Source organism: Pholcus phalangioides, unplaced genomic scaffold (assembly GCF_987345545.1).
Source record: "Pholcus phalangioides strain wild (caught in Gottingen) unplaced genomic scaffold, Ppha-v1.0 ptg000005l_1, whole genome shotgun sequence".
Taxonomy (NCBI): domain Eukaryota; kingdom Metazoa; phylum Arthropoda; class Arachnida; order Araneae; family Pholcidae; genus Pholcus; species Pholcus phalangioides.
In genome coordinates, this window is record NW_028301598.1 from 7,395,215 (window position 1) to 8,536,085 (window position 1,140,871).

At 37.4% G+C, this 1,140,871-nt stretch overlaps 15 protein-coding genes and 416 non-coding genes across 437 annotated transcripts; 424 read left to right on the plus strand and 7 right to left on the minus strand.

Annotated features, from left to right (window-relative positions):
* Positions 1-7,777: 7,777 nt before the first annotated feature.
* On the minus strand, positions 7,778-83,171 carry Chc (clathrin heavy chain). Its single transcript, XM_089232257.1, has 30 exons — positions 82,701-83,171; positions 68,927-69,134; positions 63,240-63,389; positions 61,919-62,037; positions 61,388-61,549; positions 61,108-61,221; positions 57,912-58,085; positions 48,219-48,416; positions 47,928-48,128; positions 45,956-46,048; positions 45,654-45,836; positions 45,399-45,536; positions 42,424-42,516; positions 42,264-42,335; positions 38,502-38,682; positions 33,619-33,689; positions 33,305-33,523; positions 32,128-32,393; positions 29,285-29,665; positions 28,994-29,177; positions 27,253-27,445; positions 25,178-25,335; positions 24,897-25,061; positions 19,190-19,346; positions 18,149-18,267; positions 15,678-15,959; positions 15,282-15,563; positions 14,826-15,047; positions 13,653-13,728; positions 7,778-9,034 (listed from the first exon to the last, which is right to left on the minus strand). The coding sequence occupies exons 1-30, from the start codon at positions 82,755-82,757 to the stop codon at positions 8,931-8,933; spliced, it is 5,022 nt and encodes a 1,673-aa protein (XP_089088383.1). The 5' UTR covers positions 82,758-83,171; the 3' UTR covers positions 7,778-8,930.
* Positions 83,172-92,636: 9,465 nt separating this feature from the next.
* On the plus strand, positions 92,637-97,866 carry RpLP2 (ribosomal protein LP2). Its single transcript, XM_089232259.1, has 4 exons — positions 92,637-92,765; positions 95,239-95,411; positions 95,751-95,843; positions 97,769-97,866. Exons 2-4 carry the CDS (start codon positions 95,240-95,242, stop codon positions 97,843-97,845), a joined length of 342 nt encoding a protein of 113 aa, XP_089088385.1. The 5' UTR covers positions 92,637-92,765; position 95,239; the 3' UTR covers positions 97,846-97,866.
* Positions 97,867-106,556: 8,690 nt separating this feature from the next.
* LOC149085823 (ubiquitin-protein ligase E3B) lies at positions 106,557-210,479 on the minus strand. 2 transcript variants are annotated; one of them, XM_089232260.1, is made up of 29 exons: positions 210,365-210,447; positions 207,426-207,614; positions 205,408-205,513; positions 204,577-204,644; positions 183,516-183,572; positions 181,758-181,862; positions 180,180-180,279; positions 178,041-178,209; positions 176,598-176,703; positions 173,421-173,541; positions 170,369-170,403; positions 166,056-166,085; positions 163,738-163,850; positions 157,893-158,065; positions 148,874-149,035; positions 142,322-142,493; positions 141,921-142,039; positions 140,159-140,273; positions 137,395-137,494; positions 133,277-133,396; positions 132,957-133,034; positions 131,370-131,468; positions 131,126-131,233; positions 127,949-128,086; positions 119,688-119,812; positions 117,699-117,881; positions 116,578-116,689; positions 110,361-110,453; positions 106,557-106,947 (listed from the first exon to the last, which is right to left on the minus strand). In XM_089232260.1, the coding sequence occupies exons 2-29, from the start codon at positions 207,537-207,539 to the stop codon at positions 106,756-106,758; spliced, it is 3,213 nt and encodes a 1,070-aa protein (XP_089088386.1). In that variant the 5' UTR covers positions 207,540-207,614; positions 210,365-210,447; the 3' UTR covers positions 106,557-106,755. The 2 variants fall into 2 exon arrangements, with proteins under 2 accessions (XP_089088386.1, XP_089088387.1); XM_089232261.1 differs by having other exon boundaries at positions 106,611-106,947; positions 210,382-210,479.
* A 242-nt stretch (positions 210,480-210,721) lies between these two features.
* On the plus strand, positions 210,722-211,959 carry LOC149085824 (ribosomal RNA-processing protein 7 homolog A). Its single transcript, XM_089232262.1, has one exon. The coding sequence runs from the start codon at positions 210,743-210,745 to the stop codon at positions 211,562-211,564; it is 822 nt and encodes a 273-aa protein (XP_089088388.1). The 5' UTR covers positions 210,722-210,742; the 3' UTR covers positions 211,565-211,959.
* Positions 211,960-227,763: 15,804 nt separating this feature from the next.
* Positions 227,764-315,393, plus strand: LOC149085825 (ATP-binding cassette sub-family C member 9-like). 2 transcript variants are annotated; one of them, XM_089232263.1, is made up of 32 exons: positions 227,764-228,579; positions 230,742-230,924; positions 234,653-234,709; positions 235,949-236,149; positions 244,929-245,078; positions 247,793-247,936; positions 249,136-249,270; positions 249,373-249,535; positions 252,430-252,470; positions 255,808-255,945; positions 258,565-258,690; positions 265,160-265,358; positions 270,573-270,678; positions 271,783-271,878; positions 272,911-273,076; positions 274,127-274,264; positions 278,043-278,246; positions 280,230-280,548; positions 283,304-283,548; positions 285,694-285,854; positions 287,072-287,141; positions 287,569-287,726; positions 287,811-287,903; positions 288,113-288,215; positions 288,326-288,439; positions 292,413-292,542; positions 296,818-296,942; positions 298,417-298,604; positions 301,557-301,660; positions 309,453-309,502; positions 310,868-311,014; positions 314,719-315,393. In XM_089232263.1, the coding sequence occupies exons 1-32, from the start codon at positions 227,974-227,976 to the stop codon at positions 314,863-314,865; spliced, it is 5,007 nt and encodes a 1,668-aa protein (XP_089088389.1). In that variant the 5' UTR covers positions 227,764-227,973; the 3' UTR covers positions 314,866-315,393. The 2 variants fall into 2 exon arrangements, 1 of the variants encoding a protein (XP_089088389.1); XR_016192685.1 differs by lacking the exons at positions 310,868-311,014; positions 314,719-315,393 and having other exon boundaries at positions 227,848-228,579; positions 298,417-298,594; positions 309,453-309,485.
* A 5,035-nt stretch (positions 315,394-320,428) lies between these two features.
* On the plus strand, positions 320,429-378,848 carry Ssrp (structure specific recognition protein). The gene is made up of 16 exons (XM_089232264.1): positions 320,429-320,752; positions 336,223-336,408; positions 338,294-338,399; positions 338,549-338,739; positions 340,255-340,349; positions 344,575-344,710; positions 345,333-345,436; positions 349,005-349,133; positions 349,228-349,449; positions 350,567-350,639; positions 355,970-356,157; positions 356,289-356,436; positions 357,238-357,429; positions 362,778-362,872; positions 368,926-369,118; positions 377,876-378,848. Exons 1-16 carry the CDS (start codon positions 320,702-320,704, stop codon positions 377,936-377,938), a joined length of 2,172 nt encoding a protein of 723 aa, XP_089088390.1. The 5' UTR covers positions 320,429-320,701; the 3' UTR covers positions 377,939-378,848.
* Positions 378,849-389,630: 10,782 nt separating this feature from the next.
* LOC149085827 (sodium/potassium/calcium exchanger 3-like) lies at positions 389,631-554,085 on the minus strand. The gene is made up of 18 exons (XM_089232265.1): positions 553,393-554,085; positions 453,817-454,026; positions 451,248-451,496; positions 441,419-441,570; positions 431,858-431,942; positions 421,904-422,007; positions 421,742-421,816; positions 416,866-416,945; positions 415,745-415,860; positions 412,212-412,311; positions 411,990-412,086; positions 405,332-405,447; positions 404,348-404,400; positions 404,068-404,237; positions 402,497-402,611; positions 398,220-398,332; positions 397,630-397,695; positions 389,631-394,762 (listed from the first exon to the last, which is right to left on the minus strand). Exons 1-18 carry the CDS (start codon positions 553,511-553,513, stop codon positions 394,616-394,618), a joined length of 2,169 nt encoding a protein of 722 aa, XP_089088391.1. The 5' UTR covers positions 553,514-554,085; the 3' UTR covers positions 389,631-394,615.
* Positions 477,761-477,833, plus strand: TRNAR-UCG (transfer RNA arginine (anticodon UCG)). Its single transcript has one exon. It is a non-coding gene; the product is annotated as a tRNA-Arg (tRNA).
* TRNAR-UCG (transfer RNA arginine (anticodon UCG)) lies at positions 488,138-488,210 on the plus strand. Its single transcript has one exon. It is a non-coding gene; the product is annotated as a tRNA-Arg (tRNA).
* Positions 488,395-488,467, plus strand: TRNAR-UCG (transfer RNA arginine (anticodon UCG)). The gene has a single exon. It is a non-coding gene; the product is annotated as a tRNA-Arg (tRNA).
* Positions 488,923-488,995, plus strand: TRNAR-UCG (transfer RNA arginine (anticodon UCG)). Its single transcript has one exon. It is a non-coding gene; the product is annotated as a tRNA-Arg (tRNA).
* Positions 489,191-489,263, plus strand: TRNAR-UCG (transfer RNA arginine (anticodon UCG)). Its single transcript has one exon. It is a non-coding gene; the product is annotated as a tRNA-Arg (tRNA).
* TRNAR-UCG (transfer RNA arginine (anticodon UCG)) lies at positions 489,459-489,531 on the plus strand. Its single transcript has one exon. It is a non-coding gene; the product is annotated as a tRNA-Arg (tRNA).
* TRNAR-UCG (transfer RNA arginine (anticodon UCG)) lies at positions 489,988-490,060 on the plus strand. Its single transcript has one exon. It is a non-coding gene; the product is annotated as a tRNA-Arg (tRNA).
* On the plus strand, positions 490,512-490,584 carry TRNAR-UCG (transfer RNA arginine (anticodon UCG)). The gene has a single exon. It is a non-coding gene; the product is annotated as a tRNA-Arg (tRNA).
* TRNAR-UCG (transfer RNA arginine (anticodon UCG)) lies at positions 490,769-490,841 on the plus strand. Its single transcript has one exon. It is a non-coding gene; the product is annotated as a tRNA-Arg (tRNA).
* Positions 491,040-491,112, plus strand: TRNAR-UCG (transfer RNA arginine (anticodon UCG)). Its single transcript has one exon. It is a non-coding gene; the product is annotated as a tRNA-Arg (tRNA).
* Positions 491,835-491,907, plus strand: TRNAR-UCG (transfer RNA arginine (anticodon UCG)). Its single transcript has one exon. It is a non-coding gene; the product is annotated as a tRNA-Arg (tRNA).
* On the plus strand, positions 492,374-492,446 carry TRNAR-UCG (transfer RNA arginine (anticodon UCG)). The gene has a single exon. It is a non-coding gene; the product is annotated as a tRNA-Arg (tRNA).
* Positions 492,903-492,975, plus strand: TRNAR-UCG (transfer RNA arginine (anticodon UCG)). The gene has a single exon. It is a non-coding gene; the product is annotated as a tRNA-Arg (tRNA).
* On the plus strand, positions 493,427-493,499 carry TRNAR-UCG (transfer RNA arginine (anticodon UCG)). Its single transcript has one exon. It is a non-coding gene; the product is annotated as a tRNA-Arg (tRNA).
* On the plus strand, positions 493,684-493,756 carry TRNAR-UCG (transfer RNA arginine (anticodon UCG)). Its single transcript has one exon. It is a non-coding gene; the product is annotated as a tRNA-Arg (tRNA).
* TRNAR-UCG (transfer RNA arginine (anticodon UCG)) lies at positions 493,941-494,013 on the plus strand. Its single transcript has one exon. It is a non-coding gene; the product is annotated as a tRNA-Arg (tRNA).
* On the plus strand, positions 494,212-494,284 carry TRNAR-UCG (transfer RNA arginine (anticodon UCG)). Its single transcript has one exon. It is a non-coding gene; the product is annotated as a tRNA-Arg (tRNA).
* Positions 494,739-494,811, plus strand: TRNAR-UCG (transfer RNA arginine (anticodon UCG)). Its single transcript has one exon. It is a non-coding gene; the product is annotated as a tRNA-Arg (tRNA).
* TRNAR-UCG (transfer RNA arginine (anticodon UCG)) lies at positions 495,007-495,079 on the plus strand. The gene has a single exon. It is a non-coding gene; the product is annotated as a tRNA-Arg (tRNA).
* Positions 495,546-495,618, plus strand: TRNAR-UCG (transfer RNA arginine (anticodon UCG)). The gene has a single exon. It is a non-coding gene; the product is annotated as a tRNA-Arg (tRNA).
* Positions 496,342-496,414, plus strand: TRNAR-UCG (transfer RNA arginine (anticodon UCG)). Its single transcript has one exon. It is a non-coding gene; the product is annotated as a tRNA-Arg (tRNA).
* TRNAR-UCG (transfer RNA arginine (anticodon UCG)) lies at positions 496,610-496,682 on the plus strand. Its single transcript has one exon. It is a non-coding gene; the product is annotated as a tRNA-Arg (tRNA).
* TRNAR-UCG (transfer RNA arginine (anticodon UCG)) lies at positions 496,867-496,939 on the plus strand. The gene has a single exon. It is a non-coding gene; the product is annotated as a tRNA-Arg (tRNA).
* TRNAR-UCG (transfer RNA arginine (anticodon UCG)) lies at positions 497,403-497,475 on the plus strand. The gene has a single exon. It is a non-coding gene; the product is annotated as a tRNA-Arg (tRNA).
* Positions 497,942-498,014, plus strand: TRNAR-UCG (transfer RNA arginine (anticodon UCG)). The gene has a single exon. It is a non-coding gene; the product is annotated as a tRNA-Arg (tRNA).
* Positions 498,210-498,282, plus strand: TRNAR-UCG (transfer RNA arginine (anticodon UCG)). The gene has a single exon. It is a non-coding gene; the product is annotated as a tRNA-Arg (tRNA).
* TRNAR-UCG (transfer RNA arginine (anticodon UCG)) lies at positions 498,467-498,539 on the plus strand. Its single transcript has one exon. It is a non-coding gene; the product is annotated as a tRNA-Arg (tRNA).
* On the plus strand, positions 499,263-499,336 carry TRNAR-UCG (transfer RNA arginine (anticodon UCG)). The gene has a single exon. It is a non-coding gene; the product is annotated as a tRNA-Arg (tRNA).
* Positions 499,803-499,875, plus strand: TRNAR-UCG (transfer RNA arginine (anticodon UCG)). The gene has a single exon. It is a non-coding gene; the product is annotated as a tRNA-Arg (tRNA).
* Positions 500,071-500,143, plus strand: TRNAR-UCG (transfer RNA arginine (anticodon UCG)). Its single transcript has one exon. It is a non-coding gene; the product is annotated as a tRNA-Arg (tRNA).
* Positions 500,328-500,400, plus strand: TRNAR-UCG (transfer RNA arginine (anticodon UCG)). The gene has a single exon. It is a non-coding gene; the product is annotated as a tRNA-Arg (tRNA).
* Positions 500,576-500,648, plus strand: TRNAR-UCG (transfer RNA arginine (anticodon UCG)). The gene has a single exon. It is a non-coding gene; the product is annotated as a tRNA-Arg (tRNA).
* On the plus strand, positions 500,844-500,916 carry TRNAR-UCG (transfer RNA arginine (anticodon UCG)). The gene has a single exon. It is a non-coding gene; the product is annotated as a tRNA-Arg (tRNA).
* Positions 501,101-501,173, plus strand: TRNAR-UCG (transfer RNA arginine (anticodon UCG)). Its single transcript has one exon. It is a non-coding gene; the product is annotated as a tRNA-Arg (tRNA).
* TRNAR-UCG (transfer RNA arginine (anticodon UCG)) lies at positions 501,908-501,980 on the plus strand. Its single transcript has one exon. It is a non-coding gene; the product is annotated as a tRNA-Arg (tRNA).
* TRNAR-UCG (transfer RNA arginine (anticodon UCG)) lies at positions 502,165-502,237 on the plus strand. The gene has a single exon. It is a non-coding gene; the product is annotated as a tRNA-Arg (tRNA).
* TRNAR-UCG (transfer RNA arginine (anticodon UCG)) lies at positions 502,413-502,485 on the plus strand. Its single transcript has one exon. It is a non-coding gene; the product is annotated as a tRNA-Arg (tRNA).
* TRNAR-UCG (transfer RNA arginine (anticodon UCG)) lies at positions 502,681-502,753 on the plus strand. Its single transcript has one exon. It is a non-coding gene; the product is annotated as a tRNA-Arg (tRNA).
* Positions 502,938-503,010, plus strand: TRNAR-UCG (transfer RNA arginine (anticodon UCG)). The gene has a single exon. It is a non-coding gene; the product is annotated as a tRNA-Arg (tRNA).
* On the plus strand, positions 503,734-503,807 carry TRNAR-UCG (transfer RNA arginine (anticodon UCG)). Its single transcript has one exon. It is a non-coding gene; the product is annotated as a tRNA-Arg (tRNA).
* On the plus strand, positions 504,274-504,346 carry TRNAR-UCG (transfer RNA arginine (anticodon UCG)). Its single transcript has one exon. It is a non-coding gene; the product is annotated as a tRNA-Arg (tRNA).
* On the plus strand, positions 504,542-504,614 carry TRNAR-UCG (transfer RNA arginine (anticodon UCG)). Its single transcript has one exon. It is a non-coding gene; the product is annotated as a tRNA-Arg (tRNA).
* TRNAR-UCG (transfer RNA arginine (anticodon UCG)) lies at positions 504,799-504,871 on the plus strand. Its single transcript has one exon. It is a non-coding gene; the product is annotated as a tRNA-Arg (tRNA).
* TRNAR-UCG (transfer RNA arginine (anticodon UCG)) lies at positions 505,047-505,119 on the plus strand. The gene has a single exon. It is a non-coding gene; the product is annotated as a tRNA-Arg (tRNA).
* TRNAR-UCG (transfer RNA arginine (anticodon UCG)) lies at positions 505,304-505,376 on the plus strand. Its single transcript has one exon. It is a non-coding gene; the product is annotated as a tRNA-Arg (tRNA).
* On the plus strand, positions 505,572-505,644 carry TRNAR-UCG (transfer RNA arginine (anticodon UCG)). Its single transcript has one exon. It is a non-coding gene; the product is annotated as a tRNA-Arg (tRNA).
* On the plus strand, positions 505,829-505,901 carry TRNAR-UCG (transfer RNA arginine (anticodon UCG)). Its single transcript has one exon. It is a non-coding gene; the product is annotated as a tRNA-Arg (tRNA).
* On the plus strand, positions 506,086-506,158 carry TRNAR-UCG (transfer RNA arginine (anticodon UCG)). The gene has a single exon. It is a non-coding gene; the product is annotated as a tRNA-Arg (tRNA).
* On the plus strand, positions 506,603-506,675 carry TRNAR-UCG (transfer RNA arginine (anticodon UCG)). The gene has a single exon. It is a non-coding gene; the product is annotated as a tRNA-Arg (tRNA).
* On the plus strand, positions 506,860-506,932 carry TRNAR-UCG (transfer RNA arginine (anticodon UCG)). The gene has a single exon. It is a non-coding gene; the product is annotated as a tRNA-Arg (tRNA).
* TRNAR-UCG (transfer RNA arginine (anticodon UCG)) lies at positions 507,117-507,189 on the plus strand. The gene has a single exon. It is a non-coding gene; the product is annotated as a tRNA-Arg (tRNA).
* TRNAR-UCG (transfer RNA arginine (anticodon UCG)) lies at positions 507,374-507,446 on the plus strand. The gene has a single exon. It is a non-coding gene; the product is annotated as a tRNA-Arg (tRNA).
* On the plus strand, positions 507,645-507,717 carry TRNAR-UCG (transfer RNA arginine (anticodon UCG)). Its single transcript has one exon. It is a non-coding gene; the product is annotated as a tRNA-Arg (tRNA).
* Positions 507,913-507,985, plus strand: TRNAR-UCG (transfer RNA arginine (anticodon UCG)). Its single transcript has one exon. It is a non-coding gene; the product is annotated as a tRNA-Arg (tRNA).
* Positions 508,452-508,524, plus strand: TRNAR-UCG (transfer RNA arginine (anticodon UCG)). The gene has a single exon. It is a non-coding gene; the product is annotated as a tRNA-Arg (tRNA).
* On the plus strand, positions 508,976-509,048 carry TRNAR-UCG (transfer RNA arginine (anticodon UCG)). The gene has a single exon. It is a non-coding gene; the product is annotated as a tRNA-Arg (tRNA).
* TRNAR-UCG (transfer RNA arginine (anticodon UCG)) lies at positions 509,233-509,305 on the plus strand. The gene has a single exon. It is a non-coding gene; the product is annotated as a tRNA-Arg (tRNA).
* TRNAR-UCG (transfer RNA arginine (anticodon UCG)) lies at positions 509,490-509,562 on the plus strand. The gene has a single exon. It is a non-coding gene; the product is annotated as a tRNA-Arg (tRNA).
* TRNAR-UCG (transfer RNA arginine (anticodon UCG)) lies at positions 509,761-509,833 on the plus strand. The gene has a single exon. It is a non-coding gene; the product is annotated as a tRNA-Arg (tRNA).
* Positions 510,032-510,104, plus strand: TRNAR-UCG (transfer RNA arginine (anticodon UCG)). Its single transcript has one exon. It is a non-coding gene; the product is annotated as a tRNA-Arg (tRNA).
* TRNAR-UCG (transfer RNA arginine (anticodon UCG)) lies at positions 510,300-510,372 on the plus strand. The gene has a single exon. It is a non-coding gene; the product is annotated as a tRNA-Arg (tRNA).
* On the plus strand, positions 510,828-510,900 carry TRNAR-UCG (transfer RNA arginine (anticodon UCG)). The gene has a single exon. It is a non-coding gene; the product is annotated as a tRNA-Arg (tRNA).
* TRNAR-UCG (transfer RNA arginine (anticodon UCG)) lies at positions 511,085-511,157 on the plus strand. The gene has a single exon. It is a non-coding gene; the product is annotated as a tRNA-Arg (tRNA).
* Positions 511,353-511,425, plus strand: TRNAR-UCG (transfer RNA arginine (anticodon UCG)). The gene has a single exon. It is a non-coding gene; the product is annotated as a tRNA-Arg (tRNA).
* Positions 511,610-511,682, plus strand: TRNAR-UCG (transfer RNA arginine (anticodon UCG)). The gene has a single exon. It is a non-coding gene; the product is annotated as a tRNA-Arg (tRNA).
* TRNAR-UCG (transfer RNA arginine (anticodon UCG)) lies at positions 511,867-511,939 on the plus strand. Its single transcript has one exon. It is a non-coding gene; the product is annotated as a tRNA-Arg (tRNA).
* TRNAR-UCG (transfer RNA arginine (anticodon UCG)) lies at positions 512,138-512,210 on the plus strand. Its single transcript has one exon. It is a non-coding gene; the product is annotated as a tRNA-Arg (tRNA).
* On the plus strand, positions 512,406-512,478 carry TRNAR-UCG (transfer RNA arginine (anticodon UCG)). Its single transcript has one exon. It is a non-coding gene; the product is annotated as a tRNA-Arg (tRNA).
* Positions 512,934-513,006, plus strand: TRNAR-UCG (transfer RNA arginine (anticodon UCG)). The gene has a single exon. It is a non-coding gene; the product is annotated as a tRNA-Arg (tRNA).
* TRNAR-UCG (transfer RNA arginine (anticodon UCG)) lies at positions 513,191-513,263 on the plus strand. The gene has a single exon. It is a non-coding gene; the product is annotated as a tRNA-Arg (tRNA).
* Positions 513,448-513,520, plus strand: TRNAR-UCG (transfer RNA arginine (anticodon UCG)). The gene has a single exon. It is a non-coding gene; the product is annotated as a tRNA-Arg (tRNA).
* Positions 513,705-513,777, plus strand: TRNAR-UCG (transfer RNA arginine (anticodon UCG)). The gene has a single exon. It is a non-coding gene; the product is annotated as a tRNA-Arg (tRNA).
* TRNAR-UCG (transfer RNA arginine (anticodon UCG)) lies at positions 513,976-514,048 on the plus strand. The gene has a single exon. It is a non-coding gene; the product is annotated as a tRNA-Arg (tRNA).
* Positions 514,244-514,316, plus strand: TRNAR-UCG (transfer RNA arginine (anticodon UCG)). Its single transcript has one exon. It is a non-coding gene; the product is annotated as a tRNA-Arg (tRNA).
* Positions 514,772-514,844, plus strand: TRNAR-UCG (transfer RNA arginine (anticodon UCG)). Its single transcript has one exon. It is a non-coding gene; the product is annotated as a tRNA-Arg (tRNA).
* On the plus strand, positions 515,029-515,101 carry TRNAR-UCG (transfer RNA arginine (anticodon UCG)). The gene has a single exon. It is a non-coding gene; the product is annotated as a tRNA-Arg (tRNA).
* Positions 515,286-515,358, plus strand: TRNAR-UCG (transfer RNA arginine (anticodon UCG)). Its single transcript has one exon. It is a non-coding gene; the product is annotated as a tRNA-Arg (tRNA).
* TRNAR-UCG (transfer RNA arginine (anticodon UCG)) lies at positions 515,816-515,907 on the plus strand. The gene is given in 2 exon segments: positions 515,816-515,852; positions 515,872-515,907. It is a non-coding gene; the product is annotated as a tRNA-Arg (tRNA).
* On the plus strand, positions 516,092-516,164 carry TRNAR-UCG (transfer RNA arginine (anticodon UCG)). The gene has a single exon. It is a non-coding gene; the product is annotated as a tRNA-Arg (tRNA).
* TRNAR-UCG (transfer RNA arginine (anticodon UCG)) lies at positions 516,360-516,432 on the plus strand. Its single transcript has one exon. It is a non-coding gene; the product is annotated as a tRNA-Arg (tRNA).
* Positions 516,888-516,960, plus strand: TRNAR-UCG (transfer RNA arginine (anticodon UCG)). Its single transcript has one exon. It is a non-coding gene; the product is annotated as a tRNA-Arg (tRNA).
* On the plus strand, positions 517,145-517,217 carry TRNAR-UCG (transfer RNA arginine (anticodon UCG)). Its single transcript has one exon. It is a non-coding gene; the product is annotated as a tRNA-Arg (tRNA).
* On the plus strand, positions 517,673-517,745 carry TRNAR-UCG (transfer RNA arginine (anticodon UCG)). Its single transcript has one exon. It is a non-coding gene; the product is annotated as a tRNA-Arg (tRNA).
* On the plus strand, positions 517,930-518,002 carry TRNAR-UCG (transfer RNA arginine (anticodon UCG)). Its single transcript has one exon. It is a non-coding gene; the product is annotated as a tRNA-Arg (tRNA).
* TRNAR-UCG (transfer RNA arginine (anticodon UCG)) lies at positions 518,201-518,273 on the plus strand. Its single transcript has one exon. It is a non-coding gene; the product is annotated as a tRNA-Arg (tRNA).
* TRNAR-UCG (transfer RNA arginine (anticodon UCG)) lies at positions 518,729-518,801 on the plus strand. The gene has a single exon. It is a non-coding gene; the product is annotated as a tRNA-Arg (tRNA).
* On the plus strand, positions 518,986-519,058 carry TRNAR-UCG (transfer RNA arginine (anticodon UCG)). Its single transcript has one exon. It is a non-coding gene; the product is annotated as a tRNA-Arg (tRNA).
* Positions 519,243-519,315, plus strand: TRNAR-UCG (transfer RNA arginine (anticodon UCG)). Its single transcript has one exon. It is a non-coding gene; the product is annotated as a tRNA-Arg (tRNA).
* Positions 519,503-519,575, plus strand: TRNAR-UCG (transfer RNA arginine (anticodon UCG)). Its single transcript has one exon. It is a non-coding gene; the product is annotated as a tRNA-Arg (tRNA).
* TRNAR-UCG (transfer RNA arginine (anticodon UCG)) lies at positions 519,763-519,835 on the plus strand. The gene has a single exon. It is a non-coding gene; the product is annotated as a tRNA-Arg (tRNA).
* On the plus strand, positions 520,031-520,103 carry TRNAR-UCG (transfer RNA arginine (anticodon UCG)). Its single transcript has one exon. It is a non-coding gene; the product is annotated as a tRNA-Arg (tRNA).
* TRNAR-UCG (transfer RNA arginine (anticodon UCG)) lies at positions 520,559-520,631 on the plus strand. Its single transcript has one exon. It is a non-coding gene; the product is annotated as a tRNA-Arg (tRNA).
* On the plus strand, positions 520,816-520,888 carry TRNAR-UCG (transfer RNA arginine (anticodon UCG)). The gene has a single exon. It is a non-coding gene; the product is annotated as a tRNA-Arg (tRNA).
* Positions 521,073-521,145, plus strand: TRNAR-UCG (transfer RNA arginine (anticodon UCG)). Its single transcript has one exon. It is a non-coding gene; the product is annotated as a tRNA-Arg (tRNA).
* Positions 521,330-521,402, plus strand: TRNAR-UCG (transfer RNA arginine (anticodon UCG)). Its single transcript has one exon. It is a non-coding gene; the product is annotated as a tRNA-Arg (tRNA).
* On the plus strand, positions 521,601-521,673 carry TRNAR-UCG (transfer RNA arginine (anticodon UCG)). The gene has a single exon. It is a non-coding gene; the product is annotated as a tRNA-Arg (tRNA).
* On the plus strand, positions 522,118-522,190 carry TRNAR-UCG (transfer RNA arginine (anticodon UCG)). The gene has a single exon. It is a non-coding gene; the product is annotated as a tRNA-Arg (tRNA).
* TRNAR-UCG (transfer RNA arginine (anticodon UCG)) lies at positions 522,375-522,447 on the plus strand. The gene has a single exon. It is a non-coding gene; the product is annotated as a tRNA-Arg (tRNA).
* TRNAR-UCG (transfer RNA arginine (anticodon UCG)) lies at positions 522,632-522,704 on the plus strand. Its single transcript has one exon. It is a non-coding gene; the product is annotated as a tRNA-Arg (tRNA).
* TRNAR-UCG (transfer RNA arginine (anticodon UCG)) lies at positions 522,889-522,961 on the plus strand. The gene has a single exon. It is a non-coding gene; the product is annotated as a tRNA-Arg (tRNA).
* Positions 523,674-523,746, plus strand: TRNAR-UCG (transfer RNA arginine (anticodon UCG)). Its single transcript has one exon. It is a non-coding gene; the product is annotated as a tRNA-Arg (tRNA).
* TRNAR-UCG (transfer RNA arginine (anticodon UCG)) lies at positions 523,941-524,013 on the plus strand. The gene has a single exon. It is a non-coding gene; the product is annotated as a tRNA-Arg (tRNA).
* Positions 524,469-524,541, plus strand: TRNAR-UCG (transfer RNA arginine (anticodon UCG)). The gene has a single exon. It is a non-coding gene; the product is annotated as a tRNA-Arg (tRNA).
* On the plus strand, positions 524,726-524,798 carry TRNAR-UCG (transfer RNA arginine (anticodon UCG)). Its single transcript has one exon. It is a non-coding gene; the product is annotated as a tRNA-Arg (tRNA).
* On the plus strand, positions 525,254-525,326 carry TRNAR-UCG (transfer RNA arginine (anticodon UCG)). The gene has a single exon. It is a non-coding gene; the product is annotated as a tRNA-Arg (tRNA).
* On the plus strand, positions 525,511-525,583 carry TRNAR-UCG (transfer RNA arginine (anticodon UCG)). Its single transcript has one exon. It is a non-coding gene; the product is annotated as a tRNA-Arg (tRNA).
* On the plus strand, positions 525,782-525,854 carry TRNAR-UCG (transfer RNA arginine (anticodon UCG)). The gene has a single exon. It is a non-coding gene; the product is annotated as a tRNA-Arg (tRNA).
* TRNAR-UCG (transfer RNA arginine (anticodon UCG)) lies at positions 526,310-526,382 on the plus strand. Its single transcript has one exon. It is a non-coding gene; the product is annotated as a tRNA-Arg (tRNA).
* On the plus strand, positions 526,567-526,639 carry TRNAR-UCG (transfer RNA arginine (anticodon UCG)). The gene has a single exon. It is a non-coding gene; the product is annotated as a tRNA-Arg (tRNA).
* Positions 526,824-526,896, plus strand: TRNAR-UCG (transfer RNA arginine (anticodon UCG)). The gene has a single exon. It is a non-coding gene; the product is annotated as a tRNA-Arg (tRNA).
* On the plus strand, positions 527,084-527,156 carry TRNAR-UCG (transfer RNA arginine (anticodon UCG)). The gene has a single exon. It is a non-coding gene; the product is annotated as a tRNA-Arg (tRNA).
* Positions 527,344-527,416, plus strand: TRNAR-UCG (transfer RNA arginine (anticodon UCG)). Its single transcript has one exon. It is a non-coding gene; the product is annotated as a tRNA-Arg (tRNA).
* TRNAR-UCG (transfer RNA arginine (anticodon UCG)) lies at positions 527,612-527,684 on the plus strand. Its single transcript has one exon. It is a non-coding gene; the product is annotated as a tRNA-Arg (tRNA).
* TRNAR-UCG (transfer RNA arginine (anticodon UCG)) lies at positions 528,140-528,212 on the plus strand. Its single transcript has one exon. It is a non-coding gene; the product is annotated as a tRNA-Arg (tRNA).
* TRNAR-UCG (transfer RNA arginine (anticodon UCG)) lies at positions 528,397-528,469 on the plus strand. Its single transcript has one exon. It is a non-coding gene; the product is annotated as a tRNA-Arg (tRNA).
* Positions 528,654-528,726, plus strand: TRNAR-UCG (transfer RNA arginine (anticodon UCG)). Its single transcript has one exon. It is a non-coding gene; the product is annotated as a tRNA-Arg (tRNA).
* TRNAR-UCG (transfer RNA arginine (anticodon UCG)) lies at positions 528,911-528,983 on the plus strand. The gene has a single exon. It is a non-coding gene; the product is annotated as a tRNA-Arg (tRNA).
* TRNAR-UCG (transfer RNA arginine (anticodon UCG)) lies at positions 529,182-529,254 on the plus strand. The gene has a single exon. It is a non-coding gene; the product is annotated as a tRNA-Arg (tRNA).
* Positions 529,699-529,771, plus strand: TRNAR-UCG (transfer RNA arginine (anticodon UCG)). The gene has a single exon. It is a non-coding gene; the product is annotated as a tRNA-Arg (tRNA).
* Positions 529,956-530,028, plus strand: TRNAR-UCG (transfer RNA arginine (anticodon UCG)). The gene has a single exon. It is a non-coding gene; the product is annotated as a tRNA-Arg (tRNA).
* TRNAR-UCG (transfer RNA arginine (anticodon UCG)) lies at positions 530,213-530,285 on the plus strand. Its single transcript has one exon. It is a non-coding gene; the product is annotated as a tRNA-Arg (tRNA).
* On the plus strand, positions 530,470-530,542 carry TRNAR-UCG (transfer RNA arginine (anticodon UCG)). Its single transcript has one exon. It is a non-coding gene; the product is annotated as a tRNA-Arg (tRNA).
* On the plus strand, positions 531,255-531,327 carry TRNAR-UCG (transfer RNA arginine (anticodon UCG)). The gene has a single exon. It is a non-coding gene; the product is annotated as a tRNA-Arg (tRNA).
* TRNAR-UCG (transfer RNA arginine (anticodon UCG)) lies at positions 531,522-531,594 on the plus strand. The gene has a single exon. It is a non-coding gene; the product is annotated as a tRNA-Arg (tRNA).
* On the plus strand, positions 532,050-532,122 carry TRNAR-UCG (transfer RNA arginine (anticodon UCG)). Its single transcript has one exon. It is a non-coding gene; the product is annotated as a tRNA-Arg (tRNA).
* Positions 532,307-532,379, plus strand: TRNAR-UCG (transfer RNA arginine (anticodon UCG)). Its single transcript has one exon. It is a non-coding gene; the product is annotated as a tRNA-Arg (tRNA).
* TRNAR-UCG (transfer RNA arginine (anticodon UCG)) lies at positions 532,835-532,907 on the plus strand. Its single transcript has one exon. It is a non-coding gene; the product is annotated as a tRNA-Arg (tRNA).
* On the plus strand, positions 533,092-533,164 carry TRNAR-UCG (transfer RNA arginine (anticodon UCG)). The gene has a single exon. It is a non-coding gene; the product is annotated as a tRNA-Arg (tRNA).
* Positions 533,363-533,435, plus strand: TRNAR-UCG (transfer RNA arginine (anticodon UCG)). The gene has a single exon. It is a non-coding gene; the product is annotated as a tRNA-Arg (tRNA).
* On the plus strand, positions 533,891-533,963 carry TRNAR-UCG (transfer RNA arginine (anticodon UCG)). The gene has a single exon. It is a non-coding gene; the product is annotated as a tRNA-Arg (tRNA).
* On the plus strand, positions 534,148-534,220 carry TRNAR-UCG (transfer RNA arginine (anticodon UCG)). The gene has a single exon. It is a non-coding gene; the product is annotated as a tRNA-Arg (tRNA).
* TRNAR-UCG (transfer RNA arginine (anticodon UCG)) lies at positions 534,405-534,477 on the plus strand. Its single transcript has one exon. It is a non-coding gene; the product is annotated as a tRNA-Arg (tRNA).
* On the plus strand, positions 534,665-534,737 carry TRNAR-UCG (transfer RNA arginine (anticodon UCG)). The gene has a single exon. It is a non-coding gene; the product is annotated as a tRNA-Arg (tRNA).
* Positions 534,925-534,997, plus strand: TRNAR-UCG (transfer RNA arginine (anticodon UCG)). Its single transcript has one exon. It is a non-coding gene; the product is annotated as a tRNA-Arg (tRNA).
* On the plus strand, positions 535,453-535,525 carry TRNAR-UCG (transfer RNA arginine (anticodon UCG)). Its single transcript has one exon. It is a non-coding gene; the product is annotated as a tRNA-Arg (tRNA).
* On the plus strand, positions 535,710-535,782 carry TRNAR-UCG (transfer RNA arginine (anticodon UCG)). Its single transcript has one exon. It is a non-coding gene; the product is annotated as a tRNA-Arg (tRNA).
* Positions 535,967-536,039, plus strand: TRNAR-UCG (transfer RNA arginine (anticodon UCG)). The gene has a single exon. It is a non-coding gene; the product is annotated as a tRNA-Arg (tRNA).
* On the plus strand, positions 536,224-536,296 carry TRNAR-UCG (transfer RNA arginine (anticodon UCG)). The gene has a single exon. It is a non-coding gene; the product is annotated as a tRNA-Arg (tRNA).
* TRNAR-UCG (transfer RNA arginine (anticodon UCG)) lies at positions 536,481-536,553 on the plus strand. The gene has a single exon. It is a non-coding gene; the product is annotated as a tRNA-Arg (tRNA).
* Positions 537,266-537,338, plus strand: TRNAR-UCG (transfer RNA arginine (anticodon UCG)). Its single transcript has one exon. It is a non-coding gene; the product is annotated as a tRNA-Arg (tRNA).
* On the plus strand, positions 537,523-537,595 carry TRNAR-UCG (transfer RNA arginine (anticodon UCG)). The gene has a single exon. It is a non-coding gene; the product is annotated as a tRNA-Arg (tRNA).
* On the plus strand, positions 538,558-538,630 carry TRNAR-UCG (transfer RNA arginine (anticodon UCG)). The gene has a single exon. It is a non-coding gene; the product is annotated as a tRNA-Arg (tRNA).
* TRNAR-UCG (transfer RNA arginine (anticodon UCG)) lies at positions 539,082-539,154 on the plus strand. Its single transcript has one exon. It is a non-coding gene; the product is annotated as a tRNA-Arg (tRNA).
* Positions 554,086-564,303: 10,218 nt separating the features above from the next.
* Positions 564,304-581,856, minus strand: LOC149085971 (EKC/KEOPS complex subunit TPRKB-like). Of its 2 annotated transcripts, XM_089232268.1 has the most exons (3): positions 581,660-581,845; positions 575,793-575,946; positions 564,304-564,899 (listed from the first exon to the last, which is right to left on the minus strand). In XM_089232268.1, exon 3 carries the CDS (start codon positions 564,886-564,888, stop codon positions 564,325-564,327), a length of 564 nt encoding a protein of 187 aa, XP_089088394.1. In that variant the 5' UTR covers positions 564,889-564,899; positions 575,793-575,946; positions 581,660-581,845; the 3' UTR covers positions 564,304-564,324. The 2 variants fall into 2 exon arrangements, with proteins under 2 accessions (XP_089088394.1, XP_089088393.1); XM_089232267.1 differs by lacking the exon at positions 575,793-575,946 and having other exon boundaries at positions 581,660-581,856.
* Positions 576,218-581,606, minus strand: LOC149085972 (neprilysin-11-like). The gene has a single exon (XM_089232266.1). The coding sequence runs from the start codon at positions 581,473-581,475 to the stop codon at positions 579,232-579,234; it is 2,244 nt and encodes a 747-aa protein (XP_089088392.1). The 5' UTR covers positions 581,476-581,606; the 3' UTR covers positions 576,218-579,231.
* A 6,748-nt stretch (positions 581,857-588,604) lies between the features above and the next one.
* On the plus strand, positions 588,605-603,725 carry ND-B14.7 (NADH dehydrogenase (ubiquinone) B14.7 subunit). The gene is made up of 4 exons (XM_089232270.1): positions 588,605-588,819; positions 594,534-594,629; positions 598,008-598,127; positions 603,375-603,725. The coding sequence occupies exons 1-4, from the start codon at positions 588,732-588,734 to the stop codon at positions 603,575-603,577; spliced, it is 507 nt and encodes a 168-aa protein (XP_089088396.1). The 5' UTR covers positions 588,605-588,731; the 3' UTR covers positions 603,578-603,725.
* Positions 603,726-607,309: 3,584 nt separating this feature from the next.
* Positions 607,310-819,979, plus strand: LOC149085974 (ubiquitin carboxyl-terminal hydrolase 24-like). 2 transcript variants are annotated; one of them, XM_089232271.1, is made up of 59 exons: positions 607,310-607,766; positions 609,946-610,114; positions 614,485-614,552; positions 614,657-614,800; positions 617,897-618,010; positions 619,378-619,413; positions 620,624-620,689; positions 620,856-620,996; positions 629,624-629,782; positions 632,718-632,832; positions 633,068-633,171; positions 640,201-640,308; positions 641,019-641,114; positions 645,904-646,062; positions 646,290-646,373; positions 650,153-650,302; positions 653,450-653,581; positions 655,921-656,032; positions 659,547-659,623; positions 661,767-661,904; positions 664,893-664,946; positions 666,506-666,621; positions 667,234-667,411; positions 667,550-667,648; positions 671,772-671,885; positions 674,933-675,025; positions 682,383-682,468; positions 685,632-685,716; positions 687,007-687,183; positions 687,482-687,675; positions 687,780-687,939; positions 689,751-689,904; positions 690,850-691,008; positions 693,981-694,200; positions 694,881-694,942; positions 697,620-697,805; positions 702,137-702,248; positions 709,624-709,768; positions 710,886-711,046; positions 724,202-724,465; positions 724,637-724,775; positions 731,091-731,210; positions 734,134-734,348; positions 742,410-742,543; positions 748,593-748,752; positions 749,831-750,065; positions 751,820-751,926; positions 753,326-753,439; positions 759,138-759,237; positions 770,691-770,810; positions 772,699-772,794; positions 781,605-781,716; positions 787,231-787,352; positions 791,419-791,532; positions 794,968-795,033; positions 796,538-796,628; positions 796,861-796,939; positions 813,564-813,738; positions 814,046-819,979. In XM_089232271.1, the coding sequence occupies exons 1-59, from the start codon at positions 607,479-607,481 to the stop codon at positions 814,370-814,372; spliced, it is 7,905 nt and encodes a 2,634-aa protein (XP_089088397.1). In that variant the 5' UTR covers positions 607,310-607,478; the 3' UTR covers positions 814,373-819,979. The 2 variants fall into 2 exon arrangements, with proteins under 2 accessions (XP_089088397.1, XP_089088398.1); XM_089232272.1 differs by lacking the exon at positions 607,310-607,766 and adding an exon at positions 608,732-608,754.
* A 25,379-nt stretch (positions 819,980-845,358) lies between these two features.
* Positions 845,359-845,430, plus strand: TRNAP-UGG (transfer RNA proline (anticodon UGG)). The gene has a single exon. It is a non-coding gene; the product is annotated as a tRNA-Pro (tRNA).
* Positions 845,431-845,530: 100 nt separating this feature from the next.
* TRNAP-UGG (transfer RNA proline (anticodon UGG)) lies at positions 845,531-845,602 on the plus strand. The gene has a single exon. It is a non-coding gene; the product is annotated as a tRNA-Pro (tRNA).
* A 100-nt stretch (positions 845,603-845,702) lies between these two features.
* Positions 845,703-845,774, plus strand: TRNAP-UGG (transfer RNA proline (anticodon UGG)). The gene has a single exon. It is a non-coding gene; the product is annotated as a tRNA-Pro (tRNA).
* Positions 845,775-845,874: 100 nt separating this feature from the next.
* On the plus strand, positions 845,875-845,946 carry TRNAP-UGG (transfer RNA proline (anticodon UGG)). Its single transcript has one exon. It is a non-coding gene; the product is annotated as a tRNA-Pro (tRNA).
* Positions 845,947-846,046: 100 nt separating this feature from the next.
* TRNAP-UGG (transfer RNA proline (anticodon UGG)) lies at positions 846,047-846,118 on the plus strand. The gene has a single exon. It is a non-coding gene; the product is annotated as a tRNA-Pro (tRNA).
* A 100-nt stretch (positions 846,119-846,218) lies between these two features.
* Positions 846,219-846,290, plus strand: TRNAP-UGG (transfer RNA proline (anticodon UGG)). Its single transcript has one exon. It is a non-coding gene; the product is annotated as a tRNA-Pro (tRNA).
* A 100-nt stretch (positions 846,291-846,390) lies between these two features.
* On the plus strand, positions 846,391-846,462 carry TRNAP-UGG (transfer RNA proline (anticodon UGG)). The gene has a single exon. It is a non-coding gene; the product is annotated as a tRNA-Pro (tRNA).
* A 100-nt stretch (positions 846,463-846,562) lies between these two features.
* Positions 846,563-846,634, plus strand: TRNAP-UGG (transfer RNA proline (anticodon UGG)). The gene has a single exon. It is a non-coding gene; the product is annotated as a tRNA-Pro (tRNA).
* A 100-nt stretch (positions 846,635-846,734) lies between these two features.
* On the plus strand, positions 846,735-846,806 carry TRNAP-UGG (transfer RNA proline (anticodon UGG)). Its single transcript has one exon. It is a non-coding gene; the product is annotated as a tRNA-Pro (tRNA).
* A 100-nt stretch (positions 846,807-846,906) lies between these two features.
* TRNAP-UGG (transfer RNA proline (anticodon UGG)) lies at positions 846,907-846,978 on the plus strand. Its single transcript has one exon. It is a non-coding gene; the product is annotated as a tRNA-Pro (tRNA).
* A 100-nt stretch (positions 846,979-847,078) lies between these two features.
* On the plus strand, positions 847,079-847,150 carry TRNAP-UGG (transfer RNA proline (anticodon UGG)). Its single transcript has one exon. It is a non-coding gene; the product is annotated as a tRNA-Pro (tRNA).
* A 100-nt stretch (positions 847,151-847,250) lies between these two features.
* TRNAP-UGG (transfer RNA proline (anticodon UGG)) lies at positions 847,251-847,322 on the plus strand. Its single transcript has one exon. It is a non-coding gene; the product is annotated as a tRNA-Pro (tRNA).
* A 100-nt stretch (positions 847,323-847,422) lies between these two features.
* Positions 847,423-847,494, plus strand: TRNAP-UGG (transfer RNA proline (anticodon UGG)). Its single transcript has one exon. It is a non-coding gene; the product is annotated as a tRNA-Pro (tRNA).
* Positions 847,495-847,594: 100 nt separating this feature from the next.
* On the plus strand, positions 847,595-847,666 carry TRNAP-UGG (transfer RNA proline (anticodon UGG)). Its single transcript has one exon. It is a non-coding gene; the product is annotated as a tRNA-Pro (tRNA).
* Positions 847,667-847,766: 100 nt separating this feature from the next.
* TRNAP-UGG (transfer RNA proline (anticodon UGG)) lies at positions 847,767-847,838 on the plus strand. Its single transcript has one exon. It is a non-coding gene; the product is annotated as a tRNA-Pro (tRNA).
* A 100-nt stretch (positions 847,839-847,938) lies between these two features.
* TRNAP-UGG (transfer RNA proline (anticodon UGG)) lies at positions 847,939-848,010 on the plus strand. The gene has a single exon. It is a non-coding gene; the product is annotated as a tRNA-Pro (tRNA).
* Positions 848,011-848,110: 100 nt separating this feature from the next.
* On the plus strand, positions 848,111-848,182 carry TRNAP-UGG (transfer RNA proline (anticodon UGG)). The gene has a single exon. It is a non-coding gene; the product is annotated as a tRNA-Pro (tRNA).
* A 100-nt stretch (positions 848,183-848,282) lies between these two features.
* On the plus strand, positions 848,283-848,354 carry TRNAP-UGG (transfer RNA proline (anticodon UGG)). Its single transcript has one exon. It is a non-coding gene; the product is annotated as a tRNA-Pro (tRNA).
* A 100-nt stretch (positions 848,355-848,454) lies between these two features.
* Positions 848,455-848,526, plus strand: TRNAP-UGG (transfer RNA proline (anticodon UGG)). The gene has a single exon. It is a non-coding gene; the product is annotated as a tRNA-Pro (tRNA).
* Positions 848,527-848,626: 100 nt separating this feature from the next.
* Positions 848,627-848,698, plus strand: TRNAP-UGG (transfer RNA proline (anticodon UGG)). Its single transcript has one exon. It is a non-coding gene; the product is annotated as a tRNA-Pro (tRNA).
* A 100-nt stretch (positions 848,699-848,798) lies between these two features.
* TRNAP-UGG (transfer RNA proline (anticodon UGG)) lies at positions 848,799-848,870 on the plus strand. Its single transcript has one exon. It is a non-coding gene; the product is annotated as a tRNA-Pro (tRNA).
* A 100-nt stretch (positions 848,871-848,970) lies between these two features.
* Positions 848,971-849,042, plus strand: TRNAP-UGG (transfer RNA proline (anticodon UGG)). Its single transcript has one exon. It is a non-coding gene; the product is annotated as a tRNA-Pro (tRNA).
* Positions 849,043-849,142: 100 nt separating this feature from the next.
* TRNAT-UGU (transfer RNA threonine (anticodon UGU)) lies at positions 849,143-849,214 on the plus strand. The gene has a single exon. It is a non-coding gene; the product is annotated as a tRNA-Thr (tRNA).
* A 272-nt stretch (positions 849,215-849,486) lies between these two features.
* TRNAP-UGG (transfer RNA proline (anticodon UGG)) lies at positions 849,487-849,558 on the plus strand. The gene has a single exon. It is a non-coding gene; the product is annotated as a tRNA-Pro (tRNA).
* A 100-nt stretch (positions 849,559-849,658) lies between these two features.
* On the plus strand, positions 849,659-849,730 carry TRNAP-UGG (transfer RNA proline (anticodon UGG)). Its single transcript has one exon. It is a non-coding gene; the product is annotated as a tRNA-Pro (tRNA).
* A 100-nt stretch (positions 849,731-849,830) lies between these two features.
* TRNAP-UGG (transfer RNA proline (anticodon UGG)) lies at positions 849,831-849,902 on the plus strand. Its single transcript has one exon. It is a non-coding gene; the product is annotated as a tRNA-Pro (tRNA).
* A 100-nt stretch (positions 849,903-850,002) lies between these two features.
* On the plus strand, positions 850,003-850,074 carry TRNAP-UGG (transfer RNA proline (anticodon UGG)). Its single transcript has one exon. It is a non-coding gene; the product is annotated as a tRNA-Pro (tRNA).
* Positions 850,075-850,174: 100 nt separating this feature from the next.
* TRNAP-UGG (transfer RNA proline (anticodon UGG)) lies at positions 850,175-850,246 on the plus strand. Its single transcript has one exon. It is a non-coding gene; the product is annotated as a tRNA-Pro (tRNA).
* Positions 850,247-850,346: 100 nt separating this feature from the next.
* Positions 850,347-850,418, plus strand: TRNAP-UGG (transfer RNA proline (anticodon UGG)). The gene has a single exon. It is a non-coding gene; the product is annotated as a tRNA-Pro (tRNA).
* Positions 850,419-850,518: 100 nt separating this feature from the next.
* TRNAP-UGG (transfer RNA proline (anticodon UGG)) lies at positions 850,519-850,590 on the plus strand. Its single transcript has one exon. It is a non-coding gene; the product is annotated as a tRNA-Pro (tRNA).
* Positions 850,591-850,690: 100 nt separating this feature from the next.
* TRNAP-UGG (transfer RNA proline (anticodon UGG)) lies at positions 850,691-850,762 on the plus strand. The gene has a single exon. It is a non-coding gene; the product is annotated as a tRNA-Pro (tRNA).
* Positions 850,763-850,867: 105 nt separating this feature from the next.
* Positions 850,868-850,939, plus strand: TRNAP-UGG (transfer RNA proline (anticodon UGG)). Its single transcript has one exon. It is a non-coding gene; the product is annotated as a tRNA-Pro (tRNA).
* Positions 850,940-851,039: 100 nt separating this feature from the next.
* Positions 851,040-851,111, plus strand: TRNAP-UGG (transfer RNA proline (anticodon UGG)). Its single transcript has one exon. It is a non-coding gene; the product is annotated as a tRNA-Pro (tRNA).
* A 100-nt stretch (positions 851,112-851,211) lies between these two features.
* Positions 851,212-851,283, plus strand: TRNAP-UGG (transfer RNA proline (anticodon UGG)). Its single transcript has one exon. It is a non-coding gene; the product is annotated as a tRNA-Pro (tRNA).
* Positions 851,284-851,383: 100 nt separating this feature from the next.
* On the plus strand, positions 851,384-851,455 carry TRNAP-UGG (transfer RNA proline (anticodon UGG)). Its single transcript has one exon. It is a non-coding gene; the product is annotated as a tRNA-Pro (tRNA).
* Positions 851,456-851,555: 100 nt separating this feature from the next.
* On the plus strand, positions 851,556-851,627 carry TRNAP-UGG (transfer RNA proline (anticodon UGG)). Its single transcript has one exon. It is a non-coding gene; the product is annotated as a tRNA-Pro (tRNA).
* Positions 851,628-851,727: 100 nt separating this feature from the next.
* TRNAP-UGG (transfer RNA proline (anticodon UGG)) lies at positions 851,728-851,799 on the plus strand. The gene has a single exon. It is a non-coding gene; the product is annotated as a tRNA-Pro (tRNA).
* Positions 851,800-851,899: 100 nt separating this feature from the next.
* On the plus strand, positions 851,900-851,971 carry TRNAP-UGG (transfer RNA proline (anticodon UGG)). The gene has a single exon. It is a non-coding gene; the product is annotated as a tRNA-Pro (tRNA).
* Positions 851,972-852,243: 272 nt separating this feature from the next.
* TRNAP-UGG (transfer RNA proline (anticodon UGG)) lies at positions 852,244-852,315 on the plus strand. The gene has a single exon. It is a non-coding gene; the product is annotated as a tRNA-Pro (tRNA).
* A 100-nt stretch (positions 852,316-852,415) lies between these two features.
* On the plus strand, positions 852,416-852,490 carry TRNAP-UGG (transfer RNA proline (anticodon UGG)). The gene has a single exon. It is a non-coding gene; the product is annotated as a tRNA-Pro (tRNA).
* A 102-nt stretch (positions 852,491-852,592) lies between these two features.
* On the plus strand, positions 852,593-852,664 carry TRNAP-UGG (transfer RNA proline (anticodon UGG)). The gene has a single exon. It is a non-coding gene; the product is annotated as a tRNA-Pro (tRNA).
* A 272-nt stretch (positions 852,665-852,936) lies between these two features.
* TRNAP-UGG (transfer RNA proline (anticodon UGG)) lies at positions 852,937-853,008 on the plus strand. Its single transcript has one exon. It is a non-coding gene; the product is annotated as a tRNA-Pro (tRNA).
* Positions 853,009-853,280: 272 nt separating this feature from the next.
* Positions 853,281-853,352, plus strand: TRNAP-UGG (transfer RNA proline (anticodon UGG)). The gene has a single exon. It is a non-coding gene; the product is annotated as a tRNA-Pro (tRNA).
* Positions 853,353-853,452: 100 nt separating this feature from the next.
* TRNAP-UGG (transfer RNA proline (anticodon UGG)) lies at positions 853,453-853,527 on the plus strand. The gene has a single exon. It is a non-coding gene; the product is annotated as a tRNA-Pro (tRNA).
* A 102-nt stretch (positions 853,528-853,629) lies between these two features.
* Positions 853,630-853,701, plus strand: TRNAP-UGG (transfer RNA proline (anticodon UGG)). Its single transcript has one exon. It is a non-coding gene; the product is annotated as a tRNA-Pro (tRNA).
* A 272-nt stretch (positions 853,702-853,973) lies between these two features.
* TRNAP-UGG (transfer RNA proline (anticodon UGG)) lies at positions 853,974-854,045 on the plus strand. Its single transcript has one exon. It is a non-coding gene; the product is annotated as a tRNA-Pro (tRNA).
* Positions 854,046-854,316: 271 nt separating this feature from the next.
* On the plus strand, positions 854,317-854,388 carry TRNAP-UGG (transfer RNA proline (anticodon UGG)). The gene has a single exon. It is a non-coding gene; the product is annotated as a tRNA-Pro (tRNA).
* A 277-nt stretch (positions 854,389-854,665) lies between these two features.
* On the plus strand, positions 854,666-854,737 carry TRNAP-UGG (transfer RNA proline (anticodon UGG)). Its single transcript has one exon. It is a non-coding gene; the product is annotated as a tRNA-Pro (tRNA).
* A 100-nt stretch (positions 854,738-854,837) lies between these two features.
* Positions 854,838-854,909, plus strand: TRNAP-UGG (transfer RNA proline (anticodon UGG)). Its single transcript has one exon. It is a non-coding gene; the product is annotated as a tRNA-Pro (tRNA).
* A 100-nt stretch (positions 854,910-855,009) lies between these two features.
* On the plus strand, positions 855,010-855,081 carry TRNAP-UGG (transfer RNA proline (anticodon UGG)). The gene has a single exon. It is a non-coding gene; the product is annotated as a tRNA-Pro (tRNA).
* Positions 855,082-855,181: 100 nt separating this feature from the next.
* Positions 855,182-855,253, plus strand: TRNAP-UGG (transfer RNA proline (anticodon UGG)). Its single transcript has one exon. It is a non-coding gene; the product is annotated as a tRNA-Pro (tRNA).
* Positions 855,254-855,353: 100 nt separating this feature from the next.
* On the plus strand, positions 855,354-855,425 carry TRNAP-UGG (transfer RNA proline (anticodon UGG)). The gene has a single exon. It is a non-coding gene; the product is annotated as a tRNA-Pro (tRNA).
* A 271-nt stretch (positions 855,426-855,696) lies between these two features.
* TRNAP-UGG (transfer RNA proline (anticodon UGG)) lies at positions 855,697-855,768 on the plus strand. The gene has a single exon. It is a non-coding gene; the product is annotated as a tRNA-Pro (tRNA).
* Positions 855,769-855,868: 100 nt separating this feature from the next.
* Positions 855,869-855,940, plus strand: TRNAP-UGG (transfer RNA proline (anticodon UGG)). The gene has a single exon. It is a non-coding gene; the product is annotated as a tRNA-Pro (tRNA).
* A 100-nt stretch (positions 855,941-856,040) lies between these two features.
* TRNAP-UGG (transfer RNA proline (anticodon UGG)) lies at positions 856,041-856,112 on the plus strand. The gene has a single exon. It is a non-coding gene; the product is annotated as a tRNA-Pro (tRNA).
* Positions 856,113-856,212: 100 nt separating this feature from the next.
* On the plus strand, positions 856,213-856,284 carry TRNAP-UGG (transfer RNA proline (anticodon UGG)). Its single transcript has one exon. It is a non-coding gene; the product is annotated as a tRNA-Pro (tRNA).
* Positions 856,285-856,384: 100 nt separating this feature from the next.
* TRNAP-UGG (transfer RNA proline (anticodon UGG)) lies at positions 856,385-856,456 on the plus strand. Its single transcript has one exon. It is a non-coding gene; the product is annotated as a tRNA-Pro (tRNA).
* Positions 856,457-856,556: 100 nt separating this feature from the next.
* TRNAP-UGG (transfer RNA proline (anticodon UGG)) lies at positions 856,557-856,628 on the plus strand. The gene has a single exon. It is a non-coding gene; the product is annotated as a tRNA-Pro (tRNA).
* A 100-nt stretch (positions 856,629-856,728) lies between these two features.
* TRNAP-UGG (transfer RNA proline (anticodon UGG)) lies at positions 856,729-856,800 on the plus strand. Its single transcript has one exon. It is a non-coding gene; the product is annotated as a tRNA-Pro (tRNA).
* Positions 856,801-856,900: 100 nt separating this feature from the next.
* On the plus strand, positions 856,901-856,972 carry TRNAP-UGG (transfer RNA proline (anticodon UGG)). The gene has a single exon. It is a non-coding gene; the product is annotated as a tRNA-Pro (tRNA).
* Positions 856,973-857,072: 100 nt separating this feature from the next.
* Positions 857,073-857,144, plus strand: TRNAP-UGG (transfer RNA proline (anticodon UGG)). The gene has a single exon. It is a non-coding gene; the product is annotated as a tRNA-Pro (tRNA).
* A 105-nt stretch (positions 857,145-857,249) lies between these two features.
* Positions 857,250-857,321, plus strand: TRNAP-UGG (transfer RNA proline (anticodon UGG)). The gene has a single exon. It is a non-coding gene; the product is annotated as a tRNA-Pro (tRNA).
* Positions 857,322-857,421: 100 nt separating this feature from the next.
* On the plus strand, positions 857,422-857,493 carry TRNAP-UGG (transfer RNA proline (anticodon UGG)). The gene has a single exon. It is a non-coding gene; the product is annotated as a tRNA-Pro (tRNA).
* A 100-nt stretch (positions 857,494-857,593) lies between these two features.
* On the plus strand, positions 857,594-857,665 carry TRNAP-UGG (transfer RNA proline (anticodon UGG)). Its single transcript has one exon. It is a non-coding gene; the product is annotated as a tRNA-Pro (tRNA).
* A 455-nt stretch (positions 857,666-858,120) lies between these two features.
* TRNAP-UGG (transfer RNA proline (anticodon UGG)) lies at positions 858,121-858,192 on the plus strand. Its single transcript has one exon. It is a non-coding gene; the product is annotated as a tRNA-Pro (tRNA).
* Positions 858,193-858,292: 100 nt separating this feature from the next.
* On the plus strand, positions 858,293-858,364 carry TRNAP-UGG (transfer RNA proline (anticodon UGG)). The gene has a single exon. It is a non-coding gene; the product is annotated as a tRNA-Pro (tRNA).
* Positions 858,365-858,464: 100 nt separating this feature from the next.
* Positions 858,465-858,536, plus strand: TRNAP-UGG (transfer RNA proline (anticodon UGG)). Its single transcript has one exon. It is a non-coding gene; the product is annotated as a tRNA-Pro (tRNA).
* Positions 858,537-858,813: 277 nt separating this feature from the next.
* On the plus strand, positions 858,814-858,885 carry TRNAP-UGG (transfer RNA proline (anticodon UGG)). Its single transcript has one exon. It is a non-coding gene; the product is annotated as a tRNA-Pro (tRNA).
* A 277-nt stretch (positions 858,886-859,162) lies between these two features.
* TRNAP-UGG (transfer RNA proline (anticodon UGG)) lies at positions 859,163-859,234 on the plus strand. The gene has a single exon. It is a non-coding gene; the product is annotated as a tRNA-Pro (tRNA).
* Positions 859,235-859,334: 100 nt separating this feature from the next.
* Positions 859,335-859,406, plus strand: TRNAP-UGG (transfer RNA proline (anticodon UGG)). The gene has a single exon. It is a non-coding gene; the product is annotated as a tRNA-Pro (tRNA).
* Positions 859,407-859,678: 272 nt separating this feature from the next.
* TRNAP-AGG (transfer RNA proline (anticodon AGG)) lies at positions 859,679-859,750 on the plus strand. Its single transcript has one exon. It is a non-coding gene; the product is annotated as a tRNA-Pro (tRNA).
* A 100-nt stretch (positions 859,751-859,850) lies between these two features.
* Positions 859,851-859,922, plus strand: TRNAP-UGG (transfer RNA proline (anticodon UGG)). Its single transcript has one exon. It is a non-coding gene; the product is annotated as a tRNA-Pro (tRNA).
* A 273-nt stretch (positions 859,923-860,195) lies between these two features.
* On the plus strand, positions 860,196-860,267 carry TRNAA-UGC (transfer RNA alanine (anticodon UGC)). The gene has a single exon. It is a non-coding gene; the product is annotated as a tRNA-Ala (tRNA).
* A 100-nt stretch (positions 860,268-860,367) lies between these two features.
* On the plus strand, positions 860,368-860,439 carry TRNAP-UGG (transfer RNA proline (anticodon UGG)). Its single transcript has one exon. It is a non-coding gene; the product is annotated as a tRNA-Pro (tRNA).
* Positions 860,440-861,060: 621 nt separating this feature from the next.
* Positions 861,061-861,132, plus strand: TRNAP-UGG (transfer RNA proline (anticodon UGG)). The gene has a single exon. It is a non-coding gene; the product is annotated as a tRNA-Pro (tRNA).
* A 100-nt stretch (positions 861,133-861,232) lies between these two features.
* On the plus strand, positions 861,233-861,304 carry TRNAP-UGG (transfer RNA proline (anticodon UGG)). Its single transcript has one exon. It is a non-coding gene; the product is annotated as a tRNA-Pro (tRNA).
* Positions 861,305-861,576: 272 nt separating this feature from the next.
* Positions 861,577-861,648, plus strand: TRNAP-UGG (transfer RNA proline (anticodon UGG)). Its single transcript has one exon. It is a non-coding gene; the product is annotated as a tRNA-Pro (tRNA).
* Positions 861,649-861,748: 100 nt separating this feature from the next.
* TRNAP-UGG (transfer RNA proline (anticodon UGG)) lies at positions 861,749-861,820 on the plus strand. Its single transcript has one exon. It is a non-coding gene; the product is annotated as a tRNA-Pro (tRNA).
* A 100-nt stretch (positions 861,821-861,920) lies between these two features.
* On the plus strand, positions 861,921-861,992 carry TRNAP-UGG (transfer RNA proline (anticodon UGG)). The gene has a single exon. It is a non-coding gene; the product is annotated as a tRNA-Pro (tRNA).
* Positions 861,993-862,092: 100 nt separating this feature from the next.
* Positions 862,093-862,164, plus strand: TRNAP-UGG (transfer RNA proline (anticodon UGG)). The gene has a single exon. It is a non-coding gene; the product is annotated as a tRNA-Pro (tRNA).
* Positions 862,165-862,264: 100 nt separating this feature from the next.
* Positions 862,265-862,336, plus strand: TRNAS-UGA (transfer RNA serine (anticodon UGA)). The gene has a single exon. It is a non-coding gene; the product is annotated as a tRNA-Ser (tRNA).
* A 100-nt stretch (positions 862,337-862,436) lies between these two features.
* Positions 862,437-862,508, plus strand: TRNAP-UGG (transfer RNA proline (anticodon UGG)). The gene has a single exon. It is a non-coding gene; the product is annotated as a tRNA-Pro (tRNA).
* A 100-nt stretch (positions 862,509-862,608) lies between these two features.
* TRNAP-UGG (transfer RNA proline (anticodon UGG)) lies at positions 862,609-862,680 on the plus strand. Its single transcript has one exon. It is a non-coding gene; the product is annotated as a tRNA-Pro (tRNA).
* Positions 862,681-862,780: 100 nt separating this feature from the next.
* Positions 862,781-862,852, plus strand: TRNAP-UGG (transfer RNA proline (anticodon UGG)). The gene has a single exon. It is a non-coding gene; the product is annotated as a tRNA-Pro (tRNA).
* Positions 862,853-862,952: 100 nt separating this feature from the next.
* TRNAP-UGG (transfer RNA proline (anticodon UGG)) lies at positions 862,953-863,024 on the plus strand. Its single transcript has one exon. It is a non-coding gene; the product is annotated as a tRNA-Pro (tRNA).
* A 100-nt stretch (positions 863,025-863,124) lies between these two features.
* On the plus strand, positions 863,125-863,196 carry TRNAP-UGG (transfer RNA proline (anticodon UGG)). The gene has a single exon. It is a non-coding gene; the product is annotated as a tRNA-Pro (tRNA).
* Positions 863,197-863,296: 100 nt separating this feature from the next.
* Positions 863,297-863,368, plus strand: TRNAP-UGG (transfer RNA proline (anticodon UGG)). Its single transcript has one exon. It is a non-coding gene; the product is annotated as a tRNA-Pro (tRNA).
* Positions 863,369-863,468: 100 nt separating this feature from the next.
* On the plus strand, positions 863,469-863,540 carry TRNAP-UGG (transfer RNA proline (anticodon UGG)). Its single transcript has one exon. It is a non-coding gene; the product is annotated as a tRNA-Pro (tRNA).
* A 100-nt stretch (positions 863,541-863,640) lies between these two features.
* TRNAP-UGG (transfer RNA proline (anticodon UGG)) lies at positions 863,641-863,712 on the plus strand. Its single transcript has one exon. It is a non-coding gene; the product is annotated as a tRNA-Pro (tRNA).
* Positions 863,713-863,812: 100 nt separating this feature from the next.
* Positions 863,813-863,884, plus strand: TRNAP-UGG (transfer RNA proline (anticodon UGG)). Its single transcript has one exon. It is a non-coding gene; the product is annotated as a tRNA-Pro (tRNA).
* Positions 863,885-863,984: 100 nt separating this feature from the next.
* Positions 863,985-864,056, plus strand: TRNAP-UGG (transfer RNA proline (anticodon UGG)). Its single transcript has one exon. It is a non-coding gene; the product is annotated as a tRNA-Pro (tRNA).
* Positions 864,057-864,156: 100 nt separating this feature from the next.
* TRNAP-UGG (transfer RNA proline (anticodon UGG)) lies at positions 864,157-864,228 on the plus strand. The gene has a single exon. It is a non-coding gene; the product is annotated as a tRNA-Pro (tRNA).
* Positions 864,229-864,333: 105 nt separating this feature from the next.
* TRNAP-UGG (transfer RNA proline (anticodon UGG)) lies at positions 864,334-864,405 on the plus strand. Its single transcript has one exon. It is a non-coding gene; the product is annotated as a tRNA-Pro (tRNA).
* A 100-nt stretch (positions 864,406-864,505) lies between these two features.
* On the plus strand, positions 864,506-864,577 carry TRNAP-UGG (transfer RNA proline (anticodon UGG)). Its single transcript has one exon. It is a non-coding gene; the product is annotated as a tRNA-Pro (tRNA).
* Positions 864,578-864,677: 100 nt separating this feature from the next.
* Positions 864,678-864,749, plus strand: TRNAP-UGG (transfer RNA proline (anticodon UGG)). The gene has a single exon. It is a non-coding gene; the product is annotated as a tRNA-Pro (tRNA).
* Positions 864,750-865,026: 277 nt separating this feature from the next.
* On the plus strand, positions 865,027-865,098 carry TRNAP-UGG (transfer RNA proline (anticodon UGG)). The gene has a single exon. It is a non-coding gene; the product is annotated as a tRNA-Pro (tRNA).
* A 455-nt stretch (positions 865,099-865,553) lies between these two features.
* Positions 865,554-865,625, plus strand: TRNAP-UGG (transfer RNA proline (anticodon UGG)). Its single transcript has one exon. It is a non-coding gene; the product is annotated as a tRNA-Pro (tRNA).
* A 100-nt stretch (positions 865,626-865,725) lies between these two features.
* TRNAP-UGG (transfer RNA proline (anticodon UGG)) lies at positions 865,726-865,797 on the plus strand. Its single transcript has one exon. It is a non-coding gene; the product is annotated as a tRNA-Pro (tRNA).
* A 277-nt stretch (positions 865,798-866,074) lies between these two features.
* TRNAP-UGG (transfer RNA proline (anticodon UGG)) lies at positions 866,075-866,146 on the plus strand. Its single transcript has one exon. It is a non-coding gene; the product is annotated as a tRNA-Pro (tRNA).
* A 277-nt stretch (positions 866,147-866,423) lies between these two features.
* TRNAP-UGG (transfer RNA proline (anticodon UGG)) lies at positions 866,424-866,495 on the plus strand. The gene has a single exon. It is a non-coding gene; the product is annotated as a tRNA-Pro (tRNA).
* A 100-nt stretch (positions 866,496-866,595) lies between these two features.
* On the plus strand, positions 866,596-866,667 carry TRNAP-UGG (transfer RNA proline (anticodon UGG)). The gene has a single exon. It is a non-coding gene; the product is annotated as a tRNA-Pro (tRNA).
* A 444-nt stretch (positions 866,668-867,111) lies between these two features.
* TRNAP-AGG (transfer RNA proline (anticodon AGG)) lies at positions 867,112-867,183 on the plus strand. The gene has a single exon. It is a non-coding gene; the product is annotated as a tRNA-Pro (tRNA).
* Positions 867,184-867,283: 100 nt separating this feature from the next.
* On the plus strand, positions 867,284-867,355 carry TRNAP-UGG (transfer RNA proline (anticodon UGG)). Its single transcript has one exon. It is a non-coding gene; the product is annotated as a tRNA-Pro (tRNA).
* Positions 867,356-867,628: 273 nt separating this feature from the next.
* On the plus strand, positions 867,629-867,700 carry TRNAA-UGC (transfer RNA alanine (anticodon UGC)). Its single transcript has one exon. It is a non-coding gene; the product is annotated as a tRNA-Ala (tRNA).
* A 100-nt stretch (positions 867,701-867,800) lies between these two features.
* TRNAP-UGG (transfer RNA proline (anticodon UGG)) lies at positions 867,801-867,872 on the plus strand. Its single transcript has one exon. It is a non-coding gene; the product is annotated as a tRNA-Pro (tRNA).
* A 272-nt stretch (positions 867,873-868,144) lies between these two features.
* Positions 868,145-868,216, plus strand: TRNAP-AGG (transfer RNA proline (anticodon AGG)). Its single transcript has one exon. It is a non-coding gene; the product is annotated as a tRNA-Pro (tRNA).
* A 100-nt stretch (positions 868,217-868,316) lies between these two features.
* TRNAP-AGG (transfer RNA proline (anticodon AGG)) lies at positions 868,317-868,388 on the plus strand. The gene has a single exon. It is a non-coding gene; the product is annotated as a tRNA-Pro (tRNA).
* Positions 868,389-868,488: 100 nt separating this feature from the next.
* On the plus strand, positions 868,489-868,560 carry TRNAP-UGG (transfer RNA proline (anticodon UGG)). Its single transcript has one exon. It is a non-coding gene; the product is annotated as a tRNA-Pro (tRNA).
* Positions 868,561-868,660: 100 nt separating this feature from the next.
* On the plus strand, positions 868,661-868,732 carry TRNAP-UGG (transfer RNA proline (anticodon UGG)). The gene has a single exon. It is a non-coding gene; the product is annotated as a tRNA-Pro (tRNA).
* A 444-nt stretch (positions 868,733-869,176) lies between these two features.
* On the plus strand, positions 869,177-869,248 carry TRNAP-UGG (transfer RNA proline (anticodon UGG)). Its single transcript has one exon. It is a non-coding gene; the product is annotated as a tRNA-Pro (tRNA).
* Positions 869,249-869,518: 270 nt separating this feature from the next.
* Positions 869,519-869,590, plus strand: TRNAP-AGG (transfer RNA proline (anticodon AGG)). The gene has a single exon. It is a non-coding gene; the product is annotated as a tRNA-Pro (tRNA).
* A 784-nt stretch (positions 869,591-870,374) lies between these two features.
* TRNAP-AGG (transfer RNA proline (anticodon AGG)) lies at positions 870,375-870,447 on the plus strand. The gene has a single exon. It is a non-coding gene; the product is annotated as a tRNA-Pro (tRNA).
* A 269-nt stretch (positions 870,448-870,716) lies between these two features.
* TRNAP-AGG (transfer RNA proline (anticodon AGG)) lies at positions 870,717-870,788 on the plus strand. The gene has a single exon. It is a non-coding gene; the product is annotated as a tRNA-Pro (tRNA).
* A 99-nt stretch (positions 870,789-870,887) lies between these two features.
* On the plus strand, positions 870,888-870,959 carry TRNAL-UAG (transfer RNA leucine (anticodon UAG)). Its single transcript has one exon. It is a non-coding gene; the product is annotated as a tRNA-Leu (tRNA).
* Positions 870,960-871,058: 99 nt separating this feature from the next.
* On the plus strand, positions 871,059-871,130 carry TRNAP-AGG (transfer RNA proline (anticodon AGG)). Its single transcript has one exon. It is a non-coding gene; the product is annotated as a tRNA-Pro (tRNA).
* Positions 871,131-871,229: 99 nt separating this feature from the next.
* Positions 871,230-871,301, plus strand: TRNAP-AGG (transfer RNA proline (anticodon AGG)). Its single transcript has one exon. It is a non-coding gene; the product is annotated as a tRNA-Pro (tRNA).
* A 270-nt stretch (positions 871,302-871,571) lies between these two features.
* On the plus strand, positions 871,572-871,643 carry TRNAP-UGG (transfer RNA proline (anticodon UGG)). The gene has a single exon. It is a non-coding gene; the product is annotated as a tRNA-Pro (tRNA).
* A 100-nt stretch (positions 871,644-871,743) lies between these two features.
* Positions 871,744-871,815, plus strand: TRNAP-UGG (transfer RNA proline (anticodon UGG)). Its single transcript has one exon. It is a non-coding gene; the product is annotated as a tRNA-Pro (tRNA).
* Positions 871,816-871,915: 100 nt separating this feature from the next.
* On the plus strand, positions 871,916-871,987 carry TRNAP-UGG (transfer RNA proline (anticodon UGG)). Its single transcript has one exon. It is a non-coding gene; the product is annotated as a tRNA-Pro (tRNA).
* A 443-nt stretch (positions 871,988-872,430) lies between these two features.
* TRNAP-UGG (transfer RNA proline (anticodon UGG)) lies at positions 872,431-872,502 on the plus strand. The gene has a single exon. It is a non-coding gene; the product is annotated as a tRNA-Pro (tRNA).
* A 443-nt stretch (positions 872,503-872,945) lies between these two features.
* Positions 872,946-873,017, plus strand: TRNAP-UGG (transfer RNA proline (anticodon UGG)). Its single transcript has one exon. It is a non-coding gene; the product is annotated as a tRNA-Pro (tRNA).
* A 442-nt stretch (positions 873,018-873,459) lies between these two features.
* Positions 873,460-873,531, plus strand: TRNAP-UGG (transfer RNA proline (anticodon UGG)). Its single transcript has one exon. It is a non-coding gene; the product is annotated as a tRNA-Pro (tRNA).
* Positions 873,532-873,802: 271 nt separating this feature from the next.
* On the plus strand, positions 873,803-873,874 carry TRNAP-UGG (transfer RNA proline (anticodon UGG)). Its single transcript has one exon. It is a non-coding gene; the product is annotated as a tRNA-Pro (tRNA).
* A 99-nt stretch (positions 873,875-873,973) lies between these two features.
* Positions 873,974-874,045, plus strand: TRNAP-UGG (transfer RNA proline (anticodon UGG)). Its single transcript has one exon. It is a non-coding gene; the product is annotated as a tRNA-Pro (tRNA).
* A 99-nt stretch (positions 874,046-874,144) lies between these two features.
* On the plus strand, positions 874,145-874,217 carry TRNAP-AGG (transfer RNA proline (anticodon AGG)). The gene has a single exon. It is a non-coding gene; the product is annotated as a tRNA-Pro (tRNA).
* Positions 874,218-874,315: 98 nt separating this feature from the next.
* Positions 874,316-874,387, plus strand: TRNAA-UGC (transfer RNA alanine (anticodon UGC)). Its single transcript has one exon. It is a non-coding gene; the product is annotated as a tRNA-Ala (tRNA).
* Positions 874,388-874,657: 270 nt separating this feature from the next.
* On the plus strand, positions 874,658-874,729 carry TRNAP-UGG (transfer RNA proline (anticodon UGG)). The gene has a single exon. It is a non-coding gene; the product is annotated as a tRNA-Pro (tRNA).
* Positions 874,730-875,170: 441 nt separating this feature from the next.
* On the plus strand, positions 875,171-875,242 carry TRNAP-UGG (transfer RNA proline (anticodon UGG)). The gene has a single exon. It is a non-coding gene; the product is annotated as a tRNA-Pro (tRNA).
* Positions 875,243-875,513: 271 nt separating this feature from the next.
* On the plus strand, positions 875,514-875,585 carry TRNAP-UGG (transfer RNA proline (anticodon UGG)). Its single transcript has one exon. It is a non-coding gene; the product is annotated as a tRNA-Pro (tRNA).
* A 99-nt stretch (positions 875,586-875,684) lies between these two features.
* On the plus strand, positions 875,685-875,756 carry TRNAP-UGG (transfer RNA proline (anticodon UGG)). Its single transcript has one exon. It is a non-coding gene; the product is annotated as a tRNA-Pro (tRNA).
* A 99-nt stretch (positions 875,757-875,855) lies between these two features.
* On the plus strand, positions 875,856-875,928 carry TRNAP-AGG (transfer RNA proline (anticodon AGG)). Its single transcript has one exon. It is a non-coding gene; the product is annotated as a tRNA-Pro (tRNA).
* A 98-nt stretch (positions 875,929-876,026) lies between these two features.
* On the plus strand, positions 876,027-876,098 carry TRNAA-UGC (transfer RNA alanine (anticodon UGC)). The gene has a single exon. It is a non-coding gene; the product is annotated as a tRNA-Ala (tRNA).
* A 270-nt stretch (positions 876,099-876,368) lies between these two features.
* Positions 876,369-876,440, plus strand: TRNAP-UGG (transfer RNA proline (anticodon UGG)). The gene has a single exon. It is a non-coding gene; the product is annotated as a tRNA-Pro (tRNA).
* A 441-nt stretch (positions 876,441-876,881) lies between these two features.
* On the plus strand, positions 876,882-876,953 carry TRNAP-UGG (transfer RNA proline (anticodon UGG)). The gene has a single exon. It is a non-coding gene; the product is annotated as a tRNA-Pro (tRNA).
* A 272-nt stretch (positions 876,954-877,225) lies between these two features.
* TRNAR-UCG (transfer RNA arginine (anticodon UCG)) lies at positions 877,226-877,297 on the plus strand. Its single transcript has one exon. It is a non-coding gene; the product is annotated as a tRNA-Arg (tRNA).
* A 98-nt stretch (positions 877,298-877,395) lies between these two features.
* On the plus strand, positions 877,396-877,467 carry TRNAP-UGG (transfer RNA proline (anticodon UGG)). Its single transcript has one exon. It is a non-coding gene; the product is annotated as a tRNA-Pro (tRNA).
* Positions 877,468-877,566: 99 nt separating this feature from the next.
* TRNAR-UCG (transfer RNA arginine (anticodon UCG)) lies at positions 877,567-877,638 on the plus strand. The gene has a single exon. It is a non-coding gene; the product is annotated as a tRNA-Arg (tRNA).
* A 99-nt stretch (positions 877,639-877,737) lies between these two features.
* On the plus strand, positions 877,738-877,809 carry TRNAP-AGG (transfer RNA proline (anticodon AGG)). Its single transcript has one exon. It is a non-coding gene; the product is annotated as a tRNA-Pro (tRNA).
* A 99-nt stretch (positions 877,810-877,908) lies between these two features.
* TRNAP-AGG (transfer RNA proline (anticodon AGG)) lies at positions 877,909-877,980 on the plus strand. Its single transcript has one exon. It is a non-coding gene; the product is annotated as a tRNA-Pro (tRNA).
* Positions 877,981-878,079: 99 nt separating this feature from the next.
* TRNAP-AGG (transfer RNA proline (anticodon AGG)) lies at positions 878,080-878,151 on the plus strand. The gene has a single exon. It is a non-coding gene; the product is annotated as a tRNA-Pro (tRNA).
* Positions 878,152-878,250: 99 nt separating this feature from the next.
* On the plus strand, positions 878,251-878,322 carry TRNAP-AGG (transfer RNA proline (anticodon AGG)). The gene has a single exon. It is a non-coding gene; the product is annotated as a tRNA-Pro (tRNA).
* A 270-nt stretch (positions 878,323-878,592) lies between these two features.
* TRNAP-AGG (transfer RNA proline (anticodon AGG)) lies at positions 878,593-878,664 on the plus strand. The gene has a single exon. It is a non-coding gene; the product is annotated as a tRNA-Pro (tRNA).
* Positions 878,665-878,763: 99 nt separating this feature from the next.
* Positions 878,764-878,835, plus strand: TRNAP-AGG (transfer RNA proline (anticodon AGG)). Its single transcript has one exon. It is a non-coding gene; the product is annotated as a tRNA-Pro (tRNA).
* Positions 878,836-878,934: 99 nt separating this feature from the next.
* On the plus strand, positions 878,935-879,006 carry TRNAP-AGG (transfer RNA proline (anticodon AGG)). The gene has a single exon. It is a non-coding gene; the product is annotated as a tRNA-Pro (tRNA).
* Positions 879,007-879,276: 270 nt separating this feature from the next.
* On the plus strand, positions 879,277-879,348 carry TRNAP-AGG (transfer RNA proline (anticodon AGG)). The gene has a single exon. It is a non-coding gene; the product is annotated as a tRNA-Pro (tRNA).
* Positions 879,349-879,789: 441 nt separating this feature from the next.
* TRNAP-AGG (transfer RNA proline (anticodon AGG)) lies at positions 879,790-879,861 on the plus strand. The gene has a single exon. It is a non-coding gene; the product is annotated as a tRNA-Pro (tRNA).
* Positions 879,862-879,959: 98 nt separating this feature from the next.
* On the plus strand, positions 879,960-880,031 carry TRNAP-AGG (transfer RNA proline (anticodon AGG)). Its single transcript has one exon. It is a non-coding gene; the product is annotated as a tRNA-Pro (tRNA).
* Positions 880,032-880,643: 612 nt separating this feature from the next.
* Positions 880,644-880,715, plus strand: TRNAP-UGG (transfer RNA proline (anticodon UGG)). The gene has a single exon. It is a non-coding gene; the product is annotated as a tRNA-Pro (tRNA).
* A 269-nt stretch (positions 880,716-880,984) lies between these two features.
* On the plus strand, positions 880,985-881,056 carry TRNAP-AGG (transfer RNA proline (anticodon AGG)). The gene has a single exon. It is a non-coding gene; the product is annotated as a tRNA-Pro (tRNA).
* A 99-nt stretch (positions 881,057-881,155) lies between these two features.
* TRNAP-AGG (transfer RNA proline (anticodon AGG)) lies at positions 881,156-881,227 on the plus strand. Its single transcript has one exon. It is a non-coding gene; the product is annotated as a tRNA-Pro (tRNA).
* A 442-nt stretch (positions 881,228-881,669) lies between these two features.
* TRNAP-AGG (transfer RNA proline (anticodon AGG)) lies at positions 881,670-881,741 on the plus strand. Its single transcript has one exon. It is a non-coding gene; the product is annotated as a tRNA-Pro (tRNA).
* Positions 881,742-882,011: 270 nt separating this feature from the next.
* Positions 882,012-882,083, plus strand: TRNAP-AGG (transfer RNA proline (anticodon AGG)). The gene has a single exon. It is a non-coding gene; the product is annotated as a tRNA-Pro (tRNA).
* A 270-nt stretch (positions 882,084-882,353) lies between these two features.
* On the plus strand, positions 882,354-882,425 carry TRNAP-AGG (transfer RNA proline (anticodon AGG)). The gene has a single exon. It is a non-coding gene; the product is annotated as a tRNA-Pro (tRNA).
* A 98-nt stretch (positions 882,426-882,523) lies between these two features.
* On the plus strand, positions 882,524-882,595 carry TRNAP-AGG (transfer RNA proline (anticodon AGG)). The gene has a single exon. It is a non-coding gene; the product is annotated as a tRNA-Pro (tRNA).
* A 99-nt stretch (positions 882,596-882,694) lies between these two features.
* TRNAP-AGG (transfer RNA proline (anticodon AGG)) lies at positions 882,695-882,766 on the plus strand. Its single transcript has one exon. It is a non-coding gene; the product is annotated as a tRNA-Pro (tRNA).
* A 270-nt stretch (positions 882,767-883,036) lies between these two features.
* Positions 883,037-883,108, plus strand: TRNAP-AGG (transfer RNA proline (anticodon AGG)). Its single transcript has one exon. It is a non-coding gene; the product is annotated as a tRNA-Pro (tRNA).
* Positions 883,109-883,378: 270 nt separating this feature from the next.
* On the plus strand, positions 883,379-883,450 carry TRNAP-UGG (transfer RNA proline (anticodon UGG)). The gene has a single exon. It is a non-coding gene; the product is annotated as a tRNA-Pro (tRNA).
* A 269-nt stretch (positions 883,451-883,719) lies between these two features.
* On the plus strand, positions 883,720-883,791 carry TRNAP-AGG (transfer RNA proline (anticodon AGG)). The gene has a single exon. It is a non-coding gene; the product is annotated as a tRNA-Pro (tRNA).
* A 99-nt stretch (positions 883,792-883,890) lies between these two features.
* Positions 883,891-883,962, plus strand: TRNAP-AGG (transfer RNA proline (anticodon AGG)). The gene has a single exon. It is a non-coding gene; the product is annotated as a tRNA-Pro (tRNA).
* Positions 883,963-884,404: 442 nt separating this feature from the next.
* Positions 884,405-884,476, plus strand: TRNAP-AGG (transfer RNA proline (anticodon AGG)). The gene has a single exon. It is a non-coding gene; the product is annotated as a tRNA-Pro (tRNA).
* Positions 884,477-884,918: 442 nt separating this feature from the next.
* On the plus strand, positions 884,919-884,990 carry TRNAP-AGG (transfer RNA proline (anticodon AGG)). The gene has a single exon. It is a non-coding gene; the product is annotated as a tRNA-Pro (tRNA).
* Positions 884,991-885,260: 270 nt separating this feature from the next.
* Positions 885,261-885,332, plus strand: TRNAP-AGG (transfer RNA proline (anticodon AGG)). Its single transcript has one exon. It is a non-coding gene; the product is annotated as a tRNA-Pro (tRNA).
* Positions 885,333-885,430: 98 nt separating this feature from the next.
* Positions 885,431-885,502, plus strand: TRNAP-AGG (transfer RNA proline (anticodon AGG)). The gene has a single exon. It is a non-coding gene; the product is annotated as a tRNA-Pro (tRNA).
* Positions 885,503-885,772: 270 nt separating this feature from the next.
* On the plus strand, positions 885,773-885,844 carry TRNAP-UGG (transfer RNA proline (anticodon UGG)). Its single transcript has one exon. It is a non-coding gene; the product is annotated as a tRNA-Pro (tRNA).
* A 269-nt stretch (positions 885,845-886,113) lies between these two features.
* On the plus strand, positions 886,114-886,185 carry TRNAP-AGG (transfer RNA proline (anticodon AGG)). The gene has a single exon. It is a non-coding gene; the product is annotated as a tRNA-Pro (tRNA).
* A 442-nt stretch (positions 886,186-886,627) lies between these two features.
* Positions 886,628-886,699, plus strand: TRNAP-UGG (transfer RNA proline (anticodon UGG)). Its single transcript has one exon. It is a non-coding gene; the product is annotated as a tRNA-Pro (tRNA).
* Positions 886,700-886,798: 99 nt separating this feature from the next.
* TRNAP-AGG (transfer RNA proline (anticodon AGG)) lies at positions 886,799-886,870 on the plus strand. The gene has a single exon. It is a non-coding gene; the product is annotated as a tRNA-Pro (tRNA).
* Positions 886,871-887,311: 441 nt separating this feature from the next.
* TRNAP-UGG (transfer RNA proline (anticodon UGG)) lies at positions 887,312-887,383 on the plus strand. The gene has a single exon. It is a non-coding gene; the product is annotated as a tRNA-Pro (tRNA).
* Positions 887,384-887,653: 270 nt separating this feature from the next.
* Positions 887,654-887,725, plus strand: TRNAP-UGG (transfer RNA proline (anticodon UGG)). The gene has a single exon. It is a non-coding gene; the product is annotated as a tRNA-Pro (tRNA).
* A 99-nt stretch (positions 887,726-887,824) lies between these two features.
* On the plus strand, positions 887,825-887,896 carry TRNAR-UCG (transfer RNA arginine (anticodon UCG)). The gene has a single exon. It is a non-coding gene; the product is annotated as a tRNA-Arg (tRNA).
* Positions 887,897-888,166: 270 nt separating this feature from the next.
* Positions 888,167-888,238, plus strand: TRNAP-AGG (transfer RNA proline (anticodon AGG)). The gene has a single exon. It is a non-coding gene; the product is annotated as a tRNA-Pro (tRNA).
* Positions 888,239-888,509: 271 nt separating this feature from the next.
* On the plus strand, positions 888,510-888,581 carry TRNAP-AGG (transfer RNA proline (anticodon AGG)). Its single transcript has one exon. It is a non-coding gene; the product is annotated as a tRNA-Pro (tRNA).
* A 270-nt stretch (positions 888,582-888,851) lies between these two features.
* TRNAP-AGG (transfer RNA proline (anticodon AGG)) lies at positions 888,852-888,923 on the plus strand. The gene has a single exon. It is a non-coding gene; the product is annotated as a tRNA-Pro (tRNA).
* Positions 888,924-890,561: 1,638 nt separating this feature from the next.
* Positions 890,562-890,633, plus strand: TRNAP-AGG (transfer RNA proline (anticodon AGG)). The gene has a single exon. It is a non-coding gene; the product is annotated as a tRNA-Pro (tRNA).
* A 98-nt stretch (positions 890,634-890,731) lies between these two features.
* On the plus strand, positions 890,732-890,803 carry TRNAP-AGG (transfer RNA proline (anticodon AGG)). The gene has a single exon. It is a non-coding gene; the product is annotated as a tRNA-Pro (tRNA).
* A 1,983-nt stretch (positions 890,804-892,786) lies between these two features.
* On the plus strand, positions 892,787-892,858 carry TRNAP-UGG (transfer RNA proline (anticodon UGG)). Its single transcript has one exon. It is a non-coding gene; the product is annotated as a tRNA-Pro (tRNA).
* Positions 892,859-893,127: 269 nt separating this feature from the next.
* Positions 893,128-893,199, plus strand: TRNAP-UGG (transfer RNA proline (anticodon UGG)). The gene has a single exon. It is a non-coding gene; the product is annotated as a tRNA-Pro (tRNA).
* Positions 893,200-893,298: 99 nt separating this feature from the next.
* Positions 893,299-893,370, plus strand: TRNAP-AGG (transfer RNA proline (anticodon AGG)). Its single transcript has one exon. It is a non-coding gene; the product is annotated as a tRNA-Pro (tRNA).
* A 271-nt stretch (positions 893,371-893,641) lies between these two features.
* TRNAP-AGG (transfer RNA proline (anticodon AGG)) lies at positions 893,642-893,713 on the plus strand. The gene has a single exon. It is a non-coding gene; the product is annotated as a tRNA-Pro (tRNA).
* A 99-nt stretch (positions 893,714-893,812) lies between these two features.
* On the plus strand, positions 893,813-893,884 carry TRNAP-UGG (transfer RNA proline (anticodon UGG)). Its single transcript has one exon. It is a non-coding gene; the product is annotated as a tRNA-Pro (tRNA).
* A 99-nt stretch (positions 893,885-893,983) lies between these two features.
* Positions 893,984-894,055, plus strand: TRNAP-UGG (transfer RNA proline (anticodon UGG)). The gene has a single exon. It is a non-coding gene; the product is annotated as a tRNA-Pro (tRNA).
* A 99-nt stretch (positions 894,056-894,154) lies between these two features.
* TRNAP-UGG (transfer RNA proline (anticodon UGG)) lies at positions 894,155-894,226 on the plus strand. The gene has a single exon. It is a non-coding gene; the product is annotated as a tRNA-Pro (tRNA).
* Positions 894,227-894,325: 99 nt separating this feature from the next.
* On the plus strand, positions 894,326-894,397 carry TRNAP-AGG (transfer RNA proline (anticodon AGG)). The gene has a single exon. It is a non-coding gene; the product is annotated as a tRNA-Pro (tRNA).
* A 99-nt stretch (positions 894,398-894,496) lies between these two features.
* On the plus strand, positions 894,497-894,568 carry TRNAP-UGG (transfer RNA proline (anticodon UGG)). The gene has a single exon. It is a non-coding gene; the product is annotated as a tRNA-Pro (tRNA).
* A 95-nt stretch (positions 894,569-894,663) lies between these two features.
* TRNAP-UGG (transfer RNA proline (anticodon UGG)) lies at positions 894,664-894,735 on the plus strand. Its single transcript has one exon. It is a non-coding gene; the product is annotated as a tRNA-Pro (tRNA).
* A 99-nt stretch (positions 894,736-894,834) lies between these two features.
* On the plus strand, positions 894,835-894,906 carry TRNAP-AGG (transfer RNA proline (anticodon AGG)). Its single transcript has one exon. It is a non-coding gene; the product is annotated as a tRNA-Pro (tRNA).
* A 98-nt stretch (positions 894,907-895,004) lies between these two features.
* Positions 895,005-895,076, plus strand: TRNAL-UAG (transfer RNA leucine (anticodon UAG)). The gene has a single exon. It is a non-coding gene; the product is annotated as a tRNA-Leu (tRNA).
* Positions 895,077-895,175: 99 nt separating this feature from the next.
* TRNAP-AGG (transfer RNA proline (anticodon AGG)) lies at positions 895,176-895,247 on the plus strand. The gene has a single exon. It is a non-coding gene; the product is annotated as a tRNA-Pro (tRNA).
* A 269-nt stretch (positions 895,248-895,516) lies between these two features.
* Positions 895,517-895,588, plus strand: TRNAP-UGG (transfer RNA proline (anticodon UGG)). Its single transcript has one exon. It is a non-coding gene; the product is annotated as a tRNA-Pro (tRNA).
* Positions 895,589-895,835: 247 nt separating this feature from the next.
* On the plus strand, positions 895,836-895,907 carry TRNAP-AGG (transfer RNA proline (anticodon AGG)). Its single transcript has one exon. It is a non-coding gene; the product is annotated as a tRNA-Pro (tRNA).
* Positions 895,908-896,006: 99 nt separating this feature from the next.
* On the plus strand, positions 896,007-896,078 carry TRNAP-AGG (transfer RNA proline (anticodon AGG)). The gene has a single exon. It is a non-coding gene; the product is annotated as a tRNA-Pro (tRNA).
* Positions 896,079-896,177: 99 nt separating this feature from the next.
* Positions 896,178-896,249, plus strand: TRNAP-UGG (transfer RNA proline (anticodon UGG)). The gene has a single exon. It is a non-coding gene; the product is annotated as a tRNA-Pro (tRNA).
* A 1,126-nt stretch (positions 896,250-897,375) lies between these two features.
* Positions 897,376-897,447, plus strand: TRNAP-AGG (transfer RNA proline (anticodon AGG)). Its single transcript has one exon. It is a non-coding gene; the product is annotated as a tRNA-Pro (tRNA).
* Positions 897,448-897,546: 99 nt separating this feature from the next.
* On the plus strand, positions 897,547-897,620 carry TRNAP-UGG (transfer RNA proline (anticodon UGG)). Its single transcript has one exon. It is a non-coding gene; the product is annotated as a tRNA-Pro (tRNA).
* A 97-nt stretch (positions 897,621-897,717) lies between these two features.
* TRNAP-AGG (transfer RNA proline (anticodon AGG)) lies at positions 897,718-897,789 on the plus strand. Its single transcript has one exon. It is a non-coding gene; the product is annotated as a tRNA-Pro (tRNA).
* Positions 897,790-898,742: 953 nt separating this feature from the next.
* TRNAP-UGG (transfer RNA proline (anticodon UGG)) lies at positions 898,743-898,814 on the plus strand. Its single transcript has one exon. It is a non-coding gene; the product is annotated as a tRNA-Pro (tRNA).
* Positions 898,815-899,426: 612 nt separating this feature from the next.
* Positions 899,427-899,498, plus strand: TRNAP-AGG (transfer RNA proline (anticodon AGG)). Its single transcript has one exon. It is a non-coding gene; the product is annotated as a tRNA-Pro (tRNA).
* A 99-nt stretch (positions 899,499-899,597) lies between these two features.
* On the plus strand, positions 899,598-899,669 carry TRNAP-AGG (transfer RNA proline (anticodon AGG)). Its single transcript has one exon. It is a non-coding gene; the product is annotated as a tRNA-Pro (tRNA).
* A 99-nt stretch (positions 899,670-899,768) lies between these two features.
* TRNAP-UGG (transfer RNA proline (anticodon UGG)) lies at positions 899,769-899,842 on the plus strand. Its single transcript has one exon. It is a non-coding gene; the product is annotated as a tRNA-Pro (tRNA).
* A 439-nt stretch (positions 899,843-900,281) lies between these two features.
* TRNAP-UGG (transfer RNA proline (anticodon UGG)) lies at positions 900,282-900,353 on the plus strand. The gene has a single exon. It is a non-coding gene; the product is annotated as a tRNA-Pro (tRNA).
* A 99-nt stretch (positions 900,354-900,452) lies between these two features.
* Positions 900,453-900,524, plus strand: TRNAP-AGG (transfer RNA proline (anticodon AGG)). Its single transcript has one exon. It is a non-coding gene; the product is annotated as a tRNA-Pro (tRNA).
* Positions 900,525-901,307: 783 nt separating this feature from the next.
* Positions 901,308-901,379, plus strand: TRNAP-UGG (transfer RNA proline (anticodon UGG)). Its single transcript has one exon. It is a non-coding gene; the product is annotated as a tRNA-Pro (tRNA).
* A 440-nt stretch (positions 901,380-901,819) lies between these two features.
* Positions 901,820-901,891, plus strand: TRNAP-UGG (transfer RNA proline (anticodon UGG)). The gene has a single exon. It is a non-coding gene; the product is annotated as a tRNA-Pro (tRNA).
* A 440-nt stretch (positions 901,892-902,331) lies between these two features.
* Positions 902,332-902,403, plus strand: TRNAP-UGG (transfer RNA proline (anticodon UGG)). The gene has a single exon. It is a non-coding gene; the product is annotated as a tRNA-Pro (tRNA).
* Positions 902,404-902,671: 268 nt separating this feature from the next.
* TRNAP-AGG (transfer RNA proline (anticodon AGG)) lies at positions 902,672-902,743 on the plus strand. The gene has a single exon. It is a non-coding gene; the product is annotated as a tRNA-Pro (tRNA).
* A 270-nt stretch (positions 902,744-903,013) lies between these two features.
* Positions 903,014-903,087, plus strand: TRNAP-UGG (transfer RNA proline (anticodon UGG)). Its single transcript has one exon. It is a non-coding gene; the product is annotated as a tRNA-Pro (tRNA).
* Positions 903,088-903,184: 97 nt separating this feature from the next.
* On the plus strand, positions 903,185-903,256 carry TRNAP-UGG (transfer RNA proline (anticodon UGG)). The gene has a single exon. It is a non-coding gene; the product is annotated as a tRNA-Pro (tRNA).
* Positions 903,257-903,355: 99 nt separating this feature from the next.
* On the plus strand, positions 903,356-903,427 carry TRNAP-UGG (transfer RNA proline (anticodon UGG)). Its single transcript has one exon. It is a non-coding gene; the product is annotated as a tRNA-Pro (tRNA).
* A 99-nt stretch (positions 903,428-903,526) lies between these two features.
* On the plus strand, positions 903,527-903,598 carry TRNAP-UGG (transfer RNA proline (anticodon UGG)). The gene has a single exon. It is a non-coding gene; the product is annotated as a tRNA-Pro (tRNA).
* Positions 903,599-903,697: 99 nt separating this feature from the next.
* Positions 903,698-903,769, plus strand: TRNAP-AGG (transfer RNA proline (anticodon AGG)). The gene has a single exon. It is a non-coding gene; the product is annotated as a tRNA-Pro (tRNA).
* A 99-nt stretch (positions 903,770-903,868) lies between these two features.
* On the plus strand, positions 903,869-903,940 carry TRNAP-UGG (transfer RNA proline (anticodon UGG)). The gene has a single exon. It is a non-coding gene; the product is annotated as a tRNA-Pro (tRNA).
* Positions 903,941-904,039: 99 nt separating this feature from the next.
* On the plus strand, positions 904,040-904,111 carry TRNAP-UGG (transfer RNA proline (anticodon UGG)). The gene has a single exon. It is a non-coding gene; the product is annotated as a tRNA-Pro (tRNA).
* Positions 904,112-904,210: 99 nt separating this feature from the next.
* TRNAP-UGG (transfer RNA proline (anticodon UGG)) lies at positions 904,211-904,282 on the plus strand. The gene has a single exon. It is a non-coding gene; the product is annotated as a tRNA-Pro (tRNA).
* A 99-nt stretch (positions 904,283-904,381) lies between these two features.
* On the plus strand, positions 904,382-904,453 carry TRNAP-UGG (transfer RNA proline (anticodon UGG)). Its single transcript has one exon. It is a non-coding gene; the product is annotated as a tRNA-Pro (tRNA).
* Positions 904,454-904,552: 99 nt separating this feature from the next.
* Positions 904,553-904,624, plus strand: TRNAP-UGG (transfer RNA proline (anticodon UGG)). The gene has a single exon. It is a non-coding gene; the product is annotated as a tRNA-Pro (tRNA).
* A 99-nt stretch (positions 904,625-904,723) lies between these two features.
* On the plus strand, positions 904,724-904,795 carry TRNAP-UGG (transfer RNA proline (anticodon UGG)). Its single transcript has one exon. It is a non-coding gene; the product is annotated as a tRNA-Pro (tRNA).
* A 99-nt stretch (positions 904,796-904,894) lies between these two features.
* TRNAP-UGG (transfer RNA proline (anticodon UGG)) lies at positions 904,895-904,966 on the plus strand. Its single transcript has one exon. It is a non-coding gene; the product is annotated as a tRNA-Pro (tRNA).
* A 99-nt stretch (positions 904,967-905,065) lies between these two features.
* TRNAP-UGG (transfer RNA proline (anticodon UGG)) lies at positions 905,066-905,137 on the plus strand. The gene has a single exon. It is a non-coding gene; the product is annotated as a tRNA-Pro (tRNA).
* A 99-nt stretch (positions 905,138-905,236) lies between these two features.
* Positions 905,237-905,308, plus strand: TRNAP-AGG (transfer RNA proline (anticodon AGG)). Its single transcript has one exon. It is a non-coding gene; the product is annotated as a tRNA-Pro (tRNA).
* Positions 905,309-905,407: 99 nt separating this feature from the next.
* On the plus strand, positions 905,408-905,479 carry TRNAP-AGG (transfer RNA proline (anticodon AGG)). Its single transcript has one exon. It is a non-coding gene; the product is annotated as a tRNA-Pro (tRNA).
* Positions 905,480-905,578: 99 nt separating this feature from the next.
* On the plus strand, positions 905,579-905,650 carry TRNAP-AGG (transfer RNA proline (anticodon AGG)). The gene has a single exon. It is a non-coding gene; the product is annotated as a tRNA-Pro (tRNA).
* Positions 905,651-905,748: 98 nt separating this feature from the next.
* Positions 905,749-905,820, plus strand: TRNAP-UGG (transfer RNA proline (anticodon UGG)). The gene has a single exon. It is a non-coding gene; the product is annotated as a tRNA-Pro (tRNA).
* Positions 905,821-905,919: 99 nt separating this feature from the next.
* On the plus strand, positions 905,920-905,991 carry TRNAP-AGG (transfer RNA proline (anticodon AGG)). The gene has a single exon. It is a non-coding gene; the product is annotated as a tRNA-Pro (tRNA).
* A 99-nt stretch (positions 905,992-906,090) lies between these two features.
* TRNAP-AGG (transfer RNA proline (anticodon AGG)) lies at positions 906,091-906,162 on the plus strand. Its single transcript has one exon. It is a non-coding gene; the product is annotated as a tRNA-Pro (tRNA).
* Positions 906,163-906,261: 99 nt separating this feature from the next.
* On the plus strand, positions 906,262-906,333 carry TRNAP-AGG (transfer RNA proline (anticodon AGG)). Its single transcript has one exon. It is a non-coding gene; the product is annotated as a tRNA-Pro (tRNA).
* Positions 906,334-906,432: 99 nt separating this feature from the next.
* On the plus strand, positions 906,433-906,504 carry TRNAP-AGG (transfer RNA proline (anticodon AGG)). The gene has a single exon. It is a non-coding gene; the product is annotated as a tRNA-Pro (tRNA).
* Positions 906,505-906,943: 439 nt separating this feature from the next.
* TRNAP-UGG (transfer RNA proline (anticodon UGG)) lies at positions 906,944-907,015 on the plus strand. The gene has a single exon. It is a non-coding gene; the product is annotated as a tRNA-Pro (tRNA).
* Positions 907,016-907,114: 99 nt separating this feature from the next.
* On the plus strand, positions 907,115-907,186 carry TRNAP-UGG (transfer RNA proline (anticodon UGG)). Its single transcript has one exon. It is a non-coding gene; the product is annotated as a tRNA-Pro (tRNA).
* A 99-nt stretch (positions 907,187-907,285) lies between these two features.
* On the plus strand, positions 907,286-907,357 carry TRNAP-UGG (transfer RNA proline (anticodon UGG)). Its single transcript has one exon. It is a non-coding gene; the product is annotated as a tRNA-Pro (tRNA).
* Positions 907,358-907,456: 99 nt separating this feature from the next.
* Positions 907,457-907,528, plus strand: TRNAP-AGG (transfer RNA proline (anticodon AGG)). Its single transcript has one exon. It is a non-coding gene; the product is annotated as a tRNA-Pro (tRNA).
* Positions 907,529-907,627: 99 nt separating this feature from the next.
* On the plus strand, positions 907,628-907,699 carry TRNAP-UGG (transfer RNA proline (anticodon UGG)). Its single transcript has one exon. It is a non-coding gene; the product is annotated as a tRNA-Pro (tRNA).
* A 99-nt stretch (positions 907,700-907,798) lies between these two features.
* TRNAP-UGG (transfer RNA proline (anticodon UGG)) lies at positions 907,799-907,870 on the plus strand. The gene has a single exon. It is a non-coding gene; the product is annotated as a tRNA-Pro (tRNA).
* A 783-nt stretch (positions 907,871-908,653) lies between these two features.
* TRNAP-AGG (transfer RNA proline (anticodon AGG)) lies at positions 908,654-908,725 on the plus strand. The gene has a single exon. It is a non-coding gene; the product is annotated as a tRNA-Pro (tRNA).
* Positions 908,726-909,166: 441 nt separating this feature from the next.
* Positions 909,167-909,238, plus strand: TRNAP-AGG (transfer RNA proline (anticodon AGG)). Its single transcript has one exon. It is a non-coding gene; the product is annotated as a tRNA-Pro (tRNA).
* A 99-nt stretch (positions 909,239-909,337) lies between these two features.
* On the plus strand, positions 909,338-909,409 carry TRNAP-UGG (transfer RNA proline (anticodon UGG)). Its single transcript has one exon. It is a non-coding gene; the product is annotated as a tRNA-Pro (tRNA).
* Positions 909,410-909,508: 99 nt separating this feature from the next.
* On the plus strand, positions 909,509-909,580 carry TRNAP-UGG (transfer RNA proline (anticodon UGG)). Its single transcript has one exon. It is a non-coding gene; the product is annotated as a tRNA-Pro (tRNA).
* A 99-nt stretch (positions 909,581-909,679) lies between these two features.
* TRNAP-UGG (transfer RNA proline (anticodon UGG)) lies at positions 909,680-909,751 on the plus strand. The gene has a single exon. It is a non-coding gene; the product is annotated as a tRNA-Pro (tRNA).
* Positions 909,752-909,850: 99 nt separating this feature from the next.
* Positions 909,851-909,922, plus strand: TRNAP-UGG (transfer RNA proline (anticodon UGG)). The gene has a single exon. It is a non-coding gene; the product is annotated as a tRNA-Pro (tRNA).
* Positions 909,923-910,534: 612 nt separating this feature from the next.
* TRNAA-UGC (transfer RNA alanine (anticodon UGC)) lies at positions 910,535-910,606 on the plus strand. The gene has a single exon. It is a non-coding gene; the product is annotated as a tRNA-Ala (tRNA).
* A 99-nt stretch (positions 910,607-910,705) lies between these two features.
* Positions 910,706-910,777, plus strand: TRNAP-UGG (transfer RNA proline (anticodon UGG)). Its single transcript has one exon. It is a non-coding gene; the product is annotated as a tRNA-Pro (tRNA).
* Positions 910,778-910,876: 99 nt separating this feature from the next.
* TRNAP-UGG (transfer RNA proline (anticodon UGG)) lies at positions 910,877-910,948 on the plus strand. The gene has a single exon. It is a non-coding gene; the product is annotated as a tRNA-Pro (tRNA).
* A 99-nt stretch (positions 910,949-911,047) lies between these two features.
* Positions 911,048-911,119, plus strand: TRNAP-UGG (transfer RNA proline (anticodon UGG)). Its single transcript has one exon. It is a non-coding gene; the product is annotated as a tRNA-Pro (tRNA).
* Positions 911,120-911,218: 99 nt separating this feature from the next.
* Positions 911,219-911,290, plus strand: TRNAP-UGG (transfer RNA proline (anticodon UGG)). The gene has a single exon. It is a non-coding gene; the product is annotated as a tRNA-Pro (tRNA).
* A 98-nt stretch (positions 911,291-911,388) lies between these two features.
* TRNAP-UGG (transfer RNA proline (anticodon UGG)) lies at positions 911,389-911,460 on the plus strand. The gene has a single exon. It is a non-coding gene; the product is annotated as a tRNA-Pro (tRNA).
* Positions 911,461-911,558: 98 nt separating this feature from the next.
* On the plus strand, positions 911,559-911,630 carry TRNAP-UGG (transfer RNA proline (anticodon UGG)). The gene has a single exon. It is a non-coding gene; the product is annotated as a tRNA-Pro (tRNA).
* Positions 911,631-911,728: 98 nt separating this feature from the next.
* TRNAP-AGG (transfer RNA proline (anticodon AGG)) lies at positions 911,729-911,800 on the plus strand. The gene has a single exon. It is a non-coding gene; the product is annotated as a tRNA-Pro (tRNA).
* Positions 911,801-911,898: 98 nt separating this feature from the next.
* TRNAP-UGG (transfer RNA proline (anticodon UGG)) lies at positions 911,899-911,970 on the plus strand. Its single transcript has one exon. It is a non-coding gene; the product is annotated as a tRNA-Pro (tRNA).
* A 99-nt stretch (positions 911,971-912,069) lies between these two features.
* TRNAP-UGG (transfer RNA proline (anticodon UGG)) lies at positions 912,070-912,141 on the plus strand. The gene has a single exon. It is a non-coding gene; the product is annotated as a tRNA-Pro (tRNA).
* Positions 912,142-912,240: 99 nt separating this feature from the next.
* On the plus strand, positions 912,241-912,312 carry TRNAP-UGG (transfer RNA proline (anticodon UGG)). Its single transcript has one exon. It is a non-coding gene; the product is annotated as a tRNA-Pro (tRNA).
* Positions 912,313-912,411: 99 nt separating this feature from the next.
* Positions 912,412-912,483, plus strand: TRNAP-UGG (transfer RNA proline (anticodon UGG)). The gene has a single exon. It is a non-coding gene; the product is annotated as a tRNA-Pro (tRNA).
* A 99-nt stretch (positions 912,484-912,582) lies between these two features.
* Positions 912,583-912,654, plus strand: TRNAP-UGG (transfer RNA proline (anticodon UGG)). The gene has a single exon. It is a non-coding gene; the product is annotated as a tRNA-Pro (tRNA).
* A 98-nt stretch (positions 912,655-912,752) lies between these two features.
* Positions 912,753-912,824, plus strand: TRNAP-UGG (transfer RNA proline (anticodon UGG)). Its single transcript has one exon. It is a non-coding gene; the product is annotated as a tRNA-Pro (tRNA).
* Positions 912,825-912,923: 99 nt separating this feature from the next.
* Positions 912,924-912,995, plus strand: TRNAP-AGG (transfer RNA proline (anticodon AGG)). Its single transcript has one exon. It is a non-coding gene; the product is annotated as a tRNA-Pro (tRNA).
* A 98-nt stretch (positions 912,996-913,093) lies between these two features.
* Positions 913,094-913,165, plus strand: TRNAP-UGG (transfer RNA proline (anticodon UGG)). Its single transcript has one exon. It is a non-coding gene; the product is annotated as a tRNA-Pro (tRNA).
* Positions 913,166-913,263: 98 nt separating this feature from the next.
* On the plus strand, positions 913,264-913,335 carry TRNAP-AGG (transfer RNA proline (anticodon AGG)). Its single transcript has one exon. It is a non-coding gene; the product is annotated as a tRNA-Pro (tRNA).
* Positions 913,336-913,433: 98 nt separating this feature from the next.
* On the plus strand, positions 913,434-913,505 carry TRNAP-UGG (transfer RNA proline (anticodon UGG)). Its single transcript has one exon. It is a non-coding gene; the product is annotated as a tRNA-Pro (tRNA).
* Positions 913,506-913,604: 99 nt separating this feature from the next.
* TRNAP-UGG (transfer RNA proline (anticodon UGG)) lies at positions 913,605-913,676 on the plus strand. The gene has a single exon. It is a non-coding gene; the product is annotated as a tRNA-Pro (tRNA).
* Positions 913,677-913,775: 99 nt separating this feature from the next.
* On the plus strand, positions 913,776-913,847 carry TRNAP-UGG (transfer RNA proline (anticodon UGG)). Its single transcript has one exon. It is a non-coding gene; the product is annotated as a tRNA-Pro (tRNA).
* Positions 913,848-913,945: 98 nt separating this feature from the next.
* TRNAP-AGG (transfer RNA proline (anticodon AGG)) lies at positions 913,946-914,017 on the plus strand. Its single transcript has one exon. It is a non-coding gene; the product is annotated as a tRNA-Pro (tRNA).
* A 98-nt stretch (positions 914,018-914,115) lies between these two features.
* TRNAP-UGG (transfer RNA proline (anticodon UGG)) lies at positions 914,116-914,187 on the plus strand. The gene has a single exon. It is a non-coding gene; the product is annotated as a tRNA-Pro (tRNA).
* A 99-nt stretch (positions 914,188-914,286) lies between these two features.
* On the plus strand, positions 914,287-914,358 carry TRNAP-UGG (transfer RNA proline (anticodon UGG)). Its single transcript has one exon. It is a non-coding gene; the product is annotated as a tRNA-Pro (tRNA).
* Positions 914,359-914,457: 99 nt separating this feature from the next.
* TRNAP-UGG (transfer RNA proline (anticodon UGG)) lies at positions 914,458-914,529 on the plus strand. Its single transcript has one exon. It is a non-coding gene; the product is annotated as a tRNA-Pro (tRNA).
* Positions 914,530-914,628: 99 nt separating this feature from the next.
* On the plus strand, positions 914,629-914,700 carry TRNAP-UGG (transfer RNA proline (anticodon UGG)). Its single transcript has one exon. It is a non-coding gene; the product is annotated as a tRNA-Pro (tRNA).
* A 98-nt stretch (positions 914,701-914,798) lies between these two features.
* Positions 914,799-914,870, plus strand: TRNAP-UGG (transfer RNA proline (anticodon UGG)). Its single transcript has one exon. It is a non-coding gene; the product is annotated as a tRNA-Pro (tRNA).
* A 99-nt stretch (positions 914,871-914,969) lies between these two features.
* TRNAP-AGG (transfer RNA proline (anticodon AGG)) lies at positions 914,970-915,041 on the plus strand. The gene has a single exon. It is a non-coding gene; the product is annotated as a tRNA-Pro (tRNA).
* A 98-nt stretch (positions 915,042-915,139) lies between these two features.
* On the plus strand, positions 915,140-915,211 carry TRNAP-UGG (transfer RNA proline (anticodon UGG)). Its single transcript has one exon. It is a non-coding gene; the product is annotated as a tRNA-Pro (tRNA).
* Positions 915,212-915,309: 98 nt separating this feature from the next.
* Positions 915,310-915,381, plus strand: TRNAP-AGG (transfer RNA proline (anticodon AGG)). The gene has a single exon. It is a non-coding gene; the product is annotated as a tRNA-Pro (tRNA).
* Positions 915,382-915,479: 98 nt separating this feature from the next.
* TRNAP-UGG (transfer RNA proline (anticodon UGG)) lies at positions 915,480-915,551 on the plus strand. The gene has a single exon. It is a non-coding gene; the product is annotated as a tRNA-Pro (tRNA).
* A 99-nt stretch (positions 915,552-915,650) lies between these two features.
* On the plus strand, positions 915,651-915,722 carry TRNAP-AGG (transfer RNA proline (anticodon AGG)). Its single transcript has one exon. It is a non-coding gene; the product is annotated as a tRNA-Pro (tRNA).
* A 98-nt stretch (positions 915,723-915,820) lies between these two features.
* TRNAP-UGG (transfer RNA proline (anticodon UGG)) lies at positions 915,821-915,892 on the plus strand. Its single transcript has one exon. It is a non-coding gene; the product is annotated as a tRNA-Pro (tRNA).
* A 99-nt stretch (positions 915,893-915,991) lies between these two features.
* TRNAP-AGG (transfer RNA proline (anticodon AGG)) lies at positions 915,992-916,063 on the plus strand. Its single transcript has one exon. It is a non-coding gene; the product is annotated as a tRNA-Pro (tRNA).
* A 98-nt stretch (positions 916,064-916,161) lies between these two features.
* TRNAP-AGG (transfer RNA proline (anticodon AGG)) lies at positions 916,162-916,233 on the plus strand. Its single transcript has one exon. It is a non-coding gene; the product is annotated as a tRNA-Pro (tRNA).
* A 99-nt stretch (positions 916,234-916,332) lies between these two features.
* On the plus strand, positions 916,333-916,404 carry TRNAP-AGG (transfer RNA proline (anticodon AGG)). Its single transcript has one exon. It is a non-coding gene; the product is annotated as a tRNA-Pro (tRNA).
* Positions 916,405-922,460: 6,056 nt separating this feature from the next.
* On the plus strand, positions 922,461-935,008 carry Reg-5 (Rhythmically expressed gene 5). Its single transcript, XM_089232273.1, has 5 exons — positions 922,461-922,960; positions 925,354-925,420; positions 929,641-929,745; positions 931,276-931,350; positions 934,748-935,008. Exons 1-5 carry the CDS (start codon positions 922,853-922,855, stop codon positions 934,840-934,842), a joined length of 450 nt encoding a protein of 149 aa, XP_089088399.1. The 5' UTR covers positions 922,461-922,852; the 3' UTR covers positions 934,843-935,008.
* Positions 935,009-945,324: 10,316 nt separating this feature from the next.
* On the minus strand, positions 945,325-976,875 carry LOC149086249 (SAP30-binding protein). 2 transcript variants are annotated; one of them, XM_089232274.1, is made up of 11 exons: positions 976,792-976,875; positions 975,315-975,484; positions 973,788-973,918; positions 973,066-973,117; positions 971,233-971,321; positions 963,547-963,635; positions 962,107-962,167; positions 959,228-959,279; positions 954,832-954,890; positions 950,439-950,496; positions 945,325-945,859 (listed from the first exon to the last, which is right to left on the minus strand). In XM_089232274.1, exons 2-11 carry the CDS (start codon positions 975,454-975,456, stop codon positions 945,696-945,698), a joined length of 897 nt encoding a protein of 298 aa, XP_089088400.1. In that variant the 5' UTR covers positions 975,457-975,484; positions 976,792-976,875; the 3' UTR covers positions 945,325-945,695. The 2 variants fall into 2 exon arrangements, with proteins under 2 accessions (XP_089088400.1, XP_089088401.1); XM_089232275.1 differs by having other exon boundaries at positions 976,786-976,859.
* A 9,106-nt stretch (positions 976,876-985,981) lies between these two features.
* Taf8 (TBP-associated factor 8) lies at positions 985,982-1,106,401 on the minus strand. Its single transcript, XM_089232279.1, has 7 exons — positions 1,106,128-1,106,401; positions 999,542-999,640; positions 992,445-992,507; positions 992,173-992,297; positions 990,377-990,524; positions 990,162-990,275; positions 985,982-986,162 (listed from the first exon to the last, which is right to left on the minus strand). The coding sequence occupies exons 1-7, from the start codon at positions 1,106,267-1,106,269 to the stop codon at positions 986,059-986,061; spliced, it is 795 nt and encodes a 264-aa protein (XP_089088405.1). The 5' UTR covers positions 1,106,270-1,106,401; the 3' UTR covers positions 985,982-986,058.
* On the plus strand, positions 1,087,569-1,135,278 carry Idh (isocitrate dehydrogenase [NADP] cytoplasmic). 2 transcript variants are annotated; one of them, XM_089232277.1, is made up of 12 exons: positions 1,087,569-1,087,787; positions 1,108,246-1,108,285; positions 1,108,428-1,108,534; positions 1,110,715-1,110,801; positions 1,111,052-1,111,212; positions 1,111,486-1,111,632; positions 1,113,923-1,113,990; positions 1,116,032-1,116,100; positions 1,124,799-1,124,950; positions 1,127,183-1,127,323; positions 1,132,068-1,132,230; positions 1,134,894-1,135,278. In XM_089232277.1, exons 2-12 carry the CDS (start codon positions 1,108,278-1,108,280, stop codon positions 1,134,973-1,134,975), a joined length of 1,185 nt encoding a protein of 394 aa, XP_089088403.1. In that variant the 5' UTR covers positions 1,087,569-1,087,787; positions 1,108,246-1,108,277; the 3' UTR covers positions 1,134,976-1,135,278. The 2 variants fall into 2 exon arrangements, with proteins under 2 accessions (XP_089088403.1, XP_089088402.1); XM_089232276.1 differs by lacking the exon at positions 1,087,569-1,087,787 and adding an exon at positions 1,106,126-1,106,985.
* The last annotated feature ends 5,593 nt before the right edge of the window (positions 1,135,279-1,140,871 follow it).

A 1,140,871-nucleotide genomic window follows, 5' to 3' on the forward strand; every position in this document is an offset into this window, starting at 1 on the left:
ACCGCCAAGAGGGTCCAAATGTTATTTGGGGGAAATCATTGCAGAAGAATTTTCAGATTACCAAATCCACGCGAGCGAAGCCGCGGGGAACAACAGCTAGTATATTTACACAGTGTTACAAAAAGAAATTTTTTTTTTTGGTGCCTGAAATTTTTAAACTGATTTTGACTACATTTGGTGTACAGGTTTCAAATATGAAAACAGTTTTTCTCTTATCAGCTCTAGTTTTTGAGATTCAGCATACCTGAATTGTGCAATATTTTAAAATTGAGTAGTAGTTAAGTTTTTTACGTGGGGATTAGTGTTTTCCTCCACTTTTTTCTTTCTCCTCTATAGTGCTATCAGCTGATTGTATGAAGCCCTATTTATTGACATAACTTGCTGTGTTTACATCTAACGTAACTACTGTTTATAGTTGGAAGGGTGTGGATACATGGCAGTCCGTGTTCGTTTTCTCTTTTATATTTTGTGTTAATTTCTATTCGTATATCTCGTTGCTCCGTGTGTGCAAGTTAACTGTGTGTCGTCCGGCTTTCGTAAAGCATGGTCGTGGGATATGATCCGAATCTAAATGAAGTTCTAAGTATATTTTCTTTAATCTGTTTCAGGAATCTCATTTCGCAAATCGCGAACAACTACATAATAACTTATAAAGTTCTTTATTTTGAAGGCTGATGAAAAGAAAGAATGACATCCAGTCGAAGAAGTTGCAATAATCATCCTGATATATTTTGCTACATACGTGTTTAGTACACCCTGAGAGAGAACGGAAAAGCATTTCTGATTTTGTTAAAAGAGCTTATTTTAGGTACTTAGGCGTTAGGGTCGATGACCAAGATAAAATTTGGACTTCACACGCATATACTGTGTAAAAACTCTACAGAACATCTATGACAGTGGACTAATGGGAAGAAAAGGGGTCCAAACAGGTTAATACCCATTGCTCACCAACCAAAATGAAAGAGGAACACGATACTATCACTTTGGTCATGGAGAAGATTAAGTCTTACGTACATCAGTGAGTAATTTGTGTGGATTTGAAAATAGGTAACTTTCTCCTTGGTCAAGCAAGGAGGCTGCACGAAATATCCTTGCTTCTCGTGCCTAAGGGATAGCGGAGCCAAACAAACCTCTGGATAGGAAAAGAGTTGCCTACGAAAGAGAACACGATTGTTGTTGAAAAAATGTCATTCGTGAAGATTCGTCTTGTCGCCAGACAAGACAGAATCATCTTGCCTACGCTGTATGTAAAGCTAGGGTTAATGAAACAGTTCATAAAAGCTCTTGATCAGGATAGCCCTTGCTTTGCATACATATGACAAAAAAAAAATCATGGAATAAATACAGAAAAATTTAAAGCTGGAATTTTTGATGGTCCTCAAACCAGACACAGCTCATTTTGTAGATTCCATGAATGAAACAGAGCGAAAGGCATGGATCTCACTTGTCCTTGTTGTCAAGAAATTTCTTGGCAACCACGGGGCTAGAGACCTTGGTTGAAATATGAGCATAAAGGTTCATTACTTGCACAACCACTTAGACCATTTCCCCGAAAATCTGGGTTATACTAGTGAGGAACAAGGTGAACGATCTCACCCCAGCACATAAAAACAATGGAGGACCGATATTAAGGCAGATGGGATGCTCACATGATGGCAGGTTACTGTTGGAATCTGTAAAGAGACCTCGTGTAAACAAAGTTCACTTAAGAATTCCAAACAAAAGAAACACTTTCGGAGTGGAAAAAAATAACTTCCCAGTGTTGTTTGTATCTGATTTTTAATTAAGCTAATGTAGATTTACACGAGGGTATTGCTGTGTTTTTTTCAATCAATTCAAATGATAAAAACTTCAGTTTAACGTCTATACCCTAAGCCTAATTTCATGTGTTAACGTGTGAATTACGCTATTTTCATATTTCACAAAGAGCTGATGGGCGAAAAATGTCATATACGTTTTCAGCACATGTAATACACATAAAAAATCAGTATTGTGTGTGTGCGCGCGCAAATGTTATCATGTAGAAGTTCCGAAAATTTCATGAACTATCATATTTCGCTCGTGGGGTGGGGGTGATCATCCCCCATAGTCAAGTGTACATTGCTTTTCGATAGTGCTCGACGAAATTTCTGGTGTTCATGGACGTGGCTCAAATGATTGTTTCTTCGGGCTAATATGAACATATCTCTGAAGAATTTTTAGAAATGATTTCCATTTTCACGAAGCCACAACAAGGGAACATATTTCTGACATCGTGGCAAACTATCAAATTATGCACTTAGGAAAAATATCAACCTCCTATGAACAAACTCGTAGCAGTGAGAAAGAGTAGAGTACCAAAGCCTCCTAGATACTACTACCTAGGTACTTTATTCAGATATTCTTAAAATGCAATTTTTCCTTCGCGTCATTTATCCGTAAGTCCTTATAAATTTTAATTTTTTAAAAAGAAAAATAATTTTTATTGACAAAAGAAAAAGACGTTCACTTTTCGGTTCAGCAAAAAGGGAGTAGGCTGACCATATTCCATATCGAGGCAAATACGGGAACTTTGGATCCTTAAATACCTTTCTTTCTTTCTTTTAAGCGGCCTATCACCTAGGCAATTTACTACCAATGGAGTTGAGGCGGATGTATGTGTGCGCATTCAGACTGTTAACTACAGTCTCAGTGGGTATCTAGTGACGTGCGTCTACAGCCTGCGGTGAGGAAGGGAAGTGGATCTCCACTTTTGGTGACGTCATAAATGCTGCTTTTTGATTGGTTGCTGGTTTTGGGTCTGCTGTAAGACGCCTTCATATTAAGGTGTATTAAGGAGTTCTAGTCTGCTGCAGACGCACGTTATCTAGTGTAGTATGTGAATGTTTGGTGTGCTGCCATCATTTTTTTTCAAATTGTGACTGAAGTGTTATGACTAAATATTTGTCCCGTTGTATGTCCGTCGCTCTCTGTTTCGAGGCATTTTTGACGGGTAGATCGGCTCTCGTATTCGTGCCTCGAAGATGGATCCTAAATACTGCCAATTGTAACCAAAACAAATGGAACTGTCGCTAAAAAATATGCCAAAGGTATCCTTTTTTGCACACACTTTACACTTTACTTGTGTACGTCTTTGACAATTTTTTGGCTGTAACTGGCAATTTTACTCGCCTCTGACAAATTTTTCGGCTTTAGATAGCAACTTTATTCGCAGTCGACAGTGTTTTTTTTTTTTGGTTGTAACAGGCAACCTTGCCTGCCTTTCACAGTTTTATGCATATTTGAATGCCTGTTTATTCAGAAATTCATCTACATTCATTTGGGGCCGTTCAAGTATTACGTCATCATCGATGGGAGGGGAGGGGGTTTCCGATTTGCTGACTTTTGATGCCAAGGGGGGGGGGTTTGAATAATGCTTACGTCAGCAACCACCCTTTATGAAAATATGAGTTAGGATTCAGAGGGGCAAAGCTGATGACGACGTTTTGCTGACAAGAGGGGGGGGGTCAAAAATGGCGAAAAATTTGCTTACGTAATACTTGAACGGCCCCTTTGACTATGATTATTTTCTCTCTCTCATCTGTATAAATAAAAAAAATTCTTCTTCCTCCGATTTTTTTTTTAACTTAACGATGACGAACTTATTTCGCTTGGAAAGAACCGCAGACAATATTCGACCGACCGATAATAATCGGTGCCGATATTTGTTTCTTGTCCTTTATTCACACGGGACGGACAAGAAAATGGCAACCGCCGTCGGAGCGTGTCGGGCCACCAAAAAAGAAAAAAAAAAAATTATCAGCTCGAGCTACTGTCTCAGTCGTGAAGCACCAGCGATCAAGCGTCTGGTCGAATTTTATGAGCATTACCATGTAAAGATTGGGTGCATCTTTTGAGAACGCTTCGATTCCCGAAAGAAACCAAAAAGTTTACAATATAAGGTTATATGCATACAAGGTTCATGGAAATCGATAAAATACTGCTGCTGCCATCTTTTGGTGAGGGGAAAAAAAAATACCTATTTTGTGAAAAGCTTGAAAATTTCAAGGTGCGACTACACATGCTCCCTCGCTTTAATCGTGGGGGTATCCTAAAGAAATGTGTGTGTCAGACTTTTGCTTTCTTTTCTTCCTTTCCCGGCCACGCTGGTTGTGGCGACATAGCCTTTGCTGTACAAAATCCAAAAAGTGTAACTAGTCTCTTTGACGTACCGACCGCATCCGTGGGTTCTTCCAAGTTTGACGTTCGTCTAGCGCGCGTTGCTCTAGTGGTTCTGACTTTTCTGTGAGTCATAACACATTGCCGCCAACTTCGTAGACAATAACTATGCAATTGTGAGATGACGAAATAATTTTTACAGAAGATTAGGTTGTACGTCAGATATTATTTCAACGTCCTCACTTGCAACCGCAGACGACCACTGTCTAAAGAAACAAAAAGGACAGCGATGCCCTTCATCCGTCCTCCTGGATTGTATTACATCGCGCCCTTCGAGCAGGTTGGCCGCTCACGGGGAGAAAAATACAACGCCCGCATGTGCGGTAGCAGACGACTGCTGTCTGAACAATAAGCGGACGGCAGCGATGCCCTTCATCCGTCCTCCAAATTGTATACATCGTGTCCTTTCAAGACGACGTCCGCTCGTGGAGAAAATAATTCCAACGTCCCCATGTGCGGCAACAGACCACCACTGTCTAAAGAAGAAACGGACGACAACGATGCCTGTCATCCGTCCTCCTGGATTGTATTACATCGCGCCCTTCGAGCAGGTTGGCCGCTCACGGGGAGAAAAATACAACGCCCGCACGTGCGGTAGCAGACGACTGCTGTCTGAACAATAAGCGGACGGCAGCGATGCCCTTCATCCGCCCTCCAAATTGTATACATCGTGTCCTTTCAAGACGACGTCCGCTCGTGGAGAAAATAATTCCAACGTCCCCATGTGCGGCAACAGACCACCACTGTCTAAAGAAGAAACGGACGACAACGATGCCTGTCATCCGTCCTCCTGGATTGTATTACATCGCGCCCTTCGAGCAGGTTGGCCGCTCACGGGGAGAAAAATACAACGCCCGCACGTGCGGTAGCAGACGACTGCTGTCTGAACAATAAGCGGACGGCAGCGATGCCCTTCATCCGCCCTCCAAATTGTATACATCGTGCCCTTTCAAGACGACGTCCGCTCGTGGAGAAAATAATTCCAACGTCCCCACGTGCAGCAACTGACGACCACTGAAGAATAAGCGGACGACAGCAATGCCAGATATAATACTATAAAATATACAGCAACCCAAAATAAGCGTAATAATCATGAGAAATTAGTACACGCTAACCCAAAACTAATATAATTAAATACACCGCCCATAAAACGTTATGGTTGTCATATTCCAACTATGGACAGCTTCTCGATTCATCCCATATTATAAACATCGTATTTCTCTTTGAACAAGTCAAATTTGGTAGAATTCACGACTATCGGGGGTAAGCAATCCATTCATTCACACAATCCTGTTAGAAAAAAATTTCCTTTTTTAAACACTACAACCTTTTTTTTTTGGAGATGTCCTTTACAAAATAATATTATATTCCTTCATCGACGCAATCGATTGATGGTGTATCAATCTCGTGATCTATCCTGTTAAAAATTTTAGGCGGTGATAGACTTGGAAGTCTGGGGGCACGATGATGTCAATTCATCTGTACAATGCATTAGGCCGGGATTATACTATAAAAGTCTGATAAAAGATCTTTTATAAAACTTCAACCAATAGGTGCATCGGTTGTATTTGCTCGAATGCAACCAATTATTCGAGTAAATACAACCGGTGATCTTATTGGTTGAATTTTCCAAGTTTTATCAAAGAGATTTTACAAAACTTTTATAGTGTAATCCCGGCCTTAGATCAGTCGACTTCACCTTTGATGCTGGGGGGGGGGGGGAATCTCCGCCGATGTCTCCCTCCGACACCTGTGTTCCTCAGGTTAACATTCAAGGAAATAAATCTTCATAGCTCAAGACTTGTCAAGAGAGGAGACGACTCAACATGAGCACCCCCAACCAAGTCCATGTTCTTCCGTAGTCATACTCTAGTCAAGGACAAAATTGAGCCATTTGAAGATGGAAGGCCATGAAAAATGGATCACTTTAGACAGGTATAGAGGAAATCTTTCAAAGTCAATCACTTTAAAACACGATGGGTATTGGTCGAGTGGCAGTGACGAACCCAGTCGTGGTGGTCGGCTGAAGTTGGTTTTCTATGGTTCCCAACTTTTAGGCGCGAATGCGAGCCGATCTCCCTTTAAAAAGTCTCTCCACAGATCTACAAATGTAATTCAATCATTACGCTTCACTTCTGAATTATAAATGCCAGCATTGAAAAATCAGACACCACGAGATACTGAGACTGTTTAGGTACACACACTACCGGCACAACTCACAAGGTAGTAAATTGCCCATAGATGGCGATAAACCTGATTTGCGCTTGGTTTGAAAAGGCTATCTCGTGGTGCATTCCTGTCAATACTATCTAGCTCTTGCTTTTGTGTGTGGTGAGTGTATTCTACACAATCTTCAAATATTTTGCTACCACCATGTTATTTACCTATTTTATGAATTTATATTCAGTATTGTTTAGAGAATAATTAGTCAATTATTCAAGGAGTGGCCTACTTTATCCAAGGCTTTAAATGAAAAACACTAAATTTTTAAAAAATTGAAACATTATTCTAAGCATTTATTTTTTACCACCATGTAATAGTGTTCTAAAAACCTAAACCGTTCGTCAATGAGCATTCTCAAATTTTATCCTATTCAAACAATACAGTTGAATCTCGTTTTAACAAATACTGTTATAGCAAAAAAATTGTTTTATAATGAACACTTTTCTAATCCCCAGATAAGTTTAAATAGGAACAATGCAAAAAACTGAATTCTTTTATAATGAGAAATTTTGTTACAGCGAAGTAATTTCTCCAGTCTTTTGGAGTTTGTTGTAACGGGAATCGACTGTACTATACTTGCAAGCACACTCTCACGTTCAGAGACTTATTACAGAAAAATGAATTCAGATAGAACCTGTTTGTTTCCTTCGAATTAACTACCCTGTGCGATTACATATCTGCATGAAAAGCAAAAATGCATAAAGGCAGATTGGAACCTTTTTCATCGCATCCTCCAGTGCCTTCATTGCTGCTCGCCTTCAGGAACCTGAGCATTGTTGCCCCCTTAAATTCTTCATCCAAGGAAAGTAACATGGGGCAAGATCAGTGGAATAAGCTGGCTGTAGAAGTATTGGAATCTGATGTTTCGACAGAAAATCTGACACCAGAAAGGACCCTTGAGCAGGCACATTGTCGTGATGGACGATGGAGTACCCACAACTTAACCTTCCAAAGATCTGGTTGCGCGAGTCTCAAAAATCGTGCAGACGTTTAAGGCCTCGCAAGTCTGTAGTTACTCCGAAGGGAATGCCAATGAAACAGGTTCTGTGTGTTCAATCAATTTTCAATTTATACGTGCACATATCGTACACATTTCAAAGAATGACTAAACTACCTAAAGATTACCCGATCAATACTAGTGATCATAGATATTATGCAAGAAATTATGAATTAATAAATTTCAGAACTTTTTATATACTACTACGTTTAAAGACTAGAATAATCTTTTTCCTCGTTTCCACTTTTAAGGATTTTTTGCATGGGCAGGAGAAAACATTGGAAGGGTTAAGCATTCAGTCTGCTTTCATAGGACTTCCCACAATTTCATGAAACAAAGAAAAAAAACACTAAATCAATCTCAAAGAAAAACATTTTTTATTTACTTGAACCTGTTCTGAACAAACTGCCTTTTTGTTTATAACGATTGCATTCTACATTAATCCGGTCAACTAGAATCGGTATAACGCTCACAATAATTACATCTCCATCGAGACATCTTTTTTTATATATATATATCGTCTAAAGATCAAAATACAGATTCTAGCCAATGTTACACCCAAATGTTTTTTTAATATTTGTTTTCTTACCAAAAAGAATATTGAAATGATGTGCAAGTGAAAAAACAAGAACGAGATAACGATGTCCACATACCGATAGATTTACAATAATATACTTTTAAAACAAAAAAAAGGAGCGAAATCTGGAGACAGAATCGTATAAAATATAACGAAGAACTTTTTAAAAAATAACACCGTCTAGTCAGCACTAGGTATCATTCAATGAAGATGAGAAAGATCAACATCTAAAAATGTAATTATGACTATTCGATTTTCATATTATAAACACGTTAAGACCAAAAAATCGGGAGAAAAGAAAAAACAAAAAGAAACATACATATATATATAATATTATATGAGTTACGGTTAAATAAACTGTCGCACAAACCGACCGTCCAAAACTTTATATCTACATGCTCGCTCGACATATACATCTGGAATTAAGTTATATTACAATAACACAAAAACACCAACGGAGAAAAAAAAAGAGGGGCGAAAGTATTTCCATCAAATACCGGGAGGGGGAAAATAAGTCCAAATGAATACTATGTATACATAATGGCAGAAAAATCAAGTCTAGTCATCAATTAATAGGGAAAATCAATAACGGAGGAGGGGGGGGGGGAAGAGAAAACCCTGGCGATTTTAGAAGCATTTTCACAGGCAAATTTTATATGATGCTCAAACATTGTTTCGAAAATCAAAAGAAAAATTCCCATTTACACACAGGTAATACATATATATTGTGAAGCACAAACGATAACTTTTGTAGACGAAAAAAATCCACACATAACTTCTGTTGTTTTGGCTTTTATCTTTGTAAAACGGGGAGAGATTGCCCTGATCCTGCAGGCTTTTTTCCGCACTCAGCCACTATGTAACATTACTTTTTTTAAATGATCAGTTCTTATTTTTGCATATTTTTTTAAAAAATAAACCAGGGTTTGACTTTTTTTACATTCCGTAACCTTGATAACCGGGCATTTGTGGAGCGTAAGGTGTATATCCCGGGGCAATCATTCCGGGACCAGCTGTCAGCATCAGCTGCGGTTCTGGAGCTGTAACACAGAATAACAGAAAGAAAACAAATCAATAACTTTAGGAAACAATTATACAAACTCAGGCCAATGAAACTAAAACAATGTCTGTTTAAAGAAAAAAAAAATGTATCAACTTTGTCAAAGCAACCAAATAAAAATGTCCTATGAATATGTAAAAGGACATTTACATTATTACAGGTATGCTAATACTACCAACATATTGACTATTGAAATATGTGCCACAATTATTAGTTTTCAAAAAAAAAGCTGGATATAGAAATGTATTAAATAATTACCACCCTATTTAAATAGAAATGAGACGAGGCTATAAAATAAATTGAAACTGCAGCAAAAAATAGATTACTGTTTTTAAATAGCAAAATTTCCACCTCTAATCAGATTTCTTGGGAAGTCATATGGTACAAAAAATACTTCATTAGAGTTGTGTAGGTTTATCTATGAAAGTATTCAGAGAAATTAAAAAAACAGTGTTTCCCTTTCTCAATATCTAGAAAGCATTTGAAAATGTCAATCACACGAGATCTTGCTATATAAACTATCGAACGATATTAGAGGTGAAATGTCAAGTTCTTTTTTAAATGTAACAAAACCGAGTGAAGACAAATAATTGAAACGTCGGGGGAAATAGTTTGTCCATAAAACAAATTTTCAGGAGATGAAAACAAAGGTTTTATTAAAAATCTGATTTAATTAACTACAATGTTAAACTTTAATTTTATATCAGGTACATGTTATATAAAACTTGAACCAAAATATTTTGAAAAAGCAAATAAAAATAGTTTTATATAAAAAAATTTCTGCTTCACCCCCCCCCCTTAAAAAAAAAACGTAGTTTGGGCAGGATTCTGAAACCGGACATATACACATTGTGTAAGATTTGAATAATTATAATATTTTATCATGGTATGACGAATTAAGTTGAAAGTAGATAAAAAAATTATTGGTAGTTGGTGCAGAAAAATATTGTGAAAAAAAATGTTCATCATTGTCCCAAGTACACATCATGCTGCTCATCTCTCTCACGTCCATCCTGCATCAAGTTGTAAAAGCTTTGTAAAATCTCACGGATTGATTGAAAAGAAACTTTGTTAAAGATTGCAGATCACTGCACTTCATATGAGAGAAAATAATGGAGCCTTGTACAAAACTAATTCTTCGATAAGCATGTCCTCGTATTGATGGCCCTTTCCCCCTTTTGCTCGTTTTCAACAGTAATTTCATGGCTGGTTTTACTAATAAAGGTGGTGTAGAACTATCTACATGAAGGCATCTGACTGGCCTTGTCTGCAGTGGGCATTTTTTCTGGTACATAGGCTTTAATTTGTACAAACTTGAAAAAAAATGGCAATTTTTTTTACAATGGAAGTTTATTACAACTTCCATCCATTCCTCTAGAATCTTGACAAAGGATGTTTGTTTAGGACAACAAATCTATATTTTCATACTTTTATGCATGAAAAACCTCAAATTCATAAGCACAAAGGATGAATTACACATCAGTAAAAAAAAAATACATTCAAATATCGCTTTTTTCACATCACAAACTTGTTTCTACTGCCCATGTGCTGGACTGAGTATTTTTTCATCTGCATGCACTGACTAAAATCGTTAATTCCTGTTATGTTGTAGCTTTCTTCCTTTATTACAGCGGAGTGAAAGAATTTTTGCCTCTAGTGTTTTTACGTGGTTGAAAGAGATGGTACCGAGCTATACAAAACACAGCAGAAACATTAATTTAGATCTCTTTGGACTGAAAAAGTTCAACCCTTCAATTCTTTCAGTGAATATACAACTACAGTCGAATCCCGTTATAACAAACTCCAAGAGACTGGAAAAGTCACTTCATTATAACTAGAGCCCGGATTATATGCACTAAAAAGCGATGAAATACGCTCTGAAAATATGCACTTAAAATGCCAAAATATACACAAAAAAAATCATGAAAAAGTTGAAAATTAAATCAAAAATGAGAAAATATGCATTTAAAAAATTACCATGCAAAAAAGCAGATATGCCTTTAAAATGAATATTTTCTATTCCTTAGTGCATATTAGTTTACAAAAAATTTCCCCACATATACTTGCATATATGCAAAAAACTTCTACATATTTTTTATTCAGGAATTTTTAATTTCTCGTTCGTTGTAACTGCTCAGTAACAAAATACCAGTAAAAAAAGAATATCAACACTATTTCTAAAAAAATTGAACGCTTTTGACATATCACTAGAAATAGCCTTAACAATAAAACACCTTTTACCGCCAAATAATATTTTTTCCTTGTATAACAGAAGTATTCATTTCAAATCCCTGATCAACGGCCCTCTTTTACAAACAAATTTTTTATCCCGCCGGTGAACGCAAAAGAGGTTTTACTGTATTATTAGCAATATTTGAAAGATCATAAAAAAGTGATTACGCTTAAATGAACTTTCAAAAATATGCACTCTTATTCTGAAAATTCTTCAATTTTACACATTTATATGCATTAATGCTAAAAAAGGCCAAAATATGCAAATGCATATAATCCAGGCTGTAGTTATAACGAAATTTTGTTATAAAGGAATTCGAGGTATTTGCATTTCTCCTACGTAAACTTATTTGGTGGATTAGAAAAGTGTTTGTTAAAACTAGATTTTTGCTATAACGGTATTCATTAAAACAGGATTCGACTGTATAAGAGTCCCTCAGGACTATTTCAGGTCCTATTATTTTCATTATCTTTATTAATGATTTTTCTTCAAAACTCTTTGGTAAAATAACATACGCCGATGACTAGTTATTCTCTATATACTCTTGTTAAAAAAAATTCATTTCTTCAAGGAGACCTGCTGAAATCCCTATATAAGAAATATTTAAAAAAACACTTCTATTTAGCTCCCAAAATTTACGATACTAATGAATTAACAAATATAGCTACATATTATAAATATGAAAATAATTATTTCATTGCAACAATTTCCAACATTGAAGCAGTTGATATACTTTTAGCAGTTGATATGTGGATTATGTGCAAAAACCATATATAACTTTCATAATTCTTATTCACCTTTTTAAAATTAAATTCCTAGTTCGACATAACAAATTTGTGTATCATAACACTTATTTGCTTAACTGCATTCAATTATTTTTAATATAATGCATCTATATGATAAAAATTTTTTTCAACTATGGTCCTAAATTACATTGATTGGTTGCCAGTATGGGTTAAATTACCCCTAGGCAACTCTTTTTTTTTTTTTAAAGAACAAGTACATAAATTAAAATTTGTGTATGTAAAAATGTTTTATAGTTTTTAATTTCCAATAAAATTAACAGTAGCTGAAATGGTTTTTTATTTGAATATGAAGGAAATTCTGACAATATGAGATGTGTTTTAAGTCATGAAAATACATAACTATTGGATTGATACAAAATTAAAATTACAAAAGAAATATCACACAATTTTTTTATGCTGAATTAACATCTTTTGGAAAAACTGATCAATCAATTTTTGGTGGGATTTGCCGATTATTTCAACTCCAAAATGTATTTTAAGCTGAAAGACTAAATCCAATGACTTTCCATCATTGCGTTTACAGGAAAATGTATTTAACCAATACAATTGGATTCATTTGTAAACAAACACATGAATTCCAATTTTAAGTTTTTCACTGTATTTTTTCTCTTAGCGACAGAGAGTAACGATTATACTAGAGCTGGCCGAAATAAACAGTGGGGAATATAGGAGCACAATCAGCAACACATGTCAGATTCTAAATGGACATCAGGTGCCAAACATGAACTTCAAGCCAAAATTTCATTCAAAAGTAGCCAAATATAAAAAATTTGTTTGAAGATTTGATCTTTGGCTGTTATCTAATTAAAACTAAATTGCAACTATTGGTGTTTGTACAGGGGTTTTAGTCTAATGGGATGAATGATGAAAATGTCTGCGACTGCACCTGGGGGTGACCATTAAATAGGGGTTTGAAATACATTAAATAAGCTTTTTGCCAGGATATTTTCATTTGGCTATAAAACAGAGGGACTGCATCTGAGGTTGGGAGGGGGGTGGGGTGACCATTAAGAGGGGGTTATACATTATTGATTTGTATGTATTTATGCTTTGAAAAAGGTTCTTTTATACATGGAGAGTATCTACCAAACTACTCTAGTGAAACCATGAATTAGGCAAGGGAAACAAGTTCGAGTACCACTGTGATTTAGACTAATCCAAAATTTTATGAAAGTATTTCTATATATCAAAAATTCCCCCATCATTTTTTATCACTTGAACTGGGTATGAAATGATTTATTTTTAAGAACTCCAGAAATGTTACGCACCGTGAACAAAAAAGTTAAAAAGTTTTCAATAAGCAACCATGGACTCTTGAATCTTCTCCCCCCAGTTCACGATGCTTTGTTTCATCAAAAATTGTAAAGCATCAAAAATTTAAATCTTTCAACTTAAGAAATTATGGAAATGACTACTGTCAATATATTCGGCAATGTGAACTTTAAAATATTCTTTGTCTGTGCACAATGTAAACACCTATACAATTTTTTTACTCAGCATGGCGACCCGGGATTTGCCAATCCCTGCTATAAACAATAAATACTGAAGAGAGTCGTTACCATAAACAATCGGTTTCTGTTCATTCTGAGCAGATTCTTCCAGTCTTTGATTTTCTAGTTCTTCCAGCTTGTCCACCTACAGGAAGAAAAAAAAATTTAGAGAAATAGTCTTTCGTTAATCACCATATTCACTTTATAATTATTATAATATGTAACAAGAAGCTTTGCAAAACATGTTCAATGATACCAAAATTATACAAAAATTATTTGCAAACAATTTTTCAGTGAATTTCTACAAGCAATTTAGCTACGAAATCACATTTTCAAGCACTAACTCAAGCATAATTAAATTAGCTTTTCCACATCACATCTTCTATTAATTTTTCTTGTTTATCCATAACCGTATAAAATTTTCTAATGGATTAATGAAGCTTTTTCCAATTCCCATGACAAAAAAGGTTTTTATTTAGTTTTCATCATTAGTTTCCATGTTTTCATCTGCCAAATCAGTGTGCTTTGATGGTTGAAGTGCTTGCTGTTACTCAACAGAAATGCCTGTGCTAATTTTCTTCCATTATTCTCAGGGTATGTTGTCTTGCAATCTATAAGCAAAGTAGAGATTTAAGACATGGTTCACACAGGTGTCTCCACTAAATCAAATGCTAAAACAAGCTTTCACCAAATTTAAATGATTTGGCTGTCCCCTTTATTGTGTTCTTGAGCTAGTTTCGATAGATCCAATTTCATGTGGGAGTTTCATGACAAAAATTAACATAAATGACAAATTTCTTTTTAAGGAGACAAAACATTCTTACCTGGCCAAATGTTTTCTATTTGAACATTTTCCTGCTAAAAGTACACCAAAAACGAGACTTCAAATTCCCCGATAATGTTTAACAGCTTTTACACAATTATAATTATTTAACCAGGGATGTAACTAGGATTTTTCTGAGGAAAGGACAAACATGATTTTGTCGCCCTACCAAAATTCTATGATTTTTCAAGTGAAACTTGCCCCCCAAAGTTTGCTGTCTAGGACAGTTGCCCCTTTGCAACCCTCTAGTTCCCCGGCCCCAATTTAATTAATTTTTTCATCTAAGCTCAGACATCCTGAACCTTTCCAAAGTCACCTTAAAGATTTTATACATTAGTATTATACTACCATTTGAGACAAAGTACATGTCATTTTTGAAAACAAATGAAATACTTTTGAGTTGCGCAATGAATTCTTACTTTTGTGATGTACTCCCTCATGACCTGGATAAGGTAGGGCATGGCAAAGTCTGTTATGTTATGCCGCCATGATAACTCCAAGATAACATCTGGGTGAAGAAGGTCGTAGCACTGAAACAAGCAAGCTGCAAAACACTCGTAGTTCTTCTCTGATAGAAACCAACTCAAAAGTTCCTCTGCAACTTCTGCCATCTTGGATTCAGCAGCATAGTCCATTGCGTCCTGACAAAATAAACTAACATGATTAATACAGTATCTATAATAAGACCTTTACTTATACTGGAGTTTTCGATTTAGTTGTTAGGTTGGATCATATTTTGATATAAAACTTACAGAAAAGTTAAATATGTAACATTGTCCTATTATATCGATAGTGAGACTGCTTTTGTGTGGAAACAAATCATTACTTTTTTTTAGTCAGACAGTCAGGATAAACAATGAAGAATCAAATCTAACCTTGAAAAGTCTGTCTTTCTTGCAAAGTTCAACAGACTGCTTCCAGCGATTGTTACCCTTATACAAATAGGCAGCAATACGGCGGAACTCTATAAGCTCATGCTTCTCCAGTCGCTGAGCCAGTGCTATGTTGTCAAAGTTGTCAAATGCATCTATCGATGTGCGAAGACCCTGGAAGTCCTCCTCTTCAATAAGCAAACCATTCAGGGCTTCATTAATGGCCTTGTTATTGAGACTTTGGACAGACCTCAGGTAAGCTTTCACAAGAGGCAAATGTTTGACCTGCGCATACACAAAAAAAGTCACATATATAACATTTTCTTATTAAAAAAAACTAACATGCATGTGAAATAATATAACCCAAAAACCAAAATTTTTGAAATAGAAAATAATTACCTTCGTGAAATAGTTGACAGAACGAGTGTGATCCATACGTGGCGCTAGAACTAACAGCAAGTCATTCAAAAGCATAGGCTTATGGTCAACATAGAACTGAATAGCCTTGTAGTAAAGCTCCACATTGGCAACTTTTGTTATGATCTCTTTGAAATGACCCTCTCGCCAGGCCTCTGTTGGGTGATTCATCATAGTAACAACTGCATTATCATATTCTTCATATTTGTCATATAAGAACACTAGCTCAGCCCATAAGTGAGCTTGCTCAGCAGCTCTCAAAACCTAAAAACAGCAGACACTTTTTATATTAATACAGGCAAACTCAGTAAATACAAGCAATGAAAAAAAACATTGTGTCGCTAACTGTCACCCATTACATTATGCCACAAAATTAAGGAACACCTTGCATATTAGAATAATTTAATAAACACTTGAATATAGAAATGTGACTAAATTTCAAGTACCGTATATACTCATATAAGCTGAGTTTTTTCGTGGAAAGTTTTCTGTTCAAGTGGGGGGTTGGCTTATACTCTGGCCAGTTTTTGATGAGGAAAATATCGTCCCTTGCAATCAGTAGTCATTTTTGTAGCAGTGTTCGAAAAACCAGCATTATTGGTAAGGGATATGTTCAAATCACACAGAACCAATAATGTCAAAGCTGAGGCAAAGAAATTGAAGACATTGGCTTTGATACCAGGTGAGCTAACACGTCGATTGTACAGCCTTCAGGTGTGAGCATCAACAAGACTATTTCAGGAATTTGTAGATCGGATGGATGAATTCCAATAATAAAGAAACTACAAAAAAAAATGGTGCTTTGAAGAAACCTGATATTGGCCTAGTGTGCTAATGGGTACATGAGGCTTGGAATTCTGTTTCCGCCAATCCTTCAAAAAGTGTTGCATCAGCAATGCGATGGACGGAACTGAAGATGATATCCTCTTTGAAAGGTGACAATGGCGATGACATCCGAGATGAGGGTAAAAACGAAGATGCCACACCCTACGATGATCTGATGGATTACAATGAGCTTGGAAACTCAGAACAGATTAAAAAGTTTGAATCGTTTTCTATTGTAAATTTCCGTAAGCTATTCATTTTGCATGAAAATATAAGAATTTTTTTCCTCTGAAATGCACAGATTTTTTGGGATCGGCTTATACACTGGTTTTCAATTTATTGCAGTTTTGGTGGTCCTGAAGTGGGAGGGTCGGCTTATACATGAATATATACAGTACTTATAATACAGTTAGCAAAAGACTTGGCTCTTGGTTATACGAGGGCATTGAGGATCCCTGGACTATACGAGGGAATTGAGGATCCCTGGACTATACGATATCATTTTGCCAGAAGAAAAACTAGGGATTTTATGGGATTGCATAAGGTGACTATGCAATGACCTGTTTTTTTTCGCAGGATATTCTCATATTTTAAACCATCTCAATTTTTTAAAATAAAAATGGCCGATTTTCCCCATAAATTTTCAATGAAGCCTATTTGAATTTATCCTTCACTGAAATCAACTATTAAAATTATTTTTCCAACTTAAAAAAAATAACTATAAACATGTGAATATTGTATCTCACATATTTGACATAATTAATGCTTTTTGCAGAATTGGTTTTAATTCACTGTGATTTGTAGCAGCACTTCATATCCCGCAATTGGCTTTTTTAAAAATACAATTTCCAACAATTAACAACTGGTCACTCTTGGAATCGTATTGGAAAAAACTACTAATTTCCTCTGTACTTGAAATCTAATTTCCCATATTTTACCTGATAAAATGTGGTCAGCCTGGAACTGCAAGGACTAACAGTATTTTTTTTAATGATTTTTCATTTAAGTGAAGCACAACTGAAGATTTTTCAAGAATTTTTCTGTAAAAACATGAAAAATCTGAAGAATCTGGTACCCGGCCGAAAAATTTTAATAAAGCTAAAAGAAATCTGAAGCATTGGCACCAATGTTCAAGAAATATGGTGGTCTCCTATAAATGCTTCCCCATTCTAAGAAAACTGGTTTACCCTCAAAAATATTTAAGGAACAAACTTTCATGCTACATAAGCATTCATTTGATCTTTGTATCAAACATTATAAGTGTAAGATGCAATACAATTAAATAGCCAACCAAACATTATTTTATACTCAAATTTGGGGTGATTTAGTATCAACTGTGCTCACATGATATACAGCCGAATACATTCAATATTTCTGTATACAACTAATAATATGAAAATTTGGGATAAGGGCAGGATCATCCCCCTCCCCAATGCAAGTCAATTGTGATTATATACTTTTAACAAGCAACCCTTCATATAAAATTTTTAAATATAAAATAGTGAATTTTAATTTAAAGTTCGTTGATTCTCTTTAAGGTTTCAATACAGTTTCTGTTACATAGCCGCAATGTTCAACATGCGAAATAATAAAATAGATTAAAACTTGGACAACTGATTGTAACTTGCCTTAGGAATGTTTACACGTGACCAGAATAGTTCTAAATGTTCCTTCATTTTTGATGGCTTGTACTTTGAGTAAAGTATGGCCAATTCTGTGAACATGCCCATATGCGCTCTCTCTAAACCTAGAAAGTAAAGAGTCAATTAAACTAAATCTTTTCCTTCCGTTATTTGACCTGTGTTCACATACCTATCTTACTTGTTCATTGTATCAATTAACTTATTACAACCACAGCTTCAAAATACGATACAATCGAGAATTTCTTTTATATGAAATATACAAGGTCACCATTAAATACTTTGTACTAACAAAAGAGCAAATTGAATCATAAAAGACTTGAAACGTCATGCGTAATTTATCTTATGGTCTTAATGTATAAATATTTAGCAGAGTACCACAATAACCTTCAAACTACTCCTTCCGCAAATAACCTATTTGCCCATTGGGCTGCTTGATAGTTTATAGACTTATGATTGATGGGGAAAAAACTACATTTTCCTCTTGGGTTACATCCAAATATATTTCAGTCTATTTACACAATTTGGAAAGGATTAATAAACACTTAAAAGATATCACTCTGCTATTACTATGAAGGTTTCGGTTAGTTAGGTCTGGCTGTTCGTGTACAGCCCCATTCAGTGCACACAAGCCCTAGGGAAAAAAATTTGTTGCCTTTGTAGTCTCATGGAATAGAGTACTCACCCGGCAAGTGAGAAGACACTGGTTTGATTCCCCCAAAAAGGCAGTTTAATTTTCTTTCCTGAATTTATTTTTGCATCAACCAGCTGTCAAAATCTTTGTAATAAACATAACATTGCCTCTTCATGGTGGATGTGTATTTTTCCGAGATCTATTGCATTTTTCCATATAAAACGAATAAATTGATTCAATTAACAGAAAAAGTCTAACTCATGAATATTCACTTGAAACTAGATAAGAAAAATGTTAGGTATGTCGAGGCTTCTCCCGCTTAACAACACCCCTCCCAATTTGAAAAAAAATATGCTTCCACAAGAACGAAGGATGTAAAAGAAGAATCAACTTACCTAATGCTGCTTCCAATAGGCTTATCAACTCTTCAAAGTAACCTCTGTCTTGGTAATAGTTAATCAAGTCTTCCAATTCATCAGCATGGACCACTATATGTAAGCCACACATCTGAGCCAACCTGAACTCTTCATTATCCACACAAGCAAAACAAACCTGGCGAGAAAAAGAAAACCCAATTAATCTCTACTCAATCAGGAACAAGAGATTTGAATCCAATTTTGCTGCGAGGATCAGCAATAATTTCAAAATCAATCGCAACAACCGCGACACTTTTCAGGACTTATGTGCTCCCGAAACTAGAGTACTGCACTATTATATGGAGTCCTCGCAACGATCTAGACTCACTGATTCTAGAAACAATCCAGAACAGATTTCTACGTTACATGTTTTACAGGCAATTTCACGTCTACATTAATGACGTAAGTATAACTGAACTGCAACATTTTTTCCATTTCCAATCATTGGAATGTCGAAGAAACTACCTTTGCTTTTTGTATAAAATTGTCAATAATATAATTGATGACTGCTACCTTTTTCAACTTGATTTTTCTGTGCCAATTGGAAATATGCCTGTTTGGCGAACTTTTTGCTTTCCTAAACCCTGAAAAAATATTTTACGACAGTCCCCTATTTTTAAGATGTGCAATATATATAATCAGTGCGATGTGAAACCCGATATGTTCAATTCAACTATAAGAGAATTTCTTAAAAGTTATACGAGAGTATTGAATATTCATGTTATGTTTTTCCGTATGTATTTCTACTGTCCCACTCAGTTTTTTTTTCTGTAGTTTGTTGTATTTGTGTTTTTGTATTTCTCTTCTCTTGTCCATCTCTGTAATTGGGCATGGAGTTATTCTATTAAAAATCATGTGTTCGACATATGATCCACGGATACGATACATTTTATGAAAGCTGCAGGAAAAACAGGGTTACATGAAACACTAATATTAAGTTTAGCATATAAAATTTAATGAAGTAGCATTCATGTTTTTTCGTAATTTTGTCAAAATTAAAATGCAATGGGCTCACACTTCCTCACTCATCTGCAGTCTGTCAGCGATTGACAGCTTCTGCAGCAGGTAAAAATTGGTGCACACACAAGCATCTCCCTAGCTTCATTCACAAAAAATTAGAGTCCGATACTTTTTAAACAAACCTTCTACATCGCATATCAGCACCACAAAAGTTCAATTATAATGTGCAGGGATTCGCCGCACCAGGTAGCAAGAGAACCATTTCGGTGCAGTTTGACACAGCTCTTGCACCCCTACTACTAAACCATACATGTACCTCGTCCATATTCCTTCTCCGGAACCTCTAATAAATTGGTACATGTTGGAATGTACGTGTAGTGAAACCTGACGTGAAGTTTGTTTCTGTGTAATGCTTGTTATGTGTAGTGCTGCTGTCTTCCACCAGTTTTTTATAACTATGAGTGAAGTGTAATGATTGAATAATTAATCGTTGTAGACCTGCTGCTCTCTGTGGCGAGACTTTTTAATGGGGAGATCGGCTCGCATTTCCGACTCGAAGTTGGGAACCACAGGAAACCAACTTCAGCCGATCACCACTGCGGTCGGTTTTTTTTAACTATGAGTGAAGTGTAATGATTGAATAATTGTATCATTGTAGGCCTGTTGCTCTCTGTGGCAAGACTTTTCAATGGGGAGATCTGCCTGGATAATTTGGGTGACTCGGCAGCTATGAGAGAAATTTTCTACATCATATCAACCACCACTTTTGTATCTGCAAATCGCTCATCAAGAAAGTCTTTATTTGAGATAACAAAACAGTCACAGGTCTAAACTAGGGTAGGTTAGAAATGAATTACCTTTTGGGTTAAATAAGACAATTGAATGAAAGACGTTATTTGAACCCAAAATTACAAAAAGAACCTTTTTTGCAGTCTTTTTGCAATTTTGGGTTCAAATAATGTCATTCATTCAATTGTCTTAAGGTAGGTTATGTAGCCATTCAACAAACTAGCTAAAAGTATAATTTTGAAAATATTGCCGTAAAACAAATAAAACTGAAAAAACCTGCTCTCTATTTGTCTAGAATTTGATAGCAGTTTCTGGAAACAAAGCAAAGGTTGTCCACCAATTGCATTTAACAATTATTTCGCAGGGTTCACAAACATTTTTTTCCAAATAAGTTAAATTTTCAGGAGAAATGGCAACCATTTGCTTTACAGGACAGGTCTGATCATTTTGACTGGGAGAGTTTCCTATAGAAGGCATACGGATACACACATCCATAAAAAAATTTAAGGTAATTAATTCTTGTTAATTTAATGTCCTTGAATTATTAATCCACTGATTTTTTATTTTAAAAATTTACACATTTGAATAAGCATAAAAAATTATTCAAAAATTGATAATTTTCAACAAAATTGCCATGTAAAATAGGATCGTATGGTCATTACACATTTAGCACATCACATTAAATGGAAAGTGAACCTTTCATATCCTTCAGTTCTGTTAAATTTTATTGCTTGAGAAACTATCAAAAAAGAAAACCTATGTTAAGAACATAGCAAGAGAAAAGAGATTCTTACATTTTTTTAAGACTAAACTATATGCCGTACGACCACCTGCTGTAGTTTTACAAATTTCTTTCATGTGAATAAGTTTAATGTAAATTTAAAATTAAATACTATCAATTGTAAAATGTCAAATGAATCTTTTTAGCAAGGAGAAACATCAAATCGCCTGTTTCTTTCATAAGGAGAATTACTATTTTGGTTATGGTAAGATGTAAGTATTTTATGTTTCTTACGAGATTGTAGTTTTTTTCAAAATAAATTCTTCACAAACACTATGCCACCACTAGTTTAAGATACTGTAATTCGAATTCCAATGAGTGGTTCAAACCACTCATCTTTTTCTATACACACAGACCGAAAACGATACTTATTCATGGAGCTTTAACGAAGCTGGTACAAAAACTTTCCTTTTCTCTACTATAAGGAATGTCTCTTGCATTAGTTTTTATAAACATTACAAGATGGTAGGCCTTCAGCATGCCAGGAAATTTTAGGCACAGATTCTGGAAAATTCTTAAATATCTGGACTCAAAATATCGAATGGACTGGTTGATGTGAATCTCATCTGTTCTTTGCCTTTTAGGATCCCTTGTGCTCACAAACTACATTAGGGAAATCATTCAAATTTCGTGTTTGCTACCATAAATCTGCATTTACAAATGTTAAATACAAAGCATATACATTCTGGTAAAATAGATTGGGAACAATTTTTCAATTCTTTTAATTATGCATTCAAGATTTGACTAAAAAATTAAATTGTGCTGCGAAACATTGTACAGGACTCCCACTCAAAAAATTAGAAAAAGTAGGACTAAAAAGTATGGGGGAGGGTAACTTCCTTAGACAACATAAAAAATTCCTTAATGAAATTTCTTTTAAATTTGGAATTAACTTTTTTTTCATAGCACTATTTCAGTATCCAGTAAGATTGACTGAAGCCAAAACAAAATGACAAATGACTTGGTGACAAAGACAATTTTTAGCCAAAATAAGATACTTAGCAACCACAGATAATTCTTCTGGCTCTCCTCATATATATTATTCTTTTTTTAAAGTCTTCCAAAGTGCAGAGTTTGTCAACTCTCTTCGACAATGAACAGCAAATTTTTAAGATGTACGTTTTTTTAAGAATGATGCTCCTTCGAGACCCCTTTCAAAAGCACAGTGCAAAATGTGTAAATTACAAGATCAGATGTAAATAAGGCAAGGTGAACCAGATAGTTTTACTGCGTTCTCCATCCTTTCTTAAAGGGATTTGTTCACATTTTACTGTTCAATGCCAGTGTAATCATTTTTGACAAACGAAGCACTTTCATTTCTAGCTCTTTGCTGAGCATTGCAAATATTGTTTATGCCTATTCATGCCTTAAAAATACAGAAGACAACTGAATGCTATTGGGTAGCATCAGAATCACCAAACCTAAAATAGGCATACGTATTCAACTGCTTTGTAATGCAAACTAGTGTTTCCCTTATTTGCACCATAATTTTGAATGATGAATGTTAGTTACTGTCCAAGACCATGAAGTAATAAATACAAAATTATTTTTTCCATCCAGTTTTTAATGACTACTATACTTGTTGAACCCTCAAACTAAGCAAATGAAAAATTAATAAACCAAATGGTCCACATACACCCCCTCCCAAATAACCTTGAAAACTATACAATTTCTGCTTTGGTAAGATAATTAATTGCAATCTCCAACATTTGTAATATTTGGCAATATATCAATGATTCCCTGCTCAATTAAAATCAATTACACAAATTTTGTCGATAGGATTTGGGCTTGGAGTTGGCTTTCTTGTATTACAATGCAGGGCTCCCACTCATCCTATTTTTTTTACCAATTTTGTTGATAGGATTTGGTAAAAAAAATAGGATGAGTGGGAGCCCTGCATTGTAATACAAGAAGGCCACAATATTTCCTCAACATCTAAATGTATACACAAAATTGTGAAAAACAATATCTATTTCATATTAGACTAAGCGTATCAGAAATAACAATGAAAATTAAACATTTATTTATTGAATCCCTGATCACAACACGTTTACTAGAGTATAACTATTATTTTACTCCGATTAGTGTATTCGTTGAGTATCCCGGCATGCCAGAAATGGACCAGACTTTTTTTTGTTACAAGTTCCCCAATTTTTATGGCATGCCAGCCAATGGGAGAAGGGAAAATACTGTATATGGCAGCATCACAACCATGGGTAAGTACCATCTTAAAAATTAAAATTTCAAGTTTAAAAAAAAGTTGTTACCACTTCTAATAAATGATTGTCAATATCAACTATTGAACTTACTGCATAAGCTAGCTGTTAAAAACCTTCATATGGAAAGTGATATTTTATCCTTGGATAAGTCATCATCTGGTGGCAGTGTCTGCAATTGTAAGCTTTAGCCCGAGTTAGATCTGACCATCCATGTAAGGTCTCATTTAGTACTGATAGAGGGAAATAATTTGTGATAATTTCCCTGCTCAATTTAACCGTAACTGCAAGTTGTAATGCGGGAATACTACGCTGTTTTGGCGCACAAGAGGTAGTCAGTTGGAACACAAGATGGTGTTTGGTGAGATAGAATGAGACCTTCAGGAAGAAGCCGTAACAGAGACAGAGTGACAAGAAACACAGACGTGCGCGGACACCTCTGCCTGGCGGCGGCAAGTTAATTACTGACTCTTCCCTCTTCATTACTTGCCACCTCGCGTAATTAAATGAGTATGTAAATTCTAAGAAGTGCGATGAATGATGGATTAAATAACGATGGTAAATGAAACTGGAGTTGAGTACTTTATTTTTATCTTAATCTTGTCTAATTTTAATTGATACAACCGGCCTTCGTATCAGTACACATGAGCTCTAAGGAAAGATTTAAATTCATTGGTTTTTAGTCTAGTGTGCTCACCCGGAATTTTTTTCATCTTCGCACCAGTCAGCTGTCAAAAATTTTCATTCATCAAGAAAAAAAAAAAAAATCAACTGGTAATTCATACATGGGATTCTCTTACATGTCCAGTAAAAAGTGAAATGTTAGTTTAAAGACCCGCTTCTTTCTCAAAAACTATTTCATGATACTGAGGTTTGCTAATATAGATTATATATATACAAGATAGAGTATTTTACACTTGTTGCAATGCAAAAATGTTACCTCCTTCCAAGTTCTTGTTGAATTGGCCTTCCTTGCACTGTCCACTGCACCCTGGAACTCTTTCAGGTGTACAAGAGTTATGGCCAAACGAGCAAAATTAGAAACATTATTATATAACAGCTTCGCTGGTTCATAGAGTCCATCTTCAAAACACCTATCTCCAATCTATGAAAATAAATATTACGCGTATTTATTAATTCAAAATAGGGGAAAAAAAGATCACGAGTCGATACTTTTACTGTTGATGCTTCAATGAAACTAGAAAATATTTTTGCATTTACTTTTTGAATATCTGCATGGTTAGGCCCAGAAATAAATTCTTCCAAATCAGCAAGGCGATTGGTCTTCGCATAAGCATATATTAGTTCAGATTCCACATACGATTCCCTGGCTTTTTTGCGTGCCATCTGTAAGTAACGCACCAAATCTTCCCAGCTACCTGAATAATTGAAAATACAATAAAAATAAAATTTTACTTGCACACATATAGTGGAACTTTGGTTTACAAGCATATCTCATTTTGTAAATGTGATCTTAACCAAAAATATTTATGTATCAAATGTAACTTCTGTACAGGGAAATAATGGAAACTCAAATTCATTCTATGACAGTATCTTTTGAACAAACTAAGATTCTTTTTAAAGTGAAAGTGTGTTATTTTATATTTTACTCACTATTATTGATGTTCATTTCATGACCCCCTCCACAGAGAAAATGAATATATTGAGAGGTAGTTATATCCGTTTGAACAAAAAAAGCTTTAAGGGAATTCATATTTGGACAAAATTATAAATTATGTTTATTTCATTTATATAAATAACATAAGCAATTACAATAAAAATTCATTCATTTGGTTAGAAAATAATAAAAAGGTAATTACATGCATGCATCTATGCATTGAATTCTCCAATATCAAGGGCTTAAGGTCATACACAACTTCAACACGAAAGATAAGATTTCATACATTTCTTTGCAAAAAAAATAGGGACACAGCCGAGTTCAGATGCTGTATTGGATTGGATGGTTTTGTGGATCATTATATTGGATAAAAAATAACATTGGATGAATAGGGAAACAAAAACTGGAACTTATTATCAGTTGTTATAAAGAAACAGTCACAATAACTTGGGGTCATTATAATGAATGTTGACTGTATTTTGTATTAAAAGCACATGGATTTTATTGAGTGATACTAAAGAGCCAGGGCTTCACTTTGGAATCTCAACTTCCATTAATACACAGAGCTTGTGCTAAGAATATCATTGAGTAGGGAAGTGGCATTTTAACAAAGGGGATCTTATAAAAGGCCCTATTCACTAACTGACCTCTGGACTAAACTATTGAAGTTTTTATTAATACACAATATTATTTTGTTTAGTATTTCATTGAAATAAAAGCAGTACCAAAGAATGCTTGTCAGTCTGGTCCTAAACTCATTAAGACAGTTTTGATAACATGTTTGATAGACTATCTATATATATAAAGTTGTGTTCTCTATACAAATCTATAATTTTAGATAGATTTGTTGCCAAATTTTACATATATACAATATGGGACCCGACTTCAATGATAGGCTATTTCAAAATTTCGTCAGAGCAGGGCAAGAAACTGTCGGGCTACAATGTTTCTGGGCCTCAACAATCACTTTCGGAACGTTTACTTTGGTCACCGTGGTTCCCTAGCAATACGTTTTCAATGTGTATATGTCATAATGCTTTGCCACTTTTTCAATCCTCCCAGACGAGTTGAAATCAATGTTATTGCATGGATATCCAACTTTTTATTTATATCTTATCAAGCATGAAAATTAATGTCTTTGTATTGTCTTTTAATATTCAACTGCATAAATTCATATAGTTTAGGTTGCTTTAAAATTAATTACGGGCCTATAAAGTACATCAAAGATAACTTGAAGTTCAAGGAAGGGGGGGGGAAGAATCTAAATACCCAGTGTCCCTTGAAAAAGGAAAAAAAATAATATTTTCATTTCTACCTTTTTTAAATCTAGATATGTTTAACCAATGAGTCGCGCAGGAAGTCTCCATATTGGCTAAAATGGACACAGTTTGTATATCCCTTAAAAAAAAAAGAGGGAGATATCACATGATCCAAAAACCCGGGCAGCACCGGGTATTATAGCTAGTACTATACTATAGTCTCAGACTAGTGCTCTTTTAAGAGGCTTAGGTATACCCACTACTCACATTAACTTTTAATAAATTAAAAACTTTTATTGCAAGAAATCTCTAGTTTATCATATCAAAAGCAGTTAAAAATTTATGCCTATCTCGTGAAACAAACAAGTAAAGTTACGTAAAATCAAAAGTTCTGAATACCATCAATCAATGAGAAATACCTGTTTTGTGAGCTGTTTGCACAACATCCATGTATGCAGATGGATCACCAGCTTTGATGTAAGAATCAATGGCTTCTTTGACCATGCCTTGAACGAGCTGTGCCTGAGCAAGCTGACTCCACACTGCAGGCTCATTGCATCTTTCAGCAAATTCATATGCTCTGTCCAAGTTTTGAATGTGTTCAATCAACACCTACAGTTGAAATAAATACACATAAAAAAGAAAAACCAATGGTGAAAGCTAAAACTTTAATTATTCATATCTTTTTTAAAAAGTCTGATAAATTTCCAGTAAAAGTCTGATGTAACAAATATGGCTTATAACAAGAATCTCACTATAGCAAGTGATTGTCAAATAGCTAATGTTAAAAAGATACAAAAATATTTAGTTACTACAGGTTGAAAATTAAGAATTCCCTATATCAAAGAAATTCTCAAAAAAAAAAAAAAAAAAAAAAATACTCATTTCCCTTTTTTACAACTTAAGGATGACACCATGGCATATGCTCTTTGTAAAAATTACAGAGGTATTTTCGAGAGAGAGAAAATGGACAATGGTAATTTTTTTAACCCCTGCCTCCTTTTTATTTTTGAGCTTCCTCATTATACACATGGGCTATGTGTGATGAATTTATTTTACTTTTATCACTTCCAGTGACATAGAAAACAAAAGAACAGAAGTTCAAAGTCATTTCCAAATGACTGAACAAGTCATGCTAAAAATTTCCCAATTAGTAAAAAAATGTCACGTCCATACAGCAATAAAAGTAATCAGCAATATAATTGAGAATTTTAATTGTTTGGTTAAGTCTGATAAATCGCTTTGATATTACAAACTGCTTTGTATAAATATCTTTGAGACTAAACTGCCGAGAGACCAAAAATCAACTTTATGACTAGAATTTTGTTCATTCATTAATACATTTGCATCAGGGAATGAGAAAATTGTTATTTTACACATATGGTGAAGCATCTTTATATCATTAAAATACCCCGATTTATATGAAAGTTTTAAAAATATATCTGATGCGAATGTGCTAATATTAGAATGAAATAATTTAAAAGATGTTTTAATGCAGATAAAGCAGAAAAGTTTAGTTTTATAGCCTGACACAGCAAAGAATCAAAATTCGCTTGTAACGAGAAGTCCATAACAATTTCCTTGTGTTTGTGAACTGTTCTAACAGTCATTGCATTTCCTAATGGCATGTGAAAATAGTCTATGAAAAGGTATGCAATTTAAAAAAAGCTCTTGTGAAATGATTTTACAAGTAAATCAAATGAAAACATGAACGTCGTAACACAATCTTGTATAACAATTTACTTTTCCATTACTTCAAAAGGCAGAAAACTAGAGAAATTCTTCAGAATGGCTAAATTTGATGTTTCATACATCCACAGAAGTTTCAGTATAACAAAAAATAACCATTAAAAGAGAAGGAATACCTTGAGAATAAGACATCTACAACATACTTTATACTATTTCATGTTTTCTTTAGCAGCAAGGCTAGATTTTGAAAGACATTAGTGTTTAATGACCACTGTGTGTACTTGGGTTTTTCTCACATGTATTTGTAGCCATTCTTCAAGAAGCAACAGCTACCATATTTTGACTTATTAAAACCTGTCCGTTTGCAAAATCAGGGATGTTGAATTTAAAGTCTAAAATAAATGAATTCGAACAGCTTATTTAAAAGATGAGCTTTTTATAGAATCAGCCTTTTAGAAAAAAGAAAAGCACCTGAATTGCGGAAGTGTTGACATCAAATTTCTTGAAAATAGCGAAAGCTTCTTCATAAAGTTCGCTCTCGATAGCTATGTTGGCAATGTCTGGAGCATCATAATTGTCCAGCCTGTTGATGTACTCCATTACTCTGCTTCGGTCAGCTTTAATTGCAGTAAGGATAAGAAGGTTTTGTAAATTCCTAAAGAGAAATAATTGAATGCTTATTAAATAACACACAAACCCCAAAAGAATAACATTTGACAGATTTAATGTACATTAAGATTAAAATAGACAGTAAAGTTATACCTCAGGTCACTGAAGACCGAATTCTCTAAAACTATCTTCTCCAGCAATTCAATCAGTTCATTAGGTAGGTTTGCGGCCATGAAAGCTTTTACAGTAACTGAGATGTCGTCTGGATCCTGGGTCTCTGACAACGCTGTCTGAACAACTTGATCAATAAGGGAACGTCTGTACTGGTTTTCCTCATTAAGAACTTCAAGCCAAAGTTCTTGGTCTCTGCGTTTCACCAAATATCGCGCTTCGCTTTTGAAGAGAGAATTCTCATTGCAGACTTTGATAAGTTCTCTGTCGCACTGACCCCGCTCATAGGCTACACATGCAAGGTGGGGATCCCTCTTCTCACAATATTTACCGACTACTCTACTATCATAAAACTGGTTCTCTCTGGAAAAAAAACAAAACTTAGTTATCTCTTAGCATGATTATTTTTTACTTACACATAAGTAATTTACAAATATAAACTATAAAATAAATTTTCATTTTAATGATTCTTTAAAAAGTATAGATAAAACATTACAGGGACTCAAAAATATAATTCAACACTAGAATGACGGAAACGGTTATTTTGACCACAAAGCTATTTTGACATGCGATTACACCCAAATGGTTTAACTGAAATTGTTGAAATATCATGAATTTTCTCATCCTGTTAAAGACTAATAAAAATGTGACATGTTTCTTAGTTTAGTGGCAAAATAAAATTCTACCTAGAAGACTTTTTTTACCCATGGACAGGGCTACATCCCGGGAGCTGAGACAATTGCCATTTTGTTCCTTCACTGTAAATTCACCTGGGCCCCACCAAAGATCACAACCTAGGGGTCTTGTGGATGATGTGGAAAGCTATTTTACAGTTTGACTAAGCAAGGATGATATGGGGAGCTATATTTCACGTTTTGACTAAGAAAATAATTCTACAGTCAGTAAACAGAAAATCTATGTCCTGAGTACCATGCACACAGGAAACTGAAATCATGGACATAAGAAATTTGTCAGAAATTATAAAATTAATCTACCAATGGGTGTCATTCATGTTTGACAAAAATAATTCATTCAGTGCACAATGCAATTGGCACCAAAAAGCTGTCTAGTGTATTTTACATTGCTCAAGATTTGGCGGCTATTCAGTTTTTATTCCGTACATGCAATCTCTTCTCAAATTTTCCAAGTATATTATACGTCAAACAGGACTCCCACTCAAAAAATTAGAAAAAGAAAAACTAAATAATAGGATGGGTGAAGAATACCCCCTTAGAGAACAATCAAAGCATAATAACTCAAAAAAGTTTTTTAATTAAAAAAAATTCTAAAACTATTTCAGTATTTCATAAGATTGACTCAGGCCAAAGCAAAATGACAAATGACTTGGTTACAAAAACAATTTTTGCCAAAACAGCACTAGCAACCACAGATAATTCTTTTGTCTCTCTTCACAACAATATAAATTACATTCTTTTTTGCAGTCTTGCACAGTCTACTCTGTCAACTCTTCGACAATGCACAGCAAATCATGAAGACATAAGAATGACGCTCCTTTGAGACCACTTTCAAAAGCATAGTGAAAAATGTGTAAATTACAAGGTATCAATGTAAATAAGTCAAGGTGAACTGGATGGTTTTACTGCATTGTCCGTCCTTTTTTTAAAAGGGATTTGGGTACATTTTACAGTTCAATGCCAGTGATTTTGACAAATTAAGCACTTTCATTTCTGGCTCTTTTCAGAGCTTTGTGAACATTGTTGCATGCCCTAAAAATACAGAAGACAATTGAATGCTATTGGATAGCATCAGAATCACTAAACCTAGAATAGACCTATGTATCCAACTGCTTTGTTATGCAAATTGTTTCGCCTATACACAAAAATGTACACTATAATTTTGAATGACGAATATTAGTTACTGTCCAAGACCTTGAAGTAGTAATTAATTCCTTCCTCAATTAAAATTATTTTTTCCATCCAGACAGAAGTTTTTAATGGATAGTCTACTTGTTGAACCTGCAAACGAAAAATTAAAACTAAAAATGGTCCACATATGCCCCAAATAACCCAAAAAATAATATTTCTGCTTTGGCAGAACCCTTAATTGCAATCTACTGCACTTGTATTATTTGGCAATATATAGATGATTCCCCCCCCCCAATTTAAAATCAAATTTTTGATAGGATTTGGTAAAAAAGCAAGAAGAGTAAGACAAAAACAAGAAAGTAGGACATTTTATAAAAAGTAGGACATGTGGGAGCCCTGTTCAAACTTTATCAGTAGCCTGCTAAGTGAAAATAAAGCCACAAATTTTATGAGGTATAAAAATCATAGTCAAGCCTCTTTTTAAAGCAGTGATTCCCAATGTGGGCGTTAACTACCACTAGGGGTAATGGAATGTTCCAGGGGGACAGTAAAAGCTATGGGTATAACATAGGATCCTATGGGTCGGATTACGTTGGGAGAAAAAAAATTTCTGAAGGGGGCGATGAGACAAAAAGGTTGGGAAACTGTTTTAAAGTAACAAAACACTGAATTAGTCTTCATCATAACAAGTCTATTTGTCCAAAATTGAAAAATATTGGTAAGTTATGTTTCTTGCAAAAATAAGTAAAAAAGACCAAATCTATACTGTTTTGAGAAGTTTCAGTAAAGAAAAATTAGATTTTTCCCTATTGTGGTCAAAATGACTGCTACAGTCATTCTAGGTAGTTGAAAATTCCTGTCATTCTACTGTTAATGAATACTATGTAATTAACACAAAATTTTAAGTGCGTGGAATTATAGATTAGTTCATTTCAAAACAAATTTAAGAAAAATTGTCTCAAACATTTTGTAATGGAACAAACAAGTTTAATAAAATACCTCAAGAAACGCTCAGGATTGTTATTGGAATCAATGTAGATTTTCGCAAGGGCATTATGAGTAGCTGGTTCGGTGCATCCCTCATGAACCCTCGTCTCCAACCACGGAAGCAGTAGCTTCAACCTGTTACGTTTCTCGACTTCTTCCACCAGCTCATCCGTGGAGAACTGCCCTCTTACAACGAGAATTAGTGACTTGATCACATCTTCAGAGCAGTCTACATCTAATAAGCCACCTATAACTACTGGCAAACGAGAAGGATTGACCTAAAATGAAGGTGATATTACAGTAAATAACATTAAATAAGGTTGAAACCTGGTACACTGTCATATTACAGTAAAACTTTGAATTTTAAATGAGCTACAGTTAATAAGTTTGTTATCCAACATTGTCAAAAAGAAAAATATGAAAAAAACCACCACAGGTTTTAAAGTTCAAAAAGATCGGATTACTGCTATTGTTCGTTGAAATGGCACCGACAATCATAGATTACTAATCCAAAAACCCATACACTTTCAAAAATTTTAATATAAAAGCATTGCTTGTGCACTATTATGCACAATAAAAAGTGTTTGGATACAGCAATTTTTTTCAGAATGGTTTCACATTTTTGTACCTCAAGTTACGAGTCCACATAGACGAAAAGTAGTTAGTGCAGGAAGAATTGTTTTTATGTATAAACCTCTCAAGAACTCAAAAGTGATGATGGCAAAATAACATACCTCTTTTTCCCAGTGAACACAACTCAACTTATCCAGCCTATGGACCGGGACATAATTGAAAATATAAAGTGGCTTTGCAGAAAAGCTTTTATTAAAGGCTCGCTTTTATCTGATGATGCCATGACTGCCAAAGAATTTTGGCAGAGATAAAATATAAAGGACGTATTTTCAATATCACCACTGCATGGGCTGACCTCATATTGAAGGTTCTATTGATCATTTTGCAAAATTGAATAGAATATGTATGTATTATTCACTTTTAAAAGATTTTATTTTCATCTTAAGCCCGCAGTGAAATCACATTACTGTATAAAGAGATGTTATCTGTCATAGTCCTGGTCCGGAAAGTGACGGTTAATCAAAGTTTCACTGTATGATCAAAATCTTGAAATATTAGAAGAAATATTTGGATTCATTCAAGTTCATAATTAAAAAAATAAGTTCCAAACTAATACCTTCTGCACATAGATTTCGATATATTTCTGCAGATTGTTTCTGTACAAGTAGAGCACCAGGTCATGAACAAAATCAAACCTGTCGCATACAATAATCAATGGAAGCTGGTCTGTCAACTTGGCTTCCTTCAAGAAGTTCTTCACTCGTTCTGGATTATAACAGTTGCTTTCCCTACAGATTCGTTCCACTTCCTTAATTTGACCTGTTTTGCAAGCAGACTGAGAAGAGAGAAAAAAAATCTCTCTCAATATAAAAAAAGACAGTCCAAAACAGTCAAGTAATTTTTTTTACATTTCACTGATTAGCTACATACCTGAATGTACTTGAAATGAACTTCAGGATCTTGACTGAAGTTGACAATTGATCCCAGAAAGTAAAATAAACCTAAAAATTAAAAATACTTAGCATTTACAAACTGCAGCCCCTCAAGTCTGCACAAAACATTACAACATTAAATATACCTTGGGTCAAAATCATGCTAGAAAATTTTTATGAAGATTTTTTTTGTAAAACTTGAAAACTAACCAGTAAGCTTATCAGTTACATTTGAGCAAATGAAACATAATCGAATTTGGCTTATTTTGAAAAAGAATTTTCATAAAACTTTCGTAGTGTAATCCCGGCCTAACAGGAATAAATTTCATTTTTATTATTTATGGACCTAAATAAAGTTAAAAATAAAGTTTCCACATTTTTTCTACAATCGGAATATCATCACATGCCTGGGGCCACCATGACTTTTTCATACTGTGTAGTTTTTTAACTTTTCTGCATACAACATGCTCTGTATATTCATTTGTTTTTTTTCTTTATTTACTAATATGATTCATACCAAATTGTAACTTGTGGTTGCCAGTAAGGGCTATTTGGGGAACTTTTTTTTCCTTTGTCTACTTCAATAACTCACTAACAAAGTGTTGTAAAGAAATTGACAATTTTTCATTACAGCATTCATTACATTATTGCAATCTGATTATGTGTTCAATAACTTAACACAATACTATTTTGAAATAACTCTGAATACCTTGGACAATAACAGATCTTTTGTTTCTTAGGCCAGGATTATGCAGGGTCTTTATAATTGAAGTTCCACTTTGAAATGGCCATAAAAGGGAAACTCTTGGACTGAATGTTATCAAACTTGGTATAGTTTACAAGAGGGGTCATGGGATTCCGTTTTCCGCAAAAAGAAAAAGTTCAAAAAGTCACCAACAGCAGGGGGAAATGGCACTACTACAAAAATTTTAGAAAAGTTTATATAAAACTTGAAAAATGCAACCAACTAGTATGTTGCATTCGAGTGAATGTAACCAATAGGCTTGTTGGTTTTTTTTAAGTTTTGTAAAAGATCTGTTATCAAACTTTTATAGTGTAATCCCATGTAGATGTGCTTGTGGCAAATTGATTTATTGTTAGTTTGACTGTGTTAAATGAGTTTAGATGGTGTATTCAACAGTGAACATGGCTTGCATAATACACAAGTCTTTTCGAAACATTGAAGCCCTGTTCGCATGTGCGAGATTAGGGGTTGTTTGCTGAATATAATCATCTGCTTAGCAACTCTCCTTTATGGGGAAAAAGATTTACACTCTTTGGTGAATTTTTGCAGTTTGCCTTTTTTTCCCTTAATCCTTTGCGATTTTCCCCCTACCGTAGAGTGAAAGAAACCAGTCTTTTAATTTTCCATGTGTAAACAGGTCTTGAAAGACAGTCATCAGCTTACAAAAATGTTTGAAACCCATTAAAGTCAACAATTCTTCTGACTTTAAATAAGAAATTTGAAACAATTCTTCCAAGGCTATGTTGGAAAACGAGTTTAACCCCAGAAATTAACAATCCAAGATTAGGCAGATTTCTAAATAATGCAAGATTGTGCTCTTCCGCAAGACTCACCATGGTTGTTTATGGCCTTAAACATCCTGTTTCATGAACTTTTTATCAATTACCCAATCATTACCTTGAAACCATTGAATAACATGCTTGTTCTCGAAAGTGCAAACTAATGACTTCTTATATCAAAGACTGTCTACAAATCAATTTAAAGTTGTCTACATCGAGTAATACATTGTCCTCGAGTGATTTACTGAACTTCTAGGTAATGTGTTAGGGTGGATCGAAAAAAGTGTAGGAAAAAAGTTTTCAAAATTACTTTTGGCATGGGGTGGGAAATTTGTCTTGGATATATATATGTTACATAATTTTTTTTATTGAAATCCATTCATATCTTCTGGTGGCCCAAGAGCTCCAAAAATAGTTACAAATTCACTTATGGAAATGTATTAAACATTAATTTACAATGAAAAATATTTATAAATTTCGCAGAGTATTCAGGTATTAAAATATAAACTTAAAAAATCAAAGCAATAGATCAAAAAACTTATAAAAATTGAACTTATATAACAGCTTTTTAACTGTATTAATTTGGAGATTTACATATTTATAAATGCTGTAATGCTTTTTAATATAAAAATGATTGATATGGCTTCGTAATTTTATCCTATTCAATATGAAGCTGTGTCTCTTCTCCATACACACTTTCTGACACCTCAGACACTAGGTGAGAATGTATCTTTTAACTGCTAGGGTATGGCATGAATATTTTCATTATTCCTTCCAACTTTTACATTTTAACGTAACTTCTAACTTCTAAATTTTATACATTTAATAATGAACAACTTTTTATTCTCTGCCTATGCTATTTCCCCTGTAAAATTGATTATTTAACTCATTTTTTATCCAAAATTTACATAAAAATCGATTTTTGGCAAATATTTTAAGTGTCTTGGGACACCAGAAGAAATTAATTGAAGTTGAAAAATTTTTACGTTTATGCTAGTATGCTTAAAAGACAACTTTTGTATCCCATGCGATTCTTTTATCTACATTGATTTTTCGGTCCACCCTATAATGTGTACAGGATATTGTAATGTAATTTGTTATGACAAACTACGTAAACCAGACTAATGTAAAGTTTTTCGGGAGAGATAAACACGAGGATAAAGGCTTGTGCAACACCCAAATCTTGAATACCAGAAAACTGCCACTATGTGGTTGCAACCTGTTAGCACATAAGTGGAAAATAAAAGCCGGACATATTTTTTCTTTTGCGCAGAAAAATTCCGGACTGTTAGACACCACAAACTCAAGATTGTAATAGGAGAGACTATTGATAAGGTTTTATTTAGAACAGTGTCTATGGGTGCATTTTCGAGAGGGTGATGGGTACAAATGTTCAAATCTTTTGTCAAAAATAGCTACTCCTTTGACTATTACACAATTGTTATCTTAACATTAACTTGTTAATCATTTTCTAGGTGCCATGGAAATGACTAACAGATCCTATAACACCCTATAATATTGACTACTATAATTGACTACTTTTAGAATTGGTAGTATTACTCTTAGAACTAGCAAGTGCTAAGAGTAATACTACCAATTCTAAAAGTAGTCAATTTCCCCTTCCACCATCACATTTCACAGAAACCTTCAATTTTTCCACAGCTCTCTTTTACACGATTTTCACCATAGGTGAAAATCGTGTAAAAGAAAGTATCCCCTTACAGTACCCCAGAACTGCAAACACCCCCCCCCCCCAGGTCAAGAGAGAATTTCAGGTGCTTAGAATATCTACAGTTAGTATGGGAAAAAAAATTGAGAATCTTTAATATGCCATCTTTTAAAAATAACAGGAGAGAGATGTCAGCCTACCAACAAAAAATTTACCAACTGATCACTTTTCAAACCCAATAATAAAAATTCATAGAAAAATTTTATTGACATTCAAGCAATCAAACCACAGCAGTAACCACATTAACCCCATTATTTAGCCATATTAGTTGGTATATATACAATCTACCTTTTTCAAGGCTATCTGAAAGCATAATCACTTATACAAGGACCCCCCCCCCCCATACAATTAAAAAAATAAAATAATTTTAAATACAATTGTTTCAAATTTCATATGACTGACTTGCACTGCATCCAAGTTGTATCACTTAACATGACAAAAATATAAAAATAAATCCTCTGCCAGACACAAACATAATAAAGACTAAGGTAAAAACGTTGAATTTTCTAATCTGTTTAGACATACTGTAGATGCTGTTTTCAGAGGATATGTAACTATTACGCTGACTGGAAAGAATGATTATACAGCATGTATAGCAAACAGGGGTATGGCATTTAACTGGGAAACCATTGATCCCTTCCGATGAGGGAAAAAGTTTTCTAATAACGTGTAATATTCAGATATGTCATTCATGTTTGAAGGGATTGTATAGTTAAGATAAATTTGCTTTTTATACAGTTCCAGCATGCCCCAAACCCCAATTAGAAAAATTTTGCAGTCTCTCCTGATAACAAAAAAAAATTAATGTTTTTAGGTGCAATACTCCCAGAGCTATTCTAATTCGAAACTAGAGGAAATGGAAAAAAGACATTGAATACGAGTAAAACTGTTTTTCAGCATTTAAAAAAAGCTGTCTCATCCCCCAAACCTTCCTCAGATTTTCGAATTTGAATATCTCCATATATCACTTAAAAACATAGAATTTTTGTTGGCATCAAGAGACAGGGCAACAACTTTTTAATTGGGTTTGTGCACATGGGGACTGTATAAAACGTTACTTTATTTTACTAATTATTCAACACTTTGAAACATGAATGACATATCCGAGTACTACACATTATTTGGAAACTATTTCTAATTGGAAGTATACACCTCTAGGATCAACAGTTCGCCAGTGAAACGCCATACATTGTTTGTCTTCAAAGGGTATATACAGGATACATGGCAAACTGCCAATGCATTAGAACAGTGGTTCTCAACCTTTTTTTTCACTCGCAGAGCCCTTTCTGGTGTATAATTTCTATGGCCAAGCTCTGTAAGGCTATTTTTTATTTATATATCAATGTTACTGATTTATATATATTATTTAAAAATATATATATTTTTTCAAATTTACTGGGTTTTTTGTTTTCCTCAAGTGGCCGTGGAGCACCTGGGGAGTACACACGGAGCCCTAAGGGCTACACGGAACACCGGTTGAGAACCACTGCATTAGAAAATTCAAGGCTTTTCCTTGTTATCAGCCTTCACCGTTGGTTTCTAATTGCATTTCACAAAAATATCTGAATTTTATTTCACTAGTCACATTTAAATAACTGCCTTAAGTTTTTAAGAAAGGAAAAATTTACCTTCATAGCTTTTGAACGATTCAAAGAGGTCAATCAGTGCTGTTGTAGTTAACTGCTCGTGATACTTAGTAGCCACTTGAACAGATATCTGCAAATTCTGGCGAATGTTGTGACTTAGCATAGCTTTGAGACATTCGATTGAATCCTCTACTGACAGTGAGCCAAAATAGTTGACCAGCCACTGTAATAAAGAAAAATTGCTACAACAAACTGGAATTCAGAAAGTCTATAACATGCAATAATATGCCAGAATTCAATAGTTCAATATGAAAGGGTTTAAATTGAAAAAATATAAACTACTTTCGTTGAAAGAAAAAAAAAAAAAAAGACACTCATAGAACCCTTTGTTTTTCAATAATATTAACAATAGTACAAGCACAATCTGATCCTGACTCTTTTCAGATTAGATTCAAGTTCATCAAGTTCTTATAAACCAAGCACCCAGAAATCGTTCTGGACTATATAAAAATAGTGGGTGCATGCTAGCTATGCTTTACATTCTTATACAGTAAAACTTCCCAACAACAGCCATTAATGGGACTGTAAAAATGTGGCCGCTATTCGGAGGTGGCTGTTATTTGGGGAGTTTATTTCTGAACAAAAAACTAAAATTTGCAAATCAATATAACATGCAAAATAATATCCAATCTGTAATTGATTATGATAATTATATAATTAAAAATTTAAATTAATTAACTTTTGGGTTAGATAACACCAGGGAACAACCGACGTATGTTGACCAAGAATTGCAAAAAGGAACCATGGCGTAACGTGTTTCGGAACTATATGAAATTCCATCAGTAGCAAAGAAAGAATAGTGAAAAATACTCCTTATAGTGGGAGTTACTCACAGTTGTAGACAAATTCAAATTTAAAATGAACTGGCAATGGAGGAGGAAAAATAAAAATGGTCGAGCCAATCACAAACGAGAACACGATAGTGATACTGATTGAGAAGAATTACTGTACAAACTATTGCCAGATTTTTGAGAAGGGTGGTGTGTTAGTTAGGTCAAAGTCAAATTTATGGTCAAAGGACCAGAAATGTTTGGCTATGGATGAGCGGTTAAAGTCTTGGTTGGTTACGTATCTTCTATGCTCGTTTAAACTGTGTATTTCAGGTCACGTTTATAGTTTGACCTATACATGATATAATCTTTATTGGCATTTCATGCCAATAAAGATTGCCTCAGAGTGGGTCAATGGATCTCTTAGTTTAGAGAAGCTCAATTTATTGACAGAGTGAAAAAGAAAGAAAAAAAAATCACAGAAAAATATTTTTGAAAGATTTTAATGTTTTGGCTGGTTTTTGGGTAGAAAGGCAAAATGATCAAGTTTTTGTGTTCAGGTATAGGCTTGGTTGCGGAAGTGTTTTTAATGAGTTTGCTGTGTAGATTATCAATTAGAGAGCTGCGGTAGCCACAATCGACTGCTATTGCTTTTAGGATATTTAATTCAGCTAAAAGTAGCGTCTGAAAAGCAGATATTAATGGCTCGCTTCATACATGTGTAGAACGAGGCATACTTTTGTGCCAGAGGACGAGCAGAGAAGTTGTGTGGGAGTAGAGAAATCCTAATACCCTCAATTCCATTGGCCCCTGCATTCAATTCACTGTAGTGGGAGAAAAAACCAAATTACATTTCTGGACATATTGATCAATTGCCACAAACAAAATTTCTCTACCACTGACTTTCGTAAACCGCTTGCTAATTCTTTACCCCCACAAAACTTCTCTCCGGCACACAAGTATACCTCATTCTACACATATATGAAATGAGCCATTAATATCTACTTCTCACAGATGCTACTTGTAGCTGAACTCTATATCGTAAAAGCAATAGCAGTCTATCGTGGCTGCCGTAGCTCTCATTGATAATCTGCACAGTAAACTCATTAAAAACACTTCCACAACCAAGCCTATACCTGAACACAAAAACTTGATCATTTTGCCTTTCTACCCAAAAACTAGCCAACGCATTGCTAAAATCCTTCGGAAATATAATTTTTCTGTGATTTTCACCCCCATCAATAAACTTGGCTTCTCTAAACTAAAAGATCCCATTCATCCACTCAACAACTGGAGCATCTACAGCATTTCATGACAATGCGGATCATATATAGGTCAAACTATAAACGTGACCTGAAACACTCACATCACAAACAAGCATAGAAGATATGTAACCACCCATCCATAACCCAACATTGCTGGTCCTTTGACAAAAAATGTGACTTTTCTACCAAAATAATTCAAAAAATGCCCCCTCACCATCTGACTTGGACTTCAAATCATTTCACATCAACAAAAATTCAAACCAGTTGGTCAATGACCTAACTAACACTACCCTTCTCAAAAATCTGGCAACAGTTTTTACAATAATTTTTTCTCCATCAGCGTGTATCGTGTTCTCATTTGTGATTGACTCCGCCATTTTTCTTTTCTATCCTCCTCCTCTGCTCTCGCTGCCAGTTCATTTTGAATTTGACTGTCTACAACAGCGAGTAACTCCCGTTATAAGGAGTATTTTTCACCATTTCTTGCTGCTGATGAAAGAACTTAATATAATTCCAAAACGTGTTTAGCCGTGGTTCCTTCTTGCACAATTTTGTGTCAACATACGGTCATTCCTTGTTATTATATAATTGAATATATTCTAATATATACTATGTGATTATATTGATATAATAATTGATTAATCCATCTACTGTGCTAATTTGGCAACACAACAGAAACTTAGCACGAAAAAATGATATGAACCAAGATAGTGTTTTTTTTGCAACCCCTAATAGTTTTTGTTCCCACCCGAAGATCAACTAGAGCTAGACCATATATACTATACTCCTGATGTGCGGGCCAAATGTGGCTTTTGAAGTCATCTAATGTGGTTCAAGATCTCAAACCAAAATCTGTAAGAATTAAACGGCACATTCTCAGATCACTTCAATCACCCACAGCACATTTACAAATGATAGACATGACCTGGGTGCTGTTCCAGATTACTTACGTGACCCGTGGCACATTCTCACTTCAATTCAGTGGACAGCAGCACATTTTCAGATTTAGGTGATCTTTAAATGCAACTATAGGGCACTTGGTGGCCGCTTTTCCTTCTCCACTGCTTCAAATATACTCATCTAGCATTTGTACCCCGGAAAAGAAAGCATATATAATTTTTTTCCCCACATGGAGTTTGGGGGAAGGAAAAAAACTCCCTTGAAAATTATTTTTCTCATAGTGATATGTATTCTTTTTCAACTCCATGTTCAAAGTGGTCGTTGTTCAGAGGTTAAGTCTATGGAACACATTCAGTTCCGACAAAATGTGACTGTTATTCGGAGGTGGCCATTAGATTTTACTGTACATCAATTACGTTTTCCTCAATGAGTTACAAGTTATAGAAGAAATAAGGAATTTAGTATTCCTCACATTTTTGAGACCTCTATTTTACTTTGGGATATGTAACTACCTAGGACATAATGCTTTTTAGTTCTTTTGTATCACTTTGTGATGCTTTTCTGATAAGAGCTTAATTTATTGCCAAAATATTTATCAGCAGGTGAGTATTCAATATTCAGACACAATTAATACAGGATATGATAAGATTCATTACATGGTTTAAAATCAGAATTAGACTGCTTCATGAAGTTTTCAAAATTCAGGAAGAAAATAAATGACAATTATATACTTATATAAATCATACTTATATATTTCATACAATATATGTTTCTCATATGCATCATGTAATTGTTCAAAATTTACTCACCTCTGCATTCAAAAGGTGGGTATGTACGATAGCTCTTTTTATATCATATAAATCAGTGTAGTGTTCCAATGCCTAAATTAAATAAGTAATTTTAAGTTAAACAGGAAACAATATTTGGTTCAGTTATTTCAACTTGCCAACTACATTTTATCTTACTTACACGTTGAAGAAGGCCAGCTTTTTCACATAGCTGGGCCACATGGGCTCTGTCATAATGGGTAAACATTTGATTTCCAAGGATTGCATCAGCAACCTAAAAAATCACACAATTGAAAGATAAGAATCAAATATAATAGAATAACATGGGTATTACCAATGTTCCACAGAATACACAAGTAAAATTTCAACATTTCAATGCCAGCAGAATCCTGTACATTACTCCAGATGCATGGAAATTTAAATGCCACAGTATTTTCTATAAGACCACAAATTTTAAATATCTACACAAAACACCATATTTATTTTGTCACAAGTCATTTGATACACATGAGAATACCAGTTTCAGAATTTGATCTAGCCCACAAAAGCAATTGGTCTACTGTTTTTCCCTTTATATTTGGCCCTCATAATTAAAAATTTCAGCTCTTAATAAATCTCCAAATAATTGGATGAAATTTAGATTAAAAAAATTTTGCACCAGAGATTATATACCTATTCAAAACTGTTAATCCTAAAATAACTACGTCTCAGAAACAGACATGCAGGCAGTTTTTATTTTAGTATTCTAGGGTTAAATAAGAAAATGACTTTTTTGCACGCCCAAAGACATTCCCCTGCTCTATTACTGGGGGACAACCGGTATTTAATATATCTTGTATTAAATAAGAAAAAATTAAATACAAATACAACGCCACAACAGGCAAAATGCCCAACGAGGTGGCTGAGAAAAAGATGTCCATAAAAATATGGATGTCATATGTTTCAAAAATACAGCAACCCAATTAAAAATGCAATTAACAAAAATTGTAAACAATATATACACATGATAAAATATTATACAATGCCCATAAAGGTTACTTATGGTTGTCGTATTCTAATTATGGATAGCTTCTCAATTCACCCCCAACATTTTTATCGTATTTCTTTTTAAACATGTCAATTGTGTTACATTTTACTACCTCCAGGGGTAAGCTACTCCATTTATTAACAACCCTAATAGAGAAAAATTCCCTGCGACACCATAGCCTTGCATTGTCCCTCACCAATCGATACTGATGTCCCCTTGTAAAAGCAGTTGATTGGCGGTGTACTAAAAGTTCATGGTCCATCCTATTCATCCCATTGAAAATTTTGAACACTTCGATCATATCTCCTCGACACCTGCGTTCATCCAATGTAAACATTCAAAAAAATGAAGTCTCTCTTCATAACTCAAGCCCTGTGTGCCAATAAGGGCATGCGTAGCTCTTCTCTGCACCCCTTCAACCAAGTCAATGTCCCTCTGTAGGTATGGTCTCCCAAACCTTACAGCATACTCCAGTCCAGGACGAACTAAGCCTCGAAAAAGCAGAAGAATGACTTTAGGAGAATGCGAAGAGACCTTTTTGAAAATAAGACCAAGCATTCTATTTGCTTTTTTGACCACCACTGCACAATGTTCAGAAAACCTAAGCCGCTCGTCAATGAGAATTCCGAAATCGGTGACCCTAGTTGAAAAGTTTAATTTTCTGGAGGTGGATGGGTTTGAACCCATGTACCCTGAACTCTTCCCATCTTTAACCCTGTATCTTACCAACCCACCACTACAGCACAAAAATTAAAGATTAATAATCCCTACAAATATTTCCAAAAGTTCATATATGTGTTATATTTATTCTTACATTGTTTATCCCATGCTTGATAAAATAGAAATGCAAATTTGGGTTAAGAGTATAAAAAAATTTCAACACTTTAAATCTGCAGTTTCTTATCACCAGACATCAATAAGCAGGTTTCCAAGTATTATATTAATGGATTATACCAGCGTTTCTCAACCTTTCTGAACCCAAGGACCAGTAAAATGTCTCACAAAATATTGAACCATTTCTGTCCTGTATTACGGGACATTCCTGTAATTTTAGTCCTTTCAATTTTTATTCATTTGCCCTGTTTTTGAAGTTTCTCTTCGGAATATAAGTGTTTTCATAATATATATATAATTCACTGTATGATAATTATGGCAAAAAATATAAATATTCATCTCATATTTGTCAAGTTACTTTTTTTCGGCAATTTTTCAACAATTAACAATTGTTTCTACTTTTGGCAACATATTTGATCACAATTGGCAATGTCCCATATTTTATCCTATTTAAGATTCCAGTTCATCGTATTTTTCTCAATAAAATATAGCCATCTAATCATTTGAACATATTTTTCATGAAATATATATTTTTTTTTTATTGTGATATGTAACAGTCATTTATTTTCCCCACTCTTCAGCAACACAGTAGTACTTACTGAATTGAATTTTTTAGCTAAACTTAGTGATATCCCATATTTAAGATCGTTTTTGCCTAGATGATGTGGGTGAAGCTAAGTATAAAAGTAATTTTATCTGAACCCATAACCATTATTACTAATATCAATTGCAACTGTTTAATAATTTTCCATTCAATTAGAATTAAATTATCAAGACTGCCTACGGTGGTTCTCAAACTTTCATCATCCACAGCTCCATAGCTAAATCCAGGGTTCATCAACAGCTCTCCAGAATAGTTTAGTAGATATTTTCCTCATGTGAAAGAATTATTTCAAAGCATAAATAGACATAAAAAAATCTATCTCTAGCTTGCTGAGACACCCCTGGAAGCCAAGACACAGACTTCGAGGAAACAGTCTAAAAGTTGCTTAAAAATTCACAGGATGTGTTCCAGAACATACCAGAGAGAAAAATCAAAGTGAAAATATAACAAGTAGCAATGGTACATTCCAGGACATTCTTATTCCCTGTATTTGTTGAGTTCTCAGGAAAAATAAATAAAAAAAACTGGTTTATAACTGTACAACAGCTCAATTTATAATTAAAAATACCCATTTTCATAAACATACTCAATTCTAATACAATTCATAGATCAAATTTGTATTTATCAATTATAAATTAATATCCCCTTACTGTTCATAAGAATTAAGAAAAAAATAGAAAACTCATTTTACCTGAGGCGCAGTGACCAGGTTCATTTCTAGAAGTCTTGTTTGAAGGGTTCCTTCAGTCGGTCGATTATTTTTTAGTGCATCAAGCAAGAAAGCTGTACATTGTTGCACAAGATTTTGCTCCATGAATATATCAACGATCTGAAAAATTGCAATGTGCTTTGTGACCATAAATAAAAATTACAAGAACTTTCAAATGAAGATAACGTTACCAAATTGTTACCGAAATCTAGAAGTTTCAAAAGAAAAAAGGATAACCTGATTAATGTCTGCCAGTGGTTCTTCATCTTGAACAAGCATTTGGGAGAACGAAGCACCTTGGTCTGGATTGATGCGCATCACCTGTCTTAACAGGCCTATGTAGTCCGGGGTAAAGCCAACTTTCTTTGCGTAAAGTACTATCTTCTGAAACTGTCCTGTTTCGGCAAAACACTGGATTACCTATAAAAAAACAATTTCAAAAATGAAAGTGAATTACTATCAACATAATTTATCTAATTAAAATTACATAAGTGCCTAGTTCAAAACAACTATTCTCTTACAGTAATAATTTTAATTACCTTGTTTGGCACATTGGCCCTCAAGTAAACTGACAGGGCAAGTGTGGGATCTACTTGCTTAACCAAGTCACCCAATTCTTCGCTGCATTCCAACTGCGATAAAAAAAAAACAAATAGAGTTAAAATCCTCACAAATGGTGAAAAAATAAAATATAAAAAACGTAAGAATTTAACAGAACCCAATTTATTAAATTTGACTAGATCAGACCACTGAAGATATTGACAATCCGCACAGACAAAAGTCTACACTGACACAAGAATAAGATTTTGTTATGGTGTGGGTTGGATTCAGACTAGTTAGGTAATGAGACTACCGTATCGTTTCCCTATATATAGTTTGAATGCTATTGGATATCAATAAATACTAGTAAGCGAGCCCATCAATTAGAGATGCATTGTATGAAAAGAATGAAAGAAGTTCATGCTTTAAATACTGTACAAGTACAGCCAGGTACCACGGTATTTGACAATTCAGGAAATAATCAGAAAGCACAAGATTCCTCGAAAGACTGGTTACATTTTTAGAGATTACAAGGAAGAAAATTCATCTGTGCCTCCACAGAGACCAATTTTTTTCCTTGTAATTATCTCCAAAAAGATAACCAATCTTGTATTAGCAAGTAGAGAGTACATTTCTACATGCAATAAAAGAAGTCTCTGCATTCAAAGTGTTTCAAATTGTTAAAACTTGTAATATCATTTACAATAATATAACCTACCTCCAGAGGACTTATATAACAATGCTGTTCACTGCTTTTTGGATGTATTGTATAATTTGACAGTATTAAACAATACACCAGTGTTGAAGAAGTTCAATGAGCCTGGTAGAAAGCTCTGCTATCATGGATATTCAGTACACCAATTAACATGATTCAAATGAATCATTATACAAGTGTTAATATTTTAATCGATTGCCATCTTGCATAATTTTGAAAAATTTCTTAGATTTGAATATTCATTGGATAAAAGATGTTCTAGAGGTAGGTACTCCTATCCTAAAGGGCAATAGCAGATAGCTGAAGCATGATTTTGTAATAGGTTTTTCCATGGGAAAATAATTTAATTTGTTCTAGAAGCTACCCAAAATTTACTACCCAAAGTTACTTTCATAAAACACCAAAAACTACAAAAAAAGAATACTGACAGAAGGCTGAAATAAATAACTTCACAATTGGGTGAAGAATTTGAAAGATGAAAACTGAACATCTATTTTACACTATATATGCTACGCAATTGGGTTCATGAGTCGAAAGGGGAAAAAAAAAGTGTTTGAAATGGTGTAATATATGTGGTATAGTCAGTTCATTTCTCACATGCAGATAGAAAAGTTCATAGAATGTCCAGACTCAAGTTTGATTTTTAAGAGTTGTCATATCTATCGAAACCATTCAAGCTAGAGGTTTTTAATCCTTTTAGCTTAATCATTTATCTTACAACATGATATCGCTAAAAATCTTTCAAAGAAGTATCTGGAAAGAGATTCTGAGGTGGAGATAAATCAATCTAGCTCAAGTGACGGTTACTTATTCAATTTATTTTGATTGGTATGAAAATTTAGCTAATAAGGTAATTATATATTAGCCCAAGGATTATGTAATCCCTTGGGCCAATACATAAATGGTAATATATGTTTTGCATATTGTGTTTGTATTGTATGTGTTTGTTTTTGTGTGTACTATTTATGGTATTTTGTGTGTGTGTAATAAATTTCAATTTTAAATTATTGAAAAAAAATATAAGTAAAATAAATATTTCTAAATTAGTGAAATTAGTGACACGGCTGTTTACCACATGCATCTATATCAATAAAATATTAGCCCAATCTGTATTCATTAGCTGAGACAGAAAAATGTTGGAAAAAATCTTTATTAGCGGAAAAATTCATAAGCCAAGATATCGCTACATATTTATTTAAATAATGGTAAACAACGATTATAGTGAGAAAAGATTTCGTACAAAGTTTGTATCCTACCTTGTCATCTTTGAGCCATTTCTCCAATAACTGTTTACGTCCTTGCTGTAAGACTGGTCGGCACAACTCCAATGATTCAAACTTATTCAACTGACCTTGATCTAACAATATACTAAAATACTGTAGCAGAGGTGCTGTTTGACCTGCCTGAGCAGGGACTTGTTGGAATCTCTGGATAGTCTGAGGAGTCCGTAAAATTCCCTATAAGAAAACACGAAAACAAATTATAAACACATTCTGCCAACCTATCTACTCGAATGTATACATCTCGTACTTTAAACCAATAAGCACCTTTGGAGCATTAGCAGCAACTTTCGCAGCCTCAGCATATTGACCATTAGTAAACAACGTATTGAATTTTCTGACAAAAAGATCTTCAGCACCAGAGAGATTATTCCGAACAGCCATTCGCAAAGCCAAGTCTGGATTTTGCAGCACATTGTTGATGTACGGGATGAAATTCTCTTCTTCAACGCTAACTGACAAGACCTAAGAAAAAATAAAAATTTAAAATGCAAATTAATATTGAAAACACATTTTTACATTATAATTATTAAGGTCATGATATTGATTGGATTTTAATACATCTGTTAAAACTTTTATATGTATAATCTCGCAGCCAGAAAGCTTCAATGATAAAAGAATTTAAAATAATTATCTTATTTATTACTGCTTTTTATCAATTTTAATCAAATCTTCATGGAGATCAATTTCATTTGTCTACTATTGAAATTCACAAAAATAACTCTGCTTGAAGTGTTATCAACTGCTTAGTGGCTTAATTAAACTTACTTACTGGTTTTCATAAACAGTTTGAACTTTAAAGAATGGCGCTCCTTTGAGAGCGCTTCAAAAAGCACAGTAAATTTTGTAAGTGCTTGCCACCCTCTTCAAAAGGAATTTGGTTACATTTTACTTTTCAATGCCCGTATCATTTTTGACAAATGCAGCATTTTCCTTTCTAGCTCTTAGCATAGTTCTAAACATTATTTATGCCTCTGCACAAACACGCCCTAAAAATACAGAAGATAATTGAATGCTAGTAAGCAATCACAAAACCTAGAATAGGCCTATGTATCCAACTGCTTTGTTACATGCAAACTATTGCTTCATCTATACGTAAAATGTACACCATAATTCTGAATGATGAATGTTACTGTACAATAAATAGTCCAAGACTATAAAGTGGTAAATACAAAATTATTTTTTCTATCCAGATCGTTTTTAATTACTCAAAACATTTATACAAAATCAGTTTCTGAACCCCCAAACTAAAAAAAAAATTCAGTAAACCACATGGTCTACATACACCCCCGAAATAACCTAAAAAAGTTACAACTTTTGCTTTGATGGAACCATTAATTACAATCTATTATATTTGTATTATCTGGCAACATTTTTTAAATAAAAAAGGAATTTTAAAAGTTGAATTTTTCAACAAGATTTGATAGAAAAGATAACTTAAAAAGCAAGGCATACCAAAAACTAAGAAATAATAGTATAATGATAATATCCATATGTCACTTTAACCATAAGCAGATACAGGCTTTTCAAATGGGAAGTGGTATCTCCCCCCGCCCCCATCCTCCTATGATGCTCAAGCAAATTCTACATTAATGAAGCTATTTTTAACTTCCATTATACACATTCATACATTCGGCTTTCTATAATGGATCAGAAATTGATTATTTTCATTTACAGAGAAGAAAAAACATGCTGATTATTTTTTATTTGAGAAAAGGTAAATGAAATAAAATTTTAAAAAATTCTTAGTTGAGCAAGAAAAACTTGCAGTTCCGTATTTTTTGGCAATAATGAAGCTTTGTTCTTTGCAATTACATTCCCTCCTGTACTGAACATTCATTCAGAGGGTGCACTAGTGCCTTGAATGGCCGAAAATTTCTTTGGAAATTTTTTCTTAAATGTAGAAAAGCTGTTCGTGGGATTTCCACCAATCAAGGGAATTTTCATTTAACTCAATCTTAGGCATAGCCACATAGTTCTCAAGTTTAGTCTCTTTCTCTTTTTTTGAAGGGAGCATAACAGTAAACTCTTCATTTCATTATCTTCATCCTCTAGTATTCTTTCAAGACAGCTTTTTGGCTTGTGCTGGCAGTTAACTTACTACCACGAGCATTCAATGTTTCCATGTCAGTGTTTACCATCTTATTCATGTAAGATCAAGCCAGGGCCATTCTCATTTCTGGAGCTGACAAAATTGAATCTGAATTGAGGATCACAAAACGAAGTCATCTGTAATAGTTTCAAGAGTTCTCTCATAATAATCCTCCAGAACAGAACAAAATTCAGCTTTTATCTTCTTAAGTAAAGTACTTTCTTTTCATTTGATTGAAATGTTTATTTTTCTGAGCAAAGGAAGAATTATCAAGACCGTCGAATACTGTTTTCCAGAAGGGTTCTTTGTGATGTTATCCATTAGTTTAGTGGACGATACGAAAACCTCTAATGAGGAAACTTCATTTCCATTCAACACTTTTTTTAATGGATTCTCTTGCAGCAGAGTTTCAAAATACTCTTTTGCGTTGGACAGGCACTTGGAAAGTATATTGCTTCCATTTGAAAGAACTCTTGTTCCTTTGCCAAATCTCCATTCATTTTCCACATGTGTGCAACCACATTTTGGTTTTTTTTCCCAGTCGGTATACAACATCCCTCAAAGTTGAAAGTTTCAATTCTTTGTTTGCTACATTTTTGGTATGGCCAAAAAAAACACACACAAACTATTTTCAATTAGGGCACTGCCTTTATAATATTGGCACCATTATATGTCGCATATGCACCAACATTTTGTATATTGAAGTTGATAAAATATCAGCACATCACATTTTGAGAAGTATGATCATTATAGAAGTGTTGCAGCTTAGACATGCAAATTTCAAATTCTATGCTGCATCTATGAAGTGGGTTGTTATTGCAATGTATGGAGTAGCAACAGAAGTCCAGCAGCCAGTGGTGATAGCAACATCTCCATAGTTCACAACAGAAAGCAATTATAAAAATAGAGCATCATTATATAACTTGGGAACTGCAGTTTTCGAAAAAAAACTTCCGACCTGGTAACTCGTATCCGAAATTCAAAGTTCTTACCATATTGATGTATGGTTGAGATTCTACCAGATTGTATGGCTGCATTGTACCAGTCAGGAATCTGGCTACAGCTTGAGTGCATTGTTTGGAGGATTTCATTAGGGGGAATTAGTATCGGGAAGCTCTGAATTATCATTGCTTCAGTAATTCCCAACTGATTACTGGAGTAAGTTCAGTACAATGCTTTGAATTCATCTCTATATGCTAGTGGATGGTATAATTTCAAATGAGTTATCAAATTTGTGGTACTTTCTCCTTTGGCAGAAATTGGTTTTGCACATTTTACAAAAATCTACATTTTCTTAAACTAAGTGGCTGTTATCATCAGCTGGCAAACCAAAATGCACCCAAACAGAACTTTTCCCTTTCTTCTTTGGTATCAGCTGAACATAGCGAGAACATTCCATACCTCTGCTACATCTTTCCAGCCATTGTTTCCTCTATAATGTGAAAAAATATGCAATAAGGTGTTTTAAAAAAATGACTGCAATTATTAAAAATGAATTTTTCATTCAAAATTTATTAACAATTCCAAGAAGCAATTCAGATACTTCAGCAATATAAGCATAACAAACTGGCAACAGCATGTGGGTCATTCCAGATAGAAGTGTACAAAACTTATCAGACACTTAATTTTTCTTTACTAAATTTTAGACTATTCGGGGAGTAATTATGTAATGTTTCAGATGATATTTAATCATTTTTAAAAGCGCTATTTTTTAACGAAACTTAAACTATAGCAACAAACTATTTTCAACTTGTCCCAGCTTGAAATAAGGGATAGATAAGCAATGTTTTTCAGTCTCCTTGAGATTTACACCAAAACTTACAAATTATGTTTCATATATGCCAAAGGTGAATAAAATGACAATAGGCCTATAATTTAACAAATTTTTTCTCATGAAAACCCATTTGTTCATGTCCCAATATTTTCCCCTCCATCTTAAAATGCCCACTTTGTTATGGTCATTTTATACTAAATTAGATCAGCTACTTTTGATCCAAATGAAAAGTATACTTCTCATGTTTGATCAACAATTTTCAATTTGACTTTCAGAAAACAAGTAAGATTCATGTTACATCTTCAGTACAAGATTTTTCATTTTTGAATGTCCACTCTATTACATCGTTATCATAAATAATTAATTTTTTTTCACCTTTATCAGTGCATAGATATTCCTTTCAAAATACAAGTAAGATTCATGTTACATCTTTAGTACAAGATTTTTCATTTTTGAATGTCCACTCTGTTACATCGTTATCATAAATAATTAAGTTTTTTTTCACCTTTATCAGTGCATAGATATTCCTTTCAAAATACTAGTTTTTTTATCAGTCATTTGAATTTTTAATAAAAAAATAATTTAGACTTATTTTTCCACTACGTTACATGTTCCAAAAACACAACAGAATAGACAATTATGACGTAAAATTCCATCGGCTAAAAGATTTAAATTTAAAGTTATTCAATTTAAGCTCTAATAAGCTAATCTAATGAGCTCTTTACTTTGGTATTTAACCGAAAAATGTTGTAAATTGGTACAAATCCAGAGAGATGTATCATAAGGCCTTTTAGTGGTATATAAAGATCATTCAAAGACCATACTCAATAGTTCGTCCTGGACTGGAGTATGCTGTAAGGTTTTGGAGACCATACCTACAGAGGGACATAGACTTGGTTGAAGGGGTGCAGAGAAGAGCTACGCGTGTCCTTATTGGCACACAGGGCTTGAGTTATGAAGAAAGACTTCATTTTTTGAATATGTTTACATTGGATGAACGCAGGTGTCGAGGAGATATGATCGAAGTGTTCAAAATTTTCAATGGGATGGACCATGAACTTTTAGTACACCGCCAATCGACTGCTTTTACAAGGGGACACCAGTATCGATTGGTGAGGGACAATGCAAGGTTATGGTGTCGCAGGGAATTTTTCTCCAATAGGGTTGTTAATAAATGGAATAGCTTACCCCCGGAGGTAGTAAATTGTAACACAATTGACACGTTTAAAAAGAAATACGATAAACATGTTGGGGTAAATCGAGAAGCTATCCATTCTTAGAATAAGACAACCATAAGTATTCTTTATGGGCATTGTATAATATTTTATCATGTGTATATATTGTTTGTAATTTGTGTTAATTGCATTTTTAATTGGGTTGCTATATTTTTGAAACATATGACATCCATATTTTTATGGGCATCTTTGTATCAGCCACCTCGTTGGGCATTTTGCCTGTTGTGGCGTTGTATTTGTATTTGTACATACATTCTGTATTTTAATTGACAAAACCATTTTAATTGACAAAACCATTTTATTTTCATATATTTTCTTCCAGGCTCTACACCCTCCACCCTGGTCCACTCTTGATCACCAATGTGAGAGGCATAAAACAAGATATACGAACATCAATTTACTGTTCAAAATCAAAAGCATTTGAAGAAAAATAGAAAAATCAACCTAAGCATAAATGCTATAACAGGGTTCATATGCATTTTCGTAAAAAAATTTCCCTGACTTTTCCAGGTTTTCCAGTCAAATTTTCAAAAAATTCTAGGTTTTTTTTTTTAAAATCAAAAAATTGATATAAATTAATAAAAATTTAGAAAAAATTAATTATAAAATTATTTATATTAATTATAAAATTATTTATATTAATTATAAAATTATTTATATTAATTATAAAATTATTTATATTAATTATAAAATTATTTATATTAATTATAAAATTATTTATATTAATTATAATATAATGACATCATAATCGTAGATTATTTTTACACGCATTTATGCTTTTCAAATACACCCGATGAAGAAAAATAGAACACAATTAAGAAATGAAAGATTTCCCTTTTCGGTAATCAATGCCCACAAGATTTAAGCCTTTACAGTTGTTTCCTTTGTGACATAATTAATCAAAGATGTAGTTGGTTTCACTGCATCAAAATTCTTTACAGTTGACTTGCACTCGCGTAAGCGCTAGAACCGAGAAGTTACGCAATCGGGGGTTGTTCACTGAACCTGATTTCACGTGCTTGGCATAGTTCTGGATAACTTCTCTGCCCATGTTGCAAGTTTTACCGCAAAGCTGCCACCATGCTTTATACGCGTCATTTTTGACTGCTTCGATCCAATCAGCCTATTGATGATCCGCTCAGACAAGTTTTCTTACAATACATTGTTTTCAAATAAAATACCCACGTGGAAAATCAAAACATACTCGTGTGTCATCCGTCATTCCTAACTGAAGTCAACTTACAAAATTATCACAACTGAGCTTTGCACCCATGGCTTTCTACGATGCATAGTTATGTTTCTGGTAACACTAGAAAAAAATTACGATCAAGTCGTAGCAATACGCTTTTCCAAGCGGACTTAGGAAATCCTTGTTCCTCCTTGGCAGTATCTAACGTTTTTTTGCGATATATTGCAATATTTTACGGATTATCAATATTTACGATGTTATCGGAATTCCCTATTTCATCCCGACAGATTTTTTTTCCTCATTATTTTTGATCGATCTTTTTTCCCAATAAGATGACAATTGTGACGATTTTCCAGGTCATTGTCTGAAATTTCCAGGTTTTAAAGCAAAAATGAGCCATTTTCCCTGACTTTTTTTAGTGAAATTTTTTCCCCCTGACTTTTCCAAGTTTTCCCGGTTTTCCCTGACCCGTACGAACCCTGTATAATATACAGTTGGGCAAGTACAGTAAATGATTGTAAATAAGAATAGGCTAATACAATACAAATGCATCTTTATTTTGTAAATGAAAAAGTGGGACTAAGTATGCATGAAAAAAAAGTTAACCTTGTCAAAAGAAAGAAAAACTCAAGTTACAGAATCTATCTTTTAGAGTCATTTTCTAAAAGATACTTTCAGGAAACAGTGAACTGATTGTGACTTAAGGAAATAATGGCAAAAGATGGACATAAATCAAATCTGGCATTCATATATCAGTGAAATCAAATTCAGTTGGTACAAAAAAAGTTATCATTCAAAATGACATTGACAAGAATGAAGTTTTGTGTCTCAAGAGCACAAATTATGTTCTAGGAAGAGTTATTCAAAGCAGAATATAGCTTAATTTCATCAAATTTTAAAAATTTTCAAACCAAGCTATGAGTAAGGTTGAATTTTTAGATTTTTTTTCATTGCATGTATGTCTTATATAAACTTATTAATGTTTATAAAATTCCATTAAAAACAAATGTTAGAATATTAGAGTTCACTTCAAAACATTTCTGTTCATTCTGTTTTTTTACACTTTGCAGGAAAAAAAATAGAAATATAAAGCAAATTGAGATGCTAATTTATGAACCTACTGTTTGCTTGAAATAAAAATTTGATTAAAACTAGTTCAATATTTGAGAAAAAAACTTTTCTGTGTAGCATTGAGAAATAATTGGAGAAAAACACTGAAGTTGAAAGAAAAAAAGATTGGAGAAAAAACTGAAAAAAGTCAAAACTAAAAATTTTAAAATTTAATTTTTTGATGCGTGAAAAATATGTTTTTACCAACCCCTTGACACCTGAGCCAAAACTGACTAAAATATTTTTGGTTGATTTGTGTTTATGAATGTCAAAATTCCCTTTAAAATGAAAAAAATTTAAATAACTAATAAAAAAATTTGTGCTGGTATCTTTACTAGGACCATTTGAGTTAGGTATACATGTGTACCTCAGGTCTTCAGAAAAAAAAAAATCATTAAAACAATTCAAAACCGTTTAAATTAAGGTAAACACATGTACCTCTGGAATGAAAAGGTTAATTTGATCAATTCTTGATCAATCTTTGATCATTCTTATTTTGAAATTTAATTTTTGAATTTCTTAAAAAGTGAAATGTAGGCATACATTTTTTTTGGGAATGGAAATTTATATGTTCTGCACCTTTAAACTTTTTTCTGTCACCATCAACCTCATTCTCATGTTTAGGCCTCTGCCAACATTATGGTATAAACAAATATTAGGTGAATGTGCTTTGAATGCGCAACCAGTTCATAGTGCAAGTTCACAAATTAAATTGTAATAGACATTGAAACACTGCAAAATCATGCATAAACTACAGCAAAGTGTAGACAATATTTACATGCTGTAAATATAAATTACTCCTCATACAAGACCGTCTTAAGAGCATCGTGGAACCCCAGGCAAGAAAAGTTGAATCCTCCCCTTGGCTAGAAATGCATGCCAACTAATTCGCATGCTTACCCTTGAAACTTTTAATCAGATCTTTTTCTTGAAGAGCCTAGGACAGCACCTAGATACTCTAACACCCAGAACAAGTCAGAATTTCAGTGTGCACCCTCTTGCATGTAAAAGCAATTAATGGGTGAATTTGGCACCCCTTCTGGTCCAGTACCTGGGCACCAGACCTGCCTGCTCCCTCCCCTAGTTGTGGCCCTAGGAGGGCATGCATCAAGAGACTGCACTGTCAGCTTATTTTCTAACTATGCATCTCTATATTTCAACATTTTTCACACTATAAATTCATTATGGGGGACGGCCGTGAAAAGTCTGACCTGGGGGCCCACCAGAGCTCTGCTCTAGGGAGGAAGACATGATAACTTTCATAAAACATAAGCATAATAACTTTTTAAAAAAATTACTGCAAGTTTTACTTACCAAGATTAAAAACATTAAGCCGCTTCTTCAACTGGATGAACAACAGGGCCTTAAATAATTCAACATCAGAAGCACGGAAGAAAAAAAAGACAAATCGGTAATCATTTGACAACGATCTGGGTATCGAAAATACACGGTGTTAAATTGCGATATCTGAACTGCACCAACACTACGGAATCGAATATAGAAAGTAATGTCAGCATCAATGCCTATGTACTTTGTCACAAAATCGGGCAATGCCTACCGATGTCCTATCCATCCTATTCTATTGTAGAAAACTTCTGGATAAGAATATGCATTTGGAAACAAACAAAATGTAACAAACAATATATGTTAGTAGATTGGGTGTTGCATTGAAATAGTGCCTAGACAGTTGGTGCTACATTTCCGAGCGGATTCTAGAAAAGTGTTATCATTTTTGGGGCTCCTACTCAGACGTTATAACATGTTTAAAGTACCTAAATGTTCAAAAGAGGATCTTTGATCAATCCCAAACCATCTGAACAACTATAGTAACAGAAGATGCTATATATTCTGGGCATTAAAATTTATGAACAATAATTATATAGTAGGACCAATTCTAGGCACCCCAGGGTAGGAATGGCCATATTGCTACATTGCAATTTACTGCCATTAATAATGGTTGGAAGGCGCTGTTTATCATTGGTTGCTTCAATCTTGTTAGGGAAAATATCTTATCCTCCCTCGAGTTTGAATCTGGGACCATGACAGCAACCTTCACAGTGGTAGACTAGCATCTTACCACACCACGCCACTCGGGAGTTACATCTTTATATACTGTAACCTCTATAAAAAAATGTTTCATTATATATGCATCATATTCCGATAGAATAAAACAATTCTTTACTTGGTTATCACTTAATCTGTAATGCTTTAATAATCCTGTAAATATACTTGTTTCTGAAATGTGTATTTAAGACAATTGTGCAACTCCAAAATCACCCAACTCTTCATAAGTCTGTAATTGCACTGTATTTAGATATTTCTGGCATAGGATAAGCAATCAGTTAAAGTTTAATAAGTTAAATTGCTTATCTAGTTATCGATATTTTTATTCATTCACTTTAATGCATAAAAAAACCCTATCCGCTCGACCAGAATCTGCTCTCTTTAGAGTACATTCATACAGAGTATTTCACCATCACTTTTAAGTAAGCTTTAAAACCCTGTAAGTATAAGAATTCTTTTGCATACATGTATTGTAGTTGAAAAATTCAATATTTACTTGTCCTTTTCTGTTTACTCCAATAATGCCAGCAGTAGCATCATGAGGAGCTGTCACGAAAATTGTATCGCTGCTTATTCTGTTCATGTAGATGCATGTGGCTGTTTCTATGTCATACAGGTGTATATATCCATACTTGGTGATAAGGTAAATAACGTCATACTTTGTACTGACCTAAGTAATAAAAAATTACATATATGTTCTTAGAAATATCAATTTCACAAATCTAGGTTCCACTATATACGCAACAATAAACACAAATTCACAACAGCCTTTTCTAATCTTAAGAAAGCTACATCTGGCAACAGCATACCCATAACCTTCAAGGACATTTCTGTAAATTTCAAACAGTCCCCCCCCCCCCCCACAAAGTATACACTCTGTAATTTAGAAGTCTTCACTGAATTTTTGTAAATTTTATGTAATTGTTATTTTTCCATACAACGTGAACATATCTTTAAAATATCATTGTTTTATTGATAATCCAACGTCTTAGTTCTCTTGCTTCATTATGTACAGTGGAACTTGGTTAATACAAATTGAATAATTCAAACTTTTACAAGCTCCTCTTGAGTTCTTTAATTTAATGTTGAAATTTCATGTTTTAAAAAAAAATTCTCCAATATTTTGGATAGTTCGAAGTTCGGGGGAGACCATAAATTTAGTATGAACAAATGTAGACAGGAAAAATCCACAAGCAGTTCAGAAGTTGCTTCTTTCATCCAAATTGTTCAATCTTCTTTGTCCAGGGTTGTTGGCTGCCAATCAATTTACTGAACAGTTAAATCTTTAAAATAAAAGCTAAAAAAATTGGCGTTTCTGGATTTAAGCACACTTATGTAAGCACACAATCAGCGTGCAAGGAATTAGTAGATCAGTCTTAAAGGTAACCTCTGGTTTTACAAATTGTTATAAAAAAAAGTATTGTTTCCTTTGAAAACGGTACGCTAAGTACATCAGAAATTAATTTGAAATTTTTGCACTGGATTTATTGTTCAGCAACTAAGTCTGAAAAAATTGAGTTTTGATCAGAAACCAGCAAAACCACACGATTCAAATTCGCAAAAAGATTATCTCTGTTGAATTGATGTGCCATTTTGGAAGACTAGCAAGCAATTTTAGAAACTGTCTGCATAGAAAGAAATCAAAATATTCATTATAAATTATTTGTTCCTTCATAACTTAATGCCCATATTAACACATTGTTCGGCAAGAATATATCAAATAGTGTACCACTTGATATAAATTGTGTTGTTCAACCTCTGGAAAAATATTTCTTCAGAACTGCCTCAACTAGCAAATTCTAATGAAAATAGATTTCTCTAGTACCAAACAAACGATTATCAAAATTTGGGAAACAGTTTCATAACTAATAATCAGTAGCTGTATCTGTACATCAAGCTTTGGGCAATGGACAGATTCCAGAACAGTAAAATAATACAGCAGCTGAGATCAATTATTAGTCCTATGTGAATATTAATGATCAAGTTACAATTTGTAGTTTTACCGATCTTTTATTGATCTAGAATATATTAATTCAATGATTCAAATTTTGGATAATTTAAACATTTTTGCTGTCTCGTTGAGCTTTGAATTGACCAAGTTTGACTGTATTTGAAAGCCTGAAGCTCTGTAAAGAAATATATACACACACACACCAAAAAATAAGAAAAAAATGAAAGAAAAAACATTCACATATCAACCATTTTCAATGCACTACTGGATGAACGTCTCCTAAATTTTTCCCATTTTGCTCTGTCTGATGCTTTAGTCATCCAGTTGAACCAAGCACTTTTCTGATCTCGTCCCTCCTTCTTGCGTGGGGAAACCTTCACCACGGGGGTACCAATCTAGAATACTTGTAGTCCATCTGTTGACTTGTCTTCTCAATATGTCCAGCCCACAATTCCATTTTAGACATTAATTCTTTCCATGATATCGTATACCTTTGTGTGGTTCCTTATCCTTTGATGAGTGACTTTTTTCTGTCTCTTCTTGTGATGCCTAGCACACATCATTCCATGCTCCTTTGTGTTGTCTGTAGCCTTTGTATCGTCTTGCTTGTGAGGGTCCATTTTAAGTCAGTGCTGGTAGCATACAATGGTTAGACACTTTTCTTTTCAGGCATAATGGCATGTGGCTGTTCAGAATTAGTTTTTGCCAAAAGTGCTACATCTAATCCTGATCCTTTTGTTTTTCATTAGTGATTCTACTGTCCATGGTAATATTTTGCCCCAGGTATACATAGCTTCCAACTTCTATCTCTGTGTTGAGCAAGATTGTCCTCTTCAACGCGAAGGAGGTGAACATAACTTTAGTCTTCAGCACATTCCTTTTCAAGCACACCTGAATACTTGCCTTCACTAGTTCTTGTATCATTTCTTCTAGTTTTCTGGCTGATAATGTCATCTGCAACACACAAATGGTTGAGAAATTCTCCATTTATATTCTTTCCTCATTCCAATCCAGTTTTCTGAGTACTTCTAAAACAGCAGAAAAGTTTTGGTGCGATAGTATCACCCTGTCAGACTCCTTTTCCAAGTTTAATCAATTTTTCTTTATCCAAACGAATCGTTGCAGTTGCTTTATATATATTCATATATAATCATATTTTTTTGGTGATAGATGCAAGTCTTCTCTACCCCAATTGCATCTAGAGCTTTAACAACAGTAGATGAAGACAGTCAAATGCTTTCTCAAAATCAATGAAGGTCGTGCACAATGGTAATTCGTATTGCTTGTGTCTTTCTACAAGTTCCCTGATTGTTTGGATATGATCCATTGTACTAAATCCACTTGAAAAACCTGCTTGTTCTTTTGGTTGGGCTTCATCCAATTTGAATTCAAGCCTGTATGCCAGCACCTTGAAGATTTTATAAATTACTGATAAGAGACTGATTGGTCGATACTTCTTGATATCCTCTTTTCTACCCTTTTTGTAAAGAACATGAGTGTGTGTGTTTTTCTTTCACTTTATTTTCATATTTTTGACATTTACTTATGAAGAATGTTTTTGAGGAACACAGGTTGGTAATTAGGTGCAATTAGGCCTAGTCATCCTTCAGAAATGTCTTTTTTCGAACCTCCCACATCTACCCTTGATAGGTTTTACACTATTGCAATACTTCCCATATAACATTTATTATTCCCACTAAACATAAATTCCCACACAAGATTTTATATCTGAGATACATACTTGCATTGCAACTGGAAAATCATTCTGTGCTTCGGCAGGAAAGAATACATCCACAGCTTTCTTCGGGTATGCTTGGTTACCAGTAGGTGGAGCTCCAACTTCTATGATGTGTAACTGGAATCAAAATTTAAAAAAAAGATTAAGCTGAGCAAGATACTTTAGAAATTCTCAAACAGTTGCAATATCGCCAGCATCAAAATTTCGAAATTGATAGATATCAAAATGTTTGCAAGTTATACTTTTTTCTCATTGAGGTTGATGGGATATAGGAATCACTTACTTTTCCCCCTTGCGGTGTTCTCACGGCGAAGCAAAATAAAGTCGACTGCTCTGGGTTACCTTCCATCTTGAACTGAGAGAAAGCTGCAGCATGGCCTTCGATTGGCTGACTAACTCGCCTCTCTACCGAGTAAAGCTGCATGGCGCCAACAACACGATTTTGCTGGAACAAAGTAACATACATTACACACAGATATGGTGCTATATATATAACAAAAATATTTAAGTTTACACAATAATGATTTATGCTTCTTGAAATTAATAACTATTTTTGTAATGAAACATTTTTTTCAACATTTCTATACAACAAAAAACTGGAACAAAATTTTCACACTCAATTGAACCGATTGTAAGCTAAGCTCTACACGATTAAAAATATAAAAATATATAAATCGTACTTTCTAATCTCAAATATATTTTGATTTTAACAAGGCTCAACTCTAAACCAATTAGTAGCTATGCTTTTAAATAAAACATTCATATGCATGTGTACATAATTAAATATTTTATATAAGCATCAAAACTCACTTACCTGAGCTGAAATGCCAATCAGAAGTAGCCACTGTAGCTTGTGATCAGTTCTGTAATTGATGATTTGACAACCACTTAAGCTTGTATGTCTATCAAACATTTTCTGTGGCTGAGACTCTCCTAAAATTAAATGCAGCAAAATCAATAAAAATTGATCCTCTACTTTAAACAGAATAAGCATTGAATTTAAAAGAAAACAAAAACAGAACACTTTCACTAACGTTAAAAAGACCTTATCTGCAATCTGAGCGAAGATTTTGATGACATTCATACAAGTTAAATAAAATATTAGACCCAGATACTCTTAATGGTTCAAATTGTAAGAGTTCTTTCGGTTCAGACACTGTTGAGAAATTAAAAGGCCAAAAGTAGGTTATAGAAGGAACAATACAACTTGTTTCAAGACAATATGGTGCCATCTTGAAAAGATAAATGACCACTATCACACTGACTGGGGATCCCACTCAGGTTGGTTACCAAATCTGAATTCCAGTTAATCAGCAGGGGAAAAAATACATCTGTTTGACGTTGTGGTCAGAATGTAGAATCTTGTTGAGAATTAGTAGTTTTCTCATGTGATCAGGCAAAAGATTGTCAATCTTCTAAGAGTAAGTTTATAATTAGTGTTTTTCTAGGGGATCCATAGAATCTAAGGCAGTCCGATTTTTCCTCAGTATAACAATTAAAATATAGGAAAATTAAATTTGTTTTGGTTACTTAAAAAACTAACCATCAGAGGTTTCGTGCGAATCAAATTGTGGGAAAAATCTGGTAATCGGGCAGGATTCAAATATCAATAGAGGAGATCCTGTGCAAAGAAAACATTTGAGAACTCTTAACAGAAGTCAAAAGAATTTGGTTAGTCTGGACACCTGTTTAAATTAAGACCTTAAATTATAAGAATCCAGAAAGACTGTAGAGATGCCAAACTTATAGTGGCTACTAGACCGTCTCTTTCTCATGATTTAAAAAGAAATACGACCGCATCTCGATTTATCCCACTATATCTATATTTAGATGAGAACCATAATTTTTTTTATGGGCAGTATATATTTTATCAGAATTAGTTTTTTTACTGTTCTTACTGGGTTGCTGTATTTTTGATATAGTGTAGATGTGTTCGACATCCATATTTTATTATATGGCCATTTTTTCAGCCACCTTGCTTGACATTTGTCTGTTGTGGCCTTTGTATTTTTTTAATAAGTTGGCTGCACTTCAATTACCTAATGTGCATCTTAATCTTTGAAATATTTTTAAGTTGAAAAGATCAGACCAATGCTCTAATAAATTGAACATTCAAATAGACACTGAACATTTACCTTCCATACTCCAATGGAATACTGCTGTTTCTGTGACGAGAGCGATTGTATTGAGATTTATCCATTTCCAGAATACGACATCTTCATTCATTGTGTGAGCTTTCATCTTGCTTTTCATCTCTATATTGAATATCTGTAAAGTTCTCATAGCTACAAGTAAGCAAACAAAATATATTAATCAAACGGTTTTGAAATATTATGAGATTCAGAGCACATCTTAGTGTTCTCTTAACTTTAAAATATCAAGCACCACAATGAGATAAATTTAATTTAACAAAACAACCCTAATAAAGGTTGATTTTAAAAAAGCATACTAATTTCTCATAGGTCAAATAACTTAATTTTGAAAATGCCTTGGGATATAATTATAACCACAATTCTAATGAACATAGCCACAAAAACCCTCCTGCATGGCAAATTGTAAAGACATGTTCTATTTAAAGATTAAGCTTCACCAAATATTGAGTGTCTAATGCGCTATTGTCACTGAACAAAGCATCACAATTTGACTAGCCTTTCCTCCTGTTTGTCTAAAACTTTTTTTTGATTAGGTGAATTGTTTAAATTAATACACAAATAACCCAAGAGACAACCAAATATTTTAACACCACATTACAAGCCCCAAAGAAGATTATGCCAAAATCTGCAATGTACACTGGTGAAATAAATTTGGAGAATTTGCATATTTTATCGAATTTCATGAAAACTGAACTGAATGTAAAACCACTGCTTCTAGACAAAAATGCAAATCTTGTACATCAAATACGTAAGCGGAGCCAGTAGAGAAACAAGCTTTATAAGCGCACGTAAGTTAAGACTCATTTCATTTGCTAGCACACCTTGGCGAATTTCTTGGTGTTATTTTGCAACAATAGATTAATTTCAAATTGTAACAGTAAAAATAAGTAACCACCACCATTTAGATGATGGAATGAGGTGGCGAATTGTGGGGAGGCTAGAAGCAGGCCAATCTAAAATCCAGATTTGTAGAGAGTTCAATTTAACGCCCAGCGTCGTGTGTAACTTATGGAAAAAGTTCAAGGATACCGGATCCATCCAGAGAAAGCCTGGGCAAGGTCGTCCAAGAGCCACGGCGGCCAGAGAATATCGCCATTTGTTGATTATAGCGAGGCGTAACAGGAGTGCTACAGCTTCTCAGCTCTCTCGTGACTTGTATGCAGCCACAGGAACCTGTGTATCTAGGGTGACTGTTCCCAAAAGACTTCATGAGAGAGGGTTGTTTGCAAGAAGACCTGCTGTTTGCGTCCCGCTCACTTCTACAGACAGGAGAACCCGCTTACAAGGTGCAGAGAGCATAGAGATTAGAGTATGGATCAATGGGCGACCGTTCTCTTCACTGATGAGTCCTGGTTCAGCCTAAGCACTGATTCTCGCCGTACGTTCATATGGAGAGAGCCAGGGACCTACTACCTACCCTCCAATGTCTGCGAAATCAGCCATTATGGTGGAGGAGGTTTAATGGTCTGGGCAGGCATTATGTTGGATGGCTGCACACCTCTCCATGTCTTTGAAAAAGGCACTGTGACTGGTGTGAGGTATAGGGATGAGGTCTTGGAGCCCTGTGTTTGCCTTTTCAGGGGTGCAGTTGGCCCAGAGTTCATTTTAATGGATAACGCGAGGCCATATAGAGCTCTTCTGCTCGCCAATTTTCTAGAGAGTGAGGATATTCGCCGGATGGATTGGCCAGCCAGATCTCCAGACCTTAACCCTATAGAGCATGTCTGGTGTAACGTTACCATTTAGACCCCACTGGAAATGGTCCTTTTCTAGTCATTTTTATATTTTTACTACCTTTAACATTGATTTTGGGATCGATCGGTGAGATCATGTGCCGCCGATTGTCAGGCAATATTTTTTTAGGTCATGTGAATATGTAAATTTCTCAAATGTTACGTTGATTCTAGCACCACCGAGTCTCGATACGGATTGGTTCCGGTAAGGCGAGATGGGGAAATTTTCCCGTATATGCTGGTAGTGTGCAACGAACAGTCACGTTGGTTGTTGGTCCTTACACGTTGAACGTTACATTTCATTCCATCCCGCCTCGCTCCAGCCATGAGTTGATAATCTAGCAGGGTACCTCGGCACCGATCAATCTGTTGATCGTCCTCTTCATCCAGTCAAAAGTCGCTCATCCCGTGTTGAAGTGTCTACGAAATGTCAGCTCTCATCTGTTAAGGGTTATTCGTCGGGTTCATCTCTTCGGACGCCTGATGCTGTTGCAATGGAGCCTCCCCCCTCTCCAAGAGACCTCAGGGATAAATCAAGAAGTGAACTGTTTGCGTTCTTGTGGCAGTGACATCTAGAAGGCTGTAATCGATGGACAGATCGGGTGAGAACGTTTGAAATCTGTGATATGTTAACGCTAAAACTCTGAAGCAAATTTATATTTTAAAACATTTTAAGCTAACAGTAAAGATTAACGCCAAATTAAAAGACTTAAGAAAACAAAATAGTTGTTGAATCATTGATGTCATCTGTCTAGCAAAATTATTTTGGAAGATAAAAATAGAATCCGGGAAGTAACGTTACAACGTTACACTGGGACACTCTGGGGATGGCAATAACAACTCGCAACCCCGCTCCTGGAACCATCCAGGGAATGAACGAGTGGGACCAATTGCCACAGGAAATGATAAACTGCCTTATTTCAAGTATGAAATCCCGCTGTGAGACCTGTATATCTGTAAGAGGGGAACCATACTCCCTATTAACTCATTATTTTGTTTATTCTGCAGCCGCTGTTTCATACCTTCCAACTCCGAGTGTTACGCACGATCATGCGCGTGTATTACAATTATTGAATTGAAATGTTTTGTATTGTATCAATGTATGTACATATCGAATTTCATTAAAATCGGTACAGTAGTTCTATAGATAATCAACCAAGTCTGCAAATTCTCTTAATTTCTTACACCAGTGTACAACACAAAGCAATCTGAAAGAATTCAAAGAAAAGTGTTGAAAATACTATTATAGAGATTTTTACTGCAGAACATTCCCATTCAACTGAAGGCTCGTTGCAGAACAATGCAAAATTATTCTGCTTTAGGGTTTAAGAGAAATATTGAATGCAGAGAAAAAAAATTACTACGACAACAAATGAGCTTATTTTCAGAAGGGAATATTTCCATCTTTTTTCTGAAACACTTTTTAACAGCTTATGAATCTTTGGGATAAAGCTGTCAAATTATACAATCAGGATTGTTCAAACGGGAATATTTTTGAAAGAAATTGTAAAATATAGTTAATTGTTTCTATCAAAAGGGGGAACATATCTACCTTCTCAGGGTTCATACTCATTCTCCTAAAAAAATTTCCCTGACTTTTCCAGGTTTTCCAGTCAATTTTTCTAAAAATTCCAGGTTTTTTTTAATCAAAAAGTTGATATAAATTAATAAAAATTTACAAAAAAATTATAAAATTATTTATATTAATTATGAAATTAATAATTTTAATTACAATATCATAATGACATCATAATCGTAGATTTTTTTACACGCATTTATGCTTTTTCAAATACGCCTGATGGAGAAGAAAAATGGAACAAAATTAAGAAATGATTTTTCCTTTTTCTGCAATTTCAGTGCCCACAATATTTAAGCCTTTACAGTTGTTTCCTTTGTGACATAATTAGTCAAAGATGTAGTTGGTTTCACTGCAACAAAATTCTTTACAGTTGGCTTGCACTCACGTAAGCGCTGGAACTGAGAAGTTTATCAATCGGGGGTTGTTCACTGAACTCCTCTGATTTCACATGCTTATAATGGTTCGGGATAACTTATCTGCCTATGTTACGAGTTTTGCCGCAAAGCTCTGCCACCATACATTATACGGGTCGTTTTTGACTGCTTCGATCTCAGCCTACTGACAATCCGCCCACACAAGTTTTCTTACGACACAAAAAATTGTTTTCAAATAAAAATACGGAAGCGTGTGTGTGTATGGAAATCAAAATATACACGTGCGTCATCCCGTTCCTAACTGAAGTCAACTTGCGATAATTTCGTAACTCAGCTTTGTAATCATCGCTTTCTACAATACATAGTTATGATGTTTCTGGAAACACTAGAGTTACGATAAAGGTCGTAGCAATACGCTTTTCCAAGCAGACTTACAAAATCCTCGTTCCTCCTCGGCAGTATCTCTACTGTATAGTTTTTGCGATATACTGAGATATTTTACAGATTATAAATATTTACGATGTTATCGGAATTCTCTTTTTTATCCAGACGGAATTTTTTCCCCTCTTTATTTTTATTTTTTGATCGATTTTTTTTCCGATCATGACGATTTTCCAGGTCGTTGTCTGAAATTTCCAGGTTTTAAAACAAAAATGGGTCATTTTCCCTGACTTTTTTGAGTAAAACAATTTTTTCCTGACTTTTCCAGGTTTTCCCTGCCCGTACGAACCCCGCTTTTTCATACACTTTGGTATTTTTCATCTCTTGATAATGGACACCCATGATATAAAAAAATTTTGTTCACTAACAAGGAGTGACCATTAATGGCTAGCAAGACATATCTACTTCACCAAACACCAACTCTGACCTTATCGCTATATTGCAATTTACTGCCATTAATGAGATGAGTTGGAAATGAAGGCGCTGTCTAATGGTGGTTACCTCAAGCTCGTTAGGAAAAATATCTATATACTCCCTCGGGTTCGAACCCAGAACCGTGACAGCAACCTTCATGATGGTAGAATAGCATCTTGCCACCACGTCACCTGGGCGCACAGCAAAACATATCTAGTCCCATCGATATAATTCAAAATTGTGTCCATAATGGAGGTGTCGGCAAACACAAACGTCCATTATGGGAGTTTCCACTATAGAATGATTGCTTTCTTTATGCTAAGGATGAAATGACAGTAAGGGTATTCCTGGGTTAATTAAAAACCTTTTGGAGTAACCAGGTGATGTGTAACTTTCCAGTCATAAGTTAACAATGTAGTCACTACCCCAAGCAGTAGAGTAGTTGAACCATAGAGTAGTTATGAGTGAAAAAATGAGTTGTACAAAACTAAAAATATTGTATCAATTTTTTACTTCAAATTTTATGTCAACAAAAAAGGAGGGTTTATAATACAAGAATTCCATTCAAGGTTAGAGTCAACAAATAAAAGATATTTGACGGAATTCACTTGTACAAAAAAAAACTACTAATACAATCGTTAAGGGAACATTTAGAGTTATAAAAAGTATTATGTAGAGGTTATGTAATGAAAAATTTATAAACTTAAATATATATATTAATAGATAAATAGATAATTTATTAGCAGAAAACTAATTATACAATTTAATTAAGCCATGGTTAATTGTGTTAATGAAATTTTGGTGGTCTTTTGCACTATTAATTGCACCACAGTTATGGATGCATCATCAGCAAATGTTATGTTCCCCATAGCAGAATATGCAGAAATCTGTGATGGACATCGCAGATTTCAAATCAGTGCTACTACAGAACAATTTTGAAGAATTCTAAATGTAGAAACACTGTTATGGGAATTTTTACCACAGAACATTTCTAGGCAGCCGAAGGCTCACTGCAGAACAATGTAAAACATTCTGCTTTGGGAAGTTATGTTACCAACAATGTTAAGGTTGCAAAAAAGTCATTAATGAAAATGAGGGAATAATATAAGGAGTTCAAATAAGAAATACCTTTCAATGCAATAACTTTTGATGCTGGGTTCATAATAGCTGAATCTGCAGATATTGGCCGTCTAATTGGATTTGTGGGATTGCTCATGTCGATGATGACAACTTGGGCAGAATCTCCCACTTTTTCTCTGACGCAAATGAACTTATCCGATTCCATAGTAAGGGTGTTGAAAGTAATATTTGCTGCATTGATGCCAACATTTGTGAGCTAAAGAAAAAAAAAAGAACATTGATCATTCATGAAATTGGACAAAAAGTTTTTATGGGCACGACATTGACGCAGCAGTAAACTAATTCAGAAACCTGAGATTTTAAAATAATGTTTATTATCTATTTCCTACTCATAATTAGGGATGGGGGAAATCGATTGAAATTTTTAACTGATAAACCAAAAACTTTCATGCAATTATATCGAATTTCAATAAAAAAAAATAGAATACCAGGTTAAAAAATTATTTCTTTATTTTGTCTTTCCATCCCGATGGTAATAGCTTTGTTACCTTACATATATGGCCAAATTTCTATTTTGCCAAGATTTTACTATCTCTTTATCATCCTCGGAAATAGTCCTTAAATTATTAGATGTTAAAATGACAAGTGTTACAATGTTTGCTTATTAACTTGGATTTTTAAAAAAAAAAATTGAAAAAATCTTCGCAACCAGATGTTTAAAACCTTCGTATTAACCCACTTACTAAACACTTATACAATAAAAGACAATCGAATATATTCTGTACAGGAATTTAAAACCCCAAATTGAAATCACCCGACCCCAACACCATTTAAAGGACAATTTTGGAAGAACACTAGGGATGGAACAAATAGCGATCTGGCCGAATGAATATTGAGCTGAAGTTTTGGCCAAATATACCAAATATAGATTTCCCTTAAAATTCATCACAATTATGAATAAAACTGGCGTTTTTAATTAAAAATAAAATTATTGGTAATTTTAAATGATTGAATTTTAATTATGCAATTCATTATTTAAATAAATATTTAAAAAAATGGCAGTTGAAAGACTTTCATTGGCACAATACCGACAATAAAATTTAACGATCATGTTGTATTTTAATATTCACTTACACAGAATTAATTTATTTTTCTATTTTACCAATTATACATCCATTTAAGAAAATGCCAACCATTATTCACTCTCAACTAGTAATGCATCATAAGATTTACTACTTATTTTCATATTTTTCCCCCTTTACATACTCTGTCCTTTTCAGTAACTCAATACATATCTTGTAAAAGTACATCCTTGAGTTAGTAGACCTGTATAATTCATGCTCACTTCCACTTTATTGAAGAAGGATTATACTTTGTTTCATGTTTCCCTTTTATCCTAAAAATTCACCCAAACATAACTTCTTTCACAGAAATGCATATACACCACTCAATAAAATATAATCAGTAAATTTTTAATTTATGGGAAAAATCCCAATTAATATAATTTTTTTTAATTAGTTTGTTGTGCTTAGATTTACACTGATATTCAGCCGAATACCTCAGCATTATTCAGCCGAATCAAATATTCCGCAAAACGGCCGAATACCGAAAAGTGGCTGAATATTTGTCCCATCTTTACATTTTACTCATCCATATACATGGAACTTATTAAACAACTGAATAGAAAAAAGTGCAATGTAATAAGTGATTAATTTTATTGCAACTAGGATTGTTTAAATAGAAAAAAAACATTTGCGAACGTAGGTAATCAGAAACCAGTCGAGTGTAACAGTCATAATTTTATTGTATTCAATAATGTATAAACAAGCCTCAGTTTAAAAAGGGGTGAATTTCCACATCGGTGTCCTTTTACATAACTATTAGCACTGAATAATGGACACCTCTATTTGAGGTGCAAAGTCTGGTCTCCCCTTATTGACTCCAATGCGATTGAATAATGTGTGTGCAAATGTAATTTTCACCATTTATAACCCAATTTATTTTACTTAACCTGAAAATCTAATACAGTCTGTGTTATACGAGTTAGAACAAGTCCAAATTAACTTGGATAATCAGGTTTCTGAATAACTTGTATTGAAACTAGGGATGGGACGAACAGTGATTTAGCCGAATATCAATTTCCTTGAAATTCATCGAAATTATAAATAAAATTTGTTTAATTAAAAATAAAATTATTGGTAATTTTGAATGATAATGAATTTTAATTATGCAATTCATTATTTAAATATATTGAAAAAAACTCAACTCAAAGATTTTATTTCCATGATTACTGACAATAAAACATGAAATATATTTTAACATTAATTTATACAGAATCAATTTATTTTTCAACACTTATGCTCACTTCCACCTCTCACTACAGTAAGATTCAATTTTCAGTTTCATGTTCTACTAATCCAAGAAATTCACCCTCACATAATCTCTTTCACGGAAAGAGATATGCATCACACAAAATATAATCAGTAAATTAATTTATGTGAAAAATTCCAATTAATGTAATTTTTTTAATTAGTTTGTTGTACTTAGATTTACAGATATTCAGCCGAATACCGAAGCATTATTCAGCCGAATAAGCCTACAATAGGAATAATACCAAATAGCAGCCAAATATTTGTTTTATCTCTAATTTAAACTTTTTAATAAAGGAAGACCTAACTTTGTCTCTTAAATAGGAGTCCCTTATTCAAAAGAGACACAGATCAGTACATCGGTTGCTTAAATCCATTGTTTTTACATACAACCTAATGCCCTATATGTCCCCTTGTGGTCCTGAGATATTATAAGGAAGTTCACTATTACCACTAAACCAGAAATGCACTTCGTCTACATTCCTCTGCAGAACTTCTAACGAATTGGTACATGTTGGAATGTGTGTATGCATAGACGTAAGCAGAATTTTCTCAAGGGGGGTTAATTTTTTTTCTTCTCAATGAGGGTTTTTAAAGTTTTTTCCTGCAAAATAACACTATAATCTTGGCTCGAGGGGGGTTAGAAACCTAAAAACGCTCATTAAAAAACGCTGCTATACCTACACCAATGTGCGTATGTATAGCGAACCTTCCATGAAGTTTGTTTCTGTAATGCTTGTTATGTGTAGTGCTGCCACCTGCAATCAATTTTTTAAACTACAAGTAGAAGTTTTTCACCAACTCATAGCGAGTGAACAATAATGATTGAATAATTGTAACGCTGCTCTCTGCGGCGAGACTTTGAGAGGGAGATCAGCTTGCATTCGCACCTTGAAGTTGGGAACCCCAGAAAAAAGTTCACTGGAAATTTCCCACTTCAGCAAAGTCAGCTCATCCCATGCTACTGCGGTGGTCGAGTGGTCATAGTCACGAATTCGCATCGCAAGATCCCGGGTTTGAACCATGAATGCAAGCTGATCTCCCCATTAAAAAAGGCTCACTACAGAGCAACAGGACTGTAAATGGTACAAATAGTCAATCATTATATTTCACTTCTGAAATATAGATGGCAACACTAAAAAAAAAAAGACAGTAGATACGCACCCAGACTGTTAGGTATACACTTTTCCAGCACAACTCACTAGGTAGTAAATTGCCCATGCCAATAGAACTGGTTGTTCTCGATTTGAAAAAAAACCCACTCCCATGATGTTGAGACAGCTTAAGCATAGAATCAAAATAATAGACGCTAACTATTCTAACGGGTCTGTACAGACATAACATTCTCAGTATAAATTTATTTTTAAATTTATACTGAAAATCTTATCTTGCTCTAGAATTAGGGTTGAGTGGCCCTGGATGAGACCAGAGGTAGAAAATATAGTGTGAAAGGAAGGGCCATAATTAGAAACAAACATTTGGCCCTGCTAAAACAGGACCAGGATGGGACCATGAAAGAAAAGTTAACAGTGCTATAAATAGAGATGTCCTTTATACCTCCTTTTTTTTTTAATAATCCATATTAACCCACTTTCTAAAATAAAATTCAATACTCATATAATACATTAGCTTATGTTATACAACAACTTTCCTTGGAAAAACAAATTGGAAAAAAAAAAAAAATCGCCCGCCGACACGATTTAAAAAATAATTTGGGAAGAGATGTTTCACCAATAAACGCGGAGCTTCTTACTAGAAGATTCTTATGAAATAGAATGCAATCTAATGATAGATTAATCATATTATAATTGTCACTTAAAATAATAAAAAAAGAAAACATTAATTTTAATTAGAAATCTGAATTATAACAGTCACAATTTTATTGCAGAATCAGAACTGTACAGTCAAACCTTAATTCAAGGGACACTGGGCAGACGCCCTCATCCCATCCTTTTGAATAAGAGAGAACTTGCCTTTATGTAATACACAAAAAGTCAGGTCTCGTACCCTAAAGCCGAATATGGCAAAATCTGTGATTAAGTCACAGAACTATCAGTACAAAACAATCAGGAAGAATTTTAAGGGAAAAAATTTAGAAAACACCATCATATACTGTAATTTTTACTACTACTACTTGACCGTACATGCACCTTGTACCAGGGTTGTAGTGATTTAAATCAACTGATTTAAATCAATTTTTTTCAGATATGAAAAATTATCTGTTGTCATTGAATAAAATTATTTATGCAGCACTAAAGTGATTTGAATGTTTATTAAATTATTTTAAATATCAATTCAATTATATTTTCAAATACAGTAAAACCTCGATAACTCGTCACCTCAAGTTATCGGAAAACTATGACGGCTTAAGCGGAGTGACGACTGATGACTTAAGCGGAGTTCCATCAGTTTTAATGTGCGATGTTATGAAAATCTTAAAAATTTAAAGTAATATGACATTTATTAAGTATGAATCAAAATAACAATATTAATAATTATCGCCCGATATCGTTAACCGATATATCCTGAAAAATTTGAGAGATGCATCGTCAATCAGTTACTTCCATTTGCCGACGAGATGGGCTTAATCCCCTCAGTTCAGTTTCATTCCTGGCCGCTCCTTACCAGTGTCGCAGTTGATTTGTCCTGATATATGGGAGAGTGCTATAGACTCTGGACAAGAGATTGATGTAATTTACGTCGATTTCCAAAAGGCATTTGATAAAGTAGACAGATTGCTACTACTGAGGAAGCTAGCTTGCATGGGGGTTCCGGATAAAGTTGTGAGGATAATTCAAGAACTGCTGTCAGACAGAGTTCATCAGGTTCGCGTAGCCAGCGTGATGTCTAGAGAATGTCAGGTGCCAAGCGGAGTTGTCCAGCGATCAGTGTTAGGCCCGATCTTATTTACTTTGTACACTTACGATATTACTCAGGCTGTGTCACCCATCTCTCTATTGCAATTCGCTGATGACGTGAAGTTATTCTCTCCAGTGGAAAACACTAGGGGCCTAAGAATTGCATGCCAACAACTTTTCTAGTGGAGTTGTCAGTATAAGCTACCTATTTCATCATCAAAAAGTGGATCAATGCATTTAGGTAGACGCACTGATCCTGAATATTACCAACTAGGTAATGAAACGTTACAGCAATTGGATACATGCACGGATTTAGGTATTGCAATGAGCCGCATTCTGGATTTCACTGATCATTATCATGGCATAGTCTGCAAAGCTAATAGAATTTCATATATGTTACTTACGGCATACCGTAAGTGTGATGCGCATACGTTGTCATATGCTTTCTGTGTGTACGTTCACCCAACTATGGAGTTCTGTTTGCAAGTATGGAGCCCTTACAAAATCAAGGACATACAGCTCCTCGAAAAGCCACAGAGGTCGTTTACTAAACGAATATCTGGCATGAGCGGTCTATCTTATTGCCAGAGACTTCAATTTCTGGGTTTACACTCACTGGAATGGCGTAGAATCGCTGCAGATCTGAAGATGTGTTACAAACTAGTCCACCAAATTGTTTATCTACCATCGAGAGAGCCTTTCTTTGAGATCATAGACAGACGAGTTAACCTACGTAGGCATCGCTTCCAAATAAGAATACCAACGGCTAGAAGGGATTGCTTTTTCCACGGATATAGATGCCGTGTGGCAAGAATATGGAACAGTCTTCCATCAGAACTTGTATGTGCCTCCTACGCAAGATTTGCTTCCACTATTGGGGATGTCGACCTGACTCCGTATGCAAAGTGCTTCCCGTACTGATTATTATTATTATTATTTTCTTCCAGTATAAGTGCATTTCATGCCTTCTGGGGTTATTGTAAATAAATAAAACTTATAGATTGCAAAAGAAAAAATAATAGCAATTTTTTATCTTTTTATCTCTTATTACTTAAATTATTGTGGTGAAATGTACTGTACACTTTGATTTATACTAGTAATTTTTAATTTATAGACTAACAGAGTAACTGTTTGAATAAGTAGCTTTTCTTCATCACAGAAAACTATTGCACATTAATTTTACATATACATCAAATTTAATTTTAATGTTTGAATTCTTCATCAGTAGTTCATGATGCAACTACAAAGTAATCTCGAACACTTTTAACTTGGTGGAGGGACCCTGGACAGGAAAAAGTAAACAGAAGACCATAACTTGGGAAAGAATATCTAATTTTTTTCAACAAAGATATTTTGTTTAAATTTCAAGCCCTAAATTAATAGAGTCCATGCTTTCTATGATTATTTATTATCTGTGCCCGCGTTGCACTTTGACTTGATTAATTCGATTTACATAATTTTTGATTTCCTTGCAGTATATGTAATCTTTGACATATCAATAAATTTTGGTTTTGCCGGAGATGCCCTGGGGAGCCGAAGTGCTTACGATGCATCTTGCAACAGAGGCTGGATGTCTCGTAGTTTCTCCAATAGAGCCCATGCAGAAATGAGATCTAGCTTGAACAGTCCCTAACGTTCCAAAAACCTTAGTCTGCAAATGAACTTCCCGAGCGTAACTTTCGTTACTTAAACTGTTGCGTTTGAGTATATAGGATTTTATGGTGACTTTTACGCATATAGCAATGCTGTTAACAAGCTTTTTTTTTTAAATGGGAGCCATAAAAATAATCTGTTCCACTTTCTCAAATTTTTTCATCGTGACGGGTTAACCGAAATTAGCGATGAGTAAACGAGGGTTTAATAACACTGTGGTCTATGAGAGCTGGAAGGGTCTGAAGAAAAATGATGACTTATTAGGGTGATGACTTAACAAGGTTTTACTGTATTTTTATAATATTATATATTTATATATATCAAATATCGGAGATACCATAGTCATACCAATTTAACTGATAAATGGTTACCCAAGATTTATAATGATGAAGTTAGAAGATGTAAAGTTGACTTAGAAAATCGAAAATTGGCGATGGATGGATATGCATAATGAATAAATTCTGTGTGTTATCAAACAGTGTGGTAAAGCCATCCATGTTGATACTATTGATACATCCGGCTTATCACATGCTGGAAATTATTTAGCAAATGTGGTTTTTAGTTCAGTGAAGTCAACAGAAGAAAACTTCAAATGTAACAAAGTTTTTTTTACAAAGTTTTGTTACTGCAAATATGGTTTCTTCCAGAAAGACTGGATGAAAAGGTTGGCTTTTTGGGACTTACATATTGGTACAGTGCCCACATTTTAAACTTGTTAGACGAAGATTTGGTTAAAACTGATGTAACAAAGTATGTTACAAGTATATTTAGATACTTCCACAATCATCTCTCAAAAGCATGGTATCATGTGTAAGGTGGAAGTGCATTGGTCTTCCTGCAAAGGTATGATGGAATACTTATTGTGATTCTCTTTAATCTTATGTTAAAAATTTGTCAGTTGTTACCAAAGTATGCGAAGACCAGATCTCAGTAACATCTCTAGTGAAAATATTGATTCAAAAAGAAATGTCAAGGACATAATTGCAATTCTGAAACCAATAGCCAAAATTAACGATTTTGTACAAAGGAACACACACAACTGCTCCATAGCTGAATGTGTATTGGCATGGAAAAAACTACAATTGAAGATAAAAAAAGCATCAACATCAAAAAATAAATGCACACTTTGCTGCATTTATTCTAAGCTCATCAGTGTTAACTTCAAATAGGGAATTAATGTCACAAAAGAGAGAAATAAGGGTATTGAATTTATCAAACAAAAACGTGGTTCTGGTTTCTTGGCAATTACATTAAAGTTTTTGGGAAAGTTGGAACAATTTTTTCATACTAAAAAAAAACTTTTTCACCCTAAGGTTGATACAATGTCAGATTTTTTAAGTGATGGAATAGTTTTTATAATGTTTTGGGTAAAGATACAATTACAGAGAGCAATATGATTTGTAAACATGCTAACTACAGCCAAATCATTGATGCCTGTGTTAAAAGGATTTTTCCAAGGTGCAGTTCATTCCGAATAACGAAAAATTAAGGATAGACAAAGCATTCAAACTAGTGTTTCTAATGAAACAAATGAATTTTTATATATATACACACACACACACATATATATACACACACATACATACATACACACACACACACACACACACACACACACACACACACACATATTCACTCAGAGTTAAATTATTTAATACTTGATGTGCAAGATATCTATACAAATGTTTTTCCCCCTTTTCTTAGTAAAATGTTCTGAAATATTTCACAAGTATGATTCTTTATCTTCAGTTTACAAATATTTTTTAAACAGTCATTGTTTTTGTAAGTTTAAATTTAAAAGAGAGCATAGTTTAATGACTAATATGTGTTAGTAATATATATTTTATATAAAATTTTTTTAAAAATCAACAACCCTGCCTTGTACGCATTCCTCTGCCGAATTCCTAACGAATTGGTGCATGCTGGAGATGATTTTTACTGCAGAACATTTCCAGTCAGCCAAGGGCTTGTTGCAGAACAATGGAAAATATTCTGCTTTTTCGGGTCTTATAGGTGTCCCTTATCAAAAGATTTAATTGTTAATGAAATTGACTTTTCTGCAAATCTAATTTTCACTGTGATTGACCCCATTTATTTAATTTAATGTCAAAATCTCGTAAGGTTTTATCTGAGTTGGATCAAATCCAAAAGTTGCTTTGATAATCGAAGTCCTACAACAGGCATCTTTAAACTGGTGCTCTCTTAAATACCCAGAGTGTTAGATACTCATGTCGATTTCATGCTCGTGAGCACTTGAATCAATGTTCCAATTAAACACTTTGTACAAATTGTATTAAAAGGATTGAAATCATCTCTACTTCATAAATTAATATGCCAAATTTTCCATACGGGTGGGAAATATCTTTTGATGATAGGTACAGGCAGTATTTGTAATTGCAAAAATTCTAAAGACCTCTATCCTACAACATATTGAAAAATCTCAAAAAGGAGAGAAATAAACTTTGATTTAAAAAGGGAAACAGATTAGAACATCTGTTGCTTAAATCAGTGGTTCACAACCTGGCGTGCCCCCCCCCCCATTGTCCCTTGTGGTCCTAGGATAGTCCAAGGTGGCCACAGAGCTAGGTCTGACCATCCCTCCTATAATGGTAAGATAGCAGCTCGGCATAGAACCAGGAAGCATACAATTTTAACGGGTCTGTACACAGGCATACGATTTTCAATATAAATTTACAAAAAAAAATTTCCTCGCTCCTGGATTACAATATGAGTGGTCCTAGATGAGACTGGTAAGAAAAGGAGGGATTCAGATAAAAATATTGTAATGAAGGTCAGGGTACAATCAAACAAATTTACTGTCACCCAGGCTAGTATGCATTTCAGTGTCCCCACCCTGTTATTTTGAACAGGGAAAAAAACGACCCCCTTGTTGGTCCAGCGTCGGAGCCTCAAACTCTATGCCCTCCTTGCTGGGACCTTGCTAAAAGAGGCACGAGAGAGTAAAAGTTGAGAAACACTGCTTTACATACAGATATCTTTTAAATAAAGATTTGCATATCCAAATTGTTTACTAACCCTTACAGCAGCATATGGTGAGAAATTTAAAAAAATCAAAGACATTCGTATCATTGGTAATAAAAGTGGCATTTTTAAAAAATGAAATTAATTTGATTTTTTAAATTTATATTCAACATTTACTACACATTATTTCAAGTTTGAAATGGTAATTTGAGAAAGATACATATTGATATTATATATACATAAAGATATTAATGAAAGATACATATTTTATTTTAAAAAAATTATAGTTCACATTTATATATATCAAATTTATATATATCACTAACTTTTATTTTAATTTGAATAATTTTGATTTTTTTTTTTTAGTTGACTATTCTGTTTTCCATACTAATCTTTACTAGCATTTACCAGAATGGGTCATTTTTTGATTGACTCCTTGGTAAATTTTTTCTTTTTGTACTGTTATATAACAATAAATTTGATTTATATATATTAAAAAAAAAAAAAAATTCTAAAGGTATAAATTGTAAAGTTAGTAGTGTGTCCCAACTAAAAAATACCCATGAACTACATGAAGTGTTTGTCACTCGTGGAATTCCGGATTCTAGTGTTGGATAACTGACTACCGTTTTTATCTCTCAAGTATCGAAAATTTCTTGAATCCAACTCCATCCGCATTGTTCTCGTTACACCTCACAGAGACAGAGCTGCGGGAAATAGGCAAGCTGAACGTTTTGTTCAAACTACCAAAGATGTATTAAAACGCAACATATCCAACTCGAGGCAAAAGCGACTCTCCTAGTTAGTATTTACATTAGTATATTATGCCATGCAGTTCTACAGGAATGAGTCCGGCAGAACTGTTGATGGAAAGTAGATTACGCACCACCGCTTGCATCCTGATTTCATGAGAAATCAACGTTAAAAGCAAGAGCTCAAATTCAAATGTGATAATCGGAAGGTGCGCCAATTCTTCGTGAAAGATCCAATATATGTGAAAAACTATACGCAAGGACCATGTTGGGTCCCAGCTACTATCGTGAACCGACTAGTCCGGTTTCGTATCAAACGATGAAAGCATCGAGAGATTTTGTGAAATGTCACGTAGATCAGATGAGAAATCATGTGGCGAAGTCACTGAGTGAAGATCAAACGGTTCCTGAACCTGCAAAAGAACTTGAAGCTTCAGACAAACAGCAAACTCTTGTGGTCCCTGTCTCCGAACCCTTACAAAACCCTCCCAGGTTCCTATGCAGTCATCTCCAGTTTAACCATCTATAATTTCTTCTCGAGCTAGACGAGTGGTGTCCAAGCTGAAAAGTTATCGTAAACTTTGCATAATATTTCGGCAAAGGGGAAAGGAATGTTGAGATCTGATCCGAACTAAACTGATTGCAAATGGTGTTGCTGTTACGTTCCTAAACACTAACGATGAGCATGATATAAATTAAGTATACACCGTTGTGAGCTCGCTCTTATTACCTGTTCATAAACTAACATGTGGTCGTTCAGTTATTAAGTTATACATTCACGTTCTCTTGCCTGTGCATTCTTGGCCCAATCTCAACAAATTTTATTTTTTATTTGCAAAATTGTCACAATCTCACAACGACAATCGCCAGCCTGAAACCTGTAATGAATAAAGTCCCCTGGAACCGAAATTTATCTCGTATAGAGACAATAAACTTTTTCCCCTCTTAACTATTATGTATCTAAATGTATATCAATTACTATACATACATATTTTTAGATAAAACATTTGAAAATTATGATAAATATATTGTCATTTAAAACAAAAAGTTAGACTTGGGGAAGTGTTTAAGCTGTCTTAACCCAGAAATAACCAGAATATTTTTTACTTATATTTTTTCACATATTTAGTCTAGAAAATGATACTATTATTGTTATGCTTGAGTACAGAATATTTTATTATAGTTATGCTCATTGATTTCCATTGTTTTGTACGCTGGAAATTTTTTCCACATCAGTTACGGCCTCCACGGAGGGCCGTGGGATATGTTTGGCGAAGAAAAAAATTTCCAAAATATCAACAATCTTAGGATTATACTAAAAATTAGAAATATTCTCTAAAAGAAAGGATTTCTGTTTGGTCAACTAATTAAATGTTTTGAGTAAAATAACAAATCCTTTCTTTTATGATATATATGCCTTTCAATCCCATACATATATATGCAGAGACAGGCTTAAGTATTTCATGGCAAGATACAAGAAAAAGCTTCATGGCTATCTAAAAAGATTTTCCAATCCCCTAGTGTCCATAAGCGCCCTCATGCACGCCAGCTTTTACATTGGCACTCAAGAACTACCAAATTACTACCACCATTGTCATAAAAGTCATGTCAAAAAATTTTGATTATAGTGCCTGTTGCAGAGTGAATAAATTATAAGTGCATCCCCATGCACTAAAAGGTAGAATTTTTCAAGGCTAAAAGAGAACCCATTATCTACCCAGTGTCGCAACTATACTTTTTCAGCCGGGTAAGCATGCATTCATGTCTCCCTTGTTTAATTTTTAATAAGTTAAAAATAGAATTAAATACCCACCCAACTATGGTTCAGCGCCCGAGAATCAGATCCACGTATACCACCTTTATGGCTAGGATGGGAGGGACCTGTGAAATGGGGGCAGGGGTAAAATGTAAGGCATGGGGCATGACCTCTGAATGCTGGAAGTCCTCTAGTTGCCTTAGAATTTTAAGCTATTGCTATAAGTTGAACTCAAAAATAGTCGGTATTTTTTACCCATTTTTACAGCCCCTAAAATTTAATGGCCCCAGTACGGTTGCACCTGCCCAGTATATATGAAAAGCCTGACATCCATAGCTGATGTTTTATTGATATATTTGTGTAAAAGCCGGTGTGATAATATTTTCATAATACACATTGAAAATTTGTAGATTAATACTGTAATGCTCACCCCCCCCCCAAAAGAAAGTTTCTAAAATGTCCATTTTTATTGATAGATCCCATGTTTTGTCTGTTTACAATTAGGAATTCTGGGCGTCCCAGTTTCTCACCTCAAACTGACCACCCTATCCAGAAATATTCTATAGTGATCACAGAGCTAAGTCTGGGGTCTCCAGAACATTACTTTGCCCCAGACCTCCGCCCCATGTTGTTGAAGCAGCACTGCATAATAGAACCAAGACAAGGGTAAGGTTAACTATTCTAGCCCGAAAGTCTGGAGAGATGAAATTTTCATTACAAATTTACTTACTGAAAAAAACAATCAAAAAAGGATCTCACTCTTGGATTAGAGTGCGAGTGGCCCTAGATGGAACTGAGGGTGGGAGGTCAGGGGTGGAAATTAGGGTCTGCAGGGCAGGGCCGCAATCGGAAACGAAAATTTACTCAGTCCAGGGGGGGGGGTCAGCACCCATTTCGCCGCTCCCTCCTTTATCTTTAACGATAAAAGATTAAAGTCGGCGCCCTTCTTGGGTCAGCGCCCGGAGCCTAAGACCCTCATGCCCCCTGTAGTTGCGGTACTACTAAAGGGAGAAATAGGAAAGAAAAAAGGTCAATGCTTTAAATACAGATGTCCCTCAAACGGAAGTTTGTGTATATCCCGTCTATTGTTTATTAATCTTCATTAAACCCATATCATTATACAAGTATTTAATTTTTTTCACTTTCAAAGAGGAGCTTGTCGAATATACAAGAATACTTGAAAAAAAAAAAAAATACAAATTGAAATCGTCCGACCGACACTATTTAAAGGACAATTCGGGAAGGGGCGTTTCACTCATTCATATACGTGGAGCTCCCTAATAAAACAACTCAAATTAAATAGAGCGCAATAGGGATCAATTATAATGCTACGATTATCATTTAAATGCAAAATTATAATAATCGCGGACATGCATTTATAATCCGAAACCGATCAATCATAATACACTCGTCCTTATAAGTTATAATACGTAGGCTTAAATGGAAGAATACCTGTAAATGCTCCTGAAACTGTATGGGTAAGGCTGGTACGTTTGTCATGGTGGCCATGTTTGACCTCCTAATTCCTTTAAATTAATAACCAACAAAAGCGAAGACAGAGTCCGAAGTTATTAATTTCCTTCGCGATTAAGATAACACACTCCACCTCTAATATTGACAGGGGGGGGAACCGACGATGACCACCTACACTGACTAACAACCACCTTCGGTTGCAACAAAATGGCGTCTCGAAACAACAGACGACAGACCGGCTTCTCCTTCGCGCAAAGATATAGTTCCCCCCGGGCCTTATATAATTTACCTTGAATTTATTTGCGTAATTATTCCGACTCGATGGTTCCGAGAAAAGAAATTTAAAATTTTTTTTAATTAAATTAAAATTTTTTAATGAAGGAATGCATCAGGTCGCCGAGTTTCATGATTTTTTTCTTGTTGGCGGAAGCTTACAATTTTGATTTTTTTATTTTTATTATTGATGTGATGGCATTTTTAGCGCATTCATTTTGTGCTGCTTTGGGCTTTAAATTCGTAATTTTTTATTTTGCAATTTTCTGGGAAATTTTCATTATAATTTTTCATTTTCATTATTAAAATCGTTTTATAAAATTTTTCGACAGTAAATTTTGTTTTTATCTTGAAGTAAAAAAAAATCTGAATTATGCACATGACGTAACATTTTAATTTGCATACATGAAAGAAGACGCAGGGAAAAAAGACAACGAAACCGGCAATAAATCCAAAGTTTCCACGTAATTGATGATCATTTCCATACGTTGCTGAAATGTGGGTTCCCATTCCAGCCGTGCATGGTTTTCCCGAGCGTGGGCCACAGCTAAGAGAAGGGATCTAGAACCCCCGGCGCTGGATTATAAAGGACACTGAGTTTACTCATTCCGTTCAAAGTTACGGGAAAGGGCTCTTCAAAAGTGAATTTATAGTATGAAAAAAAAGGATGGTTATTGTCTCCAGGGTCACAACTGGGGAGGGACACCCCCCCCCTCCCCGTCAGGATCTAGTCCCCCGGCGCTTTATTAAAGAGGCCGTTAAATTCACCCTTTAACTCCACTACATAGGGACGCAAAAATGCAGGGCGGTAATTTGTTTTCTCGGGGCCCCTGGTGGTAAAGGAGAGACCGGAACCCGGGGGGCAAGGCCGCATCGAGAGGGGAGACTTCGGGTTCCCCCCCGAAATGTGAGAAAATGACGAAAAAAGGGAAAAAAATGGCCAAAATCTATTGTTCTGTCACTGGTTTCCTCGCCGAAATGAAAGTGGTCCCCCTCCGAACGAAATTTCTGGCTATGGGCCTGGGGGCCGGGTTGTGTTAAGAGCATCGTGGGCCCCCGGACCAAGTGTTTTTTCAGAGGATGCAAATTCTTGCAATATCTTGCAAATTCTAGAAAATTTCAATCGGATCGCATTTTTGTGTGGCCCTTCTATTGAGGACCCCATAGGTGGAGATTGACGTGGAAGTCTGGGGGGGGGGCACGGTCATTATTGCTGGGGGACGCGATGATGATGATGTCGTCAATTCATATATACATTAGATCAGTCGACTCTACCTTTGACTCTTCCCCCCGCCCCCAGGGCCGTCTTAAGAGCATCATGGGCTCCCGGGCCAAGTAGTTTTTCTGAGGCCCTACCAGGTAAATTCTAGAAAATTTCAACCAAATCTCATTTTTGTGAGGCCCCTTTTCTCTTGAGGCCCCCGGGCCGTGCGTTAAGACGGCCCTGCCCGCCCCGTATCGCCACCCATGGTGCACCCCCGAGTGGACCTATGCGTTAAGACGGCACTGCCTGGGGGAAGGGCAACTGCTCCGAGCCACAAATTTTCGGAGGGACAATGTTCTCAAATTATTTGTTCCAGTTGAACTTTACTTGGGGGTAGACTTGAAAGAGATTCCACCCATTCAGCTATAGGGCCTTAGGAAAGTGCCCCGGTTGGCCCGGTCTAGTTAGGGGCCTGCGAAAATTGCGCGCTTGCCCCGACTGACGATGTTCTAGTTGCTTCCCTGCAGGAGCAGATTTATGGGGGAAGGGTGTGGTCGGGGTGATCACCCTTCCCAAACCGAAATGCAATAATTCATGAAATTTTTGAAACTTATGTATGATAATACTGCAACAACAAATTCAAGAAAATTTCGACTGCAAATGACGAAAGGACGTAAATGACGACGTAAAAGACTAACGAAACTCCCAAAATCAGAAAGTATTTGTTATCCAATTTCACACACGATTTAAAAATTCAGTGATGATTTATTCCGCTACGTGAAAGAAAAAAAAACAATTTATAAAAACCATAGCATTTTAAAGTTTGGAAACAGGACAGCAAAATCCACACACATGCATAGTCCCCCTCCCCCAGATACAGATAGATTAACGTCCTCTATGCCTGCTTAGGACTCAGCTCCTCCCACAAAATCTTAGTTCCAGCCCTGCAGTGGTTGTCGGCTGAAGTTGGTTATCTACGGTATTCCAACTTCGAGGTGCAGAAATGCTACACTGTCTCCCGTTTAAAAAAAGCTGGCAGATCTACACTATGATACTTATACATCAGGTCCATAACTACGAAGGGGGTGTCAAGGGAGACCAGGCAGCAAAATGTAGAAGGCTGAAAATTCTAGATGTGAACAAAAAAGCCGTTATGAAATTATCGAATTTTTAAGTATCGGATCTGCATGCCCCCCCCCCCACACATCCTGGAAAAGTGCTTACAGGCCGGGATCTTTTTTGCTCCCCCCTCGGTCAGACCTTTCACGGACCCTTCTATAGCTTATTTATAGCGTGAAAAAGCAAAAACTGGCAAGAATTGTCCCAGGGCTACAGCCCTGTCAGGCCCCCCCTCCTTTGTGGTGGCCATGGGTGGGGCGGCAAAGTCACGTTTTTCCCGGGAGACGAACATCTTAGTTACGGCTCTAGAGTAAGGGTGCGAACATAGTGCGCGCTGGTTTCCGATTCCGCGAGTCGGTGCCGTTATGGATTGGTTACAGATTATTTTCAACCGATCTGTAACGGTGCAGATTCGGAAACCAGCGTGCACCATGTCCATACCCTTGGGTATGGAAATTGGCAGGAAAATATTAATTTTTTTCTACTTGTAACTATAGGATCCACACCAATACTTTTCGTGAGAGAGCTTGCATTTAACGCATGGAGCCTCAAGTGCAGAAGTGGGGGTCCCATGATCCTGGTTAAAATCTTTGAGGTTAAGTATGTAAATTAATAGGTAGGCATTTCCGACCATGTTGGCCCTACCCTGCCCTTAGACAGTTGTGAGACACGTTAGTTTTACCCTACTGTTGACAGGCCGGGGTTCTCCGTATGCATACAGTAGGGTGAGGCTTCAGCTTCGTGCACGTTCACTAAGTCCTGGGGTCAGCGACTTTGGCTCTGTAGACATAGTCAAAAACCACGCGACGGATAGTAAGAGGGTTGGCACCATCCCTCGAATCAAACTCTCACCGACTCTCGAATAGGGGAATTATTTCCCGTCTTCCCCGTCGGTCTTACTGCGTGCTGAGCGGGATGGCGATGTTCGATTTACGAATTATCCTGTATGGATGAAAGGCCGTGTCAGGGGGGGTGTGAAGCATTACCTCGCCAGCACCACCGGACCACCGCATATCTTGCAGCAGGGTCTCTAGACTTCTTTTTCAAACCGAGCACAACTCAGGTCTACTGCCATGGGTAATTTAATACCTAGAGAGTTGTGGATGTGTAAGTGTGCGTACCTAACAGTTTGAGTGCATAATTAATGTTGTTCCTGATTTTTTAGTGCTGCCATCTATATTCCAGAAGTCAAGTGAGTGAAGTGCAATGACTTAATAGTTGTACTGTTTGTAGGCCTGGTGCTCTCTGTGACGAGACTTTTTAACGGGGACATCGGCTCGCATTTGCGCTTTGAACTTGGGAAACCACAGAAAACCAACTTCAGTCGACCACCACTGTGGCGACGGTGGGGTGGGTCTCTAGACTGAGATCTTTGTCAACCCCTCTTCTAAAGTGACTTCATAGGGTTCAAAAAATGAAAAGAGAATCATTCCAAAAAGCGCCCCCCCCCCCAGACGAAAAAAAAATATTTTTTTAATGCAAAACATTTAGAGATCATTAAAGTGGCTCTGTAGGGGACTTATCAATAGCTAGAATGTTACATCAGGTGCCCAATAACCAGTGGCGGATCATGATTTTGGGAGGCCCCAGGCGCAACCTGATCTGGAGGCCCCCCTATCAGGGGCGGATTAAAGGTAGGGACTGTCAACCCCCCCCCTCCCCCCCCCCCCCCCCCGAGAGCAGAAAAATTAAATGGAAAAAAAAATGTTTTCTACGTTTTTGACTGAGTAACAAACCAAGAAAATAAATTTGCTTAAAAAAGGGGGGAAATTCAGAATTTTTTCCAAAAAAAATCAGAACCGTCCTGAAAAATTGAACACATTGTCACAACCACCGCCCCCACCCACAAATTTGCGTTTATCCACCACTGCACCCTTTTGGCCCTAATAAGAACGAGATGGTTCACTAAAATGAACAATATTATGAAAATCATAACTTTTTTTTTATTTTTGCATCACCAAAACCATAAACACAAAAATAAGATAAGGAAATATAATGATATTCTCTGGTACTAGATGAAAAATAATCACACTCCCATTAAAAAAAAAAGTCACAGTAAAATTCTGCATCATATTTTTAGTAATCTAAGATGTCCGCCCTGGTGCCTTCAGCCACACGGCAAAAATGGAGATCCGTCATAGTTTTAGTAATTTAATATTACTGATTAATAAAGATTTGATAATATCTCAAATATAATATATTTGATTTGATATAAAGATACTGATAATATTTAATAGAAAAACATTTCTTCAATAGAGGGAAGAAATTATATCAGAGTAAATATAAGAATTATATTTTTAATGGAAGAAATTAGTTCAGAATGAATTAAAATTATTGTCAATGAAAGAAATTATTTAAAATTTTTTTTTTAGAAATTATTATTTTTTATTTGTTTATTCTATTTTATTTTTACTATTATTATATTATTATTATTTTCTCTTTCAGCCACCTCGTTGGGCACTCTGCCTGTTGTGGCCTTTGCCTTTGTATTATTTGTATTCAGAGTGAATAAAAATCTTCTATATTATGCCCCCCCCCCGTTTCGTTTAATAACGAAAAATGCCACAGTATAACATTGTGGCCCGCGTACTTTATAAAATGTTTCAATATGGCCTGCTATGCCTCAAAGGTTGAAGACCCCTGCAGTACACTCTCGCTAATCCGGTACGTATTAGACCACGGTGTGCCAGATTTTACCGAAATTGCTGGATTAACTTTGAAGAAACCCATTGAAATAATATATGAAATTTCGTGCAAAGACATAGTCAGGACTTGATCAGCAATTAAGAAATATTAGAACGTGTTAAGGGGTTAGGGCATCAGGAGAAAAGTGACACCACACCACCTAAATATCCTGGACTACTGGACGTGCTGGATTAGAGCACGACCGAATTCTCGAGAGACTACTGTAGTTGAATTGAAATGCTCAAGTAAAAATTTATCAGATAATTTATATATTTTTAGTTTTGCTTACCGTTATTTTTGAAGACTCTGCAATCTATATCCTAAAGGAAATCTTGAGGATCGGCATGGAAATTTTTTTCATTACAATAACACACATTACAATTACATTAACAATAAACACTTTTCGGTCTGACACAAAGATGTTGTCTACCCAAGCCTCCAATCCAAAAATGTAGCTCTTTTTTTTAGAAAGAAGGAAAAGAAACCCCCTTGATTTTTTTCAGCCGGGGAGGGAGTGTTAAAAGAGAAACAGAAAAATCACGTGATTCAGAATGCATGTCATTCAGCATTCATTTCAAACCCCACTTTTTTTTGTCATATGGTCGTATGGTTCCAGTCATAGATTGCAAATGTATATGTTGTTTGAACCAGCTTATAGTATTTCATTCAAACAAGTGGGAGACAAAATCACAATAAGAGCTCTACTACATTCATTTTAATTAGTACGAGTGTCTCTTCCTGTCGATGTCGCCGCTTGCCGATAGCCATCTTGTCATCCATTATACTGTATACAAAAGCTCACACCAAAGCTGTCGTATTATCGGCGCCTATAAAAGCATTTAATACTGTGGAATGAGACATCTGTTTATGCCTTCACTCCAATTTTCATTTCGGACAGACATTAGGACCTGCTGTTCTCACCCCTCCTCCTGCTTGTGCCCTTAGGGAAATACTGTTTGAAAATTACAAATACAAATACAAATACAAATACAACGCCACAACAGGCAAAATGCCCAACGAGGTGGCTGATAAAAAGATGCCCATAAAAATATGGTTGTCATATGTTTCAAAAATACAGCAACCCAATTAAAAATGCAATTAACACAAATTACAAACAATATATACACATGATAAAATATTATACGATGCCCATAAAGATTACTTATGGTTGTCTTATTCTAAGAATGGATAGCTTCTCGATTTACCCCAACATGTTTATCGTATTTCTTTTTAAACGTGTCAATTGTGTTACAATTTACTACCTCCGGGGGTAAGCTATTCCATTTATTAACAACCCTATTGGAGAAAAATTCCCTGCGACACCATAACCTTGCATTGTCCCTCACCAATCGATACTGGTGTCCCCTTGTAAAAGCAGTCGATTGGCGGTGTACTAAAAGTTCATGGTCCATCCTATCCATCCCATTGAAGATTTTGAACACTTCGATCATATCTCCTCGACACCTGCGTTCATCCAATGTAAACATATTCAAAAAATGAAGTCTTTCTTCATAACTCAAGCCCTGTGTGCCAATAAGGACACGCGTAGCTCTTCTCTGCACCCCTTCAACCAAGTCTATGTCCCTCTGTAGGTATGGTCTCCAAAACCTTACAGCATACTCCAGTCCAGGACGAACTAAGCCTCGAAAAAGAGGAAGAATGACTTTAGGAGAACGCGAAGAGACCTTTTTGAAAATGAGACCAAGCATTCTATTCGATTTTTTGACAACCGCTGAACAATGTTCAGAAAACTTAAGTCGCTCGTCAATGAGAATTCCCAAATCGGTGACTCTAGTTGCATCCGGGATAGTGACACCATTCAACTCGTAAGAGAACCGTGGGTTGTTCGAACCAAAATGAGCGACCATGCACTTATCTACGCTAAACGTCATGCTCCATTCATTTGCCCATGCTGCAATCTTGTTTAAGTTGGTCTGGAGCAACTCCCTATCGCTTTCATTCCCGATTACCCCCATTAGCTTCACATCATCTGCGAATTTGCTAGTAATTCCATCGATACCCTGATCGAGTTTATCGATAAAAAGTGAAAAAAGTATGGGGCCAAGGACACTTCCCTGAGGAACTCCACTTGTGACGTCTGTCCAACCAGAGAATTCCCCGTTCACCATAACTCGTTGCGACCTATCTCTTAACCACGATTCTATCCAATTCAGCAAGTTGCCCCCTATTCCAATCTCGTGTAAACGCTTCAAGAGTTTGCCATGTTGGACCCGATCGAATGCCTTCTGGAAATCAAGGTAAACAACGTCGACATTTTTGCTCTTACCCAAAGCCTTAGTCACGTAATCATAGAAGCAAAGGAGGTTAGTTACACATGACTTCCCCTTCCTGAACCCATGCTGATTATCCGACAATACATTATTCTCGTCTATCCACTTCACAAACTGCCTTTTGATGATAATTTCCAAAATTTTCGAGAGGGAGCTCGTCAAACTCACTGGACGATAATTAGACACCACTTCTCTACTACCCTTCTTAAATATCGGAACAACGTTAGCCAGTTTCCAATCTCTCGGGACGATACCCTCAGCAACACTACTCCTGTATATCTGTGCGACTAGCCCCAACAATTCATTAGCACCTTCCCTGAGAACCCTGGGATAGATATCATCTGGTCCTGGTGCTTTGCTTGCACATACATTTCTTAGAAGATTTAGGACCTCCACGTCTTCCACTTGAATATCGTTGAGCGTTTTATTACCCCATGCAACACCCGTATATCGAATATCATTATCTCCATTAAAAACCGACGCGAAAAAGTCATTGAAAGCACTACACATGCCTACATTGCTCTCTACTTTTGAGCCTCCTATCGAGAGGGGGCCAACTGTCCCCTTACATCCATTATTGACGTATCGAAAAAATGATTTTGGGTCAGAGCCAATGTTATCTGCCAACCTAGATTCAACTTGCTTTTTACTATCCCTTATCGCTTTCTTCAACAGTCTTCTTTTATCAGTAAACAATGATAGGTCACCTCGTCCACTTTTATACTCTCTGAATGCTCTTTTCTTTTCAAGATAAAGGTTCCGCACGCTATCCGTGAACCATAGAGGGTGTGATGTACAAACACGCTTTTTTCGAACAAAGGGTATGACGTCGTGCAAAACAGAGGACAGCTTCGTACTAAATTCTTCCCATTGACTTACCACCCCTACTGATTCCAACCGGTCTTTGAAAACTTCCGCTAACCTTCTTCGCAAAACATCAAAGTTAGTTCTCCGAAAACTAACCCCTCCCTGAATGATCGCTTTACAATGCCTCTTCTTTCTTTGTCGGGGAAGAACTGGCCCTTGAGAGCTGCGTCTTGTAAATTGTTCTTTTCTTTCAGTTCCCGTTTTTCTTCCATAACTCTTATACGTACAGTATACATTAAAAAAAAAAAAAAATTGCGGTTAAAAAAAAAAAAGATAGAGCAGATACTGTACTTAGTTCAAGAGATTTGTTGATGCGCATGTAAATTCATATGTAGGATGAAGCACACAACTATTTGGAGGCCCCCCGCTCTGCCGAGGCCCCAGGCGCGCGCCTCATGCGCCTGTGCGGTAATCCGCCACTGCCAATAACTATCGAAAGGTTTTCCGTTTTTGTGCGCACCGAATAAGATGCCATTAAGAATATCTCATATTTTCATAAAGGGTGGTTGATGACGTAGGCATGATCCAAACCTCCCCCCTCCCCCTTGTCACCAAAAGTCAGTAAATCGGAAACCCCCATCGATGCTGACGCAATACTTGAATGACCCCTAACGGGATTCGACTGTATTAAAAAAAAAACCAGAAAGGAAGGGGAAGAAAAAGCACGACAAGAAAGTGAAGCCAGATTTTCCTAGGAGCAGGTTTCTACAGCGTGAAAACGCTGATTCGTGAAAAAAACCTGAATTTCAAGTTTTTAACCAATCAGCGTTTTCACGCTGCACACGGCGCAAAAATTCTACTCCTAGAAAAACCCGGCTTAAAACGAAGATCGGCGAAACGCGCGGCATGAGACGCATTTGACTCTTTTTCAGAAGCAGTCTGCTAATAGGAGAGTAGTCGTTCCGCTTTTCCCATTGGTGAGTATACTGTGCGGCGAGCTGGGCGATTGACCTTTCACGCGGCGCAGAAAAGCCTGCTCCTAGGAAAAACCATTGAAAAGAAATATAAAGCCGGATTTTCCTAGGAGTAGGACTTTTGCGCTGCGCGCGGTGTAGAAACCTGCTCCTAGGAAAACCTGGCTAAAGGGATCCTCCTCTAAAGAAAAGCAGTTCACTTTTCTTGCCGAATTATTTAGTATTAGTAATACTAACCTAGGACATGTTGAGTTTGTAAAGCCTATAATAATTAATTTTTAAAAATTAATTATGGATTCCCGACTTAGACCAATTCCTGATTTTGACCGACATACATGCATTCTCACATTACACATACTCTCTTGTCTTTTTTCCTTGACATGGTTCCCCAAGGGACCCGCTTTGAGGGCGGCTGATGTCTGTAAACAAATAGGTCCCGCCATAAATCTTCACTTCACTTGACTTCTCTAAGGGAAAAACCTCGCTGTAGTTCGTGTTTTGTTTCCTAGATAGCAGCAGCAGGAGTGTAAGTATTTTGGGCTACTTTTTTTTGAGGATGATTTCTGAGGATCTGTGGCAACTCTGGCTGAAATTCAAGTCAGGCGTTATAAAGTCAAATCGATCAGCATTTTCGTTGAGACACACGTTTTTTGTAAGTGAGTGCGTTTCGTGTCGGATCAAAGACTTAAAAGTACGTTATTATTACATGTTTTTACATCATTATTAGAGATAATTAAAGATTAATAGTGTTTTGAATACTTGTATGTACAGTGTGTCGCAAATCGAAGTAATGACGGTGGTTCTTTTAAATCAATGTGAACACGTGGCGGTACATTAGGCATAGGTCCATTAGGGCATTAAATCGTTATATGTATTTCGATAGAGTGCACATTATTAAGTTTAAAGTTAAAATTAATTTGTAAAATCTCTTTCTCGATGAATGTTAGAAGATTTTGTTGAAAAATCTGATTGTAGGGCCCGAACTAGGGGAGCGGCAAATTTTATATGAAATAAAACCTTCGTTATGAATTAAATCGATTATATAATCGAGATGGCGCCAAATTTACGTTTGTTTCCTCCCGAAAATGAAACCAAAACTACAATGATCTCTATTAATATAGGGTGTTGCCCCCACCTCAGCTAGAGCAAACACATAAGATCCCACGTTACACCCAAGGCAGGAACCAGAGTTGGGGAGGGTGGCAGTTATAGGTGGGAATTTTGTTGTGGCGGCGAAAATCCCAGTTATGGCTCTCGGTACACATAGCCAGTAGCGTATTTACAAGAGAGCTTAGAAGGCCTTAGTTCAGGTTGGCAAAACAATAAATTCTCTGGGAGTGAGGGACCAAGTCTGTGAGTGACCTAGAGCAGTGTTTCCTCAACCGCCGAGCAGTGAATGATTCACTGTTTTATTTTGCCCCATTTGTTGCTTATTAGCCACGTGTATGATGGCCTTCCACCCACTAGAAAGGAATTAACGGGGCTGCAACCTTCCAGAGTTTGAGAACCATTTATATGTGTAATAATGTGGGAACAGATGCAGTATGGTCCGCCACGACTTTGGCGACTTTTTTCTCGCGATAAGTCGCCAAGACCGTCATAATGCTTCTCTGGGTTGCTGTATTTTTTAACACTTTTCCGGTTTCGTTGGGTGATACTAGATGGCGCTAGCTTCAACAAACAGGATTTTTCTTTTGTTCACCGCGTTTTTTCAAAAATTCTAAGCAGCCGTTGTTCCATTTCCAGCGCGTGTCTCTCTCTCTCTCTCTCTCTCTCATTATTATTCCTCCCTTCTGTAGCTCTAGTTATTTGGATTATCTACTGCTCAGGTTGTATCATACCATTTTATTATTTCGTTGTATTTATTAGTTATTCATCCATTGCCATGCCTTCTGTTTTATCGGTTTATTATTTAAAATGAACCTACAGAATTTTTCATGCCCGGATCCGTTTATTTAAAAAAAAGGGTCCGGGTTTTAGTTTTAATGCATAGAATATTTATTTATTTATTCAACATGCCCGGATCCGTTTATTTAAAAAAAAGGGTCCGGGTTTTAGTTTTAATGCATGGAATATTTATGCCCGGAATTCCTTATGCCCCGATCTTTTTATTATTAAAAAAATGGGCCAGGTGTAATTTTTTTTTAACTGATATTTTTTTATATTTTTATGCTTGGTGGTTTCTATTATGTTTTGCACGCTTTTTTTTCGGCGTCCGTAGTGTCTGACGGCCTTGGCGACTCTTCGTCGGGCCATCAGACATGTGTGGCGCCAAATAATCGCCAAGTGGCGGACCATACGACAGCTGTTCCATAATGTGAATTATCAAAAGAAAAGCCTAGAAAGGAAGGACGAGGTCAATGAGCAGCTGAATGAGTGATCTGGAGTGTGTGAGCATGGGAGTGGCAGCTAAGATTTGAGACTTAGAGAGCAGTGGATCTGGTTCGTGAGTGAAAAAGAGTGGGCTGGAGCATGTGTAAGTCTAGAGTATGTGGGAACAGCTATAGTATAGTCCCTGTTGGGAAGAAAAATATCTGAAAACATATAGCAAATTTCTAAAGGTGATGTTGCATGACTGGAAAGGAAATGGCCAAAGAAATTTGATTGTACTATGACTTTTCCGAAATGGATATTGGGAGTCAGAAGAAGGATAACCAGCGGGGGGGGGGGGGAAGAGAACGTTAGCGGAGGAAAATAGTATAGGAACAATAATAGACGGCAAGGAAGCTGTCAAAGAAATGGTCGGAGAAATTATGCTGTGGCTGTTCCTAAATGTATAACCTGATAAAACAAATCCGTAATGACATTTCAACACAAACAATTTAACGTGCTGGGAAAACGGCATATATGATACATATTTAAAAGTGCTCTCAAATTCTCTAACAGAATTAAAATTATCATTCTTAGTTACATGGTCAACTTAAATACTTGTTGCTTAATGTAGAGAGACATCTAAAAGGCTTTATTATCGAATTACTTTACTCATGTAAATGGGTCTTGGTCTTTTATTATTCTCAAATTGCACAACAAGAAACATCTTATTTCTCTGGGGTTTTTGGTTATGAGCATTGTTTCGTTAATCATTCATTCATTAACATCTTTGGAATAGTATTTGATGGGTTTTCCGTTTTTGTCTGATTTATGTCATTTGATTTCTTTGGCAGCATGCGTTACGTAGCCGCTTACCTGTTGGCTTCCCTTGGGGGAAACAAGAGTCCATCTAAGAACGATTTGGAGAAGATCTTGGGGAGCGTTGGCATTGAAGTAGATGATGAGAGAGCGAAGAAAGTTATATCTGAGCTGAATGGCAAAGATATCAATGAAGTTATCGAGGCAGGTCAGTATTGTTCTTTTTAAGTGTATCGTGCATGTTATTTGTGGATAAACTGTCTGAGGTACCCAAGTAAAAGAATTTTGTACATTATTTAAAACATTTTTTTCAGTGGCATAAATTATGATTATATTGTGTGGGATTTTTTGCATGCAGTGTGATATCGTATCTGAAATCGGTTCGTAATATTCATTTGGGTTGAAAACATTACATGTATTCCTGCTGCCTATTGTCATTGAAACAAAATATATTTTTTGGGGGAATGCGAAAAATACTGTCAATATGTGGGTCTATTTGGTTTTTCTTGCTGTGGCATGTCAAGTTTGAAAAAAAATATTATTGCAGGAAAATCCAAGTTAGCATCTATGCCTGCTGGAGGTGGAGTGGCAGTTAGTGCCGGTGGAGGTGCTGCTGCAGGTGGTGGAGAAGCACCCAAAGGTAACTATGAAAACTTTCTATTCCTAATATACTTTATAGTTGTAGCTCATTCCTTTCCCCCACACACACACATACTAGTGTTCTGGTACTGGATAAAATTTAATTTCTTTGAACATCTTTCCCATTTGTGAACTCATTTTTTATTGAGTGTCTGCACTCGTAAGTAATTGAGGTTTATTCCCAATATATAGTTTATTCTATGTCACCAAGTTTTTGACTGTCAAAACAGTGCCGCCGCCGACATTTCCCCTTGGCGCGTTTTCAAACATCAGTTGTTCCTATCGTCCTACTGGTAACTTTAGCAAATCTAGCCTGTCTGTGAAGAATAGTTGCCAGCTGGCAACTATACATACAGCAGGGCTGTGCAAATCCCAGGTTGATGTGGTGACTAGAAAAAATTGGAATTGTGCCTAATATTTTTTATGCACGAGAAATTAATTGTTATTGGTAAGTCTTGAACAAGCAAAAAAATACACAATTTTAGGTCTATCTTGTTGGGGGGTTGTATGGCTCCTATCAAATTTTTCTGTCTTGAGATTCACAATGTGATACTCGAGATTCTTTGCTTGGGATTCATGATATGACAGAAAACTTTGTTTATTCTGTTGTAGGAAGTAAGTAGAACTTTTTATTAATGCATCAATATCTTTGTACGTGATATTGTTTATTCATTCTCTCACAGAAGGTAGATTAGAAAAAAAAGGTTTGGGAGTAATTTTTCCAACTTCTCCCAGAGAATGTAATGGATCAAAAGTTATTTTTGATTTATAGGATATAGGCAATATTCCCTATCCCAGTCATATTAAAAGCTGTTATTGCAAATCAGGAAGCAGGTCAAACCTGCTGTGAATCTTGATGGCATCATGGGTGATAGCTTTCCAAATGAGCTGACTGTGAATCTTGCAAACATGTACCACAGTATAATATGGATTTATCTGGTGCAGGAACTGACATAGGTTTTAAAATAAGAAAAGTCTGAATTTTTTAACGAATCAATTTTCTGATATTTTCCAGCCAGTTCCTGTGTTCAACCGAGCCCCTTATTGGGTTTCTCCATTCTGAAATCCTGGAAGTTTTTTATTGTGTTATGATTATGTTGTCTATCTTTGTCATTTTACTTTTTCTAATTTTTGAGTGGGTGTGCTCTGGGATTGTCTTATCCATAAGGTGCTAATGCTTCCGATTTACCAGGAAGCCTTTCAATTTTTTAAGCCTTATTTACTTTTGGTGGAAACCAGATTTTTTTTTCAAATTTTGATATCTGTTTGGAAAAAATCCCTTACTGAGTCTTCTTGCAATGTCAGGATGACCACATTTTCTCCAGAAGTGGTATATGGTAAATTAGGATTTAAGGTTTGGGAAATCTGGGAATTGTCGCCAAATATGGTGTTATAAGTTGTGAATTATTTTGTTAAAATTTCCGAAAAATCAGTCATAATTTTTTTCAATAAAATGGCAAAATAATTGCAATCCTTAATTTCATGAAGGGTAAAAAATTCAAGTAGACTTCATTGAAAAAACTTATCATTTTTTATTTTAAAATATCAAGACAGTGAAGAATAAGGAAATGTCCCAGGATAAAGGGGCATATGGTCACACTATCCAATACTATAAAAACCAATTACCCCTTTTATTTGTATGACATTTTTCTTCTGTGCGAAACATTTCATCATGTGTTAAACCAGATTTTTCAAGTCTGGAAATGTCATCTATTCGCAATTGGTTTTCTTCCATTTATTACTTATTTGTTGTGTGTACAACCAAATGGTCCACCCACATAAAGAAATAGACCGGGTTATTAAACTGCCTTAAGGAGTGGATCTTAATTGTTTGTGATTATGGCATATGTTAATAATAATTTTCATCTAATGTTAGAAATGAAAAGTTTGGAATTTTTTGTTCAATGTTGAATTGTTGTTTTGCAGAAGAGGCAAAGAAAGAAGCGAAGAAGGAAGAGAGCGAAGAGTCTGAGGACGATATGGGATTCGGTTTATTCGATTAAGAATAAAACTATTTTTTTTTACGTCTTGAAATGGTGTTTTTCTTTACTTTTGCTTCATTGCATTTTTAAAAGTCCACATTATTATTAAGTGGGCATGATTTCCAAAGCATATTCCAAAATCTCTGCAGTGTACATTGCAGAATTTAAAAAAAAAAAAAAAAAAGGTGTTGAGAAAACTTGTGATTTTTACTGCACACGGAACATTTCCAGTTGAGGGATGTTAATGCAAAACATTCTGCTTCAGGGTTATGATCTGCATCGTACTTGTGTTGTGGAAGAAAAACTTTCAATATGTTATGTCTTCGATCAAACTAATTGATCATAATGACAACTCTATAATAAAAACACCGGATATGCTTTTCTTTTTTTTTTCACTGTAGACCGTTAAATAGTCAATATGTACTCATGAGTGTTGCTTTCTTCTGTTATGGATGCGGTGCAATGAATGTTTTAGATTAAGAAAATATCTCGTCTATTGCAGCTTGTGAAAAATCTGCAACAGTTGTAGTTGCTTTTCTATCTATGGGGGGGGGGGGGGATTAACCCCTCTTGTTATTCAATGGGATGTCCCCTCTCCTGTAAAGTTGGTACGATTGAATGATTTATCACTTTCACACAATATTTAAGCATTGGTTGTTGGATGAAAATTTGTATAGTGCTTGTTACACTAAACTCTGATTAGAATCAGTGAAATATGGGTTACTTATATCGATCTATAGTTCGATTAGATTGTTAAATTGAGGTTGGATTTTATATAATCTCGTATTAAAAAATATTGAATGGGAGTTTATTTTAGGTGTGATTGTGTAAAATTTTGAAAATTGGAAAGGGATTCATATCAAGGTATTTTTAGGGGGTGTTTAAAAAAATTTGCTGAATCAGAATTTATTATATTGGGTCTAAGGCTGACAAGTATGGGCTAAATAACTTACCCTGCAACGGGACTAATTGATAGTTTACCAGTATGAACTGGCATGTGATGAATTTTTAGGTCTGTCTACACTTTGTTTGCTCTAGTGGTGAACATTTTCAAGAATTACGTAACAGCAGGCAAAAGGCAATTACTTATGGCATCGCAGTGCCTCGTCAGCATTGGTCTGGATTCCCCATTGGCTGGAGTTGTCCCTAAAGGGCTCTGGATAATGCTTGGGTTTCACTCATTTTTAGTATGTTTATCAACTATGCTTTGGTATGTATAATTGCTGGTAAATTTACCAGCAATGCTTGGGCTGGAATATATAATCACTGATAGGAGTGATAACTTACCCAAAGTTGTCAGCAATTATGTACGAAAAATAACTGGATTGATCATATTTACCGCAACATTTCTGAATGTGGTTTATAAAACTAAGTTGCATACATTCTTTGCCGTTGTATTTATGGTTGAGGTCCTGCAAAACCCATTTTTCATTGAATTGCAGAATGCTTCAGAGTATATGAAATATTTGAAACCAAATACCATATCTATAGTTTATTGACAAAAATAACTGCATCAGCACGACATACAAATGACACGATTTGCACACAAACAGCAGTTATATCTGTAATACTGTATATACAGGGTGATTTAAAATTCAACGTACAAACTTAGGGGAGGTAGAAAATAATCACATAAGAATGTATGACCGGAAAGCCCAATCTTACCAGCTGGGGGATAAATGAAGATGCAGAAATGACAAGCCAATGAATAATGAGTGGAAAAACTGTGGGTGCGATACTTTACATCTTCTGAGGGATGCTGAAAGCCATGGTGTATGACTGCTAACAGCAACATCGCAAATGCTCGTGAAATGCCAGGCACTTTTGTGAAAGGGTTTGACAATTAATGTGCAACTGTGGATATATGTGTATATATATATGTGTATGTGTATGGTTAGAACTTTGAGCACTTGCCAAACTTAACATGTAAACGTACTGTCCTTGTGTAAAGTATCGCTAAATAATGAGTTTTTCCCACTCATTATTTATTGGCTTCATTTATCCTCCAGCTGATGAGGTTGGGGTTTCCGGCCATACATTCCTATGTGATTCTGTTTTGTTTTTCCTACCTCCCCTAAAAGTTTGTACATTGAGTTTTGAATCACCCTCTATATAATACACTTAATTACATTTGACGAAGAAAATAATACACAGACATTAAAGCCAAATCCAAGGTGGCCAAAATATGTTTCCTTTGAAATTTGTGATGTTAATGAAGAGAAAAGGAGATGATTGTGACACTATGAACTGTTCTTGGTCCGCGTTAGTGGGTGTGCATAGTGATATGATTAGGCACAGCCTGTACAGGGCCTTATTCATTAGTAGGGCTCAGATCTTTATGACCTAGAAATTTTCCCATTATTTCATCTCTTCCTTATCTTTTCATAAAATTATTAGTATTATATTATAGTTTTCATAAAAGCAATGGGTTTTTCTCACACTACTCGAATTCGTGACTAAAAGTTTTTAAATTATACATTAAATTTTTTGAATGTACTTATCACAATTAAGAAATGGACATGATTAAAATACATTCAGAAAATGAAATGTACAAATTCACAAATGATATTTAGCATATTTTTTGCAAACACCAAAATCAGCCATTCGAAGCCGGAAACCACAGTCCTTGCAAACAGCAAAACCACATATTAATCACACAGATCTTGCACACGATTCACTTACAGCTCTATCCTCATGCTCAACCTTGGATATCCAATGCTTAATGATTAATTTTAAGCCATTATCGAGAAAACTGACTCTTCAGAGATGCCATTTTGATCTTAACACTCTGGCCATCAGACAAAAAAAACCGTATGCAAGTAGTGGGTTCATTTTGACCCCATGGAAATTTCGATCAAAAATATAGAGGGTGGGGAAAAAAAATTATGAATTTTTGTCAAACATGTTTACAACTTGATATGCACTGAAAATAGGATGGTCAAGATTCATTTCTTTCTCAAATGGTAAGATGAGCAATGTGTGAGGGGTCAAGATGACCCCACAATGCCAGTTGAAAAATAAATATAAAAAATACATCAATTTATCATTTTAATTAAAAATTCTTCACCAGATTCAAATTAAAATCTCGCCTAATTTATACACAATAACCATTCTTTAGTTCGTTGTAGAATTATACTAAATTTTATGAAATGTTTTCATGTGTTTATTTTTTGAAAATTTGATAAAAATTACCAGATGCTGCAATATTTGAAAAAGGTTTTAAAGCCGACATCTCTCTAATTTCTGCAATCTTGTTGATTGTCTCTCAAGTTTGATTTCAATGTTGCTGCGCATCAAATCGGTTTTGTGTGCTGGAATTTTTTACATATTTAACAAAATACAATAGAGCATAAATTATCCAAATACGATCGACCGAAAGCAAATCAGTCGGCAAATTCAAATTTGAATGCCACATAGAAGTCTTGTTAATGCTTTGCCCCTCCTGGAATAAGCTCCTCCCACCAGATGAGTCTAGCACTGCATATAAAAAGCCATCGAAAAGACAATTTGTGTCATAATTGCCTGGACTGATGAAAGAATTTTTAAAATTTGATGCTAGAATGTGATGTCGATGGCCCTGGGGCTATCAAGTATTGACAGACAATGAAATCATTACCAGTCTCATCGACAACGAGGAAGAGCCTAGCAACAACAACCGTGCTGAAAAAGTACCATACAGTGCGGAATCGTTTCACTGCCTTGAAGGACAATAACAAGAATGTGATGTCTTAAAACTCCTATGGCACTAATACAATTTTTTCTGTGAATTATCGGTTATCTGAACACCCTCAGTCCCCAATTGTTTTGGATAGTCGATGCTCTACTGTACAGTCATACCACCGGTCCCTTTAAATCGAGCACGACTCTGGTATACCATTATTGGGAAATTGACTGCAATAGATGTGAGTTGAGCCGAAAGTGTGAGAGTATGTTCCTTTCTTAACTCGTAACCGTCTTCATGCATATCTAGTATTGTGTGTGAAGTTAGTGCTGCTATCTGTGTTTCGAATTGCGAGTGAAGTGTAATGCTTGAATACTTGTACAGTTGTAAGCAGGGCCATAACTAGGGGGGACCAGCAAGGGTATCAAATTTGCCTTTTGTTTGTTCAAAATTACAAGGAAGGATGCCAAAATAGGTACCTACTCGCAACAATGCCAATAATTTTTGTTTTTGGTTGCGAGACTTTACAATGTGGAGATTGACTCACACATGCCTAAATCTGGAAAATGACCGAAAACCAACTTCATCCAACCACCGCTGCGCTACTGGTGGGATTTGAACCAGGTCTTCGTAAAACAAATCCCTTACGATGACCACACAGCGGCTACAATTAGCGCTAAAAATATTCTGTAACATATTCTTAATGCTTCACTTCAGGCAGTGCCAGAACTGAAGAACAGGACAAAAGACTTAAGGGTGCGGAAATTTCATGGAGGGAAAAATATTTTATTTTACTTAATGCCAAAAACCTTGTTATAGAGTCTTAAAAGTGATGCTGGGCAGTAGCAAAACCAAGTCTGCCCAGCCTGACAAAAATCCTTGTGTTTAGGCATGATGAAAATGTGTTGGAAGCGAAGATTTCATTTGTCCAAATGAATGATCTTCCAATCGAAAACAAAAGACAAGAATTCACTGTAATAACATACATCTCTGAAGAAATGCCAACAGATTAAAATTTTTGGTGATAACAAAATGACCAAAATATATGACAATTCCTAAAATATGACGTCATTAGAAATTGACATGCCATAAAAATCTGAGCCCTATTCGCCAGTATTTTCAAAGTGGATGAATTACTTGCGAAATGTTCAAAAGGAGCTTCGGGGTCCACAACTGTCCCCTTATATATATGCAAACACTAGTTAAAAAATATATTATTACTTTTCAAACAAAAATATGTCAATTTCTTAAAGATGGAATAGTACTTTTTTGATATAACCATCCACTTGACATAACTTTTTGTCTCGGCAACCACTTCTAGGACCAATTGGCGCTTTTTTTGTCTCGACGAAATTTGTACTGCCAGTTTGGGAGATATTGATCTATATGCTCGTGCTAGTTTGGGAGATATAGGCCTGTCAGATGTGTTCCGCTCATGGCAACTCACTGTCGGCAGCGATTAGCCTTGAGTAGAGAACATGCAATGTGGACATCATCACAGTGGGCTTGTGTGATGTTTTGCGACGAGTCCAGGTTTAGCTTGCAGTCTGATTCACGTCAGACTTTCATATGGAGAACGCCAGGTACCCATTACCACCAAGACGACATCATTGAATGACACTGTTACGGTGGTGCAGCATTGCTCGTTTGGGTTGGAATTATACCGGGTTCCAGAACAGATCTGCATGTTCAAACCGGAACCATGAAAGCCCAAATTTATCAGGACATCATTCTGGAACAACATGTACGTTTGTTTAGGGGTGCCATGGGCGCAGAATTTGTGTTTATGGATGACCGCCCGTCCTCACCGAGCAAATATCATAAACGAATGCCTTGAATCTGAGGATATAACCCGTATGGAATGGCCAGCATTCTCACCTGACTTGAATCCGATAGAGCATGTGTGGGACATGCTTGGCCGACGAGTTGCAGCCCGTCGACCACCTCCTACATGTGTACCGGAACTTCGGAGAGCATTGCTTGCTGAGTGGAGTGATCTTCCCCAAGATCAGATCGATAATTTGATACTCAGCATGCCTAGGCGTTGTACGGACTGTATTTCATCGCATGGGAGACATACAATGTATTAACCATCATACCAACCATGTAATAGTAAGTTTTTGTAAAGGAGATATTTTTTACAATTGCTCCAGGGAGCAAAAATCGTAGTTTTTATGAATGGTATCATACATACACCATCGTTTTTGTTCTTTATCTTTTGTTTAATAAATGGGCTTTATGAATAAGTAACGTTTGTTTTGTTTCTGAACCTTTAATTTGCCGGAGCTGGCATTATCCTTAATTTATGGACATGAGTGTATATCGTAAATATCGTGCTAAAAAACCTAAATATTGTTAACAAGCCAAGTATTGTGGGGAAGGCGTGCAGAAAGAATCAAGCATTAATGTACCAATGTGGTGTTGAAAATATGTAGATGGTGAAAATGAAAAAGCACTGATGGAATATCTACAAGTTCCATTAGAGCTGTGGTCTCCAGCATAAAACCTGTAGCAAAGAATTTATGATAAAATAAAGCTAAGATAATAGATCTATCTGGTCAGCCATAGACATACGCAGGATTTTCTCAAAGGAGGGGAGTTCCGTTTTTTCTCCTGAAAAGTGACCACAATTTTTTGGCTGGGAGTGGTTAGAACCCCAAACTCTCCCCCCCCCCCCATTTGCGTACATTAATGTGGTCAGCCAAACTTGTGATCTTGTCAAATTAAAAGGAAATAGATTTGTAAGAGACAACTCAGATAAAGACCACTATTTGCCAAAAGTCTCCCAGATTTGTAAAAAATTCTTACGAAGGTATTTTAACAGCTGGTTGATCTTGTTGTTTTTGAGAAAGAGAATTTCGTATGGATAGCGGAGAATGACGTCATCGTTTGATAAGTCTATATCTGGTGGAGGTCAATAATTGTGATCTTGGACTGAGTTAGGTCAGACCGTCCCATTCAAAGCACACAAGCTCTAAGGAAAGATTAAGATATTTGTAGTCTCACCCTGCAAGTGAGAGGACGTGGGTTCAATTCCTCACAAGGGCAGTTGAATTTTCTCTTTCCCAAAAATTCATCTTTGCATCAGCCAGCTGTTAAAAAACCTTCGTATGGATAGCGGAGAGTGACATCATCCTTCGACAAAAAATTCTTGTATCTTCTGCATTTCAACTGTGATTATAGACAGTCCTTACTTTTGGGGGGGGGGGGAAGAATTTACTCAGAAAAAAGGCTTGCTTTAGTTGTTAAATTGTCACAATTGCATCAAATCCTGAAAAATATTTCATTTTCGCGGGGACAGAAAATTTACCAAATATCCAGCGCCAATTTCGACATCCAAAATTTGCATGATGATTTGTATCAGCTTTGACAATATGTGGCGATTTGTTTGCCCAATGAGTTTTTTTATTGGCGAGATTTGATTTGAAAGTAATAATGACAGGTAGTTTAACCTGCTGGTTGGCACTGATCGGTAATGGCTCATTTTTACAGAGAGGTAAAATCCCTACAATTTTACTTTTATTAATGAAAAGTATCTATAGTGTTTGTCCCTTTATACAATGTATAAATCCCCTTTATACCCCTGTATTTGTTTTCATATGGAATTGGGATTTGTGTGAATTTTTTTGTGTTCCCGAATTCTCCAAAGTTGGCGGCTGTGTATTCTGCCAAGCCATCATTTGAAGTAAATTCTTTGCATAAATAAAAAGATGCTTACACGACTTGTGTCAAAATGAGAAGATTCTGTCTAAGTTTTTGCCATCATCCAATAGAATTACTTCAAAGCATCTATATCTGCAGCAGATATCATCAGTGGAGATGAGGGCAGAGTCAATGTGATCTCGAACCAACATTGTGCTGAGAATATGATTTCACTGGGGATTCCTGACGCATATGTGGGCAGAACGAAACCATTTTTGACAAAAATGGCAGAAAAAAATTTAACAACGCTACCGCATTAAATTTTGTGTGAAGCTCGATAATTCCCAATTGGAAACAATCCACAAGATTCAACAGGCCTCCAGAGGTGAAACAATGGGCACCACACAAATAAAGGAGTGGTATAAAAAAACGATCACGCTAACAATCTTCCCATGTGACCACAGAAAGATGGCCTCTGACTTTGTACAACGTTCATCATGAAAATAGAGGGTTCATTCTTCAATGGGGGAAAAATAAACATCCCCTCCGAGGTTGCTGCTGGGGGTTCTCTCCCCCTCCATTTATCACTACTGAAGAATAAATCCTCTCTTTTCGTGATAAAGGTCACACAAAATCAGAGGCCATCTTTCTGTGGTCACACTACAATACAACCGTTTCAAAGATAGCTGCACACCAGTGGAGAGTGAAGCATGTTCTGGTAGGCCCTCAACATCCAGAAATGAGATCGTTATTGACTAAGTGAGGACTCTGGTGGTGCAGGATCGTCGAATCATGATCAGAGAACTGATAGACAAGGTGAGCATCAGAATTGGATCCGTTCATTCTATTCTGACTGACAATTTGGACCTTAGGAGAATCTTGTTTGTGTCAAAGCTGCTAACGATCGAGCAGAAGTAACTCCGTCTAAAGATTGCACAGGATAAGCTAAATTGCATACCATACAGCACATCCATCACCGAGTAGTACTACTAAGAAGGTTCTGCGTCACAATTGGCAGCTCCATCACGATTAATGCAGTAGCATTGTTCAAGTTTTTCTGCTATTTTGTGATGAACCACAAAAATGCGATGGTGCTTGCATTTACTCTACCAGACTGTGACTGGCAGCTTCTTCAAGAAAGAAAAAAATTCAAGAATGCGTACTAGCATCACTTACATATGTGCACCATGCTTCCCTAGCGTGAAAAATTATGGTTGGATACTTTTCGAACAAATCTCGTATACACATTTCGTTCAATCTCTAGGTTAATTTCAGTTGGAACAATGAGGCTGATCCATATAAACCCCACATTAAGCTTCAAAATCCTCACACACCTCCCACAAAATTCTAAAATACTTTGTACCTTTCTATGCACTATTTCTGTCAATGCTAAGTGCCCCCCCCCCCAAAAATCGTTCCACGAAATTCTGCAATAAAAAATACAGTTATATCATCTACGTGCTCATAGGTCACACACATTAATGACTATACAGTAGTATTGCACTATGATTCCCACGTCTCTTTACACAAAATATCACAAATGTTGACACTTTCTTTACAGCAATGTTCGTTAAAATAAAAAACGACACAGATAAAACTGTCTCAATTTGATGTTGGAAAGTTTGAGATCATGACAATTCAAATCCAGTGTTGCTTCTGATGGCATAACGCAGCTTTTCTCTGAGGGTACTTTTCTTTTGGTAGTTCGGTAATTTCAAGAGATTAAAGCAAGTGGATGATGTAGGTAGGCGATTGACAGGATCTTTCTTGCGAATAGTGAAGAAACCTCTGAGGACACTGCCCACTGTATCACCGGTATCCTGTTATAAAGTGTGGAAAATATATCACTCTCTCAAAAACATTTTGAAACATTAATTTAAAAAAAAATTTCAGTTTCATGAAACAAAGTGACACTTTTAAAGCCTCGTCCAGACAATGTTGAAAAGTGTTGCTGCAATGCTTCAGCGATGTTTTTCAGTAAAATGGGAAACATTTGCTCCCAAGAACAAGGTTCAACTATGAAGATTTTTGACAGCTGGCTGATGCAAAGATGAATTTAGGAAATAGAGAAAATTCAACTGCCCTTGAAGGCAATCAAAAGATTGAGATATTCATTGCCTTTGTAGTCTAGTGCGCTCACCCAGCAAGTGAAAGAATGTGGGTTCAATTCCCTGCAAAGGGCAGATGAATTTTCTCTTTCCTAAATCCATCTTTGCATCAGCCAGCTGTTAAACACCTTGATATGGATAGCAGAGATTGACACATGATTCGACTAGTCTGGACGTATTTAAAAACACAGTTCCATCAACTACACAGGAACAATTGAATTGAACAAAAAGAAATTTTAGAAGAGAATTTTTTTGAAGTTCTCAATGCTTAAAATAGGCCTCTAAAAAAACCAGAAAATGCCCTCTAAAGTTCATGAATAAACATCTCGGAAAATATAAAAAAAAGGCATTTTTACAAAATGAGTTTGAAAATAGGCAAAAAAAGGCATTTTGCCTGAATTTCCGGGCTCTGGTGATAACATTCAGTAATTTTAAAATCATTTTAACACATCATCTATTGTCTTGCAATTATCAACATTTTGAAGCTGCAATTACTTTTTCCAACTAATCTTTTCAGCTATTACTGGCATTGGCTATTTCTTTGATTTTTTGCACTCAAAATAATAATATAATAACTGATTTTCTGTGCATATGTGTATGTTCTCTGTACAAATCTGGAATTTTAGACCAATCTCCGCCTAATTTTGCAAATATACTAAACACGACCTGACTCGAATGACAGGCAAATTCCCGAAATTCGCAAAAAAACTGTCAGACAACAATGGTTTATAAGCATTAACAATGACTTTTCGAATGTTCACTTATAAGTTGTAGTCATTTCTAAACGATGTGTTTCAGACATGTTTATTCTTTTACAATGGTTTGTAACTTCTTCAATGCACCCAGTATATGGAGAAAACCCAGGCGGAGCTAGGTATTACAGCCAGCTCTTCATGTTCAGAATAAATAATATTGAAACAAATAATGATACAAGTGTATTTTAAAGAAAATAATGAGTGAGAAAAAATATTTCTAAAAAAAAGAATAAATTTTGTTTTCTATAGTACAAACGCTTCAAATATAAACTGTGTACAATAGCAAAAAACGTATTTATGAGTACTTTTGGTGTGGATTAGGATCAGATATTTGCATTGATTGAATTTCAAACCGAAAAAGAGAGAAAACTCCATTGATTATTGAAAAATTAGGAATATATACCCATACTGCTACAAACACTAGGAACTACATTAATTGCTTCTTAAAATTAACTTACATGTATGCGGAAACACTCAAACACTGTCAGTAATCTGGACGAATAACAATTTTTACCGAACGTTGCAGAATCACGTTTCACAACAAGCTCAGAAGAATTGCTCGGTAACATTATATACAGTCTGGACTAGGCTTAATATTTTATTTGAACATCTAAAAAGATCATTTTCCACATCAAACGTAAACCCTATATAATATAAATTTGTTCAAAAAAGCTTTTAGATGTGGCTAAACTATTAATATAGTTCAAATTTTATTGCCAAATGTGACAGTCGGGGTCCACACTGGACAGATACAAATAAAAATGAAATTGACACAAATTAGTTAGAAACCATGAAATCTAAATCAATACCGGTTTCAATTTTGTTAGTGTCGCGGATCGTATTGCTTGTTGTATAGGCAGTAGCAGCAGGGTCAGGTGTGCTTGAGCACCCTATCTTAATTTGTGGCATTGAATTGATTCAGAAATTAAAATTTCTCCATAAAGCTCAAGATGAGCACTTACAGGTTTGAAAAATGTCCGACCCTCCTGTGTATAGGTCCAGTGTGCACCCTGCCTTAAATTTTCTATACATACCAGAAACCAACACAATCTCGAACCCCTATACTTTCCTTCCACAAGTCACGAAAGTGAAGTGGCGATTCCATGGATTGACTTTTTAACATGGAATTTTCTGGATGCAATGAGGATGAGATGGATTTCTCAGCCCAAGAACAAAGAATTTTTCTCACCAAAGTGAACTTCAAAGGAAAAGTCTGCTGGTCTTCACTGGCAATTGTTACCGGGGCCCCTCTTGCAATCTGGGCAAATATAATTTACATCATGGAAGACACAATGTCCCAATTGAAGAGGACCAGGCTTCAATTTCCAATGAAGACCAGTAGACCTTTTTTTTTGAGTTCACCTCCTCATAATACCCAGAAAGAAATTTGCAGCCTGGCAGTCTAGTGGTTAAGGAGCTAGCCTCTGACTGTGCAGGTCTGGGTTCAAATCTTGGTTCGGGCATGGATGTCTACTTACGCTAACAAATTCCCTGGACAGATCATAGAGATCTACACAAGGATGGCATCACTCTCCGCTATCATACAAAGGTTTTAACAACTGGATGTTGCGAAGATATATTTTTGAAAGAGAGAAAATTCAACTGCTCCTGCGGGGAATCGGACCCACCTCCTTTCACTTTCCGGGTGAACGCCCTAGACCACTAGACTACAGAGGCACCAAATCTTTCAATCTTTCCTTGGAGCTCGTGTACACTGAAAGGGATCGTACATGGACGGCCGGACCAGACTCAGGCCAAGCTCACAACTGCTGATGCTGCCACCAGATGGCGACTTACACAAGGATGACGTCACTCTCCGCTATCATACGAAGGTTTTAACAACTGGATGTTGCATCTGGTCTAGGGCGTTCACCCGGAAAGTGAAAGGACGTGGGTTCAATTCCCCGCAGGGGCAGTTGAATTTTCTCTCTTTCCAAAATATATCTTCGCAACATCCAGTTGTTAAAACCTTCCTACAGATCTCTTGGAAATATGTGAGGATCACATTATTATTTTTAAAAAAATCTCTTTCCTTACTGCAAGGCCGTAGTGGGGGGGGGGGGGAACTTGGGGCCTGCCCCCCCCCCCAAAATGTGAGAAAATGACAGAAGAAAGGGAAAAGGATGGCCAAATCTATTGTTCTATCACTTTGGTCCTCCCCTGAAATGAAAGTTGTCCTCCCGAACGAAATTTCTGGCTACGCCCGCCCCTTTCTGGATAACTCGTGTGACAATTATTCAAGACTCTAAACATGCAGCAGTTTCAAATGGTAAGCAGAACTTAAACGATGGAAATTTTCTTAAGAACATAATCTTGGTTCTGTTTGACGCTAAGCATGAATGACTACCGGAAAATCAGACTACTACTCACCTGATCATCACTGACTTCCACACATCTTATAGAGAAGGCAGGTTCCAAGTGAGCAAAACCCAGAAGAGGAGGCTTCGAACAACTAGTAACAAACTGTAAATTATATGAAGGCCATTAGGGGTTATCTCGATATGAAGGTACATTTCAATTCATTTTACGCACGTAAAAAAATTTTCCACAATTTCTTTTTTTCCTTTTAAAGAACAAAAATAACAAGCATTACAAAATGAAATAATAAAAAAATTATAAACACCATTTTCTCCACAGTTTGTCAAGCACACAACTTGGAACAACGGTCTTAGTTTACTTCAAATAATGGATTTATATTACAGTGGAACGTTGATTAGCGAGCATAATTCCCTTCATGAATATGTTTGTTATCCACACACAAATCGCTCATATATATATCGAATCAAACTTCCCATCGGAAATAATGAAAACTCAGAGGATCCGTTCCACAATTATTCATTCACATAAAAATGACTAATAAAAATGGCATTTAATCAATAATGCAATGCAATAATACTGTAATTTAATAAATAATGCGATAAAGCCATGGTGCTCAACCTTTAGGAGAGTGTGGGCTTCATTGATTTGAAAATAAATTCAGGTTGCGGGCCGATTAATTAAGAAATCTGTAAATGTGTCACAGGCTGCTTGAGTGATTTGGAACTGTGCCACATGTCACTATAAAGTGATCTGTAAACATGCAGCAGGTGAATCAAGTGATCTGAGAATGTGTTGCAGGCCACTTAAAAGCTTCCCATCTCATAGAGATATCGAAACGTTATTTCGATATCTCTATGAGATGGGAAGCAGGGTGTGTCCAGTCTTCAAAGGTCAAAGGCCACTTAAATGATCTGTAAATGTGTCGCAGGTTCAACCAGTGCTGTTCCTAGGCAGATGCAACAGGTGCAACCACACAGGGCCCACTTGGAAGGAGCCTAATGCAAATTCTTGCACAGGAATGGCTAGTTACGGCACTGGATTCAACAATCTTGAAAAACAAGGACATTGCTCATGCAAGACAAGTGACCTGTAAATATACCACAGGTCACTCAAGCGATACAGGAATGTGCCGCAGGCCACTTAAGTTACATGCAGGGGTCAGCACGGATCATGGCCTCAAAACTAGTGAAAATAGTGACCAAATTGTTTAAAAAAGTGAGCAAATAGTGACCAAAATGTTTAAAAAGTGACCAAATAGTGACCAAAATATTTTTAGAAAGAGACCAAATGGACAATGAATTTTGATTATTACCAAATTGAATGAATTGAAATTGAATTTAGTTTTAACTTTGCATTTCAATAGAACTCATTGAAATTGCTTTTTTTTTTTTTTACATAATAGTGTGAAATAATTAAATGAAACTCAAACGCATTCTGCTAACCAGAAAAGTTTTGAATAACTTATCAAATTTATCAACAACTATGTGTGAGAGAATAACTTCAAAATGGGAAAAAGTTTTCATATTCAAAGAAGGGGAAAAAATGAAATAACACAAAATTTGATGAGAGAATTTGTCCCATCTACATTCCAGTGGATTTTTCATTCATGTTATGCTATGAATGACAGTATACAAAATGTACTCAAACTTTTTTAACTAGTACAAATTTGATTTACATACCTAGGTTTGTATAATACGTTCCAACAAATTTTAAGAAATTTACTATAATGATTAAAAACCATAAAATTAAATTTTTAACATTATTTTAAATTATTAAATTAAAAAATTACTTAAATTACTGAATTACAAATTATTTAAATTATTAAATTGAATAAAGTATTTAAATTATGAAATTAACTAAATTGTTTTAATTATTATACATTGAGGGAGGGGCAATCCACCCTCCCCCCAGCGTCAATGGCCTACTGATGTATACATCATATACGTATATGATGTATATCAATTATCATCATGCCACACCCCTAAGACCTTCAAGTCTATCTCCACCTATGGCTGGACTGGGAAAAGTGGGTGAGTCTACTATTTTACAGGCGGGGGGGGGGGGGGCACCAAAATAATACTGCCCTTGGGTGAGGGAGAAAATAAACCAGTTTTGAAATTGTTTGGTTTTTGAGAGAAAAATTTGTAAAAATATATATTTTTCTTTTTTTACACACAACATACACCCCTGCAAAAAAACACATTTACTCCTTTACCCAGAAACACAGGGGTGGGAAGTGACAAAGTCCATTTCGGAGCAGCTTTGAAGCAGCAAAATTCAGGATTCTGAGCAGTTTTGGAGCCGCAAATTCAGGATCCAAGCAGTTTTGGGGCAGCAAAATATAGGATTCGGAACAGATATTTATAAATTGGAGCAGGGAAATTAACAAGAATATTTTTGTTAACCCCCCCCCCCCCCCGCTCCCAGTTTTAGATCTGATCACGGTATGTAGCAACCCGGGTCGCAAGTACGAACGGAAATTTACTATCGCCCGGGGTCGGTATACATTCTTTTTAACAGAAAAAGAGTAAACTTGGAACCTTTCCTCGTTCGATATCCGTGGAACCAGACCCCCCGCCCTCTCCTACTGCGGTCATAATAGCGACTCGAGACAAAAAAGTTTTAATAACTTCCGAGGTCTAAAAATGGGATTTTTTACACAACACCAAGAATGGAGAGCAAGATGTCAATATTAAGTCAACAATCAGTATCGTGAAGATGCTCTCAATTAAGTTTCGGCCAGAAGCGGATAAAGGTCAGTTGACGGCCCAGGCATAAAAAAAATTAATATTAGGCCCTTTAAATTAAGAAAAAAGTGTAAAGTAGGGGCCAAAGGCGCGCTCGGTGTGCCCACCGTTAAATCCGCCTCTATTTACGGCTCGAATGCATTAACTGAGTTTTTATCAGATTGATGACCAATTTTCATCTGATTTGGAAACTCTTGTGTTAAACTAAATGTTGAATTGCAGGATTCTGTGATTTTTTCATAAATAGTTCTCGTCTCGATCAAATTTGGGGCAACGGTTTCTTGCTGAGATTTAAATCCAGTTAGAAAAATAGTACGAATTTTATTTGTAGATAGAGATCGCGATTTTGAATCGGATAATTTTTTTTATTGTAAGTAAATTCAAAATACCTGCGAGCTTCTTTAACCTTGGCCAGCTACAAGAGTGTTCTCCAAAGTGCATTAATAATACGCGCTTTGGTATTCTCCCGCTGCGTGTAAGTTAGCTTTTGTACAGGCTCTATCTCTTAAATCGTCATTTCAAATAACATTAAAAAAAATTAACAAAAGTAATGATAGAACAAACAACAAATGTAACTTGCTCGATGCTCCAAGAAAGGAATTCGGTCCTTAGGACTAAAACTTTTCAAAACAAATAAAATAAAGGATCAATTTTAAAATAAGATGAAAATGAAAGAATGAGTGAGCACGTGGGGAAATAAGAATGAATGGTAGTAGGGGGGAAATTCTTTGTTGTAAGTATACGCCTTTTATGTTAGTTTTTTTTCCGACCGGGTTTTCCATAAAATGACTATTCTTTAACCAAGGAGCTTTCTTTCCAAGTGCCTTGAAATCAAGTTATGCTGACGTCACACGGTATGCTCCCGGGAAGATAAGACGCCTTTGATCGTAGTTCAATGAAGGGAGGGAGGAAATTAGCGATATTGAACCGGTAAAGTGTTCCTCCTTGAAGAAAAGAAAAACATTGACAATAAAAAAGTGCGCGAGACTGAGGTTTCTTTGCTAAAAAAGTGGAAAAAGTGACCTGGGCCTGAAAATATGTAATAAAAGTGACCAGTTTCTAAAAAAGTGACTTTTAGGGAAAAAAGTGACCCGTGCCGAGCCCTGTTACATGGAACTGCACTGCAGGTCACAACCAATCTAGGAATATGCCACGGGCCCACTCAAATGATGTGGAACCACACTGTGGGTCACTTAAGTGATCGGGATATGTGCAGCTAAGTTCATTTTTACAAAATTAGGTTAGAGTTCGTAGGTGACATTAGATGACGCTGAGGGTCCCATTCAGCCCGCTGGCGATGGGTTGAGCTTGTATGCCTAACGACCTTGTATGCCTACTCTAAACGACCAGAAAGAAGAAGACTATATTTTTAGATTGATTGTAATCAGCTGGCTCATTTTTCTTTTTGTGCAACTTTGAAAAGAAACCAACACAATAATGCTTGCTTTTCATTCCATTTGAAGACTTTGCGGAAAAGAAAAATTTAATTTTTGTGGGACAGATTCATTGCTCTCACACTGCTACAACTTTACTTGGATGGTTCTTTTCTACAAGATTTTGCTCTGTTTCTCTGATCTCTCTAATCTCATTTGAAGTGAGGGACCCCTCCTCATTTCTCTCTTCCTCAGACGAGAACCCGTCCATAAGCTCTGACACATAATGGAGATCCATTGGTTTAAATAGTCTATAAGGTTTTCGCGGCCATCATTTGATAAAAATTGTTTTTTCGGGTTCGAAGACCGTCGTCCGTTTGAGTTTGTTGGTGTGAGTAGCCTACTCACACCAACAGATATGTGCATAAGCTCTCCAATCATCATCCTCACCAAAAACGAGGCGTACTGAAAACCTTGATCGAGAGGGCAAGAAGACTATGTGAAGGAAAAGATCTAGGTAAAGAGATTGAGCACTTAAAATCAGTTTTCCGCTCTAATGGGTACACGAAAGACGACATCAAGAAAGCCTTACGCTCCATCAAGGAATCACCAACGGAAAATGAGCAGTCACAATCAATTGGAAAAGCTGTGCTGCCTTTTATCCCCGGAGTGACGGCAAGAATCAGCAAGGTCATGAAAAAACATCGTATAAAGACCATTTTCAAACCAACCAGAAAAATATGTGAAATGCTGCGATCAGCAAAAGACCACCGTGACCCTCTATCAACACCGGGGATCTACCGAATACCGTGCACCTGTGGTCAGGTATATATTGGAACCACAAAAAGATCTGTGGCCACGAGAATAAAAGAGCACGAACGATGCTGCAGAATGGGCCAAACAGAAAAGTCGGCGGTGGCAGAGCATGCGCTTTACGACAACCACAGTGTACAGTTCAGCAAAACACAGGTAATAGCTAATGTTGACCACTTCTTCCCACGAATCTACAGAGAGGCTATTGAAATATACAAGCACAAAAACAGCTATAATAGAAGAGAAGAAACTTTGAAATTGAGCAGATCCTGGACACCAGCTCTCAGAAGAACAAGAACCTTCCCCTTCAAGGTCCAGCAACAGAATGATGACAACAGCCAATCAGATAACTCCACATCTCTCGGCCAATCAGGTTCTACCAGCATAACAACTGTTTACAATACGCTGCCAGCCATAGAATCAACTGACCAATCGCAAAACAATAGTGTAGTTCAAGCCACTTATGTGCATAAATACAACCTGAGACTCCGGAAAACTTGACTTTGATCCAGTTTATCAATTCTCCTGATGATGCCAACCACTAGTGTTGGGGAAACGTTGAGAACAAACTCAAACGGACGACGGTCTTCGAACCCGAAAAAACAATTTTTATCCATTGGTTTGTTTGTAGTCAACTCATGGCTATCTTCCTCCACTATTTCTTGAATATCCTCATTCATCTCTAGTTCCATGGTATTTCCTAAGGCTGGTATACCAAGTACTACATGGTATTTCCTCTTTCATGCAAGTCCATGAAGCGTCCCACCTCTGACACCAGATTTGTCAAACTTTTATTACCAGATTGTCCTGTCACATCGATGTCTTGGGTTCTTTGCTGGGACTTAAAAATGGGTAAAAACTTACAGGAACGATTATTTGAGAACAAAGAAACACTTTTATTTTCATCAACTAGAAGTCTTGCAAAAACTAAAGCAGCCTTCCAAACATATACGTCTTCTCACCTAAAATTCTACTGTTCGAATCCTTTAGTATCTCGCTCTTCTACTCAAACAATCATAAGCCACAAGTACCTTACATGCACTCACCAGCCTTTCTGAATTTCTACCCTTTGTAATAATATATACAGATGACAGCACTAATAAAACATGAAACAAGCACAACTCTGACATTATAAATATGTTAGGAATACACATATACTCAGAACACACAAGGTATATTTTTTCTGGTCTTTATCCCCTTCTATATTTGATTACGCTATTCATATAGATTTGAAAATAATCAACTGGCACCTGCACCCTTGAATGCCATCATAAACATGTTAATCTTAAATCCATGCAGAAGTAGGGGAGGAGCAAACATTGAAAACTGAATTACCTTTAAAAACAGTCTATGTTCATCAGCATTGAAGTCTTTCTCTAGGATATCCCATAGCCAAGTGATGACTCTGTGACTGTTGTGGAAACCTCCGAAGTATTTAGTATGCCTCCTGCAAAGAAAAAAGATGGAGGGGGACACACACCACAACTTCAATATTACATTTTCCAGGTTGTCTTCCACACAAAAAAAAATGCTGGGTATTTTAAAAATCTATCAATTATCAACACATAATTTGCTTTTTTCAACTTCGAAGCACGAATGCAAACTGTTTCGTATTTCAAAAAGTCTCTCTGCAGAGAGCATAGGCAAACCTTAAATATAATACTTACACATGAAAATTCGTACATTTGCTAATTCTACTTCAAAATATGGAAGACAGGTGGCGGTACTCCGTATATTTAAAATTGTGAATGAAGTGCAATTAATGAATACTGTACCATTATAGGTCTGTCATTCTTTCTTTGGCGAGACTTTTTAACAGGGTTTTTAGTGACACAGTGGTGGAATGGTACAATGATAGGAAACAGCCATTCTAGTCACTATCGACGTCCACTGTTGATATGCAATTCACCAAGATTTATGATTGTAACACAACAACTGAGGTTTAATCATCGACAACAAAACTTCATTAATTTAACCAAGGCCCGTCAACCACCGTACTAGCAAGTATGTGTCTGTACAGATGCACCAATATGCATACAAGTGAGTAAGTAAGCGATCATAGTGATCACAGCTCGCTACTTAAATACAGGTTCTTAGGGTTGATGTCAAACTTGCTTTGGCTTTATGTACATGTTACGCCATAGGTAATCAGCTTGCACACAAAAGCAAAGTTGGGACCCATAGAAAACCAAATTCAGTCAACCACCACTGTCCACTGTGCTGCCTGCAAAAACCAAAATTTCAAACTACAAGAAAGCAACTAAGAACAGGCATCTATTTAACGAAGGTAAAATTTGTTGCCCCACAAGCTTGAAATACTAGCATTCAACCTGGCTGGAAAAATGTTCTGAAGAAACGCCGATTCTATTTCTAACCATCCAAAAAATGTTCCGAAACATTCCAAAAAATATAGCAAACAACTTATTACATACAATGATATTAACAGATTGACTTGCCTCAAGTCTTGAATATCGATGGGATTATTATCGCCCGAAATAAGCCTCTGTAGTTCTGGAGCAGAAAACATGGTCAGCCATTCTGGGTTCACAATTGTCCTGAAACCCCGAATGAAGGCAGTCGACTGTTCATGAATCTGGACATGCATCCGAAAGTGAGCCATCAAGTGCACGTAACTAATTCTGTAAGGGAGAAAAACATAAATATTTATATGTACAGGGGAAAGGTAATTAAAAGACATAAATAAAAACTCATCAATTTATAAACAAAGGACAAAGTAATTAGCATACACAGTGAAATCGATGAAGTGGACCGGCAAAGAATTCAAATTAATTTTCTGTTTTAGACACAGGTCTCAGTTTTAAAAAGGTGAGCATCAAAACAATAATTATCAATGGGGAACTATCTTTCGATTCTGTTCCAGACAAATTTCCATCTTAGACTGGTTCTACTGTATATACAGTGCCTCAGCAGCAGGTTTATCAACTTCTGGGAGGAGAAATTAACACGTTTAATAAGAAATAGGATGTTTATGTAGGGAGAAATCAAGAAGATATTGACTTTTAATTAATGACCACCTATTCATATTTGCTATGGGCATATATACATTTCTATCTGCCACCTGGTTGGGTGACTTGCCTGTTGTGGTCATGAATCTGTATTTATGCAAGCCTCCCACACATTTCCTGTAGATATGATTAATTCACAGTACAGTGCCTTGGCTAACAAATGCCTCAGCTTACAAATTTTTTGGCTAATGAAGAATTTTTTGTGATTTTTCTGCCTCTGCTAACGAACATTGATATGGATGCATGTGCTAATATAAAAAAGCTGCGTTGTGAGCTTGTGCCAATCATCATCATAATTACAAATACAAGGCCACAACAGGCAAAATGCCCAACGAGAGATGAGAAAAAGATGCCCATAACAAAAATGTATGTCATATATTACTGTCAAGAGCTTGATTAACTGTGATGTCCATCTCGGAATTTTTTTCAACGTGTACCTACATTTCTGTTTCTGAAATTTTGGGTTTTCCATTTCATGTAAGATAAAGAATTGAGCAGATAGGAAATGCATTGAAAAAAAGAAGCCTATGTCTTCAGCATGTGTTCTTTCAGTGCAACTCTTAGTATCAAACTGAACAGCCAGAATATTCTGGGAGCTTATCTTTTACACCTGCATGTATCAGACACAGAAATAAGTTGACCAAAACACAAATGGATGAAGACACCTACAAAATCGACTGGGTTGTGGCAACAAAAGCTTTAGTAAGCTAAAGCTGGTGTTCGTTGTGTACATACTGGAAAATAAAAAGATCTTCAGCATCTCTCATCTTCCTGTAGATTCTCATTTATCAAATTTTGAAGCTGTTCATTTTAGCCTTAAATCAGTTTTTGTATTTGTTATGGTGTTCCTCGGTGATTTAAAAAATGTATGTCTAAAATTTGGCAGAACCTGGAATGAATCAAAAGATTTTCTATAGAAACCTATGAGTTTAACAGCATCCCATTGTACAAATTTATATGAATATACAGTCAATGCTGTTATAACAATCCCATGTTATAGTGACCATTCCATTACAACGACTAAAAGTCCCAAAAGTTTCCAAAGAACAACTATCATATATAGAAATGAATTACCTTTTGGGTTAGATAATACCAGGGAAGACCAACGTATGTCGACTCAAAATTGCAATTTTGGGTTGACATACATGGGTCTTACCTGGTATTAACTATCATATATATTTTACTTTCCATATAAAAACCCTCCCAATATAACATCCATTTTCGACGAGACAAAGAGGGTCATTGTATCAAACGTTGACTGTATATTTAGAGAACAAATATTTTAACTTCTACTTTTTCAAAATTTTCTTTGAAACGTAAACAAACATTGCCAGTTTACATTTTGAGAATTTTTCAAGACAATTAAAAAAATAATAAGAGCAGACATCACACATCACAAGATTTAAAGAAGTCATTCACTTGTTTTCATTAGTTACAGGAACTGCTTTGCCACCAGGAATGAGCTCGTGAGTGACTATCTGTCCCATACAGTCTTCATCACATGAAAAAGTCAAATCCAAGTCGCGAATGTCACTTTTATAGTGCTGGAAAAAAAAAACATGAACAGATTGTACAAAAAGAAAAAATTGCGCTTGCATCATGAACATACATAAACATTATCAGATACATGAAGGTAATTTTGGAAATTTTTAGTCACTCTTATCAATGTTCCTGAAGAAAAATGTGCAATTTCTTCATGTCCTGCACTTACTTCCATATAGCTAAAATATTCCTTGGTCTATGTTTGTAAACCTCTGTGCTGAGGCTATCACCATAGAAAAAAAAGTGTAATGGTGAAAAGAAATGCAAACCAATTCCGATTTAATTATAATTTTAAAATAGAATCCAAATCTAATTGGATCTCTCACATATTTGTGATGCCCCCCCCCCCCAGAATGCATTTAAATCTACTGCTTCAATGCAATGGTACTTCATTTTCTGCCTTAGGTGATGTTTGGCAATTTTAGCAATAATTGGCAACTTTGTTATAACATTTGGCATTATTTGTAGTGACAAATGTCAATTTTATTGTATTTTCATTTTCATCAAGGAAACATGGTTAGCCTACTGACATTCACCAATTCAATAGTTTAATATTTTGAAGCAATATCTTGAACGCCATGTTTTGCTGTCAGATTTTGGGCAACATCTTTTTAAGAACAAAATACCTCACGTATGGGTGACCATATGAACATTGTCAAAACTCATTGAACTCGTGAATTTGTTTCACTACTCATTTTCGTCCCAGCAGAACATGGTTTAGGGAGGATTTAGTTGATGGGGGACAAAAATTGATAAAAGAAATTCACACACAAAAAAAAATTTCAAGCACTTGAAAAAAAAAAGATTATTTTTATTTTCCAATACTGCAATGTTTTTACAAGGAATTTTAAGTACTTGAAAATGAATTTTTTCCCCCAAGAATTTCCAAGGACTGTATGAACACTGATGTCATAAGAAATTTCCTGTCTGCTTTCCGGGTTTGATTAATTTTTTATTTTAAACTCCAAGGGATTTCTTTGTATAAACATCAATATTTCGATATTTTAACCATATGTAATTTTCTAAGATTCAAACGATAATGAGCTCTATTTGAATGGAACATTGCACATATTTAAAAGAAAGTCGTAATGTAAAGAAGTTGAGCTCCCTTGGAACAGTTATGTCAACACTATAAGCGATCTTTTACAGATGTACGGTATGGGCCCCATAAGTTGAAACTACAGATTTCTAATTTCAACTGATTGAACCTGCAATCATTGTCTGGGCTTGCACTGCTTTAGGGCATTAGGCTAGTTGACCCTGGGATAAACCTGATTTTCGTTCAATACAGTGCCACACACCATTGTTTACCGAGCAAAATTTATGTGACCAAACGTCCCACTTTTAAAGAAACTGCCTTGCATTTTGATCCAAGATTATGTTATCAATAACTTAATATACATACAGCTCTTATTGGTAAGCCATCATTACCATGTCTCCCACAACCTCAAGCAGAGTCCCTAGACTGGGATCTCGGGCGGGCCCCTCTACAGTGAATTTATAGTTTATTAAACCAAATGTGCCACCACATTAATATTCCTGAGGAACATATAGGGGACGAACTAGAACAGTGAATTTATAGTGTGAAACAACAAAAACTGATGAAAATCGATTCGGAGCAGTTTTGGAGCAGCAAATTCTGGATTTGGAGCAATTTTGGAGCAGCAAAATGTGGGATTCGGAGCAGATATTTATAAAGTGGAGCAGTGAAATTAAGAATATTTTCGTTAACCCTCAACCCTTTTCAAAATAAAACTGCACTATCTTTTGCTATGAAACATCTCTTCATCAGCTTGATTTTTGTTTTTGGTGTTTTAGGCTTTTGAAACCTTGTTTGAAAGAGCGGCTATCATAAAAAATTTTGCACCCGTCTATTTAAGATGATTTTTGCTTACTGAGGGCACTATTTGCTGCCTTGAACAGCAGCACTTCAAATGGGCTAAAAAAATTTTATAAGTTTTTAATTTTTTTATACTTGGAAAGAAATTGTTGCAAAATGGGAGAAAATTTCGGAAGTATCAACTCGATGTTTGGCGATTCAGCACTCATTATCTGGCGAGATTGTCGATTTAACGCTCGTTATTCGGCGGACATGCGCTTTTTACTCCCGGAATGACAATTTTTTTTCACGAAACATCGGGATTTAACACAATGACAATCGACTACAGTAATTTCTGCTGCTTCCAGTGACAACTTTTTTCTTAAACGGAAACACTCGAATTTGCCCTTTAAAGCTGAAAGGCATTGCAAACCATCTTCAGTTCCACGATCATGGACAATATCGGGGGTTTCGCAATGGAAAGCCCGATCAGGGGCCGATAGTTAGTGGATAAGTATAGTGGAATAAAACCGATAAGTATAGTGGAATAAAACACGCTCTTTTCGTAATGAAACGTTTCGTGGCTAGCAGGAACAAAAAAAACTTTTGGCGTCCTTTCCGAAATTCCGGGCATACTGAAGCGAAATTCGCTATTTGGCGCAGAAAAATGCGAAAATACGCTATTGGAGCAGGATGGCGCAAGATATTAGTTTTGGCGCAGTGCGGCGCAATTGGCGCAGAGTTCCCACCCCTGAGCACTGTCACCCTCACCCTTGTGGAGGGTCATGATCATTACCAGGACCGCAACCAGCAAAAAAAAATTTACTCTGTCCCCCCCAGGGCTAGTATAAATTTAGACACCTCCTTCCCGTAATTTTTAACAGGAAAAGAGTTAATTCTGCACTCTTTGTGGTTTCAGTTCCGGGGCACCAGATTCTTTTGCCCTCCCCTAGTTGAGGCTCTGATCATTACTTTCACTTACACCGTAAAGAAGAAGCACAACTAGGCAACTTTTATTAAGAAATTCATTTGAAATTTGTTTCTGACTCTCCAGAGTGCGTTCTTGTTTATAGTATAAAAATTTTCAAAAACTTTGGTGAGTGTCTAACTGAAACCTAAGCTGCTGCCCCTTACAACCTGTCACCCAAGTGCACCGCATCCCCTTATACCCTCGCTCAAGCTGCCCTTGTACATGAGAGTTATATTTGTCAAGTTTCAGTCCTAGTTTTCATCAAAGTAATTTGTATACGTTTTTAAATCCTGATTTCATCTCTGAAAAATCTAAGAGGAATAACTGTTATTCATGTATGAAATCTGGGTGTAAATGGCTGAATAAAACTTTGTGGTCATAGGCAGGGTTGGAAGGTTTTTGACGCATGTCTGTTTTTGATGGTTTAAACAGCCACACCAAAAACCGCAATATATAAACCTCATATATTGCTTTGAAATATAAAAATTGGATGTATGATTGATATGATATACATAATTGTAAAATAATTTTCTACTCTCTACAGAATTCTTTTGGACAATACATGTGTATTTTTTTTTTTGTAAAACATACAATTTGAATAGAGCTTAACACAAAAGTTGAAGGAAATACTATCATGTTCTTCAATATAAGATTATTCTCAACCTTCCAAAATTTCTTCAACTGCTTATATAAGTGTATCGATATAAACCATCTGCTGCACTCTTATCATGACAGATAGGTGTTTGAAAAGTTCTTTTACACCATATATGTAATGTTTATTTTTATTATTAAACTTTCTAGATAATCACTGATACTTAAAACAATATCTTTATTGTACATTAGAATATATCTAGCAATCAAAATAGTCAATTGTAGGACTAAAATGTCCTTTAATTTGGCAGTACTGTCTTGTATATATATGATGCTTAAAAAACTCCAGTAACTTATTCTTAGTGCAAAAGTAAGAATAACCAAGTTTAACTATGATATAGTATATTTACTAGAATTTATTTATTTACTTACATCTACATGAGGCTGGTTGCACTTACATTGCAGGGGGAAAGAAAAAAGAAAAAACACAATAAAAATCAAAAGAAAAGGAGCAAATAATGACATACTGCGCATACATGGGGGGCATTATATTAAGATGGGTATCTGATCAAGAAACTTGAAACGTCAAAGCTTGATAGTCTTTTACAAAATAATGCATACGTCATGTACAAATGAGATCGGATGGAAGTCTATTCCAAGCTCTGCCAGTCTGACATAAAAATGAATACTCTATTTTGGTTTTTTCTCACAAATGGAATACATATGCACAGCTGGTGACTTCTGGTGCGAGAGTTCATGAACTTTATGTTTGATGAAAGAGTCTATGTATAGGTTAGACAATTTTATACAGCAGTCTCACGTCATTGATCAGTCTACACCATTTTAAGGAACATTGCCCCAAGAGTTGCAGTCGTTTAGGACATGAAAGGTCCCGGAGATTCGGCAGGAATTTCATCAAACGCTTTTGGGTTTTTTCAATTTGTTCGATGTCACTAATTAAATAAGGATTCCACACAGACAATGCTCGAGAATTGGTCAAAAGTGTAAGGCACACATCAGAGTCACTCTTCAAATAGCACCTTCTCATCATGAAAGCAACAGAGTTGCTTTTGCTCAAGATTATTCTTATATAGTTAGAGATTGAAAGGTTCTGGTCAGTATCGATGCCTAGATCAGAGTGCATGGCTACTGCTTTTATTACACAATTATTTAGAAAATATAGAAATTCAGGATTGTTGATCACTATTGTTTAACACAAAAGTTTCATCCATTTAAGGGTTTCCAGGTGAGAATTTTTGCCCTCCCGTTCTCAGAAATTATTTACGATTTCGTGTGCCAAAAATCCTGAGAATTCAGGAAAAATGTTGTTACAACATAGGAATACTTACAACAGAATATAAAAAATTTTCAAAAAAATCAATGGGGAATAATCATTGAAAAATTAATTTTCTCCAGCATTGCTTGGAAAAGAGCCTGAAGCAAAAAAAAGTCCCTTTCATCTTCCATTTTATGAGCCTGTTTGGGGACCACCACAGATCAACACAAGATATGATCTGCAAAGAAGAATTGCGTTTTAAGAAGAAAGAGTTTTGTAGATACTCTCTTAGACAGCACCCTGCCTTTTGGTGTGATTTTGATTAATTTTACTTTCCCGACCACATCACAATGATAGGCTATTTCACAATTGTAAGTAGAGGCCAAAAATGTGAAGAAAACAGGAGGATTCCCAGGAGCTATTGATATAACAACACCCTGTTTTTTAAGCAATCATCAAGACAGATAAAGATCAGCATAGGATGAAAATGCACAGTTGTACAAGGGGCCCGAAACAACATCCCCACTTTAAGGGAGAAAGAGTGATTCCAATATTTTTAATTTACTTTTTTTTTTAAGTGAGGTGACCCTTGTCCACTTTTAAATGCTGAAAATACTATTATGAAAGTGAGAGAATAATTTATTCACGGTTGTACTACTCTGTTAACTGTACCGTTGTTAACTCTCAAACTGTGCTGGGAGGGTGCTGTCTTCTTTGAGGGGATAGTTTGGAGAGAGTTACACTTTTTAAGGAGGTGAGAGCCAATGGTCTTTAATGGTCACAAATCAACACTGTCAAAATGTTTTATCATGACTTGTGATTGCATGGAAAAATAAGTCAATGCCTTTGAGGTGAGGCTTAGATTAGAGCCTAAATTAGAGTCGTATAAACGGGTTCCACTGTAAATAAGTGATTTTCCCCAATTCTCTGGAAATACGATTCTATGTTCCAGATTCTTAAAGGCTCCAAAATGTCAGGAATTCAGAAACCATATATCCATTGATATAGGCAGTGAATTTTATTCACTCCATATCAAAAGGTAATCACATGCCAACTGAAGGTTGTAGACAGACTGAAAATCTTCTATGATCTGGAAATATTTCAAATCATCAGCATATACATAGCAAGGGAGCAGGGAAAGTGGGATGTCGTATGTGAATGCGAGAAACATCAACAGACTTAACACAGCCCTGAATGATTCTGCTAGTTACAATCCTCCTCCTCGATTGTGTATGACCTACTTTGACTTGCTGGTATCTGGTTGAAAATAAGGCAGCTAATACACATATTTCTTTATCAGGAAGTCCTAAGTAACTCCATTTCGCAAACAGAGCTGATCTTTTTAGTTTATCAAATGCTCTCTCGAAGTCAAAGTAAATCACATGTATTGACTTGTTAAGCTCCATAGTGGTGGACCAATCATTCAAGCACTTAATCATTTGGATAGTTGATCTTCCTGGAATGAAGCCGAACTGTTATTTTGGGATGATATTCTTATTTCGGAAGAACTTTCAGGTAGGTAAATACAGGCACCTTTCGAACGTTTTTGTAAACCACACTCATCAAAGATATCGGAAGGTAGTTGCATGGGTCAGACGAGCAGTCTTTCTCCTCGAAGATAGGAATTATATGAGCGTGTCACCAGACATTGAGAACTAGACTGCTGTCATAACAGCATTGGAGGAACTTGGATAGGAAGCCGCTCCCTGAACTTGCGGTGTGTTTTAAAAAGTAAGTAGTGATATCATGGGGGGGGGGGGGCAGAAGCTGAGCTTGGTCAAAGACTCTATATGATCTGACATACCTTGTGCTGGTGGAACTTGTTCAAGAATAAGGGGTGGTAGAGAAATATTGGGCAGTGAAAATGTGATATCATCGACGTAGTATCTGAGGAAAGTATCAGACAGTAAGTTGGCTTTGTCACTGTCATCAAGAGCAAAGCCATTCTCAGTTTTCAAGCGAGGAATTCTGGTGTGGGCATGCAATTTAGGTGAAATATCTTTGTATAATGCATTGTGATTAGCAAAAGTGCAAAAAATGGAAAGACTTCGATTTTCCATTTATTTTAAGCACATATTGTGTTCTACGAAAATGGCATTACAAATTCTCTTTGTTTCATTAAAGCGAATACAATGGTGAATTATCCACGATTTCAATTTCTTATTAGTGAGCTATCTAAGATTACCGTCAAAATTAATAGACCGTCGATTCCTTACTGGAAACTTTTCTAAACAGACTGCTTATAATGCAATGGTTTCTTAATTGAAGCTATATCTCATTGTGTAAAACAATTCTTTGGGTATCAAGTCTTGCCAGTTCTGCTTTGATTGAAAATACTCTTTAAAACTAAGGATTTATGCAACCTGAGCTTAGAAATTTTTAGGGGAGAATAAATGAGTTTAATTAGTGTATATATTAACAGATGCTGAGCAACAGAACTTTTATATGGAATAAAATTTTGGAGAGATCAGAAAATTTAAACTATCAAAATAGACAATTTTTCTTCGTAATTATAATTCAAAATATAAAAACTTTAATTTACATATATAAAAGTAAGTTTTTTGTTATTTACTTTAACAACATTGACAATAAGTTTTTGACTGTTTTAATACTGAGCTAATTTCTGAAGTCAAAAACCTAACCCTCCTATCACACACGCTTTGAATAAACAGCTCTATTTTGCGTAGCAAATCGAACATAGGTAACAAGTAGTTTAGATAAATAAAACAAAATTTTTGAATGACAAAAGACCTTTTAATTTATTTGACATTTTTCATAATCTTTGTTAAATATTTCCTGTAATTAGTGTATTCCTGTAACTTTGTATATATTTTTCTCATTGCTTCTTTGAGCTTATAATTTGAAGCTCTGCATATATTTTTCAAATATTGTATTTTTAAAAATTTTTTCAGTCTTTTTCATCCAACATGTTTTTGAGAAGGCAGACGTCAGGAACAAGGGTTAGCACTTTTAATGAAATTAGGCGCATAGCCACCCTTCAGAAACACTTACACTTTTCAAACCATGCATGGGGGGTTCCCCCTGATGATGACACACTGCACATAGGTTCTATTTCACTCTCATAAAAAATTCAATTTTGTTTTCCTTTTTCTTAAAAGAATTTATATATATATGTTCGAAACTTTTGTGCATAAAAATTCAAAATTGCAAATTATAATTATTATTTGTTTTAAATTATTGCTATAAATAAATGTTTGAAAATAAAACACTGTAAAAAACATTTGCAAAAAAGTAAGTTTTCATCATGTTATGTACCTATTATGTTCAAAACATTATCCAAAGGCTTTCATTTAGGTTACTGATAGTTTAAACCAGTTTGACATCAAAAACCCAACCCTGGTCATAGGTGAACACAGCTCCCCCAATGATGATTTAGTGCTCTATCTCAGTCTACAGTTCTTTCAGGAAAAAAGCTCTTAATTAATTTAGATTTGGTTGCACTAAAGAGAAATATAAGATACCTTTATGTATGTGAGACTTTTATACAACTCTGGGTCAAGAGAAGGAAGCTCATCAATAGAACTGTACAATGCACTGTGCTGATGACCCAAGACTTGACTCAGAAAAAAAGAAGCAAATGGCACATCAACCACAATACCCTGCAATTAGAGATATGAACAAACTATAGAGAGATGATGTTACTCTGTACTATTCATGCAAATTGTAGAAGAAATGGATACAAAGTGGAAATAATTTTTGGATGGAAATTTTACAGGCCTCTACGAAGAATCAAATCACTGTCCCTTGCAATATAGGCGAGTGTGCTAACCACTATCTTACAGAAGCACTGATCCTTTTCTTCCTTGAAGTTAAAAACTGCTTAACATTAAAAAATCGCAAAAAACCAACTTCAGCTGACCACCACTGTGCCGTCAACAAGGTTCAAACCTGAATCTCCACAATGAGAGAGTCCAACACGATGCCTGCAAAGCAGTCGTATACAGAGTGATTCAGAAAAGATAGGAAAAACTTTAAGAGGTGATAGTACATAACAATACAAACATTTGTCATCACAGAATGCATGGTTTAACATGAAACACAAACGTTAAAACGACATTCCTGTTGAAATTTGTCGGGAGAAAAAGAACACCATGCATGCAAATGTAACCTGGGGTAGAAGAAGAAACCGTATGTAAATCTGTGTCACAGTGAATAAAAAGCGCAGATGCCAGCTCTGTGAAGTTATTCCAGTGTGCAACTGTTCTAACAAAATAATGTATGGGATAACTTTACAAGACCTTATCCACACCTTTTACTCACTGTGATGCAGATTTGCATACAGTTTATTTTTCTTCCCCAGGTTACATCTGCATACATGGTGTTCTTTTTCTCCCCATAAATTTCAACAGGAATGCAGTTTTAACTTTTTCGGAGTGGGCATTTTGAAACATGCTAGTGCGTTTGCGTTTCATGTTAGACCATGCATTCTTTGATGACAATCGTTTGTATTGGTGCGTACTATCACCTCTTAAAGAGTTTTTTCCATCTTTCCTGAATCACCCTATATATATATATATATATACTGAACAGGACCATGCACAGGCGGAGATAGAGATTGGAAATCTGGGGGGGGGGGCACATTCATTATTGCTGGGGGTGCATGATGATGATGATGATTATACCAATTCATATATACGTTAGATCAGTCGACTCCACCTTTGATGATGGGGGGGGGGGGAGATGATGCCCCCCACGCCCCCCGTATCTCCGCCCATGGGATCACGCAATGGACAGTCTGACATGATTCTGCTAACAGCTGATGATGACAATGACTCCAGATGGTGATTATATACTGCCAACATTGTGATTAGCACACTCACATAGGTCACGATGGGATGGTGGTTTGATTCCCCGCCAGGGTTTAAGCTAGATAAAAAATTCCTTTCGCAAAAAAGCGAAAATGGGGAGAAAAGCTTTAGCAAAATGTTACAATGCTAATGTAATGATTGATGGTTGGATGTCTACTTGTTCCGTACCTCCTGTATGCATTTTTGCGAAAGTGGCTACCACTTCTTTTGCATTCTAAGATTTTCTTTCGCATTTTGCGAAAAATGCGACCATAGCTTAAACCCTGTTCCCCGCAGAGGGTTTAATTTTTCGGAAGAGAAATTTATATCTCCACACTTTGTATGGATAAACTTTGCCACTCTGATAGGATACGAGAGGGGTTAAAGTCAGAGTGGTGTAAGTCACACTTTCAAAATTCTGACTTGAGACTGGAAATGCAATCTAGAAATACTAAACTATTGAAAGAAAAAAAAATGAACTAATTCTTAGCTTCAATAGTCTGCCACTAGATTGAAATCACAAAATTTTTAACATGGGAATACATGAAAACAATTCTTGTAAGACTTTTTTTAATGAGAACTGATCAACTTACACCACTCTGACTTTGTACTGAATACTGTACAGCTGATATGTACTGAAAGCATTCAGCATCATTCAGTTATACTCATTTAGTAATATCAAACATGAAGTAATAATCTTTTGCCTGATACTCACACAATAAAAATGAAAATTAAATACAAATACAAGGCCCCAACATGCAAAATGCCTAACAAGGTGACTGAGAAAAAGATGCCCATAACAAATATTGATGTCATATGTTTCTAAAATACAGCAACCCAATTAAAAATGCAATTATAAAAACTACATATACATGATAAAGCATAGTACAATGCCCATAAAAAATATTTATGGTTGTCTTATTCTAAGTATTGATAGCTTTTCGATCCCCCCAACATGTTCACCTATTTATTTTTAAATGTGTCAATTGTGTTAGAATTTACTACCCGGGGGGGGGGGGGGGGGTAAGCTATTCCATTTATTCACAACCCTATTCCAGCACAAACCAATAATATATCAACCAACCCCCCCCCCCTCATAGAATGTGCTAACAAGTTTATAATGGTTAACACAGAGAAGAAATTTTAACCACATAATTTTTACGAATTAAATTCAACCTTCTAGTAGAGCAACAAAAACTTCAAAGACACAACATAATTTTTTTTTAAATTCATTTCATAAAACAGTTTTTTCCTCTATTCGTCCATCTCCATGAATAGATCCCTGCTTCCACAAGTTTATAGATCCCTGTACAACTACTACTAAGCAACAAAAGCACCTCGTCCACATTCCTCTGTGTAATTTCTAACGAATTGGTATATGCTGGAATTTAAGTGTAGTGAACCTGAAGTCAAGTTTATTTCTGCATAATGATTGCTATGTGTAGTGCTGCCATCTGCCATTATTTTTCTAACTATTTTTAACGTCTAATGATTGAATAATTGTATCATTTTAGGCCTGCTATTCTCTATGGCGAGAGTTTTTAATGGGAAGATCGGCCGGCATTTGTGCCTTGAAGTTGGGAACCACAGAAACTTTAGCTGACCACCATTCTGGCGACAGTGGGGTTCATACAACTACATGACTTAATTTATAATTTTCTCATTTTATTTGAATAACAATTAAATATAAAGAATTATCTGCAAACACTTTAAATCCATCTGAAACAGAGAAGGAATGTGAATTTTTACAGCGTATTAATAAAAAATAGCTCTCGAGTAATTCCTTCCTTAAAAAATCTTTAAACCAGTTTCTGCAAATAAGAAAAAAAAAGACAGAAACTCATGATTTACCTCATAAATTGCTTTAGCAAGCATTTTCCCGACGAATTCGAAAAGGGAGAGGTGATTTTCATGAATACTTGATGTTGGCGACGGGAATAATCTCTCTTCACTTGTGACCTAGGGTTAAAAATTGATTTTAAAAGAAACTTAATCTCACTGTCATCATTATCGCTTAAATCTGATTATCACTGATAAATCTGTGTGACGGAAACATGGTTTGATAAGAAAAACATGGAGATAGAAAAATACTCACTCTGAATAAATTGAGTGATGGATCAAATACTTTTTTGATTGTCTCTTCTAAGAATTCTTTGAAAACACCATCTTGGTCTATGCCTGCTTCATCTAGTCCCTAAGAAAAAGTTCAATGGCAATATAATGCAGATACAGTGAAACCTTGATACAACGATACTTGATATAACAAGAAATTCTTCTCCAACAATATTTTTTCAAATCTTGTTTGGATTTGCTATTCCCTTCTATAAGGACCTTAGGTATCAAGGCACTTTGTGGGGCACTGTCCGAGTTCACTTCAATTCAGACAAAAAATTTTTGACCCTAGACTTGTCCGAACTTCCATATGCGCCGTGCCTAGTAACATTGTGTATGCCAGTACACCTTTCGAATTTTTTGAACCAGCCTCTGCTGGCCTTAAAATGAGTAAGTACATTAGCACTTGTCCTAGGAATTTTCTTAATGAGATCGCATACAACAGTTTGACCTTTTCACATATGATGGACTCCGAAACAGAATTACCATCTAACTGTTTTTGACTGATCCAGTAATAGCTGTTTCACATCTTCAATTGCTTGCAATCTTTATTTCGTAAGCACATTCAAACCTTTCGCTACATTAGCCTTCTTTATAGCTTCCTTTTTCGCCACAATGGAACATATCATGGATGGCGACATCCCATACATGCTTCAGATTGCAGCAACCTTGATGTGCCACTCTCATATTTTTCAGTTATTCCCTTCTTGAACTCGATCATGTTTTTGGTCTTTTTCTTCGAAGGGCCGCTGGCTCTGGAAATTTTCTTTGGTTTCATGGAATTGTTTGGCTAGATGCGTAAGGTGATGCTCACACAATGAGAAACAACGTCACGCTGAGCAAGATGATGAAAATTAGCAGCGAGGTACAGTGGGCACATCGACGAAATCCGAGGCAACCGATGAAAACCACAGAAAAAATCTACAAAACCCAAAACCGACAATAACCAAAGTCAACGAAAACCGAGGTATCACTGTACTTTGAAGTGCATTTTGTAATGGTGCAAACAACGCAGATTTAGAAAAAATGCAAACAACAGCATAAATTTAGAGGCAGGTGATTACAATGTTTACTCTCGATATAATGATAATCCCTCTAAAATGATGTTTTTTCTTGGTCCACAGAGTATCCTTATATCAGGGTTTTCACTGCATTATCTCCCTTAAAAACTGATACAAAAAATTACAGAGAAAGCTCACTGTAAGCAACACTATAGAAAAAAGTTTCCTGTCTTTCTAAATCACTCTGTGCTGAGCCAAATAGCTGAAGAAGCTAACAATGTCTTTCTAAATCACCCCACACGGGTAAAGGGCTGATATCCCAGAACGGACAGAGCCCAGGTCTTGTCTGGTCTCTGTCTTTCTAAATATGGACATGCTACCTTCACACAGACAAGTACTTACTAAATATTTTCACTTTGCTAAATATGTCTGCCTATGTGTATTTAAGGTTTTTCAGGAAAGCATTTGATTCTCACAAACTCATCTCAGGTTTCCCCCCCCCCTTCACCACACACCCTCTAATTTGAAGGAAGGCTTAATCAATTCAAAACAACAGTCAAAGGACAAACCTGCTCATTGATGAACTTTACTCTGATGACTCCTTTAAGAGATGGAGATGGCAACATAGACAGCTGCTGATAACCATCCTGAAAAGAAGAAAAAAGAAATCAATGAATATTACCAAAAACAAAGAGCACAGCGAATTTTGCGAATAAGAAATAAACACAATGAGAATAAAGGATATTAAATTTCACATTACTGAAATTTGGACCACCTGATTTCTGTATCATGTAATATCAGATTAATAAAATCTCTTCGAATTGAGACGTTCATTACTTTGATGGAGAAAAAAAGAAATTTAAGCAATATGGCTCTTATATGCTCTCACCTCTACAATTCTGGATCGATGAACTGTGATCAAGGTTGACTGTGGAGAACTGCAAGCTGATTCTGTGAGCCCCAAGATTGCTTTCTCATTTGTCACATATTTACGAAATAGAACAACTCTCTGCAATCACAAAAACTTGATTCATCAGAAAACAACATGATCCTCATACATCTGAGACTTCAACTGCATGCACATTACTTTATACATAATTAATGTACAAAACTGCTCATAAACCACTCCTTATATACTAGAAACGTTAAAATGTTATACAGAGTACCTTAAAAGTATCAACTATGTTTGACATGTAGTTTTGGAAGAAAATATTGATTATTATTTTTCATGAAACCAGGCGTAGATAATGTCATAGTAGAAATGTCAAAGTTGGTGTGGTGAAATGTCGATGTAGCTAAACCTGTTACTATATAGCATACATGTCTCTCGTGTACAAAGTGCTGTTTTTATGTGGGTGGGATAAAAAAGGTATCAAAGTTATGTATTGCATAACTTGCCCACTCCATAGCTCCATCATTATTTAATCTGCAAATTCTGAGAATTTTAGAAGACAAGTTCATTATGACCAACATAGCAAAGGCTTCATAAATTTAAATCAGCAATGGATTGTTTCCATGAAATAGACCCATTTTCGGTACCTTTTTTTTCACATGTAGAATAATTGAGAAGCCTCGTTACCACACTCTAACAAATCAACTGAAACTTAGAAGAAATGACTAAGGAGGGATGACTGTACTTCTAATTAGAAAAAATATTCAAATAACATGTAGAAGATATATACATCATTCATGTTGCAAGGGGTTATATAGCTATTAAAATTTAAAAAAATAACTCTTGATGCAGACACTGTTCTGAAAAGCTCAATTAGAAAGTTTTTGTCACTCTCCCAAGCAAAAAAAACCATGTTTCTAACAAAGAAAATGTCCCAACGTGTCGTACTCTAAAAATTATGAAAAAAATTAAGTACATTCATCCCACCCAGAAAGAAACACATAAAAACAAAAAAAATTAGTGTTGGAATGCAATTATATATCAAAGCCCCAAAAGATCATTAAAGATGATAATAGTTGGATATTCATCACACCTCTCGTGCTTCTTGGTGCTATGTGCTATCTATAAAAAACTTATTTTCATTTTTTGTACTTGATCATGTGTTATTCAAATGATATCATCTCAATACTCTAGGGCAGTGGTTTTCAAAGAATGATTCTCCAAAATAAAAATATGCAAACAAGAAATTTACTTCCATTTTTTGCAACGTAAATAAAAATATATCAAAACAAAAGAAAAATACCTTTACTCGCAACTGAACCATTTACCATGTATTATATAATGTAATTTTATCAAATTCTATTTGTAATCAATATATTAAGTTAATACTTACACAGGGTTGACTTAGAAAGAATCATTCTATTTAAAAATTATATAGATATTTTTCAAAATTAAAAAAAAAAAACAATGTGTGATAAGTAGAGCCCGGATTATATGCACTAAAAAAGTGGCAAAATATGCTCTAAAAATATGCAAATATGCACTTAAAAATGCAAAAATATGCACTTATAAATGCAAAAATAAGCACTTAAAATTTAAAATGTGCACTGAAAATTCCAAAATATGCATTAAACACCCCAGAATATGCATTAGAAATCTTGCAAAAGTCAAAAATTCCGAAATATGTATAAAAAAAGGGAAAATATGCATTAAAAAAGAGAAAATATGCATTAAAAAAGAGAAAATATGCATTAAAAAAGAGAAAATATGCATTAAAAAAGAGAAAATATGCATTAAAAAAGAGAAAATATGCATTAAAAAATACACCATGCAAAAAAAAGCGAATGTGTTTTTAAAATACACGTTTTCTATTAGTGCATATGTATTTCATTTTTACCAAAAAATATCCCCTCATATATATGTATACAGCATATGCAAATAACTTCTACATATTTTTTATTCAGGCATTTTTTTAGTTTTCAGTTTGTTGTAGCTGCTCAATAACGAAAATAGCAGTAATAAAAGAATTTCGACACTATTTCTAAAAACAAAATTAACATTTTGACACATCTCTAGAAATAGCCTTACAATAAAACAGTTAGTAGTCGTAAAATACTTTATATCGGCGTCCCAACGCCCCTCGCCGAGAGAAATTCAAATCCCGACAGAAATCGCGAAATGCGGCTTATACATGGAAATTGAATTTTTAAATTCGACCGTGTCTGGATTTTGACCATGTCGGGATTTCGACTTGTCGGGATTTTGACCTGTCGGGATTTTGACCCTGTCAGGATTTCGACTTGTCAGGATTTTGACCTGTCAGGATTTCGACCCTGTCGGGATTCTGACCGTGTCGGGATTTTGACCATGTCGGGATTTTGACCCTGTCGGGATTGTGACTTGTCTGGATTTCGTCTGTCGGGATTATGACCCACACCCTTTATAAATATGTATTAATTCACTAAATTTCACATACGGGGAAAAAAAAATCGATGTTATGAAAATACTATGAACAATATTTATTTGGAAAATTATAAAAAAAAAAGTGAGCTTAAGTAAACCTTCAAAAATATGCACTTATACTGGAAATTCTTTGATTTTATGCATTTATATGCATTAATGCTAAAAAAGGCCAAAATATTCAAATGCATATGCACATATGCATTTGCATATAATCCGGGCTCTAGTGATAAGTAATACACTAATCTTTTCATGGAAATGTCTACATATTATGAGTAATATTATTAATGCTCAATTGCAAGCAAAGAATCATTTTGAAATTAGATGATTCTTTCTGAATCACACTGCATATGGAAATCAAGGAACTAAACCTCTATACACTTCCAATCTCATGATAAAACAGCACTGCCAACTAAATATTGAAAAATAATTTAATTTCATTCACCACTAATTACGCAAATTAAAACCTTTCTTTCTTTCAAACCGAGTACAATTCAGGTCTATCACCATTTATGGGCGATTTACTACCTAGTGAGTTGTGCCGGAGGTGTAACTGTGTGTGTGTACCTAACAGTCTGAGTGCATATGTAGTGTTGTTTTGATTTTTCAGTGCTGCCATCTATATTTCAGAAGGGAAGCGAGTGATGTGTTATGACTGAATTACATTTGTGCTGTTTGTAGGTCTGTTGCTCTCTGTGGCGAGACTTTTTAACGGGGAGATTGACTCGCATTCGTGACTTGAAGTTGGGAACCACAGAAAACCAACTTTAGCCGACCACCATTATGGCAAATTGAAACCAAGAGGAAAAAAGCGTTCCAAAAAATGCTTTAAAATCTGGAATATCCCAGAAAACCGGGATATACGGTACCCTTAAAAGGGGTAGCCGATAAATTTTTTGTCAAAAAAGTGCCACGGTTCATGAGGTTTGGGAACCACTACTTTAGGGTACCAGGCTTTTTAAACTCATTCTTGGCCTCTATTGGCATTCAAAATATGAATTTTTAAATTTTTTTGAGTGACTCATAATAACTCTGTCGGACATTTTTTTATATTTTTGTGCATATTCACATGAGTGGAATCAGTGGTAATTTTTTCAAAACTTTTTGAAGTTACTTTTGAAGGACTTTTTGGGTCCCTTTCCTTGTAAGTGCAATATTCACTCAGATATTTGAATTTAAAAATTGGAGAAAAGCTAGAAAAGAACAGCATAAACTAATGGACATTCCTGCTTTTCCCCATTTATGCTGTTCTTTACAACTGTTCTCCAATTTGGAATTCAAATATTTCACCTAGAAATGTGGATTTGTTTTTGTTGCTTCAGAAAAGACAGGGCAACAACTTTCTAATTGGGTATTTGAGCACAGGGTGTCCGCTAAAAAACTATTTTTTTTATTTTAATAACTATACAACCCCTTGCAACATGAATGATGTATCTGAGTTCTACACATTTTTCGGATACTTTTTCTAAGTGAAAGTATGCCTCTAGGATCAATGGTTCACCAGTAAAATGCAGCAAGAATTTAAAATAAAAAACAGTAATATGGAAGTGAAGTGTTAAAAATGATATCTTCAATAATAGCATCTGGATTTTCATTGGGTTAACTAAGAAAAATTCAATGTCATAAAATATTTTGAAGGATTCAGAACAACTTGCCTCCTTGTGTGGTATTATATGGGGAACCTTCTGCATCAAAATCTGAGCTGTCTTCTTACCTTTCTCCAGGTCACTCATAAAGCTACTGACTTTGACGTCCCTTTAAAAAATAAACAAATTGTAATTCAGTTAACCTTCAGATACATCTATACAGGGTGGTAACTATAGACTGCCCAATAATTACACACGATTCCTTGTGAAAAACTAATATGGAAAAGTGTTTTCCATTTTTGGATCAGACAAATATTAAGTGAGTTATAAGGTTCTGAAATTTTGTCATTTTTTTAACGGTCAATTATGTGCCAAACTCCAAAGGAAAGTACATTTCTCCGCCAGCAGGTGGGTTGTCACTTCTTGAAAATTAACTGAAATATTCAATCCCATTAGAAGCCAAGTTCTGCCTTCTTCCTTCATGATTGGCGCTTTTTCTCCCTATGTAGTGTGATATTATAACCTTGTTACTAGGTATAACTTACGTATTAGCTTATGCCCCTATGTTGGAAGATTTATAACCAGATTTGTTAAGTGTTAGCCAAATGAGATTGAAATTTTTTTTAGCCAAATCAACATTTTTTTGCCAAAATGTGGCAATTTCTTTATCTTCAATATCAAGTCAAATTTTTTGAGGGAAGGTGCATACAGTGCGTATGCGTTTACTGCTCGATCGCTATTTTATGTTGTTTTAATCCGGTTACATGTTGATTAATAAAACTGCAATATATTTCTTTGGTTTTTTTTTTAACTTTCATCGAAACTGTAACTGTTACGCGTAAAAGGCTTCAATGAAGAATGTAAAAATTATAGCTAGACGAATGAATGTGACTGGCAGAAACAATAAAATAACAATGATTCAATCGGAAACTTTTAATCAAACTTATTATGTTATGAATTGACCTATTCAAAACAATTTTTGGTTTCAGATTTTTTCTATATATTACACTACTCAACATTGATTTTTTTTCTAAACAAAAATTAGAGATTTTAGGGCACTGATTATTCCGAATCTGACATTGGTTTCATCAGATCGGCTATAGTTTTTGGGATGAAGTGAAAGTTGAATTTCAATGGTAATACCATAAGCCAGGTGTGGATCTATGGGGGGGGGGGGTGAATCACCAATTCTAGCGAAACACGATAATTCATGAAATATTCAGAATTTTTATATGATAATACTACATTCAATAAATCCATTGAAAGTTACCTGTATAAACGTTTTTGATTAAATAACAGATTCAAGAAAACTTCGACTAAAAAATAGGAAAAACAACCAGTACATTTTTTCAAAAATACGGGACAGTGAAAAAACAGAAAAAATTGGAACTATTCACGAAAATATGAGACGAAATGAAGGATGTATGGTCACCCTATTCAGTGTATAACTCATTTTATTTATTTATTATTATTTTGAAAAATCACCCCTCCCAACAACAAGCTCTGGATCGGCCATGTCACAAGCAGCATACATATTACATTGAAACTGTGTGAAATGTAAATCATTAATAAACTTAGTATCAATACATAAAGATCACTGATGTCTGCTAATGATGTGTTGAATAAATAGGAAAGTAAATAAAAAGTTGAAAGAAAAATTTCCATGCAAAAATTAATGGCTGCAAACTATATTGAAATATTGATATTATGCATTATCTCAAAAACTAGAGCCGATTCGGCAAAACCAACACCAGTTTTGAAATCAGCAACCCCAATATACCCTGAAACCATTAAAATTTCCTTTGGGGACATGAAAATGCTTTTTTCCCCCTAAAATTTGGCTATTTTAACCTACTCACAAATGTTTAGTTTTATGGTAGTTATTAAAGCCAGTGTATTATCCAAAAAAATAATAATTTTCAAGAATTACTTCATCCTTCTCAAAAGTTTTTAAGGGTAGTTCAGCATACAATATTCTTGTACAATGAATGCCACAAATTAGAAATTATAACCAAAAATGAAATAAAATAAAATAGACTCAGTTCTTTCTGAAGAACAAAACAAAATGACTAACGCTTATCTGTAATCTATGTAAAGCTGGCGTTGTGAGATGCAAAGAACATATTCTGATTGACTTGTAAAAAAAGATTTTCTCTTTCCTGAAAATTATGAGGAAAAACTTGTTTTTTTACCTCTTCGTTTTCTGGATTTCTGTTGGGGGGTTAATATATTTTTTAGCATTTCGAAAAACGCCAAGTTTGGTGAATTTGGCAGGATTTTGAAGTAACGTCATCAATTTTTAAACTGTAGCGACCTCTACTTGAACTTTTACCGATTGCGGAAAAATAATGACTTCGCACTTCGCAATTTTCTGGTGCGAATGACTGTTACCTAGCAACGCTAGTTGCGATATAAAATCGAATGTTTTTCTTCGCAGTCGGCAAGCAACCATTGTTATGTGATGTCCTTCGTTTTTATGTGTCCGTACCAAATTAAACATGTATTTGTTTAAAACCTTCCGATTGTTATTATCATTAATAATGGAGCTCAACAATCGGTCCTATAAATAGGCGCCTACACTGGTGCCTAAAAAACCATTATAGCTCATTAATTATGGGTTAGATAAAAAAACTGAACCAAAATCAAACAGGGGAGACCCCTAAATTATTTAAATTGTTATATCAAAACTTTGCAGTAGTTGTTTTGGTAAAAACATTCAAAAGTCACCATATAAATGTTTTATTTTGAGAAACCAAATATGATGATAACTTCAATCATGTGTTAACTTATAAGCAAGTTTTATTTTAAAATGATAAGAATGACCAAACATTACTTGATAAGCCAATGATCTGAAGGTGTATATGATTGCCTACAGTCTCTTTTGTATAGTAACATGAGCAACATATGGACAGATGTCAGCAAAGGGTCTGTATTAGCCACCCTTGTCTCTAAAAACAATAAAGATTAGTTAAAATAAATTCCAAGATAATTTATAAACGATATAACGCTAAAACATACTTGATGGTATACACTTATTAGATACACTTAAATTCTGTTAAAACGAGTACAACTTATGGTACTCGGGTTTCTGAACATTGTTCAGCAGTGATCAAAAAAGCTTACAGAATACTCAATTTCATTCTCAATAGGCTTTTTTTGCATTCTCCTAAAGCAATGATTCTCAAACTTTTGTTACCTGTGGCTCCCCAGACTGGCTTAGAAGATATTGTAAAAGAATAAAAGAACCATATCAAAGCAAATAAGCACACACATCAATATTTCTATCTCATCGCAATGTTCCTAGGAGCTGTGATGAACACTTTGAGGAACAGTCCTAAAGTGATCCTTCAACTTTTCTGGGGCTTAGTTTATCCTGAATTGGAGTATGCCATAAGGTTTTGGAGACCATACCTACAGAGAGACATACTCTTGGTTGAGGGGTGCAGAGAAGAGATACATGTGCTCTTGTTGGCATGCGAGGCTTGAGCTATGAAGAAAGTCTTTCTTCAAAGCTCTAAATTTCAAGTTTAGAAAAATTTTTCTAAACTTGATTTCTTAAGTATATTTACATTTGAGGAACGCAGGTGTCGGGGATACAATCGAAGTGTTTTCATGGATTTTCATGAGATGGATAAGATGGACCTAGAGTAATTAATACATTATCAAACAACTGCTTCGACAAGGGGACCCCATTATCATTTAGTAAGGGACAATTCCAGATTGTAGTGTCGCATCAAAACCATAGTTTTTTTTATGGACAGTGTGTTGTATTTTATAATAATTATTAGTTTTTTATTACTCTTATTGGGTTGCTGTGTTTGTGATATAGTTTTGATACATTTCACATCCATATTTTTTTATGGACATCTTTTTTTAGCAAAATCATTGAACATTTTGTTTGTTGTGGTCTTTATCTTTATATTTGTATATGTAATGAGAATCTCACTGTAACAAGTAATTTGCGGGTGATTGTAAAAAAAAGAAAACTAATGTTAAATACACAAAAATGTTTAGCTATAGTGAGTTGAAAATTAGAAATTTTTTGCTATAATGTCAAAAAAAACTCTTGAGAAAGCGTCAGTTTTTCTTTCTCTTACTTCAAGCATTAAACCAAAGGTAACACATCAAAATTTCTCCTCATAAACAAGGACACAGAAAAGCTAAATTGAACAATGGCATTGAGAATTCTAATTGTTCAATTGATCAGATAATCGCTTTGATAATAGGAAATTCAATGCAGAAACCTTGTAGAGATCCTCAACTGATGCAAGAACGAAATTCAATTTCACGAATGGAGTTCTATGCATTTACTAATATTGAAACAAAATAATCTAAAAGGCATTTCAATGAAGATGAAGCAAATATCGATCTCTTTACCACAAAAGCTTTGAGGGAAATAAGCAAGTTTGAGGGAGAATAATCATTATTATCATAATTATTCGGCTAAGCAAACATAGAAGGAAGTAACAGCTTCTACCCAGGAACAAAGTAAACGACTTTTTTTGTTACATAATGTTATATGACATTAAACATATAAAAAAGATTAAACTTTTTGCAAAATATGAAGAGATAACTAAGCAAAAAAAAAGTAATACCAATAAGGTTGTTCCAGATCAATTTAAACATCAAACTATTCAAGAAGAAAGAAATAGAAACTAGCTCTTCGATGCTGAATGGTTTCTGTTGCTCGTACATTTCAATGTCATCTAAAATTCTAAAATTGGAATAAAAAAGGAAAAAATTAGAACAAGTAATGAAAACATAAAACTTAAAAACGAAACTAAAATAACAATGTGATCGCTACATATTCCCAAGAGATCCAGGGAATTTGCTAGTGTTAGTAGACATCCACATCGAACCAGGATTCAAACCCAGCCCTGCACAGCCAAAGGATAGCACACTAACCACCTGACTGCCAAGCAGTGAAATAAAATAATTAGTTAAAATATTTTGAAAATGTTTTAAGAAAATCAAATGAAATAACCAAAACACATACGTTATTAAATGCGTTGCACAATCACAGAATAAAATGAGAATTTGGAATTCGGGACTGCACGTCTTTGTGTTGATGGTGATATGATCCAAAAACGCTTTCAGTCCGTTTCCAGGACCAAGGCTACAGATGAACTTCCACAGATTGGGTAGAACCATGTCTTGGTAGCAGAGACCTTGAAAACAAGTTTGATATAAAATGAATTCATGAACTGATCCAAAAGCACAAAAATGCTTACTGTGTTTTCTGTATCATAGAACAGAACTTTATTAGAACTTATGCTTGCAAAAATGAAATCCTCTTATTTTAAGAAATATCGAGAAAAACTCTTTTCACAGATCACAAATTAATGTGTAAGGGAAGAAATAAGCATTTCTATCAGTTAAGTGTCAATTAATGTTCATGTACAGTAAAGCCTCATTAATCTGAGGTAAACAGAACTGAGAACTCCTCCGATTACTCAAAACTCAGATCATCCAAAAAAAAAAAGAAAAAAAGAAACCCAATAAAAAGAGATTTTTAGGGGGTTGGGCCTCAGCCTCATGTATTTGTATTTCCTCTTTACTCTCACCCATTTTGCTCTTAATTCAATGGATTAGTTCAGTGGGTCGCAAACTTTTCCCACTCATGTCTCCTTAGAAAAGTCTAGAAAAGAATCACTTGAAAGATTGAACAGACACAAAATCACTATGCTGGGGGTGGGGTCTTCAAAGCATGGCAAGGGATACTTGTGCCCACTCCCCAAGCTCGTTGATAACATATGTGTAGCAAAGCCTAGTGACCTGCGGGCATGGCTGAAATTGAAAATGTGGCCCACAGGGTGTCAGCGGTTGAACACCCCTGCACTACGCCACCTCTTTGCTTTGCCCCTTGGAGCCGTAATGCACACTTTGAGAACCAAGCTTAGTTTATGAGGAGCAATGGCCTCTTTATAAGAGAGCCTGACAAAGGCCAGATATGAATGCTATTTTTTCTACATTACAAATTTATTATAGAAGCGGCTGCAGGAAATTCTGGCATGTGGGGGGGGGGGTCCACTGAAGATCCCAGCCTAGGGATGAAAACCCCTTAGAAATTAATTGCATTCATTGTAAGAATCAAACAAAATACAAATACAACGCCACAACAGGCAAAATGCCCAACGAGGTGGCTGAGAACTAAAGTGTTTTGAGAGGAAATTTCGAATAATTCCAGCACCTTTGACAGGATTGTTTGGTTTAAACCACGTTGGCTTAAACCATGGTTTAAACCTTGGTTTTAACCAAGTGGTTTTTTTAAAAAAACCAGTTTGTTTTTTTCCAAAACATCAAATAAAAGTTGCCTAAATATAATTTTTTCCCTTGAAAAATATCATATTGGTTCATTATTAGCCAAAATGTTTCATTTTTACCACATTTTATATCCTTGGGGTACATTCTGATGGTGTATCTTTAAATGACATAAGATTTTATAAGTGGTTTTTTCAAAAAGTCTCATAAAAGTGGCCAGAATATATATATATATATATATATATATATATATATATATATATATATATATATATATATATATATATATATATATATATATATATATATATATATATATATATATATATATATATATATATATATATATATATATATATATATATATATATATATATATATATATATATATATATATATATATATATATATATATATATATATATATTTTATATGAAGTATCTTAGTTATTTAAAGTTATATACAAAAGCCAAAATTTCTCATTCTTGCAACATTTTCTAACCTTTGGCTACATTCTGATGCTCTATATATCTTTAGCGAATTCATGAATAAGGATTGCATCACACATCTAAATGTAGTGGTGTATTATCTCCCAGGGTTTCTTTTTCCCTTCACAAAGAAGCAGCTACAGTAGTGACACCATCATGCTAGCGGCAGGTGGTCCTATAATCCAATAAAGACACCAGCTGTCCTTAAAGGACAAAGACCAGTGTACTAGTAGTTACATTACCTCACACACATTTTCATTTTCTTTCCCATAAGAAGTAGCACATTTCCTACTGTATATCTCCCAGTCTTAATATTCAATAGTTGTTTTTTCTATGCTTTCACACTGTTAAGCCCAGTTAATCAAGGTTCTACCAAGGGCGTATAGCCGGGGGGGGGGGGGGGACTTGGGGGTCTGGTCCCCCCCCCCCGAAATGTGAGAAAATGACCGAAAAAAGGGAAAAAGATGGCCAAATCTATTGTTCTGTCACTTTGGTCCCCCCCGAAATGAAAGTGGTCCCCCCCCCGAACGAAATTTCTGGCTACGCCCCTGGGTTCTACTGTATAGTAGTAACAGATTTATGAAAAATAATCAGCTATACACAGGGTGATTATAATTTAAGTTTTGATTCCAAAACTATACAATAAGTACTGATCAGAATGACTTGAAAATTTGCATGGATACTCATGAAGCAATGGAAGTTTCTTTCGCAAAAGGAAAAAAAGTGGAAGTAGATGATGCTGTACGTAACTTTTACTAACATATGATTAACTTTTACTTACGTACATTTACTAACAGTAGTAAAATGTATTTTGTGCAACCACATCATTTCAGCTCTTCCACAGCATCAGTGTGTGGATAGAACTTCTATCAAGATGCACATTGCAATACCAGCAAAGCAGCTGCTGCAGACCCATTTTGACAGGATGCACCTTAACCCTTGCAACATCTGGCTGTGAGTGTAGCTCAAAATGTTATAAACAGTGGTCAGATTGCAAACCTTGGTGAAACGCAATCTCCAGCACATTTTCTATATGTGGGGGGGAAGACATTTGGTTTAATAAAGCTGAATTGCAAGCACATCCACATCATGACCATGGCATACTCCGATTCTGTTGTTGAACAACAATTTTTGTGCTTTCAACCTCAGGTTGGACAACATATTTAACATTTATTAAGTTGTAGTTATTTGTTTAATTACTTCGTTTTTTGTGATGTTTCCATGAATTATGAAATCGTGAAATGCTATAATTAAGGTATCATTCTGCCATGACTGGCTATCGTTTCCATTCTGCGAGCAAATTTCCCACATGTTGGATGATGTCATTAATTTTACATTTTTAAGTATTTTTTCCCCCTTTACCAAATAAAATTGCATTTTTTCAGGAATATTCATGTCAATTTTCAAGTCATTTTGACAATCGTTTTTTTTTTTACAGTGTTTTGAAATCAGAACCTTAGTTATAATCACCCTGTATATCGTAAATAATTGCTAATTAATCTGCATTATTTATGCTTCATTAAATACATTATATTCACCTAATTTTTATTGCTTTTTGCAAAATAGCTTCATAATTAAGTATACTGAAAGTAACTGGAGAAAAACCTTTATATACTATATGATTAATAATAACATTGAAAGAATTTTCAAACACACAGTAATCCATTGAGTTAAGCAAAAAATAATTAAATTGCAAAAGTTGGTTTTTGTTAAAATGTAAGAAATATTTATTGATTAATTAGCAGGGGAATAGTGTTAATTACATTAATAACCATTTTATTTTAGTTAATTATTAGAAGTTTGAATGATTTTTCAGAAATTTCATTGTTTTTAATGTCAATACTATTTAAAACAAAAAAACCGGTTTAAACCAAAAAACCCGGTTTTTTGGTTTTTTTACCAACCCTGACCTTTGATTATCTGGAACCTAGAATTATCTAGACTTATGTTTTTAATAGAAAGGAGGAAAATTTTATTTGGTATTCACCTTACATATACAAATACTACGCCACAACAGGTGAAATGCCCAACGAGGTGGATGAGAAAAAGATGCCCATAAAAATATGGATGTCATATATTTCAAAAATACAGCAACCCAATTAAAAATGCAATTAATAAAAATTATAAACAATATATACACGTGACAAAATATTATACAATGTTCATAAAGAATACTTATGGTTGTCTTATTCTAAGTAGTATGGATAGCTTCTCGATTTACCCCAACATGTTTATCGCATTTCTTTTTAAACGTGTCAATTGTGTTACAATTTACTACCTCCGGGGGTAAGCTATTCTATTTATTAACAACCCTATTAGAGAAAAATTCCCTGTGACACCATAACCTTTCATTGTCCCTCACCAATCGATACTGGTGTCCCCTTGTAAAAGCAGTTGATTGGTGGTGTACTAACAGTTCATGGTCCATCCTATTCATCCCATTGAAAATTTTGAACACTTCGATCATATCTCCTCGACACCTGCGTTGATCCAATGTAAACATATTCAAAAAATGAAGTCTCTCTTCATGACTCAAGCCCTGTGTGCCAATAAGGACATGCGTAGCTCTTCTCTGCATCCGTTCAGCCAAGTCTATGTCCCTCTGTAGGTATGGTCTCCAAAACCTTACAGCATACTCCAGTCCAGGACAAACTAAGCCTCCAAAAAGCGGAAGAATGACTTTAGGAGAACGTGAAGAGACCTTTTAGAAAATGAAACCAAGCATTATATTCGCTTTTTGATCACCGCTGAACAATGTTCAGAAAACTTAAGCCGCTCGTCAATGAGAATTCCCAAATCGGTGACCCTAGTTGCATCCGGGATAGTGACACCATTCAACTCGTAAGAGAACCGTGGGTTGCTCGAACCAAAATGAGCGACCATGCACTTATCAACGCTAAACGTCTTGCTCCATTCTTTTGCCCATGTTGCAATCCGGTTTAAGTTGGTCTGCAGCAACTCCCTATCGCTTTGATTCCCGATTATCCCCATCAGCTTCACATCATCTGCGAATTTGCTAGTGATCTCATCAATACCCTGATCGAGTTTATCGATAAAAAGTGAAAAAGGTATGGGGCCAAGGATACTTCCTTGAGGAACTCCACTTGTGATGCGTGTCCAACCAGAGAATTCCCCGTTCACCATAACTCGTTGCGACCTATCTCTTAACCACGATTCAATCCAATTCAGCCAGCAAGTTGCCCCTAATTCCAATCTCGTGTATACACTTCAAGAGTTTACCATGTTGGACCCGATCAAATCCCTTCTGGAAATCAAGGTAAACAACATCTACATTTTTGCTCTTACCCAAAGCCTTAGTCACGTGATCATAGAAGCAAAGGAAGTTAGTTACACATGACTTCCCCTTCCTGAACCCATGCTGATTATCCGACAATACATTATTCTTGTGTATCAACTTCACAAACTGCTTTTTGATGATAATTTCCAAAATTTTTGAGAGGGAGCTGTTCAAACTCACTGAACGATAATTGGACACAGCTTCTCTACTACCCTTCTTAAATATCGGAACAACATTAGCAAGTTAAGTGAAAAAGATTATAATAGTGAAAAATATAGTGAATAATAGTGAAAATATAATAACTAAAATATAATTCACATAATAGTGAAAAAGATTTCTACAGTTCTGACCAATCTTTACCAGCAAAATTAAAAAGTCATTAATTTCAATAGACTACAGTAGCACCTTGGCTAATGAAGGTAATTCGTTTTAGAATTCAGCAGCATCTTAATACATGGGTCCTACCGGCGTGGCTCGGGAGACCCAGTTGAAGGAAGGGAATTCGGTCAAATTTTTGACCGTGAGTATGTAAATCCGCAGGTAGGGAGCTTCCGAAAAAAATCACTTTGCCTGAAGGCTTGTGCATGCCCCCACTACCACATTCTGCCATAGGGTTCCTAAGATAAGATATTTGGCGGGACCCTTTCGTAGTGAATTTATAGAGTGAAAAGACAAAAAACCAATGAGAATCACTGTGTCATCCCCACCCTCGTGGAGCTATGGGTTTGTGATGAAGAGGGACCTGGCAGAATAGCAGTTGTTGGCCAAAATATGATTTCCGAGAGGTTTTTAGTGCGTGTGAACTATGACTCTAATTCAATTAATTAACTTCCAGGTTCTGCCTAAAATTTTAAGGATAGGTTTTATCGAACACCAAGAAGCACAATAAATAAGACAAAAACTGGCCAAATGCTGGAATGAACAGCTTCACAATTAGAGATTAATGAAAATTTACAGGAAGCTGAACAACTGAAGATCTTTTTATTTTATCCTACATGCGTAACCCAGTCAAGTTTATAGGTGTCCCTGTAGTGTGATGTCCCTTATGTAGTGTGATCAGTTCATTTCTCTGTCTTCATACATGCATATGGAAAAGATAAGTTTCTAGAATGTCCAGACCGGTCAGTTTGTTGCAAAGAGCTTTGCATTGAAAGCATGTGTGCACTGAGAAAATCCAATTCTATGTATACCCCCTTTTTAAGCACTTTTTCTCAGCTCAACCATTCATAAAAATTTCTGAAAGGTGCAAGTACGTGTTGGAAGAGCTTCCAAGGCACTAAACTAATCAAGACCGATTAACAATAATTCTAATGATAATTGACATAAAAACTCAGCTCACAACATGGCTGTGTCATGTGTATCCATGTCAACTAAAATGTTCGTTAGCCAAGGTAGAAATATCTCTAAAAAAATCATTAATCAAAAATTCTGAATGAAAAGGCATTCATTAGTTGAGGCATCATTGTATTCACTAGGCACATTTGTGAATAAGCATCGATACCTGTTAGTATATCAAGTTTCATTTGTGTTAACGTGGCAAGTGCAGTTTCATAAAGATTACACGTAAGTGCAACTAAGGTGGTCTCTGGACTTCCAAGTTTCTTGTAACGAATGTTCACATTTCTGCTAGATGAGGCTTTTTCTAAAGCTTTTCTGAAAATGTCTAAAATAACAAAGAAAAAATATGATTTTTCAGTTTATATCAATAATGTAATACCTCCACTATAAACACAATCTAGATCAGAGGAAGATTTACGATTTTGCCATCTGCTGACTTAAAATTTTTCCACCCTATTCCAATTCCAGTCTTAAATTTTCTTGATTAGTCCTAGCCCACATGTACCAATTTGTTAGAAGTTCCGCAGAGGAATTTGGATGAGATACATGTGTAGTTTAGTTGTAGTTAAAATTGTCAGCCTGACGGACACATTTTTACATGCATTGCTACATTCGATGGATTCATCGAATTATAAAATAATATCGATAACATAAATTTTATTACTTGGTGCTACCATCTGTTTATTAAATTTATACTTAAAATAAATAATATAAATAAAATTATAATTGTAAATACTCAAATAGGTGCCTTAGACAAGAGGTAAATGTCTCCAGAGTAAGGACTCACACAAGAATGACTATATTACTCCTCTACCAACATTGAGCCAACATTGAGTAAAATCATTGAAAAAGCGATGTACAATAGAATTTCGAATTTTCTAGAAAACAATTGCTCTATATATGAAAAACAATTTGGATTTCGCAAAAATATGTCAACTAAAACTGCACTTATATGGTTCATTGACACAGTGCGATGCGCTATAGATGATGGTAATTTCACGTACAGAATATTCTTAGACTTTAAGAAAGCATTTGATTTCATAAACCACGAAATTTTACTAAAAAAACTCGCTCTCTATGGAATTCATGGTGTAGCATTAAAGTTGTTTAAGAGTTACCTCTCAAACAGGAAACATTTTGTAAATATCGGAGCGTACAACTTTAGTGTCAACAACGTCACTTGCGGGGTGCCTCAGGGTTCTTGCCTCGGACCACTTTTATTTCTGATCTATGTCAATGACATCTATAAAATATTGCAAACTACACTGCTGGCCACCGTAAATGCAACACTCTGAAAGAAGCATGCAAATAATATGAAATTTACAACATGCATTAGCGGAGGTGAGATATGCAAATGATTAGAATTTCAGCGCAGACACACATCACGCGCGCCTATGGCGCCACTTCAAAGCGCTATTTAAGGCTTGGAGATTTCGACGATTTGAAGTACGGCAATTGTGTTTTTCTTGTGGTTTTTCAAAAAAACGATTAATTATGCCTCGTAGAAAACAGCGATCATCTTTTGATCAAGTATCCGAGTTCGACAGAGGAAGGATAGTGGCCTACCGAGATTGTATGTAATGTAACTGTAATGCGGATATGTGATCGTTGGATGCAGGAGGGTACGACGGACCGACGTGTTCGATCGCATCCACCTCAATGCACCACTTCACGTGATGACAGGTGTATTGTGCGTATGGCAGTGACGGATCGCTCAGCCTCATCACGAACCATAGCACAGCACATTCAGTCTGTACCACATCATCCAGTGTCTGCGCGTACCATTCGACGCCGTTTACAGCAGAGTGGTCTGTCCGCAAGACGTCCATTGCTTCGTCTACCCTTGACGCAGAACCACAGACGTCTCCGCCGCCAATGGTGCGATGAAAGAAGGATGTGGACGGCACAATGGAATGAAATTGTCTTTACTGACGAGTCACGCTTCTGTCTGCAACACCACGATGGTCGGATTCGAGTCTGGAGACACCGTGGAGAGAGGATGCTGAACAGCTGCGTTATGCACCGCCACACTGGTCCTGCACCGGGTATTATGGTATGGGGCGGTATTGGATATCACTCTCGCACTCCTCTAGTACGCATTGCCGGTACTTTAAAAAGCCAGCGCTACATCTCCTAGGTGTTGGAGCCAGTTATCCTTCCTTACCTTCAGGGCTTTCCCACAGCCATATTTCAACAGGATAATGCGCGACCACACGTGGCACGCATTGTCCAAAGGTTCTTCGTCAATCGCCAGATTGAATTGCTTCCCTGGCCAGCTCGTTCTCCGGATCTTTCGCCGATAGAAAGCATGTGGTCCATGGTTGCTCAACGATCGACCCAGATTACATCCCCAGCTGCCACACCAGATCAACTTTGGCAACGCGTGGAAGCTGCTTGGTCTGTTGTACCCCAAGAACACATCCAAAGTCTCTTTGAATCCATGCCGAGGCGTGTGGCAGCGGTGATCTCCAACAATGGCGGCTACTCTGGCTACTGATTTTGGCAGGAACCACACTTCACAGAAGTCTATAAATTTAATCATTTGATGCTTGGTCAACATGTTATCTACAAAATAAATATTGTTGCGATATCTCTTGTCTTTCTTGGTGTTGCAATTTGGGTGGCCAGCAGTGTATTTATGTATGCAGATGACACAGCCCTTTTACATTCAGGAAATCAAAATCCTCAAATCATAGATGAAATCAACTATGATATGAACATATTAAGCACCTGGCTATCAGTGAATAAACTACAACTCAATACTTCTAAATCAGTTTGCATACTTTTCAGACCTTGGCAAAAGCTGTTGGATACTGTGCCATTGCCAATAAAATTTAAACAGGATGAGTTAAACTTTGTCGATTCGGTTAAATACCTTGGAGTTTTAATTGATGAGCATCTTTCATGGTCTAACCATATACTTGAAGTCAGCAAATCATTAAACTCCTATATATACATATTTTCTATAGCAAGGCATTTCGTACCTTTTTATGTAATACGCATGCTATATTTTTCACTTTTTTTCTCTAAATTAACTTATTGCTTGGAAGTAGAATGAAATTCTCTTATATCAGCTTTGGGTTGCCATAATTAATTTTTTTAATTTAATAAATAAATATATTTGCACCTATTTGGCCAATATACTTCGTTCTTTTCATCTTTCTTTCAGGTCAAAAGAAATAAGAAGATTTACGTGTATCGCAAGAGCAAAGATGTCATAGGGTCGAGAGCATTTTACTAGCTTTTAGCTATTGCTCTCTTCCCTGTCCCAGCTTTCTTCACCATATTATGAATTAACTATTTTCTACCATGTCCATTCAAACATTTTTTCTTTCTCTTTGCATTTTCTGTCAAATATTGTAAAATACGTAATTTAATTGTAAACTCTAATTTGTATAGTATTATTGAAATTGACTGGGGACAAATAAATTATGTTATGTTATGTCTACATGCACCTCATACACATTTCTCTATGGAATTTCTAATGAACTGGTCCATGTAGCAATAGGCATGTTGTGAAACTAACATGAAGATTGTTTCTGGGTAGTGTTATGTGTAGTGCTGCCATCAATTCTTCTAACTATAAGTGAAGTGTAAAGACTGCTACTAAACCATACATGTACCTCATCCATATTCCTCTGCGGAACCGCTAACGAATTGGTACATGTTGAAATGTGTGTGTAGTGAAATCTGACATGAAGTTCATGTCTGCGTAATGCTTTTTTTTTTCTTTTTAATTTCACAAAAAAGAACACGTTATAAAATACAAAAGAAAGACAGATGATAAGACAAAAATACATAATAAATCAACAAAAATACATAATAAATCAACAAAAATACATAATAAATCAACAAAAATACATAAAAAATAAACAAAAATACATAAAAAATAAACAAAAATGGACATACATATACATCCACTCTGTGACCCTCAAGGGACTACTTGTCGTACCAGGAGGTCGAATAATTTGTAATACTATACTTCTATTTTCCAAGCAACCTTCATTATTGTTCTATTATCATAAACAATAAACAGTAATAATTTATGTTCGTGTGCATGCACAATGATTGGATTTTTATAATGTCACAAAAATATGTCGAAAAAAATTTCAAATAAAAACAATAATTATATCTTGTGTTCATAGTATTATTTCTTCGAATTTTGATTAGTGTTCATGCAAACTGTTGAAAGTATTGATATTTATTATAGATATCTCTATGCACAAAAATTAAACACATGTATTGTAAAAGTTAGAAAAAAATATTTTTCAATGTAAATATTTCTATTGTATTAGTGTTTCAAATACAATGCTCTTCGCAAAATCAAAAATATTATAATTCAATCTTTTATTAGTATGATTAGCAGTTTGGTATTTATTTAGAATCTTTGGAGCAGTGTAACTAAAACTTTTTTTGAATAGAGCTTTATTTGTTTTTGGCACTTGATATTCCATACTTAATCTACTTGATGATCTGTTTCGATTCTTTATTAACCATTCTTCATTTGCTATAACAAATTTTATTATTCTGTATATATAGTTTTGTCTTATGGATAATGCATGGCACTCAGTTTTGTTTTGGTTAGTGGGATTAGTTTTTATTGTGAGTCTGATTTTATTATGCATATTATCTAATTTATTTATGTTAGTATAATATGCACCTCCCCAAGAACAGATTCCATATGCTACAATTGAGTATATCCATGCATAAAATATATCTTTAAAAAATTTTTCATCTATTGCATTTTTAAGTCTATATAATACTGCTGCAAAAGTTCGAATTCTTTTAGTTATTTTTCCACAATGCAAATTCCATTTTAGGTTGTTCTGTATTATTATGCCCAGATAATTGTAGTCGAAAATTCTGTTTATTTCTTGGCAGTCACAGTATGATATGCTATGACTAGGGGAATGGTTATGAATTTTTATATGTATATTATATATCAAATTTATTTATGTTTTTTGTCTTTGAGCAAATGTATTTATGTTTTTTGTCTTTGAGCAAATGTATTTAGTTTTTTGAATATTTATTTGCAATTTGTTTTTACTTAGCCAACTATTTATTTTGAAAAGGTCTCTCTCTTCTTCTACTTTTTTAATAAATTTTCCATTTCCGTCTCTTCTACATACAGTACTGTATCATCTGCAAAAGATATTAAGTTTCCATTTAGTTCTAGTTTACAAAATTCGTTTATGTAAACAATATGAGGAAAAGTACAGGTCCAATTACCGTCAATTAACAGGTAATTTTATCATATCCACTTGATTTGTTTTCTTTTATTTCTTTGATTACATCCTTTATTATTGCATCAGTGGTTTCAAAATAAAACATGGAATTACTTGAGTTATTATTATTTGAGTTATTATATGCTTGTTATGTGTAGTGCTGTTATCTGCCACCAGTCGTTTCTAACTAAGAGTGAAGTGTAATGATTGAATAATTGTATTGTTGTAGGCCCCAAAGCAGAATGTTTTGTGATGTTCTGCTACGAGCCCTCAGCTGACTGAAAATGTTCTGAGGTAAAATTTTGCATATACATAATAGCGTTTTTCTACACTATTCTTAAAATTCTTCCAGATTGTTCTGCAAGACCTCTGGTTGTTCTGCGATGTACGTCGAACATTTTGGCATATTCTACTTTTGGGGTTGTAGGCCTGTTGCTCTCTGTGGTGAGACTTTTCAATGGGGAGATCGGTTTGCATTTAAGCCTTGAAGTTGGGAACCACAGGAAACCACCTTCAGCCGACCACCACAGCAGCAAAATGTAAAGGCTGTCTCTCTCAAGATTTGTAATATTGTAGACATATTAATCAAGTTATTGAAAGCAGGGCCATCTCTATGCATGAAGCCTACAAAAAGATCAAATAAGTAACAGCTGTATTGCCAATGCACTAGGAAAAAGCCCCATAGACAAGAAATGCTCTTTGTCAGGAGAGCTCTCTTGCTGGACATACAAGATTAAAGGCCCGTTTACACGAGGCAAGCGGTTTAGTTGGTAACTTAATTTTTAGTTGCCAAGTACGATACAATGTATGCAGACGATAAGGGCCGTTTACACGGCTTTAGTTGGCAAGTGCGCAAGTGCAGAAGTGATTTAGTTGGTAAGTGAGATAAGAACGGTTCTATTTTTTCCGGTTAAGTAGACCTATGCGCATGCGCCAGTGGGCGTGACCTGCCGCTCTGGAGGGGTCTTTTTGCTCTCTCACGGAGGGGTTTATTTTGATCTCAAGTGTGAACCTGTTCATACTCCGTCATCTCCTGAAGTTTCGCTAGAATTCCGCCGAAATATTGGATGGTGAGGTGGCCAGAGGACACAATCTTCAAGTTTATTGAAAAATATCTTCACCATGAATGTTTGTTGAACTATAGAAATGGAAATTACCTTGTTCAAACAAGCTAAAAATTATTCGATGTTGGGAAAAGCTATGGAATATTCTGTCGACGTGATGTCAGGAGTTATATATTTTTGAATCTTCAATTTTTTTTATCTGGTGGGGAGGATTTATATATTAAAAACTGGAGAGGGGGGTTTCGAATATTTCTCTCGTCCAGAACGAATTTGCTGCCATCTGTTGTAAAAATACATGATCAAATATTTAACATAAAGATATCATCTCTATAGATCAAATTAAAAAATAATGATTTCGAAAATTTGGAAATAATTTTTGTTTAATGAATTTTTATTATTTAATTTTTAACCCTTAGAATTTCCTACGAATGCCAAGAATCTTCTCCTGTATTTTCGGCTTACATAATTCATAATTATCTCCTCTTTAACATCGATTAAAATATCATATAATCGGTATTTACAACTTAGAGGAGAAATAGAGAAATCTTATATTTCTTCTCGATGACTTACTTAAGTTTATAATATGTTGTGTGTTCTTTTTTCCCCTGTGGTGTCATCTCTCGCCCCCTTGCATGGGTGGCAGAGGCGAAAAAAGGGGACAAGCAAACTGTTTCCCTTGCGTGACCTACTTCTTGCTCAGTGTGTTGCTCTCGCGCAAGTGATATAGTTTCTCCTTTTTTATTATGTGGAATTAATATTGTTAACCTATGTAAATAGTTTTTTAAAATTAAATTAACTTAAATATTATCAACCGTTTCTTCAATTGGAGTCAGAATATACATCGTCCTCAATGTGTATCATATAACTATACCCCCCTTGAGTAAGTGAAAATGAATAAATTTATATTCTTTAAAAAAAATATCATATAATGTGGCTCTGATCACAGTAATCATAAGTTCTACCTGATCATCTTCATCCATCGTTACGAAAGCTATGAGCTTTAAAAAAAGCACCTCTCTGAATGCCAGATAAATAAAAAATTATTACTATTATTCTCCCGCGCGTTGTGCGTCTGTCTCTCTCCGTGTATTTGAGTAGACTGAAGCGCGCATGCGCTAACTGCGCTCACGTCCGTAAAAATTATCCAATGAGCGTTTACTTACCACTTATCGTGTGGACAGTTTCAAGAAGAATCGGTAAGTTGAAATTAAGTTACCAACTAAAGCGCTTGCCTCGTGTAAACGGGCCTTTAGGCTAATGGTTCTCGGTTAATGGAGTCATAAGAAATTCAAGCAAAAATATGGATATTTGCAGATAAATGTAGATTTTTGTAAATCAGAAAAATAGAACATAAACCGAAAATAATCCCTAATGCATCTTTTGCAGCTAAAATTAACATAAAACCGGTCTTATTCCCCAGGGAAACACAGTACTTTCCCTATATTAATAAACTCGCAAAAATACCTGGCGCTGCCAGCCGGGCTTCCTCTATATACTGGAAACATTGAAGAAGTGATAAACCATTGCAAAAGAATAAATGTGTCCGCAACACATTTTTAGGAAAACAGGATAAGGAAAGTAAAAACTCCAAGTCATTTTTGAAGCCCATGAGAAATTGTTGCCTGGTGATTTTTTACTCATTTCAGTCATTCGCCCAGCTCCGACGAACTTTTAAAGTAGCCTATCGTGCAAACCCAGTACTGTTTCATATATGTGAAACATCTTACAGAGATTGGTCTAAACTTGTAGATTTGTATAGAGAACACACACACACAAAAAATCAATTTTATACATATAGACTAGGTATAATACCTGTAGACCAGACATGCCCCAAGCTCTGTCCCATTAGGGGTGTAAGCCCATTACCCCAAGGGGTTGGGCCACGCTAGCTATAATACCTGGCACTGCCAGGGGTTTTCCCCCATATACTGGCAGCATTAAAGTAGTAACACACCATTGTAAAGGCATACATGTCTAAAATGCATTGTTAGGGAACCACAGTAATCAAAGTAAACATTCTAAAAGTCAATTTTTTGAGGCCTACAAACCATTGTTACTTAAGGTTTTTTGCCAATTTCAGGCATTTGCCCTGCTCTGGCAAACTTGTAAAGTGGTCTATCGTTCAAGTCGGGCCCTGTTTTTTGGTAAATATGCAAAATTTGGCAATGATCAATCTAAAATTGTAGATTGGTATAGAGAACACACAATCAATTTTATATATGTAGACAGATAAATGAAATTAAAATCAATGTTCAAGATAAATTTTCACAGAAAAAATCTTAGAACTCAAAACATTTTGGCATTCCTCAGCAATGTTGTGAAAGATGAAAACAAAAGTAATGCACCAGTTAACTTTCATGATGAAACTAAATAAATGTGGAAAAACGAAGAATTTCAATTAGTTTAAAATCAGTACCAACAATTCCGTCAAGAAACGTCTGCACAAACTAAACAGAGGCCAATTGTGAAGCTAAATTCAGGTGGACCGATCAGATGATCAAATCAAAACAGCCAAACACAATGCAAAATACAAATTGCATCAGAAATTTTATTGTAGCAACTTGTGATCAACATACACACCATTTTTATTTTTATTTTTGACGATAAAAAAAAAGATTCATTTAACTTTCTTTTATGCTACTTTCTTTGGTTTTCAAATAAATTATACAGTGGAACCTGTACAAAACAGAGCGTCAAGAGACAAACAGTATTCTATTTTTGAACAGGTCTTCATTTCAAAATGCACATCCAAACATTAATAATCCAAGGGACTATCTTTTGATCCTGTTCAAGACAGGTTTCTGCCTTATACAGAGCCTGTTTTAGACTCATTTAACTGTGCAACATATTACAGAATGAGAATTCATATATATGGAATGGGAACTGATTTTACTTGATGCTTTTGATGGTGATGGCTGGATGGAATTTCTTGATGATGAATCAGTCTGAAGTGTTCCAGAAGGAGATGATACAGAATCGACCAGATGCACAAACATTGCTTTGATCATTGAAGCACTCCACAGGAGCTGTAGCTGTTTTTTTACATGATTTAGTGACTCGTGTAAACTAAAATTTGAGAAAAAAATTTAAGCTGATCAAAACTTGAAAAAAAACACACAGGTAATATATAGTTTGTCAGTAGAAGTTATATCTTTATCAATGCATCAGAGAGAGGGAGAAAAGAAATAAAGCTTATCAGTGATGATGGGTAATGATGATAAAGGGTATCAATGAGAAAAATGAGAAATTAAAAACAGTTTCCAGTACAGAAGGTACAAAAAGGATCGTAAATCAAGAAATCAAGTTTGAGATTTGAGTTATAGGCCCATCAGAGTGCAAAAAATGAATGTGCAACAAAACCAGGCAAATTTAAATAAATTCTACAATAGGCAGTATTATTGATAACTTATCAAAAATGGTTATTTTATATGGCACTGTTAAAATTATTGTCATTGTCAACCTCATTTGTCATGTCAGTCACTTGTGAATAGCAACATTAACAAGATGTAAAAAGAAAGATAAAAAAAAAATGGCAGAGGATGGGTCATGACACAGCAACAAGTTTAAACATGAATATGTCTATTAGACCTTGATAAAGTGCAATACGACACACATTTAGTCTAATGCAACACATTTAGTCAGGTAACTAAACCTGAAGAAGTAGTCTTCATATACAAATAAAGTCTTCTGTGATTTGCCCCAAGTATATCTGTGTGTTCTTCTTGCACATCCCGACATATAGTGCAAAACAATTTAATTATAAAAAAGGGTAGCAAGCATGGTGCCCAGACTGGCACAGATATCAATGCCAGTGGGCAGGGCACTGTCATGAAGAAAATATTAAGAGGGGGATGAAAATTGCCATTCATTCTGTATATACGGGGACTCAAACCTATACTTAGGATGGGGAATAGTGCATTGTATATTCGTGAATTATCTGGGGGGGGGGGGGGGCTCAAATAGCCTCAACCCCCAGGTTCTGGCACATATGCCAGTGTGATATCATTGAATATGTCTTTTTGATTATCTGAACAAACTAATAATGAACATATTAGTTTCAATTGTGATGCAAGCTTTTTGAGATATAGCTTAAAACAATTCCATTACTAATACAGGAAGTGAGCCTGGTGCCCAGAACAGAAGAGGAATTAAAACTAGTGAGGTATCATTACATTGGTCTCCACAATATCTATCAGATGATATCATTGGCTTTGATTTACATTGCATACTTCCTGAGATATGAGTATTTGAAACATTTTGTTAAAATATTTTCTGGTGTTGCATTAATTATCCCCAGATGATTTGAAAGACATATTTACATCAAATATTGTTTGCATGCTAAAACTTCTTACAGTGATACATTACTTTATATAATTAAGAGAAAGATGTCCCCTTTTCACTTATTAATACAAGATTTTCGGAAGACTGGTTATATCTGGAGATGATGACTTTAGAAAGAAAATTCATCTCTGCCTCCACGGGGACTTTTGGACTCTGGTCTCTCATTTGCCAGATGAGTGCTCTATATATACCCTAAGATATGGAAACAGAAGAATATTTCCTTCTTGTTGCATGTATATCCAAAAATTTTATATTATCATGTGGAGAGGACATCTTTCTCTGCATATATGTTGCCATCTGATGGCCCTGATGTCATTTAAGAGCTGCTAATTGATTGTTGTCTACATCCAGGTAGAGATGAATATTCTTCCTAAAATCATCATCATCTCCAGATATAACCAGTCTTCCAAAAATCTTGTCTATATAATGATCTGCTGTCATCTGAAGTCTAGATGAAATTGCAGTGAACTAATTACTGCAGCCATCCAAGGGATGTTTTTCAGCCATTTTGATGACATACCAGAGTATAACATAGAAATGATTATGAGTCACAGGAATATTCTTTCTGTTAATTTACCACACTGTATATGTCATATACGTCATTTGTAGCTGATATGCAAAAATCCATTAATAAAACAGGGCATTATTTACCACTGATTGTAAAGAAAACAACACAATGCCATTCTTTTAAATCAATCAAGCTATTTTTCACAGTGAGAAAACCTGTGTTTTTTCCTCATGAAAAATCTGTTTTATATGGAAATTTTATCATTATCTGACAAGATTTACACATACAGTTGAATCCTGTTTTAACAAATACCATTATAATGAAAAAATCTCACTTTAATGAAAACTTTTCTAATCCTCTAGATAATATTACATAGGAACAATGTAAAAACCTGGAATTCCTTTATAACAAAATTTAAATGTAACAAACTTTCAGCTATCTCCAGTCTCTTGGAGTTTGTTATAATGAGATTCGACTGTGTTAAGCTATGTTTCCAACATTAATGGTTCATAGAAGGAGGAAAATAATAGTCCTTCTATTGGTTCAAAAAACGCATACGAGACAGAGCCACAATACTAAGCGTTGTCAATGCACCAACACAGCTGGGTGGATTGGTACCTCATCACAATTTGAATGAACTGTTTACACTCATGATTCATATGATAGTCATGTCATGTGCCTGTAAAGTTGACTTAGAAGTGAAGAGAAAACTGCTCTGTTGAATGAAGGGTGAATGATCAGTGAGAAGCCACTGGTACATGTTGGAATGTGCGTGTCTGTGTTGTGAACCTAACGTGAAGCTTGTTTCTGTGTAATGCTTGTTATAGTGCTGTCATCTACCAAATATTTTTCGAACTATGAGTGAAGTGTAATGTTTGAAGATTTTACCGTTGTAGGCCTGTTGCTCTCTGTGGTGAGACTTTTTAATGGGGAGATCGGCTTGCATTTGCACCTTGAAGTTGGGAACCACAGAAAACCAACTTCAGCCGACCACCACTGCGATGACGGTGGGGTTCTGTAACATTACCATTTAGGCCCCACTGGAAATGGTCCTCTTCAAGTCATTTTTATATTTTTATTACCTTTACATTGATTCTGGGATCGATCGGCGAGATCATGTGCCACTTATCGACTGCCATGTTTACGATCTTTTGTGCTAACTAACTAACAGTGTGATGGCTCGGTCCATATCCTACGGGACTTCTAACCGAAAAGCCATCACCAGGAAGCATATTTTCAGTATGGTTAATATGCGAAATGACAAATACATATGCTCGTCCTATAAACATTCCACAATTTCCAAACATTCTAGTTGCCGCTGTGGTGGTCGAGTGGTCATAGTGACGGACTCGAATCGCGGGGACCCGGGTTCGAGCCCCACCGTCGCCACAGTGGTGGTCGGCTGACGTTGGTTTTCTGTGGTTCCCAACTTTGCAAATGCGCAAATGCGAGCCGATCTTCCCGTTAAAAGGTCTCGCCACAGAGAGCAACAGTCCTACGAACAGTACAAATATTCAGTCACTACACATCACTCACTTCACTTCTGAGATATAGATGGCAGCACTGAAAAATCATACACAACACTAGATACGCACTCAGACTATTAGGTACACATACTTACACTTCCGGCACAACTCACTAGGTAGTAAATTGCCTATGGCGATAGATCTGAGTTGTGCTCGGTTTCAAAAAAAAAAAAAAAAACCCATTCTAGAAACAGTTATACATACAAGCACAGTGAAATAGCAAGCAAATAAAACTGTACATATGTGTATCTCATACACATTCCACAATTTCTAAACATTTCAGAGACAGAAATACAAACAAAAATGTGTACATCAAATAACCCAATCACATATGGCTAGTCATCAGAGATGCAATACGCTACAAGAGCGTATTCTATAATATAGAGATTATCGAATTCTGATCACATTGTTAGTCTATTCCGTAGCAGGGATTAGCTTTGAGTAATAGGCGGCAATTAATGTGATAGGATTGAAGTTGTGGATGTGTCCGAGTCTGGAGGTAGGCTAGCAGAAGGCCTAGTCTTGGAGTGTCATATATGCATATCGGTCTCCATGGAATTTATAAGGTTTTCCATCTTTTTAGTGAGGACTTGCGACCTAATGATTTGTTTCTTCCATATGTTTATGTAAGATGGATTTACTTGTGGAAAATGAGCATCACTGGTATACGGGCACTGCGTGAAATAGTGCAGTAGGTCCCCTTTACCGCCACAGTTACAGAATTTGTTATTGGAGAGTCCGAAGCGTTTTAAATAAGTTGGCAAAGGGCCGTGTTCTGAAAGAAAAATTGTCTTCTGACGTGACCAGACTTTATTCATAGTCTGAACTTGTGGAACTACCTTTTGAACCTCTGCTCGAGTGTCTGAATTATTCCATTCCCTTTGCCATCTGTTCCTAAGCCAATCCTTTAATATTTTTTGGCGAAGGATTTCGATAATGGAAAGTCTGTTAGAAATGGGTGCTTAGTCGCATCCTTAGCTGCAGCGTTGGCAGCATCATTTCCAAAGTTGTTCTGATGAGATTTTATCCAGGCAACATGAAGGTGAGAGTTGTTAATCAACAGGTTTCGGATGGATCCAAAATGGACACTGGTACAGCGGCAGCATTCGTCGTTGCTCAGATCAACAAGATCCTCTACACTTGGAGCATCAGACTGAATGATAATAATTCTGTTTTTCAAGCAGAACTCATTGCCATCTTGCATGCTCTCAACAGATCTTTTGTGCTGCCAGATGCTGAATACCATAGTTCTACAATATTATTTTAAGTTAATGTGAATATGCAAATTTATTTGTCAAAGTGTTCTAGCGCCACCGAATCTTGATACGAATATAATGTGGATATTCTGGTAATAATGTGAGATGGGGAGTTTTTTCTTATACATGCCGGGTTACATCCCACCTCGTTCCGGAAGCCATGAGTTAATAATTTAGCTGGGTGTCTCAACGTTACTCGATCCGTTGATCGAACTCTTCATCTTCTAGTCAAAAATCGCTCTGCCTGTGTTGAAGTCTCTTTGAGATGTCTGCTCTCGATTATGATGGGATACTCGTCGGGTTCGTCGTCTCTTCGGATGCGTGATGCTGTTCCTATGGAGCTTTCCTTTCACCTGGGGATCGGATAGATCAATCAAGAAGTGACTTGTTCATTCTTGTGACAGTGACATCCTGAAGGGTGTAATCAATGGACCGATTGGGTGAGAACGTTTTGAATCTGTGATATATTAATGCTAAAACTCTAAAGAAAATTTATTGACGCATGTTGTGCAGGCTTAAAATGTTTTGTTGTAAAATATAAAGATTAAAGCTGAAATAAAAAACTTAAGTAAATGAAATAGTCGTCATATCATTATTGTCATCTGTCTGACGAAATTATTTTGGGGAAGATAAAAATGGAATCCGGGATGCAATGAGTGCTTAATAATTTGTTGCAGTTAGAACTTCGCGATGCGAGTCCGTCACTATGACAATTTCATCACCCAATTTTTTTTTTGTAAATTTTTTTCAATGAAAAATACCCAAAACTTTACTTGCAGCAATACCACTAAAGCTGTAGCCATGGCTCTGTCTCCATAGGAGATATAAGATTATTGTTCTTAAAGAAGGTGGGCTACGTTGGTATCAGTAGGTGAAGAGTAGGAAAAATTTATGGACATGCTCAGCCAGGGCCGAAAACGAGATACTTTGTCATCCAGGAAAACCACACATTTTAGAGCTCCAGTGCAATGTAGGAGCAGCAGCTAAAGGACAAATTTGGTGGCCCTCCCCCCCCCCCCCGGTTCAGCGCCTAAGGCACTAGAACTGCCTGCTGCCTCCTGGTTTTGTCCTTGGGTTCAGCTTTTGTTTGTCAAAGTACATATTTACCTATGGTCAAGCTGCTGAGCAAACCATCCTAAAACTGGATGCCAATGAGTCAGATTAGACTGTTTATCACCAACATACTTCTGACAGTACTCCAGTAATCTTGTGATTACATTCTGTTGAAAAACATTACAAAAAGAAAGAATGAGTTGAGAAAATATATTTTCTGAAAAGACAGAAAAGGCATGATACTTTATCTGACAGAAAATACTGAGCATACAAATTACATACTGATGTAAACCACATGTGTATATTCATCCTATCACTTTAATAAAAGGGTTTTCAATCTAGAATCAAATTCAATGCGCAAGTATCAAAGCCCCTTGTTACTTTTGTGGCGGAAATGATTGTTGTTGTTTTGGTAGCTGATGTTAGTATGCAGCACATGGCTTTTGAGACCTAGTCAGTTTTTGAATGGTGCATCTACAAATTTTAATCAATGTTTCTAAGAAACTGAACGAAAAGCAAGTAACAATTTAATTCACACTAAATGCCCCACTTATAAGCATGACGGGTCTTGACAAGTTTTCGCATAAGTTTGGCAAGTGCTTTAGTGAATGCACAAAATTTTCAAGCTTCCTGTCACACTCTGCATGAGCATCAAGGCATCAAACTAAAATTTGGTAATACAGGGAAATACCTATGTAACAATACTCTGGGGACTTTCAAATAGAGCACAACTCTGTTCCATCCCCATGTGCAATTTACTACAGAATGAGTTATGCCGGAAAAATGCATGTATACCTAATAGTCTGAGTGCCTGTATATTTGGTGCCGATTGGTTAATGATTTTAATACTGACATCTATTTTCAAAACTATGAGTTAAAGGTAATGAATGAATATTTGTAGATCTGTTGCTCTCTGTGGCAAGACTTTCTAACAGGGAGATCAACTTGCATTCATGTCTCAGAGAACTCAAGGGATTGGAGAAATGCATCTTTATAAAGGAGCTACCCTTATAGGTGGAATATACTAATACTATGAAAAGTACACCAGGACCAGACAGTAATATTGTTGTATAGTCTATACTCGTTATAACGACCCCACGTTATGGCGACCAACGTTTACTTTCGATATAATGACCCTCCCAGTATAATGTCCGTTTTTGATGGAACAAAGGGGGTCGTTACATCGAGTAGTGAGTGTATAAGTAATAATGGTTATAAAACGTATCATTATAAAGGATTTTCACTGAAATTAATTGAAATGGAGCTTTTTCTAACAGGATGTGAATACATAGAATAGTTTATTTTTAGCTGTCATAAATTCTACTGCAAATGAAACCTGAAACCGTAGTTCGTGATTTAGGGTTTCAATAGGTAGTATTAACCCATCAAACCTCCCTTCATTGTTACTCTGTCGATTCCTATAGTAATATGTATAGTGTATACACGTATGTATTATGTATATGTCCTGTAATACAGTGTTCTCCCATAAATGACACTTTCGAAAAGAAACAGGATATTCATTCATGTTGAGAAAAATCAAGAAGCTATCTAATACAATTGAAGGCAGCCATTTTTTCATGTACAGTGTATATTATTTATCCTTAAGTTTTGTTTTAGTTCATTTTTTATTATTCCTTTACTTTTAGTTTACAGTGTTACAAATAGCTGACATCTATATATTTGTTATAGGCATTTTTTTTTCAGCCACTGGATTTATTAATTTGCCTATTGTGGCTTTTAAATTTGTATTTAACAACCATTACCAAGACTTACACCTTTACATGCACCTTATAAACATTCCCTCTTGGGAATTTCTAACGAAGCGGAACAAGCAGAAATGTGTGTGGGGTGTGTGTATGCGTGACCCTAATGTCTTTATGTTATCAGAATCATGCTTGTTTCGTGTTATACTGATGCTGCCATCTGTCTCTCATATTTTGAAGTGAAAATGACAAATGCTGAAACCTTCACATTATGGGAACAGATGCAGTATAATCCAGATCGCTCATTATACTGCAATTATATCTGGAAAAAAAAGTCAACAAGGGGATCTGGATTATACTGCATCTGTTCCATATCATGCAAGTATCAAGTTGAAAGTCCACCCGTGTCCTGAGGAGAGACTTGTATTTGACGACTATTAACCTTCATTTAATAACTTGGAGAATGAGGAGTGTATGAGAACAACCCAAAATAAGTGGTGCACATGGTGAGTAAATTTGTGTCACATTGATATAATCAACAATACTTGTAATCATACAACTTGCATGATGGGATAGCAGAAAAATTGTTCACGAAGGAAAAAATGTCTATAGTGAAGATGGTCTATGAAAATTATTTAATTTTGAAGAAACCAAGAATATTCGACTTACTATAAAATCCAACATGTTTCCGTGAAACTCCTGAAACAATTAAAAAACAAACAAACAAATACTGTAATAAGTAGGTAGATAGATTTATTTGCACAACAAACATGTTAATACAGAATATGAGAGAGAAAAATACCTTACATTCACATATTATCATACATGCAATATTAAAAAAATTCATTTTAAAAAAAAGGCAAAAGAAAAAAAAAATTCTAATTCATGGAGGCAAACGGGTAATTCACATAGTAATAGAGAAAAAGTAACTTATTCATGATTGTAATTAAAAATATTAAAAGATTCAAAATACATATTGTGATCATATTTGTATTATATTTACATTAATTTGTAAGTTTATTTCCATCTCGAGTAACCAATGTTTACCAATTTAAATGTTTCCTGAAAATAAACAAACTATTGACACCTGTAAGATTGACAAAATAGAAATTTTCTGGAGTTGAGCTTGAGAACAAAAGACGTCATAAACTTATTGTTGGGGTTTGTTACAATCCACGGAATAGGGATCAAAACTACATCGCCAAATTGCATGATGAAATTTCCTACACGTGTAAGTGAAAGAGGGTTCTCATACTAGGGGATATCAATTACCCAGGTATTGATTGGGAGAACCTTTCATCTAGAGATCAGTATGAAAGAGACTTTCTTAAGTTGGTGCTCGAACATTTTTTGTATCAGCATGTATCAGAAGCCACTAGGGGTACTGCTATTTTGGATTTAGTTCTTACTAGTTCTGAGGATCTAGTTGAACACGTTTCAGTGCGGGAAGAGTTTTCTTCCAGTGATCATTGATCGTCAGATTTCACTGTAACTTTTCCTCGGGTAAGGTTGATAACAAAAGACTGGTTCCTTGTTTTCGGAGAACTAACTTTGATGTTCTGAGAGGAAGGGTAGCGGAAGTTTTCAAAGACTGGTTGGAGTGGTAAGTAGGGGTGGTAAGTCAATGGGTAGAATTTAGTACGAAGCTGTCCTGTTTTGCACGACGTCATACCCTTTGTTCGAAAAAAGCGTGTTTGTACATTGCACCCTCTATGGTTCACGGATAGCGTGCGGAACCTTTATCTTGAAAATAAAAGAGCATTCAGAGAGTATAAAAGTGGACGAGGTGACCTATCATTGTTTACTGATAAAAGAAGACTGTTGAAGAAAGCGATAAGGGATAGTAAAAAGGAAGTTGAATCTAGGTTGGCAGATAACATTGGCTCTGACCCAAAATCATTTTTTCAATACGTCAATAATGGATGTAAGGGAACGGTTGGCCCCCTCTCGATAGGAGGCTCTAGGTTAGAGAGCAATGTAGGCATGTGTAATGCTTTCAATGACTTTTCCGCGTCGGTTTTTAATGGAGATAATGATATTCGATATACCAGTGTTGCATGGGGTGATAAAACCCTCAACGATATTCAAGTAGAAGACGTTTAGGTCCTAAATCTTTCTAAGAAATGTATGTGCAAGCAAAGCACCAGGACCATGCTACGATGCGTGAAATAAGGAAGCCAGGGTCGTGTCTCTAGTGGTGTATATGGTAGCGTGCTTGCCCGGTTTGCAAGAGGACTGGGTTTGAGTACCGGCAGCGACCAGATGCATTTTTTTTTCGAGTTCACTTTGGAATAATATCTAGAAAAAATCTATTTCCTTGAGAAAAAGAAAAAGATTAAGAAATGAAGGCCACCTGCCTAAAGCTATCAAACATACTAAACATACTCGTCATAATATCCAGAAACTATATCATTTGATATATCCCCCCCCCCCATGGCTTTAAAAATACAATATAAATGAACAAACAAGATAAAATATGTATATATACAAATACAAATACAACGCCACAACAGGCAAATTGCCCAACGAGGTGGCTGACTTAAGAACATCATGGATCCCCGAGCCATTTTTTGGAGGCCCTACCTACTACTGTGCTACACCACACATGCACCCCCCCCCCGCGGAACCCCCCAACGAACCCCCAATGAATCGGTACATGCGGGAATGTGCGTGTACGTGTAGTGCAACCTGACGTAAAGTTTGTTTCTGTGTAATGCTTGTTATGTGTAGTGCTGTCATCTGCCCCCAGTTTTTCTAACTATGAGTGAAGTGTTATGGTTGAATGATTTACCGTTGTAGGACTGTTGCTCTCTGTGGCGAGACTTTTTAACGGGGAGATCGGCTCGCATTTGCGCCTTGAAGTTGGGAACCACAGAAAACCAACTTCAGCCGACCACCACTGTGGGGTTCGAACCCGGATCCTCGCATCACGAGTCCGGCACTATAACCACTCGACCACCACAGCGGCATATATACATATATTTATATGTCCTTTGCACCCCCTCCCCAGAAAAAATTGAAATGACTGGCGTGCTGAAAACCAGAAAATGTTTATCCTCAATGTATTGGGCTGAGAAAAAGCTGTCTCGTTCTTTTTAAGCTTCATAGCTTAAAAATATGCACTTTAGTGTGTGTGATGAAACAATGAGAAGGAATAATAAGTAATTTGCCATACTGTACTAACAAACAAATGATCACAGTCTGGGCAGATCATCTAGTGATTCATACAGCCAGCAACCTCTTAGAGAGATTGAATAGAAAATGAAAAGTACAAAAATTCAGAGAAGAGTGAAGATGAGAAAAATGTTGAACATATTAGTCGAGAAACTGGTCTGCAATAAAAAAGCAGAATAGCAGCAGACTGCAACAAACTTTGCGAATGTTTTGGACTTTAACAAACAAGGCATTCATGCTATTATGTAATGCAAAATTCATTGTGTTTGGGTTTTTAAGTAGACACGATTGAAAGTTTTACCTTTTATTCACATGGGTGACAAACATTTTCAAGAAAGTCTTATTTGGTAAAGAGAAGACTTAAACAGTGGCTTCTTTCCCACAAAATAAGACTTTCTTGAAAATGTTCACCACCTGTGCAAATGTTGTGAATGCCATTTTCCCCAACAAAATATTTAACCTTCTAAAATTACATAGGCAGAATTATTCCCATTTTAATCATAAAAAAAAAAACACACACACACACACACACATATTACACTCACTTATTATGTCTCATATTATCGCACTCAGATCCCATGACTTGGTTTATACTAAATGATGCCCAAACATCAAAACATAGGTGTAAATATCATTCCATTTCCACGCTTCAATTCATTTCCATGCAACCAAATCAAATTAGAGGCTTTTGTAATGTAGAAGTATCTCTTAGTTACACTCACTTTTCTTTGTGGCTTTTCGTGTGTAAGGTTCACACATTAAGTAGTTCCCCAGGGTGCTCATAATTCTTGAGTAGGGGACCTCAACTCCCTTTCAAAATGTTGAAAATGTAGTATTTTGTGCTGGCCTGTTGGCCGCCCCTGGCTGCAAGGAGGATGGTGATGAACAGTCTTTGCCAAGTCTATTTTTCGTATGTCTGTGGCATTTTGAAAAACCAATTTTTATTTTTGTGAAGCATTTTTTATTAATTGAATTAATTGATTGAATTTAAATACGGCAAAGCGCATATAAATATCTCTTCAATATGTTTAATATTATGTTTGTTTTCAAGGTTAGTTTTCTATGACTGATAAATTATCAGATAAAAATGTCTGAAGTTCAAGAGAAATTGAATTAAAAGTTTTAAATGTGGCACAACACTTATGCATCTTGAGTATTTAATTGTATGTGCTTTTTTTTATTTAATTTAAAATATGTAATGTGACCCATGACATGAATGAAGTGTCGAAAGGTAAAAATTTTCTACAATGGCCTAAAAAACCCAAAAACTATGTATTTTGTTTTGGGTTTTTGTCTTTTAATGATGAAAGGGCATCTATATGTTTGGCGTTGGTTATCATGCTAGATAACCCTAAAAAAACATTTGTGCCAGTTTTGTTTACTGCGTGACACCTAATGGCTCTACTTGTGTAAACTAACACATTCTTTTGCCATTTGACTAGAAATCTGAACTAATGACAAAGCGTGATATGCTTCAACATAATTCATTGATTCAAGAAATATCTGAAAATCCATCTCAAGCTAATATAACAACCAATCAGCACGCAGAAGTGTTTTAAAACTCTTTCAAAAATATATTTTTTAAATACTTTTTTGCAGAAATATAATATTTATTTATAAACATATTGGTTTGATTTCTTTCCAACACAAAATTTCTATATCAAAAATTAAAAATGAAGAATTATTAATACCTAACACATATAATTTTAAATCCACATTGTCTTTTGATGCAGTCATCAAAATTCAAAGATATCTGAAAGGAACCATGGAGTAAATAAAAGGCAAAATATATACATACAGCAACCTACCTCAGGATTTGCATTTGCCATCTGAATCAAGTTCCCTGAAAAAAATAAATGAATACGTAAATTTATTGTATTCACATGCAAATTATTGAAGTAAATCCATTTAATTAGACATACAAGTTTCTTGTTCACAAATTTGAAAAATTTAACCCATTCGCATCACCACTCTAGATACGCTGCTCACTTCATGAATATGATATGCTCAGCATCATTATTCATCAATAATGAAACTGGCTTTTACCATGAAACTGGCTGATACAAAAATTGCATAGCCGAATCACCAGTTTAACCCTCTAAGTGGCAATGACAATATATCTTGCGTCCATCAAAGCCTTTTATTTCAGCATTGACAAGCCCAGATGTTTTATAAAGTTGATTTTTCAATGAAAAACTTATCTCTATACCCCTTAGTTTGCACCAACTGAAAATCGGAAGAAAGCCTACTTCATTAAAAAGGATATGGCCTTCTTTTGAAGAGGGGGTTTAGTGATTTCTAATTGCCTCTTAAAGGGTTAAAAAAAGAAGCAAATACTCTTGAAAACATGTGAATTAATTAACACTAACCGATATTGATAACAAATCAAATTATACTGCCTGATTAACTGATACTAACAACCTACTAATATTGTACAAGCAAAACCATTTTATTGTTCCTACTAATATGACAAATTTTAGATATAATTTGTTCCTCATAAAAAATTGAATTCAAAAATGTAGAAAAGCTTGTTTGTTTTTCAATTTCTCAAAAATAAAGTTTTTAAATGTCGCTTAACCCCTTTATGTCCAGTGGGTTGTTTTCAACACATTTATGAATGCATACTTTGAGATGAGCTAATGAGCCCAATGAGTCCTTTACAAGACCTGCTAGATTTCTACGTAAAATATATCTAGTTTTTATGAAAAAAATCCAAATTTGTCATGTTCTTGACATAAATACAACAAACATATGAATTAATTTGATTTTGCTGGAAAAAATTTTGGACACAATTGTACAAAAAACATAACTATTTTATTTAATATATATTTAATAAATATTTTGATGAAAATTGTTTGTTCGGGTTCAAAGACCATTGTCCGTTTGAGTTAGTTCTCAACGTTTCCCCAACACTAGTGGTTGGCATCAGCAGGAGAATTAATAAAACTAGATCAAAAGTCAAGTTTCCCAGAGTCTCAGGTTGTGTTTACGTACATGAGTGGCTTGACATACACTATTGTTTTGTGATTGGTCAGTTGATCCTATGACTTGCAGCAAATTGAAAACAGTTCTTATGCTGGGAATCAGGTTCTCCATCCAACGCTGAGAACTAACTCAAACGGACGACAGTCTTCGAACGCGAACAAACAATTTTCCTCAAATGATAGCAGCGAAAACCTTATCAACTATAAATATTTTATTCCTAAATTTAATAATTATAAATATTAATAAAATAATTTTATTTTCTAAATTTTTGATTGTCAAAATTTGAAGTGAAATTTTAATCCCCACCTCGCAGACATTTATACCACTAATTAGGGTTAGAAAGGTCTTAGCACAAACTAGTGCATCTAGAAAAGTCCAACAGCGATTAAACTTCTGAGCTTATTTGAATTAATTGAATCAAATTTTAAGAACCAAATATTTTTCCCTTACCTCCAAAAACACTCGTATATATTGTTTCATATTTGCTGCAAAGTGACCATTGGCCAGAACGGATTATTTTACTCTTGGTGGTAAGGCACAATAAATATATGCAGATTATTCTGCTTGGGGGTATGAATGGACTAATTATTATCATTGATGTTTCAAGTCCCCAGACAGAAATTGGATTGGATTCTGATTTCTCTCTAGGTGGTATTTCTGCACATCTGTGAGAGCCAGTGAATTGAAACTACACAGTTTACTGAGGAAATATAACTTCATAAGTGATGCTCATTCACTACAGCAAGACTACAGACTAAAGATTGAAGACAGTGTACTGAAGCATACCCAACAGGTTAATGCAGTGATTTTTAACTTATTTTCCATCTCACACCTCCAATGCATTTTGATTAACCTTCCAACACCACCTTGAATAATGTGTTGTCTATTTGTTCAAAATTTAGATTTTGGAAACTAATTGCATTAATTGTCCACTAATTAATTGTTATTAAAATTTGTATCTTAAAACAGGGGTTCTCAAACCGTGCACTACCAACTTTTGTCAGAGGTGCCAGAGTGGCAACCTGATCCTGAGGTTATCCAAGCCATTCTTGTTCTTTCTCTAAAGGGGGGGGAGCTAAATATTATCCTTTTAAATTCTAGTGATTTCTGATTTTTGTTTTCATCAGGAAAATTGATGAATCAAAATTGATTGATTTCACAAAAGTATGTGGTAGTGAAAGATAGAGGTGTTTGCAAAGCTGTTTTCCATACTTTTGGAAATTATTCCAACTGAGCACATAAAAACTGTTCTAAATCAGAATTTTGCAATTCCCTTTGAATACGTGAACTGGCTACCATTTCACAATGAAATAATCTTTTACTAAATTATCATCTTTTATAGAATTAAGATAGAGAATAAATGAATCTAGTATCACAAACAGAAAAAGAAAGTTTGCAAAAGAATATCAAACAGCATATCAGAATATGCTCTTAAAAAATCTCTTCAAGCTGGGAACATTCATATTTCACACGGTGTGATACATTTCTACGAGAAAAGCTAAAGAAGAGATCTCAAAATGTAGGTATGATTTACTTTTCTGAACTGAAAAATTTAATTTTTTGAATGATTTGAATTTTCCTGAATAATCAGTCAGCCTGTTACATTTTTCTCTCCATCTCATGCAACAAAAATGCTTTCCTGCACTCTAAGACAAATACTTTGAAATTATTAGATAATTTTCAAAAAACACAGGGGAGGAAAAGACATCATTTGTCATTTTCATGCTAGGATATGAACAGAAAAAATATCAAGCAATAAATAGTCTTACAATGACTAAAAAATTAAGTACTCAACACAATAACAGCCACATAATTCTAATGAACCTAAGCTGAGAATTATAAACTAATGAATTATATTAAGAAAAATAGAATTACCTATTAAGCATAGAGCATAGTTGCCTTCCAGTGCATTGAAAAGTGTCCTCGTGTTTTGTTCAGTAGCTAAAAGCTCCATGGTATGTTTAAATATATCATGGCTAATGAAGATACCCAGGCACTATCAGGAAGAGCGAAAAAGTGAATATATTTCACAATAAAAAATGCCATAAAACACAAAAGGCATGTTCATCAAACAATGAAAAAGCAATTTTCAGATCAAAAAAAAGACACTGCATGTAGCTTATGAGAAAAATGTTTTAACAAGATAGCCAGTGTGTGCAATCTATAGTCAATTTGTGATAAGTTGAACTTCAATAACTCAAATGTCTGTTTAAATCAAAGTTTTCACTCGCCACCTAATTTTTTCTATATTTAAGTGTTAAAATTTTCCCTTAACTCGAAGTTTACTTAGTTTAAGTCAAAGTTTTCAGAATGAGAGAAATTTAAAAAAATAACATTTAGTAATAGAATTTGGTATTAGCTTTTAGAAATAGAATTTAGCTTTTAGCAATGGAATTTATCTTTTAGCAATAGAATTTATCTTTTAGCAATAGAATTTAGCTGATTCAATTAGCGAGTCCACTTTATCTACTTACAAAAAGTGAATGACTTCCTCACAAAAGAAAGACAATAAATAGACGGTCAAAAATTGTGTATACACTTTATTTATACTATTTGTTTCATTGATACAAGTACCATGTATGCGGCCATTTCCATAATAGATTATGTACGTCTAATTTACTTCTAAATATTCACATTTGATAATTAAATATGATTAAATTAGAATAATTTATCTTTTTGAATTTCTTCATATCCACTAGTTTGACATGTTTTATTGAAATGATACGTATAATTAACGCTGTTATTTTAACAAAACTTTCTTTTACCACTCTGAAATCGAAATTTCCGATAAGTTGAACTAACAATAACTCAAAGTTTTTTGTCGGCTGCTGCACATTCGACTCATGGAGATTTGATTGCACTTCTTATATAAAACAAAACAGATAACATTGCTATAAAGGAGGAGGAAAAGCAATGCACAACAGACAATACTCACTTTCGAACCTTATGATCATTTTGTACTCATGGACACCATTTTCAAAGTAAAATGACAATTTATAAAAAGATTTTAAAAAAAGAGCACCAAGCAGAAAACTCAGTCATAGAAGTTTCTCTAGCTGGTACAGAAGACCTTTAGGTAAATTGTCAATATCTTTTAAAGACAGCACCATGATTGCCAAATCTAGTATTTGCCATTCTGTATTGCTTTTACACCATTTCTACAGGATGGTTATAATTGAACTGACCACGCTAAGACAATTATGGTAGAGTCTGTTGTGTGGTTAACATATTTCTTTAAAACTTTGGTATATGGGGGGAACTGTTGTTCCTTGACCATAGTTAACCTTGAAACAGCTTTGACAGTATTGCTTTTGCCAGATGATGTTTTTGAAGTGCAAGAGATTAGTAATACATAACCTTACAAGTGAACATGGTTTCAGCTCTTTGTCTATGGAATTGACAGAGATATTGCAAGTAGGCACATAAAGTAAAAAAATTGTGTTCTTATTTTTGCTGTGTTTCTTTTCAACATTTCAAGTTTAGTAAACTATATTTAGTTATCTAAGCATTCACCTGATAAATCATACTAAGTGCTCAATCATGTCAATCATGAATCATGAAAAAAGTTATTAATGTTTTTCCCAAATAATAGAGCATCGTGTACTTTGGAACAGTATAAAACTTGAAATTTTTCTAGTTTACCTTGGAATACTCAACTTACACTAACTTTTATTACTTCTTTTTTGCCCTTTAAATACAATTTATATATTTTAAATTTTATAGTTCTATACTATTTTCCCACAAAAACTTCAGCTACCCTCATTTCTTCTCTTCCATTCACTTTTGGTTATTTCCTAGGCTAATTTGTTGGAAAAAAATTTAAAGTTTACAGTGCGGGATGAATCCAATAAAAACTTTTACTAAATGAACTTCCTTAGGAGGAGAGATGAGAAAATATTTTATTGTTCATCAGTGAGAGATATAGCAAATGTTGACAAGACGGATAATATATCTCTATCATCATTTACCTAGCATCAAAGGAACTAGCAGAACCAAAGATTTAGAGATATAATTTTCCTGTCTACAAGTATAATAAAGAATAATTATGAATTTTAATTATTTAATGAATGAATTTTTAAATACATTCCTACCTCCATTATTGTTACTTTTGTTTTTACATTAATAATCATATTTTTGTCATTATTTTGATATTTTATATTTCAATATATAATTTATATTAAAAGAATACTTATTATACTATTTTTCCTGTAACACACAACATTTGTATTTTTTTATCTTTGTAATTTTACTCTGTTTCAAGATACAAGACCCATTGTTGTACTTTGTAGTATTTTTGCCTTTTCGAAATCCATATTTCATGATTACAGTAAGAAAAAAGGTAATTTAAAATTTATATGATGTTTCATACAGTGTACAGTTACTACAGATGAATTCAGTGAGATTTTACAGTAAAATGGACTGAGGAAAAAAGTTTGAAAATAATGTGTCAAGGTGTAAGTCTCCACTATATAATGTGGACCATGAAGGAAAAAAACTGCAAGTGAAAATAATAGTACAAATTTTTACCATAACAAAATTATTGAAACTGCGTGGCAGAAGGCAAAATTCTAAAGATATTTAACAAAGGAAAATTGTTTGAGATAAACTACTATGTATCTGTTGTGTGACTATTTTGAAAATGCACTTTTGACACATGATGCTTACCTATTACCAGAAAGGCAAAATATCACTCTTACAAACAACAAATACGCAACAAGATACAAACACAAGGCCATAACAGGCAAAATGCCCAATGAGGTGAGGAAAAAGATGCCCATAACAAATGTGGATGTCATTTATGTCTAAAATACAGCAACCGTATTAAAAATTCAATTATGAAAACTACAATCTAGATACACATGACGAAATAAACAATTTCAGCTTTGTATGAGAGGGAATCGAACCCTCAACCTTCGTTATGTGTCTCATGCTTTAATGACTGTACCAACTGCGGATACACACACTGATTGCAGAATCTTCCACTGCTTTGGAAAAAATATATGAAGCAAATGCACTTATAAAGTTTCTCAGTAATAACTGATCCATTCTTACCTCGGGTGCAAGGACAGATAAATGCTGCACAACAGCAGGCACAGACAGAATATGAGTCAAAAACAAGTTCATCATATTATTTGCATATTGTGTGGATACCAGTGGCCTGCAAATAAAAAAACAAAATGTTTCCCTGTTCGGCAGACATACACAAAAAACAAAAATATCAATTAATAGAATATATAGCATAGGTTACATGCAAAATAGCTAATGATGCCAAAAAAGGGCATTTTTAGTTTTTTTAAGTGATGTACAAGATAATAATACATAATAATTACCAATTTCATTATGTTTTGCAAAACTGAATGCATGGACAAAAACTTAAGAGTATATAATGCTTTAAGTTCCAACAGTGTCTACTTAGAAAAGGTACGACTACTACTACTAAACCAGACATGCATCTTGTCAATATTTCTCTGCTGAACTTCTAACAAATTGGTACATGTTGGAATGTATGCATGTGAGTGTAGGGAACCTTCCATGAAGTTTTTTGCTGTGTAATGTTTGTTATGTGCAGTGCTGCCATCTACCATCAATTTTTCGAACTATGCGTGAAGTGTAATAATTGAATAGTATACCGTTGTAGGCCTATTGCTCTCTGCAGCGAGACTTTTTAACAGGGAGATCAGCTCAATTTGTGCCTTGAAGTTGGGAACCACAGAAAACCAACTTCAGCCAACCAGAAAAGATTTGACTGCATATTAATACATAAAAGTAGTCTGTAAGTCTAGTCTTGTGAGAAGTACGAAACATGAACAAGGCTTGACAAATCCCAGGTGACAGGTCACTATGGAAGCTAAAAAATTAATACAAGTGCTTGAAATAAAAACTGCTTTGTGTTGTAGAAAAATACAAAAACTTTGGAATTTATATCATCTGTTAACATGGAAGGGGTTCACTATATTCTGGTATAGTGAAAAGAAACATTATTTTGGACAGAGTTTTTTGTTTGGGGGTGATTTTTTTCCTTCAGAAAAGAAAGGACGAAATTTGTATCGAGCAAAAAGGTTTTTTTATATTCGTCAAAAGCTCTGGATATGAATAATGAAATTCCCGGCTATGTATGTAGATCGCAAATTTTAGTTATTGTTTTTTTCCTAGAAATAAAATTACCACTCCCAACAATGGCCACATTTTCACAGTCCCGTTAGTGGTCATTGTTTTGAGGTTTTACTGTACACATGTTAGACTCTCTAGAAATATGCTTATATCCATTAGTGGTCAAAATAAGATGCTGTGCAACATAAAGAAAAGACAGAAAATATTTGAAAGAATACTGTCAAACTTCTTAAAAAAATTAATTTTACTTAACCTCTTGAGTAATATCAAGGGTTATTGTCATATTTAATTGATATAAGCATTTCTATAAATGAGCGTGTTTAAATGTGCCATCGAGGTATGAAATCATGAAAAGTTCATCAAGTGTAAAAATATAAGCCTTACCGAACTGCAAGATTGGTTATTGCCAGCAAAGCTGCATGCTTCAAACATGGCTTCACCCTGACTAAGCCTTTGAGAAGAATGGATTGCAAAATGCTGTACAGACCTTTGTTCACCAAGTGATTCATGATGTTGCTGCACAACTGGTTCATAGCTGGTCTCAAAGACTCACCTAGAGAGAAAATAATATAGTTTAAACACCACACTTCATTTAAAAACATTTAATTTCTATTACGACAATTATGACTATGCAATTTCACAAAAGAACTAGCATCACATTGTTCAATATGAATTCAGTCGGTCACTGCTCAACTCGAGCAACCGTAGTATTTTATAGAACAGAGCAATATGTTCTGATCGAACACATAGCATAAGTGTATGCATGGGCATAAGCAAAATTTTCTCAAGGCAAAGGGGGTTCAAATTTTTTTCTTCTGAAAGGGAGGGTTTTTAAGTTTTTTCCCCTGCAAAATAACACTGCAATTTCAACATTTATAAGTTTACACTATTGAATTTAATTTGAATTATTGTTTAAATTTTGTGAAGTGGTACTAATCCCTTTCTCATGGATTGTGGGAATAGAAGTATAGGGACATTAAGTACATGCCCCCCCCCCCCCACAACACCACTAGACATTCCTCAGATGGATGATATGAGGTCCAATTTTACCCTGAAGAGGGGTTAAGAAGTCTATGTTTCAAAAAACTTCGAGTGATGTTACAATCATCCACCAAATTGATTATCCGGAAGTCTAGCTAAGGGAGAATTAACGTTTGTATTTCGCTTTTCTAGAGACACATTCTGAATGAAGATCTTAGTTCAGATATGAAATTACAGTTAGACAGAAACCACTGAGTCCTTAATTATATACGTGGATTGGTGTGTGTATGTTTTAGATCACTGGTTCCCAAACCTTGGAAGCTTGCGACCTGGTTGTTTTTTTCCAGTTATTGGAATGCCCAGTCATACATATGATTAATGGGTAAAAATAAAACAATGAAGAACTTAAGGCCTGGTACCAGACCACAGCACAGTGGTTAATAAACACTGTTTTGGATGGTATGTGAATTTTTCGGCTGGCACCTCAATGCCACTTATTCCAGATTGTGGTATTTTAAAAATATTTTTACCCTTTTCTATTATTATTATTATGTAGACCAGTGTTGCTCAACCACCGGCCGTGAGTGGTTCATTGTTTCATTTTTACCCATTTATTTCAAATGAATAATGTGTATAGCTAGGCCTTCCAATCACGAAAAATAGATCAACCATGCCACGGGCTTCCAAAGGTTGAGAACCACTAATGTAGACCATACCTACAGAGGGACATAGCCTTGATTGAAGCAGTGCAGAGAAGAGCTATGCATGCTCTTGTTAGCACACAAGGCTTGAGCTATACAAAAAGGCTTGACTTCTTGAATATGTTTACATTGGGGGAACGCAGGTGTCTTGGGGGCATATGATTAAAGTGTTCAAAATTTTCAAAGGGATAGATAAGATGGACCATGAATTATTAATACACCATCAATAAACTGCTTCAACAAGGGGACACCGGTATTGATTGGTAAGGGACAATTCAAGGTTGTGTTGTCGCAGGGAGTTTTTCTCTAATAAGGTTGTGAATAAATGGAATAGCTTACCTCCCTTGGTAGTGAATTCTAACACAATTTGAAAAGTATGATAACATTAACAGACAAATCGAGAAACTACCCAGACAAACAATGTTTTTATGGGCAGTGCATTATATAACCCTAGTATTAGTTTTTTCTTTCGTGATACATGCTTTATATTGAATTGTTGTAGTTTAATTATATTTGACATCCATATTCTTTAATGAACATCTATTTTCAGCACTCTCGTTCAGCAATTTGTCTGTTATGGCCTTTGGGTTTGTAAAAACATGAAAATTCTTTAAAAATGAACAGATAAAAAAAAAATGCACAGTGAAAAAATCCTGTATAATAATACCCCCATAATGATAATTGCTTATGCAACAATATTCCTCCCTGGTCCCAATTCACTTTTCATAGTGTTAATATATTCCAACTATAGCAATAACTCCTTCATTAAAGTATGTTTCTCAAATCCTTTGAATATCCTTATATAGGTGTTTCACTGTATCTCAAAAGCAAAATAACTCACTTTGTTTGTTACCGAGCGCTTTCCAAGTACCCGCACTGGTAAACGTCACTAACAAATGAAGGTATAACATCAAAAGTTTGATATCTGGATTGCATTCAAGCTATGATCATGAGTGGGGAGGGAAAGGAAAAAATGTTATTTCTTGATTTATCAAGACTACACACAATTTTACTCTCCTAATAATGAAAAATCAACCATAAAAAATCAAACAGATCAAATTTTTCATAGTCAAGTGTATACAGGTGCATAGGTAACAAGGGTATAACACTTCCAGTTAGAAAAAGTATCATAATAACATATAATACTCAGATATGTCATTCATGTTGTAAGTTTCGCATATTTATTAAAATAAAAAAATAACTTTTTATACTATCCCCATATGCCCATAAACCCAATTCAAAAGTTGTTTCCTTGTCTCTCGTGATGCCAACTAAAAAATTCCTCATTTTTAAGTGCAATATTTGCTGAGATATTCAAATTTGAGAAATAGAGGAAAGTTGAAAAAAATAGCATTAAATGCGTGAAAACCATTACAGCATTTAATGTTGTTTTTCCCCAATTTTCCTCTTATTATTTTAATAACTATACAAGCCCTCGCAACATGAATAACATATCTGAGTACGACACATTATTTGGATAATTTGTCTAATTAGAAGTATGCCTCTAGGATCAATGCTGGTAAAGTGCCATATGCCGTTACCTATACTTACATACCAAGATCTGTCCAGACCTTTTTTTGCAGGATCCCATGGATCCTATTTTTGTAAAAATTTGCCTTATTTTTGTGAAAATGGTCATTAATTTTGTGAAAAGTAAGTAATTTTTCAGAACGTGTTAATTTATCCCAAAAGAAATGTAAAGAAAAGACATTTATGGTTTTGTTAATTTGTAAATGGTCCAAATGAATGGTGTGAATGATTCATCCCCCCCCCCCATGTACTTTTGTCAAAGGTCCAGAACCCAGAAATTTTGGCTGGACAGACCTCTGAATATGGTATACTGGTTTGGTGGAATGATACCGAATTTTTTGTCAAGTTTGGTCAACCAGTTGTTAAAATAGCACCTGCACCCAGAGTTCATGAGTTTCTAAATAAAAAAATTTGACATCCAGTTGGTTGTTTGATGTAAACCAGTTGTTAAATTAATCAAGAAAAGAGATGGATATTGATGCCAAGACGAACTTTGGAAATAAAAATATGTAGGAAGAGATTACCTCTTGGGTGAGATAATAGACATAACAACAATAATATAATTACACCCAAAATGTGATGAAAAAAATTTTGGTACTATTTGGTAAATTTTTCAAAATTATTTTAATCATGCCAATGGATACATTCATCTCATTCTCAAAACTCATGTTTATAATTATAACATATCATTTCATCGAAGCTATTTTTAGATTGACAGGTAATGCAACCTTAGAACAAATTTAATTTTTTGTACTGGGTAATAAGTGCTTTTTCACACATATTTTGCTATAATGTTGAAAAAACACACGTATACTCGACAATTAAGGCATTTTCTTTTAATAATTGAACTTTTAAACATTACAGTGAAAGTATCTTTATTCCCACTCACTTTTAAACTCTTCAGGTTGATACAGCATTGCCACAACAGTCCTTTCAAATGATGTATCCACTGAACAGCAAGCTCTTTCGAAAGTGCAACAGATATATAACTTTTCTACAGTGAAAACATCTCCATTAAATACTGATAAAACTGGTTAAAAAAAAATTCACATAAAATACAGAAAAATTCTATGAATTTTCATTAAAAATTTACTAACGTGAATCTTTTATGCACAGTGAAATGCCCATATAATGGCACTCAAAGGAAAGGACAAACATATCCATGTAAAGGAGTTATCGTTATAGTAAATGAAATACATTAACACTGTATGAAAAGTACATCAGAACCAAAGAGTAATATCATTATATGGGTGATTATAGTTATAGAGGGTACTGTCATACAGGATTTTGTGTTCCGATAATTTGAAAACTCAAAATTCAACCTTAAATAATTAATAATTGAACTGTTATGAAATGCATGTTTCTTTCTTCTAAGCCTATTTTATGCGAAAGAAAAAACTATTCTATGATACAAAAACTATGAAAAATTCATTGTGAAGTTAATTAAGAATATAAAAGTTGAGGCGTTATCCCTACACAATTATTACCAAATACCTCTAGCCCATATTTATATGTTTCATACTTTATATGTTTAACATATTTATATGTGTTTCATTCAATTTCATACTTTGAAAATAAGTCAGTAGTTTCTCCTGAACGATAATCAGAGAATTCCATAGTTACCATCATCAAACATGAAATAAAAATTCTAATTTAAAAAAGTTGCAAAACAAGAAATACCTATTTCTTAAAGTAGGGGGGAAGAACACCTTGAATACTGGTAGTAAGTTATTTTTGCATTCGTACAAATCTCTCTCATGCACTTATAATTTCATCATACTTAAGGCATTAAAACAACCTTTTTATATTACCGTATATACTTGTGTATAAGCTGAGTTTTTTGTGTAAAAATTCGTTCCTGAAGTGGGGGAGGGGGTCGGCATATACTCGGGTCAGTTTTTGATGAGAAAATATTGACACCCCCCCCCCCACAATCAGTAGTCATTTTTTTTGTAGCAGTGTTCGAGAAACCCATATTATTGGTATGGGATATGTTCAAAACCCAGATAATGTCAACGACAATGCAAAGAAATCAAAACCATTGGCTTTGATACCAGGTGGGCTAACTCAGATTGTATAGTCTTAAGTGAGCATTAACAAGTTTTTCAAAGACTATTTGAGGAATTTGTGGATCGAATGGATGAGTTCAGATGATAAAGAAACTACAAAAAGTGGTGTTTTGAAGAAACATGACATTGGTTTAGTGTGCCAATAGGTACATGAGGTGTGGAATTCTGTTTCCACCAAAATTATCATCCGATCCTTCAAAAAGTGTTGCATCAACAATGTGATGGACGGAACTGAAGATGATATCCTCTTTGAAAGTGACAATAGCGATGACAGCCCAGATGAAAATGAAAGCAAAGATGCTGCACCCTATGATGATCTGGTGGATTACTTCAGCTTGGGAAAGAAACGAGTTTAAAAGTTTGAATAGTTTTCTATTGTAAATTTCCGAAAGCTATTAATTTTGCATGAAAATGTAAGAATTTTTTTTTCTCTGAAATGCACAGATTTTTTGGGGTCGATTTATACACAGGTTTTCAATTTATTGTAGTTTTGGTGGTCCTGAAGTGGGGGGTCGGTTTATATACAAGTCGGCTTATAACGAGTATATACGGTATTTTAGTATTCCCAACATGCTCACCTTCAGGTTTTCACTCTCCATGCTCACTATCACATATCTGCACAGCTTTTCAAATCTCTGAGGTACAAAAAGAAAAGATAATTAGTCACCAACTTGTAATGAATTGCTTGTAAAACAATTAAATTAAGCTTTAAAATTTGATCAGAATGCTTTACATCACAGAGGCTTGTAATCTGTTCTGTGTTTTTTTTTTTTTTTTTTTTTTTTTTTTTTAAGAAAACAGTTTGAAAATTTTCAAATTCTTTTTCTTTTTTTATCATTAAATTGGAACTTTGTTGTTCAATATGAAAATTGCAACCATACAGAAGAAAAACTTTACAACTAGTAATTATCTTTACACTAAACATCTTCGTGGATGATTAGTAGTGTGTACGATTCTCGTCAGGATATCCAGGGTTCGAATCCAGACAGGCCACCATAAAAAGTTTTGGGGACAAGTTTTCTTTTAGTAATCTTCGTGTCGTTGGTTTCTTCTGTAAATTTTCATCGAGTAAAGTTGATAACAAGACTGGTTCCTTGCTTTCGGAGAACTAACTCTGATGTTTTGAGAGAATGGTTAGAGGAAGTTTTCAAAGTCCGGTTGGAATCAGTTGGGGTGATAAGTCAGTGGGAAGAATTTAGTATGAAGCTGTCTTCTGTTTTGCACGACGTCATACCCTCTGTTAGAAAAAAGCGTGTTTGTACATCACGCCCCCTATGGTTCACGGATAGCGTGCAAAACCTTTATCTTGAAAAGAAAAGAGCGCGTTGAGAGAGAATAAAAGTGGACGAGCTGACCTGTCATTATTTCCTGATAAAAGAAGAGCATTGAAGAAAGTTATAAGGGATAGTAAAAAGGAAGTTGAATCTAGGTTGGCAGATGACATTGGATCTGACTCAAAATCATTTTTTAGATATGTCAATAATGGATGTAAGGGGACAGTTGGCCCCCCTCTCGATAGGAGGGTGTAGGTTAGAGAGCAATGTAAGTGTGTAGTGCTTTCAATGACTTTTCGCATTGGTTTTTAATGGAGATAATTATATTCAATATATGGGTGTTGCATGGGGCAATAAAATCCTCAACGATATTCAAGTGGAAGATGTGGAGGTCCTAAATCTTCTAAAAAATGTATGTGCAAGCAAAGCACTAGGACCAGATGATATCTATCCGAGGGTCCTCAGGGAATGTGCTAATGAATTGTTGGGGCCAGTCGCATAGATATACAAGAGTAGTGTTTCTGAGAGTATCGTCCCAAGGGATTGGAAACTGGCAAATGTTACTCTGATATTTAAAAAGGGTAGTAGAGAAGCTGTGTGCAATTATCGTCCCGTGAGTTTGACGAGCTTCCTCTAAAAAATTTTGGAAATCATTATCAAAAGACAGTTTGTGAAGTGGATAGACGAGAATATTGTATTGTCGGATAATCATCATGGGTTCAGGAAGGGAAAGTCATGTGTGACTAACCTCCTTTGCTTCTATGATCACGTGACTGAGGCTTTGGGTAAAGGCAAAAATGTAGATGTTGTCTACCTTGATTTCCAGAAGGCATTTGATTGGTTCCACCGTGGTAAACCAGGTAAAAAACCGGTTTAAAACTGTTTTTTGGTTTAAATAGCATTAACATTAAAAACAATAACATTTCTGAAAAATCATTCTAACTTATAATAATTAAAATAAATGTTTATTAATGTAATTAACACAATTCCCAAAAATAATTAATCTATAAATATTTCTTACATTTCAACAAAAACCAACTTTTGCAATTTAATTATTTTTTTGCCTAATGAATTACTTTGTGTTTGAAAATTCTTAATGTTACTATTAACCATATAATATATAAAGGGGTGATTTCTCCAGTTACTTTCATTATACTTAATTAAGAAGCTTTTACAAAAACTGTGAGAAAAATTAGGTGAATATAATGTATTTAATGAAGCATAAATAATGTTGATTAACTAGTGATGATTTATGATATACAGGGTGATTATAACCAAAGCTCTGACTTAAAACACTGTAGAAGAAGAGCCATTGTCAGAATGACTTGAAAATTTACAAGAATATTCCTGAAGCAATGGAATTTTATATGGCAAAGAGGAAAAAAAACACTTAAAAATGGAAAATTAACGACACTGTACTCATCCAACTCAAATTTGCTTGCAGAATGAGAACAATGGCCATTCAGGGCAAAATGATAACTTAATTAGCATTGCACGATTTTATAATTCATGGAAACATCACAAAAATGAAGTAATTGAACAAATAACTACAACTTACTCAAGAAATGTTAAATATATTTTCCTCCATAAAATGGCAATGAGGTGAAAGCATAAAAATGCTTGTTCAACAACAGATCAGACTATGTCATGGTCATGAAGTGGATATGCTTGCAATCAGACCTCTGTTCATAACATTTTGAAGCATTCCCCCCCCCCCCAAAGCCAGAAATTGCAAGAGTTAAGGTCAGGTGAACTGACGGCCGGCCAGGTGTCATGCTGTCCTGTTATTGTCAAAATGGTTCTTCAGCAACTGCTTTGCTGGTATTGAGATGTGCATCTTCATAAAAATTGTGCTATCCACACACTGATGCTGTTGAACTGTCGAAATGATGTGATTGCACAAAATAAATTATACTGCTGGCCACGTACAACATCATCTACTTGTATATTTTGCACTACTTCACTTTTTCTTTTCTTTTGTCAAAGAAATTTCCATTGCTTCAGGAGTACCCATGGAAATTTTCAAGTCATTCTGACCAGTAGCTCTTATTGTATAGTTTTGGAATCTAAACTTTAATTACAATACCTCTGCATATATATCATTATACTTAATTAAGAAGCTTTTACAAAAACTGTGAGAAAAATTAGGTGAATATAATGTATTTAATGAAGCATAAATAATGTTGATTAACTAGTGATGATTTATGATATACAGGGTGATTATAACCAAAGCTCTGACTTAAAACACTGTAGAAGAAGAGCCATTGTCAGAATGACTTGAAAATTTACAAGAATATTCCTGAAGCAATGGAATTTTATATGGCAAAGAGGAAAAAAAACACTTAAAAATGGAAAATTAACGACACTGTACTCATCCAACTCAAATTTGCTTGCAGAATGAGAACAATGGCCATTCAGGGCAAAATGATAACTTAATTAGCATTGCACGATTTTATAATTCATGGAAACATCACAAAAATGAAGTAATTGAACAAATAACTACAACTTACTCAAGAAATGTTAAATATATTTTCCTCCATAAAATGGCAATGAGGTGAAAGCATAAAAATGCTTGTTCAACAACAGATCAGACTATGTCATGGTCATGAAGTGGATATGCTTGCAATCAGACCTCTGTTCATAACATTTTGAAGCATTCCCCCCCCCCCCCCAAAGCCAGAAATTGCAAGAGTTAAGGTCAGGTGAACTGACGGCCGGCCAGGTGTCATGCTGTCCTGTTATTGTCAAAATGGTTCTTCAGCAACTGCTTTGCTGGTATTGAGATGTGCATCTTCATAAAAATTGTGCTATCCACACACTGATGCTGTTGAACTGTCGAAATGATGTGATTGCACAAAATAAATTATACTGCTGGCCACGTACAACATCATCTACTTGTATATTTTGCACTACTTCACTTTTTCTTTTCTTTTGTCAAAGAAATTTCCATTGCTTCAGGAGTACCCATGGAAATTTTCAAGTCATTCTGACCAGTAGCTCTTATTGTATAGTTTTGGAATCTAAACTTTAATTACAATACCTCTGCATATATATCATTATACTTAATTAAGAAGCTTTTACAAAAACTGTGAGAAAAATTAGGTGAATATAATGTATTTAATGAAGCATAAATAATGTTGATTAACTAGTGATGATTTATGATATACAGGGTGATTATAACCAAAGCTCTGACTTAAAACACTGTAGAAGAAGAGCCATTGTCAGAATGACTTGAAAATTTACAAGAATATTCCTGAAGCAATGGAATTTTATATGGCAAAGAGGAAAAAAAACACTTAAAAATGGAAAATTAACGACACTGTACTCATCCAACTCAAATTTGCTTGCAGAATGAGAACAATGGCCATTCAGGGCAAAATGATAACTTAATTAGCATTGCACGATTTTATAATTCATGGAAACATCACAAAAATGAAGTAATTGAACAAATAACTACAACTTACTCAAGAAATGTTAAATATATTTTCCTCCATAAAATGGCAATGAGGTGAAAGCATAAAAATGCTTGTTCAACAACAGATCAGACTATGTCATGGTCATGAAGTGGATATGCTTGCAATCAGACCTCTGTTCATAACATTTTGAAGCATTCCCCCCCCCCCCCAAAGCCAGAAATTGCAAGAGTTAAGGTCAGGTGAACTGACGGCCGGCCAGGTGTCATGCTGTCCTGTTATTGTCAAAATGGTTCTTCAGCAACTGCTTTGCTGGTATTGAGATGTGCATCTTCATAAAAATTGTGCTATCCACACACTGATGCTGTTGAACTGTCGAAATGATGTGATTGCACAAAATAAATTATACTGCTGGCCACGTACAACATCATCTACTTGTATATTTTGCACTACTTCACTTTTTCTTTTCTTTTGTCAAAGAAATTTCCATTGCTTCAGGAGTACCCATGGAAATTTTCAAGTCATTCTGACCAGTAGCTCTTATTGTATAGTTTTGGAATCTAAACTTTAATTACAATACCTCTGCATATATATCATTATACTTAATTAAGAAGCTTTTACAAAAACTGTGAGAAAAATTAGGTGAATATAATGTATTTAATGAAGCATAAATAATGTTGATTAACTAGTGATGATTTATGATATACAGGGTGATTATAACCAAAGCTCTGACTTAAAACACTGTAGAAGAAGAGCCATTGTCAGAATGACTTGAAAATTTACAAGAATATTCCTGAAGCAATGGAATTTTATATGGCAAAGAGGAAAAAAAACACTTAAAAATGGAAAATTAACGACACTGTACTCATCCAACTCAAATTTGCTTGCAGAATGAGAACAATGGCCATTCAGGGCAAAATGATAACTTAATTAGCATTGCACGATTTTATAATTCATGGAAACATCACAAAAATGAAGTAATTGAACAAATAACTACAACTTACTCAAGAAATGTTAAATATATTTTCCTCCATAAAATGGCAATGAGGTGAAAGCATAAAAATGCTTGTTCAACAACAGATCAGACTATGTCATGGTCATGAAGTGGATATGCTTGCAATCAGACCTCTGTTCATAACATTTTGAAGCATTCCCCCCCCCCCCCAAAGCCAGAAATTGCAAGAGTTAAGGTCAGGTGAACTGACGGCCGGCCAGGTGTCATGCTGTCCTGTTATTGTCAAAATGGTTCTTCAGCAACTGCTTTGCTGGTATTGAGATGTGCATCTTCATAAAAATTGTGCTATCCACACACTGATGCTGTTGAACTGTCGAAATGATGTGATTGCACAAAATAAATTATACTGCTGGCCACGTACAACATCATCTACTTGTATATTTTGCACTACTTCACTTTTTCTTTTCTTTTGTCAAAGAAATTTCCATTGCTTCAGGAGTACCCATGGAAATTTTCAAGTCATTCTGACCAGTAGCTCTTATTGTATAGTTTTGGAATCTAAACTTTAATTACAATACCTCTGCATATATATCATTATACTTAATTAAGAAGCTTTTACAAAAACTGTGAGAAAAATTAGGTGAATATAATGTATTTAATGAAGCATAAATAATGTTGATTAACTAGTGATGATTTATGATATACAGGGTGATTATAACCAAAGCTCTGACTTAAAACACTGTAGAAGAAGAGCCATTGTCAGAATGACTTGAAAATTTACAAGAATATTCCTGAAGCAATGGAATTTTATATGGCAAAGAGGAAAAAAAACACTTAAAAATGGAAAATTAACGACACTGTACTCATCCAACTCAAATTTGCTTGCAGAATGAGAACAATGGCCATTCAGGGCAAAATGATAACTTAATTAGCATTGCACGATTTTATAATTCATGGAAACATCACAAAAATGAAGTAATTGAACAAATAACTACAACTTACTCAAGAAATGTTAAATATATTTTCCTCCATAAAATGGCAATGAGGTGAAAGCATAAAAATGCTTGTTCAACAACAGATCAGACTATGTCATGGTCATGAAGTGGATATGCTTGCAATCAGACCTCTGTTCATAACATTTTGAAGCATTCCCCCCCCCCCCAAAGCCAGAAATTGCAAGAGTTAAGGTCAGGTGAACTGACGGCCGGCCAGGTGTCATGCTGTCCTGTTATTGTCAAAATGGTTCTTCAGCAACTGCTTTGCTGGTATTGAGATGTGCATCTTCATAAAAATTGTGCTATCCACACACTGATGCTGTTGAACTGTCGAAATGATGTGATTGCACAAAATAAATTATACTGCTGGCCACGTACAACATCATCTACTTGTATATTTTGCACTACTTCACTTTTTCTTTTCTTTTGTCAAAGAAATTTCCATTGCTTCAGGAGTACCCATGGAAATTTTCAAGTCATTCTGACCAGTAGCTCTTATTGTATAGTTTTGGAATCTAAACTTTAATTACAATACCTCTGCATATATATCATTATACTTAATTAAGAAGCTTTTACAAAAACTGTGAGAAAAATTAGGTGAATATAATGTATTTAATGAAGCATAAATAATGTTGATTAACTAGTGATGATTTATGATATACAGGGTGATTATAACCAAAGCTCTGACTTAAAACACTGTAGAAGAAGAGCCATTGTCAGAATGACTTGAAAATTTACAAGAATATTCCTGAAGCAATGGAATTTTATATGGCAAAGAGGAAAAAAAACACTTAAAAATGGAAAATTAACGACACTGTACTCATCCAACTCAAATTTGCTTGCAGAATGAGAACAATGGCCATTCAGGGCAAAATGATAACTTAATTAGCATTGCACGATTTTATAATTCATGGAAACATCACAAAAATGAAGTAATTGAACAAATAACTACAACTTACTCAAGAAATGTTAAATATATTTTCCTCCATAAAATGGCAATGAGGTGAAAGCATAAAAATGCTTGTTCAACAACAGATCAGACTATGTCATGGTCATGAAGTGGATATGCTTGCAATCAGACCTCTGTTCATAACATTTTGAAGCATTCCCCCCCCCCCCCCAAAGCCAGAAATTGCAAGAGTTAAGGTCAGGTGAACTGACGGCCGGCCAGGTGTCATGCTGTCCTGTTATTGTCAAAATGGTTCTTCAGCAACTGCTTTGCTGGTATTGAGATGTGCATCTTCATAAAAATTGTGCTATCCACACACTGATGCTGTTGAACTGTCGAAATGATGTGATTGCACAAAATAAATTATACTGCTGGCCACGTACAACATCATCTACTTGTATATTTTGCACTACTTCACTTTTTCTTTTCTTTTGTCAAAGAAATTTCCATTGCTTCAGGAGTACCCATGGAAATTTTCAAGTCATTCTGACCAGTAGCTCTTATTGTATAGTTTTGGAATCTAAACTTTAATTACAATACCTCTGCATATATATCATTATACTTAATTAAGAAGCTTTTACAAAAACTGTGAGAAAAATTAGGTGAATATAATGTATTTAATGAAGCATAAATAATGTTGATTAACTAGTGATGATTTATGATATACAGGGTGATTATAACCAAAGCTCTGACTTAAAACACTGTAGAAGAAGAGCCATTGTCAGAATGACTTGAAAATTTACAAGAATATTCCTGAAGCAATGGAATTTTATATGGCAAAGAGGAAAAAAAACACTTAAAAATGGAAAATTAACGACACTGTACTCATCCAACTCAAATTTGCTTGCAGAATGAGAACAATGGCCATTCAGGGCAAAATGATAACTTAATTAGCATTGCACGATTTTATAATTCATGGAAACATCACAAAAATGAAGTAATTGAACAAATAACTACAACTTACTCAAGAAATGTTAAATATATTTTCCTCCATAAAATGGCAATGAGGTGAAAGCATAAAAATGCTTGTTCAACAACAGATCAGACTATGTCATGGTCATGAAGTGGATATGCTTGCAATCAGACCTCTGTTCATAACATTTTGAAGCATTCCCCCCCCCCCAAAGCCAGAAATTGCAAGAGTTAAGGTCAGGTGAACTGACGGCCGGCCAGGTGTCATGCTGTCCTGTTATTGTCAAAATGGTTCTTCAGCAACTGCTTTGCTGGTATTGAGATGTGCATCTTCATAAAAATTGTGCTATCCACACACTGATGCTGTTGAACTGTCGAAATGATGTGATTGCACAAAATAAATTATACTGCTGGCCACGTACAACATCATCTACTTGTATATTTTGCACTACTTCACTTTTTCTTTTCTTTTGTCAAAGAAATTTCCATTGCTTCAGGAGTACCCATGGAAATTTTCAAGTCATTCTGACCAGTAGCTCTTATTGTATAGTTTTGGAATCTAAACTTTAATTACAATACCTCTGCATATATATCATTATACTTAATTAAGAAGCTTTTACAAAAACTGTGAGAAAAATTAGGTGAATATAATGTATTTAATGAAGCATAAATAATGTTGATTAACTAGTGATGATTTATGATATACAGGGTGATTATAACCAAAGCTCTGACTTAAAACACTGTAGAAGAAGAGCCATTGTCAGAATGACTTGAAAATTTACAAGAATATTCCTGAAGCAATGGAATTTTATATGGCAAAGAGGAAAAAAAACACTTAAAAATGGAAAATTATGATTATTGTGCCGATTATTTTTCATAAAGCTGTTACTACTATACAGTAGAACCTTGATTAACTGGGCTTAATGGTGAAAGTAAAAAAAACCACTATTGATACTGATCCGATGCTTGTAGTGACGACATAAAACGTAATGAAAACTTAACGATTTAATATACGAAAGAAACATAATGAGAAGGATGACACATGTATACAAATCGGTGGTACAATTCCAACTGACATTTTTTCTTTTTTTTACAATCACCAGGAGCATGAGGAGGGTGCGCCATCTATACAGATAAGAACGCACTACAGCACTCCCCCTCCAGTCGAAGACGAAACATTTAAGAGAAGAAAATTTGAATAATAATCATACAAATAATAAAAAAAAATTGCCTGATTTTTGAACGTGTCACATAAATTATTATTTAACATAAAACATGGCTTAAGGCGATCTATGGATACATCTTTATGATTGCCATTAATGTTCAACATAAAATACTTATCAGTTCAAATGGTCCAGTGTATGGTTGTTGTAGAGGTTTGCGTACACAGTCTTGTCGGACGAATACTGATGGAGAAGTTAGCAAGTCTGTCGAGATGAAGGGCTTAGACGAATTGTGATGAGAGGTTGGTACTGGTCTCACACGGGAGAAATGATCTCTCAGTCTCTGCAAGAAGTCATATCGAGGTAGGACGTCTCGCTCATCTGAGTGCCGGAAGAGTTCACCAGGAAGGCGTAGGGCTGTGCCGTATACCAACTCAGCGGTTGATAATTGGAGGTCTTCTTTGATGCTGGAACGTAACCCCAACAGGACTGTAGGTAGAACCTCTGTCCAGTGCTCGTTACCTTTGAGGACACACATCAGAGAGGCTTTGAGATCGCGGTGGAATCTCTCAACCTGGCCGTTACACTTTGGATTGTAGGCAGTGGTGCGGGATTTTTCGATGCTGCACAGCCGTGCAAGAGAGCGAAATAGATCACTCTCAAACTGACGACCTTGATCTGTGGTCAACTTTTCAGGAACGCCAAACCGACACACCCAGGTAGAAAAGAATGTCTCAGCTGTAGTTTCAGCGGTTTGGTTAGACATTGGTACCGCTTCGGGCCACCGTGTGTACCCATCAACGCATGTCAAGAGATACGTGTATCCTTTAGAGGGAGGCAAGGGTCCAGATGAACATGTGCAAAACGAGAATCAGGAACCGGGAAAGAGCCTAAAGGAGACTTGGTATGTTTGATAACCTTCGACTTCTGGCAAGCAATGCAAGTACGACACCAATCTTTGCAGTCTCTCGCAATCGATTTACAAATAAATCGTTTGCGTACCATACCTTGAGTGGCTTTTATCCCAGGATGGGACAGATTATGCACAGAGTTGAACGCTAGACGTCGCATTGAAACGGGTACATACGGGCGTATATCGTCAGTAGACACATCGCAGTAGATATTAACACCAGAGATATCGAAGCGTTTTAGCTGAAGCCCAGTTTCACTTTGAAGCAAGGTATGCAATTCATCATCATCTGCCTGCGCCTGTGCCAATTCTGCATAATCTATTGTACAAGGAGTGTGGATTTCACAAATTCTTGAGAAAGCATCAGCATGACGTTACTATCCCCAGGCAAATATCGTAAATCTGTTGGAAACTGACTAATATATTCAAGATGTCTAAGTTGCCGGGGAGAACATTTATCGTTACGTTGTTTGAAGGCATACATGAGAGGACGATGATCACTGAAAATTATGAAGTTGCGTCTCTCCAAAATGTGCTTGAAATGCTTAACAGCTGAATATATTGCTAAGAGCTCTCTGTCATATGTACTGTACTTTTTTTCAGTCGAACTGAGCTTGAGTGAAAAAAATGACAATGGTTGGGTTTTGTTTCCTATTTGCTGTTGAAGGACTGCACCCAATGAAGTATCGGAAGCATCGGCAGTCAGAAACAATTTTGCATTCGGAACAGGATGGGCCAGAAGTGCGGCGTTGGCAATTGATTGCTTGCATGACAAAAAAGCGGATTTGGCCTCCTCAGACCAAACTATTTCAGTTTTATCTTTTTTTATCTTGCTTTTTGCTAATTCATGCAAAGGAGCTTGCACCCTGGCGGCATCTTTAAGGAATCTGTGATAGAAATTTACAATTGCCAAAAAACGCTTCAATTCAGTCACTGTTGATGGCAATGGATAATCGAGCAATGTTTGTACTCGATCTGGTAAAGGTGCAATCCCATCGGGAGAAACAAGAAAACCCAGAAAATTAATTTGACGTTGACCGAATACACATTTAGATGGATTGATCATGATACCATAGTCATTTAGTCTTTGAAAAACACGTTTTAAGTCAGCTTTATGAGATTTTTCGTCAATGGAAGTGATTAACAAATCATCGAGATATGCGTAACAACAATCTAAGTCACGAAATGCTTCGTCAATAAAACGCTGAAACGTTTGAGCTGCATTTTTCAGGCTGAAGCACATATAAACATATTCGTATAGCCCAATGGGCGTAATTATGGCGGTTTTGGGAATGTCTTTAGGATTGATTGGTATTTGGTCGATTTTTGGAAAAAATTTTTTACCACTCAAGTTGATGGAAAAATCCTGTATATTTGGAAGCGGGTATCTATCTGGGATGATTATTGCATTGAGTCCGCGGAAGTCCCCACAAATTCTCCATTCGTAGCTTTTTTTTGGTACAAGATGGATGGGACTCGATCAAGGGCTTTTTGAGGGCTGAATTATACCTTGTTGCAACAGTTCATTGAATTGTTTTTTAACAGCTGCAAGTTTTTCAGAAGACAATCTTCTAGCTTTTGCGAAAACCGGTGGTCCCGTAGTTTCGATGAAGTGCATGACAGAGTGTTTCTTTGGAACTGCATTTAAAACTGAGCTGGTAAGCTGAGGAAATTTGGCTAATATGCGGTGGTATGGAGAATCACAAGAGATCGGCGTTAAACCAAAAGAGCCGTTTTGGGATTCTAAACCATTCACTGATAGCGATGTTTCGTTATCGATCAAACGAGAATTTTTAACATCTATAAGCAAACCAAATCTTTCCAAAAAGTCGGCTTTAATAATGGGATGTGAAACATCTGCCACAGTGAAAACGAAAGGAAAGTCCCTCCTTAGTCCAAGATTCAGAATTTTTGTTGCCAAACGTTTGGATTTCGGATCCATTTGCAGCATACAGTGAGAGTTTGTGAGGTTTTGTCAAGTTAGTCAGGCGTTTCGGAAAACAACTGATTGATGCGCCAGTGTCAATTAGAAATCAGAAACCCGTATTAACGTCGATGACAAATAGGCGACTATGGAGAAGGCTTTCGTCAGCTGTCGCCGAAACAGACGAGCCCACTAGTTTTCCTGAAACTGACATGGAGGAATACATTTATGAGCTTTTTCCCCAAACTGCTCATGGTACCAGCAAAGCCTTCCGTTTTTCAGAGCATCGCCGAATTTATTTCGGCTACGAGATTGAGATCGTTTGCGATAACCGCGAGATGGTCTAGGAGATCGCGAAAGCCTTTCAAATGATTGCCGTAGCGAAGCAATTTCGTTTTTCAAATCATCAAACTCTGAAGTGTGAGACACAGCTGAAGTATTAGATGACACATTAGAAACCTGACATATTTTGTCGGCTATTTTCGCTAACCCAATTAACGGTTCACTAGAAGCTTGTAATATTTGTTGGGAGTGCAAAGGTAATCTCTGCATCCAGAGATTTCTCAAAATGTCACTTTCCATTTTACCCTCAGCTAACGTTTGCATTTCATGCAAAAGTTGGGACGGGCATTTGTCGCCTAGTTGAAGCTCCTGGAGTAACATTTGCAATTTGGAAGATTCTGATTGTTGAAACTGCTCCAGCACGCAAGTTTTGAGAGTCTCGTACATGTGCTGTTGGGGAGGATTGCGAACGATATTAGAAACATAGTTCAAAACTTTGCAATCAAGAGCTCGTACAACGCCGTGAAATTTAGTTTCATCGGCGGTTATGCCTGCCGTTTTGAATTGTGACTCAATTTGAAGAAACCAAATCTCTGGATTTGCTTCCCAGAACGGAGGGGCTCGAAAGGCAACACGTGAAACTTCAGCTGATGCAATAGGTGGAGCCATGACAAATGCAAGTATGGAGACCGGCAAATCGAGAGTAGAAAGTTTATTCCTCACCTTGAATTTCCAGGAACGTCTCTATATTGGGTAGAAACGAGTAGACTTGGCTTGAAAAAAAAAAATATAGTATATCCAAAAGACTAGGAGATTAGAAAAGTTTCATCTTTGAAGAGCATACGAACGGAAAGCACAAGGCACGAAAATGAAATTTAAACAATGGAGAAATTAACTTCAATGTCCAAAATCAGATGCGTCCTATAGGTCACCAATGATCCGATGCTTGTAGTGACGACATACAACGTAATGAAAACTTAACGATTTAATATACAAAAGAAACATAACGAGAAGGATGACACGTGTATACAAATCGGTGGTACAATTCCAACTGACATTTTTTCTTTTTTTTACAATCACCAGGAGCGTGAGGAGGGTGCGCCATCTATACAGATAAGAACGCACTACAATACTATTGATTATTGAAACTGTGTGATATACAGTACGAGATGTACTACTTCTTATGGGAAAGAGAATGAAAATGTCTGTGAGGTAATGTAACTACTTGTACACTAGTCTCTGTGTCCCTTAGGGGCAGCTGGTGTCTTTCTTGGATTGTAAGACCACCTGTCCCTAGCATGATGATGTCGCTAGTGTTGTTGCTTTTTTGTGAAGGTAAAAAAACAATCCTGTGAGATACCATTACATATCGCATAATACACCATTACATAAAGATGTGTAATGCAATCCTTATTCATGAATTTGCTAACGATAAAGCATCAGAATGTAGCCAATCAATTAGAAAATTTTGGCTTCTATTTATAACCTAAGCAACAAAGATACTTAATATAAAAAAAATTATATTCAAGCCACTTTTATGAGATTTTTTTGAAAAAAAAAACAACATACATCATCTTACACCATTTAAAGATATACATCAGAATATACCCCAAGAATATAAAATGTAGTAAGAATAAAACATATTGGCTAATAATGAACTAATATGATATTTTTCAAGGGAAAAAATTACATTTAGGTCACTTTTATGTGATTTTTAAAGAAAAAACCACTTGGTTTAAACCAAACAACCCTGTGGTAAACACTTGAGGCATTTACACAAGATTGGGATTGGGAGAAACTTGCTGAATTGGATAGAATTGTGGCTAAGAGATAGGTCACAACGAGTTATGGTGAACTAGGAATTTTCTAATTCGACAAGCGTCACAAGTGGAGTTTACAGGGCTCAGCACGGATCATGGCCTCAAAACTAGTGAAAATAGTGACCAAAATGTTTAAAAAGTGACCAAATAGTGACCAAAATAATTTTAGAAAGAGACCAAATGAACAATGAATTTTGATTATTACCAAATTGAATGAATTGAAATTGAATTTAGTTTTTACTAAACTTTGTATTTCAATGGAGCTAATCGAAATTGCTTTTTTCACATAATAGTGTGAAATAAATCAAACTCAAATGCATTCTGCTAACCAAAAAAGTTTTGAATAACTTTGAAATCAAATTTATCAACAACTATGTGTGAGAGAGTAACATTACATCCTTTCTAAGTAACAGTAGCAATGCCTTTCCCCCATAGGGGTCGTTCAAGTATTACGTCATGGTCGGTGGGGGGGGGGGAAAGGGGTTTTCCGATTTGCTGACTTTTGATGACAAGGGGGGAGGTTGGATAACGCTTACGTCATCAACCACCCTTTATGAAAATATGAGTTAGGATTCAGAGGGGCAGAGCTGATGATGAAATTTTGCTGACCGGAGGTTCAAAAATGGCTAAAAATTTGCTTAAGTAATACTTGAATGGCCCCATATTGCTTTCTACAACCCATCTTAAAATCAATTTAAGCAGGAAAAACTTCAAAACGGGAAAAAGTTTTCACATTCAAAGGAAAAAAACTGAAACAACACAAAATTTGATGAGAGAATTTGTCCCATCTACATTCTAGTGGATTTTTCATTCATGTTATGCTATGGATGACAGTATACAAAATGTACTCAAACTTTTTTTAACTAGTACAAATTCATTTACATACCTAAGTTTGTATAATACGTTCCAACAAATTTTAAGAAATTTACTATAATGATTTTAAAAAAAACTGAAATTACATTTTTAACAATATTATTTTAAATAATTAAATTAAAATATTACTTAAATTACTGAATTTAAAAAATTATTAAATTAACTAAATTATTTTAATTGTTATACGGTGAGGGAGGGCAATCCACCCTTCCCCCAGTGTCAATGGCAGAGCCTACTGATGTATATCAATTGTCATCTGCCGCACCCCTAAGACTTCAAGTCTATCTCCTACTATGGCTGGACTGGGAAGGGTGGGTGGGTCTACTCTTTTACAGGTGGGGCCATCAAAATAATACTGCCCTTGAGTGAGGGAAAAAATAAACAAGTTTTGAAATTGTTTGGTTTTTGAGGGAAAAATTTGTAAATATATATTGTTTTTTGTTATTGTTTTGTTTATATATTGTTAAAACTTTTTTTTTTACACACAACATACACCCCTGCAAAATAGAAACATTTACTACTTTACCCAGAAACAATATAATTTTGCCCCCCCCCCCCCGTAATTTTTAACAGAAAAAGACTCGGCGGCCTTCCCCGGTAAATTTCCCACGATCCTTGTAAGCACCAATGTGGCGAATTTTTTCCGCGCCAATCAATCGCCGTTTAGCGGTGGTCAATTCAAGATGGCTGACAAAGGGCACATAAAATTACAAAAAAATATATAATTGATAACACGAATCAACCAAATATGCTGCAATATGCAAAAATCGATAGAAATATATTGGGAAATACGGAAAATTAGAATAAAATGAACACAAAGATTGAATCAACGACATACAGGGTTTATAAATGCGGTTGATAGAGTTTATTGATGCTGCTGTCAGGGCTACCTATTTCAGCGCCACGTTAGCTCTGACTCCTCCCGTAATTTTCAACGAAAAAGAACAGTGAATTCGCCCCCCCATTTCGGGTGCCCCACCCGGGGCACCCGATTTGCCATGGCCGTAATACAATATTTTTTCTGGAGGGGAAACGTAATTTTACTGCCCCTTGACTGTGAAATTCGATAATTTTGCAAAGGAATTTATTGCCTTTTTTCAAATATACCATTCCATCAAAAACTCCGTTCGAGGCATTGCCCCCCCCCCCAAGTTTTGGATTTGATCACGGTATGTAGCAACCCGGGCCGCAAGTACGAACGAAAATTTACTATCGCTCGGGCCCGGTAACCGTTTTTTTTAACGGAAAAAGAGTAAACTCGGCACCCTTCCTCGTTCAACACATGTGGAACCAGACCCCGCCCTCTCCTATTGCGGTCATAACAACGACTCGAGACAAAAACGTTTTAATAACTTCCGAGGTCTAAAAAGGGGATTTTTTACACAACACCAAGAATGTAGCGCAATATGTCGATATTAAGTCAACAATCAGCATCGTGAAGATGCTCTAAATTAAGTTACGGCTAGAAGCGGATTAAGGTTAGTTGTTGACGGCCCCGGGCATAAAAAAAAAATTAATATTAGGCCCCTTAAATTAGGAAAAAAGTATAAAGTAGGGGCCAAAGGCGCGGTCGGTGTGCCCACCGTTAAATCCGCCTCTATGCACGGCTCCCATGCACGTTAACTGAGTTTTCATCAGCCTGATGACCAATTTTCATCTAATTTCGAAACCCCTGTGTTAAACTAAACGTTGAATCCGAAGGTTTTTAACAACTGGCTGTTGCGAAGATATATTTCGGAAAGAGAGAAAATTCAACTGCCCCTACGGGGAATCGAACGCACGTCCTTTCACTTTCCGGGTGAACGCCCTAGACCAGTAGACTACAGAGGCAACGAATCTCTCAATCTTTCCTTGGAGCTCGTGTATACTGAAAGGGACCATACATGGACGGCCGGACCAGACTCAGGCCAAGCTCAAAACTGCTGACGCTGCCACCAGATGGCGACTTATGGAAGGATGACGTCACTCTCCGCTACCACACGAAGGTTTTTAACAACTGGATGTTGCAAAGATATATTTTGGAAAGAGAAAATTCAACTGGAAAGTGAAAGGACGTGGGTTCAATTCCCAGCAGGGGAAGTTGAATTTTCTCTCTTTCCAAAATATATCTTTGCAACAGCCAGTTGTTAAAAACCTTCGTATGGTAGCAGAGAGTGACGTAATCCTTTCCATAAACGTTGAATTGCAGGATTCTGTGATCTTTTCATAAATAGTTTTCCTTTCGATCATATCTGGGGCTACGGTTTCTTGCTGAGATTTAAATCCAGTTAGAAAAATAGTACGAATGTTATTTCTAGATAGATCACGATTTTCAGTCGGATGGTTTTTTTTTTTATTGTAAGTAAATTCAAAATACTTGCGAGCTTCTTTAACGTTGGCCAGCTACAAGAGTATTCTCCAAAGCATATTAATAATACGCTTAATACGTATTAATAGTACGCATCTTTAATACGAGCGCTTTGGTATTCTCCCGCTGCACGCAAGTTAGTTTCTGCACGGGCTCTCTTAAATCGTCATTTCAAATATTAAAAATAAATAAATAAAAGTAACGATAGAACAAACAACAAATGTAACTTGCTCGATGCTCCACGAAAGGAATTCAGCCCTTGGGACTAAAACTTTTTAAAACAAATAAAATAAAGGATCAATTTTAAAATAAGATGAAAATGAAAGAACGAGTGAGCACACGTGAGGAAATAAGAAGGAATGGTAGAGGAGAAAAAAATTTCTAGTTGTAAGTACGCCTTTTACGCTATTTTTTTCCGACCGGCTTTTCCATAAAATGACGACTCTTTAACTAAGGAGCTTTCTTTCCAAGCGCATTGAAATCAAGTTATGCTGACGTCACACGGTATGCTCCCAGGAAGATAAAGACGCCTTCATATATATAGGGGTTCCTTGTACGATCGTAGTTCAATGAAGGGAGGGAGAAAATTAGCGACCTTGAACCAGTAAAGTTCCTCCTTGAAGAAAGGAAAAACACTGACAGCAGAAAAGCGTGCGAGGCCGAGGTTTTTTTGCTAAAAAAAAGTGACCTGGGCCCGAAAATACGTAATAAGAGTGACCAGCTTCTAAAAAAAGTGACCCGTGCCGAGCCCTGAGTTTGTCAAGCAAGTGTCCTTGGCCCTATACTTTTTTCACTTTTTAGTGATAAATTTGATCAGGGTATAGATTGCTAGCAGTGAAGCTAATGGGGGTAATCAGGAATCAAAGCGATAGGGAGTCGCTCCAGACCAACTTAAACCAGATTGCAACATGGGCAAAAGAATGGAGCAAGACGTTTAGCGTTGATAAGTGCATGGTCGCTCATTTCGGTTCGAGCAACCCACGGTTCTCTTACGAGTTGAATGGTGTCACTATCCCAGATGCAACTAGGGTGACTGATTTGAGAATTTTCATTGACGAGAGACTTAGGTTTTCTGAACATTGTTCAGCGGTGGTTAAAAAATCGAATAGAATGCTTGGTTTTATTTTCAAAAAGGTATCTTCACGTTCTTCTAAAGTCATTCTTCTGCTTTTCTGAGGCTTAGTTCGTCCTGGACTGGAGTATGCTGTAAGGTTTTGGAGACCATACCTACAGAGGGACATAGACTTGGTTCAAAGGGTGCAGAGAAGAGCTACGCACGTTCTTATTCTGTATCGTTCCAATTTTAGTATATGTACTGCCGAAGCAAGTACATCACGTTCTTATTGGCACACAGGGCTTGAGTTATGAAGAGAGACTTCTTTTTTTCAATATGTTCACACTGAATGAACGCAGGTGTCAGGGAGACATAATCGAAGTGTTCGACATTTTTAATAACTGTTTTGTTTTTGTGCTTCAAGGCCATGGCCCCCACAAGGGCTCTAGCTCTGGGCGATTCTCACCATTGTTTTGTTTTTTTCACACAATAAATCTTATATATAAATGTGAAAGTATGTCTGTCTGTATGTATGTATGTATGTCTGTTCTTTATACAAATCTACAGTTTTAGGCAGATCGTCGCCAGATTTTGCATATATACAAAACAGGACCAGGATTGAACCGTAGGTTACTTTAAAAGTTCGTCAGAGCTGGGCAGTGTTTTCCTGACTTTTGCTGACAACTGGTGACACAGGTGGTCAAAAATGGCTGAAAATCTGCTTACGTAATACTTGGATTGCCCCATCCCAATTATCACTGAAGAAATGCCATTCACTTTAAAGCTATTACAGTTCTTAATTCATTTAACTTTTGCCATGACAATCAACAAAGTGCAAGGCCAGTCGTTAGCAGTGACAGGTATCAACCTACTTGAGGCCTGTTTCTCACATGGACAGCTTTACGTCGCCTGTTCGCGTGTTGGTAATCCCAAACATTTGTACATCTACACACCAGATGGGAAAACAAAAAATATTGTGTATCCACAAGCGATTGCCTCAAGTTTTTAATTAAAATATTTAAAAATAAAAGTAATTTTTTCTTACTTGATGCAGAAATTTTTTCGATTAAGAAATAATTAATAAGCTATATGTATACAAATTTTTTACGGGATGGGCAACGTCGCCGGGTATCAGCTAGTAAACTATAAAGGAGCCTGTGAAATGTCTGGTTTGGGGGTCCCACTCTAGGATGTGGGGGCCATAGTCAAGCTTTGGATAATTTATGTTTCTTCAAATATTCAAGGATCGTCTCTATTAAACGAGGTTTCTGGTATCCGAGTTAGCTCAGAATTAATTTCCTCTGGCTGACCAAGATCATTATTTTATTCACATTATTTTGCCTAATCGTTATCAAAGTGTCACAAAGAGAGACGTTTAATACTTTCACAGGGATAAAAAAATTAAATTTATACGAAAAGTATCTACCTACTACCACTGACTTGAAAAGCTGAAAAAAAAATCTTTTCGAATACATACAGATGAATTTTTATTTGTGTTCATTGTTTTGTCCGGTTAACTGTGAGCCTTAATTTTTATCAAGCGAAGGAGAAGGAAGTAGGATTCTAAGAGCATTTTAAAATAATTCTTCGTATGCTTTTGATATTCTGCTTTTTTTTCATCTGCAAAGTTTTCATTTATTTGTACAATTGCACATATGATACTGTTAATAAAAACATTTTTAGCTGGTAATGTGTGTGTGTGTGTGCATCAGAATTCCTTACAATGTTTATAAATATAACATATATTATTCAGTCTGCCCCTCAAACTTTTTTGCGTACAGTATTTTTGTGAGGATAGCCGGCACTAATGTCCAAATTTATTGTCAAAAACTGCTAATTCATTAAATGTAATATTAGTCGTTGTAAGCAATTTTTTAAATAAGTGTGTTACTTATTGAAAAAATAAAATTTTTATAAATATAAATTTTAATTTAGTTTTAATTTTTAACTACCTTAAATTTTTAATTAAATTGGATTTTAATTACAAGTTAAATTTAATTAATTTTAATGTTTAATTACAAGTTAAATTTAATTAATTTTAATGTTTAATTACAAGTTAAATTTAATTAATTTTAATGTTTAATTACAAGTTAAATTTAATTAATTTTAATGTTTAATTAATTTTAAACTAATTTTAATGTTTAATTAATTTTAAACTAATTTTAATGTTTAATTAATTTTAAACTAATTTTAATGTTTAATTAATTTTAAACTAATTTAAACTCTTAATTTTTAAAATATTAATTTTCATATTTTAATTATGTTTTACGCCTGCGGACACTAGGTTGGGTTTCACTGATCGACATCTTCCACTTCAAAAAAATATCCCCCTCTGCAATACATCACCCTGGATCCAAGCCTGATTGTGATACTTGTGATATGAAGCTGTAGGGCATGCTATAGGGTTATAAGTGAGTTTTTTGAAGAATGCGATAAAACATTCAACCAATTTACTTATGAAACACTGGAAAAAACTCTTTATCAGACATCCATTTTACAGAAATACAAGACAAAGAAAGCACCAATTGTGATTGTGGACAAAACCTCTCATTGTGCTTCATGTTTTAACCCCTTGATTACCACATAATAGCCCCTCAAAGAAACACTTTGATGTCATAACAAAATAAGCCATGGAAGCTTATATAACTCATTCATCAGAATCAAGACAGGTTTGCAAAATTGATTTTTATCACTTGGAACAAGTATTTCAAATGAAAGATTATTCAGAATAAATGAATGAAACAAATGAAACGAAATGAATCACTCACTTCTTTATCTTCCTCTTCTGCGGTGATGATAAAAAGCAGGCGCTGAATGACTCCGTACACCTGTAATGCTTTAAAAAAAGACACAGATATGAAAAATGAAACTATCCAAGAAGAAAACATTCATCAATGATAAGTAAAAATATTGTCTTATTCAACGTCTTTCATATTTTTGCTAGTCAGTTCCATTTAATATATTAAAGAAGATTCATCCCAATAAAACAGGCAATTGCACATGATTTCCATGAAGGAAAAAAAGCTCAAAGGAAATATAAAACTACTATAAAAAGTTGATATGCAGTCGTTTATGGCTTTGCGCTATGAAAGCCAAGTGTCAAATCCTGTTACCAGCACAGTGATGGCTTTCTACAGAGAGCAGGTAGGCCCAACAACAGTAAAATTATTACAAAACAAAATCACTATAAATTCATAGACCTGCCACTTTCACTTCTAATTTGGAAGATAGATAAAGTAAAAAACGGTTCTGGTTGTCCCTGATATCAGAGGGTTCACTATATTTTCATCATCAAAAGCAAGAGTAAAAAAAAAACCTTTTTCAGAAATTGCGTATTTTTACATTAGGAAAATACATAAAATTAATATTTGTGTTATTATAATATTTTATTAAATAAAAACACAAAGGCCTCCCCTTGTTGAAGCAGTTAATTTACGATGTATTATTAACTCATGGTCCCTTCTATCCCTCCCATTGAAAATTTTAAACACTTCAATCATATCCCCCTCCCCTGACATGTAAAGTGCAGTTCATTTACATCCTCTGCTATGACAATGGTCTGAAAATGTTCATTTGTACAAAAAGTGTAGAAAAAATACCTGGTGGCAAATTGCCAGATTCAAATGGCTTCTCAAATGCTTGATCAAATTCATCTTTGATCTGCTTCCTCAAATTTCTTCGTAAAAGGAAACCTCTGACTAAAGCCTTGAGAACACAATAGAAAAATGGGAGGGGGGGGGATATTATATATATAATGCATGCATAAATAAAAGTCATAATACTTTTTGTAAATATTAACACATATATTCAGTAAAAGTCCTAAAAAACGCAATACACACCAGCCTTAATAATTCATTGATTTAATTATCAAGAATAGTGTATTAATAAAGGCAGTAATCAATGATTAACCAATCATTAATATTTTTATTTTTCAAGAATAATCATGCATAGTATACAGGATGTCTACAAACGACTGGAGCAGTTGAATGGCTTTTAATATAGCAGACACAGCTTTATATGATCACATCGGAACACTCAGGGTTTCTGCTAATAATAATCAAAAAATTCTAGCTGTAAGTGCAGTCGCATTTGTCCCCATATAACTGAAAGCAACTCGTCTATTTTGTCTTTCCTACATAACTGGTTTCAAAATGTAAAATCTCTCATGCTGTTTTTTTATTTATTAATTTTCTGGTCATATTTGTTGTGAAAAAGGATTTTTTCCTCCCATTTAAGCTGAAATCCTGTTTTTTTTCTATTATTCACCATTGTAAGAAGGTATAATAGAGCTGTTTAATTATATCGCAAAGTATAACACTTTTTATAATGTACATTACATTCCTTACATGCCTTGAAAAAAGTATTTGGCTGAGGAAGCGTCCATCTGGGCACCTAACTAACCATGTGGTGGTTTGATCCATATCCTACAGGATTTCTAACTGTAACAGCCACCCCCAAGAAAAAGTCAATCAGATCTCCATGGAATGGGGGGGGGGGGGTGTCAGGAAAATTTAATAAAAAAATAAAGCAAAAACCTCTCTTTTGCAGATACCAATGAGACAAACAAATTTGTCCTTAAAAAAAAGGGGTGGCCATTAATCAGTTTAAAAAGCATACTTCTATTATACACTGGGAAATTATTATTTGGCCATAAAAGAGAGGTGATAACATGTGAGAGAAGGTATATTCCCAACATGCCTTCCTTGATGTTTGACTAATGCAGGGGAATAATTTTGTACACAAACAGTGTAATATCAAATTCATGGTTTCATTAATTTGTATTTTGGGGTCCTGAAACTTTTGTCCTCCATAGCTTCCTACCCTTGGTAATCTGTTCATTCATGCTCTCCAGAGTGGTCTAAAAAAGAACTCTCTGACGCACCAAACAGACGCACATCAATAATGCTAGCTCACTACGATGCACATTTTTGAGAACCACTGGCCTAGATTTATAATGAAGTCATTCTCCAGTTTTGGCACATTCCCCCATAGCATTAACCCTTTAAGCGGTTTTTAAAATTTCCCTGGTCCACATTATAAGTGCCATAGTGGAAATCGCTAAACCCCTCCTAAAAATTGCCACCTATTTCCACGAGTCATATTTTTTTCCGATCTCATGCAGTGTGATAAATGCTCCTCCCACCCACAAAAATTGAGAATAATAATAACATGGAAGATAAATACTCCATCTCTTTTTTTATCACTTATTCTATACGCATATTTCTATCTATGAAAAAATAGGTGAAAAACATCCCTCTCCTGTTATTTAGTTGATTCACGGAGGGGTGGGGTAAACATGTTATCAAGCAAAGATCTCTGTATATAGCTAGCTGGACCTCTGGTTTCCGAATTGAGAGTGCTTTAAGAAAACAAGATATTCTGGGATTGCTGCTGCTGTAAGGGTTAACATATATAAAAACTATAGTCACAAATCCTGAAAAACAATACTTTTCCCTAGTTCATTGAGTATCACTATGAAATCATTATTTCACTATAAATTAAAAAAAACATTGGTCTATGCAATTTTAATATTTGATGATTAAATATTATGTGATATGCTTACAATAAAAATTGAAACCCCTCCAATCATTGGCAGGTAATTTACGCTAAACTATACCTGTATCACAGTAGCAGCTTGTTCCCGTCTTTTCTCGTTTGCTCTTTCTTCGCGTGCAGCTTTTGCTTGCTCCAAAAAGCTTTCTTTTTCCTTCAGAGCTATTTTGCCAAACATATTGCATCCGTTTAGAAATAATTCTACTTCAGGGAGGAATGAGGTGCGATTTCCATTTCAAATTGGTATTCAAGCCTGAAAATGTTTCGGAAAAATAAAATAAATGATATAACAGTTTTGTTCTTTATCAAGTCAATTCATTGTATTTGCTCGCGTCTAGGATGAGGTTTTCATTAAATTTTCACCGCTTCAAAAACCTAGGTCATCCTGTATGAATGAGCAAATATCTAAACAAAAAATGTCACTAAAAGACAAAAGTTAGAATAGGGAAGTAAAACCATTAAAAATTGATCAATAAAAATCGCAAACCAATCTGTATGACAGGGTTACTTGAAACTTATCACATTTTCTCACTATATTTGAGGTTTGAAAATTGTTTCCTTATGAACTAAGAATGAACTTGTTTATACTTGTTTACACTTAAGAATGAAATTGTTTCCTATGAACTTAGAATATAGTTCATAATTGGTATTAAAACCAATTATGAACTATATTCTAAGGGCCATTCAAGTATTACGTCAATAGATTTTCAGCCATACCTTTATATATTGATACAAACAATTTCTGTTAATTTCAACGCTATTTAAAGGCTAAGAACTCAAAATTTCTCTTTAGAGAAATTCATTGCGACCAACCCTCTATAAGCAATACATGCTAAACCCATGAGTGGACAAAATGTGATCCTCAGGATTATCTGATGTGGCCTGTCACCTTAAACATAATTTTGTAAAAATGAACTAAGCGGCACATTTACAGATAGCTTAAGTGACCTGCGACACAATTCCAGAGCATTTAAGTGGCCCATGGCATATTTTCAGATCACTTGAAGGATCAGTGGAATATTTAGAGATCACTAAAGTGACTCTTTAGAGGATTTATCAATAGGGACAATGTTAGTTCAGGCACCCAGAAATTAGCAAAGGTTTTTCTCGTTTTCGGCACACCAAGGAAGAAAGATGCCATTAAGAATATTTCATACTTTCATAAAGGGTGGTTGATGACGTGTCATTCACCCCCTCCCATCGATGGCATAATACGTGAATGACCCCTAATGTAGTGATGTCTAAAAATGATTTAAAAATCATCATTAAATCAAAATGAATGTTTAATTTTAATGCCTACTTTAAGTATTCTTGGATGATTTGTGGATCAGTGTTTCTGAACTTCTTTTTGCCTGTGCCCCCCCCCCATGTACAATATTTTGTTTACATATGGTGCCTTTCTGTTACAAATGGAAATGAAAGAAAATTGTTTTGGCATCTTCGTCTTATTCATGGCCCTCCAGCCCTTCCCTCATTCATGAGCGAGACTCTTTCTACTTATAAAATTAATTAATTTTTTTTTTTTTTTAATTTTTTAATAACGTGATCCTCACGTATTCCCAAGGGATCAGCATGATCTGTCCAGGGAATTTGTTAGTATTAGTAAACATCCATGCCCGAACCGGGATTCGAACCCAGACCTGCACAGTGAGAAGCTAGTTCCCTAACCACTCGACTGCCAGGCAGCAGTCGAGTGGTTAGGGTTAGAGTGGTTAAGTTTTCAGCAAACTTAAGGGCCTAGGAGCTAGACATCAGTAAGCATTCCCCCTTGTCCTGGTTCTATTCAACCAGGGCCCCACAGGCTGTACTGTATAACGTTCTGGGGCCCTGAACCTAAAAGGAAAGGTATAAGCAGTTTATATATTTACATAGTTACTCCTTAAAATCATATTACCAGATCTCATCATATGAGAGCTCTGCCCTCTATGGCAACGCGCCTCTGAAGTTGTACTTTTTCATGTCTGAGCTTTTTAGAGCACTCTGCGGCTTCCCCCCCTTAGCTATCTGCCGTGGCTCCGTCTATTTAATTTTCACTCAAGCCTACGCCCCCTCTCCCAGGTGCGGATCCAGGAAGATGTGTTGAGAGTGGAGAATCATTCATGTTCTTTGAATCATCCCTCTTAGGAGTCACAATCGTTCCTATTCCCCCACTCTGAATCCACACCTGTGCAATCTTAAACTGTGAATGGAACAGAAGCAGAGGCATCCTCAGCTACGAATGAAGCATAGACAGATATCTTCAGCTGCGAATGAAGCAGAGACAGATATCTTCAGCTGCAAATGAAGCCTAGACAGAAATTTCCAGCTTCGACTGGAGCGAAGGCAGACATCTTCAGCTGTGAATGAAGCGGAGGCAAGCGGATCCAGGGTGATGTGTCTGAGAAGCGAGTTAGTGTATTGGTACATTGGATCATCCCGTATTTCAAGGGACAACCAAATTTACCCCATTTTATTCGGCTCTTGAGAGAAGTGATTGCCTTCCTCTGGCTCTGTGCTTGAATCCACCCCAATATTCCAGGGCCACAAGAGAGCTAGTTTGAGAAACACTGATCTAGGCAATCAAGAACTTTATAGAATCTCTGTCTATTATAGAATCTCTGTCTATTATAGAATTTCTATTCTATTATAGAATTTCTATTCTATTATAGAATTTCTATTCTATTATAGAATTTCTATTCTATTATAGAATTTCTATTCTATTATAGAATTTCTATTCTATTATAGAATTTCTATCAGCATCTTGGATTACCCCCCCCCCAAGGCATGTATTTTTCGAGGGCTCCTTTCTAGTAAATTTATAGTACTGTATAGGGAAAATAAAATATATTTTTTTCATATATAAATGACCAGAGCTGTAATATTAGAGCCCCTTCAGCCTCCCCATGTAGGAATGGGGAAATACTTTTATGCAACATTTTACCTTTAAACTGGAATTAAAATAATAACAATTAATTTTTTTTTAAATAACTTCGTTGCATTAAAGTTTACAGATGAGTTACATACACATAATTTTCACTAACATGACTTTTTGAATCCTCCATAATAAACAGAAGTAAACAGGAAGTGACGCAACAGAGAAGAAACGGAACCACTGATCTCTGAATGGTCATCAAAGATCGACTTTAGTTTTCATTATTATACGGGGTGTTAGCTGCAAGGGGTCATTTTCTGTTTCTGTCCTTAGACAAACTTTCTTCGTTGTTAAAACTCAAAAAATGAGAATTTGATGAGATTAAATATCAAGATAGATTTAATAAATTATTATTTTTTTGGATCGTAGATTTTTTTTTAAAAGTCGAAAATTTCAAATATAAGTAATTTTTTCTGGAAAATATAAGAACTAGCTACTTGTTTATTACGTTTGAAACCACAACAACAAACATGTCGCCGCCGTCGAAACGTGAGCGTGTTGAGTTTACTCCCTTTTCAGTCGCGTTAAACAGCGAATTCGTGACCCATTACTTATTCGTTAAACAGCATAAAACTAGAGAATTGTGCGAATTGAAACCCCAAGAGAAGACAGCTTTCGTGATCAATGTCCCACCATATTTCAACGAGGAATGCATGAGGACATTGTTTAAGGGTTATGGACACATCACAAACGTCTATTTCCACGACAAGCCAACTTCCAGTGTCCCCGATGACGCTGCCGGCTCTTCTAAATACTTTCCGGACCTCGAGAAAACCGGAGGGCCTAGTTACAAAATAGCCTTCGTGGTATTCAAGAAAAAAATGTACTTGAAGAAGTTATTGGCCAGGGACGTCGAAACGGTCCATCCCCTCACCTTGAAGGACCACGGCGTCGTTTCGGGAGTGAAGAAATGGTGTCTCGAGTACAACGAATCTCTGGTAGACACCAAGGAACTCGGCGAAGAGATCGAGCGGTACATAAGTGCCTACGACGCCAAAGTCGAGGAGGAGGCTCGCAGGGCCAAGGAGACGGGCGCCATACCCGACGAAGAAGGTTGGATAACCGTGTCCAGGCACAGCCACAAATCGGTCATACCCAGGACCGAAGCCAAGAGCAACAAGGTGCTGAAGAAAGAGAAGAAGAAACGCTCTCAAAAGGCTCTCATAAACTTCTATTCCTTCCAGATACGGGAGTCCAAAATGGAGCATTTGGCGCAACTCAGGAAGAAATTCCAAGAGGACAAAGCCAAGATTGCAGCTTTGAAGGCGAGCAGGAAGTTCAGGCCGATTTGAGTTTTGTATTTCGAGTAATTTGCTGAAATCACCCATTGTGCGAATCTTAACATGTGCATTAATGTTAAATATAATTGTTGGCTTTCAAAGAAAATTTTCATGAATTTGATCAAATTATTGGCATGATTTACATTCAATCAGAACAGATATCATATAATCCAGACACTGGAGATTTTTTTTGGCATCAAACACGTCTGACGGCCCAGTGAAAGTCGCTAGGGCCAAATCAACACTACAGATGGTGAAAAAAAAAAAATCCGACCAGCATAGAAAACATAACAAAAGTGGAAACCAACAATAATATTATAAATAATAGTATAAATAAATATTCTCAGTATAAAAAAAAAAATAATAATATTCGGGCGCTTTTGAATAATAAACTGATCGCAGCATAAGTCTCTGGGTATCTAGACACTTTTATATAAAGAAAAGTCTGTATGGTTGTATAAATTACTTCATTTATCCAGAAGGCATGAAATGCACTTACACTGGAAAAATAAAATAATGAATTTATTGATTTTATTATTTATAAATAATAAAAATAATGAGAAGTAATAGAAGGGAAATCACTTTGTATACGGAGCCAAATCGAAATCCTAAATAGTGGAAGAAAATCTTGCCTGGGAGACGCATGCAAGTTCTGATGGCAGACTGTTCCAGATTCTCACCACATGGCATCTGAATCTGTGGAAAAACCAATTTCTTCTTGCCGTTGGTATTCTTATTTGGAAGCGATGCCTCCGTAGGTAAACTTGGTCTATGATATCGAAGAAAAATTCTCTCAATGGGGGATAAACCATTTGGTGGACTAGTTTGTAGCACATCTTCAGATCTGCAGCGATTCTATGCCATTCCAGTGAGTTCAAACCCAGAAATTGAAGTCTCTCGCAACGAGACCAGCTGCTCATGTCAGCTATTCATTTGGTAAAGGACTTTTTTGGCTTTTCAAGGAGCTTGGTCCTTAATTTTGTAAACGCTCCATACTTGCGAACAGAACTCTAAGAGTCAGTTGAACATACACACAGAAAGCATATGACAACATATGCGCATCACACTTATGGTATGCCGTACATAGCATGTATGAAATTATGGTGGCTTTGCAGACTATGCCATGATAATGATCAGCAAAATCCAGGATGCTGCTTATTGAAATACCTAAATCCATGCATGTATCTAATTGCTGTAACGTTTCATTATGTAGTTGATAATATTCAGGATCGGTGCACCTGCCAAAATGCATTGATTTACTTTTTGATGTTGAAATAGGGAGTTTATAACAACAACTCCACTAGAAAAGTTGTTGGCATGCAATTCTTAGACCCCTTTTGTTTTCTACTGGAGCAACTTGCTGATGACGCAATCAGAGGGATGGGTGACAGCCTGAGTGATATCGTAAGTGTACAAGGTAAATAAGATCGGGCCTACCACCGACCCCTAGACGACTCCGTTTGGCACCTGATATTCTCTGGAAATGATGCTGGCTACGTAAACCTGGTGAACCGTGTCTGATAGCAACACTTGAATTATCCTCACAATCTTATGAGGAACACCCATACCAGCTAGCCTTCCTCAGTAGTAGTGATTTGTCTACTGTATCAAATGCCTTTAGAAATTTATGTAAATTACATCAATCTCTTGTCCTGAATCGATTTCACTCGCCTTCATATCATGACAAATCAATTGCTGCACTGACAAGGAGCGGCCGGGAATAAACTCAAACTGAAATGAGGGGATTAGTTAAATAAATATTCTTTGCCTAAGAAAATAAAACGCTGACTCTCTTTTAAGAAAACCAATATGGCAGCAAATAATAAGAACATCATGTCATTGCTGCATTTTACGCAACACATTTATGACTTGAGGAAAATTTAAAATCGAGGTCGTTAGAAATAATGTCCCGATATTTCTTGACCACACTAAAATAAGAATAAATATATAGAAACAAAATACAACTTGGTTGAAACAATAATCACAGTGACGACACAACGAAATGATATTTCAAATATTACTCCAAAGAAAACCATTTGAATAGCCCATGGTACTAGCGCCACCTGGAGAGAAAGATATAGAAAAGATACAGCTTCGGATTATATAGAGATCTGGATTATACTGTGTCTGTTCCCATTTGATCTTATTGTGTGCTGTAATTTTATATTGAAGAGTAGATAAACTTTTCCCAAGAATATGAAGTCACCAGTGAATAGGGAAAATATGTGAAAAATACAAAAAATCCTAATGCATTTCGACACACAGTGGGCGTAGTTTGCAGAGGAAAAAATATTTAACCACTAGTCAATGCTGACCGAGAATCCCACTTGGATTGGACACAAAATCTTAACTTTCGGTTGCTCAGCGGAAAAAAAAGTATGTCTTCTAAATGAGCATGCTTGTCTTTAGAATCAGAGAATCAGGAATGTGAAAAATTTACGACCACCACTCACTGTTTGCAAGAGGGCCATTCATTTGAATTTCAGGAAGCAAGAGTTTTTACAAAGTCCACAGCTGATTTAAATTTTTACGATGGCACATATATTTGATCCTTCAAAAATATATTACTAAACAACAGTAAGTTTACATCACAGATTACAACACCATGGTTTAGATTCCTTACAAATAGGAATTCTAAGAAAATTTGAATAGACCGATTGGGGATAGTTCCATTTCACAAGTTTACAGCTTCATTCCAACCCAGTGCCATCTTAACACGTGGCCTGGGGGAATCAAGAGAACAGGGACCTGAGAAAAATGAGTAGTTGAGTTTTTCAAAAATTTGCCTGGTAGGGCCTCAAAAATCACTTGGCCCAGGGACCCATGATGCTCTTAAGATGGCCCTGTTCCAACCATAAAATTTGAAGAAAGCAGACACATACCTTTTTCCGCTGAGCAACCAAAAGTTAAGATTTGATATCCAACCCAAGTGGGATCCTCTGTCCGCACAATTAGTGATTAAATATTTTTTTTCCTCTGAAGACGACACCCGCTGTTTGCCGAAATGCATTAGGAGGATTGGCGTACACTGAGGAGGGGGGGGAGGTCGGGGTTCTAATCTTCCCTTGATCCAAGATTATACTGTTATTTTGCAGGGGAAAAAAGTAAACCCCCAGAAGGAAAAAAATTTTAAACTCCCCTTGAGAAAATTCTGCGTACGCTTATGATTAGGAGTTTTTGTATTTTTCATATATTTACTTTATTTGTTGGGGACTTCTGAATGATTCTGTAATCTAGCTGATCGCCAAGTTGGCAATTTTTTTTCATCGATGTATTATATGTGACTATATAATGTAGCTGCATTGAATTATCTCCATATCACATAAAAGCACAAACTGACATATGATGATATAATAATATTATATACATAGATATATAATATTTATAAATTATATATTAAATAATATAATTATAGGGGAGGAACACATGGCAAGATGGCGAGGGGTACAAAGCCCCCCCCCCCCCACACCACAGTAATTATCTTAATATTAATTTGTATAAGTCATATCACGGTCAGGATGTGATAAGCTTTTCTTATTCTTGTGTGAATCAGTATAAAAATACTCATTGTTGTGAGAGCTGTGGCTGCTCCCTACTGTTGCAGGCCTACACCATCTTGCCACGTTTGCAGTTTGGGGCAATCCCCCAAACCTAATCAACAAGAAAACTGATACACATCTTAAAGAGCAACACCACTAAATCATTAATATGAAAATGTGGCCATATATGATGAAAGCATGGTAATAAGTGATACATAAAAGAAAGAAATATGATGAATGATAGTCTCAGCTATCATTCTGGTTCCTTTGATTGTTAGGGTTTCCATAGTTAACGTGGGCATAATTATATATATCGCCAAAAATTTGCCAACTTGGCGATGACCCAGATTACAAAATTATAGCCTTATTGGGAATTGATTTTGGATCTGGTTTGTTTTGTGACAAAAGATTGAATGTTTTGGCTGCACACATTGTTTAGGCGATTTACTGTTCATTGTTATAGCCAGGACTTGACAAATCGTCAAGAAACCTAGTTGCCACAACAATTTTTTATGGGTCCGACATTTTTCTCAAGATAAACAGGTAAAAATGGTGTTACTCTTGACTTTTTCATGACAAAGTGGAACGGCTACAGTAAAATACCTTTTTCTTGGCAAGAAAAAGTTGCGGAGAGGGAAACAGATGCAACCAAAGGAATTGACAACAAATAAAACTAAAAACGACAATAAAAGCAAACACAGTATTAGACCAAGTAAGACAGTGGTTCGCAATCTTCTGTCATCTGCTGCTCCCCAGAATAGTTTGTGTGGTAGATATTTTCCCTTATAAAAGAACCACTTCAAAGCATAAATAGGCACGTAATCAATATCTTCAACTCATCGTGGCACACTTTGAGAAACACTGAAGTAATCGAGATTAAACTTCCAGCAAGCGTGGCCTTTATAGCAAGATGAAAGGTTGCATGAAATTCAAATTTGTAAAAGTCCAGTAGCTAAATTTTGATATAATCAGTATATAGCTAATAAATTTATATAAAATATAAGGTGATCTCAGATAAATCGTTCATATTGCAAAGGGTCGTATTTAATCAAATAAAAAAATTAACAATGCAAAAAAATATTTTTTAATTGAAATTTTGGAGGAAAATACCTTTATGTGTTGTTATAATAAATTTCTGTTAATTTCAATGTTTGAAGGCTATGAACTCAACATTTATCTTTAATAAATTCATTGCAACCCTCCCTCTAAGCCATATAATGATAAATCGCTTAAAGGCCGCGGACCAGATATGGCCCTGGTGGTTATCTGATGTGGCCTGCCCTCCTCAAACCTAATTTTGTAAAAATGAACTTATCACAGATCACTTAAGTGTCCCGTGGTACAACTCAGAGCATTTAAGCATTTTTAGATCACTTAAATGACCCGGGACACAGTTCCAGAACACTTGAACGATCCGTGACACATTCAGAGATCCCTTTAGTGACATGTGACGTAGTTTTAGAGCGCTTAAGTGGTCCCCAGTGTGGTTGTACATCACTCAAGTTACCCGCGGCACATTCCCAGATAATTTAAGTGATCCGTGCCATAATTACAGATCACTTGAGAGATGCGTGGCACATTTCCTGATCACTTGGATGGTTCTGTAGGGCATTTATCAATAGGGGGATGTTACTTCAAGTGCCCACAAACTATCGAAAGGTTTTTCTCGTTTTTGGCACACCTAGTAAGATGCCATTAAAAATATTTCATATTTTCGTACAGGGTGGTTGATGACGTAAGCATTATCCAACCCCCCCCCCCCCCCTTGTCATCAAAAGTCAGCAAATCGGAAACCCTCATCGATGCTGATGTAATACTTGAATGGCCCCACGTCATTGAACCTTTCAGGATCTTTGGAGGCCAGTTTTTATTTTAACTAGTGGGGTTTCTCTTTATTCCCACCAGTAAAGAGAAAAAATTTTCACTCTCGTGGTCGTAACCTATTGTTTTTCTTCAATGATTCATTTCCGATAGCCCTACACTGTTGGATGCCCTTTCTTCAATGTGACCCACCAGCAGGGCCGCAACCAAGAGGGAGAGCATCAGTACCGTCTTAACACATAGGCTAACCCTGGCACGGTCCAGGGACCTCGTGGAAATGGAAATGAGATCTGGTAAACATTTTCGAGTTTAAAAAGCATGTAAATTGCAAATTAATAATCACGTAAGGGGCCTGAGAAAAAGACTTTTTAGACCTTTGCCCGGTGGCTCACGGTGTTAAGACGGCACTGTGGAGCAGACCTGTTTAATTCCCCGGGAGCCGGACTGGGGGCTCAAATTTCACCCTTTAACTTCTCCAACATTACAAGGGGAGCGTCAAAACGCGTACTTGCCTCGGCTGACCTGTTTAAATTTCTTACAGAATGGCCTGTTTGGAGGGCCGCGTATAGATATACAGTATCGTGAATTTCAGGTTTTTTTTACTAATACTCTCTCATGCGAGTAGCCTCGCAAAAAACCGACTTAGTCTCAATTATTATATTACTGCTCACTTCTATGGTTGGATGTTCCCGTTCAGCTACACAAGTGCGGGAGGAAGCAGGCGTGTGGGGTGCCCGGACGCTGTACCTGAGGGGACGCAAATTTCACTCTGTAAAACCTCTTTAACATAACAAGGGGGTGGCGCCAAAATGCGTGCTTGCCCCGGCTGATCTAGTAGCGCCCCCCCCCCCCAACCAGGGTGGAGCAAGCGGGTCTGGTGCCCAGGTGGACCGGAAGGGGCGCTGAATTCACCTTTTCACGATTGCTTCTACATAGCAAAGGGTGCCAAAATGCTGATTTGCCTCGGGCGACAAAGTATCGAGTTGCCTGCCAGCTCCGCGGGGGGGGGGGGGGGGCTCCCGAGTGTTGTACTTCATTGTTTAGTTATATTTTCTGTCTCATGTCATGTCGAGGTGATTGCTTGACTGGTGGGGTGTGTAACTGGAATTTTTCCCGAGACAACGACCTTCTGTGCTAAAATCACTTCAGTGACAGAACCTGGTTGTGACTTGTGTTTCGTTCACCTTGTCACCCCAACTTTTTCCAGGGGGGGGGGGGGCAAAGCACGTGTACTCAATGTATATATATATACCATTTTTAGTGTATTTTCGAAAGCCAGGGGAGGAAGCAACGCCCCCACCCCCCTAAATGACGGGCCCCATCATGCCATAAAGAAAAAAACGTCCTGGGATTTTGTGTTTTTCACGGTTATGCCCAGCAAACAATCTTCTACCAACATTTAACTGGAAAGTACTGGAACATCCACCCTATAGTCTGGACTTGTCGCACCATGACTTTCACTGGTTACGACAAGTTTCCAAACCATTGAAGTGGGTCGGCTCATTCCCTCAGAAAGGTATAGCGCCTCTGGTTTAAGACAAGAGTGTTCAACTTTCAGGAAAACGCAAGCCACTTCATTGATTTGAAAACGTGTCATGGGGCCACTTAATTAAGCGATTGATCTGTAAGTGCTTTGCATTTAAGTAATTTTTGAATGTGCTGGAACTCTGCCCTAGGTCACTCAGTGAATATGTAAATGCATACGCTGCGGCAGACTTTTTTTTTTGGGGGGGGGGATTCCCTTGAAAGGGTTATAATTCAAAATAAGTGTTAATTTTTTGTGGCAGGGCCGTAGGGTGGTGCCTCGGTTGCCCAGCCTAGTTATGGGCCTGCGCCGCAGGTCACTGGAATAATCTGACCATGTGCCGCATACACTTAAGTGATCTCTATAAATGGGCCGCGGCCGCTCGAGTGATCCAAAAATACACTCTAGGTTATTACTATGTCACTCAGTGATCTGTAAATATGCCGTGGGTTACTGAAATGATCACAGAATGTACCGCGGGATACTCAAGTGATCTTTGAATGTTCCGCGTACACTTGAGTGATCTTTAAAAGTGCAGTGGGCCATTTTAATGATCTGGAACTATTCTGCGGGTCAATAAAGTTTTCTGGGAATGTTGTCCCTCCCTTGCTCACACATTCTTTAGTTCACTCTTTTTATCATTAACATGCTTGCACGTTCTAAGGTATTTTTTTTATTGCTACTGAGTGCCCCTCCATAATTTAGGGAAAGGGAGCAGCGCATGTCTTAACGCATGGGCCCACCCGGGCACCTCAAGAGAAGAGGGGCCTCACAAAACTGAAATCAGATTGAATTTTTTTGGAATTTACAAGGTAGGGCCTCAGAAAAACCGCTTGGCCCGGGGGCCCATGATGCTCTTAAGACAGGACTGAAAGGGAGGTCCTCATATTTGAACGAAATATTTCCATTATCTTCGACCAACACCACACTAGAAATATTTAGTGTGGTGTTGCTTCGACCCTGTAGGCCTCTCATTGCCAACGCTTCCTCAAGTGAGAGTTAGAAATCGAATTTCAGTGTTTTCTGTCGCTGTTGCCTCTTTTGGCAAATGAAAAAGAATTGAATTTCAAATAATCAACATTTGTTTGTTTCTCAAGAGAGTAAGAATGACTGTATGATGATGATGATGCCATTGTTGAGAGGTATAAAAGCGACCGACGTAATAGAGTTCCTCGAAGAGTTCGGGAGGTTGGTTGGGAACTTTGAGGTTGGGTGCCGAGTAGAGTTAAAATCTCTTTGGCTCTTTTCTTTTTCAGGTACCCACCATTTAACCAAATGGTCTTTACTTACGACGGAGAGTAGTCTGTAGTAAGTAGGATGACCATATTTTCCGTATTTTTACTTTAATGCCCTTTTTTTTCGACTGAACACAACACAAAACATACAATCAAAGCAACCGAGAAAGACAACCCCCCCCCCCCCCACAAAATATGACATTACAATGGCACAGACACTCTGTGACCCCAAGGGACTACAAGTCCTTCCAGTGCGTCAATATAAATTAGATTCAAGAGTTAATTGGATTCTGCAACAGCCTTGTTAATGTACTATAATTGGTTAAATATAATATTAATTATAATATATATTTATTATAATAATTTGCAATGAATGAATTTCATTATTTTAATTATTATTTAACTATTATAAATATTTACAGTGAAGATTGCTTTAATGATAATTATGACTAATTATAAATTATCGCACATTTTGTTATATTTTTGAAATACGCTCTAAATCAGAGGTCAACCTTTTTTTATTCGTGAGCATTGTTCGTAGCCATCATAAAAAAAAAGAGCACCCTTACAGCAAGTTTGGCATACAACTGCGTGAAATCAAGATGATTTCAATCTTTCAATACAATTTGTATAGGTGTTTAATTGGAACTTTGATCCGGTGCTCGCGAGCAGGGCCGCAACTAGATGCTTGGTCACCCGGGGCAAGTGCGCATTTTGACGCCCCCTTGTAATTTTGAAGTAGAGGTTTTAGAATAAAATTTGCGCCCCCTCTGGTTCAGCGTCCGAGGCAATAGATCCGCCTGCTCCCCTCCTAGTTGCGGCCCTGCTCGCGATCACGAAATCGGATACGAACATCGAGCACTGCGGTCGTAGCTCTGTGGATGTGGAATCGACTTCTGTTACTGACAGCTTCACGGCTTAGTTACCTTCTTCAATGGCCAAGAAACGCTGCTTAACGAGTTTGATGAAGATGAAGCCACCGTCAAAAAAAAAACCCCATTAAAGATGGAGTTATTGTTAACAGTCATGTGATCCTTGAAGATGGAGCCACCGACAACTGCCTGTTGTGTCTGCATAATGACCTGTATCTCGACAGCTGTTCTCGTCGGCAGGGCCGCAAGTAGTGGGAAGCAGGCATAGTGGGGAGGTCCAAAAATGACTGTCCGTGCCTTGCTCAATGTACCGCTGAGTAATTTCGCGAGATGCATCATGCGTGTGCTATGACAAATCATTTAATTGTTAAGGGGGGGGGGCGGGGGAAGCCTAGAGCATTTCGGAAAAACTGTCATTTTCGAGAATTCTTCGGACATTATAGGGAATGCTTCTCAATTTCCAACTCGAGTTGAAAATTATAAAGCACATTCGCTATAACAAAAAATATTCGCGATTTTTTTTTTTGTGCCTTTAACATTATAGACATTTGACAACTACTTGTAAATCACTCGTTATAGCGAGATTCTCGTGTAAGCCCTACTCGTTACAAAGGTATTTTACTGTACGCTGATGTCCAAACGTTTAGCATAAGTATGATTTGAGTAGATCAGGAGTGGCCAATAACTGACGAGCTGGCCCGTGAACTGATTTTGCGCGGCACGCGACTAGGTAAAATTATTTCTTAATAAATTGATTTTTTTGTTATCTAAGTCATAGTTCCCCAAACTTTTTGTTCTATCGCCCCCTCCCTTCAGAAATTTTTTCTCTCATCGCCCCTCAACTCAAGCGTACACGTACGATCCTATGCTATATAGGATCGTAGTCGCATCTATCGGCCCCCAGACCATTCCATCGCCCACCGGGTCAATATTGCCCATTTTAGGAAACTGATTTAAGTCATAATTTTCAACAGCAGACCTAATTAACATACTATTTACATTAATTATTTCTAGTGACGATAGTGATTACCTATTTTCTTATCACACTGCCTTTTCATACACACGTATTGCTCTTAAAGTTTTTTATGGGCATTTTTACCCCAATTTTTTCCACCGACTCGGGCAAGTTGTATTTTTGTGGCCTCTGTATTTTTAGCTGAATGCATGATTGGTTCTGCTCAGTGATGAAACCTTTTTGAATTGGATGCCAACTCTAGGCATCCAATTGTGTTGTATATAGGCTATGCAAGCCCCAATAATTCCAAAGAGCAAAAATGTAACATATGGGTTGGTCGGGTTCAGGGCCGCAACTAGGGGAGAGCAGGTGGGTCTCTTACCCCGGGCGCTGAACCCGAGGGGGCGCAAATTTCATTCTGAAACCTCTCCTCGGGCCTGGTCGGGTTCATATTGCTCATTGAATAAGGTAGTTCCACATCCAGACACGATGATTTTTTATGTCGGAACCCGAAAAGCAGTCATTTCTAAATTTCGATATAGCAGGTTGGTGGCGTTCCAAGTTGAAGCAGACTAACAAATTCTCAAACCAAAATACCGAAACTCAAGTAATAAGAATACATGCATCGCGCAAATCTGGTTCCGTGTAATCTCGTGGACATGCAAGAACACCATGCACGTGCTCATCCTTTCCAAGCCGCTTGAAACTCTTAATGCAACTTTGATCCTTTCTGCCTGGTCCGTACGAAGCTAATAATCTATTTTATCTTGGTATCATCACGGGTTTGCTCTTGATAGAACTATCCTCACCACTGGTATTTGGTAGTGCAGTCTTAACGTATGGGCCACCCCGTAGCCGGTCAATTTGTCGCACTCAACTTGTCGCGCTCAACTCGTCGCGCATCAATTTGTCGCAGTGCCAATTCGTCGCGGTACAAATTCGTCGCAGAGCCAATTCGTCGCGGTACAAATTCGTCGCAGAGCCAATTCGTCGCGGTACAAATTCGTCGCAGAGCCAATTCGTCGCGGTACAAATTCGTCGCAGTGACAATTCGTCGCGGTACAAATTCGTCGCAGTGACAATTTGTCGTGTAACCAATTCGTCGGGACGTCAATTTATCGCAGAGTCAACTCGTCACGCGATCTGTATATAGGTTTTTTGGCTCATACGTGAAAAAATAAACATGAAGAAAAGTTTTTTTCCATCAAGAAATGCACACAGTTTACTAAATTTTTTTTTTTTTTTGTCATTTCGAAAAAAATCATCGAAATTAAAATTACAATTGATATTAATGTTTTATTATTCAACTATTGTAAATGTTAAAAAAATCATTTTTTCTATGATAAAATTTTAAAATTCTGTAAAAAAATGTCGGTGTTTATGATATTCCCCAAATTACAGTACAGCGGAGGCTCTCTTTAAGTGTAAACTGGTATCTGTCCCATGTGGAATCGAGACTCCCACCAACATTAACCACTACAGTATCTCCACAAGAACCTGAAATAATTAATAATTTAATTTAATTAATATTTCATTTTCACCGGATAAGCCACACTTGTCGCTTTCTCTCGAGATTTCCATTACTCGTAGCGAGGGGAGTTGGGGCGCACACCGAGATGATAAATTGCGATCACATACATTTTCAAAATTTAATTTGCACCGGGTAAGTTGCTCAAGTTAAAAACTCAAAAAATCCAACCAATAAAGTTCATAGGTTACATTCGAGCAAATGCAACCGATAATCTTATTGGTTGAATTTTTCAAGTTTTATAAAAGGACTTTTAGAAAACTTTCATAGTGTAATGCTAGCCTTAGATATATTGTCGGTAAAAAATTCCTCAAAGATGTATTCTCTACATGGCAGATACATATTCAATAGTGAATTAGGGCCATTCAAGTATTACGTAAGCAGATTTTCAGCCATTTTTGACCCCCTCCCCCTTGTCAGCAAAAATCAGCAAAACACTGACCCCCATCCCCTCCCCTGTCAGCAAAATTTCACCAGCAGCTTAGAATATTTCATATCTTCAAAAAGGGGTGGTTGATGACGTAAGAGACCTTCAACCCCCCCCCCGCCATCAAAAGTCAACAAATCCGAAACTCCCTCCCCGATCCTGACGTAATACTTGAATGACCCCTTAGGCAAATTGTGCTTTGGGATGGGCATTGATCCTAATTTATCATCTTGGTGTGTTCCCGCAACACCCCTCGCTGCGAGAAATGGAGATCCCGCCAGAAAGCGGGAGTGCGGCTTATACGGTGAAAATTTAATTTTGAAAATTTATTTTATCGTAATTTATCATCTTGGTGTGTTCGCCCAACGCCCCTCGCTGCGAGAAATGGAGATCCCGCCAGAAAGCGGGAAGTGTGGCATGAATACCATGAAAACTGAATTTTGAAAATTTATTTGATCGGCGTACTGACTCTGCGACAAATTTGTACCGCGATGAACTGATTCTGCGACAAATTCGTACCGCGACGAACTGACTGTGCGACAAATTTGTACCGCGACGAAATGAGTCTGCGACAAATTTGCACCGCGACGAACTGACTCTGCGACAAATTTGTACCGCGACGAACTGACTCTGCGACAAATTTGTACCGCGACGAACTGACTCTGCGACAAATTTGTACCGCGACGAACTGACTCTGCGACAAATTTGTACCGCGACGAGTTTGTAGCACGACGAATTGACGCTGCGACAAGTTGATCGCGACGAATTGACCTAGACCCGGGCCACCCGTGCGTGACCCAGGGGCCTCAATTGAAGGGGGGGGGGACTCACAAAAATGAGGTATAGTTGATATTTTCGAAGAGTATGCATGTAAATTTGCGTGGTAGAGCCTCAGAAAAATCATTTGGACCGGGGGTCCGTGGTGCTCTTAAGACGGCCGTGGTACACATTTACTCCCATTAATAAAATTCTTCACGACGTCTACCGGTGCTGAGTGAATCAATCCATTGAGAGCCTATTCGCCCCGTGCGGCTCCACCGGTTGCCAAATCAGGAGTAAGGGTTAAAAATAATTGCAGAAAATTTATAAAAAAAATGTTTCGTCTGTAAAATTCAAACTATTTTTATAATTTAGTTATAATTAAGCTAAAGAAATAGTAGTTTTTAATGCATTATATCTACTGGCTGGAAATCATTGTTTTCTGCAGAAAAACAATGGATATGCATCAGTTAATGAAGAACCCAGGGTAAAATTTTAATGACTAAATTGCCCGTTTTTCACCATGTTACTTGTGGTGGACACCAATCTGCAAGTTTTCTGGGTCATTTTACTGGTGCGGTCAACTGCCGTTACGCTGCAGTTGACTTCTATGTTGACCCTTGAACAGTGAGAGGTTGGTCGCCCCTGGTGTAGATCATAGTTTCTCAAACTTCTTTTGTTCATCAACTCTCCACCCCCTGAAACTTTTTCTCTCATCGCCCATCCTCCTTTCCTAAGTGATATCCTATAATGTACCCGTAACTATTATCATCCCGCAGAGAACGATATTGCTCACTTTATGAAACATTAGATATTCTGTATTTGGTGATTTCCCGTCAGAACTGGTAGAGCCAGCTCCCTCCTCCCAACTATAGATACTTCGTCAGACGGGGCATGCACACATTTTGGAGCCCCATGAAATGTAGAAGCAGTTGAAGGATTAATTCGGCGCCCCTTCTGCTCTACCACCCAGACCACCATGCTCAACTGTTTCTCCCCTAGTTGTGGCCCTGTGTGGAGACGTGGTCATGGGGTTATGCAGAGAGCGACAAAGTTGACCAGAAATTGAAACCATTTTCTAATAATTTTGTAAAAAAAATCTGAAAAGAAAACACCTTAGCGTGAAATTTTAATCAATTTTTATCAATTTAAAATGCTTTTTTAGGGCAGTAGCTGAAAATTTCTCTGGAAGAGACGTAATGTACTTGTGCGTGCGTCCCCCTCCCCTTCCCAAATTGTATGTGCCTTTCAAAAAGTCGATCCTGCGTTCGCCTCTGGACGTATAGTCAGGGCCGCGCTTGTGCAGGTGCGAAAGGTGCCGCCTCACCGGGCAGATAAATTTTAAGGAATACCAAACAGAATAAAAGTACTTTTATTTACATTTTGACTTCTGAAAAGTAAATTAAAATTCTTCCTAAAACAGGGAAGCTACGGGTTTTGAACCCCTAAGCCAAGCACGTGGGTTTTGGATGATTTTTCACGGATGGGTGGTTTTTGGTTTTGGTTTTTCACGGATGACTTATACATTCAATTTGGGTCGAATCGGCTATGTCTGGGCCAAAGCCGCTTGTAAGTTAATGCAGCTTTGATCTGGGCGCTGGACCAGAAGGAGTAAAATTCTTCCTTTTAACTTATTTAATCCTTTGACTGCGGGAATAGTCAGAGAAATGCTTCTGTCTTTGCGGGAGGGAAAGAATAATTTACCATTTTTTTCACTTGTCTTTTGGAAAGATTATGGTGCTCCGCATATACAAATAAGGAAGACATGGCGTCTCTAGGTTATGCTCTTTGGTGGGCTCCAGCACAGATTTTTCACTACAGTTAATTTAAAAAGTGAAGGGTGAGAATCGTTCCGAGCTGTTGCCCTGTACGCACCATCCTTGCTGGTTCACGATTGTGATCAGTGTTTCTCACCCTCTCAAGTTCCCCGGGAAAACACTTGCAATTTTTTTGCTGGGCGGTGCGTACTTTTGCCTAAATTTATTGCTAAATGGCTTTTATTACCATATTATAGTAGTACAGAGTTTGACAGTCGTTTTTGTGTGTTTATTGTAAACCTGGCGATCGCCGGGGTGCCCGAGGATATAGCCACTATACAAGGTCCTTATACAGTCGCCTTACCCGAGGATACTGGAACATCGCAAAGGAGGGGGGGGGGGTTGGGGTTCAAACTTCCCAAGTCGAGATTATAGCGTTTATTTTGCAGGAAAAAAACGCAAATCCCCTCTGAGAAGAAAAAAAATTGAACCCTCCCCCCCCCCGAATATTCTGCGTATGCCTATCTACTGGAATATCAGAAAAAACCGTTTTAGAGGACCACAAAGCTGTTTTTAAGCCGGGCCGGAAAATACTTAAGCCCACCTTTGGCAGAGGCGGATTTGACGCCTTTCCTACATTCCAGTCTAATTTTCTTCACCAAACATCCGTCAAATTCGCCGCCCTAGGCTATAGCTCGCTTAGCCCCTGTAAATATACTCCTCTGCCACATTCTTTCTGTTTCACTCATGCTCACACACTCCCTAGGAAACGCCATCCATAGCAGAAGGCGTTCGCGCGAAGCTCGTGACGTCACTGAAGAAGGCCATCTTACCTCTGTAGCTATTGGATATAGTAGGCCCACGCACTTTATTCTTTTTTGTAGTATATTCAATGGCTATATATAGGGAGATGACCTTGTGTTGTTATATATGAAGGTGTCCCGCAGTATATAGAAGGGTTCTAGATGGTGTTGCCCTAGGTTACTCATTTCACCGCTCACTAATCTGTTTCCTCAAACTATACGCCACTCCTTTGGTCCCCATGTTTGCATACTGTTTTGATCGTTCACATGCTGGCACACTGTCAGTGGCGTCTTAACGTATGGGCCCACATGGACACGGCCCGAGGACCCCAAGAGGAGAGGGACCTCACAAAAATGAGAAGTGGTTGAAATTTTCGAAAAATTTCCAGGTAGGGCCTCAAAAACATCACTTGGCCCGTGGGGGCTCCCATGATGCTCTTAAGACGGCCCTGCACATTATTGATCGCTCACATACTTACACACTGTTTTGGTCTCACTCTCACGCAAGCAAACCATTTTGGTTACTCGTGTTCTTCCAAACTCTCTAGGTCACTCCATGCCAACTCCGAAAATCACCATTTGTTCAATCACTGACCTAGTCCTTCGTTCTTTCGGCAGAGGCGGACTTATGGTTTTTACTGTCTGTGACCTATAACACTTTTGTTGCCCTTTTCCCATTCTACTAATTTCCTTGAACGCTCATTCCTCAAATTTGCCGCCCTGGCCCATATGCTTCTGGCCCTTGCGTATAGTCCAGAGTGGTTGTTTGTGCATTACGCTTAACTTTTAAATATGAGTGTACTTTTTTTTTATTAGCCTACGTCTTTTTGGTGAGAGGAGAGCCGTTATTTTTGTTACTTTTCCCCACCACCTTCATAAAGTGTAAAAAAAGACAAGAAAAAACAAAACCAGTTTTTCTCGGCCATCAGCACCACCGACGCGAAGATTCTCTGCTACCACAAACGTATCCCGAAGGCCTTTTAAAATAGCGCATTAACTATCCGCAACCCATACCGCGTAGGCGGCCTGTTTGTTTTGCAATAAAAATAATAATAATAAAAAAAAAAGAGTTGGATTGTGTGTGTGGCTGTAATGAAAGATGCCGATGAACTGTTGCGGCATTTGTGTCGTGGCCGCCAGTTGTAGAGCTGTTGCTGAGGATTTATCGATTCTTCGGGGGACCATCGCCGCCGCCTCGTGATGCTGTGCGAGATTCATCACAACCAAAACAACAACAACAGCACCGGCGGTAGCTTCGAAGCGTGGGACTTGATCCGCAGGGAATGCCTCGTGGACACGGTCAACTTCTCCGTCCAGTCCATCGCCGTGCTGGCCATCACGTTGGGGATAGTGTGGTACACGTGCCTCGGCCGGCAGAAGCGCGACAAGCTGACCGGCGCCGGCGAGTACCTGGTGGTCCGGTACCACGAGCACAGCTGCCGGTGGATACTTTGCCTGTGCCTGATGGCCGTGCACCTGCTGGAATCGGGCGAGGGCCTGATGGCCGTACAGTACAACGACGTCTCCTTCCCGATGTTGTACCCGGTCGTGTCTCCGTGCACGTCCATGTTCGGCACCGTCGCCGCGATGCTGCTCTACCATTACGTCGAGAAGTGGAACTGGCCCAGGATGCTGCTGGTGCTGTTCGTGTACTGGCCCGTCGCTATTTCCATCAGGATCGCCAAGATCGTCACTTTGTATGGCTTCGGGCTTACGGTATATCACCTGAGGCTGCAAGTCACCTGGGCCTCCATGTTTTTGAACTGTTTACTCATGGGACTTGAAGTCACTGTTGTTGTTGTGCAGGTATTCATTTAGATGAATTTGTGATGAATTTTTAAGTGTGCCATCTTGATGCATGCAGAGGTGTGGGTGGCGTGTGCTTTAGCCCCTTTCAGAAAATATGCCTTTGTGTTTAAGTCACTCTATTGGTTGCTCAAATGCTTTCACACCCTCTGGATACTATTTTCATCCCTTGCTCACTAGGTCTCTTTTTTTCTCTCTCACTCATTAGGTCTCGCACACCCTATAGGTCACTCTTTTGATCACACATTGTCATAGCCCCTCACTCATTTGGTCACTCACTTACCTAGTCTTTTACTCACGCAAGTCGTTTTGGTCATGCATTCACTTATTCTAGTTCTGTTGCGATCAGGATCGCCAAGATTGTCACTTTGTAGACTCTCTCGGGCTCATGGTCTATCACCTGAGGTTGCAAGTCACCTGGGCCTCCATGTTTTGAACTGTTTACTCATGGGACTTGAAGGCACTGTTGTCGTTTTGCAGGTATTCATTTAGATAAGTTTGTGATGAATTCACAATTGGGATATCTTAACGCACTGTCCCGCAGGTGCGCGACCCGGGGAGGGGCCCCCCTTATGATTAGGATATCTGTTGCTATAATTTTATAGAGCAAATATGTTAACTGGCAGGTTGGTAATTCAGTTAAATAAGAGCCCACTGAACCAGAGCCGGTACTAGAAGGGGCAACTACCCTGGTAGAAAATTTCAGGAGACAATGAACATGCAGTAATAAAATCACTGAATTTTACAGTGGTGGGTAAAAGTATGTGCTTCCCCCTCACAAAATCCTACTTACAGCCCTGCCCTGAACAACATTTGTGGGCTCTATAATGCTCTTGAGATAGCCTAGAGTTTACGGTGATTTTTGAGGGATCGTGGGAGCAACATCAAAGATTTGTATGGAGGACTCAATATGTATGTATATACAGTGGACTGATGCTCTCTCTTTCTTACTTGACACGTATCAGACCAGGGTGCGCCGAAGTGGCAGAAGTTAAATGGATAAATTATTAGCTGATTTAATTCTAGAATACTAACTAAGCAATTAACATGCAGTTTTTGTTTTTTTTAGTAAGTATTCTAAGGTTAAATAATATTAACCGGCACTCGACTCTGGAATTATTTCATTTCGCCCTGTCAGAGCATGTGATGAGCAGGATCGATAGTGTCTGATCATCAGAATGATTGCTGTATGGCCCCAGGGTTGGGTCGGAGTAAGTGCAATGAGCTTATACTCTATAAAAATACGACCTTACATGTGGGAGGAGGAGATGGGGGAGGCGAGCAAAATCCTAAGCAGGTGGCCCCCAAAGATCTTACCAAGGGACCCAGTTCCATGAGGATATGGGGACAGTGAAATAGAATTTATTTTTATGTGATTATTCTAAATTCCATTGAGGGCCCACTAAAAATCTATTCATAGAAGCCCAGTTCCAAGATTGGGGGGGGGGGAGTATGAAATATATATTATTTTCTCTAATTATTCTAAATTCCATCGAACTGGTTATTCATTATAAATTTCTTTCATTAAAGGATAATATTGAAAAACGATTCAAGTAATACAGCACCAAGATTATCTATTAACTTAATAAAGCCCTACTCTTTATATAGTTCAGAGTTTATGAAAGTTGGGATTATGAGATTAATGATGTTTGCAATAATAATATTACAGAATATTCATCAATGTATTTCATACAATAGTAAATATGGACTCGCCTGATTTTATATGCAGTTCAACACAGGTAAGCCTATATATCCCTCACCAAATCAAAGCTGTATCGCAGAACCGCTGTTGTTTTCAACCATTATGAAAGGCCTTGGCAACAATGATTGAAATAAACTTTAAATAAGGCTACATTTCATGGCTTAGTAAATTACCCATCATGATAGACCGAAGTTGTGTTCGGTTAGAAAAAAAAAAATCAATGTCTATCCAAAAAAAAACATCCTACAACATCCAGTTTTCTGTATATCTTTCAAAACAAAATTATTTCATTTTCTCATTTAAAAATTACATTGATAAAATGGTATTACGTGACTTAATCCCTATCATTACTGTGATTGTAGTGTTCCAGTTTTCAGTATAAAAAAACCCATGATAATGATTTAAATTATGTGATAAGATGTAAATGATTTCTGTTAATCTTCTTTGTTCTCTTTTCTAGCGATATATGTGTGATGTACCATTTGAAGATGCACCATATTTGAAAGCAGATGTGACAGATATTCGGTACCTTCATCCATTCTCATCCCTATTTTCCCGAGCTACATTTTCATGGCTTATTCCATTGTTAAAACAAGGATATCGTAAACCTCTTGAGCTTGCTGATCTTGGTATTCTTCCCGAGGTAAAAACATTTTCAAGTTTTGACATGTTAGTTAGAATTTAAATATACTGTGGTTTTATGATTTCTATTTCTTTTTTCAAAAAAAATCATAAGAGGATTGTTTTGAAGTATTGAATATTGAAATATACACTGATACAAAGTGCATGTTATATATTGACTAAGGCTGGGATTACACTATAAAAGTTCTTATAAAAGATCTTTTACAAAACTTGAAAAAACAACCAATGAGCCTATTGGTTACAAAGTGGCTGCAAAAGGATTAGATTAAATTAAACAAAAAAAGGGAAAAAAAATATATAATTAAGATATGAATCAGTGTTATCCAAAATTTTTTTTATGAAGAGTGAGTTCAAAAATCCATATCACAAGGAACGCCTTCATCAGTGACAGTGAAAGGAGGGCCTTAACGTGTGATAACCTTATTAGAGTGTCCAGATGATCTCAACAGCAAGTTGATCCCTCTTTTTTGGTTTAATACGATTTAATGTCTCAAACCCATGTTCACATGATGCTGTTGCAAGAGGCAAAGTTAGGGCAATTACAATCAACTTTCTATATTCTTGATAATAAAAGCTGTGTGTTATCACCACCTTTTCCGTACCCACTGATCATTTGCAAAATTCTGTCATTTTCATCCCTTTATATTTATGTAATAGTCGTTTTTAAAATAACCATTCTTTACTAAGTGGCTCTTTAGGAAGTATATTTTCATCTTAAGGTATTCTCATTTCCTTTACAATAGAGACAAATGAAACTGTCCATTGCTGCATCAGAACTTGGGTTGGAGAATTGATAAAATTGATTCTCTTGATGATGCAAACCACTAGTGTTGGGGGAAACTTCGAGAACTAACTCAAACAGACAATGGTCTTCGAACCCAAACAAATAATTTTCATCAAATTGATGGCCGCAAAAACCTTATTAACTATTTGTATTTTTTGTTGTGAAACATCTGAACAACTTTAGGCATCATCTCATAGTACATGGCACTGCACCTATACACAAGGAAGTATAGTAGCTCAAACTCTAACCAAGGCACCCATAGCTATTGCTGTATTTCTAGGAGTTCAAACTCTTTAGCCAAGATACTCATAGATAGCACGTACTCGAAAGCAATTTAAAAAAAAGTGATAGGAAAAATCCTTCCTCTTTTCTGTCCTGTTCTTCTCTGAAATGAATAGTGCAGACCTAATCACAGCAAAATTGCCAGAGGAACATATGAAGGAAGGTTTTTTGCCCACTTCGGTAATCATTTTTTTAGTTGGTGACGGCACAAAAAATAAAGTATTCAACATTCAAAAAGAGTGTGTTCGTACATCGCGCCTGCTATGGTTTATGGATAGCATGCATAATCTTCATCTTGAAAAGAACAGAGCATTTAGAGAGTGTAAAAGGTAGGTTGGCAGATAACATTGGCTCTAACCAAAAATAATTTTTCAGATACATCAATAATGGATGTATGTGGACAGTTTTTCCCCCCCCCTCTCTGTAGGAGGGTCTCAAGAGAGGATTCAGGAAAGGGAAGGATTCCCCTTTTTTTTTACACAAAATTGGGATTAGGGGAAACTTGCTGAATTGGATAGAATTGTGGTTAAGAGATAGGTCACAATGAGTTATGTTGAATAGGGAATTCTCTGGTTGAACAGGGACAGGTGTCACAAGTGGAGTTCCTCGAGGAAGTGCCCTTGGCCCTCATACTTTTTATTGATAAACTTGATCAGGGTATTGATGGGATTGCTAGCAAATTTGCAGATGACGGGAAGCTAATGGGAGTAGTCGGGAATCAAAGCGATAGGGAGTTGCTCCAGACCAGCTCAAACAGGATTGGAGAATGGGCAAATGAATGGAGCATGACGTTTAGCATTGACAAGTGCATGGTCACTCATTTTGGTTTGAATAACCCATGTTTCTCTTATGAGTTAAATGGTGTCACTATCCCTGATGCAACTAAAGTCACCGATTTGGGAATTCTCATTGACAAGTGGCCTAGGTTTTCTGATCATTATTCAATGGTGGTAAAAAGAAAACGTATAGAATGCGCAGTTTCATTTTCAAAAAGGTCTTTTGTGTTCTAAACTCATTTTTCCACTTTTCCAAGACTTAGTTCATCCTGGACTGGAGTATGCGTATGCTGTAAGGTTTTGGAGATCATACCCACAGAGAGACATAGATTTGGTGGAAGGGGTGCAGAGAAAAGTTAAGCATGTCCTTCTTGGCACACAGGAATTATGAAGACAGACTTCATTTTTTAAATATGTCTACATTGGATGAGTGCACCCACTGGGGAGATACGACAGAAGTGTTCAAAATTTTCAACGGGATGGATAGGATGGATCATGAATTATTAGTACAACGTCATTTGACTTCTTTTACAAGTGGACACCAGTATCTTTATTGGTAAGGGACAATTCTAGGTTATGGTGCCGCAGGGAATTTTTCTCTAATAGGGGTGTTAATAAATGGAATAGCTTATCTCCGAAAGTAGTAAATTCTAACACAACTGACACGTTTAAAAAGAAATACAATAAAAATGATGGGGTAAATCAAGAAGCTATCCATACTTAGAATTAGACAGCCATGCCAATTAGACAACCTAGGTATGTTTTATGGGCATTGTATAATATTTCATCATGTATATATATTGTTTGTAATTGCATTTTTAATTGGGTTGCTGTATTTTTGAAATATATGGCATCCATATTTGTTATGGGTATCTTTTTCTTATCCACCTAGTTGGGTATTTTGCCTGTTGGCATTGTATTTGTATTTTTCTAATTTTTTTCTGAGAAATCAAATATCACTTGAGAAAATAGGTGCCAATATATCCAAAATTCTGATTGGGGGAATTCATTGCTCCTTCTACTACCCTAGCTATGCCACTGGTTAGTTCATATCCATGCCTGAATTGGGATTCGAACTCAGGCCTGCACAGAGGGAGAGGCTAGCTACTTTTCTGCTTGACTGCCAGGCGGCAGTTGAGGGGTTTGTACATTTTTCCCAATCACTACTTGAATTTTTAATTAGAAGTTAAATGGTCATATAAGAAAGAGAATCTTATTTTTTTAAGGGTACCCTGTTTACCCCACCCATGGGGGGACCCATCAGTAAACCAAAATCGTGATAGTTGAAGAATGAAAACATTTTTTAACAAAAAAAGAATCGCTTATATTCAAATCGTTAAATGTCCATCATAGCCACATAGCAAAGTTTTGTGTAAAGTTCTTGTCATGTTTCAGAAGAATATAGACTCAATAATTTCGCACTTGGTTTTGCTCCACAAACATAAATTTCTATTTGTTCGTGCATGAAGTAGGGCATTCACATGGTGATATTTCCTTTGCTGATTACAGGAGTAAATTTTTCCCATCTAAACTTGAGAAGCTCTCATATGCTGCTTATTTATAGTTGGGAAATTACAGTGCCTTTCAGTCGTAATTTGTATTATTTATGAGTGGAGACGCACATATCTCAAAATATAACTGTACTTCTAAGTACATAAAATTAGTGTATCTCTTATGTGAATGATCAGGATCTTGATTAGGCATGAAAGTGATCTTATGAATGATTTTGAACCATAGGCCCTAGTCTCTAATTAGCCTTTGTGTGTATAAAATTACAATAGTGTGACAAGAATGAGATAACTCACATTAACATGTGAAATTTTTTTTTCCTGTTGAACATTATATATTGATGAGAAAAGTTATTTTTCCTATTCATATGCACTACAGGAAGAAATGGCAGAGTTCCAGTATAGGAGGTTTAATGAGGCATTCACCCAAGAAAAGGTATGATTTTAATCAAGTAATCAAATGTGTTATTCAATTTTTTTTCAATTGTACTGAAGAGCCTTTCGTACTTATAAATTGCTATTTATATCTCATGAAAATTTAAATAAAAGAACACATGGCTGTAGTTAGAAGCATCATTATTTAACAATAATATTTATGTAGTGAGTTTTTCTAGAGCTTGACAAATTGAAGAAAAATTTAGGCACTAGCCAAATTTATTAGGAGCCAAGCATTTTTTCTCAAGGAAAATGATCTAAAACTAGCTATTACAAGTGGTTTTGTTCATGTGGATTTGATAATTTGAAAATTACTCGGCTATGATTCCTCCATATAATATTTTAATCCCTCATGACCGACCCCCTTGGGTGCTGAATTTTCAGAAATCCATCTTAGAGTGGGTATCTACATTATAAAATATAATACTGACCAAATTACATATCTATTTGTAACTTCAGTGGTTTCAGCTCGGTGCTATGATTGTCCCATATAATCTTTGATCCCTAAATTTTGTCTCCTGAAGACTGTTGCCCTTATCTACCTCCGGCCCTGGTTTTCGAGCTTGAGATGTGCATGTCCATTGTTATTGTATTTTTATAAATCCTGCTAACAAAAAGAATCTGAACTCGTAGGTAACATGAATAGGTTTACGAATTGTGTTGATGTAAGTTGAGGCATAATTTTGTAACTCGTGTCATACTTTGTGCATTTACCACTTTTTTGCTCAACGCAGGGTTTTGATAATTTTTGTTGCACCACTGTCATTTTCTGCACAGTGAGGCTAATTAGAGCAGAATCTAAAATTTATTGTTGATTCAGATCAGCAGCATTCAACCTTTTCACCTATTTTGTACTCATTAAGGGATTGATTCTCTAACCCCTTAGTGTGGGACTCCCTGCAGTAGCAATCTTTTTCTGTGGTTATGTTGTCAAACTCTGTTGTACCTCCACGTCAGTACAGTTTCTAACGAGGACAAATTTGGTATTGAACTTGTGAGTCCTTCTAAATATCCTTTGGTACTTCAGGCGAGCATCTTATCCACTTGAGCTACTGCCCCCACACAAAGCTGGGTATTTTCTGATAGAATGAACTATTACAGCTGATTAAAATTCTTTGTATTTGTGTGAGAGATTATGAAGAATATGGTGCTAACTTTTTGAACCAACTTTGATACTTGACCATGTTTAGTTTATAGACGTGTTAATTATCACAACTCTATATATATCTTCTCTTTTAAGACTCTGGCAGAGAGAAAAGGTAGAAACATATCTTTATGGAGATGCATGTGGAACACATTTTGGAAGACTTTATTTGTTGGCGGTATAATTAAAGTCATGGGTGATATCGTGGGTCTCATTGGCCCTCTGTCTATCAGTATTATTCTTGCTTATGTGTCGGCTATTAAAGGTGGAACTCTCCCTCATGGGACATTAGAGCAGGTGAGTTAAATCATTTTAATACTCATTGTTTGGATGCTTTTTTTTGTAAATTAAAAATACATTTGGGTTTTGCCCTGGTTTTCTTTTGCTGAAGATGTAACGAAATGAAAATATTTCTCGATATTCAACTTGTAGAAATGTTTTATTATCAAACTTTAAACTGTCTGCTCACATTCTTGCAGCAGCAACACTGTTTCCTACAGAATTTTTTTTTTAATTGATGATAATTGTTTTGAGTTCTGTTATCAAATTTTCAATTGCAAATATCTAGTGCACTCTAGGTTTAATTTAAGTTTTCCCAAATAAGATCATTGGTGGACGGCAATAAAGAATTGCACAACACAAAATTTTTCCACTTGAACGTTTATTACAGTTAATTAGAGTTACATCAACAATTCCTTCTAATCTAAATACGATGACACAGCTATTTTAAAGTTTTATGTCAATAAAGTATCACAAATTAATTTATTACAGTAATTTAGACAGATCTCGCCTGATCGACAGTCAACATCAATCTGACTATAATTATCTCTGCAAGTTCACTTCCACTCCAGAACCACCCCCCTCCGCACATCATCACAATTACATCTAGTCCAAACAGCCAGGAGGTCCATGCTGATCTATTCCCCCCTTTCCAGTGGATGCCACAGAGAGAACAGAAATCTTCAGGGAGAGAGCATTGTCAGATCAATCCATGATTGATTCAGGAAACCAGGGAAGTTATAGTGTTGTTACGGGCATCAGTATGAGCACTTCATGACTATCCTTAAGACATGCTCTAGGCACCTTGATTTTACTCAGATCATAACTAGAAGAGAGCAAAAAAGGAAGTGGATGTTCACAGCATACAACTAGTAATTAAGAAGAAAAATTCCTGGTTATACCTGACCACAAAAGCCAATAAGTTTCAAGATTCAACGTCACAGAAATTAGCATAACATCTCAAACAAGCATAACCTAATTTGTGGATTTTGGATTTTAAATATTCTGGCGCAAGGACCAATTTGGTCAAACTGCGCCAAAACAAATTATAAAAATAAGAAAAATCATCCTTTTGTCTTGTCAAAATACTAAAATCATGCATGATAAAAAGCAACGTAAAGCATAAAAAAATGACATGAATTGTAAAAATCTATAATTTGTTATAAAAACCAATGGCTTTGATGAATTTAAAAATGCGAGATGCATCGCTGTGGTCATTTAAAATGTCATGAAGTGAAAGATGACTTTGACCAAAAGCGGTCGTAAAATGATGACGATGATGTGAACAAGTAAAAGCATGAGCAATGGTTAATGGACTTTGACAATGTGGGCACTGTGGCTGACTCTCTCGTAATAAAAGATATGATTGTGTGATACGACTGTGTCCTATGCGCAACCGGGCAAGCAGAACTTCCTCCTTTCGGTTAGTTCTGCAGCTCGAACGCCAATGGCCAAGTGTGGGCTTGATGGCATGTAATTTGTTATTAATTTGATTGTTCCAATGGTCCTGCCAGCGGTGATGCATCACTTCCCGGAGGATTGAGAAGTGGTCACTGGCAGGTACCAAAAGGTTATTGTCAATGTTAGTTGTTGTTCGAGCTGCAGTGTCTGCTTTTTCGTTGCCCGGTATTCCTACATGACCTGGTACCCAGTAAAATTTTACTGTGGTACCATGATGAATGAGGTAATGCAGTTCATGAAAAATGGAATGAATGAATGGATGAGTGTGAAACGTACAGGAACACAGTGCTTGTAATGCGCTGAGAGAGTCGCTATAGATAATGCATCGTCGGTGGCGTTTGCGTCGTATATGACGTAGAGCCTGAAGGATTGCGTACAGTTCTGCCGAATATATAGTCAATGTGTCTGGAAGTTTGAAAGATGTCTCCTCACAGCAGATGTAGGCACAACCGACATGGCCAGGGCTCTTGGAGCCGTCGGTATATATGGGGAAGTACCTGTTGTACCTACCCCTGTGCCTAAAGAATATCTGTCGATATATGACATCTGCTGTGGTGGCTCTAAGGTATAATGATAATGAAAGAGAGACATCTGGCAGAGACTGCTCCCATGGTGCCAGTTGCCAAGCAACTGGGGCCACACGACTGATGTCTAATTCTAGTTCTTCCACAAGTGCCCTCATACGAAGACCGTAAGATGGAACACATGAAGGGCGAGCAGCAAATAGTCTATGAAATGAGGGATTAAAAATGACACGATGAAGTGGATGATCTGGAAAAGACTTCATCTTGATAAAATATTTCAAGGAAAGTTGCTGGCGTCTTGATGTCAGTGATGGCTCGTTGCATTCGACATACAGGCTCTCCATTGGAGACGTCCGGAAAGCTCCAGAACAAATCCGCAGGGCGAGATGGTGGACTGGGTCGAGCACACTCAGATAGCTCCGAGGTGCCGACCCGTATACAATGGAGCCGTAGTCGAGCTTCGATCTTATTAAAGCTTTGTATAAGTGGAGGAGCGACTTACGGTCAGCTCCCCACGATGTAGAAGAGATGACCTTCAAGAGGTTCATCGTCTTCATGCAACGAGCTCTTAATTGCGCAATTTGAGGTTTGAAAGTGAGTTTCTTGTCAAATGTGATGCCGAGGAATTTAGTATTTTCTACAATAGGTATTAGATTGTTATTGAGAAACAATTGTGGGTCATCATGTAGGTCTCGACGCCGACAAAAGTGCATAGCAACAGTCTTGTCAGCGGAGAATGAAAAGCCGTTATTATGAGCCCACTTGCTGATCTTGTTGAGAGCGGTTTGTAATTGTCTCTCGGCTGACCTCATATTCACTGATTGGTAAGATATCAACAGATCATCCACGTAGAGTGCGCCAGTGACAGACAACGGGAGTTGGTTCAACACCCCGTTAAGTCTTAAAATAAAAAGTGTTACACTTAAAATGCTACCTTGAGGTACACCTTGTTCTTGAATTTGGGGAGCTGATAACGTGCTTCCGATCCGTACCTGAAAGATGCGGCGAGCGAGAAAGTTCTTAATGAAAATGGGCAAGTTGCCCCGCAAGCCGCTATTATAGAGGTCGGAAAGAATTCCGTGCCTCCAAGTACGGTCGTAGGCCTTTTCTATGTCGAAAAATATGGCTAGCATATGCTCCCTCTTCACAAATGCTTGTCTTATTGATGTCTCAAGGCGTAACAAATTGCATGTTGTGGACCTGAACCGTCTAAAGCCGCTTTGATGTTTTGATAAAATATTGTTAACCTCAAGGTAGTGCGTAAGGCGATAGTTGACCATGCGTTCCATGAGCTTACATAGACAACTGGTCAAAGCAATAGGTCGGTAACTATTAGGTTGCTGAGGATTTTTGCCAGGCTTCGGGAATGCAAGAACAATGGCTGCTCGCCAGGTGTCAGGAAATGAATGACTGACCCAGATCCGATTAAATAATATGAGTAAATGTGAGAGTGATTCTGGTGAGAGATGCCGAATCATGGAATAATGAATGGCATCGGGCCCTACAGCCGAGTCAGGACTTCGCTGCAAGGCCGTCGTCAGTTCATGAAGGGTGAACAATGAGTTGTATCCCTCCGGTGTAAAAGGCCGGAAGGTGTACGATGTACGTTCGGCCGATGATTTAATGGGATGAAACGATGGGGGATAGTTCGCATCGCTGGAAACAGCGGCGAAATGGGCGGCGATGGTATCCGCAATATCCCTCACATCGCTGATGATAGTGCCATTGGTGTCTAAAATAGTGATGGGATGAGACTGATAATGACCATTGATTTTTCGGATCCGGTCCCAAATGATTTTGGATGAAGTAGATGAATTGATTCCCGTGGTAAACTTTTGCCAGGACTCGCGTTGAGCCTGGCGCCTGGTTCTTCTCGCTATCGCCTTTGCTTTTAAAAATGCCAACTTGTTGTCATGGGTAGGATACCGCCGGAACCTACTCCACGCTTTCTTTTGTGATTTAATCGTGAGATTACATTCGTGGTTCCACCAAGGTTTAGGAAATTTAGGAAGTTTCGAGGAGACTTTAGGTATTGTTTCATTTGCTGCAGAGATGATACAACTGGTCACAAGGTCGACACAGTGGTCGACGTCGGGTTGCGAAACCATATCCTCCGTGATTTCTGCCTTGACAGTGAAGTCTGCCCATCGGGCGGCCACAAGCTTCCACCGAGGAGGACCCTCAGGTATGCTATGGCTTCGATCAAGGCACTTAACCACTAGAGGAAAATGATTGCTCCCGTGGAGGTCCGGATCAACCGACCAGGACCAGTTGGGCAAGAGTGAGGGTGAACATAAGGATAGATCTATTGCAGTGAAACTATTGTTTGGGGCATGAAAATGAGTGAAACTGCCATCATTCATGATGGCGAGGTCCATGTCTTCTAACAGCCGTTCAACCATTTCGCCACGTGGGGTGTTGCTGTTAGAACCCCATATCATGTTATGTGCATTGAAGTCTCCAAGAAGAAAAAATGGTGGAGGTAATTGATCAATCAGATCTTCTAGATCTCTCTGTAAGATGGTGTCATTTGGTGGCAAATAAATGGAACAGATGGTAATTCTTAGGCCTGTAGAGATTTCCACTGCGATGGCTTGCAGGTTCGTGCGCAGCGTTAGAACGCGCGACGACACGTGATGTGGAACCAGCAGAGCAACACCGCGGCAGGCTCTACTCCCGTCATCGTAATCAATACGGAACAGGGAATGTCGCCTGATGTTCCATGTCTCCGAGGGCTTCGTAAAAGTTTCCTGGAGTGCCACGCAAACAGGATGATAGTGATTGATCAAATCCTTGAGATCTTCATAATTGGATCTAAGACCACGAATGTTCCATTGGATTATGTTGGCCATAAATTAGGTAGAAGTAGACGGTTCGAGGTCTTTAAATTTATTCCGGTCTAGTTTCCGGCGAGTACCACCAGATTCTGATACATTATCAAGATCCATGTCACCAATTGACTTGTCATCAATTAGTGACACATTCTTGAGGGTGGGACATTTTATTGCTCTCTGTATTGCTTTTCTTGAATATCCGGTCTTTTTAGATTTATTTCCAGAATTAATCTTGGGTTTAGTAACAGTAGGTTTTTTGAATGTGTGCACTGTTGCTTTTCCTGCCTCTTCTTCGGAGGTAGTGGACTCCCTCCGTAATCCAGCAGAGCAACAGCAGCCACAACTATTACACGGTTGGTTAGATGATGATGTTTGAGTTGATGTATCAGCTATTGGTTCAGTCTGAGTTGTTACGGATGCTTTGGTGACAACATTGTTAGTCATATTAGCTGATGATGGATTTGTTACCATATTAGAATATGATCTATTACCTATTGGAGTTTGGTTAGAGGTTATACGACGGCGTGCTTCGATATATGAGATGTTATTGAGGACCTTGATCTTCTGGATCTCTTTTTCTTCATTCCATTTCGGACACTTTCTGTCAAATGCGGGGTGGTCGCCACCGCAATTGACGCACTTGAATGGTGAATTAGTGCAGTTGTCCGAAATGTGGTCCTTCTCACCGCATTTTGCGCAGGTGGGTTGACTGCGGCACGCCGTTCGTGAGTGGCCGTATTTTTGGCAGTTAAAGCATCGAACAGGGTTAGGAATGTATGGCCGGATTTTGAGGTTATAATAACCTATTTTGATATCTTTCGGCAATGTTGGTGATGAGAATGTGAGAATTATGTTTCGTGTGGGAGCTGGATTGCCATCTTTGCGGCTCATAATATGTTTGGCAGATGTTACGCCTTGAGACGCCAGCTCTTGTGTTAGTTCTTCTTCATCCATGTTAATTAAGTTAGTATCTGAAATGACACCACGTGAATAATTCAACGTGGGATGGATTTTAACTGTTATTGGAATGTCTCCGAGAGATGTGAGCGTTTGAATGAGTTCGGCTTGTTTGGATGTGTTAGTCTCGATGAGAAGGTCTCCTGAACGAAGGGCCTTCACCGATTTTAAGGTACCAACTGTGCCATAGAGAGCTTTATCTATTACAAATGGTGATACTTTGGCCAGCGGTTTTTCAGCATCTGAAGAGTGCAGAAAGAAAAATGAGACAGTTGATGAATTTGAAGCAGTTACAGTGACATGTGTTTGGTTTGAAGCAGTTCTTTGACGTTTTGGTGCATTTTGATTTTTTCCCATATTTGAATGGGTATGGTTCCACTCCCACCCACCATGCCCACCATGGAGCCCTACAAGGGGACGCGCACACGTAACCGGTGAAGGTTAGTAGCAACGTCAGGTTAGGTGGGAGCTATACACCACCAAAGCAGGCGAGCAGACGCGTTCAAGATCCAAGATCGTCGTGAAGCAGCACCAACAAACCTCAACGACGTCCGGCAGGCCCGGCCCCTCTACCTGCCCAGTAGTGTAACCCCTTAAGCCACCGAGGCGACCACAGCCGATTGACCTGGACGGGGCTAATCCAAGCCTCCCGTTTCGGCTGAATCCGAGGCCAAAGCTAGCGCATCAGGCTAACCAGGATCCCCATCTCCAGCCTTACGGGTCTCCGCGCACGGCAAACACGCAGGTAGACGGCGTCCCAGACAGAGCATACGCTAGAAGCAACGCCCCGTCTGGGAGGACCCCTCCCCGCCTAAGCGGGGTCCACAATGAGGGGTTGGACACAAGACATAAACATGTACAGGACAAAACAAGACGCAAGACAAATACTGTAAGTTGTGTAGAAAAAACATGTAATCTTGGCTATTGAAAGTGAAGGATATGAGCACAAATAAGCGATGACAATGACGTGTGATAGATTTAGCATTACCCAGGGTGCACCACGAGGAGGCCTATCACATTACACCCCTAACCTAATTTGTATGTACATGTAATATATAATAATATTGAAAGATGATAACAATCTGAATCTGACAACAATGCAAAAATCGATATTTAGGACCTGGGCCAGGGTCAACAACATAAGGCCTAGCATAGATTGAATTAATTCATAAGGCTATTAACCGCATGGTAGTCTGCGACCCACCATCAGCATGATGATAAACATTTGCACTTAAGTATTTAATGTATAATAGTTTTGTACTTAGTAATGTATAATAGTTTTGTACTTAGTAATGTATAATAGTTTTGTACTTAGTAATGTATAAGTTAGTTTTGTAATACATTTTTAGACATTTTAATATATAAACACATTTCCAACATTTAATACATAAAATTTTTTTCACAATAAGGTGTATCAGGACTTCCCACAGGATTTAAACCAGCGATTCGAGAAATCCCCAAAAGGAAATGAAGAGAATAATGGACCTTAGGATCCCCATACTAGTGCAAATCATGATTTTGTTTGGGACCGGTGGTCAGGCTGTTGATGTCCTTCTCACCCAACAGCCGGAAGACCCCATCCCGACTACTGAACTAACTGGTTCATGCCGGTATGCCAACAGGATCCTTGGGTAGTTTCCGGTACCTGAGAGGTCCTTGGGGCCTAAAAATAGCCAATTAAGGAGAAAAAGGGGGAGAATATAAAGGATCCTAGGTTGTCATGTTACACAATAGCTTTCATAATATAAATTTATTGAAGCAAGATTTTTCTATACGAAGATTTTTAACAGCTGGCTGATGTGAAGATATATCTCATCCTTGGATAAGAATATTTTGTCTTAGTTTCTGTCTGTGAAAAAAAGGTTATCGAACGTAATATCAGTGTTTGAATCTGGTGCATCCTTGAATCTGAAATTGGTCTGCAGTAGAATTGATAGTATTGTACAAAACAATTCTTAGCTTTTTTTTGCATATTTGAAAAACCAACTTTTCCATTTTAACTAACTGGATTCTTGTCAAATTTTTTATTTGATAAAAAACTTTTACACCATGACTTGGCTTTTTAAAAAGCAAATCTTATGTTGTTGGTTTCTGCCAATGTAACCATTTGTCATACAAAACGCATTGGATAATCAAGGAAATGTCTTCAACTTTAGATACATTTACCAAGTTAACATAATTTTTTGCTGCATCATGGTCATTTTCTGCACACAAGGGCTAGTTAGATCAGACTTACAATTAATTGCCAAATCCAAACAACAGCGTTTCACATATTTTTTCTCATATATCTTGCTTAGAGGTGATGTGCTAACCACTCGGTGGCTGGGACTTCCTGTGGTAGCAGTGTAATTTGCAGTCATCTTATTGCTGTTTCTGTTGTAACTCTGCATCAGGAATGATTCTGAAAGGAATGAGAATATGGTATCAAACTCACAACACATCAGAACATCCTTTGGTTCAGAGTTGATTGATCATTGGCAAGGATTAATTTATCAAGGAAAAAAAAATAATGGTGCCAGCCAAATGTCTATATAAGAGCCAAGATATGTTTTTTTTTAAAGGAAAAACTATCCAACATATAACTATTTATTTTGACTTTTCTGGAACATAGCGACCCCCCCCCCCTCCCCCATGGAAAATCTTAAAGTTTTGTTCTGCTCTCAGACTAATTTGTTAATAATTTCCGTACCAAGGGCATATGTGCGTATGTCTTGGTTCACATTGTTTACAGTTACAGTACAGTTTGCCTGGTGTGGAAGGGTTAGTCACAGATACTGACAAAATTTTGGGCTCCAATATCAATGCAGCTTGTTTCCTTGCACTGACACATAAGTGAGAGTATTTTATTTGCTGTGGTAACCTGTTGCTCTGGATTTTTTAATTCCTGATCATTGGCACAACAAACCTGTAACTATTCCTGGGAAATAATATTGAAAGAGATTGTCTATATTATTACACTTGTGATTTTTATGCACATTGGTGGGGTTTCCAAAGAAATAAATTTTTTTTCCTTCCCTTTAGCCGTATTATCCAACAACGTGGGATTTCTTGCAAAATGGTTTTGTAATGTGTGGAATAGTTCTGTTTGCCACCTTCCTGCAGAGTACGTTTTCTAACAACTTCAACCACTTAGCTATTGCTGAAGGTATTCATCTCCGCACAGCTGTGCAGGTTAGTAATTTCTACTTTCTTTTGCCTAAATACAGTGAAACCTGTATAAAACAGAACATCAAGAGACTGAAATTATTTTCCATTCCAGACAGGTTTCCATTTTATAAAAGTGCACACAAAAATATTTGCAGTGATTTATTTCTGTCATTTTGCAAAACTTAAATTTTGGGAATATCAGTCCAACTGCGATAAATAAACCAGTATTAAATAAAGACATGCATATTATTTTCTCAAATTGTTTTATGTTTGCTTTTTCAAACTGCTTTTATACATTTGAAACTTCATATTTAATGTAAACTTCAATATAAAACATTCTCCTGAATAGCAATAGAATGAACATTTTTTTTTTTTAAATGAAAAATTTTTGATATTTAAAATAAAAAATTATTATTTTTTAAAATAGTGACAATGAGATCAACAACCAATAATGTAAGGAACTTGGTAACTATTTAAATATCCGATTTAACCATAATAAATATTCAATAACAGTTTTTCTCGATTTAAAAAGAGCTTTTGACTATGCTGATCTAAGGATACTGACAGAGAAGTTGTCATCAGCTGGTATACGAGGTAATACATTAAACTGGTTTAAGACATATTTAATATAAAACAAGCAGTTAAAATAGATAAAGAAATCAGTAAATTCCTTTTCCCCCAGGGATCTGTCCTTGGGCCGATATTATTTCTTATTTACATAAATGACATATTTAAATTAAATATAAATGGTAAATTAATCTCATTTGTAGACAACACAATACTGTATGTTGAAGATACCGAAATTGCAAATTTACTAAAAAAGTTGAAGATGACCTACACAAAATAAACACCTGGCTGAAGAAAAATAAACTTAAATATACAAAAAACCAAATATATTTTGCTTTAAAACAAGAAATATAAATAATTTAACTAACATAAAAATCAAAATCCGTGATCACTGCCCATGTCAAAATATTTTACAATATAATTGCCATGAAATTGATAGAGTTCATGAATACAACTACCTAGGAATAATAATACAAGATGACCTGAAATGAAACTCACAATGTGAAAAAATAATAAATAAATTAAGAACATATGCCACCATTTTATATAGATTAAATAACACAATCGACGATAACTTTCTAAATGATTTATTTTATGCTTGGATATACTCAATAGTGACATGGAATCATTACTTGGGGAGGTGCTTATCAAACAAATATACAAAACTAGATAATATGTGTAATAAAATAAGATCTCAAATAACAAACATTATAGCAAACAATTATATAACAGAATGTCACAAACTAACTATAAGACAAAACTATATTTATAGATTGAGAATTTTATTGTTCTTAAATAATGAATGGTTGGAAACGAAACAAAATAGAACCTCATCTGGATTGAATAACTTACATCAAGTGCTGAAAACAAATAAAACGTTATTCCAAGAGAGTTATAGATATACTGCCCGAAAAATAATGAACCAATACCATGCAACTAATCACACAAATAATAACATAAGATCCAATCATAATATATTTATATTCTCAATAAACAATAGTTTACAATCCACACTACAGCAATAATGGATCATAAAACAACACAATTAAAATAATTCATTCTAAAAACATCAAAAATCTAACCATTCCTGTAATTAATTTAAAAATACATGTGGATGCATACTGTATGTGAATTCTGTGTTCGTCAACTGACTAATTCTGTATGTTTAGATTTAAATAAACATATATATGTATATTTTCTTTGTTGAGACTAAAAATATATATATGACTTTATAAAATGTTAACAATTAGTACTGTAACAAGGCTGTTGCATAATTCAATTAACTCTTTAATTTATCTTATATTGACCCATTGGAAGGACTATCAGTCCCTTGGGGTCACAGTGTCTGTGTCATCGTAATGTTACTTTTTGTGGAGTTTTTTTTTGTGTTTTTCTCAGTTTTTGATTGTATGTTTTATGTGTTGTGTTCAGTCCAATATAAAAAAAAAACACTTGTTTATGAAAGAAAGATTCCATATCTCTAGCACTTAAATTTTGTGTTTCCTCTTGCCTCTATGAACTACATTTTTGTGTTTAAATCCACGACTTATTTCTTGCGGCTCGTCACCATCTCTACATTGAATGAAATGCTAAAACATAGTGTCTCAATTGTGAACAGTAATTGAGTCTTTCTTGTCAATTCCTCTTCCGAACTAGTTTAAAGGAAATTATAAATGTTTTTCTAAGAAACACAGGAGTGTTTTCTGATGAAAACCGCAATTTCCATTGTAGATGGAAATGCTAAATAGGCTTTTGTCAAATTTTGAATTCAAAAATTGGAGAAAAACTGAGAAAAAACAGCATAAAGGGGGAAGAGAAGCTTTGTCCGTGAGTTTATGGTGTTCTTCCCTACTTTTCTCCGGTGTATGAATTCAATTATCTCAGAGAGACAAGGGCAACAACTTTCTAATTAGGCTTTTCAGAACAGAACGTCCATATAAAAAATTATTTTTTGTATTTTAATAACTGCAACCCCTAGCAATATGAATGATGTATCTGAGTTCCACAAGTTATTTGGATATTTTTTCTAACTGGAACTATGCCAACAGTTCGCAGTAAAATGTGCCCTAGGAATCCTTACTACCTTGTATATGTGTATGTTACACATTTTTTAGAGTAAAAACTAGTTGTGAGATTTTTTTTGTTACTATTAGAAGTATTTTTTCTTTTAGTGCCTTGTTTACAAGAAGTCCCTTAGGATGAGCTGCGCCTCTGGATTGGACACTGGAGCTCTTGTGAATCACATGTCTGTTGATGCATTCAATCTCATGATGCTTTTCTCTATGGGTCATTATATCTGGGCTGTACCAGTGAAAGTGAGTTTTATTTTCACTCCTTAAATTGTATAAGCTATATAAACAACAATTTTCTGTTGGATGTGTTGGTCTTTTGAGTTACCATAATTTCCTGTCTATAAACTTGTGCATACATTAAAGCATGGATGTGTACAGCCAAACCTCATTAGCAGGTCACCCGGATAATGCATCATTTCGCTTAAAGTAATTTTTTTGGAAATTTTCATTGTCTTCTATGGCACTATAATGTTATTGAACTCCTGATAATGTGTCTTCAAACTCAGCTTAGGAGGTTTTTCTTTTGTGAAAAATACCTTCAAAAATTTTCATCTAAATTGACAATTCTTGATACTATAAGTTCAACAACCACTTATCGGTGGTTATCCCATCATTTTGCATTAGCATGGCTAAGATATGGATAAAGATGGTGGGCTTGTAAAGCTCAGTTGGGGGTGGGTAGCTCGGCCAATAGGCCTGGCGACAGGATGGAAAGACTTGTGACAATGATTCCCAGTTTTCATCTGATTTTGATGAAAGGATTGCTTCTTCAACTCATAATTCTCAAGTAAAAATTGTTTTTTCTTTGTCACTGAGAATAAAAAATGAAATTTTTACAATTCATTTTTATTAATGTTTTGCTTTTAGTTAAAAAAAAACTAAACTGTCATACAAGACAATGATAAGTTCGTAAGTTTCTGTAAAGAAATGTATGAAAGTGTGTTTACACTGAAGCTGGGTATTTTTGTGTCATTAAAATACATATTTGCTAAAGGTTTTTACCAGAAAGATTTACAAAATGTTAAGAAGCCAAGTATAAAAATTGTGGCCCATTACAACGAAATTTTCACTCTCTGTGTTTTCTTAATAATTTTAAAAATTCTACTTTAAATTTCCAAAAATGGCAAATTGTGCATTCACATGAAAATGGTAAATGATAATGAAAATAATATTGCTGCATCCTTTTCATCATTTATTGACAATGTACCATTCACAATATTCATTTTTAAATGGATTGATCAATATGAATATTCAGAAAATACAAGTATTTCACTTATTTTGTAAAGCTACTGACGGATACAAACAAGACGTTCAGAATATGCACTGTCCATAGTAAATATGATGACAGTTGAATGGCCTCTTCCACAAAGCCATTTAACTGCAAAACATTCATATATTTATGGATTTCTCTTGAGTTCTAACATTTTAATGTTCTCTGTCAGATTATTTTGTTGCTGTTCCTGTTGCACATGCATTTAGGATACAGTGCTCTCATCGGTGCTGCAACAATATACATCTTGGCTCCCATCCAATATTACATCTGCACTCTTCTGTCAAGAATACAGAAGAAAGCTTTGGTTTGTATATTTTGGTGTTAATGCATGTTTGTGTACTCTGTGTTGTTTATTTTCATACATTTTTGATTATGATCTCTTTTTAAACATTTTTATTAAAAACAGGAAATATCTGATGAGCGTTTAAAGAGGACAACTGAACTACTCCAAGGAATAAAACTTTTGAAGTTGTATGGCTGGGAGGCGATGTATGCTAATTTGGTTCAAAATATTCGAACTGAGGAGCTGAAAGTTCTTAGAAGCGATGCCATTTGTGTTGCTATCAACAGTATGCTTACTCATGTATTTTATTTTAAAATTTAGCAGATAATTTAAAGGTTCAATGGCTGATTGGGTCAGAAAGAAACACAAAAATGGAAAGCAAAGAAAAAAACCCACTTGATATTTATCATTAATGACTATAATACTATAATCAGATATGTATTTTTGAGCATGTGCAACCTATGCAACCAAACAGAACAGGAAAATCTCTGGGGTAGTAAATTTTTGGGTGGCAGTATGCATTATTGCTTTTGAGGTTGATTTGGGCACAAAATATTTGACTACTACTACTTAACCGAACATGTACCTCGTACACATTCCTTTTCGGAATTTCTAACGAATCGGCACATGCCGGAATGCGTGTTCTGAGTGTATGCTTGGCCCTAACGTATTTATGTTGTTGAGTTGCGCTTGTTTCATGTTCATGCTACCATCTGGCTTCCATTTTCTGAAGTAAGGATGGAAATGCTTGAATTTTCATGTTTTGTGAGTATCATGTTGTAGGCCTGCCTGCTCTCTGCGGAGAGACTTTTTCAAATGGGAGATCTGCTCACATTCCTGCCTTGAAGCTGGAAAACCGCAGAAAACCAACTTCAGCCGACCACCACTGTGCCGTCAACGGGATTCGCACCCGGATACTCGGGACAAGAGTCCAGCACGATGCCCACACGACCGCACAGCGGCAAAAAAAAAAGGAGCATGATGATGAAAGGCTGAGGTTGAGTTTAGTGAGCAGTGATTTTTGCTGTAGTAGAAAATATTTGACTTCACACAAATATGAGCCTAACTATAATATTAGCTATTTTGCTTGGTTCTTTGTGTGTATTTGTATGAAGATAAGTTTAAAACTTGTGGATCACAGTTTTTAGCAAGTAAGGTAACCTTTAGCTTCGAGTTCTGATTATATTTTTGCCTTGCTGTTCAGAATTTGCAGAATTAAATGTTATTTATAATTTTGATTCCAGATTTCTCATTGAACATATACAGGATTTGTACAGTCCTTGAAAATTCTTGAAAGCAAGTTCATTTTCAAGTCTTTAAAAGTCCTTGGAAAAAAAATAATAATAGTTTTCAAGTGCCTGTAAGTGCTTGAAATTTTTTTTTGTATGTGAATTTCTTCCATCAATTTTTGTTTTCCCCTCAATTAAATCCTCCCAAACCATTTTCCACTGGGGCGAAAATGAGTAGAGCAACAACAATGAGTTATGAGACAAAACAGGACATATGGTCACTTATACCCGTGAGCTCAAAAGGATGTTGTGTAAAATCTGGTTGCAAAACACTATGCTTAAGATATTGCTTCAAAATATTTTAAACTATTGAATTAATATATTAATGAATGTCTGTTGCATAAATGTAGGTTGGCAATATTTCCCCCATACAAATATATGGCAAAACTGCCAAATGTCACCAAAAATGATGCCAAAGTAAGCAAAGTTGCCAGTTATTGCATAAATTGCCAAAAGATCATCAAAGGAAGAAAATGAAGCACCATTTGCATTGAAGCAGCAGAAATGCCACTGTACTCTAATTTATTCTAAAAATCTGGGTCCTTTTTGAGTGAAAGTGGGGCCCCTCATGAAAAAATTTATCTTGAAAAAAGTATGCCCCATAATTCAGAGGTATATCTATGAATTCAAAGAAAATCTCCTTATTTGTCAACCATTGAAAAATCGTACGACTGGTAAAGACATATTTGAAGCAATTGATCATTATTTCGTTGAAAAAGGAATTCAATGGTCAAAATGTATTGGGCTCATCACAGATAGAGGAAAATCCTGGTTCCAGAAAAGGAGAAATTTTGCTAGAGCTCGCATCAGATATCACTCTAAAGAATATCTTCAATGGCGGAAGGGTGAACCTAGTCAGTTTTTGGGCTCGTTGTGGTGAAAAATAACGATACATTTTTATGGATAAGTTGGGAGTGCCAAAATGTACATGAAAATATGGGTCATATGGCCACCCTACATATATGACTATTGACTACACATGCTTTCTGATTTTTTTTTATCGAAAGCACATTTCAATAGTGTTTGAAACATAAAATTATTTCTGCTGAAATGTCCCTTGATGAAACAATTTTTTCTTTAAAGCAAGATCTTTAGAACTTAATGTTGTCTATAAGCTGAAATCAGAAATATAACTGTTTTAAAAATTATTTATCATTAATAAATTGGTATTTAGAACTCAAAATTAAAATGAGTAAATGTGGAACGTAAAAAAAAAAAATCAAAATTTTTATCAATCACGATATTTCCTTGAATTTTTAAATTTTACCTGGAAAAGTCCTTGAATAGTCCTTGAATTTTTCCATTTTCAAAAAGTATGAACCATGATATACATGAAACCATATCATTTGTTATTTTCACATCTGTAGTGACTAGTAATTAAAAAAAAAGTTAAAGAATATCTGGATATACTCACCTTTTTTGAATGTTTCACTCTTGAAAGTGCATCTGTCTGAGATATAAAGCGGGTGTGCTCAGTTCCTTTAATGTTCAGAATCTGCTCTTAATGGCAGGGTCAGTTTATGACGTATATCAACGGCCTAGTTCAAAATGCAACAACTCAAAAATTGTATTTTTGTGTTATGCATGCCACGAGAACAGCAGAAAACACCTATGTATTTCCCCGACACAACTACTCCAAACTCTGCTTATATGCTGCGTACTGAAATTAAATCTGAGTTGACTCCCGTTGAGTTCCATACAAAGTAAATCTATAAAAGGCAGATATCTCAAAACAGGAAATTTTGAGGTGTTGCCTTTTTTGAACTAGGCCGTCAAGACCTGAGTTGTGCTCGGTTTGAAAAAAAAAATATATATATATAGAGTGTGTAAATGACTATAGCATGCCAAAATGAACCAAATGCATTGAAATTATTTTCTACCTCTTCTACAGCTTTCGTTACCCAAGGATCATCTATTGTTGTCACATTAGTGGTAAGATTTTTGATTTTTTTTTTAATCATTGAAGAAATTTTTGTCTTAACTGTTGAGTGATTTGAGAGGTTTTCAGTGTTTATCTAGAAATATAAGGATGTTGTTTTGTAAGTTTTCTACAATGGTAATCAAACATTTCATGAAGCATGAAATACGCTGCCTCTGTTGAAGTTCATTAAACTTTTTGTTTTGGTCACAGTCATTATTAGATTACTCATGTCTTTTATAACCATTATTATAATTAGAGCCCGGAAGTTCAGGCATAATGCCATAAATGTCTATATTTGAATATTTAAAGAAAAAATGTTTTTTTTTCCCACTTTCCCTGCCATAAATGCCTATTTCATTATTTTTCTTTTATCCACGAATTTTAGTCTATGTTCACAAAAAAAAACTGATATGAATCTTGCATAAGTTTGAATCTGCAACATGATGGCTATAATTGTAATTTGATATATCCCTTCCATCAGTGAAAATGACTCGTGCCAACACCTTTGGGAGGGGGAATGCACATGAGAGCCTAGCCAAAGTTTAGAAAAAATGGTTGATTTCCGTTTGTAGCTGTTCTTCACATTGTACAGTAGCACTAAATATCCAGTAGAGAGGAAAAAAGACCTTGGGCACTACAAAAAGCTTTCCTTCTGACTCATCCATCCCTTCGTTTAATCATTGTTTAGAAAAGAAATGAGGTAAGAAGGCAATATATTAGGAATCACATTTTCTGATCTTTGAGTGGGGGCTTTGAATTCATAAAAATAATCATTTGTACACGATTCTCATAAAATAAAAGAATAGCAAACCCTCTTGAAATCTGACATGTTTGTTTTTTGCTAATTTGCCGACAATTGGAGAATTTTCCTATATCAATTTCCAGGAACTTTTCCTCTATCTTTCTCAGAAGACGTTGAGCTTTCACCATTACTGACTACAGTACAACGATTCTCTTGTATAGGCCTTGGCCTACAGTAATGTATAAATAAATAACCAGAAACAGGAGAATGAGGGGAAAAAATAAAAAAAAAACACTACAGAAAATCAAAGTTTCGACCTAAAAGTTTTCTTTTAGGTCGCTATATATCAATGGGATCAGGATTTATAGATGCTGGTAGAAATCATTGTCATCCTTCCTCTCCAATGTCCATCAAGTGAACAATCTTAGTACAGCACTTAAATATTTTCCTATCTCCACCAACAGATTAGTGTGGGAAAAATTGCTCAAAAGAAAGAGAAAGTGAGGAAGATTCTGACAAACTTACCTTCAGTGCTAGTAATAGCTGTGAAATGCCCATGTCTCCGAATGAATTGCTGTAAAAGTATACATGTGAGATGGCTTCTCTTATAACCTAACCTGTGTGTTAATCTAAGCAAAATTAATCATGCCTAAAGTAAAAGTGTGTGCAAATAAAAAATTCGAAAATTTTGTGAAGGAAAGGGGTTTATATAGCTGTGATGTTTCCTATACCGACGAAAGAGTTTTTTACTGCAAGCTATATGAAAAATTGATGAACTTTGAAAAAAAAATTGTAGTTCAACACTTCAAAACATCTAAACATAAATTAGCAAAAGATGGAAAAGTATCATCCATGGTATCAACATATTTTTTCCAGGAGTCCTCCCAAAAATCAGTTTTCTTTAGATTTATGCAAAGCATTTGTAAATGCTGGCATTCCACTTTGGAAACTAGAACATGAAAGTGTGCAGAAGTTTTTGGCAAAATATACCAACCAAAGTGTTTCCACTAAATCCACTTTAAGAAAGATGTATTTAAACAAGTGTTATACGAGAAGTTGTTCATCAATTTCAAAATGGCATTGGAACACAAAATATATGGCTATCGATTGATGAAACAACCAATGCAACTGGAAGATATATTGGGAATGTGATTGTCGGTATGATGGATCCTCAAGAAGAATAAAAAATATTTCTGCGCTGACATATCGGAAAAATTGCAAAAAACAAGCAGCACCATGATTGCTCAGTTATTCACCATGTCATTGACTCTGCTTTGGCCGGATGGTATCAAACATGAGAAAGTGCTTTTGTTTTTGATGCACGCAGCCCCATACATGAAAAAAGCTGGGAATGTGTTGAAAGTTTTGTTTCCTAACATGCTGCATGTGACATGTCTTGCACATGAATTGCACAGAATTGCAAAAGAAGTAAGAGGACTTCATCCGGAAGTAGATGTGCTTATTTCCGATAACATTTTTTTTGTAAAAGCTCCTTCTGGAATTCAAGCCTTTAAGGAAATCCCTCCAAACATTCAGTTACTTCCAAAATCAGTTCTTACAAGATGGGACGCGTGGATATTGGCAACCACATATAATTGCTCTAATTTTGACAAAATATCTGAAGTGGTGAATAGTTTTTTTGATGAAAATGCCGTAGCGATAAAAAGAAGCAAAGAATTACTCCTTCCAAAGTCAGAAATGATTTAGCATTCATATCAATATATTTTGGAAAACTCTCCAAAGTAATAAAATCTTTAGGAAGGAGAAATATATGTCTAATAGATACATTGAAAATTGTGCACTGCATCCTAAAAGAATTTGTGTCTGTTCCTGGCAAAACCGGTGAAGCCATCAGAGAAGTGTCAAACGAGTAATCAGGGCTTTAACACCATAAAGAACATAGGGAAAGTTCTTAATGTGAATACCACGGTAGATCTGCATATTTCTCCAACCATTACAAGTTTTATCTGTTTCATGCTCATCACCTCCATTGAAGTAGAGTGATCTTTTTCCCTGCACAAAAATAATATTAACTGACTGCAGACAGAACTTGATGTTTGAAAATTTGAAGAAACACTATATTATGTGCAACAAAAATATATTTTAGAACTGAATCGATCTTCGGTAACAACCACATAAAACAAACGTAAGTAATATTTATTTGATTTGACAACATTCCTGATGTTATATACAATGAAAACCCGCTATAACGACACTTGACATAACAATAAATCCCTTTACAATGATATTTTTCTGTCTTATTTAGAAATGCCAGTGCTCTAATGTTAAACTGCTGCCGCTCGATATGATAACTCCTCTACAATGATATTTTTTCTTGATCTGCAGAGTACCGTTATATCAAGGTTTCACTGCATATGGAGCATTTTGTTATTATTTTGCACGATAATATTTTCTATTGGCCAAAGCATATAACCCTTAATTTTAGTTAGCTTTTTTTTTTTTACATTATTTATAAATACCTTTTTCTAATGCCTTTTTGCCTGCCTATTTTTCCGTTTTTAGTGCCTAAACTTCCAGGCTCTAATTATAATATTTGAGAAAATGTTTTTATTAATTTAATTTAGAGAATATCTTTTTCCCCTTAGGCATTTGGCATCTATTCACGGATAGAAGGCAAACCTCTAACACCATCTGATGTATTCACTGGCTTGGCTCTTTTCAACCAGTTGACAGTTCCATTGTACATCATTCCCATGGTCATACCAATGGTTATAAATGCTGTGGTGCGTTTCGTTTTCACCTGTTCTTATCAGCTTAGTTATATAACTTCATTTTTGAAGGTTTAGGAAGAATAAATGTGTTTTGTTTGAAAGAAAAAGAATCTGGTTTCATAAAAAAAAATGTTTCAGTGTAATATTATAATGTACTACCTTTAATTCCTGGCACTGCCCAGGTTTTCTTCAATTACTGTGAGGATTAAAAAAATGACAAACCATTCTAAAAGAATAAACTATTATACATAGTCCTATATACTGGCAGCGTTAAAAAGTGACAAACCTTTGTAAAGGCATATCTATAGCTCCCTGTTGGGGTGGGTGATTTTACACCCTAAAACTTAGTCGCTACGAATAAGGTGCCTATACGTTCCACATTTTGTTCTGTATGTTTTGGGACTTCCTGTTTTTTATTTTTTCTCCTTCCCGACTTTTTTGAAAAAATGTCCCATTTTTCCCATTTTTTAATCAAGGTTTTCTTGAATTTGTTATTTAGTAAAAACGTTGATACAGGTAATTTTTAATGGCTTGAATGCAATATTATCATGTAGAAGTTCCAAAAATTTCATGAATCATCACATTTCCCTGGGGGTGGGATTGATCATCCCTGTTCCCCCCCCCCATAGATACAATTATTATCCTGAGGCATACACATGGCTGAAATGTGTTATTTAAAACCACTGTAACCAAATTAAACATTTCAAAAGTCATGTTGCCGAAAACTTTTCACCTATTTTGAGCATTTGCCCAGATCTGGCATACTTTTGAAGTAGCCTATAATTCAAGTAGGGTCCTACTTCGCATATATGCAAAATTTGACCTTTTCTTTTTTCTTTTGCAGGTATTTATCATGGGGGGCAATTCACTACATCAGAAGATGAGTTATTCCATGCATTTACAACCCTGTTTGGGGGGGGGGCAAACTTGCTGCTATGCAACAACCTAGAATTGTCCCCAACTAACTGAAACTGATGTCCCCAAGTCAAAATAGTTGAATGCCAACATAATATTTCATGATCCATCATATCGATTCCCTTGAAAATCTTGAATACTTTAATTATATCTCCACGACACGTATGTTGTTCCAAAGAAAACATATTCAGTGAAAAAATCAAGTCTCCTTACATTATTAATACTTGATAAGAAATATACATATATATATTTTTTCAATTAATAGAGAATGGTTCTTTGGATTTGTATACCAGATTATTATCGAATAGTATGCGTTTATAAAAGAAACAGCTGCATTAAAAAACTACTTTACATTAAAAATAGCTACTGCTTTCTTTTTTTTTCTTCTCTTATAACAAGTTATGCTTTATTCTATTTTGTCCGCAAATATAGAACATACCATACTCTTTCAAGGCTTCCAGTGGTGGTTTATTTCGCTATTTATTCTTACAGCTTTTGGAACATACCAGTCTGCATTCTGTGCTCTTTCTTATGAATAGCAAATAACATGAGGTAAATTCCACTTCATCCAAAATATTCTTACATTGACAATGTAAAATGCATTAGATAATTCTTTTTTTATATATATAACTATCTTTTGCTTTTATAAAATTTGTACTTTTCATCTTTGCTTTATGACCCTATTAGTGATGCTACCTATCTTTGCTAGCCAAAATCTTTGCTTTGATTTCTTGCCACTGACTTGTATTCAAAAGAGGTTTCAGCCTGCAAGATTTTTTCTTAAATCCTATGACGTGAGCATGTGGTTTGGGTAGGTAACAGAGTTGCGTGACTAAATTAAAACTTTCCAAGTCTTTCTACAAAAATAGGCTTTCTCAATAAACCTCTAATTTTAGCGGGTATATTTGATTGCTAGAATGTGTTAAATGGTTGCTACCGGTGGTATACAGGGTGTTCTTTAAGTGCTAGCATGACCTTTATGTCATCAACTGTCTGTGGTAAAGTGAGATTCCAAATTAAAAAGTGCTCAAAAGGAGTTCAAAAATTACCTTGTACCAGTTTTTAGAGTGAAAATACAGTGCGTCACAATTTTTTTTTATGTTTCCAAGTGTAATATTCACAGATATTTTCGAAAAATGAAGGAAATTTAGGAAACAGCCGTGTTAAATGCAGGTAAAATGGTTTTTCTGCATTTAACGCTGTTTTTTACTAAATTTCCTTTGTTTTTAGAAATCTAATATCTGTGAATATTTTGCACTTAGAAACATATTTTTTTTGTTATCAGGAAAGAGAGGGCAGCAACTTTCTATTTGGAAGTTAGAGAACAGGGGGATGTATAAGAATTTAGATTTTTTATTTTGTTACATACTGTATTCTCATTCTAAAAACTGGTACAAGGTAATTTTTGAATGCCTTTTTAGAATTTTTAAAACTGGAATCATACCTCTTTAACAGATGGCTGATTAGATAAAGGCTGCTGTGCTAGTACTTAAAGAACACCCTGTATAGTTTATGAATATTCTTTTATTAAGAAAAATTGACTTGTGCATGCATGCTAATGCATGTTTGTATCAGGCATTAACTAAGAAATTACATTAATTTCAGTGGTATGTGTGAAGATTATCCGCATTCCTTGAGTCTTGTTTTTTCCCTCAAGAAATATACTTAATCCAAAAGAAAGAATAATGTAAAGCATTATTGATTTCCTATTTCAAGGTTAGCACAAAACGTCTCACAGAGTTTTTGAATTTGCCAGAAGTAGACATGAGTTTGCCATGGAGAGATAACAGTGATGCCCCTCCAGCGAAAGTTGAATACTATCCAGAAACTGGAAGCGTTCTTGTAAGTTGGATCTTTAAATCTTTATAGGTTCAGGTGGATATCATATGTTACTTTAGAAAAAGAAAATTAGGTTTGTTTAAAAATAAAATGTGTAAAGAATTTTGTCATTGGAAATAGGTTAGAAAGTGCTGCACTAATTTTATCTTTCATTAGTGTGAAAATTTGTATTTTCAATACCAATTCAATATATTTGTTGTAGGTTGCTGTTTTTCGATTTGTTCTTTGGTACTCACTGTATAATGCTGTCTTGCAATTTGATCACCAAGAATTTGACAATCAAATTTTTCTGGACTGCATATGCAAAAAAATTACCATATAGACTTACAGGGAAACACCTATATAACGATACTCAATAAACTGGAGAAATGAACTGTTATAAAGGAGTTAAGAAATTATCATTACAGATGAAATATATTAACTTGAAAAGTGTATCAAGACTAGAGAGTAGTATTGTTATGTAAGTGATTATCATTATTGAGGGTATCGTGTGCTAAGTAATGTTTTCATTGTACAGGGTGGGCAAAAAGTCTGTAGAAACTTTAAAAATGCATAAAAAACCGGAAAAATAACAGAAATAAAAACCGTTTGCAGTGTTAGCATTGCTAGGTCGTGGGAATTTTTTTGACAGGAAAAAAACTTTAAAAACAGCGATAGGTGGTGCTGGCTGTGACGTACACGAGTCAGAAAATATATGCAAATAATGAACAGAATACCTCTAAATTGTTTAATACAAGAGTATGTGTTCCACATGACCACCACCAGGGGCGTAGCCAGAAATTTCGTTCGGGGGGGGACCACTTTCATTTCGGGGGGGGGACCAAAGTGACAGAACAATGGATTTGGCCATCTTTTTCCCTTTTTTCGGTCATTTTCTCACATTTCAGGGGGGGGGGGACCAGACCCCCAAGTCCCCCCCCCCCGGCTACGCCCTTGACCACCACCAGCACAGGGAATAACACATTGCAGGCAAGTCACAAATCCAGCAACGGCAGAATGCTGCAGGTCCACATACACGGTTTACAATGGTGAACTGGTTGTGGATTAGGAGCACAAGTTCTTATAACCATCTCATTTGCATATTTCCACTGAAGTCGCTTGTACCAGCACCACCAGTCTGCTGTTTTTTGAGTTATTTTTGCCTGTCTTAAAAAAAATTTCTGTGACCTAGCGATGCTCACCCTGCAAACAGTTTTTATTTCGGTTATTTTTCTGGTTTTTATTCGTTTTTAAAGTTTCTACAGACTTTTTGCCTACCCTGTATATATATGTCATTATTGGAAATATGACATTAGTTCGGTGACAGATTAGTGCTGAGTTGTGGGGTGACACTATGTCTGGCCAATCTGTCTTGAACCAACTTAGCGAGTAACTTATTTTATGGACTTACTAGGGGGGCTCTGCCCCCCTGCCGCCTTTGGCGGCCAACCCCCCCCCCCCCCACTTCTCTCCCGGACATATCTTGTTTATTTCGTCCCACTTCATCAGCGTGCTATGGAAAAGGGGAAAGGGACGTGTGAAAGCACCAGCCTACTGAAGAAGCGAATTTTAATGAAAATAATAATAAAGCAACAAAAAACAAATGAGATTCATCAAGTATCCCCAGAAAACTTCCCCATGGGGGTCCCCAGATTCAATTCGCTGAATTTCAGTGGGGCCCCACACTGGATATATCTTGGGCTACCGATGTGTTGCAAATTTTACAATGTTAAACCACAAAAATCAATGAGATACATTCAGGGGCACCGAATTACAACCTGCCAACATTTCCATGAAGCCCTGACCTGCAAGCTTGTCGGACACCCCCCTGTGAGAATTTTTCATTTTTATCAATTTTACAACGAATAAAATCCAGGGCCCCACATACAGTAGCGGGGACACAATACGCAGATTTTTAGTGGGGCCCCAGACTGGCTATATCTCGGGTTTCGGCTGTGGCAAATTCTACAACAGAAAAGAATGAGATTCATCCAGGGCCCCCAAAATCAAACCTGTAAACATGGGGCCCCCCCCGACTTGGAAGCTTGTCGGTCATCCCCCGGTGCGAGTGCCATGAAAAATTTTCATTTGTATTCGTTTTACGAACGAATAAAATCCAGGGCCCCCAAACAATTACCCGGGACACCAATTCGCATACTTTTGGTGGGGCCCCAGACTGGCTTTATCTCGGGCTTCCGCTGTTGCGAATTCTACAACAGAAAAGAATGAGATTCGTCCAGGGCCCCAAAATGAAACCTGTAAACATAGGGCCCCCGACTTGGAAGCTTGTCGGTCATCCCCCGGAGCGAGTGCCATGAAAAATTCCATTTGTATTCGTTTTACCAACGAATAAAATCCAGGGCCCCCAACCAATTACCCGGGACACCAATTCGCATACTTTTGGTGGGGCCCCAGACTGGCTTTATCTCGGGCTTCGGCTGTTGCAAATTCTACAACAGAAAAGAATGAGATTCATCCAAGGCCCCCAAAATGAAACCTGTAAACATAGGGCCCCCGACTTGGAAGCTTGTCGGTCATCCCCCGGTGCGAGTGCTATGAAAAATTTTCATTTGTATTCGTTTTATAAACAAATAAAATCCAGGGCACCCAAAATGAAACCTGTAAACATGGGGCCCCCGACTTGGAAGCTTGTCGGTCATCCCCCGGAGCGAGTGCCATGAAAAATTTTCATTTGTATTCGTTTTACCAACGAATAAAATCCAGGGCCCCCAACCAATTACCCGGGACACCAATTCGCATACTTTTGGTGGGGCCCCAGACTTGCTTTATCTCGGTCTTCCGCTGTTGCGAATTCTACTACAGAAAAGAATGAGATTCGTCCAGGGCCCCAAAATGAAACCTGTAAACATAGGACCCCCAACTTGGAAGCTTGTCGGTCATCCCCCGGAGCGAGTGCCATGAAAAATTTCCATTTGTATTCGTTTTACCAACGAATAAAATCCAGGGCCCCCAACCAATTACCCGGGACACCAATTCGCATACTTTTGGTGGGGCCCCAGACTGGCTTTATCTCGGGCTTCGGCTGTTGCAAATTCTACAACAGAAAAGAATGAGATTCATCCAGGGCCCCCAAAACGAAACCTGTAAACATGGGGCCCCCGACTTGGAAGCTTGTCGGTCATCCCCCGGAGCGAGTGCCATGAAAAATTTTCATTTGTATTCGTTTTACCAACGAATAAAATCCAGGGCCCCCAAAATGAAACCTGTAAACATGGGGCCCCCGACTTGGAAGCTTGTCGGTCATCCCCCGGAGTGAGTGCCATGAAAAATTTTCATTTGTATTCGTTTTACCAACGAATAAAATCCAGGGCCGCCAAAATGAAACCTGTAAACATGGGGCCCCCGACTTGGAAGCTTGTCGGTCATCCCCCGGAGCGAGTGCCATGAAAAATTTCCATTTGTATTCGTTTTACCAACGAATAAAATCCAGGGCCCCCAACCAATTACCCGGGACACCAATTCGCATACTTTTGGTGGGGCCCCAGACTGGCTTTATCTCGGGCTTCGGCGGTTGCGAATTCTACAACAGAATAGAATGAGATTCATCCAGGGCCCCCAAAATGAAACCTGTAAACATAGGGCCCCCGACTTGGAAGCTTGTCGGTCATCCCCCGGAGCGAGTGCCATGAAAAATGTCCATTTGTATTCGTTTTACCAACGAATAAAATCCAGGGCCCCCAACCAATTACCCGGGACACCAATTCGCATACTTTTGGTGGGGCCCCAGACTGGATATATCTTTTGCTTCCGCTATGGAAATTTTTCAACGTTAAAGCAGCAAGAAAACAATGAGATCCATCAAGGGCCCCTGGAAATGAAAACTTTTTACTTATACGTGAAATCTTCCCCGGGTACCCCGACCCTGTGTTGGGAGCACTGCTGTTGTGTGTGTATATTATACATATATATACCTCTCGGCATGGACCTCCTCCCCCCCACAAAGGAAGGGCTGACAGGGGCCACAACGATTCTTATCACTTTTTGATTTTTCACACTATAAATTAATCACAGGGGGGCCCCTGAAAAGCTGGTTTGGGGGCTCGAAATCTAAATTCCAGCCTAAGGGCTCTGCTGTAGGATGTAGGAGCCTCTTGGTACATGCACATAACATGGTCCCGATGGGTCAAATGGGTCCCGATATGTGAATATCGACCCAATATCGATATATGATATCATATCGATATATGAATGTGAATATCGATATATCAATCGAACCCACTTCCGTAACAGAGTTTCCGTCACTCGGTTGCTTAGCAACAGGCCCTTTTCGAGTTTGTTTGTGATTTTATATTATAGAATAGATTACTCTTTTGCTTTTGCCCGATACATTTCATAGAAAAATGGTCTCCTCAAAACACTATTCATTTCAAAAAAAAGTTTTTTGTTATGAATAAAAATACTGTGTGTGTGCGGACTCTCACTAACCTAGCACATATGCGACCACCCTGTGCCAGATTACCGAAATCGCAGGATTACTGGAAGTTCATTGAAAAAAACTTATATAAAATAATATAAACTTCTGTGCACAGACATGCAGTGACATGTTATCCTCTTCTATGTTAAAAAAAAACACTCGCTTACAAAGTGCAACAAACTATTGCATACCTAGGTTAAGTTTGTGATACCCAAAAATGTGAGCAGACACACAACATAATGAAAAGACAAGGAATCTTTTCGCAATGGATCATTTATTCAGTGTTAAACAAATTCTACAATTAAAAATTTTACAATTATTGATCGATTTCCATTTGAATTTGCAATTCTAATCGCAAGAATTAAAGTTCTATTTTGAACTCTATTGACAGTTAATTCTAAGTTGTGTCATAACAAAACAAAAAGTTTACAGAAGTTAAAGTTTTTGGTAGACTTTATATCTCTTAGATAACCTCCAAGTCATTTTGTGACCATTGCAACCAGGCACTAGTAATCCTTTACAATTCGTTGAAATCAAGCATCTTAGTCACAAGGAACTATTGTAGATAGATGCTCCAACATCTCTCCATTGCCACTGATGTTCTCATACAGGAAGATTTCAATGTAGGAAATATATCCGAAAATCAACTGATCCAGTCCAATTCCAATCTTGATATGAAAAAACATCTGTTTTTTCTCAGATGAGACTAAACTCCTAAAAAATCTCGAGGTGATAACATATTTTAGTTACATTTCAAGTTATTACATACAGTGCCGTCTTCACGCATGGACCCACTCAGGCATGGCCCAGGGGCCTCAAGAAGATCAGAAATAGTTGATTTTTTGAGAATTCGCCATGTAGAGCCTTGGAAAAATCACTTAGCCTGGGGCCCCCATGATGCTCTTAAGATGGCCCTGAATATATGTCTGGATCTACTAGAAACAAAATGAGTAGTTAACCAATTGATCATTGCATAACTAAACTTAGGAAGTTTCAGCTAATGGCTAAGAATCGGTAAAAAATGCTAATTGTTAGCTCAACAAACGAGTTCAACTTCAAGAAATAGTGACATGTAGTGATAGATTTGTAGGCAGAAGGGGTATTTATACACAACTGGCTGATAAAGATATTTTAGGACTAACTGTCCTACTTGAACCTTCTGCCTTTGCATGAAAACATTGACGTAATACCCAGGATTTGCACAATTACATGTCACAAACATTTTTACTACAAAATTGTTTTAGCATGGCAACAGAATTAACATCGGGATTGATCAGGTTCACCCAATAAGTCTCATTAGATCTATTATATTGTAAAAATATTGTCAGCAAATGAATGAATTTTGGGCAAGTTTCATGCCCAACCACCCAGAGAACAAGTGAGTACAAATATGTAGTTCAATTATTCATAAAATGTTATCGTTGATCGGCTGTGATCATGACAGATTCTCGAACCTCCATGCTGGTTCGTAACAGGTATTGTTACAAAAGGCCAGATTACTGGACAAGCTAGACCAGTGATTCCCAATGTGGGTGTTGATGCCCCCTGGGTGGGGGCGATAGAATGTTCCAGGGGGGGGGGCGGTAGAAGCTACGGGTATAACATAGGATCCTGTGGGTTAGATTGCGTTTGGGGGCGATGGGAGAAAAACATTTCTGAAGAACGGGCAATGGGACAAAAAATGGTTAGAAAACTGTGAGCTAGACCATAGGTCCCCAAACTTTTTCATTGCTTCTCTTCAGAATTTTTTTTCTCATCCCCCCCTCCCCCAAAATCAAGCCAACCCATATGATCCTATGTTACACTCTTAACTTGTACCGCCCCCGGACCTTTCCATCGCCCTGCAGGGGGCCATATTGCCCACTTTGGGAAGCAGTGGGCTAGACTTCCACAGCCAGATTATTGTTAGTCTACTGTACAGAATGTAGTTTATAAGCTATTTCTATATTAAATGTATTTTTAATGTTTTTAAATGTATTTTTAATGTTTTTAAATGTATTTTTAGATTTAATGTATTTTTCTCTCTCTCTAACTTTCATTTTGTGTTTTGTGTTTCAGTTGCAGGTCAGAGATAACCCCACAGACAGTAGATGTTTTGGTTCTGAAGAATCTGATGGTGTTTTCTTCCCTGACATATACAATTACTCTCCACCCCCTGAAGATTCAACTCTTGTCACCATAAAAAATGGATATTTCACATATGATTTAGGGCCGAGTATTCCAAGCCTGTGTGATATCAATTTACAGATTCCTACAGGTTTTCGTATATATTTTCTACACTTTGTTTTCATAATTTAAAATGAGGAGTGGGGTTTTTGTTTACTTTTGCTGACAGGGGGGGGGGGATTGAATTATGCAATACACGAGCGACTGGGTGTAAATATATGAAAATAGGAAAAATGATTTTTTTTCTTATTCAAATCAGAATTGAAGAAAATCAAATTTAACATCAGTTGAGTGAGGACATTTATCTTCACTCATTTCTTATAAAGCATGTAATTATCAAGAATTCATGTTAATCGAGCTCACTCTCGCTTAGATCAGTTTTTAGTAGAACCATAATCATGCCATTGTCATCAAAGCATCAATACATTTATAGAGAAATGATCAATATGTGGACCAGATTAAGTGTTTCTTATATTTGCTAATATCGAGGGATTTTGGAACCACTGTACAGACTTTTCTGAGCATCTAAAATGTACATGCACTATCAATGAGGAATTGAGGAAAGTTTAATTTTCAGTTTGCCGGCAAGATGTTTTATTGCCTTAACCTTTAATCAATGGTATAAATATTTTTATGGTATTTATGACTTAATTACCAGCATTCGCACAATATATCATTGTGCTGCTGTGTGGTCGTGTGGGCATCGTGCTGGACTCTTGTCCTGATGATCTAGGTTCGAAACCCTGTTCGACACAACCCACTGCATAGTGATGGTTGGCTGAAGTTGGTTTTTTGCTGTTTTCCAGCTTTGAGGCACAAATGCGAGCTGGTTTCCCATTTGAAAAAGTCTTTCCGCAGAGAGCAGGCAGATCTACAACACAATACTGACATAACATGAAAAATCAAGCATTTCCATCTTTACTTTGGAAAATTCAAGACAGATGGTAGCCTGAATATGACATGAAAAAAGCGCAAGTTGACAACATAAATATGTTAGGGCCACACATACATTCTGAACATGCATTCCAGCATGTGCTGATTTGTTAGAAATTCCATAGAGGAATGTGTATGAGGTGGATGTCCAGTTAAGTAGTAGTAGTATATCATTGCTCACCATTTTGCTAAGCAACGCTTAGAACTAAAAACATAAGCTAAAAATACATAATCTGGTGTAGTGTGAGGAAAATGTCGATATGTAATTACTTGTTTCTTATGCTTGTGCACGCAGAGATGTTTGCTCAGAAGTGCAATGAACCAGACTCACTAGGTCTTTTTCCTCCAGGCTGCTTTCAGTCAGTGAGAGAAAAAAAGGGACACCAGGGGCATACACAGGATCTACTTTTGGATAGGACCTTCTATTACTTACTGCCATTTTATAGCAAGTAATAGTTAGAATGTACCATCACACTTGCTGCCATAGGCGTACACAAAATTTTCTCAAGGGGGTGGGGAGTTTCAAGGATTTTTTTTCTTCTCAAGGGAGTTTGTTGTTTCCTGCAAAATAACACCATAACTCGTCTTGGGGGGGGGGTTAGAACCCCCAAAACCCCTCTTTGCATGCACCAATGCTTGCTGCTGACCAATCTTTTTCTTGTCTTGAGAATTCATTCAGTAAAGAATGTTTGTTCAGTGAAAAGAATCCAGTAAAGAATCCATCCTCCTAAAGAATCCTTAATGTAATGTTCTGCATTTGACAAGATTATTGAATTAATTTCAAAATCATAGCATTCTTTTCTACTGTTTTCCCATTACATTGGAAAAACTGGTGATGTCTCTGTTAGTAAGATTTATGTGAAACTGAATGTAAAGTTTAGCTTCAGATGAATTTCACTTTATCTTTTTTTTTCATTGCCCATAAGCACTTCTTCATCTATAGTGCGCCATGAAAGTTTAGGCACAACACTAATTTTGAGTATTAAGTTATTCAATATAAATTGTGAGGCTTTACACATTTTGTGCAGAAATCCTGAAACAAATGAGTAGCACATAACAAAAACAAAACAGAAATCTTGAATGTTTGTTACATTATAGTGAGAATAATGAAAATGCCACAAAGGTCTAAGTAAATTTTAAATACTTTTTTTAGAAATCATGAAAATAATTTTAATAGCTTATTTGATTACCATTGCTTTTTATAACATGAAATACACACATTTTCATTGAAAGTACAAGGTTTTATAGTAGTTCTGGACACAAATCAAACCTTGCTTTCTCAATTGAGTTTTTCAGTACTGAAACCAAAAATATACTGTTTTCCTCTGCTATACATGATACGTATAAGGGTACCACATAGGTTTTCTATGGGGTTAAGAGGTATGGACTGAAGGCTGGCCAATCCAGAACCAAGACATGTTCAGCTCTGTTACACTTTTTTGTTGACTTTGGGGTGTGAATGGAAGCATGATCCTGCTGAAAAGTCCAGCTTGAAACATCTAATATTTTTCCAAAATGGCAATAAATGGCTTTCAAGTGTTCCTTGGTGAGTTTTTGAATTCTCTCTGCCATTTAATAATGCCAACGAGGTTTGTTTATCATAACCAAACACTCCCCATACCATCACCAAACTTCCACCTTGCTGCATACTGGATAAAGTTCTTGGACTCTTTCTTAGATCAGGCCAATAATAAGAATAACTGTCTGGGCTATTTAAATTTCACTTCTTTTCATCACTGAAGAGTATACTGTCATTTGCCTGAATATGACATATGGACTCGAGTGCAGATCAATTGCGCTTGCTTATGGTGATGTTTTGAGAAGGGTACTTGCTCTTTTGCAACTAGCCGACTTCGGGAATTCATCTAAGAACAGTTTCTCTAAAAATATGCAATTCCCTTCTATATTCTGTTTCACTAGCTGAGTGATTCTGCTTCAAAACCAGTCTTTTTATTTTTCTGTCGTCACGTAAACTGGTCACTCGGGGTCTTTGGGGTCTTGATTTTGGACACTAGCACTCTATAGACGTCTCACTTAATTGGATTTAATTCAATAGAAATTTTAGGAAACAAACTTGCCTTGTAACTTCAGTACCCATATCCACAATATTTCCTTGTTTGAAAATTGAGTGGATTTTGGAGCTCACGAAAACATTCAATGTTCATGTAGCAACAATGAGAAACACCCTTTTGTGACGTAAATCTACATAGCATATTGAAATATGCATGAATTTGATTCTGTGCCTATACTTTTGAGGCACTTGGAAAATCGGGCATGGGCCCTACGAAAGATTCCCCGACGCAGGAGGTAGGGGCTATGGAGGGAGCAATAGGTAGGAGGTGCAAAAAATATGTCCTACACGGGTACATATTTTGTCTCGAGCCGCCCAGATAGCTTTCTGGTATTACGATCAGAGGCCTTGTCTATTTTCTCAACGTTTCCGTTGTCGAGGTATAGTAGGACTCAAAAGCGTGATGTCGTGAATTTTTACTGTGTTAAATTTTGTTGTCTTAAGTAAAGTCTACGCTGCCGCCCCTTACACAGTGCGGTCTTAAGGCATGGGCCCACCCGGGCCTCAAGTGAAAAGGGACCTCACAAAAATGAGATCTGGTTGAAATTTTCGAGAATTTGTTTGGTAGGGCCTCTGAAAAATCATTTGGCCCGGGGGCCCATGATACTCTTAAGACGGCCCTGCCCTTACAACCAGCCGCCCGGGTCCATTGCACCCCTTGCACCCTCGCTTAAGCTGCCCTGTCCCAATACATTATCACAGCAATGTAGTTTTAAAAAATTTTAAATTTCGCTGGTATTTTTCCCCATGTATGATTTGATCTCTTGGAGTTCTTTATAACTGAATTCGACTTTATTTCTTTTCAGCAGAGGAAATGGATTTGCACCCTCTTTCAAAATTCATAAAAAAATACCCCAGAGCAATCATTCTCTATTCGATTTTTATAAATATATTCCCCATCAGACCACTCAGTGCTGGCTGAAGATAGCTTTGTGCTAAACTAGATGGCTATCCGTCTGTAATTGCATGAAAACGATGGGTTTTTTACAAGCTTTCATTTTTCACCCATCTACTTCTTGGATTACATTTACTACCAGCACTCAAAAGAATGTCAATGAATGGTCAACAAATTTTTGCCTGCTTTCTTTATGGCAGCCCTCTTTGAATGAAAAGTCTGAACACACACAATTTTCTGTCTTTACAGTTATTCCATTTTGCTTAAACCTCTCCTATAGTTTGTGTCAGGGCTTACTATCACCCCCAAGTCGTAAAACCACCGAGATTACATGAACCTCTTTTTTTATTTTCTTCTTCCTCATGTTAATGTTACTTGAATGGGGAAAAATTACGAAAAAGATATTCTATGCATTTTATTTGAAATTAAATTTTTTTAGTCACTCTGACTAAAAAAATTTAATGTCACAAATTTCTTCGTGGCCCCCGTATCAGTAGCTGTGGCTCCCCTTTTGCAAGATTTTCATCCGTGGCCCCCCTGGAATATCCTGGGGCCATATGGCCCCTGGTTGAGAACCACTGTTCTAGAATACATGATTTCTCTCTCTCTGATCTTGGATAAAATTATTTATCCAAGTTATTTTTATTATGTTAAAGATTATACTGTGGGTCTAAACTTTTGTGCTGACCTGTATTACCAGCTCCTCCTAAGAGGGGGGGGGGAAGGGACACTGAATGTGTGTTTAGTGAATGGGAATCGGGGTGAATATCTACCTCTAACCTCCTGACTATGCCAATAGTGCAACCTTTTTACTGAATGTGGAGGGGGGGGGGGATGTTCGCCCTTTTGTATCTGCTAATGCTCCTTAGGGCTAAGTGGACTAGGACCTAATATTAAAAACTAATTGCAAGTGGCCATGCTTATGTGCCTACTTAGTGAAATTAAAACCTGGATTTTTGGAGCTGAAGGTTATTTTGAGGGCTTGCCAGTTGGCTTTTTTTTATTTATTCTGAGTTATTAAAAGCAGTGGCATATTAACACATGGGGCCAACCCAGGCATGGCCAGGATGTCTCAAATGTCGAGAGAACCTCGTGAAAATGAGATTGAGTTAAAATTTTTTGAGAGATCAAGCACACAAATTGATAGGCAGGTATTTCTAGTGATGTGGGAGCCTCTGAAAAAAAAAAAAAAAACGCTTTTCTGGGGGGGGGGGGGGGAAAGGCCCATGATGCTTTTAGGACAGCTTTGATTAAAAGACAGTGGTTACATAGCATCCCTTTCATGTACATGTTCTAGGAAAATTAGGAAAATGGAACATTTATTTAAAAAGTAACTGTTCAATTTCAATTTTTTTCATTAAATAATTTACTTTTATTTGAATTTAACAACCATTGTTTGTTTTTAGGCAAATTAACCGTGATTGTTGGGCCTATTGGAAGTGGTAAATCTTCTCTATTATCTGCTATTCTTGGAGAACTTCATACATTGAATGGAGCTGTGACTTGGAACAGGTATGTTGAAAGTTGAGCTCTTTGTCTTGAATAAACTGTGATAATGGATAACATGGGTCAGGGGGGCAATGCCCACCCCCATCCTCCAGAATTGTCTTGACTTATCTAAGATAGAGGTTAGTTATAATTAAACTGACACTACTTAGACCTGTGTAGTGCTCATTCTGGTGGACATATTTCGTTAAAACTTGGGTATATAGTACTGGGGGAAAGAGAACTCAAATATATAAAAAGATGGTTAAATTTTCGACCACCAGGTGAAAAAGTGTCACTTAAAGAACAAGAAACACAAAACTTCATTTAACGGTATTTGTTCAATGTGTATTTAATTTGTGTCAATCACATGCTCAAAACACATTATAGCATGTTTCAACAGTAGCCAGAAGAGCGTCTTCAGGAATTGCAGCAACATAGCCTGCTATGTTAGCTTTCAATTCAAGCAGAGCCTATATGCTTTCTCCATGGACTTGATCTTTAAGAAAACAACCACTACCAGATGTCACAAGGATTCAAGTCTTGAGAACAATAAGGCTAAGCATTCAAAAAACTTCTAGACATTTACCCCTGCATCTTCAAAGTTAGCACGAAACAGTTCCTTCACTTGTCAGCTGGCATGGGGTGCTGCACCTTGTATGAAGACTAGTCTCTAAACATTTTTTAAGTCAGGAATGACTTGCTTCTGCAGAAGTTTTCAGCTTGTGATGAACAACTTTTAGGCTTTGAAGAAAGCATTCCTCAAGACACACATTTCAGGCATTTATTTATCATCATCATGCATAAAAATACAAATATATAACACAGAAACAACACACCACACAACTTAATAGAAGAGTTTGATCCCTCAAGGGACTCGTGCCCATCCAGGGCACATCGATTAAAATCACAATTTTATGTAATTAAACAAGTGACTGATGCAAATGAATGCATATTGAACAAATGCTGTTATTAAACAACATGGAAGTTTTTTTTATCTTGGAAGGTGTAGTGCATATGATAATATAATCACAAATGTATTTTGATTTTTTTTCCACACTGTGGCATTTATTTTCAGAAATTCTATATGCTTTTACCAAAATTTTCTGTAAATGAAATTTTTTTTTATAGCTCTCCTCAGGTGGCTTATGTTCCTCAAAAACCATGGTTGATGAATGCTACTCTCAAAGATAACATCCTCTTCGGTGAATTTTTTGATGGCAGAAGGTATAAAAACAATTTCCTAGACTTTTTTTTTCATTTCTCTTGATTTGAATGAGGCTTTACATATTTGTGTGCATTTATGTGTTACAAAGATATACCTGCATGGAATTTTTTTTCATGCTAAGAGCATTCAGTGTGTTGTATTACATTCCACATAACACAGTAGAGTCTTGAAAGCTCGGGAGTAAAAACAATAGCAGCCCCAGTGTTATTCAAAAATAAAATTTTGAGAGCAATTTCACTCCTCTACAAAGTTTTTAAGGGTATTTTTTGTGAAGAGAAAGGCATTCTTCTTTTTGTCAGTGAAAAGAAATAACTTTATTGACAAATTGCTTAATATTTGAAGGAACATTTTTCACTCCTTAATAAATTTTGGAGGAGTAAAATTGGATTTTGATGCATAAACCATGCATTTAGATGCATATTGGCAAACACTGAGCAGCCCTAATCTGTAAAGAATTTAGCCGTTGAATCGAGAGCAAAACAGGTGAGAGTGAGCATGAATACATAGGTCCAAAGAAAAAAAAGTTTAAACACTTATATATTTCATGAAATAAAGCTTACTGGGCTTTAGCCTGGTGGTTTGGGGATGGATATTCTATTTTTTAATTGTTTACTGCATATGTTTACACATAAAATCAATATAGGGGGCCCTCCTCATTCAAAAAGTCATTTTCTATTTTTATTTTTTGGATAATTTGAGTTTTCAGTAATCTCAGGTAGTCTTGGCCCCATTCATCTCTTGGATTATGGAGACTCTACTGTATGTGAATGCATTAAGTAATTATGATATGTGTGAAGCAAATTTCTAGTTTCCTTCTTAATTGAGTCTTCATGGTTTTTCTTGTTCTGGGTTTTCCTCTAAAGATGGGCTGTAAGGCCCTTTTCTCAACTATTCTAGTTTAGCACTGAAATAAAATCATGAAATATTTATTTCTGGTCCCTTTTCAGAAAGGGGAAATTTTTCAATCTAGTAGTAGGCAATATAATCATTATTTTTCATGTAATGAGGAATTTTTTTCTTTCACAAATTAGGTATCATCAAGTTGTTCAAGCATGTGCCTTGCAGCCTGATATTGATCTTTTACCAGCAAGAGATTTTACTGAGATAGGTGAACGGGGACTAAACTTAAGTGGAGGCCAAAAGCAAAGAATTGCTTTGGCTAGAGCATTTTATTCGCCTGCAAGATTGGTTGTGTTGGTGAGTGCCATTCACTTATGGGGAAAAAAAAAATCAAAACAGAATAGGATGACTCTTTTTGCTCTCTTCGTAAAAAAATGAGCATATTTGGGCGATTTTTTTTTTTCATATGGACTTGAATTTCTGCATCAATTCGCCTCTAACACTGTGAGTTTATTTGATGAGTACTTTTTATAGGATCTTCGCATGAACTTCATCATTTTATTTGTTCTGTGGGAGCACCAGTTCACCCCTCTACCTTTTTAATTTTTTCCCTTTGCTCAATAAAATGTATCTCAGTACTTTTTGCCTGTGGAGTCATCAAATATGGGATGTTCGAGAACAGGAAAAAGAAATCAAAGAAATGGACCTTAGTTGGATATTGTGCAGAGATGAACTCGGAAAGAAACCTGGTTTCCACCGAGATTCAAACCTAGTGCAAACTGGGCAAGTGTGCTACCATCCACACCACTGGAGACACAACCCCAGCTTCCTTATTTCACGCACTGTGGCATGAGGCACTGAAGTAGAGGTATTAGTAACCTTCACACCCTTAATTTTAGCAAATCACTACCAGGTGGGACCATAGAGAGAGTGAGAGAGCTTTTCCTCAGGCCACTACATCAAGGAAATAGACCTTTATTGGATAGTGAATTAATTTTATTCTGAGGTGAATTCAGAAAAGTTATCTGGCCTCCGCCAGGGAAAAATGTTCAGATGAAGTGTTTTCTTCCTTTTCATGACTGGCTTGAACTTTTTCTCACTTATGATGGTTCACAGAATTACATTATCACAACTCCACACATTTGTATTATATTGTCCTGGCACTAGCAAAGCAGAGAATGCATTTTTTCCATGATACTTGTGATTTAATACACAAAGTTTGTTATAGTGGCCACTTTTTACAATGACCAGTATGATAAGTCCCAAATGTTTTTATATATTGACTATTCTATTTGTTTTCCTTCCAACGTAACCAGAATTCTTACATTTTTCACATTTTGAATATATTAATATCTGATGTTATGGTGTTCACTTTTTTAGAAGTTCTTTTTCTTTCTCCTTTTGCAGGATGATCCACTTTCAGCATTAGATGCTCATGTTGGTGCTTATGTTTTTGAACATGGTGTCAAAACACTTCTTTTAAGAAGAAATCGCACTGTCATTCTGGTTACTCATAAGCTGGAGTTTTTATCTGCTGCATCAAAAGTAAGTAAATATTGGTGAGCATAATATTTAACAGAATAATTTTTCATACAATGTATAACTTGGCGATATACGTGTTTTATTTGTGTCTTTTTTGAAAAATACGGTGGAACTTTAATTTTCAAGCATAATTTGTCCTGCAATTATACTCGTAATCCAAAACACTGGTACAGTCTAACCCTGATTTAACAAATTGAAAGAAACTGACAACTTCACTTGTTGAGTTGAGAAGATCATTAAATCAGGGTTGAACTTATCAGGAGCATAAATACACTAGAAACGGCAAATTTTAGAAGCTACTTTGGGGTTACTGTTACTACTTATTTCTGACAATAATTGTGTAAATTGGAATATAATTGGAATAAAAAATCCTTAAGAATAAAGTCAGGATGCATGGTCACTGATCATAGTGATGGACTTGCATTACACGAAGACCTGGGTTCGAATCCCACTGGCACCACAGTGGTAGTCGGTTGAAGTTGGTTTTCTGTCACTACCAAGTTCTAGGCCCGAATGCAGGTTGATCTCTCCATCAAAAAGTCTGGCAACAGGCCTGCAATGGTACGAATATTCAATCATTGCACTTCACTCATGGTTCGATGGCAGCACTAGAAGACGCATTACACAGAAACAAACTTCACATTAGATTCAAAATACATACATGCACATACCAATATGTACTAATTTGTTAGAAATTCTGTGGAAGAATACAAGGAGGTACACAAAAATAACTGGAATCGTCTAACAATGAGCGAAGCATCCATATTGCGCTGTTCTACCTTTAGGTTAAGCGTAGAATTACCCCTCCTGAGTCAATGTGCCAAGCAGCTTTGACATCCATGAATTTTTTTAGTGGAAGCTGTTTAACTTGTTTCTCATTTTTGGTCATGACAGACTTGCGTGAACAGAGTGAGGATCTGAAGTTTTTCTTCCTGCTTAGGAAAGAAGCAGCAGAAACTGTTGGGATGTTAGAAAGAGCTTACAGGGATGCTGCTATAGGTAAAACTCAAGTGTACGGATGCTTTTTTATGAGCTAGCTGCCAAGAAGATTGCACAACAGGGTGCGAAGAAAAGACACAATTTGGGAGAGACGGGTGACTGGTTTTTGCATCATCGCAATGCTGTGTTTCGCACATCCTTCACAGTGCACTAATTGCTAACAAGAAAGTGTGATTCCTGTGCCTCACCCGGAGTATTAATCTGATTAGTTTGGTGTGACTTTTCTTTATTCTTATGAATGAAGAGAAACCTGAAATAAAAGCATTTCCACAACATTGATGAGGTGTAAAAAAAATAAAAATGGAGGCCCTGTCTGGCATTACAACTGATGAATTTTAAAAATGCTTACAACAATGGAAGAAGAACTCAACTATTGTATTCAAGTACAATGCCAAAACAGGCAAAATGCCCAACGAGGTGCTGAGAAAAAGATGCCCATAACAAATATGGATGTCATATATTTCAAAAATACAGCAACCCAGTTAAAAAAACAATCACAAAAATTATAAACAATATATACACATGATAAAATATTATACAGTGCCCATAAAGAATATTATGGTTGTCTTATTCTAAGTATGGATAGCTTCTCGATTTACCCCAACATGCTTATCGTATTTCTTTTTAAACGTGTCAGTTGTGTTACAATTTACTACCTCCGGGGGTAAGCTATTCCATTTATTAACAACCCTATTAGAGAAAAATTCCCTGCAACACAAAAACCTTGCATTGTCCCTTACCAATCAACACCGGTGTCCCCTTGTAAAAGCAGTCAATTGGCTGTGTACTAATAATTCATGGTCCATCCTATCCATCCCATTGAAAATTTTGAACACTTCTATCATATCTCCTCGACACCTGCATTCATCCAATGTAAACATATTCAAAAAATGAAGTCTCTCTTCATAACCTAAGCCCTGTGTGGCAATAAAGACATGTGTAGCTCTTCTATGCACCCCTTCAATCAAGTCTATGTTTCTCTGTAGGTATGGTCTCCAAAACCTTACAGCATACTCCAGTCCCGGACGAACTAAGCCTTGGAAAGGCGGAAGAATGACTTTAGGAGAATGTGAACAGACATTTTTGAAAATGAGACTAAGCATTCTATTCAATTTTGTGACCACCATTGAACAATGTTCAGAAAACCTAAGCCACTCGTCAATGAGAATTCCCAAATCAGTGACCCTACTTGCATATGGGATAGTGACACCATTCAACTCGTAAGAGAACTGTGGGTTGTTCGAACCAAAATGAGTGACCATGCACTTATCAACGCTAAATGTCATGCTCCATTCATTTGCCCATGTTGCAATCCTGTTTAAGTTGGTCTGCAGCAACTCCCTATTGCTTTGATTCCCGATTACCCCCATTAGCTTCACATCTTTACAAAAAATTAAAAAAGTATGGGGCCAAGGACACTTCCTTGAGGAACTCCACTTGTGACGCCTGTCCAACGAGAGAATTCTACGTTCACCATAACTCGTTGTGACCTATCCACGATTGCGACTTAACCACGATTCTATCCAATTCAGCAAGTTTCCCCCCAATCCCAATCTCGTGTGAACCTCCAAGAGTTTGCCATGTTATACCCGATCGAATGCCTTCTGGAAATCAAGGTAAACAACATCTACATTTTTGCCCTTACCCAAAGCCTTTATCACGTAATCATAGAAGCAAAAGAGGTTAGTCACACATGACTTCCTTTTCCTGAAACCATGCTGATTATCTGACAATATATTATTCTTGTCTATCCACTTCACAAACTGCCTTTTGATGATAATTTCCAAAATTTTCGAGAGGGAGCTCTTCAAATTCACTGGACGATAATTGGACACAGCTTCTCTACTACCCTTCTTAAATATCGGGTAGGATATTAAAGGGAATTGAAGAATTTTTGTGAAAAACTGAATATTCATATTGTACAAAAAAATTCTGGTTACTTTTGGGTACCCCTCGCATGGACGAAGTGCAAGTGTGGGTAGTAGTAGTGGTCAGAATGCATGAAAAAATTGCTTGAAATAAGTTTGCTTGAGACTATTACGTTCAACATTGTTATCAAATTCTGTCAAAATTGTAATTTTTTTGCGCTTACCCAAAAATCATTCTTCAGATGGCCTGCCATTCTTTGCTTATCAAGACAGAGAGCAAAAACGTAAAGCAACTTTATTTCGCTACTGAAATTTAAATATGTGGACAGCAAAATGCTTTATTGTGTTCACCAATTGGCCACTGAAACCTTCCCACACACACTCTCTAAATGGCTATATTGTCTTTTTTACTCAAAATGGAACAAATTCCTGCTCCTCATTTTCTTTTGTTTGTCTTTAAAGAAGAGCTGAAGGTAAAATCATGGAAAGTCAAATCTTTGAATGGTGGTTTTGGTGATAGGAAATAAAAAAACAAAATTAAGGAGAGGTTCATTCAAAAAAAAATTCACCATATTGAGGGTTTTTGTTCATTAAGTAGGAGTTTGACTTTTATTTTTGTCAGAACTTCAGAAAGCAAAATTGTTAAATCAAGGAATTTGTTGAATCTGAGTTTGTCCTATCGTGATCCAACTGTACATCCAATTAAACTTTCCCATGCATAATTATTTATTTAGAAGTGTTAGGGCGCACACACACACACAGTTGATTTTTTTTTGCTATTTGTAAAATAAAAATAAAATGTGAATAGATTGTTTATTTTGTTTTTTATAAATAATATATATTACTATTGAACTGGTACCAAAAAAAAAAAAATTCTATAGCATGAAAACTTTATTTTTAACTATTGATATAAGGTTATTGTTATGGAAAGTGGATCCATCAAAGCTCAAGGAACTGCCAAGGAAGTTGAAAATGCATTCAAGGTGGTAAACTTCAATGCAAGAAGACCTGGTAGAGATATTGGGGCCAAAACTACTGCAGATGGTACATCTAGAGAACGACACAAGTTGGTGAGGTTGCTGTCGAAGCAATCATTATATCGTACAGCTTCAACTCAGGTAAGATAAATATGGTTTTTCCTTCAATTCTGTCTTTGGTTAAGATTGGTGCTGCTGTTATAACTAGCACAATTTTGTGTTTAAAAAAACTTTGAATAGTGATATGAACTGATGCAGTATTCCCCTGCATTAGCTGACATGCATGGGATATAATATGGGAAAAAATGCATTGGTTCTGTACACATTAAAAAAAAGAAATAGAGTGAATTAAATTGAGAGGAAAAAAAAATAAAATTGTACGGCTTTTTCTATCAAGATGAGTGGGTGCCCAACCTTGTCAGTCTGATGGGTGGATGCGAGAGAAGGCTATTGCCTGGAGATTACAAACTGGTGTGCTATTGTGTGTGTGTATTGATATTTCATATAAACTTCTTTTGCAAGCCATTTTTTTTTTTTTTTTTGCAAATGCTGCTTTATTTCCTGATTTCTTAAATTGAATTTGTTCTTTTTAAGTTTCAGTATGACAGTTTTTTGAGTTGACACCATCATGATCTTTACAAGTGACAAATGGTTAGGGAAAGTAAAATAAGTATACGAGTAATCTTTTCTTCCAAACACTGCTTATCAGCAAGAAAAAAGCAGTTACAGAGTTGCAGACTTTCCATATTTATCCTGACAATGCCAGATTTCACGATATTGTTAGGGCTTGCAGATTATGAATTCATATTGCTGGTTTTCAATTATTGCCATCAACATAGAGAGAATAAAAAAAAGGAAATATCGAGTTTTTATCTTTTTTTTACAGTTTTATTTTATACATAAGTTTTATTTTGTTTATAAAGCCTCCCCATCCACATTACATTAAATAGTTCTTGAGACACCACACTACCTAGGCAGCTATGCTTTTCATGCAGGCATGGTATCCCATATGAAAAGTAGTCGAAGCCATCTAAATCTATGAATATAAACAAACATGGTGGCCTGTTCATATTGGAAACATTTTTTTTCTTTTCATGTTTAATCATAAAACGGCTGGTAGATAATTCAATCACCATATTTTCTCTATGTATTACTATGTATATTTCATAATGAAAATTACAAAAAAAAGATCAGAAAATACTGGACATCACCAGTTGTGGCCAAAATTCTTAATTTGTGGCTAAAAGTGCAGATGGACATGAAATTGTGGGTTTCTACAAATTTTGTCAATTATAATGACCTCACAAATAAAACGTTCAACATAACGAAAATATCTAGCAAATATGAAATTTATGGAAGCATTATTGGAAAAAACTGAACATTTCTTTAGGATAGTCTGACATCAAATGATAACAAAAAATATGGTTATATATTCTGTAAAGTATGGATAATATGGTCACCTTATGTATAACTTATTCTGATTCTTTTTATGCCCATAAAAAATTTTTAAATGTTCAAAATGTATGTTTGCCAGATTTTTAAGTAAATTACCAGATTTTCATAAGAAAGTTACAGGATTTTTTCCCATCTGAAGCTTGGCAGCTATGCAGTTAATAAAAAGAGAATGACATCTAGTGAAATAGCTAATAGCATTCATATGTTTTGTATTTCTTGTTGTAGAAGGGGAAAACACAAATTTTTGTTCAGTTTCATGATGGATTGCAAAGATAGTTTTCTTTCTTAAGGGTCAAATACAAGTGAGCTTGACCTATTCAAACTTGATCAATTTGAATTTTCTGAATTCCTTGAGTCCTCTATTGAATTTAATTTTGAAATTAAGGGGGAAAAACTGAATTAAATAGGTAATTCTCAGTTTTATATATGTCATTTGTAAAATGTATTTTTTCTCTGGATTCATGGCTAACTTGTATTCATCCTTTTCTTTATTGTGTGGTTTACTAACCTCTTCCTATATCATGTTGCATCTGTCTAAAATTGTAAATTCGTATCGAGAACATACACAGAAATACACAGAAAAACAATTTTGAGAATTTGGAATAATTTAAAAATTACTTGAATTGTTCTTTGCAATGTATATGCATGATTTTTTTTTTCTCCTTCAAGGAAATACGTCGTCATTCCAGACTTGTATCATTGAGTCGTCAGATGTCTCATGATCCATCTAGTCCTCTTCCGTGTCATGATTGGGGGGATCATGACGATCCTCTTCCACCTTCAAGTGATCCAGATGACCCAAGCACAGGACATAAACTAGTGAAGAAAGTTCGTTCTATTGAGAGCCTTCGCTCTCGTTCTACTTCAAGCTCTAGCAGTGTTATTCGTAAATCTGCAAAGTTTACTCCATCAAGGTTGAATTCCAGAATTTCCAATCGCACAGGAGAGGATGATGTCATTGAGGAAGAAGAAGAAGAGGAAATGTTAGGTGAGAATATTGAGAGTAAAACCTGAGCGGCAAAATCATAACATATCATTCAGTATTTTGGGCTTTTTAAAGTAGGTGATACCACTGTCGGGGGGGGGGGGCAACTTTTAATAACTTATAAGGCCACCTCGTTGGGCATTTTGCCTGTTGTGGCGTTGTATTTGTATTTGTATATATTTGTATTATGCAATTGTTCTACTCAGTGCATCATACTACTGCGTGTGCTATAAGAAAAAATAAGTTGTGCCTCCATTGTTGATTGGTTAGAGAGTGTGGCATGAGCCACGTCCTCGAATTGTTGCGCAGAGGAAATCGTGATGACATATTTATCCCAGGGTCCTCAGGGAATGTGCTAATGAATTGTTGAGGTCAGTCGTACAGATATACAGGAGTAGTGTTGCTGAGGGTATCGTCCCAAGGGATTAGAAACTTGCTAATGTTGTTCTGATATTTAAGAAGGATAGCTGTGTCCAGGATTAGGAAGCTGTGTCCAATTATCGTCCAGTGAGTTTGACGAGCTCCCTCTCGAAAATTTTGAAAATTATCATCAAAAGGCAGTTTGTGAAGTGGATAGACGAGAATGATGTATTGTCGGATAATCAGCATGGGTTCAGGAAGGGGAAGTTGTGTGACTAACCTCCTTTGCTTCTATGATTACGTGACTGAGGCTTTGGGTAAGGGCAAAAATGTAGATGTTTACCTTTATTTCCAGAAGGCATTCGATCGGGTGAAACATCGTAAATACTTGAAGCGTTTACATGAGATAAGGATTGAGGACAACTTGCTGAATTGGATAGAATCGTGGTTAAGAGATAGGTCACAATGAGTTATGGTGAACGGGGAATTCTCTGGTTGCACATGCGTCACAAGCGGAGTTCCTCAAGGAACTTTGGGATTGCTAGCAAATTTGCAGATGACATGAAGCTAATGGGGGTAGTCGGGAATTGAAAGTGATAGGGAGTTGCTGCAGTACAACTCAAACAGGATTGCATCATGGACAAATGAATAGAGCATGATCGCTCATTTTGGTTCCAACAATTGACGGTTCTCTTACGAGTTGAATGGTGTCACTATACTGTATGCAACTAGGGTCACCGATTTTGGAATTCTCATTGACAAGCGGCTTAGGTTTTTAATAATAATAATAACGTGATCCTCACGTATTCCCAAGGGATCAGCATGATCCGTCCAGGGAATTTGTTAGTGTTAGTAAACATCCATGCCCGAACTGGGATTCGAACCCAGACCTGCACAGTGAGAAGCTAGTTACCTAACCACTCGACTGCCAGGCGGCAAGAACAACATTTTTTCTGAACATTGTTCAGCGGGGGTCAAAAAATCAAATAGAATGCTTGGTTTCATTTTGAAAAAGGTCTCTTCGCGTTCTCCTAAAGTCATTCTTCTGCTTTTCCAAGGCTTAGTTCGTCCGGGACTGGAGTATGCTGTAAGATTTTGGAGACCATACATACAGAGAAACATAGACTTGGTTGAAGGGGTGCAGAGAAGAGCTACGCATGTCCTTATTGGCACACAGGGCTTGAGTTATGAAGAGACTTCATTTTTTGAATATGTCTACATTGGATGAACGCAGATGTCAGGGAGATATGATCAAAGTGTTCAAAATTTTCAACGGGATGGATAGGGTGGACCATTAGTACACTGTCAATCGACTGCTTTTACAAGGGGACACCAGCATCGATTGGTAAAGGACAATGTGAGGTTATGGTCCCCCATCGATGATGACTTAATATTTTAGTGGCCCCTATGGTGTCGCAGGGGATTTTTTTCTGTAATAGGGTTGTTAATAAATGGAATAGCTTACCCCCCTGGAGGTAGTAAATTGTAACACAATTGACACTTTAAAAAGAAATACGATAAATATGTTGCACTCTTTTTGATATTTACTTCATACAGTAGGACTCTGATAATTATTAGATTAGGACCAGACCTACGTTGGATAACCGACCAGGCCATAATATGATGAAAATTGTGCTTACACAAAAGTTATTTGTAATGACCATATAATGCTGAAAATGATCAAATGAATACAGTAAAGCTAAATGAAATACTGCAACATATTTACAGTTTACTTATTTTTATTTTCAAGCATTACATATGATGGGCTTTAAAAATATTTAAACAGTTATTTCAATCTCTTCTCTCATCAAACATTCTCTAATTTTTCTGTCAGCACAAGGTATTTGTCTAGTCAAGAGTGTTCTAAACTTATTTTTCTTATTGAATTTTAAATCCTTATGGCCCGGCTAGGCCTACCCATATGATCTCATATTATATTTGTAGCTTCTACAACTCTCGCCCCGTCCCAATGCCTTTCCTTAAGGGCGATATTCAAGAGTGAAATCTTCGCAACCTGTAAAGCTCTTGTACAGGCTGCAACATTCTTTAAACGAGTTCATTGTGACTCTAAGTGTTTGGCACTTCATTTTACTGAACCTAATTTTTTTCAATGAATTAATGAAAAGTATCTTGGATAACCTAAAACTTAGCTAATCTGGTTTCAAATGTATCTACCACATTCTTATGAGTATATTTTGCTGCAAACATCTAAGGAAGAAAGGCGCATATGCCTAAATATTCTACAACTTATACTGAGAAGAGCAAGTTATTTTTTGAGTTTTTCGAAAACAACTTTTCGGATTTGTTTTTACTATTCAATTAGTTTTAAACAGTTAATTTTCAGTCAATGTGTGCATATATATTAAATATTTAATTTATTTTTATATGTTTATACTAGAGAAAAGTATCTGTGATGCAGATCATCCACAGTCATCATCGACATCTTTGCCTGATGGTAAGCTGATCAAAGAAGAAGATCGCGAGAAGGGAAAGATTTCAAAGAAAGTCTATCTGACTTATCTGAAAGCTTGTGGTTCGCTTTTGTCATTCTTGGTAATATTTCTAATAGTCGGTAGCCAAGCCATGAAAATTGGCACAGATTTTTGGCTCTCAAAATGGTCTGATGCTTCTGTTGATGATAGAGTGAGTACATTTTGATTGAAATGTTACTTCATATTAGTAATAGAAGTTCCAAAGGTTTTAATGGAAATAAAAGAAATTGCAAATTAAATATTTTGCAATGAATAGAATTTAATAGAGCAACAAGGTGTGACATTTTTATTTATTAGAATTAAATTATTTTTTACACAGTTCATAGTTTTCAGGTTTTTAGGCAGACGTGATTGAAAGTTTTTACCTTTCATTGTTTCATTCGCATGGGTGGGGAAAATTTTCAATAAATCTTTTTTAATGTCAGAAAAGAGGCTACTGTTTACGCCTTGTCACAGCTTGAATTGCACCGCTTTGCTGGGATCGGTCTGTTCAGCAAGATTTTCCCCACTGGCTGAAGTAACTAAGGGCTCTGGATAATGCATGAGTGTTGCTTTTATCATCTTCAAGATAGAGGAACCCAAGCCTTGTTGATTTTCATCATCTCTTCCATGCAGTCTGTTCAGTCATACTGCTGTGTTCCACTGATTTGGTTTTTATTATCATTTTTTTAATCATTGTTTGAATTTAGTAGGTACTAGTAGTGGCATGTGTTGAACATGAAAAAATCAAGTTTGCTTTAAATACATGCTGGGAACTTCATTAAGATTTTTTTTCTTTAATCCAAGATCCTATTTTTTTATTCAGCTATTGTGAGGAGTTAGAATAGAACTGTGTAATGTGGATTATGATAATGTTTATAATGTATTAATGTATCTAACCCTTGAGAGAGTTTTTTGATCAATTAACTGTGAGTCAGGTCAGCTGGAAGAAATTGATCAAGAACTGAAGGAGGGGGACCTTTTCCCATTTGCCTCTACTATTAAGAAGTTCTTTGCGAAAACAGCACCATGAGAATATAAGCAGCACCATGTAGCGGCTAACTACACGACCTGATTAGGACATTGTGAGCTGAGTACTAACATTTTTTTGTCAAATGAGAGAGGAATATATCTTTTGACCTACTATAGTGTTGCTAGTTGATAATGATAGCTAGGGCTAGGATTTCTATGATTTTGCATGTTTAGCTGCTTTTTGTTCTATAGAGCATTTTTTCATGATTTTCAGTCATTTTAAAGTATTTTTGATGATTTTTAGAGTCATTTTGAGGCATGTTTTCATTTTTTATACATATTTCAACTTTTTTCAATCAAAATGATTTTTTTCCCCTCAGTCATCTCAATTTCCTACTGAAAGACTTATACAGGATGAGATGAAAAAGGGTGGATATTGTTTGTTAGGGGACATCTTGCCATACCTTTTAATTTCTTGCCTTTCCTTCAATTTCTTCCCTTAAGCTGGAGATAAAAGTTCAGGAGGGGACTTGTTGCAAGCTAAGCTTGTCTCCAAAGGTCCCTTCTCACCATTCTCTTTCCCCTGAACAATAATGTGACTAAATTGAGTCATCATCCAATTGATTTTGGGTCCAGTAGATAAGTCCTCAATGTTTTCACATACTTCCAGTTTTTGAAATACTAATAGCTGGTGGGAGAGGGGAGGGGGTACCTGGAGGTCCATTCTAAAATCTCACTCACTATATTGTCTCCTTTTGTATATTCTGTGACACATATGTGGATGTTGGTAAACTCAAGAATTTCAGTCCAAGAAATGACCAATTTTTAAAATAGTATTAATTGCATTAACATTCTTCATTCCTGCATTATTTTGCTAAAATTAACGTTACTGGAAATGAAGGAAAATGTTTTATTTTTTTTTTACTTTATGAGACAATTTTCTGTTTTTAGGGCATAAATACATTTTTATAGAGCATTTTCTATCAGTTTTAGGTCATAATAATCCTAACCTTAATCATAACTTATTAAAAAAACAAAAGCTTTTGGATTCTCAAAATGTATGAAAAAAAACTTTGGATGACAAGAAAAAAATTATTCACATAAATTTAAATCCAGATAACTTTTTAAACAAAGTTTTTCCCATGTTATGATATAGTTCAGGTCCATATTTTGTCAATATTATGAAAATACTTGAATGGTAACATTATCTGCCATTCTATTTAGTGTTGTATATTGTTCATTATTTTCTTTATGATGTTTTTATTTGTGGACAGATACATGAACTTATTTGAAGTAATAACAGACACTATATTAGTGGCACATAACTTTTTTTTTTCTTTGACAGGAGAGGGATATTCATTATTATATTTACATATACGCAGCATTGTCAATAGCCAGCATAATATTAGCATTTTTCACTAACTTGGCATCACAGCTAACATCTTTAAATGCTGTTAAAATCTTGCATAACCGGATGCTGACGAATATAGTGCAGTCTCCTATGAGGTATAGTTATTCCTTTTCTCCTGGTCAAATTTTTGGTTTATCATTCATTTTTTGAATGATTATGTGTAATATTTTTGTGTGAATCCAGTATCTCTGGGCATGTCATGACCACTTACTCTAATGTGGACAAATCCCAGGTGCCAGGTCACCGTGTCTACTAAAAAATTGGTAAAATTTTCTTTGTGTAGTTATTGAATTTCAGGCTGAGAGCAGCACAAAATGTTTGAAATTTATAACAATACATCTGCCAACATGAAAGAGGGGTCACTATGCCTTGAAAGGCAAAATAATTATTATTTTGGATCTTTTTCTTTGTGTAAAAACATTTTTTTGCACCTAGTTTTTTGTGATTTGTGCAGCTTTGTGCTAATGATAGATATCCCAAATTACTGGTCAAACAAAGAGAAGTTTAACTATAGAATTGATTTCACAATTAAATGATTATTTTGGATAAATTAAGAAGAGAAAACATTGGGTCTTGTTATTCATTGTAGCTAATGCAGACATCTTCTGTGTGGGTAGAAGTAATCACAAATCCAAAATACGGTATCCCCCCCCCCTTTCCCGCATTATCAGCATGCTGTAAAAATTTAAATACACCAGCTTTTTGATTGTTGGAGCCTGGACTATTTCCAGCATGCTGGAAAAAGTGAGATTTAATAAGGATCACAGCATGCATTCAGTCAATTTAATAGATTTTTAAAATAAAGATATTTAAGGATTTTTTTTTTTCCAGAATCTGACACACCCAAATTTCCTGTCATTCTGGAAAATACAGATATTCCCGGCATGCCAACTAATTGGGGGAAATGCGGTAAATAAGCGAATACAAATGAAATAATGCTTTTTCATTGTAACGTGAGATAGTGTGTTATTTGATAAAGTCAGATCATTTCTCAATCACATACATGCAGTTGGAAAAGATAAGATCCCAGAATGTCCAGACTGTTTAGTTTGGTATTGCAAGTTTTTACTGTGTCCACTGAAACCATTCAAGTCTGAGGCCTTTTTTAATGCATTTGTTTTAGCTTAATCATTTATATCACATGAAATGGCTCAAAATCTTTCTTAAAGAGAAAGAAAGGTGTGTCTGGAAAGCAATTCTTAGTTGGAAATAAATTAATCTTGCTCAAGCAATATGCCTCGTTGCGCATTTTGCCTGTTGTGGCCTTGTATTTGTATTTTTTATTTATATTTGTATTTAATCTTATCAACAGGTTTTTCGATAGTACTCCAGTTGGACGCATAGTTAATCGTTTCTCGTCTGATATGAGCACCATTGATAAGGTAACAGTAATATAACTTCATTCATCATCCAAAGTCTCAATACTTCTTTTGGAACCTGCTATAAATTGATTTGAATTTATTCATTTATGATTTTTGATACAAAATACAATAGACCCCACTTATAACGTTTTTCAAAAAACTGTTATGAAAAAACGTAAGCAAGAAAATGATTTAAACTGGAAGTTTTAATGATAATTAATTAGAGTTAAGATCAAGAAAATGTCATACTAAGTGGGATGGACTACATATTTCATACCTATGTTTTTCTACAGCCATGGATTGCTTATTTGTTTGAAACATTAAATTTATGGATAGATGATTGATACATCTTTTTAAAAAAATATGGGAATGACGGGAATACCCGCATTTCTCTTTGTTTGCATTGTTGAAAATTTAAAAGTGAATGGAGACGACCTTTCTGTTTTAGAAACTCCCTGTCACATTACCTGTTCTTCTGCGTTTTGTTCTGCTATGTATTTCTGCCATCCTGGTTGACATCATTGTGACACCATACTTCATAATTGCAGTTATACCATTAGGCGCTGTATACTATTTCCTTCAGCACTTTTTCCGTTTCACCTCCAGGTAGATGTTAAATACTATACAGCTTTTGATTCATTACTTTTTTGTGCATGTCCTTTGTGCTGTAATTATTGTGTTCTCTTGTAGGGAGCTTCAAAGGTTGGACTGCATCACAAAATCTCCAATTTTTTCCCACTTTTCAGAAACTGTGAACGGATTGTCTACTATAAGGGCTTTTCGGTACGTAAATTTTATTTGTTTTCATCTTATGAATGTTTTAGTGAAAAAAACTGTTTATTTTTATTCACATAAGTGCTGTTGCAGTGCGGAACATTTTTGTTCATCATGTTGCAGGAAAACTGAGTTTCAAAGTTTTATATGACACATATGTTTAGGCAGATGAAAGTGGTTCAATAACAGGCCTGATAAATCTTTTTCCTATTTCTTAGGGCAGAAAAACGATTTACTGAAACTGTCATGACGTGTATCAATATAAATAACACCGCTTTCATCCTTGTCAATTGTGCAAACTGCTGGCTTGGGGTATCGCTTGTGAGTTTTAGTTCTTGTTAACAGATCAAATATGTATGTGTATTTTGCAAGAGCCACATCTTCTCTTATCATTTTATTAGAAATAATTTAAGGATTTTTGTATTTTTCAGGACTACCTTGGAGGAGTTATTCTATTTATTGCAACGATGTCTTCTATGTTAACCTCTATATATGGGGATATCTCTTCTTCATTGGTTGGAATGGCTGTCACATACACACTTCTGGTATATGTGCTGTTAATTGCAATTTATTAACCTATATATATATATATATAAATTGGTTTTCTATGTGCGTGTGTGTGTGTATGTTTTGTTTTATATATATATTGTCTCTATTATACAGTAGAACATAGATTATGCGAACACATCGGGACTGAAGGGTGCTCGGAAAAGTGGAATTTTGGAAAATCTATTTCAAAACAAATTCGATAGTGCAAAGGAATAAATTGAAATTCAGCAACAAAAACCTTAAAATAATTAAATTAACCGACTTATTCTGAAAAGTAAATGAAAAAAAGCAGTGCATCACAAAAGAAAAAAAATTTAAAGGAAAAAATAAAACGGTAAAACAAATAAATACGTGTATGATAAATAACGCTGTCAAACCATTCAAAAAAATGAATCTATCTTTAATTTCTTCAGCTTGCTCATAAAACATTTTGCAGTCTCATCCCGTAATAGTTTCAACATCAAAAATTGAAGCGGGTTAGCATTAGGCCGCAATTCTAACCACGCGAGGCATTTTGTGAAACACTGTGCATAATTACATCTGCTGTTGATTCATCTTCATCACTTTCACAGTCATCCTGATCAACTTGATTGTTTGCTTTCGTAATTATTTTTTCATCATCCAAAAAAATGATATCCCTGATCATTATTATCAATTTTTTTAGCCACTGAGACACATCCTCTTCTCATGACTGGACTGGAATACAGGGAGTTCCTCAAGCATATCTAAGAATTCTTTTGAATCTGGAAGATTTTGATAGTCTTCAGTGGTTGTGTTAAAACCATGGAAATACGGGCATAACTTCCTAAAAAAACTTCGCGAGACTTTAGTCCATCTGCTGTTTTCAAACTGGCTGCAAAATTTTCTGTTTTATCACAACTTTTTTTTTATCACTGATGGTTGCCACACCTAGTCTGTATTCAACTGCAAGTTTCCACCATCACCCGCTTTCAATCTTTTCACAATTTCCACCTTTTTTTTAGATGTTTAAAATAACTCATTTTTATTTTTCTGCACTTGAAAAAGACGAAAAGTGTTGGCACTACTAAAGATAAAGAAGGATTGAAAAATATCTGTTTTTTTTAGGAAAGATATCCCCCTAACAAATCTGTGAAAGGGACCCTTGCTTTCTTTTCATTAAGACACACCCACAGGATTAAGATTAACCAGTCAACTGTCCAATTAATTTCTCAGAGTGTTACCCGCAGTGCCCACTTTTTTTTGAAGATGCACATGCTTTTCCCTTTTTTTTCCTTTTCTTGGAAGTTTGAAATATTTTTATATAGCATGTTTTTTTATAGCTCAAATGGGTCAAGATGTAATATGACACCCCAAAAGGGGGGGGGGGTGTTATAATGTCCTGTGACTACAAGAAATGTTGTTGATGGATTTATGTGGAACTATAGTAGTTGAACCTTTGCTAAAAGATATATGAGTAATAAAACAGATGCATCTTCGCAAGGGAATCGGAAATTGAAAAATAAAAAAGCAATGGGGATACAACTTTGCAAAACATGACAAAGATAATAGTAATAATAATCTCAGACCTTGAAATATAATTTTTCAACTCCATCTAGTGATGAGATAATAAAGTAGAAGGATGGCTGTACAGATGGCAGCACATGTATGACAAATTATTTCGTCATATCTATGTGAAAAAGAGTGAAAAGTCTGTGCGCCGGGAAATGCCGTCATAGACACCAATTGCTGTCGTAACTAACCACTTCACTGGTTAATTCATAGATGAGGAAAAAAAAATGACAGCTAAATCTGCTCCTATTCACGCGTTTGTTTGCTTGCCAATCGTTTATAACTATGTAGTGTATGTACATACACTACATAGTTATAAACGATTGGCAAGCAAACAAACACATACTTATGTACATACACTGTACCTGGATCCACCATTGTTATAGCTCTCTATAGCTCACATGTACGGTATGTACAATTGTTTGGAAGTGGATTATTCCACAGTAGAACGAAGCCATCGAGTTGGGAGATGAGATGATTCAAGTTCCAAGAAAATACCAACTGTGTTCAGCTCAATTGACTATAGAAAACTGAAAATGAGTTAGGTTGAAAAGATGTTCGGTTGGCCGAGTTGTTCAGAAAATTGATGTTCGGATAATCAATGTTCTACTGTATTTTGTTTTATATATATATTACAAATACAAATACAACGCCACAGGCAAATTGCCCAACGAGGTGGCTGACTTAAGAACATCATGGATCCCCGAGCCATTTTTTGGAGGCCCTACCTACTACTACTACACCACACACACACCCCCCTCTTAAAACCCCCCCCCCCCTTAATGGTTTTGAGAAGGTGTTATATTCACTCGTTACCAAGTATATCAAAAGAATCAAACTGAAACTTTAAGAAAGGAATCGAGTCGATTAAAATTTTTAAACTTTTACATTTACTTCATGAATAAGACATCTACGTTGTGAAAAAAAAAAAGAATTACTTGACTCCTTGGTTACATAATCAAAAAAAAAAAAAATATATATATATATATATAATATAAATAAAATTAGATTACAACGATACCCATTTTTTCGGCGTGCCTTTCAATACTTCATTACTATTCATACAGACCACAAGCACGGAAATCGAAGTCGTGCTCAAGTATTAATTTACTACATCTTAACACCTTGACATACTCATCAAGAATCCCCCCGAGAAAAGCGAAACTTACAAGATAGTACTCCTGGAGAGGGACTTTGAGCCAATTAGCGTGCTGGATGAGATCTACGTCACGGAAAATTTCCAGGAACTCAAATCACCCGACCCCTTCCAAGTGAAAGTGGACCTCGTCCATCTAAGGAATGTCCAAGGGGGCCATGTGGTCAAACTTCCGTTCTCACGATCCGTGAGAAAATTCCCCATAACCAGCCGAGAAAAAAAAAGAAAAACAACACCTACACTTTATGTACAATATATAGCCATCTAAAACAATAATATAATTTACATAAATTATGTGTTATGACTTCGATCATAACAAACGCAGGTGTCTGGGAACAAGGGTTGGCATTTTTAATGCAATTAGGCATAGCCACCCTTCAGAAATGCCACACTTTTTGAACCATGCATGGGGTTCCCCCGATGACGACCCACTGCATAGGTTCCATTTCACTCTCATAAAATTCATTTTTATTTTCCTTAAGCTAATTTTTTTTGCATATATATATATTGTCACTATATTTGTTCTCTATATAAATCTGGTCTAACATTGTAACGGTTGCAAACTTTTGCATATATACCAAACGGAACCTGACTCGAACGATAGGCTACTTTGAAAGTTGGTCAGACCTAGACTTACTGCATTTTTTTTAATCCCATTGAATTTGATAAAGATTTTACTCAATGAGAAAATTTTCCGTGATGCACTGCCAATATATTTCTTTAGTAATATCATATATTTGTGTGAAAATAACATTAAATATGCTGAATGTGTAGAAGTCCATACAAAAGACATTAAGGCAAGTCCAAAACTAGTTGGTCGAAACAGTTGAGCTGAAAGACACTGATTACTGGTGGTGAACAACAATAGATTTTTTAAGAAATTCTTTTTTTGTAATGAACTAAATGTATCAAAATGTATGTCTCTCACCGAAGATAGGCCCTCCAATTTCACAACAGCTCTGTTCCTACTCTTAAGTAGCAAATTAAGCGAATGAAAATTCTTTTTTCTGGGCGGGGGGGGGGGGAATCTAAAGACCTGAGTACTTTATTCAGTCCAGAAAAAAATGCACTGTGTTATTATTGCTCAACTGCTGTATTGCTTATTGCTTAAACTGCTGAAGTGTGCAGATATCCTCTGCAGTGTCGTGTTTCAGCAGCATGTCATGTTGCATTATTAATAATTTTATAATTTTACATCAAATTTTCTTAGATTATTCCTTTTTTGTTTCTCTCTTCAGACTGAAAAATTGTAGTAAAGAAATATTTCATTTTCACCAATACAGGTGCCTATATATCTTAACTGGGTTGTCAGGAATCTAGCAAGCACGGAAATGTACATGAGTGCTGTTGAGAGAGTACACCATTATTCAAAACTGACGAGGGAGACTGTACTTTCATCGAAAATGAGTTCAGGTTGTTATAATATTCATGTTCTAGTGTTCACCTCATATTTTTTTTATTAATCATCTATATGCTTTAGGGGCCAGGTTGTTGGCCTCACCTTCCTCCTCAACATGTGTATGCCTTGTCGTGGCGAGGAGGCTTGAATGTGTCAATGACAAAGTCAGCCGAACCGCCGGCAGCAATACGCTACCATCAGGGTCACCCTTGCCAGATGGGTGGCTTTGAAAGGCACCAAATGAACTAGAGTTGAGCAGCATTTTGTTTTCCTTTTGAAACTAGGGAGCTCTTCCTAGGGGAATATTTTTTTCTCTTTCAATCGTTAGAGAAGGCATAGATATCAAAATTACTTTCTTGAAATGAGAAGTGGAACTGAAACCACACATTTTCAAGAGTGTGAAAGGATCGACCTTTGCCTCTCTTGAAAATCATTTCAATGCCTCTCCTCATTCAAAAAAGTATTCTAATTTCTCTTCCTTTAATTAATAGATCTCTAGAGTTTTTATTTCTTGTCAGCGAAAGAAAAAAAAAAACTTCAGCATGATCATCTAAACACCTTCCTAGAGCCCTTGGTAAAGAGAGTTTTCCAGGGCCCCACCTCACCAGACGTGAAGTAATAGCAATTCCAATTTGGAATCTTGTAATGTTGTTTTAAAACATTATTTTTTTTTTCAAAATTTTTTTAGCATATTCTACGAGTAAAAAAAATATTGACTGTTCTAATGAAATGAACTCAACCTTTGTATCCTTATCTGCAGACCCCGATTCTTTTGCCTATCTCATACCATGTCAACATACAAAAAGTTACCAGACTGTGTTTTTTGTCTGTGCGTGATGTGTTAATCATAGAAGGCACTATACAGAGTGTTTCAGAAAAAAGATTGGCTTAATTTTAAGAAGTGTAGGAACACACAAGACAATCTTTCTCTTTTTATGCTGGTTGGCAAAGAAACCTAAAGGTGCATCTACACTGTATGTGCCATATGTAGCCCTTGAAGGATTTGCTGAATATCCGGGTGATGTTTAAAACACATCATGGCATAATTTATTAAGAGACAAGCCACATGTACCAAACTAATAGGAAGTTTTGGGAGGAATGATCATAATTGATACAGCAAAAGGATTTTTGTTGTGCCTTCAGTCTCATAAGAATAATCAATAGAATGATGCAGTTTCTCATTGTTAATTAGATTACATCAGTGTACATGGATCCAGGGCAATGGGTCAGGTGGGGCAATTTACTGTGCAGAATAATTGGATCGTCCTGTATTTTACAGGACAGACTAATTTTCCCCCTGTTATTTGGCTTGGGTAGAGATAATAGCCCCCCCCCGCATCCTTGCCTGGGACATATACCAGAGTTGAATGACATCAAGGCCAGGTTCAAGAGAGGTGTCATCTCTCTTAATATCCCATGTTCCAGTTTTTGTCATGGATACTTATTCAACCAGCCCATGGGCCCCAAATGAATGATAACAGGTGCCTTAAGATATTTTTGTGATATCACTATTTTCAAAATATAATTTTAAGGCTTTGATTCCTAACCAACTTGTCCTACTTTTTGGTGAAATGCTCTACTTTTATCCTACTTTTCCTACATTTTTTACCAAATCCTATCAACAATTTGTGTAACTGTTTTTACACTCATGCCCATAAATTAAGGACAATTCAGAATCACACGGAAATCGAAATCTAAAGTAAAAATTTCACCTGTAGAATCATCACACACATCTGCAAGAATGATATGTAAATTTCAGGAAGCCACCAGATGATGCCGATAGTACGTCACAATGACGAGAGTGTAAGAGGGGGGTATATAAGGAATGGTGGCAAAGAAGTGAAATTGTTCACAAGAGTTCTGTAAGGCGCTCAGTGCCATAAGCGAATAGTTATGACAAAGAGGACGCATGTGGATGATTTTTTACGTGGTAGAATTATCGGCCGCCTGGAATGTGGGCTTACTCAAATGCAAGTATCCGAGGAACTTGGAATTGCCCAAAGTGTCATCTCTAGGCTTTGGCAATGATTCCAAGATAACAGAAATGTCAGTAGACGTTACGGTACAGGTCGCCCCCGAATTACAATGCCGAATGAAGACCGGTATTTGGCAGTAACTGCCAAAAGAAGCAGATGGAGCACAGCATCCGACCTGTCTCGTCAGCTATCTGCAGCCAAGAGTACCATAGTTTCAAGGCAAACCATGTACAGACGTTTGGGAGATATTGGTCTATATGCTCGCATGTCTGTCAGATGTGTTCCGCTCACGGCAACTCACTGTCGGCAGCGATTAGCCTGGAGTAAAGAACATGCAATGTGGACATCGTCACAGTGGGCTTGTGTGATGTTTTACGACGAGTCCAGGTTTAGCTTGCAGTCTGATTCACGTCGGACTTTCATATGGAGAACGCCAGGTACCCTTTACCACCAAGACAACATCATTGAACGACACTGTTACGGTGGTGCAGCATTGCTCGTTTGGGGTGGAATTATACTGGGTTCCAGAACAGATCTGCATGTTCAAACCGGAACCATGAAAGCCCAAATTTATCGGGACATCATTCTGGAACAACATGTACGTTTGTTTAGGGGTGCCATGGGCGCAGAATTTGTGTTTATGGATGACAATGCCCATCCTCACCGAGCAAACATCGTAAACGAATGCCTTGAATCTGAGGATATAACCCGTACGGAATGGCCAGCATTCTCACCTGACTTGAATCTGATAGAGCATGTGTGGGACATGCTTGGCAGACGAATTGCAGCCGTCCATCACCACCTACATGTGTACCAGAACTTCTGAGAGCATTGCTTGCTGAGTGGAGTGATCTTCCCCAAGATCAGATTGATAATTTGATACTCAGCATGCCTAGGCGTTGTACAGACTGTATTTCATCGCATGGGAGACATACAATGTATTAACCATCATACCAACCATGTAATAGTAAGTTTTTGTAAAGGAGATATTTTTTACAATTGCTCCAGGGAGCAAAGATCGTAGTTTTTATGAATGGTATCATACATACACCATCGTTTTTGTTCTTTATCTTTTGTTTAATAAATGGGCTTTATGAATAAGTAATGTTTGTTTTGTTTCTGAACCTTTATTTGCCGGAGATTATCCTTAATTTATGGACATGAGTGTAATTGAAGAGGTAACCATTGAGATATATTACAAAATAATACAAATGTAGCAGATTGTAATTAATGACTCTGCCAAAGCAAAAGTTGTATCATTTTTGGTTATTTGAGGAGGGAGGGGGGGGGGTGTATGTTTGCCACATGGTTTATTAATTTTTCTTTTGCTCAGTTCGAGGGTTCAAAAACTCATCTTTTGTGTATATTTTTTAGTAGTCATAAAAATTTTTTGTCTGGATGGAAAAAATAATTTTGTATTTATTACTTCATATTGTCTTGAACAGTAACTAACATTCATCATTAAAAATTAAGGTCCACATTTTGTGTATAGGTGAAACAACAGTTTGCATAACAAAGCAGTTGGATACATAGGCCTATTCTAGGTTTTGTGACTCTGATGCTACCCAATAGCATTGAGTTGTCTTCTGTATTTTTAGGACATGTAGATACATAAGCATTGTTTACAAAGCTCTGCAGAGTGCTAGAAATTAAAGTGCTTCATTTGTCAAAAACAATGACAGTGACATTGAACAGTAAAAGTAAAATATAAACAAATCCCTTTAAAAAAGGATAGACAGCGGAGTAAAACCATCCTGTTCATCTTGACTCATTTACATTGGATAATTTACACATTTTGCACAGTGTTTTTGGAAGTGGTCCCAAAGGAATGTTATTCTTAAAAAACTTACATATCTTCATAATTTGCTGTGCATCAAGGAAAAGAGTTGAAAGATTAGATTGTGAAAGACTCCTTGAAAAAAAAAAGAATGTAATATATATTGTGAGGAGAGAGAAAAAAAGAATTGTCTGTGGTTGCTAATACACTGTTTTGAACGAAAATTGTTTTCGTTACCAAGTCATTCACTTGGTAAATACTAAAGTGTATACTAAAGTGATACTAAAGTACTTTTATTTTAGAATTTTAAAGAAAAAAAAATTTTTAGGGATTTTTTATGCTATATGATTATGTTGTCTAAGGAGGGGGTGTCCCGTCCTAATTTTTTGAGTAGAATCCCTGGGGTTGCTACAAAATATCTGCAATTCTAATCTCATTCCCGAGGGTGCAGCAAATCAAAACATTTATGTAACCTTGAGTTATGCAATTGTCGTTATTGAAAGATTTTTTTTCTCAAATATTGATTCTCTTTCTAGCTGCTGCTTTGAAAGACTGGCCAAGTCAGGGAGAAATAATATTCAGAAACATTGTTTTAAAGTATGATCCAAATGGAGATCCAGTATTGAAAAATATCACTCTCACAGTTAAAGCAGGAGAAAAGGTTTGTATTTATATGAGTATGTTATTTACGTGCGTAGGCGTGTTTGCTCACGACTACTTAATCATACATGCACCTTTTACACATTACTCTGTGGAATTTCTAACAAGTTAGTACATGGTGGAACACATGTTCTAAGTGGATATATAGCCCTAATGTATTTATGTTGGCAGAATTATGCTTGTTTTGTGTTCGGTTGGTGCTGCCACCTGTCTTTAATATTTTGAAGGGAAAATTGAGAGTGCCTGAATTTTCCAGGTTAATTTTTGTTAGCGTACAGGTTTCGAAAATGTTCTTGTGTCTGTACATAATTTTTATTTCTAAAGCTGAGTGCACGATATACTTACTAAACCCTGTACTCTAGTTATTTGTTATTTTGTGTGCTCCTACAAAGCATGAATAGGATGACAAGTTATAAGCCGAAGTCTTTGGCTCTAGAGAATCCATCGCATGTTGGTGCATTAGCGGGACTTGTGCGATGTCATCTGAATTGTGTATGGCTGAAAAAAAAACTAAAGCCAGAAAGGTTCTTTGACAAGCGTGAACACAGGGAGCACAAATCCAGAGAACGAGTAAAGTTATAAGTTAGTGTTCTTCAACCTTTTCAAACTTGTGGACCCGCAAAAATTGGAAAAATAATTTCAGGACCTGTAAAAAATATATAAATAGCACAGATAATTTTTGGACCAGAAAAAAATAAAAAAGAACAATAATTCGCAGACTAGCAAAAAAATGTATAAACAGAAGAAATAAATTGAATGGGGAAAAAATGAATGAATGGAAGAATTTGCAGACTTGCAAAAGGTACATAAATTGGAGAAATAGTTTGAGAACCAGCGAAAAATAAATAAGAGAAGTAATTTACGTACCAGTAATAATTACATAAAAATAAGAAATAATTTGAGGAATGGCAAAAAAATGAATAGGATGTACACATAATTTACAGACTGGCAAACAGTACATGAATAAGGGGAATAGTTTGAAGACTGGCAAAAAATAGATAAGTAAGACAAATACGTAATTTGTAGGCTGGCAAAAAGTATGTAGATAAGAGAAATAATTCAAGGACAGCAAGAATGAATGAATGAATAAATACTGGAAACAATTTGCGGACCAGCAAAAATATGTATAAAGGAAAATAATTTGAGGAACAGCAAAAGTAAATAAATAGGAAAAACGTTTTGCGGACCAGCTGATCGCTAAGACAAAAATAAAAACCAACTCACAGACTGTATTTTATTTATTAAATCCAAAATTATATAGCATTTGCATGAATTAGGCACCAGCACTGGTTCTGCAGACCGCAGGTTGAAGAACATTGGTATAAGCTACCTTAAAGAACCTGGGATCAAATTTATACTCTGAATATGTGTTTGTAGGAAATACGTGAAGAAATATATATAAGTTACATATGTAATTATCTCTACAATGACTGATTTGCAATGTAATATTTTAAAATATATGATTGTATATTTAGGTCGGCATTTGTGGAAGAACAGGCAGTGGCAAGTCTTCTCTTGCTCTCGCCTTGTTTCGCATGGTTGATATCTGTAATGGACATATCGAGATCGATGGGCTTGATATTGGTTCTATTCCATTGCAGTTGTTACGATCAAAGTTATCCATTATTCCTCAGGAGTCTGTTTTGTTCTCTGGTACTATCAGGTGATATCTCTAGTTTTACACTTTTTATTGTAAAGTAATTTGTGGCATATTTGTATATTTACTACTAAACTACACATGCACCTCGCCCATATTCCACTGCAGAGTTTCTAAGGAATTGATACATGTTGGAATGTGTGTGTATGTGTATTGAACCTAACCTGAAGTTTGTTACTGTGTAATGCGTGTAGTGCTGTCATCTGCCGTCAATTTTTCTAACTATGAGTGAAATGTAACTATTGAATAATTGTATCATTGAAGGCCTGTTGCTCTCTGTGGCAAAACTTTTTTTTATGGGGAGATTGACCCACATTTGCACCTATAAGTAGGGAACCAGAAAACCACAGAAAAATTAATGTTGCTGATGGACGTGCTCATTACATTTAAATTTAAATGCTGTAGGACTCTGATTAATTATCTGAGGCTCGATTATATTAAAAAATTATTGGCAGTGCTAATGTGGATCATGGGGACAGTGGAAGCTACAGCTATGACACAGGATCTTATGGGCTTGCTCAGGTAGAGGGTGATCAGAATATAATTCTTCTGAGAAGGCGATGAGTAGAATACATGTTTGGAAGACTTATACACCGCTTATACAAACATCTTAAACTTGGTGTTCCCTGAAGCATTTGGGAGTACTCAATAGCAGAAGGCATTGGAAATTTTTAAAACCCTGTATGGAGTCGCCGAAATGTTGCAAACTGTAAATACATTGCAGTATTTCACGTAACTTTATAATACTATATAGCAATTTTATCTCTTTATTGCATTGTGCAGTTATTAAAAATAACCTTTTATATAAATGTGATCTTTTGATTATTGGCTTTGCATTTAATGTCAATATTCTTTAAGGTTTTGACTATCGGAGGTAGTTTAGGTTTACATTAGCTCGCACTGGTGGCTCATCACAGAAAATTCTGGGGGGGGGGGGGCACCAAAATCGGTTTGCATTTTATTACGATAAGAGCAGATTTTTGCATAAGCAAAAGTGTCATTTGCTCAAGGCCTCATGATTTTGAAAGTTCGAAAAATTAAACAATATATATTCACTGACCAGACATCTTTGACTTTAGCTGCAGGAGACCCCCCGCCCACTTCATCAAAATTTGGTCCTGGACTATAGATATCATAGACTCCATTATAGATATCATAGTGACAAATGGGCTAAACAAAAGTTAATGCATACTGTCTTGGATACGGGTAATCTACTATTTTTTTGGTCAAATTATTTGTTGCGTAGTGAAACCTTCCAACAGTGACCACTAACAGGGTTTTTTTTTTTGGCACCATTTAGTAAGTGACAATTCCGGGTTATGGTGTCACAGAGTTTTTCTGTAATAGGGTCTTCAATAAGTGGAATAACTTACCCCCGGGGGTAGTAAATTCAAACACAATTGACATGTTTAAAAAGAAATACGATAAACATGTTGAAGTAAATCCAGAAGCTCTATTCGTACTTAGAATAAGACAACCATAAATATATTTTACAGGCATTGTATTACATTTTATCATGCATATAGTCTTCAGCGATTGCCTGTTTAATTGGGTTGCTGTATTTTAGGAATATACAACATCCATATTTGTTTTGGGCATCTTTTTCTCAGTTACCTCATTGGACATTTTGCCTGTTGTGAACTTATATTTGTATTATAAGCTATTCCATTCATATACAACCCTGTTGGAGAAAATCTCCCTGCGACATCACAACCTAGAACTATCCCTAACTAATCAAAACTGGTATCCCAGAGCGGAAGCATTTAAATGACGGTGTAACAATATTTCATGATCCATCATATCAATCCACATGAAAATCTTAAATAGCTCAATCGTATCTCCACAAACCCTACATTGTTCCGAAGAAAACATATTTAGTGAATCAAGTCTCTCTTCACAGCTCAAGTCTTGCATAACCGTTATTGCTCTAGTGGTTTACAGCCAGTACTGGATTTCTCTATAGGCTAGACAGGCTGCATCCTAGATCCCCAAAGTCTGCAGAGGGCCTCAAAGCCAACCATTCCCTTGCTCCCTTCTCAAGGTCTAACTAATAAGGCTCTCTTCAGCATGCATCTTTCTGCATATATTGTGACCATATGATCCATATTTTATACAGGACATATATATATATACATATTCATAATTAGAGCTTTTTATAATATTTCTTGTTAATTTTATCAAATTAATTTAAAAAATTAGTCAATTCCATCAAAGTCATATCAAATCCTAAAAGGAGGCTCCTTCAGGATTTGATTTTATAATCCTTCTGAAGCCTCCCATGTTAGCTTAGATAATGTGGGTCTTACTGAAAAAATTCTATTTTATTCATCATTAAATTTTAAGTACAGTCAGACACACGTATAACAAACATGGATATTAAAAATTTTTTGCATATAACAAAGTTTTGCCATTCTGTGTGTCCCAAAAACAAAATAGGCCAAAATTGGCGGTGACGTCACGGAACAATTAGTGCGACTGCAGAACAATCTAGAAGAATTTTGAGAAAAAAAGCAAAAACACTATTATAGGAATTTTTTATCACAGAACATTTCCTGTCAGCCGAGGGTTAGTTGCAGAACAATGCAAAACATCCTGCTGGGGGGGGGGGGTCCCTGTGAATTTCAGGGTCAAGGTCAACAGCAAAACAAAAAAAACGGGGTACTGAGCTCAGTCATTGTAATAGACTGAATGATATTCATCTGTCATTATATTGCACGAAAAATAACATGATGGAAATAAGAAAAAAATTTGGTACCTGTCGTAACAGTCATTATGAGTATTGACTGCATTATGTAGATGAATATACTGTCTTTTCTTATTTTCAAACTGTTTTCCATCAATGATTGGTGAGTTTGGCCAAAACGCATTGTTTGAATTTCAATCATCTGACTCATGCTCTTGTTTTTCGGATTTTAGTTTGCATCCGTGCAGATTTCTAAAAAAAAATATTTACTGTAGGGAGAATTTAGACCCTGGTGATGAGTATTCAGATGATGAACTATGGAATGCTTTGGAAGCAGCTCAGCTCAGGCCGATAGTGATGGCACAACCTGGAGGCTTAGGTAAAATACTTTTTTTATTTACCTACTTATCTATGACACAAGTTTAAAATGTAAAAAAAATATATAAACACTGAAATCTTACATGATTACTATAAACGATGTTCACCCCATGTGATGGTATGCATCTGTCCTATACATTATGGTGGCGGGGTGGAGAATCTGTCAATCGCACCAAAGTGTTAATGTCTGCCAATTACACCAATTTGTAATGTCTACCTTATTCTGCTACAGAAATACTGAAATTTTTCAATTATGCACCACCTTAGATGATTTGCTAAGGATATTGTTGGTAGTTCGAGCTATCTACCCCTTAAGCCTTATCCACATATGCAGACTTAGATTATTTGGGATTGGGGGCATCAGACTTTTCCTCCTTTTCTTTTTTTTCTGCCCTCATACAAACTAGTTATTGGTGCATTCCTGCAGCTTTCTACGATAGCCGCTGTGGTGGTCGAGTGGTCATAGTGACGGACTCACATCGCGAGGATCCAGGTTCGAACCCCACCGTTGCTGCAGTGGTGGTTGGCTGAAGTTGGTTTCCTGTGGTTCCCAACTTCGAGGCACAAAATGCGAGTTGATCTCCCCATTGAAAAGTCTCGCCTCAGAGAGCAGCAAGCCTACAACAATACAATTATTCAATCATTACGCTTCAGTCATAGTTAGAAAAAACTGGTGGCAGATGGTAGCACTACACATAACAAGCATTACACAGAAACAAACTACATGTCAGGTTTCACTACTCACACATTCCAACATGTACCAATTCGTTAGGGGTTCCGCAGAGGAATATGGACAAGGTACATGTATGGTTTAATATTAACTTTCTACAATACAAGATCTTGAAGGTGTAGCGCAAGTTTCTTTAACATTCGAATTCTCATGAGTAAGAGTTTTGTTGCTTATCCCATAGTTGATAATCTTAAAGTGTCATTCAGTTTGCATTAAACGCTGGCCCCTATATATTAATTCCCAAAATATCAATATTCTAATTCCTTTGATTGTTGAGGTTACTATAGCTAGTCATAATTATCACACAAAATACCCCAAAATGGTGATGGCCCTGAATCGTAGCGATCAATATCAAGGGTGGGTACTATAGACGGCCTAATAATTACATGTGATTCCTTGAGAAAAACTAATATAGAAAAGTGTTTTCAGTTTTTGACTTGATCAATAGCTGAGTTATAACGCTTTAAAAATTGATGATGTCACTTTATAATCCTGTCAAATTCACCGAGCAAACACCAAACGTATAACTTCAGGGGTGGAAAATCTGCTGCAATTGTTATAAGCTGCTACAATTTCTGATGTCTGCTACATTATGCTACAATTTCCAGCTGTTTGCTACATTTTGCTACAAAAATGCTGAAACTCTTCAATTCTGTGCCATCTTGCGCCAAAAACAAAATTTTCCTTTAAACTTTGAAGTTGTGTCACAATCAACATTATTTGTACCCCCCTATTTCTTGAGGCAACAACTGGCATTAACTTGAGGCCTCCTCCCCAGGATTCGGCACCCAGGCTTCCGCCAACACATAAAATTAGATCTAACTATGCAAATTGCTGCTCATTCGCAAGAACAATGAAAAAGCCCTTCAATTGCTTTTTCCAGCTATTTTTTTTACGAAAAAAAATTTGACTCCTTTAATTTATCGGTTCCTTACATTAATTATTTTTAAAATTGTATCAATTTTCCCTGACTGGCTGTACTTGACGAAACATTCGTGTATCCTTTAACAGAATGGGAAAGTTCATGAAAGAATGTATTATCGCACTGGAAAAACAGCAATGGTGAATCCATCTTCACCATCAGGACTTGCGATGCAAAAGGCGCCGTTAAATTAAGGGTGTCTATGATCGTGGGAAAGTGACGAAATCCCCGAAAAGTAATGAAATGAGAAAAAGTTCATAAAATAAGTGAAAAATAGGGAGTGAAAACAGATGTACTCGGTTTGAATTTTTTGTGAAAACAGAATCATTCTATTAAATTTCTAATAGTTTAATCATTGTTCTATAGTTTGAATTAAAATTAATTTAAGTCTATAGTTTTTAATCACTGCCGCTGTGGTGCTTGAGTGGTCATAGTGATAGACTCGCATTGTGAGGATCCAGGTTCAAACCTCAAGAAGTTGGTTTTCTGTGGTTCCTAACTTCAAGACTAATGTGAGCCGATCTCCCCGTTAAAAAGTCTCGTCACAGAGAGCAACAGGTCTACAACGATAAAATATTCAATCATTACACTTCACTCATGGTTAGGAAAGCTGACTACAGGTGGCAGCACTACACATAACAAGCATTACATAGAAACAAACTTTACATTTGGTTCACAATTCAGACACACACATTCCAACATGATGTACCTATTCGTTAGAAGTTCCGCAGAAGGAATATGGACAAGGTGCATGTCTGGTTTAGTGTAGTAGTTTTTAATCACTATTAAATTTCTTAGAATTTCTAATAAATATTACAAGAATGACTAGGCAAAAGAAGTCATCTCAAAGTTTTTTGAATCAAATTGAGGCAATGATCAAGAGCGAACTCAAAAAGAAACATCATTTCAAATATGAAATGGGTAAATTTTGGTAAAAGAAGCAAGATCAAATGTTCAAAAATGCTTGAAAGTGAAGAGAACAAAAGCACAACTTAGCATCAGCGCCAAAAACAAGAAAAATAATTACAGTAGACTCTCTCTGTAACTCGACACCCCAAAAGTATGACAAACGTGTTGACTTAAACAGATGTCAAGTTAGCATGGTTTCGCTCTGAATTTTCGTTGATCGTTTTGTGTACGTAATTGTATACATTCGAACAATTCCACTACATAAAATGCTTATTCTCCCATTAATTTCAATTCGGGGTTGTTTCATAATAGAATTAAAACATATGAAAAAATTTACCTAATTAAAATTAATAAGGTATTTTTGTTTTTCTTTCCGCAGAGAAAAAAACAAATTCTTTTACACTGTTCAGTTTATCCCGCTATTGTTTGGTTTTTTCCTGAGTGTGTAGGAATCGACGTATCACATCTACAGCTTTTAATGCATCGTGGTGAGATGGTGCAGATACTTCTTCATCTGAACTTTCTGATTCTATTTCTTTGGAACATCAAGCACCTGCTCTTTGATTGATTGATTCTAGAATATTGTCGTCTTCTAAAAGTCCTGAAGTTACAAACTCATCCTCGGTAAAATCACCCATAGCGTTACTTATGCTTTCTCCTCATGTAATTTGAGAGAAATCTTTGGATAAATTATTGTTTTCCAAAGACTCAGAACAAAAACCAACATGATGAAAGCAGTTCTGAATCGTGGCACTCGTGACTGACTTCCATGCAGGATCAATCATTTCAACAGCATCTAAAACAAATTTTTTGCATCCATTCTAACATCCACAAATTCACAAAATTTTTGTCTGTAGTTTCCTGTAAAAAGTTTTCATACTTAGGGTAATTCCTTGATCCAGTGGTTGTGAAATTGCTGTTGAATTAGGTAGTAAAAAGCATAATTTGGTTGCTGAAAGTTCCGTTATTTTTGGACGAGTGGTGCAGTTGTACAAAATAAATAATTTTTTCCCTCTCACGTGAAAATTTTCTATGTAACTTCCTCAACCATTGTTTGAAAATCTGTCATCCATGCCTTTTTGTTGCCATCATAGTTCAGAGGAAGAGTTTTAACATTTTTAAAGCACTGCAGATTTTTTTTATTTTCAGATAATGAACCGTTTCAGTTTTTCAGAACTGTCTGAGTTGGCAGCCAAAAGAACTGTCAAACGATCTTTTTGTGTTTTTTACCTCCTTCACATTTTTCGCCTTTGAAGGCAAGCATTTGGTTAGTCAAAAGGCAAAAAATAAACCTTTCTCATCACAAATTGTAACACAATTGACACGTTTAAAAAGAAATACGATAAACATGTTGGGGTAAATCGAGAAGCTATCCATTCTTAGAATAAGACAACCATAAGTATTCTTTATAGGCGTTGTATAATATTTTATCATGTGTATATATTGTTTATAATTTGTGTTAATTGCATTTTTAATTGGGTTGCTTTATTTTTGAAATGACATCCATATTTTTATGGGCATCTTTTTATCAGCCACCTCGTTGGGCATTTTGTCTGCTGTGGCGTTGTATTTGTACAAGTAAACACATCTGCAAATTGCAAAATCTTTTGCTTTCTCTTTGAATTATTGGTCCTAATAATGGGATTGAATGAGATAGAGCAGATTTCAACCACAAAAGAGTTGCTTCTATATTACTGAAGCCTGATTTTCTTATACATTTTCTGCTTGGTTTATAAGAAGATTCAAATGCTAACAAAATTTTTTTCTTGTTTTTACCAAATGTTGAAATAGTGTTCCATGAAACTGCATATTCTTTGGCGAGTTCACTCAGAGCTTTACCTGATTCTAGTTTCTTAAAAATTTCACCTTTTGATTTTAAAGTTAAAGTATGAAGTTTGTGTGGAGCCATTGTATTCACAGCTGTTGATACTCGCGATGAAAACCAAATGATATAGTCAGCATATAACCAGGCTTTAGCTCTTTTCCTTTTACTCCTTTTCCAAGAAATCGTAAAACTGAGTTCCACCAAAAACATTCTTTGTAACAGACAATATCAAAACTCCCAATAGATAAGATTTTCATCCCTATTGGATGTTAATATCCACACTTTTTTTTGACTATGAAAAAGAATGAAAGACCTTTTTTAGAAACGGCACTAAAATGATGAGCTGGCCTACAGGTTTCAAACATTCATTCTTCATGCCCCCCCCTCATCCTCTATGCAAAAAAGGGACCCATCATAGGGAATAAAGAAACAAAGGATTGTCCCATGAACAATGTCAAAAAATTCTTAGATTTGGTAACACAAGGCCAATTAAACCAGTCATGGTAAAGGGAAAAAAATCGTAGTCGACTTAAGCAGAGTTAAGCCAAACATGTGTCAAGTTAGAGAGTTTTCCCTACATTGAAATTAATATTATGCCAATCAAGGGAATAATAGATGTCAAGTTATTCAGATTCCACTGTACTTTCCTAATGAGTGTTTCAAGTCTCTCTCTCCTGTAGTGATTTCCAAGTCTACAAGCTAAATCTAAAAACATTCATTTTCAAATTATTTTTGAAATCTTAAATACCATATGTTAGCTTTTCCTTTGTTGATATTGTAGAGAATGTAAAAATATATAAGTATCAAAAAGTCTGTTAAAAATTTTTTTTTGATTTAAAAATTAAAAATAAATTATTTCTTCTAGATGAATTCTCTATGTATCTCGTGCCTTGGGAAGGGCTTCTTCTGAGCTGAGATAACACTTTTTTAAAGTAAAAAGTAATCTTGTGTATGGTATTTTGCATATATGTATATAAAAACTGTATATAAAAAAAAAATTTCCACCCCTGAATTTGACGTTTTTGAGCCTGATAATATTTTAAATTTTTAAGAGAAATTGAGAAAGCAAAAACCGTTTTTTTCCTTGTGTGTGTACTTTTCAAATTTTTGCACAGTTGTATATTCAAAAATGAATATGTTTTTGCTTTCATTTTCATTTGTTAGGAATGAGGATTTTTTCCCAGTTCCAACTTATAAGTTTCATATGATCTTCATATTGCGTCTAAGGTTGAAGGTGACCCTGGATCATTTGCAAGGGTGGGGCTGATAGAGCTCTAGCCCTGGGGTCGGAGACAATTATTGCTATTTTTTTATTATTTCATGCTGTAAATTCACTATAGTAGGGCCCATGAAAAGTCTGGCTTGTGGGCTCACCAAAGATCACACATCAGGAGCCTCTGCACTAAATGTGAGGGCCATGGGTGCGCCATGGCTTTTGATTATAATTCTCAACACATTAACTTGATTGACACAGTAAGCTTGTTGAATAAAATCAATCTCAGTTGCAAATTGTCATGATGAAATCTAATAAATAAAGTTTGAAATTTTTACGGCATTTCATTTCTGTGATGAGTGTGAATGAAACAATACTCAAAACTATTTTTAGAAGAACAAACAGTGTGGAGATGGCTTTATTTTGAAAAACTGAAAGCTAAGGAGAGGGAGGGTGGATTTTTATAAGGAAAAAAAAAGAGGAAACACACGAAATATAAGTGCATCTCAAAGGGGTGGCAAAATTACTAGTGCCTAGAATGACGAGAGCCTAAAGTCTATTTCTGTTATGAGGGACCCTATGTAACCAACCCCTTATATAAATATGCCCTTGAATAAAACTTTATCTGAAAAAATGACGAAGTGTTCTGTCTGAATCATGTACGCTGAAATGAATTTCGAAGTTGGAAAAATGTTTCTTGTAAAAATGTAAAATAAATTTATTAAAGTTTTAATGCGATAACAATCATTTGCAAAGGAAAAGAAAAATCTTCATTGCAACATGTAGAAATCGGTATGAAAATGTGAACTGATGGATAATCGATAGACTGAAACCACTAATGAATATGTCAATTCATAAAGTAACTAGTTTGATAAAAAGTTAATGATTGAATTGTTGTTGTTTTACTGTTTCCTCCAGCCACCTTCATCAAGCTAACATTTATACAAACTCCATTGTAGCTTTTTACGCATAACAGTTTCGATGAAAGTTTAAAATTATTTAAAAAATATTGCCCTGTTTCATTGATCAACATGTAAGCCGCTGTGGTGGTCGAGTGGTTATAGTGACGTACTCGCGATGCGAGGATCCGGGTTCGAACCCCACAGTGGTGGTCGGCTGAAGTTGGTTTTCTGGGGTTCCCAACTTCAAGGCGCAAATACGAGCCGATCTCCCCGTTAAAAAGTCTCGCCACAGAGAGCAACAGTCCTACAACGATAAATCATTCAATCATAACACTTCACTCATAATTAGAAAAACTAGTGGCAGATGGCAGCACTACACATAACAAGCATTACAGAGAAGAAACAAAACTTCACGTCAGGTTTCACTACACGTACACGCACATTCCCGCATGTACCGATTCGTTGGGGGGTTCCGCGGGGGGGGGGCGTAGAAGTAGTAGGTAGGGCCTCCAAAAAATGGCTCGGGGATCCATGATATTCTTAAGTCAGCCACCTCATTGGGCAATTTGCCTGTTGTGGTGTTGTATTTGTATTTGTAATCTGATTAAAACAACAGCATAAAAATAATTATCGCACAGTAAACATTATGCACAGTATGCACCTCCCCTCAAAAAATTTGACTTGACAGTGAAGGAGAACAAATTGCCACATTTTGGCAAAAAAGTGTTGTTTTGGGAAAACAATTTTTCAAGTAGATCTCATTTGGCTAACACTTTAGAAATCTGATTGCAAAGTTGACAATTTTGCGGGCAAATTTATTATGTAATAACAAGGTTATGACATTACTCTTCACGAAGAAAAAATTAGCAATCATGTGAAAGAAGACAATAAAACTTGGCTCCTAAGTGCAAAACACAATATCTGTATTACATATAATGCTGGTGATGAAGAGGTTAGAGTGCTAAGTAAATGCTTAATTTTCATCATCGTTATCAAATTCCTGGATGATTATTTTGTTCTGATTCATATTATTAGTTCGAGTATTCAATACAGATTGATATTTTTGATCTTCTGAATATCTCACATGATCCTTATACAACTTCGCTTTTCTCACTATGTTGAGATTGGACCAGACTCTCAGCATTCAAATAGCAGGTGCCCCAAATAATTATATCACGCCGACTGTTACAGAGGGACAACAGTATATATTTTTTCCAGTTACTTTTGTTGCTATTGATTTCAAGGTAAAATTCTTTTTATCGCAACATTTATTTGTCTTTTTTTTCCCCCAGAAGCAAAAGTTTCAGAAGACACCTCAAATTTCAGTGCAGGTCAACATCAGGTAAACATTATTAAAATTGATTTTTTATTTACGGTTATATACAGTGAAAATCCTGTATAATGATAATCACCAAATAATGATATTACTATCTAGTTCCAATGCATTTTTCAGTGTTAATATATTCCATCTATAATGATACGTCTTTGGTGTCGTTATATAGGCATTTCACTGTGTATGAATATTGTTTATGTGTGTGTTTCCATTTTAGAATCTACCATGATAAATTATTTCTTGGCATCTGAATGTAGTTTTTCAAATATGGAGCTCCCGCACTCTTGTAAACATTTTGAAAAATCATGTGGGTTCTTGAGAAGTCCTTCGACTGTATCTTTTCTTCTTTCATTGCATTGCTAATTCTAATGTAGTGGGGATTCATAAGTTAGAGCAAGGGTGCACAAACTTTTCAGTCTGTTGGCTAGTTGTGAAATATTTCTACTGCTTACAGGCCAGAAACTTGTGTACATAGGGTGACCACATGCCCTGTATTTTACAGAACATTCTTGTAATTTTAGCTGACCTGGCATTGCTTTATAAAAATGTCTTGTTTTTACACATATTTCTAATAGAGTTTACTTGAATTTTTATTCTTCACTGAAATCAAGGATTAAGATTATTTTCATAGCTCATAAATTATGTCATATAATTAATTAATTTGTCAATAATTGCAATTATAATCATAAATAATTATGTTTATATAATTATGAACATGGTTGCAATTAGGAAGGAGCAGGCAGGCAGGAGGGTGCCGATTTCACCCTTTACCTGCTTCTACATTACATGGGGCACCAAAATGCATGCTTGACCCAGGTGACAAAGTATCTAGTTGCAGCCCTGATTATTAATCATCACTGAAATTGAGCATTTTTTTGTGAATTACATTTTGATAAACTGTTTTCATTAGCACTTTGTTTTTTGCCATTTGACAGTTTTCCAGTGATTTTGATGATAACTTGCAGCTTTTTCTTGCCTTTGACAAGTTTTATTTTTGGAGTTAAAGGGCAATATCTTGTATTTTTTCTTATATTTGAACTTTCTACCAAAACACATTTCATGGGCTAGATAGAATGCCTTAGAGGGATGCCTTTGGCCTGCAGGCTAGAAGCTGTGCACCCCCTGAGTTGGAGCAACAAATTTTTTTCCCCTTGTGAATTCACTACCGGCGAGAAATTTTAAAATGAGACGTCTTACAGTACGAACAGGGCAGGGCACATGTGTATCAGAAAGATATAGGAGATAGAGCAATATATGTGTGCATGCGTCTCTTGTTTTTGTACTGCCCATGTAAGCCCCATGACTATTTGCATGAAATTTTGATTGTTTTTTTATAATGTTGATGTAAAGTTTTCCTGATATCTTTATTTCTAGCTTTTCTGTCTCGCCAGAGCTCTGCTCAGGAAATCAAAGATTCTTATTATGGATGAAGCTACATCTTCACTTGATCCAGAAACAGACCGTATTCTTCAGGATGCCGTAACTCACCATTACGCAGACTGTACAGTTCTGTCAATTGCAGTATGTTTTAATATTTGGAAAAGTCTAACCCATTTGCATCCACTAGTGGGGCATTTCTGCGAATTAGTATTGTCCCTTTATCACCAAGTGCAGAATAGTCCGCAAAATGGTGATTGTTCTTTAATCATCACTTTTTGTGCCAAATATGGAAGAGTCAATGATTTTTTTTCTGGAAAGTCTGAGGTTAAAATACTTGTAGAGGAAGAGGTTATATAATTTGATGGGGTTCAACTAATTCAAATAAGTTCACGTGTGTGTGTGCGCCTTAAAGTTTTGCTCTTTTTGCTGTCAAATCCAGCCTAAGTCTGAATGGTATTGGGGTAGATAAAAAACCAGTTTCGTTATCAATGAATGTTGATATGGCCGGGAGTGAGTTGAGCATATTAGATTTGTAGTAATGTTGTTGTTTAATGCTAGAAGAATAGAGGTTTCATTCTACTTAGAACCAATACTAGTCAAAATGACGGTGTATTATTTTAGTTATAAAAATCTTGATTTTCGTAAGTTTTAGTATGTTTAAATGTACATATGAGTGTATGTATATAGCAGTATGTATTTCCCAATCGTTTTTGCCCCTGTTCCACCGAAGTATCTCTGAAACTCTGTCCCACCTGCCAGCGCCGTAATAAGTATTTTTGTAAAAAGGCCCCCCCCCATGTAAAACTTGGGCAGTTACCTCTCTACCCACTTTAAGTTCTAGCCCTACCTTCCATGACTTATAATTTATGTTATTGAAGTTATTAAAAAAAATTGTGAACTTTTATTCACTTGGAATAAGCCTATAAAGGCCATTAACTTGATATGAATAAGTTTCCAATGACAGCTATGGGGGAAGAGAGAAATAAAAATCGAAAAGACAACTGAAGAACTGGAAAAATCTATGAGAAGATGCTCGTCTACCACCGTAAAGGTTGCCATCATGGTCCCAGGTTCAAACCCGGGGGAGAATATTGATAAGATATTTTCCTAACGAGCTGCTTGAGGCGGTAACCGATAGATGGTGCCTTCATTTTCAACCCAGTTCATTAATGGCAGTAATTGCAATATAGTGATAAGGCCAGAGTTGGTGTTTGGTTAAGTAGCACAGCAGCATCAGTCACCTAACATTTTTTTAGTCACTGGAAAAAGTTCAAACTTTTCCTCTGAAATGTTTTTGACATAACTCCATGAATGTTATGAAGCCAAATAGCTTCGCCTTTGCATCAAGATGTGTTTTATTTGTTCCTTGATGCTGTTTATTTAACAGATTCAGGTTTTCAAAGATGTCTGCCAAATAACTCACCAATGCCTTCCATATTCAAAGATAGGTAGCAACACTTCTTGAACACATAACAAAAATGATAAACTAATTTAATCAACAAAAATTATAAATCTATTTACTGCAATGAATTATAATTATTTAAAAGCAAAAAACCATTTCATTATTTGCAAATTATACAACCTGAAACCATATGAAACAAATATTTTTTGGTAGCCTATTATCATTCAATGTTCCAATCACACTTAATTTATGATCTGCTACTCTGGGAAGTGATTATTTAACCACTATTGCTCCCATTATGTCCTTACAAAAAAAAGCTATTAGAAGTTTGGCAGACAATTAAATCACTCCCTCAAATGAACTTGTTCTGCACCTAAATATTCTACCCTTAAAGCATTTATATTTTTTCAGATTCATACTTATAATCAAGAAAAGACATTCTGTACTTTTAAATTCGTTTCAAATATCCACTAGACATAATTTCATATACTCTCTGCCTCTAGTTCATAAAACTATTCTAAAAAAACATTTTAACTTCCTCATTTCTAAATTTTATAATAGCCTTCTAAATGATCTCAGTTTTCCACATTTGTGTGATTTTCAAAAAACTTCTTAAGCAATACTTAGAATAATAGTCAATATTGAAAATTACTTTCGATTTCATCCTTAAAGTCACACTTCCATAGAATTACAGTGTTTAGCAATTTTGAAGAGAAAAAAAAAAAAAAAAAAAAATGTGAAAACCGAAATAAGAAAGAGTAGAGTTTTGATGGGAAAAAATATGATAACCCAAATATACATATCATGTATAAGATATAATACAACGATGCAACGGGTTTTTGCCACTGATTGACTTCTCACACCCCACTGGTTAAATTCTGATTTAAAATTCTTTTGTTGTCAACTCTGCTGCATCATTTCAAGTATATAATCTCGTGTTGATTTATAGATTTTTTTAATAAGAAATAAAGCACCCCCACCCACCCGTTGCATCGTTGTATTATATCTTATACATGATATGTATATTTGTGTTATCATATTTTTTCCCATCAAAACTCTACTCTTTCTTATTTCGATTTTCACATTTTTTTTTTAATTTTATTTTCTCTTCGAAATTACTAAACACTGTAATTCTATTTAATATTGTATGACAACTGTGACGCTTTTGAATTAATTTCACTGTAACAACCAGTATGGGATCTTGGTGTCTCCTTGGTGGTTTTCATTAATCGAATGTAATGTTTTCATTAACCTTATATATTAATAAATTGAAATCGTTGGGCAAAAAAAAAGTTATTTTTGGGGGGGGGGGGAAACAGTTGAAGGACCACCAGGAAACCTTACACTAGCGTGTGTTCAACAGGCCTACTTCGTAAAATTCTGTCTCTAGCTTGAAGAAAGGAGGAGAAGGGATTATATTATCACTAGGGTTAATGTAAGAATGTTCTGAATACTAAGCTCCTCCTTTCTTTAATATTGACTTTGTATAAGTCTTCCAGTAGAAAATGGGATGGCAAAGAGAAAAAAAAAACAACTTATCATTGGAAATGTAGAAATATGCAAAACAATGCCTTAAAATCATTAAAATATGCTCTAGCACATTAAGTTTTTTAAAACCGGAGAAATAGGAGTCCCTTATATTGGGAAGTGATAGTATATGTACAAATGCTTGGGGAAAAAAATGAAATTGAAGTTATATTTTGGTTTTTGTATAATATCCATCTAATGGGAGTTTTCAATATCATGGTATGATCATAAAATTTGCTAAATGAGAGTGCATACGATCAGACCCTGATACAACACACAAGAGCATGTAAAAGTTTGTTATATCATTGTCTAACTCTACATATCATTGAATGGGATTTTGTTATATCAGGATCTGACTATATATGCACAAGAAATGATAAAATTCATTAAATCAGCTAATTTGTTGAATCAAATTTCAGTACATTGGGGTCCTATTATACTTTCGTCTAAATAATAAATCTCATCTTGGCAATGTGATCAATTCTATTTGATTTATCATATCTACCAATACAAAATATGCATAATCACTGGTCCTAAATGTGATAAATTCACAATATATAAATGAAATTTATCAAACTTATAAAAATTGCTGGTGATCATGCATAACCACCTGATTTATTACATTTAATGTAACATACATATATATTTATTACCCACAGAGCATTCACAAGCAAATTTGTTTTATGGGATTCAGGTTCCACACAGTAAAAATATAGTAACTCTTTGGCTGAAAATGGTTTAAATTCTGTTTACACAGTACATCAGTGGCTTGGTATCTAAAAAAAAAGTATTTAACAGTGAAAACTTTCATGTTAAGCAGCTATAAACGATTCATGCCACATGTTGTATATGGCAAATCTCTATGTTGTATTAGTAATGAAATTCTCATTAAGTTTTTTTAAATTTTATCAAACAGCACCGTGTACAGAGCCTGTTGAACTTCGACAAAGTGGTGGTTCTAGAGATGGGACGCATCGTGGAGACAGGATGTCCAAAAGAATTGCTCGTTACAAAGGGCAGTATATTCGCTTCACTGGTCAAAGCTAGTCATCAACAACATTAACATCACCTCAACAAGTTTATCAGTATTCCCTCCGTTGAAAACTTTCATTTGGTCATGTTTTATTGTTATTTTCTCCTCTATTTGGAAAAGGTTGTTCTCGATCGTATCATATGTTTACCATGATACCCGCTTATACATATATTTTTATAATTTTAGGATTTTTTTAGTCTTTTAGTAACGATTATTTGTTTCAATATATGTTTAAATAGATGTTTTTAGAACAATTGTTGTTTGTTGGTAACCATTTTTAGATCTAACATGATGTTTCCTCTGTTTAAGTTTAATTTCCTTTTTAAATTTTAACCTAAATTTCCATGTTGTTCTCAATGTCTTTGATTGGTGCTATAAAGTAAAGAATTTTAGTGAATTGCTTTTGAAATTCAATTTTATTCTAGTAATTGATATAGCGCAATAATCTCTTATAAAACACAGTGCTGTTGCAGTAATTTAATTGAACGACACAATACTTTGATGAAATTATCTATTCGTGGTGATGGAGAATAAAATTTTTATCTGTGATTAGTCATTACGCCTTGGATATTTCTTATCCTCCCAAGTAAGCTTGTATTGTTAAACTGATCATATATGCATCAAAGGTGCTGATACGACGAAAACATGATGAATACTGGAGATTGTTATAAGGGAGACAGGGACGTTCAAATGAAAATTGCTTATTACTGTACGTTTCTTGCTAAAAATGCTTTAATGACATTCCAGTATCAATATAATAACTATTTCAAGTCTCTTAGTTTGCAAAATGTGTTTCAACAAGATTAGCGCCTTATTTAGACACCAAAAGGCACCAAACTGGAACAGTCATTTATTGGTGATTTTTTGTCCCCTGCATCTAAATTTTCACTGAAAAGCATCAATTTTATTTTTATTTTTCTCTGTAAGCATATATCAATGATTTGTAACATGCATTTTGTATTATGAGAAATGATTAATGAATAAAAAAAAAACAAATCTTTTTTTGTGGCATATAAATTTGCAAATTTTTCATCATTTTCAACTTTTTTCCCTAAAAATATCAGGACAATAAAATCACACAGTAAAATGTATGCTACAAATTATTGATATATGCCTACAGAGCAAAATAAAAAAAATTGATGCTTTTCAGTGAAATTTGAGAGACAGACAAAAATCATCATTAAATGACATTCCAGTTTGGTTCCTTTTGGTGTCTAAATAAGGCATACAACTTGTGGAAACACATATTTTTTAATCTAAGAGGCCTAAAAGTGTTATTATATTCATACTGAAATGTCATTGAAGCACTTTTAGCAAGAACTATACATAAATAAGTAATTTTCATTTGAACGTCCCTTGTGTTTTTAAAAGACAACTCATGAAGTGGATGATGGAGGATAATAATGTATTGGCAGAATACACCAGCATGCGGTTCAGGAAGGGAACATTTGTAACAAATCTTTCTTTCTATGATCATGTGACTAAGTTTTGGGCAAAGGCAAAACATTGACATCGTGTATCCAGAAAGCATTCAATCAGGAGTCCAACATGGTAAACTCTTGAAGCAGTCACATGAGATTAGGATTGGGGACAACTTGTTAAAGTGGATAGAATCGTGGTTGTGAGAGAGAGGTCATAGTGGGTTATGGGAAACGGGGAATTTTCTGATTGGACAGGTGTCACAAGTGGAATTCTTTATGGAAGTGTCCTTGGTTCCATACTCTTTTCACTTTTTATTCCTCAACTTGATCAGGGAATTGATGGAGTCAGTGAATTCGCAGATATTGTTGTATTAATTGTATTCAGTTGGGAATCAAAAGCGATAAGGAATTGTAACAGACCAACTTGAATAGGATTGTAGCATGGATAAATGAATGGAGCATGACTTTCAACATTGACAAGTGCATGGCCATTCATTTTGGTTCGAACAACCCACATTTCACTTACGAGCTCAATGGCAAAATTATTCTGGATGCAACTAAGGTCACCAATTTGGGAATTCTCATTGATGAGCGGCTTAGGTTTTCTGAACATTGTTCCACAGTGAATGAGCAAAAAGCAAATAGAATGCTGGTATCATTCTTCAAAGAGTCTCCACATTCTCCTAGAGTCAGCCTTCCACTTTTCCAAGTTCATCCTGGCCTGGACAGAGGGATATAGACTTGTATGCATGAAGTGGTGCAAACAGGGCAGAACTTAAGTTTTATTGAGGGGGGGGGGCTAGGCTATTGAAGGTAATGTGGGAACCGTTATATATCCAACTCCAGCTGTTTTTTCTAAACAACAAATTGTCCATTTTTGTGTGTCTACACAGCAGCAACACTGAACTTCTGAATGCATTAACATTTGATGTTTGAGCAATTTCTTCAAAAAATAAGTTTAAAACTTTTGAGGCCCTCTGCAGGCATTAGGGTCTTAGGCTGCAGCCTGTCTAGCCTATAGGAAAATCCAGCATTGGCTGCAAAGAAAAGCCACTAGAATACTAGCAGGTATGCAAGGCTTGAGCTGTGAAGAAAGACGATTCATTTGAACATATTTTCCTTGGAATAATGTAGGCGTTGGGAGATATGATTGAAATATTTAAAATTTTTTAGGGATATTTGATATGATAGATCATGAAATATATTGTTATGTCATCATTCAACTGCTTCGACTCGGGGACGCTAGTTTTGATTAGTTGGAGACAGTTACACAGTTCCAGGTTGTTATGTTGCAGGGAGTTTTTCCAACAGGGTGGTAAATGCATGGAATAGATTATCTTCTGATGTCATGACTTTGCCCATGATAGATACCCTCAAGAGTAAATTATGATAAGATGGGCGGGAATAATCGAAAAGCTATCCATACTTAACTTTTTAAGCAGTTTTTAAAATTGTCCTGATCCACATTATAACTGCCACATTGGAAATAAAAGCGTGTTAAGAACCTGGGATATTTTGAAGTGACCAAAAATAAAGCAGATCTAGTTTGACAAGATATTTCAAGATTGTGCCACCGTAAAGGGTTAAATGAAAGACAACCATATTTTATTTTTATGGGCAGTTTATTTAATTTTTTTTAGTTTCTGTCCCTCTTTTATTTATTGTCATTAGGTTGTATCCAGGCTATTACAATCATTTTATGGGCTTTTCCCTCCATATTTATTGATTTCCATTCTTTTACCTTTTCATTATTTTTTCCCAGCCACTTTGTCGAGGAATTTTGCCATGTTTCTAAGTGCAATATTCGCTGAAATAATTGAATTTAAAAAAGCTGCTGAAGTGTTTTCCGTTAGTTTGTCATTCTTTCCCTCATTTTCAGAGATTTATATCTCAGCAAATATAGCACTTAGAAGCATGGCAAATTTTTCTTGTTGGGGTCAAGAAAGACCTCCAAGGGGCGACAACTTTTTCATTGGGTTTTTGAGGATGGTGTCCGTATGAAAATTTATTTTTTATTTTAATAACTATACGAGGCCGTCATTTGTAGGGGGATTTAAAAAGTAATATATTGAAATGAAAAAACACAAAGTGAAATATATATACAGTCAGTGCTCATTATAGCAACACCAGTTACAGCAACTGTTTTATTATAATGGCCGGTAGGATTTTCCCAAATGTTTTCATACAACCAATAACCTATGTTTTTCCTTTCGAAAAAAATGACCTTCCAGTTTAACATTCATTTTCGATGGGATAGGGAGGGGTAGTCATTATAATGAGCGTCGACTATATATACAATGTAATATACATTGAGTATATGTTCTTTGCCCCCTCCTCTGGAAAAAGTTGAAATGACCAATAAAATGACGTATCTCAAGTCAACACATTTATTTTGATAATTTTTTCTAATTGGAAGTATGCCTCTAGGAACAACAGTTCGCCAGTAATTTGCGGCAGAATGACTTAAGGGGCCCTGTATGGGCCTTACGTATATGCTTGTGTATTCACAAGCCGAAAGAAAACCACATAGCAACATTTGGAACAAACGTCATATATTTTCCATTTATGGGGGGGGGGGGCGGAGAACAAAAACCTTTGAATTGTAATAACATTAGCTGTCACAACGGTATCATTGGACCCCCAGGCATATTGAATCCTATTATGTTACTGAAAGTACTGGTCTACCAATTTACATTTTCACTGTACAGAAGTACCAGCGCCAGACACTTCATTTCCATGGGCTCCTAATGCAGATAAGGCTCACTCATGGGGTAGGCATTCATTAAAAATAACCCTGTTTCACACACAGTTTGATTTTAAAGTTCATAACACACTGTAACGTCCCAAGAGTCCAGCTGGTAAAAAAAAGTGTCATCTATTATTAGTGAGTTTAAAGCCTGGGTAGATTTCTGCATGGGGCAAGTTGCACATGGCGCATCATGTGCTTTATTTAGGTGTCTTCACCCCTTTAATCCATCAGGGGCGCCAAAATGCATGCTTGCCCCAGCTGAACAAGGTTCTAGTTGCAGCTCTGCTCAGGACATCACTTGGCTGCTAAGATGGCCCTATACCTCTGCTATCCCAGTCTCTTGGGGGCCGTTCAAATATTACGTCATCGATGTGGGGGGAGGGGGTTTCCGATTTGCTGACTTTTGATGACAAGGGAGAAGGAAGGGGGTTTGGATAATGCTTTACGTCATCAACCACCCTTTATGAAAATATGAGTTAGGATTCAGAGGGGCAGAGCTGATGACGAAATTTTGCTGACAACGGGGTGTAGGGGGTCAACGTTCTGCTGACAAGTGGGGGGGGGGGGGTGGATCAAAAATGGCTAAAAATTTGCTTATGTAATACTTTAACGGCTCCTTTGCACAAAGACAAGTTTTAATCAAAAATTTTTTGTAAGTGAACAAATTTATTATTTCAAAATAAATCTTTTTCAAATCTTCTTTGATAATCACAGAACTTTTTAAATAGAAAAAAAAACAACTATAATTATCTTTTTAATAAACTGACAAACACAGAATTTAAATAAAATTTAATGCATTTTTTCCTATACATTTTATAAAATTTAATATTAAAGACTAAAAACGAATCAATTTTTTGGAACCAAGTTGCAAAAAATATTTAAAACTAAATTGTAAAAATTAAAATAATGAAAATTACTAGTATTATCAGAAATTTAAGCACTACTGTGCTGCCATCTGTTGATAAAACGCGGAACTTTGAAATACATTATACATGATCATTTAATTTTAATTCAAAGAATAGAACATGTGCAGCCATCTCTCGGCTCACCTAAGAAACAGGAGTTTGATAGATCACAATTTTTGATGTTACGTTCATTGCATGACCATATTTATGAAACAAAATGCAGGACATTAATGAAATGTCCGCGTTTCATTCAGAAAACTGCAATCATAACGAAAAAAAATAATTTTTCACCAAAATAACCGCTAACCATTCTAAAAACTGCCAAAAAATAATCATCAATGAAAAATTTGCGGTGGATCAAAATGTATTTCATAAAAAAAAAGTCAGACACCTGTATGCTTTATTAAAAATTTATAAAAATTATCTACATTTATAATTAAGGCGAAGATAAATTAATTATTTCATGTCACATGAACAAAAAAAAATGTCTCATCAATTATGGGAAATATGGTCACAGCGTGAACAAAAAAAAATCATACTTTGTATGAAAGTTTGAAATGAACTAATTTCGGATTTTTTTATCAATAAACTGATTGATTAATAAAAAATTAAATTAATCGTCTGATTTGAGTGAGAGTAGTGTTGGTTCGCCGCCCTCCTCGTCATTCTGTTCCCTCGAACTGAGTTGACCGGTTTATTGTTGAGAAAAGCACCTGTTTATGGCGGCAAAACCTGTCTATCTGCCATTGTAAAGTCGGTGTTGAATCGCTTTAATTGTTTTACATTCCGCCATGGACGTCCTCGAATATCCGGAGATTTCCAAAGAGGAAAAGGGAGCCATGGTGAGGAGGATAATTATCTTTAAATAATTATTTTTTAAATAATTATGTTTTAAATAATTACTCTCGTCCATTCGTTTCCTACAAAAATTCAATTGTGTAATTCTAGTTGTGATTGTTGAAAAACTGCGTGTAATGTTTCTCCTCTTAAGAGGGTCAACACACACATAACCCCTCACAGCACTTGCTGGAGCGGCCCGTCTTAAGAGCCTCATGGGCCCCTGGGCAAAGAGGCTTTTTTGAGGTCCCTACCTGGCTAGAAATTTCCTGCGTACCAATTCACATGCTCACTCTCGAGAACTTCCATTTTCATAATGACTCCCCCCCCTAAACACGGCTAAGATTTTGTAAGCGTTGTTGCGTAGAAATTGGTGATAAATTTTGTCGCCAACTAATTACCTTGGCGCTTTGGCTCTTTCAAAATTTTTCATTGGTGGCAATTAATTTTTTCATGCCGCCTCCTCCCCCAACATGCTATCTTTATCGTCTGATTCTATAAGCAGGGTTGTGCCAAATTTGGCAACTTCCAATTCTGCCAAAGTTTTTCATTGGCGGCCTGTATTTTTTTGCTCGCAAAACATCCACAGCATTGTGAAAATCATAGGCGGAGATTAACTTGGAAGGCTGGGGGGGGGGCACGATGATGTCAGCTCATATATATATTAGATCAGTCGACTCCACCTGTGAGTATCTCCGTCCATGGTGAAAATGGCTGACAAAAAGGAAATTTGGCACTCTTTTTTTTTTTGGCAAGCTTGAACATTGTGAGGAGGAAATCTGAAACCAATGAAGAAAGTATCACAGGATTCACACCGGACCCATCATATTTGGGTTTCAAGTTCCTACTATGGCAAATCCAATGCTGAGGTTCTTGGTGCGATTGCTGTTTGAAACCATGCTATTGGCACATTTTGAGTGACAAACTATAATTTTTTTGCAGTTATCGTGTGTTGAATTCTGTCAGAAACAGGTGCCGCTTTGGTCTCGCATCGCGAGGATTCGGGTTCGAACCCCACTGGCGCCACAGTGGTGATCGGTTGCAGTTGGTTTTCTGTGGTTTCCAACTTCAACAGGCGAATGCAAGCCGATCTCCCCATTAAAAAGTCTCGCCACAGAAAGCAACAGGCCTACAACGTTACAAATATTCAATCATTACACTTCACTCACAATTTGAAGTTTAGATGGCAGCACTGAAATATCAAACACAACACTAGCTACACACTCAGACCGTTAGGTTCACTCACTTTGTCCCAGACTCTGCCACGAAGCTGGGCTGGAAGAGATCTCGGCAACAGGATAATTCCGGTGGCAGAGCCCCTGGCGTTCATTCATTCATGTCAGAAACAGGTTTTTTTCATCTGACTGAAGAATGCCCAAAAAAAAAATGAAAATATTCCCAAGCAAAGAACTGGGCTTCGGCTTAATAAAATTTCTATGAGGACAGACACGATATGATGAGATTTAAGACGCTGGCGACAATAAGAAATGAAAATGGGGCAAAAACAGATAAGGGTAGCATGTTAGCTTTAAAAACATTACTGTCGCAAATTAAAATTTTTGAAACATCTACAGTGCCAAAGTAATGAGTTGGTGACACAAAATAATCGCCACATTTGGCACAACCCAGCTTATGGAATCTTAGCCTCTTTATCTATTTTAGTGTCTTTTTCATTGCTTGTTATCACCAAGGTCTGATCGTCGTGTTCATCATTGAACTTTATTTAGGCTGAAACCCTGTCATCGGGCATCCCGTGCTTGGGAATTTTTCCATTTTTTATGGATGAGAGTGTTCTCATTTATTCGGAAGAGGGGAAACGATACACTTGTTTTTATAACAGAATTCGATGCGATGCTTGCAAAAGAAATTATACTTTCTTGCAAAAAATGCACAGCTAGCAGGGTTTCAAACAGCAATCGCTCCAGAAAATGTTGTTGGCTTTCAGTTTGCCAGAGTAATTAAAATCCCAAATGTAATGAGTTGCTGAATATCATGGCCAATATTTTCTTCATTGGTTCTAGAATTTCACTGTGTGATGTTTTTAGCTTGCTGAAAAAGAAGCAGCACATTTTGTTTTTTTTGTCGAACATCTTGATTTTCACGATAATTACTGAAGATGCTTGGCGAGCAAAAAAAAAAAAAAAAATTCTAGGTCTTCAACAAAAACCTGGGGAAAAAGCGGAAATCGTCACATTTAACGCAATCCTGCTTACGTCCCAAAATGTGAGAAAATGACTGGTAAAAGGGGAAAGATAGCCAAATCGATTGTATTACATTGGAAACCAAAGTGAGAGAGAGAGAGAATACAATAAGGAAATTTCTAGCTACTCGAACCTGACTTTTATAAGGATTCCCCAGAGATACCACTGATGTGCTATAACTATAACGCCTCAAATCCTCGGAATATCAGGAAAGGATGGATGAAAATTTCATTCACAGGAATAGCTGTAGGGTAATCACATTGCCAACTTTTTTACTACAAGTTGCCAAGGCCAATATAATGGCGCTGGGTTACCAAAAACCTCTGTGTAAACATTTTTCCTCAGTGTCTATCATGCTCGTGCTACACCGTGACCTTTGGAAACAGGTTCTACTACTTTTAAGTGTAAAGGAAGTAGTTATTGGTATAAAATGCTGACAAAATATCAAGTTGCGTTCTTGAATGAGTGGCTGTTATACCAACTTTTCCAATTTCTGAGGGTTTTTCTCCTGAGGGTTCTCATTGGGAATTATGGTGCTTTCACGGCTAACTAGTCATATTCAAAGAAAGTGTATTTACAGCGTAACTTTGCGTTGTTTCCACAATGTGCCATTTTGAAAAATCGAACAGGATTGGATCACCTGTTCGAATTATAAAAATGTTTTCTAAGATCGTTTTTTTCTCCAACAATCTCAGAAAACAATGACTGAATCTGTAAAAACTTGAGAGATCATAAATATCCACAGTTTTGTCATCTAGCTTTTATGTGATCAGAATTTCTCATCGTGAAAATCTGGGTATGGGAGCCGCTAAGATGCAATGGGGGTTGGCTAATGCGATTTTCTGAGGTTTTCCATTTTTAAGTTGGCTATCCCTTTGAAAAAAAGCTGTTTGCCATGATCAGGGGTCTGTCCAGACTTTTTGCACAGGGTCCTGTTTTTGTGAAAATGTACCTTATTTTTGTGAAAACGTGAAAGTAATACTAATTAAACAGCATCCTTATTTTCCTATTTATTACTTTATACAAAAAAAAACAATCTGTGTGTCGTAGTCTTTGCATTACTTTATTTTACGTTAATTTGAAATCAAATTGAGTTTCAAGTTAAAAAGTGAGAATTGCTAAATCTTCAGAAAAATATAAAAACGTACCAACAATCATATCCTTATACGTCTATTTCCAGTCTTTGAAAATATCAATGATTGAAAGGCATTCAATATCTGTAAGCTTGCCGGGTCTATTGAGTATGATCCGAAGATGTCTGTCGAGAGTGGTTAGTGACAATTTTGATCTTAAATTGGTGCACACAAGGTTCATTTGAGAAAAAAGTCTCTCGACAGATGCTGTTGATGAAGGTATGATAGTGCATAATGATAACCTCATTAAATTAAGATAAGCAGTCCAGATGCTTGCATCATTCTCCAGAATTGTCAAAACATCATTTGGAGAATTTTTTTTTTCCAGAGTTTTTTTGGCCTCACATTTCTTGTCTTCTCTGAGAAACGCACTTGCTTCATTATTCTTTTGTGTCTCAAAATACAATTTCGCAAGAGATATCTCTTTATCGAACCCATTCTTTTCCATCATACCTTCAGATGCATTAAGTATGGGTTCCGATATTTTCACAGTCCCCTGAAATTCATTTCGCTGCTCTCCACCATAAAATGACAATAATATATCCAGGCATTCTTCAGGAGTCTCCACTGTCTTTAAATCTAAATTCATTGTGTGAAATATATCAAAGGCATTTAATATTTTGTTTTTCGCACCAAATGCAGCTGACATTTTTTCCTGAAAATCACAAATAAAATTGTGAACAAAGTTTTCCTTAAATTCCTGGATTATGCTGTCTGCACTCATTCCATACTTTTTCTTGCTTCGTTTTTTCTTACTAAGTTCAGTGCATTCTTGGGAGAAGCACAACAGATCTTTACACTGCTTGAAGTGTTCCCCTGTATGTAAATCATTTGCAAGCACTTCAATTTCCTGACAAACAACTAGAACATTTGCATTAATAGAGCTAAACATGATTGTAGAGCCCTGAAGTCACAAGCTAAATCTGTTTATAACTTTGAGGAAGTCAGCCAAGAACAGAATACATAGGAGAACATCTGTATTCAGAAGTTGCTCTCTAATCCCCTTCAATTCAGGCTCCTGAGTCTTTGAGAAAAGATTATCGAGCATTTCAATCAACTGTTGGAACCTATCAATCACTCGTTGGCATGCAAGTCCATGAGATAACCACCGCATAACCGAAACACTCTACATTTTTAAAACATCTACACCATACACATTTTTCTGAATATCTAAAAACACTTGCTGTTTCTTTGGGCAGTAGTGAAAAAGCTTCCATAAACTTATGAGAACAGCATCCACAGCCTGTAGAATGGGATATTTTTTTATCAAATGGACAAACACTAAAGCTAGTCTTTCTGCAGTTGACATAAATAGAATGAGGTGCCAAGTGTCGTATACGTCTTTGTACACCTGATATTTCTCCACTCATCACATCAGTTCCATCCAAAGCTAAAAACAGCAAGTTAGTGATTGGAATCGCTTTTGCTATCAATAACTTCTCAATAGCAGATGTAACAGATTCTGCATTTGTCGCAGTTAGGTTCACAAGACTGAGGAACTCTTCTCTGAGAGGACTTCCAGCTATCTTGTAACGCACTATTAAACCCAACTGTGTTCTTTGTGCTTCGTCAGTTGCCTCATCAGCTATCAATGTAAAGTAAGTGGCTACTTGCAAAGCCGTCAAAGTTTTCCTCTCTGAATACAAAGATATTGCCTCTGTATGATTGTCTACTGACACATTTGATAGATAGGTGGCATTCTATTTCTTTGTCACCAAGATCCTCACCAATGAACTTAACTACAGAAGAAAAATTATCGGAGACTGCCCATTTTTTTTATCATGAAGTACAAAATCTTTATAGGTCTATATTTTGTTAAAACTTTCAAATTTTTTTCCTTAGTCTTCTGCACAGCAATTTCAGTTTTTTCTGTAAACAAATACAAGGGATTTTTGGATGCAGTTTCTGATGCACTCACAGCTTGTTTGTGTTTCTGGCTATATATATGCTTGTTGACACATCGTGTTGGGTGATCACCAAATTGCACCCTTTGGTCAATCCAGGGTCCCTTATCAAAAAATGTAGAACATATTTCGCAAAGAAAGCCAGATGCAGAAATGCTGTAACATAGCCAACTGTGAAGCTTCTCAAAACGTGCGATGTTCAACAAATTCGGTACTTTTGGTCCCATTTTTCTAGTTTCTGTAGATGAAATTTTCTTAAAATCTGGCTCTACCGACGAATTCGTAGCATCTTCCAGCGCTTCAGATAAATCAGTAGTCTTCCATCGCTTTCGATGAATCGGTAATGTCTTTCGAAGAAATGGAATTGTCTTCCGCCACTTCCGATAAATCGGCCATCTCTTCCGCCGCTTCCGACAAATCGGCAATGTCTTTCGAAGAATCCAAAATGTCTTTCGGAGCTTCCGATAAATTGGTAATATTTTTCATCGCTTCTGATAAATCGGTAATGTATTGCGCTGTTTCCAAGGTTTCGACAGCGTGGTTCGAAACCGATGAAGGAAGCAATGTTTCAGTAATTTTTTCCTGGTTAGCACAATTGGAATTATCTGTATCTGACGTTTTCAGATTCTCGTTTAAAAAACGATGTTATGGAGCTGCATCCCCGAACGTCAGTTGGCCGTATTTTTTTAATGTGTTGTAATCGCTATTCCTTGAATTTCAAACTGTTGGTGGTCGACCACGCTTCATTTTAAATTTTCAAAAATGAAAGCGCAATACAGGAAAAAAAAAACGTGCACAAAAAATCCAATTCTACAATAAGCATCAACTACGCCGATTTTACGACTAACAAGAGGTTGTGATTCAAAGACCATTTGAGGAGAAGTGCGGGGCTAAAGCGTTTGTATAATGGCATAGGTTGTGCGATAAAATATTGCACACGGTCAATCCGTGGTCAACCAGCGGAATGTCCTAACAGGAAGCCTAGAAACAAGGAAAGCCCTCTCAGGGTCACGCTCTTTCTCCAGTCGCCTTTTCAAGGTCATGTTTTCCGGTATCCAGCCAACAACTTCTATAGATAAGATTACTCATCTATGGGAGAGGGGGTGGTGGTGTTGGGCCAACAATTCATGCTTAAAAAAAAAGATCAATGGCTTTCTATTACGACTAGGGTCATAACTGATAAGAATTTTGTCGCACAGCAGTCTCAAAAGTTCGTTTTTTACGACGTAATTTTCATGAAGGGTTCATTTTCCGGAATTTTGTGATGGATCCGTTTATTATCCTCCAAATTTTGTGAAACATCCTTTTTTTAGTCCCGGAATTTTGTGAAGGATCCGTTTTCCTTACCCAAATTTCGGCTGGACAGACCCCTGATGATACAGAGGCGACTCTTGGGATATGGGACCACTTAGGATGCTGCTCTAGGAGGGGTGCCAAATCCTAGATGAAAGGAGAATTTAGGCAATAATAAGGAAAAATTGGTGGGCAGTATAGGGTGTCAGAAATCGGTCCTGTACAGGTAGAGATTTTGTTCCTTGAGCTGCCCTGCTCTGATGATTAGCAGACGTACAACACACACATATGAAATTGCAAATCCACACAGTAATTTGGAGGATGGATACAGCACCTACTGAACACAAGACACTCACTACACTGAACACTCAAGCAAACTGTTAGATTCACCAATATGAATCTGACATAGCTTCCATATTCGTGTGCTAGGTATGGTGGTAGACCACAGTTATATACAATCCTGAAGGGAAAAGAAAATTATTCCAGCTGGAAATTGCTAAAAAAATTTTTATTTGAATCGGATGATCATCAGAATCATATGTTTTAAATTTATGCAGAAGGTATTGAAAGCGCTGCAGGGTTTACGGTTTTCTAAAATGAAAAATCAATGTCTGGCCAGGCAGGTGGCCTCAGAAAAATCACTTTGCCTGAGGTCTTAGGATGCTCTGGTTACTCAAAATTTTTTATTCGATTAATCAAATTTTAATCGAATACTTTTTGTGACTACATAACATTAATAGATGCTATAAAAATGTAATTTATTCATTTTGCTTACCTATTCGGTAGAGATAAACATACAGTATATACGAATAGGTTAAGAAATTAAGGCTGCCCAATTCAAGCAATTTAATATGCTGATCATAATAATTGCCAAAACTTGTTATTTCTTCACTTGGACCGTATCATTTTTTTAAACGTATATTTTTGGTTATTCACACACACAGATTTTGAAACTACTTTTGATTATACTGTTCATTGTTTTTGTAGAAACTTCTCTCCAATGGTACTTGTGAGGATATGAGCTGATGCTTGCAAGAATACAAAAAACTACTATTCATAGTGGAGACAATAAATTTTGATCTTGTCTTTTAAAACTACAATCACGCTAAATTTAAAATTGAAATCATCAGTTTTCGATAAAAATTCTCATTCAGCATCTGCTAATATACTAATTAAACTCATTTATTCCTCTTTTTTACTCCTCATTCATCTAAAAACACACATCTTCAGAGTTTTAAAGAGTATTTTCAACCAAAGCAGAGCTGACAGGACTTGATACTAAAAGCATTTGTTTTGCACGTTTGAATATAGCTTCAATTGGAAAACTATTGCATTATAAATGCTAGTAAATATATACCATATCATAGCGCAAAAGTAAGAATAACTAAGTTTGACTAAGGATAAGTTACGGGAATTTCTTAAGCATCATATACAAGCTAGCATTGCCAAATTAAATGACATTTTAGCCCTACAATTTAGTATTTTGATTGCTAGATATATTTCAATGTTATGCACAATAATAGTATTGTTTTAAATAACAGTGATTATCTAGATAATTTAATAACAACAGAAATCAACATTACGTGTATGATGTAATAAACTTTTTTAAACACTTATCTGTTGTAAAAAGAGTACAGCAGATGGTTTATATCAATGCACATATACAAGCAGTTGAACAAATTTTTGAAGGTCGAAAATCATCTTGAATTAAAGAATGTCAAATCATTCCGTAATTTTTCCCTTCAGTGTTCATGTTATGCTGTATTAAAATTTTATAAGAAAAAACCCTATATATTGTCCAAAATAATTCTGTCAAGAGTAGAAAATTATTTTACAATCATATTAAATATTTATTCTTTGTATAGCATAGTCACTTTAAACATTACATGCAATTAATGTGTGTATTTCCAATGGGAATTTTTATGTCAAAAAGCAATATTTGAGGTTTTTGACTGGCAGTTTAAACTGCGGTTTAAACCATCAAAAACTACCATGTGTCAAAAACCTGCCAACCCTGGTTAAATATCATTAAAAATACTTCCTAACAATTGATTTATTAGAATTTTTTTTTCACATGTTTTTGATTAAATGTGCTATTTTATGCTGGTGTAAAATTTTACATATCTTTAATACTTAATTGAAAAAAAAAAATTAAAAACAGCTTGTACGCGTGATAAAATGACATCAATGTAACCATACAATATTAAAATTAAAATGAAGAAAAATTAAAGAAAACTTAATTTCATAAAATGAACTGAAAGATTGAAATTTTATTGATTCATTCTTATATAAAATTTAATTTAAATTTAAAAAAAAATTATTTTTTTATAAATCAAATATTTATGAATGGATCTTAAATCTTTTAGCTAACTTTATGAAATGAGCCGTTTTCTTCATTTTAATTTCAATATTGTATGGTTACATTGATTTCATGTGATTTTATCATGATCGCAGGCTGTTTTTAATGTATTTTTTTGAATTTTTTTAAGAAGTTAAGCATTAAAGATATGTAAAATTTTATACCAGCATAGGATAGCATATTTAATCAAAAATATGTGAAAAAAATTTTCCAATAAATCACTGACTGACTGACTGACTGACTGAGGTAGATACATTTTCTCAGGGCGTACCGAGTCTTTAAGACTCCCATAAGCTTCCCTGTTTGATGCTGCTCCGTACGAGCTGGATGAAGAAGTTAAAAAGCTGTTTGTATGTGATAGTTGAGTGTGTGAGTGTAAGTGTATAAGAGGCGTGTCAATAAAAGATAATAAAATTTACAGCCCATGCTGTACTCAGAGAGTCAGTATACGTCAAATTAATTCAGATCATATTAGAAAAAAATGAATTCGGTAAGTTGTGGCTTACTTATCACAGAAATTTGAAATTTGTAGAGCTATGTCCGAAGGAGGTGAAGTATCAAAATTCAAGAACGCATTTTATACACAATTACAAAATCAGTCAATTATCTCAGCAAATAATTGACAAAAAAGTGGAATACTGCACCTAATGGTTACAAAAGAGTATATATATGTTCATTCTAATAAATGGCGTGAATACAATATATATGATTACACGTGGATACAAGATTAAATGCGATAAATATTGGTAGGCGTTCAGTATATATGCAACACTATGCTCCCAATCAATGAAGAAAGAATTAGAACTATTTACACTTTTTACAAAACTAAACCAATTCATTGGGCCATATCAGGCCAGTATGTTCTTAGGTCGAAGAAACCTCAACACCTCTACCGCAGGATAAGGCGAGATGTCTCTTATGTGCTGATATTCTGATGTTTCAGCTCTATCGAAATATCCTCTACATAGTTTGACTAAGTAGTCATGTATGGTTTCAATGTTCAAATCCTTCATTATGTCAAGATTTCTGATATACCATTGTGCCCCGGTATATCGCCGAAGTATTTTATTTTGCTGCACTTGTAATTGTTTGATGACAGAGGGTTTCGCTGTGGAAAAGCATGGTGCTGCATAGCACATAATTGGTCTAATGACTGACTTGTACATAATGGTTTTGTTTTTGAGGCTAAGTGCAGAGCGTGTGTAACAGACTCTGTTTAGAAGTCCTGCAGCCTTAGCGGCTCGAACTTTTGCCTCATGAATGTGAGCTTTGAAACTGAGCTTTTTATCCAAAATAACACCAAGATATTTTGTCTGAGACTTGGGTTGTAATATGGTCTGCCCCACTGTGATAGTGGTGTTCGGAGGGAGTTATCTCCTTGCAAACCATATAAAGTTGCATTTACCCTCGTTTAAGACCACTGCATGTAGCTGACACCAGATCTCGACCCTTCGGACCATTTCTTGCAAGTTCCTCAGAGCTTGCTGAGGGTCCCTAGATGCCATAAGGATTTTCGAGTCGTCAGCATAAGAAGCTAAGATTCCTCTTTGTGGAGCAGGAAAATCGTTAATAAAAATATTGAAGAGTATTGGGCCAATTACCGACCCTTGACAAATAGATGCCTTTAGTGGACGTCTGGTGGAGAGGGCGTTTTTGATACGGACCTGAAATGTCCTATCCCTGAGGACCAATAAATCAATGGTTAAATAGTATTTTTAATGATATTTTAACTTTTTTCTGTGTTAAAAGGTATGTGATGTCGCAAAACTCTCTCTCATATCTGCAACCTTGAACCCGGATACCATTGTACGTTTTGATAACATGTTTTTCTTCCCCCCCCCCCCCATCTTGTCAATCAACTGCCAGTGGGCAGAGTCAGCTTTTGTTTAAAGTCTGATAACAGAAGGAGTAGAGAATGGATGTTTTTTCCTTTCCCTTCGAGGTAGCATAGCATTCTTGCATCCAGCATAAATAACAGAAAATGATAGTTTTTCCTTTCCTCTTGTTTTTTAATATCATTGTGTATTTGGGAGGGGGGGGGGCATTTATTAGCTCGCACAATCACAAAAAAAAATTCTCCTTTAAAATAGGTGGCAATTTCTACAGTTTCTAGTGATTTCCACTGTGGCAGTTATAATATGCAGATCAGAAAAAATTTGAAAACTGCTTAAAGGGTTAAGATGGTCCTGTGGGCATATCCGTAATTTTCTTCTATTTATCCTTTTATAGCGGAGATAATTTATAATATCTTCATCACTGAATATTTGATTTGTTTTTTCATTTCCGTTCATGAGGTATAGGGAAATAAGGAAGTGAACAAAAGACTGTTGTTTTTACTGTTTCCCTGGCTTTGAGATTTTTTTAGTTGTGCAATTTAAGGGAGAACAGGCAACTTGACTTGTTCAAGTCGAGACTATACAAATACGATGCCACAACAGGCAAATTCCCCAACGAGGTGGCTGACTTAAGAATATCATGGATCCCCCGAGCCATTTTTCTGGAGGCCCTACCTACTACTGCTACACCACACATGCACCCCCCCCCCCGCGGAACCCCCCAACGAAAAACTACTCGAGTAATCGATTTGAGTATCTTCATGTGAAGAAGGTCTAAGGTCTAATAGTCAAAGAATACATTAATTTGGATCGTTTTTGGTGATGGAAAAATTATATGAAAAATGACTTATACCTGGATTTTTCCCCAATTTTTCAATCACAGAAACTGTAGGTGCCAGAATAATTTTATAAAGAGCCAAAAAAATTTTACCCAGTAAAAAACGGGCATAAAATAATGTTTCAACTTTTTCAGGGTATAGTGATCCTTTTTCATGTTGTTATAAATTCCAAAAATTTTATGGGGGTTTTCAAACTCTAATTCAGTAACTACACAAAGAAAATTTCAGTCGCAAATACTAACTTTTTAGTCACTATGGCGACCTGGTGGCTAGGATTTGTCAAACCCTGGTATATATACAGTATTCGTAGGGTTTTAATATATTGTTCCGGATAATTTTTCACAAGTCCTTGAAATAAGCAGAAGAGGGAAACACTTTGTAGAACGTTAAAATGTATTCACAGAACAGTAATTTTTACATGTATTTACAAGCAGAGATACACGCTAACCAGATGAGAGTTTTCGTATTGAGTGTAAAGTCCAATAACTTTCACTTTTCTTGAGATCGCCTCACTATTTATAGGTATGGTCCAAACTTGAAAAAGAATATTCCACAAAATTCTATTTTAATTTCGAAGTTGGCGGCGCCATTGTACTGAAACCTTCTAGATAAATCTAGAAGCTTTGAGCATATCTTGACATTTCCAGTTTGACAATCTGAAATGTCAAGATAACTGGAGATTATTAAGTTATTCAATAACAGGAGATTATTGTCCTGAGGGGTTATTAAAAATTATGTTACCAATATTTTTCGTAACAATATGACGGATTTGGTTCTCAAATTTTTTCCCACCACTTTTCAAGCTACCCTGTAGTCCCAAAGCAGAATATGCAGAATATATACCTGGAAGAATTTCAAGAAAAGTGTTGTAAATACTATGATGAAAATTTTTACTGCAGAACATTTCCAGGTAGCTGAGGGCTTTTATTGCAGAAAAAAAAGCTAAACATTCTGTTTTGGGGGCTGTGTAGACTGTCTATAGCAGGGTTTGTAAAAAAAACTGTTTTTTTGGTTTAAACCAATTTTTTGTTTTAAATAGTATTAATATTAAAAACAATGAAATTTCTGAAAAATCATTCAAACTTCCAATAATTAACTAAAATAAAATGTTTATTAATGTAATTAACACTATTCCCATGCTAATTAATAATTATAATTTATTACATTTTAACAAAAACCAACTTTTGCAATTTAATTATTTTTTGCTTAACTCAATGAATTACTGTGTGTTTGAAAATTCTTTTAATGTTATTATTAATCATATAATATATAAAGGTTTTTCTCCAGTTACTTTCAGTATACTTAATTAGGAAGCTATTTTGCAAAAAGTAATAAAAATTAGGTGAATATAATGTATTTAATGAAGCATAAATAATGCAGATTAACTAGCAATGATTTACGATACACAGGGTGGTTATAACTAAGGTTCTGATTTCAAAACGCTGTAAAAAAAGAACGATTGTCAGAATGACTCGAAAATCGACATGAATATTACTGAAAAAATTCAATTTTATTTGATAAAGGGGAAGAAATACTTAAAAATGTAAAATTAATGACATCATCCAACATGTGGGAAATTTGCTCGCAGAATGGAAACGATAGCCAGTCATGGCAAAATGATACCTTAATTGATTACCCCACTACTGGCATTTCACGATTTCATAATTCATGGAAACATCACAAAAAACGAAGTAATTAAACAAATAACTACAACTTACTTAAGAAATGTTAAATATGTTGTCCAACCTGAGGTTGAAAGCACAAAAATTGTTGTTCAACAACAGAATCAGAGTATGCCATGGTCATGATGTGGATGTGCTTGCAATTCAGCTTTATTAAACCAAACGTCTCCCCCCCCCCCCCATTAATATTCCTGAGGAACTTCTAACATATAGAAAATGTGCTGGAGATTGCAATTCACCAAAGTTTGCAATCTGACCACTGTTTATAACATTTTGAGCTACACTCACAGCCAGATGTTGCAAGGGTTAAGGTGCATTCTGTCAAAATGGGTCTTCAGCAGCTGCTTTGCTGGTATTGCAATGTGCATCTTGATAGAAGTTCTATCCATACACACTGATGCTGTGGAAGTGCCGAAATGATTTGGTTGCACAAAATAGATTATACTGCTGCCAAGTGCAGCATCATCTACTTGCACATTTTGCACTTTTTTCTTTTGCGAAAGAAACTTCCATTGCTTCAGGAGTATCCATGCAAATTTTCAAGTCATTCAGCCGCTGTGGTGGTCGAGTGGTTATAGTGACAGACTCGCGATGTGAGGATCCGGGTTCGAACCCCACAGTGGTGGTCGGCTGAAGTTGGTTTTCTGTATTTCCCAACTTCAAGGTGCAAATGCGAGCCGATCTCCCCGTTAAAAAGTCTCGCCACAGAGAGCAACAGTCCTACAACGATAAATCATTCAATCATAACACTTCACTCATAGTTAGAAAAACTGGTGGCAGATGGCAGCACTACACATAACAAGCATTACAGAGAAAACAAAAAAAAAACTTCACGTCAAGTTTCACTACACGTACACGCACATTCCTGCATGTACCGATTCGTTGGGGGTTCCGCGGGGTGCATGTGTGGTGTAGCAGTAGTAGGTAGGGCCTCCAAAATATTTCTCGGGGATCCATGATGTTCTTAAGTCAGCCACCTCGTTGGGCAATTTGCCTGTTGTGGCATTGTATTTGTATGATCAGTACTTATTGTATAGTTTTGGAATCAAAACTTAAATTATAATCACCCTGTATATAGCTGATTATTTTTCATAAATCTGTTACTACTATACAGTAGAATCTTGATTAACTGGGCTTAACAGTGTGTGTGTGAAAGTATAAAAAAAAAACAACTATTGAATATTAAGACTGAGAGATATACAGTAGGAGATGTGCTACTTCTTATGGGAAAGAAAATGAAAATGTATGTGAGGTAATGTAACAACTAGTACACTAGTCTTTGTCCTTTAAGGACAGCTGGTGTCTTTATTGGATTATTGGACCACCTGCCCCTAGCATGATGGTGTCACTACTATAGCTGCTTCTTTGTGAAGGGAAAAAGAAACCCTGTGAGATAATACACCACTACATTTAGATGTGTGATGCAATCCTTATTCATGAATTTGCTTAAGATAGAGAGAGCATCAGAATGTAGCCAAAGGTTAGAAAATGGTGTAAGAATGAGAAATTTTGGCTTTTATATATAACTTTAAATGACTAAGATACTTCATATGAAAAATATATATATATTCTGGCCACTTTTATGAGAATTTTTGAAAAAAACCACTTATACCATTTTATGCCATTTAAAGATATACCATCAGAATGTACCCCAAGGATATAAAATGTGGTAAAAATGAAACATTTTGGCTAATAATGAACCAATATGATATTTTTCAAGGAAAAAAATTATATTTAGGCAACTTTTATTTGATTTTTTGAAAAAAACCACTTGGTTAAAACAAACGTGGTTTAAACCAAACAACCCTGGTCTATAGTGCGCTATAATGAAAATGAATTGAGTGTGATACAAATCATCATAGTGAGAATATAACTCCATTTTTTTGAATTATGGTTTGATTCCTAAAGGATGTAATAAAGGACAAGTGAAGTATGTAATAAGATACTCACCCAATTGCCTTTATGTGAATGTCCTTCAATCGCCTTTCCCGATTAGAGGATTAGCTTCGAATTTTTTTATTTACATATTGAACAGTCTGATCTTGATTAGTTTAATGTTCAGCAGTTAATGATAAACTTAGGCGTATCATTATTTGGATTACCCTTTAACATTGAGGGTTTTGTGGCCATGTGAAAACTTTAACTTAATCGATAAATGATAGTTAAATTCATTTTCTAAAATGTTTTAAATGATGTCTATTAGATGAATTTCTCTTGTATTTCATGTAGCATGTAGGACGTTTAAAGTTGAGCAGTCAAGTCGTTGTCTTCAAGAACAGCAAGACTGGAAAAGTGGACCAAGTTCAAGGTTCAGATATAGAAAGCGTGAAATGGCAAAGGATGGCATCTACGTTTGGATTGCGTCTGATGGCCAAAAATGGGCAGTTATACAGATTCGGTGGCTTTGTGGAGAATGTGAGTATCTTAATGCGTTATTTTTAGAGTCCGGAAGTTCAGGCGAAATGCCACAAATGTCTATTTTTGCCTATTTTAAAATTTGTTTGTTATAAAAATACATTTTTTGAATTTTTCCTGTCACAAATGCTTATTTTAGCATTGTTTAAAGTTTGTTCGTGAATTATAGAGGCTATATTCTGTAGAACTTGGACATTTTAAACATGGAGAACTTCAAAAGACTTTATATATGTTTTAAAATCTTGTAATTATATATATATATCAGGAATTTTAATTATTATTAGAGAAAGTCCCCACCCACAATTCCAGGCCCATCTAAATGAGAATAGGTGCAAATGCCAGAGAAGATAGAAAACTTAGTGTTGCCCTGTCATTGCCATATGTGGTGTAAGACAAACACAACTATGTGTGTGAGAAGCTGCGAAAAATGAGAAGTTTTTTTTTCTTTTTATAACATATCTTGCTCATACATTGAACTTCATTGAAAATGTATAGATGAGACCGATCACTGTTTCAAGAGGCCATTAGTTGACATCGAGGCTCACCCATACCATGTAGGAATTCAGAGGGCTTTAGCCCTGGGGCCCATATTGTATTGAGGGGAAAGCCCATTTTATTTTCTTACATTGCAAATGCACTGCAAACAACCATGGTAAGTTATTTCAGGTATTTATTATTCAGTTGAATTGACCACAGATGTCCCGTGTGACATGTGACCACACCAGGTGCTTCTCTAGAAGTATATGTCCCCATGTGTGGTAATATGAATAAAAACTTTTTTACAACAGTTAAACATGGTAGCGGTGTTTTAAGTATAGTTGAAATAGTATCTATAAAATTAATTTATTTGTTGAACAAATAAATGAGAATCATTTGTAAGTCAAAGGAGCACCATTATAATTTTCTTTACGGGCTCCGCATCTGGCAATGTTAGCTCTGGAATCGACCTAATCTTGAGGGTGGGGGGGGGGGGGACCACGACCACAAACATTTTATTTATAGCATGAAATCAATTTAATTTTTAAAATAATGCAGTTATTGTAAGCTACAATTGAAACAGTAGAAGGAATAAATGCAAAATATTTTTAGCTAGTTTTCAAAAACTCAATATCTAGACGTTTAATTATTGCCTAAACTTCAGGACTCTAGTTATTTGTTTAGATTGAAGAAATGTTGTTTTCGAGGATGTCAGGAGATAATAACATCCCATGAAACATGTAAAATTAAAAGGAGCTATAAGAGTCAGGGAAATTTCAATTAAAAAGAATACCTGAACTTTGTGTGTTATACTGTTTCTCCCCCTTCTTCAATCGCAATGATACCTTTGTTATTTAAATGGAATGAGGCCCACATTTTTCTTCATGAAATGATCTTCATTGAATTTGTCATGGGTAGATTGACAATTTTATTTAATTAAATCAAATAGAAAAACTGCAACAGAACCATTCTATCTCGAAATACTTAGTATCTTGGAGAAAAAAATCTCTGCATTTAAACAGTGATACCCAGACTTACGTCAGTAATTCGTTCCAAGAGTGGTGACGTAAGTTGTAAACTAATCCAGTGATAATGCTTTAGAGGAGGTAAATTTGCAGATTTCTTTTCTTTCTGTATCTATTCATTTTTAATGTGACCTCTATAGAGAAACATTTATTCCAAAAAACGTGACATTAAAAGCTTTCAAACTGTGTTCAAAATGCACCTGATTTAGAAAATCATTTTTAGGTCAAGACTATGTTGATGCAAGGTGACTCAAGTCAAGGCATTACTTTACTGTTACGGTTATTTCCCGGCAGATATAAATAGACTTTTTCTCCTTGGTATTAATATTCTCAGCATAAATCTCTCTACAGTTTTTTTTTCAACTTTTTCTTTTATTTTTTAGGATCATGATAAAATTGCAAAATTTGTCTCGACCCATTTCGATATCCAAATGGAAGATAGAGAAATGTGTCTCAAGGGCTGGAACTGGGGCACTGCTCGTTTTCAAGGTATGTGCTTTGAAAAAATTCATTGCTGATAATTTTTTTTTCCTGATCTCTATTTGTAATAAGAATTTTGAAGCTGTTTGAATAAACTTTATATTTTTTGAATGACTTAAAATTCTGTAATTTGTCGATTAAAAAAACAAATGTTACAGGTTACGGTCTTTCTTTTGATGTGGACAAGAATTCAGCATTTGAAGTTCCGCTGGGGAATGTTTCACACTGCACGAATGCAAAAAATGAGGTAACTTTGGAATTCCACCAGAACGATGAAGCAGCTATTTCGTTGATGGAACTTCGTTTTCATATCCCTACTGATGCATCATCTGAGGTTGATCCAGTGCAGGTAAAACTTTCCTGCTTATTTGAGTTTTTCTTTTCCAAATTTCATGAATGAAAACACTTTGATTTTCAGTTTTTAGTATTGTAATAAGTTACTTTATTCCAGGGCCGTCATTTCAACTTTTTCCGGGGGGGGGGGGGGGGCAAAGCACATGTACTCAATGTGTGTGTGTGTGTGTGTATATATATATATATCATTTTTAGTGTATTTTCAAAAGCCATTGTCCCCCCCCCCACTAAATGATGGGCCTGCTTTATTCATACTCCATTTAGAATGAATTTGTATATGTATGTGGGAGAGATGCAAAACTCTGAGTTAATCTGTTTTGTCTCTGTGCGGAAGGCAATCATTAAAGCCAGATCTAAACCCGCCGCTGTACTTGATGTCCAAAACATTCAAAAACATGTTTTCTGTCAAAATCATGCGCTGTGGGCTAAAAACAGGTTTTTGAGTGGTTCAGCACAGTGGGTCTGGACCTGGCTTTATTTGCAATGGGCATGGTCGAGCTCGCAGAACTTGTGTCAGAAAAGAATGTTTCATCATAGGTGCCGTAGGAGCTCTGATACGAAGAAAATGGGGATGAGGAAAGGGGGTTCAGGGTTGCGCTAGACATCCGCATATACAGTCCACAAAGGTGTATGCAGGTTGGGATTGCATTGAATATTCATGGATTATCAAGGGACTCTGCAACCTCGAAAAGTTGCTTCGGGAGTGGGGGGCTCATCTGGTCTGAGCCTTCTAGGTTCCAGTGCTAATGTGGTGCTGCATTAAATGAAGTTTGAATTAAATTCTTTTTAAAAATTCAATTTTTGAGTGTTTTTTTATTTTTATTTTACCATGATTATGTTGTCCTGGGGGTATCCTTCCAACACATTTCAATTTTTTTACCAAACTGCTCTATGTTCTTGCCTTCACTCAGGCCGACACTTTGCATGTGCGGTTGATGGTGGACAGCAATTTCTGTTGAACGCTTTTTAGTTTTGGTGACAGACTCTGCTTGTCATTTCATGTTTCCATGGCCATGTGATCCCTCAATATCACTCTAATGGATATCTGGCTTTTGGGATACCCAAAATCAAAGGTGTACCCATCAAATCCACAAATTGTATACAAATTGAAAGATGCAATCAGATATGAGGTTCAACAGATTTCCTATTTCCATGCTATGTGCTTTATTGCTGTTTACCAGCATCTACATGGAAAGTGTTATTGTATGTAAAGGCAGGCACGTACAGCAGTTGAGAAATAATTCAAAATGCATTGCTTTTCCGATGCTGCTCTATCCCCATTTGTCTTGTGCCGGCATTTATCATGCTACAGATACCCTTCAGACACCATTAATGGTTTTTCACTGTGGTGATTACTTATCAATGCATAAGAATAGGTGTTGCCATTTGAATTTTTAAAAATTTTATTGCTGTGATCGTAACTTCAAAAGCTAGGGTTTGTTTTTCTTTCCTCACTCTGCAACCAGTAACTGTGTAACTTTATTCTTATGAAATCAAAAACGTCTTGCAGGCTTTTGTGGATAATGTGCTTTCGAAAGCTAGTATTATTCAAGCAACTGGAGACGCTATTGTCACATTCAAAGAATTGCAATGTCTCACTCCTCGGTATGTATCAGCTCATCCTATCTTTTTGATCTTATTGTTAGTGTCTCAAATCAGATCATGTTTTTGAGACCTGACCTGAATAAATTTTTACTTAGACATTCTAATGCACATGATTTTCTCTACCTAAACAAGAAGGTTTGAATGTATGCATGATACATTTGACCTCGTTTCCACAAACTTGAAAAATTAGTTTGTATAATCAGTGGTTTGTAAATATGAAAATGTTTAAAGACATGACATATTATTCGGGACCAGATGGTCAGTTCACAAATACCTGTCTGTTTGTAGAGTCAAGCAGTGACTAATAAATAGCTCTACTGTTTGTATGGTTTTGATACACATAAAGTTGCCATTTTGGTATGAACGTTTCAGAGAAGAATTTCATGAAACATACTTGTCTCAAAGAAATGTGGGTGGTTTCAAGTATATTTAATTTCTGCTTTTAAATGTAAAAGACAAAACTTATATCAAAATGCATCTCCCTCTCCCCGGAATCTCTGATTTGTAGCATTTACAACAATTCTACAAATACCTGTTTGTTGATTATGAGGAATTAGTTATATTACATAAAAGTTTATATTTTTCCTAAAAAGGTGCTGGCCCTTTTGTAGATTCTGTACCTATATTGAACAAATTTTAATTTTCCATATGTTCTCCCCCCCCCCCTCCCCATGTCTTCTCGCTATATGTGATTCAAAAATCTTTCAGTACAGCTGTACAATAAAGCTGTACAGTTTTGGAGACTGTGCCAACTGAGAGACATGAATTGCTCATGAGGAGTGCAGAGAAGAGCTATGCATGCTCTGATTAGTACACAGAGCTTGTGCTATGAAAAAAGACTTGATTTTTTTAATATGTTCACATAGAAACACTGCGGGGAAGAGATGATCGAATTGCTTAAAATTTTCAACAGGATGGATAAAACGAACCATGAATTATTATTAATACATCGTCAATCAACTGCTTCAACAAGGGGACACCAGTATCAATTGGTAAGGGATAATTCTAGGTTGTGGTGTCACAGGGAGGTTTTCTTTAATAGGGTTGTGAAATGAATGGTGTAAGGTTCAGGAGAAAAGAGGTTGGAAGAAGGAGAAACAGGAGTCGCGAGAGAGGAAAACGAGGACGATTGGAGACATTCGAAAAAGAGGGAGAAATGTAAAAGTTTGTATCGAAGAGACAGGATGGTTTCATTGGAGGTGTTGGATAATAAATTAAATAAAGTGTTGTTTTCTTCTTTTGGGAGTCTAGAAATCCAGTTATTTCGTCCTGGAATCATAGTGGAGGTACAGCCGAGGACCTACGATTGATAGGAAATCGGGGGAAAGTTTACTGGCGCAGTCGACAGGATGAGGTCGTGGCTTCAACGACTCAAGATTGTGAGCTGAATTTGAAGAAGAGTGTCCTAGCGACAGTGGAACCACCCGGTTCGTATAGAAGGATAGTAGCAGCATCGAGCACCCACTCTGTTTTTTTTTCGTTAAGTCAACCCGACAACCGGTGCTGAGAGGGGCAATCCTGCCCAGGGAAAAAGGAGCAAGTGTTGTACGGCGGTATCGAGACGATAAATAAAGATGGCGTATTTGGCAAAAGGGAACAAGGAGGATCTGGAGACCATGGCCGCCAACTTGGGGGTAGAAGTCCGACCAGAGTTCAACTTTTTTTTTTTTTTTTTTTTTTATTAATTGAACAATACACAAATATACATATGAAATTGAGCGCTAAGCGCGCACACAAACAATAAAAACATCTGTGTGGCCCCAAGGGACAATTGTCCTTCCAGGAAGCCTATAAGAATTATGTCTTATCCGTTTACACAAGCAAAATAAGAGATAAAAAAAAAAAATTAAATTAAATAAAAAAGAAAAATAATAATTATAAAAGTAATACAATGAGTGATACATATACACACACATATATACATATATATATACACATATATATATCTTTTTCTCTTTTCCTTTGAATATTTCTATTTGTTTAGCCGCCAATTTGAACCAAAGTACATTACAATGTTATTAGGTTTTCTATTTGCATGAAGACATAAAGCAATGGGATAAAATTTATCACAACTTGCAACTTGATAAAATTTTTTGCAACTTAATGCAACTAGTGAGTACCATACAGGAAAGTGAACTGTACAACGAAGCGACGTGCAGAGAGATGCTGAAAACGATCATAGGCAATAGGAAAGAGAGAGAAGAGATGGAGGAGAGGCGTAGAGAGAAAGAGATGGAGGAGAGGCGTAGAGAGAAAGAGATGGAGGAGCGGCGTAGAGAAAAGGAGATGGAACATATGAACTCGAAAGACTGAGGATCGAGACAGGAGTCAGAAGAGAGGAGAATAATCAGGTTGGGCGTGGCAGAACCCCCAGCTGGGATTTCCAGAACATGATGCAAAAGTTCAGAATGGAAGAAGACACAAGTCTGTACCTGGTGCTGTTCGAGCGGCAAGCTCATCGTGCGGCCCTGGCACGGGAAGATTGGTTAGCTGAGCTCTTGGGACTTCTTCCCTACGAGATGAACCAGTTAATTGCCCGCAAACCGGAAGAGCAAGTACAGGACTATAACCAAGTTAAAGAATTATTATTGCGGAGATTCAAACTCACCCCAGAGAAGTTCCGACAGATGTTTTCTTTGCGCCACAAGAATCAAGAGGGCACTTGGAGAGACTTCTACCACGAACTGTGTACCTATTTTGATGGATGGACGGTGGCTTTGGGAGTCACGACGTTTGAGCAACTAAGAGATTTAATCATCACCGATCAAATAAAAAACGCATCCCAGCAGATTTTAAAAAACACTATCTGGACGAATGGAGTGATATGGTGTCTCCAAGTGAGCTATCGGAGAAACTAGATAGGTTCGATGATGTGAAGAAGACTATGGGGGCACCCTTCCCTAGTGACAGAACGAGAACCCCAAGACCTGTTCATCAAAATCCGAGATTGAAAGCCAGCGGAAACGAGAGGCTTCAGGGTGAGTCCTTCCCACCTAGAGCGACGATGGGTTCGAATACCAGAGAGAGAGCCGCAGTCACTTGTTATGCGTGTGGAGCAGAAGGCCATATAGCAAGCTTTTGTCCTGCAAGAGTCCAGCAGGAGCCTTTGAGTCGGGCCCAGGCGAACTCTGTCCAGACAGAAGAGGGGGACATGATTGAAGAAACCACAGTCCTAACAGCACATATCACGGTGCCGGCAGCTGGTGTCGGTGCGGACATTGACACACAGCAGACCGTGAGTTTGAAATGTGGTCAGAAGACAATAAGAGGCGTAGTCGATTCTGGGACCCAGATCTCAATCGTTAGATCGGATTTGGTTGAGATCGACGATAGTGAAGGCGAGGGGAGAATAAGGATCAAGTCCGCATTTGGCGAAAGTGAGATAGCCCTCTGAAAATATGTATGATGAAGATCAGCGACGGCAAACACGGGTACGTGGCGATTTCTTGCGCAGTGTCGAGTCGCTTGATAAATGAAATGTTAATATGTCCGACGGCGTACAACGCACTCTTGGGAAATGTACTAGTTCCAAGTCCGATGAATGAGCCAAGCCGTAGGGACGGTGTGTGTACTTCATCTGCCGATGGCAAACAGAAGGCCAACAACGGCAATAACAACGATTTTTGCATACCTAACGAAGAACTTGAAGAGAGGATCATATCCCAAGTCGAGAGCTACTTCACCGACTTCAACATCATGAAGAACAACTTTCTGCTGAAACAAATCCAGAGAAACAAGGAGGGCTACATCAGCCTGAGGTTGGTCTCATCTTTCAGGAAGGTCAAGACCCTGACCAAGGACTGGAGGGTCGTCCGGTACTGTCTCAGTCTCTCCGGTACTTATTTTTTTGTGATAATTTATTTTATATTGTCGCTGTATTTTAGATATATTTGTCTTCTATATATTTTATAGGCATCTTTTTTTCAGCCACTTCGTTGGGCATTTTGCCTCTTGTGGCCTTTTTGTTGTATTTAGTTTGCAACTTAAATTACACATAACACAAACACATTTGAAGGATTCCGCCATGCAAAGATCTGTGTTACATTGTTTTTTCCGGGAAAATTGAATTGAAATTTTTTGAGTGATTTCCAGTAGATTCACATGTAACACAGCTCCGGTAGCCTGCTATGCTTTCAAGTTGAACTTTTGAATATGAATAACTAAATAAGAACTAATTGGTGCTGCTTTTATACTAATGAATGTATAAATTTTTTGTGTCTTTTAGTGGTAGGTACGATATCAAGATATTCCCTACCTTCATTCAGCTCCACGGTAAAACATTCGATTATAAGATTCCACTATCAACGGTTCTTAGGCTATTCTTGTTGCCCCATAAGGACAGTAGGCAGATGTTCTTTGTGGTAAGTGTGCAGTTTCATTTGATGGCACCCAACTGGGTGCTTCTGCTAAAAGTATTGATTTTTTTAGCCCTTAAACTGCTCTCGTCATTGATAATGATGAGCTTAATAGCCTGCTCAATCAGTTAATGATTATTTTTCAATTCGGGCAAAATAAAATGAAATTTTTCAATTCAGTGTAAAATTCTCTTTCACTCATACAGTGTGGTATATCTCAGACTATTTTCATAGCTTAAGGCTGGGTTCACACTGAACTGATGCCACCATGATATGGACAAGAATTGGTTAAAAAACATGAAATTCAGGTTTTTAACCAATCCGTATCAATGTTGCAGTCATATCGCTTATCTTATTTGTCTGGTATGAACCCAGCCTAAGGGCAAATGGCACCATGGTTGCTCCTATAGATTCTTGCCTGTTCTAGTAAAGTGAGGTGTTTTTTTTGCACATGAAGCTGAAATGGGGGGAGGAAGTTTTCTGAAAATGAAACAACAAAAAAAGTGGTTTTTTTCAGAAAATTTGCTGGGTTTTTCACATTATCAGAATAGTTTCAATAGAAGCACTTGATTTAAAAATGTTTCTTTTAAGCTATGAAAAAACTGATATTGAATATTTTCCTTTTCAGTTGAGCTTGGATCCTCCAATAACACAAGGCCAAACTCGATATCATTTCTTAATTTTACTTTTTAATAAGGAAGAGGAAATAACTGTTGAGCTGCGGTTATCAGAGTAAGAAACTTTATTTCCCTTTTTATTTTATGTACAGTAATTTCCTGCATATATTCCGCAGGTGCAAATTTTGCTACTTTGAGTAAAAGTGGCGTCGTATAATTCGTTGTAGCATAAAATCTGCACATTCACTAATAATGAAATATTGAAAATCAATGCGTTTTTTGGTCAGGTATGTTTTAGAAAAATGTTGAATCTATATGACATCTGTTATTTCCAACAAAATGTTTTTGAAAATATTTTTTTATTCCAACCTTTTAAGAACAAAAAAGCTACATATGTGATATTCAGCTGTCATTAAATCCATATAATGGATTATACGATGCCATTTTCACTCAGAGTAGCAAAATTTGCACCTGTGGAATATATGCAGGAAATTACTGTACTATGAAATTCATATTTTATTATGTACAATCCACAGAAAGCTATGGTTTGTCAACTATGTTTGGTGCTTAATACCTTATTCTATTTGAACTACAAATAATTTTTTTCTTACCTCATGACTCATGAATATATTTGTTACAAAAACATTAAAAAAATGTGATTGACCAATTGTTAGGGAATGCCAGAATAACGAAATTCCCCTTAATAAGGTTTTCGTGGCAATCATTTGATGGAAATTGTTTGTTTGGGTTCGAAGACCGTTATCCGTTTGAGTTAGTTCTCAACGTTTATCCAGCACTAGTGGTTGGCATCATCAGGAGAATAGATCGTTTCTTTAAAAAAAAAGGTGAATTTTGGTGAAAATTGTTTTTTCGGGTTCGAGGACCGTCGTCTGTTTGAGTTAGTTCTCAACGTTTCCCAGCATTAGTGGTTCTCATCATCAATTCTCCTGGTGATGCCAACCACTAGTGTTGGGGAAACGAGAACTAACTCAAACGGACTACGGTCCTCGAACCCGAAAAAACAATTTTCACCAAAATTCTCCTTTTTTTAATGAAACGATCTGGTGATCCATATCGTTCTGCTTTTCCAGAGTATAATTTTTTATAACTTTTGAAGACATGGGAATAGAAAGGATAGTTGACCCATGATCTCGGGAGCCATGTAGCTAAGTTTTATGGGGATCGGTTGCAAAGGCGAAATCTACCGAATTTTTTTTTATTACACTGACTTTCTTCTGTCTCCCTTTTGAAATCAGATAAGGTCAATAGAACACTATGCTGTTTAAATATAGGAAATCCCGACTGTTGTGATCTGATCTGAACTGAACCGATCCGATTATGAATGACGTTGCTATGTTGCTTGACACTTGCGCCAATAATAATATAAATTAGAATCACATCGCTGTGAGCTTGCTCGCTCTTGTAATCCATTCAAATGTTAACATGTAACCATTCAGTAATTAAAAGTTGTGTGTTCACTTTTTCCTGCCTATGCATTCTCGGCCACACCCCAACGCAGACAAATTATAATTTGTCTGTGTTGAGGTGACAGTGTACAATTTCTTATGTATAATTATATAAAAAATATGTAATTCTATAATATAGGTCTCTCTAGATCAGATGTTCCTAACCTATATGTCGTTCAAATTTACAAACAGCCATGGACTCTTGAGCATGGGTCACAATCCAAACCTCATTCACAGGGGCTTCTTAAATGGGTTGTATGAATCCACTTGCAGCCAGGGATTGTTGAGCTGTGAGTCATGCACAAAGTTGATTTTCTAAGGCTTCCAAAATGGGTTGTACAAATTCATTTGCACAGCCATGGAGTCTTGAGACTTCACGACCGCAAAGGCTAACGAGGTTGGTCATACAAATTCACTTAGTCCTGTTATAAATGCACTTATTGTGTCACTGGTTTTGATTAATTTTGAAAAACAAACAGTCCCATAGGTTAGGAAGCTGATCTTTTTGTTGATTTTGGGTTGCAGCTGAAAAAAGTTAAGAATCCCTTAAGAAGAAGGTGAAGAATCTAGATGATTCCGCTTGATTTTATGAGCTCTTAAGGACTTGAACAATTAGTTTGTAAAATCGGGCGTTTGGAAATGAAAAATACCTTCAAAGAAATGGCATATTATTAGGGACCAAGAAACTAGTTGTAAAAAAGTGCCTGTTTATAAAATCAATTGTCAACTGTATAATTTGACTATAATAATTTCTTTAAGGAAATAAGCCTTTTCTGGATATTATTTCGATTTGAACGTGGAAAAAGAATTCATTTGTCTCTCTGATTTCATTGTTTTTTTTAAAGTCTGTTTTTTTTAAATAGTCTTTAGCAGCAAATGTTGTGTCATTATAAAAACAGTAATTAATCTAAACTCATAGAGATTTTTATGCTTAAATATCAGGAATTGCTGGTGGTGATGCAGATTTTCTTTTTTTGCTTAAGCCAAAACATCTAGCCTGTATCTATTCTGCTTCACTGTCACTGCTGCCTATGGGAAAAAGGTCAAACTTGTCTCTTAACATGAGCAGGGCTCCCATATGTCTTACTTTTTGGTAAAATGTTTACTTTTTGTCCTCCTTTCTGCATTTTGTCTTATTTTTCAAACTTTTTTACCAAATCTTGTCAATATAATTTGTGTAACATTTTTTAAATGAAGAGCAAATTATTGAAATATAGCCAAATAATACAAATGTAGTAGATTGAAATTAATGATTCTGCCAAAGTCAAAGTTGTATCGTTTTTTTGAGGGGGTGTATGTTGGCCATATGGTTTATTAATTTTCGTTTTGGTTAGTTTGAGGGTTCAAAAACTCATTTTGTCTCAATATTTTGAGTAGTCATTAAATTAGCTAGGCCCTCTAGGTTCTAAACATTTTAGGTTTTGTGATTTTGATTCTACCCAATAGCATTCAATTGTCTTCTATATTTTTCTGACTTTCTAAGGCATAAACAATGTTTACAAAGCTCATGAAAGAGCTAGGAATGAAAGTGTTTCATTTGTCAAAAATAATGAACAGTAAAATGTAAACAAATTGCTTTAAAGAAAGAATGGGCAGCACATTAAAAACAATACTGTTTATCTTGACGTATTTACAGTGAATTTTGTAATTTACACACTTTGCACTGTGCTTTTGGAAATCGTCTCGGAGTGTCATTCTTAAAAACTTACATATCTTCACAATTTACTGTGCATCGAGGAAGAGAGTCAGACTCTCTTCCCTCTTCCTCAATGTGTGAAAGAGAGTGGGAAAGACTCCTCTAAAAAAAAAGTAATATATTGTGAGGAGAGACAAGAAAAGAATTATCTGTAGTTGCTAATACACTGCTTTGGCCAAAAATGACTTGTTATCAAGCCATTTATGTCATTTTGCTTTGGCTCAAGTCAATCTTATAGGATACCGAAATAGTGCTATGAATTTATTTTTTTCAATTTTAAAATTTAAAAAAAAACTTCTTTGAGTGTTTTTTTCCTAAATAAGGCTATGATTATGTTTTCTTTGGGGGGGGGGGGTTACCCCTTGTCCTACTTTTTCTGGTTTTTTGTGTGGGAGCCCTGCATTAGTGTTTATATTTTGAATATTTTCTGTGTCAAATTTTGTTGATGTAATGACCATAATATATGACATACATTAAATAGTGATAGGGCATTACTTATGTTTCTTTCTCCACTTTCTCAGAGCTGATATGAAAGAGAAATATGAAGACAAATTGCAAAAAGAAATGTCTGGTCCTACATTTGAAGTTTTGAGTCGTATCATGAAAGCCTTAGTTCAGCGTAAAATAACTGTTCCTGGAAACTTCAAGGGGTAAAAAAATCTTGTTAACATGTTTTTCGTATGTTCGAAAAACATTCAATGTTAGTATGTAAATTGCATTTATTTATGTCAATTTTTTTTGTAGACATTCTGGTGCACATGCAATAACATGTTCTTATCGTGCTGGCAACGGACTGCTGTATCCATTAGAAAGAGGTCTAATATTCATTCACAAGCCACCAGTCCACATCAGATTTGATGAGATAGGTTTTGTGAACTTTGCCAGAAGTGGTGGAAGCACCAGATCTTTTGATTTTGAGGTGGAGACAAAGAGTGGAGTTGTGCATACTTTCAGTAGTATTGAGAAGTGAGGGAAATTTCATTATCATTCTAATTTGGTGTTTTTTTCTGATTAGTACACTTACCTTAGGGCAGTGGTGCAAACAGTGTGCATTAAGCAACTAAAATTATTTTTTAAATTCTTATTAAAAAACAAAAATTATTTTTTAAAATTCTTATAAAAAGAAACAATTAAAATTGTAATATAAACAACTAGGATTTTTTTTTTTGCTGTAATATTTCAATTATTAGAACATTAGAAACATGGAATAATTTTTTTAGCATTGGGGAGACAGGGCAACAACTTTCTAATTGGATTTTGGGGCACACTGGGAATGTACAAAAATTCAATTTTTTTCACTTTAACTCTTTAACGCCCTGATAGAAAACCTGGGAGGGTCGTGAAAATACCAAGTTTTTTGTGTTCGAAGTGGACTCGTCCAAATTTCGGCCACTTTCCCTCTCCCCACCCTTTCTCCATGGGTTTCTATTCATTCCACCCTTTGCATTGACGTTCACCCTTTCATTTCAAGGGATTTTCGGGAGATAATTTGTCTACTGAAAACACCCCTTTCCTCACAGTATTATCTCTTGGTAAAATGCATTGAGTACCCTTAGTCCATTCTCAAGGAACATTCTAGTACATCAGCTTTTAAAATCCCATTGATAGGGCGTTGCAGTTGTCTTTTCCGTTCTTGCCTCTGACAAGAGTTTTCATCTTCTTCCCCGTTGGTGACAAAAGCCCACCAAAACATACCCATACCCCCTAGCTGGGCAGACTTGAGGCGGTTATGGGCATTAACCTACTCGGCCGACTTGGGGCGATCTGGGCATTATAGAGTTAATAACTATGCAACCCCTTGCAACATGAATGACATATCTGAGTTTTCTGCATTATTTGGACACTTTTTTTAATTAGAAGTATGTCTCTAGGATCAACGGTTTGCCAATAAAATGTGATACTACCTGCTACCTATGCACGTGGTATATATTTGTGTTTTAGGCTCTGTCACTAAGCCTCCCTAGAAAAGGTTCTGGCAATGGGATAAGTTTAGTGATACAGTTCTGGCATTTATTTCATGCATATTTATTTGACTTTTTTGGTTCCAGATGAAAGAATTAATTCACTGTGATAATTTTTTCAGGGAGGAGTATGGAAAGCTCTATGACTTTGTCAGTACGAAACATTTAAGGATCAAGAATAGAAATGCTGGATTGGTTAGTATAAGATTGAATTTTAATTTTTATTGAATTCTGAGGATTTGAGTGCTTGCTCTAGTTAACACATCATTGATGGTAAATAGGGAAAAGGCCTTTTCATGTGCCAAACGTTAATTGTGGGAGACACAAGGTAAAAGGTATTTTTAATTTCACAATACTTAGTGGTTCAAGCACCAACCTATTAGTCCATGGAAGAAAATCTGTCTAGAATCAGCTGCAAAAAGCAAATCTATCTAGTTGGTCATCATGATCATGAAATGATTACATAGTGCTGGAGAAATGAACAAAATTGTAAATAAGTGGAAAGTGAGGGGAAATATTCTGTCCCAGAACTTCTCTCAGTGTCTGGGGCTGGCTTATTATCGTATATGTGTAATACCAATTTCTGCCAATGTATGAATCAATCATTACATCCTCAGGTCAGATTATTTATTTACAGCTATAACAAACAATGTATATATGAAGATATATTTAAATTCACACTTACAAATTAGTACATGTATTTTATGCTACTACTCCTTGAGCGAAAGAGTGGAGAAAACAATAGGTCAAGACTTACCCCTAAGCTTTTGGTCATCTACCGCTCCTCCTGCTGATCCATCTGCTGATCAGTCTTCCCAACAAAACGGGACCATCCCTTTTAATCAAAACCTAGTTCCTTCTTCCTTCAAACCACCTTTTCTCGTTCTATATCTTTTTGTTCCCTCTCATTGGTTCCGGTCTCCTAAACGTCACACCTCCCACCCTTTGGATCCCGGTCTAGAATCCCCTACTGGAATCTCGCTGCCGCTCTATGTCTACATACCAATGATGAAATCTGTCTGGCACTCTTTCTCAAAATACCACTATCCAAAGGGCAGGGTCAATTCTGAGAATCTGCACAAGGTGTTGGAAGTGACACCTGTGCATATAGGTGCCTCACCTATTTCTATATACAGATTTTCTCATTTCTGAATAAAAGGTCCAACCCAATTCCCGGACTCTGTTGTCGTAAACATAAATATATTCTAACAGGCCTCATTAAAATTGAGTGATTAGGGTGAATTAAATATTAATTAATAGTTCTACAAATTTTTGTAACAACTAGCGAGTAGCTTGTTACAATTCTCTTACTTTGTACTTTACTATAAAACAATGCAGGGTTGGGTTTTTGACATGACAAGCATCAAAAACTGGTTCAAAATGTCAAAAACACGTTTAAATTGTCAAAAACCATCAAAAACCTAAATGAATGCTTTTAGATAATGTTTTGAACACAATAGGTACATAACACATGATGAAGAACTTACCTTTTTGCACATTACAATGCTTTATTTTTAGACACTAATTTATTATAATAATTAAAACAAAATACCAATTATAATTTGCAATTTTATATTTTTTGACACAAAGAATCTGAACAGATAATATATAGTTGATAAGGTTTTCGCGGCCATCATTTGATAAAAATTGTTTTTTCGGGTTCGAAGACCGTCGTCCGTTTGAGTTTGTTCTCAACGTTTCCCCAACACTAGTGGTTGGCATCATCAGGAGAATTGATTGACTTTGATCCAGTTTATCAATTCTCCTGATGATGCCAACCACTAGTGTTGGGGAAACGTTGAGAACAAACTCAAACGGACGGCGGTCTTCGAACCCGAAAAAACAATTTTTATCAGATAATATATAATTTTATAGTTTATTTTATCTCAACTATTGATTATCTGTGTTGAATTTACTAAGCAGAATAGAGCTGTTTATTCACAATATGTGTAGCCTAGAAATTTAGGCACTAAAAATAGTCAAAATAGACAGGCAAAAGGGTACTAAAAATTCCTAAAATGGGCACTAAAAATGACATTTATAATTAATGGTAAATAAAAAAATAACACAGCTACTTTATTAAGGGTCTGAAAACTGGCTTAAATCCTAGCTGCTCTCACTCAATCTACGATTTCAATAATTGATAGCAATAACTGCATTATTAGTCAAGTTAATCTGATATGCTGAAGAAAAAGTGTTTGTGGTCCGTCAAGGTTAGGTCGGAGTTCTATTCAATCGAGTACTTGATATGTAATTAGCTTACATGAAAAAAATAGTGATAGCTGAATTTTCAAATGGAATTATTTGAAAGAAAAAATTTCATAATAACAAACACATTTTTTCTCAAATTTTTTAATATTGAGCTTTGTATTCAGTCAGTCTGTGTAGGTTTTAGAGAATCTCTCAAATTCTGGGCATGATTTTTGTGTATCTGAAATAACTTGCCATGATTGTTTGTAGTTTTCTATGTTGTAAGCCCCCTTCCCTGTTGTTGCTAATGATGTCAACCAATGGGGTTATTAGGATAGTCACTTGTCAGCTATTCAACTACAATTCTATGCAAGACATGAACAACACATGTGGAGTAACAAACTTCTAATTTATTCTCAGCTTTTCTTATACTGTGCAGGGGTTGCTTTCGTCTAGAACTCATATTTTCGATGTAAATTTGACGGTATTTTGATTCCTATTTGAAAGCTACGTGTAGCAGAGATGAAGTCTTTGTTATTTCTATGGATAACATTGATTTTCCTATCTCTCATACAATTATGCCTATTTGTGTCTAAATAGAGCTGGAAGAAGGAAGGGGCTTTCTGATGGGAATTAGTACTAAGGGTTAAAGATTTTAGAAAGATTAAAAAAAGTTCTCCATGCTAAAAATATCTACTGTATATACTCGTGTATAAGCAGAGTTTTTTGTGGAAAAATTTGTTTCCCAAGTGGGGGGGGGGGGGGGTCGGCTTATACTCGGGTCAGTTTTTGATGAGAAAATATCGACCCCTGCAATCAGTAGTCATTTTTGAAGCAGTGTTCGAGAAACCGGAATTATTGGTATGGGATATGTTTAAACCCCACAGAACCGATAATGTCAAAGCCGAGGCAAAGAAATTGAAAACATCATTGGTTGGAGGTGGCTAACGTTGATTGTACAGCCTTTAGATGTGAGCATCAACAAGCCTCTCAAAAACTATTTGAGGAATTTGATGATCAAATGGATGAGTTCCGATGATAAAGAAACTACAAAAAGTAGTGCCTTGAAGAAACCTGACATTGGCCTAGTCTGCCAATAGGTACATGAGGCGTCGTACTCTGTTCCCACCGAAATTATCATCCGATCCTTTAAAAAGTGTTGCATCATCAGCAATGCGATGGAACTGAAGATGATATCCTCTTTGGAAGTAACAATGATGATGACAGCCCAGAGGAAGATAAAACTGAAAGATGCAGCACATGATGATCGGATGGATTACGATGAGTTTGGAGAAGAAACGGATTAAAAAGTTTGATTCATTTTCTATTGTAAATTTCTGTAAGCTATTCATTTTGCATGAAAATATACGAATTTTTTTTCTCTTAAATGCACGGATTTTTTGGGGTCGGCTTATACATGAGTTTTCCATTTATTGCAGTTTTGGTGGTCCTGAAGGGGGGGGGGGATCGGCTTACACACGAGTATATACGGTAATTCTAAAGAATATGGCCTTTAATACTCACAAAGAGGCATAAAACAATGTCAAAATAGGTATTTACTGCAGAAAAATCTCAAGAAAGGCCTTTTCACCAAAAACGTTTTCAAATAGCCAAAAAAAAAAAAAAAAAAAGACATTTATGCCATTTTGCCTGAACTTCCGGGCTCTAGTGATAAGAGATTAAGGTAAAGTTTTTGATCTCAGAAACACAGTATTGAAACAGTGAAAAACTTAGTTTCTGGTAAGTTAAAGTGAATTATTCTTTGAATTATAATTACTGAGCACAAAATATGTACTTTGATATTTAAAATTTTCTGATCTCAAAATTTCATTCTATATTAAAAATTCTCATGAAGCATCTGTCAATACACTAATTAAACTCATTTATTCTCACCTAAAAATTTCTTAGCTTGGGTTAAATAAATTCAGAGTTTCAAGGAGTATTTTCAATCAAAGCATAGCTGGCAGGACTTCATACCCAAAACATTGTTTTGCATTGAAAACCACTGCATTATTTAAATGCTAATAAATGTAGCATATCATAGTCGTTCTTAGTTATTCTTACTTTTGCACTAAGAACAAGTTACTTCTCAAGGAACAAGGAGTTTCTCAAACATCATATACAAACCAGCACTGCCAAATTAAAGACATTTTAGCCCTACATTCTAGTATTTTGATTGTTAGATATGTTCTAATGTTATGCACAATAAGGATATGGTTTTAAGCATCAGTGACTATCAAGATAATTCAATAATAACAGAAATCAACATTACATATATGACATTTTTAAACAACTATCTGTTATGAAGAGAGTGCAGCAAATGGTTTATATCAATACCCATATAAGCAGTTGGAAGAAATTTTGAATAGTCAAGAATCATCTTGGATTGAAGAATAGCAAATAGTTCCATAGTTTTTCCTTCAATTTTTATGTTATGTTCTATTCAAATTGCATATTTTATAAGAAAAAAAAACATATATTGACAAAATAATTCTTTAGAGAGTAGAAAATTATTTTACCATCATATTGTGTATTTATTCTTTGCATAACATAGTCATTTTAAACATTACGTGCAATTAATGTAGATATTTCCAATGGGAATTTTTATATTGAAAAGCAATATTTGAGGTTTTTGACGTGGCAGTTTAAACCACCAGCAAAACTGCCATGCATCAAAAACCTGCCAACCCTTAAACAATGGTCCAACTAACTTCAGTTTGTCAAATAAAAAAAGTTCAAGGAAAAATCACAGGACTTTCTTTTCATTATGTGGTAGATACATTGATAAAGGATGCCACACACATATGCCATTTTTTTTTTTGCATTGCTATTTATTTTCAAGTAGTTGAAGTGTTTGAATAGAGTCATTTATTTATAATGAAGTCTTAAAAAACTGCTGAAATATTTGTTGTACCCAAACTTCATTATATTCATGCAGACTTAAGTACAGATATGAAATTTATATGGAAAAGCAAAAATGTTATGTGTGAAAATTCATCACATCCGTGTTTGATATTAGTGAGTGACTGTATATAGAAGAGTTTATCAACTTTGCCCAAGAATATTAAGAAGACACCAACGAAAATACAAAAATCCTAATGCATTTAGACACCAATGGGTGTCGTCTTCAGAGGGGGGCAAAAAAAAAAAAAATACTGTATATGGCATTGATGTGCAGGAGTGCCCCTGAATAGTGATTTATGTGACGATACTTTTTTATTTCAATGATTATTTATCATGAATTGTTTATGTTTATTGATGGTTATGAGCTTTAGAGTTATTTACATTCATTTGTGTGAATAAACTTTCCATTATGAAATGGTATCATATTTTAGAGCAGTAAAGAAAAACCTGTCTACAATGATGACGATATTGTTGATTCTGACGTGGAGGATGAACCAGATGCTTACTTACAACGTGTTAAAGATGAAGCTCGTGAGCGTGAAGAAGCTGGTGGCTCCTCTGATGAATCTTCTGATGAGTCTTTCAATCCGGGTGAGAGTGGTAGTGAAGTTGCAGAGGAGTAAGTTTGCCCGTTCAATCTATTTTGATATGTTCAGTTAGATGTGACTGAAAAATATTTGACAGTGTTTTACTATTCCTAAAAGATATCTATGTAAAAAAGTTGAATCGTTCTTTCTTCATTTCCACTAGATATGACAGCAATCCTCCTACAAGTCCAGACAGTGATGATGATGATGATTATGCGTCAGGTAGTGGATCTTCTATGGATGAAGACAGGAGGCCACCAAAGAAGAAAGAAAAGCCAAAGGAAAAGAAATCGAAGAGTGCGAAAACTGTGGTATGTTACAACATTATCCATGAATTCTACTATAAATTTATGAAAATAATCCATCGCTTATCACCAGCATATTATATCTTAATTGTCTACAGTTTAATGATAGAAAATTAAAAGATTATTAAAAGAAACAACACTGAATAATTGTTTATCTGGTGATCTTATTATCATTTAGTGATTATCTTAAGGGTTCAAAATAAAAAAAGTTTTTATTGTCATAAACTGAAATTAAAAATTTACATCTTGAAGTTTCCCCACCCCCGAACTCACAAAAAAAAAAAAAAAACTCCCATAAAAGTCACAAAATCCCAGAAATGTCACGGAAGGAGAAGATTATGGAAGTCACACTTTGTGAACAAATATTCACTTTTTGACTTCTCAAAATTAAAATAGTGTGACAGCTACTGTGTGGTTGTGTGGGCAACAAATCACCTTTTGCATATCCAACAAAGATCCTTATATAGACAAAGCACAGTGATGCAGAGAGCACATGGACAAATATTCTTGACAACAATTTTCCATGAATAAAAAACTATTTTATTAACACTGTTAAAGATTTCAACTCCACAAGAATTGTTAACATATCACGAAACATTTTCTTCCAGGCAATGAGTAATTTCAAAAGAAACTTAATTTAAAATTACGAATGAAATCTCTTTTCATTTTTTACTAATTTCTATTTTTTATTTTTCGTAGCTGCTCAAATATCTAAAGTAAATGTAGCTATCATGTCAATAAATGTTTATTATAGCATATATATTATTTGAATGTCAGTTACAAAATTTATTACTCTTTGTATCACAGAAAGAGCCTGGCATGAGGAAGAAACGGCAAAAGAAAGAGAGGGACGAGAATAAACCAAAACGTCCGTCATCTGCTTATTTCCTGTTCTTGGCAGAAATGAGGGAGAAAATCAAAAGAGACAATCCGGGAATATCCATAACCGAACTGTCCAAGAAAGCCGGCGAAATGTGGAAAGAGGTCACAGACAGATCTGTGAGTCACTTCAGTCATTATAATGTATTTTTTGAATTTGATAGTTCGACTTTGTGTTTGATGTATATTCAATAACATTAACCCTTAGAGTGGCAATGATGAGATATCACATGTCATTGAAACCTCTTATTTTGACAAAACAAATTCATTACCTCAAAAAACAATAACAAAATAATAAAAAATCACAATCGCGAGATCAGGAAAACATAGGTGTCAATGCTTCTGATTTTTCAGCCCTATTAAAATCTTATGGTCAAAAATCAAATTCTTCTGATTTTTTGTATCTTTAGAGGGAAGTTCCTAAAAAAATCCTCAAATAGTTTGCTTTGCAAAAATGAAAAATCCCTAAAGAAAATCTTTTGGTCCTTGCAATCCTAGGCTGACTATGTTTCCTCTATATAAATACGAGAAATTGTGATTTCAAGAAACTGTTGATTGTTGCTGAAAATGAATGAAGTTGCCAGTTATTGCTAAAATAGACAATGGCAAAAAATAAAGCATGTATTGCAAATCACTGTGGATTAAAATAAATTGTACAAAAAAAAACCCACCACACACATTTAGCATGACGAATATGTAAGATGAATATTCATATTTATAATTATCATTATATAATTTATAAGTTGCAAAATAATTTTGTCTCGATTTTAGAAAGAATAAAAATTCAGGTGGTTTTTGTTTAAATTATATAGGACATCTTGAAAAAATCGGGATGGCCATAATTAAAAAAAATGTAAGAATGTCTCAGGAAAAAGGGCTATTTAGCCACTATGTAATCACTAGAAAATCCCCATTTTCCCCTTTTTAATTTTATGACATTTAAGCCCCGTTCACATGGGAAATAGAAAAAACGGGTTTAAAACCCGCTTCAAGAATTTTCACCAATAACTGCTCTCCATTTCTTTTCTTACGAAGGAAAAAAGTCGTCGAGCGGGTACTAGCACTCCCAATGCTACCGCAATATTTGCACATGTGAACGGGGCTTTTTGGGCAGCAAAATCTTTTGTTACATGGCAAACTACAAATTTTTCAAGTCTGGGAATTGGCACCTATGGGACAGGTTCGATTCTTTGCTGAAGCATGTAGAATTTCCCTTCTAGAAATTCATTCCTGCATTGGATCCAGTCATCTGTATTTTGTATTTTAAAGAGTTATTGTAGAGTTAATTGCGGAGAACATCTGTTCTCTACTTAGCTTAATTAGCTTTGGATTAGCACTTGCTCAAACCTGATGTCGTGTATGTCCTCTTGGTTAGGGAAATTTGAGTTTTTGTCTGAAAGAATCAGAAAAATGATAAAACAGATTTTGTGGGGAACCCAGAGATGATGGTCATAATGCAGTCAAACCTTGTTAACAAGAACCCGCTTAACATGAAACTCCGGTTAACATAAAAAGAATTCTTGATCCAGTCATTCTCTGTGGTGATATAATGTTAAACAATCATTTATTAACATGATTGTTAACATGAGCCGTTTGGATGGGAAATCGCTTAGCGTGAAAGGATTTGTCAACCTGAATAAAAAAATATGCCTTGTTTAAAAATTTCAGGAAGGTAAGGGTGTGGTGAATGTCGTTACTACTCTAGACCAGGGATGTCCAACTTCTCTCTGTTCTAGGGCCAACATAATGGTTAGATGCAATGTCATGGGTCTCACCAGGGACAAAACTCCAATATAGGCTGCATCACGCACAGCGGAGGAGAACTCTGGCATATAAGTTGCACCCAATATGATTGCTTGTTATGGGATCGCAGGACAAAAACATTTTGATGGGATTTAACTAATTATAATTAGCTAAACTCTTCATTGAACACTAATTATAAATGATTATTAATGAATTATTGTTAAAGAAACTTTTACATCTTTCTTTCCTTTCAGCAAATTATGGAATGTTATTGCTCTAACCATAGTGGAGAATGTTATACTTCATAAAATGTTTAAAGTATATTGAACAAAAAATGATTTGATATTTCAAAATTTGTTATTTATTTATACAATATTGTTTGGCTGAGTCCTATACAAGAGGGTGCGGTGATGGGATTTGACATAGGCGATTGATGCTGCATACAAAATCAGAGATTGAAGTACTGTCTACAGAATTTGATGGGAGGTTGTTGCAATCAATAATTGTACCGGGTAAAAAAACATTTGAAGCAATCTGTGGATGCAAGAAAGAGTTTCAATTTTTGGGAGTGATTGAATCTCTTGGAAAAATGTGAAGATTTGATTAGAATGTGGGTAGTGTCAATGTTAAGATAAGCCATGGATAATTTTGAAAAGTACGGATAGGCGAGTGATATATCTACAGGAGGTAAGTGGGAGGATATTAAGTTGGTGTTTGAGCTGTGTGATGGAAACAGGAAGATCAGCAGTTTAAAATAAAGTGGGTAGATTTGTTTTGGATAGATTCTAACTTATTTATATTGCTTTGTGTATGGGGATCCCAAATTCCGCAGGCATAGGAAAGGATGGGAAGGATATAAGTTTGGAAGCAAAGATGTTGGAGATGGCGAGTGGAATATTTTAGGTTATGACGAAGGAAAAAAGTTTTTGAAGGTATTTTTGAAATATATAGTCTATGTGGAGGTTCCAACGAAGGTCAGCAGAAATTATCACACCCAGGTATTTGTAATGGGAAACCTCTGTGATTAAAGAATTATAAATTGAGTAAGGGAAAACGAGGGGAGATCTTTTATGAGCAAGTTTCACAAAAACTGTTTTGGAGATGTTTAGGGGGTAGTTGCAAGACGAGCAGCATTCGGATATATTGTTGAGGTTGTGCTGGAGAGAATCTTGGTCAGATCTATTGTAAATTCTTTGATAAATAACGCAATCATTGGCAAAAAGTCTGATGGAGCAATTGATTGATAATGGTAGGTCATTAATATAAATTAGAAATAATAGGGGGACATGACTGATCCCTGAGGCGTGCCAGACTTGACTTGAAGGTATGAGGAGTTTTGACCCTTAAAACAGACAAACTGACTGCTATCAACAAGGAAGGTCTCCACCTATTTCAATAATGGAACACATAAGCCAAGGTTTTGCAGTTTAAGAAGTTTACTATGGAGCACCCTGTCAAATGCTTTGGAAAAATCCAAAAATACGATATCAGTTTGAAGGTTGTCAATACTGTTAGATAAGTTATGAATGCAAAGGGCTAATATTGGGTTTAAACAGATAATGATCTAAAGCTGTGTTGATTGGAAAAAAGAAGTTAATTGAATCAAGGTGTGAATGTATTTCCTTGGCAACCATGTGCTCGAAAAGCTTACAGCAGATAGAGGTGATGGCAATTGGTCTAAAATTTAGGGGATTAGAGGGATGACTTGATTTGTGAATCAGTATTATTTTTTATTAATTTTCTAGTCGGAGGGCAAGCAGGAGGTATTCAATGCAACGTTGAAGGTAATTAAAAGGTAATTAGAACTATCATCTGTGCACAGAATTTGAAAATATGGTCTGGGATCTCACCCATCTGGGCCAGTGGAGTGTGGTTTTAATTTTTTCAGTAGATTCAAAAGGCCTTCTTTGAAGAAAAAATTGGACAGGAGTCCAAAAAGGTGAATTGAGGGGGGGGGGGGGGGGGAGGATTATGATCGAAGAAAAAACAGAAGCAGAAAGCCTGATTGAATTCATAGGCAATATCAAGGGAGAAGTAAGAAGTTCGACATTGGAGATTTTGAGGGAAGAAGGACCAGCAGATTTGGGGTGAAGGAAATTCGAAAATTTGATGGGGTTTGTAGATAGTTTGGCAAGGAGTTAGTTAAGTAGTTGGTTTTTTAATGTGAAATAAGATATTTAAGTTTACGTGTAGAGACCAAGATTTTGTTTCGGAGAAAAGGGTTGTTGTTGAGTTTCAGTTTGCAAACATTGCAGTGAATTCTTCTTTTCAGATGAATGATATTGCAGTTGATCCATGGGTTGAAGAGGCATTTAGATGATGTATTTTTCGAGAGAACAGTAGCTTTACATTTATCAATTACAGGTTTGAATTTACTCCAGATAGAATGAATGTCATTAGAGGCAGATGAAATCCGGGATTTGTTTACGAAGGATGTTTTTTTATTCTGAATCTTGTGCATTGCTTTTTTAGATTGCTTTTCCCCCCTGCTAAATAAGTACTTGACTGAATATTTTTACCGACAGATGACAGCACATTAGTTTTGAATTTTTGTGGAAAAAGTTAAAAGAAAAATTTTTGAGGGAAATTTTTCTCTTCGAGATAAACATCACTGACTTCGGATGATTGTGCAAGAAAATCTGCTACTGTCACTTCCATAACTCGCACAGTAGATTTTTGAAATCAATCATGTGACCTGTAAAGAGGTTTTGTGTTTGTGTATTAAAAATAAAATCAAATTATTTTTTCGACATTAACCATAATTTTATCAGTCAAAACTAATGTCAGAAATATAAGTTCTTTTCATCTTGTTGCGAGTCACACAAAATAACCTCTCGGGGCCAGCTGTTGGCCACCGCAGCTCTAGACAAGAGGGGCACGATCTATTTTCGGTAAAGGGCTTTATTGCCCCTGAGCATGCATAGGGGAGAGCGATGTGTGTGCATGTTCTTATCTCTGAATTGGCTCGTTGATGTCTTATTTTCCAAAGTTTTTGTAATGATTTAAGATCATAGATGGCGTTGTGGCTTTTGTCTGAGCGGGAGGAAAGAAGAGCGGTTTGTATGTTTTTTCTTCATGTCATGCGTAGTTGACGGTTAAACATCATGTTGTATGCATGTGCCATATAACACCTGTAATTTTTATTCGTGTGAATGTCATCATATTTAATGTTGTGTTTCCTATCATTAAATGTTGTGATTGTTAAAAATTTGCTGCCTCATACATCTTTGCCTTTTCGTGTCACGTGCTATGGATCATTAGATGCTTGTTCATTCACCATGAGTCACAAGTAGCAATCAGTTCCTCTTGAGGTTAAGCAAAAGGTCTGGAATGAAATTAATGATGGTAGTTTAAAAAAAAATCGTTCAATGCTGCTGGTATGTAAATTTTTTGTTTTCAAAATTGTGAAACAAAGAACATTTTAAAAGAGAATTTGGTGATCAGTTCAGTGTATATTGGTATAAATTTGCACTGTATTGAATTTCAGGCTAACACAAGTAGAATGTGAAAAATTCTTATTCTTTCATGTTTATTGGTTAACACGATAAATTTTGGCAGAACCTTGAGTCTCACGTTAACGAGGCTCGACTGTAGTAGCGTCATCAGGCTTTTTGCCAGGGATGACTGATGTATAAGTATTTACATAATGTCATTGTAATCTTGTAACATGCATGAAGTAGTCTTAAGAATACCTTATTGTTTTACTTTTATTTTTAAAACTATAGAAATGGGAAGAGCAAGCTGCCGGCTTGAAGAAAGAATATGAAAAGCAAATGGCTGAATACAAGGCTTCTGGTGGTGGTGCTGCTGCTGCTGGGGAGTGAGTAATTTTACCCTGTATATATACACTGGTGTAAGAAATTAAGAGAATTTGCAGACTTGGTCGATTATCTCTAGAACTACTGTACCAATTTTAATGAAATTTGATATGTACATACATTGATACAATACAAAACAAATAACCATTCAATAATTGTAATACACACGCATGATCGTGCGTAACACTCGTTGGAGTCGGAAGGTATGAAACAGCGGTTGCAGAATAAACAAAAAAATTGGTTAATAGATGGGTTAATAGGGGGTATGGTCCCCTATTACAGATATACAGGTCTCGCAGCGTGATTTCATACTTGAAATGAGGCAGTTTATCATTTCCTGTGGCAATTGGTCCCATTCGTTCAGCCACGCTGTATTCATTCCCTGGATGGTTCCCGGAGGGGAGTTGCGAGTTGCAATTGCCCTCCCCAGAGCGTCCCAGACATGCTCTATAGGGTTAAGGTCTGGAGATCTGGCTGGCCAATCCATCCGGCGAATATCCTCACTCTCTAGAAAATCATCGAGCAGGAGATCTCTATGTGGCCTCACGTTATCGTCCATTAAAATGAACTCGGGGCCAACTGCACCCCTGAAAAGGCGAACATAGGGCTCCAAGACCTCATCCCTATACCTAACACCAGTCACAGTGCCTCTTTCAAAGACATGGAGAGGTGTGCGGTCATCCAACATGATGCCTGCCCAGACCATTAAATCTCCTCCACCATAATGGTCGATTTCGCGGACATTGGAGGGTAGGTAGCGGGTCTCTGGTTCTCTCCATATGAACGTACGGCGAGAATCGGTGCTTAGGCTGAACCGGGACTCATCAGTGAAGAGAACGGTTGCCCATTGATTTATACTCCAATCTCTATGCTCTCTGCACCATGATAAACAGATTCTCCTGTCCATAGAAGTGAGCGGGACGCAAACAGCAGGTCTTCTTGCAAACAACCCTCTCTCATGAAGTCTTTTGGAAACAGTCACCCTTAATACACGTGTTCCTGTGGCTTCATACAAGTCACGAGAGAGCTGAGAAGCTGTGCACTCCTGTTACGCCTCGCTATAATCGACAAATGGCGATCTTCTCTGGCCATCGTGGCTCTTGGACAACCTTGCCCAGGCTTTCTGTCGATGGATCCGGTATCCTGGAACTGTTTCCATAAGTTACACATGACGCTGGGCGTTAAATTAAACTCTCTACAAATCTGGACTTGAGATTGGCCTGCTTCTAGCCTCCTCACAATTCGCCACCTCATTCCATCATCTAAACGTTGGTGGTTACTCATTTTTACTGTTACAATTTGAAATTAACCGATTGCTGCAAAATAACACCCAAGAAATTCGCCGAGGCGTGCTAGCGAACAAAATGCGTCTTAACTTACGCACACTTATAAAGCCTGTTTCTCTACTGGCTCCGCCTACACACACGTATATGCTTACGTATTTGACGTACAAGATTTGCATTTTTGTCTAGAAGCAGTGGTTTTACATTCAGTTCAGTTCTTTTCATGAAATTTGGTAAAATATGCAAATTCTCATAATTTATTTCACCAGTGTACAATAAAACACCTGTATAATGGTACTCAATGGATCGGAGAAACATACACTTTCAAAGGAATTATTATTATAGATAGTATATATTAACCCTTTGAAGGGTAAAAATTTTTCCAGAACTCATAGAAAACAACGTAAACTCATATCTCGTAATGGGGACACCGTGACGGGGGTTAATGCCATGAAAAGTGCATTGGTATAGGAGAGTATTATAAGTGATCCTTATATAGTGGAACTTTGGTTAACAAGCAATTTGCAAAATGTTAAATAAATTTTGACTCGGTTAATGAGTGATTCTCATTAGGAGCAAAACTTTTGAGCTTTGTTTATTAATTTTCACATTATCACAACTGAGGTGATGGCTTTTTGCTTTTGCCCATACATGTACTGTGGAATTGTGTGTAATTATTTTCCCTAAAGTCTCTGGTCAGCATGTCACACTCAAAAAATGAAATTTTGCTTGGAGAAAACTGAGCTGATTGCATTACTGAATGTGATTTTGAGGAGCTAGCTCATTGACGGGAGCCAATATTTGTCAAATGTTCTTGGAAAAGATGGAACTGGAGGCGTATCAAGATGAACATTCTAGAACTAGTGGTAGAACATGGCCAGGAGTTGACTGTAAATGAACTGATAGATCTGCATTGCTGACAAGAGCTTATGAATGATTTCTTGCCTGTAGAAGGGCCCTCATTTCAAATGAGATTAGAAAGGTGTATAAAATAAGGGAGTCTGCGTGAAAGTTTGTAGAAAAGAAACAATCAAATAAAGCTGTAGCAGAGCGGGCAATGAATCTGTCCAGTGACAACACAATTTCACATTTACGAGAAATCCTAAGGAGGAGGCAAAAGCAAGTGTCATTGGCTAAGTTCTTTTTCAGTCACACAAAAAGAATATATTTGCAAACAACAGTCCATAAATCATCCTATATAACTGATGGTCCTCTCTCGTTGTTTAGAGTAAGGTAATTTATAAACATCATATTGTATGTTTGTTTATGGCGTTATTACACTGAAGAACCAAAAAAACTGGTACACCTGCCTAATATCGCGTAGGGCCCCCACGAGCACGCAGAAGTGCCGCAACACGACATGGCATGGACTCGACTAATGTCTGAAGTAGTGCTGGAGGTAATTGACACCATGAATCCTGCAGGGCTGTACATAAATCTGTAGGAGTAAGAGGGGGTGGAGATCTCTTCCGAACAGCACTTTGCAAGGCATCCCAGATATGTTCAATAATGTTCATGTCTGGGGATTTAGGTGACCAGCGGAAGTGTCTAAAGTCAGAAGAGTGTTCCTGGAGCCACTTTGTAGTAATTCTGGACGTGTGGGGTGTCGCATTGTCCTGCTGAAATTGTTCAAGTCCGTCGGAATGCACAATGGACATGAATGGGTGCAGGTGATCAGACAGGATGCTTACGTACCTGTCACCTGTCAGAGTCGTATCTAGACGTATCAGGGGTCCCATATCACGCCAACTGCACACGCCCCATACCATCACAGAGCCTCCACCAGCTTGAACAGTCCCCCGTTGACATGTAGAGTCCATGGATTCATGAGGTTGTCTCCGTACACGTCCATCAGCTCGAAGCAATTGGAACCGAGACTCGTCAGACCAGGCAACGTGTTTCCAGTCAGTCCTCAACAGTCCAATGTAGGTGTTGTCGGGCCCAGGCGAGGCGTAAAGGTTTGTGTCGTGCAGTCATCAAGGGTCCACGAGTGGGCCTTCGGCTCCGAAAGCCCATATCGATGATGTTTCGTTGAATGGTTTGCACGCTGACACTTGTTGATGGCCCAGCATTGAAATATGGAGCAATTTGCGGAAGGGTTTGCACGTCTGTCACGTTTAATGATTCTCGTCGTTGGTCCTGTTCTTGCATGATCTTTTTCCGGCCGCAGCGATGTCGTAGATTTAATTTTTTACCGGATTCCCGATATTCACGGTACACTCGTGAAATGGTCGTATGTGAAAATCCAAATTTCATCGCTACCTCGGAGATGCTATGTCCCATCTCTCGTACGCCGACTATAACACCACGTTCAAACTCACTTAAATCTCGATAACCTGCCATTGTAGCAGCAGTAAACGATCTAACAACTATGCCAGACACTTGTTGTGTTATATAGGCGTTGCGACCGCAGAGCCGTACTCTGATTGGTTCCATATCTCTTTATTTGCATACGCATGCCTGTACCAGTTTTTTTGGCTCTTCAGTTTATATTAAATATATTTTATTGTGTAGCATTTATTATATTATGTTTTATTATTGATTGAATGTTGTTTTTATTAGTTATTTTTATGTGAATGAATAATAATATTATAAACAAATTATCAGTTTTTCCATTATTTCCTATGGGGAAGTTTGATTCGATGTATGATCGATTTGGACAATGAGCATGTGCAGAACGAATTGAGCTTGTTAATCAAAGTTCCGCTGAATAGGGTTTTCACTGTATTGTGAATAGCTAAGTATGATGTCAATTACCAGTGATTAGCGTTTCACGAATAATAATGTTATAAATTAAAAATTTTAAATTATATGAAGAGATAGAAATAAATATCATATGTATAGTAATATTGTCCTTAAAATAATTTTTTAAATCACTGTAGACAAAGTTGTTTCTTTTCGTAGCAAAAGTTATTATGTAGCACATACCGTAGAATGTATTATTATTTAGTAATGTAATCTTTCCATATCCAGCAAATGCATACTCTATACAAAATTGTGGCCGCTGTGCAGTCATGTAGGCATCGTGCTGGACTCTCATTGTCAGGATCCAGGTTCGGAGCCCGTTTACACTCAGTGGTGATCAGCTGAAGTTAGTTTTCTACAGTTTTTCAACTTCAAGGCATGAATTTGAGCCATTCTCCCATTTTAAAAAGTCTCTCCGCAGAGTAGGCACACCTTCAACATGATATTTCTATGACATAAAAGCATTTACCATATTTACTTCAAAATTTGGAACATAGATGACAGCACTAGCAAGAACATGAAAAAGCTCAACTCTCACAACATAAATATGTTAGGACCATGCATAGATACTCACACAACACTTTGTCATGTACCGATTTGTTAGAAATTCTGCAGACTAATGTATGTACGAGGTACATGTATGGTTAAGTCGTAGTAGTATACAAAATTGTATGACATCAGTTATAGCATAATCATGTGCATTTTGCCATCATGTAGCATTTTTGGTAGACCAACAAAAAATATTAGGTCATCATGAAAGCTCTGGCAGTTTACTTGAAATTTATTGAGAGAAAAAGAAAAGACTACATTGGTTGTTGCACTGACTTTTGTTTGTAGGGGCATAGTACACACTCGGTTCTGATGTAGGTGAGTGTAGTGTAACAGGAACTATGGAAAAAAAATTGAAAAAAAAAGTTTTGTCTTTCTATCATGACACCAAATTTTTATTTACCTTGTTTAAGGAAATTAAATCGCGCGTGCGCGAAAAAATAACAAAAGTTAAAATGGCATTGAAAGAAAATGTTGAAATGACTATCTAAGTTTAATGGCTTGGAAAAGACAGATGATGGTTGAAAATTTTGGATTATTATCTGGTGTATATTTGACGAATGCAAAAGTCTACAAGACCTGGCTACTGCACCCTACACACACACAAAATACATTAAGATGTCTTTTTATGATTTGCTGTGGTGCAATTAGATGCCTTCCTTTGCTTTTGCAAATACTCCGTTTAACTGAAAATCTTTCCAAATAATGAACCAAGTATATTCGAGGCCTTATTCTTAAATTTTTCATAGTGATATTCAGTTCTATTTTTCAAGAAAATATGTTGGGAGAAAGAAATAGTTGATTGAATTTTTTTTTTATCACACAAACTTGGTAAAGAACCAAGCATCAGTTGATGGTAACTGTAGATTTTTTTTAACATTGTGATCCTTATCTTGAAGATTAATTCTTAGGAAATTTCTAGTGACTAAATGGATTTTGTGCTATAACAGGACTTGATTCTATGGAATTAATCTTCATTGATATAGTGTTTTTACTTCTCTGTGGCATTTTTTTCTCTGACGTTCTACATCATTAGATGTGTGTGTTATTGCAACCCTGCATTATTTTCATTTGTATACATTTAATGCTATCTTTTTCGGGTGATTTCTTTGCCACCTGAGATATTTCAAATATAGATTATATTCTTTTCGAAGGTAGATTATAGAAATTAGATTCAACTTGAAGTTATGACAATTTCTAGATCATTTCGAGGTAACAAAGCTCTACTACATTATACCTCTTTTCCTTGTGACTTTTCATTCCAGAGTTGCATAATTCCGATGAAACCAACATTTCGTTGGTTTGAAAAATTTCTTCCCTCACAATAGAATTTTATTGATATATTTTTTTTTTGTATTTGTGTCTGAACTATAAATAATTATGAAAGCTAATTATGAGTATTTTGAACGAAACAATTGTGGTCATATAACATTGGTATAATATTTTGCAGTTTAGATTAATGTATTTTTTGTACAAAGTTCAAAATCCAAGTCAGAAAAGAAAGAATCCAAATCTTCCAAGAAGACTCCTGTCAAATCTCCCACCAAGTCACCCGGATCCTTTAAAAGTAAAGAATACGTGTCCAGCTCAGAGAGCACGAGTGATAGTGATGAAAAGCCTCTCAAGTCTAAGAAAACAAAAGAAGATAAAGGCAAAGGGAAAGAAGAAAAGGTGAGAACTCTAATCCCAAACCCATTGCTTTTTATTTACATACCGTTAAGGTTAAACAAGGAAAAAAAAAATTTCATATACAAAGCATAGATAATTTAATTTTATTCAAGTAATCATCACAGGATAATGAAGCGCCTCACTCACAAACATAGCAGACAAAGTGATTAACACATCAACCTCTGGTTTGAAAGGTCTAGGTTGGAATTCTGAGAATGATATGGAAGACTATAAACTGCAGGTCCTGCACTATACTTTGCCTTCATTTGCATAAAATATTAAATTTACAAAAAAAAGATTAAATGGTTGTAGGTGAGTTTAACTAGTTTTTTCGTGAATTATTGTGGGACTTCGGTATAAATTATATTTCCCAAAGTAATTTATAAAAGGCAAGTTTGGCAAGTTTTTTGCCAACTGTGTGGAATAAAAATTTTGACAACGATGGCTAGAATACAAAATTTAAACTTGCACATTGATGAGACAAATTCCTACCTTGCTTTATGATAATGCAACACAGTCAGTATTCTTGGGAAGGGGGGGGGGAATGGACCATGAATATAGAAAATCTGTATAACCCAAACCATAAACTTTTGTTTTTTAGGCATCTTGTATATACAGTATCTGCTTTGTGTGGAAGAAGGGTGGGGGAGTCCAGTGATTCTAAGCAATGTATTTGTAAAGCACAAAATGATGTTTGTTAGCCATTTCTTCTAAATTTTAGTTGATTTGTTTATGGTAACAAGGCTTTTTTCTAATTTGTCTACATGTAAAAAACTTACCATAGATGGGACTATTTCATGGAAACAATCCATTGCTGATTTAAACTTATGAAACATTTGTTATGTTGCACTCGAACTCTGCCACGAAGCTGGGCTGGAAGAGATCTTGGCAACGTAATAAGTCCAGTGTCAAAGTTCTGGCATTTACTGCCATGTTGCTCATAATGAATTTGTTTTCCAATTCTCAATCTTGATCATCTTCAGGGAGGGTTATCGCTTTGGTTTCAAGCAGTCAGCACTATTGCTATTAATTGACTCTTCAATTTCTTCTAATGTCTACATCAGGGCTGGACAAATATAAAGTTCCAGGTCACTATAGCGACTGAAAAATTGGTATTGGCATCTAAAATTTACTTTGTGTACTTACTAAATTACAGGCTGAGAGCAGCCAAAATGTTTGGAATCTATAGCAGCATATCTGTCAACATGAAAGAAGTCACTATGCCCTGAAAAAATAAAAAAATTATTTTGGACCTTTTTCTTAGTAATTTTTTCAGGGCCTAAAAAATTGTTCATTCACTTAATTTTTCTTGCGATTTGTCCAGCCTTGGTCTACATCAGGGAACCCTTCTCCATTAACAATCCAGAAAAAAAGTTTCATTGTCCAAGCTTTTTTCCTATTCTTAAAATACTGGGAGATGTAGCTTCAGGGTTCGCACATCCTTACAGACTCTTTAAAAACTCCTAACTTTTCATTTCCCTCTGGAAGGGCCCTTATAACTCCTTACTTTTTGCTGAAAAAGTCCTTTTTTTTTTCTCTGAAGGGATGATCTTTCTTAGAATACGCATTCCCCATGGTTATGAATAGCATTGCCTAGAAAAATAAGAGGAAGCTTCCCCCAAATATAAAGAGGAAGAAAAGAGAAAAAAAAACGCTCTCTCCCTTTGTAATAGGAAATGTGAAAGCAGGGGATGGGATTGGAACATCCAATGGTTGTGCATACCTGCCAACCGTTACGATTTTATCGTATTTAGTAAATGAATACGATTATACGCTTTTGCTTCTAAAAATACGATTTTTTACAGAATCGCTAGTTTTTATGTGTTTTCCTGCCTATGTCGCAAACTGGTCAGCTTTGGAAATCGATGGTTCGTAGAACGACATCACTCCGCTAAACCAGTAGCCAAAAATTCCCCCATGCCCAGTGGTGAGAAAGTTTTTACTTATGCGGTGAAATGATGTCTCGAACCTCCTATATTACGCAATATACTGAGTGCAGACCTCGCAGCTTTCCTATTTTTCCTACTATTTTCCTACTTTCGCCGCAATTATCTTTTTATCACCGCAATTATTTCCTACTATTCCTATTTTATCCCTCCTTCCCATTTGCTTACAGCCAATATCTCACTACGAAAATTCAGAGAAACCTCAAAATGTCACTACTTTCCGCAGTTTTTTTGACGTGTTTTATGTGTTTTATTCACATTACAACTCGCTACTGAAAAAGAAGAAAGGGAAAAAAATTTCAGTTCCACTGGAGTAAGGAACGACGACAAGCGTATCTTTTCGCCGCTGCGCCTTAAAGTGCTAAAAACTGAAGTCCAGTGGGGAAAGCAAATCTGTTTCGCAGATTGGTTGCCGTAAAATAAAAAGGCAAAAAAAAAAGAGAGGAACAGGCTCTATCCACACACAAGAGATTCCATGAGAGACACAATGGGTTTATCTATACTGGGATCCCGTAATGAGCGTTCATCCCTAAAGCGCCAGGTTTTCCTAGGAGTAGGCTTTTTGCGCCGCGTGAACCTAACTGGATTATTTCGTGTCGGCAGAAATGAGTTACATAATGACGTTACGCATTTGCGTTTTCCAAGCGTGGCGCATCGGCTCCGGACGGCTATATAGTATATGACCCTGTGTCATCTACTCTATCGGCTGCATGCTCCGGTTTAAAGGGAAGAGACACAACACGAAAATGAAGGAAAGATCGCTGAAACGCGTGGCACACGACGCTTAACTCCTCCAGAAGCAGTCTGCCAATCACGCCCGACGTAAAGCGCTGTCGTGAGCCGTATTGTGTTCTGTAGGAAAACAGTCGTACTGCTTTTCATATTGATGAATAGACGGCGTGTCGCGCTGTGTGATTCACGTTGCGCGCGACATAGAAAACCTGCTAGTAAAACCATGCTTTGAAAGTGACAACAGCCCCCGAGCCACGTCTGGTTTTACAGGGGGGGGGGGGAAAGAAGGACGAGCCGATCAGCCGCTATAGCTGAACCGACTTTTTTTAACCTGCAGAAAATAACTTTTGGGTATCTTTATGTTAGGGGTCATTCAAGTATTACGTCAGCATGGATGGGGAATTTTCGATTTGCTGACTTGATGACGGGACGGGGGACGGGGGGGGGGGGGCGGTTGGATGATTCTTACGTCATCAACCACCCTTTATAAAAAATATGAAATGTTCTTAATGGCGTCTTACTCGGTGCGCGAAAAACGAGTAAAACTTTTCACTAGTTTGTGGGCACCTGAACTAACATTCTCCCTATCGAGTCCCCTACAGAGCAACTCTAGTGATCTTCAAATACTTAGCGGACCCAAATGCTCTGGAGCTGTGCCACGCGTCATATAAGTGATCTGTGATTATGCTGCAGATCACTTAAGTAATCTGGGAATGTGCCGCGGATAACTTGAGTGATGTAGAACCGCACTGGTGGCAGGACTAATGCTCTAAAACTTTGTCACATGTCACTCAAAGGATCGCATTAATGTGCCACAGATCGCTTAAATGGTCTGGAATTGTGCCACGAGTCACTTAAGCTATCTGTAAATGTGTCACTTGGTTCATTGTTACAAAAATAGATTTTGGGACAAGCCACATCATAACGCCAGGGCCACATTTGGTCCACACAGGCCGAATGTTTACCGCGGGCCAAGGGTTACCAAGGGCTTAGAAAGGTAGGGTCGCAATGAATTTCTTGAGCAATTTTGGGTTCTTAGCCTTCAAATAGCATTGAAATTAACAAAAATTGATTATAATAACATATAAAGATATTTTGTTTCGAAATTGTAAAAAATATTTTTACAATTCTTTTAAAAAATATTTTTTGGATTAAAAATATAAATTTTTGATCATCTGGGGGCAAGCCCCCAATTCAGGTTCCACCAATAAGCGTTAGGAGGAAGGGGCCAGAGCGCTGACAGGGGGAGGGTGAGAGTTTTGCTGACTTTTTCTGACAAGAGGGGCGAGTCAAAAATTGCTGAAAATTTGCTGACGTAATACTTGAACAGCCCCTTATTTTAAAGCATACATGTGCTCAACACATGGCCTAAATGTGGCGTGCCTCAAGTGGCGCCGGTACACTTACAGATGAATTAAGTGGCTCGTGGCAAATTCTTACTTCAATTGAGCGGCCCGTGGCACATTCCCAGATTGTTTGAGTGAGTGATTCCGTGTGAGTGTGTTGTTGCGTTGTATTTGTATCTCTCTCTGGCAGAAGTGGCCACAGCTCAAGCAAGATAAAAACAAAATTTATTGCAAACTCAGTACATCACTTCCGATTTCTTTAAACCATTTTAATACTATATACTACCGCAACCCTCTCTCTTCTTTCTTACTACACTTGTCAATACCTAATCTTGATCATCATGCTCTGTTACTGTTCGAATTTGTGTTCTCTTGTCGCTTGTTACTCGCGCATACAGTCACAGCATATCTCTTCCTTTTCAGCTGAAATTCCTACCCATCATACCCTTTATTCTGAAAGTTGAAATCTTGGAAACATTGAAATAGAAATTAAAGAAAGAAGACATTTAAATGAAAATCAATTCACGTGTGGGCTTCTTTTATTGTCTGGTGGTGCAATTTTTTTTCGGAGGGGGCGTGGCCCCATGACACCTTAAAAACTCCTTACTTTTCATTTTGAAAATTTTGTATGAACCCTGAAGAGTTGCTGCAAATATAAATAATTTTGTAAGAAAAATCTTTGTCGGCTGTGGTTTTTATTTTGAATAATTGGAGGGGGAATGAATATCACTTTTAGAATTTCTATAATTTATGTGATGCTATTATGAGTTATATTTTTGACTACAAATACAAATACAACGCCACAACAGGCAAAACGCCCAACGAGGTGGCTGATAAAAAGATGCCCATAAAAATATGGATGTCATATGTTTCAAAAATACAGCAACCCCATTAAAAATGCAATTAACACAAATTATAAACAATATATACACATGATAAAATATTATACAATGCCCATAAAGAATACTTATGGTTGCCTTATTCTAAGAATGGATAGCCCCTCGACTTACCCCAACACGTCCACCGCATTTCTTTCCAAACGTGTCAATCGTGTTACAATTTACTACCTCCGGGGGCAAGCTATTCCATTCATTAACAACCCTATTAGAGAAAAATTCCCCGCGACACCACAACCCTGCATTGTCCCTCACCAATCGATACCGGTGTCCCCCCGTAAAAGCAGTTGACTGGCGGTGTACCAAAAGTTCATGGTCCATCCCATCCATCCCATTGAAAATTTTGAACACCTCGATCATATCTCCTCGACACCTGCGCTCATCCAATGTAAACATATTCAAAAAAATGAAGTCTCTCTTCATAACTCAAGCCCTGTGTGCCAATAAGGACACGCGTAGCTCTTCTCTGCACCCCTTCAACCAATTCTATGTCCCTCTGTAGGTATGGTCTCCAAAACCTTACAGCATACTCCAGCCCAGGACGAACTAATCCTCGATAAAGCGGAAGAATGACTTTAGGAGAACGCGAAGAGACCTTTTTGAAAATGAGACCAAGCATTCTATTCGATTTTTTGACCACCGCTGAACAATGTTCAGAAAACCTAAGTCGCTCGTCAATGAGAATTCCCAAATCGGTGAGCCTAGTTGCATCCGGGACAGTGACACCATTCAACTCGTAAGAGAACAGTGGGTTGTTCGAACCAAAATGAGCGACCATGCACTTATCAACGCTGAACGTCATGCTCCATTCATTTGCCCATGCTGCAATCCTGTTTAAGTTGGTCTGGAGCAACTCCCTATCGCTTTCATTCCCGATTACCCCCATTAGCTTCACATCATCTGTGAATTTGCTAGTAATCCCATCGATACCCTGATCGAGTTTATCGATAATGGGCGAGTGAAAAAAGTATGGGGCCAAGGACAATTCCTTGAGGAACTCCACTTGTGACATCTGTCCAACCAGAGAATTCCCCGTTCACCATAACTCGTTGCAACCTATCTCTTAACCACGATTCTATCCAATTCAGCAAGTTGCCCCCAATTCCAATCTCGTGTAAACGCTTCAAGAGTTTGCCACGTTGGACCCGATCGAATGCCTTCTGGAAATAAAGGTAAACAACGTCTACATTTTTGCTCTTACCCAAAGCCTTAGTCACGTGATCATAAAAGCAAAGGAGGTTAGTTACACATGACTTTCCCTTCCTGAACCCATGCTGATTATCCGACAATACATTATTCTCATCTATCCACTTCACAAACTGCCTTTTGATGATAATTTCCAAAATTTTCGAGAGGGAGCTCGTCAAACTCACTGGACTATAATTAGACACCACTTCTCTACTACCCTTCTTAAATATCGGAACAACGTTAGCCAGTTTCCAATCTCTCGGGACGATACCCTCAGCAACACTACTCCTGTATATCTGTGCGACTGGCCCCAACAATTCATTAGCACATTCCCTGAGGACCCTGGGATAGATATCATCTGGTCCTGGTGCTTTGCTTGCACATACATTTCTTAGAAGATTTAGGACCTCCACGTCTTCTACTTGAATATCGTTGAGGGTTTTATTACCCCATGCAACACCCGTATATCGAATATCATTATCTCCATTAAAAACCGACGCGAAAAAGTCATTGAAAGCACTACACATGCCTACATTGCTCTCTACCTTAGAGCCTCCTATCGAGAGGGGGCCAACTGTCCCCTTACATCCATTATTGACGTATCGAAAAAATGATTTTGGGTCAGAGCCAATGTTATCTGCCAACCTAGATTCAACTTCCTTTTTACTATCCCTTATCGCTTTCTTCAACAGTCTTCTTTTATCAGTAAAAAATGATAGGTCACCACGTCCACTTTTATACTCTCTGAATGCTCTTTTCTTTTCAAGATAAAGGTTCCGCACGCTATCCGTGAACCATAGAGGGTGTGATGTACAAACACGCTTTTTTCGAACAAAGGGTATGACGTCGTGCAAAACAGAGGACAGCTTCGTACTAAATTCTTCCCATTGACTTACCACCCCTACTGATTCCAACCGGCCTTTGAAAACTTCCGCTAACCTTCTTCTCAAAACATCAAAGTTAGTTCTCCGAAAACAAGGAACCAGTCTTTTGTTATCAACCTTACCCGAGGAAAAGTTACAGTGAAATCTGACGATACGATGATCACTGGAAGAAAACTCTTCCCCCACCGAAACATGTTCAACTAGATCCTCAGAACTAGTAAGAACTAAATCCAAAATAGCAGTACCCCTAGTGGCTTCTGATACATGCTGATACAAAAAATTTTCGAGCACCAACTTAAGAAAGTCTCTTTCATACTGATTTCCAGATGAAAGGTTCTCCCAATCAATACCCGGGTAATTGAAATCCCCTAGTACGAGAACCCTCTGTCGCTTACACATGTAGGAAATTTCATCATGCATTTTGGCAATGTAGTTTTGATCCCTATTCGGTGGATTGTAGCAAACCCCAACAATAAGCTTATGACGTCTTTTGCTCTCAAGTTCAACCCATATGGTTTCAATATCACTTCTTTGCACGTTACACTCTCTAGCCTTCAAACAGGATTTCACGTATATCAACACTCCACCCCCTTTCCTATCAGATCTATTTCTCAAAAAAGTATCGTATCCTGAGATGTGTAAGAAAGATTCATCCTCATCGTTTGCCCAAGATTCTGTAATGGCTATAAGATCCAAGCCCTCCACACCTATCATAGTTTCTAAAAAATCTTTCTTATTACCCAAGCTCCTGGCATTTATTAACACACATTTTAATTTGCCCGGTGGTTTGTTGTCAATCGAGAAGCCATCCAAGTCAGAGGTGGGTAATTTCAAGTCAGTACTGTTGTGATTATCATTAACTAACCCGCATTCCCGACTACGTGGTCTGGGAGTAAAAAACCTGACCTAAGACTATCGTAAACCTCCCAGACCCCTCTCTTATTTAGATGGATCCCATCCGAACGAAGCCACCTATCGGTAAATGCGGGAAGCGACTAATACTTGAAGGTTTTAGAACACTTTGGTGACAACAGAAAGCATGTATGTGGATTGATTATTTTATGAATTCTTATGATGCTGGGTAACAAATCAAAACCTGTAATTTTTTAACCACTTCTACATCTATATTTTTAAGAGGGAAAGTTTGTTTGCAAATTAAAAATAAATTTGCATATGTGCCCCGCCCCTTTTTTTGCTGTAAAACTTGTAAGTTATGAAGTTTGCCATGACTCCTTAAAAACTGCTTGAAACTCCTTAAAAACTCCTTACTTTTCATTTTGAAAATTTTGTATGAACCCTTAGCTTATTCTTTCCCTCAATGGTTACGGTTTTATGGATGTAATAATGATGGCTGTAGTATGCAAGTTATGAAATAACTTGAATACCCACTATATTGTACCCCCACAGATAAATGGCACTTTCTACAGGAAAGACGTGGATTCAAGGCATACAGTAACAGTCAAATTTTAAATTTTTATTTATTTATATATTTGACAGATTCATTGAATGTAATAAATGGGAAACCACAGCATTGAATCTAACATTTGTCAATGTTTTGAATTCTTCTTACAAGTTTTCCACTTTTAGAAACATTTGAACAACAGTCTTGTAGAAACATTTTTTTAATGTTTATTTAAAATGTACAACTTAGATTTATAGTACAAATGAAGATTATGATAGTACAAATGAAGATTTATATAATATATCTGTGTCAAATCATTTGCAGTGTTACCTTTCATTTCATTCTACTTATCTTTCATAATTACAGATGGAAGTGGATGACGATGGAGCAAGCTCACCTGCCATATCAGAAGATTCTGATGAGGAGTGAAGTTTTGTGGATAAACTGTATAAAAATATATGAGCTGAACTGAGTAAAGATGGGATTAATAAATGTATGCCATTGTGTGAAATATATGTGGCTTCCAGACTGTTACAGCATAGTTTGAGAATTTCACTTTCTGATGTTTCGCTTGCATCTGTAACGGGTATCTTTTGACTTTTAATAAGGACCCCCCCCTCCCTCCCCCTGTCAGCAAAATTTCGTCAGCAGCTTAAAACATTTCATATCTTCAAAAAGGGGTGGTTGATGACGTAAGCAACGTTCAAACCCCCCTTGTCATGAAAAGTCAGCAAATCCGAAATCCCCACCCCCCTCGATGCTGACGTAATACTTGAATGACCCCTTATAGATAAAAATGACTTTGTCGAGTTTTATTTCATGACCAGTTTCCAACATGTCTGCAGTTAATGAACTTCCTCATTTAAATTGAGATTGAGAAAATTCTGCCATTGCAGATAACACGTTGAAAACTTTTCATGAAGTGAAATTTAAAAAAGTCAAATTCATCACATCTGAGGTGCTCTACCATGTCTATCTTCATAGAGAAGCACACCATTTCATAGAGAAGCACACAGAATTTTCAAGCACACCTAAAAACATAACTGGAAAAAAAAGAGGGGGAAGTGAATCTCTTTCTTGGGTTTTATTACTTGAGAACCAGAAAGGAAATGACTTGCAACAACCAACCACCACAGAAATTAACAAAATAATCAAGAAGTGAATTTCTCTGACCATGCTCCAACAGTCTGGAAGCTGCATGTATTTTTTAATGAACACAGGCCACGTAATCCCAAGACTTTGTTATTGTATTAAGTCAATTTCCCTATATCTTTTGGATTATTTTGTAGTTTTTCCATTTTATATTTATGATATCGTATTAAAAGTTTCTTGAAATTCATATTCATTTTTTTATCAGATGCTTGGGATCATGATGGTATTATTTCTAATGTTACACTGTAAAGGAATTAGCAAAGTTAAATAATAGTATAGTTCGAGGAATAATGGTATGAAAGGATGGACTTTGAAATTATGTATTTCAAAGCCATACCAGCCAGGTGTTATCCAGGTGTTAGGAGTTAGAGTCCCAAAGAATATGGATCATGAAAGAAAACTATAAATTTGGCGCGTAGCACGTAAGGAATACAGAATCGAAGAAGTAGTATAAAAAGTAGCGATAAACAGATCTATAAATATGGGGACTGAAATGAATCGCATAAAGGGTGCAGGACATTATGAAAGAAATTGGTATAAGTTGTATAAGAAGAATATGGTAATAAAATTCAGCCGCCGCGCTCATATTTCAATGATATTTGCAGCTGGTCAGAATTTTGTATACATGTAAAAGCGTGAGAAAGTCCAGGGTTAGAGCAGATGGTATTAGGTGAAAGGAGATTTGCAAATTCCGGGAATAGTTCCCACAGGAACGTCAACCGAACCAAAGGGATAGCAGTAGCCAATGAAACGCATGTCCATAGGAAAATGTTATCCAATAATGTAAAGTGTAGAGGAGTTCGGTAAAGAAAATTTAGGAAAGAAAATCGGAATTAGCGAATGAGATGAAGTTTATGGAATATAGGTAGGAGTAGGCGGATAGCCAAAGAAAAATATATATATGAAGTTTGAGAGCGTCAGAAGGAGAGATACAGAGGGAGACACGGAGAGATATACAGAGACTGAGTGAGTGAGATAGAGATACAGAGACTGAGTGAGTGAGATAGAGAGAGGTTGTGGAAGTCCACAAGATAAGCGTGAGATGGGCACCTATGAAAGAGTGAAGTTGATCTTCACCGGATTTGGGGTAAGTCACACTTCCGACTTTACGAACCATTTATCACTCTCCATGTAAATTGAAAATATGTAATGCACTATCATAGCTTCTATTTGTAAATCGTATATTTAATGCCCTTATTTATAGTAGCCTAATAATTAAAGAATAATTAACTGTTTTATCTTTGTTTCCTTGGGCTTTTCATTTACATGGGCCTGTGGTTATTGACTTAGTTTCACAGCGCAATGATATCTATGGAGCACAAAATTAGTAAGATTATGAATAAAATTCGATCACGGCATTTGGGATGTTTACATTAGCGGGATGAATAGAATCAATGCTGCAGTAGGGTCACACCCGTTTACAATAAAAATAGTGCTACCCCTTAACAATGGTGCCTCAGACCAGTACCGTGTCAATGTGAGTCCAAGGTTGCATTAATATATAACGTAATTTCATATTAATATTCAATAACTTTTCATAAGCGGTATATTACAATGCCTAATCACGGTGGTAGTAGTGTGGTGCATTCATCGGGTGAAGCACCCCAAGTGAAGGTTAACACAATCACTGGCTATTTAGGGCTAATCGCAAATTTTTCCGGTTCAGAACCGTCGTTTTCGGCCGAATATTTCATTGAATCCCTAGAGGATACCGCAAAATTAGCAGACTGGCAGGATAATGAAAAATTAATTGTCCTGAAATCAAAATTGAAAGGACGCGCTGCCGAATTTGTTGCCACCAGTCCGGAACTGAGATCGGAAACAAATTATGAACGTTTCAAAACTGAATTTTTGAAGTTTTTCCACAACGAATTTCCCTTAACATATCATTTGCAAAATTTCACGGGTTGTAAACAGAAGGCAAATAAGAACGTCAAAGAATTCGCTTCACGAATCAAGAATGCGGCTTTCGGTTTCCTTGAAGGGGCAAATTTTTCTAGCCCGGAAGTGGAGCGTCTCGCCGACCGCACAAAATTATCCTAATTTCTAACGGGACTTAATCCCCGAATTCAAAAAAGTGTGTTAAACCAGGATCCCCAAGATCTAGCAACGGCGATTAAAATCGCCACGTTAATAGAAAACAACGAAGGTCTTTGCCGTTCATTCGGGACAGTTAATGTAGCCTCGAGTCAACAGCCGCAGTCAAATTTCGATTTCGCATCTTTGCAATCAATGATGGCCGAAATTATGAATGAGTCGGTACAATAGCGTACTAAACTTGAGGAACTCTCCAAGGAGATGAGAGAGGTAAAAGGGTCTCACAATAGGAGCAGCTTCGCTCCCATTCATAATCAACAATCCCACACTCGTAACTTTCCCCAACGATACAATAACCCACCACAGCCTTTAGCTAGAGCGCCCCAACAAGACAACCGCACCTGTTTTCAATGTGGATCAAGCGCACACTTCATTCGACATTGTCCGAATGTCAGCGTTTTTCCGAGGAGGTCGACTCCAATGAATAGAGCAAACTTTTCCTCCCGAAGAGGGAATTATAGAAGTCAGAGCAGGAACGGTCAGCAAACGGAGAGGCAGTGACAATTTTTGGGTAGGGGAGGCCAACTACACAAAAATTGTGTATCCTTCCTTAACCAACCGGGAATTTTAGGCCATAACCTACCTATTATAATAGTACGAGTGGGTTCACTCGAATTCCCCGCTCTCGTGGATTCCGGGGCTTGTATAAGTGTCATTGACCCCATTCTCATGAAAAGAATTGTAAATAATGCGCAATGTCAAGAGATACTAAATGATAAGATTGAAATTCGTGGTATCACGGGACAAACACTGCCCCATAATTCATGTTTTATTGTACCTATAGAAGTTGGATCTTTTACAATTAATCAGAAAGTATATGTTTCCGATTATGAGCTCAGTAAAGAGTATAAGGTCATTTTAGGTTTTGACTTTATAAAATCAGGAAAGTTTATTTTGGATGTAGGAAGTGGATGTTTGCGTAATCAGTCTACGAATATCCCCTTAATAGTAGGTACACCAGGTGCGACTCCTAATGGCAGTATTAGTGTAAATATCACATTGAGCGAAAAACTGTGGTTACCGACGCGATCGTCTAAAATTATATCAGTGAAGATTCCACAACTTCAATGTGGAAATGAGGTAGAAGTTTCGCCAAGAAATAGGAATATGACAAATTCAGTATGGGTGGCCCATTCAGTGGGAAAAGTCGATGAGCATGGGAAAATTAATGTGTTAATTGCCAATGTGTCACAACATCATAAACATGTAAGTAAAGGTGCGAAGCTGGGAAGAGTTTCAGTAATCGATTGTGACGAAATAGGTGAACCTCCAATACCATTGGAGAATAAGAAATTAAATAAATTAACAGAACAGGACTTTGACTTAGGTGACTTGCCACCAGGGATCAAAAGGAAACTAGCCCCTTTGCTTTTGAGCTATGCCCATGTTTTCGCCCACGATATCAGTGAAATTGGGCGCACGTCTCTTGGAAAATATAAAATCTCGTGGTCAGATCAGGAAATAAAAAAGTTGCCGATATATCGGACACCTTATCACTTACGAGGAGAGATGAGGAAACAAATTAACGACATGTTGCAGAGTAAAATAATTGAGCCTTGTGTCAGTTCTCACCCCGCACCGACAATCATGGTGAGAAAACGAGAACAAAATACGTATCGCATGGTTGTCGATCTTAGACGGACAAATGAGGCAATCAAATCGGATGAGTATGCATTACCTTTAATCCAGGACATTTTGGAACAATTAAAGGGAGCCAAATATTTTAGCAGCCTGGATCTTTGTAGTGCATATTATCAGCTTGAACTCACCGAAGAGGATAGACCCCTAGTTTCCTTCCGTAATGAGGAGGGCTGTTTCCAATTCAATTGTTTGCCGATGGGGATGAAGAATAGTGCTGTGGCTTTCCAAAAATTGGCTAATAGTCTTCTATCAGAATTAAATGATGATTATATACATTGCTTCATTGACGATATATTAATTGCTAGTCCGGATCTTGAGTCACATCTACAGAAATTGGTCAGAGTATTTAAATTACTCGAGAAGTACAATTTAAAGCTTGCACCGAAGAAATGTAAATTCTTTCAAACCGAGATTAAATATTTAGGTCATATAATTTCGCAAAATGGAATTCGTCCCCACACGGATAATGTTAAAGCTATCGACGAATTTCCGCAACCACGGACGGTAAAGGAAGTTCGACGTTTCCTGGGCATGTGTAATTTTTTTAAGAAGTTCATACCATTTTACTCTGACATTGCCAAACCCCTTACTGAATTAACTAAGAAAAATATAAACTTTACATGGGGCCAAAGGCAGCAAGAAGCTTTTAAATATCTTCAGCAAGCGCTACGAAACCCACCCGTACTGGCATTTCCCGACTTTACCAAGGAATTTATTATGTCCGCGGATGCCAGCAAAATAGGAATTGGGTGTTGTTTGTATCAAGAGTATGATGGAGGTAATCACCCCATAGCGTACATGTCCCGTAAATTTAAACCTGCGGAACAAAATTATCCAGCAGTGGAGCAAGAATTACTTGCTATCATGGAGGGGATAAACTATTTTAGGCCCTATTTAATTGGGAGACGATTTTGGGTAAAGAGCGATCATCGACCACTCCAATACCTAATTTCGCTTAAGACAAAAAACCCTCGGTTAACCAGGTGGTGTTTGAATTTAGCCGAATATGATTTTCAAGTCGAGCATGTTGCTGGACAGTCGAATCAAGCACCAGATTGTCTGAGCCGTGTTATAAATACTGTAACGACCGACCATTCATCATTAGAACAACGAATCCGTGAACAGCAAAGACGCGATGCTCAATTAAAACCTATTATTGACATGTTAACTGGGCAAAACGCGGAACCAGTTAAAAAGATGGGTGACGCTTATTTCATGAAAAATGGTCTGTTATGTCATTATGCATCTAAAGATATTCGTCCCATCAGGGATGATTATATCGAACAGGTGGTAATACCCCTAGTTTTGCGTAACGAAATATTAACGGAAATACACGACAATTTAAGCAGTCACATGGGATTTGACAAAACTTTTCAGCGCCTCAGGAGTCAGTATTTTTGGCCCGGCTATTACAGAGACTGTCAAATTCATGTCAATACTTGTCGTATTTGTTTAGAAAGGCGTAGTCATGACCCACGTAAAAAGGCTTCATTACAACGTTATTTTATCCCTACAGAGCCATTTCAATTAGTGTCGGTTGATATAATGGGTCCTTTTCACATAACTTCGCATGGTAATAGATACATATTGGTGATGATGGATAATTTTAGTAAATTTATTGAAGCAGTAGCGTTACCTGACATCAAGTCTGAGACCTTAGCACGGACATTTTATTCGGAAATAATTTCGCGTTATGGCCGACCTCAATTTTGTCTCACTGATAGGGGATCCAACTTACATAAGTCAGTCTTCCGAGCAATGCTGGAAAAGCTTAAAATAAAACCACTTTCAACATCCGCGTTGCATCCGCAAACGAATAGTTCTAATGAGAGGTGTCACGCTACCTTAACGCATACCTTATCATGCCTTTTAGACGAATCAAATGAATGGGATGATCTTTTACCCCATGTTCTCATGTCCTACCGGAGCGCTGTACATGCGGTACTGAAAGAAAGTCCATATTTTGTCCTTTTTGGGAAAGACATGAATACAGCGGAGGAGTTATTGAAAGAACCCCAAACTTTTAATTACTATACGCATGAAGATTATGTTCTTCAATTGCTACCGAAGTTGCAAAAAGCGCACGAATTTGTGCGGACAAGTATGCTTGCAGCGGCTGAGCAGCAAGAGCAATATCGGGAGAAAACCGCATTCGATAAAAAGTTGAAATTAGGTGATATGGTTTATTTATATAATCCAGGTTTACTTAAGAAAGGTGTTAATCGTAAATTATGCAGATTATCTTCAGGTCCTTACCGTATTGTTGAACAAAAATCACCAGTACTATTTTGTATAAAACATATTTATAAACCAGAGAAACCTAGTCAATGCGTACATAGTGACAGATTAACGAAAATTCAATTAGAAAGACCCTATGAACCTTACCCGGAAATAATAGAGGATGAGAATTCCGCAGACGAAGGACAAGAAACGACTCAGGACGAAAATACGGAAATACCGCAAGCTACAGAAAGCAACAATGACGACAATGCCTTTTTGGATCTCCCCGAGTTTCTCTATTCATACCAATACCCAAAAAATAACACAATACCAGTTACAGATGACCAGGGGGGCAACACAGGCGCCGAACCGAATGTCTCCCCACAGAATTTTTCTATTGCTTGGGATGACCTTCCTTTTATAGACGAAAATGAAATGGGGGGTGAGCAAGAATCCATTGAAAGGGAAAGTTCCGGAACTGTAAGAGAAGAGTCCCATTATAATCTTCTACCGCGGGATGAATATGGTCGAGTACAGAAGTTAAATATTATTGATCAAAGGACGGACAGTAATTTGGTAGAAAATTCTAATGCGTCCAATAGCGGTAACAGTCATGTAGAAAATGATGCAACCATGGCTGAAAAATTCATGTCTTGGATATCACAACCAAGTGATTACCAAGAATCCGAAAAGACTGTTCTGGACCGAATCGCAGATTCGCTAGCTCAGAAACTATTGAATGTCATTACAATTAATTAATAAGCAAATAGTAAAGAGTAACATTTTGCTGCCATTTTAACTTTAATATATTCATGGAGAGAGATATCTAATATAATCTGGTTTGTATATAGGAAGGTGACTTTCCTTAATCACTAAGGACCAGTGAAAAAAAAAAACAAAAAAAAAACTACAACTTTTCTCTTTCTAGATCTTATTCCTAGTGTGCACAAGCATCATCGCCGCGCTTTGTTAGATCAAGAAGAAGCCATTTTTAATCATAACGGACAATTTATCGAATTTCATGACCCTGTAGTTAGAGATTCTACATCGGGTGTTTTAATAGTAAGGAAGGAAGGACTAGAAGAAATTGTTCATTTCAATAATTCCGTTAAGCAAGCAGTGGTGCCCGAGAATTTCCTCAGATTTCCGGGACTCTTTCAATTTATATTTGTGGCTGAACAGGGCGGATTAACGATGAGAGAAGAATTACGTATCAATGGTAGAACCATTTGCCGGAAATTACCATGTCTTTTCTGTGTAGCGGCCTTTGAACATTTACGATGTTTGCCACCGACCATACAATATACTGTGTATGCGTTGTGTATACTAATGACTTCTATTATGGTCATATATCTCAAAACAGCATTGACGACTGTTCTCACAATTATCAAATCGGTTTTCAGCGTGGCGTACCACACCTATCGCATAATTAGAGGTACAGCGAGATTAACAATGATTGGAGGGGTCCATGTCTGTCGCCGGTTGCGTCACTCTGTTGATCAAACGCAACAATTTTTAAACGGGATTGGAATGCCTAACCAAACCGCAATCCTGTTGGTGCTGTTCACTTTATTATCGGTAGTATGCTCGCTAGACACCACATGCAATAACCATTTAATAGTGACTTCAACGATTACCGAATGTGAAAATGTGCATGACAAAGACACTTGTAAACTTACCACACACGCCACGATTACCCTCGAGAATTTGAAATTCACCCAGTGTTTGTGGTTCCAAGATGAAAACAAAAATAATATATTTTCTCTAAGTATAAAATTGAACAAGGTCAGGTGTAATTGGAATACCCAGAGACAATACTTCACGTTTCCTACCGAACTGAAAACCGTCGCCCAAGTAGCGTGTCCTCAAAACACTATGTGTGGATGGGGTGAGCATTGTGTTCCAGCTAAAAGTTTTGTTGCGGAAACGACTGAGTCTAAACAATACCCAGAAATAAATAGATGTATAGCGATGGATTCAGGTTCCTCGACATGCACAATCATTGACTCCCAAGGTTGTTTGTTTTATAGAGCCTTCCTAGTCCCTGATTAAGGACTTATGAAGTACGGGCCGTCACGGGATACTCGTGTTTTTATGATTTGGAAATTACAGAGAGCATGAACGCGTTATCTCAAGCGACGGTCACAAATCATGTCATGTCCACGACAAAAGGTGTTAAAATTCATATTCTTGGCGCGTACGACCAACCAACCCAGTTAATGCAAAATTCACTCATAATGCGAGTAGGAAAACAAAGGGAGGCGTATATCGAACATGCAGCTCCAGCAGGAGTACCTCAAGGCAACGCTATTGGACAAATCCAAGCTAACAGTTCGCTAACGAACTCTTTCATCTTCGATGAGAACAGTATACAGTGTAGCGCTTATGAAGAAGTGCTACATTGTCACATGGTGACGTCGGCTCTCCACAGAATGATCGAGAATAAAGTCTCAGCATTACCACGCACTATCGGATACCACTATTTTTATATCGACGAAAATGAACAGCTAATGTCTGAATTGTTCAGCAAACCTGTCAATGTGCATCTGTCATTCGAAGATTACCACATCGTGATGGAACGGCGTACAGTGTGCCCGAAATTTCATACGGAAGAAATTACAGCAGAAGGTTGTTACTCGTGCAACCCTTTAGCACGATTGACCTTTGTCGCCTATAGTTCGTGTGCCGAAGGGACAGTGTCAGTGAGTTTTCAACGCATCACGGTGGCGACAAGTACTCTACATTTGGGAACTACGCCAGAAAAAAAAGTGGTGCAGTTCAAGGCAGAAACCAGGTGCATATCGGATAAACTGTGTTTATATGGAAGGACAGTTCATACATGTCAACCCCTAACTTTCTGTTTGGAGAATCCCAACCTCGAAATTCTCCACCCGAACTTATCAACTTTGGCCTTTTATGCGAACCATGTATCGCCGAGTCATTGGTTTGCACCATGGACAAATATTACTGCATCTTTTATATCGCAAGGGATGCGATTCCTATTACTCATTATGTTAACTATCTTCCTATTTGTATTCACTTGTTCCACTATGTTATCATTTTGTAAACGATGATATGGTTATACTCATGGAAACAAACATGTGCTATATTTTATATTTATATATTTCAGGAGAATGCAGATATTTTCACCAAATGATTTTCAGATGATAAAAAAAAAAAAAATGTCAATATTTCCCTATAATCCTATTTTATGCAGGTGATGGAGAAATATTTTTCCATTATTTTATTTATGTGATATTGTCTATTTTTCCACACTTCCAAAAGTTCTATTTGCAGCTGAATAAGTATAGTGTTTGCGGTTGGACTGTCATAGAGTGGCTCTAATGCATAGGAGATTTTATGCCATGTACCATACCTCATCTTCTATTAAGTTGATGGTGAAACTGATATCATTGCTTGAGTTCATGTTTATTATATATAGGAAATTTTATACAATGTTTATGTTCAATAACTATTCATATTTCTTCGTGTTTCAATATATTGTAGAAGAAGTGGTGACTTACCCCAACAGTTTTTGGCAGAGCCCAAGTAATAGCGTAGTACAGTGAGTAACTATAGTCCTCTTTACAACCCCATATTCGCATAAGTTGATTGAAGCTTTAAAATTTGCTGTAAGCAAATTTTAGCGTCAGGGGGAGGAATGTTACACTGTAAAGGAATTAGCAAAGTTAAATAATAGTATAGTTCGAGGAATAATGGTATGAAAGGATGGACTTTGAAATTATGTATTTCAAAGCCATACCAGCCAGGTGTTATCCAGGTGTTAGGAGTTAGAGTCCCAAAGAATATGGATCATGAAAGAAAACTATAAATTTGGTGCGTAGCACGTAAGGAATACAGAATCGAAGAAGTAGTATAAAAAGTAGCGATAAACAGATCTATAAATATGGGGACTGAAATGAATCGCATAAAGGGTGCAGGACATTATGAAAGAAATCGGTATAAGTTGTATAAGAAGAATATGGTAATAAAATTCAGCGGCCGCGCTCATATTTCAATGATATTTGCAGCTGGTCAGAATTTTGTATACATGTAAAAGCGTGAGAAAGTCCAGGGTTAGAGCAGATGGTATTAGGTGAAAGGAGATTTGCGAATTCCGGGAATAGTTCCCACAGGAACGTCAACCGAACCAAAGGGATAGCAGTAGCCAATGAAACTCATGTCCATAGGAAAATGTTATCCAATAATGTAAAGTGAAGAGAAGTTCGGTAAAGAAAATTTAGGAAAGAAAATCGGAATTAGCGAATGAGATGAAGTTTATGGAATATAGGTAGGAGTAGGCGGATAGCCAAAGAAAAATATATATATGAAGTTTGAGAGAGTCAGAAGGAGAGATATACAGAGACTGAGTGAGTGAGATAGATATACAGAGACTGAGTGAGTGAGATAGAGAGAGGTTGTGGAAGTCCACAAGATAAGCGTGAGATGGGCACCTATGAAAGAGTGAAGTTGATCTTCACCGGATTTGGGGTAAGTCACACTTCCGACTTTACGAACCATTTATCACTCTCCATGTAAATTGAAAATATGTAATGCACTATCATAGCTTCTATTTGTAAATCGTATATTTAATGCCCTTATTTATAGTAGCCTAATAATTAAAGAATAATTAACTGTTTTATCTTTGTTTCCTTGGGCTTTTCATTTACACGGGCCTGTGGTTATTGACTTAGTTTCACAGCGCAATGATATCTATGGAGCACAAAATTAGTAAGATTATGAATAAAATTCGATCACGGCATTTGGGATGTTTACATTAGCGGGATGAATAGAATCAATGTTGCAGTAGGGTCACACCCGTTTACAATAAAAACAATGCTACCCGTTAACACTAAATGAAATATTGAATTTCTTCCAACTGATTTTTCAAGAATTGCAAACGGCTTCTCTGTTATCCACTACATATCATGTTTGTGGATGAATGAGTCAATTTGCTGTATTTTTTTTTACTACAGAGAAGTTCAGTATATAAGCTAAAGAAAATCACCAGTGACATTATAAACAATTTATTATCACTTTGTTTTAGACTCAATAACATAAAAATGAAGGACAGGTCGTACACGAGATCACAATTCGAATAGTTTTACATACACACACTCACAAAAAATGTTTAAAATATCTACATAATGTAATAAGTCTCTCTGTGATGGAGGAACAAACGCAATGTGAATTTCACTTTCAGTAAATACTACAAAAGAAAATTCATATGAAATTAAGCATATCAGCTTAAGCTATTTGTTTACCACAATATTTGTGTAGCTGGGACTAATATTGATACAAGTTCTGTTCAACATTATGAAAAAATCTGTAATCATCGGACAAACTGTAATATTAAACACGGTTTTGAATCTTGGTTCGGGCAAGGTATGTGTGTTTCTATAGTTTTTCATATTAGGCTCTGAGTTAGTGTTCAAGTGCATGATATGGTGTTTTTGGTCTTTGAGTAATTTCGGTAAAATCCTCAGCAACAGGGCTTGACAAATATCAGGTGGCCATGGCAATTACAAAATTGGTATTAGTGCCTAAAATTTTTTATGACTAACTACAGAATCGGGACATCAAATTTTCTGAACATATGTGAGTGTCTGAAAGTATGGAGTCTCAGAGAAGTCAAATCAAAAATTATTTTGGATGGCTTCTCTTGAAAAAAAATTGGCTTCCAAGAGTTGTGGAATGGCTCTTAATGGTTTTTTTTCTTGCAGATTTGTTAATCCCAGAGATTATACACATTGCTCCAAGTTCTCTTGTGTACCCACACTCTGTCTCAATGAAGAGATTTTAGCAGGTGGTTGAAAACGACGTGGACCATGCTGGAGAATGTATGTGTTGTGAACCTGACATGAAATTTGTTTCGGTGTGATTCTTGTTATAGTTCTGCCATCAATTTTTTTAACTGTGTGGAGTGTAATGATTGAATAATTATATCATTGTAGGCCTGTTGCTCTCTGTGGTGAGACAAAGCCAGGAAAGGCCCTTGAAGAAAAGAATTATTTTGGCTCTTCTTCTTAGGGGAAAAAATTTCCTTAGCAAATGGGAAATTTAGCTGACACTTAATTTTTTTTTTTAATTTGTCAAGCCCTGATTTAAATTATCTTCGGAAAAATTCAAAAATTTTCCATAAAATAATTATCTCCTAACATGATTCTGAACTCTCGTGGAACTAATTTGACAGAGTTCATGAATGTTTTAGTTATGAACATATGGACCTTTGTTTTGGTTAGTTCTTTCAACCTTCTAACAAGTTCTTAATTTCACCTTGTAACTAATAATCTAATGATGGATGATTTCTCAAATTATTTCCATAATGCAATATTTTCTTTACAGATGACAAAAAATAAATTTGTTAATATTAATTACCCTTTTCCCCCTCTAAATTTCACATTACTCTTTTGATTTGAAAACTATAAATCAAACGCTTATGTAAATTCGATTTGATATTGACATATATATATATATCAATCTTCAGCATTATAAAATATTCCAACTCACCAAATGCATGATATTCAAATGGTCTTCTGGTATTTATCTCTACTCGTACATATATATCAGGTTCCATACATTTCAATTTAAAGCGTGCAGCAATTTACTTGCAGTCCTACATACTCCTATGATTACAAACTACCTTGAATGTGTATAAGCTTATATCAAATCAGAAACTCAGTTCAATAATAAATATATCGTGTGTATATAATATATAATGCTTACAATAAAATTTGACATAAATTTTTTTCCATCAGCAACAGGTAAATATCGTATAATAGCTCTCACAGTACTAAATTCTACATATTCAAGCTCTTGGTATGTCGATAATTTTTTTTCTTTGCATCAAAATGAACTAATTTATATACTGTGCGACCAATTTGAAGTCCATCGATCAACTAAAAAATATAGCAGAATTTCGTGTCACAAGCTGCCTTAAGAACTAAAACACATTCCTGTTTGAGAAATTGCAAATTACAAATTTGTTTCTGTGTAAGCGATTACTGTTTTACAGAAAACGGTAAGCCAACTTGGTATAAACTTCGACACAGCCCAGTTGCCATACAAGAACTAATGTGCACTGAATTCTTTTAGTCAAACAAACAAGCTAGAGAATGACTCGGGTGGAGTCTGTATACACCTTTCTACTGCCTTTATCAAAGCTAAAGATGCTTCAACTTGATACTCATCCCCCCAAGAAATAGAAAACAACCATAGTTATTAAAAACAATTGGAACAATATCAAAGAAGGATTTTCTGGACATCATTATTCAGATGAACTTAGGGAGAAGAGTTATCTACACTTGCTCTGTATGCAAGAGGACTCAGGTTTAATTACCGGTGGAGATAAACAGACATAGAGAGCTTAAGCAAGGGTGCAAGAGTTGTGGTGCATACAAGTGGCAGCAGCTTTAGTTGGATACCAAAATTTTTAAACATTTCCAATAGTAAAAATGTACATGACATAAAGCTTTTGAACTATACAACTATACTTTGACAATGAAGATCTTGAGGAAACGGACAGGAACTTTTGGATCATAATGCCAGAAACAAGAATACGCTTTCACAAGGCAGCAAGTGTGTGTTTTGGTTCCTCTCTCTCCCCCCCCCCCCCCATAGTTTTTGTGGAATGGCCAAATAAATATAAAGGAAAAATTCGGCTTCTGTCTGGCTCTGGATCACCAGAAACGAATGTGAAATAAATTTTTTGATAAAAGTAGCTTTGTTATACTTCCTCTTTATGGGATATGTGTAAGTAATGATCACAGATCCCTCAAGCATGGTGCTGACATGGCTCTAGCCTGTGGTCGAGTAGTAAGAAGCTTGTCTGCCGCCATGAAGGGTGCTGTCAGGTTCGACGGTTCGATCCTGGAGATAGAACATAATTTTTTTCTCTAAAATAGACTCAAGGCGACCACTAATAGATGACATTTTTGTTTCTGACCTGGCTCAATTGGTAGTAAATTGCTGTAAGGCGATATGAACAGAGTTGGTGTGCGGTAAAGTAGTAGGACTCTACCCGAGAGAATTCTAGTGATTTTTTTGTTTTTTCCCACTATAAATTCACTATAGAAAGGTCACAGCCTAGGGGCTCTGCTGCAGGTTGTGGAGGCTATGGCAATGATGACTTACCAGTAAGAGCTATAATGTGGATCAAGTTATCTGGCATAATTAAGAACAGTAAAATAATACTGGACTAAAATATGGGATAGTTTCTTTAAAAGCTGGACATATAGTAACAAACATTTTGTTATAATAAATAATGGAGTGTGGTTTTGTACTTGAAAAAAAATCAGGTTTGACCAGGGTCACCTTGCCAAAGCCCTGTCAGCCTCCCACCAGGGTCGTCTTTAGGGCACTAGGTAAGCTTGATCCGCCCCTGGAGATGAATAATTTTTTGTTCTGAAGTTCATCTAGGCACTAATGTTCAGAAAATCTTTCTTTAATATGTTATAGGCTGAAAAAGTAACATCTTTCTCAACTGAAACAATGCTTTTTCTCTCAGAACTAGTTCGGAGCATCAGAATAGTTTGTTTTCATCTCTCGCAGTTTTCCATTGGAAATAACAAGTCAGTCAATATTTATAACATTTTACATAAGTTTTTATACGTTTTTTGGTCAGCCATTGTATTTAGTCGGGCAATTTTCTACTTAGTTATTTTCTGTATTTGTTATTTGACAATGGAAGTCCATGCAAAAACTCACGAATGCCTTTTTTGTTAATTTTGATATTATGGCGAGAATTTTTTTATTGGATTAAAAGAAATGAATGAAAAAAACTCATAAGAATTGAAATTCCTTAAAATCAGAAAAAATTATTGGGGGTAGGTCATAGCTTTGAATGAACTGCAAAAGCTGTGAGAATAAACTTTTTAAGCTCTATAAAGCTGTAGCTTCATTACGGGAAATTACTATGCTTTGCTAGTATTTTTATTTCATTACTGATAATTTTTTGCACAACTTTAAACATCTTGTCAAGTACTTCAGGAGGGATTGGAACCACTGATTTACGACATCATTATTCGGATGAGATTTGAGGGGAGCAATATATGACTTAGTCAGTCAAGGCGAGTATGCATTTTGGTGCCTAACCCAGCAGTCAAAGGAAGGGAGAGTGAATTGGGCCTCCCTCAGACTAGCCTGCCCCTTTTCCTACTAGCCTATTTTAACATTTTTGTAATAATTTCATATACAAATACAATGTCCAAAACACATAGATTGCCTAAAGAGGTTGCTGGGAAAAGTGCCTTTTTATTTTTAATTATAGACCAGTTTCTGGAGACAAGATTAACACAAGCCATAGGTTTCTGATATCAAAACAAGATAATTAACATACTGTTATTTACTAATTTAATGCTCAAAGGAAAAGTTCTTGTAATGGGCTGGGTATATATTTCAGTCTGGCTGTTTTGTCTTTTTTTTCAAGGATTAGTAAAACTAACATGCCGTGGCACAACCACCATCATAGTTTGTATTTAGTGTTTTTATATGTGTACTGATGTTTGTAATCTTATCTTCACATTGAAGCAAAGAACTAATTAATGATTAGATCAAGAATATAACGGCAATACACACCACTGATGATTCTTCATATATCGAAAGATGGAAGATAACAACCCTTTGACCTTGGAGGATTATAACAGTCATTGGATGGCAATCAATTCAAAGTAATGAGTCCTATGCATGATTTTTTTGTCATAAATACAATATATATATATATATATGTATATATATTGTAGGACTAGAAGCTATGCCATTTTTTGGCAGCGATGTGGCTAGTGAAAGTGGCAGGTATCATCACTTTTTTTTTACTTATCCACGAACATCTTAATCAAGGGTTTAATACACACATACGAATAACAATACATATATTCACACACAACAGGCAGGCAGGCAACATCAGCCAGTTGGAAACGACATCATACATTTGTTTCCTCTGGATTGGATTGTTGATGGAGTCATCAAAAAAAGAAGAGGATGGAGATGTGTTATTGATCAATCCTCACACATTGGCGGATTCACGTAACCGAGCAGATTGAATTCAATAGCGACCGAAATCCCTAGGAAAATGGCATAAACACAAAGTAGTAGAATACCTAGGCGAGGAGTCAGTTGCCAGTGGCTGAAATAGATTCCTCCGATCTGCCATAAGAAAGAAATATTCATCTTCATTATTCCAATTACAAGCTATTAAAAATGTTTACATACAGACTAATTATTGAAAATTAAAGTGATTCCCAGTATCAAACACTAAGTTGAGTTACTTGATACAACACTACATTGCCTGTGTGAGGGTGTGTGATTGGCTAGTTGGGTTATTGCATGTTGGGTTACATGTAGCCAATCATGCTAACTGTTTTATAAAAAGTTACCATGATTGGCTGATCAGATTATTTCTGTGGTATGAAGTTGCAGTCACCCAGTTAGGGATGTGAGCGACGGGTGCTGTCGCACTAGGCCACACAGTTTGTGGGGGGAGGGGGGCCCCCCCGCACTTATGGTAATAGAAGTGAAAACATATACAGTAGAACCTCTCAATAACGGACATCCATGAGACCAAAAATTTTGTCTGCTATTGGGGAGGTACGATATACAGTAGAACCTCATTCATACGACTTTCCCATTTATACGACGTTTGGCTTGGGTCGCAATCGGTTCCTATACATTTCAATGTAAAAAATGTATATGTTACCGCAAAAGCGATGCACCAATGACTATGATGCATAATCAGGAATCGTCTCAATAAAGTAAGTTTGATTAATTTTCACTACATTTATCACTTTTACCGGTGATTATTCATAATTCCCAAATAAAGTTGGAAAGTCTGATAAATACCGAAGAATTTATAACCTTTCTTCTCTTCATTAAACCAATTAACTATTTTTATCCATATATGATACATGAACTACACATATTTTGCAATAAATATTGAATCAAATTAAAATAGGTGTATAAAGCGATAAAAAACCTGTATCAACCCTATAATGTTGGCTTTCTTCACAAGTATCAATATGTACAAACCAACATTACCATTCAGAATTAGCATCCTGGACGATAGTTATGTTTAGTTAATCAAGTAATTAATTGACAGATTATCATATTTGCCAATACAAGCTTGGGATCAGGGCCGTCATTTCAACATTTTCCAGGGGGGGGGGCAAAGCACATGTACTTAATGTATGTATATATATATATATATATATACACACCATTTTTAGTGTATTTTCAAACCCCCCCCCCCCCCCCTAAATGATGGGCCTGCTTGGGATTGTACATAATCACAGTTGAATATGTAAAATTCTTGATTTCTGAATAAAAATTGATAAATTGGTTTAGAAAAAAAAAGTTTGCCTGATTTTTTTTATATACTGTCCGCTAACGTGGAGCGAAATACATTAAAGCCCTATTCCACGGGACTGGCAATCAGAAAAGTGTCCATTAGGGAAGGTTCCACTGTATATATACATATTACTCAAAAAATTGTCAACGAATAAGGCGAATACCAGGAAATACTAAAAAAATTCCTAATGGATTTCGACACACTATGGGTGTTGTTTTCAGACTTCAGAGGATAAGAGAATCACGCTGACCAAGTTTCCCACTTGGATTGTGAGTACCAAATCTTCAATCTCGGTTGCTCAGCGGAACGGGGGGAAAAAAGGAATACGTTTGTTCAAGTCAAACGTCGGGGCAAGAATGAAATGAAGCGCCTCCGCCTAAGTCTTTTGCAACAACCTGATTGGCTGCTTTCAAAATGGAGCTATCTGATTGGTCTATTCAAATTTTCTTTAAATTCCCACTCGTAATGAATTTAAGCCATGGCGATGAGATCGGTGGTGTTGATTTACTGTCGTTTACTAATTTATTTTTCAGGGCACGGATGTATGTGCCTTTGTAGAAGTCTAAATCGGCCGTGGATTTCACTTTGTGAAAAACTCTAGCTTCCTGAAATTTGAATCTGGCCCTCTTGCCAGCGCTGATGGTCGATTTTGACATTCTTGATTTTTAGCACAGTGAGCATGTTCATTTAATCTAGTTTTTATGGGTCTCTGTGTGTGTCCTATGTAGCCAAGTGGGCAATCACTACATGGAATATAATAAATGTCCCATTGTTTATTCTGTGGTATAGCCTCCTTAGGGTGTTTGAAACAAAAGTTTTTAGTAGGCACATTTATGGCTGTAAGGTTAAACTGTTTTAAAATCTCTTTTGTCTATCCTACTTCCATAATGATACACTGTTTTGGTTGCTCATATACTTACACATCTTTTTGGTCATTTGAATGTTTGCACAAGCTTTAGGTTTCTCTTTTAGTCATTCATATGCTTTCAAACTCGTTTGGTCACTCACCCCTAATTCCTAAATTCCTTGGATCATTCACATGCTTGCAAACTCTTTTAATCATTCACAAGATTGCAATGTGGATGACCAAAAGAGTTTGCAAGCATGTGAATGACCAAAAGAGTTTGCAAGCATGTGAATGACCAAAAGAGTTTGCAAGCATGTGAATGACCAAAAGAGTTTGCAAGCATGTGAATGACTCTTTTGGTCATTAAACTAGCTTGTAAACCCTATAGGTCATTCGTTTGGTCACTCACTGGACCTAGCTCATCACTCTCTAGGCACAAGCAGATTAGTTTTACTGCCTGGTGGGGTATACACATTTTGTTGCACTCTGCCCATTCTCCTAATTTTTTTGATTCTTCATTTCTCCAATTCGTCATCCAGGGCTATAGCCTACTAAGTCCCCACTGTAAATATGCCTTTGTAGACATTCCTTTTCGATTGCCCAGGAGAACTATCTGTGCGATGTGATATTTCAAAATGTAGTGAGCTATTTGGCATTAGTTTCTTAAAGTTAATCAGTCAGCTTCACATGAAGATTTGACTGCCTTATTAAGTATGCTTATACGGGAACCTAGTCGTATGATTAGTGCTGTTATATTATGTAATGTTGTATAACATGGTAATTTGTTTGATTCAAGTGAGTAGAAGATCTGTTTGTTCTTACCGTGACGAGGATTGTCAGGAACAGCAAGATGACAGAATACACCATCCCTCTGCTATTGATTACAGCCTTTGTGATGGGGGAGGAAGAAAAACCACACATAATTAATGTCAGTGCATTTTACATGCACGATAATGGCACAAATTGTTGAAAAAACAACTTCATATCAAATGAGCCATCTCTACAGAAAATGCATAGGCAAATAAGGAACAACTTTGATTTTAAATTAAAAAAACAAACCTCAAGTGAATTGGGAGAAAATCTGACATTATGTTATTACATAGTAAGTGAAAAAATCTGCCTCTACTGAATAAGATGTTGGCCTGTTAAGAGAGTAACCCCTATATTGTAGGTGTTTAACCCTTTCAGATGGTGTATGCACAAACATAGTGGGTGCTTTTTTCATTTTAGATGTTATACACACGTTGTGTGTGTTTTGTCGAAGTCAAGGCTGAACTCCAAGGTTAAAAAAGAATATCTACAGCAAAAAAAAAACAACAACTGGAACCTCACTGTTGGCTCATTGTTGACTGAATCATATGAAATCATGCATTATGACACCATATACATGTATAGTAGTGTTATATACTCACGATCGAACCTGGTTCCACTATGGCTGTTTGTATGAACCAAGGCAGAGCCAGTCCTATGAGTATATCAAATACGTTGCTGCCGATACTGTTGGATACTGCCATGTCTCCTTGACCTTCAATCACATAAGTTTAGATGAATAGTATTAAGATTTCACATGGTAAAATGTATGTAGTTGCACATAGCGAGATCTAGAATTTTCATGCATTGTAGGTCATGATCAATGTCCGAAGAATTTGGCTAGACTGAACATTTTTTTAAATATTGAAATACACAAATATACAAAGCATACGCACATATTACATATACAAACGTATACAATATACAATCATACAATACACACAATTGACCCCAAGGAACTTGAATGTCCTTTCAGCAGGTCTATAAGGCCAAGATTACCCTATAAAAGTTTGATAAAAGATCTTTTACAAAATTAAAAAAAAAAACAAATTGGTTACATTTGCCCAAATGCAACACACACTCATTTTGGTTGCATTTTTCAAATTTTATAAAACTTTTATAATGTAATCTTGGTTTTAGGATTATATTTACTGATATTAGTTCAGCAACAGCCTTATTGTGGTTTGCACTGGTTCGTTATTGTTTCATGTTTCATAACTTTTTTTTTTTTATCCAAGTTTCGAGGATTGGTTAATTATAATATTTTTTAGAATTGATCAATCCTCGAAACTTGGAAATTAAACAATAACCAAATTCAATGATTGGGAAAAAACGTGATAAACGTCTACGTAGAAGATTTTGACAGCAATGGCTTTCTATTAAACTTCTAAGTATTCATAATGGCTATGGTAACATAACAGGGCTTCATTGTCTTTATGTAATTTAAGCCATTGCTATATGAACTGTGTTGGAGAAAGCCTACGTCCTCACATCTGGGCAGAGTTTAGCTCCTTTGCCCTCTCTAGGTCACTCTTTTGGTCATTCACATGCTCACACATGATCTAGGTCATCCACTGACCTTGTCTTTCGCTCTCTAGGCAGAGGCAGATTTATGATTTTACTATCTGTGGGGCTATACAAATTTTGCTGCCCTCCCATTCTACCAATTTTCTTGATCTATCATTCCTTAAATTTTCTGCCCCCTCCCCTGCAAACTTTCTGCCTGAGGCTATACCCCCCCCCCACCCCGTAAATATGTCTCTGATTACAGCAAGATGTATGTTGAGGCACAAAGTTGGTTAGCCACACTATTGTTTTGTAATTTGACCTTCTCCCCAGACCCTTTCGTTCAAACAGAAGAGAACAAGGACCCCGATTTAATAAGTTTTTCGGTGGCCCTTTTTGGACAATATTTTCTTCTCGTGGATATTCCTTCTCATCCACAGGAGGGAGTACTTCCTACTTGAATTGATTTTGTGATTAAATTTAGAGTGAAGAAATTTTTTTGAATAAAATCAGTTTTACTGTCTTCCGGGCTACATTTCTGTGAACTTCTCTTACAGGGGTTCTGTGCAGGGTCGTGTCAATATCTAGGCTCCAAACAAAGTGATCTTCTGTGAAACCTCGTATTTGGGTGTAAGGAACAACTTACATATTTTCATACTTACTATCGAAAATCATCGTAGTACTAAATCTCATACAGTAGGTTCTCCCATGGATATGCGGTCATAGCCGGAAGGGGGGAAAGAGTAGGTGGGTCTGTTGCCCCGGCACTGGACTAGAAGCGGTGCCGAATTCATCTTTAACTCCTCCTCCTTCATTACATGGGGACGCCAAAATGCGTACTTGCCCCGGCTGAGGTTCACGGGCCATGGCCAGATGGGTTCATGAGTCGCCCCTGAAAGAAGATCCCCGGCCTCAGGTGCATAAGGGGTTTCCATCATTATGAGATGGCCTTGCCTTAGACGTACGCAGAATTTTTTCGGGGTGGGGGGGTTTTCAGATTTATTTTCCTTCTGAGGGGGTTACGTTTTTTCCTGCAAAACAATACTATAATCTTGGCTCGGGGGAGGGGTGGTTACAACCCCCAAAACTCCCCTTTGCGCGCGCCAATGGATATAGCACCATGATTTTCGAGAATAAGTACATGTCAGTTGGATTGGTAAATGGTACTTTCAACATGCAAAAGGCTCGGAATATTACGTCATCCGTGGCTCCCCTCATCAGGAGCCGCTGTGGTGGTCGAGTAGTCATAGTAACGGACTCTCATCACGAGGACCCGGTTTCGAACCCCACCGTCGGCTGAAGTTGGTTCCAACTTCGAGGAGCGAATGCGAGCCGATCTCCCCGTTAAAGTCTCGCCACAAACAGCATCAGGTCTACAACGGTACAAATATTTAACCACTTTATGATCAAGGACGTAACGTTGCGTCCAAAATTAAAAAAATTCGTTGCGGAATAAATTCAAAAAATTTTCGGTTTATCTTCCCTCTCTTCATCACCGCGAAGCTTTGTTGCAACTATACGAGAAAAAAAAGTTCTTACTTCCGTGATGTATCCTTCTACTATATACATCCAAGAGCGAAAGAGAACAGGTAGTGAGGGTGAAAAGAGAAATCTACTTCGTACCTACTCTACTATCTAAGTATTACAGATAAGAGAGATAAGAGCATATAATAGATAAGTATCTCTCTTTTATACTTATGTATACTATTTTCCTTTCATTTGTTTTCTTTTCTTTCCTTCTCTTTTCTAACATGCGGTTAGGACAAGGTTACCATATTTATCACCGATTCGTCAAACTGGGAATCATCCGAATTTCTTGTCAATCGCTTGTAAGCGAAGCGGTTAATCGTTAAATTTCATCCTCACCTCTTCGACCCCCTGCTTCTCTTCATTGTGACTGTACAGCGGGCTATGAATTGGTTATTAGGAGGGGAGGGGGGCGTATAATGCTTTGAAGATGGCCATGGATGCAGTTTAACTATAGAAAGATCCAGTTTCAATATCTTACAAGAATTCCTCCCTTCACAACGGCATTTTTTTTAGTAATAATTCGGTTCTCGCATGATTGGATTATCAGGCCTTGATGTTCAATAATATGAGGTAACATGATCTTCTGTGGTGTTTCCCAATTGCCCCTGGAGGGGAGGGGGCGCTAGATATGGCTGTAGAATTTGTAAATATGAGAGCCTGGCGCTGAACTTAGTCGGTGGAGGGAGATGTTGGGGGGGGGGGAGGGTCTATTCCATAGAGAACTGAAAGCCTTTCCGAATTCCCTCGTGACGTTTTCAATTTTCCAAAATTAATTGGAAAAAAATAAACCGAAGTTTGCGCACCAAAAGAACTTCAGCCTTTGCGTTGCCATGGATTGGGGGGGGGGGGTCTCTTATAATACTGTATATACTGCTTGTTAATTCTTTGGTTATTGCTTCTCTGGCGAAAAATGGCGCATCGTGGGCGCATGAATTAAAGATGAGATGAGGCCCGTGTTTCTTATGGCGAAAACAAGCATATTTTATAGGAAAAGGAGGAAGAAAAAAAGATAGAATGGCTTTTTTTTTAGAAAGCGGAAGGCGCATCAAAAGAAAACGACACCTTCCCATATCTTCCGAAGACTTGTTTGTTACCAGGGTAAAGGAGGCGCTTGTGAATAAATGATGAGGCGCGCGTCATAAATTCATGCACATGTAAGAGCTTCACGAGAAGAGCCCGATGGCTGCATCACTAGTTGATCATTAATGACATCGAGTTTTCGATGGGGGGGGGGGGGGTTGATGGACATTTAAGATTCCACAAACAAGGTGGTCGACCTTTTCTGGATATTATGCTGAGGTGAACTTGGAGAGGAAATTCGTCTGGTCTCCTCCGGGAATCAAGCCCAGATCCTCTTGCAAAGCGGGCAAGTGCGATACCATATACACCACTGGAGACAACCCTGCCTTTTTCCGTTCACGCACTGGGACGTGAGGCGCTCAAGTTGTCAAAGATTTACGATGTTGTAAAACCAACTCAGAGTGCTCACTGAATTGCGATCGCCTATTCAAATATCGCGATAGATTGATTGCTCTTACACTTGCCTTGGTCACGTAGCCAAACCGAACAGGGTGGTCACAGTAGCATCGTGGACCACCGGGTAACGTTTGCAGTAATAGACTTCCAATTTACATTTACCTATTGTCAATAATGATGTAATAATGCTTGGTACGATGAAGCATTTATGGGCACCTCTTGCATGTGAGACTCACCCTACGACAAAATACCCAGTTACGGCCCTGCATAAGATAAGTGGTTAAAATTAAGTGAGCATTTGGTGAAGGCTCGTTCAAACATAAGCGACTAAGTTTGTAAATATTGTAAAAATGTCTGTCTGACCGACCTTGCCTGGCGACGATGATACTGGCGAATGCGTCGGGTACGCTGGTCCCAGCTGCCAAGAACGTGATGCCCATAATACTGTCGGGAATTCCCAAAGTGTATCCTACAAGAGTGACCTGCGGAAACGAGAAACGCATTTAATATACATCTTCGAATGCACATAGAAGATAAGGCTTAACAGAATGACTTGGCTTTATAAAATGCATTAGCGGTTAGTGTTTTCCGAATCGAAATGAAATTGTTTTCGTAAATTTTTGGGGTTCTGAAAGTTCTCGGATAGTGTTCCGCTCGTACTCGGTCGGTTTTTATGAAAAACGTTCCGCAGAAATCTCGACAGCTCCCGTAGGCGATCCGCCCGGATTCTGTCAGTTTTAACGATAAAAGTTTCGCGTGTGTGTGTGTGAATTCCGGCAACACTCCATAGGCGGTCCTCTCTGGTTCCGTCAGTTTTCACGACGGACCTCCGTCCGGATGGTGTCAGTTCTCGAAAAACGTTTAAAACTCAGTTTTCATGACAAACGTTCCGCATGAGCGTCGAGAGCACTCTCGATAGTTGATCCGCTCGGATTCTGACAGTTTTCCCGACAGACGTCCACTTGGAATTGCGTCGATTCCCGATAAACGCTCCGCTTCATCAGTTTTCACAATAAATGTTCCGCATGAATTTCGACAGCTCTCGATAGGCGATCCGCTCGGATTCCGTCACTTTTTCATGACAGGCGTCCACACACACACACATTCATTGTTTTCCGATAGACGTTCTTTCAGGCCCAGTATTAGCAAACGGGGGGGGGGGGAAGAGAGATTGCTTTTTTTTTTTCTCGCTGAACCTTTTTTACCCTCAGTGAGTTCAGCCTTGACGCCAGCGATAACACGTATATATTCTATGAACTCCTTGAGGTGAAAAAAAATCAACCCTCACACACGTTTGAGCGCACAGGATCTGAAAGGGGAGTATAGGATTCTGCTTGTTTTTACGACACGGTCCAGTCCCACAATGTGGGCAATGACTAAAATTGAGGACGAACAGTACGCAGTGTTTAAGAAAAAGTTTAGGCGCGGTAGCCCGGTCGATAAGATACTCGCCAAAGGATGTTTAGAGGTGTCGCGAGTTCGATACCCGGTTCGTCCTTGTCAGAAAACTTTCCTGACACAGGGGTACAACAAAAACGGCGACTTGACCGCAGCAAAAAATTGTTACCGCAGGGACCCCCCCCCCCATCGAGGGGTTAGCGTACCAACCTCTCGATGAGTATAAGAAACAAGCCTGCCGTTCGGAATCGGCAATAAATTGTAGGTCCCGGTCTAATTAGTCCCCGTGTGCAGAAAATGACCGTGGTGCGACAAAAATGATCAAAGAAAAAGTTTTCACTACAGACGTTACGCTTGGATTTCGCCAGTTTTCTTAACAGTTGCTTCATTGCGACATTACATACTGCTATTGTTGAGTTTGGATGTATTTTTCACTCGTCGAAGGAAAAAGTATCCAATGTTAAAGCCGTATTCTATGGACACTGGATGTTCGGGGGAAAATACAAAACAAGCGGATATACGTGGGAAGGGAGAACTCACCATCCAAACCATGACGTACGAGAAGATGGCCGTCCACGTGATCGACATGATGAAGGTTAACATGAAGAATTTCCTCCACTTGTCCTTCCGGCAGTCTGGGATGGTAAAATGCAGCACGACCAGCAGAGGAGCCTGCATCACCCACTTGAAGATCGCCAGGGGCCCTTCTTCTGTTTTGGAGACACAATTCGACTTATTAAGATTGGGGCTTTTGCATGGGGATGTCTCGAGCCTTAAGAGCCCTATCAGATTTGGACTGGAAAATGGTTTCTGCACTTACCAGACTTGGGGATCTTCTTCCAATCTGAGTCTCCCGAGACTCCCATCGATGTGCTGTTGGTGAAGAAAGATTGCATTAGTGTGTGTTCGATACATAAGTTACGTATAAATATTTCCGACAGATGGCGCTGATGTGGAATGATAGTCTAAACGGCGGCATGAATGAACGCCAGGGTCTCTGCCACCGGACTTATCCCGTTGCCGAGATCTCTTCCAGCCCAGCTTCGTGGCAGCGTCTGGAACAAAGTGAGTGCACCTAACAGTCTGAGTTTGTAGCTAGTGTTGTACTTGATATTTCAGTGCTGCCATCTATACTTCAATTTGTGAGTGAAGTGTAATGATTGAATATTTGTTACGTTGTAGGCCTGTTGCTCTCTGTGGCGAGACTTTTTAATGGGGAGATCGGCTCGCATTCGCACCTTGAAGTTGGGAACCACAGAAAACCAACTTCAGCCGACCACAAGACGGCGGTTTTGCAACTGGTTTATTTGGCGAATGCTTTTAGCTGGTAATGCTGGTGATTTTTAGTTTGTTGGAATTCGAAAAACCAAAACCACGTTGATGGCCCCAATTTGCATAGCATTGAAAGAATCTAAGATGATATCCCATTCTCCGCTATTCATACGAAGGATTCGATTTCGACAATCCTCTCAATTTCGACAGCTGGCTGATGCGAAGATGAATTAAGGAAAGAAAGAAAAGTAAACTGTCTGTTTGTGGGGGAATTGAACCCATGTCCTCTCAATTGCCCTGTGAGCGCGATAGACCACTACGCTACAAAGGTGACAAAATTCTTTCGTTTGGGCTCGTGTGCGCTGAACGGGACCGTGTTCACGAACGGTCAGACCAAACTCGGGCAGTTTTCTTTCGTGAATTCATCTCCGCATCAACCAGCTGTCGAAACCTGAAAATTTCTGCAGAAATTGAAAGGATTTTCGTCAGTGCCATCTATCGGAACGGTTTGCAAAATTGTTTCCAGATATACCTGAAGCTTTTGGCGCTTTTCCACTTGGAAATGTCGGCGGATTCGACGGAGACCTGAGATTGCACTTTACTATTTCCGGCTGTCCAATCTGCGTCTTCTTTTCTCCTGCGTTCGTGCTGTAGGTGTTAATAACGCATCATAAATTTGCATATGTAGCAATAATACGAATCTTATATACTCTGCAGGGTGTTCCAGAAACGTATACAAGCTTCCGTGTGCGATAAATTGACCGACAATTCACGCCACGCAACTCACTGAAAGGGAAATTCATCGAGAAAGTGACAGTGAGCACGTGAACAAATGTTCAAGTGAGCGAGACAAAAAAAATTTAAAATTAATAATTTATGGAAGGAAAAAGTAAAAAAAAAACCCCGTTTTTTACAAAAAAAAGTCTGAAAACAGGTAAAAAAAAGCCATTTATGTCATTCTGCCCGAACTTCCGGGCGCTATGCATTACATCGGGGGTCTCTAACCTTTCAGACACTTCGGGACAAATTCAAACTTCCCATGAAAATCACGGGCTACCAAATCAGGTAATTTAGTGACATCTTAATAGAAAGGGGCCAATGGGGTTCCGAGTTAAACAGGGACAGAAACTAATTGAAACATTTTAATTATTTTGTGAAATCATTTATTTCATTAATTATCAATTTCGATTAGTTCTGAAATTATTTTTTTTACTAATTATCAATTTTGAATAGTTCTGAATTTTTTCACTAATTATCAATTTTGATTAGTTCTGAATTTTTTCACTAATTATCAATTTTGATTAGTTTTGAAATTTTTCACTAATTATCAATTTTGATTAGTTTTGAAATTTTTCACTAATTATCAATTTTGATTAGTTCTGAATTTTTTCACTAATTATCAATTTTGATTAGTTCTGAAATGATTTTTTTCACTAATTCTGAAATTTTTTTTTGATGAAATCAATTAATTCTGAGATTAATTTTGATCTGGAATCACTTTAAATGATTCTTTAATTATTTATTTCGGTAATTCTGAAATTATTTTTACTTCTCAATGTAACTTAAAATAATGTCTTTCAATAATTATGCAGTTGTTCTTTTATTGGTAGCGAAAAATATATTTCTATCGGAAATTACGAAATTGTTTCTCTGATTGATTTATAAGTTCTTTTTTTTCATTAATTATGAAATTATTTCTTTCATTAATTCTAGAATGAATAATTTTTCAACGTTTTCAACCATTTCCTGGAAATGATCGGCGTGCTAAAGGACGAAAAGCTCACAAGGGCCAAATGTCGCCCGCGGGCCATGCGTCGAAGACCCTCCGTTACATAGAAACAAACTTCACGTTGGGTTCACTACACATACACGCACTTTTCAACATGTACAAATTCGTTAGAAATCCTTGAGAAATAATGACGAGGTGCACATGTGTGGTTTAGTAGTAGTGTCTCAAACAATAAGGCGCCGACATGAATAAATAAATCATGGACTCAAAGTCGCCACTCGTCCCGTATGTGCGGAACTCAAGCTCATACGCGGGGGGGGGGGGGGAGAGGATTCGATGCATTGTGTATTTTTTTAACTATTGTGAATTAAGGTACCTGAGTACGTTTTTCGAAAGTTCTTTTCTATAAAATGGTTCACTCTAGTGAAATTTAATGCCATTTTTTGGATAGCAAGTGTCTTAAAATGAGTGCCATTTTCTATGCAAAAAGTCATTTTTATGTAAAATTTTAAGCAAATATAATATATTTGCTTAAAATTTGATTTTATATATATATACACACACTAGCTATAATACCCGGCGCTGCCAGGGTTTTCTTCAATTATTGGGAGGATTGAAAAAGTGACAAACCATTATAAAGGAATAAACTATTATCTAGAATACTGGCAGCCATTAAAGAAGTGACAGATCATTGTAAAGGGATATTCACACATGTCTGAAACACATTGCTAGGGAAACCACGGTAACCAAAATAATTATTCCGAAAGTGATTGTTGAGGTTCAGGGAAACATTGTTGCCCGACGGTTTTTGTCTATTTTTTGCCCTGCTCTCGGGAACTTTTAAAGTAGACTATCGTTCAAGTCGGGTCCCGTTTGGTACATATGCAAAATTTTTGCGACGATTGGTCTAAAACTGTATATTTGTATAGAGAACATAGATGCACAAACACAAAATAAATTTTATAGCATTAACTTTAATTTTTTAATAGCATTTTTATTAACACTTTACTATGCTTTTTTCCATTCCATCTAATGTACGGTCTTCTTGCTTGGGGCAGCGACTACCTTACTAATCTTCAACCAATCATTTCTATTCAAAATAGAATTTTACGGTTTATTACTAATGATTATCACTCGCCTACATTTGCCCTTTATAACCGCCTACAAATATTACCCCTTCGCCATCTTTATTTTTACAAATCACTATTGCTCATTCGCAAAAATCAGTTTTCCTTTAACTTTAATACCACTCGCTCGTCCTCAAGAATAAATAGTACTTACACTCTACCACTAATACACAAAACAATAGCTAGAAAACACTTTACATATATTATTCCAAAGTTCTATAATTCACTTCCTTTAAATTTAGATACGAATGTGTCTCTGCCTACCTACAAAAAATTAATTAAATCCTATCTCTTATCTGAGACTAACATAGAAAAACACTTTTGAATTTTTTTTTTCTTTTTTAATTATGGTGTATATATATTTAATTTGTTTTTTTTTTACCTTTGAATTTATTTGTGTGTATATATATATATTTTTTTTTCTCTTCACCTTGAGCTTACACGTCCTCAGCACTTTTCTTTTTATTTCCTTGTAAATTTTTCCTCCATGTTAATTACTCAAAACACCACCACCATGGTTGTCACTGTTTAATTATATATCTTGTTAATCCCCCCCCCCTTTTTTTCCGTTCCTATAATTCTATTGTGTATTATTTTCACTTTGTTAGACGATTTGTCTATGTATTAAATATCCAGTATGAGCCATTCCTCGCTCCTTGGGTATACTCTATCAATTGTATATGTACACTTTTGATGCTTGAATTAAAATTAAAAAAAAAAAAAAAAAAACTAACTATAAAATACCCGGCACTGCTCGGGATTTCTTCAACCAAACATTCAACAAAATCACCGAAACCATGAGTGGCTTTGTGAGAATGCGATTCCGGCACCGAAAAATGACAGTGTGAACAAGATCAACGAAAAAGTCCTAAAAACTATTCCGGGAGACTCCACATCTTACAAATCGGTTGACACTGTCACAGACACAGCGCAGACAGTTCTGTATCCTGCAGAATTTCTGAACTCTTTGGATATTCCGGGTGTGCCACCACACAACTTGACCCTCAAAGTCGGAGCACCTATAATGCTTTTTTAAAAATTTGGAGACACCAAGACTCTGCAATGGCAACAGACTCTGTGTGAAGAAATTGAAGGATTACATCACTGAAGCAACGATTTTAACTGGATGTGCCAAAGGAGAAGACGTCTTCATTACACGTATCCCAATTATAACTGAAGAAATTCCATTCACTTTAAAGCGATTACAGTTCCCGGTTCGTTTAGCTTTTGCCATGACAATCAACAAAGCGCAAGGCCAGTCGTTAGAAGTGGCAGGTATCAACCTATTCGAGCCCTGTTTTTCACACGGACAGCTTTTCGTTGCCTGTTCGCGTGTTGGAAATCCGAAAAATTTGTACATCTACACACCAGATGGGAAAACAAGAAATATTGTGTATCCACAAGCGATTGTCTGAAGTTTTTAATTAAAATATTTAAAAATAAAAGTAATTTTTCCTTACTTGATGCAGACAATTTTTTTGATTAAGAAATAATTTAATAAGCTATACATATATACATTTTTTACGGGACGGGCAACGTCGCCGGGTATCAGCTAGTAAAAAATGAAAATCGATATTTTCTTCAAAAACGACGTTTTAAAACGTGGTCGGATCGCTTAAACGAAATTTATTGAGGTGGGGAGGCTAAAACAGCCTCACCCCTAAGTTCCGGTGCCTACGTCGAAAAATGAATCATACGTAAGGCGTAAATGATTTGCGAAATGACGAATGTCTGAATCGAATCTATTTTTGGAATGAGACATCTACGAATGACAAGTTATTAGCGGAGCGATTGTATTTCAACTGGTACAACATAAACATACGTTTAGCAAACATCTTCAAAAAAACCAAAAAAACATATATATACCGGTAGGGGGAGTGGACGAAGAAGCAAGATGGCCGAAAGTGAAACCTTAGAAGCAAAAGTTTTCCTTTCTTCGGAAAATTTTCTGTTTTTCTACTTAAAGAGAAGGAAACGAGAGAAGCTTTAGAAAAGCCTTTTCCGTATCGAGTGTCGTTTCTCTTCCATCAGCGCGTGGGAAGTTTGGCAATACACACACAAAAACAAATAAAAACTGAAATCCGAGTCGAAAAGAAGCTTAAAAAACGGTGGCGGATCACAACTCGGAAAACACGAGTCTTGGGGAAACTACATGGGGGTGTATATTTCTCTTTTTTGTTTTGTTTTTTAGAAGCAGAAAAAACTACATGAAATGGATTTCTTTATGTTCGACATCTTTGAAGTTGTTTGCGAGCACCGGGTGCTCACTAGAATGCCCAAGTGTGCTTTTATGGTTTTGCCGCTTGTGGGATATACACATTTCATCACCCTTTGAAGTTTCTCATTGCTCAAATTGGCCGTCCTGGGCTATAGCTTGCTCAGTTCCCCACGTAAATGGGACCCTGTGTCTGAGGCACGGGAGTGCATAATAGAGACTACAGACGAAAACAATTGCATTGTTTTGTTCTACACCGAACATATTCGAGAAGCGAGGCGGAGGAGAGAAAGAGGTCACTCAATGAGATGCGCGACTTGAACAATCCTGTTTCCTTTCATCTCGATCTGCTGATTGCTCCGCGTGTTTCGTTTTTTTTTGTTTCACTCTTCTGCGGAGTCGATCATCATCATCATCACACCCTTACAATTTCAGAACACACCCGATCACACACACACACACACATTTTCTCCATCACCGTCCTTCACACTGTGCAGATATCTCTTCCTCTACTCCTATGCATTTTTTCTTCCTGGTCACAATTCTTGTAACTCGTACCTCTTCGCTCCACTATGAGCGCAGCTTGAGTCATTATTGTTACGAACTATGGAGGATAGATGGCGCAATTATTTATCGCAATATTCTGTTGGCAACCGGTTTCGGTTAAGCGCAAGGATGTGCGATTGGTGGAGGGCGTGTAGAGAAAATTCCAGAAAGATCTACTCCCAGACAGTGGCGCCACAAACCTGGTACTAAGAAATAGAAATTTGTGGAATGTTCTTTTTTTCGAAGTTTCTATTTCCTTGTACCAGGTTTGTGGTGCCACTGTCTGGGAGTAGATCGCTGTGGAATTTTCTCTACACACGCCCTCCGTCAGTTCTCCCCCAATCGCACATCCTTGCGGTTAACCAAAACCGGTATCAACTCTCGTTGCCAACAGAAGATTGCGATAAAGAATTGCGCCATCTATCCTGCATAGTTCGTAACACTATTTAGGTCGTTTACGAGTTTTCAGACTCTCTAAGTCAGTGGTTCTCGACCTTTGGAAGCCCGCGGCCCGGTAAATCTCTTTTGTGTAAGTGAAAAGCCCGGTCACTCACAATTAACGAGAAATTAATGGGAAAAATGAAAGTGCGAAGCACTCACGGCCCGGTGCTACGCCGCGGCCCGACGCTTGAAAAGTGCCCTAGGTCACTCTTTTCGTTCCTCGCTCACTAGGTCATTCTTTTGGTGACACCCATGCTTACACACACTGTAGATCACCCTTTTGGTCACTCATTGACCTGGCCCCTCGCCACTTTCATTTCGTCACTGGTCACTTTTTTGTTCACTCCATATGCTTTCACACTCAAGGCCACTCTTTTGACGATTCCCATGCTTACTGGGCATCATGTATGATGGGCTCTCACTCACTACCCTCGCATCTTTCTCTCTACTCACTCTTTTGGTTGCCCAAATGGTTGCACATTCTCTAGATCACTCTTGGATCACATACTTGCATACTCTATATGCCGCTGTTTTGGTCGCTCACATGATTGCACATTCTTTGGTAACTATTTTGGTCTCTCACATGCTTTCACATTTTATAGGTCACTCTTTTCGCCCCTCGCTCACTATGTCACTGTTTTGGTGACCCCCATCCATACACGCTCTCAAGATCACTCTTTTGCTCGCTCATGTTTTTCCACACTCTTTATGTGACTCTTGGTCCTTCGCTCACTAGGACACCCTTTCGTTGACTGCCATGCTTGTACACTCTCTAGGTCACCCCTTTTGATCATTCACTGTGACTGATGCCTAAATCAAGATCAGTATCATGTGTCTTCTTGACTGGGAAGACTTACGTAATTGAAGTATCAATCAAGTTTTTCCGGGTATGAAATCAAGCACCTTGGATGCTTGTGATGATGTTCGTGATGTTGGTGCGATAAATACAGGTTCACACCTGCAGAATTGCTCAGAGAAAATCAGTTCAAACTGGGTTTGGGGTGTGACTGCGTAAAATAGACCATTATAATCTCCCGTGCTGTGGAGCCACGTCTCAAAACCGGTTTTTGCTCTGCGGAATTCTGCTGGTGGGGACCCGGCTGAAGAGGAAATGCCTTTTCGGGGAACTTACCTCGAGCATGACACGGAAAGCAGCAGCTCGGAATCGGGTCGTCGGTCGGAAGTAGCGTGTCATCATGATCTGCAATGCGGCATCGTACAGCGACAACCTGTAACGAATTTCGACATGGATAAACCAAAGCCGCACCCTGCATGTTCATGTTGGTACACCGAAATGAGACCAAAACTACGAAGCTTTAGAAAACACTTTTATTCTGTATACGAGTGTGTTTACCTGGTGTTGGCCCTGGAATCTCTGATGAATTCGTCAGCTGGCGGCCTCTGGTGGAATCTGGCTGAAACTGCACAGTCATCTATCTCGTTATTGAAGGGCACTGGAATGACAAACATAAGATTGAAATGTAGGTAAGTGGAAGTAAAAATGAATAACTCATATGCTCAGTTTATTGTACGGGCATTTAGCTCGAAGCTTTTTTTTTACAGACAGCACTCGACGAATTCGGTCTACATGCGAAGTACGAAAATGTACGTGTGTGGTTGAACATATCAGCATGAAATGACCCAAGTCGGTTATGGGTGCGGTTGAATCAGTCGAACCAAACTGACCAGCACCGATTACGAAAAGACGATTGAATTCGTCATCACGGATCGGCCTACACTGGTTCCAGAAAAGTGATTGAATTCGTCATTACAGACTTGTTTACATCGTTTCAGGGCTATTGAATTCATCATCCCAGATTGGCCTACACCGATTACAAAACATAAAATTTGCAATGTATAATTTGGAAAAAGAAAAATTCACCATTCCATACTAGGTTTGTTTACACCGGTTTTTACGTTAATCAAATTCATCAGCGTAAACTGGAATGCATCGGTTAAGAAAATTCGATTGAATTTGTTATCCCAGACTTGTAAACATTGAATTCGTATTCCCTTCCCAGACTTGTCAACATACAATTCGTACTCCCAGTCTTGTCAACACACAATTCGTACTCCCAGTCTTGTCAAAATTGGATTCGTACTCCCAGCCTTGTCAACATTGAATTCATATTCCCAGACTTGTGTCAACATACAATTCGTACTCCCAGTATTGTCAACATACAATTCGTACTCCCAGCCTTGCACATATTGAATTCGTATAATCAGACTTGTCAACATTGAATTCGTATAATCAGACTTGTCAACATTGAATTCGTATAATCAGACTTGTCAACATTGAATTCGTATAATCAGACTTGTCAACATTGAATTCGTATAATCAGACTTGTCAACATTGAATTCGTATAATCAGACTTGTCAACATTGAATTCGTATTCCCTTCCCAGACTTGTCAACATACAATTCGTATTCCCAGTCTTGTCAACACACAATTCGTACTCCCAGTCTTGTCAAAATTGGATTCGTACTCCCAGCCCTGCACACATTGAATTCGTACTCCCATCCTTGCCAACATTGAATTCGTCACACTGAACTGGATGAAACTGTTTTCGAAAATTCGATTGAATTCGTCATTCCAGCCTGGCCTACACCGATTATAAAATGTAAAATTTCCAATGTATAATTTAAAAAATGTATATCGTCATTCCATAGCTTCCTGCACTGGTTCCCAAGGCAATTGAATTTATCAGAGTAAACTTGTCTACATCGGTTGCGAAAATGAATTCATAATCCCAGACTTGTCTACATCGTTTTCCCAGGGCGATTGAATTCGTCATCGACTTGTCTACATCGTTGCCACTTTGAGAAACACCACCATCAGGAAATATGAGGTGGGATGTGTCTGATCTTTCAAAGGTTCCATTAACCATGAACCATTTCATGTACAAGGTTTCGGCAAAAAATTTGGATTATCTCTATTTAACGAATCGGCGATAAATATGGTAACTAACCGCACGTTTGAAAAAGGAAGAAGGGAAAGAAAACAAAATAGATAAGGTTGGTTGATAAGAGAGAGGACTCTTTTTTTCACCCTCACCCTACGTGTTCTCTTTCTCTCTTACACGTATAGTATATAGAAAAAAAGATACATTATAAAGAAAGGAGGGAAAGAAAAAGCAACTTCCATAGATAATACACAATTGATAACAGGGTTGCTATAAAGCTTCGCGATGGTGAAGAGAGGGGGAAAAATACAGAGAACTTGTTTGAATTTATTCCACTGGTGTTTGGACGTAATATTACTCCCGTGATGATCATGAAGAGATTAAATTAGGAGATCAAATGCAGAGAGAGAGAGAGAGAAGGAACAAACCAAAAAAAATCCCAACAAGATTCTGTATTGTTGTCACTGAGTAAAAATGGCCGCATACAATCACAGATAGTTAAAAGGAATCCATCTTCTAAACCGCAAAGAATAAATTCAGATTAATCCCAAGAAGTTGGGAAAGAAACAAGGGTGTCATTCGGTCTCACTCTTCATCTATCTTACATGTGTTTCCTTCTTAAAACTTTGATGTTAACGTCGACTTTATTGCCGACTGACAATGTTCTTCTTGAAGAGAGTCCATGGACCAGCAAAAAAAAAGATGGAGGGGAGCTTGAAATATTCAAGTGTGACGGTCTCTCGTTCCCTTCATAATTAATTATCTCGTCTCAGCGACCTTCTAGATGCCTCGGAGCAAGATCCCGGGACTCGGAGGATGTTGGGAGAGCTGTTGCTAGGCAACCACCGTGAGATACACATACACACACTCAAGCACGCAGACATGGATTTCGCCTAAAGAGCAACGTGTGCAAGGTAGCATGTGTCTGTCCTTTGGTGCTGTGGGAAACGGAGCCGATGTCTGTGGTATATTTATAGATTCGGAACGGCCGTTCAAAACAGCTTTTCTATGTAAGATTCCCTCTTAACCACAAATACGGTGCGTTATAGCCCATTATCTCACTTCAAACTTGACACTTACCACTGGCTCCGCGAAATTATTAGGTATAAGGAGTCACTTAAAGTGATCTTTGGTGTTAAATTACGCCTTTTGCAGTCGTAGGCTTGCATCGAATTCCGATTGAATTCGACAACGTAAACTGACCTTCACCGGTTTCGAGGGTGATTTAACTTGTCCCAATTTTGCCTTCACCCATTAGCTTCAGTCTGATTGAATTGAGAATCCCCAAACTGTCCCAAGAGGTTTCAAATAAGAATTCGTCAGCATTAATTAGTTCAAAGGGTGCGAGTCAGATTCAATTTTTCAACACGTGCGCACACACATACGCACACGCCGACCAGAAAGTTTCGAGTCCGATTCGCCAGCGTAAACTTGCCCGAAGATTTCGATTGCGATTAGACTCGTTAGTACTAACTGGCCCAAATGTTCCGAGTGTCGTAAATTCGTCAGTGTAAACTGACCTCATTGGTTCGGAGTGTGGTTGAATTCGTCAGCACAAATTGGCCCGAAGATTTCTATAGTGATTAGACTCGTTAGCGCAAACTGGCCCATAAGTTCCGAGTGTGATCGAATTTGTCAGCACAAATTGGCCCGGGAGTTTCAATAGCGATAAGACTCGTTAAAATCTAATTTTGATGCGTATTGGTGAAAACTGATAACGAGTGACTTGAATTCGTCACCACAAACTGGCCCGAAGGTCCTAATTGCAGTTGAATTCATCAGTGTAAACTGACTTTCATTGATTTCGAGTGCGATCGAATTGCGCGTTTTCTATCACGTTGGTTATGGCTTTTCTTCATATCGAACTGAATACGGATTGCGGTGTTACGAGTGTCCGCTTTGTTGGACACATAATAAAAATATTAAGAGCCATAAAGAAAATTATGGCACAAGCGCCTTCAATTTATTTTCATAATAAACTCACCGTATGAACTGTAGTTCTTCTTGTCGCCTTGTTCGAGGATGCCAATCGCCGCCGATGAGCTGTCCTCTTCAATGCCGAGTCGCCTTGAAAGCCACAAGTGCAGGTCATTGCTGAATCTGCGAGAACAGAAATTAAGGCTCATCAGACCCACATTGTGGTGGAATCATATGGTAGGAAAACGTTGGCTGATAACACAGAATCACAACAACATTCAAAAATATACTTGGCATGTGACCAAGTATGAATTTTGGTGCCATTATCCCCCCACCCCCCCCCCCCCCCAAAAAAAAAAAATTGAACGAACAGTAAAATAAAAGATGAGTGTCAATTCAACAACCTTCGGGGATACCTCGTATGTGTATTTTGGGACAAAATGCTTATAGACATCTAGCGTGACAGATTCCGAGTGCCTCCCGGTTTCTATCCTATTACTATTTAGTCAGTGCACTACGCTCTTCCCAGTTACGTACCTTGAATGCAGGGGGGCCACAGGGCAGAATGAGATGCGAACGTTTTTTACATTAGCTTTTACGCGGGGATTTTAGCTCTTCCCTAGTTGAGACCCTATGTGTGTGTGTAAGATAGCTTTACACACCACTTCTATAAGTGAACAAGCTAAGAGGATGAAGAGCTATGGTCCAGAAAAAATTCGACTCTCAAAAAGTCTCACCATCAGTCAAAACGGCAAAGAAATGCTAGAAACTCATGTACGTAACTTGAAACGGTTTGGAAGTCTGATTTGCTTTAGACCGTGGCTCTTCAACTGAGGCGGATTTAACAGTGGGCGCACCGGGCACCCCGACTTCTAAAGGGCCCCGAAAAACCCAGACTTCATACCTTTTTCCAACTTAAGGAGTCCATTATTTTCTTTTGCGTCCGGAGGGGGGGGGGGCACGATGATGGTGATGATGATGTCAATTTATATATACATTAGATCAGTCGACTCTACCTTTGACGCTGGGGGGCAATGACTCCCCCCCCCCCGTATCTCCACCCATGGCTTCGACAAGCACTCCTTATAGATTTTATCTATAGGGGTTTGCCTCGACCGACTTTAATCCACCACTGCTCTTCAACCAAGAATCTTTTTTATATCTAGAATATGATTGGTTGTTACTTACTTCATGATGATAATGTAGACGCAATAGACGCTCATCATGATGACGGATTCGTACCAGGTGACTTCACTGTCGAAAATTATCTGGTTTGGATTAAAAGAAAAAAAAATTGTTACTAAACGCGGCACCTTCATGCACGCATGCGCGTTTATCGATTAATTTTCATATCGAGATAACAATTAATTAACTTCGGCAACGGCGATGGTTTCGATAGTAGCTAACGTTTTAAAGTGAAATGTGTGGCAATTCAATGTGTTACAAATAACCACACGTGAAATTTCATAAATATTGCTCTACTAATACTAAACCACGCATTCACCTCGTCCATATTCCTCGGCGGAACTTCTTACGAATTGGTACATGTTAGAATGTGTATGTGTGTGTAGTAAACCTAACGTGACGCTTGTTTCTTTGTTGTTTTTAGTGCTGCCATCTGCCGTCTATTTTTCGATCTATGAGTAAAGTGTAGTGATTGAAGATTTGCACCGCTGTAACTTGCAGACGGATAAAAAAAAAATCATGAATACAGGAGAAATAATTTGCAGACAGAAAAAAACCAAACAGTAGAAATAATTTGCAGACCGAAAAAAAAACCACAAACAGGAGAAATAATTTTTAGACGGAAAAAAATCCCTAAACAGGAGAAAAATAATTTGCAGACGGAGAAAAAAATCACGAAACAGGAGAAATAATTTGCAGGAGGAAAAAAATCACAAACAGTAGAAAGAAATAGCAGACCGAGAAAAAAATCACGAACAGGAGAAATAATTTGCAGACAGAAAAAAAATCATAAGCAAGGAGAAATAATTTGCAGACCAAGAAAAAAACCAAACAGTAGAAAGAATTTGCAGACGGAAAAAAAATCATAAACAGGAAAATGATTTGCAGACGGAAAAAAATCATAAACAGGAAAATGATTTGCAGACGGAAAAAAATCACAAACAGTAGAAATAATTTGTGGTTAGCAAAAAAAAGGAGAAATAATTTCAGGACCGGCAAAAAAATACATAAATAGACGAAATGATTTGCGGACCGACAACTATATAAAAATTTGAGAAATAATTTGCAGACCTTCTAATAGGAATTGCAGACAGAAATAAAAACAAATACTGGATCGTATTTTTTTATTAAATCTGAAATTATTTAGCGGTTGTACGAGTATGAATCGGACGAAATATTTCACGGACCAGCAGGATATATCCATGTGACCGGCAGTTGAAGAATAGTGCTGTATACACACACACAAGAAAAGTACCACTCGCTACAAGAAATAATTACGAAGTATGTGACTTGAAAGTATTGAATTATATGAAAAACGAACCAATCTCTTTCTAGGAGAGATGAGCATTTCATTGTTATTGATACTGAGCGCAATACGGTAATTAGTCGCACTGAATAGGCGGAAGTGCACCCAATTAGTTGCGTTTGGCTCGGGTTATTGGATTGCTGTTCTCTTTGGAACTCAATTCATTAAAAAAAAAAACGTCAACTCACAGCAAATCGTCAGGGGAATGCTTTTTATTTAGATTCTCCCGAGACCCTAGAATATTCGTCATCATCTTTCTCGTCCTCTTCTTGAATCCAATCTCGTTCATTTGCATAATTCATATCGAGGCTGCTCTTTGGAAGAACTATTACCATCGACTGTAATAATAACGAGCTTGAAGTGATGGATTCGTTTTTTTTTTCTTCTTTAAAACGAGCTTTTGTGTCGGCTATCGATTCTCTAAGAAACCAAAAGAAAAAAAACAACAAAAAAAACAGGGGTTGTCAAATTATATGACTCGAGTCTTTGAATTTCTCGCGTGAGAGTCGCAAAAAATTCCAATTTTTGTAAATTATTCAGTGATAAACTTATTTTGCAAGCACTCCCTCGATCAATACAGGGCATTCAAAAGAGCACGTGAAGATGGTGGAAGCACTGAGAAATAATGTTTTTTCCTTCAGCTTTTGGAATCATGGTGTACTGTAGACCAGGGGTGGTCAGCATGCGGCCCGCGACAAGGTAAAAGTACAGTGAAAAAAATTAAATTTGTGATCATTATTTGAATTATCGGTTCCAACAGCAGATTTCTTGATTAACAAACTGCCTACAAACTTCTTATTTCTAGTGACGAAATTAGTCTAATAACTAACTAATTAATTCAATTAATAACAGGGTGGCTTATACACCGATGTTGCACCACCGATGAGGCCCGCGACGCTATAGCTAGCCATTATGTTGGCCACCCCTGGTGTAGACCATAGACTAAAGATTTATATTATTATTATTACTCCATAATGTAGACGCATGAAAATTTTAGAATTTCCATTTAGACGCACGAGCATTTTAAAAGCTCAGAGAAAAAAAGCATTAATATTCTAAAAGTTCAGAGAGAGTGCATGAAAATTCTGGAAGGTCGGAGTCAGAATACGTGAATTTTTCAAGCCCGTAAGAGCATGGAGATTCTGGAAGTTTAGAGAAAGCTCAGAGAAACATGAAGATTATATGGAAGCTCAGAGGAACGAGAAGATTATATGGAAGCTCAGAGGAACGAGAAGATTCTTTAGAAGCTTATGGAATGAGAAGATTCTCTAGAAGCTTATGGAATGAGAAGATTCTCTAGAAGCTTATGGAATGAGAAGATTCTCTAGAAGCTTATGGAATGAGAAGATTCTCTAGAAGCTTATGGAATGAGAAGATTCTCTAGAAGCTTATGGAATGAGAAGATTCTCTAGAAGCTTATGGAATGAGAAGATTCTCTAGAAGCTTATGGAATGAGAAGATTCTCTAGAAGCTTATGGAATGAGAAGATTCTCTAGAAGCTTATGGAATGAGAAGATTCTCTAGAAGCTTATGGAATGAGAAGATTCTCTAGAAGCTTATGGAATGAGAAGATTCTCTAGAAGCTTATGGAATGAGAAGATTCTCTAGAAGCTTATGGAATGAGAAGATTCTCTAGAAGCTTATGGAATGAGAAGATTCTCTAGAAGCTTATGGAATGAGAAGATTACTTTTACACATTGCAATCGAGAGACAGATCTCAGTCCAACCTCGTCTAACTGGAATATAAAACTCGATCTTCCGCTGCAGAAAGGTGCCTTTACTTTGTTAAAGTTTCAAAGCGCGGGGGAATGGTGTTGGATCTTATTTTCTTTCCTATTTTTTGTGTAATTCAAGTCGGTGAAAAAATATAAAACAGGAAAAGGAAACAAAAACGAGGTGTGTGTGTGTGTGTGAAAGAGAGAGAGATGACAGGGGTGCAATAATTCACCATCAAAAGTATTAATATTATAAAGATTATTCAAGTTTAGGGAATGAAGAGATTATTTAAGTTCAAGGAATGAGAATATTCTTAAACCTCAAGGAATGCGAATATTCTTAAAACTCTGAAAATGGAAAGATTAGTCAAGTTCAGGAAATGAGATTATTTGAGCTCAGGGAATGAAAAGATTGTTGAAGCTCAGGGAAAGAACATGAATATTCTTGAAATTCAGCAAAAAAAAAAAGATTTTGTGAAACTCAGAGACACCGCATGAAATTCTGGAAGCTCAGTAAAGAGTGAGTGGATTTTGTAAGCTCAGTAAAGGGTGGTAAGATTCTCGAAACTCAGTAAAAGAGATTTTGGAAACCCAGAGAAACAGCATGACTATTCTAAAAGCTCAGGGAAGAGCATGGACGTTTTTGATGACCAGGAATGAGCGTAAAGTTTTTGGCAGCTCAGAAAGTGTGCGAAGATTCTTAAAACCCAGTAAAGGAAAAGATTTTGGAAAACAAGGAACTCTCAGTGTGAAACTATGGACGCTTTCAGGAAAGAGCAGACGAACATTCTGGAAGATCAGCGATGAGCGTGAAGATTTCGGAAGTCAAGGAAAGAATGTGCAGATTCTTGAAACTCCGCGAAGGCAAAGATTTTAGAGACTCGGAAAGAAAATTTTGTGAATTCAGAAAAAGAGCATGGAGATTTTGAACGAAAAAAGCATGAACATTTCGAAAGCTCAGGGATGCGTGTGAAAATTTTCGGAAGCTCAGGAGAGAGTAAATATTTTGGAAGCTGAGGAAAGAGAGTAAATATTTTGGAAGCTGAGGAAAGAGAGTAAATATTTGCGTGCAGAAAGAGCCGAGGAAAGAGTGTAAATATTTGCGCGCAGAAAGAGCTGAGGAAAGATTGTAAATATTTGCGTGCAGAAAGAGCTGAGGAAAGAGTGTAAATATTTGCTTGCGGGAAGATTGTAAATATTTGCGTGCAGAAAGAGCTGAGGAAAGAGTGTAAATATTTGCGTGCAGAAAGAGCTGAGGAAAGAGTGTAAATATTTGCTTGCGGGAAGAGTGTAAATATTTGCGTGCGGGAAGATTGTAAATATTTGTGTGCAGAAAGAGCTGAGGAAAGATTGTAAATATTTGCGTGCAGAAAGAGTTGAGGAAAGAGCGTGCAGATTCTTGAAATTCAGCGAAGGATTATTTTTGAAGGCCAGAGACACTGTATGAAAATTTTGGAAGCTCATAAAAGAGCCCAAACATTTTAGAATATCTTAGGAACCAACATGAAGATTTCGGAAGCTCGGGGGAGTGCGTAAAGATTTCCTAGTTTCATGTGGACTATGAAACTAGGTAATTGTAACTAAACAGTATACAATTGGAGAATATTCCAGTCTAGAACTTCGTTAAAGATGAAGATTTTTATACGAGGCCAGTCACATTCAAGGGGAATCTCATCGAAAATTCAACCATAACATCGACATCTAATACCACACAAAAGACACATTTCCGTTCAATGTGAGATGATTCATTACCCAATGGGTTTCCCTCATCATATGCGGCACCACGAATCGCGCAATGTACATCGTAGTGGAAAGAAGAAAGTAAAAGTTAAATGAGTAATTTGTAATGAGTACTCACGATGATTAGTATAATGACTGTTAACGAATAGAAAGACGAGTCACGGAACAGCGGCCACCATGTCAGTTCTACGACCTGCAAATAAATCGTCCATTTTCTGATTGTCCAGTAGTTAATGGAGATAATAATCAATTACAATAATTACTAATTTGGCAAACTTACGCGCCCGGCGCATATCCCGCAGATGCCGATCACGAATAAGACATTGAAGACGGCTGATCCGACGATGGTCCCGGTTCCTACGTCTCCTTTGGCTACCAGCACACCTGGGAATGGTAAAATATATATATACACATGATTTAAGAAAACAATATGGATTATTTTTTAAATACGTTGAGAGAGGACTCACCTCCTTGTGGGGTTTTGGACGCGCACGCGCTCGATACGGTGCCCGTAGAGCCATCTGATGTAGCCCACGATCCTACGGTAATTAATTCAGGAATCGTGGCAGTTCAACTCTTTCAAAATGCTTTCGTTTTTTTGCAACATCGCTGTAGGACAGATCATTGCTTTTCAACTGCTGGGTCCACGAATGCCGGTCCGCGAAAAATTTCCGCCAATTCATGTAGCCACTACGTAATTCTGGATTTAATAAACAAAATACTATCCACCCCTTTCAGATTCTGGTGTCACAGATGTGTAGGTTGCTTTTCTCACTGTGGAATTTTTTCTTTTGACCTCAGGGAGTTAAGCCTTAAAGGATTGTGTAAGTTTTGAGTTAGAGGTATGGTGAATATGAATTTTGAGGGCTTTCATCAGAGGGCAGCACTTGAAGTTGAACATTCTGGGAGGAGGTTTAACATGGCTTCCAGGAGAAAATGCCTCAGGGAAAAGCGTGATCTATCGCATAAAATTTAGCAATAAAATTCTAAAAAAAAATGTATGTGAAGATGAATATACCCTATATCATACTGGATGAAAAAATTTGAACGAAGTGGAATTATTACATCATGGAAAAAATAAAGGTTTGCCCACATCTCTATGTTTTTAATGCATTTTTGAGTATCAAAAATACAAAAACATTTTGAAACTAATGCCACGTGTCACCACTTCAGAATTTGTGGAACATAAATTGGAGAAAGCTTGTCAAATGCCAGGTTTAATCCCACTTCTAAACTCGTCAAAACAGAAATCAGAGGCATCAGTTACGAATGCATTTGTCATCTCTTGAGAACTTGTCAAAATATAAATCGGGAGAAGATTGTCAAAAAATAAATTAGAAGCATCGGTGACAAGGCCACATGCCACCATTTCAGAACTTGTGGAACATAAATTGGGGGAAGCTAGTCAAATGCCAGGTGTCGCCATTTCTGAACACGTCAGAAACATAAATCAGAGGCATCGGTGGCAAATGCCATTTTCCATTTCTTGAATACTTGTCAAAACATAAATCAGAGGTTCTATACATGTTTCTTAGAAAGTGGTCGTATATAGCCGGGAAAAAGAAAACCGCATGATTGTGAATCGCTTCCACGTATCAAATTTTATCTCGATTCGGGAAAAAAAAGGAATTTTTTACCGATTGGAGCTCTCCCCCAATAATTACATTGATGGCGAGGTAATTAATGTTAATTACAAGTGGATTTCTTTGAGGCTTCTTTCATCGAATTTCAAATTCCTAAAAATAAACCTAATGAAATGGGGGAAAAAAACGAGATCTTTAAGATGAAAGTACGCAAATGCGTTTACTAATTGCATTTCCCCCAAGGAAACAAAAAATTCATTAAAACGGGGAAAAATCAGCCTCAAAAAATAAATCGATTTTGTTTCAAAAGAAAAGAAGTGTATAAATATATATATTTTTTTTTTGTAATCAAAGTTTAAGATGAATTTAGGAATCGATTTTTGAAAAGAAAATTTCCATTTTATTCGCTCGAAAATTTCTTTTTTATTTTCTTTTATAAGATATGAATGGAGGTCGTTGTTCATCGAGATTAACGGACGTCGTTTCGCTTCGATTAAGTATTACATGACAAAAGTCACGCGATTCAATGGAACGATGCCAAAAAAGCCAGAGATTATTTCTACCTTTCGTGTTGTCAGAAATTCAATTTTCCTTCCCCTTTTATTTAATGTCTACCTGTCATTACGAACGAGAATTAAAAAAAAGAAAGAAGAGGTTGTGGAGGTGAATATATGCCCGATGATGATGATGATGATGGTACGGTTATTAGAAAAAGAAATCGCTCTCTTTTTTTTTTTTTCTATTCGCGCAACCGATGATGTATGGCGAGCGATGAGCGATGCGAAACCGATGCTGCATAGCGATTAAAGCACGAACGTTGATATGTGGGAGCAATGCCAAAAACCTATTCAGAAGGATGACGAACAATGCATAACGTATGCAATGGGTGATGTATGACGAGTAGAGCACACCGTGCAATCGGTGATGCAATGTTCACATTGTGGATGCACAATGTATGATATATGCTGTGTAAATCCACTACGAGTCCGGGTGGTGAATGCAGGGTATGGCGAGCAAAGTAAAACTAATGATGCGTGGGTGAACAACGTAAAACTGATGACGCATGGTGAGCAACCTAAAACTTATGATATATCATAAGAGCAAAGCTAAACGCACAACCAATGACACGTGGCAAATAAATGAGTAATGTACAACTAATGATGCGCAGTGAGCAACGCGCAATGCACAATACTGCTTTACGCCCAGCATCATGAATAGCAGAAGCTAAACGCTTAACTAATAATGCATAGGAAGTGATGTGCAACGTGCAATTGATGATGCACGGCAAACAACGCGCAATGTACAACTATGATGTATAACGTACACTGCTATAAATACAGCAGATTATTTATGGCGGAGCAAGGCTAAACGTGCAACCAATGATGCGTGGAAAGCAATATGTAACATACACAACTGATGTATATCGTTCACTACTTTACGCTACCTACATGTTCGAGGAAAGAGATTGCATATGAAGTAATCATTGATTGTTAATGTCACTGGAGTTAAGGGCAACACTCCATTGCATGGGCTCACTTCGTAGCACATTTTTTGTTTATTCAAATGATTTAATCATATTGGTAATATCGCAGTTTTTTTTACTGATTTTTTGAATAGCCAGTTACTAAGCTTCCAACTCAGACCCTTGATACCCTCAGTGATTATTTCACCAATTTTCTAGTTAATAGCGAAGATATCGATTTCGAGAAAGTGTCTCCTACCCAGCAAGATCTATTCGATAAGAATCGATTCTAGTCACGTAATAAGAGAGAGAGGAAAGCAAAATAATTTTTCATACGTCGGTGTACGTTTCAAAGGCAGCGTATTTGGGAAAATGCCATTCGAAATCGCTTCCAGTGAATTTAAGAGTCTTCTAAAAAGATGGTCACGTACCAGATACAACGACGAAGTTAGGAAATGACACACACCCAGGGATAATTTCGAATGCATCCCACGTTTTTTTGTGCAGTTTCAATAAAGTCATTCCCGTCCTATAAACAAGGACAAACAAGGTAATACAGTCGACGCTCGAACACCATCGTCCATCGAAAACGGACGTTATATCGAAAGTAAAACGTATAGGATAGTCGTTATATGAAAACTTTTGGGGGCTTATCCTATACCAGTCGTTGTAATAGGATGGTCGTTATAACTAGGGTCCACTATATTACTTTATTTAGTTCTAGTTTTTGAATCGTGACAAGATATTAGCTGTGTTGTAGTGATGGGCAAAGTAGGACACCTGTCAGGCCAGACAAGGCCCGGGCTCTGTTCCTTATTAGTGTTCCTTTACCCTGTTGGGTTGGTCCATGCTGTGGAAGCCTGGGGGTGCCCGGCCGGGAAAGTATGACTCCTGGACCAGATCCTAATTAGTTCTGATATATAACGTGAGCTACTTATATATTTCCTGCTTTTCCTCCCTAACCGTCACACACCCTCCCTTCAATCGACAACGAGACAATTTGCTATCGTTTCACACCCTCCTCCCGAAGACAGAAACTGAATCGGAATTGTGTTTTCTGGCATCTATATCAGTTTATTCATGAGTGTGCGATCAGGGCATACTGTTGAGATTCATCATCCAAAAAAAGGAGGAGCGAATCCGGCAAATCGAGTGAATATTTTTCTGACAAGGAAACTCTCTTAAGCTAAACTCATAGAATTCGACGAAAATTTTATAGGCGTTAGTAGATGGCTCAAAATACGTACTGTGAAAAAAGTAGCTGCGGAATTGCATTAGAGTAAATTAATGTTGAAAATTTGGTCTGGGATGCCAAACCCGTACAGTTAGCATCAATTGGCGACTTTGCATTCTTGAAAATTAACGGAAACATCTAATGCGTTTATGCTATCAAAACGTGCTTTATGCTGTATTTAGAGGCGTTAATATTTAAAAAATAGCTTCTTATATAAAAGTATCACTCGAAAACCAGAATATGCATATTAGATGCATCAGTACTATCTCTTGCATAGTTTACAACAAATATAATTGATTGCAATTGATTCGGGTCGAATGAAAAGGCTAATTTCTTTATAAATTGAAAGTGTTACAAATATGAATAAGAAATGTATAAAGTAGGAGCATATTTTACACCAGCTACAGCGAGCGAATATTTCGGATGCACAGTTTTGTTTCCAGCAATCAAGTGCTTTGTCTGCAATAAATATGAAATCAACAGGATTCTCGAAATACCCAGGATGCGTTTCTGTGTATGAGCATGCGCAGCACATGCCATGAATATTTCCAGATGTTGACGTAGCGTGGTGAAGAAAACTGGTTGTGTGCAATGCATTGTACTTTAAAAATATTGTCTCGATGAAACAAATCGATTTGTATTTGTTCAATCACAACTAAATCTGAGAATCACACCCGAAAACCGTACCAATCAAGCGGTTGTACATATTAGATGAATGGTTTTAGGTGGCATCACAAACACGTGAACGATTTTGCCCGTAACACTATCAATCAAATCATTGGTTTTGAAGGGTGACCAAGAATCCACTAAAAGTACGGTTTCATCTCGGGTGTGTTTTTAAAATACACTTCCGATAAATATTCGCGCAGTTCTCTCTTTTAATCCCATTTTCCCAGTTTTCGAAGCGACGCTATAAATATTGTCAGCTTGAAGCCATAAATAAAAACGATATAAAAGTATTCCATCTTTGCTGATAGTTGGCATTACAGTATATGAACGAGTCGTAGCATAGATAGATTGTGCAGCACTTTAAATCTGTCTTGAACCCAAAAACTCAAGCATTCTTCCCGAATTTCTTTTATTAAAACCCGATTGATCAGTATTCAACATCTGGTTATCCTTCAACAGCGAATTCTTAAAAATAAACCACATACTTCATTTACATATGCGATCCTCTTCATAAATATGCTTTTGAGAGATCATTTTAGTAATTTTTCTGCTAACAATTCTACATTTCTGTTTAAAATTGCAGAGCCATTTTCCGGAAGCTTTGAATGACATTTTTAGGGACGGAGCTTTATTACAAGCCCAGCTTTTCAAATCCGAATCATGCAGAAATGCCTGCGTCTCGAATCCTGAAACTTTTGAAAAACATATTTTTGAATTTCGTATAGTTTGTGCCTCTTATCACCAAATTTGTTGACTTGATTTTCCCACAAATACATTCAGACAAACTTTTTACAAATCCATACTTGCTTTGAACAGTTTTTAGTGCGAGATGTTTCATTTTTTTTACTGCTACGCCAGTATTCAACGGCTGCTCTTTTAGTTTCAAATGGGGGATACTCTGGACTTACTCATTTAACTCTTCACCTACATACATTTCATTATTTTCATCTATAATGTCAAAATCAGAATTCTAAAATTCACTTCACTTTCGCCAACCCGATGACTCGAAATCCAGTGTCTTCTATATTGTACTTCATCACTAAACATTTCGCAAATAGATTGAGGTTCTTTCATTTCTTAAATTTATTTCGGCTTCTGTAAAATCTGTTGGCTCCATTTCTTGAACAGAGAATTCGTGGTACAGCATCCACACACCACGTTGAACACATTAATATGTGGTGGCGTTTTCTATTTGGAAGCCCAACTGGGTTAAAAAATAGATTCTCAAAAACATCGAGGTATACGACAACGCAATTTCATGCGAAAGACTTTTCAGCATTAAATATAATTGCAACTCGGTAATTTGTTTCACTTATGTAAACTAAAAGTGTAGGAAATGCACGATTAGACTAAAAATATATATTAAAATTCAATTTCAAACATTTTTGAATGCAAAATACCCAAAAATAACTTTACAACAGATTTAAACTCATTCAAAGGAAACACGGACAGTTCATTTAAGAATTTGCCGCTTTTCTCTGAATCCTCGCCAAGTAGGGTTGCATTTGTATTCATTTTTTACAGCTTTTCTGTTGCAATTCCGCAGCTACTTTTTTCATAGTACATATTTTGAGCCATGTACTAATGCTGTAAAATTTTCGTCGAATTCTATGAGTTTAGCTTGGGAGCGTTTCCTTGTGAGTGTCATTCTAAGACAGAGTGCACATTGGACCGAAACGATAAACAATGCAACTAGCAACTCGACACGGATTGGTTAAAAACCTGAATTCCATGTCTGTGTCGAGTTGCAAGTTGCATCGCTTACCGTATCGGTCCCGAGCGTACTCGGCCTTAGGGCTGGTAAAGGACACTATAGGCCGCATTCACAATAATAAATTAGAAGGTGCCCACGTCTATAGTGACAGCTAATCAGTACTACAGACATTAAGGAAAATTAATAACAAAAATAAAAAATATACACAAAATGGAAATTTTAGGTGAAAAGAGCAAAATAGTCTTTCATTTAGAAATGAGTATGCGGATCAAAAAGATAAGGAGGCAACAGAAAAGATTGAAGTAGGTGCAATAGTTAAAATCTCATCGATACAATTGAATAAAATTAATTGATAATGAATTTTAAATAAAGAATTTTCCATAACGGGAAACTGGCAGCAACATATTGGGACTGTTCACCATATGGAAGATGGAATATTTCCAAAAGTGTCACTGAACATGGTGCATCGTGATTTCCACTTCAGTCAAGTTCTGTCGCAACATGGCGCCTTTGGTGTATACATACCAAAAAATATTTCACAAAAAAAATCTCCCAAATGCATATTTTGTGAGAAAGTAATCAGTGGTGTTAAACATCTGATATATAAAAGCGAAGCTTGTGTAGAAGAAAAACAGAGAGGATATCAATTTTAAGAATGAAAGCATCATCATTCAGGCACTAGTAAAAAAACAAAAAGACTGGATAGTCTCTCATAAAGCAAATAATGGAAAAAGGTTTAGAACACTACGTACATATAATTCATTTGTAATAGTATGCTTAAGTTTTTGTTTAATGTAAAATACTTATTGTACTGTTACCTCAGGGACACCAAATTGCTGCTCGCGAGATGTTAATGGTGATTATTTTAGGTTTTAGGTTATCATTATTAAAGATGAAAAATCTTTTTTTTTTACATTGAGAAAGTAAATGTTCCCCCTAATGGTATTTGTATATGTAGTTATAGGGCCGAGGTAAATAGCTTGCTCATGGTGCACGCTGGTTTCTGTCATTACGGATTGGTTAAATTTCCAGTTTTTAACTAATTTAACCAATCCGTTACGGTGCTGACTTGCAGAATCGGAACCAGTAAGTACTATGTTCGTATCTTGACGTTGTGACTCTGGTGGCGAGAATTTTTCGAAAGTGGGGGACTGGCTCGACTTTTCTCCTAGAGGTTGTTAAACCACAGAAAACTCAAACGCACGCTAGATTTGTACAACTAGCAGAAGTAACGCAAGATTATGCAGGAAACTGGTTGTTATACGCAGATATGATGATGAGAAAGAAAAATTCACAATAGCCTCCAATAGGACTCAAACTTTGGCCCTCTCGCAGTACGGGTGAGTGCACAACCAATACGCTTTGGAAGCAATAAGAAATTTCTTCCTTGGAGCGTACGTGTTTAACGGTACATGTGATGTGCGATGAACGGTGAGAAGCAATCAAATAAGGGCTTGAAAAAGACGTACAGGCTACCAGAGGGCGACATATATATACACTGAAGAGACAAAAAAACTTGTACATCAGCCTAATATCGTATAGGGCCCCCGCGAGCACACAGAAGTGCCGCAACACGACGTGGCATGGACTCGACTAATGTCTGAAGCAGTGCTGGAGGTAATTGACACCATGAATCCTGCAAGGCTGTCCATAAATCCGTAGGAGTAAGAGGGGGTGGAGATCTCTTCTGAACAGCACGTTGCAAGGCATCCCAGATATGTTCAATAATGTTCATGTCTGGGGATTTAGGTGGCCAGCGGAAGTGTCTAAAGTCAGAAGAGTGTTCCTGGAGCCACTTTGTAGCAATTCTGGACGTGTGGGGGTGTCCCATTGTCCAGCTGAAATTGTCCAAGTCCGTCGGAATGCACAATGGACATGAATGGGTGCAGGTGATCAGACAGGATGCTTATGTACCTGTCACCTGTCAGAGTCGTATCTAGACGTATCAGGGGTCCCATATCATCACAGAGCCTCCACCAGCTTGAACAGTCCCCCGTTGACATGTAGGGTCCATGGATTCATGAGGTTGTCTCCGTACACGTCCATCAGCTCGAAGCAATTGGAACCGAGACTCGTCAGACCAGGCAACGTGTTTCCAGTCAGTCCCATGTCGGTGTTGTCGGGCCCAGGCGAGGCGTAAAGCTTTGTGTCGTGCAGTCATCAAGGGTACACGAGTGGGCCTTCGGCTCCGAAATCCCATATCGATGATGTTTCGTTGAATGGTTCGCACGCTGACACTTGTTGATGGCCCAGCATTGAAATCTGCAGCAATTTGTGGAAGGGTTGCACGTCTGTCACGTTTAATGATTCTCGTCAGTCCCGTTCTTGCATGATCTTTTTCCGGCCGCAGCGATGTCGTAGATTTAATTTTTTACCGGATTCCCGATATTCACGGTACACTCGTGAAATGGTCGTACGTGAAAATCCAAATTTCATCGCTACCTCGGAGATGCTATGTCCCACCTCTCGTGCGCCGACTATAACACCACGTTCAAACTCACTTAAATCTCGATAACCTGCCATTGTAGCAGCAGTAACCGATCTAACAACTATGCCAGACACTTGTTGTGTTATATAGGCTTTGCCGACCGCAGCGCCGTACTCTGATTGGTTCCATATCTCTTTATTTGCATACGCATGCCTGTGCCAGTTTTTTTGGCTCTTCAGTTTATGTAGATAAAGATGTCCTCTCAACTTGTTAATACAAGGGTAAATGTGAATTTTTTAGTTCTTAGTCACCATCTCTGCATAACAACCAGTTTCTGCATATCTTTGATTAACAAGTGGGGAGACATCTTACAAATACAAATACAACGCCACAACAGGCAAATTGCCCAACGAGGTGGCTGACTTAAGAACATCATGGATCCCCGAGCCATTTTTTGGAGGCCCTACCTACTACTACTACACCACACATGCACCCCGCAGTCTTTCCTAGTCATCATATCTACATAACAACCAGTTTCCTGCATGTCTTGTATTAACAAGTAGGCACATCTTTTTATATATCAGTGGTTCTTATTCGCGGCTTCTTTGTTCTATTCATGGTTAATCTGCGGCTCGACCCGCCCCCCCCCAGAATAGTTTAGTAGATATTGAGTAATCATAAAAGAACCACTCTTCAAAGCATAGACAGGCACACACATCAATATTTCTAGCTCGTCATGACGACTCCGAACAAAGGTTGGCGATGCACACTTTGAGAGACACTGCGCCACATAGAAGCTCAACTGAAGCTGTACATCGCGTTCAACCTCGGTGGTAAAAGAAACATGAGCGTTCTACTTCACCACACAACCAACTCCGGCCATATCGCTATACTGCAATTTACTGCCGTTAATGAATTGGGTTGGAAATGAAGGGGTCATCTATCAGTGATTGTTAGGGATAATATCTTGTTATCTATATTCTCCCCCGCTACGAACCTGGGACGTGACAGCACCTTTCACGGTAGTAGACGAACATCATACCATCACGTAACTCGGACACTTAATATCTCTTTGAGCATGCCTTATATCAAACGATAAAGATCTGTACTATGCATTTAGGCTTGGTTTCTGTGAACGACTTACCAAGAATCGCTGTGAAAAGTTCAGGTGCGGAACTTCCAGCAGCCATGAAGGTCGCTCCCGCCACGTCCTCGCTCAGTTGAAGACGCTGCAAAGAAACAAGCGATACTCAGTTACGGACAGAGTTAATGTTATTCAACAAATTTACTGTCAAGTTTAAGGGAGAGATTATTCGTGTGAAAGGCTTAAACATCAATTGCTGTAAACACGGGTTGTGTGTCTGTGTCTGCATAAGATTTGAACAACTAAGACTTCATGGATAAAACGACATCCCTTACTCTGAAATGTTTATGGTGATTATACATGGATGAGGGCATCGGTGAAAAATGCCATGTGTCACCATTTGAGAACTTGTTGCAACATAAATCGGAGGAAGCTGGTCAAATACCATGTATTACCTCTTCGTTCGGAACCTTTCAAAACATAAATGAGAAGCTTCGGTAGCAAATGCCAGATGTTATCACTTAAGAACTTGTTAGAAAACAAATCTGGGAAACCAATGATCACAATGCCAGGTATCACCATTTCAAAACATGCATCGGTAACAAATGCCAGATGTCTCTACTTCAGAACGTGTCGAAACGTAAATCGGAGGAAAATGGTCAAATGTCAGATGTCATCACTTCGGAACGTGTAAGAACATAAAAGAGAAGCATTGGGGTGACAAATGCTAAACGTCACCACTCTAAAACTCGGTAAAACATAAATCAGGGGCATCGGTTACAGTGATCAAATGTCCCCACTTCAGAACGTGCATAATAATGCACGTGTGTAGATATATAAATCAAAGGCATCGGTGACAAATACCAGGTGTCTCACTACTTCAGAACTTGTGAAAGCATAAATTGGGGGAAGATGGGCAAATGCGAGGTGTCACTACTTCAGAACTCGTCAAAAACATAAATAAGAAGCATCGGTGACAAATGCCAGATGTCATTACTTCAGAACTTGTCAAGGCATAAATGAGCAGGTGATAGCGTACTAAAAGTAAAATTATGGGATCTACCCAATCCCATGAAGATATGATCCACTGACCATCCAAAATGAATAGCCAGCATTAATGAGGGAGAGAGAAAGAGAATGGGCTCGTTTTTGTTGCTCCAGTCAGATTAAGTTGTGTGGGATGGAGAAGGAAGAATGGAAGTGGTCACACTGCCAAAACCGCCATATTCATAAATCTGAATATTCACTCGGATCCCGTACCAACAGAAAAATGAAAATGACAGCACCAGTATGATGCCTCTCTCTATGTAATTGTGGTCATGCGGAGATGCAACAGAGTGACGTCAACGAATAGGAAATTGATATCATCCGTACACATTATTGCAGGGCACACAGAGCGAATCTCTGTTTCCCTTTGATCTTCTGTCTCGCATCTCGCTTTTAGGCAAATCGAATAGTTTCCCGAGAGAATCCCTTGGAGTTAATCCATGGATTTCGAAGCGCGATCAAAGAAAAGACTCGGCGCAAATGATCTACTGAATCATTCGATTAACGACGGGATGAAAAGCTTCGCCATGCAACATGTCAAGCTTAAAGTGAGAAGCAAAAGTATTCGTAATGTTTCGCAGGTGAATAACTCAAATTTTTCATGTTATTTAGAGCAAGAGATTGGGATTTACGATGTCTAGATGCCAAATTATTGGTTTTCTCAGTAGTTAGAATTGGTTTAATGAAAATATCAGAACATAAAAAATAGAAAATGGTGCCTATACCTTATGTGAGGTTCTTTAAAAAGGTTATTTACACTACCTTTCACAGAAACGATCGTGGGTACAGCAGTGGGATTCGCGAGAATGGCAAAAAGAATTCTAGGAAGGAAGAGTTGAATTGAACTAATTTGAGTTGAAATGCAAATGCCAGGTGTCACTGCAAATGAGGCAAATGCCAGGTGTCACTGTTTCAGAACTTGTCGAACCAACAAATAGGGGGGAGATGGTCAAATGCCAGGTGTCATCACTTCAGAACTTGGGTTGAAACATAAGTCGAAGGAAGATTATCAAATACCAAAGTAGCTATTTCAGCTACTGGGAACAACATAAATCAATGTGCATCAGAGACAAATCACTCTCCTCCGTCATGCAACGTATTTTCTGCGGCACTCGTCTGAATAGAGTTCTGGGCAACATAAACCAGGGTTATCGGTGACAAACACGATTAAGCATAGTGTAACTTATTTATGATGGATATACGGAATAGCATTCAAATGAAAAAAGACCGTCAGCGACAAACTCCAGGTGTTACTATTTTACCACTTGTAACATACGTATTAACGATCGGATCCATCGGAATAACATTCAGAAGAGCATAAATCAGGTACAATACGTTCAAGTGATATATTTTATTGTCGATACATCAGCGGGAAAAGCTCCTGGGAAAACATAAATGAGCGATATCAAAGCTGATGTCACCAATTGCAACTTATTTGCGATGGGATCTGATAGCGATATTCTACTCTCCCATATAACTCGGTACAGACGAATTCGTCAACGTACTTTCATCGGGCAATGAGTCATCAAGAAAGGTCTATTCGCTCTTCCATTTTCGATAAAGCCTCCGTTAATAGTATCCATCTATACGCCGCGGTTCTTTACGGCGCTTCCTTCTTCCTGCATTAACCTAGACACGTTTCCGGATTCATATCCTTCCGTCACTAACCAAGGGGATCTCCGCTCTATTTTTCTTACCGAGACAGGATGATGAGAGACAGCGTGTGGATTCGTCCTATTTTCTATTTTTTCACTTATACGATTCCATTTCGGTGAATGACATCGCAGCAGTAGGAAAAAGCAGACACATGAAATAAAATGGCTATGGGAAGTGTCAGTTTGTTTTGTTTCTCTGTCTTTTTGTCTTTCCACAAGCTATTGCGTAAGAGTTTGCTCTTTGCTTTCCTCGAGTCCACGCACTGTCGGGCGAAAACAAACGCAAATGTCTCGTCGTTTGAATGCAAGGAACCAGCGAAAAAATGGTAGGACTAACGTCCTTTCAAACCCCCCACTAGCCCTTAAAAGCTTTCTCGTGTTTTCAGTTTTAAGACCGCGGATACAACAATGGGATTTTCAGGAATGGCGCAAGGAAAAACACAATGCAGAAGCGTCAGAGACAAATGTGAGGGCGTCGTCATTTCGGAACTTGTCAGAACATAAATTAGTGGGCATCAGTTGCAAATACCAGGTGTCGCCACTTCAGAATAGATCAAAACATAAATCAGAGGTATCGGTAGAAAAATGCCAGGTGTCACTAATTTGTTGGTGACACCTGGAAGTCGAAGGAAGATAGTCAAATACCAAATGCCACTATTTTAGGCACTGGAAAAGCATAAATCAAGTTGCTTCAGGGACAAATCACTCTTCTAGAGAGATGCAACGTGTTTTAATTGGGATTCATCGGAAAAGACCATCGGGAAAATGAACCAGGGTTATCGGTGACAAAGTCACATTAGCATGGGGTAACTTATTTACTATGGATCCACGGAATAACACTTTAAGGGTAAAAAATCACCACTTGTAACATATTTGCGATGGTATCCGCAGGAATAACATTTAGGAAAACAAATCAGGGACATAAGTGACAAATGTAAGATGCCAATACGTTCAAGTGATGTATTTTATTGACGATATATCAGTGAGAATAGCACCTGGGAAAACATAAATAAGGGATATCGAAGCTGGTGTCACGAAACTGATTCGCCAAGGGATCCGATAGCAATTCTTACACTCCCATATATCTCAATGCAGACGAATTCATCTAGTATTAGCCTGGACACGTTTCCGGGTTCATATCCTTCCGTCACTAACCGGGGGGGGGGATCCCCACTATGTTTTTCTTATTGAGACAGGATGAGAGATTGTGGATTCTTCCTTTTTTCTACTTTTTTTTTTACAAATGCGATTCCATTTCGGTGAATGAAATCGCAGCAATAGGAAAAAGGAGACACACGAAACAAAATGGCGATGGGTAGTGTCAGTTTGTTTGGTTTCTCTGTCTTCGTCTTTCCACAAGCTGTTGTGTGCGTTTGCTCTTTGCTTTCCTCGAGTCCACGCACTGTCAGGGCAAAAATAAATGCTAGTGTTACCTCGAAAGAAGCGTAAATGCCTCGTCTTTTCAATGTAAGGAACCAGCGAAAAAATTGTACGGCTAACGTACTTTCAAACCACAAATGAGACTCGCCGAGAATGCTTAAAAGCTTTCTCGTGTTTTCAGTTTTATTCGTTGGGTGAAGAAAGAACTCCGTAGGACCCCATACCTTCTGTCCGCCACTTTCAAAGTTCATAAGTGGGAGCAACGAGTACTTTAAATGTGCCAAGCATCCTTTTTTTATTTGTGGAATCGCTACTATGTGTTTTAAAAGAATGAATAGTTGTTCATTTTAGGGGGGAACCAGAAAGTAACAGAATAGGAGAAAGTTATTCCCGTCTGTTCTTACTTGGTGGGTGTATTTGATTATTCTTGGACGCGCGATCAAAGAAAAGACTAGGCGTGAATGATCTGCAGAATCATTCGATCGATGCTTTGACGTGGAACGTTCAAGTTTCAGTGAGGTCCTTTAAAAAAGGTTATTTAGACTGTCTTTCAGAAACGACGATAAGATTCACGGGAATGGCTCAAGGGAAAACATAAATCAGAGGCATCTGTGACGAATGCCAGGTTTCACCTCTTCAGAACCTGTCAAAACATAAATTAGAGCCATCGGTGGCAAATACGAGTTGCCGTAACTTCAGAATTAGTCAAAACATAAATTAGAGGCATCGGTGAAAAATGCCAGGCGTCGCCGTTTCTGAATTAATTATTCGATATCATCCGTCCAAGTAGCGTCTTCCAGAAAAATTGTATAAAGTCAATGAGAGCATTTTTTTTTTGAGATTTGTTGATAGCAGACTTGAAAGAACGCACTTGTAAGTTCTGTTTTCTTTGAGGGAAAACAGCTTCAAAAAATCGTTGAAAAGGGTGAAAATCCGTTGATACGAGATCCAATCAATGTTTCGAATTCAATGTGGGAAAATGAGCAAATGCGAGCATTAGCTGTTCCATGATACCCAACATGGTAACCGATGGAAAGAGGATTGACATGGACGTTAACCCGGGGCATCGAGATAAATTCCATTGCGTTTAGTACTCTATAAATTTGCTACAGAAATAGCCCGTGAAATATCTTGGCCTGAGGGTCCTGCTTCTCAGGATGCAGTGGTCATGGTATCATCAACAATTTTTTTGAATGCCTTTGTCTATTTTGGAGAACACCCACACAAACAACAGAACACCATACAGAACAACCAGAAACCGTTTCAACACGTCGAGAGACAAATAAACAAAGCACCGTGACCACCCAACAGGCGCAGATCCAGGATGATGTGACGGGAGTGACGTATTGTGGAAGTTCACTTGATCGTCCCGTATTTTACGGGCAGACAAATTTCACCCCATTATTTGGCTCTTGGGAGGGGTGGTCGTTCCCATCGACCCCGTCTGTGTCTGAGCGAAGGCAGACAACTTCAGCTACGAATGGAGTAAAAAGCAGGCATCTTCAACTGCGAATGAAGCTGATTTAGACATCTTCAGCTTCAAATGGAGCGAAATCAGACATCTTCAGCTGTGAATGGAGTAAAGGCAGGCCTGTTCAACTGCGAATGATGCCGAGAGGTGGATATCTGCAGCCAGGGCGATGTGTCGGAAAAGCTGTGTAGGTGTATCGGATCATTCTGTATTTTACGGGACAAACAAATTCCCCCATATTATTTAGGTTCTTGGAAGGGGCGATTGCCCCCTTTTGCCCCAAATTGCCCGCTTACTATCCAAAGAGGTGAAACACCCAGTCCCTATGAAAGAAGCTATTTCCAGACTCCACTCGCAGAACCAAGGAAAAAATTCTACAAAAAAAGCGTTAATCCACGTGATACCAATACATAGAGTGCATCAGCTGATACACATGTGAAACACGTCCGGAAATATTTGAAAAGGTCCAACCTTACTCAGAAAGATCAATAAAAGTCAGTCTAAAGCGATTTCCTAGCGTCGGGTTCCGAGCTACACAAAAGTCTTTGGACTCCATTCCAATGATAAGTATAATGACATAGTTCACTTTAATCGAGATTAATCGATTTTTTTCCCGGAGATTTCCGGCTAGAATAACGTTCCGGAAATTACCGCATGGACGAGAATAACTCCTGTCGTCACAGAAACGGACCCCGTATACACACTTACCACGAGGATCGTAAAGTATGTAATAAAGATCAGCGTAAGAAAAATGGTGAATAAATCACGTGAGGATATACGATTATATATCCTCTTTTTTCCCCTTATCCACCTTATTTTTTCCAGAACCTGTTTTCGTGGCATTTACCACAAGAATCGATTGTTGTCCGCTCTGCAACCCTTCCGTTGAATAATCGATAGTAGTATGTGGTTGCTATGATATCGATACGGCACATGAATTTCAAAAAAAGGTACTGTACATACGATTCTTTTATTTCTTATCTTTCCTCTGTTATTGCACTGTATCATTTCCTCGGTGGGAAAAAGAAGGGATGTCCTATAACGATAACAGGAAAAGAATATCCCGGATGACCGGCCCATTTCTCTGAGTAAATGAACGAGAAAAATAGAGAAGGCAACAAACATTGTAGAGACGTAAGAAATGGGAAGGTGATGACGACTCTCATCCATCGAAATGAGCACTGCAAGGCGACGTTTTATTGGTCGAGATACGTCTCAAAATTCTCCATGGAGTTTAACAAGAGTGTTGAGGACCGTGCAACCGTGTCGTGTTGATTACTTCCATTTTTCCCTCACCCCTTGGAAAGTTGAAGGGCATTTGTATGTTTTAGGGGGTGCAAGCCTAATGTAGGTTGGGTGTTAGTATAGTTCTCGAACCAGATGTACTTAATCTCGTCACGCAGGGCCGGAACTTGGGAGGGGGGGGGGGTAACTGCCCCGGGTGGAAAAATAATGTTTGTCCCCCCCCCCCTCGAAAAATTCCTGTCGTCTCTTCACGTACATTGGATGATTAGTCCCCTCTCTCAGCTAAACAGACTTCAAGAACAATTTTAGTATATTCACATCAAATCCTTTTTCATTTGAGCTCTCATCACTAGACATACGTAAATTTTGCAAAAAAAAAAGAGGAAATTTTGCATTTATTTGCAAAAACGAAAAACTTTTTTTTTTCATTTTAAGAAATTGGTATTCATTCGCAAAATTAAAGCACTGCACTTGTGGTTGAAAGTCCTAAAATTCAAGTGCTCGGAAAAATTACCACCTACTTTCGTTTCAAAAAGTGCAAATTGTCAAAACTTCGCGGAAAATTGAAAAAAAATCAAATTTTTCGCTTTTATTCATCAGAAATGGTAGAATTTTGGGTTCTGATTTGCGGCAATAGAGGTCGTTCAAGTATAATGCCAACATCGATGGGAGGGGGGGGGGGGCGAAAGGACGTTTCGCGTTTGCTGACTTTTGATGACAGGAGGGGGGGGGGTTTGGATGATGCTTACGTCATCAACCACCCTTTATAAAAATATGAAATATTCTTAATAGCATCCTACTCGGTGAGCCAAAAAACCTTTCCCTAGTTTGTTGCCACCTGAACTAACATTCTCTCTATTGATAATTGATAAGTCCTCTATAGAGCCACTTGAGTGATTTCTAAACGTTTCGCGGATCCTTCAAGTGGTCTGGGCCACTTAACGCTCCAGAAATGTGTTGCTGGATATTGAGTGCTCTATGGATGTGCCGCGCGGCACTCAAATGGTCCGTAAATATGCCGAGGATCACTTAAAAGTAATCTGGGAATGTGCCGCGGGTAACTTGTGATGTATAACTGCATTGCGAGCCGCTTAAGTGCTCTAAAATCGTGACATATATGAATCTCTAAGGGATCTCTAAATGTGCCACGGACCGCTTAAGTATTCTGGAACTGTGCCGTGGGTCAGTAAAGCGACTTGAAAATGTGCCACGGGCCTACTTGAGTGATTTAAAAATGTAACACGGGTCGCTTAAATGGTCTGGAATTGTCCCACGGGCTGCTTAAATTCTCTCTCTCTCTCTCTCTCTATATATATATATATATGTTTGAGGCTGGCCACTTCAGATAACAACGAGGGACACTTTTGGCCGCGATCCATGAGTTCAGCATATATGGCTTAGAGAATTGATTCCCAACGTGGACGTTAACGCCCCCTTGGGGGCCGATGGAAAGTTCCAGGGGGCGGTAGAAGCTACGAGTATAGCATGGGATCCTATGGGTTAGATTGCGTTGGGAGGGCGATGGGAGAAAAAAATTCTGAAGAAGGGGGCGATGGGACAAAAAAGGTTGGGAAACTATGGCTTAGAGGGTGGGTTACAACGAATTTCTCGAAGAGAAATTTTGAGTGCTTAGCCTTCATATAGCATTGAAGTCAACAGAAATTTCTTATAATACATATTTATAATATATGTAGTCGATATTTGATTTTTTTTAAATATTTTGCTTCAAAAAAAAAGTTTTCAATCGTTTGGGGGATGCAGCCCCCCCCCTCCCTGCGTACGTCTTTTATCCCAGTGTGCGTTAGGGGGCAGAACTGACCAAATTTTGCTGACTGGAGGGAGTCAGACTTTTACTGACAAAGGTGGAGGGGGGGGGGGTTCAAAAATGGCTAAAAGTCTGCTGCCGTAATACTTGAATGTCCCCACACCAACATCATCTATAGCAGAAGGCCTCCGCGCGAAGCTTTGACGTCACTGAAGAAGTCCATTTCACCTGCAGCCATTGGATATAGCAGGCCGACGTACATATGCGATATCTTTAACTTTTTTTTGCAGTATATCCAATGGCCGCTTTGCGGTCGTGTGGGCATCGTGCCAGACTCCCGTCCTGAGGATCCAGGTTCGAACCCCGTTGACGGCACAGTGGTGCTCGGCCAAGTTGGTTTTCTGTGGTTTTTCAGCTTTGAGGCACGAATGTGAGCCGGTCTCTCATTTGAAAAAAAATCTCTCCGCAAAGAGCAGGCAGACCCACAACACGATACTGACAAAACATGAAAATTCAAGCATTTCCATCTTTACTTCAGAAAATGGAAGCCAGATGGCAGCATGAACACGAAAAAAAGCGCAACTCGACAACCCAAATACGTTATAGGGCCACAAGCATGCACACTCAGAACACACATTCGCTCTTTCTCTCCGGCATATGCCGATTCGTTAGAAATTCCGTAGAGGAATGTGTACGAGCTGTATGCTCGGTTGAGTAGTAGTACATCCAATGTCTGGACTTCTTCAGTGACGTCACCAGCTTCGCGCGGAAGCTGTCTGCTATAGACGGTGTTGCTCGTACGGTGTAGAAACAGCCAAGGCGAATGCTTCGATTTAATTCGCCAACGGAATAGACCGTCTTTCCAAGAGGCATTCCGATGTCCAATCGGGTTGTTACGCATTTTCTCCTTGGGGGGGGGGGGAACAGAGCGGGGAGACACGGTTGATCTGGAGGGTTGTTACGCAACCATAATTGAAATTAACATCGAATGGAGTTCCAGGGGCCCACCAAATTATGTAAATATTCGTATGGTATGCATAGTTTGATAAGTAACTTACGCTGCAGCACTCGTCCAGAGACGCGATGAAGAAATCGTCGCAAACGACGGCAACAGCGTAAAACATGTACATGATGACCGCAATGTGGACTACGACTGCTCCGTGGCTCCGTTGGTACTCGTTGAAGAGATCCGGTGGAAACTCGTGGTAAGCTGTTCCGAAAATGACAAAAAAAAGGAGGATAATCGAATAAGCACACATCCATCAAAGAAACAACGAACCTTCAACAAAGAAACAGCATTTTGCACTTTTAAACACAAAACAACTATAAAATCACTATCAAATTTCGTTTTTGGTGGATGAAAATCAGACCTTACTTTTCGTATAATTTACTAAATACTTAAATACACTCGCAACAGTGCTCTATATACAAGTAATTTGTTGTTTTAGTAAACATTCCTTACAGGACGCAATTATCTGTGTATGGCGCAGTCTAATCAAATCATGTACTAGCGTTGTATGGTCGGTGGAGTCTGAGAGAATAATCGTTGAATGGCAATGCGGAATCTGAGTGAATAAGCGTTGTATGGTCGGTAGAGTCTGAGAAAATAATAGTATGACAAGATGGAAACTGAGAGAATAAGCGTTGTATGGTCGGTAGAGTCTGAGAAAATAATAGTATGACAAGATGGAAACTGAGAGAATAAGCGTTGTATGCAAATGTAGAAGCTGGGAGAATAATCGATGTAAAGCCATGAAACCTGAAAGAATAATCATTGCATGCAGTGCCGTCTTAACGCATGGGCCCACCCGGGCACGGCCCGGGGGCCTCAAGAGAAGAGGGGCCTCACAAAAATGAAATCCAGTTCAAATTTTCTAGGATTTACCAGATAGGGCCTCCGAAAAACCACTTGGCCCGGGGGCCCATGATACTCTTAAGATGGCCCTGATTGCATGGACTCGTAGAATCTGACAGGATGAGCTTTGCATGGAATGTGCGAAATCTGAGGAAAATGAGCTTCGTACGGCCGGTGGAATCTGGTCAATGACCTGTGTATGGGCTGTGAAATCCTGGTCAATGAGCTGTAAAATCTGAGGGAATGAGCTTTGTATGGCCGGTGGAATCTGGACGAATAAGTGTTGTATGGAAAAGTGGAAGCTGAGATAATAAGTATTGTATGGCATGGTAGAATCTGGGAGAATAAGCGTTGAATAGAATGACTAAATCTGAGAGAATAAGCGTTGTATGGAAATGTGGAATAGGAGATAATAAGCGTTGTATGGAAATGTGGAATAGGAGATAATAAGCGTTGTATGGAAATGTGGAATAGGAGATAATAAGCGTTTCGCGACAAGGTGGAAACTGAAAGAATAATCGACGTGCAGCTGAAATCTGAAAGAATTAGCGTTGTATGGCCGTTGGAATCCGAGAGAATAATTCATGTAAGTCATGAAATCTGAGAGAATAAGCGTGGTACGCACTATGGAATATGAAATCCTGTGCTTTGTATGGGGGGGGGGGATAAGCGTTGTACGGAAAGGCCAAAGCAGATAGAATAATCGATGTGCGGCCGTAGAGCCTGTGGGGAATAAGCGTTGTATGCCCAATGGAATCTGAGATAATCATTGGGCAGTGGCTTTAAGCAGTACGATTATTAGTTTTTTGTTTCGTGCAAAATAATATAAAAACATATTGGGTTGTTGTATTTTGGTTATATTTGAAATCAATTTTTTAATGGCCATCTTTTTTCAGCCACCTCGTTGGGCAATTTGCCTGTTGTGGCCTTTGTATTTGTTACTTGTATTAGCCTTCATTAACAATACATTGTTACGCGTGTTTTATCATTAAAGACTCTCGTTCCCTTTCCATTTGACCATCCCTAATAATTCAATTGCTAGTGTTGATGCATCAGCCCACAGAGCGAGTCGGCCAACTTCGAACCGAACGCTGAACGCCACTTCAACGGACATTTCAAGAGCTGATATTTACGACCACTTCTTCTTAAGCTAATAGCAATGACCATCAATCGCCCTTTAACGAAATCTCACTGAATGGGTGAAAGTGCGGAAAATAGACCGCAAAACGGCGACCCGTAACTTAATACAACGATGAACTGAAAAAACTCCTCGTAACTTAATTTTCAGGCAACATGGCCGCGCGACGTCGTAATCCGTTAGTAGGAAAATAAACAAAAACTCGGATTTGTTTATAACCCGGAAGCGAAAGAAACACGAAATTCAATAACGGAAATTTCATTATTCATGATCTGATTCTCCGCATGTACCCATGGTATGATATTAAAACAGAGAGGAAGGATTCTCAAGTTCTTAATGGAGAAACTCTAGCGCCGAGAAAAACACATTCTCCATCTTTTGTTTTCCTTTCTTACCGCCATCAGCGCAAATCCCCGTAATATTAGGATTAATACGCCTGTTCCGCAGCTACATATTATAAATGGATGGATGAGTGGATTCTCGCGCAATGGCTCTCAGCACCTCCCTTACACCCCTTTTTTGGGGCTATTTTCGAAACGACGCCATTGCACTTACGCCAAATAACAAAGCCTTAATACGATTTGCAGCGACAAAGACAAAAGATTCAATAATAGCAAGAACCGAATCTTTCACTTATCGATCCGTTTGGCTATTTTGTTTCGTGAAAAGAAGAATAACTCTGTTCCTGCTGTGAAGTCTGTAAAGTGCAGCCAAACTCACGAATGCATACCGTAAAAACAAGTTGGCCCATTCGTGGTTTATATTCTGAAGCTTTAACCCTTAAACTGCTCCTATCAGTTTCGGATGATGGCTTTAGAACAGTGGTTCTCAAACTTCGCGAGCCCGCGGCCCGGTTTCATTCATTTTTGGGAGTTGAAAGCCTAGTCAAATACACGAACAACAGAAAATGAAATGGCTAATCACTCGCGACCCGGTATGAATGATGTCAGGGCCCGGCGGTTGCGAAACACTGCTTTAGAAGCTTGCTCTGACGATTTTGAATTGCTCATCTTTCCCGCGAAATTCTTTAAATGGCGAAGAGATGGTGTTAAAGGTCTTTTTTAAATCGTTTTTTAGACTAAATCTGGTGCATCTCCGAAAAGTTGGCGTAACGGCACGTAATGGAACTAATTTAAGCGCTCATATCTCCAGAAGAATATGTGTTACGGTAAATGTGATGGATCCGGTTATTACGTATTGTAACCGGTTAATATGCGTAATCACCGAGCATTTTGGTTTGATAAATTCCCCTAAATTAACCACTTTTACCGGTGATTATGCATATTGCCAAGCGTCGTTGGTGAACTTAATAAGTACAAAAAAAAATTATCGCTTTAATTCAGATGCCCATTTCTTATGGACATCTGTTTCTCAGCCACCTCGTTGAGCATTTTGCCTGTTGTGGCGTTGCATTTGTATATTCGTGATTATGCATAATACCGAAGTGTCATATCGTTTGTAAACATGATAAATCGTTTTATATGATATACTATACAATGATACATGTATTGCATCTTTATATCTGGGTACGATCGTAAAATTTGCTACATTATATCGGGGTCCGACGACTATTTTTATTACACATATAAGACTCAAATTTACCAACGATGCTTGGGTATTATGCATATTCACCGGTAAAAGGGATACATTTTTATCACGCTTACAAAGAAGATTGGTACGTATGCATAATAACCAATTTATCATATTTACCGAAACACATGTAACACGTTTTTGGTGTCTACGAGTTAAGACAAACTCAACCGCGCCTATTTAATGCAGATACGTTTCGTGGTTTGAGTACCGGGCACTAATAAAGTTGGCGAAACGAAATTCTTTTTAAACGCTCATAATTCGAGAAGTTTACAGCGTGACCTGTACGTGCCAATGCGGCCTTTATTTCGTGAACCGTCCGTCGTAGAGGTATGATTACAATTTAAGAAAATGCTCAATAGGCGTTCAAAAATTACCCTGTATCGGTTTTGAGAGTGAAAATATACAGTGTGTGGCAAAATGAAAATTTAAATTTTTATACGGTCCCCCAGTACTTTAACTTCGAATTAGAAATTTGTCGCCCTGTGGCTCCCGAGGCCAAGAGAAAAAAAATTCCATGTTTCCAAGTGCAATATTCGCTGAGATATTCCAATTCAAAAATTCGGAGAAAAGTTACGGTCTTTTTTTTTTTTCCAATCTTTTCTCCGATTTTTGAATGCCAATATCTCAGCGAATATCGCACTTAGAAACAGTGGCAATGTCGCTCTTGACGCCAACAAACCATTACGAAATACATTACAATCATAATCTAAGTATGACAAATCAGTTGCAAGATCACCATCTACGTATACAATCAGAAATCAACCATATAATCCAGTATCGCACATTAAATCTTAATTCCAATATAAAATTTTCAAGTTCAATTTTAAATAATTAAAATGAAATTCAATTTTGAGGTGAATCTAGTCACGTGTCAAACCCAAAAGTTTCACTTCTATATCGAGCGGGATTCTCTCGCAGATTTTTTTCTATAAAATGTCCCGTTTTTCTTCTTATTTCCCAACTTGAAATTACTTGAATTTTTGAAAAATTAGGAATTCAACCCCATTATTTTCAGACTTATAAAATATTATGGCAAATCCGACTCTATTATAATTAATTATTGTCATGTAAATACAGTCGAATCCCGTTTTAACGAATACCGTTACAGCGAAAATCTCGTTTTAACGAACACTTTTCTAATCCCGCAAATAAGTTTACGTAGGAACAATGCTAGGTATAACCTGGAATTCCTTTATAATGAAATTTCGTTTTAACGAAATGATTCCTCCAGTCTCTTGGCGTTCGTTATAACGGGATTCGACTGTATATTCATCTCACATATTTGTCAAAGATACCTAGTATACGTTTTTTGAATGATGAATTATATTTTTACCCATTTTGCGACTTGCAGTAACCTTCTATTCGTGGTATTGGCGTTTTTACAGCGATAGTTGACAACTTTACTTGTATTTGACAATTTGTTTTTTTGTTTTTGGTGATAATGAGAGATATCCCGTACAGGTACCGATTTCACGTACTTTTATGAAGAAAATATGGTCAGCTTAGGTATTTATCTTATGGGATAGCTTTGTAGTGCGATTTAGTGTGTGACAGACTGATAGTTTTCTACCGGAACATCTACCACTGGATTTAGCCATCATGACGGACTGCATTTAGCCAGCAGACCGGAGGTTTTGCACCTCTGCTTTAAACAATGTTTGTACGATGTATCAATCCATAAATGAACTTTCTTTGCGGTCCCATAGGTGCCAATTCACGGACTTGAAAACTCTAGTTTATCACGTGATGACACATTCCGCATCAAAGAAAACATGTCAAACAAATAGAAGGGAAAACTCGGACACTTTTTTTTTTGAAATTTCAACGGATGACCACATATTAGTCCCGTTTTTCCTGGATGCATTTTTCGCTGTCCTGATTTTTTTTAGCTATAATTAGCCACTTCGCTTGCTTTTGGTATCATACTTGGCGACAACTACCGATTTTTCCTTTTTCCTACTTGAAATCGGGATTCCCCATATTTTTCCTGAGAAAACGGGATCAGCCTGAAATTGTAAGAACTAAAAGAGTATTTTCTTTAGGGATTTTCCATTCACACACACAAAGCTCAATTTGAAGATTTTTAGGGATTTTTCTATGAAGATACAAAAAATCGGAAAAATTATATTTCCGACCGGGAGAGTTTAATTTGGCTGAAAAAATTGGAAGCATTGGCACCAATGCGGTCCGGAGGTTTTTCCAGCACCCTCGGTTGGTACAGTTTGTACATTATAGCGCCCTTCCCCCACGCAATGAGAAAGATCCCCCGGATGACTGTCCCGTTGCATTTCTTTGCAGCTTATATGAGTTCTGCCGAGAAGACGAATTCAGAAAGGCCCTAGTTAATCGTATAAGGGGTTGTTATAACAATGAAGTACCGTTGATTTCTGATGCGGTCCTTCAAAGCCCATCTCGACGCGGGACCGCAAAGGGTTAATCAAACCTGCAGAAAGCTTTGAACATCCTAGCTTTATGTGCACCTTTTTATGTATTGTCTAGAAGGCGCTTCTTTTGTTGTTCGGAATATTGACTTTTCCGTTGATGGCATTATGCGTGGTGGCTGTGTGGGTGAGCGTGAAGCGCACGTCCGTCCTCCTTATTATGATGTTTCAATGCTGCTTTTGTCGAACAACTTCCTGGTGTGTGACGGGACATAAAAGACACAGATAATAACTCGAGACTCCTCATTAATCAAAAGCTAATTTCCTACTAAACTCCGCCAACAAAAAAGAAAGAACCTTCCAGAGATGAGCTGAGCATAGGATAGTGGGGGGAGGAGGAAGAGCTAATTTATTGAAAGGCTTAGTCGGGCTTCGGACGTATTCCGTTTGATATTCGAGAGATCCAACTAACTTGCTGACTTCTTCTGGAACGGAATCCGGTTCAAAGCATCTTTAAAGGAAAATTAATAATGATCGATGATGTTCAATTTGAACGAGTCTGAGACGGACACCTAGTAATTAAATTAGGTTTTCGCGCACAGGATTTCGGGTAACGTTTTTTCTACATGCACGGATCTGTATTTTCTGTACGCAACTAGTACGTCCTTACCAGACGTGGTAATCTCGGGGCATCAAAAATGTTTAGCAGTCCCTTTGCCTGGAATTTATATATTCTATGGGGAAGGGAAGGGGTGATATCGGCATCTATTATTTCAGCATATAAAAGAATGTTGAGAAATATTCATGCAAAAAAATGTTGAAAGCACAATTAAATGTAGATGTTCTGTTTTCGCAATAAATGAACTGAATTGAATTTACACAGAAAATCGGTGAAAATTCAGCGCTGAAGGTAATTTTAAACTACTGAGAGAATCAATTCCGGGAACTAATGAAAATTTTAGCATCGATGAATTAAACGTGATTAAAAGAAATAGTTCAAGCACCAATGAAAATTGAGAATTAATGAATGAAGTAATTCGAGAGTTGATGAAATTAACGGATGAAAAATTCTACAATTGATGAAAATTAAAAATTAACGGGAAAAAATTTTAGAACTGCTGAAAATTCAGTTCAGAATTAAAACTTCAGTAAAAATTCTAGAATTGATGGAAATTGAGAATTTAACGGATGAAAAAATTCTAGAATTGATAAAAATTGAGAATTTAACGGATGAAAAAATTCTAGAATTGATGGAAATTGAGAATTAACGGATGGAAATTCAGAATTAAAAAATTCAGTAAAAATTCTAAAATTGCTGAAAATTCATAATGAAAAAATTCTAGGATTGACGAAAATTCAGAATTGACGAAGGAAAGAAAATTCTACAATTCTTTCCTTCGGAAACGTAGACCACCTGTCTGATCCTTGCGGATCATTGGTTGAGAAACACTACTTCAAGTGGATTCTTCTCATTTTATAATATCACGTTATTGTATTAGTTATAACGAATATCGGATACAGCGAATGTCTATCACGTTCTCGTGCGACTTCGTTATACCTGGGCTCGAGTTGTATAATGTATACGTTGTGGGGATTTTTTTAAAATTGACATTTCGATCAACTTGCATCTAGTTAAAACAGGGTCGAATTAAGCAATCTCCAGCGGTTTCACGGATCTTTCTGTAAGCTTGAAACAAAAGCGAAACTCGTTTGTTTTTGCGGTTAGCGTATATTTTTGTATTCGTGTTTTACGACTCGAAGTTAAAGATCGATTGGAATCAGGTCAAAATTGCAATTTACGTCAATCCAAACCGGTTCCAAATAGTATTTTCCTGGAAGTAACAACGATAATATACGTTCAGGGTTAGGGTTACGATTTTGTAGTGATATACATGCATATGTGTGCTACAGTAATTGCCGATCGACGAAACATCTTGAATTATTGCCGCGATTCTCATGAAGACGACCACGAAACCATTTCTGTGACGTCAAGAGACGTCAGAGGTAAATGAATTTACGACGGCAAGGATGTTCAGTTTCACTCACGTATCCAACATGCATTGGCGCATCGCTTCCTTCCGGCTCCAGCTGATAATAATTTCGATCATGAATGTAAATGGATGTGGCAATGTCGGAAGAGAGGGAGGGAAGCCTCTTTCATTATAAGTTCATGGTAAATCATAAGGTGGAGGTAAACTACGAAGACGTCGATTATTACGGGACTTGTTTTGAAAAATGAATTCGTACAGATACATAATATCCCGCAAACAAAAATTCCCATTCGCACATCCGCAAAAGTATTTTTGAAATCAAGAATTTGCATTCACTGAAGGAAACGAAAATTTGAAATAAAAATTTTGCATTCGTTGGCAAAAAGTAAAATTTGTGATCAGAAATCTTGTATTCAATGGCAAGAAATAAAATTTGAAACCAAGAATTTTGCATTCACTGGTGAAAAAGAAAATTTGAAACCAAAAATTTTGCATTCACTAACGAAAAAGAAAATTTGAAACCAAAAATTTTGCATTCACTGGCGAAAAAGAAAATTTGAAACCAAAAATTTTGCATTCACTGGCGAAAAAGAAAATTTGAAACCAAAAATTTTGCATTCACTGGCGAAAAAGAAAATTTGAAACCAAAAATTTTGCATTCACTGGCGAAAAAGAAAATTTGAAACCAAAAATTTTACATTCACTGGCGAAAAAGAAAATTTGAAACCAAAAATTTTGCATTCACTATCGAAAAAGAAAATTTGAAACCAAAAAATTTGCATTCACTGGCGAAAAAGAAAATTTGAAACCAAAAATTTTGCATTCATTGGGTAAAAGAAAAATTTTAAATGAAAATTTTGCATTCATGCGCATTCAATTTTAAGGACTCTGATTTGCATATTTCTAATGATTTGCTTTTGTGCAACGCCCGCTAAGGGAAATGGTGGGATCATAATGAGAATGTGGTGGAACTCTCGAATCTTTCATCTTTAGTACATAAGCGCCACCACAGCGGAACTATAAGCAGTTTGTCAAGTTTTTTTGAAGACGAGAAGACGATATCTCTTGTGTGTGTTGTGTGTGTGTGAAAGAGAGAGACAGAGAGAAGTCACTCTCTGTTAACGTGTTTAGTTAAATTGCTGCTCGTGAATACGTGTAAATAGATGTTCTGTAAAATAAACCTGTGTTGTCCTTGAAATTGCTTCGTGCTTTGCCATCTCGGGCGCTTGTGAGAGACATTATCGGGAACAATACGCTGAGGACATTGCTGTCCATATTACCTTCACCTGTTGGGAATATGATCATGATTTTGGATCTTGGATCATGATTTTTTCTTTCAACAATTCTTCGTATTTTTTAACATTATATGTTTTTATTTATTACACAGACCTCAGCAAAAATCACTGAAGCTTATCAAGGGCCTATATTACCCTCACTTACCTTATTTACGAATTTATGGAACACGCTGTACTTCGTAAAAACGAAAATTACTTATTCCTATGAATGTGGGGAGATGGAAGCAGCTATTTTTAGATAGAAAGAACCTACGAAAATGGCTCTGAGAATTTTTGGTTGCCGTTTGAGACGAGAACTGATCCCGGAAGATACCAAAAAGGCAATTCTCGGACTTCAGATCCGGAGCAATTCCGAAACTCGATCCGACGTCAGCAGTTCGTTGAAAATTACACCAAAGGAAATAGTGCTTTTGTAAGTCTCCGTCGGGAAAAATTCGTTGCGCGTTTCTCTGTTTTCCGCTTTTATCCGAAAATTCCTCAGGAAACGGAAGAGAAGTTACTCCGCTTTCGTCAGATTTAGATTGAATTACGAAGAGCCTCGTGTAAAAGACTCCGAAACACAAAGTTGTCTACAAAATTTACAAACAAAAACGCAAGGGACGCTTTGAAATGTTTCTCTGGCAGCTCAACTCACCTGGTGGAGTGCATTTCACCATATCTGAAGATGAAGTTGCCATGCTCGAAGTTGGCACCAAAGATGGCGGAGATTCGGAATTCGAAGTTGTCGTTGCCGGCGATGTTTTCGTAATACCCTGTGGATGCTTTTGTTGCTTAGATGGAAGATCCTTTTCGGTTTCTATTTTCGGGAGATGATCGCTTTCATCTTCCGGACTTTCTATAGACTTATTGTCCTTTCTTTCTTCTGTTCTTTTAGATGGTCGTCCTGTGATACGTAAATATATATATATATATATATATGATTCTCATCTACTAAAATAATAATTCCCAAAATTATTTAATTATTAAAAAGTAACTTCACCAATGGTGCTTTGATGAAGTTACCAATGGTCCACCAATGCCGAAATCACAATGAAAACCTTCTGTAAGCGCCAGTAACAGGAAAATTCAGAAACTAGCTATTAATCGCACACCCCTGCATTTTAAGGACTCTAATTTGCATATTTCTAATGATTTTATTTTGTGCAACGCCCTCTATCTACAAAATGTTGAACTAATATTTGTTTGGACACGTGACCTACGTTTTTTTTTGCTTGGGTGTGGGTGATAGTTGTTTTGCTGGTTTCACGCCAGTTCGACATATTGTGCTGAAAGTTTTCTTTAGAATATTTGACAGGTTGGTCAGGTATGCTACATTCGTATGTTACGTCCGCGAAAATAGTAGTAAAATAACTGCATCCATATGTTTACTTACGCGAAGATAATCCTAAAATAACTGAATTCGCATGTTTTCTTCCGTGAAGATAATTCTGAGATCACAAAATTCGTATGTTTGTGTAATTAGTCATTAGATATTTTGATTCGTATATTTGCATCCGCGAAGATGATCCAATGATCTAAAGACAATTTCTTCCGTTAGTTTTGTTTTTGTATCGATTTTGTATAGATCGGAAATATCGAAGTTGGAAGAGAATTCGAAGAGGTCCAATGAATATTAAAAACCTACGGAATATGATAACGAAATTTGAAACCACAGAATCGGTGGCTGTTTGTTCTGGAAGAGGAAGAAAACTTGTTTCTGTAGACGCAGTACAGGAGGTTTAGCTTCAGGTGGAAGAGGACAGGGCTTCAAATTCTCGTGGTATCACTAATGTCAGGCGTGTAGCACAGGCGTTGGATAGGCCACGTTCCATTAGATCATGCGGAACATCCTCCGATATTATCCGTACAAACTTTCAGTTGTGCAGCGATTGCTTCCACATGATTATGACGCTCGTCTCCGGTTCTCAGGCGTTGAGGTCGATTCAGAATGGCCTTGGACAGACGAACGAGCGCATTTTCACTTGGATGGTGCAGTCAATACTCACACCTGCCGAATTTGGGAACCAGAAAATTCGCACGCAATCGTAGAGGTTCTGTTGCATTCACCAAAAGTGACGGCATGGTGTGGATTTACTGCATCATTTATTCTCGGTCCCTACTTCTACGAGGAGCTACGTTCTACAGGTCCAGTGACATGTTCGATCACCGGGAAACGATATGCATTGCTGTTACAGAACGAAATTGTTCTGGCTCTGCAAGCACGTCACTGCCTTGCAGACACAATCTTTATGCAAGACGGAGCTCTTCCACATATTGCAGTGTATGTTAAGAATGTTCTTAAAACGCATTTTACAGAAGAACGTGTCGTCAGCCGGCACTTCCCTAATCTATGGCCTACCCGATCCCTGGACCTTAATCCATGCGATTTTTGGCTTTGGGGACATTCGAAACGTCTGGTAAATCGTGACAATCCAAGAACTTTGACCTCAAAAGCAACATTTCACGTCACGTGCTGAACATTTCCCTGCGCACACTTCGATCGTGGAACATGCCATCTTGCGCTTTCACATGGTATGTGAAAATGATGGCCATCATGCGGAACATGTTTTGTTGCAGTAACAATTGCAAAAGTGTTTAACAATTGTTAAAATTGTAAACGTTTGCCTAAATGTGTTACTTCTTATGTTTGATGTCACGGGCCACATCAGATGACTCCAAGGGCCACGTTAGGCCAGCGGGACATGCGTTGAGCATATGTCTAACCCCCACTCGAATGGCGCCGACTCTTCCTCGATCTAGTATTGTTCTACAAAATACAGAGAGGACTAACATTCATAGCAGTCGATCCCCATATCATGTATAGATATCATGTATTTCTTTTTAAACGTGTCAATTATGTTAGAATTTACTACCCCCGGGGGTAAGCTATTCCATTTATTGACAACCCTATTAGAGAAAAATTCCCTGCGACACCATAACCTCGCATTGTCCCTTACTAATCGATACTGGTGTTCCCTTGTAAAAGGGGTCGATTGACGGTGCATGAATAATTCATGGTTTGCACCCTATCCATCGCGTTGAAAATGTACAAAATTATATAGGTACATGCTTGTTTATTTTATTCCTTCGTATGTTTATTTGTTTATGTTCTTTTCCCCCCTCCTTGTGATATAAGCGCCACCCCTGCCATTCACAATGAAAATAAATAAATAACATCCAGATTTTTTATAAGCAAACCGAACAGCATACGGCTAGCAACATACCATCATAGACCGGGATCGGCTCTTCGAGGAAGAGCCGAACATCTCTCTGGTTTTCGAGGCTATTGTCCAGCCCGTCGTCGTTGGAACGGACAATCTTCTGATGATGGTCAACCGTCGTTTCATCGTCACCTCGTCTCGATCCGGGACCGCCGTCTTCATCGATTCCAAAGAGACGACGATGAGCCATTTTGTCCGTCCCGCTGTCGTCAGCTGCAGAAATTGATATACAATAAAAATCAGGAGTCAAATATTTTCGTTTCGAGACAAAATATAGAAAGATATCAATAAAGTTCTCTTTGTTTTCTTAAGAAATTTATACACAATAAACAATTATAAATGGATTATTGGTTTTTTCCTCAGAAAGCCACTCTAATGTCCCAAAGAGCTGTACAATGGCTTCTTTTGTTTTACGTTGCACTGTCTTTCCTTTGTTATGTTTGTATTTTACGTGATTGTGTTGTTTTATTTGCAATTAAAAAAACAAAAAACTAGAAATATATTTCGAACTTCGGGGAAAAGCATGTTGCTTTTTTTCTTCTCAGTGGCAATACGGCATTTATTGGCTATATACAGGGTGCACCGTAAGTGCTTCATCTCATCAATGCCCGTCGTAGAGATACGATTCCACTTTATAAAAATGCTCAGAAGGCGTTCAAAAACGAACCCGTACCAGTTTTGAGAGTGAAAATACAGGGTGTAACAAAATAAAAATAAAAAATCAGAATTTTTACACGGTCCCCCGTCCTCTAACATCCAAAGTCATTGCCCCCCCCAAGTTTTTAAGTGCAATATGCGCTGAGGTATTTGAATTCAAAAACCCGAGAAAATTTGGGAAACGACAGCATAAATGAGGGAGGGGAACGAGCGTTGTTCGTTAGTTTTTGCTGTTGTTTGGTAACTTTTCTCCAATTTTTGAATTCAAATACATTAGGGAATATTGCACTTAAATACATGGATTTTTTTTTTTGGTGTCAGGAGATAGAGGGCCACAACTTTGTAATTGAAAGTTGAAGGAGAAGAAGCCTCGAGACCGTACGAAGGTTTATAAGAGCTGGCTGATGCGAAGATATATTTAGAAAAGACAGAAGATTCTACTGCCCCCTTGCGTCCATGTACGGTCGTACTCAGTACACACGAGCTCCAAAGAAAGATTGAGATATTCGTTGCCTTTGTAGTCTAGTGCGTTCGCCGCCGTGGGGGTTGAGTGGTGATAATGACGAACTCGCATAGCGAGGATCCGGGTTCGAACCCCCACCGTCACCGCAGTGATGGTTGGTTGAAGTTGGTTTCCAACTTCGAGGCGCAAATGCGAGCTTATCTCCCTGTTAAAAAGTCTCGCCACAGAGAGCAAGAGGCAGAGATACGGAGGGGGAGAGGGGGTCTGGAGGTGATGTCGACTGATCTAATGCATATATGAATTGACATCATCATCATCGTGCCCCCCAGCAATAATAACCGTGCCCCCCCCCCCAAGACTTCCAAGTCTATCTCCCCTATGGCAACAGATCTACAACGACAAATTATTCAATCATTACACTTCACTCATAATTAGAAAAACTGGTGGCAGATGGCAGCACTACACATAACAAGCATTACACAGAAACAAACTTCACACGTCAGGTTTCTACACGCACATTCCAGCATGTACCAATTCGTTAGAGGTTCCACAGAGGAATATGGACGAGGTGCATATGTGTGTGGTTTAGTAGTAGTAGTAGTCTAGTGCATTCACCCGGAAAGTGAAAGGACGTGGGTTCGATTCCCCGCAAGAGCAGATGAATTGTCTCTCTTTCCTGAATATATCTTTGCATCAGCCAGCTGTTAAAAACCTTCGTACGGATAGCGAAGAGTGACGTCATCCTCGGAGAAGAGGACCGTGTAAAAATTTAGACTTTTATTTTGTTTGACACTGTACAATCACTTTCTCCCTGTCAGAGAAAAATGCCCTACGACACCACAACCTAGAATTGTCTCTCACCAATCGATACTTTCTTTCAAACCGAGCACAACAATCGATACTGGTGTCCCCCTTGTTAAGACGCCTTCATATACGTGTATTAAGGAGTTCTACCCCTTGTCAAAGCAGTCGATTGACGATGAATTAATAACTCGTGGTCTCCATCCTATGCATCCCATTGAAAATTTTGAACGCGCCGATCGTATCGCCAGAAGCGGAATGATCCGCGAATTTTCATTGTCCCTTAATTTCAAGCGCGGAATGATTCGCATGACATGGAACATCATCGGAAATGAAGCAATCCTTGAGCTTTTATTGCTCCTTTACGTAAACAGGAAATAGTACTCAAATTAGTGATTGCCCCTTATTATATCGGTGCGGATACGAATTCGTTGTCCTTCAATGCCAAGAATAGAATTGCCTGCAAAATGGAGATTGTGCCTTATCATCGGATCGGAAGCGGAATAATCCATGAATTTTTTTTATTGCCCTTTAAAGCCAAGCACAGAATTATCGCTAAGGGGCCGTTCAAGTATTACGTAAGCAAATTTTTAGTCATTTTTTGACCCCCCCCCCTCTTGTCAGCAAAATTTCGTCATCAGCTCTGCCCCTCTGAATCCTAACTCATATTTTCATAGAGGGTGCTTGATGACGTAAAGCATTATCCAAACCCCCCTTCCTTCTCCCTTGTCATCAAAAGTCAGCAAATCGGAACCCCCCCCCCATCGATGATGACGTAATACTTGAACGGCCCCTAAATGGTGATTGTCCTTTATCACCGGTAGCGGAATAATTCTCGAATTTTTATTGCCCTTTAACACTAAGCACGAAATGGTCCACACAAATGATGACTTTTCCCTTCATCACCGCTAAAAAGTAATCTGCTAATTTTTATTGTCCCTTTAGGAGAAGCATAGAATAATTTGCGAAATGGTGATTATTATTATCACCCGAAACGGAGTAATCCACGAATTCATTGTCCCTCAATGTCAAGCACGGATTTGCCCTTCAACTTCTAATTAGAAAGGTGTTGCCCTGTCTCTTCTTATCCCAACAAAAAACATTCTACGTTTCTAAGTGCAATATTCACTGAGATATTTGAATTGGAAAAACGGAGGGAATTTGGGGGAAAAAAACCAGCTTTAAATGCGGGTAAAATGTTTTTTTTTCGCATTTAACACTGTCCCCCCCCCCCAAATTTCCTCTATTTTCGAGTATCTCAGTGAATACTGCACTTTGAAACGTGGAAATTTTCTTGTCGTGATCAGAAGAGACAGGGAGACACCTTTCTAATTAAAAGTTAGAGGACAGGGGGACCGTATAAAAAAAAAAAGTTAAATTTTGTATCTCGATACATATACAGCCCCTAATGAAATACATGACATATCTGATATGGGCATTATTCGGATAAATTTTCCAGTTGAAAGCATGTGCTTCTATAACCAACGGTTCGGAAGATAAAGGAGGGTCTAAAGACTATTTCCCACTCTGTATAATATCGAATTGCGTGAAAACTAGAGCTTGCAGAGAAAAAATGGATTTCAGATTTGAAATCAGTGATTAGAATATAACTTGGATCAGTTGAAAAATCTCATGCAGCAGAGAGCAAAAAAAAAATTGTGAACTCTTTTATTGTCCCTTAATGTCAAGCATGGAATGGTTTACAAGGGGCCATTCAAGTATTACGTAAGCAGATTTTTAGCCATTTTTGACCCCGCCCCCCTTGTCAGCAAAACACTGACCCCCGTGTTAGTAAAATGTCGTCAGCAGCTTAGAATATTTCATGTCTTCAAAAAAAGGGTAGTTGATGACGAAAGCAACCTTCAAACCCCCATCTCCCTTATCATTTAAAAGTCAACAAATCCGAAACCCCCTCTCCCCCATCGATGATGACGTAATACTTGAACGGCCCCTTAGCATGATAGGATTATTCATCTTCTGGTGATAAGTGGCAATCTCCTTGGGGGTCATTCAAGTATTATGTCAGCATCAAGGGGGCGGGGGGGGGGATTTGGATAATGCTTACGTCATCAATCACCCTTTATAAATATGAGTTAGGATTCAGAGGGGCAGAGCTGATGACGAAATTTTGCTGACAAGGGGGGGGGGGTCAAAAATGGCTAAAAATTTGCTTACGTAATACTTAAACGGCCCCTAATGGTTGTTTTGTGCCCAAACGATGCGGATTTGTTTCAGAACATAAAATGTTTAGAGGGGATAAACTAATTCAAGTACACATAATAAATACTGTTCTTATCCACTTTCTCCGCAAAATGCCGCCAAGATAAGTATAGCACAGTTGACACTCGTTACAACGACCCCACGTTATAGCGACCACTCCCTTACAACGACCGGTAGGATAAGTTTTAAATGTTTTCATAGAACAACTATCGTATATGTTTTACGTTCGATATAACGACCCTCCCAATATAATGTCCGTTTTCGACGGGATGAAACGGCGAGTTACAGCGGCCGAGTGGCGCAGTGGTAAGATCTTTGTCTTCCATTACGAAGTTACCGTCAAAGTTCACGGGTTCGAATACGGGTAAGAAGATGAGTAGAACAAGTTCTTTACCGAGACTGGGACAACCACCGATAAATAGCACCTTCCTTTCTCACCCAACGCCACAGGTTGGAAATTGCCGTATGTCGATATAATGACTGGAGTTGGTGTGTGGGAAAATATTGCAGGATATAAGTCACAAATATTTTAAATAGCAACTAGAATATCATAAATGTTTTCCTTTCGATACAACGACCACATGATATAGCGTCAGTTTCCGACGGATAAAATTATGTTACAAATTGGGTCGTTATAAAGAGAGTCGACTATATATTACGAGTTTCGTTATCAATGAATGGTGTGGCAATGTGATTTGAGCGCGTGAAATTTGTAAAAAAAGTACATTCAATTCATGATAACTTGCACCCCCATCAACTCAAACATCTGCTCAAGTCGAAGTTTTCACTCAGCCCCGGAACTTTTACCGTATTTCAGTGTTGAAATTTTCCCTTAACTCGAAGTTCTCTTGCTTCAAGTCGAAATTTTCGGGAGAGAGAGAAATTTAAAAAAATAGCATTTAGCAATATAGAATTCAGCGTTTAGCAACCGAATTATCTAGCATTTGGCAATAAAATTCATCATTCAGCAATAGAATTCATCATTCAGCAATAGAATTCATCATTCAGCAATAGAATTCATCATTCAGCAATAATTAAGCATTCAGCAATAGAATTAAGCATTTAGCAAAAATAATTCCGCATTTAGCAATAGAACTCATCATTCAGCAACAGAACTAAGCATTTAGCAAAAGAATTCAGCATATATAAATATAATTCAGCATTTAGCAATAGAATTAACATTTGAGAGCATTGAAGCAACATGATTGAAATCAACGTTTAGCAACAGAATTCAGCAGATTCATTTAGTGGACTGTTTGCTTGCAAAAAGGGAATGACTTTCTCACGCAAGAAGGACAAAAAATAGACAGACAGTCGCAATCATTGCATTTTTTTCGAGACCTTGTCTTCACTTTATTTATTATTCATTTCATTTATACGAATATCGTGTGTGCGTCCGTTTCCATAATACATTATACTCCATACACATGCACGTGTAGTTTATTTCTAAATGATCCCATTAAGTAATTAAATATTATCACATTAGAATAACTCAACTTTTCGAAATTCTTCAGCTCCAGTATAGTTAGACATGCTTTACTAATATAGCGCTGTTATTTTAACCCTTTCGCTTACAAGGTATTGGCAAGAAATTCTGATGATCTCTATTTGGCGATAAATATGGCAACCTTGTCCTAATCTAACCGCACGTTAGAAAAAGGGTGAAGGGAAAAAAAGTAGAAGAAAAAGAAGGGTAAAAAACAAATGAAAGAAAACAGTATAACAGATAAGTACGGATAATAGAGTATAGGTATACGAAGTACATTTCTCTTTTCACCCTCACCCTACCTGTTCTTTTTCGGTCTGATATGTATATACAGTCGAATCCCGTTTTAACGAATACCGTTATAGCAAAAATCTCGTTTAAACGAACACTTTTCCAGTTCCCCGGATAAATTTACATAGGAACAATGCAAAAAGCTAGAATTACTTTATAACGAAATTTCGTTTTAACGAAGTGATTTCTCCGGTCTGGCGGAGTTCCTTATAGCGGGATTCGACTGTAGTGGAAGGATACATCATACGTAAAGAGAAAAATCGCTAACAAGTGTATAGAAATAAAAAGGAAGGTAAAAATAACAACTTCGTAATGCTTACAACAAAGCCTCGCGATGATGAGGAGAGAGGAAACAAGACAAAGAGAGCTGTTTGAATTTATTCCCCAGGCGTTTGGACGAAATAATATAACTCGAAGTTCTTCGTCGGCCGCTGCACATTCGAATTACCGATATTTGACTGTAGCTTATTTAGATGTTAAAAAATGAATCAAACTCGTATATATTCCTTGAGTTTTACCGAAATCGTGAAATCTAATATTAACGTCACATGCTTTTTTGCGATCGTGGAAATCCGTCCTACGATAAAAACATCCCTAAAGTTACGCCCACGAAACATGTCCCATGAATAACCCATTTGTATTTTTACGTTCGAGAAGTTAGTTCTGAGAAAGTAAACACCAAATATCCACGTCCACGAAGTTTTTCGGCGAACATTGACTGGAAATTCGGGCGAGAATTTCATTGAGAGAGAGAATTTCATAATTTGTTTATCACTTCCGCGAACTACATCATGCAATACCCCCACATGTTCTCAACTAATGCACCCGCTGAGAATTCACAAAGTATATATAAATGTGTTCTGTACTACGAATTTAAAAAATTCACGGAATTGCTTCCTGTCGTAAAATTTTAAATCGAGAAATCGGCTCGATTCTTTCGTGGGGGGTGAAAGTAATTCGATTCGATTTCTATTAGCATCAGCATAAAAGACGCCATATTCTGCTGAAAGGCGCAGATTCGCAGCCATTTTATTATTTATATATCGACTCTTTTCCCCGACTCTCTTCAATTCATTCACAAGCAGCACTCCCCCCCCCCCCGTTAGACATTTTATCGATTTATTAGCGAACAAAAATTCTTTCCTTCATCGATTGGAGAATAGAAATCTGAGGTTGATACTAATGTAATCTATGGCTCGAGAAATGGGGCTGCTATTTTCCCATTGATTCCGTTTATGCCTACGTGAAGGAGAAATAAAGATTCTTCGAGGTGTTGTGAGAGTAGTTCTAACATCGATTTCGAGACCCTATCGAATACATGAGCAGTCAACATAAAGAACGACGAGGAGGGTAAACTTCTCGAGGTGGTGCCCCCCCCCCCCCCGACACGTTCGAGTTATTTACGGATGTGATTGAAAACGTGCTTCAACATTCAAGGTATCCGACTACCTACCTTTCTCGTCACTTTTCCTATAAAATGGTACTGGAGCGACCTCTTTACGATCACGGGTGCAATATTACGTCAAAACACCAGTGGAATGAATTCAAACAAGTTCTCTCTATGTTTTTTCCCTCTCCCTTCACCATCGCGGAGCTTTATAGCAACTCTATTATCTACAAAAGTTGATTTTTATTTCCTTCCTTTCTTTCTTTTATAGTCCTGTTAATAATTTTTTTCGATACATATAATGTATATTTCTACTATATGCATATAAGAGGGAAAGAGAACACGTAGGGTGAGGGTGAAAAGAGAACTGAATTATACAATACAAATACAACTCCACAATAGGCAAATTGCCCAACGAGGTGGCTGACTTAAGAACATCATAGATCCCCGAGCCATTTTTTTGGAGGCCCTACCTACTACTGCTACACCACACCTGCACCCCGCGGAACCCCCAACGAATCGGTACATGCGGGAATGTGCGTGTACGTGTAGTGAAACCTGACGTGAAGTTTTTTTTGTTTCTCTGTAATGCTTGTTATGTGTAGTGCTGCCATCTGCCACCAGTTTTTCTAACTATGAGTGAAGTGTTATGATTGAATGATTTATCGTTGTAGGACTGTTGCTCTCTGTGGCGAGACTTTTTAACGGGGAGATCGGCTCGCATTTGCGGCTTGAAGTTGGGAACCACAGAAAACCAACTTCAGCCGACCACCACTGTGAGGTTCGAACCCGGATCCTCGCATCGCGAGTCCGTCACTATAACCACTCGACCACCACAGCGGCTGTAATCTTCATCTCCACAAATAACCAGTCTTCCAAGGAATCTTGAAAAGATGACTTTATAGAAAAAATCGATTATATATACTTTCCTATTATATTTTTTCTTTCCCCTTCTTCTTCCTTTTTATAACGTGCAGTTAGGCTATGGACGTGGTAACCAGATTTATGGCTAAATACAGATAATCCAAATTTCTCGCCAAAATCTTGCACGTGAAGTCGTTAATAACATTTTTTTATAGAAAGTGTCCCAAAATTTAGATCAACTTTGTCATTCGCTATGAATGAAATAATCATTTTTATGTCTCCCTTTCATGTAATTTTTATGCAACAAATAAGGGTCAATACCCATTGCTTACTCAACCAGAATGAATGAGGAATACGATATACTAATAGACCAAATACTATTGCTTTGGTCATGGAGAAGTTTCACAAACATCAAATACAAACACAAAGGCCACAACGGGCAAAATGCCCAACGAGGTGGCTGAGAAAAGATGTTCTTATATATTTCAAAAATGCAGCAACCCCATTAAAAATGCAATATATAGCCTATACGTGATAAAATATTATACAATGCCCCCATAAAGAATACTTATTAAAGAAGCCTTATTCTATGTACGGATAGAGCTTCTCGATTCACCCCAACATGTTTATCGTATTTCTTTTTAAACGTGTCAGTTGTATTACAATTTACTACCTCGAAAAGGTTCATTACTTGCACAGCCGCTTAGACCATTTCTAGACGATACTAGTGAGAAAAAGGGTGAACCGTTTCACCAGGACATAAAGACAATGGAGCACCGATACCAGGGCAGATGGAATGCTCACACGATGACAGATTACTGTTGGAATCTGCAAAGAGACCGTGTAAACACTTAGGGGCCGTTCAAGTATTACGTAAGCAAATTTTTAGCCATTTTTGACCCCCCCCCCCTTGTCAGCAAACGTCAGCAAAGCGCTGACCAAAATCACTGTTGTGTGGTGCAATGTATAATAATATAGATTATTTCTGCCTGTGCATATCGATTTATATAATCAATTGATATGTATAAGCAGAAATGTGATCACCAAAATAAGACCATTATTTTAGCTGATAAGGACGAAAGCATCACGTTCTGCACGCGATAAGCGTTTGAAGGACAAACACGTAACATCATATCCATGTTGTGATTTGAAAAAAACAAACTCGACACAGAACTCATTAACACATTCGTCAGCTGATCCGGTGACATTAGTCAGCTACACCATCGCCATCTAGTGACATCGATATTCATCTCGCATCTCCATTTTTTTTTTCACTTTCTCGTAAAATGACGAGGGGTGAAAATATGACGTCATTCAACAGTGAATTCATACAACGACGTGTGAAGAATGAAAATTTCGAGCGAGTTTTTTATTTAACCGCCTTCAAGCAGCTAACAGACTCAACGCTCCTTTCCCTTACTTGTGCTGTTGTTTCACCACCTCTTTCAGTGATTTTTTAAATTCAAATATCTCAGCGAATATTGCACTTAGAATAAACATGAATTAATTACGTATAATAAATACAGTCAATTCGTGTTAATTCGAACTCCGATAACTAGATAAGTCGAAGTTTTCACTCAGCGCCAGATTTTTTTTAATGTATTTTAATGTTAAAATTTTCCCTTAACTCGAACTTTACTTGCTTTGAGTCGAAGTTTTCGGGAATGAAAGAAATCTAAAAAAATAGCATTTAGCAATATAATTCAACATTTGGCAATACAATTCAGCGTTTAACAACAGAATTATTTAGCATTTAGCAATAAAATTCGGCATTCAGCAACACAATTTAGTATTTAGCAATAAAATTTAGTATTCAGCATTTAGCAACACAATGCAGCATTTAGCAATAGAATTCAGCGCACTTAGCAATAGAATTCAGCCCATTTAGCAATAGAATTCAGCGCACTTAGCAATAGAATTCAGCACACTTAGCAATAGAATTCAGCCCATTTAGCAATAGAATTCAGCGCACTTAGCAATAGAACATTAACATTTGAGGGCATCGAATTTACATTAACATTTAGCAAGAGAATTGTTTAACATTTAGCAAGAGAATTGCTTAACATTTAGCAACAGAATTATTTATTTATTATTTCTATTTAGCATTTAGCAATATGATTCAGTATTTAGCAACATAATTCAGTATTTAGCAATATAATTCAATATTTAGCTATATAATTCAGTATTTAGCAATATATAGAATTAACATTTGAGAGCTTTGAATTAACATCAGCATTTAGGAACAGAATTTAGCAGACTCATTCATTGGTTTTATTCATTTGTCTGCTTGCAAAAAGTGAATGATTTTCTCACGAAAGAACGACAAAAAATAGAGAGACAATCAAAAATCACTGCATTTTTTGACAAAAAATTATCTTGTAATAATACACTTTACTTATAATTATTTTCACATTTGTACGAGTATCGCGTATGCGTTCGTTTCCATAACGCACAGTATGTGCGCACGTCTTGTTCATTTCTAAATATTCTCATCATTCAATAATTAAATATGATTAAATTAAAATAACTTGTGTTTTTTTTCTCTCGAATTGCAACATCCCCAGTAGTTTGACGTGTTTTACTAATACGATATCCGTAAATAGCGCTGTTATCGTGATGCATCTTTCTTTTTCCCGTTCTGAAATCGGAATTTCCGATAAGTCGAACCAAGTTTTTTGTCGGCCGTTGATTTGACTGTACGTGAATTGTTTTTTGCCTCGGGAGAGACAGGACAACAACTTTCTAATTGGTTTTTAAGACACCGTGAACAAATAAAAAGTTAATTTTTATTTTATTTTGATAGCTATACGACCCCTTTCAATATGAATGACGTATCTGAGGTCTAAACGTTAATTGGAAGTACGGTTCTCGGATCAACGGTCCGCCAGTAATTTAGGGGGAGTGTATATTGGTGAGATAAATTGGCCTCTAACCCCCAAAAAACGGGGCAGCGCAACCCTTAAAATTGACATTTTTCCCTACCCGCGACAAGACCTTCCCGTCGATACCACTTCTGTCAAAATCGGCGACTGACACCTCCTGCACTTCCTCAGTTAAAAGAAATAGTTTAGATCTGAACAATGTGATACTCAATAATGACGTCTTCAATCTTAATTAGGGAGCTTCTAATTCACTTCAATAGTAAACAATATCTTCGTGGACAAAAAATAACAAAGACTCAAACATCGTAAGATAATCTTAGCGGAAGGAATTATACTTCACGGACGTAGACATACAAATGCAATAATCTCAGGACCGATACAATTGCAGATACAATAATCTGAAGACCATCTTTGCTGATGTAAACATACAAATGTAATCCCCTTTAGAGCTATATTTGCTGATGTAAACATATGAACTTAATGATCTGGGACAATCTTTGCTGATGCAAAAAAATTACATATAAATGTATATTCTCTCTCTCATATATTTCCATTCTCTTATATACTCCATTTTCTCGTGACTATCTTTACCGATGTAAAACTACAAACGTGACCATGTGTGAACCTCTTTACTGATTGTAAACATACGAACGTGACCATCTGTAGACTTCTTTGCCGATATAAATATACAAACGTAAGTAACCATCTTGGGACCTCTTTGCTGATGTAAGCATACGAACGTCACCATGTGTGGACCTCTTTGCTGATGTAAACATACATATGTAATCCCATTTTGACCATTTCTGCTGATATACACTCTCTTCACGCGTAATTATTTATCATCTTCCGTAAATACACGGAATATTAAATTGATTTCACTAATAAGATGAACGATGCAAAATCTTGTAGACGCACGATCCCAATCGATCAGCATAAGACGATTCCTAATCGTTTAGAAGTGAAATCGTTTAAATCGCTTTGAGAGGGGGAGTATCTTCGGAATGTTATAGCCTGAAAATATCTAGCGATTCAGAATTGGGTGCTGCTATCGACCTTTCGAGTTCACCGTGAGTGTGGCGTTGAAATGCATGTACTTTTTCCGAATCCGCGTCTGCGACTCACTTTGACGAGACTCTTTCAATAAGTTCGTCGACCGACCTGGCGTTCATATTGAGGAACTAAAAAAAATTTAGGTTCACTCAGCTAAACCGGTCAGCCGATACAGGTACAAGTGAAAAGCTCGTTGTCGGTTTGAAAGAACCTATTTTTGTTTTTGAGCGTCTCCCTCATAACCCTGAAATTGTTTCCAGCTGAGAACGACAAAATGAAAAAGATTGCATGGAGGAATGCATTTAATCCATTTTATCTCTTCCAAAGTCTCGATGTAATCAACTTGAAGTCGTGGAATCTCTAAAAAAAGGGAATAGACTTTCTCTTCCTTGCAGCATACCGATTCGATTGATTCTATCCTTTTTCTCCAGTTTCACCTCGTTAAATTGAATATTCAATACCTGGAGCCGAGGTATCTTCGGCCATATTTCCAGACTCAACTAGATATAGGGCATAACACTATAGTAGAATATGCAGGTAATAAATAGTCATCATGTTATAAAAAGCACAGGCAAAGGAACTTATTATTTATTCATTCTACTTTTCTTTAGTGCCACGAAAGGGCATAAAATCTGAGAACAAGAACGCGTGCGTGTGTGGGACAATTCTTTATGTTAAGCTTCTCAAAGAAAATGCGAAGATTTTTGCTTCTGTACGGCTGTAGAAATAAATCTTAATCTAAGAGGGTTGTTAGGAGATTCTACAAATGAGAACGAATTCCGCCTGCCTTGGGAATGGCAAATGGAATAGTTCAGAATTATGGTTTGGATAGCATTTAAATTTGTTTAGCATAAATACAAATACAAAGGCTACAACAGGCAAAACGCCCAACGAAGTTGAAAAAATTAAGCCCATAAAAAATATGGGTGTCAAATGTAACTAAAATACAGTAACACAATAATAATATATAATACACTATTAATAATATATAATATGCTGCCCATAAAAAAGATTATGGTTGTCTTATCCAAGTATGGATCGCTTTTCGATCTGCCCCACTACGTTTATCGTACTTCTTTTTAAACGTATCAATATTGTGTTAGAATTCACGATCCCTGGAGGTAAGCAATTCCATTTATCAACAATCCTATTAGAGAAAAAAGCGACACCACAAACTGGAATTGTCCCTCACTAAACGATCCCTTATCGAACCAGTTGATTGACGATGCATTGATAACTAAAATGAAAGCGTGAACATGAAAACTTTGAACACTTCGATTATATCCCCTCGACACTTGCGTTTCTCCGGTGTAAACGTATTCAAAAGATCAAATGTTTCTTCACGGCTCAAGCCTTGTATGCTTACTACCAAGGTGATAGAAACCAATGACTTTGATGGATTTAAATCCTTAAATGTTAAATTTTTTTTTTCAAGCTGATAATTTTTTTCATAGTTACTGTGACTTCCACTCTACTCTCTCGAGAGTAGGATGGACGACCTAGGGGTGCCACTTTTCACAGCAGTTTTAACTTCAACCAGCGCCAGCGTGTTAATGACATTGTTTCAAAAGCATCAAGAACATATCGGTTTCGTAATTAGCATCAGCAGTTTTTTTTTTTTCAAAATGAAGGAACCTTTCTGCTTCTTTACAGTTCATATGTCGGATCAGTTTTAAAATATTGTTCCATAATTTGGAATCCATATTACTCGTTCATTACCATTAGGATTGAACGCACACAAAATAGGCTTTTGTGCTCTGCTTAATTTAAGAAATTTCAAATATTTTTGATATCCGAATTCCTACAGAAATACTCCTATCTGCAATGAATAACTTGGATGTACGGACATTTTAGCGCAAATCAGTTTCCACTGTAATAACATCAATCTTCGTAACCGCAATCTCTCCATTGTTCCACCAATACCGTGTTGGAAGATTCTTCTCTTTTCGCTTCCTCAGGTGTGGAGGTTCTCACGTGCTTTGTTAACATGATTTCTTTTCCCGTCTTTGCATGTATGTGCATATTTTTTTTGTATTATATTTATCTGTGGAACTGTATTCTTATTATTATTTGTATCGCTCTTTGCCTTTCTATATTGCAACGCGCTGTTTATGTTCTTTTCTTTTTTTCACTCCACTGTAATTGGGCTTATGCCTGTTGTGTCTCTCGCATTGTGTATAAACTTTGTTTATTGTTATTATTACGAAGTTTAGTGATAAAATCTGAGTTTATCAATAGATAAATACACGGATAACACAACGGTAATTTTTTATGAGCAGTGTATTTTATTGTATCCTAATCGTTAGTTTTATTTTTGAGTGCATTGTAGTTTTCCCATGATAATTGCTCTGTATTTTAGTTATATTTGACATGCACATTTTTTCAGCCATCACGTTGGACATTTTGCCTGTTATGTATGGCTTTTGTATTCGTATTAATTCCGGGTTCAATGAGTAATAAGGGATTTTTAATGGAAAAGAAATTAATTCAAGTTTGTTTATTTTTTTTCTTCTTCATATAATGACTCACCGTTGATCGGGTTCACCAGGGAATAAGTCGGTGAGGTGAGCCCTATACGTAGGACATTACGATACCAACATAAATGTTACATACAATCACTTTACACGTTCCATCGCAATTCGTCATCCTTCATGGGTTACACCAAGGGTGTTCGACCTTTAGGAGAGCGAGGGCCACTCCGCACGGGTTTGAAAACATCTCGCGGGCCACTTAATCAAGCGACTTGAGCAGAGCCGCGGGTTACTTAAGTGATCTGTAAATGTTCACGATTATCTGCAAATGTGCTGTTAGTCACTCAAGTGATGTGTAAATGTGCCGCTGGCCGCTTGAGTGAGCTAGAACTATGCTGCAGGTCTCTTAAGTGATCTGTAATTGTGTTGTGGATCACTTAAGTACTCTGGAACCGTGCTGCGGTGATCCGTAAACATGCCGAGGGTAGCTTAACTGCTCTGGAACTGTGCCACGGTGATCTCAAAATGTGCCACGGGTTACTTAAGTGACCTGTGAATATGTCACGAGCTACGCAAGTGATGTGAACTACACCGCGGGTCATATAAGTGATCAGGAAATGTGTGCCGCTTAGTACAACTTCACAAAATTAGGTTTGAGGCCGCGGGCTAAGTCAGATGACTCATTTGGATCGCAGGCTATGGATTGAGCACGTATGGGTTATACGGTAGTGAATTAGCTGTTAATGGCGATAGTCCGGGCTGTGCACGGTAAAGAAAGAGAAAAGAAGCTCTTGACCTTGACCGTGTTTTACCGTCGAATTCTTTCATAATGGGAAAATACTCGAAGAGAGAAAGAGAGAGTTGCCTTTTCCCAAAGAAGAGCGTAGCTGCGTGTAAATGAAACTATTCATTGCAATGAATAATGAATGGTGGCGATGATGAATCCGCCGGCGTTGAATATTCATGTCCTTGGGCTTATTAATGCCTTTCTTTTTTTTTCATTAAAGAAAGTGTAACGAGAAGGAAAAAAACTGGCGTCACTTCACGTTAAGTGCAAGAGCATTTTGACATAATTGTATGTAGAAATGTTACAACGTCATCCCTTCGCTTTTGTAATTAAATTCAAATATGAGTGGCTCTTCAGGCAAAAAAGAAGTCTTTCGGTCACATTAGCATTAAAAACGACAAAAAAGAAAAATAAATGGCCGCTCGGAGGAGGTTTCACTTAAGCAGACATTGCTTTTTAGTGTTGGGAAAGGAAATTAAAAGCGAATTTTCGGCGTGACAGACTGTATGCAAGTTCTAGAGCATAGATTTCTAAAATGGTGTTTCGCGAAACTCTAGGGTTCCGTGAGAGCTTGTTTTAGGGTTCCGTTGAATAAATCCGTGGCGTTTGATTTACGTTCTGATTTTCGACGAAATCTTAGAAATCCCCTGAACCCGGATTTCTTTCTTAAAAAAGAGTTTTCTTGTTGTTGATAAGCGTAAAGCTGTTCTTTATTGGAAATTCTGAGGATAAAATATTCAATTCAGGAGCCCCAGTGTATCATTTTACCCGAGGTCCCCCCCCCCCCAGATGATGTCGGGACGGCCTTGGGAATACCACGTCAATTAAAGAAATATTCAAAATTAGTTTGGGTTCTGTTGGACAGCCTTATAACAATCGAGGGTTCCGTGGAACAACTTCATAATCATTGAGGGTTCCGCGAGAGCTTTTACGTTGGAAATCCCTATTAGAGCGAAGGTTTGAAACCTTTGATATGCATACCCCCTTTTGGGGTGCGTGATGGATGCAAAAAATAATCATAATAAGGCATAATTTAAGAGGAGGTATGCATGCTTCCTAGCATTTCTCGTAGTGCGTAAATCGATCTATTATAACGCATTCTAACCATACGCATGCCTTCTGCACTTTCTAAGAGGCACGTGCGCATAGACATAGAATGAATTTATTCTTTGTCAATGTATGTCCTTTATAGGGGGTATTGTACTAGAGGTACATCGTACGCATGTCTAAAGAGAAGCAAACTTCATAAGCATTTTCAGGGAAGCAAGTTTCCTAAACATTTCAACTTGCTTACAGCGTATATCCAACGCATTTCTAGTGGGTAGGACACTTGTTTAAGGAAGCAAACATTCAACGCATTCCTATGGATAAGTGAATATCCAGCGCATTCCTATGGATAAGTGAATATCCAGCGCATTCCTATGGATAAGTGAATATCCAGCGCATTCCTATGGATAAGTGAATATCCAGCGCATTCCTATGGATAAGCAAACTGTTAACGCATTTCTAGGAATGAACGAACATCCAATTCATTTCTAGGAACAAGTTACGTATTTGAAGAAACAAGCATCCAACGCAGTTATAGGTTCACGTGAAAATTTAACGTATCTCTAGGAATAAGGACTTATTGAAATAAGTCCTTTGCTGGGGGACGTCCAATAAGGACGTTGGCTTGAAAACGCAAACAGCCAACGCATTTCTAGGGATAAGCGAATTGATTGAAGACGAAAACAGCCAACGCATTTCTTAGGGTCCTTTCACACGGAGCGGATACGGACGTCCGCATGTGTCGAAACGTATGTGTGTGCGTCCGCATCCACACATACAGGTTTTGTACATTAGGTTATATGGAGCTATTCACACGACGCGGGTCCGGGTAGAATTCGCCCGCAACTTTGGCTACTTTTAAAGATGATTTTGCGCGGAATTTTTTAATTATTTGCCATAAATACCCTTAAAAGCACCATGTGAAGGTCCCTGTTCATCAATAGGATGTACCCACATATGTCTATGCCTCCGTTTCCTTCATAGATAAAGGAGATATAGCAACTTCAACTGCCTTTTGTCCATACTTTACAATTTTATACAATGAAACCAATAAAACCTGCCAACAACGGCCACTGACAGGACCATTAGAATTTTATTTCTAAAAGAAAAAAAAACACGATAAAATTTGCGATCAATGTAACACGTAAAATTATAAGCCGTTTTGTAATTCATTACGATATAATTATATAATTGACTAAATACTTTAATAACTTTTAAATTTAATTTAAAATTTTTTAATTTTTTCCTTTTAAATTTTTAAAATTATTAAAAAAATATAAATATTTAAAATTATTTTAAATATTTATTTTTTAATTTTTTTTAACTTTTAAAACTAAATACTTTTATTAAACAACGTTATCCACGTACGGCGTTCACTCAGGGCTGAATTAAGACGTTCGAAGGCCCTAAACACTTGAACAGTTTTGGTGGCCCCCCAATACCTACTTATATATTTTACTCGATATTGAGTCTATAAACTAAAAAAAATTTTATATTTCAGAAGTGACTAATCTAAGGATGGGATTTCACTTTAAAAGGTTTATGAAAGTTATTTTATAAAACTTGAAAAAGCAACCAATAAAAGTATTGGTTACATTCAAGCAAATGCAACCGATCAGCTTATTGGTTGCATTTGTAAAACAATTATTATAAAATTCTTATAGTGTAACCCGCGCTTAAGACAGAATTGTGATGTGAATATTTCTGAGCACAGGCATTTTGAAAGTCTCCACCCCCTCCCCCTTTTTTCTACTTTGCAAAGTCTTTGATATCTCCTGAATATATTTTTTTTTGGAACATCATTGGATATTTTTGGAATTTTTCTTTCATATTTTTCCGAAAAGACAGATTTTTTGAAAATATTTTAAGATATTTTCTGCTATCGGTTACTTGTGAGGATCGAACTGAAGGCATCTTTATACCCATATTCCATGTGGTGGCTCTAGATTAAACTACCAAAGAATGGCTCTAGGAAGCCTATGAGCACCGACTCAGGGGTGAAGGAGAAAAATAATAAAATTGCAAAAAACAAAAAAGTTTTTATGCGCAAATTTCAAACTAAGAGCGTACTGGACTTAGTGACTCGCAGAGAAAACCGTGAATAAAACTTAAAAAAAGTTAAATACTTTTATTAAACAACGCGATATCCACGTATGGCGTTCACTGGGTGAAAACAAAATCACTACTAAAACTAAAGGTGCACCCGCAAATATGTGCTCGTGTGAAAGGGCATGCGGATCCGTCCGCATCCGCTCCGTGTGAAAGGGACGTTAGGGTAGCGCTAGTGACCCTGTCAAAGCAATCCGTGGTATTCCCGGAAGTTTCTCTTGGGTTCTGTGGTATCCAAAGCAGTAGAGTTTTTTCATTGAAAATCGGATACAATCAAAATATTTAACTATATTTGAGAAACATTCGTGTTTTTTTTGGGTTCAATGGAGAAATCCCGTGATCATCGAAGGCCCCGTGGGAGCTAGAACGTTGGAAAGCCCCTTTTTAAAAGATGGTAAAAAAATTTCCATCATCATTCATGGTCTCTGAATTTCCAAAGTATAAATCTTGAACGATGCCTATCGCCAATTTCATCAACCAAAATGTTTGGCATCGGCATTCGATATGCTAGGAATCAAATCCATATGCTGCTATACATACACTGTATATTAGCCTCTATTCCAAGGGTTCTCAACCTTTTGAAGACCACTTCATTGGTTTAAAAACGTGTCGCGAGCCACATAAGTGATGTGGGAATGCACCGCGGGTCACTTAAGCGGTCTGGGAATGTGCCTACGTTCATTATTGCTAAAAATAGCTAGAAAATTGTCAGCGGGTAGTAAATGATAGGGTAAATGAGAAAATCATTCAGCAGTGAATCTAAATGTATTTCATTAAAAGAGACGTTGAGTGTGAGTCACATTCAACGGAGACCACGTGACTCCGTAAATCTCGGGACTTCACAATTTTTACGTTATTTTGGCTATCACGACCTTTTTTGTAAAAATTTTACGTTTCTTCCATCATTTTAAACGAAACTTATCAAAATTTTTTTTATTCATTATTGAAATCTTCTGAATTTTTATTCACTTCTCTATCTTTGATTTATTTTTATAAATTATTTTAATTCCAAAATTTCTTGAAGACGGGTTCGAAAAAGGTTGTATAAATCGCTAGACATATTAGAGATATGGTAAACAAAATATCGACTTATTAATATTGCGTCAGATGTTGAACTATTTTTGTCCACACATTGTGATGTCCACGTGCCCTAGAGCAGCGTTTCTCAACCTTTTTCAGCCCATGGCCACCTTTGGAACATGTTTTCTACTCGTGGCTCCCTGTCTTACATGGCCACCCCCCATCCAAGAGTAAAAACATTTATACTCATCCAACTGAATTTAATCAAATCTAAATTTACAATGAAAATTTTTTTATAAATAAAATCGATCGCTGGAACCCTGTGCCAGGTACGGTTCCAGAATGTCGGTGGCCATTCCTCCCAGGTGCCAAATTATGTGGGAAAAATGGGTCTGTGTAAAATACGGGACAATTCAACGAACATCAATAAATTGAACCTCCCGAAACTTCACCCTGGGCTAGAAATCAGTGAGCTACTTTATTTTGAGAGTTTTATGCGTGGCAGTCTCAACATTCGAAAATGATAGTGCCAGATCTCATCGTGTAGGCTCCGATGTGAAGCACCGAGTCAATCCCAAATGGGCCATGGGTTAAGTTGGTCCCCATGGGCATCTCTGCTGGATTCTGAAAGTAAGTAGTCACATTTTTCCTACCATATTTTACTTGAATGCTTTATTTTTTTCACCCAACCGAAAACTGAGGGCTCTTGAATAATCGAAGACCCCCATGCTGAAAGGAAATGGCCCACCACCTGGGCTGGCAAGTGTGACACAAAGGGCTCACCCGAGCCAACAAGCCAAGGAGGGAAGACGTGGTCGAGGACCTGGCCTGGCCACGGTGGAGGGCTCACCCGAGCCAACAAGCCAAGGAGGGAAGACGTGGTCTAAAAACTGGCCTGGCCAATGCGAAGGGCTCACCCGAGCCAATAAGCCTAGGAGGGAAGATGTGTGGACCAGCACCTGGTGCTTGGTCGCAGAAAACAATAAAGGGCTCACTAGAGCTACAAAGACATTATAAGAGCTCATTGACATAAATTTTGTATAATAGAAATTTTTAAATCAGTATACTTTTTTTTTTTCATAACATGTTTAAATTTATGTACTATATTTTATAAGTATAACTAGCTATAATACCCGGCACTGCCCGGGTTTTCTTTAATGAGGCTTTTTGGATCACGTGATATCTCCCTCTTTCTTTGAGGCACATGCAAACCGTGTTCAAGTTAACCAATATGGCGACTTCCTGCGCGACTCATGAAATAAATAAATCTAGATTTAAAGAAACGTAGAAATGAATATATTTTTTTTCCTTTTCTAAGGGGTGCTGAGTATTTCGATCTCCGCCCCCCCCCCCACGAACTTCAAGTTATCTATTTCTGCCTGTTTCAGCTCCCAAAAATGCTCAATTAAAGCTGTGGAATTTCTTCGATGTACTTTTTACGGGCCCATAATTAATTTTAAACATTCTAACCCACATGAATTTATGCAGTTGAATATCAAAAAACAATACGAAGACATTAATTTTCATGATTGATATAAATAAAAAGTAGAAATCAATGTTACTGCAGGGATATCCAACTCAAAAGTAGGCCCGGCTAATTACTTCATATTTAATCTCCTGGGCTTCGTACATCTCTAAGCGAACGCAAATTTCAAAAATCGAGAATTCTATACAATTTTTAAAATTATTGATGTGAGAGCAGGGCCGTCTTTAGAGCATTATGGGCCCCCGGGCCAAGTGATTTTTCTGACATCCCACCTGGCAAATTCTCGAAAATTTCAACTGGTTCTCATTGGGCCCATGCGTTAAGACGGCACACTGTGTGTGTGACAGAAAACTCCCACCAAATTTTCGCATTTCCGCGTAATATAAGCTCGATGGTGACAAACCATTGTAAAGGCATATATACACGTCTGAAACGCATTGCTAGGGAACCACGGTACCAAAGTAAACGTTGGGAAAGTGATTGTTGAGGCCCAAAAACCATTGTTGCTCGACAGTTTTTTTTGTTAATTTGGGGGAATTTGCCCTGCTCTGACGAAATTTTAAAGTAGCCTATCGTTCAAGTCGGGTCCCATTTGGTATATGCAAAATGTGGTGACGATCGATCAAAAACTGTAGATTTGTATATAGAACATACACACACACCAACACAGACACACAGAAAATCAATTTTATATATATATATAGATAAAGAACCCGACACCGCCCAACTCCCTCATCCGGGGAAATTGCTAAAATTGACAATGGTCGATAGAACCTGGCCGATGCACGGTATGAAATGGAATGAAACGAGCTTTATTTCTTTACAGCACTCTGTGGCACCCTTCACCACTTGTCCGTGGCACCCTTCACCACTTGTCCGTGGCACCCTTCACCACTTGTCCGTGGCTTCTCTTTCATGTGATTTTCACACGTGACCTCTCTAGAATATCTCAGGACCGCAAGATGAGCCATATGGCCCCAGGTCGAGAACCAATGTCCTCAAGAATGAAGCGTACAATTTCGAGTCAGATATAAGAAGGCTGTGAAATACTGTACGTAGCGCATCACACAAGAAATATAGAAAAAAATTCTCTGACTCAAGCGGTTCGAACTCTAGTATATTACTAATTCAGAATGTCATGTTGAACATACTTTGTAGCGCGTTAGGCGTGTCCACGTGGCCTAATGGAAAATACAAATACAAATACAAAGCCACAACAGGCAAAATGCCCAACGAGGTGGCTGATAAGAAGATGGCCATAAAAATATGGTTGTCATATATTTCAAAAATACAGCAACCCCCAATTAAAAACACAACCACAAAAATTATAAACAATATATACACATGATACAATGCCGATAAAGAATATTATGGTTGTCTTATTCTAAGAATGGACAGAGCTTCTCGATTTACCCCAACATGTTTATCGTATTTCTTTTTAAACGTGTCTATTGTGTTACAATTTACTACCTCCGGGGGTAAGCTATTCCATTTATTAACAACCCTATCAGAGAAAAATTCCAATTGATACTGGTGTCCCCTTGTAAAAGCAGTCGATTGGCGGTGTATTAAAAATCCATTCCGTTGAAAATTTTGAACACTTCGATCGTATCTCCTCGACACCTGCGTTCATCCAATGTAAACATATTTAAAAAATGAAGTCTTTCTTCCTAACTCAATCCCCGTGTGCCAATGAGGACACGCGTAGCTCTTCTGTGCACTCCTTCAAACAAGTCTGTGTCCCTCTGTAGGTATGGTCTCCAAAACCTTACAGCATACTACAGTCCAGCATGAACTAAGCCTCGGAAAAGCGGAAGAATGACTTTAGGAGAATACGAAGAGACCTTTTTGAAAATCAAAACAAGCATTCTATTCGATTTTTTGACTTCGAAGGCGTCTGACTTCGGTTAAAAAGATTGCAGGTTCGAGTCCTGTCGTGGACGGAATACGTGTAATAAAACGGTGAAGTTCGTTTTGCTAATCTCGTTTCTTAATTCTTACGTTTACTTAAGAAGGATATGAAACACCGTACATAGAGCATCACTCAGGAAATATAGAGAAACAATTCTCTGATTCGAGCTCGGATTTATTACTAATTAGTAGAGCCCGGATTATATGCAAGTGCACATGCCCTTGCATATTTTGGCGTTTTCCAGCATTAATGCATATAAATGCATAAAACCCAAGAATTTTCATAATAAAATGCATATTTGTGAAGGTTTATTGAAGCTTTTCAGTTGTTCAAATTTTTCAACAGTTTTTCAAATAAATATTGCTCATAATATTTTCATAATTTTTTTTTTTCCCGCAGATAGGATTGTTCCCCCCCCCCCGTACATCAACTGTTTCAACGTTAGCGTGAAAAATGTTCAATTTTTTTATAAAATAGCCTCGAAATTCTTTTTTACTGGTATTTCGATACTGAACAGCCACGAGTAACTAGAAATGGAAAATGCTTAAGTAAAAAATATTTAGAAGTTGTTTGCGTGTGCAGTATATGCAATGCATATGTGAGGACATTTTTTTGTAAATGAATATGCACTAACAAATAGAAAATATACATTTTAAAAACATATCTGTTCTTTTTTTTGCATAATGATTTTTTTAACGCATATTTTCCCAATTTTGGTACATATATTGGAATTTTTAACTCTTTTCAGGATTTTTCAAATAGAGACACGAAGGCCAACACAGGCAAATTGCCTGACGAGGTGGCTGAAAAAAGATTATATATATTTTGTCATTTTAAATGCAAAATTTAGCCATTTTAAATGCAAAATTTAGCCATTTTAAATGCAAAATTTAGCCATTTTAAGTGCATATTTGCATATTTTTAGAGCATAATTTGCTACTTTTTAAGTGCATATAATCCGGGCTCTACAAATTAGGAATCAGATGTCAACATATTTTGTTGAACTTTCTACGTGTCCACGTGGCCTAATGGATAATCCGTCTGACTTCGAATCAGAAGATTGCAGGTTCGAGTCCTGTCGTGGACGGAATACGTGTAATAAAACTGTGAAGTTCGTTTCGCTAATGTCGTTTACTTAAGAAAGCTATGAAACACCGTACATGCAACATCACTCAGGAAATATACAGAAAAATTCTCTGAATCAGGCGTTCGAGCTCAGACGTATTACTTACAGATGTTGAACGTGTTTTGCAGGTGTCCGGATGGCCTAATGGATCAGGCGTCTGACTTCGAATCAGAATATTGCAGGTTCGAGTCCTGTCGCGTGGACGGAATACATATAATAAAACAGTGAAGTTCGTTTTGCTAATCTCGTTTTCTTAATTACGTTTACTTAAGAAAGCTATGAAACACTCGTTTACTTAAAGTAAAAAGTGAATCAGTAAATTTTATGACCAAATGAAAAAAAAAAAAGTAGCGTACGGGGCTCCGTCGTGGAAATTATATACTAAAAAGGACTCAGTGACTCAGAAAAGGTTGAGAATTGCTAGTCGACACTAATTTTCTACTCAATACTTAACATGTTCTTAGAATTAAAATGTGTGTTAATAAATGCCAGGAGCTTAGGTAATAAGAAAGATTTTTTAGAAACTATGATAGTTGTGGAGGGCCTGGATCTTATAGCCATTACAGAATCTTGGGCAAACGATGGGGATGAATCTTTCTTACACATCTCGGGATACGATACTTTTTTGAGAAATAGATCTGATAGAAAAGGGGGTGGAGTGTTGATATACGTGAAATCATGTTTGAAGGCTAGAGAGTGTAACGTGCAGAGAAGTGATATTGAAACTATATGGGTTGAGCTTGAGAACAAAAGACGTCATAAACTTATTGTTGGGGTTTGTTACAATCCACCGAATAGGGATCCAAACTACATCGCCAAATTGCATGATGAAATTTCCTACATGTGTAAGCGTAAGAGGGTTCTCATACTAGGGGATTTCAATTACCCAGGTATTGATTGGGAGAACCTTTCATCTGGAAATCAGTATGAAAGAGGCTTTCTTAAGTTGGTGCTGGAAAATTTTTTGTATCAGCATGTATCAGAAGCCACTAGGGGTACTGCTATTTTGGATTTAGTTCTTACTAGTTCTGAGGATCTAGTTGAACATGTTTCGGTGGGGGAAGAATTTTCTTCCAGTGATCATCGTATCGTCAGATTTCACTGTAACTTTTCCTCGGGTAAGGTTGATAACAAAAGACTGGTTCCTTGTTTTCGGAGAACTAACTTTGATGTTTTGAGAAGAAGGTTAGCGGAAGTTTTCAAAGAGCGGTTGGAATCAGTAGGGGTGGTAAGTACGGGGAAGAATTTAGTACGAAGCTGTCCTCTGTTTTGCATAACGTCATACCCTTTGTTCGAAAAAAGCGTATTTGTACATCGCACCCTCTATGGTTCACGGATAGGGTGCGGAACCCTTATCTTGAAAAGAAAAGAGCATTCAGAGAGTATAAAAGTGGACGAGGTGACCTATCATTGTTTACTGGTAAAAGAAGACTGTTGAAGAAAGCGATAAGGGATAGTAAAAAGGAAGTTGAATCTAGGTTGGCAGATAACATTGGCTCTGACCGAAAATCATTTTTTTGATACGTCAATAATGGATGTAAGGGGACACTTGGCCCCCCTCTCGATAGGAGACTCTAGGGTAGAGAGCAATGTAGGCATGTGTAGTGCTTTCAATGACTTTTTCGCGTGGGTTTTTAATGGAGATAATGGTATTCGATATACGGGTGTTGCATGGGGTAGAAGACGTGGAGGTTCTAAATCTTCTAAGAAATGTATGTGCAAGCAAAGCACCAGGACCAGATGATATCTATCCCAGGGTCCTCAGGGAATGTGCTAATGAATTGTTGGGGCCAGTGGCACAGATATACAGGAGTAGTGTTGCTGAGGGTATCGTCCCAAGAGATTGGAAGCTTGCTAACGTTGTTCCGATATTTGAGAAGGGTAGTAGAGAAGCGGTGTCAAATTATCGTCCAATGAGTTTGCCGAGCTCCCTCTCGAAAATTTCGGAAATTATCATTAAAAGGCAGTTTGTGAAGTGGATAGACGAGAATAATGTATTGTCGGATAATCAGCATGGGTTCAGGAAGGGGAAGTCATGTGTAACTAACCTCCTTTGCTTCTATGATCACGTGACTAAGGCTTTGGGTAAGAGCAAAAATGTCGACGTTGTTTACCTTGATTTCCAGAAGGCATTCGATCGGGTCCAACATGGCAAACTCTTGAAGCGTTTACACAAGATTGGAATTGGGGGCAACTTGCTGAATTGGATAGAATCGTGGTTAAGAGATAGGTCGCAACGAGTTATGGTGAACGGGGAATTTTCTGGTTGGACAGACGTCACAAGTGGAGTTCCTCAAGGAAGTGTCCTTGGCCCCATACTTTTTTTCACTTTTTATCGATAAACTCGATCAGGGTATCGATGGGATTACTAGCAAATTCGCAGATGATGTGAAGCTAATGGGGGTAATCGGGATTCAAAGCAATAGGGAGTCGCTCCAGAACAGTCTAAACAGGATTGCAGCATGGGCAAATGAATGGAGCATAACGTTTAGCGTTGATAAGTGCATGGTCGCTCATTTTGGTTCGAACAACCCACGGTTCTCTTACGAGTTGAATGGTGTCACTATCCCGGATGCAACTAGGGTCACCGATTTGGGAATTCTCATTGACGAGCGGCTTAAGTTTTCTGAACATTGTTCACCGGTGGTCAAAAAATCGAATAGAATGCTTGGTCTTATTTTCAAAAAGGACTCTTCGCGTTCTCCTAAAGTCATTCTTCCGCTTTTTCGAGGCTTAGTTCGTCCTGGACTGGAGTATGCTGTAAGGTTTTGGAGACCATACCTACAGAGGGACATAGACTTGGTTGAAGGGGTGCAGAGAAGAGCTACGCGTGTCCTTATTGGCACACAGGGCTTGAGTTATGAAGAGAAACTTCATTTTTTGAATATGTTTACATTGGATGAACGCAGGTGTCGAGGAGATATGATCGAAGTGTTTAAAATTTTCAATGGGATGGATAGGATGGACCATGAACTTTTAGTACACCGCCAATCGACTGCTTTTACAAGGGGACACCAGTATCGATTGGTGAGGGACAATGCAAGGTTATGGTGTCGCAGGGAATTTTTCTCTAATAGGGTTGTTAATAAATGGAATAGCTTACCCCCGGAGGTAGTAAATTGTAACACAATTGACACGTTTAAAAAGAAATATGATAAACATGTTGGGGTAAATCGAGAAGCTATCCATTCTTAGAATAAGACAACCATAAGTATTCTTTATGGGCATTGTATAATATTTTATCATGTGTATATATTGTTTATAATTTGTGTTAACTGCATTTTTAATTGGGTTGCTGTATTTTTGAAATATATGACAACCATATTTTTATGGCCATCTTCTTATCAGCCACCTCGTTGGGCTTTTTGTCTGCTGTGGCGTTGTATTTGTATTTGTATTATTTCAACAAATTTGTAGAGATTTATCCAAGAACGTCATTTTAACGTTTTCCAGGGTTGGGAGGGAAGGCAAAGAAGATGAACTCAATGTATGTGTATATATATATATCTACTCTATATAATATAAAATCACGAACTCGGAAAAAGGGCCTGTTTCTATGCAACCGAAATTAGTGACGGAAATGGGTGACGTTTTTTGAATGACGGAAATCGGTCACGATTTTGGGTCAAGTTTTCATTTAACTCTAGCACAGCGGGTCTCAACCTTTTCTGACTCGCGGAGCCCTTTTCAGTGAATAAATTCTCTGGCGGAGCCCTGTTTAATTCGAGGAGCCCTTTTCAGTATATTATTTATATGGCGGTACCCTTTAGGCCTCTTTTTTGTTTGTTTATCAAATTTATTGATTTATTTTATTATTCTCGAGTGACCGCGAAGCCTCTGGGAAGTGCACACGGAGCCCTTGGGGTTCCAGCACCGGTTGAGAACCGCTGCTCTAGCATATATCGGGACCCATTTGACCCATCGGGACCAAGTTATGTGCATGTACCAAGAGGCTCCCACATCCTACAGCAGGGCCCTTAGTCCGGAATAGATGGCAAGCCCCCAAAAAAGCTTTACAGGGGCCCCTGTGTGGTTAATTTATAGTGTGAAAAATCAAAAAGTGATAAGAATCGTTCCGGACCCCGTCAGCCCTGCCCTTATGGGGGTCATGGCGAGAGGTATGTAGATGTATAATATACAAGTAACACCAGTGCTCCCAACGCACAGTGTCAGGGTACTGGGGGGATTGCGCGTATACCTTCATGGGGAAGTTAAAAGGTTTCATTTAAAGGAGCCCTTGATAGATGTCGTTGTTTTCTTGCTGCTTTAACATAGAAAAATTTGCGAAAGCGGAAGCCCAAGATATATCCAGTCTGGGGCCCCATAAAATTTGCGAATTCGGTCACGGGTAATTGAGGGGCCCTGGATTTTATTCGTTTGTAAAATGAATACAAATGAACATTTGCCGTGGCACCCACGGGAGGATGTCCGACAAGCTTCCGAGTCAGGGGCCCGTTCTATTTTGGGGGTCCTGGATGAATCTCGTTCTGGCGCTCAAAGCGGGGGATGACCGACAAGCTTCCAAGTCAGGGGCCCCATGTTTACAGGTTTCATTCTGGGGAGGGGGGGGGGGCTGGATGAATCTCGTTCTTTTCTGCTGTTTAACATTGTAGAATTTACAACAGCGGAAGCCCGATATAAATCCAGTCTGAGCCCCACTAAAATTCAGCGAATTGGAGTCTGGGGGACCCCCCATGGGCAAGTTTTCTGGGGGTGTTTGATGAATCACATTTGTTTATTGTTGTTTTATTATTGTAAAATTCACTTCTTCAGTAAGCTGGTGCTTTCACGTCCCTTTCCAAAGTACGCTGATGAAGTGGGACGAAATAAACAAGATATGTTGTGAAGAGAAAAGGGGGGGGGGGTTGGCCGCCAAAGGCGGAAGGGGGCACAGCCCCCCTAGTATATATATATATATATATATATATATATTTGTACGTATATATACCATTTTTAGTGTATTTTCAAAAGCCCCCGACCCCCACTCAAATGACGGTCCTGGATTTGTCAAGACGTTGATGGATTAGCAGGGGTTCTCAAACTGTGCGCGCCAACCTTTGTCAGGGGTGCAGCTTCGCAGTGGTCCTGACAAAGGTTTTTCAAAGAAATGCTTTGCTAACAACTGCTCTTCATATAGGCGTACGCAGAATTTTCTCCGGGGGAGGGGGGGGGGTTTCAGATTTTTTTTTCCTTCTGGGGGTTTACGTTTGTTCTTGCAAAATAACACTGTAATATTGGCCTGGGGGGGGGGGTAAGAACCCCAAATCCTCCCTTAGCGTACGCCAATGGCTCTTCATAAGGGAAATGGTCGCCGCGGGTGGAAAATGTTTGAGATTGAGAACCCTTGGGTTTTAGGGAAACGGATAAACACCGTGATGATTGCTCATCGCTTACTAACATTGTCGAAACATGGTTTCTGTTTTTTTCTCTTTTATTTTATTGTACTGAATATCTGTCATTTCCGTGGATTTGAATTGGAATGCCGTGTGTTATGAAAGAGACACGAGCTTTTTTTCTGATACAATAATGAACATCTCACATACAATATATATCTATGTATTTCTTACAAAATCGAAACCAGTTTATTGCAGCATCCGTGCGTTCATTGAAATTGGTTCTGCACAACACATGCCGGTTATAAGCAGTGCCGTCTTAAGGCATGGGCCCACCAGGGAATATCCCGGGGGACCTCACGATGAAAAAGGCTTCACAAAAGTGAGATGTGTTTGAGATTTTTGAGAATTTGCCTGATAGGGCCTCAGAAAAATCATTTGGCCCGGGGTCCCATGATGCTTTTAAGACGGCCCTGCTTATAGGAGGAATCTATAATTCTGGGATGTCATAAATAATGGATCCACACTGATAATATGTGATTATCGACCACGTATACATTTATCGCTAATAACAATCATTTTCATAGATACACATACATAAAAAAATTACGGTTTCATCATCGAGGTGTATGGATAACTTCTCGCTCCATCTCATTAACGGTGATATTTTCTTTAGAAAGTATCGAAATTAGCTTCTGCGGATTATAGGCATGTATTTTTATTCAGTGTCTAACTAATTCTGTTGTCCCTCTATCTTGATTGAAGTATAATTATTACAATCTTTATAACTATTATGCAATAATATTCGAAACAACGGTTTGATACAAGAACTCACACGGAGCCCCAGACGCATATTTTTTTTATTTATTCATCAGTTTCTGACTTATTATTATTATACAAAAACATTAATAATTATTTTCTTCAAATTTACTGGTTTTTATATATTTATTTTCCTCGAGTGGCCGCGGAGCCCCTGAGAGTTCACACGGGGCCCTAAGGGCTCTGCGGAGCACTGGTTGAGAACCGCTGGTTTATTGGAATCCTCAATATTGCCAAACTGATTGATTTGGCATGAACAGGCTAGTATAGTAGGGTAACTATAGTCCGTTTCAGGTTAACTTTGCAGTGAAAGGGAAGCTACGAGGGAACCGCATCACTCGTTGCTATGGGAATGAAAGCCTCTTAACCAATGTATCGATGCGCGGCCTCGGTAAAGTATGGCCGATTCTCGCCAATCTCACTGAGAAAAATATTTTTTACGTGTAACGTAATTGCACAGTTCAATTAGTAATCATTATATGACTATCATATTCAATGACTTTTTCGCGTCGGTTTTTAATGGAGATAATGATATTCGATATACGGGTGTTGCATGGGGTAATAAAACGCTCAACGATATTCAAGTGGAAGACGTGGAGGTCCTAAATCTTCTAAGAAATGTATGTGCAAGCAAAGCACCAGGACCAGATGATATCTATCCCAGGGTTCTCAGGGAAGGTGCTAATGAATTGTTGGGGCCAGTCGCACAGATATACAGGAGTAGTGTTGCTGAGGGTATCGTCCCGAGAGATTGGAAACTGGCTAACGTTGTTCCGATATTTAAGAAGGGTAGTAGAGAAGTGGTGTCTAATTATCGTCCAGTGAGTTTGACGAGCTCCCTCTCGAAAATTTTGGAAATTATCATCAAAAGGCAGTTTGTGAAGTGGATAGACGAGAATAATGTATTGTCGGATAATCAGCATGGGTTCAGGAAGGGGAAGTCATGTGTAACTAACCTCCTTTGCTTCTATGATTACGTGACTAAGGCTTTGGGTAAGAGCAAAAATGTCGACGTTGTTTACCTTGATTTCCAGAAGGCATTCGATCGGGTCCAACATGGCAAACTCTTGAAGCGTTTACACGAGATTGGAATAGGGGGCAACTTGCTGAATTGGATAGAATCGTGGTTAAGAGATAGGTCGCAACGAGTTATGGTGAACGGGGAATTCTCTGGTTGGACAGACGTCACAAGTGGAGTTCCTCAGGGAAGTGTCCTTGGCCCCATACTTTTTTCACTTTTTATCGATAAACTCGATCAGGGTATCGATGGAATTACTAGCAAATTCGCAGATGATGTGAAGCTAATGGGGGTAATCGGGAATGAAAGCGATAGGGAGTTGCTCCAGACCAACTTAAACAAGATTGCAGCATGGGCAAATGAATGGAGCATGACGTTTAGCGTAGATAAGTGCATGGTCGCTCATTTTGGTTCGAACAACCAACGGTTCTCTTACGAGTTGAATGGTGTCACTATCCCGGATGCAACTAGAGTCACCGATTTGGGAATTCTCATTGACGAGCGACTTAAGTTTTCTGAACATTGTTCAGCGGTTGTCAAAAAATCGAATAGAATGCTTGGTCTCATTTTCAAAAAGGTCTCTTCGCGTTCTCCTAAAGTCATTCTTCCTCTTTTTCGAGGCTTAGTTCGTCCTGGACTGGAGTATGCTGTAAGGTTTTGGAGACCATACCTACAGAGGGACATAGACTTGGTTGAAGGGGTGCAGAGAAGAGCTACGCGTGTCCTTATTGGCACACAGGGCTTGAGTTATGAAGAAAGACTTCATTTTTTGAATATGTTTACATTGGATGAACGCAGGTGTCGAGGAGATATGATCGAAGTGTTCAAAATTTTCAATGGGATGGATAGGATGGACCATGAACTTTTAGTACACCGCCAATCGACTGCTTTTACAAGGGGACACCAGTATCGATTGGTGAGGGACAATGCAAGGTTATGGTGTCGCAGGGAATTTTTCTCCAATAGGGTTGTTAATAAATGGAATAGCTTACCCCCGGAGGTAGTAAATTGTAACACAATTGACACGTTTAAAAAGAAATACGATAAACATGTTGGGGTAAATCGAGAAGCTATCCATTCTTAGAATAAGACAACCATAAGTAATCTTTATGGGCATCGTATAATATTTTATCATGTGTATATATTGTTTGTAATTTGTGTTAATTGCATTTTTAATTGGGTTGCTGTATTTTTGAAACATATGACAACCATATTTTTATGGGCATCTTTTTATCAGCCACCTCGTTGGGCATTTTGCCTGTTGTGGCGTTGTATTTGTATTTGTATTTGTATTTATAGAATTAAAAGAAAACCATTGCCGATACTTTCAGAAATTAAAGTGAGGTTTTTGAAATCATTTGTTTTGTTTTTTGATTAGAAAGTGTTTTAAAATGTAGAAAAAATAATTATCTTCTATCAACGTGTCACACATTGATGTGCCGTAAGTAACACTAAAAATTTCAAAAAACCGTCATATGTTTCTGCGATATTTCCCTTCCCTCAGCTGAAATTTATTTACAAAAAAAAAAAAATCCAAACAATATTATGAAAGCAACGTATAATTTTAAAATATTGTATATTAACCATGGCTCTCAAAAACTTGAGGATTTTTAATTTTTTCTTAAATTTAAATGGAAAAAATTAACATTAAATAAAATTGAGGAGAAGCAGATTAACTCCGTTTTCACGTGTAAATGCAGGAATAGCACCAAATAATAATAATGATACGGAAAAGTTTAGAATTTTTCTACTCACTTTTCTTGCCGAAATTTTCGTCGCTCGACCTTCCCCCCTTTCCCGAACAGTATACGTCGATGCCACTTGTTTTCACGACAGCTTTAGTCTTTTGTTACGGTTGATGTGGTGCTCATGGTTATTACGGATGATTGTTATCGAGTTTTGTTTACAGCGATTATTCAAAAACCAAAAACATAGTATTCAGGAATGGAAGAGCAGAGAACTTTAGCGTGGCTATCTCTGGTGAAAATTAAGACACAACTGTCACATAACAGATGAAAGCCCAAACCACTGTGGAACCCCCCCCCCTCATTTATTGTATCTGAAGAGACGCTATAGGCAAGGGGCATGAGGAGAAACAGGTGGGTGGAAGATGGCGTCCGTTCGTGTGAGTGGAAGTCGCGACTCTGTCAACACTCTCAGTGATCGGAAACTAAAACTATCCCATTAACATCGCAAAAAATAAATAATTAAAAAAAAAGGCGGACATAAAACCAAAACTTCTGCTCCCATAGAGGGCCTCTCATAACAATAACGGTGCTCTCGTAGAAGAGAAACACTGAAACACTTCTTGTAATCTATGAGTGAATATCTGAACTCATTTTTGGGAAAACTGGTTGAATATTCGTTTTTATGTAAGCCTATAACTGCATGCAAAACAATGAAAAATTGTATCGTTATGGAAAATTCACCCAAATAACGGAAAAAAAAAATACATATATACACAGTATACAATTGTGTAACGGAAAAAACGACAGTGATATTGGCGGGGAAAATTTCTAGGATATCGCGCCAGAGTTACGTTGCCGTTGCTATGGATTTTTGATAATGGTAACCAATATTTTTTATAATTTAAAAATTTTAAACAAGTAAACATCGGTTCAAAACGATGTTTTTTCAGCATTTTTTTCAAAATCATATAAAAAATTGAAATATTCTGTATAAAGGTTCATCTTAAACCTCCGATACATGAGAACTATATTTTGCGGCGAAGGAATACACTCTCTACCTTTCTCTTCACTGCAAAGTTAACCTGAAACAGACTATAGTTGGCGAGATCTCACGTTTCCCGCTCAAAAGCTTTTATTATTTACCCTTCAGAACGCTTGCGGTCATTTTCGCTCCCCTCCGCATCGTCAGTATGTGAGGGGACATCGATATTCATCTCAATGTATTTTCTCTTTTGAAATCGTCTCTTTGTTCGACTCCCCAGTATGTGTTCAGCTTTACGTTTACTTAAGAAGGATATGAAACACCGTCATAGAGAGAGCATCACTCAGGAACTATAGAGAAAGAATTCTGTTAATACAGCATTCGAGCTCGCATTTATCACTAATTAGGAATCAGATGTTGGACGGGTCCACGTGGCCTAATGGATAAGGTGTCTGACTTCGAATCAGAAGATTGCAGGTTCGAGTCCTGTCGTGGACGCAATACATATATTGAAAAATTAAAGCTCGTTCCGTCAATCTCGTTTTCTCAATTTTAACGTTTTCTTAAGAAGGCCATGCAACACCTTACACAAAGTATGACTCAGGAATTATAGACGAAAAATTCTCTGAATCCAGCGTCCGAGCTCGGATTTATCACTAATTAGGAATCAGATGTTGAACGTGTCCACGTGGACTAATGGATAAGGCGTCTGACTTCGAATCAGAAGATTACAGGTTCGAGTCCTGTCGTGGACGGAATATATGTATTAAAAAAGTAACGCTCGTTTCGTTAATCTCGTTTTCTCGAATTTAACGTTTTCTTAAGAAGGCCATGCAACACCTTACATAAAGTATGACTCAGGAATTATAGAGAAATCATTCTCAGAATCCATCGGTCGAGGTCGGATTTATTACTAATTAGGAATCAGATGTTGAATGTGTTTTGTGGGTGTCCCCGTGGCTTAATGGATAAGGCGTCTGAATTTAAATTAGAAGTTTGCAGGTTCGAGTCCTGTCGTGGACGTAATATATATAATAAAACAGTGAATTTCATTTTGCTAATTTTGTTTTCTTAATTCTTACGTTTACTAATGAAGGATATGAAACACCGTCATAGAGAGAGCATCACTCAGGAACTATAGAGAAAGAATTCTATTAATACAGCATTGGAGCTCGCATTTATCACTAGTTAGGAATCAGATGCTGAACGTGTCCACGTGGCCTAATGGATGAGGCGTCTGACTTCGAATCAGAAGATTGCTGGTTCGAGTCCTGTCGTGGACGGAATATATGTATTAAAAAAGTAACGCTCGTTTCGTTAATCTCGTTTTCTCAATTTTAACGTTTTCTTAAGAAGGCCATGCAGCACCTTACATAAAGTATGACTCAGGAATTATAGAGAAATAATTCTCAGAATCCAGCGTTCGAGGTCGGATTTATCACTAATTAGGAATCAGATGTTGAACGTGTATTGAACGTGTCCACGTGGCCTAATGGATAAGGCGTCTGACTTCGCATCAGAAGATTGTAGGTTCGAGTCCTGTCGTGGACGGAATATATGTATTAAAAGAGTAACGCTCGTTTCGTTAATCTCGTTTTCTCAATTTTAACGTTTTCTTAAGAAGGCCATGCAACACCTGACATGAAGTATGACTCAGGAATTATAGAGAAAAAATTCACTGAATCCCTTGTCCGAGCTCGGATTTATAACTAATTAGGAATCAGATGTTGAACGTGTATTGAACGTGTCCACGTGGCCTAATGGATAAGGCGTCTGACTTCGTATCAGAAGATTGCAGGTTCGAATCCTGCCGTGGAAGGAATATATGTATTAAAAAAGTAACGCTCGTTTCGTTAATCTCGTTTTCTCAATTTTAACGTTTTCTTAAGAAGGCCATGCAACACCTTACATAAAATATGACTCTGGAATTATAGAGAAATAATTCTCAGAATCCACCGTTCGAGGTCGGATTTATTACTAATTAGGAATCAGATGTTGCACGTGTTTTGTGGGTGTCCCCGTGGCTTAAAGGATAAGACGTCTGACTTTGAATTAGAAGTTTGCAGGTTCGTGGACGTAATATATATAATAAAACAGTGAATTTCATTTTGCTAATTTTGTTTTCTTAATTCTTACGTTTACTAATGAAGGATATGAAACACAGTCATAGAGAGAGCATCACTTAGGAACTATAGAGAAAGAATTCTATTAATACAGCATTCGAGCTCGCATTTATCACTAGTTAGGAATCAGATGTTGAACGCATGATGAACGTGTCCACGTGGCCTAATGGATGAGGCGTCTGACTTCGAATCAGAAGATTGCTGGTTCGAGTCCTGTCGTGGACGGAATATATGTATTAAAAAAGTAACGCTCGTTTCGTTAATCTCGTTTTCTCAATTTTAACGTTTTCTTAAGAAGGCCATGCAACACCTTACATAAAGAATGACTCAGGAATTATAGAAAATAATTCTCAGAATCCATCGTTCGAGGTCGGATTTATTACTAATTAGGAATCAGATGTTGAACGTGTTTTGTTGGTGTCCCCGTGGCTTAATGGATAAGGCGTCTGACTTTGAATTAGAAGTTTGCACGTTCGAGTCCTGTCGTGGACGGAATATATGTATTAAAAAAGTAACGCTCGTTTCGTTAATCTCGTTTTCTCAATTTCAACGTTTTCTTAAGAAGGCCATGCAACACCTGACATAAAGTATGACTCAGGAATTATAGAGAAAAAATTCACTGAATCCAGCGTCCGAGCTCGGATTTATCACTAATTAGGAATCTGATGTTGAACGTGTCCACGTGGCCTAATGGATAAGGCGTCTGACTTCGAATCAGAAGATTGCAGGTTCGAGTCCTGTCGTGGACGGAATATATGTATTAAGAAAGTAACGGTCGTTTCGTTAATCTCGTTTTCTCAATTTTAACGTTTTCTTAAGAAGGCCATGCAACACCTGACATGAAGTATGACTCAGGAATTATAGAGAAATAATTCTCTGAATCCCGCGTCCGAGCTCGGATTTATCACTAATTAGGAATCAGATGTTGAACGTGTCTACGTGGCCTAATGGATAAGGCGTCTGACTTCGAATCAGAAGATTGCAGGTTCGAGTCCTGTCGTGGACGTAATATATATAATAAAACAGTGAATTTCATTTTGCTAATTTTGTTTTCTTAATTCTTACGTTTACTAATGAAGGATATGAAACACCGTCATAGAGAGAGCATCACTCAGGAACTATAGAGAAATAATTCTCAGAATCCACCGTTCGAGCTCGGATTTATCACTAATTAGGAATCAGATGTTGAACGAATGTTGAACGTGTCCACGTGGCCTAATGGATAAGGCGTCTGACTTCGAATCAGAAGATTGCAGGTTCGAGTCCTGTCGTGGACGCAATACATATATTGAAAAATTAAAGCTCGTTCCGTCAATCTCGTTTTCTCAATTTTAACGTTTTCTTAAGAAGGCCGTGCAACACCTTACATAAATTATGACTCAGGAATTATAGAGAAATAATTCTTAGAATCCAACGTTCGACGTCGGATTTATTACTAATTAGGAATCAAATGTTGAACGTGTTTTGTGGGTGTCCCCGTGGCTTAATGGATAAGGCTTCTGACTTTGAACTAGATGTTTGCAGGTTCGAGTCCTGTCGTGGACTTAATATATATATAAAACAGTGAATTTCATTTTGCTAATTTTGTTTTCTTAATTCTTACGTTTACTAATGAAGGATATGAAACACCGTCATAGAGAGAGCATCACTCAGGAATTATAGAGAAATAATTCTCTGAATCAAGCGTCCGAGCTCGGATTTATCACTAATTAGGAATCAGATGTTGAACCTGTCCACGTGGCCTAATGGGTAAGACGTCTGACTTCGGGTCAGAAGATTGCAGGTTCGAGTCTTGTCGTGGACGGGATACATATGATAAAACAGTGAAGTTCGTTTTGCTATTCTTGTTTTCTTAATTTTTACGTTTTCTTAAGGGGGCTACGTATTACAGTACATAAAACATCACTCAAGAGTTATAGAGAAATAATTCTCAGAATCCAGCGTTCCAGGTCGGATTTATTACTAATTAGGAATCAGATGTTGAACGCATATTGAACGTGTCCCCGTGGCCTAATGGATAAGGCGTCTGACTTCGAATCAGAAGATTGCAGGTTCGAGTCCTGTCGTGGACGGAATATATGTATTAAAAAAGTAACGCTCGTTTCGTTAATCTCGTTTTCTCAATTTTAACGTTTTCTTAAGAAGGCCATGCAACACCTTACATAAAGTATGACTCAGGAATTATAGAGAAATAATTCTCAGAATCCACCGTTCGAGGTCGGATTTATTACTAATTAGGAATCAGATGTTACACGTGTTTTGTGGGTGTCCCCGTGGCTTAATGGATAAGACGTCTGACTTTGAATTAGAAGTTTGCAGGTTCGAGTCCTGTCGTGGACGTAATATATATAATAAAACAGTGTATTTCGTTTTGCTAATTTTGTTTTCCTTATTCTTACGTTTACTAATGAAGGATATAAAACACCGTCATAGAGAGAGCATCACTCAGGAACTATAGAGAAAGAATTCTGTCAATACAGCATTCGAGCTCGCATTTATCACTAGTTAGGAATCAGATGTTGAACGCATGTTGAACGTGTCCACGTGGCCTAATGGATAAGGCGTCTGACTTCGAATCAGAAGATTGCAGGTTCGAATCCTGCCGTGGAAGGAATATATGTATTAAAAAAGTAACGCTCGTTTCGTTAATCTCGTTTTCTCAATTTTAACGTTTTCTTAAGTAGGCCATGCAACACCTTACATAAAGTATGACTCTGGAATTATAGAGAAATAATTCTCAGAATCCACCGTTCGAGGTCGGATTTATTACTAATTAGGAATCAGATGTTGCACGTGTTTTGTGGGTGTCCCCGTGGCTTAAAGGATAAGACGTCTGACTTTGAATTAGAAGTTTGCAGGTTCGTGGACGTAATATATATAATAAAACAGTGAATTTCATTTTGCTAATTTTGTTTTCTTAATTCTTACGTTTACTAATGAAGGATATGAAACACAGTCATAGAGAGAGCATCACTTAGGAACTATAGAGAAAGAATTCTATTAATACAGCATTCGAGCTCGCATTTATCACTAGTTAGGAATCAGATGTTGAACGCATGATGAACGTGTCCACGTGGCCTAATGGATGAGGCGTCTGACTTCGAATCAGAAGATTGCTGGTTCGAGTCCTGTCGTGGACGGAATATATGTATTAAAAAAGTAACGCTCGTTTCGTTAATCTCGTTTTCTCAATTTTAACGTTTTCTTAAGAAGGCCATGCAACACCTTACATAAAGAATGACTCAGGAATTATAGAAAATAATTCTCAGAATCCATCGTTCGAGGTCGGATTTATTACTAATTAGGAATCAGATGTTGAACGTGTTTTGTTGGTGTCCCCGTGGCTTAATGGATAAGGCGTCTGACTTTGAATTAGAAGTTTGCACGTTCGAGTCCTGTCGTGGACGGAATATATGTATTAAAAAAGTAACGCTCGTTTCGTTAATCTCGTTTTCTCAATTTCAACGTTTTCTTAAGAAGGCCATGCAACACCTGACATAAAGTATGACTCAGGAATTATAGAGAAAAAATTCACTGAATCCAGCGTCCGAGCTCGGATTTATCACTAATTAGGAATCTGATGTTGAACGTGTCCACGTGGCCTAATGGATAAGGCGTCTGACTTCGAATCAGAAGATTGCAGGTTCGAGTCCTGTCGTGGACGGAATATATGTATTAAGAAAGTAACGGTCGTTTCGTTAATCTCGTTTTCTCAATTTTAACGTTTTTTTAAGAAGGCCATGCAACACCTGACATGAAGTATGACTCAGGAATTATAGAGAAATAATTCTCTGAATCCCGCGTCCGAGCTCGGATTTATCACTAATTAGGAATCAGATGTTGAACGTGTCTACGTGGCCTAATGGATAAGGCGTCTGACTTCGAATCAGAAGATTGCAGGTTCGAGTCCTGTCGTGGACGCAATACATATATTGAAAAAGTAAAGCTCGTTCCGTCAATCTCGTTTACTTAATTTTAACGTTTTCTTAAGAAGGCCATGCAACACCTTACACACAGTATAACTCAGGAATTATAGAGTAAAAATTCTCTGAATCCCGCGTCCGAGCTCGGATTTATCACTAATTAGGAATCAGATGTTGAACGTGTCCACGTGGCCTAATGGATAAGGCGTCTGACTTCGAATCAGAAGATTGCAGGTTCGAGTCCTGTCGTGGACGTAATATATATAATAAAACAGTGAATTTCATTTTGCTAATTTTGTTTTCTTAATTCTTACGTTTACTAATGAAGGATATGAAACACCGTCATAGAGAGAGCATCACTCAGGAACTATAGAGAAATAATTCTCAGAATCCACCGTTCGAGCTCGGATTTATCACTAATTAGGAATCAGATGTTGAACGAATGTTGAACGTGTCCACGTGGCCTAATGGATAAGGCGTCTGACTTCGAATCAGAAGATTGCAGGTTCGAGTCCTGTCGTGGACGCAATACATATATTGAAAAATTAAAGCTCGTTCCGTCAATCTCGTTTTCTCAATTTTAACGTTTTCTTAAGAAGGCCGTGCAACACCTTACATAAATTATGACTCAGGAATTATAGAGAAATAATTCTGAGAATCCAACGTTCGAGGTCGGATTTATTACTAATTAGGAATCAAATGTTGAACGTGTTTTGTGGGTGTCCCCGTGGCTTAATGGATAAGGCTTCTGACTTTGAACTAGATGTTTGCAGGTTCGAGTCCTGTCGTGGACTTAATATATATATAAAACAGTGAATTTCATTTTGCTAATTTTGTTTTCTTAATTCTTACGTTTACTAATGAAGGATATGAAACACCGTCATAGAGAGAGCATCACTCAGGAATTATAGAGAAATAATTCTCTGAATCAAGCGTCCGAGCTCGGATTTATCACTAATTAGGAATCAGATGTTGAACCTGTCCACGTGGCCTAATGGGTAAGACGTCTGACTTCGGGTCAGAAGATTGCAGGTTCGAGTCCTGTCGTGGACGGGATACATATGATAAAACAGTGAAGTTCGTTTTGCTATTCTTGTTTTCTTAATTTTTACGTTTTCTTAAGGGGGCTACGTATTACAGTACATAAAACATCACTCAAGAGTTATAGAGAAATAATTCTCAGAATCCAGCGTTCCAGGTCGGATTTATTACTAATTAGGAATCAGATGTTGAACGCATATTGAACGTGTCCCCGTGGCCTAATGGATAAGGCGTCTGACTTCGAATCAGAAGATTGCAGGTTCGAGTCCTGTCGTGGACGGAATATATGTATTAAAAAAGTAACGCTCGTTTCGTTAATCTCGTTTTCTCAATTTTAACGTTTTCTTAAGAAGGCCATGCAACACCTTACATAAAGTATGACTCAGGAATTATAGAGAAATAATTCTCAGAATCCACCGTTCGAGGTCGGATTTATTACTAATTAGGAATCAGATGTTACACGTGTTTTGTGGGTGTCCCCGTGGCTTAATGGATAAGACGTCTGACTTTGAATTAGAAGTTTGCAGGTTCGAGTCCTGTCGTGGACGTAATATATATAATAAAACAGTGTATTTCGTTTTGCTAATTTTGTTTTCCTTATTCTTACGTTTACTAATGAAGGATATAAAACACCGTCATAGAGAGAGCATCACTCAGGAACTATAGAGAAAGAATTCTGTCAATACAGCATTCGAGCTCGCATTTATCACTAGTTAGGAATCAGATGTTGAACGCATGTTGAACGTGTCCACGTGGCCTAATGGATAAGGCGTCTGACTTCGAATCAGAAGATTGCAGGTTCGAGTCCTGTCGTGGACGGAATATATGTATTAAAAAAGTAACGCTCGTTTCGTTAATCTCGTTTTCTCAATTTTAACGTTTTCTTAAGAAGGCCATGCAACACCTTACATAAAGTATGACTCAGGAATTATAGAGAAATAATTCTCAGAATCCACCGTTCGAGGTCGGATTTATTACTAATTAGGAATCAGATGTTACACGTGTTTTGTGGGTGTCCCCGTGGCTTAATGGATAAGACGTCTGACTTTGAATTAGAAGTTTGCAGGTTCGAGTCCTGTCGTGGACGTAATATATATAATAAAACAGTGTATTTCGTTTTGCTAATTTTGTTTTCCTTATTCTTACGTTTACTAATGAAGGATATCAAACACCGTCATAGAGAGAGCATCACTCAGGAACTATAGAGAAAGAATTCTGTCAATACAGCATTCGAGCTCGCATTTATCACTAGTTAGGAATCAGATGTTGAACGCTTGTTAAACGTGTCCACGTGGCTTAATGGAATAGGCGTCTGACTTCGTATTAGAAGATTGCAGGTTCGAATCCTGCCGTGGAAGGAATATATGTATTAAAAAAGTAACGCTCGTTTCGTTAATCTCGTTTTCTCAATTTTAATGTTTTCTTAAGAAGGCCATGCAACACGTGACATAAAGTATGACTGAGAAATTATAGAGAAAAAATTCGTTGAATCCAGCGTCCGAGCTCGGATTTATTACTAATTAGGAATCAGATGTTGAACGGGTCCGCGTGGCCTTATGGATGAGGCGTCTGACTTCGAATCAGAAGATTGCAGGTTCGAGTCCTGCCGTGGACGCAATACATATAATGAAAAAGTAAAGCTCGTTCCGTCAATCTCGTTTTCTTAATTTTAACGTTTTCTTAAGAAGGCCATGCAACACCTTACATAAAATATGACTCAGGAATTATAGAGAAAAAATTCTCTGAATCAAACGTCCGAGCTCGGATTTATAACTAATTAGGAATCACATGTTGAACGTGTATTGAACGTGTCAACGTGGCCTAATGGATAAGGCGTCTGACTTCGAATCAGAAGATTGCAGGTTCGAGTCCTGTCGTGGATGGAATATATGTATTAAAAAAGTAACGCTCGTTTCGTTAATCTCGTTTTCTCAATTTTAACGTTTTCTTAAGAAGGCCATGCAACAACTGACATAAAGTATGACTCAGGAATTATAGAGAAAAAGTTCTCTGAATCCAGCGTCGGAGCTCGGATTTATCACTAATTAGGAATCAACTGTTGAACGTGTCCACGTGGCCTAATGGATAAGGCGTCTGACTTCGAATCAGAAGATTGCAGGTTCGAGTCCTGCCGTGGACGCAATACATATAATGAAAAAGTAAAGCTTGTCCCGTCAATCTCGTTTTCTTAATTTTAACGTTTTCTTAAGAAGGCCATGCAACACCTTACATAAAATATGACTCAGGAATTATAGAGAAAAAATTCTCTGAATCAAACGTCCGAGCTCGGATTTATAACTAATTAGGAATGAGATGTTGAACGTGTATTGAACGTGTCCACGTGGCCTAATGGATAAGGCGTCTGACTTCAAATCAGAAGATTGCAGGTTCGAGTCCTGTCGTGGACGGAATATATGTATTAAAAAAGTAACCCTCGTTTCGTTAATTTCGTTTTCTCAATTTTAACGTTTTCTTAAGAAGGCCATGCAGCATCTTACATAAAGTATGACTCAGGAATTATAGAGAAATAATTCTCTGAATCATGCGTCCGAGCTCGGATTTATCACTAATTAGGAATCAGATGTTGAACGAATGTTGAACGTGTCCACGTGGACTAATGGATAAGGCGTCTGACTTCGAATCAGAAGATTGCAGGTTCGAGTCCTGTCGTGGACGGAATATATGTATTAAAAAAGTAACGCTCGTTTCGTTAATCTCGTTTTCTCAATTTTAACGTTTTCTTAAGAAGGCCATGCAGCATCTTACATAAAGTATGACTCAGGAATTATAGAGAAATAATTCTCAGAATCCAGCGGTCGAGGTCGGATTTATTACTAATTAGGAATCAGATGTTGAAGGTGTTTTGTGGGTGTCCCCGCGGCTTAATGGATAAGGCGTCTGACTTTGAATTAAAAGTTGGCAGGTTCGAGTACTGTCGTGGACGTAATATATATAATAAAACAGTGAATTTCATTTTGCTAATTTTGTTTTCCTTATTCTTACGTTTACTAATGAAGGATATCAAACACCGTCATAGAGAGAGCATCACTCAGGAACTATAGAGAAAGAATTCTGTCAATACAGCATTCGAGCTCGCATTTATCACTAGTTAGGAATCAGATGTTGAACGCTTGTTAAACGTGTCCACGTGGCCTAATGGATAAGGCGTCTGACTTCGTTTCAGAAGATTGCAGGTTCGAATCCTGCCGTGGAAGGAATATATGTATTAAAAAAGTAACGCTCGTTTCGTTAATCTCGTTTTCTCAATTTTAACGTTTTCTTAAGAAGGCCATGCAACACCTTACATAAAGTATGACTCAGGAATTATAGAGAAATAATTCTCAGAATCCACCGTTCGATGTCGGATTTATCACTAATTAGGAATCAGATGTTGAACGTGTGTTGAACGTGTTCACGTGGCCTAATGGATAAGGCGTCTGACTTCGAATCAGAAGATTGCAGGTTCGAGTCCTGTCGTGGACGGAATATATGTATTAAGAAAGTAACGCTCGTTTCGTTAATCTCGTTTTCTCAATTTCAACGTTTTCTTAAGAAGGCCATGCAACACCTGACATAAAGTATGACTCAGGAATTATAGAGAAAAAATTCACTGAATCCAGCGTCCGAGCTCGGATTTATCACTAATTAGGAATCAGATGTTGAACGTGTCCACGTGGCCTAATGGATAAGGCGTCTCACTTCGAATCAGAAGATTGCAGGTTCGAGTCCTGTCGTGGACGGAATATATGTATTAACAAAGTAACGGTCGTTTCGTTAATCTCGTTTTCTTAATTTTAACGTTTTCTCAAGAAGGCCATGCAACACCTTACATAAAATATGACTCAGGAATTATAGAGAAAAAATTCTCTGAATCAAACGTCCGAGCTCGGATTTATAACTAATTAGGAATCAGATGTTGAACGTGTATTGAACGTGTCCACGTGGCCTAATGGATAAGGCGTCTGACTTCAAATCAGAAGATTGCAGGTTCGAGTCCTGTCGTGGACGTAATATATATAATAAAACAGTGAATTTCATTTTGCTAATTTTGTTTTCTTAATTCTTACGTTTACTAATGAAGGATATGAAACACCGTCATAGAGAGAGCATCACTTAGGAACTATAGAGAAAGAATTCTATTAATACAGCATTCGAGCTCGCATTTATCACTAATTAGGAATCAGATGTTGAACGCATGTTGAACGTGTTCACGTGTCCTAATGGATAAGGCGTCTGACTTCGAATCAGAAGATTGCAGGTTTGAGTCCTGTCGTGGACGGAATATATGTATTAAAAAAGTAACGCTCGTTTCGTTACTCTCGTTTTCTCAATTTTAACGTTTTCTTAAGAAGGCCATGCAACACCTGACATAAAGTATGACTCAGGAATTATAGAGAAAAAATTCACTGAATCCAGCGTCCGAGCTCGGATTTATCACTAATTAGGAATCAGATGTTGAACGTGTCCACGTGGTCTAATGGATAAGGCGTCTGACTTCGAATCAGAAGATTGCAGGTTTCGAGTCCTGTCGTGGACGGAATATATGTATTAAGAAAGTAACGGTCGTTTCGTTAATCTCGTTTTCTCAATTTTAACGTTTTCTTAAGAAGGCCATGCAACACCTGACATAAAGTATGACTCAGGAATTATAGAGAAATAATTCTCAGAATCCACCGTTCGAGGTCGGATTTATTACTAATTAGGAATCAGATGTTACACGTGTTTTGTGGGTGTCCCCGTGGCTTAATGGATAAGACGTCTGACTTTGAATTAGAAGTTTGCAGGTTCGAGTCCTGTCGTGGACGTAATATATATAATAAAACAGTGAATTTCGTTTTGCTAATTTTGTTTTCCTTATTCTTACGTTTACTAATGAAGGATATCAAACACCGTCATAGAGAGAGCATCACTCAGGAACTATAGAGAAAGAATTCTGTCAATACAGCATTCGAGCTCGCATTTATCACTAGTTAGGAATCAGATGTTGAACGCATGTTGAACGTGTCCACGTGGCCTAATGGATACGGCGTCTGACTTCGAATCAGAAGATTGCAGATTCGAGTCCTGTCGTGGACGGAATATATGTATTAAAAAAGTAACGCTCGTTTCGTTAATCTCGTTTTCTCAATTTTAACGTTTTCTTAAGAAGGCCATGCAACACCTTACATAAAGTATGACTCAGGAATTATAGAGAAATAATTCTCTGAATCAAGCGTCCGAGCTCGGATTTATCACTAATTAGGAATCAGATGTTGAACGCTTGTTAAACGTGTCCACGTGGCCTAATGGATAAGGCGTCTGACTTCGTTTCAGAAGATTGCAGGTTCGAATCCTGCCGTGGAAGGAATATATGTATTAAAAAAGTAACGCTCGTTTCGTTAATCTCGTTTTCTCAATTTTAACGTTTTCTTAAGAAGGCCATGCAACACCTTACATAAAGTATGACTCAGGAATTATAGAGAAATAATTCTCAGAATCCAGCGTCCGAGCTCGGATTTATCACTAATTAGGAATCAGATGTTGAACGTGTCCACGTGGCCTTATGGATAAGGCGTCTGACTTCGAATCAGAAGATTGCAGGTTCGAGTCCTGTCGTGGACGGAATATATGTATTAAAAAAATAACGCTCGTTTCGTTTTCTCAATTTTAACGTTTTCTTAAGAAGGCCATACAACACGTGACATAAAGTATGACTCAGAAATTATAGAGAAAAAATTCGTTGAATCCAGCGTCCGAGCTCGGATTTATCACTAATTAGGAATCAGATGTTGAACGGGTCCGCGTGGCCTTATGGATGAGGCGTCTGACTTCGAATCAGAAGATTGCAGGTTCAAGTCCTGCCGTGGACGCAATACATATAATGAAAAAGTAAAGCTCGTTCCGTCAATCTCGTTTTCTTAATTTTAACGTTTTCTTAAGAAGGCCATGCAACACCTTACATAAAGTATGACTCAGGAATTATAGAGAAATAATTCTCAGAATCCACCGTTCGATGTCGGATTTATCACTAATTAGGAATCAGATGTTGAACGTGTGTTGAACGTGTCCACGTGGCCTAATGGATAAGGCGTCTGACTTCGAATCAGAAGATTGCAGGTTCGAGTCCTGTCGTGGACGGAATATATGTATTAAGAAAGTAACGCTCGTTTCGTTAATCTCGTTTTCTCAATTTCAACGTTTTCTTAAGAAGGCCATGCAACACCTGACATAAAGTATCACTCAGGAATTATAGAGAAAAAATTCACTGAATCCAGCGTCCGAGCTCGGATTTATCACTAATTAGGAATCAGATGTTGAACGTGTCCACGTGGCCTAATGGATAAGGCGTCTGACTTCGAATCAGAAGATTGCAGGTTCGAGTCCTGTCGTGGACGGAATATATGTATTAAGAAAGTAACGGTCGTTTCGTTAATCTCGTTTTCTTAATTTTAACGTATTCTTAAGAAGGCCATGCAACACCTTACATAAAATATGACTCAGGAATTATAGAGAAAAAATTCTCTGAATCAAACGTCCGAGCTCGGATTTATAACTAATTAGGAATCAGATGTTGAACGTGTATTGAACGTGTCCACGTGGCCTAATGGATAAGGCGTCTGGCTTCAAATCAGAAGATTGCAGGTTCGAGTCCTGTCGTGGACGTAATATATATAATAAAACAGTGAATTTCATTTTGCTAATTTTGTTTTCTTAATTCTTACGTTTACTAATGAAGGATATGAAACACCGTCATAGAGAGAGCATCACTTAGGAACTATAGAGAAAGAATTCTATTAATACAGCATTCGAGCTCGCATTTATCACTAATTAGGAATCAGATGTTGAACGCATGTTGAACGTGTTCACGTGTCCTAATGGATAAGGCGTCTGACTTCGAATCAGAAGATTGCAGATTCGAGTCCTGTCGTGGACGGAATATATGTATTAAAAAAGTAACGCTCGTTTCGTTAATCTCGTTTTCTCAATTTTAACGTTTTCTTAAGAAGGCCATGCAACACCTTACATAAAGTATGACTCAGGAATTATAGAGAAATAATTCTCTGAATCAAGCGTCCGAGCTCGGATTTATCACTAATTAGGAATCAGATGTTGAACGCTTGTTAAACGTGTCCACGTGGCCTAATGGATAAGGCGTCTGACTTCGTTTCAGAAGATTGCAGGTTCGAATCCTGCCGTGGAAGGAATATATGTATTAAAAAAGTAACGCTCGTTTCGTTAATCTCGTTTTCTCAATTTTAACGTTTTCTTAAGAAGGCCATGCAACACCTTACATAAAGTATGACTCAGGAATTATAGAGAAATAATTCTCAGAATCCAGCGTCCGAGCTCGGATTTATCACTAATTAGGAATCAGATGTTGAACGTGTCCACGTGGCCTTATGGATAAGGCGTCTGACTTCGAATCAGAAGATTGCAGGTTCGAGTCCTGTCGTGGACGGAATATATGTATTAAAAAAATAACGCTCGTTTCGTTTTCTCAATTTTAACGTTTTCTTAAGAAGGCCATACAACACGTGACATAAAGTATGACTCAGAAATTATAGAGAAAAAATTCGTTGAATCCAGCGTCCGAGCTCGGATTTATCACTAATTAGGAATCAGATGTTGAACGGGTCCGCGTGGCCTTATGGATGAGGCGTCTGACTTCGAATCAGAAGATTGCAGGTTCAAGTCCTGCCGTGGACGCAATACATATAATGAAAAAGTAAAGCTCGTTCCGTCAATCTCGTTTTCTTAATTTTAACGTTTTCTTAAGAAGGCCATGCAACACCTTACATAAAGTATGACTCAGGAATTATAGAGAAATAATTCTCAGAATCCACCGTTCGATGTCGGATTTATCACTAATTAGGAATCAGATGTTGAACGTGTGTTGAACGTGTCCACGTGGCCTAATGGATAAGGCGTCTGACTTCGAATCAGAAGATTGCAGGTTCGAGTCCTGTCGTGGACGGAATATATGTATTAAGAAAGTAACGCTCGTTTCGTTAATCTCGTTTTCTCAATTTCAACGTTTTCTTAAGAAGGCCATGCAACACCTGACATAAAGTATCACTCAGGAATTATAGAGAAAAAATTCACTGAATCCAGCGTCCGAGCTCGGATTTATCACTAATTAGGAATCAGATGTTGAACGTGTCCACGTGGCCTAATGGATAAGGCGTCTGACTTCGAATCAGAAGATTGCAGGTTCGAGTCCTGTCGTGGACGGAATATATGTATTAAGAAAGTAACGGTCGTTTCGTTAATCTCGTTTTCTTAATTTTAACGTATTCTTAAGAAGGCCATGCAACACCTTACATAAAATATGACTCAGGAATTATAGAGAAAAAATTCTCTGAATCAAACGTCCGAGCTCGGATTTATAACTAATTAGGAATCAGATGTTGAACGTGTATTGAACGTGTCCACGTGGCCTAATGGATAAGGCGTCTGGCTTCAAATCAGAAGATTGCAGGTTCGAGTCCTGTCGTGGACGTAATATATATAATAAAACAGTGAATTTCATTTTGCTAATTTTGTTTTCTTAATTCTTACGTTTACTAATGAAGGATATGAAACACCGTCATAGAGAGAGCATCACTTAGGAACTATAGAGAAAGAATTCTATTAATACAGCATTCGAGCTCGCATTTATCACTAATTAGGAATCAGATGTTGAACGCATGTTGAACGTGTTCACGTGTCCTAATGGATAAGGCGTCTGACTTCGAATCAGAAGATTGCAGGTTTGAGTCCTGTCGTGGACGGAATATATGTATTAAAAAAGTAACGCTCGTTTCGTTACTCTCGTTTTCTCAATTTTAACGTTTTCTTAAGAAGGCCATGCAACACCTGACATAAAGTATGACTCAGGAATTATAGAGAAAAAATTCACTGAATCCAGCGTCCGAGCTCGGATTTATCACTAATTAGGAATCAGATGTTGAACGTGTCCACGTGGTCTAATGGATAAGGCGTCTGACTTCGAATCAGAAGATTGCAGGTTTCGAGTCCTGTCGTGGACGGAATATATGTATTAAGAAAGTAACGGTCGTTTCGTTAATCTCGTTTTCTCAATTTTAACGTTTTCTTAAGAAGGCCATGCAACACCTGACATAAAGTATGACTCAGGAATTATAGAGAAATAATTCTCAGAATCCACCGTTCGAGGTCGGATTTATTACTAATTAGGAATCAGATGTTACACGTGTTTTGTGGGTGTCCCCGTGGCTTAATGGATAAGACGTCTGACTTTGAATTAGAAGTTTGCAGGTTCGAGTCCTGTCGTGGACGTAATATATATAATAAAACAGTGAATTTCGTTTTGCTAATTTTGTTTTCCTTATTCTTACGTTTACTAATGAAGGATATCAAACACCGTCATAGAGAGAGCATCACTCAGGAACTATAGAGAAAGAATTCTGTCAATACAGCATTCGAGCTCGCATTTATCACTAGTTAGGAATCAGATGTTGAACGCATGTTGAACGTGTCCACGTGGCCTAATGGATACGGCGTCTGACTTCGAATCAGAAGATTGCAGGTTCGAGTCCTGTCGTGGACGGAATATATGTATTAAAAAAGTAACGCTCGTTTCGTTAATCTCGTTTTCTCAATTTTAACGTTTTCTTAAGAAGGCCATACAACACGTGACATAAAGTATGACTCAGGAATTATAGAGAAATAATTCTCAGAATCAAGCGTCCGAGCTCGGATTTATCACTAATTAGGAATCAGATGTTGAACGCTTGTTAAACGTGTCCACGTGGCCTAATGGATAAGGCGTCTGACTTCGTTTCAGAAGATTGCAGGTTCGAATCCTGCCGTGGAAGGAATATATGTATTAAAAAAGTAACGCTCGTTTCGTTAATCTCGTTTTCTCAATTTTAACGTTTTCTTAAGAAGGCCATGCAACACCTTACATAAAGTATGACTCAGGAATTATAGAGAAATAATTCTCAGAATCCAGCGTCCGAGCTCGGATTTATCACTAATTAGGAATCAGATGTTGAACGTGTCCACGTGGCCTTATGGATAAGGCGTCTGACTTCGAATCAGAAGATTGCAGGTTCGAGTCCTGTCGTGGACGGAATATATGTATTAAAAAAGTAACGCTCGTTTCGTTTTCTCAATTTTAACGTTTTCTTAAGAAGGCCATACAACACGTGACATAAAGTATGACTCAGAAATTATAGAGAAAAAATTCGTTGAATCCAGCGTCCGAGCTCGGATTTATCACTAATTAGGAATCAGATGTTGAACGGGTCCGCGTGGCCTTATGGATGAGGCGTCTGACTTCGAATCAGAAGATTGCAGGTTCGAGTCCTGCCGTGGACGCAATACATATAATGAAAAAGTAAAGCTCGTTCCGTCAATCTCGTTTTCTTAATTTTAACGTTTTCTTAAGAAGGCCATGCAACACCTTACATAAAATATGACTCCGGAATTATAGAGAAAAAATTCTCTGAATCAAACGTCCGAGCTCGGATTTATAACTAATTAGGAATCAGATGTTGAACGTGTCAACGTGGCCTAATGGATAAGGCGTCTGACTTCGAATCGGAAGATTGCAGGTTCGAGTCCTGTCGTTGACGGAATATACATATTACAAAAGTAACGCTCGTTTCGTTAATTTCGTTTTCTCAATTTTAACGTTTTCTTAAGAAGGCCATGCAACACCTTACATAAAGTATGACTCAGGAATTATAGAGAAATAATTCTCAGAATCCACCGTTCGATGTCGGATTTATCACTAATTAGGAATCAGATGTTGAACGCGTGTTGAACGTGTCCACGTGGCCTAATGGATAAGGCGTCTGACTTCGAATCAGAAAATTGCAGGTTCGAGTCCTGTCGTGGACGGAATATATGTATTAAGAAAGTAACGCTCGTTTCGTTAATCTCGTTTTCTCAATTTCAACGTTTTCTTAAGAAGGCCATGCAACACCTGACATAAAGTATGACTCAGGAATTATAGAGAAAAAATTCACTGAATCCAGCGTCCGAGCTCGGATTTATCACTAATTAGGAATCAGATGTTGAACGTGTCCACGTGGCCTAATGGATAAGACGTCTGACTTCGAATCAGAAGATCGCAGGTTCGAGTCCTGTCGTGGACGGAATATATGTATTAAGAAAGTAACGCTCGTTTCGTTAATCTCGTTTTCTCAATTTCAACGTTTTCTTAAGAAGGCCATGCAACACCTGACATAAAGTATGACTCAGGAATTATAGAGAAAAAATTCACTGAATCCAGCGTCCGAGCTCGGATTTATCACTAATTAGGAATCAGATGTTGAACGTGTCCACGTGGCCTAATGGATAAGGCGTCTGACTTCGAATCAGAAGATTGCAGGTTCGAGTGCTGTCGTGGACGTAATATATATAATAAAACAGTGAATTTCATTTTGCTAATTTTGTTTTCTTAATTCTTACGTTTACTAATGAAGGATATGAAACACCGTCATAGAGAGAGCATCACTTAGGAACTATAGAGAAAGAATTCTATTAATACAGCATTCGAGCTCGCATTTATCACTAGTTAGGAATCAGATGTTGAACGTGTCCACGTGGCCTAATGGATGAGGCGTCTGACTTCGAATCAGAAGATTGCTGGTTCGATTCCTGTCATGGACGGAATATACGTATTAAAAAAGTAACGCTCGTTTCGTTAATCTCGTTTTCTCAATTTTAACGTTTTCTTAAGAAGGCCATGCAACACCTGACATAAAGTATGACTCAGGAATTATAGAGAAAAAATTCACTGAATCCAGCGTCCGAGCTCGGATTTATCACTAATTAGGAATCAGATGTTGAACGTGTCCACGTAACCTAATGGATAAGGCGTCTGACTTCGAATCAGAAGATTGCAGGTTCGAGTCCTGTCGTGGATGGAATATATGTATTAAGAAAGTAACGCTCGTTTCGTTAATCTCGTTTTCTCAATTTCAACGTTTTCTTAAGAAGGCCATGCAACACCTGACATAAAGTATGACTCAGGAATTATAGAGAAAAAATTCACTGAATCCAGCGTCCGAGCTCGGATTTATCACTAATTAGGAATCAGATGTTGAACGTGTCCACGTAACCTAATGGATAAGGCGTCTGACTTCGAATCAGAAGATCGCAGGTTCGAGTCCTGTCGTGGACGGAATATATGTATTAAGAAAGTAACGCTCGTTTCGTTAATCTCGTTTTCTCAATTTCAACGTTTTCTTAAGAAGGCCATGCAACACCTGACATAAAGTATGACTCAGGAATTATAGAGAAAAAATTCACTGAATCCAGCGTCCGAGCTCGGATTTATCACTAATTAGGAATCAGATGTTGAACGTGTCCAAGTGGCCTAATGGATAAGGCGTCTGACTTCGAATCAGAAGATTGCAGGTTCGAGTCCTGTCGTGGACGGAATATATGTATTAAGAAAGTAACGGTCGTTTCGTTAATCTCGTTTTCTCAATTTTAACGTTTTCTTAAGAAGGCCATGCAACACCTGACATGAAGTATGACTCAGGAATTATAGAGAAAAAATTCACTGAATCCAGCGTCCGAGCTCGGATTTATCACTAATTAGGAATCAGATGTTGAACGTGTCCACGTGGCCTAATGGATAAGGCGTCTGACTTCGAATCAGAAGATTGCAGGTTCGAGTCCTGTCGTGGACGGAATATATATAATAAAACAGTGAATTTCATTTTGCTAATTTTGTTTTCTTAATTCTTACGTTTACTAATGAAGGATATGAAACACCGTCATAGAGAGAGCATCACTCAGGAACTATAGAGAAAGAATTCTGTTAATACAGCATTCGAGCTCGCATTTATCACTAATTAGGAATCAGATGTTGAACGCATGTTGAACGTGTCCACGTGGCCTAATGGATAAGGCGTCTGACTTCGAATCAGAAGATTGCAGGTTCGAGTCCTGTCGTGGACGCAATACATATATTGAAAAAGTAAAGCTCGTTTCGTCAATCTCGTTTACTTAATTTTAACGTTTTCTTAAGAAGGCCATGCAACACCTTACATAAAGTATGACTCAGGAATTATAGAGAAATAATTCTCAGAATCCACCGTTCGAGCTCGGATTTATCACTAATTAGGAATCAGATGTTGAACGAATGTTGAACGTGTCCACGTGGCCTAATGGATAAGGCGTCTGACTTCGAATCAGAAGATTGCAGGTTCGAGTCCTGTCGTGGACGGAATATATGTATTAAAAAAGTAACGCGCGTTTCGTTAATCTCGTTTTCTCAATTTTAACGTTTTCTTAAGAAGGCCATGCAGCATCTTACATAAAGTATGACTCAGGAATTATAGAGAAATAATTCTCAGAATCCAGGGGTCGAGGTCGGATTTATTACTAATTAGGAATCAGATGTTGAATGTGTTTCGTGGGTGTCCCCGCGGCTTAACGGATAAGGCGTCTGACTTTGAATTAAAAGTTGGCAGGTTCGAGTACTCTCGTGGACGTAATATATATAATAAAACAGTGAATTTCATTTTGCTAATTTTGTTTTCTTAATTCTTACGTTTACTAAGGAAGGATATGAAACACCGTCATAGAGAGAGCATCACTTAGGAACTATAGAGAAAGAATTCTATTAATACAGCATTCGAGCTCGCATTTATCACTAGTTAGGAATCAGATGTTGAACGCATGATGAACGTGTCCACGTGGCCTAATGGATGAGGCGTCTGACTTCGAATCAGAAGATTGCTGGTTCGAGTCCTGTCGTGGACGGAATATATGTATTAAAAAAGTAACGCTCGTTTCGTTAATCTCGTTTTCTCAATTTTAACGTTTTCTTAAGAAGGCCATGCAACACCTTACATAAAGAATGACTCAGGAATTATAGAAAATAATTCTCAGAATCCATCGTTCGAGGTCGGATTTATTACTAATTAGGAATCAGATGTTGAACGTGTTTTGTTGGTGTCCCCGTGGCTTAATGGATAAGGCGTCTGACTTTGAATTAGAAGTTTGCACGTTCGAGTCCTGTCGTGGACGGAATATATGTATTAAAAAAGTAACGCTCGTTTCGTTAATCTCGTTTTCTCAATTTCAACGTTTTCTTAAGAAGGCCATGCAACACCTGACATAAAGTATGACTCAGGAATTATAGAGAAAAAATTCACTGAATCCAGCGTCCGAGCTCGGATTTATCACTAATTAGGAATCTGATGTTGAACGTGTCCACGTGGCCTAATGGATAAGGCGTCTGACTTCGAATCAGAAGATCGCAGGTTCGAGTCCTGTCGTGGACGGAATATATGTATTAAGAAAGTAACGCTCGTTTCGTTAATCTCGTTTTCTCAATTTCAACGTTTTCTTAAGAAGGCCATGCAACACCTGACATAAAGTATGACTCAGGAATTATAGAGAAAAAATTCACTGAATCCAGCGTCCGAGCTCGGATTTATCACTTATTAGGAATCTGATGTTGAACGTGTCCACGTGGCCTAATGGATAAGGCGTCTGACTTCGAATCAGAAGATTGCAGGTTCGAGTCCTGTCGTGGACGGAATATATGTATTAAGAAAGTAACGGTCGTTTCGTTAATCTCGTTTTCTCAATTTTAACGTTTTCTTAAGAAGGCCATGCAACACCTGACATGAAGTATGACTCAGGAATTATAGAGAAAAAATTCACTGAATCCAGCGTCCGAGCTCGGATTTATCACTAATTAGGAATCAGATGTTGAACGTGTCCACGTGGCCTAATGGATAAGGCGTCTGACTTCGAATCAGAAGATTGCAGGTTCGAGTGCTGTCGTGGACGTAATATATATAATAAAACAGTGAATTTCATTTTGCTAATTTTGTTTTCTTAATTCTTACGTTTACTAATGAAGGATATGAAACACCGTCATAGAGAGAGCATCACTCAGGAACTATAGAGAAAGAATTCTGTTAATACAGCATTCGAGCTCGCATTTATCACTAATTAGGAATCAGATGTTGAACGCATGTTGAACGTGTCCACGTGGCCTAATGGATAAGGCGTCTGACTTCGAATCAGAAGATTGCAGGTTCGAGTCCTGTCGTGGACGTAATATATATAATAAAACAGTGAATTTCATTTTGCTAATTTTGTTTTCTTAATTCTTACGTTTACTAATGAAGGATATGAAACACCGTCATAGAGAGAGCATCACTCAGGAACTATAGAGAAATAATTCTCAGAATCCACCGTTCGAGCTCGGATTTATCACTAATTAGGAATCAGATGTTTAACGAATGTTGAACGTGTCCACGTGGCCTAATGGATAAGGCGTCTGACTTCGAATCGGAAGATTGCAGGTTCGAGTCCTGTCGTGGACGCAATACATATATTGAAAAAGTAAAGCTCGTTTCGTCAATCTCGTTTACTTAATTTTAACGTTTTCTTAAGAAGGCCATGCAACACCTTACATAAAGTATGACTCAGGAATTATAGAGAAATAATTCTCAGAATCCACCGTTCGAGCTCGGATTTATCACTAATTAGGAATCAGATGTTGAACGAATGTTGAACGTGTCCACGTGTCCTAATGGATAAGGCGTCTGACTTCGAATCAGAAGATTGCAGGTTCGAGTCCTGTCGTGGACGGAATATATGTATTAAAAAAGTAACGCTCGTTTCGTTAATCTCGTTTTCTCAATTTTAACGTTTTCTTAAGAAGGCCATGCAGCATCTTACATAAAGTATGACTCAGGAATTATAGAGAAATAATTCTCAGAATCCAGGGGTCGAGGTCGGATTTATTACTAATTAGGAATCAGATGTTGAATGTGTTTCGTGGGTGTCCCCGCGGCTTAACGGATAAGGCGTCTGACTTTGAATTAAAAGTTGGCAGGTTCGAGTACTCTCGTGGACGTAATATATATAATAAAACAGTGAATTTCATTTTGCTAATTTTGTTTTCTTAATTCTTACGTTTACTAAGGAAGGATATGAAACACCGTCATAGAGAGAGCATCACTTAGGAACTATAGAGAAAGAATTCTATTAATACAGCATTCGAGCTCGCATTTATCACTAGTTAGGAATCAGATGTTGAACGTGTCCACGTGGCCTAATGGATAAGGCGTCTGACTTCGAATCAGAAGATCGCAGGTTCGAGTCCTGTCGTGGACGGAATATATGTATTAAGAAAGTAACGCTCGTTTCGTTAATCTCGTTTTCTCAATTTCAACGTTTTCTTAAGAAGGCCATGCAACACCTGACATAAAGTATGACTCAGGAATTATAGAGAAAAAATTCACTGAATCCAGCGTCCGAGCTCGGATTTATCACTAATTAGGAATCAGAGGTTGAACGTGTCCACGTGGCCTAATGGATAAGGCGTCCGACTTCGAATCAGAAGATTGCAGGTTCGAGTCCTGTCGTGGACGGAATATATGTATTAAGAAAGTAACGGTCGTTTCGTTAATCTCGTTTTCTCAATTTTAACGTTTTCTTAAGAAGGCCATGCAACACCTTACATAAAGTATGACTCAGGAATTATAGAGAAATAATTCTCAGAATCCACCGTTCGAGCTCGGATTTATCACTAATTAGGAATCAGATGTTGAACGAATGTTGAACGTGTCCACGTGGCCTAATGGATAAGGCGTCTGACTTCGAATCAGAAGATCGCAGGTTCGAGTCCTGTCGTGGACGGAATATATGTATTAAGAAAGTAACGCTCGTTTCGTTAATCTCGTTTTCTCAATTTCAACGTTTTCTTAAGAAGGCCATGCAACACCTGACATAAAGTATGACTCAGGAATTATAGAGAAAAAATTCACTGAATCCAGCGTCCGAGCTCGGATTTATCACTTATTGGGAATCTGATGTTGAACGTGTCCACGTGGCCTAATGGATAAGGCGTCTGACTTCGAATCAGAAGATTGCAGGTTCGAGTCCTGTCGTGGACGGAATATATGTATTAAGAAAGTAACGGTCGTTTCGTTAATCTCGTTTTCTCAATTTTAACGTTTTCTTAAGAAGGCCATGCAACACCTGACATGAAGTATGACTCAGGAATTATAGAGAAAAAATTCACTGAATCCAGCGTCCGAGCTCGGATTTATCACTAATTAGGAATCAGATGTTGAACGTGTCCACGTGGCCTAATGGATAAGGCGTCTGACTTCGAATCAGAAGATTGCAGGTTCGAGTGCTGTCGTGGACGTAATATATATAATAAAACAGTGAATTTCATTTTGCTAATTTTGTTTTCTTAATTCTTACGTTTACTAATGAAGGATATGAAACACCGTCATAGAGAGAGCATCACTCAGGAACTATAGAGAAAGAATTCTGTTAATACAGCATTCGAGCTCGGATTTATCACTAATTAGGAATCAGATGTTTAACGAATGTTGAACGTGTCCACGTGGCCTAATGGATAAGGCGTCTGACTTCGAATCGGAAGATTGCAGGTTCGAGTCCTGTCGTGGACGCAATACATATATTGAAAAAGTAAAGCTCGTTTCGTCAATCTCGTTTACTTAATTTTAACGTTTTCTTAAGAAGGCCATGCAACACCTTACATAAAGTATGACTCAGGAATTATAGAGAAATAATTCTCAGAATCCACCGTTCGAGCTCGGATTTATCACTAATTAGGAATCAGATGTTGAACGAATGTTGAACGTGTCCACGTGGCCTAATGGATAAGGCGTCTGACTTCGAATCAGAAGATTGCAGGTTCGAGTCCTGTCGTGGACGGAATATATGTATTAAAAAAGTAACGCTCGTTTCGTTAATCTCGTTTTCTCAATTTTAACGTTTTCTTAAGAAGGCCATGCAGCATCTTACATAAAGTATGACTCAGGAATTATAGAGAAATAATTCTCAGAATCCAGGGGTCGAGGTCGGATTTATTACTAATTAGGAATCAGATGTTGAATGTGTTTTGTGGGTGTCCCCGCGGCTTAATGGATAAGGCGTCTGACTTTGAATTAAAAGTTGGCAGGTTCGAGTACTGTCGTGGACGTAATATATATAATAAAACAGTGAATTTCATTTTGCTAATTTTGTTTTCTTAATTCTTACGTTTACTAATGAAGGATATGAAACACCGTCATAGAGAGAGCATCACTTAGGAACTATAGAGAAAGAATTCTATTAATACAGCATTCGAGCTCGCATTTATCACTAGTTAGGAATCAGATGTTGAACGTGTCCACGTGGCCTAATGGATGAGGCGTCTGACTTCGAATCAGAAGATTGCTGGTTCGAGTCCTGTCGTGGACGGAATATACGTATTAAAAAAGTAACGCTCGTTTCGTTAATCTCGTTTTCTCAATTTTAACGTTTTCTTAAGAAGGCCATGCAACACCTGACATAAAGTATGACTCAGGAATTATAGAGAAAAAATTCACTGAATCCAGCGTCCGAGCTCGGATTTATCACTAATTAGGAATCAGATGTTGAACGTGTCCACGTAACCTAATGGATAAGGCGTCTGACTTCGAATCAGAAGATTGCAGGTTCGAGTCCTGTCGTGGATGGAATATATGTATTAAGAAAGTAACGCTCGTTTCGTTAATCTCGTTTTCTCAATTTCAACGTTTTCTTAAGAAGGCCATGCAACACCTGACATAAAGTATGACTCAGGAATTATAGAGAAAAAATTCACTGAATCCAGCGTCCGAGCTCGGATTTATCACTAATTAGGAATCAGATGTTGAACGTGTCCACGTGGCCTAATGGATAAGGCGTCTGACTTCGAATCAGAAGATCGCAGGTTCGAGTCCTGTCGTGGACGGAATATATGTATTAAGAAAGTAACGCTCGTTTCGTTAATCTCGTTTTCTCAATTTCAACGTTTTCTTAAGAAGGCCATGCAACACCTGACATAAAGTATGACTCAGGAATTATAGAGAAAAAATTCACTGAATCCAGCGTCCGAGCTCGGATTTATCACTAATTAGGAATCAGATGTTGAACGTGTCCAAGTGGCCTAATGGATAAGGCGTCTGACTTCGAATCAGAAGATTGCAGGTTCGAGTCCTGTCGTGGACGGAATATATATAATAAAACAGTGAATTTCATTTTGCTAATTTTGTTTTCTTAATTCTTACGTTTACTAATGAAGGATATGAAACACCGTCATAGAGAGAGCATCACTCAGGAACTATAGAGAAAGAATTCTGTTAATACAGTATTCGAGCTCGCATTTATCACTAATTAGGAATCAGATGTTGAACGCATGTTGAACGTGTCCACGTGGCCTAATGGATAAGGCGTCTGACTTCGAATCAGAAGATTGCAGGTTCGAGTCCTGTCGTGGACGCAATACATATATTGAAAAAGTAAAGCTCGTTTCGTCAATCTCGTTTACTTAATTTTAACGTTTTCTTAAGAAGGCCATGCAACACCTTACATAAAGTATGACTCAGGAATTATAGAGAAATAATTCTCAGAATCCACCGTTCGAGCTCGGATTTATCACTAATTAGGAATCAGATGTTGAACGAATGTTGAACGTGTCCACGTGGCCTAATGGATAAGGCGTCTGACTTCGAATCAGAAGATTGCAGGTTCGAGTCCTGTCGTGGACGGAATATATGTATTAAAAAAGTAACGCTCGTTTCGTTAATCTCGTTTTCTCAATTTTAACGTTTTCTTAAGAAGGCCATGCAGCATCTTACATAAAGTATGACTCAGGAATTATAGAGAAATAATTCTCAGAATCCAGGGGTCGAGGTCGGATTTATTACTAATTAGGAATCAGATGTTGAATGTGTTTTGTGGGTGTCCCCGCGGCTTAATGGATAAGGCGTCTGGCTTTGAATTAAAAGTTGGCAGGTTCGAGTACTGTCGTGGACGTAATATATATAATAAAACGGTGAATTTCATTTTGCTAATTTTGTTTTCTTAATTCTTACGTTTACTAATGAAGGATATGAAACACCGTCATAGAGAGAGCATCACTTAGGAACTATAGAGAAAGAATTCTATTAATACAGCATTCGAGCTCGCATTTATCACTAGTTAGGAATCAGATGTTGAACGTGTCCACGTGGCCTAATGGATGAGGCGTCTGACTTCGAATCAGAAGATTGCTGGTTCGAGTCCTGTCGTGGACGGAATATACGTATTAAAAAAGTAACGCTCGTTTCGTTAATCTCGTTTTCTCAATTTTAACGTTTTCTTAAGAAGGCCATGCAACACCTGACATAAAGTATGACTCAGGAATTATAGAGAAAAAATTCACTGAATCCAGCGTCCGAGCTCGGATTTATCACTAATTAGGAATCAGATGTTGAACGTGTCCACGTAACCTAATGGATAAGGCGTCTGACTTCGAATCAGAAGATTGCAGGTTCGAGTCCTGTCGTGGATGGAATATATGTATTAAGAAAGTAACGCTCGTTTCGTTAATCTCGTTTTCTCAATTTCAACGTTTTCTTAAGAAGGCCATGCAACACCTGACATAAAGTATGACTCAGGAATTATAGAGAAAAAATTCACTGAATCCAGCGTCCGAGCTCGGATTTATCACTAATTAGGAATCAGATGTTGAACGTGTCCACGTGGCCTAATGGATAAGGCGTCTGACTTCGAATCAGAAGATTGCAGGTTCGAGTCCTGTCGTGGACGGAATATATGTATTAAAAAAGTAACGCGCGTTTCGTTAATCTCGTTTTCTCAATTTTAACGTGTTTTCTTAAGAAGGCCATGCAGCATCTTACATAAAGTATGACTCAGGAATTATAGAGAAATAATTCTCAGAATCCAGGGGTCGAGGTCGGATTTATTACTAATTAGGAATCAGATGTTGAATGTGTTTCGTGGGTGTCCCCGCGGCTTAACGGATAAGGCGTCTGACTTTGAATTAAAAGTTGGCAGGTTCGAGTACTCTCGTGGACGTAATATATATAATAAAACAGTGAATTTCATTTTGCTAATTTTGTTTTCTTAATTCTTACGTTTACTAAGGAAGGATATGAAACACCGTCATAGAGAGAGCATCACTTAGGAACTATAGAGAAAGAATTCTATTAATACAGCATTCGAGCTCGCATTTATCACTAGTTAGGAATCAGATGTTGAACGTGTCCACGTGGCCTAATGGATAAGGCGTCTGACTTCGGATAAGGCGTCTGACTTCGAATCAGAAGATCGCAGGTTCGAGTCCTGTCGTGGACGGAATATATGTATTAAGAAAGTAACGCTCGTTTCGTTAATCTCGTTTTCTCAATTTCAACGTTTTCTTAAGAAGGCCATGCAACACCTGACATAAAGTATGACTCAGGAATTATAGAGAAAAAATTCACTGAATCCAGCGTCCGAGCTCGGATTTATCACTAATTAGGAATCAGATGTTGAACGTGTCCACGTGGCCTAATGGATAAGGCGTCCGACTTCGAATCAGAAGATTGCAGGTTCGAGTCCTGTCGTGGACGGAATATATGTATTAAGAAAGTAACGGTCGTTTCGTTAATCTCGTTTTCTCAATTTTAACGTTTTCTTAAGAAGGCCATGCAACACCTTACATAAAGTATGACTCAGGAATTATAGAGAAATAATTCTCAGAATCCACCGTTCGAGCTCGGATTTATCACTAATTAGGAATCAGATGTTGAACGAATGTTGAACGTGTCCACGTGGCCTAATGGATAAGGCGTCTGACTTCGAATCAGAAGATTGCAGGTTCGAGTCCTGTCGTGGACGGAATATATGTATTAAAAAAGTAACGCGCGTTTCGTTAATCTCGTTTTCTCAATTTTAACGTTTTCTTAAGAAGGCCATGCAGCATCTTACATAAAGTATGACTCAGGAATTATAGAGAAATAATTCTCAGAATCCAGGGGTCGAGGTCGGATTTATTACTAATTAGGAATCAGATGTTGAATGTGTTTCGTGGGTGTCCCCGCGGCTTAACGGATAAGGCGTCTGACTTTGAATTAAAAGTTGGCAGGTTCGAGTACTCTCGTGGACGTAATATATATAATAAAACAGTGAATTTCATTTTGCTAATTTTGTTTTCTTAATTTTTACGTTTACTAAGGAAGGATATGAAACACCGTCATAGAGAGAGCATCACTTAGGAACTATAGAGAAAGAATTCTATTAATACAGCATTCGAGCTCGCATTTATCACTAGTTAGGAATCAGATGTTGAACGTGTCCACGTGGCCTAATGGATAAGGCGTCTGACTTCGAATCAGAAGATCGCAGGTTCGAGTCCTGTCGTGGACGGAATATATGTATTAAGAAAGTAACGCTCGTTTCGTTAATCTCGTTTTCTCAATTTCAACGTTTTCTTAAGAAGGCCATGCAACACCTGACATAAAGTATGACTCAGGAATTATAGAGAAAAAATTCACTGAATCCAGCGTCCGAGCTCGGATTTATCACTAATTAGGAATCAGATGTTGAACGTGTCCACGTGGCCTAATGGATAAGGCGTCCGACTTCGAATCAGAAGATTGCAGGTTCGAGTCCTGTCGTGGACGGAATATATGTATTAAAAAAGTAACGCGCGTTTCGTTAATCTCGTTTTCTCAATTTTAACGTTTTCTTAAGAAGGCCATGCAGCATCTTACATAAAGTATGACTCAGGAATTATAGAGAAATAATTCTCAGAATCCAGGGGTCGAGGTCGGATTTATTACTAATTAGGAATCAGATGTTGAATTTGTTTCGTGGGTGTCCCCGCGGCTTAACGGATAAGGCGTCTGACTTTGAATTAAAAGTTGGCAGGTTCGAGTACTCTCGTGGACGTAATATATATAATAAAACAGTGAATTTCATTTTGCTAATTTTGTTTTCTTAATTCTTACGTTTACTAAGGAAGGATATGAAACACCGTCATAGAGAGAGCATAACTTAGGAACTATAGAGAAAGAATTCTATTAATACAGCATTCGAGCTCGCATTTATCACTAGTTAGGAATCAGATGTTGAACGTGTCCACGTGGCCTAATGGATAAGGCGTCTGACTTCGAATCAGAAGATCGCAGGTTCGAGTCCTGTCGTGGACGGAATATATGTATTAAGAAAGTAACGGTCGTTTCGTTAATCTCGTTTTCTCAATTTTAACGTTTTCTTAAGAAGGCCATGCAACACCTGACATGAAGTATGACTCAGGAATTATAGAGAAAAAATTCACTGAATCCAGCGTCCGAGCTCGGATTTATCACTAATTAGGAATCAGATGTTGAACGTGTCCACGTGGCCTAATGGATAAGGCGTCTGACTTCGAATCAGAAGATTGCAGGTTCGAGTCCTGTCGTGGACGTAATATATATAATAAAACAGTGAATTTCATTTTGCTAATTTTGTTTTCTTAATTCTTACGTTTACTAATGAAGGATATGAAACACCGTCATAGAGAGAGCATCACTCAGGAACTATAGAGAAAGAATTCTGTTAATACAGCATTCGAGCTCGCATTTATCACTAATTAGGAATCAGATGTTGAACGCATGTTGAACGTGTCCACGTGGCCTAATGGATGAGGCGTCTGACTTCGAATCAGAAGATTGCAGGTTCGAGTCCTGTCGTGGACGGAATATATGTATTAAAAAAGTAACGCTCGTTTCGTTAATCTCGTTTCCTCAATTTTAACGTTTTCTTAAGAAGGCCATGCAGCATCTTACATAAAGTATGACTCAGGAATTATAGAGAAATAATTCTCAGAATCCAGCGGTCGAGGTCGGATTTATTACTAATTAGGAATCAGATGTTGAATGTGTTTTGTGGGTGTCCCCGCGGCTTAATGGATAAGGCGTCTGACTTTGAATTAAAAGTTGGCAGGTTCGAGTACTGTCGTGGACGTAATATATATAATGAAACAGTGAATTTCATTTTGCTAATTTTGTTTTCTTAATTCTTACGTTTACTAATGAAGGATATGAAACACCGTCATAGAGAGAGCATCACTTAGGAACTATAGAGAAAGAATTCTATTAATACAGCATTCGAGCTCGCATTTATCACTAGTTAGGAATCAGATGTTGAACGTGTCCACGTGGCCTAATGGATGAGGCGTCTGACTTCGAATCAGAAGATTGCTGGTTCGAGTCCTGTCGTGGACGGAATATATGCTTTAAAAAAGTAACGCTAGTTTCGTTAATCTCGTTTTCTCAATTTTAACGTTTTCTTAAGAAGGCCATGCAACACCTGACATAAAGTATAACACAGGAATTATAGAGAAAAAATTCACCGAATCCAGCGTCCGAGCTCGGATTTATCACTAATTAGGAATCAGATGTTGAACGTGTCCACGTAGCCTAATGGATAAGGTGTCTGACTTCGAATCAGAAGATTGCAGGTTCGAGTCCTGTCGTGGACGGAATATATGTATTAAGAAAGTAACGCTCGTTTCGTTAATCTCGTTTTCTCAATTTCAACGTTTTCTTAAGAAGGCCATGCAACACCTGACATAAAGTATGACTCAGGAATTATAGAGAAAAAATTCACTGAATCCAGCGTGCGAGCTCGGATTTATCACTAATTAGGAATCAGATGTTAAACGTGTCCACGTGGCCTAATGGATAAGGCGTCTGACTTCGAATCAGAAGATTGCAGGTTCGAGTCCTGTCGTGGACGGAATATATATAATAAAACAGTGAATTTCATTTTGCTAATTTTGTTTTCTTAATTCTTACGTTTACTAATGAAGGATATGAAACACCGTCATAGAGAGAGCATCACTCAGGAACTATAGAGAAAGAATTCTGTTAATACAGCATTCGAGCTCGCATTTATCACTAATTAGGAATCAGATGTTGAACGTGTCCACGTGGCCTAATGGATAAGGCGTCTGACTTCGAATCAGAAGATTGCAGGTTCGTGTCCTGTCGTGGACGTAATATATATAATAAAACAGTGAATTTCATTTTGCTAATTTTGTTTTCTTAATTCTTACGTTTACTAATGAAGGATATGAAACACCGTCATAGAGAGAGCATCACTCAGGAACTATAGAGAAAGAATTCTGTTAATACAGCATTCGAGCTCGCATTTATCACTAATTAGGAATCAGATGTTGAACGTGTCCACGTGGCCTAATGGATAAGGCGTCTGACTTCGAATCAGAAGATTGCAGGTTCGAGTTCTGTCGTGGACGCAATACATATATTGAAAAAGTAAAGCTCGTTTCGTCAATCTCGTTTACTTAATTTTAACGTTTTCTTAAGAAGGCCATGCAACACCTTACATAAAGTATGACTCAGGAATTATAGAGAAATAATTCTCATAATCCACCGTTCGAGCTAGGATTTATCACTAATTAGGAATCAGATGTTGAACGAATGTTGAACGTGTCCACGTGGCCTAATGGATGAGGCGTCTGACTTCGAATCAGAAGATTGCAGGTTCGAGTCCTGTCGTGGACGGAATATATGTATTAAAAAAGTAACGCTCGTTTCGTTAATCTCGTTTTCTCAATTTTAACGTTTTCTTAAGAAGGCCATGCAGCATCTTACATAAAGTATGACTCAGGAATTATAGAGAAATAATTCTCAGAATCCAGCGGTCGAGGTCGGATTTATTACTAATTATTAATCAGATGTTGAATGTGTTTTGTGGGTGTCCCCGCGGCTTACTGGATAAGGCGTCTGACTTTGAATTAAAAGTTGGCAGGTTCGAGTACTGTCGTGGACGTAATATATATAATGAAACAGTGAATTTCATTTTGCTAATTTTGTTTTCTTAATTCTTACGTTTACTAATGAAGGATATGAAACACCGTCATAGAGAGAGCATCACTTAGGACCTATAGAGAAAGAATTCTGTTAATACAGCATTCGAGCTCGCATTTATCACTAATTAGGAATCAGATGTTGAACGTGTCCACGTGGCCTAATGGATAAGGCGTCTGACTTCGAATCAGAAGATTGCTGGTTCGAGTCCTGTCGTGGACGGAATATATGTTTTAAAAAAGTAACGCTAGTTTCGTTAATCTCGTTTTCTCAATTTTAACGTTTTCTTAAGAAGGCCATGCAACACCTGACATAAAGTATAACACAGGAATTATAGAGAAAAAATTCACCGAATCCAGCGTCCGAGCTCGGATTTATCACTAATTAGGAATCAGATGTTGAACGTGTCCACGTAGCCTAATGGATAAGGTGTCTGACTTCGAATCAGAAGATTGCAGGTTCGAGTCCTGTCGTGGACGGAATATATGTATTAAGAAAGTAACGCTCGTTTCGTTAATCTCGTTTTCTCAATTTCAACGTTTTCTTAAGAAGGCCATGCAACACCTGACATAAAGTATGACTCAGGAATTATAGAGAAAAAATTCACTGAATCCAGCGTGCGAGCTCGGATTTATCACTAATTAGGAATCAGATGTTAAACGTGTCCACGTGGCCTAATGGATAAGGCGTCTGACTTCGAATCAGAAGATTGCAGGTTCGAGTCCTGTCGTGGACGGAATATATGTATTAAGAAAGTAACGGTCGTTTCGTTAATCTCGTTTTCTCAATTTTAACGTTTTCTTAAGAAGGCCATGCAACACCTGACACGAAGTATGACTCAGCAATTATAGAGAAAAAATTCACTGAATCCAGCGTCCGAGCTCGGATTTATCACTAATTAGGAATCAGATGTTGAACGTGTCCACGTGGCCTAATGGGTAAGGCGTCTGACTTCGAATCAGAAGATTGCAGGTTCGTGTCCTGTCGTGGACGTAATATATATAATAAAACAGTGAATTTCATTTTGCTAATTTTGTTTTCTTAATTCTTACGTTTACTAATGAAGGATATGAAACACCGTCATAGAGAGAGCATCACTCAGGAACTATAGAGAAAGAATTCTGTTAATACAGCATTCGAGCTCGCATTTATCACTAATTAGGAATCAGATGTTGAACGCATGTTGAACGTGTCCACGTGGCCTAATGGATAAGGCGTCTGACTTCGAATCAGAAGATTGCAGGTTCGAGTTCTGTCGTGGACGTAATATATATAATGAAACAGTGAATTTCATTTTGCTAATTTTGTTTTCTTAATTCTTACGTTTACTAATGAAGGATATGAAACACCGTCATAGAGAGAGCATCACTTAGGAACTATAGAGAAAGAATTCTATTAATACAGCATTCGAGCTCGCATTTATCACTAGTTAGGAATCAGATGTTGAACGTGTCCACGTGGCCTAATGGATGAGGCGTCTGACTTCGAATCAGAAAATTGCTGGTTCGAGTCCTGTCGTGGACGGAATATATGTTTTAAAAAAGTAACGCTAGTTTCGTTAATCTCGTTTTCTCAATTTTAACGTTTTCTTAAGAAGGCCATGCAACACCTGACATAAAGTATAACACAGGAATTATAGAGAAAAAATTCACCGAATCCAGCGTCCGAGCTCGGATTTATCACTAATTAGGAATCAGATGTTGAACGTGTCCACGTAGCCTAATGGATAAGGTGTCTGACTTCGAATCAGAAGATTGCAGGTTCGAGTCCTGTCGTGGACGGAATATATGTATTAAGAAAGTAACGCTCGTTTCGTTAATCTCGTTTTCTCAATTTCAACGTTTTCTTAAGAAGGCCATGCAACACCTGACATAAAGTATGACTCAGGAATTATAGAGAAAAAATTCACTGAATCCAGCGTGCGAGCTCGGATTTATCACTAATTAGGAATCAGATGTTAAACGTGTCCACGTGGCCTAATGGATAAGGCGTCTGACTTCGAATCAGAAGATTGCAGGTTCGAGTCCTGTCGTGGACGGAATATATGTATTAAGAAAGTAACGGTCGTTTCGTTAATCTCGTTTTCTCAATTTTAACGTTTTCTTAAGAAGGCCATGCAACACCTGACATGAAGTATGACTCAGGAATTATAGAGAAAAAATTCACTGAATCCAGCGTCCGAGCTCGGATTTATCACTAATAAGGAATCAGATGTTGAACGTGTCCACGTGGCCTAATGGATAAGGCGTCTGACTTCGAATCAGAAGATCGCAGGTTCGAGTCCTGTCGTGGATGGAATATATGTATTAAGAAAGTAACGCTCGTTTCGTTAATCTCGTTTTCTCAATTTCAACGTTTTCTTAAGAAGGCCATGCAACACCTGACATAAAGTCTGACTCTGGAATTATAGAGAAAAAATTCACTGAATCCAGCGTCCGAGCTCGGATTTATCACTAATTAGGAATCAGATGTTGAACGTGTCCACGTGGCCTAATGGATAAGGCGTCTGACTTCGAATCAGAAGATTGCAGGTTCGAGTCCTGTCGTGGACGGAATATATGTATTAAAAAAGTAACGCTCGTTTCGTTAATCTCGTTTTCTCAATTTTAACGTTTTCTTAAGAAGGCCATGCAGCATCTTACATAAAGTATGACTCAGGAATTATAGAGAAATAATTCTCAGAATCCAGCGGTCGAGGTCGGATTTATTACTAATTAGGAATCAGATGTTGAATGTGTTTTGTGGGTGTCCCCGCGGCTTAATGGATAAGGCGTCTGACTTTGAATTAAAAGTTGGCAGGTTCGAGTACTGTCGTGGACGTAATATATATAATGAAACAGTGAATTTCATTTTGCTAATTTTGTTTTCTTAATTCTTACGTTTACTAATGAAGGATATGAAACACCGTCATAGAGAGAGCATCACTTAGGAACTATGGAGAAAGAATTCTATTAATACAGCATTCGAGCTCGCATTTATCACTAGTTAGGAATCAGATGTTGAACGTGTGTCCGTGGCCTAATGGATGAGGCGTCTGACTTCGAATCAGAAGATTGCAGGTTCGAGTCCTGTCGTGGACGGAATATATGTATTAAGAAAGTAACGCTCGTTTCGTTAATCTCGTTTTCTCAATTTCAACGTTTTCTTAAGAAGGCCATGCAACACCTGACATAAAGTCTGACTCAGGAATTATAGCGAAAAAATTCACTGAATCCAGCGTCCGAGCTCGGATTTATCACTAATTAGGAATCAGATGTTGAACGTGTCCACGTGGCCTAATGGATAAGGCGTCTGACTTCGAATCAGAAGATTGCAGGTTCGAGTCCTGTCGTGGACGGAATATATGTATTAAGAAAGTAACGCTCGTTTCGTTAATCTCGTTTTCTCAATTTCAACGTTTTCTTAAGAAGGCCATGCAACACCTTACATAAAGAATGACTCAGGAATTATAGAAAATAATTCTCAGAATCCACCGTTCGAGCTCGGATTTATCACTAATTAGGAATCAGATGTTGAACGAATGTTGAACGTGTCCACGTGGCCTAATGGATAAGGCGTCTGACTTCGAATCAGAAGATTGCAGGTTCGAGTCCTGTCGTGGACGGAATATATGTATTAAAAAAGTAACGCGCGTTTCGTTAATCTCGTTTTCTCAATTTTAACGTTTTCTTAAGAAGGCCATGCAGCATCTTACATAAAGTATGACTCAGGAATTATAGAGAAATAATTCTCAGAATCCAGGGGTCGAGGTCGGATTTATTACTAATTAGGAATCAGATGTTGAATGTGTTTCGTGGGTGTCCCCGCGGCTTAACGGATAAGGCGTCTGACTTTGAATTAAAAGTTGGCAGGTTCGAGTACTCTCGTGGACGTAATATATATAATAAAACAGTGAATTTCATTTTGCTAATTTTGTTTTCTTAATTTTTACGTTTACTAAGGAAGGATATGAAACACCGTCATAGAGAGAGCATCACTTAGGAACTATAGAGAAAGAATTCTATTAATACAGCATTCGAGCTCGCATTTATCACTAGTTAGGAATCAGATGTTGAACGTGTCCACGTGGCCTAATGGATAAGGCGTCTGACTTCGAATCAGAAGATCGCAGGTTCGAGTCCTGTCGTGGACGGAATATATGTATTAAGAAAGTAACGCTCGTTTCGTTAATCTCGTTTTCTCAATTTCAACGTTTTCTTAAGAAGGCCATGCAACACCTGACATAAAGTATGACTCAGGAATTATAGAGAAAAAATTCACTGAATCCAGCGTCCGAGCTCGGATTTATCACTAATTAGGAATCAGATGTTGAACGTGTCCACGTGGCCTAATGGATAAGGCGTCCGACTTCGAATCAGAAGATTGCAGGTTCGAGTCCTGTCGTGGACGGAATATATGTATTAAAAAAGTAACGCGCGTTTCGTTAATCTCGTTTTCTCAATTTTAACGTTTTCTTAAGAAGGCCATGCAGCATCTTACATAAAGTATGACTCAGGAATTATAGAGAAATAATTCTCAGAATCCAGGGGTCGAGGTCGGATTTATTACTAATTAGGAATCAGATGTTGAATGTGTTTCGTGGGTGTCCCCGCGGCTTAACGGATAAGGCGTCTGACTTTGAATTAAAAGTTGGCAGGTTCGAGTACTCTCGTGGACGTAATATATATAATAAAACAGTGAATTTCATTTTGCTAATTTTGTTTTCTTAATTCTTACGTTTACTAAGGAAGGATATGAAACACCGTCATAGAGAGAGCATAACTTAGGAACTATAGAGAAAGAATTCTATTAATACAGCATTCGAGCTCGCATTTATCACTAGTTAGGAATCAGATGTTGAACGTGTCCACGTGGCCTAATGGATAAGGCGTCTGACTTCGAATCAGAAGATCGCAGGTTCGAGTCCTGTCGTGGACGGAATATATGTATTAAGAAAGTAACGGTCGTTTCGTTAATCTCGTTTTCTCAATTTTAACGTTTTCTTAAGAAGGCCATGCAACACCTGACATGAAGTATGACTCAGGAATTATAGAGAAAAAATTCACTGAATCCAGCGTCCGAGCTCGGATTTATCACTAATTAGGAATCAGATGTTGAACGTGTCCACGTGGCCTAATGGATAAGGCGTCTGACTTCGAATCAGAAGATTGCAGGTTCGAGTCCTGTCGTGGACGTAATATATATAATAAAACAGTGAATTTCATTTTGCTAATTTTGTTTTCTTAATTCTTACGTTTACTAATGAAGGATATGAAACACCGTCATAGAGAGAGCATCACTCAGGAACTATAGAGAAAGAATTCTGTTAATACAGCATTCGAGCTCGCATTTATCACTAATTAGGAATCAGATGTTGAACGCATGTTGAACGTGTCCACGTGGCCTAATGGATGAGGCGTCTGACTTCGAATCAGAAGATTGCAGGTTCGAGTCCTGTCGTGGACGGAATATATGTATTAAAAAAGTAACGCTCGTTTCGTTAATCTCGTTTCCTCAATTTTAACGTTTTCTTAAGAAGGCCATGCAGCATCTTACATAAAGTATGACTCAGGAATTATAGAGAAATAATTCTCAGAATCCAGCGGTCGAGGTCGGATTTATTACTAATTAGGAATCAGATGTTGAATGTGTTTTGTGGGTGTCCCCGCGGCTTAATGGATAAGGCGTCTGACTTTGAATTAAAAGTTGGCAGGTTCGAGTACTGTCGTGGACGTAATATATATAATGAAACAGTGAATTTCATTTTGCTAATTTTGTTTTCTTAATTCTTACGTTTACTAATGAAGGATATGAAACACCGTCATAGAGAGAGCATCACTTAGGAACTATAGAGAAAGAATTCTATTAATACAGCATTCGAGCTCGCATTTATCACTAGTTAGGAATCAGATGTTGAACGTGTCCACGTGGCCTAATGGATGAGGCGTCTGACTTCGAATCAGAAGATTGCTGGTTCGAGTCCTGTCGTGGACGGAATATATGCTTTAAAAAAGTAACGCTAGTTTCGTTAATCTCGTTTTCTCAATTTTAACGTTTTCTTAAGAAGGCCATGCAACACCTGACATAAAGTATAACACAGGAATTATAGAGAAAAAATTCACCGAATCCAGCGTCCGAGCTCGGATTTATCACTAATTAGGAATCAGATGTTGAACGTGTCCACGTAGCCTAATGGATAAGGTGTCTGACTTCGAATCAGAAGATTGCAGGTTCGAGTCCTGTCGTGGACGGAATATATGTATTAAGAAAGTAACGCTCGTTTCGTTAATCTCGTTTTCTCAATTTCAACGTTTTCTTAAGAAGGCCATGCAACACCTGACATAAAGTATGACTCAGGAATTATAGAGAAAAAATTCACTGAATCCAGCGTGCGAGCTCGGATTTATCACTAATTAGGAATCAGATGTTAAACGTGTCCACGTGGCCTAATGGATAAGGCGTCTGACTTCGAATCAGAAGATTGCAGGTTCGAGTCCTGTCGTGGACGGAATATATATAATAAAACAGTGAATTTCATTTTGCTAATTTTGTTTTCTTAATTCTTACGTTTACTAATGAAGGATATGAAACACCGTCATAGAGAGAGCATCACTCAGGAACTATAGAGAAAGAATTCTGTTAATACAGCATTCGAGCTCGCATTTATCACTAATTAGGAATCAGATGTTGAACGTGTCCACGTGGCCTAATGGATAAGGCGTCTGACTTCGAATCAGAAGATTGCAGGTTCGTGTCCTGTCGTGGACGTAATATATATAATAAAACAGTGAATTTCATTTTGCTAATTTTGTTTTCTTAATTCTTACGTTTACTAATGAAGGATATGAAACACCGTCATAGAGAGAGCATCACTCAGGAACTATAGAGAAAGAATTCTGTTAATACAGCATTCGAGCTCGCATTTATCACTAATTAGGAATCAGATGTTGAACGTGTCCACGTGGCCTAATGGATAAGGCGTCTGACTTCGAATCAGAAGATTGCAGGTTCGAGTTCTGTCGTGGACGCAATACATATATTGAAAAAGTAAAGCTCGTTTCGTCAATCTCGTTTACTTAATTTTAACGTTTTCTTAAGAAGGCCATGCAACACCTTACATAAAGTATGACTCAGGAATTATAGAGAAATAATTCTCATAATCCACCGTTCGAGCTAGGATTTATCACTAATTAGGAATCAGATGTTGAACGAATGTTGAACGTGTCCACGTGGCCTAATGGATGAGGCGTCTGACTTCGAATCAGAAGATTGCAGGTTCGAGTCCTGTCGTGGACGGAATATATGTATTAAAAAAGTAACGCTCGTTTCGTTAATCTCGTTTTCTCAATTTTAACGTTTTCTTAAGAAGGCCATGCAGCATCTTACATAAAGTATGACTCAGGAATTATAGAGAAATAATTCTCAGAATCCAGCGGTCGAGGTCGGATTTATTACTAATTATTAATCAGATGTTGAATGTGTTTTGTGGGTGTCCCCGCGGCTTACTGGATAAGGCGTCTGACTTTGAATTAAAAGTTGGCAGGTTCGAGTACTGTCGTGGACGTAATATATATAATGAAACAGTGAATTTCATTTTGCTAATTTTGTTTTCTTAATTCTTACGTTTACTAATGAAGGATATGAAACACCGTCATAGAGAGAGCATCACTTAGGACCTATAGAGAAAGAATTCTGTTAATACAGCATTCGAGCTCGCATTTATCACTAATTAGGAATCAGATGTTGAACGTGTCCACGTGGCCTAATGGATAAGGCGTCTGACTTCGAATCAGAAGATTGCTGGTTCGAGTCCTGTCGTGGACGGAATATATGTTTTAAAAAAGTAACGCTAGTTTCGTTAATCTCGTTTTCTCAATTTTAACGTTTTCTTAAGAAGGCCATGCAACACCTGACATAAAGTATAACACAGGAATTATAGAGAAAAAATTCACCGAATCCAGCGTCCGAGCTCGGATTTATCACTAATTAGGAATCAGATGTTGAACGTGTCCACGTAGCCTAATGGATAAGGTGTCTGACTTCGAATCAGAAGATTGCAGGTTCGAGTCCTGTCGTGGACGGAATATATGTATTAAGAAAGTAACGCTCGTTTCGTTAATCTCGTTTTCTCAATTTCAACGTTTTCTTAAGAAGGCCATGCAACACCTGACATAAAGTATGACTCAGGAATTATAGAGAAAAAATTCACTGAATCCAGCGTGCGAGCTCGGATTTATCACTAATTAGGAATCAGATGTTAAACGTGTCCACGTGGCCTAATGGATAAGGCGTCTGACTTCGAATCAGAAGATTGCAGGTTCGAGTCCTGTCGTGGACGGAATATATGTATTAAGAAAGTAACGGTCGTTTCGTTAATCTCGTTTTCTCAATTTTAACGTTTTCTTAAGAAGGCCATGCAACACCTGACACGAAGTATGACTCAGCAATTATAGAGAAAAAATTCACTGAATCCAGCGTCCGAGCTCGGATTTATCACTAATTAGGAATCAGATGTTGAACGTGTCCACGTGGCCTAATGGGTAAGGCGTCTGACTTCGAATCAGAAGATTGCAGGTTCGTGTCCTGTCGTGGACGTAATATATATAATAAAACAGTGAATTTCATTTTGCTAATTTTGTTTTCTTAATTCTTACGTTTACTAATGAAGGATATGAAACACCGTCATAGAGAGAGCATCACTCAGGAACTATAGAGAAAGAATTCTGTTAATACAGCATTCGAGCTCGCATTTATCACTAATTAGGAATCAGATGTTGAACGCATGTTGAACGTGTCCACGTGGCCTAATGGATAAGGCGTCTGACTTCGAATCAGAAGATTGCAGGTTCGAGTTCTGTCGTGGACGTAATATATATAATGAAACAGTGAATTTCATTTTGCTAATTTTGTTTTCTTAATTCTTACGTTTACTAATGAAGGATATGAAACACCGTCATAGAGAGAGCATCACTTAGGAACTATAGAGAAAGAATTCTATTAATACAGCATTCGAGCTCGCATTTATCACTAGTTAGGAATCAGATGTTGAACGTGTCCACGTGGCCTAATGGATGAGGCGTCTGACTTCGAATCAGAAAATTGCTGGTTCGAGTCCTGTCGTGGACGGAATATATGTTTTAAAAAAGTAACGCTAGTTTCGTTAATCTCGTTTTCTCAATTTTAACGTTTTCTTAAGAAGGCCATGCAACACCTGACATAAAGTATAACACAGGAATTATAGAGAAAAAATTCACCGAATCCAGCGTCCGAGCTCGGATTTATCACTAATTAGGAATCAGATGTTGAACGTGTCCACGTAGCCTAATGGATAAGGTGTCTGACTTCGAATCAGAAGATTGCAGGTTCGAGTCCTGTCGTGGACGGAATATATGTATTAAGAAAGTAACGCTCGTTTCGTTAATCTCGTTTTCTCAATTTCAACGTTTTCTTAAGAAGGCCATGCAACACCTGACATAAAGTATGACTCAGGAATTATAGAGAAAAAATTCACTGAATCCAGCGTGCGAGCTCGGATTTATCACTAATTAGGAATCAGATGTTAAACGTGTCCACGTGGCCTAATGGATAAGGCGTCTGACTTCGAATCAGAAGATTGCAGGTTCGAGTCCTGTCGTGGACGGAATATATGTATTAAGAAAGTAACGGTCGTTTCGTTAATCTCGTTTTCTCAATTTTAACGTTTTCTTAAGAAGGCCATGCAACACCTGACATGAAGTATGACTCAGGAATTATAGAGAAAAAATTCACTGAATCCAGCGTCCGAGCTCGGATTTATCACTAATAAGGAATCAGATGTTGAACGTGTCCACGTGGCCTAATGGATAAGGCGTCTGACTTCGAATCAGAAGATCGCAGGTTCGAGTCCTGTCGTGGATGGAATATATGTATTAAGAAAGTAACGCTCGTTTCGTTAATCTCGTTTTCTCAATTTCAACGTTTTCTTAAGAAGGCCATGCAACACCTGACATAAAGTCTGACTCTGGAATTATAGAGAAAAAATTCACTGAATCCAGCGTCCGAGCTCGGATTTATCACTAATTAGGAATCAGATGTTGAACGTGTCCACGTGGCCTAATGGATAAGGCGTCTGACTTCGAATCAGAAGATTGCAGGTTCGAGTCCTGTCGTGGACGGAATATATGTATTAAAAAAGTAACGCTCGTTTCGTTAATCTCGTTTTCTCAATTTTAACGTTTTCTTAAGAAGGCCATGCAGCATCTTACATAAAGTATGACTCAGGAATTATAGAGAAATAATTCTCAGAATCCAGCGGTCGAGGTCGGATTTATTACTAATTAGGAATCAGATGTTGAATGTGTTTTGTGGGTGTCCCCGCGGCTTAATGGATAAGGCGTCTGACTTTGAATTAAAAGTTGGCAGGTTCGAGTACTGTCGTGGACGTAATATATATAATGAAACAGTGAATTTCATTTTGCTAATTTTGTTTTCTTAATTCTTACGTTTACTAATGAAGGATATGAAACACCGTCATAGAGAGAGCATCACTTAGGAACTATGGAGAAAGAATTCTATTAATACAGCATTCGAGCTCGCATTTATCACTAGTTAGGAATCAGATGTTGAACGTGTGTCCGTGGCCTAATGGATGAGGCGTCTGACTTCGAATCAGAAGATTGCAGGTTCGAGTCCTGTCGTGGACGGAATATATGTATTAAGAAAGTAACGCTCGTTTCGTTAATCTCGTTTTCTCAATTTCAACGTTTTCTTAAGAAGGCCATGCAACACCTGACATAAAGTCTGACTCAGGAATTATAGCGAAAAAATTCACTGAATCCAGCGTCCGAGCTCGGATTTATCACTAATTAGGAATCAGATGTTGAACGTGTCCACGTGGCCTAATGGATAAGGCGTCTGACTTCGAATCAGAAGATTGCAGGTTCGAGTCCTGTCGTGGACGGAATATATGTATTAAGAAAGTAACGCTCGTTTCGTTAATCTCGTTTTCTCAATTTCAACGTTTTCTTAAGAAGGCCATGCAACACCTTACATAAAGAATGACTCAGGAATTATAGAAAATAATTCTCAGAATCCACCGTTCGAGCTCGGATTTATCACTAATTAGGAATCAGATGTTGAACGAATGTTGAACGTGTCCACGTGGCCTAATGGATAAGGCGTCTGACTTCGAATCAGAAGATTGCAGGTTCGAGTCCTGTCGTGGACGGAATATATGTATTAAAAAAGTAACGCGCGTTTCGTTAATCTCGTTTTCTCAATTTTAACGTTTTCTTAAGAAGGCCATGCAGCATCTTACATAAAGTATGACTCAGGAATTATAGAGAAATAATTCTCAGAATCCAGGGGTCGAGGTCGGATTTATTACTAATTAGGAATCAGATGTTGAATGTGTTTCGTGGGTGTCCCCGCGGCTTAACGGATAAGGCGTCTGACTTTGAATTAAAAGTTGGCAGGTTCGAGTACTCTCGTGGACGTAATATATATAATAAAACAGTGAATTTCATTTTGCTAATTTTGTTTTCTTAATTTTTACGTTTACTAAGGAAGGATATGAAACACCGTCATAGAGAGAGCATCACTTAGGAACTATAGAGAAAGAATTCTATTAATACAGCATTCGAGCTCGCATTTATCACTAGTTAGGAATCAGATGTTGAACGTGTCCACGTGGCCTAATGGATAAGGCGTCTGACTTCGAATCAGAAGATCGCAGGTTCGAGTCCTGTCGTGGACGGAATATATGTATTAAGAAAGTAACGCTCGTTTCGTTAATCTCGTTTTCTCAATTTCAACGTTTTCTTAAGAAGGCCATGCAACACCTGACATAAAGTATGACTCAGGAATTATAGAGAAAAAATTCACTGAATCCAGCGTCCGAGCTCGGATTTATCACTAATTAGGAATCAGATGTTGAACGTGTCCACGTGGCCTAATGGATAAGGCGTCCGACTTCGAATCAGAAGATTGCAGGTTCGAGTCCTGTCGTGGACGGAATATATGTATTAAAAAAGTAACGCGCGTTTCGTTAATCTCGTTTTCTCAATTTTAACGTTTTCTTAAGAAGGCCATGCAGCATCTTACATAAAGTATGACTCAGGAATTATAGAGAAATAATTCTCAGAATCCAGGGGTCGAGGTCGGATTTATTACTAATTAGGAATCAGATGTTGAATGTGTTTCGTGGGTGTCCCCGCGGCTTAACGGATAAGGCGTCTGACTTTGAATTAAAAGTTGGCAGGTTCGAGTACTCTCGTGGACGTAATATATATAATAAAACAGTGAATTTCATTTTGCTAATTTTGTTTTCTTAATTCTTACGTTTACTAAGGAAGGATATGAAACACCGTCATAGAGAGAGCATAACTTAGGAACTATAGAGAAAGAATTCTATTAATACAGCATTCGAGCTCGCATTTATCACTAGTTAGGAATCAGATGTTGAACGTGTCCACGTGGCCTAATGGATAAGGCGTCTGACTTCGAATCAGAAGATCGCAGGTTCGAGTCCTGTCGTGGACGGAATATATGTATTAAGAAAGTAACGGTCGTTTCGTTAATCTCGTTTTCTCAATTTTAACGTTTTCTTAAGAAGGCCATGCAACACCTGACATGAAGTATGACTCAGGAATTATAGAGAAAAAATTCACTGAATCCAGCGTCCGAGCTCGGATTTATCACTAATTAGGAATCAGATGTTGAACGTGTCCACGTGGCCTAATGGATAAGGCGTCTGACTTCGAATCAGAAGATTGCAGGTTCGAGTCCTGTCGTGGACGTAATATATATAATAAAACAGTGAATTTCATTTTGCTAATTTTGTTTTCTTAATTCTTACGTTTACTAATGAAGGATATGAAACACCGTCATAGAGAGAGCATCACTCAGGAACTATAGAGAAAGAATTCTGTTAATACAGCATTCGAGCTCGCATTTATCACTAATTAGGAATCAGATGTTGAACGCATGTTGAACGTGTCCACGTGGCCTAATGGATGAGGCGTCTGACTTCGAATCAGAAGATTGCAGGTTCGAGTCCTGTCGTGGACGGAATATATGTATTAAAAAAGTAACGCTCGTTTCGTTAATCTCGTTTCCTCAATTTTAACGTTTTCTTAAGAAGGCCATGCAGCATCTTACATAAAGTATGACTCAGGAATTATAGAGAAATAATTCTCAGAATCCAGCGGTCGAGGTCGGATTTATTACTAATTAGGAATCAGATGTTGAATGTGTTTTGTGGGTGTCCCCGCGGCTTAATGGATAAGGCGTCTGACTTTGAATTAAAAGTTGGCAGGTTCGAGTACTGTCGTGGACGTAATATATATAATGAAACAGTGAATTTCATTTTGCTAATTTTGTTTTCTTAATTCTTACGTTTACTAATGAAGGATATGAAACACCGTCATAGAGAGAGCATCACTTAGGAACTATAGAGAAAGAATTCTATTAATACAGCATTCGAGCTCGCATTTATCACTAGTTAGGAATCAGATGTTGAACGTGTCCACGTGGCCTAATGGATGAGGCGTCTGACTTCGAATCAGAAGATTGCTGGTTCGAGTCCTGTCGTGGACGGAATATATGCTTTAAAAAAGTAACGCTAGTTTCGTTAATCTCGTTTTCTCAATTTTAACGTTTTCTTAAGAAGGCCATGCAACACCTGACATAAAGTATAACACAGGAATTATAGAGAAAAAATTCACCGAATCCAGCGTCCGAGCTCGGATTTATCACTAATTAGGAATCAGATGTTGAACGTGTCCACGTAGCCTAATGGATAAGGTGTCTGACTTCGAATCAGAAGATTGCAGGTTCGAGTCCTGTCGTGGACGGAATATATGTATTAAGAAAGTAACGCTCGTTTCGTTAATCTCGTTTTCTCAATTTCAACGTTTTCTTAAGAAGGCCATGCAACACCTGACATAAAGTATGACTCAGGAATTATAGAGAAAAAATTCACTGAATCCAGCGTGCGAGCTCGGATTTATCACTAATTAGGAATCAGATGTTAAACGTGTCCACGTGGCCTAATGGATAAGGCGTCTGACTTCGAATCAGAAGATTGCAGGTTCGAGTCCTGTCGTGGACGGAATATATATAATAAAACAGTGAATTTCATTTTGCTAATTTTGTTTTCTTAATTCTTACGTTTACTAATGAAGGATATGAAACACCGTCATAGAGAGAGCATCACTCAGGAACTATAGAGAAAGAATTCTGTTAATACAGCATTCGAGCTCGCATTTATCACTAATTAGGAATCAGATGTTGAACGTGTCCACGTGGCCTAATGGATAAGGCGTCTGACTTCGAATCAGAAGATTGCAGGTTCGTGTCCTGTCGTGGACGTAATATATATAATAAAACAGTGAATTTCATTTTGCTAATTTTGTTTTCTTAATTCTTACGTTTACTAATGAAGGATATGAAACACCGTCATAGAGAGAGCATCACTCAGGAACTATAGAGAAAGAATTCTGTTAATACAGCATTCGAGCTCGCATTTATCACTAATTAGGAATCAGATGTTGAACGTGTCCACGTGGCCTAATGGATAAGGCGTCTGACTTCGAATCAGAAGATTGCAGGTTCGAGTCCTGTCGTGGACGGAATATATGTATTAAAAAAGTAACGCTCGTTTCGTTAATCTCGTTTTCTCAATTTTAACGTTTTCTTAAGAAGGCCATGCAGCATCTTACATAAAGTATGACTCAGGAATTATAGAGAAATAATTCTCAGAATCCAGCGGTCGAGGTCGGATTTATTACTAATTATTAATCAGATGTTGAATGTGTTTTGTGGGTGTCCCCGCGGCTTACTGGATAAGGCGTCTGACTTTGAATTAAAAGTTGGCAGGTTCGAGTACTGTCGTGGACGTAATATATATAATGAAACAGTGAATTTCATTTTGCTAATTTTGTTTTCTTAATTCTTACGTTTACTAATGAAGGATATGAAACACCGTCATAGAGAGAGCATCACTTAGGACCTATAGAGAAAGAATTCTATTAATACAGCATTCGAGCTCGCATTTATCACTAGTTAGGAATCAGATGTTGAACGTGTCCACGTGGCCTAATGGATGAGGCGTCTGACTTCGAATCAGAAGATTGCTGGTTCGAGTCCTGTCGTGGACGGAATATATGTTTTAAAAAAGTAACGCTAGTTTCGTTAATCTCGTTTTCTCAATTTTAACGTTTTCTTAAGAAGGCCATGCAACACCTGACATAAAGTATAACACAGGAATTATAGAGAAAAAATTCACCGAATCCAGCGTCCGAGCTCGGATTTATCACTAATTAGGAATCAGATGTTGAACGTGTCCACGTAGCCTAATGGATAAGGTGTCTGACTTCGAATCAGAAGATTGCAGGTTCGAGTCCTGTCGTGGACGGAATATATGTATTAAGAAAGTAACGCTCGTTTCGTTAATCTCGTTTTCTCAATTTCAACGTTTTCTTAAGAAGGCCATGCAACACCTGACATAAAGTATGACTCAGGAATTATAGAGAAAAAATTCACTGAATCCAGCGTGCGAGCTCGGATTTATCACTAATTAGGAATCAGATGTTAAACGTGTCCACGTGGCCTAATGGATAAGGCGTCTGACTTCGAATCAGAAGATTGCAGGTTCGAGTCCTGTCGTGGACGGAATATATGTATTAAGAAAGTAACGGTCGTTTCGTTAATCTCGTTTTCTCAATTTTAACGTTTTCTTAAGAAGGCCATGCAACACCTGACATGAAGTATGACTCAGGAATTATAGAGAAAAAATTCACTGAATCCAGCGTCCGAGCTCGGATTTATCACTAATAAGGAATCAGATGTTGAACGTGTCCACGTGGCCTAATGGATAAGGCGTCTGACTTCGAATCAGAAGATCGCAGGTTCGAGTCCTGTCGTGGATGGAATATATGTATTAAGAAAGTAACGCTCGTTTCGTTAATCTCGTTTTCTCAATTTCAACGTTTTCTTAAGAAGGCCATGCAACACCTGACATAAAGTCTGACTCTGGAATTATAGAGAAAAAATTCACTGAATCCAGCGTCCGAGCTCGGATTTATCACTAATTAGGAATCAGATGTTGAACGTGTCCACGTGGCCTAATGGATAAGGCGTCTGACTTCGAATCAGAAGATTGCAGGTTCGAGTCCTGTCGTGGACGGAATATATGTATTAAAAAAGTAACGCTCGTTTCGTTAATCTCGTTTTCTCAATTTTAACGTTTTCTTAAGAAGGCCATGCAGCATCTTACATAAAGTATGACTCAGGAATTATAGAGAAATAATTCTCAGAATCCAGCGGTCGAGGTCGGATTTATTACTAATTAGGAATCAGATGTTGAATGTGTTTTGTGGGTGTCCCCGCGGCTTAATGGATAAGGCGTCTGACTTTGAATTAAAAGTTGGCAGGTTCGAGTACTGTCGTGGACGTAATATATATAATGAAACAGTGAATTTCATTTTGCTAATTTTGTTTTCTTAATTCTTACGTTTACTAATGAAGGATATGAAACACCGTCATAGAGAGAGCATCACTTAGGAACTATGGAGAAAGAATTCTATTAATACAGCATTCGAGCTCGCATTTATCACTAGTTAGGAATCAGATGTTGAACGTGTGTCCGTGGCCTAATGGATGAGGCGTCTGACTTCGAATCAGAAGATTGCAGGTTCGAGTCCTGTCGTGGACGGAATATATGTATTAAGAAAGTAACGCTCGTTTCGTTAATCTCGTTTTCTCAATTTCAACGTTTTCTTAAGAAGGCCATGCAACACCTGACATAAAGTCTGACTCAGGAATTATAGCGAAAAAATTCACTGAATCCAGCGTCCGAGCTCGGATTTATCACTAATTAGGAATCAGATGTTGAACGTGTCCACGTGGCCTAATGGATAAGGCGTCTGACTTCGAATCAGAAGATTGCAGGTTCGAGTCCTGTCGTGGACGGAATATATGTATTAAGAAAGTAACGCTCGTTTCGTTAATCTCGTTTTCTCAATTTCAACGTTTTCTTAAGAAGGCCATGCAACACCTGACATAAAGTCTGACTCAGGAATTATAGCGAAAAAATTCACTGAATCCAGCGTCCGAGCTCGGATTTATCACTAATTAGGAATCAGATGTTGAACGTGTCCACGTGGCCTAATGGATAAGGCGTCTGACATCGAATCAGAAGATTGCAGGTTCGAGTCCTGTCGTGGACGGAATATATGTATTAAAAAAGTAACGCTCGTTTCGTTAATCTCGTTTTCTCAATTTTAACGTTTTCTTAAGAAGGCCATGCAGCATCTTACATAAAGTATGACTCAGGAATTATAGAGAAATAATTCTCAGAATCCAGCGGTCGAGGTCGGATTTATTACTAATTAGGAATCAGATGTTGAATGTGTTTTGTGGGTGTCCCCGCGGCTTAATGGATAAGGCGTCTGACTTTGAATTAAAAGTTGGCAGGTTCGAGTACTGTCGTGGACGTAATATATATAATAAAACAGTGAATTTCATTTTGCTAATTTTGTTTTCTTAATTCTTACGTTTACTAAGGAAGGATATGAAACACCGTCATAGAGAGAGCATCACTTAGGAACTATAGAGAAAGAATTCTATTAATACAGCATTCGAGCTCGCATTTATCACTAGTTAGGAATCAGATGTTGAACGTGTCCACGTGGCCTAATGGATGATCCGTCTGACTTCGAATCAGAACACTGCAGGTTCGAGTCCTGTCGTAGACGGAATATATGTATTAAAAAAGTAACGCTCGTTTCGTTAATCTCGTTTTCTCAATTTTAACGTTTTCTTAAGAAGGCCATGCAACACCTTACATAAAGTATGACTCAGGAATTATAGAGAAATAATTCTCAGAATCCAGCGTTCGAGGTCGGATTTATTACTAATTAGGAATCAGATGTTGAACGCGTTTGATGGTGTCCCCGTGGCTTAATGGATAAGGCTTCTGACTTCGAATCAAAAGATTGCAGGTTCGAGTCGTGGCGTGGACGCAGTACATATATTGAAAATGTAAAGTTCGTTCCGTCAATCTGGTTTTCTTAAGAAGGCCATGCAACACCTTACATAAAATATGACGCAGGGATTATAGAGAAAAAATTTTCTGAATCAAGCGTCCGAGCTCGGATTTATCACTAATTAGGAATCAGATGTTGAACTTGTCCACGTGGCCTAATGGATAAGGCGTCTGACTTCGAATCAGAAGATTGCAGGTTCGAGTCCTGCCGTGGACGCAGTATATACATTGAAAAAGTAAAGCTCGTTCCGTCAATCTCGTTTTCTTAATTTTAACGTTTTTTTAAGAAGGCCATGCAACACCTTACATAAAATATGACTCAGGAATTATAGAGAAAAATTTCTCTGAATCCAGCGTCCGAGCTCGGATTTATCACTAATTAGGAATCAAATGTTGAACGTGTTCACGTGTCCTAATGGATAAGGCGTTTGACGTCGAATCAGAAGATTGCAGGTTCGAGTCCTGTCGTGGACGGAATATATGTATTAAAAAGTAAAGCTCGTTGCGTTAATGTCGTTTTCTCAATTTTAACGTTTTCTTAAGAAGGCCATGCAACACCTTACATAAAATATGACTCAGGAATTATAGAGAAAAAATTCTTTGAATCAAACGTCCGAGCTCGGATTTATCGCTAATTAGGAATCAGATGTTCAACGCAAATTGGACGTGTCCACGTGGTCTAATGGATAAGGCGTCTGACTTCGAATCAGAAGATTGCAGGTTCGAGTCCTGTCGTGGACGGAATATATGTATAAAAAGAGTAACGCTCGTTCGTTAATCTCGTTTTCTCAATTTTAACGTTTTCTTAAGAAAGCTATGCGGCACCGTACATAAAGTATGACTCCGGAATTATAGATAAATAATTCTCAGAATCCAGCGTTCGAGCTCGGATTTATTACTAATTAGGAATCACATGTTGAACGTCTTTTGTGGGTGTCCCCGTGGCTTAATGGATAAGGCGTCGACTTTGAATCAGAAGATTGCAGGTTCGAGTGTTGTCGTGTACGGAATATATATATATTAAAACAGTGAAGTCCATTTTGCTAATTTTGTTTTCTTAATTCGTACGTTTACTTACGAAGGATATGAAACACCGTCATAGAGAGAGCATCAATCAGGAACTATAGAGAAAGAATTCTGTGAATACACCATTCGAGGTCGGATTTATTACTAATTAGGAATCAGATGTTGAACGTGTTTTGTGGGTGTCCACGTGGCCTTATAGATAAGGTCTCTGACTTCGAATCAGAAGATTGTAGGTTCGATCAATCTCGTTTTCTTAAGAAGGCTATGCAACACCGTACATAAAGTATGAGACTCAGTAATTATAGGGAAAAAATTATCTGAATCAGTCGTTCGAGCTCGTATTTATTGCTAATTAGGAATCAGATGTTGATCGTTGTTTGTACGTGTCCACGTGGCTTAATTGATACGGCGTGTGACTTCGAATCAGAAGATTGCAGGTTCGAGTCCTGTCGTAGATGGAATACAAATAATAAAACGGGGAAGTTCGTATTGCTAATCCCGTTTTCTTAAGAAGGCTATGCAACACCGTACATAAAGTATGAGACTCAGGAATTATAGGGAAATATTCTCTGGTTCGAGCTCGGATTTATTACTAGTTAGGAATCAGATGTTGAACGTGTACGTGGCTTAATTGATACGGCGTATGACTTCGAATCAGAAGATTGCAGGTACGAGTCCTGTCGTGGACGGAATACATATGATAAAACGGTGAAGTTTGTTTTGCTAATCTTTTCTTATGACATGAATGTCGCTCTTCACTTGTTAATACAAGATATACAGAAGTCTGGATGTTGTGAAGATATTTATTATTTGAGATGTTAATTTTTTTTAAGGAAGGAAAAAACTCATCTCTGCCTCTACCGGGAGTCGAATATGGTGGCTCGTCGTCCATGAGCTATTAGCTGATCGGTTCCACCGTCCATTGCACGGTTCCGTTCGGCACATATACGCTCTAGCGAAGGAAAGTCTCTATCTCCTCTGTAGCTTAGTGGTCAGAGCACGCGTCCGGCAATCGAGCGACCCGGGCTCGACTCCCGGTAGAGGCAGAGGTGACTTTTTTCCTTCCTTTAAAAAAAAAAAAATTAACATCTCAAATATTAAATATCTTCACAACATCCAGTCTTCTGTATATCTTGTAATCTTTTCTTAATTCTTACATTTACTTAAGAAGGATGTGAAACACCGTACATAGAACATCACTCTCAGGTAATATACAAAACATATTCTCTGAATCAAGCGTTGGAGCTCGGACCTCTTACTAATTCGTGGCGCGCGGTAGCCCTGGTCGATAAGATACTCGTCTAAAGTACCAAAGGATGTTTAGAGGTGTCACGAGTTCGATGCCCGGTTCGTCCTTGTCAGAAAACTTTCCTGACACAGGGGTACAACAGAAACGGCGACTAGACCGCAGGAAGAAATTGCTACCGCAAGGAGTCCCCCCATCAAGGAGGTTAGCGCACCAACCTCTTGATTAGTATAAAAAACGAGCCAGCCGTAAGTCCAGGGCTAATTATCCCTTCATTCATTTCCTGGAAAAACTATGAATTTTTATTATCCATCTTGACTGGTTGTGGTGGTCGGGGTTTAGAGGAAGCGGATCACTATTCAAAATTGAAAGCTTGTTCAGCATTTCACTTATGACGTAAGTGGTGAGTTTTGTTAGGAAACACTCCTATTTCTTGAAAGACATTTTATAATTTCGGGAGAGTAATACGCGAGGGAGACTGAATTATTGTTCACAATTTAGCGCAGGGCCGTAACTAGGATTTTTGCCGCCCAGGGCAAACATTATTTTGCCCCCAAGTTTAAAATTCTATAACGGAGTTCTTTGTTCCCACCTAAAACTACCGCCCCCTAAATTTTGTTGGCCGGAGCAGTTGCACTTCCCCCGCCACAACGTCTATTTCCGGCCCTGATTTAACGATACAGTGTTTTGGCCCCTGCAGAAATTTTCATACAGTGTAGAGATAGATGGAATGTGTATGCGATGCGCATGTGTACTATTTTATTCTGCTTGTACTATATTCTCTGAAATGTATTGAAATTGTGGAATGTGTATACTCTGTTTCATTACTTCGTCCCGTCCAATAGGTCATGCGACTATCTTCAATAATCAGACGCCGCGAGAGCCGTCCTGTTCAGTATTTAATTTTTCTATGAGTGTTATTAGTCCCAATCGTAATCATTAAGCCTTTATTGTTTCTAATCCACGTGATTAAAAGTTAATTGAGTTAATTGTAGATTAACATAAAACAAAGAGTAAATTTGTATTAAGACTTATCCTCCAATTTTAGAGTTTGCCAAAACAAGAGAAAAGAAAAGAAAAGGAAGAAGAAAAATCGCAGTGTCCTCCCGAGACTCTTAGGACGAAACGACAAAAACAGTACATCGAAAACTATTTACAAACTGTCCTGCAACTTGTATGTGTTTAACAACAAATATACAAAATGTAGTTACATATGTCATTTTGCGTGGGCATGAAAAGATCAAAATATTCTTTTAGATAAGTTCTAAATATTCTACGACATCTTTTCACACAAATCACAAAATATCTCATATTGTTAGCGTTAGTTTGTCAACACAGTGTTACCCGCTTCACAATAAGGGTTTACGCAATATACATTATTGATGGATTCGATTTTACATACTCATCAATACAATCAGAAAAGTTCGATCAATTGCATCACTATTTTATATTTTTGGTAAAAATTCCTCAAAAAAAAACACACCCATCATGAAATATTCATGTTAATAAATAGAGTTTTGTGAGAAACACTAAGCAAAAGTGAAGCAGTTAAGAGTTAAAAAATTTTAGTTTACAATCCTCAAGATATGTTTGGCTACTTCAAATCACCCACAAAACATGAATTATATGTAAACTAAACCCATATATATCCATTCAGTCGTAATCGCGCACCATGAGAAGCATTATAACAACGCTGACACTCCGCAATCCACGTTGTTTATTCGCATCTCCATTTGATGACAATTTTCACTTATCACATTATCCATTAGACGCATAACTCGATATCCATGTAGAGGTTTCAACCCTATACATCCATTTAGGTAAAAACTTTACCCAAATTCACCATAATTTATGACTTCGTAACAAATAAAAGCGCAGCAAATTTTCGTTCAACCGTTCACGTTCACGGCTCTCGTGCTGGAATGTGTATGGGAGGCACGTATGTAATATTTAATTTTGCATTTTAAATATATTGAAAATATGTTTCCCGGTGATATGCGGGAAATATATAGTCGCGTTATTACTTAATTCTTCACTCAGGAAATATAGAAAAAATACTCTTAATAAAGTGCTTGAACACGTATCATATTATTAATTAAGAATATGAGATGTTGAACATATTTTGTCGAGTTTTGTACATGTCCACGTGGACTAATGGATAAGGAGTCTGACTTCGAATCAGAAGATTGCAATTTTATGACCAAAAAATAATAAATTAGAGTTTGCTTTATTTTATTGTCCACTAATGGGGGAGTGAAATACACTGCTCAAAACAATTAGGGGAGCAAGCAAAAAAGTGAAGAAAACCGTGCGAGACAGCCACGTATTAGCATTCAATGGATAGTACACGCGTGTCAATGCGCAATACAGAAAAAAGACGTAAAAAAAATTTGGAATTAAGCTTTAATTCTTTGAAAATATGGAAAAAACATGAAAAGATGATTTAGGGCAACAATTTGGTTACATGTAAACGATAAAAAAAAGTACTGTTTAGACATGATGCATAAGTTTTAATAGGGCGTGTGGTCTCCTCGAACAAGCTAAGACTGCTGCACACCTGTTTGCCATGGATGCGATGAGGTTATCGATCAGACTATGGGGAATACTGTTCCACTCCTCAAGAAGTACAATCTGCAAGTCTCGGACAGTAACAGGCGGCCTTGGTCGCGCAGCAATGAGTCGTCCAGGTCAGGAGAGCACGCTGGCCATTCCATACGCTGTATTGTTTCAGCTTCAAGCATGTTCTCCACCAGACGAGCTCTATGCGGTCGGGCATTACCATCCTGGAAAACAAAGGAATCTTCAATGGCTCCAGCGTAAGGGATGACATGAGGTCGCAGTATCTCGTCCGCATACCTTCGGGCCGTCAAAGTGCCATTCCGAATGATATGCAGGTCCGTACGTCCGCCTATGCTGATTCCACCCCATACCATCCAACCAGCTCGTCTGTATTGTGACCTTTCACGAACGATTGCGGGGTTATTTCGAGTGCCCCTGTCCCTCCATACCAGAACACGTCGGGTGTCACACTCCGGACTGAATCGGGACGCGTCTGTAAACAGCACTTGGCTCCAATCATGTTGCTCCCAATCTCGATGTTCAGCAGCCCATCTTCTTCGGGCCGCACGGTGGCGTGGGGTCAACGGAATGCAGACCATTGGCCTACGTGCATAGAACCCTCCCTCATGAAGCCGATTACGTACTGTTTGGCTGGACACCCTTCGTCCTGTTGCCAAGAGCAACCGTCTTTGCAGCTACGTAGCATTCTCTGTTCTGTTTCGATGGGCTTTTAACCGTACATACCGGTCATCAGTTGCTGTAGTGGCGCGTGGCCGACCTTGCCCTGGTCGACGTCTAACATTTCCTGTTTCTTGGAATCGATTCCACAGCCTTGCAACAACACTTCTGGCGACTCCAACAGCGTCCGCGACACTGCGTTGTGTTTGCCCGGATTCCAGTCTGCCTATAACACGCCATGCCATGGATTCCGGTAAATCACGTTGTTGAGACATCCTCAAGTCACCTTGTCTCAAAAAAAAATACTGCGCAATCGAATTTCACAGTTACGGCAGTAAAACAGACGTTTCTGCAACATCCCGATTTCTGCCCTTATCTCCTTTTTCTGGTTTTTGACGTCATGAACTTTGATTTGCATATGAAGTTTTCTTCTTCCGTTTCCTGCTAGGCTTTAAATTATGGATGATTCATTTTATGTTACTTATCGGTATACATCTTTGCGTAATTTTGTTAAAACCATGTGCTCCCCTAATTGTTTTGAGCAGTGTATATTAATGCTCTCTTCCACGGGACCGGGGATCAGAGAAGTGTCCGTAGTTAATATTAATAAGTGCTGTTGTTAATGAAGGGTGTCCATTAGGGGACTGTACCACTGTATTGATTACATTAACAATGACTTTGCTCATACGAGAGTGCGAAGAAAAACATTTATTGTAAAATATTTCATGGAGAATTTTACATTACATTTCTCATTTAAAATATTGCACATCCTTTTTTTATGTGTTTACAATTAATGTGTAATGGGCATTGCATAATATTTTATCATGTGTATATCAATATATACAAATATATTGTTTATATTTTTTGTAATTGCATTTTTAATTGGGTTGCTGTATTTTAGTAATGTATGACATCCATATTTGTTATGGGCATCTTTTTCTCAGCCTCCTCGTTGGGCATTTTGCCTGTTGTGGCATCGTATTTGTATTTCTATTTGCTGTACTCTAAGAAATCACCAACGAATAAGGCAAATAAACGGAAAAGTACGGCCCCATCAAGTCAAAGTCGGGCTCTGGCGTGAAGTAAAAATTCTTGTTGTAGTCAATTAATGCTCACTAACGTACGATGTGCAGCCCTAAAAATTGTATATAAAGAGATAATTATGTTTGTGGATGTTGTGGTAAGACAGTTTTTTATTGGTAAGGAGCAAATAATATATGTTCACCATAATATTTGTTTATTCATGGAATCGCATGAAGGAATCGGAATGTGAATTATACGTGCATTTATGTAAGTGGTTCTTTTTTTTTGAGCATCTGATCATATTTTTTCTTGTTCTGACGGGAGATAAGGTGTCTGTGATTGTTTTCTATTTCTCACTTCTTATTGTGTTGTCTGGATTTTGATATTCACGTGAACACGTGGCTTTTTCTGTCCTAATTTTTTTCTTATCTGGTTGTGTCCTTTGTCTCCATCATACTGCATATGTTTATGACTGATAACCCCCGAATTCCACGTGCTCTATTACGTATAAGAAGTTAGTTCAGTGAAATGTTTCATACATAATTTTGTCTTAAGTCGCGATTACCCTATAAAAGTTTCATAAAAGTTCTTTTATAAAACTTGAAAAATGAAACCGATAAGCGTGTCGGTTACATTCGAGCGAATAATTCTAATAACATTCCGAATAGTAAACTTTCTCGGTCACTCACTGACCTGGACCCTCGCTCTCTTAGTTACTCTTTAGGCCAGGTGTGGCCAACTTCTTACTGTTTGGGAGCCAACATAATAGTCAGCTGCAGCGCCGCGGGTCACACCAGATGTCTGACTCTGGTGTATAAGCCGCACCAGTAAAATGACCCAGAATACTTGCAGATTTGTCTCCGCCATAAGTAACATGGTGAAAAATGGTCAATTCAGTCATCAAAATTTCACCCTGAGCTTCACTTTTTCATAAACTATTCATTGTTTATCTGGTTCTCAGCTAGTATATTCACGGCATCGAATATTAGTCCATTCAATTGTATCTATAGTTTGAACTTCACAGACAAAACTTTTTTCGGCAAACATTCCCCTTCACCCCAGATTTCGCAACGCCTTGGATCTCACGAATCGAATGGAAGCTCACGCACCGGTAGACTTTAAGAGAAGTTTTATCATTGATTATTGGGATCGAAAGCGTGCCAAAAGCCAGCTGCCTGGATAGTATTGACCATCCGGAAGGAGTAGCCCGCGATAATAGCAAAATAAGAAGGACCAGGCTCGCATGAACCAAGCAGAATACCTGTAGATGTGAAAGGATGCGCACACGCGCCATTACCTGGTCCTGGTGCTCGTGTTAGTTCATAAGGTTACATGGAGCAAGATTTGCGATCCATGTTATTCTGTTACGTATTATTCGTATTCCGTTATTCTTATTACGTCCTATCATTAATACGCCGTCAATCGACTGCTTTGATAAGAGGGCGCCAGTATCGATTGATAAGGGACAATTCTAAGTTGTGGTGTCGCAGGAAATTTTTCTCTAATAGGGTTGTGAATAAATGAAATAGCTTATCCCCCGGGGTTAGAAAATTGTAACACAATTGACACGTTTAAAATGAAATACGATAAGCACGTTGCGCTAAACCGAGAAGCTATCAATACTTAGATAAGCCAACCATAAATATTTGTGTGTGTGTGCGCGCGCGCACACAAACACGCACACACATTTTTTATAATTATACTTTTATTTGGGGGTTGCTGTATTTTAGAAATATACGGCATCCATATTTATTATAGGCATCTTTTTCTCAGTCACCTCGTTAGGCATTTTGCCTGTTGTGCCTTTTTATTTGTATATACTGTACCAGTTACTTTCTTTACACAGAATATCGGTGTTTTAGTTTGAAAAAGTGTCAGTCTGCTTCAACGTCGAATGTCACTACCCTGCCAATGGTATAATATCAACCCTGACATCTAATATTACGCATTTTTGCTCTTCGGAATTATAAAGATCTGCGTAGCCTATAGTCGGCTCTAGGTTTTTCTTTTGGTCACTCCCATGCCTGCACACTTTCTTGGTCGCTGTTTCGGCCACTCACCGACCTATTCCTTCACACTGTAGGTCACTCCCATAGTTACTCGCATGCTTGAAAACTCTGTATTGTCTTTTTTTGGTCACTCACTGACCTAGTCCAACACCTCCTAGAGATAGAAGGCCTCTGCACGCTGCTTGTGACGTCAGTAAGTGGTCCATTTCCCCTCAGAATATTCAGGGAAAAAAATCCCTGTTCGTGCCAGTATGCAGAAAAGAAATGATCGGGCTCAGAATTGGCGATTTCTATGCCCCCATCCAATCACTATGCTGTATTTGTGAGCCAATCAGGAAGATCCTACGCCAAAATAAGAAGAAACGAGATAGGATGCCGTGTTTCAAAATGTGACAAACTTGCTAGGTAATCTGAATGACGTTTATGGCAACCCGTGCGGAGGCCTATCTCTAGGAGGTGCTGCTTAGTCCCTCTGCAGAAGCGTATTTATGGTTTCGACAATTTTTTGGTTTTAATTGGTAAATTTACTTGCCTTTGACAATTATTTTTGACTGTAATTGGCAAATTCACTTGTCTTTGGCCTAGTCTAACTTTTAACCAAACAGCAGTGATGCACATTTTGAAAACCACAGCACAAAAATTTTGAAAATTATCTGGGGTATGGAATAGGATAAACATATCACCAGTGCGCTCAAACCAGAAATCATACGGAAGAAACACATTGTGAGTAAAAAAAAAAGGTAATAACCGAAGCTCTCGTATCCTAACGACGTACATTTCCATAGAATAAGAAAACATAATATATGAGGTTCGCACGAGCTTTACGAGGGGCTATTTATAGAACAAGTCCCGGCGAGCAGATACAAGAGAGATCTTAACGAGGCATTTGATTTGAGTGTTGTTGTTATCGTTTCGCTCTTTTGCAGAAAGAACGGCAAAAATCGAACAGAGAAAGGCTTTCGCCATTTGCCAATTCACTAATAACGCAGTCAAAGTCAGAGATAACGCAAGAGCGTTGCCATTCGTGCATCATTAGCTATCCATTCTGATAATGGTCCATCACCATCATCAAATTATTGAACTTTTAATGCGAATTTCTAATCAGAGCGCTTCACTGATGATATTTTGGAGAAAAAAACAATTTGGTCAAGTATTGTATTGTTTGTTTTAAGAAAATGGTGGCCATTACTTTCGATTGCGTAAAGATCTCCAAAGATATTATAGATAGTATGTAATCGAAGCTCGAAGATAACATGATACCAGTCGTTTATTTTCTCCTGTTTCACTGACGTATATTCGGGGTTTCCAAGCTTTCAATTGTAGCAGCTACACTGATCATTCAAAATCTACACCCACCTAGTTACCGAAATCTGCACGCACCTCCTCTTTTGGCTTCCAAAATCGACATTCACCTAACTTCTAATGCCTAAACCCACATAGCTATCGAAATTTTCACGCACCTCCTCTTTTTATCTTCCAAAATTACATCCACCTAGCTTCCAAAATGCACACCCATTTAATTTCCAAAAGCTTAATGTAAATCATCTTAGCTTTCAAAATCCTCACGCAACTGTTCTTAGCTTTCAAAATCCTCACGCAACTGTTCTTAGCTTTCAAAATCTTCACGCAACTGTTCTTAGCTTTCAAAATCCTCACGCAACTGTTCTTAGCTTTCAAAATCCTCACGCAACTGTTCTTAGCTTTCAAAATCCTCGCGCAACTGTTCTTAGCTTTCAAAATATTCATGCAACTCTCTCATCTTAGCTTTTAAAATTTACACCCACTTAGTTTTCAAAATTTTTGAGCAACTCCCCTTAGCTTTCAGAATCTCCACGCAACTCTTCTTAGCTTCCAAAATCTTCACGCAGTTCCTCTTAGCTCCCAAAATCTACACCTAGCTTCCCAAAATCTACACTCCTCAACCCCAAGCATCTCCAAAAAGTTAAAAGTAGATTTGCCTATGTCGATGAATCATCAAGTCCGCCACAGACAAGGACAGGAAAGAAGGCTGTTTACGTACATGCAATTACGTACTTGCCCTAGATCAGAGAAAGGGAAACAACGGTGCTGCTCCACGTAAACTCGTATCACTTTGACCGTTTGATAGTTTCGTCAAAGTTAGAAATGTGCCGACTTAACTCCTTAGGGCCGGGATTACACTGTAAAAGTTTCGTAAAAGTGCTTTCGTAAAACTTTTATAGCGTAATCCCGGCCTAAGACCGTGAAATTTTTGAAAACATAAATGTTTGTTAAGTACTTTCACCCGCACGATCGATCGAACTCGGTCTTAAAGGGTTATAAATCTCACTTATGCCGGGCTAACACTATAAAGGTTTGATAAAAGACCTTTTACAAAACACTAAGAAAAACAACCAATAAGCCTATTGATTACACTCGCTCGAATTCAGCCGATACGCTTATTGGTTGCATTTTCGAAGTTTTATAAAACGGCTGTTATAGAAATTTTATAGAGTAAATGCTGGCCTTAGCCTGATATTATAAACGAAAATACTATCGACAAATTTTGCAGGGGGTACGAAAAAAACACTCTGATAAGATTATTGAATTTTACCATGGTTTATGCGGCAAAATTGGGTTTGTGCCCACTCACAAAAATTCTAGTGCTATGATCCTGCTTATACAGGATGATTACGTAATTCCCTTGCCGCATTTTATTGGCGAACCGTTGATCCTAGAGGCGTATAATTCCAATTAGAAAAGTATCCAAATAACGTGTGGACCTCAGATAAGTCATTCATGTTGTATTAAAATATAAATTAACTTTTTATACAGAGAAACAGAGTGGCCCCCAAAACTCAATTAGAAAGTTGTTGCCCTGTTTCTCCTGAGGCCAACAAAAAAAAATCTGCATGAGGATCTGGCGCGTTAGAAGTGAAATTTCTAGTTTTGACATGTGTGGCATTCACCTCAATTAAATTTAATTATTTAAAACTGAATTTAGAAATTTTAAATTTAATTTTAAATAGGATTGATCTCGTTGACCCCTTATTTTTCTTGAATTTCCCCCTCCTAATCTTTACCCACTTGATCTAATTGACCCCTCAAACCCCAAGACACCATACGCGCCGTAGAATTCTAACCAGTTTGGCATCATATGGAATCATAATTGAACCCGCCGTAAATCCCACGTGTGGCAGATTTGTTCACTAAAAATTTTCTGGCAATAATTGGGATTGGCTCTAAATTGGCAATCAGAGGGAGGCGGAGGCTTTAGTACAGGAGTGAAGAGAAAAAAGAAAAAAGTGAAGTGCTCTGGATGGATTCTGCGTTATAACAGCGCAGCCAATTAGGAGCTGGCATTGTGACGTCACAAAACTTGCGTTCGCGTGCGAAATATACTCTCGTGTTACCGGGGGTGTGGAGTCACTGGGAGTAGGGAAAGGTAATAAACTGTCTTTGTCGGACCCAACCGTTCAGACCAAACCCCTCCCCCACTCAACTTTATTTTCTTACACGGCTGAAAGTCTGCTAACACCCCACACCACCACTACCACAACCAATCTGCTTCTGGGAACTCCATCACACAATCAGCTACTCTACGGAACGGGTTTTGAGGAAAAAGAAAGCGTTTCACTTTTTTGCGAATTTCCTTTCCCTTACAAAAATTATCTTTCCTGGCTAAAGAAGTTGCACTTCAAAAAAGAAATCCCTGCTTCCAAATGCAATATTCGTTGTGATATTCGAATTCGAAAAACGGAAAAAAGTTGGAAAAGAACAGCGTAAATCAAGAAAAGAAACGCCGTCCGTTAGTTTGCGCTTTTCTTCCCGACTTTTCTCTGGTTTTTGAATTCAAATACTCTCTGTATCTCCGCGAATATTGCACTTAAAAACGTGGAAGTTTTTTTTTTTGTTGGCCTCAAGAGAGACAAGACAACAACGTTCTAATTGGTTTTTTGAAGACAGGGTGTCCGTATAAAAAGTTAAATTTTTTATTTTAATAAAACTATACAACCTTATGCAACATGAATGGCGTATCTAAGGTCTACACGTTATTTAGATGCTTTATTTGAAGTAGAAGTATGCCTCTGGGATCAACGGTTTGCCAGTAAAAAGCGGCAAAGGGAATTATGGAATCGCGCGCACTGTACAATATAATTTCAATTTACTATACACGGTTGGCGTTTTCACGAAAATAACTGCGGCAGTGTCCGACACTGTCATCATTTTTTTTTCAAACAAGGTACTGTAGTACCTAAAAAAAGCTTAGCATTGAGTAGCTCTACCAATTAGGAAGTTTCTGCAGCTTCCATAACAGAGTTCGGCTGCTCTCAGGGAAGCGTAATTTACAGGTTGAATTTGAATGATGAGATCTCGTGTTTGCTTATGCTTGTGTTTTTTCTTTCTCATCTTCTGTAAGAAAAATACTAATTACCGAAACCTTATCCTCTCAGATCAGGGGTGTACACAGTACAATATTTTCAATATCTACCACTCGCGGGTCAGAAACTTGCATTTGAAAGGTGGCCATATGACCTGTATTTTAAAGTATAGTCCCGTAATTTTGGTCGTCCAAACTTTTTTTATGAAATGTCCCGTTATTTTCTTATTTTGAACAAGGCTTAGTTGAATTTTTGAAATCAAAATCTCTCAGATTATTTTCCTAACTTATAATTCGACTTACAGTACCCATCATTTGCCGCGATTGGCAATTTTTCAGCAATTTTAACCATAGTTGGCAGTTTTACTTGCCTTTGACAATTTTTTTACTGCGGCAACTTTACTTGCATTTGACATTTTGTCTTGGCTGAAAATGGAAACCTTTGCATTTGACATTTTCTTCTTTTTTTTTTTTTTGGCTGTAACTGGCAGCTTTACGTGCATTTGAATTTTTTTCTGACAATATTCCGTGTTTTTATGAGGAAAATATGGTCAGAATACGTATTGATCGTTTTGTGTGTATTGATACTTTTCTACCGGAACAACTTTCGCGGGCCAGATGGAACCCCTCGGCGAGCTGCATTTGGCACGCGTGCCGGAGGTTGTATTGTATACTCCTGGCTTATATCTAGGTCTATATTAGAAAGGGTTTCTCAATCTTTTTTTAGCAGGAGTCCAAAAATGATGGTAGAGTTTACGACCCATCTGTCTATTTTTAATTCAAAAACTATTAAATATTTCTGATTAACAAAATGTTTAGCTCTCGAAATTAGTTAAACCAGTCTGTGACGTCTTAACAGGAGCCAACAGGGCCTGAGCCCAAGGCCCCCGAATCAAACGAGAGACTAAATTATTGAAAGCTTTCATGAATTCTGAAATTATTTCTTTTATAAATTCTGAATTTCCATCAATTCTGGATCTTTCTGTAATACGATTGTAACATTGCGGAGCTGACCTTCTACCCCAAAAATACTATGCGCAGGGTAATGAGGAAATATTTTACTGGCGAACCATTTGGAGGCATACTTCCAATTATAAAAAATATCTAAATAACGTGTAAACCTCAGACGCGCAAACCATCCCACAAGATGGTCTCTCTGGGCGGTCGGCGGTCATGCCTGTCTGCCTGTAAACCTCAGATAAGTCATTCATATTTCAAGGGGTTGTATAGTAGTTAAAATACAAAAACAAATTTTTTTATACGGGCACCCTGTGCTCAAAAACCCAATTAGAAAATTGTTGCCCTGTATTTCCTGATGCCAGCACAAAAAATTCCACGTTTGCCAATGTAATATTCAAAGAGATATTTAAATTCAAAAATTGGTTAAACATTGCTAAAGAACAGCAAAAAACAACGGACAACGCTTCTTTTCCTTGTTTATGCTGTTCTTTCCTAAATTTTCTCCAATTTTCGAATTCAAATATCTTAGTCAATATTGCACTTACAAATGCCTCTTTTTTTTCTTTTTTTGGCCTCACAGAAGAGAGAGGACAACAACTTTCTAATTGGGTTTTTGAGCATTTAATAACCCTACTATCCCTAGCACTATGAATGACGTATGTGAGTACTATACGTTATTTGAATCCTTTTTTACAATTGGAAGTGTGCCTCTAGGATCAACGGTTCGCCAGTAAAATGAGTCCACGGGAGTTTCCTTACTGCCCAGTATCAAGAGGAACCCTAAAAATATGTGGATCCCAGCCAGGGCCCTCGAACTCATCCAGACGCCCTCATCTGAAACCAAAGGTGCAACAATTGAATTTCTAACCGGATTGAAAGTGGATTCGCAAATAACATCTACCGAGTTGCGAAAAAACCCCGTGGCCCAACTTTGGATAGCGGTCCATAGGTTAAAAACCCTTGAGATGTGAATACAAATAACGTGCTATTATACAAGGCTACATTCTGGAGCCTATATTCCACAGCATTGGTTTTCTTAAACCGAAACAACGTGAATAATCGAGAAAAGACGGGATGTTTGTGGTTATAACAGTCAAGTTTCGGAATCAAAGACATATTTACGCCTTTACTTGACTTACCTTTGAATCGACGGCTGCTGAAAGCCAAATAGACGACCAACGATACGGAAACGAACAAAAACTTTCGTCCAAACTTGCGCCTACTTCTTCCCGGTGTCGTTATCATCATCGTCTCTGGCATTTCCCAAGTTATATGTTAGTAATTATTACGAATATAGTGACAATTAAAGACACAGGTATATTCACTAACCACACACACTCACACTAAGGAAGGAATGGTTGTCCTTACAAAGAAGCTCGTATTTGTTTGTTTAAGTTAAAGAAACAATCATAGAGAAGCTCGTTGACGCCAGAAACACTTAAAAAAGTATGGTAGACACTTTTAAATTATCGGTGAAATTCTTTTGTTTTCTGAAATCTCTGGCTGGTTCGTTGGACAAGGCAAAAAAATGTCCCGTCTTGGACCGGACAAAATTTTGCTGATGTCGAAGAAGGAGTTTGTTCACAGCTGCCCCGGCGAGAAGATAACCGTGTAGGCGGGAAAAAGAGGCTTGTGCAGCAACAGAGAGAGAGAGAGAGAGCAGCTCTCACTCACGTCTGGTAGCAGCTAGCTACACCACTGCTTGTGAAAGACACACACACACACTGAGAGAGTAGTGAGTAGCAAGAGAGAGCGAGTTGCAACTAAACCGATCGAAATTCGATGCATTCAACGGTGCAGCTTCTTTTGTGTGAGTGTCCAGGTAGAACCGCCAACGACGAAAAGCAGCCAAAGAATTCGTCTGTGTATATCAAAAATAAGAAAAGCTGGCTTGGTGTAAGATAACAGGGTGGGGGGGGGGCGTCTTATATCCCTCCACATACACAAGAAAGATTTCTTTTTGTTTCGCATCCATTACTTTCAGGATTTTCTTCTTCCAAAGTTCGGTGATAATTTTCTTTTGTTTTCTTTGTTCTTCCGAGAAACAAAAAAACAGTATGCAAATGAGATTGCTTATGGTTTATCGGTTAAGGATCTTATCATTCGGTAGATACCGTTGCTTCGCATGACGAGTCGTTTGAGCGATTATTATAAAAATCATGAATTCGAATGCAATTATTGGTCTCAGATTAAGAAAACACAACTAAACCCTGCTTTGATACAGTCGAACTTGGTTAATTCGAAGTCCAAAGTCACTGGGAAAAAGTTCGAATTACACTGTTCTAGAAAAAAAAAATGAAAATCGTTTTTCCTAGAGATAACAGTCGTGATTCGTAAGGAAAAATCTGCTTCCTGAATACAAATCTGTAATTTGTTTCCCTGTCCCAGGAAAGTTAAAGGCAATTTGTTTTTCGCTTTTTTTTTTACTTTATTTCCCAAGCTGTATATCTATATAAGCAAAATATGTAATAATCACTATTCTAGTCACTTTAAAATTGTATCGGAACATTCCAAACAGAATAAAACAAAAAAGTACATAAATACAGGCGTATGAATTATAACGCATATTTTAAGGGAAAAACTTATTTTACTGATAGAAAATATCAATAAATTCATGTTTTTCTGAAGAATTTGAAAGGCTTATTTTTTCATCTTTTGATAGCCTTTGCTCTCTCAAATAAGGCCCCTTTCACACGGAGCGGGTGCCCTTTCACACGAGCACTGAAGATGATTCGCCCGCATCTTTAGTTTGAAATTCGCGCATAAAAACTATTTTTTTCGCAATTTTTGCAATTATTTTTCTTCACTCCTGATTCAGTGCCCATAGGCAGCCCAGAGCCATTCTTTGGTGGTTTAATTTAGAGCCCCATAGAATATGAGTATAAAGATGCCTTCAGTTCATGGGCGGAGATACGGCGGGGTGGGGCGTAGGGGGCATCGCCCCCCCCCCCCAGCATCAAAGGTGGAGTCGACTGATCTAATGTATATATAAATATTGACATCATCATCGTGCCCCCCACAGCAATAATTCATTGTGCCCCCCCCCCCCCAGACTTCCAAGTCTATCACCGCCTATGCTTCCGTTCAATCCTCACAAGTAGTCGATGGGAGAAAATATCTTAACATATTTTCAAAAGATTTCGAAAAAAAAATCTAAGATCTATCTTTTTGGAAAATATGAAAGAAAAATTCCAAAAACATCCAATGATATTCCAAAAAATAAAATAAAAAAATCAGGAGATATCAAAGACTTATATTGGAGATATCACAGACTTTTATAGCGTAATCCGGGCTTAAAGCCGGGATTACACTATAAAAGTTTTGTAAAAGCTCTTCGGTAAAACGTGAAAAATTCAACCAATAAGATCACCGGTTGCATTTGCTTGAATGCAACCAACGCGCCTATTGGTTGAATTTCCAACTTTTATAAAAGATCTATTATAAAACTTCATAGTGTAATCCCGGCTTTAAGCCCGGATTACACTATAAAAATTTTATAATAGTTCTTTTACAAATGTAACCTATAAGTTGCATTTCCTCGAATGTAACCGATACTTTTATTGGTTGCTTTTTTCAAGTTTTATAAAATAACTTTCATAAACCTTTTAGAGTGAAATCCCATCCTTAGATTAGTTACTTCTGAAATATAAAATTTCACCTTTTTTTTTAGTTTATAGACTCAATATCGAGTAAAATTACTTATAGGTATCGGAGGGGGTATCCGGACCCGCATGAACACTTTGAAGTTGCGGGCGAATTTCGACTCGTTTGAAAGGCTCAGTATATACCAATTGTTAAAACTTCTTCCGAACCCGCTCCGTGTGAAAGGGGCCTAATGTTCCAGCAATAGTAAGCAAGCATTGCAGGCATCCCTTTTCTTTCATACCGGTTTTCTATGGTCATTATTAGGGAAACGTAAATTTAGCAAAAAAAAAATTTTTTATCAGAAATTTCGCATTTATTCGCAAAAAAAATTCAGATCAGAAATTTTGCGTTTATTCATAATAACGAATTCCAAATGAAAAATTTCACTCTTTCCTTTCATTCACACACTCGAATAAATGAAACATAGTTCAAATCAAAAATTTCGTATTAAAAAAAAAACTACCCGTGTTACTGCAGCGTGTTAAAATACTTGATTGAAATCTAACATTGCAGTAATGTATCTCTATTTTCTATTAATTTAACATTATTTTTCAAATGCTTTTTATATCATCATTTTCCGATATTCCAAAAATTGCATATACATTCGAGTACGCTTATAACATAACCGATGGATAAAACATACGATTGTGAAATCCTTAAAATTTGGCCCATTCACATCTATACACTTCTACCTCTGTTATAACATACCCTGCTTAAAACATACACTGTGGATGTAAAAAACCCATTTTTTTAATGGGCTTAACCAAAAAAATAATCCGGATATAACATACTGCAAAAAAGACCCCTAGAAAAAATTTAATCAAAAACAGCCTTTAATGGACAACATTCATTGTACGCGGTGAGAGATATTAGACGTAAATTTTTTCAATAAACGCGAAATTGCATGGCTGGAATAGCTACACTTCCTAATATCTGATACTCGCCTAAAGTACCAAAGGATGTTTAGAGGTGTCGCGAGTTCGATACCCGGTTCGTCCTTGTCAGAAAACTTTCCTGACACAGGGATACAACAAAAACGGCGACTTGACCGCAGCAAAAAATTGCTACCGCAGGGGTCCCCCATCGAGGGGTTAGCGTACCAACCTCTCGATGAGTATAAGAAACAAGCCTGCCGTTCGGAATCGGCAATAAATTGTAGGTCCCGGTCTAATTAGCCCTCGTGTGCAGAAAATGACCGTGGTGCGACAAAAATGATCAAAAATGATTAATTGACAAACTTTAGCGCTACCTGTCCTGTCGATGATAAATGTAACTATTTTGGCAATAAAATTTTTTACATTTAATAAAATCCTGTCTTTCTGTGCAGAACTGTATCGTCTTCGCTTTTCGAATTATGGAATTTTTACTTTTTTTTATTACTTTGTGATCTTTTTATTAGTTGGGGGATGAAAAACAATTGTTGCAAATCAACTCAGTCACTGTTGAAAAGCTATGCTAATTCAAGTATATTTATTAATTGATTGGTGAATTTATGAACATCAGTGGGATTATTTTTTCTGAATTTTTAAATTTTACAATACTGCCAACTTCAAAGGGAAAAACCATTAGCATAAACTCAAAAAAATCATTTGAAAAATATCTGCATGTTGTTGTATATCTCGCGTTTTCTTATAAATTTCCAAAATTTTCAGATGCCAATCAGAAACTATATTCATGATATATTATATTTCAATTATGTGAGGCATAAGCTTATTTTTTCCACGACAATCTCTATAATGAATACATGCTATTGCTACGTAAGCTAATTTCAACTCCTCGCTTATGACATACACGTCGGTTATTACATACACTTCACGAATCACCTAGGGGCTATGTTATAGCCGAATTCGACTGTATTTACATCTAAGACAATGTCAAAAGGGAAAGAAGTGATGCTTGTGGTTTCCCTTTCAAGCATGATCACAAGTACTGAGCAAAATTATGACTTTTCCCACTTCAAAAAGTGTAAATAACCCAGATTTCGCGAAAAAGTAGTAAAAAATCAAACATCGGCATTTATTCGTCAAAATTGGCAAATTTCGCATTTATCGCGATTACTTCGTAAATACGAAATTTACGTATCCCTAGTCATTATATCTCTAGAAACGCCACTGCAGTTCTCAGGAAAATAATGCAGACGTGAATCTAGGAAATGCACTTTTAGGGGACATGTTGCACTCTAAATCCCTGTACGAATTGTTAGCATGATTGTTAGCTTTTTCTTTCCTGGAAAGATTTGTGTTACATTTCTTGAAATTACGTCCATGCACTTTTTCGGTGCCAGGCATTGTTCAAAATCCATGCCTATACTCCACAATGTTTGCGTCTGGCTGTGCAACCTCGAACCTAACGCAGTTCTGTTTTCTGTTTACTTAGACCTAAATCACAAACTAAGCCATTCAGGCACGTTTGTGCCGAGACATGGAGTGGGAGAACAAATGTGGAATGATATAATGGGTCATTTCTTTCAAAGAGACGATGTAAAATTCTTCTCTCTTTCCGTGTTTCATTGCCTTCGTTTGTTGGTCTTTTATATTGGAAGAGTTCCGGTGTGTGGGACTGGTCTGATTGCAGAAGGCACATTGGGATATATTATGCATGTTTTAGTTTTCTGATTGGTGAAACCATTAACATTTGTCCCCCATCGAGGGGTTAGCACACCAATCTCTCGATGAGTATAAAAAAACAAGCCTGCCGTTCGGAATCGGCAATAAATTGTAGATCATGATCTAATTAGCCCTCGTGTGCAGAAAATGACCGCGACAAAAATGATCAACATTTGTCAAGCAAAAGTAACAGTCTGTAAGGTGATCCTCCTGTTCCCTCCATACCATAGGCACTACATACAATGCCTAGTTACCTCTACCTTTCCACCAGTTTATCAATTTAGCATAGCAAGCGGCACAACAAATACAGTCGATTCCCGTTTTAACGTATACCGTTACAGTGAAAACCTCGTTTTAACGATAACTTTTCTAATCCCCCAGATAAGTTCACATAAGGGGCCGCTCAAGTATTACGTAAGCAAATTTTTAGCTATTTTTTTTTTACTCCCCCCCCCCCCTTGTCAGCAAAATTTCGTCATCAGCTCTGTCCCTCTGGATCCTAACTCATGTTTTCATAAAGGGTGGTTGATGACGTAAGCATTATCTAAACCCCCCCCCCCTTGTCATCAAAAGTCAGCAAATCGGAAATCCCCCCCCCATCGATGATGACGTAATACTTGAACGGCCCCTAAGAACAACGTAAAAAATCTGGAGTTCCTTTATAACGAATTTCGTTATTACGAAGTGATTTCTCTAATCTCTTGGAGTTCGTTATAACGGGATTCGACTGTATCAGTTAAATTTGACATACGTTGTTGAATAACTAAAAAACTGTGCCTGATAGCCAATTTATACTTTCAGATTTGAATTTCCCGCACCATAAACCTTTAGAAACAGATATTTTTTCCATATTAAAAAAACTTGGTCCTTGTAGAACAGTGTAATTTATCAGTCACAGAAAAAAATAAAATCTAATGTCGATAACACCAATTCAAGAAATAGATTTTTAATCAATTTTCGTTTCACTTTCTTCGCTCCATTCGACTAGCGTTAATCGTTGAATTAGTTCGAGTTCAATGAACACATTGTTTTGCTCCATGGTTACCGAGTGATGTTGATGAGATTGTCACCGTCAATAAAATGTTAACAGAAAACAAAGCAAGAAATAGAGATAAAGAGAACAAACTTTCGACTTAGACTTCGCTTTTAAAAGAGATAAAAAGAAAAGAGGCCGGACCGAACCGCCTTGGAATTATCGAAAAGTGAAAGTAAATCATTTATCGATATATGTCACGGGTAAAGGTAATCACAGTAATTTCCTGTAATAAAAGCCGCGTCTTTTATGGTTTCATAAATTTATGCGAAAACCGTTTTACCCGCATTTTTAATGCTGTTTTTCCCAATTTTCCTCCGTTTTTCAAATTCGAATATATCAGTGAATATTCCAATTAGAAACGTGGAATGTTTTAAGTTGGCATCAGGACAGGGCAACAACTTTCGAATTGAGTTTTCGGGGATTTACAAGGCAACGGTATAAAAAGTTGGCATTTTTATTTTAATAACTACACAAAAAAAAAAAAACGCTTGCAACATGAATGACATATTTGAATATTACACGTTATTTGAATACTTTTTCCAACTGGAAGTATGCCTGTAGGATCAACGGTTCACCAGTAAAATGCCATATGCAGCCTGTTACCTATGCACCCTATATATATATATATATATATGACAAATATATGAGAGGGAAATTAATTATAACATAATTTATAAATTATGAAAAAGAAAACTAAATTCATTCTTGTTTTTTTAGTAAAGTAATCTTTGTTTAAAAAATCGGGAAAAACGGGACATTTTCGTAAAAAAAAAGAAGTTGGGGAGAGCAATAAATATGAGTCATGTCAACGGCAAATTGGAGTGCCAAACGTGGAATAAATCTCTTCTTTTTTAACGTTAGATATCAACAGAAACAGACAAACATTGCCTTAATGCAATGAGCCAATCGTAACGGAAGTAAAAGGACAAAAAATGTGCCGTTATATCCGAGGAGGTTGCGTTACCATCGACGTTATAAGCAAGATTCTCATTAACATTATTCTCTCTAGGAATCAGCCGGGACAGCAAATTATTAACGTTACAGCGCAGAGGCGTCATTATAACTAAGATTGTGATTTGTTAAGGAATTTTGAATAACGGATAAGTATATTTTGAATTACACCTACGTAATTAAACGATATATGAGACGAATATTTCATTTCTATGTCAACAAGAACAAACTTCTTCATTTGAGGTTCAATTATAACTTTTTTTTCCTTCATTTTCCCGCCTGTATTCGAATCGTCATGTGAATGGTAGCGGCCTGGAAGTTGAGGATAACAACCGTAATTTAACCACGAGTTGACACGTGTGTCTTACCCATCAGAATATCATTAATACGAGCTATCGTTTCTACGTAAATTAGCGTTGCCCGACGTTTCGAAACTGACGTTGTGGGGGGAAAAGAGCGAGGTGAAGAAAAAAACCGCCTTCCGAGACCACATGTTACAAACCGAAACCTTCACGTTCACCTTGACTCCGTTGTCTTTGTTCACCTTCAGATTATGGAGAATCATTGTTACCGTATCGCTTTTCCTTTTTAATTGGGTTGAACGACCGTCAACGTGAATAATTTACTCGCCGGATGTTGTCGTAACGAAATGCCTCGTAACAGACGCTGTTTTTCCACAGAAATTCCAACGCGGCACTCGAATAATTTCCAAATACCGTGGAACTTCGGTTAACGAGCTTAATTCGTTCTGCCAACGTGCTCGTTATTCGAATCAAACTTCCTCATAGGAAATAATGGAAACTTGGATAATTCGTTTCATAATAATTCATTCACATGAAAATGACTAATAAAAACGTCATTCATTCAATAATGCAACGCAATAATATACAATAAATATAATACATAAAATATTAAAAAAGTAATAATGCCATAAATAAACATACAAAAAAATTTCGATATATATGTTTACAAATTAACTTACTCTAAACGACCAGAGAAAGGTAGACTATAGCGTACTCACAGTATGTAAACTTTGTGTGTGAGTTTAAAAAGGAACCCTATATCTTTTTTTTTTAGATATAATATAACCTTATGTCTATGAACCCTGTCTATGACTTGCTTTTGCCTTTTTTATTGTTTTTTTCGGAAATGGGAAATCGCAATATTGTTGGACAGATTTATTACTCGTACTGCTACAGATTTATTTGGGGTGGTTCTCTTCCACAGATTCCCACGTGCCACACATCTCTTAATCTCATTTGAAGTGAGGGAACTACTCATTTCTCTCTTCGTCTTTCTCAGACGAGATCTCTTGCACAAGGTCTTGCAGTTACGTGCAATGGAGATCCATCTTCTATGTTCCTCCACTAGTTTTTGAACGTCGGGCTCATGTACCTCCAGTCCCATAGTCTTCCCCAAGGACACAACCTCTTCAGAAATGGTGGCCCTTGTTCATGAGCTACCTCCTCAAAGTCACGTTCAATAATGCAATCAGCCCACATTTTTCTCCAAGCAGAATTTAAAAAACTTCAAGTGCGTACACGTGTGGTTTCACAATGCTACATCTATTTTTGTACCGTAAACAGCCGGAACAACCAAACACAGTGCAGTTGTACGGGTATTCATTTTTCGAGTTATGCACGCTGACCGAAGACTGTAAGGGAGACTATTACCCAGAATTTCACAGCACGTGTGTAGACGAGAAAGAGAAAAACCATCAGCTCAGTTGTGATAACGTGAAAATAAATAAGCAAAGCACAAAATTTTTGCTCGTAATGCGAATCATCGCTCGTTAATTGGATCAAAATTTGTTCAAAATTTTTGCCGCTTATGCAAATTGCTCGTTAACCGAAGTTCCACTGTAATAATTAAAAGATGCATCACTATCTGTGTCTGAGACAATGGTGCCCAAGTGCGATTTGTAGGGCTGATCGCCATCAAACCTGTCACCTGGAGGAGAGCCGACCTGATTCGATTTAAGATGGTCGTCCACTGGATGCGATTTGAAGCGATAAACAAGTCACGCGCCTGTATTCGCAAGACTGCTACTACTTAACCGTGCATGCACAATCCTTTGCTGAATTTCTAACGAATCGGTACCTGCCAGAATGTGTTCTGAGTCTGCATGTGTAGCCCTAACATATTTATATCACCAGAATTGTGCTCGTTTCTTTTTCTTGCTGGTGCTTCCTTCCATATTTTGTAGTAAAGACGGTAAATGCTTGAATTTTCTTGTTATGTGATTATCATGTTGTAGATCTGCCTACTCTCCACGGAGAGACTTTTTCAAATGGTAGACCGGTTCGCATTCACGCCTCAAAGTTGACTAATCCTATTGCACAGAAAGTAAGAGAACGTCATCCACTGCGAACGACAGCAGCAGAGGAGCGACGAATCCCTCCGAATTGGGTATTACGCCTCTTGATGTTTTGGCGCAGGTACAGTGCGGTTGTTCATTTCTTTTCCCGCCTTTCGCGTCAGTTTTTATCCCCTTTGATCTCTCTCTCTCCTTTCCAGCGTGAACATGGAAACTGAAATATATGGAAATTGCCGCTCATGGGTTGTGATCAATGTGCGCCAATACGCATCGAAATTCTATTGAACTCCTCCAAATTTCATTGAGTGAAAATACTCAGCACTTTTTTCTGATGGAGTTATTTCTCACTGATTAAAAAAAATAACCCCTCTTTTTAGAGAAACACTACTTAATGTTTTGGAAAGGAGTGAAATAATTTTTCAAAATAACATTTTCGGATAACACTATCCACACCACTGTGAAGATAATAATTGATTAATATTATTATTAATTCACAACATGGACGCCGCCTCTGAGTTTGTGGCAGATGCCTCATTAAGAATGGACTTTAAATAAAGGTCCTCTGGATCCATTTCTCAAAAATTTTAGTTTTCAATATTTCTTAATTATTAATGAACACACTCGTCTGCATGGAGTGCAGTCACGAACTGAGTAGAGTGTAAGGCCACGCACATAGTGGGTCGACCAAGAGGTACGGGAATGAATATTAGACTAGCGACGAAAACAATTGTATTATGTGTTTTGTTCTATACCTCACATATTCGAGTAGCGAGACGAAGGAGAGAAAGAGGCCACTCAACGTTTGTTTTCACCTCGATTTGCTGATTTTCCCTATTTGTTGACTGGCCTTTTCCTCTCCCTTATTAAAAAAAGGGGGGCTTCTGCGGAGGGATTATCATCACACCCTTAGTTTTCAGAACACCTCCCCCTCCGGCTATTTTCTATATATTTTTTCTATATTTCTTCCTCCACCCCTATGAGATTTTTTCTTCCTAGTCACAATTCTTGTAACTCGTACCTATTCGTCCCACTATGAGTGCAGTCTACTGGTCGCTTTCAATGGACCACGTCAGAGACTCCTGGTCGTCTGACTTAATGTCGGCTGTTACCGACCTCATTGTTTTCTACGTGTTGCCGCTTCCAGAAGACGTCCGGTCTTACTGTAGATGGAACGGTTCGAACTCGATGCGAACAAAAACTCGATTCTTGAAGCGCTATTCTTCTGAGGTCGGCAAACTCGTAAGCACGAAACAGCCAACCCGTTAAAACATGAAGCAAAAAGTTTTGTCTCAACGACTGACAGGCCAACACATTCCAAAAATGCATTCACTTGCAGCCAATGTAAAATGACACATGGCGGCACCTATTAACAGCGCAAGTACAGCCCAACGTCGCGTGCGGCTTACACACCTGTGCGAATATTCAATGATTTCCGAGCCACAGCCAGCATTAAGGGACCATTAAACGACAGAGTGGAAGAAAAAAAATGCGCATATAAACGTATGTAATTTATTTATTAAATATAGTCTCTGACTGCGATTTTACAAAGAATGGTGTTCGAGATGTCCGAGTCATTGCGATGCGCGTCAGAAATTTTGAAGCAGCGTCTGATTTGTGCAACGTCGCGGAATCCGGCAATGGCGTTAGAGAAGTCTTCGGACGCGACGCCGGGAGCCAGTATGTTCGTTAGCACATCCCAAACGCACGCGTCGTCCGAAGTGCTTCCTTCGCCAGTGACTACGACTGCGATGACAGGGGCACCCGACGGCGGCGGAGCCGGGCAGTTGAAGAAACCGAACTTCTTGTGAGCTTCACCAATGCTTCGCGACGGCGACAGGCTGTAAAGAATCTCCGAATGTATGGACTTGGTTTTCATGATGTCGTTGCGGTGAGCGAACAGACTCTTGTGGATAGCGAACATCAGCTGGTCGCGGTCGAACACCAGCCTCGGATCGACCAGACCCGCGGATAAGAGACTGTCTATCTTCGACGACAACGAGTGTAACGAAATATCTGCTGGGTTCGGCACGTCACTCCAGACCGACAAGTGCACCTTGTAGAGACCCTTCGAGTCGGACATGACGGCTATGTCTATAATTATAAAAAAAAGAAGTGTTCAGTCATATTCAAACGCAGCAAATAAACATGCATTCTCTCCCCAAAGAGCAGCAGACCCACACCATAAAATAATCGCCACACACACAGAAATTTCCAATTTATGATAAGGAATTTGGGTGGCAGCACTGAACACACGACACGCATCACTCAGATGTAAGCGTGTGGAGAATTCGACACTCTCACATCTAGCAATTCGTATGTCATGTGTGGTCGTGATATGTAAAAATAAAGACTCACTTTTATGCATCACTAAACGATTAGTGAAGTGAAAAACCTGAATGATGTTGAAAACGTGCCTGCAGCACCATAAACGGCGTAGCAAGACGCAGATAAAGAAAGATCTCACCAAAGGGTTGATACACCCTTGGTGGGATACATTCTGCGGTAGTAATGTGGTCTGCATTGTTGTTTCCACAAGTTTCTTTGCATCTAGCGCCGACGTTTATCACGCTTCAATGTCGTTTATGGTTTTTCACTGTGCCAATCACTTTGCAATGCATAAAAGAGGGTGTTTCCAATCGAATTTTTCGAAATAATTCCACTGTGATCGTGACCGCGAGAGCAATGGGTTTTTTTTTTTCCTTCTCATTCTTGAGCTCATACTCTCAAACACCTATACTCCAAATTTTATTCGAATCCATCGATATTTACAGCCGCGAGGGGCTCGTAAATCGGCAAAGTTATTTTATGACCACCCTGTAAAAGAAAGTAACTAACATTATCGCGAAGGTCAAATTGTTGCCTCCCAACGATTTTATGCCTGTCAGTCATCAAACTACGCTACATCAGATTTGAGGAATCGTTTCAAAGAAAATATTTTTTCAATTCCAGGGATAAACACCTGATAATCAGATTGATTAAAATAGCAATCTGATTATCACCGTGTAATAATATAACTGACAACCATCAATCACAGGACGACTTAACGGATCATTCTGTGATTGGTCTCGGTCTCATTTTTTATCTTTTTTCCAAAAACACGGCAACTTTTCACTTTGTATCTCTATATACGAACCGCCGTTTTCGAAGAATACTGCATATGACTTGGCCTCATAACCAAGGATGATTGGGGGTTATCGGTTTGTAACATTTCCAATAATAACATTTAAAAAACCCTGCAGTGTTCTAAGACCTTATAAAAAAACTAAAATGGTTAATAAAAGGTTTTAAATCTCTACGTACGTTTCTACACACAATGGTTGTCATATTCGGAGAGAAAGAAAGATTTAGCAATCGACCATATGATCTCACTGACATGTGGTTTCCTTCAAGACGAGAGCTGCAAATTGCACAATCTGCAGCCCGCGAAAGGTATTCTGGTCGAAAAATATCAATACATGCCATGGTAAATAACTAAGCTGGCCATATTTCCTTCATAAAAATCGGGATCCATGCAAGGCATCGCCAATTATAGTCGAAAACATAGTCAAAGGCGAAAAAAGTTGTCAATTATAGGCAAAATAATTGTCCAAAACAAGTAAAGTTGCCACTTATATACCTAAAAATATCATCAAACGTTTGTTAAGTTCACACCTATCGCTAAAAATCGCCATTGCCGGGAAAATAGGGATTGCTGCAATTCGCAATGGATTGTAATTCATCAAAAAAAAAACAACCCAAGTTATAAATAAATATATTTATATGATAATTAGTCATAATTATCGTAATATAATTTATAAGGTCATGAAAATAATGTCAATTCTTTATTTCAGTAAAAAATAAAAATTCGGGCAAGCCACGTTGAAAATACGATGAAAAAAGGGAAGTTTTAAACAAAAGTCGAGATGTCCCGCAAAATACGGTGACATGGTCACACTTACGTACCAAAGTTTTTGGCCCGCAAGCGGCTGAAATACTACATATTCAACACTAGAGATAGCGTGGTGTTGGCACATCTGGCAAGCTAACAGGAAGGTTGCACCCCTGGTCAAGACCAACCTGACACCGGTCATCTTGGACTCCTTTTTTTTCGAAGATTGCTCTTTCAAATGGTATCGACACGCCATGGTGTGTGTGTGTGATTTATTATCATATACTAATTCCTTCATAATAAACCAACAACGTTGGAGTTTCTAATTTTTGTACTATCCGGGCATGATTGAATTCAAAATTACGTGATCTTTCTATTCCTAGCGATAAACAGCTATAACTTGATTTTTTCAAACTCTTGTTGTTTAACCCTTCCAATACCACATTATGAAAAAATGAAATAATTATGAATTTTTTCGTAGGTCATTTTAGTTGTAATTAAGGCCTAAAAACAATTTTTTTTAATTATTTAGTGCCCAATGAATTAACCTGGAAAGAAAGAATCACGAACCAACCAAAAGTTTAGTCAGAACTATACGTTTACAAAAAAATATATAGAAAAATACCAATTAAAATAACATGAATAGTATATTGCGGTGATTCCCACACGGGGAGCGATTTGAGATTGAGTTTTTCCATTAAGGCTTAGAACTCCCACTATTTTGGTAACAGTTCAAATTTATACTTCTTAAACGATTTCTGTCCTTTTTCCTTTCTGTGTTTCTTTGGAGGGGGGGGGGGGGGTTTACCAAGTGTTCTTAATGTTTTGTGTTCCTCGGACAATTTGTGCCAGTAAAGATGAAGTCAGTCGCCCGAGTGGCAAAGATGCTCGTCTTCCACTATGAAGGTTACCATCAAGGTCCATGGGTACGAATCTGGGCATAGAACATTCGAAGCAAGTTCTTTACCTATCGAGCCTAGGGCGACCACCGATGGATGGAGCCTTCATTTCCCACCCAACTCCACTGGTTGGAAATTGCCGCATGGCAATATATGACCGGAGTTGGTGTTCGGTGTAGTAGTAAAGATGAAATCCACGGACCCCTTTATAAAATAATATTCTGCATATAGCAATATAAAAACAATGAGTTAATTGTTTTCTCATTCAAGCACACAGTCCCGGAAATCTCTCCAACGGCCCCTGATTAAGAACCACAGCTTTTGACTAAGTAAAATTTTTTTTTGGCTCCCTCAACGTGGATAACAGTATATATATTTTTGAATAACAAGAATTAAAAGTGACGGGGGGGAAAGACAACAGAGTCCCCCCCCGGGTTTCAAAATTTACGAGTGCAAAGCAAAAAAGAATTGTTTTTACATGAAGAAAAGAAACAAGTTTCGCGGGGTCGGGGGTGCATCCGGATTTCAGAGATGCTTTGGTGGGGCATGGCCTAAAAAAGCTAAAAAACGGTTGGGAACCACTGGTATAATGTGACCACGGAAAGACGGCCTCTGATCTTCATTACAAAAATAGAGGGTACGAACACTGATCAATCATATTTACATCAGATGGAAACGAGACATCCAGTACATTATTGCCTCACAGGCTGTCATATCACTTATTACAATGTGATCGATCTAATCTAAGCAAAGTCGAGCTAAGCTAAAGAACACCAATTCGGGATCAAACGCTGGATACACGGGCAATTCAGGCATAAACCAACTCCAAATCATTTCCTTTTCTTGGTTTTTGCCATACAATGCTATATAATTTGAATTACATTTTTCTTCCTCTCATAAAGATTAATTAATGATCAGTGATTTTCATACAGTTTGTAACATGAAACAAGCATATTTCTGACAACATACATGCATTAGGGCCTATCATACAAACACAATTCATTCGCTCTCTGTCTCACAACACATTCATACGTCTCCGTGAAAGTGCCTCTGAAACGATTCGGTACGAATCATTCGTGATAGAACGGGGGTGCCGCAAGTTATTTAAAATTCGAACTAAAGGGTTTCATTATAACATAAAAAGTTCGGAAATTTCTGATGTACATGGTTTTTGTGAAAAATATGAACACGATTGGCGCACGGTAGATCTCCTCGGGGAACCGAAATACCCCCCCCCCCACGAAAAAAATCCTTCGTACGCGTATGGGTGCAAGACCTCCAAAATACAGGCCATCTGGTAACCCTGTGCAAAACTCATCTTACTCGGGTTAGGGTGATCATACATCCCGTATTGCCCGGGACAGTCCCGACTTTTTTCCAAAAATGTCCGCGTATTTTCATCGAAGCCAACTTCACTTATTCATATTAACGATTAAAGTTATCTTCCCAACTCAGAAATTAAATTACGATAATTACGACTACAAATAGAAATATTTATCCAACATATTTGTCGTTTTTTTTTTTTTTAATTCACTGCGATTTGCAGTAGCACTTCATTTTCTGCGATTGGCAACTTTTCAGTGATTTAGCAATAGTTATTTAATTTTAGCATAATTTTTGGCGATAATTGGTAATGTTGGGTATTTTCCTCAATTGGAAGGCCAATACCTAATTTGTAATTAGTATTTTTCTCGAGGAAATATGGTCACCCTACATCTTACGCAAACTGTCCGCTTCGAAGTCACGAGACCGCAGAAACCAACAGAATCATAATTTCGTTCAATGCCGCCCTCGTTTTTGCTGCTTTCTCGTTCTTCTGTAATCATCAAAAAGGGAGGACTAACGATTGGGCGATGTCATATTTCTGCGGGAGATGACGAAATCGACTACAATACGTCACGGGCAAGGGAAGAACTTGGAGAATTGGAAATATTCCTATGGATAAAATTCCACTTCCTCCCTCCAAAAGATATACTTAAGTTCGAATAGTCGCACGAATTTTGTCAAAAAAGTCGCACATCAATCACCGGAAAGACCAACCTAACGCCACAAATACCATAAAAACACTGAGGGCGTAGGATTGACAGACTTCGTGTACACCTATTCGGAATTCAAGAGCTAATCAGAGGAGAGGAATTACGTTGCATATTCATTCATTCTGGTGGGGGAGGTCTCTCAGACCCCTTATAAAGTTTAGTGAAGACATAGCAGGGCTGTAGCCCAGCCGGAACCTTATTTCGCAGGAGGACAATTGACATTTAAGTCCCCTTTACACGTACAATATTCCCCGCAAGCCCGGAGCGGGACGTTCTTGCGCGGATTTGATGCAGGTTAGAGGAGAAGGGAACCAAAGCGTTTGAGGAATAGGCAGTCAAGAAAATTAGTAGAATGGGAGAAAGGTGTGGCAAAATGTTTTTGAAACCCCACAGGCTGTAAACCATAAATCCATCTCTTCCTAGAAAGCGACAAACCAAGTCAGAGACTGACCAAAAGAGTGACCTAGAGTTTCAATGCATGTTTGTGACGAAAAGAGTGTGCAATCATGAGTGGCCAAAACAGTGTGTAAGCATGTGAAGAGTCAGAATAATAACCCAGAGAGTGAAGGACCATGTCAGTGAGCGACCAAAAAAGTGATCTAGAGTGTGTGCAAGCATTCGAGTGACCAAAAGTGTGCTTAGAAACAGAGGTGGGGGGCTAAGCATTACCCAAGGTAGCAAACTTGAGGAATGAGTGGTCAAGAAAATTAGACTGATTAGACTACATATAGAATGGGAGAAAAATGGCAAAAACTATAAATCTGCCTCTGATGGACATTCAAGACAGGATAATTGGCATGATTGAATTCCTATGCAAATATGGCGCTTCTGAGAGTGAAATCTTTCATCTACCGCAAGCAGTGTATATGAAGACATATTTGCAACCAATGACAAAACCCAATGCTACTATTTCAAATTCATGAAGATGAGTCTTGAATGAAGATCTCCTACAAGACAAAAAAAAAGGCAAACTCACTCACTTTGTATAAGGGAATACCTCCTTTTCATTAAATTATGCAGGGTATTCATAAACTGTAAAAAAATAGGCATAACGAAACCACAAGTTGCACGATCTCATGCAGATCAGCGATAGACTTAAAGTGACGTCCAAAAGTGTTGTTGCACAGTTCATATCGGCGAATGAAAGACCCCTCTCGTGATGTATTGATCTTGTCTGCTGCAATACTGATTCTTCTGATGAGATCTTCTGCAGAGGCTGCAGGTGTCTCATACACCAACACTTTCCTGTGCCCCTACAACAAGTCCAGTGGATTTAGGTCAGGTGAACTTGGACTCCACGCCAAAGGTCTGCCCCATCCAATCCACTGTCCAGAATATCTGTAATTCAGGATATGTCTGGCAGTGATGCTAAAGTGTGGTACATGTGTGGTTTAGTAGTAGTAGTGATGCTAAAGTCTGCTGGGCTTCATCATGCAAAAAAACACACACCCCCTCTGGATGGCGAGCAGAACAGGCTGCAAAAAAATCTGGTAACATCCTCCAGGAAGACGTGATACAGTGCGTCTATGAATGGATTGCGGCCATAGGTTTCATCATTGTAAATATATTGTTCAAAAACTAAGAAATATTTTAGTAGATACAAATAAAAATGACCAAAATTAATTCAATGTTATCAGATGATGTGCAAATTTAAGTTTACTATAAAATAAAATCTTGAACAAACAAAAAATTTAAATACTTAAATTAATGTTTATAATTAAATATTTTCTACTCAATAGTTTAATTAATATTTCAAAATGCAAAACATTTTTAATCAGCATAAAAGTAAGTTTCTTGTTATTTAAGGGCAATCGCTTAGTAATCTCTTAATATTTAATATTATAATACTTGTATTAATATTTCCTCTCATATTTTTCTCTTTTATCCTAATCTCTTGATATTTCTTAGGGCAAAAAATTATTTGAATGCACTGATCAGAGCTTGACAAATCCCAGGCGCCAGATTGACTAGAAAAATCGGTATTGGTGCCTAAAGTTTCCTGTATGTGATTGCTAAATTTGAGTCTATGAATGACAAAATTTTCTATTTAAAGGATATAAAGTCACATGACTTTACATCCTTGTCTGTGCGAACAAGTCAAAAAATCATTGTTTAGGACCATTTATCTTGAAAACAAAATCATTCCTGACTCCTACAGAATTTGGCTGGCGACTAAATTTTTTTTCAACTCGTCAAGCACTGGCATTGGGGCCTGTCATGATGAGAACTGGTGAAAACCCAACCCCTAATGATACACTGGAGAAACTGGTGATATAGCGCAAATCTGAAACCAACATCCGATAAAACTAGCAATCAATATCCAATTTAACAGATCACGGTTCTCATATGAAAAAAATTCTTTTAATGTTTTTGAATTATAAATTGTATACCTGAATTTTTAAGAGTATTATACAACATAATATCATTCCATGTCCCATAATGTACTTCACTCAAGTTCAGTGAATCAATCATACTACATTTTTGCATTTTTTCTCTCTAACAGCATGTGAAATAAATCGTTTTTTAACATGATTATGTATAAAGGCGAGTCCACATTGCTCATCCCCAGGTAATTTGCTAAACTTGCGGGAATGTCAAGTTAAAAGACAAATAATGTGTGCAGATGAGTCTGTGGCTCATAGGGATCTTCCTTTTTGTCAGTACATCAAAGTGGTTTATGTCAAGCCTCCGCAGTCCCAACTAGGGCTTGACAGATACAAAATAAGTTTTAGTGCCAGTAAGGATCAGAAGAATATCAGCCAACTTAATGGGGACATTGATGTAACTAAGGAGGTGTAATGACAGCCAAAAAAAGGGACAAGGGATAGAAAGACGCACTCTCAACATGATACGAGAATCTGTTGTGTGCGCTCATGTTTCCGATGCTAATTTCACTGTGTTTCACACACACATAACCAAGAGAAAATGCATATACATCAATTAATGGTATATGTGTGAGCTTCGAAATTTTACTGTGCCAGTCAAATTACTTGGGAGCCAAGCACATTTATTTTTTTCAAGAAAACTAACTTTACCTGGAGGCTGCAATGCTGTTCAGACAGCCATGGGTACCAAGTATGATGAATGCAGTTATAGTTGGTTCACTGCTCATTCAAGCCATTCTTTTATCTCCCAAAGTGCTGATATTGTTACAAACATAAATTATTTTATAATGATGAAGCTCGAGCTAGTTGTCACTGATTCTTAGGCGAATTTTTCATTATGTTCATGCACACATGGCATCCACAACAGTGGGCTCTAGAGATTGCAGATAGTATATTTCCTTTATTTTATTGACAGGGCTCTAGCTGGGGGTGCTCAGAGATATGTGTATATATTAAAAAAAGAAAAGAAATTATAACACTGTCTATAATTTAATAGGAAACCAATATTAGAGCCACCACTAAATGCCCTGGTCTGGGGAACCCAAGAATGGGGGAGGGGAGGAATTCATGGCACATTTCTCTCAAGAATTCTTGGAGAATTTCTTCATTATACCTACAGCTAAAGATGTGACGTGAGAATTTTCTCCTGGATGGAAAAATTCAACAAACCAATTCAATAATTAAAGAAGAATATTTTTTTTCTTTTAAATAATGAAAAAAATTTACTAATTTTGTTTATATTACGAAATAAAATTCAATTTTCATTGCCTGAAACATTTAGAACTATTTTTTTTTTTTTTTTTTTTGGCATCACCTCATAATGTCAGGTTTTAGTTCGAGAATATCCTCTGTCATGTGGTAAGAGTTTTCAAAAGTTTCTGTTATGAAAAATTTTCGCAACCTTTAAAGATTAAAAAAAAATTTTTTAATTAGATAAATTTTTAGAAATAAGTTCAAAGCAAAAAATAAAACCAAAGATTATTGACAAAGAGAGCTATTCTTATGATCACCTTCATTCCAAAGAAGATATAGAACTGTGCGAGTCATTTTCTTCAATAAACTTACTGAACTCAAATTTTTTTTATCACTCGTATTTCTTTGCAAGTTGTTCAATTCATCCATGTTGTTTTCATTTTCTTGCTTTAACAGTTTAATATTGTGGGCTGCAAACTTTAATTTTCCTCTTCTTTCTATTGACAATTCCTTTTATGCTGTATGTATGAGGTTCTGAAAGCTCTTGCAGCAATTTTAGAATGCAACTTCTGTCAAACTCATTCCAATGCAAGTTCCTTTCCCCCTCATACCAGCACCAATGTTTTCTGCAGAGTTCCTATAACATTAGGTTTTCTAGAAAGTCCTATTTTTCTGGGTATTTGGGTAGTTTAAAAAAAAAACTCTCTCATGGCATACCTTCTGCAGTTGCCAAATGGTGAGTAAATTCTAATCCACGCTCAAGTTTGCTTAACTCTTTATCTACTGATAGTACTTTGAAAAACCAGATTAGCTCATTTGTTATGTACAAACATGCCAAGGATCCAAGGTTTTTCCTCATCATTTGCCTTTATCATAGCTTTTTCTTTACTCTATTCAATTTCAAGCTATTGCCAATATTTAGTCTGAATACCCATTTTGAATAGTTTTGTATCCTCTGAGGATGGGGGATATTTTTTGTATATTTACTTTTGTTTGCAGGAAAATAACAAAATACACACAGCTTCCCTCTTTCACAAATTTAAATAGAAAGTTTTGTGTTGACCTGTCTCTGTCTCTCCTGCTGCCAAAAAAAAAAAAAATTCCATGTTTCTAAGTGCAATATTCACAGAGATATTCAAATTAACATAAATGGAGAAAAATTGGGAAAGAACAGCATTAAATGCAGAAAACCCGCTTTACCTGCATTTAATGCTGTTCTTTCCCAAATTTTCTCCATTTTTCGAATTTGAATGTCTGTGAATACAGACTTAGAAAAAATACATTTGAATAAAGCATAACATGAACACTGAAGGGAAAACTATGGAATGATTTGACATTCTCTGATTCAAGATGATTCTTGACCTTCCAAAATTTCTTCAACTGCTTATAACATTTTGTTATATGTGTTCATTGATATAAGCCATCTGCTGTACTCTTTTTACAACAGATAAGTGTTTAAAAAGTTTATTACATCATATATGTGTAATGTTGATTTCTGTTATTATTAAATTATCTAGATAATCACTGTTATTTAAAACGATACTCTTATTGTGCATAACATTGAAATATATCTAACGATCAAATTACTAAATTGTAGGACTAAAATGTTATTTAATTTGACAATGCTTAGCTTGTATACCCTATGATGCTTAAGAAACTCCTGTAACTTATCCTTAGTTGAACTTAGTTATTCTTACTTTTGCACTATGATATGGTATATATATTTACTAGCATTTAAAATGCAATGGTTTTCCAATTGAAGCTGTATTCAAACATGCAAAAAAAATGCTTTGGGTATCAAGTCCTGTCAGCTCTGCTTTGGTTGAAAATATTCTTTAATACTCTGTGAATTTATACACCCTGATCTAAGAAATTTTTAGGTGAAAATAAATGAGTTTAATTAGTGCATTAACAGATGCTGCATGAGAATTTTTATATGGAATAAAATTTTGGGCAGATCACAAAATTTAAAATATCAACATAGATATTTTTTTCTCAGTAATTATATATAATTCTGAATATAAAACCCTTCAATCTACATAAAAGTAAGTGTTTTGTTATTTAACAAATCTATAAGGTTAACAAAAACTATTTGACATAATTGACAGTAAGTTTTTGACAGTTTTAATACCGAGTTAGTTTCTGGGGTCAAAAACCTAACTCTGATGCCCTATCATACATATTTTGAATAAACAGCTCTATTCAGCTTAGCAAAATGAATACAGGTAACGAGTAGCTTAGATAAATAAACCATAAAATTATATTTTATGTTTTCTAGACTCTTATGTTGAAGAATTCAAAATTGCAAATTATAATTAATATTTTGTTTTAATTATTGTGATAAATTAATGTTTAAAAATAAAACATTGTAATATGCAAAAAAGTAAGTTTTTCATTTCATGTTATGTAACTATTGTGTTCAAAACATTATCAAAAGGCGTTCATTTAGGTTTTGACGGTTTTCGACAGTTTATACCAGTTTTTGACGCTTGTCATGTCAAAAACCCAACCCTGATATCAAAGTAACCCTCTACAAAATGTAATGCATCTAAAACACAAATCAGATTTCCATTTTATATTGAGATGATGCTTGATCACTGTACCTGATATCGGCGGCGAACATCGATAGCCAGCTGCGAACTCTACTGACTGAGACCAGGAAAGGTGATTGCTTAATGATTTTACAACAATCTTGATCTCTTTGTCAATAACTGCTGGATGATTCTTGATCGCTCGATATCAGATTCATAATTTATCCTGATAAGAATATACCAGATTTTCAATTTCTTTGTCAACCATTGCTGCACGCTTAACTGATTATGGATAAGAACTTAAGAACTAATCATAATACTATGTACATTTGCTAACTGAAAGAGAAAGATTGCCCATTCATTTCTAGACACGTCCATCCCTGTGGATACTTCGATATCTTCATAAGGAGATGTGAGGTGGGAAGTGACTGGTCTTCCAGGTTCAGGTAGATTCTTTGAAAACAATTTGGTCTTGATTATTATTCATTTTTAAATATAAATTTATTCACCTTGACTTCTCAGGGAATAACATAATATTTTGTACGTCGATAAACATGAATTGAACAAAAAAACAAACCCTGAGGATACATAATGACATAATGCACATTAAAATATTTTGTATGCACATTGCAATAGTGCACACATAACTTTGTACATTCATAACAAAACACTGGCATTAAAAAGTAAAAACATTCCGCACTGTCTCTCTGGTATGATCTTAGTACAAATCCAATTGGGATACATCCTGACCCAATTTTTTGCCTACTCAGGGCTGTGTCATAGGCTAAAGAGAACCCAGAGCATGGCTCTGATTGCCTCAGCACAGTCACAGCCCTTGCACCTTCTGCCATAGCAGATATACTCAAAGGTGACAAATAGTTAAAAAATCTAAGTACACAAAAAGCCAGGTCATATAGCCCAGAGAGTTTTAGCTACTCATTAAACTGTGGCTGTGAAAAACCTATGCCAATGCATTATTTGGCATCACATTCACATAGAGTATTTATAATATCAAATAATACACTGGCATCCCAAAGTTAATCCGTGATGGCTTATATATGTTACGGTTAATGTGAAAAATTGATATCATAATAAACTGTTATTTTATTATATAACTGATATCATAACATAATTACCAATCGTCTTGGTAAATTTGATCAATTTATCACTTTTACCAGTGAATATGTATAATAACCAAGCATCATTGGTGAATTTGATAAATACTGAAAACATTACCACTTTTACTGGTGATTATGCATGATAACCAAGTGTTGGTAAATTTGATAAATATTTGAAATTTATCACCTTTATGTATGATTATGCATACTATTCCAGTGTAATTGGTGAATTTGATAAATAAAAAAAATTCCAAATGAGACTACTCTGCGTGATGAATGTATTCAGACCTTTGATATAATGATAACAAATTTTACAATTGTACCCTGATATAATGATACAATACATGTATGAATTATCTGTATTCTATATCATATAGTATGAATTATCTGTATTGTATATCATATAATATGAATTATCTGTATTGTATATCATATAGTATGATTTATCATGTTTACTAATTATGCAATGCTTGAGTATTATTCATAATTGCCAATAAAAATGATTATTTAGAACTTATCAAATTTATCAGCGATGCTTGGGCAATCTTCAGTAAAAGTGATACATTTAGAGAAATTTATCAAACTTATCGAAATGCTCGGCAATTATGTATAATAACCAGATTTATCACATTTACCAGTAACATATATAACATAATGACAGCACTTTAATCTAACCTGACTGGACAGTTAGTGGAACACAAATATGCGGTACTTACAAGGACAGGCCCAAGTATTTTCAGCCTTGATGCAATAACAGCTTTGTAGCCCTCTAAAATGGATTTTTCTCATTCCCTCCAATGTCCATGGGCACCCCCTAGCACACACCATGTTCACATTGGAGCACATTCACCAGAGAACAAGGTTGGAACCGGGGGGGGGGGGGGGGAAGGTCAACTGCCTGCCCCAGGCAACAAATTTTGGGATGGGGAACAAAAAAACATGGAGGAACTGATCAACTTTGCCCAAGAATATTAAGAAGACACCAACGAATAAGGCAAATACACGAAAATAAAAAAATCCTAATGCATTTCGACACCCATGGGTGTCATCTTCAAAGGAAAAATATTTAACTACACTAATCATGCTGACCGAGTTTCCCACTTCCGTTGAATACCAAATCTTAAAGCTCGGTTGCTCATCGGAAGAAGTATGTCTGTTCACTTAAACGTTGTGGTCAGAATGAAAATGTGAGTCTGTGTGAGATACTAATGCAGCATCCTGATTGGGCACTTGCGAAAGAGTGCTACCCGATTAGTCTATTAGTCTATTCAAATTTTCTTAGAATTCCAGCTCGAAATGAATTTAAGCCATGGTGTTGCGATCAGGGGTGTAGATTTGTTATCATTTACTGGTATATTTTTGAAGGTCTGAATATACGTGCCTTTATAGAAAACAAAATCAATTGTGGAAAACTCTCGCTTCTTGAAATCTAAATATATGGCCCTCTTGCTAACAGTGAGTGGCGATTTTTCACATTCCTGATTCTTAACACGGCAAGAGTGTTCATTTAATCTTGCTTTTATGGGTCTCCTTGTCTGTCCTATAAACAATGGGAGTAACGATACACAGAATAATCCGTTAATCAGGGGTTTGAAACGTATACTTCTATTATACGAGGGGAAATTTATTATTTGGTTGTAAGAGGGGTTTTACCGTGCTTTGTTCAGAAGTTAAAATCAAAATGTAATCAACAATTTTTATCCCGTTTTGCAGCCAGCCCCCTACAATTTAGTGGGCCTGGGTTTGGTGCAGCTGAACCTTTCGCACCTGTGTAAGTTTGGCCCTGAGAACTCAGTTGTACAGTCCCTTCATGTAGAGCCTTCCACGCACAGAACTGGCAGATATGATCTTACCAAGTGGCAACTGCAACCATGGATGTAACAGTTGTGGGAGTGGCTTGTTGATTCGGCTTGGCTACTATATTGATCATCAGAGAGGGTGGTAACCCTTGGTTGACTAGGCATAGGTCTCTGATCAACTGTTTGACTTGTTTAGAATTGTTTCCATAATTGGTATATTGCTACAGTAGCCAAGTGAAATAAATAAATGACTTCCACAGCTGTTGCATCCATGGTTGCAGCGCCACTTGGTAAGACAAGATCTGCCATGCACAGAAGGCTCCACATGAAGGGAATATACGCCTTAATACCACGGTTTTTTTTTTTAGCACTAATCATCCAATCCAGAGAGGCAAGATCAAAGTGGCGTCATTATGTTATGTAAGCTGTCATATGACTAACTTTTGGAAGTTAGTATAATTAAGAAAAAATGACTAAAAAAACCTAAAATTTTGCAAATGTAAATGGGGGGAGGGGGACTATATTGCACTTCCATTAACTGCAGAATATCACAGTCATTCCAATTAATGTGCGAGTATAAATAAACGGCCAAATCTACCAGATGGAACACTTCTTCTTGGGATTCATCAGAGATCCTGATTCACAAGAAAAAGCTTCAGAAAACTGCACAGAGTTTGACAGCGTACCGATAACCCTCCATTTTCTAGGACTATGAACATGACCGGAAGTATCAACACCATCGTAACTTTCATCCCCGCACCACGCAGAAGCATAGCTGATGAAGAACATCTGGTCTGGAGTGTACTTCTGTAACCCTTCAAGGGCCTCTTCTTCCACAATATTATTCTGTTGCCATTCTTTGTAAGATAAATAAGCTTGTTTCAAGCCCACACTATCAGCTATATTCTCGTTTATTGTTTTCTTTCCATCGACGGCTACATCAGAACCTGGGATCTTGTATTTGTCAAACTGTTTCTCAAAGCAGGTCACTTTTTCATCGTAATTTGTGATAGTCTGATTTGTCCAGCAATCACACATGTTACCGGTGCCATCTCTCATTCTGCCAACTACATCGTAACCATGTGTGATTTCATGACCGATCACAGAACCTATAGCACCGAAATTCATGTATCCTGGTCCAGCAGGATAAAAAAATGGTGGGTTATGCAATGATAGTGGAAACACTATGCTATTCTGATTCACATTGTAATAAGCGCCAACACTAATTATGGATCTCGGTAACCACATTGTGTTGTAATTGTTCACCGATAGCAATGTAGAAATCTGCTTTCCTAGGAAATATTGCTTACTGTCAAGATAATTTCTGATTATGTCTCTTCCCATAACAGGGAAATTCGAAAATACTTCATCTAACACACTGATGTTATTAAAGAAGCTGTTATAACCGATGGTTTCATGCATAGCTTCTAATTTGGAAATCGCATGTGATTTTGTTTCCGTATCCATCCACGATGATGACTGAATCATACTCTCAAACGTTCTCTTCAAATAGGAAACTATCTCAGAACTTTTTCGACTGTCAAAGTGATCAGAAAATCTTATAAAAAGATAATCGAGAGCTATATCAAATGTGCCCAAAACCTTTTTATAACACTCTTCTTTAACGAGCGATGTAGTTTCTTCCTCATTATAATTATTATATCTAGCATATTTTGTTACAGCTCTTGGCAAGATCAAAGCCATGTCTTGTATAGCATACCATCCAAATAAGTTGGCAACAGTTCTTTTTGAGGTCCCATTCGCAATCAAACTACTCACGGCATTCAAATAAGGCACATCTCTAACTAGAACAAAATCAGATTTGGAAACACAATTTGGGGAACATAACTGATCCTCAGATATTGAACGAAACATTTTAACCCAGTCTATATCAGGAACCAATACCTGCAATTCCGCCACTGATATCCTTTTAGAATCACTCTTATTAAACGAACCAATTAAATTCTGCAGCTGGCTTTCAAGGACTATCATATCATTTATATCCGACATAATTTCTTCAGCGGTCAAAGTAGTGTTAAAACTAGTCACTATACAATACAACATGAGACCATCATTTAACGTCTCTTTCTTCAAACCTGGAGCTTTTATCAACAGGACATTACGGGACGAGTTTCTCGAATCAGATGTAATGTAAAAACCAACAGCCGTCTCCAGACCAAGAGTCTTTTGAATCCCAGAACTCATCAGCATCCAGTCGAAGCGTCTCTCGTCCCAGTTGTCTTCACCGCCACCGAGAAGCGGCAATCCACCGATCCCCCTCAGGTAATCCAAAACAGTCTGCGAATACTGCAGCTTCATTTCCGCAGCTGTTAAACACGACCTATAGAACTCGATAGCCTTGTTGACTATCACCGGGAATTTCTCGCTAGTTCCTAGAGCCGACCTCTTGACAAAGTTCTGCTTTACCCATTCGGACACTTCACCGTCCAATAGAGAGAAAGCCGTCAGGGAACCTTGCTGGGATTCTAACGGATGCAGGTTGTCTTTCCATCGGCCACACACAAAGCCGTAGAAGTCTTGACAGGGGTCGATCGAGGAGTTCATCGACTCTTCCACTGGTACATAGAAGAACTGTGAGGAACTCCTCCGGTCGAAGGTCTGGGAACCACTCTTGTTCCCGGATAACACCAATGCGGTCGCCAAGTATCCAACAATGATTAGGCACAGCACAATGACCACGGCAAAAGTCGCGGCAGCGACACCCCGGCGGTTGGCTAATGATTTGCCGCGGGATTTGGCGGAGAGGCAGCAGTTACGATAACACTCCATTCCTTCGCATTGCGTCTGGCGTATCTCGCAGTTTGGAAGGACCATCATGACAAGACTAATTGGCACGGAGATTTTTTTTTCAGCCAAATGACATTAATGCCGGTGTCTCAAGGACAGTGGTTGGAGTCAAGGCGCCGCTAGTTATTGTTTGTTGTTGATGCTGGTACACGCATCACATCGGACGTGAGATACTCACATATTGATTATACGGAGCATAAATAATTCAACTCACCTTTACTTCAATGAGAGAAGTTCCTTTCCCCCTTTTTTTATCGCCAAATCTCTTCCTTCCTTCCTGAGATGGCGACAAAAAACAACACATCCATGTGTATGCAACAAGTAAACAAATAAACCTGTGTGTGTGCTGCCACAACTCTCTTCCCGCTTCTTTTCACACGGAACCCTCTCTTTCCCTCCTTGTCATCTGCTGTGCGGTATGACGTCACCGTTATTCGTGAGTGGGTGAATGATCGCCAATTGCTACGTTTGACGTCATCACAACCGTTATGTAACAGCATGGAATCAAAAAATTGAATGGTTTTTTTCTTTATTTTTTTAAACCTTTCTATTACCTCTCTCTCAGCACGACAGAATTCTTATGGAAGGAGAGGGAAAAAAACGTGTTTTCTTCATGCGTTCCCCTGATTCACCGAACGTTCGTTACAAATTGCAAGACAACAACATGTTGTTGCATTGATTCATCCAACGAAAACGTGTCGTTGCATCGACTCACTCGTCATATTTTGTTTACTTCGTCAGATAATAGAAATGAGACGGCTGACAAAGATACAGTTTCTCGATTGCGAGAAAACAGGTGACGTTTTTCTCGATGAGCTGCTGCTGCTGCTAACCACACATGCACCTCGTGAATGAATTCCCATGAGGAAATTCTAACGAATTGATGCGTGTCGGGATGTGCCGCATATGTGGTTTTTTACCTAACTTGTTTCTAAGGAATGTGTTTTATGCGTTCTAATGGGTGCTGTCATCTGTCTTCCGAATTCGGAAGCAAAAAAAATCTCGGACGGTTATTCTGCCTGTTGTATTATGCGTGAATTTTTCTGTATTCGCATCGCGGTCTTCTTCCCACTTTTCTAGAAAGCATTTTTCAGTGCTAATCAGCGGCATCGAAGCCGGGGGTGCTATGGGTGCTCGAACAACCACAGTGTTTTGTAGCACGGGGCCACAGAGAGAATTGATTCAGAAATAAAAATCTCCCATGTATAGATTTCTGAATTTTTTCCCCCGCAAATACGGGGCCGTATTTATGTTTTTGCCGCCTGTGGGCTATACAAATTTTGCCACCCCCTCCCATCTCAGTGTAACATTTTTACCCCTCCCTTCCACCCCTTCCCATGCCATTACTAACAAATCATAAACAAATAAAAAAGTGGTACATAGTTGCGCCTAAATTTTACTTTTCTGTCCTGTATTCGTATCCTATTCCGATCCATAATGATTGCCATATAACGAGGGGGGAGGTGCTCAATCTCCGGTATGCAAGCTTCTACACATCGATGAAAAACACTGATAATTTCAATTTAAATGTATGGTGCACACATTCGAATATGAAAGTATCTCGGCACCAATCAGAGATACTTTCTGCGTACTTGGTTATAAACTGAAGAGCCAAAAAACACTGGTACAGGCATGCGTATGCAAATAAAGAGATATGGAACCAATCAGAGTACGGCGCTGCGGTCGGCAACGCCTATATAACACAACACGTGTCTGGCATAGTTGCTAGATCGGTTACTGCTGCTACAATGGCAGGTTATCGAGATTTAAGTGAGTTTGAACGTGGTGTTATAGTCGGCGCACGAGAGATGGGACATGGCATCTCCGAGGTAGCGATAGAATTTTCACGAGTGTACCGTGAATATTGGGAATTCGGTAAAAAATTAAATCTATGACATCGCTGCGGCCGGAAAAAGATCATGCAAGATCGGGACCAACGACGAGAATCATTAAACGTGACAGACGTGCAACCCTTCCGCAAATTGCTGCAGATTTCAATGCTGGGCCATCAACAAGTGTCACCGTGCGAACCATTCAACGAAACATCATCGATATGGGCTTTCGGAGCCGAAGGCCCCACTCGTGTACCGTTGATGACTGCAAAGCTTTACGCCTCGCCTGGACCCGACAACACCGACATTGGACTGTTGAGGACTGGAAACACATTGCCTGGTCTGACGAGTCTCGGTTCCAATTGCTTCGAGCTGATGGATGTGTACGGGTGTGGAGACAACCTCATGAATCCATGGACCCTACATGTCAACAGGGGACTGTTTAATCTGGTGGAGGCTCTGTGATGGTATGGGGCGTGTGCAGTTGGCGTGATATGGGACCCCTGATACGTCTAGATACGACTCTGACAGGTGACAGGTACGTAAGCATCCTGTGTGGTCACCTGCACCCATTCATGTCCATAGTGCATTCCGACGGACTTGGACAATTTCAGCAGGACAATGGGACACCCCACACGTCCAGAATTGCTACAAAGTGGCTCCAGGAACACTCTTCTGACTTTAGACACTTCCGCTGGCCACCAAAATCCCCAGACATGAACATTATTGAACATATCTGGGATGCCTTGCAACGTGCTGTTCAGAAGAGATCTCCACCCCCCCCCCCTCTTACTCCTACGGATTTATGGACAGCCCTGCAGGATTCATGGTGTCAATTACCTCCAGCACTACTTCAGACATTAGTCGAGTCCATGCCACATCGTGTTGCGGCACTTCTGCGTGCTCGCGGGAGCCCTACACGATATTAGGCAGGTGACCAGTTTTTTTGGCTCTTCAGGTGTAGTCTAGCAACAAAATCAATAATGCACACATTACATAATACCTACACATATTATCTTTAACCGCACGTCCTAAAGTGTATTTTGAAATAATGAAATACTTTTTTCAAAATTGCTTCGTGGACCGATTAAAATTCTAGACGGGGCCGCCAGTGGTTTGAGCATTCGTGTGATTTGAATGTGCTTGCATTACTTGAATATACTGAGTGTCCCACAATCACCTGACGGTTTTCAAAATGGGTATAGCAAGAAAACGGTAACAGATATCAAAGTCATACTTGCGCAATGTAAATGTGAGAAGTCAGGATGTCATTAATGTTTCAAGGGATTATTGCATAGTTATTAAAATAAAATAAAAAAAATTAACTCTTTATATGGACAACCTGTGCCCAAAAACTGAATTAAAAAGTTGTTGCCCTCTGTTTCTTCTGGTGCCAACGAAAAAATTTCCACTTTTCTAAGTGCAATATTCGCAGAGATATCTGAATTCAAAAATCGGAGAAAAGTTGGGAAAGAAGCGTTGTCCGCTAGTTTTTGTGGCTTTTTTTTTTCCAACTTTCCTCCGATTTTCGAATTCAAATATCTCAGTAAGTACTTAGAAACAAGGAAATTCTTATTAATTAAACTGCTTTTGTTGCTTCCATTTTTGTTGTTTTCCTTGTGCTACTTTTATATTGAAAGTTACTGATTTATTTTTATCATTCAAAAATATTAATTTCTGTTGACTTCAAAACACTGTGGGTGCTCAAGCAGTCACAGCACCCCCGATTCTGACGTCGCACCAAACATGTGCATCTGAATGCTTTCATCCATTCCTTAGACCAGTGGTTCTCAACCGGAAGCCATATAGCCCCAAGGAGCCTCAGGATATTCCAGGAGGCCATGGAGGAAAATATCGTAAAAAGGAGCCACGAAAGAATTTATTAAAAGAGTGACTAAAAAAATTTAATTTCGAACAAAATGCATAGAATATTTTTTTCACAATTTTTCCCCTACATTAACATAAAGATTTGATTAATTTTTCAACACCGCGGGATATTTCAACACCGAGCATAAGAATCTGAGTAGTGGAAAGATGAAATTTAGTACTTGAAGTATCGCAAAGGGGTCGCTCAAGTATATGTCAACAAATGTTTAGCCATTTTTGACCCCTTTGTCAGCAAAACACTAACCCCTTGTCAGAAAAATTTCGACAGCTGCTTAGAATATTTCCTATCTTCAAAAAAAGGTGGTTGATGACGTAAGCAACCTTTAAACCCCCTGTCCCTCCCCCCGTCATAAAAAAGTCAGCAAATAAGAACCCCCCTCCCCCCCCCTCCCGATGCCCCGATGCTGACATAATACATGAATGACCCCCAAAGTTTACATTGATTGAAAATAATGTATTATATTTTTTTACTGTGTTGTATTATGGTTATTTTACTTTTTCGTTATTTTCATAAATTAAAAATTAATTAAATTCAAACACATATTTATACTTCAAACAATATTTGAATAATTGTCTTTTAACGGAAAAACGGGGGGGGGGAGGGGGTAAGAAATTAATCATGGTCGCAAGGGACCACAGGAATGAGAAATGGTTGAAAGGAGGCCACACAAGGGTGTAGCGAGGGGGGGGGACTTGAGGGTCTGCCCCCCCCCCCGAAATGTGAGAAAATGGCCGAAAAATGGAAAAAGATGGCCAAATCTATTGTTCTATCACTTTGATCCCCCCACCTCCCGAACGAAATTTCTGGCTACGCTCCTGGAGACACAGAAATGAGAAATGGTTGAAAGGGGGGGGGTGCATGGGCAAAAAAAGTTTGAGAAACACTGCCTTAGACAAAACAGGGAGTCCTTCCTGCACGCAAGCAAAAACTGTGAGGGGAGGGGGGGGGATGAAAGCTCTACATCAAAGCCCCGTTCACATGTGTAAGATTGGGGGGTCGCTTTGGTGATAATTACCGGCATGGCAACTTTTTCCCCTCGTAGGGAATAAGGAGGTGGGAGAGAAGCTCATCAAAAAAGCCCATCTTTCTTGGGGTGGATTGGTGGTCGACACCGACCTTCTCTCTCATAATCCTTTGCACCGCGAAAACTACTGTAAGCTCTGGTTTTAGCAACTTTTTATGCCTTATATTTAGCATCATTGCGGGCGACAAGAATCTCATTAGTTTGGTGTCCAGGCCACAAGGGGGTCTTCTACAATGAGCTTGCAAATCATCTAGCACGTACAGCAGTTGATTCCGAAAATCCAGTTTTCCCTACATATGCTTACTTCGAGGATGTGATTAATCTTTCACACAAAAATTGGCAATCATCAATTCATCAATATTTTTGTAATCAACCCCTTTATCCAGTTGCAGATCGTTTCTTCGATGCTGTTAAAAAATTTTCGCCCTATTTTACTAGCCGCAAGTTTGAATCACTCTTTTATCGTCTCATGACCAACAGAGCACCTACCAATGGTTACCTTCACAGAATTCATCAAATAAGTTCACCTAACTGTATCTGTGGCAACAATTGTGAATCTAACAATCATTTCTTATTTACGTGTCCTAAATGGTCAATTTTTAGGGAATGCTTTCTGCAGAATGTAGGCCTTGGTAATAATCAGATATCTGACTGGCACACACTCATTGAAGTGACTCCGAGCACTTTGATCAAGGAATTTGAAATTTTCATGGGAAAATGTAACCGTTTTTAACATTGGCTGCTTTCATTTTTCTAGGAGGTGAGATTTTTGTGGTTTTTTTTTTCTTTGCATCATCTACCAGTTTGTTTGTTTTGTTGTTTTTTTTTTTGCTAAGACTGTTTCTTCATTGTATTTTGTTCCCCACAGTTCTGTTGTTCCTGTTCATCTTCGCAAATGTTTTTATAAAGATTGCACTCTGACGTTTTGAACTAAAGCTGTCCTAGAGCCCTAAGCAGGCATAGAGGACGTTAATCTATCTGTATCTGTACTGTAAGCTCTTTCGTCAGCCATCTTGAATCAGCCACTTCCGTTAAACTCACGTAACCAGTCTTCCGGAAAGAAGAGGGGGATTACCGGCATAAACTAATCGTCATGTGAATGGTTTGTAGCGAAAATCCCCGTTACCGGGAACTTACCGGGATGTTTTATTGTACATGTGAACGGAGCTTAAGTGTCTCGTTTATCGGTAACTTGTGGACGGTTTTACTAATTGGAATAGTGGCACCATCTATTGGGAGAATTGGGATAAGTGACGTCATTAAGGCTGTGTGCGCAGATGCTCTTCTTTCTCAGTCTTCGGATCTGGTAACCAACAGTCTTCCTTTTAGATGTCATTTCCTGCGTTTTGGAAAATTCGCCCTTTCCTGTCCCCCTTTTCCGAAATTATTTTTATTTTTTTCTGGTGGAATTTCTTTTCCCACTTTGAAACATAAATTTCTTTTATTTATACAAAAATTGCCACGTTTTTAAGACAAATAAATTACACTGGTCGAATGGTCGACGCGTTTCGGCTCTTCAATGGAGAGCCGTCATCAGGACCTCGTGGTCAGAACTCACACGAATGAAGAGTGATGTTTACGTCTGGTCGTCCGAAGAGTTCGCCTTTGTATTTGCTGCGTCCGAGTGGTCTTTGGATGCGAATTGGGGAGCCATCTGTTGTAAAGTGTTGAAAGTTTTTTCACGACTGAGGTTAATAAAGCCTGTCCAAGCTGACGAAATAGGTGGTGTGTTTCTTCCATCATTAACGAGGAAATTCTGGCATGTTCTGATGAAGTATCCCTCGAGAAAATTCAATTCCGAACATGCCAGAATTTCCTCGTTAATGATGGAAGAAACACACCACCTATTTCGTCAGCTTGGACAGGCTTTATTAACCTCAGTCGTGAAAAAACTTTCAACACTTTACAACAGATGGCTCCCCAATTCGCATCCAAAGACCACTCGGACGCAGCAAATACAAAGGCGAACTCTTCGGACGACCAGACGTAAACATCACTCTTCATTCGTGTGAGTTCTGACCACGAGGTCCTGATGACGGCTCTCCATTGAAGAGCCGAAACGCGTCGACCATTCGACCAGTGTAATTTATTTGTCTTAAAAACGTGGCAATTTTTGTATAAATTAAAACCAGGCAAAGTTACTCATTTTTTTGTGATAACATAAATTTCTTGTTGTAGCCGGTTTTATTAGTCGAATAGTAGCGTCATCTATAGTGTAAAAATTGGAATAAGTGGTGTCACGAAGAGTGCACGCACAGGCATACTCCTTTTTCAGTTTTCCAATATGGCAACCTTATCCTAGCCTTCTTTGAAGTACTCAAAGACTATGCGTGTTGGTGCCGCCATCTAACTAGTGACTTTGGAACTTTCAACCCGATTGAAAAGAAAGAGCATCATCAACATCAATTGAGATTTGTAGATTGGATGTGGCAACACCAAAATCGCATGAGAGAGAAAGGTTTGTTTACATCCTCAAGGACGAAAAAAATAGACTTCATATTTTCATGTTGGTGGATTGAGTCGTTGATTTAATCCTTTAAAGATGGTGCTGTACGATTTCTGGAGCACGCCAGATGATCAAGATTGTGTCCAAAAGTGCTACTATGCCGCCAAATACTCGAGTGTTGCTGGTAATTTTCCCTGGAAGGACACACTAATCTCATTATTAAATTACTCAGTTTTCATTCGTATTCTCCATGATAATTGTAGTTATCTATATTGGTCGAAGGGTCAAGATTTCATAAGCGAAGTTGCCGCCAAATTGGCGATTTCCGATCGCGCCAAGGTTCTGACCTCTTAACGACCCAAATATTTCATGCAATGGTAAAACAGAGTTTAGTTGCCTTCCCAACTTCGAAAAGCGAATGCAAGCCGATCTCCCCGTTAAAAAGTCTCGCCACAGAGAGCAATAGGCCTACAACAATACAATTATTCAATCATTACACTTCACACATAGTTAGAAAAACTGATGGCAGCATTATACACAAGCATTACACAAATAGATTTCATATTAGGTTTACTACACACACACGCATTATAACATGTATTAATTTGTTAACATTTCTGCAGGGGAATATGGATGAGGTGCATGTGTGGTTTAGTAGAGCTTAGTTGCCCTTATTAGGCACTAAGTTGGCATCAAAATCTCTTGTTGCTATCCTCGTGTAACTCGATGCATAATGTAGGGAGATAAAAACTTTTTAACAGCTCACCTGTTTTCACCTGTTACTCGCGCTGCTAGACTCCTCTGTTATCAAACCTATATTTTTCCAGTCCTCTCCTACGCCTCCAACATTTAGGACCCCCTACACTGCTAGCAATGTCGAGAAGCTGGAATCAATGCAAAATAAATCCGCCCGCTTTATCTGCAACAGTTGGTCCTGCTGTGTGTGTCTCTGAACTTAAACATGAACTTAATGTTCTCCCTCTAAGTACTCACCGTCTTTTTTCTTGATTAACCATGCTTTTTGAAATTCTTCATGGACATTTAAATTTCAATACCACCGATATTATCTCCAAGCCAACATATATCTCTAGCAGATTTGATCATCCACTTAAGATAAACCCTACCTCAGCTTCCATCGACTGCCTTAAATTTAGCTTCTTTCCGCATACCATTTCTAACTGGAATTCGCTCCCCTCCACTGTCGTTGATTCGCCCATGCCATTTATATTTTCAAAAAATTTAAATTTTTCTGTCACCATCAACCGCATTCTCATATTTAGGCCTCAGCCAACATTATTGTATAAATAAATAAATAAATATGTCATGCCGGCTTCATCGACACTCACTTGCCGATAGATAGAATAGAACACGTAGTCAATATAGGTTCGTGCTAAGGCAGAGCTCTCACTCATCGGGTGGGATAGGTGCAACCTGAGGTGAAGCCAGGACTTGCACACCCACGATCAGTGGACTTGTAAAAACAGTGGTATGCCTTCAGGCTAGGATCTTCTGCACCCCCTACCCATAATGAATTTATAACATGACAAAACATAAAACAATGAGGATCGTCTCCATCTCAAAGACTGCAGCCCTGTCAGTTCCACCCTTGGGGGGGGGGGCATGGATCAGAGATTATTCATTCATGAAAAAAATGGTAAAACAAACGAACTAAGAATTGCATATTTGAGTGACGAGCACGATAACACAAGATGGATAAGAGGTTGATGACAAATTTTGAAAGAATCAAAGTGCCGAAGTAAATCTACTGCTGACAGAATGAAACCGCCCTTTAGCTCTTTCAAAATTCTTCATTGGGAACTGAAATGTTATTCATTGGCTGCAACCTTGCTTATGAAATCATAGCCAATAATTGTCTGTATCCTTCCATTATAACCATACCACTCATTTTCGACACCATATTGGCACATTTGACTTGTTTCTTTCCGCACACCTCGTTTTTTAAAAGAAAAAATTTTAAAGATATTACACTAAAGAAAATGCCTAACACTAATTAGGAGGCATTAATTCAAGAGAATTCACCAAGTATGGTTATAATGGAAGAATACCCAATTGTCTAATCATTTAGCATAATGTATTAGTAACATGGGCACCAAAACATTGGCGATCACGCCAAAAAGTTTTCTAGTGAAATTATAAGGGCAACACAAATTTTTTAAATACACTAGAACCTCTCAATATTCAGATAACCTCTCATACACCCATAAGACCAGACACTTTTTTTCCCCCCTTATTCAGAATTAAATAAGCTCTTATTCTCTCAATGGGACGCAGATCAGGACATCTGTCCCTCAGAAGTATATTTACCTTGGGGTTGTGGCTAAGCAGACTATAGTCCAAGACGGCAAGTTTGAGGAATGAGTTGTCAAGAAAATGGTTGTAGAATGTGAAAGAGTTAGCGGAAAACCACAAATCCACTTCTGCCTGGAGAGCAAAGGACAGGTCCGCAAGCAATCAAAAAATAAAAAGACCTAAACAGTTAAGCAAGCATGGGAGCATCAAAACTGTGTGCAAGTATGTGAATGACTGAAAAAGTGACCTGAAGAGAAAGGTGTCAGGTCAGTGAGTGACATAGAGAGTGCGTAAGCACAGGAGTGCAGAGAATGTGTAAGCATAAGAGTGACCTAGAGAGCAAACAACCATGTCAGTGAGCAAGCAGAACAATCACCTAGAGGGAGTAAGCAGCAACAAAAAAAAAAAAGTGCAATCATGTGAGTTACTAAAAGAGTGCCCTAAAAAGTGAGGAATCAGTTCAGTGAATACAGCCTGGCCTAGCCTCCTTGGGGCAAAAGACTTACATCCCCATGGGACAGAGCCTGCGTCGCATCTGGTCCCACATGTCAGTGAGTAACCAAAACATCAACTTATAGAGTGAAATGTGAGCGACCACAGGAGTGTGCAAGCCTGTGAGCAACCAAAAACATGTACAAGCCTGTGAGCAACCAAAAACATGTACAAGCCTGTGAGTTGCCAAAAGCGTGACCTAAAAAGTGAGGGACCTAGCTCAGTGAGTAACCAAAGGAGGGATTTAAAGAGAGTGTATGAGCATGGCGGGAGTGACCTAGAGGGTTTGAATGTATGTGAGTGACCTAGAAAGCAAAGAACCATGTTTGTGAGTGACCAAAACAGTTACCTAGAGAGCGTGTACTGCATGCTTTACCTTTAAAGCATGTCAGCAACATGCGAGTGACTTAAAGACGGGGCGGGGGGCTAAGTATACTACAGCTCAGGGTAGCTAATTTGAGGAATGAATGGTTGAGAAAATTAGACGTGAACGAGTAAAGGGTGGCAACATTTGTACAGCCCACAGGCATCAAAACCATAAATCTCTGAGCCTAAATCTGTGTCCCTAATTTATAACTCACCTTGGCAATGCATCTCCATTGCTAGACGTTTCATTCTCAGGGGCCGCAATAACTAGGAATTACCAATAAGATCCCCCTCAGATTTTCCCTTAGGGTATTTTGGCACTTTTTTTCGAAAGAAAAGGGTTTTTTTTAGATTTTTTCCCCAATTTGTCAAGCCCAGCTACAATATATTCCTCAAAGATGCCAATGACGTGCTATAGCGCGGCAAATACCTGGAATTTCGGAAAAAGATGTGTAAAAATTTGATTCACTCGTTGCGGAGGATGCACTCTTTCCTGGTTCCAAGAAGAAAAAGTAGACAGAAAAACCTCCTCAACTTTGGGGTCATTCAAGTATTACGTCGGCATCGGGGGGGGGGGGGTTTGAAGGTTACTTACGTCATCAACCACCCTTTTTGAAGATGTGAAATATTCTAAGCTGCTGACAAAGGGGGGGGGTTAAAAATGGCTAAAAATCTGCTTACGTAATACTTGAATGGCCCCTTTTTTAAAATTCTTTTTATCGTCTATCATGATCATCATATGACTGTAAAAAATGGTTTTACTACTTTGTATACTGTACTGTATTCAGTTGTTGAAGAATAAGATGACATATCACTTTCTCTAGTTGTGTCCCTGAATGAGGAACCATCTACAGAATTTTCGAAAATTTTGGAGTTTTTATTCCCCTGCGGATTTTCTCCCCTCCGGTTACATACCAGAAATTACGTTACTTTCGTGGCTACCTGCCAGCATTCAAAGATAGTGTCTATACAGCATAAATTCGCTTCGTTCCTACAAGATTGCAAGTGCACATTTTTTTCGATTTCACATCCTTAACGATTTTTTAAAAATCATTAAGGATTTTTCTGGAATGCCTGTTTAAATTTTAAAACATTTTCCGAGATCGTTCAGAAAAAAAAAACAAAAAAAATCTGTAAAGACGATGTGGTAGTCACCATTTCACATCGCAAAAGCATGGGTATGTACGCAGGATCGGCTTTTGGATAAGGATTTCTTCCACAGAAATTGTGGTTCACTAACACTCAAAAAGAATTTTAAATTAACAATATAGTATAAAAATGTATTTTTTTTTCAATATTTTACGTTTCTACAAAAATATTTTTAACTTCTGATCTTGGGGGGGGGGGAGCATGGGGCCCCCATTACCTTCCCCCTTCTCAGATTTTACCTTTGGTGAAAATCCAGGTTTAGATCCCATGATTGCGCAATGGCAATCAGCAAAAAATATGATTTTCTGAGGTTTTCCAATTTTGAATTGGCTATTCCTTTGAAAAAAAAAAAAAACTCTTGTTGCCGCTGCAATCTACAACACAAATGTTTATACATTGAATTTAAAATCCACACATTACCAATTTGGGGGATAGATGCAGGGCCGAAACTGTGGGAGCAGCCAGGTTTAGTGCACCAGGCTCTGGACTAGAGAGGGCACCAAATTCACCCTTTATAACTGCTTGCTCTATATTCCATGGGGTGCCAAAATGCATGCTTGTCCTGTTTGTCTAGTTGCAGCCCTAGATAGATGGCACGACCTACTGAACACAAAACATGCCAAATGCTGGGTGCACACACATAAGCACACTTAAGTTTCACCAACGTACAAATCTGGCAGTTCCCATATTCGGGTGAAAATATGTGTTAGTTAAATGGCGACAGATCAAGGAGAGAAAATAAAATCATTCTACCAGGAAATCACTTCACAATGATTTATATAAATAGGAAATCGGAAGATAAGTGTCTGAGAGAGAGCGAGAATCTCACACTTGCTTTAAATTTGATCAGAAGATATTGAAAGTGCTAAGATTTTTTTTAACGAAATGGAAAATCAACCAGAAGGGAATTTAAAGATTGATGTATTAGTAAATATACAAATTTGTGCCTCTAACTTTTAATTTAAATGGATCCTGCTTATAATGTTTTTGAAAAACTGTCATAAAAAAACGTAAGCAGGAAACATTTTAAATGGGAAATCTTAATGGGAATTATTTTTGGTGTTGGTACAACAAAAATAAGTCAGAATAAGTAAAAAAATGTTATAAGTGGGATCGACTGTATATTTGCGATAGATTTGTTACATGTGCTAAATTCCTCATATGTTCAATTCTCAGTGTTAATGGGCGTCTTTGGCTTCGTTGTAAGCTTTTCCTACTAGTAGACAATGAAAATAAATGAACCTTTGGATAGAACATGTTTTTAGAAATGAATTATATATTTGATTCACAGATATACCTCCTTCTCCTACCCAGAACATGACCCGCCACTGTCCCAAGGAAGAAATGTAAGCAAATTTGATCACAGACCCGGGGCATGCTGGAAAAAAATTCATAGAGATACCAGTGAATTATGGGGGAAACCATATTTTTTTCTATATAATTTTTTTCAAAATAGACTTTCACTCATAAAGGACCCAGATTTTTTTAATAACCTGGGTCCCGGTAAAATTAGAGTACAGTAGCCTCTCTGATTCCTGTCGATAGTTTCTATAATGTTTTATTTTTGTATGTGTTTTTTAGGCACAATATTTTCAATTTATGAGATTATGTATAGTTCCAAGGCAGTCACCATAGTTGGATGTGCTTCAAGATGGATCCATTTCACATTTCCATCTGGTAAGATGAACCCATACTATATTTTTATAAAGTTTTGAGAAGACTTTTTCTCAGGCATTGCATCAAGGAAATTCATATTTTCTGAATATTATGCTGAGGCGAAATTGGACAGAAAATTAATCTTATTTCCGTCAGGACCATCCCACCTGGGGACTTTCTCGGTTATCGCTGGAGCCCCCAGATATCTCAAGTAGATAGGTGCTATCCAAAAATAGGATCCTCATAGACAATGTCAGACAGGATTAAGCGTGTTCATCTCTCAACGGATTAAAGCACTCACGGAAAGACAGATGACACAGCGGTAACAAATAACGGGTTTATTGCAACAATTAACAATTAAACATAATTTCGTTAGAGGTTAAGATATGCTACACAGCACCAAGAGCTGTGAGCAGACAGAATATAAATTTACATTTGAGAATTAACGGTTACAACCAGCGAGTGAACGGAGTAAAGCAGCGACGACCTAACACAGCTCAGTTCTTTTATACACAGCACACATCTCCGCAGAATATGCAAATGACAATCCATGCAACAACCGTGGATCGGTTGTGACGAAGGTTGGCAGCGACTCCTTGTACGTCACTACAAGCAGAACATCCCGAAGCGATGACGTCGGCCAGCAATGACAGAATTAGCGTACTGCCACAGGACCATTTGCTACAGTTAAGGGAGGCTGCTGAGAGATACCTCACTCCACAGTGCATGAAATAAGAAGGTAGGGTCATTTCTCCAGTGGTATGTATGACATTGCACTTGCCCGGTTCGCAAGTGGATCTGGGTTTGATCCTAACAAAGACCAGGTGACTTTTCTTTCTGAGTTCACTTTTGCATAATATCCAAAAAAAGTCAAAATTTCCTTTAATTAGTTTTATAGATTACTAGCTATAATACTCTGCGCTGCCCGGGTTTTCTTCAATGAGGCTTTTTGGATCACGTGATATTCATCTCTTTGAGGGACATACAAACCGTATCTAAGGTAACCAATATGAGGACTTCCTGTGCGACTCATGAAAGAAACAAATCTTCATTTAAAGAAACGTAGAAATGATTGAATTAAAAGACAATACGGAGGCATTAATTTTCGTGATTGAGAGGATATAAAAAAATTTTAAATCAATGTTATCGCATGGATATCCAACTGAAAAGTAGGTCCAGCTAATTACTTCATATATAATTTTCTGGGCTCTGTATATATCTCTAAGCGAACTCAATATTTCAAAAACCGAGAATTCAATGCAATTTTTAAAATTATTGATGTGGCGGAAAACCCCACTAAATTTCCGCATTTCTACAGTAAAATCGGCAATTTTAACACTGATTTCTATGGGGATCATCTTTTGCCTGGCCCTCAAAGTGATGCTGATTCTGATGTCTATTCAAAAAGCTCTCATTACTGGGAGGATTGAAAAAGTGGCAAACCATTGTAAAGGCATAAACTATTATACATACACTGGCAGCGTTAAAGAAGTGATAAACCATTGTAAAGGCTTATACACGTCTGAAATGCATTGCTAGGGAATCATGGGTACTAAAGTAAACATTCTGAAATTGCTGTTGAGGCCCAAAAACCATTGTTGCCCAACAGTTTTTTGCCCATTTGGGGCATTTGCCATGATCTGACAAACTTTTAAAATAGCTTATCATTTAAGTCGGGTCCCATTTGGTATATATGCAAAATTTGGCAACGATCGATCTAAAATTGTAGATTTGTATAGAGAACATACACACAGACATAAGAGACAGAAAATCAGCACAAATGTAATTCAATCATAACACATCACTCACTTCACTTCTGAAATATAGATGGCAGCACTGAAAACTCAATCACAATACTACATAAACACTCAGACTGTTAGGTACACACACAGTTACACTTCCGACACAACTCACTAGTTAGTAAATCACCCATAGATGATGATAGACCTGAGTTGTGATCGGTTTGAAAGAAAGAGCTCAGCTTCATGGTCAAGTCCAGAGCACTTTATTTTGTGTCAAAAAAAGAAGAGAAAAAAAAAAACATACAAAATTTTTACATATTTTCCCCGGACGATTGGGTATGTTCATTCATTCATTGCTATGATGGGATAACGCGTTATGGCCAGATGACTGGTTAAGTGACCTGCAGCATATTTACTAATCACTTCGGCACAGTTTTGCAACACTTAATCGACCCCACAGTACAGTTCCAGATCACTAAAGTAACTGGCAGCTGTGTTCCAGATCACTTAATGTAAAAACTATCATCAACAAGAGATAGATCAAGCTCAATTAAAAAAAGATGCACTAGAAAACAGGGTTTTCATAAAAATATACTAAAATATCATCAGAGGATTTTAATCCCAAAGAAAGTGTTCAGTTGTGTTGGCAAGATTCCTTCCGAAGCAAGAGGCTGTACCTTAAAGATTAATTACTATGTCATATGTTTCAGCTGATGAGTATATACAGCAAAATCTCTCTTTTGCAGACACTGACATGACAAAAATCAAGGGTTTGAAATGCATACTTTTATTGTACAAGGGGCAATTATTATTTGGCCGAAAAAGAGGGGTGGCTGCATCTGAGGGGTTTTACATGTACTTACTAAAAATAAATGATAGATAATAAAAGTGGGATTCAGCCAAGGTTCAAATTGTTGTATTGTTTTTTTTTTCTTTTCTGCTTGTATTTGTTAGTGGCCACTGGATTTAGCTGGTGTAGTCACCACTGGTCAGTAAGAAACTTACTTAATTTTCACCTCTACCGGGATAGTAATACCATAAGTGAAACATGGGTTGTGTGAATCAAAATGAGCTACCACACTCTTATTAACACTAGAGGTCATGCTCCATTCATTAGCCTATGCTACAATATGCTACAATCATATTCAAGTTCATCTGGAGCATCTCCCTATGGCTACGATTTCCGACTACCCCTTTTAACTTCACATCACCTGCAAATTTACTAACGATCCCATAGATATCCTGATCGAGTTTATCAATAAAAAGTGAAAAAAATTATAAAAAAAAAGACAACAAAGAGATAAACTCTTGTAACATATACGAAAGGTTCCAACATTTGATAAAAGCAAAGAGATAGGAATTACAAAGAAATCAGAACATCAATTCAGCAAAATATTGCTCACTAGTATCAATGACTACCCCCTCCTTTTTTTTTGCTTTTTGGGGAAGGGGGGGGGAGACCCTTGTAATGGGGAGACAGATTTTCAGCTACAAATTGCAGCAACTTCAGAAGGGAAGATTATTCAAAAGATTCAGTCTGGAACATTTGTGTGTAAGGTTTCATTCATTATTATATTAGTGGTCAATTTTTATATTAATTTTGTGAGTGTATTTCATTGTTCGATAATTAAGGTTCTCACTCATGTTCATTCCTCAGCTGTTTCTGGGCTGACTTTTGCTGCTACTACGTGTCTGTTATCACAGGTGAGGAAGAAAGATGATTACTTGAACCATGTTGCTGGAGCATTTACCTCTATGGGAGTTTGGGCACTCAGATGTAAGTATTAAAACTATAATTATTGCAAAATATTAGCAAAGTGCAAAAATATTAGCGAGTGCAGCTTCACAATTTTATATATATTATGGGGGAAAGGGAATCTGTATTTATTACTTCAGAATATACAGGAATGCTGAGAAAATTCCACACAAAAAATTTTAAACACACAATTTAATGTAAATTAGTGCAAAAATTGATGAAAATTTCAGCATTGAAGGTAATTTTAAACTAATGAAACAATTCCCGAAACTAATGCAAATTTTAGCATTGATGAACTGAAAATAATTAAAAGCAGTAATTCCAGCACCAGTGAAAATTCAGAATGAAAGAAATAATTCCAGAATTGGTGTAAATTCAGAACCAATGAAAGAAATAATTCCAGAATTGGTGTAAATTCAGAACCAATGAAAGAAACAATTCAGAATTAATGAAAGAAACAATTCAGAATTAATTAAAGAAACAATTCAGAATTAATGAAAGAGACAATTCAGAATTAATGAAAGAAACAATTCAGAATTAATGAAAGAAACAATTCAGAATTAATGAAAGAAACAATTCAGAATTAATGAAAGAAACAATTCAGAATTAATGAAAGAAATCATTCCAAAATCAATGAAATTAAAATAACTCTGTAGTCGATGAAAATTCAGAGCTAACGGTATAAAAACATTCCAAAACTGATGAAAATTCAGAGCTAACGGTATAAAAACATTCCAAAACTGATGAAAATTCAGAGCTAACGGTATAAAAACATTCCAAAACTGATGAAAATTCAGAATTAAATTATTGCAAGAAATAATTCAAGAACTGGTAAAAGCCTCCAATAATTTACTGTTGAGTGCAGGTCCTCACAAAGCATGAAGCCCAGTGTGACCACACCTGTTGCACACCCCTACAGGTGGCTCTGGCTCTGCAAAACAATATGCTTCTCTCATATTTTGCTTAAAGATTGTCGAATCTGTTCTAATGCTTATAAAAAAAAAGAATGATCAGAGTATAAATTTGTGTTACCAGGATGTTTTTATGACTTCTTTTTTTGTAATCGGTGACTGAGTTTCAGAATGTCCATAGAGCCCTTCTGAGATATTTTTTAATAAAGTGGTTCCCAAAATTTTTTAAGTGCGACTGCCCCCTCTTTTGATCAGAAAAATTGTGGCCCCATACATAGGCTGACCATATGTCCCTGTTTTCTGGAGCATTCCAATTTTTTTGTTAACATATGTGCAATACGCAGTCCCGAAAGCACTTTTCAGAATGCTTGTTTCGGTTTTAATTTTACAATATTAACTTTTAATGATGTTTAATATTATTTCAAATATTATATAAATAAATAAATAAATAAATAATATATATATATATAAATTTTTTTTTGGTGTACCAAGTGTTCGTTTTTTATGTAAGATGGCAGGGCAGCGAAGTGTATGCTCTTTAATTTTCATATACACGGCGATTAAGAAAGAATCATACAATTTCAAGATGATTCTTCAATTGAAATCAACCATTAACAAAAACTATAAAACATAGACATCCTCCTCCCCCCCCTTATATTTACATGTATTACTTATCATTCTGTGTTTTTAGTTTTTAAGAAATATACAATTTTGAAATCGGGTGATTCTCTCTGAGTCACCTTGTATAAATATTAACTTGATGTATTGATTATTATACAAGTAGAATTTGATGAAACTACATTGTGTGATACATGGTAATTAGCTCAGCTGAGTAAAGGCATTTTTTTAGTTTTGACATATTTTAAGAATAAAAATGAGTTGTTTTTTTTTTACTTTTTTATTTCAGAGAATCTCATGTGACCCCCACTTTGGGAACCCCTGTTTTCATAGAACCAAAGATACAGACATGTAATTACACTGAACAAGAAATTTTGATAAATTTTTTGCGTCCATAACAAAAAGTCATTTCTTGCATAATATGGTGTGTTGAACATGAATTTGACCGTAAAAAAAGTGGATTAGCTATTGTTTTCTCTGAAATTGCACATTTAATACACGTATAATAACACAATACAATGCATAGAATAAAGGAAAAAAATGAATTGAGTGTATGGAAAAAACAACACAAATATAGTGGAACTTAGTTAAGTCAAATTTTGGATAATTTGAAGTTTTATAAACCCCTTGAGTTTTCTATCTAATTTAATGGTAAAATTTTTTTGTTTGATGTGATTTTTTTAAAGGGCACGGTAGCCCAGGTAGATAGGGTACTCGCCTGAAGTACCAAAGAATGTTTAAAGGTGTTGCGAATTTGATACCGGGCTCGTCCTTGTCAGAAACTTTCCTGACACGGGGGTACAACAGAAACTGCGACATGACCACAGAAAAAGATTGCTACCGCAGGGAGTTCCCCATCAAGGGGTTAGCGCACCAACCTCTCAACGAGTATGTGATAAAAAATCTGCCGTTCGGAATCGGCTATAAATTATAGATCCAGGTCTAATTAGCCCTTTTTGTCAGATAATGGCAGTGGTGTGATAAAAATGATCAAATGATTTTTTTTTTCAGTAGTTTTGATAATTCAAAGGTTTGGAAGGGGGAAAAAAATCTTGATTTTGGGGTATGTGCAAATGTAGCAGTTAGAAAAAGACCACAAGCAGTCAGACGTTGCTCCTCTCTACCAATTTGTCCAACCTTTATTATCCAGGGCTATTAGCTGTTGACCAATTTGTTAAACAGTAAATCTTTAAAAATAAAAGCTAAAAAATAATTTTGACACTTCTGAATTTAGATGCACATTGCGTGCAGATTTTTTTTTGCCTTAACTTCTGTCTCCACCAGCCATGCTGACAGCTGACATTTTGTTCACTCAGCAACATGTGAGGAATTTTTGTATTAGTCCTAAAGATAACCCCAGATTTTATCACAACTTGTAACAAAAAAACGAGCAATTCTTTCTTTGAAAATGGTATCCTTTGTATGCCAGAATTTAATTTGCTTTTCACATTTGAGTTATTGTTTAACAACTCAGTTCAAGAAAAGATGCTGGTTTTGTTGATTAGAAACTGGCCAAACCACATGATTTGATTTCATAAAAATATTATCCATGCTAAATTAATACGTCAAAATTCTTAGAATGGCTAATGAGAAATTTCAGGAATGACTGTCCTTATAGAAAGAATTTAAAATTCTAATTTGTAAATTTTTAGTTTTTTTTGATAGTGTGATAAAAACATGTTTTATTCCCCTCATTTATCACATATTTTCCCAGCCTTTCTCCATTTTTGAATTCAAATATCTCAGTGAATATTGCACTAAAAAATGTGGAATTGTTTTTTTTTTTTGGCCTTGTGAGAGACGGGGAAACAACTTTCTCTGTGTGTGTCTCTTTAAAAAGTTTATTTTTATTTTAATAACTATACAATCCCTTGTAATGTGAATGACGTATCTGAGTTCTACACTTTATTTAGATACTTTTTCTAATTGGAAGTATACCTCTAAGATCAATGGTTCGCCAGTAATTTGGTGTGTGCTGTTAGCTACGAACCCTGTATATTCTCCTAAAATCATGAGGCCTTAAAAAAAGTCATACTTGCTCATGAGTAAATCGGGCCCTGCAGTTATAATAAAATGCAGAATGTGTGTGTCTCTTTAAAAAGTTGATTTTTATTTTAATAACTATACAATCCCTTGTAACGTGAAGATCAGAACCACTGCAGGGGATTGTAGATTGCAAGATCACCGCCCCAATGTATACATGCCTTAAGAGAGTTAAATACAGCAGAAAAGAAGTTATGAGTAACATTGTGCGCTACCTCAAAATCCTCAATACAATTGAAGGGGTCATCAATAGAATCCTTAATTCTGCTTTGAGAACACTGTGGACAGGTTGCATTATTGAACGTGACTTTGAAGGACTAGCTCATAAAACAGGAGCCACCAGTTGTTGAATAGATTGCATCCTTGGGAACGACTATGGGACTGAAGAGGTGGGTGAGAACGGCATTTGAGAACTAGTGGAGGAACATGGCTAGGAGTTACCCACAGAAGAACTGAAGGATCTCCATTGCGTGCTACAGCAAAAGCTTATGGACAGGATTTCATCTTATGAGACAGAGCAGAGAAATGAGGAGGAATGCCTCACTTCAAATGACATCAAAAGATGTGTAAGATGTGAGAAGAGCCGTGCAAAATTTTATATAAAAGAACCACCCAAGTGAAGCTGTAGCAGTGTGCGAGCAATGAATCAGGATCAACGACAACGCAATTTCCCATTTCTGTTAAATCCTAGAAAGGAGGCAAGAGTGAGTGTTATTGCATAGGTTCTTTTTCAAAGTCATATATCATATAAAAAGAATAGGTTTGCAGGCAACAGTGAGTCTATGGCTTACATGCTCAACCCATGGCCTGCGGACAAATTTGGCTCTTGAAGTCATCAGATGTGGCCTGCAACCTCAAACTTAATCTTGTAAAAATGAACTAAGAAGCACATTTCCAGTTCATTTGAGTGACCAGTGGCATATTTAGAGATCACTTAAGTGTCCCACAACACAGTTGCAGAGCATTTAAGCGACCTGTGGTGCTGTTCTATGCCACTTAAATTATTTGCAGCACATTCCCTGATCATTTGTGTGACCCGCGGCATACTTATATATCATTAAAGTGACATGCATAATGCAGTTCCACATCACTTGACACCATGGTACATTTCCACATCACTATACTCTCTTAAAGATTGAGCACCCTTTCCGTAGTCGTCCTAAACAATAGTCCTCCTCTCTCTTGTCATTAAGAGTAAGCTAATTCATAACCATTATTGTATTTTATATTAATTTATGGAATTTTTGTGTATTATTTATTATAAGATTATACTGTACTGTATTATTCATTTTATTATTTTGTATTGATTGAATGTTGGTTTTATTAGTTTTATGTGAATGAATGATTCATTATGGAACGAATCATCCAAGTTTCCATTATTTCCCTATGGGGAGAAGTTTAATTTGATATATGACTGAACTATACTACTACTTAACCATACATGCACCTCATACATATTCCTCTACAGAATTTCTCACGATTCGGCATGCTCCAGAATGTGTGTTCTGAGTGTATGTGTGGCCCTAATGTATTTATGTTGTCGAGTTGCCCTTGTTTCATGTTTGTGCTGCCATCTGTCAATGATTGAACTAGATAACAAACACGTTCACAGACATACTATGCTTATTACCCGAAGTTCCACTGTATTTTCCGGCCCTGATGTAAATGATCTTTTTTTTATTTTCTACCCTTGCAGACAGGGCATTTTCTACACCCGTGTCTTGTGCCATTTTTCTTGCATCCGGTGCCGGATATGTCAAGTACATGCGGGACAACAAGCTAGAAATGTACAAGACTGTACCGAAGCAGCAAAGAAGATACTACCCTATGTTTGACAAACCTATCAAGTTCTACGACGACCCTGGCCGGCCAAAAACATGGAAGTACCATGATGAATGAAACTTTTTCAAATGGAGTAGATTTGTCTTAGGGAGAGAAAGAAGTTGATATTTAGATTTTTTTGCGTTTATGAAATGTTAAACTGTAAATTGCTTGTATTTTGCACTCAATAAATTGAAAAGAAAAATAAAAGCAAGAGTTTAAAAGATGTCGTTCTGAGAAAGAAATGGGTTTTTTTTTTTTAAATCAAAATCAACAGGAATTTTTCTTAGTTTTATATGAAGATATGAATTGCCAACTTATATCAGGAGCAAACTAGCTTTATTTGACAATGCATTGTTGGAATCGTGTACTTTCATTACCAGAGATACAGACAATTCATATTTTAAAGATCCTATAATTCTCTGTACCATACCTTCATAAACAAATTCCTTATGGCTACTACTACTAAATCAGACACGTACCTCGTCCATATTCTTCTGTGGAACTTCTAACGAATTGGTACATGTTGGAATGTGTGTGTGTCCGTGTTGTGTGTGAAGCTAACAAAATTTGTTTCTGTGTAATGCTTGTTATGTATAGTGCTGCCATCTGCCATCAACTTTTCTAACCATGAGTGAAGTGTAATGCTTGAAGATTTTATCGTTCTTGGCCTGTTGTTCTCCGTGGCGAGACTTCTTAACTGGGAGAATTCCTGATGGCTAAAGAAAGGCCTACCCCCTTTCCCTATATTTTCAATAACATCATGCCTAGAGCCGTAACTAGAATTTGAGGATTGGGGGGTGGGCATTGGAGAAAAGGCAAATGTTACTTTTTCAACTCCCCTGTAAAATTTGAAATTTTTATATTTGTATATTTTTCCTTGAAATTTGCTGTCCTGGACAGTGCTTCCTCTAGTTCGGGTCCTGCATAAGCCTCTAATTTTAGAGGCTTCAAAAATTTGTACATATTTCCACTTATTAACCAAATATCTTTGACTCTTGGACCCTAGTCATGAGGAACCCCTAGCTCCTTTTGCCCAGGTCCTTTCAAGTCAAGGTTGGACCATGCAACATCCATGTGACAGACAATACTCGCACACAAAAGCCATTCTCAGTTAAAAGTTCTAATATTGTTGCTGTCCACTGTTTCCCTTGGGAAAGACTGATGTAAAAGTGACGAGCCAGCACACCTGGAATGAATCATATTTTTTGTTCTATTAGTCGATGAATTTTAACTATGGAAAGATTTGCAAGTATTCTTTGCAGAGAGGCCTGGCTCCGTCACAAGAGCAATTGGCAGAAAACAGACCATTTCTCTCAGCCACTTCGTTTGGCAATTTGCCTGTTGAGGTGTTGTATTTGTATTATTTATTCCATTAATAAATTATTTATTCCAAAGAGCGAGATGATTTTTCTTAGCCCATATAAAACAAGAAAAAGACACTTTCTCTATATTATAGCTGAAGCGAACTTGTAGAGTTTGGTAGTTTCTATCGTAATTTCATTGACACACTCCTGACTCACCCCAAAGGGTATAGAGGATAATTCGTAAACCGCATGCCGCCGTCCTACTCAGTATGGATCTGAGTGGGTGAGATGGAAATAATTCCCGAATCGAACCAGCGGAGCCAGGTTCGAGGGGTGGTGCCAACCCTCTTAATGTCTCTCGTGTGGTTTTTGCTGAAGATACAGAGCTATAGCCTTCGACCGCAGTGCTTAGTGCCACATAACGGCAGCACCAAGCTGAAGCCCTACCCTACACGCAAAATACCCAACAGTAGGGTAAAAATAACCTGTCTCACGACGGTCTAGTTTCTGTCGTAAATCAAACCCAGTACTTTTACAGTCTGAGCAATAACACTAACCAATTATGCTACTGCTTAACCCTGAGACCCTCCACCCCCATGTGAATACGCAGCTGGATCCAAAAGCCCGGTATTTTTAGGAGCAGATTTTCTGTGCAACGTGAATCGCTAAGCGAGATATGCCGTCCACTCAGTGCCGTCTTAACGCATGGGCCCATTAGGGCCCTCAAGCAGGGCTGCAACTGGGGGGGGGGGGTAGCAGGTGGGTTTGGTGCCCCGAGCACTGAACCAGAAGGGGACACCGAATTCACCCTTTAACTGCCTCTACATTACAAGGGGTGTCATAATGCCGCCTTGCTCCGGATGGCAAAGTATCTAGTTACGGCCCTGGCCTCAAGAGAAGAGGGGCCTCACAAAAATGGAAACTAATTGAAATTTTCTAGAATTTTCCAGGTAGGACCTCAGAAAAATCAATTGGACCAGGGTCCCATGACGCTCTTAAGACGGCCCCGAGTCCACTCACCAATAGGAAAAGCTGTACAACTGTTTTCCCATGGAGTGCAACACGTCTTACGCCAGCGCAGGGCCGTCTTAATTGTAGAGCATCATAGGCCCCCGAGCCAAGTGGTTTTTCTGATGTTTCCTATCTTGCAAATTCTAGAAAATTTCAACCGGATCTCATTTTTGTGAGGCGCATGTATTAAGACGGCACTGCGCCAGCGCTTTACGCCGGGCGTGATTGTCCGACTGCTTCTGAAGCAATCAAATGCGTCGTGCGCCACGCGTTTCTCCGACCTTTTGTTCACTTTTGTTGTGTTTTCTTTCCCCCTTCCTATCGGTCTCTTCTTTTTTATTGTGCAAATGTCAAAAATACGTGGACATGCATACGACAGAACAGATGATGCGCCGTGATAACAAAAGCACCAGCACTTTCTAGAGCAAGCTTCTGCTTTAAAAGGCATTGAAAGCACAGACGCGTAGCGTGATAAAGTTACGCGTTTCTGCCGACGCAAAATACTCCAATTCGGTTCACGCGGCGCACGAAAACCTGCTCCTAGCAAAACTGGGCTAAAAAATAGCCTCATTGTGAAAAGAAATTGTCTTTTCTTCCACTGCCAACCATAGGCGGAGATAGACTTAAAAGTCGTGGGGGGGGGGGATGGACACGATGATAATGATGATGTCAATTGATATACGCGCAGGGCCGCAACTAGATGCTTGGTCATTCTGGGTAATTGCGCATTTTGGCGCCCCCCCCTAATGTTGAAGGAGAGGTTTGAGAACAAAATTTGCTACCCCTCTGGTCCAGTGCCCGGGGTACGAGACTCGCCTGCTCCCCTCTAGTTGCGGCCCTGCATATATGCACATAAATGCAGCCCCCTTGCGACTGCTTTTACAAGGGGACACCAGTATCGATTGGTGAGGGACAATGCAAGGTTATGGTGTCGCAGGGAATTTTTCTCTAATAGGGTTGTTAATAAATGGAATAGCTTACCCCCGGAGGTAGTAAACTGTAACACAATTGACACGTTTATAAGAAATACGATAAACATGTTGAAGTAAATCGAGAAGCTATCCATTCTTAGAATAAGACAACCATAAGTATTCTTTATGGGCGTTGTATAATATTTTATCACGTGTATATATTGATTATAATTTTTGTGATTGTGTTTTTAACTGGGTTGCTGTATTTTTGAAATATATGACATCCATATTTTTATGGGCATCTTTTTATCAGCCACCTCGTTGGGCATTTTGCCTGTTGTGGCGTTGTATTTGTATACATTAGATCTGCCCACTCCACTTTTGATGCTGGGGGGGAGGGCAATGCCCTCCACGCTCCCCCCCCCCCCCGTATCTCCGCCCATGCTTCCAACGGAACCAAAAAACTTTTCTGCCACTACACGCGCGTGACGTCATGGTATACGTTCCAGGCTTTTTTTGAAAGGAAAGTTTTTTGGATAGTCGGGATTGGCAACAGATTTTGTTTACTTGCCCATCATGGCACCGCGAAAAATGTGCGTTTTATTGGGAGTGGAGGGAACTTGAGCATCGAATACGGCGTCACCGCGCGCGGTTTTGTGTCTTCATTGAAATACTCTTCGGCCGCTCGAACGAAACGGAAAAAGACTTTTCGGCATGGATGGCCCGTTGAATTAATTCGCCGCCACAGCCATGGAAGACGATGATCGCATAACCACGATAATGTCCATGGGCTTCGACGATGTCGAAGATGTTAAAAAGGCGCTCCGCCTCGGCAATAACGACATCAACGAAGCCGTCGCCATCCTCACCAACGAACACGCCACGCTCACACTCAACAGCGACGACGACGTCGAGATGAGGGACGACTTGGCATCGAGGGGGGGCTCGTCGTCGACCGCCCTCGTCGTCGCGACCACCACCACATCGACGTCGACAACCACCGCTGTCGCCCCTCCTCCCTATGACATGAACACTGAGGTTTGCCCCCACTTTTTAGCTCATTATTTAACGCGCAAAAAACCTGTATCACATGTCCATACAGAGCACCCAATCATATATTTGTACCGTGTAATATGCTAAAATAAATCTCGCCAAATCTATAAGCTACTTGTCAGTGAATATATAAAACTTGCAAACTAGAATGAACAAGTTTATGTTGCACTATAACAGTGAGTCTGCATGCCTCGCATGAATATGCCAGTTGACCTCGATATGCATAGGCCGAGATGGACCTGAAAGGCTGGGAGAAGAGGGGCATGATGATGATGTGTACATGCAAAGATCTATATACTAGATTATTCCGCCATGTTATTTGCCATTGCTCATGTGTCCCCTGTATGTCCGATCATACTGATGTGTCACGTTGATAAGTAAAGTTTGTCACCCATTAAGAAGTGAAAGTGATCGCTCTGCCCGTGAATGAATTTTTGGGCACATTCACAGAGCAGTAATGCTTTAACTCGGTGCTGGAAGAATCGCAAAAAAATCTACTTGCAAGGAAAATTGTTTACGCACCAAGAAATTTTTACCCAAAGAAAAGGTTAAAAAATGGGGTTTTTTTTAGACTTTTTCTGGTATTGTAACCCTCTCTCATGTTGACCGATATGCTGTCATAAATTCCAACCATTCTGTGCTGCTTGCAAGCTGTAATTAAGTAAGAACACACAAAGGAAATTTTAGGTGCCAATACTAATTTTTTAGTTATCATGGCAACCTGGCGCTTGTCTGGCTATGCCTTAACATATGGGTCCACCTAGCATGAGATCTGATTTGAAATTTTGAGAGTAAGCATGTAAATTGGCAGGCATCTTTTCACTTGAGGGCCCATATTGCTCTTAAAAGAGCTCCACTATACTGATTAATGCTACAACTTGAGATGTGGCTTTATAATTAACTGACGTTTCTGTTAACCACCACGTTGACGTCGACTGTGGTCGCTCCTCCTCACCATGACATGAACACTGAGGTTTGCCTTTTTGTTTCTCATTACTTAAACATGTAAAAAGCTTGTATTGCATGTGCATACGGAGCACCAAATCAGATATGTGTGGAAAATATGGTAAAATAAATTTTGCCAAATCTATAAGCTATTTGTTACTGGATGTATTTACTGACAAACTATATTAAGTTTAGTTTGTATTGCACTAGAATACTGAGCCTGCAAGGTTTGCATGAATAGGGCTCCAGCCATGATGTCTGGTATAATGAACATAGTTTTTTTGGTTTTTTCATGCTATTAATTCACAAAAGAAGGGTCTGTGAAAAGTTAACTTGAGTGCCTGATCCAGGATGTGGGGCAGAATGATGATAATGTGTATGTACATTGGATTAGTCTGCTCGGTTGTTGACGCTAGAGGCATTGTTTCTCATATCCCCTGTATCTATGCTTGTTGATGTCCCATATTGATAAGTATAGTTTGGCGCCTCTGAAAATAGAATGTGATCAGTTGATTCCCAATGTACAGCAGGGTTTGACAAATAGGGAAAATATTTAGACAGTCGCAAAATTTCATAAGTGCCTAAAAATTTTCCCCCAGACAAAATTGATCCAAAATAGTGTATTCTTGGACTTCTATGGGACTTCCCTTTCTTCCCTGCTAGCAGACAGGCTGGCTTACTTCCCTCCACCGTTTTTTTCTTCAAAACCCAGAAAGTATGCATCCCGCTAGACTTGTGAACAAAATCTGTGTATCCTTTCATGAAATTCTGGGTATTTAATGTGTTATACCACGCCAATGTTAGCTCTTATAGATTCGCTGTAATTTCTGGGCGTAGTGGTGCAGAGGGCTCAGCGTACTGCTCAGTATTACTGCTATAATCAGCAAAAATCATTTGGTCGTCAAGGTAAAGTTACAGAATTTTTCTTTAAGAATGTGGTAGACACTGTTGTATATGGCTGAAATTCAAATAGGAAGTTAAAAGTAATCATTTACGTGTAAACAAGGCACTTTTTCTTTTTGTAGGTTTGCTTCGGTCATAGTCCAAAGTCTAGCATTTTTGCAAAGAGGCCAGCCACTTTGTGACTTTAGACACAGATCACTTCAGGAAGATGCTGGACTTCAGACATGGACCATAACAAACATTAAAAGAATTTCTTCTTTCTATTTCAAATAGTGTGATTAAACTTTCGTAACATTTCATCTATTTTTCTTTCCAGGAAGTCAAAGAAGACTCTCCAGATCCTTCTCAGACTTCCATCGAGTTTCCAACAACAAACTTGTATGAGTTGGAGTCAAGAGTTTTTGTTGACAGATGGTCTATCCCTTACAAGAAGGAAGAATCGTTAGGAAAATGTCTTATCAGTGCTATTTATTTTGCTGAGCAAGGTAATCTCAACAATTTATATAAATCAAAGAAAGGCGACAAAAAACATGTTTTTTGAATGCATCAATCTATTATGTCATAATGTTAGCTTCTTGTGTAAATACAGTATATATCCATTATAACGACAGTTCACAATCATGAGGAAAATTTCCTTTATAAGAATTCTCGTTTTTTGGGGAATTTTTGTTTTTTGTGTTTGCCAGATTATAGAATTGTAGAAAAATGCTACTTTATCTGCACCAAAATGTCTTTCAGATCGTTTCGTTTTGATATTAACAAAAAAAACAAAACTAGACATGAAATTTATTTTTCATCTCGCAACAGAATTTCTTTTAATTTCTTTACATATTTTTTGCGTAGAATTTCTTATCAAAGCAATTTAGTTGACCAACTGAACAAGTCTGAATTACAGTGGAACTTTGCTTAACGAGCTTAACTTGTTAGCAATACACATAAAAATAACATTTATTAATATTTACTTGCTGTTATCTGCTGGTTCACCGAAATCTTTTTCAGTTTTAAAAGGAACCTATCCAATGACAACTGCTTTTGCCTCCTTTTGAAGATTTCTTGGAAATGGGAAATTGCATTGTCATTGGACGGATTCATCACTTGCTACAGCTTCATTTGGGTGGGTCTGTTCGACAAAACTGGATGACTTCCCACACATTTTACACATCTGTCTGATCTCATTTGAAGTGAGGGATTCCTCCTGATTTTGCCTCTTCTTTAGACGAGATACAGTTCACAAGCTGTTGCTGTAGAGATCCATCAGTTCGCTTGAGGCCGTCTCCTGGCTATGTTCCTGCACTAGTTCTTGTATGTCATTCTCATTCAACTACAATCCCTGGTCTTTTCCAAGTATGACACAATCTCTTTGATAAACGGTTTCTGTTCACAAGCTAAACCCTCAAAGTCACATTCAATAATGCAATCAGCCTAGTTTTCTTCAAGCAGAATTGATGCTTCTCTTGGTGACATGCATTCTAGGCTTTGTCAATGATCTTGAAGCATTGCATGATGAGGGAGTGGTTTTTCCTATACTCTAGGAGGGTTTTGGTATATTGGGTATGCTGACTTATTCACAGTACATGTGTTGGCAAAAGCAAAGAACCGTCTGTTTAGTTGTAATCACATGAAACTGAGTAAAGAAAGCGCAAAATGTTTGCAGGCGACACCAAGTTTTTTCCACCAATTTTTTTTATGTTAAAGCAAGTGCTACCTTATTTTGAAAACTCGTTATAACTAAAACTATATATATAAAATTGATTTTCTGTCTGTCTGTCTGTGTGTGTGTATGTATGTTCTTTATGCAAATCTACAATTTTAGATCGATCGTCACCAAATTTTGCATATATACCAAATGGGACCCGACTTGAACGATAGGCTACTTTAAAATTTTGTCAGAGCAGGGCAAATGCCCCGAATGGGCGAAAAACGGTTGGGCAACAATGGTTTTTGGGCCTCAACAATCACTTTCGGAACGTTTACTTTGGTTACCGTAGTTCCCTAGCAATGCATTTCAGACGTGTATATGCCTTTACAACGGTTTGCCACTTCTTACAACATTGATTTCAACATTATTTATATCTTCTCAAGCTCAAAAATGGAAATGTCTCTGCATTGTCTTTTAATATTCAACTGCATAAATTCATATAGTTTAGGATTTTTTAAAATTAGTTATTATTATTAGCCCATAAAAAGTGGATCGAAAAAATTCCTCAGCTTTAATTAAGCATTTTTTGAAAGCTAAAACAGGCAGATGGGTAAGTTCAGGGGGTGGAGGTTTATTGGAATACCTAGCGCCCCTTAAAAAAGGAAAAATATATATTCATTTCTACGTTTCTGTATATCTAAATTTGTTTAATTGTATTTCATGAATCGCGCAGGAAGTCGCCATATTGGTTAACTTGGACACGGTTTATATGTCCCTCAAGAAAAAGAGAGGGAGATATCACGTGATCCAAAAAAGCCTCATTGAAGAAACCCGGGCAGCGCCAGGTATTACAGCTAGTATTTTAATATTAGCTATTAGACGATCACTTGCAAATCACTCATTATAGCGAGATTCTCATTATAAGCAATAGTCGTTATAACAGACTTTTACTGTATTCACTCCTTTCATTTTAATCTTTTTGCATATGCTTTTTCTATTTGGTTGCATAGAGGCTGTTTGCACATGTTGGAAACAACTTTAGTTTTGAATTTAAAAAAAAACTAGATTTGAACAGGAAAAAAATGTCTAGCTGCACGTTGTTACATGATAAGGAAAGATTTGTCTTCTATTGCAGACTTGATTTGTTCTTTAAAATAAGAGTACAATATGCAGTTGTTGCGTATTTTTATCTCTGTGTAAAAGTATTTAACTCTTTAACACTAGAAAGATAGATAGAGTCTATGTGACCTCTGCGTGCTCTTTGTGCTCCCATATCTCAAGTAAGAATAAACCAAATGCCTAAAATACTGTGACTTTTCTTGAATTGTCATGTTCTTAATGTGCCCCAAAGCTTTTTTAATTATCTTTCTTAGCAAAGGAAATACGAAGGGATATATCTTGAAAGATGGAAGGGGATCACACTGGCCCTTACATATATTTTAGAACACATTCGCCATATAATTCCACCAACATTGTCACAATTGATTTTGTAAGATCAAAATTCTTCTGATAGTCCCTTTGTGTATCTTATATGATCCTCATGCCTATGATTGCTGCAGAAATGCCAAGAAGCAGATTCACTGAAGAGAAAACTTTTCAGAAGTCTGCAAAGATTGCTTGAGGAAAATCCAGAAGCAGTGATGCTGGTGATGAGAATTCAGAGGAGAATGAAAACTACTCCAGGCAAAACTTGCCCACTTTGTGAAGCAAGCAAAGGTGTAAATTATGTAATAGATGTAATGCATGTACTGATGATGAATGTGTGAATCAGACTGAAAATTTTCCTCCAACAATGCCTTAGCTGATGCAAAATGAAATGTTAGTAAAAACAACAAATGCAAATCACATTGAAGCTACCAGTGAAAACCTTACACTATACTTAAGCATCAACTGATTTGCACAAATATTCAATAATATCCCATCTATCAAAGGGAAAACGAAACTTGCAGATGGAAGTGTATGAAATGTAGTAGGACCTTCCATGTCATAAGACGTTAAGGATTCTGAAATATTTTACGAGAAACTCATTGCTCACAGATACGGATTCCACATCACTGGAATTATGTGAATTTTTTTTTAAAATCAAAATTGACAAGCTTGGTTGAAATCCTTCAGAAAGAACATCAGTAGATGCTTCCGACTTAAAAAAAAAAGTAAAGCAAGATTAGATTCGTCGATCGTATTCCTAACCTAGAAGCGATGCAACACTGATATCCTAATGGGAATATAGAAAATGCTAATCCCTGTCTCAAGTTTTCTCTACACTGATGCACACCAAGAGAGGTAGTTTGAACAGAATGCTTTAAAAACTGTATGATAAAATATATCAATAGATCAATTTTTTCACCCATTAATTTGTTTCATAAAAAATATACCATAAAATGTTCAAAAATTGCTGGAAAAAGCTATGGGGTCACACAGACCCCTGTCCGTCTTTCTAGGTATAGTCCCTCCAACCCGTCTTTCTGGTGTTAAATGGTATTAGGGTTTGTACAGTTTTTGAAAAACTATGAAAAAAAGTTAATTTTCAAGTATTTCAAATTTTTTTAATATGAATTTTTGTCCATTCCTAAACTATGTTCTGCTGAAATTAAAACGAGTAGAGCAATAATGATGAGTTTTGGGACAATGTTCAAAACAAGACATGACCATACATACCTGATGTATTTAGACTTACAAAAAGCGTTGTCTAATGTGGCAGCAAAACACTGCACTTAAGATATACTTCAAAACATTTCAAATTATTAAATTATCGAATGTTAGTTGCATATATAACTGTGGTTTTCGATTTTTCTTAAGAGTATAAATTTCAACATTGTTTCAAACATAGAATGATTTCTACTTAGATGTCCTTTGTATATGTTAAACTACAAGGTTTTTTTAAAAGCAAGACTTTGTTGCCAGAAATCGGGTTTTCAAGTTTCAAAATCATGAAGTAAAGAGCATTAATTTATGAGGAAATTATCACCATGATTTAATATCTTGGGGACGACGACAGCAAATGGAATACTTCAAAACAATTTTTACACATATTCAAAATTATTTTCAACATATTTAAAACACCTCTCATATCAGAGGTTATCAATGCTGTTTAGCCAATTCTTTCTATGTTTAAACAAAGCTGTGGTTACTGATTGAAATATTAACTAGTTTATTTTCATACTGAATCATTCATTTCTTAATATTGATATTTGTATGCCATTTCTTATGATTTAGGTCTGTGTGAAGCTGATGAGAACTGTAAAAGGTTTGTCGAGTATTGCTTACCCGAAGCATTCAGCAAAGTAAGTTCACACACAAAAATTGTGCTAAATACTTTCTGCATTGTCATCAACTTATCTGCATACATTTGAATAGCAGTTGATTGTTTTTTTCTTTTGCTTTGTAGCTCCTCACAAGTCCTGCTGTACGAAGCTGGGCTTTGGAGGTTCATGAGGGAGTTCTCAATATGATTCATATTTTCATAAACCTGGTTATTTCTCGTTTGAAATATGATCCTGTTTCTATTCCTATGTTGCAAGTTTTGGAAAAGGTATCATTTATATTTATGTCTGAGCACATATGACTTCCAAGGTTTCATATTTAATCTATGAAGAAACATTAAGATAAGTTAAAAACTTAGTACAGTCAACCCTGCTTAAACACATATAAATGATTCCAACACTACATATTTTATTAAGTATCTGACAGGGTTGGTAGGTTTTTGACACATGGCAGTTTTTGACAGTTCGACTGTCATGTCAAAAACCTTAAATATTGCTTTTCAAAATAAAAATTCCCATTGAAAATACACACATTGATTGCACATAATACTTGTTATACAAAGGATAAATATTTAATATGATTACATAATAGTTTTCTACTTTCTACAGAATTATTTTGAGCAATATATTTTTTTTGCTTGTAAAATATACAATTTGAATAGAGCATAACATAAAAGCTGAAGGAAAAACAAAAGAATTATTTGGCGTTATTCAGTTTAAAATGATTCTCAACCTTCAAAAATTTTTTCCACTGCTTATATATGTGTATTGATAGAAACAATATGCTGTACTCTTTCCATAACAGATAGGTGTTTAAAAAGTTCTTTTATGCCATGTACGTAATGTTGATTTCTGTTATTAAATTATCCAGATAATCACAGAGAGAAACTTAAAACAATACCCTTATTGTGTGCATAACATTAGAATATATCTAGCAATATTAAAATACATACTGAATTGTAGGACTAAAATGCCTTTTAATTTGGCCGTGCTGATTACACATGAGCTTAAGAAACTCCTATAACTTATTCGTAGTGCAAAAATAAGAATGACTGTAAGTTTGACCCATGATATGGCATATTTACTAACATTTTTAATGCAATGGTTTTTCAGTTGAAGCTGGATTTTAAATGTGCAAAACAATGCTTTGGGCATCATGTCCTGCCAGCTTTGCATTGATTTAAAATACTATTTAAAACTCTGGATTTAAACAACCTAAGCTAAGAAATTTTTAAGTGAGAATAAATGAGTTAAATTGGTGTGTGTGTTGAGAGATGTTGTGTGAGAATTTTAACTACGTAATGAAATTTTGGGCAGATAAGAGAATTTTAAATATCAAAATAGATATTCTATGTGCAGTAACTATATAATTCAAAACATAAAACACTATAAGCTACATAAAAGTAAGTATTTTGTTATTTAACATATCTATCACGTTAAAAGAATCTATTTGACATCAAGTTTTTGACTGTTTTAATACTGAGCAAATTTCTCAGGTCAAAAACCTAACTCTGATCCCCCATCACACATATTGCAATAAATTAGTGTTTAAAAATAGAACATTGTGATCTGCAAATAAGTAAGTTTCTCATCATGTTATATATCTATTGGCTTCAAAACATTCAAAAGCATTCATTTAGGTTTTTGCTGGTTTTCCGCAGTTTTTGACACTTTAAATCAGTTTTTGATGCTTGTCATGTCAAAAAATCAACCCTGGTATCTGATTGGGCAGGGAACACATGAATCACCATCTTACACAGTTAATATATAGTAAAAGTCTGTTATAACGAGAGCTCACACTAACAGGGAAAATTATCATTATAGTGGACTTCTTGTTATAAACTAATGCTTTTTTCTGTTCTGTCTGGTTATAAATTTAAAAAAAAATTCCTGCTATACCTAAATTATCAGTCTCTTAACTTGTTTTGTTCTTATGTAAGTGAATGAACAGAACTCCAGCCTGTGTGTAATTGATTTTTAGTCTCAAGGCAGATGGTTCTCTAACAAGGAAAGAGTCCTAAGGTGGTGTTACATTCCAGTACATTCATCTCACTTAGAAGCAGACGAAACAAAAAAATTAGCAGCAGAGTTTAATTATTAAAGGCTCAAAAAGTATTAAAAATGACCAACATTTGGCTTTTCATCACCTCTTGTTCTTCTTGGCGATATCTACCAAAAATTTCTTTTCAATCCCAAGCACACTCTAAAAAAAACTTTTTAGAATTTTTCTGTTTCTGTTGAACACTAAGCAAAGGTGGAAAAAAAACATTCTTTGTGCTGTACCTCATCATGTGTTGTTTGAATGACGTCACTTACTCTAGGGTCTCTGACAGGGTTCAGTTTTTGATGTCAAAAACCGGTTGTTGACATGACATCAAAAACCTAAACGGATGCTTTTGGATAATATTGTTAACACAATAGGTTGATAACATGATGAGAAATTTTTTTGTGTATTACGTTTTATTTTTAAGCACTAATATATTGCAATAATTAAAACAAAATATTAATTATAATTCACAATTTTGAATTTTTTGATAGAGTCTAGAATAGATAATATATTATTTTATGATCCATTTTATCTAAACTGCTGATTACCTGTGTTCAATTTACTAAGAGAAATAGAGCTGTTTATTCACAATATGTGTGATAGGAGATCACAGGGTTAGGTTTTGACCTCAGTAACTTGCTCAGTATTAAAACAATTGAAAACTTATTGTCAATGTTGTTAGAATAAGTTATAGGAGCTTTTTCTTAAGCATCATATGCAATCACATTGCTAAATTAAAGGACATTTTAGTCCTACAATTTAGTATTTTATAGGTAGCTATATTCTAATGTTAGGCACAATAAGGGTATCAGTGATTATCTAGAAAATTTGATAACAGAAATCAACATTACATATATGACATAAACAAACTTTTTAAACACCTATTTGTTATAAAAAAAGAGTACAGCAGGTGGTTATTATACACATATATAAGCGATTGAAATTTTGGAAGGTCAAGAATCATCTTGAAGTGAAGAATATCAAATCATTCCGTAGTTTTTAATTCAAGTTTCAGTTTTTAATCATTCCACAATTTTCATCTTCTAATTTATGAATGTAAAGTTTGAAATAACTCTATTGTCCTTTCAATGTGAATGTACACCAAACAAGATAAGATCGTCGCTAAATCTTGGAATTAATGTTCTAGTAGTGATGTGTAAATTTTGTACCAACGAAATCTTAGAAAAGAGGTTTTTCAGAATTTTTGAAAGTAAAATTTACAGATTGTGGGCTACTTTTCACGTACCTGGAATTTAGTTAGTATTTAAAAAGTCTCAAATTATATAAATTTATAGTGAATTTTGTATTTACTTTCAAGGTGTTTGACCCTGAATCAGAATTTTATGTAAAGAACAAAAACAAGGAGTCAGTGTCTGAGTTGATGGATATACTAGCAATTACTACTCCATATGCTCTGATGAGGGATTCAATGGTAAGTTTTCATACAATATCATTTTTTAATCCAGCTCTTGACAAATCAACGAAATATTTAGATGCCAGCCTAATTTTTTAGGAGCAAAGCATTACTTTTGCCCAGAGAACATGATCCTGAATGATATTTTTTTTACTCTTCCTGAATTTCATAACTTTTTCCCATGTTAAAAGATGTAATGTAGTGAAATCAGAAAGTTTGTTCCATCATTAGACTTCAATTTAGCAATCGCATGTAGAAAATTTTAGGCATCAATACCAATTTTCTGGTCGCCATGGCAACCAGGCGCCTGGGATTTGTTAAGCCCTGTTATAATCCTTAAGTGTTTGTATCTATATGTTATAGCGAATGTAGGACCTCAACACCTCCATAAATGCTCGGTTTAAAATTCTGAATAAAGAAAAATAATTCAAGATTTTAATGAATTGGATAAAAAATAAATCAAATTCGATTTCTTGCATTTTCTTGAAATTTTGATCAGAATGCTTGCAAAGAGAACTAATTTCATGAATATATCCATGTTGCTCATGGTTTTCAGTTATAGCGATTTGTTTGAAAATGTTGGCACTTTGAGTGTGTGTGTGTGAGAAAGAGAGGGAGTGGATTACGATGCTTTGTAGAGTAGGTTTTATCATTAGTGGGAGCAGGCTCTGCAGGGAGGGGCGGTAGAAATCATTCAGAAATGCAATCCAGAAGGGCTAAACTATTGAAGGAACTGTTTTCGGAGTATGCCGAGCGGTTGTATCAGTATTTTATTGCGAATGAAGTTACGGATGACGTCCACAGGCGTGCTATATTCCTATCGCTGGTGGGTGCACCGATGTATGGCTTGATAAGAAGTCTGGTGTCCCCAGCCTTACCCACGGAACGAACGCTAGCAGAATTGATAGACATTCTTAGGAATCATTTTGAACCGGCTCCTTGGTAAATTCTTGGTAGACTAACAGAATTGACTAACACAAACCTACTTTAACCCCTTCAGTTGGCAAAAAGAAAGCGGTAGGCCTGCAGCATCTGACCCACATAGTTTTATGGATTGATAATGATTATTTATGGGGAAATGAGCCTGATTTGACATTAGCTTCAAAATGTGCAAAAAAAAAAACAAACATTTTGGACGAAAAAACATTGATAATATAAATTGAAATCCTGACAAGTACAAACAAAAATTTTCTTATGTAATGATATGGGGTCTGTTCTGCCTTTAGCAATAGTGATATCAATACCCAAATGATTATATTATCTATGATTCGAATAGGCAAAATTTACTGTATTGGATTATTGACAACAAGACCTTTTGATTTGTATGTGACTATTTAAAGGTTTTCATGCAACTGAAGATAATTTTCTTTCTTATTCTGTTTCAGAATTCTTATAGTTGGTTGGTAGAAGTTGTCAATAAGGTAAGTTTGTTTTTTATAGTTAAATAAGCTTGGATTTCTCTTGTTTAGATAGTTAATTTTTCATAGATTGAGCAGAAATTACATAAAGTATGAGTATTTTAATCGACACTATGCCGGCACAAGTGAGGAAACAAAAAGCTAAATTGGGCGACTTATGGGCATCTTTTTTATCAGCTACCTGGTTAGGCATTTTGTCTGTTGTGGTCTTTCTATTTGTATTGTATCTCACTTTTGATTTGCTTTCATGCACAGTAAAACTACCCCTTTTTAAGTGGTTTTTAAAATTTCCTTGATCCACACACTATAACTGCTATAGTGGAAATCACTAAACCTTCTAGAAATTACCACCTGTGTTCAAGGAATTTTTTTCCAATGTCTTGCAATGATAAATGCTCCCCTCCCTCGAAAACAAGAATAACGACAATAACACAGAAGACGAATACTGTCCCTTTATATCATTTATTCTATATGTGTATTCCAATACAACTCTGCAAAGATGAGGGAAAAAGAAGTCTCCTTCCTGTTGTCTAACTTTGAACAAAAGCTGACTCCAGCTACTGACAGTTGAAAGCTACAGGAAGGGGGGGGGGGGGTGGCATATTATCAGGCAAAGTTTTCTGTACAGAGCTAGCTGGGCTTGGAATCGCTGAAATGAGAGCATTTCAGCGATTTTAAGAAGACCAGATATTTATCACTATCTTTGGGATTGCTGCTGCAATTGTTGAGATCCTTTCGTATGGCTTGAGTTCTAAAGAGATGACAGACCCTATATATTGTCACCTGGAGCAGTCTGCTGTAGTTAAGGGAGGCTGTCAAGGCTCAACTCGGCACACTATTAATGTGTGTTATATAAAAAGGAAGGTTATGTCTCTGGTGTATAGGTAGCACCCAGTATGCAAGAAGATTCTGGTTCAATTCCTTGAGGAGACAGCTAACTTTTTTTCCAGAAGGTTCACATTGGCATAGCAATCGGGAAACCTCTTTCCCTTAAGTTCTAACTATATCCATTGGCTCTAGAGCATCAGAACACTGGCTACCAGTAGCATGCATAATAAATTCCCTGGTTTTACCTGGCCCTTTTACCTTTGAATTAGATCTTATTAGTTTTTTAATCGTAATTAAAAGGTAGTATAAGTAAATGTTTTTTTAATGTAGTGTGAATCTTGATATATTATAATTGATGTTATTCTGAGTCATAATTTCCTTACAGTTTGGACACAATGGTGGTTTTAGAGAGATACAAAACCGCTTCAGTTATCCGTCCATAACTGGAACAGTGAGTAACTCCTTTAAAATTGCATTCATTGGTTTATTCAATATCTGCCTGCATGTAATAAATAATAATTAATACTATCTCAATCATATGCATAATTTTAAGATATATAGGCTTGAGACATGAATAATTTGCTTATTTATTTATTTTTTACTATAATTTTTTTCAGGATATGGCTGCCTTGTTATTGCCCATAGCTAAATGTGCAGAGTACCTAAACCCTTCCCGAGTTTTGCCTTTTTTATCACCATGCATGGATATTGCTGTACAGCATATTCGGTCTCTTTCAGATGAGGATATCAAGAGCAAAGTATAGTGTTTTCATTTGCTATCAATTATTGACATGAACAAGGTGATTCAGGTAGGAAACACAAAAACAGAATCACATAGGAATATATGACCGGAAAACCCAACCTAATCAGCTGGAGGAGGTTGGGGTTTCCGGCCATACAATTCCTATGTGATTCTGGTTTGTTTTTATGTTTCCTACTTCCCTTAAAAGTTTGTACGTTGAGTTGTACGATATTTTATAGGAGATTCCCTGTATACTACTCAGTTCAAAAAGGCAACAACTAAAAAAAATTTAATTTTTGAGTTATGCACCCCATGAAAATGGTGGAAAATGCCTCTAGATATTGCAAAACAACTCCCAGCTTTGCTGATATGCTCCATACTGCAATTTAATCTGAGTCTCAACTCCCAATGATTTTCATACAAAGTGACTTTTTAAAATGCAGATATCTCAAAACCAAAAATTGGAGTTTAAATTGCTTTTTTGAACTCTGTCATTTATATTTAAGTAAGTTTTATTTTTGTATGATTTAGAGCAGTGGTTCTCAACCGGGGGCCATATGGCCCCAGGGGGGGCCCTAGGATATTCCGGGGGGGGGGGGCCACGGATGAAAATCTTGCAAAAGGGGAGCCACGGCTACTGATACGGGGGCCACGAAGAAATTTGTGACATTAAATTTTTTTTAGTCACTCTGACTAAAAAAATTTAATTTCAAACAAAATGCATATAATGTATTTTTTGCAATTTTCCCCCTATTTAAGTAACATTAACATGAGGAAGGAAATAAAAAAAAGTGGTTCATGTAATCTCGGTGGTTTTACGACTTGGGGATGATAGTAGGCCCTGACACAAACTATAGAAGAGGTTTAAGCAAAATGGAATAACTGTAAAAACAGAAAATTGTGTGTGTTCAGACTTTTCATTCAAAGAGGGCTGCCATGAAGAAAACAAAGATTTGTTGACCATTCATTGGCATTCTTTTCAGTGCTGGTAGTAAATATAATCCAAGAAGTAGATGGGTGAAAAATGAAAGCTTGTAAAAAACCCACCGTTTTCATGCAATTACAGACGGATAGCCATCTACGTAGTTTAGCACAAAGCTATCTTCAGCCAGCACTGAGTGGTCTGATGGGGAATATGTTTATAAAAATCGAATAGAGAATGATTGTTCTGGGGTATTTTTTATGAATTTTGAAAGGGGTTGCCAATACATTGCCTCTGCTGAAAAGAAATAAAGTCGAATTCAGTTATAACGAACTCCAAGAGATCAAATCATACATGGGGAAAAATACCCGCGAAATTTAAAATTTTTTAAAACTAGATTGCTGTGGTAATGTATTGGGACAGGGGGCGGCTTAAGCGAGGGTGCAAGGGGTGCGGTGCACCCGGGTGGCAGGTTGTAAGGGGCGGCAGCGTAGACTTTACTTAAGACAACAAAATTTAACACAGTAAAAATTCACATCACGCTTTTGAGTCATACTATACCTCGACAACGGAAACGTTGAGAAAATAGACAAGGCCTCTGATCGTAATTGCTCCCTCCATAGCCCCTACCTCTTGCGTCAGGGAATCTTTCATGGGGCGTATGCCCGATTTTCCCCGGGGCCCCTTCTACAGTTAATTTATAGAGTGAAAAAAGAAATGTTATAAGGATTTAGTCCCGGGCCTCAAGCTGGAGCCCTGTCAGCCCTACCCTTAGAAGTTCATGCCCCTCCCTCACAATTTATCCAAACAATTCCTAACAAAACATTTTTTTCGGCCTTTCATTTCGGATTTTGCGCCCTCTCCAGAGCCTACAGTTTGGTTTTTTTTGGCCAATGGAATTTTTTTTTACCCATTCACCCCGGATTTAGCATCCTTTTAAGCGGCGCCCGTGTGTCTGCAATGGGTCGCATGGCCAAGCGCCACCCCTGTACTCTATTACAAGGGCAATGTGTGCATTTTGGTTCCCTCACCCATGGCCCCCACAAGAACCCGGGATAATTCTCATAAAGTTTTGGGTTTTTTAGGCTATAAATTAACTATAGAAGGGGCCGTGAGAAATCTGACTGGGAGGAGGTCTGCAAAAGATCCCAGCATAGGGGCTCATACCCTCACTCAGAATTTGAACCACAATAGTCAAATGAAGGCAAAGGAAAAATTTGGTTTTTCACTTGTCCGGCCCCTGGAATACCAGAAACACCTTTGAAAAAATTTTCTTAATAAAAATTACCCCGTTAAATATCATCTTTACAGGATAAGTGATGATGGCTCGCAAAAATAAGAGCTCTTTCAACGATTAAGCTATCTGGCATTTATTAAGAATGTTTTTTGTTCTAGAATTACCTTACCAAAGACAAAAAATTTTCTACTTCAAAAGCGGGACGTATGGTCACGCAAATTTTGCACGGTAAACAATGATGTGCAGCTTTCTTCTGAAAAAAAATCAGGTTTATCTCCAGATGTCCTTCACTGAAGCCCTATCAGTCTCCTGGCAGGGTCGCCAGTAGGGGTAGCACATGAGGCTTCGCACCCGGGCGGCAGGTAAGCTCGAGCCGCCGCTGTATTAGGACTTCCTCTAAGATTGACACCACATCTTTACAGTTTTTTAAATCGATGCTGTAATGCTTCCTTTTAACTGCCCTACTACTGGCCTGCAGCATCCTAAATAATTTCAATGCAATTTTCCTATCTTGCAAGAACAATGTTGTGGACATTAGAAAAAAAATTCTAAAATTCTAATGACTACATTTAAAGCAATTTAAATCCGTTTATTAAAGACTCACTGCATCTGCTGATTTCTAAAAAAAGTGCAATAAATTCTCACGTAAGTCTTCCTTTGAAATGCCCATAACCCACTCAATGCGTCTCTTTGTATCTGTCAACTTAAAATTTATGGTTTTTAGTGTTGATAATACGCATGCAAAACCAATTCAGCGACGCGTTTTCACAATGTACAAAAACTGCTTGCATTTGATAGTTGGAAATGATGTCTAAATGGCAAAGATTTGGAGTTCGAATAAAAATGAAAATTTCAAATAATTGAAATTGTGCTTCGTATAAATGGAATATTTTAATACTGAAAGCTATATATATAGAGATTAATCTTGCGCCCGTAGTCATACGTCTCATAAATGTGAAATTTTGTCATAAAACTGAGAGTGAGGCACGAATCCCCTTGCGCACAAGTGGAATTTTGAGGCATTTCGCACAACCTAGCCCGTCTCTTGGCCATTTTTCTTTTTCTCCCCACCCTTTCTTCCTTTTGTTTCCTTCCTAAATTTATAAAAGTAAAAAGGACATAATCATTATAAAAAGGACTGTTTTCAGATCAAATTGCCGAAGTTCAATTACTTTACTGCAAAGATTTTTACTGTCAGATTTTTTTTTTGGGGGAAATACAGTTAAACCCAAAGCGTATTAAAGACCCTTTATTAATACGCTTTGGTCAAACTCCATTAGACCGGAACTCCAAGAGACCCGAGAAATCACTTCGTAATAACGAAATTTTGTTACAAAGGAATTCCAGATTTTTATATTGTTCCTATGTAAACCTATCCGAGGAATTAGAAAAGTTTTCGTTGAAACGATATTTTTCCCATTTTTTGTTGTCCCAGTATTTGTTAAAATGAGAGTTGCCTGTGTTTCGTCTGAAGCTATTTTTTTACGTGTATTTGGAGGCTGCATGAGTAACGTGGCGTATGGCACTTTACTGACGAGCCGTTAGTCTTAGAGACATACCCAATTAGAAAAAGTATCCAAATCACGTGTCCAACTCAGATATGCCATTCATGTTGTAAGGGGTTGTATAGCTATAAAAAAAAAAAAAAAAATTTATACCGTCCCCGTGTGCCAAAGAACCCAATTAAAAAGTTGTAAATAATTTCACGTTTCCAAGTGCGATATTCACCGAGATATGCAAATTCGAAAAATTGAGGAAAAATTTGGGGAAAAACAACATTAAATGCAGGTAAAATGGTTTCCCCGCATTTTTAATGCTGTTTTTTTTTCCAACTTTCTTCGAATATCTCAGTGAATATTGCACTTAGAAACGTTGAATTTTTTTGTTGGAGACCAGGAAACAACTTTCCGATTGGGTTTTGGGGCACAGGGTGTCCGCATAAAAAGTTAACATTTTTATTTTAATAACTATGTAACCCCTGGCAACATGAATCAAATATCTGAGTACTACACATTATTCGGGTACTTTTTCCAACTGGAAGTATGCCTCTAGGACCAATGATTTGCCAGTAAAATGTCATATGTCCCTTTACCCATGCGCCGTGTATATTAAATATAGTACGGACTGTTATGTGAAATATTGTGTTGTGTTTAAGCCAACACGCACGTTGCTTCATTCGTCTGCGAGAGAGCGGTCACATTATGAACCAAAAAGCCACTTGATTGTAACTTGTCATCCAATGAAATATCAGATATTGACCGTATCGAAATTGAAGTCAACAAACTGATAATTTTCGTATTTGAAAATCTGATTATTTATATTTTCCGATGGGCTTGAAATCCTGATAATGAATCATTATTATGGTCACACGAACAGTTTTGTCACTGCCTACATGATTTCTCTGGAATAAATGCTTCAAGCAAATATTTAAAAAAATGTTCACACGCATTTTAGTTTTTTTTTTAAATTCATAGTAGAGCTACAACATGAACCTATTTCCTCGATATATATATTGTTGAAAACGATGTGGAAGGTTGAACTTTTCAATTGTGATTCATTTGTGTGGCTACTCCCTCATTACTACTTTTATCCGAAATGAAGAGAATAAAATTGATAAAACTGCTTTCTACCACTTTTTGCGATTTTTATCGTTATAAGAATGCATATTTTGGAAGCTACAACTGACATTTCTCAATCAAACCATAATCTTTTACACAAAAAAAAAACTAATTTGGAAATAATAAAAATTTCATCTAGTACAGTAACTTGATGACATTGTGCCGTCTTCAAGCGCAGAGATATTGATTGAAAATATTTTTTTTAAAATTGGACTGACACAACACATAAAACATACGAATCAAACTGAGAAAAACACAAAACAATAAACTTCACAAAAAGTAACATTACGATGATACAGACCCTTTGTGACCCCAAGGGATTTATTCTATTATGTTTATTTTGCTTTTTTGTTATTTTCATAAATTAAAAATTAATCAAATTAAATTCAAAAATATTTATACTTCAGACAATTTTTGAATAACTATCTTCTAATGGGAAAATGGGGGGGGGGGGGAGAGAAAGGAAAAGGGAGTAGAAAATTATTCATGTTCACAAGGGGGCCACAGGAATGAGAAATGGTTGAAAGGGGACCATGGACAAAAAAAGGTTGAGAACCACTGATTTAGAGTGCCATAATTTTTGAACTGTGCTTCATTGGAAGACAAGTGTAGTGTGTTCATGCTTTGTTTGGCATGATTAGAGCATTAGTGCTTCACGGCAGGCCAAAAAAAGTTTGAGAAACCCTGATTTGGTACAACTGCTTTGTTTTTTGACACAAAAGTGTAACCGATGTGTTTTTGCCTCTTTCATCATGCTTGTATCGCCTCTTTTAAACTGTAAGATATTGTATAAGAGATAGGTTTTAAAATAAATTAGATAAAAAGTTGCAGAAAGAAAGAATGCAATTCTGTATTAATTCCTTAGTTATTAGAACTTCATTCAGTTAAGTTGGTGCTCCATTTATTTTGAAATATGGGTTAATATGTAAACTGTATACAATTGCTAACTAATTGGTTTATAAGTATACCCTTTGTGTTGAATTTTTCAAACATAATTAAATAATTTTCGTTCAACACTAGTAGGACCAAGTCAGTTATTTTGACTGTTTTTGATCTCTCTCCATTTTTATAATGAATGAGATTGTTTAAAATGTTGAATTTCACGACTTTCTTAAAAATACTAGAGAAACTGCGAGACACTCAGGCTCTGTCGCAAGAAGCAACGTAAGCACTTGGCCCCCCCCCCACCAGGGGGAGGGGACCAAGGTCTTAAAAAAACAGAAACATTATGCTGTTCAAATATCATCAGTTAAATAATAATTGGTTAAGATATTTTCAATTTTGCCTAAAAAGACCATGACTGGCCAATTTGACAGGCAATATTGCATACACATCAAATATTTCTTTGAGTCATGACAACAAATTTTCTTTAAAATAGATGTTTTTACTTTGGCTGATTGGGAGCATTTTTACTGATTCATTATCGATGAAATAAAAATACTAGTTTGACCACAAATATAGTGATGTGAATCACTGAATCTTATGTAAAAAACAAGTAGGAATGTGACCACTTAATCATTGTTTTACTTCACAAGTACTTGCTACTACTGAACCACACATGCACCTTGTTCATATTTCATTGCGGAACTTCTAACAAATTGGTACATGTTGAGATGTGCGTATCCGTGTTGTGAACCTAATGTGAAGTTTATTTCTGTATAAATGCTTGTTATAGTGCTGCCATTTGTCATAGTTCTCTAACTATGAGTGAAGTGTAATGATTGAATAATTGTACCATTGTTGGCCAGTTGCTCTCTGTAGCAAGACTTTTTAACTAGAAGGTAGGCTCGCATTTATGCCTTGAAGTTAGGAACCACAGAATACCAACTTCAGCCGAGTACCACTGCGGCAACAGTCTTTCTAGTGCTAATGATATTTTATATATAAAATTGATTTTTTGCATGTCTGTGTATGTTCTCTATGCAAATCTACAATTTTTGATCGATCGTCACCAAATTTTGCATATATACCAAATGGGACCCGACTTGAACGATAAGCTACTTTAAAAGTTCATCAGAGCAGGTCAAATGCCAGAAATGGGCAAAAAACCATCAGCAACAATGGTTTTTGGGTCTCAACAATCATTTTTGGATCTGGAACGTTAACTTTGGTTGCCGTGGCTCCCTAGCAATGCGTTTCACACGTGTATATGCCTTTACAATGGTTTGTCACTTCTTTAACGCTGCCAGTGTATGTATAATAGTTTACGGAAAATTCACAGACAACAATTCACCGTTGGGAAAATTCACTGCCGGAAAATTCACCGACAACAGTTCGATGCGAGTCAGAAAGTGAGGGATTGAGTGATCAAATGAGTGATCTAGTAAGTGAGTGAGCGAGCTACTGTGTCCATGAGTGAGTGAATGATCTAGTGAGTGGATGAGTGATCTAGTGAGGGAGCTACACTGAGTGGATGAGTGACCCAGTGAGTGAGTGATCCTAAAGATTAGGTCACTCACTCACATACTCACTAGGTCACTCACTCATTCAATTACTAGGTCACTAACTCACTCACTCATTCAATTACTAGGTCACTAACTCACTCACTCATTCAATTACTAGGTCTTTCACTCATTCATTCAATTACTAGGTCACTCACTCATTCAATTACTAGGTCTTTCACTCATTCATTCAATTACTAGGTCACTCACTCATTCAATTACTAGGTCACTCACTCACCCCTGACTCAGCAACTCAATTGCTCACTCCCACGCTGACTGACTTGCATCGAACTGTTGTCGGTGAACTTTCCTAGCAATGAATTTTCCGGTGGTGAATTTTCCTATCGGTGAATTTTCCTAGTGGTTAATTATCTGGCGGTGGATTTTCCTAGCGGTGAATTTTCCAGCAGTGAATTGTTGTCGGTGAATTGCTGGCGGGGAATTTTCCAGACGTGATGTATAATAGTTTATGTCTTTATAATGGTGTGCAATTTTTTCAATTCTCCCAGTAATGAGAGCTTTTTGAATAGACGTCAGAATCATAATCAGCACACTTTGAGAGTCAGGCAAAGGATGATCCCCACAGAAATCAGTGTTGAAATTGCCGATTTTATTGTAGAAATGGGGAAATTTAGTGGGGTTTCCTGCCACATCAATAATTTTTTAAATTGTATTGAATTCTTGATTTTTGAAATATATTGAGTTCACTTAAAGATACGATGTCCAAAAAATTAAATATGAAGTAATTAACTGGACCTACTTTTGAGTTCGATATTTATGTAATAACATTGATTTAAACTTTTTAGTTATATCTTCTTAAGCATGAAAATTAATGTCCCCATATTGTCTTTTAATATTCAACTGCATTAATTCATATAGTTTAGGTTGTTTCATAATTAATTATGGGCCCATAAAGTACATTGAAGAAATTCCACAGTTTTTACTAAGCATTTTTTGAAGCAGAAACAGGCAGAGATGGATAACATGAAGTTCAGGGGGGGGGGGGAATCAAAATACCTGGCGCCACTTAAAAAAGAAAAAACTATTCATTTCTGTTTTTTTAATCTCAATTTGTTTCTTTCGTGAGTCCCGCAGGAAGTTGCCATATTGGTTAACTTGGATACAGTTTCCATGTCTCTCAAAGAAAGAAAGAGGGAGATATCACGTGATCCAAAATGCCTCATTGAAAAAAACCTGGGCAGCACCGGGTATTATAGCTAGTATTTAATATAATAACTAAGGTTGTTGCGAGCTACTTGTATATGTGATTGCTAAATAAAATTAACGCTTCATTTCTATAATTAAGATGCACATTTTTATTTCTATGCATTTTGTCAATTCACCAGGATTATTTAATGCCGGATATGTGAAAGTATGTAATAATGCTTTTAATTTATACTTTTTTTTGCTTAATGTTCTCTTTAGAATGTTTGTTCTATATCTGAGTTGCTGAAAGCTATGAAGTTGCTGTGCCTTCATTTGTGGCCACATCGTGTGACGCTTACAAATTCTTTGTGCCTTGAGGTTATTCTCAGGATGCTGAAGTGCCAACATTTTAATGCCAGGATGAATGGTCTGAAAGAAGTGAGGGGAAAATAAAAATTATATTCTAATTATCATGGTTTTTCAAAGTTGTATGAAATTGTTGTAACCTTTGTTTCTTTCTTGCTTAGATAATTTCATTAACATGTGTGATCATACTGTGGTGAAACTTGGGTACTGTTCATGCTGGATCGATATGATCTGCGGCAAGAAAGAAATTAATACGGATCGGTTAAAAAATTGAAACCGGTATTGGTTTTATATTTTTAACCAAGCCATGTTGATTTCATTCACATCGTGGGTTGTATCACTTGTCATATTGGTCCAGTATGCAGTCTGTCTTACTGTCAAAATGTTCTGAAATGGGAATTCACAGCAATTTAAAAATTTCATTGAACTTATAGATGAATATGGGCTTTCACAGTTGATGTCATAGTGTCTAGATTGCTGGTTAAGAAGCTGTGTAATTGTTTAAAATATAAATGATATGGTTTAATCATTAGAGTTTGGGGGAGGGCCTCGGAGCTTGGAACACCCCTTTGAAAATCACCACATGGACAACAGCTTATGACCCGGATTCTTCCGTAGTAAAGCTGCAGATTATTTGTAGCTTTAAAAGTTAATTTTTCACTCTTGCAGCTAATTTAAAGCAGAGCTAAGCACCTGTAGAGCGCCTATTTAGTGACTTTTTCCCTTCTTTATTTTTTCTAAACATTTTATATACTCAACTTGATTAGCATATGTAATTCTTGGTCAGGCATTTCTAACTCTGCAGTACTTCCCAAAAGCAGCAATAGGATGATACATGCGACATGAAAGTGGCTATATTCTTGATAACACAGCAGAGCATGAAAAATGTATTTTGGAAAATAGATTGTAGTACAGAAAAGTTTGCTTAAAAAAAGCAGGACTTTTTTGTTTCTCTTAAATCTGTTTCTCTTATGTACAATCCCCCCCCCCCAAATAACAATATCTTATGACAGCACAATCCAGTCTGTTGCAGGTTGGACAGTGGTCTCATGACTATTGTTTTCATTGAGGTCAGCATCACCAATCTCAATGTTTTTCATATTATGAGTAGGGCATGTTGATTATCTTGTGTGTGAAGCACAATCTCAAGTACTTTTTGGTACACTAGCAAGTTTCAACAAGTATCTGACAAAATTACATATGAAACATACGGACACATACGTTGGTGATCATGTCAGGAGGGGTTATGAAGAGAGGTTATATAGCCATGCGAAAGGGCCTTAACCCTTACAGCTGCAATTCTGAGATATCTTGTCTTAATACTCTCTAATTTTGGCAATCCCAAAATAACCCGTTTTTATAATACCATCATTTCAGCAACCACGAGCCTGTCTAGCTCTATACAGAGAGCTTTGCCTGATCACATGTATTCTTCTCCCATTCAGTCAATGAACTAACTGTCAGTGAGCAGAGTCAGCTTTTGTTCAAAGTCTGATAACAGAAGGGGAGGGAGAGACAGTGTTTTTCTTTCCCTTCGAGGTAGTATAGGATTATTGCATGCAGCACAAATAATAGAAAACTATAGTTTTCCCTCTTCCTTGTTTTTTAATATTGTTTTGTGCTGGAGAGGGGCAAAGCATCAGCTTACAGACAATCTGAAAAAAATTATTTGTGAAAATAGATGGCAATTTTTTCTAAAAGGTTTAGTGATTGCCACTGTGACAATTATTATGCGGATGAGGAAAAATGTTAAAACCGCTTCAAGCATTAACAAACAAAATAGGTAGCTTCCTCTTTCACAAACAACAAAATGGAAAGTCCTGGAATAAGATGGCTTTGCTCTGCTATTAGTTGAAGATACATCACAAAAAAAAAATTCAGGGATGTGCAATTTTCACTTAGCCATTTTCACATAAATACGTTAGGGCCGCACATGCACTCAAAATACAGTGTTCTGACATTTACTAGTGTCAAGAATCTTTGGGGCGCGGTAGCCCAGGTCTGGAAGATACTCGCCTAAAGTACCAAAGGATGTGTAAAGGTATTGCGAGTTCGATGCCCGGTTCGTCCTTGTCAGAAACCTTTCCTGACACAGGGGTACAACAGAAACGGCGACATGACGACGGAAAAAATTGCTACCGCAGGGAGTCTCCCATTGATGGGTTAGTGCACCAACCTCCCGATGAGTATAAAAAACAAGCCTGCCGTTCAGAATCGGCAATAAATTGTAGATCGCAGTCTAATTAGCCCTCGTGTTCAGAAAATGACAGTGGTGCGACAAAAATGATCGAATGATCAGGAATCTTTAAGCCCACGTGATTGCATGGCCATATTTTCCAGAAGAATTTTTTTTCCTGTTGAAGATTTTTGCTTATCTCTGTAATGTTTGTATATTTTAATCTTTAATTACCTTGAAAACGGAAAAATATTGACCAATGGTATATGTATGTTGAGTTTTAAACTGATGATGTATAAGTTAGGAACAGAACTTTTGCTTATGAAAATAATTTTGATGCAATTTAATGTCATTTTAATGTTCTTGAATATGAATTGCAGCATGTATAAAAAGAGCTGCATCATTTCTACTAAATTTTTTTTCTGCCATCATTTTTTTATGCGACTCATTCAATAAAAGTTATGGTATTTACTCTTTGCACTTGTACTTGAGTATATATTGATGGCCCAGTTCACAAAAAAGCAAGAACTCAAAATCTTATGTTTTGAGATATCTGCATGTTAAAGATTCACTTTGTATGGAACTGAATGAGAATCAGATCTAATTACAGCTTAATGAACTCGGATCTAATTACAATAGGGAACATATAAGCAGAGTTGAGAGTTGTCGCTGTTTTGCAATATGTAGAGGTATTTTTTTCGCTGTTCTCATGACATGCATAACTCAAAAATACAATTTTTTGTGTTGTAGTTTTTGTACTGGGCTGTTGATATTTGTCTGAGATGCATATACTCTTTTTTTATTTTTAATAACAATGCACTCTTTGTGAAGGTCACAAAACTTATCGATGATGTATTAAGTGTGAGGTCAAGCAGAACTGCCATTGATTCAGAAGAACTTGTCAATTGGTTAACGGAAAACGAAGTGCTTTCAATTGGACTTGAAGGTTATTATGAATGTCTATGTGCATTTCGTGGAATTTATGTCGCTTATCTGATTAAAGTTATGTACCCTGTGTGTGCATAGTGAGATGAATGAAAAGCATGAACTAATGTGTGGAAGGCTAATCAAAAAACCAGTTAACATTCAGGTTTCAGCATTGGTTGATTACTTTTTGTGATAGATTTCAATTAATTGCTTTGTGTTTCATTTTTCTGTTTTGTCTTTTTTTTTAACATCAGGTAATATTGACCAGATGCAGTATACTGATAAGATAAAAGGTATAATTGAATTCATTGGCCATAGATTATCACTTGATGAGTTGACCAAGATTTGGAATATGCAGGTAACATAATGCTATCCATATTTACATTAGAATCACTTATTATTACCCATTTGTGCCCATGAATATTTTTTCCAAAAAAATTTGCAACACATGTTTTCTTCTTGAGCAATAAACTGAATACAGCGGGTACAGATGGGTTGATTCATTTATTCAAAATCACTTCATTACTGACATTAAAAATTCCTTATAGAATAAATAAAATCAAAACAAATGATCAGCAGGTATGAAAATCACTACAGGGTGATAATAATTAAAGTTTCAATTTAAAAACCCGTGGCGTCGCCGCCGACACGTGTGGGAAAAGAAAGCCACTTCCTCAGAGCGATGATTGATGTACACGCTCAAAGCGCCATCATGTGATTATTCTAGTTATTTGGCAGTTCCTTTCTCGTCCTGTATATAGTATGTCATGCAAAATAAAGTCCGTCCCTTGTGTAAAATATAAATGCATGTCTCTGTCTTGTAACTACACGCAACCGATGCCTCTCATAATTCCTGATATTGGTGATCTTGGAAAGTCTGATCATCAGTTGAGACATTATATCTAAATAAGAAACAGCAGGCACATCTCAACGGAAACAACACGTGCTGTTGAACATTCTCGCCCATGCAAAAGCGAAATCATGGCGGACGTTGCAGCGGTAAAGATACCACCGTACAATTTCGCCGATGCTACGCTGTGGTTCCTGATGTGTGAATCAACTTTCGAACTGGGGATTCCGAAACCGGTAACAGACAGTCGCACAAAATTCAACTACATAGTGGCCCATCTAACACCGGCAGCAGCTTCCATCATCCGCGATATCATTACGAATCCAACGGCAACAGATCCCTATGGACACGTGAAGTCGGAGTTAATCAAGCGCAGTGGTGAATCGTCACAGCAAGAGATACGGAAACTTCTCACTGGGGAGCAACTCGGTGATCGTCGTCCAAGTGAACTTTTGCGCGTCATGCGGCGTCGCGCGAAATCACACAGCGTTCCGGATGAGCTCATGTTGGAACTGTTTCTTCAGCATTTGCCAACATCTGTGCAATCCATCCTGTCTGCGGTCACACCACTAACGTTGGACAAAGCGGCTGAAATCGCCGATCGCGTCATGGACGTAGCACCACAAGCGGTAAGTGCCTGTTCTAACTCTTCCGCGAATTCCATCGAGTAACGTTTGTTGTCGGAAATCGAAAAACTCCATCTGCGAATCGATGAGATTTCCCGAGGGCGAAGTTGTAGCCTGTACCGAAACCGCTACCCGCGACAGTGTAGCAGATTGAAAAATCGCGACGAGTGTTGGTATCATCGACGATTCGGCACCGATGCCAAGAAATATGTTTCTCCCTGCAAATATTCGGGAAACGAACTCAGCAAAGAGTAGAGGCGACTTGCTCTTTGCCATCTACGTCACGTCGCCTGTTTGTGAAAGACATGAAAATGAATCTATCTTTCCTCGTTGATACGGGCAGTGATGTTTCGATCTTGCCAGCAAGCCTTTCTCAGCGCAAACAACGGCCTGTTCAAGCGTTCGCAGCCGCGAATTAATTCATCATCCATTGAGGTGTACGGCCAACGTATTCTTTCCGTGGAATACGGCTTGAGACAAAATTTTTCCTGGCCATTTTACATCGCCAATGTGTCAACGCCTATACTGGGTGCGGACTTCCTTCATTATTTCGACTTAGTCCCGGACCTTCGTAACAAGTTCCTACGTGACTTGAAAACGAAATTGAAACGTCCCGGACGCGTCTCCAACGCAACGTGCATTCATTCGGTGAAAACGATTACCGGTGACTCATTGTATCACAAGCTGATTTCTGAATTCCCGGAGATCACTAAACTTCCTAATCCAAATGCACCTGTAAAACACAACACCATCCATCATATAACCACAAAAGGACCGCCTGTGGTGGCGAAATCTCGTAGGTTAGCTCCAGACCGATTAAAAATAGCGGAATCGGAATTTCACAACATGCTGCAACTAGGGCATTTGAGACCTTCGAGGAGTAATTACGCCTCACCACTTCATATGGTATCAAAAAATGGTACCTTGGAATTTCGACCGGTCGGAGATTTCCGTGCTTTAAATGCACAAACATTAAAAGACAAATACCCCATTCCTTGCATTGCTGATTTCACTGCTGAAGTGCATGGTACTAAAATTTTCAGCCATGTCGATCTCATAAAAGCCTACCATCAGATCCCAATAAATCCTGATGACATCCACAAAACAGCAATATGCACACTTTTCAGATTGTTTGAGAGCACCAGGATGCAATTCGGATTGTGCAATGCTTCTGCAACCTTCCAGCGATTTATCGATGAAGTGACCAAAGGACTTCCTGGAGTTTACGCATTCGTCTACGACATCCTAATTGCATCAAAAGATCCTGATGAACACATCCATCATCTCAAGACTCTGTTCAACAAACTTCAAGAATATGGACTCTGCGTCAACGTCTCCAAGTGCAACTTCGGTAAAGAAACCATAGACTTCCTTGGATTTTGGCTATCTACAAGCGGCATCAAACCTCTGACAGATCGAGTTCAGTGTATCTTGGATTATCCACAGCCAACGACCTTGACACAACTTCGAAGATTTCTCGGTATGTACAATTTTTTATCGACATTTCATTCCGAAAGCTGCTGATTTGTTACATCCGTTAATATTTTGTTTTTTCGTTTTAGTTTGTTGATGTTGTTTACTAATAAGTAACTATGTTCCTTATTATTCATTATAAATTTGCAATGTATCATTCAGTATGGGTCTCTAGACCCCTTGGCTGATTTTTTTGTTTCATCTTGTATTTATGTAAAAAATTAAAACAATAAACAATCTCAAAAAAAAAAAAAAAAATTCTCGAAGATCATAAAAATAAAAAATCACCTCGTTCTGCTCGTGCCAACAACCAACTCGCGTGGACCGATGAAGCAACAAAGTCGTTTATTTTGGCCAAAGATGCCATGGCAAATGCCACACTACTGAGACATCCACTTCCTGGAGCTAAATTAAGTGTTTGGGTAGATGCTTCAGATGTCGCAGTGGGTGATGCTCTCATGCAATTAGACGACAAATGGGAACCCATCACATTTTTCTCTATGAAATTGTCCAAAAGTCAAAACAAATGGTCCGCATACGACCGAGGTCTGTTTGCAATTTATTTATCTATAAAAAAATTCAAACACATGCTCGAAGGCAGAGAATTCATTATATACACAGATCAGAGGCCCCCTTATTTATGCCTTCAAGCAGAATCCAAACAAATGTTCGCCGCGACAGCTTCGTCATTTAGACTTGATATCCCAGTATTCAACCGATATCCGTCGCGTCCAAGGCTCTCAAAATTATGTCGCAGATGCACTGTCAAGAATCGAAATCGACGCAATAACTGGTTCTAAGGACATTAATTTCAAAGAATTGGGGAAATTTCAATCAAGCGACCCGGAACTGAAAGAAATTTTGAAGGGTAACAACACATCTCTACAGCTGGAACTGAAGCCATGTCATCTAACAGATGGTGAATTATGGTGTGACATTTCAACTGGCTCACCCAGACCTTTTGTTCCAGACTCGTATCGGAAGCTGATTTTTGACCACCTTCACAATCTATCGCATCCCGAAATCGCTGTAACAAAAAACCTCATTTGCTCGCGATATGTGTGACCAAACATGAACAAAAACATCACAGCTTGGGTACGCTGTTGCCAATCATGTCAGCGATCAAAAATCCGGAGGCACACAAAAGCACCTCTGAGCACCTTCGCACTTCCCGACGCTCGTTTTTCACATGTTCACATTGACATTATAGGCCCTTATCCACCATCAAACGGGAACATCTACTATCTAACCATGATAGACAGATTTACAAGATGGCCCGAAGTAACACCAATACCGGACAGACGTGCCAAAACCATCTGCAAAGCATTCTTTGATTCATGGATCAGTCGTTTTGGTTGTCCCTCAACAGTGACCACAGATCGTTTAACTCAATTTGAATCTCATCTCCTCCAGCAGCTCGCAGCACTACTAGGAACAGATCGCATACGAACCACTGCATATCATCCAATTGCCAATGCCAATTGTCGAGCGATTTCATCACACCCTAAAAAGTGGCATCATTGCTCACGACAATACCAAATGGTCAGAATCGCTTCCGATAGTTCTCCTGGGTCTACGATCCGCTTTCAAGGAGGATCTTCAAGCTACCTGTGCCGAACTGGTGTATGGAACCACTATTAGATTGCCATCTGACCTACTTTCAGATGAGGTGTCCAAATCTACACCAGATGCTACCTATGCATCAATGCTGTCTACGCTCATGAGGAGTTTATCACCCGTTTCTCCATATCATAAGAATACTTTCAAGATTTATGTTCATCCTTCCTTAAAATCTTGTTCTCATGTGTTCTTACGCGTAGACAAAACTCGACCTGCATTAAGCGCACCCTACACTGGACCATATCCTGTTGTGCAAAGGACAGACAAAGTTTTTGTAATCAAAGTAAATGGTAAATCTATCTCAGTGTCTATTGACAGAGTTAAACCTGCATTCTCCATGGATGACAGAGAATCACCTGCAGTCACCGAACTACCAAATGAGATCAGTTCTAAACAGGACTCCAAAAGTCCAGTGTCAACGACAGAAAAAACAGTAACAACTCGTTATGGATGAAGAGTTCATTTTCCAGAACGATTTGTTTCGTATTTTTGATTGCATATGTTTTTACACCCATTTATATTCTTGTGTTATGCCTTTACATTTTTGCATATGTGTTTATATTATTTTTGCATTTCTCGCATAAGTGTTAATTTACATTATTTTTTTTTCAAATCATTGTAAATATGTTAACATCGTATACATTGGTATTTTTCATTCGTCTTTGCAAAATATTGAATTCTCAGCTGTCGCAAATATTTATACACACATGCACATTGCTTATTATTTGTTATAATTTTGTATCATCAATATGTGAATGTCAATCTTGTATTTCCTACATTAGCGTTCGCTCGCTCACTGGGGGGATAGTCTGTGGCGTCGCCGCCGACACGTGTGGGAAAAGAAAGCCACTTCCTCAGAGCGATAATTGATGTACGCACTCAAAGCGCCATCATGTGATTATTCTAGTTATTTGGCAGTTCGTTTCTCGTCCTGTATATAGCATGTCGTGCAAAATAAAGTCTGTCCCTTGTGTAAGATATAAATGCATGTCTCTGTCTTGTAACTACACGCAACCGATGCCTCTCATAATTCCCGATAAACCTAAAATAATGACTTGAAAATTTGCATGAATTTTCTACTGAACAATAGAATTTTTTTTCTACTGAAACAATAGAATTTAGTTTGGGGAAGAAAAATAAATTGAATAGAGGAATATATAGAATGGAACATATGGAATTAGAGGAACTACTCATAAATTATTTGAATCCTATCTTAATAATAGATCTCAATCTGTTAAGTGTGGTAAATATATTAGTAATCCAATGAACATGCACAGAGGAATTCCGCTAGGAATTACTTTGGGACTGCTTCTTTTTACTATTTATATTAATGAGATTTCTTTAAACTTGAACTCAATACCAAAATAATCACATTTGCCGATGACACTGTACTTCATTCTGGGAAAGATAATCAATCTTTGAATTGTATTAATAACAACAATTTAATTAAAGTCCAAAATTGATTTCATTCAAATGATTTTGAAATATTCTAAAAACAAAATACATTGGTTTGTCAAACCTTACTAGTTTGAATACTAATTATACCATCTTTCATAATAAAAACTGTCCTAATGATCTGTCAGTACTCCAGTATAACAAGTGAGCTCCGTTAAATACCTAGGTATTGTTATAGATAGAAATTTCAAATGGAAGTCTGATGTAAGACATATCCAATCAAAACTTTGTTTTATAGTTTATAAATTTTATTACCTCAAACCATTAACTAAATACCCATTTTTTGTTGTCATATTACTATTCCCTTTTTCATTCTCGCCTATTATATGGACTAACTTTTTGGCAGTGTCTCCAGAGTACATTGCGACCTATCATCCAGACCCAAAAGAAAATAATTCGACCACTTATTTGCAATTACTGAACTTCTTCATTCTATCTCTACTAGCAACTAAATGTACTCCCATTGCGAATTTATACTTTTATAAATTGATTCTCCTACTTACTAAAAAACAACTCGGTCTTCACCTTGATTAACAATATGCATTTGTCTTCAGAATATGTCTGGCTTTTTCTTTTTCACTAATTCACAAACTGGTTGTGACTACATTACCACAGATTTCTGTCACACATGATTTGGGAGACGTGATATATCTCAATGGCCAAGTCTCTTTGAATGTGCCAACATAAAATGAATCCCTCGAGTCAGATTCCTTTGTAACTTTTCTTCCTATTCACAGCATGCGGGAGCTAAGCAAATCACTAGAGTAGCGATGTCCTGCCTATAATTTGCACATGCAAATTTCCTTATTTTAAGAGAAAAAAATTTCATCTTATAATCCTCTTACGTGGAGTTTCTGGGAGCTATCTCTATTACCAACAATAAAATCCCAGTGAAACATAAGGGTTGTTGGTCATGTTTGCTTTTGAATATTATCATACATATATTCTTTATCTGTTGCCTATAAAAAAATTTTATTCCATGGTCTCAGGAGAAAAACTGCAGATGATTGAATAAACAATGGTCTCTATGATCCCCTTGAGAAATTCAGATGTTTTATATTTATATAGATGTTGTTATATTGAATGAGCGAAGTCCATTATAGTGGGGTTCTACTGTATTTTCAATTTAAATGTGTGATATATGAGGAATAGTCTTTTTCCCTTTTTAGTCCTCTTTTCCTTCAGTTTAGTCTATTAATCTTTTGAATGTAGGCTATATGTGGAGTTAGAAACTGAACTTAATTTAATTAACCCCTGAATGCTTTTTAAATTTTTAAATTTATTTGAAGCAGTTTTATTTACTTTTTTGTATGTTATTAGCAATCATTTCACACTGCTTACTTGTACTTTCATTTTTTTACAGAATGGACAAAATGCTCAGATTGTGGACAATATTCATACAATAATGTATGCAGCATCTTCTAAATTCAATTCTGAACAATTTGATCATCTCTTAACTCTCATTCAAGATGTAAGATATTCACTTTATTTGAGACTTGTTGATTTTTTTTCCATTTCAAAAATGAAGCTTCTATGAGTATTGAAAAGATAAAAACTTTCGTGTGAATAATTATTACAAATTCAAAATCAGTATTAAAAAGTATGTTTTTGGAGATGTTTGGGCGATTTTAGTAAAAGAAATTTGTAAAGCATTCTCAATATTTAGGAGACACTGTGTATACAGTGAAAGGCCCATGAGTCAAAGGACTGGAGAAGCATATCATTATAAAGGAGTTATCATTATAGATTAAATGTACAGTCGAACCCATATTTCATGCCATTACTTTGCAGAATTTCGGCTCTATAAAAAGTTTGGTGTTATATTGAATCATAGTTTTACATGTGTAAGACCTAGAAATAAATGTGTAGTTGTCACAACATTGTGAGTGCATCAAGCCTCCAAAATTGTGTTTTTAAAAATGTAAGAAAAAGGCCAAGAATTACAGTAGTGTGCATGCTTGCAAAATGCAAGTCATGAAACAAATATCATCGGTGCCATGTTTAAAAAAACAGCATTTTTTAGGAAACAAAACCACAGTAATAGCTGATTGACAATTTTGACATATGACATTTTACTTACACACAAATAAATATTGCATGCACATGGATAAATTTTGCATGCACACAGATGATATGACATTATTACATGTTCCTGGATAATTTTTATTTTCTGAATGATAGACTTGCCAGAACAGCTCTGACCAGATGAAGAAGCGTTTGATTTCTTTCATTGGAAGAATAGGAAAAGGAACAAATCAAGGAAAGTCTTCTACGAAGGTGAATACCTACTGTTTTTTTTTGCATATGCAGATTTAGGTTCTCCCCACACTGGATACTGAAGTCACATAGATACCAGAAGACTTGTCTCCAGGCAATTCAACTCACATATTTCTATGTCATTACTCAGAATATTATATTGGCAACTAGAATAGAGTATCCTCTTTTTTGATGTCATTTCAAGCGTCCTCTTATGTTTTGGAAAATTCATCTTTTTGTCCTTTTTTTCAGGTTTCCAGAATTATTTTAAATTTTTTCTGGGGGAAAATGTTTTTTTCCCTCCACTTTGAAGCATATATTCATTGATATGAGTGTTTTGTGGTCCCCCCACATGCATTCATCAATAGCTGTTGAAATTCCAAGAATTTTTTCTGTTTGTTTTTTTAGCAGTCCAGTTTTAGAGTTGGGAAAATTATTGTTGCGTCCTGTTTTATATGTCCAAATAGTGGCGCCATCTATTGGGAAAATCGGGGTAAGCGACGTCACTATGGTTGGGTGTGCAGCCGTCCTCCTTTTTCAGTCTTTGGATCTGGTGACCTTAAAATAGAGTATAGAAAATGATATTGGCAATATTAGAATAACTATGTGACCGGTTAACTGGTGACATAGTATGCTTGTCTACACAAGCCTTGCCTCAGTACTCCAGTATTGTAATTCTGAAGTATTTCTCTATTAATAAAAAATGCACCCTTTCACACATAGATGGTGTACCCCTCTTATGCTTCTTTTCATCAGGGTTCACACATCCTTACAAACTCCTTAAAAACTCCTAACTTTTCATTTCCCTCTGGAAGGGCCCTTATAACTCCTTACTTTTTGCAGCCACGCCTGAAAAAGTCTTTTTTTTTTTCTCTCTGAAGGGATGATATTTTGTAGAATAGGCGTTCCCAACGGTGATGAATAGCATTGCCTAAAAAAATAAGAGGAAGCTTCCCCCCAATATATAGAGGAAGAAAAGATTTTAAAAAAACTCGCTCTCCCTTTATAATAGGAAATGTGAAAGCAGGGGATGGCATTGGAACATCCAATGGTTATGCATACCTGCCAACCGTTACGATTTTGTCGTATTTAGTAAATTAATACCATTATACGCTTTTGCTTCTAAAAATGCGATTTTTTACCGAATCGCTAGTTTTGACGTGTTTTCCTGCCTATGTCGCAAACTGGTCAGCGTTGGAAATTGATGGTCCGTAGAACGACATCACTCCGCTGAACCAGTAGCTGAATTTTCCCCCATGCCCAGTGGTGAGAAAGTTTTTACTTATGTGGCGAAACGATGTCTCGAACCTCCTATATTACGCAGTATACTGAGTGCAGACCTCGCAGCTTTCCTATTTATCCTACTATTTTCCTACTTTCGCCGTAATCGTCTTCTTTTTTACCACAATTCTCTCCTACTGTTCCTATTTTATCCCTCCTTCCTATTTGCTTACAGCCACTATCTCAATACGAAAATTCCGAGAAACCGCAAAATGTCACTGCTTTCTGCAGTTTTTTTGACGTGTTTTATTCACATTACAACTCGCTACTGAAAAAGAAAAGAAAAAAAATTTCGAGTAAGGGACGACGACAAGCGTATCTTTTCGCCACCGCGCCTTAAAATGCTAAAAACTGAAGTCCAGTGGGGAAAGCGAATCTGTTTCGCAGATTGGTTGCCGTAAATAAAAAGGCAAAAAAAAAAAGAAGAGGTACAGGCTCTATCCACACACAAGATTCCATGAGAGAGAATGGGTTTATCTCTCCTGGGATCCCGTAACGAGCGTTCATCCCTGAAGCCAGGTTTTCCTAGGAGTAGGCTTTTTGCGCCACGTGAACCTAACTGGATCATTTCGTGTCTGCAGAAATGAGTTACATAATGGCGTTACGCATTTGCGTTTTCCAAGCGTGGCGCATCGGCTCAGGATGGCTATATAGTATATGACCCTGGCGTCATCTACTCTATCGGCTGCATGCTCCGGTTTAAAGGGAAGAGACACAACACGAAAATGAAGGGAAGATCGCTGAAACGCGCGGCACACGACGCTTAACTCACTAGAAGCAGTCTGCCAATCACGCCCGATGTAAAGCGCTGTCGTGAGCCGTATTGCGCTCTATAGGAAAACAGTCGTACTGCTTTTCATATTGATGAATAGACGGCGTGTAGCGCTGGGTGATTCACGTTGCACGCGGCATAGAAAACCTGCTAGTAAAACCCGGCTTTTAAAAGTGACAGCCCGAGCCACGTCTGGTTTTACAGGAGGGGAGGGGGGAGGACGAGCTTATCAGCCGCTATAGCTGAACCCACTTTTTTTAACCTTTTAACCTTCTGAAAATAACTTTCGGGTATCTTTATGTTAGGGGTCATTCAAGTATTACGTCAGCATGGATGGGGGATTTTCGATTTGCTGACTTGATGACGTGGAGGGGGGGGGGGGGTTTGGATGATTCTTATGTCATCAACCACCCTTTATAAAAAATATGAAATATTCTTAATGGCACCTTACTCGGTGTGCGAAAAACGAGTAAAACTTTTCACTAGTTTGTGGGCACCTGAACTAACATTCTTCCTATTGAGTCCCCTACAGAGCCACTCTAGTGATCTTCAAATACTTAGCGGATCCAAATGCTCTGGAGCTGTGCCGCGCATCATATAAGTGATCCGTGATTATGCCGCAGATCATTGCATTTTTAATTGGGTTGCTGTATTTTTGAAATATGACATTATGAAATTTTCTTTTCAGCTGAAATTGCTACCCATCATACCCTTTATTCTGAAAGTTGAAGTCTTGGAAACATTGAAAAAGAAATTAAATGAAAATCAATTCACATGTGGGCTTCTTTTGTTTTTCTGTGGGCTTCTTTTATTGTCTAGTGGTGCAATTTTTTTTTTCGGAGGGGGCGTGGCCCCATGACACCTTAAAAACTCCTTACTTTTCATTTTGAAAATTTTATATGAGCCCTGAATAGTTCCTGCAAATATAATTAATTTTGTAAGAAAAATCTTTGTTGGCTGTGGTTTTTATTTTGAATAATTGGAGGGGGAATGAATATCACTTTTAGAATTTTTATAATTTATGTGATGCTGTTATGAGTTATATTTTTGACTAACACTTGAAGGTTTTAGAACACTTTGGTGATGACAGAAAGCATGTACGTGGATTGATTATTTTATGAATTCTTATGATGTCGGGTAACAAATCAAAACTTGTAATTTTTGAACCACTTCTACATCTATATTTTTGAGAAGAGGGAAAGTTTGTTTGCAAATTCAAAATAAATTTGCATATGTGCCCCGCCCCTTTTTTTGCTGTAAAACTTTGCCACGACTCCTTAAAAACTGCTTGAAACTCCTTAAAAAGTCCTTAAAAACTCCTTACTTTTCATTTTGAAAATTTTGTATGAACCCTGTCATGCATGCAATTGCTTGCGTTTTATTGATCTTCACAGTTCTCAAAAAACTATATATATATATATATATATATCAGGGTTTGAGCTACGGTCATATTTTTTGCAAAATGCGAAAGAAAATCGTAGAATGGGAAAGAAGTAGTAGCCACTTTTGCAAAAATGTATGCAGGAGGCAGGAAACGACTAGACATCCAACCATCAATCATTAGCATTGTAGCATTTTGCGAAAGCTTTTCCCTCATTTTCGATTTTTTGCAAAAGGAATTTTTTTATTCAGCTTAAACCTTGATAAATATATATATACCGTATATACTCGTGTATAAGCCAAGTTTTTTTGTAGAAAAATTCGTTCCTCAAGTGGGGGGGGGGGTAGACTTATGCTCGGGTCAGTTTTCGATGAGAAAATATCGACCCCTGCAATCAGAAGTCATTTTTCTAGCAGTGTTCGAGAAACCGGCATTATTGGTATGGGATATGTTCAAACCCCCACAGAACCGATAATGTCAAAGCCGAGGCAAAGAAATCTAAAACATCATTGGCTTTGATACCATGTGGGCTAACGTCGATTGTACAGCCTTTAGATGTGAGCATCAATAAGCCTCTCAAAGACTATTTGAGGGATTTGTGGATCGAATGGATGAGTTCCGATGATAAAGTGGTGCCTTGTAGAAAACTGACATTTGCCTGGTGTGCCAATGGGTACATGAGGCGTGGAATTCCTTTTTCCGCCTAAATTATCATCCGATCCTTCAAAAAATGTTGCATCAGCAATGCGATGGACGGAACTGAAGATGATATCTATCCTGTTTGAAAGTGACAATGGCGATGAGACAGCCCAGATGAAGATAAAAACGAAGATGCTGCACCTTATGATGATCTGATGGATTACGATGAGTGAGCTTGGATTGGAAGAAATGGTTTAAAAAGTTTGAATCATTTTCTATTATAAATTTCCACAAGCTATTCATTTTGCATGAAAATATAAGAATTTTTTTCTCTGAAATGAACGGATTTTTTGGGGGATCGGCTTATACACAGGTTTTCAATTTATTCCAGTTTTGGTGGTCCTGAAGGGGGGGAGGGGGTCGGCTTATACACGAGTATATACGGTATACATTTTTTTGACGTGATTGTAGAAGCTATCCAATCTTCAACTTGCTGTAACCAAATATTTTTCTTATTTTTAACACTATGTCTTTCGCAATAACTTGCAAATCACTCATTATAGTTTGGCTCTCGTCATAAGCTGTTCTCATTATATCAGACTTTTACTGTACTTCTGGCAAATTCATGTTATTTCATTTGATTACAGTTTTATGAGAGATGATTTTGCTTTGTAAAAAGGTGTGTGTGTATGTATGTATACATAAAAGATATGTGATGGCAATTTTGTGCATTTCAGATTTTAGATTTATTGTGGGAGATCATACATTCTTCATCGTTACCAACACCTTTAATAGAACAAGCACTTGAGGAACATTTTTCTATATTGTGTGCTGTTTCACAAATCGATCAGACGAAGAAACAATACTGCATGAAGTGCGTTGATGATATCAAAAAGGTGACCATTTTGTATGCATGTGTATAATGGATTATTTTCGCAAAAGACTGAATTTTCTATGATAGATTAGACTTTTGTTTGTATGATGATTCAAAATCATGGCTTAGATGAAAGTTTTTCTGTATTATTGAAGAGATTAAAAAAAAAGGGCACTCACACATGCAATACAGATAAAACCATTTTATTTAAAAAAAATTTTCAATAATTTTTCCAATTTATTATTTTAGGGTGTGTGTGTCCTACCTTCTATGAAATTGTTCAGGAGCATCTGTGAAAATATTCTTAAATCTGGTGTATATAAGCAAGACAGAGTGAGTATTTTTTAATATATATATATATATGCCCTATTGGTAAGTGATGGAAGAGTTGAGAAAAATAATGATCATGCAAGCTAAATATTTATTACTATATAATTTATAAATTTCAGGACGGTTGTTGTACGTGTTCATTCTGTAGTGACTTCCAGCGGAAGTGTGTGTGTATGTTACGTTTCTCGCCAAGGGAAGATCAAATTTCGCGAAACATCTGCGGCTTGGCGAGATATACAACATATACAGTTAAAATTGTATTTTGCAGTGCATTCCACCCTTTGGTGTACATACCCCTGGGGTTACATGAAAAACTATTTGGAACACTTTTGAAATATTAGTGACTCAAAAAATGAGTAAAAAAGTATTTGTCGTTACACAAAGGGGTATGTGGGGGGGGGGGGGTTCTGTACATTACAAGTGATACATGAGCCTTCAAAATAATTTAATAAGGATATGCACATCTCCGTTACATTTCTTTTTGCTAGGCACATCGCCTATTTACCTAGGGCAGTGGTTCTCGAAGTGTGCATCATGGCAAGCTTTAAATATCAATGTGTGCCTGTTAAATGCTTTGGAGTAGTTTATTATACTCTTCTAGATTAGTGGTGGAAAAATGTTGACTGACACACAAAAGAGCCACGGGTGACAGAAGTTTGATAACCACTGACCTACAGGGTAGGAATGCCTATCACTAGTGACATGCAAGCCTTGCACACATTTCAAGGGATACAAATGCTTTTCACGCATTTCTAGATATGAAGGTCTTTTGTATATGTCTAGGGTATACAAAATTTCTACTGATTTCAAAGGATTTTCCAGAGAGTACTTGAAATATGAAAGGTTGAGAATCACTGTTATAGAGGAAAATCATTGTACTATATTAAAAAAAACTATCATAACTTCCTATATATTCCATGGGCTAAAAAAAAAATTTGTTCGTTGGAAATTTTTGCTGTTAACCAGGTTTGGCACAACATTGGGGGGTGATATAACAGGGTTCAACTATTTTACTGATATTTCATCCCATTTTCACTCTACCAGCTTAATTTCCCTTTGAAAAACTATACTTGTAATACTTAACCTCTCAAGCCCATAGGAGATTTAAATGGCTGATTTTGCAGATGTTTAGAAAAAAAAAAATTAGAACTAATAGTTCATTCAATTCATTAATTCAATACTTAGAACTAATTTTGTTATTTATTTATACAATATTGATTGGCCGAGGCCTATACAAGAGGATGCGGAATCACATATGGCAAGAGTGTTGATTGATGTTACGAGAAAATTCGGAAATCGTAGTGCAATCTACAATATTTAATGGTAGGTTGTTCCAGTGGATAATAGTTCTTGGGAAAAAGCTAAATTTGTGACAATCTGAAGAGGCAAAGATGGGCTGTAATTTTTTGGAATGATTGAGTCTAACAGAGAAATGTGAAGGTTGGATTAGAATATTGGATGTGTCAATATTAAAAACCCCATGGAGGAGTTTGTAAAGAAAAGTTAAACGAGAGATAAGTCGAAGAGAGGAGAGCGGTTGGATATTGAGTTGTCGCTTGAGTTCCGTTATGGAGACAGATGAAGACCAACAGTTAAAAATGAAACGAGTGGACTTATTTTGGATAGATTCTAATTTGTCCATGTTGGTTTGGGTGTGGGGGTCCCAGGCTTCACAGGCATAGGAGAGGGTAGGGAGAATATATGTTTGGTAGTACAAGTGACGAACATGACGAGTGGAGTATTTTAGGTTACGGCGAAGGAAAAATAGTTTTTGGAGACATTTATTAAAGATATAATCAACGTGAAGGTTCCAGCGGAGATCGGAAGAGATTATAATGCCCAGGTATTTATATTGGGAAACCTCAGAGATCAAAGAGTCGTTTATAGAATAGGGGAATTCGTGAGGGATTCTTTTATGGGTCACTTTCATAAAAACAGTTTTTGAGAAATTGAGGGGTAAGATATTCTAATCATTGAATTAATTTGAAATTAATTATGTTTACAATATAAAAATGTCTTGTCTGTAATTGTATATAGTATCACTTGTATTACCTAAAAAATTATATTATATTTTCTTTAGTAAAATTGTTTTTTCTCTTCTGCTGCTGCCAAAAAAAACTGCTGTTTGAATTGGATTTATAACTCAGCCTCGTGGCTGTAACAAAACACTGCTAACTCAATTATACAGAGTTAGCTCAACAGGCTGAAACATATTTTTTACAATAATAATTATACTGGAGATTTCAGCTTAACAGGCTAAAACATGCTCTTTACAATACTATCTTGGATCCCCACATGTTAAACAGCAAATGTTCATCACTCATAGTATAAAATATGATAAATTAAACTAATATGATTGTACAAAGCCACATTATTCCGGTTTTGAATGATATCAAACATGCAGAGATTATGAAATAATATAATGAATTAAAAACTTAAGATATACAGTTAGTCACTATGCTGCTCAATGTGGAATGGTTATCTATACATGCTGGAATGTGTATTGCTATGAAAATTATGTCAATAGTGATTATTTTTCATTTATTATGCCATCTTTGCCCTGTAAAGAATCGGTGGCACATATCACTGTAAATTTCTCTAAATTACGTCAAACTAAGCACATTTTTCAACAGCTCTGATGCAATGCCAAAGGAGAAGCGTAAAGATATGTGGAGAAGATAGTAGAAAATTCTTGAAGCTCTTCCCATGTCCATAAAAAGTGATGCCACCAGAAGGGAGAAGTCAGTTTGTCAGACTTTATCCTCAATGCGAGAACTCTTATTTGCAGGCCGCTCGCTGATTAGTGTATTTTGTGAAATTGCTGCCTGTGAATATGTGTAAAATAGCTGTTCTCTGTCAATAAATCTGTGATGTCCCTCATTTTTTTGCATCCTCTTCTCACTTCACGGACTTATGAGAGAAATTATCTGGAATAGTATTGTAATTGTATGTGTGGCTCCTATTATATTTATGTTGTCAGAATTTTGCTTGTTTTATGCTCTTGCTTGTGTTGTCATCTGCCTTCCATATTTTGTAGTGAAAATGACAAATACTTGAATTTTAGGGGTCTAAGCATCGCAAATTAAGGTATCTTGGAAATCATGGGTTAGTTATTATTTGGTGGTGATTATAATGAGTTAGGGTTATACCATATGTGTCAATTTTAGGTGATGAAATGTCTGTATGCATTTGAATGATTTTCATCCTTTGGATCAGTGATTCTCAACCTTTGGAGGCCTACGGCCTGGTTGAATTCTTTTTTGTGAATGGAAGGCCTGGTCATGCACATGACTAATGAAAAATAAATGGGTAAAAAATGAAATGGTAAACCACTCACGGCCCGGTTTGACTGATGTCAGAGACCTTACGGTTGGGAAATACTTTGAGGCACAAATGCAAGCCGATCTCCCCATTAAAAAGTCTCGCCACAGAGCAACCGGCCAACAACAATACAATTATTCAATCATTACACTTCACTCATAGTTAGAGAAACTGGTGCCACATGGTACACATAACAAGCATTACACAGAAACAAACTTCACGCCAGGTTTCATTACACGTACACACATATTCCAACATGTACCAATTCGTTAGAGGTTCTGCAGAGGTATATGTGTAGTTTAGTAGTAGTGGTTGAGAAACACTGCATTCTCAAGTTTATAGAATGATTTTTATTACTTTATTAAAGATATATAGGACCTCCAATTAAATATTTTCTTTCATTTTTTCTGTAAAGAGCTATGATTTTGGTTCACCTGTTTGAATAATTTCTATTTTTATAGACAGCCCTGAATGACTTCAACAAAGCTAATGACGTGATTATGCTTGTCAGCGGAAGCCTTGCAGCTTGTCACAAATTAGCTGTGAATGCAGCTGGTGAAGGCAATCTAGATCCATCTGTGATGGTCGATGGACGATATACTCATGAAGATGTAAGGCTTTGATAGAAATTTTGTTAACTGTTTGCACAAATATTTCATTGAATATCATATGTAAGTGTCCTTAAATTTTGTTGCTAATAGTTTCTGTAAAAGGTGATTGAATTTTACCATTACTTAATTAAAAATGTACACATGGAGAGTACTAATCTTTTGAATGTTATATGTAGGCCACAATTTCTAATCTAACAGAAGTAATGCATTACAAATATTGTACATTGGGACTTGACTAGTATACACTATTTGTAATGGTTCATTACTATTAATAAACTGTACATTTACCTTGTAAACATTCCTTTGAGAAATTTCTAACAAGTTCATGCATTTTGAGAAGGATTGTATGGGTATGTATGTTTCCCCTCTACATATTTTTTAATGTTTCAGATATTTGCTTTGTGATTTTCTGCAACACAAAAGCAGTAACATTTTGTAAGCTTCAAGGAAGATTTTTTTGCTTTTACTATGATTTATTTAAATGTTGTATAACCACAAAATTCTTATGAAATAGTTGGCAGCTATAATACCGCTTTACTGCACACCAACTCCAGTTATATATTGTCATATGGAAATTTCCAACTAGTGATGGGTGGGAAATGAAGGTGTCATCTATGAGTGGTAGCCCTAGGTTTGGTAGGTAAAGAACTTGTTTCTGATGTTCTTAGACTGAATTTGAACTCGTGGACCTTGACGGTAACTTTCATAGTAGAAGACGAGCATCCTACCACTGCGCCACTCGGATGCTCAGCTATAATACTATGTTCGTCAAAGTTTGAGCTCATTTAATAAAATAATAAATTTTTTATCATACAGCCATTTCCAGACTTATGAATGGGATCCATTCCCAGCATAATCCTTAACCCTTTGCAGTCCAAAGGTTTTTCAAAAGCATTCTAGCAAGTCCAAGTACTTTTCTTTTATAACTTGTTTACCATCAGACCAGTTTATCATTACCAGACCTTTCATTATTATAAAAAATAACTTAAGTCAACATTGTTGAGTCCACAACGGCATAGGACTAGCCAGTAAAAAAAGGCAGCCTCGACATAGGACATGCAAAGGGTGAAGTGAAAAACATACAAATTTGGTATCTGAAACAGGTCAGTCTCATTGAAAATGCCCAATTAGAGGCCCATTAACCCCTTAACCAGTTTGCTTGTACAGTATACGGGCTACCCAAACTTAAAAATCATAAATCATAAAATAAAAAATAGTATAAAAGTATTGTAAGTGAAAATAAAAAAGAAATTCTCCCATTTTCCTATTCTATTAAGTATAGTGTTTAATTATATGTAGTAAAAAATATGACTTTTTGTGAACATTTCTGGTAAAAAAAATTGACCAGCTAAGGTTAAAGGCCTGTTTACATGCATTAAGTGATTAAGTTGGTAACTAAATTTTAAGTTGTCAAGTACGTTAAAATGTATGCAGATGATAAGGGCCATTTACACGGGTTTAGTTGGTAAGTGGTAAGTGATTTAGCAATTTAGTGAAATAAAGACAGTTTTATTTTTTCCAGTTACATAGGGAACTCAGATTAACTACAACAAGATCTATGCGCATGCGCCAGTGGGAGTGGCCTGCCAATCTTGGAGGGTTTTTTTTCGCTCTCTCATGGAGGGGTTTATTTTGATCTCAAGCGTGAATCTGTTTATGTTGCATTGTCTCCTACCGTTTCGCTAGAATTCTGCGGAAATATAGGATGGTGAAGTGGCCAGAGGACTTTGTTGAATAATATTATCGCCATGAATGTTTGTTGAACTATAGAAATGAAAACTACCTTAACAAACAAGCTAAAAATTATTTGATGTTGGAAAAAGCTATGGAATATTCAGTCGACGTGCTGTCAGGAGTTGAAAAGAATTGAAGATTCAAAAATATATCTGGTGCTGATGTGGAAGATTTATTATATATTAAAAACTGGGTGGGGGGGGGGGGGTTGGAATATTTCTTTCATCCAGAACAAATTTGCTGCCATCTATTGTAAAAATGCATAATCAAATATTTAACAAACTGCAACATCTGCAATAAATTGAAAAAATAATAAAATTTCAAATAATTTTTATGTTTAATGAATTTCTATTATTTAATTTTTAGCTGTTAGAATTTCCTACGAATGCCAAGAATCTTTTCCCATAATCTTTTCGGCTTACATAATTCATAATTTATCTGCTTAGCTTCGACGTCAGTCTATAATATGTTGTATTCCTTTTCACCCCTCTTGTGTAAGTGAAAATGAATAAATTTATTCTTTAAAAAAATCATATAATGTGGCTCTGATCACAGTATTTGTAAGTTCTATCGGTCGGATCATCTTCATCTATTGTTACGGAAGCTATGACCTTTAAAAATATCTCTCTGAATGCCAGATAAATAAAAAATTATTACTATTCTCCCGTGTTTTGCGTCTCTCCCTCCTTGGATTTGAGCAGACTGAAGCGCGCATGCGCTAGTTGCTCTTGGCCTCCACAAATATTATCCAATGAGTGTCTACTTAATCACTTATCGTGTGGACACTTTTAAGAACAATCTGCAACTTAAAATTTAGTTACCAACTTAATCACTTACCACATGTAAACGAGGCTTTAAGCGGTAATTAGAAGTCACTGAACCACCCCTTCAAAATGCCATATCTTTTTTAATGAAGTAGGCTTTCTTACAATTTTAAGCAGTTGGAAACTGAGGGGTATAGGGAAAAGTCTTTCATTGAGAAATGAACTTTAGAGAATATTTGGGCTGGGGTCAGTGATAAAATAAGAGGCTTTTATAAAGACATCTCTTCAATGCTGCTTAAAGGGTTAAAAAGCCAAATTTCTGCCTGATTAAAAAAAAAAAAAAATGTGTGATAAATATTGAGAGGGAGAAAAAAAAAAGTTTATTCTTACAAATGATGCAGGTTGAGGTACGAAGTTCTGTATTGTTTTAATGGCTTTTTTATTTTTAATTTTCACGATCAAGGCTGAACTACTGAATCAAGTATGTCCATTTCTTTTGTTGTGTCATAAATTTTTTCTTATGAGGGGAATTGCATTCCATAGAATAAATGTCTTATTCTTTTGTAAAATTTTTGTTCTTTTGTAAAATTTTTGTTCTTTTTATCATTTTAATCATTTGCTGTGAAGTTCGTTTTTCTTTCCCCCGTAGTATTTAGTTGAACATCTGAATTTTTTACAATTCCTTCTACAAGAAGGAGCCCAATATTTACATTGGAACAGAGCAAAGGAAATATGGGATTGCTTGGTATCGAACCCAGAATCATGCGAAAGTGATAAAGAGGTGAGTGCAGTGTTACACAGTACTATCATCTTTTTGAATGTTAAAAGTTTATAAGTTACTCTAATAAAATCTTCTTAGTAACAGGCATCTTTTAAAAAAACTTCAAAAATTAAATTAGGATCAACTGGGGTAAGTGTGACACACTAAATTAAATATATTTCAAGTAATTAATTTTTTTTGCAAACACACTTAATAAATCTTCACATGCAATTGATTTTCAATCCATTATATGTGTTAACTCTATTTGTGGTACATAAAGTAAAGCATCTATGAGATTAAATGTTTTGTAAACACACATATCCAGATAAAAGTTGCACAACAGAAAATGGGTGAAGGATTGAAACACAATTTCTTTCGTGGTTTATGAATTTATATCTATCTGGAGCTCACCCAAATCTTTTGTTGTCCAAATGTTTTTGATCATTGGTAATGATTATCGGTTTTTTGTTCATTGGTACAGTACTATTGTTCCAGTATTTTTATTGTATTGCAAGATGTAATTCTGGAATGCAGATACTTAAGAATTCTCTGGAATCTGTGACTAATTTCTCGGCATACAGGTGTACCTTAATGTTCCCTGGTATGCCGGATAATGCGGGGATAGTACAGTGATTTATATTCAATATATGGGAAGACTATTTAGTATGTAAGGTATCCAAAATAAATTCTTGTGGCCAGAAAAGAAAATTTGTTCAACTTAACTCTCTTACAGTGTCTTGATACAGGGTGGACAAAAAGTGTAGAAAATTTAAAAATTCATAAAAACTGTAAAAATAACCGAAATAAAAAACAGTTTCCAGAGTAGCATCACTAGGTCATGGTAATTTTTTTAAGATGGGGGGAAAAATATCTAAAGAAACAGCCAATAGGTGGCACTGACGTACACAAGTCAAAGAAAAGATATGCAAATAACTAACAGAATGCCTCCAACTCATTTATTACAGCAATACGTGTTCTACATGACCACCACCACAGGGAATAAGAGTTTGCAGGCGAGTCACAAATCCTGCAACAGCAGAGTGCAGCAGGTCCACATACACGGTTTACAGCGGTGAATTGATTGTGGATTAGGAGCGCAAGTTCTTATAACCATCTCATACCAGTGCCACCTATCAGCTGTTTCTTTAGTTATTTTTTTCTGGTCTTGAAAAAATTCTTGTGATGTAGCGATTCTGCAGCCAACCCTGCAAACCGTTTTTTTATTTCGGTTATTTTTCCGGTTTTTATTCATTTTTCAAGTTTTTACAGATTTTTTTCCCCCACCCTGTATTTGTAAGAGGGGGAAAAATGGTGTCACACTTGCCCCTTTTCAAACCACATTTGTCCCAATTTCTCACCCCTTGAATTGGTGAGTGTGGCATCCCATCTGGCTTTATAAAAAAAATAATATTTCTATTAAAACTAAATGACACATTTGTCCCAGATTAGTTTAAAAATTATATTTGACTTATTTTATAAACAAAATTGAATTTTTGTATCACAGCTCAATTTGTTTATCTACAGCAGTGATTCCCAACGTGGGCGTTAACACCCCCGGGGGGTGATGGAATGTTCTAGGGGGGCAGTAGAAGCTACGGGTTTAACATTGGATCCTATAGGTTCGATTGTGTTGGGGGGGGGGGGGGGGCATGGAAGGAAAAAAATTCTCCAGAAGTGGGTGATGGGACAATAAAGGTTGGGAAACTATGATCTACAGCATTGCTTCAAAGTCTAATTTTAATTTCTGGGGTAATTCTTACCCCTGCTGGCCCTATACTTTCCGGAATTTAAAAAAAAAATGACCTTGCTTATAAATGTTTATCACACGAAGGAAGTATGAAGAATATAATTTAATGAAACCCTTCATTTTCTTTAAATAAATTTTTTTAAAAAGAATTTTAAGTTTCGCACTCAATTTTTACTTGGAAAATGCATAGTATTTGTCTAAAAACTAGTACCTAATGTGTCTAAAATTAGTATAAACTGTCTTATAGAAATTACTAATTAAGTTTTAAGCTCGATTGCCTACATGTTGTGCTATATATTTATTATTACGCAAAGAAGAAACCGATGATAAAGCAAAATAAGAAAAAGCCATGAGCAGTTGAACGCATTAATTTCATCGTTTTTTTTTTATTGGTCTCATCTTTATTGTGTTAGTATTAGGCAAAGGATTGTAATCCTTTGGAGGATTATTAATCCGCCAGAATTACTATCATTTTTTGTAATACTGTATGTTATAGATTCTATTTGTAAGTAATAATGTAATTTATTTATTCATTATAATGAAAACATGTAATATAAGCTAAGTAGTATGCGTTAATTAATTAATCATTGAATTTCAAATTGCATTCCTACAGATTTGTTTTGAATGGTTTACTAAGTGTCTGCAAGATTTAGAAACAGAAACGCAGTCCTTATTATTTCTACAGAAGCTCTTAAAGCTGGACCCATCGCAAATGACATCCAGAGGTGAGTCTAATGGCAGAACCTTCTCATTTTTCACATGAGAGGTTTCTAAACATATTCTATTAAAATGTTTCATTTCTAAATGCATGAAACAATTGTTTATCTTATTGAGACCCAAAACAATCCTTTCATGATGAGTGATGAAGATTTTGAGTTGAACATGTAGATTACCACACATTAGTGCTTTGTTTATTATTAGCAGAGCTAAATAAATTTTTTCTGTTGTATCATATTTCACATCAATGACATTCTGTTTTTTACAAGTGTTACTCTTTGGCGTACAAATTTTGTAATGAAGATTTTTTGGTAATTAACGAAGTTTGAATTTTTTTTCCATCAGTCTCGGCTCATCAATATAGATTCAGCCAATGAATGCATCAATTGATATGGATGCACACACTAACATAACACAGCATGTTGTGAGCTGAACCTTAACACCATCATCAGCATTAATATCACTCACGCCTAATTAATTTATGTCTGCTTTAAAATTCCCTTTATATATGTATTCCAATTTCCCCTTCAAAAAGCTTCTAGGCCATTTCATGTAAAGTGAATGAATACACTAAGAAAAAATTCATTTTTTTGAAGAAAAAGCATAGACTTCAATGTTTTCAGTGCACATGCAGGGGTGCAAGATCTGCGCCAAAATGGTTCTCTTGCTACATGGTGCGCCATGGTGCCGAATCCCTGCGCATTTGCGCCAAATCTTGTTCAAGGTTCACAGAGGTACTGCTAATGCACTGTAGTGCATCAAATTTTGTTCACGGGATGCGTTCTTTCCGAGACACGGAAAAAGATACGGAGGGAGAAACTTTCACTTCCCACCATCTACCTCAATAGCGTTATCTCGTGACCTTGGAAAGTAGTTCTACAACCTTGAAGTATAAAGTCCTATACTGTTATTGGTTAACCGGCAGGCTATCAAAGTCCCTGAATGAATATGACGTATTTTCCGATTTCAGAGACCATTTTTTCTCCTGCGGGTTATATACTGAAAATAACGGTAATTTCGCGGCTGCCAACTTGCGTTCAAAGATGGCATACATCGAAAAGGGGATTGGGTTACTCGTTTAAATTAGTGACATTTTTCGAAGATCGTTGGGAAAAAATGGGATCTGTAAAAACTCCAGCTAAAATATTCATAGTTTTGTCATCTAGCCACTATGCGGTCGTGTGGTTATCGTCGGTGGTTGCCGATCGTGACAATTTCACATTGCGAAAATCCGGATTTGGTGAACAGGAGCTCGAAGAAAAAATTTCTACCCATGCCGAATCTATTTTTGGTGCTACTGACAACTTTTTTTTTTGGTCAACAAAGCTTTTTTCTTTTTTCATCCTTTCAAATCCATTTGGTACCCCTCATAGAGCGGCGCCCAATATGGCTACACGGTCCGCCACTGTATTGGTGGGGGAGGGGCATGCTCTTAACAATAGTCAAAGGAAGGAGTTTGCACGAAGAGCATGTACTCATTTTACATAACTTCTGTGAGATACCTTTTTTATATTAATGCCCTACCTTTCCAAAACATGTTGGAGAGAATGAAATGTTTGCACCCTTTCTTGTTTTTTGCACTCCCTCTCGTGCATTGCTGGGATGGTACATTACTCCCTCACTTATTGCTGGGATTTTGCTTAACATTGTAACAGCAACAGAACTATTAATTATGTGTGATGAATGGGTTGCATTACAATGCAAAGAATTACAAGAAGTGAAATCAGTTCAAAGAATAGATAGATAGATATTAGGCAGACGTATTCAAACTTTGTAACCTTGAAAGCAGCCCAAAATTCAAAATTTTGCCAGTTTTGGTGAAGGCTTTTTTTATTTTTAGCACATGGTAACGCAGACAGTGAAAGAGATTTCATTGTTAACAAATAAATAAAAGTCTGTTCGAACATTGAAAAATTTGTCCATCCAATGCTTTAATGAAATAAGACATACGAAATCTTATGTTTTGAAAAATTTGAAAAAAAATTCTCATTGAGGTGCTGAACTTCTGAAAGAACAACTCGTGATTTGTAATCTATTAACATACTATTAGGTTGAGAAATTGTTTACGTTGATAAGGTATTTATATTTTTCTTGTTTTTTGCATTTTGCTTTAATAATTCCTTTAAATTCTGTGAGAAGCTAATTTTTTTTTCATGGAAACCCTTATTATATTCTGTACGCATTGTTTTGCTATATCAGGATGAAAAAGATTTTGGTGTTCAAGCAGCAGAAATTCTTGCTGCCTAGGTTTTCAGTATACATGTTGCTTAATTTGAAAAGTCTAATAATTTTTATTCGTCATTTCAGTATTGCATGTTTTAGTAGTGACAGATTAGATACTTCAGAAAAAATTTAAATTGATTTTAATTTGTGAAGGAAATTTATTTAGAATTATTTGTTTTAACCATTTTTGGCAAAACTTTTAGCATTTCACAGAAAAATTACTCCTTATTTTGCAGATATAGTTAGTTTTTAGTTCTGCTCCATTTTCAAAATTTCTGCTCCAAAAATGAAATTTGCTCCTCCGAAATGGATGAGAAGCGCTTGCACCCCTGCACATGGTTATACTATTCGCATCAAACTGAACACTTTGAATATTCTAAAACATAGTTTTTCATATCTGTGTGTATAAGGTATAGAAATGAGCTGACACGAGGCCATTGAGAGAGAAATGAACACCATCAGGATGACCTGGCTGAACGTATTGCATGGTACACCACAACACACTTCTTATTTTACTCATTTAAACCCGACAGGATTGTGTAGATATTGTAAAATAAAAGTATCTCATCTTAGTTCTTCATCTCAGGTTTAGGTCTGTTTCTATTTTTTTTTAAATTATGCTTTTTAGTATTCTATGAAACTTATCTCTGAATTTTGAGACAAATCCAGAACAAATTAAATGATTTTTCATAAAATGTTTAAGAAATTGTGTTTCGGTTAGCAAATATTTTGACTAATGAATCTGATTACAGAATGAATTTTCTTTGTTACCAGAGGTATATCACTGTATTCATAAATTGACCCAATTTGATTCAATATATTTTGTATATATTTGTGAATGAAAAGTATGAATATTTGTTAATCACAATACCTTTTACTTGTAAAAGGTAAAAGTAAAGCTGTGAAGTAAAAGCTGGGTAGTAATCCATGAGAAAATACTTGAAGTACAATTACTTGGAATAAATATATTATAATACACATCAATTATAGGAATCGGGAATAGTATCATTCTGGTATTCCTATCACTTTTGCAAAGTACCAATATCATAACAAGGGAGAAAATTTTTTTAGTTATCAGGATTTGGTTTACATTATCAATTTTTTTTTGTATATCTTGAAACTATGGTTATTTTTAAGAGGACTCTTCCCCCCCCCCATAAGTTATTATCAACCTGCAAGAATATGCCACAGGTGAGAAGGTGTACCCTCTCATTAGAAATTCTGAGTCCCAATCTGATCACATTAAGTGGTATGCAGTGGATAAACACTTGGAGTGAATTAGTATTTCCATATTTTCAGGTTTTAATTGTTTCAAGACCTATTTTGAAAGTGTAAATGCAGCTGATCATAAACTGAGAAGATCAATGTCATGTTTGGTGAGTTAGTGTTGTTATTAGTTACTCTTTTCTATTTTTCTTCAGTCACTGCAATGAGAATCAGTTAATTTAATAGATTTAATGTATTTTTCCCACAGTTTACATAAGTAAATGAATGTTCAATTGTTATATATTTAGGCTTTATATCTGTTGCAGGATTTGTATTAACTTCTTCCCTCCCCCATCAAATTTCCCCTCTGAGAAGCAAATGCAGTTCATGTAATTTTTTTTATTCTTCTCATGAGTCTTGATCAGAATACAAGTTTTTGTTCAACTTCAGTTTCTCCGATTTCCATTTCATATATAGCTATTATTAATACAAATACAACGCCACAACAGGCAAATTGCCCAACGAGGTGGCTGACTTAAGAACATCATGGATCCCGAGCCATTTTTTGGAGGCCCTACCTACTACTGCTACACCACCCATGCACCCCGCCCGCGGAACCCCCAACGAATCGGTACATGTGGGAATGTGCGAGTATGTGCAGTGAAACCTGATGTGAAGTTTTTTGTTTCTCTGTAATGCTTGTTATGTGTAGTGCTGCCATCTGCCACCAGTTTTTCTAACTATGCGTGAAGTGTTATGATTGAATGATTTATCGTTGTAGGACTGTTGCTCTCTGTGGTGAGACTTTTTAACGGGGAGATCGGCTTGCATTTGCGCCTTGAAGTTGGGAACCACAGAAAATCAACTTCAGCCGACCACCACTGTGGGGTTCGAACCCGGATCCTCGCATCGCGAGTCCGTCACTATAACCACTCGACCACCACAGCGGCGAGCTGTGGTAGTCGAGTGGTTATAATGCTCAGCTGCCGATGAAAAACTTATTCAAAGAGTTATCCAATTTTCACTCATTGAATTAGCCTGTATTACTGAAGGTTTTAGGCGCGTGAAAACTTGTTGAACAGATGTAAATTGTCTGAATATTTTTTTCATCTAAAAAGGTACAGTCAGACCTTCACCTGGGAGTGCTCGAGATGAAATTGTCACCCCCCGCAAGACATTATTTTTGTGTCTCCTTCTGTGTATAAGCTGCATCAGTAAAACCATTCCAAAAACTTGCATCTGGGTTAAAGGCATAAAAAAATTAGTTTTTTTTATCTTTAAATTTCACAAATACAAACATGTGTTACACGAATACACGTATGTAGTACACAAATCTAGAAATGTGTTACACAAATAAAAATAAAAATAAAAAAATGGACGCACACATATTACAAACAAACACTTTGTAGCCTCAAGGGACTGAAAAGTCCTTCCAGCAGGCCTAAAGGAATAAGCTATAGAATATTTTTCTTTCTCTTGCAACAGCATTATTATATCTATTAGATATATGTTCACACATGTATTTTCGCTTATCTATATATATATCTGAATAATGTTCACAATTAAGTTGTTTTTCATGAAGCTCAATATAATACAACCATCATACACCACTTCTCTTATTTATTATTATACTCTTTTGCTCTTTCAATACTTTCATCTAAATGGTTTCGTAATCTATGCGTCTGATGAAGTCAAAAATCTCATGATTTATGTTTTTATTATTATTAAATTGATTTTCAGTGTGAAAATTTTTTAATATCTTAGGGGCAATGACGGAAAAGCTCTTTTAATATAATGTTTTATTTGGTTTTGGTACTTGATAAACTCTATTACATCTATTTGTAGTTCTATTTTGATTTTTCATTAAGTAATTTTCATTTAATCTTGAAAATTTGATAACTCTGTACAAAAAGTTTTGTCTCAAAGTTAGAGTATGGCATTGTATTTTAGAACTATCGATTAATATTTGAGATCTTATTCTGTTATATATACGTATTATCTAATTTCCCTGAAAATAGTTTTTTCTAGTTGAAGTCTAGTTTTCCCTGAAAATTTATTCTATCCCTATACATTCATAGTTTGAATTTTACAGAAAATAATTTGTTTAAATTTTTCTTAATTTTTTCTTTATACCCTTGATATTGCATGCGAACAGTACAGCAATAGCTACCCCAGCCTCTATATGTATCATAGTCTTCATTTCATTTTCTTTTGTATTGGTGTGTGTGTGTGTGAATTGTATTGATTATATGTGATGCGTTCTTGTTCCATGATTAAGAAATCTCTAATATATTCCTTTAACATATATTATAGGTAGTTGAAAAGTTTGATTTGGTGGGTGTGGATTTCTTATGGCAAATAGCGCTTTTATCTGAAGACAGCATTGCAGATACTGCTATTCAGTACCTTCTGGACTTGTATTATCATGAATTGTCTCCGAAATTGAAAAAAGTAATTTTATTGTTTGTCGTATTTTTCCTCTGATGCTTTTTTGTCTTAAGCTATTTACTGTTTGCCATTGTTATATATTTTATTTGTAAACACATTTGAGCCTACAAAAGCATAAAGAAAAATCTGCAGAGAGATCAATAGACCCTTATTGATGAAAACAGCTGAAAAATAAGGTCAGTAATAGTAATTGGTACAAATATGTAAATTTAAATCAACCTTAAACCGAGTTGGTAATGAAAAAAAATTTGAAACAAAAAATTTAATTTGATATGTGATAAAAATCAACAAAGGAAATAAAAATACTTGTTTATCATTCACACAAAATATTACACAATACAAGAGAGTGCAATTATATCACTCATTTCAAACATTGCACATTTTTACTAAAAGTGAGCGAGGAGAAAAATTAGTATTAATCTGCAATATGCCTTTTGTGAGATTAAAAATGAGCATTGTTTACAAAAATAACGTGTTGATAAGCTATAGAATTTAGGAATGAGATAGGTAAAATGCTTTCTTAATGTTAAGAAATTTTTTGTGTGGATCACCAGTAATGAATAAATACTATTCAGTTTATTTGGAAAGATTTTTTTAATGGTTGTGTAAATTGAAATTTGAATAATGTATTTATATTATGAGCTTATGGATACTTTGAGCTTAAAGAGTTTGAGTGTTTTATATGGCACAAAAACTAAATCATGTGATGTATAAGTCACACACCTCCATTTTTCTTTTTCTAACTTTTCAATCACTTTAATACATGCAAAACTCCTGAACAAGTTGTCTGTCGTAACTGTTTCAGCGATTTAAAGTAAAACTTTCTTTCCTTTTTATGATTAAAATATCGGAATCTTCCATGGATATTGTCATGCTTCAGAAAATTTGTTTACAGGAATTTCAAAAATGTTGTATACTTTCTCCCTAAATTCTCCTTCATTCTTTCATAGTGTATTGCTAGAATTTTCTTACCAGTACTGATCAAAAATATAGAACAACGCTTGACAAATCCGGGGTGCCAAGTCGCTATAAAAAATCTTCATAGACACAAATTTCATTTGTGATAATTAAATTGGTGTCTGAGGACAATCTAAAATTTTCAAAATTCATGGAAGTGTTGACAGGAACATTCTGTAAATCACCAGGGCCTGAAAAAGCCCCAAAAAAAAAAAAAAAAAAAAAAAAAAAAACCGTTTTGGTCTTTTTTTCCTGGAAAAACTAGTGGAAATAAATATTCTTTGGCTGGTAAGAAATTTGGCTTTCGTTGAACTTCTCTTTTTCATTTGTCAAGTTCTGATATAGAACAATCATATTTCATGTGCAGTGCTTATTTGATCAGAAGAGAGTATTTTTAATTTGTATCATATTGGGATCAAGTACTATAGGCCCGTTTACACGAAGCAAGTGCTTTAGTTGGCAACTTAATGCACAAGTGATTTAGCTGGTAAGTGAATACGAACGGTTCTATTTTTTCTGGTTAAGTAGACCTATGCGCATGCACCAGTGGGCGTGACCTGCCGCTCTTGGAGGGGTCTTTTTGCTCTCTCACGGAAGGGTTTATTTTGATCTCAAGTGTGAACCTGTTCATACTCCGTTGTCTCCTGAAGTTTCGCTAGAATTCTGCGGATATATTGGATGGTGAGGTGGCCAGAGGACACAACCTTCAAGTTTGTTGAAAAATATCTTCGCCATGAATGTTTGTTGAACTGTAGAAATGAAAATTACCTTAACAAACAAGCTAAAAATTATTCGATGTTGGAAAAAGCTATGGAATATTCTGTCGACGTGATGTCAGGAGTCGAAAAAAATGGAAGATTCAAAAATATATATCAGGTGTGGAGGATTTATTATATATTAAAACTGGACGGGAGAGGAGGTTTCAAATATTTCTCTCGTCCAGAACGAATTTGCTGCCATCTGTTGTAAAAAATACATGATCAAATATTTAACATAAAGATATCATCTCTATAGATTAAGTTAAAAAATAATAATTTCGAAAATTTGGAAATAATTTTTTATGTTTAATGAATTTTTATTATTTAATTTTTAACCCTTAGAATTTCCTATGAATGCCAAGAATCTTCTCCCATATTTTCGGCTTACATAATTGTGAAAGTGAAAGTGAATTGTGTGTATAAGTGAAAGTGAATAAATTTATATTCTTTAAAAAATATATATAATGTGGCTCTGATCACAGTATTCATAAGTTCTACCTGATCATCTTCATCCTTCGTTACGAAAGCTATGAGCTGTAAAAAATGCACCTCTCTAAATGCCAGATAAATAAAAAATTATTACTATTATTCTCCCGCACGTTGTGCGTTTCTCTCTCTCCGTGGATTTGAGTAGACTGAAGCGTGCATGCACTAACTGCGCTCGCCTCCGTAAAAATTATCCAATGAGCGTCTACTTACCACTTACTCGTGTGGACACTTTCAAGAAGAATCGGTAAGTTAAAATTAAGTTACCAACTAAAGCACTTGTCTCGTGTAAATGGGCCTTATGATCAAGAGGTGAAGAGGTTAAATATCTTTTTGCATAAAAGCATTGCTCCAGAATTATCGGAGCTATACCAAATCATAAACTTCAAAGGTGCTTTATCTGTTAACACCATCAACATCTTTCACTTTGTTGTTGTGTGGTACATAAAAGCAGGAAAAGCTCAAGACTTTTTCAAGACAACACAATAGCATCACATATTGGTGAACACACATATTATTATTCATTATTCACACATATATTTGGTGAATATTCAACACAATAGGATCTTCAGTCTGTATGAGATTAATTTGTTAATGAAATCCATTCACGTCATGGACATCTTTTATCCTTATTAAAACTTTCCCTATGACTTACCATTGAATCTTCAATAATTCTTTATGGCATGCATGGCAATGTTTTATTCTATTCTAAGAAATAAAATTTGAAAGATTTATTGACTGCGAATGACTTGTGAAGTATTCTTTATTTAAACCATTTTTTTTTTATCAGGATCTAGTATCATTACATAAGAGATTCATACAGGAGTGCTATAGGCGATTAGAGGTGAACAATTTTTTTGTTCTACTTTATTTGAATGTCACTGTTTTAATTCAATTGTAAAATTGAGAAAGTACACATTATCTCACATTAATGCATGCTGGAGAACACATTAAAACATTAGCACCTTTCTGATAGGCCTGTTCTCGTTTTTTACTTCGAGAGAGATACAATTAAGTTCTTTATTTTAAGAAACAAATCAATTTTTAATGTTTAGATCATCAGCAGAAAGTAACTAAGATAACAACTTCACGGTTTATGGAAACTATATTTTATGTGCAATGAAACCTTGATATAACGATTGTGTGCAGACCAAGAAAAAATATTGTTGTAGAGGGGTTACCAAAAAATATTGATAAATAGCATATGTTATCATCGGGCGCCATCAAATTTTTGCTCTTGTTAGCATTGTTAGTACCTGCCTCCCCATAAAAAGTATTTTTAAGTATTCATTTGCTGTAAAAAATTCAAATTGATGAATAAAATTCAGTTATTACATTCTGCAAAGTAGTTTATCGCATAACATTTGTGTGTATTCGGCAGTAAGTAGCTTCATCAAAAGTTCTGTAACACTTTTTGAGGGTAGATGGTGCAAAATACCAATATTATTGAACTCCCTCGAAAGAACAAAAACTGATGAGAAATTTTAAAAATGTATCGAAGGGGGATTTTGAGTGAAATAAAAAAAATATCATTGTAGCGGTTTCGAAATATCCTAAAAAAGCATTTTTATAAGGGGTTTATTGTAGTAAAAGACATTGTTGTGTGTATCGACCAGAGTTTAGCGTTAGTCTGAAGAGAAATCAGTGAATTCCAAACACAATTTGGAAAAAAATATTGTAATTGAGGAGTTTATCACTACATCGAGTATTGTTGTATAGCAAGGTTTCACTATATATATGAATTTTATTTTGTCATCAGCCACCTTGCTGAGCTTTTTGCCTGTTATGGCTCCATTGTTCATATGAATTTCCTGGAGCGCTTGATCAAAACATAACATTGACACACCCGACTCCCTTGTGAGACTCCACTTCCATTTTATGTATAACACTTGAAACATTTTTGAAAAACAAATTTTGAAAACATTTTCATACAAAAATAAAAAATAGCAAGAAACATCTGGTATAAAAAGTCATTATTGTAATGGCTTAATAAATGTAAAGGTTTAAATAATAGAACAATATTTCTATATCCTGGGCCTTCTCTCGAAAGGCACAGGAGAAAAATATAAATTGTAAACATTTTGACTGTTAACTCTCTCAAAACATACTAGATCAATGTACTTGAATGTGAATGAAAGTGGTTCACACTGTAAAATGATAGTGTTCATCTATAATATGTGCATTAGCCACAAAGTTATAAAAATTCAATTTGGAGGTGGGGATGTCCAGTTTTAGTGTCCACTCCTGTAAGTTAAGTGATTACTGTTAAACAACATTTGAAGTCAAGAGGATATCATTTTTGAGATTATGTCCCAGGAGGAAAAAGAAAGCTGAATTGTAGTAATAAGCTAGATTGTGTTGTGTATCTGTGTAATAATAGCGTGTGAATTCTTTTTGTTGTAGAGTGTTGCTGGTTTGGAAATAGCAGGCACTGCAATATTCACAGCCATGTCCAATGCCACGAAAACACTGACTGCAATGTCTGTTTCTGAAGCTGCATCTTGCTCCAATACCTCAAAGTAATTTTTTTTTTAATTTGTGTACACACACATACATTATAATGTAAAAATCACAAAATTTCTACTTATATCAACACTTGCATGCATGCTACAGGTGAGGATTTGCAAAAATGATCGCAGCAACCTAAAAGTACATCTTACTATTGAACCTATGAATAACTCTTTGTTACTACTGTACACTTTCTTTGAAATTTTCATTTCCTTGAAGCATATTAGTCCAGGCAGGCAAAGCCATAGTCTTCATTCTGGATTAATGCTTAGTATGGGATGTTTTTGATATGTTAGTAAAGATATAGTGAAAATAAATTCATTTCCCTTTTATTGATTTTTATTGTAAGTTTTTTTTTTTGGAATGGGGGGGGGGGGATTAGCTTATGTAGACAGGTGGCCATCCAAAAGCCCTGGAATAACAAAGAGGAAAACCTTCACATTTGAACTTCATTGCTATCTGATGCTAAACTAAATGAAAAATATGTAAAGTAATTTTACTCCCTTATCTTACTATGCAACATAGCAAATGATAATCTTATTTTATTTTTTTTATAGAAAGTTGCAATTTCTAATTCATATTAAATTATTTTTGACAATCTAAATTAATTTTTCTTCCCCCAGATCTGCCAAAGTACAGAGTATTTGCCGTCTATTGCTCATAGCCAATCGCTATGTTTCTTCCATAGAAGAGACTCATACTGCTGCTCGTACCATTTCTCCTCATGGCACCTCATTTCTCGGTCATCCAATTTTTATTAGGGTTATGCTCGAATCAACCAAAGAGGAACTTATTGTTGTGGTAAGTGTGAATGATGACCAAGAGATTTCTCCCTCCCTTAATTTAATTGTTCAGTTCAAGTTTATTAAAGAAGGTAAAATGTGACATTTTCAATTTTTGTTTTCGACACAAATTCATCTTTTGCAATTTATTTTTCAGACGCACAGCAATGAGTCCCTGAAACTAGTCAAACAGCGTATTGCTCAACATGTTCAGAAGCCTTTTACATGTATTCAGTTACTACATGATGACTTAGATGTAAGTATTGAAAGGGTTTTAGAACATGAATTTAATGGGAACAGAATTGAAACAAAGATTCTTTACAGATTCTAAAATAAAAACAGTATGATGGGTGAAACACATTGATACTGTAGATCACTATAAAGATGGAAACAGGGTTCTTTATAATATAAAGTCTATTACAGGCAAATTGCCTAATGAGATGGCTGAAAAAAAGGCAATAATTTGTATAATAAATGCCATTTATACATAAATGAAATTTTCGAACAACCCATGGTTCTCTTAAGAGTTGAATGGTGTCACTATTCCGAATGCAACTAGGGTCACCGATTTGAGAATTCTCATGGACGAGTGTCTTAGGTTTTCTGAGCATTGTTCAGCAGTGGTCAAAAAAGCGAATAGAATGCTTGGTCTTATTTTCGAAAAGGTCTCTTCGCGTTCTCCTAAAGTCATTCTTTTACTTTTTCGAGGCTTAGTTCGTCCTGGACTGGAGTATGCTGTAAGGTTTTGGAGCCCATACCTACAAAGAGACATAGACTTGGTTGAAGGGGTGCAGAGAAGAGCTATGCGTGTCCTTATTGGCACATGGAGTTATGAAGAGAGACTTCATTTTTTGAATATGTTTGCATTGGATGAACGCAGGTGTCGAGGAGATATGATCAAAGTGTTCAAAATTTTTAACGGGATGGATAGGATGGACCATGAACTTTTTGTACACCGCCAATCGACTGCTTTTACAAGGGGACACTAGTATCGATTGGTGAGGGACAATGCAAGGTTATGGTGTTGCAGGGAATTTTTCTCTAATAGGGTTGTCAATAAATAGAATAGCTTACCCCCGGAGGTAGTAAATTGTAACACATTTGACACGTTTAAAAAGAAATATGATAAACATGGGATAAATTGAGAATCTATCCATACTTAGAATTGGACATCCATAAGCATTATTTATGGGTATTGTATAATATTTTATGTGTATTTGTTTTTAATTAGATTGCTGTATTTTTTAAATATATGACATCCATATTTGTTATGGGCATCTTTTTCTCAGCCACCTCGTTGGGCATTTTGCCTGTTGTGGCATTTTATTTGTATAAATACAATAATTTAAAAGTAAAATAATGAAAATAAATTCACCACACACACTTTTTAGTCTGAAATTGTGAAAACATTAGTTATATTATAACCAACTTGATAAACATAGATAAAAATTGCCAAATTCATGGGAAATGGAAAAACTTTGTTTTATGTTAAAACTCATAATATCTGTGTTCCTTATAAATGAGTCCCACTGTAATTATGAAAAACTTAACTGTTACTTAACCATGCAAAGACCTCATAAACATTTCAATGGAGAATTACCATTGAATTGGTACATGAAGGAATATGTTTGTGTGTACATGTGTGGCTCTCTAACATATCTATGCTGTCAGAATTACGCTTGTTTCATGTTATACTGGTGCAGCCATCTGCTTTCTAAATTGTGAAGTGAAATAAATTGAAATTGAAAAAAAAAAAATAAATAAATGCCAGAATTTTTGTGTTAGGCTGCGATTACATTGTAAAAGTTTTCCAAAAGTGGTTTTATAAAACTTGAAAAGCACAAACTATAAGCTAATCGATTAAATTCCAGCAAATGCAACCAATCAGTTTATTGGTTGTATTTTTCTAGTTTTATAAACTTTTACAATGTAATCCCAGCCTTATGTAAGTATTGTGTTAAAGGCCTGCCTGCCTGCTCTTTCTGCAGAAAGTTTTTCAAATACAAATACAACGCCACAACAAGCAAAATGCCCAATGAGGTGGCTGAGAAAAAGATGCCCATAAAAATATGGATGTCATATATTTCAAAAATACAGCAACCCAATTAAAAATGGGAGAGTGGCTTGCATTTGCACCTAAAAAAAAAATTCAAAAATAGAAAATACACTGCTCAAAACAATTAGGGGAGCACATGGTTTTAACAAAATTATGCAAAGATGTATACCGATAAGTAACATAAAATGAATCATCCATAATTTAAAGCCTAGCAGGAAACGGAAGAAGAAAACTTCATATGCAAATCAAAGTTCATGACGTCGAAAACCAGAAAAAGGAGATAAGGGCAGAAATCGGGATGTTGCAGAAATGTCTGTTTTACTGCCGTAACTGTGAAATTCGATTGTGCAGTATTTTTTTTTGAGACAAAGTGACTTGAGGATGTCTCAACAATGTGATTTACCGGAATCCATGGCATGGCGTGTTATAGGCAGACTGAAATCTGGGCAAACACAACGTAGTGTGGAATCGATTCCAAGAAACAGGAAATGTTAGACGTCAACCAGGGCAAAGGTCGGCCACGCGCCACTACAGCAACTGATGACTGGTATGTACGGTTAAAAGCCCATCGAAACAGAACAGGGAATGCTACGCAGCTGCAAAGACGGTTGCTCTAGGCAACAGGACGAAAGGTGTCCAGCCAAACAGTACGTAATCGGCTTCATGAGGGAGGGCTCTATGCACATAGGCCAATGGTCTGCATTCCGTTGACCCCACGCCACCGTGCGGCCCGAAGAAGATGGGCTGCTGAATATCGAGATTGGGAGCAACATGATTGGAGCCAAGTGCTGTTTACAGACGAGTCCCAATTCAGTCTGGAGTGTGACACCCGATGTGTTCTGGTATGGAGGGACAGGGGCACTCGAAATAACCCCCGCATTCATTCGTGAAAGGTCACAATACAGATGAGCTGGTTGGATGGTATGGGGTGGAATCAGCATAGGCGGACGTACGGACCTGCATATCATTCGGAATGGCACTTTGACGGCCCGAAGGTATGCAGACGAGATACTGCGACCTCATGTCATCCCTTACGCTGGAGCCATTGGAGATTCCTTTGTTTTCCAGGATGATAATGCCCGACCGCATAGAGCTCGTCTGGTGGAGAACATGCTTGAAGCTGAAACAATACAGCGTATGGAATGGCCAGCGTGCTCTCCTGACCTGAATCCAAATGTTTGGGACCGAGCATGTTTGGGACATGCTCGGGCGAAGCATTGCTGCGCGACCAAGGCCGCCTGTTACTGCCCGAGACTTGCAGATTGCACTTCTTGAGGAGTGGAACAGTATTCCCCAAAGTCTGATCGATAACCTCATCGCATCCATGGCAAACAGGTGTGCAGCAGTCTTAGCTGTTCGAGGAGACCACACGCCCTATTAAAACTCATGCATCATGTCTAAACAGTCTGTATTGCGCATTGATACGCGTGTACTATCCATTGTATGCCAATACGTGGCTATCTCGCACGGTTTTCTTCACTTTTTTGCTTGCTCCCCTAATTGTTTTGAGCAGTGTACTTCGCTTATGCAAATAGAGTTGTCATTATCTAAGAATGAATAGCTTCTCTTGATTTTTCTTGATGAGAATATTACATTTCTTTTTCAAAATTTCTATAATGGTAGAATTTGTGACAAGTTATTTATTCACAATGCTGTTCGGAAAAAATTCCTTGTGACATGTACCACACACCCACAACCTGAGATTGTCCTTGACCAATTGATTGTTGTTTTTCCGGATGGGAATAAATTAAAATTTTTAACTGGTTAATCAAAAAATTTGAATAGATTAATCAGATTTTAATAGAATATTTTCAAATGCTATTACTTTATAACAAACTGATTAGGTAATTTTTTTTTATTATTGATGCTACAAAAATATATTTTACTTATTTTACTCAGCTATTTGCTAGGAGCTGAAAAATATTAGAATAGATTAAGAAATTAAAGCTGCATGCTTCAAGTATGCATAACATCTTTGAAATTAGAAAAACATTCCAATTTCCTAGAATTTCTTCTCTTAGATCTTATCATTTTTTTTAGAAAATCAACCATTTTAGGTTTGTTACCAATTTTGAAACTACTTTCAATCTTCATACTGTTACTTCTTTCTTAGAAATTGCTCCCAAATTGTACTGGGGGCTTTGAACTTTCATTAAACCATATTTACAAATGGAATCCCGCCAGTTTTTGTTGAATCAACTTGCCTCTCCCCATTGACAGGGTTGGTTCTTATTCTCAATCATGGTTTTAGGGACTTTATTTTCAAATTTCATACTTGTATTTACAATTTATGATTGTCTTAATACATACTTTAACTTTTCAGTTATCAAAGGATAAAAACCAGCGACTCATGGGGCAGTTTTTTAATATAGAACAGCAGCTATTGACTGTGAAATTTCGTGATGCTTCATTTTCTGAAAATTGGTATTATACAAAGGTAAAATTTGTATATAAATTGTTTATTATGTTTAATTATTTTTTTATGATTAGGAATTAAATAAACTTGAGTTATCATTGCAGTTGAGTCTTTCGTGATTAGTGTTGTGTGTGACTTTACCTTTTCTCTGGCATTTACAAGATATCATCTCCTGTTTGTTGCTTTGTATTTTAGCAATTACAAGGTATCTCACCTCCTTAAATGCCTCTTATTTCAGCAATGATGAGCCCAAAGAGCTTTATATAAATTCTGCTTCTCCTCAAAACATGTTTTCCTCTAAACTCCCTCCTAACCAATCAGATCAACTTCCAGTGGTTGGATGCCAGCTTTTTTTCCATATTGCGATAACAGAAGAAGAAAGACTGGTGCTTTTGAAAAATCTATTTTTTCCCCTCTTCCCTTTTGGGTAGTACAGGAATAATACCAAAGTGATAGTCAACAGTTGCACACAGTATTAGTAATAGAAAAGACAAAGCATCTCTTTTTCTGGATTCATTTTTGTCAGAGTTGGGGAAGGCGCCATCACCTGCACAAAATTAGAAGAAAGTCATCTTGAAAAAAGATGTGTGGCACAGAAAGGCTTTTGGTTGTGTTTTCATGGTGCCATTTATAGTCGTCCCTCCGCATTCGTGTGAGTGTGAGGTGTTACATTCGAGGGGTGAGTGTGAACACAAAAAAATCCACAAATAACCCAAATCCTAAAAACTAAACCCCCTTTTGTACGTTAGGCATTTTTATAGTATCTGCTTTGTGTGGAAAGTAGAAGGGGGAGAGGGTCCAGTGATCAAGATGATGCTTTTTGGAATGAAAACAACATAAAGTTTGTTAGTCGTTTCTTCTAAATTCAAGTTATTTTGTTAAAGTGTAGTAACAAGGTTTCCTTTACCAATTTTTCTACATATAAAAAAGATCATTGATGGGCCTTTTTCATGGAAACAATCCATTGCCGATTTGAGCTTACAAAGCTTTTGCTATGTTGCTCATAATGAAATTGTCTTTTAATTCTCAATCTTTTGATCATCTTCATGAGGTATCTCTTTGGTTTTAGAAGCAGTCTGCTTGATTAACCCCTCTATTAATTTATGAATTGCTATTAATCATTCTCTAATATCTTTTATTTCCACTACAAAATACGGAGAGATATGTGACTTATTCTTTTCATCAATACCTCATGGATTTGCAGATTAAATAATGACAGCTATAGTATGCAAGTTACACAATATATAACATGCATACCTTTTTCACCACACCCGCAGTAAAACAGCACTTTCTACATGAGACACATGTGAATCCAGGGCTGTATAGCAGCAGATGTAGTTACAGCAATAGCTTATCCAATTTTGAGTTCTTATTTATTGATATATCTGACTGTAGACTCATTGATGCTGTAATAACAGAAAACCTCAGCAATAAAGCTAACCTTTGTCAGTATTTCAAATTTTCCTTGCAAGTGTTTCACTTTTAGAAACATTTAAACAACAGTCTTTTATAAATATTTTCATATGCACAAGAGAAACTTTTAAGAGAGATTTTTAAACATTTATTTAAACACATACCATCTATATTTTGTTCCTATACTAGAATTATTACCTCAACAGTGTTTTATAAAAAAAACTGAGTACCGCGAATATGAAATCCACGAATAAGAAAACCGCAAATAAGAAAACCACAAATACGGAGGACTAATTGCAATGCAGATCAGTGAAATTTATGGAACTGTGTGGAAAGGGTCAACTCTCTTATCAAACATAGTCAGGGCTCCCACTCGTCCTACTTTTTGGTAAATGTCCTACTTTCTAGTTTTTGTCCTATTTTTCCTACCAAATCTTATCTAAAAATTTGTTTAATTGGCTGTAAATGAGCAGGGAATCATCAATATATTGCCAAACAGTATAAATGTTGTAGATTACAATTAATGTATAGTTTTCAAGGTTATTTGGGGGGGGGGGGGGCATGTGTGGACCATTTGGTTTATTAATTTTTCATTTGCTTAGTTTGAGGGTTCAACAAATAGGGACTCATTGTAAACTTCTATCTGGATGGCGAAAAAATAATTTTGTATTTACTACTTCATGGTCTTGGACAGTAACATTCATCATTCAAAATTATGGTGCACATTTTGTGTATAGGGGAAACAACAGTTTGCATTACAAAACAGTTGGATACATAGACCTATTCTAAGTTTGGTGATTTTGATGCTACCCAATAGCATTCAATTGTTTTCTGTATTTTTAGGGCATGCAGAGGCATAAACAATGTTTACAAAGAGCTAGAAATGAAAGTGCTTCATTTTTCAAAAACGATTACACTGGTATTGAACAGTAAAATGTAAACAAATCCCTTTAAAATAGGGATGGCAATGCAGTAAAACCACCCAGTTCACCTTGACTTATTTACATTGGAGCTTGTAATTTACGCATTTTGCACTGTGCTTTTGAAAGTGGTCTCAAAGGAGCATCTTTCTTAAAAATCTTACATGCCTTCATAATTTGCTGTCATTATTGAAAAGAGTTGACAGATTGGACTGTGGAAGACTCCAAGGAAAAAAAAAGTTAATTTATATTGTGAGAACAGAGATAAAAGAATTGTATGTGGTTGCTGGTGCACTGTTTTGGTCAAAAATTGTTTTTGTAACCAAGTTATTTCTGTTATTTTGCTTTGACTTGATGCAATCTTATAGGATAACTGAAATAGTGCTATGGGGGAAAAATATTTGACCATTTTTTTTTTTTAATTAAAATAATTATTAGGATTTTTTTATGCTATGATTATGTTGTCTAAAGGGGGGGGGGTACCCTCCCCAATCCTACTTTTCGTTCCTGCTTTTTCTAATTTTTTGAGTGGGAACCCTGCATAGTCCATCATATTTGGCATTGATGAGATTTCTTGTTTCCTTAAAAGTCTTTTATTTCAGCAGTGACTATACAGCCGATTTCTCAACAGAACATTTTTTCCCATGTCATAGATATTCATTCATGCACATATACACAATCTACACATGTGAACAATAAATGAGTCAGTATATTCAAAAAATATATTATTTCCAGGAAAGTGAATGGAGCTTCACATTTCATAGTGCCCCTCCAGAGTCCCCAGAAGTACCATGGGCAAATACGATGTCAACCTTTATGCTTGATCAGGTAAATTATTTCATTAAATCTTTATCTTCAGATAAATGTCACATTAAGACCAGTGGTGTAGCCAGGGGGGAGCATTCAAATTTCTGCCAACATTGACGCCTATCTTCTTAAAAAAGGCTAACAATGTCTTCAAAAATTGTGACAAAAAAGAAGTTCTGAATTTTTTTTACTGTCATTCTATGTTGATTTTACTGAGAGTCGATACGTGCTGGGCGGGGGTTAGGCTTCTTTTGTAGTTACACTTTTTTTTTTTCAAACTGATCACAACTCAGGTCTATTGCCATAGGCATGTAGTTACACTGTGAGCTCCCATAACTAATCACAGGCATGCACAGGGAGGATAAGGGGCTGTGACCTATTGGAAACCAGCAATGAGTCAGAGTTAGCTTATGTATCTGTCAGTGGGAGGGGGGGAAGGAGGAGAATTCTTGAGATAAAACGCTCGAGGTCAAACACAATGACAGGGTTTGTTCAGGAAATGGAAGGTGGGTCCCCAAGTAATTCTAGTTCCCCAGACATTCTAGATCAAATCAGTAGATAATTCTTTCTGTCAAAATGGCATCATTTTTCCCAAGGGGATGAGCTGCTTCGGAGAGCACAATATATATGGCAGAAATTATTCCAAGAAAATGACTGATGCCTTCATCTCTTTTCTCCATATGTACTTGATGGCTGTGTACATACAATCAAAGATAGACACAATTAAGCATACACTATACAATTGATAAAAGCAAGTTTTTGAGTAAAAAAAAAAGAGAGCTTAGAATATACATGGACTGTGGTTGTCGCAAAGCTTATAACTTCTTCCAGAAGCTTGTGTTCATTTTCATATCATTGCTCTTCTCTACCACTTCAATACTGATATCTTCATACCATAAGTGGAGTACTAAATTATTTTTTAATCAAGTGGTCAATATTTTTTCTAGATATTTTCTTTTCCTTAATATTCGATTGGTGAGTACATTTTTGAATACATATTTTTTCTTTGTGTTCATGCAATATAAACTACTGTTATTAATATTTGTTTATACAGTATTAAGTAATACAGTTGCCTCCATAAACCGGCCGTGCACTAGTCTGGCCCGACAAGTAATGTGGCGTTTTCGGACTGACTTCCTTAGTGTCTGAAAGTGGAAAACCTGTTACAGCCTCTCCAGGGCCCAGCTTTAATATGAGGAGCCAAGGAGAAAGCAGAAATCATGGGATTCATGCAACCTATGTCAAAGATGTTTCATTAGTCAATGAATATGTTTCAACTTTCAGGCCCTCAAAAGTATGATACCTGGAGGCAAATCCATCCACCCATGCGGAAAGCGCTCCTTGTTCGTATCTATGCACTGAAATTTGCAGCACATTTAATTTTTTTACAACTACGTTCCGGTAATCTGGTGATTTCAGTACTTCATCATAACCCTAGTCTTATATGCGCCGGATTAGTGAGAGTCTACTCTATACTTTTTGAGATCTTCGAAGCGATGTCATGTTAATACTGTATACCAGGAGCAGTGATTTTGCAAAATCTATATGTGTATGCATTAGAAAAACATCTGCAGATATATCACTGATTATCGTACTCTGGCACAAGACATTATTGCCATCGGTTATCTGAAAATAGTAGTTGAAATAACACCAGGAACTGGTTGCTCCAAGACTGGACAAATCTCCAAAAATTTACATGTTCGAATCAATATTTTATGTACTAGCACCAGGTACATATGTAGGCAGAGAAAGAGGAGCATGGAGACGATCACCCCTCCCTGTTCACTGAAAAAATTGTATTAGTGACATAGGTGGCAGGGTGGAGGTAGAACTTTGCCGCCCCCTCCCATTCACTATACATGCTACTTCGTTGATTCCCCCCCTTCTCCTGTTCGAGGAGTCTGCATTCACTTATAGTCTGGTATTTAAAATTTTTACATGCCCCTAAGATTTTTGGACAATAGATTCGTTCAGCCCTGGCTTCCTCCCCAAACAGTAGCATAAAGTTACCTAATATATTGCGTCTAAACATCGCTGCAGGAGACGCTGGGGTTCATGAATTTATACCTCAATCACACCTTCAACAGTCAATTAATCATTACAATGAGTGTGCAGAATGCATTCTTAAATAAACTTATTAAGCGGAAAAAATTCTTAAATGAAAGATGTCTGATATAGGGAAAAACACTCGGATTCTGAAAATAAGACTACTTAATGGAAAAATGCCTTAAGCGAGGACTTCTTAAGTTGTATGTTGATAGAAACGTTTCAACTGGAGCGCCTGGGGGTGAAACTAGGATGGTGCAAGTGGGTCTGATTCCTCGGGAGCCGAATTCATCCCGCACACTTTGGCACCAAAATGTGTGCTTGCTCGGCTGACCAAGTATCTTGAGGTGGCCCTTGCCTGGGGCCCTGGATGAAACAAAGGGCGTCTAAATTATTGAAGACTTATTCACAATTAAGATGGATTCTGAATGCTTTTCTTAATTTCAGGAAATTATTTCTTTCATTTGTTCAAAAATTGCTTCAGTTCTGAAATCATTTCTTCAAATAAATCTTTAAATTTTAATAATTTTCACTTAGTCTGCTGATGTATTTTTATGCGGATGTGATTTTTCAACTCTTCTGCATATTTTGTAATTATTTATGACTTTTCTGGATGGCAACTTTCTCTCTTGAAAATTAGTACAGTGAAACCTCGCTACAACGATACTCAATGTAACGGTAAATCCTTCTACAACCGTAGTTCCTAACCGGGGGTATGTGAAAAGAAAATGGTAATGGTGGCCACTCATCTAAAAAAAGAACAAAATAATTAAAAAGATTATAAAGAATTTTTAAAAGTAGGTAGAGGTTTTTACTAATATTGTCAGTTGTAATATATTGACCTCCCTATCAATAAAATCTTCTATAATGGGTTACATCCGCTGGAAGGTTCGGCCTTCCCGCCCGCGCCCAACCTATGATTAGAGTTCGTGAACTCCTTCCTCTCAGCTCGCTTTACTTCGGCATTTAAGATTTGATTGTTGACACATGCCGGGATGTGCATAAAAGCTAAGAATTAATTTGTGTTGTGGGTGTTTGTATTGAGGCGTGTGCATGTTATTCCCACAGTTTTCTACGTGAACTTTTCGTCCAAGCACCTACTACTCACGTGATTTGCGCTATGGATCAGTGGCTAAAAACTAGATCTGTGCTGAAGTGGACTGAAACACCAAAATGAAATACAGTGCACCTGTATACCAGGGTTTAAGCTAGATAAAAAATTCCTTTAGCAAAAAAGCAAAAATGGAGAAAAACTTTAGCAAAGTGCTACAATGCTAATGAGAGATGGTTTGATGTCTACTCGTTACGTACCTCCTGTACACATTTTTAAAAGGGGCTACTACTACTTTCGCATTTTGCAAAAAATGTGACTGTAGCTTAAACCAACCCTGCTGTAAACGTGAAAACATGTTTTGAATTTTCCAAAAAATGATTCTGCCAATGCTACCAAAACCTCCTATTACATTAGCTATTGTATTGCGAGACGAGGAAAAAAATCACTCTATTGGTGAAAATATGCTGTCAGAAGCATGTTTGCAGAGGAAAATGATCATATAATGAGTTTAATACTTCTGCCAAATAATACGGTGTCTCGAAGAATACAGGACATGTCAGACAATGTTGATAGCACAGTCATAAGTCACGTCAAAGGTTGTGAATTTTTTTCTATCAAAGCGCGACATTGCGCAATATTCTGTGCTACTTGTGATTGCTAAGAAGTTGAACGAGAATTCAAAGAAAATCTTTTTATTTGTCACCCATTAAAGGGGTCGTATGACCATTAAAGGCTTATTTGAAGCAATTAATCATTATTTCATTGTAAAAAGAATTCAATGGTCAAAATGTATTGCCCTCACAACAGATGGAGGAAAATCCCTGGAAGGTTGTTACTCAGGCCATCATGCACGCATGGCAGAAGTTGCTCTCGAAATGAAATGTATTCCCTGCTATATTCACACAGATCCCTGCATCGAAACCATTGCCTCCAAATTTGTGAAACGTTCTTGATGAAGTGGTCAAGGTTGTTGACTTTGTCAAGGTGAATCCTACCAACCACAAATTGTTTAAATTGTTGTGTGAAGACATGGAAAGCCTTCACAATGCTTTGCTTTTGCACACCGAAGTTATGTGGTTGTCCTGGGGTCCTGACATTGCTGTTTGAACTTCAGCACAAGGTAGCCCTTATTTTAGGAAATGTTTGAAACACTTCATGATTTCTTCTCACAAGCTGAGCTAAATTTAACAGTCTACTACTTGGAAGGATTAAAATCCCCATCTGAAATATCCATATTAAAAAAATTAAGAAAAATGTTAAATTTTTTGTCAATTTTCATAATCTTCGAGTACTATGCGTGACTGTAGATATCAACCGATCTTAAAATTTTTTATGTTGTTTTTATTATTAAAAGAGGCAACTTTTCTGCACTATAGCAATTTGATAATTAAAACTTCATTTTTTTCAACCCACCCTACATACATGTTTAAGTTACATATTTTGAAGTTGTGGAGAAAGGAAATGCAATTTTCCTTCCATTTTGCCCAAAAATCCTGCCTGGGCTGTAAGTGAACAATTATTCCCTTATTTTATTATTCCCAATGTTATTAATCAAATACATAGTTTAACATGCACTAAAAAAATATATTTAGGCATAATGTGTGTGTAAGATGTACACATAAAGAATGTACACACATGTTTAAATTAGATATTTTGTGGTTGTGGAAAAAGAAAATTCTGTTTTCTACATTTTGCTCAAAAAAACCCGCCCGGGTTGGGTTTGTTTTACAACCCTGGTCTAAATGGGTCTTTGGGAGGTACTTTTTCTGATGATGATAAATACTGAGTTGGAAAATTTTAAAAAGGGTAATTTTTGAAGTTCTCAATGCTCAAAATATCCAAGTTTTACAGATTATGGCTTCTGAAATTCACTAATAAACTTAAAAATATTTTATAATAGGCATTTAAGTGCACAAAAATTTCAAAAAAAGGCATTTATGACATTTTGCCTGAACTGCCAGGCTTTATTTATTATAAGTATTATAATAAAATGTTCATAGTAATCTGGATAGATCAAACAGTTTTGCCGTAGAATCTAGTAGAGCCACATTAATTAAACAAGACTTTGAATTCTTCAGCTTTGAAGTTCTAATACACAGATTGCATCCATCTTCAATGTTGTTCATATTTTGTTGAAGTTGGTTGTGTCCGGTGGAGTATTCAAGTTTCAAAGTGATGGTTAGTAGTTTGAAAATACACAGTTGTGTGAAGATAAATAAAAATTTAAAACTATATTAAGTCTTGGTCATTTTGATTTTTCTTCCCATTAATTGTCTGTGTCAAGCTCTGTTAGGTCCTCATGTCCTGTATTATGAAAATTTATATGATATAACTAGGGCTAGAATTTTTATGACTTAAAAACTTCTTGAAAATGTATTTATGATCTATAAAACAAGAAAAATGCTTTAAAAATGTTTCCTTTTCTAGTAAAGTTAATTTTAGTGAAATGGTAAACCTATGAGGAACATTAATGCAATTAAAACTATTTTAAATCGTCAGTTGTAGCCTGAACTTGAATTCATCAATTTATCAACTGCGAAATGTAAAGGCCTCTTGTAGAACCAGTAACAGTTTTAAGAAAAATATATTTTTTGGTTTCTGTATTAAACTGAAAGTTTACTTCCTAAAAGCATACCCTATAGATAAAAAAAAACAACTTAAGAATATAAATTTATCAATAAACTTAATGCTAAAATGAGAGTATAGTCAAACCTCAAAACAAACTTGATCAATATAATTTTTGCTTAATAAGAATTAAATATTTTTCACTTGGGACATAATCAATTCACTGTTTTGTTGGTCAATACAAAATTTGTTTAGTGTGATATACTTTTCTGCATTTTTTGGACTTTGTAACAAAGTTTGACTGTATTTCGTTTCTTTTTTCTGTATTGATGTGGTAATACAATAATACATACTGGGAAAACAATCTACTGAATTGTTGCTTCTGGATTCGAGGACAGCTAGCAGCATTTCTTGAACACATTACAACATAAATGATAAATCAACAAAAATTATCAGTTACTACAATATGGATTATATAGCGGATCATGGTGAGGCAGCACTGTTATTCTTGAGGAGGAAAAGGCCAGTAGAGGAAGAACTTGAGAGATCACCAGGAAACCTTGAGAATAAGACTAGCGTGCAACAAGTCAACTTCGTAAAATTCAGTCTCTGCATAAAGAAAAGGGAGGGAATTGGTATTGTCACTAGGACAAATGTACAGCTGTTCTAAAAACACTGAGATCCTCTTTTTCCCCCTCGACCTTGTATAAGTCTTTCCCTAGAAAATGAGATGGCAAGTAAAAAAAATATTTCTCATAATGCAGAAATATGAAAATATAATTCCTTAAAATTATTAAGATATGCTCTATTGCATAAAAATAAGGGACTATGCAAAAAAATATGCATAGAAAAATAAGCATGCAAAACAAGACATAAAAATCATAGCCATAGATATAACTTTATCAATGGTATTATCTCTTTATAATGGGATGATATAACAACATTTATATTGAGCTATTTCAATTGAAATTGATTTTGAAGACTATTGAAAAGAACACCTGTTTAATCCAAGAAGTATCCAGCAGCATTAATGCATTATTGCTGATGTTTGGCAAAGCCAATTTATGCCATGTTTGTAAAAATTAGTGTCTCTGGAAGTGATAAAATGCTCTTATGGCCTGATAAATTTGTCATTGGCAGACTGTTTCTTGGACAAACAAATGGCTAATGTTCAAAGAAAAGAATGGTAACCTGTTATAGAAATGCCAGGAAAGAATGAATAATATGAGACAATTCTGTATCCCAAATCGTTGACAAAACAATTATTTGATGTCAGTGGTATCCAATGTGTAGTGCTTATTTTAATACTAAAATTTTATTGCCCACATTGTCATGTGATAAAAAATGTGCATAAACCTTTTCAAATGCTTTCTTCTGAAGCCATGGTAGCCCCAATCTAATTAGCTCTCTTATGCAGAAGATTACCTTGGTGCGACAAATATAATTAAAATATTTCTTGTAACCAGTAAGAACCTGACAACATTCAATGCAGTGTCATTTTCAAGAACACAGTATTTTCCGATTCTATATTAGTAGAATAAGGCTATATTATATTTTTATATAGTAGAAATTCTTGCTTACTGCAATCTGATACTTTCCTCGAATGACCCTGTTGGGAATTGCCAAATTTTTTAAACAGGTTTCTTTCAAGTTGTTCTTTACAAAACAAAATTTTTTTGATGGAGATTGAATGAAAAAACCATATCGTTCCAGGAGAAACAACTTCCAGGTGTTGTGATGGCATCTGGTGGTCAGGTGTTCAGTATGCTACACAATCTTGCAGCAGTACAAGACCCAAGGTAGGTTCAAGATCTGATAATATAATACAGTCAAACTTGGTTGATTCAAAACTCAAAAGGGTCAGCAAAAAAAGTTTGATTATCCTATTCATCCATGTACATAGAATAACTATATTTTGAAAAAAAAAATAAAAACTCTTGGTAATTATAAAAATCCATTAAATGCTGCACTTGCCATGCCAGTTTCTCCATTGTTGCAACTAGTGTTTGTAAAATGTGAACGTTCACAAAAACTATTTTGTTTGAAAATTTTCCATTTCCATTTGTTTTCTTTCGGGTACTCTTAGACATTATAAAAAACCTTCAGGTTGATTTGAAGAATGAAAGATGTGATTTTCATTGATCATGATTATTTTTTCTAACATGTCTGCGTAGCCTCTGCAAGTGTTGGAATAGGGACCTCTGTTACTTTCTTAGATATGTTTTTGTTCTCTTCATGAGAAGATTCAGTTTGACTTTGTTCATAGCTTCTACACCAATGTCAGTATCCATGAGTCAACCACAATTTTTTTTTTCTAGAAGTGAACAAGCATTTGAATCTCGTTTGGACATGGTGAAAAATTTTACTAAGCCATATATGTTGATGTTTCAGAATAATAAACAATAATGCTAGAGAGATGAATCTTCGATACATTTCACCACTCCAGCTCTTAAATGTTCCATCTGTATAGGGTTACTGTAGGCACACACATATCCTGAGTATTAGCATCTGCAGTCAGCGTGAAACTGGTAATGAAATCATTGCTTCTTAGTGCCAAAACAAACAATTCAGATTTTAATTATTGTAACTTTTTTCAAGGTTTTATCATAGTCTATATGTTATAATCTTAAAAAGATCAGTAAATTGCCGATAATGAAGAAGATGGCTAAAAGTTATCTATGAATTCTGAGAATAGAGGTGTTTTGCGAATGAAATATCCGAATCAAACTTAGAATTATCCAAAACATTGGGAAAAGAAATCAAATTAAGCAGGTCATTTCCAAATCAAATTGGATTCAAAATTAAATTAAAAATGCAAGCGTAATTCCTAAAATTCGAATAAGTCAAGTTTGCCTGTATTTTTTGTTCATAGCTGTTAGATGTAATGCAGTTTTTTGTGGTAACTTGGAGGTGCAAAAAAGGGGGACAGGTGGTTAGTAGGCAGAATTAAAAATTTAATTCCTAGTTGAATAAAAATTATTCAACTCTATGCCACTAATTTCATGGGTATTCATATAGGTCCAAATAAAAAATTTAGACTTGTTTTTAAAAAAAAAATTAAGTACTGGTTTAAAAAATTTTTTAAGTTGGTTGTCCATTTAATTATTTCAGACATTTTGCTAACCCATGAGTTTACAATGTTGAGAGGTGCTGATATACAGGGTATTTATAAAATCTGTTTAGAAAAAATTGGAGGGTTGAGATAGTACCCATAAAGACAAACAATATTTACAATGGAACATATGGTTGCAATCCAAATTTTTTACCCTACAAATTGGATATGTAGGCCTACTTGTATCAGAGGTCTACGAGAGGGTGTGCCAGTGACCTGTGCAAGACACCTTTGAAAGTCACTTTGAGCATCTCCCCTGAGTCTTTTACTAATCTCTGCAGGATTTTAAAACATGATTTCATTCTTTTTTTTATGTTCAAACCTCAACCTGGAAAATTTACACTTTTCTCATACTCTGAGTAGATTGTGACCTTAAGTTTCATTGTGAGTATTGTTCTTTTCAGTGGGTAATACCACCCCCTCAAATCTTTCTTAAACAGTTTATGAACACCCTGTATGTGTTTTCTATCATCCCTCAACGTTTTTAGCAGACCTGCCAACTTTCCGAATTTAGGCTGGCAAAGTCAGATTTCACAAATTTACAGGCTTCTAGATTATTAAATCATATTGCTGGATTTCAGTTTTTGTCATCAGCATAAAAAAATGAAGAAAAGAAAGATTGAGCTTACTATTTTATACTGCCACTGTTTCTTTTCTTTAGAAATAGACTTCCATTCCCATTTATATGGAAAGACAGGTGGATCATATAGGCTTAACCCGTGGTCTGTGGGCTAAATAGTTCTCTTGACAAATTACTAAACTACTAAACTCACCCATGAAAGATTATCAAATCACTTAAGTGGTCTGTTGTGCATTTACAGATCATTTAAGCAGCCAATGGTACATGTCCGGATCACTTAAGTGACAAAAAACACTTTCAGATCACCCGAATGACTTTCAGAATATTACTAGACAACTAAAGCAGCCTCTGGCACATTTTCAGATCATCTGAGTAGATCGAGGCACATTTCCAGATAACTCAAGTGGCCTGTGACACGTATCCAAACCAATGAAGTGGTCCACACTCTCCAAAGGTTGAGTACCATTGTGATGTGAAAATTTTGGAAAATCAAGATCTATGTATTGAAAAATCATGTATATGGCATTAAGAGTCTCATGATTATTTGACATCTGGCAGTATGATTTTTAAGAGAAAGTATGTAAACTGTAGACTATGAATTTCAACCAGATAGGGCACCTGAACATCACTTGCCCGGGATGCCCATGATGCTCTTAAGATGGCCCTAGAGACTATGCCTAGTGACGAGGTTGGTGCCCTGTGAGCCTATTTGGGAGGCATATTCACGAATCAAGAACTTTGATTGTAACTATCACCAGAAGAAAAGCACCCGTACAAGGACCATGACTGAAACTGAAATAATCGTGATGAGAATAATTGAATCAATAGTTGTAGGAAAATTTTTTTATTGTTAATAGGAGGGAAATCAAAGGCTTCTATAAATCTGTTAATTAAAATGATTTCACGAAAAGAATGTTTAGCATAAAGAAAATGTCCAATAAGTATCATTCAAAGAAGGAAGCATCATTGAAGAAAATGGAAATTTTTTAGTCTGACAGCAAATGATAAAGAAAATTTTTCCGGAACGTTACGTAAAATATGGGTAATGTGGTCATATTATGTATTAATGTATTACTTTTTATGTTGTTTCTTATTATAGTCATTAAAAAAAATTCACGCAAAAGTGTGTTTTCCAGATTTTTAAATGGCAGGATTTTTGAAAAAAGTTACAGGGTTTTTAACCTTCTAAAGGTTGGCAGGTCTGTTATATATTTTTTTATGTAACTGGTATATAAATAAATGAATAAAACATGATTTCTGTGCTTTACAGGATTACTTACCAAGTGAGAAGCATTTTGCATCTTATTCCTACAGATCCTGCCACACTTGATGCATTAGATTCAATCAGTGCAAAAGTATGTATGACATCATAAAGGAGTCACTTTGAAAGGCAAATTTATACTGTCCATCTGTGTCGTCTCAGATTTCATTGAATAATCTGGGTATCAAAAATTTACTGTCCATTAGATTTAATGTATTTTCTTGGTTTGTAGCTAGGTATTGTACATCCAGTGAAGTTCCCATTATGAAAAGGGGAAGAAAGTTGCTGTAAGCTTTTCTTGAGATGAGACTGATTCGACATTAATTTCTCAAGTTGGGAAAACTTGCAAATTTACCATTTGTAGGCGTATATGATATAATTTCCAACCTCAAACTTTCCAAATTTATTTGACTTCTTGAGTTGGAGGAAGAGTTAATTTGAACCGAAGAGACACAGTAAAAAAACTTATCGCTAAAGCCATAATAGTACTATGAATGCGGAACGCTAACTGCCTACAAGAGCCCCGTCAAATTTTGACGAAGCAGTAGCAGATGCACTAACCGAGGAGGCGAATAATAGACTTTTCATGAGCTCACTGCAGAGTAGGAAAGAATCATCACAAGGAGACACAGTGTTTCAATTGAGCAACCAAATTTCGGGAGCTCACTATGCAGGTGCATAATTTTAGTTCTCAACAAATCAACACATACACACAGAGGAACAGCCAAACACATCCCACATCCTATGTTTTTTTGTGTGGCTGTGATCGTATAGTGGTTGATAAATTGCGTTGTGGCCGCGATAACCCAGGTTCAAATCCTGGTCATGGCACCAATGGTACAACCGTGGTTTGATCATGTCAACTTACCCAGGTAGATAAATCAATTCACAAATTCATATGAAAGAAAACAAATTTAAAGATTCTAGTTAGCTCATCTTCATTTAATGTAGATCCCTCTACTTAGAATTCAATAGATAAGTTTGATAATGATTTTACATATTCATTAATTGAAAGGTAGCGAGTTAGAAGAAAGAGGGAGAGAGTAAAACCAACTTATATATATACGGCTAGAAGGGCATTCTCTCTTCTTCAAGCTCTCATGCTACACTAATGCTTTCCCGGTACAAACCGGTCTCTGTACCCGGCATCTCGCCAAGTACTTCTTTCTCGCCAAGTTATCTTGCCAAGTTGTGCCGTTCTGGCATGAATGTCTTTTGCATGATCATATGATAAGAGTCCTCTGTATCACAAGAATTATTTAGAGAAATTCATATTATGTTGGGGGGGGGGGGTAATAATACCAATAACAGTTTACAAATGACATTGAATATTGTTTTTCTTTGCCTCAATCGGTAAATTAGTCATTATTTTTGTCTTATGTAGAAAGTGATTGAAATTTCATCAGCTGAATCATCAAAGTCCAGTCCTCGTGCTAGTCCAAAGAAGTTTACTGTCACCTCGCCATCTAAAGAAAAATTGGAAGGGCCAAAGGATGTTCTGAAGAAGCTTTTCGATGTTCAGTCTGGTGTCTCCCCATTCAGATTGCTATACAACTTGGAAGTAAGTTTTAAGAATGAGCAGAAGGGTTTAAAAAGACAACTTCTCTAATTTCTGAAGGAGTAGCCACACCTAGGAAAATGTTTGAAAAATACAAGCTCCACAGAATTTCTGTAATTTCATGTATGAGACAATTTTATTCAGAAAATAAAACACTAAAATAAAAAACCAGGAATACTAACCTGTTAATGACTGCACCTTGGTGTGCTTTGATTTTGAAACATTAAAAAAGCACTGTTCATCCATTAAATTGAGAAACTACTTTATTTTTAATGTTGTTGCTTGCCATTTGTTTCACTAGGTGCTCAATGGTAAACTGATGCCAGTGAATCAAGATGCTGGAACTATGCAAAGTGCAGAAATCTTCCGCAATGACTTTGCTTCTGTTGGTGGATTGAAACTCATCCTCAACATATTCAAAAAAGACAGTATTCCTAACGAAGTAGACTACAACATCACTCAGGGTTGCTATTTAACAGCCATAAATATTGCAAGGTTTGACTTTTTGACCCATCACTGTAAAAATGAATAAAATAACAAAAGGTAGCCATTTTCATTCAAATCTGTGTATATTTAAATTTTCTTTAAAATAATTTCAGGTATCTCCTTTGTGACCAAACTGAGTTGGAAATTGAAAACAGCCCAGCATTCGCTTCATATGCATCTACAAAAGAATGTGTTTTAGACTTTTATGTGAACAATAACCACAGCTCATCAGATATTTGCACTGATCAGAAAAATCATCGTATGGCCATTGAAGTGAGCAGATATCAACTTGTTATCAATTCATTTTTTAAATTAATTTTTCAGATTGAGATGTATAGGGTATCCAAAGATTTTCCACCAAATTCATAAATCCATTATGAAAAATAAAATGGAAAAATAAAATAAACAGACATTGTAAATAATCAGTATCTGATGAAAGAAAAACTAAAAAAAATTTTCCATTGTCTTGATAAGTTTCCATGAGAATCACCTTTGTGAAATAAATTGTCACATATACTCATGTATAAACCAAATTTTTTGTTAAAAATTTTGTTCCTTTATTTGGGGGAGGGATTGGCTTATACACAGGCCAGTTTTTGAGGAGAAAATATCGACACCCCACTTTACCAAATCATATAACTACATGGCCTATGCATTGCTAGCTTGAGGATCCATGACTTCATTGGACTACTTTAGGTAGTGTTACTAATCAGTAGATGGATTTTTGTAGCTATGTTAAAATTTTCAGACCCAATGATGTTGAAGCCAAAGCAAAAAAATCAAAAATGTTGTTGGCTTTGATACCCAGTGGACTATTGTCGATTTTACAGCCTTTAGATGAGAATATGAACAAGCCTTTTAAAGATTATGTAAAGAATTTACGAACCAAAAAATGAGTTCCAAAGATAAAGAAACAACAAAAACCGGTTCCCTTAAGAAACCCGACATTGGCTTAGCGTGCCAGGGGTTTCACAAGGCATGGAATCATCAAATCCTTAAAAAAGTGTTAAAGTGTTGTACTATCAACTCAAGGGATGGAACTGAAGACAACATCCTCTTTGAAAGTGTGACAGCGATTACAGCACAGTTGAAGATGAAAAGGAAGATGCCACACCATATTGACTTTTGATATAGAAATTGGTGAATCAGAAGAAAAAATGAATTAGAAAGTTTGAATCATTTTTCATTGTAGTTTTTTTTGCATGAAAATATATGATTTTCCCCCCTCTGAAATGTGCTAATTTTTGGAGGGTAAGCTTATACGCCAGTTTTCAATTCATTGCAGTTTTGGTGGTCCTGAATGAAGGTGTCAGCTTATACATGAGTATATATGGTATGTCCAAATGATATGCTATTTTCACCCAAGTGCGTGCCAGCACAGTGTGTATCAGTATTATAACAGTATATTCAGTATTTCAGTATAGTCATTATAACAGTATATTCAGTATTTCAGTATAGTCATTATAACAGTATATTCAGTATTTCAGTATAGTCATTATAACAGTATATTCAGTATTTCAGTATAGTCATTATAACAGTATATTCAGTATTTCAGTATAGTCATTATAACAGTATATTCAGTATTTCAGTATAGTCATTATAACAGTATATTCAGTATTTCAGTATAGTCATTATAACAGTATATTCAGTATTTCAGTATAGTCATTATAACAGTATATTCAGTATTTCAGTATAGTCATTATAACAGTATATTCAGTATTTCAGTATAGTCATTATAACAGCTCAGATTCCTTCAATTAATCATGAATAATGTATAATTCAAACAACACTTATCATTCCCAAAACATTAAAAAAAATTGTTTTACTGTTGGGTGTTAATTAAAATTACTTTTCTGCAGTTGTATTTGCTCTTCTGTAGTAAATTTATGAATCTGTACCTATATAAATGGTGGTTATTCTTACTAATATTTTTCATTTGTTTTAGATAAAATAATTAAAAACACAAATGTTTAGAGGCTACACATTGAATCTCATGGAATTATAATTAAAAGGAATTGTATGTACACAATGATGCACATCTATTTTCTGTAATGGTAGCTTTTGTCTTGTTTGTATTTGTTTAGAGTTTGACACAGGAAGAACTTCTTGATGTGTTATCATCGCTGATGAGGATTGCATGGGCAGGTGCAGCTGGCAACTTACATCTTGCAAATAGTTCATTGCCAAACAAGGAAGGTCATTTCTATGGTGGTCGCAGAAGTAGACAAAGTAGCTCTGGTAAATTTTTCTAGTTTTCTTCGTCCACTTATGATGTATGTAATTATGTGTTTACATGAATGCAACTAGGGTCACCGATTTGGGAATTCTCATTGTTGAGCGGCTTAGGTTTCCTGAACATTGTTCAGCAGTGGTCAAAAAAGCAAATGGAATGCTTGGTCTCATTTTCAAAAAGGTCTCTTTGCGTTCTCCTAAAGTCATTCTTCCACTTTTTCTAGGCTTTGTTTGTCCTGAACTGGAGTATGCTGTAAGGTTTTGGAGACCATACCTACAGAGGGACATAGACTTGGTTGAAGGGGTGCAGAGAAGAGCTACGCATGTACTTATTGGCACACGGGGCTAAGTTATGAAGAGAGACTTCATTTTTTGAATGTTTACATTGGATGAACGCAGGTGTCGAGGAGATATGATCGAAGTGTTCTAAATTTTCAATGGGATGGATAGGATGGACCATGAACTTTTAGTACACTGCCAATCGACTGCTTTTACAAGGGGACACCAGTATCGATTGGTGAGGGACAATGTAAGGCTATGGTGTCGCAGGGAATTTTTCTCTAATAGGGTTGTTAATAAATGGAATAGCTTACCCCCAGAGGTAGTAAATTGTAACACAATTGACACGTTTAAAAAGAAATACGACAAACATGTTGGGGTAAATCGAGAAGCTATCCATTCTTAGAATAAGACAACCATAAGTATTCTTTATGGGCTTTGTATAGTATTTTATCATGTGTATATATTGTTTATAATTTGTGTTAATTGCATTTTTAATTGGGTTGCTGTATTTTTTAAATATATGACATCCATATTTTTATAGGCATCATTTTATCAGCCACCTCGTTGGGCATTTTGCCTGTTGTGGCATTTTACCTGTTGTATTTGTATTTATAGTTTACAATTTCTTGAAATTCAAATTTCCTCTTGTTTTTCTGTTTTTGATATCAGGAAGTAATACAAGTACAACAAGCAGCGATAGTAGTGAAACTAATCTTCACGGAGGAGTTTGTGGTCAGGTACCTTTCGTAAGCAGCACTGATAGTCTTCTTTCTCAGAAAGCCTTGAAATTTCTTGTGCTGGTTCTTGAGCTTAGACCGGATGTATTTGGTGAGGATATTAATTTAATAAATTATACACTGAATAATAAAACTTTTTTGAATATATATATTTTTAATTTTCAACACGTATTAAGAATGAAAAACTATACTACCAACATAAAAAACAAATTTGAAAAATTTAATCCATTGAAAATAAAATAAAAAAAATATTGCAACTCGTGATGTAAGCCAATTTAATATTGAGAATCAATCCAAAATAAATCCTCCCACTTTTTCTATTACTGTTGGTCTTCCCTTGTGACTGTTTCTGAACTCGCCTTATATTCCTAGCATGCAAAAGCAGAAAAGATGTGTGTGAAAAGTTTTCAAATCGCAACTGGTTATAATATCATCCCCACATGCTAGAAAAATGAATGTGCAATGTCCTTGGAAGAAAAATAATTTGGGAAATGTGATGTTTGAATGCTTATTCTATTTATGAAACATGCCTATCAACTATAGAAGTTATTTTCCTAAAATGTTTTGTGATGGGTTTCCATTGGGATACACATTCATGTTTCAGGCAAAGATAGCAAAACAAGGTATCCAACCAGCTGATAAAAGAAAGTGATAATTTGCACATTTGTGCTTCTAGTATGAGGGGGATGATATGTAATCAGAAATGTGTCGGAAAACTTTTCTATCTTAGTCTCAACTGTAAGCATTCTACTCATGATGTTTGACTCTGTTACCATATTTCAATTTTTCCCATATTCTATGTATCTGAAATGTAGGACCCCTACACCTCAAGTAATATTGGCAAGCTAGAATTAATCCAAAATAAATCTGCCCACTTTATCCATGCCTGTTGGTCTTTCCTTGTGTCTGTTTCTGAACTCAAATGCAAACTTAATCTTCAGTTTCTTATTATGCACCGTCTTATTTCCCTATTAACTATGTTATATAAAATTCTTCATAGACATCTAAACTTCTATAATTCTGGCATTTTATCTAAGCCAATATATTTCTCCAATAGACTTGACCACTCCCAAAAATTAAAAATTAAAACTATTGCTAGCTTTTACCAACTGTTTCAAATTTAGTTTCTTTCAGCATACTAAAGTTGAGTGGAAAAAAGTCCCCTGCACTGTTGTTTATTTACCCATGACTAGTGTTTGCCAGTACACATTTAGATGCATGATTTGTGCATCAAAATTCAATTTTACTTCTCCACCTTAAAATTTTAGAAATTTTTTTTCACTGGAGTTACTTCTCTGTTTTTATTTTAAAAAACCCTCTTTTTTTTACAAAACTACCTCGTACAATTTTGGAGAGTAGTGAAATTATTCTTCAAAATGATATTTTCAGATGACACTGCCCACGAATGTGGGATTTTTGAAAAATGTAAAACAATATTTCTGTCACCATCAAATGCACTCTTTTGTATAGGCCTCAGTCGAATGGTATTGTACAAATAAATAAATATTTCATCCCACATTTTCCATTTTTTTCTATAACTAGAGCAATGGTTCTTAACTAGTGGGGTCCACTGAACCTCAAGGGAACCTCGGAGAGGTTTCAGGGGGTCTGTGAGTCTGGGTGAGAAAAAAAATTAATTGTTTTTATATTGCTATACACAATATTTTTGTAAAGATATCCATGGATTTCATCTTATTGATGAAGGGGGTCCCTGGCCTATGTCATTGGTACAAAGAGTCAGCAGAACATGAAAGGCTAAGAACTCTTGAAATAGTGACTAATCAGGGGTCTGTCCAGCCGAAATTCAAAATTTTTCTTTACCCTTCACAAAATACACATTGATAAAACCATAAATTTGGCATTTCATTTCTTTTGTGAAAATTACATAGAGTGTTTCACTTCCACAAAATTACTTACTTTTCTCAACATTTATGACTATTTTCACAAAAGGAAAATAACTTTTCTCAACATTTATAACTATTTTCACAAAAAACAGGATACTACAAGCAAATTCTGAACAGATCTCTGATAATCTTATTTAGCGGGTTAAAGTCATTTGCAAAAAGTTGATTATTATAATATGTTTCACTTGATTAATGTACACTGATGGCATCCATTCATAAAAATGAAATTCGTGCAGAAATATTGACTTTTGGAATTGAGTCTTGCTCCAACCTTAAAGCTTCTGAATCTACACAAAACACTATGATTGCTGTTCATCATTCTGTGTAAGTGACACATTTGGTGAGTGCCAGGATACATTGTGTTTATTACACTTCTTCCATGCTTTTTTTTCAAAAAATAGCAAAATTTGTGGTTTACTTTGAAAAAAAAGAACCCACCTGTCACCACTATATCTTGCAGTTATCGTGTATATAAGTAGAGTTTTTTGTTCAAAAACTTTTTCCTATATTGGTGGGTGAGCTTCTACACTAGTATATACAGTAAGTAACATTATTCCTACTTGCAGAACCTCAGTCCTTACTGAGTAAAAGTGCACCTAGGCATATATAAATGAAGTTTTAAGTATCAACACTCTCTTCGAAAACTTCAGGTATTTGATGTGCTACAGTGCACTGCTTCATTGCTCATTGCACTACAACTTGAAAGATATTAGTGTTAGAACATGGGCACCAGTGTTATCCAAAAAAATAATTTTGAAGAGTGTAATTTCAGTCCTCTCCAAAGTTTTTAGGAGTAAATTTGTAAAAAGTGGGATATATGTTTTTTAATGAAAAACTGAGAAATAACTCTATTGAAATTTTTTTTCTAAAATTGATAAGGGTATTTTTAATCCTCAATGAAATTTGGATAAAATTGAATTTTTATACATCTCTAGATGTGTATTGGTGAACACTGATAAGCACAGTATATTTTGAAAGAGCACAGGCATTGTTGTTTAATTATTCAATACCTGTTAAGAATAGTGCACTAATTCTAATTGTCAAATATTTTTCCTGTATATATATATATATATATATATACCTACCCCTTTAATTGAAATATTGAAATTCTTCCTTCTTGTTTTCAAATTTATCATTACTTATGATTTGTCCCCTGTAGGTGCTTTTGCAAAGATGCAGTGTAATCGAGATTTTGTTATTGATATGCTTTTGGGTTCCCCGAGTTCTGATGTCCGTTGCTGTGCCCTTCAGCAGTTCTTCAAGTTGAGCCAACTCAACAATACATCTATTTGTTCTAAACATTATTTGTTGCAAATTCTTCTTAAAGCTCACCTGCCACTTTGGGTCTCTTCAAGTTGCATTCGAGGAATGAATCAAAGGTGACTTTCTTAACCATTCTGATTTTTTATGTTATATGGTAGTAACATGCATCATGTTAAAGAACATAAATTGAACATGAAACATAAAAAAATGTTCCTGGCTGTTAAGCCATGGTCCAGGAAATACAGTTCCTGACATTTCACTCACATCTGTGGCAGACATCTTACGAAGTATAGTTATATGGGGGGGGGGGGAGGACTTACAATCCGATCAGTGTAAGTCAATTTTCTTACAATAGCTTTTGTATCCCAAGTACCTCTTCATTATTAAAACTTTCAGTTGCCAAAGCATTCAAGTCACTGTCTTTATATTGAAACAGCAGATTGTGTTGCTTATACTGACCCCAGAATAAAAAGACCCTTACATCTCATTTTTAATATTTATTGGCTTACACTGATTGCTTCTGAGTCCTCCATATGTAGGTCTCTTTTGCAAGCAAGACGGTCTTTGTGTGTCTTGTTGTGTTAGCTATTTCTTAAATACATGCCTGAGGTTTGAGTTCAGTAGAGTCTAACAATTTTAACAGGACCCCTGTTTTATATCGTACTTGTTTGCTTCATTGTCATTCTAATTTCTCCTTTGCTTAGAATTGATATACATAATTTTTTTTTAATATGTATTGATTTATATTGAATGGTTCAAAAATATAAACTTTTTTTTTCTTTAAAATTTGCAATAGGCTCTTAAGTCAGTGTAAAGAGTATTTTGAACTGGCTTGCAGTCTATTGGATGGACTGACAGGTATTTATTGATGTTTCATGTATTTACAAATACTTCATTTATATTCCATCATGAATTGAGATATTTTTTGTAGAATTTAAAATTTTATGGCATTAGCTTCCAAGCAGGTAGGTCTTCAGGGATTCCTTTGCTACCTTTTTTTTGGATAAGAAATGTGATAAAATTCTGTATAGCGATCAACAAAGATGCACAATATGCCTACATCTAAGAAGATACAACTCACAGACTCCTGTGTATATATAGACTCCATGGGTGTCAGCAGATATTTGAAAATTTCATGCTTGAAAATATTCAACATGTACAATGTTTCATTGCAGTTGTTATTAAGTATTTTAAAATTTTAATTTCATTAAAAAAAATGTTGAGAGCTATTGTCAGCCCGCTCATCATGCTGACTTTTACTTAATTACTAAGTATTTAATCAATTATTCATTCTCAAAATTCGATCGTACAGTTGCGTTGTGTTTAAGACAAATGAAAACAAATTAACATACAATAACCCAGTTATTAAACGCACGGAGGCAAAGTTAGAAGTTTAAAAAATTATTTAATAGAGAAGTTTAACACCGCAGACATCAATATAGACTATAATGTATCTCCTTAACAATTTCTGCTTTATGCGATCAGCACCAATGTAATTAACCGATACTGTATCTGAGACATTACACACTACATAAGAATTCAACTTTCCTAACTGGACATTACGGGTTAAGGGAACGATAGAGTGGTGTACTCACCCCAGTCCTCGTGTGTGATCGCCTTGCCATCTTAGCTGCTGCTGTTTTTCCCGCACGGCACTTTCTCTAGGGCGGCACTCTATCCTTTTTCTTCGTTATATTCCGCGACTCTCCACTATCTCTTACTCCATCTCTCCTACTATCTCTCTTCCTATCTCTCTTACTCTTCTCCTACTATCTCTTACTCTCCATCTTACTCTAGAGTCTGACCCCCTCTTACTATATCTTTTCATCATCAGCCCCCTGATTTTACATCCTCTTCGGCTCCTCCCTAGAACCCAGGATTCGCTCCGTCTTCCAAGTTTTCTTTCCGTGCTACATTTCAATTTGCGGCCTCAAGCAAGGGCAATTTGATTGGACTTACGCGTAACCATTCCGGAGAAGATCGGTGCCATTCATCCCAAATACAATTCGCCCCTTCCTAAATAATCAGAATGCCCACGTGCACCGGTCACCTTCATATCCATACCTAAGGCGACCCCCATGTTACAAGCAGAGCACAGGTGCTCTAATTGCAATGCCGCTTTGTATTGTATAGTTCCTCTCTTACGTCTATTTCATTATTCTCGCTCTCCCTAACTTCTCCACACCTACGCCTCAGGAATCGAATCTCATTCCGTTACAGCTCCTATTCACGTATTTTAGACAAACACCCTTCTCCTGTCACCAAGCCTTGAGCATGCCAGGTGACGGTTATACACCCGTGTGAACGTCGTACCGACAGTTTGCTTAAGGGTGGCCTATACATGACGATTCGATCTCATTCTAATCTCCTCATTCTTCAATACCCTCTTTTCAAGTTGCGTTCAAATTGCATCTTCCTTTCAGTGAAGGTCCCGAATCCATTAACATCCACTATTCATGTATTTTCCATCTTACATTCTTATTTCGTAGCTTCATACCTTGCCAGATGAATTGTGATTCATCGGCAGTTGGCCTAAAGCACGTTCTTCCTTTCTTACATATTCTTATATCACTCGTGGCCGCCCTGCACGTGTTCTTTACAACTACCCAAAGTCAAGTTACCAAACACAAAGTCTCAATACCACACCTGTTACCTAGTCACCTTCCAATTAATCTTTTAAATACAAAATAATCCTTAAACAATTAACCATTTAAATAAATTAACAATTTTAACTAATTACCTTTATATTCAAATAATTACGAATAATTATGAGCGGAACGGACCCGCTCATACTATAATAAAAGAAATAAAAATATTTTTTGCATCTCTGTTCAGCCATTAATGCTGCAATTTAGGAATTTCATAGTTGATCAGCTGAACATCTAAATCTTTAAAAAATATATATATTTGTTTAATATTTATTGAAATAAGATTAGGAAATTTTGAGGGGAACTGGTAGTAAAAATTGGGAAATATATACAGATGAACCCTTGTCAAAGAAACTGAAAGATGCTGTTTGATCTATGTATTTATGCAACATTAGAGGGTGTCTCAGAATTTCATGTAAAAACTTTGTGGGGAGGTAGAGAACATCAATTCAAACCATATTTGCAAGGATGTCGTGACCGGAAATGCCACCCATGAGGCGTAAAAGAGAGACAGACACAGAAAAAGGGACTTTTTGAAAAAAAATAACCACTTTATACCATCTTATGCCATTTAAAGATACACCATCAGAATCTACCCCCCAAGAATAGAAAATGTGATAAGAATGAAAATTTTTGGCTAATAATGAACCAATATGATATTTTTCAAGGGAAAAAATTATATTTAGGCCACTTTTATGCGATTTAAAAAAAAATTCACTTGGTTAAAACCAAACAACTCTAGCAAACTAAGTTAGTGTTATTGTATGAGGATTTTTAAAATAGACCCAATCTTTGAATTTTGATTCTGATCTGGTGTGAAATTAGTATTAATGTATTTATCACACATTATTTCGATTTTCTCACCCCATTTTTCTTTTTTAATGCAGAGGAAGAGCAACAGAGTCTTCAGATTGATGCTAAACAGATGATTGAAGACGAAATCACATGGCTGCAGGGGTTTTCACCTTCATCATCACCAGTACTTCATTCAGCTGATAGTGCATTGATGACGGGACATTTCAAGTTCGTAAAGACATTGCTTCGATGCTTTGGGGTAGAAAAATCTGAAGTTGGTAAGATAATTGTCATTTAAATATGCTTTTCTTTTGTTTTTTTTTTTACTATACTGACTCATAAAGAAAAATGCCCTCAACTAAATTAATTATGAAATTTTCTTGTTCATTATTGTTAAATGCAATGTGTGAAACATTTTTTCAACATAAATAACGTGGCAATACGCAAATCAATTATTTCAGGTACTCTGTATTTTTTGGATGGCAAAAGTTCAAAAAAGCATGAAGGAAGCTGGCCGTACTTTCCCCACGATATTGTTAGGACTATTGTGGATGAGACCAAGACAATAGATTGTACAGAACCAGCAGAAATCTGCGTCCCTCTTCTAATTAGAGACAAGATTTTTAAATATAATTACTTTCATACGTATGATTGTTCAATATAACAATGAATCGTATTAATCCATAATAATAAATCTTCACCCAGGGGAAAGACCTAGTGTTAGTTAGTGAACTAAGGGGTTATCGCTGTTGACAAGACATCAGTAATAACATAACATGGGGCCCCACGTTAGTTATTACCGATAAGTGGCAATCCATCTTCCAATCTTGAAATTCGAGTTTACCATTCATTTTCTAATTTTGAACTTCCGTATCTCTCTTCGGTCGATGATCAAACTTCAGAATTTTCGTCCGTGGAACTGGAATAGTATTGATCATCAAAAGTATTAACATTTCGAAGTGATAATAACTTTCTCTTATACGATCTTGGATTCAGTATTGCTTTTACGCCAGTAATATTTTCATCAAAATGAAATTTTATGTTTCATCCAATTGATTGGATTTAGGCACTCAAATCCTATATCTTTGCCTTCGCTGGGCATATCCAACCATAATACCAATTTTTGCTTTTGAATCAGATTTCTTCAGTTTTTGAGGCAAATCCTATTTCTTACGTAGGTTAAATGATGCTTCTGCCCAAAACTCATTTTTCAATCCACTTCGTTTCAATAGATTTATTTATTTATTTATGGAATAGATTTATTCCATCGTTAACAGTTTGATTATACCGTTCAGCAACCCTGTTCTGTTGAGTCATATCATTGTTTAAACATTATGCTCTAATACCTTGATTTTCAAGAAATTCTTTAAATTTCCTCTTGTAAAATTTCATTCCATTGTTGGTTCTTATGTTTAATATTTTTAAGTTTAGAAATCTTTCAGCTCTTTTCTGGAAATGATCTAAACAATCAAATACGTTTGATTTTTTCTTGATAGGAAAAACTGTAACCTTTCTTGAATAATAGTCAATTATGGTTAGAAAATATTTGTAACCAGAAATTATTTGTTCGGGAACTGGACCACAAACGTCCATGTGCAAAAGTTGTAAGGACTTCTTAGAGCTGATTTTTCCGAAAGATCTATGAGAAATTCTCTTGGATTTACACAATTTGCATATATATCAGGATTTCATGGAATTACTCAATTCGGACATACCTCTCACACCAGAACACTTGGGTGTGTGCCTTATATAATCGTGGTCTATGTGTCCGTAATGTTTATGCCATCTTCCATTGTCATCGTTAGGTAATAAGACTTGATACACTGTTTGGATTTAGTTTCGGGTACTATTGCAGGATGGATATTGTGGACATTTTCATTTGATTTCGTAGCAATTTTTTCAAACTTAGGTTTAACAAAGTATAACATGCCCTGCCTTTATGCGTGAAATATATTTTTCCACTCAGGAGAATAAACTTGTATTTTATTATTAGAACAAACAAAATGACAACCATCTTTATAGATTTTCAGACTGGAAATTAGATTATGGCTAATTTTTGGCGAATAAAGAACATTATGAAAATATAATTCGTTCTTAACACTGTTCGCCAAAACATGAAATTTAACTGTTCTGATGCCTTTTATCAGACTTTGTAAATTATTTACAGCTGGAGACATCGTTGCATTTGTTATAGCTTTATATTTGATAAAAATAGAGATTATTACAAAAATTACCTGTGGTGGCTGTATCTATTAGCCAAATAAATTTATCTATGGGATCATTAATATGAGTCGCAAAAGCTTCACTTAAATATATATTATGCACTTCGTAAGTTACATTTGACAAATTAGTTTTGTCACCAAAATGATAAGTTATGAGTATTTACATTATGGTTAACATAATTTTTACGCATATTATTTTGAGAAAAATTTGATTTACCTTTCACAAATTTCTCTTTATATTCTTAGAATTTTTACCTTCAACATCGTTCTTTGACAAAACAAGTGTCTTTGGATTGACATGAGAGTTCACATTATAGGCTCCTAGGCTCCAATTTCAGAATGTTTATCCAAATATCAGCTGCCGCCTGGCAGTCGCGTGGTTAGGGAACTAGCTTCTCACCGGGTTCGAATCCCAGTTCGTTCATGGATGTTTACTAACACTAACAAATTCCCTGGACGGATTGTACTGATCCCTTGGGAATACATGAAGATCATGTTATTAAAGAAAAAAAAATTATTATTAAAATCTTGCTTGGGTTGCTGTAGCCTCTTCTCTTCTAATATGAGTGCTTGTTTGATATTTTTGAACACAAAATTTGTGTCATTCCATAGGTATATCAGCTGCACAATGCCTTGAAAACGTTGAGGCAGGAATTGTATAAATTGGAAACCTTTATATAAGTTCTCGAATGGGTGGCCTGCTTCACTTAGGCTGAAAATATACTTAGGCGGAGAGCAAAGCAACAAGGGGAGAAGAGATCCAAGCAGTGAAATCAAACACGTGGATTCCAATGCGTCTGCGTATAGTGCCGTGCGGCGCGGTAGTGTGGGAACTGCGTTGCAAACAATAATAGCAAAGGAATCAAGATATTTTGTTTTCGCTGCTCTGCTCGCTTGTGTGTAGTTTCAAGATGGCTGTCGAACGGTTTTTTTTCGCTGTTAAAAAAGCAGTAGGGAGGTGGAAAATGTCACCAGAATCGTTTATGTTAAGCTCACGACATAGTTTAAAACAGTGTTTACGATCAAATGAAAACAGCAAGTACCGAATAATTTTCATATATTTCCCACCAAACTTTTTTCTTGCACATGCTGCTTAACAAACGGAAAATAATTTATATTTTGAGTTTTAAGCTAATTTATCATGCACAGTGTGTGGGAAAATGCATTTGAGTAGTCTGAATTAAAAATCATGTATGTTTCTGTGGAAAAATTGGCAAGTTTTATTTATTTGTTTATTTTTTGTGTACCGTCAATATTTACATACTGGAAGCGTACCGAATGTTTTTATGCTGGATTTTTGTCAATAATTACGTTTCTTGTGTAAAAAATGAAACTAACAAATATTCATACAATATTGTATTCAACAATACAAATAAACTTTGGGATGGAATTTTCCACTTCTATCCTTCTGCCTATACTAATAATACAAATTTAAACGGTGGGGCTGGGGCTTTGATAAACTTGATATTGTTCTCAATTTTTTACTCATAAATTCAGTAGAAAATATTATTGATTTTTTGGGAAGTGATTGAGCTCAAGTGCAGCGGGAAAAGATGTAAGGAGGAAAGCAACCACACGAAATATGAAGAATATTTCCATTGTTATATTTAAAAATAGTGATATTCACACAACACTATTATTTCTAAACTGTTGTCTGATCAATGGTTTTTATAATTATGAAATTTTTGCAATTTAAAGCATTCTTTAATTAAACCAAGCTGATATTGCAAGCTTTTTGTACTAGTAGACAATAAAAGTAAATGATCCTTTAGGTAGAACATATTTTTAGAAATGAATTATTTATTTGCTTCACAGATACCTCCTTCTCCTACCCAGAACATGGCCCAACCGCTGTCTCAACGAAGAGATATAAGCAGGTGATCAAACACCTGGGGCATGCTGGAAAAAATTCATACAGATGCAAGTGAATTATGGGGGTGGGGGAACCATACTTGTTTTAAAGATAATTTTCTTCGAGAGGGACCTACTTCTTTTCATTCAAAAACGACCCAGGTAAATTAGAGTACAGCGGAATCTCTCTGCGAACTCTACAATCGTTATGTTGAGGGGGGGGGGGCTTAACATTTGATATTTTTTGGAATTTCCTTTAATCCAATCAGGTCCGTAAAGATTTTTGTGAGGCTGTGGAAGGGGAAGGCGAACACAATTTTAAGTTTTGCCCTCCCTCCACTATAACATTAGATAATTTTATGACAGTTTTTTTGTTTTCCTTTAACATTTGCTACCGAGGGCAGTTGCCCCCTCTAGTTCCAGCCTTATAATGTGCTGGTACTACTGGTTCTAGGTACAATCTTCATGTGTTATTTTTTATTGCTCTTTCAAGTAATGCTTCTGCTATATTTGAAATATTTTCCTTCTTTATGTAGGAAAGATCCTGATACCAGATTTGCTACAGAATTTTCTGTTCCCAGCATCCTTTCTGATATCGGCTGGCGCTACATCATCGACGAACAGCCAGTCTCTAAGTTTTACCCCAAAGTAATTATTCATTACTACATTTTGATTACTGCATATATATGGATAATTAAAGAAAAAGATAGGCTGAGTTTCAAGAAATGGTAGAACATTTTCAAAGACAAAATTTTGTCAAAGGATGCATAGTCTGAAATTAAAAATTAAGTTGCTGAGGGAGCTACAAGCTCATATTCTGCTGACATAGTCAGTGTTTGAAAAAAAGATGGAGCTAAATTTTAAGACACAGTAGAATCAGCTAAAATAACAATTTGTCATGGAATGCATGATCGAAAATGAAATTTAAATGAGTTGGACAGCATAGAGTTTATTTATACTCCTCTAGGGTAAGGGTCTTGAACCTGTGGCTCACCAAGAAACTGATTAGGCAGATATAAAATTATCATTCCACTGTCTAAAACTATGATCGCAATTCTCATTCATTTGGACATTCTTTTTAATCGCCCGAATAGTTGGTATATCTACAGAAAATCAAATCATGACCAGAATTCTTACTAACTGGTTTCCACTTTAAATCAGTAAAAAAATAATATATTAAATTTTTCTGAATTACATCAGAAGATTTTTTGTCAATAGTGGTCGAGGGGTATAATTTTGAAATAAATTTGTTGAGGAATTTGCTATTTCAAGATGAAAGTTGGTTTTTTTTTTCAGCATCAGACTGAGAGTCCTGGGTATTATTGTGCAAAACTCTCAGAGTGAGCTAGCTCTAAATTTGTTTAATTAATAATTACTGATTGTTTATTTACTCCAGAAGGACCACATCGGTCGCTGAGCATTTTCATCTTCTCACTCGATTTTCATAATGAACCAGATCATTTAGAATGTTGAAATTTCATGACTTTTCCTAAAAATGCTCAACTATTATGCTGTGCAGCTATCATGAATTAAAAAATAAAATCAGATATTTTTAGTTGTGCCCAGAAAAACTATTACAGGTAAATTTGACTGGCAACATTATAGGCCCTTTCATGGCTATGCGCAGCAAATATTTAGTCCAATCGTGGCATCAAATTATAACTAATATAGATGTGCTCATTTTGGCTGATTGTAAGCATCCTTAATGGTAGACTAATTACAAAATAAAAATACTGATATGGCCAAAAATGTAGTGATGCAAATCATTTAATTTTATCTAAAAGCTAATAGGAATTTTAGCACGTGATGGTTGTTTTTCTTCATTAATACTTGCTGAAATATTGAAGCCGAATGATACTACTTTTTGATAGGTATAATAATAATAGATGAAAAAGAAATTTCACATGAAATTCATCTGGGACCTCTTTATACGAAACATGTTTTACACCTAAAGACATTATGTTTTGTGTTTACTGGGTAAGAAGAGAAATATTCTTCTAATACATTCAATGCATTGAAATATTAAAATACATATTCTCAAAGTGAGAAAAAACTTCTGAAACCGTCAAGTTTTGCAATGAAACAAAGTATAGTGGTAATCAGATGACTCGAAAGTATTCCGTACACATATCATTCATTTGCCAGTGTGCATTTTCCACAACATTTGACTTGAAGAAATGCTTGATCGATTTATAGAAAAAAAAATTAAACTGAAAAGTTAATTTCCTTTGTGTTGAAATTAGACAATGGACATGAATGGGTGAAGGTTATCAGACAGGATGCTTATGTACCTGTCACCTGTCGTATCTAGACGTATCAGGGGTCCCATATCACACCAACTGCACACGCCCCATACCATCACAGAGCGTCCACCAGCTTGAACAGTCCCCTGTTGACATGTAGGGTCCATGGATTCATGAGGTTGTCTCCATACCCGTACACGTCCATCAGCTCGAAGCAATTAGAACCGAGACTCGTCAGACCAGGCAACGTGTTTCCAGTCATCAACAGTCCAATGTCGGTGTTGTCGGGCCCAGGCGAGGCGTAAAGCTTTGTGTCGTGCAGTCATCAAGGGTACACGAGTGGGCCTTCAGCTCCGAAAGCCCATATCGATGATGTTTCGTTGAATGGTTCGCACGCTGACACTTGTTTATGGCCCAGCATTGTAATCTGCAGCAATTTGCGGAGGGGTTGCACGTCTGTCACGTTTAATGATTCTCGTCGGTGGTCCCGTTCTTGCATGATTCGGCCGCAGCGATGTCGTAGATTTAATTTTTTACCGGATTCCCGATATTCACGGTACACTCGTGAAATGGTCGTACGTGAAAATCCAAATTTCATTGCTACCTAGGAGATGCTATGTCCCATCTCTCGTGCGCTGACTATAACACCATGTTCAAACTCACTTAAATCTCGATAACCTGCCATTGTAGCAGCAGTAACCAATCTAACAACTATGCCAGACACTTGTTGTGTTATATAGGCGTTGCTGACCACAGCGCCGTACTCTGATTGGTTCTATATCTCTTTATTTGCATACGCATGCCTGTACCAGTTTTTTTGGCTCTTCAGTTTACCTACCAAGGTAATATTATTCTGATTCAATATTTCAGCAAGTATTAATGAAGAAAAACAACCATCACATGCTGAAATTTCTATTAGCTTTTAGATAAGATTAAATGATTTGCTTTACTACATTTTTGGCCATATCAGTGCGTAAAAAATCTGTATTCGATAAATGGGTTTCTAATGTAACAAAGGTATTAAAAAGTGTAGAAAGTGTGAGTTGTGAATACAATTGATATTATTTTTTCAATATATAGTAGAACCTAATTTATCTGAACATCAATTTTCTGAACAACTCTGTCAACCGAACATCTTTTCAACCTAACTTATTTTCAGTTTTCTATAGTCAGTGATGCTCAACAGTTGGTATTTTCTTGGAACTTGAATCCTCGTATCTCCCAAATCGATAGTTTTGCTCTATTGTAAACAATGATCCATTTCCAATCAATTGTACATACCGTACCTATGTACTATAGATATAAGTAGGGACAGATCCAGGTACAGTTTATGTAGTTATAAACGATTGACAAGCAAAAAAAACATGTGAATTGAAGCAGATTTAGCTGTCATCTTTTTTTTTTGTCTGACAAATTCATCTTAATCTTATGGGTGCCTTAACTCTATAATGCCCAGATCGCTCGAAGTCGGCCGAGTAGGTTAATGCCCATAACCGCCTCAAGTCGGCCCAGCTAGGGATAATGGGTATGTTTTGGGCTTTTGTCACCAACGGGGAAGAAGATGAAAGCTCTTGTCAGAGGCTGGAACGGAAAAGACAACTGCAACGCCCTATCAATGGGATTTTAAAAGGTGATGTACTAGAATGGACTAAGGGTACTCAATGCATTTTACAAAAAGATAATACTGTGAGGAAAGGGGTGTTTTCAGTATATAGACAAATTATCTCCCGAAAATCCATTGAAATGAAAGGGTAAACGTCAATGCAAAGGGTGGCATGAATAGAAACTCATGGAGAAGGGATGGGGAGAGGGAAAGTGGCCGAAATTTGGATGAGTCCACTTCGAACACAAAAAACTTGGTATTTTCACGACCCTCCCAGGTTTTCTATCTGGGCGTTAAAGAGTTAATTAAAGGGAGCAGAGCATCTTCTTGACAACAAAACAGTTCTTATCACTGTTTTGCCGGAGGGGGATATAATTTTTTGCTGAATTTCAACTTATTCCTTTGCGTTATCAAAATAGTTTTAAAATTAATTTTCCAAACATCCTTTAGTCCTGATGTGTTCAGATAATCGAGGTTTCACTGTAAATATTTTTTTTAGAAGTTATGCAACAAGGAACTTTTGGATTAGTACAGTCGAATCCCGTTTTAACGAATACCGTCATATCAAAATTCTCATTTTAACGAACACTTTTCTAATCCTTCAGATAAGTTCACATAAGAACAATGCAAAAACACAGAATTCCTTTATAACGAAATTTCAATTTAACGAAGTGATTTCTCCTGTCTCTTGGAGTTCCCTATAACGGGATTCGACAGTATTTTCCTCTTCAAACATGAGCTAAAACTTACCATTAATTTTTTTTATTTTTTTGTGTTTATTGTATGTCCTTTAAAATGGCCTTTAAAAAAAAAATTAATTAAATTAATTACCCTCATGCATGTCATCAAGTCGACTTTCAGAAAGAATAATTTAAAACCATTAAAAAAACAGGTATATGTATGTGTGCCTCTGCAGCAAAAACGTTGAAAATAAAATTTAATTATGAAATTTAGAAAACTCGTTTTTCTAAAAAAAAAAACACACAGAAAAATTGAGATTTTTCAAGCTAAGTTTAACTTTAGATTAATTTACCTCATTTTTTTCTAAACATCCTGCGTGTTGAATAAAACCCGCCTTTGTAAATTATTTGGTCAATGAGTTAGTTCTTTTAAAATTTATAAATAACTGAATAATTGCAGTTAATCCCCTCTTAACATTCACCTCTCTTTTACGATTAAAAAGTAATTGCAATTTATTTTAAAAGCTTCAATAAGGGCCTCCCCCCTTCTTTTACAGACAAATTTGTTTGTTCCGGTGGTTTCCACAAATGAGGGGTTTTATTGTTTTAGCTCATCTACTAAACTAAGATAAGATGTTTGATATAAAGTCTGTTGATAAAAACTTGTTACCAGTTTAAAAAGAAAAGAGCATGTTAAAACAGTTTTCAATTAGAAAAATTAATGAAATTTTTGAAAAGGAAAAGGTTAAGGGTTGTTAAATTATACAAAAAAAATAACAATAATGAGAAATTTTGATTTCTTGGGATAACAAAATGTAAGATTAATTTTTATTTTATCTTCTAAGCATAGAAATTGGCTACCAAATTGTTTATGTAGAACATGTCTTCTCAACTCGTGCCTGCCACTCCAATGTACAGCTGTGGGATGCAAACCCAATATGGATAACAATGAATAAAAATTATAAATGGAGTATTCCAACTGGTGAACCTTTATTCCAGACTCTCTTAATATCAAAGCCTAACTGGGATTGGTCCAACTTAAGGTGATCCAAATTGTTGTTCAACCCCTCTACTGATAGATTTTTGACAATAAATCTCAAAGTTTACCTTCCAGGGATAAATCTTTAAAATTTGTATCTTCATTAATATCTAGGAAATAGTGGAATATAGTAAAGATGAGTGGTATTGATTGTAGTTTTGTGACCGGCCAGCACCATTGCTCTACCTCTTTTGTGTTACTTAATATGTAATTATATTATGTAAAGTCAAACTAGCTTTATTTCTTTTCATTCAAGAAGGAGGTAAAAAAAATCAATCGAAATTTTTTTGCAACTTTGTTCTATAATAACTAATAAAAGGACAGGTAGAATATATTTCTTCTAGTTAGATCAAACGACTTAAAGGTATGCCTAGATGATCGTAGGATAATAAATATGTCTGGTTTTTTATTTTTTCCCCCCACCTCGTACACCCTGCTAGTGATTGCAGTGTCACAGCTTTTGGTATACAAAATATGAGAGACACTACACTCACAGGGTTGGTAAAAAAACCGGGTTTCTTTGGTTTAAACTGTTTTTTTTGTTTTAAATAGTATTAACATTAAAAACAATAAAATTTCTGAAAAATCATTCAAACTTCCAATAATTAATTAAAATAAAATATTTATTAATGTAATTAACACTATTCCCATGCTAATGAATCAATAAATATTTCTTACATTTTAACGAAAACCAACTTTTGCAATTTAATTATTTTTTGCAACTCAATGGATCACTGTTATGAAAATTCTTTTAATGTTATTATTAATCATATAATATATATAAAGGTTTTTTCCTCCAGTTACTTTCAGTATGCTTAATTAGGAAGCTATTTTGCAAAAAGTAATAAAAATTAGGTGAATATAATGTATTTAATGAAGCGCAAATAATGCAGATAAATTAGCAATGATTTACGATATACAGGGTGATTACAACTAAGGTTCTGATTTCAAAACACTGTAAAAAAAAGAATGATTGTCAGAATGACTTGAAAATTTACATGAATATTCCTGAAGAAATAGAATTTTATTTGGTAAAGGAAAAAAAATACTTAAAAAATGTTAAATTAATGACATCGAACACGTAGGAAATTTGCTTGCAGAACGGAAACGATAGCCAGTCATAGCATTTCACGATTTCATAATTAATGGAAACATCACAAAAATACGAAGTAATCAAACAACTACAACTTACTCAAGAAATATGTTGTCCACCGTGATCTGGATATGAGGTGAAAGCACAAAAATTCTTGTTCAACAACAGAGTATGCCATGGTCATGATGTGGATGCACTTGCAATTCACCTTTATTGAATTTTTAATGGGGAGATCGGCTCGCATTTGCGATTCGAAGTTGGGAACCACAGGAAACCAACTTCAGCGGACCACCACTGCGGTGACGGGACGGGACGGGGTTCGAACCTGGTTCCTCGCGACGCAAGTCCGTCATTATGACCACTCAACCACAGCAGCGGCAGTTAATGTAACTACTAGTACACTAGTCTTTGTCCTTTAAGGATAGCTGGTGTTTTTATTGGACCATCTGCCCTTAGCATGATGGTGTTACTGCTTCTTTGTGAAGGGAAAAAGAAACCTGTGAGATAATGCACCACTACATTTAGATGTGTGATGCAATCCTTATTCATGAATTTGCTGAAGATAGAGCATCAGAACGTAGCCAAAGGTTAGAAAATGTGGCAAGAATGAGAAATTTTGGCTTCTGTATATAGCTTTAAATAACTAAGATATTTCATATGAAAAAAAAAAAAATATTCTGGCCACTTTTATGGGACTTTTTGAAAAAAAAAAAACTCATAAAATCTTATTTCATTTAAAGATATACCATCAGAATGTACCCCAAGGATATAAAATGTGGTATAAATGAAACATTTTGGCTGATAATGAACCAATATGATATTTTTCAAGGAAAGAAATGATATTTTGGCCACTTTTATTTGATTTTTTGAAAAAACCACATGGTTAAAACCAAGGTTTAAACCAAACAACCCTGAACACACACAATTTCTTCGATGGACCCACTTTCTGTGGGTCCTCCCTTGTTTGGCATTCGTCCAGTGAATGTTGCTTGTTGAAAACACAATATTTTGTGACATTCCTACACATTAATGGAAAGTTTCAGCAAACCACTCAAGGACAATGCATAACACACAGACGTGGACACACCTTAATTTATCCATGCCAGAAAAGCTGTGAATTTTTATTTTTATTTTTTGACATTCTATTCAGAATTATAAGCTAATTAATTGCATTGTGGTTTATGAATTGCTACCAAATAATTAATCTACTACTACTCAAAAATTCACTTATGTTATCTTTGATTAATTTATATTACAAATAAAAGGGTTATAAAATTAACATTTTATAACCCTTTTATTTATTTTATTACCCTTTATCAGACTGCTGTATTTATTTACTCATTTAATTTTTCCATCACTCTCCAGGTGCACATCAATTGAATCCAAAGCTTCAGCTTTTGATGTCCTTGTAGAGCTAAGTATTGATTGCTCTGAAAACCTTGAAGAGATGGTTAAACGGCTTCTCTCTATGCACCATTTGGCAAAGCCAGAAATGGCAAAGGAATTTGATGTGAGTGATTTTTACAGCCTGTTTCAAGACACTATCAGTGCTATCTCCCGTGACAAAGACAATATAGTTGATTTCTGATTTCAGTTGAAATTCTAGGGAAAAACGAGAGAGGCATTTAAAAATTTTAGGTTATAAATGGTCTCATTAAAAAGACACCATTTATAGAGAATGAATGCTTAATGGAAAGTTCCATCAAAATTCTTGAAAAAGTACTAAAAAACTTGATATTCATCTTGTGTATCCTGTTTTTGTTTGTTAATATTTCCAAAAATTGAAATATTGAATCTGTAGAAACTATTATGCCGTATAGCCATGGGTCCAGATGAAAATTTCCCTCTCTCCCAAAAAACTCAGACCAAGCTTATCAGTATTGTGAATGGTCTAACCATTTCTTCTGTGAGTAGAGCTCCATTCAAGCCGATGCAGTCTAAACCAGCAGTTACTGTGTAGTCATGTGCGCATCATGATGGCGATGTATCATAAAATCCTAAATTTAGTCCACACAGGGGGGGGGGGGGAGAGTGCAACAGTCTCAGCTGAAGTTTCTTTCTCTTGGTGTTCTAAGTTCTAAGTTTGAGGTCTAAGTGCAAGCTTGTCTTCCCTTCTGAAAAGTCTGTCCACAGGGAGCCAGCCAGTCCTACAGCATTTCAGTTACACCCATGAAAATATTCATTCATATTAGTTTCTCATTTCAATTTGGAAGGTAAAAGGTGAAACATATGCAATATACTCATAAATGTATTGCTAGGTTTTGCAGAAACACAGTTACCTCTTTTGAAAGCAAAATGTTAAAGAATTTCCTTATGGCAATAGACCAGAGTTGTGTTTGGTTATGAAAATTTCACAAAACTATTATCTGGCTACCTCTAGAAATATCAATGCAATTCTGGCCTTTGTCTCAGTCGTTTCTATCTCTAGATAGACAAGGAGATTGCTTCATACTGATGAAAATGTGCAGATGAAATGAGAAAAATTTCATTTGGATCCCAGTTCTAGAGTAGCACAAGTGCTTCTGCTTTATTGGCTGTGAAAGTCTACATCTTCTAATTGAATTATTAAGTATCATATGATTGTGTCTGAGTCTACTCTATTTTTGTCTAATATTTCTTTTCAATAGTATGAACCATTAGTAGCTGGTCGTGCATCATGTGGGTATGTTGGTTTGAAAAACGCTGGTGCAACATGCTATATGAATTCTGTAATACAGCAGCTCTACATGCAGCCTGGTGTCAAAGAATTTATTCTGTCTATTGAAGAGGATGATCCAGATGAAGAAAGGTGATATTGCGTTTTACACATTTGGTAGAAGATGATTAAAAAGTTGATCATAATGAATTTGTACTGTATAAAACAATGAAATATTATATAATGAAGTTGGGTAAATTTTTTTTGGACGGCATTGATCATATTGAATTTCTCTAGTTTGTTAAATGGGAGGCATGTGATGGTACGCGTGTCTTTTAAGCAAGAATTTTGTGTTCAAATGTACAATGAAACTTTGATATTAATTATGCAGTAGTGCCTTGCAATTTGACATTGATGTCAGTGGGTGGCTTGTCACAGGAAATTGTGGAGGCTACCAAAATCGTTTGGCATTTTATTATGGTAAGAACACTGCTTGATTTTCGCATTGGTAAAAGTGGAATTTGCCAAATGTCTCATGATTTTGGCGCTTCCTCCCAAAGTTAAATAATACACAAGAGAACCTCTCTAATCTGGACTCCTCTGGACCTAGGTGATTTCAGATTATGGATCCAGTTTTGTTTATTTTTCAAGTTTTCATATTTAAAGCAGTAATGTGCCTCTTTGAGCATTTTGATTCTTATTTTCCATTATAATTTCAAACCATAATTTCTTGCCTCCTCGCAGTCGAGTGGTTAGAGAGCTAGCCTCTGACTATGAAGGTCTGGGTTTGAATCTTGGTTCAGGCATGGATGGCTATTAACATTAACAAATTCCCTGGACAGATCACAAAGATCTCTTGGGAATCACATTATTAAAAAGAAGAAGCATAACGTTACTTGCAAAAACATCTTTGTACTTACTTTTTAAACATATTTTATATAGGCATTGAGAGGAGATTCGAAAACTCTACAAATACAATGCTACAACAGGCAAAATGCCCAATGAGATGGCTGAGAAAAAGTTGCCCATAACAAATATGGATGCCATATATTTCAAAAATACATCAGTCAGTCAGTCAATTAAAAATGCAATTACAAACAATGTATATACATGATAAAAAATCATACAATGCCCATAAAGAATACTTATAGTTGTCTTATTCTAAGTATGGATAACTTCTCGATTTACCCTAACATGCTTATTGTATTTTTTTTTAAATGTGTCAATTGTGTTAGAATTTACTACTTTCTGGCGCAAGCTATTCAATTTATTAACAACCCTATTAGAGAAAAATTCTCTGCAATACCATAATCTCGCACTGTCCCTTACCAATTGATATTGGTGTCCCTTTGCAAAAGCAGTCGATTGACGGTGTGCAAATAATTCATGGTCCATCCTATCCTCCCCGCTGAAAATTTTGCTGAAGATTCCTAAATGGTAGTTTTTCTGATTCAATATTCTTTACACAACATTTGTGCTGGTTTTCCGTATTCTAGCTTTCATCAAGTTTCAACCACTAGGGATGGGACGAATAGTGATTTGGCTGAATACCGAATATTTGGCGGCCGAATATCAATTTTCTTCACAATTATGAATAAAATTGCCATTTTTAATTGAAAATAAAATTATAGGTAATTTTAAATGATTGATATGGAATTTTAATTATGAAATTTATAATTTAAATGAATATTGAAAAACTGGTAACAAATATTTTATTGCCATGATACTGACAATCAAATTTAACGATATATTATATTTTAATACTACAGTGATACCTCAACACAACCAACACCAGCTTTAGTTTACTAAAGCTTGTGTTGGCACAACCCAATCAAGTTCATAAGTGTCCCCATCCATTTGTGATTTGATCAGCTCATTTCTGTCTCATACATGCAGATAAAAAAGATAATCTAGACTGTTCAGCTTGATGCTAAGAGTTTTGCACTGAAGCAATGTGTGCTCTGGAAACGTAACTCCTATTTTTTCAATGCATTTTCTATTTTGGTTGCATTTTACATGAAATGGTTCAAAGAATTTCAGAACTGGAATTGTACGCACATCTGAAAAAAGATTCTGATGTGGACATGAGTATATTAGGCTCTAGTGACAGTAATTCTGATGATGATTGGTGTGAAAATTGAACTTGCAATGCAACTACAGTCAAACCTTGTTAATGAGCCACTCTTGGGAGAGCAAAAATATGACTTAGTAAGCGGAGTGACTCGTTAAACGGGGTGAGCCATAGCTGTGCCAATTCCTGCCTGAGGACAATTGGGACTTTCAAAATTTGACCCGTTAAGCGGAGTGATGTGTTTACCGGGTGATGCACTAACAAGGTTTGACTGTATTTTACGTTAGTGCCTGCATTCTTATTGAAAATGTTCGCTAGCTGAGAAAGAAATCATGAAAAAATTTTCACAAGCTGAGGCGTTCATTAGCTAAGGTATCACTGTACTTACAAAATATTTTTTTTTCAACACTTCTTACAATTTTACTTCTAATTAAGAAAATGTCAACCATTATTTACTCTCAGATATTAATGCATGATAAAATTTAATATTTATTTTTCCACTCTTGATGTTCTTTGCCCCTTTCAGTAGCTCAGTACGTTTCTTGTCTAGGTACATCCTTCAGTTAATGAACTTGCTCACTTCCACATTATTACAGTAGGATTCTATTTTCACTTTTATGTTTACTTATCTTAGAAATTCATCCTAATATAACTTCCGTCACATAAAGTTATAGGTATACACCAAATATAATCAGCAAATTTTTAATTTATGCAAAAAATTCCAATTAATGTACTTTTTAAAATTATGACATGAATGTCGCTCTCCACTTGTTAATACTTAATTGTTAACCACTTGTTAATTGTTTTCCTTCCTTAAAAAATGAACATCTCAAGTAATAAATATCTTCACAACATCCAGTCTTCTGTATATCTTGTTTTTAAAATTAGTTGTGCTTAGATTCACACAGATATTCATCCGAATACCTAAGCATTATTCGGCCAAATTGAATATTTGGCAAAAGGGCAGAATACTGAATAGCAGCCCAATATATTCGTCCTATCTATACTTACCACATTTTCTATTCTCGGGGTACATTCTGATGGTATATCTTCGAATGGTGTAAATGGTTTTTTTTTCAAAAAATTACATAAAAGTGACCTAAATATTTTTCCCCTGAAAAATATCACATTGGTTCATTATGAGCCAAAATGTTTCATTCTGAGCCAAAATGTTTAATTCTTACCGCATTTTCTATTCTTGGGGTACCATTCTTTGAGTAGTCTAAGATGGTATAAATGGTTTTTTTTTTTTTCAAAAAATTTTATAAAAGTGGCCTGAATATAAATTTTCTTCCATATTAAATATCTTAGGTGCTTAAAGTTATATACAGTACCAAAATTTTGCATTCTTACTGCATTTTCTAACTTTACGCTACATTCTGATGCTCTATCATAAGCAAATTCATGAATGAGGATTGCGTCACACATATGTGGTGATCAGAGGGGGATTAGGGTCAGTTACCAGCATCAGAGCGACTCAAGACAAAATTCCCAGTCGTGTGAGAAATAGTTTTAGCGCTCCTCTGGCATATAAGCTTTCTTTTTCTTTCAAACCAAGCACAACTCAGGTTTATCACCATTTATGGGCGATTTACTATCTAGTGAGTTGAGCCAGAGGTGTAACTGTGTGTACCTAACAGTCTGAGTGCATATGTAGTATTGTGTTTGATTTTTCATTGCTGCTATCTATATTTCAGAAGGGAAGTGAGTGATGTGTTATGATTGAATTACATTTATGCTGTTTGTAGGTCTGTTGCTCTCTGTGGCAAGACTTTTTAACGAGAAGATTGGCTTGCATTCGTACCTTGAAGTTGGGAATCACAGAAAACCAATTTCAGCTGACCACCACTATAGCAACGGTGGGGTTCGAACCCGGGTCCTTGCAATGCGAGTCCATCACTATGACCACTCGACCATCATAGCGGCTGGCGTATAAGCTGTAAAATGACCCGAAGATCTCGCAGCTGTCTTCTCAGCCAGATGAAATGCAAAAATAATTTGTTTTTCCTTGCGAATCACATTCATGGGGTTTTAAAATTTTGCAAACAAGTCATTTTTTTAAAAATATTTCGGTAATTATTTCCCTACTTTACTCCCGATTTAGCACCCAAGTCACTCCTGCCCAGCATGGAGCCTTTTGCTATCCATTAATATAATGATGTTTTTTTATATAAATAATTTTACATATCAGTAGTTCTCAAAGTGTGCATCGCGGCTCCTAGGAAAGTTGCTGCGAGTGTGCAACATTGATGCAGCATTGATTAAAAAGCCACGGAGAAACGATGTCTCAAAACTACAATGAGGGAGCTGTGGCTATGAAACGTTTGAGAACCACTTGATATTGTATAAATGAAATTATTGCTTACCTAGTTACTTCAAATAGAAGCAGGGTTCTTCAGCACTCTGAAGTCTTGCCTTGATAACTTGATGAGCTACAAAAGAACTAGCCAATGTCAAAATCTTACAGTAGTGACTTCATTGTCATGCTTAGGGCAAGCGGTCTTATAATCCAAAAAGACACCAGCTGCTTCTAAAGGACAAAGACCCCTTGTACTAGTAGCACACACCCCGCACATCTCGTACTGTATATTGCCACCAGGCTTAGTATTGAATTATTATTTTTTACACATTTTCAGCATTACCCTCAGTTAATCAAGGTTCTACTGTACAGTAGTAAAAGCCCAAGATTGGCCAGTTTGTGAAGTGGCCGGTGATCTCTGTCCAAATAATTTTTATTCAGAAACTCCTTGAAATATGGACTGGGTCACTATTTGGTTAGAATGTACAGTAGTGAGTGATTTATGAAAAATAATCAGCTATATACAGAGTGATTATAATTCCAAAGTTCTGATTCCAAAACACGAATAAGAACTGCTGGTCCGAATGGTTTGAAAATTTGTATTGTTGTATTGGTCCATTTCATGAAGCAATGGAATTTTCTTTGGCAAAAGAAAAAAAAAAAAACTTTAAAATGTATAAGTAGATGATGCTGCACTTGGCCAGCGGTATAATCTATTTTGCACAACCACATAATTTTCCATTGCTGCATTTCCAACAGCATCAGAGTGTGAATAGCAGGACTGGACAAATCCCAGATGCCAGGGCGACTAGAAAATTGGTTTTGGCACCTAAAGTTTTATATGCATCATTGCTGTACATTTAGATGCTAACACATCTAAGTGTTAGTATGAGACATTTTTTTGTAATAATGTGTCTTTCAACATGAGAATGGGCCATAAAGTCCCGGAAAAGTAAAAAAAAAAAGAGCACTACTCGGGAGTGGTTTTTTTTTGGGGGGGGGGGAGAAAAACATGCTTCTCTCTTAATGAATTTTGCTGGCACCTAAATTTTTTTCTTAAATTTATCCAGCCCTGGTGGATAGCACAACTTTTATCAAGATGCGCATTGCAACACCAGCAATGCAGCTGTTAAAGAACCATTTTGACTATAACAAGATGACACGTGGCTGCCATGTTCATGTAACAGGTGAACGTTACTATAACCCTTGCAACTTTTGACTTTTGGGATACCCCAAAATGCTATGTGCAGTGGTCGGATTACAAACTTTGGTGAATCAAAAGCACATACAAATACAAATACAACGCACATCCACATCATTACCTTCGCATAGTATACCTTTGATCTGTTGTTGAACAAGCATTTTCGTTCTTTCACCTCACAGCCAGAACACACACTGTCGATAACATATTACATAAGCAAATTTTTAGTCATTTTTAACCCCCTCCCCCCTTGTCAGCAAAATTTCGTCATCAGCTCTGCCCCTCTGAATCCTAACTCATATTTCCATAAAAGGTGGTTGATGACGTAAGCATCATCCAAACCCCCCCCCCCCGTCATCAGAAGTCAGCAAATCGGAACCCCCCCCCCCCATCGATGATGACGTAATACTTGAACGGCTTCTAAGTTGTAGTTGTTTGTGTAAATAACTTCATTTTTGTGATGTTTCCATGAATTATGAAATTATGCCAGGTTAATTCCATTATCATTTTGCCTTCACTGGCCATTGTTTTCATTCTTCGCACAAATTTCCCATGTGCTAGATGAGTACACCACTGTCTATTTTACATTTTTAAGTATTTTTCCCCATTCACCATACAAAATTCCATTGCCTCAAGAAGATTCATGCAAAATTTTCAAGTCATTCGGACCAGTGGTTTTTATTTTACAGTGTTTTGAAATAAAAACTTAATCACCCTGCATATTGCAAATCATTGCTAATTAATCTGCATTAATCATACTTCATTAAACACATTGTGTTTGCTTAGTTTTTATCATAGTTTTTGCAAAATAGAGTCCTAATTAAGCATATTCAGGGCTCCCACTCGTCCTACTTTTTGGTAAAATGGCCTACTTTTGCCCTACTTTCTTGGGTTTGTCCTACTTTCTAGTTTTTGTCCTACTTTCTAGTTTTTGTCCTACTTTTCTACCAAATCCTATCAACAAAATTTGTGTAATTGATTTTAATTGAGCAGGAAATTATTGATATATTGCCAAATATTACAAATGTTGGAGAATGCAATTAATGATTCTGCCAAAGCAGAAATTGTATCATTTTTAAGGTAATTTGGAGGGGGGGGGTGTATGTGGACCATTTGGTTGATTAATTTTTCATTTGCTTAGTTTGAGGGTTCAACAAGTATAGTAGTCATTAAAAACTTCTGTCTGGATGGAAGAATGATTTTGTATTTATTACTTCATGGTCTTGGACAGTAACTTTCATCATTCAAAATTATGGTGCAAATAGGTGAAACAACAGTTTTCATTTCAAAGCAGTTGGATACATATGCCTATTCTAGGTTTGGTGATTCTGATGCTACCCAATAGCATTCAGTTTCAGTTGTCTTCTGTATTTTTAAGCCATGAAGAGGCATAAACAATACTTACAATGCTCAGCAAAGAGCTAGAAATGGAAGTGCTCCATTTGTCAAAAATGATTGCACTGGCATTGAACAGTAAAATATGAACAAAACAGTAAAATTTTAAAAATGATGAACAACACAGTAAAACTATCTGGTTCACCTTGCCTTATTTACGTAGAATCTTGTAATTTACACATTTTGCATTGTGCTTTTGAAAGTGGTCTTGAAGGTGCGTCATTCTTAAAAAACTTACGTCTTCGAAATTTGCTGTGCCTTGTCGAAGAGAGTTGACAAGCTCTTCACTTTGGAAGACTCCAAAAAAGAATGTGATATATGTGAGGAGAGACAGCAAAGAATTATCTAAGGTTGCTAGTGCACTGTTTTGGCCAAAAATTGGTTTTGTAAACAAGTCATTTGTCATTTTGTTTTGGCTTGACTGAAATAGTGCTAGGGGAAAAAAAGTTAATTCAAAACTAAATTTTTTTTTTAATTAAAAATATTTTTTTAGGAATTTTTTTCCATTATGCTATGATTATGTTGTCTAAGGGGGTTACCCTCCCCCATCCTACTTTTTAGTCCTGCGCTTTCCTACTTTTTCTCATGTTTTGAGTGGGAGCCCTGCATATTGAAAGAGTAACCGGGGGGGGGGGGACATCTTTATTATAGGGTTAATAATAACATTAAGAATTCTTAAGCACAAAATATTTCCTTGAGTTAAGCTATAAAATAACTAAATTGCAAAAGTTGGTTTTTGTTAGAATGTAGGAAATATTTATAGATTAATTAATATGGGAATTGTGTTAATCTATATAAAATTGATTTTCTGTGTGTCTGTATGTTCTCTATACAAATCTACAATTTTAGATCGATCGTCGCCAAATTTTGCATATACAGTCGAATCCCATTATAACGAACACCAAGAGACCAGAGGAATCACTTCGTTAAAACGAAATTTCGTTATAAAGGAATTCCAGGTTTTTATTTATTTACAATAACCCCAGAAGGCATGAAATGCACTTATACTGGAAGAAAAGAAAAGAAAAAAAAAATAAAATAAATAATAATAATAATAATAGTCAGTACGGGAAGCACTTCGCATACGGAGCCAGGTCGAAATCCCCAATATTGGAAGCAAATCTTGCGTAGGAGGCACATACAAGTTCTGATGGAATACTGTTCCATATTCTTGCCACACGGCATCTATATCCGTGGAAAAAACAATCCCTTCTAGCCATTGGTACTCTTATTTGGAAGCGATGCCTACGTAGGTTAACTCGCCTGTCTATGATCTCAAAGAAAGGCTCTCTCGATGGTAGATAAACATTTTGGTGAACTAGTTTGTAGCACATCTTCAGATCCGCAGCGATTCTACGCCATTCCAGCGAGTGTAAACCCAGAAATTGAAGTCTCCGGCAATAAGATAGACCGCTCATGCCAGGTATTCGTTTAGTAAACGACCTCTGTGGCTTTTCGAGGAGCTGTATGTCCTTGATTTTGTAAGGGCTCCATACTTGCGAACAGAACTCCAGGGTCGGGCGAATGTACACACAGAAAGCATATGACAACGTATGCGCATCACACTTACGGTATGCCGTACGTAACATATATGAAATTCTATTAGCTTTGCAGACTATGCCATGATAATGATCAGTGAAATCCAGAATGCGGCTCATTGCAATACCTAAATCCACGCATGTATCCAATTGCTGTAACGTTTCATTACCTAGTTGGTAATATTCAGGATCGGTGCGTCTACCTAAATGCATTGATCCACTTTTTGATGATGAAATAGGTAGCTTATACTGACAACTCCACTGGAAAAGTTGTTGGCATGCAATTCTTAAGCCCCTAGTGTTTTCCACTGGAGAGAACAACTTCACGTCATCAGCGAATTGCAATAGAGAGATGGGTGACACAGCCTGAGTAATATCGTAAGTGTACAAAGTAAATAAGATCGGGCCTAACACCGATCCCTGGACAACTCCGCTTGGCACCTGACATTCTCTAGACATGACGCTGGCTACGCGAACCTGATGAACTCTGTCTGACAGCAGTTCTTGAATTATCCTCACAACTTTATCCGGAACCCCCATGCAAGCTAGCTTCCTCAGTAGTAGCAATCTGTCTACTTTATCAAATGCCTTTTGGAAATCGACGTAAATTACATCAATCTCTTGTCCAGAGTCTATAGCACTCTCCCATATATCATGACAAATCAACTGCTGCACTGGTAAGGAGCGGCCAGGAATGAAGCCAAACTGAACTGAGGGGATTAAGCCCATATCGTCGGCAAATGGAAGTAACTGATTGACGATGCATCTCTCGAAAATTTTGCAGGATATATCGGTTAACGATATCGGGCGATAATTATTCGGATCTGCCCTGGAGCCTTTATTCTTATAAATTGGACTAATAACTGCAGATTTCCAAGAGCATGGGATAGACCCGTAGTCATAGAAGGATGTGAAGATGGAGCTAAGCAGAGAAGATATCGGGTCTGAAAGACGTTTGTAGAAACAACTGGGTATTCCGTCAGGACCCGGAGATGATCGACCAGGAAGAGAAGCAATAATGGCTTTTATCGTCTGAGTGCTGAACATGTCACGAAAGAAGGGATGATCATTCATAAGGCCTTGATAACGATAGTCGTAACCGGAACAACTGAAATTATATGAACCAGAAAATATGTCCGCAAAAACGTTTGCTTTCTCATAATCTTCCGTTATCGTGGTGCCATTCACAGTTAGCGTTGGTATGTCCCGGGATACACGAAGTCTACTGCGGACATCTCGGTGGAAAAAGTTCCGATCACGATTTTTACAGAGGTTGAGGAGATGTAAACTCTCTTTCTCTTGGACGTAATTTGCATAGTTCCTAGCCATGACCTTGTATTGTTCTTTAGTGGTTTGACTAGGTATTGATCTATATTGACGCCAAGCATGCAATTTCCAATTGTTTAGCATTCGTAAAACCTTATCTTTTTTTCTAAATCTCATTTGACGGGGAACATGTTCACGAGACCGCAGAAATAGAGCTGGCAAAGCATCCGCAGCTGAGATAGTTCCAGCCAGTACTTGGTTCTGCAGATCTTTTACAATAGCTGATAATCTTGGATAATCTGCATTGTGATAGTTTAGTGTTGATCGGCAATCTAATCCTGTTGTAATATGCAATGAGAAGTGTATCGGCAAGTGCGGTGGATTATCGCTGTTGCAGAAGGGTGGAAGTGCATATACGTCGTAGACCACCGAAGGATCGGTAGCAAACATAAGATCTAAGAAGTTTTCCCCTTTCGTGGGAAAATCGACCAACTGAACAAGGCCTAGTTCTGCTGATATTGACATGAACTGTGACTCCAATTCAGACGAGAATCTCCCGTTTATCCAATCGATTCCCCGCATGTTAAAGTCCCCGACCAAAATCACCGGAAAGCGCGCAGAGCAGTAATGCCTTAGTTCTCTCCAAAACTCACACCAATGATCTAAATTACATGCTTTATTTGGTGGAACGTACGCCGTAATAAGCCTGCACTTCCTATTTCCGCTTTTTATATCCACCGATATTATCTCAACATCTTGATTTCCATTATGCACGTTCACCAGCTTAGGTTTCAGGCTGCTTCGAATAATAATGCATACACCTCCTCCCGCAGTAGTTTCTCTGTCGTATCGGAAAATATCGTATCCTGGTAGACATATCAAGGAAGACGAAACTGATTGATGTAACCAAGTCTCTGCTATACACAGAATGTCGACCTCGTATGACTGAATGCAGCAACGCAAATCGTCAATTTTATTCACAATACTTCTGGGGTTCATGAATATACCTGTAACTCTTGATTCAGAATCGGATGCGTGTTCATTTGTTGAAGTAATTGACGATGACTCTTCTCCGTACAGTCATTGTTGATTAGAGGTGTCCCTCTGACCGGGCAATGCTTCCGTTATAGTACAATCTCCAGCCGGATCCTCCAGAAGATATCTGGGAATACCAAAAAACTCTCTGATGTGTATACCAGATGGCCAGTGGAATGGATCACTCAATGAATCCCAATTACTATCGACAGTGGTTAGTACAAAAGATGCATAGTTGTTTGAGTTCCTTGTATTCAGCTTAACGCAGTCGTACTCGAGTTGCGTGTCTTGCAGTATGCGACGTACGTCCGAGATAGATGTCTCTGGAGCAAATCTGTTAACCAGCAACCGACGTCTGCGAACCGTCGGCACTACACGCACCTGCGACGTCGTAGACATTCCCACTCTGAATTCATTACGCCGATCAGACCCAGTTGCGACGTTGGATCGCTGTAAACGGTCAGGTGGTACTTGATTAATATCATCCACTTTCAAGCGAGGGTGGACTGCCCGAAACGTGTTGTTATTTGACAAATTTTCCTTTCCCCTCAAAGTATCAGTCAATATTTGGGCATACGAAGCGGTAGCAACAGGCTCTGGCAATGATTCACAATTGTTTGCTCTAGATGAGTTCACGTTTGAGCGCATAGCATTTGACAAGTTAGCTATCTCTGACTGCATTCCGGGAATGATCTGGGCAATGCTCTCTAGTCTACTAAAACGTTCCTCAAACTTCTGAAAGTTTATCTCAATAATCTTTGAAATATTAGCAGTTTCATGGATACTAGGCGGCGGCTCAGTGATAGCAACCTCCGACAAAGAACGTTCATTTCCTACGACATGGACTTCATCATACAGCTTCATCATTTCATTCCTCAGCACGAGAAATCGGTCTCTCTCGGCTGCCTCTGCCCTTTTCCCATCACAGACTCTTGTGAACAGGAGGGTCATTTCATCCAAATGCTTGTAGAACTCACCATTGAAGACCTTGCTTCCAATAGGTGACAAAGGGCACTCGTCTGTCATCTCGATCTTAACCCTAACTATTCCAGTATTTGTATATCAAACACTACTTTACGCTGCAATTGCAAGCTAGGCTAAAATAAAAACAGAACAATTTGCTCCCAGTTTCATATGTAAAAAGACCGTATTAGTTCGAAGTATATCACAATTTACTTCCAAACTCAAAAAAAACGAACGTGAAACCACAAAAACAACAGCAAAAAGTATATAAATTAATTAAAATTATAGCGCTCAAGAACAAAATGTCAACACATTTTGGTTACCTAGCATTGTTCCTTTGTAAACTTATTTGGGGGATTAGAAAAGTGTTCGTTAAAACGAGATTTTCGCTATAACGGTATTTGTTAAAGCAGGATTCGACTGTATACGAAATGGGACCAGACTTGCACGATAAGCTACTTTAAAATTTCGTCAGAGCAGGGCAAATGCCCCAAACGAGCAAAACACTGTCGGGCAACAATGGTTTTGGGTCTCAACAATCAATTTCGGAACGTTTACTTTGGTTGACGTGGTTCCCTAGCAATGCATTTCAGATATGTATATGCCTTTGCAATGGTTGTCACTTCTTGTGTATGTATAATAGTTTATGCCTTTGCAATGGTTTGCCACATTTTCAATACTCCCAGTAATGAGAGCTTTTTGAATAGACATCAGAATCATCATCAGCATCATTTTTGAGGGACAGACAAACCCCATAAAAATCAGTGTTAGAATTGCTGATTTTACTCTAGAAATGCAGAAATTTGGTGGGTCACATCAATAATTTTAAAAATTGTATTGAATTCTCGATTTTTGAAATATTGAGTTCGCTTAGAGATACGAAGCCCAGGAGATTAAATATGAAGTAATTATCGGGACCTACTTTTGAGTTGGATATCCATGCAAAATAACATTGATTTCAACTGTTTATTTACATCTTCTCAAGCTTGAAAATGTGTCTGTATTGTCTTTTAATATTCAACTGCATAAATTCATGTAGTTTAGGTTAGGCCCATAATTAATTTTAAATTAATTTTTAAGAAACTCCACAGCTTTAATTAAGCATTTTTGGAAGCTGAAACAGGGGCAGATGGATAACTTCAAGTTCAAAGTAGGGGGGGGGGGAATCGAAATACTTAGTGGCCTTAAAAAAAGGAAAAATATATATATTCATTTATTCGTGTCTTTAAATCTAGATTTGTTTCTTTCATGAGTCGCGCTGGAAGTCGCCATATTGGTTAACTTAGAAATGGTTTGCATGTCCCTCAAAGTAAGAGGGAGATATCGCATGATTTAAAAAGTTTCATTGAAGAAAACCCAGGCAATGCCGGGTATTATAGCTAGTTACAATAATAAACATTTTATTTTTAATAATAGAAGCGAAGCGTTAACGATTTTTTAGAAATTTTATTGTTTTTAATGTAAATGCTATTAAAAACAAAAAACTTTTTTTTTTGTTTTTTTTAAACGGTTTTTACCAACCCTGTTTTAAATATTCTAGCTTGTTCTATCAGTTCCAAATGGTTTTTGGTCATCTTTTGGAATCTCGTTTGGAATACCATACTCCAGAGAATTTTTGGCGGCATTTTCGCTTGTGGGGTGAACCGATCAACGTTAGGGAGCAGCAGGATGCTTTTGAATTCTTCACTCATCTCATTGACCAGATAGATGAGCATTTGATGAAAAGTAGATGGGACCCAGTGTTCAAGATGAAATATGAAGGTTTATTTTCTGACCAGAAAATATGCAAAGAATGTCCTCACAGGTGAGAAGTTTTTGAATTTTAATATATGAAATTTTACCATACTTATGATGAAACATATGGGTCAGTAATGTGATTTAGTATCTTATTATTAAATGCAAGTTTTTGTATCTCCAGATATGTTAGAATATATCAATTGTTAACTTTCCCCCCTATTCATTATGTTCTTTACAGGTATGAACGGGAAGAGACTTTCATGGCTCTTAATTTGCCAGTGAAAAGTCACAGCCTTTTAGATTCTTTAGATCAATTTGTAAAAGGTGAGCTCCTGGAAGGCCAGAATGCTTACTTCTGTGAAAAGTGCCATGAAAAGGTGCAAGAGTTTACTTTTTTGATATCATTAAAATGAGTTTTCCTTTTCCTTAAAATAACAGTTTATAAATTGATAACCAATTCATACTTGTTATGTATGCTTTGTTATTTGGTTTGAACCATATCCTGTGAAGTTTATGGAAAGATATGCATTATATCTGAACAAAAATATTTTGTCCCATTAGTGTGTTGAGTTTAAGTAAGAATTCTCACTTTGGCATTTCAACTTGAATAGTGGGCATTTTTATTACCACTGACGATGCCCATCTATTCAGTGAGAAAAGCATTGATAAATTTTATAATATTGTAATAAATAAATTCCCAGTTATATAGGTTTTTGAAATAGACCCACAGTTCCCAAATACTCTTAGTTGTGGACCTCCATTTACAGCAGCAGAAACTACAGCCATCTATTAGCGAGAATGTTCCAAAATAAAATGGAGGACATTGTAACCAATACTAATAAACCATGGCCTAACCCTTTGGGGTACAGTACTTACATCCTTCATGGGACAGACAATGGGCCATGTCTGCTTTTATGGTACAGTAGAACATCGATTATCCGAACATCTCAGTCAACCGAACACCTTTTCAACTTAACTCATTTTCAGTCAACGATGCTGAACACTTAGTATTTCCTTGGAACTTGAATCCTGTTCTCACCCAACTCGATAGCTTTGTTCTATTGTACAATAATCCACTTCCAAACAATTGTACATGCAGTACCTTTGAGCTGTAGATGTAAACAATGGTGGATCTGGGTACAGTATGTGCAGTTACAAACAATTGACAGGCAAACAAACGCTTGAATAGGAGCAGATTTAGCTGGCATATTTTTTCTCATCTACGAATTCCCCTTAATCCTGTGGGTGTGCCTTAATGAAAGGGGGAAAGGGTTCTCTTGACAACAAAACAGTTCTTATCACGATTTTTTTGGGGCGGGGGGGGGGGGAGTATCTTTCCTAGCTTGTTTAAAACAGACATTTTTCAATCATTAGTTTTAACAGTGTCAACACTTTTCGTCTCTCTCAAGTGCAGAATGGCGACAAAACGAAAACGTGTTGTTTTAAACATCGAAAAAAAGTGGAAATAGTGAAAAGATTGAAAGCAGATGACGGTGAAAATTTGCTGCTGAATACAGACTAGGTGTGACAACCCTCAGTGATTAAAAAAAAATTGCGATGAAATAGAAAATTTCGCATCCAGTTTGAAAACAGCAGATGGACTAGTCTCGCAAAGGTTTAGAGAGTTATGCCCGTATTTTCATGGTTTCAATGTAACCACTGAAAACGATTTAAATCTTCCAGATTCGAAAGAATGCTTAGATATGTTTCAGGAACTCCCTGTATTCCAGTCCTGTCATGAAAGGATGTGTCACAGTGGTTGAAAATTGATAGTAACAATCCAGGCTAACATTTTTTTGGATGACAGAGAAATAATTATGAAAGTAAACTATCAAGTTGTCAGGATGACTGTGAAAGTGATGAAGATGAACCAATGGCAGATGTAATAACGCACAGTGAGGCAAAATAGGGTTTCATAAAATGTCTCGCATGGTTAGAATCGTGGCGTAACACTGATCCGCTTCAATTTTTAATGTTTAAAATATTACGGAATGAGATGGCAAAATGTCGTATAAGCAAGATGAATTCATTTTTTTCCTTTGTGATGTGCTGCCTTTTTTTCATTTACTTTTCAGAAGAAGTCGGTTAATTTTAATTATTTTAAGGTTTTTGTTGCTGAATTTCAATTTATTCCTTTGTGTTATCAAATTAGTTTCAAAATTGATTTTCCGAACACCCTTCGGTCCCGATGTGTTCGGATAATCGATGTTCTACTGTACTAGTAAATACGATGCAAGAGCAATGCTATCTACTGGACTGCAGAAGAGCTAAAACAACTTTTCATATGCCCATCAAGAGATGTAACAAGTACAATTTTTTGTCAAATCCTAGCGTTACTACTACTGCAGTCTACCAACTGCAGCGGTGCTTTTGCACATAATTTTTTTTATATATAGTATTTAGTTATAATTCTACAATTGGGCACTGGACCCCCATGTGTAAACCGCTGACCATTATAAGTGTGTAAGTTATATAGTGTAATCATCAACAATTGAAAGCTGATGCTTTTCTAGTGGGCTTTCAATGTTTTATCTAAGAGATTATACAAATACAAATACAACGCCACAACAGGCAAAATGCCTTAAGAGGTGGCTGATAAAAAGATGCCCATGAGAATATGGATGTCATATATTTCAAAAATACAGCAACCCAATTAAAAATGCAATTAACACAAATTATAAACAATATATACACATGATAAAATATTATACAACGCCCATAAAGAATACTTATGGTTGTCTTATTCTAAGAATGGATAGCTTCTTGATTTACCCCAACATGTTTATCGTATTTCTTTTTAAACGTGTCAATTGTGTTACAATTTACTACCTCCGGGGGTAAGCTATTCCATTTATTAACAACCCTATTAGAGAAAAATTCACTGTGACACCATAGCCTTGCATTGTCCCTCACCAATCGATACTGGTGTCCCCTTGTAAAAGCAGTAGATTGGCAGTGTACAAAAAGTTCATGGCCCATCCTATCCATCCCATTGAAAATTTTGAACACTTCTATCATATCTCCTCGACACCTGCATTCATCCAATGTAAACATATTCAAAAAATGAAGTCTCTCTTCATAACTCAGGCCCCGTGTGCCAATAAGGACACACATAGTTCTTCTCTGCACCCCTTCAACCAAGTCTATGTCCCTCTGTGACCATTAGCTTCACATCATCTGCGAATTTGCTAGTAATCCCATCGATACCCTGATCAAGTTTATCGATAAAAAGTGGAAAAAGTATGGGGCCAAGGACACTTCCCTGAAGAACTCCACTTGTGACGTCTGTCCAACCAGAGAATTCCCTGTTAACCATAACTCGTTGCGACCTATCTCTTAACCACGATTCTATCCAATTCAGCAAGTTGCCCCCAACTCCAATCTCATGTAAACGCTTCAAGAGTTTGCCAGGTAGGACCCGATCGAATGCCTTCTGGAAATCAAGGTAAACAACGTTGACATTTTTGCTCTTATCCAAAGCTTTAGTCACGTGATCATAGAAGCAAATGAGGTTAGTTACACGTGACTTCCCCTTCCTGAACCCATGCTGATTATCCGACAATACATTATTCTCGTCTATCCACTTCACAAACTGCCTTTTGATGATAATTTCAAAAATTTTCGAGAGGGAGCTCGTCAAACTCACTGGACGATAATTTGACACCGCTTCTCTACTACCCTTCTTAAATATCGGAACAACGTTAGCAAGTCTCCAATCTCTTGGGGCGATACCCTCAGCAACACTACTCCTGTATATCTGTGCGACTGGCCCCAACAATTCATTAGCACATTCCCTGAGGACCCTGGGATAGATATCATGTGGTTCTGGTGCTTTGCTTGCACATACATTTCTTAGAAGATTTAGGACCTCCACGTCTTCTTCTTCAATATCGTTGAAGGTTTTATTACCCCATGCAACACCCGTATATCGAATATCATTATCTCCATTAAAAACCGACGCGAAAAAGTCATTGAAAGCACTACACATGCCTACATTGCTCTCTACCCTAGAGCCTCCTATCGAGAGGGGGCCAACTGTCCCCTTACATCCATTATTGACGTATCAAAAAAATGATTTTGGGTCAGAGCCAATGTTATCTGCCAACCTAGATTCAACTTCCTTTTTACTATCCTTTATCACTTTCTTCAACAGTCCTCTTTTATCAGTAAACAATGATAGGTCACCTCGTCCACTTTTATACTCTCTGAATGCTCTTTTCTTTTCAAGATAAAGGTTCCGTACGCTATCCGTGAACCATAGAGGGTGCGATGTACAAACACGCTTTTTTCGAACAAAGGGTATGACGTCGTGCAAAACAGAGGACAGCTTCGTACTAAATTTTTCCCATTGACTTACCACCCCTACTGATTCCAACCGGTCTTTGAAAACTTCCGCTAACCTTCTTCTCAAAACATCAAACGTAGTTCTCCGAAACAAGGAACCAGTCTTTTGTTGTCAACCTTACCCGAGGAAAAGTTACAGTGAAATCTGACGATACAATGATCATTGGAAGAAAACTCTTCCCCCACCGAAACATGTTCAACTAGATCCTCAGAACTAGTAAGAACTAAATCCAAAATAGCTGTACCCCTAGTGGCTTCTGATACAAAAACTTTTCGAGCACCAACTTAAGAAAGTCTCTTTCATACTGATGAAAGAGATGAAATGTTTTCCCAATCAATACCTGGGTAATTGAAATCCCCTAGTATGAGAACCCTCTTTCGCTTACACATGTAGGAAATTTCATCGTGCATTTTGGCGATGTAGTTTTGATCCCTATTCGGTGGATTGTAACAAACCCCAACAATAAGCTTATGACGTCTTTTGTTCTCAAGTTCAACCCATATGGTTTCAATATCACTTCTCTGCACGTTACACTCTCTAGCCTTCAAACAGGATTTCACGTATATCAACACTCCACCCCCTTTCCTATCAGATCTATTTCTCAAAAAAGTATCGTATCCGGAGATGTGTATGAAAGATTCATCTCCATCGTTTGCTCAAGATTCTGTAATGGCTATAAGATCCAGGCCCTCCACAACTATCATAGTTTCTAAAAAATCTTTCTTATTACCCAAGCTCCTGGCATTTATTAACACACATTTTAATTTTCCCGGTAATTTAGTGTCAATCAAGTAGCCATCCAAGTCAGAGGTGGGTGATTCCCCGTCAGTACTGTTGTGATTATCATTAACTAACCCGCATTCCCGACTACGTGGTCTGGGAGTAAAAAAACCTGACCTAAGACTATCGTAAACCCCCCAGACCCCCCCCTCTTATTTAGATGGATCCCATCTAAACGAAGCCACCTATCGGTAAATGTGGGAAGCTCCAAGAACGTGACCCCAAGTGAAGAACAAATGTCCTTCAGGCCTATATTGAATTGGTGGATCCTATTCCTATACCCCCACTACCCCTTGGCAGCACTGGAATCACTGCCGCATCTGAACCTCCCTCCCTAGCGGATAATAGTAAATCCCGGCACTCTGATAGAGACTCACTAATATTCGCTCCTACCTGATTTGTTCCCACCCACAGAATCACCCGCAAGGGCAACTTTCGGTGATGAAAAACGTCTCAAACATTGCCAATCTTTCCCCCCCAGGAAGACAACAGCGCTCGAAACCCCGAAAATCCCTACACACTCGGTTCCCAAGTTCCCTAATCACAGAATCACGATGATTAAACCCCTATCACTATCCCCCTCTACCTCATCCACGACCGCCCATTCGCCCTCTAAACTGTCGTTGTTCATGGTGATTGCTTCTTCATCAACAGGTGGCTCGACGACCAGAGGCTCCGTTATAACCGGGCCCTCTAGCACCCTAACTTTTTCCCGTAAAGCTTCGACCTCGAGTTTCAGCCTTTTCCTATCCAAGCACCCTTTACAATTGAAACTATCAGCTACTATACCCCTAGACCAGGGAAACCTCCCGTCACAAGCTCTACACAACACTAGTCGAGGCCGAGCCATACTAACACTATTGCTAAAGCTAGATAATAATAATTAAAAATAGGAAAATGAAAAACGTTAACAGGAAATTAAAATAATGTAAAATACATTACTATGCGAAATATACGTAAGAGATTGTACAAAAAAATTACTTAAAATAGAATGCTCAACACTAAATCACGAAGAATAAAATAAGTATGTATATAAAGAATACAACACCCTCTAAAAAAAGTATTAAGCTACAAAGTAAATTTTTTACTTATTAGAATTAGCTAACTATCTCAAATCACTAACACTACAACTATAGGCCCAAGTGGAAGGAAAAACAAAGTTATTGAGAGAACCTGGGAAAAAGTATACACTGTTTGCTAACCCTAACGTCCAAAAAGCCTACAAATTTATATCAGAGAAGCGAGAAGACCTGGCAAAAATTCAATGAAAAGAAATGCGAACGAGAAAAAAAAATTTAAGTCGATCGAAAATACACAACGAAAATTTAAAAAATTGAGAGCAATATAGTAAAAAAAACCACTTATCTCACAATCCAACGTGTGCTAGAAAAAAAAGAGAACACTGCAGAATTTGACCCAAAAATAACACGCTAAGTAAAACTCATGAGAACGAAGAAAAGATGATTAGATCAATTATTAGATTTTTGTGTATTCTTTATGCTCGATATTAAATTTCTGTCACATGCATAGTCTTTTTATTAAAATAAATTTCACATTTTTTTTGCAGAGGAATGCCATAAAAAGGACATGCATAAAAACATTGCCTCCAGTTCTAGTTATTCAGCTGAAAAGGTTTGATTATGATTGGGAAGCAAATCGGTCATTGAAGTTTGATGACTATTTTAAGGTAGATGAATTTTTAGAGCTTACTTTTCAAAAATGAAAGATAAAAAAAAAGTCTTCTGTTTTGTGCCAACAATGATATACTTGAATTTTCATTTAGAAAATCTTGTAGCCAATTTCAGCTCATCTATTACAAACTTATCAATAGAAGTGACTGATCATATAGCTTAGAAATAAGTTTCTTTTCTGTTTTGTTTTATTCGACTACGTTTAATCTCTTGTCTGTCACTGTGACTCAATTTACTGACTGCGATTATTCTCTCATATAATTAGAATGTGTTAAATTTTAGTTGGCATAGCTTGGAAGAGTATGTCTGATGATGTATTGGATCTGTATTGTAATGTATCACCCAAACTGGTAGTGAATGTTGTTGCTGTTGCCAGTTGGTGCGAAGTACTGAGCACCGAGCTCTATTTTTCTTCTTGATTTTTCTACTAAGGTGGAGATATTGATCAGTCAATGGCAAAATAGTTGCTTAAAAACAACCATCAGTCTGACATTCACAGATTACGATAATCTGTGAATGTCGTAATCAGGGTTGGCAGGTTTTTGATGATTTAAACTGTCACGTCAAAAACCTCAAATATTGCTTTTCAATATAAAAACTCCCATTGGAAATGCACATGTTAATTGCATGTAATGTTCAAAGTGACTATGTTATACAAGGAATAAATATTTAATATGATTCTAAAATAATTTTCTACTCTCTACAGAATTATTTTGGACAAAATATAAATGGTATTTTTTCCTTATAAAATATACAATTTGAATAAAGCATACCATAAACACTGGAAGGAGAACTATGGAATGATTTGACATTCTCTGATTCAAGATGATTCTTGACCTTCTAAAATTTCTTCAACTGCTTATATATGTACTTTGATATAAACCACCAGGTGTACTCTTTTTACAACAGATAAGTGTTTAAAAAAGTTCGTTACATCATATATAAGTAATGTTGATTTCTGTTGTAGATAAATCACTGAGATACTCTTATTGTGTGCATAACATTGACACATATCTAGCGATCAAAATACTAAATTGTAAAACTAAAATACAACCTCTGACAATAAAGTTCGGTGAATGAAGTCAGAATGGCCGATCTGGCAACACTGGCGAAGCAAAACACTGCACATGCATAGCAGCAGGTGTTGACTATCTGCTGCCACCGTTGTTCAGTTGCGCGTCGTTTGTGTTCCGTGAAAGACTTGTTTTACAAAGTGCTTGTTTAGTGCGTTGGTTCTTAACTGAGAGCAGGAAAATGAACAGGAAAATCCACAAGGAATTTCTACCTGAGGGAATGGGGATGAATGCTGCAAGGTACATTGAAATTTTGACCCGTTTCATGAAATGTCTACGCAGGGTACGACCTCAGTACACACAACAAGGTTCATGGTTTCTTGTTCATGACAATGCTCGCCCTCACACAGCCAATATCTTCAAAGAGTTCCTGGCAAAAAAGGGGGTGGTGCAAATTAAACATCCACCATACTCGCCAGATCTAAATCCTCCAGACTTCTTCCTATTCCCACGACTCAAACTCGCTTTGAAAGGAAAGAGATTTGACGATATTCCTGGCATCCAACAAAACTTGACGAGGCTTTTGAACTCCATCCCAAAAGAAGACTTCTTGCGAAGTTTCCAGGACATGTATAGGAGATCTCAGCGGTGCATAGTAATGGGAGGTGACTATTTCGAAGGACAGTAAGGTAACTTTCGTTAACATTTCATCTACGTTAATGTTGCAGGACTATTCACCGAACTTTATTGTCAGAGGTTGTATCATTTAATTTGGCAATGCTAGCTTGTAAATGACACTAAAGAAACTCCTGTTACTTATACCTAGTCAAACTTAGTTATTCTTGCTTCTGCATTATGATATGGTATATTTACTAGCATTTATAATGCAATGGTTTTCCAATTGAAGCTGTATTTAATTTTAAATGCGCAAAACAAATACTTTGAGTATCAAGTCTTGTTGGCTCTGCTTCGGTTGAAAATACTCTTAAAAACTCTGTGAATTTATACACTCTGAGCACTAAGAAATTTTAAGATGAAAAAAATTAGTTTAATTAGTGTATAACAGATGCTGCGTGAGAATTTTTGTATGGAATAAAATTTTGGGCAGATCAGAAAATTTAAAATATCAAAATAGATTCTCAGTAATTATAATTCTGAATATAAAACCCTTTAATCTACATTAAAAGTAAGGGTTTTTTTTATTTAGCATATCTATCAGGTTAAAAAACTATTTTACAACATTGACAATAAGTTTTTACTGTTTTAATACTGATTTATAGTTTCTGAAGTCTAAAACCTAACTCTGTGATGCCACTATCAAACATATTTTGAATAAGCAGCTCTATTCACTTAGCAAATTGAACACAGGTAATCGGTAGCTTAGATAAAATGAACCACAAAATTATATTTTATGTGTTCTAGACTTTTATGTTGAGAAATTCAAAATTGCAAATTATAATTCATATTTAATTTTAATTATGGTAATAAATTAATGTTTAAAAATTGGGTTGTAATATACAAAAAGGAAGTTTATCATCATGTTATATACCTATCGTGTTCAAACATTATCAAAAAGCATTCATTTAGGTTTTTGACAGTTTAAACCTGTTTTTCACGCTTATCATGTCAAAAACCCAACCCTGGTTGTAATATTAATTTTCAGTGGTTTTTGTTTGGAATGTTATGAAACAGCTGACCACACTGTAGTGAGACTGAATGAAAAACCCAGCTTGTGCAATCACTTTTCCAATTTTTCAATCATATACTTCAACAGATATGTTCATCTTTTTGCAAATACATGGTATTGACTAAATCTAAAAAGCATCAACTTATGAAAATGTTATATTTTATGAGTCATTTAACTATTATATAATTTTTTCGATTTGTTGAATTTTTGGTTTTTCAGTTTCCTTGGCAGTTAGATATGGCACCATACACCATTGAGGGTATGATGGAAAAGGATTCACTTAAACATGAAGCAGATGAACTGAACGAGAAAATGATTCCATCATCTGCAATGAACCAGAAGATAGGGAACAGTACCTACGAGCTCGTTGGTGTCATCGTTCATAGTGGCCAGGCTAATGCTGGCCATTATTACAGCTATATTAAGGAAAGAAGGTAAGTACAGCTTCAGGGCATTTTTTTAATGCTCAATGAACATAGGATATATATTTTCAGTAGATTCTAATGAAGTTTTCTTTATTTCATGTATTTGTGAAAGCTCTTTACATCATTATTTAGATTGCTGAGGAAACTAATATGAAAAGTTAGTTTCAGTGTCTTGAAATTTCTCATGTTTGAAAAATAATAATTTCAGTTTGTCTGAAATCCAGTTTTTGTTGCATGTTTATTAGGGAGTGTTGGGGAAAGAAATAGAAATTGCTTGGAAATTTGCTCCTGACTCGGTATCACATTTTTGGATCTTTCCACATTCACCAATAGGTGGCTTCATTGGGATGGGATGTACCTAAATAAGCAGGGGGGGGGGGGTTCTTGGAGTTTTACGAAAGGCTTGGGTCAGGTTTTTTACTCTCAGACCACGTAGATGGGAATGTGGGTTAGTTAATGATCATGATAACAGTATTAACAGGGAATCACCCACCTCTAACTTGGATTGCTTCTCGAGTGACATTGAATCATGTTACAAATGTTACAAATTAAAATTTGTGCTGATAAATGCCAGGAGCTTAGGTAATAAGAAAGATTTTTTTAAAAACTATGATAGCTGTGGAAAGCCTGGATCTTATAGCCATTACAGAATCTTGGGCAGACAATGGGGATGAATCTTTCTTACACATCTCAGGATATGATGATCATCATCATTCTATGGTGTCCCATTTCGGAAGAGCTTAGGAAATTTTGCCCATTACTCTGACACCAAATAGTAAAACATGAATTGTGGATCATGTAGATGTAAAGAAGTAACATACTGCAGAGATTTCCCAGAGGTTTTGCAACAGTATTGGGAATGGAAGGTAGGGTAACTGTTACCATTTTGCTGAACCTGGGATATTATAGTATAACTGCAACTGATAAAGGCCAAATCTAAACAAATGAGGAGGCTGCTCCTGTCTATGATACCCATCTTAAGAAAAGGAGCAGAAGGATATGGCCAAGAGTTCAACATGAAGTTGTTGAAAAATAACACATGAGAGTTCTCAAGTTAGAGCAGAAAATTTATACTTACCATAAGCTCAGGTGTTTAGTATAATTAAGAAAATTTTTCAAGTTGTAAATGCTGGCTGCATTTACAACCATAAATGCTGGCTGCATTTACTACTTTACTTAGTGTCATCTCAGGATACAATACTTTTTTAAGAAATAGATTGGATAAGAAAGGAGGTGAATTCTCGTGATATAATGGGAAATCATGTATCATTATTTCATGTAATATAATCATGAAATCATGTTTGAAGACTAGAGAGTGTAATGAGAGAGTGTTTGAGTCCAGAGAAGAGAGATTGAAATTATATGGATTGAGCTTGAAAACAAAAAACGCCACGTGATATTGTAAGAGTTTGCCATAATCCACCGAATCGGGATCTAAATTACATCTCCAAGCTTCATGAAAAAACTTCTTACCTGTGTAAACATAAGAGGGCAGTAATATTAGGGGATTTTAATTATTTGGGTATCGATTGAGAGAACCTATTGGCTTGAGATCAATATGAGAAAGGCTTTCTCAAGTTGGTGGTCGATAATTTTTTGTATCAGAAGCCACTAGAGGTACTGCTATAGTTTGGATTTTATTCTCATTACTTCTGAGGATCTTGTTGAACATGTTTTGGTGGTGAACAAGTTTTCTTCTTGTAATCATCTTGTTGTTAGTATTCTCTGTAATTTTTCTTCAAGTAAACCTCATAACAGAGATATAGTTCCTTGTTTTCGAAGAACCAATTTTAATGTTTTGAGAGAAAGAATAGCAGGAATTTTCAAAGATCGGTTGGAATCAATCGGGGTAGAAAGTCAATGGAAAGAATTTAGTATGAAGCTGTCCTCTGTTTTGCATGACGTCATACCCTGTATACATAAAAATCAAGTTTGTACATTGCACCCTTTATGGTTCATGGATAGCATGCATAATCTTCATCTTGAAAAGAAAAAAACATTCATGGAATTATAAAAGTGAACGAGGGGGGGAGTAAAGTTCCCCTCTTCTTCTTATTGGTCGTAAGTCCTCGGCTGTACCTCCACTACGCTTCCAGGGCGAAATAACTGGATTCTAGACTCCCAAAAGGAAGAAAACAACACTTTATTTAATTTATTATCCAACACCTCCACGAAACCGTCCTGTCTCTTCGGTCCAAACTTTTACACTCCTCTCTTTTTCGAATGTCTCAACCCGTTCTCGTTTCTCTCTCTCGCGACTCCTGTTTCTCCTCGGCCTTTTTCCAACCTCTTTTCTCCTGAACCTTACACGTCCCATCATCGAAAAGCACATCCATCATTTTTAAATGATGATGATGCTTCAAGAGCGTAACTCGGTTTCTCACTGCTACTGTGACAGGGCGTCGGCATTATCTTGCGTATCACCCTTTCGGGTCCCTCAGGCCAACGCATGACGCTATCTGGTAGGCGAGTGTTGTACCGTGCAGTAGCAGCTACTTTGGCGGCGGCCATACCACCCTTGAATGGCAAATAACGGTTGTTCATCTCCTTGAGCTGCGAGGCCTTGCCCTCGGATGCGGACGCGTCCCGATTGGTCTTGCACTTGACGAGGGCAAGCGTCTTCTTCACCATGTTCCCGTTGACGTAGGGACAGCGCCTCGTACAGACATATGGTATCTTGGATCCTCGATTGACGACTGCCACGTCGACGACTTCTCCGTGTTCTGATATAAACTGCGACACTGACTCGGGTGTCATTCCCTCGGACGGCATGTTGCAGACCGGGATCATTTTAGCGCATCTGGTCTCGCAAGCCGGTACGGGCACAATACAGCGCACTTTAGTGCCTCCTCCGTTGACTTGGAATTTGTTCGAGTTCCTGAGACAGTACCGGACGACCCTCCAGTCCTTGGTCAGGGTCTTGACCTTCCTGAAAGATGAGACCAACCTCAGGCTGATGTAGCCCTCCTTGTTTCTCTGGATTTGTTTCAGCAGAAAGTTGTTCTTCATGATGTTGAAGTTGGTGAAGTAGCTCTCGACTTGGGATATGATCCTCTCTTCAAGTTCTTCGTTAGGTATGCAAAAATCGTTGTTATTGCCGTTGTTGGCCTTCTGTTTGCCATCGGCAGATGAAGTACACACACCGTCCCTACGGCTCGGCTCATTGATCGGACTTGGAACTGGTACATTTTCCAAGAGTGCGTCGTATGCCGTCGGACATATTAGCATTTCATTTATCAAGCGACTCGACACTGCGCAAGTAATTGGCACGTATCCGTGTTTGCCGTCGCTGATCTTCATCATACATATTTTGAGAGGGGCTATCTCACTTTCGCCAAATGCGGACTTGATCCTTATTCTCCCCTCGCCTTCACTGTCGTCGATCTCAACCAAATCAGATCTAACGACTGAGATCTGGGTCCCAGAATCAACTACGCCTCTTATTGTCTTCTGACCACATTTCAAACTCACGGTCTGCGGTGTGTCAATGTCCGCACCAACACCAGCTGCCGGCACCGTGATATGTGCTGTTAGAACTGTGGTTTCTTCAATCGTGTCCCCCTCTTCTGTCTGGACAGAGTTCACCTGGGCCCGACTCAATGGCTCCTGCTGGCCTCTTGCAGGACAAAACCTTGCTATATGGCCTTCTGCTCCACACGCGTAACAAGTGACTGCAGCTCTCTCTCTGGAATTCGAACCCATCGTCGCCTTAGGTGGGCAGGACTCACCCTGAAGCCTCTGGTTTCCGTTGGCTTTCCATCTCGGATTTTGATGAACCGGTCTTGGGGTTCTCGTCCTGTCACTAGGAAAGGGTGTCTTCAGAGTCCTCTTCACATCATCGAATCTATCTAGTTTCTCCGATAGCTTACTTGGTGACACCATATCACTCCATTCGTCCAGATAGTGTTCCTTAAAATCTGCTGGAACGCGTTTTTTCATTTGATCGCTGATGATTAAATCTCTTAGTTGCTCAAACGTCGTGACCCCCAAAGCCTCCGTCCATCCATCAAAATAGGTACACAGTTCGTGGTAGAAATCTCTCCAGGTGTCCTCTTGATTCTTGTGGCGCGAAGAAAACATCTGTCGGAACTTCTCTGGGGTGAGTTTGAATCTCCGCAATAACAATTCCTTAACTTGATTATAGTCCTGTACTTGCTCTTCCGGCTCGCGGGCAATTAACTGGTTCATCTCGTAGGGAAGAAGTCCCAAGAGCTCAGCTAACCATTCTTCCCGTGCCAAGGCCGCGCGACGAGCTTGCCGCTCGAACAGCACCAGGTACAGACTTATGTCTTCTTCCATTCTGAACTTTTGCATCATGTTCTGGAAATCCCGGCTGGGGGTTCTGCCGCGCCCAGCTTGATTATTCTCCTCTCTTCTGACTCCTGTCTCGATCCTCAGTCTTTCGAGTTCATGTTCCATCTCCTTTTCTCTACGCCGCTCCTCCATCTCCATCTCTTTCTCTCTACGCCTCTCCTCCATCTCCATCTCTTTCTCTCTACGCCTCTCCTCCATCTCCATCTCTTCTCTTTCTTTCCTATTGCCTATGATCGTTTTCAGCATCTCTCTGCATGTCGCTTCGTTGTACAGTTCACTTTCCTGTATGGTACTCACTAGTTGCATTAAGTTGAACTCCAATCGGACTTCTACCCCCAAGTTGGCGGCCATGGTCTCCAGATCCTCCTTGTTCCCCTTTGCCAAATACGCCATCTTTATTTATCGTCTCGATACCGCCGTACAACACTTGCTCCTTTTTGCCTGGGCAGGATTGCCCCTCTCAGCACCGGTTGTCGGGTTGACTTCACGAAAAAAAAAAACAGCGTGGGTGCTCGATGCTGCTACTATCCTTCTATACGAACCGGGTGGTTCCACCGTCGCTAGGACACTCTTCTTCGAATTCAGCTCGCAATCTTGAGTCGTTGAAGCTACGACCTCATCCTACCGACTGCGCCAGTAAAGTTCCCCTCTTCTTCTTATTGGTCGTAGGTCCTCGGCTGTACCTCCACTACGATTCCAGGGCGAAATAACTGGATTCTAGACTCCCAAAAGGAAGAAAACAACACTTTATTTAATTTATTATCCAACACCTCCACGAAACCGTCCTGTCTCTTCGGTCCAAACTTTTACACTCCTCTCTTTTTCGAATGTCTCAACCCGTTCTCGTTTCTCTCTCTCGCGACTCCTGTTTCTCCTCGGCCTTTTTCCAACCTCTTTTCTCCTGAACCTTACAGGGGGCCTGCCATTGTTTGCTAAAAAAAGAAGAGCATTGAAGAAAGGGATCAAGGATAGTAAAAAAAAAGTAAATCTAGGTTGGCTGATTAGTGTCGCTAACCAAAAATCATTTTTCAGGTACGTCAGTCAGTAATGAATGTAAAAGAACAGTTGGTCCCCTCTCGTTAGAAGGGTATAGGGCAGACAGTAATGCAAGCATTTCTAGTGAATTCAATAATTTTTTCGCGTTAGTTTTAAATAGAGAAAACAATATTCAATGTACGGGTGTTGCTTGGAGTAATAAAATTCTGAAGGATATTCAGTGTAATATAGCAATAATATTCAGATATTCAAGTGGAAGACGTGGAGTTCCTAAATCTTTTAAAAAATGTATGTGCAAGCAAAGCACCAGGACCAGATGATATCCATCCCAGGGTCCTCAGGCAATGTGCTAATGAATTGTTGGGGCCAGTCGCACAAATATACAGTAATAGTGTTGCTGAGGGTATCGTCCCAAGGGATTGGAAGCTTGCTAATGTTGCTCCGATATTTAAAAAGGGAAGTAGAGAAGCTGTGTCCAATTATTGTCCAGTGAGTTTGACGAACTCCCTCTCGAAAATTTTGGAAATTATTATCAAAAGACAATTGTTGAAGTGGATAGACGAGAATAATGTATTGTTGGATAATCAGCGTGGGTTCAGGAAATTTCACAGATGACGTGAAGCTAATGGGGGTAGTCGGGAATCAAAGCGATAGGAAGTTAACTTAGACCAACTTAAACAGGATTGGAGAATGGGCAAATAAATGGAGCATGATGTTTAGCGTTGACAAGTGCATGGTCGCTCATTTTTGTTCAAACAACCCACAGTTCTCTTACGAGTTGAATGGTGTCACTATCTCAGATGCAACTACGGTCACTGATTTGGGAATTCTCTCATTGACAAGCGGCTTAGGTTTTCTAAACATTATTCAGCAGTGGTCAAAAAAGTGCATAGAAGGCTTGGTTTCATTTTCAAATAGGTCTCTGCATGCTGCTAAAGTCATTCTTTTGCTTTTTTGAGGCCTAGTTCATCCTGGACTGGAGTATGGCGTAAGGTTTCGAAACCATACTTACAGAGGAACATTGACTTGGTCAAGGGGTTGCAGAGAAGAGCTACATGTGCTCTTGATGGCACACAGGGCTTTGGCTATGAAGGGAGAGTTGATTTTTCGAAGATGTTTACATTGGAAGAGCACAGATGTCAGTAAAAGGGGGGGGGGTATGATTGAGGTGCTTAAAATTTCAATAAGATGGATCCTGAGTTATTACTACACCATCAATCAACTGCTTCAACAAGGGGACAACTCCAGGTTTTAGTGTTGCAGGGAGTTTTTCCCCAATAAAGTTATCAATAAATGGAACAGCTTACCTCTCAGGGTTGTGGATTCAAACACAACTGACACGCTTAAAAAGAAATATGATAAACATTTTTATAAATCGAGAAGCTATCCATACTTAGATAAGACAATCATAAACATTTTTTATGTGGGCATTGTATTATATTTTATCATGCATAAATAGTCTTTAGTTTTTATAATTAAGTTTTTAATTGGGTTGCTGTATTTTAGATAATTTATATGTGACATCCCTATTTGCTATTGACATGTTTTTCTCAGCCACTTTGGTGGGCATTTTGCCTGTTGTGGCTTTGTATGTGTATTTGAAAAGCTGACTTGTTATGTCAATAAGAACTACGTGAGGTTTGGGGAAAATCAGTGAATATTTTTGCTCTTATCATCATGGTTTACAATCCAAAAATTTGCTCTGAAGCAGGATATAAACCATGAATACTTGCACACAATCCACACTTGCAGATTTCGCTACTTTGAGGAAAAACAAATCCTTTCATATATAATCTCTACCTTCAAAATTTGCTGATTCTGGGGATAAAATTCCTCCAATATACGCAGCAAAGCCAAATCCATGAACGAAATAATACAACGTGAATGCTCCAGCTCATTAATGTAATGTGTGAAGTAAAAATGTTATCAACCTTTCAAACTGAATACACACAAAACAATGTGAAATCTTATAGTTTAAGCTTTGGGTTATTATTCCAAAAATGATTTGTATCATCACTGATAAAAACCTAAGGAATGGATGGGATGATCCATTTAATTTTTCAGACAAAAATATTGATCCTCACCAAATATTGATTACTGACATCTCATACCAAAAAAAAATATTTTTTGTTTATATTCATTAAGTATTTATTCTCATCCCAACCTTTCAAGGTTAAATACTTTTATTATAATGTCAATATTTATAAAGATCAGCTGAATTTAGGGTTACCAGGTATCCATATTTTCAAAAATCATGCTTTTACGAAATGAGTAAAATGTCTATTTTTTCAGAGCAAAATACATCATCCGATTTTAAATGAGGAAAAACTTTCAGTTTTATGTAAGTTATGGCACAAATCAGAAATACAAGAGGCTGTGATGCCAGTTGTGCCACCCTGCTTTTCTGCACTTTACATTGATTGTAATTATTTGTACAAATGCTGTGTTTCAGTTGATAATAGTTGGTCAGGGTGCCAGTGTTCTGCAATTTGGCAGCCCTCATTATAAAATCGAACATGTATATATGCGTATCAATTCATTATAAGTTCCCCAGAGTTTACATATAAAGTTAAGTAGTAGTAGTAGTGTTTTGCAATCAATCAGACCTTACCAAAATCTGGTAACCCTTATTTTCAAATGATGATTGTTCTAGCAGTTTATTTTCCTTCATTTACTTTTGTTTGCCAAAAAATAACCAAATTATACATAATATGATTTTATTTTATAAATCAATGATCATTTCAATATTTTCTTTTGAAGAAATGACAGTGGCACAAATTTTGGGAAGTGGTTCAAATTTAATGATACAACTGTTGAAGAAATAGAAATGAATGATGGGACATTAGAAGCTGAATGCTTTGGTGGGTCTTACAAAGCCAAAGTTAGAGACACTAGTAAGTAGATTTTAAAATAGTTTATTTCTTTGCCTCAATCTTCTTGAAATGCTCCCTATATGAAGCTCTTGTTCATTTGAATCAGAGGTGTGATGTACAGGGGGTGGCACCAATTGTGCCGCACTGTGCCAAAATCTTGTGCCATCCTGTTTCATTAGTGTATTTTCATATTTCTCTGCACCAAATAGCCAAAATAGGAAATTTTGTTTCAGTATGCCCAGAATTTCGGGAAGGACGGAAAAAATTTTTGCTCCTGCTTGCCGCAAAACAATTCTTCCCAAGAAGAGCATGTTTTATTCCTCTGTACTTTTCAGCACCACCTCCTCCCATCTTCTGTGGTCACGCTATCTCGTGACCTTGAAGAAATTGAGGTCTCTGTTGGAAAGTAGTTCGACTACACTGTATGTACCATAGCTGCCAAGTCTCCCGAATTTTTCGGGAATCTCCCGAATTTTAGCTTCATCACTCGACCTCCCGAAAAGTTCTTAAATCTCCCGAATTTTTAAGAAAATCACAAAAAATCCCTAATTGTCCCTAAACATTCCCTACTTCATTAAAAAAAAAATCCCCGCTTATGAAAACAATCCCTAAGGAATTTCTTTCGGGGCATGAAGAATCTTTTTTTCCCCTTTGAAATGACGCCACACGTCGTAAATGGGGAAATTCCCTTTTTAAGGAAGTTTTACAAAACCCTCTGATGGTAACAAGAAAGTTGTTTGTCTTATCGCGCAGGGAAATGGCTTAGCAGCCAATAGTCCTGGATAATAATTGAAGATTATAGTGACGCGCATATGGTCAAAATTTCTTTTGTTGAAGTTACGTACGTGCGATATAACAAAACTAAAAATTGTCCCTAAACATTCCCTACTTCATTAAAAAAAAATCTCCGCTTATGAAAACAATCCCCAAGGAATTTCTTTCGGGGCATGAAGACTCTTTTTTTTCCCCTTTTGAAATGACGCCACACGTACTATGAATACTGATAAGCAAAAACATATTTAATCAATTTTAAAGACACTTATTCCGATGAATTTCCTCTCATCAAACGTTCCAGAAGAGGGCCGACTTTTCCTTTTTGTACAAGTTGTGTTACGGACATGATTATCGGTCATGGAAAGACTGTAATCATTACTCGTGAAATGAAAAAAAAAAAGAAAAAAAAATCAAGCAAGTGTCTTAGTCAGTGTTCTTCAAAAATTGACGCTTTTTTCCTTCATCTTCCGATGATTTTGGGGTCATTCACGCAGAATGTTTGTTCGAAGCGTTTCTGATTGAACACAATATTTATTTTTACATCACTGAAGTTTTGGCCTCCAATTTCACTTGTTTTTCGGTAGGAATTTTATTCCCAAGGGTTTAACTTCCATGTTTGTAAAATCCCTATTTTAATTTCACTTCAGTTTTTGAAGAGGGATTTTATTCCCTACGCTTTAACTTTTATGTTTGGAAAATCCCTATTTTATTTGGAAAAATCCCTATTGTATTTATTAGGGAGTGGTTTAAGCATAAAATACGGGTTTGCGCGAAAATCTCCCGAATTTTCATTTTCAAAAGTTGGCAGCTATGATGTACAATGTTGGAAAAAAAAAATTTCCGGGCTAAGCATGTGTGCTTTCACGCTTTATAAACACTGCAGAGGTATTTTTTACATTTAAACGAAAGTTTTCAATCAAAAAATATTTAATTTTTATTTACCCTTCGCAATTTTAGCCCAAGACAGTTTTTTTTAAGTGCTACAAGCATGTCGGACCGATAATCTATCTGGTCTCTCATTGAAAGAGTTGCCAGAAGTCCAGAAAAGTATGCAAAATTAGAGAGAAGGTAGCAGATTTTTTTTTTCGAATCAATTTTTGATTTTTTCCGACAAGTCCCCATGCTTGACCTTGTCCCTGAAAATCGGATTGGGATAACTGCAGCCCGTTATTTAAACTATCGGCTCTCGTCAGATTTTCCATCGTGAAACCACCGATAATATCGGTTATCATGCAACTGAAGATGGTTTGCAACAGTCTTTCAGCTTTAAAGCGCAAATGTGAGTCAGTTTCCGTTTAAAAAAAAAGGTAGCCACTTCAAGCAGCTGAAATTACTATAGTCGATCGTCATTGCGTCAAATTCTGATTTTCGTGAAAAACATTTTGATTCCGGGAGTAAAAGAGCAAGTCTGCTGAATGACGAATGCTAATTTAGAAACTTTGACGAATAACGAGTGTTAAATCACCAATATCGCCAAATAACGAGTGTCAAATCACTAATCTCACCCAAATAACAAGTGTTGAATCGCCAAACATCATATTGATTCTTCTATTCTTTTCATCTATTGATAGATTCATCTATTGATTCTTCTTCATATTGATTCTGTTAATTGCATTTTTAATTGGGTTGCTGTATTTTTGAAACATATGACAACCATATTTTTATGGGCATCTTTTTATCAGCCACCTCGTTGGGCATTTTGCCTGTTGTGGCGTTGTATTTGTATTTGTATAAAATTCTCTCCAATTTCTTTCCAAGTATAAAAAAATTGAAAACTTATAGAAAATTTTTAGCCCATTTAAACTGCTGCTGTTCCAGACAGCAGATAGTGCCCTCAGTAAGCGAAAAGTGTGTCATCTTAAATAGACGGGTGTGAAAAATTTTATGACAGCTGCTCTTTCAAGCGAGGTGTCAAAAGCCTGAAGCACCAAAAACAAAAAACAAGCTGATGAAAAAATGTTTGATAACAAAAGACAGTGCAGTTGTTTTATTTTGAAAAGGGAAGGGAATTAACAATATTATTCTTATATGTTAATTTCGCTGCCCCAATTTATAAATATCTGCTCAGAAAAAAATCCTATATTTTGCTGCTCCAAAACTGCTCCAAAATGGACTTTGTCAGTTGTCACCCCTGGATGTGTACCGAGGAGATGTGGGATATGTGCCAAGATCATGTGACTGTGAAACCAGGACAAATATCTGAATTGGTTGATTAAAACGAGGACATAACACAAATTCCTTAATAAAAACAGAATATATTTCTCAGAGGGAATGATAGGGCAATTGCTAAATGTGTCTGTTGATGATGAAGCCTGGGTCTTGTCACCACCTCCATAGGGATGAAATATGATTTATATGGGGTGTCACCCTTGTTGGGATGTGCAACAGTTGTGGCCCTACCAAGCCTCCACACTCAATATTTAGTAATGGAATGTATTGATTGAAAAATTATTTTGTATTGCAAAGCAAAATGGCTATGCTCGTGGCCCCCATCGATGGGGCTAACATGTCTCTAACCCTGGGGCCAGTGACAAATCTTAAAAGTGTATTTTTTGTCTCTTTACACAAAAAATATTTATGAGAGTCTGTTCAAGAGGCCTGTGTCCAAGATGTGAGGGGACCATGGCTGTGGCACAGTCATTAAAATGATATTAATTTTTCTGAATAGTACAGGGAGATACAGAAGTTCTGATGTGTTTTGAAAAAAAAATATTAAAAAAAAAACTGCTAAAGATTTTGAAAAACTGTTAGAGAAAAGGCTGGAAGAATTCAAAAGAGAGGATTCCAAAGGTTTTTAAATATTTACTATAAAATTTCTACATGCACGCACACTTTTAGTGACGCAGAGTATGTCAAGTCTCTATAGCAGCAGTTCCCAACCTTTTTTTGTAAAACATTTCTGTGATATAGCCCTGTAGACCTATTTTTGATTTATTCATCAAAATTTCTGATTTATTTTCATTATTTAAAAAATTTACAACCATATTTTTTTTCCAAATTTATTTATTTTTATATTTTCCTAGAATGGCCCGGAGCCCCTGGAGAGTGCACACTGAGTCCCAAGGGCTCCGCGGAGCACCGCTGCTATGTAGCATTTCTTGTAATGCTATTTGTTACATCTTTGAAATCTTCTCTTTCAAATGCTTTGAGCTGTCTGTCTTTATTTTTTACAGCTTTTAAAAAATATTTTTTTTCAAAACAGGTCCATGCTGCATTGCCCAAAATTCAATGCAAGTAGAGACATGGAAAAAAAAATTTATATATAAATCTCCACATACTCAATTAAAAAGTTTAGTGGCAACAGCCCAACAATCAATAAATAAAAGAAAATGAAGAAATAAAATAAAAATGAATTATTAAAAAAAAAAATCCACTTATGTTACACGTAATGTTACAAATAACATGGTAAGAAACGCTATATAGGCTTGACATCCTCCGCGTCACTATGAGTGATGTACAAATTTTGTATTAAGTAGGAAAAAACTGTCTCTTTGAAATTCTTTAATATGTTTGCCTCTATCTTTTACAGCTTTTTTAAAATATTTTTTTCGAAACAGACCAGGACTTCTGTACCACCCTGTACAATGAATTAACAATTTAGCTTTGTGTCTGGTGAGGGTGCACTTGAATCTGGGTAGTGAGTTGTCTACCCCTTGCCATAACGATGCCCAAGACACCTGTTCCATCCTAACTTGATTTTGTGTTGATGACACTGTGAACTCAATTCAAAACTAAAAAGCATGTAGGCTTTCTGAATTTTCACAATAAAACAGTTCTGCCAAGTAAATATTGAAAATGTTACTTTATTTCATCAATCTTTGATTACAAAAATTTAAAACTAGGACAAAACAGACATCCCAAAATAATTTTTCAGGACAGTACATTTATCAGTAAAACAGAGAAGAAATCCCGAAATTAAGATTGTCCCGAAAAACCCGGATATCTGGCTACCCTATGTGTGGTTCATTATACTTCCAGCTCAATTTTTTTAATTTGCAAAATACAAACATCCATGAATTTCAAATACAGTAAAACCCTCGATAAGTCGTCACCTTAAGTTATCTAAAAATTATGACGGCTTAAGCGGAGTTCCATCAGTTTTAATGTGCAATGTTATGAAAATCGTATAAATTTAAAGTATATGACATTTATTAAAGTATGAATCAAAATAACAATATTAATAAAATTTATAGATTGCAAAAGAATAAAAAATAATAGCAGTTTTTTATCTTTTTTATCTCTTATTACTTAAATTATTGTGGTGAAATGTACTGTACACTTTGATTTATGCTAGTAATTTTTAATTTAAACTAACAGAGCAAGCGTTTGAATAAGTAGCTTTTCTTCATTACAAAAAACTCTATTGCACATTAATTTTACATATACATCAAATTTAATTTTAGTGTTTGAATTCTTTATCAGTAGTTCATTATGCAACTACAAAGTAATCTCGAACACTTTTGACTTGGTGGAGGGGCCCTGGGCAGGGAAAAGTAAACAGAAGACCACAACTAGGGAAAGAATGTCTAATTTTTTTCAACAAAGATATTTTGTTTAAATTTCAAGCCCTAAATTAGTAGAGTCCATGCTTTCTATGATTATTTATTATCCGTGCCTGTTGCACTTTGACTTTAACTTGATTAATTTGATTCTTCAATTTACATAATTTTTGTTTTCCTTGCACTATATGTAATCTTTGACATCAATCTTTGACATCAATAAATTTTGATTTTGCCGGAGATGCCCTGCCCGCCCTCTCCGGGGGACGGGACGGGGGGGGGGGGACGAAGTGCTTGGGTGTCTGGCGGTTTGTCCAGTTTCTCCAATGGAGCCCAGGCAGAAATGAGATATAGCTTGAACAGTCCCCAACGTTCCAAAAACCTTAGTCGGCAAATGAACTTCCCCTGTGTAACTTTTGTTACTTAAACTGTTCCGTTTGGGTATATAGGATTTTATGGTAACTTTTAAGCATATGGCAATGCTGTTAACATGCTCTTTTTTAATAGGAGCCATAAAAATAGTTTGTTCTTCTTTCTCAAACTTTTTCATAATGATGACTTAACCGAAATTAGTGACGAGTAAATGAGGGTTTAATAACATTGTGGTCTATGAGAGCTGGAAGAGTCTGAAGAAAAATGACGACTTAACCGGAGTGACGACTTATCAGGGTGACGACTTAACAAGGTTTTACTGTATTGCTATGAGAAAGTTTTTGAATTTTTTAGACTCGAAAGAGTAAGAACCATGATAAACAATAATCTTTGACTGAAATTACTTTTTAAAAATATTTTTTGAGGTTGTTCCTACCCAGAGAATCGCCAAAGATATTGGAATGCTTATCTGTTGTTTTATGAGAAATTGGATGAAGTGGCAAAAACTCCAAGGACACCCCGCAAAAATCCAGTGAAATTTTCATTTAAAAAATCTGAAAATGATGCATCAACAGATATCAGTAGGTGAGTGATAAGAAGTTCCTGTCATAACATCATTGTCAGGATTGTTTAAGAGATTCTATTATAATGCAACTTCATTAATTTGAATTTTTTTATTAATTTAAAAGTTTGCGGGACCCTCCTGAGAGTTCTATTTTATTTATTTAACATTGAAATTATTTGTGAATTTTGACTTTTTTTAATTTTTTTTTTTTTTTGCAGTAGAAAAAAAAGCGTTTATGACAAGTAAACAGGCAGTTTGGGGAGGGGGGGGGGAATTCTACAAGAAATGCCAGAATACAGTTACTTCTGTTGCGTTGATCAGCAGTTGATCCATAAAGACAAAATTTAAAAAGTGAATGCAATATTGGTGATTTTGAAATACTTTTGTAACAGCATGAACTGTTTTTGTATGAATAACATTTCAAGGGCCATCAAGAGATTCTACAGTGATGCGAATTTTGATGATTAAGTTGCAATTTTATATCAATCAATACACATATTAGAGTTTTTATGAAACTGATAATTCAAACTTTTTTTGTGCAGTAACTTTGATTTGCAAATTAACTTTGAACTTTGTTTAATTGCATCCCAAAACAAGTTTGGCTATTTTTTTGTTAACCCTCTGACTGCTCAATTTGTGGACTGAAATTGCTTCAAAAATTGTGTAATTTTTTTCACTCAAAAAGTGAAGTTTGAACGGTAATACCACATGCCTTCAAATGCCGCAATTTAGAGGACAACTAATGACATCTGTTGGCCAAAACGTAAATGAAACGTCTAATACTGTACATAATTTTTTTCAGTGGTTAAATGGGGAAAAAATGGTATGCGCTTCTCAATAAAGGAAGAAAAACACATGCCCGCGGAAATCGCGAGATGAGCAGATTTTGCTACATTTGAGTTGCCTGTGGAAATCGCGGGATGAGCAGCCAGAGGGTTAATGCACACTATTTTTGCTGACATCACAATATTCTAGTTGCGAAATGTAATCTTCTAACGTTTCTGTTGCTGTGTATCCTATTTTTTAAAATCAAAATGATCATTGAAATAACAAACATTTAACCCTTGCTCAAAATTTTACTCTTTTCTGCTCTTTTAGAGGTTTGTTGATGCAGTCTCCATCTAGTCCTGGTAATGTGCATCGTCACAGAGACAGTTTGAGCCAATTGACTCGTCTGGTTGATAAAGGAGAGAGACACGGGCTGTTCTTGGACAAGATGCCTGTTAGAATCCAGCAGGTTGTTCGGGAAGAAAATCTGCAGTTTATGCACAACTGTGATATCTACAATGATTCATACTTTGCTTTTATTCTTAAGCTTGCTAGTGCAAGTATGGTTAGTAAATTTAGACTTATTCATTTCAACTGATCATGAAGAAAACAGAAGTTTTTTTTATGATAAAGTCCCCTATCATACTAAGGGCCTTCTCACACTGGGATACTCAAATTCAACTTGAGTAGCCTCTACTTGAGAGCTGAGTTGACTTGAACAAGTCGAGTTGCCTATTCTCTCTCACAGAGTGCTACTGAAAAAAATTTCAAAGCCCAGGAAAATGAGTAAAAACGATGCAGTGTTTAGTTCACCTCCTTATCTCCCTGTACAGTATGAACTGGAGTAGGAGGAAAAAAAATCAAAATTTTAGCAATTCTAACAGCGCTGAAGTTGATATTTTATTGTAATTATAATCATCCTGCACTATTTCCACAAAAACGGATAAATAGAAGAAAATTTTGGGTACATCCATACAATTGAAAATAACATTCATTGTACACATTTGTTATGGCCAACAGGAATCTGATTCCTTGCATTCTATGGAATTAGAAAAGAGACTTATACCTGAAATTAATAAATCAGCTGATTACCTGTGACCCCGGATGAGTGACTGTTAGTAATCCTTAAGGTAAACAAAATTCATGTTGTAAATATCCAATATTTGGAGGAGGTTGTAGTTCTATAACATGGAGGTTTATTTCCTTTTGAAAGTTAACTATGCTGCTGCCATACAGAGAGAAAAAAATATAGCTGTGTTTATCTTGGATAGGTACATGGTTTTCCCATATACTCCCACACGCATGTGTGTCCATGACCTATACTTATTTTACACGCATTCCATTCGAGAGGGATTTGGGGTTAGGGTTGCATCAGACAATATTTCTATAAAAAATAAAAGTGACATAGTATAACTGTTTATCTTGTTACAAAATTCAGCGTCGAACAACTCTCGCACAATCGCGATGGACGAAAAGATGAATGAATATTTCAAGAATCACTACTTTGTGTTGAGTTCAACTAGCATGCAATGTCACCAATGACTCTGTTGCATTTGATATATTTTTTTTGGCAAGTACACCAATATCCTCGTGTGAAAAGCTCCATTTAAATATATGTGTTCGATCCTCTGGATACAGGTATACGGTAACCTAACACAGCCATGTCGCTAGCTAAAATTTTGCGCCAGTCATCATCAGAGTTATTGTCACCTGAGCTCAAATAACTGATGTCCACCTCAAAATATTTTTTCAGATGTACTTCCACTTCTGTTACTGGAAGTTTTTGAAACAATGCATGTAAAATGAAAAATTCTGCTAATAGAAAATGCATTGGTGTTGGTAGAATCTCACCTTTTTTTAAATTGTCATTTATTAAATTTTTCGACGCTGTTCATTTTAGACTTTAGTCAGTTTTTGTCTTTTTTTATAGCGCTCCTTAGTTGTTTAAAAAGCAAGCTTATCTTAAAGTTTTTGGCAGTACCAGGAACAAATTAAACAATTTTACATAGAAACGTATGGAAAATTCATTTGGACTAACAAACATGATTCTGGAACAAATTATCTGAGTTAGCCGAGGTATCACTGTTTTGTGTGAAGAACGATTTTGGGCCGGATGAATTATTATTCTTACATATTTTGTCCATATCTGTGGCAGCCATTCTCAGTGGAGACATCTGATCATAATGCTCTTTTTATCTATTTATAGACTAAACAGTGTGTGTGCATAATATACACGTAGATGCATATAAAGGACTGTTATTTTTAGATATTTTTTGTATCTTGATTTTTATTAGACTGACACATGACATATATTTGCAGAACCGTCCTGAAATGCTAGACTATGCAGTATGCTCTGTAAATAGTATATTGCCATTGAGCGTGTGCTTCCTGTTTAATACATATCTAAGGTACAAGAACAAAAGTGGGTAAGTTACATTTTATGGGCTTTTTTTTACATTTTCACCTATTGGCATAGAAATGACTAATGGGTTCAGTTTTGTTCATTTTCTTTAGTAAATAAACATGTGAAAATGTCCCAATATCATTGAACAAAATTCACCCAAATGTGAAGTTTCATAATATCTGTAAGAGACGAAAACTCTGATTTTTCATTTTTGGAAAAGTGGCAATCAAATGTGAGAAGTTTACATGAATCAAATTTCTGTTCTAATCTCTAGCATCACATAATTGGATAGCACCACTATATGGTGGACTTTCAAATCAAATTTTATAATGCAAGTTTTAGGTTCAATTTATAGAAAGAAAAACATGAGTACATTTTTGGAAAACTTCTGTGGCAGGAAATAAATTGTGGTTTTGTAGATTTTTAGGTACTTAATCAAAAAACTATTGGTTGTTTGATTAAGTACCAAAAACTCAAGTAATATATACCAATGTTTGATTATATACCAAAAACTCAAGTAATTTAAAAAAATCAGCATTTTTCAATGATTCAGCCTGTAATAAGTTATAGGTCTGTTTGTTGAAGTCAGCCTTTAATATCGCCTGATGATGCCAACCACTGGTGTTAATGGAATAGCCTGTTATAATTATCTATCGATCTTTCTATCAAAAACAGATAAGTAGAATCGCCCATCGTGGCATTTTATGACGTAGCCAGAGGCCAACTCAGCAAGGGTGTACAATACCTGTGGCTGGCTTTTGTAATGGAATTGTTTTATGCCATATCTCGAGAGGCTTGTAACGCAGATAAAAACCAATGGTGCTATCTGATAGACATTTCTAAGACACATTCAATGATACAACTCTAGTTTTTAATATATCTTTCCATCTGAACACCAGGCTCGCAGCCTGCTTTCTTAATGGAATCGTTTTGCACACATATTCGCAACATTGACATCTCTTAGCTATTCCACAGACAAATCTGATGCCAATTTAATTGTCATTACCTACCATGCTATTCAAGGCACAAAGAATGTATTCACATCAAAACTTGGGGCAGTGTTTATGAAAATTTTTTTTTTAAGGCTGAAGTTTCTAGGTAAACAGTCCTAGAAAATTTGGAGAGGCGGGGCCAAAAAATGTGTTGAATTATGAACTTCTCACCTTTATTTTTTCACTGGGAGAATAAACACAATTTTAAAATATTCATCTTATACTAAAAAACGGACTTAAAGGAACTTCAAATTAGGAAAAATTTTGACACTAAAATAATATTGAAGGTTTGAGAACATAGTGAAAACTTATACTTGAACAGATATTCAACTCATCAGAGTTTGATTTATCGTGAACTGACTGTATCATGTTACACGACTTTTTGTATTGATGGTGAACAGTTTGATCAGTTAAATTGTTTATTTTCAGTGGTGTGATCAGCGACTGGGTACTCGTAATTGAAAATGTGATTTCACAGTGCAAAGAAGCAGCTTTTTGGTTCATCGATTTTCTTGGATCTGAAACTGGACTCAGCTATTTCAAGTAAGGAAAAAAGTCTCTTTGATTTCATATTTTGATTGTGTGTATATATATATATTTTTCTCTCTCCCCCCCCTCCCCCCCCCCCCATTGCTTTAGTAGTACAACTTCTATAGAACTCAAATATTCAGCATTTTGATTTTGATTTCCTTGGGAAATTTATGTACTTAAATTAAGTATTATAAATCCTTGATAGGATTTCTATATCGAGTTGTCCCATTCACTCATGTCTATTTTTATTTCTTGATAATAAATTTGATGATGGATGGTACTTACCTGTTATTTTTACACAATTCTATGTATTGATTTTTTTAGGTTAACTCATTTTGCATCCAGAAATGAAATAATCAGCAAACTTGTCATCATCTTGTATCATAGAGGGCTCAATAATATCAATTTTGTTAGTGTGTTGTAATACAGGCTAGGTAGTGAATTTGGAGGGAGGATGCAAATAGTTTTTATTTTATCACCTAAGCTGGTGAATTGTTCAATATCTTCTATTCTGCAATCAGCCAGTTTACTCCAGGTTTGAAAGAAGTTGCTCCTGTGATCATCATGATGTGTTCTTTGAAGATTTGTCTTCAAACTGGATGAAACGATTGAAATCTAGCAGAGACTTGTATTTTTTGGCCGACGTGAAGTACAGTTTTCGTCTTTCGACGTTTCGTTCACACGAGTGGCAAACATTTTCAAGAAATCATGTAACGGCGCACAAAAGGCTACTTCTTCCGGCTTCTCCCTGCTTGAGTCACACTGCCTCGTCGGGATTGGTCTGGATACCAGTCTGTTTTCTCCATTGGCTGAAGTTTTTCCTAAGGGCTCCGGATAATGCTTGGGTTTCAATCTCATTATTTTTAAAATTTGAAACTAAAGACTGTTGATTTTCATCCTCTCTTCTTTTCTGTTGAAGTAGTTCTTGTGTTTTTGAATTTTGATTGCTTCTCTAAAAATACGTTGAAAATATCTCATGTCATTGGATAACACTCGGGTGTTTGTGAAGAGAATTTTGTGGTCCTTGGTCAGGGCATGCTCTGCTACAGCTGACTTGTCAACCTGACCCAGTCTACAATTTTGTTTGTGCTCGATTAATCTGGTCGATATCAATCTTTTTGTAGTGCCTATATACACTTCTCCACAACTGCACGGTATACGGTAAACCCCAGCTTTTTTAGTCCATCCCATTGAAAACAGCTGGGAGAAAGTGTAAGTAGTAGCCTTTTGCCCACCGTTATGTAATGATTTCTTGAAAATGTTCGCCACTCGTGCAAATGAAATGTCAAAAGACGAAAACTGTGCTTCACGTCTGCCAAAGACCAGAAAGCTTTTAAGCTTATTTCTAATTTATACGATGGCCATGAAAGCCTTTTTTGTTTCATTAGACTTGTGTCTGTTTAATACTTATTGGCCAGGGGTGGGCCACCAGCCTATGAGCCAAATGTGGCCTGCCAAGTGATTGCATCAGGCCTGCAAATGTTGTTTCTAAAAAGTTACCAATATATGGGAAAGGGATGCTGGACATCTTCTATATATATAAAACTGATTTTCTGTCTGTGTGTCTGTATGTATGTTCTCTATACAAATCTACAATTTTAGATCGATCGTCGCCAAATTTTGCATATATACCAAATGGGACCCAACTTGAACGATAGGCTACTTTAAAATTTCATCAAAGCAGGGCAAATGCCCCAAATGGGCAAAAAATGGTTGGGCAATAATGGTTTTTGGGCCTCAACAATCACTTTCCGAACGTTTACTTTGGTTACCGTGGTTCCCTAGCAATGCATTTGACGTGTATATGCCTTTACAATGGTTTGTCATTTCTTCAACGCTGTCAGTATATGTATAATATTTATGCCTTTATAATGGTTGGCCACATTTTCGATCCTCCCAGTAACGAGGCTTATTGAATAGATGTCATAATCATCATCAGCATCGCTTTGAGGGTCAGGAAAAGGGTAATCCTAATAGAAATCAGTGTTAAAATTGCCGATTTTACTGTAGAAATGCAGAAATTTGGTGTTTTCTGTCACATCAATAATTTAAAAAATTTTATTGAATTCTAGATTTTTGAAGTATTGAGTTCGCTTAGAGATATATACAGAGCCCAGAAAATTATATATGAACTAATTAGCCGGACCTACTTTTCAGTTGGATATCCATGCGATAACATTGATTTAAAATTTTTTTATATCCTCTCAATCACGAAAATTATTGTCTAACTGCATAAATTCATATAGTTTAGATTGTTTTAAAATTAATTATGGGATCATAAAGTACATCGAAGAAATTCCACAGTTTTACTATTTTTTGAAGCAGAAGCCGGCAGATGAATAACTATAACTTCAGGGGGGGGGGGGAGGGGATCGAAATACTTGGCACCCATTGAAAAAGAAAAAATATATATATATTAATTTCTACGTTTCTTTAAATCTAGATTTGTTTATTTCATGAGTCGCGCTGTAAGTCGCCATATTAGTTCAACTTGAACACGGTTTGTATGTCCCTCAAAGAAAGAGGGAGATATCACATGATCCAAAAAGCTTCATTCAAGAAAACCCGGGCAACGCCGGGTATTATAATTAGTATATGTATATAAATTGAAGTAGAGAACTATCCATAGATAGCAGTATCTGACTCACAATTAATATTTAAATTCCAGAGAGCGGCTATATGTAAGATTTATTAGTTTGAAATAAGAAATCAGAGTATGGGTTACAATAAACATGGGAAAACAATATTTTCACTCAATGATAAATGAATGCCTTCTGTGGAACAGCAGAAGAGGGAAAGAAGGGCACATGCGAGAATGATGTTTTGCCAGACATAAGATAATAACAGTGGCAACATATACACACACTTGTTGACCATGCCATCACAAATACACACATGATAGGGAATCATGGTACACCAGTTTCTGGTTTGCAAGTGCTAGCCATATCGTATATCTAGCTTGTGAACTTAAAAAGTTGTGCACTTCTTCTTCATGTGATATTAGGTATGTGAATTTCCTTTTCTCGCTAAAATTCTGCAGTCATGCAACATTTGTGAGGTTTGACAATATCATTAATGAATGACAAAAATACGGGGTGATTATAAAAAAACTATCCCGACATATGGGCCCCTAACTATCATACCATTCACAGAAACTGAATGAAATTTTGGCATAAGGTATTTTGAGGTATGCGCTCAAGAATGATATGGAAAACAACAGTGTCACTCTAACAGTTACGGTTACAGTGAGAAAATTTCGAAAATATCAAATGGCAACACCAATTTTTTTGTATTGGAATGCGATCTCCATACTGAGAAACACTAAATAGCGTTGGAATGGCACCTGTAGCACGAAAATCCCCGGAGCTAGGCAAGGAAAAAGTAAAAAGGACTTTGCCGTGCACCAGAGCATTAATGTTCGTTTCATTCGTCACACCGTTTCTTCGGCTGAGATCCCAGCCTGATTAGTCCTCTACAAGGTCATGTGGAAAATTTGTGAAACACAATAAAATGCTTTATTTTATGCTGCTTCTCTGTCCTTATTGGTTGTCCTCACTTTTAGCCTATCTACTGCCGGTGATTTTCATGCTACAGTTGCCGTTCGAACACTATTTATGGTTTTTCACAATGGAGATCACATTCCAATACAAAAAACTTGGTGTTGCCATTTGATATTTTCGAAATTTTCTCACTGTAACCGTAACTGTTAGAGTGACACTGTTGTTTTCCATATCATTCTTGAGCGCATACATCAAAATACCTTATGCCAAAATTTCATTCAGTTTCTGTGAATGGTATGATAGTTAGGGGCCCATATGTCGGGATAGTTTTTTTATAATCACCCTGTATTTACGATAAAAATATTTGAATCAAAGATATTTACAAATTATGTGCAACTATTCATACTTTTAATATATTTATGTACATGCTCCTTATTTTAAAACAAAAAACTCCCATACCTGACATCTACTATATATTCTGCATCATCTACCTATCATTTATTTTGGAATTAGTCTGTTTAGCTTCTCTCTTTGAACTTATTATAGATACTGACAAATGTTCTCCTATTTCATCCAGGGTTTGAAATTTTATTACAAAATGGGACGTAAAAGATAAATACAAATTTCTTGACACTTCTTATTGTTCTATTTAATTTTTTTTTTTTTTTTAAATATACCACTTCCATACAGGGCAGCAACTAAATACAGTGCAAGCACGCATTTTTGTACCCTACCATTGAAGTCACTCTGGGATGCCTGGGTTCCTAAAATCCAGCAGCAGAGATGCCGCTGTCAAATACCCAGAATTTCAGAAAAGGGGCACACAAAAATTTTGTTAGTGTGTCCCATGGGACGTGTTCTCTAGTAGCAGACAATGGTATATTCCAACATGTACCCGTTCGTTAGAACTTCTGCAGAAGAATATGGATGAGGTGCATGTCTGGGTTTAGTAGTAGCATGGCCCATAGGCTGGAAACTTTGGCTGACCCCCAGATAGACTTTTCAAGGGGCCGTTCTGCAGTGAATTTATAGCGCCGCTGTGGTGGTCGAGTGGTCATGGTGACGGACTCGCATCACATCGCAAGGATCCGGGTTCAAACCCCACCTTCACCTCAGTGATGGTTTGCTGAAGTTGGTTTCCCATGGTTTTCAACTTCGAGGTGCAAATGCAAGCCGATCTCTCCATTAAAAAGTCTCACCACAGAGCAACAGACCTTCAACGATAAATTATTCAATCATTACACTTCACTCATAGTTAGAAAAGCTGGTGGCAGTTGGCAGCACTACATATAACAAATATTACACAGAAACAAACTTCATGTCAGGTTTGATTGCATGTACACACACGTTCCAACATGTACCAATTCGTTAGAGGTGCCGCAAAGGAATATGGACGAGGTGCATGTGTGGTTTAGTAGTAGTGAATTTATATCATGAAAAAACAGAAAATGAGAATCATCCCGGGCCCTATAAGCCCCACTCTTGTGGGGACCATGAGTAATAGTAGAAAATGAAAGTAAAAGAACCTAGTTATAAGCTGGCAAATTAATATTTTTTCCAATGAACCTGTGTATTGAACATGTTTTTAATAATGAATTATTTGATTCCAGTGAAAGGGGGGGGGGGTATACTTTAATTTTTTGCGAGAGGGACCCACTTTCACTCAAAAAGGACCCAGATTTGGCCAATAACCTGGCACCCAGGTAAATTAGAGTACAGCATCATCTCTGACCAGTGTTCAAAACACCTGGGTCTTTACTGAATGAAAGTGTTTTGTGGGATGCTTAAACTTTTACCCCCCTCTTCTAAAATTTCAGGTATTTTTTGATGCATCATGGAGTGTGACTTCATTGCCCCCCCCCCCCAAAAAAAAAAAAAAAATAGGGAACTGGTGAATTTGTTACCTCTATGTCCATCCCTATGTGCTACCTTGATAATAACTGATGTTTTTTGTTTTAAGTGGCTGCAATATTCAGCAATACTTGTATGAAAGCATATCACAAAAATGAACCAAATTCCATACCATTTGTAATCAGTCCTTTTTTAATTTATTGCCTGTAGGTACATAGAAAGAAAAATATAATGTTGCCAAGGTTCACATTAAATAATAAGATAAGTGCTGATCAGTAAGATAACGGCAAATCTAATCAATATTTAATACAGGTTGGTATTTTAGTGAGATTTAATTGTGCATGCGATTTCATTTGCAGGCCTTTTCTACTGGAATGTCCGAATCGAGAAACACGGCAAATATTCTCCAGAATAGTAGAGAAAGGAATCACAAATTTCTTTACACATGAAGGGGAAGCTGTAAGTTTTATTTTTATATTTTACAGTTTGTTAGAATTTTATAGTCATTGCTCTTTCTATTATAAATACCCAGTCATTATAATCTTAGCTGACCTTTATTGGAATCCCCACGTGAACTACATTTTTTCAAAAATGTTGCAATAACTTTTCTTCCCTTGCAAAAACTTAAAACTTTCTACAAATAACCTTTGATACCTCTGTAGTGATTAACGATGATAAAATCTATTCAATTTATTTATTAAACAAAACAAATCACAAAAATCACTACATACGCATGGAACGGACATACACATATGCGACAACATGTCACACCTCAACCAAAACACAGAGTGTCATCTCTAGACGGCTTTGACTTCTCTTCCAACCACAAGGAAAAATATGTATAATATCCGGACGGCTTTGACCGATTCCCCACAGGTAGTCCCCCACCAGCGATAGCGAGAGAACTACCTGCAAGGCAACCTGAATCTGACCCGTCTACCTGAGCGGGTGGTCATGAAAGTTTGGTCCTCGTCACTGGAAGTCTGTTGATCTTTTGAAGTTATTGTTGCTTGCTGATGCTTTGAACTTGCGGTTGCTTGCTGTGAAGTTGTTGTTGCTTGCCGTGAAGTAGTTGTTGCTTGCTGTGAAGTTGTTGTTGCTTGCTGTGAAGTTGTTGTTGCTTGCTGTGAAGTTGTTGTTGCTTGCCGTGAAGTTGTTGTTGCTTGCTGTGAAGTTGTTGTTGCTTGCTGATCGTTAGAAGTTGTCCGCTGATGCTTTGAAGTTGTTGCTTCTTGTTGATTGTTGGAAGGCTTGTGGGCATTGAAGGGCAGGTCATCACCACAGATGTAAGCCGGTTTGACTCTGTCTATGCTTACAGATACTGGTCGACCTTTTATTAGTATTTGGAACACCTTTTCTGATCTTGACAGTACTTGGTAAGGTCCCTCGTACGGAGGTTCTAGGCTTTTCTTCACTCTGTCCGTGCGGAGGAAAACATATGAGCAAGACAGCAGATCCTTGCTGACAAAAACAGAATGTTTTCCGTGGCGAACAGTCTGTTTTGGGCTTAAATTTTCCATGGTGGTCTTCAACTGATCAACGAAGCTTGATGGATCTGGGTGATGACGACTAGGTACGAAAAACTCTCCTGGCAGCCGTATAGGTGCACCATACACCATTTCCGCAGTTGTAGCTTGCAAGTCCTCCTTCCAGGCGGCTCGAAAACCCAACAGAATCGTAGGAAGTACTGTTACCCAGCGGTTAGTTGCGTGAGCCTTGATAGCAGACTTAAGGTCTCGATGGAAGCGTTCTACTTGACCATTTGCTTGTGGATGGTATGAGCTGAACTGGACACCTTGATCTGAGGTGATTCTGTTAGGTGAACCGAACCGAGCAACCCATCCAGAATAGAAAACCTTGGCCACGGTGTCAGCAGAGCTATCCGGCATAGGGAAGGCTTCAGGCCATTTACAGAAGTGATCCACACAGGTGAGGCAATATGTGTAGCCTTCTGATGGAGGCAAAGGGCCTACAATATCAATGTGGACATGTTCAAACCTGGCATCAGGTGGTGAAAATTCCCCATGTGGGCTCTTCGTATGCCGACTCACTTTAGACTTCTGACAGTTAATGCATGTACGTGCCCAAGTGGTCACGTCAGCCTTCAGTGCGGGCCACACGAAACGCTCTTGAACTAGTTTCACAGAGGCCTTCACGCCAGGATGTGACAGTCCATGCAAGGCAGTGAAGATGTCCCTACGCATCGAGGATGGAACCAGTGGTCGAATGCGTCCTGTAGAGACGTCACAGTACAGCTGAAGCTTTGATTCATCAACAGGAAGAGAGTGGATTTTCAAGGAAGTAGATAAAGGATTGGTGAGTAGTTGCTGAATACCCTCATCTTTGAGTTGTTCCTCTGCCATTCGTTTGAAGTCGGTGGGAGATGATGTGTCTATGGAAGATATGGATACCCGAGACAATGCATCTGCCACAACATTTTCTGCACCCTTGATGTGTCGGATATCTGTGGTAAACTGGCCAATGAAATCCAAGTGTCGAAGCTGACGAGGTGAGCATTTGTCAGTAGTCTGTCTGAAGGCATATGTGAGAGGCTTCTGATCCGTGTACAGGACGAATGAATGGCCTTCAACCATGTGCCTGAAATATTTGATAGCAGAGTAAGCTGCCAACAACTCTCGATCATAGGTACTGTAATTCTTTTGTGCAGGAGATAACTTCTTGGAGTAGAACCCAAGTGGCTGCCAAGATCCTGACACACGTTGTTGTAAAGTTGCGCCCATGGCAATATCGGAAGCATCTACCACAATAGCCAAAGATGCTGCTGCCACTGGAAATGCCAAAGCTGTTGCATCTGCCAGTTCCCGTTTAGACTTCAGGAATGCTTCATCGGCTTCTTTGATCCAAACGATCTTCCTCTTATCGTTTCGCTTGGAACCCGCTAGAAATTTATGCAGGAGTGCCTGCGTCTCTGCTGCTTTTGGAACGAAGCGACGATAAAAATTGAGGAGGGCCAAAAATCGTCGGAGCTCTTTGACTGTGTCTGGCTTTGGGTATTGAGCGATGACCGACACTTTCTCAGGAAGAGGTGCAACGCCAGTTGCAGAGATCAAATGACCCAAAAATCGAACTGATGGTTGCCCCAGAACACATTTAGCAGCATTGAGGCGAACTCCGAATTCGGAAAAACGTTTGAATACTTGTCGCAAATGTTCCTTGTGCTCTTCAGCGTTTGTAGATGCCACGAGAACATCGTCGAAATACGGTACACAAAAGGTGAAACCCTGCAACACCATATGTATGAACCTCTGGAATGTTGCAGCTGCATTCGATAGTCCGAAAGGCATGAAGAGAAATTCGAACAGCCCGAATGGTGTTGTTACGGCTGTTTTCGGAATATCCTCTTGTCTCACAGGGATTTGATGAAAAGCTTTTGCGAGATCTAGGGTGGAGAATATTTGTTTCCCCTCTAGCACCTGGAGACAGTCCTGGATGTGCGGAACGGGATATCTGTCAGGGATAGTTGCAGCATTCAGTCTCCTGTAGTCGCCGCATGGTCTCCAATCGCCGTTGCACTTGGGTACCATGTGCAGTGGGCTTGCCCAGCAACTTTGAGATGGTCGGCAAACGCCTTGGGCAACTAGATGATCGAATTCCCACTTGGCTGCACGCAGCTTGTCCGGTGGTAGCCTGCGAGGTTTTGATGCAACTGGCGGGCCTTTGGTCTCAATGCAGTGTTGGACGTCATGTTTAACAGCATTAAACGTTGCTACAGTCTCTGTCAGTTCAGGGAACTCGGTGAGAATTCGATGAAATTCACTATTGTCCCGGATGCATTTCACTGCTGGGGATGGTACGTCCGCACCAGCGATCTTGCAATGTGAACGAAGCTGAGTGAGTGGATCGATTAATTGACCGCGCCGAACATCTATAAGCAGTCCGAAATGCCGCAAAAAGTCAGATCCGATGATTGGACGTGAAACGGCAGCAACGATGAATGACCAATGAAATGCACGACGAAGTCCTAGGTCTAGTTTTAACAGTCGTTGACCGAAGGTGTGTATAGCAGTTCCGTTTGCAGCAAACAACTGAAGCTTGTCTGGCTGACGTCGGGAATCTTCTTTGCGTAGTGGCAGTACAGATACATCAGCGCCAGTGTCTATGAGGAACTGCACGGAAGATGACTGGTCAGACAGATATAGCCGGAAGCACTCGAGTTTGCCGTCACTCCGAGTATCGAGTGACGGCCCAACTAGTTTCCCTGCTGGTTGAAACTGCAAGGCTGGACACATTTGGTTGCTTTTTCTTTGAAACGCCAGTGGTACCAGCAGTGCTGGTAATTTCTGTCACGACTGCTGGAACGCTGACGAGATCCTCAGCGATTTCTTGATTGGGATCGAGCACGCATTTCGAGACGCTGCAAACGCGAAGAAATGTCCATTAGAATGGTCTGCATTTGCGAAGCTTCAGCTGAAACCGCATGAATTGCAGTGGAGCTTTCCGCGGCGGCAAGTATGGCATCAGCCATTTCTGCCAATTTATCCAGGCTATCATTGGATATCGCTAGTATTTGCTGAACATTTGTAGGCAGCCGCTGGAGGAAAAGAGACTTCAAAATATCATCACTCACCCGTTGCCCAGCTTTACTTCGCATTTCCAGGAGAAGGCGTGATGGTTTCCGATCACCCAGTTGCAATCCAGAAATTAGGTCGCGCAACCGCTGTTCCTCCGAGTCCGCATACTGCGTGCACAAACGGTGTTTTAGCGTAGCGTAAGATGTTGCGGTGGGTGGGCTGGTGATAATGTCCCAGACAACAGACAGCTCCTCTGGTTGCAAGGCAGATACGATGTGATGATACTTGGTCACCTCGGCTGTCACTCCTGCCAGAAGAAACTGACTTTCCATCTGCCTAAATCAGATCTCCGGATTTGCTCGCCAAAACGGTGGAGCTTTTACGGAAACATGGGCGATCTCTGCCGAACCAGTTGCGTTTTCATCTGCCATTTTGTTTTGCTTAAATCCTTTGGTTGCCTGTCCTCTTCACAATATAGGTCACCAGTTGTAGTGATTAACGATGATAAAATCTATTCAATTTATTTATTAAACAAAACAAATCACAAAAATCACTACATACGCATGGAACGGACATACACATACGCGACAACATGTCACACCTCAACCAAAACACCGAGTGTCATCTCTAGACGGCTTTGACTTCTCTTCCAACCACAAGGAAAAATATGTATAATATCCGGACGGCTTTGACCGATTCCCCACACCTCTGTTTCCAAACTTGTATTGTTCCTGTACTTTCCTTATTATGTGAAATTTCGCACTCTCACATGACTACTTAACTGTACATGCACCTTGTACTAATTCCTCTGCAGAATTTGTAATAAATTAGTGCAGGAATGTGGTGAACAGGGATGTACGAAAGATCAAGCTTGGGGGGGGGGGCAGAAAAATTTAATTTTTATGAAATTTTGAGTTACCACCCTTCAAAAAACATTTAAATTAATAGAAATTGGTTAATATAGCATGTGAACAGTATTTTCTTTCAATATTCATTTTTTTTCACTGAAATATATTTTTTAATTTTTCACTTTTTTATAATTTTTGGTTCAGCTTGGGGGGCAAAGGTCCTCTGCACATGCCTTTGGTGGTGCATCTATGTAAATGTGTGATCCTAACATATTTATATTGTCAGAGTTACATTTGTTTCATGTTCTACTGGTGCTGCCACTTGTCTCCCATATTTTGAAGTTGAATTTTTACACTGAAGAATATTTATAGGCTAGAGAGTCAATAAATTAACAAAATAAATCCCCTCCCTTTATTCTAAACTGGTGGCTTTTGTGGCTGTCTTTTACCGAACCAAATTGCCAACTCAGTTATCCAATCTCTTAGACTTAACCCTTCAACGCATAGCTTTGGATATGTGCAAAGGGTTCTTTAAATAATGCATCTATTTTGAAGATAAAAATTCATAATCACCTTTGCGCATAAGGTGATGTCGTATTCTTTCCATTTTATGTTTTAAATTCGTTGCTAGATGTCCCAATTAATAACAACAATTCTTCGTTTGTTGCAGAGCATGTGCGCCTGTGATTTGGCTAATTTGTTAAAGTGTTTCAGTTTTTTTTTAACCTTGAATTTTACAATTCAATTTTTTTTCTTACTATAGTTTGTCTCTGAGAAGGTAGTTATATAAACTGAAGAGCCAAAAAAACTGGTACAGGCATGCATATGCAAATAAAGAGATATGGAACCAATCAGAGTACGGCGCTGCGGTCGGCAACGCCTATGTAACACAACAAGTGTCTGGCATAGTTGTTAGATCGGTTACTGCTGCTACAATGGCAGGTTATCGAGATTTAAGTGAGTTTGAACGTGGTGTTATAGTAGGCGCACGAAAGATGGGACATAGCATCTCCGACAGGGTTTAAGCTACAGTCGCATTTTTCGTAGAAGTAGTAGCCACTTTCGCAAAAATGCGTACAGGAGGTACGAAACGAGTAGACTTCCAACCATCAATCATTACATTAGCACTGTAGTATTTTGCTAAAGCTTTTCCCTCCATTTTCGTTTTTTTGAAAAAGGAATTTTTTATCCAGCTTAAACCCTGATCTCTGAGGTAGCGATGAAATTTGGATTTTCACGTATGACGAATTTCACGAGTGTACCGTGAATATCGGGAATCCGGTAAAAAATTAAATCTACGACATCGCTGCGGCCGGATCATGCAAGAACGGGACCACCGACGACTGACGAGAATCATTAAACGGGACAGACGTGCAACCCCCCCGCAAATTGCTGCAGATTCCAATGCTGGGCCATAAACAAGTGTCAGCGTACGAACCATTCAACGAAACATCATCGATATGGGCTTTCGGAGCTGAAGGCCCACTCGTGTACCACGCCTCGCCTGGGCCCGACAACACCGACATTGGACTGTTGAGGACTGGAAACACGTTGCCTGGTCTGACGAGTCTCGGTTCCAATTGCTTCGAGCTGATGGACGTGTACGGGTATGAAGACAACCTCATGAATCCATGGACCCTACATGTCAACAGGGGACTGTTCAAGCTGAGGCTCTGTGATGGTATGGGGCGTGTGCAGTTGGTGTGATATGGGACCCCTGATACATCTAGATACGACTCTGACAGGTGACAGGTACGTAAGCATCCTGTCTGATCACCTTCACCCATTCATGTCCATTGTGCATTCCGACGGACTTCCGATGAACATTATTGAACATATCTGAGATGCCTTGCAACGTGCTGTTCAGAAGAGATCTCCACCCCCCTCCCTCTTACTCCTACGGATTTATGGACAGCCCTGCAGGATTCATGGTGTCAATTACCTCCAGCACTACTTCAGACATTAGTCGAGTCCATGCCAGGTCGTGTTGTGTCACTTCTGAGGGCTCGTGGGGGCCCTACACGATATTAGGCAGGTGTACCATTTTCTTTTGCTCTTCAGTGTATTTGGAAAGAGTAATATTACTTTTTGATACTATACGTTAACTTCATCTGCGATTTTTGAGGCTCTGTATGCCCTCTTTAAGGTATTGTATAAGCAGTACAATTCAAAATAGGTTTTTTAAATTAATTTTTCAGACTTTCAATACATATCATTGACTATGGAAAAAAATTATCAGCTCAGGAAAAAAAAAATGGAGCATCTAAGGATTAACTCTAAGGCCCTCCTCACACAGGGAAACTAAAGTCTGACAATTGATAAGAGAAACCGTTTCCAGAAGACCAACATGTGTAATGCTATAGAAGCCCTCACACGAGGAAATTGGCGATGAAATATTGAACACGACTCAGTCACTTGGCGACTGGCAAGCTAGTCGTCGCCAACTTTTGTTGTAGAAACTACCTCTAGCATTCCTTCATATTTTTGTCATGCGAGTTTGGACCCAAATTGAAAAGCAATCCAGAGTATATATATAATAAATTATTAGTTGAAAGGATATAATGGAATTTGGACAGAATTTCAGCTCATACATGATGAATACATGATTGGTGAATACATGATTTCTTTATTTAAATTTATATTATTTTGAAGTTATAATGAAATTAGGGGCGTCGGAATTGTTTTGAAACTGTGGGTGCTCATCTTTAGTTTTACATCGGAAATTTTAATTTCTGAATCAATTCTGGGGATGCTCGGATCCATGTCACAAATTACCGTGGGTGCTTGAGCACCCCTGGCTCTGACGCCACTGAATAAAATAGTAAACCAGGACTGTCATTTCAACATTTTCGGGGGGGGGGGGGTGGAAGGAGCAAAGAACATATACTCACTGTATGTATATACACCATTTCTCGTGTATTTTTGAAAACCGAGGTGCTTGCAATAACCCCCTGATTCCCCCAGATGACTGGTCTGTGGTAAACGCATGGGCCCACTCTAGCATCCCCCTCCCCCCGGGGGATTTCAAAAAAAGATGGGGCGTCACGAAAATTAGATCTGGTAAAAAATTTCAGAAATAATCAAATGAATTTGCCAAGTGGGGCCTCAGAAAAAAAAAATGCATGGCTGGGGGCCTATGATACTCTTGAGACGGTCCTGGATAAGCACCTCCAGAGAATTTCAAAATACTTTTGCCTGCTTTTACATGTACCTAAATAAGCACGTGTTCCATAGGGATGGTCCGGTCCCTGATTCCCCCCCCCCCTTGCTTGGAATGTCTGTAATCTAGGTCATGTACATGCACATCTGTGTGTGGGAGTATTCGAGGAAAATCATTCCCTTAAACGTAAACAACAATTCGTGTTGTTTGTCTCTAGTTTTGCCTATTGTTTATTTTTTGCCTCTTTGAACTGTAACTTTCGTTGTTTCATCTCATGAAACTACTTAAAATTCTACATTTATATGTTCAATTAATTATATATATATATATGTAGCGACCCTTTTTCAACTGTTTATTTTCATTCTTTTTTATTATTATTATTATTATTTATGTCCGTGTGGCAACGTGTATTTTTATGAAGTCAAAGCCGACTATCTTTATTGCTTGTTTTGCATTCGGCTTCTCCGTACGTCTGCCACACGCTCCTGCCATTAAAGTTATAATGGTTGTATAAATTGTAAATAAAACATGTAAATAATTAACAATCGCTATATTCAACTGATGAGTGAGCCTACCGAACGACGTCGCGCCCCGAACGCGTAACATATATATATAATTAATCCAACATATATACACGTACTGAAAGGCACATTTATAGAGGAAAAACAGGCACATTTTATTCCAAATTTTTTTCCCATTGAAATCACTCAAAAAAAATGAAATTATACTAAAAAAATGATATAATTTTTTTTTAGCCATTTTATTGCCATTTCAAAATGATATCACTTTCAATAAAGAGATTGCGTATTTACTTGTGAGCTGAAATTCTGCAGCAATTTCACATTTAATTAAATTTAATCACATTAAATTATTTTACTTATTTCTTTGTTACAATTTTTATTTATTTTTGATAAATTTCGATTTTTCCTATCCCGGTTAACAAGATAGTACCGAAAGATAAGAAGGAAAACTATAGACTGCTGCATTTACTCAGTTTCCCAGGCTTTGAATATTTTTTTAGTAGCGCCATGGGAGGGAGAACTTGCAACTCAACTCGTTCAAGTCAACTTTTAGTTCCCTGATTTTAGTTTCCCTGTGTTAGGAGGGCCTAAATCAACCTTGCTTTTTAAAGTCCTGTATGGCCAGTGTCGGTTGTGCCTACATCTGCTGTGAGGAGACATCTTTCAAACTACCTAACACCTTCTCTATTTATTCGGCAGAGCTGTACGCTATCCTTCAAGCTCTCCATCATGTACTACTCAAACACCACCAACGACGCATTATTTATAGTGACTCTCTAAGCTCATTACAGGCACTGTGTTTCTTCACTTATCACACTCATACATTTATTCATGGCATTTTTCATGAACTGCATCATCTCATTCATCATGGTAACACAGTGAAATTTTACTGGGTACCAGGTCATGTAGGAATACCAGGCAACGAAAAAGCAGATACCGCAGCTCAAACAACAACCAATGTTGACAATAGCCTTTTAGTACCTGCCAGTGACCACTTCTCAATCCTCCAGGAAGTGATGCATTGTCGTTGGCAGGAGCACTGTAATAATCAAATTAATAATAAATTATATGCCATTAAACCTGCATTGCAATTGGCGTTCAAGCTGCAGGACTAACCGAAAGGAGGAAGTCATGCTCGCCCTGTTGCGTATAGGACACAGTCATATTACACAATCATATCTTTTATTACGAGAGAGTCAGCCAGAGTGCCAGCATTGTCAGAGTCCATTGACCATTGCTTATGCTTTTACTTGTTCACATCATCAAAAACCATTTTACGACCGCTTTCGGTCAAAGTCATCTTACTTTTTGTGACATTTTATCTGACTATTGCGATGCGTCTCACATTTTTGAATTCATCAAAGCCATTGCTTTTTATGACATATTATAGTTATTTGCAATTCATGCCATCGTTTTACGTTTCACGCACCATTGTTTTTTATCATGCACAGTTTTACTTTCTGGACGTGACAAGAATAAGAGTTTCATCTTATTATTAATTAATCATTTGTTTTGGTGCATTTTGACTTTATTAGTCCTTGCGCCAAAAAACATAAAATCCAATCCAATCCTGTATGGCCAGTTACCAAGTTATCAAACCTATTTGCTCACCAATAAGGTGTTAAGCGAGATGACTCGCTCCAATGGAAATGTATATATTTTTCATTTCACATTTTATTCTTATTTATTTTTCTTTTTGTATCCTGTGTATAAAATATGGCAAGTGTAAGATAACAGAGGAGATGACAGTGGGGAGGGGGGGGGCTCAATTGCTTTTAAAACATAAAACATACCTCCATCCTAATATGTGTACATTCATCTGTCTTAACTAAACCCTGAAACTTTTCTCCAACTCCCAATCCCATCTCGTCTGTAATCACCACAAAATTTGTTAATCGCAACACTACCCAATTATCCGGGGAAAATATGTTGTAAAAATTTTGTGTTGTTTTTTTTTGACCCAAAATAAAGTGTTCCAGACTTTGCCATGAAGCTGGGCTGGAAGAGATCTTGGCAACGGGATAAGTCCAGTGGCAAAGTTCTGGCATTTATTCATTCATGTATGGCCAGTGTGTCTTCAAGCAGCATTGGCAAGCTATCTCGCCTCTTATTTTAGCATTGATAAGCCCAGATATTTTGTAAAGTTGATTTTTCAATGGGATACTTTTTCTTATACCCCTTACTTTGCAGCTGCTGAAAATTGGAAGAAAGCTTGCTTAATTAAAAAGAATGTATGACATTTTGAAGGGGGTTTAGTGAGTTTTGCTGTGCCACTTAAAGGGTTAACATTGACACTTCTTGTATTTTATTAAAATCTGATTTTTCTAAGAGATTCAATTTTTTGGAGAAATGATTCAAACTTAATTTTGTATCTTCTGATTGTTTTCAATCTAGATTCTTTTCTCAAACAATAACCAACTAGAATAACCTCTCATTATTATCGAAAATCTTAGAATTATTGATTTTGTTCATAATGTGAAGTAATATTTATCAAATTATTATTATTCTGAATTTTCTTGTATAGGCATTAGCCAAACAATATTGAATAGATAAATAGGTTTACTTTTATTACATGCCTGTACACACACACACCTATAGTATTTTATAATATGTGTACATACATATTCGTGTGTGTGTGCACTCATGTGTACTGTACACTGAAACCACACTCTGTAATACATTAGTTACCCAAAATTTAAGGTAAAAAATGAGCAAAAAATTTATTTACTTATTCCACTGGGACTTTTATGAAGCGAGGAACCTATAGGTGAGCTAGAATAATTTTTTTAAATGTGAATATGTATGTTCATTCCATAATAAATTTGAATTAATATGCATCTTTGTTTGATAGGGTTCAACTTCTTTAGACAATATAATAGTCCATCTGTTAGAAATGCTCAGCCACGATGTTCCTGACTACTGCCGAAGCTGCTGCCAGTATTTTGCACTTCTTTGTACATATGCACAATTGGTAAGAAACTCTAATCATAGATTTTCTTGTTGCATGTTCAGCCTCAGAGTCTTTATGTTGATTGCAGTGAACTAAAATTTCAATTAACTGATGGTAATTGATTGTATTTTGAAAGAGAACTTTGATATACGAGTGGGTGATTCCAAGGCGAGTAGGAAGGAGGAGTGTAATCAGACAAAATGCTAGATTTAATTCAGTTGTCACCTGTTCGTGTCAAATAATGTCAGATGTAATATGCTAGCCTTATTAAATGGCTCCAATTGTTCCATCCAAAATTTATTTTTTATCACAGGAAAACGATATCTGCTTTTCAAAATATTTGAACTTGTATCAAAATTGCATCTCTGATAACAGACAATAATGGTTATTTATACAACTGTTTTTTAAGGAGGAACAGTCTGTGAGAGACGTGTTCTGGATAATACTTCAGATTGATGTTCCTTTAACACATACATACATATATTACACGAGTATTTCAAAATTAACAATGTCTACAATTTCAATTCTCAGTTATGGTTCCTGATGACATTGAATCAAAGGTGAAAGAATGAGTACATTTTAATTTTCTTTTATTATGAGATGGTATGGTGTAGTTCCATTAAACATACTCACCATAAAGCAAAAAGGGGGGAAAAAACCATGGTTATTTTGCAATTAAGGTTTGGTGTGATTATTCATATATTATGATTGAAATAAAATTTATACAAGTTTATTTTATTTTAGTGAATCACAGCTCTCAAAAAATATGGCAGTTTTACAGGGCATTGTTGTTTCCCTGCACCCAGAATAATTTGACTGACTTCTTGTTTCTGTGAAAGAACTTTTTTTTTTTTCCCTTATGAAAATTTTTTCTTTTAAATTGTAAATTCCATCACCATAATGGGGTTCCCAATGACCTAGAAAGTCAAGGAAATAAAAAATGGTTAAGAAAAATGTAAAATATTTGGCAGAGGTCAAGGAAATATGCAAATATTTGGCAGAGGTCAAGGAAATATGCAAATATTTGACAAAAGTGAAGGAAATATGCCAATGCTTGATAAAAGTCGGGGAAAAGAGTTCTGTGAGGGTAAGAAAACCAAACTTGATGAAAAAAAATTCAAAATTTAGAAGGTCAAGATTTTAAATTATATTTCTTCCAGAGTTTTGGTCGGGAAAGTCAAAGAAATGATAAAGCAGATTTTTCTGGGAACCTTCCCGTAATGCAGTCATTTATGTGCATTTATAAAAGTTCATCCTTTTTTAGCTTACTTTTTGTAATGCTTTGGACACAGGCACCTGAACCATTAGGTTTGGGATACTTGGGCCACCCCAATAATAAACTTTGTGAAGCGACTGAGTGCCCCCTCAACCCTTCAACATTTTGCAGCATAATTGAGTATGTCGGGTGCAGACTTCACATGTGATCTAGAATAAGATATACAATTGGCGGCAGCCGACTGCATATCTTAATTTTTTAATCCATTATATTATTTTGTGACCTCTACATGTTTGGTATTTGAAAAAATGTTTCTTTGTACGATCATAACTATTATATTATTTTAATTTATCATATTTCGATCATAACTATTATATTATTTTAATTTATCATATTTCGATCATAACTATTATATTATTTTAATTTATCATATTTCGATCATAACTATTATATTATTTTAATTTATCATATTTCAGTACAAGTGCTTTGAATGTGAATATGAAATTTTCGACATTTTCTTTTATGTTCCACATAATTTATGAAGGCATGTGTGATTGAAATTTTTATCAGCTAATGATTTATTTTTATTTTATTGTAAACTATAGAACAAATTGGTTTTTATGCAATTGAAACAAAACAATTATCTTTTTGCAAATACTTCTAATGCTCTTGTTATTTTTTTGTTAATCCTAGGGAACCAAAACATGTGCACACCTATTAGTGAATGAAGCTTTTCATAAATTTTTGGTCTTCCTTTTGGGTCCTGCTTCTGCTGATATGCAGAATGAGGTAACTTGTTAGTTTGTTTCCTTTTGTATGATTAACCCGGAAAAATAAATTGGTTTGACACAATAAAGAAGAAACCAACAAAGAAAGAACAACACTGATAACAGAGGCTGACTTGTATAGACATAAAATTTCTGTGCTGAGCAACTAGAAGTTACGATTTGGTAACCAACTGAATTGGGATCACCAGTCAATGCGATATTGGCATTATACATATATGTTACGATAAAAATGATGAATTCTTCGATTATGCATAATCTCCAACCATTTTGGTAAGTTTGATTAATTTTGGTTGTATAAAGTGAATTTATCACGTTTATCAGTTGTTATGGGTATTCTTTATCATTGGGTTCTTCTTTATTGTTATCTCATCAGGCAAAAGATTTTTACTCCTAAATGGTTTGCATTTAAATAAAACTATTGTTATAGACCAGTGCATCATCGCTCATATCATGGACTTTTTGTGTCTGTGTCAAATTGATGGTGGAATTTCTAAAAATCATCTCGATTTCATTTTACATTATTCATGTCATACCATTGTTATTTAATTTACTATTATGACTAATGAGACAGAGCTAAAACGGGCTGGACAAATCTGTTGCCTGATATGCCTAGGGCTTGTAAATATCTTGACTGGGAATTCCCCCCCCCCACAAAATTAGATACATAAATTAAATTTGGGGGGAGGGTGGTACCCCCTCGGGAGAATCTCTGAATTTCTGGATTCTAAAAGTTGGCACGTCTGTAACAATAATGAAATCATTACACTTCACTCATAGTTAAATAATGATGGCAGCACTACACATAAGAATCATGCATGGTTCGTACGGTCCTTGAAAAAAAAAGTTAATTTTCAAGGCCTTGAAAGTTCTTGAAAATCCATAAGAGTCCTTGAAAAAAAATTTTTTTTTTAATTCTGTGAGAGTCCTTGAAAAATTTGTTTTCGGAAATAGTTTTCACCACTTTTTTTTTTACTCCGTAAGTGACGTCTTTAAAAAAGTGCAAAGCACAGGGAAAAAGCCTTAGCAGCCAATAATCCTGGATAATTGGATTTAAAGCACATTTTTTCCCATTACGCTTTTCTGTGCCGTGTGCAAAGTGAATCGCCCAGCGTGACACGACGTCCACTCACCAATAATAAGAAAACAAGTTCGACTGTTTTCCTAGAGAGTGCAACAAGCCTCACGGCAGTGTTTTACGTCGGGCGTGATTGGCCGACTGCTTCTGGACAACACCTTCTAGAGCAGCACCTTCTGCTTTAGAAGGTATTGTTCTGGAGGAGTCAAATGCGTTGTGCGCCACTCATTTTACCGATCTTCTCTTCATTTTTGTTTTTTTTCACTTCCCTTTATCGAGCTCGATGCTTCCCTTCGAACCGGAGCATGCAGATGACAGAGTAGCAGATGCGCCACGGTAGAAATACACAAACGCGTAGTGTGATTATGTAACACGTTTCTGTCGACACGAAATGATCCAGTTTGGTTCATGCGGCACGAAAAACCTATGTTGGAATGTTTTTTCCCCTTTTATTCTCTGCACGTGGAACCACTCGGCCTGACGCAATATGTAGATCACCGGTGGTGTGCTCTCACCCTCACGGGAGCTCGGCTTTATCAACACCTTCTAGAGCAACACCCACACACTCTGCTTTAGAAGGTATTGACTTTATACTGTAATAGGCTGGTTTTTTTCTACGTGTATGTCTGGATTGTTTCCCCCCCCCCCTTGGAGATTGCTGGTTGTTATTTGTCGGCCGTTTTATTTATTTTTTTTAAGATCGTAAATGATCGTGTTGTTTTTCCTTGCAGATGCGCCACGGTAGAAATACACAAACGCATAGTGTGATTATGTAACACGTTTCTGTTGACACGAAATGATCCAGTTCGGTTCATGCGGCACAAAAAACCTATGTTGGAATGTTTTTCCCCTTTTTATTCTCTGTGCACGTGGAACCGCTCGGCCCGACGCAATATTATGGAATAAAAGCTAGAGTTCAAAATAAACTTTGTATCGTTGTTTTTTTTCTTCAGCTCAGTCGGCACGCTCTACCCCCAACAACCAATACCTCCTCCTAGAGTAGAAAGAAGTCCTTCTGCTCTAGAATCTATTGCAATAACGGGGGCACGGTCATTATTTCTCTGGGGCACGATGATGATGATGTCAATTCATATATGCATTAGACCAGCCAACTTCACCTTTCATGCTGGGGCCCCCCCTCTCCCCCGTATCTCTGCCCTGCCCATGCTGTCAACAAAATATTTATTTAGGAGTGATGTGAAGCACTTGTACAAAGTTCTTTAAAGAAAGAAAACAAAAAATGAGTAACAAGTGTGTGTACTTTTAATTACTTGTGGCTGAAAAATCCCTTCTATCAAGATTGGTTGCTGAGTGTGCCAGACAAAAATGCCGCCAAATGCAAGCTGTGCTTCAATGGGTAAATCAGCGCTGAAATCCATTGAGTTTATATTACTGGAGGGAGTATGACGCGGGGCCATAACTAGGATTTTTGTATTGACTTGCCGCCTCCCAGGGCCGTCTTAAGAGCATCATGAGCCTCCGGGCCAAATGATTTTTCCGAGGCCCTACCTAGCAAATTTTCAAATGATTCAACTACTCATTTTTCTGAGACCCCTATTTTCTTGAGGCCCCCTGGCCGTGCCCGGGTGGGCCCATGCGTTAAGACAGCACTGCCGCCCCCACCAATTCGGAATTCGATAATTTTATAACAGTGTTCACCTAAAAATTGCCACTCGGGGCAGTTGCCCCCCGTGCTCTCTAGTACCGGCGCTGGTATGATGTCAGTGGTCTACATCATTCCTTGGAGGATCACGTGACGCGTTGAATGTCGGCGCATCTCCGTTATTTTCTAATGGCATCCATAGTTGTTTAAAGGAGTTTAAAACAATAAATGAAAGAAATAATTTCAGTATCAATGATTAGTTTCCAAAATTAATGAGAGATTATTCCAAAATTAATGAAAGAGTTCCAAAATTAATGAAAGAGTTCCAAAATTAATGAAAGAAATAGTTCCAAAATTAATGAAAGAGATAGTTCCAGAATTAATGAAAGATAATTCCAAAATTAATGAGAATTCCAGAATTAATGAAAGACAATTTCAGCATTGATAAGAGATAATTCCAAAATTAATAAAGCAATAATTCCAGAATTAATTAAATAATTTTAGAATCAATAAAAGAATTTCAACATTAGTGAAAGAAACAAATCCAAAATTGATGGAAGCAATTATTCCAAAAGTAATGAAAGAAATAATTCCAGAATTGATGAAAAAATTCAGAATTAATGAAAGAAATTATTCCAGCATTAACGAAAGAAATTTTTTCAGCAATAACGAAAGATATTTTTTCAGCATTAATGAAATAAGTAAATTCAGAATTAATGAAAGAAATAATTTAATCTTTTTCTATCTTTAGAAGAGTTTTTTTTTTAGTCTTTAAAAGAAAATTAATTGTAATATTTAGAGACTAAACGTTTCAATGAGTAAATTGACAGGCACGAACTGTGTTATTCGATGTGTCATATGTTTTGTATGATGTATATGTGTATATGGTCTCCTTTATTCATTACGGATGATGTGAAACAAAGTATGTAGAAATGTAATCTCTGAAAATTTTAATCAAAATTAAATATGCGCCTATTCATGTGAAAAATATGCGTTTGTAAAAAAAGTCCTTGAATTTTTAAGTTTTACCTTGAAAAGTGCTTGAATAGTCCTTGAATTTTTTTTCGTTGGAAGAGTACGAACCATGTCATGGAATAGTTGATCAACTTTGCCCAAGAATATTAAGGAGACACCAACGAATAAGGCAAATACACGAAAATACAAAAATCCTAATGCATTCGTGGTCAACTGACCACAACATTTGAAGTGAACAAACATACATTTTCTGCTGAGCAACCAAGCTTTAAGATTTGGTATTCAACCCAGGTGGGAAACTCGGTCAGCGTGACTAGTGGTTAAAAATTTTTCCTCTGAAGACAACACCCATTGCTGTCAAAATGCATTAAGATTTTTGTATTTTTGTGTATTTGCCTTATTCGTCGGTGTCTTCTTAACATAAGAATCATTACACAAGAAACAAACTTCATGGTAGGTTCACAACACATGTACATTCCAACCTGTACCAATTTGTTACAAGTTTCCTCAGAGATCTGCAAAATCTGTCGTTTAATATAATAAACACTATAGTAATAAACAAGATTTTTACTTGAAGCTAAAACTTGCATTTATTATATTATATATGCATTTATATATTATACATGCAGCCATTATGAGGAGTTTGAATGGTTTAATGTACAGTACGTTTCGTAGATCCCTGAGAAAGTCTTTTGGCAGAGTAACTGAGAATTTGGTGTACCGTCAAACCGAAAGATACCCAGGCCACATCGACATATGGCAATATCGGGTCACTGTCCTCACGGACTGGATACCTCTGGCAATTTATTCATTAAAAAGCATACATTACAAAATATACATTACAATCACAGCAATTATAAAATCATAATCTACGTATAAAATTGTAAATCAAGCATATAATCCTATATTCCTATTAAATCTTAATTCAAATATAAAATCGTAAATCGCATATTGAAATCAATAATGAATTGATTTTTGAAATTTACGAATATAAGGATATAAAATTAATAATCAATTTCATTCTCAATTTAAATCGTTTGATTTCCACAGAATCTGGTGTACCGAAAGAAACTGACCTAAAACTGAAGGAGGGGGCTTTTGTTTTTACATAACATTTAATATAATATAAAAACAAATAAAAAGCTAAGTGGTGACAAATTTAGCCTCCACATTTGGTGGGCCATTGCAAAAGAAAATTCACATGTACATGGATTATAGTTATTATCTGCCACTATTTTGAAAACCAAACACACCCTGCTTCCCATCTCATTGAGATATCGAAGCTATCTGCCACTACCACCCAAATCAGTCATTGTGAACCGTGAGTATGGAAAGGGTACACCTTCTGACCTCCTACATGGTTTTACAGGTTGATAACGATATTTTATTGACAAAAAGGTCTAGTTCTACCCCACTCTCCAAATGTCCAAAAAAAAAAAAAATTGATAACATAAACCAATATCCTGATAACTGTAAAGAATTTTTGCCAATGTTATGATATTGGTCCATCCATACTTTGCACAAGTCTTAACAATATCCGAATGATAATGTTCGGTTTACATAAAATGTGTCACCGCTTTTAGCCGGATCAACAACGGTCTGCGCTATCATAAAACTCGAGGTTTAAAACTCATCAAACACACGATCAGACTAAGCGAGTCAGGCGATGGAAGTATAACTTAATTCATTTTTAATTTTAACATTTAACTAAAATATCACGGACCAGCCGAAACAAACTATTGATGAACAAATCAAACAGAACAATGTGAGCGATAACATAACAAAAATCAACTATTTTAAAGAACGCTGGACACATGCGCATCACACGGCACAAATCACCGCACAAGCTATGATGACGGAATAATCTTCATTTGCATATCCGCCACAATAACATTATCCATGAGTCTAATCAGTGGCGTCTACCTTATTATAAAAATGGGCTTTTTCATCTATCTTCCAATAATCTAACTATTTCAATAATTCTGCAAACCCTGGTCTGATATGTGCGGGATTAGCGAGTTTACTGTAATGTGATGTCAGAAAACTATCTTGGGTTCAGGGGGGGCGGAAGACGTGTAACCAACCTTCTTTGCTTCTATGACCATGTAATTAAGGCTTTGGGAAAAGGCAAAAATATTGACATTGTTTATCTTGATTTCCAGAAGGCATTTGATCAGGTCCAACATGGTAAACTCTTGAAGTGTACACGAGATTGGGATTAGGGACAATTTGTTCAATTGAATAGAATTGTGGTTGAGAGAGAGAGGTCACAATGGGTTGTGGTGAACAGGGAATTTTCTAATTGTACAGATGTGAAGAGTGGCATCTCTTAAGGAAGTGTCCTTGGGCTTGTACTTTTTTTCACTTTTTATTGATAAACCTGATCAGGGTATTGAAGGAATTGTTGAATATAGTTTAGATATACCAGGTGTACAAGTATGAAATGCGGATTTTTTTTTGAAAAAAAACATGTTAAATTCGGAAGAATGATAAAAAGTGTTTTATTCAAAGTATGCTCTATTGCTTATTATACATTTCCCCCATCTTTCCTGAAACTTGTGAATACCAGACCAGTAAAAATCTTCCCCTTTTGCTGCGAACCATTCATCGAGCTATTTTTTCACATCTTCGTACGAACCAAAGCGTTACTCAGAAAGTGTGTGACCCATCAATGCAAACAAGTGGTAATCGGAAGGAGCCAAGTCTGGTGAGTAAGCCGCATAGGGTAGAACTTCCAGCTGAGTGCTTCCAACGTGCCATGAATCGCTTTTGCTGTATGTGATGGAGCATTGCACATTGGCCATTGAACATTGTCAAGGAGCATTTCACGTTGTCATGGGGCATTGCTATTGGAAACAGCTTGTTGACTAACGCCCAATTGTTCTACGAGTTGTTTTTGTGTCTGTGTAGTATCATCTTTGTCCAACAATGCTTCCAATTCCACATCATCTTTTTTTTTTTTTGGCGGTTTTCCATGTTCCTTGTCTGCAACATCGAAGTCGCCACTTTTGAAAAACCGAAACCATCATTCACACGTATCTTGAGATGGAGCATGTTCACCATAAGCTTCTCGAAGTAATCAGTATGATTCAGCAGCAGTTTTCTTCAAATGAAAACAAAAAAATTAATGCTGTCCCCGAATGCTCTTTGTTCAGTATAACTTTCGACATATTTAACACAACAATACAACACTATGCACACACTTTTCCAATTTATCACTCGTGCGCATTTGACACTTGTTGATGACACAACAAAATGGCGCAGTGTCAAATCTTTATATCACAAACTGCATTGGTGCACCATCTTTTTTCTGAAATCCGCATTTCATACTTGTACACCTGGTATATTCAACAGCCATATTTTTATGGGCATTTTTTTTCAGCCACCTCATTGGGCATTTTGTCTGTTGTGGCCTTTGTATTTGCATACCAAATATTTGTTAATAGAATGTGAAGAAAATTAACAATAACTAAGTGGGTTATGATCCTGTGAAGTTGTGGTGAAAGACTGATGTGTGCATTACTTACATTTCAGCTAACAAATATATTTTTATTAGACTCTAGAATCAACAGAAATGGATAATAAAAGTTTTCAATCCTAACATTTCGATGCATAATGGTGGTTGTCCTCAAAAGAAGAAATAGCTAACAATTGACCATGTGATCTTCCTGACGTGGCGTTCTGTCAAAACTAACCTGGTACTTGTCCACCCACTTAGCACACAGGATGATAGCACGTCTGACTTTGTCAGAATGGGAGAAAAATTCATACCGTGTCTTATTCTTTAGAAGTATGGTGCTTCAATTTAGAATCATTGTATGCTGAACTTTTGGAAATAGTTGAATGTTCTTGTTGCTGTACAATGCTGAAAAATTCCTTTTTGATTTTATGTTTATTATGCTCAAGGTTGATAAGTTTTTTGCTATGGTGGTAAAATGGTGAAAACCATAAAAGAAAACCACCTGGCAAAAAATACTTCTTGACACATTTTTGTGAAAGAATATATATGTTCTTTTGTGCCATACAATATTTAAGCCCATATGCACTACGTCCCCACCTACTCCAATTTCGATACAAACAATTTTTTGTGCTGTCCTGCAAACCCATCATTCTGTGTCACAATTTCTAAATATTTTGTAACCATGATTGCATCATGCTATTAATATTGCTTGTCGCATACATGCTTTGATTTCACTTGCACTGGTCTCCCCAGCTCTATTGTATATGTTATATATATTGTATTTATCTTATATTCAAGATCATACGTACTATGTCCTCATTTTTTTTATGACCCATTTTATATTGTGTAAGCCCTATTTTGGGGTTGAGTTGGGGGCCGCTGGGGAATTTTAGAAGAGTTAAAAACAGGAGTGTTGGGTAGTTTTTATGAACAAAAATCAGGCACAACACTAGATACACACAGACTGTTGGGTACACATACACTTCCAGCCAGGATTTAAGCTAAATAAAAAATTCCTTTAGCAAAAAAGCGAAAATTGGGGAAAAAACTTGAGCAAAATGCTACAATGCTAATGATTGATGGTTTGATGTCTACTTGTTACATTCCTTCTGTAAGCATTTTTGCTATTTTTTTTTTTTGGAGTTGAGTTGGGGGGTTGCTGGGAAATTTTAGAGGAGTTAAAACAAATGTTTAGCCGCAGGGAGAAACTCGCACATCCGGGTCTCCCATTGAAATTTTCTCTGACAAGATTGCATCCTCTGAGATACTATGTTTATATTGATTACATGACAGCGCCTGGTCATGTTCAGTTCTTTCTGTTCAATCTTTAAAAAGAGACAATTGTATACAGCATTATTTCCCTAAAATTAAAAGTGATAGGAAAGTTTTAGCAAAGTGCAAGTAATGTGGTGATGTGCTAAGTAACTAAGCTGCACGAATGAAAGTGCATGCTGCCAAATGCAGGTATAAAAAATGTGTAACTTATCTTGGTGCTATGATATTTTTTTGTGCTTGTTTATGCATAACTTACGTTGGTGCTGCAACATACTTTTCATATGTAACTTATTTTGGTTATGCAACACATTTTCTATGCTTTTTATGCATAACTTATGTCAGTGGTGTGACATATTTTTATTATGTCTTGCATAATAAATTGCAGGTTTTCTGATAACCATTTTTTTTTTTTGCCATGATCAGGGAGTGTATCCAAGGCGGTGGAACCCAGTTCAAACTCAAGATTTTGGTTCACTTCATGCCGCTATGGCACTGCTCATTCTCAATTGTGATTTGGTTCCTCATAGAACTTGTGGTAAATTAACTTTAATTAAAGATTTGTTGTTTAATTTTTTGAAATTGAAATTTGATTATTTTATTTCTAGTTCATGTACAGGGTGATGCACAACTGTACCCTCAAAATTGGAGGGGTGATAGTATATACTATATCAAACAATTTTTTGCAATGGAACTTGGGGTCGTAAAAACTAAAATTCAATGTGCTCACAGAGTCCCAACAAGAAATGACAATATACCCAAACCAATCATAGAAAGATTCAATAGTGAAACATCAAAAAACATCTGGATTCAAAAGGCTAAGCGACAGAATACCCTTACAGCAGATAAAATAAACCCGATCTTTCAAGATGTCCGAATATATGTGAATGAACATCTAACCATTGAAAACAAGAAGTTATTTCACCTGGCTAGACAAACGAAAAATAAACTGGATTTTCAAGTTTGCGTGGGCGAAAGAAGGGAAAATATTTCTCCGGAGGGATGAAACTTCAAGAGTAATCAGGATAACAAACCAAGAACATTTGCAAAAGTTAGAATCAAGCCACAGTACAAATGATCGCAGAGAACTTTCTCGAGATGCAGGACCAACGACCTCTGGAGGACATTAGTGAAGCAAAAAAATTTATGAACTGCCCCAGTGAACCAAACTCAACATTGACGTTTCTTACATTGAATATCCAAAGTATAAGAGCAAATTTTGACAGTCTGGTGGTATTTCTTAGAACTTTAAATGAATTAATAGATATCATATGCCTAAGTGAAATATGGATTGAAAGTGAAGAATTATTTAATTACTATATTGACAATCTTGAAGGAATAATAGATTACTATTGCTTTATAAACAGAACATACAATAGAGCCAGGGGAGTAATAATGTATATAAATAAAAATATCAAATCAATACAAAAGAAAAATGTTAAATTTTTAACTGCTGAAGAATTATGTATATACCTCCCTGATTATGACATTGATTTATTACTTTTATACCGTTCACATTCTTTTTCCATCTCACAATTTAATGATGAATTAGAACAAAATTTACAGAAATTGAAGCAAAATACTTTAATAGTGGGTGATATTAATATAAATTTACATGGAGATGATAACGAAACTTCTCAATATCTTAACATAATGGCAATAAATGGACTAGTCCCCCTTCACAAAAATATAACAAGAGAAACAAATAATAATAAAACATGTTTAGACCATGTATTCTATAGATCAAAAATAAATTCAATAGAAAAATTCACAGTGTATAAAACTCAGATAACAGATCACTATCCAGTTTTAGGATACGTAAACTTTATACAAAAGAAAATAGAAGAAAATGAAAAAAACAAACATATAAAAATAATAAATTATGATAAATTTGAAAAATTCATTGAAAATATAAATTTTGTTAGTGTCATAGAAGAAAGATGCATACAAAATAAATACAAACGATTTGTGGATATCATACAATCAAACTCTAATTTATGGACGAAACAAGTCAAGATGAAACCCAAAAAAAGTAAAAAAAAACTGGGTCACAAAAGAAATAATAAATAAAATAAATTATAAGGAAAAATTGTACAAAAAGTACCCAAATATTATGTCATACGAGCAAGAGTACAAAGAATACAATAAGAAACTGAAAAAGTATATTAGAAAAATAAAACAGGAATATATCAGAGATACTTTTACGAAATGCGAGAATAACAAAAAAATGCAATGGAAATGTATAAATCAGAATATACTTAATAAAAGTGCAAAGCAAAATATACTCCCTATCTGTGATAACCATAACGTTTTAGCGAAGAAATTTAACGAAGACTTTGTTACAAGAAACTTGGAAGAAATAGAATTAAACACAGTCTGTAATTGTGAAGATGACCAAACAATGACTAATTCTAACAATTCTATGTACTTCTTTGAAATTAACGATTATGATATTGATAAGGTTATGTCAGAATTGAAGACTAATAAAGCAAGTGGAATTGACCAAATAACCCCTAAGATGATGAAAATAATTGCCCATTATCACGTGGATGTAATAAAAAACCTAATTAACTCATCTATAACGGAAGGAGTCTTTTATAGTGATTTAAAGTATGGCATAGTACACCCCATTTATAAATCAGGAGAGACAAATAACTTACTAAACTATAGACCCATATCAATTCTTCCAATATTTTCAAAAGTAATAGAAAAGTGCATAAAAAAACAGCTCATAGATTTTCTTAATTATCAGCATTATTTAGCTCCTAACCAATATGGGTTTCAGAAAAGTAAGAATACAGAAATGGCCATCTTAGAGCTGTGCAATTATTTAAATACCGGGTTCAACTGCAATAAATTTTCTATAACGATATTTCTGGATTTAAAAAGAGCCTTCGACTACGTAGATTTAGAGATACTCACAGGAAAATTGTCAACAGCTGGTATACGTGGAAACATATTGAGCTGGTTTAAATCATACTATTCTAATAGGAAACAATCAGCTAAAATAGGTGAAGAAATGAGCACATTCATAGAAGTAAAAAAAGGTGTCCCCCAGGGATCTGTGCTTGGCCCGATATTGTTTCTCATTTACATAAATGATATATTCAAACTCAACATAAATGGTAAATTAATCTCATTCGCAGACGATACAGTACTGTATGTTGAAGACACTGAAATTACAAATTTAATAAAAAAAGTTGAAGTGGACCTATTTAAAATCAGTAACTGGCTCAAGAAAAATAAACTAAAGCTAAACATACAGAAAACTAAATACATATGCTTAAAAACAAGAAACATAAATAGTTTGGCAAATTTAAGTATAAAAATTCATGATCATTGTCCGTGTCAACATATATTACAATGTAACTGTCAAGAAATTGAAAGAGTACATGAATACAACTACCTAGGAATAATAATACAAGATGATTTAAAATGGAAATCACAGTGTGAAAAAATAATAAAAAAATTAAGAATATATGCAGCAATTCTTTATAGACTAAGAGACACAATAGACAATAACTTTCTAAAAGATTTATTTTGTGCTTGGATATATTCAACAGCAACATATGGAATCACTGCTTGGGGAGGTGCATATCAAATAGATATATAAAAACTAGATAATATATATAACAAGATAAGATCCCAAATAACAAGCCCTACAATAAACACCAACAAAACAGAATGCCATAAGCTAACTATAAGACAAAACTATGTTTATAGACTAATAAAATTTTCATTCTTAAACAATAATTGGTTAGAAATGAAACAAAATAGAACAATCATCTAGATTAAATAACATATATTAAGTGCCAAAAACGAATAAAACGTTATTTCAAAAGAGTTATAGATACACCGCTCCAAAAATAATGAATCTATACCATAAAATCAATCATACAAATAATTACATAAGATCTAATAAAAATATATTCACGTTTTCTATGAATACCAGTCTAGAATATATATTACAACAATAATACAACCACATGATACAATCCATCTGTATGTAAAATTTCTTTGTAAGATAAATACAAAAAAAAAAAAAAAACCTGTATATTGAACAATTATAAACCGGCCTAAACCATAATAGGCTGTTGCTAAGAAAAATAATCTACATAGAAACCCTTATAGACCTACTGGAAGGACAGGCATGTCCCTTGAGGTCAAAAGTGTATGTTGAATGTGTTTCTGTATATGCTTGTATATACGGGGTGATTATAAAAAAACTATCCCGACATATGGGCCCCTAACTATCATACCATTCACAGAAACTGAATGAAATTTTGGCATAAGGTATTTTGAGGTATGCGCTCAAGAATGCTATGGAAAACAACAGTGTCACTCTAACAGTTACGGTTACAGTGAGAAAATTTCGAAAATATCAAATGGCAACACCAAGTTTTTTGTATTGGAATGCGATCTCCATACTGAAAAACACTAAATAGCGTTGGAATGGCACCTGTAGCACGAAAATCCCCGGATCTAGGCAAGGAAAAAGTAAAAAGGCCGTGCACCAGAGCATTAATGTTCGTTTCATTCGTCACACCATTTCTTCGGCTGAGATCCCAGCCTGATTAGTCCTCTACAAGGTCATGTGGAAAATTTGTGAAACACAATAAAATGCTTTATTTTATGCTGCTTCTCTGTCCTCATTGGTTGTCCTCACTTTTAGCCTATCTAACGCCGGTGATTTTCATGCTACAGTTGACGTTCGAAAGCTATTTAGGGTTTTTCACAATGGAAATCACATTCCAATACAAAAAACTTGGTGTTGCCATTTGATATTTTCGAAATTTTCTCACTGTAACCGTAACTTTTAGAGTGACACTGTTGTTTTCCATATCATTATTGAGCGCATACCTCAAAATACCTTATGCCAAAATTTCATTCAGTTTCTGTGAATGGTATGATAGTTAGGGGCCCATATGTCGGGATAGTTTTTTTATAATCACCCTGTATGTTTGCATGTTATAATAATAAATAAATAAATAAATAAATAAATAAAAAAACACTTGTAAGGACAATTTCCACTGTATTTTTTTTCTTGCATGTGTGTGTGATTTCTGATGGGGGAAACAGGTTTAGCAGATGGATATATTTAGGATATAAATTGATATGCATTGTGAATTTCAATTTGTAGAAGAAAGTAGAAAATTTCATGTGATAACTGTACTCCAGAAATAAGTAATAGTCAGAATATGGGTGATACCAGTTTCCGCTTTCACCTCTCCTTAAGTGCCAACACTCCATTTCTGGAACATCATGAGAAACAAAGAAAAAAAATCCCCCCCCTTTCAAATTTGAAAGTTGATTTATGTATATGCATGTAAAAGGACCTCAAATTCAAAATTTCAAAACAATAAGTGACTTTGTTCATAGTTTGGCCTTTAAATGGTTAATGAAAGCAACAATTTTGGAATATTATTTTCAGAATAAATGAAAGAAATGATTTTTGAATAAAATAATTTCAGAATTAGTGGAAAAAATAACTTATAAATCAGAGAGAGAGATAATTTCCTAATTTCAGATAGAAATTATTTGACAATTAATAAAAGAGTAATGGTATAATTATTGACAAATAATTTCAAGATATAAAAGGAAAACAATTTTGGAATTACCAAAATAATTGATCATTTTAAGTTATTTCAGGTTAAAGTTAATATCATATAATTAATTTAATCAGCAATTAATCAAAATTTTTTATAATTAGTGAAAAAATTATTTCAGAGCTAATAAAAATTGATAATAAATGAAAGAAATTATTTCAGAATGAATAAGTCTTCAATTATGTTTGTCCCTGTTTAACTCATGGTCCCATTGGCCCCTTCTATTGAGATGTCATAAAATTACATGAATTGCTAGCCTGTGGGCTTCATGGGAAGTTTCAATTTGGCCCACCGTGCTTGAAAGGTGGGAGACCCCTGAATTACCCTAACAAAATAAAAAAATAAAAAATTCTAATAAATGGGTTTTTAAAAAAACTATCAATTGTTCACTTTGTGATTTTTAACATTATTCTTATTTTTATTTTAACGTTCCTCCATTCTTATAGATATAGAAAATTTCAAAGTCATCCAATCAGTGTGGGCTTCCTCTGACTCTGCTTTGTTGGCAATGCCTGAGGACGTCAAAGCTGCTTTGTATGGCTTAGGCTCCTATAGGTATATACAGGAGGTGAGTGCATTTAATTTTTGTGTGTGTGACAGAGGGAGAGTTGTGTGGGATCATCAAAATATTTTATTTATGTAAAGGGTGGTAACTACCCAATAATTACAGAAGTGATTCCTTGTGAAAAACTAATATGGAAAAGTGTTTTCAGTTTTTGATCTGACACATAATTGATAACAATTATAACGCTTTAAAAATTGATGTCACTTCAAAGTCCCGCCAAATTCACCAATCATACACCAAACTTATAACTTGGTGTTTTGGAAATGCTAAAAATATATTAACCCCCCCTCCTTCAGGAGCAAGAAAATTTTTTTTTTACAAATCAATCAGAATATGTTCTTTACATTTCACAACACAAGCTTTACAGAGATTATGGTTTTCTCTTCACGTTTTCCTAAAGTCGTTCTTCCTCTTTTCTGAGGCTCGGTTCATCCTGGACTGGAGTATGCTGTAAGGTTTTGGAGACCATACCTACACAGGGACATAGACTTGGTTGAAGGGGTGCAGAGAAGAGCCATGCATGTCCTTATTGGGCACACAGGGCTTGAGTTATAAAGAGAGACTTCATTTTTTGAATATGCTTACATTGGATGAACGCAGGTGTCAAGGAGATATGATCAAAGTGTTCAAAATTTTCAACGAGATGGATAGGATGGACCATGATTTATTAATTTGCCGTCAATCGATTGCTTTTACGAGGGGACAACAGTATTGATTGGTAAGGAACAATTCTAGGTTATGTTGTCACAGAGAATTTTTCTCTAATAGAGTTGTTAATAAATGGAATAGCTTACCCTCGGGGTAGAGTGCATTACACAACTGACACATTTCAAAAGAAATACGATAAACATGTTGGGGTAAATTGAGAAGCTCTATCCATACTTAGAATAAGGCAACCATAAATATTCTTTAAGTATTTGTGTAAGCATTAGTCATTTTGTTTTGTTTTCGAGAAAGTATGAGTCTATATTATTTTATGGTTATAATTTCTAGTTTGATGGCATTTATTGTACAAGAATATTGTATGCTGAACTACCCTTAAAAATTTTTGAGAGGGATGAAGTAATTCTTGAAAATTATTATTTTTCGGATAATACACTGGCTCTAATAACTACCATAAAACTAAACCTTTGTGAGTAGGTTAAAATAGCCAAATTTTAGGAAAGAAAAAAAAATTTCATGTTCCCAAAGGAAATTTTGATGGCTTCAGGGTATATTGGGGTTGCTGATTTCAAAACTGGTGTTGGTTTTGTCAAATCGGCTCTAGTGAGATAATGCATAATATCAATATTTCAGTATAGTCTGCAGCCACTAATTTTTTGTGTGGAAATTTTTCTTTCAACTTTTTATTTACTTTCCTATTTCATTCAACTCATCACATTTATATCATCACCAGACATCAGTGATCTTTATGTATCTACATTAAGTTTATTAATGATTTACATTTCGCACAGTTTCAATGTGATTTGTATGCTGCTTGTAGCATGAGTGGATCCAGAGCTCATTGTTGGGAGGGGTGATTTTACAAAATAATAATAATAAATAAAATGAGTTATGCACTGGGAATAGGGTGACCGTACACCCTTTATTTTGTCCTGTGTTTCCCAGAATAGTCCCGATTTTTTTCTGTTTTTTCTCCATCCCAAATTTTTGTGAAAAGTATTGTTTTTTTTTCTTCTGTTTTTTAGTCGAAGGTTTCTTGAAGTTGTTATTTAATCAAACGTTTATGCAGGTAATTTTCAACGGTTTTATTGAATGTAATATGATATAAACGTTCCGAACATTTCATGAATTATCATGTTTTGATTGGGGGGGAAGGATCACACTGATCACCCCATAGATCTGCATCTAGCTTATGGTATTACTATTGAAATTCATCTTTCACTTAATCCCAAAAACGAGCTGATCTGATAAAACCAATGTGAGATTCAGAATCAGTGCTCTAAAAGCACCCTGAAATCAGTGAAATTTTTTTTTAGAACAAAATCAGTGTTGAGTAGTGTAATCAATAGAAAAAATCTGAAACCAAAATTTATTTTGAATAGGTCAATTCATAACATAATAAGTTTGATTAAAAGTTTCTGATTGAATCGTTGTTATTATTTTACTGTTTCCACCAGTCACACATTCATCAAGCTATAAGTTTTACATCTTTCATGGAAGCCTTTTATATGTAAAAGTTTCAATTGAGCGTTCCATATTGAAAAGTTCCATATTTGTTATGGGCATCTTTTTCTCTGCCGCTTCATTGGGCATTTTGCCTGTGGTGGCCTTGTATTTGTATTTTATTGTGCGATGTATATCCCTTTCACAGAAATATCAGGGTGAATTTCTTGGATAAGTAAAACATGAACTGAAAATCCTACTGCATTTACACAAGTTTACTAACTGAAGCATGTACCTTGACAAGAAATGTATTGAGATAATGAAAGAGGCAAAATAAGAAAATAAGTTGTAAATTTTATGATGCATTACTAGTTCACAGTGAACAATGGTTGACGTTTTCTTGATTAGATGTCAAGTTGTGACAAGTGTTGAAAAACTAATTAATTCTGCAAGTAATATTAAAATGTGATACATCATTAAATTTGACTAACTACTACTTTACCAAACACCAACTCTGGCCATATCGCTATATTGCAATTTACTGCCATTAGTGAGATCGGCTGGAAGTGAAGTCACTGTCTATCGGTGGTCGCCTCGAGTTCATTAGGGAAAATATCTTATCTATATCCTCCCTTGGGTTCCAACCCGGGACCCAGACAACAACCTTCACGATGGTAGACGAATATCTTACCACCATGCCACTCGGGCACATTATTAAATTTGACTGTCATTATCATGGCAATAAAAATCTTTCAATTACCAGTTTTTTAATATTTATTTTAATAAATTGCATAATTAAAATTCATTATCAATCATCTGAAATTACCAATAATTTAATTTTCAATTAAAATACCGATTTTATTTATAATTATGATTAATTTTTCGAGAAGATTGATATTTGGTCACCAAATATTTGATATTCAGCCAAGTCATTAGCGGAATATATACTACATTCACAAATAATATTTTTGGCTCTATAATTAATATATGAATAGTGATATGGCTGAATAGCTAAATACTGAATATTTGGCTATTCAGCCAAATCACTATTCATCCCATCCCTAATTTAAATTGTTATTTTAATCAAGATTTAAATCATGTTGATTTAAATCGGCATATCCTGCTCTTAACTAAGAAAACTTCACTTTAAGTCATTGTCCATTCTGTTTTGTTGCTTAAGTTTTCGGAAAATGTAACAGAGTGGACAAATTAACCTAAATTATTATTTTTTCATCATAAATTTAAATGTTTGATGAACACTTTCATTATATTTTCAAGCATATCTCCATGCACTCTCACTTGATGTTAATATAGATGAAAATTTTTTTTTAAAATTATTTATGATAATGATGTAACAGAGTGGACATTCCACAGTAAAAAATCTTTTACTAAGACATAACGTGAATATAAAGGTGTTTTTCAAAAGTCAAATCAAAAAAAGTTCATCGAGCATGAAAAGTGAACCTTTGTTCAATAAGCTCAAATTTTATCTGGTATAAAAATATATCTCCCGAAGGGCTGTAACAGAGTGGACATTTTGAGATGAGAAAAATTTTGGGACATGAATAAAAAAATTGTTTTTCATAAGAAAAAAAAATTTTTTTTTCAAAATTTTATGGTCATTTTTATTCATCTGTAGCACATTTATAACATGTGATTCCAAGTTTTTTGGAAAAAAAATTCCAGATTTGCACAAAGTCCCTTTGTTTAGCACTTTTTTAAGCTGGAACTAATTAATTTCAAAAATACATTATGAAATCTCGGAAACGATTCATACACTTTGTTTTAGGAATGACCCATATAGCTCACACACATGCACATATTGATACAAAGATTCAAGTGCATCATTTGTATCAAAAGAAAATAAACATTTTCTTCATTTCATTGTAAATGTTATAAAGTTTCCATTCTTATCTACATTTATGATATTAAAGTTTTGCGATTTCCAATTTTGCTGTTTCAGGTCGTCAGTGCATGCAGAGAAGTTGGAGGCTCTATTTCAATTTTTGTTGACATGCTCACACAGTGTTGTTTCTGCAATGAGACGTTCTCTACTTCTGTTATACAACAGGTTATGGTTAGTATTACCTCTTTTTTTTTCCTTTTTTAAGACGATTAACAAAAATAATGAATGAAACATGTATGCCTATAACTTCTTTGCCGTTATTTCAGACCAGTCATAATTACTGCACTGAAGCTGATCAAACCTCAGGCATGAATATGTGAAACAACTTGACATTATCAGACTCTTACTTACTACAGAGATTCACATGCAACTACATCTCTAAAGATGTGGTAATCTCTGTCTCAGATGTAGGTGAAACATCGGAAAAGGAATTTCCTAGATCATAACCTAACATTCTGAAAGTTATATAGATTTCATCGAAAGCCCCTATTTAAAGAAAGCTTCCCCCCCCCCCTTCCCCAGGAAGAGTGTAGTTGAACATTTTTGATAAAAGTCACCAAGATTAATCTGGGATTTGCCAAGCAGCAAATATTTGGTTTGTAGCTTGATCATTTGTGAATAAAATTGCTCAGAGCAAGTATCAATGATTTTCCAAGTTTAAAATAAATTAAGCATGTTGAGAATGTCATATCATTATCAGTGTTTGGCAAATTTTCCTTTCAGCAGTTTCAATCTGACACTTTCATAATTGCACTCTCTCCTAAAATATTTGAAATTAAACTAATTTTTTTTTCACTGTGAATTTTGTAGAAACTTTTAACTTCAATGCCAATCTTATTTTATGTAACAGCAGAATTAAAAAAAAGTGTCACTTTTTTTATCATCATCTTTACTTCACATCTTTTATAAAAGGTGGTTATAATTAAACTGACAGGTCTTATAGACCTATGTAGTGTCTGTTCTGGTGGACATATTTTGTTGAAATTTGGTTCATATGTTATATGAACCATGGGGTCAAGTGTTAAAAATACTTCTGAGCAAATTGAGTTTCTGAGAAGAAAAATCGTACTCTGTTAGACATGGCTCAATGTTCTTTGATTAAATCAAAGTTACCTGCTTCTTTTTGGGCTGAAGCCATATTAACGGCAAATTATATCAGAAACAGATGTTCTTCAAGTACTCTTGATTATAAGACACCATTTAAAACTGTCGAATTCCTAATGTAAACTATTTCAAAGTATTTGGTTGCAAATCATATGTTTTTATTAATAATAATAAAAACAGGTAAATTTGAAGTTTGTGCAAAACCAGGTGTATTCATTGGATACTCTGAAGAATCAAAAGCTTTTCATATTTTGCTGACAGATGAGAAACAGATAAAAATATCTAGAAGTGTCAGGTTTTTGGAGACTTTTACAGACATCACTGGTGGGCGATTTCAGGACTTAATGCCCGAAAATTGGTCAAACTCAGAAGATCGTGAAATTGAATTACTGCTTCTCCAGGTCAATCTTCATGATGGTGCTTGCGAGGAATCTGATGATGCCAATAGAGATACGAGTGCTGACAGGACTGTGACCAGCAGTTCAATGAGGCATGGCAGAGGACGACCAAAAATGATTCATACCAGTTCAAGAGAACACCGGAAGCAGTATCATACAGTGGATACGGCTCAGACAGCTGATATACCTGTTGACTCAGCGCTATCTTCTTCGAACTCAGGAGAATGGAAAAATGTATTGGCTGAAAAACTGAATTGTATTTTAAAAAATGATACGTGGGTAATATTTGATCAACCTGAGAACTGTAATATAATTGGTAGTAGATTTGTGTTGTCAAATAAGTATAATGCTTATGGGTCTTCAAATCGTAAAAAAACTAGGCTAGTTGCTCAAGGTTTCAATCAAAAACCTGGTGTAGATTTTGGCAAAACGTTTGCACCTGTTGCTTGCCAAAGCTCTATCAGATTGTTAATGGCTCTAACTGTAAAATTGAATGTACCGTATTTTCCATGCGCGAAATTCGAAGAAGAGAAAATGTATAATCTGCAGCAGCATATTATCTGCAGGATTTAAGAAGAGATTAATAAAACTTAGCTTGTGTTTCAATAATCAGTCCCTTGGTATGCTAATTAATGAAATTTATTTATGAAGCAATAGCATTATTTACACACAAAACAAAATTTACAGTTCAATCAAAACCTTTGAAATTCAGACTTATCAGGCTGATAACATCATTTTCTGCAGATTGTCCACAGTGGAAGATAATCTGAATTTTTTTAAATGTTTAACCATTTTTTTAACAGATAATCTGCGAATCATACGGAGGAAAATACGGTAAATGTGCATTATTTTGTTATTGCAACTGCATTTCTAAATGGTAATCTTGAAGATAATATTTTTATGGAATGTCCTAAATATTTGAATGACATATTATGTGATATTGTTTATGCTGAAAAGGATCATGGTTTAGTTGCGAAAGCTAAAAATATGTTGAACGAATTATCAAGTGGTAACAAAGTATGTAAATTGGTCAAAACATTATATGGTTTGAAACAGTCTGGGTGACGTTGGTTCTTGAAACTTGATCAAATTTTAAATGTTTTGGTTTTGTTAATATCGTTACAGATCCTTGTGTGTATTTTATGTCACGTAAAGGTAAGTTAACTATTTTAAGTGTATATGTGTGTGACGTTCTGGCATTTTTCAAGATTGTGATAAAATTTTTGAATAAGACAAGCATTTGAAAAGGGAATTATCTGCTAAATACATGGTACTAGTCAAACATTGTCTTGATGTAGAGTTCAATCAGAAAAATGGGAAAATTTCAATCTGGTTATATTAGATCGTTTTAACATCACTGATTGCAATCCCATTACAACTCCCATAGACATTAGCACAAAGCTCAAAAAGTCTGATGATAATGAAGAAATTGATTCTTCCTATGTGGAATTAGTAGGGGCTTTGATGTATTCAGCTATTTGTACTAGACCAGATATTGCTCATGCAGTAAGTAACCTAAGTCAATATTTAACATGTTTTGATAATTCTTACTGTATTGCTGCAAAATATGTATTGAGATATTTGAAGAAAACAATTAATTATGGTTTAATTTTTGAATGTTGCAATGATAGTTTATATGGTTATACAGATGCAGATTGGAGAAATTATAACAATGATCGTAAATCTTATATTGGCTATTGGTTTGTACTAAATGGAAGTGTAATTTCATGGGAATCCTGTAAGCAAAAGACTGTTGCTTTAAGTTCTCTACTGAAGCAGAATATATGGCACTCGCAGAAGGAGTTAAGGAAGCTGTTTATTTACAAAAAGTGATTTTTCAGAGTTAGGGATGCAGTATATACTATGTGAAAATAAAATGTTTGTTCGTAATCTTAACTTTATTATGTGTAGCAAATGTTTATGTTATACATAATGTGTGTCTGGATTCTTTCACCGGCGTTAAGAGTTTCAATGAAGTATGTGTGTGTCCATTAGAATCAATGCTACATAGGTGTGAGGTAGTGTTAGTTCAATTATAGCCACCCCTGTATATGAATTTGTCTGTGTTACAGAAAATGTTTTTTTTTTTTGCTTTACTTTGCAGCTCCAGTATTCTACTGTGCCTTCAAACGAATTGAAAAATTTGTCCTTCTTGCTTCTGGAGGTGGCTGTAAGTTTCAATCATTGTTATTCATTGTATGTATAAGAATCATGCTCTTGAATTTTCTGGCTAATATATTGATTAGTCTTTACTGAGATTTTCAATATTTTAGAATTTTAAAAATCTGATCTTGTGCTTTCTATAGGCTTAAACGATATTTAAACCAAGCATTGTCTTAATTTCCATATCAATTGTAGTATGTAGAAACACATTGTAGAAAACTGTGTGTGCATGTGGTAGAACATCATTTTAAATTTATTTTTTAAAAAATCACAAATGCAAAAATGCCTTTTACCAATTTAGAGCTGAATAGCACGCTTATATGAAATCCATTGAGCTAATCGGCATTCTCCGCCTTGGTAGTGCTGAGAAAGGTGTACACAACTTCATTCATCAAAAGATCATGTGCCGCATTGAATGCTAGCACAATCTGATATTTTCTTATGCCATACGTAGGAAGTCCAGCATTGATAAAAAATAATAATTTTAGCATTAGTGAAAGAAACAAATCCAGAATGGTTGAAAGAAATTATTCCAGAATGGTTGAAAGAAATTATTCCAGAATGGTTGAAAGAAATTATTCCACAATTAATTAAAATAATTTAATCTTTTTTTTTTAAATCTTTAGAAGATAACTAATTGCAATACTTAGGAGACGGAACAGTACATTTCCATACAGGGAAGTTGCCAGGCAGTATGAACTGCGTTATTCAATGCGTCACACGATTTCCTTGCACTCTATGTTGCTGCCTTCGTGGCAATTCAGTCCTCTCTCCAGTAATATAAGCTTGATGATGAAATCACTTTGCTTTTGTACTTATTTCACGTCAGTAACGTTTGACTTTTGTACCTAATAGAGATGTCATATCATGTTCAACCTTCCAGTCTGCTCATCTCTTTTTCAAGGTGAAATTTCCAAAGTGTAATTACGCATTTGTGAGGTGCACTCTTTTATTAGATGGTTGATATATGAATTATATGAACAGTGTCCATCCAATTAATTTGGTCTAGTGAGGTTCTGTTGTAGATTATATCTTTACACTGAACTGTTTCTTAACCACTACACAAAAGCCAGAATGCTGCCACTAGATTTATTTCATCGCTGACAATCCTTCTAGCTTAGTGTTTGTCACAGAGCCTGGGAAAACTATTTCTAGGAGAGAGATTCTCTCTCTCAGGATATTAATGCTAGGATTAACTTTGGAACGAATATTTGTTTGTCTCTGCTGGGAATAGAGCCCAGAACAAAACTCTTCTTTCAATACACCATAGAGACAAAAACAGCAGCTTGATCCACTAAGCAGAGATCTTGAACTTCAGCAATATGCCTGCCCCAAGTGGCGACAGGAGATAGTATTTAAAATTTAAAAACAAAACAATCTCTGCTGTCACCACCTGGGGTGTACTTTTGGGGTCAAGGAATAATTTTGTTATAAAAAGTGTGAATGTACTATCAAATTACTTTCCAAATGATTGAAGGAATAAGAAATATGAATTTTCTATTTCCGAACAGGCTATCGAAGATCCACTGCAGTTTTACCGCATAAGGTTAGTTATTGATGGCTGCATCAGCGAGAAAAATGTCTCTTTTAGTGGTATTCTTGGTGAGTCTTATCTTTATGTATTTTTCATATGAAATCAGTAGCTTTTTCTGTGAGAAAAATTTCCTTTTGTTTAGATCCAAATTATTCATAATGTTTCACTCTTTATTCAAGCATTTAGTTGAAAAATATTATTAACAACCATGAAGTTATGTACTTGAAGTTAGTTGTAATGTAATAGTTAATTCGTTCTTGCAAGTATTCAAAAGATTTTTTGTTTGGTTATTATTTGCAGCAATAATACGAGCAAATCAGGCCAATGATAGCAAGAAATCATATCAGGGAGTCAAGTTTCTCGTTTCACTTGCACACAGGTAAGGAATGAGGATTTCCTGTTTCTTTTGCCACATTGTTATCGAGTTTGTGATTTATTTTGTGTGAAAATGTGCAAGAGAGTTAATATGGTATTGTAGGGTATGTCAAAAAATTTGTATATGTGATGTATAGAGGAAATACATTTAATACAGAATTCTTTGATCTGTGAAAATTAAAATATTTTTACTGAATTTTTTTGCCAAGCCATTGGAAGCAAGCAAAAGGCATGAAGACATGATATAGAACTTCACAAATTTATTTGTATACCAACTATTTACACAAAACAAATAGCTGTGACGACAGAACTCGTTTCGGAGTCTGATTTTGACATGGGGTGGGGGAACCTTGGATAAAGCAGACATTAGGAGGCCCTCCACGAATAGGGACAGCAGTTTCTAGTTAGCCAGCAAATATGTGTTGTGCAACTGTAAATTGGGGACCTAAAGCAAATACATCACTTACCCATGTATGAAGTAGACTCATGCTCTTACTTTCTCTTTTACCAGGGAGAAATAAATAAAATTCTATAAGGTAGTTGGATCCTCTCGTTCATTGAGGATTAGCTAGAACCCTCCACACACCTCTCGAAAATGCTACCAAATTAGTTGGCAAACGTGTTAAATTTGTTGAAAATACTAAAAGTTTGTCGACAGTTTGGTACGATTTATAAAATTTCTGTAATTACTTACCTAATTATCGTTTCTACACCAAACAAACACTATTTCATATTATTTTCTAGCAAATTGATGCAAGTAGCCTTTTTCACTAACATAACAGTATCTTTCATAATCTTTTTGTGGCTGGCTCTGTAGAAGTCGATGTGTTCTCATACACACATTGTGACAAAAAGTTCTTTCAATGCAAGATGTTCTCATCTTTATAGCTTCCATAGCTCTAGCAATGATGCTAATGGCATCGGTGAAATTTATCTAGGATTTTAAGATATTTCTTGCATTTGCATGTTCTTCGAATGCATGCACAATCATGAATGTTAGTGATAGCAAGCCATAGATGTTGGCATAACATCCGAACAAGCAGCTGAATGCTAGATGTGGCAAAGTAAAAGGCATATAGAGGACTTAAGCATTAGCAAAAACCTCAGGAGGGGTGTTAAAAGATTTATTTAAACACAAACTTCCTATTTTGTTCCAATACGAGAATTAGCATTGCAACTGTGTTTTTGCAGAAAACTGGGAAGGAGGGTGCGAATACGAAAGCAGCAAATCTGCAATTACTGAGGATCAACCGTACATAAAATTGATCATCACTTTACATCGATGGACAATCACCCTTTAAAAAATTTCGTCATTGTTGGGCGGGTAGAGGGAATAAATGCCCTGTTCACTATACATAACTTTGGTGCTTGCCCCCCATCCTGTTTGAATTGAAGAGCCTTTTTTAGCCTTTTTTTTCAGATTGTTGTCATTGTAAATCCTCAATTTTTTTACCCATCTTCTCAAAAATTTTCCATGTATATTAATCAGGACATAACTTCAACATTAGGATACCTTTTTTTTTTTTTAACTCAACTTGAAAATTCCAAAATTTATCACAATCAAACAATTGGTTCTGTATGTTTATGGAGATAAAAACTACGGTTTCATCCCTCACTGGCTTAGGAAAGAAAACCTGTTCTGAAACCAGCAAACCACTGCTAAAGAAACTGCTTTGTATAAAAAGGAAATGGGTTATCCTCTTTGCTTTTGATGAAATAGAATCTCTCTCCATCTATCTACTAGGAGATCACATTCCCTGTTTTGGTTGAACATGTGAATCCTTTTTTTTTTCTGTTTTTTTTAAAAATTCTCTCAATAAAAATTTATTGAACACATCGGCTGTGAAGATATTTGACTTTGGTTCTCAGTAAAATTGGTCATACCGTGAAAAGCAATTCATTAAGTCAAGGTTTGACAAATCAGAAAAATTTAGGTTCCGCATACCAAATTTCTTAGAAACCAAGCATGGTTTTTTGCAAGAAAAACAGTCTTAAATAGGCAAGAAAACAGATATTTTTCTGGATATTATGCTGAGGTGAACTCGGAAAGAAAAATCATCTCATCTCCGTCTGGACTCGAACCCAGGCCCTTGATTTCTTGGGCTGAGAAGAAAAGCTGTATATCTATCTCTACCGTCCCACTGTGTGTGTGTGTGTGGGCGTCATTTCCTGAAGTTAAGATAGGTTACTAAAAAAAAGCCTCTACTTCAGCATCTCCCAATTAATTTTGTTTACTCCTGCAATTAAAGTAAATTGATAAACAATTAAATTTGGTTGTTAACTCTTGCTATAACTAGTAAAAGTTCCATTCTCTCACAATTGACTTCAGTAAGTTACCATTAAGGGCTATATGCAAACATCATTATTCATTATAAACTTGTGATGCATCAACCAGTCTATATGAAGGTTTTTAACAGCTGCCTGGTGGAAATATATATTTAGGAAAGAGAGAAAATTCGACTGCCATGTTGAGGAATTGAACGCATTCATTTCACTTTCCAAGTGGGTTCGATTCCCCGCAATGGCAGTAGAATTTTCTCTCTTTCCTAAATATATCTTTGCATCAGCCAGCTGTTAAAAACCTTTGCATGAATAGCGGAGAGTGACATCATCCTCAGATCAACCAGTCTCTTGACCCTTGACAGATTTTTTTTCTTCTCATCTTGAATTCACGTAAGAAATGAAGCAAAGTAAATTGAATTGAAAAAACATCAGTTATGGCTTGTCTCTACCTTGTGTTATTTTGACAAAAATATTCTTCTCTACTGCTAATAAGTGTAGTAGACTGAAATAGTAGAGGAAAGAAGAATATTCTTTTGAACTGACATAAGACGGAAGCGAGCCATGGTGGATGCGTGTGAATAGACCTTTAGTTTGTTCATTCATTTAGTCTGAACCATCACTACTCTTACTTGAACATATGTAGGGTTACCAGATTCGAAAACGAAGAAGGGAGAATTTATTAGTTGTCACTTATCCCAATTTTTCCAATAGATGGCGCCACTATTTCGATCAATAAAACTAGCTATAGCAATAGTTTTTTCCAACTCTGAATGAAACCACTAAAAAAAGCAGAAACAGAAAAAATTCTGGAAATTTTGATGGCTATTAGTGGATGTATGCGGAGGGGAAAACACAAAACACTCATATCAACAAAAATATATATGTTTCAAAGTGGAGAAAAAAACATTTTTCCACAGAAAAACAGAAAAATAATTCTGGAAACTTGAAAAGCAAGACAAAAGAACAAATTTTTTGAAACGTAGGAGGATTCTTGAAATGACATCAAAAAGGAGGATGGGTGGTTACCCTAACATATGCAGAGTTGCCAACTGTTACTGTTTGTGTGTAGTTTCTACGGTTTAACTTACTAAACTACGCAAGAACCCCCCCCCCCCAATATTACAGAAGCCGTTTTTATACATTGAATAAATGTAAATAAATCCAAGAGGGTCCTAAATCTGTTGAAAAAACTTTTTTTTTAGTTTCTGGAATTTTTTTTCTTGCCAGGGAAAAATCCGCTGAAAGGTTTCAGCGCACAAGAGATAAAAATCTCACTGTTTTCTTAGAATTAAAAAAAAGTGTCACGTGATAGCGGTTTTGGGTAGCTTGTCGAGAGGAAAATAATTGTCCAGTTGAGCTTGACTCATGCATACTTGTTATACTGCTGTTTTTCCTTCCGTGTAGGATGGATGGATTCGAAGGGGAGGGGGAGATTATAAGGGTGCAGAGTACAAAAGCCCCTGGTCGCTCCCATTGAGTGTTTCATAATTTATTGCCAAAAACAGCTACTTGAAACATTTAACTCTTCTATGTGAAGGGTGTTTTCCCCGGAAAAATTTGCCCCTATAATGGTCTACATGAAAGTACTCTGATGGTTAAAAGTTATTTATCTCTTAACTTATATATATATATAATATGAAGGGGGTAATAAATGCATACCAACCCATTCACCAAGATTCAGCTGCACCCACTGTTCAAGATCTGGACTCTCTGATGTGCTGAGGAACAGGATGGGGGGGGGGGGGTAATATGTTGGTCTGTCCATGGCCCCCCACATTCTGGAGTAGGGCCCCCTAGGCTGGGATCTTTTGCAGGCCCCCCCAGACCAGACTCATGGGACCCTTTATGATGAATTTATAGAGTGAAAAAACAAAAAAATGACTAGAATCATCCTGGAGCCCTGTCAGCTCCACCCTTGTGGGGCCAGGGGTCTGACTTTTGCTCTTTTTTATCCTCCACCCACACAGCAACAAGTTGCTGCTCCAGCCACTGTGCAAGATCACTGAGGAGGAAGGATGTAAGCAGGACCGTCATTTCAACTTTTTCCAGGGGAGGGCAAAGCACATGTACTCAATGTATGTATATATATTTGTATATATATATATATATACATACATTTTTAGTGTATTTTCAAAAGCCGCCCCCCCCCCATATGATGGGCCTGGATGTAAGTCCCTCTGATTTGCCTTGGAATGCTCTGTAGGCCATTTTCTGGCTTCTTTCCCTACATCATAACTTATCATTCCCTTCACATTGAAAGGAAGCTCAGCAAATCCCTCAAGAGCCACCAGTAGAGCACTGGAATGGGAATTTTGGCCCAGGACACCATGCTATGGGGCGTCACATTAATAGTCCTGAGGAGGCAAATGCAGTAAAAGGTACTTCTAGAACCTCTCCTGACTACAAAAATGGTTTGTCCCCATTAAAAGTGTGTTGATAGAAAAACTGAACATGGAAACATTATCAGAAAACTTTTCATTGAATTCAGATTGCAGACTTATAAAAGTGTTTGCCATAAAGAGCTTCATCAGTGCTGATCAACGTCGATTTTTTTCATTCAAAATTTGTGCATATTTCTCAATTACCTTATTTAATATGGATTCAATAACATAAAACAGCAAATCAACTAGGTCTTTATCAGCTGTTGTTTAGGTAAGTTGCAAAAGCGAATCTCTAAGCTCTATGTATATTATTTAGTTTTCCAAGATTTCATGAATGAATTAAGCAGATGAATGAACTTGATCACTAAGAAAACTGTTAACTAAGAAAAATTAAAACCAGATTGTATTACCAAGCTTATTGCTAATTGAGTTAATGAATCAAGTGTTATATATTTATCATTATAATTTTCCCCCTTACAGTAGGGAATGTGTCATATTGAAAAACAATATAACAGGGTTCCCAGCGACCTGGAATGTCTGGGAAAATGTTAAATATTTCTCAAAAGTCAGGGAAAATCTGAAGGAGAAAAAAATCAGAGGATAAATCTACATTCAAGTGGTTTACTTTCACTTTTTTCCATGGAAGATTATTTTTAGAGGGAGGGAAAAAAAAATCCTTATCAGCATTTTCCTCCAGATCCCCTACTGAGAGGAATGTGTTATCAGTTGAAGGGTGGGATTTTACATACTGGAAAACAATGTTGGCCAAGGAACACTCTGCCCTCTGAGTTAAATAGATGATGAGATCTGTCTAAAGGTACAGTCCTACGAGAGTTTGCTAGGGGACCCTTGGTAAGATAAAGTCTTTGTCAGGATTTGTGGTCGTCTCGGGGAAGCAATAATTTTTATGGCTTTCAATACAAAGGCAGCGGAACGAGCGTCTTCCTTTGAAAATGACCGAACAAGTATGAGCCGGTTCACGCCTGCTGTGGTTTTTTGCAGTTATGTCCAACAAAAACTTTTACTATCTTTAGACTTTTATTAACTTTAATTATCTTACCAAGGGTCTCCTAGCAAATTCTCTTGGGACTGTACCTTAAAGAGGAGAGACTCTCCTTTCCATTGTTGAAAACAAAGCTCTAACTTCTTTTCTATCTCTTCTGAAAAAGCATTTTATCCCCTTGCTTTTTTTTTCCTGCCGGTGGGTAGAGAACCTTTAACCTTTTTATGTTGAAGAATGATTTGAATTCAATTATCTCTGTGTGAGATTTCCAAGGAAACTGGTATTGTGTGCAAGATCATATACACAATTTGATTTGGTGGCAAAATCAAATCAACATTCTGTCTGTAATGTGCTTTTCAATGGTATATTATCACAAAATGTTATACATTCGGCCCTCCCTGTATTCGTGGTTCCTGTATTTGAGGTTATTTTTTCTTCATTGGAATTTTTTTTTCTGCAATTGTTATTCACATGTTTTGTTTACAAGATTTGAGTTGTGCGTGTTTAGGATGGCTCATTTGTCTAGTGCTACTGATAATGCTCTGAAAGGAGAAAAAAAAGGGGAAAACTTTACAAGAAAAATTGAATATATTGGCTATGCTTGGCGAAAGTAAGTCAATTGCTGCCGTGGCTCGTCATTACGGAATCAACGAATCTATGGTGAGATATATCAAGAAAAGGGAATCTGAAATTCGGTCAGCCGTGGGCGTAGCTGCACCTGTGGCAGCGAAAACTTTGCATCGTCTATGCAATCCATGTGTTTCTCATACCGAAAATGCAGGGTTTTTTGCTAAAAAGTTTAGTAACAGACCTTCTTTGTAGGAGTCTTCTGCTACAAAGAGGGTAGTCCAATTGATCATAATATTATAATGGGAAATAGCGAAAAGATTAATTAACTCTTCTATAAAGGGAAGGGGTAGAGAAACGTCTCTTTCATCAGAATTTTATGCAAGTAAAAGTTGACTTCATTGATTTAAGAAACAATTTGGATTACACAATGTAAAAATCACTGCCAATCAAGCCACTGCTGACCAGGGGGCAGCTAGAAAATTTCCAAAGACTTTGTAGAAAATTATTGAAGAGAATTGATATTCACCTCATCAGATGTTTAACGCTGATGAAACTGCACTATTTTGGAAGAAAAAGCAGCAGAAAACATTTATCACCCATGAAGAAAAGCAAGCCCCTGGTTTTAAGGCAGACTTACTGTAGTTAAGGTAGACTTACTATGTTGTTTGTGCAAATGCGTATGGGTACATGGTAGAGCCCACCATCATTTTTAAATCTATGAATCCGTGAGCATTGAAGGGAAAGGATAAGTCAAATCTCCCACACAGTATTTTTGATGAACATTAGAAAAGCTTGGACTACGAAAACACTTTTCCTGGATTGGTTTGAACAATGTTTCATTCCAAAAGTCCGGAAGTACCTTTAGAGTTAAGGCATGCCATTCAAAGTTCTTTTGATACTGAATAAAACTCTTGGACACCCAGTTGTCAATTAGTTCAAAGTTGATGGTGTGGAAGTCTGATATATGTCTTCTAATACAACATCTATCATTTAGCCCCCTTGATCGGGGGTAATGCGAGCATTCAAGGCTCACTATACATGTCACTCAATGAAGATGATTGTGCATGCAAATGCAGAAAATATATTGAAGGTATGGAAGAATTACGCTATCTCTAATGCCATTACTGTCATCACTTGAACCATGGCAGCTCGTAAGAGAGAAACAATCAACTCGGTTGGATTGATCTTTGGCCACATGTGCACTCCAGGACACAACTATTTTTACAGATCCAACTGAGGAGAATATAAAAGACATTGTCAGGTTAGTGAAACAGGTGGTAGGAGAAGGGTTCAATGATATGGATATAGAAGAGAAGTCGAACAGCTAATTAATAGCAATTCAGAGGCATTGACTGAGGAAGAATTAATGCAGTTGATTGCTCATGAAACAAGCGGTACCAGACGAATCAAAATAAAGAAGTAAAATACAAGTTCACCATGAGTAACATAGGGGAGGGCTTCACAAGTTGAAATCAGCGATAGATTATTTTCATGATATAGATCCCTCTATGGTGCATTCTTCACATGTAGAGAAATTGGTAGAGGAAGTCTTGTCAACACACTCCAACATACTTGATGATATGAAGAAGAAACAACAAACAGAAATTGCCATTTTCTTTCAGAAAACATCACCAACAATCAGTAGCTGCACGCTCTTTTACATTCCCTTATACTTTTGCGTCATCCTGCTCTTCTCATGATGTTCAAGAAACGAGATAAACAAATAAAACTATGTTTTCGGTTATTCGCAGATTTCCCGTATTTTTTCCACCCCCGGAATGTAATACCCATGAATACGGGGGGGGGGGGTGATAATTTAGAGTGATATTGGATGGTTTAGAATTTTTTATTATGCGTGTTACAGTGTACACGCTTTTGGTCAGGGAAATGATCAAGCACATTTTGCTGGGAACCCTGTATAAGTAATGTTGCTTCTTAGTATGACACTCCAATGAATTTAAATAAGGAAAAAGCAATGCAAAATGAGAAATACTTATTTTAGAATGATTTAACATTTTCAGCATTCATGGGAACTGAATTCGAAATAAAATTTGGAAAAATATTGCAATTTTACAAATAAATAAATAGTGGAGGTGGGAGTTTACGTTGGTTGAATCCCCGTCCCCCCAGTCAATCAACATGTATTGCTACTGACATCCTCCATCCAAATGTTGACAAGTCTGCATATGTGCACCTTGTAAACATTCCTCGAAATCATGCATGTTTCATGTTCTGGTTCTCCCATTAATGAGAAATTTTCAGCCCGACTACCCTTTCCAACTTGTATCAGTAGACATCATGGGACCATTTCCTACAACAGGAAGGGGGAAATAAATATATATTTGTTATGATGGACGATTTTTCTCGATTTGTAGAAGCGATGGCATTACCAAACACCAGGTCTCAAACATTAGCAGACATCATGGGACCATTTCCTACAACAGGAAGGGGGAAATAAATATATATTTGTTATGATGGACGATTTTTCTCGATTTGTAGAAGCGATGGCATTACCAAACACCAGGTCTCAAACATTAGCAGACACCTTTTATTTGGAAATCGTTTGTAGATATGTTAAGCCAGATTAGGATCTAAGTGATAGAGGTACGAATTCACACTCATCTGTATTCAAGGAAATGTTAGATAAATTAAACATTCGGCAATTGAGTCAGTCTTCTTATGACCCAAGCACTAATGGCAAAAATGAAAGAAGTCATGCTACCATAGGTCACACATTATCATGTATGGTAAGCGAAACATCAGAATGGGATCAATGGCTTCCACACGTTTTAATGTCCCATAGAAGTTCTATTCATTCTAGCACATTGGACACCCAGTTTTTGCTATTATTTATGCGAGACATGCCAATCTACCCTAAATTATTTTGCATTTGACAACTATGCAGAGCAGATTTTATGTAGAATGCACTGAGCGCACGAGATAGTATGAAAAAACATGCAGCTGGCAGTAGAGAAACAAGGTATTATCGTTCTCAGGTGGCAACTGATAAAAACATAAAGGTGGGAGATTTAGTTTATGTATATTTCCCGAACATACAAAAAGGGGAATCACGACATCTCGCCAGGAAATCAAAGGGACCCTATCGGATGGAGGAGCAACGGTCCCCAGTTCTATTCAGTGTAAAAAATGTCAATAACAAGGGAATTTTTGAATGGGGGAGAAACATGGAAAATACAGAAGTAAAAGTTATAGAAGATCCTATACCACAAGAATCAATACCGTTTGAGGGCAATAACACAGCTCCAAATGAAGGGGATGATTCCGATAGTAATATCCTAGAAGACACTAGTGGCGACCAACTACAGCTACTTGTATCCCTGCCTTTTGAATACCTACAGCCTGAAGTTAGGAGACAATTTGATCTTGAAACTGTTCCAGAAAATGAAGAGGATCTGATATCTCCCATTATACCCACAACTTCCCGTAATCAAAGCCGTCCGGTAACTCCTCTCCCGCCAAGCTCTACTCATACGTATAATCTCAGAAATAGGGATGAAACAGGGTGAGCAAAAACGGCGTTTCAGGTTAGAACAATGCATACCGCAGGGACATCGCAATATAATGAGACAGCTGACCTTGCTTCAGGTAGTAGTTCTCTCATTTGTCCCCCAGTTTCATTCAAGGGACCTTGAGCTCAGATTCTGACCATCCCTGGTCAGAATCTGGAAAATGGCTTTTTTCATGGATCAGGCAACCACTAAACATAAATGAAACCGAAAAAAACAAGATTAGACTGCAATTGATCGTATTTCTTGTGCAATAACCAATTTTTGAATACAAGCTTGTTTAACATTTCATGTGAATTTTTTTTTTGTCCTCAATAACAATTTTGGTGTGCATATCAAAATATTTATTCTAAAAAAAAAAAAATAATGTAATGAGCTGAGAGAGAGTGGTGATGACAAGTGTAAGACTTGACCCTTCTTGTTCATTTCTCTGATTCAAAGTGTTGAGCCTTCATGTCTGAATGTAGAATTCTCCATGCCGAATTCAAAGACAAATTCGTTTACGATGCGATCACCTGAACTATCATGGTTTCACATCTCTGCAATAATAGCATAGCTGCCAAGTCTCCCGAATTTTTCGGGAATCTCCCGAATTTTATCTTCATCGCTTGATCTCCCGAAAAGTTCTTAAATCTCCCGAATTTTTACAAAAATCACAAAAATCCCTAATTGTCCCTAAAAATTCCCTACTTCATTAAAAAAATCCCCACTTATGAAAACAATCCCTAAGGAATTTCTTGTGGGGCATGAAGCCTCTTTTTTTCCCCCTTTCGAAATGACGTCACACGTCGTAAATGGGGAAATTCCCTTTTTAAGGAAGTTTTACAAACCCTCTGATGGTAACAAGAAAGTTGTTTGTCTTATCGTGCAGGGAAATGGCTTAGCAGCCAATAGTCCTGGATAATAATTGAAGATTATGGTGATGCACATGTGGTCAAAATTTCTTTTGTTGAAGTTAAGTACGTGGGATATAACAAAGCATGAATAATGATAAGCAAAAACATATTTAATCAATTTTAAAGATACTTATTCCGATGAATTTCCTTTCATCAAACGTTCCAGAAGAGGCCCGACTTTTCCTTTTTGTACAAGTTGTGTTACGGACATACACATCGGTCATGGAAAGACTGCCATCATCAGTCGTGAAGTGAAAAAAAAACATCAAGCAAGTGTCACAAAAAGTCAGTGTTCTTCAAAAATTGACGGTGTTTTCCTTCATCTTCCGATGATTTTGGGGTCATTCGCGCAGAATGTTTATTCACAGCGTTTCTGATTGAACATAATATTTATTTTTACATCATTGAAGTTTTGGCCTCCAATTTCACTTGTTTTTTGCGTAGGAATTTTATTCCCAAGGGTTTAACTTCCATGTGTGTAAAATCCTTATTTTAATTTGACTTCAGTTTTTGAGTAGGGATTTTATTCCCTACGCTTTAACTTTTATGTTTGGAAAATCCTTATTTTATTTGGAAAAATCCCTATAGGGAGTGGTTTTAGCATAAAATACGGGTTTGCGCGAAAATCTCCCGAATTTTCATTTTCAAAAGTTGGCAGCTATGTAATAGTCTTCACAGCTCCGAAACGGGCACTGGCTCAATGTTGTGCTCATAAAGTTTACAGCTCGACTCGGTATATAACGATTCGATATGTCAGAAAGTGCTCCATACCTCGAGGCAACCCATGACTGGTACAATCACAATAATTCAGGAACTCAATGAGCTGTATGTTATTGAGGGAAAGAACTACCACGTTGCTTAGTGGTTCTTTGTGCCTGTTATACATCTCTCTCTCTCACCGAATTTCAAAGAACACTTGCTCCTACCTAGATGGTAGCTGATTGACTGCCAACTGAAACGTTGGGAGGTCCCGCCACACTGAGTAGAGTAGCTCTCTCTACATACACTAGACTAATTCTACTTATGTGAAATTACGTAATAGACATTTGGTTATGTGTGTGAAAAACAATCCTGCTATAGTTTTTGTAGTGCGGTTTGGAAAGCTGTGTCTTAGGAGTGGATTCATCTCATCATGACATCAACAGATGCATAGTTGTGGATCACGAGCCATTGTAGACTGTAGACAGCCAGCGATGCTGTCTATTATCGTTGGTAAAACTCACGTGAAGATGAACTGATCTATGTAGAGAACTTTTCGATACAATTTGGATATTTCTTCATGTATCTATAAGAACTAGAGTGCTATTTGGTTGGTTTTTTTTCCAGCTTTGTGAATATCTATCATCATATATATATTTTTTATTAATTCATTACAATTATATAATTATTTTCTCTTTGAAAACTCATGTGATATTAGTGACTCTGCGATATTTGATGAACAAAGTTGAAATTTTGATTTTAATGTCCAAATGTAATATTGATATGATTTCAGCAGAATGTTTTTCACTGGCGCAGATTGATTTTATAGCTACAGATACATTCTATCTTTGCATAGATAGGTTAATTAGGTGTCAAATAATTTCTTTTTCAGATTTTCTTTTATGGTTGAATATGTTAATTGGTGTTCAAAATGTTTTTCTTTGATAGGCATGTATATTTTTTTGTGTGGTGATAAGCATCTACAATGTGCTGTGGTACATTGTTTTGTAGCAAAGAGAGAGGGAGGGAGAAAGCACATACGGAAGTACCTTTTCTTTGATTGGCATTTGCTACTTATCATAAGTCCAAGGGAGGAGTGGTCAACTGATTCTTTGTAAGAAGAGGAGGAGATTGGGTTGACCTATTGTAGGACTTTGTTTAGTTTTGGTTTGGACAAGGATAGAAAGACTGCCCCTTTTTTTTTCCCCCAAACCTGCTCGTTCCTCTGCAGGTTCTTTTCTAAGGGGGGAGGAATGTAACAAGCTACTCGCTAACTTGTTACATTAATTTGTAGAATTATTAATTAATATTTATTCACACTCTTTTTACTTTATTATCACTTAATTTTAATGAAGCCTTTTAGAATATATTTATATTTACGACGCCAGACAGTTTGGGAATTGGGTTGGACCTTATTCAGAAATGAGCAAATCCGTGTATAGAAATAGGTGAGGCACCTATATGCACAGGTGTTACTTCCAACGCCTTGTGCAGATTCTCGGAATTGACCCTGCCCTTTGGGCAGTGGTATCTTAAGAAGGAGTGCCAGATGGATTCTATATATATCGTTGATATGTAGACATCAGGGCAGCAGCGAGATTCCAGTAGGGGATTCTAGAAGGACCCAAAGGGGGTGTGATGTTTAGAAGACAGAACAGGAGGAAAAAGGAGGAGAGAAGGTGGTTGGAAGAGGCAGAAGGAACTAGGTCTTGGCGAGAAGTGGTTGTCCGAAGGAGCGGAAGATGATGAAAGCCTGGGGGGACTTATTGCTTGTTGCTTATCAAGTCTTGACCTATTGCTTTCCCCATTCCTCTCTCGCTCAAGGAGTAGTAGCATAAAACATACATACTGATTTATAAGTATGTAATTTAAAAATATCCTCATATATACATTATTTGTTATAGCTGTAAATAAATAATCTTTTACTCCGACTTGAGAACGTAAGGGTTGAATAATTGAGTGGTATTAATTGGTATCATGAGTATACGAGTATCAGCTCCAGATGCTGGGAGCAGCTCTGGGACAGTTCTTGCTTGTGTTGTTGCTATTTGTGAAGTATCCTACAAATGCTGATCAGTCAGACTTTTTCTAGTTTTTGATTTTGTATTCTTCATTCGACTAAACTGTTCACATATGTTTGTGGTGCCAAATATAGAAGACATGAACGATGCATGTTTGCGTATTTCTGGATACTTTTCTTCGGACACATACTTAGAATAAAACTCAATTAATGAAGGAATTTAAAAAAACTTGCATTTAACTGCAGTCACATTGCAAATATGCAAATTCTAATTGTAGCTCTGGTGGAACACTTTCAATATCGACCGAGAATGGTGAGGAAAACATTTTCATAGAAATTTTGTTCTCGCGGAAGTCAGAAAATCTGCTTCTGAATTCCATTCTTGGATTTGAAATGCACTGTATATAATCATCCAGTTTCATAGTTGTAGATCTATTTACTAACTCCAATAATTTAGGAAAATGTATGCAGTTTTTGTTTTGCAATTGACTTTTTCAAAGGACTAATTTAGTTTTGAATGCTTTCACGTTGTCGTAAAGATTATGGACAAGTAGGTCTTTTCCCAGTAAGTGATAGTTTATATCATTCATATGACCAGTGATATCGACAAGAAGTGTGAAATCTCTCATCCACTTTTTATCTTGAAACTCTCCAATAAGGTTTCCTTTGGTTTTCATGAATTCATCAACTTTCTCCTTCAAGGAAAACAAGTGCTGAAGCATCTTCCTCCGGCTCAACCAGCATACTTCTGAATAATAAATAACGTCGCCATGCTGAGCTTCCAAATTCTCTAAGAACTTTTGAAACTGTCTATGGTTAAGTCCTATGGATCGAATGAAATTAACTGCTTTCACTACAACAGACAATACACGTTCAAAGTTGGAGAAAAACTTTTTGCACAAGTTTTCCTGGTGTATGATGCAGTGGAAAGCCATCATCATTATATTTCCACATTTCTCTGCATCTGACTTTTATCAATGTGATTACCCCTGTTTTCTGACTGGTCATAGAGGGAGCACCATCTGTAGTTATGTCAGATATTGCCTAAGTCCAACTAACATTCAGCCAATGTTTCTGCCAAACTTGAATATAAGTCGAAACTTTGTGTGGTATCCTTAAGTGAAACAACACTAGCTAACTCCTCAACAATTTTTAAGTTTTTGTCAATACTTCCGTCGATTCATCCATAGCTACTGAGTAAAAGAAAAATTTCTCACATTTGCATTTGAGGGTCTTGCATATATCTGCTGACAGATCCTCCATGAATTTTGCTACTGTTACACCAGACAAACTAATGTTCGAAACAGCTTGAGCCTGTGATGGGCAAAGCACATCAACTACAGATTGAAGGCATTCTTAAACGAATTCTCCATCAACGAAGGGATTCCCACGTTTCAAAATTTTTTCTGCTATTATATAACCAACACGAACACAATTTTTAGACTGTTCATTTCTTCGGAAAAATAAAGACTGTTGACAGTTCAGCTTTGATTTCAATTCATTAAATTTTTCACTTTGAAAATGTCCCTCCAATCCAGAATACTTTGTACTATTCTTGGTATCGTAAGGTCTCTTAATATTGTATTCTTTCATAATGGCTATGCTCTCATTGTAAATGAGACAAACTGAATTAGCCTTCTGTTTGACGAAAAAATAAAGGAATGACAACTTTTCTCTGAAAAATCTCATTTTTTCTTCAACTTTCTTTTTTCCACTATTACGGTTCGCCACAGTGCACTCATTTACAGACTAAAAGGCTTCTGACCAAAGGCTTCAAAGACTAAAAACACAAGTAAACTAACTGTACCAATATTGTACAAATCCTTCCTCCAACCAATCAAGATGCATGCATCTACATGCTCCTTTCCCAACCATGCACCCGAGAAATACAATACTATGGGAATTCCGTTCATTTTTGCTTTCTCCCACTCAAGAAGGATGGAATGTACACGAAGTTACATGGTGAAGAAATGTATGATGGAGTTTCTTCTGCATTTAAGGCCTTATTAAAAAGCTAAATACTGTACACTGATCAGCCTGTGTTTGTTACAAGTCTATGAAGCTGGGTGGCTTTTTTTTGCTTAAATCTTCGTTTTACCTTATTTTTTAATGATATTGCCTCAATCGATCAAAATGTTTTGGCGGGTCACGGGTTGAAGGCCCCCTAATCTAGCTGGAGAGAGGTTGATGTTCCTTAGTATCCCGACCACGGCGGAAAACATTGCATGCTCCCCGAGAGGAGACTCGTCTTTCATGTCTATCTACTTATGAGTCTTTCAGGAAAAAGCCCTGTTTTTGACAAACTCTCTCCTGATGTCCAACTTTTCAGTCCACCTGATTGGTTGCAGAGGGGTCGGGAGACTGCCACGCCATGCCTTATCGATGAAAACGCGCAAAAAGACTCCCCTCTGAAGTGGAGAAAGGTTTTGATGAGTCACCAACAAACAAAATGAAAAATGTCATTTCATGTTAGGACGTAATTTTTGCAAAGACTGGGATTTACACAAGATATTGAATTTCTGCAAAAATTTCTGGTCTATTGGCTAGAAATTTTAAATTTGAATTCTCCTCAAATTATTTGCCGCAGATTGATACCATTCTCGGTGTTGAGGAAAAAAGTTGAGGCAGAAAATTAGGGTTTTAATTTTTGCATGTGTTAATCAATTCAGGGTGGGGATTACATACAGGGTGATTGGGAACATGAAGTTGTGACATGGGGATCTTTTAAGATGACATAAAAATGATATTTTTTTATCACTTTCCTTGAATATCATATAAAAATAATAATGATGATAATTAGTGATAATATGGAGTGTTTTTGTGTGGGGTTTACGTTATGTGATGGAGAAAATTATGTGCATACACATGTGTACGATGAATGAGTGGAATTAATAATAATAGTCATGGTACATTTTCCTTCAATTACCACGACATGTCACAATGAACAAAAATACTAATGATCAATATCTATGTGTGAGATGACAATAATAATAATAGTCACCCTACATCTTCCATTTTTCCCATTCTCCATAACACTTCTTATCTTATGACAACACTAGGTATTTCTGCTAGTTTGTGTGAAAAACTTCATAAGAACAATTAAGTTTCTGTGATATCATTTGCTGATATTACCAGAAAATACATTAAAATTAGTTGCTTATTACATGATTCTTGAGTGTCGTCTTGTCATATACCAAATCGACCAAATTTAACTTGCATAACATATTGATGTATTAACTAATTTTTCAGGTGCTCGGTTGCAAAAGAGTACTTGATGCAAACCCCGAATAAATGGCATTGGTCCGTCAATTGGCTGAAGAAGATGATGTCGGAACTGAGTGGTGCTGTGAGCGGCAGCTCAACCATTCCAGTGTCAAATGAGGATTCAAATGCAAAAAACTTCCAGCGAACAGTCAGTGCTCAGGTATGGGTTTCATGCAGAAGTTTATATAATCCAACCAGTTTTTGTAAAAGTTATTTTCATGAGGGAAATGAACTATAAATACAAACACAAGGCCACAACAAACTGCCTAACGAGGTGGTTGAGAAAAACATGCCACATATTTTTCAAATACAGCAACCTAATTAAAAGAACAATTAGTTTGTCAGAACAGATTATTAGCATATTATTAATTAGAACAAATTGTCAGAACAATTAGTTTTTTAATACATTTTCATTGTATTTCTGAGGCACAAAAAACAATGATTTGATTGCTTGCTTATTTTGCCAGGATACACTGGATGGAGCAACAGCACTGCTAACTGCTCTAGATTCCCCGGAAAGTCCAGAGTTGAACATGGAGATGGATGAAGAGTCTGTGGTTCAGCTCAAAAGCCCAAAGCTAGACCATAAGATCTATTTCCCGGAAGGAGGGAGAAAGGTTAAAAGGTCTACCATTCTTTTTAACGATAGATTGAAAACAGGAAATTTTGAAGAGCGTAGAATGAGTTTAGAGTCCTCTTCATCATCATCATCCCAGCCAGTTTCATACGCCCTCAACAACCCGAGAATCAGGGAGTTTTACGAAATAGAATTAAAAAAGAAAACAAACTTTTGAAAAAGAAAATTTCGCCTTGGTTAACTTTTTTTTCGCCTTAATGAATCATCGTTAGTTGTTGTCAGTAACTATACTAAAGAAGTTTCCAAGGGAAAAAAACCAATTTTGGAATTGACTGTTGAAGTTTTTATCTTATTATTTTTGAGTTATTGCAGTACTCGCCAATTGATTATGTTATATTTATATGGGTTATGTTTTTTCCCTCCTTTGAAGAATGTTGATCCCCCTCCCCTTTTGATTCAAACATTTATACATTCGAAAAGAAGCATATCTTTCATTTTCAAAAATTTCTGTAATACTCTTTAATGAAATCATTGAGTCAATTGTTTTGCCTTATTATTGTATCATCAATTTTTTTTGCCTTAAAATACTCACATGAAATGGAACTCTGGTTGCATGTTGAAATGGTATTGGTGGAACCTATTCTTTCATTAATGTCCGATGGCAATACATAACATGCTCTGGAAAATTGGTGCTACTTTTTTTTCTTGTTTTTAAATGATGTATGAAGTGATGAAATAACTATGAGAACTTTGCCGAATTCTTTCTAGTTATTATCGCCCGTTCATGGTTGTGTTACATAAGAGCACATCACGTTGGTGGGTAACTAATGTGAAGTAACTGCTAATCTAGAAATGTTAATGTTGTGCTGATTGGTTTGCTCATCATTGTTCCGAGAACATACATGGAAAGTTATTTAGTATTGAACGAAACTTTGTTGACTAATAACAATCAAATACTGTTCTGTGAACCAGAAGTATCAAAATTGTCTTCTTTTTTTTAAATCAGTGAATGCTGTGTGGTCTGAATGTAATTACTGGGAAAGTGTCAAGTTCCTCACATTGTTACTGACTTATTCTTACCTTGATAATGTTATAATATCAATTTTAGATCAGATCACACCTTGATTCAAATTAAGTTGATTAACAAACATGAGTTAGTGTCATTTTTATAATGTAATAAACTTATCAGTGGAACCTTTTTGGGTAGGGAGAAACAATTCCGAGTGGTCATATAGATGACCATGAAAAGATATGCTTGGGCTCGTGAAACAGAGATGTCATCATGCGTACAAGTTATATTTGTTGTCGTGAAAAAAGAGTAACATTATTTTGGTGCTTTTTTTAGAAGCAGCATGAAAATTGGTGTTTCGTTGAAGTGTGTATATATATGAACATAAATAATTTGAGCTATAATATACGTTGCCTATGGAATGTTTTTTTGTTTTTTTTTAAAGGAACGAATTTGTGTGTATCTGTATTGTTGTTTATCTTTGCAGTAATCCTAATTGAATCACCAGTTTAAAGAATGAAACGAGAATCTGAAAGCTTAATTTTTTGCCAATTTAGAAATAACAATTTCTTAGTTTTAAACTTGATCTTCTACAGCAGGGGCTCTTGACTCTTTGTATCAATAAGACAAAGGTCAGGGACCCCCTCCCGCACCAATAATAGGAAGGCCACGAATCCCTTTTCAAAACCTCATTGCTTTCTGATGGTTAGGACGACATGGAAGTTTTCATCTTCTGACGTTCCACTGATGGCCAACATTTTTAAGAAAGTCTTATGTCTGGAAAGAAGCTTGTACAGGGTTGTTGTAAAATAACTTTGCAGATATACTACCCCCCCCCCCCACCCCAGCAGCAGTAAAAATAAATGTATGTGGAAGAAATTTGAGATGTAAGCACTTTAGAATATGCGCTAGAGCAATGATCCTCAACCGGTGTTCCATGGAGCCCTCTGGGCTCACTTCTTAGAGGCTCCGCTGTCATTCAAGAAAAATATTTAAAAAAAGGTTTATTTGAAAAAATAATAACAAAAATAAAGCAGTAACTTTGATGAATAAATAAAGAATAGGCAAATGGGGCTCCACCATAGAAGTTATACACCAGAAAGGCCTCAGAGAGTAAAAAAGGTTGAGAACTGCTGCACTAGAGGATATAAAAAAAAGCAGTTATGATCACAACAAAAAAATTTCAAAAATTTGAATTGCAACATCAACTTTTAGTCATTGAAAAATTGATCCAAGTAACAAAAGAACATAAACAACATTTGAATGGTATCTGTAGCACTATAAATGTGGGCGAAGACAAAGAAGACCTCACTGGGGGGTTTGGCTAAGGAATTTCTTCAAATCTGTTAAAGTCTCTAGTGAGCATCTAATGCACCAACCCTTTGGTGAGATCTTCTTTCTTTGTCTACATCCTGCACTCACATTTATGGTGCTACAAGTACCGTTCCAATGTCATTCATGGTTTTTCACTACATCAATCACTCTGCAATGCATAAAAGTGGGTCCTGTCATTTGAATTTTTCCAGAATTGGTCAGTTAAGCAGGAGTTTTTCTATTGGCTGATGTTGTTACCAGATGCTTTTGGATAAAGTGATGGTGTCACGTTCATCATCTTTATGGCTGGAAGCCAAGCACTTGTGTGCGCATGATTTTGATTCTCTTCTTTCCTATTGAAACAGTTATGCTTTTTGAATTTTGATTGCTTCCTGAAAATATGCGAGTAATATTTGATGCTACTAGGCAACATCTTAGTATCCAAGAGAATATGATCTTTGGTCAAGGTATGCTTGGTTGTGGTCGACTTGGCAACCTGGCCCAGTCTACAATGCCATTTATGCTCACGTAATCTGGCAGATACTTATCTTTTTGTAGTTCCTATATAAATTTCTCCACAATTGTATGGGATTCCATATACTCCAGTTGTTAGACCATCACATTGATCTTTGGCTAACCTGAGACATTCACGTAGATTTTTGAAACTTAGTTACTGACTTGAAAAGTGTCTTGATACCAAATTTTTTCAGATGTCGCCTGATTCTGGATGTGATTCAGGAATATAGGGCAGAAACTTTTTTTCTCTGTGGAGTATTCTTCCAGTTTGCAAGTACTTCGTAGACTATCCATTTACCTAGAAGGTTTTTATACTTGGAGAACACTTGAACAGAAAAGTCTGAGAAAATGTGGTATTGAGACCATCTTCAAGCAAGTAACTGAATTTCAAAAACTATGTTTTGGGTTGGCTAAAGATCAATGTGACAGTCTAAAAATAGTTGGAGTATATGGGAGCCCATGCAGTTGTGGAGAAGTTTTCATCACGAATCGATCTGTATCTGCAAGATTAGGTAGACATAGGTGGAATTGAAGACTGGGCCAGAAGACCAAATATCACAATAATGTCTTGGATAACACCCAAATGTGAGAGAATGAAAATCAAGTGCTTGGTTTCTAGCCATAAAGATGATAAAAGTGACACCATCACTTTATACAGAGCCTTTTGTGCAAACATCTGCCAATAGTAAAACTTTTACTCTGCTGACCAATCTCGACAATACAGTGCATCACAAACGGGGAGAAGAGGTGAATATAAGCTTCTTTACCATAACATAAGGCTTCCTTGAATCACCTGAATGAATGAAACGTTAGAAGATAAAAACGTTCTATTATGCCACCCTAACAACCCAAAAATATCAATCTTTCATTACATGATTGCCACCAAAAGTCTTGTTTGTTTTAATAAGTTGATTGTTTTTCATATAAGCTCATGAACGCACTGTAACCTATCCATGGACCCCTGGTTAAGAACCATTGTTTTACATGGAACAAATCATGCCCAAAGTTTCTTTATTAAGGATGAATTTTGCCTAATCTGCCAAACCAAAGGAGATGATAGACGATCTCAAGTGAAACATAAAATACCATAGCAACTCTGTCCTTTTTCATCCTTCTTGATGGGAAGAAGAAACGGAGGTGGAAGAAAGGGAAATTTTTGCCAAATCTGAAAAAAGCTCAATTTGTGAGGTTCCTGAAAGACCTACATGCAAATTAAGCACATATTTGGAAAAAGCAGAAAAAATCCCATATGGTGATGCCAATTCCATGGTAATATTTGGATTTAATGACTAGCTACAACTGCTGAAAGATTGACCAAGTGCAAAATTGAATTATTGGAAAATGTCTATAATCACCAATTCTGCTAACACCCTTCTAGCTGCAATCCTTCAAATTTGCCAAAAACTTGTCCATTCCACCAGCTTTCAAAAGAGCCTGCAATAAACCATATCTGTGATCTAGTTCAGGAGAAATTTAGCCCTTTGTTTTCAATACATCACAGAAATCACTGTTTGTAGTAAACATTCGCCATTTGAAGTAGACATTAGAAATTGGTGGTTACATTTCGGTAACAATTTATTTTGCACTTCGCCAATCTTTCAGCGCTTGTAGTTCGCCATTAAATCTGGTTATTCTGATGGAATTGGTGTCACCTTATGGGATTTTTTTCTGTTCTTTCCAAATGGATGCTTAGTTTGCGTGTAAGTCTTTCGGGAACACGAACTTCATAAATCTAATTTTTTTAAATTTGGCACAATTTCCTTCTGCCCACCATAACTCAAAAACAGTGAGAGATAAGACAAAGTTGCTATGGTGTTTTATGTTCCACTTGAACTTGTCCCTTTTGTTTGACAGATTAGGTAATATTCTACCTGTATTATAGAGAACACTATCTTGTTCGCATGATATCAGTGGGCTATTATTAATAGTCATTCCACTAATCTGGTTGGATTCGTTCATTATCAGTTGTTTTTTTTTTTGTTGGTAATTCATTTGTTGTTGTTACGATTTTCGTGATGTTAATTTTAAATTTCCCCCATATTAAAGTGAACTATTGTGATGTGCTGTGTTTTTTTCGCTCGAAGTTTGAGATTCTTGCTGATTTGTATTACAAGCAGGTTTTTTAATTGTAAATAATAACCGATGTCTGTCGTCTTGAAATGAGTGCAGAACAAAGAATGATTACAAATCGAAAATTCCTTCATGAACTTATGATCTTTTTATGAATATATAAAGAATCAAATCCGAAATTTTTGAAATTCAACGAGTCACGAAACATTGTGAACAAAAATCAAATATCGTTTTTGCCAGTTTCTGATGGAATGGAATAAGAAATTGTTTTTATTGACAAAATTTGCTTTTTTCCGAGAATAAAAATTAAAATCATTATATGATTATCCGAGTAAGAAAATATTAGCCAAGCAAAAGACTCAGAAAAATCAAATCATTCGAGTCGTCTTATTGTAATTGAAGACTAGTTTTGTTTAAGCAAATGTTTGTTATTGGTCTATATTTTTCCCCTTCTTGGCACATTGAAATGTGTTCTGTGTGATCATTTTTACAACTTTGAGAAGTTTTTTTTTTAAAGAATGTAATTACAGCCAATACTAATATTGTTACTTAAAATGAACAGGCTGCATCAGGCGTTCGTTTAAAAAAGTTTTGATATTGTTCGTTTATATTTTTTCTTGTGTTGGCCCTTTAACACACGATTGTTGTTGCTCACGATATACACGTTGTTACATGAGCTGTTGTTTCTTATACTTTTTTCCACCCCTTTGGAATTGTTCGAAACTCGATGACTCAAGATTTTTTTTTGTAAATTTGTTGTAAATACTATAACACATAAAACAAGCAGCGATTTCTTTTTTTTAAAATATAACTCTGTTCAAACTAATTAATGTTAGAGGAGTTTGCGAGAAAACTGCCATCGTTTGTCATATTTTCTGTGTTTTTCAGAGAGATTATATAATATATTATCATTATACATACATGTATATTATAAAAATTGAAATATATTATATATATTTGAAAAAAAAAAATCTCTCAGCAAAACTTTCTTATGGTTTTACACCGAGGGAGGTCTACGACCTTTCGGGCAATGCAGGCGAAATTAAAACTTTCCACGTAGCCTGTGGGCTATGAACTATAAGATGGAATTCAAACAGATAGACCAATGGGCTTTGAGTTAAATTGGAACCTCAAATACATTTTAAATACAAATACAACACCACAACAGGCAAATGCCCAATGAGGTGGCTGAGAAAAGGATGCCCATAACAAATATGGATGTCATATATTTCAAAAATACAGCAACTCAGTTAAAAATGCAATTACGAACAATATATATACATGAAGAAATATTATACAATGCCCATAAAGAATGTTCATGGTTGTCTTATTCTAAGTATGGATAACTTCTCGATTTATACCCCAACATGTTTATCATATTTCTTTTTAAACATGTCAATTGTATTACAAATTACTACCTCCAGGGATAAGCTATTCCATTTATTAACAAACCTATTAGAAAAAAATTCCCTGCGGGACACCAGTATCAATTGGTTAGGGACAATGAGAGGTTATCCCCTTGTAAAACCAGTCGACTGGTGGTGTACTAAAAGTTCATGGTCCATCCTGTTCATCCCATTGAAAATTTTGAACACTGATCATATCTTCCTGACACCTGCATTCATCCAATGTAAACATTCAAAAAATGAAGTCTCTCCTCATAACTCAAGCTCTGTGTGCCAATAAGGACACACATATCACTTCTCTGCACTCTTTCAACCAAGTCTATGTCTCTCTGTAGGTATGGTCTCCAAAACCTCACAGCATACTCCAGTCCAAGATGAACTAAGCCTTGGAAAAGTGGAAGAATGACTTTCAGAGAACAGAAGAAGAGACTTGTTTAAAAGTGAAACAGAGCATACTATTCAGTTTTTTTTTACCATCGCTGAACAATGTTCAGAAAACCTAAGCCACTCGTCAATGAGAATTTCCAAAAGGATGACCCTATTTGCATCTGGGATAGTGACACCATTCAACTCATAAGAGAAACAGGGTTATTCAAACCAAAATGAGCAACCATGCACTTGTCAATGCTAAACTTCATGCTCCATTCATTTGCCCAAGCTGAAATCCTGTTGCTTTGATTCCTAACTACACCCGTTAGCTTCATGCCATCTGCAAATTTGCTAACAGTCCCATCGATATCCTGATCAAGTCTATCGATAAAAAGTGAAAAAAGTATCGTGCCAAGGATACTTTCCTGAGGGACTCCACTTGTAACACCTTTCGAATCAGAGAATTCACCGTAAACCGCTGTAACTAATCTATTTACCATGATTATGTCCAATTCAGCAAGTTGCCCCCAATCTCAAGTAAACGCTTCAAGAGTAATAATCCCTTACTATATTGGACCCGACCGAATGCCTTTGGAAATCAAGGTAAACAACATCTACATTTTTTCCCTTACCCAAAGCCTTTGTCACGTGATCATATGAGTAAAAGAGGTTGGTTACTCATGAATTCCTCTTTCTGAATTTTCTCATGAGGTTTCTTATTTTGCTTCCTGAATCTTATACTTATCTATTTAGAGTAATTCTGAATTCATTTCTTCTACCAATTCTTAAAATTAATTAATTTATTTTGTTAATTAAAGCTTACAGCCAGTTATTGAACTGCCTATGTTACATCTTTGCAAAATCAGTTTTTCGATGGAATAATGCTCCATATGGCTTCTGTTACACATTCCTAAAAGCAAGATCCTGCAGAAAAAGATACTGTACACGTATTAATATTCGATCGATCGTTGTCTTACGTAATTTTGACGATTTATTTTTATATTTGAATATTTATTGAATAAAATGTTTTCCAGAGGTACCCATGTCTGTAAGGGGCAAGGGGTGATATCACCCTAAGGCCTTCTGGCTCCAAAGAAACCAACAGATGCAGTTGCTATGCAACTTTGCACAGCAAAAAACTTGTTTCCCTATGCAAAAATCTATGCTAAAAAAATGTTTCCCTAATTCAGCGATGACTTATTGTCTCTCCTATGAAGTTTGAAAAAATGATATAAACCGTTGTTCAGCCGAACGCTTTAATTCTGAAATCATTTCTTTGAATAATTCTGAGGTTATCTCTGAATACAGTGATAATCCCACTAACAAAGATAATTCGTTCCGGAATCGCATTTGTTAGCCGAAACGTGATTTTTCATAGGCTTCTATTATAAATTGTTTAATTCATTCCATGCTTCTTCCCAAAATTTCAAAGCAACTTTCATAAAACACTGGGGGGGGGGGGTACATGTAACTTAAGGGATCTTCAAATGTGCTACGGATTGCTTAAGGGTTCTGGAGCTGTGTATCGGGTCACTTAAATGATCTGAAAATGTGCGACGGACCGCTTAAATTGTTTGGAATTGTGTTACGGGTCACTTTAGCGACCTATAAATGTGCTGCTTATTTCATTTTTACAAAATTAGGTTTGGGGGCAGGCCACATCAGATAGTGTAGAGAAAAGAAAAAAATATTCGTTAGCTGAGGTATGATGACTGTATTGAAGTTATTTCAATATTATTCTTTTAAATTATTTCTTTCAATATTATATTATTTTAAATTTATTTTTTCTCTGATTCGTTAAATTATTTTCTTCTAGGTGCAGACTTTTTCTCCTGGAATATACAAAAAATCAGTCTTCCCTCTCTTCCCCCCCCCCCAACTAATTGGGTTGGTCCTTGGAAAACTTATCGATAGAGCCCAGATTATATGCACTAAAAAAAGTGGTAAAATATGCTCTAAAAATATACAAATATGCACTTAATAATGCAAAAATATGCACTAAACACCCCATAATATGCACTAGAAATCTTGAAAAAGTCAAAGATGTCAAAATATGTACAAAACATGGGAAAATATACATTAAAAAAATTACCATGCAAAAAAAAGCAGACGTGTTTTAAAAATGAATCTTTTTTTCTATTCTTTTCGTGCATATGTATTCATTTACAAAAAAAAAAAAATTCCCTCATATATATATATATATATATATGCTGCGTATGCAAATAACTACTACATGTTTTTTGTTCAGGCATTTTTTAATTTTCAGTTTGCTGTAGCTGCGCTCAATAACGAAAATAAGCATTAACAAAAGAATTTCGACACTATTTCTAAAAAAAAATTTAACACTTTGTCATATCTCTAGAAATAGCCTTTCAATAAAACGGTTAATATTCTTAAAATAATTAATTTCACTTGCAGGAAAAAAATACAATCGATGTTATGAAAATATTATGAACAATATTTATTTGAAAAATTATTTAAAAAATTGAGCGAGCTTAAGTAAACCTTCAAAAATATGCACTTACAACCGAAAATTACTTGATTGTATGCATTTACTAGCTATAATACCCGGCGCTGCCCGGGTTTTCTTCAATGAGGCTTTTTGGATCACGTGATATCTCCCTCTTTCTTTGAGGGACATGCAAACCGTGTTCAAGTTAACCAATATGGCGACTTCCTGCGCGACTCATGAAATAAACAAATCTAGATATAAAGAAACGTAAAAATAAATATATTTTTTTCCTTTTTCAAGAGGGGCTAAAGTATTTCGATCCCCCCCTTGAAGTTTAAACTTCAAGTTATCCATCTGCCTGTTTCAGCTTTCAAAAGTGCTTAGTTAAAGCTGGGGAATTTCTTCGATGTACTTTATACGGGCCTATAATTAATTTTAAAACATTCTAACCCACATGAATTTATGCAGTTGAATATTAAAAGACAATACGGAAACATCAATTTTCATGCTTGAGAAGATATAAATAAGAAAATTGAAATCAATGTTATATAGCATGGATATTCAATTCAAAAGTAGGTCCGGCTAATTACTTCAAATCGAATTTTCTAAGCTTCGTATCTCTAAGAGAACTCAATATTTCAAAAATCGAGAATTCAATAAATTTTTTATAAAATTATTGATGTGGCAGGAACCCCCCCCCCCCCCCCCCACTAAATTTCCGCATTTATACAGTAAAATCGACAATTTTAACACTGATTTCTATGGGGATCACCCTTTGCCTGACCCTCAAAGCGATGATGATTATGACGTCTATTCATAAAGTCTCATTACTGGGAGTGTTGAAAATGTGGCAAACCATTATAAAGTCATAAACTATTATAAATATGCTGGCAGCGTTAAAGAAGTGACAAAAACCATTGTAAAGGCATATACACGTCTGAAGCGCATTGCTGAGGAACCACGGTAATCAAAGTAAACGTTCCGAAAGTGATTGTTGAGGCCCAAAAACTATTGTTGCCCGACAGTTTTTGCTCATTCGGGGGCATTTGCCCTGCTGTGACGAAATTTTAAAGTAGCCTATCGTTCAAATCGGGTCCCATTTGGTATATATGCAAAATTTGACGACGATCGATCTAAAATTGTAGATTTGTATAGAAAACATACACACACAGAAAATCAATTTTACATATATAGATATGCATTAATGCTGAAAAAGGGCAAAATATGCAAATGCATTTGCATATAATCCGGGTCCTACTGATCAAATACACAGCGAAAGCTGAGCTGATCTGCATGGAGAGTAATTCGCCGGTTTGGCGGAACAAATTTTTATGGCCGTTCTACCGGTCTTATCAATGGAGAGACTGATAATCCGAAGTGAGTGAGATGACTATGATAATCCGAAAAGAATCTAACAATTCTGTCAATATTGCATCCTGTGATGACTCCCAGTGATGGTAACGCGTTCGTCCGGGACTGGAGTATGCTGTAAGGTTTTGGAGACCATACCTACAGAGGGACATAGACCTGGTTGAAGAGGTGCAGAGAAGAGCTACGCGTGTCCTTGTTGGCAGCACGGGGCTTGAGAGAAACTTGATTTTCTGAATATGCTTACATTGGATGAACGCAGGTATCGGGAAGATATGATCGAAGTGTTCACAATTTTCAACGGAATGGATAGGATGGACCATAAGTTATTCATACAAACACAAAAGCCACAACAAGGCAAAATGGCCAACGAGGTGGCTGAGAAAGAGTCGCCCATAACAAATATGGATGTCATATATTTCAAAAATATAGCAACCCAATTAGAAATGCAATCACAAAAATTACAACCTATATATATATATATACATGATAAAATATTATGCAATGCCAATAAAAAGTATATATGGTTGTCATACGCCGTCAATCCACTGCTTTGAGAAGGGGACACCAGTATCGATTGGTTGGTGTTCAAGTGGCGCGGTGGTTAGATGTTCGTTTTCAACTATGAAGATTACTCTCAAGATCCATGGGTTCGAATCCGGGCATAAAGAAAATGACAGAAACAAGTTCTTAGCCTACCGACCCTTGGGCGACCACCGATATAGATGGAGACTTCATTTTCCAACCAATTCCTCTGTTTGGAAATTGCCGTATAGCGATATATATGACCAGAGTTTGTGTGCGGTAAAGTAGTATCGATTGGTAAGGGACAATTCTTGGTTACGGCGTCGCAGGGAATTTTGTTAATATAAATTGAATAGCTTATCCCAAAGGTCTTGTACTCCAACACGTACAAGAAGAATGCCGATAAACATAGTGAGATAAATCGAGGTGTTATCCATACTTAGATAAGACAAACATGATCTTTTTCTCATGGGTATAGAGAGTGTATTTTATTATTAATTAATAATTTTTTTCTTGTGATGTATGCTTTTATTTTGGGTTGCAGTAGTTTAGTTATATTTGGCATCCAAATTTTTTATGGGCATGGTTTTCAGCCACCGCATTGGACAATTTGCTTGTTGCGGCTTTTGGGGTTTGTATAATTAATGAAATTAATAGTTCTATAGGATAAATGAAAGAAAAATTCCAAAAATATTATGAAAATTAATAGAATCGCAATATTTTGATGAAAATGCAGAGTTAACGGTATAAAAAAAATTTCCGAAATGGATGAATATTCAAAATTAATGAAAGAAACAATTTCAGAATTGGTAAAAGCCTCCGATACTTTACCGTGATGCGGGGCCCTGGTGTGACCATGCCTGTCACACACCCCCCCCTAAGGGTTCATTCGAGTATTACGTCAGCATCGATGGGGGGAGGGGGTTTTTCCGATTTGCTGACTTTTGATGACAAGGGGAGGGGGTTTGGACGATGCTTACGTCATCAACCACCCTTTATAAAAAATATGAAATATTCTTAATGATATCTTACTCTTCGTGCCAAAAACGAGAAAAAAATTTCCGATAGTTAGTGGGCACTTGAAGTAACATTTCCCCTATTGATAAGTGCCCTACAGAGTCACTTTGGTGATCTGTAAGTGTTTCGCGAATCCAAGTGTGATCTGGAAATGCGTCCGCGCCCCTTAAGTCCTCTGGAACTGTACCACGCACCACTCAAGTGGTCCGTAATTATGCCGCAGATCACTTAAACAATAAGAGAATGTGCCGCGGGTCATTAAACTAGTTTGATTTCTGTATTCGTACAGAAGTAGCGTGATCGATCATTCCGGGATTCGAACCCGGGTCGTCATGATGAGAGTCAAATTTCTTAACCACTGGACTACACAGAACGTTTTTCAAACTGGGTTTGGGAAGACTTTAAGGATATTTGGAATATCGGAAACTTAAATTTATTTGTAAATGTTATGGTTAGTTCATTTTTACAAAATTGGGTTTCAGGGGGAAGCCACATCAGATAACCTTCAGGTACTTATTTGGTCCGCGGGTCAAGGGTTTACCATATATGACTTAAAGCGGTGTTTCTTAACCATTTTTCCCCGTGGCCCCCTTTGAACCATATTTGTTTCTCGTGGCCCCCCTGTCTTACCCAGAGTTTACGACCCTCATCTAGAAGCAAGATCCTTTATACGTATTGAATTGATTTTTTCACTGAATTTATACTGAACGAAAATTTTGCAAATAAAATTGGCCTCCAGACCATTGGCCTATAATTTATTGAGCTCCCCGTTAGTCCGAGTTCTATTCAGGGCCGTCTCAACATCATGCCCTCCCCCCCCCCCCCAGGCAAAGTGATGCTATGGTAGTCTCATAGTTAGCTGGAAATAAGCAGCCTACATATTTCCTACTTATTTTCAAAATTTATTGTACTAAGGTGGGATCCACGTATGGACATGAGACCTCCGGGCATGACCCCTCACAAGAGTGGGACTGACAGAACTGCAGCCCAGGGCCTGATATGGTTTTCATAATTTTTTGTTTTTCACACTATAATTTAATATAGAAGAGGGGTCTGTGCAAAATGTAGCCGAGGGCCTGCAAAAAAACCCCATCCTAGGGATCTTGCTAGGATCCTGCTGCAAAATGTAGGCGTGAGGCATGGGTGGGTCCATACTCTAAGACGGCCCTGGGTTTTATGGGTGGTTTTGTTAGATTCTGTAAGTGAATAATCACCTTAATTTTTCTTCTCAGCTCTCTGCATCCCTCCAAACCACCTGTCATGGCCCCTTTCTACATTTTCTTCTGTGGCCCCCCTGAAGTATCCCAGTACCACTAGGGGGCCATATGGCCCCCGGTTGAGAACCACTGGCTTAAAGGGTGGGTCGCAATGAATTTTTTAAAGAAAAATTCCGAGTTCTTACTCTTTTAATAGCATTGAAATTAACAGAAATCGACTATAATAACACATATAAAGGTATTTCCTTTCGAAATTTTATTTTTTTAAAAATAATTGCATTTCGTCTGAGGGGGGGAGGCACACGAGAGTTCCCCCATACCCCGCCCCTCCCACGTACGTTTCTGATCCCACCAATATGCGTTGGGAGGTGGGAAGGGGGTGCAGTGATGACGAAATTTTGCTGATAAGGGTAGGGGGGGTCAAAAATGACTAAAAATTTGCTGACGTAATATTTGAACGGCCCCTAAGGGCGGCTCTGGTTTTTAAAAAAAAAAGAAAAAAAAAGGATTATATATTATTGCTACCATTGCAAAAACAAACCGTTTGTTGTTGACGCTCTTGTTGCCATGCACTGACGACATCAAAAATAAAAGCAAAAAAAATGACCAGGTTTTTCCTCAATCGAAGACAATCATATCCTATAAAAAAAGACAAAATAAAAAAAAAAAGAACAGTCGCCATCTTTCGTTAGAAAAATAATAAAATTGCAGCGAAAAATTTCTGAGCAAACGACCTTCAGAGAAAACGCCGTCAAGGTCGTCCTTTTTGTTTTCTTTAAGGAAATATCGTTCTATTTATCTAATTTTCTTTCGCTTTCTTTTTTTGTTTCTGATATCTCTTAGGGGCTTGTCTTTCTCGGCGCCCCCCCCCCCCAACTTCAACGTTACTATATCCTATCAAAATGTTTAGAGGCGGAATTCTTCGCCTATTAGCTGGACTTCCCCTATAACATCATAAAGAATAAAAAAAGGCAATAACAAGAGGCGCCCGTAGGTCGCATCACGTCCTTGTGCAAGGTGGAGGTCGAACGACACTCGCGAGGACCCAGGCAGAATCTGTGGCCCATCCATCAAACTGCCATCTCTACTGTTTCATTTTTGAATCAGGGGAGGGTATGAACTGAGATTCGTTGCGTACGTACGTACTCTACGACGTCTCCAAAAGAGAGAGAGATGGCGCCTCTCGATAGAATTCAAAACGAGCTTTTCCGGAAAAAACAAGTATGTATGGAAGATCTGACAGTATATATGCATATAATATCAGGCAGGTGGTCTGACGCCAGACTACGGTTTTGAGAAGGAGTCTCTAATTTTTTTTTTTTTGTGCGAGTTACTGGTTACGGATGTCAAATCAAAGGGATTTTTCAAATCCCTTCAATTGCCATGGGATTTTTTTTTTTTTGGCAAAACGCTATTATTTCAAGTGCGCCTAAGACTGTCGTGTTCTTAAATTATAAATATCCCATTCCGATCATAGTCCCGACAGCCAATATCTTAACACGGTTGAAATACCAACAGACCAAAATCCCGGCATGGTTAAAATCCCTACACAGTCGAAATCCTTGCACTGCCAAAATCACGACAAGGTCGAAAATTCGACAAGCAAAAATCCTCACAAGCCAAAATCCCGATACAGTGAAATCCAGTCATCGAAATCCTGACAGGCCAAAATCGATACTCGGTCGAATTCCCTACATGCCCGAAATCTGATGGGCCAAAATCCCATCAAGTTCGAATATCTAACAGGCCAAAATCCTTACAGTCATAATGTAATTGCCAACGAATTCATGAGTCACACTCGTGAATTCGTTGCTTCAGTTGTATCAGAATAAACAAGACAACGAAAAACTATAAGCTACTTCTCCGCTTCAACTATATCAGAATAAACAAAACAAGGAACAACTGTTTATTAGTTCGTTGCCTCAGCTGTATCCAACGAACAAAACATTCCGAACAAATAAGACGAAAAACTTTAAGCTACTTCATCGCCTCAGCTGCATCATAATCAACAAAACACCCAACACCTGTATGTTAGTTCGTTGCCTCAGCTGTATCCGAATATACAAGACAACGAAAAACTTTAAGCTACTTTCTCAGCTGAGCTAAATCGAAACGAATAAAACAACGAACACCTGTTTGTTAGTTCGCTTCCTGAGCTGTATCAACATAAGCAAAACAACTATCAACAGCGGTTAGTTCCTCGCCTCAGCTGTATGGCAGCAGCTATGGTTAGTTTGTCAATTTCTGATAATTCAGAACAAATTCTGGTAGGATAGAAGTTCTTAGAATAGATCGATGGACTCGACACCGATTGATTATTGCCAGATAAGTTATTCAGTACATCAATTAACTCGCAATTGGCGTGTTTTGGAACCATCCGAAGGCCAGAAAGAACGTTTGCCAGAAACGTTCTTTTACGACAGAAGCAGATTATTTTTGATAATTAGTTTCAACGAACGATTGCCGAATAAACATATTTCCTGGGAAGGTAATTGGTAAACGATTGAATCGGAATCGAGAAATTAATCAAATGATGGCAAAGTTCTTCGAACTGGAACTCGATGTCATGTCGTAGGCTTCATTAGTGTAGGCCGAGCGTTTCATTCTCGTCGGCCTTGAGTGAAAATGTATTATGAGATGAATATGTAAGCAGCTAATCACTTATTACAAGATGAGTTTCCATGAACAAAACAGAAAACTTGACCATATTTCGGGAAAGGAAGGTGAACATTCAATAAAGAAAAAGCAACAGACGTTCATTTCTGGACAAATTTTTTGAAAAAACGGAGATCCTAAATTGAGTGTAAAATAATAGCTAGAACCCGGATTACATGCACTAAAAAAATGGCGAAAATATGCTCTAAAACATGCAAATATGCACTTAAAACTGCCAAAATATGCACTTAAACGCCAAAATATGGACTAAAAATGTCAAAATATGCACTAAAAATCCTGAAAAGTTGAAAAATTCCGACATACCAAAAATGAGAAAATATGCATTAAAAAATCACCATGCAAAAAAAGCAGATATGTTTCTAAAATGTATATTTTCTATATTTCCTAGTGCACATTCATTTACAAAAATATTCCTACGTATACATACTGCATATGCAAATAACTTTTACATATTTTTCTATTTAAGCTGGGATCACGCTATGAAAAAAGTTTTGTCATAAAACTTGCAAAACTCAACCAATAATGTCACGTTACATTCGAACAAATGTAACCGATGGGTTACTGTTTGTTTGTTTTTTTCCAAGTTTTATCAAATAGCTTTTTCAAAACTTTTATAGTGTAATCCTGGCCAGTAATAAAAGAATTTCGACACCATTTCTGAAAAATTGATCAGTTTTGACGTACCTCTAGAAATACTCTTACAATAAAACGCGATTGATATTTGAAAAATGCAGTACTACAAAGTTTGTAGTACAAACATCCCTATTTAATTCACTAAATCGCACCAGTGGAAGAAAAACCGATGTTATGGAAAAATATTATAAGCAATATTTATTTGAAAAATTATTGAAGAAAGAGATTGAGAAATGTGAACTTTCCAAAAATATGCATTTATTCTGAAAATTCTTTGATTTTATGCATTTTATATGCAAAAAAAGATCAAAATCATATAATCCGGGCTCTAATGATAGCCACTGAAGATGGCCAACGCAGCTACAAATGAAATAACTGGTTCCGATCGATATTTTGGTCTCTGGCTCAACAGGCGAGAAAAATTGTCACTCACATGAAGACGTCGACGTGAAAGTGTTATAATCGCCTATATACGGGACAAAATCCCGTACGCAAGAGGTGGCATGATGCGTTTCATTGTATATTCATTAACTAGCTGTTACCCGCGGATGACTAAAATATAAACTAATGCCAGTATATTTTATTTTATAATGACTATGATCATTATAAAATAAAATATACTGACCAAATTTCATATTTACAGCTTCAGCGGTTTCAGCTCGTCGTGATTTCTCTATGCTTATTGCTATAGCCCCGTTCACATGTGCAATAAAACATCCCGGGAAGTTCCCGGTAACGGGAATTTTCGCTACAAACCATTCACAAAACGTTTAGTTCATGCCGGTAATCCCTCTCTTCTTTCCGGAAGTCGTCACTGGTTACGTAGGTTGAACGGAAGTGATTGATTCAAGATGGCTGACGATGGAGCTTATAGTAGTTTTCGCGGTGCAAAGGATTATGGGAGAGAAGGTCGGTGTCGACCTCCAATCCACCCCAAGAAAGATGGGCTTTTTTTGATGAGCTTCTCTCCCACCTTTTTCTTCCCTACGAGGGGAAAAAAGTTGTCATGCCGGTAATTATCACCATAGCGACCCCTAATCTTGCACATGTGAACGGGGCTTATGTAACCCTTAGGGGTCGAATTTCGAAAAACCCTTTCTTAGTGAATCCAGGAAAAGTGTTTTCATAGTCCAAGAATTTTTATTGTTTGTCCAAAATACTGGTAGCTTTGGCTTATCCTTCCTTTCAACGCTCTCGGATTCGCAGATTTGAAAATGATGGTGGGCTTTATCATGTACCCATACGCATTTCTGCGCAAAACAACATAGTAAGTCTGTCTCTACTTGCCTTAAAACCAGGAGCTCGCTTTTTTTTCTCCTGTTTAACTTCTTTGCGGCATTTTTCTCCCAAAATAGTGTAGTTTCATCAGCGTTGAACACCTGCGAGGTGCATAACACCTTCTCTTCAATAATTTTCTACAAAGTCTTTGGAAATTTTGTAGCTGCCTCCTGGTCGGCAGTGACTTTTACATTGCGTGATCCGAATCGTTTCTTAAACCTATGAAACCAACCTTTACTTGCATAAAATTCTGATGATATAGACGTTGATGATTTGCCCCTCACTCACCTGCCCTTTCCTTTACAGAAGAGTAAAATTTTCTGTCTTTTCTGCTATAATATTACAATCAATTGGAATACCTTTTTGTGTCAGTCTTGTACCCACAAAAAACAGCATTTTCTGTACGAGAAATACATGGATCCTGTAGGCGATGCAAAGTTTTCAGTGCTACGGGTGCAGCTACAGCCGCAGCTGATCGAATTTCAGAGATTCCTTTTTCTTGGCATATCTCACCGTAGATTCGTTGATTCCGTAATGGCGGACCACAGTAGGTATTGACTTACTTTCGCCACACATAGTCAATATATCCGATTTTTCTTGTGAAGTTTTCACTTTTATTTACCTTTCCAAAGCATTATCTGTAGCACTAGAAGAATGAGCCATCCTAAACAAGCACAACTCAAATTTTGTAAACAAAACACGTGAACGATGATTGCTGAGGGCTGTCAAAAGAAATTTCCAATAAAGGAAAAAAATCCGCGAATATGGAAAATGGGAATACGGGGGGTGGTCCGACTGTAAGGGCTCCAACTTACAAAACTCATTGGGGGTTGGCTTAAATAGCTTTAATATCATAAAGGTTTCGATGCCTATGGTTATCAGTGACTTTACTTGTGAAAGTTTGCGCGTATCAAATATTCAATGTGTCTTTAGAGAAACTTACAAATTCACAGAGTATTTCATCCCCACTTCTCCCCAATCGAAAGCGAAACATTGAGCATGAATGCACGTATTTACAGTGACTAAATTGGAACGGTTGTATTTTTGTTCTTTTAGGCCTACCCTCCCACAGGGCCGGCCAGAACTAGACACTTTGCCAGTCTAAGCATTTAAGCATTTTTGTGCCCTTTTTAATATCGAAAGAGTGGTTATATAGAGCAGTGTTTTTTTCATCAGTGTTTCTTTTTCAACCCATGGGGGGGGGGGGGCCCTTTGAACCATATTTTCTTCCCGTGCCACAAACCCTCACTCCAGGGACCCCTTACCCTCATCCAGGAGTAAGACCTTTTCTTACTCATTGAACTGAATTCAGCCAGAACTAAATTTATAGTGAACAAAAATTTATAAATGCAATCGATCTCTACTTTACCGCACACCAACTCCGGGCCATATGGCAATTTCCAACCAGTGGAGTAGAGTGGGAAATGAAAGCTTCATTCATCGGTGGTTGCCCCCAGGGATCGGTAGGTAAAGAATTTGCGTCTGACGTGCTATGCCCGGATTCGAACGCATGGACCTTGATGGTAACCTTCATAGTACATCTTACCACTGCGCTGCTCTAGCGCCAACGCACAATCGATTTCTGGAACTCTCGGCCAAACACGGATCTAGAATGTGGGGGAGGGGAGCAACTAAGAATCGAATTACATGGGGAAAATAGATCTGCGTCAAAAATGGGAGAATCCAACGAACTCTTCCGACACATAGGGTTGGGAACGACGACGATGGGTCCTCACCCTGGATCAGCGCCTACTCTGGGCTAGAGTTCAATGAGCTTCCTTCTTCCCTGTACAGTCGTCTAAACACCATAGGGTTACCGGGCTAAGCGATGTTATGGGGATACATACATAGCTGTATACACATATTTACAAAACACATATTTTATTCGAAAAGCATAGCACCAGACCTTATCATACCCGCCGTCTATGGGCATGAGGTCCCCGGACCGTGGGCGCATGGATTAAGATAGCCTTGGTTAAATGGACAGATCTGCTAGATTCTGAAAGTAGTCACATTTTTGCCCCTCATATTGCACTTGAAAGCTTTATTTCTTCGCAATTCTCTGTTGTCCCTCTCACTATTTGCCGTGACTCTCCTTTCATCGGATTTTCACCCGTGCTCTTCTCCCTATAATATCTCAGGACCGCAAGGGGGGATATATGGCACCCAGGTTGAGAAACGCTGGATTAAGACGCTAATTTGCCCCTGCCTCCTCCCCTCTCTGGTAAGTCACCAAGAGTACCAGAACCAACTGCTCTTCTCAAGTTTCAGCTCTGCCCTCCAAATGTGCATTTATGGTTTTGCCGCCTATATGGGCTACACGAATTTTGCCACAAAAAATTTTCCCATTCCAGTCTAATTTCTTGACTTCTCTTTCCTCAGATTCGCCACCCTGTGCGAACTTGCTTGGCCTCCCCCCCATTCCTGCAAGTACATCTGCGTCTCTGAGTCACTCTTTTGGTCACTCCCATGCTTGCAGACTGTTTTGGTCACTCACATGCTTGCACATTTTTTTTTGTCACTAACATGTTTGCACATTATTTTGTCTCTCACAGGTCTGCACACTGTATTGGTCACTCACATACTTACACACAGTCTAGGTCACTCTTAATCGCTCAATGACAGGATTCCTTGCTTTTGTAGGTCACTCTTTTGATCATTTATACGTTTAAGCATGCTCTATATCGCTTTTTTGGTCATTCACATGATTTCACACTCTTTAGCTCACTCTTTTGGTCATACGCATGCTTGCACACGCTCTAGGTCACTCTTTTGTCATTCACATACTTGCTCACGGTCCAAGTCACTACGTTTCCCCCGCATGTGCTTGTAATTTCTCTAGGTCACTCTTTTGGTCACTCACCGACCTAGTCCATTACGGTCTCGACAACAGGGTTATCTAAAAAGCATCAATGACCTCTGAGCAAAATGATATTTTTGATGCCCTATCTGGCTAGAAATGCTTGTTCGTACCAATTTACACAATTTTAACCGGACTCATAAAACGTCCCTGCTCGGCAGAGGAGGGGTTATGCAAATTTATTTAGGGTTAAACAAAATTTGCCGCCCCTCCCTCTTCTCCCACTCTACTAATTTTCTCTGCCACTTGCAGAACTTGCTGCCCTGAGCTACAGCTCCACTAAGCCCCCCCCCCCCCCACTGCCGCCTTCCATCAGAAACTAATACATTTTCAGTGACAACGTATGGGGGATTCCCCCGGTGTCGAATTAATGCCGAAAACAACAATTTTTCAATGGCTTAAATTTTTTCTTTGTTCCATTTGATGTTTTGCACATTTTTCATATTATATTGTTAGTTTGATGTAAACACCCCATAATCCCCTTCAACGAAACGGCAGTGGGATCCACACTTAAAGACAAGTCAGTCGTTACGACATCCAGGCGTCACACTTCCCATTCATTCATTTATTAACAACAAAATAACAGCGAGCGTCCATTTTTTTTGCGCTCGAGGACACCACATTCCGTCGACATCACCTCTCTCTCTTAGCAGTAGTTGTTGTTGTTGTTATTGTTATTATTACCATCATCAGAAGCAGCTCCGATGAATTTGTATTCAGGTGAAGAAAGAATCTTCAGGTTGTGCGTCGCCCCCAACCCCCCTCCCCCCTTCGCCCCACCCCCCTAGAAAGAGATTTCGTCGTCGCTTGTCTAGACATAGCCATAAAAAACCAACTCATAACGTATACAATAACACATTAGACTTCAGGAATGCGTGCCGCATTCAACGAATATGGCGAGAGGGTGCGTGGAAAAAACACGCTTTCATAAATTACAACCAAGATTATACTTTGAGTTTGTGCGTACGTACGTATCAGCGCGAGCGACTCGAACCCAAGAAGAAGAATGAGTGTTTACGAGAAAAGTGGACGGCGAAAGGTACTTCCCATTCTGAGCACGTAGACGTCCGAAAGGGTTCTTTCTGGAGATGCTTCATCATTTCAAATGTCGCCAAGGTTGACGCACATTTCATCTGGGTTTTCTTCCACGCGACGACGACGTCCATCCTTGACGATGACGTCTCTTTCTCGGAACAAACAAACAAACGATGATTACGAGATTTCGTGCACCAAAAATAGACATATATCTTGGCAAACTATGTTTTCATGTTTCGATAATTAATCACCGGAACGTGCAACGAACTCGTGCACGAGCCTTAAGTGATCTCAATGAACGATATCTTGATTTGAGCTTGGCCTTCTTCACCTGACCCATCCTAATAGGGCATGCGAGAATTGACCAGATCCATACAACGAGGGCTGTCTCATGAGGCGATGGAATCGGTTCCAGCTGACGTCAGGCGTGACGTCATTCCTCTACGGAACAGAGCGCGCCCGCTTTGCTACCCTCTTAATTAACAGGATTAATTAACCCCGGATTATATGCACTAAAAAAAGTGGCGAAATATGCACTTAAAAATGTCAAAATATGCATATGCAAGTGAAAATGCCAAAATATGCATCACTGAAAAAACCTTGGAAAAAATTAAAAATTCCGAAATATGTACCTTAAAATGAGAAAATATACGTTAAAAATCATGATACAGAAAAAAGCAGATATGTTTTAAAAAATGCATATTTTCTATTTCTTAGTGCCTATTCATTAACAAAAAAAACATCCCCTCACGTATAATAATACTACTACTACTACCAAGCCACTGATGCACCTCATCCCCATTCCTCTGTGGAACATCAAAAGAATTAAAACATGTTGGAATGTGCACGTACGTGTTATGAACCTAACGCGAAGTTTGTTTCCGTGTAATGCTTGTTATATGTAGTGCTTCCATCAGCTATCAATTTTTCTAACTACGAATGAAGTGTAATGTTCGGATAATTGTACCGCTGCTCTCTGTGACGAGACATTTTAACGGGGAGATCGATCCGCATTCGCTCCTCGAAGGTGGGAATCACAGAAAACTAACTTCAGCCGACCGACCACCACTGTGGCGACGGTGGGCGGACATATGTATATACTGCAAATAACTTCTACGCATTTTTTATTCCGGCAATTTTAACTTCTAGTTCGTTGCAGCTGCTCAGTAAAGAAATGACGTATGATGTCGTATATTTCTAGAAATAGCCTTACAATAGCCTTGCCGCTGTGGTGGTCGAGTGGTTATAGTGACGGACTCGCGATGCGAGGATCCGGGTTCGATCCCCACAGTGGTGGTCGGCTGAAGTTGGTTTTCTGTGGTTCCCAACTTCATTGCGACAATGGATTCTACAGCGTTAAGACGTCTTTTGACGGAGCTCCGGAATTACATCATATCCCGGCGTAACCATTTGTAAGCTGACGGTTCCTGGTGTACCGTGAGTTGGGGGACATCGAAAGGACTCTTTAGAACTTCGAAGCAAGCGTCTACGGCGTCGAGATGGAAATTTATCTTCACTTTCATCGAGCCGAGTGAATTGAGGATCGGTCGGCCATTGTCTACAGCGTTAGCTGGGAGGTTAGCTACCTTCCGTTGGACTTCAAATTCATCAAATGCTGGCTGATTGAATAATTTTTTTGTGTACTTTATGTGTGCCATGGGTGTTCGGTTCAAATTTATCGTCGAAAATCGTTTTTAATTAAAGTTTGATCGATTTCAAAGTAAATTCAATGAAACCCGCCATCTTAATACAAGCCCATAGATTTGTCATTATTGTAGAGCCTGTATTATTCTTCTATGGCTCCATAACATGTGTAACAAGGCCAATCTTATTATTTGTAATATAAAGGAGTTCTTATTCTTGAATTCTATGTTCGACTGGGCCCGAGAGCAGATTACTTTAAGATGCACTACTGTTCTTTCAATGGCCGAGCATAATTGTTATAAGCAAAGTTGCCTAGTATAAGGTATAATAAATAAAATTAGCACAAACAACAGCAAAGATAATACAAAGTCACATTACTGAACAAAAATCTTTGATCAACATGAAATTTGAACAATTGCGACACCACTTGGCCATGAATAACACCACGTCATCGGAGGACCATATTGATGTCACCAGTGTCCACAGCTCGCAACTTTTGAATGCTTTGGACTTATCCGGTGGACCTGGGACACCTTCATACGCAACACGAAGCTGCCAATGTTCAATGAAGACTGCTACTCCTCTCTACGGATCAGTTCCCAAAAGGAACTTCCTAAAATCAACAGTTCGTGCTTCAGATGCCGTGACTCCGGCTTTGCATCCCCAGACCCAAAAGAACATTGAGCCAACTTCTGTGGTAAAAGCGATCTTAGGTGACCAAAAAACGAATGAAACTCTCGATGCTGGTGGCTTCTATACGTATGATGCTGCGTGGAACATCTGGACACTTTTAACTGATCCCCGTAGAGATTCGTTGGGTATATCCCATCACCGCCTGCCTGTCAGTGATCATGGTAGTCTACAGTGCCTGCTAAAAGGCACCATAGATGCAATTAAATCGACTTGGAATCTCGTTCGAGACACCCGAAAACTCTCCTCGGGAAAGGTGCGGTGCAAGGTGTCATCAAATGATCAAAACACTGTTCGCCGTCTATTAGTCGACCTGGTCATGGAGATAGTTGGGCAGTCAGAAACTCAACCCTCGCCTACGAAGAATTCTAACGTCAAAAGTAGATCACACAAAGTAACCTCCCCTGGATTACGGCGCAAAATGACCCAAAAAGTCAGCGATCGTGTAATGGGCCAAACTAGCATGCAACGTTCTCCAATCTTATCATGTACGAATGAACTTCGGTCGGATTGTATTCTAGCGGTCGCTTCGTGTTACGAAAGTAAGCAGTCAGTAGTCAAGAGAGTGAATCAGCGAGACCATAACATATTTATTAGTAGAGACACTCAAACTGATCATCTGTCAGTGTGTCGGAGTAAAACTGGTCCACTTATTGACAAAGAAACTCAGACGATCTGGGATCATGCTCCGGACGTGGACTCACCAGAACGGGAAGATTGTCTCACCGACGAGCGGCAACAGAACTTTCAATTTGTAGTAGTTTCCCAAAGTGATACAGAATATAATGGACCAGACGTCCCACGAGAGAGGAACGCCTGTGTTAGCCCTCTCAACCTCGATATTTCACGTTGAGGATAGCTCGAACAACGGAACCACTTTACCTTAGGAACCTAACAAAGTAGACAACGTAAAGTAAAAATTGACAGGTCTAGGCAAACGAACAGTTCCTCGATAGAATTTGAAAAGGTTTGACGCCTGGCCACAACTGCATTCGAATAAGCAACTGAAGAATGGCACTGCGCTTCCAGCTGAGAAAGTGTTGTCACCTTTCGCCCTTGGATCAAAGAGAACGTGGGCAGAAGTTGCAAAAATGGGGGACAGTGGCCAAAAGTGGTCCAAATATCAAATATTATCGGGCAGGCGGTTTGCATCTGAAAGGATGAAGGAAGTGGACACTCGCTACACTTTTCAAACCCAGTGGAATCAGATGTACAAGCTGAGGTTATTCCATCGCATAACGTGAACGAAAAAAGACAATCCAACCCACTGTCCTGGGCTGAACGATGTGAACACTGTGACCGGACTATGAAAGGGACTGATACCGTAACAACAACACATGGCCGTAAGCAACTGAGAGAAGAACTTCAGGGCTGTAAAAATAGTCGGCATGGCAAAAACACTTACGCAACAGAAATCCCCCAGGCTCGTCACCAGCGAATGAGCTACCTACCCAACACTAGCAGCGGTGCGGCGAAATTAGACTCTTTCAAGTTATATAGACGTAGGCAGGTACAACACGCAGAAGAACAGTTGGCTCAGCCGTCAAGTAAGGCCACAAACCCTCCCAATTTTTATACTCAAACAAATTTCAGGAGGTCTGATTATGATCCTCATGGGCGTGACTGTCATCCACTATACCGACGGAAACACATTACGTCTGACCATTATACATTTACTTCCGACTATAGGAACAGTACACTGGGTACAGCGAGGGAACACTTTCTACAAGACCAACGACGAAGAAAATACCATCTCTCACAAGGAGTAGTACGTGAGGAAAGGCGGGTATATGTCGACACACGTGAACTCGGACGCCATCGCCATCGGAACTGGCAAAATATACGAGGCGTATCGACGAGGCGAATGCAGATGACCGGCTATAGTCAACCGGTCAACACTCATATGGACAGAACGGGCAGATGTGTTGACTGTGTGCTCATGAATATGGCGCAAGACCTCCGCTTTAACACGGACCACAGGTCGAGGAGCAGAGAATGTCCCAGTTTTCTCCTCACACTAGGTCTGCGGTCGACTCACCAGTTATTGAATCAGCGACGCAGAGATAGGCAATGCGTGACGCTCGAAGAGAAAGGTGTATCAGTAAGTTACTAACTATGGGCCTGAATCTGGGCAGTACATAAACACGAAACTGATGACGTCACATTCGGCAAAAAACAACCAAGTGGGGTGCGGACTTCGTCTCCTCCAATTAAACGCAGACAAAGCTAAGATCTGTATCGAACATATGGAGGCTTTCGTAAGAGCACAGTCAGTAGATGTGGTTCTACTTCAAGAACCATGGCGAAATAGAGGTCTTTTACGTGGTATTCCACAATCATGGCAGTCGTGGACGGCGCAACTATGCAAAAGTGCTATATTAGTCCCATCGATTCATATTAGACCGGCTACGTACAAGATCGGCCGCCACCTGGTAGCTGTTCAGATAAGTCTGCAGGGACGTGAACTTATAATTGCTAGTGCATTTCTCCCTACGAAGAAGTAGACGAAGCCATAGAGGAGATGGATGATCTTTGCGAGTCAGCACCAGGTATCGACATTATCTTCTGTGCGGACGCAAATTGTCATTCTTCGTGGTGGGGCTATCGAGAGACGGATCCAAGAGGGCGCGCGATGCAGGAATTTCTCACCAGCAAGAACTTGTTTCTATTTAATTCTAGACGGACAAGACCTACCTACGAATTTTATGACGCAAAAGGATGGCCAGATCTTACTTTTACTACGTCAGAAAATATTTACAGACATTCCGATTGGTCAGTAGGTACGGAAGATTCGTATAGTGCGCACAAATATATCCATCTACAACTCAATATTACGCCTAGATATCAAAAACCTACGAAGTATAGAACTACCGCAAGACGATTAGCAAAGATCAGGCCTGCTACAGAACTTCATGGACCTCCAAGAACAACTTCACATGGTTTTGGACGAGGATCAGGTTAATGCATGCTTTAATGCCTCAATGCAGCGGCTGAAAGAACGATGTATCCAGGTGTTGGGCTATGCACAACCGCGTATTACTGCTTCTTTGAAATGGTGGACTGATGAATTAGCAGCTTCACGCAGGCAACTTCGTAAACTAGAGCGTCGTTTCATTAAGGCCAAGGGTGATGATAGAGTACAGGCGAGGATGGAGTTTAGAAAATTCAGAGCAGGGCATATTAAGGCCGTAAACAAGGCAAAAACAACTAGTTGGATTGCCTTCTGCACAGAGGAAAGCCGCCCATTTGGACAAGCATACAAATCTATGTTCAAAACGAAGCGTCTACCACCACAGGTAATGATGTCCAACGGTCCACATACTGGTGCCACGATGCTGGAAGCGGCCCAAGCATAATTGGAGGAGATTTTTCCAAACCTCCCGGATACTATAAATTTGACTGCATACACGCCATCTATGATTATGACGGACCCACCATTCACTTATACGGAGATCAATCAAATTGTCAGAAGACTGAACAATAAACGAGCTCCGGGTATTAATAACATAAATATTCCTCTTTCGAAAACCCTAGTCGAAGCCCATGGTCATGTTATCACAGATATCTTCAATAGTTTAGTCAAGTTGTCGGTGTTCCCAAAATGTGTCAAACGTGGTAAGATCTTGCTTTTCCTGAAGAAAGATAGGGATCCAGGGGTGCTGCAGTCGTATCGTCCGATCTGTTTACTCTCTACAATGGGTAAAGTCCTAGAAAAATTGGTGGTGCAACGGATCACCTACTATCTAGAGAAGGCAGACTGGCTTAGCCCAAGACAGTTCGGATTTCGTACAGGTGGCTCGGCAGAAAAAGCAATAGCATCACTAATGGAAGAGATCACGACTAGACATCGACGAGGTCAAGTAACAGCCGTAGTTTCCATAGACATTCGCGGTGCTTTTGATTCGGTCCGTCACGAGATAATAATCAATACTATACGAAAATTACCGATTCCTCACAATCTCATTTGTATAGTGGAAAACATGCTAAAAGATCGAACGGTTGTGATGCCAGCTGATGGAGGAGACGCGGAAAAGCATCAGGCCATGGGCTGTCCTCAAGGCTCATGCAGCGGTCCGCTACTATGGTCTATCGTGCTTGACTCACTGCTGAAAAAGAATTGGGGACCGGATGTTTACGTCCAAGCTTTCGCCGATGATCTGGTCTTTGTGATCTCGGCGAGAACTCCCAACGACATTGGCAGCACTGCGGATGCCACGTTTGACGAATTGTCAAAATGGCTAGAAGATCATCGTCTCAGCATGGAGGTGGCTAAAACTAAATTACTATGGCCACACCCCAAGAAAAAGCGTCCCTGCATAAGAATCAATGCTGTTCGACTGCAAATATCTAAATGCATGAAATATCTTGGAGTGCATATTGACCATCAGTTCAAATTCACGACGCATGTGGCGAAACAAATTGATAAGGCTCAAGACACCATGCAAAAATTGAGACGCATAGCAGGTCCAAAGTGGGGTATACGCCAAAAATTTAGGAACATTTTGTACAGATCGGTTGTACAACGGCAAATTTCATACGCAAGCGCCATCTGGTATAAAAACCCGACACAGAGACTCCGTAAATTACTAGATGTTGCCCAACGCCCGTTCTTATTGTATGCAACTGGTGCATACAGTACTACGGCGAATGATGTTCTGTATACTGCTACGGGAAACCCTCCGCTCAGCCTATATGTTGAATATGACGCTCGTCGATCTACAATCCTGCATTTGGGTAAGGAGGTTTGGATGGACGGAATTCTTATAACACCTGATGCCTACGAAGGGAACAATAGGAGTTGGCTTCATCATCCCAGTGTGGACTTGTTCCAGAATCAAGTTCCGCTGCCTTGTGTGGAACAATGCTCATCGGATGAAGCTATTAGTATATTCACGGACGGCTCAAAAACAGAGACATCCACGGCCTGTGCATACGTAGTTATGAATGCAGAAGGATCTGTTGAAGAGGCTTGGAGTCGACGGTTGCGTCAAGGCAATAGCATCTTTCAGGCGGAGGTTCTGGCCATACTAGCTGCAGTAGAATGGGCGATTAAGCAAAACCAGCAGACGACGATATATACTGACAGCGCGTCTAGTATTAATGCGATTCGTGATCAGCGCACTCCACATGAAAATACTCGGCGAATACGCAAGCATTTATACAACCATCCGTCTATCAGTATCAAATGGGTCAAAGGCCATGCAGGAATAGCGGGGAATGAAATTGCGGACAGATTGACCAAAGATGCTCTTAATCTCCCAACGGAAGAACAACTCTTGCTACCACGCAGTCACATCAAACACTCGCTAAAAAGTGACCTGTTACAAAAGTGGCAACAGCTATGGGACAAGAATGCACATAAAGATGCCTACAAGATACAGAAACGCGTCCGGTGGAATGGTACTATTTGGTCTAGAGAGAAAGTGATCATGATAACTGAACACGGCCCATTACCGACATATCTAGAACGTTTCAAGAAGTCGGACAACGCCATGTGTGCTTGTGGTGAGATTGGATCTTTATGGCATTACCTGACATCTTGCCCATATACAAAAAAAATTTTATTTTGGTGCTATTCCCGAAAACGGTCGACTGTGTTTCAAAAGAAGAGTTTTGAAGAGCCCTATGAGCGTTGCTCGGGTGCGGTGGATTATATTGTTCCTCGATAACAACTTACACCGCATACATACTAAGAAAACTGGAAGCGCGTCTGAACGGTGGGAGCGATGACGAGTTCAACCCGGCAAGAGCCCCAGTGATTGATCTTAAGAGGAAATATAATCTTCGACAACGTCGGCGTCAAGAAGAGTAACCGATAAATGGAAAAAAGAAGCAAGTTCACCTGCAATGAGATGAATCAATTCATTGATGGCAAGGACGAATTAAGTGTGATTTACTCGGCTATATAGTGAATTGTGCTGATCTTAGTTCACCCGGTGACGATTCCAGTGACGATTCCGGTAACGACTTGCGGCCAAGACGATGGTGACTGCGACTAATTCACCGTGATTTTATATTCCAAGATTATCGGCAATCATTCGATCCATTGACGATTACTATATTCTTATGGGATGGACGGCTATACACTACCATCTTATAATCCCGTTTATAATTTTGATTGCCCATTGGCGTTGATTATTTAGATTTTATTTATTTGTTATATGACTTCAGGAGTTGACGATTAATTTTTATGTAACTTATTTTATTTTGCTGCCTTCGTCTGAGGTGGTCATGTTATGTTGTTTTTAACAAAACTTTCCGGACAAACCTATCCTTCGGGAACGCTTCGATATCTCTCTGAGATGGGAAGCGGGGTGTGCCCGGTCTTCAAAGGTCAAAGGTTCCCAACTTCAAGGCGCAAATGCGAGCCGATCTCCCCGTTAAAAAGTCTCGCCACAGAGAGCAACAGTCCTACAACGATAAATCATTCAACCATAACACTTAACTCATAGTTAGAAAAACTGGTGGCAGATGGCAGCACTACACATAACAAGCATTACAGAGAAACAAAAAAAACTTCACGTCATGTTTCACTACACGTACACGCACATTCCCGCATGTACCGATTCGTAGGGGGTTCCGCGGGGGGGGGGTGTGGGCGGGGTGCATGTGTGGTGTGGTGTAGCAGTAGTAGGTAGGGCCTCCAAAAAATGGCTCGGGGATCCATGATATTCTTAAGTCAGCCACATCGTTGGGCAATTTGCCTGTAGTGGCGTTGTATTTGTATTTGTACAATAAAAGGTTGATATTCGGAAAATACTGCATTATAAATCTCTATAATACATATATAATAATACCTCTATATTAATTCAAAAAAACCTAGCTCCAGAAGAAGACTAAAGTTATAAAAAAATTATGAGCAATAGTTACTTGAAAATTTATGTAAAAGGAAAAATGACTGACCTTAAACAAACCTTCAAAATTACGCACTTAATCGGACAATTTTTTGATCTTAGGAATTTATATTGCATAAATGCTAAAAAAGACGAGCTCTAATCATTAGCATCCGTTTCTTTGTTGGTTCTCACGTAATCGCGTAAATACTTTCTTTTCATTGTTGATTCTAACGAAATAAAGTAACATTTTCATTTTTCGGTATTAAATTATTGTTCGATCTTCAACGTGGCTCGGTGGTCTAGGGGTATGATTCTCGCTTTGGGTGCGAGAGGTCCCGGGTTCAAATCCCGGTCGAGCCCTGACGTAACCGCGTAAATACTTTCTTTTCGTTGTTGATTCTAATGGAATAAAGTAACATTTTCATTTTTTGGTATTAAATTATTGTTGGGTCTTCAACGTGGCTCGGTGGTCTAGGGGTATGATTCTCGCTTTGGGTGCGAGAGGTCCCGGGTTCAAATCCCGGTCGAGCCCTGACGTAACCGCGTAAATACTTTCTTTTCGTTGTTGATTCTAATGGAATAAAGTAACATTTTCATTTTTTGGTAATAAATTATTGTTGGGTCTTCAACGTGGCTCGGTGGTCTAGGGATATGATTCTCGCTTTGGGTGCGAGAGGTCCCGGGTTCAAATCCCGGTCGAGCCCTGACGTAACCGCGTAAATACTTTCTTTTCGTTGTTGATTCTAATGGAATAAAGTAACATTTTCATTTTTTGGTAATAAATTATTGTTGGGTCTTCAACGTGGCTCGGTGGTCTAGGGGTATGATTCTCGCTTTGGGTGCGAGAGGTCCCGGGTTCAAATCCCGGTCGAGCCCTGACGTAATCGCGTGAATACTTTCTTTTCGTTGTTGATTCTAATGGAATAAAGTAACATTTTCATTTTTTGGTAATAAATTATTGTTGGGTCTTGAACGTGGCACGGTGGTCTAGGGGTATGATTCTCGCTTTGGGTGCGAGGGGTCCCGGGTTCAAATCCCGGTCGAGCCCTGACGTAATCGCGTAAATACTTTCTTTTCGTTGTTGATTCTAATGGAATAAAGTAACATTTTCATTTTTTGGTAATAAATTATTGTTGGGTCTTCAACGTGGCTCGGTGGTCTAGGGGTATGATTCTCGCTTTGGGTGCGAGAGGTCCCGGGTTCAAATCCCGGTCGAGCCCTGACGTAATCGCGTGAATACTTTCTTTTCGTTGTTGATTCTAATGGAATAAAGTAACATTTTCATTTTTTGGTAATAAATTATTGTTGGGTCTTCAACGTGGCTCGGTGGTCTAGGGGTATGATTCTCGCTTTGGGTGCGAGAGGTCCCGGATTCAAATCCCGGTCGAGCCCTGACGTAATCGCGTGAATACTTTCTTTTCGTTGTTGATTCTAATGGAATAAAGTAACATTTTCATTTTTTGGTAATAAATTATTGTTGGGTCTTCAACGTGGCTCGGTGGTCTAGGGGTATGATTCTCGCTTTGGGTGCGAGAGGTCCCGGATTCAAATCCCGGTCGAGCCCTGACGTAATCGCGTGAATACTTTCTTTTCGTTGTTGATTCTAATGGAATAAAGTAACATTTTCATTTTTTGGTAATAAATTATTGTTGGGTCTTCAACGTGGCTCGGTGGTCTAGGGGTATGATTCTCGCTTTGGGTGCGAGGGGTCCCGGGTTCAAATCCCGGTCGAGCCCTGACGTAATCGCGTAAATACTTTCTTTTCGTTGTTGATTCTAATGGAATAAAGTAACATTTTCATTTTTTGGTAATAAATTATTGTTGGGTCTTCAACGTGGCTCGGTGGTCTAGGGGTATGATTCTCGCTTTGGGTGCGAGAGGTCCCGGATTCAAATCCCGGTCGAGCCCTGACGTAATCGCGTGAATACTTTCTTTTCGTTGTTGATTCTAATGGAATAAAGTAACATTTTCATTTTTTGGTAATAAATTATTGTTGGGTCTTCAACGTGGCTCGGTGGTCTAGGGGTATGATTCTCGCTTTGGGTGCGAGGGGTCCCGGGTTCAAATCCCGGTCGAGCCCTGACGTAATCGCGTAAATACTTTCTTTTCGTTGTTGATTCTAATGGAATAAAGTAACATTTTCATTTTTTGGTAATAAATTATTGTTGGGTCTTCAACGTGGCTCGGTGGTCTAGGGGTATGATTCTCGCTTTGGGTGCGAGAGGTCCCGGGTTCAAATCCCGGTCGAGCCCTGACGTAATCGCGTGAATACTTTCTTTTCGTTGTTGATTCTAATGGAATAAAGTAACATTTTCATTTTTTGGTAATAAATTATTGTTGGGTCTTGAACGTGGCACGGTGGTCTAGGGGTATGATTCTCGCTTTGGGTGCGAGGGGTCCCGGGTTCAAATCCCGGTCGAGCCCTGACGTAATCGCGTAAATACTTTCTTTTCGTTGTTGATTCTAATGGAATAAAGTAACATTTTCATTTTTTGGTAATAAATTATTGTTGGGTCTTCAACGTGGCTCGGTGGTCTAGGGGTATGATTCTCGCTTTGGGTGCGAGAGGTACCGGGTTCAAATCCCGGTCGAGCCCTGACGTAATCGCGTAAATACTTTCTTTTCGTTGTTGATTCTAATGGAATAAAGTAACATTTTCATTTTTTGGTAATAAATTATTGTTGGGTCTTGAACGTGGCTCGGTGGTCTAGGGGTATGATTCTCGCTTTGGGTGCGAGAGGTCCCGGGTTCAAATCCCGGTCGAGCCCTGACGTAATCGCGTAAATACTTTCTTTTCGTTGTTGATTCTAATGGAATAAAGTAACATTTTCATTTTTTGGTAATAAATTATTGTTGGGTCTTCAACATGGCTCGGTGGTCTAGGGGTATGATTCTCGCTTTGGGTGCCAGAGGTCCCGGGTTCAAATCCCGGTCGAGCCCTGACGTAATCGCGTAAATACTTTCTTTTCGTTGTTGATTCTAATGGAATAAAGTAACATTTTCATTTTTTGGTAATAAATTATTGTTGGGTCTTCAACGTGGCTCGGTGGTCTAGGGGTATGATTCTCGATTTGGGTGCGAGGGGTCCCGGGTTCAAATCCCGGTCGAGCCCTGACGTAATCGCGTAAATACTTTCTTTTCGTTGTTGATTCTAATGGAATAAAGTAACATTTTCATTTTTTGGTAATAAATTATTGTTGGGTCTTCAACGTGGCTCGGTGCTCTAGGGGTATGATTCTCGCTTTGGGTGCGAGAGGTCCCGGGTTCAAATCCCGGTCGAGCCCTGACGTAATCGCGTAAATACTTTCTTTTCGTTGTTGATTCTAATGGAATAAAGTAACATTTTCATTTTTTGGTAATAAATTATTGTTGGGTCTTCAACGTGGCTCGGTGGTCTAGGGGTATGATTCTCGCTTTGGGTGCGAGGGGTCCCGGGTTCAAATCCCGGTCGAGCCCTGACGTAATCGCGTAAATACTTTCTTTTCGTTGTTGATTCTAATGGAATAAAGTAACATTTTCATTTTTTGGTAATAAATTATTGTTGGGTCTTCAACGTGGCTCGGTGGTCTAGGGGTATGATTCTCGCTTTGGGTGCGAGAGGTCCCGGGTTCAAATCCCGGTCGAGCCCTGACGTAATCGCGTGAATACTTTCTTTTCGTTGTTGGTTCTAATGGAATAAAGTAACATTTTCATTTTTTGGTAATAAATTATTGTTGGGTCTTGAACGTGGCACGGTGGTCTAGGGGTATGATTCTCGCTTTGGGTGCGAGGGGTCCCGGGTTCAAATCCCGGTCGAGCCCTGACGTAATCGCGTAAATACTTTCTTTTCGTTGTTGATTCTAATGGAATAAAGTAACATTTTCATTTTTTGGTAATAAATTATTGTTGGGTCTTCAACGTGGCTCGGTGGTCTAGGGGTATGATTCTCGCTTTGGGTGCGAGAGGTACCGGGTTCAAATCCCGGTCGAGCCCTGACGTAATCGCGTAAATACTTTCTTTTCGTTGTTGATTCTAATGGAATAAAGTAACATTTTCATTTTTTGGTAATAAATTATTGTTGGGTCTTGAACGTGGCTCGGTGGTCTAGGGGTATGATTCTCGCTTTGTGTGCGAGGGGTCCCGGGTTCAAATCCCGGTCGAGCCCTGACGTAATCGCGTAAATACTTTCTTTTCGTTGTTGATTCTAATGGAATAAAGTAACATTTTCATTTTTTGGTAATAAATTATTGTTGGCGCTTCAACGGGGCTCGGTGGTCTAGGGATATGATTCTCGCTTTGGGTGCGAGAGGTCCCGGGTTCAAATCCCGGACGAGCTCTGACGTAATCGCGTAAATACTTTCTTGTCATTGTTGATTCTAATGGAATAAAGTAACATTTTCATTTTTTGGTAATAAATTATTGTTGGGTCTTCAACGTGGCTCGGTGGTCTAGGGGTATGATTCTCGCTTTGGGTGCGAGAGGTCCCGGGTTCAAATCCCGGTCGAGCCCTGACGTAATCGCGTAAATACTTTCTTGTCGTTGTTGATTCTAATGGAATAAAGTAACATTTTCATTTTTCGGTAATAAATTATTGTTGGCGCTTCAACGGGGCTCGGTGGTCTAGGGGTATGATTCTCGCTTTGGGTGCGAGAGGTCCCGGATTCAAATCCCGGTCGAGCCCTGACGTAATCGCGTAAATACTTTCTTGTCATTGTTGATTCTAATGGAATAAAGTAACATTTTCATTTTTCGGTAATAAATAATTGTTGGCGCTTCTACGGGGCTCGGTGGTCTAGGGGTATGATTCTCGCTTTGGGTGCGAGAGGTCTCGGGTTCAAATCCCGGTCGAGCTCTGACGTAATCGCGTAAATACTTTCTTGTCATTGTTGATTCTAATGGAATAAAGTAACATTTTCATTTTTCGGTAATAAATAATTGTTGGCGCTTCTACGGGGCTCGGTGGTCTAGGGGTATGATTCTCGCTTTGGGTGCGAGAGGTCCCGGGTTCAAATCCCGGTCGAGCCCTGACGTGATCGCATAAGTACTTTCTTGTCATTGTTGAATCTAATGGAATAAAGTAACATTTTCATTTTTCGGTATTAAATTATTGTTGGATCTTCAACGAGGCTCGGTGGTCTAGGGGTATGATTCTCGCTTTGGGTGCGAGAGGTCCCGGATTCAAATCCCGGTTGAGCCCTGACGTGATCGCATAAATACTTTCTTGTCATTGTTGATTCTAATGGAATAAAGTAACATTTTCATTTTTCGGTAATAAATTATTGTTGGGTCTTCAACGTGGCTCGGTGGTCTAGGGGTATGATTCTCGCTTTGGGTGCGAGAGGTCCCGGGTTCAAATCCCGGTCGAGCCCTGACGTAATCGCGTAAATACTTTCTTTTCGTTGTTGATTCTAATGGAATAAAGTAACATTTTCATTTTTTGGTAATAAATTATTGTTGGGTCTTGAACGTGGCTCGGTGGTCTAGGGGTATGATTCTCGCTTTGGGTGCGAGAGGTCCCGGGTTCAAATCCCGGTCGAGCCCTGACGTAATCGCGTAAATACTTTCTTGTCATTGTTGATTCTAATGGAATAAAGTAACATTTTCATTTTTCGGTAATAAATAATTGTTGGCGCTTCTACGGGGCTCGGTGGTCTAGGGGTATGATTCTCGCTTTGGGTGCGAAAGGTCCCGGGTTCAAATCCCGGTCGAGTAATCGTAATTCGTAATCGCGTAAATACTTTCTTGTCATTGTTGATTCTAATGGAATAAAGTAACATTTTCATTTTTTGGTATTAAATTATTGTTGGGTCTTCAACGTGGCTCGGTGGTCTAGGGGTATGATTCTCGCTTTGGGTGCGAGAGGTCCCGAGTTCAAATCCCGGTCGAGCCCTGACGTGATCGCGTAAATACTTTCTTTTCGTTGTTGATTCTAATGGAATAAAGTAACATTTTCATTTTTTGGTAATAAATTATTGTTGGGTCTTCAATGTGGCTCGGTGGTCTAGGGGTATGATTCTCGCTTTGGGTGCGAGAGGTCCCGAGTTCAAATCCCGGTCGAGCCCTGACGTAATCGCGTAAATACTTTCTTTTCGTTGTTGATTCTAATGGAATAAAGTAACATTTTCATTTTTTGGTAATAAATTATTGTTGGGTCTTCAACGTGGCTCGGTGGTCTAGGGGTATGATTCTCGCTTTGGGTGCGAGAGGTCCCGAGTTCAAATCCCGGTCGAGCCCTGACGTAATCGCGTAAATACTTTCTTGTCATTGTTGATTCTAATGGAATAAAGTAACATTTTCATTTTTTGGTATTAAATTATTGTTGGGTCTTCAACGTGGCTCGGTGGTCTAGGGGTATGATTCTCGCTTTGGGTGCGAGAGGTCCCGAGTTCAAATCCCGGTCGAGCCCTGACGTGATCGCGTAAATACTTTCTTTTCGTTGTTGATTCTAATGGAATAAAGTAACATTTTCATTTTTTGGTAATAAATTATTGTTGGGTCTTCAACGTGGCTCGGTGGTCTAGGGGTATGATTCTCGCTTTGGGTGCGAGAGGTCCCGAGTTCAAATCCCGGTCGAGCCCTGACGTAATCGCGTAAATACTTTCTTTTCGTTGTTGATTCTAATGGAATAAAGTAACATTTTCATTTTTTGGTAATAAATTATTGTTGGGTCTTCAATGTGGCTCGGTGGTCTAGGGGTATGATTCTCGCTTTGGGTGCGAGAGGTCCCGAGTTCAAATCCCGGTCGAGCCCTGACGTGATCGCATAAGTACTTTCTTGTCATTGTTGAATCTAATGGAATAAAGTAACATTTTCATTTTTCGGTATTAAATTATTGTTGGATCTTCAACGAGGCTCGGTGGTCTAGGGGTATGATTCTCGCTTTGGGTGCGAGAGGTCCCGGATTCAAATCCCGGTCGAGCCCTGACGTAATCGCGTAAATACTTTCTTTTCGTTGTTGATTCTAATGGAATAAAGTAACATTTTCATTTTTTGGTAATAAATTATTGTTGGGTTTTGAACGTGGCTCGGTGGTCTAGGGGTATGATTCTCGCTTTGGGTGCGAGAGGTCCCGAGTTCAAATCCCGGTCGAACCCTGACTAGATCGCATAAGTACTTTCTTGTCATTGTTGAATCTAATGGAATAAAGTAACATTTTCATTTTTCGGTATTAAATTATTGTTGGATCTTCAACGAGGCTCGGTGGTCTAGGGGTATGATTCTCGCTTTGGGTGCGAGAGGTCCCGGATTCAAATCCCGGTTGAGCCCTGACGTGATCGCATAAATACTTTCTTGTCATTGTTGATTCTAATGGAATAAAGTAACATTTTCATTTTTCGGTAATAAATTATTGTTTGGTCTTCAACGTGGCTCGGTGGTCTAGGGGTATGATTCTCGCTTTGGGTGCGAGAGGTCCCGGGTTCAAATCCCGGTCGAGTAATCATAATTCGTAATCGCGTAAATACTTTCTTGTCATTGTTGATTCTAATGGAATAAAGTAACATTTTCATTTTTCGGTATTAAATTATTGTTGGATCTTCAACGAGGCTCGGTGGTCTAGGGGTATGATTCTCGCTTTGGGTGCGAGAGGTCCCGGATTCAAATCCCGGTCGAGCCCTGACGTAATCGCGTAAATACTTTCTTTTCGTTGTTGATTCTAATGGAATAAAGTAACATTTTCATTTTTTGGTAATAAATTATTGTTGGGTTTTGAACGTGGCTCGGTGGTCTAGGGGTGTGATTCTCGCTTTGGGTGCGAGAGGTCCCGAGTTCAAATCCCGGTCGAGCCCTGACGTGATCGCATAAGTACTTTCTTGTCATTGTTCAATCTAATGGAATAAAGTAACATTTTCATTTTTCGGTATTAAATTATTGTTGGATCTTCAACGAGGCTCGGTGGTCTAGGGGTATGATTCTCGCTTTGGGTGCGAGAGGTCCCGGGTTCAAATTCCGGTCGAGCCCTGACGTAATCGCGTAAATACTTTCTTTTCGTTGTTGATTCTAATGGAATAAAGTAACATTTTCATTTTTTGGTAATAAATTATTGTTGGGTTTTGAACGTGGCTCGGTGGTCTAGGGGTATGATTCTCGCTTTGGGTGCGAGAGGTCCCGAGTTCAAATCCCGGTCGAACCCTGACTAGATCGCATAAGTACTTTCTTGTCATTGTTGAATCTAATGGAATAAAGTAACATTTTCATTTTTCGGTATTAAATTATTGTTGGATCTTCAACGAGGCTCGGTGGTCTAGGGGTATGATTCTCGCTTTGGGTGCGAGAGGTCCCGGATTCAAATCCCGGTTGAGCCCTGACGTGATCGCATAAATACTTTCTTGTCATTGTTGATTCTAATGGAATAAAGTAACATTTTCATTTTTCGGTAATAAATTATTGTTTGGTCTTCAACGTGGCTCGGTGGTCTAGGGGTATGATTCTCGCTTTGGGTGCGAGAGGTCCCGGGTTCAAATCCCGGTCGAGTAATCATAATTCGTAATCGCGTAAATACTTTCTTGTCATTGTTGATTCTAATGGAATAAAGTAACATTTTCATTTTTTGGTATTAAATTATTGTTGGGTCTTCAACGTGGCTCGGTGGTCTAGGGGTATGATTCTCGCTTTGGGTGCGAGAGGTCCCGGGTTCAAATCCCGGTAGAGCCCTGACGTAATCGCGTAAATACTTTCTTTTCGTTGTTGATTCTAATGGAATAAAGTAACATTTTCATTTTTTGGTAATAAATTATTGTTGGGTCTTGAACGTGCCTCGGTGGTCTAGGGGTATGATTCTCGCTTTGAGTGCGAGAGGTCCCAGGTTCAAATCCCGGTCGATCCCTGACGTAATCGCGTAAATACTTTCTTGTCATTGTTGATTCTAATGGAATAAAGTAACATTTTCATTTTTTGGTAATAAATTATTGTTGGGTCTTGAACGTGGCTCGGTGGTCTAGGGGTATGATTCTCGCTTTGGGTGCGTGAGGTCCTGGGTTCAAATCCCGGTCGAGCCCTGACGTAATCGCGTAAATACTTTCTTGTCATTGTTGATTCTAATGGAATAAAGTAACATTTTCATTTTTCGGTAATAAATAATTGTTGGCGCTTCTACGGGGCTCTGTGTCTAGGGGTATGATTCTCGCTTTGGGTGCGAAAGGTCCCGGGCTCAAATCCCGGTCGAGCCCTGACGTGATCGCATAAGTACTTTCTTGTCATTGTTGAATCTAATGGAATAAAGTAACATTTTCATTTTTCGGTATTACATTATTGTTGGATCTTGAACGAGGCTCGGTGGTCTAGGGGTATGATTCTCGCTTTGGGTGCGAGAGGTCCCGGATTCAAATCCCGGTTGAGCCCTGACGTGATCGCATAAATACTTTCTTGTCATTGTTGATTCTAATGGAATAAAGTAACATTTTCATTTTTCGGTAATAAATTATTGTTGGGTCTTCAACGTGGCTCGGTGGTCTAGGGTTATGATTCTCGCTTTGGGTGCGAGAGGTCCCGGGTTCAAATCCCGGTCGAGTAATCGTAATTCGTAATCGCGTAAATACTTTCTTGTCATTGTTGATTCTAATGGAATAAAGTAACATTTTCATTTTTTGGTATTAAATTATTGTTGGGTCTTCAACGTGGCTCGGTGGTCTAGGGGTATGATTCTCGCTTTGGGTGCGAGAGGTCCCGGGTTCAAATCCCGGTCGAGCCCTGACGTAATCGCGTAAATACTTTCTTTTCGTTGTTGATTCTAATGGAATAAAGTAACATTTTCATTTTTTGGTAATAAATTATTGTTGGGTCTTCAACGTGGCTCGGTGGTCTAGGGGTATGATTCTCGCTTTGGGTGCGAGAGGTCCCGGGTTCAAATCCCGGTCGAGCCCTGACGTAATCGCGTAAATACTTTCTTGTCATTGTTGATTCTAATGGAATAAAGTAACATTTTCATTCTTCGGTAATAAATTATTGTTGGGTTTTGAACGTGGCTCGGTGGTCTAGGGGTATGATTCTCGCTTTGGGTGCGAGAGGTCCCGAGTTCAAATCCCGGTCGAGCCCTGACGTGATCGCATAAGTACTTTCTTGTCATTGTTGAATCTAATGGAATAAAGTAACATTTTCATTTTTCGGTATTAAATTATTGTTGGATCTTCAACGAGGCTCGGTGGTCTAGGGGTATGATTCTCGCTTTGGGTGCGAGAGGTCCCGGATTCAAATCCCGGTCGAGCCCTGACGTAATCGCGTAAATACTTTCTTTTCGTTGTTGATTCTAATGGAATAAAGTAACATTTTCATTTTTTGGTAATAAATTATTGTTGGGTTTTGAACGTGGCTCGGTGGTCTAGGGGTATGATTCTCGCTTTGGGTGCGAGAGGTCCCGAGTTCAAATCCCGGTCGAGCCCTGACGTGATCGCATAAGTACTTTCTTGTCATTGTTGAATCTAATGGAATAAAGTAACATTTTCATTTTTCGGTATTAAATTATTGTTGGATCTTCAACGAGGCTCGGTGGTCTAGGGGTATGATTCTCGCTTTGATTGCGAGAGGTCCCGGATTCAAATCCCGGTTGAGCCCTGACGTGATCGCATAAATACTTTCTTGTCATGTTGATTCTAATGGAATAAAGTAACATTTTCATTTTTCGGTAATAAATTATTGTTGGGTCTTCAACGTGGCTCGGTGGTCTAGGGGTATGATTCTCGCTTTGGGTGCGAGAGGTCCCGGGTTCAAATCCCGGTCGAGCCCTGACGTAATCGCGTAAATACTTTCATTTCGTTGTTGATTCTAATGGAATAAAGTAACATTTTCATTTTTTGGTAATAAATTATTGTTGGGTCTTCAACGTGGCTCGGTGGTCTAGGGGTATGATTCTCGCTTTGGGTGCGAGAGGTCCCGGGTTCAAATCCCGGTCGAGCCCTGACGTAATCGCGTAAATACTTTCTTGTCATTGTTGATTCTAATGGAATAAAGTAACATTTTCATTTTTCGGTAATAAATTATTGTTGGGTTTTGAACGTGGCTCGGTGGTCTAGGGGTATGATTCTCGCTTTGGGTGCGAGAGGTCCCGAGTTCAAATCCCGGTCGAGCCCTGACGTGTTCGCATAAGTACTTTCTTGTCATTGTTGAATCTAATGGAATAAAGTAACATTTTCATTTTTCGGTATTAAATTATTGTTGGATCTTCAACGAGGCTCGGTGGTCTAGGGGTATGATTCTCGCTTTGGGTGCGAGAGGTCCCGGATTCAAATCCCGGTCGAGCCCTGACGTAATCGCGTAAATACTTTCTTTTCGTTGTTGATTCTAATGGAATAAAGTAACATTTTCATTTTTTGGTAATAAATTATTGTTGGGTTTTGAACGTGGCTCGGTGGTCTAGGGGTATGATTCTCGCTTTGGGTGCGAGAGGTCCCGAGTTCAAATCCCGGTCGAGCCCTGACGTGATCGCATAAGTACTTTCTTGTCATTGTTGAATCTAATGGAATAAAGTAACATTTTCATTTTTCGGTATTAAATTATTGTTGGATCTTCAACGAGGCTCGGTGGTCTAGGGGTATGATTCTCGCTTTGGGTGCGAGAGGTCCCGGATTCAAATCCCGGTCGAGCCCTGACGTAATCGCGTAAATACTTTCTTTTCGTTGTTGATTCTAATGGAATAAAGTAACATTTTCATTTTTTGGTAATAAATTATTGTTGGGATTTGAACGTGGCTCGGTGGTCTAGGGGTATGATTCTCGCTTTGGGTGCGAGAGGTCCCGAGTTCAAATCCCGGTCGAGCCCTGACGTGATCGCATAAGTACTTTCTTGTCATTGTTGAATCTAATGGAATAAAGTAACATTTTCATTTTTCGGTATTAAATTATTGTTGGATCTTCAACGAGGCTCGGTGGTCTAGGGGTATGATTCTCGCTTTGGGTGCGAGAGGTCCCGGATTCAAATCCCGGTTGAGCCCTGACGTGATCGCATAAATACTTTCTTGTCATTGTTGATTCTAATGGAATAAAGTAACATTTTCATTTTTCGGTAATAAATTATTGTTGGGTCTTCAACGTGGCTCGGTGGTCTAGGGGTATGATTCTCGCTTTGGGTGCGAGAGGTCCCGGGTTCAAATCCCGGTCGAGTAATCGTAATTCGTAATCGCGTAAATACTTTCATGTCATTGTTGATTCTAATGGAATAAAGTAACATTTTCATTTTTTGGTATTAAATTATTGTTGGGTCTTCAACGTGGCTCGGTGGTCTAGGGGTATGATTCTCGCTTTGGGTGCGAGAGGTCCCGGGTTCAAATCCCGGTCGAGCCCTGACGTAATCGCGTAAATACTTTCTTTTCGTTGTTGATTCTAATGGAATAAAGTAACATTTTCATTTTTTGGTAATAAATTATTGTTGGGTCTTGAACGTGGCTCGGTGGTCTAGGGGTATGATTCTCGCTTTGGGTGCGAGAGGTCCTGGGTTCAAATCCCGGTCGAGCCCTGACGTAATCGCGTAAATACTTTCTTGTCATTGTTGATTCTAATGGAATAAAGTAACATTTTCATTTTTTGGTAATAAATTATTGTTGGGTCTTGAACGTGGCTCGGTGGTCTAGGGGTATGATTCTCGCTTTGGGTGCGAGAGGTTCCGGGTTCAAATCCCGGTCGAGTAATCGTAATTCGTAATCACGTAAATACTTTCTTGTCATTGTTGATTCTAATGGAATAAAGTAACATTTTCATTTTTAGGTAATAAATAATTGTTGGCGCTTCTACGGAGCTCGGTGGTCTAGGGGTATGATTCTCGCTTTGGGTGCGAGAGGTCCCGGGCTCAAATCCCGGTCGACCCCTGACGTGATCGCATAAGTACTTTCTTGTCATTGTTGAATCTAATGGAATAAAGTAACATTTTCATTTTTCGGTATTAAATTATTGTTGGGTCTTCAACGTGGCTCGGTGGTCTAGGGGTATGATTCTCGCTTTGGTTTGCGAGAGGTCCCGGGTTCAAATTCCGGTCGAGTAATCGTAATTCGTAATCGCGTAAATACTTTCTTGTCATTGTTGATTCTAATGGAATAAAGTAACATTTTCATTTTTTGGTATTAAATTATTGTTGGGTCTTCAACGTGGCTCGGTGGTCTAGGGGTATGATTGTCGCTTTGGGTGCGAGAGGTCCCGGGTTCAAATCCCGGTCGAGCCCTGACGTAATCGCGTGAATACTTTCTTTTCGTTGTTGATTCTAATGGAATAAAGTAACATTTTCATTTTTTGGTATTAAATTATTGTTGGGTCTTCAACGTGGCTCGGTGGTCTAGGGGTATGATTCTCGCTTTGGGTGCGAGAGGTCCCGAGTTCAAATCCCGGTCGAGCCCTGACGTGATCGCATAAGTACTTTCTTGTCATTGTTGAATCTAATGGAATAAAGTAACATTTTCATTTTTCGGTATTAAATTATTGTTGGATTCTCAACGAGGCTCGGTGGTCTAGGGGTATGATTCTCGCTTTGGGTGCGAGAGGTCCCGGGTTCAAATCCCGGTCGAGTAATCGTAATTCGTAATCGCGTAAATACTTTCTTGTCATTGTTGATTCTAATGGAATAAAGTAACATTTTCATTTTTTGGTATTAAATTATTGTTGGGTCTTCAACGTGGCTCGGTGGTCTAGGGGTATGATTGTCGCTTTGGGTGCGAGAGGTCCCGGGTTCAAATCCCGGTCGACCCCTGACGTAATCGCGTAAATACTTTCTTTTCGTTGTTGATTCTAATGGAATAAAGTAACATTATCATTTTTTGGTAATAAATTATTGTTGGGACTTTAACGTGGCTCGGTGGTCTAGGGGTATGATTCTCGCTTTGGGTGCGAGAGGTCCCGGGTTCAAATCCCGGTCGAGCCCTGACGTAATCGCGTAAATACTTTCTTGTCATTGTTGGTTCTAATGGAATAAAGTAACATTTTCATTTTTTGGTAATAAATTATTGTTGGGTCTTCAACGTGGCTCGGTGGTCTAGGGGTATGATTCTCGCTTTGGGTGCGAGAGGTCCCGGGTTCATATCCCGGTCGAGTAATCGTAATTCGTAATCGCGTAAATACTTTCTTGTAATTGTTGATTCTAATGGAATAAAGTAACATTTTCATTTTTTGGTATTAAATTATTGTTGGGTCTTCAACGTGGCTCGGTGGTCTAGGGGTATGATTCTCGCTTTGGGTGCGAGAGGTCGCGGGTTCAAATCCCGGTCGAGCCCTGACATAACCGCGTAAATACTTTCTTTTCGTTGTTGATTCTAATGGAATAAAGTAACATTGTCATTTTTTGGTAATAAATTATTGTTGGGTCTTCAACGTGGCTCGGTGGTCTAGGGGTATGATTCTCGCTTTGGGTGCGGGAGGTCCCGGGTTCAAATCCCGGTCGAACCCTGACGTAATCGCGTAAATACTTTCTTTTCGTTGTTGATTCTAATGGAATAAAGTAACATTTTCATTTTTTGGTAATAAATTATTGTTGGCTCTTCAATGTGGCTCGGTGGTCTAGGGGTATGATTCTCGCTTTGGGTGCGAGAGGTCCCGGGCTCAAATCCCGGTCAAGCCCTGACGTGATCGCATAAGTACTTTCTTGTCATTGTTGAATCTAATGGAATAAAGTAACATTTTCATTTTTCGGTATTAAATTATTGTTGGATCTTCAACGAGGCTCGGTGGTCTAGGGGTATGATTCTCGCTTAGGGTGCGGGAGGTACCGGGTTCAAATCCCGGTCGAGCCCTGACGTAATCGCGTAAATACTTTCTTGTCATTGTTGATTCTAATGGAATAAAGTAACATTTTCATTTTTCGGTAATAAATAATTGTTGGCGCTTCTACGGGGCTCGGTGGTCTAGGGGTATGATTCTCGCTTTGGGTGCGAGAGGTCCCGGGTTCAAATCCCGGTCGAGCCCTGACGTGGTCGCATAAATACTTTCTTGTCATTGTTGATTCTAATGGAATAAAGTAACATTTTCATTTTTTGGTAATAAATTATTGTTGGATCTTCAACGGGGACTCGGTGGTCTAGGGGTATGATTCTCGCTTTGGGTGCGAGAGGTCCCGGATTCAAATCCCGGTTGAGCCCTGACGTGATCGCATAAATACTTTCTTGTCATTGTTGATTCTAATTGAATAAAGTAACATTTTCATTTTTCGGTAATAAATTATTGTTGGCGCTTCAACGGGGCTCGGTGGTCTAGGGGTATGATTCTCGCTTTGCATGCGAGAGGTCCCGGGTTCAAATCCCGGTCGAGCCCTGACGTAATCGCGTAAATACTTTCTTGTCATTGTGGTTTCTAATGGAATAAAGTAACATTTTCATTTTTCGGTAATAAATAATTGTTGGCGCTTCTACGAGGTTCGGTGGTCTAGGGGTATGATTCTCGCTTTGGGTGCGAGAGGTCCCGGGTTCAAATCCCGGTCGAGCCCTGACGTGATCGCATAAGTACTTTCTTGTCATTGTTGAATCTAATGGAATAAAGTAACATTTTCATTTTTCGGTATTAAATTATTGTTGGATCTTCAACGAGGCTCGGTGGTCTAGGGGTATGATTCTCGATTTGGGTGCGTGAGGTCCCGGGCTCAAATCCCGGTCGAGCCCTGACGTGATCGCATAAGTACTTTCTTGTCATTGTTGAATCTAATGGAATAAAGTAACATTTTCATTTTTCGGTATTAAATTATTGTTGGGTTTTCAACGTGGCTCGGTGGTCTAGGGGTATGATTCCCGCTTAGGGTGCGAGAGGTCCCCGGTTCAAATCCCGGTCGAGCCCTGACGTCATCGTATAAATACTTTCTTGTCATTGTTGATTCTAATCTAATAAAGTAACATTTTCATTTTTCGGTAATAAATTATTGTTGGGTCTTCAACGTGGCTCGGTGGTCTAGGGTTATGATTCTCGCTTTGGGTGCGAGAGGTCCCGGGTTCAAATCCCGGTCGAGTAATCGTAATTCGTAATCGCGTAAATACTTTCTTGTCATTGTTGATTCTAATGGAATAAAGTAACATTTTCATTTTTTGGTATTAAATTATTGTTGGGTCTTCAACGTGGCTCGGTGGTCTAGGGGTATGATTCTCGCTTTGGGTGCGAGAGGTCCCGGGTTCAAATCCCGGTCGAGCCCTGACGTAATCGCGTAAATACTTTCTTTTCGTTGTTGATTCTAATGGAATAAAGTAACATTTTCATTTTTTGGTAATAAATTATTGTTGGGTCTTCAACGTGGCTCGGTGGTCTAGGGGTATGATTCTCGCTTTGGGTGCGAGAGGTCCCGGGTTCAAATCCCGGTCGAGCCCTGACGTAATCGCGTAAATACTTTCTTGTCATTGTTGATTCTAATGGAATAAAGTAACATTTTCATTTTTCGGTAATAAATTATTGTTGGGTTTTGAACGTGGCTCGGTGGTCTAGGGGTATAATTCTCGCTTTGGGTGCGAGAGGTCCCGAGTTCAAATCCCGGTCGAGCCCTGACGTGATCGCATAAGTACTTTCTTGTCATTGTTGAATCTAATGGAATAAAGTAACATTTTCATTTTTCGGTATTAAATTATTGTTGGATCTTCAACGAGGCTCGGTGGTCTAGGGGTATGATTCTCGCTTTGGGTGCGAGAGGTCCCGGATTCAAATCCCGGTCGAGCCCTGACGTAATCGCGTAAATACTTTCTTTTCGTTGTTGATTCTAATGGAATAAAGTAACATTTTCATTTTTTGGTAATAAATTATTGTTGGGTTTTGAACGTGGCTCGGTGGTCTAGGGGTATGATTCTCGCTTTGGGTGCGAGAGGTCCCGAGTTCAAATCCCGGTCGAGCCCTGACGTGATCGCATAAGTACTTTCTTGTCATTGTTGAATCTAATGGAATAAAGTAACATTTTCATTTTTCGGTATTAAATTATTGTTGGATCTTCAACGAGGCTCGGTGGTCTAGGGGTATGATTCTCGCTTTGGGTGCGAGAGGTCCCGGATTCAAATCCCGGTCGAGCCCTGGCGTAATCGCGTAAATACTTTCTTTTCGTTGTTGATTCTAATGGAATAAAGTAACATTTTCATTTTTTGGTAATAAATTATTGTTGGGTTTTGAACGTGGCTCGGTGGTCTAGGGGTATGATTCTCGCTTTGGGTGCGAGAGGTCCCGAGTTCAAATCCCGGTCGAGCCCTGACGTGATCGCATAAGTACTTTCTTGTCATTGTTGAATCTAATGGAATAAAGTAACATTTTCATTTTTCGGTATTAAATTATTGTTGGATCTTCAACGAGGCTCGGTGGTCTAGGGGTATGATTCTCGCTTTGATTGCGAGAGGTCCCGGGTTCAAATCCCGGTCGAGCCCTGACGTAATCGCGTAAATACTTTCTTTTCGTTGTTGATTCTAATGGAATAAAGTAACATTTTCATTTTTTGGTAATAAATTATTGTTGGGTTTTGAACATGGCTCGGTGGTCTAGGGGTATGATTCTCGCTTTGGGTGCGAGAGGTCCCGAGTTCAAATCCCGGTCGAGCCCTGACTAGATCGCATAAGTACTTTCTTGTCATTGTTGAATCTAATGGATTAAAGTAACATTTTCATTTTTCGGTATTAAATTATTGTTGGATCTTCAACGAGGCTCGGTGGTCTAGGGGTATGATTCTCGCTTTGGGTGCGAGAGGTCCCGGATTCAAATCCCGGTTGAGCCCTGACGTGATCGCATAAATACTTTCTTGTCATTGTTGATTCTAATGGAATAAAGTAACATTTTCATTTTTCGGTAATAAATTATTGTTGGGTCTTCAACGTGGCTCGGTGGTCTAGGGGTATGATTCTCGCTTTGGGTGCGAGAGGTCCCGGGTTCAAATCCCGGTCGAGCCCTGACGTAATCGCGTAAATACTTTCATTTCGTTGTTGATTCTAATGGAATAAAGTAACATTTTCATTTTTTGGTAATAAATTATTGTTGGGTCTTCAACGTGGCTCGGTGGTCTAGGGGTATGATTCTCGCATTGGGTGCGAGAGGTCCCGGGTTCAAATCCCGGTCGAGCCCTGACGTAATCGCGTAAATACTTTCTTGTCATTGTTGATTCTAATGGAATAAAGTAACATTTTCATTTTTCGGTAATAAATTATTGTTGGGTTTTGAACGTGGCTCGGTGGTCTAGGGGTATGATTCTCGCTTTGGGTGCGAGAGGTCCCGAGTTCAAATCCCGGTCGAGCCCTGACGTGTTCGCATAAGTACTTTCTTGTCATTGTTGAATCTAATGGAATAAAGTAACATTTTCATTTTTCGGTATTAAATTATTGTTGGATCTTCAACGAGGCTCGGTGGTCTAGGGGTATGATTCTCGCTTTGGGTGCGAGAGGTCCCGGATTCAAATCCCGGTCGAGCCCTGACGTAATCGCGTAAATACTTTCTTTTCGTTGTTGATTCTAATGGAATAAAGTAACATTTTCATTTTTTGGTAATAAATTATTGTTGGGTTTTGAACGTGGCTCGGTGGTCTAGGGGTATGATTCTCGCTTTGGGTGCGAGAGGTCCCGAGTTCAAATCCCGGTCGAGCCCTGACGTGATCGCATAAGTACTTTCTTGTCATTGTTGAATCTAATGGAATAAAGTAACATTTTCATTTTTCGGTATTAAATTATTGTTGGATCTTCAACGAGGCTCGGTGGTCTAGGGGTATGATTCTCGCTTTGGGTGCGAGAGGTCCCGGATTCAAATCCCGGTCGAGCCCTGACGTAATCGCGTAAATACTTTCTTTTCGTTGTTGATTCTAATGGAATAAAGTAACATTTTCATTTTTTGGTAATAAATTATTGTTGGGTTTTGAACGTGGCTCGGTGGTCTAGGGGTATGATTCTCGCTTTGGGTGCGAGAGGTCCCGAGTTCAAATCCCGGTCGAGCCCTGACTAGATCGCATAAGGGCTTTCTTGTCATTGTTGAACCTAATGGAATAAAGTAACATTTTCATTTTTCGGTATTAAATTATTGTTGGATCTTCAACGAGGCTCGGTGGTCTAGGGGTATGATTCTCGCTTTGGGTGCGAGAGGTCCCGGATTCAAATCCCGGTTGAGCCCTGACGTGATCGCATAAATACTTTCTTGTCATTGTTGATTCTAATGGAATAAAGTAACATTTTCATTTTTCGGTAATAAATTATTGTTGGGTCTTCAACGTGGCTCGGTGGTCTAGGGGTATGATTCTCGCTTTGGGTGCGAGAGGTCCCGGGTTCAAATCCCGGTCGAGTAATCGTAATTCGTAATCGCGTAAATACTTTCATGTCATTGTTGATTCTAATGGAATAAAGTAACATTTTCATTTTTTGGTATTAAATTATTGTTGGGTCTTCAACGTGGCTCGGTGGTCTAGGGGTATGATTCTCGCTTTGGGTGCGAGAGGTCCCGGGTTCAAATCCCGGTCGAGCCCTGACGTAATCGCGTAAATACTTTCTTTTCGTTGTTGATTCTAATGGAATAAAGTAACATTTTCATTTTTTGGTAATAAATTATTGTTGGGTCTTGAACGTGGCTCGGTGGTCTAGGGGTATGATTCTCGCTTTGGGTGCGAGAGGTCCTGGGTTCAAATCCCGGTCGAGCCCTGACGTAATCGCGTAAATACTTTCTTGTCATTGTTGATTCTAATGGAATAAAGTAACATTTTCATTTTTTGGTAATAAATTATTGTTGGGTCTTGAACGTGGCTCGGTGGTCTAGGGGTATGATTCTCGCTTTGGGTGCGAGAGGTTCCGGGTTCAAATCCCGGTCGAGTAATCGTAATTCGTAATCACGTAAATACTTTCTTGTCATTGTTGATTCTAATGGAATAAAGTAACATTTTCATTTTTAGGTAATAAATAATTGTTGGCGCTTCTACGGGGCTCGGTGGTCTAGGGGTATGATTCTCGCTTTGGGTGCGAGAGGTCCCGGGCTCAAATCCCGGTCGACCCCTGACGTGATCGCATAAGTACTTTCTTGTCATTGTTGAATCTAATGGAATAAAGTAACATTTTCATTTTTCGGTATTAAATTATTGTTGGATCTTCAACGAGGCTCGGTGGTCTAGGGGTATGATTCTCGCTTTGGGTGCGAGAGGTCCCGGATTCAAATCCCGGTTGAGCCCGGACGTGATCGCATATATACTTTCTTGTCATTGTTGATTTTAATGGAATAAAGTAACATTTTCATTTTTCGGTAATAAATTATTGTTGGGTCTTCAACGTGGCTCGGTGGTCTAGGGGTATGATTCTCGCTTTGGTTTGCGAGAGGTCCCGGGTTCAAATTCCGGTCGAGTAATCGTAATTCGTAATCGCGTAAATACTTTCTTGTCATTGTTGATTCTAATGGAATAAAGTAACATTTTCATTTTTTGGTATTAAATTATTGTTGGGTCTTCAACGTGGCTCGGTGGTCTAGGGGTATGATTGTCGCTTTGGGTGCGAGAGGTCCCGGGTTTAAATCCCGGTCGAGTAATCGTAATTCGTAATCGCGTAAATACTTTCTTGTCATTGTTGATTCTAATGGAATAAAGTAACATTTTCATTTTTTGGTATTAAATTATTGTTGGGTCTTCAACGTGGCTCGGTGGTCTAGGGGTATGATTCTCGCTTTGGGTGCGAGAGGTCCCGAGTTCAAATCCCGGTCGAGCCCTGACGTGATCGCATAAGTACTTTCTTGTCATTGTTGAATCTAATGGAATAAAGTAACATTTTCATTTTTCGGTATTAAATTATTGTTGGATTCTCAACGAGGCTCGGTGGTCTAGGGGTATGATTCTCGCTTTGGGTGCGAGAGGTCCCGGGTTCAAATCCCGGTCGAGTAATCGTAATTCGTAATCGCGTAAATACTTTCTTGTCATTGTTGATTCTAATGGAATAAAGTAACATTTTCATTTTTTGGTATTAAATTATTGTTGGGTCTTCAACGTGGCTCGGTGGTCTAGGGGTATGATTGTCGCTTTGGGTGCGAGAGGTCCCGGGTTCAAATCCCGGTCGACCCCTGACGTAATCGCGTAAATACTTTCTTTTCGTTGTTGATTCTAATGGAATAAAGTAACATTATCATTTTTTGGTAATAAATTATTGTTGGGACTTTAACGTGGCTCGGTGGTCTAGGGGTATGATTCTCGCTTTGGGTGCGAGAGGTCCCGGGTTCAAATCCCGGTCGAGCCCTGACGTAATCGCGTAAATACTTTCTTGTCATTGTTGGTTCTAATGGAATAAAGTAACATTTTCATTTTTTGGTAATAAATTATTGTTGGGTCTTCAACGTGGCTCGGTGGTCTAGGGGTATGATTCTCGCTTTGGGTGCGAGAGGTCCCGGGTTCATATCCCGGTCGAGTAATCGTAATTCGTAATCGCGTAAATACTTTCTTGTAATTGTTGATTCTAATGGAATAAAGTAACATTTTCATTTTTTGGTATTAAATTATTGTTGGGTCTTCAACGTGGCTCGGTGGTCTAGGGGTATGATTCTCGCTTTGGGTGCGAGAGGTCGCGGGTTCAAATCCCGGTCGAGCCCTGACATAACCGCGTAAATACTTTCTTTTCGTTGTTGATTCTAATGGAATAAAGTAACATTGTCATTTTTTGGTAATAAATTATTGTTGGGTCTTCAACGTGGCTCGGTGGTCTAGGGGTATGATTCTCGCTTTGGGTGCGGGAGGTCCCGGGTTCAAATCCCGGTCGAGCCCTGACGTAATCGCGTAAATACTTTCTTTTCGTTGTTGATTCTAATGGAATAAAGTAACATTTTCATTTTTTGGTAATAAATTATTGTTGGCTCTTCAATGTGGCTCGGTGGTCTAGGGGTATGATTCTCGCTTTGGGTGCGGGATGTACCGGGTTCAAATCCCGGTCGAGCCCTGACGTAATCGCGTAAATACTTTCTTTTCGTTGTTGATTCTAATGGAATAAAGTAACATTTTCATTTTTTGGTAATAAATTATTGTTGGGCCTTCAACGTGGCTCGGTGGTCTAGGGGTATGATTCTCGCTTTGGGTGCGAGAGGTCCCGGGCTCAAATCCCGGTCAAGCCCTGACGTGATCGCATAAGTACTTTCTTGTCATTGTTGAATCTAATGGAATAAAGTAACATTTTCATTTTTCGGTATTAAATTATTGTTGGATCTTCAACGAGGCTCGGTGGTCTAGGGGTATGATTCTCGCTTAGGGTGCGGGAGGTACCGGGTTCAAATCCCGGTCGAGCCCTGACGTAATCGCGTAAATACTTTCTTGTCATTGTTGATTCTAATGGAATAAAGTAACATTTTCATTTTTCGGTAATAAATAATTGTTGGCGCTTCTACGGGGCTCGGTGGTCTAGGGGTATGATTCTCGCTTTGGGTGCGAGAGGTCCCGGGTTCAAATCCCGGTCGAGCCCTGACGTGATCGCATAAATACTTTCTTGTCATTGTTGATTCTAATGGAATAAAGTAACATTTTCATTTTTTGGTAATAAATTATTGTTGGATCTTCAACGGGGACTCGGTGGTCTAGGGGTATGATTCTCGCTTTGGGTGCGAGAGGTCCCGGATTCAAATCCCGGTTGAGCCCTGACGTGATCGCATAAATACTTTCTTGTCATTGTTGATTCTAATGGAATAAAGTAACATTTTCATTTTTCGGTAATAAATTATTGTTGGCGCTTCAACGGGGCTCGGTGGTCTAGGGGTATGATTCTCGCTTTGCATGCGAGAGGTCCCGGGTTCAAATCCCGGTCGAGCCCTGACGTAATCGCGTAAATACTTTCTTGTCATTGTGGTTTCTAATGGAATAAAGTAACATTTTCATTTTTCGGTAATAAATAATTGTTGGCGCTTCTACGGGGTTCGGTGGTCTAGGGGTATGATTCTCGCTTTGGGTGCGAGAGGTCCCGGGTTCAAATCCCGGTCGAGCCCTGACGTGATCGCATAAGTACTTTCTTGTCATTGTTGAATCTAATGGAATAAAGTAACATTTTCATTTTTCGGTATTAAATTATTGTTGGATCTTCAACGAGGCTCGGTGGTCTAGGGGTATGATTCTCGATTTGGGTGCGTGAGGTCCCGGGCTCAAATCCCGGTCGAGCCCTGACGTGATCGCATAAGTACTTTCTTGTCATTGTTGAATCTAATGGAATAAAGTAACATTTTCATTTTTCGGTATTAAATTATTGTTGGGTTTTCAACGTGGCTCGGTGGTCTAGGGGTATGATTCCCGCTTAGGGTGCGAGAGGTCCCGGGTTCAAATCCCGGTCGAGCCCTGACGTCATCGTATAAATACTTTCTTGTCATTGTTGATTCTAATCTAATAAAGTAACATTTTCATTTTTCGGTAATAAATAATTGTTGGGTCTTCAACGTGGCTCGGTGGTCTAGGGGTATGATTCTCGCTTAGGGTGCGAGAGGTCCCGGGTTCAAATCCCGGTCGAGCCCTGACGTCATCGTATAAATACTTACTTGTCATTGTTGAATCTAATGGAATAAAGTAACATTTTCATTTTTCGGTATTAAATTATTGTTGGATCTTCAACGAGGCTCGGTGGTCTAGGGGTATGATTCTCGCTTTGGGTGCGAGAGGTCCCGGGCTCAAATCCCGGTCGAGCCCTGACGTGATCGCATAAGTACTTTCTTGTCATTGTTGAATCTAATGGAATAAAGTAACATTTTCATTTTTCGGTATTAAATTATTGTTGGATCTTCAACGAGGCTCGGTGGTCTAGGGGTATGATTCTCGCTTTGGGTGCGAGAGGTCCCGGATTCAAATCCCGGTTGAGCCCTGACGTGATCGCATAAATACTTTCTTGTCATTGTTGAATCTAATGGAATAAAGTAACATTTTCATTTTTCGGTAATAAATTATTGTTGGGTCTTCAACGTGGCTCGTTGGTCTAGGGGTATGATTCTCGCTTAGGGTGCGAGAGGTCCTGGGTTCTAATCCTGGTCGAGCCCTGACGTGATCGCATAAATACATTCTTGTCATTGTTGATTGTAATAGAATAAAGTAACATTTGCATTTTTCGGTATTAAATTATTGTTGGGTCTTCAACGTGGCTCGGTGGTCTAGGGGTATGATTCTCGCTTTGGGTGCGTGAGGTCCCGGGCTCAAATCCCGGTCGAGCCCTGACGTAATCGCGTAAATACTTTCTTGTCATTGTTGATTCAAATGGAATAAAGTAACATTTTCATTTTTCGGTAATAAATAATTGTTGGCGCTTCTACGGGGTTCGGTGGTCTAGGGGTATGATTCTCGCTTTGGGTGCGAGAGGTCCCGGGTTCAAATCCCGGTCGAGCCCTCACGTGATCGCATAAGTACTTTCTTGTCATTGTTGAATCTAATGGAATAAAGTAACATTTTCATTTTTCGGTAATAAATATTTCTTGGCGCTTCACCGTGGCTCGGTGGTCTAGGGGTCTGATTCTCGCTTAGGGTGCGAGAGGTCTCGGGTTCAAATCCCGGTCGAGCTCAGACGAGTCGCGTGAATGTTTTTTTGTCATTGTTGATTCTTATGGAATAAGTAACTTTTTCATTTTTCGGTAATGAATATTTCTTGGCGCTTCACCGTGGCTCGGTGGTCTAGGGGTCTGATTCTCGCTTAGGGTGCGAGAGGTCCCGGGTTCAAATCCCGGTCGAGCCCAGACGAAGTCGCGTGAATGTTTTTTTATCATTGTTGATTCTTATGGAATAAGTAACTTTTTCATTTTTCGGTAATAAATATTTCTTGGCGCTTCAACGTGGCTTAGTGGTCTAGGGGTCTGATTCTCGCTTTGGGTGCGAGAGTTCTCGGGTTCAAATCCCGGTCGAGCCCAGACGAGTCGCGTGAATGTTTTTTTGTCATTGCTGGTTCTTATGGAATAAGTAACTTTTTCAATTTTCGGTAATAAATATTTCTTTTCGCTTCACCGTGGCTAGGGGGTCTAGGGGTCTGATTCTCGCTTAGGGTGCGAGAGGTCCCGGGTTCAAATCCCGGTCGAGCCCTGACGTGATCGCATAAATACTTTCTTGTCATTGTTGATTCGAATGGAATAAAGTAACATTTTCATTTTTTGGTAATAAATAATTCTTGGCGCTTCAACGTGGCTGGGTGGTCTAGGGGCATGATTCTCGCTTAGGGTGGGAGAGGTCCTGGGTTCAAATCCCGGTCGAACCCAGACGAAGTCGCGTGAAGGTTTTTTTATCATTGTTGATTCTTATGGAATAAGTAACTTTTTCATTTTTCGGTAATAAATATTTCTTGGCGCTTCACCGTGGCTCGGTGGTCTAGGGGTCTGATTCTCGCTTAGGGTGCGAGAGGTCCCTGGTTCAAATCCCGGTCGAGCCCTGACGTGATCGCATAAATACTTTCTTGTCATTGTTGATTCGAATGGAATAAAGTAACATTTTCATTTTTTGGTAATAAATAATTCTTGGCGCTTCAACGTGGCTGGGTGGTCTAGGGGTATGATTCTCGCTTAGGGTGCGAGAGGTCCTGGGTTCAAATCCCGGTCGAGCTCAGACGAAGTCGCGTGAATGTTTTTTTATCATTGTTTCTTCTTATGGTATAAGTAACTTTTTCATTTTTCGGTAATAAATATTTCTTGGCGCTTCTACGTGGCTTGGTGGTGTAGGGGTCTGATTCTCGCTTAGGGTGCGAGAGGTCTCGGGTTCAAGTCCCGGTCGAGCCCTGACGAAGATACGAAATTATTTATTTGTCATTGTTAATTCTTAAGGAATAAGTAACTTTTTCATTTTTCGGTAATAAATAATTCTTGATGCTTCAACGTGGCTCGGTGGTCTAGGGATATGATTCTCGCTTAGGGTGCGAGAGGTCCCGGGTTCAAACCCCGGTCGAGCCCAGACGAAGTCGCGTGAATGTTTTTTTGTCATTGTTGATTCTTATGGAATAAGTAACTTTTTGATTTTTCGGTAATAAATGATTCTTGGCGCTTCAACGTGGCTCGGTGGTCTAGTGGTATGATTATCGCTTTAGGTGCGAGAGGTCTCGGGTTCAAATCCCGGTCGAGCCCGGACGAAGTCGCGAAAATATTTATTTGTCATTGTTGATTCTTATGGAATAAGTAACTTTTTCATTTTTCGGTAAAAAATATTTTTTGGCGCTTCAACGTGGCTCGGTGGTCTAGGGGTATGATTCTCGCTTAGGGTGCGAGAGGTCCCGGGTTCAAATCCCGGTCGATCCCAGACGAAGTCGCGTGAATGTTTTTTTGTCATTGTTGATTCTTATGGAATAAGTAACTTTTCCATTTTTCGGTAATAAATAATTCTTGGCGCTTCAACGTGGCTCGGTGGTCTAGGGGTATGATTCTCGCTTAGGGTGCGAGAGGTCCCGGGTTCAAATCCCGGTCGAGCCCAGACGAAGTCGCGAAAATATTTATTTGTCATTGTTGATTCTTATGGAATAAGTAACTTTTTCATTTTTCGGTAATAAATAATTCTTGGTGCTTCAACGTGGCTCGGTGGTCTAGGGTTATGATTATCGCTTTGGGTGCGAGAGGTCTCGGGTTCAAATCCCGGTCGAGCCCAGACGAAGTCGCGAAAACATTTATTTGTCATTGTTGATTCTTATGGAATAAGTAACTTTTTCATTTTTCGGTAATAAATAATTCTTGGCGTTTCAAGGTGGCTCGGTGGTCTAGGGGTATGATTCTCGCTTTGGGTGCGAGAGGTACCGGGTTCAAATCCCGGTCGAGCCCTGACGTAATCGCGTAAATACTTTCTTGTCATTGTTGATTCTAATGGAATAAAGTAACATTTTCATTTTTCGGTAATAAATTATTGTTGGCGCTTGTACGGTGCTCGGTGGTCTAGCGGTATGATTCTCGCTTTGGGTGCGAGAGGTCCCGGGTTCAAATTCCGGTCGAGCCTTGACGTGATCGCATAAATACTTTCTTGTCATGGTTGATTCTAATGGAATAAAGTAACATTTTCATTTTTCGGTAATAAATAATTGTTGGCGCTTGTACGGTGCTCGGTGGTCTAGCGGTATGATTCTCGCTTTGGGTGCGAGAGGTCCCGGGTTCAAATTCCGGTCGAGCCTTGACGTGATCGCATAAATACTTTCTTGTCATGGTTGATTCTAATGGAATAAAGTAACATTTTCATTTTTTGGTAATAAATTATTGTTGGCGCTTCAACGTGGCTCGGTGGTCTAGGGGTATGATTCTCGCTTTGGTGCGAGAGGTACCGGGTTCAAATCCCGGTCGAGCCCTGACGTAATCGCGTAAATACTTTCTTGTCATTGTTGATTCTAATGGAATAAAGTAACATTTTCATTTTTCGGTAATAAATTATTGTTGCCGCTTCAACGGGGCTCGGTGGTCTAGGGGTATGATTCTCGCTTAGGGTGCGAGAGGTCCTGGGTTCTTATCCTGGTCGAGCCCTGACGTGATCGCATAAATACATTCTTGTCATTGTTGATTGTAATAGAATAAAGTAACATTTTCATTTTTCGGCAATAAATAATTGTTGGCGCTTCTACGGGGCTCGGTGGTCTAGGGGTATGATTCTCGCTTTGGGTGCGAGAGGTCCCGGATTCAAATCCCGGTTGAGCCCTGACGTGATCGCATAAATACATTCTTGTCATTGTTGATACTAATGGAATAAAGCAACATTTTCATTTTTCGGTAATAAATAATTGTTGGCGCTTCTACGGGGCTCGGTGGTCTAGGGGTATGATTCTCGCTTAGGGTGCGAGAGGTCCTGGGTTCTAATCCTGGTCGAGCCCTGACGTGATCGCATAAATACATTCTTGTCATTGTTGATTATAATAGAATAAAGTAACATTTTCATTTTTCGGTATTAAATTATTGTTGGGTCTTACACGTGACTCGGTAGTCTAGGGGTATGATTCTCGCATAGGGTGCGAGAGGTCCCGGGTTCAAATCCCGGTCGAGCCCTGATGAAGTCGCGAAAATATTTATTTGTCATTGTTGATTCTTATGGAATAAGTAACTTTTTCATTTTTCGGTAATAAATATTTCCTAGCGCTTCAACGTGGCTCGGTGGTCTAGGGGTATGATTCTCGCTTTGGGTGCGAGAGGTCCCGGGTTCAAATCCCGGTCGAGCCCAGTCGAAGTCGCGTGAATGTTTTTTTGTCATTGTTGATTCTTATGGAATAAGTAACTTTCTTATTTTTCGGTAATAAATATTTCTTGGCTTTTCAACGTGGCTCGGTGGTCTAGGGGTATGATTCTCGCTTAGGGTGCGAGAGGTCCCGGATTCAAATCCCGGTCGAACCCTGACGTGATCGCATAAATACTTTCTTGTCATTGTTGATTCTAATGGAATAAAGTAACATTTTCATTTTTCGGTAATAAATATTTCTTGGCGCTTCAACGTGGCTGGGTGGTCTAGGGGTATGATTCTCGCTTAGGGTGCGGGAGGTCCTGGGTTCAAATCCCGGTCGAGTCCAGACGAAGTCGCGTGAATGTTTTTTTGTCATTGTTGATTCTTATGGAATAAGTAACTTTTTCATTTTTCGGTAATAAATATTTCCTAGCGCTTCAACGTGGCTCGGTGGTCTAGGGGTATGATTCTCGCTTTGGGTGCGAGAGGTCCCGGGTTCAAATCCCGGTCGAGCCCAGTCGAAGTCGCGTGAATGTTTTTTTGTCATTGTTGATTCTTATGGAATAAGTAACTTTCTTATTTTTCGGTAATAAATATTTCTTGGCTTTTCAACGTGGCTCGGTGGTCTAGGGGTATGATTCTCGCTTAGGGTGCGAGAGGTCCCGGATTCAAATCCCGGTCGAACCCTGACGTGATCGCATAAATACTTTCTTGTCATTGTTGATTCTAATGGAATAAAGTAACATTTTCATTTTTCGGTAATAAATATTTCTTGGCGCTTCAACGTGGCTGGGTGGTCTAGGGGTATGATTCTCGCTTTGGGTGCGAGAGGTCTCGGGTTCAAATCCCGGTCGAGCCCAGGCGAAGTCGCGTGAATGCTTTTTTGTCATTGTTGATTCTTATGGAATAAGTAACATTTTCATTTTTCGGTAATAAATATTTCTTGGCGCTTAAACGTGGCTCGATGGTCTAGGGGTATGATTCTCGCTTTGGGTGCGAGAGGTCCGGAGTTCAAATCCCGGTCGGGCCCAGACGAATTCGCGTAGTTTTTTTTTTGTCATTGTGGTTTCTTATGGAATAAGTAACTTTTTCATTTTTCGGTAATAAATATTTCTTGGCGCTTCGACGTGACTCGGTGGTCTAGGGGTAGGATTCTCGCTTAGGGTGTGAGAGGTCCCGGGTTCAAATCCCGGTCGAGCCCAGACGTAGTCGCGAAAATATTTATTTGTCATTGTTGATTCTTATGGAATAAGTAACTTTTTGATTTTTCGGTAATAAATATTTCTTGCCGATTCGACCTGGCTCGGTGGTGTAGGGGTATGATTCTCGCTTTGCGAGCGAGAGGTCCCGGGTTCAAATCCCGGTCGAGCCCAGACGTAGTGGCGAAAATATTTATTTGTCATTGTTGATTCTTATGGAATAAGTAACTTTTTGATTTTTCGGTAATAAATATTTCTTGGCGTTTCAACGTGGCTCAGTGGTCTAGGGGTATGATTCTCGCTTTGGGTGCGAGAGGTCTCGGGTTCAAATCCTGGTTGATCCCAGGCGAAGTCGTGTGAATGCTTTTTTGTCATTGTTGATTCTTATGGAATAAGTAACATTTTCATTTTTCGGTAATAAATATTTCTTGGCGCTTCAACGTGGCTCGATGGTCTAGGGGTATGATTCTCGCTTTGGGTGAGAGAGGTCCCGGGTTCAAATCCCGGTCGAGCCCAGACGAAGTCTCGTGCTTGTTTTTTTGTCATTGTTGATTCTTATGGAATAAGTAACTTTTTCATTTTTCAGTAATAAATATTTCTTGGCGGTTCAACGTGGCTCAGTGGTCTAGGGGTATGATTCTCGCTTAGGGTGCGGGAGGTCCCGGGTTTCAAATCCCGGTCGACCCCAGACGAAGTTGCGTGAATGTTTTTTTGTCATTGTTGATTCTTATGGAATAAGTAACTTTTTCATTTTTCGGTAATAAATAATTCTTGGCGGTTCAATGTGTCTCGGTGGTCTAGGGGTATGATTCTCGCTTTCGGTGCGAGAGGTCCCGGATTCAAATCCCGGTCGAGCCCAGACGTAGTGGCGAAAATATTTATTTGTCATTGTGATTCTTATGGAATAAGTAACTTTTTCATTTTTCGGTAATAAATATTTCTTGGCGCTTCAACGTGGCTCGGTGGTCTAGGGGTATGATTCTCGCTTTGGGTGAGAGAGGTCCCGGGTTCAAATCCCGGTCGAGCCCAGTCGAAGTCGCGTGAATGTTTTTTTGTCATTGTTGATTCTTATGGAATAAGTAACTTTCTTATTTTTCGGTAATAAATATTTCTTGGCTTTTCAACGTGGCTCGGTGGTCTAGGGGTATGATTCTCGCTTAGGGTGCGAGAGGTCCCGGATTCAAATCCCGGTCGAACCCTGACGTGATCGCATAAATACTTTCTTGTCATTGTTGATTCTAATGGAATAAAGTAACATTTTCATTTTTCGGTAATAAATATTTCTTGGCGCTTCAACGTGGCTGGGTGGTCTAGGGGTATGATTCTCGCTTTGGGTGCGAGAGGTCTCGGGTTCAAATCCCGGTCGAGCCCAGGCGAAGTCGCGTGAATGCTTTTTTGTCATTGTTGATTCTTATGGAATAAGTAACATTTTCATTTTTCGGTAATAAATATTTCTTGGCGCTTAAACGTGGCTCGATGGTCTAGGGGTATGATTCTCGCTTTGGGTGCGAGAGGTCCGGAGTTCAAATCCCGGTCGGGCCCAGACGAATTCGCGTAGTTTTTTTTTTGTCATTGTGGTTTCTTATGGAATAAGTAACTTTTTCATTTTTCGGTAATAAATATTTCTTGGCGCTTCGACGTGACTCGGTGGTCTAGGGGTAGGATTCTCGCTTAGGGTGTGAGAGGTCCCGGGTTCAAATCCCGGTCGAGCCCAGACGTAGTCGCGAAAATATTTATTTGTCATTGTTGATTCTTATGGAATAAGTAACTTTTTGATTTTTCGGTAATAAATATTTCTTGCCGATTCGACCTGGCTCGGTGGTGTAGGGGTATGATTCTCGCTTTGCGAGCGAGAGGTCCCGGGTTCAAATCCCGGTCGAGCCCAGACGTAGTGGCGAAAATATTTATTTGTCATTGTTGATTCTTATGGAATAAGTAACTTTTTGATTTTTCGGTAATAAATATTTCTTGGCGTTTCAACGTGGCTCAGTGGTCTAGGGGTATGATTCTCGCTTTGGGTGCGAGAGGTCTCGGGTTCAAATCCTGGTTGATCCCAGGCGAAGTCGTGTGAATGCTTTTTTGTCATTGTTGATTCTTATGGAATAAGTAACATTTTCATTTTTCGGTAATAAATATTTCTTGGCGCTTCAACGTGGCTCGATGGTCTAGGGGTATGATTCTCGCTTTGGGTGAGAGAGGTCCCGGGTTCAAATCCCGGTCGAGCCCAGACGAAGTCTCGTGCTTGTTTTTTTGTCATTGTTGATTCTTATGGAATAAGTAACTTTTTCATTTTTCAGTAATAAATATTTCTTGGCGGTTCAACGTGGCTCAGTGGTCTAGGGGTATGATTCTCGCTTAGGGTGCGGGAGGTCCCGGGTTTCAAATCCCGGTCGACCCCAGACGAAGTTGCGTGAATGTTTTTTTGTCATTGTTGATTCTTATGGAATAAGTAACTTTTTCATTTTTCGGTAATAAATAATTCTTGGCGGTTCAATGTGTCTCGGTGGTCTAGGGGTATGATTCTCGCTTTCGGTGCGAGAGGTCCCGGATTCAAATCCCGGTCGAGCCCAGACGTAGTGGCGAAAATATTTATTTGTCATTGTGATTCTTATGGAATAAGTAACTTTTTCATTTTTCGGTAATAAATATTTCTTGGCGCTTCAACGTGGCTCGGTGGTCTAGGGGTATGATTCTCGCTTTGGGTGAGAGAGGTCCCGGGTTCAAATCCCGGTCGAGCCCAGACGAAGTCTCGTGCTTGTTTTTTTGTCATTGTTGATTCTTATGGAATAAGTAACTTTTTCATTTTTCGGTAATAAATATTTATTGGCGCTTCAACCTGGCTCGGTGGTCTAGGGGTATGATTCTGGCTTTGGGTGCGTGAGGGCCCGGGTCCAAATCCCGGTCGAGGCCAGACGAAGTCGCGTGAATTTTTTTTTTTGTCATTGTTGATTCTTATTGAATAAGTAACTTTTTCATTTTTCGGTAATAAATATTTCTTGGCGCTTCAACTTGGCTCGGTGGTCTAGGGGTATGATTCTCGCTTTCGGTGCGAGAGGTCCCGGATTCAAATCCCGGTCGAGCCCAGACGTAGTGGCGAAAATATTTATTTGTCATTGTGATTCTTATGGAATAAGTAACTTTTTCATTTTTCGGTAATAAATATTTCTTGGCGCTTCAACGTGGCTCGGTGGTCTAGGGGTATGATTCTCGCTTTGGGTGCGAGAGGTCCTGGGTTCAAATCCCGGTCGACCCCAGATGAATTCGCGTAGTTTCTTTTTTGTCATTGTTGATTCTTATGAAATAAGTAAGTTTTTCATTTTTCGGTAATAAATATTTCTTGGCGCTTCAACGTGGCTCGGTGGTCTAGGGGTATGATTCTCGCTTTCGGTGCGAGAGGTCCCGGATTCAAATCCCGGTCGAGCCCAGACGTAGTGGCGAAAATATTTATTTGTCATTGTTGATTCTTTTGGAATAAGTAACTTTTTCTTTTTTCGGTAATAAATATTTCTTGGCGCTTCAACGTGGCTCGGTGGTCTAGGGGTATGATTCTCGCTTAGGGTGCGAGAGGTCCTGGGTTTAAATCCCGGTCGAGCCCCGACGAAGTCGCGTAAATATTTATTTGTCATTGTTGATTCTTATGGAATAAGTAACTTTTTCATTTTTTGGTAATAAATAATTCTTGGTGCTTCAACGTGGCTCGGTGGTCTAGGGGTATGATTCTCGCTTAGGGTGCGAGAGGTCCTGGGTTAAAATCCCGGTCGAGCCCAGACGAAGTCGCGGAAATATTTTTTTGTCATTGTTGATTCTTATGGAATAAGTAACTTTTTCATTTTTCGGTAATAAATAATTCTTGGTGCTTCAACGTGGCTCGGTGGTCTAGGGGTATGATTCTCGCTTAGGGTGCGAGAGGTCCTGGGTTAAAATCCCGGTCGAGCCCAGACGAAGTCGCGAAAATATTTATTTGTCATTGTTGATTCTTATGGAATAAGTAACTTTTTCATTTTTCGGTAATAAATAATTCTTGGTGCTTCAACGTGGCTCGGTGGTCTAGGGGTATGATTCTCGCTTAGGGTGCGAGAGGTCCTGGGTTAAAATCCCGGTCGAGCCCAGACAAAGTCGCGGAAATGTTTATTTGTCATTGTTCATTCTTATGGAATAAGTAACTTTTTCATTTTTCGGTAATAAATAATTCTTGGTGCTTCAACGTGGCTCGGTGGTCTAGGGGTATGATTATCGCTTTGGGTGCGAGAGGTCTCGGGTTCAAATCACGGTCGAGCCCAGACGAAGTCGCGAAAATATTTATTTGTCATTGTTGATTCTTATGGAATAAGTAACTTTTTCATTTTTCGGTAATAAATAATTCTTGGTGCTTCAACGTGGCTCGGTGGTCTAGGGGTATGATTCTCGCTTAGGGTGCGAGAGGTCCTGGGTTAAAATCCCGGTCGAGCCCAGACAAAGTCGCGAAAATATTTATTTGTCATTGTTGATTTTTATGGAATAAGTAACTTTTTCATTTTTCGGTAATAAATAATTCTTGGTGCTTCAACGTGGCTCGGTGGTCTAGGGGTATGATTCTCGCTTAGGGTGCGAGAGGTCCTGGGTTAAAATCCCGGTCGAGCCCAGAAGAAGTCGCGAAAATAATTATTTGTCATTGTTGATTCTTATGGAATAAGTAACTTTTTCATTTTTCGGTAATAAATAATTCTTGGTGCTTCAACGTGGCTCGGTGGTCTAGGGGTATGATTCTCGCTTAGGGTGCGAGAGGTCCTGGGTTAAAATCCCGGTCGAGCCCAGACAAAGTCGCGGAAATGTTTATTTGTCATTGTTCATTCTTATGGAATAAGTAACTTTTTCATTTTTCGGTAATAAATAATTCTTGGTGCTTCAACGTGGCTCGGTGGTCTAGGGGTATGATTATCGCTTTGGGTGCGAGAGGTCTCGGGTTCAAATCACGGTCGAGCCCAGACGAAGTCGCGAAAATATTTATTTGTCATTGTTGATTCTTATGGAATAAGTAACTTTTTCATTTTTCGGTAATAAATAATTCTTGGTGCTTCAACGTGGCTCGGTGGTCTAGGGGTATGATTCTCGCTTAGGGTGCGAGAGGTCCTGGGTTAAAATCCCGGTCGAGCCCAGACGAAGTCGCGAAAATATTTATTTGTCATTGTTGATTCTTATGGAATAAGTAACTTTTTCATTTTTCGGTAATAAATATTTCTTGGCGCTTCAACGTGGCTCAGTGGTCTAGGGGTATGATTCTCGCTTAGGGTGCGAGAGGTCCTGGGTTTAAATCCCGGTCGAGCCCAGACGAAGTCGCGAAAATATTTTTTTGTCATTGTTGATTCTTATGGAATAAGTAACTTTTTCATTTTTCGGTAATAAATAATTCTTGGTGCTTCAACGTGGCTCGGTGGTCTAGGGGTATGATTATCGCTTTGGGTGCGAGATGACTCGGGTTCAAATCCCGGTCGAGCCCAGACGAAATCGCGAAAATATTTATTTGTCATTGTTGATTCTTATGGAATAAGTAACTTTTTCATTTTTCGGTAATAAATAATTCTTGGTGCTTCAACGTGGCTCGGTGGTCTAGGGGTGTGATTCTCGCTTAGGGTGCGAGAGGTCCCGGGTTCAAATCCCGGTCGAGCCCAGACGTAGTGGGAAAATATTTATTTGTCATTGTTGATTCTTATGGAATAAGTAACTTTTTCATTTTTCGGTAATAAATATTTCTTGGCGCTTCAACGTGGCTCGGTGGTCTAGGGGTATGATTCTCGCTTAGGGTGCGAGAGGTCCTGGGTTTAAATCCCGGTCGAGCCCAGACGAAGTCGCGAAAATATTTTTTTGTCATTGTTGATTCTTATGGAATAAGTAACTTTTTCATTTTTCGGTAATAAATAATTCTTGGTGCTTCAACGTGGCTCGGTGGTCTAGGGGTATGATTATCGCTTTGGGTGCGAGATGTCTCGGGTTCAAATCCCGGTCGAGCCCAGACGAAATCGCGAAAATATTTATTTGTCATTGTTGATTCTTATGGAATAAGTAACTTTTTCATTTTTCGGTAATAAATAATTCTTGGTGCTTCAACGTGGCTCGGTGGTCTAGGGGTGTGATTCTCGCTTAGGGTGCGAGAGGTCCTGGGTTAAAATCCCGGTCGAGCCCAGACGAAGTCGCGAAAATCTTTATTTGTCATTGTTGATTCTTATGGAATAAGTAACTTTTTCATTTTTCGGTAATAAATAATTCTTGGTGCTTCAACGTGGCTCGGTGGTTTAGGGGTATGATTCTCGATTTGGGTGCGGGAGGTCTCGGGTTCAAGTCACGGTCGAGCCCTGACGAAGTCGCGCGAATATTTTTTTATCATTGTTGATTCTTATGGAATAAGTAACTTTTTCATTTTTCGGTAATAAATAATTCTTGGCGGTTCAATGTGGCTCGGTGGTCTTGGGGTATGATTCTCGTTTTGGGTGCGAGAGGTCCCGGGTTCAAATCCCGGTCGAGCCCAGACGTAGTGGGAAAATATTTATTTGTCATTGTTGATTCTTATGGAATAAGTAACTTTTTGATTTTTCGGTAATAAATATTTATTGGCGCTTCACCCTGGCTCGGTGGTCTAGGGGTATGATTCTGGCTTTGGGTGCGAGAGGTCCCGGGTTCAAAACCCGGTCGAACCCAGACGAATTCGCGTAGTTTCTTTTTTGTCATTGTTGATTCTTATGGAATAAGTAACTTTTTCATTTTTCGGTAATAAATATTTCTTGGCGCATCAACGTGGCTCGGTGGTCTAGGGGTATGATTCTCGCTTAGGGTGCGAGAGGTCCTGGGTTCAAATCCCGGTCGAGCCCAGACGAAGTTGCGTGAATGTTTTTTTATCATTGTTGATTCTTATGGAATAAGTAACTTTTTCATTTTTCGGTAATAAATAATTCTTGGCGCTTCAGCGTGGCTCGGTGGTCTAGGGGTATGATTCTCGCTTAGGGTGCGAGAGGTCCCGGGTTCAAATCCCGGTCGAGCCCAGACGAAGTCGCGTGAATGTTTTTTTATCATTGTTGATTCTTATGGAATAAGTAACTTTTTCATTTTTCGGTAATAAATATTTCTTGGCGCTTCAAAGCGGCTCGGTGGTCTAGGGATATGATTCTCTCTTTGGGTGCGAGAGGTCCCGGGTTCGAATCCCGGTCGAGCCCAGACGAAGTCGCGTGAATGTTTTTTTATCATTGTTGATTCTTATGGAATAAGTAACTTTTTCATTTTTCGGTAATAAATATTTCTTGGCGCTTCAACGTGGCTCGGTGGTCTAGGGGTATGATTCTCGCTTAGGGTGCGCGAGGTCCTGGGTTTAAATCCCGGTCGAGCCCCGAACGAAGTCGCGTAAATATTTATTTGTCATTGTTGATTCTTATGGAATAAGTAACTTTTTCATTTTTTGGTAATAAATAATTCTTGGCGCTTCAACGTGGCTCGGTGGTCTAGGGGTATGATTCTCGCTTAGGGTGCGAGAGGTCCTGGGTTAAAATCCCGGTCGAGCCCAGACGAAGTCGCGAAAATATTTTTTTGTCATTGTTGATTCTTATGGAATAAGTTAGTTTTTCATTTTTCGGTAATAAATATTTCTTGGCGCTTCAAAGCGGCTCGGTGGTCTAGGGATATGATTCTCTCTTTGGGTGCGAGAGGTCCCGGGTTCGAATCCCGGTCGAGCCCAGACGAAGTCGCGTGAATGTTTTTTTATCATTGTTGATTCTTATGGAATAAGTAACTTTTTCATTTTTTGATAATAAATAATTCTTGGTGCTTCAACGTGGCTCGGTGGTCTAGGGGTATGATTCTCGCTTAGGGTGCGAGAGGTCCTGGGTTAAAATCCCGGTCGAGCCCAGACGAAGTCGCGAAAATATTTTTTTGTCATTGTTGATTCTTATGGAATAAGTAACTTTTTCATTTTTCGGTAATAAATAATTCTTGGTGCTTCAACGTGGCTCGGTGGTCTAGGGGTATGATTATCGCTTTGGGTGCGAGATGTCTCGGGTTCAAATCCCGGTCGAGCCCAGACGAAATCGCGAAAATATTTATTTGTCATTGTTGATTCTTATGGAATAAGTAACTTTTTCATTTTTCGGTAATAAATAATTCTTGGTGCTTCAACGTGGCTCGGTGGTCTAGGGGTGTGATTCTCGCTTAGGGTGCGAGAGGTCCCGGGTTCAAATCCCGGTCGAGCCCAGACGTAGTGGGAAAATATTTATTTGTCATTGTTGATTCTTTTGGAATAAGTAACTTTTTATTTTTTCGGTAATAAATATTTCTTGGCGCTTCAACGTGGCTCGGTGGTCTAGGGGTATGATTCTCGCTTAGGGTGCGAGAGGTCCTGGGTTTAAATCCCGGTCGAGCCCCGACGAAGTCGCGTAAATATTTATTTGTCATTGTTGATTCTTATGGAATAAGTAACTTTTTCATTTTTTGGTAATAAATAATTCTTGGTGCTTCAACGTGGCTCGGTGGTCTAGGGGTATGATTCTCGCTTAGGGTGCGAGAGGTCCTGGGTTAAAATCCCGGTCGAGCCCAGACGAAGTCGCGGAAATATTTTTTTGTCATTGTTGATTCTTATGGAATAAGTAACTTTTTCATTTTTCGGTAATAAATAATTCTTGGTGCTTCAACGTGGCTCGGTGGTCTAGGGGTATGATTATCGCTTTGGGTGCGAGATGTCTCGGGTTCAAATCCCGGTCGAGCCCAGCCGAAATCGCGAAAATATTTATTTGTCATTGTTGATTCTTATGGAATAAGTAACTTTTTCATTTTTCGGTAATAAATAATTCTTGGTGCTTCAACGTGGCTCGGTGGTCTAGGGGTATGATTCTCGCTTAGGGTGCGAGAGGTCCTGGGTTAAAATCCCGGTCGAGCCCAGACGAAGTCGCGAAAATCTTTATTTGTCATTGTTGATTCTTATGGAATAAGTAACTTTTTCATTTTTCGGTAATAAATAATTCGTTGTCCTTCAACTTGGCTCGGTGGTTTAGGGGTATGATTCTCGATTTGGGTGCGGGAGGTCTCGGGTTCAAGTCACGGTCGAGCCCTGACGAAGTCGCGCGAATATTTTTTTATCATTGTTGATTCTTATGGAATAAGTAACTTTTTCATTTTTCGGTAATAAATAATTCTTGGCGGTTCAATGTGGCTCGGTGGTCTTGGGGTATGATTCTCGTTTTGGGTGCGAGAGGTCCCGGGTTCAAATCCCGGTCGAGCCCAGACGTAGTGGGAAAATATTTATTTGTCATTGTTGATTCTTATGGAATAAGTAACTTTTTGATTTTTCGGTAATAAATATTTATTGGCGCTTCACCCTGGCTCGGTGGTCTAGGGGTATGATTCTGGCTTTGGGTGCGAGAGGTCCCGGGTTCAAAACCCGGTCGAACCCAGACGAATTCGCGTAGTTTCTTTTTTGTCATTGTTGATTCTTATGGAATAAGTAACTTTTTCATTTTTCGGTAATAAATATTTCTTGGCGCATCAACGTGGCTCGGTGGTCTAGGGGTATGATTCTCGCTTAGGGTGCGAGAGGTCCTGGGTTCAAATCCCGGTCGAGCCCAGACGAAGTTGCGTGAATGTTTTTTTATCATTGTTGATTCTTATGGAATAAGTAACTTTTTCATTTTTCGGTAATAAATAATTCTTGGCGCTTCAGCGTGGCTCGGTGGTCTAGGGGTATGATTCTCGCTTAGGGTGCGAGAGGTCCCGGGTTCAAATCCCGGTCGAGCCCAGACGAAGTCGCGTGAATGTTTTTTTATCATTGTTGATTCTTATGGAATAAGTAACTTTTTCATTTTTCGGTAATAAATATTTCTTGGCGCTTCAAAGCGGCTCGGTGGTCTAGGGATATGATTCTCTCTTTGGGTGCGAGAGGTCCCGGGTTCGAATCCCGGTCGAGCCCAGACGAAGTCGCGTGAATGTTTTTTTATCATTGTTGATTCTTATGGAATAAGTAACTTTTTCATTTTTCGGTAATAAATATTTCTTGGCGCTTCAACGTGGCTCGGTGGTCTAGGGGTATGATTCTCGCTTAGGGTGCGCGAGGTCCTGGGTTTAAATCCCGGTCGAGCCCCGAACGAAGTCGCGTAAATATTTATTTGTCATTGTTGATTCTTATGGAATAAGTAACTTTTTCATTTTTTGGTAATAAATAATTCTTGGCGCTTCAACGTGGCTCGGTGGTCTAGGGGTATGATTCTCGCTTAGGGTGCGAGAGGTCCTGGGTTAAAATCCCGGTCGAGCCCAGACGAAGTCGCGAAAATATTTTTTTGTCATTGTTGATTCTTATGGAATAAGTTAGTTTTTCATTTTTCGGTAATAAATATTTCTTGGCGCTTCAAAGCGGCTCGGTGGTCTAGGGATATGATTCTCTCTTTGGGTGCGAGAGGTCCCGGGTTCGAATCCCGGTCGAGCCCAGACGAAGTCGCGTGAATGTTTTTTTATCATTGTTGATTCTTATGGAATAAGTAACTTTTTCATTTTTCGGTAATAAATATTTCTTGGCGCTTCAACGTGGCTCGGTGGTCTAGGGGTATGATTCTCGCTTAGGGTGCGCGAGGTCCTGGGTTTAAATCCCTTTCGAGCCCCGAACGAAGTCGCGTAAATATTTATTTGTCATTGTTGATTCTTATGGAATAAGTAACTTTTTCATTTTTTGGTAATAAATAATTCTTGGTGCTTCAACGTGGCTCGGTGGTCTAGGGGTATGATTCTCGCTTAGGGTGCGAGAGGTCCTGGGTTAAAATCCCGGTCGAGCCCAGACGAAGTCGCGAAAATATTTTTTTGTCATTGTTGATTCTTATGGAATAAGTAACTTTTTCATTTTTCGGTAATAAATAATTCTTGGTGCTTCAACGTGGCTCGGTGGTCTAGGGGTATGATTATCGCTTTGGGTGCGAGATGTCTCGGGTTCAAATCCCGGTCGAGCCCAGACGAAATCGCGAAAATATTTATTTGTCATTGTTGATTCTTATGGAATAAGTAACTTTTTCATTTTTCGGTAATAAATAATTCTTGGTGCTTCAACGTGGCTCGGTGGTCTAGGGGTGTGATTCTCGCTTAGGGTGCGAGAGGTCCCGGGTTCAAATCCCGGTCGAGCCCAGACGTAGTGGGAAAATATTTATTTGTCATTGTTGATTCTTTTGGAATAAGTAACTTTTTCATTTTTTCGTAATAAATAATTCTTGGTGCTTCAACGTGGCTCGGTGGTCTAGGGGTATGATTCTCGCTTAGGGTGCGAGAGGTCCTGGGTTAAAATCCCGGTCGAGCCCAGACGAAGTCGCGGAAATATTTTTTTGTCATTGTTGATTCTTATGGAATAAGTAACTTTTTCATTTTTCGGTAATAAATAATTCTTGGTGCTTCAACGTGGCTCGGTGGTTTAGGGGTATGATTCTCGATTTGGGTGCGGGAGGTCTCGGGTTCAAGTCACGGTCGAGCCCTGACGAAGTCGCGCGAATATTTTTTTATCATTGTTGATTCTTATGGAATAAGTAACTTTTTCATTTTTCGGTAATAAATAATTCTTGGCGGTTCAATGTGGCTCGGTGGTCTTGGGGTATGATTCTCGTTTTGGGTGCGAGAGGTCCCGGGTTCAAATCCCGGTCGAGCCCAGACGTAGTGGGAAAATATTTATTTGTCATTGTTGATTCTTATGGAATAAGTAACTTTTTGATTTTTCGGTAATAAATATTTATTGGCGCTTCACCCTGGCTCGGTGGTCTAGGGGTATGATTCTGGCTTTGGGTGCGAGAGGTCCCGGGTTCAAAACCCGGTCGAACCCAGACGAATTCGCGTAGTTTCTTTTTTGTCATTGTTGATTCTTATGGAATAAGTAACTTTTTCATTTTTCGGTAATAAATATTTCTTGGCGCATCAACGTGGCTCGGTGGTCTAGGGGTATGATTCTCGCTTAGGGTGCGAGAGGTCCCGGGTTCAAATCCCGGTCGAGCCCAGACGAAGTCGCGTGAATGTTTTTTTATCATTGTTGATTCTTATGGAATAAGTAACTTTTTCATTTTTCGGTAATAAATATTTCTTGGCGCTTCAAAGCGGCTCGGTGGTCTAGGGATATGATTCTCTCTTTGGGTGCGAGAGGTCCCGGGTTCGAATCCCGGTCGAGCCCAGACGAAGTCGCGTGAATGTTTTTTTATCATTGTTGATTCTTATGGAATAAGTAACTTTTTCATTTTTCGGTAATAAATATTTCTTGGCGCTTCAACGTGGCTCGGTGGTCTAGGGGTATGATTCTCGCTTAGGGTGCGCGAGGTCCTGGGTTTAAATCCCGGTCGAGCCCCGAACGAAGTCGCGTAAATATTTATTTGTCATTGTTGATTCTTATGGAATAAGTAACTTTTTCATTTTTTGGTAATAAATAATTCTTGGTGCTTCAACGTGGCTCGGTGGTCTAGGGGTATGATTATCGCTTTGGGTGCGAGAGGTCTCGGGTTCAAATCCCGGTCGAGCCCAGACGAAATCGCGAAAATATTTATTTGTCATTGTTGATTCTTATGGAATAAGTAACTTTTTCATTTTTTGGTAATAAATAATTCTTGGTGCTTCAACGTGGCTCGGTGGTCTAGGGGTATGATTCTCGCTTAGGGTGCGAGAGGTCCTGGGTTAAAATCCCGGTCGAGCCCAGACGAAGTCGCGAAAATATTTATTTGTCATTGTTGATTCTTATGGAATAAGTAACTTTTTCATTTTTCGGTAATAAATAATTCTTGGTGCTTCAACGTGGCTCGGTGGTCTAGGGGTATGATTATCGCTTTGGGTGCGGGAGGTCTCGGGTTCAAATCCCGGTCGAGCCCAGACGAAATCGCGAAAATATTTATTTGTCATTGTTGATTCTTATGGAATAAGTAACTTTTTCATTTTTCGGTAATAAATAATTCTTGGTGCTTCAACGTGGCTCGGTGGTTTAGAGGTATGATTCTCGCTTAGGGTGCGGGAGGTCTCGGGTTCAAGTCACGGTCGAGCCCTGACGAAGTCGCGTGAATATTTTTTTATCATTGTTGATTCTTATGGAATAAGTAACTTTTTCATTTTTCGGTAATAAATAATTCTTGGCGGTTCAATGTGGCTCGGTGGTCTTGGGGTATGATTCTCGTTTTGGGTGCGAGAGGTCCCGGGTTCAAATCCCGGTCGAGCCCAGACGTAGTGGGAAAATATTTATTTGTCATTGTTGATTCTTATGGAATAAGTAACTTTTTGATTTTTCGGTAATAAATATTTATTGGCGCTTCAACCTGGCTCGGTGGTCTAGGGGTATGATTCTGGCTTTCGGTGCGTGAGGGCCCGGGTCCAAATCCCGGTCGTGCCCACAAGAAGTCGCGTGAATTTTTTTTTTGTCATTGTTGATTCTTATTGAATAAGTAACTTTTTCATTTTTCGGTAATAAATATTTCTTGGCGCTTCAACGTGGCTCGGTGGTCTAGGGGTATGATTCTCGCTTTGGGTGCGAGAGGTCCCGGGTTCAAATCCCGGTCGAACCCAGACGAATTCGCGTAGTTTCTTTTTTGTCATTGTTGATTCTTATGGAATAAGTAACTTTTTCATTTTTCGGTAATAAATATTTCTTGGCGCTTCAACGTGGCTCGGTGGTCTAGGGGTATGATTCTCGCTTTCGGTGCGAGATGTCCCGGATTCAAATCCCGGTCGAGCCCAGACGTAGTGGCGAAAATATTTATTTGTCATTGTTGATTCTTATGGAATAAGTAACTTTTTCATTTTTCATTAATAAATATTTCTTGGCGCTTCAAAGCGGCTCGGTGGTCTAGGGGTATGATTCTCTCTTTGGGTGCGAGAAGTCCCGGGTTCGAATCCCGGTCGAGCCCAGACGAAGTCGCGTGAATGTTTTTTTATCATTGTTGATTCTTATGGAATAAGTAACTTTTTCATTTTTCGGTAATAAATATTTCTTGGCGCTTCAACGTGGCTCGGTGGTCTAGGGGTATGATTCTCGCTTAGGGTGCGAGAGGTCCTGGGTTTAAATCCCGGTCGAGCCCCGAACGAAGTCGCGTAAATATTTATTTGTCAATGTTGATTCTTATGGAATAAGTAACTTTTTCATTTTTTGGTAATAAATAATTCTTGGTGCTTCAACGTGGCTCGGTGGTCTAGGGGTATGATTCTCGCTTAGGGTGCAAGAGGTCCTGGGTTAAAATCCCGGTCGAGCCCAGACGAAGTCGCGAAAATATTTTTTTGTCATTGTTGATTCTTATGGAATAAGTAACTTTTTCATTTTTTGGTAATAAATAATTCTTGGTGCTTCAACGTGGCTCGGTGGTCTAGGGGTATGATTCTCGCTTAGGGTGCGAGAGGTCCTGGGTTAAAATCCCGGTCGAGCCCAGACGAAGTCGCGAAAATATTTTTTTGTCATTGTTGATTCTTATGGAATAAGTAACTTTTTCATTTTTCGGTAATAAATAATTCTTGGTGCTTCAACGTGACTCGGTGGTCTAGGGGTATGATTCTCGCTTAGGGTGCAAGAGGTCCTGGGTTACAATCCCGCTCGAGCCCTGACGAAGTCGCGAAAATATTTATTTGTCATTGTTGATTCTTATGGAATAAGTAACTTTTTCATTTTTTGGTAATAAATAATTCTTGGTGCTTCAACGTGGCTCGGTGGTCTAGGGGTATGATTCTCGCTTAGGGTGCGAGAGGTCCTGGGTTAAAATCCCGGTCGAGCCCAGACGAAGTCGCGAAAATATTTTTTTGTCATTGTTGATTCTTATGGAATAAGTAACTTTTTCATTTTTCGGTAATAAATAATTCTTGGTGCTTCAACGTGACTCGGTGGTCTAGGGGTATGATTCTCGCTTAGGGTGCAAGAGGTCCTGGGTTACAATCCCGCTCGAGCCCTGACGAAGTCGCGAAAATATTTATTTGTCATTGTTGATTCTTATGGAATAAGTAACTTTTTCATTTTTCGGTAATAAATAATTCTTGGTGCTTCAACGTGACTCGGTGGTCTAGGGGTATGATTCTCGCTTAGGGTGCAAGAGGTCCTGGGTTACAATCCCGCTCGAGCCCTGACGAAGTCGCGAAAATATTTATTTGTCATTGTTGATTCTTATGGAATAAGTAACTTTTTCATTTTTCGGTAATAAATAATTCTTGGTGCTTCAACGTGACTCGGTGGTCTAGGGGTATGATTCTCGCTTAGGGTGCGAGAGGTCCTGGGTTAAAATCCCGGTCGAGCCCAGACGAAGTCGCGAAAATATTTTTTTGTCATTGTTAATTCTTATGGAATAAGTAACTTTTTCATTTTTCGGTAATAAATAATTCTTGGTGCTTCAACGTGGCTCGGTGGTCTAGGGGTCTGATTCTCGCTTCGGGTGCGAGAGGTCTCGGGTTCAAGTCACGGTCGAGCCCTGACGAAGTCGCGAAAATATTTATTTGTCATTGTTAATTCTTATGGAATAAGTAACTTTTTCATTTTTCGGTAATAAATAATTCTTGGTGCTTCAACGTAGCTCGGTGGTCTAGGGGTATGATTTTCGCTTTGGGTGCGAGAGGTCTCGGGTTCAAATCCCGGTCGAGCCCAGACGAAGTCGCGAAAATATTTATTTGTCATTGTTAATTCTTATGGAATAAGTAACTTTTTCATTTTTCGGTAATAAATAATTCTTGGTGCTTCAACGTGGCTCGGTGGTCTAGGAATCTGATTCTCGCTTTGGGTGCGAGAGGTCTCGGGTTCAAGTCACGGTGGAGCCCTGACGAAGACGCGAAAATATTTATTTGTCATTGTTGATTCTTATGGAATAAGTAACTTTTTCATTTTTCGGTAATAAATAATTCTTGGTGCTTCAACGTGACTCGGTGGTCTAGGGGTCTGATTCTCGCTTCGGGTGCGAGAGGTCTCGGGTTCAAATCCCGGTCGAGCCCAGACGAGTCGCGTGAATGTTTTTTTGTCATTGTTGATTCTTATGGAATAAGTAACTTTTTCATTTTTCGGTAATAAATATTTCTTGGTGCTTCAACGTGGCTCGGTGGTCTAGGGGTATGATTCTCGCTTAGGGTGCAAGAGGTCCTGGGTTCTAATCCCGGTCGACCCCTGACGTGATCGCATAAATACTTTCTTGTCATTGTTGATTCTAATGGAATAAAGTAACATTTTCATTTTTCGGTATTAAATTATTGTTGGGTCTTCATCGTGTCTCGGTGGTCTAGGGGTATGATTCTCGCTATGGGTGCGAGAGGTCACGGGTTCTAATCCCGGTCGAGCCCAGACGAAGTCGCGTGAATTTTTTTTTGTCATTGTTGATTCTTATGGAATAAGTAACTTTTTCATTTTTCGGTAATAAATATTTCTTGGCGCTTCAACGTGGCTCGGTGGTCTAGGGGTATGATTCTCGCTTAGGGTGCGAGAGGTCCCGGGTTCAAATCCCGGTCGAGCCCAGACGAAGTCGCCAAAATATTTATTTGTCATTGTTGATTCTTATGGAATAAGTAACTTTTTCATTTTCGGTAATAAATATTTCTTTGCGCTTCAACGTGGCTCGGTGGTCTAGGGGTATGATTCTCGCTTAGGGTGCGAGAGGTCCCGGGTTCAAATCCCGGTCGAGCCCAGACGAAGTCGCGTGAATGTTTTGTTATCATTGTTGATTCTTATGGAATAAGTAACTTTTTCATTTTTCGGTAATAAATATTTCTTGGCGCTTCAAAGCGGCTCGGTGGTCTAGGGATATGATTCTCTCTTTGGGTGCGAGAGCTCCCGGGTTCAAATCCCGGTCGAGCCCAGACGAAGTCGCGTGAATGTTTTTTTATCATTGTTGATTCTTATGGAATAAGTAACTTTTTCATTTTTTGTTAATAAATATTTCTTGGCGCTGCACCGTGGCTTGGTGGTCTAGGGGTCTGATTCTCGCTTACGGTGCGAGAGGTCTCGGGTTCAAATCCCGGTCGAGCCCAGACGAAGTCGCTTGAATATTTTTTTATCATTGTTGATTCTTATGGAATAAGTAACTTTTTCATTTTTCGGTAATAAATATTTCTTGGCGCTTCAACGCGGCTCGGTGGTCTAGGGGTATGATTCTCGCTTAGGGTGCGAGAGGTAATGGGTTCATATCCCGGTCGAGCCCAGGCGAAGTCACTTGAATGTTTTTTTATCATTGTTGATTCTTATGGAATAAGTAACTTTTTCATTTTTCGGTAATAAATATTTCTTGGCGCTGCACCGTGGCTTGGTGGTCTAGGGGTCTGATTCTCGCTTACGGTGCGAGAGGTCTCGGGTTCAAATCCCGGTCGAGCCCAGACGAAGTCGCGTGAATATTTTTTTATCATTGTTGATTCTTATGGAATAAGTAACTTTTTCATTTTTCGGTAATAAATATTTCTTGGCGCTTCAACGCGGCTCGGTGGTCTAGGGGTATGATTCTCGCTTAGGGTGCGAGAGGTCCTGGGTTCTAATCCCGGTCGACCCCTGACGTGATCGCATAAATACTTTCTTGTCATTGTTGATTCTAATGGAATAAAGTAACATTTTCATTTTTCGGTATTAAATTATTGTTGGGTCTTCATCGTGTCTCGGTGGTCTAGGGGTATGATTCTCGCTTAGGGTGCGAGAGGTCCTGGGTTCTAAACCCGGTCGAGCCCTGACGTGATCGCATAAATACTTTCTTGTCATTGTTGATTCTTATGGAATAAAGTAACATTTTCATTTTTCGGTATTAAATTATTGTTGGGTCTTCAACGTGTCTCGGTGGTCTAGGGGTATGATTCTCGCTATGGGTGCGAGAGGACCCGGGTTCAAATCCCGGTCGATCCCTGACGAATTCGCGTAGATTTTTTTTTGTCATTGTTGATTTTTATGGAATAAGTAACTTTTTCATTTTTCGGTAATAAATATTTCTTGGCGCTTCAACGTGGCTCGGTGGTCTAGGGGTATGATTCTCGCTTAGGGTGCGAGAGGTCCTGGGTTCTAATCCCGGTCGACCCCTGACGTGATCGCATAAATACTTTCTTGTCATTGTTGATTCTTATGGAATAAAGTAACATTTTCATTTTTCGGTATTAAATTATTGTTGGGTCTTCAACGTGTCTCGGTGGTCTAGGGGTATGATTCTCGCTATGGGTGCGAGAGGACCCGGGTTCAAATCCCGGTCGAGCCCTGACGAATTCGCGTAGATTTTTTTTTGTCATTGTTGATTTTTATGGAATAAGTAACTTTTTCATTTTTCGGTAATAAATATTTCTTGGCGCTTCAACGCGGCTCGGTGGTCTAGGGGTATGATTCTCGCTTAGGGTGCGAGAGGTCCTGGGTTCTAATCCCGGTCGACCCCTGACGTGATCGCATAAATACTTTCTTGTCATTGTTGATTCTAATGGAATAAAGTAACATTTTCATTTTTCGGTATTAAATTATTGTTGGGTCTTCATCGTGTCTCGGTGGTCTAGGGGTATGATTCTCGCTTAGGGTGCGAGAGGTCCCGGGTTCAATCCCGGTCGAGCCCAGACGAAGTCGCGAAAATGTTTATTTGTCATTGTTGATTCTTATGGAATAAGTAACTTTTTCATTTTTCGGTAATAAATATTTCTTTGCGCTTCAACGTGGCTCGGTGGTCTAGGGGTATGATTCTCGCTTTGGGTGCGAGAGGTGCTGGGTTCAAATCCCGGTCGAGCCCAGACGAAGTCGCGAAAATATTTAATTGTCATTGTTGATTCTAATGGAATAAGTAACTTTTTGATTTTTCGGTAATAAATATTTTTTGCCGCTTCTACGTGGCTCGGTGTCTAGGGGTATGATTCTCGCTTTGGGTGCGAGAGGTCCCGGGTTCAAATCCCGGTCGAGCCCAGACGAGGTCGCGAAAATATTTATTTGTCATTGTTGATTCTTATGGAATAAGTAACTTTTTCATTTTTCGGTAATAAATATTTCTTTGCGCTTCAACGTGGCTCGGTGGTCTAGGGGTATGATTCTCGCTTTGGGTGCGAGAGGTGCTGGGTTCAAATCCCGGTCGAGCCCAGACGAAGTCGCGAAAATATTTAATTGTCATTGTTGATTCTTATGGAATAAGTAACTTTTTCATTTTTCGGTAATAAATAATTCTTGACGATTCAACGTGGTTTGGTGGTCTAGGGGTATGATTCTCGCTTAGGGTGCGAGAGGTCCCGGGTTCAAATCCCGGTCGAGCCCAGACGAAGTCGCGTGAATGGTTTTTTGTCATTGTTGATTCTAATCGAATAAGTAACTTTTTGATTTTTCGGTAATAAATATTTCTTGGCGCTTCAACGTGGCTCGGTGGTCTAGGGGTATGATTCTCGCTTAGGATGCGAGAGGTACTGGATTCTAATCCCGGTAGAGCCCTGACGTGATCGCATAAATACTTTCTTGTCATTGTTGATTCTAATGGAATAAAGTAACATTTTCATTTTTCGGTATTAAATTATTGTTGGGTCTTCATCGTGTCTCGGTAGTCTAGGGGTATGATTCTCGCTTAGGGTGTGAGAGGTCCTGGGTTCAAATCCCAGTCGAGCCCAGACGAAGTCGCGAAAATATTTATTTGTCATTGTTGATTCTTATGGAATAAGTAACTTTTTGATTTTTCGGTAATAAATATTTCTTGGCGCTTCAACGTGGCTCGGTGGTCTAGGGGTATGATTCTCGCTTTGGGTGCGAGAGGTCCCGGGTTCAAATCCCGGTCGAGCCCAGACGAAGTCGCGAAAATATTTATTTGTCATTGTTGATTCTTATGGAATAAGTAACTTTTTGATTTTTCGGTAATAAATATTTCTTGGTGCTTCAACGTGGCTCGGTGGTCTAGGGGTATGATTCTCGCTTTGGGTGCGAGAGGTCCCGGGTTCAAATCCCGGTCGAGCCCAGACGAAATCGCGAAAATATTTATTTGTCATTGTTGATTCTTATGGAATAAGTAACTTTTTGATTTTTCGGTAATAAATATTTCTTGGTGCTTCAACGTGGCTCGGTGGTCTAGGGGTATGATTCTCGCTTTGGGTGCGAGAGGTCCCGGGTTCAAATCCCGGTCGAGCCCAGTCGAAGTCGCGTGAATGTTTTTTTGTCATTGTTGATTCTTATGGAATAAGTAACTTTTTCATTTTTCGGTAATAAATAATTCTTGACGATTCAACGTGGCTCGGTGGTCTAGGGGTATGATTCTCGCTTAGGGTGCGAGAGGTCACGGGTTCAAATCCCGGTCGAGCCCAGACGAAGTCGGGTGAATGTTTTTTTGTCATTGTTGATTCTAATGGAATAAGTAACGTTTTGATTTTTCGGTAATAAATATTTCTTGGCGCTTCAACGTGGCTCGGTGGTCTAGGGGTATGATTCTCGCTTTGGGTGCGAGAGGTCCCGGGTTCAAATCCCCGTCGAGCCCAGACGAAGTCACGAAAATATTTATTTGTCATTGTTGATTCTTATGGAATAAGTAACTTTTTCATTTTTCGGTAATAAATATTTTTTGCTTTACGTGGCTCGGTGGTCTAGGGGTATGATTCTCGCTTTGGATGCGAGAGGTCCTGGGTTCAAATCCCGGTCGATCCCAGACGAAATCGCGAAAATGTTTATTTGTCATTGTTGATTCTTATGGAATAAGTAACTTTTTCATTTTTCGGTAATAAATATTTCTTGGCGCTTCAACCTGGCTCGGTGGTCTAGGGGTATGATTCTCGCTTAGGGTGCGAGAGGTCCTGGCTTCAAATCCCGGTCGAGCCCATACGAAGTCGCGATAATGTTTATTTGTCATTGTTGATTCTTATGGAAAAGTTACTTTTTGATTTTTCGGTAATAAATATTTTTTGCCGCTTCAACGTGGCTCGGTGGTCTAGGGGTATGATTTTCGCTTTAGGTGCGAGAGGTCCTGGGTTCAAATCCCGGTCGAGCCCAGACGAAATCGCGAAAATATTTATTTGTCATTGTTGATTCTTATGGAATAAGTAACTTTTTCATTTTTCGGTAATAAATATTTCTTGACGCTTCAACGTGGTTCGGTGTTCTAGGGGTATGATTCTCGCTTAGGGTGCGAGAGGTCCCGGGTTCAAATCCCGGTCGAGCCCAGTCGAAGTCGCGTGAATGTTTTTTTGTCATTGTTGATTCTAATGGAATAAGTAACTTTTTGATTTTTCGGTAATAAATATTTTTTGCCGCTTCTACGTGGCTCGGTGTCTAGGGGTTTGATTCTCGCTTTGGGTGCGAGAGGTCTCGGGTTCAAATCCCGGTCGAGCCCAGACGAAGTCGCGAAAATGTTTATTTGTCATTGTTGATTCTTATGGAATAAGTAACTTTTTCATTTTTCGGTAATAAATATTTCTTTGCGCTTCAACGTGGCTCGGTGGTCTAGGGGTATGATTCTCGCTTTGGGTGCGAGAGGTGCTGGGTTCAAATCCCGGTCGAGCCCAGACGAAGTCGCGAAAATATTTAATTGTCATTGTTGATTCTTATGGAATAAGTAACTTTTTCATTTTTCGGTAATAAATATTTCTTGGCGCTTCAACGTGGCTCGGTGGTCTAGGGGTATGATTCTCGCTTTGGGTGCGAGAGGTCCCAGACGAAGTCGCGAAAATATTTATTTGTCATTGTTGATTCTTATGGAATAAGTAACTTTTTGATTTTTCGGTAATAAATATTTCTTGGTGCTTCAACGTGGCTCGGTGGTCTAGGAGTATGATTCTCGCTTAGGGTGCGAGAGTTCCCGGGTTCAAATCCCGGTCGAGCCCAGACGAAGTCGCGTGAATGTTTTTTTGTCATTGTTGATTCTTATGGAATAAGTAACTTTTTGATTTTTCGGTAATAAATATTTCTTGGTGCTTCAACGTGGCTCGGTGGTCTAGGAGTATGATTCTCGCTTAGGGTGCGAGAGTTCCCGGGTTCAAATCCCGGTCGAGCCCAGACGAAGTCGCGTGAATGTTTTTTTGTCATTGTTGATTCTTATGGAATAAGTAACTTTTTGATTTTTCGGTAATAAATATTTCTTGGTGCTTCAACGTAGCTCGGTGGTCTAGGGGTATGATTCTCGCTTTGGGTGCGAGAGGTGCTGGGTTCAAATCCCGGTCGAGCCTAGACGAAGTCGCGAAAATATTTATTTTTCATTGTTGATTCTTATGGAATAAGTAACTTTTTGATTTTTCGGTAATAAATATTTCTTGGTGCTTCAACGTAGCTCGGTGGTCTAGGGGTATGATTCTCGCTTTGGGTGCGAGAGGTGCTGGGTTCAAATCCCGGTTGAGCCCAGACGAAGTCGCGAAAATATTTATTTTTCATTGTTGATTCTTATGGAATAAGTAACTTTTTCATTTTTCGGTAATAAATATTTCTTGGTGCTTCAACGTAGATCGGTGGTCTAGGGGTATGATTCTCGCTTTGGGTGCGAGAGGTGCTGGGTTCAAATCCCGGTCGAGCCTAGACGAAGTCGCGAAAATATTTATTTTTCATTGTTGATTCTTATGGAATAAGTAACTTTTTGATTTTTCGGTAATAAATATTTCTTGGTGCTTCAACGTAGCTCGGTGGTCTAGGGGTATGATTCTCGCTTTGGGTGCGAGAGGTGCTGGGTTCAAATCCCGGTCGAGCCCAGACGAAGTCGCGAAAATATTTATTTTTCATTGTTGATTCTTATGGAATAAGTAACTTTTTGATTTTTCGGTAATAAATATTTCTTGGCGCTTCAACGTGGCTCGGTGGTCTAGGGGTATGATTCTCGCTTAGGGTGCGAGAGGTCCTGGGTTCTAAAACCGGTAGAGCTCTGACGTGATCGCATAAATACTTTATTGTCATTGTTGATTCTAATGGAATAAAGTAACATTTTCATTTTTCGGTATTAAATTATTGTTGGGTCTTCATCGTGTCTCGGTGGTCTAGGGGTATGATTCTCGCTATGGGTGCGAGAGGTCACGGGTTCAAATCCCGGTCGAGCCCAGACGAAGTCGCGTGAATGTTTTTTTGCCATTGTTGATTCTTATGCAATAAGTAACTTTTTCATTTTTCGGTAATAAATATTTTTTGGCGCTTCAACGTGGATCGGTGGTGTAGGGGTATGATTCTCGCTTAGGGTGCGAGAGGTCCTGGGTTCAAATCCCGGTCGAGCCCAGAAGATTTCGCGAAAATATTTATTTGTCATTGTTGATTCTTATGGAATAAGTAACTTTTTCATTTTTCGGTAATAAATATTTCTTGACGCTTCAACGTGGCTCGGTGGTCTAGGGGTATGATTCTCGCTTAGGGTGCGAGAGGTCCCGGGTTCAAATCCCGGTCGAGCCCAGACCAAGTCGCGAAAATGTTTATTTGTCATTGTTGATTCTTATGGAATAAGTAACTTTTTGATTTTTCGGTAATAAATATTTCTTGGCGCATCAACGTTGCTCGGTGGTCTAGGGGTATGATTCTCGCTTTGGGTGCGAGAGGTCCCGGGTTCAAATCCCGGTCGAGCCCAGACGAAGTCGCGAATTTGTTTATTTGTCATTGTTGATTCTTATGGAATAAGTAACTTTTTGATTTTTCGGTAATAAATATTTTTTGCCGCTTCAACGTGGCTCGGTGGTCTAGGGGTATGATTCTCGCTTAGGGTGAGAGAGGTCCCGGGTTCAAATCCCGGTCGAGCCCAGACGAAGTCGCGTGAATGTTTTTTTGTCATTGTTGATTCTAATGGAATAAGTAACTTTTTGATTTTTCGGTAATAAATATTTTTTGCCGCTTTTACGTGGCTGGGTGTCTAGGGGTATGATTCTCGCTTTGGGTGCGAGAGGTCTCGGGTTCAAATCCCGGTCGAGCCCAGACGAAGTCGCGAAAATGTTTATTTGTCATTGTTGATTCTTATGGAATAAGTAACTTTTTCATTTTTCGGTAATAAATAATTCTTGACGCTTCAACGTGGCTTGGTGGTCTAGGGGTATGATTCTCGCTCAGGGTGAGAGAGGTCCCGGGTTCAAATCCCGGTCGAGCCCAGACGAAGTCGCGTGAGTGTTTTTTTGTCATTGTTGATTCTAATGGAATAAGTAACTTTTTGATTTTTCGGTAATAAATATTTTTTGCCGCTTTTACGTGGCTGGGTGTCTAGGGGTATGATTCTCGCTTTGGGTGCGAGAGGTCTCGGGTTCAAATCCCGGTCGAGCCCAGACGAAGTCGCGAAAATGTTTATTTGTCATTGTTGATTCTTATGGAATAAGTAACTTTTTCATTTTTCGGTAATAAATAATTCTTGACGCTTCAACGTGGCTCGGTGGTCTTGGGGTATGATTCTCGCTTAGGGTGCGAGAGGTCCTGGGTTCTAATCCCGGTCGACCCCTGACGTGATCGCATAAATACTTTCTTGTCATTGTTGATTCTAATGGAATAAAGTAACATTTTCATTTTTCGGTATTAAATTATTGTTGGGTCTTCATCGTGTCTCGGTGGTCTAGGGGTATGATTCTCGATATGGGTGCGAGAGGTCACGGGTTCAAATCCCGGTCGAGCCCAGACGAAGTCGCGTGAATGTTTTTTTGCCATTGTTGATTCTTATGCAATAAGTAACTTTTTCATTTTTCGGTAATAAATATTTCTTGGTGCTTCAACGTAGCTCGGTGGTCTAGGGGTATGATTCTCGCTTTGGGTGCGAGAGGTGCTGGGTTCAAATCCCGGTCGAGCCTAGACGAAGTCGCGAAAATATTTATTTTTCATTGTTGATTCTTATGGAATAAGTAACTTTTTGATTTTTCGGTAATAAATATTTCTTGGTGCTTCAACGTAGCTCGGTGGTCTAGGGGTATGATTCTCGCTTTGGGTGCGAGAGGTGCTGGGTTCAAATCCCGGTCGAGCCCAGACGAAGTCGCGAAAATATTTATTTTTCATTGTTGATTCTTATGGAATAATAACTTTTTGATTTTTCGGTAATAAATATTTCTTGGCGCTTCAACGTGGCTCGGTGGTCTAGGGGTATGATTCTCGCTTAGGGTGCGAGAGGTCCTGGGTTCTAATACCGGTAGAGCTCTGACGTGATCGCATAAATACTTTATTGTCATTGTTGATTCTAATGGAATAAAGTAACATTTTCATTTTTCGGTATTAAATTATTGTTGGGTCTTCATCGTGTCTCGGTGGTCTAGGGGTATGATTCTCGCTATGGGTGCGAGAGGTCACGGGTTCAAATCCCGGTCGAGCCCAGACGAAGTCGCGTGAATGTTTTTTTGCCATTGTTGATTCTTATGCAATAAGTAACTTTTTCATTTTTCGGTAATAAATATTTTTTGGCGCTTCAACGTGGCTCGGTGGTGTAGGGGTATGATTCTCGCTTAGGGTGCGAGAGGTCCTGGGTTCAAATCCCGGTCGAGCCCAGAAGATATCGCGAAAATATTTATTTGTCATTGTTGATTCTTATGGAATAAGTAACTTTTTGATTTTTCGGTAATAAATATTTCTTGACGCTTCAACGTGGCTCGGTGGTCTAGGGGTATGATTCTCGCTTAGGGTGCGAGAGGTCCCGGGTTCAAATCCCGGTCGAGCCCAGACCAAGTCGCGAAAATATTTATTTGTCATTGTTGATTCTTATGGAATAAGTAACTTTTTGATTTTTCGGTAATAAATATTTCTTGGCGCTTCAACGTTGCTCGGTGGTCTAGGGGTATGATTCTCGCTTTGGGTGCGAGAGGTCCCGGGTTCAAATCCCGGTCGAGCCCAGACGAAGTCGCGAATTTGTTTATTTGTCATTGTTGATTCTTATGGAATAAGTAACTTTTTGATTTTTCGGTAATAAATATTTCTTGGCGCGTCAACGTGGCTCGGTTGTCTAGGGGTATGATTCTCGCTTTGGGTGCGAGAGGTCCCGGGTTCAAATCCCCGTCGAGCCCAGACGAAGTCGCGAAAATATTTATTTGTCATTGTTGATTCTTATGGAATAAGTAACTTTTTGATTTTTCGGTAATAAATATTTCTTGGCGCTTTAACGTTGCTCGGTGGTCTAGGGGTATGATTCTCGCTTTGGGTGCGAGAGGTCCCGGGTTCAAATCCCCGTCGAGCCCAGACGAAGTCGCGAAAATATTTATTTGTCATTGTTGATTCTTATGGAATAAGTAACTTTTTAATTTTTCGGTAATAAATATTTTTTGCCGCTTCTACGTGGCTCGGTGGTCTAGGGGTATGATTCTCGCTTTGGATGCGAGAGGTCCTGGGTTCAAATCCCGGTCGAGCCCAGACGAAATCGCGAAAATGTTTATTTGTCATTGTTGATTCTTATGGAATAAGTAACTTTTTGATTTTTCGGTAATAAATATTTTTTGCCGCTTCAACGTGGCTCGGTGGTCTAGGGGTATGATTCTCGCTTAGGGTGAGAGAGGTCCCGGGTTCAAATCCCGGTTGAGCCAAGACGAAGTCGCGTGAATGTTTTTTTGTCATTGTTGATTCTAATGGAATAAGTAACTTTTTGATTTTTCGGTAATAAATATTTTTTGCCGCTTTTACGTGGCTGGGTGTCTAGGGGTATGATTCTCGCTTTGGGTGCGAGAGGTCTCGGGTTCAAATCCCGGTCGAGCCCAGACGAAGTCGCGAAAATGTTTATTTGTCATTGTTGATTCTTATGGAATAAGTAACTTTTTCATTTTTCGGTAATAAATAATTCTTGACGCTTCAACGTGGCTCGGTGGTCTTGGGGTATGATTCTCGCTTAGGGTGCGAGAGGTCCTGGGTTCTAATCCCGGTCGACCCCTGACGTGATCGCATAAATACTTTCTTGTCATTGTTGATTCTAATGGAATAAAGTAACATTTTCATTTTTCGGTATTAAATTATTGTTGGGTCTTCATCGTGTCTCGGTGGTCTAGGGGTATGATTCTCGATATGGGTGCGAGAGGTCACGGGTTCAAATCCCGGTCGAGCCCAGACGAAGTCGCGTGAATGTTTTTTTGCCATTGTTGATTCTTATGCAATAAGTAACTTTTTCATTTTTCGGTAATAAATATTTCTTGGCGCTTCAACGTTGCTCGGTGGTCTAGGGTTATGATTCTCGCTTTGGGTGCGATAGGTCCCGGGTTCAAATCCCGGTCGAGCCCAGACGAAATCGCGAGTTTGTTTATTTGTCATTGTTGATTCTTATGGAATAAGTAACTTTTGGATTTTTCGGTAATAAATATTTCTTGGCGCGTCAACGTGGCTCGGTGGTCTAGGGGTATGATTCTCGCTTTGGGTGCGAGAGGTCCCGGGTTCAAATCCCCGTCGAGCCCAGACGAAGTCGCGAAAATATTTATTTGTCATTGTTGATTCTTATGGAATAAGTAACTTTTTCATTTTCCGGTAATAAATATTTTTTGCCGCTTCTACGTGGCTCGGTGTCTAGGGGTATGATTCTCGCTTTGGATGCGAGAGGTCCTGGGTTCAAATCCCGGTCGAGCCCAGACGAAGTCGCGTGAATGTTTTTTTGCCATTGTTGATTCTTATGCAATAAGTAACTTTTTCATTTTTCGGTAATAAATATTTCTTGGCGCTTCAACGTTGCTCGGTGGTCTAGGGTTATGATTCTCGCTTTGGGTGCGAGAGGTCCCGGGTTCAAATCCCGGTCGAGCCCAGACGAAATCGCGAGTTTGTTTATTTGTCATTGTTGATTCTTATGGAATAAGTAACTTTTGGATTTTTCGGTAATAAATATTTCTTGGCGCGTCAACGTGGCTCGGTGGTCTAGGGGTATGATTCTCGCTTTGGGTGCGAGAGGTCCCGGGTTCAAATCCCCGTCGAGCCCAGACGAAGTCGCGAAAATATTTATTTGTCATTGTTGATTCTTATGGAATAAGTAACTTTTTCATTTTTCGGTAATAAATATTTTTTGCCGCTTCTACGTGGCTCGGTGTCTAGGGGTATGATTCTCGCTTTGGGTGCGAGAGGTCACGGGTTCAAATCCCGGTCGAGCCCAGACGAAGTCGCGTGAATGTTTTTTTGCCATTGTTGATTCTTATGCAATAAGTAACTTTTTCATTTTTCGGTAATAAATATTTCTTGGCGCTTCAACGTTGCTCGGTGGTCTAGGGTTATGATTCTCGCTTTGGGTGCGAGAGGTCCCGGGTTCAAATCCCGGTCGAGCCCAGACGAAATCGCGAGTTTGTTTATTTGTCATTGTTGATTCTTATGGAATAAGTAACTTTTGGATTTTTCGGTAATAAATATTTCTTGGCGCGTCAACGTGGCTCGGTGGTCTAGGGGTATGATTCTCGCTTTGGGTGCGAGAGGTCCCGGGTTCAAATCCCCGTCGAGCCCAGACGAAGTCGCGAAAATATTTATTTGTCATTGTTGATTCTTATGGAATAAGTAACTTTTTCATTTTTCGGTAATAAATATTTTTTGCCGCTTCTACGTGGCTCGGTGTCTAGGGGTATGATTCTCGCTTTGGATGCGAGAGGTCCTGGGTTCAAATCCCGGTCGAGCCCAGACGAAATCGCGAAAATGTTTATTTGTCATTGTTGATTCTTATGGAATAAGTAACTTTTTGATTTTCGGTAATAAATATTTCTTTGCGCTTCAACGTGGATCGGTGGTCTAGGGGTATGATTCTTGCTTAGGGTGCGAGAGGTCCCGGGTTCAAATCCCGGTCGAGCCCCGACGAAGTCGCGGAAATATTTATTTGTCATTGTTGATTCTTATGGAATAAGTAACTTTTTGATTTTTCGGTAATAAATATTTCTTGGCGCTTCAAGGTTGCTCGGTGGTCTAGGGGTATGATTCTCGCATTGGATGCGAGAGGTCCTGGGTTCAAATCCCGGTCGAGCCCAGACGAAGTCGCGGAAATATTTATTTGTCATTGTTGATTCTTATGGAATAAGTAACTTTTTGATTTTTCGGTAATAAATATTTCTTGGCGCTTCAAGGTTGCTCGGTGGTCTAGGGGTATGATTCTCGCTTTGGATGCGAGAGGTCCTGGGTTCAAATCCCGGTCGAGCCCAGACGAAGTCGCGAAAATATTTATTTGTCATTGTTGATTCTTATGGAATAAGTAACTTTTTCATTTTTCGGTAATAAATATTTTTTGCCGCTTCTACGTGGCTCGGTGGTCTAGGGGTATGATTCTCGCTTTGGATGCGAGAGGTCCTGGGTTCAAATCCCGGTCGAGCCCAGACGAAATCGCGAAAATGTTTATTTGTCATTGTTGATTCTTATGGAATAAGTAACTTTTTCATTTTTCGGTAATAAATATTTCTTGACGCTTCAACGTGGCTCGGTGGTCTAGGGGTATGATTCTCGCTTTGGGTGCGAGAGGTCTCGGGTTCAAATCCCGGTCGAGCCCAGACGAAGTCGCGAAAATGTTTATTTGTCATTGTTGATTCTTATGGAATAAGTAACTTTTTCATTTTTCGGTAATAAATATTTCTTTGCGCTTCAACGTGGCTCGGTGGTCTAGGGGTATGATTCTCGCTTTGGGTGCGAGAGGTGCTGGGTTCAAATCCCGGTCGAGCCCAGACGAAGTCGCGAAAATATTTAATTGTCATTGTTGATTCTTATGGAATAAGTTACTTTTTCATTTTTCGGTAATAAATAATTCTTGACGATTCAACGTGGCTCGGTGGTCTAGGGGTATGATTCTCGCTTAGGGTGCGAGAGGTCACGGGTTCAAATCCCGGTCGAGCCCAGACGAAGTCGCGTGAATGTTTTTTTGTCATTGTTGATTCTAATGGAATAAGTAACTTTTTGATTTTTCGGTAATAAATATTTCTTGGCTCTTCAACGTGGCTCGGTGGTCTAGGGGTATGATTCTCGCTTTGGGTGCGAGAGGTCCCGGGTTCAAATCCCGGTCGAGCCCAGACGAGGTCGCGAAAATATTTATTTGTCATTGTTGATTCTTATGGAATAAGTAACTTTTTCATTTTTCGGTAATAAATATTTCTTTGCGCTTCAACGTGGCTCGGTGGTCTAGGGGTATGATTCTCGCTTTGGGTGCGAGAGGTGCTGGGTTCAAATCCCGGTCGAGCCCAGACGAAGTCGCGAAAATATTTAATTCTCATTGTTGATTCTTATGGAATAAGTAACTTTTTGATTTTTCGGTAATAAATATTTCTTGGCGCTTCAACGTGGCTCGGTGGTCTAGGGGTATGATTCTCGCTTTGGGTGCGAGAGGTCCCGGGTTCAAATCCCGGTCGAGCCCAGACGAAGTCGCGAAAATATTTATTTCTCATTGTTCATTCTTATGGAATAAGTAACTTTTTGATTTTTCGGTAATAAATATTTATTGGCGCGTCAACGTGGCTCGGTGGTCTAGGGGTATGATTCTCGCTTTGGGTGCGAGAGGTCACGGGTTCAAATCCCGGTCGAGCCCAGACGAAGTCGCGAAAATATTTATTTCTCATTGTTCATTCTTATGGAATAAGTAACTTTTTGATTTTTCGGTAATAAATATTTATTGGCGCGTCAACGTGGCTCGGTGGTCTAGGGGTATGGTTCTCGCTTTGGGTGCGAGAGGTCCCGGGTTCAAATCCCGGTCGAGCCCAGACGAGGTCGCGAAAATATTTATTTGTCATTGTTGATTCTTATGGAATAAGTAACTTTTTCATTTTTCGGTAATAAATATTTCTTTGCGCTTCAACGTGGCTCGGTGGTCTAGGGGTATGATTCTCGCTTTGGGTGCGAGAGGTGCTGGGTTCAAATCCCGGTCGAGCCCAGACGAAGTCGCGAAAATATTTAATTCTCATTGTTGATTCTTATGGAATAAGTAACTTTTTGATTTTTCGGTAATAAATATTTCTTGGCGCTTCAACGTGGCTCGGTGGTCTAGGGGTATGATTCTCGCTTTGGGTGCGAGAGGTCCCGGGTTCAAATCCCGGTCGAGCCCAGACGAAGTCGCGAAAATATTTATTTGTCATTGTTGATTCTTATGGAATAAGTAACTTTTTCATTTTTCGGTAATAAATATTTCTTGGCGCTTCAACGTGGCTCGGTGGTCTAGGGGTATGATTCTCGCTTTGGGTGCGAGAGGTCCCGGGTTCAAATCCCGGTCGAGCCCTGACGAAGTCGCGAAAATATTCATTTGTCATTGTTGATTCTTATGGAATAAGTAACTTTTTCATTTTTCGGTAATAAATATTTCTTTGCGCTTCAGCGTGGCTCGGTGGTCTTGGGGTATGATTCTCGCTTAGGGTGCGAGAGGACCCGGGTTCAAATCCCGGTCGAGCCCAGACGAAGTCGCGTAAATATTTTTTTGTCATTGTTGATTCTTATGGAATAAGTAACTTTTTGATTTTTCGGTAATAAATATTTCTTTTCGCTTCAACGTGGCTCGGTGGTCTAGGGGTATGATTCTCGCTTAGGGTGCGAGAGGTCCTGGGTTCAAATCCCGGTCGAGCCCAGACGAAGTCGCGAAAATATTTATTTGTCATTGTTGATTTTTATGGAATAAGTAACTTTTTCATTTTTCGGTAATAAATATTTTTTGCCGCTTCAACGTGGCTCGGTGGTCTAGGGGTATGATTCTCGCTTAGGGTGCGAGAGGTCCCGGGTTCAAATCCCGGTCGAGCCCAGACGAAGTCGCGAAAATATTTATTTGTCATTGTTGATTCTTATGGAATAAGTAACTTTTTCATTTTCGGTAATAAATATTTCTTTGCGCTTCAATGTGGCTCGGTGGTCTAGGGGTATGATTCTCGCTTTGGGTGCGAGAGGTCCCGGGTTCAAATCCCGGTCGAGCCCAGACGAAGTCGCGAAAATGTTTATTTGTCATTGTTGTTTCTTATGGAATAAGTAACTTTTTCATTTTTCGGTAATAAATATTTCTTGGCGCTTCAACCTGGCTCGGTGGTCTAGGGGTATGATTCTCGCTTAGGGTGCGAGAGGTCCTGGGTTCAAATCCCGGTCGAGCCCAGACGAAGTCGCGATAATGTTTATTTGTCATTGTTGATTCTTATGGAATAAGTAACTTTTTGATTTTTCGGTAATAAATATTTTTTGCCGCTTCAACGTGGCTCGGTGGTCTAGGGGTATGATTCTCGCTTAGGGTGCGAGAGGTCCTGGGTTCAAATCCCGGTCGAGCCCAGACGAAATCGCGAAAATATTTATTTGTCATTGTTGATTCTTATGGAATAAGTAACTTTTTCATTTTTCGGTAATAAATATTTCTTGACGCTTCAACGTGGCTCGGTGGTCTAGGGGTATGATTCTCGCTTAGGGTGCGAGAGGTCCCGGGTTCAAATCCCGGTCGAGCCCTGACGAAGTCGCGAAAATGTTTATTTGTCATTGTTGATTCTTATGGAATAAGTAACTTTTTCATTTTTCGGTAATAAATAATTCTTGACGCTTCAACGTGGCTCGGTGGTCTTGGGGTATGATTCTCGCTTAGGGTGCGAGAGGACCCGGGTTCAAATCCCGGTCGAGCCCTGACGAATTCGCATAGATTTTTTTTTGTCATTGTTGATTTTTATGGAATAAGTAACTTTTTCATTTTTCGGTAATAAATATTTTTTGGCGCTTCAACGTGGCTCGGTGTCTAGGGGTATGATTCTCGCTTTGGATGCGAGAGGTCCTGGGTTCAAATCCCGGTCGAGCCCAGACGAAATCGCGTGAATGTTTTTTTGCCATTGTTGATTCTAATGGAATAAGTAACTTTTTGATTTTTCGGTAATAAATATTTTTTGCCGCTTCTACGTGGCTCGGTGTCTAGGGGTATGATTCTCGCTTTGGGTGCGAGAGGTGCTGGGTTCAAATCCCGGTCGAGCCCAGACGAAGTCGCGAAAATATTTATTTGTCATTGTTGATTCTTATGGAATAAGTAACTTTTTCATTTTTCGGTAATAAATATTTCTTTGCGCTTCAACGTGGCTCGGTGGTCTAGGGGTATGATTCTCGCTTTGGGTGCGAGAGGTCCCGGGTTCAAATCCCGGTCGAGCCCAGACGAGGTCGCGAAAATATTTATTTGTCATTGTTGATTCTTATGGAATAAGTAACTTTTTCATTTTTCGGTAATAAATATTTCTTTGCGCTTCAACGTGGCTCGGTGGTCTAGGGGTATGATTCTCGCTTTGGGTGCGAGAGGTGCTGGGTTCAAATCCCGGTCGAGCCCAGACGAAGTCGCGAAAATATTTATTTGTCATTGTTGATTCTTATGGAATAAGTAACTTTTTCATTTTTCGGTAATAAATATTTCTTTGCGCTTCAACGTGGCTCGGTGGTCTAGGGGTATGATTCTCGCTTTGGGTGCGAGAGGTGCTGGGTTCAAATCCCGGTCGAGCCCAGACGAAGTCGCGAAAATATTTATTTGTCATTGTTGATTCTTATGGAATAAGTAACTTTTTCATTTTTCGGTAATAAATAATTCTTGACGATTCAACGTGGCTCGGTGGTCTAGGGGTATGATTCTCGCTTAGGGTGCGAGAGGTCCCGGGTTCAAATCCCAGTCGAGCCCAGACGAAGTCGCGAAAATATTTATTTGTCATTGTTGATTCTTATGGAATAAGTAACTTTTTGATTTTTCGGTAATAAATATTTCTTGGCGCGTCAACGTGGCTCGGTGGTCTAGGGGTATGATTCTCGCTTTGGGTGCGAGAGGTCCCGGGTTCAAATCCCCGTCGAGCCCAGACGAAGTCGCGAAAATATTTATTTGTCATTGTTGATTCTTATGGAATAAGTAACTTTTTGATTTTTCGGTAATAAATATTTCTTGGCGCTTCAACGTGGCTCGGTGGTCTAGGGGTATGATTCTCGCTTTGGGTGCGAGAAGTCCCGGGTTCAAATCCCGGTCGAGCCCAGACGAAGTCGCGAAAATATTTATTTGTCATTGTTGATTCTTATGGAATAAGTAACTTTTTGATTTTTCGGTAATAAATATTTCTTGGCGCTTCAACGTGGCTCGGTGGTCAAGGGGTATGATTCTCGCTTAGGGTGCGAGAGGTCCTGGGTTCTAATCCCGGTCGAGCCCTGACGTGATCGCATAAATACTTTCTTGTCATTGTTGATTCTAATGGAATAAAGTAACATTTTCATTTTTCGGTATGAAATTATTGTTGGGCCTTCAACGTTTCTCGGTGGTCTAGGGGTATGATTCTCGCTTTGGGTGCTAGAGGTACCGGGTTCAAATCCCGGTCGAGCCCAGACGAAGTCGCGAAAATGTTTATTTGTCATTGTTGATTCTTATGGAATAAGTAACTTTTTCATTTTCGGTAATAAATATTTCTTGGCGCTTCAACGTGGCTCGGTGGTCAAGGGGTATGATTCTCGCTTTGGGTGCGAGAGGTCTTGGGTTCTAATCCCGGTAGAGCCCTGACGTGATCGCGTAAATACTTTCTTGTCATTGTTGATTCTAATGGAATAAAGTAACATTTTCATTTTTCGGTATTAAATTATTGTTGGGTCTTCAACGTGTCTCGGTGGTCTAGGGGTATGATTCTCGCTTTGGGTGCTAGAGGTACCGGGTTCAAATCCCGGTCGAGCCCAGACGAAGTCGCGAAAATGTTTATTTGTCATTGTTGATTCTTATGGAATAAGTAACTTTTTCATTTTCGGTAATAAATATTTCTTTGCGCTTCAACGTGGCTCGGTGGTCTAGGGGTATGATTCTCGCTTAGGGTGTGAGAGGTCCCGGGTTCAAATCCCAGTCGAGCCCAGACGAAGTCGCGAAAATATTTATTTGTCATTGTTGATTCTTATGGAATAAGTAACTTTTTGATTTTTCGGTAATAAATATTTCTTGGCGCTTCAACGTGGCTCGGTGGTCAAGGGGTATGATTCTCGCTTTGGGTGCGAGAGGTCTTGGGTTCTAATCCCGGTAGAGCCCTGACGTGATCGCGTAAATACTTTCTTGTCATTGTTGATTCTAATGGAATAAAGTAACATTTTCATTTTTCGGTATTAAATTATTGTTGGGTCTTCAACGTGTCTCGGTGGTCTAGGGGTATGATTCTCGCTTTGGGTGCTAGAGGTACCGGGTTCAAATCCCGGTCGAGCCCAGACGAAGTCGCGAAAATGTTTATTTGTCATTGTTGATTCTTATGGAATAAGTAACTTTTTCATTTTCGGTAATAAATATTTCTTTGCGCTTCAACGTGGCTCGGTGGTCTAGGGGTATGATTCTCGCTTAGGGTGCGAGAGGTCCCGGGTTCAAATCCCGGTCGAGCCCAGACGAAGTCGCGAAAATATTTATTTGTCATTGTTGATTCTTTTGGAATAAGTAACTTTTTGATTTTTCGGTAATAAATATTTCTTGGCGGTTCAACGTGGCTCGGTGGTCTAGTTGTATGATTCTCGCTTTGGGTGCGAGAGGTCCCGGGTTCAAATCCCGGTCGAGCCCAGACGAAGTCGCGAAAATGTTTATTTGTCATTGTTGTTTCTTATGGAATAAGTAACTTTTTGATTTTTCGGTAATAAATATTTCTTGGCGGTTCAACGTGGCTCGGTGGTCTAGGGGTATGATTCTCGCTTTGGGTGCGAGAGGTCCCGGGTTCAAATCCCGGTCGAGCCCAGACGAAGTCGCGAAAATATTTATTTGTCATTGTTGATTCTTTTGGAATAAGTAACTTTTTGATTTTTCGGTAATAAATATTTCTTGGCGGTTCAACGTGGCTCGGTGGTCTAGTTGTATGATTCTCGCTTTGGGTGCGAGAGGTCCCGGGTTCAAATCCCGGTCGAGCCCAGACGAAGTCGCGAAAATGTTTATTTGTCATTGTTGATTCTTATGGAATAAGTAACTTTTTGATTTTTCGGTAATAAATATTTCTTGGCGGTTCAACGTGGCTCGGTGGTCTAGTTGTATGATTCTCGCTTTGGGTGCGAGAGGTCCCGGGTTCAAATCCCGGTCGAGCCCAGACGAAGTCGCGAAAATATTTATTTGTCATTGTTGATTCTTATGGAATAAGTAACTTTTTCATTTTTCGGTAATAAATAATTCTTGACGCTTCAACGTGGCTCGGTGGTCTAGGGGTATGATTCTCGCTTAGGGTGCGAGAGGTCCTGGGTTCTAATCCCGGTAGAGCCCTGACGTGATCGCATAAATACTTTCTTGTCATTGTTGATTCTAATGGAATAAAGTAACATTTTCATTTTTCGGTATTAAATTATTGTTGGGTCTTCTACGTGTCTCGGTGGTCTAGGGGTATGATTCTCGCTTTGGGTGCGAGAGGTCCCGGGTTGAAGACCCGGTCGAGCCCAGACGAAGTCGCGAAAATGTTTATTTGTCATTGTTGATTCTTATGGAATAAGTAACTTTTTGATTTTTCGGTAATAAATATTTCTTGGCGCTTCAACGTGGCTCGGTGGTCTAGGGGTTTGATTCTCGCTTTGGGTGCGAGAGGTCCCGTGTTCAAATCCCGGTCGAGCCCAGACGAAGTCGCGAAGATATTTATTTGCAATTGTTGATTCTTATGGAATAAGTAACTTTTTCATTTTCGGTAATAAATATTTCTTTGCGCTTCAACGTGGCTCGGTGGTCTAGGGGTATGATTCTCGCTTTGCGTGCGAGAGGTCCCGGGTTCAAATCCCGGTCGAGCCCAGACGAAGTCGCGAAAATGTTTATTTGTCATTGTTGATTCTTATGGAATAAGTAACTTTTTGATTTTTCGGTAATAAATATTTCTTGGCGCTTCAACGTGGCTCGGTGGTCTAGGGGTATGATTCTCGCTTTGGGTGCGAGAGGTCCCGGGTTCAAATCCCGGTCGAGCCCAGACGAAGTCGCGAAAATATTTATTTGCAATTGTTGATTCTTATGGAATAAGTAACTTTTTGATTTTTCGGTAATAAATATTTCTTGGCGGTTCAACGTGGCTCGGTGGTCTAGGGGTATGATTCTCGCTTTGGGTGCGAGAGGTCCCGGATTCAAATCCCGGTCGAGCCCAGACGAAGTCGCGAAAATATTTATTTGCAATTGTTGATTCTTATGGAATAAGTAACTTTTTGATTTTTCGGTAATAAATATTTCTTGGCGTTTCAACGTGGCTCGGTGGTCTAGGGGTATGATTCTCGCTTTGGGTGCGAGAGGTCCCGGGTTCAAATCCCGGTCGAGCCCAGACGAAGTCGCGAAAATATTTATTTGCAATTGTTGATTCTTATGGAATAAGTAACTTTTTCATTTTTCGGTAATAAATATTTCTTGGTGCTTCAACGTGGCTCGGTGGTCTAGGGGTATGATTCTCGCTTTGGGTGCGAGAGGTCCCGGGTTCAAATCCCGGTCGAGCCCAGACGAAGTCGCGAAAATATTTATTTGCAATTGTTGATTCTTATGGAATAAGTAACTTTTTCATTTTCGGTAATAAATATTTCTTGGCGGTTCAACGTGGCTCGGTGGTCTAGGGGTATGATCCTCGCTTTGGGTGCGAGAGGTCCCGGGTTCAAATCCCGGTCGAGCCCAGACGAAGTCGCGAAAATATTTATTTGCAATTGTTGATTCTTATGGAATAAGTAACTTTTTCATTTTCGGTAATAAATATTTCTTTGCGCTTCAACGTGGCTCGGTGGTCTAGGGGTATGATTCTCGCTTTGGGTGCGAGAGGTCCCGGGTTCAAATCCCGGTCGAGCCCAGACGAAGTCGCGAAAATATTTATTTGCAATTGTTGATTCTTATGGAATAAGTAACTTTTTCATTTTCGGTAATAAATATTTCTTTGCGCTTCAACGTGGCTCGGTGGTCTAGGGGTATGATTCTCGCTTAGGGTGCGAGAGGTCCCGGGTTCAAATCCCGGTCGAGCCCAGACGAAGTCGCGAAAATATTTATTTGCAATTGTTGATTCTTATGGAATAAGTAACTTTTTCATTTTCGGTAATAAATATTTCTTGGCGGTTCAACGTGGCTCGGTGGTCTAGGGGTATGATTCTCGCTTTGGGTGCGAGAGGTCCCGGGTTCAAATCCCGGTCGAGCCCAGACGAAGTCGCGAAAATATTTATTTGCAATTGTTGATTCTTATGGAATAAGTAACTTTTTGATTTTTCGGTAATAAATATTTCTTGGCGTTTCAACGTGGCTCGGTGGTCTAGGGGTATGATTCTCGCTTTGGGTGCGAGAGGTCCCGGGTTCAAATCCCGGTCGAGCCCAGACGAAGTCGCGAAAATATTTATTTGCAATTGTTGATTCTTATGGAATAAGTAACTTTTTCATTTTTCGGTAATAAATATTTCTTGGCGTTTCAACGTGGCTCGGTGGTCTAGGGGTATGATTCTCGCTTTGGGTGCGAGAGGTCCCGGATTCAAATCCCGGTCGAGCCCAGACGAAGTCGCGAAAATATTTATTTGCAATTGTTGATTCTTATGGAATAAGTAACTTTTTGATTTTTCGGTAATAAATATTTCTTGGCGTTTCAACGTGGCTCGGTGGTCTAGGGGTATGATTCTCGCTTTGGGTGCGAGAGGTCCCGGGTTCAAATCCCGGTCGAGCCCAGACGAAGTCGCGAAAATATTTATTTGCAATTGTTGATTCTTATGGAATAAGTAACTTTTTCATTTTTCGGTAATAAATATTTCTTGGTGCTTCAACGTGGCTCGGTGGTCTAGGGGTATGATTCTCGCTTTGGGTGCGAGAGGTCCCGGGTTCAAATACCGGTCGAGCCCAAACGAAGTCGCGAAAATATTTATTTGCAATTGTTGATTCTTATGGAATAAGTAACTTTTTCATTTTCGGTAATAAATATTTCTTGGCGGTTCAACGTGGCTCGGTGGTCTAGGGGTATGATCCTCGCTTTGGGTGCGAGAGGTCCCGGGTTCAAATCCCGGTCGAGCCCAGACGAAGTCGCGAAAATATTTATTTGCAATTGTTGATTCTTATGGAATAAGTAACTTTTTGATTTTTCGGTAATAAATATTTCTTGGCGCTTCAACGTGGCTCGGTGGTCTAGGGGTATGATTCTCGCTTAGGGTGCGAGAGGTCCCGGGTTCAAATCCCGGTCGAGCCCAGACGAAGTCGCGAAAATATTTATTTGCAATTGTTGATTCTTATGGAATAAGTAACTTTTTCATTTTCGGTAATAAATATTTCTTGGCGGTTCAACGTGGCTCGGTGGTCTAGGGGTATGATTCTCGCTTTGGGTGCGAGAGGTCCCGGGTTCAAATCCCGGTCGAGCCCAGACGAAGTCGCGAAAATATTTATTTGCAATTGTTGATTCTTATGGAATAAGTAACTTTTTCATTTTCGGTAATAAATATTTCTTTGCGCTTCAACGTGGCTCGGTGGTCTAGGGGTATGATTCTCGCTTAGGGTGCGAGAGGTCCCGGGTTCAAATCCCGGTCGAGCCCAGACGAAGTCGCGAAAATATTTATTTGCAATTGTTGATTCTTATGGAATAAGTAACTTTTTCATTTTCGGTAATAAATATTTCTTGGCGGTTCAACGTGGCTCGGTGGTCTAGGGGTATGATTCTCGCTTTGGGTGCGAGAGGTCCCGGGTTCAAATCCCGGTCGAGCCCAGACGAAGTCGCGAAAATATTTATTTGCAATTGTTGATTCTTATGGAATAAGTAACTTTTTGATTTTTCGGTAATAAATATTTCTTGGCGCTTCAACGTGGCTCGGTGGTCTAGGGGTATGATTCTCGCTTTGGGTGCGAGAGGTCCCGGGTTCAAATCCCGGTCGAGCCCAGACGAAGTCGCGAAAATATTTATTTGCAATTGTTGATTCTTATGGAATAAGTAACTTTTTGATTTTTCGGTAATAAATATTTCTTGGCGGTTCAACGTGGCTCGGTGGTCTAGGGGTATGATTCTCGCTTTGGGTGCGAGAGGTCCCGGATTCAAATCCCGGTCGAGCCCAGACGAAGTCGCGAAAATATTTATTTGCAATTGTTGATTCTTATGGAATAAGTAACTTTTTCATTTTCGGTAATAAATATTTCTTTGCGCTTCAACGTGGCTCGGTGGTCTAGGGGTATGATTCTCGCTTAGGGTGCGAGAGGTCCCGGGTTCAAATCCCGGTCGAGCCCAGACGAAGTCGCGAAAATATTTATTTGCAATTGTTGATTCTTATGGAATAAGTAACTTTTTCATTTTCGGTAATAAATATTTCTTGGCGGTTCAACGTGGCTCGGTGGTCTAGGGGTATGATTCTCGCTTTGGGTGCGAGAGGTCCCGGGTTCAAATCCCGGTCGAGCCCAGACGAAGTCGCGAAAATATTTATTTGCAATTGTTGATTCTTATGGAATAAGTAACTTTTTGATTTTTCGGTAATAAATATTTCTTGGCGGTTCAACGTGGCTCGGTGGTCTAGGGGTATGATTCTCGCTTTGGGTGCGAGAGGTCCCGGATTCAAATCCCGGTCGAGCCCAGACGAAGTCGCGAAAATATTTATTTGCAATTGTTGATTCTTATGGAATAAGTAACTTTTTCATTTTTCGGTAATAAATATTTCTTGGCGTTTCAACGTGGCTCGGTGGTCTAGGGGTATGATTCTCGCTTTGGGTGCGAGAGGTCCCGGGTTCAAATCCCGGTCGAGCCCAGACGAAGTCGCGAAAATATTTATTTGCAATTGTTGATTCTTATGGAATAAGTAACTTTTTCATTTTTCGGTAATAAATATTTCTTGGTGTTTCAACGTGGCTCGGTGGTCTAGGTGTATGATTCTCGCTTTGGGTGCGAGAGGTCCCGGGTTCAAATCCCGGTCGAGCCCAGACGAAGTCGCGAAAATATTTATTTGCAATTGTTGATTCTTATGGAATAAGTAACTTTTTCATTTTCGGTAATAAATATTTCTTGGCGGTTCAACGTGGCTCGGTGGTCTAGGGGTATGATCCTCGCTTTGGGTGCGAGAGGTCCCGGGTTCAAATCCCGGTCGAGCCCAGACGAAGTCGCGAAAATATTTATTTGCAATTGTTGATTCTTATGGAATAAGTAACTTTTTGATTTTTCGGTAATAAATATTTCTTGGCGCTTCAACGTGGCTCGGTGGTCTAGGGGTATGATTCTCGCTTAGGGTGCGAGAGGTCCCGGGTTCAAATCCCGGTCGAGCCCAGACGAAGTCGCGAAAATATTTATTTGCAATTGTTGATTCTTATGGAATAAGTAACTTTTTCATTTTCGGTAATAAATATTTCTTGGCGGTTCAACGTGGCTCGGTGGTCTAGGGGTATGATTCTCGCTTTGGGTGCGAGAGGTCCCGGGTTCAAATCCCGGTCGAGCCCAGACGAAGTCGCGAAAATATTTATTTGCAATTGTTGATTCTTATGGAATAAGTAACTTTTTCATTTTCGGTAATAAATATTTCTTTGCGCTTCAACGTGGCTCGGTGGTCTAGGGGTATGATTCTCGCTTAGGGTGCGAGAGGTCCCGGGTTCAAATCCCGGTCGAGCCCAGACGAAGTCGCGAAAATATTTATTTGCAATTGTTGATTCTTATGGAATAAGTAACTTTTTCATTTTCGGTAATAAATATTTCTTGGCGGTTCAACGTGGCTCGGTGGTCTAGGGGTATGATTCTCGCTTTGGGTGCGAGAGGTCCCGGGTTCAAATCCCGGTCGAGCCCAGACGAAGTCGCGAAAATATTTATTTGCAATTGTTGATTCTTATGGAATAAGTAACTTTTTGATTTTTCGGTAATAAATATTTCTTGGCGCTTCAACGTGGCTCGGTGGTCTAGGGGTATGATTCTCGCTTAGGGTGCGAGAGGTCCCGGGTTCAAATCCCGGTCGAGCCCAGACGAAGTCGCGAAAATATTTATTTGCAATTGTTGATTCTTATGGAATAAGTAACTTTTTCATTTTCGGTAATAAATATTTCTTGGCGGTTCAACGTGGCTCGGTGGTCTAGGGGTATGATCCTCGCTTTGGGTGCGAGAGGTCCCGGGTTCAAATCCCGGTCGAGCCCAGACGAAGTCGCGAAAATATTTATTTGCAATTGTTGATTCTTATGGAATAAGTAACTTTTTGATTTTTCGGTAATAAATATTTCTTGGCGCTTCAACGTGGCTCGGTGGTCTAGGGGTATGATTCTCGCTTAGGGTGCGAGAGGTCCCGGGTTCAAATCCCGGTCGAGCCCAGACGAAGTCGCGAAAATATTTATTTGCAATTGTTGATTCTTATGGAATAAGTAACTTTTTCATTTTCGGTAATAAATATTTCTTGGCGCTTCAACGTGGCTCGGTGGTCTAGGGGTATGATTCTCGCTTAGGGTGCGAGAGGTCCTGGGTTCAAATCCCGGTCGAGCCCAGACAAAGTCGCGAAAATATTTATTTGTCATTGTTGATTCTTATGGAATAAGTAACTTTTTGATTTTTCGGTAATAAATATTTCTTGGCGCTTCAACGTGGCTCGGTGGTCTAGGGGTATGATTCTCGCTTAGGGTGCGAGAGGTCCTGGGTTCAAATCCCGGTCGAGCCCAGACAAAGTCGCGAAAATATTTATTTGTCATTGTTGATTCTTATGGAATAAGTAACTTTTTGATTTTTCGGTAATAAATATTTCTTATCGCTTCAACGTGGCTCGGTGGTCTAGGTGTCTGATTCTCGCTTTGGGTGCGAGAGGTGTCGGGTTCCAATCCTGGTCGAGCGTTGTCAGTGTTATAAATAATGTTTTTTTATTGTCGAGTGTACTATATGAATGGAACGTTTTCGTTTTTCGTTAATGATGACTTTGAGTCAATTCAACATGGATTTCATCGATGGTTTGCAGTAAATTCTTCGTTGAAAATGAGTTTTATCTTAGATCTCATTTCTTGCTGTTTTTCTGTTTGAAGGACACCTTGATTGGCTGCATTTGTCACAATTAGACCTGATTCGCAAAGTGACGAACTTCTCTTCGTTCGAAACCTTTTGTTCGTCACGAACAACTCTAGTAATTGTCGCAAGTTAAGTTTGTTCTAGAATTGAAAACGAAACTGGTGGGAGGACACGTTCGGCGAGGGAGTTGCTGGTGAATGAAGGCCCTTTGGATGACATCATCATGTCGTACTCTTCTTAAAATAACTTAGAACTGATGAAGCGTCATCTCAAATGGTGGTTCCCCATTGCAAGGGTGTTGCCCGGTAATTTTGAGGTACGATCTCGAATATTAAGCATGAGCTAATAAATAGTCGTCAGAAAATCTTCCTCTTTCGCTCGCCCATATTCTTGCGTAATTTTATGGTGATGTTTCAATTTATTGAACGTATAATATCTGATTATTTATTACTTCACAGACTTTGGTTATGGTTTTTTCTGGCTTATATGCGTGGAGGTGAAGCTGTAACCAGCAGTTTAGGTTGAGACCGGAATTAATTGCGTTCACCTAAAAATAATCAAATGCTACATGAGTGATTTGTCAGTTTTTTGACTGAAACTGCTGATAATAATGAAGAGGGTTGGTGCACGCAAATTTTCCAAAAAAAAAACGCATTTCCCAATTTTTGAATTTTTAAATACTATCAAATTTTCTTCGTCTGTGTTTAAGTTTTTGTTCTAGTTGTACTAAAAGTATTTTTAAAATAGTTTAATATAAATTGCTGTCAGGCATTGCACATGCTAATGTTTTTCACTAAAATGTTTTTTTCTCAAAACGAAGGTTTTGCTCGATAAGGAACATTTTTTCGAACACCACTCATTCAAATGCCTTGAAACTGTGTGTGTCTCAACACTGTTGTGTTACATACTTTAATACGAGCTTTTAGGATATTAATCATTGGTTATTTTCTCTTATCGAATTTTAACTTCAACAACATGCAACTTTTTCAGAAATCACCAAAATCTAAACACAGTCACAAAACATTTAGGGGCTACGCAAGCTTGTATAATCCCACAAAACAATAACCGATACATATCAGTCGGCATAAATGATAACAAAAGAAAAAATGAAAAAGAAACAATGTTGTGAAGCTAAAAGAATGATGAGAAGCTAATGGGGGTAAAATCGGGAATCAAAGCGATAGGGAGTTGCTCCAGACCAATCTGAACAGGATTGCAGCATGGGCAAATGAATGGAGCATGACGTTTAGCTTTGATAGCTTAGCATGGTCGCTCATTTTGGTTCGAACAACCCACGGTTCTCTTACGACTTGAATGGTGTCACTATCCCGGATGCAACTAGGGTCACCGATTTGGGAATTCTCATTGACGAGCGGCTTAGGTTTTCTGAACATTGTTCAGCGGTGGTCAAAAAATCGAATAGAATGCTTGGTCTCATTTTCAAAAAGGTCTCTTCGCGTTCTCCTAAAGTCATTCTTCCGCTTTTCCGAGGCTTAGTTCGTCCTGGACTGGAGCATGCTGTAAGGTTTTGGAGACCATACCTACAGAGGGACATAGACTTGGTTGAAGGGGTGCAGAGAAGAGCTACGCGTGTCCTTATTGTCACACGGGGCTTGAGTTATGAAGAGAGACTTCATTTTTTGAATATGTTTACATTGGATGAACGCAGGTGTCGGGGAGACATGATCGAATTGTTCAAAATTTTCGGCGGGATAGATAGGATGGACCATGAACTTTTAGTACACCGCCAATCGACTGCTTTTACAAGGGGACACCAGTATCGATTGGTGAGGGACAATGCAAGGTTATGGTGTCGCAGGGAATTTTTCTCTAATAGGGTTGTTAATAAATGGAATAGCTTACCCCCGGAGGTAGTAAATTGCAACACAATTGACACGTTTAAAAAGAAATACGATAAACATGTTGGGGTAAATCGAGAGGTATCCATACTTAGAATAAGACAACCATGAGCATTCCTTATGGGCATTGTATAATATTTTATCATGCATATATTGTTTATAATCGCATTTTTAATTGAGTTACTGTGATATCCATAACAAATATGACATCCATATTTGATATGGGTATCTTTTCCTCAGCCGCCTCGTTGGGCATTTTGCCTGTTGTGGCCTTATATTAAAATTGAGAATCGTTGCCTTTGTAGTCTAGTGCGCTCATTCGACAAGTGAGAGAACGTGGGTTCGATTCCCCACAAGAACAGTTGAATTTTCTCTCTTTCCTAAATTCATCTTCCCATCAGCCAGCTGTTAAAAAAACCTTCGTATAACTTTTCTTGCTGGCCTTTAAACTGGACAATCACAGCAGCCTGGCACTTTACCAAGTGACCACCATTCCCCCGAATGGATTACTACTACTACTAAACCAGACATGCACCTCAAATACAAATACAAATACAAATACAACGCCACAACAGGCAAATTGCCCAACGAGGTGGCTGACTTAAGAACATCATGGGTCCCCCCCGAGCCCCTACCTACTACTGCTACACCACACATGCACCTCCCCCCGCTGAACCCCCCAACGAATCGGTACATGCGGGGAATGTGCGTGTACGTGTAGTGCAACCTGACGTAAAGTTTGTTTCTGTGTAATGCTTGTTATGTGTAGTGCTGTCATCTGCCCCCAGTTATACAAACTATGAGTGAAGTGTTATGGTTGAATGATTTACCGTTGTAGGACTGTTGCTCTCTGTGGCGAGACTTTTTAACGGGGAGATCGGCTCGCATTTGCGCCTTGAAGTTGGGAACCACAGAAAACCAACTTCAGCCGACCACCACTGTGGGGTTCGAACCCGGATCCTCGCATCACGAGTCCGGCACTATAACCACTCGACCACCACAGCGGCCACCTCGTCCATATTCCTATGCAGACCTTCTAACGAATTGGTACATGTTGGAATGTGTGTATGTGTTGTGAACCTGGCGTGAAGTTTGTTTCTGTGTAATGCTTGTTACGTGTAGTGCTACCATCTGCAATCAATTTTTTAAACTATGAGTTTTTTCTCAACTCATAGTGAGTGTAATGAATGAATAATTATACCGTTGTAGGCCTGTTGGCCTACAAGGTTGAGAACCACAGAAAACCGACTTCAGCCGACCACCACTGCGGCGACGGTGGGCCCCCAAATGGACTGCCTACGATTATCCCAAGAGCAGACCGTGACACAAAACAGAAAAATAATATAACAATGGATTAATCAACTTCTGAATGAATAGCACCATTGAATAGGGCAGATATTGTAGTATCATGTGAGGTCAAAAACATAGTGAGGTGACCACAAGGTACGGGAGACAGAGAAGGTACGCATAATAGAGACTAGAGTCGAAAACAATTGTATTGGTTCGTTCTAGACCGCACATATTCGAGGAGCGAGACGAAGAGAAAGAGGCCACTCAAAAACAGTGCGCGACTTGAACAATCCTGTTCGTTTTCACCTCGATCTGCTGATTTTCGCTATTTGCTGTGATTGGCCCGTTTCCTCCCTTTTTCTCCTTTCCCTCTTCTGAGGAGGGATCATCATCATCACACACTTACATTTCAGAACCCGCTCCGGCCATTTTCTCTCTCAGGGATATCTCCACTAGAGACATCTAATCTATAATCTAAGACTCTATCTAGTGAGAAACACATGAGCTGGAGTACTTTCGCCTAGCAAAGTGTTTCTCAACCGTCGGGCCGCGAATAATTTACTCCAGTTTTATTTTTCCCTATTCAGTCCCCATCAGTCGTGTGTATGGTCGGGCCTCCCGTTCACAAAAATGAAATCGATCGGCCGAAGGCTTCCAAAGGTTGAGAACCACTGGTCTAACGCCTTTCGAAGAAAAGATTTTCTTTTGCCAAGAAAGTGATTTTGACTCAAAATGGAGCTGACATCTATCAATCTTGCTTCAAGAATTCAATTTTTACTTACTTCAGCTCGAACTTATTCCCTTGTCATGACTCAACCCTATCAAACGGATTTAGACTACTACTAAACCCCACATGCACTTCGTCCATATTCCTCTGGAACATGCGTGTACGTGTTGTAAACCTAACGTGAAGTTTTGTTTCTGTGTAATGCTTGTTATGTGCAGTGCTGCCATCTGCTATCAATTTTCTAACTATGAGTTAAGTGTAATTGAATAATTGTCTCATAAACGGATTTAGACTGGCGGAGATACAGAAGGAGGGGGGCGATGAATACTCCTTGCAAGAGTTGGACAAAATGGAAAACTTGATATACTACGAACCCCTACACAATTAGATTCAATGCACGCACTATGGAACACAGAATCCCAGCCTTTCGGGAGAACAACAGAACATACTGCACAATCAGTCTACAGTCTGGCTGAAGTCAATTAACAACGGTTATTCAGCAAGCTCATGGAGGGGGGGGGGGTGTCTATGTCTCATTAGCAGAGAAGCTACTAATTACTACCATGCATACCACATACAAAGCGACAGAGAGCAACAGACCTACATCGTTAATTCTTCATTCATAGTTCGACAAATAGATAGCGGATGACAAACACTAACAAACATTTACATAGAAACAAACTCAACGTAAACCACTTCATTTTAAACTGCTGGTCATTCTCCGCCTCCGCTGCTGAACTTAATCGCCAAGTCAATACCCAGTCGCTTTCCACCCACAGACATATCTCTCGCTTAACTGCCTTTTTCATATCGATACCTCCCATATTCTAACTCAACCTTCACGCTTTTCCACTAAAATTAATCGTTTTCAAAAATTTAAACCCATTTTTGCATCTACACATTGTTTCAAAAATTGAATTTCTTTCCTCGAACAATAACTGATTGGGACAAAACAGACTTCCCATCAAACATTATTGATTGTAATGTACAGCAGTTTCTGATTTTATTTGTAACATACACCGTCACCTCTGCCAAATTTCACAACCGCATTCTCTTGTATAGGCTTTGGCTAAACAATATTGAATAAATTTAGAGATGTGTGGCAGCCCTTCCTCTGATTAAGTGCCTTTGCATTCTTTAAATGGGGGGGGGGGGTTGCTTTTAAAAACAGCAATAAATATTCAACGGCACCCAATAATGTAAATGGCGTTTCTCAAATATCTTATGCACATCTCCCAACGGACGAACCCATCTTCCATTTATCAAATTGTAATCGCACAGGGAGGGTTTAACCCTTTCTATCTCAACCGTGGATGAGTATCCTCAACGTGCATTCCACACCTCGCTCGGGAAATACCCACGTCAATAAAAAAAAAAAAACAAGCGCCAAAAGAAGACTCTGTTATACATACTGTCTTCATGCGCTTGGGAAAATACGCGGCGCAGACAAAAATATAGTTCATCGCCGTCCACGGCGTCGTGCCCTCTGACCATCATCCACTTTACCTGTATAATCAAAACAACACACACACACACACTCACAAACCTCCGAATAAAGAGGAGAAGTGTGGTGGGCTTCCCCCATCATCATCTGCAGGCGCCATCGTATTTGTGACCTTGACCTTGCCCACCAAACGTCACTTGTGACGTCGTCGGCCACGTCTCCCTTCCACTACGCCATGCAGGTTTGAGGGTATGGGGGGGGAAAAAACCGGAAGATACGTAAGTTTGGAAGAAAGGAGGAGGGAAATAAGAAATTGCAGAATTATTCTTATAAGACCCTTTTTTCTTCTTCTCCTCTTCTTTTTTCTTTCAAAAGGAGCCGAAGAAGATGCACATTCCACAGTTTTCGGATTTCCCGAAGAACAAGAAGCAAAACCATTTTAAGAGAAAAAGTTAGTTTGTTGAAGGGGGAAAAAAAGGCGCGTCCGAGAATACATATAAAGGCAGAATCGCAGACGGCCGAGACCTCAGATATTACTCGTGTGTCGTCTGCTTTATTGTCTTCTGCTTTCTTATTAGTAGTTTCAGCTGCTGTTCCGTTACTTTTGACCGCGAAAAGAAAAGAAACTCGTTTGATTTCGTCATCTTTTTATCTTCGTTGGTTCGTCATAAACGAGTCGCCAAAAGTGTCTTCATTAATTAAGGACATCGAGACACTCTTAACCATTCTTTTCTCGACGACAATTCTCTAAACGTTGTTGTTGTTGTTCTTGTCGTAATCAAAGAAAAAGATGTTACCCACGAAGAGGTTGCTCGGTACGTTTGTGCTCTGTTTGCTTGCCACAAACGTCACATCCAGTGCAATACCGATATGGGAACTGCTCAGCTACGAAGAAAAGGTAAGTTACTGACAATTTGCTTGTTTAATTCTCAACATATTGCGCGTGACACCATTACGCCGTTCGAAATACATGAGTTTAGATCTCTCTCGACTTGGGTAATCATTTCGTTCCAATAACAAAACTGACGAAATAGGATGTTTTCCACGATAAAACACACTAACCTGTTATTATGCATCTCTTAACACCACGACTTGCGTCATGAGACGTGTATTCGCAATCCAACAGCAAACTGTTTCATTTGATGTATAGCGAAAAGCTTTTGCAGTTAGAAATACATCATGGATATAATTTTCAGAAAATGTTAAAGACAAATACAAAAATCCCAACAGGCAAAACGGCCAACATGGTGGCTGAAAAAAAAATGCCCATGTAGATATCAAATCTATCGGCAATACAGTAACCCCAAAATAAGAGCAATTATCACGAAAAATAATAAATGTGATAAAATATGGTTCACAACCCACTTAAAAAAATTATTGCTGTCTTATCTAATTTAAGTATGGATAGCTTCTCGATTTATCCAATATGTTTATTGTAATTGTTTTCAAACGTGTCAGTTTACAACCCGGGGAGGTAAACTATTCCATTTATTAACAACCCTATCAGAGGAAAAACTCCCTGCTATACCACAAACGATACTAGTGTTCTCTTGTCGTCGAAGCAGTTGATTGAAGGTGTAATAACTCATGGTCCATCCTGTAAATCCCGTCAAAAATTTTAAACACTTCAATCATATTATCTCGATACTTGCGCTCTTCCATTGCAAACATATTCAAAAAAATGAAGTCTCTTCATAACGCAATCCCCGTGTGCCATCAAGAGCACGCGTAGCTTTTCTCTGCATTCCCCCCTCGACCAAGTCTGTGTCCCTCCGTAGGTATGGTCTCCAAAACCTTACAGCATACTCCAATCCACGACGAACTAAGCCCCGTAAAAGTGGAAGAATAACTTCAGGAGAACGCGAAGAGAACTTTTTAAGAATGAGACCGAGAATTTTATTCGTTTTTTTAACCACCGCTGAACAATGTTCAGAAAACCTGAGCCGCTCGCCAATGACAATTCCCAAAAGGATGACCCTATTTGCATCCGGGATAGTGACACCATTCAACTCTTAATAGAAACGTTGGTTGTTCGAACCAAAATGAGTGACCATGCACTTATCAACACTAAAGGTCATGCTGCATTTTCATTGGCCTATCCTGCAATCATATTCAAGTTCGCTTGGAGCATCTCCCTACCGCCTGGGTTCCCGACTCACCCCATTAGCTCCACGTCACGTCATCTGCGAATTTGCTAACACTCATCGATACCGTGATCGGATTTATCGATAAAAATCGAAAACAGTAGGAGGACCAAAGACACTTCCTTGAGGGACTTCACTTGTTTCTACTCAAATCTCATTTGTATCTGTGTGTATACTTCTAGAATTGGAATCCTCCATGGAAAATCGATCGCTTATTCCAAATACTGAAATACAGGGTATACGAGCTGGGTGTTACGACTCTAGTATTCTCGGAATACAAAATCATCTCAATTCACCAGTCTTGATCTCAAAAGGTTTCGCTAATCAGTTGGCATCAAGCTGGACTCTCGTCGTGAAGACCCAGGTTCGAACCTCGTTGACGTCACAGTGGTGGTCGGCTGAAGTTGGTTTTCTGCCGCTTTCCAGCTTCGAGGCACGAATTTGAGCCGGTCTACTATTTGAAAAAGTCTCTCCGCAGAGAGCCGGCAGGCCTACAATACGATACTTACAAAACATGAAAATTCAAGCATTTCTATATTTACTTCGGAAAATGGAAGCCAGATGACAGCCTGAACACGAACATGCGCAATGCCGATTCGTTAGAAATTCCGTAGAGGAATGTGTACGAGGTGCATGTTCGGTTAAGTAGTAGTAGGCGTCAAGCACGAGAGGTTCATTAACCGAGTTTCGTCATTCCGGGAACATCGCCAACTGCTATCACATCTGTGTAATCGGGGCGGTCTTTAGTCTTTTATGAAGCACTCTGGTTTTATATAAGCATGCATGTCCAAACCAATTTCAAAGGAAAGAGAACCCAGATAAAGAAGCTTCACCGACTTTTGACTAGTAAAATTAGCCATTACTGGAAACATTCCATCATTACAACAAACAGGCATTCTGGTCATAAGACATTCTGGGATGCACTTGGAGAAGCAAAATTTTTGTCTCAGCCGGGATTGCACTTCTTGTAATCCAAGCAAGCGCACTAACCAATATACCGCAGGATACAACTGTTTCTTTATTAAAACACGTGCAATAGCGTGGTTCCATCATTGCTTTGACCTTATATGTTCTTTGTTCCGAATCGTCGTCTTGTGTGTGTATATATATGCTTATATATATATTTATTTATTTTTCAATTTTGCAGATGGGAAGGTTACTGTACGTATTTGTGCATCTGGTCGGAAGGTATTGCAAAACTACTCCCATGGCAGGTGAGACAACTTTTCTCTGCTTTTGTTGCTATTTTAATAACCCCAAACGCGTGAAACTTGGCGCTAACTTAGAGATACAGAAAGATTTCTGGTGACCAGACGTCCCGGTTTGGGGTTTTTTTTTTAGCTAGTCCCAAGTGATTTCCAGAACAAATATGGTTTTTCGTAATTTGTTGAATAGATAATATCTGGCTCAAATCTGCTAGATGTCCCAATTTTACCATACTAAGATCTGTTTTTTTGTTTTTTTTTAATCTCTCTCTTGGCACAATTGTCCAAATTTATTGTCGGATGGCTTTTTTTCATCTCCGTGAAATAGTAGATTGATAGTTATATTCTCGGGTGCCAGTGTAGAACTGGCATGAACCAGGTGCTAATGCCAATGGGGATTAGGAAAACCCCTCTTTCAGAGGGTCGCAAAATACTGTACTTAGGCCCGTCCCTACACGCGGACATTCATATGGTCGTTTTTTTTCAGCCACCTCTTTGGGTATTTCGCCTGTTGCGGCGTAAGGCCCGTATGGTAATGTGCCGTCGGTTGCTCTTTTGATCGCTGCAAGGGCGATGCCCAATCCTTAACCGCAACGAGGTTAACAACCCGCGTTCATCAACACGAACTTATTAAAATTTCGGAGCACAGTCGGGAACATGACCTTGAAAAAAGAAAGCCTAGTTTATATCTACAGGGTATTGACGTGGATGCTACGAATTCCATCTCCGATATTGTTCCCGTAATTGACGTGCTTCTTCCAACCTTAGGTGCCTACAGACTACCCTGACATGACGAGGGCCCACTTGTCTTTAAAGCACTGTTTTGCTTGCATACTTTCTTTATCACTCTTTTCGATGCTCATTGAACTGGTCCCTTACTCTCTAGACCACTCTTTAGGCCGCTCACTGACCTAGCCATTCACCTTCTCTCTCTGGTCACACTCATGCTAACGCACTCTCCATATATATTTAGGTAACTCTTTCAGTCTCTCCCATGCTCACGCACTCTGTAGTCTCTTTAGTCTCACTTTCGAGGTCACTTTGATTGCTCACTGACGTGTCTTTCTCTCTAGATCAGTCTTTTGGTTGCTTATTAATCGGGCCTCTTGCTCTTTAAATCCTTCACATGGTCACTCACTGACCTGTTTTCTCGTTCTCTAGATCCCTTCAGTTGCTCACTGACGTGATCCTTGTTCTCTAGATTAATATTTCGGTCACTCACCGACCTGATCCCTTACCCTCTAAGGCATTTTGGCTGTCACTGACGTCTCCCTTGATCTCTAAGTACCTCTTTATGTTCCTCGCATGCTTGCAAACTCTATAGTTCACTCATTTGGACACTAACTGACAAGTCCATCCCTCTCTAGGCAGAGGTGGGTTTATGGTGGACTGGCAAAACAGATTTTGTCGCTATTCTTCCATTCTGGTTTAAATTTCTTGATCACTCATTTCTCGAATTGGGCTATATTCCGCTGACCCCCCTCCCCCTCCGTAAATACGCCTCTACGTGTTCCTACGCGTGTGAATTGCCTCCCTACACGTATTTGCATGCTTCATGGATGTAACTGCAATTATAGACAGGATACGGGCCAAACCCTTTGGATGCTCTTCTTCAGGTGAACACTTAAGACAATGAAGAAATAAAGAACTCGAGGAGGAATAGTATGTCCTTGTGGGGTTCGCTGAACCCATCCGCCTCCCACCGAGAGGAAGGGAGGCTAAAACACATAAAGGGACGCCCACAGAGAGATGCTTCTTCCGCATACTTGCGTAATTTGTGCTCGTCTTCGTCAGGCGTTAAAATAGCAAAAACACAGAAACAAAGACGATAACAAGGTCAAGAAATCATCATCATCGCTAAACAATGTTACAAATCTTTCCAACTGGCGGCGAACTCGAGAAACTGTTCGACAGAAAAAAAAGGGGTCAAAAATGAAGCACTACGTACGTATTTTGTATTAATGTTACATTAAAACAGCAAAAGAAAGAAGTCAAGGATATTTGGACGCCGTTTCAGGAAACGGCGTCATGCAGGCGCTTCTTTCTTTCTGTATTTTTAAAGGTATCCTGGCGGCGCCGGTGGTTGATCGCCATTGGTCGGAGCAGCCGTTAACCTCGACATCAAACGACAAGAACGAACAACAAACGGGTCAACACAAAAGAAAATAACACGTGTGGGATCAACAGGTTCTCTTCCGAGAAGAGAAAAAAAAGCAAATAACAATTATAATCACAATAATTATCGCATCCATAACACTTGTAAGTCGCCATTTCGACGTAAATTACTTACGAGGGACAGTTTCGATTATTACCGGTGGAACCGGTAGCACTTACGGGATGTATCGCTCCGTACCGAGGCCGAAGACACGTCTCATGAGACAAATAATAATCGACGACACAGACAGAATTGGCTATTATGATGATGGCAATTGTTATAATGTAATTTAGTCGATTATTCGCCAATGTCTTCCACGAAACTTGGGGATGGAAGATTCGATACGCAGCAGGTTATTACCTTGAAGTCGACCTTGACGCACATGGTAACAGAAATAGCTGGAGCTCGTTGCTGATGGTTCCACTTGTTTGGGGGGGGGTCTGTCCATGGATTCAAGATCCTGTTCCAGTCCCCCCCAACTCAGACTTTTCACGGCCCCCCCCCTTCTATAGTGAATTTATAGCATGAAAAAACAAAAAAGAAAGGGACGGCAATTGACCCGGGCCCTACCCTTGTGGCGAGGAGCCATGAGTCTGTCCAGGCAGAGGCTAATTTATGGTTTTGCCGTCTGCGGGCTACACAATTTTTGCATTCTTTCTCTCATTCCAATCCGATTTTCTTGGCCCACTCATTCTTCAAATTTGCCCACTTAGCCACCGCTCCCTGTAAATATGCCTCTGCCTTTAAGCCCCTCTTTTGGTCACTCACTGACTTGGCCCTTTGCTATCTAGGTCGCTCGCATGCGTGCATACTTTTTGGTTACTCATAGACCTGGTTTTTAACTCTTCAAGTCAGTCTTTCGGTCATTAGCCTGCATGGCCCTTCGCTCTCTAGGTCACTCTTTAGGCCATTCACATGCTTGCACATTTTCTTGGAAAGTCTCTTTTGGCCGTTCACCAACCTGATCCCTCGCTTTCTAGTTCACTCCCATGCTCAAACACTCTCTAGGTCAGGGGTTCTCAAACTTTTCTCACCCGCGGCGTCCCTTCCCGTAATCAACGCTTATCCGCGACTTCCCAGAGCAGTGTATCAAAGAATCGTTTCGAAGAACTTTTGTCAACGGCACCGCGAAGTGGTGACACTGACAAAAGTTGGCGACGCACAGTTTCAGAACCCCTGCGTGCAGGTTTTTCTTTTTTGGTCAATCGCATGTTTAAACACTTTCTTAGTCGATTTTTTGGCCTCCTCTTTCTCCTTATTACGAGATCATGGTCCGTCCTCCCGCCGGCCGCTCTGCGTCAAAGAAATGATATAAGCAGGTGTGGTATTGAGGTTTATATTCGATTTCTTGGCCGCTCACTGATCTGTGCGTTCTTTCTATAGGTGTTTCTTGGTCACCCACATGCTTGAAAACTCTCTTAAGTCACTCGTTTCGTCACTGACCAACTTATTCCCTAGAGTTTGCCAGCATGCGAGTGACCGAAAGAATGATCTAGAGAGCAAGGGACCGTGTCAGTGACTGGCCAAAACAGTGCCCTAGGGAGTTTGCGAGCGTGAGTGACCAAAACAGTGAGCAAACATGTGAGTGAACAAAAGAGTACTCAAGAGAGCAAGCACAGGCGTACGCAGAATTTTCTCAAGTATGGGGAGGGTTCAGATTTTTTTTCCTTCTGAAGGGGGGGGGGGTTACGTTTTTTCCTGCAAAATAACACTACAATCTTGGCTCGGGCCCCCTTCCCCCTTACGTAAGCCAATGAGAGCAAGTGACCAAAAGAGTGACCAATCATGGAAGAACCGAATCTAGGGAAGCTATAAATATGAAATTTAGTAAGTATTATATTTTATAATATAGAGACTCATTAAGACGGGATTTCTGGAAATTCAACCCCCCAAGGGTGTCATCAGGGGGGTTCAAATGGTTGAAATCATCTCCCAGTAATCTTCAGATTACCAAATCCACGCGACCGAAGCCGTAGGTAACACTGCTAGTGCATATTATAATCGCATTCATTATTAGATGTAAATCTCATTATAACGAAAGTTTTTTTTTCTCTCTGTTTCTCGTTAACGATAGATTGCCGGAAAGTGATGACGCTGTACGGAGCGGGTAACCTGTTGAACCACGACGACCACTCACTAGATCTCCTAGATCCGGACCAAAGGAATGCTTCGCAGCTTAGTAAGTGTTTGTTTCGCAACAAAAAATATACATACAGAAGTCTTTTCACAGAGAGCAATCTGGCCAATAAAATTCACGCACAATTGGCATAAATAAAATAACCCGATGACTCGTTACTCTTCCTAATTCGGAAGACCGACCGCATATCCACTTTTAAAAAGTATAATTGGGCTGACCATATTTGCTCGAGAAAAATACGGGAAAGTGGGCTTCAAAATATGGGACAATGCTAATAATTATCGCCGAAAACAACATCAAAAGTGAGCAAAATTGCCAACTCGTGATAAAATCACAGAGAAGTCGCCAATCGCGGGAAATGAAGCGCCACTTCAAATTGTAGTGAATTTAAAAAAAAAACATAAGAAATATGTGATATGAATATTCTTATTTGCAGTCGTAATTATCGTAATGCAAATTCTGAGTTGGGAGTACACATATACATATTAGCCTCCACGACCTTTGATACAGGGAGGGGGGCGATGACCCCCCCCCCCCAAGCCAGCATGCGCGGATCCGGAGGGAGGCGATCGCCCCTCCCAAGAGCCAAAAAATGAGGGGAAAATTATCCCTGAAAATACGATTCAACTGCCCCCACTATAATTGCAGCTGATGGTGTCTGCCTCGGCTTCATTCACAGGAGATGATTTCAGCCTCCACTCAATTCGAAGCTGAATGTGTCTGCCTCAGCTCCATTCGGAGCTAGAGATATCTGCGTCTGCTCCATTCGCTGCTGAAGATGTCCACCTTCTCTTCATGTGTAGCTGGAGATACCGCTTAGGCTCCATTCGTAGCTAAAATATGTGTCTTGGCTCTGTTCGCAACTGAAGATGTCTGCCTCGGCTCATTGCGTGAACCCAAGGGGGCGATCGCCTCTCTCAAGAGACAATGACGGAAAAATTTATTCGTCTCGTAAAATACAAGACCTGCTATATACCAAGTTTAAACAAACTACCTCCACTACAATGGGTACTACACACGCATGAGTAGTGTCAGTTCATAATCTTCCTACACAATGCATATTCCAGCGCCAAGAGTTTTTTCTTTCTCCTGTTATTAAACTTTGAACAAAAGCCGACTCCGCCCACTGGCTGGTGATCTGACAGTGGGGGAACTTGCTTCACAGAGCATCTGGGCTCGGCATCTCCGAAATAAGGGGTCAAAAGGGGGGGGGGGTCCAAAATAGGGGTTTTAAGAAGACGAGATATCTCATTGCCGAAATGCAAGGCAAGTCGGGTGAGGTGTCTCGTCAATGCATCTGTAAGGGTTTTAATGCAAGGTGATGACCAAAGCTGCATAGCAAGCGGCTTTGGGTGATGACCGACACCATCAATAATGCAACAGCTTCTGTCATGACCTGTCGTGATGCTTGAAATGCTGTATGTTTGGCAACAGATACCAATTAATTCAAGTAAACGAGCAGCGGAGATGCTTGTTATATCAATTAAAACTGACACAATATGTTCAGTGATAGTAGTGATGTGTCTATATTATGGTAACATTTGGTATAATTATGTTTCCTCTTTCCCGCAGTATGGCAGGCTGCAACAAAGTCTCAGTACAAATATCCCGTCGAAAAGAATGGAGAGCAGGAGATAAAGATGACTGGTGAGTGCCAAACTTCTTCAAATAGAAACTTTTAATTGGTCAAGTTTCCCTTCGTTAACTGTTTCATCAGCATAGAGAAGGGGAGCTTCACCCATGGGGGGGGGGGGGGGGGCAGGGCCGTCTTAAGAGTATCATGGACCCCCCCCCCCCGGACCAATTGATATTTCTGAGGCCCTACCAAACAAATTTCTAAAATTTCAACCATATTTCATTTTTGTGAGGCCCCTCTTCGCTTGAGGCCCCCGGGCCGTGCCCGGGTGGGCCCATGCCTTAAGACGGCATTGGGTGGGGGTCAATGACTTAGCCGACTAATCTAATTTATACAGTGTGTCACGTAAGTGCTAATGCGCCCTTTATCTCATCAACCGTTTGTCGTAGAGATATGATTTCAATTCAGAAAACGCTCAAAAGGCATACCAAAGTGACCCTGTTCCAGTTTTGGCAATGGAAATACAGCGTTACACAAAATAAAAATCTAAATTTTAATAACGCCCCCCCCCCCTTGTAATCCGGTGCTAATTTCCAATTAAGTGGTTGTTGCCTCGTTTCTCCTGCGGTCAACAAAAAAATTCTAGTTTCTGAGTGCAATATTCGCTGCGATAGTCGAATTCAAAAATCTGAGACGATGTCTGTTAGTTTTTGCTGTTATTTCTTAACTTTCCCCCCATTTTTGAATTCAAATATCTCAGTGAATACTGCAGTTGAAAACTTGGGATTTTTTTTGTTTTCTCTCAGGAGATACAGGGCAAAATTTTTCTAATTGGAAATTAGAAGGTAGGGGGGACCGTTTAAAAATTTAGATTTTCATTTTGTTACACACTGTATTTTCACCCTCACAACTGGAACAGGGTAATTTTTGAACGACTTTTGAGTGTTTTTAAAATTGAAACGATACCTCTACGACGAATTGTTGATGAGATAAAGGCTGCATTAGCACTTACAGGATACCTTGTATGTATACATAGGGTGTCTCGGAAATAACGCAGGATTTAAATTGGTTGCCATTTATCTAAGGTTGAGATGGAGCGATACATGATGCCAGAATACATCCAGATCAGGGTCCTTCAATGCGTGGCCCGCCGACAATTTTAGGATATAGCTGGAAAATATTGACATGATTAAATAAAAAACAATAAATGGATGAAGCACATGCATTCCACTACCATTAACGCTTAATTAAGAAGTTACACAGAGGAATATGGGCGAGGTGCACGTATGGTTAAGTATCTGTGCATTATCTGGGGACCATGGCCCCCACGAGCTGCAGCTGGGTAATACCATACCCACTAACCTATCTCATTTGGCAGGTCCTCGACAAGATTGTTCATGGGAATCATTTCATATTCATGGTATCATTCGCTGTAGTGTATTTAAAGTGCAAAAACAGGGAAATTATAAAAACCCTCCAGGGCTGGCATTACGTGGGGGAGGGCCCAAACACTTTCTCTCTGGGGACCTTAATTTCATTATCTCCGAGGGAAATGTGCGCCTTCATAATTACACAATTTACGGAAATGCTTGAAAACCCCTCTGAAAAGACCCTACGAATCTTGGCGGGGAAGGAATTCTATCTAACAATTACAAATACCGTAATATGACTCGGTATGGTAGCCCGCAGGCTTCATGGGAAGTTTTGATTTGACATGCAATGTGTCTGAAAGCCCCCCCCCTCCCCTCTGATCTAGATTATTTAAAACATTACAAATTTTGCAGAGACTATGAATAACTGCAATGCATACTACTTGACACATCCTATTGTATGGTTGTTTGGTTTCGGTTCCTGAGCGAGTTGCATCTCACATGGTCGCAAACACAGTTCCCTTACCTCAAAATCTCCCTCATGGTGCTCCTAAAAAGATGCCAAAACTGAATATGGATTTGATTTGTCTGCAGCCTCAGCAGCAAAACTTTCCCCTCACTTGCAAATGTGTTTTATTGATTAAGTGAACTCCGGCTCTGTGTTGTTGCCTCATCTGAACTTACTTTTTGTTAACCCTTGCAGTCCACACTAGTGCTCCACCATTAAAGACCGAGATTCTCTTCCCTCAGAGCAATGTTCTTCACCCTGTGGGCTGCAGACCCCTGGAGGTCTTTGAATACTTTGTAATGCGGGTCCACGAGACCCTAGTTCGTACACGTTACGAAACCATGTGTAATTTCAAACATATACCGTATGTACTCGTATATAGGACGACTTCGCGATTTTAGAGATCAAAATAGAGTTAGACTAGATTTATTGATTCCACTCCTCATTTCGTTTATTCACGGACAATAGAATAAGATTTTCAGGGTGACGTAGGTCGGGGGGTCAGTGTTATACGGAAAAATAATTTTGAACATTAATTTCACTCTTGTCTAAAATTTTAAGGGGTAATTTTGTAAAAGAAATTATGGGTATATTTGGGATGTATTTAGGTAATTTTGGGTGTATTTTCAATGAAAAATAAAGAAATAACTTTTTATTTAAAAAATTCCCCTGAAAATTTTAATGAGTATTTATTTCCTTATTAAGTGAAATTGAATTTTGGTTCATAAATCACATTTAGATGCTTATTGGTGACCACCATAATTTTTATGGGCAGTATATTCAGGGCTATAACTGGGCAGGTACAACAGGTGTACCTACATAGGGCCCACATGGAAGGGGAGGCCAGAAGGGGCCTGAATTCAAACTCTTGCACAGGAATGGCTAACTACAGCCCCCCCCCCCCCCCCGAGTATATTCATATTTTATCATAATTATTGGTTTTTTTATTGCTCCTGTTGGGTTGCTGTATTTTTGATATATGTATTTTAGATATGTATTTGACATCCATATTTTTTTTATGGGCGTCTTTTCTTAGCCACCTCGTTGGACATTTTGTCTGTTGTGGCATTTGTATTATTGTATAGGGGACATTCTGGGGGTTGCTTAGAATGGTGTTAAAAAATACTGTGAGTGTTTGAGCACTCGATGCTGAGATACCTGTGTCTGGCCCAGGGCACTAAACCAAATGGGGTGTCAAACGTATTGAAACGTATTACCAATATTACCAAGTCTGCAATTATGTCTTTTATAAATTCTGAATTTTCATGTATTCTGGGTAAGTTTTAGATTATGTTATTAATTTTCAGTAATTTTACTCCCCGATTCTGACATCAATTTTTTCATCAATATTGAATTTTCAATCAGTCAAAATTATCATTAGTTCCAGTTATTTCTCTCAGATTACTTCAGAATTTTTTTTCTTTGTCTTTTAGAGACATTTCTTGCTTAGATATTCGCTTGCGCATGTAAGATGACATAGGTTTTTGAAGTAGTGAAATTAAACGAAAACTTCATCCTATATGCGAGTACAGACGGATACTTACACAGAATCATAACATTTTCTTTAAAATTTTCTTTTTTCTGTTGCAGGTCTGCCGTCAACGATACAAACGACGAAGCAACTTGCGCCAAGAGTTATGGTCCCGCCACCGAAATTCTTGTGGAGGAACTTTTGGAAGCTTTGATGTGTCTTTCATTTGATAGTATCAAATTTTGTACAATGAAAAAAAAAAAAGAGACTTTTATGGCGATTGTAAATGTTCATCACCTCATCTTAAATTATGATTTCATTTCAAGAAAATTCATTCCTTTTATATATAATTTAATAAATGTTCTATTTTTTTTGTTCAATTACATTGACTCTTTTTCTTTGAGGGGATTCTTTGCTCCGTAATTTCTATCTTATAATTCACAGATTATCACACTAAAAGAAAACATCGGAATTTCTTAATACAGATGTGTATTTCAGTACGGATTCTGTGACGTGGGAAACCAAATATACAGTAAAACCTTGCCACAACGACTGGAATATGGTGTGTAATAGATATTGATGCTATCAAAAGGCCAAAAATCGGAACACAATTATACTTTGAGAACTAAATATGTAGATCAGTTTCTTAAATTTATTAGTCCTACCGCCTCCCTAAAAAAAATTGATTTTATATCCTACCCATAGCTTCTATCAGGAAGATCTGGAAATTCCTCCCCCCCGCAATCATCATTAGTACATTTTGCCTGCCCTGACCATATGAGTGACTGCGTGATCACAGTGTAAGTGACCATATGAGTAAGAAAGTGAACAAGTGAGTGACCATTTGAGTTATTAATTTTAAAAAATCCTGTTAATCATTAAGAATGATTTCTTAATGATTAACATTAAGTTAATCATTATCTCTATTTTCATATCACCTAACTCCTTTTTTTTCCTGATTGCTGAAATTTAATCAAGCATTAATCAAGGTTCACACAAAATTTCCTACATAAAAATTAAGGAGATTTTAAGCACTTTTTAAGGAGTTTTAACGCAGTTTCTCTCTCTCTAAGGAGTCATGGCAAACTTCATAAATTACAAATTTTACAAAAAAAAAAGACGGTGCATGTGTATGTAAATTTATATATATTTTTTTAATTTCCCAAACAAATTTTCTCTCTTCCCAAAAATATAGACGTAGAAGTGGTGCAGAAATTAAAGTTTCTGATTTGTTAGCCAAGCATCATAAGAATTCATACAATAATCAATCCACATACATGCTTTCTGTTGTCACCTAAGTGTTCTAAAACCTTCAAGTTTCGGTCAAAAATATCTCATAACAGCATCACATAAATTATGAAAATTCTTGGTGATATTCATAGAAAGAAATTGTTGCAAAATGGGAGCAAATTTCAGGACATAACAACACGATGTCTAGCGATTTAGCACTCGTTATTTGGTGACATTGGCGATTTAACACTCGTTATTTGGCGACTTTGGCAATTTAACACTCGTTATTTGGCGACATTGGCGATTTAACACTCGTTATTTGGCGAAATTTACAAATTAACTTTTTTTAAAAACGGAAACTGCGGTGGGGGTTGTTGAGAAAAACTGGACTATAGTCCGTTTCAGGTTAACTTTGCAGTGAAGGGGAAGCTACGAGGGAACCGCATCACTCGTTGCTATGGGAACGAAAGCCTCTTAACCAATGTATCGATGCGCGGCCTCAGTAAGATAGGGCCGATTCTCGCCAATCTCACTGAGAAAAATATTTTTTACGTGTAACGTAATTGCACAGTTAAATTAGTAATAATTATAGAATTAAAAGAAAACCACTGCCGATACTTTCAGAAACTAAAGTGAGGTTTTTGAAATCATTTGTTTTGTTTTTTGATTAGAAAATGTTTTAAAATTTAGAAAAAAATGATTATCTTCTATCAGCGTGTCACTTACTCTTCACTAATATGTCGTAAGTAACATTAAAAATTTCAAAAAAGTCATATATTTTTCTGCAATATTTCCCTTCCCTCAGCTGAAATTTATTTACAAAAAAAAATCCAAACAATATTATGAAAGCAACGTATAATTTTAAAATACTGTATATTAACCATGGCTCTCAAAAACTTGGGGATTTCTAATTTTTTCTTCAATTTATATGGAAAAAATTAATGTTAAATAAATTAAGAAGAAGCAGATTAACTCTGTTTTCACGTGTAAATGCAGGAATATCACCAAATAATAATAATGATACGGAAAAGTTTAGAATTTTTCTACTCACTTTTCTTGCCGAAATTTCCGTCGCTCGACCTCCCCCTTCCTTTAGTCTTTTGTTACGGTTGATGTGCTGCTAATGGTTATTACGGATTATTCTTATGGAGTTTTGTTAACAACGAATATTCAAAAACCAAAAATATAGTATTCAGGAATGGAAGAGAAAAGAACTTTAGCGTAGCCTATCTCTGGTGAAAATTAAGACACAACTGTCACATAACAGATGAAAGCCCAAACCACTGTGGACCCCCCCCCCCACTCATTTATTGTATCTCAAGAGACGCTAAAGGCAAGGGGCATGAGGAGAAACAGGCGGGTGGAAGATGGCGTCCGTTCGTGTGAGTGGAAGTCGCGACTCTGTCAACACTCTCCGTGATCGGAAACTAAAACTACCCCATAAACATGGCAAAAAATAAATAATTGAAAAAAGGAGGACCTATAACCAAAACTTCTGCACCCATAGAGGGCCTCTCACAAGTCACAATAGTATCGGCACTCTCGTGGAAGAGAAACACTTCTTCTAATCTACGAGTGAATATCTGAACTCACTGAAGCCTATTTTTAGGAGAAAATAAAACTGATTGAATATTCGTTTTTATGTAAGCCTACAACTGCATGTAAAACTGAATGAAAAATTGTATCGTTATGGAAAATTCAACCAAATAACGAAAAAAAAAATGTATATATACAGTATATAATTGTGTAACGAAAAAAAACACGACAGTGATATTGGCGGGGAAAATTTCTAGGATATCGCGCCAGAGTGTCGTTGCCGTTGCTATGGATTTTTAATAATGGTAACCAATATTTTTTATAATTTAAAGATTTTAAACAAGTAAACATCTGTTCAAAACGATTTTTTTTCAGTATTTTTTTTCAAAATCATGGAAAAAATTGAAATATTCTGTATAAAGGTTCATCTTAAACCTCCGATATATGAGAACTATATTTTGCGGCGAAGGAATACACTTTCTACCTTTCTCTTCACTGCAAAGTTAACCTGAAACAGACTATAGAGTAAACCATCTTCAGCTGCACGATCAAGGATATGATCAAGGTTTCACGATGAAACGCCCGATAATTTGAATAAGGAGCTGCGGTTACCACAATCCGATTTTCGGGGACAAAATCGAGTGCGGGAACTTGCCAGGAAAATCCAATACTTATCTATAAATTCAATTTCAATCCTCCAAATTTCGTAGAGGACTGAAAATACTTCCAAATGTTGCGTAAATTTTTTTTCATAAGATAAAATACCGCTTAAAAAACAAAAAATTTTAATAATATTAATAAAAAAATTATATATTTTAAATACCTCCCCCTTAAAATTTTGGAGAGGAGTGAAATTACCCTTCAAAATTATTTTCTCGGATAATTCTAAGTGCGACTATGGAAGATGGGAGGGAGGGGTGGTGCTGAAGTACGAAGGAATAAAACATGCTCCTCTCTGGGAAAGAATCATTTCGTGGCACGCGAAAAAAAACTTTTTTGTGCCCTTTTCCGAAAGTCTGGGAATTTCATGCGCTGAGCGCGTCGTTGTACATACCATAGAGGAGTCTCCTCTAAGGCCGGGATTATACTGCACTATAAAAGTTTTTTAAAAGAGCTTTTTTTAAAATTTGAAAAATTCAACCAATAAGATTATCGGTTGCATTTGCACAAATGTAATCTATGAGCTTTATATTGGTTGGATTTTTCAAGTTTTATAAAAGGGATTTTATCAAACTTCAGACGTGCCAACTTTTGAAATCCAGAAATTCTGCCGAGGGGAGGGGGGGGGGGGCACTCACAGACTCGATCAAAAAAAAATTTTTTTTTAATCAATTAAGAAAAAGTTTCATTCCGCTCCACCCCAAGGCAGGTTCTGCATTGCCCCCTGAGCAGAATATAATTTCATGTCAGTGTTTCCGTGCAGAACAGAGAAATCACATCTAAATACTGTTCATAAAATGTGTTTCCTTTCGTGGATGCTATCTTGGGTATATGAACTCTTATAAGCTTTATGTTTTAGCTTTATTATAGCTTAAAGTTTTATATTTTCTTTCTGAACACGTTTAATCGGAAGAAACAATTAAAGAAAACACAAATTACAAAGCTGCCGACGAAAAAACGTGTTTACCGCACGGCTGTTAATGGAATACAATAACGATTATACAGGAATTTCGGCAACCGAGGGCTTTTCCCCCTGATAAATGATTGCCGATAAACGCTACGAAAACGAAGTCACGTCTTTGCCAGTTGCTTAAATGCGGTCACAGAGACTTTTTTTTAAGGCTGCTCGATGGAAATGACCACGGCTGTCCTCTAAGGGTATTTTCCCTAACGACGACGGTAATCATTGACGCCACGGCAACGTGAGAGCTCGCGTAAAATCTAATTTTCTGCCAAAATCCAGAGAAATTTTAACTAATCCTTTAAGCGGGAGGAAGGATGAAAAATCTGGAGAGTTAGCAGGTCTGAAACTTTTATAGTGTAATCCTTGCCTAAGGTAAGTACAAAAGTATTTCGAGGAGTTTCCAAGTACACAAAAAAAAAAAAAAAAAAATGAAAAACCGCTATTTGACGCAGAAAAATACGAAAATACACTATAGGAGCAAGATGTTAATTTTGGCGCAGAGTTCCCACCACTGGTAGTAGCATCATTTCTGGCAGGAATGATATATGTATGTATATATATATAGTTAGTACTTAGCTAACTTCTTTATTTGAATTTCATTGTCAATTTTTCCGACAGCACAACAATCTTTTCCCATTTTTCTCAGCACATCAGAAGCGGGTGTGGCCACTGTAATCCGACCAATCAGGTGCCGTGATCTCTCATGCCTTGTTTTCTTTTTCCTTCTTTCTTTCAGCATCAAGTACCACTCATCATCAACCTTAGCAGTAAAATATTCCTGGGTGGGGGAAAAGTCGACTTTTTTAGAAACAGCTGGAAGGATTTTAAGGACCCTTAAAAGGGAAAATGACAATTAATGATTTTTTAAGCACCGTACGAATCCTGTTAATGAATAAACTACAAACGAACTACAAGCAAAAAATACGAACCCCAAAAATCTGTGTTTATGTAACATGAAAGGTCATTAAGCTTAAATTAACTTCATAGATTAACATTTTTTTTTATAGGGAAAAGTGCTTTTATTCATGAGTCCCCCCCCCCCCATTAAATTGAATGAGTGGTGGCAACTCAGTATCACACATATGGTGCAGACATATCAATTCACTCAATGTACAACCAAAGGGCCATTCAGCATCAACTGATAAAAAGCAAGATTGTTTCTTGCACAATTAATGGATGAGTTTCCCCAACTTGCATGATGTTGCTTAATAGTTTACGCATAATTAATATGAAAAGTAAATCGAAAGCCAATGATATCTATGATGACACATCTATTATTTTGAATCAGCAATTAGGGAAAGGCTTTAAAATTATTCCTCTCTTTTTTTAATCATGGGAACCCTAGTGCCACATTGCAATGCATTGAAAATAGTCAAGTTTATCTCCCTATATTTTTCTTCAATGTTTTCCATGCATAAAATCCAGAAATAGAGCAATTTTATTTCTGCTCTGCATCTAGGGATTAAGTTAAAGTCTATATTTAACCCCAAAGATCTCCTACACTTCTTTTACTTACGAACTTTACCACATATCATTGAATTTATGTAAAGGAAAAAACAAATTTAAATTGGCGTACCCTGACCAGGACAAACAATTTAGATTCCAAACAGCAGCCTTCTTTATACTCACAGAGAGGTTGATGCAATAACCCCTCTATGTGGGACTCCCTGCAGTGGAAATTTTTCCTTTGCACGCATGCAGCAGCAAGAGCTTATGGAAGGGATCTCATCTAAGAAAGAGAGAAGTAACTCACTTCAAATGAAATTAGAAAGTCGTATAAAATATGGAGTCTGGTTTTTTTTCTACAAAATTTTGCTCAATCAAATAAGCTGTAGCAAAGCGAGCAATGAATCTGTCCATCGCCAATGCAATTTCCCCATTTCCGAGAAATCCTGAGAAAAAAGGCAAAAGCGTCATTGGATAGGTTCTTTTTCAGTCACACAAAAAGATTAAGTTTGCAAACAACAGAGTCCATATAAACTGCTTAAAATGGTGTAGTGCTCCTCTCTCTCTCTAGTCTTTTAGAGTAAGTTAATTTGTGAACATTTATCGCATTGTGCATTGATTTATAGTATTATCATATCATAGCTGCCAACTTTTGAAAATGAAAATTCGGGAGATTTTCGCGCAAACCCGTATTTTATGCTAAAACCACTCCCTAATAAATACAATAGGGATTTTTTCAAATAAAATAGGGATTTCCCAAACATAAAAGTTAAAGCGTAGGGAATAAAATCCCTACTCAAAAACTGAAGTCAAATTAAAATAGGGATTTTACACACATGGAAGTTAAACCCTTGGGAATAAAATTCCTACGCAAAAAACAAGTGAAATTGGAGGCCAAAACTTCAATGATGTAAAAATAAATATTGTGTTCAATCAGAAACGCTGTGAACAAACATTGTGCGCGAATGACCCCAAAATCATCGGAAGATGAAGGAAAACAACACTGACTTTTTGCGACACTTGCTTGATGTTTTTTTTTTCATTTCACGAGTGATGATGGCAGTCTTTCCATGACCGATGTTTATGTCCGTAAAACAACTTGTACAAAAAGGAAAAGTCGGCCCTCTTCTGGAACGTTTGATGAAAGGAAATTCATCATAATAAGTATCTTTAAAATTGATTAAATATGTTTTTGCTTATCAGTATTCATGCTTTGTTGTATCGCACGTACATAACTTTAGCAAAAGAAATTTTGACCATATACGCGTCACTATAATCTTCAATTATTATGCAGGACTATTGGCTGCTAAGCCATTTCCCTGCAGGATAAGACAAACAACTTTCTTGTTACCATCAGAGGGTTTGTAAAACTTCCTTAAAAAGGGAATTTCCCCATTTACGACGTGTGACGGCATTTCGAAAGGGAAAAAAAAAGAGGCTTCATGCAGGGCCGTCTCTATTCCCTATTCTAGAAGAGACGGCCCTGGCTTCATGCCCCACAAGAAATTTCTTAGGGATTGTTTTCATAAGCGGGGATTTTTTTTAATGAAGTAGGTAATGTTTAGGGACAATTAGGGATTTTTGTGATTTTCGTAAAAATTCGGGAGATTTAAGAACTTTTCTGGAGGTCGAGCGATGAAGCTAAAATTCGGGAGATTCCCGAAAAATTCGGGAGACTTGGCAGCTATATCATATTATATGTTGTTGTTGTTAGGAACCATCGAGTCGATTTCGATTTCTGGTGACTATAGATCATGGCTCTCCAAGCTGGTCTGTCATTCATAGCATATCTCAGTTGTGCTAGCTTCAATCTAGTGCTTTGCAACACCTCTTCTATCCATCTGGTGCTTGGTCTGCATCTCCCTCTCGTTCCCTCCATTCTTCCAACCATTACCACTTTTTTCTAGTGAGCCTTCTGTGTGGATTACATGGTCAAAGTAAGAAAGTTTCTGTTTAATGACTGTTGCTTCTAGAGAATAGTCAACCTTGACTTCTTCGATAACCCATTTGTTAGTCCTTTTAGCTGTCCATGGAATTCTCAGCATCCTCCTCCAGCACCAAAGTTCTAAGAAATCAATTATTTTCTTATCTGCTTTCCATAGCGTCCAGCTCTCACATCCATACAGAAAGATAGGAAAGACCAATGCATTTATAATTCTAATTTTTGTTTTCATTGACACATCTTTGCCTTTCATTATTATATTAAGCTTTCTCATGGCTGTTTTACCCAGAACTACTCGTCTTTTTATTTATTCTGTGCAAGTTCCTTCTTTTACAATTCTTGATCCTAGGAAATCAAATCTGTCCACAATCTCAAAACTTTCGCCATCTAGTAGAAAACTGTGAATATCTGCTGTAGTCATGATCTTTGTTTTTTTTGTATTTAGGTAGAGTCCAAGCTTCTCACTTTCTGTTTTTACTCTTGATATAACGTTCTTCAGATTCTGCCATCAGAGTTGTGTCATCAGCATATCTAAGGTTGTTGATCACTCTTCCTCCAATTTTAACACCTGCCTCTAATTCCTCTAATTGGATGCTCTCGTTATATATTCTCCATAGAGAGTAAATAAGTTTTGGAGAAAGAATGCATGCTTGTCGAACCCTTTTCTCAATTCCAAATGATTCAGTTAAGCCATAGTTTGTTCTTACACTTGCCTCTTGGTTAATATATAAATTTCTGATCAAGCAGACTAGGTGATTAGGCACTCCCATTGTTCCAAGAATATCCCAAAGCTTATCATGATCAACACAGTCAACGGCGTTTGTATAATCGATGAAACAAAAATATAACTTCTTTTGACGTTTTTTTTGCTGCCTCCATTATCCATCTCATATTGGTAATTTGGTCTCTAGTTCCCTTATTTCTTCTGAAACCTGCTTGCTCCACTGCTAATTCTTGTTCTATAATGGTTTCGAGTCTTTTCTGGATAATTTTCAGTAGAATCTTGCTAGCATGTGGTATTAGGGAGATTGTTCTGTAATTGGAGCATTCTCTAATATCACCTTTTTTGTGAATGGGTGTGAATATAGATCTTTTCCAGTCTTTGGGTCACTCTATTTTCTCCCAGATTTGTTGACAGAGTGATGTTAGTGCATTGATAATATTTTCCCCTGCCTTTTTCAGAAGCTCTGCTGGAATATCGTCAATACCCGGAGCTTTGCAATTCTTTAGTTGATTTGTTGCCCATCTGAAACTGGTGGTTCATGATTTATTTCTATATTGCTATTTATTATCTTTCTATCTGACTTCTTATAAAGATTTTCTGTGTATTCTTTCCAACTGTTTATGTCTTTTTCAGAGATCAAGACATTTCCATTCTTGTCTTTTATGATACCGAAACGTGGATTAAAATTGCCAGTGATTTCATTAATCCTCCTGTAGAGGTCTCTCGTTCTCCCTAGTCAGTTGTCTTCTTCAATTTGTCTGCATTTTGAATTAAGAAAAGTCTCTATCTTTCCTTGCCTGTCTTTGAAATTGTGCATTAAATTCCTGGTTTCATTTACTTTTCCAGCAGTCTTAGCTATTCTTTTTTCGGCAATTTCAAGAGCTTCTTCTGACAGCCAGGGTGTTCTCTTCTTTTTATTTACTGGAATATTTCTCTTTGCTTCTTCCTTTAGTATATTTTTAATATCAGACCCGAGTTGTTCTGGTTACCTACCTACCAGATCAAGGTCATTAAAACGGTTTCTTGTTGAATTTCTATATTCCTCTGGTACATTATCTAGCTTTTTGGTGCTTTTCCTTTATTGATTTTCTTTAATTTAAAAGTCTCATCTCTAAAATGAGTAACTGGTGATCAGATCCACATTCAGCACTTGGCAAAGTCTTGCATGTTGTCACAGAGCTTTTCCATCTTTTGCTGCCAATTACGTAATCAATTTGGTTCTTGTACACGCCATTTGGTGATGTCCATGTGTGCATTCTTTTCCTTTAGGCTGCTTAAAGTAAGTATTAGCGATGAAAAAAATCATATACATTTTATTAATTATTGTGTATTATATTACAGTGTCGTATTATTGATTGAATGCTATTTTTATCAGTCATTTTATGTGAATGAATAATTGTGGAATGAATTAAGCTTATTAACTGAAGTTCCACTATGTATATAAAAAAAATACTGAAAAAGGTCGCATTGTTTAACTGCTTCAGTCACAAGCCATTAGCAAGAAATTAGGATGATTTGTTTGATGAATCCACGATAAATATGATACAAATTTTGATAACCTTGTTCTAACGTAATGGCATGTTAGCAAAAAAAGGGGGGGGGGTGAAATAGAAAAGAAAGAAAAACTACAAATGAAAAAAAACAGTATATTACAGTCGAATCGTGTTATAACGAATACCAAGAGACTGCATAAATCACTTTGTTAAAATTAAATTTTGTTATAAAGGAATTCCAGGCTTTTGTATTGTTTCTATGTACACTTATCTGGGGATTAGAAAAAGTGTTCATTAAAACGAGATTTTCGCTATAACGGTATTCGTTAAAACAGGATTCGACTGTACTATACTCTTTCTCTTATCTGTAATACTTACAGATAAGAGATAGTAGGTATGAAGTATATTTCTCTTCTCACTCTCACCTACCTGTTTCCTTTCCCCCTATTATGTATGAGTTTACAGTACAGCCTATTTAACCTTAGAGCAGAGGCTTTTTTAACCTGTCATCAGAGATGAAAAGAACTTTTTTTCATGGGGTTGCAACAAAGTTTCGTGGTGAGGAGGAAAGAAAACATGGACTTAGAATTTATTCCACTAGTGTTTGGACTCTATTATGTCCTTGATCGTAAAATGGTTAAGAATGAAACTTTTGTCCTACACATCAACAGGTCAAAACAATGAACACAAACATCAATCAGTAACATTGTATAAATATATATATATATATATATAGATGTAACAAATACACATTTAATTGTACTCAAAATCACCAGATGCATTCGAAAGTCCCTTTTCACCCACAAATGCCTTACATCATAAATTCAACACACAATGAACATACATACAACTTGTATGAGTGAATGCTAACTGGACACGTAATATCAAGCATCTGGTAATTTACAAACAACTTCAGTGCCCAGAATGGCTGATGATACAAAACTGTGTGAAAAAAGTGGCTGATATTTCTTTGGCCGATCAAGATTGTCAGCTATGTTCACCTCGAATTCAACTACTGTTTGTTACAAATGCATGAAATATGGAGATCACCGTTCATATAACTTTCCACGAGTCACTGCTTTGGTTTCTTGGAAATGGTACCGAATGCAGATATCACTGTGGGCTTTGTTCCGGTGGCTACCGGCAGTACTGTCGGAGTGATGAGCGTGGCGGGCTTGAGAGTTGTTGCTACTTGGCTGATACCAATATCCCACTTGCTTTTCCTCTTATTAGGATCTTTAAGAATGAAATAAGACATTTTAAAATGGAATATACATCAAAAAATTATTTTCTTTCTCAGCAACATCAATACAGATTGTATCAACTGACATACAGATCCGAATTTCTCGATAAAACACAGTCAACGCTCAATTTTACGAACTAGTATTCTGTACCTAACAGCATGCTGTAGAGCTAATGTTAAAATCCACTTTCTTTTCTATTAACTCTATATTTCACTAACTCACGTTTCTTCTGCTATTTATTTTTTTCTGTTGTTCTAGCTTTCCAGCCACTTTCAAGATTGTTGTAATCAACAGTAAACTACAATTCAGACATTCTATGTGTGTTAAGGGAAAACAGAGAAAGGGTAGGGGAGGTACAGATATATCACCAATTTGACATCATTGTCACGAGTGCACCTTACACACACTCTCTCCCCCTCTCGCCTTCTCATAGAGAAATCACACATCATACATACATCAATACATGGGATGCAACACGTGTGCTCTCCTTTCCCTCACCAGGTATTTATAAGATGCACTTGAGCACCGAATAAGTATGTATTACATCCCATGTATTGATGTATGTATGATGTGTGGTTTCTCTATGAGAAGGCGAGAGGGGGAGAGAGTGTGTGTAAGGTGCACTCGTGACATCATTAAAGCTAGGATTTTTTATGACCTAAAACTCTCTGAAATATGTAAGCATTTATGACTTAAAAAACACGGAAATATGGCCTTAATTTTCTCATTGCTTCATCTTTTCTTCCTGAGTTATTGATTGTTATAGCAATAAATTTAAAAAAACATCAGATGCATCAATTTACCTGATTAAGAAATTTGCAATTTTTTTAACAGATGCTTTACCACACACCAACTGTGCTCATAGAGGCCGTTCAAGTATTACGTAAGCAAATTTTTAGCCATTTTTGACCCCCACTCAATGTCAGCAAAAGTCAGCAAAACTCTGACCCCCCCCCCCTTGTCAGCAAAATTTTGTCATCAGCTCTGCCCTTTTGAATCCTAACGTATATTGGTGGGATCAGAGACGTACACGGGGGTCATAGGGGGCTCCCCCCCCCCCCCATGATCGAAAATTTATTTTTTGATCGTCTGGCAAAAAAATACTTTTAAATTGAAATTTTGGGGGAAAATACCTTTATGTGTTGTTATAATCAATTTCTGTTAATTTCAATGTAATTTGAAGGTTATGAACTCAAAATTTATCTTTAATACATTCATTGCGACCCACCCTCTAAGCCATATAATGATAAATCGCATAAAAGCCCTTGGCCCGCAAACCAAATATGCAGCCTCCTCAAACCTAATTTTGTAAAAATGAACTAAGCGGCAAATTTACAGATTGCTTAAGTGTCCCATGGTACAATTCCAGAGAATTTAAACAACATATAGCACATTTCCAGATCACTTAAGTGACTCGCGGCACAGTTCCAGAACACTTAAGCGATCCGTGACACATTTAGAGATCCCTTGAGTGGCATGTGACGTAGTTTTAGAGCACTTAAGCTGCCCCCAGTGCGGTTCCACATCACTCAAGTTACGCACGGCACATTCTCAGATTATTTAAATGATCTGCAGCATTTAACTACGGATCACTTGAGTGATGCATGGCACAGTTCCAGAGCACTTAAGCGGCCCGGAAACATTTTCAGATCACTTGGATCCGCGAAACATTTAGAGATCACTAAAGTGGCTCTGTATGGCACTTATCAATAGGGGGGAACGTTACTTCAAGTGCCCACAATCTATCGAAAGTTTTTCCTGTTTTTGACACACCGAGTAAGATGCCATTAAGAAAATTTCACATTTTCATAAAGGGTGATTGATGACTTAAGTATTATGCAAACTTCCCTCCCCCCTTGTCATCAAAAGTCAGCAAATAGGAAACCCCTCCTCCCCCCCATCAATGCTGACATAATACTTGAATGGCCCCATATCACCGTACAGCAATTTACTACCAATGGGTGGGAAATGAAGGCCGCCACCTATCAGTGGTCGCCTCGGGACCGGTAGGTAAAGAGTTTGTTATCTACATTTTTCCCTGGGATCGGATCAATACTCCACCCTGATGGTAGCCTTCGTTGTGGAAGATTAGTACCTTACCACAGCACCATTCAGGCGCTATTTGCATTAACTGGAACTATCTCACAACATTCAAATGAAAACCTCGCCACCTTTATGCAATTACTATCCTTCAAGTAGGTTTTAAAATTGCACCAAAATAAATCAATATTTTAGCAAAGATCTTTTAAAAATTTGAGAAAATTTCCAAAGCAGCACTATTTTGGAAAAGCCTTGTCATAAAGCAGACGCCTGGTTTTTTCACTAATTCTTTCTTTAGCTGAATTGCAATGTTTCTGTACATCAAATTGCTTTTGTGCTGGAACTTCACACATTTCACAAAATATTTTAAGTAAAACAAATAAAAAGTAAACTGCTGAAAACGATACTCAAGGGACTGGAGAAATGTATCGTTATAGACCGAATATATTTAAACTATGAAAAATGCATCGAACGGAGAGTAATATTGTTATATAGATGATTATCGTTATAGAGGGTGTATCATTACATAGAATTTTTGTTGTAGTACAGTTGAATTCCGTTATAACAAACTCCAAGAGACTGGGGAAAATCTCTTCGTCATAACAAAATTTCATTATACAGGAATTCCAGATTTTTGTATTGTTCCTATGTAAACTTATTTGGGGGATTAGAAAAGTGTTCTTTAAAAGATTTTTGCTATAACAGTATTTATCACAAAAATGAGAAACTTTGCCTGGTTTTAATTTATACAAAAATTGCCACGTTTTTAAGACGAATAAATTCAATTGGTTGAATGGTCGACGCGTTTCGGCTCTTCAATGGAGAGCCGTCATCAGGACCTTGTGGTCAGAATTCAGGCGTAAACATCACCCCTCCACGACTCATTCGTGTGAATTCTGACCACGAGGTCCTGATGACGGCTCTCCATTGAAGAGCCGAAACGCGTCGACCATTCAACCAATTGAATTTATTCGTCTTAAAAACGTGGCAATTTTTGTATAAAAATAACAGTATTTGTTAAAACAGTACAGATGGTACAATGTACAGATCTTGGAAGAAATTCCTTAACTTCTTGCTCTCTGAACACCAGAAGGGGATTAAGGTCAACTGAGGCTCTGGGTGCAGAAGAAAATATTTGGCCTCTTAAATTAGAAAAGAATGTAAAGTCTGGGTTTTTTTAGGGCCCAATGTGCCCACCCTTAACTCAGCCTGAACTAGATAGGAAAGCAAATAGAACAATTGTCCCAGGCGGACCCCTTGACAGAGCGGCAAATTTTAGGGATAAAAATTGAGAAAAAAAGATTTTTACTTCAAAATCTAAAAACACTGGTGTTGAGCTACAGATTTTTAAAGTGATAGAGGCAGCAGCAAAACCAAGTTAGTTTGTCTTGACAAGAATTCTAGTTACAGTCCAGACTTTAGGTACGATGAAAATGCATTGAGCTCAAAAATTTTGTTTATCCAAAGGAAAGAGATCTTTTGCACATACTTGGCATGCCTCTCCTGGTTGACCCTTCAGAAAGTATACTGTTATTACTTAACTGTACAAGCACCTTGTACAAATTCCTATAAGGAATTTCTAATGAACTGGTACATGCAAAAATGTACGTGTTGTGAACCAAATGCAGGGCTCCCACCCAAAAAATTAGAAAAAAGTAGGACGAGGTGGGATACACCCAATAAGCAACATAATCGTAACATAATACAAAAAAATGCATTTTTTTTTTTTTTAATTTAAAATAATTTTTTTTTTCATATCACTATTTCAGTACTATTCTATAAGATTGACATGCTAGTGTAGGCCAAGCCACTGGAGGGCATAAATACATCCTGAGACTCAGGAAAACTTGAATATATTAAACTGGAACAGTTTTATCAGTTCTCATGAAGATGTCAACCCACTAGTGTTACTTTTGTTATTTGTAACTTTTTGATCATTTTTGTCACACCATGGTCATTTTCTACACACGTGGGTTAATTAGACTGGGACCTACAATTTATTGCCAATTCTGAACACAGCAGCATTTTTTTTTATACTCATTGAGAGGTTGGTGTACTAACCCCTTGATGTGGACTCCCTGTGGTAGCAATCTTTTTCTGTGGTCATGTCGCTGTTTCTGTTGGACCAGTGTGTCAGAAAAGCTTCTGACAAGGATGAATTCGGTATCAAACTCGCAACACCTCTAAACATCCTTTGGTGCTTCAGGCGAGTATCTTATCGACCTGGGCTGCCATGCCCTATTTGTAACTTTTTTAACTTTGTAACTTTTTTAAATGTTTTATTGTCATGCATGTAATACATTTATATATGCTTAATAAAGCACTCAATAATGCAAAGTCCCTCATCCAGGGCAATGGTTGAAATTGGCAATTGTCGATAGAACCTAGGTGGTGAACTATATGAAATGAACCACTATTGTTGGAGAAACGTTGAGAACTAACTCAAACTGAGAACAGTCTTCAAACCCGAACAGACAATTTTCATCAATTCTGATATTCTCAATAATTCTTGTATATTCAGAAACACAAACCTGAGATGGGTTCCACCACAGCTGAAGGTTTTTTAGCAGTTCCAGATATGAATTCAACCTGCAAATGATAAACACAATTAGCGAGAAAAAGATTGTGAGCGTGACAATCAAAAGCAGGTCCAACAGAAACTTTTTTTTAGAAACACAGTGGCTTTTTTATAAACTGAACTGACAGACAGACAGACATGACCGCTGATAGCCCAGAGAGACCATCTCGGGATGGATTGCGCTCTTTCCCAAAGGGATGGACGGTCTCCGCGAACTGAACTGACAGCTGTTACACGAATTTTGTCCTTTCCTAGTCAATTTCTTTGTGATTTTAAGCAACAGTGACAATTTCCTTTAAGCATGTGATGTCATTCTGTTTTTCATTATCTTCGATTTTTCAATGGGAATAATCCCCCCCCCCCCCACATTTCATAAGAATTTTTTCCAATTATGGTCAAAATTGGGTGGTAATTGGTGCTAATTTGTAGACATGAAAAGTTTATACTTTATCATGTGATGAAATATTTTGCACCGAAAAAAAACGTCACACAAATACAATGGAAAACTGGATTTTCTGGGATTGCATAGTCACCATATGACCTGTTTTCTCGAGATGCCCCATATTTTTCGTAGTCCTGACTTTTTTGAAATAAAAATGTCCCATTTTTTCAGTATTTTCAACGAAGCCAGTGTGTTTGTTATCCTTCACTAAAGGCCTGTTTACACGAGGCAAGTGCTTTAGTTGGCAACTTAATTTTAACTTACCGATTCTTCTTGAAAGTGTCCACACGTAAGTGGCAAGTAGATGCTTATTGGGTAATTTTTACAGAGGCGAGCACAGTTAGGGCATTTGCGCTTCAGTCTACTCAAATCTGCGGAGAGAGAGAGACGCAACGCGCGGGAGAATGATAGTAATAATTTTTTATTTATCTGGCATTTAGAGAGGTGCTTTTTTTAAATTTTAAAGCTCATAGCTTTCGTAACGATGGATGAAGATGATCAGGTAGAACTTACGAATACTGTGATCAGAGCCACATTATATGATATTTTTTTTAAAGAAGAATATAAATTTATTCACTTTTACCCTAGAGGGGGTATAATTATGTGGTACACATTGAGGATTGAGGACGATGTATATTCTTACTCCAATTGAAGAAACAGTTCATAATATTTAAGTTCATTTAATTTTGAAAAACTTTTTACATAGGTTAACAATATTAATTCCATATAATAAAAAAGGAGAAACTATATCACTTGCGCAAGAGCAACACACTGAGCAAGAAGTAGGTCACGCAAGGGAAACCGTTCGCTTGTCCCCTTTTTTCGCCTCTGCCACCCACGCATCAGGAGGTGCCCGTAAGGGGGCGAGAGATGACGCCACAGGGGAAAAAAGAATACACAGCATATTATAAACTTATGTAAGTCATCGAGAAGAAATATAAGATTTCTCTATTTCTTCTCTAAGTTGTAAATATCGATTATATGATACTTTAATCGAAGTTAAAGAGAAGATAAATTATGAATTATGTAAGCCGAAAATACGGGAGAAGATTCTTGGCATTCGTAGGAAATTCTAAGGGTTAAAAATTAAATAATAAAAAATCATTAAACATAAAAATTATTTCCAAATTTTCGAAATTATTATTTTTTAATTTAATCTATAGAGATTATATCTTTATGTTAAATACAGTATTTGATCATGTATTTTTACAACAGATGGCAGCAAATTCCTTCTGAACGAGAGAAATATTCGAAACCCCCCCCTCCAGTTTTTATTATATAAATCCTCCCCACCTGATATATACTTTCAATTTTTTTCAACTCCTGACATCACGTCGACAGAATATTCCATAGCTTTTTCCAACATTGAATAATGTTTAGCTTGTTTGTTAAGGTAATTTTCATTTCTATAGTTCAACAAACATTCATGGTGAAGATATTTTTCAATAAACTTGAAGGTTGTGTCCTCTGGCCACCTCACCATCCAATATTTCCGCGGAATTCTAGCGAAACTTCAGGAGACGACGGAGTATGAACAGGTTCACGCTTGAGATCAAAATAAACCCCTCTGTGAGAGAGCAAAAAGACCCCTCCAGAGCGGCAGGTCACGCCCACTGGCGCATGCGCATAGGTCTACTTAACCGGAAAAAATAGAACCGTCTGTATCTCGCTTACCAACTAAATCACTTGTGCACTTGCCAACTAAAGCCGTGTAAACGGCCCTTATCGTCTGCATACATTGTATCGTACTTGGCAACTAAAAATTAAGTTACCAACTAAAGCACTTGCCTCGTGTAAACGGCCCTTTAAATCAAGGATTGAAATTATTTTGCCAACTTATAAAAGATAATTATGATTATAAATATGAATATTGTATACCCATATAACATTAATTATGACAACATAATTAATGTTTTTTGTAGATATAATTTTAAGCCATCATGATTTGCCGGAGCACGTCATTTCCAAACAAAGCCCATGCCCTTCAAATTTTCGGAGTTCAATTCAGATGTGAAAAAAATTGGCATCTTTCAATATTTTAATTTTTTTTAAATATATGAATAAATATATAAATATTTTTTATAATATATGACATCCATATTTGCTATGGGCAACTTTTTCTCAGCCACCTCGTTGCACATTTTGCCTGTTGTGGCCTTGTATTTGTATGTTAATTTTTGTTTGTCTTAGGGGAGAACGGTTCCTCTATGCCCCTCTCTTCCTGTGTATGCCTCTGCCTCAAAGAATGCTATATATAAGGTGCCCAAACATATGAGGAACAGGCTTTGAAGAGTATTCTCATCGAGGATTTTTCTTTCAAGCCAAACATAATTTGTGGATTTCTATGGATTTTTCTATAAAAAGACTGGAATATTTTAATAAAGCTAAAAAATCGGAAGCATTGGCACCTATGGGGAGGTATAAGAATGTTTTGGGAGTCCAGAGGATGGAGTAAGAATTCTGCAGACTTGGCCGATATGAAAATTAGTGCAATGCAGTAGCACGTGTTCAATATTTTGCAACAACTTCTGTGAAAAAAATAAAAAACTGCCCTGTTTTTCATGAAAAACATGACATATAGTCATCATATATTTGCTTCTGGGTTTCTTTCGGCTATAGTTATCAATTGGTTATTGTTACCAGAAATTCCCTATTTCCTCTCCCCCCATATTATATTTGAAGCTTAGACTTGCTTATTGGTATGACCCATACACAGAAGATTCCTGTAATTTTGCCCAACATATCTTGAAAATACATTTCTCGCTTTTCGAAATGAAAACTACCTCAATTCAAAATATTTACTAAAATTAGGGATGGAGATAATTTGCATAATTTCTAACTGTAGCCCATTATGTATGTAGTCAATGTGGCAATAAATACAAATATTGTATTCATCTCACATATTTGTCATGTTCAACTGCCCCCCCCCCCCCTCCATGAAACACCTTTTAATTCACTACAGACTTGCCGTAGTGTCTACCTTTCCACCAAGCCCGATTTATACGCCATAATTGGCAATTTTGTCTGCAGTTTGTAAAATGTTTGGAAGTGATAAATTCAGAAAATTGGGATTATAAATATCGGACTTCTTCTTGCTTGAATACGGTTACATAATCGTAATGAAATAACTTCACATACAGAATTTGATTGAATTGAATTTGATGTTGTTACAACTGAGTTGAACTGTATACCATTTTGCAATTGAACACAATTACTATGGGATCCGGAAATTAAGCCCCCAGACATTTTTCACCTGATTATATGAGTGATCAAGTAAGTGACTGTATGATTGGCCAAGCAATTGAGTGAGTGACCACATGAGAGTGATTGACTATATGAGTGACCAAGTGAGTGATTGCAGAAAGTGTGAGTGACTGTACAGTCAAATGAATGATCAAGTGAGTGACTGCATGAATAACTACTATTCTCATAATCAAGTTCATGACTGTATGAGCGACTACCCTAACCTGGTCTCTCATATGGTCATTCAACCCTTCACTTGGTCACTCATACAGCCGATCACCCCTTCACTTGGTCACTCAAATGGTCAGGGCAGGCGAAATGTCCAGGGCAGATTATCAAGGGAAAAATTTCCAGGAATGACACGTCTGTAACAAAATTTTCTCGTAAACAGATTACTAAAATGAATTTTGAAGCTCTGTCTCTTAGATGGCAGCCCTCTGGTTTTCTTCTTCCTCCCATAAGTTGCTATTTCCAGGTGTGACAAATGGCCTGTTTCACTGCCCTACCTCATACTTTTGAATTTTCCCAGTAAAAATACTATATGAATGTGTGAATTCATATAGTATATATGAATTCACACATAACCGGTAGCAGGTTTTGTAGAGATAATTTTGATGAGATAATATACATAAAAAAAATTTATTTGAAATGAGTATTGTACCTTGGTTCGTTCTTTCTTTTCTTTTTCTCGACGATCCATCTCTTCTTTCTGTCTTTTACCTAAAAAGCAAAAAAAAGTTGTTGAAAGTGTTTGAAACTTACGCAAACCTTTCTCTGTGACCAAGCTCACATAATCTTGGAGGACAAGTAGTATATTGTTACGAAAATTATGTAAATAGTCATTATTTATCATTTATTAATCTTTCACCAGCAAATGGTCATGAGGCACCTCTCCGTAAATCTTGCCAAATTGACAACAAACTTGGACTTTTCTCTGTCTATACAAAAATTGCCAACAGAGAACTATGAATTTTGTTGAGTTTTCTTGAAGACGAGATCTCTTGTATGTTAGAAAAGTCGCTCTGTTTTTAGTGTGTTTTGTCAAAATCTCTGCTTGTAAATACATGTAAGTAGCAGTTCTATGAAATAATTCTGTGTTGTCCTTCAAATTGCTTCAAGCTTTGCCATCTTGAGTGCTTGTGAGAGACATTATCCAGAACAATACTATTTTTTATCATACTCTCTAAGATGAATAATGTCTAAGGGTATATTAATACAAATACAAGGCCACAACAGGCAAAATGTCTAACGGGGTGGCTAAGATGGCTATTTCTAAGGTGTGTTATTTGCAATCTGCGCGTGGTAATTCAAATAAAGTGTAATTCTGAAGGTATTAATGTGGCACCGATTTTTGAATGAAATTACTTTTTGTTTTGCTCTTCAAATGCTAGCAAGTCTGAAATGACCGTAGCTGCAGATGAGTTCCCGCCAATGACTGACAACACACCCTTTCTTACATCAGAAAAAATAAAAGATGTTACTCAATCAATAATTAACACAGCAACTCCCACCAAAGGAGATTTTGTCCTGGTGGAATGATGACAGATTCTAATGACTCTGGGAAGGCTCGTGTCTCAGCCATGAAACAAAAGGCAAGTTTTTGGTCTGGCCTACCCTAAAGATGAAACAAACAAGGCTTTCATGGCCATCATGTAAAGCAAAATGCATGTTTTTAAGTGTTTCGGCTGAAAAACGCAACAAGGCGTAAAGTTTTTGTCTTTCGTTCGACATTGAAAGAGAACAACTTTGCCACGTCGGCCAAAAACTTTGAATTTTACCTAAAGGCAAAGTTTGGTATAAAAAGACAGATAAAGAATGCAATTGTTCCCCAAAGAAATTTGTAAATGAGGGGAAATTCATGTCACCTTCGAAGAAATGAATTTATATGCATTCTATGTATTTTTTGCGATAACTGCCAAAATTCCTTTTAGAGCAGAGGTGCCAATGACATGTTATAGCTTGTCAAATACAAGGAACTTCAGGAAAGGACGCATAAAAATTTGGTTCACTCATCCTCCAGCAAGCATTCTTTCCTAGTTTCAAGAAGAAAAAAGTGGAGAGGAAAAACGTCCCCAACTTTTCTTTCCTTCCTTTTACCATCTACACTCATTGCCATAAAAATTTGCGCACCCAGAAGTCGTCAAAATGAAACGAAATTTTACACATGTAAGCACTACGTTGATATAAGTAAGTGATTAGAAAATCCAAGAAAAAGGATCATTTATTGCAGAAAAAAGTACAGATGAACAGAAGTTTTAGTACTCTGTTGGACCCACTCTAGCGCAAATGCACGATGCGATACGAGCGGGCATTGAGGCATACAAGTTCAGTATGATGTCCTGAGACATCTCGTTCCACAGTTGCTGTAAATGCGCCTCTAGTTCGACCAACCTCGTAGGGTGTCCAACTCGCCGTCCCAAATGATCCCAGATATGCTCGATTGGTGACAAATCTGGGGATAGAGCAGGCCAGGGAAGGGTGGTAATGTGGCGGAGGCAGTCTTGTGACATCCTTGCTGTGTGTGGCTTAGCACTGTCTTGTTGAAAAATGGCTCCTGGGAGCCCTGCCATGAGTGGCAACACGTGGCTGAAGGATGTTATGGATGTACCGCTGGGCTGTCATTGTGCCATGGATCAATATTAGGGGTGACCGTGTATCGTACGCAATGACACCAGCTGTGGGAGCGGTGTGTCGCTGTAAAGCGAAGACAGGATTGAAGCGTTCACCATGGGGCCTCCACACACGAACATGATTGTCATCACTTCGAAGTCGACGATCAAGTTGAATCTCGATTCGTCGCTGAAGACGAACTGGTTCCATTCCGTTGCAGTCCAATCCCGTCGTGCTCGACACCACTCCAAACGGAGGCGTTGGTGGGTGGGTGTCATTGGCAGCACACGTAATGGGCGCCACGATACCAGATGTCCTTCAGCCAGGCGCCTTGTGATGGTTCGGGAAGATACAGGGGCCCGTAGTGATGCTGCTGCCTGTGTCTGGATAGCAGCCAATGAGGCAGTTGGCTCTACGCGTGCGTTTCGGATGATGTGATGGTCTTCTCGACGACTGGTCTGTCGGGGGCGTCCTGAACCTGGTCGCCGTGTAAATGACGTCTCTTCTGTCCATTGGTCCCAACACCTCCTCACAGTAAAATCAGAACGGCCTAGTTGACGAGCTACTCGCCGAGCTGAACACCCAGCTTCCATCATCCCGATGATTCTTCCCCTATCAAACTCTGACAACTGCTCATATGGTCTTCGACGGCAGCGTAACGGCATGTCTACCTCAGCATTTCCTGTTTTATACTCCAAGGAGAACAAAGTTCAACGCCCTCTAGTGGCATTACGCAATGCACAATCACGCTGCATTTCTAATCATTTGCGTACATGCCCGACATGTACCTTCAGGCCAACTTTCGTTTCGATCCCACAATTATTTCTTGGTGTGCAAATTTTTATGGCAATGAGTGTATCATGATCACGTAACCTTGAAAAAGTGATTTTACTACTTTGCGTATTGTACTGTGTTGTATTGATATACACGGGGGTTGTTAAAGAATAAGATAGATACCTAGTTGCTTCCCCAGCCTACAACATAATAAAAAATCCCTACATTTTTTTTATTTTTTAAATTCTAAATTTTTTTTTTTATAGCACTATTTTCGTATCCTGTAAGATTGACTCAAGCCAAAACAAAATGAAAGAAATTACTTTGTAACAAAAACAATTTTTTGCCAAAGCAGGGTACTAGCAACCACAGATAATTCTTTTCTCTCTCTTCACAATATATATTACATTCTTTTTTGGAGTCTTCCACAGTCCAGTCTGTCAACTCTCTTCGACAATGAGCAGAAAATTATGAAGACGTAAGTTTTTTAAGAATGACACTCTTTCAAGAACACTTCCAAAAAAAGGAAAGTGCAAAATGTGTAAATTACAGGGTCTGGAGTCAAGGTGAACCAGATGGTTTTGCTGCACTGTCCATCCTTTTTTTTTAAATGAATTTGTTTATATTTTGCTGTTCCCTACAGGTGTGAATCATTTTTGACAAATGAATCACTTTCATTTCTAGCTCTTTGCTGAGTATTGCATACATTGTTTATGCCTCTGCATGTCCTAAAAGTACAGAAGACAATGGAATGCTATTGGGTAACATCAGAATCACCAAACGTAGAATAGGCCTATACATCCAACTGCTTTGTAATGCAAACTGTTGTTTTACCTATACACAAAATGTGCACAATAATTTTGAATGATGTTAGTTACTGTCCAAGACCATGCAGTAGTAAATACAAAATTATTTTTTACTATCCCGACAGAAGTTTCTAATGACTACTCTACTTGTTAAACCCTGAAGCTAAGCAAATGAAAAATTAACCAAATGGGCCACATGCTCCCCCAAATAATCTTGAAAATGATACAATTTCTGCTTTGGCAGAATCATTAATGGCAATCTACATTTATAATATTTGGCAATATATTGATGATTTCCACCTCAATTAAAATCTGTTACAAGAATTTTATTGATAGAATTTGATCAAAAAAAAGTAGGAAAAGTAAGATAAAAACTAGAAAGTAGCACAAAAGTAGGACATTTTACAAAAAAGTAGGACAAGTAGAAGCCCAGTGTGCAATGCTTTCTCAATTTTTTCTGCCACCTCCTTGTTTGTATACCGTCATATGCTCCTCCCACAGCAACTACCACTCGAATGAGTAAAAATCACATATTTTACTTCCAGCACTGTCATGAACAGCATCACCTAGCAACATGCGATGGCATTTCCGGTCATGGGTTCCTATGTAATTCTTAATACTTTTGATGTTCTCTACCTTTCCTTAAAGCCCATACCCCTATTTATGGGACACCCTGTATACGGCCGAGCTACTTTATATCAACTCGAACAGACTCAAAAAATTAGTTTGTAAATGGGGAAAGACATTCAGAGAGATGACACGCTGTTTGAAAAAAAAAATTTGGTTTGTAACATCAAAGCGTGATTGTAGTGTGGCACAATTTTAAAAATTGAACAGACTCTATAATATAAAATTAAATATGCATACCAAGTTCATCATAGAAAGACTCTGGGCCCCAGCAATGAGGATCATATATTTCCTAGAAATACAAAAATCACACAATTGATGATTTCATGTTGCCAAGTGACTGCAAAAACACACACATCCTGTCATTTCCACACAGATAGATTTTGTTATTAAAGATGGTCTTTTAACACGTAGGAAAATATATACAGCTTAGCAGAATATCAGTTAAATATATAAAAAGAATATCAGTCATATGATGAAGGTGGTTTTTTTCTGTCCTTATGTAACTCAACCATTACATGCTCAATTTTTTTTCCTAATGACATGTATAGAAAGCCTGATTATATTGAAAAATCTATCTAAAATTGTATTGCTTATACACAGCTTTAAGGAGGACATGCAAAGACTCGAAAATTTCCCATAAAATAAATGTGTTGAAATAATATTACTTTCCAAATATGTATTCTTCAAACTACAGTAAGAAAAAAAATCTGATAAAAAAAAAACTAACAAAACATTTAGTTAATCAAATGTTCAACAAATTTGTGAAATCACAACCACACATGCTCTGCAACAAAGAGGTGTTGCCGTTAAATGGAATATCCACCAGTAAATTCAAAATATAACATAGGAAGAATATGACCTCAGCTTATGTGCAAAGTCAATTCTGAATTTTTATTGTCAAACTGACTGCAGTAATGATTGTCTAAAGCAGTGGTTCTCAACATTTTCTGATTCGCCGAGCCCTTCTTGGTAAAAAATTTCTTTGCAGAGCCCAGTAGGCTTATTTCTTATTTATTCATCAAAGTTACTGATTTATTTTTATTATTTATAAATATTTATACGTATATATATATATATATTCAAATTCACTGTTTTTTGTTTTCCTTGAGCAACTGCAGAGCCCCAGGAGAGTGCACACGGAGCACCAGTTGAGAACTGCTGGTCTAAAGGATCTTTTGCATACATGCAAAGCTATGCATTTAAGGGTTGAAGTGGGGATGACCCACTTTTTTCCAAGCCTTGCACAATCAAGATTATTTTTGATGCTTGTATCACTCTACGAATATTAACATGCAGACCAAACATCCTGTTTTACAGGGACACGAGCGTTCCCTCTATTCCTGCAAAATAATATATGTTTGGTTGTCCTCTTATTTTCGTGTAAGTATTCAGTTTGTCACTATTTTTGAGTTTTGAGTTGTTTTTATTTTTGAGTGATAAATTCAATTATCATAATGCAGATATTGTATGCATGTACATCGGTAGAAAATCATCTTACCTACACCATGTTGTGCATAGACACTAGAACTTGTGGAATCATGGTTCTTGGGCTCTCCCTCCTAAACAAACTTTGTAAGAGGACTTAGTCCTCCACCTTAAAAAATTCATGGATATACAATGTAATTGTATTATATAGTGCATGTCCCTAATGTCAACGATCCTGAGTCTCATACGCACGAGACATCCAGCAATTATACTCAAAGGTAAAAAACCGAAGAGAGATGCATTGAATAGAAAGTCTCTCATCTCAGTTATTATTTTAAGAGTGCCTACAATACTAAATATAGGTTTTGCAGCCTACAAGATCATCATTCAAGAAAAGAGGGTTCTTTAAAATTTAGAATTTCCTTGATTGAAATATGGAACATAATTTTCTTTAATTTTTGAAAAGTGTTTGTGTGACTTTTGATACCATGACGTGCCATTTGTGTCAAACATGCCATGGGTTGGCCATCCCTGGGTTAAAGTATTAAACCAATGCCAAAAAGATTCATTTCAATGAATTGTCAAATCTATACACATTGTATATACTAAAATGTTTTAACAAAATTTGTCCAATTTACTTCCTATAGTAATTTAGTTTACTGTAGGAAGTTTAGGTTTCAATTAGGAAACGTTAAGTCTACGGTGAAAGACTACTATTCCAATAAATGCTGCGCTTTGCAGACGAGTGTTCTTCAGCATCTTTTTACAGCTACAGACTGATGAAAATAATTGAACAATTTCTTGCACTGGCGGGTATGAAAAAAATTATTTGCAGACTGGCAAAAAAAAACGAAAAAGAATAAATAAACAGGAAAAGTAATTTGTGGACCACCCAAAAATAAATGAATGGGAGAAATAATTTGCAGGGGGAAAAAATTGAAAAAATAAATGGGAAAAAATAATTCAATGGACAAGAAAAAAAAGCAAATAGAAAAAATAATTTGCAGACCAGAAAAAATAAACAATTAAAAGAAATAATAAAATTTGCAGAATGGCCGAAAATATCCAAATGGGAGAAATAATAAATAAATGGAGAAAAATAATTCCCACACCAGATCAGAAGAAATAAAAACCAATATAAAGACTTAAATAGTTAATAAATCCAAAATTATGTAGCAGCTATATCTATTGGTCAAAATATTTTAAGAACCGACACCAGTCCGGGGTCCAGCAGTTGAAGAACACTCATCTAGACACCATACATTTCAGACATCTAATAATGAATCTCACAAAATCTCACATTTTTATTTGGTGGGGGGGGGGGGGGGGGCATGCAATGAAAAACTGCCTTCACTTTATAGCAGGTAGCCAGCTCAATCTCCGTAAACATTTCTGTCACATGACAGACACTGTTTGTGCGCAAATGAAGCTGGAAGATGTGCTAGTACAAAGTTATGAACCCATGCTTTTAAAAAATAGTCCCAAAAGATTATAGCACATAAATGTCTCTTGTATTTACTTAATTGAGTAAGGTACCACCAAATAAAACAATATTTGGTAATAACCAAAATTTCAGTCTGAAAATTTTTAACCATTGTTTGCATAAATATGCATAAGTGTGAAACTTTACATGTAACAAAATGTTTACAACAAGAACGGGAAAAAAGCATGAGCACAACAATAAAACTTACTGGAGGATAATTCGTTCCCCGTTCATCTATATTGCAATAAGCTATGAGTTTTTCATAAATACTGCAGAAAAAAGAAAAGAAAAAAATATGGTTTGAAAGAAATGCCTGTCTAATATCTGTCATCACATGTAACTTTGTAATAATAATAGCTGGTAGGTTTAAAAAAGCAAGAAACTGATGTGAATTATATTTTTTTGAGATTTTATTCCCGATTTTGTGTTGGCTTAATAACTGGTTTTCTTTCCATTGTTAAAAAAAACAAAAACACAATAAGTCTGTGCTCATCATAATGATCCTCATCGTTATGTCGATAACAGACGTTATATTGGGTGGTCATTATATCCATAGGTAACATATAGGACAGGGGTCTTCAACCTTTCGGAATTGCATGCAGAACTAAACTTTCCACAACGCCCACAGACCACCAAGTCATATTATGGTATCCTCGGTCATTAAACAGGTTTCTGCAAATTATTGAACAGTTTTATTTTTACTCTGAATTTATTTTTTCATAAAATTTGAATTTTTATTAGTTTTTTCATCATATATATAAATTTGAATTTATTTTAAAGTAGCTTCCTCTTCTTACCTTATTCTTTTTAATCAATTATGTTTCTCATTAAATGTGAAATTTTTCCCGAGATGATTCTAAAAATTTTTCATTATATATAATTTTAAATTTCCATTAATAGAAAATTTAAATTCAATTTAAATTACCATTAAATTATGTTTTATCAATTCTAAAATTATTTCTTTTATTACGGCAGGGGTTCTCAAACTGTGAGCTACGGCATCTTGTTGAGACAAAAAATCTGCCGGGGGCACTGTGGAATGGTGGTCCCACAAAGGTTTTTTGAAGAAATCCTTTGTTAAACTGCTCTGGGGATCGACAGAAAAGTGTTGATTAGGGTAAGGGGAGTGGAAAAAGTTAGAGAACCCCCTTCATTCAGGTGTTTTTTAGCATTTCTGTAAATTCTGTAATTATGTATGTTGAATTTGGTCTCTTGAAATATATGTGGCCTATATGAAACCATAGCCTCAAAAATTGTTTTTGCTCAGGGACCCCCAATTCGTTAAAACAGCACTTTTAATGTATCATTTGCACAGCATTGCTATTGAATCTGGGTAGTATCTTACAGTTCTAAATACAGTAATAGGCCTACAGATTTCGGCCACATATGGACCATGAGTTGAAGACCTCAATATAAGATATTTCTTATATGAAAGCATTTGGACTTGTCCTACCAGCCATTGTAATGGAATGGTCACTATAAAGTGGGGTCGTTATAACGAGCAATGACAGTACATATATGATGCAGTCTATGTCCCAAGTCTGGAATCTTCAAAAAATAGACAGCGCCTGGTCGTTTACTTTACAAAATTTCTAAACTTTGAACTTGGATCAAAATGCATACATTAAGTAGCAATGTTAACAAATACCTGGGATTCCTGAAATTTTTCTTCTGCTGGATAAAAGCTATCATATTCTTCCCTTGCTTTTTCTTCTCGTAAAGTTCACTAATTTTTTCCTGAAAAAAAAAAAATCAATAAACACTTGAATTCAAATAATCTATTGCCAATATTTATGGAAGCGTGAGAGAGAGAATCAATACTACTTTGAGTTATGGAAGGGACTGCATACAAATCTCATGGGACACCAGCAAAAATCAATGAACACGTAACACTGCTACATAAGAAATAATAATGTGGGTGATATTTCTGAAACTATCGTAAGATTTATTTATTTTCCCTCCAAATTAAGAAGTTTTATTTGAGGAGTAAATAAAAATTTGGCTTATATTATCTCAGAAGTGCGACAATTGTTATAACCGTGACTTAAAAAAAAAAATGCATAACAAGCAAATACGACAAAAGTTGAGAATTAGAACTCATTAATATGACATGAATGTCGCTCTCCATTTGTTAATACAAGATATACAGAAGACTGGATGTTGTGAAGATATTTAGTATTTGAGATGTTAATTTTTCCTTCCTTAAAAAAAATTAACATCTCAAATACTAAATATCTTCACAACATACAGTCTTCTGTATATCTTGTAAGAACTCATTAAAATTAACTTTTATTAATGCACTAGCTATAATACCCAGTGCTAACCGGTTTTACACATTGTTTGAGAACCACTGTAACCAAAGTAAACATTCTGAAAGTGATTTTTGAGACCCCAGAACCATTGTTCCCTGACAGTTTTTCGCTCCTTTAGTGCATTTGCCCAGTTCTGACAAACTTTTAAAGTAGCCTATCGTTCACGTCGGATCCCGTTTAGTATATATGCAAAATTGGCAACGATAGATCTAAAGTTGTAGATTTGTATAGAGAACACACACGCACATACACAGAAAATCAATTTCATATATACAGATTTAACATTATTTAAACTTATTAAAATTTTGGAAATTTTGACAAACATTAGAATTTCACTGTAAGTCTTCCTCCCTCGATTAGACAATCAGTATCTTCAATCCATGGAGAATCAGTCCTTCAAAGAATTCGTCGATCACTCTCGAAATACACCGACGACTTCCTTTACTTTGTGGACCTTAAAGGATGATCAAACTGCCAGAGTTGAATTAAGAAATATCGATGACTGAGGACTAGACTCCCCATGTGGAGTCAGAGTATGACTGATGAAGCAAGTTACAGAGATAAAACTACATGATCGAGTGAAGTTGAAATGGAATTCAAGGTGATCTCGCTTCCACCTTATGTAAAGTTGGCTGCTGTAGATGCGATCAATCAGTTTGATCTTTCCCCCATTAGAATATAAGCTATTATTCCAGAGCTGTCAGATGGAGGAAGCAGTGGCAATAGCATGCCGTTTGCAGCAAACAATGGCGAGGCAGGCACATCCCAAACAATGGCGAGGAACCGGTGACATGACTGACCTCAGATGACGATTTGATATTTATTTTAAGGTGAAACTATTAATTTACTTAACTAATTGGCATTTATTCGAATGGGTTCATACTGTTACTGAAGGAAACCAACAAAAAAGGTGTAGACAAGGAAAACCCAACAAATTTCTTACTGTTTTGTCACCGGGTATCAATGGGTGTCGTCTAACCACACCCACAAGGTGATTGTGGAAGATAACCACAATCACCTTGACTGGGCATTCCGATTGGTTTGGTTACAAAATCTAAACTCATGGTTTCTCAGCAGAAAATATGTGTCTGTTCAGGACAAACATAGTGGCCAAAATGAAGCTGAGTGCCTACACACGAGTCGAAAGTATTCTGATTGGTTTCTGGTGAAATGGGGCTATTTGACTGGGTCTACTATAATTTTCTTTTTGCTTCACTTTGGCCACAATGTTTAACTCGAAGAGACACATTTGGCTGCTGAGTAACCTGGAGTAAAGATTTGGTAACTGACCCAAGTGGAACCTTCAGGCAGCGTGATTGTGGGTATCCTCTGAAAATGACACCCAATGGGCAGTATTAATAAAAAGAAGGAAAATCTTTTATTGTAAAAAATGAAGTAAATCCTTCCTCTCATATTAATTTTAAAAAAAAAGCCTTTTACTTTTTCAGTAAAATTGAATCCTTCTTCAGTTGTCCTTTTACTTGAGACCGAAATAAGTAATTATCAATAAAAAGCACCTTTTACTTACTTACAAGAGCAAACCCTTCAGAAATGATTAGGCTGGCTGATAGCAGACTCATTTATGAATCAAAAAAAAAGTTGCTCTACATTTCATTCCATAAATTCTGAGTCAGTAAAAGTGAAAAATTACAAGCCTCGTCAAAACCCACATACCTATGATTTTAAAAGCTTATTTTGTTTTGAAGAAAATAATTTGAAATGGCTTACAAATTAATAACTTTTTAGATGAAAACGTAGAATGCAGAGGCTTTCATCATTGTAAAAACATGAAAATATGTTTGCGGTATTTTGCTGATCCTGGTTAACAAAATGGAATTGGTGAAGAACTTGGACTTTCACAAGCTACAGTATCGTTTACTGTATGTGCTGTTGTAGACCATATAATATCTCAGGCAGACAGCTGGATAAATTCCCCACTATGCAAGGAATTATGGCAGAGTAAATATCACTTTTCCAACAGCCATTGGTGTGATTGATTGCACCCATGTAGGGATACTGAAACCAAAAATCTATACAGATGAGTATATAAACAGAAAAGGGGAACCGACTCTAGATATTCACGCAATTTGTGATGGCACAGAAATGTTCACAAGTGTTGATGTTGGTTGGCCTGGATCTATTCGACTCCTGAATCTGGATAAATTCTGAAGTCAGAAAAGCCATACATGCAATGCAGGACATGGTTCTACTGGCTGATGGTTATGGACTAGAACCTTGTCTGATGCAGAGAGGTTCAACTAGGTTGAGCAATCATTCTCAAATGCAGTTGAGAGTGCAGAAAAGGAATTTAATGCCCTTCAGAAAAAAGAAAGTTACCATATGAGGTGATTCGGATAGCTGAAACGGAGATTTCCTATCCTGCAATATGTTTGTCATGTAAAACTAGAAAATATACCAAAAATTGTGATTGTATGTGTTTAGCCCAATATAGCTGAGACTCTGAATGAAATGAAAGGGTCCCTCAAAAACATGAAGATACTGGAGCTATGGATTATGATAGAAATCATCTTCAATGTCAAGGAAAATTGGTGAGAAAAAAATTAGCTAAGATAATAGACAATTATCCTGTATGAAAAATTTCTTTCAACTCGATTAACATTTATTTTATCGAAGAGCAATATTTGAAACAGCTTAAAAATCCTCATGCAAATTAATTATAATGATTATTTTTCATGCACATGTCTGTTATGTTAAATGGAGATAAGGTCATGACCATTCATGAATAAACTCCTCTTGTAAAAGAATTAATTTTACAACTTGAAGCTACTGGATTTTTCTTCTCATAAGTCCTGTTGCAAAGTAGCTGCATGGAACTGTTGTATCAACACTAATCGTTGCAACTCCTTCGTTGGCAATTGCTTCATCTTGTCCATTTCATAATTGTCTATTACAGATGTCAGACGGGTGCCATGGCTTTCGACAGTCTCGAATCATTGATTCCAGAATTATTTGTAAGATCTAATCTGACAAAAATATCAGTTGATAATGAATTCGCTTCAGCACTTACATCCATTTTGGTCTTTTTTATAGTTCCCAATCGCATTGCCCCCATGGAAAATTTAATGCAAGATAAGAAAGTTGATGGAAATTTACACACAGATGCATCTGTTTCATTTATAAATATAAAACTTTTAAAATGCAGAATAACTTGCCTAAGTAGGATCTTTTATGAAACAACAAATTTTATTGAAAGTGGGCATTTAGACTGGTTGGGTTCAATCCATTGGGTGGGAGAAAGTTTGCTCCTGTCAATCGCTCTTTTGTTAGGAAACTATTCTACTTTTTGCAAGGAAGTCGTGAGGGCCTCTTACCTATAAGAAGACTATTAATCTGCAAACTAGTTAGGGAGATTGTGGGTTGGAAAGCAATTGGTTGTTAAAAAATTTGGGAGCAGCTTGTTTAAACGAAAATGGTGGCAACCTCCAAAATATATCTCATATATACATACGCAAAATGAACATATAAGTAATGCAGAAGAGGTGCATTTCTTTTCCCAATTCAACTACATGCACAGCGTACACTATTGACATTAAACTCTTACGTAGCAGTAAAACTATATAATCATTTTGGTACAACAAGAAACTCTGAAACGAAGAGTAATCTTGGTCCCATGATTCTAACTTAAACAGATCTCACTCAACATAAAAAATGCCTGGCACTTCCATTTTATTGAATTACACGTGGCTCCCAAATAGCCTTGGAGGGGGAATGAACATAATTATTGTTTTTACACTACATATTTACTATAGAACAGCCTTAAAATATAATTTATAAAATTAAGTTATCCATAATATGAAATATCATAAAATTTGATACAATTTCTTAACGATATTAAATTATCTGCAATTTTTACTATTATGGGATTTGTATCAATATCCAGTGTCTTGAGCATTGCTTCTTCCCAATCTGCCAATTTAAAAGATTTATTCCAGTTTTATTCAGATCTGTTTTCTTCTTCAGTCTTGCCTTCATATAGTTCACTTTCTTCATGAAAGATTTAGAATCAAGTTATGTCCCGAACAATATTTTGTACTTCGCTAACACCCATGAGATGACTGCATCTTCCTTTTTTTAATTTCCGGTATTTCAAATTTGGCTAGTATTTCTGGACGCGTTTGAAATTCATCAGCGATAAATTTCCGCTCACTGTTGCTGCTATGAGCGGGCCCGTTCCGCTCATAATTATTCGTTAATTATTTGAATATAAAGGTGATTAGTTAAAATTGTTAATTTATGTAAATGGATAATTGTTTAAGGATTATTTTGTATTTAAAGAATTATTGGAAAGGTGACTGGGTAACAGGTGTAGTATTAATTGAGGCTTGACTTTGGGTAGTTGTGAAGAACACGTGCAGGGCGGCCATGAGTGATAAAAGATTATGTAAGAAAGGAAGAACATGCTTTAGGCCAACTGCCGATGAAGCACAATTCATCTGGCAAGGTATGAAGCTACGAAAATAGAATGTAAGATGGAAAATACATGAATAGTGGATGTCAATGCAAGATGGAAAATACCTGAATAGTGGATGTCAATAGATTCGGGACCTTCACTGAAAAGAAGATGCAATTTGAACGCAACTTGAAATGAGAGAGGATATTGAAGAATGAGGATATTAGAAAGAGATCGAATCGTCATGTATAGGTTACCCTTAAGCAAACTGTCTGTACGACTTTCACATGGGTGTATAACCGTCACCTGGCATGCTCAAGGCTTGGTGACAGGAGAAAGGTGTTTTTCGAAATACGTGAATAGGAGCTGTTGCGGAATGAGATTCGATTCCTGAGGCATAGGTGTGGAGAAGTTATGGAGAACGAGAATAATGGAATGTTGAAATTAATGAATGGTAAGGATATTGCTCTCTTAGAAATGGATGTAAGAGAGGAATATAAATACAAAGCAGCATCACCAATTAGAGCTCTTGTGCTCTGCTTGTAACATGGGGGGTCGCCCTAGGTATTGATATGAAGGTGACCAGTGCACGTAGGCATTCTGATTATTTAGGAAGGGACGAAATTTATTAGGGATGAATAGCACCGATCTTCTCCAGAATGGTCACGTGAAAGTCCAATCAAATTGCCCTTGCTTGAGGCCTCAAATTAAAATATAGCACGAAAAGAAAATTACAAGAGGGAGCGAATCCTGGGTTCTAGGGAGGAGCAGAAGAGGATGTAAAATCAGGAGGCCCGGATGATGAAGGGATATATAGAGAGAGAAAGTGGGATGTAAGGTTGGAAAGTGTTTTTTTTTAGGAGAACGGGGAATAAGAGAAGGGACTTGAACATCGGTTTGAGGAGAGGGAGTCAGACTCGAGATATAGTGGAGAGTCGCGGAATATGAAAAGGATATAGGGCCGGGTGTAAGAAGTGTCGGACAAAGAAAGTGCCGTGCGGAAAAACAGCAGCAGCTAAGATGGCAAGGCGATCATACAAGAGGACTGGGGTGAGTACACCACTCTATCATTTCCTTAACCCGTAATGTCCAGTTAGGTAATTGTTGAATTTGTATATAGTGATAACGTCTCAGATACAGTACAGGTTAATTGCATTGGTGCCGATCGCATAAAGCAGTAATTGTTAAGGAGATACATTATAGTCTATATTGATGTCTGCTGTGTTAAACTTCTCTATTAAATAATTTTTAAACTTCTAACTTGCCTCCGTGCGTCTAATAACTGGGTTATGATAATTTGTTTTTATATGTCTATAACACAAAGCAATATATGTAAACATGTCGATCAAATCTTGAGAATTAATAATTGATTAAATACTTAGATAATTGAGTAAAAGTCAGCATGAACGACGGGCTGACACTGCTGTTTTGGGGTTCCGTTTCACTTTCACTGCTTGACGATGAAAACAGTTTAATGATTTACAAGGAAATTGTGGGAAAAAAACCACATATGAAAAAAATTCATGAACTCTGAATCAGTTCGAGATTCAGGGTGAAAAGCTCCCTGCAGAGAAGGGAGTTAAAAGGCAAAACATCAAATTTCCAGGGTCAACGTGATTGGCTCCTGTTCACCTTTTACTAATAGATGATAAGGATTTACTTACGAGCAAAAAGAAATCATTATTAATACAGATTGAAGGATTTGCTTTTAGCATTTCCTTTTACTTCAATGCTCAAGCTTCTACTTTGAGCCTTTTGCTCATGTGCATTTCCTTCTTTTTATTAATATCACCCAATGCATGTCGAAACATGTGAGGAGTAAGAAATTAATACAAATACGGAAATTGGTTTGCAACACTTGGTTAAATACATCAGTGGTTTTTCCTTGCATTTGTTTTTTCTATTGGTTCCTTCCGAGAATCTGCAATTTCTCATTCATTCAACAGTATTTAAATCTAGCGAATTTGTTTCAGTTCAACATTTCCTGTGGTTGATGGCCAATTTGATACTCTGTTATCACAGTGAAAATCTGTTAATCACTCTAGAATACTCTATGCCTAGGGAAATATATTGTTTTACTTTTGTATGTTTTCATATTTTTGTTTGTATTTTTTTCCTCTTCTTTTTTTGGTTTAATAATAAAATGTTCCAGACTCTTCCACGAAGCTGGGCTAGAGGAAATCTTTGCAACAGGACAAGTTCATTGGTAGAGTTCTGCCGTTTGTTCATTCATTTTGTGGTTGATGGCCACGTGTCCTTCAAATCAGAAGTGCAAAATTGGCAATGAGTGAAAAAAAAAAAAAATTGTGTTTTTAATGGCAGTGGCACAAGTTTTTGAATGGAAAGATGGATCCCTTTTGCACCTTGGAGATAGAGAGGGACAACATAAAATAAACTTCAGCTGAATAGCTGAATACACCCCCGATGAGATCAAAGCAACCTCACCTAGGCTTCTGCGATATGAAGCAATCGCTTAATCAATACTGATAGCTTGTAGCCACAAGAAACATGACCTATACTTTGCTTTAGAAAAATACATTAGTAGAGGTGCAAGGGATATAATCTGATTGAATTATCATCATTGGTGAACTGATAAGTAAGACAAATTTACCTGAACAGCTTTTGAACATCTTCCTTGTGGTTCTGGTGGTAGTTTTATTTCACTTTTCTTCAGATTCATTAGGCTCCGATGGAATGATACTGGAAAAAATAAGAGAGTAAAGCTTTAGAACTAACATAAGAAACCTACACACCATTGAAATGCATTTTACATTATCATAAATTTAAAATAATTTCAAATACCGATATCAACACTTCATTAACTTACTTTCCATTCACAAAAACCAAAAAAAAAAGTGATTTTAATGATTTAAATCTCTAGCAAATACAACAAAATAAAGCTCCAACTACTTTCCTGACAAGAGCAAGTTGATTCGTCCTTAGCTTATTTTGGAAGGCTTGTATATGATTTTCTGTATTTTAGCAACCAAGTTAATTTGTCCTTAGTTTATTCTGGAAGTACTGCACATGAATATTTGTATGCAAATGGACATCAACATGATTGTTTAAGTTTTATATGTCTTCCCTGTAACTACATTGTTTCAGTCTTAACATTACAGAAGGGAAAACTGGATAATTTTGCAAATACAAAATGATATGTTCATTTGCTTGGACAGTAAGAGAAAACGTGTGTTGATATCCCAGAAATACATTCTATGGTGGCCATCATTGGCTTTGATCATGGATTTCATTCATCAAGGCATTGAATCTATGTGTCTCCGGCCCATATCTAGATCAGACCTAATGCCAGTAAGTGTACCAGTCAGCATGGTCATCCAAATTCCTCCAATGCAGAATGTTTCTTTCAGCCATTTGTCTCCATGAGGTACATACTTTCTTGTTCAGGCCCAATCCAATCAGCACCTCCTAAAGATAGAAGGCCTCCGCACGCTGCTCGTGACGTATAAGCAAGGAGTCCATTTTCCCTTAGAATATTCAGGGGGGAAAATTCCCTGCTTGTGCCAGTATCATTATTTTGCAGAAAAGAAATGACTGGATTCAGAATTGGCGATTTCTATGTCCCACACCCAATGCAGTATTTGTGAGCCAACCAGGAAGATTCTACGCCGAAATAGGATGCGGTGGTTCAAAATGTGGCAAGCTTGCTAGGTAGTCTTAATGACATTATAGATGAACTTGGCAACCCATGCAGAGGCCTTCTATCTCTAAGAGGTGCTGCTCCATTGCAGCCTATATTATGACATCATTTTAGACATGATTAACATGACATTTTATTTCTCTTTTTTTTTTTTCAAGTTAATGTAGTTCTATTATTTTATATACCTATTTAAAGCAGTATATTTTGACACACATTTAGAAGACTATTTTTGACTTACTGCGAAGATATGTTTTGAGTTGACACCATCGTGCATGTTACACATGACCTTCCAGATCTCAGTTTTTCAACAAAAATATCCTCTGAACTTGATGTATCACAAGCTTTGATTGATTAAGCATGTTAGCAATTTCACTTCCAGATTTGAATGTTAAGATCTTAGAAATTTCTTCATCTGTGAGCATTGACTTTGAAATTTGATTCATTGGTAAAAAATTTCCCTGTTTTTATAAGACTAAAACTATTAATACAACTCAGCCGACAATATGTGTTCTTTAAAATCTGAATGAAGTGCTTGAACTTTTGAGACAGTGATTTTGAATAAAAATTTAGAAATATATAGGTCTATATTATCTTAATCATCTGTGTGCTGAATACAATAAATTATGTTTGCTTATTCAATTTAGATTATAATTCATTTATATACCTCTGAATATTATTTTGAATAGGTGTTTTTTTTATCTTCTCAGCATTTTGATCTTATGCTACAATTTTGAGACAGATAACACACATATAATTATAGTTCATATTAAGGATGTAATTACTCACTTGGTGACAGTGGAGGACGACTTTCACTAGGTGTGCTTTTGCTGTCATTAGACTAATGAAAGAAATGAGAGAAAACATGAATTAGACAATTTCAGTAGCATACAAAAGATACTTCATCTTAACACACTGTGGACAGTCCCTGCATGTATTCAGTATTCAGTAGGGGAGACCGGGGCTGGTTAGCAACAGTTTGGGGCATCTTATTTTTGAAAGCAAGTGTGGTTTAGTTATGACAATTTTGATTGTGTTTATGGAAATTACATATATTCAGCTACATTATGGTATTTTTTTCATTCCTGAATACCTAACACTCAGACGTTCAGAGTGCTTGAAAGTCATCAAGTAAAGTTTGGCCAATTAGCCCCACTAGAAAGGTAGGTCGGCACGCTGCTTCTGTGATGAGAGAGAGAGAGAGGCAATGAACCAATGTCAAAATTACCTATTTTTAAATACTTTATTTCAAAAAATATTTTAACCATAGTAGAACAAAATTACAGAAAACCAACTTCAGCTCACTACCACTGTGCCGACGGTGGGGGTCTGAACCAGGGTCCTCGCGACACCACAGCGGCTCTTTGACTGGCTGGAACAGAAATAATTTGAATACACACACATTCACATCTTTCTGTTAGGTAATGAGTCTAAATAGTTGGAAAATTAAATCGACCAATGAGACACTCAAGATAATGATTAACAGTGGGGGGAGAGGAAGGTATGCTTACGTCATCCTGCATCTCAAAATCAGACAATCGACTTTCATCAGAATCACTCAGCGCACCATCTTCATAGTTTTCAGACGTGTATGACACAAGCTTCGACTGCGTCATCTTCCCTCTTGAACTGTACTTGTCATCTGATGCAAAAATAAAAAATGATAAATAAAGGAAATTTTGATCTGTCACAAACTCAATTGGCAAAAAAGCCAATTAACACAAAAGCCAAAAATAAGACAATTTTAACGCATTGCAAGTGAGAGACTGAGATCTCAATCCAATTTCTTCTCACGGGAATATGAAACTCTTCTTTCAGCTACAAAAAGTTCCAGATTGTGAAATTTAGAAACATAAATTGAGATATTTAATCGGTTCGGTCAAATAAAGCAGGTAAAATTATAAACTGTTAACAAAAATTTTGATCGAATTGATAAGAGTCAATTGACTCAACTAAAATTTTTAATTGCAATTAACAAATGATTGATAAACCAGCCCTAGTAAAAGTAAATAATAGTAACAGAAAAAAAATCATGAATTTTTCCTTCTAATCATAAAAAAATGCATGTCAGTCATGAGTTTTAGATTCTTGAGTAAAACAAAGCACATACACGGTAGGACCCGAGCTGTGACATCACAAAGATATGCCTCAAGCTTATAGTATCTAGGAGGAGCTAAAAAGTCTCGCTGCAGGGAGCAACGATATGCTATTAAATTATTACACTTCATGCATAGTTAAAAAATTGATGGTAGATGCATCTACCATGCAGCACTATACATAACAAACATTCCACAGCAGCAAACTTTACAGAAGGTTTACTACACGCACATATTCCAACATGCACCAACTTGTTAGAAGTTCCACAGAGGAATATGGACGAGATGTGTCTGGTTTAGTAGAAGCAGCATCTAGGAGGCAATCAAATACTAGGAGTATCGGCTCACACTCGAGGTGCGAATACGAGCTTCCTTTTAAAAAGTCTTGCCACAGAGAGCAACAGACATACAAACAGTACAAATATAATTCAATCATTGCACTTCACTCACTTAACTTCTGATATATAGATGGCAGCACTGAAAAATCAGGCACAACACTAGATATGCACTAAGTAGTAAATTGCTAATAGATGGTGATAGACTTCAGTTGTGCTCCATTTGAAATAAAGAATGTATCTAGGAGGCTTTGGCCATGCCCCTTGGTGCAGCGGGCATTTGAGCCATGGGCTGGAAGTTGTGCACTCGTTTTAAACATTGTTTTTCAGTATTTCTTCCAAAATCATAAATGACGTTAAAAATTTGTGTATACGTCTATACACTTCTCTACCACCTTTGACATATGGGAACTATATTCTGTAGTGTGTGAGAATACATTCTCTACACTTTCCCTCACTGCAAAATTAACCACGAGAATGGACTAAACCTATAGAGTTTCAAAATACACATGTTGTAACCTGTTTCTCATGTAATCGCAAACATGCAATAAAAAATCATTGAACTTATTAAGCATTTCACAAAAATCATGTTAAACGAGGGACAAACCGGAAGATCCAGAGGAGCTTTCTACGCTATGAGATGGTTCCCGTTTCTCAATGTCCTCATCCGAATCTGCTTCTCCTTCCCCTTCAGAATCTGTGTAGGTTGCGGTGAGGGAATCTAACGCAGTTTGCTTTTCTTGATTCATTTTCCTTTCAGATCAGATGCCACAGATCCTGCAATAAATTATATAAATAAAATATAAATTACATGAAAAACAAAATATCATCAATTTATCCGATATATGTGATAGATCAATGCTCCAAAGCAGAATATACTGAAAACTGTGACACATGTCACAGAACAGTATCAGGAAGAATTTTTAAGAAAACAACTCTACAGTGTAGAAAATGCTAAGAGAAATTTATCACAGAAAATTTTTGGTCAAGCGAGTGCTCATTGCAGAACGATGCAAAAAATTCTGCTTTTGGGGTTTAACAGTGTTTAGCATTTAGGAGTGTGCTGGCCACTTCATTAATCTAAATGTATCACGAGTCACTTAAGTGGTCTGGAACTATGCCGCAGGTCACTCATGAGATCTGAGAATGTGTGAGTGATCTGAAAAGGTGCAGCGGATAGGTGTAGTTTAAGTGCTCTTCTTAGCTTTTATTGGCATTCAAAATATCAATATTCACTTTTTTTTTGATTGGCCTATAATACTTTCGAAGGATTTATTTATATTTTTGTGCATATTTAAATGGGGGATGGCATGGACTTTAGATCCCTTCATAAAGTCGCCCAATGTTGGCACTTAAAAACGTTTATTTTCTCTGCTCCAACTGGATTAGGCCTATGCTTTCCTTTTAAACCAAGCACAACTCGGGTCCAGAGATGCAGGTGACGCGTTACAACCCATCAAATACCCGGAATTTCGGAAAAGGACGCGTAAAAACTATATCTGTTCTCTATACCAGGTTTCTCGCGGAACCCTTGATAGTTATAAGGCTGATCCCTGTAGAACCTTTGACGATAGTGAGCCTGTTCTACAGAATTGTAACAAATTTTTGTATATATAATCAAAAAAAGCGTGTCCCTACTGCTTTCCCAACAAAATCATAGCCCCAGGCAAAATGAAAGAGGGCAGCACCTCTTAATTTACACATGTGGCCCGGGATCCCCAACCTAATTCTGTGAGAATGAACTAAAATAGCACATTCTCAGATCACTTCAGTGACCCGAAGCACGTTTACAGATCACTTCAGTGACCTGGGGCACCATTCCAGGAAGCACAATTGCTTTCTTTCCTCCCCTCCTCTCCCCCCCCCCCATAGAGTTTGGGGTACAAAAAAAATTTCCATTGTATCTTATGGCAAAAAAACTTACCAACACTGCCTTACATACAAAGGACACTCATAAAACAACCTGTAGATAAGAATGGCCAAACCCCGCATTAATAATAATGACAATATTAAGCAATAAAGGGTTGGAAAATGAAGGATTTCATTGGCAAAGAAAAACTAAAAACATCGAAACAAACCTTTACCTCTCAATCTCAAATGGACCACACCAAATTATGGCTGGCACTAAAATGTAAACAAAGGGAGAGATCTCGATGAGAAGGGAAGAGTTGTTATCTTCTTTAGGATATAATATATATATGGTATCATTTGAACCAGAGGTTCGGTTTGGTTTGGTATGGTTTGAACAGACGCGACGTTATATTGTAACTAATCAAGTAGCGGTAACAAAAGTGTCAATTTCGAACTCTCTAATATCAGGGCTCAGAGTCTTTCTTTCCCATCGAGCTTTTTTGAACCCCTATTTTTGAAGGCGTCTACTCAGAGCCGCAAAAATTCCCCACCTTACGGTATGAGGCTTTTTGGATCACGTGATACCTCCCTCTTTCTTTGAGGGACATCAACCGTATCCTAGGTTACCAATATGGGGATTTCCTGTGCGACTCATGAAGAAACAACTCTAGATTAAAGAAACTTAGAAATTAATCTTTTTTTTTTTCGTTTTGATGGACGATAGTTATTTCGAAATTTATTTTGTACTTATCTATCTGCGTGTTCTTGCTTCAAAAAAAACCTTAATTAAAGCTGCGACATTTCTTTAATGTACAATAAGCCCATAACTTATTTTAAAACATCCTAAACTACATGGCTTGATGAAGTTGAGTATTAAAAGACAATATGGAGACATTAATTTTCATTTTCGTATACCTGAGTATATAGTTAAAAAATTGAAATCCATGTTACTGCATGGATATCCAACTCAAAAGTAGGTCCAGCTAATTATTTTATATTTAATTTTCGTGGCTTCGTATCTCTAAGTGAACTCAATATTTCTGAAATCAAGACTTAAATTTTTAAAATTATTGATGTGGCTGAAAACCTCACTATATTTATTCATTTCTGCAGTAAAATTGGCTATTTTAACATCGATTTTTATGGGGTTCATCCCATCGAGAAGAAATATAAGTAGAGGGCGAAAGCCCATTCACGCGCTCTTCCGAACAGGTGCACAGAGTATACCACGTGACTTATATCAGAAAAGCTGCCATGATTGGCGGTTATCTTACGCGCTTCGTAATTTGGAGAGTTCGTAATCGCACACTTTGACATTTTGTCCGCGGAGCTTTTTTTTGTCGTGGTATGCCTATCTTCAGAAAATGGATGAAAACTATGAAAGACGATTAATTCTAGAATTAATGAAAAAATAGTTTCGGAATTAACTGAAAAATATTTTGGATTTAATGAAAGAATTCTGGAACAAATTGACGAAAATTCAGAATGTCTGAAAGAAATAATTTTTCAGAAGTTAAAAATCTTATCCTAATTTGCAATAATGTTTTTGTCTTGAAAATATTTTTTCTTTTTTTTGTTACACATGATATTTCCCCCAATCACAATGTTAAATTATTTTAAGTGGATACTGTTAATTAGTTTGTACTGGTTAAAAAGTTGAATGGGAAGTTGAATTAAAACCTTCACAGATTAAGTTAACTTTGAATACTTATGAAATATAAAACCTCAAGAGTGATTTAATAAAGCAGACACAGTGAAAAACACTTTATTAGATATTGTGTGCATGTGGCACCAACTTTTATTTCACAAATAATCATCCGTTCAAAATTCAACTCAAAAATTTTCAAAAGTCAAATAAACATCATATTGTTTATTCAATAGTTTCGATGATATACGATGAAAATAATTGATGTATAAACACGATGTAAATAAGATGCAAATAAACATGATGTATAAACACTATGCTGGGAATACGATGCATAAACATGAGGGGAATAAATATGATGTATGAAACAATGCTGCGAATAAATAAATGCTTGAAATATGGTTTCATGTTCCATATTATGGTTCCATATTTTTTGGTTGTTGCAAAATTACAGCTGGTGCCATCAGTAGTCATAGAGACTACTTCCACACCAGTCTCTTGAACAGATTTCAAACATTCATTCATCACGTTGGCCATCTGATACCACTTTTGCATTGCCGAAGGGTGTGACAAGCATTTTTTGAATGTCTTCCTTATGAACTTATAAGCCTTGCTTAAATAAAACTAATGTTAAGGCAAAGGCTCCAAACTCTTGTGGATATTTTTCCATTTTTGAGCTTTCGTAAGTTCTGCTGCTGGACCAGGCAATGAAAACTATAAGAAAGGTTAAACGACTATCAGAAAAAACAAGTACCTAATAAAGAAGCGGTTTATTTTCAACAAGAAGCAGATGTTTATTTCCAACATTTCCGGAATTCATTCTGAAAATTTTTATATGGCACTGAACTATGTGTATGCAATCAAATAGCAAAATACCACAAGTCAATTTTCCCAAAAACTTGATTTGTACATATTCTGGAGTCTTGTTCATCAAAATTTTGGAAGGTGACAAAATTTTGTCTATCTTTCGGTTTATGAGGAACCAACGAAGGCAAATTGCAATAAGTCAAAAAGCCACAGTATCACATTTTTACAAAATATTGTTTACAAATTTGCCCTCATGAAATTTTGAAAAAGTGACATTTTGCAGTCTGAGCACAGAAATGAGAATATTGAAAAAAAATTTAACGTGGACATACATAAAATATAAATGATAAACAAAAAAATTAATTGCACATATACCTTCAATACTAGTATAAATTTCTATAGTTATTTCAGCAATTTTTAATTGCCTCTCTTTTCATTCATTTTTGCAGTCTTGCACGAATAATTACCGTGTTTTACAAAGTCTGTAAAAATAATATTCAGGAAAAAAATTTAACGTACGAACTTTTGAGATTTGGATTTCTTTCCATTTCATAAGGATAATAATTTTTCTTTTTTTCAAATCTAAAACTTTACTTTTTTGACATTTTCAAGAAAAGTCTACACACAATCAAGATGTGTTCTGGCATTTGTGCATTACTCACAAATGAGCTAAAAAACTATATTTCTCCTCTAAGGTTCATCCTGTGCCTGTCCTTCAAAGTGATGCTGATTATGACTAGGGTGACCATACGTCCCGTATTTTCCGGGACAGTCCCGGTGTTTTCTGTTTTTTTGGCTGTCCCGACTTTTTAGCAAAAGTGTCCCGGTTTTTCCCGTATTTTGCACGAAACCTACTTGAATTTTTATTCTTTATTGAAGTCAAAGATTGAAATTATTTTCAACTTATAAATTATATTATGATAACTGCAACTATAAATGAGTATATGAATCTCTCACATTGGTCTTACTGAAAATATTTTTTTCGTGGAATTCAATTTAATCCACTGCAATTAGCAGTAACGCTGCATTTCTCGCCATTGTGATTTCTCCGTTATTTCAACAATATTTGGCAACTTTGTGTGGTTTTGGCGTCGCTTTTGGCGATAATTGGTGATGTCCCGTATTTCTCTCGAGGAAATATGGTCAGCCTACTCATTGGCCACACACATATATATATATATATGTCCCGTATATTTATGATTCCGATTCCCACATATTTTCCTCTACGACATATGGTGATCCAAGAGTCCAGGGCAGCCCTCAGAAGTATGCGACAGGTGCAGTTGCACCGAGCCCAGTGCTTTGTGAAGCCGCGCAATAACGTTAAATTATTGGAGGCTTTCATCAATCATCACTCTGAAGTGGCTTTCGTTTCCTTTCAGCACGTGTCGGAGGCGACGCCACAGGCCGATATTGTCCACTTTGGGAAGCACTGGTTCAGAACAATGAATGAAAGGATTTTTAAGATACAAATGTTTTTTTTTTACGACGACCGATAGCGCCACAATTTTCTCTTTCCTAGTGTGGTAATACGAACGAAAGTTGCGCCAAAAAGAATCTGAGTATTGTATGTGCGGAGATACGAGGGAGGGGGCATGGAGAGGCAATGCCCTGCCAGCGTTAAAGGTGGAGTCGACTGATTTAATGAATGTGTGTATATATAAATTGACATCTTCATCATGCCCCCCCCCAGACTTCCAAGTGTATCTCCGTCTATGGAGTAATGGAGTGGTGCAAACTAACTTCTTTATTCTCCAACTACGTGAATATTGTTTTTTTATAAGCTATCTAGTTGGGAAGGCCGTTGACTAGGGAAAGAGGCGCCGCGGGTGGGAAAAGTTTGAGAACCATTGATAATGCTTTTGATCCACCGCCTGGGTTACCAGATTCAAAAACATAAGAAAGAAGGACGCATGTGCAGAACCCTTGCTGGCGTCACTTTTCCCAATTTCACCAACAGATGGCATGACTATACTGACCAATAACCCCCCACAAACAAACAAAACCACTAAAAAAGAGCAAAAACAGAAAAAATGGTGGGAATTTTAATTAGTCAATGCGCGTGGGAAGTACGGGTGGTGTAAGTAAACTTGATTATTTACCAAATACAGTAAATCTTAGAAAGAAACGATTTTTGTACTGTTGTTCCTCACAGAGCACAAAAGAATGTGACTTTTTTTTCCAATTATCTCCGCTTGGTATTCTGTCAAGACTTCGTACAGTAAATCTTGTCTTTTTTTTATTACGGCCGTTTAGTTGGGAAAAAGACCTATTTATTAAATTTCAATATCATTGACAAATTGACCAAAAAAATAAACCTTTTCTGTTAATTTAATTCATGATTCTAGCTATTTTTACACAGATTATAGTCGGTTAAATTTTGTGCTGTTGTGAGCACTGACGATCAATAGATTTTTCTGAAAAACGAAAAAACTTGGATCTCCAGAATTTTGGAAAAAAACCCTATAAAATCTTAGAAATATGTGAAAACCTTTATCAAAGAAAAATTCACCCAGAAATAAGCATATTTTCAGAAAGAAAATACAATACAATACAAATACAACGCCACAACAGGCAAATTGCCCAACGAGGTGGCTGACTTAAGAACATCATGGATCCCCGAGCCCCTACCTACTACTGCTACACCACACATGCACCCCCCCCCCCGCGGAACCCCCCAACGAATCGGTACATGCGGGAATGTGCGTGTACGTGTAGTGCAACCTGACGTAAAGTTTGTTTCTGTGTAATGCTTGTTATGTGTAGTGCCGTCATATGCCCCCAGTTTTACTAACTATGAGTGAAGTGTTATGGTTGAATGATTTACCGTTGTAGGACTGTTGCTCTCTGTGGCGAGACTTTTTAACGGGGAGATCGGCTCGCATTTGCGCCTTGAAGTTGGGAACCACAGAAAACCAACTTCAGCCGACCACCACTGTGGGGTTCGAACCCGGATCCTCGCATCACGAGTCCGGCACTATAGATGTGTATTTGATTTGAATATATTTTGTAGTTGTACACATTTTTTTTTTTTGAGCATTTTGTTTATTTTACATTTCTTGTCGTACATTAAGAATTTTACCTCCTTTGTGTTGTGTATATTTGTCCTTGTTTATTTTTATCATTATGTTTTTTTTTTTACTTCTTTGACATTCATAATTTTGTCTTCATGATGTATAATATTTTTTCTTCTCAATGTTTCGGTTCATTTCATTTTTTACTTAATGATCATATAAGTTTTGAAGCACCTGTACAAGTATCATAGCCTCTGTGTCTCAATGCTGCGTAACATAAGAAAGGTGTACATGTAAAAAAAACCTGGAGTATTAGAAGCTTATCTGGCCAGCAGACAGAAAGTTTATTAACCCCTTTTTTTTATAATAACATGGTCATCACGTATTCCAGAGGGATCAGAATGATCCGTCCAGGGAATTTGTTAGTGTTAGTAGACATCCCTGCCCGAACCGGGGATTCGAACCCAGACCTGCGCAGTGAGAAGCTAGTTCCCTAACCACTCGACTGACAGGCGGCTTGATTTAGCATATGCAAATGAATACAATTTAAATCCTTCGCGAAGGTAAGAAATTACACATGTGTGTCAAATTGTACCATCTATGTACGAGCAAAATATAGCTTAGAAAAAAAAATTCAGAAGAAAAAAAATTTGTGCAGATTCAGAACAGACTATTGTTAGTTTTCTCATATGGAAATAAGATGAAGATAAACGCTATTCAGGGTGATTCCATAACTTGCCTCACCTTTTCATCCTAGAGGCATACTTCCAAATAAGATAAAGTACCCAAATAACGTTTAGAGCTCAGATACGTCATTCCTGTTGCAAAGGGTTGTATAGTAACTAAAATACACTGCTCAAAACAATTAGGGGAGCAAGCAAAAAAGTGAAGAAAACCGTGCGAGACAGCCACGTATTGGCATGCAATGGATAATACACGCGTATCAATGCGCAATACAGAAAAAAGACGTAAAAAAATTTGGAATTAAGCTTCAATTCTTTGAAAATATGGAAAAAACATGAAAAGATGATTTAGGGCAACAATTTGGTTACATGTAAACGATAAAAAAAGGTACTGTTTAGACATGATGCATGAGTTTTAATAGGGCGTGTGGTCTCCTCGAACAGCTAAGACTGCTGCACACCTGTTTGCCATGAATGCGATGAGGTTATCGATCAGAGTTTGGGGAATACTGTTCCACTCCTCAAGAAGTGCAATCTGCAAGTCTCGGACAGGAACAGGCGGCCTTGGTCGCGCAGCAATGCGTCGTCTGAGCATGTTCGATTGGATTCAGGTCAGGAGAGCACGCTGGCCATTCCATACGTTGTATTGTTCCAGCTTCAAGCATGTTCTCCACCAAACGAGCTCTATGCGGTCGGGCATTATCATCCTGGAAAACAAAGGAATCTCCAATGGCTCCAGCGTAAGGGATGACATGAGGTCGCAGTATCTCGTCTGCATACCTTCGGGCCGTCAAAGTGCCATTCCGAATGATATGCAGGTCCGTACGTCCGCCTATGCTGATTCCACCCCATACCATCCAACCAGCTCGTCTGTATTGTGACCTTTCACGAACGATCGCGGGGTTATTTCGAGTGCCCCTGTCCCTCCATACCAGAACACGTCGGGTGTCACACTCCAGACTGAATCGGGACTCGTCTGTAAACAGCACTTGGCTCCAATCATGTTGCTCCCAATCTCGATGTTCAGCAGCCCATCTTCTTCGGGCCGCACGGTGGCGTGGGGTCAACGGAATGCAGACCATTGGCCTACGTGCATAGAGCCCTCCCTCATGAAGCCGATTACGTACTGTTTGGCTGGACACCCTTCGTCCTGTTGCCAAGAGCAACCGTCTTTGCAGCTGCTTAGCATTCTCTGTTCTGTTTCGATGGACTGTTAACCGTATATATCGGTCATCAGTTGCTGTAGTGGCGCATGGCCGACCTTGCCCTGGTCGACGTCTAACATTTCCTGTTTCTTGGAATCGATTCCACAGCCTTGCAACAACACTTCTGGCGACTCCAACAGCGTCCGCGACACTACGTTGTGTTTGCCCGGATTCCAGTCTGCCTATAACACGCCATGCCATGGATTCCGGTAAATCACGTTGTTGAGACATCCTCAAACCACCTTGTCTCAAAAAAAAAAAAATACTGCGCGATCGAATTTCACAGTTACGGCAGTAAAACAGACGTTTCTGCAACATCCCGATTTCTGCCCTTATCTCCTTTTTCTGGTTTTTGACGTCATGAACTTTGATTTGCATATGAAGTTTTCTTCTTAAAAAAAAAAAAAAGAAGAAAAAAAAAAATCCACATTTCCAAGTGCAATATTCATTGAGATATTCAAATTCAAAAATTGGAGAAATGTTGGGAAAGAACAGCATAAACGAGGGGAACAGCATTTGGTTACTTGAAGTCTGATTATTCCATGACAAAATAATATGAGCAAGTTAACAAATAATTAACATGCATTAAATTAACGTGAGAGCTAAATTGTACGCGACTGACGGTTACAACAACAAAACAAGGAGACACAAGAATATTATACAGGTCTATGAGAACACTGGACAGAAATGTGAGCGTGTGAAACGACAGTAGAGCCAGAGAGCGCGCGCGTGTCACAACAGCAATCTCGAGGAATATTGCGGTGCCACAAGCGTCCGTATGCTTATGGTGTTTTTTTTCCCCCAATTTTTTAATACAAAAATATCTCAGTGAATATTGCACTTAGAAAAGTGCAGTTTTTTTTGTTGGCCTCAGGAGAGACAGGGCAACAACTTTTTAATTGGGTTTTTGAGGATAGGGTATCGTATAAAAAGTAAATTTTTACATTTTAATAACTATACAAACCCCTTGCAATATGAATGATGTATCTGAGTTCTAAACGTTATAGGAATACTTTTTCTAGTTGGAAGTATACCTCTAGGATCAACGGTTCACCGGTAAAACGTGGCAAGGGGAATTATGAGATCAAATAGCATATGAAGATTGACTATGAGCGACAAATTTCAAAAACGTATGAGGAAAATGAAAATTATATCAAAAATGAGGACGTCTCTTAATCCTATGAAAGAGAGCGAGAAATGGAGGGGCAAAAACAAGCTAGAGATAAGAAATTATTGATGGACCAAATAAGAATATCTTACACAAAAACAGCAAATACTTTGCCACAAAATGAATAAAAACCGGTGAGAACAACGTTTCTTGAACAAATTGAAAGTCAAATGATAAGATAAAACCTAGATCCTTACCATTGTTTCGAAACACTGGGTTCCGTTCCAAAAGGATAAACATAAATAAAATGGTCTCGGATGGAAAAGAGCAAAGATTTAGCTATTATGACAGATGCCAACTACAGATGGAAAAGGTACCACAAGTGGTTTGTTGATCATGATGTATCCTTCATCGATGTACAAAGAATATGTTATTACCACAAATTTTTATTTTGGTTGCGATCTCCTCCCTCCCATGATTCTTCAGTGAAACTAAATTGATGTCTTAACACTTGTCAAACAGTGATCCTTGAATTGATGAAAACAATTATCGCCCGACTTTTTCAACCCCTGATACTATTAATAATAACGTGATCATCAAGTATTCCCAAGAGATCTTTACAATTTGTTAGTGTTAGTAAATATCCATGCCCGAACCGGATTCGAACCCAGACCTGCACAGTCAGAAGCTAGCTCCCTAGCCACTCGACTGCCAGGCGGCATGTTATCTCAATTCTGAATTCTCGTCAACTTTCTTCTAATGTGCTCATATTTTTGTTTTCGAATTTTTCAGCATATCTGTGTATTCTGTAATCATGTGTGTGTGTTTTTATGATGATTATCAGTAAAGATATGTATTTCGAATTGGAGGCTTAAGAGGTCCCTTAATCTTCTCAATATGGCCCCTTGAGTGCATGATGGACGTCGTGTAGAGATAATGCAATCATATACTCGAAAAGAGGTAGGAAAACATGATTGATTTTATTCAAATACGCAACTAAAAGATGTATGAAAGGTGAAAGAAAAAGGAAAACTGTGTTCACTTCCTCCTCTTACGAGGCATCTTCGGTGGTCTCAAGTAAGGATTATCCACCGTCTCGGCATCTTGCGTCGTGTCCTTCTGAAGTTCATGCTCCTTCCCATCTGCAAAGAAAACACACGCAACATAAGTTATGTAAGTTTGCGGTTTAACAATACAATTTTCATTGCAAATCGAACATCTGAAAAGTATTTATTTATGGGCAGTATCATAGGCAGAGATAGACTTGGAAGTCTGGGGGGGGGCGGCGGCACGGTCATTATTTCTGGGGGCCACGATGATGATGTCAATTCATATATGCATATATACATTAGATCAGTCAACTTCACCTTTGACACTGGGAAGGGGGGGGGGCAATGCCCCCCCGTATATCCGCCCATGGGCAGTATGAATTAGTTATAAGAATTTTAGAAGAATGTAACATGCTTATCAGTGAACCAGCACGGGAGGCGGTTTAGGACTCAAAAAGACGCAGCGCGTTTGCATTAGAACGTTCATGTTCAGACATGCCAACCTTGGAACCGAGCCTCTCTGTAGTGGCATGAACGTCATCGTCCGGAGGGAGGCGGGTCTAAACCCCCCCCCCCCCCCCCCCACCAAAGAAACTTTATTTTTTGAAAATGAAAGTTTGCTGATATTTTTTAAATAAGTTTTTCTTTTTTCTTTGGGGGGGGGGGGGCAGCGGTTCCCCCATTTTTTTAAAATCCGAATCAATTTTTTTCAACTTTAGAAAAAAAAAATATTGAATTTGAAATTTTATATAAAACTAGCAGTAATTCCTGGCACTACCAGGGTTTTCTTCATATTGTTCCGAACAATGTCTCACAAGTCCTTGAAATGATCATAGGTTGACACAATTTTCAGGAAGTCACAGATTTATTCACCGAAAACAGCTATTTACAATTATTCACAAATTGCAAGAATCTCGCATTGAGGATAAAGTCCTACATCACTCTCTCCTTTCTTGTGATCGCCTCACTATTTATAGGATCGGTCGAATCTTCGAGAAAAATGAATGTTCCAGAAAACTTCATTTTACAGTTTACAAGTAGGCGGAGCCACCGGACGGGCAGAAAATTAATGTTCCAGAAAAATCTGGATGTTTTGCGCCGTACATTCGCAATTTTCGTTTAGCAACAGGACATCAGCAAGATTGAGGGGTTCTTAACAAATTAGAAAAAGACCTAATTTTCGTAACACTATACTGGAAGCAGGGCTGAAAGTAGGATTTTTGTATTACCTTGCCGCCCGGGGTAAACACGATTTTGACGCTCCTGTCAATTCAAAATTCGATGATTTTACATCGGTGTTCTATAAGCCTATGTTCACCTAAAATTTGCCGCCCGGGGAAGTTGCTCCCATTTCTTCCCTTTAGTTTCGGCCCTGACTGGGAGAATCAGAAAAGTGACAAACCATCATTTGGAAACCAAGGCAGGGCCGTACCTAGGATTTTTGCTGCCCGAGGCAAACATTATTTTGCCTCCCCCACAATTTTAAAATTCGATAACTTTATAACGGTATTCTTTTTTCCCATCTAAAATTGCTCTCTCCTAAATTTTGCCACCCGGGGAGGTTGCCGCTCGCCCCACTCTAGTTACGGCCCTGACCAAGGTAACAAATGAACACATTCCAAGTTGTATGACATATTCCAGTCATTGTTGCAGGACAGTTTTTGATTCTATCGGGCATTCGCCTTAAGTTGGGACCTGTTGGATGTAGCCTACATATAAAATTTGGCAAAGATTGGTATGGAATTGTAGATTTATACATAGAATATACACGCAGACAAACACAGATAATCAATTTTATATAAAGGGCGCGTGGTATTTTATTGGTGAACGGTTGATCTTAGAGGAATACTTCCAATTACAGTAGTACTCAGATATGTAATTCATGTTTTAAAAGGTTGTATAATTATTACAATTATAAAAAAACTAACTTTTTATACAGTCCCGTTGTGCCGCAAAACCCAATTAAAAAATTGTTGCTCTGTCTCTCCTGATGCCAACAACAACAAAAAAAAATTCCACATTTCTAAGCACAATGTTTACTGATATATTCGAATTCGAAAAACGGAAGAAAGTTGGGGGGGGGGGGGAGGGGGAACCAGCATTAAATGCGGATAAAACGATTTTTTCGTATTTAACACCGTTTTTCGAATTCGAATATCTCACCGAACAGAATTGCACTTAGAAAAGTGGATTTTTTTTGTTGGATTCACGAGAGACACGAAAACTTCGTAATTGGGTTTTTGAGCACAGGATGTCCGTATAAAACGTTAAAATTTTCAATTAACTATAACTATACAACCCCTTGCAGCATAAATGACATATCTGAGAACTACATGTTATTTGGATACTTTTAATTGGAATTATTCATTGAGGATCAATGGTTTGCCTGTAAAATACCATACACCCTGCACATAGATGTAAGTTATCTCAGTACAAACCGCACCATTTTATGTCAATTGGTTGATTAGTTATTAATTTGATATTTATTCTTTGGAGATGCGGTCTTTGCGTGGTGTCATTTTGTACTCGATAGGATAATGGAATTCAAATATATCCTTGAACAAAAGAAGTTTCTGAAAAAAAACCCCCAGATTTCGGTAGTTTTTCACGATTCACCGGTAGTTCCGTATTTCATGCTAGTAATCCGTAGAAACTACGGAAATTCCGTAGTATTTGGCAGGTATGTTTATGAATTGGTTGCAGCAAAGCTTCCTAAATTACTCTGCCTCCTGCCTGGACCACTTTACTTTGCTACCTGCACACAGCAGTGGCCCGGACCTTACTGCAACAGAGGCAATTTATACGATACCATTTTTTCTCTGATCTCGCGACGCCAAAATTTTTTTTTGCTTAGCCTTCATCGTGGCAACAGTTCTGCGAGCGTTCCTGTCTGTTTCAACATGATTAGACACCAGTTCATGCTATTCGTACTGTACGCAGCGGGAAAAATTCTCATAATAAAGTTTTCTACACTTTTCTTAAAGTTCTTCCAGATTGTTCTGCGATATACGTCGCAGATTTCGGCATATTCTGCTTTGGGTCACAGACTTCTCAACTAAACCGCACTTCAAGATGAACGGCCATATTTGCAGTGTCAGCTAGATCCTAATGGCTAATAACAGCTACAGCTCTTTTGCAATAATTATTATCTATTCAGATCGAAACAGTGAAAAAGAAGAATAGCTTCTTCGAGAGAGAGTGGCAGCAGTGATAGCAAGTATGGCCTACACAAGTATGGGGCTGACAGGGCTGCAGCCCTGATTCCCGGAACGGTATTATCTTTCTTTGCTAAAAACGCTAAAGAGGGACCCCATGAAAATATGGACTGCTACTAGTTTACCACACACCAACTCCGGTCACATCGCCAATCAGCAATTCATTATCTATAGATTTGGGTCAAAATCTTTCTCTCTAGAGAAAGTCGTTATATTTTTGTCCTCATTTTGAACAGAAGACTTCCAACGAGAGCATATTCAGGCGTAATGTATCATTGATCACCTCGGGTTTGATAGGAAAGAGAACTGGAATATATCCTTCTCAATGAAGGCTTTCCTAGTGGTAGACGAGAATCTTACTGCTGCGTCACTTGTCCCCAGAAAGCTGCCTTTGTGGATCACTTTCTTTCGTTCAAACCGAGCACAATTCCAATCTACCGCCATGGGCAATTTACTACCGAGTTGTGCCGGAAATGTGAATGTGTGTGTGCCCGAATATTTGTACCGTTTGTAGGCCTGTTGCTCTCCGTGGCTAAACTTGTAGACTACTGCGCCACAAAGAAAACGAACATTACCTCTCTCCTTAGTGTTTGTGTGGACAGGATTGAACATGGACAGTCAGACATAAATCAGGGCAAAGCTCACAATGTCTGACACCGATACAAGATGATGACTTATCTGAAGATGATGTCACTCTCTACTGATCATATGAAGGATTTACAGCTGGCTGAAGAGAAGGCGGGCAAAGATAGTTTAATTTTCTTTTCTGAATTCATCTTCGCATCAGTCAGCTGTTGAAACCTTCATATGATTCAGCGGAGAGTGACATCGTCTTTGGATAAGTTCTACTGTTGTTAAAAAAGAACCAACTACTCACATTGTTTGGAGGCATTGTTAGAAGACACACTTTTGTCATCTTGGTCATCAAATATCTGATCGGAGAAAAGCAATGCATTTAGGTAAGGCTGCGCCGACGACTTGCACGGTATCACTAGTGATTGATGAAAGGGGAGGAAAAACAATCATAACATATGGTGAAATATTATAATCAAATGAATAAAATAGAATTGATATCTTCATGGAAAAACTCACGAGGGAAAAGAGAAAAGTCGTCAGGATAAAAAGACTGAGGGGCTCCGGTCTTGGCGATGAATCGAGTTAGGGCCCTCTCGATATCACGCTTCTGACTGGCAGCTTTCTCCCGGACAGCTTCGTATTCTGTCACTGGCTGCTTGTGCGTCTTGAACCCATTAAAAAACAAAACAGTTACATCAGTCAAAAATGATGATGAGGTATAAAGGAAAAATAAATCACTATGTGTATAAGGTACAATGTGTATGAATAACTATGTGTATAAGGTACAATGTGTATGAATAACTATGTGTATAAGGTACAATGTGTATGAATAACTATGTGTATAAGGTACAATGTGTATGAATAGCTATGTGTATAAGGTACAATGTGTATGAATAACTATGTGTATAAGGTACAATGTGTATAAAGGGTGATTCCAATTCATCGGACAAACATTAAGAGGTAATATAAGATACCTAAATAAGCAGTTTTGGTCATAGAATGGTGCAGTCGACAAATACAAATACAAGGCCACAACACGCAAAATTACACACTGAAATAAAATGAAAAAAAATAATGATTCTGACAAAATAAAATAAAGGGCCCATTAAAAATTTTGGTTGTCTTATTTAAGTATGGTGGGTGTAGCTTCTCGCCATTTATCCCACTATGATTATATACTTCTTTTTAAACGTATCAATTGTGTTATAATTCACGACCCCCGGAGGTAAGCTATTATATTTATTTGCAACCCCTGTTAGAGAAAATCTCCCTGTGACACCACAACCTGGAATTGTCCCTTACTAAACGGTACTGGTTCCCACTTGTGAAGCAGTTGATTGACGGTGTATTAATAATCCGTGGTCCATCCTATCTATTCCATTGAAAATTTTAGAAACATCGGTTATATCCCCCAACAGCCGCGTTCTTCCAACGATAAAATATTCTAGAAATCAAGGCTTTCTACATAGCTAAAGTCCAGTGTCCCGACAAGAGCACGCATGGCTCTTCCCTGCACCCCCCCCCCCCAACCAAGTCCATGTATGGTGTCCAAAACTATACGGCATACTCTAGTCCAGGACGAGCTACGCCCCTGAAAGGTGGAAGGACCACTTTAGGAGAAAGCGGAGATAAATTTTGAGAATGAAACTGAGCATTTTATACAATTTTTTGACCACCGCTGAACAATGTTCAGACAACCTGAGTAGCTAGTGAATGAGAATTCCCAAATCTGTGATCCTATTCGTCTCAGAAATAATATTACCATTTACCTCGTAAGTAAAACGTTTTTTTTTCGAACTAAAAATAGCGACCATGCACTTTTCAACAATAAAATGCATGCTCCATTCATTTGTCCATGCTGCGATCATATTCAAATCAATATCACTTATAACCAGTAACAAATACCATATTTTTCCGACGGATGCAGTGATATACGATGACAACCATCCGAAGGTAAAGAGAGAGTGTAATACAGTAGTCTTCCTCAAGCTGCACCCTGGATGAAGCAAAATTTACCACAAGTCATTGTACCGCTTGTCATTGTTTGGCGCAGCATAACCCTTACGGCCTTTGCTTCAATAAAAACCAAAATTTTAAAAACCAACACCAGGGTGCATGTGGCTCCATCATAATGCAGTATTATGCCGATTTTTCAGCGAAATACAGAATTATTTAAACACTATATTTCTGCTGCAATGAATTGAACATGGCTGGCCTATTACATGACACCCTTCTGTCACCAACTCTTTTCTCTCTCGATTTTTTTTTTTTTTCAACGTGAATAAAAGATACGTTACAAAATGACGGCATACCGGTGTCCTAATGTAGGCGTGAGGATCAGGAAAGGGTGGATAATGATCCGGGATGTAGTTTGGAAGAGACCTCTTCTCCCCAGCTTGTAGTATCCTTGATATTGACGACCGAGGTAATGACACGGCTGCGAAAGAAACGCAAAAAGTATTAAAGCATTACAGCAGTATTAACGAAAAAAAGGGGGGGGGGAAACCCTTATTTGGAAGTACTTTCTAACAGTATTAGAGATACAGAGATGACAATGCAACGAGTTGGATCAAACGATACTTACGAGTTGGCAACGATATCCTATTGGGGCGCTTGGCGTACCCAGGTACCGTTTCAATGTTCAAGCCTGGAGATTGGAGAGAAAAAAAAAAAAAAAAATCAGAATTAATACTCCTTCACATCCTTTCATTATATTTTGAAGAATCTAAAGGAGAAATCGGAATAACAAAGTGAAAAATAAATTTTTGCAGAGCAGGGCTGGGCAAATGTACTGCTTACAATTGTAAAATAGTAAATAACATAAATAAAATGAAAATAAATTTATTGCCCGATGCATGTAAACATTTTGAAAGGGCATGCATGTTTTACACCTGTCTGTCAGATGTTGCCACATGAAAATACTTATTTGGGCATAAAATATTTCAAGTTTCACGGGCATGTAAATCCTTGCAGATATGCCCAGTCCTGATGCAGAAGTCAATACACTAAAATGTCAGTGAACTAAACTTCAAATCCTTTGCACTCACGTAAATGATCACTTAAATTTATGTAACATTGAAATTAAACGATGATACAAGAATCCTGACTTCACGAACAAAACCTAGCACTTTCTCTGTCCCCATAAAGGTCAGCGCCAAAAGCACAATAAGAGCTGATTTTTATTCAGCAGGGCGTAATTTTGAGTTGACGAAACCTAAAACAAAGCAAGCATTATACACACTCTGTGAGCGACCACATTTCAGAGTAAGAATCTACTAACCTTAGTCAAATTAGGATTATAATATTGTCATTATTCTAGGGTTACCAAGTTCGAAAACTGAGAAAGCAGGACACCTGCTCGCAATTTTAGCAACGCCACTCTTCCCAATTTCCACAACAGATGGCGTCATTATCCTAACCAATAAAAACTGGCCACACAACAATACTTTTTCCCAACTAAAACAAAACCGTGGGAAAAAAGAGCAAAAAAAGAAAAATTTTAGGAATTTCACCCATTAGACAATGCGTATGCTCACTACACCTAAAGCAAACTTCACGTTAGGCAACTACACATACACACATTTTCAAACAATATACCAATTCATTAGAAATTCCGCTGAGGAATATGGATGAGGTGCATGCATGGTTTAGTAGTAGTAGTCAATGCGTGTGGCAAGTACGACGACTGGTGTAAGTAAACTTGGTTATTTACCACACAACTACAGTAAATCTTGTTTCTTTTATTAGGGAAGTTTAGTTGCGAACAAGACCCATCTATTAAATTATAATTGAAAAAAAAACCTCTTCTGCTTATTTAATTAATGATTCTAGCTATTTTTACATAGACCATAGTCTGTTAGTTTTTGTACTGTTGTCAAATGACAATCACCGGATTTTTCGGGAAAGAGAAAAAATAATTTATTGCATCTTCTCTTTGAAAGGCAGAGTTACCAGGTCCTAAAAAAATTTCCAGCCAAAATCCTTTTCAACAATAGCCAAAAAGTAGCCCAAAATATTTGAACTTGTGCTGCCATCTATGAAGCAACAAGCAAGCTACAGTTTGACTATATTCTAGCCTGCAAAGGTGTGGCTTATAGCTCTCTTTTCTTGTTATAGTCACTATAACTCCCTCCCACTTTTCCGTACAAAATATGTTTTTTTACCGAATAAATTGATTTTGAAAAGTTGCGAAAGTCAGGGCTACGCATTCTCTCTCCTGGAAAAACGGCCCAGAGATGGCCTGGAGTCGAGGCCGCATCACGAAGCCTCACGATGATTAAAAGCATCACGAGCCCCCAGGCAAATTGATTTTGCTCAGCCCTCTATCCAGACTGCAAATGCCTACTTACCAATTCACATGCTTAATCTAGCAAATCTTAACCATATCTCATTTTTATCCCCCCCCCCGCTCTTCATTCAAGGCCTCCGTGACGTGCCCGGGTTGGCCCATGCGTCAAGACGGCACTGCCTCAAATTGTGCATAGCTGCTTACGAGATTTTAAAAATTATGTATGGTCCCAGACCAGATTTTTCACGGTCTAGTAAACAAAAAATTTAAGAATTCTTCTGGGTTCCTGGCAGAGCATCATGGGGGCCCCGAGAGCCAAGTGATTCGATTCATGGAAAATCCCCGAAAAATACAACTACCTCTAGTTTTTCTGAGGTCCCTCTTCTCTTGAGGCCCCGGGCACATGCGTTAAGACAGAACTGGTTCCCGGGCTTGAGCCCTGCCAGCTCCACGCTTGTGGAGGCTACGGTTTCTTTCACAGGCTTCTGTGGTCTAGATACTGTGTTTCCCAACCAGAGGGCCTTCTGTAACAGAAGGGCTCTGCGCGAAGCTCGTGACGTCACTGAAGTTACCCATTTCCCTTATAGTGTTGGATATACTACTTCCCTATACGACATTGGATATATTATATCCGATTGGCCGCGGTATCATAAAGGTTGAAAACCACTGATCAAGAGCCTAGGACCCCTTCTGCCTTGTCAGGAAGAAAACACAACATGAGGTGGGGACTGAAGTGAAAAAGAAAAACTTCTTTGCCGTCAAGCAAAGAAAAATAGAGAGAAATTCGCCATGAGAACACAATTTTGGAAAAACCGCCACCCGCCAAAGCCAAATATTTCCCGCCGAACCGTTTTCAAACCAGCCCAATTTGACGGGAAAACCGCCAATCTGGCAACTCTGTTGAAAGGACATCAGGAAGGAGAACATCTAATAACTCTAATTATAGTAACCCTACTGACAATCTTGGTGCTGCCCTCTGCTAGGCAGAGGAAAAATGACATGGCGAGTGTTCATAAGAATTAAACTTTGGTGCTGCCATCTGTAGTGCCACATGTGAACTCTACATAATCATGGTCTGCATAAAAACGATTTTCAAATCTATTCCAGAAGAATGCTCACAGGGCTCTTTAAGCTAGGTAGGGCCTAAGAAATCTTCCTCACACAGTCATACATGCTTACCTAAGGCTCGGATTTTTAAGACTCAAAGATGAAACGTCGTTGCTGATCTGTTGAAAAACTTGAAATTCAGATTTTTTTTAACCTACTCTAGCAACGACAAAAAATCAAAAATTGAAAACCCCAGACTTCGTAGGGGGCAGTAGCATTCATATTCGGCTCGCAAGAACCCGGATCCTGTCCAAAAAAAAGAAATTGTTCCTGATTCTTCAACTCCGAAATCAACATTACTGTAGGCAGTAGTCTTGGAAGAACAACGATACCTACAGAAACAATCTTTCCCTTCTTTTTTTCAGCAACAGCAATTCCTATTGGCCAACTCCGCTCAACAGCCAATCAAGTCAACTTGATAGAAAATCTTGTTCTCAAAATCGTCAGTAAGGGACAATGGATTACAGCGGATATCCATTTATCCAGAATTTGCTAAAAACCATTTAAAGCCAAGCTTTGCAGCAAAATGATTGAAATTCATTTTCAATCTAAAGGCGATTTCTTCTCTGCTCAAGAGTGGCTTAAAAAAGAACGCCTCATCGATGTGCCAAAGGAGAAAAAAATCCAGTTTTTTCTCGGTTCTCTTGAAGGGGCTTGAAAGCGGAACATCACAGCCAGATCTGAAACCACCTCATGAAAGACTAGGTTTCCATGCTCATAAAATCGAGATTTTTCGGAAAAAGCAGACGTCTTAACAACCATGTCTGGAAAATTACTCTTCTCAAATCTGATGAAAACAGAAAAATCCTGGATCTCCGGAGTTTACACCATCTTGATGTCTCAGTTGAAAGATTCATCAAAAACGGCATTTCAATGCCGTAGATGCCTTTCATTCACGAACTTACGAACTTTGGCAAATCCTGTTCTAATGCCTACAGGTGTATCAAGTATACGGACAACCACGAGCTCGGCCTATGCTCCAAAGTGCGAGGAAGAGATGTATCTACTTGCTACTATGCTTGGGACCTCATCCAGCAAACTTCAATAAGTGTCCAGTCTATCTCGATGTTTCAGGGATACATCCTGAACAAAACCGGATCTCAACTTTAACTTTCTCATCCAAGTTTCCTGAAAATCCTATATCTCTCATTCCGAGACCCGTCACCTTGAGAGATATGAAAATATCTCCGAGGAAAGGACTGTTCACAGCTCTCTCCCAACGGGATCACCTGCCTCATCGAAAGCGGGACCCATCGAAAACCCGGTGTCATCTACGAGAACACGCGATCAAGTCACATACATCACCAGTGACTTCAACTCGTGCCAAGAACTGTTCTTCTCTTGTAAAAACAAGCCTTCGAGGACCTCCATACGATATTCGGCATCATTGCAGCTGATCATATAATGGACGGAGTTACCTTTCGAATTTTTCGAGACTTCAACATCAGTGCGGAAAAACTTTTTGAAAGATGGAAGTGTGGACTTTATTCTTGGTCTGTAACTAACCATATTTAATTCAAGCATTTAGACCAGGTTATAGGGCTTTCCCCACGTGGATTCTGAAGAGAGGGGGGAACACGGTCTAATTTAAGGTTTCAGAAGAGCACAGAGAATTTCTCTAAAGTAATATCAAATTGTTAACCTTCAGAAAAAGCTGTAAATTCACAGAAATAGAATGAAGCAGCAATTAAAGATTTTTTTTTTAAATATTTCAATTTTATTTACCTTCTTTTCCAAATATTCAATTATCTTGGGTCGCATATCCCCCCCCCCCCTACGGTGCGTGTACCTTTTATGGGGGAAGGGCATGAGGATTATACAAGATGCTTAGGTGGCGCATGGCGAAAAAAAAGGTTGGGAAACACTGGGCGCATTCTGGGAGCTAATCCTTTCTACAGACATGAGCTGACCAAAGCACAAATGGATGGGGGACACCTAAGAACACAACTGGTTTGTATCAACACCAGCTTTAGTACGCGAAAGTTGGTGCGTTGTATCGTGACCTACGTGAGCATTTGATTAAATACAGTAAAATAAATAATAATGTAGTGTAAAATAAAACTATCTTTAGTATCTATCTTCATGTAGATTCTCAATTATCCAATTTTGAAGATGTTCATTTGAGACTTCAGTTTTTTGTCTTCGTTATAGCAGTGAAATGCACCTCCCAGGTTTTGCCATGATGGTTTGTTAGCTATTCTTTATTACTTTTCCAGGCTCCTTTTCACCCATCATTTAAATCATTGACTAATTACCAACCCCCCCCCCCCTCCCGCATATTTTATTTTATCTTTTTGTGCAAAATACATATTATCCAGTGAAAACTTTATTTTGATTTTACTCAGCTCCGAGGAATAAAATGACGAACATGTTCAACTTACAAGTTACTCGAGAGATGGCAGCACAAATACATTCGAATTAAGTGCCATTCTCATTTTGACTAATAGATAGCAGCACTAGGATTTTGATTTACACAAAATTCCTAATGATAGCGGTTTTGGCTTCTGTTCTCACATGCATAGGGCACTGAGCTATAAGTAAACTTACAGCACAAATTTATAAGTAAACTTAATCTCGAACTTTCCTTCTAGCTCTGTGGGGTAGAGTTACCAACCATCCTCCTTTAGGAATAGGCTGACCATATTTCCTCGAGAGAAATATGAGAGATTGGGATTCCAAATACGGGAAAATACGGGACATTGCCAGTTAATGTCAAGAACGATGGAAAAAGTGAACAAAGTTGCCAAATATTGCTGAAATTACGGAAAAATAATAATGGCGGGAAACGATGCATTATTGCAAATTGCAGTGGATTAAAATGAATTCTACGAAATAAAATGTTCACCAAGACAAATGTGGGGGATTAATGTTCTCATTTATAGTTGTGATTATCGTATTATAATTTATGAGTTGCAAAATAATTTCAATCTTTGACTTCAATAAAGAATAAAAATGAGAGTGGGCGTCATGTCAAAAACCTGAAAAACCGTCACGCTTTTGTCAAAAAGTCGGAACGACCAAAAAAAAAAAAGAAAACCGGGACTATCCTGGGAAATACGGGACGTATGGTCACAGTATTCAGGAGGATATGGTGGGTTTTTTTTTTTTTTTTTTTTTTTTTTTTAATGTCATTTCAAGCGTCTTCCTACGTTTCGGAAAATTCCCCTTTTTGTCCTTTTCAGGTTTCCCGATTTATTTTTCCTTTTTTTTTTGAGAAAATTTTTTTCTTCACTTTGAAACATACATTTCTTCATTGATATACGAGTGTTTTTATATTCTTTTTCCCACACGCATTCACTAAGAGCCGTCGAAATTACTAGAATGTTTTCTTTTTCTGCTTTTTTACCGATTCTGTTTAGAGTTGGAGAAATTATTGTTGCGTCTGGTTTTATTGATCGGAATAGTGGCGCCATCTATTGGGGAAATTGGGATAAGGGACGTCACTAAGGATGCGTGCGCAGACGTCCTCCTTTCTGTCCTCGGGAATATAGTAACCCTACACATAGGCAAATACCGTATTTTAACGTGTACAGTGATACCTCGGCTAAAGAGGATGATTCGTTCGCAAGCCCAAACGCGATTTCCGGAAAGTTTCTACGGAAAATCGTTTGATTCGTTCCAGGTTCTGTCCAAAATTTAAAGATAAATTTTTTAAAACATCAAAAGAGCGCTGAAAAAAGACAAAAACTGACTGAAGACTACTTAAATGGACAGCTTCTAAATTGGATTAATGAGAATCTACAAAAAAATGAGAACACGGCCGGTTCCGGACATATTTCAAGCATAAGCGAATAACATTTTAGTGATAAAAAAATGATGCCCCATTCAATCGGCGCCCTAAAATATCGTCCCTTTCAGTTGGCACCTTCTGCGGCCACATAGTCCACAAGATTCAAAGTCCGGCCCCATATGACAGGTACTGAAAATCTGTGTATTTTTACGCTATGTAAACAACCAACGTCAGCCCTATTTAGTCAGCTAAAGATGGTGTTAACATAGTCCAGTAAAGTTCGTAGGCGTTCCCATTCATTAGTGATTTGGTCAGACCATTTCTATATCTGATACAGTAAAAACTGTCAGTTTAGAGACGCTTCTGTATCCTCGACACCTCCCTACATTGGACGGGTTTGACATAAATCGCATCATGCTTTTCAAAAAATTAACTTTTTTGACGTAGGGTTCCTTTCTTTCCGAAAAAAAAACAACAAATAAATTGTGTTTGAATGATGATCGATGAGTAATCCGATGTTTAGACAACGGTTGTTATCGAGATAAATGAAACTTACCCATTTCTATGAGCGCCATAACGACATCGGCGATGTTGACCTCGGTGCGACCACTCAGCTCGCAAAAAGATCGAGTGCTGCGACCGATCTCGCAGAGACCTGTAAACGGAATCAATCGAAAAATTGTTTAAAAAAAAATTACACAACTCTTGAATATGCGATCTAACAGAAAATCGAGCGGGACTAGAATTAATTATATTAAGTACCCGGTGAAATTTTAAAGAATACGTACGATTCGAATATCGCATTGCACGAGGCTAGAGGGTTGAAAATCCAATTAATTTAGCGTCCAAAATACTGGTCAATCATTATTTGGAAATTTACTTCGTTTTTCCTCTAAAAGAGGTAGCTGTGTCGTAATTGTGTTACTGTTCGAAATCACTGCGCATGTACGTGTGCTTCATATTCAGTGTTCGAGCGCTGTCCTCTAGCGTTCAAATTAGAAATGAGAAACTGGCTATCATTGAAGTGTAATGTTGCATGCCTGACGATTGGTCTAATGTTGTTGGCGAATTATATAGTCACAGGTTTTCTTTTCAAAATTGCTTCCCAGAAAGAAGTCTAACGTAAGGACTATACAATAACAGGTCATACCGCAATTACCCGTTTTCGCGTCGATTCTACTTCATGTGCTACCATTTTTTTTATTTGACTATCTTTCGGCAGTATCTTGCTTTGTTAGTAAGTTAGAATTCACAAAATTCCTTATTTTGTTACTGCGAGTGGTTTAATAGGTATACGGGTCCTTCAACCTTATATAGTGTTTTGAGCACCATCTAGTAAGCTTATTCGTAGTCGCATTTTTATATATTTGTTCGAATGCTACGAATAAGCTTATTGGTTGCATTTCCCCGGAAAGTGCTTTCGTGCTGCTAAGTAGCATGTGCATTCCAGGCCTAAAAGCAAGAAGATCGTGGTTGCGTACGAACCATTCACGTAAACCTTCACTGTCAATGACGAAGAAAAAAAAAAATCAATCATTTAACCGCAGTACAGTGCTCCGACCTTAGGGCTACTCTATACTTATACGTAAATGTATAACAAAACCGTCGTTTGTCGGTAAATACACGGACACCGGCGCATGAAAAAAATTTCGTCCGTAACAGAACAGTGACTGTTAACCCTTTAGGCGACATAGACGAGACATCTCGTCCCATTAAAAGCCTCTAATTTTAGTATTGAGAAGCCCAGATATTTTGTAAAGTTGATTTGCCAATGATATACTTTTCCCTTTACTTAATTTGCCCCTGCTGAAAATCAGAAAAAGTCTACTTAATTAAAAAAGATATCACATTTTATAGGGGGTTTGATGATTTCTGCTGTTCTGCTTAAAATCAGAGGATTCAAATGCATACCTTTAATATGCTAGAGAAATTATTATTTGGCCATAAAAAAGGATGACTGCATCTGAGGAGGGGGAAAATCATTAAGGATTTTACTGTACGAAATTCCGTTAACACGGCTACGGACCATTTTTGTGACAATTCAATTTGTCTTGAAAAAGTTCAACTGAATTTTGAAAGCACATATAGTACTCCATCAACAACTTATAGGAGTTCGATGTTGTTTTTCAAGCACCCCCCCCCCCCTCCTCCTTACAAAGCAAAAAACAATTTCCATCGCCTCCTTAAGCAAACCATAGCAAGTTCAAGGATCTATGTTTTTCTCGGTCAACTTCTACCCTCTCTTCCCCCAGTAGTTCGTGCTAACACATACCTCCCCTACCCCTTCGAGAAGGTGATGCAACCTACTTTGGGGCCCTCTGACTAATTTCATAATACCAATATACGAAAATCAGAGACAGATAGAAAGACGGTTAACAAATAATCGATAATGCGTTTCAGAGGCACACGTGTGCGCCAACACCCACCCGCAACACTAAGCCACCAGCACATATGACACGAACTGCCACAAAAAAAAACACACCTACCAATGTGACAAAACAAAGACAAAAAAAAAAGGGATAACGGTGCTTACATACACTCATATCTAAGCATATAATACGTGAGCAATTGCAAGTGTTGCGATTCCAAGGTCTGCAGGGAGCGGGGTATCGGCGACAAAAAGCAATCGTCGTCGATGAAAGCCACTCCTTCCGCGAAGCAGCGCACAGAAACAGGGCGCACATCGAAAGGGGCACGATCGTCTTCACTCCTTTCGAGCCCAGCCAAGGCCGATGGGCTCCGGAACAGAGGTCGCCCGAGAAGCTGCAAGGTCGCCGGGGATGCCTCCAAGGTCGGATCTTGGCCCACGAAGGTCGTGATGCCATCGCCCATACGTACCTTCTTCTTCCTCTTTCAATATTTATGCACAAAAAGTGAAAAAAAGAAAATCTCAAGGATATAGGCACATTTTTCTGTGTTATCCTAATCTCTAGTAAAGAATAAGGAAAGCCCCCCCCCCCATTTCGAATGATCTCTCTCCCCCCATGGGAATAAGATTCCCACGGTCTGCTAAAAGAGGGTCGGAGCACAGCACCCAACGTTCCCTTCCAAGATAGCCTACATTGTACTCGGGGTTCTCTGAACTTGACATCTATCATCCCAGTTCACCTATGTTCTGTGAGATTTGGACTTTCCCGAAGGTTTATCAACCTAAAACATCGAGTTCATTTTTCCCGTGGGGGGGGGGGGGGGGGGAGACAATTTTCGTCCTCAAAAAAGTACACTCAAGAGTTAAAAGCTTGAACTTTTTGAGCTTCGCCAGGGTCAATGGTTTCGATTTTCGATGGTTTATCACATGCAAAGATTAGATATACGTATACAAGAGAGTACAATAAAACCCCTTTACAGGACAAAAAAATTCGTTCGTAAAAGAGGGATAACCGTTAATCAGGTGTTTGAAATGCATACTTTTTAGAGTAAAGCCCCCTTTAACGAACACCCCCTCATATGTGGTAACCCCCCCCCCCCTTCTCTTACGGCCAAATAAGAGAAAATTTTCCGTTGTATAATAAAAATGTGCATTTCAAACCCTTGATTGATGGTCACTCCTTTTCAAAAGAGGAATTTTTTTGGCCCGTCGGTGTCCGCGAGAGAGAGGTTTTACTATACGTACTACACAAGGGATTTTTTTTTTTCTGGAGAAGTAAAAGAGAGGTGACCGTCAAGAAGGGTTTTAGTGTATATATATCTTTTTATTTGTGTATATGCGCATACATCGTACATATCAATACTCTTTTACCAAGCTATATAGTAGATATTTACCAAGATATAGAGTATCAATACTCTTTATACAAGCATTAACATTTAACACCGACCATGGATAAGGATCACAATTTACGAGCATGAAAGTATAAAAAAACGTGCGAAATGATTTTTTTTGCAAGTATCAACGTTATGGGAGTGTGGAATGAAATAACGACATCTATATACTGTAAATTTTATTTCTATGAGACGATCAGCATTCGGGAATGGATCTACTTTGTTGGTCAAGGTAATACTGTAGTGTAAATACGAGAGAGTACGGTAATCATTCCATGAATTTCAAATAGTAATAACATAAAGGAAGTAACGAAATTTTCTACTTCCAAAATAATCATTTATGTTGATCATTTCGATAGCCATACATGGATATATTTTTTCCTCACAAAAATGTATACAAACATATAAATATAGAAAAATGATACTTGCGATTGTTTTTAATTCTAGAGTTTAAATTATTTTTTGCAGCTAAATTCATTGGGCTACTACTAAACCACACGTGCACCTCGTACACATTGCTCTGCGGAACTCTTTTAACGAGTTGGTACATGTTGGAATGTGCGTGTCCGTGTTGTGAACCTGACGTAAAGTTTGTTTCCGTGTACTGCTTGTTATGTATAGTGCTGAGATCTGTCATCAAATTTTATAACTATGAGTGAAATGTAATGATTGCAGATTTTACCATTGTAGGCCTGCTGTTCTATGTGGTGAGACTTTTTAACTGGGAGATCGGCTCGTATTTGAGCCTCGGAAACTCACTGTGCTTTTGGCATGTAGTTGTCTGACTAATTTCACTTAAAATGTTTTTATAAGTAAAATATTGCGTATCATCTGAACGTGCGACGCCATGGGAACAATTGTTAAAAAGATATCCTTGACTCTATAAAATGTCTCAAACCCACAATCAAACATATAACTTTAAACCTTTAGGTGGCATTGACGAGATATCTTGCCTCCTTTAAAGCCTTTTATTTCAGCGTTGACAAGCCCAGATATATTGTCAAGTATATTTCTCAATAGAATACTTTTCCCTATACCCTTTAGCTTGCATCTGCTGAAAATTGGAAAAAAGTCTACTTCATTAAGAAAGATGTTGCATTTTGAAGAGGGTTTAATGATTTCTACAATACATGCATGAGAGAAACAATTATTAATTACCAAAATCAATAATTTATCCAAACCCATTAATAGTGTGAAAAGCTTGGCATGAAATACGTTAGAGCAGTCAGTACAACTGTGCTCATGGACTCACGAAAAGGTTAGCAGAGTTCAAGCCCCCCTGGACACCAATCTTTAATTTTAGTACCAAATATACTGTAAAATCAATACAAAAAGTGGGTGGGGGTAGCCACCAGAAAAACTCAGCCTCAAAACTACCACTATTTAATCGTACAATGCACCTAGTACACATAATATAAACTGAAGAGCCAAAAAAACTGGTACAGGCATGCGTATGCAAATAAAGAGATATGGAACCAATCAGAGTACGGCGCTGCGGTCGGCAACGCCTATATAACACAACAAGTGTCTGGCATAGTTGTTAGATCGGTTACTGCTGCTACAATGGCAGGTTATCAAGATTTAAGTGAGTTTGAACGTGGTGTTATAGTCGGCGCACGAGAGATGGGACATAGCATCTCCGAGGTAGCGATGAAATTTGGATTTTCACGTACGACCATTTCACGAGTGTACCGTGAATATCGGGAATCCGGTAAAAAATTAAATCTACGACATCGCTGCGGCCGGAAAAAGATCATGCAAGAACGGGACTGACGAGAATCATTAAACGTGACAGACGTGCAACCCTTCCACAAATTGCTGCAGATTTCAATGCTGGGCCATCAACAAGTGTCAGCGTGCGAACCATTCAACGAAACATCATCGATATGGGCATTCGGAGCCAAAGGCCCACTCGTGTATCCTCGATGACTGCACGGCACAAAGCTTTACGCCTCGTGTGGGCCCGACAACACCGACATTGGACTGTGGAGGACTGGAAACACGTTGCCTGGTCTGACGAGTCTCGGTTCCAATTGCTTCGAGCTGATGGACGTGTACGGGTATGAAGACAACCTCATGAATCCATGGACCCTACATGTCAACAGGGGACTATTCAAGCTGGTGGAGGCTCTGTGATGGTATGGGGCGTGTGCAGTTGGCGTGATATGGGACCCCTGATACGTCTAGATACGACTCTGACAGGTGACAGGTACGTAAGCATCCTATCTGATCACCGGCACCCATTCATGTCCATTGTGTATTCCGACGGACCTGGACAATTTCAGCAGGACAATGCGCCACGTCCAGAATTGCTACAAAGTGGTTCCAGGAACACTCTTCCGACTTTAGACACTTCCGCTGGCCACCTAAATCCTCAGACATGAACATTATTGATATCTGGGATGCCTTGCAACGTGCTGTTCAGAAGAGATCTCCACCCCCTCTTACTCCTACGGATTTATGGACAGCCTTGCAGGATTCATGGTGACAGTTACCTCCAGCACTACTTCAGACATTAGTCGAGTCCATGCCACGTCGTGTTGCGGCACTTCTGAGGGCGCCCTACACGATATTAGGCAGGTTACCAGTTTTTTTGGCTCTTCAGTGTATATACGGTACACGTTGGAACGTGTTGTGTGAGTATATATATATGCACGGTCCTGACGTAATTATGCTGTTACAGTTGTGCCGTTTCGTATTTTTTCTGTTTCTGCCATCTGTGTTACATATTTTGAGGTAATGATGGTAAATGCTTGAACTTTCATGTTATGTTGTAGGTATCATGTTGAAGGTTGCTCATGTTGGTAACCTAGGCTTAAGACTGCAGCCTCATGTTGGGTCCCCGAATATGCTTCATGAGAGGCGATTTAAATTGCTTAAGGCCGGGATTACACTGTAGAAGTTTCACAAAAGTTCATTCATGAAACTCGAAAAATACAACCAATAAGGTGATAGATTGCATTTTCAACTTTTATAAAAGAACTTTTAACAAACTTTTATAGTGTAATCCCAGCTTTGAGCCGGTATTACACTATAAAAGTTTGATAAAATCCCTTTTATAAAACTCAAAAATTTCAACCTATAAATCTCATAGGTTACGTTCGAGCAAATGCAACCGTTAATCTTATTGGCTGCATTTTTCAAGTTTTATAAAAGGACTTTTACCAAACTTTTGTAGTGTAATACCGGCCTTAGGCCCGCATTAAACAATAAAAGTACTTTTATAAAACTTGAAGAAAAAACAACCAATAAGCCTATTAGTTACATTCACTCGAATGTAACCGATTAACTTATTGGTTGCAGCATTTTTCAAGTTTTATAAAAAACTTTAATAAAAATTTTATAGTATAATCCCAGCCTAAGAGCGTCAGTTGGGAACCGCTCGAATGTAAGTTACGATAAAGAATCCATTTGTTTTCCTGCGAGGGCCTCACCACAGATTTTTACCATAGAATTTAGGGCCCTGAAACAATCCAACTCAAAAGAGTAATCAGACACAGTGGCGTCGGGGCAGAGTTTTGTCAGTGGAGCACACAGTAATTTAAGGAAAGGGTCCGAGCACCCCGGATTCAGAAATCAAAATTTTCTACATAAATCTAAAGACAAGCATTCAAAGGTTAAAACACTTCCGACTCTCCTGATTAGACGCTTATTAGCCTACACAGCGATATACAAGGGGAAAGAATCCGTGACATTGAGAGTAAAAATACAAAACATGCGCAATAACTATTCAACGAGAGAGTAACAACAAAAGAGTAACCGATAAGAGGTTAAGAGCGCGCTCTGAAACAAAGTCAAGGCACGGGTTAGAGTGAAAATAAGGCACAGGCAACCGAATCAAGGATAAAACACAAAATTTCACGGATATCGACGTGGTTTCAAGGGCGAACGAGAGCTAAAATTCTTCTTCCCCATACGTGGGGCCCCCTCCATCGTCATGATCACGACAGCGACCCTGATGATATATACATTTATGTGTATATCTCGTAGAAGTAGTAATAAATGCTAGATGCAGTGGAAAAAGGACGCGGCCTCGTCAGCCGAAAGGAAGAATCCAATCATCTCCCCGGGAGGCAGTGCCAAAAAAAGAGCAAAAAAAAAAGCTGTTGCTCCCCGTTCTACGCAATGGATTCTACCATTTCATGACATGGTGATGGGGGAAAAAAAATATAAGATAGTATTTTTTTTCTATTAAGAGAATAATAAAGAGGGGAAAAAGGTAATTTCACAAAAAAGTTTTTTTCAAAATAAATTCCAACTCCAAAAGCTCAATGTATTATAAACGATTGGCTCTAATGAGAAAAAATGACATGCCATAACGTCCGATTCTCACTTGTGATTCTTTTGCAGACCATTGTTACTGTCCTGTATTTTGTCATTAGCCGAACTGGCTTTGTAAATGTTTAATAAAATAATTTTGGTCACACAATTTCAAGCTTACCACAAAAGAAGTTCTAATCACGAGATCCAGAAGGAGGACCGGAGGGTGCAGCCACCACACTAGGCCGTAAAAAGACCAGATCGAAATACATTGACCAAGTGCCATATTTCATGTCGAACTTAATTGCTCGAACAAGTTTTAAAATTCTACTAGCACATAGATACGTATACAGACGGAGCTCCCTTACGCACCTAGGACATTAATTCTTTAAGCCGCATTGACGAGATATCTCGCCTCCAAGAAAATCCTCTTATTATAACATTTACATAGTACACTTTTCTCTATACCCCTTAGTTTACACCTGCGTGCCAACCGAACGATGGCTTAGCTCATACTCCAAGGAAGTTTACACCTGCTTAAAATCGAAAGGCCTACTTCATTAAACAAGATATGACATTTTGAAGGGGGTTTAGTGATTTTGGCTGTGCCACTCAAGGGGTTAAGAGGCCTACTTGCTTTTCTAATACTGCTGTATATATTCAAGATTTTTTCTCTTTCACAATAAGTGTGCAAGGCCCTGGGCCTCTAGGATGGAGCACTGTCGGTTTTTCACTTGTGGTAGCCATGTATAGAGATATAATCAACGACGTTATGACGACAAGACGTTACAGCGAACGTTCCATTTCAACGACTGGTATGATAAGCCACAAATATTAATAAACATGTAACTATTCTATTTTACTTTGCTTACTTCTTATTTTTTACTTTCGATAAGCGACAAACCTTTCCAGGAATTATGGGGGTCATTGTAACGAACAAGGACTGTATTTCAGAGAGCAGAAAAATGCTCAAACCTTCACCTGCTTAATTACTGTACATTAACGGTGTATTTCTTTCGATATCTACAAGAGCGTTTTTATGCGAAAAAACAAAAATTGGTAGCGAAGAACGAAAAAGTCGTTCTTACGTTTAAAAACAGAGGCGTACAACGCCCGGCCTGCAGGTCTAATGCAATAGAAATAGATAGCACCAATGCAAGAAAGAAAAGTATCAATAAACATAACACGATAAATGCCTAGAATGGCCGTATTTCCTTCATAAAAATACAGGAAATTGAAATCTATACGGACATTGTCAAGTAGGCCTGCCGTCAAAATTTCCATATGCGAATGAAGTTGCCAATTACATCCCAAAAAAATTAACAAGAGAAAGTAAAATTGCCAATGAAAGCTGAAAAAAATTGTCAAATGCAAGTAAATTTGCCGATGACAGCCAAAAACAAGTCGAAGGCAAATAAAGTTTACAACTATCGGTAAAATTGATGAAAAACACCAAATACAGGAAATAGAGGGTTGAAAATAATCATAATAGAGGTCATGAAAATAATCATAATTATTTATTTCAAAAACGACGGATTTAACTAAGATGAACTGACACGTGTCATCACTCACGCAAATATGAAAATTGATTAACAAAGAATACGTTATTACATCAATGCCATCGCAAAAATGGTGATGCGAACGGAGGTTGCAACCTTCACGCGACAGTTCATTATTATCATCATTACGATACGACGATGGCGTGATGATCTCGAGGACGTATCTCTTTCTCGTTGCTCTGATATGACCTTGCATCCATCATATGCGACCTTACGTCCGCCGAGTTCATCTCTTCCCTTTGAACGCGACTCACTACGGATTTTAGCGGTCGAACGTTAGTTAGGTCGATGCGCTTGACCGAACCGGCACAAGAAGCATCTTCTGACCCGTTGCTGAACGCATTTCAGCCCTCATTCGGCATTTTTCTTCAGCTGCTAAACCTCTTCTTATGAAATCTCGGGCATAAGGAGTTATTAATATTCTACTTCTTTGAAAATAGACTTTCGTATTGCGATGACCTGGCTTTGACTTGGACGGAAACCCAGAATGAAACGGACATTCGAGTCACCACGACAACTAAATTAGGAGGCGAAGATCATAATCACCCAAATAAATGTTGTTTAGATTCGTCGCAGGAAATTTTAGAGCCTTTGCCACATTTGCACGTGCAGAAATCAAGCCCAAGCTCATTGCATATACGAACTGCGCAAAATATACAGTAGAGCAGTGTTTCCCTGAGGGAGGGAGAAGCTTTGGGTTTAGTATAGGATCCTATGGGCTGGCTTGAGCTTCGGGGGGGGGGGGGGGGAGGCGCAATGAGAAGAAAAACTTTCTTAGGGGGCGATAGAACAAAAAAATTGCGAAACTATGCAGCAGAGTTTCGAAATTTCGAGTTGCGAATAATCCAAAAACTCTCTCTACTAGATTTTTTTCAAAATTCCTTCTCAAAACGCTTTACATATTTCTTTTGCTTAATTCGTCCAACGAATACGACCAATTTCAGTTTTAAGGGGGGGGGGGTCTTGATCCATACGCTGGGGTCTTCGGAGAATCCCCCCCCCCCCAATACCAGAATTTTCCACACGTCCTTCTATAGTGGTTTTATAGTGCAAAAAAAATAACAACATTTTCAATCATTTCGGGCCCCTACAAAAGTTTTTAACGAGTCCTTATTTGTTGAACCCTCAAACTAAGCAAATGAAAACTTAATAAACCAAATAGTTCACCTATACCCCCCCCCCCAAAATAAACTTAAAAAAGATACAATTTCTGCTTTGCTGGAATAATTAATTGCAATCTATAAAATTTGTAATACCTCACAATATATCGATGATTCCCTGCTCAATCAAAATCAATTACACGAATTTGGTAAAAAAGTAGGACAAAACCGAATGAGGACAAAAGTAGGACGAGTGGGAGCCTGAAAATGTGATTTGATAAATTTGAAAAACAAAAACCGAAATTGAATTTGAAATTTATTTAAAAAAAATTATTTAGTTACTTCTTTTTTGCATTCAATATTTAAATTTTTTATATTCAGTATATACGAAATTTTTCGAATGAAAATGCCAGTATATGAATGAAACATTTCAGTGTAATGATGAAAAAATGTATCCATTAAGTTTTTGGGTATTCAGTAAATATTATTTTGTAGATATCAAACGCTTGAAATTCAGAGCGTGAACGGCAGGTGGCACCACTGCGATATCTTGAGGTAACTCCAAGGCTTTTTCTGTCAGAGATGATAGGATTACCACCATCCTCTTTTAAGAGGACATGTCCTCCTTTGTGAAGACATTTAACGCGCCCTCCTTACGTTTCGGAAAATTCACCCTTTTGTCCTCCTTTTCAAGTTTCCGGAATTTTTTTTTCTCCACTTTGAAAAATATATTTCTTCATTGATATGAGTGTTTGTTTTACTCCCCACACCCATCCACCAATAACCGTCAAAATTTCCAGAATTTTTTCTGTTTCTGCTTTTCTTGGGGTGGTTCTGTTTTAGAGTTGGGAGAAATTATTGTAATAGTCGGTTTTATTGGTCAGAATAGTGGCGCCATCTATTGGGGAACTTGTGATAAGCGAATACAAATACACCACCACAACAGGCAAAATGCCAAGATGCCCATAACAAATATGGATGTCATATATTTCAAAAATAAAGCAACCCAATTAAAAATGTAATTAGAAACATTATAAACAATATATACACAAGGGTACACCCGAAGTCACTAAGGGTGTGCGCGCAAGCGTCCTCTTTTCTCAGTTTTCGAACCTGGTAACCCTAGTTAGAGACAAAATGTTTATCCTGTTAAAAATACTTGAAAGGGGATGGGGGGAAGGAATTATTTAATGAAAAAAATTCTCATAAACTTCGCAAATTTTGTTGGGTCCTGTTTTAAACCTATACATTACCTTAAATCAGCGGCTCTAAGCCTTTTTTGACTCACGGAGCCCTTTCTGGTCTATAATTTCTATGGCGGAACCCCGGAGGCCTACTTTTTATTCATTTGTCAAAGTTACTGATTTATTTTTATTGTTTAAAATATTTATAATAATTTTTTTTTTCAAATTTAGTTCTCTTTTATTTTCCTTGAGCGGCCGCGGAGCCCCTGAGGAGTGCACACGGAGCACCGGATGAGAATCGCTGCCTTAAATAATAAACGTGAAAGAGGTTTCCATTTTTAGTTCGCAGTACTGATTGTAGATGGGAGCACCACGATGCCACGGACTCCTCGATATCGAACGAATTTTACTAGTGAACCATTATTTATTTTGTCGATAATAAATCGACGAGAACGGTTTTGTAAAACGTTTAGTTGAATGTGCTGTATATACTGTTACCTGAATCCAGGGCTTGGAGTTAACCAGAGAGGGGCGGGGGAGCAACTGCCCCGGGCGGAAAGATTTAGGGGATGGCAGTTGTGTGTAGGTGGGAACAAAGAACACCATTACAAAATTTTCGAATTTTAAAGTTGTTGGGGCGGCCGAATCATGTTTGCCCAGGGCAATAAAAATCCTAGTTACGGCCCTGCCACAATCACCACATTGGAGATCTACGAGGTGATGAACGATAAAAAAACATGCGTAGAGAAGCCTGGGGTTTATTCACTCCTCTTCCGTGAAAAAATAAGGATTAAACGGCAAAACTTTTTTTTGGGGTTTTGGCCACGATTTTTGCAAAACGCACCACTGTGCGCCGTTGTCTTCATCCCGTTATATGTGAGCACCATCGCACAACAACGACACAACAAATTACAAATTGACATATCTTGGTTAATGCAGTAACAAATTTTGATGATAAATTTGAACATTTTCATCCGCCAATCTCATGAAAAATTTGAGCACGCACCCTTGGGATATTTCAGAAAAGTCCTTTTATAAAACTGTGCTGGTGGTTATAAATGCTTTTTTTTAAAGATTTTTCGCACCAAATTAGTGGAGCCTTTGCCCCATTCACACATGCGGAAATCGAGCTCCAGCTCATTGCCTATACAAACTGCGCAAGATACACAGTAGAGTATAAATATTTGAGTTTCGAAATTTTGAGTTTGGGGATAATCCTATGACTACTGTAATTTTATTCAAAATTCCTTCTCAAAACAATTTACGTATTTCTTTTGTTTGATTCGTCCAACGAATGCGAGTACTTTCAGTTTTTCTTGATCCCTAGGCTGTCTTCGGAGAAACCCTCCTTCCCCATGCCAGAACTTTGCAACCATTACGCGTATCGGTTATATTCGAGGGAATGTAAAGGCCAAAGCTCACAATCTTCGAATCAGATGGCTGTGGAAGACCTTCGGTATGGATAGCAGAGAGTGACATCATCCCTGGATAAACTTATTGGTTGCATTTTTTTTAAGTTTTATAAATTCATTTTAAAATTTTTATAGTGTAATTTCTGCCTCTCTCTATTCGTGTTTCTCACTACTTTTTTTTTGTCAACTTCATCGGGATAAAAGATTGTCTGTGTTTTGCTCAAAGCAAAAGCTCCAGATGAAACATTACTGCAGCTTGACGTTGCAACCAAGAAATCTGGATTTTTATGATAATTTTTATTTCCCCCCCTCCCCCCCACACCGTAGGATCAAAGCTTCGTTCTGGTTAGCTTATGCCAGGAGAAGGATAATTTTACATGTTTTGCAACACTGATAAAAACTAAGCATGTTGAAAACATGTTCTTTTCAGAAATAGCAGAAGTCTCTTAACTGAAACACGAGGTAAAGTGAAAATAACTTTCAATTGTATACTTTTCAGAAAAAAAGTAAGCAGAAGACGGATCTTAATAAAAACACTCGCCTCTTTTTTCCCTGAATAAATCTAATTTATGAATTATTTTTTCCAATTTTAATTGATTTAAAAGGAAAGCAATGGCTACATTCTTCTGAACCTCAAAATTTGATAGGTGGCAACTGGTGTTGTAGGATTCGGATCAATGTTTTCCAAATGGATAGAAAAAAATGATGGGGAAATTTTTATTTGTCTCTAAATTATTGATAGAAAAAATATTTAAAATTATGAAAAAGACGAATTATGAAAGTTTACTGTTCCTAAAAATATATATTATTAAGAAAAAGAACATATTTTTGTTTTGAGATTGAAAGTTAACATTTCAAAATTTGAAAAATGGGCTGGGGACACAATTTAGTCTAATTTCGTGAGAATAATTCATATGAAACATATTCGTCACTCATAAGATGTACGAATAGAGCGAATAAAAAAAATGTTTTTAAAAAATTAATAACGAAATAATTACATGTGTAATTCAATCAAATATACATTTACACTTAATTTATGTACACAAAATAACTAAAAAAAAACGCTTTCCGGAATTAATGTGATGACATTAGGTGAGACGTTTGGTGGGTGAGTGTGTGGAACAATTGAGCTGGAGAGAGAGTAGCGAAGGTAAAGCAAATAAAATTATCATATAAGAAAGAGATAGAGAAAAGAAAAGTGAGCCAAGGGTAGTTGGTTCATAGGTGGCTTTGTGAGACCATCCATCAACCAACACGAACCTATTTATTCTCTATCGCATAGCGAAAAGTTATTGAAGGTCGACTCCATGCAGCAAAGAAGATCGCTCAGTTCCGGCTTGTGCACGGAAAACCTTGAATTCGACCTAATCCTGACATCCAGGGAGCGTTCGATGACATTGGGAGAGGAGCTGCGACCCAGATCCGACCAACGAAGGCTGACCTCCCGGAATACGGGAGAAATGGATGACCCTCTTTATAGTATATATACACACACATATCCCAAGCTTCGATACTGTGCCAAGGACGATACAGACACCGACTTCCGCTACAGACGCGTGAAGGACAAATCACATGGAAAAAAAGCATCGCACACAACATGACATTGTAGAGCGAGGACAGAAATTTACATTTTTTTTTTTGAGGAAAAGGCAATGTCATAACTCGTGATATAACTACGATTACGATTGCATAGTTACGGGGAGAAAAATTATTCCCGAGGACGCGAATTCGAGTTCGGCCTCTTCCTCTGGTTGCCCTTCAAATGTGTCTGTTTTGTTTCAACGCGGCGTCTTACGCAACAATTTCCCAAAAAATAGCGAATGTTAGCACACATTTTAACTCTTCTTGTTTTCTTTTACATATCTATAAAGCCGTCTTCATGACACTGTTTCTGGAAGGCATGATAGACTGTACAAATCTAAAGCTAAGGTAATCGAGTGACAAACAAGACAATATCGTATTCGGGCCGGCTCATACTTCAATCCACAAAGTATAAACATACACCGGTTTTAAATGAAAAAAAAATATATATATATTTACAGATATGCGCGTTTCCCTTCAAGTAACATGAAACAACTGACAATATTTTTTTTATATTTTTGAAGGAAATGTACAATGGAACCCCCCTCTTCTGCGGACACCTGCGACATAAAAAAAATTCCTCCGCAAAAGAGGGGTGACCGTTAAGCAAGACTTTGGCACATGCATACTTTAAATCAGGGGTATCAAACTCAATCGGACTACGGACCATTTTCTTCAGACTTATATTACATGTGGGCCACCAATCTTTTATGTTTCAAAACGGAATTAAAAGCAAAAAAAAACAAAAAAAAACTACATTCAATTGAAATAGAAGTGTATGAATGAACCATTGAATCAACAATAATTAATTACAATTAAGCATTAACTTATTGATTATAATTAATAATTTTCGGACTAATAGGTGTGCGTCGGACCATACAAATCAACGTGAACAATGGTCTAACTTTCTCTAAGGATTGTCGAAGTCTTAAAGGATTGTGTAAGTTTTGAGTTAGAACATGGTAAATAGGAACTTTGTGGGCTTTCATCAGAGGGCTGCACTTAAAGGTGAACTTTTAGAGGGTTTTTAAGAAAGCTTCTGGGAGAAAGTGCCTCCAGGAAAAGTGTGATTGATTTATTACATAAATTTAGCAATATAATTCTGGAAAAAAAATTGTATGTGAAGATGAATATACCCTGCATCATTTTGGCTGAAAAAATTTGAACAAAATGAATTATTTCTTCACAAAAAAAAAAAAAAAAAAATCGAAAATTTGAAAAAAATAAAGCTTTGCTGAATATTTTTAATGCATTTTTTGAGTATCGAAAATGCAAAAACATTTTGAAAATTCAAAAAAATGAATGCTTGGGGCCTGTAAGGGTTGAAATAGGTTTTATTGTACTTCCTTTTTACTAAAAAACTGCAGTAATATAATAAGAAGTAGCAGCCTAGAGCTAAAGAAGTTGTGAGCGATGGAAAAAGAATTGTTTAGAAAGTATTACTTTTTATGAAAGAAAACCTTGACTAATTTCTTGTTGATAAGAACGATGGAACATTAGATTAGTTTTTAGTTCATTATTGGTTTGTTTTAACACCAAAAATAAACGAATACCTCATTAAAAGAGAAAGAAAGAGCATCTCAATTATTTGGAAGCAGCTATTTGTAATAAATTTAACTAGCTAATGCAGTAATAAACAAACACCTTGAAGGAATTTATTTACGCACGAATTCCATATCAAACTTTGAAATATTCGTCGAAAAAATAAGCAGACACCTCGAAAAAGATCAAAAACCAATTTCAAATATAATTTGAATAAACACCAAGAGAATGTAGTTGTCTTCATAACAACGGTTGTTTTTTCTTTAATTAAAGAAGTTCTGAAGGAAAAGCTTAGGATCGAATAGATTTTTAAGAGCTGCATATTGTGTGTGTGTGTGCTGTTTTTTTTTTCTTTCTTGTATAGTCTGGCCCACTTAAACAGATATCAACGTTTCCAGCACATAATATACGATTAAGAGGGGTATTCGATTATGTGGGGGAATAATTCAATTGTTGTTAGTAAAGCTTGAAAAAACATCTTATGTTGTTTGCAATGCCTAAAACATAAAATTGTTTTTTTTTTCGGCTGCAATCTGTGTAATATTCCTTTTGAGGCAGAAAAATTTTCAAGTTTTCAAAATCTTTGGTGAATTTCTTTGCTTTTTGTCTACTCATGTAGCACCTGTCGTTAATTTAAGCTTTTTTGGTTCTTTCAGTATGAAACCATTGCAACATACATTATCTAAATCAGTTATTTTGATTGTTTTACGATCAAGCTTTTCGTTTTCTCGCCAATATTTTTCAATCAATTTCATTTAAATTCTTTTCAATATTTGACACCTGAGCTAGGGAAATTTCGTACTCTTTGGCAATTTAAGTTTGAGTTTTTTGTTTTTATTATATCCAAAACTTTTAATTTGTTGTACGGAAAAAAAAAAATCTTTTCTTTCTTCGAAACATTTTTTCAAAACATTTTTTCTAAATTTCAACCATCGCATGAAGCTATGATTTTTGTACAGATTTTTTGAGGTTTTTACTTACATCGAAAAAGTTAGCTCCCTCTATTGGCTTAAACGAGAACAAAAATGGGATAAAATAATTAAATGTACTGAAGGCGACTTGGGGCCGTATTCACCGACATGGTTGAAACTATAGTCACAATTTTTTTGACGAGAGATCGACACGGATTGGTTAAATTCAGGTTTTTAACCGATCTATGTTAATCTCTTATCCAAAAATTGTGACTCCAGTTTAAACCATGTCGGTGAATACGGCCCTTAGACACTTCGAGTCCCAAAAGTCTTAACAGGCAACGTATAACTGGCCATTTTACAAGAAATTTTAATTGGTGGGCTACTTGGGAAAAAAAGGGGCACTCAAAGATAGAAGCGTACGTGGGTGGGGGTTCAGGTTCTCTATTCCCCCTCCTTATCGACGTAGGCTACCACGCCCAGGTCGTTTCGGATTATTCTATGTTTTGAAAGTTTGTTTTGAGGGTTCTAGTGCTTATTCTCTGTTCTGTTTTCTAAATTGGAAAAAAAAAAATGTGTAGTGTATCGCAATAAGACGTGGAAACTCTGAAGAAAAGATGTCTTCCAGACACTTGCAAACGTAATATAGTATAAAAATCACGAGTTTAGGGCAAAGAATACGCCACTTACAAAGGTAAGAGAATCTTTCCGAAAACTCTTCCTGAAAAAATCAATTGCAAATGTTCCGCAAGTGTTTCAAACTTGACACCAAAGAAGTTCTGAGGCAAATTTGAAGCAATTTCTACTCGGTGTGTAGAAAGCAAAAATATACAAGATGAGTATCTTTGAAAAGTAGTGGCCACGCGCGCATACAAGAAAACCGTCAACTCTGACGGAACGTCAGGAAGGAGCATTCGAAAGAAGAAAAGACTCCCATTTCAAATATCTACGTATGAACTTTTTGTGTTCAGCCATGGTTTACCATAAGAAAAGTGAAAGCCCAGACATTCATTAATGGCTTGACCACATCACCATTTACTTGGAGGAAAAACCACACTCACCCTCTTGAACCACCCGCAAACTATGAAAGCCTACACTAATGGAAAAATCCCAACCAACAAGAAAAAAATTGATAATCTGAAAAAAGCTTGCTGAATATACCATAGGCTATGCTGAATTCTACAACTTATTTTGTATTGGCCGACATCTGAAGTTAAAATAAGAGAAGATTCGGACTATGCAGAATAGTGAATGCTATTACGTATGATTATTTTATTTCTACAAAATATCTAATTCACCAAAATAAAATTCAATGTTATTATAAAGTCAGCTTTCTCGATTTTTACTCCTAACAGAACTTATTAATATCATAAAAATGGTAAAACAGTGAATTTCGGAATCCCCCATAACTGCAGAGGCTAGAATTTTTTTCCCCTCTCCCCCCGAATTTCAATAACTGTATCACGTTTCCATTTTATGTATAGAACCATCCTTCACATTCTGGAATTTTTTCGGTCATTTGACAATTTTTGTCGCACACGGTCATTTTCTGCACACGAGGGCCAATTAGACCGGGACCTACAATTTACTGCCGATTCCGAACGGCAGGCTTGTTTTTTATACTCATCGAGAGGTTGGTGCGCTAATCCCTTGATGGGAGATTCCCTGCGGTAGCAATTTTTTCTGATGTCATGCCGTCGTTTCAGTTGCACCCCTGTGTCAGGAAAGTTTTCTGACAAGGACGAACTGGGTATCGAACTCGGAACACCTCTACACAAATACAAATACAAATAAATACAAATACAACGCCACAACAGGCAAAATGCCCAACGAGGTGGCTGATAAAAAGATGCCCATAAAAATATGGTTGTCATATGTTTCAAAAATACAGCAACCCAATTAAAAATGCAATTAACACAAAAGAAATATCCGCTTTTAGTCAAGTTAGAAGGTTTTTCTTGATAATCTCAGAATTAGAAAATTTTTCACTTATGGAATTTCTAAAATAAGCGCTTCAATTAAACGGTGAAAAATAAATACAACGATTAAATGATGTAAAATATTTTGAATTATCATACTGAGCCAGGAACTTTGGCATTGTCTCTATGGGTGAAATTTTGCGGTTCCAGAGGATTTTATTTGTTTAAGCAGGGTATCCGTTTATCCGTTACCGAGCGGAGCCAACTGCATGTTGTACTGTGTATATGATTGTGTTGTCATTTACAATAAAAAAAAAGGGTGTTTGTGACTAAATGTCACTCTCGGTGAGAAACATGAAAAATATAAATCCTTTCGAAATCTGTTATAAAGTTTACGTCCAGGTCAAATTATCACACAATTAGCACACTCACGTAACAAAATTGATCGCGGAGCTACAGCGAGGATCGCAACTCGAACATTTTTGAGGATCACTTTGGCCCTGCAGTGCATACTGTTGCCGATTGGCGCCATCTACTTTAAATATATTTCTTTACCCGTTGCCAATTGGCAACTTCGTGTTTGACACATTCACTATTCTTATTTTTTATTTCCTTTCGAAAGCCATTCATAGGTGGCATTAAAACTCAATTAAAAAAATAAATATAAACCTTCTGTCATCTGCCAAAAAATAAAATCATGCACTGTAGGGTCGAAATGATTCATTTGCTTTTCTTTTTTTTTACGTTGAAGTTTGCAACTAAATTTTTTTTCTTTCTATATTTTGAATCATAAAGAAGGAAGTTATATATTTGGAAAGTAATAATACTTCAATACATTATTTTTATATGTGAGTTTACGTCCTCAGTACGTCCTCTTTGAGACCCTGTATAAGGAGTACAATTCGGAACAGAGTTTTTAAATATTATTCCCGGCTTTCTAAAGGATTCAATAATTATGGAAAAAATTATCAGCTCAAAATAAAAAATCATGCATTGCAGGGTAAGAAGCCATTTGATAGGCTGGTTTTGACAAACGACAGAAGTAACAAGACATGCACCATGTCTACCATGCGCTAACGTACTTGAAATAAGAATTTGCCAAAAAAAAAATAAAAATAAATAAATAAAAAAATAAAAATGGGGAGGTTGGGGAAGTGAGAACATGCGAATTTAGGACAATCTTTGAATAAATGTGAGATAGAAGCAAGTAGTAGACCTTCGCCTGATTATTAAACACAATAAATTCACTCGCTTCTTCACAAACAAATCATTATTATCATTACCATCATGGGAAAAAATTGAAAACGGAAGCAGCATCAGACCTTGTACTAGATTCAGAAAGACACGGCCGCTTATTAATTCACGATTAGCAAGTTTCTTTACCAACATTGAAGAGGAAAGAAGAATGAAAAGGTGTTTCTTTCACACTCGAAGGCAAGACGAAAAAAATATCAACCCTAGTACACATGCATAAACGGAGGAGTGGGGGAGGGGTCTCTTGCTATATTTACGATGCCTTCTCAAAAAATGTAACAAGTTGTTTGAAAAATTTCTAAAGAAATAAAAAAAAATTCCGATTCGCACCTAGGACAACTATGATCGGTGAAATGATTCGTGTTATCGTTAGAATGGAATGGAATGCTATATAAACTTGATAAAGCATGATGATTATGCTAAGGTATAGTTTCCCAAACTTTTTGTTCTATCGCCCCCTCCTTCAAAAATTTTCACTTTTCATCGTCCCTCAACTCAAGCCAACTCATAAGATCCTATAAAAAACCAAAAGCTTCTACCGCCCACCTGTATTATTCCATCGCCTCCCGGGGGCGATATTGCCCAAACACTGTGCTAAGGCATAGCATGTAAAGCGGGAGCTGGGGGGGGGGGCGGGAGAGAGAGAGAGAAGTGAGTTCACGGAAATTATTGATTTTCGATCATTGTCTATTAGCATCAGAAGAGGGCTCATACTTCCATTATGACTTAACCACTTGTTTAATTAGTCATTAACAAACTGAGGCTGCGACCACACACACATGCCCCACTGAGCAGACCTACGTACAGTGATATTATAGTTTATTTTGAACAATGCGCCTTTTTTCCTACATTAAACAAAAATTGTTTAAGTGTGTGAATAAGTAAGCAACTCCAATTCAATCCATCGGCACTTCAGATACGTTTCTGTTCTGACTTCGAGCATCGGGAACAGTAAAAATTCGAGAAAACTGGCATTCATTTTTTAATAAAAACTCTTAGATGCAACCTGAATGAACTATGGTGACGAGCACTTTTAGGTGCTCCATAAGCCTCATTTATAGCATTTTCTCACAGACGTGCTTTAATTTTTTTTTCTATCAGACTAGAATACAAAACCTCTATGGTTTACGATGGGGGTTTCAACCTTTCAGATACGGTGGGCCGAATTGAAACTTTCTACAAAGCCCGGGGGCTACCAACTCACGTAATTTAGTGAAATCCTAATAGAAGAAGAGCCCCAACTTAAATAGAGACAAGAATAATTGAATTCTTTTATTTATTCTGAAATTATTCCTTTTATTGATTATCACTTTTAATAGGTTCTGAAACATTTTTTTCACTAATTCTGAAAAGGTTTTTGTTTAATAACTGATCAATCAATTAATTTCGAGATCATTATGCTTTTATCAATTGTGAAATGATTTCTATCAAGAACACGAAATTATTTCTCTGTAATTGATTTATATGTTATTTTTTCACTAATTCTGAAATTATTTGTTTCAAAAATTCCAAAATAATTTCTTTCATTAATTCTGAGTTTTCATCAATTTGTTTCAGAATTATTTCTTTCAATTGTTCTAGAATTATTTCTTCCATTCATTCTAGAACTATCTTTTATTTATTCTGGAATTATTTCTCTCAAAATTATTTATCATTATTATTTCTTTATTTTTTATTATTATTTCTTTATTTTTTATTATTATTTCTTTATTTTTTATTATTATTTCTTTATTTTTTATTATTATTTCTTTCAATTTCGAAATTATTTATTTCGTCAACAAATTTCGAAAACATTTTTTTAATCAATTCCGAAAATATTTCTTTTATTAATTTTAGAATCACTAAAAAGAGCCACAATGAAAAGCTTGGAGGGCCAAATGTGACCCTCGGGTCATACGTCGAAGACCCCTGGTTTGAGAATTCCGTATAAACTGATCTGATATCGATGGGTCGAAGAGGATCTGTCGTGTTTGGAACAGTCTCAAGCAGTAGTTATCACGAATAGGTCTGCTTCACCTGCGGGGCTCTGGAACAAAATCAACATCCAGGTCCTGGGCATCTTAATCTTACTAAATCTAATGAGCTTAAGTGGAACCCCCCCCCCCCTCCTTCCTGAAGCTCGAGACATTGCTCGGTTGCCACGACGTAGTTATGACACAGCCGAGGGCATAAGCGGATATAGGCTCCTCAAACGGGAGGGCGGCGAATCATCGAGGGTATACATAATTTATGGGAAGGCGAATGTCCATAGAATTTTTCACTGAACGGGAGGGGGGGGGGTCTACCACCCGTAACCTATGGCCTAGAGTCCGTAGGCGGTTGGTAAGGAGCCCATGGACTTATTCAAAACGAAGAAATTTTACTTTAGCAACACGGTGAGTTGGGAGGGGGGGAGGTTTGGTCACCTTCAGTGTCTCAACAAAGGGGGGTATTAGGGAAAGTCATGATTGCAAACATACAGTTAATGCTTAAAGCTCTGAAAATATACAGTTTCTCTCTACGTAATTTTTTTACGAATTAAATGTTTGTAAGATGTTTAAACTGAGTTTAAAAAGAAGGGGGGGGGGAGGAAGGCGCCACAAAATTAAGGGTAACGATAGCCTTATCTTTTGTCTGGTTACACAAAATTCGTTTTTTCCCCAAATTCCAGATAACCCGTGCATAAGTCCTTGGCGTTTATCGGGAACAACTATCTTACCTTTGGATGTTACATATTTCAAGGACCAATACGAGTAATCTGCCCAATAGAAATTATTTGTCATGTTTATTGGGTGTGTATTGGTGCATTATGACGTCACCGACGGTGTAACAACATGACACGCATATACCTTCGGGGTCCCGCCCACAACCCGAAGAGTCCAATAAAATAATAAAATGATACATAGAATAGGGGACAGGGTTGCTTAAAAGCTCGAACCTACTTCTACAACCTACTTACCCCGTTGTAAATGAACGATAGGTATCGGGCCAAACGTGGACTCAACCAAATTCGTTCAACGTTATAGGTGGGGTGGGTTGACGGCCCATCCGTGTCGCGATGCCCTTCGAGAGAGTACATTCGCCCCAGATATCAACCCCTTCGCGGGTGGATTGTCTGAAGCTGTCCTTGGACCAGGAACAGGGCGGCCTAGATAAGGCAGGCACTTGCACCGAGGCGACCGAATTAACCCGTTCGCTGACCTACTAATACGTGCTCGCTTCCTACTCTACCCCTTTGTGGACGTATCGGAAACAAGAGCGATCAACTCTTTCCCAGCTGCGCACACGTGGAAGCAACGTAACATATGTGTTGTTGTTCTACATATCCACATTCTTTGTGTTTGAACGAGGACATTCAACTTCGCCGCTGTGAATAAAAAGCTCAGCGGCGTGTGCCTGCAAAAAAAAATTTTTATGCTAGTGTCTATAGTATGGCATCACACACAACACATCGACAATTTGGTACGCGCAGCCATGAAAGAGCCAGCTAATTCCTTGATATCTCTGGCTGAGAAAAAAGCCATCTATATCTCTCTAAATACAATGTAAATTGTTTTAAAAGTATTTAAAAAATATTTATATTCAAGGTTTTTTCAAAAGCTCGATTCTAATGCCTCAAACATCCTATACTTACAGCACCCTTGAGAACATCTCGCGACACCCCTGTTCGATTCTGGAGAACTTTGGCAGAATTCTAAATTGTCATTATACATAATTTGGGAATCACAACCCGATTACCATGATCAACATGATTTCATCCTCGAAATATCTTGCGGCACACTTCAGCAATCTTATTAGAGTGCCACGTCAAACAGTTTGGAAATCGATGCTTTAAATACCGTAGTTCAGGGGACGGCAAACTTTTTGGTTGCGGGTCAAAATCAACCAAAATGCGTGTATTAAGAAGACGTTTCGGGTATATACTTTATGTACCCGAATATAATTATACTTTGTTTTCGGAACTCAAGTGGGAAACTTGAAATTATGAAATGGGTCACACGGTGACCGCCGAGTCATAGGTTGCCAAGGCCTGCCATAGTTCTTTCCGGTACCTTTCAAGGCGAAAAAACAGTATTGATGAATATATTCGTTTAGGTTACCAACAGTGCACAACACCAGTGGCCCATCGCCATAGAGGCAATTTACCGCCTCGTTGAATATCAATTGTTGAGAATCCTCGTACCATTGTTGAATATTCACTGCATAGACTGATCGTCAGGTGAATGTGATCAATCCCTCCTTTCACACAACGTTTCGAAGCAGACAACACAAACTTCAGTTTACCACTTGATGAAATAAACTAAAGACGATTTCTATTCATTTATTTTTAAGACTTTACTCAAACAGCAACTACGATCATTCATTGACAATCTCTCATGTAGCTAATATTTCAGATACGGTAAATTAAAAAAAACTACTATACACTATAATCAAATAGGGATTTGCATTACACGGTGATTAAATTGCAGCGTTAGACCTCTATGGTTCACCCCCCCCCCTTCCTAATAAAACCGAAAATTGAAATTTTTTTTGTTACAAAAACAGATGTAAATTGGTGCTGTTAGCATATTTTAAGACTGAAATAATGTAGCAACTCAGCGATTTTATTAATTAGAGTGGATTTTTTTTTTGATCAGCTAAAATGTCTAAAAACTGATAAAATCCTGCTTAGCGAAGTTTAATAGTTGATATATTGAATTTTATTTCGATTGCATCAAAATTTGGCGAGATTTTGGAGATCTCTGAACACATGAAATTTCAGCAGCTCTCAAAAAATGGCACCAACAAGGAATTAATTTTTTCTAGATAAGTATTGCACTTATGTAGCCGTATTTTGTACTGAAATGTTACTAAAAGATATACTTTCCAAAAAAGTATAATTGGTTGTTGTTTACCATGTATTTGCTATGTATAATCAAATATACACAGGACAATAGAGGGTAAAGTTATTGACCGTCCACCGCCGCAAAGGCAACTCTCTACCCCCTCAATCTCAATATTGAATATTCACCGCATAAACTGATCACCAGTGACCAATCTCTGTTTTCACAGAACGTTTCAAAGCAGAGGACACGCTACAGTTTATCACTTGGTGGAAGAAAAAAAAACTAATGACGACTGTTATTTCTCTCTCTCTCTCCCTTTTATATAAGATTTTACTCAAATAGCAACTACGGTCATTAATAATCTCCCTTGAAGCAAATTTTTCAAAGGTATGATAAATTCAAAACTACTATCGACTACTATAATAAAATTAGGATATTATGGTATCATTACACAGCGTAAAAACAGAGAGAAAAAGTGTAAAATTGAAAAGGCGGCTTTATTAAGAAGAATTAAAAGGTTTTTCTTTTTGTAAATAAAGATTGTGAAAAAAAGAGATGAGGATGTGAAAGGAGGGAGTGAACATTTGAAAAATTAATACCTATTGGTGAAAAATATAGGGTCTCCCATAAATTCGTAAATATTAAAGAAATTGGTATATGTCAATGCGGTTTGCGAAAAACTTATTTACACGAAGGATTTTTTTTGGGCAGAGTAAAAAAATTCAGTTCAAATCTTAGCCGACAGAGGGCGCTAAATGAAAGCGAATCAGGCGTGATGGAACCTGAACTTTTCTTCAATCTCTTCCGAGTCCGAAACGTTCCTAAAGCTTCAGCGACGATTCGTGGCTGAGGTAACATAACACCACCAATATTGTTTTATCTACAAATGGCCGACATATCTATAAAAACCTTATGTAAGCGACAGTAACAGGGAAATTCAAAAATGAGCTGTCAATCGTACACCGTATATCTTATAGTACTCTGATATGCATATTGTTAGAGATTTTCTTCTCTAAAGCGCCATCTATCGCAAAAATTTGAACTGAATTTTTTGTTGTACCCAAAAAAATCGCCTTACGTAAGAATAACTTTTTCAAAAATCACATTCAAATATACCAATTTTTAAACTATTTACAAATTTATGGTACACACTGCAAATAAAATACCGAAAAAGATGTTTCTTTAACGGATAACGGTAGCTTTGCAATTTCATTCAGCTTTCCTCTAATAGTGATATGCATCGACAAAAATGGCAGCTTTTTTTTTTTCAAAATTCGATTGCATCACATGTAATCCTTCAAGTGTGACATATCACTAATTAATTTATTAATAAAGAAAAACGCACACACAAAAGCATTGAGTGCATCAATTACTAAATATCTGAAAACACTTGAAATTTATAATGAGGTTGCATAATTCAACAATTAAGCATTGAGAGTGAGTGCCCCATCAGCAATTTCATCGTCGAGGAGAAAGTGGATCGTTGTCATCACGGAAAGACTGACAAATCCCGCTGACACAAATTCGGGTCAACGGAGGCCCCCAATCGGTAAAGTAAGCAACAAACTGAAGGAGATGATGATGACACAGTTATTATACTTCGTAGAGTAGGTGGCACGCGATTTTTGGGTCTCGTACAACACCAGCGATCTATTGCGCACGAGACCGAGAATCCTCATTTTCTTCTGTGTGTGAGCGGGGGTCACAAGAAAGATTCAGCGAAAATGCAACGAGTTTTTTTTCTTCTGCTTTTCGAATTGGATATGATATCGGTAAGAAAGAGAGAGACGTCTCTGTTGCACAACAATCGGTCATTTTCAAAGTCTTTTCACATACACGCAGTCGAGTAACAATGAAAATCGATGAATGTAATAACAATTCGTGCAATAGACATCTTTAGCACATTAATTTTTCAACCTTCAGGAGGGGCCGGGCCACTTCATTGGTTTGAAAACCTGTAGCGGGCCGCTTAAGTCATATGGAAATACGTCACAGATCATCCAAGTTATTTGGTACTGTGCCGTGGGCCACTTCAGTGATCTGTAAATATGGCGCGAATTACTTGAAAGACATTTAAATGTTCCGTAGGTCACTTGAAAGAGATCTCTAAATGTGCCGCGTGCCGCTTGAGTGATTTGGAAATGTGCCGTTGGGGATTTGAGGGACATGGAACTGCACCACAGGATGGTTAAGAGTTCTGTAAATGTGCCGCAGGTCACTTTAACTTCCTGGAACTGTGCCGCGAGTTCCTTGAGTGATCTGTAAATGTGTCGCTTAGTTAATTTTTATAAAATTAGATTTTAGGTTACGAGTCACATTATTTGACTCTGAAGGCCACACCTGACCAGCGGGCCACGGGTTGAGCATGAACGCTCTACAGAAAGGTAAACGAAGTAGTAGAAAACACGTTATTTTATTGTTTTTCTTCTTGCTGAAATATTCGGTTGCTCCCTCACTTACATTATTTGCTTTGATAACGGAAAACTAAGTACTAATACGCAATAAAATTCGTTATAAAAAGAAAGGGAAGGGGTATTGAATATAGAACATTGCATTTCGGTAATATAATTTACGACTTCAATACTGGTAAATAAATAAGCTTCATTTACGTGTAAAAATAGGCCGAAGGAAAAAAAAACTTATAAAGGCCGAGGTTTAATTTCAGCGAGAAAAATCAAAATACCATATTTAATAATTGTATGTTCACCAGCACATGAAATGCGTTTATCTTACTCTATGATTGGCTTCATAATACAACAAGGGATGATACTGAAATTTAATAATGCCTTCTCTTCGAGAATCCAAATCTGCTTAATTATGAATTAAGTCATGTGGTCAGCACGCGTACGGGTGGGTCAGACTTCAAATTGCAGCAGAGGCGTGGATGTCTTCGTCTAACCATTTCAAATCGACACAATACTATGAAAGAATTAACAGCCACATGGGGGGACTTGAAACGAACCCGAAATTAAATGCAGTACAGGAAGATGTTGCACTTAACAAATACCACAAATACAACGAATAAATAATTAAAAAAGAAACTTTTCCTGCTCTCAGTCATTGTCGATATGCTATTGGTTTACCAGGTTTTTCTTTTGTTATACGATTGTTTACGAGGATTCAGATTGCTTCAACTCTAACCTATAAGATACAACAATGCGAAGGATCGAAAATGCAGAGACCTTCGGCGATGAACGTACTGAGCAAAAAAACATATCGCAGTGTACGCTGTTATGTACGTAATGCAAATGAAGATTGCGAATCATCAGCGAACAGTTAATATCGTCACACTAAATACAACATTCGGATTGACAGTAGTAATGATTTGTCTCCTCGGTTCTATCAGATTCGTCACGTGTTCCACCAACGAGAAGAGCCAGGTAAGATAAAAACTTGATTAATTCCCTCCCACGCAATCCAAAAACAGAGTTCGTCTATAGCTACAAAGCCTATCGCGGCATAATCCGGTAACTTTCAGTGAGAGGAATCGGTCACAACAGACAGATTTCCCAAACGGCATTTTATGATGATCCGTCCTCAGGGAAGGTATAAAATCCTCAATAAATCGTGAATTTCTATTGATTTCGTATCAAAGCTCGAAAACACAAAAAAGCGAAGACAAGGTCATTTTTATACCCATAAATCATTTGCGTGACTATCTACAAATGATTTTACTCTTCTGTCTCCAAATCGCGAAGTAAAAACATAAAAAATAAAGAAAAACCCTCTCCTAACAAAAACGGCAAATTGCAGATTGACCTCCTACGTATTTGACTATCTGAGTATACGAAGCTTCCATAATGCAGCCTTTTACAGCAAAAACAAGCGGAGCAATCAATTGCATAGCAGTTGCACAGAATAGAAGAGTAAGAAAATTGTACGCTTGAACTCGAATAACATGCGTATAACCCATAGCTTTAAACGCTTTTGAAAATTTTGGTATAATCGAAACCAGTGTTTCCCAAAGTGGGCAATATTGACCACTGGGGGAGCGATGGAAGGGTCCAACGGGGGCAGCAGAAGCTATGGATATAACACAGGATCCTATGAGGAGCGAAAAAAAATTACTGGGGGGGGGGGAAACAAAAAGTTTGGGAAATTCTGATCTAGACCATTGCTTCTCAACCTGAAGCCATATGCATCCCCCCCCCCCCGTGCTCGGACACTCTAAAGGGGCCATGACCGGCGGATAAAGGGCCACCCACAGAGATAAGTAAAAAACAATTCAAATGTGAGGAAAATATGAAGCCAATAATAACAAATATCCGTAGTCTTAGAGAAGTGATTCTCAAACAGTGATCATACGCCCCCCCCCTTACGGCCAACTTTCCCCTCTAATTTTTATTTTAGGGGAGCGGCAAGAAAATCTGTCATATTCGCCAGTGGTAAATTTTTGGTGGGCAGGACCACTTTCATGATGCCGCATAGAGAGAGCATTGTTTACGGCCCTGGAATATTCTAAAGAGGAAGGGATCATATGTAAAAAACAAGTAAAAGGAGGGAGTTATGAAGGGATCGAAGGGGGCCAGACCTCTTAAAATGCATTTCAGGGGCATACGGTGGGAAGAAGTGTCACCAATTTAAAAAATCTTGCAGAAGTACCCATAGAATCAGGGCAATCCTAACACATGTACCCATCAGGGCTTGGCCTGGGGCCTTCATGTATATAGGGTAACCTACACGTTGACATCTAGTTCTATGGTTCTCCGGTTTTTACGTCCAGCGAAGTACGGGACCCCAGAACATCACTTTTCCCGGGAGCCCTCGATGTCGAGTTGCTTAGAACCAGGAAAAGAGGGCAGCTCACAAAACTCAAGTCGAGGGGGTCCATAGACCGATCTCATTTATAAAACTTTTGCTCACTATTTTACTGAAACAAATCAATTCTATAAAAAGGAAGTGTCTCGGTCGTGGATAATGGGGTGGAACTGGATAAAACATGGGCCATGGGCAAAAAGATTAAGAAACACTGATCGAGACCAGATGTTTCCACGGGGAACACACACACCATTTCAAATGGTATGAAACAGCTCCATCGAAACCTCGAATAACACACTGACATTTCTCCAATATCTATATTTTAATGTACAGTAGACTCTCCATAATCTAGTCATGCACAAGTCCGGCCCGTCAAATAATTAAGCGGTTACAGGCGGGTTTTCTTTGAGCATAAACATGACACCACGAAACTTCCGGAAGTTCTCACTGTGCTTCGTGGTTCTGTGTACACTTCCCAGGGAATCCTCGGCCAATCTAAAACAATCAAACAAATCAGAAAATTTAGTAAGGGGCCATTCAAGTATTACGTAAGCAGATTTTCAGCCATTTTTGACCCCCCTCTCCCCCTTTTCAGCAAAAGTCAGCAAAACACGGAGCCGCCCCCCCCCCTCCAGCAAAATTTCGTCAGCAGCTTAGAATATTTCATATCTTCAAAAAGGGGTGGGTTGATGACGTAAGCAACCTTCAAACCCCCCCCCCCCGTCATCAAAAGTCAGCAAATCCGAAACCCCCTCCCTCCCCCTCGTTGCTGACGTAATACTTGAATGACCCCTAAATTAATAAAAAAAAAAAAAAAAAAGAGGCCTAAGGGTATATTCGCCCCATAGAAAACGATTTTAAAAAGAGTTCCGTGAGCTAAAAGAAGGTTAGGAACTAGTGATCTAGACCAGCGGTTCTCAACCGGTGCTACGTGTGCAATCTCCAGGGGTTCCGTGGCAGCTCAAGAAAAAAAAAAAAAAAAGAGTACATAAAAAAAATTTACTTAACAAAATCAGTAATTCTGATAAATAATTAAAAATAGGACTCCGCCATAGAACTTTTTTTTTACTAAAAAAATCATCGACTCCGTGAGTCAAAAAGGGTTGAGAACTGCTGATTTAGACATAAAGAACCAGAAGAGAAAAAAAAAATATTTTTTTTAAGTGAAAATATTGATATTGGAATCTGGAATGAAATTAGGAAAAAAAACCTAATCATCTATCGAAAGTAAAATTTTTTTTGCCTCCACAGATTTCATCCTCTAAAGAATACAAAGAACTTCTGCAAAGGTTAATTAGAGACGCTAATAAAATTTATAATGGATTAGAGAGTGAGGAAACCCTTTCCGAGTCTCGAGACGACGCTGTCGCTCCTAGCTGGAGAGATGCCGAAGAGGACGTCGGTGCACCGAGATCCTTTCGGGCTTTGAATGCTCCGTCCGGAAACAAAGTCGTCAAGGAAGTCATGGAATCTGTAGGATCAGCCTTCCTGGCGGGAAGAGGGAACCCGCTCCGAAATAATATCACAGGTCCCGTAAGCAAACAGTCGCCTCAAAGATCGTATTCCGCACCACTCAAGAACGACAAAAGCCTCTGGCTACGAAAAGCCCGAAGATCTTCGAAGCGAGACTCGCCTAAAAGACTAACCCGACTGAACTGGGAATTTCCTGATTATTACAATGACGAAGTCCCCGTTAGAGGATCCCGAGAAGTCGGCCCCGATGCTGCAGAAAACGAAGAAAACAAATCCCTATTTTCTAGTTTCCGCGAGATTAGGAGAATTCTACGAGACCTGAAAATGCACGCGGAACGAAGGATCCGCACAGCGAAGAGATCGGACAATGCTGTAGATAGCGAAGGGAGCGTAGAAAACACCGATGACGACGTCGAAGATTACGATTACGTAGCACCGACCATGTCGTCGAGCCAAAGCGATGACGCGAGTGAGAAAAAGCGGGTTCACGAGCGGCAGTCGGACGTGGAATTGTCCGAAGTTGTAGGTACTGCGCCACCTCAGATCGTAGCACCACGTCAGATCGTTGCGCCACCGACACCTCAGATCGTTGCACCACCGACAGCCCAGATCGTTGCGACGCCGATACCGGGAAACGTCACATCTCCTCCATCCGACAACAAAGTCGACATCGATAAGCTGATCGAAGAAGTGAGAAATCGATACCCGGCAGTGAATTTGACGTCCATCGAACGAGGAATAGAGGAAACAGTCGCCCACCTAACACCGTGGGGGAAAGTCCAACACTTCTGGATTTCCCATCCGATGGGAGTCGGCATGTTTTACGGGGCGAGCCTTATGTTGCTATTCGTTCTCTTGTGCGTAATAATGTACCTGTTTTGCCGATACGAGCGCTCCATGGAACATACGCCAAGCGAGCACGGAAGTTGTTATCCGTTTCTGACCGATGCGGCCAGACGGAAATCCCATCGGCGCACAATATCGACAGGATCGCAATCCATCGAGCCACTAGACCGTCCGACTCTGAGGGACGTAATTTGCCAGACACAATTGATGGATTCCGGTCGTCCCAGGGGGGAGGAACGCGAAGAGGACCTCAGGGAGCTGATGTCACACACGGAACCGAAGATCAACACCCTGTTGGCCAAGGACCAGTTCGAAAACGCATACTACAAGAAAGGTGGCATCATGCGTCACAACGAAATGGAACACAGAGAAATCTTGAAATCGGAAGAGAGCCTCGAACACGTTGGGCTCCCCAACACCACAGCATTGATTAAAACGGATTCTATGACCACCAATTATCGCGACATCATCAAAGCGGCTGAAAACACCAGGCGGGTACCCATGGGTAAGCGTTCGGGGCGCATCAACAGACTGTTCAATTTATCACGTAATTAAAAAAAGAAAATGCTAAAAAAAGATCTGTCTACATTCGTTTGAAGTTTCTGAATAGCGTTTCATAATAATATTTTTTTTCCTAATTCAATTAATTTTCATTCATTATTATCAGCATGAAAAAACAAAGTAAATCGAAGGGACCAATGGATGAAAGCTCTAACTCAGGGGTCTTTAACCTTTCAGACATCACGGGCCAAATTCGAACTATCCATGCAGCCCGCGAGCCATCACTACTACTACTACTACTACACCACACATGCACATCGTCCATATTCCTCTACGGAACCTCTAACGAATTGGTACATGCGGGAATGTACGTGTAGTGAAACCTGACGTGAAGTTTGTTTCTGTGTAATGCTTGGTATGTGTATTGCTGCCATCAGCCACCAGTTTTTCTAACTATGAGTGAAGTGTAATGATTGAATAATTTATCGTTGTAGGCCTGTTACTCTCTGTGGCGAGACCAACTTGCATTTGCGCCTTGAAGTTGGGAGCCACAGGAAACCAACTTCAGCCGACCACCACTGCGGTGGGGTTCGGATCGAGCCATCACCGCAAGTCAAAATTCTCTCACAAGGACTTGATACGAGTAGTGGTGTCTTAACGGATCGGCACAGAACTGTCACGAGTAAAAGCAGGTCCCCAAATAATTGAAAATTTTTATTTGTTCTGAAATCATTGTTTTCTTCCACTGATCTTGAAAATACTTTTGAGTAATTACTTCTTTTAATAATTCTGATATAATTTTTTTTCCATTAATTCCGAAATTATTTCGTCGATTCTGAAAATGTTTCTATCAATTTTGAAATTACTTCAGCCGATTGTGAGAAATTATTTCCGTCACTAATTCTGAAATCATTCCTATCGCTGCTGAAATTATTTCTGTCGATTTTGAAATTATTTTATCACTGAATCTCTTAAAATAAATTAGTTCTTTCAGTAATTCCGAAATTATTTCCATTATTGAATCGGAGAAATTGATTCTTTCTAAAATTCAGTGCCCCAAAAAGCGCTCACCCCCCTCAATTTTTACGACATCTGAAGACATCTACGACATCAATTTCTCTAATGCATCTGAAGCATTACACCCTTGTTGATCGCTCCCGTCCTTCGAGTCTATATCATCTTATGGTAATGTATCAGATGCACAGCATTGATGGTAGTCGAATATTCCTATTCAATATTCCATCATCTATTTATTATTTTTTATTTAATCGCTTTCCAATGTTTTTCAGCTATTTCCTAAAAATGGTTGGGGGGGGGGGCGGCTCATTGATAATTTTTGTCGCACCACTGTCATTTTCTGACCACGAAGGGCTAATTTGACCAGTGGTTGGTGGGTAGCGGCGAAGACCGTCGAGGACAATATTTGGCCAGCGGGATCATGCGTTGAAGACCCCTACTCTAACTGGACGTTAGCAATAATGACAATTAATATGCAGGGTGGTTTGCAGGGTCACGGGAATTTTTTTAAGACGGGGGAAAAATAACTCAAAAACAGCTGATAAGTGGCGCTGACGGACACAAGTCAAAGAAAAGATGCGCAAATAACGAACAGAATGCCTCCAAATCGTTTATTACAGCAGTATGTGTTCCACATGACCACCACCACAGGGGACAACACATTGCAGGCGAGTCACAAATCCAGCAACGGCGGAGTGCAGCAGGTCCACATACACGGTTTACAACGGTGAACCGATTGTGGATTAGGAGCGCAAGTTCTTATAACCGTCTCATTTGCATATTTCCACCGAAGTCGCTCGTACCAGCGCCACCTATCGACATTTTTTGAGGGTTTTTTCTGTCTTAAAAAAATTCCTGTGACCTAGCGATGCTAACCCTGCAAACCGTTTTTTTTCGGTTATTTTTCCGGTTTTTATTCATTTTTAAAGTTTCTACAGACTTTTTGCCCACCCTGTATAATGTGTGTTTCATAAGAACTCAGAGTAAAATCATAAAAAAAATCAAGAAATATATAGGTGCAGCAGAAGATAATTTATTCTTTTTCAAAAAATGTCTTTCCTCAGACGATATGCAATGGCCCCATTGTCTAATCCACATTTAAAAGCAAGTAGGGAAGGCTTTTTCTGGAAGCTGCCTCGGACTTATTCACCCGTATTTCTTGATTTTTTATGATTTTACTCTTCGTTCTTATAAAACGCATCTTGTATATACAGTCAAACTAAGCTATAACAACACGAAGATTCCGTGAAATTTTCTCGTACAACCAACTGTCGTTGCAACCAAGGTTGACGTTTGGCGTTTTCAAGAACTTTCTTCGACGAAAAATTTAATCAGATGCAATGAAATGCTGTGTAAGAAACTGCTATTTCATTATGATTAGGGTGATTATATTCGATCGAAAGAAAACGGGAAATCGGGGTCATAGGTAAGAGATACAACCGATTCTCACCAAAAATATTACCAATTGTGAGAGAAGTAGCTAAATATGGCTAAATGATCCTTGGCGAGAAATACAGAAATAAAAAACATGCAGTGATTTAAAATGTATTTCACGGCGGAAAAAATTGCCATGACAAATTTGTGAGAGGCAAATATATTTATGTTCACATTCATTTTTACGCAATTCATAAACAATATTAATACCTTCATTTCCGACTTTAGAAAAAATTAATAATTAAAACAAGCGTCCAAAACTAACTGGAGAAAACGGGACAATTGTTAATGGAAAAGTCGGAAAGGGCGAAATAACGGGAGAATTAAGTTGAGTCCTCTATATGGGTCATGTGAATTAGAAGCACCAAACTTCATTTATTTCATTTTTTCCATCGTTATGTATAAAAAAAACATCATCATAAAACGACGAAAAATGTGTCGTTATTTTACTGAAGTATACAAATACAAATACAACGCCACAACAGGCAGATTGCCCAACGAGATGGCTGACTTAAGAACATCATGGATCCCCGAGCCCTACCTACTACTGCTACATCACACATGCACCCAGCCCACAACCCCCCCCCCCGCGGAACCCCCAACGAATCGGTACATGCGGGAATGTGCGTGTACGTGTAGTGAAACCTGACGTGAAGTTTTTCGTTTCTCTGTAATGCTTGTTATGTGTAGTGCTGCCATCTGCCACCAGTTTTTCTAACTATGAGTGAAGTGTTATGATTGAATGATTTATCGTTGTAGGACTGTTGCTCTCTGTGGCGAGACTTTTTAACGGGGAGATCGGCTCGCATTTGCGCCTTGAAGTTGGGAACCACAGAAAACTAACTTCAGCCGACCACTAATATATAACCCGTTATAACAGAGTTCGTGGCATTATCATTTTTACTGGTGATTATGCAAAATACCCAAGCATCGTTAGTAAATACGATAAATCGTACTATATAATATACTATACATAATTCATACCATATGACCATATGTCCCGATTTTCCTGGACATTCTGGTCATTGATCATTTTTGTCGCACCAAATACAAATACAAATACAAATACAACGCCACAACAGGCAAATTGCCCAACGAGGTGGCTGACTTAAGAACATCATGGATCCCCGAGCCCCTACCTACTACTGCTACACCACACATGCACCCCCCCCCGCGGAACCCCCCAACGAATCGGTACATGCGGGAATGTGCGTGTACGTGTAGTGCAACCTGACGTAAAGTTTGTTTCTGTGTAATGCTTGTTATGTGTAGTGCTATCATATGCCCCCAGTTTTACTAACTATGAGTGAAGTGTTATGGTTGAATGATTTACTGTTGTAGGACTGTTGCTCTCTGTGGCGAGACTTTTTAACGGGGAGATCGGCTCGCATTTGCGCCTTGAAGTTGGGAACCACAGAAAACCAACTTCAGCCGACCACCACTGTGGGGTTCGAACCCGGATCCTCGCATCACGAGTCCGGCATTATAACCACTCGACCACCACAGCGGCACCACTGTCATTTTCTGCACAGGAGGGCTAATTAGACCGGGACCTACAATGTATCGCCGATTCCAAACGGCAAGCTTGTTTTTTATACTCATCAAGAGGTTGGTTCACTAACCCCTCGATAAGGGACTCCCTGCGGTAGCAATTTTTTGGTGCGGTCAAGTCGCCGTTTTTGTTGTACCCCTGTGTCAGGAAAGCGACGAGTTCGATTTCCAGATAGAGAGCACAAAATCTTGGCGAGTCAGATTGATTTTGAACTACTACTACTACAACATTTATGTATCTCGTAAACATTCCTCTGGCAATTTCTAACAAAGAGGTGCACGCCGAGTGTTGCACGAGCACATGCGTAATCCTATAATCCTAACGGATTTATGACGTCAGAGTTATGCGTATTTCGTGTTCGAGAAGACAGACTTTAAACTGCACGTAACGATCTAAATGGCACTCGTTTGAGCTAAAATAACTGTGATGCATGAGGAATAGCTAACAGGTATTAGAATCGGACTCTCACTGAGAGATGCACCAGCTACTTATATTTTTAGCAAGAATAGAGTTCTCACCTAACGACAAAAATAAGATGTTTTAATAACCTTAAGAAACGATGCGAGCTAGGAGTGTTTAAAAATTCTATAACGGTCATAGAATAATTCTATAATGGTCAGGTGTCCACTTTTGACGTCCATTTTACTAACACATGTCAAATAAACATTTCTGCAAAATTTCTGAATTTTTGATGTGTGCAGTAGTTTCTTTTTTTTATGTTACGGATGAGCTCAAAAACGGCGATTAAACCTTTCAGATCCGAATCAAAGATCAGTACGTAAGGACGTATAAACCATCGGCAAATTGAGATCACATATATTAGCGATAATTCATCACGTCAAAGTCGCGATTCCACAATTTTATTTACCATCTGTAGATGAACTGTGTAAGTTACGCGCCTACACTTTAGTTAAATGGCCCGTCGGTTACTGCTTCCCATGGATGTCTGTGCTACTTGTCTAAGACTTATAATACACCTTATTTGGAGAAACATCAGGAGTCATTATATCTTCCTGTATAGGACTATTAAGCAACGCATAACAACAAAGACGGGCCGGCGTTGCAGAGAGACGATTTATATCCGTCTTGCATACCACAAGTATTACAGGACTTCTGTCCTGCGTACTCCAGGATCATCCACTATCTCGGTGAGATTTTACTAACCAACGGACTCTTCAAGAATGTACCTCAACAAAGCTATAACCACAGTGTCAAGGGACGCTGTTTAGAGCGCATGGACGCTAGAATGTTCATCTTTGGATGGAATCAAGAACTTTCAGAAGATTATGTAGATTTTACAGTTGATTTTTAATTTCTCCCTCCGTATACTATGATACGTCCATTGACGAACATTGATTATATGTGAATTTATATGTGCAATCTATATGTAATATTTTTATTTATTATTCTGAAGATATTTAATAATATTTCCAGACACACCCATCCTCCGGGAACGCTTCGATATCTCAATGAGATGGGAAGCGGGGTGTGTTTGGTTGTCAAAGGCCCTATTACTATTAGTAAAATGTATAGAAACCTAAAAGAAATTAAATAAGTGGATTCCGTTTTACTAGATAAACCGGCGAACAGAACGCTTTTTTTATTACCTACCATTATGCACAATTTAAATAACACTCTCTGAGTGAATACAGGATTTACCATTTTCTTGACTTACAACAGTTTACCTCACACTTCCAGAAAGCTGTTTGAAAAGAGTATATGCTACGGTAAAAGAGATGGACTGATGATTAAGCCATAATTATCAATCGCCTCTAATTTTGAATAATTTTTTTTTTAAATAAATAAATAAATATTTTATTTGTTTCCAAAGTTAAATAATACATGAAACAGTCAAATCTCAATGTTTGTTGTCTAGAGGCCTGAGCCTGTACAGAGCAACTAATTAAAGGTAAAGACGAAAGAAACAAAAAATAACACAAAACTTATAATAAAAAAAATAGTTAAATAATGAAATGAATTTTTAAATAAATTTTTGTAATACTTATGCTGAAATACATGTTCACATAACAGTAGCATTTGATATAATAACAATTGATATGAGGCAACTATGCGTATGGATAATAATATAATTCGCTTCTATAATTGAAAATATACATCTATATCGTCTATTGCTATTAGAAATTCAAAAAGTGATTTTTTAAATGATGCAAACCTAGATATATTCTGCATTACCAACGGTAAAGCATTAAATAGTTTAGGAGCAAGGTAGTAAAAATGTTTGCGAAATATTTCTTTTCTAAATGAGGGTATGCAATAAATTTCGTTTGGTCTTCTCAGTGATATGGACTCTCTTTGAGTGCATATTGATTTATTACGATATATGTAGAGTATGATTCGGTAGATGGCGTTATGTCTTATGTGGAGTAGATTTGAGAACGAGCACTGTAAATAGTTTTGAAACATCTGTTTTGAATAGAACAAATAGGCTGTAGATTTGTCTTGTAATCGCCACCCCAGATGATGATACCATAATTGACAATTGAATAAAACCAGGCATAGTAAATTTCTCTCAGAAATTCTGCCGTTACCTTTTGTTTCAGATAATAGAATTTATATACAATAAAACCTATTATATATAAATTCCTTTTCATTTGTCACTTTCACAATTGATTATGCATCATTCCAAAATGATGTTCGTAAGTTTGATAAATATGGAAAAGCTCTTGCGAAATATCACTATTTAACCACGTATCAATTTTGCACGTACTTGATACGTGTAACATACGTATTTTGCCACAAAAATTAAATTTAAATTAATATGATAAAATATAAAATTAGAACGAAAATGATATCTATAAAATTATAATAAAGATGAAAACATAAAATTAGAATGTTGCTGAAAACACAGAAATTATTGCCATTCTTGTAATGTCGGCTTTCTTACCACATATCATTATTTCCAAAAATCATCACCACCATCACGTATCCAATTTATCACCCTGAACTAAAGTTTAAGCATAAAATGTCTGGTAAATTTAAGTAGATTACTGTTGATTTATCATATCCAAACCCCCCTGCCCCCTTGTCATCAAAAGTCAGCAAATCGGACCCCCCCATAGATGATGACGTAATACTTGAACGGCCCCATAATTGTAATTAATTTTTTGTTGGGCTCAGGAGTGACCGGGCAAAAATTTACCAATTGAATTTTTCGTGCAGGGAGACCAAATAGAAAGTTTGTTATTTTTTATTTCAGTAACTGTAAAACCCCCTGCAAAATGAATGAAATTATTACACTTCACTCATAGTTAGAGAAATTCATGGCAGATGGCAGCACTACACATAAGAAGCATTACACAAAAACAAACTTCATGGTAGGTTCACAAATCGGACACGCACATTCCAACATGTGCCAGTTCGTTTGAAGTTCCCCAGTGGAATATGAACGATGTGCATTTGTGATTTAGTAGTGCAATATGAATGAAGCATCTGAGGTCAACACCTCATTTGGATACTTTTCCCAATTGGAAGGATGCTGCTAGGATCAACGTTCGTGATTTATTCCAAGATAAAGGGACTTTCCTATGCATCCTGGAAAACAGAGAAATCAGAAACTGTGTGTATGCCGTCCCTAATTAAAATTCACTTATGGTTTTATGCAATAGTCTCCAAACATATATCCCCTTTCAGACCCAATCATTCATTTTTTCGGAATTTTCAAGATTTTTTTGAATAATAAGAAATATAAATTTCTGAAATTTTTTTTCCTTCAAACTTGACAAACACATTTTTTTCTTTCAATTTTTTTTCCCCTCAAAAAATAGTTCATTTCGTTCGAATTATTTCAGCGAAGATGATATGCGTGGTATATTCGTGTCCACAAAATGTTTTCCAGAATTTTATTGATAAATTTTATGTAATAAATCGCATTTTTCCAGGAGGCATTTTCTCTCGGAAGCCATCTTCAAAACCCCCACGAAAGTCAATTTTTAAGTGCTGCCCTTTTATGATGAAAAACCTCAAAGCTTATTTTTACCATATATCTGAGTCAAAACTTTCACAATCTTTTAAGCTACGGCTTAACAAAAGAAAAAAAATCTTTAGTGAGAAAAAGCAACCTAAACATTTGTGGCACCAGGGTCTGGAATAGATACGTAGACCTGAGCTTGGGAAAAAATGATAGCAACGAAATTGACTTGTTCATTATGTTAATCTTGCTGCGTCTCCCCGATTGATTAAATCATTAAATCATGGAGACGAATTACGAAGACAGACATCAACAAGTATCCGAAAATCTCATTATTAGCAATATGTGCACGATCCCCGAGGTTTGAAAACGAAACCTCGGGACTGTTCCATGTGTATAATTTTTTAGGTCCAGGGGAAGGGGAAAAAAATCTCATTATATTTCCAACACAAATAAACGCGCGCTACTGCTATGCTGCTCCTCATCCACACGTGCATCATCCTCCTTCAGTGCAGGAATGGAAACGGTCCAACTTGTGAGGAAGCATCAGAATCAAAAATAGCAAAAAAAAGAAAAAAAAAAAAGATTCGAAATAGAGCTCGGAATTGGGATTGGGGGACAGACTCCGGTCACGAAAAGGTTCTTTGTTGCAGCATCAGGTCACAGATACCGACTGTCGAACAAAATCATACTTTTCAGATATCGAATTCAGGTTAAGAATACGGGGCACTGAAACATCCTCTCCTCATTCTCAATGCATATTCACTGTACACTTGTTTTTGTGCATTTCGTCATGGTGGATACGATTCCTTAATAACTCGATAGAAAAGGGAATGCGTTTTTATTAGGCGAAGACAACACGGAGGAAGCCTAAATTTTAAGCTTCATTTTCCGTGGTCGCATCCCAAGCATTAAGTTTTTTTTTTAATTAAGGGGTGTCGCGACCCCTAAAGTCGATAATTCAAAAATAACTTTCAAAAATTTTGCATTCAATTTCAAATCAAATGCAAAAAATTCCATCTCAATCGTTATATTGTTCTTTCAAAATAAGGGAAGTAGTTATGAATTTATAGCGTAAATGTATATGTTACGCGAGGTGTATATGATAAATCCGGTTATTATGCATAATCGCCGAGCATTTTGATGAGTTTCACAAGTTTCCTAAATTTATCACTTTTACTGGCGATTATATATAATACCCAAGCGTCGTTAGTAAATATGATAAATCATAATAATTCATACATTATATACGGGCGTGATCGTAAAATTTGTTATCATTACATTGGGGTCGAGGTGAACTCAACATAGGACTGCATCGGGAAACAACTGTACTTCATCGTTAAAGCGACCACTTACGATAACTGGAAGTGTTATCGACAACCACCTCTTACGATAACAGCTCGGCTTGAATTCGGCTTCTTAGCAGAAAAAAAAGCATAAGCTATACAAAAAAAAACCACGAAAAACATTCAGGGTCCTTCCACATTGCGGAGGGAGGCACTATTAAGTACGAACTGTACCCTACGAAGTGTCGAAAAACCTCTGTATAACACACATAATAAAACCTCTTAAAGCATTTGAAAGAGGTTTCGGTTTTTTTTCTACTTTGCAAAGAATGGGAGAAAGGATGAAAATAAAAAAAACCTGAAACTTTCTCTTTCAAAGGCTTTAAGTCAATTAAGCCTGACATGTTTTAAGCTATTAAACATTGTCTCTATGTTTAATCGTTTTTTTAAAAAAAAATAAAGTCGGACCCGGTTATAACGAACACGGATATTACGAACTTCATTAAAGTGAAAACTTATAATGAAGTTTTTCCATGTCATACTCATCTGTGTTATTTTGATTGCCTATAACGAACATATTTAGTACGCCTATAACGAATTTTCAACCGGTTTTCAAATAAGAATTTTCAAGAATTTCTTTGTATTCTTATCTAAATCTTATCTGAAAATTTACCTTTCTACAATGCTCAGTTACAGCTGAAAATATTCCCTTTTTTTCCTGGAAGACATTATATTGGTGCATTTTTTGGTATTTATTGTAAAATCTTTTTTGCTTATTTTTTTACTATTCTTCATTGAGTCAGACTTTGCTTGAAGAAAGTCTTTGAAGAAAGAAGAGAAAGATTATTTTATTCAAAGATTCCCCCTTCACTGGAGGAAGAGAGTCAAATGTTTCAAACCTCCAAAATGCCTTTGTTGTATTTGCCACCAGAGTCGGGTTGCTGTGGGTGCTCCCCACAGTAATTTTTTATCACGCGTCACAGAAACCCCAGAATAGATTCAAAAATCAAAGTTTCTTACGTAAAACTCGATTCGAGCACCTACAGATCTAAAAACACTTTCGACGCCCCTGTTTGTCACTTTTCTTTATATATATTCGGACGTTGGTTGTGGTGGTGTTATCGTGTGAGTAAATTTTCAGAATGTAAAGCGCTATCTATAGCTTTCAAAATTGAAGCTACACAGTTGGGTTAAAGTCAAAAACGGGCAAAAAGGCAGGTATTAAAGAAGTTCGTTATACTTGTTTTTGGAGAGTGAAGAGAAATTCCAATAGAGAGAGAAGAATCTGACGGTGATCTGAACATCTGCAAGAACAGATTCAGAGAAGGAGCTCACACTAATACGGAGGCAGCTCTTGCATTGTTCGAAAAAAGTGAGAAAAAGAAATACTGCACCTATGTTCCACACACTAACCAGGCCCCTATTAAAAGAGAAGACTTCACATTCGGCATGCTTATTAGGCAAATATGTTTTCAACATAAAACTTTCAACGTCCAAAATCACATCAATGAAAAATAAACTAGTAACGATTAACATACTTTTGTTCACGTATTTAGTTATGGAAAATTTCGATCAAATTAAAATTTTTATTAAATATACAAAAGATTAATTTTTATTATATATTTTTTTAAGTACTTACATTATTAAAAAAAATGGGATATGTGATTGTAAATAATGTTTCATTTTGCTTAATCGTACCATTTTCTAAGCCAGTACGGATGTAACGAAAAAATTCGCTGTTTTTTTCGACTCAGTTATACGCGGGTCTGACTGTATTCTCCTGAAAACAGGTACAGATTTCTGGACCACACTGTACAACATAAAATCTTAGAAATTTTTGTTTTTTTCTCCTCCACAGAACCTTTCCCTGACCTTTATCAAATATTTGCATATTTCCCTGACTTTTGATGACACGGGGGAAGGGGTTTGGATGACGCTTACGTCATCAACCACCCTTTATAAAAATATGAAATATTCTTAATGGCATCCAGAACTGTGGTTTGTGGGCACCTGAACTAACAATCTCTCTATTGATAAGTCTCCTAAAGAGCCACTTTAGTGATCTCCAAATGTTTCGTGGATCCCTCAAGTGATCTAGAAATGTGTTTGGGCCGCTAACTGTGCCACGCATCATTCAAGTGATCCGTAATTATGCCGCGGATCACTTAAGTAATCTGGGAATGTGCCGGGGTAACTTGAGTGATGTAGAGCCGCACTGGGGGTCTTTTTAGTGCTCTAAAACTGTATAAACTGTCACTCAAAGGATTTCTAAATGTGTCACGGATCGCTTAAGTGTTCTGGAACTGTGTCGCGGGTCACCTAAGTGATCTGTGAATGCGCCACAGGCATACTTGTATGATCTGAAAAATGTGCCACGAGCCGGATAAATACTCTGTGTGCCATGGATCACCTAAGCGGTCTGTAAATGTGCCGTTTAGTTAATTTTTACACAATTAGGTTTGAGGGGGCAGGCCACATCAGATAGCCCCCCGGGCCACATTTGGTCCACGGGCCAAGGACTTGTCCTTATATGGCTTAGAGGGTGGGTCACTATGAATTTCTTAAAAGGAAATTTTGAGTTCTTAGCCTTCGAATAGCATTGAAATTAACAGAAATTTATTATATTAACATATAAAGGTATTTTCTTTCGCAATTTTGATTTAACAAATATTTTTTGTATTTAATGATTTTTTGATCGTTTGTGGGGGGGGGGGGGAGCCCTCCTATGTTCCCCCCTTCCCGTTGGATCAGGAAGTCTCTGATCCCACCAATATGTGAAAGGTGGGGGGCAGAGATGACGAAATTTTGCTGATAAAAGGGGGGGGGGGTAAAAATGGCTGAAAAATTGCTGACGTAATACTTGAACGGCCCCTTTTCATTTCCTCTGACTATCCAGATAGCTAAGAACCCTATCAATTGATGATGTTCCCACCATTTTATGGAGAGAGGAAGAATAAAAGAATATAAAATTTCTTTTCCGGAGTTTTATCCGAGTAGTCAAATTAGAAGCGGTTTGAAAATGACTTCAAATATCAACATCCACGGGGTGTGGGAAGGGTTACGAGGGGGGGGGGGGAGTCAACGCTATTTCTGCGTTTAGTGGTACCACACTGCACATCACAGTGTGCTGAAATCCCCTTATGTGATAGAGCTTTGGTTTCTCGGTATCACAATGCCAAATGACAAAAGTTTATTGATGCTTAACAAATTGTTTTTAATTGGCGGAAGTGCAATGTTTGTCTACATCTCAGAAAAAAAGAACCTCTTTCCGTTTTAACTTGACCTAACCAAACGGAATGGGCCACACAGAATGACCGACAATTGACCCGGCACGAACATAAGGCGAAAGAAGTTTGTCGCCAACGCGGAGGTGGATCTCACGTCTGACACGAGGTTCAACGCCCTCGACGAATAACCACAGATCCTTTCTCTCATTTTCAGAGTCACTTTCCCTGTCGGTTATAGGTTCATCGAGGAGGTCGTGAACTGCAGAGTTTAACGACCGGTCGGGCGTGGTTTTGCACTCACTCATCAGAGCACTTCTTTCGGGAGGTAGAAGGTGAATCGAGAACGATGGACTCTTTGCTCCTTTCGACCCCCATTCCCGATACACCGTTCAACACAAGTTCAGGGAAACAGATATGGTTTTCCTTATCATTGCTCATTTATTTAGAAAGAAGGGAAATAAAAGTTTTTAAGCATGACGATATTGCAGATACAGGGTAAACCAAAAATCACGAAACATTAAAAAAAAATTGTGGCAAGAGTATGAGGTTAGCATCAAAACATATACGTATTATGAATGTTGAATTTATTTAGCAACGAAGGAAAAAAAATATTTCGAAATTTCCCTGCGTAATCGGGTTCGGTTCACTTGTGTAGCCAAATCAAATTAGTCTATTTAGACCGGAAGCTACAATTTATTGCTGAAAATTTTTTGTTGAAAGTTGTTAATTAATAACTAAAGGATCAGAATGTTTTGTTTATTTATTGTTTAATTCAGAAGGTAAGAGCCAGGTGGTTCAAATCTAAGAATTCAGGAGAGTTCAAGTAGAATACAATATCAAAATACAACCGTAAAGAAAAAAAAAACTAATAACAGTGCGATCTCAGTGAAAACTGCTATACGTCCCACGAGGCGTATCTCCCAGGTCTTAGGTTTTGATTTTAGGAATAACAGTATTGAATCACGTGAGGTCCTGCACCTGCATGCAATTCTATGCAATTTCCAATGTTTTTTACCGTTTCAATTCAGCATCTTTGCATGGTATGTCCTATCTCTAGTTTCTGTGCCTTTTCTTTATCGTGAAAACTTACGTACCACGTTCATAGTGAGTGTTCTTTCATATCATTCTGGCACGATCCCGGGTATAGTTGGCTTATGGCGATTGCGTCATTCTCAGGGTCGGAAAAAAAGTAGCAAGAAGAAACACCGACTGAAAATCAACCTCCCCTACACCTTAACGATCACGGTCCAGATATCTCACCCAAACGCAAATGGAAGAAATTCATTCCAGCTCTCAATGTTTATTTTTACCTGTTTTCTCATTATCACGAAACCTGATGTAACAATATATAAATACAAATACAACGCCACAACAGACAAAATGCCCAACGAGATGGCTGATAAAAAGATGCCCATAAAAATATGGATGCCATATATTTCAAAAATATATGGACACAGCAACACAATTAAAAATGCAATTAACACAAATTATAAACAATATATACACATGATAAAATATTATACAACGCCCATGAAGAATACTTATGGTTGTCTTATTCTAAGAATGGATAGCTTCTCGATTTACTCCAACATGTTTATCCTACTTCTTTTTAAACGTGTCAATTGTTACAATTTACTACCTCCGGGGGTAAGCTATTCCATTTATTAACAACCCTATTAGACAAAAATTCCCTGCGACACCATAACCTTGCATTGTCCCTCACCAATCGATACTGGTGTCCCCTTGTAAAAGCAGTCGATTGGCGGTGTACTAAAAGTTCATGGTCCATCCTATCCATCTCATTGAAAATTTTGAACACTTCGATCATATCTCCTCGACACCTGCGCTCATCCAATGTAAACATATTCAAAAAATGAGGTTTCTCTTCATAACTCAAGCCCCGTGTGCCAATAAGGACACGTGTAGCTCTTCTCTGCACCCCGTCAACCAAGTCTATGTCCCTCTGTAGGTATGGTCTCCACAACATTACAACATACTCCAGTCCAGCACGAACTAGGCCTCGAAAAAGCGGAAGAATGACTTTAGGAGAACGCGAAGAGACCTTTTTGAAAATGAGACCAAGCATTCTATTCGATTTTTTGACCACCGCTGAACAATGTTCAGAAAACCTAAGCCGCTCGTCAATGAGAATTCCCAAATCGGTGACCCTAGTTGCATCCGGGATAGTGACACCATTCAACTCGTAAGAGAACCGTGGGTTGTTCGAACCAAAATAAGCGACCATGCACTTATCAACGCTAAACGTCATGTTCCATTCATTTGCCCATGCTGCAATCCTGTTTAAATTGGTCTGGAGCAACTCCCTATCGCTTTCATTCCCGATTACCCCCATTAACTTCACATCATCTGCGAATTTGCTAGTAATCCCATCGATACCCTGATCGAGTTTATCGATAAAAAGTGAAAAAAGTATGGGGCCAAGGACACTTCCCTGAGGAACTCCACTTGTGACGTCTTTCCAACCAGAGAATTCCCCGTTCACCATAACTCGTTGCGACCTATCTCTTAACCACGATTCTATCGAATTCAGCAAGTTGCCCCCAATTCCAATCTCGTGTAAACGCTTCAAGAGTTTGCCATGTTTGACCCGATCGAATGCCTTCTGGAAATCAAGGTAAACAACGTCTACATTTTTGCTCTTACCCAAAGTCATAGTCACGTGATCATAGAAGCAAAGAAGGTTAGTTACACATGACTTCCCCTTCCTGAACTCATGCTAATTATCCGACAATACATTATTCTCGTCCATCCACTTCACAAACTGCCCTTTGATGATAATTTCCAAAATTTTCGAGAAAGAGCTCGTCAAACTCACTGGACGATAATTTGACATCGCTTCTCTACTACCCTTCTTAAATATCGGAACAACGTTAGCAAGTTTCCAATCTCTTGGGATGATACCCTCAGCAACACTACTCCTGTATATTTGTGCGACTGGCCCCAACAATTCATTAGCACATTCCCTGAGGACCCTGGGATAGACATCATCTGGTCCTGGTGCTTTGCTTGCACATACATTTCTTAGAAGATTTAGGACCTCCACGTCTTCTACTTGCATATCGTTGAGGGTTTTATTACCCCCATGCAACACCCGTATATCGAATATCATTATCTCCATTAACAACCGACGCGAAAAAGTCGTTGAAAACACTACACATGCCGACATTGCTCTCTACCTTACAGCCTCCTATCGAGAGGGGGCTAACTGTCCCCTTACATCCATTATTGACGTATCGAAAAAATGATTTTGGGTTAGAGCCAATGTTATCTGCCAACATAGATTCAACTTTACTATCCCTTATCGCTCTCTTCAACAGTCTTCTTTTATCAGTAAACAATGATAGGTCACCTCGTCCACTTTGACGTCCATATATGAACGTTTTTTTTAACCCTGTTCTTTCCATACTCCTGTTTAATGACCCCCCCCCCACACATATAATGCATCTTAATAAAAGAGAAGGGGGCAAATAGGGGAGGGTGACAAACGGAAGGTGATGGCGAAAGTGTGAAATCTGCCACACTAACATTTACCTCCCCCCCCCCCTCAATTTCTAACATGCGAACAAGGAAATCAGTTTTGTCGCCAATACTTCAAATACAGATCATCCGAATTCACTGTCAAAAGCCTTACGTGAAGGAGTTGATTATATAGGCCAGACGTCAACCTTTTTTTAGTCGCGAGCACTGCCTTTAAGCTGGGATTACACATATAAAAGTTTTCTAAAAGTCCTTGTATAAAACTTGAAAATTCAACCAATAAGATCACCGGTTGCATTTGCTCGAATGTAACCGATCAGCTTATTGGTTGTATTTTTCAAGTTTTATAAACGCACTTTTACAAAACTTTTATAGTGTAATCACGGCCTTACACACGGAGCGGACGCTCCGCATCCCTTTCACACGATCACATATTTGCAAGCGTTTCGCCCGCATCTTTAGACACATTTTGTTTTCACCCAGTGAATAATCGCGTTGTTTTTTATAGTATTTAAGTTTTATTTTATTATTAAAGATTAAAATTGTGAAGTATGGACAAAAGAAACGTTCTACCTGTACTAAAATTATTCTTAAAATATTTTAATATAAATTGCTGGCGGGCATTACACGGGCTAATGATTTTCACTAAAATTCTTTTTTCTCAAAACCAAGTTTTTTGTTAGCTAAGGAACACATTTTTTCAAACATCACTCATTCAAATGTCTTGATACCCTGTGTGTCTCTTAACACAACCGTGTTACATACCGTAAACTGGGATGACTATGTGACATTCACAGATTTTAGGATGCAAGCGCTTCCTAGGAGTGTATGGATGAACAATTGGTTTCAAAATTTTTCATGCCGATTCAAGAGCTGTAGGTGACTCACCGACAGCATTTATTAAATCATCTGCTGTCAGCTGTTGTCTAGAGAATTTTTTAGGTTATTTTGTGATTTACACGAAATTTTTCAAGTGCGTGTAAACCTCTCATGGTGCAGGCAGTGTGTGTTTCGTGGACACTAGGTAATATAATATTTCTATGTAAAAGTTACTTACGATAAGAAGTACCTATTTGAATTGTAAAAATACCGCATTTTCATTTTGGCAGAAATATGGCACATAAACAAAAAAATGGTGATTCAGGTGGTGACTTTGTGCCACCTATTTTTCAAGGTTTTTGCCCTCTTTTCACTAGTTTGTTATTGTCCTAGCAATGGTTCGTAAGTATGTGGGGAAGCTGGGTAGTCGACCCTACCGCAATCACTCAAATGAAACACTTGAAGAGACTTTTAGTGTGATAAGAAACAAACAGATGCTCAACATTTTTGATCATATTGGGGGTGGGGGGGGGGCGTGTATAATGGCCATGAAGAAAGTTGGCAAATTTTATTCATGGCCTGAACCAGCTGACGAAATTTGGTATCCGAGGTGCCGAATCATAATGGAAATCAAGAAACCTTGACCTATTAGCATGGACAACAAGTTTGTAGTGCATTCGAAAAGAAATGAATTCTGCCCAGTAAAATCTGAATTAATGACTATTGGTACGAGCAGCATACCTGTCCGAGAATTAGTTGGATATTTAAAAGGTCTTGCAACATTTGGTTCATCCTACACTGTACTGGCTTTACATATACAGTACTCAATTCCTGTTTACGTCATTTGAACCGGTCATTAGCAATTGTCCAATAGATTTTCCATCAAAATAACCGATGCAGTAAAAGAAATAATGATAAAAAAAGGTATTGATTGGTCGTCTGAACATAACACGCATTCTTCTGAGTTTCACACACGCACGCTGAGAAAACATCAAATAAGATTTCCTAACCTTGACCAAGTGCCACCGATGCGGATCTCCTGACCATAAAACACTAAAACCCGGATAGGGGCCCGGCGGAAGGCCCCCCCCCCCCCACGACTGACACAGAAAATCTCCTGCTCTGACCTAGATGGGGGGCCCGTCAGCCTTGAAGAGCAATATTCTGACCTTGGTGTTCGGTTTTCTGTACTTACATGAACTCACAAGATCGGCAAAAGAGGGCATTATTGTTGTTATTATGTAGGACAAGGTGAAGGAGAAGCACGCAGTCAAGTACGCTTACCACAGGTCAAACCCATGTCGAAGGAGGTTGTACTTGATAAATTTCACGAAGGACCAACCAACCAACAAGAGCTGATATTCAACGGCACACAAAAAAGACACATCGCTCTTTCTTCTTTTTTTTTTCAATGACGTTTATTGTTCGAAATCGATATTTCATGCCAACGTTCGGAAGTGTTAAACTTGCAATATTTTTAGTTGATGGAATGTATGCAACACATTTATATGCTTTACATCAAATAATTTTCTAGCATCAACCGAGATGGAACCGATAAGATATCACGAATTGGCCTCTTTTAAAGAATTTTACAATCGAAATCATCCCACTGATTACCTGCGTAAAAATTTCCGCAACTAAAAATCGCGAGAAATTCTATACTAAGGATTGTAACACAAGGTATCTTTGTTCTGAGATGTCTACAACTTTATATGATAAAGATTCAACTCATATATTTATGATAAAAATATGAGAATCTTTGGGAACATCTTAATGGAAAATTGAGGGAGAAATTCAGAGCAGGAGTTTCCAACATAAAACTTCTCGCAGAACCTCGGAGGTTAATGAAGCTGTTTTACGGAACTAAAAAATTTTTTTCGAATATTTATACGAAAATGTGTCCCTAATGCCGTCTCAACAGCTTCATAGCTTCACCACCTCTTAATTTATATATTTTTGTCCTAAATCATTGGGCCAGATCTAATCTTCAAAGCCCCTATGCAAATAAGGTTCACATGCCGTACCATTCAAGAATTTCTGGAGGATCCTGATTCAAAAATTCGATGTGAAGGGAAAAAAAAATCGAATGTTACTGTTTTTTTTTCAGTTGCTTAGTCATCAAAGTGGTCAGATTTTTTTTAAAAGACTTATATCGCGTTAAAATTCCAAATAAAGAACGGCTTTGGGAGTATTATAGTAACAAAGAATATTTCTTTGAAAGCGCTCCGGGTTCCGGGGTTTTTATGAGTTTCGTGGCGTTTGATCTTGAGGCACCCCAAAAAAAAGCTGTCCGAAACACCGGGGTTTCGCGGGACACCAGATAAAAACCCATGATCTAGAACAGGGGTGGTCAACCCGCGGTACGTGTGCCACACCATGGTATCAGGAGTGGCACGCAAAGTTGTTTTTTTTTCAAAAACTAAAGAAATTATATTTGAATTTTTTTTTTTATGGAACAAATTCTCTCCAATAATTTGGAACAATCTATTTTCTTATGAATGATAGACTTTTAGGTTACCACAAAACCATATCTAGTACGGAAGTTATTTTAATTAATTGTAATAATTACTTTTTATTCAACGGGTTTGGCTTCTCGTCTTTGGGGTGGGGGGGGGGGGTCACATTTACTGGATGTCCCACACGTACAGGATTCAGGGACGTCTGCATAGAAAGCATGCATTGCATTATACATCCATGAATTCCTGGAAGGTGGGGGGGGGGTCAGAGGAGGCGCCCAAGCAGCTTGGGCCGTCAAGTCCCAGTGCCCATGCCCAACATTGTGTAGGTAAGATAAACTCCTGGGGGCGTGATTACAATTTCTACATTCTGAGTAACACAAGAGGCATTAGCACGCCGGTGGTTGGTTACTACCAGCAGGAAAGATAACGAAACGTCACAAAGGGCGGAGCTTTTGGCGAAACTGAATTTCGAAGTTCATTAACGAAAAATGAAAGCATTTTTTAGTGCATCAATAAATGATAGCAAGGCCCAGCTTTATTGCGCGCTCCCCTCGCGAGCTGTTATTATTGTCATCTTGATGCAGGCGAACCACATTTCATTACATCAGAATAAAAATGAAAGCATTTTCTAGTAAATCAATAAATGACAGCAAAGATGAAAGGGAGAGAGAAAAAAAAAAAATCTCGGATGAGTTTGAGAGAAAATCGAACATAAAACCTTCGTGGTACGTGTGTCCCGTGCTTTAACCAATAATCAAACTGTGGATGTCGGATTCAAAAACAATTAAGTATATCTATTGTTAAACGTTGCCAGCAAAAATTTCACTATGAGTGACGTAATTGTTCAACTCATTTCGGCCAATTACGATGCACTAAATTTCTATATGTAGCTAGGAATGTAAGGTTTTTTTTATAAGCCTCCGGGTAAGATGAAGTTCTATCAATACACAAACTGCATCGCAGTATCGAATTTACGATTCAAAAAATGAAAACAGTTCTGAATTAAAAAGTGTGACAAGATGAACATTATGAAGATAAGAGGACAGCCGAACAAATTTTTTTTGAGGATGAAGAAAATGTCAGTGTCCCATAAAAACGGGACACATGGTCTAAGTTCTGAAAATTCCTAGAAAATATATAGCGCATTGAAAATAATCTTAATTGTGGCGCGGCTTGGGAAAAGGTCAGCTACCCCGATCTAGAGAGAGGGAGGAAAAAAATCAAGTCCGGCATTCACCATAAGAGGTTGAACGTCACTTACGAATCACTCATGCAAATGATAGTTAAAAATAGGCTTATAAATTACACAATGGTAATTTTTTAAGCCTTGTGATTCATCGTCTCAAGCTTCACATGGCCGGGTATATAAACATCTTCAGAAGAACAGTTTCCATTCCTATTTTATCACCAGTAGCGTACGCTGTATTTTCTCAAAGGAAGGGTGCAGGTTTCAACTTTGTTGCTCTTCCAAGAGCAGGGGTTTCGTTTTTAAAGGCAAAAATACACCATAAACTCAGCTGGGGAGGGGATTTAACCCACAATCCTCCATTCCCGCGTACGCCTTCATCGCTAATGAATACATACGATGTTAAGTTAACAAGTACTTGTTATGTTCGTGAAACCAGTAGCGTACACAGGATTTTCTCAAGGGAAGAAAGGGGGAGAATAGGTTCACATTTTTTTTTTTGAAGGGATTTTTTTTCTTCTTTACTGCAAAAATACTCAAAAATCTCAAGGGAGCCCCTTTGCGTTCGCCAAATGGGTGAAACCATTTCATGAGAAAGGTTATTCACCAGAAGATTTGATTTGGTTTTAATTAAAGTCTTTGAAGAGGATCTTCAAAAATTCTGCACCACTTTATGCAAGAAATTCATAATGTTTCATGCTTTCTGATGAATGGATCCGGCTGTAGATGGATTAGAACGAAATTTTAACTATAGCTTGTATACTCTACTTGTATACTTGTACTCTGTTCAGATCCAAATATATTTTAGACGGCATTTTCTTATTCAACTGAGGGTATTTAGATCTGTCGATTACATTAAATTTCACAAAATTTTTATCGAATTTATACGCTCTGCAATTGCCTTGCAGATGAACGACAGAACCTCAGCATCAAAAATACACTAATTAAATATTTCATCAATTGTCGAATCGAATGATAGATGGCAGCACCTACTGAAGACTTGTCATATTTTTCCTACAATAGAAGAGTTTGCTGCTTATTTTAAGTGGAAAAAAGCATATGACCTGGAATATTTTGCGAATGTAGAAAAAATACACTTGCACATATCAAAGAGGCCCTAAACCCCCTCCCTAGAGAAAACATAACCTAAAAAAGAAGGTGAGTATAATGGAGTCATCATAGTCGGGGTCACACGCCGATTGCCATGAGTGTTTCTGGGGCGATTCGAGGCCTCCCAATGCAAAAACTAGCGCGATCACGACCAAAAATGTCGGTTAAGGGAGTGAGCTCGGTCACTGTGCGGCAGGCAAGAGGTAAACAAACGGGAAAAGTGAATAGAATCAAATAGCGGGCGACACAATAACCTGGCTGCAAAGTTACTGTATACCGAGGTGAAAGTAAAAAACGAGAACAAAGTCCTACATTAAATGAGGAGCACGCACACATACAATAAGAGAGAATATTTCTGTCAACGGAAAACAACGGATAGCAGACAGAGACAAAACCTCTTTTTTTACAAGTCAATGACCCACCATTTTCCTACCGGATTGCTGTGTGATGTGTGTGTGAGAAGATTTTTCATTCAAACAAAAAAGCCAGCTACAGTCATGAGACGAGATAAGGAAGATAACTATTGAGCTACTCCAAATTAATCCAATCTCACTATTGGGCGAAATTCGACTTGAAATGACTCGCATCAGTATGAATCGCACATGTTAAGCATTCTCTAACGCCTGTAAAATACATTACATGTTTTGTGCTGAATTTTTTGATGAGCGCGTGCTCATCAAATATGTATACTTACGAAAAAAAAAAAAAAATCAAACACCACAACGCGTTATTACTTATAAGGGGGTTAAAGTCAGAGTGGTGTAAGTCGATTGATCCTCATTTTGAGAAAAAGAAGGTTTTACTAGAATTGTTTTCATACAGTCCCATGTTAGAAATTATGTGATTTCACAATTTAGGGGCCAACTATTGAAGCTGAGACTTAGCTCATTTCCTCTTTCAACAGTTCAGTACTTCTAGATTTAATTTTTGAAGTTGAGTCAGAATTGTTGAAAATGTGAACTACACCACTCTGACTTTAGCACTCCCTTCCTTCCCCCATCATATACAGCAGCGCGTCCGTATATAAAATGTTAAGTATCAATTGTAAACCGTAAAATCATAAACGAAGATTTTGACAGGAAAAATTTCAAATATGTCACACAAATAAAAAAAAAAGAAGAAAAAAAGCAGTCATAGAAGACATAACCGGGAAAACACTTCAAACAGAAAATCTCGATAAGTATTAGTAAGAGGTGGAGACCCTGAAAATGAGTAGTACTAAGCGGGATCCACTGTATTTGTTTTTTCTCATCCATCTTGTTGGGAAATTTGAAATCGAACATTTAATCTACATGTATGTATATTAAAGTACGTATTTATCCGATGCGTTTGTTTGAGACAGCACGTATTTTACAAAAAATACCGGGGCTTGAGATGATAAAAAAATTTGAGAAACCTGATATACGAGAAAAAAAGATTATATATGAAATTATAATGAGCTCTAATTTAGAATAAACAGGAAAAAGGATTAATTGAAATCATAGCTAAGTTAAAATCAAAATAAAAGCTTAAGAATTTTTTATCCGTATTATCCCGACCTTTTCTTCTTCTCAGCTGACATGAATAATTGAGAAGAAAGAAAAATGGGAAAGGGGGCCACCGACCGAAAATATGAACTCACCCAAACCCTTATACGGTGACTTTAAAAAGAAGGAATCTGTGGTCGGATGGACATCCATGTTTCTAGATCATTCGGGGCCACGCCAGGACGTTCACGAGATGATTCGGAGCGAACGAGGCTCCGCTACCGTTCCAAATGGGACACTCGAGGACAGAACAAGTCAACGGAGTATCAAAGTGTGGATCCAGTCCACTGTGCTACTTATTAGCTCAGTGAGGCACAAGAACACTTTTGATACCTTCGAAATAGACCCATATACCTTTCACCCAATTTCCTGATTCTTGTAACCCCTTAAAAAGGTCTTGAACGTTCTTACTCATGTCATGAATGACATCATAATTTTTGGAACAAAAGGGCTTCTTTTCTATATGAATCACCTTCTCATCTTTAAGAGGAGGAAAAAAATGGGGTTCTTCCGCTATTAGAGAAGATAGGAAGAAACTGTTTATATACCGTGACTAATTTGACCATTATAAAAATAGTAGTCAACTTGTTAAGTGTTATGAACACTTTCTTTAACCTGTCCTAACCCCTTTCCTCACCCGTGACGCCCGGGCAACTCAAACGTGACATATTTGTGGACAGTATAAAAGTGTTTCTTCTTTCATGGTTTCACTAATGGAATGAAAAATTAGTGATTCATTGATACTTCATATTGTGCTAAAATGATCTAGTTACATCAATTAATATAATTTTTAAGTTTTTTCATAGAATAACTTCTCCAACAAGTAATAAAAATATAATAAACAAATAATAAATAATATAATGAACAAATAATAAATAATATAATGAACAAATAATAAATAATATAATGAACAAATAATAAATAATATAATGAACAAATAATAAATAATATAATGAACAAATAATAAATAATATAATGAACAAATAATAAATAATATAATGAACAAATAATAAATAATATAATGAACAAATAATAAATAATATAATGAACAAATAATAAATAATATAATGAACAAATAATAAATAATATAATGAACAAATAATAAATAATATTATTAATGAACAAATAATAAATAATATAATGAACAAATAATAAATAATATAATGAACAAATAATAAATAATATAATGAGCAAATCAAAAAATCCATACTTGATGCATATTTCTGAAGTGAATGCTACAAGTAAAGGGTTAATTGCATTCTATAATAGAGTAGTGACTATATTTTTGGGATTTTAAAGTCGTTTTCTTTTCAAAAACAGTCTTCAAACCTAGAGCGCGCGCAGCATGCCTAAAATACAAAAAATTCCACTCATTCAAAATCTACTTCTTTGCCGATTTCCCACCCCAAACTTTTTTTTTTGTGTAAGGGGGGAGGGGTCGTCAATTGCAGCACTTCTGAATGCGCAAAATAGTGGTTTATAGGTTTATCACTCCAGTCTGAGAAAATTCGACAATGTTCTGAATAGCCGGAAACAAACTAACTAGGTTGGAAACCTCATACATGAAACATATTTTAATCTTCCAAGTGGTTCGAGCCATGTCATAAGATATTCATTCTCAATCTGTGGGACACGATTCCTCAAAGTCTCTGGATATAGCTTCATAGTCATTAATAAATTTTCATTATCATAATCGCTATATTTACAGGCTCATGCTTCCACATTTCATATGAAAATGTTTGTCTCAATGATCTCTATCGAAACCGCACAACCTGCTTTTAAACTTAACTTATAACTGGGCACTTTCCTTACTTTCCTACGCCGATTTATCACAAAATATTGCGTGAAAACTTCCCTCACACTGACAGTCTCGAAATAAAACAACGAAATTTCAACCTGAAAAATAATTCGAATATTTTTTCTCATTGGTACTGTAACACAATCTAATGCCATATGCCATAGAGCAGCGTTATGCAAAAAAATTATTCTGAAGAGTAATTTTACTCTTCTCCAAAATTTTGAGGGGGAATTTTGTGAAATGAGGTTTTTATTTTTTGTGACAGATGAATTAATTATCAAGAGTTTTGACCATGCTCTATGATTTCAACATTTATTTCGAACACTATTTGCTTTCAGAAACATCATTATTGACTTATATGTTCTTTGAGAGCTATCTCTTCCTTTGGCATCAATGATCATATATATCAAGCTGTGAATATACCACTAAATCAGTTTCATTTAGAGGGTAGTCATAGAATAACTTTGATGATATACGAATCCCTAGCGACCTCAAAAATCAACTAAATGCGAATGGAATTCGAGATATAGATGTTCCAAAGTACGCGCTCGAGAATGAGATGAGAAACAAAAACCTGACTCTCGCAGTTACAGCAACAAAATTTCGAAAAATTAGGACGGCAACACTCACTTTTATGCCTTGAAAAAATGATCGACATAATACAAAATCATGAATGGTCGTGAAAAGATACCTGCAGCATCATAAACGCCGGCGCAGGACGCAGAAAAAGAAAGAATATATCATTAAGGGATTGGTGCACTATCCGCTCGATCTAGGATTTTCTGCAGATGATTTACGAAAGTCCCCGACCGAGCGGATAAAGCACCAACAAGCCGCTTATTGCAAGGGTTCTCAAACTCTTACCGCCCGCGGCATCCCTTCCCCTATTAACGCTTATCCGCGGCTTCCCAGGGCTGTTTAATAAAGATTATCTTCGAAAAACATTCGCCAGGACCACCGCCCGCTCCGGGGCTAAAACCTCACAAAGTTTGGAGGTGCACCACGGCAGAGATTTTGAGAATCATCGCCTTACTGAGATCTTTTTTTGCTTGCGTCCTGCACCGGCAGTGCCGTTCGAATTTTTCCAAATTTTGTTACTTTAACCGTAACCGCCGGAGCTAGGATTTTTGTTTCTCATCTCATTCTCGAGCGCATATACTGAAACACCTATATCACGAATTTCATTGCCATTACTTGCTTTTTGCGGCCGACAGCGGCTCGTATATCGGCGAAGTAATTTGATGACCACCCTGTACTTGTGATGCTGCAGCATTCAAAGATGTAAGCAACAGTACTACTAAACGGTAACTCTTTGGTGCTTTGGTGGGGAACAGGATGTACTTAGCAATCAGGCGATTTGCACAGGGCGAGGTCATACGATCATCTTTTGCACAGGGGTTAGTCGAGCAGTCCCATATAGTCAAACTGGAGTCTTTAAACAACTAACACTTGCATCATCAGTGTTTTTTCACCGCAAATCTATTGTCTTTTTTCCTATTCACAAAAAAAGGAAAAAAAAATCAACCAAATATTTTAACTCTTTCAAGAAATTTGGAAGGGTAAAAATGAATTTTGATGCGTGAACGAGCACCCAGTGCAATAAAAGCGGCATTATAGACCATATATGCTCGGGCCAAATGTGGCCCTCGGAGTCATTTGATGTGGAACGCGATCTGTCTAGATGCATATTGGCAAACATTGCCATAGAGGCAATTTGCTACCGTAGCGAAGAAAATTGGGTGAAATTGGAAAAAATGGTTGCGTCGAAATTAACTATTGTAGAACGTGGCTGTGCATTGTTTTCTTCTAGGAGCTGTATAATAATTCTTGAGAGATAGATAACAATCACATATGTGAATTAAATTTCTAAAATCACATGGATGAAGGGGGAGAAAAGATAATCGATGTATAACGGAAATTTAAAAAAGAATCACAGAAGGTGTCCCAATCGATTGAGTAAGCACCACCAGGATATCTGTGTTTGCAGAACTCTGGGTCATCATCATCACCACTTTCGTTTAACTCTCGCTCTATCAGCTGTGATTGCCACCCAAGCAAAAAAAAACCTCAACATCGCCTCCGGACAAAGTTCAACAAGAAAAGAGAAATCGAAAGTGGATGTTCATTGAGCATCTCCGTGATTCCTGCAGTATCAAGAAGTCTGCGAAAGAACCGGTTCCGTTTCTCTGAATGCTGCTCACGAACTCGATTCTTCTTTTGACGCAGGATACAGAACAGATAGGAGGCGGGAATATTATCACGGAAATACTGTAGTTCTGTCTGAATCTTTCAATAATAGATGACTTCGAAAGAAGATCTAGAGCAAGACCGGCGAGATTCCAAACCCGGCATCTTCAACCCATTGCTCGATGTTTGTATGCAATTTCGTGCTCGCGAGCACTTAATCAACGTTTCAATTACTCAAGGATTGAAATTATCCTGATTTCAGGCATTCGTATGCCTAACTTGCCGTGAGGGTGCTCTTCTTTGGATGTGATGGGTATAGGCAGTGCTCGCGACTAGAAAAAGGTTGAAGACTTCTGTTCTAGACGATTCCTCTGAACATTTAACTCATTGTTTGGATACATTGCAGCCAAATTGATTGGCAGCGCCTTCGGACGAAGGAGGGGGTTGCACGAGCATCAGCGGCAGTATATAGAGCGAGTCCGCGCCCCCCCCCCCCCACAGAATTAATTCATAAATCGTAATTCTCTGAATGAAACTCCAAACTCCGAACAGGTCAGAAACACTTCCGACCCCCGTTAGATAGTTAATTTGCAAAAAAATTCATTTCGTTAAATCTCCGTGGGAAAATATATATATATTTGTGGGAAGAATAAGGGAGCGGCACGTCCAATATAGCAAATTTATTTATGCCTTGAATTTTCCCCATCACATTTATAATATTTTCATACCTCTATGAAGACCACAACTTTCCGAAGAGATGGCTTTATAAAGAACGCAGGGTGATCCTCATGAGAGATTTCACTCATTTTTATCACAAGTATGTAGGGGAAAAAACTTTTTAGACTAGAACCCACCAAAGTTTTTCGCCGCTGGTCGATCTAAGGCACGACCTCCTATATAACCTTAGGTTATCTAGGTGGTCGTGTCTAAGGAAGGAGCGAGATAAGGAATATCATGAGAAACACCCATTGTTTTTTTCCCGCCGCATTTTTTTTGTGAAGTGTCAAGTGACATCCCCAGATTGGCTGAATTATTTTGCACCAAACTGAAACTGTGTACGGTTAGCGTGTACTTTTTGCAGTGTTAGATAATACAAAAAATTTCAAGTCATAAAATGACTTGAAATGACTTTTGTGTCATGAGCCTCCCTTATGCATTTAGACCCAGCTCAAGTGTAAAGACGCCCCCCCCCCTTCACTTCTATTGCAGTTGCAACGAGAAACAGTAACATAATTTCATGAAGGCTGTTATAATCAAGTTTGACTGCACATATGTAGCCTATGTATGAAAGAAAACACACTCGTAAATTTACAGTAAAGTCAAGCCCCTTCTCCAGGATGGGGTAAGGCGTACCCAAAACTGGAGGGGGTGTATTACGTCAGCAGATTTTTAGAAATTTTTGACGCGCACCATTAGTGACGTCACTTATTCCAATTTTCGCAACAGATGTCGCCACTATTCTTATAAATAAAACCGGCTACAACAATAATTTTCCCCAACTCTAAAACAGAACTGCTAAAAACATTGGTGAATGGGTGTGGGGGGAAAAAAACCCAGAAAAACACTCATATCAATTAAAAAATATGTTTCAAAGTGGGAAAAAAAACTTCCGCAGAAAAAAAATTAAAATTATTCCAGAAACCTGAAAAGGAGGACAAAAGCGCGAATTTTTCGAAACGTAGGAGGACGCTTGAAATTACATCAAAAAGGAGGACGGTTGGTAACACTAGTCAGTACTCAGGTAACGAAAATTACAATATATAGTGGCGCCATCTATGAAACATCAGACAGATTACTTTATTAATATAAGTCACCCCCGTGTTCACTCTCATCCTCCCCCAAATTAGTAAGTATTCACATCCATTGAGTATTAGTAACTTTCATCTAGAGCCGTCCTTCTAACTGAAAAAAATTCATTTTGTCCTCATCTGTTTGTCTACCTCAGACACTAGAAATGTGTTTATGAGTTATTTTTGTACAAACAACAACAGAGAGACAAAAAAATGGGGGGGGGGGAGGGGAGGTTGGAAGAGCCGTGATCTGATTTCCTCGCTCTGTTTGGACCTCGGCGCACCCGCGGTTTTACAGTCTTTTCCTTGTGAAAGTCCTCGCTTGTCCTACTGGAACACATTTTCGTCCTCAGTCTGCCCCGACAAGGTCCCAAAACCCAGTTCGGGTTGTACCGGTGACCGTGCCATATCCCTTGAAACATTGAAACCCATTCAACCAAGGAAACCAACTTCGCGGCCAGGCCAAAAACTTACAAAATCATAAAATAAAAGAAAAGGGTCAAACGGAAAATAAAGGTCACAGCAACAACGTAAAACTGAATAAACCTTTGGAGTTTCATGAACACAAATGCCGTATACGCATATGGAACCAAACACCTAAAAAAGAAAAAAAAAAATCCGCTCTCACTTCTCCTTGAGAAGTATGTCGAGCAAATCCATTGAAAGAAAATAAAAGGAAGAATATAATAATAAAATAATAATAATGCCACACGGAAGATTTAAATTACAAATTTTACAGGAAAAAAAAAATGCACAAAATAATGGCGATCAACACGCTAACAGACTCGAAAAACATAATTTTAAAGTACAATAACAGTTATTACTACAAAACATAAACAGCTACTTTATGTCTTAATGACTATCTTCAATTCCAATTATGTGTGCGTAGAGAAGTGCGCAGGGGAATAAGGGGGTTCGTTCGTGCCCCCTCCCCAAACCAACTTAAAATTGGAAACTTTTTTAGATATTTCTATGAAAAAATAAAAATATCGAAAGAGAATACCTTTTATATAGTATTTTAACCAGTTTATGTTAATTCAAATGCTTTTCGAAGGGTAACTAACTGCAAATTTCGCGGGGGAAAAATGATTATGCACCTCCGCTCCCCAAGCCTTCTGTGCTCTTTCCAAAGTTCGTCCTGTGATGCTCCTGATGCAGGGGAGACCACTATAATTTGGGAAATTATTTTTTAAACTTTTTTACCCAAATTAGCTTTTACTGTAAAATTTCACTAAATTCATTTTTAGTATCAGTACATTGACTGTATGAGGCATTGGGTGATACTTAAATAATGTTTATGTTCTACTATAACCACGAGATATGGATTTAAGAGAGGGCTAAAATGTTCCAAGGTACAACATTGGGTCTTGAACCGTGAAACATGGTAAAATTACAAAGATGAAAAAATAAAAATATTACTACAAAAAATAATGTGAGTATTTTTACTATTAATCAAAAATTGAAATAAAAGTATAAAAACAATGATAAAAATATGATTATTAATATGCATATAACGAAGGTGGGAACATTTATGTAGATGATATGCATAAATATGCTACATTATACTTATAAATCTTTAGTTATGTCACTTTCTGTGAATGCTAGGTGATCGCATTAGAGATACGACATCCGTGATATCAACATTTGCCATATTTGACAATGGTGGGTAAAAAATATTTTCTGCTAAAGAGTAATTCTTCCACTAACTGTTCAACTAATACTTCCTGATGAACGTTTTGTGTGATGCATCCCACACTGTAAATTTTATGAATTTTACGTTTTTTCCAACAAATTTGCTCAGGAAATAACCAAAGATGCATGGAAGAGAAGAAATTGGGGTAGCTGAAGTGTTTTTGTAGGACAGAAGTTGTAGAACTGAAATTGAAAAAACTAATTGTATATGAAAGCAAAAGAAGAAATATTAACGATGCTCCACCATTTGTGAAAAATGTTAATAAATTTATTCACAGTGATTGGTATGATTAAGCGCTTGGTGCGGTTCATCAGGTTATTGCATAGATTATAATTAACTGTTCACTAAATTTACGATGTAGAGAAAAACACAGCAAATACCTGCCCATAATTTTGAGCACTCATTTAATGACAGAAAAAATATGTTGAGTACGGCGAAATTAATTACTTCGCTGTTTTACTTTACAATCTCATTTTTTTTAAACTTGAATCTTGATATCAATTAAATAAACGGAATCAACCTCAATTCCGTATATACAAACTGCTTCCTCCATAGTAAAACTAAAAATCGTGAAAAAAGGAAAAAAAACTCAATTTTCCTTCCTCCGTCGGAGAGCAAGAGAGGTTCCACCTGTAAGGAGAAATGGACTAGTCTTGATTCCCCTCATCCCTACATTCAACACCGCACGTGCATTAACGGTAGAAATAAGCACGATCCAAAAAGCCATCGCTCCTCCAGTCAAACAAACGCTTGGATTAACACGCGTTGACCTTGACCGAACATTAGGGGGAAAAAACTCAGCGCCGCTTTTTGCTATTACGATATTATGCGCGCGCACACAATATATATATATATATACACACACACACACTATATTTATTTATTTATTTTTAGTAGGGCACCACATCCTTGAGTGGGTAATCTGGGTTCAGATGTGTGAAAGGTCTTTTTGCTTGAAAAACAAATTTGTTTGATAATCTGAATATCAAATCTATTGAAATGCTTCTATCAATGAATCTATTCAATTCTTTTAAAAACCATGATACAGGGAGGACGAGAAGTCCTGGACACATTTTAAAAATTAATAACAAATCAACTAACTGACATAAAAAGGTGCGATTGCACTAAAATACTGGATCATTGCCAACAGTTTTTTTTACTTTTTTAATAAATTCAAAAAAGTTCAAATTTACTTCACAGGTGGAGCAGTGAAACGGAAAACTACATAACACATAAAAAGGTGCGACAAAAAGTATGCAACAAAACAGCATAATCAATTTTTATGATAATTTGCGTTAACATAAAACTACCATACTTCAATACGAGCAACCCTATCACTCGTTAAAATGTCATCCGAGCTATGAATAGCCGTGGAATATCCGAGTCATTCATACTGAAATGTGACAATATTATGTAACGCAAACTATCAAAAATTGTGCTCTGTTTGTGTTGTATTTTGTGGTTTTTTTTCAAACCTAGAGAGAGCACAACTCAGGTCTATCGCAACTTACTACTTAGTAAGTCGCGCCGGAAGTTTCAGTGTGTGTGTACCCAGCGCTGTACCTAACAGTCTGAATGCGTATCTAGTGTTGTGTTTGATTTTTCAGTGCCGCCATCTGTATTTCAGAAGTGAAGGGAGTGAAGAATAATGATTGAATATGTGTACTGTTTTTGTATGCCTGTTGCTCTCTGTCACGAGACGTTTTAACGGGGAGATCAGCCTCGAATTTGCGCCTCGAAGTTGGGAACCACAGAGAACCAACTTCAGCCGACCACCACTGCGTCGACGGTGGAGCTCAAAGCAGCATTAAGAGTAGGCGGCTTTGGTGGGGCTCGAACCGGGGTTCCCACGATGCGAATCCGTCGCCATGACCACTCGACTACCACAGAGGCTATTTTATGTGTTATGTAGAGTTTTTGAGTCGCAGCGCCACCTGTGAGGGAAATTTGATTTTTTTAATTATTTATCAACAAAAAAATCTTGCCCATGACAAATATTTCGAAAAATATTTGTGAAAGTGTAAATTTTTTGTATCAATTGATCAATTTATTAGTTTTTAAAATGTGTTTCAGGGTTTCGACATAGATTGGAGATTGAAAAAATGTCGTCCACAAAGGGGTTCGAGAGTTATGTTTCAAAATAGGATTGAAATGAGAAAATTTGAGATTATATTGAACTTTTGATTAAGATGAAACTTTTCAGACCATATTGTTCATCTTAAAGGTTCTTGAGATGGTAAAAAAATAGACAAACTCTAATTTTTTTCGTTCTTGGATGAATGATAAAAATCGTCATATTCCTCATATATTGTTTTTAATTAGCACTTCAGTGGACGATCCCTTGATCAGATACGAGAAACTCTCTGGCCGGTTGGCAACAAATTTTACTGGCGAGTTCAATGAATTTTTCAAATCCCGAAGATCGACTCCGATGTATACAGTGAATCATGCGTGCTTGGTTTGAATTTGGAGTACTAGATGAAATCAATTCTATTAGTTATGGAGGAGTGCTCAAACCCGTGCCACTAAATTCCCGATATCTACTCAAAAATTATTTTCACGTTTTCTCTCATTAGAAGAAACCTATAACGTGCAACTGCAATAACCTTTACACGATTTATTTTATCTTAACTTTCTAATGGCCAATGTTTCCAACTGGAAACAGGTTTTGTTAACTCTTTATAGTTTTATGCCAAGGGCTCTAGTATTTTACCTTTTCCAAACAAAATTACATAAAAATGATAACATGAATGAAATATGAAAAGAAACGCATTTGGGCTTAACTATCCATATTTTCACAGATCGATAATCCTTCTAAATAAAAATAAACTCGATCTACCTTTCAATACTTCAAGAACATCGAGTAGATTTAGCAATACATTTTATCAATACCACTTATTCATAAAACAGTAAAGAGAAATCATTTTACGTTTCTTGTTCCAAAATTTTACAACAATCTGCCATCTGACATTCTTGACTGCACTTCATTATTTGTATTAAAAAAACGTCTCAAACAATATTTACTCTCTGTAAATGATATTGAAAGCTATTTTTAATATGCAATATATTTTTCCCCTATTTCAATTGAGTTCTCGCGCAAAAAAAAAAAGAAAAAAAAAAAAAGAAAGAAAAACAACAACACGCACACACACAAACTATCCCATCACTCAAAAATTTCTGAATCGTAATTTACGTTGTTGCCATTATTTATTTTAATACTAATTATTTGCTTCATTTATAATTTACTTTATTTAAATGAATAAAACACATTACTCATCTTAATTTAAATCAATGCAATATTTTGTGCCTGCGTATATGTGTGTGTATGGATGGATTTTCTTCGTTTTGCGCAATGTAAGTTTGTTGATGTGATGAATAAAACTAAATTGGATATCTCAAAACTAAAAAATCAGACAAGAAAATATGTAGGAAAAATGACCCGAAAATCAATTCAAATCTTAATTTGGCCAGTAAAAAGGTTAATTTTGATTTTATGGATTTCATCGGGATAAATTGACTCGCGATCAACGGGTTGACGACCTATGTCCTTAGCTATTCCATATTCACTAGCTATAGTTGTAATTACTGATGTATTCTGACATCCACTATATCCAGAGGACCCCCCCCCCACCCCCGCCTCCCAGGGAGGCATCCACGGACAACCTTTTGAAAGCCACTGCATGATTAGCTATAGACTTGATCCTGCGGCTTAATGGAATGGAATTAGCTGGCAGCCTGACACGGATCCGCTTGAACTCTTCAATATAAACTCGCCCGACTCGCGGGGTGGAAAGTAGCAGACAGCGAGTGAGAGTAAAATGCTGAAGTGTGAGGAAAAAGAAGCTGAATCCTCTACCTGTCTACCCATGAATAGTGAGACGCATGAAGCAGAAGAGGAGAATGGAATAGTCCAAAGTCCTACAAATAATGGAAACGCATATCCATGGCGAGGCGCGTGCATTACTTTCGGTCTTTTCAGCCTCAAGGAATAGTGACCATGAAAAATGCCCCTGGTTTATTCATTGGCGAGCTGATCGTGTGACGTAGTTTCGTGACATCAGCCGCGGAACGTGACGTTGGCATCGGATTGAAGCGCGTGTATCAGTTCCAGACTTGTTCAAGGTGCTTTCGCTTTCAATGGCGTTCACAGCTGACATAAAAACACGTGCTCTGAGAGAGAGAATCCCTTCATCCTCCCCCCATTGACTTATTTGAGACAAATTTTACAACATAGATGGCGCCACAAAAATACACATCTGAATTATTTTTTTTTTAAAGAGGATGACGATATTGCTTAATATTTCTACTAAAAAGCTCAAAAAGCTGACTAATGAATCATCATTTCCCCAATACTATTTAAAAGAAGATATCGTCCCCCTCATGCCAAAAAGCATGAATGTGCAAATTTTCACTTATTGGGTTTATCAGCTGGATGGATCCTCTTTGCTAAGATTTGCCAGAAACGCGAATGTGTAACCCCCATAGACTAAAGATATAAACTCTTATTCTTACTCTGTGGTAACCCCTATTGAAACGCGTTATAAGCATAGGCGTAAGCAGAATTTTCTTGGCGGGGGGGGGGGGGGCGGTTCCAATTTCCAACTTATTTTCTTGCAAAACAACAATACAACAATATAATCTCGGATTGGGGGAGGGTTAGAACCCCAACCTCCCCAACAAATGGTTTATCATATGAACGCAACATGGTAGAAAAAATTCGACTTTTCACAAACTCCGAAAAGAAAACCGTAACCAAAATTAGCTGGGTCGTGTTAATAGTAGGAGGCAGTTGCGGCAAATGTTAGGGCACTATTTAAAAAAATTGAGTTGTTGGGTTGGGCAGGAGCTGTGGTATATATCTGACAGCAGAAAAGCGTAAAAGACTTACATGGAATTCACGTAACACCAGAGGTCTTTTAATACTGAACAAATAAACACTAAGATTAGTATAGAAACTTTTTTTATAAGTGATTGAAAGGCAGGGTCGTGTTAAGAGCATCATGGGCCCCCGGGTTAAGTAATTTTTCTGAACCCTATCTGGCCGATTGTCGAAAATTTCAACCAGTTCTCGCTTTTGTGATGCCCGGGTGGGCCCATGCGTTAGGGCGGCACTGTTGAAAGGTCAACAAGAACTAAATTTAATGTAAATGCGGAGATAATTAATTTTTGCTCATAACCACAAAAAATGAACTGAAAATAACTTTTAATGAACTTTTGTCATTGTAAAAGTTACGGAATGTTCGATATTTGAACATTCAATTCGATATTTTGATAGACAAAAAAAAAGTTTTTAAAACGTATCTAAACAAAACGGGGCCAGAAGTCTTGTTGAAACATTTTCGGAACGTGCGTATCAAACTTGGCCTGTCAGACTAGGCCGAAGCGAACACATACATAAAAACGACCCACTGATATAGTTTAATCTGACATACTAGACCCCGTTATTTGTTAGCCTTCCCCAGTTTTTTGTCCCGACGACCGCAGAGTGAACCAATTCTTCGTCGTTCAATTGGAGTCATGCGCCAGTGATACACTTGTGCTCGCAGGCCGCTTAATATTTCACACGCTCTACATAATATCCCTTTGAATCTGGGCACGAGGTTATTATTGAATATATGCTTACCGATCTGTTATAATAAAAAAGACGATACATGAAAGTGAAGTTCAAAGTTTCAACTCAAGAAGATCTAATGAAAAATATTCGATCAAAATGAATCTGACCGAAAACTTCAGACGTTTTACAGATGATACTTTTTCTTCAGCAGGCGTCATCAATCTGCTCTCGTGAGCCACCAAGATGCTCGCAAATACCCTAGCGACAACACGAATGAGCATCCCATTAAAAGTTGCACTTCGGTTATGAAGTCATGTTGATTTTGGTTTAAGGATTGTTAGAGTTGCGAACACCGTTTGTGCATGATAAAAAACGGATTGTTATTTCATCTCTGACATACGCCTAAATTAAGACTAGCATCAATCAACAGAAATCAATCGATAATCCGATCTTAAGGACGTTGGTGCACGATCTTGTGGCTTCCCATGAGAAAAATCTCCTTCCTTTAAAGCCGGTATTACACTATAAAATTTTCTAGAATTTAGCCAATAGCATTATTAGTTAGATTTTTCAAGTTTTATAAAAGGGATTTTATCAAACTTTTATAGTGTAATATCGGCCTAATACCGGGATTACACTATAAAAGTTCGATAAACTTCTTTTATAAAACTGTAAACATGCAGCAAAGTCGTATTGGCTGCATGCTTACAGCTCGGTTGCATTTGCGCGAATACAACCGGCACGATTGTTGGTTGCATTTTTCAAGTTTTATAAAATAATTTTATCAAATTTTTATAATGTAAAGGCCGGGATTACACTATAAAAGTTTGATAAAATCCCTTTTATAAAACTTTAAAATCCCAACTAATAAAGAATTTGTGAAAATGCAACCGACAATCTTGAAAGGACTTTTAGAAAACTTTTATAGTGTAATACCGGCCTAGGCCGGTAAAAGTTTCATAAAAAAAATGTTTTTTATAAAACTTGAAAAATGTAACCAATAAGCACATCTGTTACATTCGAGAGAATTTAACTGATCCGCCTATTGGTTGCATTTTTTAAGATTTATAAACAACTTTTATCAAACTTTTATAGTGTAATCCCGGCCTAAGCCCGGCATTACACTATAAAAGTTTGATAAAAGTAATTTTATAAAACTTGTAAAATGTCACCAATAAGATTATCAGTTTCATTTGCTCGAATGTAACCTATATGAACTTTATTGGTTGAATTTTTTGAGTTTTATACAAGCGATTTAATCAAACTTTTATAGTGTAATACAGGCCTTAGAAACATTTAAAAATTTTCTATTCCCTTTAGGCACTCATTTTCTTTTTCAATTACTATGGATATTTTTATACAATTTTAACCCGAGCATTTAAGATTTTATTTGTTGGTTATTTTTTCTCGAATTTTAACTTCAACAACATGCAAATTTTACAAAAAAAAAAACAACAACAAAAATTTACCCATATTTTGTGCATTATTATTTTTTTAAATAATTTTAATTAAAAATCCTCGAGTTAAAGTATATAACAGCATAGTACTGAGACACACACAAGTTTCCCAGACATCTGAATGAGTGATTTTCGAAAAAATGTTCCTTACCTAACAAAAAACTTAGTTTTCAGAAAAGAGAATTTTAGTGGAAAACATTAGTAAATACGTATAATGCCTGCAAGCGCAGTTTATATTAAAATATTTTAAAAATATTTTTAATACAGGTAGAACAAAATCTTGAACACAGTAAGAAGCAAAAAATTTCAGAGTATTTGAAAATTTAAAAATGTATTTTTTGAAAAATTTGCGTGAACTCCAACCCCCTTAAAGATGAGTGGTACACGTTGCTTGCTAGTCGAGAACAGATCGAAATATCTGCCGTAAAAGTTATCAGAAGGGAATCAATCTTCTGAATGCCATTGTTATCGAACGGATAATTAAAAACGGACATAATTATTAGAAAATTAAAGTGATAATGTGTGGTAATCTCTCTCTCACTCACACACACACAGATTGCACTTCACATCTTATAATAACACCCTTTTTCATGAGATGGCTAATCCACCATTATCAGGGGGGAAAAAACTATGGACAAGGGCGTTATCAGTGCAAGGAATTTTTCATAATGTTAACTGTGTACCATTCGTGTGTAGTGTAAATAATCACAGAGTATACGATACTATCCAACATTAATGAAAACCGACGATTTCGAATCTTTGCCTCTTCATTTCTAGCAAGCATTGTAAAACGTATGAATAGAAGCTGCTATCCGATTCGGCGCGAAACAAAGGTAGGATTATTTTTGTCCAACCCTTTGCGAACCTTGAAATTAAGGAGTTCCGAATGCACCCCTCCAGTAGGATTCACCCATTCGCAAGCCGAAAGCCGTTTCGAAGGTCAGTAGTCGACAGCTGCTACCCTTTAACGACTCGTAACGACTCGCTCCGACGATGCTCGGGGTCACGAAAGGACAAAATCGGGTCGCACCCGAGCCCTACGAGGTCACGCCTATCCTGGTCAAGGCCAGGTGGGGCTTCAGGTAGGTCGATGGGCCCCAACCATTTTCGTTTTGGACCGAAGGGTACGATCTGCACGGATACGAGGGAGGCAGAATGCCTTGTAAGTGTGACGAATCTATTTTTCGATCCCATCCTACCCCGGGGTTGGGTCCATTTTTTTTTTCATTATTTCACGTGGAACGAGGAGAGGGGTGAGAGAACAGATATAACATGGACCCGCGTTAGTAAGGCACGCACACACATTAAACACTCTCCCAACCAAGGTTGGCCTCAACCGAACCCAAGGATATTTTTCCTAAAATCAGTGGCGGGAGTGCGAAGAAGGCGAGACTACAACACACAAAACCGGGCAGAGGAGTAAATGAGGGTTGCCAGTTCTTCGATCTCCTCTCAAAGTTCGTTCGTGATTCCATCGCCAAATATTTCCTTCACTTTGTCCACGAAAATGAACTAATGAGTCTTAAAAATAATCAGGAAAAAAAAAAAGAAACATTCATATGACGAATATTTAAATTTTGAGAATTCAAGCTAAACGTTACACCGCGTCTCGTGGTAACGCACATTCAGATATTTCGTGACATTTATTAGTATAGTACCGCTGTCTACAATTAACCCTTAAATACATAGCTCTGCATGTGTGCGAATTAACCTTTACGCGCTGATTACTGCAGATATTATGGGTATAAAAATTCAGAATCGACTTTACACATAGGAGGTCAAATTCTTTCCATTTTATATTTTGAATTTGCTGGTAGATGTCCCAATTAATCATAACTCTTTGTTGCAGAACGTGGCTGTGATTCCACTAATTTATTGAAATGTTTTGTTTGCATTTATTTTTATTTTTTTACGTTGAAGTTTTGCAACCGGAATTTTTTCTTACCGCCGGATTTTTTTTCTTGTATAAATCACAAAGGTAGTTATATATTTTGAGAGTAATATTACTTTTCGATACGTTTACTTCATGTGTGATTTTTGAGGCCCTGTATAAGCAATACAATTTAAAATAGATTATTTTCAATAGATATTTCCGGCTTTCTATGCATGTCGGTAACTATGAAAAAATTATAAGCTCGAAAAAAATAACATGCATTTAAAGGGTAAAACCAAAATTAGAAGTAAATAAAATTTTGTTGGTTTCAATATTGTACAGCGCTTTCAATACACCGCACCTTTTCCTTTGTCTCCGGATATGCGTGATTTTACGTGTGGGATTACTATATTTCTATTCTATTATACTGGGAATGGAAAATTTATAGCAGAACCCTGAGTTCATTAGCAATAAGTCATACAAACAAAAGCAATTACGGTGATCTCTCACTTATACACCCTCTCACTTACAAGACGATTTTTTCTACTCCCGGTCAAAGATATAGGTAAATAACGCTATTCACATATACACCTCTTTCACTTACGCGTCTTTTTTTTTTCTAGTTCCTTTACACCGACGCATAAGTGAGAGATCACTGCACGTATATCAATGACATACAATTCGAATAAATTTTTTTTTTGTCATTGAAAAAAAGGTTTTCAATTATTGTCTTTCTCGTCAAATCACTGAATGATGAAAATTTTAATTTATCATCAAAAAATGGGTTTTGCAGCAAAAAACATTACCAAGCAAGACCATAGGCTACTCAACATTAATTTTTTTGCTGCGCCAATGTTTCCGGTATTGGCCGATTCGCACAGGATGATGCGCCAAAGGTAGCAGTGGTGAAAGATCTTTCTGTGGATCAGTGACACGAAGATTCCAAGTTTTGCTGCTGCTACGATGTTTTCAAGGGCAGGCAAATGATCATCTAGGTCAAGGGACACACAACAATCGGAGAAGGAGAAACGCCATTGACGTCAACGCAGCGTTGCCAAAGAGACAGGTGACTACGCCACTTTCCTCCTATCGGGAGAGGCGGCCAATGGCAACAGCTGATGCAGTTGCGTCATACAAATGACCAAGGCGCATGCGCAAAATATTCATTTCTCATCCCGACGTTCCACAGGTTACATGGCGGGAAGCTGCGGTCTCCATTCAAACCATGAGAACGTTCTGGTGTAAAACAGAAACTTGCCGGTAACACACCAATCGGTGTCAAAAGTGATTATTTCAGACATATTTTTACAAAGTGCAAAGGACACTTTGTCCTATCGCAAAGTTAGTTTCAAAGAAATACCGCCTGGTCCAGAAGTACTGACCTGATTTGAAAAGAAAAAAAAATTAAAAGAAAAGTAGTTATAAACATAAGAGACAAACGGCGTAAAGAATTTTAAAAGGAAGGTTTTAATTTTTTTTATTTACAAAATTACTACATGAGCAGCTTTAGTGACGGAAAAGATATCAAGCCTAAATAGCATTTCTTGCTATGTTATTTTAATATGGGATGTTATAAAGTATGGAGATAAAATTAATGTAAATAAAAGAAAACTTTGAAACCTTTTCTTAAGTAATTTAAACCGTTTGTCTATCTCTTCAATAGTTTTTTTTTTAAATAAATAAATATAGATATTTGCAAAACAGGGCCTTCTGAACCCCCTAGAATTTAATGCTAGTACAGGTAAAACAAATCCACAAATTCAATCAAAAAATGTAATGGCATTAGTCTAATATAAAAAGTATAGGATTGCCATGTTCCGCGTCAAATTTTTTAGTAAGTAAAAAAAATCTTTGAAACCTTATCTTTCAAATTCTCTTTGAGCTTTTTGCCTCCATCTCTTTATCAGCTCTTTTAAATATTTTTTTCATACAGGTCTGGACCATCCTGTATTTTGAAGTGGAGAGTAGATTAAGAAGTGTCACGACTCTTGAAGTTGAATTTTCAAAAATTACTTCAACAAATATTTCATTCGATTGCAAATAAAATACTAAAAATTTCGCGCTAATCGGTTAATTTGTTCTTTCATAATTAAAGAAAGAAATATTGAATTATAGTGTGAACGTATGCCAGAAAAACACTTTGAACGCGATTTTCTCAGATTGCAGTTTTTGAGGTCATCCGTAAGATTTAAAAAGAAAACTATTGTCCCAAAAGTTCTGAAATTTTGCAGAAACATTCAGTTGCTACGTGTTAGTAAAACAGACCTCGGACTTTGATATCTAATCATTTGCTAGAATTTTGTGAATTTTTAAAGTTAAAAAAAATATATAAATTTCCAAAATCTAAAAAACATGCAACATTTTTAAAAAAATACTTCCCATTGATCAATTGCTAAATCCGAGGTCTATTCTACTAACACATATCGACTACACTTTTCTGCAAAAATTCGGATTTTTTTTGAGGCAGTAGTTTTCTTCAAATCTTACGGATGAGCTCAAAAACTGCAATCTGAGAAAATCGCGTTTAAAGCGTTTTTTCTAGTATACGTTTACACTATAATAAATATATAAATAAATAACGTGATCTTCACGTATTCCCAAGGGATCAACATGATCCGTCCAGAGAATTTGTTAGTGTTAGTAAACAACCATGCCCGAACCGGGATTCGAACCCAGACCTGCACAGTGAGAAGCTAGTTCCCTAACCACTCGACTGCCAGGCGGCCACTTTGAGACAGTTAAGTACTTATTTTTTTAATTATGAAAGAACAAATTTACCGATTGACACACATTTTTTAGTATTTTATTTGCAATCGAATGAAATATTTTTTGAAGTAATTTTTCAAAATTAGACTTCACGGGTCGTGACACCTATTAACGCAAACATCAGCGAAGAAAATTTCGTCATACAAAAATTAGATACTTTTCCCGACTCTATTGTTTACTCCAGGGTCTTTTCCAACTGTAAGGGGGTGCACCCTTGGAAAAGAACCAGGATCTCCAGGAAGAGTCGTGATAACCTCCAAATTTTTAAAACTTCTCCGGGATAGGTGTTTTTTTTTCGGCACTACAGCATTTCAATTATAGCCATGTTTATTTCACCCGTGCTCAATTATAAAGACACCCCCCCCCTCTTCCGATTATGAAGTCAGTTTGACTCTGCAACCAGGAAGTGACGTTATACCGAGGTCCAACTGTTTATACGTTCAAGTATTGAACCTCTCACAGGCCAAAAAATAATTTATATCAAAAAAATTATCAAAATTGCAATTTTTGAATATGAAGAAATATGGTGGTTTTCCATTAAAATGCATAAATATTCATAATCTAAATACGCTTTGTTCAGAGCGCATAAAAGAAACAACAACATTGTTTCTTAGTTTAAGAAATGTATCCAGCTTCTTGGCATGACACGGATGATCACGGAAAAAACATCGTTACTTTTACAAGGGAGAGGAAGAAAACAAGGTCGGTTGGAGCGGATCTTCTTCCACTAGACGGACTGCTCTTCTTCCGAAAACTTTCACTCGTGACCGTGAACCCTTTGATGGAGAAAAGAACAAAACACGACGAACTGATCGATCACGGCTGCTCCACTATCACATACATATATATTTACAACTTGAACCAGAAATGCGACCACACATACCAGCATAGAGGTCCCGAACTCCAGCGGAACGAGGTCACCTAGGGTACGCTCTAGCGATTAAGGAGGGCCGACCTAGGTCGCCACAGGGTCTATCTGGGCCAACCTGGAAGTCCAAAAGCAGCCAAGTGGGTCAATCGGGGACTCGAATCTGGGCCAGGATACGGCACCCTGGAAATGGGCCTCCTGAGTTCGTTTCCGCATAATGAATTTATAACATAGATACATTTTTTTTTTTTTAAAAAGAGACCGTCGTTAGATCTACACCTTCTAAGAGATATCCAATTCATTCTTTGTGGCCCGACCTACTACTCTAAATTTTCGGCCTCGAGCAGCGACCAGATATTACGACAAAAAGCACATACAAAGAATAATAATAAAAAATTGAGAGCAAACAGACATAATGAGGCGAAAAACGATTTCTTAAGAAATACTAAAGAGCGACACTCGTTCACGTTTTCACTTTCATACGCCATTCATCTCACTTATTTCAAGAATTGAGAGACAAAAAAAAACTTTTAATATCTTCGTGTTCTTTCTAGTGGATTTTGTCCGAAGCAAACAAGCTTAAAATTTTCAATTACAAGTACTTGTGGTTCCCCCGAGGGGCCACGCTGATAAGCTAGGGGAATTGGGGAAGTAAGGGCGGCGAGAGAATTTCCAAAATGAAACCGTTTGATAAGAGTTATTTTCTTCTTTTGTAAAGTGAACAAAAAATTTTCAAACCAACATAATTTACGTCCATAATAATCAATATATCACCCCCCCCCCCCAATTCAAGATAGAAGAACGAATGTGCAATGCTTTTGGGGGGAAAAAAAACCGTGGAAATGACGTTTGAATGTTTTCTCTACCAATGCTACTCTATGGATGTTATTTTCCTGAAATGTTTTGTAACGTGTTTCAATAGGGATGCACATTCGCGTTTCAGGCTAAATTTAGATAGGAAAATAAGGTATCCAACCAGCTGATAAAATAAGTGAAAATTTGCACATTCGTGTTTTGAGCATGAGGGGAGGTGTGATGGGCGATATGTTAAGAATCAATTTATATAACTACATAGAAACACTAAAAGATGTACGGAAACAAATTAAAACATTATTTAGCAAGCAAATAGCGGCTCCGTTTCTGTTTCATCTTTGAATGAAGTTGATTACGGCAAAAAGAGGAGTGGGGTCGTCACAGATAAGATTTTTATCAAATTGGGGAGGGGGGGGGGGAGAGGGTCTCAGTCACAAAATATGGGGAACCACCGAAGTAGGTAAACTGAGATTTCAAATACCAAATTTATTCAAAAAAAGTCGTTCTAAAGAACGTAACAGACTATCAAAAACAAGACTTTCTTGACGCAACTGAGAAGTCAATCAGAACACTTAAAAATATATTTGCCAATCGGTTTGAACGAGAAAGATGTGATCAACATACCGATCTTGAAAAAAAATTGCAAAATAATAACGAAAAATATGCTCTACACACACAAAAAAAAAAAAAATTTCGAACATCACCAGACATACGATGAATATCTCGAATTGTCTTCTCATAGCCTAAGGACATACCATTAAAAAAATAAACTAAGAAACAGATTTTATAACCCTATATCTGTGGCATTTACTTTTATTTCAGAAAACCGTACCAATTTTTTTTATAGGTTTAATTTTGTTGATTGTATTAATGAAAAGGTTAGAGAATGGTTATTTTGTAAAAAAAAAATTGTATCTCACATTAAAAAAACTATTTACTAATTAATAAAATAATTATGTTATATTATATTATATATTAATACAACTATTATTTATTACATTTGATAAATGTCAAAAATTATCCGATCAGTTTTTGGTTGTGAGTTAACCTCTTCACATCTGAGCCAAAATTGTCTATTAACAATATTTTGTCATTGATTCATGGTCATTGTATGCCAAAATGCCTCAAAGAAAAATAATTTGGGTCGTATTTTTACTAGGATCATTCAAGTTAGGTCCTTAACTTGAAAAAGAACCATTAAAAATTATTTAAAACAATTAAAAATAAGGATATACACATATGTGTATCGCCGGAGCGAAGATGATAATGGATCATGGGGGGAGGACCCCGTGAATTTTTCTTCTGGGCAACACACATATTCCAAGTTTCAGCTGCTCGAAAAAAGTTCGGGCCATACAAGTAAAGGGTCACAATAAGCTGCAACAAGAGCCCAACACAGTAATCACAAGCAGAAAAAAAGCTAAACTATAATTTTAAAACCGCATGTTCCTATATTCAGAGAATTCTGCATCACCAGGTTTCTTTTTCCAGGAGTGTCTATTTTCGCCCAGACCCAAAATCAACCGCACGATGAACTGGCGACGTATAAGTGTATTTTGATTTGATAAACACCTATCAAATATTCCTTATCAACAAAATGTTTGGTTTTCGACACTGAACGAAATCCGTAGCACATCAAGTGGATTTATAACCGGATTGTAAAACCAGATGGCGCCACAAAAAAGCCTTCCCGCGAGTATGCAGTAACTTGGCTAAAAAAAAAGAAAAATAGCAATAATAATCACTGTGTAATATTTCTTTTAAAATTCGTCTCAAGCCGAAGTAATAGCCATCGAACTTGAAAATGTATTGGGAGAAGACAAATGTGGTAATGAGCGTATTTCGATCAACGATAACTACACAGAACAAATATTTGCGTTTGAATAAATTTCATTTTTAATTTCCATTCGCATTTAGCCATCGAAGAAATATGTAGAAACTAAATGTGTAAATTACTAATTTACTAATCACTAAATGTGATCATTCTCATTTCTTAAGTGAGCACTGCGATACTCCCGAGCTTCGCAGGTTGAAGAAGATTGCATTATAGTCTTGAACTGCACTTCAACGCTTCTACACTACGGGCTTGGTAGGATTGCCCGCAAATGGTGAGTTTGCCTTGATACTGAGATCAGAATAATTCGCAGCCACAGTAGGCCCTATGTAAAAATCGATGCCGTGATACGGGACAGATAGCAAAATCAGGCAAAAGGGATAAGTGGAACACAAGGAGTTATGCGCTTTAGAGGGAGTATATACTAAGAGTAAAGGAATATATTGCATATCAATAAGGGTCACGTGGATGAATTGACTACTTATGACTACAAATCTAGACCGTCAGAGAAAAATTCAATATTGATATTAACAACTCCTAATAGTGCCATCTCAACAAATTGGGACTACTGCGAAAATTTTTCATTGCAATTGACAATAATTGTGAAGATTGGCAAATGTGCCCTCACTGCAGTTACATCACTCCAGGGTTTATGATACTATTGAGGTGTCTGATATTGTAACAATTAATCATATAAAATGAAATAATAAGATGCTGTGGCAGGTGTATACAGGAGGAGGGCCAAGGCAGACGATAAGTAAAAAATTATGTTGCTGACATAAGCGGCAGGGAGGAGCTGCAGATCCCCCCCCGTTCGCTATACACACCCTCAGTGATTCAACCCCCCCCCCCGCCCGTTTGAGGAGCCTGCATCCGTTTACGGCTGTGATAATTTATCCGTTGATAGAACGGATATAGGTACCTCTTAGTACCAATTTCCATATGCACGCTTTAATGTTTCTGGAGTGGACGGAAAAGTTTCTGTAAATAAAACGAATAACCGCTATCCAAACGTGATTCTTCTATCATCAGAACGCGTGATACGAATGACGATGACACAACGCGTTGACAGGAGAGGCGTTACCAAACACGACCAGCTTTGACCCCGTGCAGAGAGAGATAAGGTCAGGTCGAAGCTCCTTCTGGTCGAATCCGGCCTTGGACTTGGGATCGCCGACACCGTAAAAGCTTGTTTCTCTGCTCTTTTGGGAATGTTGCATGATTAATAGTATACATCATTATCATCTTCACGCGAATAACAAACAAACAACACCGGTCGAAAAGGTCGAGGTCGAAAGGCAAGAGCGACGCCCTGTGTCAGGGTTGAGTTGATTGACTCTGCATTTTGATTGACTTTAAATACAAATTGAAAAAAAAAAAAAAATGCTCCAAAGCGGATTTGCTTCACGCGGGAAAAAAAAGGAAAAAAAAAAAAAGAACAGGAAAATTATCGAAGAATGCTAGAACTCTCTGCGCATTGAAATTAAGTATATAAAAATTCTCATAATTTTTATCGCAACACGATAAATTCATGCATGCACACGAGGGACAATTAGGCCAAGCCCTACAATTTAAGGACAATTCCGAGAACGACTATTGAAATGATAATCACCGAGTGGTTTTCGGGTTACAAAGGTAGTCCGCAGCAGAAATTAGAATGAAAATATAACGAGAGATTATATCATACAACACAGGGGATCCTTGGCGGGGGGAGGGGGGAGTAAGCAGGATCGACATTTGGAGGGAGCACAAAAATTTTCTTCCCGAGAAATTTGAAGTTTTACAATCCTTAAAAAAGCATTTAGATTAACAGAAACTTGTCAAGATTCTTTGTAAAAGGTATTTTCTTTCGATATTTCAATTTTTCTCTCTCAGAAATATTAAATGTTTTTCTAATTTTTGGTCAGCTGGGGAGGGGGCAGGGTTGGACAGTTTCTTACGATGCGAAAAAAAAAAAAACCAGCGGAAGAAACTAGTAGTTTTCCCTTCAATAATTTATCGTATACTTTAGGGGTCATTAAAGGGGGGGGGGGGTCAAAAATGGCTGAAAATCTGCTTACGTAATACTTAAATTGCCCCTTAGAATTTATGCTTTAGATATAGCGAATGTATTTTTTACAACATTAAGTAAATTTAATTTCCCCTAATTTAATTACGTACGCAAATGAATAACTGCATCAGTCTTTTGAAGAGTTGGACAGTTTCTTCGCGCTTGAAGAAAACTGTCAACCTTGCTTCTGCTTCTTTCAAGAAGAAACTAGTTTTTCTTTCGTATTCATCATTTACGCTACAGTGTAAAGTATGGCAAATACATTTGAACACCTCTAATAAAATTAACTAAGCACATATAAAACGAATTATAAAAATTACATCAGTCCTTTGACCAAGGTCACACATCTAGCTGAAACTTTTCATTAGACCTAGAAATTTCATTGGAAGTTTAAAATCCATTCATCTAATTTCAATTTAATTGACAAAATTATTTTAAACTTTTTTATAAGTAACAAAACAACGAAACATCACTTATCAAAATAAACGGCACTGATCTCTTCCGTGCTATTGGAAAATGAAAATTTCATTTTATTTTTGAAGATCATCAGAAATCAGATTATTATTTATACAGTCGAATCCCGTTATAACGAACTGCACGAGACAGGAGAAATCACTTCGTTATAACGAAATTTCATTATGAAGGAATCCAAGGTTTTAGCATTATTCCTATGTAAACTTATCTGGGGGGGATAAGAAAAGGGTTCTTTAAAACGAGATTTTCGCTATAACGGTATTCGTTAAAAAAGGGTTTTCGCTATAATGGTATTCGTTAAAACGGGATTCGACTGTAAATAATTACAATATCAGAAAATATTATCAAATACAAATTTTCCTAACTACAGTGCAACATTGAGAAAAAAAATTTTTTTAGCAGTTGTATACTATAATCAATTTCTCAGCTTAGAATGACTGAATGCAAAAGACGAGAAAACGCCATTTATTAACAATCCTATTAGAGAAAAATTCCCTGTGACACCGCAACTTGGAATTGCACCTTATCAATCGATACTGGTGTCCCCTTGTAAAAGCAGTCGATTGACGAAGCACTAATAATTCATGGTCCATGCTATCCACCCCGCTGAAAATTTTGAACACTTCGATAATGTCTCCCCGACAAATGCATTCACCCAATGTAAACATATTCAAAAAATGAAGTCTCTCTTCATAACTCAAGCCCGCTGTGCCAATAAGGACACGCGTAGCTCTTCTCTGCACCCATTCAACCAAGTCAATGTCCCTCTATAGGTATGGATTTTGGTATGGTCTCCACAACCTTACAGCATACTCCAGTCCCAGACGAACTAAGCGTCGGAAAAGCGGAAGAATGATTTTAGGAGAACGAGAAGAGACCTTTTTGAAAATGAGATCAAGCATTCTATTCGATTTTTTGACAACCGCTGAACATGTTCACAAAACCTAAGCCGCTCGTCAATGAGAATTCCTAAATCGATGACCCTAGTTGCATCCCAGATGGTGACACCATTCAACTCGTAAGGGGTCATTCAAGTATTACGTCAGCATCGAGGTGGGGAAGGGGTTTCGGATTTGCTGACTTTTGATGACAAGGGGGGGGGAAGGGGGGTTTGAAGGTTGCTTACGTCATCAACCACCCCTTTTTGAAGCTATGAAATATTCTTAGCTGCTGACGAAATTTTGCTGACGGGGGGGGGGGGGGAAGAGGGGTGTCAAAAATGGTTGAAAATCTGCTTACGTAATACTTGAATGGCCCTAAGAGAACCGTGGGTTGATCGAACCAAATTGAGCGACCAAGCACTTGTCAACGCTAAACGTCATGCTCCATTCCATTCATTTGCTCATGCTGCAATCCTGTTTAAGTTGGTCTAGAGCAACTTTCTATCGCTTTGATTCCCGATTACACCCATTAGCTTCACGTCATCTGCGAATTTGCTAACAATCCCATCGATACCCTGATCGAGTTAATCGATAAAAAGTGAAAAAAAATATGGGGCCAAGGACACTTTCTTGAGGAACTCCACTTGTGACGCCTGTCCAACCAGAGAATTCCCCGTTCACCATAACTCGTTGTGACCTATCTCTTAACCACGCTCACCAGGTCCTGCCAGCCATAGCTAACGTCAACCGGCTGAGCATCAAGCCCTCGACATACGACGGAAGAACATCGTAGTCGATCTTCAGGACCCAGTTCGGGATGATAGCCTCTGCGAATGGATAGGACTGTGTTCTCAAGGCCTCCCACTTAGCCGCCGCACTGCGAGGGGAAGCCGCCAAAGTGTTTCAGACGCTCGCCGCCGAGGACCGTTCCGGCTACGAGGCCTGACAAACGCGCTTGAGCGAGGTACGGAGAAAACTACCTCAAGGACTTCCACCGGCTGCAACTCAAGACCAGACAGCAGAAGTCCGGGAAACGTTGCAAGAACTGGCTATGGACATCGAAAGGCTCTCGCAGTTGGCTTACCCGGACTACCCGCCGAACATCAGGGATGGACTGACCCTGTAGAGCGTTGTCGACTCCGTCAAGGACCCCGACGTCAAGCAGGCGCTGCGTCTGGGCGAATACAAGAACGTGAGAAGTGCTCTTGTCTACGCTATGAAATTCGAAGCAGCCCAGCAAACTTCGAGGAGAGACAGACTGGTCAGCGGTGCTGTTGCGGAGAACTGTACGGCGGACATCATCAGAGAGCTGAAAGATCTTTTGAAGGGTGCCACCAATGATCGTGGGAACCGAAAAGATAAGTCACAGATGTGCTGGAAAAGATCTGAAAAAGGCCACTTGCTGAGCGCATGCTGGTACGGGAAATACGCCATGCCGAGTGTACCACGTTTCACAGCTGCATGGTGGAGACTATGGACTCCACGTGAGAGGCGAAATTGATGGACTCCCATGTAGAATGGTAATCGACACGGGAGCCAACTTGAACATCGTCAGGACGGACCTGGATCAAATATTCCAGCAACGACTTCTCTACGTACGACCATCGTTGACGCTGCAGACAGTCACGGGAGAGAAAATGACTGTGCGCGGAAAATTGGAAGTCTCAGTGAAGTTCGCCAAGGTCGTCTACCGACCCACCGTCTTCGTGGCCTACATAAAAGACCCGTGTATCATCGGACTGGACTTCATGAGAAAACACGGATTTTCCTTGGCCATGGGAAATGACCAGCTGCAGAGATGCCGCTGTATTCTAATTTACCTGGACACAAGTAATTCAAAAAATGTGGGTCCTTTTTGAGTGAAAGAGGGTCCCTCTAAATAAAATGTATCTTGAAAAAAATGATGCCCCCCATAATTCACTGGTATCTCTATGAATTTCCTTCCAGCATGCTCCATGTCTTTGATCACCTGCTTATATTTCTTCGTTGAGACTGAGCGGTGGGCCAAGTTTTGGGTAGGAGAAGAAAGTATATGTGAATCAAGTAATTCATTTCTAAAAACATGTCCTATCCACACAAGTTCATTTACTTTCATTGTACGAAAAGCTTGCAAAGAAGCTCATTAGCACTGAGAAGTTAACGTATGGAATTCCGCACATGTAATAAATCTAAAACAAATATACAGTTGATCCCGCTTATAACATTTCTCTCATTTACATTTTTTACGACGGTTTTTTGAAAAACGTTATAAGCAGGATCCACTTTAATTAACAGTTGGAGGCACACATTTATATATTTACTAATAAATCAATCTATAAATTCCCTTTTGATTGATTTTACATTTCATTAACAAAATCTTGGCACTTTCAATATCTTCTCATCAAATTTAAAGCAAATTTTAGTTCTCACTCTCTCTCAGACACTTAAGAACTAGATACTTTCTCAAACGGGCAAGCATACATTTTGGCACACCCATGTAATGTAGGAAAAGCAGTTATAAAGGGTGAATTTTGTGCCCCCCTCTATTCCAGAGCCCAGGACACTAGATCCGCCTGTCCCCCCCCCCCCAGTTGCGGCCCTCATCTTTCCTCCAAACTGGTAATGCGTGCATTTGAAGTTTAATGTATACATATTTGTGTTATAGGTCTGTGTGATCACCGTGGCAGCCAGAAGTTTTTTCAAAGGAATAGCCAACTCAAAATTTGAAAACCTTAGAAAATCACATTTTTAGTCAATTACGATTGCGCAATTGCAGGTTCCAAACCCGGATTTTTACCAAAAGCAAAATTTGGGAAGGGTTATAAAGGGCCTCTTCCCTTCCTCCCCTTCCCCGAAGATCAAAAATTAAAAATATTTTTGTAGGGAATTAAAATAAATTTTTTCATACTATCTGCTAATTTAAAATTTTTTTTGAGTGACCCAAACTTTCTGTGAAGAATAAGATCCTTGTGCCCCTCCAAAAGCCGATTCTGCGTACACACCCGTGATTTTCGCGATGCGAAATGGTGCCTACCACATAGCAGCTAGATGACAAAACTGCAAGGTCGAGTTTTTACAGATTCGGTTTTTTTTTCCACGATCTCGGAAAGTTTAACAATTTGAACGGGCGTTCCAATTCTTTACGATTAAAAAAAAAAAAAAATGCGCATTTGCAATAATGTAGGAACAAGGTGAATTTATGGCGTATAGGCGTTGTCTTTAGTAATTCAATACCCGGTTCGTACTTGCCAGAAACTTTTCTGACACAGGGGTACACCACTAACAGCGACATCATCACAGAAAAAGATTACTACCGCAGGGAGTCCCACATCGAGGGGTTAGGGCACTAACCTCTCGGTGTGTAGAAAAAAGGCAGCCGTTCGGAATTGGCAAAAAATTGTAGGCCCCGTTCTAATTAGTACTCGCGTGAAGAAAATGACCGTGGTGCGACAAAATGATCAAATAATGTAAACCCTTCACATTCCTGTTCGAACCGTATTCGCGCGATATCTAGAGATTTCTGAATGAAAATTCTTTATAGGGTTGTATTTCAGACACCACAAATCGATTGTGTGTCATTCTTAGATCACGAATCAAATTAATATGTTTCATTTCACACACAATGAAAATATTTATACATATTTATTTATAATTAAATTATATATGAAAATAAAATTCGTCATCCTCGGCCTCTTTCATTTCTATTCCGCGAGATTCTCTAGCTATTTTTATTTATTTTTTTTCTTCTATAATTTCCGAACCAGAGCAAAGCTGAACCTCTCCCATATTACATACTCTTATGGTCCACACTCATACATAAAATCGCGCAGCACGTGTTCTGCAACCTGTTGCTCGGCAAATCGAGGGATTTGTTGCACGACTTTGTGTAATATATGAGTGCCGACTCATACAAATAACCTTACTGTATACAAATAACAAAATGACGTCGGATTAAAGGAAGAAAAAAAAAGAACAGCCAAAAGCACACATACGTCAAGTGATGAAGAGAGGGGGAGAGAGCAAATGGTATTTCGACCTTCACATAAATATGGCCGCGAAAAGAGGAAAGAGGGAACGGGGTAAGAGATATAGTGACTTCAACTCTCTCGTGCCCGAGTTCGATATTATTCCAGCTCTTCTCTCGACCCTCAAGGTCAGCTTAGCGAAGCTTCTAGGGCACCGCAAAGTCAACCAGCGCGAATATGGAACCGCCGATGTGGGACAAGGCCGAAACCACGGAAGCGAGAGCCCGCACAATCCCCGGACCCAAGGATACGGAGCTCTTTTTCCACTTGCCCGCAAGGTCAGGCTCGAAACGGAGGCCTCTTTTCCAAAATAAATAAAAAAAAAATAGGGTACAAGTGCACGCACCCACGCTATCAAAAAAAAAGGAGTGATAACATAACAATAATAAAAAATTATACGTATATATTTATTATTTTTGTCATCATAGTTACTGACGTAACGTGGGGGAGGTGGGAGAGACATATCGCGTCAGAAATGCGATACCGAATATCTGTGAGAGAGAGAGACCTTTTGGCACTCGAACAAATACAGGTGCAACACGACGACGAAAGAATGACGTCAATTTGAATATTCGATAGCCTTCGAAGTCAAGGGCAACACACCTACTCTTGGAGGAGAACGTGGATGCAAACACAGACCATTTTCAACACAAAAACAAACGTCCGCTGCGCCGGAAAGGGTCATGTTATTTTTAAATTGTTTCAAAGAGAGATCCTGTTATTTTGCCAAAACAGTGTAGAACAATACTATTGAAGGTGACCAATTAACTGACCACGATCTCGTCCTTCCAAGAAAATAGACATTTCTAAGAGGAAGAAGCGGCTATTATAAAACAATTTTTTCAAATAATTTTCGTTTCCTATATTATAAACATTGCATGTATGGAACATTTCTAATTTTTCAGCAAAACCCCCTCTTTTGTGGGGGAAAAAAATTAGTCCGTAAAAGAGTGGGTGACCGTAAATAAGGGGGGGGGTGTTATTGGAGAAATTAAAAAAAAAAACGGTAATTACTATTTGGCCGTAAAGGCGGGGGTGACCGTATGTAAGGGGTTTTACCGTATTTTCGTACGCACGAGGGCTAATAAGACCGACACATAATTTAGAGACTAAACCGAACGCATCGTTCCAGCCAAACTTAAAATACAAATACAACACCACAACAGGCAAAATGCCGAACGAAGTGGCTGAGAAAGAGATGCCCATAACAAATATGGATGTCATATATTTCAAAAATAAAGCAACCCGATTAAAAATGTAATTAGAAACATTATAAACAATATATACACATGATAAAATATTATACAATGTCCATAAAGAATACTTATGGTTGTCTTATTCTAAGTATGAATAGCTTCTCGATTTACCCCAACATGTTTATCATACTTCTTTTTAAACGTATCAATTGTGTTACAATTTACTACTTCCGGGGGTAAGCTATTCCATTTATTAACAACCCTATCAGAGAAAAATTCCCTCGCGACCTCGCATTGTCCCTTACCAATCGATACTGGTGTCCCCTTGTAAAAGCAGTCGATTGGCGGTGTATTAAAAATTCATGGTCCATTCTATCCATCTCATTGAAAATTTTAAAGGGCCCTATAAAAATTCACATCTTATAACAATTCAATTTTCTTGAGATTTAATTCACTGACATAACATTAGGAACTTTTAAAGGTGCTCTTAATAAATGAGAGGGTCAAACGTACTTGTATCTGAACCAATTTTGCATTAGCCCCCTCCCCCCCCGCCCATTTCTCAGCAAAAAATGCTTCCATTTGGTAGCTTTGGTCGTACAAGAATGAATGCTTTAATTGTTTTGCATGTCAGGCAAGGATGAAATTTTTATTCAATGAGACATAGGATCCAGGGGATATAAAAATTGATTCAACTTCTTTTCAGAAATAATTTTTGTTGACTGAAATGACTTTTAGGTATTGAGAAACGATGAGTATGGATAGTCAGTGCTATGTGCTAGTGGTTTCCGAACAGAATGCCAGATTCAGCGCGATATTTTGTGAATAAATTTACGTTAAACGTAGCAACAGGTCTGCGATTCCTTTCTAATGTGTGTGTGACAAGCATTATCCGAAAAAATAATTTTGAAGAGTAATTTCACTCCTCTCCAAAATTTTCTTTATGGGCATTGTATAATTTTTAATCACGTGTACATATTGTTTATAATTTTTATTAATTGCATTTTTAATTGGGTTGCTGTATTTTGACATCCATATTTTTATGGGCATCTTTTTCTCAGCCACCTCGTTGGGCATTTTGTCCGTTGTGGCGTTGTATTTGTATCTATGGTTTGCAGTCGTAGCTCATCACTTATCTGAGATGGTATTTTCATGAATGTCGTGACGCAAGAGCGAGCCGCCACTGCATGTTGGGCCGTCGTAACATATGGGCACACGTGAGAAAGGTCTGGAGGCCCCAGGTGTAGGGGAGGGGAGTCGTGATAATTGAATGGCGGAAGATGATTTTCAAGAACACAAGTACTGAATTATACTAATTTCTACGCTGGAATTTCGAGTTGCGTTGGAAGACCCCAGAGCATCACTTCGCTCTGTGAGAAGGGCATGTTGCTGTTGAAATGGCCGTGACGACCGCTCATCGATGCAATTAATCCTGTCAGAGAGAAAGTTCAATAGCGCCGAGCTCGACCTCATTTTTACATTCCGCTTCCACGACTAGCAAGCAGTCAGAGAGAACCAAGGAGAAAAAAAGTCCAACGAGGACTGCCATTCGGTGTTCCTCCTGCTCCGCGTACACAAGCCCGCCAGTCAGCACGATAACAATGCCAGCACACCTTTCTACCATGCTGCCATCTATGAGGGACGACTGGAAATATGAGGTGAGACTATTTATTCTTGCTGCCGGCCTATTCCTATGCGGCGTACTAGCCTACTGTTTTTCGAGATGCTGAATATGAAAACAGTAACTACTAGTTCCCCCCCCCCCACTAGAATTTCTCACATTCCAAACCTATCATGCATTTCCGACGTCCTCCTTTTTTTGAAATTATTTCAAGCGTCCTCCTACGTTTCGGAAAATTTGCCTTTTTATCCTCCTTTTAAGGTTTCCGAAATTATTTCTTTTTTCCTTTCCACTATATGAAACATATCTCTCTTGAATGACATGAGTGTAGGGCTACCAGACGTTCTCCTTCTTGATGCCATTTCAAGCGTCCTCCTACGTTTTAGAAAATTCTACTTTTAGCCCTACTTTTCAGGTTTCTGGAATTATTTTTATTTTTTATCTGGGAGAATTTTTTTTTCACTCTGAGAAACGTCACTGACATGAGTGTTTGTACGACTGCGTTTTTTTTTCACACATGTTCACACACTTTGACTACTAGCCGTCAAAATTCCCAGAGTACGGGAACCCAAGTTGCCTTCACGCAGGGCAGATGATAGCCTATTCTAACAACGGCCCAGCTTGCTCCAGGATAATATGAAAAAAGCAGTCAAAATGCAACACCTCAATTTTGAGAATATCATTGTTTGCTCACTAACAGCCAAAGCCGTACACCGATGTGGGAAGGGAGGGCAGCGCCATATTAATGCATGGAGGCCCGTGCACGACGCGGGGGATTCTCAAGTGCAGAAAAAGGTTCATGAAATGAGATCTGGTCAAATTTTTGACAGCGAGTATGTAAATGGGGTGGAAGGTATTTCTGGCGATGGGGGGGGGGGGGGGAACCGAAGAAAAATCGCTTTGCACGGCAGCCTCTGATGTCATAAGACCTCTGATGACACTCTTGAGGGAGGGGAGTATTATTTCTCTTCCATTCAGTAATACAGAAATTAGTAGTACAAAGTTATCAAGGATCCGTTTTTTTGTCCCTATAGTGGCGCCATCGGTTGTAAGAATAAGGAAAAGTGACATTCCAAGAGTGCGCTTGCACGGGTGTCCTCCTTTCGCAGTTTCCGAATCGTTAACCCTATAGTTGGGAAAATTATTACAGCAAGTTTTATTGGTCAGAATAGTCGCGTCATCTGTTGTGAAAATTGGGAAAAGTGACGTTATTAATGATGCGCGTGCAGGCGTCTTCCTCTTTCAGTTTCCGAAGCTGGTAACCCTACTTCTGCACAACAATAATACCTAAATATTAGACTGTTCCAATACGAAGGGCGATCGAAGTAGTTAACGCATAATTTAGGTACTGCGATGCGGAAGTATTCGCTTAGCATAACGAAATAGGGTTACTAGTTGGAAAAACTGAAAAAAGAGGACACTTGCGTGTGCACCTTTGATAATGTCACATTTCTCCATTTCCACAACAGATGGCGCCATTATACTGATGATAAAAATTCTTAAAAAATCTTGGAATTGAGCCGTAACTCAACGTTTTGAGTTGGAACTGGGAAAAAAACACAAAACAAATACCAACCCGTCTTCCCTCGCTTATAATGAAATGCTCCCATCGTCCCGGCCCACGGCCTAAATTGCAGAGGGGTCTCATCAAAATGAAATCTGGTTTAAATTTCCGAGAAAGCATGTTGATTGGTAGGTAGGCATTTCTAGTCAGTTCGGGGCCTCAGAAAAATCGCTTTGCCCGAGGGCCTATGATGTTTTTGAGACGGCCCTGCCATTCTCTGGTTAGTTTCATATTAGTTTTATTAATTTGCCTGAATCACGGCGACATGTTTCCTTTCTCTACTCTCGGGTTATTTTTCGACGCGTTGTGCTTTTGTCAGGGGTTTTGTAATTCGTCATAAGAATCAGCGCATATATTCCCTTTTTTTCTGGATGTGTGTGTGGAAGAGGTAACACCCCCCTCTTAATCCCTCCATTCCAGTACACATTAGCTGTTAGTGAACAAACAATAGTATAGTATTCTCAAAATGGATGTTACGGTTCTTTTTCCAGAGTTGTTTTTCGGACTGTATTTCTCATATTACCCTGGAGTAAGCTATCCATGGTTAGAATAGCATCTGTTCTGCTTGAAGGCAAGTTGGGCATTGTATTGCGGGAATTTTGACGGCGATTGGTCAAAGTGTGTAAACATGTGGTGGGTTGAAAAAAAACTCAAACACTCATTTCAACGAGGAGATTTCAGAGTGCAAGAAAAAAAAAAAAAAAAGAGAAAGTATTTCGGGAAACCTGAAAAGGAGGGCAAAAAGGAAAAATTTTCTAAAACGTGGGAGGACGCTTACAATGGCATAAAAAAAAGAGGACGTCTGGCAACCCATAACAAAACATCAAATTTCATCCTTTACCATACCGCAGGGGTCTTTAACATTTCGGACACCGCAGGCAGAATTGAAACCTCCCACGAAGCCCGCTGGCCACCAACGCACGTAATTGATGATCGAAGTGTTCAACGGTATGGAAATGATGGACCATGAACTTTTAGTACACCGCCAATCGACTGCTTTTACAAGAGGGTACCAGTATCGATTGGTGAGGGACAATGCAAGGCTATCGTGTCGCAGGGAATTTTTTTCTAATAGGGTTGTTAAATGGAATAGCTTACCCCCGGAGGTAGTAAATTGTAACACAATTGACACGTTTAAAAAGAAATACGAAAAACATGTTGGGGTAAATCTTGAAGCTATTCATACTTAGAATAAGACAACCATAAGTATTCTTTATGGCCATTGTATAATATTTTATCATGTGTTTATAATTTGTGTTAATTGCATTTTTAATTAAGTTGCTGTTTTTTTTTTTAAATATATCACATCCATATTTTTATGGGCATCTTTTTCTCAGCCACCTCGTTGAGCATTGTTGTCCGTTGTGGCTTTGTATTTATATTTAGTGACATCTCAATAGAAGGGGCCAATGGAGTTCCGAGTTGAACACGGAAAAAATAATTGAAGATTTTCATTTATTCTGAAATTATTTCTTTTGTTAATTATTAATTTCGACCAGTTTTTTAACTAATTTTTTTTCTCAAAAAGTTTTTGACTAATTATTGAGTAAATTAACTCCCGATACTAATTTTCATCTGAAATCATTTTAAATGATTCTGTAATTATTTGTGTAATTCTGAAGTTATTTTCCTTCTAAATGTTTCATTCTTGATATGTGATTTCTTTCAATAACTATGAAATTAATCTTTCATTAAGTTATTTTTTTTCAATAATTTAAATATACATTTATTTCAAAAATTCTAAAATTATTTCTTCAATTAACTTTTTTTCATCAATTTGTTCCAGAACTATTTCTTTCATTTATTCCAGAACAAACCGTTTTTCAAATGTTTTCAACCATTTTCTGAAATTTATCGGCGGGTCAGGACAAAAAGATCCGAACGTCAAACGTGGCCCGCGAGTTGAAAACGCTTGCCCTATCAAATATAGCGTTGAACAGATGGCACCCATTACAGTTGCCTACATCATTTTTGCTGTGGGATTACTGCAAGAAGCGGCATCTAATTGAAACAATTAGAAACAAGTGCGATTTTTTAAAAATATTAATACGTAGGAGGACCCTTATATATATATATATAGCGGTTCTTTTTTAGTCCGGAAAAATTATTGCGGTGGTGGTTTTGGAAGTAGCGCCATCTATTAAGCGATTGGGGAATGTGACGTTACACAGAGTGCACGCGAAATCAAAGACGATCAAAGACGATTTGAAAAATTGAAATTTCCAAAGAAAATACTTTAATAATTATAATTAATTTCTGTTAGCTTCAATGTTATTTGAAGGCCGAGTACTAAAAATTTACTTTTAAGAAATTTATTGCGACTCACCCTGTAAGTCATATAGATAAACCCTTGGCCCGCGGACGGAATGTAACCCTGGGGGTTAACTGATGTGGCCTGCTCTCCTCCCCAAAACTAATTTGGTAAAAATGAACTAAGCGGTGCATTTACGGATCGCGACACAGTTCCAGAACACTTAAGCGATCCGTGGCACATATAGAGATTACTTGAGTGATGCATGGCTCAACTATAGGCCACCCCATTGGCCCGCTTGTTAAGTGCGGTAGAACGGCGAACGTGCCGCGGAACCGCCATAAATCGTTTTATTCAGGTCAGGTCAGGTCAGGCATGGCTCAATTCCAGATCAATTAAGCGGCCCGAACACATTTCCAGATCACTTGGAACCGCAAACATTTAGAGATCACTAAAGTGGCTCTGTAGGGGATTGATCAATAGGGATCCTGTCAGTTCAGGAGCCCACAAACTAAAGAAAGGTTTTCTCATTTTCGACGCACCAAGATGCCATTAACAATATTTCATATTTTTATAAAGGGTGGTTGATGATGTAAACATCATCCAAACGTTCTCCCCCTGTCGTCAACAAGTCAGCAAATCGGAAATCCCCCCCCCTCCTCCATCGATGCTGACGTAATACACTTGATTGACCCCCTTGGAGAATGCATTCATGCCCAACAGATGGCATCATCAAGCTCGATGGATGGCTAGTGTGCTCCATATATTGCTTTTGCTGCTGGTGTACTGCACGAAGCGCCATCTAACTGAAATAATCAGAAACATTTCCGATTTGATTTTTTAAATTATTAAATCATAGCTGGAACCCGGATTATATGCACTATAAAGTGGCAAAATATGCACTTAAAAATGCAAAAATGTGCACTAAAAATCCCAAAATATGTACTAGAAATCTTATAAAAGTCAAAAATTCCGAAATATGCAAAAAAAAAAAAAGAAGAGAAAATATGCATTAAAAAAATCACGTGTTTTAAAAACACATCTTTTCTATTTCTTAGTGCACATGCGTGTTCATTTACAAAAAAATATCCTCTCATATATATATATATATATACCGCACACACATGCACAAATAACTTTTACATATTCAGGCATTTTTTAATTTTTAGTTTGTTGTAGCTGCTCCATAAGGAAAATACCAAAAGAAACAAAAGATAACAAAAGAAAGAAAACAAAAATAACAAAAGAAATTCGACACTATTTTCTAAAAACAATTTAACACTTGACATATCTCTAGCAACAGCCTCACAATAAAACGGTTAATATTCGTAAAATACTTTATAAATGTATATTAATTTACTGAATTTCACCTGCGGGAAAAAACCGATGTTATGGAAATATTACGAACAATATTTATTTGAAAAAATATAAAAAAAATTGTGTGAGCTTAAATAAAAAGAATATGCACTTATATTGAAAATTCTTTGATTTTAAGCATTTATATGCAGAAATGCTAAAAAAGGCCAAAATATGCATATAACCCGGGCTCTAATCATAACGATTGGGGGAGAGAATGGGAATCCATTCATATTTTGAGTGCGAAGATATCTGTGCTTCGGCATCGTCAGCTCCAAGGCAATGAGTCAAATTTACTTCGATCGATGCAGGTTAGTTTGCAAACAACTTGGCCAAATGCTTCTGTAAATAGCAGCTGCACAGACGCGTGGGAATGCTGACGGTTTCGCACATAGGTTGGTGATAAGATGGGGGGGGGGGGAGCTTCTAGGCTAGGATCTTTGAGCCTCGATCACATTTTCCATATGAATTTTTGAAGTACAATTTATATCGCGAAAATTAAGGATATGATAAAAACCGTCTCGGGTCCTGTCAGCCCTACCTTTGTGGGGCAGGGGCATAATCGACCCTTGTGGGGGGAAATATATGCAGATGACCTATACATTTAAGTGTGTCTATATGTATTGTCATCATCATCGTGCTTCCCGAAGCCTTCATGTCCACCTCCGCCTATTAGTATTTTGTTTCCCGCCATTCGGCAATTTTTCAGAGACTGGTAATTAGCGGTTTCATTCAGCTTTGGAATTATTTTTTGCGACAATTGGCAATCGCAAGTGTTTTCCCGTGTTTGAGATCCCAAATCTCTGAATGTTTCCCGGGGCAATAGGGTCAGCCTAGTACCAATACAATTTGAAGAAGAGATGAGACGGATATTCGGTTGCTATTCGTTATTCGGCCAAATCACTATTCGTCCCATCCCTTAATTTGAAGTCCATGTCGAAATACTACTACTACCAAACCAAACATGCACCTCGTCTACATTCCTCTGCGTAATTTCTAAAGAATTGATACATGTTGAAATGTGCGTGTCAAAATACTGCAGCTCTTGCTGCCATCTACCTAGAAATTTGAGAACTTCATTGATGAATCACAAATGAATGACTCGTGCTGCTATCTATTATCTAGAAAAAAAACTATCGACTAGTACTATTTCTGAACAACAGATAACAGCAATTTTGTAATACGCGCAGGATGTTTTTGAACTGCTGGTAAAAGCCGTCCAAATTTTTATGCGTCAACAAACATGGCAGTTTTCATGCTAAATCTGCAGCCGGGCCTGATGAAATATTTTTTACGATATTCCAGATACAGACTACCAAGGCTACAAACTCTTCCTAAAAAAGTACCAGCTTGGAGAGGGGGAAACAAAAATGGGTGCCAAAGGTCCACATAATTGACAAGCTCAAAGCAATCTATAAACACGCAATGAATACACGTTACTGATGTAAACATGGTTGATCTTGGCTCACTGTTGTTCCTCTTGACTGCTGCATGGCTCTAACTAGGGTTACCAACCACCCTCCTTTATGAGGGCATGTCTTACTTTTTGATGTCATTTCAAGCGTCCTCCTACGTTTTTCAAAATTCGACTTAGTCCTCCTTTTCAGGTTTCCGGAATTAATTTTCATTTTTTCTCGGGGAAATTTTTTTCCCACTTTAAAACATATATTTCTTCATTGATATGAGTGTTTTTGTGGTTTTTTCCCCACACGCATTCACCAATAGCCGTTGAAATTCGAAGAATTTTTTGTTTATACTTTTTTTAGAGGTTCTGTGAGTTGGGAAAAATTATTGTTGTGGTCAGTTATATTTATCGGAGTAGTGGCGCCATCTATTGGGAAAACTGGGATAAGTGCCGTCACTAAGGGTGATTACGCAGACATCCTCCTTTTTCATTTGTCGGTTCTAGTTATAGCCCCTATCAAGAAAGGGGCTTAAATATTTTGCGGCCCGGTGCAAAAAAAAAAAAAAAAAATTGCGGTCCCTCTGAACATTTTCATTACTCCAGGGTATCCACTGGCACTCTGGTGCCCGAGAACGACTGTAAAACTCCTTCGTAGTCATAAAAAAACGCCATTTGGCAATAAATATGGACATGGTGTCCGCTCTCCAGTGAAAAAATTGCAAGTGCGCCTCCAGGCCAGGGCCGCAACTAGGGGGGGGGGGAGCAGGTGGGTCTGATGCCCCGGGCGTTGAATCAGAAGGGGGCGCCGAATTCACCCTTTAACTGCTTCCTAATTACAAAAGGCGCGAAAGTGCCGGCTTGCCCCGGATGACAAAGTATCTAGTTGCGGCCCTGCCCCCAGGCACTTGAAGACTTGGGGCTGTCAGAACTAGAAAATCGATTATCTACCCAGGCCCTCAACCTTAGAGGTCCTCTATTTTGGACTGAATTTTAAGCTATTGCTTTGTCAAAATGTAATCAAAACATTTTCATCCCCCCCTTTTGCGACCTCAAAAATTTAGCGGCCAGGTGCGACCGCACCCTTCGCTCCGGCCCTGGCCACTATAATATTTATCAAGTTGCCTTAGTTCTAGTTGCCCCCTATATACAGTGGAACTTCGGTTAACGAGCTTAATTTAATTCGTTCAGCCAACGTGCTCGTTATTCGAATCAAACTTCCCCCTTAGGAAATCATGGAAACTCGATAACTCGTCCCACAATTATTCATTCAAATAAAAATGACTAATAAAAACCGGCATTCAATCAATAATTAACACAATAATAATAAAATATAAATAATATAAATAACGCCATAAACAAACATACAATACGATAATGTTTACAAACATTATTGACAATTAACTTACTCAAAACGAATATTGTTTAGGATGATTTACAGACTCACTTGTTGTTTGCAAACTTATTCTTTTTGCTTGAATTTCAAAAAGAACCTTATCCAATGACACTCGCTTTTGTCTCCTTTTTAGGATTTCTAGGAAATGAAGAATTGCAGTGTTCGTTGGACAGATTCATTGCTCGCACACCGCTACAGCTTTATTTGGGTCCGGTTCTTTTCTACTGAGTTTTACACAAGATTCCCACACCCTACACATCTCTCTAACCTCATTTTATATGAGGGATATCTCCTTACTTTTTTCTTTCTCAGTTGAGATACCGTCCATAAACTCTTGCTGGTGCGTGCAAAAAAAAAGAGATCCATCACTTAGTTCTTGAATGAAATCCTCAAGCACCTCCAGTCCATGGTCTTCCCAAATCACACAATCTCTTCGACAAGCAGTGGCTCCTGTTCATGAGCTAGCCCTTCAAAGTCACGTGTGTGAGCGGAAGCAAAAAAGCATCAGCTCAGTCGCAGGGCCGTCTTAAGAGTATCATGGGCCCCTGGGCCAATTGATTTTTCTGAGGCCCCTCTTCGCTTGAGGCCCCCGGCCCGTGCCCCACTGCTCAGTCGTGATAACGTGGAAGTAAATGAACAAAGTGCAAAATTTTTGCACGAACCATCACTCGTTAACAGAAGTTCCACTGTGATTTCACAATGTGAAAAATACTTCCTTGATGAAGAGCATACTGCCATCTAGTTTTTAGGGATGATACTATATGCGAGTTTTGTTATTATTATTCTTCTGCATAAATATTAGATGGCAGCAGTTGTTCCATAATGGCTTCACTCTTGGGATAATGTTTTCTTGATGACATGAAATTATTGATATCCAAAAACTGAGCGAAAAAATAATTGGTGAAGGGCCACGAGCCCCTAGGAGGTCATGACAGGGCCCCATAATTTAGCAGGGTACGAAAATTTTTAAAAAATCTGACTTTTTTTTATTAAAATTGACTGCCTATTAATTAAAACAAATCTTGTTAATCATTAAGAAAGCATGTTTTCATATCACCTAACAGTTTTTTTTCACCTAATCTCTCAAATTTTATTAAGCATTAATGAATAAACTACAAGCAAAAAATGACAACACCAAAAAATCTGTGTTTGTGTGACATGAAAAGTCGTTGAGCATGAATTAACTTTTATTTAAGTGCTTTTATTCATGAGCTTCTCTCCCCCCCATTAAAAAAGGGTTACCAACCGACCTCCTTTTTGATTTCATTTCAAGCATCCTCCTACGTTTCGTAAAATTTGCCTCTTTTCCCGGGCTCCTTTTGAGGTTTCTAGAATTATTTTTCATTTTTTCTGGGGAAATTTTTTCTTCCACTTTGAAACAAATATTTCTTCATTGACATGAGTGTTTTTATGTTTTTCCCCCACGAGCATTCACAAAATAGCCGTCGTAATTCCCAGAATTTTTTCCGTTTCTGCTTTTATTTAGTGGTTCTGTTTTAGAGTTGGGAGAAATTCTTGTGTTAATGTCCGGTTTTATTGGTTGGAATAGTGGCACCATCTGTTGGGAAAATTGGGATAAGCAACATGACTAAGGATGACTTCCTCTTTTCTCAGTATTTGGATATGGTAACCCTACACTAAAGTGAATGTGTGGTGGCGACTCAATATCACACATATGGTGCAGATATCTGATTAACTTTATGTCCAACGAAAAAATCATTCAGCATCAACTAAATGAAACAAATTCTACTGACAAGATTCTTTCTTGCATAATTGTGGATCCTTTCATGTTTCATACCTGCTGAAATGTTCGTCAGAGTGGAAAGACGATAGCAGACGAAGTGAATTTATTGAATTATTACATTTAATACACATACACACATTATAAAGGAAGAAGCACGAAAGAAATAGATGTTAACACATTGGCTACATGATTACGGATGCTCGAGAGAGCGAGAGACACAGAAGCAGAACAGACAGCAATCTTAAAAACCTTGAACATTATAAACAAAGCACAGAATAAGGTCTATTAGATGCTGCCATCTATATTAACGAAATAGATCACAGCATTTCCGATTTGCATGATGTTACTTAATAAATAGTTTACACATTTTTATTGTTTCACAGATTTAATGAGTTTTGGTGAAAAAACAAGAAAATTTTAATACAAAAAGTAAAGTTGAAAGCCTAATTATATTTATGTTGGTACAAAATCTATTATTTTGACTATATTACTTCATATTTTGAATCAGCAATTAGGGCACAAAATTCAAGGCTTTACATAAAAAATTATTCCACTGTTTTTTAATTAGAACCATAATGTCACATTGTATTGCACTGAAAATACTTCATGCAGTTTAGCTAATTGCTAAGTTTAACTCCCTACATTTTTCTATTTTTTTCCTATTTTTTGCTATTTCTTCCACACATAAAATCTAGAAATTGAGCAGCTTTCTTTCTGCAATGTACCTAGGGGTTAAGTTTAAGCCTATATTTTCCCAGAAGATCTTCTATACTTCTTTTAATCACGAACTTTACCACACATCAATAACATGCATACCATACAAGGTTACATTTACTTCAATATCGTTGGATTTATGTAAAGAAAAAACAAAATTTAAGTTTTGTGATTTAATTTGTGATTTTATTCACAAAATTTCACAGCATTTTTTTTACAGAAAATAATCTTGTACTAACTTTATTTAATTCGTTTCATTTATATAAGTATCATGCGTCCCTTTCCATATGATACGGTATGTATGTCTAGTTTATTTCTAAATCTTCTTATTCAATAATTAAATATGATTAAATTAAATAATTTAATGAATTTCTTCTAAAGTAGTTTGGCATATTTTACTAATATGATATTCATAAATAGCACTGTAAACAGGGTGGTCATTTCAACTTTTTCCGGGGGGGGGGGGGGTGGGGAGCAAAGCATGTGTACTCATTGTATGTTGTATGTACATATATACGTATATACCATTTTTAGTGTATTTTCAAAAGCCGGGGGGGGGGGGCGGCAACAGCCACCCCTGCTCCCCCCCCCCTAAATGACGGGACTGACTGTAAATATTTCCAAATCTTACTTTACCTAACTCTTAAACCGGAATTTTTGCAGCCGCTGCACATTAAACTTATCTGGATTTGATTATATTTGCTTCTGCCATACATTATTTGGAAAGTGAGCAGGGCAGCAACTGCTCGCCCACTTCTGATATCAACACATTGCTTGTCTTGTGATTAATCATTTCATCTAAATTAAAGTTGGCCCACACTGAGCTTTTCCAAAATTCTTGCTCCTTAGACATGTTGTCTGACTGAGAAGCAAGAATCTTGAACAAGCTCAGTGTGGGGGCCACACTTAATTTCGATGAAATTATTAATCACAAGAGCGAGCAATGCCACATGGATGGTGCAGAGCCATTTATTAGTTGATAGATATTTACCAAGTCAAGTCTTACTTATTAGATGATCGATGCTTGACTTTCACATCTCCCTGAACCAAAGCATGGTAGACTAAAGTAGAGCAGACATAAACAAAACCAGTACAAGAAAAGTGTCAAATGCATTCCCCCAACAAACTGTTAAACATAAAGAGATGGTATATGGTTTATACTGATGGGTATCAGTTTCGGCATTAACATAAGGAAAATTCAATTTCTCAGTATGTTAAACATGAGTCTGGAGCGCAAATGTAAATGCCTATTTCAAAACAGCAGTTCCTCTACAGCAAAGGTTTTCAACCTTTCTCCAGTCGCGAGCACCACCTGTATTTGTCATCAAAACTTAACATATGAATGCATGAAATCAGGATGATTTCAATTCTTGAATGCAATTTTTACAAAGTGTTTCAATTGGAACGGTGATCAAGTTCTTGTGAGCACGAAATCGCACATGAACATCAAGCATTCTGGGTACTTTAGGGAGCACTGTGGTGCTCACGAGCAATAGGTTAGAGATGCCTGCTTTACAAGGTGAGAAGAGATGTGAAACTAAAACACACTTTCCTGACTAGATTTTGCTATTTGATGTGAAATTAACTTTTTATGAAATCACTGGAATCCACCCAAATCGATTTCATGTCAATGTCAAAAACTAACAAGCGTTTACACCCCCCAGCAAACGGATAGGTACTGCCAGAAATCCCTTAGCTTATCCCTTATACCCCCTACCCAGAATTGTTTATTTTCAGCCGAGAAACAGCTTGATTTTATTGCTCTACATTGGTTTTTCCTTCCACAGCCTGAAATAGTGACTAAATGGTTTCAGCTCAGTCTGGCCATATTCCCCAGTCAATTGCGGGGTAAATTCCCAATAAAAAGTATACCACTGTTTGACGACTATTTTTTCATCGCCAGATCCGATTCAGAACCTATCATTCAAATTATAAAAAAACCATGCATATTTTAGAGACAGTGAGGACCACGTTGGCAAAATATCACTATTTTGGCATGGTTGAAAACTTGGCAACATAAAGGTATACTGTATATTAAGACTTTACCTCAGATATACTGAAAGCACCTTCGCTTTATGTACAGTCAATGCTTGTTACAACCTCAAGTTATACTGTAGCAGCCAATCTGTTACAAAGTCCCAAATGTTTTCATATAAAGAAGACTTAGCTATAAATTTTTCCTTTCAATATACTGTACTGTTTGTTTTCGACAGAATGGGGGTTGGGGTGTTGCAATGAGCGCCAGCAGTAGTGGCCTGAGAATACAATAAAACCTTTCTGAAGGGTCACCTTCACTTCACAGAGAGCATTGGAACCCTTTGGAATTATATTTCCCTGACACAGAATTCTTCCTTTGAATACAGTGAAATGTCATGGAATGATACTCAAGAGACAAGGAAAACCTATCATGATAGGTGGATTATATTAACCTATGAAAAGTGCATAAGCGTATCACGAACACAGATTAATATCATTGTACAGATGATATCGTCATGGAGGGATCATTAAGGAAAGATATAGGCTTTCCACTGAATCAGTTTTTTTACTAAGAAGCCACTTCTTTGAAGGTCCAACTTATGTTTAGGAACAAGTGGCGACTCCTTCAAGGAGATTTCCTGTATTTATTATTATTTATACAGTGAATAAATTCAAGGTTGGATGAAGTTGATTTTTTGTCGTTTCCAACTGCAAGGCATGGACATGAATTGATCTCTGAGTTCAAAAGTCTCATCACAGAGAACAACAGACCAACAACAGTACAAATATCCAATCTTTACACTTCATTCATAGTTTGAAGAATAGATGGCGGCTGGAGGCAAATTTATGGTGGTTTTGTCACCTGTAGGCTATACAAATTTTGCCGCCCTTTTACCTATTTCCCATTCTAGCCTAATTTTCTTGATCTTCCATTCCTCAAATTTGCCAGCCTGGCTATAGCCTGTTTAGCAACCTCCCACATGGATATGCCGCCTGTAATCTATTGGTTGCTCACATGCTTTCACACTCTTTAGGTCCCTCTTTTTTTGTCCCTTGCTCACTAGATCACTGTTTTGATCACTCACATGCTTGCTTTGCACACTCTCTATGTCACTCTTGTGGTTGATCATTTGTTTTCACATCTATCAGGTCACTATTTTTGTTCTTTACTCAGCTGCTTAGTTAGGTCGCTGTTTTGGTTAATCATATGCTTGCACACCAGAAGCGGGTCTATGGAGGGGGTGATTGGTTTGATCACCCCCCCCCCCCACAAGCAAAATGTGAATATGATAATATTGCATTTAATAAATCTATTAAAAATTACTTGTATCAATGTTTTGTGTAAATAATAAATTCAAGAAAACTTTGAGTAAAAATCTGGAGCTTTTTCTCAAAAAATGTTGGGACAGAAAGAAAACCGTGATTGTCACGGAAAATACAGGATAATGCAGGACGTATGGTCACCCTCTCCTTTAAAAATTGCCCCTCCCAACAGCAAGCTCTAGATCTGCCCCGGTTGCACACTGTTTTGGTCATTTTCATGCTTGCACTGCACACTATCCATGTCACTCTTTTTGTCAATCCTATCCTTATACACACTCTCTAGGTCAGGGGTTCTAAACTTTTTCCACCCGTGGTGCCTCCTTTCCCTATTCAATGCTTATCCGCAAGCTTCACTGGCTCCCCAGAGCTGTCACACCACCCCTGCCAAATGTTGGAGGCGCACAATTTGATAACCCCTCCTCTAGGTTATTCTTTTGGCTGCTAACTCACCAGGTTCCTTGCTCTTACATCACTCTCATACTTACACACTCTCTGGCTCTGGGTCACTCCATATGAACAAATTCTCTGTCACTTTTTCTGTCACTCATTCTTTCGGCACTTTGCTCTCTCTCTCTCTAGATTACTCATGTGCTTGTATGTACACCCTTTAGGTAAATTTTTTGGTCACTTACTGGTGGTGGTCTCTGGCTATCAAGGTACAGGCAAATTTATGGTTTTGCCACCTTTTTGAAATTTTACTTCTAATTTTCTAGACCACTAATTCTTCAAATTTTCGGCCACCAGATTTAAATAGTACCATGACATCCTACAAGGGTAGAGATGACAGGGCTACAATAGGGCGGGGGGTCCAGGACAATTCTTAGTTTTTCATTTATTTACGCAAAACTTCACTATACAGGGGCCTGTCAAAGATCCCAGAATGGGGGCCCTGCTGTAGGATGTGGGTGGCCATGGTACATAACAAATTAAGCATCGCTGATCCTAGTTATAAGAAAACTTCACACATTGGAAAATTCATGACAAAAAATTCACAGACAACAGTTTGTCACCAGTGAGTGAGTAACCGAACGAGCTGATGCATATACAGTCGAATCCCATTATAACGAACTCCAAGAGACCGAAGAAATCGATTTGTTATAACGAAATTTCATTATAAAGGAATTTCAGGTTGTTTGCATTGTTCCTATGTAAACTTATTTGAGGGATTAGAAAAGTGTTCATTAAAACGAGATTTTGGATATAACGGTATTCGTTAAAACGAGATTTTCGATATAACGGTATTCGTTAAAACAGGATTCGACTGTACTTGTTATGTTACTTACTCATTCGGCTAAGATTCTGTAAGTGAGGTTGCACCAAATTTGGTGATTTCCAATTTCACCAAGGTTTTGCCCCTTGTCAAAGGGCAAGCATCTTGCTTGCCAAACATGTTTGACATCATGAAAATCAAGATTCCCACTCTCCCACCACCCCAAAAAAAGTCTGGCAATTCTTGTTTGGGAAGCTAGAACATTGTGCGAGGAGAAATGCTCAAACCATCAAAGAAAGTATTGGCCAAAGGATTTATATACAACCCATTACATTTGGATTTCGTCTTCCTATTCTGGCCAAATTTCTTGGTGCAATCCCTGTTTGAAAATATGCTGTCACACATTTCGGGCATGACACTATTATTTCTTTCCAAGTATCATGCAGACTTTGATCAAAAACTGAAGCGCTTTCTCATCTAACTGAAAAATGTTCTCTATGAAAATTTTGACACACTCACATGCAAAAAAATGCATGATCACCAACAAGGCTTTGTCAAAATTTCAATGATGACAAACAATAATGAGACCTAAGATGCTTGTGATAACAATGATGCTGGTGAAAATAAGAAATGAAAATGGTGCTAAAATAGATAAGGATAGCACATCGCCATGAAAAGCAATATTGTTGCCAATCAAAAATTTTGAAAGAGCAAAAGCACCAAGGTAATCAGTTGACAGCAAAAAATAATCACCAAATTTGGTGCAACTACACTTATAGAATCATATTCACTAATATGAGTCAGTGACTGTATGAATGAATAAGAAGTGAGTACGTAATAGAGGTGAAAATTAAGAAATTCCCAACTTTCCAGTGGTGACAAGACCCGCTAAATTCAATGGCCGCTGACAAACATGACGGAAAAAACACACACATATAAAGTAAAAACCTTGTTAAGTCGTCACTCTGGTTAAGTTGTCATTTTTCTTCAGACCCTTCCAGCTCTCATAGACCACAATGCTATTAAACCCTCGTTTACTCATCGCTAATTTGGGTTAACTCGTCACTATGAAAAAGTTTGAGAAAGATGAACAGACTATTTTTATGGCTTCCATTAAAAAAAGAGCTTGTTAACAGCATTACCATATGCTTAAAAGTCACCATAAAATTCTATATACCCAAACGGAACAGTTTAAGTAACGAAAGTTACGTTGGGGAAGTTCATTTGCTGACTAAGGTTTTTGGAACGTTGGAGACTGTTTAAGCTAGATCTCACTTCTGCCTGGGCTCCATTGGAGAAACTGGAGAAGGCGTGAGACACCCAAGCTCTGTTGCAAGAAGCAACGTAAGCACTTCGTTGCTTGGAGGGGGGGGGGGGCATCTCCGGCAAAACCAAAATTTATTGATGTGTCAAAGATTATATATAGTGCAAGGAAATCAAAAATTATGTAAATCGAAGAATCAAATTAATCAAGTCAAAGGGCAATGGCTACAGATAAATTATCAATGAACTATATTAATTTAGGGCTTGAAATTTACACAAAGTATCTTTGTTGAAAAAAATCAGACAGTTTTTCCCAAGTTGAGGTTTTCTGTTCACTTTTCCCTGCCCAGAGCCCCTCCACCAAGTCAAAAGTGTTCGAGATTACTTTGTAGTTGCATCATGAACTACTGATGAATAATTAAAACACTAACATTAAATTTGATGTATATGTAAAATTAATGTGCAATAGAGAGTTCTGTTGTGAAGAAAAGCTACTTATTCGAACAGTTGCTCTGTTAGTCTATAAATTAAAAATTACTAGTATAAATCAAAGTGTACAGTACATTTCACCACAATAATTTAAGTAATAAGAGATAAAAAATTGCTTTTTTTTTTCTTTCGCAATCTATAAATTTTACTAATATTGTTATTTTGATTCATACTTTAATAAATGTCATATTACTCTAAACTGACGGAACTCCATTCAAGTCGTCACTCTGCTTGAGCCGTCATAAAATTTTTCGATAACTTGAGGTGATGACTTATCGAGGTTTTACTGTATAACCACTAGTTTAAGCATTGCCTCCTTTTCTTTTGGGGTATGGAGATAGCTCTATAAGATGGGGTATACTGAGGAATCTCTATTCATCCACTGTTTAAAAGTTTTTTCAGTCTCAGCAACATCTTTCTTTTTCCCACAAAAAAAAACCCTACTGCACTATAGAAACAAATTTTAACCCCCCCCCACCCTAAGATATATGAGCCTACAGACGAGATATTTCATCCCAACAAATAGAAGAAATTCATTCTATTTCTTCTATTTTTTCCATATATTTCCTCCTGTTTTCAACACTTTTCTTTTATTTCGATATTAATAGCTCTCCCTGTTTTGTTTTTTTTAAAATCTCTTTCCTTATCATAGTGAAGCTTCGATATAACTCTATGAACAGGAATTTGTTTTTATATTTTTTTACTCCTGTTTAATGATTTTTTTCCCATATATAATGTATCTTCCTTCTATATACAGTTGACGCTCGTTACAACAACTCCCCCCCCCCATATTACAGAGACCATTCCATTGCAATGACTGGTAGAATAAGTCACAAATGCTTTTTCATAGAATGACAATCATATACATTTCACTTTCTCCGATATAACCCTCACAATAGAATGTCTGTTTTCGATGGGACAAAAAAGAGGGTCGTTATATCGAGCGTCGACTGTATTATTTATATATATGAGAGAGAGAGAGACGAGACATATGGAGGGGGGGGGGGGGTAAGGGCGAAAGAGAAATCTACTTCACTGATCTTTTTCCCCTTCTATTTTCAACATGCGAACAAGAAAATAAAGTTCATAAGTGTTTTTTTTTGTACTTTGAATACAGATTCAAAATTTCCGGCCAAAAGCCAGTACATTAAGGAAACTACAATTACTAATTGTAGTTTCCTTACCGTACAGGCTAATTGTAACTATAATTACAAATTAAAAAAGAAAACTGGTGGTGAATAGAGAAAAAAAAAATCTCCACTCTTGAATGTCTGTTCGCCACTGGTGGCGACAGTAAATTTTTACCTTTAATAAGTAACCACACGAGTGACCATGTGAGTGGATGAGTAAGTAACCCCATCAATGGCAGTGTGAGTGACCATACAAGTGATAATGTGAGGGCATGAGAAACCAAATGACAGTATAAATGATCAAGTGAGTGAGTTTACGAGTGACTCACTCCGTGTATGTAACTTAGTCCATGAACGGTGAATAACCGCCATCCCCCTTTAAATACGGATCTGATGGCAACACTATCACTAAAACTCACGCCAACACTAGATACCTACTCATACTGTTAGGTATACATGCACATTTCCAGCACAACTCATTCAGTAGTAAATTGCGCATGGCAATAGACCGGAGTTGTGCTCGGTTTAAAATAGAGAAGTAAGAGAGACGAAACTCACAGCTCTGTAGCATCTCTGTGAGCGACTCCAAAGCAGCTTTCTCAGCTACACTGAATCCAGCTTCATAACAAGCGCTGCTGACAGCCGCGAAAAGAATCTTCCGGCGCGCCGAGGAACCAGTCGTCAGATCAGCGCTAGACATTTCCAAATTTCTCTCTTCACCAGACCATAAAGTTCGCAAGAATTACCAGAAAATGATGTTTATACTCGATAACACCAATCAAAACAATTCAATGGACGTCGCCATCTTGATTACGAAATACACAACGATGAATTGATGATGCTGTTTGTCAAGTCTCGTCTGCTAACATAATTTTTCTTTTTAAATAATACCAAATCATGTTTTTGAAAGGGAAAAATAGTGTTTGAGTGAAAAAAAATAATTTTCTATTTTATTTTTATATTTCTTTCCGAAAATTGTGAGAATAAAAAAAAATAATTCGTTGTGAAATATTTTCGATCGATCGATCCAGTAAGACCGGTTTTTCTTGATGTCATTACGTCACAAACATCGTCTGCGCCGGCACTTTTCCTCTACTTCCAGCAGACCCAGCAGAGATCTTGTCTTGTTATCGTGTACATATCACATTCATTTTTTAAAAAGATATTTGTTATCTCACGTTATCATTTAAGGGATAACCCGAAAGCTTGTGAAATTTCGAGCTCTACTGATTATTCAAGTATCGCTTATCGTTATCATTATTAATTTACGTCAAAACTTTAAAGTGATAATATTGCCCCATCATCGTGGCTGTATTCATTCGCCCTACTTAGATCTTTTCAAGGAAGTTTGAAAGCATAGTCGTAAAATCTTGTATATTTGCGCCTTCAAGGAAAGAAAGATGACGAAAATACAGTGTAAGTGCTTCCTATCATTATTTAATTAATCGAGTTTGTGGGGCTAATAAGTTGCTAGAAGTATAAGAAAAAATCTTTTCAAGAACAAGCGTGGGGCTAAGTGGGCATCAGCCCAGTGTGGCAAGTTCGGAGGAGAGGCAAATTATAGCACAGTGGGAAAAGCGTGACAAAGCCCTGAATCTGCCTCTGCCTAGACATCTATGCGTTATTGTTCAAAAGAGTGACCTATAGAGTATGCTACCATTTGAGCGACCAGAAGAGTTACGTAGAGAGGGTGATCTAGAGAGTGAGGGTTCAAGTCAGTGATCTAGAGAGTGAGGGCTGATGCTTGTTCATTAGTCGGTGATTACTTTGAAGAGTGACTTATAGTGTGTTCAAGCATGTGAGTGACCTAAATACTGATGTGGAGAGGGTGATCTAGTTAGTGATCATTCAAAAGAGTGTGCAAGCACGTGAATGACAAAAATAGTGTGGGGGAAAGTGAGCAACAAAAAAAGTAGAGGGGTATAGAGTGGGGAAAGAAGTAACCTATAGAATGTGCAAGCATGTGAATGACCACAAGAGCGGCCCACAGAGTGTACAAGCATGTAGTTGCATGTTGAGCAACAAAAATTGTGTTCTAGAAAATGAGAGGCTAGAGAATTACTTAGAGGAGTGTGTAAGCATGTGAGTGACTAAAACAGTGTGTGCTTAGGAGTGAGAAAGAGTGTGTCAAGGGAAGTCACTAAAAAGTGATCAAGAGAGCAAGGAACTAGATCAGTGAGCTATCTAGAGAGTGCATAAGCATGGAAGTGACCAAGGAAAAAAGTTTTGTTCAAGAGAATTTAAAAAATCTATAGAGATAAAATTATAAACAGATATGCAAAGTTTCAGAGGCAGGACTATAAGTATTAAATGACAAAATAATAAATTTTATACCCAATATATTTCTCCTAAGTTGTTGGGGACACAATTTAGGCCAAGTTCATGAAAATGATTCAAATGTGCTATGTCAATTTTGGTCTTTAAACCTTACTTTTTGATTACAAGCCCAAGAGCAGAATGTTTTGTATTGTTCTGCAATGAGCCCTCGACTGACTTAAATTTTCTTCAATAAAAATTCCTGTAATAGTGTCTTCTAAACTTTTCTTAAAATTCTTTCAGGTTCTGTAACATATGTTGTAGATTTCGGTATATTCTGCTTTGGGGATTACAAGTGACGAGAGCTTCAGAAATAATTGTAGATTAAATTCTAAACATTTTATTTTAATTTATCTACAGGTGGACCAGTGGTTGAAGTTCAAGGAGATGAAATGACAAGGTAGTCATAAACTACTTATATTATTTTTCATCTGGTGGAGATAACCATTCCCCCACATGTTTACTGACATAATATTTATGAAATCATATAAAACAATTTTTCATATATATAATATATATTTCTTTTTGTATTTTCCCAATAGGATTATATGGGAACTGATCAAGGAGAAATTAATTTTCCCATTCGTCGATATTGAACTGCATAGTTTTGACCTTGGAATCGAGCACAGGGATGCAACAAATGATCAAGGTTTGAACTTTTTAAATATTCTATCACTTGTACAAGGACGTAGTTGGGGGACGGACGGACTTGGGGGGGTCTGTTCCCCCCGAAATGTGAGAAAATGACAGAAAAAAGGGAAAAAGATGTCCAAATCCATTCTATCACTTTGGTCCTCCCGAAATGAAAGTGGTCCCCCTGAACTAAATTTCTGGCTATGCCCCTGCACTTATAATTTTTTTAAATAAAATTTGTATTTATTCCCTAGAACAGTTCTTAAGGGGGAAAAAACTGAAAAATTTCATTAGTAAAGCATCTCTCACTGAGACAATCTAGTCTTGATCAGCACTTTCAATTTTCATGCATGTCAGATAAATTGCACTGGTGTTCATAAACTGAGGGAAGGTCACATATTTTACGTAAGAAAGTTGCTTAAAAGTTTATGGTTAATGTATCAATTTTATATCCAAGCAGATGTAACAGAAATTTATTTGTAAAAAAGAAGAGATTTTTGTGCTACACTGGTAGTGCATGCCAGGACTGGATGAATCACAAAAAAATATGAGCGTCAGAATAATTTTTTAGGCACCAAAAAGATTTTTACCCCTAGAAAAAGGTCCAAAATAATGTCTTTTGACTTTTTCAGGGCATAATGACCTTTCATGCTACTACTAAACCCATGCTACTAAACTACACTACTAAACCCCTTTCATGCTGACAGAACATCAATATAAATTCTAAACATTTTATGCTGCTCTCAGCCTGCAATTTATTAACTACTAAAGAAAATTGTAGGCGCCATTACCAATTTTTTAGTCATTATATCAACCTGGTACCTCTCCAGCCCAGGTGTATAAAAAAAAAAAAAAATCTTTTTTTTTTGTGTCTAAGACAAGGCAGGAACAAAACATTCACAGTACTTGATATATTGAATCTTGTCAAAGTTTTACCCAACCCTTATTGCAATGCACTAATTGCATTTGTTATGCGAGCTCTACAAGCCAGGTCTAGATAAACCATACTATATCAGTCTCAACCAAACAATGACCATTTTATAAAAGTCACACAGCAGGTGCAAATCATCTAATTTTTTTTGATGCAACAACACACCAAGGGAATCTGGCTTGTCTTTGTCTGATGCACTTTATTGCTCAGATTGCCATCAAAATTGTGCAGTTTGCATGGACATTTATAAGCTTTTTTAATTTGAAATGTATTTTTCTATGCTATTTCGTATATATAGCTCAATAAGCTTTTAGTTTTTATTTGCAATGTTTTTTATTGCTAACCGTTAATTATAATTTTGTATTTTCTGCTTTATTTACAATAAGGTAAATAAGCAGAAAGTACAAAATTCATAATGCATTTTGATAATAGTGGGTGTTGTCTTCAGAGGAAAAATATATCACGCATATTATTCATGCTGACGGAGTGATCCCACTTGGGTTGAATACCAAATCTTAATTCTCAGTTTCTGTTTGGAAAAAATTGATTTATTATCATTTAAATCAACACCACCAATCACAATGGCTTAGATTCATTATGAGTGGGAATTCTAAGAAAATTTTGATAGGCCAGTCAGGTAGCTCCAGTTTGCAAGTGGCCAATCAGAGTGCTGCATTAGTCTTAGAGGCAGGCTTTCCGCTTCATTCTGACCACGACTTTTGAAGTGAACAGAGGTACTTTTTCCGTTGAGCAACTGAGAGTTAAGATTTGGGGATCAGTTAAGATTTGGGAAAGATCAAGTGGGATCTTTAGTCAGTGTCATTAGTAGTTATATATTCTTCCTCTGAAGATGACACCCATTGTGGGTCGAAATAAATTTGAAATTTTGTATTTTTTACCTATTTGTTTTAATTTCTTAATATTCTTGGGCAAAGTTTATCTACTCTTCCGTGTTTTTCATTGGTTTTAATAAGTTAGCATAGCTACATTTTTTAACCCTGTTATAGAGCATCCAATGTCGCGCCAAAAATTTTCAGTGAAAAAGTCTTCAATTTCTTGGAATTTTACATTTTAAACATTGATTCAACATAACACTGAACTCATTATAGTGCCAAAATTCTGTGAAATAAATGGTGGAGTTAAATCAGAGTTCGACTGTATTTTCTGCTATGCTAGTTATAATCTATTTTACTGATCTTAGCCAAAACATTGTCAACTTCTAAACAGAATTCAGTATATCTAAAAATAATTTTTCTTTTATTTAGTAACAATTGATTGTGCAAATGCCATAAAGAAATACAATGTGGGCGTAAAGTGTGCCACGATCACTCCAGATGAGCTCAGAGTTAAAGGTTAGTAATATTTACCTGAGATCACAAAAATTAGTTATCTTTTAAATATTGTTTTTGGTAGAGTTAACTGTAGCAGGAACAATATTTTAAAGATAACTCTAGCAGGAACAATATTTTAAGGATAACTCTAGCAGAAACAATATTTTAAAGATAACTCTGTTATCTTTTACTCTAAGTTATCTTTTAAATATTGTTTCTGCTAGAGCGTTGGAAATAAGTTGTTTCAAATGAGGTGTTTTTCCTATTACAGAATTTAATCTAAAACAGATGTGGAAGTCACCAAATGGCACAATAAGAAACATCCTTGGTGGTACAGTATTTCGGGAGCCTATACTCTGTAAGAATATTCCACGTCTTGTGACGTGCTGGAAAAAACCTATCATCATTGGTCGTCATGCATACGGTGATCAGGTAAGACTCGAAAGCATGTTGCTATGACCGTGAAACTATGAATTTGATCAAAATATTTGATTTAAAAAAATGGGATTAAAATTGTTATAAAATACAAATAGTTATTTATTCCCCCTTTTCCATGTGTATATTTCTCAATTTACTTCTATTTCCTTACATTTTTCTTTTGATAACAAATACAATAAAAATTTAAATTTTTCTCAATGTCCCACTCTGTATATCCATATAAATCAATATAACACAATGTAACTAACCTGTTTATTATTATTCCAGTATCGTGCTACAGATTTTGTGGTTCCTGGACAAGGAAAACTTGAAGTGAAATTCACTCCAGCAGATGGTTCTGCAGCAATATCTCACACTGTATTTGAATTTAAAGATGGAGGTGGTATTTCACTGTCCATGTACAATACCGATAAGGTAACTATTTCTTGAAACTGATTATTAGTTTCTGCACACATTATTTTTTATTCTTTTTACAACCATGAGAAAATTGATGACAGGAAACATGGTATTGCAGGTTATACCAGCCTTGAACTGATGTCCTTGGCAGATATTTATATTTCTTACCAGATTTCAGCTGTCTCATTCTAGTAATTAGTCATATAAGGTCTGATCTAAAAAGTAATTAGGCTAATTAAATTTTCACAATATGCACTTATTGGTAATCAAAATGAACATATTGTTTAGCATAGCCCTTCTCTCATTTGATGCACGGTTGTCTCATCACCTCACCAACACAAACATCAGGAATGTATGAGAGAGAGCCTCTTCAAACTGCCTACATCACACAGCTATTAGACAGGAAGTACACTCCTGAGAGTGTGTTACAAAAGATATGAAATGTGAATGAAATGGAAACCATGCTAGGTAGGCCATTTCTAGTTTCATTAATATCATCTGTAATCTCAGTGTCAAAGCCTGAAAAATCTCTGACTATGACACAAGCTGGCCATGATATTTTCCAAGTCAAATTCACTATTCTCATAATCACTTGTTACCAAGCTTTGCCAACAAAAACAGTGCAATGTAGTTACAAAATAATATTTAACCTGTAGCATGTTTCTTTATTTTCTCCTCCTTTCAATGAAACTCATTTTTCTCTTCCTAGCGAAAATTAACCTATAGTGGAAAACTAGTGATCATATCAAGGGAAGAGATATTATTCTAGTTTTATTTTTTTCAAATGTATTCCTCATTTCAGAACAGGTTTTCAAGATGGTTTGCTAAATGCAAACTGGGAGATATATATGAATGGATATTTGTCATTATACAATAGCTCGCTCCTCCCCACCTTGAAATCTGACTTTTTACCATTTTCACTTGTTTTTATTGTTATTACCTATGTAGTTAGTATTTTAATTCTTTCTGTATTATAGTGGTATTGGTTTTAACAGTTTTCGTGAGAAAGGAAATAATTCATTAGGAGTGATGAACATGTAAATTTACAAACAAAATGGTTTATAAAACAGTGAATATACAGAAGTGTATATTTAAATTATTATTTAAATTAGTTTTACTGTACTGTGTCACATATGTATCAAATACACATGTTAACTATATAAACATCATTAGCCTTCTACAGTTAAGTGACACAGCATGAAATGTAGGCACAGATATAAAAAATAATTCAATCATTTATGCTTTATACATTGTACACATTTATATATATAAAATGAAAGTTATGAAAATTTAAAATTTGTCGAAACTCACCAATACCAGCGCCATAAGCACCAGTAATATGCAGTATAGTGAGAAAACATTGTAAAAATATCATTTTTTTTAATATGAAAACAGGAAACAAATTGTCAACTGGAAAGTAAAAATTGAACAATGAAAATTTCAAAAAGAGAGAGATACAATTCAAAAAAGAAATCAAAAATGAAAAAAGTTACAGTCAATGTCTAGGGCTTGTTTTATGTGTTCAGGGTGTTTTAGGTGTGTAGGCTAGTTTTTAAACCAAATTTTTGTTTGTTGTACAGAGGTTTCTGTTTATATTGTTATTTGTGTCCATAGTGTCCAAATTTTTGTGTGTTCAATAACCAGGATAAGGTGAAATAAACTAGATAAAATCATACTTTTACCATAATTTTCTGCGGATAATTGGTGTATACAAATTTTGCTAAGCATGCAAGCACCACACATTGGCTATCAACCTGCAAGAACCACACATTGGCTATCAACCTGCAAGAAATGAGGGAACAAATTTGATTTTCAAATTTTGCCAGTATTGCTTTTGCTTGTCTTTTTTTTTGAAATGAAACAAGCATTTAACCATTTTTTTTTGTCTTTTGGATAATTCAAGTTTTTTGGTAATCGGAGGTGGCCTCAGTCCCATCCACTTCGGATTATCACAACTTTACTGAAATGTTCATTGTAAATTTCATGGAGGTTATGTTAATTCAAACAAAATCTAATGTATGTTTCATATTATGTTTTAAAAATTAAAGCACTGTGATAGATAGGTAAAAAAAAATTTTTTTTACTATGGCATCATGTTGCTGTATGAAAAAATAAATTTAATTGATTGAGAAACATTTGAAAATGTCATCATGTGATTTCGGTTATCAGATTTAATACCATTGCTTTTCTTTTGTATGATAATCATTGTTTTTTATTATGAAACAATATTCTAACTTATTGTCAGATTATATTTGCAATCAAAATATTTACTTGTAGTATAATCTTTGGTTTTTACTTTTTTCTACAGTCGATCAAAGATTTTGCTCATAGTTCTTTCCAATATGCTCTGCAGAAAAACTATCCCTTGTATCTGAGGTGAGCCCTGTGATTATCAAATATCTCTATATTTTCAAACATCTATAACATAATTTTATACAAGACATTCTTTTTCATCACGCATCAACTCTGGTCATTTGGCTCAAGAGCCAACCCTTGCACTGCGCAGGCACCACTCTATAAGTGTCGGTGAACCTGGGGTGAATAATTGTCAAAAATTATGAAAAAAAAATTGTCTTTAAAGTTCTATTTACAATGTAATGATTCTCTAACATAACTAAACTGAATAAAATGTAGGATATGTATCAATATATTGGGAGTGGGTGAAAATCTGCAGCATATCCAGGACTTTTTGAGGTGCGTCTTGACACCTGCTCACTTCCCACATTTCCCAGTGTTGGTTGGCTAAATACGACAATAATAATGTGATCATCACGTATTGCTAAGAGATCTTTACAATCTGTCCAGGGAATTTGTTAATGCGTTAGTAGCCATTCATGCCCAAACCGTGATTCAAACCCAGACCTGCAGTCAGAAGCTAGCTCCCTAACCACTGGACTGCCAGGCGGCGTTCACTTTCTGTGGGTTTTTAAATGTCAAGTCTGCTATTCCTTTGAAAAATAAATGTTGCCATGGCAATCAGCAGACCTGTACAGGGCGGTCTTAAGAGCATCATGGGCCCCCCAGGCCAAATGGTTTTTCTGAGGCCCTACCTTGTAACTTCTAAAAAATTTCTACTGGATTTCATTTTTGTGAGGCCCCTCTTCCCTTGAGGTGCCCGGGTGGGCCTATATACACTTAGTTACATATCCATGCATAATGATTTAGAAGATAGGTGGCACCAACTACTATTATACACAAAAGTATAAAAATATCAAAAATTAAATTTTTTTATATTGAATAAATTATTAATTTTAGGAAGAAAACAATTGAACACTTATTCTAGGAAATTTTTATCCCATTTAAATTGCTGCTGTTCTAGACAAGAAATAATGCCCACAGCAAGCAAAAAGTGTCATCTTAAATAGACTGGTGTGAAAAATTCATCTAGAAAATATGGCAGCTTTTTTGATAAATTTGTTTTTTTTTCTTTTTTGTTAGCAATTCCAAATATTTTGTTTTAATTCATTGTTTTCTTCTTGTAACATACTTGCCTTATAACTTAATTTAAGCTGCTCTGAAATTGCTCCAAATCTAATATTTTGCTGCTCCAAAATAGATTCTATCTCTTCCCACCCAGGGCCGTCATTTCAACTTTTTCCAGGGGGGGGGGGGGAGGGGGCAATGCACACGTACTCAATGTATGTATATATATATTTGTATATATGTATACCATTTTTAGTGTATTTTCAAAATTCGGGGGGGGGGGGTGCCCCCTTTAAATGACGGGCCTGTTCCCACCCCTGCATGTCTGATCAATTCAGCTGCTGAGGTTGAAATAAAGGTGAATTTCTGTTTACGATTTAGTTGATGATTAGGTCCTTTCTTGTTTGAATGTTTGGCTATTTGGGGATTACTGGTTGAGGGCTAGTACAATAGCATAATATGTTATTTTGTAGGTCATTTCAAATTTTTCGAAGATTTTCCTTCTAAATATATCTTGGCTATGGTATTGGAATAGCTGATGTCGATTTATCATTTACCAGTTCTTCAGGAAAGAAAGAATATTGAAATAGGATAAAATGAATGATATTAAAGATGCAAATTTGGGTTTTTAATTTAAAAAAGCTTGCAAAATGCGTAAAAATGTAGGTCAAAAACATTTTTTTTAAACATTTTTTAAACATATAAATTTTGTTATAAAATTAATTTCCATAGTTCTTGATGTTTGCTTTGACTGTTGAAATAACGTGTATAATAAATATATCAGAAACAGGAATCGCATTATATTTTGAGGTTTGTTATAAGAAGGGTTGTCTCGCTCTCTGTAACTAAAATTTTGAATTTTTTTAAAATTCTGGGTACAGGTTTGAGATGTTATATCTAAAAAATGCTGTTTGAATTTTTGTTATTCAAAATCCTCACTTGATTTTACTCATCACATCTATTTTATATTTTTATGCATATTTAATATTTTTAGCACAAAAAATACAATTCTCAAGAAATATGATGGAAGGTTTAAGGATATCTTTCAAGAGATTTATGATAAGTATGTATTACTCACTACTTTTTTTATACTTTGATGATATGTATTTTTGTTTTGTAATTTCGCCTTATGTCTACCACTGTAACATTGTTTTGAAATAAGTTTTAATTTAAAATGCAGTTTGTATCAGCTGGAATTACAAAGCTCTAAGCAATTTTTAAAAATAAATTGAATGGAAGCTACTATTTACGTTGCCTTCCTTGCTTGCATTGCATCTCTCCTTTGGGATTGGTCGGTTGAGCAAGATTTTCTCTATTGGCTGAGAGAGAAGTTGCTACCAAGGTGTTTGGAGAATCCAGGGGCATAACTTTCATAATATTCTCTTTGCGAACACCCATGTGTTATCAAGAGACATAAAATATTACTGACACATTTTCAGAAAAACAATTGAAATTCAAAAGCACAAGAATTGCTTCAATAGAAAGGAAGAGAGGATGAAGAGATCAACAATACTTGGTTTACAGTCCTGAAAATGATGGGTGGCATCCACACATTATCGAGATGCTTTGGTAACAACTTCAGTCAATAGAGAAAATCTTGTTCAACTGACCAATACATCACAGTGGTGCAATGCAAGCGGGATAGGCCACCCAGAATTTACAAGAAAAGGAGAAATCCCCTTTGGGAGTTGAATTTCTATAAATCTCATTTTGGTGACCTCTATATTATAAAATACAATACTGACTGAATGTCATCTTTATAGCTTCAGCAGTTTGGGGTCAGCTATGATTGCCCCATATAACCTTTGAACAACACCACATCCATGACCCCCTTAGCGGTTAAATTTTGAAAAATCCCTCCTAGTGAGTCTGTGCATTACAAAATATAAATACTCATTAAATTTCATTATTATAGCTTCAGCGGGTTTGGCTCGGAAGGATTTTCCTGTATTCCCCGTGTGGCAAATCATTCACCAAGCCAGGGTTTTGTTCTTATATAACCTTTGAATACCCCTATGTCCTCCTTAGGGATCCAATTTCGGAAAACCCCTTAGTGAGTTTTTACATAATAAAATGAAACTACTGACCAAATTTCGTTTTTATAGTTTAAGCGGTTTTGGCTCAGCATGGTTTCTCTATATAACCTTTGAACACCCATTATGATCCTCTTAGAGGGTCGAATTAAAAAAAAAAAAACATATATCTTAGGGAGCTCTTACATCATTAAATGAAACTATTGACCAAATTTCGTATTTATAGCTTCAGCGGTTTTGGCTTGGCCGTGGTGAATCAGTCAGTCAGGACATGTTATTTTTTATATACACTCATGTCCATAAATTAAGAATAATTCAGAATCACACGGAAATCAAAAGTAAAAATTTCACCTGTAGAATTATCACACACATCTGCGAGAATGATGCCGATAGTACTTCACAATGACGAGAGTGTAGGGGGGGGGGTATGTAAGGAATGGTGACAAAGAAGTAAAATTGTTCACAAGAGTTCTGTAAGGCGCTCAGTGCCATAAGCGAATAGTTATGACACAGAGGACGCATGAGGATGATTTTTTACGTGGTAGAATTACCGGCCGCCTGGAATGTGGGCGTACTCAGATGGAAGTATCCGAGGAACTTGGAATTGCCCAAACTGTCATCTCTAGGCTTTGGCAACGATTCCAAGATAACGGAAATGTTAGTAGACGTTACAGTACAGGTCGCCCCCGAGTTACAACGCCGAATGAAGACCGGTATTTGGCAGCAACTGTCAAAAGAAGCAGATGGAGCACAGCATCCGACCTATCTCGTCAGCTATCTGCAGCCACGGGTACAACAGTTTCAAGGCAAACCGTGTACAGAAGTTTGGGAGATATTAGTCTATATGCTCGCAGGCCTGTCAGATGTGTTCCACTCACCGCAACTCACTGTCGGCAGCGATTAGCCTGGAGTAGAGAACATGCAATGTGGACATCGTCACAGTGGGCTTGTGTGATGTTTTCCAACGAGTCCAGGTTTAGCTTGCAGTCTGATTCATGTTGGACTTTTATATGGAGGACGCCAGGTACCCGTTACCACCAAGACAACATCATTGAACGACACTGTTACGGTGGTGCAGCATTGCTCGTTTGGGGTGGAATTATACTGGGTTCCAGAACAGATCTGCATGTTCAAACCGGAACCATGAAAGCCCAAATTTATCGGGACATCATTCTGGAACAACATGTACGTTTGTTTAGGGGTGCCATGGGCGCAGAATTTGTGTTTATGGATGACAACGCCCATCCTCAGCGAGCAATCATCGTAAACGAATGCCTTGAATCTGAGGATATAACCCGTATGGAATGGCCAGCATTCTCACCTGACTTGAATCCGATAGAGCATGTGTGGGACATGCTTGGCCGACGAGTTGCAGCCCGTCAACCACCTCCTGCATGTGTACCGGAACTTCGGAGAGCATTGCTTGCTGAGTGGAGTGATCTTCCCTAAGATCAGATTGATAATTTGATACTCAGCATGCCTAGGCGTTGTACGGACTGTATTTCATCGCATGGGAGACATACAATGTATTAACCATCATACCAACCATGTAATAGAGATATTTTTTACAATTGCTCCAGGGAGCAAAAATCGTAGTTTTTATGAATGGTATCATACATACACCATCGTTTTTGTTCTTTATCTTTTGTTTAATAAATGGGCTTTATGAATAAGTAATGTTTGTTTTGTTTCTGAACCTTTATTTGCTGGAGCTGGCATTATCTTTAATTTATGGGCATGAGTGTAGATAACATTGTTATTTTCACATTGTAACGAATCTATTTTTCCAGTATGGACATTTTTACTAACACTCTGTGGCCTTACAGCATATAATGCGTTTTGTTTGTTTATATGTTGTTAAAAGAAAATCTATCTTCCAAGAGAAGAGAACGCGAGTTGGAATGTGGCTTCCGTCCTGGAAGGTTGTCTGTTTTGAGTGTGCTTCGAAATAAAGGCTTCTTCGTTCAGTTTCGTAGTTTTGTGTATAAATTGGACACCCCTTCAATATCAAGTGTTAAGGGATATTCCGCCACCACAAGGAAAAGAGACGCACCTCCAACACGACGTTCCCTTATAAAACTGGCGGCCAACGTCGTGGCTCGAACGCAAGGTGGTATGAAGTGGACATTCGAACTCTGTTGTGAGGTTCCTGATAGTGCCCAGAAGAAATGGCTTACCTGGCCAAAGGTAAGAAACGTGATTTGATCCTACTCGCTCTAGAATTAGGAGAGGAAGTTCCGAATGATTCGTGTATAGTAGATCTCAAGCATATAATAACAAAGTCCTCCTATTATGAGGAAGAATTCATGAAAGCCCTGCCGGCTACTATTATCGGAGAAAGAAAGGGAGAAGAAGAACGAGAGAGAGAGAGAGGAAAATCGCTCTAGAATCGCTGAAGAGAAAGAACGAATCGCACTAGAACGTTCGTTTGAACTTGAAAAGATGCAGTTGCAGCTTGAGTTTCAAGGACTCTTGCAACCGGCAGAAGAGCCATCCGTTGCTCTCATCGATTAGCCCAAGTTCGACGTGAAGAGGTTGATCCCGAATTTCAATCCGAGTGAAGATGATATGTCGCTATTCCTAAAGTTGTTTGAGAGACAGCTAAAATTCTTGAAAGTAGAGAAGGTGAACTGGGTTGCGTATCTGCTGGGAGTTTTGCCGAATGAAGTTGCTAAACTCATTGCTCGAGAACCTGAAGATAAGGCCCATGATTACGACCACATCCGGGAGGTTCTCTTACGCCGTTTCAAGCTGAGTGCGGAAAGGTTCCGGCAGCTCTTCTCTACTCACAGAAAAGCACCTGGAAGGACTATCACTTTGAAATCCAAAGTTACTTTGAAGGCTGGCTGTCTGAACTGAACATTGGAAACTTTGACGAGCTGAAAGATCTGATGATTTCGGATCAGATGAAGAAGAGAATCCCACCTGAAGTTAAAGAACATTTTCTGGATGTTTGGAGTGAGTGGACTACCCCTGAAGAGATCATGGAGAAACGTCAAATGATGCTTATGATAACCTTCGAAACAAAAAGAGTGAAATCCAATGTGAGAGGAAGAAGTTACATTCTAAGCAACATGAACCCCCTAGGTCCCCAGTGCGACAAAGAGACTTTCATTCTAATCAACGTGTGAATCCGGAACTGGAAGATGCAGGACGTCATCCTGTCTTAAGATGTTATGGTTGTGGGGAACCTGGTGTTACCAAGTCCCGATGCCGAACTTGTAATCCTCCAATGGATAGACCTGGACCCAGTGTCAACGCTTTGGACTTATACAGTTTATGATCCCATACTAATACAGAATCGAAAGATGCCAGTAGCAGTCATATCCTAAGATGTTACGGGTGCGGAGAACCTGGTGTCGTCAAGTCCCGATGTCGAACGTGCAATCCTGCCACAAACACACCAGAAGCTTCTATGATTACGTGACTAAGGCTTTGGGTAAGAGCAAAAATGTCGACGTTGTTTACCTTGATTTCCAGAAGGCATTCGATCGGGTCCAACATGGCAAACTCTTGAAGCGTTTACACGAGATTGGAATAGGGGGCAACTTGCTGAATTGGATAGAATCGTGGTTAAGAGATAGGTCGCAACGAGTTATGGTGAACGGGGAATTCTCTGGTTGGACAGACGTCACAAGTGGAGTTCCTCAGGGAAGTGTCCTTGGCCCCATACTTTTTTCACTTTTTATCGATAAACTCGATCAGGGTATCGATGGAATTACTAGCAAATTCGCAGATGATGTGAAGCTAATGGGGGTAATCGGGAATGAAAGCGATAGGGAGTTGCTCCAGACCAACTTAAACAAGATTGCAGCATGGGCAAATGAATGGAGCATGACGTTTAGCGTAGATAAGTGCATGGTCGCTCATTTTGGTTCGAACAACCCACGGTTCTCTTACGAGTTGAATGGTGTCACTATCCCGGATGCAACTAGAGTCACCGATTTGGGAATTCTCATTGACGAGCGACTTAAGTTTTCTGAACATTGTTCAGCGGTTGTCAAAAAATCGAATAGAATGCTTGGTCTCATTTTCAAAAAGGTCTCTTCGCGTTCTCCTAAAGTCATTCTTCCTCTTTTTCGAGGCTTGGTTCGTCCTGGACTGGAGTATGCTGTAAGGTTTTGGAGACCATACCTACAGAGGGACATAGACTTGGTTGAAGGGGTGCAGAGAAGAGCTACGCGTGTCCTTATTGGCACACAGGGCTTGAGTTATGAAGAAAGACTTCATTTTTTGAATATGTTTACATTGGATGAACGCAGGTGTCGAGGAGATATGATCGAAGTGTTCAAAATCTTCAATGGGATGGATAGGATGGACCATGAACTTTTAGTACACCGCCAATCGACTGCTTTTACAAGGGGACACCAGTATCGATTGGTGAGGGACAATGCAAGGTTATGGTGTCGCAGGGAATTTTTCTCCAATAGGGTTGTTAATAAATGGAATAGCTTACCCCCGGAGGTAGTAAATTGTAACACAATTGACACGTTTAAAAAGAAATACGATAAACATGTTGGGGTAAATCGAGAAGCTATCCATTCTTAGAATAAGACAACCATAAGTAATCTTTATGGGCATCGTATAATATTTTATCATGTGTATATATTGTTTGTAATTTGTGTTAATTGCATTTTTAATTGGGTTGCTGTATTTTTGAAACATATGACAACCATATTTTTATGGGCATCTTTTTATCAGCCACCTCGTTGGGCATTTTGCCTGTTGTGGCGTTGTATTTGTATTTGTATTTGTAAGTTAGTGTCAACACCTTGGACTTTTACAGTTTCTCAACTGAGAGACATCAAAGAAATGCTATCGAAGTCATGATCTGTCATAAGCGTGGAGCAGTGTGTGCTGACGCGGGAGTAATAATCCATAATTTAAAAAATTATGACTCTCATTTTATCTTAAAAGAAATTCCCTCTAACTTGTTCAAAAATATCACAATAATTCCTAGCACATTTGAAAAATTTTCATCCTTTACTTTGGATGAGGTAAAGTTTATAGATTCTTATTCATTTTTAAACGGTTCATTGGATGCTCTAACTAGAAATCTAATTAACGATGGACATGAATTTAAAATATTTAACAAAATTTTCGGAAGTTTTGAAAAGAAAGAGCTCTTAAAAAGGAAAGGTATATTCCCATACTCATATTTTTCTGACCTATCAGTATTAAAAGAGAAAAACTTACCTCCTAAAGAATGTTTTTATAATATACTTTCTGGAGAAACTATCACAAATGATGAATACGATCACGCCAAACTCGTGTGGACATCATTCTCTTGTGAAAGTTTTTATGACTACTTGTTATTATACCAAATTACTGATGTTATCCTTTTAGCTGAAGTATTTCAGAATTACAGGAAATCTGTTTATGACGTATTCGAGCTCGAAGTTGTTAGCTTTCTATCATCCCCCAACTCTCCTGGACAGCGGGACTGAAGTATTCAAAAGTTAATTTAGAACTCTTTACAGACTATGAAATGTATTCGTTTATAGAACAGGGGATACGAGGTGGTGTTTGTTTTAACGGACGTAGGTATGCAAAAGCTAACAATAAATATATTCGCCAACACTTATGATTCAAACAAACCAAATGTCTACATAATTATGTTAGATGTCAATGGACTTTGTAGTAAAGCATTGATAAAAACTACCGATATCAAACTTTTGCTTCCTCTCTGATTATGAAATAGAGAATTTCAATCTGATATCTCAGATGATTCGGATGAAGGATATATATTAGAGGTGGATCTACATTATCCATCTAAGCTTCATGACTCACGGGTGCCACACATTCGGTGGCAGGGGAGAAGCTATACCATCTCTTACAAGAACATGGTTTTCCCTTTTCCCGCAAGACTATCGTTATGAGACTAGCCGATGGATATGCTCGTAGAGCCGATGTCCTAACTACGACTGTGGACATTAACGTCCAAAGTAAAGTGATTCCCACCGAGATGTTGCTACCACAGGCCAGAGAAAACCGAACCCTTCTCGGTATCGACTTTCTCAGTGATGCTGGTATCGTCCTGGATGTTCAGCAAAGAAAGTGGTACTTCTCTGAAGCTCCTACGAAGCGACATCCATTCATAGAAAGCCCATCTGAAAGCAGTACCTTCCTGGCACTGCCTGCTGAGTCACCCTTGTGTCGACTTCGTGAAGATAAAGGCACCCACCTTACTTCTCAGCAACGAGAACTTGATTCATTCCCGCCGGAGTTCAAGCGATGCTTCAAGCCAGGGGGGAGGCCCGATACCTTTCATCGAGCAGCAAGAACTTTATTCCTTCTCAGAAGAATCCCAAAGATGCTCCAAGTCAGGGGGAGGAAGACCTTTCCTCGAACACCAGATCAACATGAGTGGTGATGACAGGGTATACCGCTGTAGAGATGGCCCTGAAGGCTACGAAAAGTGTCGTGTATCAAACTGTCGTTCGACCTTGCGAGGAAGACATGCTTGCTATAACTGCGGTCGACGTGGACATGTTGCCCGAAGATGTTGGGATCAGATAGTGTGTTACCAGTGTAAAAATCGTAGTCATGTTGCCCGTAACTGTCCAGGCAGCCACGCTGATAAGCTATCCAACCCAATTGGTAATGGAGCCAAGCAGTGTGAGCTGTTGAACTTCATTGTAGTGGAGAAGAGTTCACGGACTCTCCAAGTCCCAATGTGGGAATGATGTTTTGGATAAGATCATTGAAATCGTTGAATCTACTAAGGAACCTGGAGATTTCCGAAACGGGAGGAAACAAGAATGCGTCTTGAATCCCGTAAAGCAGTGCAGATTCCAAAGGGAGTTGACTCCATTACGAGATGCTGAGACCACAATCGTGGTTACCCGGACCCCAAGAGAGTGCCGTTCTTCAAAAGTGCATCCAAACCCTAGTAGGCGTCCTGATAACCGGTGCGATTCAAGGACTGAACATCGACCTGACACAAGAGTGTCGGCAGTTGCCTGGAGCTTCCCACTGTGTCTGTCAGGAACTACTCCCAAAGGAAAGATGGCTCCTCGCCGAGACGTCGTCGGAGTCAGAGGGGGAGATTGTAACGAATCTATTTTTCCAGTATGGACATGTTTACTAACACTCTGTGGCCTTACAGCATATAATGCGTTTGTTTGTTTATACGTTGTTAAAAGAAGTTGTGAAGAGAAAATCTATCTTCCAAGAGAAGAGAACGTGAGTTGGAATGTGGCTTCCATCCTGGAAGGTTGTCTGTTTTGAGTGTGCTTCGAAATAAAGGCTTTTTCGTTCAGTTTCGTAGTTTCGTGTATAAATTGGACACCCCTCCAATATCAAGTGTTAAGGGATATTCCGCCACCACACGGAAAAGAGACGCACCTCCGACACGACGTCCCCTCATAACATAAATTTATAAATTTTTGATACACCCAACTTTCGGGAACGCTTCAATATCTCTGAGATATGAAGCAAGGTGTGACTGGTGGTTCAATATTTCCTCCATATGCAAAATAATGATACCTTAAACCCTCGTTTTTAATATCAATTTCACTTCATTCTAGCGCCAATATTTTCAACCGGCTACGGAATTGAGAGATTACGTGCTGATTCAGGTTAAATGGTTCAAAATAATTTACATCACATATACCGTAATTTCCCGCAAATAATCTTCCGATATGAATTTTAATCCAATAAAAATGTTGTGTGAAACTTCTTGAATGAAAAAATTTTGCACATTCTAAACATTAATTTTTATTACAGTGAATACAAATCAAAGTTTGAGGCTCAGGGAATATGGTATGAGCATCGTCTCATAGATGATATGGTTGCTCAAGCCCTAAAATCTGATGGTGGCTTTGTATGGGCGTGCAAGAACTATGATGGTGATGTGCAGTCTGATTCAGTTGCTCAAGGTTTTTTGCACAGTTTTTGTTTTTCTTTATTAATTTGAATCTATGCATTATATTTTTATAAACTTGTTCATTGATATAGAAGCCATCTCATATTTTGTGTATTAAATAGGTTATCCCAAGCAAAAATCTGATCATTACAAATAAGTGTTTAGTACAAGTCATGCAACAGTTTGATTGAAAAATTAACAAGCATATTATGAAAATAAGAGCTGATCAAAGAAAATAACTGTCAAATAACATAACAAAATTAATAAAGATATATCTTGTGTAATTTCACTATCACACAATTTTGAAAAAATGTTTATAAAAATTGTAACCTGTAAAATTTTGCCAGGGGTTTGTTTCCAACAATTGTAAATTTGAAAATGAGCTGTCAAATTAAAAGTATGAGATAATCAAAATTACAAAATCTGTTTGATTCAAGGAACTGATGTGAGGGAAATGCTCAAATCCAATTTACTGGAGATCACTAATAAACATCTGTTTGGTAACAATGACATCAAAATTGTGATCAGTGAAAATTGTCTTAATAAGGCTAGAAAATTTGTAAGAGATATTCACACAGAATTCTTTGGCTTGCTACAACAATTTTTACTGAGGAAATAAAGAATGTTGTGTTTGTCACACAGTTCACTCTTGACTGTTTCATTTGAAATCATTCGTACCCTCACTCATCAGTAAAGATCCATTCATTTATTGAAGACAGTTGGAAGTAATGTTTTTAATTAAATTCATCCACCAAGAGTAAATTTGCAAGATTAATATAATTTTGAACAATCAAGTTTATTTTCACAAAAAAAGTTATTTTGCTGCAGGCAGTTGATTTTATTTTTTTTACCAGTCACTTGCCTACGATGGCATATGCAGTCATGCAGATTTCTGCCTTTGTCACATGGGTAATGACGGAATAATTCATACATCTGCTGCCACCTGCACAGGCATTCTTTTATTTGATTATCTCACCACGGGAGGGAGTTGAACAATTATATTTCAGGGTCTGGGGTTATTATTACTAGTTATCTTTGCCATGCTTTGCAAGGCTGCACACTCAAGCTTTTTTTAATTTTATCAGTAACATACAAGGAAAAAATATAAAACTTAACTGTCAGTTTATAAATCAATACATAATTTTTAACATGAATTACTGTGAAATATTTTCTTGCATTGATTTTAAACTTGAACAACCCATGCTGTTATTGCATTTAATTAAGCATTTAATATTTCTATATAGAAAACCAATTAGTTTTACTAATTAACCTTTTACTATTATTTTTATGATTTTAAATACAAAGCAAAGAACATTAGTTTTAATGTTTTTATAAAAAATTTGATAAAAAAAATGTGTTTTAATAACTTCAAACTTCCAAAAAAGGGAAAAAGTGTGCACATCTTCATGAAAAAAGGCACACTGTTTGGGTAGCACAGGAACAATTTAATTGGCCAGGTGGCTGGTTAAAACCCTTTTGCAGCGATACCCTCATTCCTATCATACCATTCAACCTACTTTATGCGATTTTGTCTTACAAAATCATTTTACGAAACCAATTATTCATAAAAAGTGGCAGACATCTGTGTCTTAATGAGAAGTAAAGAGCTAAGTAAATTTTAAGAAACTAATTAGATTTCCACTGCTGTCATTCAATGAACATGTTTTTCTCGGCCATTTTGAGCTTGAATATACTCAGCATTTCTCCAGTAACTGACAACATCAAGAGATATTAGTATAACAACAATGATAGTTTTGATTCTGTTTTGTTTGTTGCTGTCAGCTTTATCTAATATATCTTGATGATGGTCTTGTAGCTTGAGAACCTCTTCATTTCAACTTAATGTATTTAAAATCCTTACATTTTCAAGTTAATTGCACCAATTAGTATCCAGGTGTTAAGTAGCAATATGGTCATGTCTATTTGAGTTAAAAACAAAACATCTAATTTTTGTAAGATCTTCACAACCTATATGAGCATTCACGCCAAGCTGCTAAGATCTATTTGTCAGGTCAGTGTGAGTACTCACCTGGTAATGCACAACATAGCAATATGCAGATAAAATTGAAAAGATGATCAACATTAATTTATGAGAGAGTGTTTATATGAAATTTATTGGGGGGATTTTTCAGAATTTTGGGGCATTTGAAACGAAGGAATTTCGTTATAAAAAACTTTGGGAAACAAAGATTTCTATAAATTGCATATGAACTTATTTTCAAGTAATTACGTATGGCGTTTTCAGGGTATGGCTCTCTTGGCTTGATGACCAGCGTTCTAATTTGTCCTGATGGAAAAACTGTTGAAGCTGAAGCTGCCCATGGAACAGTCACTAGACATTATCGAATGCATCAGAAAGGACAGGAAACATCTACAAATCCAATTGGTGAGGAATGTTTTTATTTAGCGTTGACAAACGTGTTTTGTTCTACTTCAATATCTAAACACTTTCGTTAAAAGTTTGTGGCAGCTTTGCCATTAACTTAGCTTAGAAATTACAGTGTAGAGCTGCTAATTTTCTGGATATAGGCTAGCAATGCTGACAATCACAACGTTTACAGGGCTTCCAGATTAAAAGTTAATGTTGAAGTTTTTTTTAATGCCATCAGCATGAAAATAAATTCGGTTTTCTATTGCCCCCAATTCTAGTTCATGGTTGGTGCAATGAACAGTGCATGAGGATTGCATTACATAGGTTGATGACTGCAATTCCATTTTCCAAAAAGCATCCCCTTTTCTCGATATTCAAACTTCAGTTGTGTGAAAAAACTCTTTTTACATCAAAATACTTGGTCCGTAGGCATGCAATACCCTATATCAGGAGTATGGGATTCAACCCATAGGCCTAGCCCATGAGCCCCTCCAAACTTTTTTCTATTGCCCGCCGACCATTTTTAGAAAATAGCTACTTTACATAGAAAAACGAATTAATTCCAAAAGAGGGAAATCGTAGAAAAGCTCTGGCCACTGAAATCTGTACTGCTGTATTTAAAACTGAGATTCTTCCCAGATTCAATAGTAAGGTTGTGCATTTGATACATTAAAAGGGTCATTGTAACAAATTCAGAGGATTTTGAGCCAAAATAGTTTTTGAGGTCTATGTTTTTATTTTGGCTACATATTTCGAGAGACTAAATTTGGTATCCAAATGGTGGTTACAGGATTTAAAGAAATGTTAAAAAAAACTTTAATGAAAGAAATATTTTTTTTTATCTCATGCTATTTTATTTTTTATTTATTGGATAAAACTTCATAAAAACATACAAAACAGAAAGAAAAAAACAACTACAAAACAAACACTACTTGACCCAACAGTATGTCCAACATGATAAACTCTTGAAGCGTTTACACGAGATTGGAATTGGGGGCAACTAGCTGAATTGGATAGAATCATGGTAAGAGATAGGTCGCAACGAGTTATGGTGAATGGGGAATTCTCTGGTTGGACAGACATCACAAGTGGAGTTCCTCAAGGAAGTGTCCTTGGCCCCATACTTTTTTCACTTTTTATCGATAAACTTGATCAGGGTATCGATAGAATTACTAGCAAATTTACAGATGATGTGAAGCTAATGGAGGTAATCGGGAATCAAAGCGATAGGGAGTTGCTCCAGACCAACTTAAACAGGATTGCAGCATGGGCAAATGAATGGAGCATGACGTTTAGCATTGATAAGTGCATGTTTGCTCACTTTGGTTCGAACAACCCACGGTTCTCTTACAACTAGGGTCACCAATTTGGGAATTCTCATTGACGAGCGGCTTAGGTTTTCTGAACATTGTTCAGCGGTGGTCAAAAAATCGAATAGAATGCTCGGTCTCATTTTCAAAAAAGTATCTTCGCGTTCTCCTAAAGTTATTCTTCCGCTTTTTCGATGTTTAGTTCGTCCTAGACTGGAGTATGCTGTAAGGTTTTGGAGACCATACCTACAGAGGGACATAGACTTGGTTGAAGGGGTGCAGAGAAGAGCTACGCATGTCCTTATTGGCACACAGCGCTTGAGTTATGAAGAGAGGCTTCATTTTTATGAATATGTTTACATTAGATGAACGCAGGTGTCGAGGAGATATGATCGAAGTGTTCAAAATTTTCAATGGGATGGATAGGATGGACCATGAACTTTTAATACACCGCCAATCGACTGCTTTTACAAGGGCACACCAGTATGGATTGGCGAGGGACAATGCAAGGCTATCGTGCCGCAGGGAATTTTTCTTTAATAGAGTTGTTAATAAATGGAATAGCTTACCCCCGGAGGTAGTAAATTGTAACACAATTGAAACGTTTAAAAAGAAATACGATAAACATGTTGGGGTAAATCGAGAAGCTATCCATACTTAGAATAAGATAACCATAAGTATTCTTTATGGGCATTGTATAATATTTTATCATGTGTATATATTGTTTACAATTTTTGTTAATTTCATTTGTAATTGGGTTGCTATATTTTTTAAATATGAAATCCATATTTTTATGGGCATCTTTTTCTCAACCACCTCGTTGTTCATTTTGCCTGTTGTGGCGTTGTATTTGTAAAAGGATAGTCATTACATGAATCATAAACAGTAACACAAATGAGACAATTTTCTTGGCAATATTAAAAGTGTACAAAAACAATAGTACTCAATAATAAATAAACAATAATACATTCACAATATCCGAATTAACTTTTATTTTTTTTAAGAATACTACTCAAATGTATTGAAATGTTCCCCCCCCTCTCAAATTAGTGATTAGTTAATTATGAATTAAAATTAACTGTTCACTATCCATTATTTGAAATATACAATTTATTATAGCTTTTTTAAACATAATTGAGTGAAAGCTGTTGCCCTCTATTCCATTAAACTCATTGCATGACCTTAGAGCAGCGGTTCTCAACCTTTTTTGACTTGCGGAGCCCTTTCTGGTATATAATTTCTGTGGAGGAGCCCTGTAGGCCTATTTTTCATTCATTCATCAAAGTTACTTGATTTAATATTATTCAAAAATACTTAATTATTTTTCCAAATTCACGATTTTTTGTATTTTTCTCGAGCTGCTGCGGAGCCCCTTGGGAGTTCACACGGAACCTTAAAGGCTCCGCGGAGCACCTTTTTTGTAAATTGTTTTTATTGGTAATGGTATATGATACAGATTCTCTGTTCGTATAGTAGTACTTCATGTAACTGCTCTGCTGGTACATCAGTCAGAATTTTTATGCATGAGAACACCAGTACTTTATATAAATAAAGTTGACGTATGTTAAAATGAATTAGTGATACATTGCCTTTGTAAGAAAATATTGTTAATATGCAGAATATCTTGTCAAAAAAAAAAAATCATAAATAATTTATAGATAGAATAGAACTTTTGTATATTCTTCCCCAGACTGTTAATCCGTATAATATACGTGGAAATACTCATGCATGGAACATTTCTCTCAAACTGTTATATGAAATAATGGATTTCTGTATAAACATTAAACTTTTAATTGCTCTTAGTTTATTGATAATTAAATTACTGTGATTTTTCTATTTCAAGTTAGATAAGATAACTAATCCAAGATATTTATAATTTACTACTCTTTTTATATAAGCACAATTACAAATACTAGTATCGCATGAAAATCACCACATTCATGAAATTTAATTTCAGTTGTCTGTGTATTTATTGAATTAAAATGCATCTATTTGGTTTTACTTGTATTAAGCTGTAGTCGAAGGGTTTTAATTCTTTTATTTATGGTGTAAATGTGTATTTTTTTCTAAAGAAAAAAATGCCATTTCCGAATTATTTAAAAAATAATAATTTCATAATTTATGAAAATCTATAATATTAATGAAAATATAGTTACAGAATTACTGAAAGATATAATTGCAGCATTATTGAGAGTAATTGCTGAATTGTTTAGATTAATTTCAGAATCATAAAGAGAATTTCAGAATTAATGAAAAATTGAATTTTTGAAAGAAATAATTTCATGATTAATGAAAAAATTTCAGCATTATTGGGCAAATTCATTTTAATAAAAGAAATCAATTAAATAGAACTAGTGAATTAATTAATGAAAGGTAATTATTTGTTCATAAATAAAAATTTAAATTAATGAAAGGTAATTATTTGTTCATAAATAAAAATTTAAATTAATGAAAGGTAATTATTTGTTCATAAATAAAAATTTAAATTAATGAAAGGTAATTATTTGTTCATAAATAAAAATTTAAATTAATGAAAGGTAATTATTTGTTCATAAATAAAAATTTAAATTAATGAAAGAAATTAATTCAGAGGGAATAAGAGTTCAAGAAATTTGGGAACCTGTTTAATAACAAAGAATACTGTGGTATGACCTGGTGACCCACAGGCTTCATGGAAAGTTTAATTCGGTCTGCAATGTTGGAAAGGTTGAAGACCCCTGCTCTATATGAATAGTGGTAAAATACAAATACAATGCCACAACAGGCAAAATGCCCAACGAGGTGACTGAAAAAAAGATGCAGGTAACAGATATGAATGTCATATATTTCAAAAATACAGCAACCCAATTAAAAACGATATAAAGCCATGCAAATCTCAACATAAACAGCAATCCCGGTCCATTCAAATTGAAGACAGATTTTTGTACTTTTTTATCTTATGACAGCTAATATACTTATGTAGTTCAGTCTCCATAGGTTTTTTATCACCAAGCTAAACATATTTCATTGCAAAAAAATATGAAAAATTATGATCTATAAATAGAAAAAGGAGATATGTATTGCTAGTTTTCTCTAAAACAGAAAGGGTCAATTATGAGGAAAATTCCCAATTTCTTGTTGGGAATTTTTTATTGTTTGTAAACAATGGCATCTGCAAATTTCATGTAATTAAAGTAATTGAGTTTCATGAAATTGCTATATTATTATAGCAATTTCATGAAACTCTCATAAACCCTCTACAACGATGTTTCTTCTTGGCCTGAGGAATAATGGTATATAGAGCTATTTTCACTTTTTTTGTTTTTGCATTGAGAATGCCATCCATGAGTGCTGAAACATATTGGTATTTTTAAATTTTATTATTTGCCTAAAATATTAAGTCTTTTCTTCTTTGTGAAAAAATCATGGTTAAGAATGGTATACAACTATTTTTCTCTTGCTTCTCACAGCTTCGATTTTTGCATGGACTAGAGGATTAGAACATAGAGCCAAGTTGGATAATAACCCAAAGCTAAAACAGTTTGCGGAAGCTCTAGAACAAGTGTGCATTGAGACCATAGAATCTGGTTCTATGACCAAAGATCTTGCTATATGCATTAAAGGCATGAGCGGGTAAGCATAGATTGACTCTTTTCATGTGAAAGTATTTTATCGCTATCTCCAACTTTAAAACTTTTGTGGCGAGGCCGTAGCTTGACTTTTTTTTCACTATGCTATGGGAACTTCTTGAGGGCCTTCATAGACTATTTTTCTATGAATGAAAAGATATTTAGGGGTTATATTAGTTATTGTGAGTTTGATACCTGCTCAGTTTTTTTCAATTTATTCTTATCACAAATGTAAAACAGAAAACAGCTAGAGGATGAGCCTGAAATTATATGGCTACTGCATGAAGTCTCCCCTCCACCAAAGAGTTGGTATACTGACCTTTTGGTGAGCAATAAAAAAAAAACCAGCCATTTTAAACCCCATATAAACTGTAGGTCCCAGTCTAATTAGCCATTATGTGGTTATACTGGTATTATTGGATAATTGCTATAAATGATACAAGAAAACTTCAAGAGGGGCACATCACATTTATCTGATTCACACCTTGAAGATCTTTATTTTACACGCCTTGGTCCATCATCGAAAAGGTTACTATTATTTTACTTATAAAAAGAGCTGAACTGTGTTAGAATTGTGTTGTATTTGTGGAACTTACCAGTTCTACATGTTTGTGCCATGCATGCATGTGTATAGAAGGTATTTCCACCTGTCTTCCAAAGTTTTAAAACAAGTATATAGACTGCATCATGCCAGTAGTGGCTTTATTGACGTGTCTTTAAGTGGAAGAGGAAAAATCCAAAGACTTTACACATCAATTGGTTACTAGAGATTTAAAGTATATCAGAAACGTGAATGCTGTATATAAAAAGAGCATTGGTAAATTATGGCTAGCCCTACAAGTAACAACTCTTTGTGGATGTGTAGATAACATATGAGATATCAGCTGTTAATGTTGCTCTAACTAGAGCCACAACTAGAAGAGCGTGGACCAGGAAGGGCATGGGACCTGGGCGGCAGAGTAAGCTTTTGTTTTTAAGTAATGGCCCTGACCATAATATACAGGATCATTGAAAAATGTAATGCATTATAAATTTTACCCAAACATGCAGCATGCTCAGTTGGAACAGTTATATTCTGCACGAATGCATAAGCTCTTGAGGGTCAACGATGTCATTCTCGGCTGTTCATACGAAGTACAACAGACATCTTCTTTCCTACTGAATGACAACCCATTCCATATTCCTAGGATTTTCCAACTGAACGATCGTCACTGGAATAAGTATGACAGACTGGATACCCAGCAGAGATGAAGATGAATTCCAGAAATAAAACTTGCATGTCATCTGGAGTCCATTGTTATTAAGATCTATTAGCTGAGTTTGAGAGCTGCCTATGAACATATACACTGAAGGAAAGAAATGTCAGTCCTCTGAAGCTTAATGGATGATTTCTAATAGCAAAAAGATGGTGATTTGATTCCCAGCAGAGGCGTGTGATTTTTTTCTCCAAATAAATTTATCTTCATCTTTTGGTATCCTCTTTCGTACTTTGTGCATAAGCACTTACCATTTTTTAATTGACACAAGCCATTTGTTCCAGGATAACACTCAACCACTTCTCACTTCGAGGAGACCCAGGAAAAAATTGAGCACCCTGAAATTGGAACTTATACAAACCACTTTGCTTATCCCAAATTTTTCCTCATGAGATTTTCATTTTTTGCAGTTATGTTTAATTGGCATGAATTCGAGCTGATCTCCCTGTTGAGAATTCTCGCCACAGAAAGCAACAGAGCCACAACGATACAATTAATTATTCAATCATTACACTTCACTCAGAAAAATTTATGGCCGATGACAGCACTACACATAGCAAGTATTGCACACTGAAACAAACTTCACATTAGGTTCACAACATGCACACATATTCCAACATTTACTATTTCATTAGAAGTTTCGCAGAGGAATATAGATGAGGTGCATATATGGTTTAGTTGTACTTGTCATGTTTAATAGCTGCTGTGTGGTCGTGTAGGCATCTAGTTTCAAACTATGTTTATGATGTAATGGTGGTTCACTGCAGTTTTCCAACTTTGAGGCATGAATGTGAGCTGGTCTCCAATTTAGAAAGTGTCTCTGCAGAGAGCAGGTAGACTTTCAACACGATATGTACTAGCATAGCATGAGAATTCAAGCATTTACCATCTTCATGTCAAAATATAGAGGTTAGATGGCAGCACTAGCAACATACAAAATAAGTACTTATCTGACAATATAAATATGTTAGAGGCTGCACACACACACATATATATACACACACACACACACACACACACACACACACACTTTTACTTACTTCATTTATACTTTACTTACTACTATATATATAGTAGTGTAGTAAGTAATAGTAGTTGTGTTTAATTATCCTACTGAGAAAACTTTAATCAGTGAAAGGTTGGGAAAATTCTTTTAATTTTTCTGAATAGTCTATCATAATGGCTTTTATGCACTTCTTAGATTGATATGGCAGAACATACTATGTTGGTATCGAGATGGTAAGGAAAATGATTTAGGAAACTTAAACACATGCTTACATTCTTTCAAAACATTATCAGGATGCTTTCTTTACAACCTGATTGTTTACTCTTTAACAAGAGCAAACTGATTATTAAAAAAATGCTACTACTTGATCATGTTATCATGAAGCTTCGTTATTTTTGTTTCCAGGGTTACCAGAACAGATTACCTGAACACTTTTGAGTTCCTGGATAAATTAGCTGAAAACCTAAAAAAGAAATTGTCACTTTGACTAGGTATATGTTTGTCTAAGATATAATGTACCAGTGAATGTAGTATATTATCGAACTTCTGAAGTTTCCTACTCGAATCATATTTTTTTTACACGTGCACTATTTTTATACAGTGATTGAAATTATTCACTTTAGTATTTATCTGCGATATTATTTGTTATGGTAAAAATCCTTCTTTTTTATCTATTCTATGGGCATTTATTTGTTCTGGTGAGACCATTTAGTAAATTTGAATTTTTTTAAGTCAGAAAATATCAGGTTTTTTATAAATGGAAATTTGTTTATTAAAATGTGAAGCTGTACTTTGTGTGTCTTCATATTTGGCTGTGCATATACACTGAAATCTCTATGATATTCTCTCAACTAATATTGAGGCTAAGAGCTTCTAAATTTGATCTAGCATCTACATCAAAGTCAACAACTAATATAATCAGTAGGGCTCAGATTTCTGTCTTTGCATATTTTATTTGCATATTTCATTATTTTTACATGATAGAGCATATTTTCAAAATTTTAAGGTATATTTTGCATATTTCATAAAGTTTGAAAGTAACATTTTTCATTGCTATTCCAATTCCGCTTTGGATTGTTTTTTAGTCCCCCCCCCCCCCCCCACTGACAAGAGAGCTCTTTCTTACTCATTATTCACAAAAGTCTCCAAAATGTACCCCCTACAATAACCTGAGTTGTCTACAAGCATTTATTAAAGGTGAATACCCACCAAACTACTGAAATATGAGCAGCAACTGATAGTCTTAGCAACCTTTATGAAAATTGTGTGCAGCCACAGTGGATGTAGATTATATCATTTAGGGCTAGGATTATTTTTCTATTTTACTAAAAAGGAAATGTTGCTGATTGATTGAAAAATCTGAAATTCAGGTTTTCAATTTAATCAACATTGCCATTGCATTTTTACAGCATAAAAGTCCTAGCCCTTCTTGGACACTAGTGCATTGCTGTAAATAGATTAATCATCTGAATCAGTGATAGTAACTCGTGAGAAATTTTCAATATTCATGGGAAAAATTAGCTGAAATTGGTCCATGTGGGAAATTTCTTAGCCTTCATGGAAATTTTTGAGAATTTTATCAAACAAAAAAATTATTTAAAATTTGTTTTTTTAATTTAAATTTTGTGCAATGCTTTTCGAAAGCTAAATACAGTCAGTGCTCATTTTTTACGAACCCTTGCAGATGTGAAAAATAGTTTGTAGATGGGAAAGATGTTTAAAGGAATGGGATATTCTGTTTAGTACCAGAAAATTACTTCATAAAAACATGCAGTTCATAAGCTTGAGTGTCAACTGTATTTCGCTTGATATTTTTATCGATAAATGGCAGCAGGTTAATTCTGAATTTGTGGGAAAAACTTAACAGTAAAAAAATGAACTCTATGTAATTGATTCTCTGATGCTCATAGTTATTAGTAAAATGAATTTTTTTTTTGTTCATACAATAAGTAATGGTTTAAAATAGTCTATACTGCATCAACACTTATATTATTTTGCTAAAACTAATGTTATCTGAGATAGGAATGAGAAATTTTCTTGGACATATTTTTCACTTTATAGGACATGTAGTTTTTTACGGGTAAAAATACATTTTTATAAAGCATTTTTTTAGAAGTTTTTAGGACATAAAAATCTTAGCCCTAATAATCAGCATATCAGAATCCATCTCCATGTTTTTCTTGATCTGCATAGTTGTTGGTGAATATTTGTGACATTTCCTTAGCAGCCTTCCTGCCCAACTCCACCTAACCTACGCTAGTAGCCTTGACTACAGTAAAAGTAGCTTATAACAAGTACGGCATATAACAAGAATCTTGCTATATGACGAGTGATTTGCAAGTGATTGTCACATAGCTAATGTTGAAAATATAAAAGATATTTGGTTATAGTGAGTTTTTTTTAAAATTAAACATCTATATATAAAAAATTGATTGTGTGTGTATTCTCCATACAAATCTACAATTTTAGGTCGATGGTCGTCAAATTTTGCATATATAGCAAATGGGACACGACATAAACGATAGGCTACTTTAAAATTTTGTCAGAGAAGGGCAAATGCCCCAAATGGGCAAAAAACCGTATGGCAACAATGGTTTTTGGGCCTCAACAATCACTTTCCGAACGTTGATTTTGGTTACCGTGGTTCCCTAGCAATGCGTTTAAGACGTGTATATGCCTTTACAATGATTTGTCATTTCTACACAACGCTGTCAGTATATGCCCCAAAGCAGAATGTTTTGCATTGTTCTGCAATGATCCCTCGACTGACTGGAAATGTTCTGCAGTTCCCATAATAGTGTTTTCTACATTTTTCTTAAAATTCTTCCAGATTGTTCTGCAGTTGCACTGATTGTTCTGCGACGTACGTCGCAGACTTCGGCATGTTCTGCTTTGGGGAGTATATGTATAAATATTTATGCCTTTATAATGGTTTGCCACATTTTCAATACTCCCAGTAATGAGGTTTTTTGAATGACATCATAATCATCATCAGCATCAATTTGAGGGTCAGGCAAAGGATGATCCCCTTCGAAATTAGTGTTAAAATTGCCGATTTTACTGTAGAAATGCTAAAATTTGGTGGGGTTTCCCGCCGCATCAATGATTTAAAAATTTTTATTGAATTCTAGAGTTTTCAAATATATGGAGTTCACTTAGAGATATACAAAGTCCAGGAGAATAAATATGAAGTAATTAGCCGGACCTACTTTTCAGTTGGATATCCATGCAATAATATTGATTTCAACATTTTATTTATATCTTCTCAAGCATGGAAAATTAACGTCTCTGTATTGTCTTATAATATTCAACTGCATATAGTTTAGGTTGTTTTAAAATTAATCATGGGCCCGTAAAAAGTACATCGAAAAAATTCCACAGCTTTAATTAAGCATTTTTTGAAGCAGAAACAGGCAGAGATGGATAACTCGAAGTTCAAGGGGAGGGGACCAAAATACCTAGCACCCTTTAAAAAAAGAAAAAATATATATTTATTTTTGTTTCTTTTTAAATCTAGATTTTTCTTTCACGAGTCGCACAGGAAGTCGCCATATTGGTGAACTGCATGGTGGTTTGCATGTCCCTCAAAGAAAGAGGGAGATATATCACGTCATCCAAAAAGCCTCATTGAAGAAAACCCGGGCAGCACCGGGTATTATAGCTAGTTCATTGTAATGTTAAAAGAATTCTCAAAAATGCTGGTTTGTCCTTCAAGAATGAAACTAAAGATGGCACACACACACACACTTATTGTGGCACAGGTACTTCTGACAGAAAATGGACACACAGAAAAGTCAAACTATTTTACTCTGGGTTGGGGTTTTCGACAGGACACGCAGGATAAGCTGTCTGAAACTGTCCAAAATCTCCAAATTTCAAAATGTTTTGGAAAATAAACTTTTATTTTTTTCACAATACTTAAATATTACAAAAAAATTCTTACAGAAAAAACTAAATCAAAAATCTTTCAAAAGGTGTCATTTGTTTGTTTTCTTAAGTTAATTGTTCTACCAAACTGATGGTTTTAAGCTGGAAATCTGATAGTAAATTAATATCACTCGTACAACTGTTTAAATAAACACCATTTACAATTTTTTAGTTTGTTAATAAATTTTATTTCTACTTCACCTTATTTTTCATGTATGAATCAGGTACTGCATTTAGGCCCCCATGGAAGTGGTAATGTTTAAAGTGCTTGTAACCCTGCGAATCTATCCGAACACTTTTCTTTAGAAAATAAATTATATTGAAGGTACCAAATATGCTCAGTCAGTTATAATCAAATCATTGTATTATTGTGAAACTCAACATAAATATTTTTTATTCGATAGCATTATATTGATGTAAATAAATATCAATGGTATGATATTTATTTAATGCAAATTGTTCTATTTTGACTTAAAAATGTAAAAAAAAAAAAAATTAAGTGAATTTTTCATTTTACATTCTCAATTTTTAATTTAGGAAACTAATTTTAAATAAAGGAAAATATCTGAACTAGATGAGATCACAGAACACAATTTCACAAACACAGATTATGCCTATATGATGATAAAAGACTTCAAGACTCAAAATTTTAGTTAAATTTCAATTGTTGCTCTTATGAGGCTAAAAGCCAATATTTCACTGAATTAATTCAAGCTATGTATATAATCCTATCACATGGTGGACAGCAGTCAGAAAAACACCGGAAGAAGAAAGCTTATCAAAAGACTGTCCTTAACACGTTTTTTTAATTTTGTGTCCTGCAAGTTATGCATCAATTGAAAGAATATTTTTAAATTTTGTTATCTTTTAGAAATCATCTTGGCACAGATAGGACAACTAAATTACTTAACTGTTATCGAATGCTAAGAGGTGCAGCTGAACTTTATTATTAGTGTTTGATTATAACATATGTTCAACTTCATTCTGTAGTCATATCTATTACTTTTTTCAAATTTTCATGTGACAAATTTTTATCCCAATTTTGCATCTTTCATGTTTCAATAAATCCATTATTTAACCTGAAGACAGTTCAGTTTTCAAGTGCAATCCCATAGCTTGATAACCTGATATCAGTCGTACAACCCTTCACATATACTGTTTTGAATTTCAGAATTTCACTATCTTGATTTTAACCCCTTCTTTGTATTTTCGGGTTCCCAACTATACACATGGGGTATGTGATTTTATTCGATTTACGTCTCTTTTAGTGATGAAGAGGTCATGGAATTTGAAGTTTAAAGTTATTTTCGAATGACTTGAAAATTTGATCAGTAAAAAAATTTTCACAAATCCATGCTGCCATAGAAGTGAGCAATGATATAATAATTTAGAATTTCAATCGTTTTGTTGGTAGACTAAATCACTTTGGCAATGAATAAGTGATGCAACCCCCAACCCAACCCAGCCCAGAAGCCATATGGGAGGGGGGGGCTGGTAGGGGAGAGAGCCGAAGCCCGGCTCATCTGTAGCTTCGACGTGCGAAGCAATCCTGCCTCTCTTGTTCTAAAGAATGCTACACTGATCACATATAATGTGCAACTTCGACTCACTGTCCAGACCAGGGCAGTGACGGATAATAGAAATCTCTTAATACGTACAAATGTACAGTAACGGGATATGTATAATACAGATTCAGTTATAATTGATAAAATGTTTGATATATCAACATATTTTTTATCCTATCAAAATTTCATATGAACAATTGTTCATTCAAACAAAATTCCACACTCGACTTTAAATTTTTATTTGAAAGCATTTTGTGCTCTAAGAATTCAGAGAATTCTTATTACATTCATGTATCCATGTATTGATAAACTACGATCAACGATTGTGTCCAGATTGTTTTATGGATTTAAGGTATTGCTTGACACTAAAGCACTGAAATTATCTAAATCGGTGTTTCTCAAAGTGGGCGATGGAATGGTCCAGCGGGGCGATAGAAGCTGCAAATGTAACAGGATCCTATGGGTTCGCTTGAATAAAATTTCTGAAGAAGACAGCGATGGGGAACAAAAAGTTGGGGAAACTGATTTAAATTATATCAATTACTGAAATGTTTTAAATTAATGTTAAATGTTAATGCTCGCATCATATTCATGGATTCATAACTGTTCTCTCAATTTCATATCACAGTTTATGCATCAATGTCATGATCTATATACAGATACACTATCAACACAGATCGATACTAATCTTCGTCGTTCCTACATAAGGTCTACTTCAAATTCACGGTATGGATTTGTTTCCTGACAAGACACGATATAGATATCTATGTATTTCAGACTATATTAAAATAATTTATTGTTCCAAGTTTTCCATGTGGAATCAAATATTCGACTGAAAAATTAAATACTTAATCAATAGCATAAATAATTTGCACCATATAGGGCAAGATT

Coding starts and splice junctions, on each gene's coding strand:
- Idh (XM_089232276.1), top strand. Junction 1,111,633..1,113,922: donor CCATGTACAATACCGATAAG/GTAACTATTTCT, acceptor TTTTTTCTACAG/TCGATCAAAGATTTTGCTCA. Junction 1,116,101..1,124,798: donor TTTCAAGAGATTTATGATAA/GTATGTATTACT, acceptor TTTTTATTACAG/TGAATACAAATCAAAGTTTG.
- Taf8 (XM_089232279.1), bottom strand. CDS start 1,106,269: ATGTCTAGCGCTGATCTGACGACTGGTTCCTCGGCGCGCCGGAAGATT. Junction 992,508..999,541: donor TATGGCGCTCATAGAAATGG/GTAAGTTTCATT, acceptor TCCAATCTCCAG/GCTTGAACATTGAAACGGTA. Junction 986,163..990,161: donor TAACAATGCCTCCAAACAAT/GTGAGTAGTTGG, acceptor TTTTCTTTGCAG/ATGGGAAGGAGCATGAACTT.
- RpLP2 (XM_089232259.1), top strand. CDS start 95,240: ATGCGTTACGTAGCCGCTTACCTGTTGGCTTCCCTTGGGGGAAACAAG. Junction 95,412..95,750: donor CAATGAAGTTATCGAGGCAG/GTCAGTATTGTT, acceptor ATATTATTGCAG/GAAAATCCAAGTTAGCATCT. Junction 95,844..97,768: donor TGGTGGAGAAGCACCCAAAG/GTAACTATGAAA, acceptor GTTGTTTTGCAG/AAGAGGCAAAGAAAGAAGCG.
- LOC149085971 (XM_089232267.1), bottom strand. CDS start 564,888: ATGTCCGACTCGAAGGGTCTCTACAAGGTGCACTTGTCGGTCTGGAGT.
- LOC149085974 (XM_089232271.1), top strand. CDS start 607,479: ATGGAAGACGATGATCGCATAACCACGATAATGTCCATGGGCTTCGAC. Junction 661,905..664,892: donor TGTCTCCGAAATTGAAAAAA/GTAATTTTATTG, acceptor TTTTTTTATCAG/GATCTAGTATCATTACATAA. Junction 675,026..682,382: donor CAACCTTTATGCTTGATCAG/GTAAATTATTTC, acceptor ATATCGTTCCAG/GAGAAACAACTTCCAGGTGT.
- Chc (XM_089232257.1), bottom strand. CDS start 82,757: ATGGCCACCATGACAAACGTACCAGCCTTACCCATACAGTTTCAGGAG. Junction 42,336..42,423: donor AAGCTGGCCTTCTTCAACGT/GTAAGTAAGATA, acceptor TATTTAATTTAG/GCATTGGAACACTACACTGA. Junction 38,683..42,263: donor CCCACCTTTTGAATGCAGAG/GTGAGTAAATTT, acceptor TCTTTATTACAG/TGGCTGGTCAACTATTTTGG.
- LOC149085827 (XM_089232265.1), bottom strand. CDS start 553,513: ATGCCAGAGACGATGATGATAACGACACCGGGAAGAAGTAGGCGCAAG. Junction 441,571..451,247: donor GGTGAAATGCACTCCACCAG/GTGAGTTGAGCT, acceptor TTTTCGGAACAG/CTTACCACGAGTTTCCACCG. Junction 412,087..412,211: donor GATTCCAGGGCCAACACCAG/GTAAACACACTC, acceptor AATTCGTTACAG/GTTGTCGCTGTACGATGCCG.
- LOC149085824 (XM_089232262.1), top strand. CDS start 210,743: ATGTCGCCGCCGTCGAAACGTGAGCGTGTTGAGTTTACTCCCTTTTCA.
- Ssrp (XM_089232264.1), top strand. CDS start 320,702: ATGGACGTCCTCGAATATCCGGAGATTTCCAAAGAGGAAAAGGGAGCC. Junction 320,753..336,222: donor AAGAGGAAAAGGGAGCCATG/GTGAGGAGGATA, acceptor TATTTCATGTAG/CATGTAGGACGTTTAAAGTT. Junction 340,350..344,574: donor TTGCAATGTCTCACTCCTCG/GTATGTATCAGC, acceptor TGTGTCTTTTAG/TGGTAGGTACGATATCAAGA.
- LOC149085823 (XM_089232260.1), bottom strand. CDS start 207,539: ATGTTTGGCAAAATAGCTCTGAAGGAAAAAGAAAGCTTTTTGGAGCAA. Junction 131,469..132,956: donor TAAAGTTCATCAATGAGCAG/GTTTGTCCTTTG, acceptor ACTTTTTCTTAG/GGACTAGATGAAGCAGGCAT. Junction 116,690..117,698: donor ATCGATATTCAAGACTTGAG/GCAAGTCAATCT, acceptor TTTTCTTTGCAG/GAGGCATACTAAATACTTCG.
- ND-B14.7 (XM_089232270.1), top strand. CDS start 588,732: ATGGTGCTGTACGATTTCTGGAGCACGCCAGATGATCAAGATTGTGTC. Junction 588,820..594,533: donor CAAATACTCGAGTGTTGCTG/GTAATTTTCCCT, acceptor TGTGTTTTTTAG/GCACAATATTTTCAATTTAT. Junction 598,128..603,374: donor GGGAGTTTGGGCACTCAGAT/GTAAGTATTAAA, acceptor CTACCCTTGCAG/ACAGGGCATTTTCTACACCC.
- LOC149086249 (XM_089232274.1), bottom strand. CDS start 975,456: ATGAATCAAGAAAAGCAAACTGCGTTAGATTCCCTCACCGCAACCTAC. Junction 959,280..962,106: donor GGGGAACGAATTATCCTCCA/GTAAGTTTTATT, acceptor TTGTATTTCTAG/GAAATATATGATCCTCATTG. Junction 950,497..954,831: donor AAAAGAAAGAACGAACCAAG/GTACAATACTCA, acceptor TATCATTTGCAG/GTTGAATTCATATCTGGAAC.
- Reg-5 (XM_089232273.1), top strand. CDS start 922,853: ATGTTACCCACGAAGAGGTTGCTCGGTACGTTTGTGCTCTGTTTGCTT. Junction 929,746..931,275: donor AAGGAATGCTTCGCAGCTTA/GTAAGTGTTTGT, acceptor TCTTTCCCGCAG/TATGGCAGGCTGCAACAAAG. Junction 931,351..934,747: donor GCAGGAGATAAAGATGACTG/GTGAGTGCCAAA, acceptor TTTCTGTTGCAG/GTCTGCCGTCAACGATACAA.
- LOC149085972 (XM_089232266.1), bottom strand. CDS start 581,475: ATGATGGTCCTTCCAAACTGCGAGATACGCCAGACGCAATGCGAAGGA.
- LOC149085825 (XM_089232263.1), top strand. CDS start 227,974: ATGCTGTGCGAGATTCATCACAACCAAAACAACAACAACAGCACCGGC. Junction 278,247..280,229: donor ATCGTACAGCTTCAACTCAG/GTAAGATAAATA, acceptor TTCTCCTTCAAG/GAAATACGTCGTCATTCCAG. Junction 283,549..285,693: donor ATGCTTCTGTTGATGATAGA/GTGAGTACATTT, acceptor TTTCTTTGACAG/GAGAGGGATATTCATTATTA.